We start from the raw sequence: 1021617 nt of genomic DNA, 5'->3' as shown, positions 1-1021617 counted from the left end.
GCGGCATAATGGAGGCGCTTCTCGTTGAAGTTAGCCCAACAGCTGGCTTAAACAAAGCGTGTTAATCCTCAATGTTTACAGCCCACCATAAAATCAGAGACAGTCTTTTCACTCCCTGTTGATAAAGGTGGCTTCGCTCGCTGGAAGGTCGCCGTTAGTAATCGCGGGAGACTTGAACGCCTACACAATGCATGGGGTTACATCAGGCAGACGGCTAAGGGAACAAATCTAGCGCGGGCTGTCGATGACCCAGCGCTAACAGTCATCATCGATCCCCGTTTCCCTGCGAGAGTGGACACGTCGGTGGCTAGACACAACCCCCGACGTCGCCCTTGACAGAAATATAGAGCAAACAACCTGGGATAACAAGAAAGAAAACCTTGGCAGCAGTCACTTCATCCTTATGGTTACCTTTCAGGTCAGAGCCCTCCAGGCCAGGGAATTTAAGGTGATGGACTGGAATGCTTTCTATAGATTCAAAAAGAGGACACTGGCGACTACGCCAGCTTCAGCGAACTCGTCCAGACACCCAGAGCAAATGTTGAAAAGGCTAGAAAAACTATTCAAGCCGACCTCGAGGTTTTCAAGATAGAACCGCACCTCGCACATCTCTTGGAATCCAAAGCCTCCATTTTGAGGCGATGGAAAACACAAAAGGGTTACCGGAGGTTTCGAAAGAGGATTGCCGCACTGAACAGGGAGATATAACAGTGCTACAGATATGCAGTACAATGGAGCTCCGTGTTAGCTAGGTTACATTGAGATGAAATCTGTTCAGCAGTCGATTGGCGCATGCGGACAGGGGGAAAATGGAATCTCCTTCAACACATGCTACATGACACCCAAACCAAAGGCAATCGAATATAGACATTGTGGCGCCTCTTTCACAGGCACAAACAAGAGGGAGGAACAAAAGAAATGCTCTTAGACAATGTAGCTAATAGATATCTGCCGCTAGGCGCAGCACATTCAGAGGAATATCCCAACATTGAATGTGACATGGTAAAGAATCTCGATGACCTTCAAGGAGTCTGAAATCAGAAGTGTGCTTCAGAACGTAAATAGCAGGTCGGCCGCAGGTCCGGACGGCATCTCAAGCACATTGCTAAGGAACATGGATGATAGCTAAATTGAGCTGCTAACGAAAGAGGTCAACAAGACTTGGGAGAGCAGATACGTCCCGGACGAGTGAAAAACGGCCTCGGTTGTGCTTATTAAGCTGCTGAACCTTGCCAACCTAAAACCGATATCGCTAACCTCTTGCGTAGGGAAGGTAGGATCCACAGGATCTCCGATTACATAGAACGCAACGACCTGTTCCCGCACAAGATGGTCGGCTTCAGGCCCGGCATTCCCACACATGATGTAATGCTGCTTCTTAAGAAGCACATTTTCGATAACAGCACTAGGGATGTTAGGGGGATCTTAGCCCTTGACCTGAGCAAGGCATTTGACACTGTATCTCATTGATTTTTCCTGCAGGTCACGGCCAGCTTAGGTCTGGGATCAAGGTTTCAGACTTTTCTTAGATCATTCCTCATGAACAGAACAGCCACCATCAGGATTGCGCAACTCAAGTCAGATGAGTTCGCACCAGGGGCCAGAGGCACTCGTCAAGGAGCGGTCATCTCCCCCTTAATATTCAACATAGTCGTGAAGGGCTCATCGGAGAGGCTCGGATTCATTTCTAATATAGGCCACTCGGTATACGCGGATGATATCACCATCTGGTGCCCGGGAGGATCACTTGCAGAAGTAGAGCACGCGATGCAATCGGCCCAAGACGCAACGCAGTCCTACCTGGAAGACACAGGCCTCTAACTGTCCTCAAACAAATCTGAATTGCTACTGTACAGGCCGGCCAGGCAAGGTGTTAGGGGGCGCACCCCCCTTAAACAACCTCCCATATACCTATTTGCAAGAAACGAGCAGTCCGTTCCTCAAGTCGAATTTATCCGAATCTTACTTATTGACGCACGTGGATGTAACGCCAAAACGCTCACGCGCATCACGGCGAAAGAAAAGCATGTTGAGACTTGTTGCAAAAGTGTCCGGACGAAAGTAGGGACTAGGTGAAGACAACCGCCTGAGGATCCATCACGCTTTTCTTATGAGTCACATCAACTATGTAGCCTCGCTCCTTAAGTGGACCAAACCCGCAAAGAATAAGCTTAACATTCTCATGCGCAAGGGCATCAAAAATGTAATGGGGTTACGAGTAACCACTTGCCTTGCCTTTCGGCATTGCCTCAGCCCCGGAAGTGTTTCAGGCAGTACTGCGTCGCGTGTTACAAGGTTTGCCAAAAGTCGCAATAGTAATGACCTCTTGTGGGACAAGGCGAAAGAAAGGCACGACTGCCACTTACAGCTTCTTTTAACATGCTGTCGTAAATAAAACCTGTGGGGAGGCGCGACCCTCGCGCCTCCCCTGATGTTTTTCCCGCATAGCGCGTCTCCTGTAGTGCGGCTTCGCCGCACACGCGGCAGTCTGAGTGGTACAGACGCAGTCCGAGAGATGGCGCTAGTGTTGCGCGGCTGCGGGGTTACCCTCGGCGGGAGAGACAAGGCGCGCTCTCTTGGGTTCCAGACGCCAAAGCGAGACGGACGTGCCGTCCCGCACGTGGAGCGACCCTTTTTCCCGGCGGGTCAGCGCGCAGCGGGGACGTCTCCCGCGTGCGCGTGGTGACCCATGCTTCTGCGAGACCGCCTCGCGTGGCCGCCTTCGAACGCGCCACGATTCGCGTGACTATACACGCGAACGACCAGGCGTTGGGATCCAGCATCTAGAAGTCGGACTTCTAGATTTGTCGCGCGCCCATCGGCGTGTTTTGTGGATAGCAACTCGGCTAGCAGGCATTGATGTATGAAAGGTGCAATAAATGCCCTTGTGATTGTTTGCACTACTGTGTTGTCGTTCCTTTGTCCCAAGAGTACGGTGTGAGATATCCCACATCAGACCCCACATCTGGCTGCCCAACGTGGGACTCTTGGGGCATCGGACGATAATTTTAAGTGTTGCTTCGTTCGAGACCTTTGTTTGAACCGAAGCGTAGGCCTAGCGTGGATTTTGATCGCTAGCGTCAGCGGCGTGCTTTCTTGAGCGAGGCGGCGGTGGCTGTAGTGTGTTTGAACATGTCAACTTACTAAGCCTTTTCGCAAGTGTTTTTTTTTAATGGCCTTCATTGGTACGAGAGCCACGTGGTCTGCATCCTGGGAGAGCGAGGCTGAGCGCCCGCGGAGCAGTGGCAAGCCTGAAGCGAGTGAGTACGGAAGCCTCGTGGGTGGTCCGAATTTCCTATGTAAATAGCTTCTTCTATCTCTTTGACTCGGATGAAGTCGCGGCTCTGGGAGCCGGGTGGCCGCGGGCCACGGGTGCCACTACGGGCTGACTGGTATTGCGGCCTGGCACCGGGCGCTCCGACACCGTCTGGGACGGTGGGCGCCGTCAACTCGGATGCTGTGTGCACCGAGCGGACTAGGACCACCTCACAGAGCTGACGTCTCCTCGCGGCTGCCTGTTTTGCGCCCATTTTGGGTGTTGTTTTTGGATGCCGGTTGTTGTAAGGGTAGCGACGCTTTAGGCCTAAGGCTTTACGAAGCTGCCTGTCGCGCGTGGAGGGACACAACCTGGTGGACCGTGGCGTTGAGGTGTTGCACTTTGCTTACCTCATTCTAGTTAGCCTCGCACGAATTGAAATTACTCGTTCGACTCAAGAAAGCGAGCTTCGTTCACGTGAACTTAGCATCTGAGTTTCTGCCCGATCTTTTGCTAGCCGAGTTGAACGTCGTACCACGTGGGCGATACGCATGCAGACTTCCTCTCCCTTGCACTACTTTAGTGTTTGCCGAGTGTGTTCAGTTTACGCAGTGTGATTGGAGTCACCCCTGGTTTGCCGTCACCTGCACATCGTCTGCGCTGCTGCCCCGGACTACGATCGAGCCACCCCGGGCGATGGTGATGCTGTGGCCAGTTCGGCGCGGTGACTTCGGCGGCCTCCTGTATCCAGCTCACAACCCTCGGCGGCGGACAAAAGAGCCGGCGGTCACCGACAGCTACTGCGGCTCCCGCCAGCAGGGCGCGTCGCCGCGAGCGACGCTTGCTCGTACCGACTACTGCGTCGTCGTCAGCGGAGTCCTGGCTTGGGATCGTGCCGTCGAGGCTGCAAAGCTGCTGCTGTGACCGGCGGACGCCAGCGGTGCACCCAGGGACAATGTCGGCTCACATGTTATGGACAGCGTGTGGACATTTATTCGGCGCGACTACTGTTACATGTACTACCTTGTCGCGAAGCGCGCGTTGATGTGAGACCGAGTGACATGTTTCGCCGGAATATGTAGTGATTTAAGGTTGGGGGGATGTGGGGAGGCGCGACCCTCGCGCCTCCCCTAATGTTTTTCCCGCATAGCGCGTCTCCTGTAGTGCGGCTTCGCCGCAAACGCGGCAGTCTGAGTGGTACAGGCGCAGTCCGAGAGATGGCGCTAGTGTTGCGCGGCTGCGGGGTTACCCTCGGCGGGAGAGACAAGGCGCGCTCTCTTGGGTTCCAGACGCCAAAGCGAGACGGACGTGCCGTCCGGCACGTGGAGCGACCCTTTTTCCCGGCGGGTGCGCGTGGTGACCCATGCTTCTGCGAGACCGCCTCGCGTGGCCGCCTTCGAACGCGCCACGATTCGCGTGACTATACACGCGAACGACTAGGCGTTGGGATCCAGCATGGGGCGAACATATTCGCTCGCTTCCGGTCGCGGTAAGTCGGACTTCTAGATTTGTCGCGCGCCCATCGGCATGTGTTGTGGATAGCAACTCGGCTAGCAGGCATTGATGTATGAAAGGTGCAATAAATGCCCTTGTGATTGTTTGCACTACTGTGTTGTCGTTCCTTTGTCCCAAGAGTACGGTGTGAGATATCCCACATCAGACCCCAAAAACCTGAGACTAAACCTGAAGAAATGTTCCTTTTTCCAGCTTGAAGTACGCTACGTGGTGCACGTGCTCACTGCAGACGGCCTGCGAGTTGGCCCGCAACTCGTATAAGATATTCTTCTAATGCCAGCACCTAAGGCTAGTGAAGAGTTGCAAGTTTTTCTGAGCACGATAACTTTGTGGAACCTTTCGTCAGTAATATGATGGGGAGGGGGGGGGGGACAGCCCCTCTTCTATCTTTGTTGCGCAACGAAATGGCAGGTGTATGGACAGAAAAGCAGCATGAAAGCTTCCAAAAGTTCCGTGAGGGTCTAATAACAGCTTTGATTCTCTGTTATTTTTACCCCAAGGAAAGGGTTGCCTGATCAGTTGACGCAAGTCAGTTCGGAGTAGGCGCCATTCTGAGGCAGGGGGCGCACCGCATTGCGTTTTCGTGACGGTCACTCACAGATGGGCAGCAGAGATATGCTCAGGTAGAAAAAGAAACTCCACTGGAACTGCACCGCTGCACCAAATCTCATGACTCTATGTTTGGACAACATGCAGTAACATTTGAAACAGATCATTGGCCTTTGGAGGCGATTTTCAATAAACTAATTCATCAGTGCCCGCTACGCTTTCAACGCATGCATATGACCCTGCAACGTTACCCCATGATTGCGACGCGTAAACCCGACAAAGAGTCGTTCTTCGCACATGCTTTATCGTGTTTTCCCAGTAAAGCACATCTGCAAGAACATGACGAATATCAAGTTAATCTTCTTGATTTTGTTTCAGCCTCAGAACTCTGGCTGAAAGAGCTGCTTGCATCAACCAGTGATGAGAGCAACCTGACAAAGCTGCGCGGATACGCAACTTTACTCTCTTCCCAAGCTCGAAGTCCCAGAGCAAAACTCGCACCTACTGGGCGTACCGAGACAAGATACACGCGCAGGATGTCCTCAAATTTCGCATCAACACTGTAATCATGCCCGAGTCAGAAAGATGCGAAATGATTCGCCTCCCTCACGCGGTTCATGCAGGAGTGGGTAAAATAAGGGGACGGCCAAGAACGTGATGTGTTGGCCGAATATAACAAGCGGCATTGAGCAGTTCTGCAAAGGCTGCAAGGTGTGTCTAAATAATCAGCAGCGAAATGCTAAAACACCCCTCTTAAGTCACGATGCTCCCACTCTACCCTGGCAGGTTGTTGGCATTAGCATGTTTTTTCACGACGGTCGAAAATGTGCCACCATCGTCGATTTTACTTGTTCTTTTTTGAGATTCGGGAACATCGCATTGCCACGGCAGCCTCGCTGAAGGTCTGGTGTACTGAAACATTTTCTGTTCATGGCTTTGCTATGAAGTTGTACAGGGGCAATGGGCAATCAATTAACAGCTGGGAGTTTAAGCACTTTGTGAGCACCTTAGGTATCGCCCAAGCCACGTCAAACCCCAGCCACCCATGTTCTAACAGCACGACAGAAAGAGCACTGCAAGAAGCCAAGACGCTTGAAAAAAGTGCTCATTTAAAATGCCTGCATTTGAAATGGCTTTGCTTGAATGGCCCAATACTTTGCGCGATGATATGGTACTGCCCCTTGTGGAGAGGCTGATGGGACGCCAAAGCCGGGCCCTTCTCCCGGTGTCTACCAGCCACTTAGAGCCACAGGCAATATCGAGCAACATGGTCCACAGGCGCCTTCGGGTGATATGCTAACGCCAATGAACCTACTACAACCATGCAAGCAGGTATATGCCACATGGGGCACCGGGTCATCAGGTCACCGTGTATGATACAATCAAGCAGACCTGGTCTCCAATGGCCTTTCTCAGGTCAGCTAACGAACCTCGCTCAGCGATCATAAAAACTGAAGAAGCCAGTGAAATTCAACGCACACGACATCACCTATGAATGATAGGTCCACCACCCGAAACCAGTACCAGCCCTCAAGAAGGCTCTTGCACAGAGCCCGCCCAAGAGCTACGCCGTAGCACGAGGCAGTGACGCCAGCCCTGTCGGTACCCTCTATCCGAGCGACTCTAAACTATGTTTTTCCATAAAAAGGGAGATGTATCAGAGCAGAGTCGGTCTCACGTCACTCCCTCTTCTATAATGCATGTACAGTGCGCTGAATACGTCAGCGCACTGTACATGTATGCTGTCATATAAGGAATGGGCCATATGCATTGCCCGAGCTGGGACCGTGCACACTTGCTACAAATGCGTTAATGATATCAGATGTGCTGAACATTTTTTGTAATCGACCCTCAGTGAAGGGACTTTTTTCTAATGCGGGTTAGAAAACTTAGTGAATAAATGGACTTTCCAATCCTGGAATATCGCCGAATAGCTCCAGTAAAGCTGTTACCACCGAGGCAATGGAGAGTCGCTCAACGTGACACGTCGTTTATCAATGTAACAAAACATACTTCAAATGTGCACATACATGTGCAATGTCTGGAGCTTCAGTCTAAGTACGCCAGTACGCTGTACACAGATGCATCAAAGTCAGAAGCCGGCGTCTCACACGCGGCCTTCCGCCTATGGTTTACGAAATTTGAATGCTCTGCACCCTGAAACCATTGCCTTCACGGCATAGGCTAATGCAATACTGTCCCCTACTACACACATTATGACAGTGAAGCTCCCAAAGGCGATTATATTCACAGATTTCCTGTCATCAGAACTTAACAATCGCTACGAAAACAGAAAAAATCTATAATGAACGATCTCTATTCACTGCTCTGCCATATGTATGCATCTTACCAACAGGTCGTATTATGCTTGTTGCCTGGGCACAGGTCTATAGAGAGCTTTCAGATAAAGTGGCAACTTACCTAGCCACAAAAACTAGCAAATGCTTTATTCTCGTTCTTGCCACACACTAGAAGCTGTCCCTACGTAAGGTACTCCTGAGCTACTGGCAACACTTTTTGGTATACGCAAAAATTGTATGAACTGCGTGTAATTGCCATTTCAGGGAATTTTCAACCATTTTTAAAGCCACGGAATAAAGCCATTTTTGGGGAATCGGCCACATTAACGAAGGCACGACGGTCTTAAGTGCTCTTATTCCGCCTCGGAGCAGGTTGCACATGTGGTACCCATGTATCTCTTTTGGCCGTCGCTGAAGTTCCCCTCTGTATGAGATCTGGTGAAAGCCTGATTGTAATCCAGATCTTACTGTAGCACCGCAACCAGGAGCAGAACATAAAATGCACATTGCTCTAGCATACAAACTACATATTTCCTTACAGCCGACATTATTTCTTGGGCCGGAGCTTGTGTTCGACACCAAAGCAGTTAACATTTTAGATGACGTGCTACAAGTCCAAATACAAGTATATCCTGACATAATTCATAGCCCTCTATTTATCTACAATGTTAAATACCTCCTTCATATTACGGTATAAAAACATGTAAACAATTGATGCCAGGAAGTTGCCGTAATGATACAAGGTACTACTGAAGACGTCGTGAACAACCAACGTTAACAGTGCCGTAACTCAAGCAGCTACTTTTGAGGCCGCAGTGATCCTCAACATTGCCAATCCTGTGCCACAAGCGAAAACCTCTGACGCTTACTTATTTGCCAAGGTTACAAATGCCATACCACAAGAAATGCCGTACTACAAGAAATGCCGTACCACCGTTGAAGCCATAGTACCTCCAAACATGACCAACGCCTCATTGAAAATAGGCTTACACGATTTCACAAATTAAAACAATATGCTATAGACGTTTCGCCACATCAAAAAAGATAATTCTACCGTCATCGTCTCTGCTGAGAAGGGCAAAGACGCGGTATTGCAAGACCAAAAAGTATATGTGCAGGAAATGTACAACATCCTTGAACGATCCTTTGTACTTTCTGGAGCTCAATGGCGGCCCAACAACAAAGTCGGAGAAACAACTGCTTGATGAATTACGGGAACTATGAAACCAAAGACGCCTGGATAAACCGCCGCCTGCTTTTTTCGGAGGGATGTTTCGGACAGCCCCGGCAGTACGCGCTGTTTGTACTCGGGCAGATCGTCACCGACTACGCTAATCCAAGGACGGCGAAGCAATCCGCAGCAATACGAGCCCCCTCTATAAAGGGGCAGGTGCGCTCACTTTAAATTTTGCAATTTTCTTTAATTTTATGCAGATAGCTGCACTAGGCAAAATAACAAAATTACTTTAGTTTTGCAATGACCGTATGCAGTTCGTAGATTTTAAATTCATAATGAATTTTTTGCATAATTCTTGCTTCAAAACATTCATTTTTATTAGCTTCTCGTTGCTATGAACATCGAGAGCAGCGAAGTCACCTACCGTGAAATATCATTCAGACTTATGACTTCATGTATACACAGGGGAATGTAATGTTTCTTTGAATTATAGAGAAAATAACAATATTTCGATGGGGGCGAAATGCGAAAATACCCGTGTACTTAAATTTAGGTGCACGTTAAAGAACCCCAGGTGGTCGAAATTTCCAGAGTCCTCCACTACGGCGTGCCTCATAATCAGAAAGTGGTTTTGGCGCGTAAAACCCCATAATCTAATCTAAGATAACAATACAGCAGAACCGAGTTTTTGTGCATCACATTATTTTTTATCGCGACAAAGAAAGGCGTAGCAGTGTAGTGACAACCCCTTACACAGACATTGCTAGCAAGCGATAACAGATATATCTCGCACATCTTCATTGCGCACATTCGAGCTCTCTGGAGGGTTCTGTGTAAGTGTTAGATCACTGTATGTCGGTATGGCTGGGGGGCGCAAGCGGTAGACCATCTGAAAATGTGTTTTTTTGCTAATAAATATACATAAAAAGCGTATTAGTTAATTATTGCAAAAGAAATCGCGCTCTGGAACACAGCAATTCTAAACGAATAGAAGTACTAGGACATGTAAACTAAATAGTAGGAAGTGAGCGGAAATGTAAAGCTCGCGCTTGAGCTGACTCAAGTACACTAATAGACGTCGTCATAACAAACATTGAAAGTACAAATCTCTCATCCGGTGTTGTAGGCACTCACATCAGCGATCGCCCCTTAATTCTCTTGTTTTTTTGAACATAACACATCTATTGAAACAACGAATGCCATACCTTTGACTGTACGGGACATTAATGCACGTAGTTTAAACAATTTTTGCAATAAAATATTGCTCGTCGACTGGTCACTTCTGCTTATTACAGACCCCGAGGCAGATTATGAATATTTTCATGAAACGATGAAATCTGCTTACGGGAAATGTTTCATGTACAAGGTATTGAAACCTGGGCGTAAATGTAGAAAGCCATGGGTTACGAAGCAGAAATAATCGAAATATTTAAACTTGTATCCTTTTACAGCTTAACAACTCTATTTTGCCTATTGTTCCTTCTATTAAGTGTCTTGGAGTTATATTTGAGCCGCATTTGTCGTCGAATGCTCACGTTTAAATGGCAACTGGTAAGCTCTCTCGAGTGACTGGAATACTATGCAAGTTGCGTTTTTTCTTCCAGAAAGTATTAAACTTGTTTTGTACAAATTACTGTTATTACCATATATAAACAATTGCCATCTTCTCTGGGGCACTACAACGCTTCCTAATATCAATGTACTGCAAATATTGCAGAAAAGCGCCGTACCTTGTATACGCGATGTCCCTTACTTAAAACACACTAGTCCGCTATCTGAAAAGCTCAATTTGCTGTCAATACCTAACATTTGTGAAAATATTTTACTACGAAATTGTATGACTAGTATTAAAATAAACAAGGACACCCTAAAACGCATCTCCAACTTATTAGCAATAGATAAGGCGGTCAGTACACGGCGTTCTGAAATATGGGAACTACAAAGGCCTAGAACAAATTATACTTATCAAATCCTACGTTTTCGATTACGCTACCATTTAAACAAGGCAAACATAAAGGAATGCTTATTTCTCTGCTAGGATAAACAAATATCTAGATGCAAATATGCATACAGACGTATGAATGTACTTTGCACAGGTACAATTCTTGTATAATCATGTTTTTTGTACTGGTGCGATTCGAATCATTCTGTATAGGTTACTGTATGAAATATTTTCATATATTGTGTCGTAACTGAGATGTAAATAGCGCTGCATTTATGGGAATTACTCATCATGTAAGCTTTACTTTCTTTAATACTTGCTCATAGTTATCATGATTGATGTTTCGCAGTTATTAGTGTGAAAATCCTAAGTTTCCAATTAGGATTGTATTTAACTGTGCTAATTCTGGGTTGTATTTGTTGCTGCTTGTAAAACGGGGCCATGGACCACGTAGGGCCTTGCTGGCTTTTTGTCTATGGTCCTCAGCATCAGTTGTATGTTGAAATAAATTCGATTTAAAAAATAAACTAATACATTACCTTAGATAGTTTTGATGGTACTTGCTTAACATCACTGTATGTTTATTACCAACCCCTTCTCTTATGCAGGAACCAGGTTGCCAAAATTAGCAAGAAGAGTAACTGTTTTTCCAATTGTGCTGTGTAAGCTGCGTTTACAGTGGTGTGCATTGTAGGAGAAGTCAAGTTAATATCTTGCTGCACTAGGAATAGCTTTCGCACTATTTTGCTTAATACATCTATCGCCTTTCTAGCGTCGTACAAGCTCAAACATGACAACTAAAAGTTGTTTGACTGCCTGCCTTTGCCTTCATAGAAGCGTTGTAGCTGAAGTCATTGTATTTTTCATTGCTGGTGTCAATTTTTCAGTCATAGTTATTAAGAGATTATGTACTCCTTACTAATTCTTGCTCAATCCAAGTGCCAATTTTTTTTTAAACTATAAATTTTATTTATTCATTTATTTTAACCTATTTATCCATACTGGAGGCCAACATACTGGCACATGCAGGAGGGGTAATACAGTTGAAAAGGTAATAGCAATGCAACAAAGAATATAAAAATTGTATATCTAAACCGTGCATGAAAATGATGCAGCCCATAGCCAAAAACAAAAATCACAATGTTTGCCTTAGCACAGTAACTACAACAAAAAGAATCGCACATTTCAATTTATATGTGGATAAAAACGCTGTGCCAAACAACAATCGGGCACTAAACATAACATAATGCAGAAAAACATAAAGAAACATATTTCACATAAAACATATTTCACATAAAGAAAGAGAAAAATAGTGAAAAACGCTGCTTATGGTTATGTTATTTTATTTGATGAATAGTTTTCCAACACATTTGTGAAGTTCCTTAGTATCAATAGGAAAGTACATCAACAGAGAGAGAATTCCATTCGTTTATAGCACGCGGATAAAAACTATTCATGTGAGATTTTTTTTGCAAATAACGGCGTAACGAAAGGTTGTGTCAATGTTTTGTTTTTCGTGCATTAAGAGGCGTTCCCCCGCGGGGGCGTCTGCGTCAGCAGGCGTTTGGTGTGTTGCGACACCACGTACCCGAGCACACGAGGGCTGGACCATCCCGCGTGTAGCCATGCGCGGCTTGGCCGTGTCTGGGGAAAGGGGGATCCTGGGGGTTGAGCTGATGCTTGGTGTTTGGACCTTTAAGGCCCCCGCCGGAGGCAACACACCCCTTTTGTTAGCCGTCGGCCCATCGTTTTCGGAATCCGATGTACTGCATCCGGAAACAAGTATCTTTACGGCCGAGGCCTACGCACTACTCTCTGCTGTAAAGCACATAAGAAAATCGAAACTTCCGAAAGCAACGATCTATACAGACTCTCTCAGCGTCGTGAAGGCCTTAATATCACTCAGCAAACATAAAAATCCCGTATTTTATGAACTATATTCGGTCTTGTGCAAAGCGTGCTCAACTAACCAGAACATCATAATATGCTGGGTCCCTGGCCATAGGGGAATCAAAGGTAACGTTCTGGCGGACGAGATGGCCACGTCAATCACATTGCAAGCTGTTAACCCTACCGCTGCAGTGCCTGTCACAGATCTGAAGCCTTTCTTGCGAAGGAGGCTGCGAGATCACTGGCAACACATGTGGGATGCGGAAACGGATAATAAGCTCCACCTGATAAAACCACAGTTAGGATTTTGGCCGTCTACTACAAAATCGCGGCGAACGGATGTCCTATTCTGTCGTCTCAGAATAGGACACACGTTTGGCACCCACAATTTCCTACTCACCGGAAGTGAGCCTCCGGCCTGTGGGAGATGCGGAGAGAGGCTGCCCGTCCTCCATGTCCTCCTGGAGTGTCGGAAAGCCGAATCTGACAGAAAGAAACATTTTCCGTTAGCATACCGGCAGCATATTCCCCTTCATCCTGTAATGTTACTCGGCCCAGAACCGCTCTTCGACACTAACGCAGTCCTAAGTTATCTGAAAGATGTTGTGTTGCATGTTGTTAGCCCAACATGTTCGTAGCGTCTCCTCTCTTCAGAGGATGGCGCTGCGATAGTTTTTTCGTGTAGCACGTGCCTCTAGGCCCTTGTGTTTCAAGAGCTCTGGCGAGGCAACAGTGCTCCAGGCATTTTTACCATCTCATATATTTTGTATTCTGCATCATTCTTTTGCGATGGATTTTATTGTTCTTAGTATTCGTCATCTGTCATCGCCATAATTTTATAACAAGTTAATTTTACGCACTTTACAGCGAATATTTTTAGGCCACTTTACAGCCAAGTTACATGTTCCATAATACATCGTCAACATTACCACTTGTCATGGCGCTCTTTGGCCAAACCTGGCCCTTGCGCCACAAAAAACCACACATCATCATCATCATCGTGTTCATCGTGCGGTGCGGGGTTATACTTATTTGGGTTTCCCCAAATGACACTAGTTTTGACACTTTTTCGTATTGTTTTTGATCGCGGAGCTCCAAGAGGAGATCACCGCTTGCCATCCGCGACGCCTTATAACCAGGACCAAAGACTTCAGTCAATGACTTGAAAACAAGGAAGGGTGAGATTGTTCGTACTGGTTTATCTGGTTGTGCAGAATGAATGACATGGAAGCGCGGGAAGGATTCTTTTTGGCGGCCAAAGAACTGGAATACTTCATCGGTGCGCCCTCTTTTCTGGGGGCGATCAGGTAGTGGAGGGAAGAAAGCAGCCATGTGTGTATGTGTAGTAAAAACAGGGCCTGAAAACGCCAGCTGTACGTTGCCGCTATAACCCAATATGATATAACCAAGGTTGGCTACTCACACAAGGTTAACCCTTGCTGCCAGGAAGGTCGGTAGTAATAAAGAAATGAGAAGGAAGAGAGAAATGAGAATGAGAATGAGAAATGAATTCGTTGACCTAAATGATTTAAATAACCACAATAGAACTAGGTTTGCCTTTAACAGAAATTTTTTACTGCCTCGTGTCCGTACCAACTATGGTAAACTAACATCATCTTTCGCTGGCATATCTGTATGGAATCACTGACCATCAAACATAAAATCACTCACATCATTCTGTGCCTTAAAAAAATGCCTTAAAGAGTTCCTTTTGGCGCAGTGACGCAATTAAGGTTCCAAATGTATTATTTATTACCCTATTTCTCTTATGTTTTGCTGTTCACATGCTTGCTGTTGCCTTTAGTCGTTTTGCTCATGCTTTTTTATGTATTCTCATGTTTTTTGTGTCTGTTAAAATTTTGTAAATGTATATTTCTAGCACACTTATATTTTTAGTTCACGTTCATCTGGGCCTGCCGATCATATTTTTCTCTATTTCGTTCTGTTCCTTCTTTACATAATTTAAACGTTCTGTTGTACGCCAATATTATTTTTATTTTTTGTTAGTATTACGGTACATTGTAATCACTTTTCTGTTGTTGCACTACAGTTCTTCGTTTCTGTTAGTGTACATTGTATAAGTTTTATTTCTGTCCTGCCACCTATGTAATTTTTTTTTCTTATAAATACCCACCGAGGGTCCCGGTTACAGTCTTCGACTTTGAGACCCTCGTCTGTAAAACAAAAATGTAACTGTTTCTTTGTTTGTAATGAATAAACTTGATTTCATTTGATTTGATTTGATTTGAGAAGGAGACAGGAAAGGTGGAAAGTGAGAAAAAGACGAATGTTGTAGGGAGAGAGAGACAGGAAAAGGCAACTACCGAATTCCCCCGGGTGGGTCAGTCCGGGGGTGCCGTCTATGTGAAGCAGAGGCCAAAGAGGCGTGTTGCCTCCGCCGGGGGGCCTTAAAGGTCCGAGCACCCGGCATCGGCTCAACCCCCGTATCCCCCTTTCCCCAGACACGGCTAAGCCGCGCACGGCTACACGCGGGAGGGTCCAACCCTCGTGTGCTCGGGTCCGTGGTGTCGCAACGCACCAAACGCCTGCTTGCGCAGACGCCCCTGCGGGGGCACGATGAACACCACCCGTGGTGTTGCATCTGACGATGACTTGATCGAGCTCACAGAGGCTGAACTCTTGGAGGGCTTTCGTGACCAGAATGTTATCAATGTTAGACGAATGAAGATGAGGCGAGATGGAAAAGAGATCAAGACGAAACACCTGATACTCACGTTCGGCTCCAGTGTCCATCCCGAGTCCATCGAGGCCGGTTATATCAAACTTCGTGTTCGACCATACGTTCCCAGTCCTCTCAGATGCTTTAAGTGCGAACGTTTCGGCCACAGTTCACAGAACTGTCGTGGCCGGCTGACTTGTGCCAAGTGCAATGACAAAAAACATTCCTCTGAAACATGCCAGAACACTCCACATTGTGTTAATTGTGATGGCGAGCACGCCCCGTACTCGCGGTCGTGCCCTTCCTGGAAAAAAGAAAAGGAAATCGTTACAATCAAAGTCAAGGAAAACATAACTTTCAAGGAGGCACGGAGGCGGGTATCATACCTGCCGAAGAAAACCTTTGCCGATGTGGCGCGTCAGGGGGCAGTGTCACAACGGCCTCCGCCGGCTGTCCGACTCACAAGCAGTGAGTCTGCAGTCACGCCTTCTGTCCCCGCGGCGGTAGCAGCTAGCGCTGCTCCGTCAACCAAGGAGAAGGGACCATCGACCCCGAAGGTAGGCGTAGCCGAGGCTGCCTCAACTTCCCAGGTCCTTTCCAGCGCTGGCAACGGCCGGCGCAGCGAAATCCCCCAGGGAGCCCCATCGACCTCCGGGCTGGTGGGCGCAGGGGTCTTGCACTCCTCGCTGGTAACATCCCGCTCGCAAGAGCACGTGTCCGGCGCCTCACAAGAGGCAATGGACACTACACCCATCCTCAAGGCGCACCAAGTGCCTAAGGAGCGGCGAGGCTCCCTCGAACGCTCCAGAAAGGGCAAAACCCCGATTACAGGGCCTCGAAAGGGCTCTATAGTTGTGACGTCAGCCTGCAGATAAAACACGAGCACACTTCTTTGGCTGTCATCCCGCACTGATCACAAAAGTCATGTGACTAGCGCTCCTGTATATATTGCACATCATCGGAATAAACGGGGCATTCCCTTTATCACCGCCCTACGATGCGTGTCTGACATGGTGTCAGACGTGGGGTCGGGCGCTCCCGAAATAGACCGTCAAGGGCGTATGCAGTCCGACAGAGCGGAGCAGTAGCTTGCAAGTGGTGCAAGTTTTCACGGAAGGCACGGCAGCAACGAGCGTCCAGCAACGAGCAACAATGGCTGGGATAAAGCCTCCGCAGCCATTTGATTTCCACAACGCAGCAGACTGGCCCTCTTGGATTGAGGAATTCGAAGACTACAGCTTCGCATCCGGTCTCAGCGAGAAAACGGAAGAAATTCAAGTAAGAACCTTTCTTTACACAATGGGCCGGAAGGCGAGAGAGATTCTTCGCTTGTTAGCGGTAAAAGACGAAGACCTGAAGACTTTCAAGCTCATAAAGGCAAAGCTTGAAGCCTATTTCGTTCAGACGAAGAACACAGTGTATGAGAGCACCCGTGTTCACAGACGTCGTCAACAACCAGGGAAACTGTAGACGAATTTGCAACCGACCTCCACAAGTTAGCAGAGCGATGCGACTTCGATAACATAAAGGACCGTTTAATAAGGGATCGCTTTGTAGTTGGCTTTCTAGACGAAGCGCTGTCGGAAGAGCTTCAGATGGACCCTAAGCTAACATTGGCCACTGCACTAGCAAGGGCCCGAACACGCGAAACGATAAAGCAGCAGCAAGCAGACTTTAAACAGCGGGAAGGTACGAGCGCCGAAACATATGTTGCAGCGGTAAAGAACAAGAAAACAGAACAGAAGAGAGAATGGAATGCTACACTTGCGCATCGCAAGAAGACCGCTTCTGTAAAAAGCTGCACTTATTGCGCAGGTTCGATGCACCCGCGAACTAGTTGCCCAGCGAAGCAGCAAAAATACTTTTACTGCCAGAAGCTAGGGCATTTCGAAAAGGCTTGTCGTATTAAAAACAGAGAACGAAAACTTGACGGGGTAACGGCACCGGGCTGCCCAGATAACGAGCGCCAATTCCTCGGCACAGTTACACCGCGACAAAGCAAGTTGTCTGCGCACTTCGTGATGGTACAGATAAACGGCCATGAAGTAAAAATGAAAGTCGATACTGGAGCAGAAGTCACGGTCGCGGGGGAAAATTTCTCAGGAATGCCAAGCCATCTTGAGAAAGCAGGAAACCTAAGGGGACCAAGTGACGCAAGCATTGACACGTGCGGAAAGTTTCAAGCGGAAATCGCATGGAAGGACAATCGCTGCGCGCAGACAGTGTATGTCGTAAAAAACTTGCACATGCCTTTACTGGGGCTACCTGAAATAGAGACCCTTGGGGTAGTTCGATTTTTAGACGATCTAGAAACGTCCGACTATGTCGCGAGACAGTACCCAGGGCTATTTCAAGGAATCAGATCTATAGCAGGAGAGCACACGATACGGTTGGCAGAAAATGCAATCCCCTACGCAGTGTCAACCCCACGCAGGATTCCTATCCCGATGAAGCAAGCGGTTAAGGAGCAACTTGACAGGCTTGAGCGGGACGGCATGATTAGGAAGGTCGAGGATCCGACGGAATGGTGTGCGCCAATTGTGCCGGTTTTGAAGCCATCCGGCTCAGTCAGGATTTGCGTCGACCTCACTCAACTAAATAACTTCGTAAGAAGAGAGCGCCTCCAATTGCCAACCGTAGAGCAGATCATGGGAAGCTTTCAGGAAGCCTCTGTGTTCTCGAAACTTGACGCAAGCTCAGGAATTTACCAAATCCAACTTGCGGAGTCGTGCCAAAGACTCGCCACTTTCATAACACCATATTGTCACGTGGTGGTGACGTTAAGAACACACTAGCAATACTGTGGTAGACAAAACTAACTTTTATTGGGCGAACCTGTGCCCACAAAACAGGCTACACCTAAAGCACAACGATAGCGGCGAGCACGGTCGGCGATCGTCGAAAATCTGATCAGCGGTTCAAGCGCGTCGGCTTTTATACACAATCGTCGAATGTTCCAGACTAATCGTTCGGACCCGCGTGCCTTCCACAAAGTTCTACATCATTCGCGTCAGGCCAATAAATCAGATAACACAAGGTTCGGCTACAACAGACTGCGGATAGAAGCATCGATAACTTTCCAGAAACTTCGGATACATGCAAGCGCGTCCCGCGCTGTGCGATAAGATTTGTTAGGCGGTGAAACCTGGTCGCCCGATAAATATAAATACACGTGTCAATATGGCAGGTACTGCTATCGCAGATTACCGTTTGGTATAACCTCGGCACCAGAAGTTTTTCAGAGGAAGATCACGCAATTGTTGGAAGGATTAGACGGGCTTTTGAACTACATGGACGATATTCTTGTGTTCGGCGCAAATAAGTCAGAGCACGACTCTCGCTTACACAAGGTGCTCGGAAGACTACAGCGGGAAGGAGTGACGCTCAACAAAGAAAAATGCTGTTTTTCAGTGGAAGAAGTATCCTTCCTTGGCATGATCTTTGGCGCTGGTGGCGTGCGGCCGCATCCCGGAAAAAGTGCGGGCCATCACAGAATTTCCGAGGCCGCAGAATGTAACGGAAGTTCGCTCTCTTCTGGGAATGATGAACCACCTTGCTAGGTTTCTTCCAGATGCAGCGTCTATGAGCGCGCCTCTACGCAGCCTTCTGTGCAAGGACAATGAGTGGTCGTGGGGACCGCTACAGGAACAAGGGTTTTGCAAAATCAAGGAAACCATCAGCTCGGACAGATGCATCGCCATGTACCACCCTCTCTACGAGACAATAGTCTCGGCTGATGCTTCATCGTATGGTCTTGGTGCTGTATTATTTCAGATCCAACCATCCGGCGTACGACGACCGGTTGCTTATGCCTCGAGATCGCTGGCAAAGACGGAACAAAAATATTCTCAAATAGAGAAGGAGGCGTTAGCTCTGACGTGGGCAGCTGAACGTTTCGACGAATTTTTAAGAGGTATGAAATTTTTGTTCGAAACAGATCACAAGCCTCTACTTCCGTTGCTCGGTAGTGATCCTCTGGACGCTACGCCGCCTCGCATCCAAAAATTCAGAATGCGTTTGATGAGGTACTGCTTCACACTAACGCACGTTCCCGGCAAAAGCATTGCGACAGCCGACACCTTATCAAGAGTACGAGCGAACGCTACTAACCATACTCTAGGCGCCTTGAGAGACTCGGACGTATCTGCTTTCGTCGATGGCATTGTTCAGGGCCTACCGGCTACAGAAAGCATGCTCAATCTCATACGAGCTGAGCAACAAAAAGACCAGGAATGCTTGTCATTGCTGAAAGCCTGCCACCACGGGTGGCCGAGAAAAGAAAGGCTCCCATACGTTTTGAGGCAATTTTGGCCCGTCCGTGCTAACATTTCAGTTTGCAAGAACCTGTTGCTGAAAGATGCTCGCATTATTGTTCCGCGAAGTCTGCGGAAGGAAATGAACGTACGACTACACGAAGGGCACCAAGGTATCGTTCTCTGCAGAGCCGAAGCAAAGGAATCAGTTTGGTGGCCGGGGCTCAGCAAAGAGACAGCAAAAGCTGTAGCTGATTGTCATGTGTGTGTGAGTGAACGTGTTCAGTTCGCGGAACCAATGATTCCCTCGGAAACGACAGAGCTACCATGGCAAAAAGTCGGCATGGACTTATTTGAAATAAAACGCGCCGTGTATCTTGTTGTTGTGGATTATCATTCCAGATATCCAGAGCTGGCATTGCTGAAAGGCGATACGTCATCAGAAGCGGTTATCAACCATCTGAAGAGCACCTTCACCAGGCACGGCATCCCAAACGCCGTAGTATTCGATAACGGACCACAATTTGTCTCGTTTGCTTTCAAGCATTTTTCAAGCCTGTACGGGTTTAAGCTCGTCACAACTAGCCCACTCTTCCCGCAAGCCAACGGCGAAGCTGAGCGCATGGTAAAAACGATAAAGCTACTTTTGAAGAAAGCAGAGGACCCCTACATTTCTTTGCTGAACTACCGGAACTCGCCGGGTCCCACAGGTTACACAACTTTTGATGAGCCGTCAATTGCGCTCAAGAATACCTTGCGTTCAATCTCTGCTAAAACCCTGTGTCGTTAGCTCTTCGTGGCAGAAAATGGATGAGGAATACAGAAACAGGCAGAAAAGATACTTTGACAAGCGTCATGCTGCCAGGTCTTTGCCCAGACTTTCTGCAGGAAATCGAGTGTGGCTGAAAGACAAGGGTGCTCCCAGAACTATCCTGCGGCCGTCCCAAACGCCATGGTCCTACTGGCTGGGGACCGACAAAGGCGCCGTTCGCCGGAACAGACGCCATCTCCTCCTACTGCCAGAGAGGGGAGACGATGAAGGTGTTCCATCGGTGCTTCAACGGGATCACCATCAAGAAGAGATCGACGTAACACCGAAGCCACAAGTTCCCGTACATCCCGCCAAATTACCGGCTACAACGCCAGTGAAGTATGCCGGTGTGCAGCAGCCGTCGAATGGTCACGCCAGCGAAACCACCGGACATCGTAGAACCACCCGCTGCGGTCGCATAATCAAGACGCCGAAACGACTTGGACCTAATGATTAACTATGAACTGTGTTGTTGAGTTATTGTGAATGTACTTAGCTTGCAAAAAGGGAAAGATGTGACGTCAGCCTGCAGATAAAACACGAGCACACTTCTTTGGCTGTCATCCCGCACTTATCACAAAAGTCATGGGACTAGCGCTCCTGTATATATCGTACATCATCGGAATAAACGGGGCATTCCCTTTATCACCACCCTACGATGTGTGTCTGGCAATAGTCTAAGGCATTACTTCCATTTCTGTACACACATCACTAATTCACTTTAAATATGGATACACAAATTATTCAATGGAACGCTAGAGGTCTTCTTAGAAACATGGATGATGTGCAGGAACTCATCCAAAAACACAATCCAAAAGTGCTGTGTCTACAGGAAACTCACTTAAAACCACAACACACAAACTTCCTCCGACCGTATGTTAAGTTCCGTAAAGATAGCGATGATGCTGTCGTATCATCAGACGGTGTTGCCATTTTTATTCATAAAAGTATATCCTGTCAGCGTTTACAGCTACAAACGCCCCTTGAAGCAGTGGCGGTTCGAGCTGTTCTTCTAAATAAACTCGTCACCATTTGCTCGCTTTACGTACCCCCACAGTACAAATTAAACAAACATGAATTTCAGTCCTTCATAGACGAATTGCCTGAACCTTACTTTGATCTTGGCGACTTCAATACGCACAGTTACCTGTGGGGCGACTCTCGTATAGATGCGCGAGGTCGCCTTGTTGAACAGTTCCTTTTCTCTTCTGGTGCGTGCCTTCTGCATAAGAAGGAAGCCACATATTACTGCCTTGCAAACAAAACCTTCTCTTCAATTGATCTCAGCATAGTTTCCCCGTCCATACTGCCCGAACTCGAATGGAAAGTTACAAACAATCCTTACGGGAGAGACCACTTCCCCATACTGATAAGAACATCTAAAGAAAACGAATATCCTCCACAAGCTCTTAGGTGGAAGATACACAGCCGACTGGGAGAAATTTCGAACTCTCACCAGCTTCTCATGGGCTGACATGTCTTCTCTAGAAATTGATGCTGCTGTGCATTATTTTACAGCATTCATAATAGATGCCGCATCAAATTGCATATCCGAAATAAGTGGTTAAATAATCTAGGATCGCTCGTAAGAATCAGAACAAGGCGTGGGGGTTGCTACGCGCTTCTCCCACTGCAGAAAATCTTATCAACTTCAAAAAGTAAAGTCCCAAAGCAGGCGAACCCACCGACAGGCCAAAAGGGAAAGTTGGCACAAGTTTCTATCGAGTATTAACTCGTTCAGAGATGAGGCCAAAGCCTAGAACAGGGTTAATAGGATTAGAGGGCGGCAAACATATTCACTCCCTCTGGTAAACACACAGGGTGATACACTACAAGACCAGGCAGACTCACTTGGGGAGTATTTTGAGAACGTGTCAAGTTCAACACATTATTCACAATCCTTTCTTCAACACAAACAAATAGAAGAATGTAAGCCTTTATTCAGAAAATGTAGTCAGAATGCACCATACAACCGTCCTTTTAGTATTGCTGAGTTGAGAGCTGCCTTGAGCGCATGGAAGAGCTCTGCACCAGGATCGGACAGAATAATGTACCAAATGATCAAAAACCTGCACAGTGACACGCAAGTTACAATACTTGCACTTTTTAACACTATCTGGGCTGTGGGGTACCTCCCAACCGCATGGAAACAAGCCATTGTGGTCCCTGTTTTGAAACAAGGCAAAGATCCTTCCTCAGTGGCAAGTTACCGCCCGGTAGCCCTCACAAGCTGCCTCTGTAAGGTATTTGAAAAAATGATTAATCGACGACTAATTCACTTCCTTGAACTGAGCAAAGTGTTAGATCCCTATCAGTGTGGCTTTAGAGAAGGGCGGTCCACAACCGATCATCTTGTACGTATTGAAGGATATATTCGCGACGCTTTCGTACACAAACAGTTTTTCCTATCAATATTTCTCGATATGGAGAAGGCGTACGACACAACGTGGCGGTACGGAATCTTGCGAGACATGTCGAGAATGGGCACCCATGGCAATATGCTAAAACTGATAGAAAGGTACCTGTCCAACCGTACCTTCCGCGTGAAAGTCGGGAATCTACTATCACGTCCATTTATACAGGAGACTGGTGTACCCCAGGGAGGTGTGCTCAGCTGCACGCTCTTTATAGTTAAAATGAACACACTCCGCGCCTCATTACCACGAGCTATATTTTATTCCGTGTACGTAGATGACATACAAATAGGTTTTAACTCGTGCAACCTTGCAGTGTGCGAAAGACAAATACAGCAGAGTTTGAACAAGATATCTAAGTGGGCAGACGAAAATGGACTTAAAGTGAACCCCCACAAAAGTTCATGTGTTCTCTTTACAAGAGAGGCCTGGTTCCAGACCCGTGCATGGAACTGGGTGGACAACAAATACCTGTCAACAAAGAACAGAAATTTCTAGGTGTAATACTTGACTCTACGCTTACTTTCATCTCGCACATAAAATATCTCAAAACTAAATGTTTAAAAACTATTAACTTACTAGAGATGCTATCACACACAACATAGGGTAGCGACAGGAAATGTGTAATGAATATTTATAAGAGCCTTATTCAATCGCGGTAAGACTATGGCTCCATAGTGTACAATTCTACTGCCCCGAGTGAACTAAAGATGCTGGATCCCATCCACCACCTGGGTATCCGTCTGGCCACAGGCGCATTCAGAACTAGCCCAGTTCAAAGCATGTATGTAGAATCGAATGAGTGGCCACTCAATCTGCAGAGATCTTACATCAGCTTCACATATTTCCTTAAAGTGCACTCCAATAATCAACATCTATATTTTGACACTGTTAACTATATGACCTGCACTACACTTTTCCATAATCGCCCCTCTGTAAGAAAGCCTTTCTCGCTTCGAGTGAGGGAGCTTAGTGATGAGATGCATGTCCCACTCCTCGAGCCTCGTCTAATGCATCCAACCAAATTGTTACCGCCTTGGGAGTGCCAGGTCATAGAATGTGACATATCCTTTTTAGAGGTAACAAAACACGCACCAGAGATCGAAATACGAACTCATTTCCTAGAACTCCAGCACAAGCACTCCTGCGCAGAGTTCTACACAGACGCTTCGAAGTCTAATGCCGGGGTGTCGTATGCTGCCGTCGGCCCATCCTTCTCAGAATCCGATGTACCCCCGCAGGGGCGTCTGCGTAAGCAGGCGTTTGGTGTGTTGCGACACCACGTACCCGAGCAAACGAGGGTTGGACCCTCCCGCGTGTAGCCGTGCGTGGCTTAGCCATGTCCGGGGAAAAGGGGATCCTGGGGGTTGAGCCAATGCCGGGTGTTTGGACCTTTACGGCCCCTCGGCGGCGGCAACACACCCCTTTGGCCTCGGCTTCACGTAGACGGCACCCCCAGACTGACCCACCCGGGGGAAATCGGTAGTCGCCTCTTCCTATCTCTTCCTCTCCAATCTTCGTCTTTATCTCCTACTTTTATATCTTTCCTGTCTTCTCTTCACTTCTTATTACTTCCGTATTTCCTGGTGGCAAGGGTTAACCGTGTGTAATTATCCTGCCTTTGGTATATATATATTAGGTTATAGCGGCGATGCATGGCTGGCGTCTGCAGGTTCTCTTCCAACCTTGTAGCGTCCCCTTGTTGGGCTCGGTGGTGGGTGGCCACCATCGCCGCCGAATTTTCCAGTGTTTACATGGCAAACGCTTTTCCCGCCCTCCAAGATCGCCCTCCAAATCGAGGGCGCACCGAAGCAACATTTCAATTCCTATTAAAACCAAACTATGACACCTTCCCAAAGTTCCATGTCCTTCACAGTGAAGGCAACACAACTATTAGAAAACTATCACCTTTCATAGTATCCAAATGCCTATCAAACTCGATCGGATCAGGCTACAAAGCATCAAAGATGGCAAGTGCAGACCTCCTCCTCGAACTGACAAAGAAAGAACAAGTCGAAAAAATCAGTGAACTCAAAAGCATCGGTGACACTAATGTCACAATTTCCCCACATCGCTCGCTCAACACCAGCAGAGGAGTAAAATCAGAAGAAGATTTCATGAACCTCAGTGACGAAGAGCTCCTTGAGGGATTCGAGGAGCAACATGTAATCAAGGTACAAAGGATAACACTTCGACGAAACGACCAACAGATCCCCACAAAACACGTAATCCTTACATTTGGCTCCAGTACTGTGCCAAGTTCACTCGACGCAGGCTACTTGAAAATCAACGTCCGACCGTACATACCGAACCCGAGGCGGTGCTTCAAGTGCCAAAGGTTCCGACATGCATCACAATCATGCAGAGGAAAGGATACATGTGCCAAGTGTAGCGCCAACGACCATCCATCTGACAACTTGAATGCTCCGGCACAATGTGTCAATTGCAAGGGCGATCATCCAGCTTACTCGCGGAGCTGCCCTTGCTGGAAAAGAGAAAAAGAAATAATTGCAATAACTGTAAAGGAAAAGATTTCATTTCATGAAGCGAGGAAAAAGTTAGCGCACTTACCTCAAGTAAGCTATGCCAGTGTGACGCGGCAGGGGGCAGCGCCACACCGGTCTCAGGAATCTACAGGGTCCACATCCGGTACTCCTGTAGAAACCCCAACTGCCCCCTTGGTGGCTGCAGCCAGTGCTGCTCCACCAGCAACGCACACGGGCCCGCAGACAACGGTGCCGCAGGGCCCGAAGTTGAAGCGTACCCCACGGCCCGAGACGCGCGTCTCGGCGCCTGGCTCTCGATCGTCCAGTGCCTCGGAAAAGGCAATGGACGTCGATCCAAAAATCCAGGCGTCATTGAAGCCAAAAGACCCGCGCTCCTTGGAGCGCACACAGAAGGATAAACATATTTTAACTTCTGTGAGAAAGGGAAAGGTAACCTGAGCGGTTACCGCCCTTCTAATAGTAACCGGGTTTTAAATAGATGTCACCTACAATTTATAAGCTCACACACAAAAGTATTTTTTTCCCAATTCCAATAAGATGGCTTTTATCATTCATTGGAACTGCAGAGGCCTAATTCACAATCTAGGTGACATCAAAGACATCATAAATAAATTATCACCAGTAGCATTCTGCCTTCAAGAAACGAACCTGGGACCCAAACATACACATTTTCTTAAAGGTTTTACTGTCATAAGAAAGGACCGCGAGCACTCCAGCCGTCTATCAGGAGGTGTCGCTATTATCGTCCAAGGTGGCATCCCCACACGGAACGTTTCACTACAAACTGCGTTTGAGGCAGTAGCCGTCACTGTTTTAACTTTTAAGACTGTCACCATATGTTCGTTGTACATCCCTCCCCATACCCATTTCACAACTCGAGACATGGAAAATTTTATTAGCCAGCTGCCGGAGCCTTTTGTTTTAGTTGGAGATTTTAATGCTCATTGCACTCTTTGGGGCAGCGATAAGAATGACCCAAGATGACAACGTATCGAAGATTTCATTTTGACAAACAACATCTGTCTTTTAAATTCAGGTGCGCCAACTCATTTTTCACCAAGTTCACGCAATTTTAGCTGCCTCGATTTAGCCTTTTGCTCTCCGGATATTTTTACAGATTTTAAATGGGATGTACTCGAGACTTCATATGGCAGTGATCATCTGCCTGCCATAATCAACCTCACCCCAACGCTACCCATTATATCCAACAAACCACGCCAATGGAAGTTACAAATGGCAGACTGGGCTGTTTTTACGGAAAGTGCCAGGCTGGAGGAGCTCACTTTAACAAACTTAAACATTGATGAAATTAATGAAAAATTTACTAACTGTATTATTTCTGCAGCTGAAAAGGCCATTCCACAATCTTCTGGCGTTGTTCGCAAAAAGCTAAATCCTTGGTGGACACACGAGTGTACCATAGCAAAAAAGCTGCAAAATAAGGCCTGGGGAATTTTACGCAGGTACCCAACACATAACAAATTTTTAAATTTTAAACAAGCCAAAGCGAAAGCTCGATACATTCGGAGACAGGCAGAAAAATCTTCCTAGCAAAAATATGTATCAACAATTAATAGCACCGTCACATCCAAAAGGATGTGGGAACAGGTCAGGAAGTTTAATGGGGACTACACACCATACACGATACCAATACTCACACCTTCAGGCACTCAGACAACACTACAAGAACAAGCGAATATACTTGGGGAACACTTCTATAACGTCTCTAGCTCGGCTAATTATACAAACAGATTCTTAAATTGGAAACTATCTGCAGAAAAACAGAAACTACCAACTACTTGTACGTCAAGGGACGAATACAACGCTCCATTTACGTTACAAGAGCTTAACAGGGTTCTCTGTGCTGGCAAAAAAACTGCAGTAGGTCCTGACCGCATCCATTATTCTATGCTCGCACACCTGTCCCAAGCATCCGTAGATGCTCTCTTAATTTTTTTAACAAAATATTTGAATCCGGAAGCATGCCGAAATGTTGGAAAATGCAATAGTTGTGCCTTTTTTAAAAACAGGACAATCCCCCATATCCCCAAGCAGCTTTCGACCCATTGCCCTGACAAGTTGTTTGGCAAAATCGTACGAGAGTGTCGTAAATGTGAGGTTAACCTTCGCGCTTGATAAACGGAACTCCATCGATTTTCACCAGTGTGGCTATAAGAAAGGGTGTTCAACGACAGACCACCTCGTCCGACTTGAACACGAAATACGTGAAGCATTTTTACACAAACAGCACTGCCTGGCAGTGTTGTTCGACCTAGAGAAAGCATACGACACCACGTGGAGATTTGGAATCTTACGTGACCTCGCCGCGTTAGGAATCCGTGGCAAAATGCTGAACTGTCTGGCTGATTTTATGTCCAACAGAACATTCCAAATCCGTCTAGGCACTGTGCTCTCGCGCACATTTATCCAAGAAACCGGCGTGCCACAAGGTTGCGTACTTAGCACAACACTTTTTATAATAAAAATGAACTCTGTCAACAAAGTAATTCCCACCTCTGTTATGCACTCCATATATGTTGATGATCTGGAAATAGCGTGCCGCGGCTCTAACTTACGAACATGTGAAAGGCAACTCCAGATAACAATAAATAAACTAATGGAGTGGGCTGAGAAAAATGGCTTCCGCTTCTCTTCTCAGAAAACTGTTACAGTGCTATTTTCGCAAAAACGAGGGTTGTACTTAGACCCGGATTTAAGATTGAATGATGTCGCGCTGCCGGTAAAACAAGAATATAAATTCTTGGGAGTAACCTTTGACAAAAAACTAAACTTTCTTGCCCACATTAAAGCACTAAAAATTAAGGCAAATAAAGCATTGAATATCCTCAATGTGTTATCTCATAAGCACTGGGGTTCTGACCGAACGTGTCTTTTACGCATTTATCGGTCTCTTGTTCGTAGCCTTTTAGACTACGGCTCCACTGTTTACGGCTCAGCCAGACAATCCTACATCCAAAGACTTGATCCAGTACATAACCTTGGACTGCGACTGGCAAGTGGTGCCTACAGAACTTCACCCATTGAAAGCTTATACGTCGAATGTAATGAACCCTCCTTACAGCAGCGCAGAGCATTACTCACTTTTTCCTACGTACTCAAAATTCAGTCATCACCGCAACACATATGCTACAACATCCTCACACAATGCAACTCACGCTTACACTACACAAATAAACCGAACGTGATTAGGCCACATGTCCTGCGGTATGAGCAATACTGTCGGGATTATGACATTCCCCATGGAGTTCTCCAGGTTGCCAAGAAACCACAACGGCTGGCACCGTGGTGCGATTTCACACAGTCGTGCGACTGGGCATTGACTCATTTAAAGAAGAAAGACACCCCACGCGAACACATTACACAAGAATTCCGTGCACTTCAGGACAAATATCAAAATAACATACAATATTACACTGATGGCTCTAAAACAAAAGATCACGTGGGTGTGGGGGTCGTCGCGGAAAATTGGGAAACAAGTATTCGATTACCACAACACGCTTCCGTGTTCACGGCTGAAGTTTACGCTATCTGGGTTGCTGTAAAAAGATTATAACTGATAAACACAAACATGCAGTCATATACACTGACTCTTTAAGCTCACTGAAGGCTCTACAGTTGAAATCTGAGTGTGAACCCCTGATAGGAGACGTTTTAAACATGTTGATGCTTAACGAATGTGGGAGGTCAATTCGTTTCTGCTGGGTCCCAAGCCATGTTGGGATACCAGGTAACGAAGCGGCTGATAGATGTGCATTGATGGCAGCACACAAAGATATTACAAACATGAAACTCCCATATAATGATAGCATCCGTGCAATTAGAAAAGCCTTCACGGTAAAATGGCAACGCGAATGGGACCGTTGTGCCGACAACAAGCTACATCTCACGAAACCCATAGTTGGCGAGTGGAAGTCATGCTATCATCAGGAGCGGTTCATCGAAGTAGTTTTATGCCGACTACGCATTGGGCACACACACCTCACGCACAATTACCTACTTACGAAAGAAGACGCACCAACATGCGAGAAATGTCAACAGCCACTAACACTTATGCACATATTACTCACATGTACGCAGATTGAAACACACAGACGAACACTTTTGCACAAATTATATCAACTACACATACCTTTACACCCTGCTCTGATTTTAGGTGATGATCCGCTGGTCCCATTATGTGACGTCCGTAAATTTCTACACGACACCAGATTTTTACATAAAATATAGATTACTAACATAGCCTTTTTGCCTCACAAACTGGATTTCAAAACACCTCGTGTTTGGCGCAGCATAGCCTTAGCTGCTTTTGCGCCATTAAACCCCATTTAACTAACTAACTAATCCGATGTACGACATCCGGAAACAAGTATATTTACGGCCGAGGCCTACGCATTACTGACTGCTGTGAAGCATATAAGAAAATCAAAACTCGAAAAGTCAGCGATATACACAGACTCCCTAAGCGTCGTGAAGGCCCTGATGTCACTCTATACACACAAAAATCCAGTACTTCATGAACTATATTCCGTCTTGTGTAAAGCGTACATATCAAACCAGCATATCATTATATGCTGGGTGCCTGGTCATAGGGGCATCGAGGGCAATGTTCTGGCGGACGAGATGGCCACGTCTATAGCATCGCAAGCCGTTAACCCTACCGTTGAGGTGCCTGTCACAGATCTGAGGCCTTTCTTGCGAAGGAGGCTGCGGGCCCACTGGCAACGCATGTGGGACGCGGAAAAGGATAGTAAGCTCCACCTAATAAAGCCACAGTTAGGACTCTGGCCCTCTACAACAAAATCGTGCCGAACCGATGTCCTATTCTGTCGTTTAAGAATAGGACACACATTTGGCGCCCATAACTTTCTACTCACCGGTAGTGAACCTCCAACCTGTGGTAGATGCGGGGAGAGACTGACCGTACTCCACGTCCTCCTGGAGTGTCGGGAAGCAGAATCTGTGAGAAAGAGACATTTTTTCTTAGCACACCGACAGCACATTCCCCTCCATCCTGCGATCTTTCTTGGTCTAGAACCACTTTTTAATACAGATGCAATCCCAGGTTTTCTCAAAGATGTGGTCTTACATGTTATTAGTCCCATGCATTCGTAGCGCCTCCTCTCTCCAGAGGATGCCGCTGCGATAATTGCTTTGCATAGCACATGCCTCCAGGCTCTTGTGTTTTTAAGGGGCTCTAAGCAGGCAGTAGTGCTCTGGCATTTCTTATAATCTGATATATTTTACCTATCGTATCATTCTTTTTAAATGCATCGAAATGTTCATAGTACAAGCCATATGGCAGCGCCATAGTTTTATTACACAGATTTTACGCACTTTAGAGCGTATATTTTAAGGCCCCGTTACAGCCACGTCACACCAATTTCATAATAATCATAGTTACACTGCACACCCACTACCACAGACATGGCGCTATTTGGCCTTTCCTGGCCCTTGCGCCATAAAACCCCATACATCATCATAAGAGGCGTTCCATAAGGAGGCATTTGAAAGCCAATTTTTCGATTTATGATGATACGTAAAAACTGGAGACGACTAACTTTACGCCTGTGTTCAAGTGAAGTGATTTTATTTCTAAGCATTAGTTAGGACGAGGAATCCTCCCTTTTATATTTGGAAAGATAAATCTAACGGCGCTCCTTTGTACACGTTCCAAATTTATGATATCCTTTTCGGTATGATTATCTCATACAACCGCTGTATATTCAAGTTTCGATCGCACGAATGTGTTATATGCCAAACTTTTGGTGTTTACCGGTTCCTTTCTAAGTTTCCTACTCAAGAACCATAATTTGCGCAAAGCTGCTGAACATGTAAGGGAAATAATGTCTGACATGCAGAATCTGTTATTGCATGTGACGCCTAAGTATTCGTATTGTTGAACATCAGTTATCTTGATGTCGTTTAGAACACAAGAAAATATACTGGGTTCCTTTTTTCTTGTTACTCGCAGCAAGGCTGTTTTATGTACATTGAATTCCATGCCGCAAAGTTTACACCAATTGGAAATTGCAATAGCTGACTTCTGCAAGCATGCGTGATCGTTTCGTAACACTATATATTTTTTAAATATGGCACAGTCATCCGCAAATATATTAACATGCACGTCATCGGGAATATCGTCTATTGTATCATTATTATAAATAAAAATGAGAGCAGTCCTAATACGCAGCCTTGCGGTACGCCCGAATTTACCTGGACACTTGAGGAACATGTATTCATTTCAACGAACTGGCGTCTGTGTCAGAGATAGGCTTCGATCCATTATGTAACATTTGATGGCAGACCAATGCACTCATGCTTCTAGACTAATTATCCATGGGGCACATCAATGAACGCTTTGCTAAAATCTAAAAAAAGAGAACGTTAGGTTGTCCGCACGAGTTAAGTACTTCAGATATTTCATGAACGACTGACACAAGCCGAGTTGAAGTCGATAATCCCTTTCTGAACCCATGCTGTATTGGAGATAGGACATTGTGATCTGTCAAATACTGACGAATAAAGCCTGGACATTATGCTCTAATAATTTGCTGCATGCGCTTGTAATAGAAACAGGACGATAATTTGACATTGTGAGGTGATCGCCCTTTTTATGAATTGGGACAACTCTCGCCTTATGCCATCCTGATGGTATCTGTGCTAAATGTAAGGATAACTTGAACAAAATCTGTGATGAATACACATATCTGTTCAGCATACCTTCGTAAGAACGCTTTTGGGAGCTTGTCAAGGCCTGCAGATTTCCTAACGTTGGTATTAAGGAGCATTTCCAAGATACCTTCTAGGGAAACCGTTATTTTGCGTCAGACCGACCTATTTGTATTGGATCGTTCGAATTCATCTAGGTCGGAGAATACACTACCGAAGCAATCATTAAAATGCTCAGCAAATATGTGGCCACAGTCAATAATTTTAGCATTAAAGTTTATTTTGTTCTACCTCTTTTGATTGACTTAAATAGCGCCAAAATTTTGTGGAGCATTTGAAATGAAATGAGCAAGGCTATGACTGAAGAATCTTTCTCACGCAGCTTTACCTTTTCCCCGTAATTCATTTTTAATTGTGTAACGTGCGAACTCCTTATTTCTTATGATTTCTTTTCATTATTTTCAGCTTAGGCCTAGTTTGTAGTATATCTCTGTTGATCCAAGGGTTTGATGGAGGTTTCTTGACCTCCTTCAATGGAATAAATCTTTCAATACAATAAGGAACAGTCTCCCTGAACCTTTTACATGAAAGCTCGACATCACCCTGGACAATTTTAAGCTGAAAGTCCAAGTAATCAATAATCGATTCATCGTCTGCTTTAGCATAATCCCTAATCTGATTTTTTTTTCGGGGTAGTCTGACATTATTCATACCTATCGATGCCGAAAAAGAAATCAGTTTATGGTCGGAAATGCCAGTTTCAATTTCGATGGTTCCTTCACCAAGAATTTCGCTGATGAATACGAGGTCAAGCATATTCCCTCCCCGAGGCCATACACTGACAACCTGCTGAAGACTGAAAGTTAGCATGATGTCAATGAGTAAGTCAGAGGAAAGACTGTCCATAACTCTAATTTTGCCGTTCTACTTGCGGGAGATTAAAATCACCAGTAATTATTACGGTTTTCCCCCTTTGTTTCAAAAGCTGGTCATATAATTGCTGCATAAAGTTGTGGCGACACACTCTGCGCATATTTCTGCGCACCTGCCATCTTATCATCTGGCCAAGCATACCACAGCTGCACGCTGGATTGCATGGTCGATAAAGCATAGCGCCACCGCCATGTCACCCGAGGTATGCGTCACCGACGGTGGCTATAAGAACAGGCTGCCTGGCTGATAAAAGCCGCCTTCTACCACCAGCTACGGTGACGAATGTAGCGTTGGTATGCCCGTCCGCTGGCATCGTTCACCGAATAAAGAAGCGTTACGTTTTTATGTTGGGATTCGTCCTTCGCTAGCCGCGACATCCCCACATCTGGTGACCCGGACAACGAACAACAACGCATCGCCATGGACGAACAAGACGCCCTTCAACGACAGCTGGAACTCCTCAACAGACAGCTTCACACGCAGCAAGAGGTGATCCAGAGGCAAGAGCAACAGCTTCAGGAACGGCACGGCCAGCTCAATGGTGCCGTGCAGCAGCATCCTGCCGGTCCCGCCGAGGACGCCACAACCCTGGCAGACGGGATCCCGCACGCTGCCCCGCACGGCGTCTGGGGTGTCGCTGTCAAGCTTCCGCCGTTTTGGGCCGACTCGCCCGAAGTATGGTTCGCCCAAGTCGAGGCCCAGTTCTCTCTTGCGCACATCACACAAGACCGGACCCGCTACGACTATGTCGTCGCCCACCTAGATGCCCGTTACGCCAGCGAGGTCCGGGATATCCTTGCCAATCCACCAACGGCCAACCTTTACGAGCACCTCAAGAGGGAACTCATTCGCCGCCTGTCACTCTCGGACGACCAGAAGGTGCGACAACTTCAGTCCGCAGAACTTGCCGAGCGCAAGCCTTCGCAGCTCCTCCGCCACATGCGTGCTCTCGCGGGCAACATGGAAGTCCAGGATTCCTTACTGCGAGCACTTTGGCTTCAACGACTTCCACCGCACGTCCAGGCAATTCTGCAGGCTCAGCTTACGCTACCTCTCGACCAACTCGCCGGGATCGCTGACCGCGTCATTGAGGTCTCTTTGCCGCCGTTATCGCCCACCGTCCAGGCTGTCGCCGCACCGCCGAACACCATAGAGCTTGCGCGGCGTATCGACGATATCAACCGACAGCTGAGCTCCATTCAACGACGCCTGGATCAACACTTCCCGACGCGCCACTCGCAAAGCCGTGGCCAGAACACTACCCCGTCGCAGCAGCCTGGTGACGACGACCGGTGTTACTACCATAGACGCTTCGAGGACAGAGCACGCCAATGTCGACCGCCCTGCTCCGCTAGGAATCAGGGAAACGCCAACGGCAGCTCGTAGCCACGGCTGCGAGCTGCCAACCTGGAGGCCATCGCATCTTCGCACCGACCAAATTACAAAGCAGCGGTTCCTTGTCGACAGCAGTTCCGACATTTGCTGCTACCCACGAGCTCAGCGCGGCAAACCGGTCCACTATCAAAACTTACGGCTCGCTCCGCCTGCACGTCCAGCTCAAAAACCTACGCCCTGACCTTCATTGGAATTTTGTCATCGTCGACGTCACAGAGCCAATCATCGGCTCAGACTTTTTGGCGCACTACAACCTCCTTCCGGACTGCCGCCACGACCGTCTCATCGACGCGACAACGGGACATTCTTCGCCAGGTCAGCGAACGACTACCCACCAGCCAAGCATCAAAGTACTCAGCGTCGAACATAATTCACCGTACCACGCCATTCTCGCCGAATTTCCCGGTTTGACGCGCCCCAGCGGGTTGCCACGCGACGTGCAGCATACCACCTTGCACTACATCCGGACCACCCCAGGGCCCCCGGTTTTCTGTCGCGCCCGTCGCCTTGCCCCGGACCACATGCGCATAGCCAAAGCAGAGTTCGAAGCCATGCTCCAGGAGGGAATCGCCCGCCCCTCCGACGGCCCATGGGCCTCACCACTTCACCTCGTCCCCAAGAAGACCGAAGGCTGGCGGCCCTGTGGGGACTACCGTGGCCTCAACGACCGCACAATTCCGGACAGGTACCCCGTTCACCACATACAGGACTTCGCACATCGCATTTCCGGCTGCCACGTTTTTTCCGTGCTAGACTTGGTCAAGGCCTACACGCAGATACCCGTCAATCCGGACGACGTCCCGAAAACTGCAATCATTACTCCTTTCGGCTTGTTCGAGTTTCCCTTCATGAGCTTTGGCCTGAGGAACGCTGGGCAAACCTTTCAACGCTTCATCGACGAAGTCGTCCGCGGCCTCGACTTCTGCTTCGTCTATCTTGATGACATATTGGTCTTTTCCCGCAACGCCGACGAACACCACAGGCACCTTCGCCTGCTTTTCCAACGCCTCGATGACCACGGCCTTCTCGTCAATGTCCCTAAGAGCACGCTCGGCGCTTCAGTCGTCAAATTCCTCGGCCATGAAGTTTCGTCAGAGGGAACTCGACCCTTACCTGAACGCATCTCAGACATGCAAGATTACCCTCAACCAACCACCGCTAAAGACCTTCGCGGTTTCCTCGGCATGCTAAACTTTTACAGGCGTTTCTTGCCACACGCAGCCGAGTACCAGGCCCCCCTCCATGATGCCTTGGCTGGTCTACGAGGAAACCAACCCATCACGTGGACACCGCCTTTAACAGAACATTTTGAAAAATGCAAAGCTGCTCTTCGCACCGCCACACTTCTCTCCCATCCTGTGCCAGACGCTCCCTTGGGGCTCTTCACGGACGCCTCTAGCATCGCCGTAGGCGCCGCCCTTATGCAGCACGTAGACAACACCTGGCATCCCTTGGCGTTCTTCTCCAAGAAACTCTCAGCTCGCAAAACGACCCCTTCTGCGGCCACTCCCACCGACGAAACCACGACCCCCGCGCCGTCGAGTTCGCCAGCTTACTACAGAGAACTTCTGGCGATATACGAAGCAGTTCAGCACTTTCGCCACATTCTCGAAGCACAACACTGCACTATCTACACCGACCATAAACCTCTGACCTACGCCTTTTCTCAGCGCCGCGACAAACTCCCACCGTTTCAGCAGAACCAGCTGTCGTTCATCGCCCAGTTTACCACCGACATCCAACATGTCAGCGGGAAGGACAACGTGGTCGCCGACGCGCTTTCACGTGTGGCAGCTATTAGCCCTTCACAGATAACAGCTGATGTCCTCGCCGAGGCTCAGACTACGGACGCTGAACTGCAGGACCTTCTTAAGGGCGGGTCCTCGCTACAACTGCAGCAAGTCCCCATACCTGAATCGACAAAGACTATCTACTGCGACATGTCAACAGCACGAAGCAGGCCTTACGTGCCCCTTTCCCATCGCCGTGGCCTCTTTAACCAGCTACATAATCTCAGCCATCCCGGCATACGCGCCTCTGCACGCCTCGTGGCTGACCGCTATGTCTGGCCCTCCATGCAGCGTGATTGCCGCACTTGGGCGCGCTCCTGCATTCAATGCCAGCGCGCTAAAGTGACCAGGCATGTCACTTCACCACTCGGCGCATTCCCCCAGACCTCTGGTCAGTTTCAACACGTCCACCTTGATATCATAGGGCCCTTGCCTCCAGCTGGACGCTATCGCTACTGCCTCACCGCCATCGATCGGTACACTCGATGGCCTGAGGCATGGCCCCTCGAGGGAATCACTGCGGAAGACGTCGCCTCGGCCTTCTTCGCCGGCTGGATTGCCCGCTTCGGGCCCCCTCGCCGTGTCACCACCGACGAAGGACGACAGTTCGAATCGCACCTTTTCCGGCTGCTCGGGCGGACCATCGGGTTCGAACGCTCGCGGACCACCAGCTACCACCCATGCGCCAACGGGATGATCGAACGTTTCCACCGACAGTTCAAGGCAGCCATCATGTGCCACCCGGACTCAACCTGGCCTGAAGCCATCGCAGCCGTCACCCTAGGTCTTCGCGCCACCTTTAAGCCCAACATTCAGGCTACACCCGCAGAGCTCGTCTACGGGGAACCTCTCCGCCTCCCAGGCGAATTTCTCGCTGCACCGCCATCCACCACCGCGACGTCATATCCCACCGATTTCATCGCCCGGCTCCGACGCACTATCGCTACCCTCCGCCCGTCACCTGCAGCTCACCACTGTAAGACAGCGCCCTTCGTCTTCAAGGATCTGGCAACGTGCTCGCACACTTTTCTCCGCGACGACACCGTCCGCCGGCCTCTACAGCCACCTTACAGCGGACCCTACCCAGTTATCCGTCGCGATGACAAAACCTTCACCCTGCGCATTAAAGGGAACGCCGTCCCCGTCTCTATCGACCGGCTGAAGCCGGCCTACACCGATTCCGCCGAACCAGCGAATAGCAGTACACCCACAGACGTCCATCCACGACCGCCGACATCGCAGCCTGCTTCCGTCATTACGCGCAGCGGACGTCTCGTACGCTGCCCAGATTTTTTCAAGCCCTGAAGGCTCTCCACTCCGCGGGGGGGTGATGTGGCGACACACTCTGCGCATATTTCTGCGCACCTGCCATCTTATCATCTGGCCAAGCATACCACAGCTGCACGCTGGATTGCATGGTCGATAAAGCATAGCGCCACCGCCATGTCACCCGAGGTATGCGTCACCGACGGTGGCTATAAGAACAGGCTGCCTGGCTGATAAAAGCCGCCTTCTACCACCAGCTACGGTGACGAACGTAGCGTTGGTATGCCCGTCCGCTGGCATCGTTCACCGAATAAAGAAGCGTTACGTTTTTATGTTGGAATTCGTCCTTCGCTAGCCGCGACATCCCCACAAAGTGATCATAAGCAATTGGTGCGCGATACACAGAACCTATTATGAATAGCACATCCAAAACATAGACACTCAAAAAAAACTTTCATGATTATCTATCTGATTTATTTCCCTCACAACAATCCTATCCGTTGCAACAACGGCGACGCCACCGCCTCGGGAGGGCCCATCTTTTGTAAACAGTTGGTGGTTTGGCGAAACAATTTCATGATCATGTACCCCGTCGTTCAAGCAAGTTTCAGATGTAACACACACATGAGGATCGCATCCTAGTAAAATATTTTGCAGTTTCTCTATTTTGTTGACTATACTATGGGCATTTAGTGAAAGCAGCCGAAACTGCTGCGACTGTGACTGCTAGTCGGTGTGGCTTGGTCGCAATTCTGCACTCTTTTTTCTTTGATATGATGTTCCGCATGTGCTGTAGATAACCCCAAAAAAACGAGTCGTCATCAACGCGAATCTCATAATGAATGAGCTCAACTTTTCTGCCCATGTCTGTTTCTTCTTTCGCAGTGCTCCAAAGTTGACGGCGCTTGCGCAGCGTGCCTATCGTTTGCAATGATAGGCACGAATCGTTTTGCAATAATCGTTTTGCAACGATATGCCTGTTCCCTTCAATTTGCGTGCGTTTTTCTTGTAAGAACGCAATGACTGGCCTTCGGGTAGGTGCATTCCCAAGTCTGTGAATTCGCGCCACAGATGTACAGTTTATTCCTAATTTATCTTGAAAGACATCCCGGACAACCTTATCCCGCAGTACCGCTTCTGTTTCATTCGGATCCTCAGAAATTCTAAATACTACCAAATTCGAACGGAGGCTGTGGTTTTCCAAATCAGTAAGGTTTCCATGTCGCGTTTTAAGTATTTCCCGTACTGTAGCGGCAGTCGCATTTACTTCGTCTCATGGTTTTTTACTTTTATTTCAATCATACTGCCTTTCAAGCTGTTAAACGCTTTTGAAAACTATGTATCGCTTTCTCAATCGACTCAAGGCCTTCTTTCAAAGAAGCAACTTCTTCTCTAATTGCCTGTTCGTCACTAGTTTATATCTGGAACATTTTCTCGACAGTTGAACCAGGGTTCTCTTCTATATCGCCAGTATGCAGCGGTTGTATGGGATAATCTTACCAAAAAGGACATCGTGAATTTGGAACGTGTACAAAGGAGCACTGTTAGATTTATCTTTGGAAAATATAAAAGAGAGGATTCCTCGTCCTTACTAAGGCTCAGAAATAAAGTCACTTCACTTGAACACAGGCGTAAAGTTAGTGGTCTCCAGTTTTTACGTATCATCATAAATGCAAAAATTGGGTTTCAAATGCCTCATTATGGAACGCCTCTTAATGCACGAAAAACAAGACATTGACACAACTTTTTCATTGCGCCGTTATTTGCAAAACAATATCTCACATGAATAGATTTGAATCCGCGTGCTATAAACGAATGGAATTCTCTGCCTGTTGATGTACTTTCCTGTTGATACTAAGGAACTTCACAAATGCGTTGGAAAACTATTCATCACGTAAAATAACACAACCATAACCAGCGTTTTTCACTATTTTTCTCTTTTTTATGTGAAATTTTCTGCATTATGTTATGTTTAGTGTCCGATTGTTGTTTGGCACAGCGTTTTTATCCACATATAAACTGAAATGTGCGATTCTTTTTGTTGTAGTTACTGTGCTAAGGCAAACATTGTGATTTTTGTTTTTGGCTATGGGCTGCATCATTTTCATGCACGGTTTAGATATACAATTTTTATTATCTTTGTTGCATTGCTATTACCTTTTCAACTGTATTACCCCTCCTGCATGGGCCAGTATGTTTGCCTCATGTATGGATAAATAAAGTTAAAATAAATGAATAAATAAAATGTATAGTTTTAGAAAAAATTGGCACTTGGATTGAGCAGGAATTATTAAGGAGTACATAATCTCTTAATAAGTATGACTGAAAAATTGACACCAGCAATGAAAAATAAAATGACTTCAGCTACAACGCGTCTATGAAGGCAAAGGCAGGCAGTCAAACAACTTTTAGTTGTCATGTTTGAGCTTGTACGACGCTAGAAAGGCGATAGATGTATTAAGCAAAATAGTGCGAAAGCTATTCCTAGTGCAGCAAGATATTAACTTGACTTCTCCTACAATGCACACCACTGTAAACGCAGCTTACACAGCACAATTGGAAAAACAGTTACTCTTCTTGCTAATTTTGGCAGCCTGGTTCCTGCATATGGGAAGGGGTTGGTAATAAACATACAGTGATGTTAAGCAAGTTCCATGAAAACTATCTAAGGTAATGTATTAGTTTATTTTTTAAATCGAATTTATTTCAACATACAACTGATGCTGAGGACCATAGACAAAAAGCCAGCAAGGCCCTATGAGGTCCATGGCCCCGTTTTACAAGCAGCAACAAATACAACCCAGAATTAGCACAGTTAAATACAATCCTAAATGGAAAATTAGGATTTTCACACTAATAACAGCGAAACAACAATCATGATAACTATGAGCAAGTATTAAAGAAAGTAAAGCTTACATGATGAGTAATTCCCATAAATGCAGCGCTATTTACATCTCAATTACGACACAATATATGAAAATATTTCATACAGTAACCTATACAGAATGATTCGAATCGCACCAATACAAAAAAACATGATTATACAAGAATTGTATCTTTGCAAAGTACATTCATACGTCTGTATACATATTTGCATCTAGATATTTGTTTATCCTAGCACAGAATTAAGCATTATTTTATGTTTGCCTTGTTTAAATGGTAGCGTAGTCGAAAGCGTAGGATTTGATAAGTACAATTTGTTCTAGGCCTTGGTAGTTCCCATATTTCAGAACTCCGTGTATTGACCGCCTTATCTTTTGCTAATAAGTTGGAGATACGTTTTAGGGTGTCCTTGTTTATTTTATTACTAGTCATATAATTTCGTAGTAAAATATTTTCACAAATGTTAGGTATTGACAGCAAATTGAGCTTTTCAGATAGCGGACTAGTGTGTTTTAAGTAAGGGACATCGAGTATACAAGGTACGGCGCTTTTCTGAAATATTTGCAGTACATTGATATTAGGAAGCGTTGTAGTGCCCCAGAGAAGATGGCAATTGTTTATATATGGTAATAAAAGTAATTTGTACAAAACAAGTTTAATTCTTTCTGGAAGAAAAAACGCAACTTGCATAGTATTCCAGTCACTCGATAGAGCTTACCAGTTGCCATTTAAACGTGAGCATTCGACGACAAATGCGGCTCAAATATAACTCCAAGACACTTAATAGAAGGAACAATAGGCAAAATAGAGTTGTTAAGCTGTAAAAGGATACAAGTGTAAATATTTCTATTATTTCTGCTTCGTAACCCATGGCTTTCTACATTTACGCCCAGGTTTCAATACCTTGTACATGAAACATTTCCCGTAAGCAGATTTCATCGTTTCATGAGAATATTCGTAAGCTGCCTCGGGGTCTGTAATAAGCAGAAGTGACCAGTCGACGAGCAATATTTTATTGCAAAAATTGTTTAAACTACGTGCATTGATGTCCCGTACAGTCAAAGGTATGGCATTCGTTGTTTCAATAGATGTGTTATGTTAAAAAAAAACAAGAGAATTGGGAGGCGATCGCTGATGTCAGTGCCTACAACACCGGATGAGAGATTTGTACTTTCAATGTTTGTTATGAAGACTTCTATTAGCGTACTTCAGTCAGCTCAAGCGCGAGCTTTACATTTCCGCTCACCTGCTACTATTTAGTTCACATGTCCTAGTACTTCTATTCGTTTAGAATTGTTGTGTTCCAGAGCGCGATTTCTTTAGCAGTAATTAACTAATACGCTTTTTATTTATATTTATTAGCAAAAAAAAAACACTTTTTCAGATGGTCTACTGCTTGCGCCCCCCAGCCATACCGACATACAGCGATCTAACACTTACACAGAACCCTCCAGAGAGCTCGAATGTGCGCAATGAAGATGTGCGAGATATATCTGTTATCGCTTGCTAGCAATGTCTGCGTTAGGAGTTGTCACTACACTGCTACGCCTTTTTTCTCGCTTCTGCGTTATTGTTATTTTCTCTATTATTCAAAGAAACATTACATTCCCCTGCGTATACATGACCTCATAAGTCTGAATGACATTTCACGTTTGGTGACTTCCTCGCTGCTCTCGATGTTCATAGTAACGAGAAGCTAATTAAAATGAATGAAGTACATACACGTTGCTATAATCACGCAAATGTCTCATATTGGCCTTCCACAAGATTAAATGCGCGAAATGGTCATCGAAGTTGGTTCTTACACTTGCTGTGCACAGATCGATCACGGCCAAACACCGGTGCGCACATGGCAGTCGCAGTGTGTCGTGCGTATACGGCGGACGAAGTCACCCGGCAGAATCGAGAACGCGCGGTATCCGTTTGCAAACTAAATTAAATGTATACTGTTTAGCTTTTGAAATTATACGATGAACGTACGTGTCTGTAACACTGCCGCGTGTTAGTTTCGTCCTGCTTGGAAACATTCAGTAGAAGCCGACGGCAGTTCACGTTGTTCATGCCCAAAAGCACAAGCTTGCCTCATTCCGGCTTGAAGTGACGAAACGTTTCCTTCGTAGCTCGCTCCGCGGAAGGGAAAAAAACGCGTGCTTAAGCTCCCGATAGCAGCGCTGAGCCGCTGCCTACAATAGTAGCAGAGTTCCAGCAGTAAACCCGATCGGCGTGCAAAACAACCACCGAATGCGTTACTTCGAACAAAATAACATATTATTTCCGTTCTTAGCAAACATTATCTCCGGGCACAAAGTATTTGTACTACAGTAAACACTCAACCAGATGTGTCACCGAATATCAAGCTCTTCCAACACGGCGGCCTTCCCGCGACGCAGTCGTCTTGGAAGGTATATTGCGGTGGTCGGTCAGTGTTGCCAGTCAAATCCCGACCTTTGCGGTACTCTGTAATTTTTTTCCAGTGACTCTAGCCTCTCCCGAGAGTGCTGGCGACCCTGGTACAGACGCTGGAGCCGCGTGACTGTATTCCTCGGACCACCTGCGTCTTCTCGGTGCGCCGGTGGCGTTGGCCTCTTCTCTTTCTGACGATGAAGGGGACATGACATCTGTCTTTCCATACTCTACCCGCAGTGGGGTGTGGAGCTCCGGATTGCAAACACTTTGGAATACACTGATGACCGTCCCCTAGTGATTTCTGTCGCACGTGCAGCACCGCTTGCTGTTTGGATTAGGGCAAACGTCGGCCACAGTGTCCTAAACGTCCGCAGCCGTAGTAAACCTCCGCGCGTCTCATGTATACACCAGAACACAGTGAATTCAAAGGGCGCCGCCATTTTTATGAGCGGCGGTCGCGCCATCTATCCCAAGCGCCGCGAAGTAGCAGGCCTGGGCTGCCACGCCGGGAGATAAGACCCGGCGCGAAAGCGAAACTTCGGCTTTTTAGCTGGACGGAAGGCGTGTTTCGCGTTTTTTCTAACCTGTCATTTTCGCTGTCTGCATTCAATCAAACTTCAAGACCTCATGCAAGTCCGCAATGGCCACACTGCGTGCTGTGCAGACTGCAGAAGCGAATACATCGCGTAGGTACGCTATTACGTTTGTACAAACCACGCGCTATATGCTAGAATACGTGTCAGCTTTTTGGCACGTAACCTGTGAAGGAATTTACAGCACTATGTTGGTGCCATATATCATGAAAGCACGCAGAACACTGTCATCTGCACTTTCAGTTTGGTCTTGTTTGTCATGGTCTCTACTGGGTTGGCCGCGTTTGGCAACCAACTGGCGAGGTCGTTTGACTGCCTGGTTAGCAGACGCCTGCCCTTCATCACCTGCACATTGAAAACAAAATAGATGTTATAGTAAGAAGGGCTGTAGTCCTTTCCCATGCCATCACTGTTGCGAAGATATAAAGTCCTCTCAAAATGAAATAGAAAATACACCAGGCCAATTGTATCCTGCAACCACTTAAGAGTACAACATTCAGAACAAAAGCCTACAGCACTCGAACAAGCAGCATATGATGCTAAATCTGCACTCATTGGAAAATGAGGTAGTACAGTAGTTATAATGTTCAACTACATGTGCATTCAGAGCCCGTATAACAGGGCGAGCATGACAGATGCAGGTGTTGTACAGTTGCACAAACCATGACAGGGCACGTAAAATTACCATCCCTACTTAAAGCTGCATCATCAGGACCCCTTTGGTACAAAACAACAACTGCACCTGCATTCCAAGAAATTAGCCCCACCAACTGCAGCTACCTGGTACCAGACCTGTTTCGCTTGTGCGAGGCCATCGGATTGTTGGCGCTCCCTTAGAAAAGAAGGCAGTAAAAAAAAAAAAACTAGTGAGAACGATCATAATTTTGTTACAAAATACAAGAATAATTAAGCACCTTATTTTCCTCGCCATATGAACGGAAATATTTTGCGCTTTGCCCCGCATAACAGCCCGCACGCAGTTTAAAGCTCAGGAGGCTCAAATGAATTCGTTACGAATGACACCTGCAACACCAGCTCGTAAAGGTAGGTGCGCTGCAAGAACACCTTCGGCGACGAGTAGTCGTCGTTTACGTTTTTGTGGACGTGTGCTACGTGACGAGCAGACTTCGGTTTACTTTCATTAGCAATAACGCTCACCAGCAAGGCCTACAACTTGTCGTTCACGCTTAATGGTCATTCCGTGCACCAGCTGCAAGTATCGCTAACCGCAAACTCAACTGTTCCGCCTAACCGTCGGGAGCTCTGCCTGAATGAAAACGCGAAAAGGCTTGCCTTTTTGTTATAGCCAAGGCGAAGCACCCTCGCGGGATTCTGCTCTGTAAGCTTGTTGCCCAGAAAGTGCTCGGAGCAAACCTGCGTGTTACACGTATTACGTTCGTAGTGCGCAAAGTTGAACGTGGCACCAAAATATACACAGATCGAATACTCACTCGTGCATTTTCACTGGGTTGGTAGCTCTTCCTATTCACTGCAGCTATCCACCGGTGGCACAGCTTGGCATTCTTCGTTGCGGATGGAAATCGGCGCAGGCTGAAAACACCCCACCGGCACGATTCCCTACGTGTGTTGTGCTCTTCGCAAACAGCGCTAAGCGACCTGCTCCTTTTCCGCTGGTTGCTTTGGCATCCAAACACGACGCAATGATGCCCAGATGACTTCTTCTACTTTGGATCCGTGTGAAGGGGCACATTTCCACACTTTGGAGCCCTAGAGCTGGCGCTTGCCATGTCTACTGGTCGCCGGCGAACACACTTTGGCAGCCCAGTACAAAACGGCGCCGGTCGACCGGGCAACCCGGGTGCGAGAGTATGTGTTCGGTTAGTCTGGGTGCGAGACTAGCGTGTTCTGCTCTATAGCGTGCACCGAAACACGCTCGCGCCATAAGACACATAACTGCGCACCTTCATATCCTTGAACAACACTGCCGCAGCTGTACTGTTCTTGATTCTTTTGGCCTCGATGGCTCGTGGGTCGTGCACTTCACGATTATCGCTCGGAGTTAAGCCTGGCTGATATCCACGTCGGGAACTCGTATTAGACTTTTACATGTGTCGTCGGGGGGAGCCGGGTACACAGAGATCCGGTGCGTGCTTTTGTCTTGCCGCGGACTTGCTGTGGCTTTGCGTAGGCGCACACATCCTTCTCGTAAGGAGTACACACCACATAGATGTTTTGAGTACCATTGGGGCAAATCGTCTCCTCTTCGATTTCGGCTGGAGCCAGCGCCGCCGCCATGGCTACCGCTTGCTGGAAACGTATTTGACGAACCTTGGTCACATTCAGGCCATACCTCGGCGTGACGATGATGCGATACGTGTCCCTCGGCAGATGAGGAAGCCTTGAGGTAGCGACGATGTGCTGGTACGCGGTTCGTGGGGCAGCAGTGCGGCCTCCGTCCTTCGCTCGCCACGTCTTGGGTTGCCTTCGCGGGTAGTACTCACCGCTACCATCCCATTGCTGTTCTTGCGGCCACATGCCGTCATCTATCTGGGGCTGCTTGCTTCTTCTTGAGAGATGTCTTCTCCCTCTAAGATCTCCATCCTGCGCTCGATCTTGGCCCGGGTTCGCAGGGCTAAGCCCTGCCCAACCCGTGCTGCCTCACAGAGGTTAGGCCTACCACGCTAGGGTTGGCTGTGCCGCGCCGTGGTTTCAAGATCACGCACTTATAAAATGTAAAAAAAATGTCACACACTGCGAATAAGCGATACCGGTGAAGTCCTCACAATTTGCTGAGTCGATTAACACATAATTTACTCGGTTTCGAGGAAAGAAACCTACCGAAAGTCATGGCATCCGCATTAGTCGGCCTCTTCGTCGTCTCCTACGAATAAGACAACAATATCTTCAAGAAAATCGGCAATATTATAACAGAAAATCTTGTCATGCAGGAAATACTACGCAAGCAGTATTGCCGCATAAAAGCGACGGTACGAGATAATTTGCAGGTGAAATATTCAATATGCACATCTCATCTCGAATCTCATGAAAATTAAACATCTAAAGTCTTGAAAAGCCCCACTATTCCAATTTATTCATTATTACCTACGATAATCAGGCTATAATACGCCGGGTTTAGAGGAGGCATAATGAAAATGAAAGCAGAGAAACGCCGACCTAAAAGGAAGTACCTTAAAGACCTTCAAGACTTCCTTCAAAACTTCAAAACTTCCGCACGGAGGCCATCACAAAAAAGTGGCTTGATGAAGCGAACTTATGTTCGTTTTAGTACGCAGGTGGGAGGTTGCTGTCATTACTGTTTAGCTTTTTTTAACATAGTCTCGGACTCTGTTCTTGACATTCCGTCGTTTACTTCGAGGCATGACGTAGGCGCTACGCGTACAAACTGCCCTGGTGGCCCAGTTTTGCTTTCGTAACCCTACGCAAACCTAAAAATTTGCCGAAGTACTGAAGTGGAGGCACTCAACATACCGTTCTTCATAAAGCAAAACAGTTTTCCGCCTCCGTAAAAATAAAGAAGCTAGCTCAGAGCACACGATTATTCTGTTGACAAGGATTCTTGCTTCGATCGTATACGCTGCGTACAAGCAGTCGTCTGTTTCGTAGGCTAGCATGCGTGTCCCCGGGAAACGGAATGAGTCATCGCATGTTATTGCCACCGCAGGATTTTTACTACCTATAGAAAACATACGTGACCTACAAATGCTGGTGAGTGCACGTTCTATGCCATTTTATTGCTATTTCACGAAACGCAAGTGACTCAGCCCAACTCGGCTGACTGATAAAGGGCCGAACATTACCGGCAGCATTACCGAACGGATCCGCTTGCGCGACGCAAGCACCGGCGCTGCCACTTTTGCTCTGTTCACTGGTTACTCGCACCGCGTGAGGATAGTTCAAAGCGCCGCCTTACGTACATTGCTTTTATATATTACAAAGACAGCGTTGTCATAATTTCTGTTTATGCGACAAGGCATCAATTTTGAGTAAAATACAAAACGGAGCAGTGAAAACTTGAAAACGTAGCAAAAAGTTTGCCATGTTGTGCCAATATAATTTCATATAAACGTGTTCTTTAAAAAAAAATGGCGGCCCTGATCACAAATGCCAACATCACCCGAATGCGATGCAAATACTATGAGCACGCGCTATGAGCGAAAGATTTTCAAGGCGCCAAACGACGGGGAAAGTGCGGCGATACGCATTCTTTTCGATTGCGATTGCATAAGGCTGCTCATTAGCATAATTCGCGCGGCTCTTCGCACCACAAATTACCGCGGATGATGTCTGCAATTGTGGCCCAGCGAAACGTCACGCCACCTAAAAGTGACGATTACGAAGTGGCCCTTGCTGTGACGCTCCCTACGGCATATTCCTTCGGCCAGTCAGCAAAGTGGCATGACGGCTATCACGGACCGCCATCATATATTCGCGAAATCGCAGATGCAGTGCACAGGTTTTGTACGCTGCCGCTCACTTTCTTTTTGACGCGCTAACGACGCAATAAGCTGCTATGGACTAGAAAAATATATTAATCGATAAATATTGCAGCCCCACATCACATTTCGTGCTCTCGATGAAAGCGCAAAATTTAATTTTGCAAAACATCGGTTTCCCGGCACAAATTTCAAGACACGTGAGCTCTCTACAGTCTACCAGAAGGTCAACCGGGCGGATAAAGGCGGCCTTGCAGCCGCCATGCGCGTCGAGAGTATAACCTCTCGATACGAAGCGATTCCCGATACCAACGGGAACAACAATTTATTTCCCGATTGCGCTTGCTGTGGCCGAGTCAACGTCATGATTAGATGGTGCCACGGGTTCCGCAAATGCTTTGGAGACAACTTTCTTCTTTCTGACCTCATTCATATGGTCTTTCAGCCGTGTTTCAAAATTTCCTCTCACTGATATAAAAGGAGTTACATTCTGCGCGCGGAATTCTATAAAGAACACCTGGAAACTTTCCTTTCTTGAGCCGGTCTTTCACCTGCAGCATTTGATGGTTCAAATTACGAGTGGGAACTTGCACTACGTGTTCTTCAAATGTCCGCGGAACCCGTGCCAATGCCTCATTTATCCCTGACACGTAAAGCATGGCAGCGTCATCTTACCAGCGCAAGGGGATGGGGGAGGGATCGGGTAGATGTGCGCACGTAGGGCGGGTGCGAGAGGAGGCAGATTAGTGCGCATCTCCTGCTCCAGCTGCGGTGGTTCAACGCGGCCGCTCGCGTTCTATCTCAGAGGCCATCTGTGGTAGGTTCGATGGCGGAGACAGCTGATGACTTTCGTGTGTGCTGTGTTCTCGCGCGCCTAGTTCGCGATGAAGCGAGAGGCAGCACAAAGGGGATTTGCTCACCGCTCCTGCTGCTCTTCATCACGAGAGCTTTACGACAGCGAGTGTTCGCGGTCAAACGAGTGCGATGCATTCTTGTTTGCGTGTGCACACATCGCAGATTGCTTGTTCATTTAGTTATTAAGCGAATGTTTTCAGCAGTTTACGCAGCTGATAATGCGGTCAACCGTACTTTGTATAGCTATCCAACAATGTGCTATCGCAATAATCCCTTGGATTTAAGGGCGAAACTGCGAATATTTTAGCCACCTATGTGAGAGTTACCAAGAAAGAAATTGCTACCGGCTTCTCTGAACGACTGTTAATGATTCCTCTTTATTTATAGCTCTGTATATGCCCGATGAGGCCCCTGTTTATAGTTATGTGTGCGTAGAGGATGTTTTTCTAGCTGCACCACATTTTTAAAGATTGCCTGTGGCAGATCGCACAATTCTAACGCTTGATACAAATTTGCTCGATCAGTTGTCCATTACTTCTACAAAAAATTAATATACGAAGCTACATCATAAGAATAATTACGCTGCTTAATCATTGAACTGATTTCTTCACGGAACACACTTCAAACCACAAATTTCAGCTAACGTGTCCGCAAGAAATACATTTTAAAAAAAGTTTACAACCTTTGGCTGCATTTTGTGCCCAAACAATATACGTCATCTGTCTTGCCCGCATTTCCTTTGTTTAACGCTGTGAGCCCGGTTCTTCCTAGTCACGAATGACTTGCATGTTATCACCTTGGCACAGCATCCTCGCAGGAAAGTAGCGAGCACCGAGTTTTCAAGAGAGGAAACGCAAGCAAGGCAGACAATGATTATCGTTGTGGGACAAGATGAGCACCAAAGGGTGTAAACTTTTTTAGAGTGCACTCACGTTAAACAAATTCTTGGGATCGCACCTGTTCGAGATATGCGGCGCCAAACTGAAGTAAACACCCACTGTTTTCCACTTAGCTTTCTAATAAAATTAAAAACCAAGGGGTTTTACGTGCCAAAACCACTTTCTGATAATGAGGCAGGCCGTAGTGGGAGACTCCTGAAATTACAAACCATCACCTAAATCTAAGCACACAGGTGTTTTCGCATTTCGCTCCATCGAATTGTGGCCGCAATGGCCGGGATTCAATCCCGCGATCTCGTGCTTAGGAGCCCAAAACCATAGCCATTAGGCAACCACGGCGGGCTCTTTTAATTAAAATGCTTCTTTATGCATTGACGTACAAAGGTAACTGTAAGGCGAATGCATTTTTTTGAATACTGAAAATTATTATCTCAAAACTGGTATAGTTCTGGGAACTAGTTCCAAGTGGATAGGTATTGTCAACTAATCGTCAACAATTCATAAATTTAAACATGCACCATAATGTAATAATTTGAGTGCGACATTGTCTCGCAATGTTCATTATTGAATTAGGCATTTTCATATTTTTTTGTGGAAAAGCCGCCTCACCAAAATATTTAGCCCTACAAATAAAATTGTGCTGCCCGCAGCAGGCATTTATTTTATTTTGGTGTCGTTGAAAAGAAGAGCAATTGGTGTACGCACTGCCAGTCTAATCCTTGATGGTTTATTTTATTTTACTAAATATAGAACACCACCAGCTATTAAATTAGAAATAACATTGTTTGAATAATTGATTGATTGATTAATTGATATTATCATCTGTCTGGAGGCTCTAGATAGGAGTGGGTTACGTTTGAACCGTAATTAGTACATTAGTGCCATGACATTGCACTGGAGAGTACTCATAGAGTCCCGAGGTAGAAGAAGACACTGTGCTAGCTCCATTTGCCATATAGGCTGGACGATGGTAGTTGCGACATCAACGTAGTCATCTGTTTAATCAACGGCATTTTCTTGAGGGCATTCTCTTCCTACAAGTTGGTGACCCGGACTTGATACCACATAAGAACTGTATACGTCTACCAAGTTGTTTCTCGACGCAATGGAACAGGCCGCCGAAATACGATGCCTCAAAGAAAGTCAAACGTCTTCCGTCGCTGCACTGAAACTTACCGATTTCAGGTGCTCGGACTGTGAACTCTTGTTTGTCCTCATGGAGGCACAGTTTCGCCGCCACCGAGTCACATCTCTGGCGGCCAAGTACGACAACGTTGTAAGTGCGCTTAACCCGACTACTGCAGCTTTGGTTCGCGACATTTTTCTAGCTCCTCTGCCCGATGTTCCCTACCATACCTTCAAGCGGGAGTTACTACGGTGCACCGCTGATTCTCAGTCGCGATGGATTCAACAGCTCCTCTCAACGGAAGAAATTGGTGACAGAAACCCGACTGCGCTACTTCGCCGCATGACACAACTACTGGGAACCCGTTCATCATCGGCAGTCTCGAAAATCCTTCGGGAGCTCTTAGAGCGTCTACCTAACCAGGTACGCATCATTTCATGTGCATTACCTACTACGACGTCTGTCGAGGCCTTAGGGACGATGACAGACCAGATTATGGATTCTTTTCATCCTGTGGTATCCACTGTTGACCGTTGTAATGCTCCCGTGATGACATAACCCTAGTTAGAACAGCATTTTAACGAATCCGACATTCAAGCACGCATCTTGCTGCACAAGTAGAGGAGCTAACTAACCAGTTGGCTGCCTTACGCTTTCGGGCGAATAACCATCAGCAGCGGCATCGCTCGCATGACCAATATGTGTCACGCCCTCCATCTGTCTTTATTTGTTGGTATCACTCCAGATATGGCACACGCGCATGGCACTGCCATCCAGCTTGCTACATTCCATGAAATTATCGAGTCAGTCACTGATTACTGCTAGTGATACTGGCTCAAGCCGTCTCTCCAAGCCGTCTCTCCTACGTCACCAACCGTGTCACAAAAGATCGCTAGCTTGCAGGCAGTGGTGTGGAAATTAGCGTCATTTCCGCTACCTCTCAAAACCACAGAAGACATCGCCATGACGCGTCTTTTCTCACTGCCGTCAACGGTTGCAACATTAGAACGTACGGCCAGAAATTTGTCCCACTTCACCTTGGTCTACGACGCCCTTTTAGATGGCTCATTTAGGAGGGAGAGGTGGGCTAGTTGGTGGTCGATATTAGAATGCATCATGTAACCACGCAAACAACAAAGGACAAAGAAGTCCTGTGTGTTTTCTTCTTTGTCCTTTGTTTTTTGCACGGTTACATGATGCATTCCATTTTTCGATGGCTATTCGCCATCGCTGACGTCTGCGGCCGATGATCGGCGCTTTCTGTGGAGGTTTAACCTTCTCGTCAACCTTCACAACTGCACTTTGTTGACTTCTCAACAAACTTGTCCGTACAGGGTATCACCACGTCTGCACCACCGTAGCGTCTAGTACAAGCATTGAGCACGTGCTGGTGACACGTGCTCAATGCTTGTGCAGGAAGGTGGCAATGCAGGAAGGTGGCAAATAAAACGACTTACTAAGAAAATGACACGGGAGAACCATGTAGGCGCACCACCAAATTGTTGGTGAGTTGTTGGTACGCTTACGTGGTTGTGCCGTGTTGTCTTCCTTCGTCCGTTGTTTTATTGTGTGTTTTCGTCGTAATCGTACGAGTACACACTCAGGTAGCGAAACCATGGTCCACCATACGGCTGCAATTTCCAGAGCTGTTTGAACTATTCTAGCGAGATCGTCCAATAGTGCACAACATTGCGCACCACATTGTGATTAAAGGATCACCAGTATGCACCTGACGTCGTCGCTTAACGCCAGGCCGTCTGAAAATTGCAAAAGGACGAATCGAAACACATGCTCGATTTGGACTTCGTTGTCCTTTGCTAGCCATTGGTCATCTGCTTTATACGTGGTGCCCAAGAAGACGGGTGATTGGTGACCATGGGGCGAGTACCACGTCCTAAACAAAGTGACGATTCCCGATAGGTACACTATACCTCACATCCATGATTTTCCCGCATTGAATCATGGATGCTGCATATTTAGCAAGGTGGACCTAGTAAAAGCCTACCATGAGATTCCTGTCGAGACTTCCGACATTCCTAAATCCGTAATCAGTACCCCTTTTGGCATGTTTAAATACAAGCACATGCCATTCGGCCTCCGTAATACCGCTCAAACATTTCAGTAGTTCGTCGATGAAGTACTGTGTGGCCTGACTCGTTGCTTCGTCTATTTAGACGCCATTCTTGTATTCAGTCGTTCTGATGTAGAACACAAACCTGGCATATGCAATGTGTTTGAATGCCTTCTTCAATCTGGCCTGCTTGTAAACCTCTCCATGAGTATGGCGTTGCTTCTCTCGGTTTCCAGTCCCATGCCGGGTCCAAGCCAACAATGATTTCCCACTTTCATCTTCCACCAAGCAATTACGGGTATTTATGAGCCTCCTCAGTTACTATCGCCGTTTCATTCATTGCCCTTCAAATTTTCAGCCTCTGCACATTTGTCTCTCTGGCACACCACGAGCTAGCACGCCTATATCGTGGACTAATCCTGCTGAATCTGCTTTTAATTCTGCCAATAATTCGCTTGATACATCTTTTCTACTGGCACATCCGCAGCTAGACGCTCCAATGTTCGTTATGGTAGACGCCTCTGACATGGCTGTAGCCGCCGTGTTGCAATAACTGGTTCGCGATGCATGGCAGTCTGTATCTTTCTTTTGAAGGAAGCTAACGCCACAAGAAACCCGCTACAGCACTTTCGGTCGTGAATTGCTCGCACTCTACCTCACTGTCCGCCACTTCGGTCAGAATCTCGAAGGGCGTCAGTTCTTTATTCTCACCGACCACAAACCGCTCTTTCACGCTATTACCTCCAACAGTACCTTGCACACTCTCGGTAAAATTCGCCAGCTTGCATATATCTCTGAATTCACTGTTGATATTCCCACATATATTCACCACATATTCATTACATAAAACGCATACTGTGAAATCACATGTTAAAACACTATATTGGATCAATGGAACATGTTGTAAAAGCAATATTAGAATGTACAATGGTATAACGTGTCACAACAGTGTCAGATGAATTTTGAAACAGTAGAAATGTGCCTCTTTCTGTGGCACGATCATCAATCCCGAATTAAAAGCCTTGCAATACGTTGAGACAAAGGCTCCACTGCTGAGGAAAACACTCCAGAATAAGGGAAAAACCTGTTGTCGACCGTTCACGCTTACCACAGCATTCGGGAATTGATTCAGCTAACAGCCCATTCGTAAAATGAATGCACTGCATGCAACAGTTCTTATAAAACCTGACCTTCTTGCCAAACCTTCTATGTCAATGTTTTGTCACCCTTGACTTCATTTCATCTACATCACGAAGTTTGTTTACAAATGCACAATCATGTATGATGCTATAAAATAAACTCAACTTTTTCTGTTTCTTTCGTACTTTCAGTAAATGGAGGTTTGTTCGGCCTCGAAATTCGACCCTAAGTTGTCCCTTCGATATCAGAACAAAAAATGAAACGAAAACCACTCAAATGCAATATTTTCCCCTTCCCCTCTCGGCAGGCAAAATCAAGATATCACAGCGCGGTGTGCCGTGCAGTTGTTGCTCCTGCTTTCAATAAAACTTACAGTACTTTGAAATCAGCAGTCACTTTAATTGCGTAGCCAAGGTGACACCATATCCGGTCGTCTACACAGCATTACGCACACGCACTGCCTTCTCCTCTAACGCCATTTTCTCAGTGTGGTAGCTGCCGCCATTGTTACAGGCTGTGCGGTCGCGTGTTACGACAGCTGTTGCGGGTTCTTCCATTTTTTTATTGCACCATCCGAGAGGGCATGGGGGAGGGGGGGGCGTGGCAGTTATCATCTTTGCCAATGCCTCCGCCCCGCTGTCAGACTAAACACCGCACGGAACAGCCGCGTCACATCAGGCAGGAGATTCGGGCTGATCCTAACTCTCTTGCATGCGCAATCACGTGAACGACAACTCAAATTCGGGGTCGCATATCTCGGAGCACAGACACGCTACAAGAATTCTTCCAACTGATACAGTCTACAAACACGGCTGCATCTACCTTTTCAGCACAACGATACCCACTTGCCGCATACAACAGAAAGTCCATCATTCAATTTTAGGTAATTGGGCTGCTGACAATGATAAATATTATCTCACCTGGCCACTTAACTTATTTGCACAGGTGGTCTTCGCGTGCCTCCCAGTGGCTAATTTTACCTAATATCTTAAAGTTTAATTTTGAACACCCTGTATGTTCTGTTGCTTGAGCTAAAGATACACGGCACAGTATGTATGCAAATTGAAAACGCTTGTGTTTTACTCTCAAGACAGACTGCCATTTATGCAAATTTAGTGGCATTTCCATTTACCACACCATTTAATAATTTGATGCAAGTACTCGTTCAGCTCAAATTCTCGGTTACCATTGTGATCTCAAATTACGCCGCTTACGTAACACTTGCTGAAATGGGGGCCTTTAAGGAAATAAACTAATATATACTAAACTAAGTTATGCAGTCGCTTGCCGAAAATTTCGCTTCAACCGGTGAGTCATCAGTGAGCTCATTGATAAATATGAGGTACAGAAGGGGTCGGAACACCGAACCCTGCGGCACCCCAGCCGCAACACAACCAAAGGAACTGCCGGTGATTGGTTGCAAAGACCTCCACCAAGCAAACAACGTGGCAGGTTCCTAATACCGTTCCACTTTAAATATTCGTTTATGATGACTAACTGTATTAAATGCCTTTATAAAACCTAGGTAAGCATATCAACCTGTCTCCTTTTATCAGTCATTCACTGAGAAATTGTGTAGTTTTCAAGTGTTTTATTAAAGGCGATTAGGCATCACAAAATTCAAGATGAAACTGACTGAAGATTTGCTGCGAGAGAACATCACTTTAATTTATATATTTATTAGTCTATCTATTTACTTTTAGAGACTGTGTTCAAAACGTTTGCAGAAATGTGATGTTAGAGCAATTGGCCTTCAGTCAAAGCTAATTCATCATGGAGCTTTCTTGTATTGAAATTACTTTGCTCATTTTCCAATCGTCACGAAGAATCCCTGGGGAGAATGGCTTTTCAAGAATTATCAAACGGTATTTTGCCACCTATTCAACATACCTTCTTAAAAAAAAAATTCGGGATCTCGCAGGGCTCATTTATCTATTTCTGTATAAAAGTTAATCTGCCTGTAAGGCTTTTATTTGCTTGATATTACTCAGAAGAATAAGCAGGCAACGTAGCACACTGTGTACATAACCGTTTTCCCCATAATTTTCATAAAAGTACGAAGCAGTGTAAAGCAGAGCTCTGAAATTACAGCCAACGCTCTTTCGCCTATAGAGTCATCTAAAAGATTCGCTCAGCATCCGGCATTTTCTCGCAAGTTGTGTTATGTAGCTTCATTTTATAGCAGCAATATTACGTTATAATGGGCAGGAGTTTAGGGCAGTAATCATCGCCGCAGTCATATCTACAATATTGGACATTACCGCTGCATTTTGCCGGCAACATTATTGTACGAGCAACCACTGGCAGCACCTTAGGTTTGGTTATGCATGGTTTACATGTTCAATACTCGTTAACAATTCCAGCATCCTTAGGTGACCTAAGATTATTATAACTTGGCTTTCATCTACGGGATTGGAACCAGAACAAGAACACTGATGTTTATCCATTCAAGAATAAGAGGCAGGCTAGAACCAAAGCAAGGCAAACAAAGTGTTCAAGCCTTTTTTTTTCATGAGCATTTCAATCTTGTGATAAGGGATTATTTATTAATATTAGCAGAAACTAACGTCAATGTCGATACCACCACGAATCGTTTACAGCATACAATATTGCTTCAAGCATTCTGAATGCCTTTCGGAAGCGTGTTTCTGTGATGTCACTATCGACGCGTGCTATAAGAGAAAAAAGCTTAGCTGACCTACGTTGTTTTAGAATTGAGGCTCATGGCACAGTTAAGACTTCGTAGGAGTTCAAGTGTTAGTTTAACAATCTACATCACACGTTTTCTGCTTTCATAGAAAAATGGCTTTACTTCCTACCCAATTTTACGAAGCAGCAAGACCTCCAAGTAAGCCTTTTTTTTCTCCTATGCATATACGCTTATGAGCAGCAAACAAGAAGACTAGGTACATAGGAGTGACCATGGGCAACTTCCCAGTTGCACTATTGGACATCAAATCTAACCTGGTGCAAGCTGCATACGGCAACTTTTATTTGTGGAAAAACTAGGCTGTGTATTTACAAACGACCGTTTCACCGCGTCCACCTACTTGTTCTCTCAAATTCAGTATTGATTCCTTCGTAGAAGCGCGCAAAAAACACGCTCCTGCGGGGAGTCCGCTACCCGCACCGCGGAATATTAACACATTTAGCGGCAACAGGACCAGACAGCTCCTTTGTACTAGCGTTCTGAGGTGGAAGCTCACAATTGATTACCTCATTAGCACCACCCGGCAGAGCACTAACACTCCCTAGGATACGTCCCAATCGCCGCGAAACTAGACTGCGCTCCCCCTCGCCGTTGGCGCACATGATGAGGAAGCGCTTATCTCGCCCACAAAGCACGCGTCACCCCCAAATAAATCGTTGCGCACGTCGTCAACACACTGGGCTCGACACATGCTGTCGATTAGATCAGTCGCTCTGGTGAAACGGCCCCAGGAGGACTGTGTTATTTCCACACACACACACACACGTGTGTGTGTGCGTGTGTATATATATTTATATATATATATATATATATATATATATATGTGTGTGTAGAGAGAGAGAGAGAGCGTCACTATGTCAATATGGACGTCTTAGCCAGTTAATTACAGTTGCATTTTGCTGAACGCATGCGCCTCTTCTCACGTAGACAAAGGGCACCGCCAACGGCCACCGTGACTGATGTGCTCCTGGGTCCTCAGTCTATCTAGGCTGTATTTTGTATTTGTGTTCCATTTCCTCGTAATTTGCGTTCTCAATAACACGAACATTTCCCAGCACATATAATATGTGCTGTTCATCCGTGGGATATACACCTCTGTATATTGCAATGCAGAGTCTATCCAGGTAATTTTTATAATACCCTGCAGCACCGGTGCATTATAGCAGGAAAGTGGCTAAAACATCGAAATCACAAGTAAGGAAATATAGTCAACAGCAGCTAGTTTAAAGTGATAGCGCCCAGGAAGAGATACGTTATCAAATCGTTGATTGCGTTGGGAGGTACAGCGCTATTGGTTGTCACCACATTTACAGTAATAGCTTGTGGCGACATTTTCACTTAAGACGTTCTATTTCCAAACTCTCTGTGTAGAGAAAGACGTGTTTTTTTATTTATTTCTTCAAATAACCAACATGTCAGCTGCTCTCCGGCTTCGCCCATGACACTGCGCTGTTGTGTCAATGACCTTGCCCGTGCTAGTTGCAATGAATACCTTTTCAAACTCCATGAGATTTCTTTTACCTTATTATTTTGCTGCCACCACTTACCGTTCAAGCAACTTTCCCCTCTACTTCCATATTGGCACAACTGTATTCGCCAGATAACAGAATCCACACTTTCAGCAAACTCGTTTTTCTGTTTTTGCTTACACTGTTTTTCATTCATGGATGTATTTGGAATGGTCACCTAGCTTAGGCTGGCTAATTTGGTGCCAAATATACAATTTGCGCACATAAGTTACCCTCCGCGGCAGCCCAATAGCTGTGACATGGCGTTGCTGAGCAGTTGATGAGCGTTGCTGAGCAAAACATACTTTGGCTTTAGCGAGGACCAAGACGGTTCCATTTTGTTTACGCTAGAAAACTGTTTATAGGACCTGCTAAGTTCATGTTCGACGAAACTACGAAATATGTAAAAGAAGTCCAATAGCAATCGCTACATCGTCCTCATTCAACACAGTGTTCGACAACAACAACCCGCCCAAACACTACTATTTCCGCAATCTATTCTAACATACGTAGCTTCCTTTCCAAACGTGACGTTGTATGTAATCTGGTGTTATCATCTAGATGAAACTTCTTAATACTACCGAAACCTGACTAACCGCTGACGTATCCGACGCGGACGTCATGGATGACCTACCAAGTTTTCTTCCACGTTTACCTTCCATGTTTCCCTGCTTACCTTCCTTTTTTTCCGTAACGATCGCTAGTATTCTAGAGGTGGCGGGGTGCTAATCACCGTTAGTGATACGGCATCCTGCTGCGTTCATAACCCAAGTGACCTTGAAATGTTGTGGCCACTCTTTCATGCAACACAGCAAACTATTTTACTTGGCTTTTCCTACCGCCTCCTGCGAGCTGACACTAGTTTTACTGACAAGCTCCACTGCGTCCTGGATGTTATAATGAAAAAATACGCTAACGCTTAGATTTTGCTATTCGGATACATTAAGTTCCCAAATATCAATTGCGACAGGTATCCACTTTCGTCACATATTAGAACCGAAAATGATTTCCTCAGTCTGTTTTAATTTCAACTTAACAAAACTAGCTTTAGAACCAACACGCGCAGTGAAGGACTCGACCAGCATTTTAGATCTCATATTAACTAACAGTCCGTCTAGCGTACCTTCGATATCTTGTCTCCGGGAAATTAACGACAATAAACTTATTCACACTGTCTCCAAGTTTATCTCTCCAAAACGAGAATCATGGAATATAATAATGCGCTTATACTACCAAGGCAACTACAAAGCCATTAACAACAAACTTATGTCCTTCTACCCCACTTTCTGTGCTGAATTCGAGAACTGCGCACTTCAAGTAAATTGGTAGATCTACCAGCAAAACATCACTGACCTTGCTACTAACCGCATTCAAGTTGTTCCAGTACAGACTAACAGTAATAAACCTTGGTGCACAAAAAAATATCAACTCTTTAGAACAAGACAAAACTACGTTTTCGTACGGCAAAGCAAAACAATTCTGCTTTGGCCTGGGACAAATTTTATGAGGTAGAGGAAACATCTCTCAGCTATATGCCACGCAATGTACTCCTTTTTCCATGACACGTTGCCTCGTGTACTGAGCAGTAACCCCCAGAAATTCTGGCATATTCTAAACCCCAAGCGACCGGATGCTATTATTATCGCCGACCATAACGATGTAGTGATCCTCGAGCAAAAGTATGCTGATGCAGTTAACCGTGCGTTTTCATCAGTATTCCCAACTGAACGTGATGCTACGTTGCCTGTACCAGCTTTACCTGTGCAATATGTTAAGTTACCCATGGAATTCAATGAACGTGGCGCAACGGTAATAATTGAAAACATAAAACTTTCATCGTCATCAGGCGCGGATGGCATCAACTGTCAACTGCTAAGAAATACTAAACACATTTGGCTAGCGTACTTCAGATTAATCTTCTCGCAGTTGTGGTGTTCTTCCAGGCAGGCAGGAACTAGGCGGTTGATGGGGAAGGTACGCAAAGAGAATCGCTTTATTCCTTTGACAAGGTGACTGGCGAGCGCCAGAACAGCTGGGCCGCCGGCTGTGATAAGCTGGGAAGAGGTGCGCCGGTTACACTCGGCGCCGCGGTATATAAGCTCTTGTCAAAGGGGCGTGTCGCAGTAGCGCACGTGTAGGTTATCGGTAGACGTGCAGCCACCACAGCAGTCTTTAGCCTCTTGTAGCATCCCCGTCTCCTGGAATAAAGTGCAGGTCGTTTCAATCTACAAAGCACATAAAAACACACTTCTTAACTACCGACCGATTTCCCTAACCAGCGTACCCTATAGGATAATGGGGGCGCTTCATTTTCGTCCTAAATATGCACTTCCTTGACACTAACAACTTTTTTCGCCCATTCCAACAGGGCTTTCATAGGGTCTGTCATGCGAAAGCAACTTGCTATATTCGTCCATCACTTACGCCTTCATCTCGATGCTAACACCCAAATCGATGCCATTTTATGTATTACGTTAAAGCATTTGGCAAGTTACCTCACCAATGCCTATTATTGAACCTCTCCCAGCTGAACCTGCACTCTGAAATCTTAAATTGGGTTATTGAATTTTTCACTAACCGATGACAGTCAGTGCATGCCAATAATTACACTTCTGCGGCCCTCCCTGTGACATCTAGCGTCCCACTAGGTAGCGTCTTAGGCCTCCTACATTTTCTTATTTATAATAACGACCTTCCTCTACGTGTTTCCTCTCAAACCTGTATCTTCTCTGCCGATTGTGTCATGTATCGCATAATAAGTAACCACTCTGACCACAGTTTTTTACAAAATTTCCTTAACCAAGTGCAAGACTGGTGAAAGGACTGCAAATGGCTGTTAACCTCAATAAATGTAATGTCCTTCACTTGCCACCATCAGTCCACCATCAGTCCACCATGAGTACCCACCGTATAATATTACTAATGTTGCCAGAAAAAGTGGACACATTTAAATACCTCGGCATCACCCTTTCATAAGACTTAGACTGGTCTGCTCATGTGACGCGCATTACTGTCCTCGCTAACCGAAAATTAGGATTTCTAAAATGACATCTGCGTCACGCACTTCAACACGTTAAAGTACTGGCATTCATGACGCTCGTAGGTCCGCTACTTGCATACGCATCACCCATCTGTTCCCCGCATCAAACTTACCTTATCAATGCACTCGAAATAATTGAGAATCGTGCGGCAAGATTCATTCATTCTGCGTTTCGTATAACGACGGCGTATCGCTACTAAAAGCACAGTCAGCCTTAAGCATGCAATCATCGTCGTGACGCATTGATTTGTTAATCCTATTTCATAAGTTTATTGGAGCTAGCTTCATCATGCACCACATGTGTTGACCTCACCCCCTCGCCATTCCCTGCGTACAGGGCATTCCTTGCTAGTAACCTGTTCAAGCAGCCATTCTACAGTCGGGTTTCCTTCTTTTGTCGATCATCAACCTACTAGAATGGCCTGCCCCATCACATAGCCGAAATCAACTGTTCATTGACGTTTGCTCAAAGCTTAATACCAATACTGCTCATTGAACTCATGTGGTCACAGATTAGCATAAACAACATTTGCAAACCCCAGCCCTTATTTTATAGCCCCAGTGAAGGCTGTTTAAGGAAATAAAAGTGAAGTACGACACTGATTTGATTCCGGCTGGAGATGCAGCGTTTTCTTGGGGGCTAAATGAAACTCCTCTCGTGCATTTAGATTAAAATGCAAATTAAGATCCTTAGGTAGGTGGGAGGCGGAAGTAATGAATCCCAGATCTCCAATCCGGGCAGACCGCGTAGTCACATAGTCGTTTGGTAACTAAAATCACCTGAGCTCGAGACAAGTGTTTTACTTGTGCAGATAAGCGAAGGGCGGGAAGGCTACATCGGCATCAAGTGATGCTTACGAGATAGTAGCAGCTTCGACAAGAGCGTAATAGATGACGTAAAAAAAGGACCGTGTTGAGATGAAAAAAAAATATATGCGCTGGAACATCGTGATACTCCACACCGGTTTATGACGCAATCGCGTATTTCCACCTTTCGCAATCAGTTTGTCCACATGGAATTCTATGACACTGGCTCAAAGCCTGGCACACGAATATTTCAGCCTAGCAATCAAATCGGAATGCTCCTTTCGCTGGGAATGATACCATGACCTCGTGCACAGGAGCACGGCGCTAAAGGTTGACTGCTGCGAACGCTGACGCCGGCGACACGAGGAAGACAAATACCGCCCCGGGTCACCCTCTGTACTGTGAGAATCTGGTGAGCACGAGTGATAAAACTAGTGCTATGGTAGCAGCATTTTCACGGGCCCGAAATGCAGAAGCGGCTCTGTGCGTTGCATTGCTGCACGTGAAAGTACTGCAAGTGGGCAAAATTAATCTGGACTTCCCTACTACGGCGTGCTTCATAATGATATTGAAGCTTCGGCTCGTAAAACGGCAGTTTATTTGTTGTTTTTTTACCGCCCCACGTTTTAACACTGCGTTTGTATTTCTTTGTTCTTTTTCTTCCAAAATCACCTCTCTTACAACGGTGGTAGTTCGGGCACATTCATATTTTACAATGAAGGCTTATAAGATAAGCTTTGCGCAGCGGCAGAAAAAAAAGGCACAAACTTACAAAGGTACCCTCATTGTCTCCACTTCTGCTAGGTTTGATCTGCGTGAAACGCAGATACTTCACTCAAAGTTTGTAGGAAAGCAAAAATATTATGATGCACTGCTTCCTTAGTCACTTGATAATTTTCCTGTCATAGACGGCTTGTTTTGTCTCTGTATGAATAATACCTGAAACAAATATTCTCTTAAAACCTACTCGTTGCATTGTTTCACACTACACCATGAAACTGCTAAATAAATTATTTGTATTGGTATTCGTGAAGAGAGCTAATAATTAGTAGAAATTAGTTAGGAAGGCTAATCGGAAACTCACTGAATTTTTAGAACAATGAATCATACTAAGTTTTTGCTGCAACCACAACGATTAAGCGACTCAAACCTACCAAAAACAAGCGCTCCGCAGAATCAAAGTTATGCTTAGAAAATTCGCGTATTTGTACACGACATAAGCAAGACGATCACCCCGTTAAAATACCAGAACGCGAAAGTACGGCACGTACAATGCTGCATAGCTCAGATAATTCGTGGGCGAATGAATTGTGTGTTTTGTACCACAGCGGAAAAAGTAATCTTGACCGAATGAACTGGTTTATTTATTTATCTATTTGTTTATTTATTCATTCATTTATTTATCTATTTATTTATTTATTTATTTTACCCTCAGGGCAAAGCTTTACAGGGGGAGTGGGTAATACATAATAACACTGAATATACAAACAACAGCAGAGAATAATAAGTTATCAAAATATAGATCAGTTAGAATACGTGATACACACAATATATCATTCAATAGAAGCGGTAACAGCAGTCCGCAATAATACAGGGTCAGGACTTGTGGCAATCGAAGAAGGAAGGTGGTTCCTGTCATATGACGTGCGAGGAATAAAAGAATCCAAGAATGTTTTAGTATTGCATGTAGAAATGCCTAGCTTATGTATGTGATCTGTGCGCCTTGAAATATATGAAGAGGGAAGAAGCAACTCATAGCAAATACACTCATGATGAAAACTCATGATGAAATATTTTGTGAAAAAGGCACAGGCATGCAATTTTTCGGCGTGATGCAAGTGAAGTTAGGCTCAGAGTAGTCCTTACGCTTGATGTATGCCGAAAGTTAGAGAATAAACCTCGCTGATTCGTGTTGTACGATCGCCAGTACGTTGATCAAACTCTTTACACTAGGGTCCCAGATTGATGAAGCATATTCAAGTTGTGAACGTAGGAGTGTGGTATAGAGTAGAAGTTTGATGCTAGTTGGGGCAGCGTGAAAGTTACGTCTCAGGTATCCGAGCATGCGATTAGCTTTGTTAGTGATGTGCTCAATGTGCGCATGCCAGCTAAGGTTAGACGTAATATGAATGCCCAGGTACTTATATCTTGTAACAGGATCAAGTAACGCACATTAGGAGTACATACGAGCCATTCACTATTAACACGATTGATACGCATAAGTGTGCGCTTTTCAGCATTTAAAAACATATTTCAAGTTTTGCACGATGTTAAGATAGCGCTAACGTCAGACTGAATCATGTGCATGCCACTATCATTTGTTATTTCCCGAAAAAGGACGCAGTCATCGGCAAAAAGATGTACAGAAGAAGAAAGGTTACTGGGTAAGTCGTTGATATATATAGGAAAAAGCAGGGGCCCCAAGACGGTGCCTGCGGGCACACCGGAAAGAACCGGGGGAACGGTGGAATTAACATTGATGACGGCAACAAATTGCTCGCGATGGATAAGCAAAACTTCAAGCCATTTTAGAATGTTGGTGTCTAATCCTACCATGGACAGTTTTAGTAATAAACCAAATCTAGAAAGATGCAGTCGGCGATCGAGCGGCAGTCTAAAATTGCGTGAAGTTTCTGCATGAATAAGAGTAGCTGTGTTTCATATGAATAGGACTTCCTAAAACCATGCTTAGAATGATGAAAAAAAGAGTTTGATTCAAGGAAAGTGAAAATATGTGAAAAGAGTATGTGCTCTAAGATTTTTCATGGGATGCTGGTAATAGATATGGGCCGGTAGTTAAAAGGCGAGTGTTTGTTACCAGATTTATGCACAGGAACCAGCTTACCTATCTTCCAATCGGCTGGTAGTTCACCGTTTTCTAATGATTGTTTAAATATTTTACCTAAGGCAACCGCTGAAAATATTTTAGTACTTTTCAGAAACATTGTAGTAATGCAATCGACGCCAGCAAAAGAAGTTATCTTAAGATTATCAATTGTTTTAGCTATACCGTCAGTATGGATGACTACAGCGTACATTGGGAGAAAGTTGTCGTGAGCCAGTTGAGGGAAATTCGTAGTTTCAGCACTTGAAAAAAAAAAGACCGGAAAAACATCATTCAGTACATTTGCACAGGCAGTATCAGCTATAGGTTCGTCAATTGGATTCGGTAGTATTATTCTAAATGTTTCAGCGGGGTTAACGACGCTACAAAATTTTCTGGGGTAATTGAGCAACATACTCGGTAGAGTGCTATGCTGGTAAGTTGCTTTAGCGTTCCTGACCGCAGAAGTGTAAGTGAAAGCTGCAGAGCGATAACTGGACCAGTAATGTTCAGTGCGCGATTCTTTAGCTGAACGGAAGAAGCCCTCTTACGCTTAGACAGGCACTTAAGATGCTCGTTATACCATGGTGCATGCAGGTGATGAGATATTACGCGATTGGGTATGAAACGGCTGGTGAGATCTACGACTTTGTTCTTGAATAATAGCGAGTTAACGTTCACCGATCGCGAGTCGAATTCGTCGCAAAAGGTGGCCAGGAATGAGCTTAGTTCATTATTAAGTTAGTTGAAATCAGGGCGGTGATACAGGCGTATAATTTTAGTGTGACTAGTAGATTTTTGTATGGGAATGCTCACAGAAAAATTTAGCAAGGAATGGTTGCTTAACTGTGGCATGTTGTTTATTGCTGCACACAGTTCTGGGCATGTTGTTAGTACGAGGTCTGACGTACTTATTGCAACTTCAGTAATTCCTATAGGCTGAGTAACAATTTGGGCAAGATTAAACAGTGAGCATAAATTAGTGAATTCCTTCCAAGGCGCCAAAGAGGAGGATGGTTGCACCGAGGACCAATCAATGGCCGGAAACTTAAAATCACCCAATAGAACGATAGATGACGAAGGGTAACACGCTACTGTGACAATAATGGCATCATGAAGCTCTGCAACAAATGTAGGAGAGGCATTAGGCGGTCAACAGCATGCGCGTAGGATTATTCTGCGCTAGCGTAGTTGAAGAGACACCCATATAATTTCGATGCTTGATGTTATGTGAAGAGAATAAGACTATTTTTTACTGACTGCTATTAGTACGCCACCACACTGCCGAGCTTTCCTGTCACAATGATAGAAGCGGAACTGATTTGATGAATCTAATATCCCAGAATCACGTCGGCATTCAGGCAACCAAGCTTCAATTAGGACGACGATGTCAGCGGAGCACGCGCTTACGGCAGACGAGAGGCCAGTAGATCTTTTGATGACACTCACGACAGTAGTAAATAAAACTGATGGTTGAGCAGCGCTTGAACTGTGGTCGCTGCAGCTCGGTAACCGCTACTTAGATTTACAAGAGCTAGATGCAACGGGGAGAGACGAAGGCGCGCGCTGGGTCATCATCATCATCATGATCAACTTGGTTACGCCCACTGCAGGGCAAAGGCCTCTCCCATATTTCTCCAACAGCCCCGGTCATGTACTAATTGTGGCCATGCCGTCCCTGCAAATTTCTTAATCTCATCCGCCCACCTAACTTTCTGTCGTCCCTTGCTACGCTTCCCTTCCCTTGGAATCCAGTCCGTAACCCTTAATGACCATCGGTTGTCTTCCCTCCTCATTACATGTCCTGCCCATGCCCATTTTTTTTCCTGATTTCAACTAAGATGTCATTAACTCGCGTTTGTTCTCTCACCCAATCTGCTCTTTTCTTATCCTTTAACGTTACACCTATCATTCTTCTTTCCATAGCTCGTTGCGTCGTCCTCAATTTGAGTAGAACCCTTTTCGTAAGCCTCCAGGTTTCTGCCCCGTAGGTGAGTACTGGTAAGACACAGCTATTATACACTTTCTTTTGAGAGATAATGGCAACCTGTCGTTTATGATCTGAGAATGCCTGCCAAACGCACCCCAGCCCATTCTTATTCTTCTGATTATTTCTGTCTCATGATCCGGATCCGCAGTCACTACCTGCCTTAAGTAGATGTATTCCCTTACAACTTCCAGTGCCTCGCTGCCTATTGTAAACTGCTGTTCTCTTCCGAGACTGTTAAACAATACTTTAGTTTTCTGCAGATTAATTTTTAGGCGCACTCTTCTGCTTTGTCTCTGCAGTTCAGTGAGCATGCATTGCAGTTGGTCCCCGGAGTTACTAAGCAAGCCAATATCATCAGCGAATCGCAAGTTGCTAAGGTATTCTCTATTAACATTACGCGCTGGGTAAGGCGCGCGTAAGGAGGCTTCTTGCGTTATCCGGTAATCTCTAATGTTTTATCGTTTGCAGGGTCATACATGCAGGATCTGTCATTCACGACCAAGTTATTGTATTTTAGCTTAAAAAATGGGGAGCCGGGCAGTGATTTGGCGAGGCCAATATTTAGAGTAATCGTCTGTGACTTGAGTGTGTTCTTCTTTGATGTTTTTTTTGCATTTCAGATGTTTTTCACTGCTTTTAAAGTTGTTCAACTTCACAATCACCGGAAGGCATCCGGAGTCAGAATACCGCCCTAATCGATGCGCACTATCTACGTCATTCGGCGCGAGTTCGGGGTCGACATATTTGACAAGACGTTTAGAATTTTTCCCCTTATATGCCATGTTTCAAGGTCATTCTCATCGGACATACCATGAAAAACTAAATTATTTCTACGACTGTGGCCTTCTAATTCATGAATTAGTGCCTGCAGCAGTTGATTTTGTTTGCGAAAATCAAGAGCAGTGCATTAGAGATCCTGCTTTACTTCTTCAATAGCTTCAAATTAGTGTTGAACAGCCGTAAGCCTGGAATTCATATTGCTACGGAACCGTATTTCCGATGACGTAGAGCCGAGCAGTGAGAAGACGACGCTGATTGCGGGCAAGCGTGGGCTGTTGCCGCTTGGCCAAGTGCGGCGTATTCTGGGCTACTAAAGGCTCGCTGTGCCAAAAAGAAAGCTATCTGCAAGAAGCAGCCACTTGCGTGTAAGAATACGTTGGGGAAAGAGGCCTTGAGTGCTCAACGGAGAAATCCGGGCTTCTGAGAATTACACGGGGCAAGAAAAGCAAAGAAAGCCTTAACATATGGCTAAAGGAGCAGCCGATACCGGATAGCCAACAAATCAGGATCCTTGGAATGTGGGTGCAATCCAACCAGCGCTGCACCCACATGCTGAAAACACTCAAGCAGTCAACAACCCAAATAGCCCGCATGATCACGCGGGTGTCACAAAAAAAGATATGGGATGAAAGAAGGAGACATGCTTAAGCTGGTTGGCAACCTGGTGGTCAGCAGGGTCGCATAATCACTCTCGTAATTCAAGTGCACCAAACAGGAAATACAAGAAGCGGACACAATTTTACGCAAAACGTACAAAACAGCATTTCACCTGCCGAATAATACATCGAAAGAGAAACTGATGGCACTTGGTTTAAGCAACACCTTCGAAGAACTAAAAGAAGCCCAAAATATCGCACAGCTCATGAGACTCCGGCGGACCAAAACGGGAAGGGAACTGCTACTAAGGCTAGGCTTCGCGGAATCAATAAAAGAAACCCAAAGAACGGAGGGGATTCGTGATGAATATCGGAAAACATACACTGTTAGCCCATACAGCGCGAAGGGACACAACGCCGAAATACGTCGAAACGTACCTGGCCACAAAAAACACAACAGTATACACAGATTCTGCAGTATACGCCAAGCAAACAGGCACAAACATAGTAAAAACAGCTGCGATAGTAATAAGCCAGGACTACAAAGAGATCAGCAGCGCGTCAACGAAGGACTGCTCGGTAACGGAAGCTGAGGAAATAGCCGTAGCTCTAGCGTAGTGGAGGGCTACCGATCCGAAAGGTCTTTAACAATACTCACCGACTCGCAAACTACGTGTCGGAATTACATGAACGGCAGAATAGGACGCAGAGCGCTTCACATCCTCCACTCCTGCAGGGCTAACAACAAAGTCAGGCATACAATTTTCTGGGTACTGGGCCACGCTGGAATAGAAGGGCGGACAAGGCAGCTCGAGAGTATACAGACCGAGCGGCCACAACCACTGACTCTGAGGAACCCATACCAGTCAACCCAAGCTACTCAGACATTTTGAATTACTATAAGGGGGTCCGAATCACATGCCCTCCACCCCACAACAGCCTAAATCAGCATGGAGGAACCTCTTGGAGGAGGCTGCAAACAGGAACATATCCAAACCTAAACACACTAAGCAAGATGTTTCCCACCAGCGTTGCCAGATTGGAAAGTCGGCGCGACACCAGAAACTCGCTAAAATTTCCCCAGATTTCACCAGAAAATAAAATTGCCTTAAAATGCACAAAAATGACCAAGAATTAACATTGGTCAAGCATTCATCTTATTATTTATATAAAATCACGTTGAGAAGCCTTTAATCATCCCTTGGAGCATCGTAGATGCCTGAACGAAACCTGCGTAGCATATCGTCTGTGATAGTGAACTTCACGCAACACCCCTCTCTGGAGGACAACGTTGTGCGAATTCGTACAATGGAATCCAAAGTTTTCAGCGACATTTTGTTCCTGTACTTCCCCTTAACACGCGTGACCTGACTGAAGACACGCTCCACCACTGCATTCGACACTGGGCAAGAAAGACATGCCAGTGCATACAATGCAAGTTCCTGGTAGGGCTTTTATCCCATGGCATTTTTAAACTTGAAAATTCTAGCCCAGAATGTTGCAGAATCATGAGGAAGTTTCCCGTCGAAGACGGCCTGCGCAACAGCTTTTTGTGACAGCGAAACAAGCGCAGCATCAGCACGTGTGTTGGCTGGCCACTTGACACATTGCCGGTGGCCCGGCGTTGCGCTTCCCACGGTAAATTCATTCCTCCACTAGAACAGCCGGTGCCGTCTATTGAAAGGACTTATAACTATACGTGCGTTGAAACCTAGCGCTAGCATCGAATGCTAGCACAAACCTTAGCTACAGTAAGCTTTATATAGTTCACTGTACCCTAGCAGTAGCACAGCAACACAGGGATTTCATTAGGAATACACAAATACTAATATAGGCCTTAGAATCGTTGTGGCCGCAGGCGCTACCTAGTGTTAAATGATTGGATGAGTAGCGCGGGTAGACGGTAATTTCGGTAGAGCGGTTTTCCCCAGATATACCCAGATTTTGTCTGGTGTAGTACTTCGTTGGCCTGGCCACCGGGAGCTCTATATTTTCACCAGATTTCCGAAATCTGGTGGCCAATTTCACCAGATGGCAACGCTGTTTCCCACCCAGTATAGAGACATTTGCCCCTGGTGCGGCGCCAATCCCACCTTATATCACATTACATGGGAATGCGTTCAGAATCATCAATCCCTTCAAATAAAAGACCCGAGTGCGGAGCAGTGAGAGAGGGTGCTCTCCAGCAGCTACCCGAAAGTCCAGCATGGACTGGTAAGGCACGCTCGCCGAGTAGCCACCCTCAGTGGTGCCATGGAATAGGGGCGTCCACCCTGCGCAGATGGGGAATAAGACCGAGAAGATGGCCGACCACATCTGCCACCGCTAATTTCTAACCAATTAGAGCAAATAAAGTTTTTCCTCCTCCTCCTTTGTAAATACACTTGTATGTAGCTTTTCGTCTGCGTCTTCCTGCGTAACGTATCTGGCGGAAGTAGGCGTTCCCTGAACCTCGTCACCGAGCTTCGCAGTGGACGGTACGTCAAGCCTTCCTCCATGGCTCCCGGCGATGACGATTCGACTCAACCGCCTCGGAGACCTGCTGCCACTTCGACAACCTACATCACTCTCCTCGCTTCTCGTGATCGTGGCGTATTCTCTGGCAAAGATGGGGAAGAGGTCGACGACAGGATCAGCCGTTGGGAACCTACTATTATGCTTGTCAGCGTAGTCTTGTACCTCGGTGGCGCACCTCGAGTTTGATTCCGGACGCACGAAGATGAGCTCACCAGTTGGGATTCACTTAAGCAAAAGCTCCGAGACTTCTTCGGCAACCCTTACGGACACCAACTTGCTGCGCAGAAGGCGCTTTCCGGCCGCGTGCAGATGTCAACACAGCCTTATGTCACGTACATTCAGGATGTCTTGGCTCTGAGCCGCAAATTTGACGCACACATCAATGAGTCAGACTGAGCCAGTCAGACTGAGCCGAATAAGCCTAGACCTGAGGAGGAAACGGAAGAAACTGGTACATAAGAAGCCGATCAGTGAGTTAGCGGTACGAGGGAAAATAGAGGAATTCCCGATCAAGGTACACAACAGGTATTCGGCTTTAACTCAGGAAGCGGACCTTAGTGTTGAAGCAATGAATGACAATCTTGTGGGCATCATTAAGGAGTGAGCAATAGAAGTCGGTGGTAAGTCGGTTAGACAGCAAACCAGTAAGCTATCGCAGGAGACGAAAAATCTGATCAAGAAACGCCAATGTATGAAAGCCTTTAACCCTACAGCTAGAACAGAACTGGCAAAGCTTTCGAAGTTAATGTTTTCAAGCGTAAGACAGCTGACATAAGGACATATAATAGGGATAAAATTGAACATGCTCTCAGGAACGGAGGAAGCCTAAAGGCAGTGAAGAAGAAACTAGGAATTGGCAAGAATCAGACGTATGCGTAAAGAGACAAAGCCGGCATTATCATTGCTAATATAAATGAGATAGTTGAAGTGTTTGAGGATTTCTATAGAGATTTATACAGCACCAGTGGCACCCACGACGATAATGGAAGGGAAAATAGTCTAGAGGAATTCGAAATCCCACAGGTAACGCCGGAAGAAGTTAAGAAAGCCTTGAGAGCTATGCCAAGGGAGAATACAGCTGGGGAGGATCAGATAACAGAACATTTGTTGAAGGATGGTGGGCAGATTGTTCTAGAGAAATTGGCCTCCCTGTATACGCAATGCCTCATGACCTCGAGCGTACCGGATTCTAGAAAGAACGCTAACATTATCCTAATATATAAGAAAGGGGACGCCAAAGACTTGAAAAATTATAGACCGATAAGCTTACTGTCAGTTGCCTAGAAACTATTTACTAAGTTAATCGCAAATATAATCAGGAACACCATAGACTTCGGTCAAGCAAAGGACCAGGAAGGATTTCGTAAAGGCTACTCAACAATAGACAATATTCACACTATCAATAAAGTGATGGAGAAATGTGTGGAATATAACCAACCCTTATATACAGCTTTCATTGATTACAAGAAAGCGTTTGATTCTGTCGAAACCTCAGCAGTCATGGAGGCATTACGGAATCAGGGTGTAGACGAGCCGTATGTAAAAACACGGAAAGATATTTATGGCGGCTCCACAGCCACCATAGTCCTCCATAAAGATAGCAACAAAATCCCAATAAAGAAAGGCGTCAGGCAGGGAGAAACGATCTCTCCAATGCTATTCACACACACATTCACAGCTTGTTTACAGGAAGTATTCAGAGACCTGGATTGGGAAGAATTGGGGATAAAAGTTAATGGGGAGTGCCTTAGTAACTTGCGATTCGCTGATGGTGTTGCCTTGCTTAGTAACTCAGGCGGCCAATTGCAATGCATGCTCACTGACCTGGAGAGGCAAAGCAGAAGAGTGGGTCTAAAAATTATACTGCAGAAAACTAAAGCAATGTTCAACAGTCTCGGACGAGAACAGCAATTTACAATAGGTAGCGAGGCACTGGAAGTGGTAAAGAAATACATCTACTTAGGGCAGGTAGTGACGGGGATCTGGATCGTGAGACCGAAGTAATCAGAGGAATATGAATTGGCTGGGGTGTGTTTGGCAGGCGTTCGCCGATCATGAACGGAAGGTTGCCATTGTCCCTCAAGATAAAAGTGTATAATAGCTGTGTCTTACCAGTACTCACCTACGGGGTAGAAACCTGGAGGCTTACGAAAAGGGTTCTACTCAAATTGAGGACGACGCAACGAGCTATGGAAAGAAGAATGATAGGTGTAACGTTAAGGGTTAAGAAAATAACAGATTGGGCGAAGGAACGAACGCGAGTTAACGACATCTTAGTTGAAATCAGGAAAAAGAAAGGGCATGGGCAGGACATGTAATGAGGAGGGAAGATAACTGATGGTCATTAAGCTTTACGGACTGGATTCCAAGGGAAGGGAAGCATAGCAGGGGGCGGCGGAAAGTTAGGTGGGTGGATGAAATTAAGAAGTTTGCAAGGACGACATGGCCTTAATTAGCACGTGACCGTGGTTTTTGGAGAAGTATGGGAGAAACCTTTGCCCTGCAGTGGGTGAACCCGGCTGATGATGGATGATGGATGACTGAGTGAGACAAGGTTTCCCACTCCTTCAAAGGCATTGCTAATGACGCCTTCAACTTGCCTGTTTTCAACAACGTGGCGACTGTGGATGCAGATATAAAAGAGTGCCGCCGCCTAGAAGACGCTAAAAGGTGACGTATTGAGCAGACGGGCAGTTTGCCCGTCTGCCCAACACCCCAGCAACATCTTCATGTGCCGACGGTTCTCGTCCCAAAAACACTGACGATGTTACCAGGACCGTCCCACGTGAGATCGAGGCTGCCTCTCCGGCTGCCTTCGACTCCAGCCCCACCAACGCACCTGCAGTCATGGTTTCCCTGAGCCAGGCAGTTGTCCGCCAGGACATCGAAAACATGGGTTTTCAGACCATCCGCTCGGCCCATCACCCTGATACACACCCAGCTTCTTCTATTCCGACCCATCCCGCATCTTTTTACCCGCCACGTTTCCACAACCCATCTGAATGGCACACTGCTGACGACAGGCCCATTTGTTTTCACTGCCGTTCAATCGGGCAAATTTCTCGGCACTGTCGCAGTCGCTGCAGTTCCCTGACTCGGTCTACTTATACTGCCTACTCTCGCCCCTCAGGTGGCCCTTGTCGTCCCAATGCCGCACGCTCCGATAATGCCGCCAGTGATTCTCCTGCGCCGAACCACCCCTATTCTCGTTCACCTTCACCCCAACGACGACACTCTAACTCTCCCCAGCCGCGTCGCTCGTTTTTGCCGACTCCTTTCGGATGCCACTCCCAGCGGGATAAACTAGACGATGCAGCGCCTCGAGGTGACTCAGCATTGCTCCGTATGCCGACAAATTCTCATCTGCCGTTGCCCCCTCCTCTGAACCTTCTTGACGTGAAACTCGACGGTGTTTCTGTATCTGCTCTTATAGACACTAGAGTGCATTTGCCAGTAATGAGGACTGACCTTTGAAACCACCTGAAGAAAATAATCACGCCCGCCACGACGCCTGTTGTCCGTATCACCGATGACGGAACAGCCCCCATAATTGGTATTTGTGCCGCCCGTGTCACCTTCGCCCATCGCTCCACTATCGTGCTGTTCGCAGTCATCGCCCACTGCCCCCACGACATTATCCTCGGCTTAGACTTTCTCTCTGCACATTCTGCTCTCATCGATTGTTCCGTCAGTACTCTACCCCTTGACCTGCCTGTTCTGGATCCCGCTGAACCACACCCGCGCCGCTTCAGTTACGTCAACTTCGTTCGCTTGCCACCTTCGACACTGACTTACGTTGACTTCGTGTCATCCCCACCATTCCCCAACGGTCACTACATCGCGGCTCCTATGCAAGACCTCCTACTTACACACGGGATCACAGTACCTCATACGTTCTATCTATTACAGCGAATTGCGTCTGCCTGCCAGTGGGCAATTTTGCCTTAACGACACAAGTGCTGCCACACGGGATCTCTCTAGCCCTGCTTTGCTCATTCGAGGATCACTCAGTAGCATTTATTGCATTAGACGACATTTCAGCCGATCCTCCTCTACCACCACAGTCGGCAACTTGTGCCATCGCCGACTTTCAGAAAATGATTGTGCCCGTCATGCCGTCCAAGCACGCTCGTGAGCTCTACCACGTTCTGTTTTCCTACCACAATACTTTTGACTTTAATGATGACCCTTTGGCCCAAACTACAGCTGTTAAACATCGCATCGATACCGGCGATGCCCCTCCTATTCATCGCCGCAAGTATCGAGTGTCGCCGGCTGAGCGTCAAGTTATTCACGCAGAAGTACGCAAAATGCTTGCCAAGAACATTGTTGAACCGTCATGTAGTCCATGGGCGTCAGCTGTTGTACTGGTAAAGAAGAAGCATGGCTCATGCTGATTTTGCGTGGATTATCAGCACCTTAACAGGGTTACTGAAAAGGACGTGTATCCCCTACCTCGCATTGATGACGCCCTTGACTGCCTCCAGGGTGCTCGCTATTGCTCCTCTATTTACCTTCGCTCCGGCTATTGGCAGATTGCCGTGGACGATCTCGACAGCGAGAAGACTGCCTTTGTAACACCCGACGGTCTTTATCAATTCAAAGTGATGCCGTTCGGTGTATGTAAAGCCCCTGCCACTTCTGAACGCATGATCGACTCCATTCTTCACGGTTTCAAATGGCCCACGTGCCTGTGCTACTTGGACGACGTTATCATATTCTCCGCAACGTTCGCTACGCACCTCGAGCGCCTCTCAGCAGTCATGGACGTTTTTCGTCGAGCCGGTCTGCAACTGAACGCATCGAAGTGCCAATTCGACCGTCGCCAGATTAATCTCACCATGGATCTTGCCTGGGTGCAACCGGACCCAGGCAAGATCCATGCTGTTACGCACTTCCCTGTTCGGAAGTGTATCAAGCATGTGTGCAGCTGCATCCGCCTTTGTTCCTACTTCCACCGTTTCGTGAAAAATTTCGCGGCCATAGCACGACCACTAACCGAGCTTTTGAAAAAAGACGCCCCTTTCCAGTGGGGCGATAACGAGGCCTCTGCATTCTCGCGTCTAATCAACCTTCTCACAACGCCTCCCGTTCTGGGCCATTTCGATCCTTCTGCGCCTACCGAAGTCCGTACTGATGCCAGCGGTCACGGAATAGGCGCGGTGCAGTCACAACGCCAGCGCGGCAACGACCGTGTTATCGCTTACGCCAACAGGCTCCTCTCACCCTCGGAGCGAAACTATTCTACCAATGAGCGTGAGTGTCTGCCCTAGTTTGGGTGGTTGCGGAGATCCGCCCATACTTATATGGCCGACCCTCTTCTGTTGTCACAGACCATTACGCGCATTGCTGGTTATGCTCAAAGAAGGATCCTACATCAAGACTTGATCACTGGGTCTTACGCTTCCAAGAATATTCGTGTACGTTCGCCTACAAATCTGCCCGACTGCACAAGGACGCTGACTACCTGTCTCGCTACCCGGTAGACGAGCCTGACGACGCCCGACAGTACTGCCAAAGGCATTTTCTCTGTGCCTGCCTCCGCTAACATCACCCATGAGCAGTACCAAGAACTTTCGTGATGAGCACTCATCGGGCGTCTGCGGTCTACACGTACCGACGTATCCGTTCTCCGATATGTCCTCCAGTGTGGCGTTGTGTACCGAAGGAACTTCCTCCCTGACGGATCTGATCTTTTTCTTGTCGTGCGAAAACATCTACGATAGACTGTGCTGTTTGACATACATGACGCACCCACTGCAGGGCATCTTGGGGTAGCGCGCACGTACGACCGCGTCGGCCGCCGCTCCTATTGGCCTGGTCTCGCTCGCTCCGTCCGATGCTATATTGCTGCCTGTGATCCGTGCCAGCGTCGGAAGACACCTCAGGTACTACCTTCCGGTTATCTACAGCCGATCACCATCCCTGTGGAACCGTTCTTTCGTGTTGGATTAGACCTCCTCGGTCCCTTCCCCACGTCATCCTCTGTGGACAAATGGGTAGGCGTCGCAAATGATTACGCCACCCGATACGCTATCACGCGGGTTCTGCCTACCAGTTGCGCCACTGACGTCGCGGACTTTCTCTTGCGTGGCATAATTATCTTACTTCATGGCACCCCGCGGCAGCTACTTACTGACCGGGGTCGTAACTTCCTCTCGAAAGTTGTCACCGACATTGTGTGTTTCTGCTCCACTCAACACAAGCAGTCTACCTCATACCATCCTCAAACCGATGCGTTGACCGTACTTTTGAACCGTACGGCCGAACCGTGTAGTTGAACCGTACTTTTACCGATATGTTGTCCAAGTACGTCTCCAAGGACCACCACGACTGGGACGTTGCCCTACCTTACGTCACATTTGCGTATAATTCTTCCCGCCACGACACCGCCAGATTTTCTCCATTTTATGTACGGTACGGTCGCGAACCGACCTTGCCCCTTAACACGACACTTCCTTCAGCTGCGATCTCAACAAGCGAGTATGCGCGCGACGCCATCGCCCTCGCGGACCATGCACACCAGCTTGCCCGTGCTCGACTAACGGCCTCGCCAACCACTCAGCAGCGTCAGTGCAACGCCCGCCATGGTACGGTACAGTTTTCGCCTGGTGCGCTCGTGCTCCAGCGGTCGCCCTCTCGTCACGTCGGACTTTCAGAAAAGCTGCTTTCGCGATACACAGGGCCCTACCGAGTGCTACTCCAGGTGACGCCTGTGACGTACGAAATTGCTCCTGTGAGCTGAACCTCGTCCTTCACTCTGGCATCTAGTGATGTCGAGCACGTCAGTAGGCTCAAGGCCTACTAGACTGCTTCCGAGTCCGGCCTTTAGTTGCTCCGGGACGGCGCTTTTGCCGCAGGGGTAGTGCTACGGAACATCATTTCCGATGACGAAGAGGCGAGCGGTGAGAAGACGATGACGACGATTGAAGGCAAGCGCGGGCTGTGGCCTCTTGGCCAAGTGCGCCGTATTTCTTTGTGAATATACTTGTACATAGCTTTTCGACTGCGTCTTCCTACCTAACAATATTGGCGTGGGCTCAATTAGTACTCTGCTGTCCGCTCCGTAGCTTTTGCATGGTCTTCTTTATATCCTCGTTACTTGCTGAAAGCGCCACTGACTGTGCCTGCAATTCCTTCAAGCAATGAAGTATTTCAATGTTTTGCTCCGATTGTGTTAGGATGATATAAGCGGCATGGTTACCCTCCCCGCTCAAGCTGTCTATGCTCGAATCACTGCCGATTGTTTTGGTACGCGTGTGAAAAGGCCCTAGGTTACTTCCACATCTCCCACCAATAGAAAAAAAGACAGCTGTTGAAACATTCAGTGAACACACTGAAAAACACCCATGGCAGCAGTAGTAAGCAACGATTATCACTTTTCTTAGCATAGAAAGGAATATAGTTACGCATCTGAATGGCAAACAAAGACGGTCTGCGAGTCATTGTCGCTACAATTCTGTTCACGTGCCCACTGAAACGGTCCCACGGACACCAGCGCGTCAGTACTGGTGTTCAACGTGCTGTCGATGACCATGCCGTAGTCCTGGAGTGAGGACTACGAACTTGAGAAATCTTGAGGGCGCCGCCTGATGAATGAATGGAGGCAATGGACAAGAGGCAAACTGCGCCACTTGGTGCAAAGAAGCAATGTCACGGGCTGGATGGCAGATATTGTAGATTTATTTACATATATATTTATTTGTTTATTTATTTATTTAAACATACTCGCAACCCCGTGGGGGTTATTACAGGAGCGGGTAAACAATTTTGACACATATGTACATTTGCAATCCTGGCCTAAGAAAATGCAGCACAGGTGGGAACACATACAGAGAAACAAATTATACCAACAGGTAAAAGAGAGGACTGCCGTCTCGGCAAGATTAATAAATTTGGACAACGTTGTTTGCGCGGTAACACACGGGTTCCGTCCATTTCATTGATGCTGTGCGCCACAAGAGGAAGCAGCACCAGGATGGCAAACAAAGGCGGTCTGTTAGTCATTGTCGCTGCAACGCTGATCACGTGCTCACTGAAGTGGTCGCAGGGACATCATCATCATCAGCCTGGTTACGCCCACTGCAGGGCAAAGGCCTCTCCCATACTTCTCCAACAACCCCAGTCATGTACTAATTGTGGCCATGCCCTGCCTGCAAACTTCTTAATCTCATCCGCCCACCTAACTTTCTGCCGCCCCCTGCGACGCTTCCCTTCCCTTGGGATCCAGTCCGTAACCGTTAATGACCATCGGTTATCTTCCCTCCTCCTTACATGTCCTGCCCATGCCCATTTCGTTTGCTTGGTTTCCACTAAGATGACATTACCTCGCGTTTGTTCCCTCACCCAATCTGCTCTTTTCTTATCCCTTAAAGTTACACCTATCATTCTTCTTTCCATAGCTCGTTGCGTAGTCCTCAATATGAGTAGAGCCCTTTTCGTAAGCCTCCAGGTTTCTGCCCCGTAGGTGAGTACTGGCAACACACAGCTATTGTATGCTTTTTTCTTGAGGGATAATGGCAACCTGCTGTTCATGATCTGACAATGCCTGCCAAATGCACCCCAGTTCATTCTTATTCTTCTGATATTCTTCTATGACCTGTTAGAGCACATCTTTCTTTTTCTTAATTTGCTTCGCATGGTTCGTGATGCTCACTATTGTGTAAAGGACATATCTAAACAATGATGTACTACCTTTGTACTCGCTAACGCCGCGCAAACGCCAATGCGGGGGCCTGCGGCTTCGTCAAGCTGTCCATGTGCCAGCTTTTTCTGCATGCTCTTCGCGTCATGTACTGATGCAAATAAACATCATTGTCGTTGTCATTATTTCTGTCTCATGATCTGTATCCGCCGTCACTACCTGCCCTAAGTAGATGTATTCCTTTACGACTTGCAGTGCCTTGCTGCCTATTGTAAATTGCTGTTCTCTTCCGAGACTGTTAAGAATTACTTTAGTTTTCCGAAGATTAATTTTTAGACCCACTCTTCTGCTTTGCCTCTCCAGGTCTGTGAGCATGCATTGCAATTGGTCCCCTGAGTTACTAAGCAAGGCAATATCATCAGCGAATCTTAAGTTACTAAGGTATTCTCCATTAACTTTTATCGCCAATTTTTCCCAATGCAGGTCTCTGAATACCTCCTGTAAACACGCTGTGAATAGCATTGGAGATATCGTATCTCCCTGCTTGACGCCTTTCTTTATTGGGATTTTGTTGCTTCCTTTATGGAGGACTACGATGGCTGTGGAGTCGCTATAGATATCTTTCAGTATTTTTACATACGGCTCGTCTACACCCTGATTCCGCAATGCCTATATGACTGCTAAGGTTTCGACAGAATCAAACGCTTTCTCGTAATCAATGAAAGCTATATATAAGGGTTTGTTATATTCCGCACATTTCTCTATCACCTGATTGATAGTGTGAATATGATCTATTGTTGAGTAGCCTTTCCTGAATCCTGCCTTGGCCTTTGCTTGACAGAAGTCTAAGGTGCTCCTGATTCTATTTACGATTACCTTAGTAAATAGTTTGTACGCAACGGACAATAAGCTGATCGGTCTATAATTTTTCAAGTCTTTGGCGTCCCCTTTGTTATGGATTAGGATTATGTTAGCGTTCTTCCAAGATTCCGGTACGTTGGAGGTCATGACGCATTGCGTATACAGGGTGGCCAGTTTCTCTGGATCAATCTGTCCACCATCCTTCAACAAACCTGCTGTTACCTGATCGGCCCCAGCTCCCTTCCCCCTTTGCATATCTCCCAAGGCTTTATTTACGTTTTCCGGCGTTACCTTTGGGATTTCGAATTCGTCTAGAACATTTTCTCTTCCATTATCGTCGTGGGTGCGACTGGTACTGTATAAATCTCTATGGAACTCCTCAGCCACTTGAACTGTCTCGTGCATATTGGTAAAGATATTGCCGGCTTTGTCTCTTAATGCATACATCTGATTCTTGCCAATTCCCAGTTTCTGCTTCACTGTTTTTAGGCTTCCTCCGTTCCTGAGAGCATGTTCAATTCTATCCATATTATACTTCCTTATGTCAGCTGTCTTACGCTTCTTGATTAACTTCGAAAGTTCTGCCACTTCTATTCTAGCTGTAGGGTTATATGCTTTTATACTTTGGCGTTTCTTGATCAGATCTTTCGTCTCCTGCGATAGTTTGCTGGTATCCTGCTTAACGGAGTTGCCACCGAGTTCCATTGCACACCCCTTAATGTTGCCCACAGGATTGTCGTTCATTGCTTCAACACTAAGGTCCTCTTCTTGAGTTAAAGCCGAATACCTGTTCTGTAGCTTGATCTGGAATTTATCTATTTTCCCTCTTAGCGCTACCTCATTTATCGGCTTCCTATGTACCAGTTTCTTCTGTTCCATCCTCAGCTCTAGGCTAATTCGAGTTCTTACCTTACTGTTGTCACTGCAGCGCACCTTGCCGAGCACGTCCACATCTTGTATGATGCCAAGGTTAGCGCAGAGTTTAATTTTTTGTTTAATTTTTTAATTTCATTTCTAGCCTCACCGTTCGGGCTCCTCCACGTCCATTTTCGGTTATCCCGCTTCCGGAAGACGGTATTCATTATCCTCATTGTTCTATTTTAAGCAGCAGACAGACGCTTCGGTGGCAGCAACGCAAAAAGCTCTTTATTCAAGGCAGCAGCGTACTTTTACAGATAACGCTGCATGCCGGTCAGGCACACGTCATTCGCGGTACAATCTTATCAGACCGCCTGGCCGATACAGAACATTCCTTCCTCCTTAATTAAAGCTACACGCGTTTCTTTCCGCGCTCATAGTTGGAGGCTTGATAGCGATCAGGAGGACGCCTTGTGCGATTACTTCTTCGCAGATGGACCTCTTCAGGTGATGCCATGGTTGATGGGGTGATACTTGCAGGCTGCGCTGCTGAGTGTCTTGCCTCAGGCTGCGATGCCGGTTCCTTAGTTGAAGTAGAGTCATCTAAGCGAACATCCTCAAGCTTGTCCGCAGTACGAGCACTAATCATGGAGTCAGCAGGGGTGTTTTCTTCGGAGGGTGTTGGTAGAAAATCTCCTTGAATACGGGCACTTGGAGTGGACTCAGGATGCGCTTCTTTTGCGACGTCCGGATGGAATGAAGTCTTTGATCCCGTAATCCAGCTGGGTCTCAAGTGGTCGATATGCACAAAACGAAAATGGTCACCGACTTTGAGTACAAAAGTAGAGTCGCTAACGCGTTGCACTACGACAGCTTCCTCCCATGACAGGGTTTCCCCTCTCGTAGTCTTGACGAGAACTGTGTCACCGGCTTCCATCTGCGGGTCCCTTCCTCGGCCCTCGTTGCGATGGGTGGTGTCTCTGTCTTGACGGCTGCGCATATCCTGCACAAAACTTGGCTTTAGGAGTGAAAGCTTCACTCGAGGTTGTCGTTTCAGGAACAGCTCAGCCGGCGTTCTTCCTGTTACGGAATTCGGGGTGTTCCTGTAAGCAAGCAAGAAGTCGTTAAGTCGTTGATGCAGAGTTCTGTTTTGGCCTGTTAGGTTATCGTGAAGCACTTGCTTGAGTAGAGTGGCTTTTGTCGTTTGGACTAGCCTTTCTGCTGCCCCGTTCGATGAAGCATGGTACGGTGGCGTACGTGTGTGTCGAATCCCGTGAGAAGAGGTGAAATTGGCGAACTCCTGCGCAGTAAACTGAGGTCCGTTGTCGCTGATCAGTTCCTCCGGGTAGCCATACGCTGCAAATATCTCCTTGAGACAGTCGATTGTTTTTGACGTCGTTGTAGTGCGGAGGCATTTTGCTTCTATCCACTTTGAGTAAGAGTCTACTAGAAGGAACAAGTTGTAACCATCCTTCATGGCGAAATCAACATGGACTCTCTGCCAAACACGGGTTGGATAAGTCCATGGATGCAATGGCCCTGGTGCCTTCGCAGGCATGGTCGTTTGGCACACTGTACATCGACGGACAGTGTCTTCAATGTTCTTGTCAATCGATGGCCACCAAACAAACGACCTAGCAAGCATTTTCATTCTTTGCATTCCAGGGTGCTCTTCATGCAGCAATGTCAATACTGCTTCTTTAAGTTCGTCCGGAATGATCACTCGCTGGCCCCACGTGAGACAGCCTTGCTCGTACGATAGTTCGTTGCGACGAACGTAAAAGGGCTGAAATTTATCATCGTAGTGCGTGGGCCAGCCAGATAAGGTGAACTGCACGACTTTGGAAAGCAGGCAGTCCGTTTAGTCGCAGCAGCAACTTGGCTCGCAGTGAGAGGCGTTGCCTCAAACACTGCAAGACATTCTTCAGTGTCGTCTTTATGCTTGACCAAAAGTGGAAGCCTTGAAAGTGCGTCGGCAACTTCCATGTTTTTGCCGTTTCTGTAGCGCAGTGTGTACTGATAAGCTGCTAAGGTGATAGCCCAACGCTGAATCCTGGCTGCGGCCAAAGAAGGAATTGGTTTATCCGATGCCAAGATCCCCAACAGCGGTTGGTGGTCTGTATACAGCGTGAATTTGCGCCCGTATAAGTATCTATGAAACCTGCTTAGACCAAAAATTAGGGCCAGGGCTTCCTTCTCGCCTTGCGCATAGTTGCGCTCCGCTGCACTTAATGTTCTGGAGGCAAATGCGATGGGTCTTTCTGAGCCATCGGGCATGACGTGAAAAATTACGGCCCCAAGACCGTAGGCCGACGCGTCGCAGCTTAACCCGATTGGCTTTTTCACGTCGTAAAAAGTCAATACTTGACTGTCGATGAGGCGCTGCTTGGCTTCCGCGAATGATCTTGAGCATGCGTCCGTCCACACCCAAGTCGTGTCCTTTCTGAGCAAGTCATACATTGGTGCAGCTACTGTGGCTAAATCTTTGATGAATTTTGCATAGAAATTCAGCAGGCCCAAGAAGGCTCGCAGTTCAGTTACGTTGCTTGGCTGAGGTGCTTCCGTGATTGCCTTTATCTTTGTTGCGGTTGGAAAAATGCCATCTGATGTCACTTTGTGTCCCAGATAAACAACGGATGGTTTGAAAAATTCACACTTCTGTTGTTTCAGGGTAATATGGTGCTGTGACAGCCGTTGAAGCACCTTTTCCACCGTTTCTTGACAGTCGTCTATGTTGTCGCCTACGACGATGACGTCGTCGATATAGCAACCCACTTTTGGAATCCCTTTTAAGACTTCGTCCATTAAAGACTGAAAGATAGCGGGTGCGCTAGAGATACCAAATGGAAGGCGCTGATACTGAAATAATCCGAGATGAGTGTTCACCGTTAGCAACGCTTTGCTTTCCTCAGCAAGCGGCACTTGTTGATAGGCTTGCGATAGATCCAAGACACAAAAGATTTTGCCTCCCGCGAGCATGGAGTACAAATCTTCCGGCAATGGCAAAGGGTAATGGTCTGTTTTTAGAACAGGATTAACCGTGACCTTGTAGTCGCCGCATAACCTTAATCCTGCACCGCCTTTCTTCGCGACCACCACCAGAGGCGTTGCCCAGTCACTTTTCGTGACCCTCTTTAGTATTCCGGCTTGCTCGAGCTTTTCCAACTCCTTTGCTACTTCGTCTTTGACAGCAAACGGTATTGGCCGTGCTTTTGAGAATACTGGTAGAGCCCCTTCCTTGACAAAGATGTGAGCTTCGAAGTTTTTGACGACACCCGGGGTGCTCTTGAAAACCTCGGGATACTTCTTCCGTAAAGCTTCTACCCTCTGCTCCGGTGTATTATCCGTGGACAGACTGTATACTGCTTTCCAATTTATCTGCAGTTTTTCCAGCCAGTCTCTTCCCATGAGAGCGGGCATCGGCGTTCCGTTTCCCTGCACTACCACTATGGGCAAAGAGATCTCGCTTCCTTCCTGTTTGACTAATACGTTTGCTGTTCCAAGTACCTTTAGCTTTTCTCCTGTGTAGGTGCGCAACGACACCTTTGATTCCACACATCTGACATGCGGGAAATACTGCTTATACAACTGCTCTGGTACGATCGTGACCGCTGCACCGGTGTCAATTATCAGCGAAACAGTCTTCCCTTCAATGTTTAAGTCGACGCTGTAGCCCCTTGAACTTTTGCCCGAATAGAACACAGTGTGACAATTCAAGTCTTCCGATTCGTCGTCCGTGGTGTCAACATATCTGACAGCTTTTTCTCCTCTTTTGAAAACAGCTTGCAAATGCCCTTTTTTCTTACAATTTCTGCAGGTGTGGTTCCGATACCAACATTTTTCTCGCGCATGACGCTTTCCGCAATGCCTGCACGAACTTCTTTGCTCTCCCTCTCGCTTATCTTTCGACCACGCAACCGTCGTCGATTTCTTTTGCTTATCACGGTGACGTTCGCCCTGAATGACGCTGACGCTGCACGGTTTTGTGTCATACTCATGCATTTGCTTCGCCTGTTGCGCAGCTAGCTCTTTTTCTAGCGCTGTTTTGCACGCCAGTTCGAACGTCAAGTCAGCCTGTGCAAAAAGAGCCCGTTGCGTTTCCTCGTCACGCAAACCAGCCACTAGTCTGTCCCTTAAGGCATCATTTAAGAACGTGCCGTAATTGCAATCTCTAGCGAGATGCTTCAGTTCAGTGATGAAATCCTTGACACTTTAATTTTCTTGCTGCATTCGGCGATTAAATTTACAGCGCTCTGCGATAATTGACTGAGCTGGGCTGAAATGAGCTTCCAGAAGCTGTTTAATTTCCTCGAAAGTCTTCTGAGAAGGCAAATGAGGAACAGTTATCTTCTTCAGCTCTTCATACGCTTGCGCGCCGAGTACGTTCAGAAACAACTTGAGTTTCTTGTCTGCAGGGACATCATTTATGTCAACGTAGTTCTCGAAGCGTTCAAAATACGAGCGTATGCTTTCGATTTTTTGGTCATATTCAGTCATTCTGCCGAGCTTCGGACCACGTCCGGGTTCTGCCATAATGAGCAAATTTCACTTATCTGCCCAGCCGTGTTCCTTGATGTGCCTTGTCCGTAGTGTCGGTTCTTGTTCGCTTGCTCCAGCCAGCCGCTGAAGTACATGCAAGGGCTCCGTGACGCCTTGCTTCTTGACGTTCTTGCGCTGCTCCAGTCAATGAAGTCGTGGCTGCAAGGGCTCCGTGTCGCCTTGCACCATAGGCGGTTCAGCCTCGTGACTGCTGCTGGCCGGCGGTGGTTTGCTGCGCGCCGGATCCCATCCTCGTCGCCAGATGTTCTATTTTAAGCAGCAGACAGACGCTTCGGTGGCAGCAACGCAAAAAGCTCTTTATTCAAGGCAGCAGCGTACTTTTATAGATAACGCTGCATGCCGGTCAGGCACACGTCATTCGCGGTACAATCTTATCAGACCGCCTGGCCGATACAGAACACTCATGTTATTCTGTTCGGCAAACTCTACTAATAACTCTCCCCTGCTATTCCTAGTGCCTATGCCATATTCCCCCACTGCCTTGTCTCCAGCCTGCTTCTTGCCTACCTTCGCATTAAAGTCGCCCATTAGTATTGTGTACTTCGTTTTCACTCTACCCATCGCCGATTCCACGTCTTCATAGAAGCTTTCGACTTCCTGGTCATCATGACTGCACGTAGGGGCGTAGACCTGTGCAATCGTCATTGTGTACCTCTTATTAAGTTTCACAACACGACCTGCCACCATCTCGTTAAAGCTATAGAATTCCTGTATGTTACCAGGTACATTCTTATTATTCAAGAACCCGACTCCTAGTTCTCTTCTCTCCGCTAAACCCCGGTAGCACAGGACGTGCCCGCTTTTTAGCACTGTGTATGCTTCTTTTGTCCTCCTAACTTCACTGAGCCCTATTATATCCCATTTACTGCCCTCTAATTCCTCCAATAGCACTGCTAGACTAGCCGCCCCAGATAACGTTCCAGCGTTAAACGTTGCCAGGTTCATATTCCAATGGCGGCCGGTCCGGAGCCAGTGATTCCTAGCACCCTCTGCTGCGTCCACGGTCTGACCACCGCCAGGGTCAGTTGCTTCGCAGCTGCTGGAGACTGAGGGCCGGGGCTTGATTGTTGTGTTCATATAGGAGGTTGTGGCCAAGTACTGCACCAGGCAAGCCAATCCTGTTCTGGTGAGGGAGTGTGTTACCGGTTCTGGTCACCGGGATCAGGCCACACTCCAGGCCACTTTGTGCAATTTTATCAACACGCGGATTTTTTTTTAATTCCAGTGGAAAATTGCCGGCACCGGGATTCGAACCACGGACTTCTTGCACGTGAGGCGGGTGTTCTACCTCTATGCCACCGCTGCGCTTCCCACGGACACAAGTGCTTAGAAATTGGGGTTGAAATTGCTGTCGATCACCATGCCGCAGTCCTGGAGGGATAAGGACTGTTCACAAATCTTGAGGGCGCCACTTGATGAACGAAGAGATGCAATTGACAGGAGGATAACTGCGTCACTTCTTGGAAAGAAGCACTGTCACGGGCTCGATGGCAGATATTCTAGATGCTGTGCGCCACAAGTGTAAGCAACACCTGGATGGCAAACAACGGTGGTGTGTAAGCCATCGTCGCTGCAACGCTGTTCGCGTGCCCACTGAAGCAGTCCCACGGACACCAGCGCCTAAATACTGACGTTCAACTTGCTGTCGTTGACAATGCCGCCATCCTAGAGTGACACGGAATGTTCGCAAATCTGAAGGGCACCGCTTGATGAATGAACGGAGACAATTGACAGTAGGTGAAGAGCGTCCCTTGGGGCAAAGAGGAAGTGTCAGGGGCGGGATCGCCGATATTGTAGACGCTGTGGGCCGCAAGTGCAAGCAGCACCTAGATGGCAAAGAAAGGTGGTGTGTTAGTTATTGTCGCTGCAACACTGTTCACGTGCCCACTGATGCGGTCCCACGGAAATCAGCGCTTAAATACTGTCGTTGAACTTGCTGTCTATGATCATGCTGCTCTCCTAGAGTGATAAGGACTGTTCTCAAATCTTGAGGGCGCCGCTTGATGAACGAACAGAGCCAACTGACAGCGGGTGAAGAGCGTCACTTGATGCAAAGCAGTACTGGTGGACAGTTAGTCATTGTCGCTGCAATGCTGCTCACGTGCCCACTTAAGTGGTCCCACGGCCACCAGCGCTGAAATACTGGCGTTGAACTTGCTGTCAGTGACCATACCGCAGTCCTGGAGGGATAAGGACGGTTCACAGATCTTGAGGGCGCCGCTTGATGAAAAAACAGAGGCAATTGACAGGAGGGAGAGAGCGTCCATACAGGCCGCCAATAGAATATGAATCTGGCAACGTTTCACGCTAGAACGTTATCTAGTGAGGCGAGTCTAGCAGTGCTACTGGAGGAATTAAAGGGCACTAAATGGGATATAACAGGGCTCAGTGAAGTTAGGATGCCAAAAGAAGCATATACAGTGCTAAAAAGCGGGCACGTCCTGTGCTACAAGGCTTAGTGGAGAGAAGAGAACTAATAGTAATATTTGGGGTTTTACGTGCCAAAACCACTTTCTGATTATGAGGCACGCCGTAGTGGAGGACTCCGGAAATTTTGACCACCTGGGGTTCTTTAACGTGCACCTAAATCTAAGCACACGGGTGTTTTCGCACTTCGCCCCCATCGAAATGCGGCCGCCGTGGCCGGGATTTGATCCCGCGACCTCGTGCTCAGCAGCCCAACACCATAGCCAATGATCACCCACGGCGGGGTAGAAGAGAGCTAGGAGTCGGATTCCTGATTAATAAAAAAAATAGCTGGTAACATACAGGACATCTATAGCATTAACGAGAGGGTGGCAGGTCTTGTTGTGAACCTAATAAGAGGTGCAAAATGAAGATTGTACAAGTCTACGCCCCTGCATCCAGTCATGATGACCAGGAAGTCGGAAGCTTCTATGAAAACGAGGAATCGGCGATGGGTAGAGTGAAAACAAAATACACTATACTAATGGGCGACTTTAATGCCAAGGTAAGCAACAAGCAGGCTGGAGGCAAGGCAGTGGGGGAATATGGCATAGGCGCTAGGAATGGCAGGGGAGAGTTATTAGTAGAGTTTGCGGGACAGAATATTATGAGCATAATGGATACCTTCTTCCGAAAGCGCGATAGCCGAAAGTGGACGTGGAGGAGCCCGAACGGCGAGACTGGAAATGAAATAGACTTCATACACTGCGCTAACCCTGGCATCATACAAGATGTGGACGTGCTCGGCAAAGTGTGCTGCAGTGCCTACAGGATGGTAAGAACTCGAATTAGCCTTGACCTGAGGAGGGAACGGAAGAAACTAGTACATAAGAAGCCGATTAATGAGTTAGCGGCAAGAGGTAAAATAGAAGAATTCCAGATCGAGCTACAGAACAGGTATTCAGCTTTAACTCCGGAAGAGGACCTTAGTGTTGAAACAATGAACGGCAATCTTGTGGGCATCATTAAGGAGTGTGCAATGGAAGTCGGTGGTAACTCTATTAGGCAGGATACCAGCAAACTATCGCAGGAGACGAAAGATCTGATTAAGAAACGCCAATGTATGAAAGCCTCTAACCCTACAGCTAGAATAGAACTCACAGAACTTTCGAAGTTAATCAACAAGCGTAAGACTGCTGACACAAGGAAGTATAATTTGGATAGAATTGAACATGCTCTCAGGAACGGAGGAAGCCTAAAAACAGCGAAGAAGAGACTAGGAATCGGCAAGAATCAGTTGTATGCGTTAAGAGACAAAGCCGGCAATATCATTACTAATATGGATGAGATAGTACTCTAGAGGAATTCGAAATCTCAAAGGTAACGCCGGAAGAGTAAAGTCAGCCTTGGGAGATATGCAAAGGGGGAAGGCAGATGGGGAGGATCAGGTAAGAGCTGATTTGTTAAAGGATGGTGGACAGATTCTTCTAGAGAAACTGGCCACCCTGTATACGCATGCCTCATGACCTCGAGCGGGCCGGAATCTTGGAAGAACGCTAACATAATCCTAATTCATAAGAAAGGAGACGCCAAAGACTTGAAAAAATATAGACCGATCAGCTTATTCTCCGTTGCGTACAAACTATTTACTAAGGTAATCGCAAATAGAATGTGGAACACCTTAGACTTCTGTCAAGCAAAGGACCAGGCAGGATTCCGTAAAGGCTACTCAACAATAGATCATATTCACACTATCAATCATGTGATAGAGAAATATGCGGAATATAACCAACCCTTATATATAGCTTACATTGATTACGAGAAAGCGTTTGATTCTGTCGAAACCTCAGCAGTCATGGAGGCATTACGGAATCAGGGTGTAGACGAGCCGTATGTAAATATGCTGAAAGATATCTTTAGCGGCTCCCCAGCCACCGTAGTCCTCCATAAAGCAAGCAACAAAATCCCAATAAAGAAAGGCGTCAAGCATGGAGATACGATCTCTCCAACGCTATTCACAGCATGCTTACAGGAGGTATTCAGAGACCTAGATTGGGAAGAATTGGGGATAAAAGTTCGTGGAGAGTACCTTAGTAACTTGCGATTCGCTGATGATATTGCCTTGCTTAGTAACTCAGGGGACCAATTCCAATGCATGCTCACTGACCTGGAGAGGCAAAGCAGAAGAGTGGGTCTAAAAATTAATCTGCAGAAAACTAATGTAGTGTTTAACAGTCTCGGAAGAGAACAGGAATTTACAATAGGCAGCGAGGCACTGGAAGTCGTAAGGGAATACACCTATTTGGGGCAGGAAGTGACGGCGGATCCGGATCATGAGACGGAAATAATCAGGAGAACATGAATGGGCTGGGGTGCTTTTGGCAGGCATTCTGAGATCATGAACAGCAGGTTACCACTATCCCTCAAGAGAAAAGTATATAATACCTGTGTCGTACCATTACTCACCTACGGGGCAGAAACCTGGAGGCTTACGAAAAGAGTTCTACTCAAATTGAGGACGACGCAACGAGCTATGGAAAGAAGAATGATAGGTGTAACGTTAAGGGATAAGAAAAAAGCAGATTGGGCCAGGCAACAAACGCGAGGTAATGACATCTTAGTTGTAATCAAGAAAAAGAAATGGAAGATAATCGATGGTCATTAAGGGTTTCGGACAGGATCCCAAGGGAAGGGAAGCGTAGCAGGGGACGGCAGAACGTTAGGTGGGCGGATGAGATTAAGAAGTTTGCAGGCACGGCATGGCCACAATTATACATGACCGGGGTTGTTGGAGAAATATGGGAGAGGTCTTTGCCCTGCAGTGGGCGTAACTAGGCTGTTAATGATAATGATGAAAGAGCGTCACTTGGTGCAAAGAAGCACTGTCACGGGCTGGATAGCAGATATAGTTGATCCTGTGCGCGACTAGTCGAAGCAGCACCTGGATCGCAAAATAAGGTGGTGTGTTAGTCATTGTCGCTGCAACGCTGCGCACGTGCCCACTTAAGTGGTCCCATAGACATCAGCGCTTAAATACTGGTGTTGAACTTGCTTTCGATGACCATGCCGCAGTCCTGGAGTGATAACGACTGTTCACAAATCTTGAGGGCGCCACATGATGAACGAACGGATGCAAGTGACAGGAGGATAACTGCGTCACTTTTTGGAAAGAAGCACTGCCACGGGCTGGATAGCCGATATTGTAGATGCTGTGGGCACAAATGCAAGCAGCGCCGAGATGGCAAACAAAGGTGGTGTGTTAGTCATTGTCGCTGCAACGCTGTTCACGTGTCCACTGAAACGGTCCCCCAGACACCAGTGCTTAAATTCTGGCTTTGAATTTGCTGTCGATGACCGTGCCGCAGTCCTGGAGTGATAAGGACTGTTCAGAAATCTTCAAGGCGCGGCATGATGAACGAACAGCGGCAATTCATAATCATCATCATCATCAGCCTGGTTACGCCTACTGCAGGGCAAAGGCCTCTCCCATATTTCTCCAACAACCCCGGTCATGTACTAATTGTGGCCATGCCGTCCCTGCAAACTTCTTAATCTCATCCGCCCACCTACCTTTCTGCCGCCCCCTGCTGTGCTTCCCTTCCCTTGGAATCCAGTCCGTAACCCTTAATCACCATCGGTTATCTTCCCTCCTCATTACATGTCCTGCCCATGCCCATTTCTTCTTGATTTCAACTAAGATGTCATTAACTCGCATTTGTTCCCTAACCGAATCTGCTCTTTTCTTATCCCTTACCGTTACACCTATCATTCTTCTTTCCATAGCACGCTGCGTCGTCCTCAATTTGAGTAGAACCCTTTTCGTAAGCCTCCAGGTTTCTGCCCCGTAGGTGAGCACTGGTAAGGCACAGCTATTATACACTTTTCTCTTGAGGGATAATGGCAACCAGCTGTTCATGATCTGAGAATGCCTGCCAAACGCACCCCAGACCATTCTTATTCTTCTGATTATTTCCGTCTCATGATGCGGATCCGCAGTCACTACCTGCCCTAAGTGGATGTATTCCCTCACGACTTCCAGTGCCTCGCTGCCTATTGTAAATTGCTGTTCTCTTCCGAGACTGTTAAGCATTACTTTAGTTTTCTGCAGATTAATTTTTAGACCCACTCTTCTGCTTTGCCTTTCCAGGTCAGTGAGCATGCATTGCAGGTGGTCCCCTGAGTTACTAAGCAAGGCAGTATCATCAGCGAATCTCAAGGTACTAAGGTATTCTCCATTAACTTTTATCCCCAATTCTTCCCAATCCAGGTCTCTGAATACTTCCTGTAAAAAGGCTGTGAATAGCATTGGAGAGATCGTATCTCCCTGCCTGACGTCATTTTTTATTGGGATTTTGTTTCTTTCTTTATGGAGGACTACGGTGGCTGTGGAGCCGCTATAGATATCTTTCAGTATTTTTACATACGGCTTGTCTACACCCTGATTCCGCAATGCCTCCATGACTGCTGAGGTTTCGACAAAATCAAACGCTTTCTCGTAATCAATAAAAGCTATATATAAGGGTTGGTTATATTCCGCACATTTCTCTATCACCTGATTGATAGTGTGAATATGGTCTATGGTTGAGCAGCCTTTACGTAATCCTGCCTGGTCCTTTGCTTGACAGAAGTCTAAGGTGTTCCTGATTCTATGTGCGATTACCTTAGTAAATAGTTTGTAGGCAACTGACAGTAAGCTGATCGGTCAATAATTTTTTCAAGTCTTTGGCGTCCCCTTTCTTATGGATCAGGATTATGTTAGCGTTCTTCCAAGATTCCGGTACGCTCGAGGTCATGAAGCATTGCGTATACAGGGTGGCCAGTTTCTCTAGAACACTCTGCCCACCATTCTTCAACAAATCTGCTGTTACTTGATCCTCCCCAGCTGCCTTCCCGATTTGCATATCTCCCAAAGTTTTCTTTACTGCTTCCGGCGTTACCTGTGGGATTTCGAATTCCTCTAGACTATTTTCTCTACCATTATCGTCGTGGATGCCACTGGTACTGTATATATCTCTATAGAACTCCTCAGCCACTTGAACTATTTCATCCATATTAGTAATGATATTGCCGGCTTTGTCTCTTAACACGTACATCTGATTCTTGCCAATTCCTAGTTTCTTCTGCACTGTTTTTAGGCTTCCTCCTTTCCTGAGGGCATGTTCAATTCTATCCATATTATACTTCCTTATGTCAGCTGTCTTACGCTTGTTGACTAACTTCGAAAGTTCTGCCAGTTCTATTCTAGCTGTAGCGTTAGAGGCTTTCATACATTGGCGTTTCTTGATCAGATCTTTCGTCTCCTACGATAGTTTACTGGTGTCCTGCCTAACGGAGTTACCACCGACTTCCATTGCACACTCCTTAATGATGCCCACAAGATTGTCGTTTATTGCTTCGACACTAAGGTCCTCTTCCTGAGTTAAAGCCGAATACCTGTTCTGTAGCTTGATCTTGAATTCTTCTATTTTCCCTCTTACCGCTAACTCATTAATCGGATTCTTATGTACTAGTTTTTTCCGTTCCCTCCTCAGGTCTAGGCTAATTCGAGTTTTGACCATCCTGTGGTCACTGCACCGCACCTTGCCCAGCACGTCCACATCTTGTATGATGCCAGGGTTAGCACAGAGTATGAAGTCTATTTCATTTCTAGTCTCGCCGTTCGGGCTCCTCCACGTCCACTTTCGGCTATACCACTTGCGGAAGAAGGTATTCATTATCCTCTTATTATTCTGTTCCTCAAACTCTACTAATAACTCTCCCCGCTATTCCTAGTACCTATGCCATATTCCCCCACTGCCTTGTCTCCAGCCTGCTTCTTGCCTACCTTGGCATTAAAGTCTCCCATTAGTATAGTGTATTTAGTTTTCACTCTACCCATCGCCGATTCCACGTCTTCATAGAAGCTTTCGACTTCCTGCTCATCATGACTGGATGTAGGGGCGTAGACCTGTACAATCTTCATTTTGTACCTCTTATTAAGTTTCACAACAATACCTGCTACTCTCTCGTTAATGCTATAGAATTCCTGTATGTTACCAGCTATATTCTTATTAATCAGGAATCCGACGCCTAGTTCTCTTCTCTCCGCTAAACCCCGGTAGCACAGGACGTGCCCGCTTTTTAGCACTGTGTATGCTTCTTTTGGCCTCCTAACTTCACTGAGCCCTATTATATCCCATTTACTGCCCTCTAATTCCTCCAATAGCACTGCTAGACTCACCTCACTAGATAACGCTCTAGCGTTAAACGTTGCCAGGTTCATATTCCAATGGCGGCCTGAGAGGCAATTGACAGGAGGTAAAGCCTCACTTGGTGCAAAGAAGCACTGTCAATGGATGTATTGCAGATATTGTAGTTGCTGTGCTCCACAAGTGGAAGTAGCAATCTGGATAGCAAACAAAGGTGGTGTGTTATTTATTGAGGCTGCAACGCTGCTCACGTGCCCACTGAAGTGGTCCCGCGGATACCAGCGCTTAAATACTGGCGTTGGAGTTGCGGTCCTTGACCATGTCCCAGTCCTGGAGCGATAAGGACTGTTCAGAAATCTTGAGGGCGCCACTTGATGAACGAACGGAGGCAATTGAGAGGAGCTAAAGAGCGTCACTTGGTGCAAGGAAGCACTGTCACGGGCTGGTTGCCAGATATTAACGCGATAGCGTTAAGGAGCTCGTGTCGCAGAAAAGCCGGTGTCGTCGGCGTCGGGTGTCGGCGTCGGCGGCGTTGACCGTGAGCGATAAATCACGGCAGGCGCTTCATAAATAAAAAGCAACTTCCAAGATTGGCCCGGTGGGAATCGAACCCAGGTCTCCGGAGTGTGAGACGGAGACGCTACCACTCAGCCACGAGTTCGATGCTTCCAAGCGGTGCAAACGCGCCTCTAGTGAATGCGGTGTTGCCTTCGAAACGAGCCGTGGAAAGTTATACTGCGGTGTATATCGGTAATTATGAACATGTAACGTACAGAAGTCACAATTACACGAGTTGCGAAGTGCGTTTCCGCTGCATTTCTTCTGCGCTTTCCGCACACGCAGAGCCATCTTGCGGCAGACACAGAAGACCCCCTCCTCTCAATGTACGGCGCTGCCCCGACAGGAGGCGCGCCGCGCGCGCATTGGGACCGCTGCCAGGCGCGTCGCGGGACTCCCTCTCCCCTGACGACGCTTCGCCGTGCTTCCGGTTTAGATTACTATCTATCTCTCTGCCCGTGCCGATCACGACGTTTGGCTGTTTCCCCTCCGAGACACCGAGTTCTTTGGTTCGTTTCGTTCGCTCAGGCGCACGTTTCGTTGCCGCGCCCAACGCTGCGTTGCTCGACGCTCACCGCGTGATAGGTGGGCGCTAAGTCCGATGCGGGGCGCATCGTAAGTGATTGCTGTGCCGTAGCGCATTGTCTTATACCCCTTGGCGGGTCGACGGGAACGCTGTCGCGTCCCACTCTTGAAGGCGAAGCTTAAGCGTCCTCCAATTTTTTGTAGATACTGTGGTTCACAAGTGGAAGCTGCAAGCTGGATGGAAACAAAGGTGGTGTGTTATTCATTGTCGCTGCAACGCTGCTCACGTACGTGCCCACTGAAGCGGTCCCGCGGACACCAGCGCTTAATTACTGGCGTTGTAGTAGCTGTCCTTGACCATGCCGCAGTCCTGGAGTGATAAAGACTTTTCAGAAGTCTTGAGGGCGCCGCTTGATGAACGAAAGGAGGCAATTGACAGGAGGTGAATAGTGTTACTTGGTGCAAAAGAGCACTTTCACGGGCTGGATGGCAGATATTGTAGATGATGTGCGCCACAAGTGGAAGCAGCTCCTGGGTGGCAAACGAAGGCGGACAATTAGTCATTGTCTCTGCAACGCTGCTCGCGGGCCCACTGAAGCGGTCCAAGAGACAACAGCGCCTAAATAATGGTGTTGAACTCGCTGTCGATGGCCATGCTGCAGTCCATAGTGATTAGGAGAGTTCACAATTCTGGAGGGCGCCGCTTGATGAACGAACGGAGGCAATTGACAAGAGGTAACGAGCGTCAATTGATGCAAAGAAGCACTGTCACGGTGTGGAAGGCAGATATTGTACATGCTGTGCGCCACAAGTGGTAGCAGCTCTTGGGTGGCAAATAAATGCGGTATGTTAGTCATTCTTGCTAAAAAGCGGCTCACGTGCCCACTGAAGCGATCCCGCGGACACCAGCGCTTAAATGCTGGCTTTGAATTTGCTGTCGATGACCATGCCGCAGTCCTGGAGTGATAAGGTCTGTTCACAAATCTGGAGGACGCGGCTTGATGAACGAACGGAGGCAATTGACAGGAGGTAAAGAGCGTCACTTGGAGCAAAGAAGCACTGCCACGTGCTGGATCGCAGATATTGTACAAGGTGTGCGCCAAGAGGGGAAACAGCTCCTGGAAGGCAAAGAACGGTGGATTGTTAGTCATTGTGGTTGCAATCCTGCTCACGTGCCCACTGAAATGGTCCAACGGGCACCTGCGCCTAAATAGTGGTGTTAACTTGCTATCGATGACCATGCTGCAGAACAGGAGTGATTAGGAGAGTTCACAATTCTGGAGGGCGCCGCATGATGAACAATCGGAGGCAATTGAGAGGAGGTAAATAGCATCACTTGGTGCAAAGAAGCACTGTCACGGGCTGGATGGCAGATATTGTAGATGCTGTGCTCCACAAGTGGAAGCAGCAAGCTGGATGGCAAATAAAAGCGGTATGTTAGTCGTTGCCGCTTCAAGGCGGCTCTCGTGCCTACTGAAGCGATCCCGCGGGCACCAGCGCCTAAATACTGGCGTTGAATTTGCTGTCAATGACCATGCCGCATCCTGGAGTGATCAGGACTGTTCAAAAATCTTGAGGCCGCGGTTTGATGAACGAACGGAGGAAATTGACAGGAGGTAAAGATCCTCACTTTGTGCAAAGAAGCACTGTCACCAGCTGGATGGCAGATATTGTAGATGCTGAGCTCCACAAGTGGAAGCAGCTCCTTGGTGGTAAACTACGGAGAATTTTAAGTTATTGTCGTTGCAACCCTACTCACGCGCCCACTGAAGTGGTCCAACGGACACCAGCGCTTAACTACTGGCGTTGAACTTGCTATCGATGACCATGCTCCAGTCCAAGAGTGATAAGGACTGTTCACAAACCTTGAGGGCACCGCTTGATGAACGAACGGAGGCAAGTGACAAGAGGTAAAGAGTGCCACTTGGTGGAAAGAAGCACTGCCATGGGCTGGATGGTAGATATTGTACATGCCGTGCGCCACAAGTGGAAGCAGCTCCTTGGTGGCAAACAAAGGTGGTATGTTAGACATTGTCGCTGCAAAGCGGCTCGCGTGCCCACTGAAGTGGTCCCGCTGACACCAGCGCTCAAATACTGGCGTTAAATTTGTTGTTGATGACCATGCCACCGTCCTGGAGTGATAAGGTCTGTTCACAAATCAGGAGGGCGTGGCTTGATGAACGAACGGAGGGAATTGACAGGAGGTAAAGAGTGTCACTTAGAGCAGAGAAGCACTTTCACGGGCGGGATGGCAGACCTTGTACATGCTGCGTGCCAAAAGTGGGAGCAGCTCCTAGATGAGAAACAACGGAAGACTGTTAGTCATTGTCACTGCAACCCTGCTCTCGTGCCCTCTGAAGCGGTCCACCGGACAGCAGCGCCTAAATACTGGCGTTGAACTTGCTATCAATGACCATGCTGCCCTCCTGGAGTGATATGTTCTGTTCACAAATCTGGAGGGCGCCGCTTGATGAACGAATGGAGGCAATTTACAGGAGGTAAAAATCTTCACTTGGTGCAAAGAGGCAGTTTCACGGGCTGGATGGCAGACATTGTACATGCTGTATGCCACAAGTGGAAGCAGCTCCTGGATGGCAAACAAAGGCGGCATCTTAGTCATTGTCGCTGCAAAGCGGCTCCAGTGCCCACTGAAGCAGTCCCGCGGACACCAGCGCCTAAATACTGGCCTTGAATTTACCGTCTGTGGCAATGCTGCAGACCAGGAGTGCTTAGGAGAGTTCACAATTCTGGAGGGCGCCGCTTGATGAACGAACGGAGGCAATTGACACGAGGTAAAGAGCGTCACTTGGAGTAAAGAAGCACTGTCACGGTCTGGATGGCAGATATTTTACATGCTCTGCGCCACAAGTGGAAGCAGCTCCTGGATGGCAAACAAAGGCGGATTGTTAGTCATTGCCGCTGCAACCCGGCTCACGTGCCCACTGAAGCGGTCCACCGGACACCAGCGCTGAAATACTGGCGTTGAACTTGCTGTCGATGACCATGCAACCAGTCCTTGAGTGATAAGGACTGTACAGAAATCTTGAGGGCGCGGTTTGATGAACGGACGGAGGTAATTGACAGGAGGTAAAGAGCGTCACTTGGTGCAAAGAAGAACTGCCATGGGCTGGATGGCAGACATTCTACATGCTGCGCTTTAAACGTGGGAGCAGCCCCTGGATGGCAAACAAAGGCGGTATGTTAGTCATTGTCGCTGCAAGGCGGCTCACGTGCCCACTGAAGCGGTCTCGCGGACAGCAGCGCTTAAATACTGGCGTTGGAGTTGCGGTCCTTGACCATGTCGCAGTCCTGGAGTGATAAGGACTGTTCAGATGTCTTGAGGGCGCCGCTTGATGAACGAACGGTGGCAATTGACACGAGGTGAAGGGTGTCACTTGGTGCAAAAAAGCGCTTTCATGGGCTGGATGGCAGATATTGTATATGATGTGCGCCACAAGTGGAAGCAGCTCCTGTGTGGTAAACAACGGCAGACGGTTAGTCATTGTCGCTGCAACCCTGCTAACGTGCCCACTGAAGCTTCCAGCGGACACCAGCGCTGAAATATTGGCGTTGAACTTGCTGTCGGTGACCAACCCGCAATCCTGGAGTGGTAAGGACTGCTCACAAATCTGTAGGGTGCCGCTTGATGAACGAACGGAGGCAAGTGACAGGAGGTAAAGAGTGGCACTTGGTGCAAAGAAGCACTGCCACAAGCTGGATGGAAGATATTGTGCATGCTGTGCGCCATTAGTGGAAACAGCTCATGGATAACAAACGCAGCAGGATTGTTAGTTATTGTCGTTGCAATCCTGCTCACGTACCCACTGAAGTGGTCCAACGGACACCAGCGCTTAACTACTGGCGTTGAACTTGCTATCGACGACCATGCCGCCCGCCTGGAGTGATAAGTTCTGTTCAGAAATCTTAAGGGCGCCGCTTGATGAACGACAAGTGACAGGAGGTAAAGAGTGTCACTTGGTGAAAAGAAGCACTGTCATGGGCTGGATGGCAGATATTTTAGATGTTATGCGCCCCAAGTGGTTGCAGCACCTGGATGGCAAACAAAGGCGGTATGTTAGTCGTTGCCGCTGCTACGCGGCTAACGCGCTCACCGAAGCGGTCCCGCGGACACCAGCGCTTAAATACTGGCGTTAAATTAGCTGCCGCTGACCATGCCGCCCGCCTGGAGTGATAAATTCTGTTCAGAAATCTTAAGGGCGCCACTTGATGAACGAACGGAGGCAACTGACAGGAGGTGAAGAGTGTCACTTGGTGCAAAAAAAGCTTTTTCCCGGGCTGGATGGCAGATATTGTAGATGTTGTGCGCAACAAGTAGAAGCAGCTCCTGGGTGGTAAACAACGGCAGACTGTTAGACATTGTCGATGACACCCTGCTCATATGTCCATTGAAGCTGTCCACCGGACATCTGCGCTGGAATACTGGCGTTGAACTTGCTTTCGATGACCATGCCGCCGTCCCGGAGTGATAAGGAATGTTCACCAATCTGGAGGGCGCCGCTTGATCAACGAACGGAGGCAAGTGACGGGAGGTAAGGAGCGTCGCTTGCTGCAAAGAAGCACTGCCACGGGCTGAATGGCAGATCATGAGTATTGCTTGGTTGTGAAAGTGCTGAACAGGCGAGAGATGACAGTAATATGTGCTTCCCCAGGAAACAACGCCGCTATTAATGTGACTCTGCATAAAAGCAGAGTTTCATGATATTAACCCGTGTTTGAAGAAATATGCTTTTGATATGATGAATTTTCTAATACTCAAGGTACACTTTTGATTAATGGTGGCAGCGTGTCGGGAAAAGTATAGCTTTGTCTATGTCTGCCTCTCGATTTTTTCCTACTCTAAAGTTTGCTGGCATTCTTCTAGCATAACCATGTACCAACTAGCACAACAAGCCACACTCATGATAGCTTCGAATCTAAGTTGATGCTCAACAATGAAACACCGTCGGAGACAGGATTGTGAGTGCCCCCGAAAATTTCCTCAAGCATGCCATGTAGTATTCTTTGTGCAGATAGGAAAATCATGAACTGAGTTTTGTTAGGATATGCAACAATATGTTCAAGATCGTTATTTAATTTAAGGACTAGGCTTGATAAATTTTTCTCGCATAAGGAGATAAGCAGTATCGTTGGCGTTAGCACACAGTGCGCAGTTTGAAGAGAACTTTTTTCTGGGCAAGTAGGTATCGATTCATTATACACATTTTTGAGGCGCAAGGAAAACAATACACAGCGCACAAAAGAGGAAAATGGGTCATAGCGCTGTGTCCCGTTGTCCTCTTTTGTGTGATGTGTTTTTTTTTAGCCTTAAAGATAGACATAATGCAGGTTAAGACACCTGGGTAAACCATTATTAGAGATGGAGAATAATAAGGAACCTAGTATAGAGCCTCGTGGTACAGGTTGTTTATTAATTTGAGTATCAGAATAAGCTCTTAAAACACAGTTTCTTATCTATATTACCGATAACTTCTTCGGAGCTATAGTACTGGGCAGGTAATCCCAGGGCTTCTAGCTTAGTAAAAAGCATGTTATGGTTGAAGCAATGAAGCTGCCTGTATAAATCAACGAATAATCACGGATAATTCAGATCAAACCTAAAAAGGCGTTATGGTCACCTGAAAATCATAGTATGTGAAGTAAAGTGGGCACCATGCAAGGGATTAAGTACGATATCCTTACAGGATGATAACAGTTTTGTTGCGATTACGAAGTCGTCTAGGGCAGTACTCGTAATGCGCAGAAGTGAGAACAGGTAGTCCACAAGTGCCCACTGAAGCGGTGTAACATGACTCGATCGAGGGCCACATACACTAGAAAGATTAGGAACCTTCGCTGAAGTAGTATATGGAGTTGGGAGGATAATTGATGCTTTTATAGAAAAGCAACATTGTTGTCGAAGCTGCGTCACGATACCGGTGACGCAAAATCTTCTTCATCTGTAAACGCTGTTTGCATTTGATCCTTCATTGGTTGTGTGATATTCCCAGAAGAACTAGCGCGAATAATGAGGAAATCTAAGATGCTTGTTTGGTAATAAAAAGAAAACTGAGAAGTGATTCACTGTACGAGAACCACCTTGTGCTACGGTTATGTCGATTTAATTTTCTTAGCATATGAGTGGTGGCCGTTCTTCTGTCTGCTTTCTTCATAACGAAGTAGTGATAAACGTGTCTCATGAACAAGAAATCTCAGCGCTTCCATCGCCTGATTGCTAGGATGTTTTTTTTACCTTGAAAACCGCTGTTGATAGTGAGACTATTTCACCCAAGAAGGCACAAACGGATACTGACAATAAAGGCGGCGAGGCTAGGTTGTAGATTACGCGAAGGGACACAGTGACATGGAATATAAAACAGTCCACGACGGGACGTGCAAGGAACCACACCCAGCATGGATACGTGCAATGTTCCGGCTAAAGGAATCCAAACAAACATTCCGCGAAGCCAACCTGAAGACGTTGGTAAATAAATATGCAATTGCAGCTAAAGAAAATGTCTCAGAGACGGCAACCTTTAAGTATGTGTCGCCTCAGTTGCTACAATCTCTAGGCTGGTTCCGAGTAGACATGTCCCGCGTGAATTTGCGCTGTATATGCCTCAGTTGCGTTTTAAAAGCCTTGCAAAGAACAAACAAGAACATCTACAGTGCAGTAAATAATATATCCTTTATTATTTCGGGAGGCGCCATGGTTGCTTAGTGGATATGGTGTTGGCCTGCTGAGCCCGAGGTCGCGAGATCGAATCCTTACCACGGCGGCTGCCTTTCGATTGGAAAAAATTCGAAAACACCTGAGTACATAGATTTACGCGCACGTAAAATAACCCCGGTTGGTCCAATTTGCCGCAGCCCCTTACTACGGCGTGCCTCTAAATCAGATCGTGGATTTGGCACGTAAAATGACCTAATTATTATTGTATTTCAGTATTTTGGGGACGACTGTTTATTTACCGTCGATAGACACGCTAAGCGACTATGCCATTCACGAGAAGGACGGGGGTTAAACGACGGGCCTGATTTTTATTAATCATATCACGAGAAGCCAACAAACAAACACATCAAAGATAAGATAGATGAAATTAATTTTGCTTACTAGTGAATTAAAGAAACGATAGATGATTGGTCACGAAAGTGGTCGAAAAACCAACTTGCTGCAGGTTAGCAACAATTCCAGGTCATCGCGTTGCGCGTGCGACACTCTAACAAATTGAGCGACCGTGGCACAGTTTGCCCATCCAATTTCGAGGGTATGTATGTGGTGCGACCAGAACTAACCATGCGAGTGTTAGCCGGCGCCACCACTCACAAACGGTGGTGGCGGATGTTGAACATCCTTTCTGCCGCAGGCATCACGACTACGTGATCTTTCTAGGTGAAGGCAACTGGTCAATAACAGCGCACATGTTACCCAAAGCATCAATGTTGCCGGATTCCAGACCCTCGTTATGTTAGCACGAGAAGAAAGGAGGCTAACCTAGGGGCCCCATTTTATTTATTCATGTCATCAGAAGCCAACAAAAAGACACCAAATATAACATAAGGGAAATTACGTATACCTACTAATTGAATTAAAGAAATGATAAATGAATCGCAATTAAAGTTGATGAAAAAAAGAACTTGCCGCAGGTGCGGAAAGATCCCTAGTCATTACGTTACGCGTGCGATTCTCTAAGAAACTGAGCTACCACGGCGCAGTTTGTCCATCCAATTTTTAGGGTATTTATGTGCTGCTACAGGCACTGAAAGAGGGGCAAGACAAATTTCCGATGACTTTAGGAACACTAAAGGAAGGTTACGACAGGCTAACGCTACAAGTCAACCACATTATGGAGGCGATCAGCAGCCACGGTGGAAACCTCAAAGCGCTAGAAATGGCAGGCTACCTGTCTGTGATGTCACAGTCTACTATCGCCAAGCTACCTCGGGCATTGTCGCTCGATAGACAAAGTGACAACGTGGCCTCACAAAGGTCACCCAACGCCATCAACAAAGATGGCTGCGCAAAGTGAACCATTTCGCCGTTGGCAATAGAATTGTAGGGGCAACGTCTGCAAAAAGGCCCCCCTGCAACAATACATTAGATACAAAAAAGACGCACTCCAAGTCATTCTCCAACAAGAGAGAAATACCGCTACAACCTCGCTATCCGGCTATGACGTGACCGCTACGACACCACAGCACAAATGCAGAGGTATCACCACGTTGTTCAGCAACAAGCTAGCCCACACGACACACCACATTCTACACGACCACAGCAATTCCGAATTTATTCTCATGGAAGTCTTCCCTAGAGCGAAGACCGCCACGAGCATATTCATCCTAAACGTTTGCAGCAGCCCCTAGCACAGAGCACAAAAATTTTGGCGAATACTCCAGCTCGCCCGCAACCATGCCGGCGACAATCCCATAATCGAGGCCGGGGACGTCAACGCGCCTAACATGGTCTGGTGATACGTGGCCAGCAGGGTCAAAGGCAACGCCTTACTAAACGACGCCGATGAACTTGACCTAACGCTCGTCATGAACGCCGCATACCCCACAAGAACGGGTAACTCGGTCAACCATGACACAATGCCAGATCTCCCTTTCGTCCGTAACGTTCCAAACGATCCGTGGAACAACCTCTTCGAGGATCTTGGCAGCGATCATCACACTGTTGAGGCGAAGATTGACACCCCTTTCAGCGAACCTAGAAAAATGACGTACATCGACTAGGACAAATTTCGCGAGTTAAGACACGAACACCGAACAAGCAAAGAATCAATGGTACAATGGACGTCCGAATTAAAGCCGACATTAAGGCGGCCATGAAGGAAATAGGGACAGACCCAGTGGCGTAGCTAGGTCGTCTGGAACCCGGGGCCCATAGGTCTTCTGTCAACCTCCCCCCCCCCCCCCCCCCCCCATCCCGTGGCTGTAGTCGAGGAAAGCGAGGATATCGACAATTTCCGGGTTTCAGCACCAGTACAGCCGCCTCGGATGCCGCGCGCGTCCCCCGGGACTCCTCTCCTTCGTTTTCGTTCCCAGAGATCGCGAATGCAGCAGGTATTGGCGGCGAAGAGTTTGGGAGTCGCCGTCTATCGGAAGATCCTCGCTGGCGTAGTATGAGGGATCACGCGGCGCGCTCCTCATGGTTTTTGCTATCAGCACTCACTGAAAACACCACACGGGAGCTCTCCTGGACATTTCTGTATGTACTTTCTAAACGAGAGAAGGTTTTTACTGTCTAAATTATAATCTTGGGCAAACTGAAAGCGCAGAATCGTTTACAAACGCTATCTCTTTACCGAATACGTACAGTGAACGCCAGTGCGCGCGGTCGCCGTGATGAAGTCTCCCGAACCGGCTCCTTGCGTGAAAGGTAGGCAAACGCTGAGAGCAAACTATGTGAAATATGTTCTTATAGTGTTTGTATATCTAAATGGAGCGTAATAGAATGAAGCCTCAATGCAGCGATCGCACAGCTTCGCAGTGATCGACTGCGCGTCTGAATGCATGTCCGCGCGCAATGTTTTGCTTTCGCCGTGTGCGCGTTTTCGCACCGTGCCATGAGCTTTAGGCCACAGAATATAAGCATTTGTAGCATGCACGCACCCATTGTTCCATGGGCGCTATCAGAGCTGTTAAAAAGTAATTTCATTGTAGAGACTTCGACGCCTATGGGGACTGGGATGCGCCATCACGACGATTCATTTTTTTTTCTAAATTCTTGGACGTTTCAATGTTATTTCTCAAGTTACGTCGCGCTAGATATTTACTGGTGTTCTCAGCGGGCGATTTCCCGCTGCTCCTTTTTTTGTAATCCAGCCCTATTGCAAAAACCAGCGTCTTCCAGTGTGAAACCAGCGCTGGCACTCGCTGGGACTCACTGGGACACCAGTGAGAACGCTGGATAAGAGCTGGGTCACGCTGGAAGAGACGCTGGTTCCACTGCCATGACGCTGGGGCGCACTGGTTTGTGCTGTACAGCCGCTGGTTCTCGCTGCAGAATGCTGGTTCACACTGGAAACTGCGGTGGTTGCGTTTGTGCCGCGCTGGTTCCAGTACGCAAGGTGGAGCGATACTGAATATTAAATGGTTTATACAATGTCGCCGCTTGACACTCGCCTCTTGTCCTAAATAACGCAATATCTTGGGGTTATAAAACCCTATTGTCGCAGCTTGGAATAAGGGTGCGTGAGCTGCTCTGTTTATATTCATGGAAATTTGAAACTGAAGATCACTTTTGTTTCTTTTTTTCATTTCCCCTTTTAACAGGGCGGATAGCTAAATTCTTGAACGAAACCACGTAAGCGCAGAGGATGCCGCGTTTTTTAGTAGTTCGCACGTAACATATGACTGGGAGTTGTCGCCGTTGTCGCAGTGTTGTGAAGTGGACATGAAATGCAGAAGTCATTCAGACGCGCGCAAACAGACGCCTGGTTCTAAGCATACATCGCTGACTGATACTATCGCACCTATAACAAAGCTGAGGTGATTCGTGTGCATCCACTTTTCATATTGTACTAAAAAAAAGTTCTGAGGCTCAAATACACACATTTTAGCTTTCGCCAGCTACGCACGCCGAGATCGGTCTCCACCGAAGCTTAGGCCTAGCGTATTCGCCCAGTCCGTCCTCACGCTATCGGTGCGTGAGGACGGACTCGGCGGATACGCTAGGCCTAAGCTTCGGTGGGGACCGATCTCAGGAGGCTCAGGAATCAATAAATCTAACAAGGATAAATCACTGTTATTTTCAGCTTTCGCATCGGTGTTCTCAAATAAAAATGTTTTCATGTCTACAGTGCCAGCACAAGACGCGATCACCGCAGATGTGATACCAGAATAGGAGCTTGGGCTTGTGGGTTTTCCATCCTGCTCTTAACAGCGCAAAATGTAGACAAGAGACCTAGAAATGTATTTCGTTAGAATGGCAGCCTGCGCTTGTTGGTTTTCCATCCTGCTGTTAACAGTGCAAAATGTAGACAAGAGACATTTCTTGTCTACATTTTGCGCTATTAAAAGGAAGATGTGACGCGTCATAGACACAGGTATATGTGCTATCGCCGAAGGCCCCAGCACTAGCCTGCGCTTCTTTGACGAAGATATATGACTAGGCAGGCGTGCTGACTGAAAGGCATCACTGAACTAAGGAAGCGTTGCATATCCCTTGTGTGAAGAACAAGAAGCGGCTATCGAAATCAGCAGTAACAGCCCATACACCGTCCCGGGTCGGTGGTTCATTTAGCAGTTTTTTTCGAATTAAAACAGCAATCGCAAGTGAAAATCGATGTTGTGGCACTTCCAAGCACACTGCTGATTACGGACAGCAACTTTTTCTTTCTGGCACAGGGGTGAGTTTTAGTTGCTGGGCGATAACGCATCAACCATGTCTCTACGAGACGTAGCTCTGCGAAACAAGCTGCTTCTCGGCTTTGACATGGGAAATTATCCGTCTATTTCTATCTGACCTCTCCAGTGTAAAAAGAAAGCGTCTTATGAAGGATCTCATTGAAAGTGCGTTACCTGTTCCATTGTATCGGTTAATGTTTCAACAAGGGCCTGGGCAAGACGTACTTAAAAGGGTTAAAAATATGTGGATACCGGCAAACGTTAAAACATTCTTCTTCAAGCTTCACACGGGAACCTTGCCAGTTAAAACGTGGTTGGAGGAAAGAGGAATTTATGTGCCATGGGGAAGCAAATGCTTTCTGTGCAACAAAGCTGAAACGATCGAACATATTTATTTGATTGTAATAATGCCATATTCTTTTGGGATATATTACAGAGAACGTTAAAGATAGACCTACCCCTCAATCCACATGGCATCCGTTTCTTACCACCTGAACACGATTTTGAACGGATGGATGTCATCTTTTTACTTGGAATGCACGCAGTCTGGCGTAGTCTGTTGGCATATAGACATTGTGATGTTAAAGGCCGATCTGTGTATGAATATTTTGTGGGAATGGTTGTGAAGGTACGTGAAGTGTACAAGACGAAGGAATGTGATGAAGCTGTGGTGTCAATGCTTGACACTTTGACACATATAAAACGAGTGTGATCTATTTTTACAAACTCTTTTGAAGCTTGACGTAGTAGATCTGCGGAAACCCGCAAGGTGGAGAGACGGTAATGAATAAAGGGAAAATCAGACATCCACCCGTTCGTAGCAATTGCTACAAAGGAAACCCATACGGGTTCCTCGAAAGAAAAGCCACATAGTTGAAGAAACATTCGTCCTGGTCCGGGACTCGAGCCCTACTACGTTAAACTCTTGCCTTTGCTTCGTGTTGTCGACAAATTCGACTTCGCCCTGCCATCTGCTAGCCGCCTGGTTAGCTCAGATGGTAGAGCGGCTGCCACGGAAAGGCGGTGGTCCCGGGTTCGATTCCCGGAGCTGGACGAATTTTTCTTCAACTATGGGGCTTTTTTTTCGAGGAACCCGTATTGGTTTCCTTTGTAGCAATTGCTACGAATGGGTGGATGTCTGATTTTCCCTTTATTCTTTTGAAGCTTGTAGCTAAGCTGGAAATAAAGGGAAAAAAAGCTGGCTTGGTGTAGTGGTAAAGTGCAGGGCTTGGGATCTGTAGGTCGGACTTTCAAATCCTCTTCCGAGCAGATTTTTTTTATTGCACTAAAAGAATCTTTGTTGCTTTCTTTAGTACAAAAAAAATATATACGGTGTCCAGGCACCGCATACTTAACGCGCTAGAGCTGTTTTTCGCACGAGTAGCCAGTGCCTCCCAGTACGCCACGCCTTCCCAGCGCGCTGCACAAAAACATGACCATATGCCATGCTTCTGTTTTGTTGTGCTTCTTACCACTCCCTTTCCATTCCAGTGAACTTGCCCGAATCTATAGCATCGACAAGTTTATAGACCAAACCGTGCTTACATTAGTCGGGAAGCGGACTCGGGTGAGCGTCTCAGTGCGCGTTTTTCGAACATCGCAGACCCGGCGGCGTAGCAGAAATCTTCCTCGCGTCGGTGCTTGCTACATACCCGAGTTGTAGCCGATGACAGTTTGCCGGTTTTATGTTTCCCGAGCCAAGCTTCACGCAGCTTCTTGTCCTGCGGCTACGTATGAATAAGGCTTACACCGGGCTCCGTTGCGTACGTCCGGCACTGCGGCACCGAGCAGTAGCCTACCATGTTACGCGCCTTCATAGGCAGCCACTACCTACTGTAGTGCTTTCAAGCGTTGTGAAGGAGACACTCGAAGCAAGAAAATCTCGCCACTAAATGAGGACCGCAGCGTACGAAGGAATTTAAACTCTTGTTTTCAGCTCGCTTCGGCGCTCTCGAAGCAGCCGACGCGGCCGTTATGTCCACATAATCCCTAATAGCACGGCACGCCGACGGAAGCGCCAGCTTTTCCAGTGGTGGAGCTCGAGGCCTATACATGCAGGTGCTGCACTTATAACTTGTGATAAGCGCATGTGCCCATCTTCTGTCAGACTGTAAGACTTGGCAACCAATACAAATGCGGTATCGTGGCAAAAACGGCTCACGTTACAAGTAAACAAATTTTTTTATAAAGTTTTATTTACCAATTTAAAGGTAACATTGCGCTTGCAAAATTGAAGGCCGACATTCATATCTTGCCCAACAACTTCAGAAAAATCGTCGTAGGTTACTATGGCCCGCAGTATTTTGCCTGTGGACAGCCCTGAATGAAAACGAAAATTAAATTGAGTCTCAGTGATGCTGATTTCCCCGCCATATTAGAAAAACGGAAAACGCCACCTGCCTCCCTGCTGCGCGGGCGCCAATGCTATGGCAATTACGAGTTCTCTTCATTCTAATCAATAAAGCCTTGTTTTAATTTGCTGCTATACGGATAAACGGGATTATCTGAGCTGCGGTACTACCAAAAGATTGGGAACAGATTAGAGCACGCTTCGCGTCAATTCTAGACGTCACCACAAAAAAAAAAGAAGAAGAAGAAGACCGCGATGAAGCCCGTGCCAGCGAAACCTGTTGGTCTGCACTCGCAAAGGAGAGCGTTGACGGATCAACGTCACTGGACCACTATTTCATAATTATATCCCTGCTGCCATACTGGGCGTCGCTCGCAGTGCCATAGTACTGTAGGTTGTAGCACCCAAAATGATTTTGTTTAAGAAGTTTTGGTTGAGGTAGTTAGATGACTTTGAGTCCTCAATTCTTGCAATTGAAGTGCTTCCTCTATAAGTACTAATTAAGGACATGGTTATTACTTATCTGCCATATTTTTCACGCTACCGAGTTCCTAGTAATCACAAAGACACATAACTTCATAGAATATCGGGAAATATCCTTACAAAATTCACGTTTTTTTTGTGTAAAATTCTGTGCAGCTGACACAGACACTGTACTTGTGACATGAAGTCGCACAACAACAACAGTTTTCTGAAACTTTCGAGGGTAGGAAGAAAAACGTGAAACGTAACGGCAGGTTTCGCAGCGGCTTCATCGGAGCGAGCGGAAGAGGGGAAGCAAAAGCGAGCTGAACATCGTGGCGCCCGCGACTATATACAGCCTGTCGAGTCATATGCCGGCAAACTCTTCGGCCGCATCGAGTCTGAAGACGATCCAGAGAATCCCATTTGCGACTTTTGACGGCCGCACTTATGCAACGTCGCTCTCAACGAACGCTTCACCGTAAATGCGAGCGCCGGGCGCGCTGGTTGAACGCCCTCTTGCTGCTGTCTTTGTTCGCTGCGCGTTCTCAACGGAAGAGAAACCCAAGAGCCTCAACGCCTTACAACGCCTGACTGTATGTTTAGCGACGCCTGCTCTCAGCATGAACACTCAGCATGAGCGCACCCCACATTAAACGTTCCGCTAAGGTGACTGGTTTAGTGACCATTTTGCGAATGAAATTTTTTAGCCCGCACATTCGTGCAATTATTTCATGGGGTGTTGATAGAGCTGCACCCGACAATTCTGTGGCGCAACGCATCGGGTGCATGAGATCGGGCTGCTGGATACCGGAGCATTCTTTGCAATTTGCGCCCAGACAAGCCGGCGGAAAACGGGGTGTCTTCAGGCGTATATGACACCTCCACCCCCCCCCTCCCCCACTGGCCCCTGGCACCCGGGGCCCATGGCCACCCGGCCCCCCCTGTTGCTACGCCACTGGACAGATCTCCCCGTTCAAAGCCCGGACAGCGGACTGGCTCACATGCACGAAGGCAAACAATCGCTCACCAGGAGATGGAAAGAACAAAGACACAACTGACGGCTGAGGAAAAGAATTTCTTCCCTCAACCGGATGATTGCAGAATATTGCACACAACTATCTAACCAGCAATGAAACAAAGTGTGCGACGCCGCGGACGGCCGCATGAACAGTGGGAAGACGTTGCACCTACTCAAACACAATTTAGACAGAACCGGGACCAAAGCGAGCCAGGGTTGCATGCTGGACAGGATCATGTACGAGGCACTCAAGATTACCACAGAAAATGAGCTCATTGACCGTCTCGCGGAGAAGTACCTCCGGCTGGCCAAAAATGCTAGAGACACGACCACCGAAGCATATCGCGGGAAGGCCAACCCAGAGCTAGATCGGGACTTTTCAGCCGAAGCACGGCGTTGCAGAACGTAAACAGCAAGTCAGCGCTGGGGCAGGACGGCGTAACTAACAAGGCACTTAGAAAACTAGACGAGACCTCCATCAAAACTCTCACAGAGGAAATCACCAAAATCTGGAAGAACGGAGCACTACCCGAGGACTGGAAAACGGCCCTCATCGTGCGCATCCCAAAGCCTGGCAAGGCGCCCAACAGCAATAACCTCACGTCAATCTCGCTCACGTCTTGCGTCGGCAAGGTAGCCGAGCACGTGACCCTAAACAGGCTCTCGAAACATCTCGAAGAAAAAAATAGCTACCCTGCAACAATGATCAGCTTTAGACCCTGGCTATCCACAAAAGACGCCATGAAGCTCCTCAAGCATGAGATCATTGACGCAGACACGAGAGATGTGAGAGTAATCCTAGGGCAAGACCTTGGAAAGGCCTTCGATAATTTGTCCCATGACTACTTATTGGACACGATCTCCAACCTCGAACTTAGCACGAGACTACGCTTATACAAAATTGCTCCTGAGCGACTGAATGGCAACCCTCTGCCTAGGGTAAATCAAGTCTCAGAAATACTAACTCGACGGCAAGGGCACCCCACAAGGTTCTTTCATATCTCTAACGCTTTTTAACTTGCGCTAGCCGGCTTAGGCATGAGACTGGATCAAATCTTGAACGGCAAATACACCATATACGCAGATGACGTAATGCTCTGGATCCCTGGAGGTAGCCTGGGATAAATTGAGAACGCTCTACAGCAAGCGATCGACGTGGTTGAGGAATACCTCGCTTCCACAGGCCTGCGATGTTCGCCTGTGAAGTCGGGGCTTCTCGTCTACAAACCGTCGAGAAGCGGTCCCAAACCAAACACAGCACAGCAGCCGGTGGGCCCGGCTGCTGTGCTTCAACACAGCACGCTAATCCGCTTATGTTCTACATGCAGGTGTCACTTCCCACGATGATCTACGTTCTGTTCTCTGCCCTGGCTATGGTTTTTCTAGATGCACCCCAACCGCATCCTGCCTGGCATGTCGACCACGACACAACTGCTTTCTACCACCCAATGAATGCCAGCATCACTTCCAGACCGTTGACACCGTCCGTGTGTCCGGAAGCGCCACTGTTCCCGGCAGCGTCACTCGACTTGCGGCCGGAATAACTATCGCCACCAACATCAATTCGCCCATCTCGTATAAAAGAGCAGGCGCGCACGGAGGCGTTTTGTGGGCCCGGCTGCTGTGCTTCAACACAGCACGCTAATCCGCTGATGTTCTACATGCAGGTTAGTAAATCATAATCTTTTCACGAAGCGTTCAAGTAATTACTTTCTACTGCAGCTGCCGGGCCCACATTGCTGCCTTTCCATTGTAGTTCAGTGTTGTGATGTTATTCGCTCTTTATTGTTGCTGGCGGGTGATATCGAAACTAGTCCTGGACCTGATAGTCAAGCCGTACTAAAGGAACGTAAGAGCCTATCCGCAGGTCAATCGCAACTGATCACCGAGACTCAAGGCCTCAAGTCTCAGTTACTAACAACTGACAAAGCAATATCCGATCTGAGCGTGCGCATGACGAACCTGGAGACCCACTACCAAAACCTAATCCCCTTGCGTTCTGATATAGAAAGCGTGAAGAGTGATGCTGCCCGTGCAGCACACACAATTCAGAGGCTGGAAGCGCGTCTTGATGATGCCGAGAATCATTCTCGGCGCAACAATCTAATTTTTTATTGTATTGATGAATCTTCGGGGTCAGAGTCGTTCGCGCAATTGGAGCACATAATCATTGACCACTGTCGCAAACATATGAGCATCACTCTTGACCCAAAAGAAATCGAGCGCGCGCACCGCTTGGGCAATCGTGCAGCTAATCGTAACCGCCCCATAATAGTGAAGTTCACCTTTCATAAAACAAAAGATCTTGTTCTCTCTAACGGCCCTAAATTTAAAGGAACAAACTTCAGTGTTGGCGAGGATTTTACGCGTCCTGTTCAATTGGCCCGCAGACACCTTCTTTCATTCCCAAAAAGCAAATCAGCACCTTACTCCCTGCGCTTTAAAACTCTGTTTATGGGTAATAAGCGCTATGTTTTCGATGAACGCACACAGAGTGTGAAAGAATTGCAATAGCAGCCAACTCGACGCGGGAAACGCCCTACGGTATCGACACGAGCTAACCTCTACCTTTCCGTAATCTTTGCCAACGCACGCAGCTTCCTTCCTAAACGCGATATTCTGTCTAACCTCGTGTTGTCGTCTAACAGTAATTTGCTGATAATAACTGAAACCTGGCTCACTGACGATATTACCGATACTGAGGTTCTTGCTGACTTGCCGAATTTCTGCCTTTTCCGGAAAGACCGCGAAATCACACGAGGTGGTGTTGTACTAATCGCCGCGCATCAATATTTATCGTGCACGCTTGCAACCATTGAGGCTGACTTGGAAATAATATGGCTAATCTGCCGCGCTTCACCACAGACTGTTCTCTTGGGCATTTGTTACAGACCACCACATACCACTCCTGATTTTTCGCATAAACTTAATAACATCTTGAGCAAACTTAGGGAAAAACACCCTAACGCAGAAATCCTGCTTTTCGGTGACTTTAATTTTCCGCAAATCAACTGGACTAACAATTGTGCTTTAATCATAGGCAATTACGCTGCTAAAGAATTTGTTAATGTGTGTCTTAATGCAGTCTAACTCAACTTGTGCTAGAGCCTACGCGGGTTACAAAAGACACATCTAATGTACTCGACCTTATACTAAGCAGCCATCCTGACAGTCTATCATCCATAACTTACCTCCGTGAGGTAAGTGATCATAAAGTAATCCATGCCACCTTCAACTTTCAACCCATGCGACAGCCAAAACCTAACAAAACTATATGCCTATATGATAAAGGGAACTACGAAGCTATTAATTACGAGTTAGGTGACTTCTTTTCTACTTTTGAGACATTATTCCATATGCGCTCGCCTCATGAAAACTGGACACTTTTTAAAAATAAAATTAATGAACTCTCAAACAAACATATACCAAGAATAACTATGCACACTAATCAAAATAAGCAATGGTTCACCAGAGCTTTAAAGAAGCTTGAAAACCAAAATAAACGTCACTTCCGACTAGCCACGCGTCTTGGAAGCACCGAGGCTTGGTCGAAATACTACACGGCAGAGAACGCCTACCTGAGTGCCCTTCGCGCTGCTAAAAAATCTTTTTATAACGTCGAACTGCCCAAGCTACTTACTCAATATCCTTGGCAGTTCTGGCGCATTTTAAATCCCCAAGAAGCTCGTACCATCAGCGTGACGAATGCAGCAGGCGACACCGCCACGGACGCCGAGTGCGCCGATATATTCAACACAGCATTTTTTTCCGTGTTTACAAAAGAAACTACTACTCCAGACTCTCCACTACCTACTAACATAACATCACATATGCCACCCATTGTATTTTCGGTAGATGGTATACTATCAATCATTGAAAAAAACAAATTATGTACTTCTTCTGGTGTAGACGAATATAACTCAAAGATCCTAGTCAATACTAAGCATATATCCGCGGCATGTTTCACTCTGTTGTTCACGCAATCATTGTCTACAGGTACTTTACCGGATTATTGGAAAGTGGGAAAGGTCGTTCCAGTATTCAAAGCAGGTAACAAAGACTCCCCCTTAAACTACCGCCCCATTTCATTAACTAGTGTTCCTTGCAAAATCATGGAACATGTCATATACTCGCATATCATGAACTTTTTAGACTCACAAAACTTCTTTCATCCTTCACAACATGGTTTTCGTAAAGGGCTTTCATGTGAAACACAACTAGCTATCTTCCTTAATGATCTCCACGTTAATCTTGATAACAACGTTCAAACCGATGCAATCTTTCTAGACTACTCTAAAGCTTTTGACACATTCCTCATAACCGCTTGCTAATAAAATTATCTAGATTAAACTTGGATCCTCTTGTAGTACAATGGATAAAATAATTCCTTACTAATCGTTCCCAGTTAGTCTTTGTCAATCACGTCTCCTCCGAACCCCTCCCTGTAACTTCAGGTGTCCCTCAAGGCTCAGTCTTAGCACCGCTTCTTTTTCTAATATACATTAACGATCTTCCGCTGCATGTATCTGTCCTATTCGCATGTTCGCTGACGACTGTGTGATTTATCGTACTGTGACTAATATCTCTGACCAAGCATCTCTCCAGAATGGCCTTAATAACGTGCAGGACTGGTGCAACCATTGGCAAGTGGCCTTGAACCCTAACAAGTCAGATTTATTGCAATTTCCTGCCGTCGTAATCCTTATCTGTCTACTTACACAATTGCAAACGTCTCACTAGAATCAGTTCTAACCTATAAGTACTTAGGCGTAACCCTGTCCCTCGACCTCTCCTAGAATGCGCATGCTACTAACGTAATCTCGTCAGCAAACAAGTCCCTTGGGTTCATGAGGCGTCATCTTCGTCATGCTCCACAGCACGTCAAACTACTCGCATACAAATCATTTGTCAGGCTACAACTGGAATATGCCGCCGCCATCTGGAACCCTCATCAAACATATATCATCAATGCACTTGAGTCGGTTCAGAATCGTGCGACTAGATTCATCCATTGTTCATATTCATATAACATCAGCGTTTCACACTTAAAGGCACAATCTAGCTTGGCATCTCTTGCTTTTCGTCGTCGCATCGCCACGCTCTCTCTTTATCACAAATTTTTTTACAGCTCACTAAGCCGCCCGCCTTACGTCACGCCATCATCTTCACGCATGTCACAGCGCACCAGCCATCAACTGCAAGTTTCTCGTCCTCAAACACGAACTGTCACTTTTCAATCATCATTTTTTCCTCGAGCTGCCAAGTACTGGAACGACCTACCCATTAATGTCGCTGCCATCACATGTCATTCACAATTTCTACAAACTGTTAAAACTTGTATTTCAATGTAACACCTGCCTTTTCCTATGTTCACATGTTAACCACCCCTTATGTAATACCCCGAATGGGGTCTTTAAGGTAATAAAATGAAATGAAATGAAAGAGTGAAATCAGAGACACACACGGCCATTACTCTCAGAAAAAAAGACGGAGGAACCATTCCACACGTCAGAAAAATCATAGTCCTCGAGATGCTCATTGAGAGCAATGGCTCTAACGCCGCGACAGTGGAGAAGATCGTGACAAAGTCGAATAATGTCTTGAATCTCATACGACGCGACGTAAACAGACAACACGGTCTTAAGGAAAAAAATCTTCTCAAGTTAACGCACGCCTTAGCGCTAGACCACTTCACGTACGAGGCGGCCATGCACAGATGGAAGTCAGCGGAGAAAGAAAAATTCAATGTACTACTGAGAAAAACAGTCAAACTAGCGCTGGGAATCCCCAAGAACACCGAGGCAGAGCTACTGCTGCAACTGGGGAGGCACAATACACCTAAAGAAATCGCCGAAGCTCAAGAACAGGCTCAATTGACAAGACTATCTGAAACCAAACCGGGTAGAGAAATCTTAGCCAAACTAGGTCATGACACCACAGCAATCGAGAATCTATGCCAAAACGTTCCAACGGACACATGCTACTCCTACGCGGTTCACCCACTCCCGCGGAACATGAACCCCGCGTACCATCAACCCAGAAGGCTGGTGCGTGGATCGTTCATCCTGCGCAATATACGTGATAAGAAGATCTTAGCCTGTTTCGTAGACGCGGCACAGTACCCGTCCAGGAAGGCTTTCGTTGCCACCACGGTCAATAAGCAAGGTCATGTCACAAACGCTCTCACAGTGAAGAACCACAAGTCCGAGATAGCCGAACAGGTTGCTATCGCTCTCCCGCTCACAGACCCGACCACCACCCACGTCTACAGCGATTCACACTCGGTCGTCAAAGCCTTTCAGAAAGGAGCCATTACAAGCCAAGCAATACAAATAATCAATAGATCCGCACAGCTGCAGCATGACACCATCTGCTGGTTCCCGGCACACCTCGGAGAGATCGAGCATGCCCCTCCCAATCTAAATGAGATGGCTCATAGGAGAGCGCGAGACCTAACCCACCGCGACGCCACCTGTTGTGGTCCTGACCATCCCAGCGATAATCGGAAACCTCCCTCCACTTTTCACGAAATCACAAATCACTTTTGTCTAGACCGCAGTATACACAGCGTACCTCACAATAAGCTCACCAGGCTTCAACCATTCACGTTCAGTATGCTTCAAACCAACTCGTACCCAGCACAGAACAGACTACATCACTACATGCATGCCTGACCTATACACAAGATCATATTGCGAAAACTTTCGTAGCACACTAGACGTATATCACCTGCTCTGGCCGTGAGCTCGGACCCACGCAAACAAGAATCACGACTCCGCCAGGCTACAAGAAGCATTACGCTGTATGGACCTGGCGGAGCAGCTCTGGGCTGCCCAGCGAGCCCACGTGCCGCCACGGAGTTACAACTCCTGGTCCCAACGTGGGAATAGCCCGCTTAATGAGGCCTTGGCCCCATACCACGCAGGATCTTTCATTAAAGTTATTCCATCCATCCACAAGAACTAACGGTGCGAGTGTTAGGCAGCGCCACCACTAACAAACTATGGCGGCGGATGTGGAACATCCTCTCTGCCCTAGACGTCACGAGTACGTGATCTTTCTGGGTTAAGGCAACTGGTCAAAAACAGCGCAACAGTTCAACATCCGCCGCAACGGTTTGTGAGTGGTGGCGCTGGCTAGCACTTTTATGGTTAATTCTAGTAGTAACACATAAACTCATAACACATAAAAGAGAACTGGGAGTCGGATTCCTGGTTAATAAGAATGTAGCTGGTAACATACAGGAATTCTATAGCATTAACGAGAGGGTGGCATGTCTTGTTGTGGAACTTAATAAGAGGTACAAAATGAAGATTGTACACGTCTAAGCCCCTACATCCAATCACGATGACCAGAAAGTCGAAAGCTTGTATGAAGACGTGGAATCGGCGATGGACAGAGTGAAAACTAAATACACTATACTATTGGGCGACTTTAATGCCAAGGTAGGCAAGAAGCAGGCTGGAGACAAGGCAGTGGGGAATATGGCATAGGCACTAGGAATAGCAGGGGAGAGTTATTAGTAGAGTTTGCGGAACAGAATAATATGAGGATAATGAATACCTTCTTCCGCAAGCGGGATAGCCGAAAGTGGACGTGGAGGAGCCCGAACGGCGAGACTAGAAATGAAATAGACTTCATACTCCGCGCTAACCCTGGCATCATACAAGATGTGGACGTGCTCGGCAAGGTGCGCTGCAGTGACCACAGGATGGTAAGAACTCGAATTAGCCTAGACCTGAGGAGGGAACGGAAGAAACTTGTACGTAAGAAGCCGATGAATGAGTTAGCGGTAATAGGGAAAATAGAGGAATTCCAGATCAAGCTACAGAACAGGTATTCAGCTTTAACTCAGGAAGAGGACCTTAGTGTTGAAGCAATGAACAACAATCCTGTGGGCATCATTAAGGAGTGTGCAATGGAAGTCGGTGGTAAGTCCGTTAGGCAGGATACCAGCAAACTATCGCACGAGACGAAAGATCTGATCAAGAAACGCCAATGTATGAAAACATCTAACCCTACAGCTAGAATAGAACTGGCAGAACTTTCGAAGTTAATCAACAAGCGTAAGACAGCTGACATAAGGAAGTATAATATGGATAGAATTGCACATACTCTCAGGAACGGTGGAAGCCTAAAAACAGTGAAGAAGAAACTAGGAATTGGCAAGAATCAGATGTATGCGTTAAGAGACAAAGCCGGCAATATCATTACTAATATGGTTGAGATAGTTCAAGTGGCTGAGAAGTTCTATAGAGATTTATAGAGTACCAGTGTCACCCAGGACGATAATGGAAGAGAAAATAGTCTAGAGGAATTCGAAATCCCGAAGGTAACGCCGGAAGTAGTAAAGAAAGCCTTAGGAGATATGCAAAGGGGGAACGCAGCTGGGGAGGATCAGGTAACAGCAGATTTGTTGAAGGATGGTGGACAGATTGTTCTAGAGAAACTGGCCGCCCTGTATACGCAATGCCTCATGACCTCGAGCGTACCGGAATCATGGAAGAACGCTAACATAATCGTAATCCATAAGAAAGGGGACGCCAAAGACTTAAAAAATTATGGACCGATCAGCTTACTGTCCATTGCCTACAAAGTATTTACTATGGTAATTGCAAATAGGATCAGGAACACCTTAGACTTATGTCAACCAAAGGACCAGGCAGGATTCCGTAAAGGCTACTCAACAATAGACCATATTCACACTATCAATCAAGTGATAGAGAAATGTGCAGAATATAACCAACCCTTATATATAGCTTTCATTGATTACGAGAAAGCGTTTGATTCAGTCGAAACCTCAGCAGTCAGGAAGGCATTACGGAATCAGGGTGTAGGTGAGCCATATGTAAAAATACTGGAAGATCTGGAATCTATAGCGGCTCCACAGCCACCGTAGTCCTCCATAAAGCAAGCAACAAAATCCCAATAAAGAAAGGCGTCAGGCAGGGAGATACGATATCTCCAATGCTATTCACAGCGTGTTTACAGGAGGTATTCAGAGACCTGGATTGGGAAGAATTGGGGATAAACGTTATTGGAGAATACCTTAGTAAATTGCGATTCGCTGATGATATTGCCTTGCTTAGTAACTCAGGGGACCAATTGCAATGCATGCTCACTGACCTGAAGAGGCAAAGCAGAAGAGTGGGTCTAAAAATTAATCTGCAGAAAACTAAAGTAATGCTTAACAGTCTCGGGAGAGAACAGCAATTTACAATAGGCAGCGAGGCACTGGAAGTCATAAGGGAATACATCTACTTCGGGCAGGTAGTGACGGCGGATCCGGATCATGAGACGGAAATAATCAGAAGAATAAGAATGGGCTGTGGTGCGTTTGGCAAGCATTCCCAATCATGAACAGCAGGTTGCCATTATCCCTCAAGAGAAAAGTATATAATAGCTGTGTCTTACCAGTACTCACCTACGGCGCAGAAACCTGGAGGCTTACGAAAAGGGTTCTACTCAAGTTGAGGACGACACAACGAGCTATGGAAAGAAGAATGATAGGTGTAACGTTAAGGGATAAGAAAAGAGCAGATTGGGTGAGGGAACAAACTCGAGTTAATGACATCTTAGTTGAAATCAAGAAAAAGAAATGGGCATGGGCAGGACATGTAATGAGGAGGGAAGATAACCGATGGTCATTAAGGGTTACGGACTGGATCCCAAGGGAAGGGAAGCGTAGCAGGGGGCGGCAGAAAGTTAGGTGGGCGGATGAGATTAAGTTTGCAGGCACGGCATGGCGAGAATTAGTACATGAGCGGGGTTGTTCGAGAAGCATGGGAGAGGCCTTTGCCCTGCAGTGGGCGCAACCAGGCTGATGGTGATGATGATGATGGCATAAATACCAAAGAAAGTGGTTAAGGAAACCGCACCGACGTTGCTCAGAATGAGCATCACACAGGTAATGTGAAGAGGCGCCACCGTTTTCCTACCAGCGGCAAGATTTTTCTAACCTACTTTCCTTGCAATTCATTTATCATTTATTCATTTGAATGAGTAAGGCCAAGTACTTTCTCCTATGTTATACTTAGCGTCCTTTTTTTTGGCTTCTCATGATATCATTAACGAAAATCGGGCCTCTCGGTTAACCCTTTTCTTCTCGTTCTTCCAAAGCGAGGGTATCGAATCGGGCAAGACTGGTGCCTTCAGGTAGGATGTTCTGATTTTATTGCCCAGTTTCCTTCGCCCAGAAAGATCATGACGCGTGACGCCGGCAGAAAGGATGCTCCACATGCGCCGCCTTCGCTTGTCAGTGGAGACGCTGGCTAACTGTCAAGGTTAGTTCTTGTAGCAGCACGTAAATACCCATGTACTCATGAAAGGGCTTGAAGAAACCACGCCGCGCTTGCTCGAATGCTTAGAGAAGCGCAGGCGTAATGCGAGAAAGCTGGGCCGTTCCTTACCTACGGCAAGCCGTGTTTTTCGTCCACATTCATTGCCATTCATTTAGCATTGATTTAATTCAAATACTAGGTACAAGTAGTATCCCCTATGTTATTCTTGGTGTCTTTGTTGGCTTCTCATGATATGATTATTAAAAATAGGGCCTCTTGGTTAACCACCTTTGTTCTCGTTCATTCATACCGAGGGTCTTGAATCCAGCAAGATTAAAGCCTTCAGGTAGCATTTTCGTGCTTTGTTGGCCAGGTGCCTTCACTCAGAAAATCTCCTACTCGTGACGCTTGCGGCAGAAAGGATGTTTCACTTCGTCCGCCATGGTTTGTGAGCGGTGGCACTGGCTAACGCCCCCAAGGTCGGTTGTAGTAATAACATCTAAATACCCAAGAAAGTGGTTAAAAGAAAGGCACCGCGGAAGCTCGATTGGTTAGAGCATCACTCGCGCAATGCGAAGAAATGGGATCGTTCCCCACCTCCGGCAACTTTATTTTCATCCGCTTTCATTGCCATTCATTTATCAGTTCTTTAATTCAATTGGTATGTACAAGTGGTTTCCCCTATGTTATCCTTAGTGTCTTTGTTTGTTGGGTTTTCATGATCTGCCATTCACGTGGTTCAAAGAGCCACGATTCAGCAATTTAGCCATCTTTAATTCAGTATGGGCGACAAAGAGGTGCAGGCACGTGTTTTTTTAAGGTTTTAGAAGTGGTCCAGCAGATGAGTGTTTCAGCGATACGATCACACAGTCAAATCTTAGCACCCGTAAGATTGCTGTAAAATCTCTGCTTGAACGCACTATCATAAAGGCAATAGTAGAAACTATGCAGGAAAATGATGCAGCATTCTGTGCGCAATGCTGAACACATCAAGTGGGCTTGATAGAATTCGGAATGATATTGTTTGAAAGGCTCTTTGAAACAAGACATGTGCCTTCGAAGCCTTAAGGTTGTGGTCAAGATTCTTGGAAAGAAAATATACTAATATCTGCAGTGAACAAATTCTATAGGCTAAAGTCGATAGAGGGCCTCCAACTAAAACAAACCATGTCAGTGTGATAATATATCTGATGATGCTTGAGGTTTAATGGCGCAAGGGCCAGGTATGGCCAAAGAGCGCCGTGCTAGTGGTAATGAATTTGTAGTGGTCTGATGGGTTCTGTAAATCTAACGTCACGTGGCTGTAAAGGGGCCGAAAATAGTTGGTGTAAATTGCATAAAATCTACACGTAATAAAATCATGACGATGAATAAAGACGTGTACTATGTTCAGGTTATATATCTCATTGATATTATTTGTATTATAGGCTATTCCGTGCTTTTTTTTCTCAAGCTCGAGCATTCCCAACATGAATGTAGTACTTTAACTGGACCCCTGGCACTGAACCAAGGGCTGTTTCATAACGGCATATTTATTCAAATGGAAAACTGCTTGTGCGAAACAGCTGTGTATTATTTTAAAGCTAATGGCCGGAAGTCTCAGATCGCGGATTCATAAAATTCGCCGTATTCATAGCGTATTTGCTTTCTGTGGCTGAATGAACGAAGAGACGGCCGTAACTTTCAAATTTCTAAAATACGTGACTAGTTCTTAATTATGTAGTTTCAGCACGAGTCGAATAGTCGCATGCGTAACTTGCGACTTCACTTGTTTCTTTGCACTCTTTGGTCTCTTTTGACATGAATGCGCCACGATTTGTGACATGGTAAACATGAGATAACTCACGGTGGTGCATCATATCAACAAAGAAGCACAGTTACGTTTCCAAACTCAGCTAGTTTATCCGTACAAGGCTGCTTAGATTTCCTCCGGTTTTATCTTAGCTCTGTGTATGCGCAATTCAGAAACATAGAGCGTGCATTATTCGTGTTTTGTGCCTCTACTTAGGAATACATTTTTTGCGCACATTGGGGCCGATACTTGTCTAACGCATTGACTAGTATTAGTTAACTTAGAGTTCTGGTATGTCAGTGAAGTTTTATTTTATTTCAATGTCGACCCACGCTGCATGGTGCCTAGCCAGTTAAATGTTTTAACTGAAGCTCCTAATACCCCTGTAATGTAATACCGTTTCTGGAAATTTAGGGGCATTATAAAATAAAAATAAATAAATAAAATGCACCATCATAGGCAGGTGAATCGGCCACCCAGTGATTAATGACACTTCTAGATGAAGGTGTAGAAACTGTCGTTTAGTATGGCAGAAGATACATCGGGGAGACGGCACAATATCTTAATGACCGTCTAAGAGAGCGTAGTTTAAATGGAAATAAGTACCACGACAGTATTCTTTTCTTCCACTTGCTTCAATTCTTTCACTTGGATACCATATGTCATAAGAGGCGCATTGCCAGCGGGAAACGCCACAGGCATGAAAGGAACTTGAAAAAGCTTTTCAATGCGGACCTCGTGAGAAAGTTAATACAGGAAATTCCCCAGAATGCACTCTCCGCTCGGGTCGCATGTGGTGAACTGCGAAAAGCTGGAGATTCAAATGAGTCGGTGATTGTTACTGTGCGACATTTAGCATTGTTCTGTTGCATACAAATATTTGCAGCCTGTTGTCGAAATTTGTTGCATTCGGTACCTTGATCAATGATGCTAAAGCCAATATTATGGCCGTAACAGAGACATTGCTTTCGGCCAATGTGTCTAATAGTGCACTGTTCAAATGCGAGAAAAGGTACGCAGTGTTTCATCGTCATAGGTCAGAGCGTCGTGGTAGTGGAGTCAATAAATGAAATTTACTGCTTTCTTCCGCTTACCACATAATTTGCGTTCATAGGGTGCTGAATTAGAGCGACCTTAAAAACGTTACCGCAGTCGTTTGCTATCGACCTCCAGCTATGCCTCTAAACTTTCTGTCATGTCTTCCATGACAGCCTATGTGAATTCGCAGAATCCGTTGCGAGAGACAACGATCCTAATTTTCGGTAAGTTAAATTTCGCTACAATTGAATGGCGAAATCGCATTTTTTTTCCTACCGACGTCATCTCAAGCACATCCTTTTGTGCTCCTGTGTGTCAGCATTGTACTATCAAGCTTGTACAGTTTCCAACACGTATCACTTCGGCAACGGCATCCCTTTTGGACCGTTCTGACATCATCATAACCTTGCCTTGTTACTTTGTTAACGGCTACTCGCGGCCTGGCTTATCCGTACATACACCAACTTTCCTTTTAAGGTGGTCAGAAACTTCAAAAAAGGTGATTTACTTGCTATCAACAACGATCTGCGTTCATCTTTTGAAAGCGCAGCTCTTAGGCCATCGTTCCTGCGGCGACCGTCGGGGTTGTACTTCACCGTGACCGAGCGAACGAGCGCAGCGAAGGATGAAAGAGTCGAGGAGGAAAGCGAAGAGGCTTGCAAAGCCGAACCATGAGGCGGAAAGCCTTAAGGCCCAACCACACGCAGCACTGGATACGCGTCTCCCTGCGCGTACACGTAAGCGTAAGCGTCTGCGTGCGCGTACGCGGGCGATGAAGGGAAGGGCGGCCAGCCACACGATACGCGCGCATGTGCGCGCTTCGCTGCGCGTAGCACAAGGCTGACAGACCAGCGGCCCAGCGATGGCGGAAACGGTCGTATTTGGCTTTGAGAAAAGTTTATCTTTAATTTCATTATGGCTAGCCATTTTTATTTAATTTATCAATGTTAGAGCTAGTACATTGTTTTTAAGTTGAGAAATGCATGCTGTTCGTATCTATACATCCTTATGGCAAGAAAAGCTACATCAATTATCAACATCAAGCGCGATAGCGTCTGCTTGCTCACAACTGCAGCTGACATCTGCGCGCGACCACGCACGACGTTGCTGCCGAGCTCTTTCTTAGCCGCTTGCTTCGCCGGCATCAGCGTTCTCTCCCCGCAATGTACCACATGAGAAAGAAGCTTTTGCTGGTGCTGCTCTTGCAAAGGCGGCGGGAGCGCAGAAAGCGTCTGCGGCCTCTGCGGCGACGTTGGTGGGTCCGGCCAGTCTTTCAACTGCGTAAAGAAGAAGGACTTTACGGCTGTGAGTAACTTCTTTCCTTTCGATGATCTACAGTGGTAGAACTAGGAGCCAGTGTTTGGACATGGGGACTTATCTTCGTTTATATATTTATTTATTTATTTATTTATTTATTTATTTATTTATGATACCCTCAGGGTCAACAGACATTACACAGGGGAGTGGTACAAAACACAGAAAAACACTTTTTTTTACTGCAACAAACAGCACAATGTTTCTAATTATGCGATAGTAGTTATGAAGAGGCAAAATACATGTTACAAGAAATACCATATATGTACAAAGAAGCAGTCCAGTTTTTCTAATTATACAATAATAGCTATAAAGAGACAAGCAAAAACAACCTGTTAAAGAGCATTGGTTAATGAAGTCACAAATTTTTCATGATCTGAAATTGGTGCTACCAATTTGGGAAGGCAATTCCAATCATTTATAGTGCGTGGTATGTAGGAATGAAGGAATGATTCTGTTTTACACAATGGAATGCCAACTTTATGAGCATGATCCAAACGGTGCGAAAGGTAATGGGGAGGAAATATTAGTAAATCACGCAGGTAGGGATGATGATACAGTTTGTGAAAGAGGCTTAAGGGAAGCATCGCACGTCGAGAAGCAAGCTTAGGTAGATTAAGGTTAGCTTTCATTACCGTGATGCTCGTGCTACGACTGTAATTAGAGAGTATAAAACGGACGGAATTATTTTGCACCATTTCAAGCGTATGTACCAAAGTATTATAATGCGGATCCCTAACCGAAGCGGCATATTCTGAATTAGGGCGAATGAGTGTTTTATATAGCATTAGTTTGAGAGACGAAGGCGATTTTGCAAAGTTACGACGAAGATATCCGAGCATGCGATTAGCGTTGCAGACAACATGAGAGATGTGAGTATCCCACATCTATATAGAACAGCAATTACTTATCAGCGTTTTTAAGTGCGCGCATAAGTGAAAGGGTTAACGTAGTAATGCCGAGATCGTACACGCAGCGCGCCAACACCCAATTCGCAGAACAGCATCGCGTCGTCGGTGCAAGGCTCGTCCAGGTTGACAGCACCGATCGAAACGATAACCTGACTTACGCGAACAGGGGGAACGACAAGAGCAGGGTGTAGTTCGGAGAGCGCGAAAGCATAGACGAAGATCGGGCTGATTAGCCGCCGGAAGCATACAGATAGTATATTGGATCCGTGGTGACGACACCTTACGACGTTTCAACCGCCGTCTGTCTAACCCGTCTATGCCGTACGACATACGGTCATTAAGTGTTCAGGTTCGGAGGGGAATAAGCGCTTGTATCTATTTAACAGACAATCTGTAATACTAATTTGGAGCTCCCTTCATTATTAACAGTAGACCATACTGTTTACACAGAGCTTGTGTAGCACCCTCTTTTCTTGCACAAAATTTGTAAGGATTAGGTTTTGTAGTACATTTTCTGCTATTCGATATTTTATTTGATATCGAGATTATTTTTTCTTCATTTGATTCGATTCTCAATATACTGCTCGGTATTAGCACATCCCTACAAAAAGCTAAGGACTGCTAGTTATATTTGCGCCATTAGCATAGCACATAGATTCAAGAACACCTTTTTACACGTGTTGGTTGTCTTATATGAAGCTTGTGGACGAGATACGATTTCCTATATTTTCTGTCTTTCAGAAGTGTGACTGTAGAATATGAAGTGTTATGTAATTAAATTGTTACCTGAGGGCAGGTTAAAATTCTGTGCGACTAATTTCGGAAGTTTCTTGGCAGTGGCCGCACCACTTTAATATACCCTTGACTGGCTCTCCTGTTTTGCCGAACCACTGTTTTGTATTCAAGCACATAAACAAAGCAGGGGTAAAATTAATGACGGCTAGTGGCTATATGTGTGCGTCAGTGAAACGTGTACAGCTCCTGATACCTGCGCGTGTATGTGGGCAGGGCATGGTCTTGTGCCAGGCAATAATGCACCATTTTTTACAGATGCAACGGATACGTCAGGATGACCACGGATTTTTCCACAAGTTCTTTCGCAAGGCGCCACAGCTCTTGGACAAGCTATTGAGCTTGTTAGCAGAGGACCGCACACGGCAGCACCACATTCGAGAAACCGCTGAACCTAGAGAACGACTTGCTGTAGCATTGAGGTTGGTAAAGGACAGTTGCCCATAGAGTAATAATGTGCGATTGGAGGAATGCAGAACACCGTTTCTTTGTCATTTTTTGTATCATTTAGTTTATTTTATTTACATATCACTGCCCGCCGGCTTTTGGAAGCCAAATCAGGAAGGAGTCGCAAAACATTGAAGCAAAACAAAAGAAAGAAGGAAACGACTGACAATGAGCGTGCATAAAGGATACTAATACCTAATAATAATAATATATTGTTACGATGAGTTGCGAAGGTATGGTTTTATTTACAGGAGATGGACGATGGTCGTAGCGTGATCGCAGCGCAGCCCGGCCTCTCAAACTTCTCGTTCTCTTCGTCTTCTCTTTCTTTTCGTCTTCTCCGTGCCTTTCGTATCTGTTACATTTCCCCGCAAGCAGACGAAGCCCGTGGGGCGAGTCAGGATGGACAAGGAGGGTAGAAAGGCTTCAGGCGAGCAATATGAGTCAGCTGAGTTCTGCTTGATCGCCGACCATTGCACAGTAGGCGAGCTATGACGTAAGTGAGTTCGCTCAGGCGGTCCACAACTACATATGGGCCTGAATATTGTGACAGGAACTTTCGGCACAATCCACGCTTGCGTTGCGGTGTCCAAAGAAGGACTAAGTCACCTTTTTGCAGCGATACTTGTACGTGACGGTCGTCGTATCACTCTTTCGAATGACTTTGCGAGGCCAGAGTACGAAGACGAGCTATTCGACGCGCTTCTTCGGCGAGACACAAAGTCTTCGATACAGAATCGTCACTGTTCAGAACGAATGGTAAGAAAGTGTCCAGAGGGCTTCGCGGTAACCTGGCATAGAGGAGATAAAATGGGCGATAGGTCGTGGTTTCGTGTTTCGCCGTGTTGTATGCGTAAGTGATGAAGGGCAGCACGTCGTCCCAGTTCTTATGATTGGAGGAGACGTACATGGCAATCATGTTAGTCAGCGTTCTGTTTGTCCTTTCAACGGGGCCATTGGTCTGTGGATGATACGGCGTGGAATGACGAAACTGTGAAGTGCACAAACGAAGCAACTCTTCAATGGCATCAGCCGTGAACTGGCGACCACGGTCGCTGATGATGACACGTGGTGGGCCATGACGAAGGACCACGGAACGGAGCAGGAACACCGCCACGCAAGCAGCAGTGGAAGACGGTATGGCTGCAGTTTCTGCATACCGTGTAAGATGGTCTGCACAGACAATTATCCAGCGGTTCTTGCTGTTGGATAACGGGAATGGACCCAAAAGGTCAATGCCTACTAGCTCGAACGGCGTATTGGGTGGTGTCAATGGCCGAAGGGGACCCGGGGCTGCGGTGGTCGGTCGCTTGTGACGTTGGCACGTTTCACAACTAGCGATATAGCACTTGGTTGTTTCGTACATCTTGGGCCAGTAAAAGCGCTCCTGCGTGCGGTGCAGCATTCGTACGAAGCCGAAATGGCCGGATGTCACATCATCATGCATGGCGCGTAGAACGTCGGAGCGGAGACTCTCGGGGACAACAAGCAGAAAACGCGCTCCATGCTCGGAGTAATTAGTTTGTACAGCAATTTATCACAGACAGTAAAGCGACGCTGCCTTTAGAAGTACAGGCGGTGACAAAAAGCGGATCAAGGGTAACATCATCCCGTTGTTCTCGCTCAAAGTCTACCGCGTCAGGGAACGTAGGAGTAACAGCAGCGAGACAGTCGTCAAAATTCTCAGCATCGCAGTCGGTAGTCGCAAGAGGAATCCGAGAGAGGCAGTTTGCGTCAGCGTGACGACGGCCACTCTTGTACGATACCACAAAGTCGTATTCCTGGAGGCGCAGCGCCCAACGTGCGAGGCGACCAGAGGGATCACGCAAACCGACCAGCCAGCATAAAGAATGATGGTTGGTGATAATCTTGAATGGCCTACCGTAAAGATAACATCGAAACTTTTGTACGGCGAAAACGGCTGCCGGGCATTCCTGTTCCGTAACCGTATAATTGCGTTCAGATTTGCTCAGACAACGGCTGGCATATGCGACAACATGTTCTGCGCCACTGTGACGTTGTACAAGCACCGCTCCTATCCCGATTCCACTAGCATCAGTGTGAACTTCAGTCGGCCAAGGTGGATCAAAGTGACGCAAGAGGCGTGCTGACGTTTGTATAAACTTCAGTTGAGAGAATGATGCGTCACACTCTGGTGTCCAATGAAAGGATGCATTTTGTCGCAAAATACTTGTCAACGGGTAAACGATGTCGGCAAACCGGGGAACAAAACGACGAAAATACGAACATAGGCCAATGAATGAGCGGAGTTCTCGTGCTGACTGCGGTGGCTTGAAGAAGCTCACTGCTTCAATCTTACGAGGATCGGGTCTGACGCCATCCTTGTCGACTAAGTGTCCCAGGACCAGTGTTTCACGTTCGCCGAACCGACACTTTTTTGAGTTTAGGACCAGTCCAGCTTTCTCAATGGAGTCGAGAACGAGGCTGAGGCGTTCGTTATGTTCTTCAAACGTGCGGCCAAAGATTACAACATCATCGAGGTAACAGATGCGTATCTCCCACTTTAGACCACGTAGTACTGTGTCCATGAATCTTTCAAAGGTGGCAGGAGCATTGCAAAGGCCAAAAGGCATAACATTAAATTCGAATAGGCCATCTGGAGTGACCAAAGCGGTCTTTTCCTTGTCGGCAGGGTCCATAGGTATTTGCCAATACCACGATCGCAAATCAAGTGTCGAGAAGTAAGAAGCAGCGTGTAAGCAATCAATGACGTCATCGATTAGCGGTAGTGGATAGACATCCTTCTTCGTCACTGCGTTTAGATGTCGGTAATCCACGCAGAATCTGCACTAACCATCTTTTTTTCGGACCAGGATTACTGCGGCTGCCCATGGACTATATGACTCTTGAACGACACCTTTGTTCATCATCTCCTTGACTTGCTCGGCAATAACTTTGCGCTCGGACGATGACACTCGGTAGGGCTTCTGGCGGATGGGGTGTGCTGAGCCGGTGTCTATTCTGTGACGAGCGCGCGACGAAGGTAAATGAAGGCGTGCATCTCCATGCGTGAAGTCGAATGCAGCCTCATGCCTGGCAAGGACTTGTACCAGTGCTTGCCGTTCCGATGTACTGAGAGTCTTGCTGATCATGCCAAGCATTAGCTCTTCAGAATGGTGATTATCGCAAGGAGAGCAAGCTGCAGAGACGTCCGTAGTTAGTGGCGCTATTGAGCTACATGCGGCTTCATCGAAAAGAGCGATTTTCATACCGCGAGGAAGGACAACTGGCGTGGCGGAACAGTTCAGCGCCCACAATGTGGCGACTCCTCTCGTCATGCACACCACAGAGCAGGGCATCAGTACATTTTTTAACACAGTTTACGCGGAGAGGCCTAACTACAAGGTCAAGACAATCAGCATCAACAGTAGTTGTAGAAACACGAACGGGCGTCAGGCACCACGATGGTGCAATCACTTCATCAAGAACACTGAGTGTGTCTGTGTCCCCGTCTTCACCACCCAAGCTTTCTTAGGAATGTGCTGATATAAACAACTTGTTGAATGAGATTTCGCCACAACCACAGTCCACGGAAGCACCGCACTGTTCAAGAAAATCGATACCAAGAATAACGTCACGAGAACAACGAGAAAGAACAAGGAATTCCGACACAAACACTTTGCCAGCCAACAAAACACTCACAGCACAAACACCAAGGGGACGAAGCCACTCGCCGCCTACTCCACGAAAGGTAATACCGTCGTTCCAAGAAAACATAACTTTGTGGCCTAGCCGGTTTTTGAAAGCGAGGCTCATCAGAGACACAGTCGCCCCAGTATCAACTAGCGCCATGGTCGGTATTCCGTCAAACGAGACATTCACTTTGTTTTTGAACATCACAACAGGCAGAGGTATTTCTTGCGAAAACCGTCCGGCGACCACACCTCCACTGGCCGCGGATGCTAGTTCCCCGGCGGCGGTGAGGAAGAACGGCGCCGAGGGGACGGAGAGCGACGGGGACTGTTATTTGGTGGCGTCAAACTCCGCTCAGATGCTGGCGAATGACTGCGCCTGGTCTCATGTGAGAAGTGGTCCAGTGGGGGCAAATCGGTCGTCCGCAAGTCATATGAAGTACGGGTTCTGGGTGGCGAGAACATCGGTGGTGTCCTACGTGGTTGACGGCCTTGGCGACAATACCGAGCTATGTGGCCTGTGGAACCACAATTGTAGCACACGGGAGGGTCGTGGTTCACAGCGTCTTCCTCAAAACGAATGGTAGGCGGCTGCGGTCGGCGAGAAAGTTCGTTGTCATGTGGATAACGTGTCTCTGCTGCTTGCTGAGATCCGTTATATCCTGCATAAGTCGCGTCTTGGTAATAGGGTCGGCGCTGTTCTTGTCGCGGCCTGACAGAAGTCACAGGGCCTCGGGTGTGAAAACGCGGCTGCTCTCGTTGTGGCCGAGCGTCATAGGCAGGGCCTCTGTTGTAGAGACGTGGCTGCTGTCGGGGCGCGAGTTCATAATCCTCAGTGCCTCTCGCCGCAGGATACGGGGAGAAGGATGCTAAGCTAGGCTCGAAATCTGGTGATAGGCGGCAGCTATGAGTGCCTGGATGTGTCACTTGCGCGTACAGGCTTAGCTCTTCCCGAACTATTTGTCGGATCGTTGATGCCAGATCGAGGGGCTGGTTGGTGTCCACGCTAGCAACTGTCGCCACATTGGCTAGCCTGCCAAACTTCGGCGTGATGCGCCTTGTCTTCAGTTGCTCGAAAGTACGACAGCGCCGAATGATGTCAGCGACGGAACCAGGTTGTCTTTTGCGATGAGGAAGTTATAAACATCCTCGGCAATTCCTTTTTGGATGTGCCCGACTTTGTCTCCTTCGGGCATTCCGGAGTCCACCATCCTACACAGTTTTATTACTGCCTCCATGTAGGTCGTGCAGGTTTCGCCTGGCACTTGCGCACGTTTCAGTAGCGTCTGTTCTGCCCTTTTCTTTTTCGTCGCGGAGTCGCCGAATCGTTCTTTGATTTCCGAAACAAACCTTCCCCATGTCGTGAACGTTTCCTCGTGATTGTCGAACCACAACAACGCAGTATCCGTTAGATAGAACACGACGTTCGAAAGCTGAGAAGCGCTGTTCCACTTGTTAGCGGCACTCACCCGGTTATAATGGATGAGACATTCCTCGACGTCTTCGTCCGATCTTCCGGCGAAGGGACGCGCATCTCTCAGTTGTAGAATGGAACTGGTCGGTGCAGCAGTTGGCATGGGCCGTTGTTCGTCTGCGTCGTGGGACATATTCAACTCCGGTGGATTCGGTGGGAGTCCAGCAAGGCGACGGCTCCGTTGAAGAACTTGTGCTTCAGCCTCCGCCTTCGGGTGTCGATTACCCAGCACCTTCCACCACAACTCTTACGATGAGTTGCGAAGGTATGGTTTTACTTACAGGAGATGGACGATGGTCGTAGCGTGATCGCAGCGTAGCCCGGCCTCTCAAACTCCTCGTTCTCTTCGTCTTCTCTTTGTTCTCTTCTTGTCCGTGCCTTTCGTATCTGTTACAATATTAATAATCATCTTTATTTCTCTCTTTCCAAAGAATACAGAATTATACACAACTAACTATTTATTAACTCATAAACAAATAAAAAAATGGGACTCGGAATGCTGATACAAAACGAGAAATAGTAATGATGGTACTGACAATGCGCGTGAAAAGGAATACAACGCAAAATGATCGCATGATCACAGAGACTGAAAGTTTCCGCTTACTGCATCACCAGTGTAACAGTTACGGCTAACTAAAAAAAACTGCCATCGACTGGCATCGCACAAAAGCTACCTCAGTGCTTTTGACCTTGCGCAACCTGTAAAACATGCACTGAGGTGTGCTTGCACATGTAGTATTAAACAAAGGTGGTAGCTAACCTACACAAATGAATTTTGATCATATGTCACCCGAAAAGGACGCCCACAGCCATGTAGATCATTGTCAAGAAAAATCATGTCATCATAATTAGTATTCAAACAATTGAGACAGGCGTACTAATTTGTTTTCAGCTTGCATTCAAGCTACTTGGCATCCCTGTAAGACATAAAAGACGTTGCCTTGACTTACTGTGTGGGGATTGAGGCGGCTAGGCTCTGCAGTGGTGTGTAAGTCATATAGTGGCGATCGCGCGTGCAAAGTATTAAACAGCTGCAGAACAGCATGACAGCCGCAGAAATGTCTTACATTTTTTTCAGCTTAAGAAATTTTTTAAAGCTCACATGCTGTTCACGGCTCCCGTCAGGTAGCCCTGCTTCCTGCCAGAGAAGCAGAGTCATACGTATAAATGTCTCATTTACACACTGCCTTCAATGTCCCTGATTACGTACAAACACTTTGGCCAAACATCCAATGCAGAACATGCAAAACCAACTCTGGAACTGAGCCACGGAAAACAAAGAAAAAAAATGCAAGGAATGTGGCTTGTGGATGATAGTTGTGGGAGAGGGAGAGGTTGTCTGTGTTGGCAGTGAACCTCGCCTCCTGGCTATGTGGTGGCAAGACTTTTCCCTTTCTGCTACCTCTTCTAATAATAATAAGACAATTTGAAAAATGCTTGCGCTGCTAGAACGCACCGACAGGCTTTACAACTTGTAGCATATAACCGAAATTTTTAACGGGGTCTGGTTGAACGTTCATTAAATTTCTTTTTATTTACAGGCATGTACAGGCATCTCTAGATGCATGCACAAACTCTACATGCACAGGTTGTGAACTCAAAAAGGTTCATTGCTGCAAGACAGGCTGAATGAGTAAACACAGATGAAAGCGATAAACATCTTTCTTGCGACTACAAACCTTTAGTTGCCAGTCAGTGCTTCTTTATCGTAGGTGTGTTGCTAAAACATGTTCACACATCTCTACAGCAGCAATGGCCAGCCAACCAGGCCCACAGATATCAACTTTATGAAATTCATGAATACCGCACAAAAATATGGATACAACACAATTTAAAATGAACAAAAAAAGAGCTGAGGGCCTTTGACATGACAACAGACAAGGAAACGTATATAAAGCATAAAGGAAAATAACTGTCATTTTATTTGTAATGTTAACATCACAAGAAGAAGGGAAATGAAAGTGGACAAAATATAACTTGCCACTGGTGGGAGCTAAAACCAAAACCAATTGAGCTGGAGGCTATTGCACCATCAATTTCATAGAATGTTTATGTGTACTAGATTAGGCTCTTGGAGTGTTCTTGCACAAGTAGCACTACCAGGGTGAGTAGTAGTAATAGTAATAATAGTAACACTACCAGGGTGAGATCTAGTACATGCACATACAGGCCCAAGAAAGTTTGCAGAGGGATAGCCATTGCTGCAGCTCTACTGGTAAAGCAATGCAAGCATAATTCAAAGGTTGTGGGTTCGTCACCCATTAGTGGGAAGCTACCTTTTCATATACTTTCATTTTCCTCCTTATTTTTCCATTTCGATATAAAGTAATTAAATTCATCAATGATTTCCTTTTGTTTCATTGTCTCTTGGCTTTATTATACAAAAAGTATGCATTAAAAAACATTAATCTTTGAATTACTCTCCTACTTCATTCATTCATTCACAAAACTTTATCCTCACTGGCCTCTCTAATGTGTTTGAGCAGAGAGACGGCAAAAGTTCGAGGTCGTCCTGTGGTTTGCATCTTTTGATTGCACTTGAAACATTGCCTAATTCCCCCAATATTAACGGACTGTAATCTTTCTTTTTGCTTTTCCTCCCCCTTGACTTTGCTTCAGAAGCAATGCTTCCTAATGCATCCAGCCTACGACTGCCTGCTGAAACCAGCGATGCTTCTGACTGCGGACTGTGTGGTGTGCCTCAGAATCCAGAGGAACCAGAACTTCTTGAAATATCGGTGATTCAAGAGATTCCAAAATGTCCTGAGACTCCACAGACTCATGCGACGCCGAAGACAGAGTCGATGCTGGCGCTTGTGACTCTTCACTTGACGGTGATGGCACTTCAAGTGTTGCCAAATAGGAAAACTGGCACATTTTTTCTTAAGATGTCTGCAGCACTTCCCTCCTCACTCGATGGGGGCACTGGTGGAAGCACTGGTGGGGGCACTGGTGGCGGACAGCCTGCATGTGAGCGTAATAAGGTTTGCACATACTGTCAATGTGTAAATAATGTGCCAGTCTGGATGCAAAAATATATGAAGGCTCAAATCTGTCCACACTTGTTTTAGTGTGTGATTTTCTTAGAGTACACTGAAGCTCTGAATCAGTTTTGTAGGGACAAAAGTGGCTTGCTTACACAACCAGAATAGACAGTTTCTGCATGTCAAAAAGTGTAGCTTTTGTATCTTTTTCTGTTTTTGCTTGTGATGCATTTAAGCAGTTATTACGAGATCTGCATGCCTAAAGCCTAGTGATTACTTCTACTCAAAACAGTGCATGATATTTGGAATGTTTCAGTTTTGAAAAAATTAGCAGGAAGCATTCCACTACATTTACTCTGTAAAACAACTTAATAAATTTCATGTTGAAAGACCTATGCTTGCACTTTCTAAACATAGAGTAGTACTACTGTTAGGTCTTGCTTTAGCATAAGGCTCTCTCCTGTTCTAGTTTTTCTACTTGAAACGCGCTTGGCTTGTAACTTTGTTTTCCTTTCACTTGTTTGTAAACTTCATCTCATTCTAAACTGTTTTTCTTGAGTGTACGTCTAAACACAGTGTGAAGCTGTGTACGTAGTAGTCAGTGCATTTGTTGTTTGTATTTAGGAAGTTACATCTAATAATGTTTGTCTTCTTGCCATCTGCCTTGTAAAGGGTGTTTTGGCCCAGCAAAGCTGACCTTAGGGAGCAAACCCTTCCAGAAGGTTTCTTACAGCCAAGCTTTTTTTGCCTCTTCTCTGGACTTTCCTCCCGCTGCTCCTACTGTCTTGCCAAATAGCTCGCCTCATACTGATATTAATGTAGTCGTTGAACCATTGTCATCCCGGCTGATTGCTGGCTACTGTGTTGCACGAGTGACCAGTATTGGACGTAATGCAAATAGCAATTCAAATAATGTAACTAGATCGTGTTTTTTGGCATGTAAAATTTCAATAACAATTTTTTGCACAGTGCGAATGTGTTAAACTGGATCATCTAGTCCTTCCCTGGAAAGTTTGCTAAACAGGAGCAGCGTTCTCCACAAACACCGTGAAAGCTTCGCTTAAACCAGTAACCACAGCAACTGGGGTCTGCAGAATAACCGCAGGCTGATAATTAGGTAAGGACATTGCTGAGCAGACACAAAAAGAATGATCAATTACACAGCTGACAATGTCGTCAGTACTATGCCGCATTTATTCCTACAGCATGATGACACTGAATGAATACCTAAGCATGCTAGGTAATATTTGAGGATTTGTGATGAAGCACCGATTTGCACAGTGCTGGCAAGCAACAAAATGCAAAATTAAAACTGTGCATTGAAGTGCCCAAGGTACACGTGAATATAGCAGCATTCAATACTCAGTTAAATACTGGCCATTGACTTGCACGCTGCCTTCTAGGATCAGTGCACAGAATAAAAAAAAGAAAACTGCTTGCATGTTTTGTACTTTGTTTTTTTGTGTGCACCATGCAAGCCCTTTTCTTTTTATTCATCCTGCTAATTTGTATGTGATGTTCTCTGTACTTCTGTCTTATGCTTTATTGTTAGGTTTTTAAGTGCTATTTTACTTGTTATTTTGTAGCTGTTTTTCTGCTTTCTCTGCTCCCCACAGCAAAGCCAAACTGGCTTTGTGGGTACCTAAATAAATAAATATGCAAAGCTATTCTTGTACTGCTTGTATATCCCCTTACCGGATCACACTTAACGAAATATGCAATAATCGGAGCGGCGATGCAGCACAAATATTTTATCGCCAATTAGATAAAGCTGAATGTAATGCATACTGACACGTGTACTTGTCTTTATCGGGCGGCCACGTTTCGCTGCTTAACAAATGTAATCGCACAGCGAGGGACGCGCCTGCATGTATCCGACATTTCTGGAACGTTATCGATGCTTCTATCCGCTGTCTGTTGTCGCCGAACGTTATGTTATCTGATTTCATCACCTGACTCGAATGGTGTAGAACTTTGTGGAAGGCACGCGGGTCCGAACCATTAGTCTGGAACATTCGACGACAGCTCTATAAAAGCCGACGCGCTTGACCCGCTGATCAGATTTCCGACGATCGCCGAGCGTGTTCGCCGCTATCGTCGTGCTATAAATGTAGCCTGTTTTGTGGGCACAGGGTCGCCCAATAAAAGTCAGTTTTCTCGTTCACGGTATTGCTACTGTGTTATTCAACGTCACCACCACGTGACATCTGGTGGAGGTACTTTGCGTTCATGCACCGGACGCCCCTACAAAGCCGTGACCCAAGCCCTCACTCGGAAGGCACCAACGTCGACAAGAACCAGCGAGGTAGCCGCAGGCTGCAAGGACTGCCCCCGGAGCACGGACTTTTGCCCGAGACGACTAGGAGGATGGCCACCAAGTCCACCCCAATGGCAGCACCAGCGTCACCCGTCGTGGTGCAGCAGCCCAGGGAGCCTCCGACGTTCCGCGGTTCAACTTTCGAGGACCCGGAAAGCTGGCTTGAGACGTACGAGAGAGTCGCTACCTTTAACAACTGGAACAGTGACGACAAACTGTGATACGTGTTCTTCGCTTTGGAAGACGCGGCCAGGACGTGGTTCGAGAACCGGGAAGCCACCTTAACGACCTGGGAACTTTTCCGAAGCGGCTTCCTGCAGACATTCGCAAGCGTCGTACGCCGAGAACGAGCCCAAGCGCTACTAGAAACACGGGTGCAGCTACCTAATGAGACGACCTAGATCTACACGGAAGAAATGAGCCTTCTCTTCCGCCACGCCGACCCTGAAACGCCCGAGGAGAAGAAAGTCCACCTGCTGATGCGTGGTGTGAAGGAGGAACAATTTGCCGGAATGGTACGAAGCCCACCGCAGACCGTCGACGAGATTCTTCGCGAGGCCACCAGCATCGAGAAGACACTCGAGATGCGGAACCGGCAATTCGACCGCCGCACAAACCCGACAAATTACGCCGGAGTTCAATCACTGGCCACCGACCACCTGCGCGAGTCTATCCGAGTGGTCGTGCGGGAGGAGCTACAAAAGCTGTTCCAACCAACACAGCCACAAGTGGCTTCGATTGCCGACGCCGTGCGTGAGGAGCTCCAACAACAACTTGGAGTAGCCCCTGTATCGCCCCAGCCTGAGCCGCAAGCGATGACCTACGCCGCCGTCGCACGCCGTCAAGGTCGTCCTCCGCGACCGCGCCAGGGCCCTGTCACGCCGCAGTTCCGTCGTCCGCCGCCGCCACCGCCAACACGACCACCCGTCGCCCAGCGCACCTACGCGAGAAAGACGGACATTTGGCGCGCTCCTGACCACCGCCCGCTCTGCTACCACTGCGGAGAAGCGGGTCATGTCTACCGACGATGTCCATACCGGGAGATGGGACTGCGAGGTTTCGCCGTGAACGCTCCGCGCCCGCAGCAAGGTGAACGCCCCCGCGATATCGCTGACTACCTCGCCGCTACTCAGTGGAGCTCTCGACGACCATCGCGTTCGCCATCACCAGGCCGCTACCTGTCGCCGCAGCGCCGACCATACACTGGCCCAGTCCGGGGCCGGTCAGCGAGCCCATATCCGGAAAACTGAAAGCAGCAAACGATGGAGATGCGGTTGCTGTTCGTCGAACTGACGAAGATCCTCCGCCACCGACGAAGACGACGAAGAAACGATCTCGACGACATAACAACGACACGCCGCCTTCCCGACGAAGTCAGGAAGGCAAGACTACACCGACGAACGACGACTTAACGACGCGACGTTCCAACTTCAGTTCAACAAGACGCAGCCGTGATCCGACGCCACGACCCAACTGCAACGCAAGACAAAGAACCACCGACCTCGACGTGCTTCTCGACGGCCACGCAGTCACCGCCTTAGTAGACACAGGAGCCGATTACTCTGTCATGAGTGGACCCATCGCCGTCCAGTTGAGGAAAGTTAAGACTGCATGGGAAGGCCCTCAAATTCGGACCGCTGGAGGACACCTGATTACGCCGACAGGGATCTGCACGGCAAGAATTACCGTTCATAACCGGACTTACCCTGCCACCTTCGTTGTCCTCCAACAGTGTTCACGAGACGTCATTCTCGGCATGGACTTCTTGAATCAGCATGGCGCAGTCATCGACCTGAAGTCGAAATCGATAACGCTGCCACAAGATCAAGCGATACCGCCGGAGACCTGTCGTAGTCACCACGCCTTGAGTGTGCTCGAAGATCAAGTGAGCATCCCGCCGCGTTCCAGCATTATTATTTCCGTCGGCACTGAAACACCCGCTGACGTAGAAGGCGGCATCGAGGGTGACCAACATCTACTGCTCGACCGTGAAATTTGCGTCGCAAGAGGGATCGCTCGACTCCACGCAGGGCAAGTGGAAGTTATGCTAACCAACTGCAGCCAAGAGTTCAAGCACATCAACAAGGGCACGACAATCGCATACATCGAGGAAATTGTGGAAACCAGCAACGCCTTTGTCCTCTCGGATTCAGCCGTATCTACCCCGATGAGCATTATCCCCGAACCAGACTTCAACGTGAATCCAAGTCTTCCTATGAGTAAGCAGCAACAGATCAGAAGTCTTCTCCGGCGATACAAAGACTGCTTTTCGACGTCATCGAGGATTCGACAAACACCAGTTGCAAAGCATCGTATAATAACCGAAGAGAGCGCTCGACCACTCCGCCAGAGCCCTTACCGAGTTTCGACGCGAGAACGTGAAGCTATTAGGCAACAAGTCGACGAAATGCTGCGCGACGACATCATCCAGCCGTCAAAAAGCCCGTGGGCCTCTCCTGTAGTCCTGGTAAAGAAAAAGGATGGAACCCTACGCTTCTGCGTCGATTATCGTCGACTGAACAAGATCACGAAGAAGGATGTGTACGCCCTTTCACGGATAGACGACGCATTGGATCGGCTCTGCAACGCTAAATACTTCTCGTCGATGGACCTCAAGTCTGGCTACTGGCAAATAGAAGTCGACGAGAGAGATCGCGAAAAGACTGCCTTCATCACGCCAGACGGCCTGTATGAGTTCAAGGTCACGCCATTCGGACTGTGCTCGGCGCCTGCAACGTTTCAGCGCGTCATGGACACGGTGTTAGCCGGACTGAAGTGGCAGACGTGCCTTGTTTACCTGGATGACGTCGTTGTCTTCGCCGGAAATTTCGACGATCACCTTAGGCGGCTTGGGACAGTGTTAGAAGCCATCAAGTCATCAGGGCTCACTCTGAAGCCGGAAAAGTGCCGTTTCGCTTACGATGAGCTTTTGTTCCTAGGCCACGTGATCAGCAAATCAGGAGTACGCCCCGATCCACAGAAGACAGCTGCCATCGCAAAGTTCCCGCAGCCCACCGACAAGAAGGCAGTGCGCAGATTCCTTGGCATGTGTGCCTACTACAGGCGCTTTGTCAAGGACTTTTCACGCATCTGTGAGCCGCTAACGCATCTAACCAAATCTGATGTCGAGTTCATGTGGAAAACGCCGCAGGCCGATGCATTTCAAGAACTAAAACGACGCATGCAGTCGCCGCCGGTACTTGCACACTTCGGTGAGGACGCCGATACCGAAATCCACACTGACGCCAGTAGCCTAGGCCTCGGTGCCGTCCTAGTCCAGAGGAAAGAAGGACTTGAAAGGGTGATATCGTATGCTAGCCGGTCGCTGTCAAAAGCGCAAAGCAACTATTCTACAACTGAAAAGGAATGCCTCGCCATCATTTGGGCTACAGCTAAATTCCGCCCTTACCTTTATGGCAGGCCATTCAAAGTCGTCAGTGACAATCACGCATTGTGTTGGCTAGGTAACTTAAAGGACCCTTCAGGACGGCTGGCGCGGTGGAGCGTCAGACTACAAGAATACGACGTCACGGTAATATACAAGTCCGGAAGAAAACACTCCGACGCCGACTGCTTATTGCGCGCCCCCATAGATCCCCCGCCGCAAGACGACGAGGACGACGACGCCTTCCTTGGGATAATAATCGCGGAAGACTTCATTAAACAGCAACGAGCGGACCCGGAGCTAAAATGTCTCGTCGAGTATTTGTATGGGAACACCGACGTTGTCCCTAGGGCATTTAAGCGCGCGTTGTCTTCGTTCACGCTACAAAACAACCTGCTCGTGAAGAAGAACTTCTCGCCAGTCCGCGCCAGCTAGCTTCTTGTTGTACCATCAGCGCTGCGTCCAGAAATACTGCACGCCCTACACGACGATCGAACCGCTGGGCACCTCGGATTCTCCCGTACACTGTCGAGAATACAGGAAAGGTATTACTGGCCGCGTCTGACCGCCGACGTCGCCCGTTACGTCAAGACATGCCGAGACTGCCAACGACGCAAAACACCACCGACAAGACCAGCAGGATTACTACAGCCGATCGAACCTTCTCGCCGACCATTGCAGCAGATTGGGATGGATTTGTTGGGGCCGTGTCCGATATCAACATCCGGGAATAAGTGGATCGTCGTGGCGACGGACTATCTCACCCGTTTTGCTGAAACTAAAGCTCTACCGAAAGGCAGCGCAGCCGAAGTGGCGAAATTTTTTGTCGAGAACATCCTGCTTCGACATGGTGCCCCAGAAGTCCTCATCACAGACAGAGGAACGGCTTTTACAGCAGATCTCACCCAAGCCATTCTGCAGTACAGCCAGACAAGCCACAGGAGGACAACTGCCTACCATCCGCAGACGGAGCGCCTGAACAAGACCCTCGCCGACATGCTAGCAATGTACGTCGACGTCGAACACAAGACGTGGGACGCGGTCTTGCCGTACGTAACCTTTGCGTACAACACGGCGGTGCAAGAAACAACACAGATCACGCCGTTTAAGCTGCTTTACGGCAGGAACCCGACGACGACGCTTGACGCCATGCTGCCGCACGTAACTGACGAAGAGAATGTTGACGTCGCTAGCTATCTCCAGATCGCCGAAGAAGCCCGACAGCTCCCCCGCCTGCGAATCAAGAGCCAGCAGAGGAACGACAGCCGACACTACAACCTCCGACGACGCTTCGTCGAGTACCAACCTGGTGACCGTGTTTGGGTCTGGACCCCGATACGCCGACGAGGACTCAGTGAGAAACTACTCCGACGCTATTTCGGACCCTACAAGGTCATCCGACGTATTGGCGCTCTGGACTATGTGGTCGTGCCAGACGGCATTTCGCATTCACAGCGGCGCCGCGCACGATCTGAAGTGGTCGACGAGGTGCGCCTTAAACCCTTTTACGGACGCTGACAAACTTCGCCATTTTTTGTTCTTTTCTTTGCTACACGTGCTTTTGTTTATTACCTTCGTTTGTTTGCAGCATCGGGTCGATACTTTTTAGGAGGGGGGTATTGACACGTGTACTTATCTTTATCGGGAGACCACGTTTCGCCGCTTAACAAATGTAATCGCATAGCGAGGGACGCGCCTGCATGTATACATTTCTGGAACGTTATCGATGCTTCTATCCACTGTCTGTTGTCGCCGAACGTTGTGTTATCTGATTTCATCACCTGACTCGAATGGTGTAGAACTTTGTGGAAGGCACACGGGTCCGAACCATTAGTCTGGAACATTCGACGACAGCTCTATAAAAGCCGACGCGCTTGACCCGCTGATCAAATTTCCGACGATCGCCGAGCGTGTTCGCCGCTATCGTTGCGCTACAAGTGTAGCCTGTTTTGTGGGCACAGGTTCGCCTAATAAAAGTCAGTTTTCTCGTTCACAGTATTGCTACTGTGTTATTCAACGTCACCACCACGTGACATCACCACCACGTGCGGCGACGTGCTTGTGTAAGCACAATTTTGAGTCGATTCCCATAAATGCGGTGCATTGCCAGCTATAATACAAACATACGGCATCGCCGGTCAACGCGGTAAAGGGAAAGCACTAAAATTCCGTGTTTCATTTTAACACGCCGGCTAAGATGGAAGCTTCAAGATAACTTACGGTCTACACTCCATTGTGGAGCGCAAAAACATCATCTGGTTGAAAAACAACCAGATGACGTCGTCGTGAACGTCGACTGGCACGGCGCGGTTCTATTCTTTCTGAAACGTCTTCCCAGGCACCGAAATTTATTCCCCAGGGACTTCCATCACATCTGCAGCGCTGTGATAACGTCATCTAACGTCAGTTGCTAACCCCAGCGACTATTTGGCGCTACAAAATTCCCTATCGCGCATACAAAACTGGTGTACCACTTGGCTCATGTCATTAAATGTAGCTAAAACCGTGTTAATGTCCAATCATCGTCGTCGTAACTACGTTATCCCTAATTATAGCATCAATTACACGCAGATTGTAACAACGGAGTCTTTCAAATATCTTGGTGTGTACATCTCGCGTGACTGAACTTGGACCTGTGATGTTAACCACATAATAAACTCTGCTAATCGTACTCTAGGTTAACTATGCCGTAACCTCTTCCTCGCTCCTCCCTCTATTAAACAACTTGCTTTTCTAACCTTTGTGCGGCCTAAGCTTGAGTATGCCGAAGCTATTTTTGACCCCCACCACAATAACCTTATAAAAGCCCTCGAGTCGGTTCAGAACCGCGCGACACGATTTATCCTGTCAACTTATTCATACAATACAAGCATCTCGGCACTAAAAGCCCAAATAAACCTACCCTCTCTAGCCTCACGCCGTAGAATAGCCCGTCTTAATCTTTCTCATAAATTCTTTCAATCCTTGCCTTTTGACAACCCGTACATAAAAAGAGCACATCGCATAGCCCGCACCAGTCACTCTAATACAGTATATCCCCCACAAGCTCATACCGTTATTTTTCAGCAATAATTTTTTCTGCGCAAAACACGAGACTGGAATGGCCTGCCCGCCGAAGTTGCCACTATCATCGACCCACTTGCATTCAAGCGACTCATCGGAAATATCCCTTTGTAATTTGTAGTATCTTTGTCACTAACTCCCCACTCCCTCATGTAATGTCTCAACAGAGACCTTTGAGGAAATGAATAAATAAATAAAATAAATAAATAAATAAATCTGCACAGATGAAACGCATTTTCGACATTTGCGAGTCTGCTCATGAGAGAGGCAGCTTATACCAGTGCCACACAGCTAGGCTTTCGATGGCGATTGAGCGCGATCAAATTTCTCGATCACGATCGGTTCTACGCAGATCTCGCGGTACAGGCAATCGTGATCACAAAATCCGACCCCAATAGGGCTCGATCGCGATCGAAACTGCTCCGCTATGACGCCCGTATAAAATTCCGAGCACTCACCTGTTCGGCAGCGTTGGGCATGGCGATCCACGACCACCTCGTGGATCGCCTCAGAACACGCAAAGACGTCCAAGAGGGGTGGATACAACAAACAATAATGTTACAGCACGTTCAAACAATTAGTAGTATTTAGAACGGTAAAATAAAGATATAATAAGTTTTTGCAGCCTTCAATGATTATACATCCTCGATGCAGGCAACAGAGTGGGGAAGGTGGTTGCACTCGGCACTGGTCTTTCGCAGAAAACACTTTGGGAAAAGATTTGTGCGACAGAACGTAATGAAAAAATGAAATACTTGATAAAGATGCGACGACGTGCACGAAGGTTCTGAAATTAGTTATTGCTTAACTCAGTTGTTTTGGTAAAGGATTTTATGAAATAGGCAGAGGCTGGAAATCTTCCTTGGAAGCTCCAAATTATTAAGTCCAAGGTCTTACTTCATGAAAGAAATGCTAGCTGCCCCGGAAAATTTGAAAGGATGAAACGCGCTGACCTGTTCTGAACTGGCTCAATGTTATCTGCTAATGGAGGGGGGGGGGGGCTTCTTGACCGGGCTCCCCAACTGATGACCCACACTGTAGCTTGTGTCCGATTAGTGTTTTGTACAGCATTATTATTATTATTATTATTATTATTATTATTATTATTATTATTATTATTATTACTGGCTTATTGGCTAATATTATTGGCAGTTGGTGGCGATATCCTCGGCCAAGGCTGATACCTCGTTTTTAACAGGTAGAGGGTTGCGACACTATTACATTCTTTTTGTTGGTTGTATCACCGCCGACTGCAATTTTTCGTTGTTGATTGCAATTTTGTTGCTACCTCATGAAATCAGCATGTCGGGCGATGATGAAAATTGCATTGTGTGTCACAAACCGCTGCCCACTGACGGAAAGTTAATGAAGTGTTCAAGCTGTAACCATTCCCATCACTTACGCCAATCTTGCTCTGGTATTGCCCTAAATACGTTCACCACAATGGGTTTGTCTAAAACAGAAGCTTGGACTTGCAAAACCTGTAGAACTACAAAGAGCCGGGCTGGTTCCACTTCACAGTCTGACATTTCTCATGTAGTCGATAACGCGATCCCGAATGGGTCACTAGCGGCTGAGCTCAAGGACATAAAAGAGAGTCTTCTCTGCTTACCATTCCTGACTCAAAAAGTGGACACACTTCTAGGCCTCAAAGAAGATTTTTCGAAATTAACTCAGTCTGTTGACCATCTGGAGGAAGCGGTGGTATTTATGTTGAATAAGTACGACTCGCTTATCACTCAGCTAAACGAATTCAGGACTCAAAATGCAAAGTACGAATCTGAGATTGCCGCTCTATCTTCTACACTGCAAATGCAGGCAGAGCAGCTTCAGCGTCTGCACGATGTTCAAAATGACAGCGAGCATTACAGCCGCAATGCTAATCTGGAAATTCTCGGCCTTCCTCAAGAAGATCACGAAGACTTGAAGCAGACGTTGGGGCAGCTCGCTGATAAACTGGAATTGGCGTATTTCACCCTATCAGATGTGGTGGCTGTTCATCGCTTACAAGGAAAACACAATTCGATTCCCACAGTCCTGGTGCGCTTCACATCGGTTACGGCTAAGGAAAGATGGTACCAGGTTCGTGGCAAGTTGCGGGAGCTCCATCACTCTCATAAGTTGCCAAAACTATTTTTCAATGAAAATTTAACCGAGCGAAATCGAGAATTGTTTTGGCAAGTAAGGACAGTAGCCAAAGAAAAGGGCTACAAATTCACTTGGGTCAAAGCCGGAAAAATTTTCGCGAAGAAAGATGAATCCTCGACTCTAATTCGAATCAACATGCTAGCAGACGTTGAAAAGATTGTCTAACATAATGGCAAGCAGCTGCCAAGAGTTTCCCGATTTTCAGTCTTTCCGTAACAGCTGCAGTCACAAGTCGAAAGGTGACTTCATAATTATCAATCCTAACATTAGAAGCTTGCGGAAATACTGGGACGAATTTAAAATGATTGTCACTTCAACACTTAGTTTTGTGGATTTGTTTGTTATAACAGAAATTAACGTCACAGATACAGGCCTGGATATGTTTGTTCTACACGGTTATCAACCGCACTTTGTAACACGATCACATCGGCAAGGAGGAGGGATTGCTATTTTCGTCAAAAACGTGCATGACGTGTCACACATCAATGTTTCATTCACTTTTGCGGAATGTCTTGCTATCAAAGTGGCTCAGGGGCGGTTCCTGCTATCTGTATTCGCGTTTTATCGTCCTCCATCAAATAGTGCCTGTCGCTTTTTTCATAGAATTGGAAGCCTTCTTACAACGATTAAATCCGGTGGACGAAATATGCCTAGTTGGAGACTTCAACATAAACGCTCTTTCTCACAAAAAGGGTGCGGTATGCGATTACTTATCCCTTTTAGCTTCCTATGGGATTGAAAATACGATAAACATTTCAACCAGAGAAGACCTGGTAAATGGGGATGTGGTCAGTTCATGCATAGATCATATTTTGGTTCGTGCTTCAAATTATTCTTTAGATTCCTGTGTCATAAAACAGCGTTTGGCAGATAACTATTTTGTGGCTTGCCACATTGTGTCGTCAACCCCATTAACAACACGCGCTTGCGCAGTGGTCTCGCCTAGCAGCGTTCAGATTTCTATAATAGACCAGCGTAAGCTCGATGACCTAATCAGGGCATTTGATTGGTCTACATTAATGAATAGAAAGGCTACACATGTCTACGACTGCTTTTGTGAACAAATACAAACATTTGAAAATTTGGCAAAAAAAAACTGTAACAAGGAAACGCCGAAAAAATCATAACTGGGTAAATGCTAACTAAAGAGATGTCTTGTGGAAAGAGATGTCTTGTGGTGATGTGGTGTAAAGAGATGTCTTGTGGAAACGTTCGAAACGTTCCCCCCAAAATGTAACACTTCGCACTGAGTACACAGCAGCTAGAAACAGGGTAGTTGCCCTCATTAGATCGGCAAAACGGCTGTACTTTTTACATCAATTTAATCTTGCCATGAAAAACCCAGCAAAGACTTGGTCTTTAATAAATCACCTTCGAGGAAAAGCAGACTCGAGATCTGCCAATCATTCCTTTTCGAACAACCCCGCAACAACGGCTAATCTATTTAACCGTCATTTTGCTCGTTCGTCTGACGGAGCTAGACAAGGGCATGCTCTGGACTGCAGGCTTCAAAAATCTATATCTGCCTCAGCCTTCATGCCGAAGTTGTCGGAACTTGATTTACGTAGGATTATTTTCAGCTTCAAACAGAACAAACCACCCGGTCTTGATGGCCTTTCAGCGCGCATGCTCCAAAGAAACTTTGAAACCCTGTCGGGCATTCCTCTTTTTATGCTTAACGGGTTTCTCGACGATTCTTCTATCCCCGAAAGACTCAAAACTGCTTTCCACTTCACAAAGGAGTAAAAAAGGATGTAATTGAAAACTATAGACCCATATCCATTTTGCCTACACTGTCCCAAGTGCTGGAAAAGTTTCTTTTGGAAATAATGCTTTCCTTCATTAATAAGTTCTCGATAATGACCCCTCATCAGTTTGGTTTTTTCGCTGGTAAAGGTACTACTTTACTTTTAGAATCCTTTTGAGATGAAATTTTTTCCGCTTTCGACCAAAATTTGTTTAGCATTGCATTATTCCTAGATATTAGTAAAGCCTTTGAAACAGTTAATCACGACATATTGTGGAAAAAATTACATTTCTTGGGCTCCTGGGGTCCATTTCATGACATCCTCAAAAATTATCTATCGAACAGATTGCAAACAGTAGTATTAGGCAATCACTCTAGCTCTATTTTGCCTATTAAAGCTGGAGTCCCTCAATGGTGCATTATAGCCCGGCTACTGTTTAATATTTTCATGAATGACCTTGCCTCCACTGTTTCAAAATGCACAATTTTTCAATACGCCGATGACACCGTTCTGCTAGCAAAGCATTTATGCTACAAATCAGCAATTAATATGTTACAAAAAGATGTCTATAACGTAATAGATTGGTTTTCTAAAAATTTTCTTGTAATCAACAATTCAAAAACAAAGTTGATTTGCTTCAGAAATCCCTTAAAGGTGACGTTGATAGATGAACATATCCTTTTGCATAATAAGTCATGTTCACATTGTAGCTGTACTCCAGTGGAATATTTGCAGTCTATAAAATACATGGGCGTATTTTTTGACTCAGACCTGTCGTGGGAACCGCATTTAGCATATTTATGCAGCAAACTCCGAAGCATTGCCTGGGCACTCTATCACTGTAAAAGTATAGTTCGTTTTTCAGTCAAAAAAACAATTGTGAACGCTCTTGCATACGGATTATTAAGGTATGGCATCACAATTTTCGCCTTCTGTTCTGCACGTTGGGAGAGCCGGGTGGACGCTTTTTTAAAGAACGTGCTCCAGAGCGTTGCGTATTATTCGCCTCTGCTTTCTTCTCCAAACATATTTACCGCCGTAGCTTTTCTTTCATTCCGCTCATTGTTTGTTCAAACAGTGGTATTACCTCATTTTTGGAACTCGGATTTCAAAGTTGAGCATAAGCCTGTGCGCATGCTCCGTTCGGGCTTGCGTTTCACTGTGCCTCGTTCCGCAACGAGATACGGTGAGGCCCGCCGATGTGTGTACGTTCCTAATCTGTATAACAACCTGCCAGAAGGCATTTTCCCAGCAACTTCGAAAATATCACTGAAAAAGATGATACGTGCTCTGTAGTCTAAATATGTTACATATTCTCATTGATTTGCCTTCTCATCTCAGGTAACATTTATGAGGACATTGTTTCAAAGATTCCAATTCTTGCATTTTGTGTTGTATGTTTTGTTCGTGTTATGTAAGCATGAACTGTAGGTGCTGCTGCAATAAATTTGCGCAGCCAAATGTAATGTCGCGCGCTTCATGTAACAGTGTCATTATTTTCTTTGGTATGTGAGTGTTTTTCCTGTCTCAATGTATTGCCTTGCTAATTCTGCAAGGCCATGTCCCACAAGTCCTTGTAGGCTTAGACAGGCCTGATTATAATGCTGTATATGTGTTATGGCAATAAAGATATTATTACTATTATTATTCTTCTTATTTTGAATAATCCCTGCGTATGTAGCCAAGGGAAGTGTTTTCATTGTTCGTGATGTGTTCAGTGTGCGCATGCCCTGAAGGATTATTCTTTAGCTGGATTCCGAGATATTTGTAGGAAGTCCGGAGCTCATGGTTGGTTTCAAAAACAACGAAACCGAGAACAGTCGTTGAGTTTGAGTGACGTGAGCCAGCCATAATTTAGCATATTGTGGCACTTAAAAACTTTAACCGTTGTGAACGACAGCTAGAGGTTATACAGATCAGACGGAAGAATAAAGTTATCAGGCCGATTATTTATTTCACGGTACAGAAGGCAATCTTCGGCAAATTACTCAATACAACTATTAATTGCCTACTATCAGTATAAATTCGGAATAGGAATGGTCCCAAGAAGGAGATTTGAAGAAAACCTGACTTGAACAGAGTGCGGGGATGCAGTATTATTGGCTGTTACTGACTGGCCGCTGTTGATAAGAAAATATTCCATCCATTTCAGGAGAATTCGGTCAGCATTGAAAGTACCAAGTGTGAGAAGCAGTAAATGACAAGACACCGTGTCAAACACTTTTGCAAAATGTACAAAAAAATGCAGTGAATAACTTGGCCTTAAATAAAGAGGGAGAAATATTTACGATAAACGATATCAGTTGCGTTTCGGAAGAGTAATCATTGCGAAACTTGTGCTGAAAGGAAGTGAAGGAAGAGTTAGATTCTAGAAATAAAATGAGTTTGCAAAATATTACGTTATCAGCGGTTTTACAATGTATGCTATTCAGTGAAATGGGTCTGGTTTTGAGAGGAGCATGAGGGCTACTTGATTTCGATAGACGGACCACCTTTCCCATCTTCCAATGAGTCAAACAATTCGAGCACTCAATAGGTTGCATTCAAAGGTGCATAAAATATATGGAGGAGTAAATAGCAGTATTCCTAAAAAGATATCGATACCATTTCGTTGATACCGCAGGAATGCGATCATACGCTGAATCCCCGCAAAATTGACAACAAGCTGATCCATAGGAAGTAACCGATTCAGCGCATTTGCAGGACATATCAACTAGCAGTCAGGAACTTATTTTGCAAAGGTATGATTTAGGACGATGCAACATTCTGGTATGATCATGGTTTTACTATCGCTATCTATAAGAGATACGTTTCCTTTTTTATTTCAGCAGTGCTCCAAAATTTGAATACGCTAGGACAAAGTGATGAGGGCAGATAAGCATTTAAAAATCTCCCTTTGCTTTTTATAACATGGTACCATACGCATTCAGCCCACTGAAAATAGGTGACAGTCAGTCTAGCCTACTTTGAAGAGGACGAAGGCGGAACGGTGCGGGCCGACGAGACATGCAGTAAATTACTTTGACATTCTCATTCAACTTGTTCTTACTTCCTGTCACTTGTTTTCTCTTATTCTTTTTACAGTCGCCTGGATATCACCACTGGTTCTGCATAATTAATGGCACGTTAAAATGGTCGTGACAAGCCTCTGAAAACGATTAGCACACACACGAGGGTTCAGTGAATGAAATTTTTTAACACCTAAATCGACGATGGTAGCTACATAGGCTTGTGTACAGGGTGCTCCGCTAATTTTAACCAGACTCTAAAAATATGCAAATGCCATGCCACGTGGCTGAACAGAACAAATGTAATGTTTGTCGTCACTTGCAGCTGCCCATAATGTTTTTTTTCTGAATTCCGCTTAATTAGAATATTAGTATTTATTGAACAACTTATGAAATAATATAATCAGACTAAAAGTGTCAACGAGAAAATTGGGCCACATGAAAAACTCCCGGAGCAGCTTTTTGTTGCTGAATACGTGCTACATAAAAGTGGTTTTGCGAGCATGAAAGAAGTCCGCGAATAAACACAAAATTGCCAGCGACTGGCCATTCGAGACACTTAGCTTGTATTCGTGGACTTCCTTCACTCTCGGAACAACAATTTTATGTAGCCTGTACTGAGGAACAGAAAGCTGTAGCGGGAGTTTTGGTTGTCGCTCTGCAATTTCCTCACACTCTTCATATAATAGTATTACTTCAGAAGTTGAATAAATAATTAAAACTATTTTTTCAATTATGTCGAATTCAAAATAATATGGGTATTTGCAAGCGACGACAACCAACATTACCTTTGTTCTGCCCAGCTAGGTTGCATGTGGATATTTTGAACTCAGGCTGAAGTTAGCTGAGACACCCTGTCTATTGACACGTGTACTGATTTATCCTGTAGGCGGGGACTGCATCTGACCCACTAACAACCTAATGTTTTTTTTATTTATTTATTTATTTATGATACCCTCAAGGTACGGTTGTACATTGCAGAGGGGAGGGGCAAAGTAAGTAAATACAGAGGCAAATCACAAAATAAGGAAAGAATTAAGGCAAACAACATGGCAAAAACCATCGTATACAAAATAATAATGGTAAATAGAAACTTATGAGCGTGGCAAAAATACGTGGCGTAACCAAATGAAGAAAGGAAAGAACATACGATATAAAAATACAAGCCAAAATGTAAAACAATGACATAAAAGCAGTTATTATACAGAGCAAGCAAACGCAACAATAATTTAAAACATGAAGCTTTGAAGTGTGCTTTTAAGTTATTGGTGTCAATAATGCTTGTAAGTAATGCGGGTAAGTTATTCCAATCTTTGCTCGTTTGGGGAAGAAACGAATATGAAAAGCCGACGGTGTTGCAGTGCGGAATGTTTACCTTTTGGCAGTGGTCTATGCGAGATGAAATGTATGGTGGGGGTTGGACAGAGATAGAACGTAGATATGTGTTATGGTAGTAGATTTTATGGAAAAGACATATGCGAGATAGTTTTCTACGGGCCAGACAATGAAATCTTCCTTACCTCAGTAAGGAAGCCTTCATTGCAGTGAGGCTACCTTATGTCACTCTGAAAGGTTCCTTACTGAGGCGCCCTCGGTGAAGGCTTCCTTGGTGCTTCCTTGGTACTTCCTCAGCATAAGAAGCCAAACAATGAAATCTTCCTTACCTCACTAAGGAAGCCTTCATTGGGGTGAGGCTACCTTATGTCACTCTGAAAGCTTCCTTACTGAGGGGCCCTCGGTGAAGGCTTCCTTGGTGCTCCCTCAGCATAAGGTAGCTCCAAAGCTACCTTCATGCGTCCTTACGCCGCTCCTGGCCCTGAACGAGCGCTTCACCTCACTGCTTAACCACGTGGCATTCGCTTGCGCATGCGCACTGTCGCCCACCTGCGGAGAAGCGCGAGCACGGTACGTCTTGCCAGGCATGCTCGTTTCAGTCACGCGTGCGGCATGCAAGCATTGCTAGGCGTTGCTAGGCGTTGCAAGACGCCGGCGTGCCAGCGTTGCTGGAGCACATGAAGTTTTGCACTGTAATGCGCAACTTTTTTTTTAACTTTAGTAAACGAAACTAGAAGAAAGCGTCCATGCTTCTCTATATTAGCTATTCAATTTAAAGATTGTGCGACGATACAACATTTTTAATAGAATAATGGTGTTCGCGGAAAGATTTGAAGAGATAATCTCGAACCCAGGCACGCGGCAACCGCTCCTTAGGTGAGGACGGGTGAAGGGAGCTTTCAGAGTACGCTTGCTTCCTCCATCGGTCCTTCGCTGTAAGGAGGCCTCACGTAAGGTTAGGAAGCGCTCGTAGGAAAGGAACTAGGGGTGTGCGAATATTCGGAATTTCGAATACGAATCGAATATTTTCCATATTCGAAGCGTATTCGATTCGAGAAATGCATGTTCGGAAATTCACGAATATCCGAGGACGGCCGAATAACGGTGGAAACCGCGAATATTCGGATAGACTGCGAATAATTGAGCAATTAACCAATTGTATGCTTGCTCCGCATTCTCCTAAGAACATGTTTATTAACTGAGAACTTCGCATGATCCGCTCATTATCTGTATGCTCTGTTTCAGTCTATCTGCTTCAGGCATTTGAGACATGATCAGTTTCGGTTACTTTTTCACCAAGCTTTATAATTCCAATTATTTTGGAATGCCCCATTGCCTTGAAGGTTGCAAAGGCAACTCAGGGTTTGCTAACATTGATTCAAAATGTATCAAGGCTCTTCGTGCGGAGGGGAAATTTGATGAAGTGGCCAGCGTAGGCATGTTTCTTGATCCGCGCTTTATGGCCACAGTTCATCAGGCATCTGGTCAGATGATCTGGCTGAAAAACCTTGTGACAAGGGAGCTCCAGGAAGCCGTCGTGGAACACCGTGGGGACACCGCCGTGCCAGCGTCGACTTCGTGTCCACTGGTGGCATCGAGTGTATGGAATGCTTTTGACGATCTAGTGATGAACAAAGAGAAGACACATTTGGCATCTGCCCCTGAGAGGGAAGTTATAGACTACGCGCAAAAGCCTCTTCTGGAAAGGGGCATGAATCTTTGTGAGTGGTGGCAGTCCATTGGCCGCTTCAGGTACCCGCTTTTAAGTGCACTCGCCCGGAAGTACTTGGCGATCCCTGCCACTTCAGTTCCTAGTGAGAGTCTTTTCTACCGGTAGAAATGTGACAGTGCATAGAGAGCGTTTACTTTCTGGCCATATTGAGCAGTTAATTTTCCTTCATGACAATCTGTAACAAGCGTTTTACCTGACTGAGGGCATTACCTGAGTCCATTATCTATAATTGAGTACCTCTTTAATTTGAAGCAACCTTGTAAAATGCAATGTTATTTTTAAAAGGGTAATAAAGCTATTGTTACCTCTCTTGCAATTTTTTAATACTACACATGTATTCGATATTCGATTCGATATTCGAAGAGAGTTCTTCGCCTTATTCGTATTCGATTTGTAATCGAAAATTTCGATATTCGCACACCCCTAAAAGGAACGTTTTATTCTTTGGGCCAAGCTACCTTCATGCGTCCTTACGCCGCTCCTGGCCCTGAACGAGCGCTTCGCCTCGCTGCTTAACCACGTGACGTTTGCTTGCGCGTGCGTGCTGTCGCCCACCTTCGGAGAAGCGCGAGCAGGGTACGTTTTGCCAGGCACGTTCGTTTCATTCACGTGTGCGGCATGGAAGCGTTGCTAGGCGTTGCTAGGCGTTGCACGACGCCGGCGTGCCAGCGTTGCTGGAGCACATCGAGTTTCGCTCTGTAATGCACTGCTTCTTTAGATTTAGTAAACAAAACTAAAAAATAGCGTCCACGCTTCTCTATATTAGCTCATCAACTTAGAGATTGTGCGACGATACAACCTTTTTTATTGAATAGTGGTGTTCTGGTGTTCGCCTAAAGCTTTTAAGAGATAATCTCGAACCCAGGCATGGCGGCAACCGCTCCTTACGTGAGGACGGGTGAAGGGAGCTTTCAGAGTATGCTTGCTTCCTCCATCGGTCCTTCGCTGTAAGGAGGCCTCACGTAAGGTTAGGAAGCGCTCGAAGGAAAGGAACGTTTCATTGTTTGGGCCTACGGGTTGATAACAGCGGGAGGTGAAGGAGAGCTTTCATGTTAGTGACATTCGCAGTTCTTTGGTAGTTGGTGAGAATGAAACGGGCTGATCGATTTTGTATTGCCTCTAGAGACTGTATGAGGGTGTCATGACCGGGGTTCCATACTGATGACGCGTACTCTAGTTGTGGGCGAATGTAAGTTTTGTAAAATAAGAGTTTTAGTGATGATGGTGCTTGAGAAAATTTTCGACGAATGTATCCCAGTGTGCGAGTGGCCTTAAATGTTATGTGATCAATGTTAGTTTTCCAGGATAGATTGCTAGCAATGTGAACCCCCAAGTATCGATATGACGTTACACATTCTAGTGGGATGTTATTTAGCGTATAGGTGGGGCAGATGACGTTAGTACGAGAAATCCTCATTGTCTTACAATTTCTAATGTTTAATTCCATGCGCCACGTACGACACCACTCATTTATGTTATTGAGATCCTCCTGAATTGGTAGAATATCTGAAGAATTACTTATTTTACGATACAAGACGCAGTCATCCGAAAAAGACAAATGTTCGAGGAAACGTGAGTGGGCAAGTCATTAATATAAATTAGGAATAATAAAGGACCGAGCACAGACCCTTCGGGACGCGGGAGTCAACTGGGGCTAAAGGTGAGTTAGCGTCATTGGTGGTTACAAATTGAACACGTGATGTCAGAAACGCGCGAATCCAATTAATTACGAAGGGGTCTATGTTTAGAACGCCTAATTTATGAAGAAGCAATGCATGGTTCACTTTGTCAAATGTTTTAGAGAAGTCGAGAAATATACAATCTGGTAAAAAACCAGATTCTAAATTGGCATGTAGGGATTAGTGAAGCGGATAAGCTGAGTGTCACAAGAGAAGTTTTTACGGAATCCATGCTGCATAACTGTGAAGAAGTTATTTTCAAGAAAATTAACCAGATGTGTGTATATTATATGCTCCATAACTTTGCATGGTACAGATGTAAGTGAAATAGGTCTATAGTTGTGTGGATCATGGGTTGGTCCGGTTTTGTGAATGGGGATTACTTTGCCAATTTTCCAATCATACGGTAAGGTGCCAGAGTTGTAAGATTGTGAGTAAATGCATTCTAGTAGGATTGAACAGTATTCTGCTGTGTTTTGTAAGAATATAGTGTTAATTTCATCTGCCCCACGTGATGCTTTAGGTTTTAAGTTTTGTATTATGGCTTTGATACCAATTACGTCGAAAACGATGGGATCCATGAAATGGCAGTTAGTTTATTTTATCTCAGGCATCGCATCATGGGTCTGAGGTGATGAGAATGACTGAGTGAAGGTATTGTTAAGCACAGTAGAACACAATAGGTCAGGTACTGGGTCCCCAGAAGTTGTTAGCAATGACACTCCAGTTTTATGGTTGTTTCCTCGTATGGCTTCCCAGAAGCGTTTTGGATTAGTCTTCAATAAATTTGGAAGTGTAAAATTAAGGAATGAAAATTTGGCTGACCTTAGGGCTTTAATATATGAAATTGCTGCGTGTTTATATGCTAGCCAATGTGTCTGTTTTGAGGAATGTTTCGCTGTACGGAATAAACATTTTTTCCTGTTCGATAACCGATAAAGATAATTGCTGTACCATGGTGCTTTATTGTTAGAATAGATGGATCGAAGGGGTACGTGTTTGGTGATAAGCTCACTTATTTTATTTTTGAAGGTAGACCAGTTAGTTTCTACGGAGCGTTGCAGATAAAGTGGGAGGAATGTGTCTAGAAATATGCATAGTTCTCTGTTGATGGCTTGATAGTTAGCTTTTTTTTTAATCTCGGAACTTTTTCCGCTGTCGGTATGTTTTTTGTTGTGTTGTTGTAAGTGTAAAACGCAAGATGTCATGATCGCTCAGTCCGGGCATGTGTGCCACCGCAGAAAAGTTATCGGGCGATGACGGTAGAATGAGGTCCAGGAGTGAAGATGTGCTTTGTGCTACACGTGTTGGAAGTCTGACGATCTGCGATAAGCCGAAGTCAGAGGAAATGGAAATGAACCGATTGGCCTCGGCCGACGAAGGATTAGAAAAGGGATTGACATGTGACCAGACAATGTTAGCAAAATTAAAATCACCTACGAGTATGATTTCAGTTCCGGGGAAACGCATGGTAATCTTATTTAAACAATCATATAGGTCATCGCAAAAGGATGAGTCGCTTGATGGGGATCGGTAGCACACACCTAGTATTATTTTTTTTAAACTAATAGTTATACAGCACCAAATTAGCTCTAAATTAGTATCAATGGTCATAGAAAAACAATTAATAGATTCTTTAACGTGTTTTTATGTAATGTTTTCGCTCAGTGCAAGATGCGTCATCATAACTGACCCTTACTGGAATGTTGTCCATGGTTCTATCGCTGTCTGTTGTCACCAACGCTTATGTAATCTGATTGTATGCGCGCCTAGAATTTTGTAGTACTTTCTGGAAGACACGCGGGCATCAGCGATTGCTGCAGAAACTTCGATGACTCATGTATTAAAGCTGATGCACTTGCCCAGCATATAAGATTTTGAGGATCGCTGACTGCATTCCCCACTATTGTTCTGCATTCAGAGTAACATGCTTTTGTTGGCATAGGTTCACTCAATAAAAAGAGGCCGTCGTCTTTCAGAATTTTGAGACGGTTTTCTTCATCGCCACTACAACGTGACAATATGGTGCCGTCTTTTTTTTTTGTAGCCCAGGTAGAATGAGGCGCGCAAAGGCAAATTAGACAAACTCAGAGCGCCAACTTTCACCAAGACATGTATTTCCAGTTCTTGTAAGCATACATATACTCCTCCAAACGCCATAACCACGAGCACATTCCTGCGGAAATATGAAAAAAAACGGGAGAACTACACGCAGACACTTTTGTTGCCACACTGATTATTCAGAAGGGTGTCCTTTCAATGCGAACACTGATAATGGAGATATTTTGTGATAAATAAATTGATGGCTTACTGGCATATGCGCTTGAATTGTGGTGCCGTAATGCCGGATGGTCGTCGGACTTTTGCACCAATGAGCCATCTAAGGCTTTCGCCTTAATAATCGCTCCAACCAGTAGATGTTTGAGTGCGTTTTGCAAAACAGAAAAGACGTTTCTTCTTGTTTGACACCCTTTATAATGTCTTGGAAAACTAAGGAGAGTTTTTCTTTCCGGAAAATCTACGCAGTTGCACATATTTAGCGACAACTGACCTGGCTCTGCTTATAAACAACTCCCAATTTTCTTCTACGTATGGCTGAAATCTTCTGTTATACAGTGGTCAGCGAATACTGCAAGCTTATTGTTATTTGCAGTGGGATCGCCGCTCGCCTAAATTCTGATAAATATTATAATGATTTTCTTACATGTAATTACATCTTTTACAATTACATCTTGTTTAATGACGTCTTATTACAAAAAAATGCAAGAAACACTTATCGCATACTCTGGTGAAGGAAGTTAAAGAATTTACTAAGTTAGATTTGGTAACGATGCTCAAGTCTTGAGGGTTAGATGAAGTGAGTTGTTGTGGTTGTCATAGTAATAAACACACTTTATTTTCACAGGCAGTCGCATAAGAAAGTGCCTTTTTTAAACCTTTGCGCATGTCTCCATCGACTCCGGCTGCATCATTGAAAGTGACACATCCAATTTCTTTAGACTAACAGTTGAAAGCGGAGCTGGAAACAAGACAAGAGTAGAGTCCCCTCGCACAGGAGATGTCACGCGGCAAGGAGCCCAGCTTGTCGCAGATCTCGGTTGTCAAAAAATAGCAGTAGAGACATAAGTAGAGTTGCGAAGACATCTAAAGAGCGCGCACACGCTAAAAGAGCGCGTCTTCACATACAATTGCATAAAGAAAGTGCACCAGCTCTGCACGTGTGTGTCTTAAGCATGAACAGATATAAGAGTCAAGCGTTGAATCCGGACTGGGCGCACAACAGGGGACGCGTATTTGTCTTCTGTTCACTTACCGGTGAAAAATTGCATCTAAGTTCTTTGACCTTTCCATGTTTACCCCTCCTCGTACGAAGAAAAAATCGATCCTACATTTTTGAAGAGAATGCATGTCCGCGCTTTTCTGCTTTTTTGGTATTTTCGTTGCGCCGAACGTCGATAAATCTCGGCGTACATTTGAGCCAACTTTTTCTACTGTTGTCTAGATGGTCTGCAGTGACAGCAATGTAATCAATGTCGAGCTGGGTATAAAGAATGTATCTGGAAAACAGCGTTTTAGGCTCACTTTTTTAGAAAAAAAAAATGTGCCTTAGAAGGCGGCATAAAAGAGTACATGAAAAACGCATCTTTCACTCTCTGGATAAACAATGCCTCTTGTAGATTTCACTGCTGTGCGCCATCGTGTTTGTGGACGGGCCAATTTCGTTGACGTTGAGGTAAAAGCGTAAAAATTTAATTATATATCAGCAACCCCAACGTGCACTCCATTCTTCAGTGTGACAGACGCTTGATTTTCGGCTTGGTAACTTCCCCCGAGGGTAAAAATGATGGAGTTGATGTGATGTGCCTATTTACGTTTCAGCTGCATTCCACAATATGCAATCAAATAAGTATACGTAGGTGGGCGCACATTAAGAAATGCACTTGCGCTGCGTGTAAACTTGTCATTTTGGCATGTTTTGTTTTGGACTTTGCGCAGAGCTTAACTTGCCACAGCTGTCACGCTACGCTATAGTTCAATAAGCATTTTTTTTTGCAGTTAAGCAACTCAGTCATTACAGTTGCAGTGTGCGTAGGGGCACTGCTTTCCCACCTTGAATACATGATTGTAGATTATTCTTAAACGAATGTCATCAGGCTCTTTTAGAGGGGCAATACAATAAAAATAGCTATCGCACATTACATAAAATTCAAGTTTCCTGCGGCCAAAGTCACGCTTCTCCAATCATCAACTGAGCAGGCAGCTTTTGTTCATTTGATGCAACATATGCGTAGCAAAACGCCCTTTTCTAAAGGCAAACTAATTGTTGTTGCTATTCTTGCCATTGAATATTTAAAGCATTATTGCGTTTGTATCAATAAAAAAGGCTATCGAAACAACCTGCAATAGTAACAATAGCTTTAACAAGACGACGATGCTAAACTATGACAAGCTACATATATGACAGAGTAAATTTAGAGCATACACTCGGCTAACATTGTGTCAAGGGCCAACAAACTAGACACCTGTTTCTGCTGCTACTGTATGAATATTTCTTCAATTCCAGCATTATGTGTACGCATCCCAGTATGCCTGAATCACAATTACTTGTGAATCTACGCTACTGATGATCAATGATACATCAAATGGTTGAGCACCTTAATCGAGAAATCGTATAAGCTGGGTTTGAAACAGTTTGGAGAATAAAAAGATAATGTTCAACAGTTTGGCAAGAGATCAAGCATTTCTAATTGAAGGCCAGCTTTAGAATCAGTGCATGAGTGCACTTATGTGTGAGTGGGCATGGGACCAGCTATAACAACATGGCTGAAAGACGGTGTTTTTTATGCGTTGCATATTGCAATCACTCAGTTCAGCCCTTGGGCGCGGCCGCGCAGCCACCATTGAATGTATGAGCCCTTGTTCATTGCTGCGCGTCTCATATGTGGGTCTATTCTCTTTTAAGTTTGCTGTGTTTGTTATTAAGTTGCTTCTATTTTTATGCGTAGGATATTGCAATCACTCAGTTCAGCCCTTGGGCGCGGCCGGGCAGCCACCGTTGACCTTTAGCCCAACCACGGGACGTGACGTCACGACAGCCGGAGGAAAAGCTGGGCACCAACTCGCGCAATATGCAACGCATTCTTGGCTTAACCAAGCTGAGCCTGGCCATTCTTTTTGTCCAGGAGGTCGTGCATGCGATAATCACCCCATTGCCGTCGCTTGCATCTGGTGGCCAAGCCTACTCGCCTACAGCGTAGTACAATCCCATCAGCGCCCACGACAAGTGCCGACATCAGCTTGCAGTCATACCGGAATTTTCTTCTTCCGGAATACTTCGTCAATTCAATACTTTTAGACAACGGACAGTAAGCTGGTCGGTCTATAATTTTTAAAGTCTTTGGCGTAACCTTTATTATGGATTATGGTCATGTTGGCGTTCTTCCAAGATTCCGGTACGCTCGAGGTCATGAGGCATTGCGTATACAGGGTGGCCAGTTTTTCTAGAAGAATCTGCCCAGCATCCTCCAACAAATCTCCTGTTACCTGACCCTCGCCAGCTGCCTTCCCCCTTTGCATAGCTTTCAAGGCTTTCTTTACTTCTTCCGGCGTTACTTGTGCGATGTCAAATTCCTCTAGACTATTCTCTCTTCAATTTTCGTCGTGGGTGCAACTGGTACTGTATATATGTTTATAGAACTCCTCGGGCAATTGAACTATCTCATTTGTATTTCATTTAATTTTATTGACAATACTGCCAGTCTCATATCGAGACCATAGCAGGTGGGCATATGATTGTACATACAATTCATGTTTTATATACCGAATGGTAAGATCATGAAAACATGTAAATGAAATACATCAAAAAGGTTCAATGCACAATTTTACAACCCTAATAACATGAATAACAAGAGCAGTTCACAGAAATAGTACACTTCAAGTTACATGTACGTAAGGATTATTACAATGTTATAAAAACAAAGAAAGAAACAAAGGAGGTAAATGTTTAGCAATAGTTCAGAAACTGGGAGTCCTGACGATTATATATGCATAAGACCTATTCTTTCCTAACTACTTATTCCATCTTCTAATAACTTAACAAAATCAGACTGCGAAACTGTGTTAGTTACAGATGTATCTAGGGTATTCCACTCGCGAACACCACAGGGGAAAAAGGAAGACTGAAAAGTATCGTTATTAGAAAGAAACTCGTTTAGTGTATATGCATGATTATGACGAAGTACGCGGGATTTAGAAAAGGTAACGTATGCAGAGCATTTATTTTTAGTCGGCTGTGTTATATTTGATGCAGAAACTTTAGACGAGCTCGTTTTGCTCGTACAGCCAAAATTGCAAGCCCTGAAAAATGTGTTAGAAGAAGAGTAGGAGAATCATTGCGCTGGTATTTTCGGTGGATAAACCTTATTGCCTTTCTCTGGATCCTTTCCAGTATAGATATATTTATTTTAGTGTACGGGAACCAGACGACACTAGCATACTCAAGGACAGGTCTCACAAATGTAATGTAAGTTAAAAGTTTGGCGTTGGTTGGTGCCAACCGCAGACACCTTTTGTGAAAGAAACGTTTTCGTAATGCACAAGAGGTAATGTTGTTAATATGTGGTGTCCAGTTAAGGTCGGACTTTATTGTTAAACTAAGATACTTATGCTGTTGGACTCTATTTACGAGGCTGCCGTAAAGTGTGTAATGGAAAAGTGATGGGTGCTTTTTTTTCGTAACTGTCCTGCAAACCGTTTTGTTTGTATTAATGGTCATTTGCCAGTTATCACACCTTCGGTTATTTTTGCTAGTGCATTATTGAGCATAACTTGATCCTGGTGATTACGTATTTCTCTGTATATTATGCAGTCGTCTGTGAACAGTTTGATTTTACAATCAATGTTATTTGTAATGTCATTGATATAAAGTCAAAATAACAGCGGACCTATTACTGAGCCCTGTGGGACCCCAGATGTCACAGGCACCGGAGCAGATGGAATGTTTTCGATGACGACAAATTGTGATCGGTGAGATAAAAAGTTTTTTATCCTTGCAGTAATGGGTCCATTGCCAATCGCATCTGTAATCTTTGCAGTTAGTTTAGTATGGCACACAGAACCAAACGCTTTACTGAAATCTAGTAAAAGTAGGTCAGTTTGATTATTCTTATTACTACTTAAAGCAAAATCGTGTACGACCTCTGTTTGCTAAGTGACTGTCGATAAGCCTCTTCTAAAACCGCGTTGAACATCTACTAGAATATTTTCTTCGAAATGTCTTTAAATGTTTGAGAATAATGTGTTCCAAAATTTTGCATGATGTGCTGGTAAGCGAAATTGCTCTGCAGTTAGACGGCAGGTTAGTATAGCCTGACTTATGAATCGGTGCAATTTTTGCAATATTACAATCTTCAGGTAGTTCTGACGTCGAAAGTGACTTGCGGTAAATAGGGCCGAGATATTTATTGTTGCATTCAGCATATCTTTTCAAGAACTTGTTGGGAATGTTATCGGGACCATTTGATTTCTTCACGTCTACCTCAAGTAACTGCTTAAGTATTCCGAAGTGGTTAGTGTTAATGTGTCAATAGTGTGGAATCATGACGGTGGCAAATATGGAATTGTGTCGTTATCTTTAGTAAAGACTGATTGAAAGTGTTGGTTAAGTTTATCAGCGAGTGCCAGTTTTTCGTCGCGTGGACGATCTGGTGTCGCTGCGGGGCGTGTGCGAAAAAAAAGTTCCAAAACGATTAGGGTTGTGATTGATAAACTTAAGCAATGTTTCATTGAAATATACATGCTTTTCATGCTTGGTTTCTAACTTGAGTTCGTCGGCAGCACGGGAGAGTTGGGAATTTGTTTGTGTACTTGCGCCGTTCTTTTACATCTTACGACGCAAGCGTTTAATTCTGCGTTTGACGTGAATTATATAGCGTGTACCAAGGATTTTTTTTTGTTTGATTTTAAACTTTTTTGGGGATGTAATGACGCTTGCAGTGCGATACTATACGCTTGAACTGAAGCCAGAGATCATTGACGTGAACAGAACTATCATATGTAGTTTCGTAAAATTCTTGGTATTCATGCGCTAAATAGGTTAGTATAGCGGAATCATCTGCCTTTTTTAAATTAGGGACAATAATTTCAGTACTTTTGGCTGTTGCAGTGCATCCGAGCGGCAGCTGGCATTTCGGTATGTTGTGGTCTGAGATACCGTTTATGATCTCCGTGTTCAGTAGATCAAGGGAGAAGTTGTCACTAATCAATATTAAATCCAGGATGTTATCACTTGTTCCTTGTGTTCGCGTAGGAGAGGTTACAACTTGATGAAGCCCGAAATTTAGCATCAAATCAATAAGCGAATTTGATGAGAGTGAAGTGTGGTGCATGGTATTCCAGTCAATATCAGGTAAATTGATGTCTCCCATAAGAATAACTAGGTTGCTAGCATGCTTCTGCATAAACTCCTGTACAGCAATACTTTTGTGACCAGAACGAGGACTTCTGTAAAAGCAACCAATAAGTATAGCGAAATCAGCACACCTAATCCTTCAGAACACCGCCTCCACATTTGGAACGACGGGTATCAAACAAAGGGTAAGGACTTCTTAATAAGCAGAGGTACGCAACCGCATCGAGTTGGTCGATCTTTACGGATAATTGAGTAATTTGGGGGTGCTATTTCGAGGCTGTATATTTCGGGTGAAAGCCATGTTTCAGTAATAGCAACAATGTCAGGGCTGTGCTCGAGTAACAGGTTTTCTAATACTTCTGTTTTATTTACAATACGTCTCGCGTTCACATTTAGCAGTGTTATTTCTGTGAATGTTTGTGGCTTCGAGTTACTGGTCGACTTGTTTCGGCGTTTCTTTTCACTGCGACTCTCATATTTCTTTCGTCATCCCAGACAAACATGCTGTCGTTTATGTACACTTTATCAAAGATTAGGCGTACTTTTTCACCTTTCTCACGGTTTGATTTAGTGCTTTCCCAGAGTTTTCTTCTCTTTTCCCGCACTCTACGACTGAAGTCTTCACCTATAGAGTACTTAGTGTTCTTGAATTTATAGTCTTTTCTCAGTATCGCTGGTTTGTTACTTGAGTCAAGTAGCTTTAAGATGATTGGTCTGTTTTTCTCTTTATTCGGCCTGCCTAAGTGATGTATTCGTTCGATGACAACTGGCTCCAACCCAAGGATTTCCTTGATGATTGTTTGATTGACACTGTGTTCCAATGTAGATCTGTTTTTGGCCTCATCCTCGGGAAGTCCGTAAACAATAAGATATGATCTTCTGCGGTGGTTTTCTGAATCATCAACCCTGTTTTGTAATCTTAACAGCGTTTTCCAACTGCGATATGTTCTTCTCGTATGAGATTACCTTTTCTTCAAGTTGGCAGAGAGCGTCTATCTTCTTTTCAATTTCGGTTAGCCGATGTTCTTTGGTATCTTTTATATCGGTTGCGATACCCTTTAGTTGTTTGGCAATCTGGTTTAACTCGGGGCCTGGATTCTCCTCTACATCGCCAGCTACTAAAAGAAGTTTCCGTAAAAACCATACAACATCGGCAACTGCAAACAACAAGCCGCGGGCACGGCAGCACCAACAAGAAGGGGTTACTAGACCTAAAACACTTATCGTGACGCCTCCTCACCTGCATGAAGAAGGACAGTGGGTTAGACGTCTGCATTCTTCTGGTACTGCCGTGCCCAATGGCTCCCGGCAGTGAGGAAAGACCATGTATAGACGGTTGTATAGATGGCGCTCGATGCCGGTCATGTGTTTAGCAGGGCGCATCGGTCATCGAACAACGTCGCCAGTTGTTCCAGCACGGATGGTAGGAGCAATCTGGTGCGTGGAAATCGGTGTTGTTGATGTGCGTTTCGCTGATCACCTCCGCCAGCAGCCCGGTGTGTGCATCCCCACCGATAAGGAGTATGCTGACAGCAAACTGCATGAAGAAGGACAGTGGGTTAGACGTCTGCATTCTTGTAGTACTGCCATGCCACAAGCCGATTAGTAATGATAGATTAGTAATGATATTGCCGGCTTTGTCTCGTAACGCATACATCTGATTCTTGCCTATTCCTGATTGCTTCGTCACTGCTTTGAGGCTTGCTCCGTTCCCATTCTCAGTAATGTGGCCCACATACAGAGCTTCGCTGGGCATCCTCTTTCACGGATGGGAAGAGCACTGAGTTTTCTTTTTTCATCTAGAGTGAAACTTGAAGAAAATGTAACTGTTTTCGGTTCATGCTGGCCACATTTTATGAAGTTTTTCATTTATATATTGCCTCCACTTGTGCCTGAATGTTGATAACTCATTTGTAAATACACGTCTTCCGATTTTAGAAGCGACAATAAATAGTAGAGTTTTAAACGTATCCCATCTGGAGGTAGAAATGCCAACAGTGTACTCTAAAATCTCTGAAATGGTTGTTCCTTTTTTTTGGACGTATGTTTCACTGTCAAAGTAAAGGATCACTTCCTATCTCTGTGGTGACATTATTTCATACAAGTTGACATAGGCGTACTATAAATGATATTGTTACGGTATAGTAATTCCAATGACGAAGAGCCGAGCAGTAAGAAGACGACGACGACGAATAGAAGCTAGCGCGGGCTGTTGCCTCTTGGCCAAGCGCAGCGGATTTTCTTGTAAACATACTTGTTCATAGCTTTTCTTCTGTGTCTTCCTACGTAACATATCTGGTGGAGGTGGACGTTCCCTGTACCTCGTCACGGAGCTTCGCAGTGGACGGTACGTCGAGCCTTCCTCCATGGCTTCCGGCGATGACAACACGACTCTGCCGGCTACCACACCTGCTGTCACCTCGACGACCTACATCATTCTCACCGCTCGCCGTGATCCTGGCGTATTCTCGGGCAAAGATGGCGAAGACGCAGATGACTGGATCAGTCTGTATGAACACGTCAGCCGCAATAACCGGTGGGACCCTACTATTATGCTCGCCAACGCAGTCTTTTACCTCGGTGGCACACCTAGAGTTTGGTATCGCACGCACGAAGATGAGCGCACCAGTTAGGATTCACTTAAGGCACAGCTTCGAGACTTGTTCGGCAACCCTTACGGTCACCAACTTGCCTCGCAGAAGGCGCTTTCCGGCCGTGTGCAGATGTCAACAGAGCCCTATGTCACGTACATTCAGGGCGACCTCACTCTGTGCCGCAAAGTTGACACCCACATGACTGAGTCCGACAGGGTTGCCCACATCCTCAAAGGCATTACCGATGACGCCTTCAACTTGCTCGTTTGCAACAACGTAGCGACGGTGGATGCTGTTACAAAAGGGTGCCGCCGCCTGGAACTCGCTAAAAGCCCACCTATTGACCAGCAGTTTGCCCGTCTGCCCAACACCCCAGCGACATCTTCTTGTGCCGATACTCCTCATCCCAAGAACACTGCCGATGTTACCAGGATCGTCCGGCGTGAGATCGAGGCCGCCTATGCGGCTGCCTTCGACTCCAGTCCCACCAACGCATCTGCAGTCACGGTCTCACTGATCCAGGCAGTTGTCCACCAAGAGGTTGAAAACATGGGTCTTCACACCATCTGCTTGGCCCATCGTCCTGATACCCGCCCGGCTTCTTCGATTCCACCCCGTCCTGCATCTTCTTAACCACCACGTTTCCGCAACCAATCTGAATGGCGCACTGCTGACGACAAGCCCATTTGTTTCCACTGCCATCGAATCTGGCACATTTCTCGGCACTGTCACAGTCACTGGGGTTCCCCGACCCGGCCTACTTATACTGCCCACTCTCACCCCCCAGGTGGCCCTTCTCGTCCCTATGTCGCACGGTCCGATAATGCCGCCGCTGATTCTCCTGCACCGAACCGCTTCTATTCTCGTTCGCCTTCACCCCAACGACGACAATCTCAGTCTCCCCAGCCCCGTCGCTCCTATTCGCCGGCTCCCTTCGGACGCCGTTCCCATCCAGAAAACTAGACGATGCAGCGCCTCGAGGTGACGCTGCATTGCTCCCTACGCCACTCAATCCTCTACTGACGTTGCCCACTCATCTGAACCTTCTTGACGTGCAAGTAGACGATGTTTCTGCGTCTGCACTCACAGACACTGGGGCGCATTTGTCCGTAATGAGCCCTGACCTTCATAACCGGCTCAAGAAAATTATCATACCCACCACGACGCCTGTTGTCCGTGTCGCCGACGGCGGAACATGGTAAGTGGCATGTGTACCGCCCGCGTCTCCTCCACCGATCGCTCAACAATCGTGCTATTCATAGTCATCGCTCACCGCCCCCACGACATCATCCTCGGCTTAGACTTCCTCTCCGCACATTCTACTCTCATCCATTGCTTCGCCAGTACTCTCCGCCTCGACTTGCCTGTTCTGGATCCCGCTGAACAACACCCTACTCGCCTCAGTTCCATCGACTTCGTTCGCTTTCCCCCTTCAGCACTGACTTACGTTGACTTCGTGTCATCCCCACCAGTCCCCGACGGTCACTACATCGCGGCTCCTATGCAAGACGTCCTCCTTACACACGGGATCACAGTACCTCATACAGTTTTATATATTACGGCGAATTGCGTCTGCCTGCCAGTGGCCAATTTTGGCTTGATGACACAAGTGCTGCCACGCAGGCTGTCTCTGGCCAAACTTTGCTCGTTCGAGGATCACTCTGTAGCATCCATTTCAATAGACGTCCATTCAGCCGATCCTCCTCTACCGTCGCAGTCGGCAACTTGTACCATCGCCAACTTACAGAAAATTATTGCACCTGACATGCCTTCCGAGCACGCTCGTGCGCTCTACCACGTGCTGATTTCCTACCAAGATATTTTTGACTTTAACGATCGTCCTTTCGCCCAAACAACAGCTGTCAAACATCGCAATAATACCGGCGATGCCTCCCCTATTCATCGCCGCCCGTATCGAGTACCACCGGCGGAGCGTCAAGTTATTCCCACCGAAGTTCGCAAAATCCTTGCCAAGAACATTATTGAACCGTCATCTAGTCCATGGGCGTCACCTGTTGTGCTGGTAAAAAAGAAGGACGGCTCATGGCGCTTTTGCGTGGATTATCGGCACCTTAACAGGGTTACCAAAAAGGACGTGTATCCCCTACCTTGGATTGATGACACCCTTGACTGCCTCCACGGTGCTCGCTATTTCTCCTCTATTGACCTTCGCTTCGGCTATTGGCAGATTGTTGCGGACGATCTCGACCGCGAGAAGACTGCCTTTGTAACACCCGACGGTCTTTATCAAGTCACAGTGATGCCGTTCGGTCTATGCAATGCTCCTGCCACTTTTGAACGCATGATGGACTCCATTCTTCACGGTTTCAAATGGTCCACGTGCCTGTGCTACTTTGACGACGGTATAGTAGTCTCCCCAACATTCGCTACGCACCTCGAGCGCCTCTCAGCAGTCCTGGACGTTTTTCGGCGAGCCGGTCTGCAGCTCAACGCATCGAAGTGCCAATTTGGCCGTCACCAGATTACCGTACTTAGACATCTCGTTGACGCGAACGGAGTGCAACCGGACCCAGGCAAGATCCATGCTGTTACGCACTTCCCTGTTCCAAAGTGTGTGAAGGATGTGCGCAGCTTTATCGGCCTTTGCTCATACTTCCGCCGTTTCGTGAAAACTTTCGCGGCCATAGCACGACCACTAACCGAGCTTTTGAAAAAAGACGCCTCTTTCCAGAGGGGCGATAACGAGGCCTCTGCATTCTCGCTTCTAATTGACCTTCTCATAATGCCTCCCGTTCTGGCCCATTTCGATCCATCTGCTCCTACCGAAGTGCGTACTGATGCCAGCGGTCACGGAATTGGCGCAGTACTGGCACAACGCCAGCGTGGCCACGACCGTGTTATCGCTTACGCCAGCAGGCTCCTCTCGCCCGCGGAGCGCAACTATTCCATCACTGAGCGTGAGTGTCTGGCCCTAGTTTGAGCGGTTGCCAAGTTCCGCCCGTACTTATATGGCCGACCCTTTTCCGTTGTCACAGACCATCACGCGCTTTGCTGGTTATACTCACTGAAAGACCCTACTGGAAGACTTGGTCGCTGGGCCTTACGCATCCAAGAATATTCGCTCTCTGTCACCTACAAATCTGGCCGACTACACAAGGACGCTGACTGCCTGTCTCGCAACCCGGTAGACAAGCCTGACGATGGCGACAGTAGTACCGCCGATGACATTTTCTCTGTGTCTGCCTTCGCTAACATCACCGATGAGCAGTACCGAGACCTATCGCTGCGAGTACTCAACGAGCGTCTGCGCTCTGCACCTACCGACGCATACGTTCGCCGATATGTCCTCCAGGGCGGCATCATGTACTGAAGGAACTTCCTCCCTGATGGCCCTGATCTTCTTCTTGTCGTACCAAAACATCTACGACAGACTGTGCTCTTTGAGATGCATGACGCACCCACTGCAGGACATCTTGGGGTAACCCGCACGTACGACCGCGTCCGCCACCGCTTCTATTGGCCTGGTCTTGCTCGCTCCGTCCGACGCTATGTTGCTGCCTATGATCCCTGCCAGCGTCGGAAAACACCTCAGCTGCTACCTTGCGGTCATCTACTGCCGATCACCGTTCCTGTGGTACCGTTCTTTCATGTTGGATTAGACCTCCACGGTCCCTTTCCCACGTCATCCTCTGGGAACAAACGGGTAGCCGTCGAAACTGATTACGCCACCCGATGCGCTATCACGCGAGCTCTCCCTACCAGTTGCGCCACTGACGTCACGGACTTTCTCTTGCATGACATTATCTTAGTGCACGGTGTCCCGCGACAGCTGCTTACTGACCATGGTCGTAACTTCCTCTCGAAAGTTATCGCCGACACTGTGCGTTCCTGCTCTATTCAACACAAGCTGACTACCTCATACCATCCCCAACCCAATGGCCTGACAGAGCGGTTAAACCATGCCCTTTCCGATGTGCTGTCCAAGTACATTTCGAAGGACCACCACGACTGGGACGTTGCCTTCCTTACGTCACATTTGCTTATAATTCTTCCCGGCACGACACCACCGGGTTTTCTCCATTTTATCCACTCTACGGTCATGAACCGACCTTGCCCCTTGACATGGTACTTCCTCCTGCTGCGATCTCAACAACCGACTATGCGCGCGGCGCCCTCGCCCTCGCCGACTACGCACGGCAGCTTGCCCGTGCTCGAATGGCGGACTCGCAAACCACGCAGCAGCGTCCGTACAACGCCCACCACCGTCATGTACAGTTTCCGCCTGGTGCACTTGGGCTCCTGTGGTCGCCCTCTCGTCACGTGGGACTTTCAGAAAAGCTCCTTTCACGATACACAGGGCCCCACCGCGTGCTGCGCCAGGTGATGCCTGTGATGTACGAAATTGCTGCTGTAAGCTCAACCTCGTCATCTACTCTGGCATCTTGTGATGTCGTGCACGTCAGTAGGCTCAAGACTTATTAGACTGCTTCAGACTCCGGCCTTTAGTCACTCCGGGACGGCGCTTTTGCCGCCGGGGGTAGTGCTACGGGATAGTATTTCCAATGACGAAGAGCCGAGCAGTAAGAAGACGACGACGACGATTAGAAGCTAGCACGGGCTGTTGCCTCTTGGCCAAGCGCAGCATATTTTCTTGTAAATATACTTGAACATAGCTTTTCGCCTGCATCGTCCTACGTAACAATATGTTGCTTCTTGCATGTACATCCGTAACGTGAATGTACATTCGCGGATGTACATTTCAATCCGAAGGCCTTTTTACTACCAGAGTGGTTTGTTACAAATGTTTTATTTATAATAAAAGGGCATAGATGAACCGTTGTTGATGATGAACTAGCATAGGACAAGTTGAAATTAAGCGGAGGAAGACGTCTCAAAAATAGATTCTACGAACTTCCCCATTCCTTTTTTCTTTCACGGCTCCTACTTGACCTCTTCAACTAATGAAATATGGCGGGACGTATAGCTGCGGGTAGACTCGTTATGTTGTTACACCAGTGCTGGAGAAAGGCTCTGAGGTTTAAGCGGGGGCAAATCTTTCACTCCCGTTCCGTTGTGGCATCTCAAACAGCGATCTATAGATGTGCCTTGCCCACTATAACAAGAAATATTCCTTTTGGATAAGTGTGCCCAGCTCGCAGGTATCAGGTCAATTCCCATTATTATTCGCCTTAGGGAAATTTAGCCTTTGCCTTTGGTGGGCCGCCTTCAGTATCATAATTGTAAGCGTCAGAATTATCTGACACTTTTTCTTATGAGTGATTCTAGTGGAAACGCTTGATTTAAATATGGGCGCACTGTCCATATTCACAATGCCTCTTTTTAGTGCAAATTATTTCGCAAGGCAGTTGAGGAAAACAAATGTTACTGGTACTGCCCGACACATTATAGCCTTCTGAATTTTGTCAACCAAATATTCGCCTCTGAATTTTCAGTAAACGTTGTCTATGAGTTGGTCATTAGGACAAGCACGCGCAAAAAATAACAAATATCTTTTAGGTGCAAACAAGAGACACCGGGCAAAAAGAATGTGATACATAGGACTGAGGCTACTTTCAACTGTTTATTCGACAACGTCGACATCAAATATATAAGAAAAAGGCACATAGGTAGATGCGTCTATGGAAGAAATACAAGATATATATATGTAAATAAGAAATGTCTGACTACTTCATGTGCGCGGCAAAGAATACTCTTTTGTATACATACCTAACGCACACGCATTCATGGAACCTTCGCCGCTCATATGTGATGTGCTTCCAGTATCAAGCGGGCCTATTCACTGTGGCTTTTACTAAGAGTGTGCCTTACAAAATAAGCCCTCACATATTGCGCAACTGTTCACGTGATCTGCCAAATGCTCCGTCTTTTTATTATTTAAGGCGTGCGCTCTAAATTGGTCAATCACACACCTTCCTGTTTGACCTTTATATATCTTTCCACATTTCAAAGGCACATCATAGACAACCCCACTGGTGCAGCTTAGATAGGGCTAAAGATTATTCTTTCAGCAACCTCGTTCGTTTCAGCTGCTTTGGCTATGGAAGGGCAAAGTCGGTATAGTTTGTTGGGCGCAGAGAAAACTACTGAAACGTCGTGCGCATTCGAGACTTTCATGTGTATTTCACGTGGACATTGTCGAATATAGAGTGGAAGTGGCAGCTGTCCTGTGTAGAATCTTCCTTTTGTGCCATGTCTCTTGTTGGCGCCTTAAGATTATTTGTCAAGTATGCATTAACTAGGCCCACAGGTAATTCTTCTAACGCATATAAATACGGCGTTTCAGTAAGTCTTTGCAGCATAGTCATGGCTACGAGACCTGCAAGGTCAGATTATGGCTCAGCGAGATATAGTGCTACATCTCATAACCCGGTGCTTGACTAAAGGGCCTTAACAAGTTCTCTAGTCGGCATTTGCACGGCCACCGGACCTGCTTTGGCCGCTTAGTGGGTACGGTGTTGGGCTGCAGAGCATGGAGTTGCGGGATTGAATTGCGGCCCGCATTTTAATGGAGGCGAAATGCGAAAACACCTGTCTACCTAAATTTAGGTGCACTATAATGAACACCAGGTGGTCAAAATTTCGTCAGTATTTCACTACGGAGTGCCTCATGATAAGACCTTGGTTTTGGCAAGTAAAATTCCACAATTTAAATTATATAACGTCGGCCGGATACAAAAAGAGGTGCGGCCTACCGTGTACATTGAAAATGCTGTCTTCTGCCGTGGCGCCACCATCAAGGACTGTTGTCTGGGATGGGCGTTGCGTCAGGAACGCGCTTCTAACGCCATCGCCCGTGGAAGCCGACGCATCCCATCCCCGAACAGTAGCGCCATTTGGACCAGCCAAGCGGCCGGGAATGCAATTACGGCTGTCACGTTGGCTGTCATTGCGGCCCTCCTGACGCGACAGGCCAGACGTTGTTCTTTTTTTTCCAGTGGCCGCAGCAGCCACTAGAAGCTTCTCCGTAGACCGCACCTACGGTTGTCTGCGCGATTTTGTTTCGTTATTTATAATGTGTACTGCGGGTCTGAAAATGATGTTCTCGACTTCTTCGAAATAAAACATGCGAACAAGATAAAAAATAGCACAACGCAGCCGATAAGACAATAACTTGCATTTCAAGAAGTACAAAAAATAAATTGTTCTAGCCGTGAGTATAAATTCATGCATGAAGTCGGCACAGCCTGAACACCGCGGAGGACTACCTCCTGGGTAGAGGTTTGTCCTTCGCGACAATGGCGTCTGCAAACTGGCTTGTGTGGTATTGTTCTAAGCTGACCTGCTATACGAAAGCACGAAACAGTCGGCGCTCAATAACTCTGGATCAGTTCCGAAAGAGTGCGATAAATATGCGTGAGCTCTGAATATAAAAATGGCTGCACTTACTCACACAGAGAGCATACCGTGTACAAGCGGTTGTTACTAAAGATATCGAGAGATGACATCCCCATCCTGAGTGACACACTAGCCGAGTGCCCGTTCTGAATTGAGTGCTTCCACCCCCTCCGCAAACCTGCTACACCTCCGTATGTTCAAATTGCTTAAAGAGCCTACTTTTTTCGTTGTCGGGGAGTGAGTAACGAGCGATTGTTCTACCGCTGCCAAAGCTGGTGTGAAATGGGACGTGCACAGCGCCCGTTTGCGGCTGTTATCTGTTCTGCAGCGGTCACCGTTAACAGTCAACAGGGCGCTCAAAAAAAACTTGCGATGTCCTCGCCCTCCTGATTGGTGATTGGTCTAGAGCGCTGCGGAAAACTACTGAAACTGAATATATTAGAATTTCACACCATGTGGTGAAACGCTCTCGGCAAGATTTCTGCGCAGCCTGCGCCTCATTATAGTCCAACCTGGCGAAGCACGGTTGCGTGCTGCACTGCGCTGCCGATGAAGAACACTGCCACGTCAGCGGCACCGCCTAGCGCCAGCGAAAAGGAAGGCAAAAAGAGCAGCATGCGTGGCTTGAAAAACACACTTGCTAATTGGAAGTGCGAGGCCCCAGTAGGGCCACCTACTAATGCTGCTGATGCAAAAATTGCCCTGCTCTTTGTATGTTGCGATTCGTTCCTCAGTTAATGCAACATCCCTCTATAGTGACCCGGACGACGGACATAACGAATCGCCATGGACGACCAGGAGGCTCTTCAACAACAGATCGAACTACTCCAAAGGCAGCTGCAGAAACAGCAGGAGATGATCCAAAATCAACAGCAGCAACTTAAGGAGCAGCAGTACCAACTCAATGAGGCCATGCACCAGCATCCTGGCTACGCCAACGCAACACCGACCACACCTACTGGCGCCGCTAAAGACGTCAGAACCCTTGCAGTCGGCATCCCGGACGCTGCTTCGCTTGGCGTCTGCCGTGTCGCCGTCAAGCTTTCGCCGTTTTGGGCGGACACGCCTTGGGTATGGTTGGCGCAAGTGAGGCCCCTTCTCCCTGGCGCCAATCACCCAAGACCGAACGCGTTGGGATTACGTCGTCACCCACTTCGAAACCCGCTACGCCAACGAGGTGTGGATATCCTCGCCAACCAACCAGTGGCAAACCTTTATCAGCGCGTCACGAGTGAGCTCACCCGCCGCCTATGACTGTCGGAAGATCAGAAGGTGCGACAAATTATAGAGTCCGCAAAACTCCCAGAGTGCGAACTTTCGCAGTTCCTCCGCCACATGCATGTTCTTGCGCAAAACACGCAATGGCATGGTTCTCTCCTGCGAACACTAGAGCTCCCACGATTGCCGCCACACGTCCAGCCAATTCTGCACACCCAGCTTACCCTACCGAAGACGAGCTTGCAAAGATCATTGACCGCGTCATCAAGATCTCCTTGCCGCCGCGTCGCCCCCGTCCAAGGCGTCTCCGCACCGCTGGATACCACACCAATTGCGTACCGAATCGAAGATATCAGCTGACAGCAAAACTCCATTCAACGGTGCCTGGATCAGCGCCCACCTACGCACCCCCATTGCCGCGCACAGAGCCGTTATTGTAAAATCGGGTAAACACAGCAGCCTGGTCAAACCGGCCGATGTTACTAGCATCGATGCTTCGGGGACAGTGCCGGACAATGTGGACCACCCTATTCCGCAGGACATCAATTAAACATCAACGGCAGCTCGTAGGCACGGCTGCGAACTGCCAACCTAGAGGCCACCGCATCTTCCTCACCAATCAAATCACAAGGCAGCGGTTCCTTGCCGACTGCGGCTCTGACACTAACTGTTATCCACAAGGTCATATTCAAGGTCCCCTCGATTTACGTCTTTCGAGCACAGCGTGGCAAGCCGGTCACTTTGAAGACCTGCGGCTCGCTCCGTCGGCATATCCAAGTAAAAATCCTTCGCCGGGACTTCCATTGCAACTTCTGCATCGCCTACGTGATCGAGCGAATCTTAGACTCAGACTTTTTGGCACACTGCAACCTCCATCCGGACTGCTGCCGTGACTGATTCATCAGCACGATAACGGGGCTCCCTTAGCTAGGCCTGCGCACGACCACCCACCAGCCCAGCATTAACAATCTGGGGTCGAAATTACTTCAGCGTACCACGTCATTCCCGCCGAATTTGTCGGTGTGACGCGTCGCACGGGGCTGCCACAGGATGTGCGACACAACATTGTACACTGCAGCCGGACCACTCTAGGCCCTCCGGTTTTCTTCCGTACTCGTCACATTCTTCAGTGAATCACCCGCCCTCCGCATGCCCGTGGGCCTCGCCGCTTCACCTTGTCCTGAAGAAGACCGAAGGGTGAATATCCTGTGGCAAATACCATGCGCTATGCATCCACACCATTACCGAAAGGTACCCCGTCAACCACATACCGGAGACTTCGCCCACCGCAAACTTACATGGCTGCCACGTCTTCTCCGCGCTAGGCTTGGTGAAAGCCTATATCTATATATCCGTCCATCTGCTCAATGCCCTAAAAACTGCCTTCATTACCCTTTCACGGGCTTCTCCAGCTTCGCTTTTGGCACCTTCCTTATGCAACGCGTAGGTAACACGTGGCGTCCCTTCGCATCCTTCTTCGAAAAACTCTACAATCGGAAGACGTTTTTGTCCTCGGCCAGCTCCACCATCAGAATTACGACTTCCACGTAGACAAAATGGGCAGCTTGCTACAGAGTGCTTCCCGCCGTATACCGAACTAGATCAGCACTCTCGCCACATTCTGGAAGCACAGCACTGCACAATGTACGACCAGAAACCTCTAACCTACGCCTTCTGGCACCACCGTGACAATCTTCCGGCGGTTTGGCACAACGAGTTCTCCTTCATTGTCCAGTTTACCAAGGACATCTAGTATGTTATCGGGATGGTCAACGTGGTCGCCGACTCGCTTTTACTTCTGTCAGCTATGAGCTTTTCGCCGATAACCACTGACGTCCTCGCAAAGGCTCAAACAGCGTACGCCATTCCGCAGGAACTTCTTAACGGTGGGTATTAGCTACACCTGGAACAAGTCCCCATACCTCGTTCGGCAACCGCTATCTACTGCAAATTGTCCACAGGACAAGCTGGTTACTACGTGCCCCCGTCCGATCGCCGCGGCCTCTTCAATCGGCTGCACAACCTGAGCCATCCCGGCATCCGTGCCTCTACATACCTTGTGGCCGACCGCTACGTCTAGCCCTATATGCAGCATGACTGCTGCACCTAGGCACGCTCCTGCATCCAATGCCAACGTGCCAACGTCACCGGGCACGACACTTCTCCGCTCGGAGCATTCCCTCAGCCCTCTGGCCGGTTTCAGCACGTCCACATCGACATCATAAAAACGTTCACCCAGCCGGACCTTTTCGCTATTGCCTCATTGCCATCGATCAATACTCGATGGCCCGAGGCACGGGCCCTCGAGAGAATCACCGCGGCAGACCTCACGTCGGCATTCTTCACAGGCTGGATCTCTTTCTTCGGCTTCTATCGGCGCGTCAAAACCAATCAAGGATGACTGTTTGAATCTCAGCATTACAGGCTACTCGGGCTACTCACCATCGGATGTGATCGCTTGAGGACCACCAGTTACCACCCTTGTGCCAATGGGCTGATCGAGCGCTTCCACGAACCACTCAAACCAGCCACCATGGGCCACCGGGACCTCAGCCTGGCTCGAGGCTCTACCAGCCGTCACCCTAAGAATTCGTGCCACCTTCAAACCGGACATTCAGGCTACACCCGCAAGGCTAGGCTGGGCCCGCAGGAACCACTCCATCTCCCAGGTGAATTGCTCATTGCGCTACCAGAGGCGTAGCTGGGCGTCTGTCACCTGGGGCCCATAGGTCTTCTGTCACCCCAACTCCACGGGTGTATCCGGCGGAAATGAGGGGTGTCTTCAGACGTATATGACACCCCCCCCCCCTCCCACTGTCCCCTTGCACCCGGGGCCCACGGTCCCCCGGCCCCCCCTGTTGCTACGCCACTGTGCACTACTGTCCAACACCGCCACACCAGATTCCACCAATTTCGTCGGCCGGCTGCAACGCACCAGCACCGCTCTCCACCCGTCACCTGCAGGACATCACTGCAAGCCTACGCCCTCCGCTCTTAGGGTGCTGGCAACAGCACACATCCTTCCCTCAGCGAAGACAGTCCGCCGGCATTTCCAGCCGCTTTATAACGGACACTGACGGATTGTCCATCGCGACTACGAAAATTTCCATCCTGCACGTGAACTGTAAGGACGTCCGCGTGTCTATTGACCGGCTGAAACGAGCTTAGGTTACACTTCTGAGGAACCAGGAAATCCCAGCGCGCCCTCAGGCATGCATCCACAACAGCGGACATCGCAACCCGCTCCAGTCACAAGACGTCATGGACATCGGGTACGCTTCATGGATTTTCACAAGCCCTGAGGGCTTTCTACTACGCGGGAGGGGGTAGGGTGTAATGTGGCGGCGCGCTCTCCACAACATTTCTATGCAGCCTACGCCTCGCCATGGTCCGCGCCGGCGAAGCACGGCTGCGTGCTGCACTGCGCGGTCGTTAAAGGGACACCAAAGCAAAACAAATCAGTTTAGACTAATGAAACATTGTTTAAGAACCCTGCAGGCAGTCATTTAAAAAAATACTTTGATTATTATATGAGAAAATGAAGGTGCAAGTATCAGTCTTTGAATTTCGCGCCGAAACCCCAGCGTCGGTACGTCAGCGTGAAGTCAGGTATTCCAAAGTATGTTTTCGCATTTGGGCCGCGTTGGCTGTGTAAAGGTTCCCGAAACTTTCCATGTTTGATTTTTGGTTCCTTTAGAACACAATGTAGTCAATGTCTACCGCTATATATAGTAAGTAGGCCCTACAAGATGCCATCCAAATCCAAGACGTCACAGCCACCAGGTGCGGAAACTTAAGTAAGCGTCGCCCTCCATATATCGTTCTTGCGCTTTTTCTGGCTTACCAAACGTCTTATCGTTGTAAGAGTGGTGTTTTTGGTGTTGTAGAATGGTAATTTACTGATGCAGAAGAAATCATTTTACAGTTTAGTGTCCCCCTAAGGAACAACGCCGCCGCAGCGGCTCCGTCTGCTGCCGCTGACACGAAAGCTACAAAAGGCAGGCTGCGTGGCTTGAAAAACACACTTGCTAGCCGGACGCTCAAGGCGGCAGTACGGTAAGCTTCCACTGCTGCTGGGGCAATAAAGTGCCGTCTTTTTCCATGTTAAGATTCGTGCGTCAGTGATCGCAACATCCAACAACCCTATCCTCATTGTGAATTCTTAGACGCGACCTTTCCTCAAATATCATTTCCTCCGCAGAACAGCAGGCTAGAGGAGTATGGGCACTTCCTCAATAAATTATCATATCTCACTGGAGCTTCGCTACAGATCATTTCAAGAATTTGTTTTAAATCTGCACCGTTCTTTTGTAACTATTGATTACATGGGGTCCATAGTCCTATTATTATGCAGCGCTGAGATTTTAGGAAGTTATGCGTTTTCTCTGTAATTATTGTCCAGTTAGGCAAATGCACTTCAAGCAGTTCGTATAACTATGAACCTTTTTTTTTCTGCCGCAGTTGAACCGGAAGGAAAATGGGAAAGAAAGTTTCCGTTCAACATTCTAGAGGCAAGGCCCGGTTTGCCACCTTTTCGTAAGCAAGCGAAGTTTCTGGGGGGGGGGATTGCAGGATTGGTCAACAGAGGCCGCTAAGAGCCCGCTAAGAGCCTCGCGTCGCTCCGTGCACGCGCACAACGAAAATAGAATTACCTGCACTTTATTTACATGCGTAAGGAGCTCTGGTTGCGAGAGATAAATGTGCGGTCTTTCGGTCCTTGAGCTTTGTCTTTGCTAAGGTACTACGAGGCAGAACGTTTTTTGCTCCGTTCGGCCCTAGCCTAGCTGGCAGCACATTATCGACAGAATGCGTGGCTGGCGCGGCGAAGAAGCCGTGGCGGAGGTGAGTTTTTTGTGTTTTATGGCGGCGGTAGCATATGAAATTCTGATAGTCGCAGGGGAATACGTTTAAAAGTGAGATGTGTTCTCGGATTGCATTAAAGACAAAGCATCACTTCGTGTCGATGCATTGGTCATTGTGTCGTGGACCGTACCGCACAATTTAGGAGGTTCCCGCGAGAACGGAAACAGTTTAAAAGTCCAGCTCTTTTATGTGAAAGTGACAAATTTAGAGGACGCTTAAGCTTCGCCTTTAAGAGTGGAACGTGATAGCAGTGAAATATCTCTGAGGGCTTCTCACGTTTCCCAGCAAGTGCAACGTTTGTAGCCGTAATTTTTACCGGCTAATCTCGCGCCGGTCTATGCTTGTCGAAACGCTGGAAAAGGGGCTTGTTTGAGTTTTTGCGTAACAGAATTATGTTTTCTCGTATAACAAAATTACAATCCTAGAGCTATCGTGTCTGTAAGTTGTGTGTAGGTCGTACCTTACTCTTTTCCTATGTATCTTAGCTTGAAAGATACAATTAGTTCAGTAAGTTCTTTGCCCCACATGGAGGGCCTGGTTATGTGTGGTTTGCTGAAATGACGTCTGATGCCAACACCGGAGTTTCTGTGACACGAGCTCCTTAACGCTAAAGCGTTAAAACTGGCCCTCACCCAGCTCTTTATTACCCGTAGATCGTTGTGACAGCTGTACAACAACACTGGCAAAGCGTTATTCCGTGCCGACGCTTCGATAAATTGAACCACATTGAAACACGTTGCTATGTAATATTTCATAGCGGTTTATAGACCCTTGAGAAAGCTGTCAAGCAACACAACTCGACTACGTGATGCTGATTCGTAGTTCGTCTGAGGCGTGTGCGTGCTCGTATATAATCTAGGAAGGCGTACCCAATTCCCGTTACAATCTTGTATATGGGGCGTGCTATGTTTGCGAAAGAAGCGCTAAAATCACCACAGCTAGCTCAGTAATATCTCTGATGGCGAGACAGTTCATTTATTAGGCGCCTCTGTGTTTGTACTGAGAGAGGAGACGTGATGGCAAGCGCCGCGAGTATCACACAGTGACAATGGCCCCTTTGCACTTTTGGTATGCTTCACCGCCACTGCTTGCGTATTGTTAACCTCATAACACTGCTGCATTGCGGAGAAGTTTATAGTACGGAACAGAATTATGCCGCGCTCGAACCCTCTGTTCAGTGACGGCGGATAAACTGATACACGTTCAATAGCTTTTGTCGATCTTTGCACCTCTTTATGGAATGAAAATAACGTATGCCTGTGTCCGTGAGTGAAAAGATTGGTAAAAAAAAAAACCGTGCACTTGAAGTGCGTAAAATATAGAAACCTTTATTCATGCAAGTGTCCATACCCCTGTAGGAAACTGCAGTTCATTGGTGACCCTTTGGCGCTGGATCCAGCCTTATGGAAATACCGCCTCCCATGAGCCACAAAGTTGGAACTGAAAAGAACACTCCAATGCTGATATATACACCTCATTGTCAGTGAGTGAATTGTGGTTAGCCAGCACTGCCCTAAACATTGAGTCCTAAAACGCAGCCTGCTATTTGTATTTTGTTTTTCTTTATACACAATAAAGGCTGTATTGTATTGTATAGTATATTATGCGGCGAACAGGAGAGCAAAATGTGAGAACGAGATGAGGCAGTACAGCGTTCACCTGTATATTGAAATTGTGTTTAGTGTTTGTGTACCGTCCGTGCACTCACTTTGTTACGCCAAAGTTTTTTCCCTTTGGTCTTTTATACCATTTCGAATCTGTAAGATCTGGCGGAATGCATTTGTATCAGAGTTAGTCTTCCATCAGATTTAATCGTACGTTTTACTTCGATATAACCGGCACAATTCCCAAACCGCAGGATACTACTCGTATTTCAGTGCAAACGAGCACTGTTAATTCACATATTTTTATAAGACACACATATTCTATTCATATTCATACACATATTCTTCCATATTCAGACACATATTCTTCCTTCGGCTCGCTCTTGTTACTAATCCATTCTCCTGTAGCTACTGTACTTGTTTCTGTGCACGTGTATCCCCATGCACTCGCAAGATCCAGAACAATTCGTGTTATGCTCACACTTCGGACAAATGCTTGGTGCGTCACACGCTAGCGTGAGAAAAAAAAAATGACATCATGGGAATAGTTTCCTTTCAAGCCATATGGCACTGTACCTGGCAGGCATGACATATTGCCGCTGTATAAAGGCACTAAGCCAAAGCAGTAAAGTTAGCATGCGAGTTCTTTGTTTTAGACCCTCCTGACATCGAAGTTGGGCCTCCCCTTGTGCACCAATTCAATTGACGTTCACAACGAAGGCGCGAAATCCAACTGCAAGGCACCAACTCGCCTACCAGCACGTGCTCAGTGCATACTATACCACCTGTATCATTCTGGGTGAAATAAGATTTTTAGTATTCTTCATTACTGTAGAACAGTGAATATCTTCACGTCCTAGAATACTACTAGACGTTTACTTTGACACTGTACGTCACTGTGCAAAGCAAAAGCTCTCGAGCCGAAAAACATGTATAGCGCAAATGTTAACGTGCTCAGGTTGGCAATGTAGTGCATTTGATTTTTCCAATGCTCAACCCCATTTGTGGTATGCTTGCACTATAATATGCACAAAATGACAAGCACATCCAAACAACGAAAGAGCGAGTCCATCACAGTTGTGTTTAATATTCCGCTATTTGAAAACTTGGGACAATTTATTTATGGGATGGCTGATGGCATCTCGGCTGATCATATCACCCTTGTAGTGACAGCAGTGATGCTATATATGTGTGCAGGAAGAGTAGTCTTGTCGGACTGTGGTGCTTTACCTGCACCCATCTTCAAGCACACATATGTCATTGCACGTCACCTGGGTAAATAAAAAGACACTGCAGCTGGTGAACAAAGTGCATGCATTTTCATAATTTTCATTTCATAATGTACGAATTTATTGAATTCGTACAAGCACACATCCAACAAACTACAAGTTGGATAGCTGGAGTCACCGCGAATCATCCCAACATAGTTGCACCTGCTCCATCCGCCTCCCCACTAGCTCCGCTTAACAATGGCCAATAACCCGACCCGCTCCGAGTTTGAAGTGTGGCAGTGGAACTGTAGGGGGTTTCGAAAAAAGAAAGCACACCTCCAGCAGTTTCTAGCCTCCTCTTCTAATCTCCCAGCTGTCATTGCGCTTCAGGAAACTCACGGTCTAATCAGCTTTCCAGGTTATAATGTTTATCAGAACAATAAGGTCTCCCGGCCCGATACGGCAATTCTTATGCAAAAGCACCTCACTGCCAATCACTCCCAATTCGACAGCGTCGATATAGAGCACGATTTTGTAGAAATTATTCCTCGCTAAAATAGTGCACCTGGCCTTTACATTCTCAATATCTATAGTCGTCCACAAGACAAACATCACCGCTTTGACTCCCTTTTCGCTCAAGCTATTGCCGCTGCCATTCACCACCCCCTCGTAATTCTTGGAGATTTCAACGCACCCAACCATTTGTGGGGTCACTCCGTTTCTACTCCTAAGGGCAGAGCCCTATGGATCCACATACAAGACCACAGACTCACATTACATAACGACATCGATGCACCAACCAGGCTAGGCAATAGCGTAGCTAAGACACCTCCCCCGATCTCACGCTTACACACAGAATCCAACACGTCACATGGCACAACTCACAAGTTAACCTCTGTAGCGACCATTACGACATTACCATCACACTACAATTCAAACACAAACCCTTTGCACCCAAACGCCTCAGCCTTACCAATTGGGACAATTTTCGAGAGGCCCGCCAGATATCAGCTCCCACAAACATTCCAGACATTTCAGAATGGGTTCAGCAACTACACTCAGACGCCCAGACGCACACTACCACTCTGCCCCCCGAAACCGCTCTCACTACGGTTGATTCCAAGCTTCTACACATGTGGGAAGCCAAAGAGTCTCTTCTCAACCGGTGGAAGAGGCAACGGTTCAACCGAAAACTAAAACTCAGAATTGCCAAATTAGACCTTCAGATCCAGGAGTACGCCACACAACTGGCCTGCCAGCAGTGGGGCCAGGTATGTGAAAGCATGCATGACAACCTCGATAACAAGCGCACATGGCAACTCTTGCGACACTTATTAGACCCTACCACATCGCGCACACACCACAACCATAGCATAAACAAACTGCTACATGCACACAAAAACAATCTCAACGGATTCTTCGACGACCTCCGCCATAAACATCTGCCTCCCACTCAGAAGTATGACATGCCAAAATATACTGGCGAACCCAACGAGCTACTTAGCGCCGCTATCACGGAAGCAGAGGTTCGCCATGCCCTCGCCACCCTGCGCACAATGTCAGCACCAGGCCCCGACTTTATTAACAATAAAATACTCCGCAATCTAGACGACAACTCTGTCACAGCCATCACGGCGTACTTCAATCACTGCTTTGACACAGGCACCCTCCCTAGTTCGTGGAAAGATGCCAGGGTAATTTTTATCCCAAAGCCAAACAAACCACTCAACATTTCTAATCTCAGGCCTATATCACTAACCTCTTGTCTAGGTAAAACACTCGAACACATCATCCTTAACCGACTTAGTAAATACATGGAGGACAACAATCTTTATCCATCAGAAATGGTAGGTTTTCGAAAATCTCTCTCATGCCAAGATATCATGCTTCGAATGAAGCATGACATCATTACACCTAATAGCAGTCTAGATACGCAAGCAATTCTCAGTCTGGACCTCCATGGAGCTTTCAATAACGTCTCACATTCCGCCATCCTCCGAGAGCTTAATTTCATTGGGGTTGGCGGAAAGACATATGACTACATATGTACCTTCTTATCCAATTGTACCGCAACGATACACATAGGCACAGAGCAATCCCTTTCATACGCTTTAGGTAGCTACGGCACGCCCCAAGGCTCAGTGCTGTCCCCTTTTCTTTTTAATCTTTCTATGATGCCGATGCCGCAAGCACTGCGGTCTATTCCCGATCTCAAGTTTTCACTCTACGCCGATGACATCACTCTTTGGACGACTGGCGGTTCCGATGAAGAGATGCAAGACACTCTACAGGCCGCAGCAGACGCCGTCGTGGCTCATGCCGGGGCTATGAATCTCACATGCTCCCCTGAAAAATCCGAGCTGCTACTTCTGCCATCCCACCGGGGGGCCGGAAAACACATGTCTAGTATAGAGGTCATCCTAAACCACATCCCCGTTACTAGAGTGGACAGGCTCCGGGTGCTCGGTTTACACATTCAAAGCAACCGGCTCAACACATATACCCTACATACACTCCACACTACAGTTGATCACACCCTGCGCCTTCTAGGGCGAGTCTCCAATAAACATGGCGGACTAAAGGAGGCCGAACTTCTCCGCTTGATTCAGGCCTTCGTTATCAGTAAGATTACATTCGCAACACCATATCTACATTTCCTTAAATCAGAATCAGATAAGATCGACACTCTTCTACGCAAAATATATAAATTCGCTCTGGGAGTCCCCATACGTACCTCCACTGATAGGCTAATGCTTACTGGAACTTTCAACAAACTTACTGAACTCACAGAAGCCCACCTCTCATCCCAATATAGCAGACTTTCTAACACCGCAACAGGTCGACACATTCTACAAACCCTTTCTATCACTCCGGCACCCATCATCAAGACTAAATACACCATTCCACATCACATACACGAGAACCTCTGCATCCCCCCGCTTCCTAAAAACATGCACCCTGTGCATCACAAACAGCGCAGAAGGCAACGAGCAACACCAAAAACAATTCTCGCTCTCGCTCTTCAAAAACAATTCGCTCTCCAAAAACAATTCTCCACTTCTAAAGACGTGCTCTATGTTGATGCCGCCGAATATGGGAGCAGAAATCATTACGCAATATCAGTCATTAACTCTCATGGCCAGGTCGCTGCGGCCGCTTCATTCCTGGCTCTTCCTCGGAGGAGGCGGAGGAAGCGGCCATAGCCTTGGCGCTCACAATTCCAAATTCATCAGTTATCGCTAGCGACTCCAAATCAGCCATACATAACTTCGGAGCGGGTAGGGTCTCTAAGCCAGCCCTTTCTCTCCTCTTGGCCCATCCTTTCCATCAAACTGTTGCATTAATCTGGACTCCCCGCGCATGCGGGCCTTGCCGGAAACGAGGCGGCTCATGCCAGTACCCGAGGATTTACTGTCCGGGCTCAGGCATCAGATATGTCGGACCTCGCCACGGAGGAGGCGCCGTTTACAGCGCGGGATCGACTTATTACTTACCACGACATCTGCACACACTACCGATTAGACCGCTTAACCTTTCCGCCACTCATGGGCAAATCTCCGCGTAGGTGTGAAGTTCTGTGGCGACAGCTGCAGACTCGCACCTTTCCGTCTCCTTACCTCCTCCACCGCATTCATCCCGCCATTTAGCTTTCTCCCTCTTGTAAATTCTGTGCCTATCCCAAAGCAGACTTAAACCACATCATGTCGGTGTATCCTAAGCACCCCCTTCCCCCTTTCCTCAAGCAATTATTATCTAGTGAGGAGCAGAAGGAGGCTGCCTTGCACAGCTCCAGGCCCGATATTCAGGAGGCCATCCTGGAGTGGGCTGAGAGGATAAAGGAGGCCTACTCAAAGTAGTTCCTCCCCCACCCTCTATTCCATTGCCCCCTTCCCTTTAAAGAGGGATAAATAAAGTTTTTCATCATCATCATCATGCATATGGCACTGACTTCGTCCCTTTGGGAAGTCGTCTTCATATTGTACAATGTAGTGAAGGTAAAGGTCTTTAAAGTAATGTGTGTATTTGGGTTTTTATTTATTTGTAAATAGATTTTTTAAAGATACATAGAAGAGTTAAGTGCAGTGCCGTAACTGTCTCTCACATAAGGACACCTCAACAGCACTGCACGGGGAAGGGGTATGGGGAGAAAAAAAACAAAAACATGAAAAAAACGCCTACTGTTGATAACAGAAATAGTGTCTTCTGGATAGCCAAATGACTGTGAAGGTTGCAAGGGAATGTTGGGCAGCTTTTCATAACAGTAAGCATAAAACTGTAAAAAGCTGCTTTCTGGTTTGCATACATGAAATCAACAAGAAAAAAAGCTACACAGACTAAAGGCTAGCTGATTTTACAGCTCTACATAGCCTTTACTGCTTAGAGCAGGCAAGTCGCATTGGTCATGGAACCTATAGCTGTGTCATTAATATTGCTGTAGCTATTACTTGTGTGCCTATGTAACCTTTGTTTGAAAAATATTTTTTGTCGCCTTTTGAGAAGCTTACGTTGTCGGGACATGCATAATCACTTAAATTGATTGGTCTTCAAGTAAAAGAAGTGAAAGCTTTCTGAACAGTAGCATTTAATCACATGAAATATGTAGGGGTGCTGACCTGTAGAAGACTAAAAAATAACGAAATTATTGAGGCTATGAGAGAATGCTGTGTAAGAGAAATTTTGAATTTTGAATATATGATAAATTTAGGACAGGCCGATAATCCGGACAGGCCACCATTGGAATATAAACCTGGCAACGTTTAAAGCTAGACCGTTATCTAGTGAGGCGAGTCAAGCAGTGCTATCGGGGGAATTAGAGGGCAGTAAATGGGATATAATAGGGCTCAGTGAAGTTAGGAGGCCAAAATAAGCATATACAGTGCTAAACACGGGCACGTCCTGTGCTACCCGGGCTTAGCGGAGAGACGAGAACAAGGAGTCGGATTCCTGATTAATAAGAATATAGCTGGTAACATAGAGGAATTCTATAGCATTAACGAGAGGGTGGCAGGTCTTGTTGTGAAACCTAATAAGAGGTACAAAATGAAGGTTGTTCAGGTCTACGCCCCCACATCCAGTCATGATGACCAGGAAGTCGAAGGCTTCTATGAAGACGTGGAATCGGCGATGGGTATAGTCAAAACAAAATACACTATACTGATGGGCGACTTCAATGCCAAGGTAGGCAAGCAGCAGGCTGGAGACAAGGCAGTGGGGGAATATGGCATAGGCTCTAGGAATAGCAGGGGAGAGTTATTAGTAGAGTTTGCGGAATAGAATAATATGCGGATAATGAATACCTTCTTCCACAAGCGGGATAGCCGAAAGTGGACGTGCAGGAGCTCTAACGGCATGACCAGCAATGAAAAAGACTTCATACTCTGCGCTAAGCCTGGCATCATACAAAATGTGGACGGGCTAAGCAAGGTGCGCTGCAGTTCAGTTCAGTTCAGTTCAGTTTTATATCCTTAAAGACCCCTTTGCTAGGGGTATTACATAAGGGGTGGTTACACTTGATAACTCAAATATAAATACAGGTATACAGAAAAAAGTGTATATGGAAGCTGCATTTTCGCAAGTGCATAAAAACAAAAAAAATAACGCGTGAGAAAGCAGGTTATTGATTATCCAACAAACACACATTTTCGAAAAACGATGTCGGGCAAGTGATTGCAGTGGCGTGGTGGGGAAGGGCGTTCGAATCGGATGCTGTGCGGGAAAAAAAAGAGGAGGAAAAGGTAGTTGTGTGTGAGCGTGGGCGTAAGACTTGTAATGGGTGCCCAGTTCGTTGCGATATGCGTGCGGGTGGTGTGATATATGGCTCGGGAAAAGAGGAACTGTAAAAAAACTTACGAAAGAGGCAAAGGCTGGCAGTAGCGCGGCGACGTGCATGGGGCTGTAGATCAGATTTTGCTTTTAAGGATGATACGCTTACGTCGTATGAGTAGGATGAGTGGATGTGTCTGACGACGCGGTTTTGAAAGGACTCGAGCTCGTTAACTAGATAGACTTGATATGGATTCCAGATGGGTGATGCGTATTCAACTTTCAGTCTGATAAGGAATTTGAAAGCTAGGAGTTTTACGTTCTGTGGGGAGTCACGCAAGTGTTGTCTCATGAAGACAAAAGTTCGGTTAGCTGATGAAAGTATTTTGGAAATATGCTTACCCCAACTCAGATCACGAGAAAGTGTGACGCCGAAGTACTTAAATGATTCTACTGGTTCTAAGGGAACGTTTACTATTGTATAAGAGGACAGGAAAGGGTTACGGCGATGGGTAAAATAGATATGTTTACATTTGTTGAGATTAAGATTCATGAGCCAATTTTCACTCCAAGACTGCAGGTTGTTAAGACTTTGTTGTAAGGGGTTTTCGTCGGTAGCATTAGAAACTTCATGGTAAATCACGCAGTCATCGGCAAAAATTCGTATCGTACAAGATACGTGTTATATGGATAGAATTGAACATGCTCTAAGGAACGGAGGAAGCCCAAAAGCATTGAAAAAGAAACTAGGAATTGGCAAGAATCAGATGTATGCTTTAAGAGATGCGTCGATGCTTACAGTCAGCCGGCAATATCGTTACTAATATGGAGGAGATTGTTCAAGTGGCTGAGGAGTTCTATAGAGATTTATACAGTACCAGTGCCACCCACGACGATAATGGAAGAGAATAGTACAGAGGAATTCGAAATCCCACTAGTAACGCCGGAAGAAGTAAAGAAAGCCTTGGGAGGTATGCAAAGGGGGAGGGCAGCAGGGGAAGGTAAGGTAAGAGCGGATTTGTTGAACGATGGTGGGCAGATTGTCCTAGAAAAATTGGCCACCCTGTATACGCAATGCCTCTTGACCTCCAGCGTACCGGAATCTTGGAAGAACGCTAACATAATCCTAATACATAAGAAAGGGGACGCCAAAGACTTGAAAAATTATAGACTGATCAGCTTACTGTGAGTTGCTTACAAACTATTTACTAAGGGAATCGCAAATAGAATCAGGAACACCTTAGACTTCTGTCAAGCAAAGGACCAGGCAGGATTCCGTAAAGGCTACTCAACAATAGACCATATTCGCACTGTTGTGGGATGTCGTGTCTGCCGAAGGATCAATCCCAACATAAAAACGTAACGCTTCTTTATTCGACTAACGATGGCAGTGGACGGGCATACCAACGCTACGTTCGTCACGGTAGCGTAAGGTAGAAGGCGGCCTTTCGCAGCCAGGCAGCCTGTTTTTATAGCCACCGTCGGTGACGCGTACCTCGGGTAACGTGGCCGTGGCGCTGTGTTTTAGCGACCGTGCAGCCCAGCGTGCAGCTGTGTTATGCCGGGCCAGATGATAAGAAGACGGAGGCTGCACAGAAGTATGCGCGGAGTGTATCGCCACATCAACCCCTCCCCCCCCCCTCCCCCCCCCCCCGCGGAGTGGAGGGCCCTCGGGGTTTGAACAAATCTGGGCAGCGTACGCGACATCCGCTGCGTGTAGTGACGGAAACGGGCTGCGATGTCGGCGGTCGTGGATGGACGTCTGTGGGTGTACTGGTTTTCCCTGGTTCGGCGGATCGGTGTAGGCCGCCGGACTCGGACGGCGTTCCCTTTAATGCGCAGGTTGAAGCTTTTGTCGTCGTGACGGAGAACTGTGTAGGGTCCGCTGTAAGGTGGCTGTAAAGGCCGGCGGACGGTGTCGTCGTGGAGAAAAGAATGCGAGCACGTTGCCAGATCCTTGAAGACGAAGGGGGTGGTCTTACAGTGGTGAGCTGCAGGTGACGGGCGGAGGGTAGCGATAGTGCGTTGGAGCCGGGCGATGAAATCGGTGGGATCTGACATCGCGGTGGTGGATGGCGGTGCAGCGAGAAATTCGCCTGGGAGGCGGAGGGGTTCCCCGTAGACGAGCTCTGCGGTTGCAGCCTGAATGTCGGGCTTGAAGGTGGCGCGAAGACCTAGGGTGACGGCTGGTATGGCTCCAGGCCAGGTTGAGTCCGGGTGGCACATGATGGCTGCTTTGAACTGTCGGTGGAAACGTTCGATCATCCCGTTGGCGCATGGGTGGTAGCTGGTGGTCCACGAGAGTTCGAACGAGATGGTGAGCCCAAGAATACGGAAAAGGTGTGATTCGAACTGTCGTCCTTGGTCGGTGGTGACGCGGCGACAGGGCCCAAAGCGGGCGATCCAGCCGGCGAAGAAGGCTGAAGCGACGTCTTCCGCAGTGATTCCCTCGAGGGGCCATGACTCAGGCCATCGAGTGTAGCGATCAATGGCGGTGAGGCAGTAGCGATAGCGTCCAGCTGGAGGCAAGGGCTCTATAATATTATTACGATATTATCGGTAGATACCCGAGAGACGAGCCGCCGTGAGAACGACGACGAAGTGGGTCTGCTATTATTGACTGCTCTGCCAGTACCCTTCGCCATGAGGTACCGATATTTGCATAACCTTCTGACGCACCCCAGTGCCGCCTACACCACACTGGCTTCATTTGCCTGCCGCCAAAATCAATAGCCAATACTGAACTCTTGTCTTCCCAACCAGTCCCTGATAGCGAGTACCTCGTCACTCCTCTGCGCGGCATTCCACTACAGTATGACGTTACCGTGCCTCACAGTATACTTTCTATTACTGCGAACCGCACTTTCATGCCTATCTTTAACTTTGGATTGGCGAAGCAAATTCTGCCACAAGGTATTTGCCTTGCCAACGTTTACTGTCTCGGCGACCATCACGTGTCAACGTTATCAACCGATCCTTCTTGCGAGCTTAGCAGGCCTCTCGTACCAGCCTCGGCCGCCGATCCTAAGATACAGAAAATGGTTGCGACGGACCTGTCTTCTGTGCAGGCTGAAGACCTTTATCAAGTATTATCGGCCTAGAGAGATATTTTCGACTTCGACGATCGCCCTTTAGGCCAGACGCTCGCGGTCAAGCATCGGATTCTTACTGGCGATGCTACTCCTATTCACCGACGACCGTACCGAGTTTCTGCGTCGGAACGCCAAGTCATTCAAAGCGAAGTGAACAAAATGCTAGACAAAAACATCATCGAACCTTCTTCGAGTCCCTGGGCGTAATCTGTAGTGTTGGTTAAAAAGAAGGATGGCACGTGGCGCTTCTGTGTAGACTACCGTCACTTGAACAACATTACTAAGAAGGACGTCTGCCCGCTCCCACGTATAGACGACGCCCTTGACTGCCTCCACGGTTCCAGATGTTTCTCTTCTATTGATCATCGCTCTGGATACTGGCAGATTGCTGTTGACGATATGGACAGAGAAAAAATCGCGTTCATCAAACCTGATGGCCTATACCAATTTAAAGTAATACCTTTTCGATTATGCAACGCCCCTGCCACCTTTGAGCGTATGATGGACGCCTTGCTCCGAGGTTGCAAATGGTCCACATGTCTCTGCTACCTCGATGACGTCATCGTCTTCTCACCCACGTTCGACACTCACTTTGAGCGTCTCACAGCTATACTTGATGTATTCCGGAGTACAGCCTGATCCCGACAAAACTCGCGCTGTCCGAGACTTTCCATTTCCGAAGACAGCCACTGACGTTCGAAGTTTTGTAGGGCTATGCTCGTACTTTCGTCGTTTTGTTCAAGATATTGCGGCAATTGCTAGACCCCTCACTAATATTTTGAAGAAAGGCGTACAATTCTCGTGGGGTACTGCAAAAGCCGCCGCTTTCTATCGTCTCCTTACTCTTCTGTCCTCACCACCCATTCTCGCCCACTTCGACCCTGATGCCCCTACAGAATTGCGTATCGATGCCAGCGGTCATGGCGTAGGTGCCGTCTTAGCCCAGCGTCAGCGTGGCCAGGATCGCGTTATTGCTTATGCGAGCCGCCTCCTCACACCACCGGGGCGCAACTATTCGATTACGGAACGAGAATGCCTTGCTGTAGTCTGTGCGGTAGCGAAGTTCCGTCCTTACCTTTACGGTCACCCTTTTTCCGTTGTCACTGACCATCATGCTCTCTGCTGGCTCTCATCGCTAAGAGATCCTAAATGCCGGCTTGGTCGATGGGCTTTGAGGCTATAAGAATTTTCATATTCCTTAGTGTACAAGTCTGGCCGCCTGCACCAAGACGCTGAGAGCTTGTCGCGTTATCCTGTTGACGACCCTGAATCCTCCATATTACCAGTGCTGCTTGCGTATTCTCTGTGTCGCAGCTGCTTCATTTCGCCGACGAGCAACGTTGTGACGCCTACATCAGAGCACTCATCGACCGTTTTGAACACTCTCCGGCCGACGCCACACTAGGCCTCTTCGTCCTGCGCGACGGTACTTTGTACCTTCATCCAGACGGCTCTGAGTTCCGACTTGTCATACCTAAACACCTCCGCTCAACTGTTTTAGAAGAGCTCTACGACGCACTAATGACAGGACACCTCGCCGTATCTCGAACCCATGGCCATGTACGTCACCGTTTCTTTCTGGCCGGGCCTTACCCGTAATTCCGTACGACATTACGTCGGCGCCTGTGAACTTTGCCAACGACGCAAGAAGCCTTCCCAGCTCCGCGCTGGTTACCTGCAGCCGCTCGACATCCCTGCCGACCCCTTCCATCGTGTCGGCTTAGAACTTCTCGGCCCATTTACGGAATCTACATCAGGAAACAAGTGGGTTGCAGTCGCGGCGGACTAAGCAACCCGCTATGTCGTAACCCGCGCTCTTCCGACCAGTTGCGTAACTGATGTTACGGACTTCCTCCTGCATGATATCATTTTGATGCATGGTGCTCCGCGTCAATTGCTGACAGATCATGGCCGTACGTTCTTAGCCAAAGTCATTGACGACACCATGCGTGCCTGCTCAATACAGCATAAGTTTACCACCTCCTACCACCCTCAAACGAACGTCCTCACTGAGCGTTTGAACCGCACCCTTACAGACATGCTATCCAAATACGCTTCAGAAAACCACCGTGACTGGGACCAGGCTCTACCTTACATCACCTTTGCGTATAACTCTTCCCGTATCTACACTGCTGGCTTTTCTCCCTTTTACCTCTTGTATGGCCGTGAACCGACGCTACCAATGGACTCTGTGCTTCCGTCCACCACAGCATCAACTAGCGCTTATGCCCGTGATGCTATTGCCCATGCTGACCATGCTCGCCAACTTGCGCGCGCTCGTCTACAAGTCTCTCAAGACAAACAAAAGCAGCGCTACGACCTCCGTCACCGTGATGTCAATTTCGCCCCCGGCACCTTCCTGTTGCTTTGGTCACCATCGCGTAAAGTTGGCCTTTGTGAAAAACTGCTTTCCTGCTACACGGGCCCATATCGCGTGCTTCGCCAAGTGACAGACGTCACCTACGAAATTGTTCTCGCCACGCCCACTACGTCCTCTGCTGTGACCACCAGTGACATTGTCCATGTCGCCCGACTCAAGCCCTACAACTCTCCACGTGCCTTGGATATTTAACAGCACCGTCACGGCGCTTTCGCCGCCGGGGGGTAGTATTAAGATATTATCGGTAGATACCCGAGAGACGAGCCGCCGTGACAACGATGACGAAGTGGGTCTGTGCCCTTGGCGCGAGTGAATGGCGGCCTGGCGCTCTGGCTCCAGTCTAGTGTAAATAATCTGTAAATAGCCTCTTTTGTCTGTGGCTTTCTACACGTAACAATATCAAGGTGGACGTGTTGAAACACACCAGAGGTCTGGGGGAACGCGCCGAGTGGTGAAGTGACATGCATGGTGACTTTAGCGCGCTGGCATTGAATGCAGGAGCGCGCCCAGGTACGGCAATCCCGCTGCATAGAGGGCCAGACATAGCGGTCAGCCATGAGACGTGCAGAGGCGCGTATGCCGGAACGGCTGAGAATATGTAGCTGGTTAAAGAGGCCACGGCGATGAGAAAGGGGCACGTAAGGCCTGTTTCGTGCTGTTGATATGTCGCAGTAGATAGTCTTTGCCCATTCAGATATGGGGACTTGCTGCAGCTGTAGCGAGGACCCGCCCTTAAGAAGCTCCTGCAGTTCAGCGTCGGTAGTCTGAGCATCGGCGAGGACATCAGCTGTTATCTGCGAAGGGCTAATAGCTGCCACACGTGAAAGCGCTTCGGCGACCACGTTGTCCTTCCCGCTGACATCTTGGATGTCAGTGGTAAACTGGGCGATGAACGAGAGCTGGTTCTGCTGGACCAGCGGGTGTTTATCGCGGCGCTGAGGGAAGGCGTAGGTCAGAGGTTTATGGTCTGTGAAGATAGTGCAGTGTTGTGCTTCGAGAATGTGGCGAAAGTGCTAAACTGCTTCGTATATCGGCGGAAGTTTTCTGTAGTAAGCTGGCGAACTCGACGGCGCGAGGGTCATGGTTTCGTCAGTGGGACTGGCCGCAGAAGGGGTCGTTTTGCGAGCTGAGAGTTTCTTGGAGAAGAACGCCAAGGGATGCCAGATGTTGTCTACGTGCTGCATAATGGCGGCGCCTACGGCGATACTAGAGACGTCCGTGAAGAGCCCCAAGGGAGCGTCTGGCAGAGGGTGGGAGAGAGGTGTGGTGGTGCAAAGAGCAGCTTTGCATTTTTCGAAACGTTCCGTTAAAGCCGGTGTCCACGTGACGGGTTGGTTGGTTGGACCAGCCAAGGCATCATGGAGGGGAGCCTGGTACTCGGCTGCGTGTGGCAAGAAACGCCTGTAAAAGTTCAGCATGCCGAGGAAACGGCGAAGGTCTTTAGCAGTGGTTGCCTGAGGGCAATTTTGCATGTTTGAGATGCGTTCAGGTAAGGGTCGAGTTCCCTCGGATGAAGCTTCATGGCCGAGGAATTTGACGACTGAAGCGCCGAGCGTGCACTTTGGGACATTGACGAGAATGTCGTGGTCATCAAGGCGTTGAAAAAGCAGACGAAGGTGCTTATGGTGTTCGTCGGCATTGCGGGAAAAGACTAATAAGTCGTCAAGATAGACGAAGCAGAAGTCGAGGCCGCGGACGACTTCGTCGATGAAGCGTTGAAAGGTTTGTCCAGCGTTCCTCAGACCAAAGCTCATGAAGGGAAACTCGAACAAGCCGAAAGGAGTAATAATTGCAGTTTTCGGGACGTCGTCCGGATTGACGGGTACCTGCGTGTAGCCCTTGACCAAGTCTAGCACGTAAAAAATGCGGCAGCCGGAAATGCGATGGGCGAAGTCCTGTATGGCGTGAACAGGGTACCTGTCCGGAATTGTGTGGGCATTGTGGGCATGGTTGTCCCCACAGGGCCGCCAGCCTTCGGTCTTCTTAGGGACGAGGCGAAGTGGCGAGGCCCTTGGGCCGTCGGAGGGGGGGCGATTCCCTCCTGGAGCATAGCTTCGAACTCTGCTTTGGCTATGCGCATGCGGTCCGGAGCAAGGCGGTATGCGCGACAGAAAACCGGGGGGCCTGGGGTGGTCCGGATGAAGTGCAAGGTGGTGTGCTGCACGTCGCGTGGCAACCCGCTAGGGCACGTCAAACCGGGAAATTCGGCGAGGATGGCGTGGTACGGTGAATTATGTTCGACGCTGAGTACTTTGATGCTTGGCTGGTGGGTAGTCGTTCGCTGACCTGGCGCAGAATGTCCCGTTGTCGCGTCGATGAGACGGTCGTGGCGGCAGTCCAGAAGGAGGTTGTAGTGCGCCAAAAAGTCTGAGCCGATGATTGGCTCTGTGACGTCGGCGATGACAAAATTCCAATGAAGGTCAGGGCGTAGGTTTTTGAGCTGGACGTGCAGGCGGAGCGAGCCGTAAGTTTTGATAGTGGACCGGTTTGCCGCGCTGAGCTCGAAAGACGTAGAAGGACGGGGACCTTGAAGGTGGGCTCGTGGGTAGCAGCAAATGTCGGAACCGCTGTCGACAAGGAACCGCTGCTTTGTAATTTGGTCGGTGCGAAGATGCGATGGCCTCCAGGTTGGCAGCTCGCAGCCGTGGCTACGAGCTGCCGTTGGCGTTTCCCTGCTTTCTAGCGGAGCAGGGTGGTCGACATTGCCGTGCTCTGTCCCCGAAGCGTCTATGCTAGTAACACCGGTCGTTGTCAAGAGGCAGCTGCGAAGGGGTAGTGTCCTGGCCACGGCTTCGGGAGTGGCGCGTCGGCAAGTGTTGATCCAGGCGTCCTTGAATGGAGCTGAGCTGTCGGTTGATATCGTCGATACACCGCGCAAGCTCTATGGTGTTCAGCGGTGCGGCGACAGCTTGGGCGGTGGGCGACAACGGCGGCAAAGAGACCTCGATGACGCGATCAGCGATGCCGGTGAGTTGGTCGAGAGGTAGCGTAAGCTGAACCTGCAGAATTGCGTGGACGTGCGGTGGAAGTCGTTGAAGCCAAAGTGCTTGCAGTAAGGAATCCTGGACTTCCATGTTACCCGCGAGAGCACGCATGTGTCGGAGGAGCTGCGAAGGCTTGCGCTCGGCAAGTTCTGCGGACTGAAGTTGTCGCACCTTCTGGTCTTCCCAGAGTGACAGACGGCGAATGAGTTCCCTCTTGAGGTGCTCGTAAAGGTTGGCCGTTGGTGGGCTGGCAAGCATATCCCGGACCTCGCTGGCGTAGCGGGAATCGAGGTGGGCGTGGACATAATCGTAGTGGGTCTGGTCTTGTGTGATCTGTGCAAGGGAGAACTGGGCCTCGTCTTGGGCGAACCATACCTCGGGCAAATCGGCCCAAAACGGCGGAAGCTTGACAGCGACACGCCAGACGCCGTGCGGGGCAGCGTGCGCGATGCCATCTGCCGGGGTTGTGATGTCGTCGGCGGAGCCGGCAGGATGCTGCTGTACGGAACCATTGCGCTGGTCGTGCCGTTCCTGAAGCTGTTGCTCCTGCTTCTGGATCACCTCTTGTTGCGTGTGAAGCTGTCTGTTGAGAAGTTCCAGCTGTCATTGAAGGGCGTCTTGTTCGTCCATGGCGATGCGTTGTTGCTGGTTGTCCGCGTCACCAGATGTGGGATGTCGTGTCTGCCGAAGGACGTATCGCAACATAAAAACGTAACGCTTCATTATTCGACTAACGATGATAGCGGACGGGCATACCAACGCTACGTTCGTCACGGTAGCGCAAGGTAAAAGGCGGCCTTTCTCAGTGAGGCAGCCTGTTTTTATAGCCACCATCGGTGACGCATACCTCAGGTGACGTGGTGGTGGCGCTATGTTTTATCGACCATGCAGTCCAGCGTGCAGCTGTGTTATGCCGGGCCAGATGATAAGAAGACGGAGGGTGCGCAGAAGTATGCGTGGACAGTTGCCACACTGTCAATCAGGTGATAGAGAAATGTTCGGAATATAACCAACCCTTACATATAGCTTTTTATTGATTACGAGAAAGCGTTTGATTCTGCCGAAACCTCAGCATTCATGGAGGCTTTACGGAATCAGGGTGTAGACGAGCCATATGTAAAAATACTGAAAGATATCTATAGCGGCTCCACAGCCACCGTAGTCCTCCATAAAGAAAGCAACAAAATCCCTATAAAGAAAGGCGTCAGGCAGGGAGATACGATCTCTCCAATGCTCTCCACAGCGTGTTTACGGGAGGTATTGAGAGACCTGGATCGGGAAGAATTGGGGATATAAGTTAATAGAGAATAGCTTAGTAACTTGCGATTCGCTGATGATATTGCCTTGCTTAGTGACTCAGGGGACCAATTGCAATGCATGCTCACTGACCTGGAGAGGCAAAGCAGAAGAGTGGTTCTAAAATTAACCTGCGGAAAACTAAAGTAATGTTTAACAGTCTCGGAAGAGAACAGCAGTTTACGATAGGTAGTGAGGTACTGGAAATGGTAAGGGAATACATCTACTTAGGGCAGGTAGTGACCGAGGATCCGGATCATGAAACTGAAATAATCAGAAGAAGAAGAATGGGCTGGGGTGCGTTTGGCAGGCATTCTCAGATCATGCCATTAGATCATGCCATCATGCCAGCAGGTTGCCATTATCTCTAAAGAGGAAAGTGTATCACAGCTGTGTCTTACCAGTACTCACGTAAGGGGCAGAAACCTGGAGGCTTACGAAAAGGGTTCTACTTAAGTTGAGGACGACGCACCGAGCTATGGAAAGAAGAATGATAGGTGTAACGTTAAGGGATAAGAAAAGAGCAAATTGGGTGAGGGAACAAACGCGAGTTAATGATATCTTAGTTGAAATCAAGATAAATATAAGGGCATGGGAGGACATGTAATGAGGAGGGAAGATAACCGATGGCCATTAAGGTTTACAGACTAGATTCCAAAGGAAGGGAAGCGTAGCAGGGGGCGGCAGAAAGTTAGGTGGGCCGATGACATTAAGGAGTTTGCAGGGACGACATGGCCACAATAAGTACATGGCCGAGTTGTTGGAGAAGTATAGGAGAGGCCTTTCCCCTGCAGTGGGCGTAACCAGGCTGATGATGATGAAGATGAAATTTGGCCTTTTATGCAAGTACAGTCACCGATTGAGTTTTCTTACTCGAAAAGGTGCCACAGAATTCTCCGAACAGACAAACGTAAAAGGCAAATTTGAATGAAACAATAATTCGTTTTGACAATTTAGGCAGTCAGCGACAAATTACATGGCATTATGCCACACAGACGATATCTTCAGATTGGCGGTACAGATTAAGTGAAGCCAAGCACGCTTTCATGCGCAATCCGCCCAAACGGATGATATCGTCGACCGCACTGGTATGACGCTATAATAAAAAGCGCTGGTGGCGGAGAGCTAATGCTTCGTCTGCCTCTCGTTCCAACGGGTCACCATAACTCGAAACACCCCCTCATTCAGATTCAGAAGCGGTGTTATTTAGGCATGAAATGAGTTACATAAGTTTGTCCAGGAGGGCCCTTAGTCAGAGAGTGAATGGGGACGTCCTATGGTAGTGAATGTAGGAAAATTAGTTAAAGCAGCAAACACCAGTTGCGAAATGAAACAATAAGATCCATCCCACCCAAAAAAAGAAACAAAGAGCAACAATCAAAGCAACCAAATGCCACAATTAAACAAGGTAAGAAGCACATGTAATTGCACACTCATAAGCAGTTCTCGGATAGTTACAAGGTGAAAAATACTACAATCAAACAAATAGAGAAAACCTACCGAAGTCGCATCCATTTTCAGCAACGTAAAAAAGCCCCTGATGAGATGCTTCATCAAGAAAAGGTTGTGTACAGGCAGGTATGATATGGGGCAGGACAACAAAAAGAAACAACCACAATTATGCAGAATATGGCAAGGGTGCGAGGAAAGTTTTCAGTTATGTTTTGAATTAGCCATTTGATGGAGAGCTTCTGATTGCTGGTGATATGGCATTCTAGAGACGGATTCTGGTGGAGTATGTTTGTTTACCATAGTTGGTATGAACAGAGGGCAAAATGAAATCCTGATTATGCGCAAACTTTGTCAATCAGTATTCACTAAGCTGGATTGAATGATGATCAGCACATGTTGATTTCCTTGAATAATAATTACACATGAACTCATTTATATATTACGGGTGAGCGCTTTTTACCGTCTCAGAAATGGTACCGCTCAGCGCACCACGCGCCTGCATGTATCAGAAATTTCTGGAATGTTATCGTGGCTTCCACCTGCTGTCTCTTACCAATGAAACTTCTGCAGTCCTAATTAAATAATAAATAATGATTTATAAATGATTAGTTTACTTATTTATATATTTACTCATTTATTTATTTATTTAATGCATGTATGCGCGACGCGAATCGTGTAGAACTTTCTGGACGACATGCGGGCACCAGCGATTACTGTGGAATGTTCGATGGCTAATGTATAAAAGCTAAAGCGGTCGCCACGCAGATCACATTTCGACAAACCCCGACTTTGTTCGCCGCTGTCACCGTTCTTTGAGCGTAGCCTTTTTTTAAAGGCACAGGTTCGCAAAATAAAGCTAGTTTCGTCTTTCATAGTATTGCTACTATGATCTTTACGGTCACTACCACATGACATCTGGTGGAGGTGCTTTGCTTTCATGTACCGGACACCCCCTCAAAGCTGTTACCCAAGCCCGAGCGCGGAAGGCAACACCAACGTCGCCAAGTATCAGCCAGGCAGGCGCAGGCTGCAAGGACTGCCCCCGGAGCACGGACTTTTGCCTGAGACGACCAGGAAGATCGTCGCCACGTCAACCCCAAAGGCAGCCCTGGCGTCCTCCATCGTGTTGAAGCAGCCCATGGAGCCTGCAGCCTTCCGCAGTCAACATTTGAAGGTCCGGAAAGCTGGCTTGAGACGTACGAGGGCGTGGCTACATTTAAGAGCTGGAACAGTGACGACAACCTGCGTCATGCCTTTTTCGCATTGGAAGACGCCGCCAAGACGTGGTTCAAGAATCGACAAGCCACATGAACGAAGTCGGAGCTGTTCCGAAGCGGCTTCCTGAAGACATTTACAAGCGTCGTGCGTAAAGAGCGAGCCCAAGATCTACTAGAAACCAGAGCGCAGCTGCTCAATGAGACGATCGCGATCTTCACGGAGGAGACGGCTCGTCGATACCGCCACGTCGACCATAGTTTCCGAAGCAGACTTCGACATTAATCCAGATCTCCCCATGAGGAAGCAGCTACAGCTCAGAAGCCTTCTCCGACGATATAAAGACGGCCTTTTGACGTCATCGAGAGCCCGACGACCACCAGTCGCAAAGCACCGCATAATAACCGAAGAGTGTGCTCGACCACTCCGCCAGAGCCCTTAACGCGTTTCGAAGCGAGAACGTGAAGATATAAGACGAGTCGATGAAATGCTGCGCGACCACATCACCCAGCCGTTGAAAAGCCCGTGGGTATCTTGTGTTGTCTTGGGGAAGAAAAACGACGGAACCCTACGTTTCTACACCGATTATCGTCGACTGAGCAAGATCACTAAGAAGGACGTATGCCCTCTCCCACGTTATAGGTAGCGCATTGGAACGGCTCTGTAACGCTAAATATGTCTCGTTGATGAATCTCAAGTCTGGCTACTGGCAAACAGAAATCTAGGAGTGAGATCGCGAATAAACCTCCTTCATCACGCCAGACGGCCTCTACGAGTTCAAGGTCATGCCATTCGGGAAGTGATATGCACCTGCAACGCTCCAGCGTGCCTTGGACGTGCTGTTAACATGGTTAACTGAGATTGGAAGCAAATATCCTTGTTAACAATTATTGCTTCGTCTCCATAAAGTAGGCGTTGTGAAGTCGTAGTAGAAGTTCGGAAAATTATATTTATTATGCAAGAAGAGGGCCCAGAATGGAACCTTGGGTGCTCCTATACTTGCTACATTAGGTCTAGATTCATTACCTAAGAGACAAACAACGTGACTTCCGTTGAGCAAGTAATTTTTTGTTAATGAAAGTGTGGGACCAATTATGCGTATTGCGTCAAGCTTCACAAAAAAAATCTGGTTATTGATAGTGTTGAATGCTTTGGTGAAATCTACAGATCATCAGTCATCATCATCACCAGCCTGGCTATGCCCCAGGGCAAAGCCCTCTCCCATACTTCTCCAACTACTCCGGTCATGTGCTAATCATCTGCTATTCTCATCCCCCACCTAACTTCCTTCCGCCCCTTGCAAAGCTTCCCTTCTCTTGGAATCCAGTCCGCAAACCTTAATGACCATCGGTTATCTTCCCTCCATGGCCATGGCAATGGCCATTTCTTTTTCTTGATTTCAACTAAGATGTCATTACCTCGTGGTCGTCCCCTCACCCAAATTCCTCTTTTCTTATCCTTTAAAGCTACACCCATCATTCTTCTTTCCATAGCTCATTGCGTCGTCTTCAATTTAAGTAGAACCGTATTCGTAAACCTCGAGATTTCTGCCCCGTACGTGTGTACTCGTATGACACAGCTGTTGTAAACTTTTCTCTTAATGGATAATGGCAACCTGCCGTTCATGATCTGAGAATGCCTGCTAAACTCACCCCAGCCAATTTTTCTTATTATGACTATTGCAGTCTCATGATCCGGATCCGCGGTCACTACCTGCCTTAAGTAAACATATTCCCCTACCACTTCCAGTGCCTCGCTACGTATCGTAAACTGCTGGTCTTTTCCGATACTGTTAAACATTACTTTAATTTCCCGCGGAATAATTTTTATACCCACCCTTCTGCTTTGCCTCTCCAGGTCAGTGAGCATGCATTGCAATTGGTCCCCTGAGTTACTAAGCAAGGCAATATCATCAGCGTATCGCAAGTTATCGCGATCTCCCCAATAACGTTGGAGAGATCGAATCTCCCTGCCTGAGGCCCTTCTTTATTGGGATTTTGCTGCTTTCCTTATGGAGGACTACGGTGGCTGTGGAGCCTCTATAGATATATTTCAGTAATTTTACATATGGCTCGTCTACAGCCTGATTCCGTAATGCCTGCATGACTGCTGAGGTTTCGACAGAATCAATCGCTTACATGTAATCAATGAAAGCTATATATATGGGTTGGTTATATTCCGCACATTTCTCTATCACCTGATTTATAGTGTGAATATGGTCTATTGTTGAGTAGCCTTTACGAAATCCTGCCTGGCGGTTTGGTTGACAGATGTCTAAGGTGTTCCTGATTCTATTTGCGATTACCTCAATAACTACTGCGTAGGCAACGGACAGTAAGCTGACCGGTCTATATTTCTCCAAGTCCTTGGCAGCCCCTTTCTTATGGATTAACATTATGTTGGCGTTCTTCCAGGATTCCGGAAGCTTCGAGGTAATGAGGCATTGCGTATAGAGGGCGGCCAGTTTTTCTAAAGAATCTGCCCACCATTCTTCAAAACGTCTTCTGTTTCCTGATCCTCCCCGGCTGCCTTCCCCCATTGCATAGCTCCCAAAGCTTTCTTTAGTTCTTCCGGAGTTGCTTGTGTGATGTAAAGTTCCTCTAGAATATCTCCTCTTCCATTATCGTCGTGGGTGCTACTTGTATTGTGCAAATCACCATAGAACTCCTCAGCCACTTGAATTATCTTAACCATATTAGTAATGATATTGCTGGCTTTGTCTCTTAACGCGTACATCTGATTCTTGTTTCTTCTTAACTGCTTTTAGGTTTCGTCCGTTCCTGAGAGCCTGTTCAATTCTTTCCATTTTATGCTTCCTTGTGTCAAATGTCTTACGCTTGCTGAATAACTTGGAAAGTTCTGCCAGTTCTGTTCTAGCTGCAGGGCTAGGTACTTTCATACATTGGCGTTTCTTAATCAGATATTTGGTCTCTTGCGATAGCGTACTGGTATCCTTACCACCAATTTCCATTGCACACACCTTAGTGATGCCCATAAGGTTGTTGTTAATTGCTTCGAAGCTAAGGTCTTCTTCCTGAGTTAAAGCAAAATACCTCTGCTGTAGCTTTATCCAGAATTCCTCTATTTTCCCTCTTACCGCGAACTCATTGAACGGCTTCTTGTGTACTAGTTTCTTCCGTTCTCTCCTAAAGCCTAGGCTAATTCGAGTTCTTACCATCCTATGGTCACTGCATTGAAGTCCCTGGCATCGAAGTCGCCCATCACTATAATGTACGTAGTTTGGACTTTGCGCATCGATGATTCCACGTCTTCATAGAAGCTTTTGACTTCCTGGTCATCATGACTGGATGTAGGGGCGTAGACCTGTACGCCCTTCAATTTTTACCTCTTAAGTTAAGCTACAAGACCGGCCACACTCTCGTTAATGCTATAGAATTTTAGTATGTTACTAGCTGGGTCCTTATTAATCAGGAACCCGAATCCTAGTTCTCGTCTCTCCTCTAATCCCCGATAGCACTGGACGTGCCAGCTTATTAGCACAGTATATGCTTCTTTTGTTCTCCTAACCTCACTGAGCCCTATTATATCCCATTTACTGCCTGGTAATTGCTCCAATAGCACTGCTAGACTCGTTTCACGAGAAAACATTCCAGCGCTAAACTTTGCCAGATTCAAATTTCAAAGGCAGCCTGTCCAGATCCAGCCAGTTTTAGCACCCTCTGCTGCGTCACAGGTCTGGTACGCATCCGTGGTCAGTTGCTTCGCAGCTGCTAGGGACTGAGGACCGGGGTTTCATTGTGAGTGAGTGAGCGACTAAAGACTTTATTTACAAAAAAGGTATTGACGGATGACATTGTTGTTAGGTAGCCACGAGACCCTGGCCCGGGTGGCTTCTTCAGCACTCTCGATGACCTTGGCCTGCAGGTCAGGGCCGGAGCTGAGCAACACGGCCCCCCAGTGCTCAGTATTACTTATTTCGTGATTTGTGTGATTTTCGGCTGGACACGACTACATAATATGGAATAGATCAACTTTTTGTTTACGATGCTTACATGTATTAGGGTATTGGTCCGGGTAGTAGTAGTGACAGACTACGGGGTTGGGGCAGTTGTTCGTCTGATGGAGTCTCCCAGCTACTTCTTGTCGCTTGTTAAGCAATTAGTGTGCTGGCGGGTACACTGCCCTGGCTAACCTGTAGTGCTGAGTTATTTCCTGGTAACTGACCATGCGATCCCTCTCTGTTCCTAGCGTGAGCCGTCCGGGTGCTCAGTTGGCGAGTCCTCGAGCGGTGGTGTGGGCGGCATCGTTGCCGGGTAGGGAGGAGTGTGCTGGCATCCAAGTGATCTGGATTGGTGGTGGGTGTTGGCTGGTGTCTACTATGTGTTTTACGGGAGCCGAGACCCGACCTTTCTCAAAATTGCGTACTGCTGCTCTGGAATCGCTAATAATGTAATGAAAGTGTGTGGAGGCTATTGCCAGAGCAATAGCCGCCTCTTCCGCTGTTTCGGAGCTTGTGGTGTGAATTGAACCACCAGGGTGTATTTGACCTGAGGAGTCCACCTCTGCAAGGGACATACAGTTGCGTTCTATGTATTCTGCTGCGTCGACATAGACTACGTCTTTGAAGGCGTGGAATTTCTGATGTAAGGCTTTGGACTGCTCGGTCCTCCTTTCCTTGTGGAATTCGGGGTGCATGTTTTTAGGGAGTGCAATAATTTTGAGATGGCGCGTCTGATCGTGAGGAATGTCTGCTTTAATGCTTTGCATCGACTCGTAGTTGATGCCGAGATTCTGGAGGATGTTTCGCCCGGCGGCACTCTGAGGTAGCCTTTCGTATTGAGATATAAGGTGCGCGTCTACAAGTTCATCGAGGGTGTTGTACACACATAGGGCTAGCAATTTAACGTTGGCCATTCTTATAGGTAGCCCAAGAGCCTTTTTATAGGCCCTCCGGAGAATTCTATCTATTTTCTCTCTCTCAGCCGCTTTGAGGCAGAGGTAGGGGTTGATATAGGTGATGCGGCTGAGAACGAAGGCTTGTACGAAACTTATGAGGTTGGCTTCTTTCATGCCAGAGTGTCGGTCGGCAATTCTTGAAATGAGTCGGATAGTCTTCTGAACACATGCTTCCAGATGATCAATTGTGTTGCCGTTGCGCCCGTGTGCTTGCATGGAGAGGCCGAGTACACGAATCGTGGTCACCACCGGGATCGCGTCTCCTCCGGCTCGCACAGTGATTTCTGGGGGTGACGCAGCGTCGGATTTGCGGTCTGTAGAGGCTCTGAGTAGGAAGAGTTCTGATTTTTGCGGAAAGCACGCGAGGCCTTTGTCACTAACGTACTTTTCAACCGTGTCGATAGCTTGTTGCAGCGTGGTTTCTATATCTCCATTGCTACCTTTAACCCCCCAAAGAGTGATGTCGTCGGCATACAGACTGTGGTGTAGATCTAGAATCTGATTAAGTTGTTCCGGTAATGGGATCATCGCAAAATTAAAGAGGAAGGGGCATAAGACTGATCTCTGCGGTGTACCACGACTTCCAAGAGGGATCTTGTCCGATTGTAGTTCTCCTATTCTCAGTTCCGCTGTGCGGTGGTTGAGGAAATGTTTGATGTAGTTGTAGGTCCTCTGGCCCACACCTAGGTACTGCAGATTCTCTAGTATAGCCTGATGTGCTACGTTGTCACAGGCCTTTGTAAGATCAAGGCCCAGGACAGCCCGGGTACTATTCTTGGGTATGTGGTCCAGAACTTGATGTTTAAGCTGAAGCATGATGTCTTGCGTGGAAAGTTTTGGACGAAAGCCAATTATGGAGTTCGGGAATAAGTTGTTGTCCTCCGCAAAATTGTGGAGGCGGTTAAGTATAACGTGCTCCATAGTTTTCCTACGCATGAGGTCAGAGAGATAAGGCGTAAGTTATTGAGCTGTAGTCGCTTACCATGTTTAGGTATGAATCAAATTTGTGCATGCTTCCATTGCGAGGGGATAGAACCTGTTTCCAAACTGCGCTTGAAGTACTCTGTTAGGGCAGTGATAGATACGTCGTCTAGATTTTGGAGGGTCTTATTTGTTATGCCATCCGGGCCTGGTGCAGATTTAGTTCGGAGTTTCAGAAAGACGGCTCGTACTTCAGCCTCTAGGATGGGTGCGTCTAGGTTAAGATTCTCCAGAATAGTGTATGGCTTCTAGGGGATTTGTGCATTTGTGCCTATGTACCGCGTTTTGAGCTCTGTTAGGAGCCCGTCGTTCATGCCCAGGTATTGGTGAGTGATCTTATTAAGGCATGTCCTCATCTCGGATTTACTCTTATCCGGGTTCATAAGATATCGGAGGAGATTCCACGTTTTGGCTAGACCGAGCTGTCCCTGCATGCTGTCGCATACCTTTTCTCATTGGTTTTTGGTTAATTGGTTGGCGTATTCCTCGATTTCTATGTTAATTTGCGCGATGCGCAAGCAGAGTGTACGGTTTAGTTTATTTTTTTTTCCCAGCGGGTTTGCATACTCTTTTTGGCTTCCCACAAGTGTAAGAGGCGCCCATCCACCTCGACCAGACCACCGTATTGAGGGACTTCCTTCGCGGCGCGTTTCACGCAATCTCTGAGATCCCCGATCCAGGCTGCTAGATCGTTTATATGCTCGGTGGCAGTTGTCTCCCGAATCTGGCGGAAGCGGTCCCATTCCCTGAGCGAAACTCGTTTGCCCTTCTTGCGGGGTGGACCTGCCTGAATGTGCATTTTTATGATATAATGATCGCTACCGATGCTTTCCCCGGTATTAGTTGTATTAGTATCAACTAATTAGTATTAATTTCCCCGGTATATTCCCCGGTAAATCATAGTTGTCTATGTTTTTGATAAAAGTTAGGTGTGGAGTGGTGTCAACACTGACACTATTCCCGATACGGGTGGGTGTCTGGGGGTCTGTGATGAGAGTCAGTCCCTGTTGTTGGGCTTCTAGCCAAAGATTACGACCTTTGACTACCTCTGTACAGTATCCCCATGCAGTCTGGGGAGCGTTAAAGTCACCTAAAAATATCATGGCCTTTTGTTGGGAGATTCTGAGAGCCTTCCTGAATAGAGTTCCGAACTTGTGACGTCGGCACTTTGGGCTACTATAGACATTAAGAATGAATATGCTTTCATCCTCCTTACGTTTAGGGATGACTTCAACAAAGACGTGGTCTATGTCGACTTCTTCAATATCATGTTTAATGGCTGTTAGATTTCTGTGAACTAGAATAGCGGTGGTGGAATCTGTCCCAGAAGCATTATAGAATTTGTACCTTCCAATTTTGCGTGGCCTCCCGTCTCCTGAAGGCTGTTACGTTTCAGCTCCGACGTGCGGTAATGCCGGTGCGGATGCAATGGACGCCGGGGCTTCGTTCAAAGCGGCGGACATTTTGGCCAGTTCTGCGCTGCCGCAACGCCTCCAGCCAAGCGCGTCCAGGCATGTTTCAATGCCATGTGTCTTCGTGTGTGCGTGTTTGCATGTTGGTGCCCACGCTTGTCAAAGCACGGCAGCCGGGGAGAGGAGCTCCCCAACTGTGAAGCGAGGAGGTCTGACCGGTGTCGGCCCGGCGGATGCGTCACTTCTCGTCTCAACGTGTCCGTGCGCCGCCGTCACGTGCGCCTCATCTCGAGCCATTCCTTCTTGCCCTCGACTCTGAGAGTATAAAAGCAGCTGCCCCCGGACGCCAAGAGAGGCTTCGATTTCTTCCGTCGAGTAACGTGGTCTCCCGTTTCTCCACTTCGGTCGACCTGACCGGCCGCTCTTGTGCGATGCGACAATAAACAAGTTGTTCTGTTAGCAGTCGACTCATCCTTTGCCAGGACCTTCGGATGCATCCAGCTGTGCCTCAGGCAACCAGGCCAACGCTACCCTTGGGGCTTGCGACCCAGATGCAACAAGGGCAATGATATCCGGGGCCGCCTTACCCCCAGGGAACTGCTGAAGGTTTTCCCGTTTGTGGCGAAACCCACGGCCGTTCCACTGCCAGATCTTGTAGTTAGGAGTGTGAGCCATTTTGAGGTGGCGGGGGTTCAGCGATCGGTTTGCAGATTTCGGATAGGGATGGAGGGTCATAGGGTTTGGATGCCACGCCCTTAAGGGAGCCGGAGGCCGCGGATGTAAATCTCGACTGCCAGCGAAGTACTTTGGCTTCGGTCGCGGCTACCCGAGACTCTAGGTTGGTGGTTCTGGTTTCCAGAGCTTCTACACGTGCGCTTATTTGTTGCAAGTGGGCACCATTCTCCTGATGTTGCTGAAGCATCTGGTTGGCAAGTTCAGTAATCATATGTTCTAGTTTCTCGAATCTTGGGGATGTTTGAAGAGTTGTCTGTATGATTATGTATGTCTGTCTGTATGAGTTGTCTTACGTTTCTGTGATGGTGCTGTAGTGTTCTGTGAGGGATTAGATGGTGGGGTTGGGCGCGATGTCTGGCTGCGCTCCTGTTGTCTTTATTGTAGTCGGGTGATTTGTGCACGCAGCTTAGTTATTTCGGTTCTCTGTTGTTCTATTAACTGCCTCATTTGTTGGATTTCTGCCTCGAGAGCCTGCATCTTAGGATAGTGAGCATTGGGAGAAGAGACCATGTTAGCCCAGCTCACCTGTGGATCACTGTTAGTCGGGGTCGTTCGTTTCCCGGAACTCGACCGGTTCCGCGGCGTCCCGTCGGAGGCGCTGGCACTCGGAGTTGAGCTTAGTCTCGGGTAAGATCGAGATCGGCTCCTACTGCTTGATCATCCGGGAAAAAAAGCTTGCAATGGTTTCTCGGCTGTTCTGCGTCGATCGGCGTTCTCACGATATACTTTGCTTGCCCTCGTTGGAGTGGTTCTGTTCTTCAACCGAGAGTTTCTGCCACTGTCGTTGTCGGATGATGTAGGGGATTTGGAAACGCTTGTTGCATTGCTTTGAGCCGGAGAGATGGTTGCCGTTGCAGATAGCGCATGCTAGTTCACAATCATGGTCCGTTGGCGGGTTTTGCTTGCCGCACCGGATACATTTTTCCTTCGGGGTGGGGCACACATCATCCCAGTGGCCGACTTTTCGGCAGATTCCACACACTTCGATCTTCTTCTTGTACAGAAGGCATCGGTACGCAGTATTTCGGCAGTTGACGTAGTGTGGTGCTTCTTCACCTTGAAAAACGATGATAACTGAGGACGTCTTGCCCATGCGCCTGGCGTGAGAGACCCGGTGGGCAGGGGCGTAGCCAGGGGGGGGGGGGCTTATGGGGCTTCAGCCCCCCCCCCCCTCCGAAATTTTTTGTGCTGCCATGCACCGCCAACAAAAACGAGCCCCGGCGCCGGAAATCATTCTGGTTGTTGTCCACAATTCCTTTTTGACGCTCAAAAAGACATTTCGGCGCAAACATTGCGCACTCGGCCTGGATTCCGTGGCAACGTCCATGCACCTGGAGTCACATATCGTAAGGAGCCTCATCCGAACACGAAGTTTCAAGAGCGTTTCGATGGTGAGCTAGTGTTCTTGTATATGCTCCCACAAGCATATACAGAGACGCTGGCGAGCGTGCTTATTGCGGCATCTTGTGACGGCCGCCGAATCTACGGAGCACATGGATTTCAATTCCGAAACATAAAAGGTATAAAATTCTCATAAACTTTTGATGCGAAAGGTGCACGGACTTTAGATTTTCAATTCCGACAAATTATGGGGTTAATACTTTCATAATCTTTTAACCCCAAAGGTGCATTGACTTTTCTAAAGTCGTATATTGGCCCATTCAACGAGACAAGCCAAAACAAAACACTATCAGATAAGTTGAGAGAGCGCGCAGCGAGGTGCGATGAGAGGAAGCATTGTGCTGACTGATTTGTGCCATCATGTCACAGAAAAGGATATCAGCATTTTTTTCGCCTGCGCCAAAGCACCCATGCCCAGACACTGAAGCAAGCACAGGTAATTACGTCCTTAATTATTTTTTTCTACTTTGACTTCTATTCGCGAGAGCAAGTTCAGCTTCTTCAATTTCATTGTTCTCGCTACCAGCGGACTGCCAGAGACAGCCAGAGCGCACGTGTCTTTCTCATGTTGCACCGACCACCGCGCAGCGCACTTCAGTGCGTGTTCGTTTTTCTCTGGCACGTGTCTTTCTCGTGTTGCACTGACCACCGCGCAGCGCACTTCAGTGAGTGTTCGTTTTTCTCTGGCACGTGTCTTTCTCGTGTTGCACCGACCACCGCGAAGCGCACTTCAGTGCGTGTTCGTTTTTCTCTGGCACGTGTCTTTCTCGTGTTGCACCGACCACCGCGAAGCGCACTTCAGTGCGTGTTCGTTTTTCTCTGGCCCAGTAGATTTTGGCCTGGAAGCGTTTTGGACGCGTCCTGGCTAAAAGACGAGGAAAAGAAACAATGGTCGTTCGCCATCATCACTGTGGGGACTCGACGGATTGCAACGCGTTCGCGTGAGGGCATCAGTTTCACTTAGATGTTACCGTAACCTCTCCGGAAATTATTTTATCTTGCCGGTGTATGATACCCAGCAGCATGCGTACGCTTCTCTGTGAACTATGCGCCTCACTTTTTGTTCATTACTCCTTCGGTAGCCACATTAGGTGAGGCGTTCGATTGTGGCCAACGTGTTTCCCTTCCCGTTTTTTTTTTTTCATTTCGATGTCCCCGTCCCACAAAAGAAAAACAATTCTTCCGGCGCAGCGAATTCTCGCATGGTGAAAGTTCGGTTTAGTTACTTGCGGAAAGTAAGGGTCACGGTACTCTTCACTTCCCACTTACTCTTATTACATTGTTGCAATAGCAATTATATGGACACTCCAGGCGCATTTGTGCCGTCACCGTCAGGTTCCGTGTTAAGTCCACGGGCGATAACATCGGCACCGCGCAGCTGTATGTGCGAGTGGAAGCGTAGGGGGGGGATGGCGGGAGGGGTCAGCCGACGAGAGTGGCTCAGTCTTCTGGGCGCCAGGGAGAAAATTGGGGAGGAAGGGCACCGCTTTCCGTCGCGCGCGATGCATCGGGAATGGGGGGGGGGAGGGGATGCTGAGGAAGCGAGAGCGGGCTGCGTTTGGCGCGGCCGCCTGCGCTTTATCTTGAAAGCGACCCTGTGTGGGTGCGGCGGCCGGTAGGCCCTATGCAATAGCAACAGTTCGCCTTGTGCTGTTCACCTCGCTCTCCGCTTAGTTCGCGTAGAGACGAGTGGCAGCACGAGCCTCGAGGGTAGCTGCTGCGGCCGCTCTTGCACACGCCAGCGTTTTCACGCGGATTGTCTGCGGTCATTGAACGAGATGCGTTTACGTTTGTGCGCGCGTGACACCGTGCTTGTTGATTTAGTCTCCCAATGTGTTGCTATCGCATTCATTGCTTCGCCCTTCGAATGAAACTGTGAGCGGCGCGCACTCTCATAACTTAGCCGTCACGCATTTTACGCCGACCTGTCAGGCAGCGCGCTCCACCGCCGCAATCCCGTAGATCACGAGGCGCCCCGCATGGTACTTTGCTCCCCGCAAGAGACCCTTGAGTAAACACGAGGAAAGACTCATCGCACCGATGCCCTGCTATAGTTCCTGGGATTGTAAGAAGAGACCCACGAGTAGACACGGGTGTTCGAGCGAGGCGAGAGGGAAGAGCCGGAGGTCAGCCGAGCCAGAGAGACGGCAGCAGAGACGCACGAGAGACGCGGCCGAGGAAGGCAGCAACACGCTTCACGCCGACGCTCTGCAGATAATAAACAGTTTTCATTTGAGAAAGAATCCAGCCTTTTTTCATTTTGCTGTCATGGCGCAGCCGACAGGATCTGCAGACGCGTCTTTCCCGAACGAAGAACGAGCGGCCACCACGGAGCCCAGCAGAATGCCATCGGTGAGCTCGGAGTCGACATTCATCTATTCACCGGTGAAATCAACTGTCCGCGAAATTCTCGGCGCCCTGAAAAAGCAACGGCTGACTGACGAGCTGAGAATCCGTGGACTTCCGCGAAGCGGCCGCAAGGACGATCTCGTGACCCGTCTCCAAGACGACAACACTCGCCTCCAGACCGAAGCTGACGGCGGCGACCACGAAAAGGCGGACTCAAAGGCGTCGGCTACGATCGAGAGTCTGCGTGCAGAGGTTGACCAACTGCGACGGCTTCTAACCCAGCAACGAGGGTCACACGCTACGAGTGACACAACGGCGGCACCGAAGCCAACGCAAGCGCAAGCTGGGGACGAAACGGGCTCCCAACGTTTCGACGGGATCCAAGCCCCCGCTATGGCAGCGAACCAACGGCCTGCAGAAGTCAACCGTGGCGCACCTCCACAGCCTTCGCCGGAGAACACCACCGCCACAGCTCCAGAAGGTACGCCAAGCATGACTGAAATCGTGGCCATGTTCGCACGTGCGCAGCTGCAGATGACGGAAGCGTTGTCGAGAATGTCCGCGCCAGCTCCGCCCGTGCTGATTCAGTCTACGAACGATACCGCGTCCGCCATCCCCGAGTACGACGGTGATGTAAAACGAAATGTCCAAACGTGGATCGCGCAGGTGGAACGCATTGCTACGCTGGCCCACTGGTCCCCATCACTGACGCTCGCAACGGCAGCAACCCGGCTGCAAGGTGCTGCGAGGGACTGGCACAGCTCTTACGGTATTGCTCGTGAAACGTGGGACCTTTGGAAGGAAGCACTTGCCTCTCGTTTCGACCGGAAGCTAACAATGCAGGAGTTCTTGGACCTGCAAGCTTCACAAAAACTGCGCAATTCGGAGACCCTAGTAGAGTACATGTACTCTACAAATGCTCTACTGGACAAATCTCCGTACCCGCTTGCGAATGAAGAGAGAATTTCGCTGATACTCAGCGGGATCGAAGACGACACCTGGGCTATTCCTCTGGCTGCACAGCCCTGCAGCAGCGTCATTGATTTGATAGACCGTGCAGCGCTGCTCGACACCAGGCGGCGTAAAGCAATAACGACGCAAACAGCGCAGTTCCGACAATCTCAAGCTGGACAACAGAGCCAACGAAACCAAACGAGGAACAGCTACGAGAACAGAGCGGCAGCTCACGACGGACGCCCCGGGCCGAGCGCTCAGTCAATGCGGCGCGAGCACGAGCCTGCTTTAACTGCGGCAATATGGGACATTTGTCGAGGGAGTGCACCAGACCCAAGACGGAGGCCACAATCCACGCGGGACGACGTCGAGAAGCCAGATATGACGCAGGCAACGCCGGCAGAACCTACAGGCAAGCCAACTGCTTCCTGCAATCGACGGGCGGCACCCTACCCATCGTGAAGGGCTTCGTTGAGAACCGGCCGGTCAGAGTCTGCATAGACAGCGGCTCCAACGTCTCCGTCCTCGGCGAGAGCTCCGTGGGCCCTGAGGTTCATCCCCGACCTTGGACGTATCACGAAACGATAGAGGTGCTCGACCGGTGCATCAGACCGGCGAGAATGGCGACTCTGAACGTGACCATCGGAACATCGACCGTGCGACTCGAGGAGGTGGTGATCGCGCCGTTGCCAGGTGCCATGGATCTGATTCTTGGTTCGGACTGGCGCCGGGCTGCGAATGTTGACGTCACGTTCCACCCTACTAACGACGTCACCGTCGTCCCCGTTCAGCCATCGGTGAGCGAGCCGTCGGGTCACGCACCAAGCGCACACAGTGCGCATCGCGTCGGAGAGACCCTAATAACAGCCTTTAGCAATCGCAAGGTCCGAGACGAACTATCGGCGAGCGATATCGGCTTCGTACAGCTGAACACGAAGGACCCCGGTCCTGACGAAGATTACACCAATCAGGTTGAAGAGGCAGTATCCAATATGTCCCGCGACGCAAACGCCGACGAACGAGATGAGCTACGCTCAATTCTTCATCGTCACCATAAGGCGTTCACCACGAGGAAGGACGCGCTGGGGCTCTGCGCTCACGCTGAGCACAGCATCGATCTGAGAGACAATATTCCCGTCGCCTCAAGGCCATACAGATCCTGCCCTGCGGACCGCCACTTTATGAGAGAACAGGTCAATGACTACCTAGCTAAAGGGATCATCCGACCGAGCCAGAGCCAGTACAGCGCGCCCACCATTGTAGTGGATCAACCACATCACCCCACCACGCCCAGACGAATAGTCCACGACTACAGAAAATTGAACGAGAAAACCATCAATCCGCCCTACCCGATGCCAATCATGGAAGATGTAATTGACGACATCATGAGTGACGGTGCGAAGTGCTTCACTGTCTTGGATGTGAAGTCGGCCTTTCTCACAGTGCGAGTGAAACCTGACGACATTCACAAGACCGCGTTCGTAACGCCAGACGGAAAATACGAGTACCTACGAATGGCCTTTGGATTTTGCAAAGCTCCGCAGACCATGCAACAAATAATGCGCAACACGTTTGATGGCTTGAAGGGAACATCCACTTACATGGACGACGTCGGCCAGGGAGCAGCTACGGTCGCTGAAGCGCTGTCATTACTCGACGAGGCGCTGAGTAGGGTCATCATCAACGGTTTGAAGATGGACATCAGGAAGTGTCAGTTTGTCCGAGACCGAGTCTCATTTCTGGGCTACGTTATCTCCGCAGACGGTCGAACCCTAAACGAGGCGAGAGTCGCAGCCGTGGACAAGTTTGAGCCTGAGAGAAGCGCCAAGAAGTTGTATTCGTTTCTGCAATTCGCTAACCATTACCGCAAGTTCATACCAGAGTTTTCGAAACTCACACACCCACTGCGTCAACTGGTCCTGAAGGATGTGCCATTCATCTGGACAGAAGCACACCAGGAAATCGTGAACGAAATGAAGAGAGCGCTTAAGAATCCTCCGCTACTGGCAAATTTCCGTTCAGACTGCCCAACGCAAGTACACGTCGACGCATCACAAACCGGACTCGGAGCGATACTGACCCAAACGCAAGAAGGAAGAGAACGGGTCATCGAATACGCAAGTCGATCTCTGAACAAGCATGACAGAGGTCTGCACTCGAACATGCTGGAATGCATGGCTCTGCACTGGGCCATCACGGAGAAATTCTCCATCTACCTGCGTGGTGGCCCACGATTCACTGTCTACAAGGACAACTTCAGTCTGTCCTACCTGGTGGAAAAGGGGGCGACGAACCGGCGATTCGCGAGATGGACACTCGATCTCGCGGAATACAGCTTCGTTGTCAAGCACAGGCCGGGACGGCAGAACGCTGCTGCTGATGCCCTCTCGAGACTGGCAGCGGATCCAGAACTCAACGAAGACGAATTGGCTACCAACGACCTAACTTGCCTCGCCGTGATAGTGAGCAAACACAGTCGCATTCGCGAGTTTCAAGAGACCGATCCCGAATGCCAAAAGTTCCGGTCGGAAGCAGGAACTGTTAACTCCACCTATGAAGTGGAAGACGACATCGTGGTGAGAAGATCGATCAAGGGAGGACGAGCTTGCAAAAGGGTGGTGGTTCCTGCGGCACTCCGAAGCAGCGTAATGGCAGTCTTTCATGACAACAACGGACACCTCTGAAGCGAGAAGACGAAAGCCTTGGTCCAGCGAAAGTACTGGTGGTCATCTATAGTAAAGGACATCCGCAGCTACATTGAGTCATGCCACACGTGCCAGATGATTAACTCACGAACGACACGAGCCGAAGGGTGTCTCAGCCCCAGAGAAGTTCGAAACGAGCCCAATGTTGTCATCTCTCTCGATCACATGGGTCCCCTGGATGGAGGTGAAGGTTATATCCTCGTATGCATCGACCACGCTACAAGGTACATGGACGCGGTAGCAGTGCCAAGCACATCTTCCAAGTACTACCTGGAATTTCTTACGAACCGGTGGATCCCACGATTTGGCGTTCCAAACATCATTCTCACGGATCAAGCGAAGGGCTTAATGAACAAACGAACAGCGCAAGTTCACAACAGGCTTAGAATCCACCACATAAACTCTCCTCCGTATTGGCCGCAGTCGAATGGACTAATCGAAAGAATGGTGGGAACCCTGAAACAGGTATTGCGAAAAGTCATAAGCAAGTCTGAAAACTGGAAAAGGGAACTACCTAAGGCCAAATTTGCCATCAACGTCTCAAAGCACCAACACGGCAACCTAAGTCCCTTCTGGCTCATGCACGGCTACGATCCAAGGGTACCGGGAGAACTAAATATTGGAACAATCGGAGAAGAAATGGAAGCCGCACAAAGGCTCCATGAAATGGCCAAGGGGCGCCAGGACATGATAAGCTGTCTTAAGAAAAGCCAAGAGGAAACGACCAGTCGGTACAACTAGAAACGCCGGACACGGCATTTTCAGTGTGGTGATCTCGTTCTTCTGGAGCTCGGCGCAAGGTCTCCATTAGATGCCAGATACGAAGGGCCGTTCGAAATAACGGCGCTGACAGGTCCCAACATGGCTGTTATAAGCAGGGCTACCCCCATCCCCGGAAGGTCAAACGAAAAAACTCTAAACGTCGAACAGCTGAGGAAGTACAAAGAACGCGCCTTGGACACCGAGGAATTGACATCGACGGACACGTGCGCCTGAGGACAGTCGCAAATTTTGGGTGAGCCCTGTGAGCGGCGCGCACTCTCATAACTTAGCCGTCACGCATTTTACGCCGACCTGTCAGGCAGCGCGCTCCACCACCGCAATCCCGTAGATCACGAGGCGCCCCGCATGGTACTTTGCTCCCCGCAAGAGACCCTTGAGTAAACACGAGGAAAGACTCATCGCACCGATGCCCTGCTATAGTTCCTGGGATTGTAAGAAGAGACCCACGAGTAGACACGGGGGTTCGAGCGAGGCGAGAGAGAAGAGCCGGAGGTCAGCCGAGCCAGAGAGACGGCAGCAGAGACGCACGAGAGACGCGGCCGAGGAAGGCAGCAACACGCTTCACGCCGACGCTCTGCAGATAATAAACAGTTTTAATTTGAGAAAGAATCCAGCCTTTTTCATTTGCTGACAAAACAATTTTTTTTTTACTAAACATGCCCCACAACCGTTATTTCGAACGGCCCTTCGTATCTGGCATCTAATGGAGACCTTGCGCCGAGCTCCAGAAGAACGAGATCACCACACTGAAAATGCGGTGTCCGGCGTTTCTCGTTGTACCGACTGGTCGTTTCCTCTTGGCTTTTCTTAAGACAGCTTATCATGTCCTGGCGCCCCTTGGCCATTTCATGGAGCCTTTGTGCGGCTTCCATTTCTTCTCCGATTGTTCCAATATTTAGTTCTCCCGGTACCCTTGGATCGTAGCCGCGCACCGTGGCCATTAAGTAATTCATTTATAAGGTAGGCAGATAATTTCAGATAACTACTTCTTTATCATAAAAAAAATTACTGACAGCTTCCCGAACTCGAATTGTCGCTCGTGACTGACTGAAAATGTGCGGTCATTTATCTTAGCGTTTGAATAAACGGAGTTTTAAAGAACAGTGAGGGGCACGATGGCTGTGATAGATCGCATATATATCTGTAAAATTGTACGAAACTCTAGTGATGAGTTTATCCTACAATAGAGTTGTATAATTCACCGTAATGTACCAATGAAACAATTACGTGCCTAGGGCGTCAGACGAGCACTGAAGTTCATGCTGGGCAGGAAGATGTCCCACAAGTCCGGCTTCTCCAAGGGGATGAAGAACTCTAGGTAATTTACCAACTCTGGTCTTCATAGCTTTCTTAATTCTGATATGGTGAAGCCCCCTAATGAGCTAGCCTGCATATGTAGCAGTATCGCTTGCTGAATCGTGCGAAACTTAAGACCAAGCCAGTTAATTACCTTCAGATGTTAACTATCTCTCTGGTGGGATAGAGAAAAAGATGCACCATGATAAGAGCACTGATACATTTGTAGTGACGGCAGGATGAACGCTGGTAATTTAGTACACCCAGCCGCCCTAATTTCGCCATTCATTACACATCATATCGTACCACTGGTGGGAAACTTACGCTGTGTTGCCGGCACACATGCGCAAAAAAAAAACATCACGAGAAAACTAAATACTGGCAGTTTTCGCCAGCTTGTTCGGAAACATCTTCAAGTCAAGTCAAGTCAAGTCGTTAAACCGCGGACCAACGCGTTACGCTAAGAGTTTGTAGGAAGGGTCTTGCCCACGGAGGCAAAGTATACACTTTATATAAAAATATAAATTATGGGGTCTTACGTGCCAAAACCACTTTTTGATTATGAGGCACGCCGTAGTGGAGGACTCCGGAAATTTCGACCACCTGGGGTTCTTTAACGTGCACCTAAATCTAAGTATACGGGTGTTTTCGCATTGCTTCCATCGAAATGCGGCCGCCGTGGCCGGGATTCGATCCCGCGACCTCATGCTCAGCTGCCTAACACCATAGCCAGTGAGCAACCACGGCGGGTAAAATATACATTTTGACAGGTAATACTATACTAATACATTTTGACAGGTAATAAAAAAAAGAAAAGGAAAACAAAAGTGGCTTTTTGTACGGCTGGCAGCATACCTTTCCCGCCGAACCTGGAAACCCCCTTGGTTCACGGGGAACGGCGACATCTCACAGCCACTGCTTATTTTTTTCCGTTCCGGTTTACACAGATACTGCTTCTAGACAAAATATTTCTACCGCCACTGAAGACGAGAGACTGGCTTCAGAGACTCATCTGAAAACTGTGCCGCAGGAGCATGCACCGCCTGTGCCAACATGCTCCTCCGGTGAGAATTCCCGCCTAATTCTTATTATTCGTTCAATTAGTATAGAATTTGAAAACAGTGCAGTCATATGCCTTACTACATAGTGATGCCTTAAATATTCACTTCTTTCAGATCAGCAGAAGGTGAAAACAAGCAAGTTTGACATAGGGATGTACCAGGATGGCTCAAATATAGAGGATCAAACCAGATATCAGCTGTTAACTTCACCTTGGATTCCTCCGCAAGGTTACATGTTCAAATGTACGAAAGATTTGAAGCAAAAACGAAGGTTTCAGATGGCTTGGCTAGACCGATACCGATGGCTCAGCTACTCAGCGCTTGAAGAAGGTGCGTTTTGCCGAGTGTGTGTCCTTTTCTGCAGACATGAGGTTGGCAAGGGTCAACATGCGCGCACTGGAGCCCTCGTGTCTAAGCCGTTCCAGAAATGGAAGCACGCGCTTGAAATCTTCGACACGCACGAAAATACTAAATATCACCGAGATTGTCAGCTGGAAGCGGATAATTTTCTCCAAACATTCTCAGGAAGCGCACCCAATGTGATGGATCAGCTGGACCAAGGCAGGCAAAGCCAAATAAGGGAAAACAGAAGAAAGCTACGGCCTATTATAGAGACAGTTCTTTTTTGCGGGCGGCAGGGTCTGGCTCTCCGTGGTCATAGGGACAGTGGTCCTATGGATTTAAGCAGAGCCCCCGCTGAAAATACTGGCATTTTCAGAGCGCTTCTTCGCATGCGAGCTGATTGTGGAGATACGGATCTGAAGAACCATTTGTAAAGTTGCCCCAGTAATGCCTCTTATTTAAGCCCAGATGTACAGAACGAAATTATCGAAATTTGTGGCGAAATTATCAAAGAAAACCTAGTTGCAAAGGTAAACGCTGCAGGCTGCTTTTCCTTACTTGCAGACGAGACTAGGGACATTGCTGGAATTGAGCAGCTTACTGTTTGCGCAAGGTACCTAAACAAGGCTGCCAACAACATCGAAGAAGTGTTTTTAGGTTTTGTGCCAATTCAGGACCAAAGCGGCAGGGCCTTCGCCGGCACCATTATGAAATTTCTCCTAGACCTTGGAATTAACATGCACCACCTTCGTGGCCAAGGCTATGATGGTGCCAGCACGATGGCCGGTAAAACGAATGGTGTACAAGCTGCAATTCGCGAGAAATATCCAGCCGCACTATACACACATTGCGCCAGCCACTCTCTCAATCTAGTTCTCTGTGCGGCTTGCTCTATCACAGATATCCGAAACTGTTTTGGAACGCTAAAGGCAACATCTAACTTTTTCCGCAAATCTCCTAACCGCTCACACGTCTTACGAGAAATGATAAGTTTGATGTGCCCTGAGTCCACAAGGCAGCGACTTTTAGGATTATGTGAAACACGCTGGGTGGAGAAACATGATGCAGTTCTTTCATTTGTGAATCTGTTTGAACCAGTCATCGCGGCACTAGAGGACATCAAATTAAACGGCAATGGCGAAAGTCCAGTTCAGGCAAATAGTCTGGCGTTGTCACTTTTGTCACCGGCATTCCTTGTGAGCCTGCATGTGGCAGAGCATGTGTTAGCGGTGACTCTGCCTCTGTCAAAGAAGCTGCAGACAAGGAACATCGACATGAGCGCCGCCATTGACGACATAGATGTGGTACAGCAAGCTATCGAAAATGACCGCAAGAATGCGACTGCTTCATTCTCAAAGATCTTTGCACAAGTGCAGGAACTGGCAGAAAAACTGAATGTGGAAATCACCTGCCGACGAGCCGGAGTCCGACAGCAGGATCGTGGGAGCATTGCATCGGAAAGTGCTGAGGAATATTTCCGCAGAACTGTGTTAATTCCATTCATAGATCACGTATTAGCACAGTTACACCAACGGTTCGAAAAGCACAGGACAATCTTAAAGGACTTTTCTGTTATTGTACCATCCGCAATACCTCCAATGCAAGATGATCGAGAGAAAGGAGCAGAAAATCTCCTGGCCGTTTTCGCGCAGGACGTGGATGCGAGAGCCGCCTTGGGGGAACTGCGACTATGGTGGACAAAGTGGGCGAACAAAGCAGCAAGTGAGCGCCCCAGCACAGGAACAGATGCCCTCTCTCATTGCGACTGCAGGTTCTATCCTAATGTGTACAAACTGCTGCAGATGCTAGTCAGCCTTCCAGTGACCACTGCCAGCGCAGAGAGAACATTTTCAAGCATGAGATTACTAAAGACCTACTTGCGCTCTACAATGTCTGACGAACGCATGGTTGGGCTGGCGCTTCTATACGCCCACAGAGACGTAGACATCAACGTGACCGAAGTCATTGAACGCTTCGCTAAATTTCCCCGCCGAATGAACTTAGTCCTTTAAATGGTGAAACAGCAAGAATCCGTGCAAGTAAAAAGCTATCTTCCTTCGGTTCCATAAACGCGTAATTATGAAAACGTATGACTGTGAATTAGCTTTTAAACACGCAGAAAAATTTACTCTTTATTGTAACAGATAGCATCATGGTCAAAAATTATTATGGGAATGTGAAAATAACTAGGACATCAACAGCCAATTTTGACCGACCTTTCTCATTGAAGGCCCGGCCCACGCGGCGTTTTAAAACAAACACTCGGATATTGGGTAGTTCAACTTGCCGAATCATCTGTGGCTTTTGTTCGTCCTTTCATTTCCTTCTTAGCTACCTTATTTTACTTCTTTCTTGAACCAAAGCAATATATCCCTTTAATTTTATGTCCAGAATAATTGTTGTCGGTGTGCAGTGTGCAGGCAATTGAAATACAAGTTTTCGTATTGATTTCTGCTATTTCCTCTATCATTCTACCCATATGGTGCTGTCGCGACCACAGCATGGCCCAACTACATATCACGATTTCAGCGACCATAGTTTTGTTCTTGCCTGGATCGTCTGTCTTTCAATGCGTAACGTTTACTATCTGTGATTGCGCAGTATGTTCGTTTGCCTTGTTTGACGCATTATATACAGTGACTTTTGCTCATATAGGTAGGTTTATTGCAGACTTATAGGTATATTTAAATATATTGTGGCCTGCTTGTGTATATACATGCAGTGAACTTCGTTTCTAGTGACGATTTCTTGCCCTTTATTGAGTTGTATGTTCGAATTTGTATATTCCAGTGTATATTCGCATTTCTAATGTACATTTTGCAGAACATCTGCTTTCTGTATATGTTCTCTCTGTTGCGACTATAATTTTGGTGCAATTACTCACAATACACGAGCGTGACAGCTGCTCCTGTGCAACTTATTGGAACGAAGGGCAAGGTCATTGAGGTTTTTCTCTGGCCGTTGCATATGTGCAAAAATGTAAACAAGGTTCCTCAATGACAAGGTTTCATTAAAATATTTGTCCTCTACTTGTTATTTCATGACCTTTACATTTTCCGTATGAGCGGCATGCACTGCTTTGCTGGTTTCGAACTGATTTTGTTCAAAGTTCATCTGATGTTATCTTTACTCATTAAATAGACGAAAAAAAAAACATGGAAGCATTGATATCAGTTATTTCTGACGGAATTTTCGGGACATACGAATACATTATTTTATGAAAAAATACACATTTTACGTGTCTTGACAGTGAAGTAGCGTTCAAAAATTCGTTTGCAGCAACTTTCGCAATGACAAAGCAGAGATTATTCATGTATTTGATCCCTTGAAAATTCGGTAAGAAAGATGCCCAGCGGCAACGTGAGCCCCCCCCCCCCCCCCCCGAACAAAATTTCTGGCTACGCCACTGCCGGTGGGTATTACACGCCAAACTTCTAATAATGTCGTCTTGTGTGTCGTAGTCCGGAATCCCATGGATCATTCCTTTAGCCGAGTTTTTCGGCGCCGTAATGTAGGTAGTCATGCTGCATCTATTATCTTGTAATTTGAGCTCCTTGATTTAGCTGTACTTGACGGCGTTGTCTTCTCTTGGTGTGCTGAAAATAATAGTATTTTGGCTGGTGTTGATTCGGATCGTGTCTTCTAGTTGCGTCGCCGCTTCCAGAGTGGTCGTTCTCATGATGTTGTCGGTGATGAGCGCGGAGCTCCAGCTGCCTGTATTGAATCCGTCACGGGGTCGGAGAACCACTTTGAAGTCGTCTCCCGGCAGTGGTGGGGGCTTCGGCACTTGCCGACGTGGACGGGACGATGGCGTCTGCGCTACCGAATTAGTTCTTGTACGCGGTATGGCGTTGGATTCGTTAAGGCTTGGTTTGCTTTCCTGTAGGCTCTTATGGGCGGCGAGCCATCCTGCCTCCTCTAGTTCTTCTGGGGCGATTTCAGTCCCCTCCACTTCTATTTCCATGGCTGCCTGATGAGTTCGTAGAGATGCCGGGCTGCCGAACGGCCGTTAGCGTTAACGCGGTGGGCGGCGAACCGGGCACAAAATGTGGCGTTTTATGGATGGATATGGAAGCACTTGCCGAGATGTTGATCTCTTCGTGGCCCGTAGGTCTTCCCGCAGTAGTGGCAATGGTTACTTCCAGGAAATCTATAGGTTGACGGTCGCTGTGAGGTACTTCTACATTTCCTCTACTTCTTCTTCCTCCTAATTGTTGTATTCATACAGGAGGTTGTGGCCAAGTACTGCACTAGGGTGGCCAATGCAGCTCTGGTGAGGGAGTGCGTTACCGGTTTTGGTCAACGGGATCGGGCTGCTCTCCGGGCCTGTTTATGCAATTTTATCAATGCGCGGAATTTTTTTTTAATCCGGTGGAATATAGCGGCGCACTGGCATTCGAACCACAACCCTCTAGCACGCGAGGCGTATGCTCTACCCTATGCCACTGCTGTACCTGCATAGAAATGCATAGTAGCCACCATCAATTGCTTTCTGTAGTATTTCAGTTAAAGATAACAAAGCGAGGTCAGTTGAATATGCTTCACAAAAACCAAATTGGGAAGGTGATAGAATTTGAAATTTATTGCAGCATATTGTAAAGCCAAGTTGAAAAAGTTTTTCGAATATTTTACTGAAAAAAGGTAGTTGGGAAAAAAAAGGTAAGTAAAACAATGGTAAAAAGAAGGCTCAGAGTGCAACCTCCAATAGTAAGCGCTCGGGAAGATAGCATACATGATACCACGCCGTTTCAGCGTGCCGACTCTTTGCACACGCCGCAGCTTACCTCTAAAGCAGGCTGCGCGGTTGCGCATGCACTCAGTCACGCTCACAGCCATGCGCCGCCACGGCCAAATGCGCGCATATTGGGCTAGGCTAAGAAACCGAGACGCGCGCCAACTTGTCTACCACTCCGCCTGCCCCTTCACTCGTTACTGCGACCTTGCTCCCCTCCCCTATTTCCATTTGTTCGTGCAGGAAAGCGGCACCCGTGAAGCCAACATCTTTCTCTCACCCTTGCACGCTTTCACTCGCACCTAAATCACAGCGCGGGTGGGGTGGGACGCAGTTGGTGCGGCTCCACTTCATCATTCGCTCGTATTCCGCGGCGGTCGAGCTGAGAGGTGCATTTGCGAACAGCCATTTGTAATTCAATCCTTTGACCATCTGCGTCCGCAGAAGTTTCCTTTTATTGCCTCGGTATTAGTTTGTGGCGTCAGTGAAATTTCGTTATAGTGAAATCACATACAAACACACTGCGTTATATTGAGGTCCTAAATACAGCCTGTTCTATGGACAAGAGGTTAAAAAATGTTAAATACTTCGTTATACTGAGAATACTGTTATATTTAGGTACGTAACATCTAGGTTTGACTGTTTTTCTTTTGTATGTGGCCAAATGTGCGCACAGAAAGGATCGGGTTCAAGGCAGGGGCAACAAGAACACATAATGTGAAGTGGAATATAAGACAGGAGTAAAATACCGAAACCAAGGCAGGAAACCATCTTTGAAACGATAAACAGGAATAATAGGTGAGCTGTGGTGCCCTTCACAGGTGCAACAACCACTCCAATGTTGAAGTATCTTTTGAATGTCTTATTAACTTCCGCTGTTTTCATTCTGAATGGGAAAATGCAACTCCGTTCATTTACGAGCAGACACGCATCTTCGCCAAAAGACAAAGCTCCCTTCTCCTAGTTCTTCCTAGGTGACGGAAACAAAATAGCATTTGGTTCAATTAGTATTGAAGCAGAGTTCCAATTACTCCCACCATAAAATAGTTTACTTGTTCACCTTGAGCAAGGCTGTTATTAGCTGGTATATTGTCAATATTTGTTTTTCATTTACCACTGATGAACTGTTGATCGTGGTGATAATGAAGTTATAACGATGTTGAGACAACTCACAAAGCTTGAAAAGGAAAATAATTAGCGAATTGTTGCATGCACCATTTCCTCATTCCGAGTCTTTATTCCAGAAATGCACACACATGTAAACGGCTGAGAAGGGAAAAAGTAACTAATTTGAAGCTTGACGTTGCTCCCTTCCTACATGTGTACATTGGTGCGGCGGCACGCATAAACAACAGACGGCACAGAGCAAATCTATTTAGAAGGAAGACTCAAAAACAAAACACGCCATGGAGCATAAAATGAACCATAAAACAAATACAATAACATTTCATTGTAGACAATTATTTCAAATAAAAGAGAAATAGTGGCAGGACAATGCGGAAACTTTGAGTGTAACGATAGATGTGTCCAAGGAAGTTATAGGAATTTTATGCTAAGGCTAAGTCAGACCTGTTTAGTAAAGAAAGCAAACTATATTTTAGAGTTTTGAAGATCGTAGTTCGTACGCGGGTGAGACACAGGCCAGTATTCGTAGTTTCGTGTAGGGTAGCAGTCAATGTGGTTGTGGAAGTAGCAAGTTCAGATAAATATATTGTTGCGTGTGGAAAGACATCGATGAAAGAAGCTATATACAGGCTGTTTACACTGGAGCCAGACCGCCAGGCCGACACTCGCTCGCTCCCTGGGCACAGACCCACTTCGTCGTCATTCTCGTGGTGCGTATCCCTCGAGCATCGCTCGATGATATCGTAATACTACCCTCCGGCGGCAAAAGCGCCGTCACGGTGCTGCTACATATCCAAGGCGCTTGAAAACTTGTAGGGCTTGAGTCGGGCGACGTGGACAATGCGACTGTTGTCACAGCGGAGGACGTAGTGGGCGTGGCTAGAACGATATCATAGGGGACATCGGTCGCTTGGCGGAGCACGCGATATGGGCCTGTGTAGCAGGAAAGCAGTTTTTCACGCAGGCCAACTTTACGCTATGGTGACCAAAGCGACACGAGGGTGCCGGACCCAAAATGGATATCACGGTTACGGAGGTCGTAGCGTTACTTTTGTTTTCCTTGACAGACTTGTAGACGAGCGCGTGCAAGTTGGCGAGCATGGTCAGCATGGGCGATAGCATCCCAGGCATAAGCGCTAGTTGAAGCTGTGGTGGACGGAAGCACAGTGTCCGGTAGTAGCGTCGGTTCACGGCCGTACAAGAGGTAAAAAGGCGGAAAGCAAGCAGTTTCGAAACGGGAGGAGTTGTACGCAAAGGTAATGTAAGGTAGAGCCTTGTCCCAGTCACGGAGGTCATCTGAAACATATTTGGATAGCATGTCTGTAAGGGTGCGGTTCAAACGCTCAGTGAGGCCGTTCGTTTGAGGGTAGTAGGAGGTGGTAAATTTATGCTGTATTGAGCAGGCACGCATGATGTCGTCAATGACTTTGGCTTAGAACGTACGGCCACGGTCTGTTAGCAAATGACGCGGAGCACAATGAATCAAAATGATATGCAGGAGGAAGACCGCAACATCAATTGCGCATCTTGTCGGAAGAGCGCGGGCTAAGGCGTAGGGGGTCGCGAAGTCTGCCGTGACTGCAACCCACTTCTTTCCTGATGTAGATTCCAGAAATGGGCCGAGGAGGTCTAAGCCGACACGATGGAAGGGCTCGGCAGGGATGTCGAGCGGTTGCAGGTGACCAGTGGGGAGCTGGGAAGGGTTTTTGCGTCGTTGGCAAAGTTCACAAGCGGCGACTTAACATCGTACGGAACGGGCAAGGCCCGGCCAGAAAAAGCGGCGACGTACACAGTCAGAGGTTCGAGATACGCCGAGGTGTCCTGCTGTTGGTGCGTCGTGAAGCTCCTCTAGAACGGTTGAGCGGAGGTGTTTAGTATGACAAGTAGGAACTCGGAGCCATCCGGATGAAGGTTACAACGGTACAGAGTAGCGTCGCGGAGGACGAAGGGGCGTAGAGTGACATCGGCCGGAGAGTGTTCAAAACAGTCGACGAATGCTCTGATGTAGGCGTCGCGACGTTGCTTGTCAGCGAAATGAAGCAGCTACGATACAGAGAATACGCAAGCAGGGGTGCTATGCAGGATGCGCCGAGTTTGGCGAAACTCGGGATCTTCACGAGCTCTGGCGACACCCCAAGATAAAAGCACGAATGGTACCGAGACACAGTTTATCTTTCGACAAGCCTCCAGTTTCATTGGTTTATCTAGATTCACTCTGGCTGGCTATCATTCCTTGGGCGTTGCCTTCTGGGCGGTCGACGAACTGGGGCTCAAGTGATCATACCGTCGGTGCATGGTCATGCCTTCTTTCACTTGTCTGTCGTTCCACCGAGTGCATCACATGCACAAGGGAGTTATAAAACAAACGCATTTAGTACGATATTATTAGTTAGTTTGACGTGGTTTAGAAGCATTTTAAAGCTTACAACATGTACACTGAATGTGCATTAGACTAATTTGTAAATTAGTACGCTTCGCATTATACCACGAGGGAACGCTGTGGTGGCGTCATCACATCGATTCACCGGGCGAGCATGGCGGCTAAGCATCGGAGGCGCCCAGTGTAAACAAACTCGTACAACGAGCTTGCAGTGCGCGACGTAGTGATCAGGCTCGACGATGACCACTATTTCTCGGATATTTCTGTTGCTCCGTGAGCAATCTTTCCGTGCACCCCAAAAGACTGCCAATAACTTCGGCGATTTTACAGATCGCAACGCGCACCTACTATTCACGGCGCAGAGCTGAAGCAACAACTAGTCCGGTGCTGCTTCTGCGAGTGCGCTGAGTTCCTCCACTCTGCGTGACTGCGAGCGTCACGAATATTACATAGTGTGTGCAAAAGGAAGACGGCCTATATAGCTACGATGCGACAAGGAGGTGGTACCGACGATGGATCTCGCTACCAACACAGTGAAGGAGACATCGACAAGCTGCAGATAAGTATGTTTCTACTGTTTCATATTTAGCATAAAAAGAGTGCACGGATTAAGCCACTTTCGTAGTAACGAACTGAATGCCCAGCAGTTTAAAGAAGGCAAGAGAACCAATGAGTGTTCGTGCTCTTACATGCAAGTGTGCCCGCGAAAATGTGGAAAAGATGAAGGTGACCTTCAATAACTTGGTGAGATAACAGAAATTCATGAGTGACATTAAGCCCGCAAAATTTATGGAAGAGTATCTTTATCCAGGTGAAATATCAATAGCAGGTACTGATATAAAGCAGGAAACATATACAAAAATTTCATGGGTTGAACAGCACATGGAAGGCATTACCGAGTCGTGATGCCACGTTACCAATATCCTTGAAAAAAAGTCTAGAATCATTGCATTCTACCGGTTACGCAATACGGGACATAAACCTGGAGCTTAACAAAGAAACTTGATATGTCAAGGACTGTGCAGAAAGCGAAGTATCAAAAATTGTTGGAGATAGCATTAAGGCAGGAAGACAGTGGCGTAGTAAACCGTGGCAACCGATGTGCTAGTTGAGATAAAGAAAAAAAAACGAATCGGCAGGCAGGCCATGCACGTATTCGAGCACTTGTTGCCCATTCATAACAGGTGATTACACAAGCGTGACAGAATGGATGTCAAGGAGAGACAACTACAGCCGAGGACGGTAGAAAATTGCATAATGGGACAAAAATATGATGTTTGTAGGCGTAGGATGCAATAAGCTCGTATAAGACACTATTGTAGGGTGAGGCATTTGTTTTGCAGCGAACAAAAATAGGTGTGTGGTGCTGACAGTAGAGACTCGTGAAGGTGCGGGGCCACCTCAGCTGCTGGCACACTAATCAACATGACAATTGGCTCTGAAAAAGAAAACCCCAGTTATGAAAAATAAAGCAACGTTGTCCCAACACATTGTTTTGTTATGCATACTACACTAGAGGCTTCCACAGTTAAGGGCACTTAGTACTAATAGTGCAACGAGCATTTTTCTTTGTAAGTAATGGTTTGTATGCGGCTGATTCATTCCAATACACTTTTTTGCAGCAAAATATTCTGCTGCTGGAGGCACTCAACCGCCTGGTGGCAGTAGGCGAGCACCAAGAACGTGCTCTTGAGAGTGTGGCAGAGGTCCAGAGGGCTGCTCTGCAACAATAGTATCGGTGCCCTCACTTCTCTCCTGTCGAGCCCACAAAAGGCACCTTATAAAGGAGCTTTCAGTTTAATATTTTGTTTATTATTGAAGAACATGAATAAAATTATTGCAGTAAACATTGTGCTCTACATATTAGGAGACTTGCAACATGCACTTCATGTCACTTCAAAATAGGCAAAAACGTAAGCCAACCTGTGCCACTCTTGGACCATGTAAATAAAAAATACACTAATGCAGCATACGCGTCATTATAGTGTTTGCTCTTTTTATGTGCAAGAATACAGTGCGTGTTGATTAGCCACAAGATGAACGGTGTGTGCGATTCACTATGAAGACAGGAAACAGCAGGAGCTTAATAATACTATCACCTACAGAGTGTGCATATGACTGCAGCACTCCCCGATTCAAATGTGCCATTACATGCATGTTCGATACTACATATTCTTTAACATTGTCTTATAATTGCATGTACTATATTTCAAACATCGTAAGCGCTTGCACAGCACACTTATGATGTATCCATTTCATAGGCCAAATAATTGTACACTTTGTCCTTTTGTGTCTTATGAAAAGCAGCATCCTTTACAGTCGGCTAAAACTTCAGAAGACAGGAGAGGCCCCGCCCAGATGACCAAAGCGCAGCAGCCGATTGCCTCCACGTCTAAAGAAATGGTCCCTCTTCAACGAGCAGGTTGGAGAGGGACTATCTGTCCGGCGGCACTATGTCAGTCTAGAGTGCGTGCCCATTGGTGCAGGCTTGTGTTCACCTGCCTTAAAGTGCAGCTTCCGCAGCCTCCTAAAGTTGTATCCGACTATAGAAACACGTAATGCCTTTCACCAGTTGCATAGACTTCTGCAACTTGATAGCACACAATGATTACGAGCAGAAATTTATAAAGGCATCCAAGCAAAGCTGCCTGGCCACACTTCCATTATGAGGGGCTGTAAAAAGGTCTCGCCAAATATTCCCATGACGTCCTTGAAAAAGAGGTGGTGTTTGGCACTTCTCTAGAATCAAAAACAGATTACAGTGATTGTTGTGTAGCATATCAAAACAAACTGAGCTTGGTTATCTGCACAGCATGTAATGGGATGTTGTGCTTCACATAGCAAACAAACTGCTCTTTCCAGCACAATATTGAGGCCGGTATGGCACCTATTATGTCAACAGTGTCTATATACAAATTACACTTTTCAGAGGCCATTGATTTCACCATTATTTTTGTATGATGGTTCTTTCAACCAGTGCTTGTATTACATGAGCAGGTGGATTTGAAAGCAAAGCTTTGTTTGCAAACCTTCCGACTTCCATAATTGTGTGGCAAGGCACTGGCATGTTGTCGAATAGCTCACATTTCCTTGGTCCTGCAACAAAGAAGCCCAATGCTCTATTTGAAGTTGGATCGCACAACAATTCAACGGCACACAAAGTAGAGTAACACACACAGCAAAGCATTCTGCTGTGTGTATTTCTCTTCTTTGTGTCCCGTCGAATTGTTGTACAATTAAACTTCAAGCTTCTATACCAATACACCGTCTTCAACATCACCAATGCTCTAGTTATTAGGCCACAATGGTGCACATCTTTGAAATTTCCCAATACAAATTAGCTCTCCAAAAAACCACAAATGTTAAATTTTGCAGCACAGGTGTAGGTATGCACGTGCCATATTCTTTACCACTAAACTCACAGGAATCAAACGGGCAAGCATTAACCAGCACTGCTGCCGTTACCATTATCATCATGACACCAATGGAAAGACAGTGCCACGTTTCGGTAAAGGGAGTGCCGGACGGAAAGGTGTGACAGCAAGGGCTTACAATAAAAATAACGGTTACGAGACATGTTCAATGCCAATATAGGCTGCATGTCGCTCAGCCTACTCTGGCATTGCGGCAAGCGTTTACTCGTTTGATCATATCACGTTTTGTGTAATCATTGCTCCAAAGCTTACAAATGGTCTATTTGCTCTGCAATTTTCATTTGTATCATGGTGGGTTAAAGACCCACTTTTCATAGGCATCTGCACCACATTTCTTCCGATATGTAATTTTGCCTTGGTGGTTCATGACATCTTCACGTACAGAGAGTTCTGCAGAGTATCGGATGTGCATTGTTCTAATGCTTAAGAATTAGAGCCCCATTATGAGACGAGAATATACAATTTATCCATCCAGAATAACGCCGCCCCCCCCCCCCCCCCCCCAAAAAAAAGAAGATGCACTGAACCTCTGGCACATGCATCGACAGTGAACAGGGCAAAAAATCTGAAGTATTTTCTTCATGCAAGCCAACACACTAAGATTCTCAATGCATTTTCATTTCGCCACAAATGCATAGGCACAACCGGCTTGGCGCAACATCCACATCTCGCGCTGCAACAAATTGTGCAATGCCTCGCTGTTTCATAGTGCGGCCGATAGATTACGCATGACCAAAATTCAGAATTGTGCATACTTAGTAACTTCACCAATGAAGAACCCCAAGTTCTTTATGAGATTCATAGGTTACTTCACACAATTAGTGATATCCATTTATCTAGTTATACTTAACCCCTTTCCCAAGAAAGTGAGCCATTTGGAAGGCACCCTAACAGACAAGTAGAACAATCGGCAAAAAGTCATCAACCAGCGAAAAAGTCAGTATCATAAGCAGCCGCATGTGAGATGTCGCTAACACAAAATTTAAGTCGGCTAATCAGCAGTCACAAATTTGGCAATATGGAGTGTCTAAACATTGCTTCAATGTTAATCACAGTAACGCTGACATTCAAGGCGCCTTAATTCCTACGTACGCTCCATCGACACACCCGGCTACGTTCATAATGTTCCCACGAAGTAGGAAGCATTATTTTATATATAGCCGCTCAGCCGCAGTATTCTGGAAAGCTAGCCACCGCTTACGCACTACCGCATCGATACGCGCGTCAGACACATCTCTGACACACTTGCTAACAGTAGTTTGATGGCGTCCAATGTAACGCTCGGCGCCGACGCTTCCCTGAAAACTCCCAGTCCCGTAGAAGCGGAGGGCACAGATGACTTGCTCTACTACGGTGCGCGAATGAAGCGCGCCACGCTGTCTCCGCAGACGAGAGTCTTAGCCGAGCTCGTCACACAGCCAGCGCACTGATGACTTCGACAGGCGAAAATGACGCTGAAACTCCCCGTCGGTCATGTAGGTGAACGGGTCCGGACGGTCATACTGACGCTTGCTGCCGCTGGATACAATGAAACAGGCTGATGCTGCCGCCGCCATGTTTCCGAGTTGAACTCGGAGGGGGTTTCGCGATGTACGAGTTTAGCACGACTTCGCCTCTCAATCAAAACCAGAGGTCACGCCCAGCGCGAGGCATGTAACTATTGCGCGCGCACCCACTACACTTGGGCCACGCCCAACTTATCTTCCGGCAACAGCGACGTGGTGTCGAGCTGAGAGGCATCAACAATCTTGACCGCCGACATAAAATAGGTACAACACACTGTCATCGGTGATGTACTGAGCACCACTACCAAAAATAAAGCGTTGACTGTCGCTGGCTTCTGCACACATCTTCTCGGGCTGAGATGGCCGCACAACACGGTTTCATTGCCTGCATCATGGCGCGTAGCGCACAGTAAATAATTATCGGCACGGCACTGTAGCTGCTTGCAAGGCGTCGATGCGCCGAGGGGGACGACGATGCTGAGGAGTGCGTATTGCAGCAGTCGTTTGAGATGCCTGCTCTGTCATCGGTGATGAAACGGAGCCACAGCGTCGTAAACACGATCAGCGTCCGAGAACCGCTCGCTCTTCTAGATCCAGTGCAATGGCATTTCTTCATCACAAGCACTGTGCACTCAACAGTTCCAACACCTCTCTCCGTTGGAAATCTGATTTCGTAACTGCACACAAGAGCCATCACCTGCCAAAATGCGAGTGCTGCGGTGTCATTACGATATCCATCTGCGATCGCTGCTGGCTCCAGCAGACGTAATCCGCAAGCGCCTTCGACTACACAACACACTCGTATACTGCGTACAAGCGCTCAGAGGCACCTTCACTGGGCAAGCGATGACAAGCGATGAATTTTGTCGCTGGGGAAGCACGCACATTTCGCAATGAATCGCAGTGGCTTCGCGCACAAAGATAAACTGGTACGTTTTCAATGAACTGCGTCACTACACACTCTAAAATAGCATACCGCCATGTTGCAGCGACAGCCTTTGTGTCGTTTTTAGTCGGTAAAGCGGGGGCCTTAATAGCCTAGTGAAGCGCCTGCGATGAACAGCCGTACCGCGGCGCTGCGTTTCTATTCTCCTAATAGAGAAAGAGTGGCCATGACCCTCCATGGATCATGACCGACTTTATTGAGAATAGCACTGCAGTGCCCCTAGGCGACTTATCACCGTATGAATGCCCTCGTGCGTGCGACCTGATTCCATGTACCGCTTCTACGCTTTCGCCTCACTGTCGCCACTCGCGGCAAGAAGTGCAAAATTTAATAATTTGCTTGATCTCCGTTTGTCATCACAAATTTCTAGCGCTGAAAACGAAAAACAGATACTTAAAGAAATAAAAATGTTCGTTATTTTATTTGTTGTATTTTAACGTATTCGTTTGAGTGAAAGTGTAGGTGCAATAATGCGCCGCATGTATCCTGTTCGCATTCGATGGAGGAAAGACAGATAGTGCTCGAAAGAGGAGACACGCCCTTGACGCGCCCAGGAAAGGCGTGGCAAGCGGCTCACGGCAAGTGTGCAGACAGACAGTGGGACAGTCACGGTATCGCTAAGTTGCGATAATCCGTTGATAAGAATACGCGGCGCTGGCGCGTGTCGTTGTGCAGCCTTCTGCGCTTGAAACGTGGAAGCAGCGTGCCACGCAGGGTGCGCTCATGTTGTCATACGCGGCTTTTCGTCTACATATTTTTTTGCCTGCACCTTCGGCGCGTTCCGCGCTATCTCCGTTCACTGACTGCCGTCGAGCAAACTCGGGTAAAACTCGGGTGAACGAGAAACTCGGCGCATCCTGCATATCACCCCAGCACTGGTAATATTGGAGGAATGAGGGTCGTCAACAGGTTAACGCGACAAGCTGTCAGCGTCTTGGTGCAGGCTGCCAGACTTGTAGACTACGGAATATGAAAATTCTTGTAGCCTCAAAGCCCATCGACCGAACCGGCCTGCATGATCCTTTAGCGATGAGAGTCAGCAAAGAGCATGATGGTCAGTGACTACGCAAAAACAGCGACCGTAAAGGTACGGACGGAACTTCGCAACCACCGAGACTACAGCAAGGCATTCTCGTTCCGTAATGGAATAGTTGCGCTCCGATGGTGTGAGGAGGCGCCTCGCATAAGCAATAACGCGATCCTGGCCACGTTGACTCTGGGCTAAGACGGCACCTACGCCATGACCGCTGGCATCGGTACGCGATTCTGTAGGGGTATCAGGGTCGAAGTGGGCGAGGAAGGGCGGGGAGGAGAGAAGAGTGACGAGACGAGAGAAGGCGGCGGCTTCTGCAGCACCCCACGAGTATTGTACGCCTTCGTGCAAAAGATTAGTGAGGGGTCTAGCAATTGCCGCAAAATCTTGAACAAAACGGCCAAAGTACGAGCATAGCCTTACAAAACTTGGAACGTCTGCGGCTGTCTTCAGAACCAGAAAGTCTCAGACAGCGCGAGTTTTGTCGGGATCAGGCTGTACTCCGGAAGAGTCAAAGAAGTGACCCAGAACAGTAATTTGGCGGCGGCCGAAACGAGATTTGGACGAGTGAAGTTGCAGCTTCGCCTTTCGAAATACATCAAGTATATCTGTTAGACGCTCAAGGTGAGTGTCGAACGTGGGCGAGAAGAGGATGACGTTGTCGATGCAGCAGATATATGTGGACAATTTGAAACCTCGGAGCAAGGAGTTCATCATACGCTCAAAGGTGGCAGGGGCGTTGCATAATCGAAAAGGTATTACTTTAAATTGGTATAGGCCATCAGGTGTGATGAACGCGTTTTTTTTCTCTGTCCATATCATCAACAGCCATCTGCCAGTATCCAAAAGTATGATCAATAGAAGAGAAATATCTGGAACCGTGGAGGCAGTTGAAGGCGTCGTCTATACGTGGGAGCGCACAGACAAGACGTCTTTCTTAGTAATGTTGTTCAGATTCTTAACCAACGCTACAGGTTAAGCCCAGGGACTCGAAGAAGTCTCAGTGATGTTTTTATCTAGCATTTTGTTCACTTCACTTTGAATTACTCGGCGTTACCACGCAGAAACTCGATACGGTCGTCGGTGAATAGGAGTAGCATCGCCAGTAAGAATCCGATGCTTGACCGCGAGCATCTGGCCTAAAGGGCGATCGTCGAAATCGTAAATGTCTCGCTAGGACGATGATACTTGGTAAAGGTCTTCAGCCTGTGCAGTACACAGGCCCGTCGCAACCATTTTCTGTATCTTGGTATCGGCGGCCAAGGCTGGCACATTCTGCCTGTTAAGCTCGCAAGAAGCATCGGTCGATAAAGTTGCCACGTGGAGGTCGCCGACACAATCAACGTTGGTAAGGCAAATACCTTCCGGTTGAATTCGCTTTGACACTTCAAGGTTAAAGATAGGCATGAAAGTGCGGTTCTGAGTAATAGTAATTATACTGTGAGGCATCGTAGCGCCTTACTGTAGTGGGATGTCGGGCAGAGGAGTGACGAGGTACTCGCCATCAGGGACTGGTGGGGAAGACAGTAGTTCAATATAGGCTGTTGACTTTGGCGGCAGGCGAATAAAGCCGGTGTGGCGTAGGCGGCATTGGGGTGTGTCAGAAGGTTCTGCGAGAATCGGCAACTCAAGGCGAAGGGTACTGGAAGAGCAGTCAATAAGAGCAGAATGCGCGGAGAGAAAATCGAGGCCGAGACTGAGGTCGTGGGGGAATGAGCAATCACGGGAAAGAGGTAAGGAGTGTGGCGGCCGGCTATGCTAACACGTCCCGTACACATGGCGATGATAGGCACAGTACCGCCATCCTCAACGCTGACGACGCGTGCCGACGCTGGGATGAGCAGCAAGTTTAGTCGTCGGAAGGCAGCACTCATAATAGTGCCGTGATAGGATAGCCATCAACGTCAATGTCAAGAAGGTTTGGTTCGTATGTAACGTGAGCAGAGGATTTGAGGGCAGGTTGAAAAACGCAGCTTCACCTACAGAAGCTGCAGGGCCTAGTTTTCCGGCAGGATCCGGGAGGCGATAGGCGACGGAGAGAAGCGACGGGGCTGGGGCGAACGAGACTGATGGCGTCGAGGTTAGGGCGAGTGGCTGTAGCGAAGGCCCGGAGCAGTAGCGTCAGCGGCAGTGCCTTCATGGGGCGTGCAGTAGGGAACAGAAGGTCGAATAGGCGGGAATGAGCGGCGGTGTATGTCCGAGGAGGCGGCGGCCGTACGTTGCGGCAGTGACGAGCGACGTGACCAATGCGACAACAGTGGAAGCAGATCGGCCTGTCATCAGAGGTACGCCATTAGGACGGGTTGCGGCGAGATGTGGCAGAAAAGGACTGCGTGGACGACAAGGGCTGCTAGAGAACTGGGGAACCGTGGGTGGGCACGATGAACACATGGAGTAGAGACCCACGTTCTCAAATTTTTGTCTGATGATGGCCTGAATCAGCGCAATCGTGGTTGCTGGTGGATTGGGAGGCGTCCCGGCCTCGAGCTCGCGGCGGACATTACGGGTTAGGCAGTCATAGGGGGTGGTCTGACAAGGTCGACCCTCACATGTCGACGTAGCAGTGATGTTGGGTAGCCGCATGATATGATGTGTGATAGGGCGGCTCTTAGCTTGTTCAAGACAACGGCATTCTTTGTTGATGGCGTCGATAGTAAACACTTGGCCGAAAGCAAGCAAATTGAAATCATCGTGGGGATGCCTTATAGCACGTGGGACACTTTTTCTGCTTGAGACATAGTATGGTCAGCTTTGTGGCATAGAGCCAAGACGTCGAGGAAGTATGAAATGTACGGCTCTGTAGATGTCTGAACGCAAGACACAAGAGCCTTTCTCGCGGCAGCCTTACGCCCAATGGAGTCGCCGAACAGTTCCCTGAGCTTTTCTTTCAAACTGTCCCAGCTGGTTATCTCGTCGTCATGCGTTTGTTGCCAAACGCGTGGGGTGCCGCCGAGATAAAAGATGACATTGGCCAGCATGATCTTTGGGTCCCACCTCTTATTAGCACTGACGTGTTCATAGAACTTGTTCCTTTCATCAATGTCCTCTCCCTCCACGTCAGAGAACACACAAGGGTCGCGATTTCGGGTAACCCTGATGATTGGAGCAGTCGGACAAGCCGAAGCCGTTGCAGAGGCGGTCTTGTCACGGAGAGGCATAGTGACAAGCTCGATGTACCGACCACTCCGGGGTTCCGTGTTGAGGACGGGGATCGCTGACCTCCACCCGAATGTTACGTGTGGAAAGACAAAGATGATAGAAGCTATATACAGGCTTTTTTTACACTGGAGCCAGAGCGCAAGGACGAGACTCGCTCGCGCCAAGGGCACAGACCCACTCCGTCGTCGTCCTCGCGGTGGCTTGTCCCTTGAACATGGCTCGATAATGTCGTACTAATATTATGCCACGTTAACTTTGTGATTTGCGTAGCTGGAAGATATGCTAATGACACGCGTTCGATAATCGCATGATGCGAGAGGTGGTAAGCAGTGATTCTGATTTTGTTCTGTTAGACACGGCAGCAACTGCTTTAGGCGCAATCTTCTGCATCACCATGACCTTCATGATGCTTGTCTATGTAGTACTGCCTCACACCAAAGTACAATATCTCAATTGCAATTCAAATATTACTTCATATAACTCAAGCTTTGCTGTTACGCATAATTTGCTCTCGCTGGGCACGGTGGCACCGAAAGAATGCGGTTAAACCCTCTGCTGTTCTTTGTGGAGTTCTGCCTCCTGCGCACTGCGTACTGCCTGGAGCACGTGGTCACGGCGGCTACGTACGAGCACGGCGACCTCATCTACCATCAACCTACTGATCAGCTTCTGTTGCCACCCATCAGACCACCTCATCATACGACAGCAAGCACAGAGGGCGCCACGCAGCTCCTGCATGTGGCGACACCGTGCGGATCCAGTATAAAGGGCCACCCATTGGAATACGCGGCCACTGGGCACGGTGGCACCGAAAGAAAGCGGTTAAACCCTCTGCTGTGCTTTCTGCAGGTGAGAAAGGATTACGGCAAGTGTTACCGTTCAAGCGATCCGTTTCTACTAGTGCTGCCGTGCCCATGGCTGTGTTGCTTGCTTGATGTTTTTTGCCGCCGGAAGTTACTGCGTTTAGGAGGGGACATTGAAACTAACCCCGGGCCCGAAGTTTCTCAAATATTGAAACAACTTAAGGAAATCGCAGCTGATATTAAGGATATCAAAGAAAACCGCCTGGTAGAAATTGAAGAAAAGGTAGACGCTTTATCATAACTTGAAGACAAGGTCGATTTATGCCAAAATCGGCTTTCACATAATAACGAAGTTTTTCTGACCCTTGAAAAGAAAATAGACGAATTGGAGAACCACAGTACAAGACCTAATTTGAATATTTTTGGTCTAACAGAACCAGAGAGTGAAAACGGCGAATCATTGGAAACAGCCGTAAATAAAGGTATCTTCCAAGAACTTCTCGAACTGAACCCGATAGCTATTGAGCGAATACATAGATTAGGTCGTCCGTCCACAATTAAGAAACGCCCTGTCATCCTGAGGTTGTTCGATACAAGAGACAAAGCGTTAATTTTTAAACAATGCCACGAGCTGAAGAACACTACTATGTCAATAAGTGAAGACTATTCGCGAAAAGTTCGAGAAGTTAGAAGGAAGCTGTGGGCAAGTGCGAAAGAAAACCGCGAGAAGGGTGATAAAGTTTCCTTAGCTTTTGACAAATTATACATCAATACGAGAGCTTATATTTGGAGCGAGGAAGCAAATGAAAGAATTCGTGTTGTAAAAACGATGCAGAAAAACCATACCGCCCCACGACCCGTCGTCATGCGCAAGCGCAGAAATAGGCACGAGCGTCGCCGATGATCCAGACAATGCATCAGAACTTTCGTGTTTAGAAATCTTTGAACCTGCCATCCACAGAAATTCAGTTTCAGCCAAGGATAAACGTCTGCGCATCGTGATTATTAATGCTCATAGCGTGGTGAACAGGATAGATTCCCTAGAATTCACTTGCTGCAACACGATGCGCACATCGCAGTCATAACGGAAACCTGGTTGCGCAGCGATATAACAAATTAACTCGTTTTTCCACCCCATTACAAAGTATTTCGTAAGGATATACTGCGCAGAGGCGGAGGTATAGCGGTTCTAGTTAAAGATCAAATCGGAGCCACGCTTATCGGTGATACTGCCGAACTATAGTACCTACGCATCAGGTTATCGTGCTGGGGTCAATGCTTTGTGCTGTTCGCATTTTATAGACCACCTGATGCTACACCAGAATACTTGAATAAACTTAAAGAGCACATGTCTCTCTACCAAAATAAGAAAATCTTTCTGATCGACGATATTAACTTGCCTGGTATCAATTGGGGAGCTCCTCCAAACAAACAATAAGGTCGATGCAAATGCTAACATTATTTTTGACATTATGCTAACACATGATCTTATTCAAGTGGTTAATGAACCCACGCGCGTGCAAGGGTCATCATGTTCTATATTAGATGTTATTTTTTTAAACCGAACTTTTTCCGAGCATACCGTGTCAATCGAAGATGGCTTATCTGACCATTACCTTATTGCAATTTCTTTGCCCATTGTCAAAACTACTGTTCCTAAAACTTCCAATACCAAATCTTTTAAAGATTACACCAGAGCGGATGACGCCAGCATAGTCGACTACATGGAAGCTTCTCTTACGCGCTTTGCAGATAGTGGTAGTGATGTGTCTGCACTTTGGACCGCGTTTACTACAATGTGCAGGCATTGCATAGATACATTCACACACACTAAAACTAAGAAAGTCAATAAACATAAGCCTTGGATGACGCGTGGAATAATACAACCAAAGCGCAAAATCAAATGAATAAAAAAGAAGCATCCACGCACAGTCGATATCACTGAACTCCAAAAACAGCTGTCATGCGCTGTGCGCGATTCCAAAAATTTTTATTTTTTCAGAACATTGCCCAACTTTATAAAAAACGCACCGGATACGTTTTGGGGATACCTTGGTAATAGCAAGAAGACTATTACGGAAATTGCAGTTAATGGAACCATTCCTAACGACTTGAATGCCATCGCACAACATTTTAACGCTTATTTTCATGGCGTATTCTCCCGTGCACGGTCAGGCCCACCTTTGAGTTCTGTTGTGTTTGAAGAGCATGAGGCGAGCTTTATATCTTACCATGGCATAGTGTCTATGTTACTCAATTTAAGAACGAAAACAACCCCTGGTCCTGACAACCTCCCGAATGTGTTTCTTAGGCGATACGCCGAAACTGTTGCGAAATTCTTAGTTGTATTATTCAGAGCATCTTTGTTAAGCGCGAAAGTGCCTGAAGATTGGAAGATGGCTGGAGTTGTTCGGGTCTTTAAGAAAGGCGATCGATTATTGCTCGAGAATTACCGCCCCATATGATTAGCGTCATCATGCTGCAAACTTTTCGAGCACATAATGGCAACTCGCAATAATGAATTTCTAGGTGAACAATCCATACTAACAAGTGCTCAACATGGCTTCAGAAAAGGTTGTTCTACTACCACACAATTAGTAACAATAATTGATTCAATTGCCAAAACTTTGGATGCCAACGGTCAAATTGATGCCGTGTTTTTCGACTTCAGTAAAGCATTCGATATGGTAATTCACAGAAAGCTAATTTTAAAATTAAGGAACTATATTCTTCCGGACATCATAATTACCTGGATTACAGAATATCTGGATAATCGCCAACAGTATGTTTCAGTTGACGATCACAACTCGGTATATCTACCAGTCACTTCAGGTGTTCCCCAGGTCAGTGTCCTGGGTCCATTGCTCTTTCTTTTATATAATAATGACATTCTTACCGTCGTCAAACCAGGAACACAAATAAGGCTGTTTGCAGATGGCTGCGTTGTATTCCGTACTATTAAGTCCATGGATGATCAGAAGGAACTTAATTCTAGCTTAAATAATATATTTTTGTGGTGCGAAGAATGGGGCATGGCTGCAAACATAGATAAAACTGTGTCTCTTCGCATAACGCATAAAAAGAATCCCCTGGAATACACGTATCAAATGGGATCTGTTTCATTAAAGCAAGTTGAGAGTTACAAGTACCTTGGCGTAACGTTCACTAATAAATTTTCTTGGAACTTTTACATTGAGAACACATGTTCTTCCGCCTTTCGGAAGCTAACCTATCTGCGACAAAAACTAAGAAATGCCCCTTCAAACGTTAAGCTACTCACTTACCTAACCTATATCCGACAAAAACTTGAATATGCTTGCGTTGCATGGGATTCCTATAGTAAAGTCAATGTTAACGCACTTGAGAGAATACAGAGAAAATCCTTTCGTTTTATTTATTCTAAGTTCAAAAGTTCGGATCCCCCGTCAGAACTGATGTTGGGTAACGATAGTCCTTCGCTTGAACAAAGAAGACAGAAACACAGGCTAGACTTTTTACGTAATCTAATTAATCACAAATTGGCTTTGGACCCTTCACTCTATGTAACTCATCTCTCCACTAGGTATACACGACACCATCGTCCGGATACACTGACACCTATCTATGCTAGGACAGACAGCTATAAGTTCTCCTTCTTTCCCCGAACTATTTCTGAATGGAATTCACTGCCCGCCCCTTACAATATGTGACTCTGTTTTATGTAAGTTTTTATTGTCTTTTTTTCTGTATAGAATGCGTTCTTCCTGTTGAATGAGCGGGGCAGGTCCTTGGCTCTCAAACTCCCTTGCCTTTGACGTGCAATTTCCCTTGCCTTTTTTTTTACATCGTTTTCTTTGCACCAGTTATTGATTTAGGTATTGTGTTTTGATCCTTTTCACTAGATGTTTCTGTGAGCAATATATCATTGTATAATCTATATATTTTATGAATGTATACGAACGTATCTTGTATATGTGTTGTGCCCAATGTCTGCCCGTCCTACAAGGACCACAATGTGGTCTGCAGTATGTACTAAATAAATAAATAAAATAAATAAATAAAAAACATTGATAGTGATTCCGTACACGGGCAAGCTTCCCCTCCAAGTACTTAGTGTGAGCATCACAAACCATAAATTCATTGAAATTTACACCCAGGCTATTGACTGTGTTTGCGCCTTCTAAAGCACTTTCTTCTAAGGTATGAGTAGCGCTTAAAGAAAGAGCTTGATTTCTAGCTCTGAAAATGTGGCTTTTGTTTTGTTGGTATTTATAAGGAGATACCTTTTAACAGACCAAGAGTGCAGCTTGTCCAAGAGATACCTGCCTGCCGCCAGTGTAAGCAACTACTCTTTCCATTATCCATATTTTGCACATTTATTATTTCACATTTTCTGTATTGTCTTCGGTTGTTCATTAGAGCTTAAAATGCGAAAATAAATGAGACACACCAGCATTGCCGCTGAAAAACGACATCACCCTGCGCTGCTTATGATAAACAAATGCATCTGGGGAACACAACTTACAAATCTAACATTCTACCGTCTCCTACTTTATAATAGACAAGGCTGACCGTCAAATGCATCGTCTACTTGATTCTGCTAACTCTGTCACTAAATATTGTACATACATGCTCAACATTGTGCTCCCACGAGCAGAGATGTCTTAAAGAGCAGAAAGCCCGAAGGTTGTGTTCAATACTGAAGTTCAAGAAAATTGCTACTCCATTGCCCGAGATATAAATGGTGGGCCAATGATTGTATGGAAATATGTAAAGAAAAATGTTCAATCTAATTAGTGAAGTCTGCGTGATTGCCAACGCAATATAATTTTTCACCTGTTTCATATAACAGGTGCAACGAATTTTGGCAATTAAGGTACAGGCTTTAAAGCACAGGTTCCCATTTACTTACCCGCCATCGAAATATACAAAGCAAGATGTTCATGCAGCAGCGCTAATAAATTTTGCATTTAAATGCGTGAAACTGCAAAAAATGCTGAATGCGCAATAAAGTCCCAAGCGAAACAGCAAGTTGCATTGTTAGTAGGGCACATAAGATAAATGTAAACGCTGAATTACAGGCAAAAATTGGAGCGCGTTCTTTTTAAATTATTTTATATTCACTCTACAATATGTGCATTAAACAATATGAGGGCGTGTCCACGAAAGAAGAGGGGAGGGGCAGGCTGAGCTGTCGTTCCGGCTGCCAAGATGCGAAGTGATGCCACTGGGTGCGCGTAAGGTTATAATTTCTCTGCAGAAACTTTCTGGTCAGAGTTTGTCTTGCCGTGCAAAGAAGGCAATGTGCTTATACAGGTTGCATTCTGTGTTCCAAAGGCTAGGCAATTTTCATGTCTGGCAACTTTCAACAGACAAATATTATGGATACCAATGTCTTGTGGACTTGTGTATGTTGGTCGCTGTGTCAATGCAGAGATAAAGAAACACTTGACATCCTTGGGTGCTTTTGGGGCCACTGCCAGCGCATAGAATGGAACGTGGATGCTATCTAAACAGAGAGATACCGATTGTGTTCAGTCAGCACAACCAGAACAGAATGGAAATATTGGAGGCAATATGTTAAACGGGAAGACGACAACTACACTAAAGCCACCAGCTGCATTTAGTGAAGATGAATTATGGTTTATACAAGAGCGCACCGTTCATTAGCTTAGATTCTTCTCGAGACAATTTTCTATTTGCTAGTTTTTGTTCCTTCAGTTCTGTGACTCATTACAAGGTACACTCCACAAAAAAAAGAACACAGGCTATCTTGTGAAGCGTGATGAACCTCACAAACACCAAGATGGTAGTGAATACCACCCTCAAAGAAATAAGCAATAAGTTCAAAGAAACAAATGTTGAACTCACAGAACAGCTCAAGAAGGCTTATGTTAACACAGAACAGACATTAGATACATCACATACGGACACCGCTTCGTGCACATACCGAGGCATATAAAACAACAAACGCAATTGCCCCTTAATGGTGCCACAGACTTGGATTCACAACCTAAATCACAACACATTCGCTCAACGGACCGACTTTTTTAATGACAACGTATGGAACCCTGGTAAAGTGGCACGTGAATGGAAGGAAGCTAACATAATTCTCATACCGAAACCAGCAAAACTCAAAATTATACAAAATTTACGACCTGTACTATTTACTTCTTGCACATTAAACGATTTGGAGAACGTAGTTTCAAGCTCTCATTAGCAGGCATATTGAGGATTGGGGAGTCTTTCCTTACTCCATGTCTGGCTTTTGATCACACTTTTCACCGCAAAAGGTCTTCATACTATTAAAGGAGAAGACATTCAACCCATCAAATCGAGGCGCGAATAGTATAATCCTACTGCTATACAAAAAAAAGCTTTCCATACTATCTCCTATCTCAGTATTCTCGAGGAACTTGAGAAAAGTGGATGTAGAAAATGAGCATACAATTACGTGAGATATCTCTTATAGGACAGAAGTAAAACGATAGGCATAGGCCAAGAATATCTGCACATATCTCACTAACGAGCAAAGGAATTCTGCCAGGCGCAATCCTATCCCCACCCCTCTTAAATATAGGTATGCAGAAACTGGCAGTAACTCTCAGGGAGGACAACGAACTGGGGACTGCCATATAGGCAGATGAAATCACCTATGAGCAACCAGAGCCACAAACGGGGAAACCAGGACACACTGCAGAAGGCGATAGAGAAATCGGAACACTTTTCTTGAGAGGCAGGCATGAAATGAGCACCGAAAAAATTTCAACATGTAGGAGTGAAAGCCAAGTACTCGAGGAGGACGGAGGACTCAAAAATAAGCCTAATATTGTACGGACACCGAGGTACATCAACTCGGAATACTAGGAATGTGGATAAAAGACAACGCCAAGGTATCACTCAAGCTAGAAACATTGAAACAAAGCATAACAAATATGCCACAATTCATCCACACAGCCAGAAAACAACGAAGAGTCTTCAAAGAAGCAGAGACGGTCAGACTCGTGCAAGCATTCGTTATAGTCCTGGTGAGCTATAGCCTCCCCTTTCGAAAATTCCACGTCCACCGCCAAGGTCTGTGAGGGGTGGCGCTGGCAAACACTCCCGTGATTCTACTAGGAAACATAAATAAACAAGAAAGTGGATGGAGAAACGGGGCCGCGGTGGCTCGATTTCTGGAGCATCGCACGCGAAATGCGAAGGTTGTGGGATTGTTCCCCACCTGCGGCAAGTTGTTTTTCAGCCACTTTCATTTCCATTGCTATATCGTTTCTTTATTTCATTTGCTAAGCACAGGCAATTTTCCCTATGTTGTCATTGGTGTCATTGTTTGTTGGCTTCTCATGATATTGTGACACGCTGACGAAGAAAATGTTTTCATCTTGGTCGGAAGAAGACGACGCTCTGGACTTCGCGCGCTGTCTACCATCTCGTCGGGTTGCATAATTACTGTAAATATCCTGTAAATACACGTGTCACTGCTTTTAACCCCGCAACGTTTTTTGTGGGGGTTGCGGGATCATTATCAAGACGGATTTAGGCAGCGGGCTCTCCTTGTCTGCATCTACAATGTCAGCTTAAGGTGAGGATGCTTTAGGCTCGGTGGCACCCACGCCCACCGTTATTCTAGCACAACCCCGCGACCCAGGAACCTTTTCTAGCACCGACGACACTGATGTTGAAGACCGGCTTCAGCTATATGAGCGGGTGAGCGCCAGCAACCACTGGGACCAAACCATCATGCTCGCTAATTTGATATTTTACCTCGCGGGCACGGAACGCGGGCACGGAACGCGTCTGGTTTCAGACCCACGAGGAGGAACTTACCAGCTGGGACATTTGTACACAAAAGCTCAATGATTTGTTTCGCAAGCCTGTTGGACTTCAGGGCGCCGCCGAAAAAGACCTCGGTTCGCGTGTCCAGACGTGCACTGAATCCTACCTCACGTACATCCAGGACGTGCTCGGTCTGTGCCGCAAGGAGGAACCGAAGATGTCCGAACTTGATAAAGTTGCACATGTCATTAGGGCATAGCAGATGATGCCTTCCGTCTCCTTGTGTTCAAGAATTATTCGACTGCGCACGCCATTGTTACCGAATGCCGGCGGTTTGAAGACGGCAAGAGCCGCCGCATTGTCCAGCCGTTTCCCCGCCTTCCAGACACGGCTGCTACGTTCACTTGTGAAGTCCCCGGCAGTATGCCCACGCCCAATAGCTCTGATGACATCCTGCATATCATTCGACGTGAAATAGAAGCCGCATCTCCTGTCAAGACCCCAACCCATGGCCCCGACAATTGCCAGGCGATCGTGATCCAGTCCATCATGCGCCGAAAATTGGCCAACGTTGGTTTGACCAACGTCTGCTCAGTTAATAGGCCTGACTATACTCCGTCCAGCAATCATACACACCCACAGCCTGAATGCCTCAACGCCGTATTACAACCCGGCAGAATGGTGTACTCCAGACGACAGACCTCTATGTTTCACTTGTGGCCGTATCGGCCATATTTCACGTCACGGCCAGTCTCCGTGGAACTCGACCCCCTGGTCCTGCCTCCCATCCCACGGCCCTCATGCTGCTCATTGGTTCCCCCGCAAACACAGCCACTAAATTCTGGCGACACTCCTCTGCCTACCCGCTCTAGCCGCTCTCCTTAGCCACGTCGCCGCTTCTCCCGATCTCTCCCATCTCGTCGATAACCGTCCCCTAGCTTCTTCAGGTGCACCCTCCCGTAAAAATAACGAGTGCAGCACCTGGAGGTGATGCTGCGAAGCCGACCCGACGCAAGAATCCTCTTCTGACCATGCCGACACATCGGAAGCTTCGGAAGCATCGGAAGCGTGGATGGTGTACCTGTTACGGCTATGATTCACACTGGCGCGCACGTATGTGTGATGAATGCTAAGCTTCGTAATTGTGTCAAGAAAGTCCTTACTCCTGCCTCGTCGTCTGTGGTCTAAGTCACCGACGGTGGAACACCAGCCATTATTGGTATATGTCCGGCTCGCGTTAGTTTCACCGGAAATCATACTTCTGTTTTATTTTATTTTCTGGAGCACTCGCACTCATGACCTCATCGTGGGCCTTGAGTTTCTGTCTACACATTCCGCTTTGATAGACTGTTCTGCTGGTGTTGTGAAACTCGATGTACCTGGTGCTATTGACCCTTCCGATATGCTCCGATACGGCTATGTTCAACTGATCATATTCGCTTCCCTCAGTGTGCCGTTGCCTACATAGGTGTCTCCCCCTTTCCTACGGTACCAGACGGTGACTACATCGCATCCCCTAATCCGGATGTCCTGCTCTCGTACAACGTCGTTTTTGCTCACACTGTCATTACCATTTCGGATATGTCCAGCCTTCCGCTTGTGAACTTTGGACCTTGTACACAAGTACTCCCGCTCAGAATATCCCTGGCGCAAATAACGCCACCTAGAGACTACCACATTTCGGCTTTAACTTGTGACAGCTCCTCGTGTTCAATGCTTGCTTCACCCACTGTCCCTTCAGATTTGAATGCCCTAACAATATTGATTGCTACCGACCTTCCGCCTTACCATGCTGAAGAACTACGTTGCCTCCTTGCCTCATACTGAGACATATTCGACCTTGGAGAGCACCCTCTATGACGAATATCTGTCCTAAAACATCGAATGAACACCAGTGATGCGAGCCCGATCCATGGGAGACCCTACCGCGTTTCGCCTACTGAGCGACACATCATTTAACATGAAGTTGACAAGACTCTTTCTCGAGACATCATCGAACGTTCTTGCAGCCCATGGGCATCCCCGGTTGTACCACTTAAAGAGGACAACAGTTGGGAATTTTGCGTCGAGTAACGACACCTCAACAAGGTGACAAGAAAGTCGTCTATCCGCTATTACGCATTGATGATTCCCTAGGTTTCTTGCATAGAGCACAATATTTTCCGTCCATCGACCTTCGCTCCGGGTGCTGGCAAATTGCCGTCGATGAAGTGGACCGCGAGAAGACAGCTTTTATTACTCCCGATGGCCTCTATTAGTTCAAAGTGATCTTTCGGTTTATGTGATGCCCCGGCCAGATTTGAACGAATGATGCACGCCCCCCTACACGGTTTCATGTTCTCCACCTGCCTCTGTTACCTGGACGACGTGATCGTGTTTTCTCCGACTTTTGCGACACACCTCGAACGCCTATCGACGATCGTATCTGTTTTCTGCCAGGAGGGGCTACAACTAATTTCGTCCAAGGGCCACTTCGGTCGTCGTGAAATGCCTGAGCTCAGGCATCTCGTCAATTCTTCTAGTGACGATCACGATAAAATAAGGGCAGTGAAAGACTTTCCCATCCCAACATGTGCCAATGATATTCCCAACTTCTTGGGCCTTTGCCCCTACTTCCATCGGCTCGTTCGAAATTTGGCGGACGCTGCGCGCCCTCTCAAACAGCTTCTCAAGAAAGACGCTGCATTCACTTGAGGCCATGAGCAAGTTGGTGCTTTCACTAAGCTGATTCGGCTGCTTCCGTCCCCGCCCATTCTCTCTGACTTTGATGCGTCAGCTCCAACATAAGTCTGTACCGATGCCAGTGACCACGGTAATGGAGCTGTCTTAGCACAGAAATAACAAGGAAGAGAACGTGTCATTGCCAACGCCAGCCCCCTTCTTTCATATGCTGCGCGTCATTATTCTATCACTGAACGCGGGTGTCTGGTTCTCGTTTGGGCAGTGGGGAAATTCCGCCCCTATTAACGCGATAGCGTTAAGGAGCTCGTGTCGCAGAAAAGCCGGTGTCGTCGGCGTCGGTGTCGGCGTCGGGTGTCGGCGTCGGCGTTTGCGGCGTTGACCGTGAGCGATAAATCACGGCAGGCGCTTCATAAATAAAAAGCAACATCCAAGATTGGCCCGGTGGGAATCGAACCAGGGTCTCCGGAGTGTGAGACGGAGACGCTACCACTCAGCCACGAGTTCGATGCTTCCAAGCGGTGCAAACGCGCCTCTAGTGAATGCGGTGTTGCCTTCGAAACGAGCCGTGGAAAGTTATACTGCGGTGTATATCGGTAATTATGAACATGTAACGTACAGAAGTCACAATTACACGAGTTGCGAAGTGCGTTTCCGCTGCATTTCTTCTGCGCTTTCCGCACACGCAGAGCCATCTTGCGGCAAACACAGAAGACCCCCTCCTCTCAATGTACGGCGCTGCCCCGACAGGAGGCGCGCCGCGCGCGCCTCCCGCCGCGCGCCAGGCGCGTCGCGGGACTCCCTCTCCCCTGACGACGCTTCGCCGTGCTCCCGGTTTAGATTACTATCTATCTCTCTGCCCGTGCCGATCACGACGTTTGGCTGGCGTAGATCGTTTCCCCTCCGAGACACCGAGTTCTTTGGTTCGTTTCGTTCGCTCAGGCGCACGTTTCGTTGCCGCGCCGAACGCTGCGTTGCTCGACGCTCACCGCGTGATAGGTGGGCGCTAAGTCCGATGCGTGGCGCATCGTAAGTGATTGCTGTGCCGTAGCGCATTGTCTTATACCCCTTGGCGGGTCGACGGGAACGCTGTCGCGTCCCACTCTTGAAGGCGAAGCTTAAGCGTCCTCCAATTTTTTGTAGGGCCGCCAATTGACAGTCATCACTGGTCACCACACTCTATGTTGGCTTTCGTCCCTCAAAGATCCTTCAGGGCGCCTTGGCCGCTGGGCTCTGCGCCTTCACGAATAGAACTAGCCAGTTGTATAAAAGACCGGCCGATTACATCAAAATGCGGACTGCTTGTCGCGCCATCCTGTCGATCCTCCTGACTTGTCTGTGGCCGGCATACCTGTCGCCGTTCTCTCTCTGGCTGGGTTTTGCGGCATTGGAGCCGAAAAACGTCGGGATGCCTCCTTTGCAACACCTTATTTAACAGCTCACTTCAAAGATGTCCGATCCTTTCCTTCGCATGTTTGAACTTCGAGATGGTATATTGTGCCGCTATAGCATGCGCCCGGATGTCCCTGACCGACTCTTCGTTGTGCCTGAGTATCTGCGTCAGAATGCTTTCGCCCAGTTTCATGGTGTACAGACTACCGGCCACGTTGGCATGTCACGGACTTATGACCGCGTTCGTCAGCGTCTCTTTTGGCCTGGCCAAAACCGTGACGTCTGCCGTTCTGTCGCTGCGTGGGACCTTTGTCAACGACGCAAAAAGCCGACCACACTCCCGGCTGGTCACGTTCAAGCACTCGACGTGCCATGAGAACCATTCTTTCGTGTAGGTGTTGATCGTTGAGGCCCTTTTCCTACGTCTGCTTCGGAAAACAAGTGTGTTGCTGTAGCAACAGACTACGCCACCTGATATATGCAATCACACGGGCTCTTCTGGCAAGCTGTGCAACCGATGTCACCGACTTCCTCCCAGAGAACGTCATTCCTTCACAACGGCGCCCCTCGAGCGATCCTCACCCGCAGAGGCCGCTACATTTTTTCTTGTTTCTTTCTACTTTCTACATTGCTTAGACGCGCTACTTTCGTGCGCGAGTGAACACAAGCTTGCTACTGCTTACCATGCACAAACAAACGGTCTAACCGAGCGCCTTAACCGCACCTTGACTAGCTGTCCGCCTATGTCCCCGCTGAACATCGCGACTAGGACGTTGCGCTACCGTTCGTTACTTTCACCTATAATTCGACGCGCCATGATACCACAGGCTTCTCTCCATTCTTGCTCTTGTTTGGCCGCAACCCTACGCTACCTTTCGACAACGTTCTGCCTTCCACATGCAGTACACCACATCCACATCCTAGTACACCCATGAAGCCGTACTGAAACCACAAGAAGCACGCCATATTGCCCGACGTCGACTTGTGGAGTCGCAAGACAATCAGCGGCGCTTATATGACGCCCGCCATCGTGACGTGCATTACACACAGGGCGCCTTGATTCTCCTTTGGTCGCCGTCGCGACGCGTTGGCCTCTCGGAGAAGCTACTTTCCCGCTACTCTGGCCCTTACCATGTATTGCATCAAGTAATCGATGTCACGTACGAAATCGGCCCTCTTGAGCCAACCGTGGCTCAGCACCGCTTGGACGTGGTGCATGCCATGCGTCTTAAGTTGTATCACTCGCCCGCTTCCTAACCAGCACCAAGCCGGTGCTTCAGCCGCCGCGGGTCATGTGACACGCTGATGAATAAGATGTTTTCATCTTGGTCGGAAGAAGACGACGCTCTGGTCTTCACGCGCTCTCTACGATCTTGTCAGCTGCTACAATCATTGTAAATATCCTGTAAGTATACGTCTTACTATTTTTAACCCAGTAACAATATTGCCGCCAGCATTGCGTGAACACAAGACGACCGCCACATCCCAACTGCGTTTAAAAGAGCCGCCAGACCACAAGCGTCAAGAAAAGCACCGCAAGGCAACGATGCGCCGGTGCTCACAGACCGGCGGCTCGTGCGCGAGAATCGGACTGGCACGCGACAGGAGGCGACAAAGAAGTAAACGTTGTTAGAAGAAGCGAAGCTCAAGGGACGTTTTTGTTAACGGGCACAGGTTCGCCCAGAATAAACTAGTTTTCATAGAAAGGGCCGTCGTAACTGTTAGTTACATATCTGGTGGAGGTGCGGGGTATGACTTCAAGCCCCACACGTGCCAGACAAGGTAGCCCGGATCCCCGAACTTTGGAGCCAACGGAATTAACGCCGGTTCACAAACGCACGAGCCGCCGCATACGAGGTGAGGCCCCCGAGTTTGGTCCTCTCACCGATTCACCAAGGGCAGCGGCAGCAGTCAGCCTAGGTACCAGTGCAATGGCTACTCAAGTAATGCCTCCTCACGTCGTCGTTGATTCACCCCGGACGCCAGAATCCTTTCACGGAGACACATTCGAGGATGCCGAGGACTGGCTCGAAAACTTCGAGCGTGTCGCCAGATGTAATGGTTGGGACGAAACAAAGAAACTCCGGTATGTGTACTTCGCCTTGGAGGAATCTGCGCGCACGTGGTTTCAAAACCATGAAGCGTCGTTATCATCTTGCAACGACTTCCGACGCGAGCTGCTTGCTACTTACCCGAGCACGGACCGCAGAGAGAGGGCAGAAGCCGCTCTTCAGGCGAGGAACCAGAGAAACAACGAAAGTGTGACCATGTACATCGAGGATATGACCCACTTCTTCCGCCGAGCCGATCCAAACATGGCTGAGGACAAGAAATTGCGGCACCTAATGCGCGGTGTGAAACAGCAGCTTTTTGCCGGCCTGGTTCGTAATCCGCCCCGCACTGTAGCCGAATTTCGATCAGAGGCGACGACGATGGAGAAGACGCTGCAGCAGCATGCGAGGCAGTACAACAGAGATGTAAGCCTCGCATCATTTGACGTTGGGTCAGGAGCCATCTCGAACAACATGGACATCCTGCGCGAAATGGTGAGGTCCTTCGTAAGGGAAGAGTTGCAGAAACTGCAGCTGGCTCAAAGCCCTCCTCCATTGTCCTCACTTGCCGATGTCATACGCGAAGAAGTCCGGCAAGTAATTTGTGAGCCAGAGCCTCAGGTACGGTCCCGCGCACAGCCAGAGCGTCAGCCGCGGATGTTGTACGCCCAAACTTTACGCGAGGACCTAGGACGCGCCGACTTTGGATGAACGGCCACAGTACCCCAGGTACTTCCTCGCAATGTGCCGCCCATGGCAGAAGGGAGGCTACGTAAAAGCGATGTATGGCACACTGCAGACCGGCGTGCCCTTTGCTACCACTGTGGATAGGCTGGTCACCTATACCGGGAATGCCAGTATCGCCGAGTAGGACTGCGTGGTTTCTCTGTGAATGCACCTTGCCCCCGAAACGGTGAGCGCCCTGATGAAATCGAAGCATTTTCGTCCACGCGCCAAACTATTCGAAACCCCCCGCAACATGAACCTCGATCGGCAGCGCCTATGCGTTATAGGTCGCCCAGTCCGCGTCCCTCTTCCATTTCACCGAGGCGTCGCTCACAAAGTCCGCGACGGGAAAACTAGAGCCAGCCACCTGTGGAGGCAAGACTGCTGACGCCCGGAACACCGAATGCCCTCCATCGCCAATCCGATAAGACGACGGCAGTGACGAACCGACGAACCAGTGCAGTGATGACGCCGTTACTTCTGAGTTGCGCGCCATCATGGACGACTTCGAAGTGACTGCGTTGATAGACACTGGTGCGGACTATTCAGTTATTAGCAGTGTACGCGCCAGAAAATTGAAAAAGGTATTGACCCATTGGACTGGACCCCCAATACGTACAGCGGGGGCACACTTAGTGGACCCCGTCAAAATGAGCACAGCAAGAATCGGCATTAGAGGCTTTACATACGCCAGCAGCTTTATTGTTCTCGCTGAGTGTTCCCGTGAGCTTATACTGGGCATGGACGTTTTGCAAATGAATGGCGCAATTATCGACTTACAAGAATCACGCGTGTTGTTTTTCACAGAAAATGTTGTTACCATTTCTGATACAGAACAACCACACATTTCCTCTCTCCGTATTGTGAATGAACACGTGACGGTGCCGGCACGGTGCAGCGTGACTGTCGTTGTAAGGAGCGACGTATTCCGTGACTATGAGGGACTTGCAGACGGAAATGTCGGGCTGCTACTGGAAAAGCAAATATGCGTGGCAAGAGGCCTAGTTCACCTGCGTAACGGATGCGCGGACGTCCTCTTGACTAACTTTGGCAATGAGGCACAACACGTGGCGAAGGGAACAGTCATAGCGTCTCTTCATGACTATGTACAACTCCCGCATGTGTCAACCCTCCATGCAACATCACCAGCTTCTGTCACGTTGGAAAGTGTCCTTACCTCCATCGACATTGACCGAGAGTTGTCATCACCACAAAGAGATAAGATTGTGAGCTTGGTCACAGAGTTTTCTGAATGCTTTTCGTCTTCATCGAAAGTCCGTCGTACTCCCATCGCAAAACACCGCATTGTGGTCGAAGAACCTGCAAGCCCAGTGCGCCAACACCCGTACCGAGTGGCTCCAAAAGAAAGATAAGCGATAAGAAGTCAAGTACAGGAAATGCTCAAAGACGATGTTATACAGCCATCCAATAGCCCGTGGGCATCTCCGGTAGTCCTGGTCAAAAAGAAGGATAACACCCTACGATGTTGTGTTGATTACAGGAAACTCAACCTCGTCACGAAGCGAGATGTTTATCCACTCCCACGCATCGACGACACCTTGGACAAACTACGCAATGCTTACTTCTTCTCTTCTCTGGATCTCAAAAGCGGATACTGGCAGATAGAAGTGGATGAGCGAGATCGCAAAAAAACAGCATTTGTGACACCGGATGGCCTATACGGGTTTAAGATGCTTCCATTTAGTCTGTGTTCTGCGCCCGCCGCCTTCCAGCGGATGATGGACACTGTTCTCTCCGGACTGAAATGTCAGCCGTGTCTCGTCTACCTGGATGATGTGGTGGTCTTCTCCACTACATTCGAGCAGCACATGCAGTGACTGAGAGCAGTTCTGGATGCTATTCGCACGGCGGGATTGACCATAAAACCCGAAAAATGCCACTTCGGCTTTCGCGAGCTCCGCTTTCTCGGACACATTGTCATTGCTGAAGGCGTCCGCCCCGATCCTGAGATCAGTGCGGTAGAAATATTTCCGAACCCAAGAGACAAAAAAGGCACACAGTCCCAGACGTTTCCTGGGACTGTGTGCCTACTACAGGCGTTTCATCGAAAATTTTTCTAAGGTTGCCGAACCACTCACGCGACTGACAAAAGATGTCCCTTTTCTGTGCGAGAAAGAACAAGAAGACGCCTTCTCTGAGCTACGACGGCGTTTGCAGAGTTTTATACAGTGAAAGCTCGTTAATTCGAACTTCAATAATTCGAATTTATGGATCATTCGAACTGTACGATTTGGTCCGGCCAAGCTCCATAGATGTCTATGTATAAAAAAGTCCGTTAATTCGAACGCGAGAAGGTTCCCTCACGGATAATTCGAACTACGCTCGCCTGGCACACGGCCAGAGAAGCGCGCCTACTGCCTATACACAAGGCTGTATTGCCTCCGAAACGGAGAGAACGGCGAGAGAAGGCAAAGTCGGACAAAAATCTAACCGACGCGGGGTCAGCCAGAAGGCAGCGGCGGCTGCCGCCTCTCCGTTCTACGTAACCTCGGAGACTTCTTGCCCGTTGCGAATCTCGGAGGCTTTGCAAATCTTGTACAGCTGCTAATGTTGTGCGGAGATGGCACGGCAAGCTCCAAAACACAGCGAATCAAGTACGTCGCAGGTGCGCTTGCAATCAAGAACCAACGAATCAGGGCCTTCGCCACCTTCACATGTTCAGCGTCTTTGTCTCGGCAGTCTTCATCGGTTGTGCACCTCTGTTTTCAGCTTAGGAGGTATCGGCCGTCGCGATTCATTGGGATGGTGTTAAGCCTCGGCTAACGTTCGTTTCGGTGGACATCGGTGGTGTAGCACAGTCGGACCCAGAGCTTCGACTTGAAGATGGCGTGTGCTCGCGGCACACGCCATCACTTTCTGACACGCCAAATTTCTGACATGCCCTACTGCTTCCAAATCGCAGTGTACTGTTGCCCTCCTTCACTTTCGTTAGTTCGAACTTTCGTTAATTCGAACTGAAGCGGCTTCCCCTTGCGGTTCGAATTAACGAGCTTTCACTGTACTTGCCCATTTCGATGAAAATGCCGAAACGGACATCCACACCAACGCGAGTAAGGTTGGTCTCGGTGCCATACTTACTCAGTGGCAGAATGGAGAAGAAAAAGTCATTGCCTATTCGAGCCGTACCTTATCAAAAGCCGAGACGAATTACTCAGCTACAGAAAAGGAATGCCTGGCGGTTATATGGGCCATCGGTAAGTTCCGGCCATACTTATATGGCAGACCGTTTCGAGCCATTAGCGATCATCATTCATTGTACTCGCTGGCGAACCTCAAGGACCCTTCTGGAAGACTCGCGAGATGGAGTTTGCGTCTGCAGGAATATGACATCAGGGTCTTTTACAAGTCCGGTCTCAAACACAATGATGCTGATTGCTTATCTTGTGCACCAATCGAATATACGTCACCTGAATACGAGCAATATTTCCTATTTCATGGGGCTGTAAATATGACGGAAATGGCTCATCACCAGCGCACAGATCCGGAATCACTCCTGCTCATCGAGTACCTAGAGGGTCGACAAGTCAATAGGATAATTGACGGCTTTTTAAGTTTCATACAAATGCCTGATGTATGTTTTCTTGCTCTGTATTAAGAATGATGGGTTATGTTACTTTTCATCGCATGATACGTAGTTTCTTTTCATTTTTTGCCTCCTCATTGCTGTTTGTGTTTCTATTGGGTGTCAGTGCCTGTTAACAATGGTTCTGCATAACTTGCGTTATCCGCGATATAACATTGTGTTAAACGCTGTCTGTCGGCTCTGCCGTTCAAGCCCAATGCGGCTTTGGCAGGCCTATTATGTATTAGTGTTGGCGGAATTCCTGTGTCAATAAAGTATTATTATTATTATTATTATTATTATTATTATTATTATTATTATTATTATTATTATTATTATTATTATTATTAAGTGAATGTGCCTCGAGTTTTCGTCCGCGGACTGTGTTCGTATGTCATCCGGAACAACGTCCTCTAGAAACGAAACTTCGAGCACACTGGTGAGACGTTTCTACTTCTCGTACCATCATCGCTGCGAGCTGAGATCTTAGCAGCTTGCCATGATGAGCCTGCAGCTGGCCACTTAGGCGTTAGTAAAACTCTGGCGAGAATCCGCCAGAAATATTACTGGCCGAAGTTGATGAATTCAGTGCAGCACTATGTCAAATCATGGCGAGATTGTCAAAGGCGCAAAACACCGCCACTCAAAGCAGCAGGTTTTCTGCAACCGATACAGCCACCAGCAGCACCCTTTGAACAAATAGGAGTGGATTTACTTGGACCATTTCCCGTATCAACCTCAGGAAAGCGGTGGATTGTGGTAGCAACCGATTATCTGACTCGGTATGCTGAGACATCTTCTCTTACAAAAGGAACCGCCATTGCAGTGGCTCAGGTTTTTGTCACACACATAGTGTTACGACGTGGCGCACCTAAAGTATTCATAACAGACAAAGAAACAGCTTTGTTGCCCGTTTGATGCCGTCTGTTATGAAACTAGGAACCGCCATTGCAGTGGCTCAGGTTTTATGCGAAGCATATTACGAGGGCTCAACCCAGCTCCTCAGGCGCGGCGGTGACCATGAAATCACGTGACACCGTGACGTCACGACAGAGGAGAACCGGCGCTCCAACTCCCGCCGTCGCTCGCGGCGTCGCGCCCCGCATCGGACGCGGTGCGCGTCGAGCAACGCAGCGTTCGGCGCGACAACGAAATGTGCGCCTGAGCAAGCGCCGCACGCCTGAGCCGACGCCGACGACACCGGCTTTTCTGCGACACGAGCTCCTTAACGCTGTCGCGTTAAAATAAAGGCTAGTATGCTTCGCATCCTGGGCTTAACCTTAGCTAAGCCACAGCCATTTTTTGTCACACACATAGTGTTACGACATGGCGGACCTAAAGTACTCATAACAGACAAAAAAACAGCTTTGTTGCCCGTTTGATGCAGTCTGTTATGAAACTAACACATCCTGCTCATAGAAAAACCACAGCGTACCATCCGCAAACCAACGGCTTGACTGAGCGGCTCAACAGAACGCTCGCTGACATGATCTCAATGTACGTGGACATCGAGCATCGGGCATGGGACAGTATTCTACCATATGCTACCTTTGCGTATAATACTGCAGTAGAAAAGACGACACATTTCGCGCCATTTGAACTTGTTTACGGTCGGACAGTAACAACGACACTAGACGCGATGTTACCTGTAAACAGCAGCAGTGAAGACGACCCTAACGTTAGTGAGTACGTAGAAAGGGCAGAAGAAGCACGGCAGTTGGCAAGGCAACGTATCATACAACAGCAAAACGTCGACGCAAACCAGTACAACCTAGGGCGAAGAGAGGTACAGTACAACCCCGGAGAAAAAGTGTGGGTATGGACGCCAATACGTACGCCCGGTCTTTCGGAGAAGCTACTGCGCCGTTACTTTGGCACCTACGGAGTACATCGCCGGCTAAGTCCGTTAAATTACGAGGTAACTCCTGAAGGCCAAGTCTGCTCCACATGACGCAGGACTCGCCCAGAGGTCGTACACGTAGTACGAATCAAGCCTTACCATGAAAGGCATTGACAACCAGAATTTGCAGGTACGATCAAGCCTAGCATCAGCCATCCCCTGACCACTGTCCTTTTAAACCAGTTGGCTTCTCTATAGGCCTTTGCTACGCATCGGGACGATGCTTCTTTTCTTTTTTTTTACCCGCCGTGGTTGCTCAGTGGCTATGGTGTTAGGCTGCTGAGCACGAGGTCGCGGGATCGAATCCCGGCCACGGCGGCCGCATTTCGATGGGGGCGAAATGCGAAAACACCCGTGTACTTAGCTTTAGGTTCACGTTAAAGAACCCCAGGTGGTCGAAATTTCCGGAGTCCTCCACTACGGCGTGCCTCATAATCAGAAAGTGGTTTTGGCACGTAATACCGCATAATTTAATTTAATGCTTCTTCGGAGGGGGTTAATGCCGCCAGCATTGCGAGAACACAAGACGACCGCCACATCCCAAATGCGTTTAAAAGAGCCGCCACACCGCAAGCGTCAAGAAAAGCACCGCAAGGCAACGCTGGGACGGCGCAGACAGACCAGCAGCTCATGTGCGAGAATCGGACTGGCACGCGACAGGAGGCGACAAAGAAGTAAACGATGTTAGAAGACGCGAAGCTCAAGGGACGTTTTTGTGGACGGGCACAGGCTCGCCCAGAATAAAATAGTTTTCATAGAAACGGCCGTCATGCTGTTGGTTACAATATGATTAACAAAAAATCCGGCCCACGGTTAATCCCCTTTCTTCTCCTTTTATTACCTAATCCTTGTCTCAATTAGTGTGGTTTTGTGCGCAATGGGAACTTCCACCAACTGGCCGAAATTTCCCTTTTGCAGCATTGCCTCGTTATTTAAGAAGGAGTTTTGCCAGTTTTAGCGAAGCACCCATTCCACATCAAGTCCAGCTGCAACATGATTGTGCAGGCAATGCTTGATAGATGTGGAAAAGGCCAGAGCTAGTTGCTTTGAATAAAGAGCACAAACGAAGACACGGGGGAAGACAAGATGAAGCACTGGCTTCATACTATTTGCTGTTGTCAAGTGGTAGACTTCTATCTCCTGCCTGCACTGCTGTGTTACTCCAGACAATCAGTCACTGTTCTCTCCGAGAGCATGCCCATTTTTTTTCTCTTGAAGCTACACCATCTTTGTAGCCTCATTAGTTTTGACAGCAGGGATGTTAAGGGATACTTGACGGTGGTGAAGCTGACGGCTTGTGGCAGCGTGCAGGTATTGAAAGTAAAATAATGAACCAGCCATGCATCTTGCATTAGTATCCCTGAATCTCCTTTGAAATACTATCTTGAAGAGTTACAGAATAAAAGTTACCTTGCATATGCCTCACGCGAACAGACATGAGCGTTTATCTTGGTACGATTTTCCCGTCTTCCAGTTTGGTGGTGAGCTAGGAGGCACCCAAATTGATAAAAATAGTGCCCATTTCGTATGAAGGCCTTTTGGCTTAAATCAACTGTAGTTTTGGCTAAAATTGCACAACTAGCGTCTCGTCCACGATGAATTGGGCGTCCTTACCCTATTGAAAAAATATGTATGAGAATTTCACGAGAACTTCTGTACACTATTATTGCTCCGTAGACTCAACGACGTCGTACATCACATGTGTACGAGTGGACATCGTCACTGAACGAGATCGTTCTCGTGTAGGTATATTAAACGAGATTATTCTTGCATAGCTATGCTTGACGAGATAGTTCTCGCACGGCGATGCGAAACGATATCGTTCTCGTTTGTGTATGCTACATGAAAATGTTCTCATTCAGCTATGCAAAATGACACCATTCTTGTTTAGCTGCATTCTACAAGTGTTCGCATTTGTGTTGAATGAGTTCTTTTGTGCATGCAATATTTTTGGTGAAGTTCCACACAGTAACACCTTCTTCCAACATTGCAGCGATTAATTTCGATCACGTGAGTCGGCCGATGTGCCAGCTCAGAGACAAAGAGGACACTTTTTAGGGCCCACAATTAACACAAACCATCTTTATTTTGTATTCCGAAGCATCGTGGCCAGGTGCTTGTTCAGGCCCTTCAGCCTCCTTGCCTTCGCATGCACAGTGCTCGGCGTTTTTGAAACAGTGCTCGTATGCATCTGCACAAAAATGTAAACAAAGCAGTCGGCCCTGTTAGATTACAACAAGCCATTGGAACTGACATGCACAATAGGTAGCTCCACTGCATAACTGATTTGGCTGGTTCTTGCATGATATTGTGTGTAAAGCGTGAACATCTCACAGAGAAACAGGAAAAAGAGAACACGGAGGCTTATGAGTTTTCTACCTACGTAAATTGATATTTCAAGATTAACCACAGCAGTTGAAAGCAAGTGCTGACATGCACAATAGGTAGCTCCACTGCATAACTGATTTGGCTGGTTCTTGCATGATATTGTGTGTAAAGCATGAACATCTCACAGAGAAACAGGAAAAAGAGAACACGGAGGCTTATGAGTTTTCTACCTACGTAAATTGATATTTCAAGATTAACCGCAGCAGTTGAAAGCAAGTGCTCGTCCTCGCATTGTCTTGTTCTCGTCTCTGTTAAATGTTCGTGTTTCACAAAGAATAGAAATGGCTGCAGAATTGCAATACAAGACCACTGAAATAGTCTATACTTTTCCACAAGTATTTTACATTAAATGAACAAGTACAACCAGCACAATGCGTTGGCGGGCTAGTTGGTGCGAATCCATGAATACTTTGTTTAGCGCAAAACGACACACATAAGAAAGACGACAGGACAAGGCGCTCCTCTCAACTGACATCATTTTATTGCGTCACTCCTTTATAGACCGCTCAAACCCGAGGAACATGCGCAGTGAGCACCATGCGGTGGAGCCACCAACAACTTCCGATCCAAAGAGCGCACTCATGCGACAGAATCCAAAAAACCAAATTCAGCGCTGTAGAAAGTTAAGGAAGGCCTCACTAATGCACTGCGACTCCAATGACTTAATGAAAAATGCTTCCGATAACTCTCGGGCGGTGGTGTCACGGCTCTTTTTCAAGATCGTGGTATCACGAAACATGGGTCTGCATTTGGACGTTTTACAATGCTGAGCCAAATGAGAACCTTTGCCTGTTGGTATGGATCATGTATGGCTTATGTTCTCTAAGGCGCTCGTTAACACAGCGGCCTGACTGCCCCACATACACTTTGCCACATGACAAGGGAATCTTATATAAACGACACCGACGCTGCATTCTACAAACTTCACATGGTTCTTTTCACAATCGGGTTTTTTACTTATTTTAGAAATACGGCTGCACAACATTGACAGTTTCTGAGGAGCGGAAAACACTACCGGAATTTGGTATTTAGTGGCGACATTCTTTAGAATGTGAGCCACTCTGTGGCAATACGGCACAACTTCAGGCCTCTTCTTTTGTGTGATGCAGTTACTTTTGTGCCGCTTCCCTTTCAGTTTCTGAAGCAATACTTCCGAGACTGACGTCACCACCACACTTGGGTAACCAGCAGTCTGCAGCCTATTTAACTGTGCAATGAAACTCATGTTCGCAGAGTGATGACAAGATTGCATTAAGGAAGATTATAAACACATCAAAGCAATGGCGCGTTTCACAGTCTTTGAGTGCGCAGACGCGTAAGGTAGAAGTTCCTTACGTGCGCGTGGCGAATACATCCGACAGGCGTGGCCTGTTTGTAAGGACACCTGCAAATCTAAACACTGGAGTTTACCGTCCCTAGATAGCTCATGTGTGAATGTTAAACCTTTGCCATTGTCATTGAAAAGTGTTAAAATATCAGCTACCGTCACGGAGCATTCGTTGTTAGTCTGTTTTGTCACAACAAGAAAATCGTCAATATATCTAAAAATTTGAACCGAGTCACTGTTTAAGGCACTCTTAAGAGCGCGGTCGACAAAAGATAAAAAAAATATTACAAAGAGCAGGCGCCACACATGAACCAATACACACACCATTTTTCTGGATAAAAAGGTTATTTTCGAACAGGATAAAAGTTGCACCTAAATAAAATTCAAGAAGGGACATGAAACTTTCCGAAGACAACCCGGTGGCATTGCAAAAATCTACCTCGCCACTTTCTGCGATACACGTCATCACACTGCGAAATAGCTCATCATGCGGTATTGAATAGTAAAGATCTTCGACATCAACAGAAAAAAATGTCGGCTACTGAATGGTTGTCTTCCAGAAAGGAAACAACATCGAAAGAATCCTTTATGCCATAAGGATCGTCAATAGTTAAATTCTTCAACTATTTTTGGAAAAAGCGGCTAACCAAAACCTGCCAATAGTTGTTTTCACTGACTATTGTACGGAAAGGCACATCCGGTTTGTGTGTTCTTGCAGTGAAAAAAACATCTAAAGCAAGTACCTTACATTGTTTAACATCTTTCACAATCTTGGTGAGGCCTATATTTTCCAACAAAGAAATGGCTTTGCGTTTTACCTTCTGAGCTTTCTCATTTGCCAGAATGAAGTGCTTGTTGACAGCCTCAATGGCTTTTTTGTTGAAGACAGCAGACGGAGCTATCAGAAATTCGCCCTCTTTGTCACTCAGTAACAGCCGCAGTTCATTGTCTCTAAAGAAAGATACTGTCCTTTTCATCACAGCTGTCGAAGGTGGCGCGCTCCCAGTGGCGGTCCTACGAAGGCAGTCCACCCCATCGAGGAGGCACCGCTCCTGGTCCTCTAGCTCTTCTTTCCTTGCGATGCGCCTGTTCAAAGCCAGTAGCTCATGTGCAGGAATTCTTGGTTCCGTGCTGTACTTCGGCCCATTCTTTAGCAATGCAGCAACTTCGTCAGGAAGCCTGACGTCACCGAGTACCTGGAAACCAGCGGTGGCCGGTTGCGTTTTTTCCTTTCTGCACGGTAGTCTGGACCGGAGGAGTAGCAGCAGCTGTGTCCACCAGAATTCTGTAGTCCAAGTTGATAGAAGTCTGTAGAAACGAAACTCCTTCTCGGCCACAATGGTTGCATCACGCGAGTAGCACACAGCTCTCAACCAGTCGTACAGAAGGCGTACCTGCCGCCAAATTTCAGAACGAAGAATCCGACACATTCGCTGCACATGACCGACGGAAGGCCTGACGTTCCCGAAGAGACTCGCCACATATTGAGGAACATGTCCGTTCTTCATGCAGAACGTAAGCATCCTTGCACGGCACACAGCAAAAGCTATGTGACTGACCAGAACAGCAGGATCAGGAGACAAATATCAGTGGGCCCCGATATTTGTGTGTCTGTGTCATAGGCCTCACCAAGATTGTGAAAGATGTAAAACAATGTAAGGTACTTGCTTTAGAGGTTTTTTCACTGCAAAAACGCACAAACCGGATGTGCCTTTCCGTACAATAATCAGTGAAAACAACTGTTGGCAGGTTTTGGTTAGCCGCTTTTTGCAAAAACAGTTTAAGCATTTAACTATTGACGATCCTTATGGCATAAAGGATTCTGTCGATGCTGTTTCCTTTCTGGAAGACAACCATTCAGTAGCCGACATTTTTTCTGTTGACGTCGAAGATCTTTACTATTCTATACCGCATGATGAGCTATTTCGCAGTGTGATGACGTGCATCGAAGAAAGTGGCGAGGTAGATTTTTGCAATGCCACCGGGTTATCTTCGGAAAGTTTCATGTCCCTTCTTGAATTTTATTTAAGTGCAACTTTTATCCTGTTCGAAAATAACTTTTTTATCCAGAAAAATGGTGTGTGTATTGGTTCATGTGTGGCGCCTGCTCTGTGCAATATTTTTTTATCTTTTGTCGACCGCGCTCTTAAGAGTGCCTTAAACAATGACTCGGTTCAAATTGTTAGATGTGTTGATTTTCTTGTTGTGATAAAACAGACTAACAACGAAGGCTCCGTGACGGTAGCTGATATTTTAACACTTTTCAATGACAATGGCAAAGGTTTAACTTTCACACATGAGCTATCTAGGAACGGTAAACTCCAGTTTTTAGATTTGCAGCTATCCTTACAAACAGGCCACGCCTGTCGGATGTACTAGCCACGCGCACGTAAGGAACTTTTACCTTACGCGTCTGCGCACTCAAAGACTGTGAAACGCGCCATTGCTTTGATATGTTTAGAATCTTCCTTAACGAAATCTTGTCATCACTCTGCGAACATGAGTTTCATTGCACAGTTAAATAGGCTGCAGGCTGCTGGTTACCCAAGTGTGGTGGTGACGTCAGTCTCGGAGGTATTGCTTCAGAAACTGAAAGGGAAGCGGCACAAAAGTAACTGCATCACACAAAAGAAGAGGCCTGAAGTTGTGCCGTATTGCCACAGAGTGGCTCACAATCTAAAGAATGTCGCCACTAAATACCAAATTCCGGTAGTGTTTTCCGCTCCTCAGAAACTGTCAATGTCGTGCAGCCGTATTTCTAAAACAAGTAAAAAACCTGATTGTGAAAAGAACCACGTGAAGTTTGTAGAATGCAGCGTCAGTGTCGTTTATAAGATTCCCTTGTCATGTGGCAAAGTGTATGTAGGGTAGCCAGGCCGCTGTGTTAACGAGCGCCTTAGAGAACATGAGCGATCCATACCAACAGGCACAGGTTCCCATTTGGCTCAGCATTGTAAAACATGCAAATGCAAACCCATGTTTCGTGATACCACGATTTTGAAAAAGAGCCGTGACACCACCGCCCGAGAGTTATCGGAAGCATTTTCCATTAAGTCACTGGAGTCACAGTGCATCAGTGTGCCTTCCTTAACCTAGTAAAGCACTGAATTTGGTTTTTTGGATTCTGTCACATGAGTGCGCTCTTTGGATCGGATGTTGTTGGTGGCTCCACCACACGGTGCTCACTGCGCATGTTCCTCTGGTTTGAGCAGTCTATAAAGGAGTGACGCAATAAAATGATGTCAGTTGAGAGTAGCGCCTTGTCCTGTCGTCTTTCTTGTGTGTGTCGTTTTGCGCTAAACAAAGTAATCATGAAGGATAACCAGCTCATGCAAGTGAATACACAGATTTCACAGCTTTTTGCTACCGCACTGCGGAATATGCAGATGGAAAACACTGCATAGATTCCAGTGCAGAATTGTTTATAGGAAAGATTAATGCACCTTTAATACCACTATAAAAACTAAATGACAGTTTTTGTTAGCATGTTAGAGCACTCAATATGAACAGCTTCTATTACATAACATTTCAGCTGCTGTCTGGCCCTGCTCCCGATACTGCACTGGTCAAACAAAGGTGCAACCACACTTTCTACAATGGCTTTTTGTATTATTGCGTCAGCTTTTTAAGGCTAATTTTAGCCCCCCCCCCCACCCCAGTTATCTGGGAGCCGTTGCATCACAGTGACGACAGCTGAGACAACGATCTGTTTGTACGACAAGGTTAATCTTCCTCTTTTGCTTACTTAAACCTCCCCTCACTTTACTAATTATGTGGCACAGCAACACAATTGTTATATGCCGCCTCTTTAAAAATGCCTAATTTATTGTACAGGCAGAAATAGCTTCACTAACCGCAGCACTACTCAATTTTCATTAAAAAGAATATCTTACCTCTGAAGCAGTGCAACAACTACAGCTACCAAACAGGTCGTTTGCTGGTGCAAAATATTAATAAGCTTACCGGCTAATGTAAAAACTACAATATTTTTATCGTCATATCAGCATTCATAGTAGCCATGCCGTGTGTCGCATTCGCAGTTGTGCAAGCAACATGCATTGCCGATTTATCTGTTAGCATTGCCCTTTCGCTTATCGCTTGATATTGCTGGGCAAGCAGTCAAACTGGATAGTTAGACACTGGCTGTCACCTCCTTACCTTCCTTATGAATTGTGCATTACATGAGGATTTTTTCTTGGTGAAAGAGTTCTAGTTTGAGGCCTAAACAAGCTCCATGGGAGTTTGCATTTAAGGAGTGTAACCATCCTCTGAAAACATGTACATGAGGAACACTGCAGAAAGAGCACTTTAAAAAAAGAACACAAGTGTATTTATCACCAAGGCCAACCCTTGTGTCTTCTTAAATATTTATCAAGTCAAGCTCAAAATTGGTACTGAGGTGCAAGGTGTCCACAACATATTACCTTGTGAAAGCACAGTGGTGCCTGGATGTTGTGGGACCAGCTCGGACGTGGAGATCAGCACTGATCAGCAACACTGCAGTCTCCTTACAGCTTTTCTGAAGGCCCAGCCACACCTGCAATAAAACAAGTGAGCTTGGTGCCACAAGAGTGCTGTATTTACTCGCATAATGATCGCATTTTCTTGTACAAAAAATTGTCACAAATTCAGGTGTGATCATTATGCCGGTTAAATTTCCCGCAAAAAGAATTTTTTTCATCCCGCGTTTGCTGCGGGATGGCAACAGGTCAACAAGTAGGTGGCTGCCACTGTATGTAGTGCGGGACACCGAAACAAAAGTGGCGGCCAGCGTAGCAAGCTGAACACACCAAATGCGCCGAACGCGATTTTTTTTTCTCTCGAGTACATTACTTGCATTGAAAGTTTTTTCCATATCAGTAATGAATAATATCGTTAATATCGGTAAGTTTGTGGCAATAACGTCGCCATGTCCACTATGCGGGGGCAGAAACAGATGGGCACGCTTAGCTGCCAGTGACATAGAAAGACACGGCGGGCATGCTGCGGAAACTGCGGCATTTGTCTTCACTACTATCCTAATACAGCACGTTTCTGCTAAGGGTGGGCAAATATCTTAGCTGTGTTACAAGTGTCGGCGTATGGATAGGGTACACTTCTAACGTATCAGTGTAAACGTGGCTGCTATTGTTGCCGCTCGTGATTTGTTGCGTGCCCACGAGTGCAGATGAGAAGAATCGAAAGGCATCTTTTTTGTTGTTGACCACAACCATTACAAAGCCCACACATAATAAAGGCAAGTTTGGTGGTAGCTTTTTTGTCATGGAAGTGCGGAAAGTAATGAAAGGAATGAAAACGAGCATCTGCTTAAAAATGTCTGGTGCGTGCAGACCGCTTGGTTTATCTTGAAGAGTTGTTCGCGTAGCATTCGACAGATGGTAAGCGCGATCATTAATAGCTAGACTTGGCACATGACATATCGCTGCAGCAAGTTAGGGGTGCAATCATTACACAGGAAATAAAAAAAATCGAATTTGGACGACAAAATTCAGGGCTGCGATCATTACGTGAGTGCGATCATTATGAGAGTAAATACGGTAAATATAGAACGTGACACTGTGAACAAAGCAATACTTATTAGGTATGAAATGCTGATATTCGCCCGTAGAAAGCTTTAAGTAACAAAGCCTGCAAGATAAGAAAAATGCAATGTATGGGCTATCTGTACAAGAACATTAATCAAAGGTCCTTTCATTTTTTAGTCCCTTCTCCTCCTCATGCATAGATGGCAGTCAGGTTAAGTAAACTGGACCAGATTGCCACATAGTGTAAGCAAAGGTGGTCACTTTGTGGGCCAATTATGATACCATAGCACGACATGCATCCCTACAGTTGTTTTAATGTGTTCTGTAATGCTAGCCACCTTGTAGGCCCTACAGTGTCAAAGCATCCATAACTTCAACAGCGTTACCCAGTAGGGATAACCAATAAGTGTCCACAGCAGCACAACTCAGCATATCTATCAGGAGGCTTTCGTTACACTTTTACAATTCTCCTCTTATGGCTTCATCCCAATTTTTGTCAATACAAGCTTGAAGCCTCTGCACAATCTGAATGCACCAGGGCACTATAAAAAATACCACATCTTCCTACCCACTTCCATGTTTAATATAAGACTGGAAAGTTCACTATCATGTGCAGAACAAACCAAATTGTTCTGGAATCAGGTAATCTTCCACTACCTGTGCAAAAAAAGCATGCAAGAAAGAGTACGTCGAGCACAGGGGTGTTGATGGATATTAAATACCACTGTCGTGCAGTAGACACCACGTCAACAAAACAGGCCAATGTATAAATGACTGGATCTGCAACCATGTTAACTGAATGCTCAGGTCATTTGGTAGTCACTTGGTAGTGCAAAGCTCACTTGCATTAATTTGTTTGAGAACTATGCAACTGTGGCAATGTGTTACGAGCATAGGGCTGGCAAGATTTGTGAGCCTTTCCTTATATGTGTGACAGAGAATCTGCGAGTTGGCTCGCCCTCCAGTGGATTATCAGATAGCTAGACTACTTATTTATCATTGTAAAACAAGTGTCATAGTAGCCATGCTCCTTTTCGCAGTTGTGTGAGCAACATACATTGTCGATTTATCTGTTCTTGCCCTTTCACCTCTCACTTTATATTGCTCTGCAAGCAGTAAAATTGGATGGCTGTTAGACTGTTATGTCCTGTCACCTCCTCACCTTTCTTATGAATTGTGCATTAAATAAGGCTTTTTTCTTGGTGAAAGAGTGCTACTTTAAGGCATAAACAAGTTCCATGGCAGTTTGCATTTAAGCATCCTCTGAAAACATGTACATGAGGAACACTGCAAGAAGAACGCTTAAAAAAAAGAACAGGAGTGTATTTATCACCAAGGCCAACCCTTGTGTCTTAGCATATTTCTCAAAACTGATACTGAGGTGCAAGGTGTCTATATCATATTACCTTGTCAATGAAGCAAAGCATAGTGGTGCCTGGATGTTGTGGGACCAGCTCGGACGTGGAGATCAGCACTGATCAGCAACACAGTAGTCTGCTTACTCTTTCTGCAGGCCCAGCCACACTTGCATTAAAACAAGTGAGCTTAGTCTCACAAAAGTATAATATAAAAAGTGACACTGTGAACTAAGTAATTCTTATTAGGTATAAATAGGAATGAATTGCTGATATTCGCCCATAGAAAGCTTTGAGCTAACAAAGCATGCGAGATAAGAAAAGTGCAATGTATGAGCCATCTGTGCAAAAACATAAATCGAAGGTCCCTTTTTTCGCTTCTCTCCTCCTTTTCGTGCATAGATGGCAGACAGGTTAAGTAAACTGGACCAGACTGCCACGTAGCGTAAGCAAAGGTGGTCACTTCTTCGGGGAGCAGCCTATAGGCTGCTTCTTGAAAGAGTATTAGAAAATGCTAATAATGCATATATGCATTATTCACAAGAAGCCTTGTTTCTCTCAGAATGCCACAGCCAATCACATATGTCAAATTGATCATTTTAAAATGCATGAAAAGTACAGCATAGCTTTGAGGGTACCCCAAACTACTGAAATTCACATCAGCCAAGTTCAGCAGACAACACCATAATGAAGCCTCTAGAAGTTGTGCATATTATTGCAAGTTGACAGAATAATGAGGAAGAGAAGGTGAGGGACATGGTGCCACTATAGCATAGTTCAAACTCTATCCCACATCATGTGCAGAAGGGCAAAGAATGCGCAGCTTTCAGTTATACTCTCACCTGTGACAACTGCACCAGGTTGACTGACATGCGTAACAAGCAGTTTGTGATACCACGTTATTGCATCCTACAACTGATGTGACATCAGAGATCAGCTTCAAGCTTGACGCTAAGCTATACTAGGGACACATAATGAACTGGCTACATTAAAATCTAAAGCAAAAGTGTTGAACATTGTTTGCCAGCCTGTGCACTTCATATTTTACAAAAATTCTAGACAGAAATCCTGTGTTGGAAAGACAGCATGCACTTTCCTAAAGCTTTCTCTCAGCATCCACACTTTTCTATACATACATTATTAACCATTATTTACCTTGACACACTGTACACAAGCAGCACACTTGGAAAAGCAGAAACTAACATGTTTTTAGATCAGTGAGTTTTTCTCAGTGCGTTTGTTGCTGCAAACTTAGCCTGCTTCTGGAACGTATCTTAATGAACTTACCTAAAGCAAGTGTCCCTTTGCTAATTTTATTAGGGATTTTTCATTGCTAGCAATTAAGAAAGCAAAGCGCCAGGACTATTTTTACGTGCATTTTCGCAATCCTATGCCACCCCATTTCTCAGCAGCTTTAGAACATCTTCACTAATAAAACTTCGTTCTCATTACCTTATGGAACATTAGTAAAATTGTAGAATAGCAAGAATTTATAAATTGCATGAGAGACTCAGAAAAGTTGACAGGTACCAAATACACGAACAGACCCTAGAACACATAAATGGCTGTGACCGTTTAGTACGCACCTTGTCAAAGCAGGCAGATCAGATGCTTTGTCGTGCTGTTCAAGCTGCATAGTGCCGCAGCCTATGTGGTGCAGAGATGCCTCCGTCTCAGGAAATTGTGACATGCCTAAACAATAAATGTTCAGTTTATTGTAATCACTGCTGAAACTGCAAACTTGTGATTTTACGACATCGCGTCAAATTGGGGAAAGCTCTCGTACAGCCAGCTACATGAAGCTGCATCCGCTTAGAGAAATTAAATATTTCATTCTTACATCACAGGCGGTTATTCAACGTGTCTATAAGGCACGAAAACAAACAACAATAAACACAAGAAATACAGGTTGCCTTGGCGACAATCTATAGGCATCAAAGTTTGCATCCAAGCTAAAATCTTCTCACGAGTCAGATCATTTGGATGCCGTCGCGCGTTAACGTTAGCTGTGAAAACATTTGCGCAACACATCAACGTACTTCTAGAATTGTCTATACGATTTCTTGCTGAGAAATTACGTACAGAAGCAGCGACATTTCCTGCTTGAATTTTTTTGCCCGTTCAGACCAAGCGATGACCCGGCGCTAGCATACTTCATAACAAAAAATTACCGACGACTACGTTACTTCCTAATGCGAAATTTGAGCGCAGCAAATAAGCTGTTTCACCTTTTCGATAGATTGAGGCAAAGAAATCGAGCAACACATGTATGCGCTATCACAGAATTTTTTTTTATTTTTCACACGTATTCCTTTAACAAAGACTCCACTAACAGTTCTTGACAGTCATGAAGGAAGCTTTGTGGTCGGAGAAATAAGACTGATATAGGTTCGACTTGGTACACCAATGCTTGATTCTCAAAGACGAGATCTATACAAGTGCCTCGCGAGGTTGTCACAGCCGTGGGACGCATTACGAGCGAGAGGAACGGGATGTTCTCCCGCATAAGTGTTAGGAAATTGCTGTTTGTCTAACGGCAGCGGCAATTTCGGCTCGGGCTGTGCACATATACAGATCCGCCGCCACCGATCTGGCTCTCTGATTGCCACCGCACAGGCGTTGCATTGGAGGAGGAGCGAAGAAAGGAATTAAGTTCGAGCCGGCGCTGACAAACGGAGACTCGCAGGAAGAGGGGGGAGGGGGGCGGCGTGTACACCCAGCGGCAAACGATGGGGGCAGAAGCGCGCGCAGCAAGCGGACAACACGATAAAGGGAGGAGGGAAGAGATAGCAGCGACTGACTGATGCCGCTGACGCCGATAGTGAGTCAACCCCAGCTGCGGAGTTGGTTTCAGGGACAACGCCGCCGATGCCGACAGAAACAATATGATACCCTCGCTTCCGCAGCGCTAAGAACCAGGTCTAGCCGTGGGAAGGTGGTCACGTATTTGTCGACGTGCCGGGGCCTACGTGAAATAACCGGCGCGTCGGCAACTGAAGAGCACCCTATCCGCCACACAAGAACAGGGGGGGGGGGACCCTTTCCTCCTCTTTCTGCATGGCGGCGACGGTGTTCTATGCAGTCACGTTATCTTGACTCTCTAGCGGCGTCAGCGGCATCCAGCGGTATCAGTCGGTCGCTGCTAGCGCTGGGGGCATGAAAGGGGGGCGGAGCTGGTTACGAGGCCGACGACAACGCCGACGACGACGCGAAACCCAGGAACGGACGCCAAAGAGCTGCGCTCTAAAAGAAAATAAACAATAGATGAAGCCCTTAGTAACATTAACCTCGGGGTAATTTTCGTGAAACTTTTTGCTAAATGTGCACTCCGATATCGAACGAACATTAGGAAATCACTGTTATTGTTCTTGTAGCTGTACTAATCATCTTCTGCTGCGCATGACAAGGTACACTACATGAACCATAAGAATGCGCTAGGCGCCGTACTTACCTTCTGAGGCGAGCGCTCATTCGTGTCCGTTCACGCCGCATCGACTGCACCAACAGTCCGTCCAGCGTAGTGTTGAATTGCGGTGAACTACAGCACGCGATAGCACAACTATCAACACATTCTTCCGTGCACTGTGACCCGATGCGGGAGCGGCGAGACAAAGAAGCGCGAATTGACCGCACTACGATTATCAGCAACGCCGCACCGCAAGAAACATACAGCGAGCTAATAGCGTTGCACAGGCCCCAGGGCTTAGTGATCGTTAATTCACACAAAAAAGGAGCGCATGTTCTCTAAGCACCGCGTAAACATGATCAAACGATCAGCATCACATCGGCCGCCCGCCGCAACAACGCCTATAGATCCTCTTTAAGTACCCCAATTCCTCGCCTATGCGCACCATGCAGCCCGCTGCCGTTCCCGCCACCGCAGCACTGCCATCGACCTCCGCGCCAAGCATCCGAGCGTCGTCTGCTATAGCCTGGCACGGTTATGGTTGTTAGTCGCGGCACTCGGCATTTACATGGTGCTCGCTGAATAAAGCAGCCGTTATTTCTTTCTGTTGTTGTTTAAACTGAAGTATAATATTCTACAGACACCATACCTGAGGGTGCACGTCCGAAGAAAGTGAGATGGAAAAAAAGGTGGGCCTACAAACCAAAGTGCACACGCAATGTTAACGCTTGGTGACCCACACGTCGCCGGTACTGGCGTCTCCATGAGCGCAAAACTTGGACCGGACGCAAAAGACCTCGACCGCCAGCCACGTGCCCGAGGACAGTTACAAGGTACACGCAATGAGAAAATAAAATCGGCTACAGCACAAGAAGCGCAAACTCCCGCAAGTAACGTGCACATGTCAGCAGAGCAGCGCCGCTCACTTGGTGCAGAGCTCGACCGCAGCGCCCTCACAGTCCCCGGAACAAGTCGCGCCCTGCTCGAAAGGAAGACTTGCGCAACTGAGACACTACTTCGGTCCGAAATGAAGGGAAATGACGTCGTTTGTTTACTTCGCCATCTGTGGTTCCGGTAACTGTGATCGCATGGTTCGCGTGGGTAGTAGAGGCGTATTATTTCCATGTTTTTGCGTGTTTTAGGCGGCCTTTTTCAACAACTCTGCTGACATTGCTTTCAACAGTGAGGACAGCCTGTGAAGCAGCCCTATCAACCGGACAGGGCCGTAAAATCTGTTTGAAGTTCGCAGCACATCGTCGTTTGGTTTGTGAATGTTAAAAGGTGTTCGTTTCTCAGCGGCGTAATCCACGACGGATTTGGCGTCGAGTGGTTTGCGCTTTGTTCCGGCTTGTGCGCCGTTCTACGGATGTGTACTGTTAATGAGTGGTGCTGTTTGTGCATCGGGAAATGGTGCCACGCCGGCGGGATTTGCTTTTTTGTAAAAGCATCCGTGCCGTCTTTGGCGAGTGCTTCCGGAAACTGCTCGCCTTTTCTGCGTGTGTGTGTGTGTGTGTGTGTGTTTGCGCGCACGCGCTTCTGATATGCGTGGAACGCGTAGGAACGTCTGTACAGTCTTTCGCGAGTGCTTTCGTAAAGTGCTCGCATTCTGTGTGTGTGCGCACGCGTGTGACATTCGTCGTTATTGCGATTTGCAAAGGTGTTTTTCATTTGGTGACTGCGTCCGCGAATGCCAGGACGTGATACACGTTCGTCATATAGAGACGCTGCTTCAATGTAGGGTCACTTACATTTTGGTTGCTTGGAGGTCAGCTTTCAACGCATGGCAAGGCATTGCAGTGCGCTTAACCATCATTGGCACACGAACTGCTTTGTCATTTCTCCTTTAATTTCAAATTCAGTTTTGTGTAGTGTGTAGGGAGATCATGGTCACCAAGATGCGACGCTCATCTCGTTTTTTGCCCCTGCTGTGCACATATGAGGATTTTTTACTAGGTCAAGCCCTCTCAGCAAGTTGTGAAACACTTAGTGCATATAATTTTTCACAGCAGTAACTGTGATCATTACCACAATTGATCACACGACATTTTTAGGGATTGTTATTTAATTACAATATTTTTTATTTATTTGTGACAAAGTGTGATGGATTTTGACTGCTATTTTGGTTATCTGTTCACCAACCTATTTACACTGTCTTGTGGTTCTGCTTTTTATTTTTATATGTGGGCATACATGGCCAATCGCACGCATGCCTTCTACAATTGGACATAAACAGGCACTAACATGCTCTTAGCAGATTTGTATTTGACAGTATTGTGATTGACGCACTTGGCTATTTGGAAAATATGCAGGTTCAAGTTCGCCCTTATACTACCTCTGACTGATATCTCTGATGCAAGCAATATTATTAGGATGTGACAAAGTGCATACATAATTTATCACTGATCAAACTGCTTGCAATAAACTTTGCCAACTCGTCCTTGTTTGAAGCATCTCCAATGTGCTATAATCCCATTGCCAGATTATTTTATTGCGTGCACAAACAAACATATGTAACATTTTATTATGAAACTCTTATGGTACCTGACTCCTATATTGCAATAAAATCTTAGGCAGATCTACTCTGTCTGTACTAGGGATTCAAACTCTGCTGATAGCTTTTGACAATATCATTGTGCTATCCATTGCTTACTGGCTGGTCGAGGAATGCGTCATGCAAAGGCAGTAGTATCGCCATATGTGTTCATCCGAGAATATGTCCCCAAGTGAAAATCATTGCATCAAAAGTACCGACACCAGCTTTGATGGGGATGAAATTCCAGAAGTTGAGCTCTGAACGTCTTATTTGCTCTGTAGTTTATGCTGGTATATATGTGTCACAATGATTCAATGTGATCATACAGCACATTGATCACGCTCTTGCATTTACTACGAACAGCTCATAAATCTGACTGTCAATAATGAGCTTTTGTATGCACTACGACTTAAGTGCACACACTTCTTATGCAATTCATAGTCATCTTCAAAGATCAAGTTGCTAATACGACTACAGTGCGTACACATCACATGCCACCTCACACACGTCATACATAATCTCGTCAGGTCTACACAACTCATCGCGCACATGTCATTCAAGCTCTATGCATTCATATCGCACATCGCATAAATCTCGTGCACTTCGTAAATGTCTGCGTAGCACATCATACAGATCTCGCCCGTTTTCTGTGCGAGTTTGTTCAATATGCATTTCATATCGTTCCTTTCTCGTCAAATCTGTGCGACATGCATCCATCTCGTTCAATTTATCATACAAATTTTTCATTAGGGTAGGCCTGCAGGGGATCCCTCTTTCTGCTAATATAGGGGGTCCCAGTTCATCATCACCAGTGCGCCCAAGGGCCCTGCTAGTCTGCTGTTGCCTCGTAAGAAGGACCACATTACGTTCACTTTACCACAAGGCACCACGTCTATTCATGAAATCATAGATAACATTGAATAAATTATTGGTAACGAAAGGGCTCAGGTCTCTATGATCTAAAACCAAAACACAGATATCTGTACAAAGCTAGAATATGCTGAGGCACATGAAAATGATCAAGTATAGCGAAGCAATTGTACTAGATATAGCGAAAAATTTGCAGTCTGGGCAGATTTCAAAGTTTCAAGAGATGATCCCTAGGACTTCCAAGTGGTCTGAAAACTTTTTTATAAGCGTTGATGTCCTTGATGTATAAGCTGCTCAGATTAGCACACATCTGCGTCTTCAAGTGGAGTACGGTAGCGCAATTCAAAGACGGGACAAAAGAAGACACAAAGGGACACACACAGCGCGGTGTGTTTTTCTTTGTGTCATCTTTTGTCCCGTCTTTGAATTGCGCTACCGTACTCCCCTTGAAGATGCATTACCAACAAGCCCACATTGCAACCCTCGTGAACACATCTGCAATTCTTTATATCTTGTGGAAGGGTTGTGAAACCTTGAAGTATGGAGCTATTCTTTGTGCCCCTTCAATTTATTTAGGCATGTATGTTTATTTAGCCTGCTCAATGCTAAGATCTCGTATACTCTCAACAGTGCATTCAGGCATGCCTTATGTCATGCACTACTCTAGCCCTCAAAAGAGTGTTTTGAGCCGCGTGCTTTACAGGCGCGATCGTACCTACTCGCCAACATTCCCCCCCCCCTTATTTTTCTAAGCAGAGAGGGATAGAGGTCAGCTTTGATAAAGAATCATGTCCTTAATTCTTGGCCATTATCGTTTAATAATTTTAAAAGAAGAAGTGCAAGTTGATAAAGTATTATGTCCTTTGTTGGTTCATTCAGTTCTATGCATACACACTTGTACATGCTATCCCCACAGGAATAAAGGGATGCTGGAAGGATTTTGAGCGTTGTGTACAAATGCTACGAGTTGGTAGGGTAAGTCGTTCCGATGAACCTGAGAAAGATTTAAGTTCTCTGAGTAAACTGGATAATTCATTATTGGGGTTTGAAGATCTGCATTGTTAAGAGATGAGAGGATCGCCGCTTCCAGTGTTTTCAGCTGCCTTTACTCAATTTAAACAGAACGGGCGAGTGATGTCACCCAATTGAGCAATCAGATTGCCTCCCCGCATGACATCATCAGGAATTCTTAAAACAAGCAGCCCCATTAAGCTAATATTGAATAGCATACTCACACATACTAATTTGCTCACTTATAAAAATAAATACAATAAATAAATACAGCAGAAATAAAGAAGCTCGACATATGGATGTTCCTTGAAAGCAATGACACACTTGTGCCTCAGAATGGAAATCATCCGCTAAAGCTGCAGTTGTCTATACATGTATGTTTGGGCATGCATGCGAGGGAAGGAGGGGAATAGTGAGTTTCTTTCAAAAAGTTAACTCTTTTAAAGAAGTGTGAAGCAGCACGTGAAGGGGACAATGCATGCGACAAAGGTTAACAATATTACAGTGCTGATAGCAGCTTATCGGATGTGTAGGGGTTATCACATGAAAAATAGGTGTATTAACACATATTATTTTGCAAGCAGAATGATTGGCGGTACCAGCACTGCGCGGCGCTCATCTTCATGCATAACGGACGTGTGCAGAGAGTAAACTGCAGCGAATGCTCGCATTGAGAATAGTGAGTGCATTCATATAAACTTGTTGAGGCTGCCATCAGCACAATAACCAGGTGAAATGTCTGAGAGAGAGATGCGAGGACACAAAGTTTAAATCAACCAGCCGACACGTCTCTAAGGAGGCAGGACATCGCCATGGCATCAAGGTAGAAAACTGGAGGGGGATGCCATCGCGTGAGAGTAGGGATAATTTTTGTAACTGATCTATTAAAATGCACTCACACAAAACGTTTGTGATGAAGCCCTCCAGGCAATATACCCTCTATGTGCAGGCAACAATTTGAGGCTCAACCAAAACCGTTTCAGGGACTCTGTTTATGTTTGACAAATCTTGTCTCTTTGAGTAGAATGTGTAGGGCCTGCTCAACTGTTACAAGCATGTTCATATGGCAAGCTAGCGTTTTCAGTAAATCAGAAAAATCTACAAAGTGCATAGATTCAAAGTGGCAGTAATTTTGATTTTGAAGCATCGGGAAGATGTCAGTGGGGTGAAGTCGGGAGGTCCGAACGGCCACAAATGTGCTATGGTTGGTGGCATGCCGCATGTCAGGAGAAAGTGAGGTCTAAAGTGGCGTCACAGAGATGAGAAAAAGGGTTTATGTATAAGTTTACATGAATTACAAGAAGAGCTCTTTGGCCAACTATAGCTCAGTCTTTTTCATGTCTTAGCCTATCCCACAACACTCGAGCTCCGTTTTCTATCCAGTTCGTTTCCTCTTGCATTCGTCTAGGGCATTCACTGTTCTTCTCTGCCAATCGCAATTGTTGAACCATTTGCAAAATCCCGCCCACAACGTCACATCGTTCGGTTGGATTCCGCCTGAAACGTTGCGTGATCGCCCCTGCATACGAGGCAACTATGTGGCAATTTGGGAACCTCAAGTCGATGCAGTTCCGATGGAAGTCCTCAAGTTGGTGCCTTTCATCATTTAGTGGGCTCATCACTACGGCCACGTTGTCAGCTCTGCGTGGTAGAACAGCCGAAGATACAATCATAATGACAGCACCTTTAGACTCAGTAACGCTGATTTAGTTTCCAGCGCCCTGGCGTTCAGAAAACGACGAAGCGTGAATAGCGCTCCACTGCTTCACTACTGCTGGTGAAGTATCCATTGTCCCGAGGGAACGCCAGGCATAAAGCAGAATTATTCTGTTTAGTCAACATATTTTAACCGATCGCATCTGTTCATTTTGCCGTGTTCGTAACATTTGAAGCACGACCTGCTTATGCCTTTTCAGAGACAGACATCGAGAGAGCTTTTTACAGATGGTCTGAAAGGGTGTGCACATGTGTATGAGCTTCTACTCGCAAGTCATTCCTGAAACGGAGAAATCGCCATGCTCTTGACTAAAATCTAGCAAAAAAAAGGAAAATTGTACAGGTTTTCAAAAGAATGCTTCATATTTGAAGAAAAATACATTCTCGTTTTGGGTTTGAACTTACAACGAAGGCTTTTCTAGGGTGGTTGCTCTACTATCTGAGCTAACCAGAAAAGTAGCAAATTATAGAGCACGGCCTAATAAACACACATCTTGAAGTCATGGCACGTATAATAGGGCAGATCAGTTCTGCAGAAGGCCGCAAGGCAACAGGAGATACATGTAAAGCAAAATTGTCAGCTACTCGAAAGAAATAGCAACAGAAAAGGGGCTTCGAAAGCTGCAGGACAGAGCAAGCGATTACGCGAGTTTTCAGGCTTCCTGTTGCATGCAATCTAATATTATTTGGCTTGTAGCTGGAAGACAGAACTATCCACAGGCAAGGTATCTTACCGTAATCAAAGGGGTCCTGAAGCACTTTTCTAACAAATCATAGAATGAAACCTTTATTAAATTACGTCCCCTCATGAATCTCCTGCCGCAAAACTTTTCGCATATTTCAAGCACAACTGAAGATATGGTTGTGAGATGGATGAGTGGCTTGCTCTATTCAATCAATTACACTAGCGTGCTGGAAGCTACATGGGGGAGACAGCAAGTTAGTATAAGAGAGCAGTGCCGCACCCAAAGGTTCAATGGCACAGTGGCGATACGACTCACGGTGGCTTCCGCACCTATGCTACGCTTATTTCCCCAATGCCACACGCAACAGACGCAGAAATATTCAACTGTCATGTGTAGATGAAGTATGCAAAGATGAACTGGCTCATCTGTCTTTTTGAGACTGCAGACATATATATTTTTCATTTATTTATCTCAAATAAACAACAATTGTAATACTGAAAATGTTGTCGCTATTACGAAATCAGCCAATGGCTGTTGTGGGTGCTGCTGCTTGCGATGACAATGCATGAAGACATTGCGGAAGCGATAGCAAGCGATTTTTGCTGTCTTTAACATGAGATTCTAACCTAACTTCTGCCTGCAGTGTAATAATATTTGGCTCATGTGTTTTCAGGGGCCTCGTTAGTAGATCGACAATGTTTTCTTATTGTCTTCTAAAACCATTTCAGTGCCTGTCTTAGGGTTATATGCAGACTTGTACATGGTACAGAAGAAACGTAACCAACTTCAAATAATACAATTCTGGGGCTTTACGTGCCACAACCATTATCTGCACATGAGGCACGCCGTAGCGGAGGACTCTAATAATTTTGACCTCCTGGGGATGAATGTTTGCTTTCGTGCCCCCAATGCACGGGGCATGGCCATTGTTGCATTTCGCCGCCATCGAAATGTGGCCACCGCGGCCGGGATTTAATGGAGTGACCTCGTGTTTAGCTGCGCAACTCCATAGCCACTAAGCCATCACAATCGGTACCAGTTAAAATTATCACAAACAACAATGTTTGATTAGTTAACAATTACTGCCCAGTGAAAGTAATTGAATTGCTAAACATCAACCAATTATTTGGTGTCTACTATAGTCCTAACTTTGATAGCATTGCACACGTACAATATGCGAACCAAGCTCGGCTTGCGCATTTATTGTGTGCTGTGCAGTCCTTCATACATTGCTTATCTTTACTAAACATCGTTGTAAAAATTTCATATTCCCTAGTTTTTGCATTAATACATAAGCAGTGACGCTGAAAACGTGATGTATGCTGGCTCTGGGGAGTGTGGTGACGTGGGAACGTACGTACATATAGCTCACAAGGCTGCCATTGCTCATTGTCTGGGTCCTCTGTGAAGCGCAGGTCTTGAAGAGGGCTTGCGTATTGTTGGACGAATGAAAACCATTAAAAATTGTCCATAAGTCACAGAGCTGTCAAAGGTGAAAAGAAAGATGTGCAGTTCCGTTTTCAAGGACTGAACAGTTCAATTTCATGGCATTGAAAGAGAGATTTTTCGGTGTTTAGGTAATAAAAGAAAAATGGCTCTCACATTAGTCTTTGTCTTGCCTGTGGCTTTTGTTCCTTCTTAGTGCGGCATCAGCAATGACACAACAGCAGACGTGGCAGCTCATAGACACTAGCCAGTGCGTGGTGGTTTGTGACCATGAATTGTGCTCATAAATGCACACTCTTCCGGAAATTCTAAAAAAATTTTTGAAGCGGTGGTTGTTAAACAGTCCTTGCCCTTCAAGCGAGGGCATCGTCTTAGTACTGCGAGAGATACACATTCATTTCGCTCACGTCCCCTGTCAATGCACAAGTACCGGTAGAGAGCATCTCTAGATGCATTTAACACCACCTAGAAGCACGTAGGCTGTTCTAGCCACTATCATTCCAACAAAAAGACTACCTCTAGCACACACTCTTGCACTTGAGGCATCGTTTACCTCAGACAAACCAGCATTTATCTACTATGTTAGCACTAGCTTTTTATAGCTGTGTTACCACGGATTTGACAACAGGTGAGTGCCCGCATATATTATTTTAGTCTGGGAACCACAGCCTTTCGCCGACTGCAACCGACAATACAACTTTACCTGCTGCATGACAGTATCTTAGAATACCTGGACAGCTTGGAGCGCTTTTGCATCAAGCTTGTACTGTCCAGCGAATAGTGGCTTACTACAAGACACTACATCAGAGCTACCAAGTCCATGAACGGGGGTACGAATACATTGCTGAAGAACATTTCACGCGTACTCCACGCAGACTATCAATAGGCAGCAAAAACTGCACACGCACTTGCAAGCTTCTCCGGTGGCATTGTGTGCGGGTGACGGTGACAATTTTTGGAGAAAATCAAACAAAGCCTATGTGCTTAGTAAATACCGGACGATGCCAACCGAAATCAAACCAGAACTGCAGCAATAATTCTCGTTTGAATTTAACTGTTCGTCATGTACCGAATGAAAGACGTTGTAGGTCATATACCGCATTATGTCGATAAAGCATGTCGTCAGTTAAGATTAACAATAAATATTGGCCTTGCCACGAAAGTAGCCGCAAATTGGCAGGGGCAGTAACGGTTTGCTTACCTCTGGGTATGACGCGTATACAAACATTCGCACAAATATTTGTGGAAAAATTTGTAGAAGTTCCCAAGTTACTTGTAGTTTAGACAAATAAATATATTTATTAGCACTGCGCTATGAATAACAGCACAAGAAAGCTTCGAGCTCCAACTCCTTCAACATTGAAACCAAATAAGAAGCCGCCATGACACCTTCCCTACAGAATGCAGGTGGCGTTTTGAGCAGCGGGACATACAAAAAAACAATTTTTGCATCATTTTGCAGTATAGTGAACTCGAATATTTCAGTTCACTATAGTTTGCAGAAGTATTTCAATACGCTGCCACTGCGAAAGCGTCCATTGTTGGCGAAGCGTTCACTACGGATTGTACTTTACCGAGCAGGGGACGAAGCCGGCAATCTGAAATGTTCAAATTAGCCGGCTACGCTGCGTAACTGGTGAGAAGCTACGATTTAAAGACAGCGGGGCAAAACGCATAAGTGAGGTAAATATATTTATTGCTCACTTCTTTAAGCACATAACCACGTATCAGTGGCGAAGGCACATGATGTCAGAAGGTAGTCGCTCAGTGCAATCTGCCCGAGGAGGCATGCGCGAAATAAAGACGCGTTGCATTACAGCCTTGGCCTCAACGCAGCACACCTACAGAGCCTAACCTCTAACCCCTTTTTTGAAAAAAAGAAGTAATAAAGGCGGAAAACAATAAATTTGAAGCGCATTCAACAGGTTTGTAGCTAACCTTTGCAGTAATTTGAATAATATTGCTGCATAGTGCTGTGGAAAGACACCTAACACTGGTAAAAACACATTACCTAGCAGGACAGGTAAGAAATCAATGCTACTTAATACATATTACTTAGATTGCTCACTTTATATAAGGAAAAGCAGCTGCTAATGTCCAAAGAAAAGCGGCTTGAATAATGCTTAACATCTCATTCCCCTAACTAAAAGGCAATTAAAGACATCTAACTGTTCAAGCTAAGCCTAAAGCAAGATCCAGAAAGCTTATAATACTTATGAGGTTTCTGATGTGTCCATCACCATAAATGCGAACATTCTTAATATTCTAATTCTATTCTAATCGAACATTCTATTCTAATATTCTAATATTCTATTCTATTATTCTTCTAATCGTCGTCGTCGTCTTCACACTGCTGGCCTTTCGTGACCGCACATATTGTGCCGTAGCACTATGCACGCTCAGCCTGTTTGCCACAGAAGTGCCTCTTGCTGTGGGTATGATCCCAATCCACAAGCATTGCGTCATTGGTACATACCTCTGCACTGGTGCAGTCAAAGGGGAGCTAAGCACCCAAGTAACGCTTTGTTTGATGATGTCTCGCTGAATTGAGCAAACCGAATGAACTAATTAGCCTGATACCATAGCAAATACAAGCACAAGTACACAAGAGGAGGGCCAGTTAATTGTCTCAGGTTCACACAAAAGATAGGACACTAGAAACAATGATTTTCGGCGAACTCTAACAATAAAAAAAAACGTGTGTAACTTGCGCTAGGTGTGTAAGGCTGCTGTCAACAGTAGAGCTTGTGATCACCTATGTTTCACGTGGCTTGACGAAGTTGTTTGTAGGTTTTGCGAGGTTATGCTAGGTTTCGCTAAGTTCTCTCGGCGGGCTTGAGACTGGAAGTTTTCCAGCAGGCGCTGTCCGATATTGCTTTTCCTGTGATGTCGACCGTTCAAGCGCCGACTCTCGCGTTCCCCGGACTGAAACTTGGGAAAATCGACTCGGCGTTGCCTCTTCTCAGCTGCAGCTTCGGCGGGGTGATCCGGATCAGCTCGGCGCCGACGCACCCCTTCTCGCTTGGCAGTACGGCGCTCTTCGTCGTATGCCTCTTCTTCTTCGGATGCCCGGACTTCCTTCGGTGTTCCCATGGCAGCAGCACGTAAACGCGCAGTAGAGGAGACGAGAGGTTTGTCGCTGCGCTGGCTGTTCTGAGATTTTGCTCGCCATTGACCTCACGACTCCATCCTACGCGCGGGGTGTGCGAGGAGGTTACGTGGGTCGGTGATCTCGCAGGTGGTTGCTAGGCAATGCGAGGCGGCGCACAGCTGGGCTGAGCTTTCTGATAAAGCTACACGGCGCAACTGAAGCTTAAACAGCTAGGCTGTTAAAAATGACTTTAAAATTCCTGCAGTAAATACCAAAAACATTGCGTTTCAATTATCAGCGTCTTAATGACAACGTGTCATGTGGGCCAGCTGGCAAAGCATTACAAAGGATTTTTCTGACTGCGAAGCAAACATACAAAACCAACATTCCTCTTCCTAGGAAACGCCTATTAAAACAAAGGCTTCTATGAAAGCCTGGGCCACTATCGAAATAATCAAGAAACAGCAATAAAGAAAAATGGAACAAAACGGTTGTTGTATTGCGCGGTACATGCGAAGCAGCAGGCAACTTTCTAGGGAGGCGAGCGACGTTTATTGCCGCATGTTCGTTGGTGCGTGTCCGCTCGAGATAAGCCCCGCGGGCAGGTTGCGGCACACGTCTTTTATATGTTTCGCGCGGTTGCGCATTATTGACCTCATGACAAACTGCGGCCCTAGGCCGGGCCACGAAATCTCTCCCTTTCTGTATTGGCTAATTTAACAACCTAAACTACAGCTTGATATCTGTCCGTTGGTCGACGGTCTCTAGCCGGGTAGGGTCTTCCTCCCGCCGTCTGCATCTCTTGAGGAGTGGCAGGACCACTGGGGATAAGAGTGGAGGAGGTTGACGCTCTGGGTTGGCACTCGGCTGAAAGCCAAGGAACTCGTATCCCTCCTGTTCAGATGCCTCGCGGTTTGGGTCCGTGGTCCCCGCGACCAGCTGGTCCTTTTGACAACGTCAAGTGAAACTGCCTATCGGTGTGGTTACACAAACAACAAAAGACAAAGGACTAGAAACCCCAACAACAATACCAGAAGTCCAATTTGGTTTGCCTCGCTAATTGCGAGCCATCACTCGGTCACCGACTATGATATCACAGTCAAGACGTGGGCGAACCACGGCTTGCTTAAACTGATAATAGGCAACCCTTCCTCCCACCGCTTGGTTGAGAGCATGGAGTCGATTTATCAGCCGTCGTCCTAGGAATAAGATTGCTGGCGACTCATATGTTATCGCATGGGGTGCGTTGCAATAGATAAGCGGAAACTTTTCAAGCCTCAGATGTAACGTGTCTGCTCCGCTAGGTTTACGAAGAGCCTTTTTAAGTAACCTAATATAGCGCGCTGCCAGCCCATTTGAGCTTTGGTGTGGTGCTGTAAGCACGTGACGACAGCCCAGTTCCTTCCCAAAAAACTTCAACTGTTTAGAAGTGAACTGCGGATCTACAGTGACAATGACTTCTGGGAAACCAAACTAAGCGAGGAGCTCTCTCAATCCCTCAACTGTAGCATCCATATTGGAGCGCGTAACAAACACTTCCAGCCACTTGGAGTGCGCGTCCACGACTACACGAAACATGACGTTCGAAAAGGGGCCAGCAAAGTCTGTCATGCGCGTACACTATATAAGTTAGTGTTTCGGTAATGGTGGTGACATCATTAACATATAAGAGTGGCCCAGCATTGCTTCCTTGTGGAACACCAGCATTTATCGATTTCAGAAGGGATAGGTTGTCGTTGATAGAAACGCACTGTTTCCAGTATTTAAAATAGGATGCGAGATTTAAAGGTACTCCTCTTATACGGTAAAATTCAAGTTTTCCTAATAATGTTTGATGGTTCAAACTGTCGAATGCTTTTGAAAGATGCACACGTATTTCAACAATAAATTGTTTTTTTCTCAAATTCTGTTAGAATATTTTTTGTGTGTTAGGAAAGCATGCTCTCGCCGATCGACCTTCGCGAAAAACAAACTGAATCATCAAGTTGAATTTATCTGCGAAAGAAGAAATCGTAGAATATAACTGTTTCTCCAGACCTTTAGAGAACAGCAGTAGAAGAAAAATTTGTCGGTAATTGCCCAGGTTACCTTTATCTCCGCTTTTAAAAATTACAATAAATTTGAGCTTTGCATTTTTTTGTGGAAAGGTTCCGTTTGAGAGGGCTTGAGTGTAGTATGTATGAGGGAGCACCGGTGCAATTAAATTGACTTTGTATTGCGAAAGTTTCAGATTCGCTCGTCGGGTTTAGAAACTGTCTATTAGAGTTTTTTTTTCAACTATAATGATTGCATCAACATTATGGGAGCTTTTCCCTAGATTCAGAAAAAAAGTCATTAAAAGATTGTGCCAATTTAGTACTCTACACTAATTGATCGGTTAATTTTAATTCGGTGAGTTTTTGAGTTGAATTGGAGTGAATCAAAACATCATTACATTTTTCCACATGGCTTGAGGTTTATAATTGTTTTCTTGAGAAAAACTATTGCGCAGGTATTCGCGTTTCGAATTACACAGAAACGTATTGGTCATTTTTTGTTTTCGAAATAGTTCCCAATCCTCATGGTTCCAGGTAGTTCAAAAAATTTTCAAAAGCTCATTCTTCTTCTTGATTAGTTTGAGGCAGTAGTTAGCTATCCAAGCTTTACGTGAGCGTGCTGACTTCATAATAAGGATAAGTAGAAATTATTCGATGAACGCTTTCTTAAACAGGCACAGAAAATTTTCATAGGCGTCACCGCGTGTTTTCGAGACATAGACGACTTTCCAGGCAATATTAATTAGCGTATCCCGAAAATTGTTGAGTGCATGTTGAATAATGTTCTGCAGTTTTAGATCTATGCAAGAAAGTTTTTAGTATCTTAAGTGGCATCTTAACAAACAAAAAATGGCGAGTGATCGCTAACTTATGAGGCAAGAACGCCACCCGCAGTGTCGCTAGGATCCATGTTTGTTATGCATAAATAAATTAAAGGACTACTATTAGTGGTAATACAGGTAGGGCTACCAGTAATTCCATAGAATCCATTTGAATTGAACACTCAGCAAACCTATTGAGAAAGGGAAGTATTCAGCATGTCGATATTGCAGTCACGACCTAAAATACGCGTTAGCTTATTTTCATTTATGTAGTGAAAGAACGTTTGAAGATAATCAATAAAACTTGACAAGCTCCCGGTAGGAGGTAGGTACATTGTAGCAACGGCATAATTTTTAGATTTTTTTGTTTATTTATTTATTTATTTATTTCAACATGCTGCAGGCCAATGTGGTGGCCCACGAAGGTGTGGGTTACATCCAACATGGATGTGCAAAGCAACAGACAACAAAAAGCAAGAAAGAAAGAAGAAAAGCAAAAAGAAAAAAAGAAAAATGAAGCTTAAGAGAGAAGGTAACACTCCAACTCAGCGAGAAAATTATTGGAACCAAAAATATCAGACGGCAAAGAATTCCATTCTTCCACAGTTGTTGGAAAATAACTGAATTTCAAAGATTTTGATCGGGCAAAGATTGGGGTTAGTGCAAAGTCATGGCCATGGCGTGTGCGTCGTGTTGTTAGGGGTTTTATACTGTCAGGCAGATCTATTTTTACGTTACGAAACATACAATTAAAAAGAAATGTAATGCGACTAAATTTTCTGTGGGCTTCTAGAGTACAAATAATGTTTAATTGCATTAGGTTGGATGGGGAATCAAATCTACAATATTTCCCAAATATAAACCTAACAGCCTTTCTGTTAATACCTTCAAGTTGCATGTTATCTTTCAATAGGGATCCCAAATGATAGAAGCATACTCAAGCTTAGAACGAACACACGTATTATAAGCTAAAAGCTTTGTTTGCGAGGGTGCCAATTTCAGCTTTCTTTTGAGGAACCATAACTTACATAGTGCAGATGTGCAGATATCAGAAATGTGGGTTGACCAAGTTAAGTTGCTTGTGAGGGTGACACCTAAGTACTTATATTTGCCTACAATCGAGATACTATTGTTTCTAAGGGTATAACAGAACTGGCTCGGATTTAGTTTCCTGGTGATACGAAGTAGTGCTGTTTTCCGAGTATTTAGTTGCATGCCTCATTTTTTAAATCAGTCGTCAATGAAATTCAGTGCATGTTGCAAATCAATGTGATCTCTGGGTGATACAATTTGCTTAAAAATGATACAATCATCTGCGAATAAACGTACAGACACATTTTCGGGAATAACATCAACCAAGTCATTAACATAAATTAAAAACAAAAGTGGTCCCAATACACTTCCCTGTGGAACTCCAGACGTAACATGAAGAATAGCAGATCAATCATTCATTAATACATACTGTTGTCTGTTGTGAAAGTAAGCCCCAATCCATTGAACTATTTTTCTTGGTAAACCGAAGCACGGTAATTTGTACAGCAATTTCCCATGTGGCACTTTGTCAAAGGCTCTACAGAAATCTAGAAAGAGAACATCTATTTGACCTGATGCATCAAGCACTCGTGAAAATTCATGCACAGTTGTAACTAGTTGTGTAACAGTGGATAACACTTTTCTAAATCCACGTTGAAATTTTGATAGTACATTGTTATCACTAAGGAATTTATAAATGAAGCTTGCAATGCTCGAGAAGTTTACAACAACTGCTCGTAATAGAGATAGGATGATAATTCTCAAACAACAAGTGGTCACCTTTTTTATGAATCGGCTTAACACGTGCTATACCCCAGTCAGTCGGTATTTTCCCTGAAGACAGTGAACATTTAAATAGAGCAGTTAGAAACCGGGATAAATACTGAGCGCATCGGTTAAGAAAGGCATTAGGGATACCGTCAGGCCCAGCAGATTTTTAGGATCATGTTTTAACAGCATATGTATTACTCCTTCCCTCGTTACTTCTACGTCAGTATCAGTTTCAACGACTGAATTCTGAAATTCGTAATCATCGGTTTTAGTACAAACACTCTGGAAATATGCATTAAAATGTTCAGCAATGGCACAGGAGTCAGTTATCACCAAACCATCGACATTCATTTTGATAATCCCGGTTTTCGACTCACTTAAGTACCGCCAAAACTTTCGGGGGTTAGTTTGAAGAAATGTCAATGTATTGTGATAAACATATTTCCTTGCTTTTGCCAAGGTTGTTTGTAGCTTAACTTTTAATTCTGTAAACTGAGAAGTCATTGTTGCACGCTTCTTGCGTAGTCTTTTAATTTTACGCTTCATGTGGATCATTTCTTGGTTAATCCACGGGTTTACACGGTGATTACACATTTTTCGGCTAGGTACAAATTTATCAAGAAAATATTGTATGGTTTTAACAAAGAGTTGCCATGAGGTTTCAACATCGTGTGATAAGCCTTCGATATGCGTGTCAAGGTAATCAATTATAGCGACATCATCAGCCTTAGAAAATTCCTTTACAACAGTGGCTGACTGAGTTTTTTTAGTTCGACCTCAAGCCTTATCCCAGATAAAGAAGATTAGCTTATGGTCAGAAATACCAGGCTCAATTAGAACGGTGCCGTGAAGGAATATTTCACTGAGGAACAGTAAATCCAAAATTGAGTGGCCTCGAGTATAGTGAGTCACCGCTGAGAAAAAACATGATGTCAAGAATAGAATCACCAGTGGAAGAACAGCCACAACTTAGGTTCTACCAATGAATCGTTGGTAAATTAAAATCACCAGTTATCAATATGTTTTTATTACGCAAACCTAAAAGTCGATCATATAGCTTATTGAAAAACAAATCATCTACATTGAGTGTACGCTACATGGCACAAACGAAAGAGGTATCCTGCTTAAACGATATTTTCAAAAAAAGGCTTTCATGATCCGCGATTTGATCAGCAAGAGTGGCATCAACGCTATCTTTTATAATAACCGCCACGCCGCCACCACGAGAGCCCCTATCACGCCTGAAGAGTTGATAACCAGGCTGCACAATTTCGTCGTCGCCTATCAGATCATGTAGCCACGTTTCTGTAATAACGCATATATGCGGGTCATAAACATTACGGATATTTTCAAGCTTATCAAGTTTGTTACTAATGCTAAAGCTTGTTATCGCAAGACGTTCGATAGCATTTGATACTAAAGAAAATTGGTCCGGTTTGTTACATTCGAAGCTTTCTTTTTACATGTAATAACAGCCCACCACATGATTTGTAGGTTCTGTTAATAAAAAATTATGAATAATTTGTATCCCTTATAATATCATCTGTGACGTGAACCATGTGTCCGTGAGCACTACAATGCAAAAAGTAAAATTAAAGCTTTCTAAGAGAATGGATAGTTCGTCTGTCTTTTTATGTGCTGATTGCATGTTACCATGGAAATATTTTAGTCCTTTTATAGATTTAGTGCTGTATATCTTATTGACATGATCTCTGCAAAGTGCCATTTTTCAATTTACTTTACTTTTCAGTAATCATACGATTTTATGCCCTACAAAATTTAGTCAAGATTACGAGGGCTGCTAACATGACCTACTCGAGAGTTTTGAACTTCAGAGACGAACTTCCTACTACAGACTCGCTTCTTCTCTATTGTCGTTCCCAGACGCCGTTTTAGAACAGGAGAAAGATGCTCATTTTAAGCACAGGGGAGCCCGATGAACGGCCGAGGTCAGACGTTGTCACACGTTTTTTTTAGACTCCCGAAGAAAAGTCGCGTTTTAGACGGCCCCTAAACTGCGGTACACTACAGGGCAGGCTTGGTAAATTCGGGATGGGACTCTACGCACAACTTCAATGTCATCCGGGATTACAGGCTCATTAGCAAGGGTTCCTATTTGGCAAAGGACATTCTTGGGGTCTTCATTTTCCCCTTCATTCACTTCCTTACTCTCGTTGTTGCACGTTCGTGAATACTCCTCACTAGCAGTCATTCCTAGATCATGTTCCTCAAGCTCCCGTTTCATACGTGTGCAATCATTCACCAGCGATTCATTGGCCTTCATAGCGTTTCGTTCTCCTTTTCAAGGATGGTATTGTTTGTATTATCTGTTCTCATTTCGCATCGAGGTGCTCGATGTTTTTTTCAGTTTCTTAATTCCTTTCTTACATCTCGTTCAAGCTTAGATTCGAATTCTTTAAGTTCCTTCCTGAGCTCTTCTTTCCGAGGAGACATAATGCAATGTCGCAACAAAACAAATCAAGCCTGTTGCCAGCAGTAAGGGAAAAAACAGAAGTGGGAAAATTACAAGTTGAAGAACAGCCAACCTGTGTGAAAGTGAAAGTAGATGCGATTTGAGGATGCGTCCTTCCTGGTTGCCTCGCTGCTGCCAAGTGGTCAATCCGGGCGAAATCCCTCAGGTTTTATACCATGTAGGTCATCGTAGCACTCATGTAGCACTCATGTTTATAGGATATACCGCCTGCGCATTTGAGTTATGTCACTACACGCCCCTTTCCAACGATGGCGACGCTGAGGGCACGTTTATTTGTTCGCATGCTTGCCCAAGATCTGCGAAGCGGTGTCGGGCAGCGTTGATCCACCAGCCGACGCTGACACCAGGCTATCTGCGTGAAATCGAAAGAAGATGCGATTTGAGGATGCATCCTTCCTGTTTGCCTCGCTGCTGGCGCACGTCCTTTAAGTTTACGATCACTTGGTCACTGGGGCACCGACAAGAGCCGCAGCACTCGCCACGGCCGCTAAGGCTTGCTTACGTCAACTGATCCGACAGATTGTGCGCGAGGAAATTGCAAAGGAGAACGCTAGGCACAGAACATCAGCACGTGCACCACCGCTTCTGGAATTTCAAAATAAAGTTCGCGCAAGAAAAAGACTCAACCTGCCAACAACTTCGGTTGTATTGTAAGCAGGGCTGGCCACGTCTCGCTAAAGTAAGCAGTTCGCTAAGCCCTTACTGGTCGGAGAGAGCACACCTTACAATATGTGACGGTGTGCTTCTGCATGGGTCTCGTCTTGTGGTGCCTCAGAACCTAAGGAGTGAAATACTGTGTTCATTGCATGTTGGTCACCAGGGCATTGTGAAATGTCGTGCAAGGGCCCGCGAATCTGTGTGGTGGCCCGGTCTCAGCGCTGAGCTAGGAGCTCTGGTAAACAGTTGCCGAGAGTGCGCGAGACTGCGCGTTCAGAATGCCGAGCCCATGATGCCATCAGAGCCCCCCCCGCTTGCCTTGGCTGAAGGTAGCAGCTGACCTTTTCCATTTGCATGGTAGATCGTATCTCGTGGTCGTAGACTATGTTTCGCGCTATCCAGAGCTTGCCCTTTTATCTTCCACGAGCTCGGCGGCGTGTATTGAGCAAATCAAGAGTATATTTGCTAGGCACGGAATTCCAGAACTTGTCCTAACAGGCAACGGTCCTCAATTCGCGTCCTCAGAATTTGCATTGTTTGCGACTAGTTATGGCTTTCATCACGTCACGTCCAGCCCCAGGTACCCGCAGTCAAATGGAGCTGCCGAACGTACAGTGCAGACGGTAAAACGGATGTTGGAAAAAGCGGTTGACCCGTACCTGGCCCTCCTAGCTTATAGGGACTCCCCAGGTCCTTTGGGTACAAGCCCAGCCCAGCTATTGATGGGCCAACGGTTGCGCTCTACGATTCCCGTGCACCCGAAAAAGCTAGTACCGTCAATGACGAGTGGTCTCAGGAGCCTCCGATACAAAGGCAAGAAAGCGCGGATGAAGCAAAAATTTGACTACGACCGCCGCCATGTGGTAACGCAGCTACCGCTGCTCACCCCGGGAAACCAGGTATGGATGAAAGACAGCAAAATTCCAGCAACCGTGTTGAGTCGGGCCATGCGGCCTCGGTCTTATCGGGTGCGGACAGACGACGGGGTTGAACTAGAGAGAAACAGACGCGCGTTGGTCCGGTATGCGAGCGAACCGGCGTGCATGACCCATCCTATGACTTTCCTGCGACTACGGACGCTGCAGGCCAATCCGAGGAAAACAAGGCCTCGGCAGAGCCTTCTGTGCTTAATTCAACGCCGGCTGCTGCCTCATATGAGGACAGGAGACCCGGTGGTTATATGACACGCTACGGTCGAGAAATAAGGCCGCCACAGCGATATGGCTATATACCGATGAGTGCTGTATATTCATCCCATTTGTACGTTGCATACTGTTTGGTTTTGTGGTTCATTTGTTTTCTAAGGGTTGTGTCAAAAAAGAAAGAAAAAAAAGGGAGATGTAGTGTTATCGGTTCTCTGACCTGACTCAGCACTAATGTGCGCAGGCTGTGACGTCATGGAGCAAAAGGATAAAAAGCGGCTGTCTAATAAACACGGGGCTTTTTGGGTTCGTGGCTACATCGGAGTGGTGTCGGTTTTTTGCTTGCATCACCGCTCCGGCAGCGGACACGACAACTATCATGCAGACTTGTTTCCGTCAGTTGCGCCACACAGTATAAAGATGCAGTAGCGGAATATGTATCTACCCTTCTATTCCGCAAGGTGTTGCCATCGCCCGTGCCATTGCCAGCTTAGTAGACGGGTGTGCTGAGGGGCTCATGGCGAATTTCACAAATGCACATGGGCACATCTAGCAAAGGCCCAACTGTTGCATGCCTGTATGAAATATACCATGCCATACCAATATTTTGCCATGCAAGAAGCCAAGGCTCGTACAAGGTCATGTGCGCCCACTGTTGACGTTGGTCTGGACTTAACGCCAACAGAATGACACGATCATCTGGAAATGCTCAAAGAGTTTAAGGACTGCTTCTCTACGTCGCGAGTAGGTGAAACGCCTCATAATCATGGAGGAGGCAGTAAGACCCATTTGAGAGAACCCGTATCGAGTGACTGAGAATGAACCTGGGGCAATGCAGCAGCATACCGAGAAGATTCTACTGGAGGATGTAATCCAGGCATCTGAGAGCTTTTGGGCATCATCTGCAGCATTTGTAAAAAAAAGAAATATTAAACTTTGAGGTTCTGCATCGATTATCGCAAGTTGAATCTCGTTACGAAAAAATAAGACGTTTATCCGTTGCCCCAGGTCAATTACCCTTTGGGCAGGCTACGGCATGCTCGTTACTTCTCCGTGGACATTAAAAGTGGATACTGACAAGTAGAGGTGGAAGATCGTGATCGACACAAGGCTATTTGTGACGCCCGGTGGGCTTTACGAGTTTAAGGTTCTGCGTCCGACTCATGCTCGGCCTCAGCTACGTTTGAAAGGTTCATGGACACTGCGATATCCTGTCTAAAGTGGAAGAATTGCCTGGTGTACCTCGTTGACGTGATGTGTTTTTTCTGCTACTTTAAAAGAGCATCTAAAGCCGCTGCTGTCAGTTCTTCAAGCCATACTGTGTCTGGGGCTTACACTGAAACTAGAAATATGCCACTTTGTGTTTGAATAACTTTAGTTCCTAGGTCATGCCTTTGGTCAAGGCGGTGTTAGAAAACCTAACCCATATAAAATTGCAGCCACCGCAAGGTTCCCACGGCACACGAAAAAAACGTTAGACGCTTGTTGGGCCCTTGCGCCTATTACCAGTGATTTATCGCGGAGTTTTCCCACCTTTCCTTTCCACTGACTCGCCTCACAAGAGAAGACGTTGCGTTTGTATGGGTACAGCCTGAAGAAGGGATATTCAACTATTTACGGCTGCGTCCACAAGCTCCGCGCGTGCTTGCTCACATTGGCGAGGATCCATTAGCATCCACACATATTCAAGCAACGGCGGCCTTGGCGCACTTCCCTTTCAGTGGTGGAGATTGTATTGCCGGGCGTCAGGTTCTTGTTGTGCAGTTATTCTGACGCTCGCAAGCTGTCGTGGCTTCCTCTGCGGGCTCAGTAAATTCTGCGGCATCTGCGTCTGAGTCACTGTAGTCTTGAGGCAGCATAGCATTAAGCGTCGTAGTGACTTCTCGGCCATAGATCAAACCAAATGGCGTCATTTTGGTTGTTTCCTGGCATGCCATATTATAGGCGAATATGACGTAGGGCAATATTTTGTCCCAAAAGCAAGTGCTCCACATCGACGCACATGCAAAGCATGTCTGCGATAGTATTTTTGAGGCCTTCAGTAAGCCCATTCATTTGTGGGTGATAGGCTGTCGTCTTCCTATGCGCTATGGCACTGAGCATGAGCACAATGTGCAAATGGTCACCTGTGAATGCGGTTTCTTTGTTGGTTATGTCGACCACTGGAGTCCGAGGACAATGTTCTCGATGAAAAATTGTGCCCCTTCAGACGGAGTGCCGCACGGAATCGCCTTGGTTTCCGTGTATAGGGTGGATGGTCTGTCGCCACTTTGACCCATCTGTTGCCGTTCTCAGATATTTGAAAGGGACCAAGAAGGTCCATTCCAATTTCAGCAAATCGCGTTTCTGGTATTGCAATGGTTTGCGATAGCCTAGCGGGTTTAGGCTGTGGTACTTGGCGTCGCTGGCACTCAATGCAATTTCTAATGTGATTCACCTCTGCTTGGAACCTTAGCCAATCATATCTTTCTTTTATTCGTGTCATTGTTCGCGTGTAATCGATGGGGCTGAGGTGGCATCACCATGCCAGGCTTTAAAGATTTCGGGGCAGGGATTTCTGGAGCTACTAGCAGTTAGCTCTACTCTGTTAAACACGTGTCTTTCCTGTAGATAATTGCATTATGCTAACAAAATGAGGGTATACTTCTTAAAAATAATTTCGACACATTCGTAGCCCACAATTTCAAGTACTCTATGAGTGAGTTGAGCTCCTGGTCTTCTTCCTGTGGCCAAGAGATGGGAGCCGCATCAAGAACTCGTAACAAATCTGCGAATTCATCCTCGTCGGCGTTCGGCGGTGGAATGGTTGACCTCGAGAGGGCTGTTTTGTGGTACTTCCTAGAGGAATGTACAATAAGAAAGCCGCAGGGTCTGTTAACAAAAACTTTGTACAGGTTAAGAAATCTGAATGAAAAGTAAAGAGCAAAGTTGACATGCTGTATAAGGCATTCAGCTTAGACAATTTGGCCAAAGATATTAACAATCTGAGTGCTACAGCGCTAAACATATTTTTCAGTGCAAAGACGCATAAGCGCAATGTGCCGTTTAGGAACATCGTGAGCGAACGTGGAACGCGGCAGTTGTTACTTAGTAGGCACATTCTAAAGGTGCTAAAAACTGTTAAAGTAAATGATCCTTGCTCAACAGGCAATTCACAAGACATAGTGGAGCTTCTACGAAACAAACAATCCATAGGCAATGCGTTTTCTGTGGATGTTGAGGATCTGTTTTATTCAATTCCACATGATGCACTTTTTCTTGCCGTAAAGATGTGCGTAGAAGAAAGTGGCATCATACCTTTTCAAAATGCAGCTGATGTTACGCTTGAGGACTTTTTAAGATTATTGGAAGCCTATCTTATTGGTACCTTTATTTCCTTTGACAAACAGCTTTTCTTGCGAAAACGTGGCATTTACATTGGTTTCTGTATTGACCCGGTGCTGTACAACTTATTCTTATCTAGTGTTGACCGCCTGCTCGAAGAGGCTTCTAAACGAGACAGCACTTTAAACATTTTAAAAGTTTTTAGATACACGGACGACATTTTGATCTTTATAACAGACAAGGCTCATTGAAGCGCTGCGATGATGTTTTAAACATTTCTAGGGACAATGGTAAAGGGCTTTCTTTTACGCATGAAGTGCCACAGCGTAACACCCTGCAATTTTTAGATTTAAGATTACCCTTGAATGATGGACAAGCTTGTTGGCAATACTTCTCACGTGTCAAGAAAGGGTTGCTACCGTATAATTCATGCCATTCCAAAATTGTGAAATGTGGAATTGCCATGCTCTGCCTGGAGTCTGCCCTCGAAAAATAGTGTACACGCTCGATGCAGGCCTCGTTCAATAATCAGATCAAGCGACTGAAATAAGCACGGTTCCCTGACTCGTTGGTGACCTCAGTCACCGAAGGCCTTTTATGAAAAGTTAAAGGTACCAGCGCCACAAGGGAGGAAGAAAGAGCCAGAACCGTAGGACCTGCAGTGATTCCTTATGTTCATAAGGTTTCCCATAACCTCAAGTAGATGGCAGGCCGGTCTGGTGTACCCATTGCCTTTTCCGCCTCCTTAAAACTGGGTCAACTCTGTTGAAAAACCACACGCGAGGAGGCCGGTTCCCAAGGATGTGGCAAGAAGCATAGCACGTCCTACGAGAGATGTGCTACAGGCGTGGTGTACGAAATTCCCCTTGAGTGCGGCAAGTCCTATATAGGACAGACTGGACGCTGCATAAATGAACGAGCCAGGGAACACGAACTAAATCTAGTGAAAGATGGCGTGGCACATTTGCCTGCGCACAGCAAGGCCTGCTTGTGCAAAGCACGGTTTTCTGAGATTAGGATTATTGGCAGAAGTAGATTTCAAACAGCACGTGAGCTGATGGAAGCGTACTTTATAAAAACAAAGGAACCAATTGCATAAGTGATACATCTATCATGCTCTGGAAATCAGAAACTAGATTGTTTGACCACTGGGTAACGTAGATCTGTGAACAGCCATCGCATGCGTGTATGTATATATATATTCTTGGGTCACAGCCCAAAATAAAGCAGTTCGAAGTGCCACCTGTGTTGTCTTTATGTGTCTCCTTTTAGTGAGTGTTCAAATGGGGCAAAAGCATGTATTTCAGCAAGCACCAACTAGGCCAACAAGCAGTTCTGTTGCAACATATATTTAGTTTCAGCGAAGTTGGTGAGATAGCCCGTCGCCACGAAGGTCCACTTATTTCCGGAAGTTGAAGTCGGAAACGGTCCCAGCAAGTGCATGCCGATCTGCTTAAAAGGTCGGTAAGCAGGCTTGATCGGCTGTAGTAATGCCGCTGGCCTAGACGGTGGCGTCTTGCGTCGTTCACAGTCTCGACATGTCTTGACATAACGGGTGACATCGGCAGTTAGGCACGGGCAGTAATACCTTTCTTGTATCCTCAATAGCGTCCGTAAAAAACCGAGGTGCCCAGCGGTCAGATCGTCATGTAGGGCGTGCAGTACTTCTGGACGCAGCGCCGACGGAACAACAAGAAGGTAGTTGGGACGGACTGGTGAGAAGTTCTTCTTCACGAGTAGGCTGTTTTGCAGCGTAAATGTCGACAATCCAAGCTTAAATGCCCAAGGGACAGCGTCGGTGTCTTCCGGGCTAATTATTGCAAGGAAGGAACTTCATCCTCGTCATCTTGCGGCGGCGGGTCAATGCGGGTGCGTGATAGGCAATCGGCATCTGAGTGTTTTCTTCCGGGCTTGTAGGTTACAGTGATGTATTCGTGTAGTCTGATGCTCCACCGTGCCAGCCGTCCTGAAGGGCCCTTTAACTTAGCTGGCCAACACAACCCCTGATGGTCGCTCACCACTTTGAATGGCCTCCCATATAGGTAAGGGCGGAATTTTGCTCTAGCCCAAATGAAGGCGAGGCATTCCTTTTCAGTCGTAGAATAATTGACTTCCGTTTTTGACAGCGACCAGCTAACATAAGATATCACCCGTTCAAGTCCGTCTTTCCTCTGTACTTGGACGGCACCGAGACCTACGCTACTGGCGTCAGGGAGGATTTCAGTATTGGTGTCCTCGTCGAAGTGTGCAAGTACCAGCGGCGACTGCATGCATCGTTTGAGTTCTTGAAATGCATCGGCCTGTTGCGTTTCCTACGTGAACTCGACATCACATTTGGTTAGATGTGTTAGCGGCATCGCGATGCGCGAAAAGTTCCTGTAGTAGGCACACATGCTAAGGAATCTACGCCCTGCCTACTTCGCGATGGGCTGCGGGAACTTTGCGATGGCAGCTATCTTTTGCGCGTCGGAGCGGACTCCAGATTTGCTGATGACGTGGCCTAGAAACAGAAGCTCCTCGTAGGTCAAGCAGCACTTTTCGGCTTCAGAGTAAGCCCTGATGACCTGATGGCCTCTAGTACTGTTGCAAGCCGCCTAAGGTGATCGTCAAAATTTCCGGTGAAGACAACGACGTCATCTAAGTATACGAGACAGGTCTGCTCCTTCAATCCTGCTAAAACCGTGTCCATCACGCGCTGAAACGTTGCAGGCGCCGAGCAGAGTCCGAATGGTATAACCATGAACTAGTTGAAGCCCTTTGGGGTGATGAAGGCGGTCGTTTCGCGATCTCTTTCGTCGACTTCTATTTGCCAATAGACAGACTTAAGGTCCATCGGCGAGAAGTATTTAGCGTTGCAGAGCCGATCCGATGCGTCGTCTATTCCTGGGAGGGGGTATACGTCCTTCTTCGTGATCTCCTTCAGACGACAATAATCGACGCAAAAACGTAGGGTTCCGTCCTTTTCCTTCCCCAAGACTACAGGAGATCCACGAGCTTTTTGACGGCTGGATTAAGTCGTCGCGCAGCATTTGGTCGACTTGGTGCCTTATAGCCTCACGTTCTCACATAGAAACTCGATAAGGGCTCTGGCGGAGTGGTCGAGCACACTCTTCGGTTATTATGCGATGCTTTGTGACTGGCGTTTGTCGAATCCTTGATGATGTCGAAAAGCACTCTTTGTATCGTCGAAGTAAACTTCTCAGCTGTTGTTGCTTAATCATGGAGAGACTCGGATTTATGTCGGAGTCTGCTTCGGGAACTACGGTCGTCGGGGTACATGCAGCAGAATCCGAGACGACAAACGCATTGCTGGTTTCTAAAATTTCCTCGATATATGCGATCGTCGTGCCCTAATTGATGTGCTTGAACTCCTGGCTGAAGTATGTCAGCAACACTTTCGTGTTTCCTCCGTGCAGTCGAGTGATTCCTCTTGCGACGCAAATTTCGCGATCGAGCAGTAGACGTTGGTCGCCTTCGATGACGCTTTCTACGTAGGTAGGTGTTTCGGTGCCGACCGAAATAATGGTGCAGCAAGGCGAGATGCTCACTGGATCTTCAAGCACACTCAAGGCGCGGTGACTAGGAAGGCTCTCCGATGGTATCACTTGATCTTTCGACAGCGCTATTCACTTAGACTCCAGGTCGATGATTGCGCTGTGTTGGTTTAGGGAGTCCATGCCGAGAATGACGTCTCGGGAACACTGTTGGAGAATAACGAAGGTGGCAGGGTAAGTTCGGTCGTGAATGGTAATTTTTTCCGCGCAGATTCCAGTCAGCGTTATAAGGTGTCCTCCAGCAGTCCGAATTTGAGGGCCTTCCCATGTAGTCTTACCTTTCTTGAAGTGGGCGGCGATCTGTCCACTCATGACGGAGTAACCAGCGCCTGTGTTCACTAAGGCGGTAACTGCGTGGCCATCGAGAAGCACTTCGAGATTGGTGGTTATTTGTCTGGCGTTGCAGTTAGGTCTTGGCGTCGGATCCCGGCTGCGTCATGTTGAAATGAAGTTCGAAAGTCGCGTCGTGAAGCCGTCTTTTGTCGGTGTAGCCTTGGCTTCCCGACTTTGTCGGGACGGCAGCGTGTCGTTATTATGTCGTAGAGATTGTCTCTTCATCGTCTTCGTCGGCGGCGGAGGATTTTCGTCAGTTCGATAAACCGTAACCGCACCTCCATCGGTTGCTGCTTTTAGTTTTCCGGATATGGGCTCGCAGAGCGGCCCCGGGCTGGGCCAGTGTATGGTCGGTGCTGCGGCGACAGGTAGCGGCTAGGTGACGGCGAACGGGACGGTCATCGAGGGCTCCACTGAGTGGCGGCGAGGTAGTCGCCGATATGGTGAGGTCGTTCGCCAATCTGTGGTCGCGGCGCGTTAACGGCGAACCCTCGGAGTCCCATCTCCCGGTATGGGCATCGGCGGTAGATGTGCCCGGCTTCTCTGAAGAGATAGCAAAGCGGACGGTGGTCGGGGGCGCGCCAAACGTCAGTCTTTCTTGGAACACCGCGAGAGGTGATGGCTTGGCGTGCTGGCGGGGGGCGGTGGTGGTGGACGACGGAACTGTGTCGTCACTGGACCCTGCCATGGGCGTGGAGGGGGGACGTGATGGCGGGCTACAGCGGCGTATGTGATCGCTTGCGGCTCAGGCTGCGGGGATTCAGGGCCTACTCCGAGTTGTTAGAGTTCCTCGCGTACGGCGTCGGCAATCTAAGCCACTTGAGGCTGTGATGAAGGCAACAGCTTCTGTAGTTCCTCCCGCACGACCGCTCGGATAGTCTCGCGATGGTCTTCGGTGGCCAATGACGCAACTCCGGCGTAGTTTGTCGAGTTCATGCAGCGGTTGAATTGCCGGTTCCACATTCCCAGTGTTTTCTCGGTGCTAGTGGCCTCGCGAAGAAACTCTTCGGCTGTCTTCGGTGGGCTTCATACCATTCCGGAGAAAAGTTCCTCCTTTACACCACACATCAGTAGGCGGACTTTCTTCTCCTCTGACACTTCCGAGTCGACGTGGTGGAATAGGCGGCTCATTTCTTCTGTAAAGATCGCGGTGGTTTCATTAGGCAGCTGCACTCGCGTTTCTAGTTGTGCTTGGACTCGTTCCCGGCGTACGACGCTTGTGAAGGTCTGCAGGAAGCCGCTTCGGAACAGGTCCCACGTCGTTAAGCTTGCTTCTCGGTTCTTGAACCACGTCCAGGCAGCGTCTTCCAATGCGAAGAAGACATGTCGCAGTTTGTCGTCGCTGCTCCAGCTGTTAAGACCCTCTCCTACGTCCCAAGCCAGGTTTCCAGGTCCACGAATGTTGAACCCCGGAACGTCGGAGGCTCCCTGGGCTGCTGCAGCACGATGGGGAACGCTGGGGCTGCCATTGAGGTTGCCTTGGCCACAATCTTCTTGGTCTTCTCAGGTAGAAGTCCGTGCTCCGGGGGCAGCTGTGGAAGACGACGGCTTGTTTGATGGTCCAGGACTATGTTGGTGTTCTCTTTGTGGTCCGGGTTTGGATCACGGCTTGTCGGGGGCATCCGTTACATGAACGAAAAGCACCTCCACCAGATGTAACGTGGTGGTGACGTTTAAGAACACAGTAGCAATAGTGTGAAAGACAAAACTAACTCTTTTTGGGCGAACCTGAGCCCACAAAAAGGCTACACTTATTGCACAACGGTAGCGGCGAACACGGTCGGCGATCGGCGAAAATCTGATAAGCTTGTCAAGCGCGTCGGCTTTTAAACATCAGTTGTCGAATGTTCCAGAGTAATCGCTGAGACCAGCATGCCTTCCACAAAGTTCTACGCATTCGCGTCGCGCATACATGCAATCACATTACACAAGCTTCGGTCACAGATAGTGGATGAAACCATCATAACATTCCAGAAACTTCCGATACATGCAGGCGCGTCCTTGCGCTGTGCGATAAGATTGGTTGGGCGGTGAACCGTGTCACCCGATAAAAACAAGTACACGTGTCAATATGCATGGTCCAATTTAAGTTATTGGTAATAGGGATGCAAAGGTATATATATATTGTCGCGAATTACTTTGGGCAGTAAGCGTTCGCGACTAGAACGTTGGAGCAGCAAGAGGTAGTGTAGCCGACCGAGCACCGAAACAAGGTTGTTCTTTCTCGTCGTCGTTGTTTCTCTCCTAGCCGCAGCCCCACTGCTCCCTATTTTACAGTACAGTTATCTCCCCCGCGGAAAAGGAAGCTGTCCCGGTGACCTATGGCTAGGACAGCACAGGCGGATCATAGTAGGGCCTGAGACGCTGGGCATGCACAATTTCGTGTCCACGACGGCGATGATCCAAAGGTAGCTCGAGGGGTTCCACAATATAGTTGACTGCAGACGTATCTTCGATCACGTGGTATGGGCCTTGGTACTTCGACGCGAGTTTCGGTGACAGTCCAGTGGTAGAGGCTGGAACCCAAAGCCACACTAGCGAGCCAGAAGCATAGGATACAGGAGCATTGGAACTTTCTCGATGGTGCTTCTGGCGTTGCTGGTCTTCTGACGTAAATATACGGGAAAGCTTGCGACACTCTTCTGCGTGTGCAGCGGCTTCGGATAGGGTAGTTGTTTCCGTGGAGTCAGGGCGGTACGGAAGGATAGTATCCGTTGTGGAAAAAGGTTCGCGTCCGCACAGGAGAAAGAAGGGCGAAAATCCCGTGGCAGTCTGCGTGGCCGTGTTGTAAGCGTAGGTCAGAAAAGGTAGAACATGGTCCCATTTGGTTTGGTCGGATGCAACGTACATGGCCAGCATGTCACCAAGAGTGCGATTAAAGTGCTCGGTCATGCCATTAGTCTGCGGATGATACGCAGTAGTGGTGCAATGAATGATGCGGCATTCTTTGAGGAGAGCCTCGATGACGTCGGAGATGAAGACGCGGCTTCTATCACTGAGTAATTCCCTTGGAGCTCCGTGGCGAAGGATGATGTGGCGCAGGAGAAACCAGGCGACGTCACGTGCAGAAGCGCTGGACAAAGGGGAAGTTTCCGCATAGCGCGTTAGATGGTCGATTGCCACGATTACCCAGCGATTGCCATCTGATGTGGTTGGCCGAGGTCCATAAATGCCGATGCCTACTCGATCAAAAGCACGTGCTGGGCAAGGCAAAGGCTGCAATGGGGCGGTTGAACGACGAGGGGGATCTTTACGGCATTGGCAAACGAAACAGGAGCGGACATAATGATGGATGAATCGATACATCCCCCGCCAGTATTAACGAAGGCGTAGACGCGCGTATGTCTTCAGTACCCCTGCATGCGCACACTGGGAATCGTCGTGGAACGCTGCGCAAATATCCGAACGCAGGTGTGGCGGGATGACAAGCAACCATTTGCGGCCGTCCGGGAGGTAGTTGCGATGGTACAGGAGCCCATCGCGAATGGAGAAGTGATGTGCTTGGCGACGTAATGCGCGATTGTTAGTGGGTGTCGATGGGCTGGACAAAAACCGCAGCATGGACACAATCCATGGGTCTTTCTTCTGCTCCAGAAGAACGTCCGTGGCAGCAAGGGAAGACTCGGACAACGAGGCGTTCTGGAAGCGAGCCTCGTCTGTTAGTGGCGAACGAGACAAGGCATGCGCATCCGAATGTTTGCGGCCAGAAGGATACAGTACGCGAATGTCGTACTCCTGCAGTCGAAGGGCCCATCGAGCAAGATGACCGGATGGTTCTTTTAAGGACGACAGCCAGCACAGCAAATAGTGATCAGTTATGACGTCAAACGGGCGGCCATAAAGATACGGACGGAATTTGGTTATGGCCCAAATTATAGCCAGGCACTCCTTTTCTGTGACAGAATAGTTCGATTCAGGTTTAGTGAGTGCACGACTGGCGAAGGCAACGACGTACTCATCGAAGCCAGCCTTTCTCTGAGCGAGAACGGCCCCAAGGCCAACGCCACTGGCATCCGTGTGTATTTCAGTTGGAGCACTGGGGTCGAAATGGCGCAGGATTGGTGGTGACGTCAAGAGATGACGCAGCTTTGTGAAGGCGGCATCGCAATCCGGTGACCAGGTTGAAAAGTTGTGGCCACCATGAAGAAGCTGCGTTAAAGGTGCTATTATAGTGGCAAAATTGCGGATGAAACGGCGCAAGTATGACGCTAATCCAATGAAGCTGCGAAGTTCTTTCAAAGTCGTTGGTCGGGCAAACTGGGCAACAGCCTGTAGTTTCGCCGGATCAGGACGTACACCTTCTTTCGACACGACATGGCCGAGGATGACCAGCTGCCGGGCAGCGAAGTGACACTTCTTCAAGTTAAGCTGGAGGCCAGCATCGGCGATGCACTGTAGGACGCGTTCAAGTCGAAGTAAGTGGGAAGGAAAGTCCGGTGTAAAGATGACGATGTCGTCCAGATAACACAGGCATATCTGCAATTTAAGGCCGCGCAAGATGTTGTCCATCATTCTTTCAAATGTGGCAGGCGCATTACACAGGCCAAATGGCATCACGGTGAATTCAAATAAACCGTCAGGTGTGATGAAGGCCGTTTTCGGACGGTCTGACTCAGCCACTGGCACTTGCCAGTACCCGGATCGTAAGTCTAAGGATGAGTAGAATTCAGCGCCTTGGAGGCAGTCTAGCGCGTCGTCAATACGGGGTAGCGGATAAACGTCCTTGCGTGTGATCTTACTAAGTCGCCGGTAGTCCACGCAAAAGCGAATTGTGCCATCTTTCTTGTTTACCAGCACTACAGGAGAAGCCCAGGGACTGTGCGAAGGTTGTATGACACCGCGTTGGAGCATGTCTGCAACTTGCTCAGCGATCACGCTACGCTCCATGGCGGATACACGATACGGCCTATGGCGTAAAGGCGCATGGTTGCCGGTGTCGATGTGGTGGACGTGATGGACAACTGTGCAAATACGGCCTAAGCAAGATTGTTCTAGATTGAATGACGTGCGAAAGCGGTCTAGAAGATGGACGATCTGGGCGTGCTGCGCTGGAGTGAGGTTGGGATCAATACTCTGGTAAAATGTTGGGTCACGTGGCGGCGTGGGAGGAGAAACTTGAAGGGCCATAGCGTCAGCCGGAGGAGAAGCCGGTTCGTCAGGCACATCGGAAAGGAAGCTTGGGTCGATTTCGTCGGCATAACCAAGACACTCATTGTGGAGCAGCCTAGCAGGGCAAGGAAACAGGTTCGATACATAAAGTGCGCTCGAACCTTGTCGAAGGGCAAAAGGAAGCAAGAAAGGATGGCGGCGAGCAACAAGAGTAGACGGCGTGAAAAGAACTGTGGAGTCGGAAAACCCAACGCAGGAAACGGGCACAAGTGCGGCAGAGTATGGAGGAATCTCGGTGTCGGCGGTGACGAACACACGACTGGCAGTGTCATCAGTATCGTCAAAAACGTTGGTGCCGAATGGCGACAGCGCGAGTTCAGCACGGGCACAATCTATAACGGCATGATGAAAGGACAGAAAGTCCCAGACTAAAATCATGGCATGGGAGCAGCGAGGCAGAACAACGAACTCAATATGGTATAAAGCGCCGCTTATAACAACACGCACGGTACACTTCCCTAAGGGTTCACTCGGCGCAGTGCTTGCTGTAGGTAATGAAATGGCTGAATAAGTCATCGCGACCTTTCTAAGAGTAAGACGAAGGTGGTCCGAAATCACTGATAGTGCTGCTCCCGTGTCTACAAGCGCATGAACGGCAATGTCTTCTGCATAAACTTCAAGGATGTGCGCAGGAAATAAATGAGGTCTTGAGGAGTTCGCTGAGATTGCAGTACTTGCCTCCAGAACTGCGGTCCTTAGTTTTCCTCTCGGATAGCTTCAGGACGACGGATAAGCGGCGACAGAGAACGCCGACGGGGAGACGGAGACCGATGGGTATTGAAGGGTCGGGAAACGGGAGACGAGGCTACGAAGGGCTGAGCGGCAGGAGCAGAACGGGACGGAGAGTCGAAACCGTTACTTTGTGCCCTCGGAGAATCCGAAGGATACCATCCACGCTGGCGGCAAAGCCGTGCTACATGCCCAGGTAGGCCACAAGAATAACAGATAGGCCGATTGTCATGGGTGCGCCAAGGATTGAGAACAGCGGGCGTAGGCTGTTGGAAATATTGGCGAGGTGGGCGCACGGGCTGCTGTGGTGGCCAGTAGCTGCTTGGGGGGGCAGGAGAGTATGTTGCAGTTGCTTGCGGAGGTGAGAGAAAGGCGCTGGTAAGTCTGGATTGATTACCTGCACAAGGAGGCCTTGGATTAGTGACAACGGCAGCGTACGTAAGTGGCACAGGCGTAGGAGGCGGTTGATGAGCAAGTGGTACTGCGTTAGCGACTTGTTCTTGTATCAGGTGACGGAGATCTGGAGACAAGCGCGGCTCTGAGGCTGGAGCGACTGGCAGAAGAGAGAGTTGGCGCGCCACTTCTTCTCGTACAAATTGCTTGATTCTGTCCAAAATTTCTGAACTGCAAGGAGTAGAAGTGACACCATCACTCAGAGCTGAAAGCGCGACGTCCGGAGCGAGAGCTCGGCGCGTAGAAAGTCGCTGTTTGAGCAGCTCCTCATAGCTCTGTCAAAGCGTTATGATGTCGTTGACCGTCTGAGGATTCCTTGCCAAGATCATTTGGAAGGCGTCGTCCTCTATGCCTTTCAAGATGTTCTTGACCTTGTCATCTTCGGTCATATCTGGGTCTATACGCCGGCAGATGTCAACTACATCTTCAATGTAGCTCGTAAAAGTTTCGCCCTTTTGTTGTGCACGACAGCGAAGCTGTTGTTCAGCCCGAAGTTTGCGCACAGCAGGGCGACCGAATACTTCTTGAAGTGCCGTGCGGAATGCTGACCAGGTGGAAAAGTCAGCCTCATGGTTGCGGAACCAAAGATGGGCGACACCGGAAAGGTAGAATGGGACGTAGCCAAGCTTGTCAGCTTCAGACCATTTGTTGTGGGCACTCACTCGGTTGTATGATGACAGCCAGTCCTCTACGTCATGATCGTCAGTTCCATTGAATATGGGAGGATCCCATTGGCGTGGCGCACCAGGACAGACGACTGGAGGCGGTGCCATGGGTGGCGCGGTAGGCTAGTCTCCTCAGGCATGGGAGATGTGACAGGGATCGTCCGGCTTCGGAGTTCCAGGTTGGCAATAAGTCCAGCACCTTCCACCAAATGTCGCGAAGCACTTTGGGAAGTAAGCGTTCGCGACTAGAACGTTGGAGCAGCGAGAGGTAGTGTAGCCGACCGAGCACCGAAACAAGGTTGTTCTTTCTCGTCGTCGTTGTCTCTCTCCTAGCCACAGCCCCACTGCTCCCTATTTTCAGTACAATATATATATATATATATATATATATATATATATATATATATATATATATATATATATATATATATATATATATATATATATATATATGTATATATATATATATATATATATATATATATATATATATATATATATATATATATATATATATATATATATATATGTATATGACACGACAACATCTATGGGAACATTGTTCAGATGGTAGGTTCTATGAGTGCAATTAGGTCTGGATACGCGCATTATTTTCGATTTGTTAGTATTTAATTCCACTATTACCCCTTCCGGCGCCAGCCATCTATAAAATTCAGATCAGCTTTCAGTGTTTTAGTATCATCAGTGGTTTTAATTTGCAAGAAATAAAACCACTGGCTCTTGTGGTACACCCGACTGAACTTAAGTGCGTCGGGCTCAGTGGCGGTGGACGAGCATAAGTCAGTGGAGATTTACGACCATTAGTAGTAAAAAATTGGAGGTGGTTAGTAAAGAAATTCAGTATCCATTTTTGAAGGTTATGGTCAATATTCAGCAATCTTAGTTGTAAAATTACTAGTTTGTTACACACTTTACCAAATGATTCACTAAAATCCAAGAAGACAGTCAGCGCACAATGACCTTTACAGGATGCGATGCAGTTAATGAGTGAATGATACTAGTTGTGTTTCGTAGGACTATGATTTTCGAAAACGATGTTGTACGTTACAAAAATATGAGTTGGATTCTAGAAAGCTATCCAGGTTTGTGAAAACTACATGCTCTAATAATAAACATCAACTACCTGTAAATGATATCAGGCGATAATTAGGAGGTGAATTCCTGGGGCCAGATTTATAAATTGGAACCACCTTCCCAATTTTCAATTCCTTTGGAAGCTCACATGAGTTAAGGGTTTGTCGGAACATTTTTGTTAGTATTATGGTACTAAAGACGCTAGTGCTTTTAAGTAATTTGCTGTTATTGCAGTCGTAGCCAGGCGATGAATGATACGATAAACTATCCATTAACTTGTTCATTCCGCGTCCATCAACAATCACTGGATGCCTTGGTATGTATTCGTCATGGTATGCGAAAGGGAACTCAACATTGGCAGTTTTCGAAAATTGACCTGTGACTGATTCAAAAAGAAAGGTCGCGCATATGTTCTCAGGAGCAATATTTCAGATAAACGTTGTAATGAAACAGCGTTGTTATTTATTGAGTTTACTATTTGCCGAAACTTTTTAGGACTTGTTTTAGTATTTCAGGTAGTGTGCTAGATAAGTAGTTGTCTTTAGCACTTCTTAAAATTGCTATATCAATATCTGAGGCAGATTTATAAGTTGCCCAGCGCGCGTCAGTAGGGGTTGACTTTCCTAAGTTCTAGAAGTGCTTTTTTCGGTTGGATAAGCGTTTTAGATGAGCAGAGTACCACGGCGCTCGCGCATTTTAAGTGATTGTCCGGTTAGGGTCGCACACCTCAGTTAATCTGTGGATTGTACGTGTGAAGAAATCCTAGTTAGATTGAATTGAACGATCATCAAAGTTTTTTACAAAACTGGCGACATGGCATCAAACCTTATATACTGTTTACTGCTATCGCAGATTGGCCTCATGGACGTTTTTGTGTCATGCTGCACTTCGGCATCAGCGTACGTAGGCGGCGAAGCCCGACTGGAAGTTAACTGCGTCGCCTTTTACGTGGCTCTGGGACCAACAGACGTGCCCGGCGCTCGCTGAACGTGACTTCTCCCCACTTCACGAATGGCAACTGTGTGTCCTGGGAAACGCTGCCGGTATCCTTCAGCTACAAAAGCCTCGTAGCGGCACTACGAAGACGGGGCGCGGAACTGACGACATGGCATCAACACTTATGTATTGTTTACTGCTTTCGCAGATTAGTCACAAGCACTATTCGTCGATGAATGTTTGCATTGCTTTGCCGATCCCGCCACAAACTTTGTTTTTCTTGTGTTCAAAGCAGTGTGTTTATTTGAAGTCACGGAGGGTGCTCGTACGACGTAAGCTTGTTGTTTGGAGGCATTCCGCTTTGTGTTTACTGATTTTGCTGCTGTGCGGAGGTGATATAGAGCCGAATCCAGGGCCCGATGCTGCCCAGTGTGAACGAATACTTGAAGGCCAAAACAATATTGAAAAAAGCTGTCAGCAATGCAGAACAAGTCCTCTGCTGAAATAAAATAACTCAAGGCACGTATTGTGTCATTAGAAGAAACAATCACACGAGTGGATGACATTCGTTCTTCACTGGCTAACGATGAGGCACAGCTGCTTCAGAATCTGGCAACATTGTCGGCTTTTGGTTCAAAAAGTGAAAATATTGTGAATCGTCAGAGGCGGGATAATCTACTTTTTTATGGTTTTCAAGATAGTGATACTGGCGAAAACGCAACTAAACCAAGTGAACGTGTCTCAAACCTGTGCCGCACTAAACTGGAACCCAATGCTGTTGCAATTGAGCGCGCTCACAGGATAGGACCCTATCGAGCAGATAAAGCACGCCTAATTATAGTGAAGTTTTCCTCTTTCAAAGGATGCCAACAATTGTTATATAATGCACACAAGGCAAAGGGAATGAACCGCAGCATTTCCAAAAATATTTCACGCGTCGTGAGGGATAAAAGGAGCTGTTTATGGAATTTTGCCAAACAGAATCGGCACGAAGGTATAAAAGCAGTACTAAAGTTCAATACCTTGTACATGGACAACATACGCTATCAGATTGATAGCGTGACCAGCAAAGTGAGGCAGATGCGACCATCACCAGTGACTAACATAAAAAAATGCTCAGCGTTTTGGTAATAAACTGCAGGAGCATAAGAAATGAAGTCGGTTCTTTCCATATGCTTCCTAGATGAGTTGAGTCGTCAATAGTTATTGGCACTGAGTCATGCTTGGACTCGAGCGTCTTAAATTCTGAAGTTTTTCCAGATGGCTATCATTGTTTCAGACGCGCTCGAGGAGCAAGAGGGGCAGGGGTATTGATTATTGTTAGCTCAAGCTTATTGCGTGCACCACTGGAAGGTTCTACAGCCAATCTTGTGCATGTTTTTATGCGAAGCATATTACGAGAGCTCAACCCAGCTCCTCAGGCGCGGCGGTGTCGCCTTGAAACCACGTGACACCGTGACGTCACGACAGTGGAGAAGTGGCTTTGGCTCAACTCTTGCAAGACGGGCTGAGTGGGAATCGAACCAGGGTCTCCGGAGTGTGGGACGGAGACGCTACCACTGAGCCACGAGTACGATGCTTCAACGCGGTACAAAAGCGCCTCTAGTGAATGCGGTGTTGCCTTAGAAACGAGCTGTTTCTAAGGCGTGCGTCTCTTGCTCGGGCGCACATTTCGTTGCCGCGCCGAACGCTGCTTTGCTCGACGCTCACCGCGTCCAATGCGGGGCGCGTAGTCGCTGCCCTGTAGCCCATTGTCTTACACCCCTTGGCGGGTCGACGGGAACGCTGTCGCGTTCCACTCTTGAAGGCGAAGCAGTAATGCATGAGTTGTTTCTTCGTCTAGCCGAACCAAATATAGCCAAGCAACAGCAGTTCACCAGGCTAAACAGTGGTTCAACAACTAAAATAAAGGCTAGTATGCTTCGCATCCTGGGCTTAACTTTACCTAAGCCACAGCCATTTTTTTGTAAAGTGAGGGTATCTAATGGGAAAAGAATTTGTTATTGAATCATATTACCGTCCTACCGGATCGTCATACGACCACTTTCCTCAGCTGTCTACTTTCCTTTATACGCTTGAAAACGATATCATAATACTAGGGGGAGATTTTAATCTTCCGTGTATAGACTGGTCGTGCGATGACGCTGTAGCATCGGCCACTGGCCATGTGTATTCTACATTTTTGTACCTCGTCTGTGATTTTACGTTTTAATATCGCCGATTTGGACGCGCATGCAGAAAGCCTGCCTGAAGACATGTCACAGCGTTCACATCGTCGTTGCAACGAAGGGACGCTGCCGTCAACGGATCAACCGTATAAAAGTAGCACGGAAGGAGGCGACCGACACACTGGCAGCGGCAGTGGCACCGAAAGACGCTGTCCTTAAAAACCTGCCCTGTATCATTGCAGGTTAGTGCTTAATTCCATCCATGGAAAAAAAAATTTTCACACTGCCTAGTGCTGCTCTGCTGCCAAGGTGCATTCTTCGTGCATAACATTGTGTGTATCTCGACTGCTTTGATTGTTTTGAACATGGCAAGAAAGGGTACTGGGAAGCAAGATACAAGCTTGAAAGAACTACGTGACTTAGCTAAAGCACTTGAGACTTTCCGGTGTGATATTAGAGCGGAGATGGGGGAGATTAAAGAAGGTATTTCAAAGCTGAAGGATGGCGTGTCCCACTGCACTGATATCTGCAATGACGTAAAAGATACGGCCGCCGACACAAAAAACTTGAGGATGGAAATGCAGAAACTGCTGAAACAAAACATGGATTTGAAGGCTGAAAATGCAAAGCTAACACAGAGGTGCGAGGAACTTGAGTAATATCAGCGCCTAAACAATCTGGAGGTGAAAGGAGTCCCCGCTGGCTGCAACCCACTGAGCGTGATACAAAAAATAGGCAAGAGAGTGGGGGAAGATGTCGAAAGCGACGACGTTGACACATGTCACTGGGTTCGCCCGCCGAAACCGCGCGTCCAAAATATAATTGTGCGCTTTGTTAGAAGAAGCAAGCGAAATGCTCTGCTGTCGAAAAGTAGGAAGCAAAGGCTCAACGGCTCGCTGTTTGGTATGGAAGAACGACGACCAATCTTTGTAAATGAGCACTTGACACCTAAAAATAAAAACTTGCTTGCGGCTGCGATTCACAAAAAGAAGGAAGCGCACTGAAAATTTGTATGGACGTCCGCAGGCAGGGTGGTTGCATGAAAAAATGAGGAATCCTCTGTTATCCACGTCGCTCATACGCCAGATGTGGAGCAAACCCACAGCGAGTAGGAATAGTTTTGCCTTCTTTGTTTCCTTTTTATGTTCGTTTGTGCTGTTCATATCACGTATGGCTGAACTGATCGACAACTGCAGATATTATACTGTCAATGAATACATAGCGCGTTATCCACAAAAGAAAAAGGGCTTACAATAATGCACATAAATTGCAGAAGCATAAAGGGAAAAGCAGATAATATAGCAGTGTTGCTATCGTTCATATCTTCCCATATTGACGTTTTAATCTTTACGGAAACTCGGATAAGAGATAAAGCACACGCACCACACTTTTCAGGCTACCGTTCAGAATACTCCTGTCGTGATGGAAAAAAAGGTGGTGGAATAGCCATTTATTTCAGGGTTACTTTGTCTCATGAGATCCTTCAACACATATCAGTTACGGCCGCAGACAGTGAGTGTCTGAGCTTGCGCATTAGCAAAGTGTTGATTATTGCGCTTTATTGTCCACCCCAGGGGCATAACAATAAATTCTTTGAATTTCTGGACACATTGCTTGAGGCCACTTCTTCTCCTAATACTCCTTGTGTCGTTATGGGCGACACCAGCATAGATCTCATTTCTGATGACCCATATGCGAAAAAGTTAGAACTTGTTTTTTCCATTTACGGTTTAACAAAGTACATCACAAAACCAACCAGGATTATTACACACAGTGCAACAGTACTAGATATATGTGCTTCGAATGTAAACCATGCGAATAAAAAACTGGGATTCTATCCTATGAGTTAAGTGATCACCTCCCTGTATTTTTGCTTCATTTGCTCCAGAAAAAAAAACAGCCAACCAACTAAACAGCTAAAAATTGAGCGACTAAAAATGACGAAACGAGGGAAACGTTTTTTCATATAGTTAAAGAAGTTGATTGGCACTATGTCTATTGCAAAGAAAATGTAAACGATGCGTATGATACATTCACAAAGTTGCTTTGTGCTTGCTATGCTGCTGCGTTCCCAGTAAAAATATCTTCTAGAAATAAAAAAAGCAGAGTAAGCCATGGGTTACCTCAGATGTATGATATCGTATCAAAATAAAGAATGAGTTATATTATGACTGTGAGCACGCGGGTGCAGGATAAATTCGAACTATGCAAAAAATACCGAAACGCCCTCACGTCTGATCTGAAAAAAAAACAAAGCACCAATAATATGAGAAAACGTTTGAAAGAATATACAACGACCAAAAAAAGATATGGGTCACGGTGAACTCGCTCACTTCCAGGAAAAAGGTTACTAACGTCTGTGAGCAGCTTACCATAGATGGAAAAACGCTGTGCGGGGAAAGATTGCCTGATGCAATGAATACTCACTTTATTAACGCCGGTTCCTATGTTACTCCTTTTGAAATAGAATGCGATTATGGCCCTCTCAAAGCAAATACAATCTTTTAATCTATCTACATGCAGCTTACGGACCCGGTAGAAATATCAAATATAATAAAACAAAGAATAATGTTGTGCCAGGGATCGATGAAATATGCCCAGCTGAAATGAAATTGGTTGCACCGTTATTTCTGGGGTACTTAGTCACATCGTTAATAATTCTCTGGAAAAAGGCATTTTTCCGAGGCAGTTAAAGACGGCGAAAGTTACTGCGATCTATAAAGGGGGTGGTGTAAACAACTTATCGAACTATCGTCCCATATCTGTACTTCCCACAATACCAAAAAATTTTTGAAGCCGTTATTTATGAATGACTCCTGGTATTTTTTTACAAACATCAATTAATAGCAGAAAATCAATATGGTTTTCGCAAGCACAATTCAACTGAGCAGGCTCTAGTAAATATCAAAGAGAAAATAATTGAAAATATAAAAAAATAGGGAATATATGCTTGGTCTGTTTCTAGACCTCAGGAAAGCCTTTGACTCTATACAATTCAATTTATTACTGAAGAAATTATCCAGGTATGGAGTCCGAGGCGTTGCTCTTGATCTTCTCATAAGCTACTTATCAGATCATTTTCAACTTGTAAAGAATCACGGAGCATTTTCAACGGACATGAGAATAAAACAAGGCGTCCCTCAGGGCTCCATACTTGGGCCACAATTATTCATCATTTTTATAAATGATATTGTCTCTATCCCTGGTACCTCTGTTGTCATCATGTATGCAGATGACACAAATATATTTTTTTCGTCCCATAACCTTGCAACAGTTGAACGTGATCGAATGCATATCTTTTTCATCTATCCAGAGGGCTGAAACAGAACAAGCTGACATTAAATGCCTCCAAAACTACATACATGATATTTCGTCCTACTAACAAACCATTGTGCAGAAACATAATGCTAAAATTTGAAGAAAGCGTAATTAAACATGTCGAAAAACAAAACTTTCTCGGGCTATGGTTTCAAGACAAACTAAGTTGGACTACACATATAGATTATCTCATTTCAGATATAGCACGTACAGTTGGATGTTTGTACAGGATAAACCACCTTATACCACTCTGGCTAAGGCGAACTCGTTATTATTCTCTTTTCTATTCCAAACTTACCTATGGTTTACTTGTCTGGGGTACCACCACAAAAACAAATTACAACAAGCTTGTTATACTCCAAAAAGATTTTACAGTTTTTTGAAAATTTATATGGTAAAATGCAAGATTTAGGAACGGCTACCTTATTTATAAAACATGGTATACTGCGGGCAGACCAGTCATACAATTTCAAGCTATTGCAATTTATACACAAGAACAAACTCTACACAACAGATGAAAAAATTCCTAGCTATTGCCTAAGTTTCCAAAAACGACGCGCTCCTAAAAAACGAACTGAATACGGACTACAGAAAAGGAATATCAGGTGGCTGATGTATTAAGTAAGATCAAAGAACAATTGGATTTCAGTACCACTGCAAACATTTTCCAAAATAACTAAAAAATGTAATAATAATTTCAGAATAAAACTACTCTCAGAAATAATGTTCGCTGTGGTTGTTGCTCCCCTTACTTACTATTTGATTTCTTTTGGTGTGTGTAAATATGTAAAGGTATGTGATATGTATGTGTGCATACAAACATCTTCGTATGTTGTATGAATAAAGTTGCATAATGAAAAAACGCACGTGAAATGTATGTTCAATGTATATATGTACTTCTTACATTATGTATGTAATACAGACATGCCTACACATAGATACTGTTCTTATGAAAACGTGAAAGGGTTATATTCTGTGTTTTTTCATGTCATTTTTGTTTATTTGTTTGTGATCAATGCGTGACTGTTATCTTTGCCTAAATCCGCTTGGCAAACTGTAATGAGTCGGAGGCCTTTGTCAGGCATTTTAAGCCTTTAGCCTCTGCCCCTTTAGCAGGCTCTGTATTACGTTTGTTGAAAGTGAAGCATTCATTCATTCAACATTACATCGTGATGCATCACGGAGTGACGGCACAGGTCACGTACTTGATTTGCTCTTATGTAATGTCCCGGAGATCTTAAGAAATGTGAATGTGCTTCCCGGCTTAAGTGACCACTGTGTTTTTACGGCTGATATAAATGTTCAATCTGTGTCCGTGCCGAAGAAGGAACCGAAAAATATTTGCGTGTATAGGAGGGATGATTTTTAAGCTATAATTCCGGCGTTTGAGCCATATTTTTCCACCTTTCATGCATTAGTTGATGAATTGAGCATTGAAGAGTTATGGAAGCTGTTTAAAGACAAGCTGTTTGAATTGCGCGATAGATTTGTTCCTACTGATGTTATTTCATCTAAATGGTCAAAGGATAAGCCTTGGTTTAGTCATCAGCTGCGCCACTAATACAAAGAATTAGGAGAGCTTATCTCAAGTTTCAGAGAGCGAAGTCCCAGAATACTTGGTTAGAACTGAAATGCTTGAAAAAAAAAAGAATTCAGAATGTTGCTGAGCTGGCCAAGCATACTTATTTCGGAAAAAAACCTTAGTGTGATGTTGCTCAAGGATTCCAGGGAGTTCTGAAGATTTGTTAGGTGTAACGGTAAACATTTCTATCCGCCCCTTAAAGAACTGTGAAATCATAATTGATGCTGATGAAGAAAAGTGAAAGATTTTAGTAATTTTTTCTTGTCAGTGTTTACACCAAAGCATTCTCGCACTTCTAAGGTGATATGTCAAATGAACATTAAACAAATGCCTGAGGTTATATTTGGTGTAGGTTTGCGTAAATTACTGCAGGAGATGAAGCCGACGATCGCTTCTGGCCCTGAAGATATTCCGACAGCGATTCTTCAAAACTATTCTGGAATATTGTATTTTTACTGTTCTCGGTTATTTACAAAGTGTTTACTGAGTCTTGTTTACCGCGTGATTAGAAGCTGGCACGGGTTGTACCCATTCACAAAGGCAGATCGAGAAGTGCCGTTCAGAACTACAGACCGGTATCTTTAACAAGTACACATGGAAGGTAATGGAACATGTAATTTACACTTCAATCATGCCGCATTTGGTAAAGCACAATATAGTAAGCTCTAGTCAACATGGTTTTCGACAAAGTTTTTCATACTCTACACAGTTAGTAAAATTCTTTCATGATCTGGCCTCGGCAATAGACAAAACCAAAATAAAAGAGTGCATATTTCTGGTTTTCAAAAAAAAGCCTTTGGTGTCGTTGCTCATGATCTTCTCATCCGAAAACTTAGGGCCTACAAATTGGACAACAGTGTCATAGCTTGGATTGCCGAATATCTTAGTGCAAGAGAGAAGTCTGTGGTGCTCAACGTTTTTCTTCTGTATATGTTCCAGTTACCTCAGGTGTTCCTCAGGGATCAGTTTTAGGTCCCCTTTTATTTCTACTATTTATATAGATATTGAAAGTGACCTTACGACTTCATTTAGAATGTTTGCCGATCACTGTGTGATTTTAAAAGTCAGACATAACGCAAATGACATTTCATTGTTACAGACAGATCTAAACTTTATAGGAACATGGTGCAATACGTGGGAAATGTCACTAAATGTTGAAAAGTGTGTTCACGTCACTTTTTTAAGTAAGCACGCATTTCAGTCATGCACTTACACCTTGAGTAATATGGCATTAAAAATCTTGACGTATACAAATATTTAGGAATTTTAATGACGTCTGACTTAAGATGGAACGGGCACATTGCGCATATTAAGAATAAGGAAGTACAGCTTTAATTGGGATTCCTCCGCCGTAACTTCAGTCAGATACCGAATAAATTAAAATAGCAATTGTATTTCACTTATGTTCGTAGTTTAGTTGATTACGGTTGTATTCGTTGGGATCCGTACACGAATGATCCCCCGGAACAGCTTGAAAGACTGCAGAATAGAGCAGCTGGGTTTGTTCTTAATAACTCTAACAGAAAATTAAGTAGGACAGAAAGTAAAATTAAATTATTGTGGCAAGCACTAAAAGACCGACGAAAAACTCTGAGGTTGAAATTTTTTCACCCTGTTAAAAATTCAAATACAGGGATTGAGAAAGATATATCAAGTCGCCTACTTATACGTCGTTGAGACGCGAGCATGCGCTGAAAGTCCGCGAGTTTTGTTTTAGGGGCTGACGTCTTTAGGTGTTCTTTTTTGTCCAGTCTATAAGAGAATCGAATGCTCTTTCGCCTGACCTTGGTAATACTGAAAACAATGATGTGTTTTATCGCGCATTATGTATGCGATTACTTGCTCCTTCCTTTAAAATGTAATCCCCCCTGCTGTAATGCCCGCATGGGTGATGCAGGTCTCTAATTAATAAATAAATAAATAAAATAAAATATAATGAGGCAGCTCATTGTTTATTGCTCCGAAGTTAGCTTTCGGTTAGTCGCGTATGGTTCTTCGTCATTTGGACTTTATGGAGAAAGGAGCGGTAATTATGAAATTGAGCGTCCCTAATTCCAGGTAAGTAGGTGATATGAGGTGCAAGGTCAGCATGTGTCGCAAGTATCAAGTCGGGCGTGTTAGCTACATCATTTCAAATGCTGGTGGCCTGAGTAACTAATTGCGCAAGAGAAAAATTTAGCATAAGTAAGAAGGTCATCTGCCTGTTATAAGAATGGGGAAAGACGTAATGGCAGAATATTCGACATTATGTGAGGAAAGTGTAAATCTCCTTGCAAAAACAAAGGGGTAGAAGGAAAACGAGAATGTAGTATGTTGATAGTGCCATGCAGTTCATTAATAAATATGGATGGTAAAGAAGGTGGCTGATAACACGTGCAAAGAATCGATTGATAGTTGCCTAAGGTTAATATGACCCATGTTATTCCTAGGGTGGTGTTAAATTGGATAGGTGATTTTAATGTCTTTTGAAACGGCTAGAAGCACGCCTCCTCTTCTACGCTCGGTTTGGTCGCAGCGGTAAACTGTAAGCGGGTGCGTATCATGTAATATCTCAGTCAAGCGCATCCGTGGGGAACCAGGTTTCAGTTAAGGTGATTATATTCGCACCGCATGTATCTGTCGCGGATGAGAGAGCGTCACGTTCATTAAATACACACCTTGGCGTTAGTAAGGAGTACCCATACCTCGGAAGAACGTGATTGCGACGATATGCCACTACTCCTCTGCCATTCATGAGGTGTAATACGCGTCCCAGCAGTGTGGCGCTTACTTGCCTCAAAGCCACGCATATTCACCTATTGAACGCGGTCGCGATATGGCCTGTAGAGAAAGCACTAGTTATGCATGGACAATCTGTTCATTAATCTGAACAATCTGCTCAATTTGAACTGAGGGGAACCTGGTTGGCTCTTAGCGAAATTTGTTAGTTTTTTTTTCGAGAAATGCGGTGTTTGGACAGAAGTCCTCGCTGATTGAAATGTTCTCTTGTTTCAGCAGGCTGCAAAGTGAAAGAATGTTTTCTTTTGCTGTAGAGCTCGCACATTTGGCTGCAGTGGGAGGGCATTTGGTCGGTGGAAACAGACCGAGATGGTGCGCGCGGTCAGTCAAGTCGGCGCTGAAGGGTTAGAAAACTTTTTTTAGCCTGGTTAAGAATTTACGTTCTGTTTTGCTCCAGCTTTCTTTAGCGTCGGCAGCACCATGAAAGATTAGGTTGTCACGCCTACATCTATCTTGCAATTCATCAAGCTATGCTAGGAAGGAATTACTGTGGTCTGTGAAACTGCCAAATACATCGTGCATTTCTGTTAACTCATTGCCGAGATGGTCGAAGTTGTGCAATTTTTCCTCAAATTCCAATAGTCTCTTTTGTGTAATGGAGATTTTTGTTTCTGTTTTTCTTGCCCACTACCAATAGCCTTCACGTCGGCAGCTAGCTCATTTTATGCTTTCAAACTTTGGAGAGAACGAGCATATACATCTTGTAGTATTTGAAACAGGACTTTAGTATGTTCTGCGGGATTTTCCGGTAAAGTTTCTATGTCACTTAATTTATCTCAACGCGTGTAGGACCGGGGTTAGTTTCAACACCACCGCTTTGTAAAAGCAATAAAATTATAGAAGAACAATCACATAGTATTTTTCACGGCACTTGTTGGCACGGAAACAAGATTAGGTATGGGTCCTCATACCTTTTTGCGTAAAGAGTAGGCGTTGTACACACCCGCATGGCAAAAAGTGAGTGATCAGATTTTGTTCCACGCGCACTGTTTCCGTGCCCATTGAAAGACTAGTCAATGTGCAAGTTGCTTAAATATACAGGGACTGTTAACGATTTCGATGCGGTTGGTAGCCCGAAGATGAGCCGGGCTGTCGCATCCACGCTATAGAAATTTTCTTGATCATACTTGTAGTCGAAGATTCGCCCTGGCGGCAACATCATGGGAATACTTGGTGAAGATCCGTGTAAAGTCGATGACCAGGCGATCAGGAGGGTCAGCAAATTCTGCATTGCAAAAAGTGGGTGATTAGATTTTGTGCCACGCGCACTGCTTCAGTGTCCACTGAAGACAAGTCGACGTGCAAGTTGCCTAAATGGACAGGGACTGTTGACGATATCAATGCGCTTGGTAGCCCGAAGATGAGCCGACCTGTCGCATCAACGCTATGGAAATTTTATTGGTCATGTCTGTAGTCGAAGATTCGCACTGGCGGCAACATCACGGAAATACTTGATGAACATTCATGTACAGTCGATGACCAGGCGATCAGCAGGGTTGGCAAATTCTGCATCGCAAAAAACGGGTGATTAGATTTCGTGCCACGCGCACTGTTTCCGTGCCCACTCATTTCATGGCGAATGGCCAATGAATAAAGAGAATGATGAATGATCCACTTTAAACTAAGTGACACTTGAATAATTGTCATATTTACTTGAAATGTAACGCGAGGCTCGTTTTCGAACGGCTTTAAGCATGTTAATTTATTAATTACCAGAAGGGTACTAAACCAATGGCTCATATTTAGGTGGTGGGCGGAGGAAAGTTAGATGGGATGATTTGCGAGCATCAGAGGGACAATTACTGATGTTGCAGTGTAAATGCCCTAGTGTCTCGGGGCTTTCGCGCCGGCAGCCGCGATTTGGTCAAAGCAGGAGAGGCCTGCTGTGAGGTGAATGCAAATATATTGTCACGTAGTCGTGACGTTGAAGAACACAGTAGCACCACTGTGAACGACAAAACTAAATTTTATTGGGTGAACCTGTGCCCACGAAACAGGCTACACTTATAGCACAACGATAGCGGCGAACACAGTCGGCGATCGTCGAAAATCTGATCAGCGGGTCAAGCGCGTCGGCTTTTATACAACAGTCGTCAAATGTTCTAGACTAATCGTTGGGACCCGCGTGCCGTCCACAAAGTTCTACGCCATTCGCGTCACGCGATGAAATATGATAGCACAAGGTTCGGCGACAACAGACAACCGGATAGAAGCATCAATAACTTTCCAGAAACTTCGGATGCATGCAGGCGCGTCCCGCGCTGTGCGATAACATTTGTTAGGTGGCGAAACCTGGTCGCCCGATAAAGATAAGTACGCGTGTCAATATTTATAAGATGCCCGGCACAGCATGTCACCTCGAATGTGGTGGGAAAATTAGAAAGTTCATGCGCACCTCAAAATAGTAATTTTACACTTCTTGACACTTAGGGTCATGAGCCGGGTGGAACACTAATGGTTGAGAATAAAGAGAACGTCTTGAAGGATAAAGTGGTTATCGGAAAAGCTTACTGGTCTGTAGAACAAGCAGGCAACGACGAAGATTCTAATATTGGATCATCTGTTATTTGGCAGGTCATTTATGTATCTCACGAAAAGTAGCAGGCCTAGAACTCTGTCGTGTGGTAGTCCAGAAGAGGCACATCAAGAGTGAGAGGAAGAATTAATAACCCTCCTGAACGGCTTGCGAATAAAAAAGGAATTGCAAAGCTATGACAAAGAGCGGGAATTTATTGGAATGGCAGATAACTTAAATATAAGGCGACGATGGGCAACACAATCGAAATCTTTGGCAAATTCAAGAAAGATGCAATCGGTCCCTAGACTCATGTTGAACTGAAGGTCAGTGTTGAATTAAAGTAGCTGAGTTTAGCATGGCGTTGCCGTTCCTTAATCCGCGCTGTTTCGGAAAGAAGTATTTAATTTATGGATGACTGTAGACGTGTTAGGCAATTATATGCTCAAGAAGTTTACAGCAGATGAATGTGAGTGCTCTGATATCAGGCAGCAGTTTTAGGTGAATTCTTTTGTCTTCATTTAAAAAATGGCCATTACTTTAGCAATTTTTTTTGTATTCTGGCAGTTGTCCTGTCGACAGTGACTGCCGAAGGATATGGTATTATATATTGCTGGATAAAAAAGGGTATTTTAGGCTCTTGGAGGTAATATTATCAATACTGGCTGATGAACATGCCTGAGCTGAGTAATTTGACATGTGATGCCATCCACGGCGATTTCAATAGGCTTCATGTACAGTTAGCTGTGTTGAGGCGCTTGTGGAACGTCGGAATAAACTTCCTTAGTAAATGCAGGCGACAGAAATTTCCCGACATATAAAATACTACATAATTCAAAATTTAAGCGCAGCCCTACACGTGTTTGGAATTCGATGAACCTATCACAGCTACGACAGGGAGAACCGTGACGTGAGTCGCTATACTACAAAGGCTGGCCACACAGCTTCTGCTTCCCGGCAACTACAGCTAATGAAACCGTAATCTTTACCGGGAAACGCTTGTGACAGATGCTACGCGAGATAGCGAGCTTTGTGGTTCATTTGCTTCTTTCCCCTCCACGGCTGGTGGTGGTGGTGGTAAACATTTATTGCTTGAGCCTTTTTACAACATTACTTGTGAGGGGGCTCAGGAGCGCGTAGGGTGTCCGGGAGTTTGTGGCCCTCGGCGACCCTCAGAGCCCAGTCCACCAGCCGTATTTGGTCGGCTGGATTGGAGCTAGACACCGCGGTCTCCCATCCGTCGAGGTCGGTGAGTTGCCGCTCAGAGGGTGGCTGGAGCTCAGGGCATAAGAACATAATGTGATGGAAGTTAGCTCTAGGTGCGCCGCAGAGCGTACATTCCTGTTGATATAGTCCTGGATGAACAAGGGCGAGGAAAGCTGGAGAAAGAAAAGTTTGTGCCTGAAGCTGGCGCCATGTTCTTTGTTGGAATTTTGTTAAGGATTTATCTGGGGGAGGGTATCTCAACCGCATTTCGCGGTAGTGGAGGGTGATCTCTTGATATTCGACCAACCGGTCTCTGGCGCTATCCAGGTCATCGGACGGCGTGGCTCGGTTGACGGCTACTCGAGCGATAGAATGGGCCATCTCATTGCCTGGATGGCCTGCGTGCGCGGGCACCCAGATGAGCTTAATTGGTCTGAGGGGGGTCTGATGATTGAGAATTTTCAGTGCCGGTTCATGAACTCGGCCTTTCGAGTAGTTGAGGATTGCAGTTTTGGAATCACTAAGGATAACCTCGGCAGTGGTGGTTGAGATGGCCAGCGCTATGGCAGCCTCCTCCGCCTCTATGGACGTGCGCGCGTTTATTGTGGCTGCTGTGATGTAACCAAGTTGATGGGACACTGCACTTACGGCATAGGCTGGTTTCTGTGGGTAACTAGCGGCGTCGACACACACAGTGAGGTGGTCGTGTTGGTGTTGTTTGTAGAGGGCTTTTGCCCTGGTCTGCCTGCGTGCCTCGTGATGCACGGGGTGCATGTTTTTAGGCAGGGGGAGAATAGTGATGCAGTTTTGTATGTCCGATGGTAGAGGACATGTCTGATGGGCCTGGGAAGTCGGGATTAGTCCTAGTTTGTCCAGGATGTGCCGACCTGTGGTGATAGAGGACAGCCTCGGCCTCCCGCGGCGTGTGCCTGGGGAGGTTAAGTGCTGTCTTATACGCTTGACGTATAAGGGCATCCACTTTTTCCATTTCCGCCCGGTTGAGATGTAGGTATGTGAGCGAGTATAGTACTCTGCTTATGACAAAAGCCTGGCGCCGCCGCTGGCCCGGAAGGCAAGCATTCTGTTTTTTTTTCCCCTTCTCGGCCGGTGCGGCCGCTGTGCGGGAGGCGTGGTCGTGTTTCATTACCCGCAGCGTTGCGCGTTCGCGATGTTATTTTTCACGTCGTTCTTTCGCTTAGTTACGCCGAGCGACAATGCCGACACTCGCCGCAGAAACGAGTGCTTAAAAGCTGCGGTCCAACATGGTATAAAAGTAGAACACACGTAATCTGAAAGAGGAAGGTTGTTTTCGTCCATTTTTGATAACTGGTTTGATACTTGGTTAGGGGATATGAAGCACCAGAACTGCTTTGGCCTATTTTTCAAATTGCAAGGCATATCGTTGTGAAAATATTTGTGATTAGCTTTGCCTATTTCCGTGCTGTAATTTGTCATGCACTGTTTGTATTGTTCTCAAGCAGGAAGTGTACCAGCACGCGTAACATTACAAATCAAGCGTTTTCTTCCTGTTCCTCTATCTATGAAGGTACTTGCGAACCAGAGATTTGGTGAACCAGAAAATGGGGATACACAACGTCAGCGGACCAGTTAGAAGTATTCGTAAAAAGCTTCTTTAATAATGTTTCGCCAAACCTGACTGTAATTCCAATGACCTTTCTTGACGTAAAGCAATTTCTCTTCAACAACTTTCCAACAAGATATTCTAAGGATATATATCGGTGGCCTAGCATATTATTACGATATCATCGAGCGATGCTCAAGAGACGAGCCGCCGCGAGAACGACAATGAAGTTGGCGGAGCGCTTGGCGCGAGAGAGTGTCGGCCTCGCTGCCTGGCTCCAGTGTAAATAGCCTGTAAATAGCCTCTTCTGTCTGTATCTTTCCATTCACAACATTTTGGTGGAGGTCAGCAATCCCCGTCCTCACAATGGAACTCCGAAGTGGTCAGCACACCGAGCTTGTCACCATGACTCCCGGTGACGCGCCCACTTCTGCAACGGCTGCGGCTTGTCCCACTGCTCCAATCGTCATGGTCGCCCCATATCGCGACCTAGGTGTGTTCTCTGGCAAGGAGGGGCAGGATGTTGACGACTGGATCAAGCTCTATGAACACGCCAATGCTAATAACAGGTGGGAACCAACGATTATGTTCGCCAATGTCATCTTTTATCTCGGCGGCACCCCACGCGTGTGGCACCAAACGCATGACGACGAGATAACCAGTTGGGACAGTTTCAAAAAGAGGCTACGGGAACTGTTTGGCGACCATATAGGGCGCAAGGCTGCCGCGAGAGAGGCTCTTCCGTCTGGTGTTCAGTCATCAACGGAGCCGTACGTTTCCTACATCCTCCACGTCTTGGCTCTATGCCGCAAACTAACAATGATAAGTCCGAAGCAGATAAAGTGTCACATGTTCTAAAAGGTTTCGCCGACGACGCTTTCAGTTTGCTTGTTTTCGGCGACGTCGTGACTATCGACGCCATTATCAAAGAATGCCGTCGCCTTGAACACGCTAAGAGCCGCCCTATCACACATCATATTGTTACGTAGGAAGACACCGACGAAAAGCTATTTACAAGTATATTTACAAGGCTATACGCCGCAGTTGACCAAGAGGCAACAGCCCGCGCTAGCTTCCAATCGTCGTCTTCTTCTTCCTGCTCGGCTCTTCGTCATTGGGAATACTACCCCGTAGCACTACCCCCGGCGGCAAAAGCGCCGTCCCGGAGCGACTAAAGGCTGGACTCTGAAGCAGTGTAGTAGCTCTTGAGCCTACTGACGTGCACGACATCACTAGACGCTAGAGTAGATGACGAGGTTGAGCTCACAGGAGCAATTTCATAAGTCACAGGCGTCACCTGGCGCAGCACGCGGTAGGGCCCTGTGTATCGCGAAAGGAGCTTTTCGGAAAGTCCAACGTGACGACAGGGCGACCACAGGAGCACGAGTGCACCAGGCGAAAACTGTACGTCACGGTGGCGGGCGTTGTAGTGACGCTGCTGCATGGTTTGCGAGTCCGTCAGTCGAGCACGGGCAAGCTGGCGTGCATGATCGGCGAGGGCGATGGCGTCGCGCGCATACTCGGTGGTTGAGGTCGCAGCAGGAGGAAGTACCGTGTCAAGGGGCAAGGTCGGTTCGCGACCGTAGAGTAGATAAAATGGAGAAAATCCGGCAGTGTCGTGCCGGGAAGAATTGTAAGCAAAGGTGACGTAAGGAAGGGCAACGTCCCAGTCGTGGTGGTCCTTCGAAACGTACTTGGACAGCATGTCGGTAAGAGTACGGTTTAAGCGCTCTGTCAGGCCATTGGTTTGAGGATGGTATGAGGTAGTCAGCTCGTGTTGAATAGAGCAGGAACGCACAATGTCGGCGATAACTTTCGAGAGAAAGTTACGACCACGGTCAGTAAGCAGCTGTCGCGGGGTGCCATGCACTAAGATAATGTCACGCAAGAGAAAGTCCGCGATGTCAGTGGCGCAACTAGTAGGAAGAGCCCGCGTGATAGCGTATCGGGTGGCGTAATCAGTTGCGACGGCTACCCATTTGTTCTCAGAGGATGACGTGGGAAAGGGACCGAGGAGGTCTAATCCAACACGAAAAAACGGTTCCACAGGGATGGCGATCGGCTGGAGTTGACCCGAAGGTAGCACCTGAGGCGTTTTCCGACGTTGGCAGGGATCACAGGCAGCAACATAGCGTAGGACGGAGCGAGCAAGACCAGGCCAATAGAAGCGGCGGCGGACGCGGTCGTACGTGCGGGTTACGCCAAGATGTCCTGCAGTGGGTGCGTCATGCATCTGAAAGAGCACAGTCTGTCGTAGATGTTTTGGCACGACAAGAAGAAGATCAGGGCCATCAGGGAGGAAGCTCCTTCGGTACAGAATGCCGCCCTGGAGGACATATCGGCGAACGGATGCGTCGGTAGGTGTAGAGCGCAGACGCTCGATGAGTACTCGCAGAGATGGGTCTCGGTACTGCTCATCGGCGATGTTAGCGAAGGCAGACACAGAGAAAATGCCGTCGGCGGTACTACTATCGGCGTCGTCAGGCTCGTCTACCGGGTAGCGAGACAGGCAGTCAGCGTCCTTGTGTAGTCGGCCAGATTTGTAGGTGACAGAGAACGAATATTCTTGGAGGCGTAAGGCACAGCGACCAAGTCTTCCTGAAGGGTCTTTCAATGAGCATAACCAACAAAGCGCGTGATGGTCTGTGATGACGGAAAAGGGTCGGCCATATAAGTATGGGCGGAACTTCGCAACCGCCCAAACTAGTGCCAGACACTCACGCTCAGTGATGGAATAGTTGCGCTCCGCGGGTGAGAGGAGCCTGCTGGCGTAAGCGATAACACGGTCGTGGCCACGCTGGCGTTGTGCCAGTACTGCGCCAATACCGTGACCGCTGGCATCAGTACGGACTTCGGTAGGCGCAGAAGGATCGAAATGGGCCAGAACGGGAGGCGTTGTGAGAAGATCGATGAGAAGCGAGAATGCAGAGGCCTCGTTATCGCCCCACTGGAAAGGGGCGTCTTTTTTCAAAAGCTCGGTTAGTGGTCGTGCTATGGCCGCGAAATTTTTGACGAAACGGCGGAAGTACGAGCAAAGGCCGATGAAGCTGCGCACATCCTTGACACACTTCGGAACAGGGAAGTGCGTAACAGCATGGATCTTGCCTGGGTCCGGTTGCACTCCGTTCGCGTCAACGAGATGTCCAAGGACAGTAATCTGGCGACGGCCGAATTGGCACTTCGATGCGTTGAGTTGCAGACCGGCTCGCCGAAAAACGTCCAGGACTGCTGAGAGGCGCTCGAGGTGCGTAGCGAATGTTGGGGAGAATACTATAACGTCGTCCAAGTAGCACAGGCATGTGGACCATTTGAAACCGTGAAGAAGGGAGTCCATCATGCGTTCAAAAGTGGCAGGAGCATTACATAGGCCGAACGGCATCACCTTGAATTGATAAAGACCGTCGGGTGTCACAAAGGCAGTCTTCTCGCGGTCGAGATCGTCCACAGCAATCTGCCAATAGCCGGAGCGAAGGTCAATAGAGGAGAAATAGCGAGCACCGTGGAGGCAGTCAAGGGCGTCATCAATCCGAGGTAGGGGATACACGTCCTTTTTGGTAACCCTGTTAAGGTGCCGATAATCCACGCAAAAGCGCCATGAGCCATCCTTCTTTTTTACCAGCACCATATCCGCCAAGCTTTTCGTTTCGTTCTGTAGAGCGCTAACGGGTAACATCTTAGCGAAACACACTCTGTAAAAACGATGTTCACTCCTTTCTCCTCCGCACCCGCCGTGGTGGCATAGCGGCTCAGGTGTTGCGCTACTAACCCGAGTGCTTAGAATCTAATGCCGGCGGTGGCGGCTGCATTTCGATGGGGCTGAAATGCAAAACCGCCCGTGTACTGTGCGTTTGGTGCAGGTTAAAGGACCCCAGATGGTCAAAATAAATATGGAGTTTCTTACTACGGTGCGGCTCATAATCAAAGCGTGGTTTTGGCCCGTCAAACCCCAGACTTGAATGTTGTTAACGTTCCCCGCCACCTTGACCATATTTAACATGGAGGCATGCAATGCCGTTTCCTAACACTCAGCCAGGGCACTGGCCCCCTATAATGGACGCCGATAGAAATGCAGGATGCGTCCAATCATCGGTTGTTTATCACTGCTTGTAGCGACGTGTGTCGTCTCAAACTGAGTGTGTATATATATATATATATATATATATATATATATATATATATATATATATATATATATATATATATATGCAGGGTGTTTCTGCTAACTTTAGGCCGAGTGTAAACTCTATGCCCTCTATGACGACGCGACTAAATGCATGTTGCTCCCTTTGGTATGTAGCGTGTCGCGCTATTTCTATTATTGCTTAATTAGCTAATTAGGCAAGGGTAATTAACCAACTTCTGAAGAAAGGAAGTTAGGACGGAAATTCCAATTAGAAAGTTGCAGAGTAGTTGGCAACACGTCCGAATAAACAGTTTCTGTCTTTCTATCTGTTAAGTATTAGTGTTTTTCAGCTTACTGTGGATGCTCGCGAAATACAAAAAGCACCACGTGACATGCCCGCCTGCGAGTCGTGATTGCACTGCTCCTAAGCCTTCTGCGCACAAATTAAAACATTCCATTTAACCGGTGTGAACACCCGTCTGCTTATCGCCATCATGAACCGCAGCGAGGGAAGCACGTCGCTGGCGTCAATACCACAGCCAACGCCTTCGTCACTGCCCTGTCGCCTTTTAAGCGGCAGCACACCCTGCTCGATGGTATGCTCGTTTGGGAGCGCTGCAAGCACGGCGCGCAAGCGGGTATGTCAGGTGATATTTTTTGTATTTCTCGGGCATCCGCAGTAAGCTCAAAAACACTAACACTTAATAGATAGAAAGTTAGAAATTGCCTAATCGGAAGTTTTGCAAAGTGCTCTAGAACTTTCTAATTGGAATTTTTCGCCTAACTTCTCTAATTGAGAATGGCTAATTTTCTTGAATAATTAACTACTTGGGAAAAATACAAGAATAGCCTGACACGTACAAGAGTGAGCAACATGCATTTAGTGGCATCGTCTTATGGTGAATCGGCATATTTTTAAACTCTGAGTAAAGTTAGCTGAAACACGTGTATATACGTCTATGGTTCAAGTAACGTGAAAAAACACCCTGTATATATGCAATGGTGATCAAGTGATCAGTAAAGCAACATATATGTGCAAAAGACGCACACATACATATGTGCGTGTGTTTTTCACATGTACTTCGAAACTCAATATTGCTCGTGACTCAGTATTATTCAACAATAAGTTAGCAGCATTTAGTCAACGACTTTATTGTTGGAAACTACTCAACAATGGTAAATACTCAATACCTTTCAACAATATGTCAAGAGAATTTAGTCAACGACTTTATTGTTGAAAACTACTCAACATTGGTTTACTAATACTCAATACTATTCAACAATATATCAACAGAATTTAGTCAACGACTTTATTGTTGGAAATTACTCAACAATGGCTCAATAATACTCAATACTATTCAACAATATATCAAGAGAATTTAGTCAACGACTTTATTGTTGAAAATTATTTAACAATGGCTCAATAATACTCAATACTATTCAACACTATACCAACAGAATTTAGTCAACGACATTTTGTTGTGAACTGCTCAACAACTTTACTGTTGAAATATTGCTCTGTGGATTCAATAATTGTTGAGGTATTGTTCAAAGGCTATTGAGTCAACTGTTCGTCAACAATATGCCAACAACAATTCAACAGTCATTTTCATAAGGGCATGCTCTTATTGGCTGCTCTTCCAGTACCCTTCGCCTTGAATTGCCGATGCTCGCAGAACCTTCTGAGGCACCCCTCTGCTGTGTACGTCCCACCGGCTTTCTTCGCCTGCTGCCAAAGTCAATAGCCTACATTGAACTTTTGTCTTTCGCACCAGTTCCTGATGGCGAGCATTTCGTCACTCCTCTGCCCGGCATTCTAATAAAGTATGAGGTTACAGTGCCTCACAGTATACTTAATATTACTGTGAACCGCACTTGCATGCCTGTCTGTAACTTTGGATTGGCAAAGCAAATTCTACCACAAGGCATTTGCCTTGCCACCATTGATTATCTCGGCGACCACTACGTGGCAGCGTTATCCACCGATGGTTCTCCCGATGCCCCTCACGCCAGCCTCGGGTGCCGATCCCAACATAAAAAAATGGCTCCGACGGACCTGTCCTCTGCTCAGGCTGAAGAACTTTGCCAAGTATTATCGCCCTACCAAGATATTTTCGACTTCGACGATCGCCCTTTAGGCCAGACGCTCGCGGTCAAGCATCGGATTCTTACTGGCGATGCTACGCCTATTCACCGACGACGGTATCAATTTTCTGTGTCGGAACACCGAGTAATCCAAAACGAAGTCAACAAAATGCTAGACAGAAACATCAGTGAGCCTTCTTCGAGTCCCTAGGGGTCACCCATAGTGTTGGTTAAGATGAAGGATCGCATGTGGCGCTTCTGTGTAGACTACCGCCATCTGAACAACATTACTAAGAAGGACGTCTCCCCACTCCCACGTATACGCCCTTGACTGCCTCCACGGTTCCAGCTATTTCTCGTCTATTGATCTTGGTTCGGGATACTGGCACGCTGCTGTTGACGATATGGACAGAGAAAAAACCGCATTCATCACACCTGATAGCCTATACCAATTCAAAGTAATGCCGTTTGGATCATGAAACGCCCCTGCCACATTTGAACGTATGATGGGCTCCTTGCTCCAAGGTTTCAAAGGGTCCGCATGCCTCTGCTACCTCGACGACATCAATGCCTTCTCGCCAACGTTCGACACTTCACTTGAACGTCTCACATCTGTACTTGATGTATTTCGAAAGGCAAAGCTGCGGCCTAACTCGTCCAAATGTCGTTTTGGCCGCCAACAAATTACTCTTCTGGGCCATCTCGTTGACGCTTCTGGAGTGCAGCCTGATCCCGACAAAACTCGCGCTGTCAGAGACTTTCCGGTTCCGAAGACAGCCGCAGACGTTCGAAGTTTTGTAGGGCTATGCTTGTGCGTTCGTCTTCTTGTTCCAGATTTTGAGACAATTGCTATATTTCTAACTAATCTTTTGAAGAAAGGCGTGCAATCCTCGTGGGGCTCTGGAGAAGCCACCGCGATCTCTCGTCTCGTCACTCTTCTAACCTCACCGCTCATTCTCGCCCACTTCGACCCTGATACCCCTACAGAATTACGTACAGATGCCAGCGGTCATGGCGTAGGTGCGTCTTAGCCCAGCGTCAGCATGGCCAGAATCGCGTTATTGCTTCTGCGAGCCGCCTCCTAGCACCGTCGGAGCGCAACTATTCTATTACGGAACGGGAATGCCTAGCTGTTGTCTGGGCGGTTGCGAAGTTCCGTCCTTGCCTTTACGGTCACCCTTTTTCTATAGTCACTTAACATCATGCTCTCGGGTGGCTCTCATCGCTAAAAGATCCTACAGGCCGCCTTCGTCGATGGGCTTTGAGGCTACAAGAATTTTCATATTCCGTTGTGTACAAGTCTGGCCGCCTGCACCAAGACGCTGGCAGCTTGTCGCGTTACCCTGGTGACGAGTCTGACTCTTCCAATATTGCCAGTGCTTCTTGCGTAATCTCTGTATCACAGCTGCTTCGTTTCGCAGACGAGCAATGCCGTGACGCCTACATCACAGCACCCATCGACCGTTTTTAACACTCTCGGGCCGATGCTACTCTACGTCTCTTCGTCCTCCGTGACGGTACTGTGCTCCATCGTAACCATCATCCGGACGGGTCTGAGTTCCTACTTGTAATACCTAAACCCTTCCGCTCCACCGTTCTAGAAGAGCTCCACGAAGCACCAACGGCCAGACATCTCGGCGTATCTCGAATGTATGACCGTGTACGTCGCCGTTTTTTCTTGCCGGGCCTTGCCCGTTCCGTACGACGTTACGTCACCGCTTGTGAACTTTGCCAACAACGAGTGATCGGCGTGTGTTGTTTGGCGGTTTTCGGAAAATAGAAAATATCGATCGCTACTTCAAGAAGAGCTGCTTACGCATGGGTGCGAAGTTGTACTATAGCAGGCACGTTGGCGCAGTAAGAGAAGAATCGGTGAACGCAAGAGGCCCATCGGATATCGTCGGCAAATGTGTCTCCCAGATGAAAAGCGTGGAATACGATATGCGTCTGGAACTGAGCCAATCCTTTCAAAAAACAAGAAAAAAAATTGGTACCTCAATATGGGTAACTGCTGCATTTTTTCTTTTTTTTGTTGTAAGAAAATTGCAGAAATACTTTGCACTCAAGCTGCACAAACCAAGCTGGCTGCGGAGGCTGGTGCAAGAACGCTGCGGCCACGGCGATATTCGTAAATGAATACGAATATACATCGTGCACGGATGTTCCGTGCGTATGGAAGAAGCCATCATTGCGTCCCAATGTCTATGTCAAATAATCAATCAGGGAGCTTTTTTCCCGTACGAGAAGTTCGTTTTTTTACTTTGTGTATGTGCGCGATGCGACTTTGCCGCTGAATGGGGAAATCAATGCTGCGGGTTGACCTTCGCGAAAACCGATTCTGCCGATGGTAGGCCCTGCAGCTCTTTTCTCGCAGTTTCCAGGTGTAAATTGTGACATTAAGGAGCTTGTGGAGCGCGGGGACATGATCCCGGTGTCGGATATGGCACATCTAGCAGACGCAGACGACAGCTTCAACCGAGAGTTGCTAAAAAAATACTAGGTAAGCAGGGCAGCATGCACAGTGCGGTAAGGGTCGCTTCGACCTCTCCTTTTATTCTGAAAAAGGAAGACCTGGTCTCAATGGTGTCTATCCTTGAAAAAATATCTACAAAAGATTTGTCAATAGAACATTAACCAAATATTAGAGATTGCCGAAATCACCAAGGGCCAGGCTGCCGTGGGGAGGTTTGAGAATTTTTTTATTAACATAGACTTCCAATTTTAATACATGTGACTTGTTTAACTGAAACATGTTTTCTTCCAGATGGCACAAAGAGCGCCGTAGCCGCCTGACAAGTTCCAGTGCCCACAAGGTGAAGATGAGGGGAAGTGATTTTGATCGTCTGGCCGAAGCACTAGCTGCACCGAATTTTTTCTGCAGCTGCAACTTCATATGGTAAGAATAAAATAAGCTGTACGGGCACCATGAGCCTCACTGCCATTTCTTCTTTAAACTTCTCTCAGTATGGTGCAGAACATGCACTTGTGCAAAAGACTGCAAATTATACTCTGCACCAGTGTCTGCTAAATGCAAGCATCTTATTAGAAGCCTTTTCATTATAGTGCAGGGTATTGTGAACATTTTCTGCATACAGGAAAGAACACCGAAGAAACAACAAGAGAGCAACTTGAGGTTTCTCTGGGACTTCGTATACGGAAGGTATCAAATCTGTATAATTTCCATCAATGCGTGGAAACTAGAACATAAGTTTTATTGCAGATTGGACTTGTCATATGAGAGAAGCAACCGTGGTTGAGCTGCAGCCCAGATGGCATCATAGATTTCGGCGACTCGATCCATTTAGTCGAGATCAAGTGTCCATTTTCCTTACGGGACAGCCGACATATTGATCCCGTGAAAGAAATTAGCTTTTTCCCTTACATTCATTATGTTTATGGGTAACTTACTCTAAAGAGCACTGATGCATACGTGTGAGCATGACTTAACTAGCTCTCTCAAAAGGACCTCTTTTAATGCGACATAGAGCACACATGGCATCTTCCATGTTAGCGTGACATATATACATATAAATATGTGCAGGTGTCTCTTAAATCCCGCATTGAAGTTAGGGCTTGCGCATGTCTACTTCGTTCTGTCCACCCATCACAGTGCTTACACAATCATAGATATGTTTACCAACAAGGCTAAAGCCCAATGATCAGCTTGTTTTGTGTTTTATCTGATGAAATTGTCAAGGCAATCAAGAATCTCTTTTTTAGAGGTTTGTGTAAGGAAGGTACCTGGCACATTGCTAGACGGAAAAGTGGCGTTACTGACAGGACTATTATGTGTGAATATTGGCATGAGGTGGTATATTCAAAAATTTATTGTGTACGTGCTTTTTCACATAGACGAGTTCTTGGTCACATGTAATGGCTTATAAGCTGTTGTTGTATGGTGCGGCGAGTGCCATTGTCAAAAGCTTTTTAGGGGTTAATGGTTAGAACAACTTAGAGTTGTGCTATAGGCAGGTCGTTAATTGTGTTGTCCTGTAGTTGAGCTAAAACATCATGTGTGGACATTTTCTGTAGCCAATGAGTGTGTAGGATGTATAACATTATTATGTTTGTGATCTGTTGAGGGCTATTTTTCTCAAGTTTTCCTACACATGAGGTTAGTGAGGTGGGGCATAAGTTCTCAACGGAGTCTGTTTTGCAAAGTTTCATGTTTGCGGTTTTCCGTTTAAGAGCTGTGTGTCGTGTATGCCAGGTAGCATTTGTTTGCTTCAGCAGGAATTAGTAATCAGTCCCTGTGAGCTTGCATAATGGTTAGCTATAATATAATTTGGCTATTATTTTAAAAGGTGTGATTAAGCAGCTGTGAGTAGTACTATGATAAGTGTAAGGTCAGGTACTATGTCATGCTCTATAGTCTCTCTGTGTTGAGTTTGTCAGCCTTTATAAATCAGGAATGTGTGTTAGAAAGCATTGCCTTTGTACTGTGCCTTTGTAAGTACACTTGTAGACCCATGCCATATTGGGTGCTGAAATTCCACATTGTGATGTGCATGAAAGACTGTATGTGTTGGCAATGTTCGGCTTAGTTCTTTGAGAAAGTCAGTGTTTTGCTTAAAAGGCTGCATATGTTAGCAATTTAGAAGCGATGTTGCATGTGGTATTGTCTTGTGCCAGTGACCACCGGTAGTGCTTCTGGAAGGATATGCGGAACAGCTGAGTGTATTGCTCCTATGCAATCCTTGGATCATTTTGCTGCTGAGGTTTCAGTTCATATGATTATTGCAAGGTTTTTGTCTCTACATATCTAGAGTGTATGGGGCTACATTTTTCACTAAGGCTTGCTTTTTTGCATCTGACCCGAAGAAAAACTGATCAAGGAATAGCTGCGTTTTGGCCTCATGAATAAATGGTTCAGCTGGTGTGGTAATGTCTGGAACAAGGATGGTGTTTGATTCCATGATTCAGGAAGCAATTCGCATAAATTTCAAGTTTCCGTCTCAGTAATTCAGTGACATGTTTGCTTGAAGAAACAACAGTTGCAAGCAGGCATAACACAGTACTTCTGTGAAGTTGCAATAACCTGTCACGAAATGCGCTTTCTTTGTGTGAGGCATATAAAGCAGTTGTTTTATTACACAGTGCTATTTACACAGTGATATTTTTTTAGTTCTCAATTCAAGCTAATAATAGTGATGCAACTAATTGTAGCTGGAAAGTCAATAGGCATCCTCAGAGAACAGAGACGTGTAATCAAAGTTGACTTAAAATACAGGAATACCTGCCAACCTTTGAACACTAGAATTCTTATCAATTTTGCCAACATAACAATAGGGAGAGTGGAGGAGGCACGTATCCTCATTTTTTAAAAAGTTTGGCTGGATAAATGTTCTGTAAGAAACATCCACACTTTCTTTATGATAATTTATGAGTCAGCGGAGAGTGACAGATGACATTCATTTTAGCTCACAGAAGCTGGTTTATTTTGTTTGTGCTGATTTTACCAGCATAAATTGTGCAAAACAGGTATTCTTCCACCATCAAAAGTATGGTCATAGATTGATGAGTGAAACATTTCACGAACAGAATTTATCATAAAACTTCACATGACCTTTGAAAAATTAGCGAAATTTCTTAAAGGTTACAGAAATTCGGTAGATTTGACCAATACGTAAAGGTCAACAAAAGCGATGAGATCCTATACTTAACCACAAATGCAATGTAAACAATTAGAGGCCTATCAAGGTTAAGCCCAGTGGATGCTTCGCATCCACTGGGCTTAACCTTAGCGTATCCTTAGCGTTTGGAGGCATCTTGAGCGCATACACGCCCGGCACAAAGACGCTGGTGCGGTTGCGGGCAGAGACTGACGCGACGGCGGGCGCGCGCCGCTTCATCCCTGGCGTGACGTCACATATCACGTGATGCAGCGATGGTGGCGCCGCCGCCGCGTCGCGCGCGACGGCGCGAAACGGAGCGTGGAGGCCTCCGCCGGGCGACGTCCGACGGCGCGATATGAGGCCCCATCTGCAGCCGGTGTGACGTCATCACGTGACGTCATGTCACGTGACCTACTTGAAGGTCACTTGAAGGTCAATGGTGGCCACCACCGGGAGGCGACCGACGGCGCGATATGAGGCTCCATCTGCAGCCTGTGTGACGTCATCACGTGACGTCATGTCACGTGACCCCACTTTAGGGTCAATGGTGGCCACCGCCGGGAGTCGCGCGAAGGCCCGAAACCTACGTAATATGCTTCGCATGAAACACCAATCAAGTACTTTACACAAAACACTGATCACCCTCAATGCTGATATACTGGTTACAGGTGAATATTATCAAACATCACATTGAACCTTACCAACATGAAGTTGAATTTTCACAAATGGGGACGAATTTCGTTGCCTTATACTTCAAAACTGAATTCAGGGCTTATGGATAAATGTCTTGGGCCCATACTGAAGGATAAGGAGCGCCTTTGTTGGGTTACAGGAGGAACAGAGGACAGGGATAAAGCGACGCTTTCTTTTAAAAGCACTGTCTGAGAATGAAGAAATCACAAATCTCCAGCCACAGTGATATCTTGCAGGTAATGCAGAGAAAATGCAATCTACAGCCCTGTTTCAGATCTGATGAGAAAACTGTGCCAAGCTATTTCAAATGTTTGACAATAGGGTAAAAAATGCAGCTGCTGTCTTAAAGATCAAAAATGCACAAAATGCAGAATAGGTGTCTTGTACCTGCTTCCGTTAACCTGTGGCAACATGTACTTAGAACAAACCGGTTGGTGCATAAACACCCGTCTAAAAGAACACGAACGTTTTCTCGGTAAAGAAAACTATTTGCACTTGTCGAATCACTGTAATCTATGTCATTATGATCGGGTATTTTTCTACACCGACATATTGTTTTCGAATCAACCCGCCGCAGTTGCTCAGTGGCTATGGTGTTAGGCTGCTGAGCACGAGATCGCGGGATCAAATCCCGGCTACGGCGGCCGCATTTCGATGGGGGCGAAAATGCGAAAACACCCGTGTACTGAGATTTAGGTGCACGTGAAAAACCCCAGGTGGTCGAAATTTCCGGAGTCCTCCACTACGGCGTGCCTCGTAATCAGAAAGTGGATTTAGCAGGTAAAAACCCAGAATTTAATTTTTCTAAGTTTTCGAATGAAAACAAACACTTGAAATTACAGCGTTTCATATCAAAATGTGCGCTGGAAAGTGCATAAGCAAACCATCAGTTGCAATCACCGACAAAGAATTTGCTTCTTTAAATACTGCTTGAACCTTTTTAATATGTTTTAATCGGTTTCAGTTTTTACTGACGACTCTTGCTGCCCATGCTCACTGCTCATAGCTGGGGTACTTATTTTCTTTATCTTTCCGAAAATGAGACAGTGGTGAGTAAGTGCTCGTGTGTCCCTCTTCACTGTGTCCTCGTCAATTGTGTGTGCTAAATATTTCACTAAGATATGTCTGCATGACTTCCACACAAGGCCATTGGCAGTTTGCTAGTGATATGCCTAGTGTTGCCTACAGGCCACAAACCTGTTGCTTATACAGTTGACTTTTTTTTACTTTCCATTAAATATTCTAATTCTTGGCAAAATAGACATTTCCTTTAAATATTCTTGTGCTTTGTCTGTAAGCGTGAGTGCAAAGGCAATAAAGCTGAAACAAGCTTGGTGGTATTACAGCAGAGAAGTGCAAATGATGCAGCTTGCATTCACTGAGTTCCACTTTAGCCAAATCATATCAAAAGGAACCTCATTAAAAGTGCTGTACACAGCACCATGGTGCACCATGTCAAGTCAAATTTTGTTATTTTACACACAACGTAGATCAAGATGTTGCAAGCCTCTTTTTTTTTAACTTTTCAACTCTAAAGCATAATTACTGAAGCTCTGTTAGAGCTATGAGACACCATGGATTTGCATTATTTTGACTGCCTGGGTCTTCTAATGTGCATTAAATTTACATACACAGGTCTTTTGCATTTCTGCCCAAGGCTACAGCTTCTTTCATTGTTAATACCAAGATGAAAATCCTCAAACTCAACACAGTTCCTATAAAATCTTTACACAACAAGAATGATGGGCCTAGCTCTCACAATTAAGTACTCCTTGCAATACATGTCTGAGGTCATACGCAATGGTTCCCTACGTGATAAATGCTGGTAAAACGACTAATGCTGTCCTGAATTACCTGCAAACGCATATAATACAACAGTGAAGGTGAACCTTTCCACGCCACAGTTTCAATTTGAAGGAGTAAATTTTCGCGAAATTTCTTAATTTATTGTAGCATGTACATTAACATATACTATAGGCTGACAGTGTGAGAAGGTTCATTTTCTAATTCAGGATGAGTAGCCCGATGCTCTACGGTATTTGTCTATGATTGATCAAGCTTTTGTGTGTTTAGAATTGGCGGTTGCAGATTCACCAGGATGCAACACATTCGCATGATATCACTCATGTAAGGAATAAGATCATTAGGTACTCGAAATTAATAATAATAATCATTTTATACGCTGAATAGCTCTTTCAACATGGATGGGTACCTGAGCAATGTGGTAACTTTGCTGGAGCTCATTATATGTAAATTGCATGTTTCTTTTAGAGAAAGAGGACAAGACAACAATGCCCTTGTTTCCTTCCACTGGTGCTTTCATGCCTGAAAAACCTTTGTCGGCTAACACAACATCACCTGGCTCAATTCTTTAGAGAAAACCTGACTCTAGAGTTATGCGCGTGTCTGAAGCTCGACCTCCATAAGCCTGTGATACAATAGTCAATGTACTATTGGGCAAGATTCCAATTAAAAACTTCAGTGTGTAGCATACTTTGTAGTGTGAAAAAAGAGATCGACGCTGTTCTACAGTAGGTGGCTCTTCCCTTCTAACTTCAGTGCAGTCGTAATAAAATGACAGTTAGGGTAGTGTACCTTAATGCATGCTGGGATAGTTGCCTTGACAGCAGCTAGCGATGGTTCAGGAATGAAGTGTTGCATTGAGTAAAGAAGCTTCCGCAAAACGAAACAAAAAAGATGCGGCTAACAGCTGTACGATACAGGCCAAACAGAACAGCTATGCTTGCAAATGAAATGCCAAGTTTCATCGTCATTAGAAAGATTACCATCTTTTGAGGGATAGGGACTTCAACACACCTCACTTCAGATGAAAATAAGGACATTAGTATGCAAACACATTTGCGCCGACACCACATAGTACTGTGAATGCATCTTTCCTTTCGCAAAGAGAGCTGTATCCGAGAAAAATGCAGCTTCGCTATCTGGCCCAGTTGCGGTTGACCTCACTGCAGATTCTGCTTGCACACTGCCGTCTCTAGTTTCAATATGAGACACTTGTGTCGATGCATCACACTGTGACACCACAGAAGGAAACAAGCTGCATGGCCCCTAGAATGAACTGTTCTCTGTCTGAGTCATCTGAAAAATTCCATATTAACAGACATTGTGATATCTTATTGTCATATCTTATTATTGTGTTCCCATGAAAATGATCAAACAGACCAAAAATATAGGTCTTGTAAGTTGTCTGGAACATTATACAAGTCATGAACCAAAATCTCTGACCCTATCTGTGTCAGTAGCAACTAGTTAGGTACAGAAAAATATATTTTGTAGAAAAGAAAATAGCAACAGAGCGTAATGAGCACAACAGTTCATGTTAGCCCAGAAGATTTCAAGATACGCCTGTTTGGAACACAAATCGACTGTGTACTGTGTAAAAATACGAGCGTCTTACCAGGGACGCAAACTTGTTACATTCTTCCGACGCGGATGAGCCCTGTGCCGAGTCAGGACTGAAGGAAACGGTGGCTTCCAAGTTTGACGTTTCGTTGCGTTCTTCCAGTGCCGTTGTGTCGTGCTCTGAATTCAAGGAGAGGGCAATTTGACACGTTGGAGGAATGACTGGTCGCAGCGCGCTCCGTCACTGAATCCTAGAAGAACAAGACAGAAAGCATGAGTGTTACTGCGTAAAAAGGTGCCCGAATGCGCCATGGGGGCAAAACTATGAAGTTTCGCTTTCAAGGTTCCACCAAGTTCGTTTCAAAACTTGTACGCAGAAAATTTCCCTTACGTAGTACTAGCCATGATTGGTCGCCGGCGCTGCGATTTCGCCTTCATCATGCTGATTACTCTCGCGTGTTGCAGGCGCCCGCGCGCTAGCCGAATGCTCACGTAGTTTTCCAAACAAAGATTCCGACCTTCCGATGATCCTGTTACACTTGTAAAAGTCAGCATGAAACTATCCCCTGCTTACCTTCCAAGTTTTGTCTGGGGCAAAACGGCATCACTGTTTTTGTAGCAAGGTCTCATTCTTCAGTAAAATTATCGAAAAACTAATCGTAACACGCTTATCAAGCTATTTATCAAAATTTTGCATCCTATCACCACATCAATTTGGGTTTCGGGAAGGTTACTCAACTGATTTGGCAATAATATTTCTAACAGACAAGATTCAGCAGGCAATTGACACTGGAAATTTCGCTGGCGCATTATTTATTCACCTTTCTAAAGCATTCGATTCACTTGTTCATAACATCCTCTTTGCTAAATTAGACTCTATTGGTATAACTGGCCCAGCACTGCAATTACTACGTAACTACTTGAAGGATAGAGAATACGCTGTATCAATCTCCAGCACTTACTCGCACCCTAAAACAACTAACATTGGTGTACCACAAGGATCTATATTAGGGCCTCTCTTGTGTTTAATATACATTAATGACCTCCGAAAGTACCTGAAGTCCTCTGACTGTATCCTTTACGCTGACGACACTACCATCTTCTCCTCAGGCAAAAGTCTTGATTCATTGATGTATAAGCTTAATGACGACGCGGCAAATATTGTAACCTGGTGCCAACTAAACAGACTACACATTAATACTGCCAAATCTAACTTCGTGATCTTCTCAGCTAAAAAAAACATATCTCAGTGTATCCATTGCTAACCCTTGCTTCCAGTGCACTTTATCCTACTGATAGTGTACTGTTTCTTGGCATCATATTAGAAAAACACCTAAAATTTGACGAGGATGTTTCATCCTAAACAAAGAAGGCAGTATACGGAATTAAAATATTAATTAAAATTCGCAATTTCTCTAATATGAAGACATTCATCTCCCTCTACTACACTTTTATTCACACGCATAATAATTATTGCATATAATCATGGGGAAACACGTATCCCACACATTTATCTCCACTACAGCATACCCAAAATCAAGCAATTCGCATCATTACACGTAGCAGCTACACATCGGAAGCATCTCCATTGCTCAGATCTAACGGCATTTTATCGTGACAGAAACTAAATACTCACTCACTTGGAATACTTGTTTATAAATCTGTTAACGGAAAGCTCCCATTCCCTATAATTACTACCAGCCAGTATCCATATTCCACGTCTACCCGTTTCGCTTCTACCAACAGCTATTTACTATGAAAACCTAGAACTAATTATGGTAAATTTACTACTAAGTTTTCAGCCACACTACTTAGGGAACTCATTACCATGTCATATTAAGATATCCTCTCATTTTTACACATTCCAATCAAACCTTCGTAAATGTTTGCACTCAATATAACCATTGATCGTTACCATTTTATTAATAAGTGCTTCGTGTCGATAAATGTCTTACAGCGTAAGCTGGTGACTAACTTAATATGATGTCTTTTGTGTTTTCATATAGCTGCTTTGTATTTATATATCCTACTCACTTGTAATGGGAGGTCACCTGTACAGTCTGTTGACTATGGGACCTCCCCCTGTATGTATATATAATCCCCATTTGTAACCTTATTATTATGCAAATAAAGAACTCTTGAACTCTTGAAATATTGTTGGAATGTACGCTGGGTGCTGAGCGGTGTTGCTTCTCTCGTTTCGCATGAAGTGAGCACTGCATATTCGCGTTTCTTTCCTTTTCGGTTGAGACACCTCTCCCTCTGAGCAGTTAGAAAGCAAGCAAATAAAGTGTCCGAATACATAAGACGCACAGACTGGCATTATAAAAGCAAAAGGCGCAGCCCATCAGAAACAGGTGAAAAGAACACAGACGACACAGACATTTGGCGCTTTGGTGTGTGTAGTCTGTGTTCTTTTGTACTGTTTTTGATGCGCTACTACTTTGCCTCCATCATGTTATCCTAACGTGCAACATTATACTGGCATTATTCGATAGTAAGACATGTTTACCTTGCTCGGCGGACAGCTGCGATCCACCTCTGTCTTCTTTCAGTCTCGTATGGTTTCCAGGGAAAATGGCAGAATTTGATCGGCAGCAATTTTCCAGCAGTGTTCCTGTGACAGCACTGAACGCAGCAATACGGCGAATTGTCCTTCATGCACCCGGTTTTCACAACCACGCGACGAGGCTCCATGCTCCCCTTCGCTGTCAACGCATCCACTTCGCATTCACCCCCAACCTATTATCGCCGTCACCCGCGACAGAGCGTGCTACGTGCGCGGCTTGAAGCTGCAGTGCAGGAGCCCTATGGGCGTCTGGATTAAATGCAGCTTCAGCAAAATATTTTTATGGCAAGTGCTCAAAAATTTTGGCAAGTGCTCGAGAATTCTTGCAGCAAGTCAATTTGCACCAAGTTTGTGGTGACCGAAAATAAGTGGCGTGGTATAGTTATTGTAAACCCAAATTTTGAAGTGTGTAGACACTTTACAGCCTTTGCAATGCACTATGTACGCAAGTGTGCCGGAGCATTGTGAGTTTTATGAGTGCACCAGATTTCGCACGCAGACATGGCATAAGCACAAATGCCATTGAGAGTTCATACTTAGCTTCACTATTGCGATTCTGTAAGCGAAGTTGATTCTATGCGCATAAAATATTGCCTCTGAGAATTAAATTTTAAGCAAGTATAAGAAACTGGAAAACAATCGTTATTAGCTACACTACAATGTCCCGAGATAGAAAGTTTACCGTCGCATGAAGTTCAACTTTGCAGGAAAAAGAAAATATCATAGTTGAGGTAAGCGTTCAACTTTTCATGTATTATGTCTAGTCAGGAAGTTTCCAAAGAATTACTGAACATGGTTATTAGGTATTATCATGCGTTGGAGGAGGTTTCTGGAAGGCATACGCGGCGTCGTCGGTGTGGCACAACGACGACATAGATGACGCGCCTTCTTTATGCTCTGTAAATATAATACCAATGTTATGTGCAATGTGTAAGCTAAGTTAAATTAGGGTGAGTTGTTTGCAGCCTTGCGAATAAATCCAATACGTAAATGACCAGGACCATTATGATTGTTTTCTACGAGCCCGACGAGGTAACAATCAGTAACTCATGGAAAATTATCAACGCAGCCGAAATCGAATTATGCGAGAATTTAGATAATACCACTAATGGTCTATTGAAGTTAATTGAAGGTGCAGCGGTGGCGTAGAGGAAGAACATCCGCCTCGCGTGCAACAGGTCGGTGGTTCGAATCCCGGTGCCGGCAATTTTCCACCGGACAAAAAAAATAAATCCGCGTGTTGATAAAATTGCACAAACAGGCCTGGAGTGTGGCCTGATCCCGGTGACCAGAACCGGTAACGCACTCCCTCACCAGAGCAGGATTGGCCACCCTGGTGCAGTACTTGGCCACAACCTCCTATGAACACAACAATCAAACCACGGCCCCTCAGTCCCCAGCAGCTGCAAAGCAACTGACCACGGCGACGGTCAGACCTGCGACGCAGCAGAGGGTGCTAAGAATCACTGGCTCCGGACAGGCCGCCATTGGAATATGAACCTGGCAACGTTTAACGCTAGAACGTTATCTAGTGAGGCGAGTCTATCAGTGCTATTGGAGGAATTAGAGGGCAGTAAATGGGATATAATAGGGCTCAGTGAAGTTAGGAGGCCAAAAGAAGCATATACAGTGCTAAATAGCGGGCACGTCCTGTGCTACCGGGGCTTAGCGGAGAGAAGAGAACTGGGAGTCGGATTCCTGGTTAATAAGAATGTAGCTGGTAACATACAGGAATTCTATAGCATTAACGAGAGGATGGCAGGTCTTGTTGTGAAACTTAATAAGAGGTACAAAATGAAGATTGTACAGGTCTACGCCCCTACATCCAATCATGATGACCAGGAAGTCGAAAGCTTCTATGAAGACGTGGAATCGGCGATGGGTAGAGTGAAAACTAAATACACCATACTAATGGGCGACTTTAATGCCAAGGTAGGCAAGAAACAGGCTGGAGACAAGGCAGTGGGCGAATATGGTATAAGCACTAGGAATAGCAGGGGAGAGTTATTAGTAGAGCTTGCGGAACAGAATAATATGAGGATAATGAATACCTTCTTCTGCAAGCGGGATAGCCGAAAGTGGACGTGGAGGAGTCCGAACGGCGAGACTAGAAATGAAATAGACTTCATACTCTGCGCTAACCCTGCCATCATGCAAGATGTGGACGTGCTCGGCAAGGTGCGCTGCAGTGACCACAGGATGGTAAGAACTCGAATTAGCCTAGACCTGAGGAGGGAACGGAAGAAACTGGTACATAAGAAGCCGATTAATGAGTTAGCGGTAAGAGGGAAAATCGAGGAATTCCAGATCAAGCTACAGAACAGGTATTCAGCTTTAACTCAGGAAGAGGACCTTAGTGTTGAAGCAATGAACGACAATCTTGTGGGCATCATTAAGGAGTGTGCAATGGAAGTCGGTGGTAACTCCGTTAGGCAGGATACCAGCAAACTATCGGAGGAGACGAAAGATCTGATCAAGAAACGCCAATGTATGAAAGCATCTAACCCTACAGCTAGAATAGAACTGGCAGAACTTTCTAAGTTAATCAACAAGAGTAAGACAGCTGCCATAAGGAAGTATACTTTGGATAGAATTGAACATGCTCTTAGGAACGGAGGAAGCCTAAAAACAGTGAAGAAGAAACTAGGAATTGGCAAGAATCAGATGTATGCGTTACGAGACAATGCCGGCAATATCATTACTAATATGGATGAGCTAGTTCAAGTGGCTGAGGAGTTCTATAGAGATTTATACAGTACCAGTGGCACCCACGACGATAATGGAAGAGAAAATAGTCTAGAGGAAATCGAAATCCCGAAGGTAACGCCGGAAGAAGTAAAGAAAGCCTTAGGAGATATGCAAAGGGGGAAGGCAGCTGGGTAGGATCAGGTAACAGCAGATTTGTTGAAGGATGGTGGACAGATTGTTCTAGAGAAACTGGCCACCCTGTATACGCAATGCCTCATGACCTTGAGCGTACCGGAATCATGGAAGAACGCTAACATAATCCTAATCCATCGGAAAGGCGACGCCAAAGACTTGAAAAATTATAGACCGATCAGCTTACTGTCCGTTGCCTACAAAGTATTTACTAAGGTAATTGCAAATAGAATCAGGAACACCTTAGACTTCTGTCAACCAAAGGACCAGGCAGGATTCCGTAAAGGCTATTCAACAATAGACCATATTCACACTATCAATCAAGTGATAGAGAAATGTGCAGACTATAACCAACCCTTATATATAGCTTTCATTGATTACGAGAAAGCGTTTGATTCAGTCGAAACCTCAGCAGTCATGGAGGCATTACGGAATCAGGGTGTAGATGAGCCATATGTAAAAATACTGAAAGATATCTATAGCGGCTCCACAGCCACCGTAGTCCTCCATAAAGCAAGCAACAAAATCCCAATAAAGAAAGGCGTCAGGCAGGGAGATACGATATCTCCAATGCTATTCACAGCGTGTTTACAGGAGGTATTCAGAGACCTGGATTGGGAAGAATTGGGGATAAGAGTTAATGGAGAATACCTTAAAAACTTGCTTTTCGCTGATGATATTAACTTGCTTAGTAACTCAGGGGACCAAGCAGAAGAGGCAAAGCAGAAGAGTGGGTCTAAAAGTTAATCTGCAGAAAACTAAAGTAATGTTTAACAGTCTTGAAAGAGAACAGCAGTTTACAATAGGCAGCGAGGCACTGGAAGTCGTAAGGGAATACGTCTACTTAGGGCAGGTAGTGACGGCGGATCCGGATCATGAGACGGAAATATTCAGAAGAATAAGAATGGGCTGGGGTGCGTTTGGCAGGCATTCCCAAATCATGAACAGCAGGTTGCCATTATCCCTCAAGAGAAAAGTATATAATAGCTGTGTCTTACCAGTACTCACCTACGGGGCAGAAACCTGGAGTCTTACGAAAAGGGTTCTACTCAAATTGAGGACGACACAACGAACTATGGAAAGAAGAAAGATAGGTGTAACGTTAAGGGATAAGAAAAGAGCAGATTGGGTGAGGGAACAAACGCGAGTTAATGACATCTTAGTTGAAATCAAGAAAAAAGAAATGGGCATGGGCAGGACATGTAATGAGGAGGGAAGATAACCGATGGTCATTAAGGGTTACGGACTGGATCCCAAGGGAAGGGAAGCGTAGCAGGGGGCGGCAGAAAGTTAGGTGGGCGGATGAGATTAAGAAGTTTGCAGGCACGGCATGGCCACAATTGGTACATGACCGAGGTTGTTGGAGAAGCATGGGAGAGGCCTTTGCCCTGCAGTGGGCGCAACCAGGCTGATGATGATGATGATGATGAAGTTAATTGTGTCTGGATGAATGTAGAAAATTCATTGTTTAGTGCTGACAACCGCTATATGCGGGTAAGGCTTCAGACATCGTAGTCACTTACTAGCAATGTTTTATATGCAATTTATCCGTGCTGTCCTTTTTCCAACTGCTCTAAAGAACCAGCTTCGCCAGATATCTGGCTACGAATGAGCAATGTCGCACAAGTTCGCTGTCTGGTTTTTCAACAGCAGAATCGTATAGGCGGTGGAATCTCTGTGAAAATTTTTTGTGAGGAAATAGGTCAAAAATATACGCCAAAATGGGTCCGCAATATCTGGAAAGAGCCTGCTGTTCTGTGGTGCGTCCAAGCTAAAAAAATGTACATATCAGTTTCAATGTCAACTCAAAATTCTGGAACGACTACGCGAATGTGACTCCTACGCTCAAATATCTGGCGTTTCCGGCGCACCTGGACAGGAAAGAAGCACCGCATCGCTATACGCTGCAGCCTGATATTTTTATTTTTTAACCTGTTTGACGCACACCGTCACAGAATTGGGCATTCAGAGCAGCTGCAACAAGGATTGCGTTTTAGATCAAGCGCATTCTGTTGGTCTAAGCATTTTGCTCGGTTAAAGTTCGTTCCCGCAGTAGGTTTTAGAATAACGAGCGTGACTTCAAAGCAAACAGAAGGATTTCAGGTATGCAATAGATTTCAATATGCAATTTACAGTTTTCACGCACATTGTTTTCGGGGAAACTATATTGAGTCATCTTATCATAGGACTTTTCATTTTAACACGTAGAACATTGCTTCTGGTCGCAAGTAAACACTATATCTTGTTAATATAGTAGTTGTGTATGTAGCTATGCTGAAATGAAGCATGAAGACCTTACCTCCTTATTTCTAGTACATGAAGAGTGGGCCATTTTCATACATTAGTTCTTCAGTGATGCCTTTAAATTGTGCCGGGTTCGATTAATCCACTGTGTTGGTGGGAAGGTTATTGCAGTTCTTTGATGCAATGAGCAATCGTGCGAAACAGTAGGGGCTTGAGGTTGGTATCCGTTCTTGTCGTGGTTGGTGAGACTTGAGTAGCGGTACGGTAGTACGATATCTGTTGGGGGCTATGTGTGAAATAATTTGTGGAAGAAAGAAAGACAAGCGACGCGGTTGCATGATGCACGCATAGAAATATTGGCTTGGTATTTAAGTTATAATGAGCTAGAGGTGCAGCACTTGTCCCAAAATATAACTCGTACTTCGCGGCTAAGCACAGCTTCAAGCATAATAAACTCGTTATGTTGGTAAGGAAGCCAAAGGGCGCACACGTATTCGAGTTATGCCTGACAAGGCAGCCATAAGTCAGGATTCTGACAGGTGAGGGACGCTAGTCGGATATTACGAGAAAGAAAACCAAGAACGCGATTAGTTGCATTCGGAATGTTGCCTACATGCTCCGGCAAAGGTATACCAGGAACAGGGAACAGAGCAATGCCTGAATGCTTTTAGGTGGTAGCATAGGAGATCGCAGTGCCAGATATTGCGCATTTATAAGTAGGGTAGGACTGCTGGCGATGAAAAGTAAGAAGGGAAGACTTTTTGTGCTTAAATAAGCTACGCTTACAGGACAATGCTTGGATGAGTCAGATGTCAGACAAAAAAGATAAAATTTCTTTATTTATTTTATTTTGTTTTACCCTCAAGACCAACTTTTTACAAAGCAGAGTGGGTAAGAAACAGATAAGTAACAAAGCAGCAAAAGGTGGTTAGTTTTACAGCAAAACAGATTAGGGAATTGTATCACGGAGTGATGATGTCTGATGACGGAATAAAACTGAGCTTTCCTTGATTACAACTGCGCCGGGAAGGTGGTTCCATTGCTGAGAGGTGCTAGGGATAAACGACTCGGGACAGCTCTTGCTATGCTATTGAAATATTACAACTATATGGCTGTGATCAACGCGAGAGGAAATGCAGGTAGGAGATCGTATATGAATATCGCGCAGGTAGGAAAGGTGGAAATATATTTTGTGAAATAAATAAAGCAAGGCGAAGGCGTTAAACCGCGGGCTGAGAGTGGAGCAAGCACCAAAAGGTTTTTCATTGCAGTTACGCTTGTCTGCGGCTATAACTGCTATAAAGAAAACGTGTGGCTTAATTTTGGATTATGTCAAGTGATTGAGTAAGGGTTTTGAGGTGCGGGTCCAAGATCAATGAGGCGTGCTCCATTTTACTCTTAATAAGCGTTTTGAATAAAAATTATTTGAATAATGTGGAAGCAGAATAAAAAGTTCGGCGAAGAAAACCTAGCATGTGGTTAGTATTGTTAATTGCCTTATCAATGTGCAACGACCAGGAAAGTGGCGAGGTTATGTGGGCCCCCAGGTTTTCATTCGAGGTTACGACTTCTAGAGGAGTATAATTAGGGTAATAGTTCGGTGGAACAATATTGCTTCGAATTACACTTATACATTTACATTTAGTTACGTTAAGTTGGATTAGGCATACGTCAGGCCAGTTTGCGATAGCGTTTATATCGCCTTGTAAACATTTTTTATAAGATTTGTTTACGACTTAGCGCAGGATAACACACTCATCTGCGAAAATGAAAATATTAGAAACGACATCATTGGGGACATTGCTAATGTAATTTATGAAAAGAGAAGGGCCTACAACTGATCCTAGGGGCACACCAAAGTCTACGGGATTAAATTGGGATGGATGGATGGATGAATGCAAAACTTGAATAAATGTGGATATATGGTTATTTGACGCAACATACTGTGACCGATTAAGGAGAAATTTTAAAGCGCTGCATACAGGTTAGGATCATGACTGAGTTTACTAAGTTTAAATAGAAGCAAGTTGTGACACACGTTGTCGAAGGCCTTGGCCAATTCAAAGAAAACGCAGCCTGCGAATGAATCCTTTCCGAGAATAAGATGAAGGCTGTGAGTAAGACATGGAAGTTGAGTTTCGCAGAAGTTTATTCACAAACGATGTTGTGAAAAATGAATTATTGTCTAAGTACCTTGAAATATGTTCTAGGAGCTTCCAAGCAATGCTGGTGAGAGAAATGGGGTGATAGTTGAGAGCGGATTTGCAATACCTAGCTTGCTAAGTGAGACCACCTTGTAGACCTTGCAATGTGAACGTAGATGATGGGTATATAAGCAATGGTGAAAACTTTTTGAAAGCAGAACTGACGAATAAACAACACTATTATTGAAAAATTTTGCGTCAGCGAAATCAGCACCAGGACTTGATGACAACTTTACGTCTTTAGTAACATTTTTGACCCCAAGAGGTTCAATGGTAATGAAGGCCATAGGTGCTTAATTGCAACCCTCAAGAGTTGGAAGCACAGGGTCACTACACACGACAGGGTTGTTACAGAACGCAGAATTAAGAAAATGGGAACATACATAATCGGATACCGGTAAACCACTGGAATAAACAGCGTTACCCAATTAACCTTGAAAAGGCTAATAACACGTCAAAACGCTTTAGGGCCATTCGCAACTATTGTGGGCGACGTGGGTACTTAGAATGCATTTTGGCAAGATTTATAGCCTCTGTGTGAGTGTTCGCCTCCTTATAAGCGTCCTATTTTGATGCCAGTGCACTTTTATTCGCTGTTCAATACAGTCGTTTTGTTTTTGTTGGAAAGCCTTTTTGACTTGTAGGTTGAACAAGGGCTTCTTAACATTGCGGGATTTTATACTTGACGGAATAAACTTGATAGTGAGCTCATGTATTTTATTTTTGGAAACGATCCAGTTGTCATCAACCGTGCGATCAAATTGACTTAGGACAGAGTCAAGAAATTTAGCCAGCTAGATATTTTTCGCGTCAAAATTTGCCCTGTCACAGCGTTAGAATATTTTATTTTAAACAACTGGCTTTAGCACAGGAGGTAATATGTGGAACGAAACACCCAGGTGATCGCTTAAGCCCGGTGAGCATGAAACATTGGTAACCATGAAAGGATGAAAGCATAAGGTTAAATCAAGGAGGTTAGCAGCGGTGTCTGAGATCTCAGTTGGTTAAAATACTAATTGCGTAAGGGAAAATAAAGACCAGAGATAAAGAAAGTCATTACATTGTGAAAAAAAATTGATAACAGTGCGGAAAATCAGTAGTCTAGCGTATGTTGGGGAAGTTGAAATCCCCCACTCATATAATGGGGTTAAAGGATGCCGCCAAGTAAGAGTGTTAAGGACATCGTGAAGCTCAGCGGTTAAAGTGGATGGGTAGTATGGAGCGCGGTAGCAAGCAACGGTCGTAATTTTACCGTAACCGATCGCAACGCAAGTGCACACAATATTCACTACCCTATTAACGTTAATAGGGTAGTATAGTACTAAGTCACATGAAAATGGCCGAATCATCAAAGAAATCTTTGTTGAGAGATCGTTCATATTTTTCAAATTAATTTTGCGGTTTTACATGCAAACGAAGATTTTACTATGAAGCACACATTGTGGAGGACTTGGCATCTTTGCCACCTTGGCATCTTTAACGTGCGAGCGTTCATATACATGTGAGGCCAAGAACTGTCCCATGAGGAACACCATACTTCATGGGTGGGTGGGAAGAACAGTGTCAATTTCCGTACACAAACTATTGCGGTTGCCCAGGGAGTCGCACATCATGTCGAATATAACACAACAAATGTTTAAGTGAGAATGTTTTTAGAAATAGCCGAAAATGATGTAATTCATCAAATGCCTATGCAATGTCCATAAACATAACTTGAACGGGTGTATTAGTATTGTTACGTGTGGAAAAACACAGATGAAAAAGGCTACATACAGGGTATTTACACTGGAGCCAAACCACCAGGCCGACACTCGCCTTCGCCAAGGGCACAGACCCACTTCGTCGTGGTTCTCGCGGCGGCTCGTTCCTTGAGCATCGCTCGATGACATCCTAATACTACCCCCCCCCCTGCACCTCCCCCCCCCCGCGGGAAAAATGCCGTCACGGTGCCGTTAAATATCCAAGGCGCGTGTAGAGTTGTAGGGTTTGAGTCGGACGACGTGGACTATTTCACTGGTTGTCACAGCGGAGGACGTAGTGGGCATGGCTAGAGTGATTTCGTAGATGACATCGGTTAGTTGGCGAAGCACGCAATATGGGCCTGTGTAGCAGGACGCAGTTTTTCACAAAGGCCAACTTTACGCGATGGTGACCAAAGCAACACAAGGGTGCCGGGCACAAAATGGACATCACGGTGACAGAGGTCGTAGCGTTGCTTTTGTTTGCCTCGAGAGACTTATAGACGAGTGCGCGGAAGTTGGCGAGCATGGTCAGCATGGACGATAGCTTCACGGACATAAGCGCTAGTTGAAGCTGTGTTGGACGGGAGCACAGTGTCTGTGGTAGCGCCGGTTGACGCCCATACAAGAGGTAAAAAGGTGAAAAGCCAGCAGTTTCGAGACGGGAAGAGTTATAGGCAAATGTAATGTAAGGTAGAGCCTAGTCCAAGTCACGGTGGTCGTCTTAAGTGTATTTAGATAGCATGTCTGTAAGGGTGCGGTTCAAACGCTCAGGGAGGCCGTTCCTTTGGGGGTGGTAGGAGGTGGTAAACTTATGCTGTATTGAGCAGGCACGCATGATGTCGTCAATGACTTTGGCTTAGAACGTACGGCCACGGTCTGTTAGCAATTGACGCAGATCCATGAATCAAAATGATATCTTGCAGGAGGAAGTCCGCAACATAAGTTGCGAAACTGGTCGGAATAGCGCTCGTTACGGCGTAGCGGGTCGCGTAGTCCACCGCGACGGCAACCCACTTGTTTCCTGATGTAGATTCCGGAAATGAGCCGAGAAGGTCTAAGGCGACAGGATGGAACGGCTCGGCAGAGATGTAGAGCGGCTGCAGGTAACCAGCAGGGGGCTGGGAAGGCTTCTGGCGTCGTTGGCAAAGCTCACAAGTGGCGACGTAACATCGTACGGAACGGGCAAGGCCCAGCCAGAAAAAACGGTGACGTACACGGTCATAGGTTCAAGAAACGCCGAGGTGTCCTGCCGGTGGTGCGTCGTGGAGCTATTCTAGAACGGTTGAGCGGAGATGTTTAGGTATGACAAGTAAGAACTCATAGCCGTCCGGATGAAGGCTACGGCAGTACAGAGTACCGTCGCGGAGGACGAAGAGGCGTAGAGTGGCGTCGGCCGGAGAGTGTTTAAAACGTCGATGAGTGCTCTGATGTAGGCGTCACGACGTTGCTCGTCGGCGAAATGAAGCAGCCGGGACACAGAGAATACACAAGCAGCACTGGTAATATTGGAAGAGTCAGGGTCGCCGACAGGGTAACGCTACAAGCTGTCAACGTCTTGGTGCAGGCGGCAAGGCTTGTAGACCACGGTATACGGAAATTCTTGTAGTCTCAAAGCCAATCGACCAAGCCGGCCTGTAGAATCTTTTAGGGATCAGAGCCAGCCGAGAGCATGATGTGTCAGTGACTACGGAAAACGGGCGACCGTAGAGGTAAGGACGGCACTTCGTAACCGCCCAGACTACAGCAAGGCATTCTCGTTCCGTGTTGGAATAGTTGCGCTCCGATGGTGTGAGGAGGCGGCTCGCATAAGCAACAACGCGATCCAAGGCACGCTGACGCTGGGCTAAGACGGCTCCTACGCCATAACCGCTGGCATCTGTACGCAATTCTCTTGGGGCTTCAGGGTCGAAGTGGGCGGGAATGGGTGGTGAGGAGAGAAGAGTGACGAGATGAGAGAAGGTGGTGGCTTCTGCAGTACCTCACGAGAATTGTTCGCATTTCTTCAAAAGATTAGTGACGGGTCTAGTAATTGCAGTAAAATCTTGACCAACACGACGAAAGTATGAGTCTGCGGCTGTCTTCGGAACCGGAAAGTCCCGGACAGCGCGAGTTTTTTCGGGATCAGGCTGTACTCCGGAAGCGTCAAGGAGGTGGCCCAGAACAGTTTTTTTGGCGGCTGCCGAAGCGACATTTGGACAAGTTAAGTTGCAGCTTCGCCTTGCGAAATACATCAAGTATAGTTGTGAGACGCTCAAGGTGAGTGTCGAATGTTGGCGAGATGATGACATCGTCGAGGTAAGAGAGACATGTAGACAATTTGAAACCATGGAGCAAGGAGTCCATCATACGCTCAAAGGTGGCAGGGGTGTTGCATATTCCTAGCGGTATTACTTTAAATTGGTGTAGACCATCAGGTGTGATGAACACAGTTTTTTTTTCTCTGTCCATATCGTCAACAGCAATGTGCCAGTACACAGAAGGAAGATCAATAGAAGACAAATAGCTGGAACCGTGGAGGCAGTCAAGGGCGTCGTCTGTATGTGGAAGCGGGTAGACGTCCTTCTTAGTAATGTTGTTCAGATGGCGGTAGTCTATACAGAAGCGCCACATGCGATCCTTCATCTTAACCAACACTATGGGTGACGCCCAGGGACTCGAAGAAGGCTCAATGATGTTTTTGTCTAGCATTTTGTTGACTTCACTTTAAATTACTCGGCCTTCCGACGCAGTAACTCGATACGGTCGTCGGCGAATAGGAGTAGCATCGCCAGCAAGAATCCGATGTTTGACCACGAGCGTCTGGCCTAAAGGGCGATCGTCGAAGTCGAAAATATCTCTGTAGGACGATATTACTTGGTAAAGGTCTTCAGCCTGCGCAGAAGACAAATCCGTCGCAACCATTGTCTGTATCTTGAGATCGGCAACCGACACTGGCACGATGGACCTGCTAAGCTCGCAAGAAGGATCGGTTGATAACGTTGACACGTGATGGTCGCCGAGACAGTAAACGTTGGCAAGGCAAATACCTTGTGGCAGAATTTGCTTCGCCAATCGAAAGTTAAAGATAGGCATGAAAGTGCGGTTCGCAGTAATAGTAAGTATGCTGTGAGGCACGGTAACGTCATACTGTAGTGAAATGTCGGGCAGAGGAGTGACGAGGCACTCGCCATCAGGGACTGTTGGGGAAGATAATAGTTTAATACAGCCTATTGATTTTGGCGGCAGGCGAATAAAGCCGGTGGGGCGTAGGCGGCACTGGGGTGTGTCAGAAGGTTCTGCGAGAATCGGCAACACAAGGCGCAGGGTAGTGTCAAGGCAAGTACTAACGTCTTTATTGAAAAGAGTAAGTCGCGTATCACATGAAAGGTCCTTCTGAAAATCATGCTTATTGCAGTGAACACAATTATAGTAGTCATGAAAAAGTTCACACTGTGTGTATAGGCAATGTGTTCCATTAAATTAAAACATCGACATCTGAGATGGGACGATAGATTTTAGGTGAATACGTGTACCTTTTTTTGGAACTAAAATAACTTTGCCACCTTCAAATCATCTGAAACAACCGTAGGAAGGGATTGCTGATATATGCATGAAAGAATTGAAGTCGTAACATCGTTGGCTCTTTTCAATATATTAAAGTCGGTGTCATCGATGTCAGCTGAAAATGTCCCTTTAGTGTGCCTCATAAACCGGTGGTGCCAAGAGCTTCAAAATTGATATCAGGCAATACTAGGCAATCGATTGAGAGCATGTAGGGCATGATATTGCCATGTTCCTCGGAAAACACAGAAAATAGAGTTCAACACATTGCAGTGTCTTTTTCTGAGATAGGTCCATTATATTCGTCACACAGCGATAACTTTTGGAAAAGTCTGAGTAAATAGTTTTCCAAAATTGCTTGTTTTGCGGTAACGTTGAAGCAACGAATTGTTTTGGCTTCAGCAGCAAGTGAAATTCAGTGAAACAGCAGCAGATATTTCAAACAAGTGATCTACTGCGCAATTTAAGAGGATGATATTGTTGTTTCTTCTTATTTGTCAGGCGCTTTAGTGTTATTATAAATCAAGGAGATAGCGATCACTCTGATACCGTTAGCGCAGGAATGTTAGTTTGAATCAATTTGTGCACTTAGTTTTGATGCGAAGTCGTCAAATGGACAAATGAGCAAAAAGGCCGGTGCCTCTCGTTCAGAAAACCGAAAAGTGGCACATAAATTCCGCTGTCTGCGACACCACGTTGCGAGCGTGCCTCGACGAAGTAGAGCAAGCGAGCGGGAACACTTGCTACAGCAATAGCGCGCCAGATGATGCGTGAGGGGAGAGAGCACCGTCGCGACGCCGCGTCAACCTCGCTCTGGAAAGTCTGCGCTATTCTGTGCGTTTTTTGCCCGCGCAAGCTCTGGCCTGCGTTCTAACTTACGTTCGGTGAGTGCTCAGAAAAAATTTACGTGTAAATATGAAAGGCAGAATGAATTCGAACGGAAATACGTAGGTGATCGTGCGTTTCGAGCCTACGACGCTACGCTCAGGAGACGAGTGTTTTACGCTCTGGGATAACCCAGCGCCTCGTGGATAGTATATATGTGCACTGTGGTTGATGACTTTATGCTACTTGGACCACAATTTCGATTGGCAAGCGGAACGTAACGAAAGCGGTGACCCCAAATCACCGTGGCATACTCGGGAGCTTCCCCTTTGATTGTGTGGCAGTTGGGCGAGGTAGCCCGACTTCAAAACTTGAAATGCACCAGCATTTTGGAATTTAGGAGGCGTTAACCAAGCGTCTCAGCGCGCTTGCCTGCCCACGAGGTGTTTATGACTCGGAAGCACCGCTGAGCGGCGTTCAATTGGACGTTAATGCTTTCGCATTCGCTAATTGTAAGTGCTTAGGTGTCGTGGGATTTGAAATGCGAAGCATTTCTTGCTAAACATTTGCCACTTGGAAAGTATCTGTCTAGCTGCTTAGGTCTTGGTGCATTCCTGGTCGTTTAGGTAATTTTGTAGGTACCAAAATTGGCTAAGCCAGCAAGAATGTATGACGGACATAAATGATGGGTCGTGACATGAATATCATGATATCTGGGTCATAAAAGAGCCACCTAGGCCTTGGTGCTCAGTATAAAAGTTGTATAGTATGACAAGAGTACATCGCCAACATAAATAATAGGCCATGACTGCGTGTCATGCTGGTTATGACGCAGCCGGCTATGTCTTGGTGCTCTCATGATCATTTCGTTAACTTGGTAGATACCGAAATTGGCTTCGTATTACAAAAGTATATGAAGAACCTGCATGATTTGTCATGACATGAATACCATACGTGTGTGATGCGGATTATGAAACAGCCGCCTTTTTCTTTGTTCTCTGATGATTGCCTAATTAAATACTATCCGCCGTCAAAAGCTTCACGGCACCACAGTGTTGAGTTTTGAAGTGTCCATTATGTCACGCAACCAGGTTCAACCCATTGCATGAGAGCATTACAGAACCTTTATCCTAACACCTGCATGTCACTTTGGGAAATGAGACATCCCTCTCTTCAACGCACGTGCCTCGCAGATAATGAAGCGAACTATTATTGCGCGGAGTGTGTAAGCTCACTTTCATTTGACTCGCCCTGGTACGTTAGAAATGCGAAGATAGGATGGGATACACAAATGCGAAGATAAAGATTGATAAAGGGCAAAAGGGGGTCACTGGAAAAAAAGTTCACTGCACGCATACACGAAACCTCGGAAGAAGATATTTAAACATACGTATAAGTATCCAATAAATCTGCGTATCTAATAAAAAGTCACGGTATATAATGCGTCAAACAAGGCAAATACGCATGTTGCGCAACCACAGATTCACAGAATCCTATATACTGCCCCCTTTCCATCCACGCCCGCCGATGTATAGCGTGCGACGAAAGACGGCTAGCTTGCTCTCCGCTTTTGTCCTTTACGCACACAAGACAGTCACCATCGTCGGCTCACCCATTCGAGCCCGCCCCCTCCCCCCCTTGCAATTTCACTCGAACATACAGCATGCGTCGCTGGGTAACATTGTTATCACATTTGGTCTTTATACGAAACATGAGGGCGACGATGACGCCAGAAAAGCGCCTGGAGTATCCATGTAATTGCTATCGCAATAATGTAATAAGAGTATACGGCAACGGAAGCATCCCATGGCCCATTACTTTCCGCAAAGGAAGAAGCAACAAAATCGAACTTTCACCATGCAGCAATTCGCTGCGCTGCAACAATGTATTTTTTTTTCCTTTTGTGGGGCAGAGACACCGAAACGAAAATACGCAAAGGAAAAGATGTTGGCCACAATCGAATGCCTATATTACGCACCCAATTTGGCTACCGAAGAAATATTGAAAAAAAAAACGTGGGATGCTTGGTCCACCAAAAACCATACGCATACTGCGCGGTATCCTACACCGGGAAGACAAGACTTTCTGGAGAGGTTGCGCTCAAGCGAACGCGGTCCAATCCGTTGAGTCCCCACAGTGATGGCGGCGAGTGGGCATTGTTTCTTTTTCTCGTCTGCTAGCCAGAAAGCATCCAAAACTCTGCCAGGCAAAAACCCACTCGGCCAGAGCATACCGAACGCGCACCAAAGTGCGCCGCGTGGTGGTCGAGGCAACACGACAAAAACGTATGCGCTCTGGCTGCCTCCGGCAGCCCGCGGGTAGGGTAGCGAGAACAAATAAAATTATTGACGCTCAATGCGTCCTCCCGAATAAAAGTCAAAGTAGAAAAAATAAATAAGAACGTAGTTAACTTGGCTAGCTTTAGTGTCTCGACATGGATGCTTTGGCGTAGGGGAAAAAATGATATTTTTAATGTGACATCACAACGCTCCGTCTCATCGGACCTCGCTGCCTGCTTTGTTGACTTGTCTAATAGTGTGTTGTTGTGGCTTGTCTCGTTGTATGTTCCGATGTAAGACTTTAGAATGGTCAATGAACTTTTGGCGTCATATTTTTGTAAGAACATTAAACTGACGAAGTTCCGAAATTAAAAATCTAAAGCACAACTTTGTAAATGTTAACGCACATTTCACATCAACACTTTCTGGGATTTATGCCCATAAAGTTTCGAAATTGATATGCATGCGCTCTGTAGATGCCGTGGCCTCCGCGAGATGCCGCGAAGAGCCCGTTTGTGATCAAAACGCCTTTTAAATTTTGTGCTCATATGGGGCTAATTGGCATTATGGGACTCCAGGTACATGGCCGTTGCCGCAAAATCCAGCCCGAGTTCGCAATGTTCGCGGTGAATTGTATTTTAGACCATGAAAAAGACGTTAAAGACAAAATCCAGAATGATTTCCAGCGCCGGGAGTTGCTTTGCTCGGCGGCGCATGGATGGCGCAAAAAAAAATTTCGGGGGTGGAAGCGGAAGCCACATAAGCCCCCCTCCCACCCACCCCTGGCTACGCCCCTGAATAGTAGCGAAAAAGCAGGCTGGTGAACTAGCAATCCGCCACTACGGCATCGATTCTTGAGACACTCGAGGAAGGATGTTGGTAGAATTCATGGAACGGAATAAGCTGTGATTAATGAGCACCTTCTTCAGGAAGCATTACAACAAGAAGTGGCCCTGGAAAAGCCCTAATGGTGACACAAAGATATGAAACTGATTTCATACTTTCTGCCAATGCCAGCATAGTGCAGGGTGTAGAAGTCTTAGGCAGGGTAAAGTGCAGTGATGATAGGTTAGTGAGGGCTAGGATTCACCTCATGTTAAAGATAAAAAGAGTAAAATTGACCAAGAAGAAACAGGCAAACCTAGACGCAGCAAGGGTAAAAGCAGACCAGTTCAGGTTGGTACTTGCAAACAAAATATGCAGCCTTACAACAGAGAGATGATGATGACATCGAGCTAATGAACAAAACCGCAGCTAGGCTGGCTTCGGAGGCAGCAATTGAAGTGAAAGGCAAGGCACCAAGCCAACCAGTAGGCAAGCTCTCTCAAGTAACAAAGGACCTAATAAAGAAACGCCAAAAAATGAAAGTGTACCACTCAAGAGATAGATACAATTGGCGGAACTTTAAAAACTGATCAGCAATTCGGAAATAGGTGACATTCAATACTATGAAGTGAAACAGACTGAAGAAGCCGTAAAAAATGTGTCTTGGGACATGTCTTTTTTGAGGCTGTACGACGTCGTGGTCTTCCGAAGGACTTCGGCTCTCTTTTGACCCGCCTCGCAAGCATTCTGGTTTGCCTTTCAGACGGTGGACTGCAGCTTATCTTGATGAAGTGCGACTTGGCCGCCCGCCGGCTTGCCATCTTAGGCCATGTTGTGAGCAAGGACAGTGTCCTTCCCGACCCTGCAAAGCTTCGCGCCGTGTCCGAGTTCCCCAAGCCGTCTACACTGAATGAACTCCGCGGCTTTATTTGCCTTTGCACCTACGTTCGCCGATTCGTGCGTAATTTTGCGTCCAGAATAGCCCCCTCAACACAGCTGCTTGCTAACAGCGGAAGCATCTCGGCATGGTCTACCACTTGCGAAGACGGGTTCGCCACATTACGCCATCTTCTGAAATCCACACCTATTCTACGCCATCTTGATCCCGATGCTCCTAGATAAATTATTAGGCACGCAAGTGGAGTAGGCCCCGGCCCAATTCTTGCCCAGCGCAAGTATAGCTTCGAACAGTACGTCATCGTTTACGCCAGCCGCACTCTCACCACAGCGGAAAGAAAGTGTTCGGTCACCGAAAAAGAATGTCTTGCAATCGTTTGGGCAATCACCAAATTTTGACCTTAAATGGCCGTTCATTTTACGTCATCACCGATCACCACGCCCTGTGGTGGTTGTCATTATTAAAATATCCATCTGCCGACCTGGCTCGTTTGGCGCTTCGTCTAGAGGACTACGACAGCTGTGTTATATAGCGGTCGGGCCATAATCATTCGGATGCCGACGCATTATCGCACTCGCGACTCTTCGATGACTGTGTTGCTCCGTCTGTCTCCAGCTACGATTCTTCTTCTGTTACATTCGCCGACATGCCAGGCCAGCAGAACAATGCCGGTATCCTTCAATAACCTCTCTTCTAGAGTATTTATCTCAACCGTAACCACCCACCACCAGCAGCTCGCTCCGTCACATGGTGAGCCACTTTGCCATCCGCGAAGGGTTCCTGTACCGCCGCAACTACCTACCTGACGGCCGTAAATGGCTGCATTCCTCGGCATCTACGTTCCGACATCTGTGCCTCTCTTAATGCGGATCTGCACTGCACAAATGGGGGTGTACTAAAGACGTATGTACGCCTACCGCTTCGGTACTACTGGCGAGGAATGTACCCCTTCGTTCGGCAGTACGTCCACTCGGGCTCCAAGTGCCAACGCCGCAAGAGCCCACCTCACAAGATAACGCACCGCACAAGGTAAGACGTGCGTTGGACAGACAGGGCGTTGTCAATCAGCGATTCAGGGGACATGCGCAAAAAGTAAACAAAAATGTAGATGGAGGAGCGCACCTTGTTGCGCATATAAACTCTTGCAGCCATTGTGAGGCGCATTGTGATCGGACGTTAATGAGCTTGCGCGGCTTGCCTTAGAGGCCTAACGCATAAAAAGGCAAGGCGGTAATTGCATCAGTGACACATCTTTGTTCCTGCACCCATCTGAATTTGAATTCCTAAGTTTGCGTATGCAATACGTTGGCAGATTTCAGTAATGTAATCTGTGTGCCTGCGTGGTCGTGTGGCCTAGGGTTCATATATGCACCAACGACGAAGAAATAAAGAAGTTGTTAGTCAACGCCAGTGAGTGTCGAGTCTTCCTTTTGTGGTTCACCTTAGGTGTTTGCGCTGTAAGTTTAAGTGCAGAATTATGTACCAACTAGGCCCAATTGAAGTTTTACTGAAGTTTTTTGGCACATGGCACTACTCGCTTTCTATCTTTGGAAATTACAATACGTACCATTACGTGCCTGTATTAGTAGGCTTGAATTGGCCTATTCTTCGAGTCATTTCAATATTCCTTGGCTGAATAAGAACGCCTAGGTTTTCATAGCACACATATGTCTTCAACCTTTGGACTTGTATCCACGTGTCACTCGCATTATCCTTCAGGCCAACAAAACCGAGGCTTGATTTGTGGCCGTCATCTTCAGAATCATGTCTCTTAGACGTGAGTCGGGCAGTTCGTTGGTTGTTCTGTGTCGCGACCGTCGGTACTTCTTTAATATCCATTTTAAGGGAAAGGAGAGATTTGCAATCGGCCTCACTTTTATCTACTATTTCAGTGATTATTATGGAAGCTTCGTGATTTGTTGCTACATTTTAATGAGGAGATTTCTTTTGGGTTAATGCCAGTATCATCATACTTCAACAGAAGATGAACTAGATTCGATAAGTAAATTGAAAGTGAGAAAATTAATTCCATTTGAGGAAAATAAGACAAGATGTGAAAACTGCTTATCGTTGCTTAAGCTTTCACATCACTGAGTTTGAAAGATGAAAATGCTAAATTTATGGGTGCTTGAATAGTTAGAAATCTGATTCTAATGGCTAAGCGAACATTAGAAAACGGTATTTTAATTTTGAACAGATAATTTATTAGGTTCATGAGTAATACTTGTTGGGGGGCTAGTTGGTGCATGTTTCCAGAAGAGGGTTATAGCGCCGAAAAAACACAACACAGAGCGAGCGAGACGGGACAGGCGCAACACTGAAAGAGGCGGTGGTCTTGCAGAAGGAACACAAAGAAAGGGGCCCACTGTAGAAGAAAGGTAACTGAGTAATACTTGTTGGGGGGCTAGTTGGTGCATGTTTCCAGAAGAGGGTTATAGCGCCGAAAAAACACAACACAGAGCGAGCGAGACGGGACAGGCGCAACACTGAAAGAGGCGGTGGTCTTGCAGAAGGAACACAAAGAAAGGGGCCCACTGTAGAAGAAAGGTAACTGAGTAATACTTGTTGGGGGGCTAGTTGGTGCATGTTTCCAGAAGAGGGGTATAGCGCCGAAAAAACACAACACAGAGCGAGCGAGACGGGACAGGCGCAACACTGAAAGAGGCGGTGGTCTTGCAGAAGGAACACAAAGAAAGGGGCTCACTGTAGAAGAAAGGTAACTTAGTAATACTTGTTGGGGGGCTAGTTGGTGCATGTTTCCAGAAGAGGGTTATAGCGCCGAAAAAACACAACACAGAGCGAGCGAGACGGGACAGGCGCAACACTGAAAGAGGCGGTGGTCTTGCAGAAGGAACACAAAGAAAGGGGCCCACTGTAGAAGAAAGGTAACTGAGTAATACTTGTTGGGGGGCTAGTTGGTGCATGTTTCCAGAAGAGGGTTATAGCGCCGAAAAAACACAACACAGAGCGAGCGAGACGGGACAGGCGCAACACTGAAAGAGGCGGTGGTCTTGCAGAAGGAACACAAAGAAAGGGGCCCACTGTAGAAGAAAGGTAACTGAGTAACACTTGTTGGGGGGCTAGTTGGTGCATGTTTCCAGAAGAGGGTTATAGCGCCGAAAAAACACAACACAGAGCGAGCGAGACGGGACAGGCGCAACACTGAAAGAGGCGGTGGTCTTGCAGAAGGAACACAAGGAAAGGGGCCCACTGTAGAAGAAAGGTAACTGAGTAATACTTGTTGGGGGGCTAGTTGGTGCATGTTTCCAGAAGAGGGTTATAGCGCCGAAAAAACACAACACAGAGCGAGCGAGACGGGACAGGCGCAACACAGAAAGAGGCGGTGGTCTTGCAGAAGGAACACAAAGAAAGGGGCCCACTGTAGAAGAAAGGTAACTGAGTAATACTTGTTGGGGGGCTAGTTGGTGCATGTTTCCAGAAGAGGGTTATAGCGCCGAAAAAACACAACACAGAGCGAGCGAGACGGGACAGGCGCAACACTGAAAGAGGCGGTGGTCTTGCAGAAGGAACACAAAGAAAGGGGCCCACTGTAGAAGAAAGGTAACTGAGTAATACTTGTTGGGGGGCTAGTTGGTGCATGTTTCCAGAAGAGGGTTATAGCGCCGAAAAAACACAACACAGAGCGAGCGAGTGTTGTTCCTTCTGCAAGACCACCGCCTCTTTCAGTGTTGCGCCTGTCCCGTCTCGCTCGCTCTGTGTTGTGTTTTTTCGGCGCTATAACCCTCTTCTGGAAACATGCACCAACTAGCCCCCCAACAAGTATTACTCAGTTACCTTTCTTCTACAGTGGGCCCCTTTCTTTGTGTTCCTTCTGCAAGACCACCGCCTCTTTCAGTGTTGCGCCTGTCCCGTCTCGCTCGCTCTGTGTTGTGTTTTTTCGGCGCTATAACCCTCTTCTGGAAACATGCACCAACTAGCCCCCCAACAAGTATTACTCAGTTACCTTTCTTCTACAGTGGGCCCCTTTCTTTGTGTTCCTTCTGCAAGACCACCGCCTCTTTCAGTGTTGCGCCTGTCCCGTCTCGCTCGCTCTGTGTTGTGTTTTTTCGGCGCTATAACCCTCTTCTGGAAACATGCACCAACTAGCCCCCCAACAAGTATTACTCAGTAACCTTTCTTCTACAGTGGGCCCCTTTCTTTGTGTTCCTTCTGCAAGACCACCGCCTCTTTCAGTGTTGCGCCTGTCCCGTCTCGCTCGCTCTGTGTTGTGTTTTTTCGGCGCTATAACCCTCTTCTGGAAACATGCACCAACTAGCCCCCCATCAAGTATTACTCAGTTACCTTTCTTCTACAGTGGGCCCCTTTCTTTGTGTTCCTTCTGCAAGACCACCGCCTCTTTCAGTGTTGCGCCTGTCCCGTCTCGCTCGCTCTGTGTTGTGTTTTTTCGGCGCTATAACCCTCTTCTGGAAACATGCACCAACTAGCCCCCCAACAAGTATTACTCAGTTACCTTTCTTCTACAGTGGGCCCCTTTCTTTGTGTTCCTTCTGCAAGACCACCGCCTCTTTCAGTGTTGCGCCTGTCCCGTCTCGCTCGCTCTGTGTTGTGTTTTTTCGGCGCTATAACCCTCTTCTGGAAACATGCACCAACTAGCCCCCCAACAAGTATTACTCAGTTACCTTTCTTCTACAGTGGGCCCCTTTCTTTGTGTTCCTCTGCAAGACCACCGCCTCTTTCAGTGTTGCGCCTGTCCCGTCTCGCTCGCTCTGTGTTGTGTTTTTTCGGCGCTATAACCCTCTTCTGGAAACATGCACCAACTAGCCCCCCAACAAGTATTACTCAGTTACCTTTCTTCTACAGTGGGCCCCTTTCTTTGTGTTCCTTCTGCAAGACCACCGCCTCTTTCAGTGTTGCGCCTGTCCCGTCTCGCTCGCTCTGTGTTGTGTTTTTTCGGCGCTATAACCCTCTTCTGGAAATATTAGGTTCATGTTTTGTCTTAGCAAAGTGTAATTTTAAGTTTATACATTTAGAACTTTATGAAAGAAAAATGGATTAATTTTTTCAATACATGCATCGCGGGTCTTCGCAATTGGATGACTAGTGAACTCAAGAGCACACTTGCGTAAATCACAGCTACATTCAGGTATGTGGCTCGCGACGAATTTTACAGGCACGAGATATAGAAAACCCACTGCCGTGCTCTCGCCTTGTCTCCTTACTGCCCTCTGAACTCTGCGTTTATATCGAGAGAACATATTCGCAGTAGGCTGCTTGAAAACGAGGCTTCCTAATGAAAGAAGCGAAACTAAATTGCAGGAGTTATCTTTACTAATCATTCCTTGGTAAAAGGGTCTAACTGCTCAAACACCACAGAATTTTCGTAAAATTATCATAAGGAGCGAGTGGCGTTGCCAGACATGTCCTTCGGGGGTGTGGAGGGCCAGTGTGGCTGCTCGGCCGCTTTACAAGATTTGCCGAGGGATGAAATACATAAATTATACCTACATTTCCATTGGGAAGGATTATGTAAAGGAATTATTGAATGGTACACAATGACAAGGCATACGTCCTATTTCTCAAAAATTGTGCCCGAAATAACTGATATCGATGTTTCCATGTTTTCTGTCCATTTACTAACTAAAGAAAATGTCACAAGAACTTTAGAACTGTATCGGGTTGAAAGCAGCAAAGCAGTGTATGCCGCTTATACGCAAAAAAAGGTAGACCATGAAACAAACAAGCTCAGGGCAAATATTTTAACAAATGTTTGTCATTCAACCTATTTCAGCCTTGTTTACAATTTCGTACATATGCAACGGCCAGGGAACAATCTCAACGACACTCTTAGTCAATGTATTGTGCAGAAGCAGCTGTCACCGGTCGTGTATTGTAATTGCACTTAAATTACACAGGGCACATTTAAAAAGCCGGAGCTCTCCAAGGTACATGAGGGAGAGTCACATAAAACTGAGCCAATACGAATATATAAGCAACGAGTTACTTTACCTTAAAAGTAGTGCCCAGGAGTATTTAGACATTTGCCCCACTGACTAATGAGTCGCGTGATTCCCGTCTCATAAAACACGTTGGGTTGCGGCTTCAAAAAATATGTAACTAACTTTACGTCATCGTTCCACACTAATCTGGTTCCCTTGAGGTGTTGTTTAAGTGCCCCGATATGTGAAAGTCGCAAGGCGACAGATCTGGGCTGTATGGTGGTTGTTGCAGCGTTCCCAATAGAACTTTGACAGTTTTGTATTAACCACATCAGCGACGTGGGGACGGGCATTGTTGGGGAGCTAGATGATCCAATTCCTCAATTTTTCCCACCGTTCTTTCTTAATTGCGACCCGCAGCAGATCCGGCATTTACAATTATCAGCAACGATCTATAGTCTCTCCAGGTTAAGCAAGTTCTATGAATAATGGCCTCTGACCACATAAAAAATAGGTCAACATTTTTCCGGCAGAAGTGAATGTCTTTGCTTTCTTTGAGGGCAGTGATTTCAAATTTTTTCTACTGTAAGCTTTGGCATCGTGTCAGTCAGGCAGACGGTCGTCATCCCATGGCCAAGAATGATGACTTTTATTGTTCCGTCATGAAATATACACAGACAGAATGGTCCCATGACTTGTGTGAGAACTGGTTCAAATAAATGCAAGCATAGCGCCTATCTTAGCGCGTGCCTGTGGCTCAGGCACAGACACAGTGCGTATCGGGATGACGTCACATCTTCCCCGTTTTACAAGCACTGTGTGCCTACCAAGAAAGGAAAGCAATTTGCAAATCTGTCGTCAATGCCGAGTTTTTTCGGCGCTCGTACTACGCGATCGTAACGCGTGGTTCTTTGCTCGGGTCTCGAAGTTTCGTTCGGTGGAAGGGTTGCTTGGTTGTAGGACGATTGCTTAGCCACGATGTCCGCGTTGTCGGTCGTGTCCGTTGGCAGGCTGCTTTGTTGAGGCTGTTCGGCCGGGACGGGACTGGTGTCTCGTCCGTTTGGGAGCAGGAACAGATAGCGTCTGTTTCTGCGTATGGTGCTCCCTGCAGTCTGGACCCAGTAGGATCTTGGTGTTGAGGAAGGACGAAGGACTGTGCCCTCGGCGCATCTGTCTCTCAGCCATACTTGGTAGCCTGCGGATAAACTGGGAAGAGGTCTCACAGCATGACGTCGGTCAAAATACATCTGTTTCTGTGTGCATTTTTCGTCCTGCTTTTTCCAAGGAACAGTTACCACTCGCGGTTTTAAAACGGATGGCAGGCATGGCACTCGTGAGCGTACGCGGCGGCTGATTAGCAGTTGCGCTGGGCTATGGCTCGTTACGCCCGGTGTGTTTCTGTAATTCAGCAAGGCAATGTATGGGTCCGGCGCTTTCTTCAGTAGTCTTTTGAGAGTCCCTACCATGCGCTCAGCTTCCCCGTTAGCTTGTGGGTAATGAGGGCTCGTGTGACGTGCTTGAAGCCGTATTTTCTTGCAAAAGGAATGAAAGCAAATGAGTTGAACGGTGCTGCGTTGTCAGATATTACCGTTTTCGGGATCCCGTGTCGGGCGAAGATGCTTTTCAGGTGCTGGATGACCACCTGCGACGATGTTCCTTGATCCAGTAGGGCCAGCTCAGGATACCTGGAATGGTAGTTGACTACAACAAGATAGACAGCTCCTTTCATCTCAAATAAATCAATTCCGACTTTCTCCCATGGAAGCTCAGTTGTTTCAGATGGGATCATCGGTTCGGAAAATTGGGTGTGCTCTGCAGCACAATTTTGGCAGTTGGCTACGGTTGTTACAATTTCTTGGCTAATTCCTGGCCACCAGACTGATGCCTTAGGGTTTGCGCAGCAGTGGGAAATGCCTTGATGCCCTTCGTGGATTCTATGAAGCATTTCTTTCCGCAGAGATCTTGGTATTACTAGTTTGGCGTCCTTTAGAAGCAACTGCTGGCAAACCGTGATGTTGCCACGATGCGCCCAGAATGGTTTGAGAACTTGCGGCAGCCGATCTCTGCGGGCCAACCTTGCATGCAAGCTTCGAACAACGATGCGCACTCGGGGTCCGTTGCCTGCTCTGAGCGTATGCAGTCGAGCTTGTCATCTGAGAGCGCATATCGGACGACTCCATCCACGTGAGCAGAGACGTCAGCTTCAGACAATTCCCCGATAGACAGTCCCGTGTTCATCACTCTAGCTGGAGAAAGAAGGTCGGCTGTAGTGATGGTTTTACCCGGGACGTGTGAACGGGAATGAGTACCGCATAAGACGCATTCTGAACCTTTGAATTCTTGGTGGAAGAGAATCTAGAGAATCGCGACCCAGTAGCGGAAGGAAGGGCTTGTGGTCTGTTTCAAATAAAAATGTGAAGCCTCTCAGAAATTCGCCGAAGTGTTCTGCTGCCCAGGTCAAAGCCAACGCTTCCTTCTCGATTTGTGAATACCTCTGCTCTGTTTTTGTGAGCGATCTCGAGGCATATGCTACTGGACGTCTTGGGCCAGATGGCTGGTCCTGGAGTAGTACGGCGCCAAGTCCTTGGGGTTGTACCTTGCCAGGGATCTGTTAGAGCTAGAGTTACATCTAGAGTTAGAGTTAGATCTGTTAGGTGGTAAAGGCGCAGATATAGACGCAGCATCAGGAAGAAACCTTGCGAGGTGGTTCATTATGCCTAATAAGGAACGAACCTCAGCGACGTTTTGGGGTTGAGGCAACTTCTTCATTGTTCTGATCTTCTCAGGATCTGGGCGCACACCATTGGCCTCAAAGTTCATGCCCAGAAATCCTACTTGCTCAACAGCTTAACACTTTTTTCCTTGTTAAGGGTTACTCCTGTTTGTTCCAGCCGGTCGAGCACGTTACGAAGGCGGTTTTCGTGTTCCACTTTGTTCTTGCCGTACACCAGAATGTCATCCATGTAGTTTAGTACGCCGCCTAGGCCTTCGACGACCTGCGAGAGTTTTCTTTGAAAAATTTCTGGTGCGGATGTGATCCCGAACGGCAACCTGCGGTAGCAGTACCGCCCAGACGGCGTTATAAAAGTGAGCTTTTGACATTCATCTGAAAGATTTCTCTGGTAGAATCCAGAATTCGCGTCCAGTTTTAGAAAAGACCTTCGCTTCCTGGAAGCTTCCCAGGACTTGCTCTACCGTTGGTAGCTGATGACGCTCGCATCGGACGAATTGGTTCAGTTGAGTTAAGTCTACGCATATCTTTACTGCTCCAGACGGCTTCATTACGGGGACAATAGGAGCGCACCATTCTGTCGGTTCTTCGACCTTTTGTATCATTCCTTCTCGATCTAGCCTGTCCAGTTCTTGCTTGACTTTTTCCTTCATGGGAATAGGAATCCGTCTGGGTGTAGACAGGGCATATGGTGTTGCACTCGGAACGAGACGTATGGTATGTTCTCCAGATATGGAACCCGTGCCTTGGAATACCTTAGGACACCTGCTTTCGATGTCAGCAGTTCCTAAGTAATCTAGGGAGCGAGCGATTCCTAGGGCTTTGATAGCTGGTAGTCCCAACAAGGGTGTGCGCAATTTGTGCACGACGTAAATGGTCTGCTTCGAACAGTTGTCTTTCCAAGCTACTTCAGCGTCAAACTTTCCGATCGTACGAATGCTTGCATTGTTCGGTCCTTTAAGATTACCTGCTTTGTCCAGAGAACGTGGAAGTAAAGGAAAATTTTGCCCGACGACTGTCACTTCGGCTTGCGTATCTACTTTCATGCGGAGCTTATCGTCGTTTATCAGTACCATGACGAAGTGCTCAGATGGTGTGTTCGCCGATTGCTCGACCGTGCTAAGAAATTTATCAGGTTCGGCAATGTCGTCAAGATTCCCGTCTGCTTGCCTCTTTTTTCGGCACGCCTTTTCGAAGTGGCCCAACTTTCGGCAAAACCGGCATCTTTCTTTTTTCGCTGGACAACTGCTTCTTGGATGAAATGGTCCGGCGCAGAAACTGCAGAACTTTCCACGATAAGCTGGCTTCTGACCACGCGTAAACGTTTTGCTCTTTCTAGGGGTTTTCTCGGGCTTTACTGCGGCGACGCAAGCTTCTGGGACAGTGCCCTCGTGCTCTTTTAGCTCGGCTTACTGTTTCTTTACCGTTTCGCTTGTACGCGCTTTTGCCAAAGCAGTGCTCAGCGTGAGATTAGGATCCATTTGTAGTTCTTCCGAGAGAAGCTGGTCTCGTAGTCCTACTACGAAGCGGTCTCTTATTAGGCGTTCCTTCATTTCTTTCAACTCGCATCTGTCTGCTAGCCTGTTAAGCTCGGTGGCAAACTGGTCTACTGTTTCTCCCAGCTGCTGGCGGCGTAGATTAAAGCGAGCACACTCGTAGACTGTTCTTGGTATGGAAGAAATACCCCTAAATTTTGACTTCACGATGTTGAAATCCTCCATTTCTGTGTCTTTGACGTTTAGCGACCACAGAATCTCCCGTGACTTTCTGCCCATTGTACAGAGAAGAGTCCCTACTTGTACTTCGTCTGGTTTCTCATGTAGTCCGGATGCGAATCTGTAGTCGTCAAGTTCCTCCATCCAGGCGGGCCAGTCCGCAGCATTCTGGAAGTCGAAAGGCCTAGGAGGCTTGATCCCTGGCATGCTGAAGCGTTGATTGACGAATGTCACTGGAAGGACTTGCTCTTGGTGAAGCAGGCGCTCGTTCACTTGTTGACGGGCTGTTGTAGCGCTACATAGTGGCCAGCTTTGAGACAGCCACTTCTGACACCATGTCAGACAGTCAGACAGGCGCTCGTCGTCCCGTGACCAAGAATGATCCCTTTTAATGTTCCGTTGTAAAATATATACAGACAGAATGGTCACATGACTTGAGTGAGAACTGGTTCAAAGAAATGAAAGCATGGCGCTTATCTTAGCGCGTGTCTGTGGCTCAGGCACACACACAGTGCGTATCGGGATGATGTCACAGTAGTGGCACCAAGATTCGTCCCCGGTCTCAACTGCAGACAAAAAGTCGTCGCCCTCATGGTGATACCGGATAAGATGAATCAAGGCAGCGCAGAACCGATAACAGAGATGTTCATGAATTATAGTGCGACCCGAACCATGACTGATGTTCACATGCCCTGCCAATTCATCGATGCTTATCCTCCGTTCCTGTCTAATCACTTCATCAGCGTTTTCAATTGTATTAGGGGTGATTGCACTGTGGCTTTTGCCCGGTCTTGGACCGCCTTTGCAACTTTCACATCCTTCTTTGAACCGTTCGCTCCAACGCTTCACAGTGGCCAATGAAATATACAATGTTCAGGGTACACAGCCGCCATATAGTGCCTAAATTCTTTTTCGGAATTTGGGGCCTTCAGCTGTCAAAAACCTCCCGCTACTACGCTGTTAAACTTTTGGAGTGCCCATCGTGCCACAAAATCATGTTCAATCCAGTGTATGAGAGCATTACAGAGCATTTACCCTCACAGCTGCTTGTTACTTTTCTAAAAGAGAGGTGCCGGTGTGTTATGCAAATGCCTCGCAGATAATGAGCCGAAACATTATTGCGGGAGACGTGTCAACTCAATTTCATTTGATTCACCCTCGTACATTAAAATGCGAAGATAAAATCGAATATACAAATACGAAGATACAGCTTCTTTAAGGACAAGAAAGTGTCACTGGAAAAACTTCACTGCACGTATAAACAAAACCTCGCCACAAAATATTCCGACGTACCGTAGCGAGAATTGTGGGCGCCAGAATAAGACGAAGTGGACGAAGACGGTTCTGGTTGGTGCTAGGGCTCGCCCCGTGCATTCATCTATCTGTGCATTCATATTAAACGCGGAGCGGATCAAACCTTAAGCCCGCACTATCAATTGTTGGAGGGGCTCGTTTTCTTTCTCAGTTTTGAACTGCGGGCGCGGACTCTACGCCCCATCTTGCTTATGCCTGCCGACGTGCCACAGCAAGGTGCTGCCGAGTACTAAAACAGCGAGGCCTGTCAGTTTCAACGGCACTGCCGAGTACGAGATCGAAGGCTGGCTGACTTTGTATGAGTGGGTAATCGTCCACAATAAGTAGGTTGACGGCGATAAACTGAGCAATGTTAACTTTTACCTGGCGGTTGTGGCTGAGCTGTGGTTCCACAACCACGAAGCTGATATTGTAAAATTTATTGTCCTTTAAAACGAGCTTCGCGAAAGTATTAGGCCAAACCGCTGTTCGCAACAAGCTCCACACAGAACAGCGCTTACGCGGTCGCGCTCAGCATTCCGACGAGAATTTTACGTCTTGCATTGAGGATATGATCGATGTCTGCCGTCACATCAACCCTGCTATGTGCGAAGCGGATAAAATCCACCACATCATGCAGGGGATTGAGGACGATGCCTTCCAAATGCTGATTGCTAAAAATTGTCAAACTATCACAGACGTCGTTCGGTACAGCCATAGTTACGATGAGTTGCGGCAACAGCGCCTTTCTACACGTCTCCCCAGCGCTGTCACGGCCAACATGTCAGCATTAACTGTCGGCGCCGCATCCATTGGCACCGCATGCTTATTGCAGCAACTACAGCAGTTTGTCCCACAAGAAGTGGCCCGACAACTGTCCCTTGTTCCGTGCGTCCCGCAATCCACGCAGACGCTTGCTCCAACGCTGCGGCATGCGATAGAGGAACAATTTTCTGATGCGATACCAACCACCTACCAGCACCCGCCTGTTTCCGCTCCTCTGACCTATACTGAAGTCGCACGCAGACACAGGCACGCAGACGCAGACCAGCAATGCGGCTCTGCATCGATCCTGGTCGACGTGCAACGGACTTATACGCTGCGCGTCCGTCTGTCCGCCCAAACCCGCCACCCTTTCGGTCTCCCGCACCACCGTCCACTAATCCTCGGTGCACCCGGCACAACAGGCCTATCTGCCTATGTCGCACGCTTCTGTCGTCTTCGTGACTTCCATCCTAGTGCGGGCGCAGAAAATCAAGGCTACTCACGTCCTGCCCCACTAACCAGATCTCCTCCCACTCAACAATGAACACCTGTTCACCTACTCGACGCTCCCATGAAACACATAGATCGCCCTCACCACGTCGCCGCTCACTTCCCCCTATATTTCGTCGCCCCCACCTGTTCAAGCGGAAAACTAGTCATCGCAGTTCTGGAGGCAAGAACTGCGCTCGTGTTGACAGCTTCAAGGGCTCGTTTTCTGCCTCCGAACGAAATAACTGTGAATATCGAAGGTGTTTCTGTGCAAGTGATTGCTGATACAGGAGCCACTTTGTTCATAGTGGAGAACTTTGCCGCAAGTTAAAAAGGATAACGATTCAGCTTTCCGTAGTCTCCGTGCGTACCGCCACCGCGCACCACACTCAACCTTCAGTGGCATGCACAACTCGTCTTGTCATTCGGAACGTTTTGTACGTAGTCGAATTTGCGTTTTTTCACCATGTTCGCACGATGTTATTTTGGGTTGAACATTTCTTGTTACTAACCATGACGCTGTTTACTGTGCGAGTGCCGAGCTTGAGTTATCGCCAATGTGTGGCGCCTGATCTTAGACGCCACCTTCTTCCCGAGTGGTTGTCGCCGAGGACACTGACATACCTCCTTTGTCTTCTGTTTTTGTACCGCGTTTGTGCTGCTATGCTCCCTTTTCCACCGCCCTGTTTGCGCACTCCGAGGCCTCCACCTCTCACAAAATCATCCTCCTCCATTTTGCAGTTCTCACAGTCGAAAACTCGTGCAGCGCCATTTATGAAACGAATCGGTTTTCTTCCCCAGCCACCTTACTCCGTGGTGAATGTATAAGCCGGCTTCACGATATTGTTTCCGTGTGCTCTGCTCTACTTAACTGCCTGACGATACCTTAAATCTTCTCGTCGACAGCAATCCTTCTGTTACCATCGCCGATTCGTCCTCTTTAGAGGACATCATTTCGTCAATAGATCCCGCACTCTCGCCTTGCCATCGTACCCAAGTCTTCGAGCTCCTCGACCGCTTTCGAATTTCGTACCATAATAACAATCTTCCTTAGGCAGCACATCCACCATTGTTCGCCACATCGACACCGGAACCCATGCACCCCTACGTCAGCATTTATACTCAGCTTGTCACGCTGAACGCTGTGTCGTTGACGACCAAGTCGGCTATATGTTTTATCGTGGCGTTATTCAGCCTTCGCACAGCACTTGGACCTCCTCAGTTGTGCTGGTGAAGCAAAAGGACGGTAGCATCTGATTTGGCGTTGATTATAGGCGCCTTAACAAGATCACGCGAAAAGATGTTTATCCGCTGCCCAGAATTGACGACGCGCTCGACTGCTTGCAAGTAGTAGAGTTCGTTTCGTCTTTGGACCATCGATATTGGTACTGGCAGTTCCCTATGAATGAAACGGACCAGCCCAAGACTTCGTTTGTCACCACAGATGGTCTAAATGAGCTTACGTGATGCCGTTCGGCCTTTGCAATGCGCCTGCCACCTTCAAACGTCTCATGGACAACAATCTTAGACGCCTCATATGGCACACGTACCTTCGCTACGACGTTGAAGTCTTTCCGGAGGACTTTGGCTCCCATCTGACACGCCTAGCAAGCTCCCTGACTTGCCGTTCACACGCTGGACTGCAGCGTAATTTGAAGAGGTGCCACTTTGCCATCCGCCGGCTTACCGCCTTAGGTCATGTTGTCAGCAAGGACGGTATCCTTCCCGACCCTGCAGTAGTTCGCGCCGTCGCCGAGTTTGCCAGGCCGTGTACGCTTTAAAGAACTTCGTAGCTTTATAGCCCCGTGTTTCTACATTCACTGTTTCGTGCATAATTCTGCGTCCATAATCGCTCCCTTAACGCAGCTGCTTTCCACACCCAGGGCATTTCGACACAGTCTACCGCTTGTGAAGACGCGTTTGCTACATAAGACCATCTTTTGATATCCCCATCTATTCTACGCCACTTTGACCCGGACGCTCCTACCGAAATCCACACGGGCGCTGGTAGAGTTGGTCTTGGCGCTATTCTTGCCCAGCGTAAGTCTAGCTTCGAAGAGTACATCGTCGCTTACTCCAGCCGCACTCTTACCAAATCGGAAGAGAACTATTCGGTCACAGAAAAGGAATATCTTGCAATCGTTTGGTCAGTCACCAAATTAGGACCTTATATGGCCCTCAATAAAACTTGGTGCTGGGCTAGTAGGTGATGCATTTTTTTAAAACTGAAGGTAGCGCTAAAAAGGACAAACACATGATGAAAAGACGACACAACGACAAAGAAACGTTATTCATCGTTGCGTCGCCTTTTCACCGTGTGTTCGTTTTTTAGCGCTACCTTCAGTTTTAAAGAATATGGTCTTCCATTTGACGTCATGAACGATCACCACGCCCTGAGCTGGTTGTCGTTATTAAAAGATCCATCTGGTTGCCTAGCTCGTTGGGCGCTGCGTCTACAGGACTAAAATATCCCTGCTGTCTACCGGTCAAGCCTTAAACATGCGGATGCCGACGTTCTTTCGCGCTGACGACTGTCCAATGAGCACGGTTCTCCGTTTAGCTGCAGCTATGATGATCCGGCTCTTACACTCGGTGACATGCCAGCAGAGCAACGCAGGAATTATCGAATAGCTTCTCTTCTAGAGTATTTAGCTTAACCACCAGCACGCACCACGGACCGCTTGCTTCGTCGCACTGGTCGTCACTTTGCAATCCGCGAAGGGATCCTGTACCACCGCAACTACCTATCTTGTGGCCGCAAATGGTTGCTAGTGATTCCTCGCCATTAATGTTCAGACGTATGTGCCTCTTTTCATGCGGATCTGCAATGCGCCCATGTCGGTGTAATAAAGACATACGCACGCCTACGTCTTCGCAACTACTGGCGAGGAATGAGCCGCTTCATTGGGTAATGCCGGCACTCTGTGGGATCATCTCAAACATGTCTGATCAATAAACTTGAAAAAATTCAGAACAGAGCAACCAGGTTCATCTTAGGAAGGTACCGTTAGAACTATAGTTGCACTGAAATTAGAAAAACAGCTGAATTGGGATTCACTTCCGTGACGCCGAAAGAAATAGTGGTTAAAACTTCTATACCATATGTTTAACAACAAAACTGGAATTGATAGGGAAAGTTATTTAAGTCAGCCAAATTATATATCTGGACGGACTGACCGCAAGTTCGAAATTATGGAATACCAGGACAGGACGAACTCTGTTCAAGTTCTTTTTTTGCAAGAACTATCCCTCAGTGGAATCGACTGACGCCTGAGCAAGTGCGTAGCGTGAATGAAGACGTATTCCTTTTTTCAAGATTGTAATCCCTCGGCTGTAGCGCTTTCAGACAAAGCGCGGAAATTCACCAATAAAGAATAAATAAATAAATAATACGTCCACTCATGCTCTAATTGCCAATGCCGCAAAGGCCCACCTGCAAGATAACAGGGCAGCTCTAACTATTCCCTTGTCCCTCCCGGCCTTTCGACCACATCGGCATTGATTTGTACGGCCTTCTACCATACACCCCAGATAGCAACCGCTGGGTCATCGTTGCCGTGGACCACCTCACGCACTACGCCGAAACTTCAGCGCTCCCTGCGGCCACAACACGTGAAGTCATCCTTCGCAACTTTGTTCATCCTTCGCCATCTTCTTCTTCGACACGGTGCGCCTCGCGAGCTACTGAGTGACCATGGTCGTTCATTTCTATCCAAAGCTGTAGAAGCCCTCGTTGCGAACGCAACATTGTCCATAGAACTGCAAGCGCCTATCATGCGCAAATTAATGCTATGGCTGAACGCTTTAATCGTACTCTCGCGACATGCTCAGCACGTACGTCTCCGCTGACCACACTAACTGGGACTGCATCCTTCCCTTTGTTACGCATGCTAGCAAAAGAGCCACTCAGTGTACCACGGGATTCCCTCCCTTTTTTCTTCTTTATGGTCGCCAACCTTGCAGCTTTATGGACGCGCTTTTTTTTTTGATCGCCCCGACGCTTCCGAATCTATGGCTCTATCCGAAGCTGCCACTTATGCCGAAGAGTGTCGTCAGATCACACGCTCACTTACCGCTCAAGAACAGAGCAGCCAGAAACATGGTGAAAACGCAACCTCGTCCTTTCCATAGTATTAACCTGGAACGCTGGTGTGGCTCCGCGTTGCTTCCTCTACTCCCGGCCTTTCTACGAAATTAGGCTCATAGTATCACGGCCCTGACCGGGTTCTACAAAAGACGTCGCCGGGAAACTACGCCATTGGGCCTATTTCCACATCTACGGACCAATGGCGTCGCGGCCGCGAAACTGTTCATGTCGACCGAATGAAGCTGTACTACGACCCACCAGTGCTCCTTGTTCCATAGGTCAGTAGGATAGCTCCTTTTTCGCCGGGGAGTGATTTTTGCGAGAAACACGGGTGCCAGCAGAAGACGTAGAGGGCAAAGGCGGTTATTGTTGGTTCTCGGGCTCGCCCCGCTCGGCCATTGTCTCTTCTGGTGCATTCATATAAGAACGCCGAGTGCATGAAGCCTGAAATCCGTACTAAAAAGGTGCTGCGCAATAAAGTTGGTGTGCAACCACAGATCCACAGAATCCTGGATACCGCCCCCATATCATCCTCCCTCCCCACCTATGTATCGCGCGCGATGGAAGGCGGCATGCTTCTTACCAACTGTTCTCCCTTGCGCACACAAGACTGCGTTACCAACGTCAGCTCGGCCATTCCGTCCCCCCCGCCCCCAATGCGTTCGCTCGCACATACAGCATGCGGCGTGCGGTCACGATGTTATAGCCCTTGGATTTTATACGGAACATGAGGGCGACAGCGACGGCAGGAATGTGCCTGGAGTGTCCATATAATCGGAACGCAATAATATAATAACAGCATCCGGCAACTGAAGCATCCCACGGCCCATTACTTTCCTCAAAAGTGACAAAATTGAACTTTCACTATGCGACAATTTGCTGCAAGGCAACGTCTTCTTCTTTTTTTTGTGGTGTGGGCACGCGGAAATTAAAAAAAAACGCAAACCAAAGCCTGTTCATCATCATCATCAGCCTGGTTACACCCACTGCAGGGCAAAGGCCTCTCCCATACTTCTCCACCAACTCCGGTCATGTACTAATTGTGGCCACGCCGTCCCTGCAAACTTCTTAATCTCATCCGCCCCCCTAACTTTCTGCCGCCCCTGCTACGCTTCCCTTCCCTTGGAATCCAGTCCGTAACCCTTAATGACCATCGATTATCTTCCCTCCTGTTTACATGTCCTCCCCATGCCCAGTTGTTTTTCTTGATTTAAACTAAGATGACATTAACCCGCGTTTGCTCCCTCACCCAATCTGCTCTTTTCTTATCCCTTAACGTTACACCCCTCATTCTCCTTTCCATAGCTCGTTGTGTCGTCCTTGATTTAAGTAGAACCCTTTTCGTAAGCCTCCAGGTTTCTGCCCCGTAGGTGACTACTGGTAAGACGCAGCTATTATAGACTTTTCTCTTGAGGGATAAAGGCAACCTGCTGCTCATGATCTGAGAATGCTTGCCAAAGGCACCCCAGCCCATTCTTATTCTTTATTTTATTTATTTATTTATTTATTTATTATGGAACCCACAGCGCCAAAGCATTACAGTGGGGGGGGGGGTACAAGAAGAAATACATACGACACCTCTGCTCCTGTACAGTGTTAAAAGTGATTATTTCCGTCTCATGATCCAGATCCGCCGTCATTACTTGCCCTAAGTAGATGTATTCCCTTACCACTTCCAGTGCCTCGCTACCTATCGTAAACTGCTGTTCCCTTCCGAGGCTGTTAAACAATACTTTAGGTTTCTGCAGATTAATTTTTAGACCCACCCTTCTGCTTTGCCTCTCCAGGTCAGTGAGCACGCATTGCAGTTGGTCCCCGGAGTTACTAAGCAAGACAATATCGTCAGCGAATCGCGTTACTAAGCTATTCTCTATTAGGTCTTATCCCCAATTCTTCCCAATCCAGGTCTCTGAAAACTTCCTGTAAACACGCTGTGAAAAGCATTGGAGAGATCGTCTCTCCCTGCCTGACGCCTTTCTTTATTGGAATTTTGTTGCTTTCTTTATGGAGGACTACGGTGGCTGTGGAGCCGCTATAGACTTCTTTCAGTATTTTTACATACGGCTCATCTACACCATGATTCCGTAATGCTTCCATGAAAAAAAGCCTGTTGGTCCCAATCAAATGCCTACTTTGGGCGCCGAGAATGGCTACCGAAGGTTTATTGAAGAAAACGCGAGACACTTGGTCCACGGAGTACGCATACTGTTCTGTATTTTCCGGAGAGGTTGCGCTCAAGCGAATGCGTTGCAATCCGTCGAGTCGGCGCACTGATGGCGGCAAGCGACATCGTTTTTTTTTTCTCTCGGCTACTAACCAGAAAGCGTACGAAACTCGGCCGGGCAGAAATCCTCTTGGCAAGAGAAAAACAAACTCGCATCGAAGTGCAGCGCGCGGTGGTCGGAGCAACACAAGAACAACGCATGCATTCTGGCGGGTTCCGGCTGCCAGCGGATAGCGAGAACGAAAAAGAAATTGAAGAGGCTCAATGTGCCCTCCCCCCCCCCCCTCGTAACACCTGTGTTAGGAACAGTCGCGGCTTCCCTGTATAATTGTTTTTGTTGGCGCGCATAGCTGTCGCTGTGTCCTATATTCAACACGGAAAATATATTGAACAATTTGGAATACCAAACTCGCAATTCCAGCATCAATGAAAATATCGTGCAATGACATCCGTGTTTTAAATTTTCAATATTGGCACATCTAAACTATGGGTAAAAAAGAAGAATTTAGTTTTAGCGCAAAATTACTGACACAATATATCTCGTTTTCGCTAGTCTGTTTTTGGAGAAATTTTGCTGCAAGACAGCATTGCCTGGTCCCGTTTTTTTCAATGTCACGCTTCATGTTTTTACTGTCCTCGTTAGAAAAAAAAATTGCAACATGCCTCTTGTGTGCCCTCCGCAAAAAAGAGTTGTCGAAAACATGGCGGCTATGAAGTTGCCAGGTGACTTTCGGTGTCTACAGTAGGGCAAAAAGTGACGTTCAGAATTTGTTTCAATTACCCGCAAGGAGGTGCGATGTGTTATCTCGTTGGATCAAATCCCGGCCATGGCGGCCGCATTTCAATGCGGGTGAAATGCAAGGACTCATGTGTCCCGTGCATTGGGGCAGGATAAAAATTCTCACTCAAGGAAGAGTGGCGCAAATAAACAGGGTCGAGATAGAAACATGAAGAAGTGGAGTTAGTAATTTTCTATCGCATCCCTGTTGGTCTGCTTCACTCTTCCTTGAGTATTGATTTCCGACAAGCCTAAAAACCAGTACTTCTAAAACATCCTCCGATGGTCAAATTAATCCAGTTCAGATCGGTGGTGTGCCTCATAATGAAACCGTTGTTTTGGCACATAAAATCCCAGAATATTATTTTGGACGTGCACAATATAGCAACACCAGGCGAGGTGAAATTCGCATTTTTTGGCGACTAGGTTAGCACGTATCTGTTGTCCAAATCATTAAATATCATCTCGCTGAAAACGTTCAGCAAGAAGAGAGCATGCAGTAAGAGAAAAACCATTGTTCATGATTAGGACGCCAAAATGCAAGCCTCTGGCCACTACTCACGGAGAAAGAAGCACAAAATTAAGCCCCTATACGCTAAGAACTTTGGCATGGAACTGGCCCTTTCGTTCTGCGTTCGCATCTGTGCCTGTATGTAATGCACCATTTATCGCCCTCGCCATCGTTATTTTCGGCCGTACCGAAAAGCTTTCGGGTTCGATACGTGTTCAAGTTTAGGCTTTTCGGCGCGGTTTAGGTTCACATCCAAAACGAAAATAATAACCGTTCGAAGTGGTTCGGACGATGCTGAACCGGTTCATTCTGGTTCGAAGAAGTTAAAAAAATTCACTTCATATGACTTGTGAATGCGAAAGCATTAATATGCAATTGAATGCCGCTGAGCAGTCCTTCAATTTTTGCGCTGCGAGTAATAATTTCATGTTGTACTCCTGGGTATATTTTCGAGTTTCCCCAATAAATTGGGGTGGGTTGTCTTCTTTTTGTACGGTTTCTACGTTAGCATGTCGGTTGTAGACCATAAGCATTTGGAGCGTCTTGCTGAGAAATTAAGAATGCGGCAAGCCATGGAGGAGAGACCGAGGAATCAGCAGTGCCCACCAAGGCGGGCTGGGGCACGCAGCATATTTTTTTTCATCAAAAGCATGCACTTAGGCATAATACAAATGATGTTTAAAATACACGAACAGATTCGACTCGTGCAAAATATCTAGGAGTGAACGATGATGTGGTCCATGAATGCAACGTTCAAGGTCGGGTGGGCGGCCAGGTCGAAGGCCTGTTGCCCGTAGGTGGAGGAGACGGCTTAGATGAAGTACTGGGCACGTCCATAATAGGTATGTCACGGTCACATTTTGGATTTCTGCACTGCAAAATGTGCACGATGAGCCGTAAGGGCCATGGTACTGTTGTGGCTAGAGAGCGGTCACAGACGGGGTGAGTGTGACCCCAACACGTAGCCTCCTTAACGCAACGTCCTCTCTTCGGGTTAACCCACCAGGGAGGTCTGACCCACACGGAAGTATGAGAGCTCGTGTGGTACGTTGGAGGTTTTCCTTTTCCCGGATCAATCGTCCACAGGCGTCTTCAGGAAAATGTGGACGCGGGCATGTTATATTCTGTGGGTGTGTGCTATATCTGCTTCGAGGAGACCTGGCAGGGCTTCTCGAGGCACCCATTGGACGGGTATGAAGATATTCGTTGTCGCAGCAAGGCGGTGAATGCTATCTGAGAATAGAACGGACCCAGATACCCTACGTATGTCGTGGATGGCTTGAGTAGAGTCTGTGCGAAAGATGAGTTGAGAGCATCGAGCAGCTTGAACAGTAGGTAGCAACGCGGCCAAGCCGTCTCGTATGGCAGCAAGCTGGGCAAGGTAGACCGGTGGTGCAGGATTGGCAGCATACGAGCACGTCTGGCCTGCCTCTGGTATCAATGGACACATGAGAGCTGTGTGAATCATGGCGCCATTAACACTGGCATCAGTGTATGCTACAAGGGTCGCATCGTCTTGATTATCATCGGTGCGACGAAGGCTGGAAACTTCGGCATTCGCCTGACGAGGAACCGGGCTATACAGACCACCAAGAGGCTTATTGTCATTAAATTGTACCTTTTTCCACGCAGCTACATCGGGTCTCATAGATGCTAGATTGTCTATTTCGTGCCCCATGTACCCGGCTATTGAAGCAGCCGAGCAGAAATATGATGGCTTTAGGGCGCGCACGCATCGACGTTGGTGTACGAGTTCGTCGATAGCGTTGAGTTGGGACTCGGCCTGTAGGGTTGGCAACGGAGTGAGACGTCGCAGTCCCGTTATGGCCTGTATGGGTTCATTATTAATGGCCTCAAGGTGAGCCCATTGTGCCTTCGTGAGATGATGAAACTGCGCTCTGTAGACGAGTCGTGGTTGCAATACAGAGCGGATAAGAAGGCGAGCCATGTTGGTGCTCGCTCCGACAGATTTCTTCGCAATCCGACGTATCAACTGTATCGTTTCTGCGGCCTGCTGTTTTGCATTCTTGACCCAAGGTCCCGCAGATCCGGTGGAATCCATTTCAAGGCCGAGTACACGGAGAGTTGAAGCCTCGTGTAATGGTTGCTGATCAAGAGTTAACTGAAGAGGCCGGAGTGCCACTACATGGCGCCCAAACTTGTTCGCTACTGACATGTACGTCGTCTTGCCCTTGGAAATGTCAAGACCTATCTGAGCACGCCAATTGTGCGGCACATTTAGGGCCTCTTGGAGTGCTTGTTCTTGGTGGCAGATTTCAGGATCAACTGACCAGACAGTGATGTCATTTGCGTACATTATGTACTGTGCACTATGTATCGTGTCTAGCTTCCAAGCTAGTAGAATGAGAGCAATATTGAAGAGGACTGGTGCGAGCACAGATCCTTGTGGGACACCCGATGTGCGACGAACTGGTGTGTTGCTTGGCCAGCCAGGAGAATGGAGAAGGTGCGAGCGCAGAGGAAGGCTTCGACGAATGGGCATACACGGGTAAGGAACTGAAGCCAATGGAGAATTCCGACAATTGCTTCGTGACTGAGCGATATTATCTTGGGGTTTTCCAGGTTTCGGTATAGGGACCATTCCTACATGCCGCCATGAATCGGGAATGACTCATGCAGCCCAAGCTTCGTTTATGCCCCCCAACAGCACTTCGAGAATCTTGCCTTCCGTATTTTTATTAAGTTCATGCGGTATGCCATCCGGTCCTTATGTCTTGCATGGCTTCGACAGGTATATTGCCGCTAAAGATTCTGCCATAGTGAAGACAGCTTGTATACCCTCGATGTCGGAGACCATAGGCGGCATGCCTGTGTCCACGACAGGCAGCTCTGAACAACGAAGAGAGGCGGTGCTGTGTCCAAAGCCGGAAAAAAAGGTGTGGGCGACAGTTTCTGCGAATACTGCTGGTATCTGGCCCGATGCTAACAGGGCGCAGGCTGCGGGTTCTGGAGGGCTCTAACCACGTTCCATTTTGCGGAAGGTGCGCCAAATAGAGGCATCGGACGACGAATGTCCGAGAGAAGAGCCAGCCAGCGGCCACGTTCTAAGCGGTGTTCATGGCGCCGAGCTACTGCAGTAAGGCGTTGGGCCTCTAACCGAAGGGTATTTGATGCAGGGTCACTTTCTGATGCAAGTTCGGCTTGGCGACGCGACACCCAGAGACGCAGAAGTTGCAAATCAGGACCGGTTCACGATTCATCAACCCACGATGTACGTGTAGCCTCAACTAATGCCGCCTTCAGACAATGGGATGGGTTCAGCATGGAGTTGGATACATTGGTTGCTGATACCGCCCTGTATCAATCCCAGTCCACAACTCGACATAGCCGGTGGAGGCGGCCTGTTCCGCACGAGGAAAAGCCAAGGTGAATCGGTTGATGGTCGCTACCCCAGCAGTCGGGCTCGCATGACCACGAGACGGTCGTCCCTCCTAGCCACCAAGATAAGTCCGGTGAGTGTGGCGACGCGCGAGGATGGTCACGCTGACGAGTAGGCACTGACACATTATTAAGCTGAGTGAATTGGGCGTCCATAAAGGTGTCAGGCACACACGTACCACGTGCACTGGAAATAGCGTATCCCCATGTGATATGTGGCGTGTTAAAATCTCCTGCTACTATAATGGGGCAACTAGGATGTTTCTGTCGTAGGTGCGCCAACCAGCCGAGATACAACCGAGCCGCATGACCGCTGTAGGGGCGGGCATAGTAAGAAACGATGATAACGTCCGTGCGTTGGAGACGAACCAATACGGCTAGGACTTCTTGCCATAAAGTGCACCACCGTGAAAGATCAACGCGGGTCTGACGAAGAGCGCATCTTACATACGCTGCATCCTTTCCTGGAGGGACCTCGGGTGTAACACTCCTACGATCCAACATTGAAGACTGTGAGTATGCCACAAATCCTGAAATGGGTGGTAGGCCGTTGCATTCTTGAAGCAGTAAAGCCCAAACACGCAGCTTGCCATATCTGAGACGCTGACGCAGCTCTCCGACCTTCCCCTCGATTCCATGACAGTTCCACTCTACGATGCCTTCTGGCACAATTGAAGACCTAGCAGCCATCATAGGTTGAGATTGGCCAGTAGAACCGAGGTGAGATGCTGGATCTGTTGCGCAATGAAGCGCAAGCGTTCTTGGGGTGAAAGATGTTTCGACACAGATGCCGTGTTAGCCATATGAGCAGGACTAGACGTCGACGACGAATGCTACGGCCGCGCTCCGGCATGACGACGCCGGAGCACTGTGCGGCGTTCCTTGAGACGTTGGATTTCCTTTTCAAGGGTGGCCAGGTGAGCGTTGATCTCGAACTCTTCGTCTGCCAAAGGAAGCGACGTGTCTTCTATCGATTGTGATGCCTGTTGCGGTCGTGAAGTGGACGACCGAACAGGTGTGCAATATGTAGTAGTGGCAGCATCACTTGTCGCTGCACTTGCTATTGTCAACTGGCTAGCGTCCTCTTCCAGCGAAGCCTGAATGGGGTAACGGTTGTACACAGGGACTTGTTTCATTGATGGACCTGGAGGAACCCTTGCTGGCTGTCGAGAATGGCGTTGTCGAGTCTTCTTAGTGGCCTTCAAGTTCGTAGGACACGTCGTGGAAGTGATGTCATAATCGTTTGTTTTACATAGGCCGCATCTAAACGATGCTGACGGTTCAGGCTCCATAGTGTCCTCCTTGGGTGGGTAGGGGCAGGATGATTTCAGGTGTCCCTGTCTAAAGCAACACTAGCAGCACACAATGGAAGGCTTCAATGGACGCGGGCGCAGTACGCAGCCGTAATACAGCATACATTCAGGTGGGGAATTAGGACCTTGAAGCGTGATTAGGCACGTACGACCGCTGCCTAGGTAGCGAGCAGCCGCGACCTTGTGTGAGGGATACGATAGTTCCTGCATGAGCCTCTGGGGTTCTTTGTCAAGGTCAATGCCATTTACCAGGTAGCGTCTTAAATCGGTACCACGGGCGAGGTACGCCTGCACTGGAAGGACACATTCTTCCGAGACTTGTATTTGTTGCAGTTCTTCGAGTTTATAAACTAGTGCCATAGCATGCACCCCTACTGAGACCGTATCAGTGGGTTTCTGAAGAGCAAAACCTTGAAATCGGGAAGTCTCGAGGCAGACGTTTTGGGCCACTTGAATGATATGGTTGTGCAGAGTGGACATGCCATATCTAGCATGAGGCTTGATAACCACTTTGTACCACGATGTCGTTGGCGACTCCGGAGACGTGCATGTTGGTCGTGCGGGCAGGCCTTGTGATGAGCGAGATCTTTTCGGGGCTGCTGGAGCTACATTTTCATCCGAGGGAAGGCCAGTAGCTTCCTTCGTTCTCTTGGCCGAGGTGTGCGCCATGACAGCAGGGCTGTTCTGCTCCATGTTGGGGATATCCATGCTCAGGGTACCGCATTCGCACGTAGCACTTGGATGCTCCTGACTTGAATGGCAGTTGCATCGGTAATGTTTTGCTCTTTCGGCGCAGCGGACAGCATCTTGGGCGCTCCGCGCCGACGCGGTGAGTGCCGCGGGGGCACTCGCACTCGCGAAGCCGCGCAAGAACTCGAGTTGGACGACGCAGCAGGAGGGTTTAGACAACGACGGACCTTGTAAGTAGGTGCCAGTAGTAATTACGAACCGCGAAAGTGGTCCATAAACAGCAGAGTTCCAGTAGCGAAGAAAAAATCAGCAAACGGGGCGAAAATGCGGAGCTACGGAAAAACACGTCCGAGCAGAACGGGCGCTGGAAACGCCCCCAGCAGCACATTTTCACGTGGTAGTGATGGTAAAGAACACAGTGGCAATACTGTGAAAAGACGAAACCAACTTTTATTGGGCGAACCTGTGCCCACAAAACAGGCTACACTTAGAGCACAGCGATAGCGGCGAACACAGTCGGCGATCGTCGAAATCTGTCTGCCAGTCAAGCACGTCAGCTTTTATACATGAGCCATTGAACGCTCCAGAGTAATCGCTTATGCCAGCTTGTCTTCCATAAAGTTCCACACAATTGGCGTCACACATGCAATCAGATCACACAAGCTTCAGTTACAACATATAGCAGCAAGAACCGTCGATAACATTTAAAAAACTTGCGATAAGTGCGGGCGTGTACCGCGCTGAGCGATATAATCATTTAGATGGTGAAATGCGCTCGCCCGGAAAAGATGTGCAAGTATAGGTGTGAATGCCCCCCTCTCAAAAAGCATTGTCCCGATGCTACAGACCAAACAGGTGAGGGAAAAATGGCTGTGGCTTAGGTAAGCTAAAGCCCAGGATGCGAAGCATACTAGTCATTATTTTTGTTGTTGAACCACTGTTTAGCTTGGTGAACTGCTGTTGCTTGGCTATATTTGGTTCGGCTAGACGAAGAAACAACTCATGCGTTACTCTGCTTCGCCTTGGACGCCCCGCATTGGACGCGGTGAGCGTCGAGCAACGCAGCGTTCGGCGCGGCAACGAAATGTGCGCCTGAGCAAGCGACGCACGCCTGAGCCTTAGAAACAGCTCGTTTCTAAGGCAACACCGCATTCACTAGAGGCGCTTTTGTACCGCTTTGAAGCATCGTACTCGTGGCTCAGTGGTAGCGTCTCCGTCTCACACTCCGGAGACCCTGGTTCGATTCCCACCCAGCCCATCTTGCAAGAGTTGAGCCAAAGCCACTTCTCCTCTGTCGTGACGTCATGGTGTCACGTGGTATTCAAGGCGACACCGCCGCGCCTGAGGAGCTGGGTTGAGCCCTCGTAATATGCTTCGCATAAAAAAAACGAAAGCACACGTATCAAACAGTACCAAAACATCAAAGAAGCAAAGTTGAAAGCAATACATTGCAGAAAAAAGAAGAAAGCCATGGTTCAGTTATGCAAAGTCCCAAATCTCGTTAGAGCTGGTGGAAAGGCTTAAGTCACACAACATGGACTGTTTCAGTGCGTGAGCCGCGCTGCTGTGATAGCAAAATGCCGTCAGGCACGACCTCATAGTCCAGTGCCCCAATGCGATGGTGATCTTGTCTGTCCGGAATAGCAGCGTAAGAGCTTCTCGCTGACTCCTCGTCGGCGTATAGGGGTCTAAACTCAAATAAGGTGGCTGCGCTGCTACTCGACAAAGCATCATCGAAGGTTGTAGTGTCGGCCGTTGGTCCTCCTCTAGTTCTTCATCCGCAGGTGGGCGAGTTGTCAGCCTTCTTTGGCGCGCTGCAGAAAGGTGGCGACGTCAAGGTTCTCTTCGTTGCAGACATGCGGCAGCATGGCGTCGAGAGTATTTGTCGGATTCCTGCCGTAAACCAGCTTGAACGGCGTGATATGTGTTGTTTCTTGCAATGCAATGTTGTAAGAAAACCTTACGTAGGGCAGGACCACGTCCCACGTCTTGTGCTCGACGTCGACATACACTGCCAACATGTCGGCGATGGTCTAGTTCAGGCACTCCGTGAGACCATACGTCTGCGGTTTGTAGGCAGTTGTTTTCCTGTGACTTGTCTGGCTGTATTGCAGAATGACTTAGATGAGCTCTTCTGTAAAGGCCATTCCTCTTTCGGTGATGAGGACTTCTGGGGCACCATGTCACAGCAAGATGCTTTTAACGAAAGACTTCGCCACTTCTGCTGCGCTACCTTCCGGCACAGCTTTAGTTTCAGCGAAGTGGGAGAAGTAGTCCATCGCCATGACGATCCATTTATTTCCGGATGGTGACTTCGGAAACGGCCCCAACAAACCCATCCCTACATGCTGAAAAGGTCGCCAAGGAGGTTTGATCGGCTGCAGTAATCCCGCTGGCCTTGTCGGTGGCGTCTTGCGTCGCTGACAGTCTCGGCACGTCTTGACGTAAGGCGTGACGTCAGCGGTCAGGCACGGCCGCTGACCAAGGTGCCCAGCGGTCGCCACGTCATCTATAGTCTGCTGCACTCCTTGACGCAGCGCTGACAGAGCAACAAGATAGTAGTAGGCGCGGACTAGTTAGGACTTTTTCTTCACGAGTATGTTTCTTTGAAGTGTGAACGAAGAGAATCTGCGCTTAAATCCCTAGGGATAATGTCGGTATTTCCTTATAAACACTCGACGAGGCCTTTTAGCTCCAGGTCTGCTCGCTGCTATTGAACGGCGTCTTCCGCGCTTATTATTCCAAGGAAGACGTCGTCATCCTCGTGGTCCTGCGGTGGCGGGTCAATGGGGGAAGGTGATATGCAATGGCCATTACAGTGTATTCGTCCGGACTTGTAATTTACACGGATGTCATATTCTTGCAGTCTGAGGCTCCACCGAGGTACCCATCTTGATAAGTCATTTAAATTATCTAGCCAACACAACGCGCCACAGTCGCTGATGACTTTGAATGGCCTGCCTATAGGTAAGGACGGAATTTCGCTGTAGGCCACATGATGGCGAAGCGTTCTTTTTTAGTCGTAAAATATAGCCTTCCGAATTTTACAGTGACCTGCTACCGTGAGCTACCCTAGGCTACCGGCGTCAGCATGGATTTCGGTATCACCGTCCTCGTCGATGTGCGCAAGTACTGGTAACGAAGGCATGCGTCTTTTGAGTTCTTCAACCGCATCGGCCTGTTGTGTTTCCCACTTGAAGTCGTCATCACATTGCATTGGATGTGTCCGTGGCTCAGCGATGCCTCAAAAGTCCTTGACAAACCGCCTCTAATAGGCGCACATGCCAAGGAATCTACGCGCGGCCTTCTTGTCGACGGGCTGCAGAAACTTTGCGATTGCAGCTGTCTTTCAAGAGTCAGGGCAGACTGCAGATTTGCTTATGACGTGGCCTAGGAACAGAAGCTCAGCATAAGAGAAGCGGCACTTTCCTGGCTTCCGAGTTAGCGCTGAAGACTTGACGGCTTTTAGTACTCACGCAAGCCGCCTAGGATGATCGTAGAAATTTTCGGCGAAGACGACGACGTCATCCAAGTAAACAAGACAGGTCTGCCACTTCAATCCTGCTAAAACCATTCCCGTCATGCGCTGGAATGTTGCAGAGGCCTAGCACAGCCTGAATGGCATGACCTGGAACTCGTAGACGCCGTAAGGCGTGATGAAGGTGGTCTTTTCGCCGTCCCTCACGTCGACTTCTGTTTGATAGTAGCCGGACTTAAGATCCATCCACGACAAGTATTTAGAGTTGCAGAGCCAATCAAACGCGTTGTCCATCCGTCGTAGGGGCACATTTAGTGATCTTGTTCCGTCGACAATTATCGACGCAGAAAGGTAGGGTTCCGTCCTTTTCCTTGACCAAGACAACCACAGATGCCCACGGGCTTTTCAGCGGCTGCATAATGTCGCTGAGCAGCATTTCATGGACTTGACTTGTAGCTTCACGTTCTCGTGTCGAAACTCGGTATGGTCTCTGGCGGTGTCGTCGAGCGCACTCTTCGCGTAATATGCGATGCTTTGCGACAGGTGTTTGTCGAACCCTGGATGACGTCGAAAAGCAGTTTTTGTATCATCGGAGCAAAATTCGGAGGACTTTCTGCTTAAGCATGGGGAGACTTGAGTTTATCTCGAAGTGTGGTTCGGGAACTATGGTTATCGGCGTAGATGCCGCAGAATCCGAGAGGACAAACGCATTGCTCGTTTTCACAATTTCCTTGATGTACGCAATCGTCGTGCCCTTGTTGATGTGGTGGAACCGGCTGAAGTTTGTCAGCACCACTTTCGCTTTCCCTCCGTGCAGTCGAGCACGGAGGGAAAGCAGCGCAAATTTCACGGTTTATCAGTATACTTTGGTCGCGCTCAAAGACACCCTCTACGTCTGCAGGTGTTTCGGTGCTGACGAAAATAAGTAGGCTGTAACGAGGCGGGATGATCACTTGATCTCCGAGGGCACTCAGAGCGTGATGACTACGACAGATCACCGGCGGTATCGCGTGATCTTCCGACAGCGTTATCGACTTCGACTTAAGATTTGATGATTGTGACGTGTTGCTTCGGGAAGCTCATGCCGAGAATGATGTCTCGTGAACACTCTTCGAGGATAATGTAGGTGGCAGGGTAGGTCCGGACATAACCCATAATTCTTGCCATGCTAATTTCTGTCGAAGTTATTAGGTGTCCTCTAGCTGTTCCGATTTGAGGGTCTTCCCATATAGTGTTAACTTGCTTCAAATGGGTGGCAAGGGGTTCACTCATCATGGAGTAGTCGGCTCCTATATCCACAAATGCGTTGACTGCGTGGCCATCAAGAAGCACATCGAGGTTGGCGGTTCTTTGTCTTGCGTTGCACTTAGGGCGTGACGTCGGATCACGGCTGCATCACGCTGACGTGTGACTGGTACGTTGCGTCATCAGGTTTTGGCGAATGCATTCTTTGCTTCTACCAGATGTCACGTGATAGGGATGGTGAAGAACACAGTAGCAATACTGTAAAAGACGAAACTAAGTTTTGCTGTGCGAAGCTGGGCCCGCGAAAACAGGTTGTACTGGAAGCACAACGATAGCGGCGAACACAGTTGGTGATCGTCGAAATCTCATCTGCCGGTCAAACAGGTCAGCTTTTATACATGAGCCATCGAAGGCTGCAGAGTAATCGCTGGTGCCAGCTTGTCTTCCAGAAAGTTGTGCACAGTTCGCGTCGCACATGCAATCAGATTACGCAAGCTTCAGGAACAACATAAAGCAGCAAGAAATCGATAACATTCGAGAATCTTCAGATAAGTGCGGGCGCGTCCCGCGTTGAGCGATATCATTTTTTAAAAGGTGAAAATTGCTGACCCGAAAAAGATATACAAGCGTACGTGTTATTATAGACCCAATGGGGGTGAGAGAGAGAGACAGGGACCTCGCGCACGCTTCCGAGAGCGCTACAATAGCACCCGAAAGCACGCGTAAAGCGGGAGACACACGGTCCGATTTGGTGTCCGATCCGGCGTCCGACCCGCCGGAACGGCAGCCGGAATCGAGGTGTTTTGCCGTGCCGATGCGCCGGATCGGACGTCCGGCGTGCGACAAACCGGGCAGATTTTCATCGTCCGACGCGTCCGACAACCGCACCGTCGTCTGGCCGCAGCCAATGACAGCGCGGCTGGCATGTGACGTTCCCTCCACGGAGGCGGCGCTGGCTGGCCGGTTCCTTGCAGTTTTTTTTCCTTGCCTGCTGCAGTTTGTTTCCGACACGAAATAGTTACTAGTTCAGTGAAATTATCTCGACGTGTGCCTGTTATTCAAAGCAACGCCTAGTACACTAGGACTAAGCGACTGGCGAGATCAGGAGAAGCGACGCGAGGGCATTTCGCGGGCAGACAGCACACACCGACCGTCTGAGCGAGGCTGCTCGCTTTGCTTTCACGTTTGCCCTTCGCAACGACTGCGTCGAGTAAACCAATTGTATTTAATTACGGGCGGCCTAAGTGTACAGCGTTAATTGTTTTGGCAAACATAAGCTCTCTTCGACGAGCTCGGGTTAGATCGTAAGCGCCGTCGGCCGCGGCGTCTGCCTAGCTAGGCCTACCGGCCCTATCGCTGGCTGTTAGCGGAGTCGTCAGTGGACGACGCGCCGTCGTGAAGTGTTTTGTCACTCGCAGGGGCATAACGTTATTGGTAGTGTTCGCGTAAAGCGACGCAGTGTTGTGGAGAGTTGTTTATATTGCGTTTCTCGACGTGGCTCTGAAGTCAAGCTGGAGGGCTGGATCTGGGCGGAGCTTACGCGCCGCTCAACCTTTCGGATGCACGCACCGTGTGTCCCGAATCATCGTATGCCGCATGCCGGAGCATGCGGCGCCGCACGTCGGATCGGACGCCGAATCGTACCGTGTGTCTCCTGCTTAAACCCGTTTGACTTAATGCGATTTCCTTCGCACGCGACGCAAAGCGCAGTCGCAATGCCGACCCCCCCCCCCGCTCTCCCTTTCTTGCTTAGTCTGCGACTGGTCGCAGCGATCACTGCAATTTTCCGTCGTAGTTGCGTGGACAGCTATATCAAGGTAAATGTACCTTGTAGCGAAGCTTCCATAGGAGCCCATACGTTCAATACATGGCGGTCCATCAGCGGTTCATGGGGCTTAGCGCCATCTGTATGTGGTGGGAACACTTCCGGTGGAAGAAAAAATAATGTGACGCCTTGTCCGCTAAAAGCAGATGTGACGTCATTTTGTTTTCGAAGGCGCGAAATTTGTTTTGTTGTTCAACCTTTGGAGCAATATATTCAAACGCCCTGCCATTCGACTTGATGGGCGTTTCGAGTTTTCAGTGCCGAAAGCGATGCAGGAAAAGGCCAGCCGTACGGTTGTCGAAATCGCATCCCTGCACAGAACATACTTTCTTTAGAGGCCGACGAAAGCTTTAGGTGTAGAGTGCTGATCCTATTGTCGGTCGGCCAGCGCGGTCGCACGAAAACAACTACACAATTATCTGGCGGTCGTAACTCACTACATTTGACTGAACAGATTAAGAAGCAATGAAGCTACCCGCGTCACCAAATTCAGACAAACTTTGACAAGCAAGAAAGCACAAACTGTGAGGGGGGCGTATTTCAACAGGTGATACGAGTGCGCCTTTCTGCCCATTTCAAGACGTGCATTGCACTGCGAGTGATAGTGGCGCCAACGCCCCCTGTAGCGATGGGCGCTTAAAAGAAATGCATTTATTATTAATAATAAAATTAAACTTGTATTTTCCTAACTCGTCAAGAATGTATAAAATTGTCTAGGAATTTTATTTTCGTTGAATGAATCTAACTGTGTCTCGTTTGAATTAAAAAACACGTTTTTCTTTCGCAATGTTTGTCCCCTCCAAACATAGTCGCACTTCGATCGCTGCTCCCATAATCCCCCATGCTGATGTCGGTGACAATCTGTACTAAACCGCTTTTCGCCCGAAGCTTCGTGACCTATTTGAATCGACCTTGGCTATACCGCGGTTTGTATTGTGAAATGGCGTCTCTCTCAACATGTGCAATGTTCTAAGACGTTGATTGTCTAATTCAGTACCTAAGCGTAGGGACACTAAGAAAGTTGTACCTCAGCTTGCATTCTGCCATTTCTGGGCGTTCGTTCACGCACTACGTACCAAATCAAGCACATTTTCACTTTTGCTTTGTACAATCTTGCGAGTTGCCAATACCACGATGAGTTCGATCGCCACGAGACGACATGGCCTTTGGGGTTGTCATAATTTCCTTTTGTTGACTATCGTGCAAAAATCGCGCTTGCGGAGCAAATTAAGTAACTGCACCCTCGACAAGGGCAAATGACGAGGGAGCAAAGTACACGAAGTTTCAACATCGCGCACAACGTGCGATGGTTTAGTTGTATGGTTTTCCTTTCGGTTTTTTCGTGCTTAAATTTCACGATGCATATTGATAGCTTATCGTACGCCGTATCGTAAATTTGACATTCCAATCGACAACGCGATCTTAATGACATTTCGACGACAGCATTAACTTCGTGGGAAGTATAAACGGCGTCATCAATGATTTTTCAAATATTTCATGAACTCTAAGTTGGATCGCTTCTCTGAAAGAGATTTTTTTTTACCTGCACAGAAGCCATCAAACTTTAAATATGTTGTAGACTTTGTATCCTTAGCCCGCCTTTATCAACCCTTGCTTTCAGTGGTAATTAACTAGGCAGTTAGTAAATTAGTGGCACAGTGACAACGCAACCTGCGGCACCGAATTGTAAAACTTGTGCAACGATGCAAAAAGCAGCCAAATAGCGTGTTCTTATGTAGGTGAAACAGTAGAACTCAACATGGTAAAGAAAAGTATATCAAAACTTTGCAGTGAAGTCAGCCAGTTGGAAGCCCTATGAATCTTCCAATAGTTTAACTATAAACGGTTCTTGCACATCCACCGCTAATCAAGCCTGCAGAAACAGGCATGCCCCACATGTTTCTAATAGCAGTCTCTAATAGGTTTGTAACCACGTTTAATAATGTGTAAGCTCACATAACAATATTCTCTGTGATTACTAACTTTATAAACAATATAGTACCATGGTATTTGCAAGAACCGTGGCATTCTAAAAGAAATTTCTACATTTCAACTACACACGCTATGAAGATCATTGAATAACGCGCCACGAACAGCTTTTTTTTGCAATGCCACACTCATTTATTTGAAGTTTTTCCTATGTACAGGCAAGACAAAAATATATGCACAACAAAATTGCTTTTCAATTTATTCACCTGCTGCTCTCTTTTAGATGCAAAGATTCGAAACAATGACAAAGTTATATGGGAGCTCGTCAAAAAAAAGACAGAAAAAAGGAAATGGGTACACAATGCATCACATCTGACAATGGCACCATAACAAATTGTGAATTGAAAGCCACTGCTTTTAATGGCTATTTCAGATCCTCCTTTTCTGCTAATTCAGCGATCAAGAACATACGTATATCGGCTTGCGCCTCAGTTTTTCAGGAAATGCGCGCTATCACTTAAGAAATTCATGGTATTTTTCAAATTCTTACCGGCCAAGACACATAGGGACAGGTCCTGACGGCATACCCAAATCGCGTGCTGAAAGAATGCGCTAGCTATCTTAGCAATCTTCTTCTTACAATGTATATGACGTCATTATCTGAAGGAATGATGTCATCTGACGTCGTCGGAAGGAATCATGCCGCACGAGTGGAAAGTTGCTGGTGTGGTTCCTGCCCACAATAAAAGCATCAAAAATAACTTGGAACAATATCACTCAATTTCTCTCCTATGTGCCGCATAGAAAATTATGCAACACATCGTATGCAGCAACCTAACAATGCACCTGAATTCGCCAAACTTCTTTTACATAGAACAGCATGGTTTTATGGTTCTTGCGCCGGATTTTCTTGTGACACACAGTTAGTGGACTTTTCTTTTGAAATAACAACTGCATTAGATAAAGGTACTAGCGTTGACTGCTTGCTTTTGGATTTCAAGAAAACATTCGATCGAGTACGACATGATTGTATAATACACAAACTTCAGCATTTAAAAATTCCCGCTGACCTAATGAACTGGTTAATTAACTACTTTGTAAATGGCAGATATAAAACAGTGGTAAATCGATGTTGCTCATCAGCTGTTCCAAACACGTCCGGAGTACCGCAGGGGTCTGTTCTGGGCCCGTTGTTATTTGTTATTTTTATTAATGATGTTGCTAAAAACATCCAGTGGAACCTACGATTGTGTTGCACATGACTGCGTTATTTACCGCTCGATAAACAATCCAAGTGACAGAAAAATCCTTCAGGAGGACGTCTATAAAATTTCGAATTGGTGTGCCACTTGGTGCATGACACTAAATTATTCAAAATGCAACTACGCGTGCATTTCTAGGGAAAAAAAGACTGACGTTTCCCGTTCTTACAGGCTGAATAATTCTACCATTTCGAGCGTAACAGGGGCCAAGTACCTCGGCGTTGACATCTCAAGCAATCTTACTTGGCAGGATCACACTGCAGAGATTGCCGTGAAAGGGAGTGACACACTAATGTCCTTGGCTCGAAATTTTCACCCCTGTTCTCTAACAACCAAAGAAGGTATTATACACGACATACGTAAAGCCTATTCTTGAATACTCGTGTGCGATATGGGACCCTTATCAGGACAGCCATAAATAGATCTTAGAGCGCGTACAAAACGGAGCGGCAGGCTTTATCACTGGGAGCCATCGAAGGTCTAGTAGCGTCACAGAAATGAAAAAACGCCTAGCGCTTTCGACGTTAGCCGGACGCAGGAATTGCTTGCGGCTCAAACTTTTTAATAAGATCTTTTAAAACAATACATGCAATTATGAATCAAAATACATGCCTAACCCGTATTAGATATCCCATTAACATGCACACACATTAAAATTAAGACCAATGAAGTCACGAACGAACTTGTTAAAGTATATTTTTTCACAAAATCCATCATTGAATGGAATGCTCTGCCTGAGGACACCGTTTCCATAACATCAAATTCAGCCTTTTTCAATGAACTGCTTTACACGTGATCAGTTCATGTGTGTTAATGTTTCTTTTTTTGTGTTTGCTCGCCTACTATGTATATTTATGAGTGTATATGCGTTTATATGTTCATGTATGTCAATGTGTATGTATATATATATATATATATATGCACATATATTCCTTTTCTTTCTTTTTCCTTTTTTCTTTTGGAGCTAGTTATGCTACCTGCACTGCATTATTCGTCACCGTGTTTTTTGTTATGTAAACTTAATTACCACTGTTCTAGATTTGTATTATCCCCCCCCCCCTCTCTGTAATGCTCTCTGAGCGAATGTTGGACTGCATATTAAAAAAATGTATATGTAGAAAGCAGGCAATACGCCTCCAGAGCATATTCACTCCCGGTTACGAGGGGAGCTCAGGATGTTCGAAAATGAAATAATGTCTTGCTCAGAGCTGTCAGGCAGAATCGTTTGTTCTAAATAGGCCTTGCGGTAAGTAGCAGGCACGTGGTTGCTCCTGAGAGCCTGGTATCAAGTTCAGATTGGTGACAGTCAGCTGCAGGAAGCTCACTAAAAATAAGACAAATGGTAAGCCTCTTACGCACACCTTAGGACTGCAAGTGTGTGCAAGTGTGCAAGTACGCACGAAATGGCTAAGGCTATGAAACAGGTGTGAGCCGCCCGACAGAAGCATGTCGGAAACTATTGTGCATACCTAGAGCAAACGATACTGACAAGAGCTCACTCCAAAAGTTCAGGGGGAAGCGATGCAGTGAGACACCGACGATACAGTGCACGCTGCTGCAATGTGCCACGTAGCATCGTTTTTTCAATGGCTTCTTCAATGACAAAAGCTCGTCTTCGAATGAAACGCTAAGCGCTTCCAAGAAACAATGTGAAGTGTGATAGAACGATGGAAAATGACTTCGCTTCGGCCACGCGTCGAGGAAGACGACCGGAAAATACGCGGCACCGGTGCAGTGGTGCGCAAATCTTACCAAACTGTAACAGAGAAGCGACGAGAAAAGATGAAAGAAACTTCCGAAAAGGTGCATTTTATACCGGCGAGCTCCATTTAAACAAGTTCCCAGACGTGCCTTAGTAGGCGGTTGGCGATAAGGAATCGCTTTGTAAGCTCCCACCGTTGTGGCTGGAAACAGAAACAAGGGCTGCAAGGTAGCACTGCCAATGCACCACACACTCATAAACAGGGCGCGCCACAAGGCTGTTCAAAAAATTAATTTGGCGTAATGTTCTGAGAAAATTATTTACCTTTTCATAAAACAACATTCTAAAATATTTATTGCTTCTTTGTTCATGCATAATATTGCAATTTGTAGTTTTATATTCTTTTATATGAGATTTTCCTCCCTGCCTGTGAATATGGTGCCGTCGCGCTGAACCTCTTTTGGGCCCAGCCTTCGCCACCACTCTGAGTCCATCTTGGCATGATGGGCGGCAACGGAGCTAGATGCGAAAGCAGACGACGACAATGAACGGGGGAGCAGTAGCAGGAGCCGTTGCTGATGATGATAGTTTTTACTAGCTCACATGAAAATATTACGCATCCCTAGCCATAAACAGCTTTGCTGTAAAATGTAGCCACTCTCCACCTCCAGATTGTAGTTTTGTGCCCATTTTCTTCTGTTCTCTTGGGGATTTCGCAATTGTAAAAACAAAGTTTTAACAGCAAGGTATCGTCTATGTTATGTTGCACTGGACGCATGCGCACGAGACACGACTACGTGCCAGGGTGCGCTTCTTTTGCAGATTAATAAAGTTGCGTGCGAATATGTCCGTATCATATCTCTCGTCGCAGAAATACGATGGCAGATCAAATATCAGCGAGAGCATTCTTATAGAGCGTGCTATTTTATTTGCGCGCGCTGTCATTCTAAGCCACGTAAGTTACGGGAAACACGAGTCATGTGAGCAGACGGAAGTTCTATGTTCCTTCCTTCAGTAGTAATATACGATGTCTGAGGAAGCGGGGCACCACTGAATTGCACACTGTAATATTGTAAAGGTAATACGTAATTTCGGTTTCCCTGGAGGGCAACCGCAGTTTTCATGCAATTTGTTCTATGGTGGGAATAAGTTACGGAAGCACCCAATTTATCGTAACAGAGGACTTGGAGTGTCTACGCAATAGGTTCCGCATCTGCTTACTGCAGTACAGAAGTTGGTTGGTCTGCAAGATTGTGATCGCCTTTCAGTGCAGTCGAGGCAAGAAAAAGGCGCATTTTTTTTGTCGTATCCTTACCTACAGTAGAATTTGTGTAAATCATTACCCACCTGAACTGAAGCAAGTACGTATAAAGTGGAGAAAGAAAGGTAACAGAGAGAGCCGCAGGATTTGCAACATGCCCCGTTCTATATTTCTATAAATCACATGGTAATTGGCTCTCTGTGCGTCTGTGAGGGCTTCTCTCTCGCCCGTTTCCTTTAGGCGCCGTAAAATCATGTTTTTCAAAGAACTGTGAGACAGCACCTTTTAAAGCTGAGACCCGGCTCTGAGCGTTCAGGGCGCTTGCAACTGTTTTTAATGCTATTAACGTTATTTGCCTACTTCAGGCATTCTCAACATATCTATCTATCTATCTATCTATCTATCTATCTATCTATCTATCTATCTATCTATCTATCTATCTATCTATCAATCCATCCGTCCGTCCGTCCGTCCGTCCATCTGTCTCTCTGGTGCGCCATCTATCTATCTATCTATCTATCTATCTATCTATCTATCTATCTATCTATCTATCTATCTATCTATCTATCTATCTATCTATCTATCTATCTGTCTGTCCCTCCGTCCCTCCGTCTGTCTGTCTGTCCCTCCCTCCGTCCCTCCGTCCGTCCCTCCGTCCGTCCCTCCCTCCGTCCCTCCGTCTGTCTGTCTGTCTGTCCCTCCCTCCGTCCCTCCGTCCGTCCGTCCGTCCGTCTGTCTGTCTGTCTGTCTGTCTGTCTGTCTGTCTGTCTGTCTGTCTGTCTGTCTGTCTGTCTGTCTGTCTGTCTGTCTGTCTGTCTGTCTGTCTGTCTGTCTGTCTGTCTGTCTGTCTGTCTGTCTGTCTGTCTGTCTGTCTGTCTGTCTGTCTGTCTGTCTGTCTGTCTGTCTGTCTGTCTGTCTGTCTGTCTGTCTGTCTGTCTGTCTGTCTGTCTGTCTGTCTGTCTGTCTGTCTGTCTGTCTGTCTGTCTGTCTGTCTGTCTGTCTGTCTGTCTGTCTGTCTGTCTGTCTGTCTGTCTGTCTGTCTGTCTGTCTGTCTGTCTGTCTGTCTGTCTGTCTGTCTGTCTGTCTGTCTGTCTGTCTGTCTGTCTGTCTGTCTGTCTGTCTGTCTGTCTGTCTGTCTGTCTGTCTGTCTGTCTGTCTGTCTGTCTGTCTGTCTGTCTGTCTGTCTGTCTGTCTGTCTGTCTGTCTGTCTGTCTGTCTGTCTGTCTGTCTGTCTGTCTGTCTGTCTGTCTGTCTGTCTGTCTGTCTGTCTGTCTGTCTGTCTGTCTGTCTGTCTGTCTGTCTGTCTGTCTGTCTGTCTGTCTGTCTGTCTGTCTGTCTGTCTGTCTGTCTGTCTGTCTGTCTGTCTGTCTGTCTGTCTGTCTGTCTGTCTGTCTGTCTGTCTGTCTGTCTGTCTGTCTGTCTGTCTGTCTGTCTGTCTGTCTGTCTGTCTGTCTGTCTGTCTGTCTGTCTGTCTGTCTGTCTGTCTGTCTGTCTGTCTGTCTGTCTGTCTGTCTGTCTGTCTGTCTGTCTGTCTGTCTGTCTGTCTGTCTGTCTGTCTGTCTGTCCGTCCGTCCGTCCGTCCGTCCGTCCGTCCGTCCGTCCGTCCGTCCGTCCGTCCGTCCGTCCGTCCGTCCGTCCGTCCGTCCGTCCGTCCGTCCGTCCGTCCGTCCGTCCGTCCGTCCGTCCGTCCGTCCGTCCGTCCGTCTGTCTGTCTGTCTGTCTGTCTGTCTGTCTGTCTGTCCCTCTGTCCGTCCGTCCGTCCGTCCGTCCGTCTGTCTGTCTGTCTGTCTGTCTGTCTGTCTGTCTGTCCGTCCGTCCGTCCGTCCGTCCTTTTACACCGACCCAGTGACCGAAGATGTTATGACTGGCTTCCCAGCAACTAGAGCCATTAGGTACGTGCGCATGGATGTCATGACACTGTGGTCTTAGGATAATCGTTATTCCTGCTTTGTCATCTGACTCTCGCCATGAAGATGTCGCGCCTTCTAAGCCATTGGCCAAAGTTGCCTAAGACTTGGTCCACTAGGTATCTCTTTGCTTGTGGTCTTGCTGCCATCTTGGCCGTGGCCTCATTGTAATTCCCGATATGTGATACTGCTCTCATCATGCCATCCCCGTCGCGCAATTGTCACACCCTCGTAAGCTGTTCGTTGTCATGCATTCATCGAGATCGTTACATAGCGGTCACTCCAGCTTTGTCATCTAACTTTCTTAATGCGGTCGTCATCACACCTTCGTCGTGATCAACTCATCGGCATCACATTATCCTCATACCTTGTCTGGCAATTGTCGTCATTGCATCGCGGCAATATCATCGTATCATGTATTTGCTGCCAAAGTCGTCGTAATGCGGTCGTGAACGTTCCATTGTCATCATTCAATAAACTTCTTCATATTACTCTCAACATGTCCTAGTCACACAGCCATCACCATAGTATTGTCTGCTTGGCTCGTAACTTGTTTTAACACTAACATCACTTCAGAAGAGTCATGCCATCGTCGTCATGTATTCGGCATCAGTCAGCCTTGGTGGTTCTATCAACATTATTTCTTCTTAGTCATTCTAGCGTAATCTTACTGCCGTCATGCAATCGTTATTATGCTACCATTCTCATGTCATCGTCGTCATGTTGTCGTGGCCACCATTCTCACTATACTGTCGTGAGAACTTCAATGTCATACCGGCGCCATAATGCAATCTTGGCTGCTCTATCGCCGTCACTTTAACTTCGTCACTGATTCTGGTCTTGCCATCGTGATCACACCATTGTTGTCACGCCGTCGTTGTCATACATATTTTGAGACAGTTGTCATCACGCTAGCTTCGTAATACCTTCGTCCTAATACCATTGTGAGGCTATCGTCATCGCGCATTTATTTTCATTTATCGTATTCATGCGGTCGTGCTGCTTCTGTTGTCGTCATTATAACTTCCTTATTCCTCTCTCCTCACGCCATCGTCGTTAGAGCATCGTCGTCACACAATCATCATCCCACTGTCTCCATGCAATGGTCGTCGCGCTATTGTTTTACCTTTATCAGCACTTCAGAACCATTAGCACCAACTAGCACCAACTAGGCCAACAAGAAGTTCTGTTGTGTCAGAACCATTGTTTCATAGTCGCCATACCATCGACATCATTACTTCTTCGTCATTCTAGCTTATTCATGCTGTCGTCAACCAATGGTAGTTATGCCACTCTTTTCTTGTTGTTGCTTTCATTGCGTCCTCGTAAGACATTCGGTGTCACACATACGTTGCCATGCCGTCTTGATGGCACCATCGTTATGACTCCAGCTTCGTCATCTGGTTGTCTTCCTACTCTTTTCGCCATCCCATTGTGCTCATCACGTCATTGTCACGCTGTAACTCCGTCATGATTTCAGAATTGTCATGCCAATATTGGCATACCAACGGCGTCACACCACCCTTGGGATGCACCGACGGCATTCCTTTTTCGTCATTCCGCCATGCATATGGGCGTAACCTTGGTGAGCGAGCACCGTACTAAAGTAACCTGATGCCGCAGGCAGTGAATGTCGCATATAGCACAAGCGATGGAAGTCTAAGATTGAAGACTACAGAATCTAAATAAGCTTCCGCAATACCGTGTGTCACTACATTGATTGAATGCTAATCGCATTACCATCGACTGTCAATGTGAGATGGGTTCTCCCGTAATTTTCGGGGACAAGCAGGACATATAGCATGTTGATTGTTTGGAAAGTTGTTGCGCTATTAATGCTGAACATTACTGTTAGACACTGAGTCCCTTTCAAATTGCTTATAACCGGAAAAGGTGAAGCCAAGCAATATGTAATGTGATTCTTCTCGATGACAATCCGAGATCACTGACTGCTGCTGTCCGATGCGAGAAATTGAAGGAAATAGATTCGACACCACAGGAACATCTACCTTATAAGTCTCATTCATCGCGCCACGACAGTCATCTCCTAGAGACGCTCAAAGAATCTCTGGGAGGCCAACAATTCGATGACGACGCTGCAGTGGATCAATATGTGCACATTTGGCCGCTTTCACAGCCGATTTATTTTTTTGAGAGTTGAATCAAAAGCCGTTGATACGCTGTAAAAATGCATTTCTGACTTAGCTGAATTATTTCTAACGCGATTTGCACTTGGTGTCATGTTTACTGCAAATAAAATAACATCGAATTGCCATGTCCGCCTTGCGAAAGTGGATGACCAGGGCCGCTATCTTGTACACGCTCGAAAAGCCGACGTTCGATGTCGCTTCACGCGATTGGACTAGATTGGCCTAGGCCGCGATATCGGCGCAGCCTGGAAAATCGCGCGAGGCGAAATCGAACGTCGGCTTTTCGAACGTGTACAAGATAGCGGCCCAGCGCAGCTGTTGAAAACGACCACTCTACTTCAATAGGCTCGGGCTCGTACCCACAATAATTTGTGCCTCCTTCATCCTTTTATGGGGCGCTTTTACAAATTGCAGTACCTCATCTGTTGTGATTTTATACGTATTATTTATGAAAGCAAAATTTTGCGTAGTAACAGATCTCGGAAAGCCGTATGATAGCCCCAAAGAATTCGGACTTGAGGATTGAATAACCAGCGAAAACATTCAGTGTAACTTTATCCCACAGACAAACAACTCAGGAAAATAATTCGTGTGCTCGTGCTTTAGGTTAATATCTTTTATTTCCTAACACGCGTTAACGATAGGATTGGTACGGAAGTGCCTGTCGGCGTAATGCGAATATTAAGCTGGCATGTGGCTACGGAAACATCCTTTTCGGCGCAAGTTTCTATGTTTCAAAAGAAAGTGTCATACACTTGCGGGGTAAAATAGGCCTCGTAGCAGTGGCCATTGCAAAAGTACGTTCGAGAAAGCATTTTTTTATTATTTTTGAGGTCTCAACACAGAAAAAGAGCGTCATGCTCCTGCGAAGGCCAGGAATCAGTCATATGTAGTCAATCCACTTCTAATGTGGCACGACAGCTGTGTACTTCATTGTGGTATAATCATTCACGATTGGTTTATTTCTCAAGTGCAGGTGGTGCTAATTTCAAGGTTATGGCTGTTCCGCATTTCAGTAGACATCGCTTCACACGAATGATTGCATATATAACTCTTCTACACGTGGCAGACAGTGAGGTGAGTGACATCGGTCTACTAAATTGCCATATGGTATTTGCCTCGGGATACGCCTAAATGGGGCTTCCGAAAGCCGCGAATTATAATTTTTGGATAACCTTGTTCTTTGAACAATAAAATATTGATGGTGTGTGTGGCACACCACTAAATAATTAGTTTATTTTCTTCGGCAAGAGTAGTCGTACGTAAAAGCATAAAGACGTGCACATAAGTTCTTCGCAGCAATACGCTTCTGCATTGCCATGAGTTTTGTAAAGGCTTTGTAAGATTTGAGTGAAGCCTGGTACATAAGTAAATACATCTCGTCATAAACTTCCACAATATTAACAAATCATATCTAAATTGCAGCTTTAGAAAATATTTTCGGGATGCGATATGTCTACGTGACACTTCCACCTAAAGTAGCCTTCTACGTCCACCGCCTTGAAAGTGAGCAGCATTGACTAACACTCCCGGGCTAAACTTGTACACAGACACCAGAAGAAAGCGCGGGCGTAATGGACCCGGCGGACGCTTAAATGGTGAAGCAGCACACGCATCATGCGGATTATGCGAGTCTGACGTCATCGTCGACGCTGGTTTCCATTTTAGTTATTAGTTATATATTTCATGTGAAGCATAACAAACAACTTCCCCTACGCTTTCGCTGGTTTCAACGTCTTTGCCTGCGCAAGGCTGTGACTTAGACATTTATTGTTTTGTGGTATATCATGTGTACAATAAAAGGATTTAAAATGTTTTCATTGTTAGGCCCAATCACACATTTATTCACTTTGGCCGAAAAGAGAAAATCTCGCGCCACTCGCTTTGCAAAGTAAGCAGTTTATAGTACAGAATCAGCAAAATAATTGCATACCCGAAGACACTTTTTTGTCTTTGTTGCTTCTAGCGTTATCCGCACTTTGTATGTCTATACTGCCTCTTTTACCTTTAATCCAGTTTTTGCTAGTAATCACTATTTTATACACGAATTCTAAACTACACACTCCCATTTTCGTTAGATTTCTCGCACATCTAACGAATTAGGTTTTAGACGGTGCAAGAGTTGCAGTCGGGCATGTCAAAAGCGGTAGCTGGCCCATGCCGTCGTCCGACTCATCCACGTTAAGGAAGTTGTTGAAGGAAGGAATATGTTCTGTGGAGTCGCACTGTGGAGTCGATTGAAACGCACTGTGGAGTCGAAAAGTCTGCTTAAACACGTTCTGTCCTCCCTAGATACCTAGGTGAGGGAAATCTGCCACTGCACCCTCATCCAATCAGACCGTCGAAAGTGGTCGAAGGACCCGCGTTGAGAGCGAATTCACAACCGCACCTTTGTTCAATGGAGTGCTGGATTAAGGGGGCTGCAGCCCCGGGCGTCGCCTCCGACAGTAGGAGAAGGAGGCCCATTTATTCCAACCTGCTTAGTATATGGAACCATGGGCAACGGAACTTAGAGCGACATGTATGAAGCGAGAAAGCCATAACGAGAAGACGCCCCCCCCCCTTCCCCACCTAATGTAGCAGCATGCGTTGAGCCTGATCATTTGGGGAGAGCTTGTCGAGCTGCAAAAACAGGAATCCCCCGCCACCCCGGGGGGGGGGGGGGTGGGAGGGCCTCTTACGAAGCGAGGTGCGTTTGCTTGGAAGAGGTTTTATGGTTTCCTGTAAGTCCGTCGGTCCAGTGCTGTCTGGAGAGGAGGGGCAAGGGGGAAACACCACAAACACGTAATGTGGGAAGAGGACGTAAATCTCCCTTGCCCCTTGCCAGCACCGCGCCACCCTCGGCTTCTCAAATGGTTCCGCCGCTGTCCTTCTCATAGAAAGGATGTGCTGCAATACCCAACAGTGCCTCCCATTCGACTTTTCTTTACCGTGAGGGTAATTTGGGTGGGGGAGGATGAGCCCGACGGCAGTTGATGTTGAGTCTGATGGCAGAGTCTAGCGAGGAAAGGAAACAAGACATCACACGTGCTTTTGTCTTCGTACCATGGGGCATTTAATGTTCACTGTTCGGGTTAGGGTTGTGGAAGAGTGAGGGAGGAAGTTGGAGAGCTGGACAAATAGGCCTGTCTTCAGGGACCACTCCTGCCCAGTGGCTGCGCACCCTCGCGTGCCCTCGACAAAAAAATAGGTCAGACTGGCCACCGAACTTTCCAGAAAGTAGTACAAAAAGATGACTCAGAGGCGGCGGAGCGTGCATAACTGCGCCCGCGCTAGGACTCGCCCTCTACCCTTCATCTCGCGCTTGGCGTCGACGAGGCGAAAGAAAAATCGAGAACCTCCAAGAAGAGAGGATTGCTCCTAGCCAATAGGAAGACGAGACTGGAACGGGAGAAGAGGTGAGTTTGTATGGAGAAGGAGAGAATTTGTACAGGGAACTCTATGCGTATGTGAACGCCTGCTTTGGCGCTAGTAAGTGACAGACACGACGCGCGTCTATAAACGAAATTTTATGGCGGGCTGCGATTCAGCGCCGAGCCACCTGTTAAGCTTGCATAAGCCCGCCCGCTGAGGAGCTCTCGGTCGACGCGACGCTCTCTGCCAGCCATGGACTATCCAGGCAACGTGGTCGACACCTGTGGTCGCGTCGGACTGACGAAGAGCCCGGTGAACAATTAGCATCCATCCATGGGAAAATGCTCGGTCGGAAGCATCAAAATGGTGCGTCGAAGCGAAAGGCGAAGTTAGAAACAGAAGAGCGTGAAAAGAAGCTACCAAAGACGACAAAGTACCACTACTGAATGCTGCTTCCGTGGAGCAGTATGATCGCTCTACATAGAGTCCGTGTCAAACTATCAATAGTACCGACTTTGCTTCTGTGGAGTACTTACCAACTCCATCACCACGGTTTCCTGGCGAAAAGAAAGGTCTGACTCATATTGGTTGTCCTGATCCTGTGAAAAGTGTGCCAATCTCGGTCGCCCATATTTCTGAGCAACCGACGCTAACCAAGTCCTGTCCTGTCCCTGAGTCAGCAACGTCTATGCTACTCGGCCGGGCCCCTGCCAGAGACCTCCAGGTGTCCGGTCCACCAAGGCCGATTTCTACTACTGCTGATCAACAGGCGCCAAACCTCTCCGATTAGCCTCCTTCTATTGACAAGCGCCTGGAAGCAACACTCCAAGAACCGACTCACTTCCTTTCTGTTAGTTCGGCTTCAAATAGTCACGTTCCCACCCATAAAGTTTGCCTCGAGAGGACGAATGAGACGGCTTCTCGTTGTGGCAACAAAGAAGTACATACACCCCTCCGGCAAGAGGTACGTTGCGAGATTCTCCAAAGTTACCCTGCTATGTGGCCGGACGTTATTAATGAAAGCTTTCGGAGTGTATGCCTTCAGAAAGGGTCATTGTATATTCAAAATCGGGCAGAAAATTTTCCGTCTTCCGAAAGGCAATACAAAACTCAGAAACGCTATATGTCCCCTCATCCTTTCGTGTGAACGGCTGTAAATGTAGAGGCGTACGAGCGACACTAGTTAATGTACTAGGAGTACAAGGGTTACGTTCACTGTTTCAAGTGCAAACTATTTTCGATTTCCAGCAACCCCAGTGCTTTCACCACGCGCGGCTTTTCTGATTGGAAAAGAGCACAAGAAAAGGTTTGCTCACATAAAAATAGCGTCGAGCACTGGAACTACGTGGCAGCATGGCTCGCCCGCTCTATCTCGAGCAGCACAATTGACAAGGAGCTGGTTAAGCATGATGTTACATAGACCGCTTACTGGACAGAAGTGTTGAAGCCCGTAGTCATTGCAGTTCAGCTTCTAGCTGAGCGCAACCTAGCGTCTAGGGGCAGTGAGGTAATTTTTGGTTCACCGAGAAATGGCAATTATATAGGAGTGCTTGAGGCCATTGCCAAGTTTGATCCCTTTCTGGAAGAGCACATCAAACGCTACGGGAACAAAGGAGACGGTAACCTATTGTATCTGTCAAAAACCACTTGTGATGAATTTATCGGGTATATGGCAAAGGCTGTCGAAGAACGTCTCGTTGATGAAGTGAAACGCGCAAAATACTTCTCTTTATTTGTTTATTCAACTCCAGACGTTAAGGACGTTGATAAGCTGTTTTACGATACTTTTTAAATTGGAAAGTGTACGAACGCTTTCTTGGATTTGTTCCAATGGAATCGCATACCAGCTTCTATCATTTCGGTACCGTGATGTCCCTCTTGGTGACCAATGGCATCTCAATTGATTATTGTAGGGGCCAAGCTTATGATAATGCTGGTAATATGTCAGGAAAATACAAAAGACTGCCAGCTCCAATGAAACACCTGAACGAATTGGCAGTGTACGTCCCGTGTGCTGGTGATTCACTGAATTTAGCTGGCGCGTGTAGCGTTGACCGTTGTTTCAGGCATTCAAATGTTTCAATGTAATTCAGAGACTGTGTGAGTTCTTTGCTGCCTCACCTAAACGACGGAGGTATCTTTTGGACAGCATGGACGGAACGGGCCAGCAGCTTGTTTTGAAAAGTCTTTCTGACCAGGTGATCAAGACACGCTGAATCATATAAGGATATTTTGAAGAAGAATTATTTTATAGATTGGAAAATGTAGAGAGGTCGGCCGGATAATGGAGCATCTGGCCTGCTACTCTACGTAAAGGAAGGGGAAGAGGGGAATAAAAAGGGTCACAATGGGGTATGATAATGGGAGGAACGAGGTGAATGACGCATTACACAACTGGTATCACAGGCGTGAGTCCAAGCCCGTGTCACCTAGGAAACGTGAAAGTGCACGCATTGTCTCTGTCGTCTGCCAACTCTGTGGCCACGCGCCTAGCAAGAGGTCCTCCGACAGTAGTCCATTGTGTAAATGTCTCAATGTATCTGCCAATGTCACTCTTTCTCGCGCATACTCAGGGCACACCACGAGCACATGTTCTATCGCCTCTACAGCGCCACACACTGAACAGACCGGGGAGTCTGTCCGTCCAATATTGTGCAAATATTTGTGCGTGAAGACGACGCCTAATCGCAGTCTGTGTATCAGGCATGTATGAGGACGTGGAATTCCACGCAGAATAGGAAATTTCATATCGGGATCCAGGCTTTTAAGGCGGACGTGACGAGCGTCTGGCTGGGCCCAGTATCTTCTCGTCGCACTCCTCATTAACTCCGACAGGAGGCATGTGATGTCCGGTCTGGAGAATGGCACTACAGTTCGCAGGCCATTGCTGAGGGCGCGCCTTGCTGCAGCATCGGCCATCTCATTACCGTTGAGCCCACAGTGTCCCGGGATCCATTGGAACACTGTGCGGTGGTGTTTTTCTTGAGCGTATGAAAGTAGCTCGGTGATCTGCAGGGTCAGAACCTGATATGCGGTGTAGCGCAGGAAGCATCCCAAAATTTGCAGCGCAGGTTTTGAGTCCGTGAAAATGCACAACTCTTGAGGTCTTTCCCCGCAGATGTGGCGAATCGCTTCCCGAATAGCCACAAGCTCTGCAGCTGTTGTTGTTGAATTATGGTCTAGTATGAAACCTGGAGCCATCTGTTGGGCTGGTATCACCACAGCTGCTGTCGATGCCTTAGATGACGCGGAGCCGTCTGTGTAAACATGAACATATGTCTGGTATTCTGACCAGATGTACGCGAGAGCAAGTTGTTGTAGTCCACTGACGGCATCCAATGATTTCTTTAGTATGCCGGGGACATGTAGGCATCCGGAAGGTTGAACCATCACCCATGGTGGTTTGACGGGGTGATATGGAAGGGCATAGCCTGATGTTATGTGAGGTAGGTGGCAGCGGAGTGCACTTGTGAAACTGCTGTCCGGTCGCTCATGTAGAACCGACGTCAATGGATGGCAATGGTGTCGTGTCAGTAAGCGTAAATACACACGAAGTGGTTCGTGAGACAGGTATATTGGTAATGGGCATACGTGGACTTCCTCAATTGTGCTTTTCTTGGAGGCACGCCGTGGCAACCAGAGGCGTATTTTGAGTGCCTGCGCTTGGACGCTCTCTAATGTCCGTAAGCAGGAAATGCTCAAGTTTGAGGGTATCGGAAGGCTTTATCGAATAGAGCCTACGAAAGGAGACTAATAAAGTCTTAGTAGTGAGCCTTCCGTGGGGCCCCATTTCATGCCTGTTGCGAAGCGAAGAACATGGCTAAACAGATTAAGTTTTTGCTTCAACATATTAACATGCCTCGTCCATGACAAACTGCGGTCGATGATAACGCCCAAGAATCTGTGGTGGGAGACAGAAGGTATTATGACACCGTTAATGGAGATCGGGTAGCGGCAGACGGATTTGCGCGTGAAAGCAACCACAGCACATTTTTCGGCAGCTAAGCGCAAACCCTGATGCCGTATGTATCGTGAAGTAGATGACACAGCCCGTTGTAATTTCGCACGTAGTTGTGGGCGTGTTGTACCAGAAGCCCAGATGCAGATGTCGTCTGCATATGCACTGATGTGGATGTGAGGTGGAAGCTCGCTCACCAGGCCAAACAGTGCCACATTAAATAATGTTGGACTGAGAACTCCTCCTTGAGGAACTCCACGGCATACCTGATGACCGTTAGTGTCTCCGTCAGGCATGGACATGTATACGAAACGGCCGCTGAGGTAGCTCACAATCCACAGGTAGAGCCGGCCGCCAATAGCCAAGTCATCTAGGGCATCGAGAATGGCTTCATGATGGATGTTGTCGCAGGCCTCTTTGATATCTAAGAAAAAAGCGGCGACGAGTCGGCGTTGACGTGTTTAATGTTCCACTGTCGTAACGAGGTTAATGACGCTGTCAATTGAAGAACGACCCCGCCGAAAACCGGTCATCATGTTCGGATAGAGATCATTTCTTTCCAGAAACCATTCGAGCCTCGCCAGGACCATTCGTTCCATAACTTTGCCAACACAGCTGGCTAATTCAACTGGGCGGTATGCGGTATGCTCATAAGGAGTCTTTCCAGGCTTCAAGAGAGCAACCAGGCGGCTGATCTTCCACTGCTCCGGAACAATACCGGAGACGCATGTGTCGTTGTAATAATTGAGCAATGCAGTGCGACCAGCCCTGCCAAGGTGAGACAGAGACGAGTACGAGATCCCGTCAGGGCCAGGAGCACACGAATGCCGACACGACGCAAGAGCAGCCTCTAATTCGGGCATCGTAAAGAGCAAGTCGTAGTGGTCACTTCAGGAAGGTGGCGCAAAAACTTCGAATTGGATTGAGGCTGGTTGAGTTGTGCCCACAATCATTTTGCAGAAGTCGTCCGCTACCTCTACATCATTGCGGCGTTGGTAAAGGGCCAGAGCACTGAAAGGGTACCTTTCTAGTCGGGGAAAACGTAGGCTCCTGACTATATGCCAAATACGCGACAGCGGCTTGCGAGGATCCAGTGATGAGCAGAACTTTCTCCAGCGCTTCCTTCCTAATTTCTCGAGATGGTGCATTATTTGTCGTTGAGCTCGGCGACAAAGGGCGAGATCGTACTTGGATTTCGTCCTTCTATATTTCCTTTCAGCGCGCCGTCGGACTGCGCGCAACCTGTCGAATTGCACGTCGATAGGAGACGTGCGATAGGAGGTGCACATATGGTCCGCGTGGCCTCACCGAGGGCGGACGTGATCAAGTCTTCTATTTGCGTTGGTGACTCAAGATTCGCACAGGAATTCTCCACGAATGTCTTAAAAGTGGGCCAGTCAGTGCACCGCACATGAGACGAAGTGGTAGGTGCGAACCACTTGACGCAGATATACGTTGGCATGTGATCACTGCCATGTGTTTCCACATCACTGAACCAGCTAATAGAAGAATGTGGTCGTGAGGAAACAAACGTCAGGTCCAAGCAGCTACTATAGGACGTGCCACGCAGAAACGTAGGAGAGCCATCGTTAATATTGACGAAATCCTGTGAGTGCATAAAGTCGGACAAGGCTTTGCCTCGGTTATTCATTACTGTACTTCCCCATTGGGCGTGATGAGCATTGAAGTCGCCCACAACAATATGGGGAGCTGTGCAACTCTGGATTGCTGAGGACAGGTACGAGAAATCAATGTGATCTCTGGGTGGAATGTAGCCGCCGAGTATCGAGAGGACCCGCCCTTTAAGCGTTAACGTCAAGCAAATGTAGTGGTTCGTGTTATGGTGCTGGAGGACAAGGCGGTAGTGTGGAATATTTAGGCGTATGCACAGTAATACCTTGCTGGTTTCATCAGCTTCTCGAGACCACAGCACGGCATATCCCGAAAGGCGGAAAGCAGAAGGCATGTTGGGGTCACATATAACAATCACGGGGAAGCGGTAGTTTTGGATGCGCTGTCGGAAGTCACTTAGGCGACCACGCAGTCCCCGGGCACTCCACTGCATCACTACACTGCGACGTATGTGCATCGACACAGAGGAGGGGTTGTGGGGTAGCGCCATAATTAATCACTGCAGTGCCACCAAGAGCGGCTCAATTGCATCCAAAAACAGAACAACAACCCTTGCTGTTGGCGTATTGAGGCCTGAAAGCAGCGCGCGCATGGAATGTAAAAGTCGTTTCAGAAGAACGTTCACCTGCTGGCCTTCTGGCTTGTCCTTATTGTCAGCTGGACCGGCACGGAATGATGGACGCGTTGGTTCGACGACTTTGGATGACAGAGCAGGCCATTTCACATCAGAGGAGGTGGATAATATGCCCGCATCTTTCTGAATCACCGTGGTAATATGGGGCGCTGCAGCAGGCGGCGTCTTATCACTCTGCGGCTCAATACGTTGAGGCAACGGAGCTGAGAGTTGCTGTGACGGCGGCTGAGACAGACTACTGACGTGTGACTCTGGGCGTCGGTGTCGGGAACGACGTTTGCGGCGACGAAAAGACGCGGCCGCTTCTTGGTGACTTGAGTTGTCTTTTACCATCTTCTTCAATAAAAGCCTCTCGTTCTTCATCCTAGGACAGTCTTTAGCCGTCGCCTCATGAGCACCAAAGCAGTTGGTGCACTTGACTGTCTCCGTCTTGCAAGTGTCATGCTGGTGTGATCCGCCGCATCGACTGCAGGATATATCGTTTCTGCAAACAGCATTCACATGGCCAATCCTGTTGCATTTGTCACATTGAACAGGCTTGGGAACATACAGACGGACAGGATGCCGCACATAGCCCACCTTGACGTGGGATGGGATAGAGTCGGCTTCAAAAACTACTTTAAAACACTGTGATCGGCCGAAACGATGAATGTCGACTATCGTGGCCGTAGAGTTGATGAGTGTCCGCAGGTCGCTGTCCGTTATTTCAGTGTCTACGTCTGCATAACTCCAGCGGAAGTCCGTTTTCCATGAGAGATATAGGGGCGGAACGGCATACCGCCTAACACTCCAATTTCTTGCAGTTTGTCCACGGACGCCCGAGATTTCACATCTACCGTAAGGCCATTCTTCCAAGCGTTGATTCTGACCTCTTGGACTTGTCCCGGAATCAGCTGGTCGAAGAACTGGGACAGCCGCTGTCTGTTGATGGTATTCAAATTAGCCGTCTCCGTTGTGGCTACGAAAGCCACAGAGAACCTGCCAGGTGCGTCAACATTCTCTGCAGGCAACTCCCTCGCTGCTGATGTCCGGCGTAACGCGCCAAGTTTGTCAACAGTCTTTGTAGTCGACTCACCAACTCTTGATGTCCGGCGCAACTTCCTTTTCAGGCGGCGCGATTCAACAGGCGTGAAGCTGCTACTGTCGGAATCCATCTCAGTCGCCGTGGAGTCATCTCCCGAATCTGGAAGCTCCACGTCGGAGACGGTCGTAGCACAAAGGGCACCAACCGGCCGAGCAGCAGCTGGGTCAACTGCGTCGACGGGAAGCTGCACGGGACGTGTGCCCGCCATCCCGAAGGAAGACGCGATCACTATGTACACACAATATTAAAAAGCTACAGAAAAGTGGAACAGCCGAAAACACAGATGCAATCTACCGTCACTTCTGCAGTTTTGTGTTGCCTTGAAGCTGCATCCAAGAACGAGGAAGAAAATGGTGCCACTAGGAACGAAATGCACTCTCTCTTCAAGAAAATTACAAAACTAGAGACTTCATTCATGGTGATATTCAGGAAAAAAATCCTTGAGCGCTTTGACTAAACGACCGTAGCACTTCAGAAACCAGGGCTAGACATTTCAACTGCTGTAGACCTGCTGAGCTCTCTAGAAGGCTTTGTTAACTCTTTGCGACCTCTCTTTGATACCTTCGAAGAGAGAGCACGTACTCTAAGTACCAATCACTGCTATCAGGATGAGGGCAAACGCATCGCTTTGAGTAAGCACCCGGACAGAAAAACGATAGCGCGCTACAAGGTAGAAAAAAGTTCATCGTAGAGACCTACAATGTTGTACTTGACAGTCTAGGCTCTGCTTTGCGAGTGCGAAAGGCTGCCTACACTGAACTCTTCGAAAGGTTCGGATTCTTAAAATTGATGACAAAAGTCGGGAGCGAGGCCTCTCTTGCACAGTAGGCTAAGAAGTTGCTGAAAGCCTACAAAAATGATTTGGAGCCAGCAGTTCCCGCTGAAATCGCTCAGTTTGCGAACTATCTGCACAAATCTGTGTGCCAGGACTAGAGTACCTTGGAAATAATGAAGTTGTCCCTATTGCAAAACCCAGTGCCACTGGGACCCAGTGCGCCTGATTATGGGCCCAGTGCAGCGCGCTGCATGCTGGGGCGCTGGGATCGCGCAGCGTGCTGGGAGGCACTGGCTACTCGCGCGAAAAACAGCTCTAGCGCGTTAAATATGCGATGCCTGGACGCCGTATATATTTTTTTGAATATATAAAGCAATAAGGAGCGTTTTAGTGCAATAAAAAAAAGAAAAAAAAACGTAAAAATAAAACTGCTACGACCAGGATTCGACCGTCCGACCTACAGATCCGAAGTCCGACACCTTACCACTACGCCACGCCAGCAGACGGAAACACGAGCGTAATTTACCATGTCGCAGCCGAGAAGCAGTTTGTTTCGCAAAGCTACGTCTTCTACAGGCATGGTTGATGCGCTATCGCCTAGCAACTAAAACTCACGCCTGTACCAGAAAGAAAAGGTTGCTGTCCGTATTCAGCAGTATGCTTGGAAGTGCCAGAACATCGATTTTCACTTGCGATCGCTATTTTAACTTCGAAAAAAGTCCTAAATGAACCGCCGACCCGGGACGGTGTATGGGCTGTTTCTGCCGATTTCGATAGCCGTTTCTTGTTCTTCACGCAAAGGATGTGCAACGTTTCCTTAGTTCAGTGATGCCTTTCAGTCAACACGCCTGTCTAGTCATATATCTTCGTCAGAGAAGCGCAGGCTAGTGCTGGGAGCCTTCGGCGATAGCGCATATACCTGTGTTTATGACGCGTAACATCAGCGGTCATCGCTTCTTGTGCTGACACTGTACACATGAAAAAATTGTTTATTTAAGAACACCGATGCGGAAGCTTAAATATAGAGTGATTTATCCTTGTTATATTTCTTGATACCTGAGCCTAGACGCGCCGATAGCGTGAGGACGGACTCGGCTGATACGCTAGGCCTAAGCTTCGGTGGGGACCGATCTCGGCGCGGGTAGCTGGCGAAAGCTAAGAAGTGCGTATTTTAGCCTCAAAACTTTTTTCAGTACAATAGGGAAAGTGGAAGCGCACGAATCACTTCAGCTTTGTTATCGGTGCGATAATATCATTCAGCGATAAGCTTCGAACTCGGGGTCCGTCGCGCGTCTGAACGACTTCTGCATTTCATGTCCACTCCACAACACTGCGACAATTCCCAGTCATACGTTACGTGCGAACTACTTAAAAATGCGGCGTCCTCTGCGTTTACGTGGTTTCGTTCAAGAATTTAGCTATCCGCCAAGCCCAAAGGGAAAATAAAGAAAGCGAAAGTGATTTTGAGTTTCAAGTGCGCATGAATAAACATGGGCAGCTCACGCACCTTTATTCCAAGCTGGGACACGAAATCGGGTTTTATAACCCCAAGATATAGCGTTATTTAGGACAAGAGACTAGTATCAAGCGATAAAATTGTATAAATTAAGTATTAAATATTCAGCAGCGCTCGTCCATGCGTATGGAACCAGCGCGGCACAAACACAACTAGCGCAGTTTCCAGTGCGAACCAGCGAACTGCAGCGAGAACCAGCGCCTGTACAGCACAAACCAGTGCGCCCCAGCGTCATGGCAGTGGAACCAGCGTCTCTTCCAGTGTGACCCAGCTCTTATCCAGCGTTCTCACTGGTGTCCCAGTGAGTCCCAGCGAGTGCCAGCGTACCCAGTGCGACCCAGCGCCAAAAAGCGCGCTGGTTTCACGCTGGAAGACGCTGGGAGACGCTGGTTTTTGCAATAGGGGTTGCACGAAAAAAAGTTTATTGATGTGTTTCCGAACCTTTCTATTGCGTTGCGAATGTACTTAAGCATACCCGTGCCGAACTGTGACACCGAACGTTCGTTTCCCAAGTTATCGCTGATACAAAAAATCGTCTTCGTTCGAGCCTCATTGATCACAAGGTGAACTCGCTTGCTATCGTGTTCACTGAAAGTGACCTCCTCTGCGATCTACCTTTCAAACAGACTATATCTGATTTCGCCAAAGCGAAGGGGTGAAAGATGTCATGTTAAAATAGGATTGTTTGTTGTATACCTGAATAGTTCCGATAAGTTCATTGTGTCGCCTCCCAGCCTCCACGTTGCCAATGAAACACTGAGCAGTGTAATTCAAGATATGCAAATCTTCGTTGCTCGTTTCTTGTTTATTCTTCTTGTGATATTTAGCGTGCGTAAAAAGAACTGCATTTTTGTTATTTTTGATAGTGCCACGTGAATTCGGTGTCGTCCTCGCTTGTCCTACCTGTAACGAACACATTTTTAAATTGTGTTTTGTAATTACAGTTGATAATTTTCATCTATATCCTAGTGCATTTTATGGTGATTGTATTGCCTTAAGTATTCTGTATATCTATTGCATATTTATAGAGTAACGTGTATAACGATTACTGCAGTCAGCTCCTTTTGTATTAATAAAGAATGCTTTGGATACAAAAATGCGTCTCCTCACGGGATTAAACTTAGGGATGCAAACAAAGCCTAGCTTCAGAAGGATCGACATCTGAGCTGTGTTGTCTTTTCTGCGTTCTTGTTCGTCTTGAATGCATTAAACGTTCCCTTAAAGCCTAGCTTTTGCTGAAAACAGAATGCAGATGAATCACAAAGTGAACAAATGTGTAGGTGCTAACAACAGCACGCGTTTGAAGCAAGTTTTTTTGTTTTCCTTTTAACAATAACAATAATTTTATGCCCGTTGATCGCACTTCCTTTTTTTTAATTTGGTGGAATTGAAATGAAACGTGGCATATTTCCAGCAGCGTAGCAGGTGAGAGGGGGGAGGTCAGTATAGGGAAAAGGGCCTTCATGCGCATTAGCCCAGGGCCCCCCTTTTCCTAAATCCGGCCCTGGTTCAATGAACACACAGAAAGAAGAGGAGTTTCCTAGACAGGGATTGCCATGCTTGACACAAGCTGGTGCGTTTTGGTTCCTGGGAGGACCCAGCAGTAAGCTTAAGCGTCTGTCCAGCAAACGTGGCGTTCACTGGAGTCCCTAAGGAAACGGCGTGGAACGCACTTCCTCAGGAGTTTCTTGCTCCCATTGGTTCGTGACAGCGACAGTGAACCACCAAACAACACTCGCACGGTCAAACGTGTCTCGACTTGCTGGCGCCGCAGTCACGTCCAAGGGGGGCGCATTGTTAGCTTCACGAAGCGATTCATCAGAGTGGGACAGGGGAAGCTAGAAAAGTCACTATTCCCGCTGGCCGATCGTAAGAATGGTTTATATCATTTGTTTCATCACTACGCACTACTTATGATTATTAATTTCACACTTTCCACCGATCCGAGCCTAATGCAGAGTGTAGAACTGTTAGGGTAGGGTAAAGTGCAGTGATCCTAGGTTAGTGTGGGCTTGGCCACATCTCAATTCGAAAAAAGAAAGAATAAAATTGGTCAGGAAGAAATAGGCCAACCTAGATGCAGTAAGGGTGAAGGCAACAAATTGTGGCTGGTACTTGCAAACAAATATGCAACCTTAGAACAGAGAGATACGATGACATGGAGGTAATGAATGAAACCGTAAGTAGGCTAGCTAAAGAGGCATCTATAGAAGTGGGTGGTAAGGCCCGAAAGGCAACCAGTAGGCAAGATCTCCCATATAACAAAGGACCTAATACAGAAAACGACAGAGAATGAAAGTGTCAAGCTCAAAACATAAGATAGAATGCACGAAAGTGTCAAAACTGATCAACAAACCGAAAATAAGGGATATCTGAAATTTTAACATGAGAAAAACTGAGGAAGTCGTAAAAAAATGCACGCAGCATGAAATCAGTGAGACCAAACTTGGCATAGGACAAACCAAGATATATGCACTGAACGATAAACGCGGTAATAAGATCAGCAATCTCGAAGGTACAGTAAAAGCAGCGGAAGAATTTTGTACTGATTTGTGCAATACGCAGAGAAGCCACGCTACCTCTATTCAAAGCAGTTATGAGCAGGTTGTAGAGATTCTCTCTATAACTAGCGATGAGGTCAGAAGGGCATTGCGAGACATCAAAAGGGGAAAAGTGGCAGGAGAAAATGGAAGGTCCATTTAATGAAAGATGGAAGAGACATAATGCTTGAAAGGCTGGCGGCTCTCTATACGAAGTGTCTATCGACTTCGAGGCTCCCAGAAAACTGGAAGTATGCAAATGCTACACTAATCCATAAAAGGGAGACGTTAAAATAAGAAATATATAGGCCGAATAGCTTACTCCCAGTAATATATAGAATATTCACCCAGATAATTTGCAATAGAATAAAGGCAACACTCGATTTTAGTAGGTGTTGGCTGGCTTGAGGAAGGGATACTCTACAGTGGATCACATCCATGTCAATAATCAGGTAATCGAGGAATTCGCAGACCACAATCAGCCTCTCTCTATGACTTTCACAGAACAGGAAAAGGCATTTCAGTCAGTCGAGGTACCACTAGTCATAGAAGCGTTCGTATAAGAGGACATTGCACTAACGCGTAAAAGGGAGAAGGACAGGAACATGAAAACATAGAGGCATTATCTAATCAAGGAGTACTGACCGCTTACGTAAGTATCTTCAAAAATATCTATGCCGATTCCATACGTACATTATTTATACACGAGAAAAGTAGGAAGATACCTGTGAAGAAAGGCATGAGGCAAGGATATACAATCTGTCCAATGCAGTTGACTGCGTGATTGGAGGAAGTATTCACGCTACCGAACTGGAGAGGCCTAGTCGTAAGGATCGATGGCGAATGTCTAAGCAACCTTCGCCGTACAGATGGCTTTGTCCTGTTCAGCAACACTAGAGACGAGTTAGAAAAGATGATGTAGGACCTAACAGAGAGTGTAACAGTGGGGTTAAAGAATAATATGCAGAAAACAAAGACAGTGATGAATAACCTGGCAAGCCAACAATAGTTCAGGATTGCAAGTCTGCCTCCAGAATGTGTGCAAGAATAGGTTTACTTCGGTAAATTACTCCCACGGAACCCTGATCATGAGAAGCAAATTCACAGAAAATGGGTTGGAGTGCATATGGCAGATATTGTCAGCTCATAACTGGAAGCTTACAATTATCATTGAACACGCAGGTATACAATCAGGGCATTTTGCTGGTGCTGACATATGAGGCCGGCACTTGTAGACTGACAAAGAAGCTTGAGAAAAAGTTAAGGTCCGTGCAAAGGTAGTTGCAGCGAAGAATGCAGAAAGAAGAAGACAGAAAGAGAGCGTTTTGTATCGGAGAGCAAACTGGTATAGCCGATATTCTAATTGACGTTAAGAGAATCAAATGGAGATGGGCAGGTCCTGTAATACGCAGGTTAGATAACCGGTGGGCCATTATGGTTACAGAATGGGCGCCAAGAGAAGGGAAGCGCACTCAAGGATGGGGGAAGACTAGGTGGTATTATGAAATTAGGAAATTCGTGGGCGCTGGTTGGAATCACTTGGCGCAGGACAAGGTTTTTGGAGAACGCAGAGACAGGCCTTCGTCCTGCATCGGACACACACTATACTGCTGCTGCTGATGAGGATGATGACACTTAGGATTTCTGTGCTACCAAGGCTCGTGCAATTTGTAGTTTAATTTTGCGATTTGAAGATGCAAATGCGTGAACGCTCGATGACTGTCTGTATTATTTGTAGTCAGCGTGCTGGAAGTAATACATCTTTTACAAGAGAGAGAGAGAGAGAGACATGTTTATTTATTTATTTAGAATATGTCCCTCTCATTCAAGAGCGTGGCAGTGCCGCAATATAGTATATATTCATATATGTGTGTACACAGCATTTAAGTATAGTCATGTTCCGACGGTGAACAATACGACCGCGGCACAATGTCCGAGTAACAAAACTAGCTTTATTGGGTGAACCTGCGCCCACGAAAGCAACAAACACTCGGACAAAACGGCAGCGACAAGCACGTGCGCCGATCATCGCAATCTGATTTGCGGGTAAGACGCATGAATAATTCCAGGTTAATTGGTAGCGCTCATGTGCCTTCGAGAATGTACAACACTATTCGCATCATGCATGCAATGTGTTTGCAGGTTCAGCGAAACATACGGGTTGTTTGTACGCACCTGAAAAGGGCGGGTCGAGTTGGTTTGTCGTGCTAGATGATGTCTGTCGAGTTCGATTACAAGCAAGGTTGTCAGGCTCAACGGGCATAATGTCGGGCGGAGTTAAGCGGACTGCGCCGGGTAGGTTGGCCTAGCCCCACGAATTCGCGGCGCGCTCGTAAGCGCAGGTGGGTCGGGCCATTACCCCCTGAACATCTTTCAGGCCTGCTCGTCACGTGATGTGAAGTCGACGACGTCACTACCCGCCGGCTGGGAGGGCCACGAGCACTTGCTGCGCGCTCGTCTCGCGAGAACTGTTATCACATACAGGTTCCTCGACCGCTAGGCTCACGCGATTTATCCAGGTAATTGTAATAATTAATACAAGGAAAGGAATTATTCATATTTATTGATCACAGCATACGTAGTCTGTAAAGATATTTACAACTAAAGAATGTTCGCGGCTGAAATAGATAACAGCACACGATATCGCCTTGTAATATAGGCACATGTTACCTTTTATACTGTGTACTATACAATCATAACTGATAGCCAAAAGAAGTCATTGCACTGATAAGAGGCACGCACAGTAACAATACCCGAGAATAGCCATTTCTTTATTAATGTACGCACTTGGAGCCTCAGTATAATGACAGAAAGCAGAACATAGCACACTGCAATTCCAAAGCAATGTCAAAAACTAGAACACCAAAACCATACTGCCACTTCAATTGTACGATGGACAAACGCATTATTTCGCTCATTTATGAGATTGAAAAGTACAGCACTACAATGGCATAAAACAAAACACATTACATTTTAGAGTCAAAGACATGCGAAAAAAACTCTGTCGATTAAACACACCGGTGGCCAAATTCTGGACTATAGTAGGATAAATGAGTGACGCAAAGAACAACTTACTGGACTGTACAAGTGGAGGCATCCACAAGTTACGCCAACCGACAAAACAAATTACAGAATAGCTCTGTATGTACTCTGCACAAGAAAAGCATACACAGCCTCAAGTTATCACAAACAAGTCATTCACTAACCACGGCAATAACTGTCTGATGTTTAATTCAATAAGAAAAAAAAAACACGTCACATTGAGCTGCCGCAAAACTACAGTTTCAAATTTCAATAGAACAAACTGCCCTTTAAATCAAAGCTGGAAAAAATGAACGGCAAAAACAAAAGAAAGCCCATTGCATAGCAACAGGCAGAAGTTGGCCGAAGAAATCACATAAGAAAACTGCAATAAAATAACCGCAATGCAATTTAAATCAATTAAATGTTCAGAGTACAAGTATTGAAAAGTACTTTTCAAGAAAGATTTGAGCTTTTCGTTTTTTTGCCCTCTGGTCTTTTCTACTATTTAGATGATCACTCCTTTGTTTGCACAAGTTGCTCAGCATTAGGCTTGCTGCACAGTTTGCAAACAGTGCGAGAAGGAGCTCGTAGGTGTGCTCATTTTCACATGCATCTATGTCCTCAACCCTCGGCAGAGAGTCTAGAATCAGTTGCTGAACGACACTCCTTTGGTTGGGCCATGGAGAAACTGTGTGCAGGCACTTTGTGTCCGAAGCTTTGTAACTACAAGCTCCGTGTACACGACTACTGTAATCACAAGCGTAGAGGGAAATTTGAGGCCACCTAGGTCCAGCAGGGCGATTAAGGAATGGGTGTCTTCATCCATTTCGGTCTCATTTCCAGTAACAATCATGTGTCCTCGCCAAATTTCACACTTCAGAAATTTCATTGTAGCATGCGCACAATAATCACCAACATAACCAATAACTGGCATTCGTGCTCTGAGCGCATCAAAGTCATCGTTGCTAACATAATCATTAAAGGAGGTGCCTACATCTCTGACACTGTTTCTTCGATGCCTCTGAGGTCATCAGTGTTCATCCTTGGGAAGGTATTTTGAAAGGAAATCCTGCGCTCTGTTTCATAGTGTTGTCGAACGGATATGTGGTACTGCGCACCATTCATCTGCCTGTACTGTCCAAAATTACACTCGAGATGATCCGTTTAAACTTTCCCTAGTAGGACGTACTGGAAGAGAAGCTCACTTATGCGCTACTATACCAATTCCAACAACGATAGAGGAGAGAGCCCTAGGGCGCTTAATGTCTGCTTGGTGAGGACTCCGCTGTCGTGGCCATTAAATTCCCAGACGTCGAGCCATGTAATTAAAGCATTTAGAAAGGCTACATTTCGGTCACCTGTATGGTATGACATGGGTTCTTCATAAACATTACGATGATTGAAGCCTTTATTCGGTGTCTTTACGTTGAGAATACTCCACCAGTGAAAAATCATTTTGATAAAATCTGCGGTTGCTGGCGCATGCTGAAAATTGGCTTCACCACTGCGAGCTGCCAGGGCTGCGGCTAGGTGCGAATTAAAAACCTGCAGTACCCGCATAACAAATGCCTTCGACGTCAAGCCATAACCAGACTTTAGCAGCAGAAATGACTCCTCTTTATGTAAATATTTCAAATGTCTAAATTATGCAGTCATTTGAATTCAGGACGAGCATCATTCTTTAAAAGCTCGAAGCATCGGTAGAAAACCAAGTGCCTGCATTTTTCTGGTTCAGCCAATTATTTCCTATGCCCTTAAAGAGGTGCACAGCATTTACCACGTAAAATAGCGGTCTATCTCGGTCTGCCAGACGTAGGTAAACATGACGAAGCATCGGCTTTGGCTGAAGTATATTCATGGCCTTCCTCTTTAGTGAGTTATTGTCACAAACAGCAGCCATGACCCTGTACCCAGTCTCTTCTAAACTTAAGACTACCTTCTTCAGTATGCCATGAAGTAGGTCACTCTGTATGTTTTTTAACGGAAGAATGTGTGATACCTCCTTGAATAAGCCCATCAGAATTTGAACCACAAGTACGTTTACTGATGTAGCTGCCTTGTTGGAATTCACTGCAGCCCCACATATGTTCTCACCCTTGTAATCAAAAGAAGGCTTCATATGAATTTCGTCAAGTATCAACGTGGCGGTGTGTTCATGTGACTGCAGATGTTTAAATTTCTGGGAAGCATACTGAAGGAAAGTTTCATAACAAGAATTAATTTCTGGGCACATTTGAACAAATGAGCACACTTTCCTGATTATGCTCAGATGGGCCAAAGGTAGTCTACTTGTTCCTCTCAAAAACATATAGGCATGCGGCCGTATTGTGTGGAGAATGCATGAAACACCTATACATGTGTGCTGTACTGGCTACGTTCTGCAGAAAGCAGTAGTAGGTGTTCCTTTATGAACCTTGCAGTCCCTTTCTTGTCTTCATTAGGGCTTCTTTGCAATATGTCTAGAAGGGAATGTATTTTAAGCGAAAGGTGGCGAGAACTGCAGCGCTCCTCTGACAGCGTGCACGTTGCCCAAAGTTTCCAACAAGTCCGGAGCTTACTTTACGAACAGAGACCGGTACAAAAGCGTTACCAAGGTTCTCGATCGCGGAGCCTGTACAGCAGGCAGACACTTGAACGTTTCCAAACACCCTTAATGACGCCTTCAACCAAGGTTCACGATCGTCGGGGATGTTCAAAAACATCGTGCATATTCCTTTATGTAATACAGCCCACTTCGCCGGCACTCATGGCACTTGCGAGCGTGCCTTGAGTTCTTCGAGGGGCGAAAAATGGTTTCTCCCCTGCTCCGCTTCATGTGAATCCAGTGACTCTTCAACAGCACGAGCCAGTTAGGAAGCTATTGGTCGGCTCCTCTAGGTGTCAGGTGCTTCTCTTGTGCTTTTGTCTGGTGCTGAAACGTAATGAAGGACAGTCGGAAAAAACTGTAGGCACAGATCCACGGCGCAACGATGGTACTGGCAGTGCAACTCGAAGAACGTTTCCTGCCCTCTTAGATGAAGTCGTGTATGAAGTCGTGCTCTCGATGCATGAAGCGTGGAAATGATCCGCGCAAGCCTGCAGCAACGTACAATCGTCTCGTAAACGCCTGAGAAGCTACGTATTAAAGTAAGCTAATGCTCTCCCCTTTGTGTAACCATGTTTACAGTCTGTGTGGGCACAATAAGTCTATTTGGGCTTCGCAAGTATCACAGTAAAAGTGCTTAACCAGTATGAGCAACTAGGAGGACTACTAGGAGCAACAGGACCATCAAGAATTCTTACCGTAGTGTAGGAAGTGGGCGCGAAGTCCTTCCTAGGAATGGCGCGTAGGCACTCCTTGAAAGTGTCGTCTTCTTCAGGGAAAGAAAACACTTGTATCCTCTTACCCGTATGGTAGTTGCCGTTGCACGTCGGCACACAACACTTATTTGGCATTCTAGCCCCCACTGCACGTCGCGCACGGAACAAAATTGCTGCAAAACAACAAAGGGAAAAAATAAACGCGACCACGGCGCTGCAACCAACAGGTCCGTACGCTGGCAGGAGTGTGAAAGAACAAGGGTAAATTCAATTCGCTGATGCTGCGGCTTCCGGAAGTGTCAGCGTGCCAGGAATAACGTCAAAAGTTTGGGCGTGGGCCTGAAAGATGTTCAGGGGTGAATGGAAGGGCGCACCAGCGCTGAGATTTCCGGGACCACGTCGTGATAGATACGCTCACAGCGCCAATAGTATTAGTTCAAGTCAAAGATAAGCATTGTGCAGTGCAAACTCATCGTAGTGATAAGAGCAATGAAATAGTGTTTCTGCAGGGAGCAGCGAGAACGGCAATCCCAATTCGAGCACGTAATGTCTTGGCTCGAAGCAGTGCCATCGTTAATCAGACTCGCCATAAGAGAGATCATAAACGCAGTAGCGTAGGGCTCGCTCAGTCAGCTTTCTGACCTGATCCACGATCGGATACATGCGGGCGCGCCCGCGTCTAGCGATAGCTTCATCAGATGTTCGCAGGCGAAATTGCGGTAACCAGAGAAATCAGAAAACGCGTGTCAGTTCTCCGTTATAAACCATTGCACTGATGCTGCAAACTAAACATGAAATTCTTCAAGAAAACTAAGACAATGTGCAAAATTAGTTTTCACAGTTCCGAAAGGTAATGGAACACTGACCTTTGAAGGAATACTTCCTGCATAGCCATAAAAACTAAGACATTATGCAAACATGAAGCTAACGCTAGAGACACACATACCGCGCTTCAGGTGTACCCAATTAGCTCTGTACGTCCACGTAGAAATTACTACACCGCAGCGCAATACACAAGCATGTTACTGAACCAATAGGCCCCTATACGATGCTTGATTTCGCAGTTCATTATTGCCCTTACGATGGCTGCAGGCGTTCTGCATAGACGACTTCAAGCCATGCCCGGTATTACTGTGGTTGAGTAATGCCGTCCGGCACGACCTCATAGACTAGTGTGCCAATATGATGGAGGATTTTGCATGGTCTGAAATAACGTTGCAGTAGCTTTTAATTGACTCCACGTCGACATGCTGGGGTCCACACGCAAGCAGAATCGCCGGGCTGGTACTTGACGTAACGTTGTATCAGATTCTTGTGTCGGTTGTGGGTGCACCGCTTGGTTTCGCGCGGACCTTTAGGTAACGAATTACATGTAATCATTACTTGTAATTAACTTGATTTCTAGGTATATTTGTATATTAACGATTACTGTTCTTACCCGATAACGATCGCTGTTTTTAGTTACATTTTTCAGCAACCTATTGCTTGTAGCCAGTTACTTTCTTGACTAGGCAAATTACAACAGGTGACGCAGTTTACGAAACCTGAATTTGGCTAAAACTACAGTAAAAATCATCACATCGTTCCACGCAGCAGTCTCACGAATGCACATGTTCGGATGGGAAGATCCAGATACTCAGTATTTTGTCCTCATGAACCGGTGCTGGTATTTCTTCGTAATGAATGCCGCTTAGATGTTAATGCCAGTAAACACAATACGGATTATTTTTAAATGAATTCAAGCATCTAACGCCGAACGCTATAACTGGATGGTGCCTTCTAGAAACGGTACAGGGAAGAGGTAGTTTACCAATTCAAGCGTAGAATATTTACTACAGGGAACTGTGGCGCTTGTGTCTACGAGAGCTGCAAGAAGGCATTTCAGATATCATGGAAAGGATGGTCATTACATGGAGTTCTCCAAAATTCATTCTTCTGGGGTCAACCGGCGTTATGAATCTGGCACACTACTAAAATTGTGCGGTGGGAGAATTCGAGCACAGGATCTCTAGAATACAAGCCTAATATTGATATCATTAGGCCACAGACCCATGTGTCGACAAGCGGCATCGAAAGCCCTTTCTCTCGGCAAGGCAGGCCGTTGAGTCGCTTGCCGCACTTCGATACGCATTTACAGTAGAAAATAATCTCTTCGTATTACACGCTGTCCTTTAATACTAATTTTTACACCCAAAAAATAACTACCCCTTCCAATTCGTGAAGATGGTCGAACAGCGAAGCTGTGCTGTGACACCTAGTGTTACACCATGCACCTCAAACTTGGAAAGCAGTCTATATTTGAAATCTTTAGTTTCAGCATTCTTTTACCACGTTTTCACTATCGCATGCTTCACGTGGTGAGCATGTATTCATCATCATCATCATCGTTGTCGACCAATTTTGTGTCCACTGCAGGACGAAGGCCCCTCCGTGCGATCTCGAATTGCCCCTGTCCTGCGCCAACCAATTTAAGCTAGTGCTCGGGAATTTCCTTATTTCATAACCCCAAATAGCCTTTCGCCATCGTCGACGGCGCTTCCCTGCTCTTGGCACCCATTCTGCAACCCTAATGAATACCGGTTCTCTGACGTGTGCATTACGTGACCTACCCAGCTCCATTTTTGTCTCTTAATATCAATTGGAATATCGGCTATACCAGTTAGCTATCTGATCCAAACCGCTCTCTTTCTGTTTCTAAGCGATATGTCTAGCATTCTTTCTTACATCGTTATTGCGCAGTCTTTAACTTGTACTCAAGCCTCTTTGTCAGTCTCCAAGTCTCTGCCCCTTATGTCAGCACTGGTAAAACCCACTGATTTTACACCTTCCTTTTCAATGATAATAATAAGCTTCCGGTGAGGAGCGCACAATGTCTGCCGTATCGCTGGAACCCATTTTTATTCTGCAAATCCCCTTCTCATGATCAAGGTTCCCTGCGAGTAATTTACCTAGGTAAGCGCACTCCTCCACAGACCCTAGTGACTGATTGGCGATTCTAAACTCTTGTTCCTTTGCCCGGCTATTTATCATTATCTTTGTCTTCAGGAGTGCCTTTTTGTGGAAACATTGGTAACTGGCTTTATACATCTCTGGCGCGCAGCCAGGCGTTGGCCCTATGACGACGAGCGCGTTCACGAGCCAGCTCTTGCTGACGCAAGCGTAGGCAGCTTCTTCCGCAGGAGTACGCGCTACTCGTTGTCTTCTCATAGCTGTAGCTGTGATGGAATGTGCGGAACCACTAATCCAATGCGGGCCTATAGTGGGCGCAAGGACCACCACTGGAGATGCGGATGCTGCAAATGTTTTGGCGATTGGTTGGATTGTTTTGACGAGTGACGTGGCTGTCGGCACTTTTTGCTGGCGCAACAAGTAGCGGCAGCAACGCGCTCCTAGTATTGCGTTGAAATCGCTGGGCACGGTTCATTGGCCACCTACTGCAAGCATAACATTTGTTTCTTTCGCGGCAGGGGGGGTGGGGCATCAGTAGTCTAGAAATTAGATGCCGATCTGGCTCGACCATGCAATAGCCGTATAAGATTCGCGTATAAGATCGGATTCTCGCAGGGGAAAAGAGTTACTCGACACCCTTTGCCTCTATTGAGCTCTTATTTTCCTCTCCCGGTAGGTCATGAGCGAATATTAGGGAAGTAGGACAACGACGGCGTAGCGTCCGGCTGAACATCTTTGCCGTAAAGCCACATTTTAAATACACGCAGACATGGTTCATGAGCCAGTAACGCCAACAATGCTTCGCGTTACGTCGATGTCAAGTGGAGTTGAGTTTGCTTGTTCTTTAGCTTTTCATTGCCTCAAACGGAAGCTGCTACTCCAAGTCCCAGCAACAATGAAGCGCTGCGCTTTATAGAGCAACGAGAAGCCGACTAACGACAATCTTTTTCTCAGGGCCTGCACACCTCACAAGAACGTCGTACCTCCAATTGAACAACACGTTTTAGTGGCACAAGGGCCAGTTCTGGCCGAAGACTGCCAAACACATGGTGGAATGTGACAATGGTGCACCATTTCAAGGTTGTAACATGATTGTAAAGGGGCGCAAGATAACTTGCTGCATAAAAGCAGAAACTTATATGCACTAAACACATACGAACGCCAAATGCATAGTAACAAAGCATCAAGCGTCGTCACAGGTTTCCTTCAATAAACCAGTTGGAAAGGCATCATCTGTGTTGTTTGCTGTACAGTCGAGTTGTAGGGAAACTTCAGGTCGACGTTACGTCAACGTACATTGCCAACATGTTGTCGAAAGTCTTATTTCAGCGTTACATTAGACCTTTCATCTCCAGGTGCTAGACACTCCTTCTCCGTTGGCTTATTTTGTTTTCCCTTGTTTTGCAATGTGGCATAACGTTATACTGGAGCTAAATATAAGCAAGCAGCCTTACTTCATAAAGGTACTGCAAAACTGACCTACGATGTATGTAGCGCATAATCGAGCTTTCGTAGTCTTTAACTTGATCGCTGATCAATTTCACACCTTTAAGAACACTTTCCCGAATGGTCTTTGTCCCAGGGCGCATCCAAATTAGATGGTGGGCAACTGCTGCAGATGCAGGACCAGATCACGTCGGACACTGGGCAATGTCTTCATATGGTTGAACACATATGGGCGACGACATTGCCCTCTTTTCCCGCCGTAACATTATCCCCAGCAGAAAAAGCACCGTCCCAGTGCTTCAGACGGGGCTGTCGATAAGGGCAGTGTGCGACTTAAGCCGAGACACGTGTAAGACGTCAGGTTATGTAGAACCGGGTGGCGTGACAGAGGTTACGGGGAATATTCCGTAAGTTACATTGGTCACTTGACGTAGAATGCCATAAGGCCCTTTGTGGCATGGAAGGAGTTTACCGAAGAACCCCACTCGGAAGCAAGGGGACCAAGTAGCACGAGAGAGCATGGTGAAAAATATGTGTCACGATGGAGGCGATAGGAGGGGGGGGGGGACGCAAGGTAAGCCTGTCGTTGAGATTGCTGCGATGCCAACAAACGAGTACGGGCAAGTTCGCGCACATGTTCAGCGTGGGCTATGGCGTCGTGGCCATACTCGGTCCTCGACTCCCGTACCAATTTGAGTGAAGCGTCCAATGGGAATACAGGGTCACGACCGAAGAGCAAGTAAAAGGGGGAATACCGAGCAGTGTCGTGGCACGATGAATTATAGGCGAAAGCGACATCAGGGAACGCCACATCCCAGTCCTTGGGGTCGGGTGAAACGTATTTCGTTGATATACCAGTAATGGCCCGATTAATCCGCTCAGTAAGGATATTGGTCTGGGGATGATAGTAGGTAGCCAGTTTGTGCTTGGTAGAACATGAGCGTAGGATATTGGCGATGACTTCGCAGAGGAAAGAGTGGCCGCGGTCAGTAAGGAGCTGTCGCGGGGCCCCATGTACTAAAATGGTATGCCGGAGTAGGAAACCTGCGACGTCAATTGCGCAGTTCGTGGGAAGTGCCCGAGGGATGGCATAGCCTGTCGTGTGATCAGTAGCGAGTGTGATCGAACTGTTGCGGGAGCTGGACTCGGGAACAGTGTCAAGGAGATTCAAACCCACGTGAAAGAAGGGTTTAGGTGAAATGTCGACCGGCTGTAAGCACCCTGCCGAAAGCGTTGCTGGCTTTTTGCGATGTTGACAGGGCTTGCAAGCTGCTACAAAGCGCCATACAGAGATTGCGAGGCCGGGCCAGTAGAAACAACGGCGCACGCGGTCGTAAGTACGAGCAAATCAAGGTGTCCAGCAGTTTGCGCCTCGTCAAGCGCCTGAAGCACGGTTGAGCGGAGGTGTTCAAAAACGACAAAGAGAAGAGGAGGGCTGTCAGGATGAAAACTGTGATGGTACAACATCCAGCCATTGGGACGAACCACGGTAACGGTAGGTCAGTAGAAGCAGATTCTATTCGGTCAATGAGGGTCCTCAAAGTAGTGTGATGGCGTTGCTCGTGGGCAATCTCCAAAAACTGCGAAATGAAAAGAACACTTGCGGAAGCGTCCGTGTCGGCGTTGGCGGGCGTTTGTACAGGGTAAAGGAACAAGGAGTCAGTGTCCTTGTGGAGGTGACCAGACCTATACACCATCGTATAGGAATACTCTTGTAGCCGCAAAGCCCATTGTCCAAGCCTCCCTGTGGGATCTTTTAAGGACGAAAGCCAACAGAGGGCGTGGTGGTATATTACATAGGAAAATGGCCTGTCGTATAAATATGGGCGCAATGTCGCTACTGCCCACACAAAGGCCAAACATTCGCACTCGGTAATAGAGTAGTTCCGCTCCGCAGGTGACAAAACATGGCTAGCGTACGTGATCACAGGTTCATAGCCGTGTTGAACTTCTGCCAAGACGGCACCGATTCCGCGACCACTAGCAGCGGTGCGCACCTCTGTAGGGGTGAAGAACTGAAGTGTCCTAGAATCGCTGGGGTGGCGAGCATGGTGGTAAGGCGAGAAAAGCAGGCAGCCTCAAAGGATCCCCATGAAAATGGCAGACTTTTCTTCAGGAGATATGTGAGAGGGCGTGCTACGGCGGCAAAATCTTTAAGAAAGCGGCGGAAGTAAGAGCAAACGCCCACAAAACTTCGGACATCTTTTGCGGACTGTGGAACAGGGAACTCTCTCACGGCGCGAATTTTCTCTAAGTCCCGGCGGATGCCAGTCGCATTGAAGACATGTCCAAGAAGAGTAATCTCACGGCGGCCGAAGTTACATTTCCTGAATTTTAGCTGTAGACCGGCCTTGCGGCAAATAGCAAGTACAGCTGAAGGGCGCTGGTTGTGCGCTGAATGAGGGCGACAACACAATAAGATCATCTACGCAGCAGAGACAAGTCGACCACTTGAATCCTTTGAGTAATGAATTCATCATACGCTCAAAGGTAGACTGAGCGCTGCATAGCCGAAAAGGCATAGCATTTTAATGGTAAAAACCATCAGGCGTTATAAAGGTGGTCTTTTCACGATCTAGATCATCGACAGTGATTTGCCAATATCCAGACCGCAAGTCAGTGGACGAAAAATATTGTGCCCCATATAGGCAATCAAGGGCGTCGTCGATAAGAGGTAGCGCATAGACGTCCTTTGTGATGTGGTTGAGGTGGCAGTAATCGGCGTAGAATCTCCATGCGCCGTTTGTCAGTTGACGCCCAGGGACTTGACGATGCCCTCAATTATGTCTTTCGCTAGCATTTTGCGTACTTCTCGTTTGATGACGTGGCGCTATGAAGCTGAAACTTGTTAGGGTCGCCGGTGGATGGGTGGCTTATCGCCTGTATGCATACGATATTTGACAAGTGATGTCTTGCCTAAGGGTCGGTTGTTCAGGTCGAATATATCCTTGTAGCAAAGCAATAGTCTGCAGAGTTGCTCAGCCTCCGCAGGAGTGATATTCGAGGCGATCATTTTCCTAATGTTGTTGTCAGTACATCTGGCAGACCGGAAAGGCTCACAGGAGGCGTCGATGGCAAAAGTCTCAACGCCGCTCATTTCTGAAGTAGCCGGAAATTCACCAAAGAAAGGTACGTGCGATTGTTAGTGATTCATAGAATTTTCTGCGGGACAGTATCATTGTGGGTGAGAACGATGGCAGTTACGGCAGCAGAGATGTAATCACCATGGACAACTGGCGCAGAAGGCGACACTTTGATGTATGTCAAGACCTGTGTTGGAACCTGAACAAAACCAGTCGGTCTAAGGCAAATTTTGTGTGATGTTGCAGGAACAGCCAGTAGAGGCAGGTCAAGGCGCACAGTACTTAAGGAACCATTAATGAGCGCTGAATGGGCGGATAGGAAGCCTAGGCTTAGTTTGAGGTCATGAAAACACAGTGAAAAGGGTGACAGTATGGCGGCCGGAAATGCACACACGTACTGTACACATTCTTACAATGGTCGCCGTGCTACCGTCGGCGATTCGAACGAACCAAGTAACGGCACCCATAACAATTTTCTTTAAATGGTGGCGTAGACGGCTGGTCATAATCGATATGTGTGCTCCGGTATCTATGAGTGCTGGGACGGGTGTGCCATCAACTTGGACATCGATAATGCTATGTCTCGTAAGCAGCGTGTAAGGAGCATTTTGCGGCGAATCCGACATTGAAGCACACCCTCGAGGTACCGCATTGCGTAGTTTTTCTGCTGTGATGGTCCTGGGTAGGCCGGAGACGTCGAGCGGTTAAGCTGCGGCAGACCGAGCTGGCGACGTTGAGGCAAGGTCTAGCGAGCATAGCGGAGTGTCGAGGTAGTGGCGCCGGAAGCATCGTAGAAGCCACGGGGTGAGGAACTTCGGGGCGAACTGGAATTCCGGAAGGTGTTTCGAGGAGGGGACGGCCAACGGCTCCAGCAGTAATGGGAAATGTGGCCTACTCGGCCGCAGCAGAAACACAGCGGCCTCTCGTCAGACGTACGCCAGTCCGAAAAATTCCTGGTACCGTAGGGGTAACGGACACTGTGAGGTGGACTACGATAGGGCCGAGGCATAGGAGCAGGGCGGGTGTCAGGGCGTCTCAAGGAGCAGGCACTTGGAAGACCCAGGTTAGCTATTTCCTGACGAACCACGGACTTGATCAGCGATATCTTATCAGCAGCGTTGTTCCAGGACGTCTGTTGAGGTGAGGCAGGAAACGCTGCTTCGAGTTCGCGGCGTACGATTCGGGTCATGTTTCCGCTTGGTGGTGGCGAGCTAGATTGGTCGGTACAGGAAGAGGTCGCTGCAGTATTTCGAAGCCATGTAACCTGATTGTATATAAGGCGACTCGTCACCTGCTCGAAAGGGCGGCATTCCTTCATGATGACGTCGACAGTCGATAAGTTTCTGAAGACGAGAAGGATGAATACATCATCAGCGGTGCCTTTGATTATGTGTCCAACCTTATCCGCTTCTGGCATGGATGTGTCGATTTTATGACAGAAGGCTAGGACCTCCTGAATGTAGGAGCCACACGACTCGGTAGCAGTTTGGGCACGCATGGCGAGTTGTTGCTTGGCGGCTACTTGTCGACCGCTCGGATTGTCAAAAACTTCAGACAACTTTTCTTTGAACAAGTTCCAGCTGGTTAGCTGTTTCTCGTGCGTATAAAACCACGTTTGTGGTGTTCCGTCGAGGTAGAACACGACATTGGCCAGCATTATGGTCGGATTCCACCTGCTCACCTGAGAGAAAACTATATCTCACCTCCTGCCCCCTTGCCGCTTCAAACAAATAAAACATATCTGCCCCATCCGGCGCCCTGTGCTAAGATTTACAGAAAATATTCTTATATAAAAATCAAAATAAAACTGCAACGCAACATTTCATTCATGTTTCCGTTTTCCTCACGTAAGAGAATGCGGATCGTAATTAGTACGGTTTCTTTGTGAGCGGTTGGGCCTCGGGCACCGAGAACAATTTTAGGTAGCCAATTCATATGCTAATCTTCGGCCCCTACGCCATGTGAAAATGTTTGTCCAGTCTGTGTCATCATCATCCCTCATCACACCTTTATGTCCCTGTTCCCCCGCTCTCTGTGCAGAGTAGCAGGCTAGAGCGTGTTAGCTCAGGCCGACCTCTCTCCCTTCTTTTAAATAAACTGTTTCTCTCTTTTGTCTAGGCTAGCCTTAACAGCAACAAAAATAAAAACAAGAAAGCTTCGCGGTAGCCTAATAAGCGGCTACGTTGCGGATATGACGTTGGACTGCTAAAATGGCGCTCGCGGGTTCAAAGCAGGTCACTAACTTTGATGGGAACCATGGGGAAAAACGCTCGTGTACTTCCGTTTAGGTGCAAGTTAAAGAACCCCTAGTGGTGAGAACTTAACAGGGCGCCTCATAACCATATCGCCAGTCGTAAACCGCCAGAATGTGTTTCATTAAAAAAAAAGGTAGCTGCATCCTTTGGCTTTTTTCTAGAGGTGTACACGAAAGAAATTATTCTCGAGTCTGATTTCCGAGAAAGACCCATGTTACGCTTATATTTCATGCCTAAATGTAATGCCCTCCCCAACTGTACATCCGTTAAACTAAGCAGCTTCTTTATTATAAATGGCCGCGTTCAGTTATCCGGTGCAGCATCACATGGACAAAATGAAGCAAATAAAATAACGGTATGCCTCACGTAACATAAGAGATATTTGTAGATCTGCTGTGTTCGTTGAGGAAGGTAAGTGTGGTATTACATTGGGCACCTAGGTTTGATCGCTCGCAGACATGGTGATACTGTCAAAAACAAGTTTTCCTTGCCTCAATCTAGTTAGAAGAGTTACCGGCTGGCCCATAACATGGCGTTTATATTGAATGACAGCTGCCAACTTCTTCAGCAGCAAAAATTAGCACCCGTGCCTTAATTCTCTCAGGAAAAGGTGCGCCTCTGCACAAGAGCCACGACTCTCCAGCAGCACAATCATTTGGAGTAAGTGTCCTCACTTGCATCGGCCCCGTACCTTCGAGAATTTAGAAGTGCTGTCATGCGTTGCATTGGAACGGAACCGGTTATTTTATAAGATTTAATAGTGAATTCTGAAGCTGAATATGGTCTGAATAGCACGTACCATTCAATTAGACTACATACGTGCTACCGTGCCCTACGGTGCTTCTCGATTCTCTGTATGACATGGTGTACCTTGCAAAGCTGTTATTGCTTGCCGGAGATGTCGAGACAAATCCCGGGCCTGACCTTTCGAGCCTTGCCAAACAGTTAACTCAAATCGCCGCTGATATAAAGACAATAAAGGAAGAACGACTGCCATCGAAAGAAAAAAAACTAGAACGACTATCATGCCTTGAAGACAATGTTTCAGCTTGCACTAAACAAATCGCTAGCCTTCAAAAAACTGTATCGTCCTTGTAATTAAGGCTAGACGATCTAGAGAATAGATCCAGAAGGTCGAACCTTATTGTGTATGGTATGCAGGAAGATACAGAAGAAAATACCGAATCTCTGGAACGCGCGGTGAATGAAAAGGTCATTAGGCATACCTTGAAGTTAGAAGCAGTGGCAATGAAATGCATCCACAGACTAGGAAAACCAATGGCAAACAAAACAAGACGAATAATCTTTAAGCTCCTATACTTCCGAGAAAAAACAAAAATTTTGCGTAACTGTAAAAAACTCAAGGATACTGATTACGCCATCAGCGAGGAGTTCTCACCGCGAGTTCGAGATATTAGGAAGAAGCTATGGCAATATGGAAAAGCAACGAAGGAATCCGGTGATAAAGTGGTCCTGGTCTACGACAAACTAAAGATAAATAGTTGCCTTTATTCTTGGGACGAGGGAAATAATGAGGTGACCCCCATTACGTCCACTTCAAGCGATACAAAAAACAAGGACGTCGGTACGCAAACCTTGCGTCCCCGCCGTCCCTAACATCCAAAATAACGTTCGGTAATGTTAACGCTCGAAGTGTTAGTACTAAGCTTGGACCCCTCGAATCAATATTAATAGCTTTCAAACCAGAATTTATAGGCATACCAGAGACTTGGCTAACCAAAGACGTCAAAGACTTCGAAATTACTCCCCCAAACTACGTCATTATTCGCAAAGATCGGCCAACACGAGGCGGTGGCGTTGCTACTTTGATAAAAAAAAGAAATTCCGTACGTTAAGTTGCCTGACGTTGAGGGGGTTGAAGCTGTATTTTGCAAACTTTGCTTTGCCACTACCACCTTCATTGTTGGATGCATTTACCGTAGTCCTTCTACTGATTTGAATGTGTTGCAATCATTGCACGTGTATATGCAGCAGCATGTGAAGAGCCCCAAGCTCATATTGCTAGGCGACTTTAATCCCCCTGATATCAACTGGCACACACTGCATCACCGTTCACCTTGCGCAGATATTCTTTTCGACATTATGCTCTATTTTAACCTAACCCAGATAATAACTGAACCCACACGTGTACAAGGATCCAGTTCTAACATTTTATACCTAGTATTTTTAAGCAATCATTTCCCCACCCATAACGCTAAATTCGAAGTTTCAACCGGCTTGTCAAATCACAAACTAGTATTGTGTGAGGTGCCGTATCAAGATTCGCTACCCTCTTCACAATCAACAAATACGTACAAAGACTACAACAGAGCTGATGATACAAGCATCATTGATACGCTGTCATTTCAACTATCGTCATTCAAACAACTCGCACATGATGGAAACACAGACATAGAAATTTTATGGAACGAATTTGTGTCCGTTGTGTCATGCTCCATCAGTAACTACGTCCCCTTGAAAACTAAGAAAACTCATAAACATGACCCCTGGATAACTCGGACCGTTATTCATGCAAAAAGGAAAGTTCGCCGAATCAGAATAAATAAAAAATCTCTTCCCTCACAACGAACTGCTCAACAATTAACTTACGCCATGGACGATGTGAAAACAAAAATTAAGAAGGCCAAATCACACTATTTTACAAACACACTTCCAAACTTTATAAAGAATTCTCCCGAAAAACTCTGGCGTTATTTAAAACCTAAAAAACGAGACGAAAGAACGACATCTCCTGCGGATAACAAAAACGCTGCGACTTCTTTGAATAATTATTTCTGCTCTATTTTTACATCGGATAACGGAGAACTACCAGGAATAACCTCTGGCACTGGTGTGAAGATGGAACCATTAACTATAACAGAAACAGGAGTACTAAATCTTTTACTAAATCTCGACACAAAAAAAGGACCAGGGCCAGATAACATCCCTAACATATTCCTTCATCGATATACCGAGTGGATGGCAAAATTCCTAATACTCCTTTTTAACAAATCATTATCCACCTGCACCCTTCCTACGGAATGGAAAACTGCCAAAATAACACCAATACACAAATCAGGAAATAAATCTGATCCTTCAAACTACAGGCCCATATCATTAACCAGTACAGTACGCAAGATATTAGAACATATTATTTTAAAACACGTAAACGTATATCTAGATGTAAATAATATCCTAACCCCTTGTCAGCACGGCTTTCGTAAAGGCCGTTCTACTATTACGCAATTAGTTGAATTAACACAGGACATATCCAAGAGCATTGATAACCAGAAACAAATAGACCTCATATTTTTAGACTTTTCGAAGGCATTTGACCGCGTGTCACAGACTAAACTTCTTGCAAAACTAGAACTAACATTGGGAAGCGGCCCTATTCTTGATTGGATGAAAAACTATCTTAGTAATCGCACACAATTTGTTGAAATCAACAACGAGAGGTCCGCGACAACTAACATTACATCAGGAGTACCCCAAGGAAGTGTCTTAGCCCCAGTATTATTCTTAATCTTTATTAATGACTTACCCACATATGCTTCACAGAATATCAAACTTTTTGCAGATGACTGCGTTCTTTTCCAGGAAATAACTGCCTTGATGACCATAGAACTTTAAATAACGCCATAACAGCAGTTTCCCAGTGGTGCAAGGACTGGCAGATGGATATAAATCTAAAAAAGTCTGTTCTATTATCTATAACCAGAAAAAAACATACATCAGCCTTCCAGTGCACCCTTAACAACATTCCTCTTGTATCTGTTCATGAGCATAAGTACCTAGGTGTGACCCTAACATCTGACTTCAGGTGGGATTCTCACGTTAACAATATCACATCAACCGCAATAAGACAGCTCTTCTTCATTAACAGACGCCTTAAACTAGCACCATCCGAAACAAAGTTACTCGCATATAAAACACTCATAAGACCGGTTCTAGAGTACGCCAACGCCGTTTGGTTCCCGTTTACTAACAAACTGATCAAAAAACTTGAAGTGGTACAGCGAAAAGCGCTGAGATACATATATAATAAACACTCCATCACAGACTCACCAACAGCATTACTGAAACGGGCAGAACTCCTAACCATGCATAACAGAGCTAACCTTGCTAGACTAAAAATCATGTATCAGTTAATACACAATCAACTTAAACTGCCTATTATGAAATACATATCAACGTCCTCGAATAGAATAACTCACCATAAACACACACACACATTAAGCGAATTTCCATTCCACATTGATATTTTCATGTACTCTTTTTTTCCAAGGTGACACGCGAATGGAATAATCTTAGCACAAGTATCACTGACAGCTTATCCTTAGATACGTTTGGTACCCTGATTGCGCATCAACTATACGCATTGCAGCAATAATTCTTCACATTATTTACGTAGTTTCTTGTTGCCTTAATATTTTAACGGTGTTTGTGCTTGACTATAATTACGGCAATGATGCAATACATTTCTTTTCTTGTTGGCATCATTGTAACCTTGATTGTTGCGCGATTGTTATTACGTCAATACTGACCTTGTAACTGGTCTCTGTAACTGCAATTATTTTTGTCATAACCTCTCCGTTCTATTTATTCTCTTGTATAATCCCGTAATCAAATTGTTATATGCCCAAGTTTTTATTGTATAAGATTTAGTAAGTAACACCTTATACCATGTTCCTATGTATAACATACAGCCCTTCCTGTTACAATCCCTGATGGGATTCACAGTATCAATAAATGAAATGAAATATGTCTACGTGTACTTCATTTCGCCTGCTGGCACGTTGAAGGCGATCGCCAGACAAGCCACGGAGTTTATATTGGTAAAGACTTCCGGTCTCCCCAATCAAGCCTGCGTGCATATGCAATATCTCTTCCCTAATACTGTTGTTCATATTAACCTCTAAAAAGTGCCTTCGTTCCTTTTCCCGGAAAGTCGATCCGTTCACCTGGGCAGGTGCAATTTTTAAAGGAAACACCCTTCTTCTCTCAGGAGCTTTCACTTTTTCAATCAGTGCATCTAAAAATTTGTTAATTTTTCTGTTAGAAGTATGTCGTGATGTGCATGTTGATATTCTTAACGCCAGGAAACGCACGACATGAGAGAAGGCACACAAAAGGCACAAAAATGAAAAACTAACCAAGTACAAGATATTCCATGCTCACTCATGCGAAACTGGTGTCTTATGCATTTACTTAATTGTTGTTCGCGGAAGTGAACAGCTATCCGCCGTTTACATGGACGCGGTCTGATTAACATTGTACGTGGGTAGCGGTCATCAAGATGTTATATACGCTTCGTAGCCCGAAATTACTTTGATGCCGATGTATTTAGCACACTGTATTTTGCAATCCTAGACAATATTTAACCCTGCTGCGTTGAATACAGTACTTGGACTATAATACATATGTACATATATCAAGTAATAATATTGCAAGAGCAAGCACTCTGAATAATTAGTCTAGCCAATGCCATCCCCTAAACAACTCATTGATAAGTTAAAGGTTTCGACATTTGACTCTCGTCAATTGAAATCAAATTTGGTCGTAGCCCCGTTTACATATTTCGTGCACTGATTTCATGTCTCAATAGTTAAGTCCTCAGGTCGTGTCACCAGACGTGCTACAACTTTGAACATTGCCCAATGCAGCTTCATGGAGTCATAATTTTGAATAAATGTGTGTAGTAAATACATATTGAAAAGCATTTGTGTGCATTGCCCTTCAAATTTATTTAGTCGACGCTCCTATGTAATTTGGGCCAAATCAACTTGAGAACGGTGAGAAAAAAAGTAACAAAGCTTCGTAACGCTTGAATAAAACAAAGTCCTTACTGACATGAGTGGAAGACAGAGGCGCTTGATTTACGCTCCTCGGTACACCTACTTTGCACTTGTGAAAGGGCAACATAAAGAAAACATATGCGAAGATCCTCACAGAATGAAGATGCATAACAGAAAAACAGCAAATTTATTTCTTTATTTATTTCAATACCCTAAAGGCCCAATGCGGGCATTACATAGGGGGGGATTCATCAAAGAAAACTTATAAATATACAACACAGGCTATAAATGGCTGAATACAGAAATAAACGAGTTAAGAAGCCAGGTACAAGTTATTAAGAAAGAAACAATGGCTAGGAACAGGAACTGGAAAATTGCACATGTAGCAAATTCCAAAAAAAAGAAAAAGGACAAAAAGCACCTTCAGAAGTTCCAAAACATGGCATCTAACATTTCACGCAACAATACGGCCGGCACGCACAAAAAAAAAAAGAAAAAGAAAAAAGAAAAAAAAAGAAAGGAAAAAAACAACGACGCACATCATTTGACGTTGGAATCTTCCAAGTATGTCCAAAGAGCTGTCTGAAATGATGATGTTTCAGCGATAGCCGCAATGCTAGAAGGAAGCGAATTCCACTCTTCGATAGCCAGGACCAAAGGTGAGTATTTGAATCGTTCTGTTCGAGCGAAAATGGGTTTAATCTTCTTCATATGATTTACACGTGCCGATGTGTGCGGCGCCGGGAGAAGATGTGAACTTGCAAATGGTGTGTTATTGTGGTAGAGAGTGTGGAAAAAGGATAATCGGCTGAATTTTCTGCGCATGACCAGAGGCGGGAGATTGAGCGATATTTTCAGTGATGTTACACTTTGATATCGAGAGTAACGGGAAAGGATGAATCGTGCAGCCTTGTTTTGTATAGATTCTAACATGTTAATAAGATAGGTATAATGAGGGTTCCAGATCACTGAGGCGTATTCTATCACAGGCCTGATTAGCATGTTGAATGCGTGAAGTTTTGTATCCTGGTTGGCTTGGTGTAGTCGGTGTTTAAGAAGACCAAGTTTTTTTAAGGCTTTAGTAGTAATCAGTTCTATATGAGCGCTCCAGGATAAATTAGAGGTAAGATTTACGCCGAGGTATTTTACCGACGTTGCAGTTTCTATGGTAGTATTATTAACAGTGTAGGCATTAGGACTTGTGTTAGCAGCGGAAGTAAACTTGACATGTTTAGTTTTGTCTGCGTTAACAACCATTCGCCACCTGGCGCACCAGTGAGTTAGTTCATCAAGGTCAGTCTGGAGAGCAATGATGTCGCAAGGGCTTGATATTGCTCGGTAAATTACGCAGTCGTCTGCAAATAGCCGTATTGATGATGTTATGTTCGACGTGATGTCATTAATATATATTAAGAAAAGCAGTGGACCCAGCACCGAACCCTGGGGTACCCCTGAAGCAGCGCCTGTACGTCTTCATAAGAAGCTTCCTAACTTAACTGACTGAAAGCGGTTTGTTAGAAATGCGTTGATCCACTGCGTAGTACGTTGGTCCAGCTGCAGGTTGCGTATCTTTATCATCAAGCGGTTATGAGGCACGCGGTCAAAGGCTTTAGAGAAATCAATAAAGATGGAGTCAATGTAGAAGGAAGAGTCGATTGCTTGATGAAGGTCCGTTACTAACTCAAATAACTGCGTCTGACACGATAAATGTTTGCGCAAGCCATGTTGGTTGTTAAGAAGGAATATTGTTAAGACTGAATATTCAGAAAGCCTAGAGTAAAGGCATGTGGTTTTTAAAAAGTCAACTAAGTCCTCGATTGCCTGACAGCTGGGTCTACTCACTCCAAAGTTGCAGTACAACGTCCTTTGAAAACGGTTGCTGTCAGGCTGGCAAGACATTCAATCAACCTAAGTCACACTTCCAAGTGCTGAGGGCAGTGACATAGCACATGTTTTACATACTTACGTGCATGGCACAACTCGGAGTCTGGAGATTCTATAAGTCACATGGCGCGCGCGTAACCACGCATAAACGCCACTGCCAGCCTGAGTCTGCGCAAGAGGCTGGCACAGGTACGTAAAATTTTTGACTGAAGCCTATAGTTTATTTCGGGGTCCAGTCTGTGGACGACTGTTGATTTCTTAGATTGTCTCAGCTCTTTTCTGTAAGGTTTCGTATAGCGCTTGCCTGCACGTAAAGGGCATCCGCTCATGAAAATGTAATCGCAAGGGGTGGCTATGAGTCTCCGAAAGACTTCTTCACTTCGGCATTGCCATGTTCGTTGCTATGTGTACCGCAGTCACTGGAAATCCATTGAAATGCCATGCGGTGGTAGTTTTCTTCGTCTAGAGCGTGCAGCTCGACAGCGTCGAGAGCTAACATTATCTAGGAACTTTCTTTCCTTACATCCTTAAATTGCTGCAGAGTTGACTTGTCATCGGTACCGACTTAAATTGGTTGTCGCTAATGTGGAGAACTGCCCCTGTAATTGCCACTAGTTCCATGGATGCCCATGTGTTTTTATAAAGAAGAGCCATAATATAAATTTTTCTATTGTTGTTTACACTGGGTAGTCCTATTGTCCAAATAGGATGACCAATGTAATGTTTTAAGAAAACTTTGTGGCAATGTAGGCGCAATAGGAGCAGCAAAGCACTATACAGGTACACGTGTATTTGGTTTAAAAACTAATTTTGGGGTTTCGCGTCACAAAACAATGATGTGATTACAAGGCTTGCCGTAGTGAATGACTCCGAATAATTTTGCTTGTATTTTATCCACGCCGTGGTGATAGTGAGCATGTCTAGCAATAGTTATCGTAAGATTTGCTGTTCGACTTCAAAGAGGCACAATAATAGGTTCTCGCCTACCAAATATTATCAACGTCACTGAAATCTACTAAACAACACCAAGAGCAGCCAGACGATTGATATTAGCGCCTCCTCTGCCATTACAGGAAGCAGAACGAAGGCCATTTTTTATTATAGGCCATATGGCGAACTCCATAGCAGACGCGGAAACACTCATGACGAAAGGCGCCAACTCACTTGAGGTGGACGTTCGGTTCGCAAGCAACGGCACAGCGAGCCGAGTCTACCACGGATTTCCCTGTGACTGCTTGCGTGAGTGCGATGGCGAGACAACATTCACGGAATATTTGGACTACATCCACAGTGTGACCAGCGTTGGTGAGCGTGTCTTTCAAACAACATTGCTGCCTTGGACCGTAGATGTCAGTTGTTGCATCTGACGTTATAAAAAAAAAAGCGCTTTCCTTTGACATTTCCGCACTCCCGTAAACTGTTTTGCAGAGTAAATTAAAGCATACGCCTAATAAATAAGACATTTAAACACTTGTTTACTTTTTTATGTTTCATAGAACTAACTTTATTCACGACAGTGCTTCAACTTTAGAAGCGGTCCTGTGCACGTAAAGAGCAGTGTGAAGAATCTAAACTTTTTCTTAGCATTCGTACAGAAAACAGGCTAGCAACTGCATTGCATTTAATTTCATTTTATTACGTTAAAAACACAATAAAGCACTGCATAGGGGTGAGTACACAAACTCATCATACATTGGTTAGAAATAACAAAATATTAGTGAATTCTTAAATAGAGAAACATGAAATCGAAGGTTCGACGGAAGCCTGTCGGCCGTTTTATTGCTTCATAGAATAAACATGAACCACATAGTTATATAAGTTCATATAGAGCACACATGAACAGCGGAAATGTTAAACGTGAAAAAAACAAATCCCTATGTTGTTTATTGCCAAGGATGGTGCATTATTTTTTGCCTGAATTTAGTTACCCAGCAACGGCACATTTGTTGTAGGGGTGAATCCAGGTAACAACTAACAGGCAGTCCTGCTGTTGCTCTTTGAATTTGATAAGGTTTAAGCTTAGGGCAAGATTCAAAAATTTAGGTTTCGAACCCTGGACTACATTCTGGGCCTCCGTGAAAGAAAAATTTTGCCTGCCTGAACAAACATAATAAACTTTAGGTGGCCGAAAGCCCCGTTTCGGTGACTATCTTAGTTTCACGCAAATTAGTTATTCATTACTATATTTTTACAGCAAAAAACACGTGAATTCAAACCTGATGCAAATTTCACATTAGTTCTTCCGGGAAGAGAGTACACGTTAAACATCGCAAAAAAAAACGGCCAAAAATACCTCTAATTTGGAATTGATGTCCAGTGACGTTAAATTTAGAAAAAAATAGAACTCTGTGGACTTGGACTGGTTGATCGAACGACCGCGATGGCATGACGACTACAGTAATAAAAAAAACACATAATAACAAAGTGACGATGGCCTGACAATTGTATGAGTACAATTTTATGATTATGAGTGCAGGGCGTCGATGGCTTGACGTCGACGTTATCACGAAGCTTGTAGGACGACGATAGAGTGACTACGACGGCATCACGCCGGAGATGAGGCAGCGAATGCGCGGCGAATATTAACGGATGACAACGGTATCACGACGATTTTGTGACGAGAGTCACTTGATAAAGTCGGAATGACGAAAGCATCATACTACAAGCGTATATATACTGGCGCAAAGCTATTACACTGCTGGGGACTTTGGGTTAGCCTTGATGGCGCGACGATGACGACATGACGAAGGTCTGATAACGAAGATGATGTGACGACGTCTTAATGACGGTGATGGCATCAGGATCACGAGCACATACAAAGTGACCCAATCTGACAGGAAAATTCCGTAATGCCTCCATGACTGCTGAGGTTTCGACTGAATCAAACGCTTAATCGTAATCAATGAAAGCTATATATAAGGGTTGGTTATATTCCGGAAATTTCTCTACCACCTGATTGATAGTGAGGTCTATTGTTGAGTAGCCTTCACGAAATCCTGCCTGGTCCTTTGCTTGACAGAAGTCTGAGGTGCTCCTGATTCTATTTGCGATTACCTTAGTAAATAGTTTGTAGGCAACGGACAGTAGGCTGATCGGTCTATAATTTTTCAAGTCTTTGGCGTCCCCTTTCTTATGGATAAGGATTATATTAGCGTTCTTCCAAGATTCCGGTACGGTCGAGGTCATGAGGCATTGCGTATACAGGGTGGCCAGCTTCTCTAGAACAATCTGTCCACCATCCTTCAACAAATTTGCTGCTACTTGATCCTCCCCAGCTGTCTTCCCCCTTTGCATAGCACCCAAGGCTTGCTTTACTTCTTCCGACATTACTAGTGGGATTTCAAATTCCTCTGGACTATTCTCTCTGCCATTGTCGTCGTGGGTGCCACTGGTACTGTACAAATCGCTATAGAGCTCCTCAGCCACTTCAACTATCTCATCCATATTTGTAATGATATTGCCTGCTTTGTGTCTTAACCCATACATCTGATTTTTGCCTATTCCTAGTTTCTTCTTCACTGCTTTTAGGCTTACTCCGTTCCTGAGAGCATGGTCAATTCTATCCATATTATACTTTTTTATGTCAGCTGTCTTACGCTTATTGATTAACTTGGAAAATTATGCGAGTTCTATTCTAGCTGTAGCGTTAGAGGCTTTCATACAATGACGCTTCTTGTTCAGATCTTTCGTCGCCTGCGATAGCTTACTGGGATCCTGTCTAATGGAGTTACCACCGACGTCTATTGCACACTCCTTAATGATGCCCACAAGATTGTCGTTCAGTGTTTAAACACTCAGGTCCTCTTCCCGAGTTAAAGCCGAATACCTGTTCCGTAGCTTGATCCTGAATACCGCTATTTTCCCTCCTACCGCCAACTCATTGACCGGCTTCTTATGTACCAGTTTCTCCCGTTCCCTCCTCATGTCTAACACACACACACACACACACACACACACACACACACACACACACACACACACACACACACACACATATACATATATATATATATATACGCAGGAAGGAGACGACAAACCCTCTGGATGTTTTGGAAGGCGTACTTTACATTTCCGGCTGGTGGACCAGCCTTCGTCAGAATACCGTAGCGTACTCTCACGTACCAGCCGAAAACGTTACGTAAACACGTCGTCCATATGCCGATATATATATGCTTGGGACCCAAATGCCGCTGCCTAATAAACGCTTCTACACTATATATATATATATATATATATATATATATATACACAGTGAAGTAGACGCGCGTATGAAGCGGTTTATTGACGTTTCGGCCGGGTCCGGCCTTCATCAGAATGTATATATATATATATATATATATATATATATATATATATATATATATATATATATATATATATATATATATATATATATATATATATATATATATGTATATATATACATATATATATATATTGTCACAAGCTGTCATGAACCACGCCTGCCGCGAGACCGTTCTCCAACAACCGCGCCTATCAAGCAGATTCATCTGGTTCTGCGTTGAACACCTCGTGTGTAACATTAGGTGGAGCTGTGCGGGGTAACTCCCACGACCTACCACGGAACCACCAGCACAAGAGCTACGCCGAAGCCGTCGCCTCGCCGGACTTTCGCCGTCGCGCTCAATCATAGCTACAGAGCAAAATACCCTCACCAGCAGTGCCTCGGCAAGCCCAGTCCCTATCCAGCACTAACGAGAGCCACGCACGTTCTCGGCGAAGGCAGAGGAAGATGTGGATGAGTGGCTAACCCATTACGAAAGGGTAAGCCAATACAATAACTGGAATGCTGCCAGTCAGCTTAGGAACGTTGTTTTCTTCTTGGCCGGCACGGCGCTGGTATGATACGACAACCACGCGGACATGCTAACTACATGGACGCGCTTCGTTGAGAAAATCAAAAAGTGTTTCGGTGACTCGGACGCAAAGAGGAAACGTGCGGAACTCACATTAGCCCAGAGAGCTCAGGTATCCGGCGAGATTTGCACTACCTATATCGAAGAAATTTCGAAGCTGTGCCGAACCGTCAACCCTCACATGACAGAGGAAGATAAAGTGGGGCACGTGGTAAAAGGAATAGCGGAAGACGTGTACAACTTCCTAATTGGTAAACAAAACTTGCACACTGTATCAGAACTGATACGGCACTGCCGTACGTTCGAGGCGCTGAAGACTCGCCGAATTACACCAAAGTTTGGGCGGCTGGCCAATGTAACAACTGTAGAAAGTGTTGACACAAGTCTTCCGCTCCCAGACCTTTCGTCCGCCATCCGCCAGTTAGTCCGCGAGGAGCTACAGCGACATGAACAGGCACGTTATGCGGCGCCACGTTGCAGCTCCTCCGTTTTCCGAGACACTCTTTGGGAACCCCCTTCGGCTACTTAGAACCACTCGGTGAACGTCGCGGATCTTAACGGCTCCAGAGACGAACCGCATTACATTACGACTGAACCACCACGCAATGATTCGCCCCCTCAACGTTTTGATCCACGCCCACGCAACTTTCATCCACGAAGACTCGCCGCTACCTACGACTTTCAAGGGGAAGAGCCTCGTTACCCTCAACCGATGTCTTCGGCGGAATACTTCAATCCGCATTCTGAAGTTCGCCCTCCGCCAGTCTGTTACTGCTGCGGCATGCCTGGCCATATAGCTAGGTACTGTAGCCGACGCCGAGCATCGAGCTACGGATCATCAGCGCCGACTATGCGTTCTAGCGGTCGTACACTGCGCACTCAGTGGCCAGGAGACTCCACTTCAGGAAGCCACTTTCAAGAGGACCGATGCAGCACTCAGGAGACCTACCTTGGAGAAGAAAGAACCCGGAACCGCTACCGCTCCCCTGCCTCCGACCGTACTCTGATGCCACCACCAGCCTTCCGAGCCTCCCGATCACCATCCCCTCCGCCGCGATTCACGTCACCATCGCCTCGGCGCCGTTTCCTGTCGCACCCGCCGGGAAACTAGCCAGCGCGGCCGATGGAGGTGAGGTCGCTGAAAAATGTGTGCTGCCGACTCAACTGCCTCCAACTATTCTCATGCTAAAGAATAAGGTTCATGTACTGATTGATGGGGTCTACAATGGCTTTAGTCGACACGGGAGCAACTGTCTCGGTCATGAGTGCGGGGTTTAAAGGCCTTCTGGGACGCAAGGTTATGTTTCGTTGGGACCAGTGCACAAGTTTCCGTGGAGTCAGTGGTGAATCATTAAACCCGGTTGGTGTGTTTAACGTGGATGTGTCATTTGGTGGGAAAGTTTTTAATGCAGAGTTACTGTTCTTCCTCGCTCCTCGCATGACGTGATTCTGGGAATTGACTTTTTGCAATTGTGTGGTGCGAATGTTGACTGCCGGACGGGAGAACTCAGTGTCGACACCAGTGTTTCACCTGTGCTCTTTGAAGGTGAAGCTTGCCCGGAGTGTGTGCTGTGCGTGTCTGAGGCTACAGTTGTGCCCGCCTTATCCGCGATGCGTGTTGCCGTCGCCTGTTCATCTCCGACTCCTATCTCGTGCGACGCTGCAGTGGAACCTGTACATCGGAACTACCTCAAGAAAAACGTGTTAGTTCCGCACTGCGTAGTCTCAGTGACCAATGGATGCGCGGGGCTGTGGGCGCTAAACTGTTCCACTGAAGCGGCAGTGCTACCTCAAGGCCTAAAGATTGCCACGTTTCAGGAAGACTCGCCCATATCGGTGGCAGTGCTTACAGAGCTCCCCGATGGAGGAGCAACCAGTGTCTCGAGCCGCGGGAGCTCGAAGATACTTTCAATGATTGACAAGTCACTCAGCGATCACGAGCATCGAGTTTTGATGGCCCTGCTTACGAAACATACCTCGGTATTCGACTTTGCGCACCACGATGGCCCGCCATCAATCGCTGCCTCCAGGGGCGCTATAACGTAAAACTATTCCAAACTTTTCTGTTCCCATTCTGCTTTCAGCCCTCCACGATTGGTCAAAAACTTTTTTCGACCACCCCCACTTCACCTGTCTGTCACGCGACGTCACGAAAACCGCTATAGCTCCCCATCTGATATGATGTGTACACACTGATTATGCATGATTTGACAGAAAAAAGAAAAACTCTTATTTCTGATTCGACCCCTTTTCGCCATTAGCCCTCGGCTATTGGTAAAAAGTTTTCGGGCTGCACCCACTTCACCTGCCTGTCACGTGACGTCACGAAGCCGCACAAACTCACAACGTCAAAGTGACGCGTACGCGATAAAGATGCATTATTATGCCGAACAAAACTGAATTTTCTTCGGAATAGCCGCAGGCTGCCCCGTTCCGAAAGAAATAAAAGATGACTGCCGCCGATCGCTGAGACGCTGGCTACTCGCACCTGCCGGATAGCATGGGTGCATTTGCGTATAATAAAACTTCTTGCATGGCCGTGTTACGTGTTCAAGCACCTTCGGCACGTTTACCAACTCATTCTGCCAACTCTTCTTTGCTGAGGGTCAGTTTAAGCGTCATTCTTAAGCTTCCGTTGCATGCCACCGTGATTTTCGACCAACCACCACAAGCTAAGTAAGGGAAAGCCGACCAATCGCAGACGCCGGCACCACCCTCTTCATCCGGTTATCGATTTTCAGTGCACTGGCTCTGCCCCAGCGCATCCCTCTCCACTTGAGCGTTCTCCTCGCCTCTTGTCAGCCAATCAGATACGACAAGCCGCTCAGTGTAGGCAATGTTATTTGTTTGGAAGCAAACAAAAGTGACCTCCTATGAATGAGGAGAGTGTTTTATTGGTCTGTACAGACAACCCTGTGGGTGACCACCCGGTGCTTGGGTCGGTGGTTACGCAAATTTGACGTCAGGAGATTGGAATAGAAACATATTAGAATAGTTTTACGTTATAGGACACCAGAACTCGTCACCGCATCAACACAGGAGCCGCCCAGCCAATCCGACAAAAACCCTATCGTGTATCCCCATCAGAACGCAAGATAATCAGCGATCAGGTCCAAGACATGCTATGCAAAGGCGTCATTCGAGAATCATCTAGTCCTTGGGCAGCCCCCGTGATATTGGTGAAGAAGGAAAACGGTACGTGGCGGTTCTGTGTTGATTACCGTCGCCTAAACGCCGTCACTAAGAAAGATGTATATCCGCTTCCACGAATTGACGACGCCATCGGCTGTCTCTTTGCGGCATCTTACTTTTCCTCAATCGATTTACGGTCAGGTTAGTGGCAAATTCTCATACACAAGGACGACAGAGAAAAGACAGCATTTGTTACACCCGACGGACTATTCGAGTTTAACGTGATGCCTTTCGGGTTGTGTAACGTACCCGGAACGTTTGAAAGGTTCATGGACATTATATTACACGGCTTAAAATGGGAAGTTTGCATGTGCTACTTAGACGACGTTTTGATCTTCAGGCGAACGTTTAGTGAGCAAAAGAAACGTTTGGATTTGGTCTTGAACTGCTTGGAGAAACGGGCCTTGTTCTCAATTAAAAAAAATGCCGTTTTGGGGAACGACAAACTCTTGTGCTAGGCCATCTGGTCGCTAAAGAAGGCATCCGACCAGATCCACATAAGACTGCGGCCGTAGAAGCATTTAGAGTACCCCACTCTGTCAAGCAGTTAAGAAGTTTTTTGGGCTTGTGCTCCTATTTCCGCCGATTCATTCCCCGGTTTGCTGACATGGCTCATCCCCTTACACGCCTTCTCCAAAAAGGCGTTCCCTTTGAGTGGACTGCAGATTGCGGCTCATCGTTTCGCCAGCTCAAGTTCCTGTTGTCATCCCAACCAATTCTACGGCACTTTGATCCTTCATCACCAACTGAGATTTGCACCGATGCCAGCGGCGTAGGCATCGGTGCTGCGCTAGTTCAGCGTGTTGACGGCAGTGAGCACGTGATTTCTTACGCTAGCCAGTCCTTGAGCCGCTCCGACCGAAACTACACAGTCACCGAACAAGAGTGTCTGGCGGTAATCTTCGCCGTGCAACGGTTTCGTTCGTATCTCTATGGGCACCCCTTCACTGTGATAGCAGATCATCATTCGCTATGCTGGCTTGTGAATCTGCAGGATCCCTCAGGACGACTAGTGCGCTGGGCCCTCCGTCTACAGGAATACGATTTCGTTATTTGCTACAAAAGTGGCCGGCGACATGCTGACGCTGATTGTCTCTCTCGGATGCCACTTCAAAAAACTGAATGTGATGCGGACAATTTTGATAATTACATCGCTTTTGTGCCCTCAGAATTTCGGGATATGGGTACCGTCACATCCGAGCAGCACAGGGACGAGAGCTTACAACCGCTCTTCTCGGCAGCACAGGTGCCACCTGCAGGCAGTCGCTTTCGCCTGCGTGATGGTGGCGCGCTGTATAAGAAGAGCTACTCGACCACCGGTGCACGCTACCTTTTAGTTGTCCCCAAGAACCTTCGCCACCAAGTATTACACGCCATGCACGATGACCCAACTTCCGGTCATCTTGGTTCCACGCATACACTCTACCGGGCTCAAGAACGTTTTTACTGGCCTGAGATGCGGAAAAATATCGAACGGTACGTCGCCAGCTGCTCTCATTGCCAGCGCTACAAGCATCCGCCACAAGCGCCACATGGCCTGCTTCAACCAGTTCCCCTTTCTAGCGTCCCCTTTGAGCAAGTTGGTACAGATCTTCTGGGCCCTTTCCCGCGATCCTCCAAGGCTTATCGTTGGGTTATCGTTTGCGTAGATCACCTTACACGCTATTGTGAGACCGCCGCATTGCCATCGGCCACAGCTACATAAGTTTCTTTCTTCTTGCTGGCTAACGTTATGCTCCGACATGGACCTCCTCGCATAGTAATCAGCGATCGTGGGCGACAGTTTACCGCGGACGTGGTTGAAGAAACCCTTCGTCTGTGCTCATGTAGCTTCCGCCATTCAACGACCTACCATCCACAAGCTAATGGTCTGGTCGAGCGCACAAACAGAACGCTTGCCAACATGCTTCCATGTACGTCAATTCAGCACACAAGAATTGGGACAGTATCTTGCCTTTCATTACTTATGCCTTCAATACCGCGAGACACGAGACTACTGGTTACTCACCATTTTTCCTTCTGTATGCTCGTCCGCCGCGCTACACCCTCGACACCATATTTCCCTACTTCGCTCATGACAACGAATCCATTGATGAGATCCTATGTCGAGCAGAAGAAGCGCGATGCCTCGCTAGGCTACGCACCCTAGCATCGCAGGACCGGTCCAAGATCCGCTATGACGGGCGTCACCGCCACGTTTACTTTGATGACTGGTGACCTTGTGTGGCTCTGGACGCCGTTGCGGAAGCGTGGCTTGTGCAAGAAGTTTCTCGCCCACTACGTCGGCCCTTACGTTATTCTGGAGCGCCTCAGCGAAGTAAACTACCGCATTGCGCGTCTCACGAGCAGTGGACGACGCTCGGCCAAGGCTGAAGTGACGCACGTCGCGCGTCTGAGGCGTTACAACCCACGAGGTGACTGACTCGCCCGGTGGGCTTCGTCTGCCGGCGGGAAAATGTCACAAGCTGTCATGAACCACGCCTGCCGCACAGACAACCAGAAGAAAGAAGAGAACGACGTTGGCCAAGCTGCCGCGAGACCGCTCTTCACCAACTGCGCCGATCAACCAAATTCATCTGGTTCTGCGTTAAACACCTCGGGTGTAACAATATATATATATATATATATATTCACGTGGTTATGACTCCGAAGAATGCAGCCAAACTGAAATAGAGAAAGTTTTATTGGACGAACTTAGGCCCTCAAAAACTGGCTACACTCAACAATCGGCGACAGCGACGTTACAGTTGGCGATCGTCGAAAATCTGCTCAGCGGGTCAAGTGCGTCATGTTTCATAGAACAGTCGTCGAATGTTCCAGAGTAGCTGCTGGCACCCGCGTGTCTTCCACAAAGTTCGTAACTATTCGCGTCGCCCATATATGCAATCAGATTACGCAAGTTGCGGGGAAAGACAGCGGATGGAACCATCGATAACATTCCAGAAGCTTCGTTTACATGCGGGCGCATCTTGCGCTGTGTGAGAACATTTGTTAGGTGCTGAGAAGTGGTCGCCCGATGAAGAGAATGAAGTACGCGTGTCATTACCCCCCTCTTAAAAAGCATCGTCCCGATGCTACAAATATAAGAGAGCGAAACACAAAAGGAGACTTATTAAACACAAGTGACAAAACAACGAAAAGAAACAAAGTCGAAAGGTCAGTTACGCGAAGCCCCAAAGCTCATTAACTCTCTTAGTATAGCTTGAGTCGCACAACGTGGACTATTTGAGGTCGTGAACGGCGCCGCTGTGTTAGCAAAATGCCATCTGCCACGACCTCATACTCCAGTGCGCCTATACGTCGGGTGATTTTGTGCTGCTTGAAATAGCGACGCAAAAGCTTCTCGCTCAGTCCTCGTGGGCGTATAAGGGTCCAAACCCAAACACGGTCACCGAGCTGGTACTCGACGAAGCATCGTCGGAGGTCTTTCGTCGGCGTATTCTGTCTTCGTCGGGACGGCGGCGTGTCGTTGTCACGTCTTCGAGGTAGCCTCTTCGTAGTCTTCGTAGTCTTCGTAGGCGGCGGAGGATCTTCGTCAGTTTGACGAACAGCAACCGCACCACCATCGGTTGCTGCTGTTAGGTTTCCGGATATGGGCTCACGGATCGGCCCCGGGGTTGGCAAGTGTATGGATGGCACTGCGGCGACAGGTAGCGGCCTGGTGACGGCGAACGGTACGGTCGTTGAGGGCTCCACTGAGTAGCGGCGAGGTAGTCGGCGATGTCACGAAGGCGCTCACCTTCACTCGGGCGCGGTCCGTTGACGACGAAGCCTCGCAATCTCAGGTCACGGTATGGGCATCTGCGGTACACATGGCTGGCTTCACCGCAGTGATGGGAGAGCGGGCGGTGGTCGAGGGTGCGCCAAATGTCCGTCTTCCTCACGTAGGTGCGCTGGGCGACAAGTGGTCGTGCTGCGGCGGCGGGCGACGGAATTGCGGCGTTACTGGGCTCCGACACGGTCGCGGTGGGCCACCTTGACGGCGTGCAACGGCGGCGTAGGTCAGCGCTTCTGGCTGGGGCTGCGGTAATTCAGGTTGCACCTCAGGAACCCAGAGCGAATGCTGAACCTCACCTTTCACGATGTCAGTGATCTAGGGTACTGAAACTGCGACGAAGGCAGAAGCTTGCGCAGTTCTTCGCACACAATGGCCCCGATGGTCTCTTAGAGATCACCGGAGCCCATTGCTTGGATGGTGCACTGAGGCGTGAGCACTTAGCGGTTATATCGTCTAGTGCGCCTTTCTAAAATTTTCTCAATAATCGTAGCTCTGTCAGGAACTCAGGTATGGTCTTCGGTGAGTTTCCGATAAGTCCGGCGAAAAGTTCTTGCTTTAGGCTTCGCATCAAGAAAGTCACTTTTTTGTCTTCGGACATTTCGGGGTCGGCGAGCCGGAAAAGATGGGTCATCTCTTCTGTGAAGAAGGTGATGGTCTAATTGGGTAGTTGGCCTCGGGGTTCCAGCAGAACTTCGGCCCTTTCTTTTCGGCCAACGCTCAAGAACGTCCTCAGGAAGTTACTGCGGAACAGGTTCCATGTAGCAAGGGTCGACTCCCGGTTCTCGAACCAAGTCCTCGCGGTATCTTCCAAGGAGAAATACACATGTAGTAGCTTATCCTCAGAGGCCCAGTTGTCGAAGGTCGAGGTCCTTTCAAAGCCTTCGAGCCAAGCTTCCGGTTCCTCCGACGTAGCTCCATGGAAGGTAGGGGGCTCTCTGGGTTGTTGAAGTACGATGGGTAACACTGAGGCTGCCATTGTGGTTGTCTTGGCCACAATCTCCTTGGTCTTCTCAGGTAGAAGTCCTGGCTCCGGGGGCAGCTGCTGTAGACAGTGGCTTGCTCGATGGTCCGGGACTACGTTGGTGCTGTGTTTGCGCTCCGAGCTTGTATCCCGGCTTGTCGGGGGCGTTCGGTACATGGAAGAAAAGCACCTCCACCAGGTGTCACGTTGTTATGACTGCGAAGAAAGCAGCCAAACTGAAAAAGACGAAACTTGCGTTTTATTGGGCGAACTTGTGCCCTCAAAAACTGGCTACACTCAAAAAACGGCGACAGCGGTGTTACAGTCGGCGATCGTCGAAATTCTGATCAGCGGGTCAAGCGCGTCGGCTTTTCTAAATCGGTTGTCCAATGTTCCAAAGTAACCACTGGGACCCGCACGTCTTCCAGAAAGTTCTCGGCTATTCGCGTCGCGCCTACATGCAATCAGATTACACAACTTGCGGGGAAAGACAGCGAATGGAACCATCGATAAAATTCCAGAAACTGCTTTTACATGCAGGAGCTTCCTGCGCTGTGCGATAACATCTGTTAGGTGCTGAGAAGTGGTCGCCCGATAAAGATAGCCAAGCACACGTGTCAATATATATATATATATATATATATATATATATATATATATTGTTACGGTTACTGTTAAACCGGCTTTATTTAAGGGACGAGATTGATGGTCAAGTCAAGATGGCGTCCCGAGGCTGCACACGCTAACGTCTTCTTCCTCTTCTGCTCGCCCGGCTCATGCCGTAGCAATACCCGGTTGCCAGACGAAGCCCGCTGGGCAAGTCCAAATCACTCGGAAAGCGTAGGGTGAAACTGTTTAAGACGGGCAACATGTACTAACTGGGTCCGGCTAGACCGACGACCAGCGGACGTCAAGCGTGCCACAACGTACGTCAAGTCACTCAAGCGATCTACAATGACGAATGGGCCCGTGTACTGGGGTAAAAACTTTTCGCATAAGCCACGTTTACGTTCCGGAGTCCACAACCACACAAAGTCTCCTTTAGCGTACGAGACAGCCTGGTGTCGGCTGTCATAGCGCTCTTTCGATCGGTGTTGAGATGCCACAGTACGAAGGCGAGCGATACGCCGGGCTTCTTCGGCAAGACAAAGCGTCTTGGCAACAGAGTACTCGCTGTGAAAGTCAAACGGTAGTATAGTGTCAATGCAGCTTAGCGGTGAACGTGCGTAAAATATAATAATATAATAATAATAATCTTTATTTCTCTCTTTCCACAGAATACAAAATGAGAGCGGACGTAAGGGTAAAAGCCGCATGCAGCGGCTTGAAAAAAACCCCATTACGCCCCACATGACAGTATGACGAGAAGCAGCTTATTCATGACAAACGCAGAGAAATACTAGACACATTGGAATACATTGCGAAATTTGTGAACTTACAAGGGCAAAAAATACAGTAGGGATCAGTAAGAAAATATACGTACAAAATCGACAACAGCCTTAGCGCATTTGTTAACATTGTGTGACGTAAGAAACAATAGCGCGACATACAAAAAACACAATGAAACACTATACATTAGTGCAGGAGCGGCAAAACACTAATTAACTTATTTTTCGATATTTCTTCCAGGGAGATGTTATTACGTTCAAGTGTGTTAAGGTAACAGGGAAGTTTATAGGCGCTTGATTAAAATCGGTACACAGTCCGACAAAACGGTGTAGACCAAGTGGTGCAACGGCGTACATTGTACATGGGCACATTGCTTTGAAGGTTGAACAGTGTCAACATATCTGCGTTGTTTGTTCTAATAGTATTCTTGTACATAAGAATTAATCTGAAGGCATAAAGATTAGGCACTTGAATGATGCTAAACTCGGAATAATAGCTTTCTGTGTGGGCATACCATGGTATGTTAGCAATTAATCTTATCGCACGTTTCTGGGTAAGAGTAATCTTGGATTAATTATGCTTCGTACTTGTGCCCCAGACAGTGTGGCAATAGTTAAGTATTGGAACTGAGAAAGCATTGTAGATTAATAGTTTAATTTTTGTTGATAGCACATACCGTTGACGACATAGCACCCCATTCACTTTATTCATTTTTGATCTTACGTTATTAATTTGGGCATCCCAATTAAGCGATTCTGAGAAGGTTACTCCCAGACACTTGATAGTACGCACGATTTCAATATAGTTGTTCTCAAACTTAAGCATAATATCCTTTACAACTTTGTTTTTCGCTCGAAATACTATGGCTTTAGTTTAGTTTAGTAAAGGAGATAAAAAGGACTGTAATCGGTCGTCTCATGCTTTGCAGTATTATAAGCATAGGTGATGAAGGGGAGCACGTCATCCCAGTCCTTGTGATCGGAAGATACGTACATGGCCAGCATGTTAGTTAGAGTTCTGTTCGTACGTTCTACAAGCCCATTTGTCTGAGGGTGATAAGGCGTTGAATGACGGAACTGCGAACTGCAAAGACGAAGCAGTTCTTCTACGGCGTCCGCAACAAACTGACGACCGCGATCGCTAATGATGACACGGGGGGGTCCATGTCGAAGAATAATAAATTGAAGCAAAAACGTTGCAACGGACGCAGCTGTTGAAGATGGTGCGGCCGCCGTTTCCGCGCAACGGGTCAGATGGTCTACACATACGATCACCCATCGGTTGTCGTTAGATGAGCGGGGAAATGGGCCCAGAAGATCGATACCCACTTGTTCAAATGGCAGGCGAGGCGGCGGCAGAGGTTGGAGAAGACCTGGCGGAGCGGTCGTAGGGCGCTTGTAGCGTTGACATTGTTCGCAACTGGCGACGTAGTGCTTGACTGTGTCCCGCATTTTGGGCCAGTAAAAACGCTCCTGTGTCCGTTTCAAAGTTCTGATGGATCCTAGATGGCCAGAGGTCACATCGTCGTGCATGGCTCTCAGTATGTCCGTTCGCAGACTCTGCGGCACCACCAGAAGGAAGCGTGCGCCTTTAGCTGAATAATTGGTCTTGTAAAGCAGGCCGTCACGGACACAAAATCGACCGGTGGCTCCAGGACGCGATGCGGCTACAAATAGAGGCTCCAAACTAATATCATTTTCGTGCTCTGCTTTGAAAGTCGTCGAGTCTGGGAATGTAGAAGAAATGGGAGCAATACAGTCATCAAGATTGTCTGCTTCACACTCCGTTGTCGTCAGAGGAAGGCGGGAGAGACAGTCCGCATCTGCGTGGCGACGCCCGGACTTGTAGGAAATAACGAAGTCGTACTCCTGCAGTCGAAGAGCCCAACGTGCCAGGCGTCCACTCGGGTCACGGAGATTCACCAACCAGCATAACGCGTGGTGGTCAGTAACGATAGTGAACGGGCGTCCGTAGATATAGGGCCGAAATTTGTGGACAGCGAAAACAGCTGCCAAGCATTCTTGCTCGGTCACAGTATAATTGCGCTCCGCCTTAGTCAAAGAGCGACTAGCATAAGCCACAACGTGTTCAGCTCCGTCATGACGTTGCACTAGTACGGCACTGATGCCGATGCCACTGGCATCAGCGTGCACTTCCGTAGGTGCGGATGCATCGAAGTGACGCAATATAGGCCCTGACGTTAGTAGAAATTTTAGCTGGCGGAACGCGTCATCGCAAGCCGATGTCCAGTTGAAAGGGACGGCTTTTTGGAGAAGACATGTTAGGGGGTACACCACGTCAGCGAATCTTGGGACGAAGCGCCGAAAATACGAGCACAGGCCCAAGAAACTCCTCAACTCCCGCACTGACTTCGGTGCTTCGAAGGAGCTGACTGCCTCAATCTTCCGTGGATCTGGCCTCACACCGTTTTTGTCGACCAGATGCCCAAGGATCAACGTCTCCGTTTCCCCGAAACGACATTTCTTGGAATTTAGGATCAAGCCGGCTTGTTTGACACAATCCAGAACAAGACTGAGACGGCGGTTATGCGCATTCAATGTGCTGCCGAAAATCACCACATCATCGAGATAGCACAAACAAATTTCCCATTTAAGTCCTCGGAGGATAGTATCCATGAATCGTTCGAATGTTGCTGGCGCGTTACAAAGGCCGAACGGCATAACGTTAAATTCATAAAGACCATCTGGTGTCACGAAGGCCGTTTTCTCCTTATCGTCTGGGTGCATGGGTATCTGCCAATACCCTGATCGCAAATCTAGTGATGAAAAGTAGGCAGCGGAATCTAAACAATCGATGACATCATCAATTCTAGGAAGTGGATACACATCCTTTTTGGTGACTGCATTCAGTTTCCTGCAATCGACGCAAAACCGCCACGATCCATCCTTCTTCTTTACCAAGATTGCTGATGCTGCCCACGGACTAGAGGTCTCTTGAACAACACTTTTCCGCAGCATGTCTTTCACCGGTTCAGCAATAACTGTCCTCTCTGTTGCAGAAACGCGGTAAGGCTTTTGTCGAATGGGGTGCGCAGATCCGGTGTCAATTCTGTGGCGAGCACGGGAACGAGGGAGTGAAGCCTGCTTGTTGCCTTGTGCGAAATCGAATACAGAAAGATGTGCCCACAAAACGTCTGCGAGAGCATGGCGCTCATGTGAGGGCAGCGCCTTGTTGATCATCCATAGGATCTGCTCTTCAGAAGTGCTTTAGTGAGGATGGCTAGTTCGAGGCTGCTCCTCCTCGCTTAGAACTCTAATGGAGCTGTAAGTAATCTCGTCAAATTCAGCGAACTTCATATCACGCGGAAGAACAGCAGGGACGCAAGAACAATTGAAAGCCCACAAATTTGAGACGCCATTCACTACTCTCACGACAGAGCGTGGCACGAGTACATCTTTCTTTGCGCAGCTCGACGTAAGTGGCTGGACTTGCGCGTCAAACGATGAAAGGTCGGCAGCAGCGAAGTTGACAGGGACACGTGACAGCGACCAAGGCGGTACCAGCAAATCCTTCGAAACAACACAATAGTTTTTCGCTGGTAAGGATGTGTCGGCAAGGGTGGCGAGAAGCGCGCTATTCAAAGTAATTTCCCCTGTGCCACAGTTAACAGATGCACCACAATCCTGAACAAAGTCAATCCCACGAATTACGTCATGAGTGCACCGCGGTAATACGAGAAATTCTGTTTTAAGGTCTTCTCCTCGGAACAAAACACTTGCAACACAGATACCAAGGGGAACTAGGCACTCTCCACTGACACCACGAAACGTCACATCACCATTCCACGGGAACATAACTTTCCGACCCAGCCTCTCCTTGAAAGTCACACTCATGACGGAAACGGTAGCACCAGTATCCACTAATGCTGTTGCAGGTATACTATCAATTAACACACGCACTTTGTTCTTCACCATCATAATAGGAAGAGGAGTATTTCGCAGAGACGCAGACGGTCCGGCGACCTTACCCCCATCGGTCGCGCCGGCTAGTTTCCCGACGGCGGAGGTGACGCAGCACGTCGCCATGGTGACGGTGAACGGCGTGGGCGAGTGGTTGGCGGCGTCAAGCTGCGATCTGAAGCTAGCGAGCCACTCCTTCTACTATATTGATGGAAGGTATTCCGGGGTAGCGCGCCTGTGGTGTTTGCACCATCAGGGTCCGTCGGCCAACGGTCGTCATAACTGTCACGTTCAAAATTAGGCCAAGTTGGGGGTGGGCCATATCTTGTCTGTCGGCGCCGGCGACAAAAACGAGCAATGTGCCCTGAGGCGCCACAGCTGTAACACACAGGCGATGCGCGACCGACGTTGTAAGCCTCGGGGTCAACCCTGGGACGCTGCGAAAAATAAATGCGATCTTCCGAATTCCGATTCGTGGTGGTAGATCGACGAGTTCGTTGATCGTGCGTCACGTTGTCGGGAAAGGTACGTCGGTGCTGTCGCAGCTGATCGACTCGACACTCTGCAACGCCTGGCATGGCAGACAATTCGGACACAGCAGATGCATGTTCTTGAGGTTGGTTGGCAGCCCACCCAAGCTGTTCGACATCCGTCCCTTTGGTGTGTCTTTCAAGTTCTTCGCGAACAATTTGCCTTATCGTTGCCGCAAGGTCAAATTGAAAACTGTAGTTGTCATTGTCTTCAACGCTTGCCACCGTTGCGACTTTTGCTAACCTGCCGAACTTAGGCGTGATACGGCGCAGCTTCAAGGCCTCAAATGTGCGGCAATGCTTGATGAGGTCGGCGACCGAGGCGAGACTCTCCTTGCCGATAAAATAATTGTACACATCCTCGGGTTTGCGGCCGAAGCACTCGGTAAGGTGAGTCACGAAGCTGTCCCACGTTGTGCAGATATCTTCACGGTTCTCGAACAACACTAGCGCAGTGTCTGTGAGGAACAGAACCACAATGTCGAGCTGAGCCGTGGAATTCCAGCCGTTGTACTTGCTCACACGCTTGTAGTGGGTGAACCATTCCTCCACGTCCTCGCCGAATTTTCCTGACAAAGGGCGGGGCTCCATCTGATGCATCCAGGAGCCGGATGTTCGCACTGGAGCTGCCAGAGAAGGCTGTTGGTCACCGCTGTGGGACATCGGGATCTCAAGTGGTGTTGGGGTCAGTCGAGCGAGGCGTCGGCTCCGGCGTGGTACTTGCTGCAGCAGCTCCGTCGTCTTGTTCGAAGTACCCCGCACCTCCACCACAAAACTGTTCCGGTTAATGTTAAACCGGCTTTATTTAAGGGACGAGATTGATGGTCAAGTCAAGATGGCGTCCCGAGGCTGCACACGCTAACGTCTTCTTCCTCTTCTGCTCGCCCGGCTCATGCCGTAGCAATATATATGTATATATATATATATATATATATATATATATATATATATATATATATATATATATATGTATATATATATATATATATATATATATATATAGTTCAAACGTTTATTAGTCACCGGCGTTTGGTACTGACCGTTAGAGCATGGCACGGACTCCCAGCACGAGCGCGATTCACGAGCTACAGCACTGAAGAGGACACCCCAGTAGAAAGCGCTGGAGCGGTCAACACACTATATCGTTTCAATCCTTCTCTACAAGTATAATAACCAAATTGTGTGGTAGCGTAGCGTTGTCGAGCCCCTTTGACCCGCACGGTTCAGCGGCATTGTTAGCTTTCCGCTCAACGCGCCCACAATTTGCTGTAAGACGCCGAACGCTAAGCAAAGAGAATCGGGCCAATAACAGATGCTGGTCCCACCCTGCTTATCAGATTATCTACTGTCACGGCAACAGCCCGGCAACACCAAAACCTTCTCCACTTCTGCGTGCTACTCGACTCTGGCCGGCCAAATAAATAACAAAATCTGTGACGTAAGGCAACGCTTTTCGCTTTGAAAGTAAATAGAAGTGGCCTCCTATAAACGAGGAGAGCGTTTCATTGGCCTGTGCAAACAATGCTTTTAGGTAATCGCACGATAGTTGCGCTGACTCTTACGTAAGCTTCACGCCAGAAGATTGGAACAGAGGCAGATTGGAATACTTTTACGCTATAGGGCCCCAGATGAGGCTACACAATCTTTGAGTTCGCGGAACAGCTAGTTTAAACCGTTCTTTTGAAATAATGCAAGTTCTGGCCCCTAAACGGGTAAAGGTAACAACAATTTATGTTCCAAAAGCTGACATTGAAGCTTTCGGTCAGTTGAAGGCGAGTGAATGGGCTTCCGTTCCTGCAAGGTCTGGTATTCGTCGTAGCTGGTGTTGGATTGCAAGCAGACCCATACATCACAAGTAAAAAACCAAAGTATACGAGGGTAGCTATATGGGCTTGGTAGTGTGGCATCAGCTATTTTGCTGTAGCTCAAGCCGAACGACCGAGACAACAGAACGGCACAGCGGTGGGTTTGTGAAATCTGCCTTTTGTTGTCCCTGTCCTTCAACATGCGCTACAAGAAGATAAATGTATATAGTAGTATATATTAGGGGTCATGAAAATGACGCCATTGAATTTATATACATACACACACCTGCAAACATATTACCTGCCATGGCTGACCCAACGAGAATTATCGAGGTACATGCGCAGTAAAAATACAGAGTTAAGAAAGAATTAGGGGCAGCATAAAAGTATAAACTACATATAAGTGAATGAACAAGACATGTTCAAGTCAACATAAAGAAAAGTAGCATAATTACACGGATGTTACGAAAATAAGTTTCGTCATTTAATTTCACGCTGAAATTTTATTGGCGAAAACAACAAAGATACGGCTAGGCATCATGAACTATACACTTTGCACTATTTGTCTTAGCCTGCAATCAGTTCGAAGAAAGCACTCAAGTAAAACTCGGTGCCTTGCGATGCAAGGAATTGTCGCACAAACTGCTCCGACTCAGCATTGTTATGGACGTGACGTCCTGAGTGTAGAGCTTTCAATGCAGGGAGCAGGTGCCCATTAGTACCGGATAACAGCGCGCAATTCCGTTGGTGACCATGTTGTCAGCACAGGTCTGTGTGCCATCGTGATTTGTTCACGAATAACCTCGGGCACGCCGGTCTGCTGCTGGTCTTTCTTTTTCGGTGCACTGGACATGCTTTATTCCCCCTCCACTGACGCTGCTGCTGTTGTTGAACCAGCAACGGGCGTGGATTCTTATGGTGATTGTTTGTTTCAGCTAGTGTACCATCTTCTCCTTGAAAAAGAACATGACGGAACTCACATTCGGAATGGTCATCTTACAAAGTAAAGCACGCTGTGGGAAGAAGAAATCAAAGGAGCCCTCAATGCTGATTGATGCCTAAACGTCAGTATGAATGACGACTTTGAATTCGCCTGGATTATTCTCGGTGGCGATACATGGTGGCTACTTGGAACCATGCCTTTATACCAACAGCGTCTGGATGAATATGGACCAGAGACGTCTTTATGCGGTATCGCCGCGAACGCACACGCGTGTTATGGCCGAGCAGAGCGCAAGCTGCTTTCGTTTACTGTGTTCCGTCGTTTCTTCTCTTTTGCATTGTCAAAATGGCTAGTGGTACCCAGTTTGAACAAACATGTTGCATTTTAGGTTGCACAAACACTTATATATGCATTAATCTGCTAGGCCTACTTCAGACGTAGATATTTCCGTCCATCTGTCGGTGTGTCTGTAACGCGCGACACGATGCATTGCAACATATCCGTGGGGTCCTATGGTGGTATGCCTTGTGACTAGTATGTATACTGAGAATTATGATTACGACTATATATAGCCATTGCAGAAGAGGTAGCAAGGGTAATTATGGTTATAGAAATAAAAAGGGATTGTTTACGAAGAAATTATTTGACCCTAAATAAGACTGCTTAGCTAACCAAACTGAAGGAAGCCTAATGAAGACTAGTTACGATGAAATTACTTAGGCATTATGACGGTCATGCTCCCTGTTGCCTTTTATTTTCTAACTTTTTCCTTGGACTGGCATACGTTTCTTATCAACTTATCGAACTGCTTTTTTCAATTGTTCGGACACAGAGCTGTACGTCGATGATATGTTCCTGGAAGTTTTAGGCTGCCCACCTGCCTGGTGTTCTTTTTTTGCTACGTTGATATTGCCACAAGATTGCCACTTTTATGTGCAAACTTGATTATAAGACTCCTTACTCAACGCCCCATGTAGGAGCCTTTTAAGGTATTTTACGAGTAAATAAAATAAGTACAGGTAAATACTGGAGGGCAATTAGGACTAGTGAGCCTAATAAATATGATCTCGGTTCGAATAATCTGACTATTCAACAAGAGTGATCTGAATAGTCTGATCAACAATATTGTCGCGTATACCCTGCTGAAGTATAGAAGCTGAATGAAGATACAGGCGCTTGTGCTTTACGAAAACTTAAGCGGCGACGCGCGATGCCGAGACGAACCTCGTTCTCCTCTTCTTCAGTCCCTTGCTGCACCACACCATGTGGCACTATTCCCTCTTCAAAAAAAAAAGAAGAAGGAAAGCTTACATAGGCTTGACCTGAGTGCCCCGAGATGGTCTTGGAAGAACACATAGGCTATAGCCACAAACACTGTGGGGTGCGATGTAGTCAAAAGGCACTGATGGACAAGTAACAAAACTAACTAGAGTGGCTGAAAACGTCGAATATTAGGGGCTATAGTATGGTTTCAACAGCACAACGTGCACAATCTCAGATTGCGGTTGTCGACCTCGGGGACGCTGGCTTCCGTCAGGAAGGACTTCCTAATTCACGTCACTAATTCACAGCAACACTCTGTAAGGTTCGAAGTAGCAATTCAAAAGCTTATCGGATAGTCATTTTCGGCACACGGGAGTCCAGACCAAAACTTGATCACCAGGTTGGAACTCGACATGTCGATGGCGGAGATTGTAACGGTGCGCATCGATGCTCTGTTGTTGCTTGATGTGTAGTCAGGCAACCTGACGGGCTCCTTCCGCGCGTTGCACGAAAAGTTCGGCATCTTGGGTGAGGTCGAGATGATCGGTGCTGTCGCACGGCGGCATTGCTTCTAACATAGTCTGCACTTCACGGACGTAATAAAGGTAAAATGGCGTGAAGCGTGTTGTTTCTTGCGTAGCAGTATTATAGGCAAGCGTTGCGAAAGGGTCTATCTCGTCCCCCGTCCTGTGCAGTACGTCTACGTACATAGACAGCACGTCAGTCATCGTTTCGTTCAGTCATTCGGTCAAGCAGTTTGTCTGTGGATGATAAGCAGCTGTCCTTCAATGGGTCGTGCAGCTCAGTTTAAAAACGTCTTCAATGAGCTGTGCTGTAAAGGCTTTGCCTCGGCCTGTGCTGATGTGTGATAGGGCGCCATGCCGTAGGACGATGCTCTGTATGAAAAACTGGGCAACCTCGGACGCTGTGCCTCGAGGCAATGCCTTTGTCTCAGCATATCGCGTTAAATAATCCGTGGCGACGATTATCCACCTGTTGCCAGAATATGACAGTGGAAACGCTCCCAGAAGATCTATGCCGACCTGGTCGAAAGGTTTGCCAGGTGGGTCAATCGTTTTCAGCAATCCCGCAGGCTTCACAGCTGGCGACATTCGGCGCTGGCATTCGCGGCAGGCTTGGACGTAACGCTTAACACGCTCGGCAAGTTTCGGCTAGTAGTAGAATTTGCGTGCTCTATCAAGCATTCGCGTAAAACCGAAATGGCCACATGGAGGCTCGTCATGACAGCCGAACAAAACTTCGTCACGGAGGTCTGCTGGAACGACCAAAAGGCAGGCCTTGTTAGTCGCAGCGGAGTTTTTCTTGTACAAGACGCAATTTCGTAAACAAAAAGACGACAATCCTTGAGCGATATGCCGGGGTATTGATGGGTTTCGTCTATCCAGATGTGCGAAAATAGGTCATAGTGCGTAGTCTGCGCGCTGCCATATGGACAAATCAGTAACGCTTACGGCCCCAAGGAAAGCGCCCTTATCCTCAAGGTCGTGGTTGGTAGTGCCGATAGGGGCGCGCGAGAGTGCGTCAGTGTCTTCGTGTATGCGGCCGGACTTGTACGCGATGCTCACGTCGTGCTCCTGCAAACGTAGACTCCACCGTGCCAGTCCTCCAGAAGGGTCTCGCAGATTCGCAAGTCAGCATAACGAGTGATGATCAGTTACAACTTTGAATGGGTGGCCGTAAAGGTGAGCTTGAAATGTGGCAAGCGCCCATACGACGGCAAGACACTCTTTCTCCGTGGTGGTGTAGTTCTCTGCACGCGAAAGTGTTCGACTTGCGTAGGCGATCACTCTTTAAATATCTTCCTGCCGTTGTACAAGCACCGCACCAAGACCAACGTTACTGGCATCTGTATGAACTTCTGTGTCCACCTGCTCGCCAAAGTGGGCCCAAACTGGTGTTGACACCAAACGTTGTCGAAGCGCGGCGAAAGCAGTCTCTTGCTCTGAGGGCCAGACGACCGATACATCGTCCCTTGTGAGGCGAGTCAGCGGCTCCGCCATCTTCGAAAAATGTTCGATGAAACGCCGGTAGTATGCACGGAGGCCCAGAAGCATCGGGCACCTTTCTTGTCGGTCGGTGTTGGAAACGAGGCTACAGTGGCAGTTCTCGCGGGATCGGGGCTAACGCTTTCCGCGCGGACCACGTGTCCGAGAAACATCAGCTCTTTGTAGCCGAAATGACACTTCTGAAGCTTAAGGGTGAGGTTAGCCGGTCGGATGGCTTCGAGAACTTGCCGTAGTCGTTTCAGGTGGTCGTCAAATGTCGCCGAAAACACAACCACGTCGTCGAGATAGACGAGGCAGCTTTGCCACTTCAGACCAGTGAGAACGGTGTTCATCATTCGCTGGAAAGTTGCTGGTGCCGAACAGAGACATAAAGAAAGTACTCTGAGTTCGTAAAGACCATCTGGAGTGACGAAAGCAGTTTTTTCGCGGTCTCGTTCATCGACCTCAATTTGGCAGTAACCACTCTTTAGATCGAGAGACAAAAAATACTTAGCTCGCCGTAACCTGTCTAAAGAGTCATCCATACGTGGTAGTGGGTACACGTCCTTGTTGGTAACATCGTTGAGGTGTTGATAATCAACACAGAAACGAAGCGTTCCGCCTTTTTTCTTGACTAGAGCGACCGGGAAGGACCATGGACTGTGCGAAGGATGAATGACACCATCATCTAGCATCTCCTAGACTTGGGCTTGAATCTCCTCACGTTCTTTCTGCGAGACACGATAAGGCTGTTGTTTGATGGGACGTGCGTCGGCGGCTGTCGTTATTCGGTGCTTCGTGATTGGCGTTTGGCCCACCTTAGTAGCCCGAGCGAGGCACGCAAGAGTTCCTGCAGTGCGCTCTTTTGGTCGTCCGTAAGCTTGGAGTTTACTTCGATGTCTCTGAATGAACTGTCGTCTTTGTCCTCTTCAGAAGCAAAGCACTCGACGATGTCCGTTGATGGTTCGGCGTAGGCGATGGCAGTGCCACGAAAAATGTGCCGATGCTCAAAGTTAAAGTTGGCAATGAGGACCGTTGTCTGGCTATCACGAAGTTCCACAAGGCTTCGCGGTACACAAATACCTTGTGCCAGCAACACAGAAATGTTGCCTTCTACAATGGCTTCACCGTCTTGTAGCTCTTCGGACTTGACCGGTAGTATAACACTCGCACGCGGCGGAATCATGATGCTCTCGTCCGAAACGCGAAGTGCTCATCTGTGTCCGGTGGCATCGGTCTGTGTTGCCCGTTATGTCGAGAAAGTGATGCAGCGCTCACGGAGGTCAAGTCTGGCGCCATATTCCCGGAGAGAGTCCATCCCAAGAATTTTATTGCGGGAACACTCGCGTAGAACCAAACAAGTGGCGAGAAAAGAAGCACCGCGAATATCTACTCTGGCCGTGCATAAGCCAAGCGGTGTCACGACGTTGCCACCTGCCATACGAAGTGGTGCCCCATTCCAGGGCAACGTAACTTTTTTCAGAACGCTCGCCAGTTTTCCACTAAGAATAGAGTAATCGGCGCCGGTATCTACAAGTGCACTCATTTTTCTGCCGTTGGTCAACACTGGTATGTCCAGTGAAATCTTGTTTGCGAAAACTGGTTCTGGCGTCGTCGTGTTTTCGTTGTTCCTTGGTCGGCACGATACGAGGTCTTGAGCGAGTCGAGTATCAGCGGCCCCGCCTCGGAAGGTCGCTGACGTCAGTTTCAGTTTTCCCGGCGTAGACTTGGGGATCGCCCTTGCGTCGTCCTCGAGGTGCGATCGCGAGCACGGAAATATCGCCGCGGTGAGGGTGACCGTGACTGCCGCTACGATGGGCCCAGCCTGCGCTGCTGTTCGAGGATTGATGCGATGTCGGGTGGCCTTTGGCCAAATATACGTCGAGGTGAATCGATAGAAAAACCGAGTCGAGTCCGAGTCGTTGGTAGGGGCAATTCCGATATACATGCGGTCGTCGATCGGGTGCTCGTCAAACCTCTGATTTCCTCGCGGGTGTTCGGCGATCGTCGAAGTACGGTAGCGGAGTTGTCGGAGCGCCTTGCGCCTATTGAAACGGGAATGGCGGCGCCACATAAGTAGGTGCGAAAGCTTGGACGGGGTTTCATAATGTTTCTGCGTAAGCCTTGCGCCAGGATTCGCTTGGCAGAGGTGGTGCTTCGCTGCTGGAAAGAGATGCCTGCAGTGCCTGCTGTACTTCGTTGCGTACGACGATGGCGAGGGAACTGACTGGAAGTGGCGACGTACCGTGGTTCTTCCGCAGCTCGTCGCGAACCACTGAGCGAATCAGCTCGCAAAGCAAGGCGATGTCGCACCCAAGCCCTACCGGCATATCCGGAGTGCAGGCGGCATTTATTGGTTGTACACGTTCGACCATTGCAGAAGGGCCTTCTCTATCGCAGTGGCTTCAGTGAGGAACTCCGCAAGAGTGTTGGGCGTATTTCGAACAAGACCGCCAACGAACTGCTCTTTTACACCTCGCATCAGATGAAGCACCTCCTTCTCTTGAGACATGCTCGGATCGGCACACTGATAGAGACGCGTCATGTCCTCCACGTACATTGTGACGCTCTCGTTTGGCTTTCAAACGCGTCACTGACGCGCCCGCTCCACTTTTTCCTGGCGATCGGGACTGGAGTAAGTCTCCAGTAGCTTGCGCTGGAACTCAGTCCAGGATGACAGGGCACTTTCGTGGTTCATAAACCACGTGCGAGCACCATCCTGGAGGCTGGTGTAGACGTGCCTGAGTTTGGCGTTGTTGTCCCACTCGTTAAACGCAGCCACACGCTCGCACTCCGTCAGCCAGTCTTCCAATTCTTCAAATGTGTTGCCATGAAAAGCCGTCGGCACTGGGGCGTTCAGCAGCGTTAGTTAAGTCGGTGTCACCCGTTCCGTAGAAGTCGCACTGGTCGCAGTCATCACTTTTTCCTGTAGGTTTCCAAATTCTGGGGCGTGGCCTCGGTTTCGCCAGCATGTGCGGTCAACTGGAGTCAACTCCAACTGTTGGGCGAGGCTCTTGCAGCCCAGTGGGGCCTCCTGCATAAGTTGAGCGTACTTAGCAAGCTCCACCAAATTGTCGCGTATACCCTGCTGGAGTATACAAGCTGATTGAAGATACAGGCGGTTGCACTTTACGAAAGCGTAAGCGGCGACGCGCGATGCCGAGAGGAACCTCGTTCTCCTCCTCTTCAGTCCCTTGCTACGCCACACCAGGTGGCAATATTTAGTTTACCTTTATTATTTAGGAAGCCTAATTTCGAAAAGATCGCAATAAATAGATTTTAGTGAATAAAGAATAATTGGAAGCGATTATGATGAATTATGCTTAATTTGGATAAATAAATGAGCGATATAGATGCCTATTTATTAGTTAAAAACTTTAGTCAACAACGAACAAAATTACAATTGTGATTCGTTAGCAAAAATAAAATAAAAATAAAACAAGCAAACGTCCTCATTATAGGAACAGAAGTGTTAGAATTCACCAGAGGCTCAGGTGTGCTAGCTGAGTGACTGGAAGTAATATTTGCGTACAATCTGGAAAGCCCCAGGAGGGAGTTTCTGCATTAATTCTCAAACATGGTTAATACATCGGAAGCCATTCAGCTTCACTGCTTGCTGTCACTGCCCCCCAAGCACAAAGGGCGGCAAGTATGCTTATAGCGTTGAACTATAGTTGCACGTACATTTTCAGAATTGGTGTATTTTTTTAGTTTCTTCAACACAAACAGAGGAACCGTTGATTCCCAGCCCTATAACGCAAAACATTCCAGCTAGTCCCGTTGTCCTCGTGATCTGGTCCATCGTCTGTTTTCGCTGGTATTTATTATCTGCTTCACAATGTAACAATTAACCTGGTTTACCGCTCTGCTACTGCAACCTGGGGCGCTATAACATAAAATTATTCCAAACTATTCTATTACAATTCTACAATCAGCCCACCGCGATTGGTCAAAAACATTTTTGGGCCACTACCACTTTACTTGTCTGTCACGTGACGACGAAAACCGCGATAGCTCCTCATCTCATATGAAATCCGCGCACTGAATATACATAATTTGACCGAACGAAACAAAAATAGTTATTTCTGATTCGAAGCCTTTTTGCCATTAACCCTCGGTTATTGGTCAAAAGTTTTCGGGCTGCACCCACTTTACCTGCCTCTCACGCGACGTCACAAAACCACAAAAACTCACCGCGTCAAAGTGACGTGTACGCGTTAAAGATGCATTAATAAGCCGAACAAAACTGAATTTTCTTGTGAATAGCCACAGGCTGCCCCGTTCCGAACGGAAAAAAAATATGGCTGCCACCGATCGCTCCGCCACTGGCTACTCGCCCCTGCCGGAAAGCATGGGTTTATTTGCGTATACTAAAACTTTTTTCATGGCCCTGTAACGTTTTAGAGAACTTTCGCCACGTTTACGACCTCGTTCTGCCAACTCTTCTTTGCTGAGGATCCATTGTAGCGTCATTCTTAAGGTTCCGTTGCATGCCGCCGCGATTGTCGACGAGCCACCGCAAGCTAAGTAAGAGAAAGCGGACCAATCGCTGACGGCGGCACCGCCCTCTTCATCCGGTTATCAATGTTCAGTACAATGACTCGGCCCCATCGAATCCCTTTCCACTTGAGCATGCTCCTCGCCTCTTGTGAGCCAATTATGTAAGACAAACCGCTCAGTTCAGGTAATGTTATTTGTTTTTCAAGCAAAGAAAAGTGACCGCCTATAAACGACGGAAGCATTTGAATGGTTGGTTCAGACAAACCTGCGAGTGACTGCCCGATGCTTGCGTCGGTGTTTACGCAAATTTGACGTCAGGAGATTGGAATAAAAACATATTGGAATATTTATACGTTATACGGCCCCTTTTTTTATTCCATTCTCTTGACGTCAGAGGTACGTAGAGTTACGTGGAGGGAGTATTGGTGCGGCCGAGTCAGCATGAAGAGGGCGGTGCCAGTGTCTGTGACTGGTCCTATTTCCCTTGCTTAGGTTAGGGTGGCTGAGTGAAAATCACGATGACGCGCAACGGAAGATTAAAAGGCCAGCTAAACTGGAGGCTCAGCAAATCATCTTCAGCAGCCAATTTTTTTGTGCACTGCAGGACGAAGGCCTCTCCCTCCGATGTTCAATTATTTCTGTCTTACGCTGAATCCCAATTGCGCCAGAAAATTTCCTAATTGATCACCTCACGCAATTTGCAGACATCATCGACTGCGCTTCCCTTCCCTTGGCACAAATTCTGTCATTCTAATAGTCCATCAGTTCTCACCCCGGCGCATAACATGGCCTGCTAATGTTTTTCTGCTAATGTCAACTAGAATAGCGCCTATCCCCGTTTGCTATCTGATCCATACCCCTTACTTCCTGTCTCTTAACGTTACGCCTAATACTTTCTTGTTCCATCGCTCTTTGCCTGGGCCATAAGTTTTCGTTGAGCTTCTTTATTAACCGCATAGTTGCTACCCCTTATATTATCAGCGGTAGAATGCCGTGATTCTACACTTTTCTTTTCAACGAGCGTGGTAGGCTCCCAGGCTGGGTTTGGTAATGCCTGCTATACGTGTATGCACTGCAACTCAGTTTTACTCTGTCAATTTCCTTCTTGTGATCTGGATCCCTTGTCAGTAATTCACCTAGATAAACATACTCACTTACATACTCTGATTATGGACCCTTCTAACATAATCTCTAGTTATAGGAGGAGCCTCTGTATCTTGTTCACCTCTACTTCGAATGAAGGTAGCATGGCTGCTCTGGGTAATGTATAGCTGATATTAGAATTTTTCAGCTGTTTTCACAATATTATTGAAATTTCAGATGACTTTACCTGCCTTATCATTCAGTGCGTACATCTTAACATGTGATATGCCAAGTTTTCTTCTCATTGATGTAATGCTGCGAGCATCTTTTACTGTTTGCTCAATCTTTCCCTCATTATAATTTGGATATCCCTTGTTTCTGCTTGCTGATCGGTTTTACGATTCAGCGAAGGTTATCTGATCTCTGTAGTTGGACACTTTCATGCTTTGTCGTTTCTTTATTAGGTCATTGGTTACTTGAAAAAGCCTATCCAGGGGTTGCATTGGTGCTTTACCTCCCATTGCAACTACGGCTTCAGAAATCAGCCTAGTTATGATTCCATTGGTTACACCTATGTTATCTTCATCGCCTTCTTATAAAGCTACATAGTGGTTTGTGAGCGCCAGCCTGAATTGGCAGCTTTGACCACTTGTGTGTCAAGGTTGGGCTGTTTCTTCTTGACAATTTTACTCTTTCAGTGTTCAAATTGAGAGAAATACAAGGTCCATCCAATCCAATAGAAAGCTCTCGATGTGCAAGATATAAGCATGGAGTTGCCGTGTCCGGCCGTACAGGTGTGATGGGGGCTCAGGCTGTGCTGACCACTTGCTCCGGCGAACCGAAGAAGAAATATGAGTGCTCTCCAGAGAGCCGTCAAACATCCTGCAGAATAGGAAGATTAGTGCAATGTTTCGTTAGTATTAGAGGGTGTGCCACTTGAGGGCTTTGAGGCAATCCTCGTTCCTCGTAGCCTGGCATGAGCTTGCGTCGTCCGAAAAGACGGGTAGAGGGTGCTTGTTGCCCAGCGCTGACTCAAGTTTGTCAGCGACGTGAGTTTGGTACAAGGGCTATACTGGTGAATAGTACTCAAGCTATGGCAGAATGATAGAAGTGTAGAGTGCTCGGAAAACCTGAGGTCCACAGGGAAGGGAGACACGGGACATAAACACAAGAATGCGCCGATCGTTAGATACAGTGCTGACGACATAAGCACAAAAGACAAGAGTATGGCTGAATGTTACACTCCTAATGGGAAGAGCCGGAACGGTCTTTATAGAGCTGCCTTGAGGAATGAGGTTCGATATGCATCACGTTTGTTGTGGCAGATACTAATGGCAGGAATTTTTGCGTCCCTACTACAAAGTTTGTTATTGCAGGCCCAGTCGTTCTCCTTTACGGAACGTATTTATTTGAAGCGCGTATGATGTACACATGCCTAATGTTGCATGGGAAGTGTTAAGTTGGTAATTAAACATATTCTGCGAAGATGCATGAGGAACTTGGTTTTAAGATGATCTTTTTCCTGACTACGATTTATAGTATTGCAGCGAGAAACATTTTATTGGAAGCTGAAGAGATTTGCGTAGTTTAGGCATACCAACTGCACAAAGCACGGATGACACCTTTTCATCTTCCCCGCACTTTACTCCCACCACCTGCTCTCTCCATATAAAAAAAGATCAAGAGGCAATTCCCGTTTCATCCACTCAGTATGTGCTGCTTCTAAAGCAGACATCGGAGCAATCCTGGCATATGCGGCTGCACCCACACATCTTTCATGATGCAGGTCCTCCTACGCATTGCACACGGTGCACATATTCCAAACAGATCATTTGTTTCTGCAGTGCTCAAGTATAAGGACACACCGACCCCAACTGGACTGCACTGTGTCATATTTCTTTCAGCGCGTCAGCGTTCTTGAGTGCTGCTCACGATTGATTTATCCCCAACTAGCCCATGCACATGAAAAAAGTGAGTGAACGACTAGTGTGAATTTGTACTGAACTGGATTCACATGCCGAATAGAACAGCGCACCCTCAGCTAAAATGGATGGCGTGGCTGTTGACATATGGGCGTCCCATTATTCAGGTACTAGTGTTTTTCGCTTTCGAAAGTTATCTTTTCCACTGGAAACAGCGCAGAGCTCGCCCGTTAAATTTGTGTCACCTGAGACTACAGGAAACACGCCGCGGTTGACCACCTGAAGTTCCACGCGGTTCATTCACCGCACAAAACACCACACGAAGTAGGCAGTGCCATATGTTAAATCGCTGCAGTGCCAAACGAAACAGAAAATTCATTTCCTTCAGCAGAGTTTTTCTGCTGGGCTCGTTCACTCGCCAGTTATAAACTCTATGAACGCGCTAGGCCTACGTGTAACGTAAACAACATGGGAGGTAGGTGAGTGCTGATTTTCCGGGCTGCAGAGTTCGGAAGCATGTTTCTGTTCGTTTGGAGTATGAAGAAATTCACATACACCAAGCACAGACGTTCCGGTAATCGTGCTTTGGTTGGTTGTTTTAGCAGATGATCGCAACGAGACCGGCGGAATCTAGTAGTCAGGTTGAATTTGTCGGCATCGTTCGAAGTCTGTTTGGATCCACGTCGCACTTCCACAACCCACGGTCGTCGGTCGTTTTGTTGTCAGCCTACTATCACAACAATGTCGCTCGCGTCGCGCGTCTAAAGACCACAGGACGATCGTTGGTGTCGGCGTCTTCACATTGGCGGCAATCATAGGCATAGCAGCCGGAGGCCTCATCGCCTCCGATTCGATGACGCTGGCGAAGCGTCGCCACGCGTCGGCGAACATCTAGCATCGGCAGGCTATAAAATTACTGCGCGTCGTCATCCTTCGCCCTGTGCTCAACCAACGCTTTTGACATTTTCGACGCATTGGCGCGCGCCGAAGCTTGCCGACGGGTGCCAGTGGTATGGCCCTAAAGCCCAGACCACATGTACGCTTGCGGACGTGCGCAAGCTCGCGTTCGCGCGCCCACGTATGCGCAAACGGTGTGGCACACCTCGCATCCTTCGAGTCAGGGTGTAATCTCGGGGAACAGCTCCTCCCTGTTATCGCGCGCTTGACTGCCTCGAGTCGGCGCGCCTGGCTACGCAGCTACGGCGCGGAACGTTCAACTCTCAGCGAAGCCGATTCATATCATGCAAGAGAGTGCTTCTTCTTTCCTTTTTGTGCTGACCTAACATCTACAAAAATATAGCAGTTACGTTTATAGATATCGAAGCGTTTTGAAACACTGTCACTAACAAAGTACGGAGTGGCGTCTGCCAAGGCTTCTGGGAGGGAGCGCAGTGGGCACGCGCTGTAGCGCGTCTTTGTGGATGCATACCGCCATTTCTCGTTAAGCGAGGCAGGCGCAAGGCGCGCGGACGCGAGTTTGTGCGCGTCTGCATGCATATGTGTGGTCTGGCCTTAAGAGTAGCGCCGCGCTCGCCTAGTCAGTGTGAGCTTGGCCATGGATGAAAGCGAGGCCTGGCCGTGTTTTCTCTGAGTGTTGCGTTGGAGCGGGAGCTTTTGAGCCATCGTTGCCAAGCGGCGTCTAACAAACCCGCGTATATCGCCTGGTGAGCTGCAGCACTGGAGAGGGTTCGAAATGCGACAAGCCTCGCACCGTCGAGACCGCGTTGGCTCCCTGTCCGTTTGCGCTTCGACACTGCGCATGCCCGCGGCGTCTCTTTGCATGTCAAGCACTTGTGACTTCCCTATGGCACAACAGGCCTCGCATCGCCGAACGACGCGGGTCTGCCCGAGCCTGATCACAGTCATGTCTAACCACAGACCTAGGCACAGCCGTCATGTCAGGCTTAACGATGATTGTATACTTAAGTATAATAATTACAGCTATATCAAATGTTTACCATGTGAAACCAAAACTCCACCAGGCTAAGCCAGCCTTTCGCTTTGCATATTCAGGGTTAGCTGAGCTAAGCCGCAGCCAATTTTTGAAGAGGCTAAATTGACAGGTGTACTTATTCACCGCTTTCTGGTGACCAATTTTCACCGGTTCACAAGAGTTTAACGTTATCACTGCGCTCAGGGCGCACCTGCATGTATCTGCAGTTTGTCGAATGTTATCCATGGTTCTATCCGTTGGCTCTTGTCGCCGGACCTTACATAATCGGATTGTATGTTCAATACGAATTATGTAGTGCTCTGGAAGGCCCGTGGACAACAGTGATTACGGTGGAACCTTCAATGAGCAATGTATAAGAGCCGACTATCTTGACCTGCTGATGAGATCATCGACAATCGCCGACTGTGTTCGTTGCTATCGTTGTGCTTGATTGTTGCTTGTTTTTTCTACATTCTAAAATTCCACTCTTTGGGTGGTATCTTGCCACTCAACGATAATCATCATCTGCCTTGTGCGTGTTTCCTTTCTTCAACGATGCGAGCCCGGTGCTTCCCAGTAGCGAACGGCATGCGCGTTACCAGCATGACATAGCATTCCCAACAGGAATATAGCGGGCGCGGCGTTTTCAAGAAAGGCAACGCAAGCAAAGCAGATGACGAATATTGTTGTATGGCAAATATACAGCCTAAAGGATGTACATTTCTCTAAGAGTGTAGACGCAGGTTCGCCTAATAAAGAGTTACTTTGTGAATGCGTAATTTTCGCTATTGTGTGTTTCATTGTCACCAGAACATGACAACATATACATCTTGTAACGTATGCGCGCAAGCAAATTCCTTTGAAACCATAAATTGATAAATGCTTGGAGAAACACCCGCACTTAAAGCATAATCGTAATCCGTAATCATGCGTCCAATGAACGCCTCTGAACTTGGCCCACTATGTTATTTTTGCTTGCCGCCATCAAAATCGTTATAGTAAAGCCCATCTACAATAGCAATTTTTAGGAACACCTTCATGTTCAGTTTGTTGACTGCCTAGTTTGCTTTCTACCGAACGGAAGTGTGTGATTCACTTTATCACTGAAGTCAACCATTGTGATAATTAAGCGTAATAACGGTTTTCTTAACTCATCGGCATGAATGGCACGTCAGCCTGCACCACGTTTCACCACGTGTCATTAATTCGCGTTTGCTCCCTCACCCAATCTGCCCTCTTCTTATTATCCATTAACGTTATACTCATCATTCTTCTTTCCATAGATCATTCTGTCATCTTCAATTTAAGTAGAACCCTTTCGTAAGCCTCCAGGTGCCTGCTCCGTAGGCGAGTACTGGTAAGACACAGCTGTTATACACTTTCCCCTTGAGGGATAATGGAAACCTGCTGTTCATGATATGAGAAAGCCTGTCAAAGCACCCCAGACAATTCTTGTTCCTTTGATTATTTCAGTCTCATGATCCGGATCCGCAGACACTATATGCAATGACTTGTTGTATTCCCTTACCAATTCCAGTGACTCGCTACCTATCGTAAACTACTGTTGTCTTCCGAGACTGTTAAACATTACTTTACTTTTCTGCAGATTAATTTTTAGACCCACCCTTCTGCTTTGCCTCTCCTGGTAAGTGAGCATGCATTACAATTCCTCCCGTGAGTTACTAAGCAACGCAACATCATCAGCGAATCGCAAGGTACCAAGGTACTCTCCATTAACTCTTATCCCCAATTCTTCCAAATCCAGGTCTCGGAATACCTCCTGTAAGCACACTGTGAACAGCATTACAGAGATCGTATCTCCCTGACTGACGCGCTTCTTTAGTAGGATTTTTGTTTTCTTTATGGAGGACTATGGTGGCTCTGGAGCCGCTATACATATTTTTCAGTATTTTTACATACGGCTCGTCTACACCCTGATTCCGTAATGCCTGCGCGACTGCTGATATTTCGACTGAATCAAACGCTTTCTCCTAATCAATGAAAGCTTTATGTAAGGATTGGTTATATTCTGTAGATTTTTCTATCACCTGATTGATACTGAGAATATGGGCCATTTTTGAGGAGCCTTTACGAAATCCTGCCTTGTCCTTTGGCTGACAGAAGTCTAAGGTGTACGTGATTATATTTGCGATAACCTTAGTAGATACTGTGTAGGCTATGGACAGTAAGCTGATCGGTCTATAATTTTTCAAATCTTTGGCGTCCCCTTCATTATGGATTAAGATTATGTTGGCGTTCTTCCAAGATTCCGGTACGCCCGAGGTCATGAGACATTGTGTACACGGGGTGGCCAGTTTCTCTAGAATTCCAACAATCATTACACTGCTCATCACTACCAAGCGACTGGAAGGTGGGGAAGGTGGTTCCTGTTCACAAATCAGGTAACACACATTGTCCCGAAAACTACCGTCCCATATCACTAACCAGCATTCCCTGTAAGATTCTGGAGCACATAATATATTCCCACATAGTTGATTTTCTTGAGACGAACTCTTTTTTTAACAACAGTCAGCATGGCTTTAGGAAATCCTTCTCCTGCGAAACGCAACTAGCTTGCTTTACTAACGACCTCTTTTCTAACACCGACTTAGGATTTGACACCGATTGCATCTTTATCGATTTTGCTAAAGCCTTCGATACCGTATCCCATAACCTACTAATCAATAAACTTAGCCTTCTTAACATTGACCCGCTAGTACTGGACTGGATTAAAAACTTTCTTGCTCATAGAACACAATACGTAATCGCTAACAATTCGTAACGTCAGGTACGGTAACGTCAGGCGTGCCGCAAGGGTCGGTTCTCGGTCTTCAACTTTTTCTAATCTATATTAATGATCTTGCTTCCTGTGTTAAATTTTCAACTATTAGACTTTTTGCTGATGACTGCGTTATATATAATAAAATTACTAACCTCAATGATTATCGTAAACTCCAAGACGACATTAATAACGTTCTGTTATGGTGTAACAAGTGGTCTATGAAGCTTAACCTTAGCAAATGTAAATGCATGCGGGTATCACAGCGTACCAATACTACTAATCGGCATACATATTTCCTGAATAATAGCCCTCTCTCACTTGTCTCGTCGTACAAATACCTTGGACAAAACATCACCAGCAACCTTTCCTGGCACATGCATGTCGACATTATATGTAGCAATGCCAATCGCATGTTGGGCTATTTGCGCCGAAACTTCTCATCCGCACCATCGTCACTGAAACTAACTCTGTACAAAACATTAGTTCGCTCCAAACTAGAATACGCATGCGCCATTTGGGTCCCAGCTAACATTACACTCATAAACAGCATAGAAGCCATTCAAAATCGTGCAGCACGTTTCATCTTATCAAACTACTCCCGACATGCTAGCGTTACCTCAATGAAGGTAACACTTAACTTGCCAGAACTTTCTTTCCGTCGTAGATGCTTCCGCCTTTCGCTATTCCATAAAATATACCACCACAACCCTTTGTTGAAAGAACAGCTCATCACCCAACCGTCATACATATCATCTCGCTCTGACCATAATTTCAAAGTTCGTGTGCCGTCTTCACGTACTAAACTTTGCGGTAGTGCATTCATCCCTAGCACAAGCAAAGATTGGAACCACCTTTCCGCCACCGTTGCAGCCATCCTGGATACCGACACCTTCAAAACCAGCATTCATGAAACGCCACGTCGAATCTGTCTTTGTATATTGCACAAATGTTTTGTTATGTTCACCCACTCCTTTCTGTAATGCCTTCGGGCCCTGAAAGTATCTTAAATAAATAAATAAATAAATAAATAAATAAATAAATAAATAAATAAATCTGCCCACCATCCTTCAAAATATCTGCTGATACCTGATCTTCCCTAGCTGCCTTCCCCCATTGCGTAGCTCCCAAAGCCTTCTTGCTAAGGGGGAAGGCAGCTGCGGAGGATCAGGTAACAGTAATACAATATAGAAAAACACAATATTTTTCTGTGCTGCAAATAAAAATTTGTATGTTAACTTACTAGAAAATTTTAGCTACTTTGTTCCCAGCTATGAATTTCTGATCTCTTAGCTTTATTCCGTGGTTTAAGATTAGATGGGGCGAAGTACAAGGACAAACTGCTGTTGCTCTACCTTGACTTGAAGACGTCAGACATCGCTGATAACCGGAAGTATGACGCTGGAACAGACGTCGCTAACAAGCTTATTCGACATCTGTGGGTAAATGGTAAGCTAATATTGAACACTTTTAAACTGCATCCTTCAAAGTTTAGATGAAACAAAGAGTGCAAATTGGCCAAACTGATAAAGACTGACATATAAAGCTGCAATAACCTGGGACTGCAGTTTTATTTTCAAATGCAATGTAGCAGAGTTTTTCATGTTAGCAAATAACGTGTACAAGGAGGACGCCGCCAGATTTCAATCTTTTCGTTCCTGCCGAATATGTTCTGTGGGTGGATTTGCGAAAAGAAAAAAAACTAATTATAATAAATTTTGTTGTTCTACCATGGCGAATCCATGGTCATATTCTGAGGCTTGTCATACAACGAGGAGTGCTCCAGATCAGATCTGTTTTGACTTTCCGGGGTTCTTCACTGAGTGCCGAACGGACGGTACGCAAGCGTTTGTATTCGCGTATAAATAATGGGGCCGCCAATGCTAAGAATCCACCCACGACCTCGAGGTCAGCAACGCAACGCTGGGCTGGGCTGCCAGGGCAGAACCGGAATAAAAATTACGAAGGAAACGCAATGGCACTGTTCTCACCCTCTGGAGCTGAGAATTTGTTGGCATAGGGCATGTATTTTTCCAAAAGATGGGAAAGAAGATGTCCTCGAAGTGATATGACCGATATTGTGCAGGACAACGTGAAATATACCGTTTGCTACGCGAGTTCCGTCTAAGCAGAAACAGTTTCGTTTATGATACAAGAAACGAGGATAAAAAGCAATAACATCTAGAGATAGTGAATTATAAGTGAATTTCTTTTGCCCAAATAAGCAGTGATGTTCCTGCGACACTTGTTGTTTATTTACTCAGTTTGCTTCATTTTAGCCAGTGGCAAAATAGCGCTGGAATAGTTTTGTCCTAATGCCCACAAAGAACCTGTTGGGTGCCATTCTAGTCCCACGTTCTTATTTCCTATTCATCAAAATAACGCTATTATTTATGCTGCTTGAAGTTGAGGAACTTTGCTTTTTTAAATATTCATGTTGAGACACACACGTAATGAATTAGGGCTATTTTTCGTGCAGCCTATTTGGTGGTGAGCTTAAACCAATGAACCAGCCCCGCTGAGAGCCACCAAGGCAATCTTATTTCGTACGTTTAAGTGGAGCCTGGACCTGGACGCGTTGGCAAGTAATGTGGAGGGTCTGCAGCTCATCTCCGGAAAGCGATAAATCAGACCCGCAACGCTCCTGTTCAGCAGGCTCATGAATGCAATTTCATCCAGATCGGGCATAAGTCGCGTTCTGCGCAGCATGTGTTATTTTTGTAATATGAGAGTTAGCCCTTAGCCCCGCATGGGTGTTGCCGTTCACCACTTGCCTTATGCTGTGTACTTCATAAACCCTTTGAATTAACGACTTGTAAGTTCATCATTGGCTCCCGCCACTTCTTTACTTGTTGCGTTTCGCCGCAGTCTCCTTCGATTAGTTAGTTTAAGCCATTTCAGACATCTAGGGTGGATGATAAGGCCTGCTATACATGTTCCCTACCGTGCAAATAAGTTTATATTGAAATGCACCTATAACTGTTCTATATATCTTGCTAATAAACTTGCTATTAAACGTTGACGCAGCATGTGCAGGCTGCGTCAACGCAGTAAGTGGCTTCAGCGGTCTTTCGTTAGGTTTTCCTTTTTGATGCAGGCAAATCTTAGCATAAATGTATTGCCAGTTTGTGATCATCCTGATTCCACCATGGTGATAACTTTCTTTGTGTGCCCTATATCTTAATTGCTTTAATTTACCAAATGACATTGCGATTGTTTTCGAAATTTAATAAATGCGGCATGTTTTATTTTCCAAAAATGTGTCACCACAGCTAACTACCCAGGCATATTTTCTCACAATTTTATGTCAGGTTTATCCGTTGGCAGAAGGCCGTGCCTCAAGGGAACATCACTGTGAATGCGCAATTTTTTCTCTGTTATTGGGTATATGATATTCTTACGCATTACGTTTCAAGCCTACACGTCCACATTTTTCATGTAGTTGTGATCCTTCAAGATATTAGCGTTATACATCACACGTAATGTCCCAGTTTCAGCCACCAGCGCCCTCAACGTCCTGCTGTACGTAAGCAGCACTGATGACAGCGAACTCTTTCATGGGGCCTTAGACACATTGGCCAAAGCGGAAGACGCAGAGCACTGGATGGAACTAGTCGGTAAGTGTTCAAGCCAGGGGGGCTCTTTAGTGTGATTTCTTATGTGTAGGGTTCTCTTTTGCTCTCTAATTTGTTTTACCATACTGCAAAGTGCCATTACTACAAAAACCACGTACCGGCAACACTTTCGGGTCGTTGCTACATTTGGTCGAATGTATTTCTCCACTTGCAGAAGCTCAGCTGTGCACCTTCTCTTAAAGGTATATAAAAACATGTAGGCTGGATATATGATGCATGCTTAAAAGTTGCGCATGTTTGTAGGATTGTAAACTGGCAGCCGACCAGTTGAAGCCAACTACATCTGATTTGATGGTCAGATTTACCTGTTAGCCTATCGAGAGGCTATCATCTACTCATGCGTACACACCGCCCTTTGTACAGGCCTTACAGACCGCCGTTCGTGTGCTTATTGCGATACTATTACGTATGAGTAGTCAACTGCTCAACATCATGCTAAATTAGGAACCATTGCTACAGTCTAATAGATTTATACGGCACCTGTCAAATTACATCTCACTCTCGTTAAAAGTTTTGACTGCGTTAGTGTAGTCGTTGATAAAGGGAAAATCAAACATCCACCCGTTTGTAGCGATTGCTACAAAGGAAACCCATACGGGTTCCTCGAAAGAAAAGCCTCCGAGTTGAAGAAAAATTCATCCTGGTCCGGGACTCGAACCCAGGACGACTGCCTTTCCGGGGCAGCCGCTCTACCATCTGAGATAACCAGGTGGCTAGCAGATGGCAGGGCGAAGTCCATGGACCTGTGGGTCACCAGAGGTCCGGACACCAGAACTTCTTCTGGTGACCTCAAATGTTGCCCTTTTGCCAAATTAGGCACATTCTTGACAGATAAGCCCTTGGTGTGACGTGGTTCTGGAGTCTTGAGCTACTGTTCGGTAGATGGATCGGGCAACCGGTTCTCAGGTGACCGCAGACGTGAAAGAGTTGCTCGCGGAGGCGTCCATGGACAAGCTCTTGGGCATAGGCAACAAGGCAAGCCCCCGCAAGCACCACAACAGCCGCCGGATGTGGCCCGGCCCGACCCCGATACTCAGAGGGTTTTTGAACCTTTCTAAAAGGAACAGAACTGACGACCAGTGAGGACCCCCGACAGGCGCAGGCCGGATAATGAATACAGAATGAATGCTCTGCTGCATTATTGCCGAGTGATGCCGAGTGAGAGAAGGTGCTGCTCAAGCCATCTGCATTTGAATGCAGAGATCCTTTCTTGCGTTTTACCGTGAACGCTTACGGTTGCAAACAAAGGCTCCAACGTAGCAATCTACTGTTTTTGTTGGACTCTTGTTGAAGCCATGCGGGCGGCCTATGATCTGTAATTAAAATAAATTCTGAACCTGACAAGTAAAACGAGCGCTTCTCTACAGCCCATACCAGGCCCGCGCATTCTTTTTCTGTAGCACTGTAGGCTTGCTCGCGAGCAGACAACTTTCGGCTCACGTAAAGAATCGGATGTTCGTGCCCATGCGCGTTTTCGTCGCTTAATACTACACCCACCCCTTTTTCACTGGCGTCACACTGCACAAGAAAATGCCTTGAGTAGACCGGGCTTGCGAGGACCGGCTTTTCTGCGAGTGCCGCTTTCAAGGAAGGAAATGCAGTCTGGCGTCGTCCCACTGTACCCGATTGGGGGGGGGGGGGGTCTTTCTTTAGTGCGTCTGTAAATGAGTTAGCAACTTCCGAGAAACCCTTGATGTAGTGTTGGCAATAACCTACCATGCCTAAAAATGTGCGGATTTCTGTTTTCATTTCCGGCCGGGAAAACCCACTGATCGCCAGAATCGTCAACTCAAGTGGGCTTCGATGCCCTTGGCTTAATCTGTATCCAAGGTCGTCAACTTCAGAACAGCCTAACCTACATGTCTGACCTTCTAAAGTCAAGCCAGCCTTTCGGAGCCTATCACGGACTTCGCACAGTCGGCTCACGTGCTCGGGCCAAGAATCTGAAAATGCGGCGAAGTCGTCTAGGTAGGGTATTGCGAATGCCTCCGCTCCAGCTACGATTATGTCCATTAGCATTGAAAATTCTAAGGGTTGCTTTTTGAGCCCGACAGGTAGAACCAAGGGTCGGAAAGCGCGGAAAGCGTCACTAAGGCAGTATAGTGGCTCACCTGTTCACTCGGCGGCATTTGACCGAACCCTCGCACTAACTGGAGCGTGGAACTAAACTTCGCTTTGCTCACTTTTTCAAGACAATCTACGTGCGGTATGGGGTACACTTTGGTAATAGTCACCGCGTTACGCTTATGGTAATCAACACACGGGCGGGTCTCTTTAACTCTAGTTTCCACAATTATCATTGGGGACATGAACTCCCCTTCACCCGATTCGGCAACGTTCAGTGTCAACATCTGTTCGACGGCCTCTCTCATCAGTCTTTCTTGCAGCGGTGGACATCGGTACATTATGCCACGTCTTTCATAGAATGAGCCGCTGTTGTTATTGGCCAGAGCGTGATGTTGGTCCACAACGCTGCGAGTGATAGCGCGTGGGAGAAGCTGCGGTTGAGTTTCAGCTTTTTTCGCCATCGACCTAGTAACAATCATTGCAGGGTTCATGTCGAGCGTCACTCCGGACTTCAGCAGCTTTTTTGCCGTTCTATTTGATAACAAATATGGACAACTTGGCAATACTTCGTCCCAGACGGCTGCTTCTGTCTCAATTTCACGAACGAACCTTTTAAAGTTACTTTGGCTACTGGGAGGCTCAACGTACTTTTTCCAAGGCTTGCCGCAAACACACACAATCCCCCGAAAGATCTCCTGCCTTTACGAAGGACGAGTGCACCACGTCATACATTGCACCTGTGTCGCGCAATACTTTGCATTCCTTTCCATTAATTTCCATGTGATGAAGGTACGGACGCAGTAAGTCTTCGTTTGGCTCGAGAATGAACTGGACCTGGGACACTTTCGGAACTCCGCATCCCCCGGTCACGTGTCCGGCTTTCTGGCAGTTAAAGCAGACAATTTGTTTCGGCGCCTCAAACGACTTGTGCCGTAAATTGAAGGATTCCTTTAGTTCATTCTCATCTTTCTGTGGCTTACGAAATAAACTCGGCTATGCTGTGCAGACCCCTGCTGCCCGTCTATTTTACCGGCATTATCAAAACGATGTTTAGTGCAGTAGTCATCGGCATACTCCGCTGCCTTTCGTGCAGTTTTCACATCTGACCTGTCGAGCACCCACTCCCTCAATTTAGTTGGAAGCGTGGAATGCAACTGCTCTAGGCAAATTTCCTCAAACATTTTTACCTTGTGATCAAACGCGTCAGCGCCTTTAAGCCAGTTTTCCAAAAAGCTTGCTAGCTTGTATGCAAACTCCGAGTAGCATTTGTCTGGATGTTTACTTGTTTCTCTAAACTTTAACCGAAACGCTTCAGGCGACAAGTTATACTTTGCCAACAACGCTCCTTTTACGTTCGCGTAAACCTCCGCTTCTTCGGGGCTCATCCTGGCTAAAATATTGTCTGCTTCCCCCGGCAACAAACTCAGAAGTCTCTGTGGCCAGGAGGACAGCTCAAAGCCCATTCCTGTGCAAGTGCGCTCAAAGTTTGTCGAAAACAGCCCAGTTCACTACCGATGAAAAAAGGCTGAAGAAAACGTGTCATGCCATAGTCCACAGGTCTCTGTTCTGCCTTGTTTGCCAGTGTTTGTTTTAGGTGTTTCAATTGACAATGCTTAAGTTCCTCGTCTCTTTTTCTGGCGCGGCGTTTCTTTTGGATTTTGTCCACTGCTTCACTAATTTCATCGTCTTTTCCCCCGCAAGCTAAGATTTTGCTCACAATTTCGGGTTACCGAATAGCTTTGCTACATTCCACACCGAACCATTCTGCTACGGGTAACAAATCTACTTTTAACAAGCTATTCACATCCATGGCTGCCCGCAACTGTGACGAAAGTCCCCTCCAGTCGCCTTTCCTATTTCCTGTTTGTGCCAAGAAATTATAACGCTCGGCGTACCAGAGTGCAAGACCAAAAGCCTCACCGGCTGCTGCCGCAGAGCCTCCGGGAATCCGCCATCCATCGCTGCCACTAGCTTTTACGTTTTGGCCAAGCAGGGCTCCGAGCCAAGACAGGAACACGACGCTGAACGACGAACGACGGCACTTTATTCCGGCATAGCTGCTGCCGGCTGATACAAAGCATCCACGGCGTGGCTGCGCTGTCCTTTTTACCAGCCTCGCCTTCGCAAAGGGAGAAGGAAACACAACCCTCCTCACGAGTAGAACCATGCGCGACAGCACCTTATCTCGCTGACAGGCTCGCCGCGCTTCGGCACTTGGTGCAGTCAGACGCATGCGCGTGAGCGCAACAATGGCTCCCATTGCTCCTTCGTGGTGTTCGTGTCGGCGTGTTCCATGTTGCCTGGTGTGCACTCCCACGTAATGTGTTATATGGTTGGAACGGCCCTCATCACCGGGCATTAGTCTCTGTACGCAGTGGGGTGTATGCGATGTAATATTTGTAGGTTCATGTAGCGCCTGTCTGGAGCCTAGGCCAGGCAGCGGCATTATCTGTCTTTAGAGTTCGATGGAGTGGTGGATATCGCGAGCGACGCCCTCTGTGGTAGTTCAAGACGGCTGAATGCTCGAGGTCGTCAGGGTCTGGTTCTTGTGCAGCCGGCGTGATGATTTCTCGGTTATGTACGAATCCTCGAGCTGCTCTATCGGCCTGCAGGTTGCCCGTGATGCCAGTGTGGACCGGTATTCAGCGGATGGTTTGCGTGGTGAAGCCCTCAGGGCCCTCCTTGAGTATTCCGGCTAGGACTTGTGCAGCAGGTCTTCCAATTGTTTCCTATAGGAAGTTCCGGCAGGCCTACTCGGAATCCGTGAGGATCGTCAGTAGTTGGTTTGCGTGTCAGCCTTCGCGGATGGCTAACGTGATGGCCAGCTGTCTGTCTTCCATAATCGTGCCGGGGTGGGTCGACACAGCAGCGGTAACGTGGCTTCAACTACCACGTCCAACAGGGTCAGAAACAGGTCATTCCACCTGACCTCAGCGACACGCTGATTGTCGCCCCTATACCTCGAAACATGCACCCCGAATTTAATCGGGGCCGACGCCAGGCCCGTGCCAAGGCACTGCTGCGCTCCTTGGGTGGAAAGAGGACTACGCGCTTTGTGGACGCCGCAGAAAACACACGAGAGCACCGGTTCACGGCGGTAGTCGTAGACGTTAGCTCCCGGCTTACGCACGCGTGTAGTGTCGCAACAGAATACCCCGAAACAGCAGATAATAATATTTGGGGTTTTACGTGCCAAAACCACTTTCTGATTATGAGGCACGCCGTAGTGGAGGACTCCGGAAATTTTGACCACCTGGGGTTCTTTAACGTGCACCTAAATCTAAGCACACGGGTGTTTTCGCATTTCGCCCCCATCGAAATGCGGCCGCCGTGGCCGGGATTCGATCCCGCGACCTCGTGCTCAGCAGCCCAACACCATAGCCACTGAGCAACCACGTCGGGTGCCGAAACAGCAGAAGAGGTAGCAATTGCGCTTGCGCTTACCGACACCCTCTGCGAGGTAGTTTTTAGCGGCTCACAATCCGCAGTTCGCAACTACGCGCGGGGGCGCATTTCCTCCGAAGCTCTCCAGATTCTAAGGAAAGCTGGTCGACAGCACTTCGACAACACCGCCATCATATGGTTTCCAGCGCACGTCACCACCCCCACCGATGAGGGCGTCATTAACTTGAACGAGGTAGCACACCGCTCTGCGCGAGAACTGACCCGCCGCGCAGAATCGGAGACCGCCTCTTCCAGTTCAGAACTGCTGGCTCAAAACACGCGAGAACGCCTGGTCAGGTACAATGACATCACCAAGCACTACCAGCTAGGCAGGCGGTTGTTGCCCCCACCTCACCCCATGCTGAAACGTCGCCAGGCAGTCATCTGGCGACAATTGCAAACACAAACCTTCCCCAGTCCGGTGCGATTGCAGCACATTTTCCCCGCGCAATACCCGACTGCTCTTTGCAAATTATGTCAGGAGACTAAAGCGACGCTGTCACACATGTTGTGGGAGTGTCGGGATACATCAGCTACATTGGCAGTAGCTCCGGAGGCTCTTGCGTCGAAGTGGGCCGCCGCTCTGCCCAGCTCGAACCTCAAGACACAAGAGTGGGCTGTCCAGCAAGCCCGAGAGGCGGCGACGAGGCAAGGCCTCGAAGTCCCCTCATGGGAGACCTGAGCCCGGGTCGTCAAATTTGCCGGATTCAGAATAAAGTTGTTTCCATCCATACCGCTTTGGCACTGCTTTTGAGGAGTGTAAGGGTGTGTATGGCCAGCTGGTTGGACTGCAGCCACATGCCCAGCACCCTGAGCAATGGCTTCTCTGGTATGAGGCCCCCGTTGAGGCGTACCTCGAGTAATTTTTTTGGGCCTGTGGTGACTGTGCGTTTACCCCGCCCTCGACAGACTCGTAAGAGCTCAGATTTCTTGGGGGAGCATTGTAGACCCCATTGTCTGATGTATTCTTGGATGATATTTGTTGCAGTTTGCAGCCGTTCTTCTTTTTCAACGGGGGACCTTTCTGTGGTCCTGAGTGTTATGTCGTCTGCGTAGTATGCGGTGCTGAAGACCTGCTACCTCCTGCAGTTTTTTTGCGAGGCCGATCATGGCGACGTTGAACAGCGTGGGTGAGATGAGATCACCTTGGGGTGTTCCCTTGTTGGGAGGGTGGTACACTGGTGTCTGAATCTCTCCCATCTTCAGCTCCGCCGTGGCTCAGGAAGCTCTGAACATACTTGTACGTTCGCTCACCGCAGTTGGTCTTGACCAGCCCTTCTAGGATTCCTTCGTGGCTGACATTGTCAAAAACCCCTTCGATGTCGATCGCTAGAAGGACGTGTTCACCGCTGCCGCAAACGTTGCTAAGGACTTCTTCCTTGATTCGGAGTAGCACATCTTGTGTCGACAGGTCTCCGTGAAATCGAACATATTGTGCGGCAGGTGTTTGCTGTCTTCTAAGTGTCTCTGTAGCCTCGTGTTTATAATGTTCTCGTAGAACTTGCCGAGGCAGGAGGTAAGCTTGATGGTTATGAGGTTTTCAATTGCCAACTTTTTGCCCGGGTTTGGGATCATGATTATTCGGGCATGTTTCTACATCGCCCGCACCATCCCTGTTCCTAGTCTTGGCTGAGAAAGGCCGTGGGTGTGGAGAAAGTGTTGTTTGTCAGGTTTCTGGTCATAGAGTTCGTGACCTGGTCCGTTCCCGCGCAGTGTTACGGGTGCTCGCTGCGATGACCACCCACATTTTGTTTTGTGATAAGTTTGTATATTAGTGGGTTGGGTTGTCCTGTGTAGGGTGTTCGACATGGTTGGGTGGGAGCTCCATAGCACTTGGTCTTAATGGCATCGATGACGACTTGTTACCTACCTGGGTATGTGTGCAATAACCGCTCCAGAGCCCTGTGTCCTTCTCCTTTGGATTTGGTGGGGTCCAAGATGGCTTTGAGGATCATTATCAGATCAGCTTCTTCAAAGGGGCACATTATCCTCACCATGTAATAAAATCTGATACAGAAAAAATTCTCAGGCAGCTCAAGGAACCCAACATTGTAGACGAGGGACGAGGAAGACCTTCTGGAACTAGGTGCGCTGTGATACCTTATGTTCAGGGCATATCTCACAATCGGAAAACAGTCGGCAAACTAGCTGGTGTTCGAGTTTTATTTTCCGCTGCGAAACGTCTTGGTTTCATGTGTGCCAAGGTGAATGCTGGACATTGGGAAAATAAACAGGGGTGCTCAACGAAACATGGGCAAAAGCATGTCAGGTGCGTCAAAAAAGAAGTTTATTCAGTTCCCCTGTCGTGTGGTTCATCATGTGTAGGCCAAACCGGCAGATGTCTGAATGACAGATTGTATGAGCATCGATATAGGATAGAAAACGAGCTCTCCGGTCACATTAGTGCCCATTGCAGTGCTCACAAGTGCATTCTAGATTTTAATAGAACCTGTGTTTTGAACAGAGCTGATGATTGAATGACAAAGGAGATTTCGGAAGCGCTTGAAATGGAAGAAGCGTGGTGATGCTTGTATCAGTGCACCTTCAGTTTATCGACAAAGGAACTGACGTATGCTGAGAGCGGCGCTTAGAAGCTGTTAAGTATCGTGTTTTTGTTGTGCGATGCAGATGACGGCACTGTTTTTTTTTCTTTTTTCCTTGTTATGATTCTCGGCTGCGGCTATTTATTCCTGTGTCAAGATATAAAACGCTCAGTTGTTGGTGCGCCTACGTGGTTTTCCTGCGTCGGCTTCCTTCGTCCGTTATTTTGTTTGGCATCTTCGTTGTAATCACCATAATCTCGCTCATAGAACTTCACACAGACTGTATAACTACTTTGGCTTACCGCGCATATACCGTGATACTCACGCCGTTATGATACTGACGCAGATATGATGAACATATCGGCTCCTCCACAGCTATCCGTTTGCGGAATAACCTTCCCTACAACCTTGTGTCACAAAGAGACCACGCAAGCTTTGGCGATAATTTCAATAAATATTAATGCTGGAAACCGCATGTTTTCCATTTGCCACATCGACCATTGCCTTTTACTAAAGTACTGCTGAACATTTTACCGCCTTCTTATTCGTTTCTTTGAGTGAACAACCTGTTGTTAATTGTTTTTATTTGATGTAGAAATCTTTCCCTTGAGTTAAAGTGGCATTTGCATTAATTTTAGCGTTTCCTTTTTTTGTCAGTTCTGAATACTATTGTTCCTCATTTCCTTTTATAGTGCATCTTGTTAAGTTTGTGGACTCATTCGTGTCTTTCCGCACTGATGGATAGTTTACTTTGTTAAGGTGTTAACGTATTTTGATATTTCATTGGGTTAAATAAATAAATAAACGAATAAATTGTTTCTTTGCTTCTTTTGGCTACAACATGCAACAGTGCACGTGTTCGCTGTCTTAAAGCGTTTATTTCACAATCTTTTGTTCATATACGCATGCTATATCTCAGGGTTTGATTTTGGCACGTACCGACACCCGGAAGAAATTAGCAAAGCATTCGTCCAGCTAGATATCAACGGCCACTGCTGGCAAGGTGGCGGAATTACCAACTGCCTCGTGGATTTCCTGGGGAACTTCCAGCTGCCGGGAATTGTGGCGGCCCGTGACGGTGGCGGCTACGTCGACAAAGCTTACGCGTGGACAGTCGACGACCCTCCTACTATCAAACGCTTCATCAAGTACGTAAAAACGGCCGGAGGAATGGCCACGAATTTGATGTTTATTTTTGAGATAATAACTGCAAGCTCAAAGCAGTGAGACTAACAAATATCTGATAAAATATTATAAAATATTCCGCTGAATATTGACACGTGCGCTTGTTTATATTTTTTTTGGGGGGGGGGGGGGGCGGCTTGTCGCCGCCTGACAAATGTCATTGCTCAGGGCGGGACGTACTCGCATGTTTCGGAAGTTTCTCGAATGTTATCGATGGTTCTATCAGCTGTCTATTGTTACCAAAGCTTGTGTAATCTGATTGTATGTACGACGCGAATTGTGTAGAATTTTCTGGAAGGCTCATGCGCACCAGCGATTACCCTGGAACCTTGGATGATTCATTTATGAAAGCCGAAGCGCTTGAACGGCATATTAGATAATTCAACGATTGCCGACTGTGTTCACCGCTATCGCTGGGCTTTCAGTGTAACTTGCTTTTGTGGGCGATGGTTCATCCAATAAGAAGTTACTTGCGCAATTCTGTACTACCGCTGTAGTAATCGCCGTCACTGCAACCTGACAATATATTTGCATCGCGTTGTAAGGCACATCACTTGAGGTGAAGTTTACCAGAGATCTGGAGAATCCTAATGTAAAGCAGACTGACTAAAACGAATATATCGACATACTAAGAAGTTGTGCACTCACTAGGGCTTTGCATATATTTGTGAATAATTGATAGCATTCTATTATTCTGAAGAAAGCTTTTCTGTCAAGCAAGTGAAACGGCCGGCTTTATGGACCATGTTCAATGAAGCAAACTAATATTTTCAATAATCCAAATTTTTTAGTCCACACCACAAAATTTCGATGCACTTTGAAAGCACATTCAATTCAATAGAGATTATAGCAGTCATCCACTAAGTGAAGATGTAGCAGAGTGATCCTCTGCTAATATGATAGAAAATTTGTGTACAGAATGCAAGATACCTGTTTGCTCGTATGAAAACAAAAAATAAAGTGGGAAATAAGCGAGTGGGAAATTAAAGGTGGAAATAAATAGCCAGGTGAATCGGCAGACCATCTCTATCGCTTGTGCATATCACAAAAATTACCTTTTCCTAATACTGCACGTGCAAATTTAGGAAAAGTAGCGTAGATAATAAATGCCATCATCGACTCATTTTAGTTTCACTAGAGAAGAAAAATCTTTGTAAATAGTTTGAAATTACCCCGGCCGAGCTTTAGCTGGCTTGGTCCTCAAACCACGTATGCTACGCGTACTTCACTTCATAGCCTGTCATGTTGGACTGGTTGGTACGCTTCGAAAATTGAAGGTACATGGACTGACTAACAATAGGTTTTACAGCGTGTCGTCGTGGACATATACAGCGAGTACAATCAGTACAAGTTGAAAAACAGTCATATGACATCACTTATTATTTGTTGTCGCGTGCTGGATAATTATGCATGACTTTTCAGAGATATAGCAATCACACGCTGCCGCAACTTTTGCCACTGTAATGGGAGGCGAAGGTTTAAGAAATTTGGCGTTCATGTTGCTCAATGAGTTTAAATTAAATTTATTTATATTTATTTATCGATCATTTACTCAGCACGAAAGGCATTACAGAAGGGAGTGGTACAAAATAAAATTTGAAACTTAGAAAGTAAACAAAACGCAAATTAATATGAACGAAACACAATGCTAGAATACAAGAGGTTTCTTTGTATAGAATGTTAGCTGCTGTATAACAAGAAAAGAAGTTCTTGGTCACAGAATGTAAACTAACTTTTCACGAAAAAGGCTGTTATCAGTAGTATTTGCGATATCAACGGGAAGGTGGTTCCCAATCTATATATATTTGAGGGAAAAAAAGACTGAAAAATGCTTTGTGAGGCATAGAAAGGCCCGAACTTTGCCACAGTAATCAACACGCTGTTTAACGTAATGGCGTCGTGTAAAGAATTGCGTGTGCAGTGTAGGATGATGATAAAGCCTATGAAACAGTGCTAGACGAGCAATTCTACGTCGAACAGACAGCGAAGAAAGACTATGATTCGGTATCAATGAAATGCTCGCAGGTCTATTATAATTAGGAAAGGTAAGGGGAACTAAGTTACTCTAGACAACTTCTAAAGCCGTTTTCAGGTCACCTAGGCCAGTACCGCATACAGAAATATCGTATTCGATTTAAGGACGTAGAATTTCTTACAGAAAGTGTTTTAGGTTATAAGGGGAGCTAGCGAAGTTAAGGCGCAAGTAGCCTAACATACGGTTAGCGTTATTAATAATATGTTCGGTATTAATTGACCCTGACAGGTTTGTAGTTACATGGCACATAAATACTTGTAAGAGTTATCCGTTTCTAAAGGAACGCTGTTTAAGTGGCAAGTGACAACTTAGTGAAACACACGGGATACATGTAGTACTTTACATTTGTTAATATAGTTAAATTAACGACGAGTTACGCCTGCTGAGTTGCAACCTGTTAACATCGGTATCATTGGTTACATCGCGAAAAATAACGCAGTCATCAGAGAACAAGTGCACGTTGGAAGACAGTGTAGCAGGATTGTCGTCAACATAATTGAGAAAAATGAGAAGGCCCAGAACTGAAACTTGTGGTACCCAGGAACGTACATCGCTGAAAGAAGAAATAAAAACATTAACTGTAACAAACTGAGTGTTCATTGTTAGAAAGAGCTTAATCCTCGTGAGAAGGTTAGGATCTAGATTTCGTTTATTTCATTTGTTCAAGAGCAAACCTTGACAAGCGTTTTAGAGGAATCTAAGAAAATACAGTCGGCAAAAGAAAAACGATCCAAAATTTGATGTAACTCGTGAGTGAATGAAGCCAGAAGTGTTTCGTATGGGGAAGTTTTACAACAGCCATGCTGAGATGGGGTGAAAAATGAAGTAAATTTGAGGAATTTAACATGGTAAAAATATTGTGTTCAGGTAGTTTAACGCATATACTTGTCCACGAGATGGGACAGTAGGTATTTGTTGAATTTTTGTTACCTGATTTATGTAGGGAATGACCTTCCCGATCGTCCATTCTTTAGGTAGTGTGGACGTGTCTAGGGACTGCTGAAGAAGCTTTGCAAGAATAAGTGAACTAACATCGTTAGTGCTTACTAGGAATGTTGTGTTAATTGAGTCATAGCCGGGAGACGAGGTAATATTGTTAGAAATAATTAGTTTTAGGACACGAGAAGTTACAACATTAATTGGAGGCATTTGTATATAGTGCAGCGGTGGCATAGAGGAAGAACAACCACCTCGCATGCAAGTGGTCCTTGGTTCGAATGCCGGCGCCGGCAGCTGCGAAGCAACTGACCACGGCGGTGGTGAAACCGGCGACGCAGAAGAGGGTGCTAAGAATCCCTGGCTCCAGACAGGCCGCCATTGGAATATGAACCTGGCAACGTTCAACGTCAGAACGTTATTTAGTGAGGCGAGTCTAGCAGTGCTATTGGAGGAATTAGAGGGTAGTAAATGGGATATAATAGGGCTCAGTGAAGTTAGAGGGCCAAAAGAAGCATATACAGTGCTAAGAAGCGAGCACGTCCTGTGCTACCGGGGCTTAGCGGAGAGACGAGAACGAAATAATCAGAATATACCTGGTAACATACAGGAATTGTGTAGCATTAACGAGAGGTTGGCGGGTCTTGTTGTGAAACTTAATAAGAAGTACAAATTGAAGATTGTACAGGTCTACGCACCTACATCCAGTCATGATGACCAGGTAGTCCAACGTTTCTATGAAGACGTGGAATCGGCGATGGATAGAGTGAAAACAAAACACACTATACTGAAGGGCGACTTCAATGCCAAGGTTGGCACAAAGCAGGCTGGAGACAAGGTAGTGGGGGAATATGGCATAGGCACTAGGAATAGCAGGGGAGAGTTATTAGTAGAGTTTGCGGAACGGAAGAATATGCGGATAATTAATACCTTCTTCCGCAAGCGGGATAGCCGAAAGTGGACATGGAGGAACCCCAACCGCGAGACTCGAAATGAAATAGACTTCATACTCTGCGCTAACCCTGGCATCATAGAAGATGTGGACGCGCTCAGCAAGGTGCGCTGAAGTGACCACAGGATGGTAGGAAGTCGAATTAGCCTGGACCTGAGGAGGGAATGGCAGAAACTGGTACATAAGAAGGCGATCAATAAGTTAGCGGTAAGAGGGAAAATAGAGGCATTCCAGATCAAGCTACAGAACACGTATTTGGCTTTAACTCAGGAAGAGGCCCTTAGTGTTGAAGCAATGAACGACAATCTTGTGGACATCATTAAGGAGTGTGCAATGGAAGTCGGTGGTAACTCCGTTAGGCAGGATACCAGTAAATTATCGCAGGGGACGAAAGATCTGATCAAGAAACGCCAATGCATGATAGCCTCTAACCCTACAGCTAAATATACCTGGCAGAACTTTCGAAGTTAATCAACAAGCGAAAGACAGCTGACAAAGGGAAGTATAATATGGATAGAATCGAACATGCTCTCAGGAACGCAGTAAGCCTAAAAGCAGTGAAGAAGAAACTAGGAATTGGCCAGAATCAGATGTATGCGTTATAAAGTACGAGTTAAAATACACTCATTTATTTACAGGTATCCATCTTGATCACTTCTTTCTCTTCCTCCTCCTGTTCTTGTCTCTTCTGTCTTCTTCTTCGCCGGAACATCACATCCTCCCGGACTTCGGTTTTCATCCCTCCTGGGATGATAGGGTATGACATTTTCCACTGTTGCTATTTCAGTTTTTCCTTCCGGTCCCAAATAGTGTAGCGATTTCAAGATTCCTTGTTGCTTGATGGTCTTTATCACTGTGTAGGGCCCAGAAAATTTGGACTTCGGTCCTTCTAAACTCATCCGGACTAACACTGTATCTCCAGGCTCTATTACAGGCATCTTTGAGCTATGTCGCAGATCGAAGTGTCTCTTCGTTGTTGATCTGTAGTGTGCAAGCTCCTCTTCCGTCTCGCGCCTTTCCTGCAGATCTACTTTCCCAACGATTCCAAGGTCGTAGTCGGCCGGTAGCCAAGTTGCTTCGCCTGATGCAGCAAAGTTAGGCGTGCATCCTAATCCCATGGTATGGGAATGATTGTGGTGCCTGACTGCTGCTTCCAAGGCACACTTCCATCCTCCATGGAAATCATGGTAAATTGTGATGAATGTTTTCAAATCCCGAATGAGCCTCTCAGCTAGGCCGTTTCCTTCTGGATGGTAGGGTGTGGCAAATCTCAGGGCAATTCCTCTATCACGGGCCCATTCTTGAAGCTTCTTACTGCGGAAAGCTGGCCCGTTGCCGGAGACCACTACCTTGGTGTTCTTGAACATATTCCGCTCCAGTAACGTCAAAACAGAATTGGCGTCTTCCTTTCCTGGCTTTGCAGCTGCCATGCGTGTGCATTCATCTATTGCGACAAGGAATGCCTGAGTCTTACTGACTCCCTCTCCTCGCTTTTTTATTTCGGCAAAATCTAGATGAATTACTTCTAATGGTACTTGGGAATGATTAGCGATGACCATTTGATTCCCTCTTGGACGATACTTGGCCTTGTTAATTTGGCACTGGTGACATGTTTGCACGTAGTTCTTTATATCTTCCTTCATATTTTTCCAGATGAATCGACTTTTTATCTTCCAATAAGTTTTCCAGAATCCATCATGCCCTCCTGACTCGGGGTTGTCATGGTACAGCTTCAAAACCTTTTTCACCAATGTTCCTGGCACACAAAATTTGCCATTATTGCAAGTCAGGTCTTCGGTGCCTTCCCACAAGCTGCAAACATGTTCATGACCAGATGTTCTCACTTCTGTGATGTGAAGCCTGGAAAGAGCACCTGCGTCAGGAAGCTTATCACCAGGTCGATGGCTTACATCGAAAGTGAACTTTTGTATTTCACTGATCCAACGCGCGACTCTGCCCTTGGGCTGGGTTAATCCCAAGAGGTAGGTTAACGCTCGGTTGTCAGTGAAAAGCCGGAAATGACGACCCTCTATGTAGCTTCTGAAATACCGGAGTGCCATCACAACAGCCAGAGCCTCTTTTTTTGTTGTCGTATAATGTTCTTGAGCTTTTGAGAACGCAGAAGAATAATAGCCAAACACCTTGAGCTGGCGTCCTTGCTGCTCCTTTGTGTCTCGTTGATATAGAACGGCCCCTGTACCATATTGTGAAGCGTCCGTACACAGCTCGAAAGGCTTGTTGAAGTCAGGTAGCACAAGCACAAGATCCGACGATATAGCTTCAACAAGCTACTCGTACGCTTTCTCGCACTCTTCACTCCAGATAAATGGCACATCCTTTTGCGTCAGCTTGGTGAGGCATCGTGTGTTTGCAGCGTAATCCTTAATGAACGCATGAAAATGACCGGCGAGTCCGAGGAAAACACGGAGTGAGTGTAGGTCATATGGCTTGACGAGCTTCTTCATCCTTTGTATAGACTCCTCTTTTGTTGTTTTAGTTTAGCCGTCAAAAACTCTTCCTAGAAAGACAACATTTGTCTGAAAAAATTCACTCTTGTTCTTGTTAATCTTTAACTTTGACTTGCTGAGGGCTTCTAACACGCACGAAAGGTGTTTTTCATGTTCTTCTCTTGTACGTGAGTATATGATGATGTCGTCAATGTATACGTTACAAAACTTTCCCAGGAACTCATCAAGAATGCCATTCATCATTTTCTGAAACCAAGCTCCAGAATTCTTCCAACCGAATGGTAAGCGGTTGTACTAGTACACATCGAAAGGTGTTACAAAAGCAGTGTACTGCTTGTAATCTTCTTGTAGTGGCACCTGCCAGTATTCTTTACAGAGGTCGATCCGAGAGAAAACATTTGATCCACCAGTTTCATTGATGATCTCGTCTATTCGGGGCATGGGAAAAGGAAACAAATCAGTCTGCCCGTTGATCTGCCGGTAATCTGTGCAAAGGCGAAATGAGCCATCGTCTTTCGGTACTATGGTGACTGGTGACGCGAAAGTGGATGTTGATGGCCTTATAATACCGGCATTTAGCATTTGCTGCAGTTCGGCTTTTAGCCAGGTCTTTTTCTCGTGGGAAAGAATGTACGGCTTTTTACGCACTACTGTGACGTCACGAAGCTTAAACGGTACCTCGAAGACATCTGCTGCTGGCGGGTGCGTCTCAACACAAATAAGTTCGGGAAAATTTGTCAGTATCTCATCAGCATTTCTAACTCTTCGATGTGAATTTTCAATTCCACACAAGTTAGGCTTAAATGATCCGTCAATAGTCACTTCGTCTCTCCAAGAAATATTCATCTTCAATCGCTTCATATCAGGCCTAGATAAAATAAACAGGAAATCAACACCCTGCATGACAAGGGCATCTACTTTTAGGTGATGTCCACCAAATTCAACTTCTACTTCCGCCCAGTGTTGCAACCTTCCAGTTTTTCCATCATAGCTTTGAACACTAACTATTCTTCCTTCATACACCTTGCTCGGTTGGACGATTTCTTGATTGACCAGGCTTACAGATGCTCCAGTATCAACCAGGGAGCCCAGACTTTTTCCATTTACCATCATTTTAACAAATAAGAGATTTGACTTCAGAAGGTATACATTTTCCATCATGTCACATTGGTCAGATTCGGTATTAAAATATTCTACCGTTTCGCCATGTGCGTCAATGCTCAGTGGTAGAGTACTATGGCTTTTGATGGGACCGTCAATCAGAAAATCACTGGACACATACTTAAGGCAAGCAAGTAAGTCATCCGTGGAGGTTAGACGGTGTACACAAACCTCTCTTTGCGATTCGTTAGTCATGCCTTGAATTATCAGGGGAAGGATTGTAGAGTCCGGTAGATTAGGGTCGGCAATGTAGAGTAAACGTCTTTTCACGAAAAAATAATCCATGACTGTCCCTCCTCTGTGTCTGAAAGCTAATGCGTCGTCCCATCTGTCAACCGGATTTCGCTCAAAAGCAGAAAGAAAACTATCTTTCCACTTCTGCCATGAATCACGGCATTGAATTGCGATTCGCATGTCCCACCATTTTCTGGCATTGCCAGATAAAAAACGGCGCATGTTACACACTTTGTCGCCCAATGACGTCCAGTGGTTTTGCGCACATGCATATTCATAAAATCTGAGCCACAAGTTGGCGGAATTAGACACCCACTCGAAACTATCGGGCTTGAACTCTTCTTGATGTGGTTTCTGTGCTCTTAGTGAGTCGCTAACTGCTTCGAAAATAAGTCGCTGTTGCTCATACTGCGTGGTCTGCTGCTGAAACAGCGCTTGCAACGAGGCGTTATGCGTGTGCTCAGTCTCGTTCTTGGAATCTATCCTTGAATGTCCCGGAAACATAACCTCGAATTCAGACATAGAAGCATCGATTCTTACCACACATTTCTCAACGAGGGCCGCTTCGTTCAGTTGACTCTTCTCAGCGATGATGCGAAGCAGTTCCGATGAACTCGCTGATTCCTGAAGAAGCACTGGATCTTCGCCGTCAAGCTGGTAGGTCTTCACGGTCGTCTGCCCATCTGTTCTTCTTGCCAACGTCACTTCAAGCCACATGGTCGGCTGCGCCAAATATAAAGTACGAGTTAAAATACACTCATTTATTTACAGGTATCCATCTTGATCACTTCTTTCTCTTCCTCCTCCTATTCTTGTCTCTTCTGTCTTCTTCTTCTTCGCCGGAACATCACATGCGTTAAGAGACAAAGCCGGCAACATCATTACTAATATGAATGAGATAGTACAGGTGGCTGAGGAGTTCTATAGAGATTTATACGGTACCAGTGGTACCCACGGCGATAATGGAAGAGAAGATAGTCTAGAGGAATTCCAAATCCCACAGGTAACGCCGGAAGAAGTAGAGAAAGCCTTGGGAGATATGCAAATGGGGAGGCAGCTGGGGAGGGTCGGGTAACAGCAGATTTGTTGAAGGCTGGTGGACAGATTGTTCTAGAGAAACTGGCCACCTTCTATACGCAATGCCTCATGACCATGAGCGTACTGGAATCTTCGAAGAACGCTAACGTAATCATAATCCATAAGAAAGAGGACGCCAAGTACTTGAAAAATTATAGACCTAGCAGCTTACTGTCAGTTGCCTACAAACCATTTACTCAGGTAATCGCAAATAGAATCAGGATCACCTTAGACTTCTGTCAAGCAAAGGACCAGGCAGTATTCCGTAAAGGCTATTCAACAATAGACCATATTCACACTATCAATCAGGTGATAGTAAAATGTGCGGAATAAAACCAGCCCTTATATATACTTTTCATTGATTACGAGAAAGCATTTGATTCCATCGAAACCTGAGCAGTCATGGAGGCGTTACTGAACCAGGGTGTAGATGAGCCGTATGTAAAAAACTGGCTGTGGCTTAGCTAAGGTTAAGCACAGGATGCAAAGAATACTAGCCTTTATTTTAACGCGACAGCGCTAAGGAGCTCGTGTCGCAGAAAAGTCGGTGTTGTTGGCGTCGGCTCAGGCGTGCGTCGCTTGCTCAGGCGCACATTTCGTTGTCGCGCCGAATGCTGCGTTGCTCGACGCACACCGCGTCCGATGTGGGGTGCGTAGTCGCTGCGCCGTAGCAAAGCCACCCAGAAACAGTCTCTGTAGCACGCCGTAACCTTCGCTTCTCATTCGAACGAGCAGCTCTGTCTCCAGGAGGCATCTCACCTCGTGAGTTCCTAGCAGAGGCAAGCGCAGCTGCTTATATACCGCCGTGACGCCGCGAGCGATGGCGCGAGTTGGAGCCCCGTTTCTCTTCTGTCGTGACGTCACGGCGTCACGTGGTATTGAAGGCGACACCGCCACGCCTGAGGAGCTGGCTGAGCTCTAGTAATATGCTTCGCATAAAATACTGAAACATATCTATAGCGGCTCCACAGCCACCGTAGTGCTCCATAAAGAAAGCAACAAAATCCCAATAAAGAAAGGCGTCAGGCAGGGTATACGATCGCTCCAAAGCTATTCGCAGCGTGTTTACAGGAGGTATTCAGAGACCTGGATTGGGAAGCATTGGGGATAAAAGGTAATGCAGAATACCTTAGTAACTTGCGATTCGCTGATGATATTGTCTTGCTTAATAACTCAGGGGACCAACTGCAATGCGTGCTCACTGACCTGGAGAGGCAAAGCAGAAGAGTGGGTCTAAAAATTATTCTGCAGAAAACTAAAGTAATGTTTAAATATCTCGGAAGAGAACAGTAACTTACAATGGGTAGCGAGGCACTGGAAGTGGTAAAGGAATACATCTACTTAGGGCAGGTAGTGACGGCGGATCCGGATCTTGAGGCGGAAATAATCAGAAGAATAAGAATGGCTGGGGTGCGTTTGGCAGGCATTCTCAGATCATGAACTGCAGGTTGCCATTATCCGTCAAGAGAAAAGTGTATAATAGCTGTACTAGTAGTAGTAATACCAGTACTCACCTACGGTGCAGAAACCTGGAGGCTTACGTAAAGGGTTCTACTCAAACTGAGGACGACGCAACGAGCTATGGAAAGAAGAATGATTGGTGTAACGTTAAGGGATAAGAAAAGAGCAGATTGGGTGAGGGAACAAACGCGAGTGAATGACATCTTAGTTGAAATCACAAAGAAGAAATGGGCATGGGCCGGACATGTTATGAGGAGGGAAGATAACCGATGGTCATTAAGGATTACGGACTGGATTCCAAGGGAAGGGAAGCGTAGCAGGGGGCTGCAGAAAGTTAGGTGGGCGGATGTTATTGAGAAGTTTGCAGGGACGACATAGCCAGAATTATTATATGACCGGGGTTGTTGGAGCAGTATGGTAGAGGCCTTTGCCCTGCAGTGGGCGTAACCAGGCTGATAATGATGATGATAGTCACCTGTGGCAGGTAGAACAATTTTACACTGGGTGGAAAAGTTTTTCACGAAGGTATCTTTCAAGAGAGTAGCACATTGCTCGCGCGGAATGCGGGCCCCTGAAGAGCCGTCCAAGGCGATGTGGTCACTAGACGGGGGGGGGGGGGGGGGAGGTGTGATAATGCTCCGAAAGTTTTTACCGTTATTTGATACAATTGATGGAAAAGTGGCAGACAAAAATTTATGCTTTGCAACCATTGATGCAGTTATGTAAGTATGAAATGCTAATTTGTCAGTAGCCTTCCTCGATTCGGTGGCTGAGCTTTTAGTCAAGCAAAACAACATTTCTGTTGGCAAGCCGCTTGGCATGGCTACCATACCAGGGCGCTTGTGGATTTAAACAATTTTGCGAGTCGGTTTGCGTTTAGGTGGGTAGTTCGTTTATTTTTATAACGAACAAGTTCCAGTTAGTTTGACTATACGGTTCTAAAAATCAGGACGGATGTCGTGTGGAAATGACGGTAATTCTATGATAATTGCGACAAGGTCGGACTTTCTTCTTCTAGTGTAAAATATTCCTTTGTTTAGTGGTCTTGGGACCAGTTAAGTTAAAAGCGAAATGAAAAAGACAATCATCGCTTATGCCAGGTGAATGCTTCATTGGAGATACGAGGTCCGGATGAGAAGTCAGAATTAGGTTACGTGTATTTGCTACAATGTCAGAGGACCGCAAAGGATCGGCAGCGAGTTGTGAAAACGAAAAAACAGAACACACTTCTAAAAACTCCTTAGATTGTTGAAAAAACACCAACAGTGAGGGTTAGTCATTGTTCCACACGTAATGTTAAGAAAGTTGAAGTCGCCGAGGTCTACTTTGGACGATGACGGAGAGTGATTGCTACATGGTAAATATTCTCATAGAATAATTTGGCAAATAAAGATGACGTAGAGGGTGGGCGGTAGAATAGAACTATTATTATGGCTTGATGACCAATGGTAATGGAAGCCCAGACAGTTTCAAGAGCCCTGCTAACGCTGATCGAAATTGATGGTATGTCTTTTGATACCGTCAAGAGGACACCGCCTCCTGAGTGCGCAGTGCGATCGCAATGGGGCAAAATGTGGTTCTGTGCGCAATGAAAAAAATCAACGTCATTGACATTAGGTGGCAACCATGTTTCGGTTCAGGCATCGAGTAGGGCGTCGCAGGAGTCTATTGCGGATGATAAGGGATCCTATTTATTAGGAATTTTGTGGACGTTGGTAAACAGGACTGATATCGAAGGACGTAGAGACTAGTTGATCATTTTTTCAGCATGAGTTCACGGTTAAATTTATCATATTGTTGAACTAGATGGCTGCTGACTGATCCTTTCAGCTAGGTACCCCTGTTTTCAAAATTTCTCATTATTACTCATTTTGTTTCGCCGACGTAGTAACAACCAGAGAAAAGTGGTATCATGCAGAGCACGGCACTCTAACATTTGAGAAATATTTTTTCACAAGCTTCTCTTTAGAGCTTTGTTTCACAATATTTGCGGTGTTCCTCCTGCAAAGAATATACATTTTGTCGTCTGCATGAAAGAGACTTTACACGCCCACTTTTTATGCAGCTATTTTAAGCGTATACGTGGATTTGTGAATGTAGAATGATGGGTGACGTGGGTTCCTGTAAATGAATCGTTTAGTTGATTTCAGTCGTCAGTAATCTCAGAAGTTTCTGCAATTTCGAAGGCCTTGACACCAATCTAAATATACCACCTGTGTAATTCCCATCTACGCATAGAATGTTGGCACTGACTTGGGTATAGAAAGATATTCAAAGTCCTTCTCAAGGACATGACCTTACAAAGAAACATTTTGCTAACATGGAGTGTGCGCACCTGTATGCAAGGAGGCTATTCAAAGAATAGCGTTCTTAAGCTAGCACATGTTTTCTATGCTAAAATGAGATTTCATCTGTAAAAATCGCATTCTATCGTCATGAGGAACCGCAGACGTCTGAAACAGCAGCTTTTTTCTAAAGAGCCAGACACATCCAAAATCCTGGCAGAATGTTTCTTGTCGTCCGGTTCGCTATAGTTATATAGAGCTCAAAATGATCCACACATCAAAACATTCCCAGTGTCTGTCATTTGGAAGCTTGCCATTAGTATCGGTTGCATCCTACCGATAAATATTTGCAAAGATCGACGCTAAGCATGCTCCTAAGCATGGCTAGTAGGTGCAACGTGGCTAATGCTGTGAAACTCTGCAGGAAACGCACACAGATACATACACACCAATGCGCTGAGTCACAATTGAAGCATTTATTGCGATGAAGAAAAAAATAATAATACCAACAGAACACGAGAACGCAAGAGTGCACTGCCATGCGAACACGACGCATGAGAGAACAAAGTGGGATGCACGATTAGCAAAAGAACGCACAACACACGAAGAACAAAATAGACGCAAATAACGCCTAGAGAGCGCGAAGAACGGAAGAATTAGGCAAGAAACAAAGTGACGAAGCGCTTATTTCCAAGCAATGTTTATTGGATGCTTCGCATGGAATATAAATAAGCAATAATCGAAAAGGAATCACGACATGATTACAACCGAATTGGTATCAACTGTATTCGAAGAAAAAGCCAACTCTTTAATTACCTGGTACATCCCGCAAAAGCGTACTTTTCCTAATTCTCGCGCACGTTCAACTCGCGTCTCAAACGTTTACTGAACAAAAAGAAAAGGCTTTTCCGACGAGCAAAATTAACTGGCAATCATGAGCGTTGGAATGCTCGCACAATAGCACTGGGCAACTGCAGGATGCTGTAGCAGAGTCTAATACAACATTTTATGAGCACACGTTGCCTTCTTTGTTGAAAGACAACCCACATAAATTATGGAGTGTGGTCAACGATAAAAAAGCTAGTGCCATTGAACTGTGTGATCTTAACAACGAACCTGTCGATCGCAGTGTCTGTTGTGAAGTATTTAATGACGCGTTCATCTCTGTATTTTCGGATTCTGTGCTGTGCGCAAGCGCTGTTTTTTCTGATGTGCTATATTTTTTAATGCTTACTATTACCTTTGACCTTGATGGCATTGTAAAGTTGATACAGATCTCAACGTATTCTGCATGCAGTGGAGTAGATGGTATCAACACGAAATTTCTTAAGGGATCTATTTCTTATTCATCTATAATTTTGAGCGAAATCTTTGTTCCAGTCTCGTAAAACCACCATTCTTCCGAACGATTGAAAGGCAGAGATGATGATACCTGTACATAAGTCTGGCAGTCGGTGCTCCCGACCTAATTACACACCTATATCCCTAAGCAGCGTTCCCTGGAAATTAATGGAGCGCATAATTTACTCACACCTGGCTTCATTTCTCGAGTGAAACTTATTTTTCACCCCCCACCAACATGGATTTAGAAAACACTATTCCTGAGAAACACAGCTTTCGTCATTCACTAATGATCTATTCCAGGGGATCGATGCTAGCGTTACTATTGAGTGCATTTTTTTAAACTTCGCCAAAGCCTTCGATACTGTTCACATGCATTACCTTTAACTAAATCAAGTAACCTCAACATCGGTTCAAACGTGCTTGCTTGGATGAAGTGTTATTTGTCTAACAGTTCCTAATTTGTTTACGCTAACGAATCACAATCAGGTTACTCTTCCACTGGTCGAGTAACCTCCGGTGTACCGCAAAGGTCCGTTCTAGGACCATTATTATTTTTAATTTATATTATTGACCTCCCTGACCAAGTTAAATCATCAATTAAATTATTCACCGATGACTGTGTGCTCTATTGTGCCATTTCTAAATCTGCGATGGCGATACTCTTCAATCAGACATTAGCATAGTAGCACCGTGGTGTTCTAGATCCCAAATGAAGCTTAACTGTAATAAATGTAAGGCGATGCGTGTGACCCGTGCTGTCACAAATACCACCCTTCCTACGCACAATAATAACATACCTGTAGAAAATGTTTCATCATACAAATATCTTGGTATCTACATTACACACAATCTTACATGGAACATTCATATAAATTACATTTGAGGCAACGCTAATGGCATGCTTGTGTTTTTACAGCGTACTTTTTCATCGGCAACTGCAGCTGTCAAGTTGCTTCTGTAAAAATCCTTATTGAGACCTAAACTTGAATATTCATGCTCAATTTACGACCCTTCTACTCTAAAGCTAAAAATTACAAGCGAATCCATTCAAAACCGAGCTGCTCGTTTTATTCTTTCGAATTTTTCTCGTCATGCAAGTGCCTCGTCAAGGAAACGAGCCGTTGACTTGCCTAACCTAAACTTACGTCGTAAATACTTTCGCCTATGCCTTTTTCCCAAGATTTATTACACTAACGAAACACTTAAGGATGAACTAATCTCCCCGCCGTCATACATATCGACACGCACGGATCATCGTTTTAAGGTTGAAGTTCCAACTTGTCGAACCAACGTTTATTTTGATTCCTTTTTACCAAGAATGACGAATGACTGGAACCGCCTCCCTGCCTCCAGAACTGCCATTTCTGACGCCAGAAACTTCAAGAATGTTGTTAACGAATTTGTTTGTAATAATGACCGCTCCTCTCTGTAATGCCGCCGGGCCCTGAGAGTATGACAATAAATAAATAAATAAATAAATAAATAAATAAATAAATAAATAAATAAATAAATAACCTGTGAGAGCAAACATGCACATGGCCAATAATTTGAAACTCAAGCTTTTTATCATAGAATATACTGGATGTTCTTCTCACAAACACTGCCCCTTTATTCACTATCTTGTAGACTTCTTAGATTTCACGTTTCCTTCGATTCCGTACTTCAGAATGGCTTCATCACTCAGCTCTGGAATGCATCCCCATTGTTAGTAGTGTAAAGCGAACACGCTGCCTGTAAAACCTTTTATAGAATTAGTGTCTCCCCGTAATGACTCGTTATTTTAGCGGCCGCTTGCCCAGTGTAGGACCCCTGCATTAGAGATCGATACCGTAGGCGGCTTTATTCATGCTAGTGGTTACCTTTGCATGGTGTTTGTGTAGATATTCTGCTCAGCAAGGCTCCAAAATTCACAAGTCCACATATTTTACTCACCTTACTGTGCACGGAAAAGGCCAAGTGAACACCGCCGTGGTGCGCGCCACACTCTTGAGCCTGAGGGTCACATGGTGCACGTAAGAAAACTGGACAAATGGGCATTTTTTTCACTTTCTTGACGTGCTAAGCTCTCCAGGCTTCTCGAAAACATCCCGTGCCTACATCACGCCTTGTACGCTAACGACATCATGCCACGAACGAGAATTGGAGAGCAAGAATGTGGCTCCAGAAAGGGAACGCCGTCATTGAGAACTACCTCGACAGTTGCGGCCTCCACTGCGCACTTGAGAAATAGGAATTACTCGTTCTCAAGGCCTGCAGGAAGGGAAGAACTCCAACCTACGAAGTGGCAGACGCGTGAGTCGCACTTCATCATCATCATCATCATCATCATCATCATCATCATCATCATCATGCTCAGCCAGGTCACACCAACTGCAGGGCAAAGGCCTCTCACACTTCTCGCACTACGTCGGCCATGTGCTAATTGTGGCCATGTTCTCCCTGCTAACTTCTTAATCTGTTCCGCCCACCAAACTTTCTGCCACCCCCTGCTACGCTTTCCCTCCCCTTGGAATCCAGTCCGTAACCCTCAATGACCATCGGTTATCTTCCCTCCTTACTACATGTCCTGCCCGTACGTGCCCATTTCGTTTTCTTGATTTCAACTAACATGCTAACAACTAACAAACTCGCGTTTGTTCCCTCGCCAAATCTGCTCTCTTCCTATCCGTTAACGTTACACCCATCATTTTTCTTCCCATAGCTCGCTGCGTCTTCCTCAATTTAAGTAAAATCCTTTTCATGAGCCTCCAAGTTTCTGCCCCGTGCGTGAGTACAATTAAGACACAGCTTTTATACACCGTTCTCCTGAGGGGTAATGGCAACCTCCTGTGCATAATCTGAGCATGCCTGCCAAACGCACCCCAGAGTATTCTTATTCTTCTGATTATTTCAGTCTCATGATCCGGATCCGTGGTGACTACCTGCCCTAAGTAGACGTATTCTCATACCACTTCCAGTGCCTCGCTACCTATCGTGTACTGCTGTTCTCTTCCGAGACGGTGAAACATTGCTTTATTTTCTGTAGATTAATTTTCAGACGCACCCATATTCTTTGCCTCAGCAGGTCAATGAGCATGCATTGCAATTGGTCCCCTGAGTTACTAACCAAGGCAATCTCATCAGCGAATCGCAAGTTATTAAGGTATTATTCTTCAACTCTTATCCCCAATTCTTCCCAATCCAGGTGTCTGAATACCTCTTTTAAACACGCTGTGAATAGCATTGGAGAGATGGTATCTCTCTGCCAGACGCCTTTCTTTATTGGGATTTTGTTTCTTTCTTTATGGAGGACTGCGTTGGCTGTCGAGCCGCTATAGATGTCTTTGAGTAGTTTCACATACGTCTCGTCTGCTCCCTGATTCCGTAATGCCTCCATGACTGCTGAGGTTTCGACTGAATGAAATTCTTTCTCGCAATCAATGAAAGCTATATATAAGGGTTGCTTATATTCCGCACATTTCTCTATCACCTGATTGACAGTGTGAATGTGGTCTATTGTTGAGTAGCCTTTACGAAGTCCTGCCTGATCCTTTGGTTGACAGAATCCTAAGGTGTTCGTGATTCTATTTGCGAACACATTAGTAAATATTTTATAAGTGACCAACAGTAAGCTGATCGGTCTATAATTGTTCATGTCTTTGACGTCCCCTTTCTTATGGATTAATATTATGTTGGCATTCTTCCAAGATTCCGGTACGCTCGAGGTCACAAGGCATTGCGTATACAGGGCGGCCAGTTCTTCTAGAATAATCTGCCCACCATCCTCCAAAAAACCTGCTGTTACCTGATCCTCTCCAGCTCCCTTCCCCATTTGCATAGCTGCCAAGGCTTTCTTTACTTCTTCCGGTGATACTTGTGGTATGTAAAATTGCTCCAGACGATTCTCTCTTTCATTACCGTCGTGGGTGCCACTGGTACTGTATAAATCTCTATACAATTCCTCAGCCACACTTCATCATCATCATCATCAGCCTGGTCACGCCCACTGCAGGGCAAAGGCCTCTCCCATATTTCTCCAACAACCCCGGTCATGTACTAATTGTGGCCATGCCGTCCCTGCAAACTTCTTAATCTCATCCGCCCACCTAACTTTCTGCCGCACCCTGCTACGCTTCCCTTCCCTTGGAATCCAGTCCGTAACCCTTAATGACCATCGGTTATCTTCCCTCCTCATTACATGTCCTGCCCATGCCCATTTCTTTTTCTTGATTTCAACTAAGATGTCATTAACTCGCGTTTGTTCCCTCACCCAATCTGCTCTTTTCTTATCCCTTAACGTTACACCTATGATTCTTCTTTCCATAGCTCGTTGCGTCGTCCTCAATTTGAGTAGAACCCTTTTCGTAAGCCTCCAGGTTTCTGCCCCGTATGTGAGTACTGGTAAGACACAGCTATTATACACTTTTCTCTTGAGGGATAATGGCAACCTGCTGTTCATGATCTGAGAATGCCTGCCAAACGCACCCCAGCCCATTCTTATTCTGATTATTTCCGTCTCATGATCCGGATCCGCAGTCACTACCTGCCCTAAGTAGATGTAGTCCCTTACGACTTCCAGTGCCTCGCTGCCTATTGTAAATTGCTGTTCTCTTCCGAGACTGTTAAACATTACTTTAGTTTTCTTCAGATTAATTTTTAGACCCACTCTTCTGCTTTGCCTCTCGAGGTCAGTGAGCATGCATTGCAATTGGTCCCCTGAGTTACTAAGCAAGGCAATATCATCAGCGAATCGCAAGTTACTAAGGTATTCCCATTAACTTTTATCCCCATTTCTTCCCAATCCAGGTCTCTGAATACCTCCTGTAAACACGCTGTGAATAGCATTGGAGAGATCGTATCTCCCTGCCTGACGCCTCTCTTTATTGGGATTTTGTTGCTTTCTTTATGGAGGACTACGGTGGCTGTGGAGCCGCTATAGATATCTTTCAGTATTTTTACATACGGCTCGTCTACACCCTGATTCCGTAATGCCTGCATGACTGCTGAGGTTTCGACAGAATCAAATGCTTTCTCGTAATCAATGAAAGCTATATATAAGGGTTGGTTATATTCCGCACATTTCTCTATAACCTGATTGATAGTGTGAATATGGTCTATTGTTGAGTAGCCTTTGCGGAATCCTGCCTGGTCCTTTGGTTGACAGAAGTCTAAGGTGTTCCTGATTCTATTTGCGATTACCTTAGTAAATACTTTGTAGGCAACAGACAGCAAGCTTATCGGTCTATAATTTTTCAAGTCTTTGGCGTCCCCTTTCTTATGGATTCGGATGATGTTAGCGTTTTTCCAAGATTCAGCCACGCTTAGCGGGGTTCAAAAACTGATGGTGACCTTTGAGTACATGGCTTGCCCCTTCATTGACATGGATCGGGGGCCTTCAACCTGCCTCGGCTCCAACGCAAACTCTTTGAATTGAACCACCTCGTAAGCAGGGTAGCCAACTGGTAGAGTTGCCTCAAAGAAGACGACACCCTAACACCCTCAGGAAGAAAGAGGGTTACCCGAGGGGCCCGATTTTTATTAGTCACAAAATAAATAGCCAACAAACACTGACACCAAGGACAAAATAGGGGAAATTACTTCTGCTTAATAAATGAAATAAAGAAACGATAAGCTAATAGAATTTAAAGTGGGCGAAAAAACAACTTGCTGCAGGTGGGAACCGAACCGACAAACTTCCAGTTTGCGTGCGATGCTCTACCAAGTGAGCTACCACTGCGCCGTTTCCCCATCCACTTTCTTGGGTATTTATGTGTCCTAGTAGAACCTGGGAGTGTTAGCCAGCACAACCACTCAAAGACCATGGCGGTGGATGGGAGAGTTCTTTTTTCGAGAAATGCGAAGATTTTGGGTTCAATTCTTACTTGCGGCAAGTTGTTTTTTCTTCCACTTAAACTTCGACAAACTTATCGCTTCTTTGTTTCATTTATTAAGCACAAGTAATTTCCCCTATGTTGTCCTTGGTGTCAGTGTTTGTTCGCCTCTTATGATATGACTAATAAAAATCGGGCCCCTCAGTTAACCCCTTTTTTTTCCCTTTATTACATACCGAGTGTCTCGAATCCGGCAATATTGATGCCTACAGGTAGTATATGTGGGTTTATTGACCAGTTGTCTTCACCCAAAAAGATCACGTTCCCGTGACGCCTGCGGCAAAAAGGACGTTTCACGTCCGCCGCCAAGGTCTGTGAGTGGTGGCGTTGGCTAACACTCCCAGGTTTGACTAGGACACATAAATACCGAAGAAAGTGGATGGGAAAGGGGCGCAGTGGTAGCTCAATTGGTAGAGCATCGCAAGCGAAATGCGAGGATTGTGGGTTCCGTTCCCACCTTCGGCAAGTTGTTTTTTCACTCACTTTAATCTCCATTAACTTATCCTTTCTTTATTTCATTTATTAAGCACAAGAAATTCCCCCTGTGTTGTTCTTGCGGTTGGAGTTTGTTGGCTTCTTATGATATGACTAACATACTCAGAGTGGTTCAAGGTCTGATAACCAGCACAATAACGTATTGAACCGCGAATATAGCTCTCAAGAGCTCTGAAGTCAAGCTAAATGCGCTCATAAGCAAAGCTACGAAGCATGCCATGGTACAACCAAACGTGGCGTCAACCACCCGACTCATCAAAGTGGCACCCGTTGTTGAAAGCCCAGAAGACCATCCAACATGACAGGCTGAAACTCGTGCCGATAGGCAGATCGGTCTTTGCACGCCTCGGCTAGGGGGGATGCTACGTCTCCGACGCGGACCGTAAGGTCCAGATACCGCCACAGCTAAGAGCATCCGTGTGAATCGTAAAACTACGGCACAACATACATCCATCCCTAGCATCATGGGCGACGCCTACCCGTTCGAGACGGTGCCATCCGAAGATGACGTAAGCACGATACATATGTTCGCTACGTTGACGTGGCGAAATACTCTGCCAAAACCACCCACGCCCTGAAACTGGTCGACTCCAGAAGCAAAGAACTGGCGCCCGTCACCGTCACTCTCCGAGACCAGGGCAGAAGCGCCGATTGCCCTCGCCACCCCTACGTGCACGCACTGGGCCGCAGTTTCCGTGGACTCCCAATTCGCAGCACGCAACTATACGAGAGGTCCAATCTCGGTTGGTGCAGTCAAGATTCTGAAGAACGGAAGCACTGAGCACCCATACTGCTGCGTCACGTCGGCACCAGGGCACGAGGACCTCAAGGGAAACGAAATCGGTCAGGCCTGGCCTCTGCTCGCGTCATCCGGGCCTCTCTCACAGCCTCACGAGACCGCCGGCCATCCATCGCCACAATGGAAGTAGAGATTCTGCCACCCACGTATAACGCCATGCTCTAACACTACCGACTGGGACGCAGTGAGTACGCACCACCTCACCCCAAGCTGACCAAAGAGGAAAGCACCAAATTTTGCAGACTCCAAAGTAACACCTACACCCATGACGTCCTCAGGCATTGGATCCAGCCGACACTTCATACCTATCAGAGCCATTGGCACACCTACTACTCAAGTGTCCGTGGCATCATCAAGACCATACCAAGGCTACAAAGAATTAGCAAATGTACGTCCTCGTCGACACGTGGGAGATCAAGGTATCCACTTCGAACTTGGGCGACGAACAAAGACTTGCCGCCAGAACCCGGTATGTGATCCCTGTCAAAGGATTCCTGGAATCAGCGACGCTCCCACGTACCGAGCGCAAACCCCGAGCGCAAACGCTTGAGAATACGGTTTTAGAAGTAAAAGTTTATTTCGTTCATTCATTAACGCGCTTATTCTTGATCTCTTTTTTAAGCCAATTCACGAAGCTGACAATGAACGCCTCTGGAAATCCCACTATTAGTAGCCTCAGCAAAATTTTAAACTACGCCAGGAAAAGAGGACGTCCACAGAAGCATGTACGCACAGGTGCGTCTGTTCGAGTTTTGTCTTCCTCGCGCGGTTCCTCATTTTGCTGATTCCAAGAACCGACTAGCCCAACAACATGCCTTACTGTAGCAGCCCGTTTACTTGAACGTCTTAGTGGCGTTGCGCTTGAACAATAAAAATTGTGTCACTTAAGTATCCATGCGTCATTTGAATGTGAAAGCATTCGTAGTTACGTTCATAATACGTGATGTCACACATTGCCCCGTGTCTTTCACAGCTCTACCTTAATCCACCTTACTCCACCTTGGTGTAATTTGTACTACCCTTAATTCTCCATACTCCGGCTTGCTCCAATGTAAAGCCACCTAAGTATATACGTGTGTATAGGCAGCAGGTTTTTTCCGATATTTCTGGTGAAAATCGGAGGTGCGGCCATTACACCGTGAAAAAGACATTTTTTTCGCAAATATTCTTGGTGGTACTTGCCTTTGTTCAACTACAATACGTGCTCGCACTGGCTCTGGCTATTCTTGGCTGTTCCCGTGGCACGACACCTGCCGGATGAAAAAAAAATGGTGCAGCCTGGGAACAGTCTCGGAGGCAGCCACTAAATCTTGGACGATATGCTCTTGCTACCTGGAGTCACTGGAAAATCGGCATGGCTGCCTCGTTTCGCCACCTATTAAAAAAATACCCTAGAAACTCTCGCAACACATGACAGATAACATTACCAACTTTCTCAAAAATCAAGGGTGCGGCTTTTATGTGGGCGTAGAAATCGCCCGAGTATATAAAGTAATTCACTTCAGCCCTCTGTAACGTCGTAGCCAGGTGGCTGCAACGTGACGTGTGTATTGAAACACGCACCATGCACACCTGTGCTCAGACAGAACCATGGAGCAGCGGCGGAGTCGGAAAAGCGTGCTCGTCTCGCACCCGAATGCCACGGTTTCATTCCTGCGCATGGCCGCATGTACCAAATTTTCTTTTCATTGCGCTAATTTACTTTATTTACAGGAACATCGATGAGAGAGAGCTTTGTCGTGAGCCCAGCACTTCTTACGAGTTTTACTCTTTGCGCCGGCCGCCATGTTTTGCCAAGTTACGCGTGATCACTATGGATTTTCTGCCTCACGGGACGTATATCTCATGGAACAATGTCTAATGGAACAATGCATGAGCTTTAAGTGTAAAGGTATGCTTGCTGAAGACGGAATTTTAGGTCAGCGACAAATCATAAGCAACGTGAACATGACGTTTTTTCAAGCTTTCGCGACCCATTAAAATGGTGAAAAATGCGCCATCTTGCCTTCACTATCGCTCCGTTCTTACGAAGTCATATGTTTTCATCCAGCACAATACACGACGTATTTAGTGGTGATGGGATGTCATTCTTCTTCTCCGCAATCATATCGTACTCTTAGAGTGATATCAGTTCCTTCATAGGGAATAAAATTTTGTTGTTTGTGTATTCTCGCCTTCCTGTTTCAGCGCCTGTTACCGGGATGTCATTCGGGAGGAAAAATTTCTTTCCTAAAAGTTCGTTTGAAACAAAACTACTCCTTTACGTTTGGTCATTGATTTATGATAGCTAGAAGATACTTTTTTACAGGGCGCTATGCATTACGAAAAGAATAAAATGAATGTATTCAGGATAAAAAATTCCTTTCGAAAAACCTCCATTGAAACAAAATGACTTCCTTGCGTATAGTTATTCATTTATGAGAGCTAGAAAAAACTTTTTTTACTTGATATTATTGCTGCATACTATTAGAAAAAGAGTAAAATGAGCGCATTCAGGATGAAAAATTCTCTTCGAAATATTTCTTTGAAGCAGAACTCGTGAATATCACATGTAAACAACATTGTCTCACTGAATTTCTCTTCTTTTGTTTACTGAGAACAGTAGAAACAGATAAGCCACTTTCTGTTTGCTGGCAGGCGCTACTTCTTTCCGTTCGGTTATTGATTTATAACCGCTAGAAGATACTACTTACTGGGTACTACACATTAGGAAAAGGATAAAATAAGCGCATAAAGGATGAAAAATTGAATTTGAAATATTTCTTTGAAGCAAAACTCGCGGATATCACGTGTATGTAACTTTGTCTCACTGAATTTCTCTTCTTTTGTTTACTGAGAACAGTAGAAACAGATAAGCCACTTTCTGTGTTTGCTGGCAGGCGCTACTTCTTTCCGTTCGGTTATTGATTTGTAACCGCTAGAAGATACTACTTACTGGGTACTACGCATTAGGAAAATGATAAAATAAGCGCATTAAGGATGAAAAATTGAATTTGAAATATTTCTTTGAAGCAAAACTCGCGGATATCACGTGTATGTAACTTTGTCTCACTGCATTTCTCTTCTTTTGTTTACTGAGAACAGTAGAAACAGATAAGCCACTTTCTGTGTTTGCTGGCAGGCGCTACTTCTTTCCGTTCGGTTATTGATTTGTAACCGCTAGAAGATACTACTTACTGGCTACTACGCATTAGAAAAAGGATAAAATAAGCGCATTAAGGATGAAAAATTGAATTTGAAATATTTCTTTGAAGTAAAACTCGCGGTTATCACGTGTAAGTAACTTTGTCTCACTGAATTTCTCTTCTTTTGTTTACTGAGAACAGTAGAAACAGATAAGCCACTTTCTGTGTTTGCTGGCAGGCGCTACTTCTTTCCGTTCGGTTATTGATTTATAATCGCTAGAAGATACTACTTACTGGGTACTACGCATTAGGAAAAGGATAAAATAAGCGCATTAAGGATGAAAAATTGAATTTGAAATATTTCTTTGAAGCAAAACTCGCGGATATCACGTGTAAGTAACTTTGTCTCACTGAATTTCTCTCCTTTTGTTTACTGAGAACAGTAGAAACAGATAAGCCACTTTCTGTGTTTGCTGGCAGGCGCTACTTCTTTGCGTTCGGTTATTGATTTGTAACCGCTAGAAGATACTACTTACTGGGTACTACGCATTAGGAAAAGGATAAAATAAGCGCATTAAGGATGAAAAATTGAATTTGAAATATTTCTTTGAAGCAAAACTTGCGCATATCATATGTATATAGCTTTGTCTCACTGAATTTCTCCTCTTTTGTTTACTGAGAATAATAGAAACAGATAAGCCACTTTTGTGCTTCCTGGCAGGCGCTACTTCTTTACGTTTGTTTAACGAATTATAACCGCTAGATGATACTTTTTACTGGGTACTGCACATTAGGAAAAGAATGAAATATACGCATTCAGGATGAAAAATTCGCTTCGAAAATTTCATTTGCAGGAAATCTCGCGGGTATCCCATGTACACAACTTTCACTCACTGAATCTCTCTTCTTTTGTTTACTGACAACAGTCGAATAGATAAGCCACTTTCTGTGTTTGCTGGCAGGTGATAATTCTTCCAGTTTGGTTATTGATTTAGGAAAGCTCGAAGATGCTTTGTTTACTGGGTACTACGCATTAGCAAAAGGATAGAATAAGTGCAATAAGGATGAAAAATGGCATTTGAAATATTTCTCTGAAGCAGAACTTGCGCATTTCACATGTAAATACCTTGTCTCACTGAATTTATCCTCTTTTCTTTACTGAGAACAATCAAAACAGATAAGCCACTTTCTGTGCTTCCTGGCAGGCGCTACTTTTTTCCGTTTGGTTATTGATTTATAACTGCTAGAAGTTACTTTTTACTGGGTACTACGCATTAGAAAAAGAATAAAATATACGCATTCAGGATGAAAAATTCACCCGAAAATCTTATTTGCAGGAAAACTAGCGTGTCTCCCATGTACACAACTTTCCCTCACTGTATCTCTCTTCTTTCGTTCACTGAGAACAGTCGAACAGATAAGCCACTTTCTGTGTTTGCTGGCAGGCGCTACTTCTTTCCGTTTGGTTATTGATTTATGACAGCTAGAAGGTGCTTCTTTTACTGGGTACTAGGCACTAGCAAAATGATAAATTAAGCGCATTAAGGATGAAAAATAGCATTTGAAATATTTCTCTGAAGCAAAACTTGCGCATATCACATGTAAATAACTTTGTCTCACTGAATTTCTCCTCTTTTGTTTACTGAGAACAATCAAAACAGATAAGCCACTTTCTGTGTTTGCTGGCAGGTGCTGCTTCTTTCCGTTTTGTTATTGATTTATAACCTCTAGAAGTTACTTTTTACAGAGTACTACGCATTAGGAAAAGAATAAAATATACGCATTCAGCATGAAAAATTCGCTTCCAAAATTTCATTTGCAGGAAAACTTGCGTGTATCCCATGTACACAAGTTTCACTCACTCATTCTCTTTTCTTTTGTTTACTGAGAACAGTCGAACAGATAAGACACTTTGTGTGTTTGCTTTCCGTTTGGTTATTGATTTATGATAGCTCGAAGATGCTTTTTTTTACTAGGTACTACGCTTAGGGAAAGAATAAAGTAAACGTATTCAGGCTGAAAAATTCATTTTGAAATATTTCCTTTGAAACAAAAGTCGCGGGTATCACGTGTAGACAACTTTGTTTCACGCAGACATACGCATTGGACACTCACAGTTTCTATAGTATTCTGCACTCGATATTCGTACCGTATTTTAGTGTCTACAAAGAAACGTTGAAACAGGTGTTGAAGCGATGAATCACTGATTTTCATGGCTAAAAAATTTCTTTGCGTGAGAAGAACGCCAAAATGAGCCAGGTAAACGGAGTTCTTGTATAAGGCTTTCCATATGTGAAGTCCGTTTAGTTAGTTTACTAACATCTTTGCCGTCGTGGCTTCATATGAATGTCGGGACTGACACGCCCAATGCGTGGTGCTCAAATGTACGCTTTATTGACTGGTTTCTCCGGATACCAAACACTCATCTGCAATGCAATATTTTTGCTAAGTGCATGCACATCAAGCAATTTAGCAGCTAAACACACATCACAGAAGCCATGTTTTCAATACTATTTACTCGAATGATGAAATGTGAGAAATTCTTGGAGGGAGACCCTCTGCAAGAGAGGATAATAAAGGGAGCCCACGATCACAGTAAATAATCTTTCAAACTATAAAACGGACGATAGATATAGGAACAACCATGAAGCGATGAATTCTGTTACAAATTAAAACACAAAAATGATGAGGACAGTAGGCGCGCGCCTCACAAGTTTGGTTTAGAATAAAACCTTCCCACGTGGTAATTCTCGATGAGCTTTGTCACCTTCTGTTGTCCCATCTGCTACATCTGGTGCAGAAACTTGGGAACAAATCTGAGAATACGGGTGCGATCTCTGGTGTGAGCTTTCGTATTCTGCAAATCATACACCCTCTCTGGGCCAATTTCGCAGCTGCGCACGTGCACCTTCTTTTTTCTTTGTAGCACGCTTCTACGACCGACCAAATTTCTAGGTCCTGCCGGCTTCAAGATAGCAAACTTTCGGACCTTATCACGAAACGGCACCGTCGAGACCACGAAGCCGTTCCGTCATCCAGGCCAGCTTCCACACGATATGCGGCAAATCGTCGTCGTCCGCCAAGACATCTCCAACTTGAAGTCATGGCGGCAGCTTGGGTGCCGCTTTGTTTACAGAGCCCACAAGCCGCAAGAACTTGGCCAGCGTGTCTAAGATGGTCTGTTGAAGCTTTTCAATGTATGCCTAAAGGTCGCAGGTCAACGATTGCTGATTGGGGTGAAGCGGCGTGCAAATCTTGAGGCAAGCATGTTGCACAGTTGAAAATTAAGAAGTGTGAAGGCATGGATGAGGCTCCACTCGTCGGGGCCTAGAGGCAAATCTATTAAGAGACCGCTCTTGATATACAACTCTGCTTTACACAGAGCCGTTGTCATCCCTTCAAAACACGGGGAATGGGGGCCTAGAGTGCGCTTCATTGGGTTCTTGGTGATGCGGCGGAGTCGTTCCTACAATCTTCTCAACTAAGGCACTTGCTGGACGCTGAACTTCCACTCGATGCGACGTGCTTAGCAGAAAACTGCCTAACTAGATGGGGGATGATTTCCGAGTAGTCAAACGCTCTGATAAAAGTAGGAGGCGTTGTTCGAATAAATGGTTGAAAGAATGTCACGACGAGAGATTAAACGTCGAAAGGTGGCGAAAATGCTAGCGGCTGTCATGCCAGATGTGAGCTCGAGATGCAGAGCACACGTTTCCGCACGTGAGAAGACAGTGATGAAGGCATTGGCTGGTTTGTTGTGTTAAACAACAATAAAATAGTCCGCAGAGGTTAACCCCGACAACTGTAGATGGTCTCGCTTCTGAACTCCGGTGTCCTCGCAATCGTGATATGGGTGCAGACTCGTCTGTGAACTTGCGTCTTTTGGAAATCAGACAGCTTCGCAGGGCTGACTTCACAGCTTTGCATCTTCTTACCAACCAGGGCCCCTCTACCGTAAAGCTATTCCAATCTGCTTTTCTTCTAATTTGCGGGCGTCAAATTTACGTAACCACCGATGCAAGCATCGGGCTGTGACCAGCAGCTTTTGTTTGAACCGCCAAATCAAACGCTGTGCTCGTTTATAGGAAGTCAGAGCTGTTTGCTTTTAAAGAGAATAGCATTGGCTACACTGAAAATTTTTTCTTATCTAAGATGCAGACAAGAGGCAAGGAGCGCGCAGTCGGGGCGAGGATTTCGGTGGAGCTGAGCTCGAGCAGTGAAATTATAAACGGATGAGAAGGCTGGTGCTGGCGTCTACGATTGTACCGCTTCCCCGTGCTTAGCTTGCTGTGGTGGGTCAAAAACCGTGGTGGCGGTATTTGGGGCATTGCTTTAGGGGTCGGCTGGACGGGAGACTTACGGTGTCAGGCCTAATGACTGGAGCGCAATGCGCTGCAGAACAGCTGGACTGCTCCAGTTTGGGATCAGTGAAAGAATTCGTTTATTCCAGTGAGGCGAAAGCAAACACCGCATGGTACATTCACAGCGTTGGGCGCGGAGTGGCGTTAGTGGTCATAACCATTGGAAACCGAAGTTGGGTATTGAAACAGGATATCAACTCAAAATCATAATCGTAATCAAATTTTATTACTACATACGAGGTTATTACAACATGTAGTATACAAGATGAGGCCCCGGAGTCGGAGACTGCATTGGTACCGCCTGTAGATGATATATACGAAAGAAAAAGTGAACTTAGTTAACGCAGCGACAGAAATAAATACAACTATAAAAACAAATGAGAAAGGCAGCAATTGTAGAAAGAGTAGCACACGAATTAAATCACTTAAGCAACATATGAAAACATGAACAAATTGAACATAAAATGGGGTTGTTTAAACAGTTTCATACGTGATTAACAAGCATGATATAAACTTCAGTATTAACACATGGAAATGCAAACGCATGGATTATGAGTCATATAAAAAAATCATGCAAGGCTTGGTTATTTCAAAAGGAACATTTGGATTGTTAAATAATTAGTGTAGTTCCATTATTTTAAAACAAGTGGTAGTGAGTTGCATAATAAAAATGCGCTGAAATCAACCGATTGCTTGCCGTAGTCAGTTCGATTTTTAGGTAAGATAAGATTTTAGGTAAGATAAGATAAGTGGTGTTAGTGTTGTCTAAGAAAAAAGACCAATTGAAAGAAAAGGGCAATCGATTGCTCATGCGTTTATATAGCCAGACACCTATATTATATTTACTTATGTCGGATACAGTAAGGATATTATTCGCTTGTAATAATTGTTCGGCGTTGGTGTAGTATGAGCTGAAAGTTATTATTTTGATTGCTCTATTCTGGACGACTTGTAGTGGCGCACGAGGAGTACTGTATGCATTACCGCATGTAATTATAGAGTAGTTAATATGTGAATCAGTGAATGCATAATAAAATAATAACAGAATAGAACTCGAGATAAAGGGAAGACCTCTAATTAGGATGCTTATACAACAGGATATCTTTTTTTTATGTTTGAAATGTGGTGATGAAATTTTATGTTTCTATCTAGTCTGATGCCCAAATACATGCAGTCATCACTAGCCGGTATCGGGTACTGTGGCATGCAAATGGAAGCAACAGGAACTAACGACCGTTCATGTGAAGTAAATAAAATGAACTTAGTTTCAGCTGAATTAAACTGTAATCTGTTTAATTTACACCAGTGTAATATGTTGAGAAAGTCCGCGTTAATTTCGTGTACTAGGCACTTCATGCTTTTATCCGAGTTAAATATTGTAGTATCGTCAGCATACAGCAAACAATTGCAGTGCGTGATGAAATTAGGCAGATCGTTATTATAAATTTAAAAAAAATAAGTGAGCCCGAAATGGACCCTTGTGCTACCCCTTATATTAGTCATTATTTGCTTTGAGTAGGTCCCGGAAGCCCTGACTACCTGATTTATATTATGGAGGTAACTACGGATTAGTAGCCAGGCAGGGCCAGCTATTCCCATTGATTCTAACTTTAGAAAGAGTATCTGATGATTTATAGTGTGAAAGGCTTTAGCGAGGTCAACAAAATAAGAGCCGGCATAGCTACCATCGTCAATAGCTTTTTTTACATAATCTACGAAAAGTATTAGAGCGCGATCTGTAGAATATCCTAGTCTAAAACCGAACTGATAACGCGTAAGTATTCTAAATTTGTTGAGATAATTTCTTAGGCGTACCTCAGTTAGTTTCTCGATTATTTTACTGATGAATTGGAGAACACAGATGGATCGATAGTTCGTTAATAATGACCGATCTCCTTTATAAACACTGCGGTAACTTTGGCATGATTTAGTTCACGAGGAAACATCTCTGTTTTAAATATTAAATTAATGATATCTGCCAGAATATTATACATTGGACAAGCAGTTAATTTTATAAGACATGGCCTAATATTGTCAAAACCGGCAGTTGTGACTTATAATAATATATACAGAGATGCCTTCATCAGGAGTAATGGTAAACATGTAAAAAGATTGTGGGAGGCATGTCAAGTGATAATCAAAAACCTTGTCGGACCTGAAAAACCTGAAGTCACCGAAGACATCTGCTATGTCACAACGGTTGGAATATTCATTGCCACCGTGATTTATTATAGTTACGGCTTCTTTCTTGCTGTTCGTGTTTAGGAAATAATTTACTATTTTCCATTTTCTATCAGAGTTGTTCCCGCACTCTAATATATTCTGTTCAAAATAGTTTCTTTTTGCCCTTTTCGGCTAGGCACAGATTTGGTTGGAGTATTTTTTGTACCGGGCTATCAGTTTAACTTTAAAGGGCTGTTTTCTTTGTTTTTTCTTCATAAAGATTTGCTCGTCTTCACATTGCTTTCAATAATTTATCAGCAAACCACGGGTTTTTCAGTGACGCTAGTACCGTCTTTCATTTTTTTCTTGGGGGAATGGAAAAGGAATTTGTGTAAAAGTATAGAAAAATAGCGCGAGAAAGCTAGTTGAGGGTCGCTAGTTTCTCTTACTGTGAACCAGTCTACCTTTGTTACGACTTCGAAAAATTTTTCTTTATCAAGACAAAGTTTGTTATAGTACACGATCCGAGAACAAAGAAAATATTTGATCTTGAGAAACAAGAGATAATGGTCTGTAATGTCACTAATTCGAATGCCTGCTTCATGTGGGAAAAAAATAATGCGTTGGATGAAAAAATGAGCTTCCGCCATCGTGGGAGCAACTTGTTGCTTCAGCAATTAGGCATTCATACCCGAACTATTATAACAACTACAATACGTCGTGTAGTTAACGGACGTTCTGTCAATCAAATTTATGTTCATGTCACCCATAATTATCCCGTTCTTTTTTCCAGATGATAGTGATTCTGACACATCATCTAAGACACTACAGAAATCGCTGACTGAAGTAGAAGGTGAACGATACAGGCAACCCAAAATAAAATTCTTGCTGTCAATTTTACGGAACGAATGACCGAATTCAATCCAAACAGAATCACAGTTAGGTAAATTTAGTGCAAGATCGTGTCGTTGTTTGAACTCTAACTTTGCCGAAACATAGATGGCTGCTCTTCCATGGCTAGTTGATTGTCTACGTGTGTATTCTGACGTGTAATCGGGGAAGCATTATAGATCTGTGTCAACGTCACAGAGCCAAGTTTCTGTGACATAAATAACGGGAAATGATTAGGTCAACGCAGAAAGAACATTATGAATATCGCCATAATGCTTTCGCATACTACGCGCATTCAAATGAATAAGCGAGCACCAGCTGTTAGAAAGAAATTGTTCTAAATCAGTTATTGTACGGTACGATGACATACTGGCGCTAAATCAGTAAAAAACGAAGAAAAAGAGGTCTCTACGTGTTAAAAGATAGGTCGGGTTCGCTGGCAATGCGGTAGACTTGGCTATGGGTACTTTCCCCGGCCTTGATTAGACAATAGTCAGACCACAGGAACTTCGAATTGTTGACTTTCTTTAGAGCCAAAGCCTTAGTGAATAATGAGTTGCTTTGCGGTGTCAAGTGGTCATTCACGTTGACTGGGGCGTTGATTGAAGCTGTTATGCCAAGATCGCCGAGACACAGCTTAGCCTCACAAGCCTTACCAATGAATCAGTTTTTCTTTTAGCGCGAGCAGAGCCGAGCAATGAAGTTCTTTTTGTCCCTTTCGTGGGAACACGGCGCTCAATGTCACGTTCGGCAGCCCTAAGAGGGCACTAATTTTTTTCCCCGATGGTTTGCAATGCTGCTACGCAGTTTTCCCCCCGCGTGCAGGGAATGCCCTTAATTTCTGCATTATTAGTTCTTGAGTTCTGCTCGACTTCTTCGACCTTCTTCGAGAGTGCGCACTTCTCACTCTTCAGACATCAATCCCCGAAGACTGCATGCTTTGCAAAACCTTGCCGAGGGCACCGTGAGCCAAGCGATCAGTCTCCTTGCTCAATTTCACTTCGATTTCCTCAATTTTCCTCGCGAGTTCGGTATTCGTAGGCATATCTTAGAAGGTCGCTCTCGCACTCCAATGTAAGCACAGCGAAAAAAATGCGCTGAAAGAGCAGCAGCGACAGCGAACTGTACAATAGGGACAACTTTCGACGTGGTACCACTAACCTGCACAGAGGAAAGTAATTTGTGTCAAGATATGTCCGTTGCACTGTCACTGCTGCTAATGGATCCTTGTCGAAGTCTGTAGCTTTACAAAATAGCACTTCAGATTGTGAGCGACACACAGCGGGATCGCAGGTGGCGCCGGGTTCCCTTCCACGTGTCGCAAATTGGCTGGAGCGATTCGACGCGATATAGCGGGACCGCAGGTAGCTCTCTCTGGTGGCGCCGGGTGGCCTTCCGCGTGTCGACAGATCGTGCTGGGACGTTGCGATACCGCATCTGCACAGAGGAAAGGAATTTGTGTCAAGATGCGTCCATTGCATTGTCGCTGCTGCCTCTGCCTTGAAAGAAAATGCGCCACTCGCTCTCCTCACTCAAGAGAAGCAAGAGCCATGAAACAGGCAGAAACGTCTTAGAGGAGAACACAGAATTGTAATCAGTTACACAATGAACATACCATTCTTTTTAGAAAAAAAGCATGCGGTATAAAGGCGCCTAAAATGAACACATGTTCATGAAGACAATTGCACTGAAGTTCGCAAAAGCATCGCTTTTACGAGGACAAAGAAAGCAGGCGTATTAGCAAATACAAGTCATACATGACAATATGAATTGAATGAATACAAGAAAAAACAGACAATACAAACATCCTTGTACCCCCTTGGACAACACGGATGGGGGGCTCATTCCCTCTGAGCCTGAGTCGGGGCGACTCTGTAGCCGTCGTGAATTCAAGAATATGCGTAGTGCGCATTTATATTGTCAGAAAGCGCCCCTCCTTTGAAGGATACTACTTTTATACCATTTACCTAACAAACATGGCGGAAATTTTAGGCATAAGAGCCAGATTTGCATGGGAGGGTTGAAACCTTTGTAGAAAGTAAACCATGACAGCAAAGCTACTTGGAAACATAAGCCTTAAACCATAGGATAAGATGTCTGTGACGTGTAGACCTACGGATAGCTTATTCAGGCCGTAGGGTAGGACGAGAGGAAATATTATTTGTACAAGAACTGGAATGTGTGTCGTTGACCTCAGTGCAATCAGGAGCCGTGTCTTGGGAGGGAGTGTCGTACAGACGCTCAGGAGATCCTTGTGCATGGGGTGAACCCAGTCGTGGGGGTGAAACAGGAGGTTTCAACGAAGTAGATACAGCAGGAAAACCAGTACCAGTAGGAACTAGAAGACAAGATGGAAAACTATCGTCAAAGGATCAGTTGTCAGTGAAATTACTCCTTTCATCTATCGTTTGATCCGGTTGAACCGGGTATTTCACTAGTTTAGAAGCATTCCAACGCTTGCCATTTTCAAGCTGTAAAGGATTTCGACCTACTTTACCATTAATTTTGAGCCGACTTGGGTATTTCGGACCAGATTTCCGTGAGATATACACATTGACAAGGTAACCTGGTCGAACCTGAGGAAGTTTGGTTGCGCGACGACGATCTACAAACTTTCTGGTATTTTGCTGTCTTTGATGTACTCGACTCTGCACTTGCTGGCACAGCTTATGAAAAGCAAATTCCGAATGTATTGGAGGCATGTTTGCGACTTCGTGTCGAATCCTCGGTTGATGACTTTGACGCAGTATAGTTGGAGACACAGCGGTAGTAATATGTGGAGAGAACCTATATATTGACAAGTATTCGAAGGCTGCAAACCTGAAGCCTCGTTGTTCCAAAATAGCAATCTTCTTGAATTCTTTGAGGACACGGTTGAATCTTTCAACATGGCCATTTTTCTGTGGGTAGTAAACAGAAGACAAGAAATGCTTAATGCATCTCTCCTTCAGGAAGTTCTGAAATTCTGCAGCTACAAACTGTGGTCCATTGTCGGGCCCTTAACCTACCTAATATGGAAATGAATGGGGATCCTTCTGTAGTGAATATGGAAATAAGACTGCCCAGACTGCTGCAGCACCATGAAAATCCCAAATCATCTTCATCAAGACTGACCAGAATGGCCTAGAATGTGACTGAAGGCATAAAAGCAAATTCGTGCCACTTGTAATTGCAGTCAACAATGACTAAAGCGAAACGTGCATACTCTGGAGCATGATCAAGAGGGCCTATTATGCCCATGGCAATTTTTTTTCCATAGTCTTAGCGGCGATCCGAAAGGTTGTAGTGCAGAAAAAGAAGGTTTGGCAGATTTATCTGCTTGTTGACACGCAAGAACGTTTCTCACAAGTTCGTCGACTTGCCTATCCATCTAAGGCTACAAGTAGATGCTTCTCAGTCTTAGCTTTGTTTTAGTGATGCCTAAATGAGCCTCATGACTAATACACAGCAGTTTCTGACCCAAGGACGCAGCAAGAACAATACATTCTCCTCGCAGAAGAAGATTATCCACGCCGAATAATTGAGACTGTACGAAAACATATGCCTGTAATTCTTGCGGCAGATCCGCAGCAATTCTCCATCCTTTGACTATTTTTTGCTTTAACGCTTGGCAAACTGGATCAGCCTGTATAGTTGCTTGGAGCTCTTCCTTTGTTAAGCATGTTGATAACAAAGAAACCATTTCCTCGTCTAGTGCTGGTTCAGATTCGGGAGAAGCAGGTAGCGCGACAATGGATCCGCAATAACATTTTGGTCAACTTTGCATAGTCACTGGTGAAATTGAAATACAGCAATCTCGCACTCCGCCTTCAAATTCTTAATGGACGCTTTCCAGAACCCCTTGAAGACAGTAATGTAACCAGAGCCTGGTGATCAGTTCCCAGAGTGAAGTGCCTCCTCCACAAGTAAACATGCGAATGTTCAGGAGCAAAAAGACATGTCAATGTTTCTCGTTCGCCCACGGAGTATCATCGTTGAGCGGAAGATAACGTTAGAGATGTTAAAGCCACTGTAAAGATCTCAATTCCGCATTGTCGCTGAAGGACGGCCCCTAAGCCAACGTCAGATGCATCAGCAATTACAATAATAGTAAGATGCGGTTGAACCATGCATGCCAGTAGACGTATTGCAAGCATGTCTTTAATTGCTTGGAAGCTGTACTCAGTATGCTGATCACACACAAAGGCATGTCCTTGCCTTAGAAGTTTCCTGAATGGTTCTGCTAAGTCCGTATACTGCGGGACAGATTTTGCATAATATCTCGTGAGGCCCAGAAACGAATGTCGAGCTTTTTTGTCATTAGGCTGTGGTGCCTCCACAATTGCCTCGATTTCGCTACGAATGGGCAAAATGCCGTCCTAGGAAAGTTATTTCTGGGACACTGAATACGGCACTTTGGTTAAGCTGCATGCATGCATTACTTATTCTGGACAGGACAGTTTGCAAGGTTCTCTCGTGGTCACGTTGAGTATGACCCCACACAAGAGCATCAACAAGGTAGCACAAGGTGCCTGGACAGTCTTTTAAACAGATGACGTTAGCTGCTGAAAAGCGGCAGGCGCAGATGCCAATCCGAAACAAACACGCTTAAAGCGAAAGAGAGTGTAATGAGTGATGAATGTCGTAATCTGACGGCTTTTCTGGGACAATAACACCTCGTGATAATCGCTTTAAGTCCAACTTACTGAAGACAGTAGCATCAGCGAGTCGATGCAGCAGTTCGTCAACCCTCGGTAGCGGAAAGCCGTCGATGCTCTTGTTGTATTTTCTAAGATCGACGCAAAGTCGAATGGAATTGTCTTTTTTCCTATCCACGACGAGCGGATAAATTCATTAGGACACTGAGACTCGTTCGATGATATCAGCTGATTCCAGCAGTTGCAGTTCAGCGGAGACTTGCTCACGGAGCCCTAGAGGTAGAGGACGCAGTTTCGCTGAGCCTGGTTGCACTGAAGCTCGAAGACGAACGTGATGGATGAAGCCCTTTGCAAGTCCCAATTGACCTGAGAACAGATGGGTGGACTCCGATGGAGCGCTGTGCGGTACAGACGAAAGCTGAACGCTTGGGTCAGCTGGATCTCCTGGCATTTGTTCACATGTAAGCGAAGAATTTTGAATGTCAATGTCCAAAGCTTGAATGGCGTCTAAGTCCATAAGAGAAACGCCTTGGTTCGTGACGTGAAATGTGACTCTTGCAGCCTTGTTGCGGTACTTGACGAGCCCGGTGAAATGTCCTGAATGCAAGATTTCTTGCTGAGAATAATTCTTGAGCCGAAGACTCGAAGCAGATAAAGCCAAAACCTTCAAATGTTCTTCGTACAGGGAACTGCTCATCAGGGATACCGTAGCTCATGTATCCACGAGCAACATCACTGTATTATTCGTTATCATAACTTCGGCGTAAATTATTGCCGGACAGAAATTCTGTGCTTGAATTGTAAGCACAGACGGGACTTTAGTGGCCGATTCTGTATCGGTGGTAGCAGAGACAAGCTGCGGTAGAGCCGGGAACTCTCGATGCGTTCGGTTCCTCGAATGGCAAACTAAAGCGCAATATCCCACTTTTCCGCACGCACGGCAGGTGATTTGCTTGGCCGGACAGTCTGGATCGGGTGCGATGTGGTGAGGTGAAGCACATCGGTATGAATCGACTGCGATGTCTCGACTGACTTAGCGGAATTCGGGCGTGGCGCCATGTTGTCCGCCCTCCCCAGGTTGCGACTTTCCGCCATGCTGTTGAGCGCCATGTTGAAGCCGCCGGGTCGAGGGAGAAGGATGGCGGGTGATGGATGTGCACGCCATCTTGGCGTTGTGTCGAGACGCGCCGGACAGACCAGCTGTTGAACACTTGAAGTTCCTTGTTAACTTGCTCCACGCTTCGTCCGATTTCCTCCGCTTTCTTCAGCACGAGGGACGATCCTTCGTAGAGTAACCTTTCTCGTATTATTGCCCATGCGACGCCTTGCAAGATTTGGTTGCGAAGGGACCCATCGTACCAAGCGCCGAACGCACAAGCAGGCGCTAGCCTTTGTAACGCGGACTGCCATATAATGGCTAGACAGGTCGTTGAATTAATGACCACACGCGTGAGCATCAGTATTTGCTACCTACAGGTATGTGAGGGAACTTGCCATCGCATTGGAAAAAGCACGATTGCCGGTCAGTTTTTAATAGTGTATCGATAGTGGGGAGAGAGTAAAGTAAAGTGGAAAGAAAAATTAGCGAAGCGTTGCACATGAAAAAGCTGGGCGCGCATACATCTGTGAGTGAACCTTCGGGTCATACCAATGATAAAGAACTTCAATTTCCAAATTATACATGTTGATCCTAGTGTTGTTGCTTTTGTCGGGAAGTGGTGCGACTTGGCTTTTGTGTAGGTGTATATATTTTGTTATTTGTCTACAAACCTTGTTATTGTTCTTGGTTGCATACGCATGCTTCGCGGAGATTTGTGGAATGTATTCACAATAAACTTCAGTTGTAAGTCCAGCGTTCTCCCTGTCCATTTCTACTTACTTGTGCTAACGCCTGTACTTCCTGGAAACTGTTATACGTTCTTCAAGAGTGCTTCAACTTTTTATACATGGTATTGGGCGACCTCTGCTTACAATGTGGACCTGTGGTAACAATGGGTGATTTTATAATAGCCTATTAGAACAGTCACATTCTGTCAATGAAGTTGTTGGTATGATGTTGGCCAACGGCTTTTCTAATGTAATCGCAACGCCTACTCGTATCACAGGCTCCAGCGAAACACTTATTGATCTAGGCCTAAAAAACAGTGATATTCGTAATACCACGGCACGAGTAATGCTCAGTGGCATCAGTGATCTCCTGTCAACCTTCTGCTTTATGGATAGGTAAACTAAACAAATATTCGAACGTACTTACCCACCAAATAATTACCGCGTTATAAACCAAAGCCAAATTGAATATTTTCATCAACTCTTCTCTGTCGACTGGACCCAGTTATAGCCCGACGAAGATCCTAATATTTTATACGAAAAATTCTTGCACAACATAAAAGAGTTGTATGAATGCACTTTCCCAGTTGGAACAATGGCAAAGTGCAGAAAAGGAAGGAATCCTTGAATGACACGTGACTAGCTTAAGTAAATCAAGGCACGATGCAGAGATTTCCCCCAGTTTGTAGACTTGGCAGTTCTAAAAGAGCATAAAAAAGTTAGAAATCAATTAGGTTCAGATATCAAAAATCTAAAATTCAATACTACGCTCATAAATTTTCATATATCTCCTTCGACCCCCAAAAATGTGGCCTACAGTAAAAGATCTACAGAAATCTGAACAAAATGTACCTAAAGAAATGACAATTGGAGGAACGGTCCCGAGTGGTAAATCGCATGCCAATGTTGCCGATGCCGTAAGAACCTTGCAGGGCTTGTTTATGAGGTATTCGTGCACCACTGCATGATGCACGAGCGGTGCGAGTCGTGAAACGGTTGAAACATCGCGGAGCCCAAGCCCACAGCTGTCTAGGACCACAAAACTGAAGAAACTGCCCACGCCTATCAACGCACACCAGCGCACGCTTCCGGATAACGCAGATAACGAAACGTGAAAGTTCATGCTGCGGGCTAAGCTGGTGCCGGGCCGGCGGGCGTGCGCGTTGACAGTCGAAAGTGAGGGAGTTGCAAGGGAGGGCAAGGGGAGAGGATTTAAAAGGATGCCGTGCAAGGGAAGTGAAGTTGCTGTCCCGCCGTCCTGAGGGATGTCGCCTATTATCTCTGCCACCGTAGCGACGGAGTTTCCGAGGCCGGTCTGAGGCTGCTCACCTCGACAATCAAGTCGCGCGCGGGAATGGGACACAAGTTAGAAAAGGAGCGGGTGGCGAACGCAAGCATGACACGCTTGAATTCATCTTAACAACAGCAGCCGTTCGATGGTCTTCATTGATGGACCTTCTCAAATGCTGTTTCCATGCGCTACAGATTATATCGGAAAAATAGGTTATTTTTCATTTGCGATGTAGAAAAATAAAGTAAAATCATAATGAAAGCGACGAAAATACTAAATCAGTTCTTTTTTGAAAAAAAACTTCATTCATTATTTTGCAAAGATTACCATCGTCCAATTTAGAACTGTATGGGAAAATTGCTTGACTGTCGCGTTAGGGTCAATGGTGCAATTTTTCTGTTAATTGATAATTTTGAGTTTCTGATCGCTCCTGAAATTACTACTCCGCGATTTTAGTAATGTTGTCTGAAAACTAAAACAACCCCGAGTAAATGGCTTTAGACCTTATCCTCCCTATCTTAATTGAGTAGTAGCGGCATTTTGTGAAACAGACTGTACATTCATTAATGCCACTAGGTCACCAGTAATGAAATGAAGCAAGTATTTACATCAGAAAAGACGAGAATTGCGCTTAATAAAGGGCACATATACCGCATAACGTAATCCTTCTTTAAGCGTTAGGCTATATCCCACTTGTGATTGTGGTGCTTTGGTATTTCTCTTGGAACGTCTGGCGCTTCAACAACAACGGCATCTTCACATCCATGACCTCGGGTAATGGACAGTTCTTGTGTGTGTATGTCCTAGAGACTAACTAATGAGAAGCGAACGTGATAACGTTGGCTATGGTTTCCAAGTTTCACCTCACGCGGTATTGGCTATAAGAAAAGAATTCTCGTTCGCTACTTCCCAATGCACGAGAACACATTTGCAATACCGAGACTATGTGTTGATTGGGTGTTGTTTTAAAACATGCTAACTTTTTTCTTCATTGTAGGATTGGCATCGATGGAATGATCACGAATAGACCGGACAATGTGCTCAAAGTCATCGGAAAAAGCGAGATCGCGGCCCTCGTGCGACCGGCAGGACCAGAAGACAGTCCCTGGAGTCGCATACGAGTCAAGTCATAAGCTGCAAAGAAATGATGTTGTGATTTACGGCACTCAATTGCCCTTGCTAAATCTAACAAAGTATATCCCTGGGAATGCGTACCGTATTATGTTAGTTCCGCGATCATGTGCTATCGACTGTAGGAGGAAGCGAAAATAAAAGGTGAGAGACAGAGATGTTAACCAGATCAAGAGTCCGGTTGGCTTCCCTGCGCAGGGGTATTACGTAAGGGGAAGAAAAGATAAGAAAACAAGAGAAGATTAAAAAAAATGAATGCAACCGTTCAAACATTCTATTGATTTTCCTTGAGTCAGGTTTCTTTTAAAAAGCACACCAACACTTTTAAAGCAGGGGCCCTATAACGTAAAACTATTCCAATATGTTTCTATTCCAATTTCCTGACGTCAAATTTGCGTAATCATCGACGCAAGCACCGGGCGGTCACCCGCAGGGTTGTCTGAACAGACCAATCAAACGCTCTCCTCGTTCATAGGAGGTCACTTTTGTTTGCTTGAAAAACGAATAACATTGCCTACACATAACGGCTTGTCGTATCTAATTGGCTGACAAGAGGCGAGGAGAACGCTCAAGTGGAGAGGGATTCACTGAGGCAGAGCCAGTGCACTGAAAATCGATAACCGGATGAAGAGGGTGGTGCCGGCGTCTGCGATTGGTCGGCTTTCCCTTACTTAGCTTGTGGTGGTTGCTGGAAAATCGCGTCGGCATTAGAAGCTTAATAATGACGCTAAAACTGATCCTCAGCAAAGAAGAGTGGGCAGAATGAGGTAGTAAATGTGCCGAAAGTGTTTGAAAACGTCACACGGCCACGCAAGAAGATTTATTAGGCGCAAATACACCCATCCACTCCGGCAGGTGCGAGTAGCCAGCGTCTCAGTGATCGGCGGCCGCAATCTTTTATTCCTTTCGGAACGGGGCAGCCTGCGGCTATTCCGAAAGAAATTCAGTTTTGTTTGGCATATTAATGTATCTTTATCGCGTACACGTCACTTTGACGCGGTGAGTTTGGGCGGTTTTGTGACGTCGCGTGACAGGCAGGTGAAGGGGGTGCAGCCCGAAAACTTTTTACCAATAGCCGAGGGCTAATGGCGAAAAGAGGTCAAATCAGAAATACACGTTTTTGTTTTTTCTGGCAAATCATGCATAATCAGTGTGTACACATCATATCAGATGGGGAGGTATTGCAGTTTTCGTGACGTCGCGTGACAGACAGGTGAAGTGGGGGGTGGTCGAAAAAAGTTTTGACCAATCGTGGAGGGCTGATAGCAGAATTGGAATAGAAAAGTTTGGAACAGTTTTACGTTATAGCGCCCCAGTTATGTCTCAGTTGTATCTAAGCAGTTGCAATTATAAAGCAAACTGTATCTCAGCAAGGCTATAAATATTGCATGGTACAGCTGTAGCTTCAATTGCACAGATGCGCCCCAAGGCTTTACTATTGGTTGGAATATTCATAAGGCTTAAAAGCCGCAGAAGTGTTGAGGATAAAGGAGAACCTTGGCGATTGTTTCGCTAATATGAAGTAGATGTTCGTCGCATCCTCGTGTCATGCGTCTCATAGCAAAATTGCTGCGGCAAATTGAAAGTAGTTTTCTGCAAGCAAGAAAGGGCAAAAATTTTACTTCGACCAGCTGGCCAAGCAGTCGAGTGAACCCCCCTACTTGCAACGTACACTCTGGCACGTCATAGGGCAGACACCTAGAAATGCCGGATTTATCAACGTAGGGAACGAAAGTAGGTGAAGAGTTTTATACGTTCGGCTGACTCGTTATTGCACCGGACAGTTTGCGTCATGCCTTCGGAACGGTAGAACAACAGCAGCGGCGATACCGACGCTCAAAAGCCATGAATTGCCATCATCATTTGGCCAGCCGCTCGCGTTTGCAGCCTGTTGCTGGGACCACCGGTCGCCTAGCACAGCACATTGTGCTGTAACCTGACGACTGAGGGCAGCCATAACCACCAATTTTGTATGTGCTACTTGCTATATATATATGTTCTAGCATGCTCAACAAAGTGTTTCTTAAACCCCCTATAAGATGTCTCTGATCGCTGCTGTTCACATTTGCATGTTACAGAGCTTAGCGAAACACGCAGACTTTGCACAGGTAAGCACCATCGCATTACATTGAGTCGTGCTGCTATGAGCAACCCGATACCGGGTAACTTCCATTTTCTCCTTCTGGCTACCTGCGGGATGCGAGAGCCTACCAGAATGCCTTCGTTTTTCTCGCACAGCTCCGCCCACCACACGACGCTCTTCGGTTGCGCAATAGTTTCGCTCCCGCTGGATGGGTCTGGCTACCCGCGGGGAGCCAAAACAAGCCACGCTAAATTTGGGTGTTTGGAGTATGGAAGCTCTCTGGCTAGAAGACGACAAAAAAAGAGTGGATTAGCCTCACCGCCTTCTTTGTGAGGACTTGATGGACTGCAACGCTGGTGCTCGAGCATTTTTACCTTGCTCAGTTAACGTTGCCTTAAAACACTTCGACGCACCGTTTCGCCTTGTGGGGTGGTGCGGTAAGGGAGGCGGCAAACAACTGAAGTTCATTGTTTTGGTCCCGTGAACCTTCTTTCTGCGAACAGCACTTCCATGCGTGCTGTTGTCTGCCACTGTAAAAAAAAATATAATGGAAAAAGAACAGAAATTTTCTGGAAGCTGGCCTGCCAGAAAATTTTTATGTGCTGTGTTTTCTACAGTTGATTTATTCTGTGAATTCAGAGGGCTTTTTTTTTTCTGTAGGCAACTAAGAGAGAAGGTCTTTGAAAGTGACTGAGAGTTTCTGTTACGGTATGCTTTCTTACCCGGCATGGTTTTTTTTGTGGATAGAGTGTTGGGCTGCTAAGCACAAGGTCGCGGGATCAAAATTCGCCCACGGTGGCCGCATTTCGGTGGGGTCGAGATGCGGTAACACCCGCGTACATAGATTTAGGTCACGTTAAGCAACTCAAAGATGGTCCTAATTTGCGGAGTCCCCTACTATGGCGTGCCTCATAATCAGATCGTGGTTGTGGCACGTAAAACATTATAAGTTAATGTTCTCTCTTTTTACTTTCTTGGTCATTTCACAAGTTTTCCGGTTACAAACTAATAAAAAATGTCAGTAAAGTTCAGCACTCCATGTTGGCTTTTCTGTTATTTAACAGGTCATTTTCTTTGTCGGCAACAAACAGAAAATTCTATAAAGCTCCCTTTCCCGTCATCAAATTTCCTGTGAAGCACATTTCCGTCATTTCAAACGCTTTATTTCTTTCACACGACCTTTCAATGAATAACATATTAAAGAGTTCCTTACAACTGCTGCCAAGTTTCAACGCTATAGAATATTTCACTGTTTTTATGCGTCTACTTGAAATGGCAAATAATTATTGAATAATATTGGTAACTGCATGTGCAATATTGAGCAACGTCATCATGACTAGCATTTTACTACGTCTTTCAGCATGATTTATTAAAGGTATATGGTGTACGGGTGACTAAAAGCATCTTGGTCGTGGCTAGAAAGTAAGTCTGGCATGTATTGAATAATATTGAAATAAGTTCGTGACCCAATCTCTGAACCCCACCATGAATCTACTTTCGTTACTTACAGATTACGGTATCTTTAAGGTATGCTCACCGCACGTGGCGTTGCGAAGCAGTTCGCCAAAAAGAGCTTGGTCGTGGTGGGAAAGTGCGGCGTGCATCGAAGCTTACTGAATCTTACTTGAATCTAACTGGGAGAAGTTGGGCACACATTCTCTGAACCCCACCATAATAGTACTTTCGTTATCTCATTTTTGGGGTTTTTCTAAGGTACGCTCACAGCACGCGGCATTGCGAAGCAGTTAGATAAAAGCTGCTGGGAAATTACGGCAAAGCAAGTCTGGCGCGTCTTGAATCATAATGGAAAAGTTGGGGACACATTCTCTGAACCCCACCATTATTGTACTGTCGTTACTTATTTTTAGGATATTCTTGAGGTACGCTCCTCGCGCCGCATGTTGTGAAGCAGTTAGCTAAAGGCTGCTGGAAAATTGTAGAAAAGTAAGTCTGGCGTGTCTCGAATCTTACTGGGAGAAGTTGGGGACACATTTTCGTAACCACACCATTATTGTACTTTCGTTACTTAATTTTTAGCATTTTTTTGAGGTACGCTCCTCGCGCCGCATGTTGTGAAGCAGTTAGCTAAAATCTGCTGCGAAATTGTAGGAAAGTAAGTCTGGCGTGTCTTGAATCTTACTGGGAGAAGTTGGGGACACATTCTCTGAACCCCACCATTATTGTACTTTGGTTACTTAATTTTTAGTACATTTTTTGAGGTACGCTCCTCGCGCCGCTTGTTGTGAAGCAGTTAGCTAAAATCTGCTGCGAAATTGTACGAAAGCAAGTCTGGCGTGTCTTGAATCTTACTGGGAGAAGTTGGGGACACATTCTCTGAACCCCACCATTATTGTACTTCCGTTACTTAATTTTTAGGATATTTTTGAGGTATGCTCCTCGCGCCGCATGCTGTGAAGCAGTTAGCTAAAGGCTGCTGGATAATTGTACGAAAGTAAGTCTGGCGAGTCTTGAATCTTACTGGGAAAAGTTGGGGACACGTTCTCTGAACCCCACCATTATTGTACTTTCGTTACTTAATATTTAGGATATTTTTGAGGTACGCTCCTCGCGCTGCATGTTGTGAAGCAGTTATTTAAAGCTGCTGGGAAATTTAGGAAAGTAAGTCTGGCATCTCTTGAATCTTACTGGGAGAAGTTGGGGACACAGTCTCTGAACCGCACCATTATTGTACTTTCGTTACTTAATATTTAGGATATTTTTGAGGTACTCTCCTCACGCCACATGTTGTGAAGCAGTTAGCTATGAGCTGCTGGGAAATTGTAGGAAAGTAAGTCTGGCGAGACTTGAATCTTACTGGGAGAAGTTGGGGACACATTCTCTGAACCCCACCATTATGGTACTTTCGTTACTTAGGTTTGGGGGTATTCTTCAGGCACGCTCATCGCGCCGCATGTTGTGAAGCAGTTATTTAAAGCTGCTGGGAAATTATGGGAAAGTAAGTTTGGCGTGTCTTGAAACTTACTGGGAGAATTTGGGGGCACATTCTCGTAACCCCATCATTATTGTGCTTTCGTTACTTATTTTTTAGGATATTTTTGAGGTACGCTCCTCACGCTGCATTTTGTGAGGCAGTCAGCTAAAAGCTGCTGGGAAATGGTAAGAAATAAAGTCTGGCGTGTCTTGAAACTTACTGGGAGAAGTTGGGGACACATTCTCATAACCCCACCATTATTGTACTTTCGTTACGTAATTTTTAGGACATTTCTGAGGTACTCTCGTCGCGAAACATGTTGTGAAGCAGTTATCTATAAGCTGCTGGGACATTGTAGGAAAGTAAGTCTGGCGTGTCTTGAATCTTACTGGGAGAAGTTGGGAACACATTCTCTGAACCCCACCATTATTGCACTTTCGTTACTTAATTGTTAGGATATCTTTGAATTACGCTCCTCGCGCCGCATGTTGTGAAGCAGTTAGAAAAAAGCTTCTAGGAAATTGTAGGCAAGTAAGTCTGGCGTGCCTTGAATCTTAATGGGAGAAGTTGGGGACACATTCTCTGAACCCCCCCATTTTTCTACTTTCGTTACATAATTTTTAGGATATTTTTGAATTACGCTCCTCCCGCCGCATGTTGTGAAGCAGTTAGAAAAAGCTGCTGGGGCATTGTAAGAAAGTAAGTCTGGCGTGTCTTGAATCTTACTTGGAGAAGTTGGGGACACATTCTCTGAACCCCACCATTATTGTACTTTCGTTACATAATTTTTAGGATATTTTTGAATTACGCTCCTCCCGCCGCATGTTGTGAAGCAGTTAGAAAAAGCTGCTGGGGCATTGTAGGAAAGTAAGTCTGGCTTGTCTTGAATCTTACTTGGAGAAGTTGGGGACACATTCTCTGAACCCCACCATTATTGTACTTTCGTTACATAATTTTTAGGATATTTTTGAATTACGCTCCTCCCGCCGCTTGTTGTGAAGCAGTTAGAAAAAGCTGCTGGGGCATTGTAGGAAAGTAAGTCTGGCGTGTCTTGAATCTTACTTGGAGAAGCTGGGGACACATTCTCTGAACCCCACCATTATTCTACTTTCGTTACATAATTTTTAGGATATTTTTGAATTACGCTCCTCCCGCCGCATGTTGTGAAGCAGTTAGCTATAAGCTGCCCGGACATTGTAGGAAAGCAAGTCTGGCGTGTCTTGAAACTTACTGGGAGAAGTTGGGGACACATTCTCATAACCCCACCATTATTGTACTTTCGTTACGTAATTTTTAGGATATTTCTGAGGTACTCTCGTCGCGAAACATGTTGTGAAGCAGTTATCTATAAGCTGCTGGGACATTGTAGGAAAGTAAGTCTGGCGTGTCTTGAATCTTACTGGGAGAAGTTGGGGACACATTCTCGTAACCACACCATTATTGTACGTTCGTTAGGTAATTTTTAGGATATATATGAAGTACGCTCCTCGCGCCACAAGTTGTGAAGCAGTTAGCTATAGACCTTTGCACTGGGGCTTACACGGGCGCCACCATATTTGAACTAGTGGTGCCGCCTAGCGTCTGCTTGGCGGCGATGCCATACTGGACTGTCGTTGCTCAGCCTCAGCCGGCTCAGCGCTGCTGTTGCTATCAACAAACAGATCGAAAAACGTTGGTTGCTATCTACATCTGCGTATCTCCGTATCTTCGGCCTTCACAGAGTTGTCTTGCCACTTTTGTGCTATTCTCACCAGTGCCGAGAGGCATCGGCTACGCGTCGACACGGAAACGTTCCTGCTGGCAGCGGCTGTACGACTGCACGCGACTGCCGGATGGCACCGGGAAGCGTCAGCTGAGCGCTGCAGCTGCTTTCACCCAAGATTCTCCATGTCTTAACTCTCCTCAGCGTCGTTTTTGACCTTTCGTTCAAGTATCACCAGTGTTGAGAGGTGTCGCTTTACGCATTGCGGCGAATGCTTTCCTGATTTGAGCGCCCGTGGCTGCGAATCGGTCCGTGCAATTGCGGAATGGTGTCGACGTAAGCCACTGTCGGCTTGCCGCCTTGAGCCGTCATCGCATCAAACGGGCTCCTTCCCCGGCTTGCTCCTGTGGCCACGACGATGAGGATGTTCGCCATCTACTCCTCAAATGCCCCATATACGAGATACAAAGAAAGCAGCTAGAACAAGAGCTACACTCCATGGATCCTCACCGGCCTTTCTCACTAGCAAAATTGCTGGGCCCATGGCCATCGAAAATAGCACAGCGAAAAGCATTGAACGCAATTGAACATTTTTATGAAGGCACAGTCGTCCTCAATTGCATTGAGTAATCACACGATGTCACTAAAACATTCTTCTATTTTTTGTAATAATTGGTGCTCTTATATTACGTGTTATACATTTTTTTGTTGTGCATGAATAATTTTAACGCTATAATTCTTCATCTGTTTATATGCTCATCAAAGTCTACATCATGGCCGTTTGTCTGTGTTTGGGACTGTTTACGAACTCATTGTCGTGCAACTTGCAATTGACTTTTACACTGTGATGTTCATAGGGGTATAGGACTGTGCTGTGGCTTTCTCACCCTATGAAGTTATTTTTTTTTATTTTTCTACATTTTTTTTAATATTGTTGTTTCTGCTATGAGAAAAGGAGTAGCCGTCACCATTGTAAGGTGACTACGTCTCTTTCTTTTATTTTCATTTCCATAAAAAAAGCCAACAATGCAAAAACTTAATTGACCTTGTTGGTTCATATTTGTATATTGCTACGGCACAATATGTGCGATCACGAAAGGCCAGCAGTGTGAAGACGACGACGACGATTAGATGCTAGCGCGGGCTGTTGCCTCTTGGCCTAGCGCAGCGTATTTTCCTTGTAAATATATTTGTACATAGCTTTTCGTCTGCGTCATCCTACGTAACATATCTGGTGGAGGTGGACGTTCCCTGTACCTCGTCACGGAGCTTCGTAGTGGCCGATGCGTCGAGCCTTCCTTCATGGCTCCCGGCGACGACAACCCGACTCCGCCGGCTCCGACACCTGCTGCCCCTTCGACGACCTACATCACTCTCCCCGCTACCCCTGATCCTGGCGTCTTCTCGGGCCACGATGGGGAAGACGTCGATGACTGGATCAGCCTCTATGAACACGTCAGCCGCAATAACCGGTGGGACCCTACTATTATGCTCGCCAACGTAGTCTTTTACCTCGGTGGCACACCTTGAGCTTGGTATCGCACGCACGAAGATGAGCTCACCAGTTGGGATTCACTTAAGACACAGCTTCGAGACTTGTTCGGCAACCCCTACGGTCAAAAACTTGCCGCGCAGAAGGCGCTTTCCGGCCGTGTGCAGACGTCAACAGAGCCCTATGTCACGTACATTCAGGACATCTTGGCTCTGTGCCGCAAAGTTGACACCCACATGACTGAGTCAGACAAGGTTTCCCACATCCTCAAAGGCATTGCCGATGACGCCTTCAACTTGCTCGTTTGCAACAACGTAGCCACGGTGGATGCTGTTATAAAAGAGTGCCGCCGCCCGGAACTCGCCAAAAGCCGACGTATTGCCCAGCAGTTTGCCCGTCTGCCCAACACCCCAGCGACATCTTCCTGTGCCGACGCTCCTCGTCCCAACAACACTGCCGATGTTACCAGGATCGTCCGGCGTGAGATCGAGGCCGCCTATCCGGCTGCCTTCGACTCCAGTCCCACCAACACATCTGCAGTCACGGTCTCACTGATCCAGGCAGTTGTCCGCCAGGAGTTTGAAAACATGGGTCTTCACACCATCTGCTCGGCCCATCGCCCTGCTACCCACCCGGCCCATCGCCCTGATACCCGCCCGGCTTCTTCGATTTCGCCCCGTCCCGCATCTTCTTACCCACCACGTTTCCGCAACCCATCTGAGTGGCGCACTGCTGACGACAAGCCTATTTGTTTCCACTGCCATCGAATCGGGCACATTTCTCGGCAGTGTCGTAATCGCTGGAGTTCCCCGATCCGGTCTACTTCTACTGCCTACTCTCTCCCCTCAGGTGGCCCTTCTCGTCCCTATGCCGCACGCTCCGATAATGCCGCCACTGATTCTCCTGCAACGAACCACCCCTATTCTCGTTCGCCTTCGCCCCAAGGACGACACTCTCGCTCTCCCCAGCCCCGTCGCTCCTATTCGCCGACTCCCTTCGGGCGCCGCTCCCAGCCGGAAAACTAGACGATGCAGCGCCTCGAGGTGACGCTGCATTGCTCCCTACGGCGCCTAATCCTCTACTGACTTTGCCCACTCATCTGAACCTTCTTGACGTGCACGTCGACGGTGTTTCCGTGTCTGCTCTCATAGACACTGGGGCGCATTTGTCCGTAATGAGCCTTCGTAACCTTCGTAATGACCTTCGTAACCGGCTCAAGAAAATTATCACGCCCGCCACGACGCCTGTTGTCCGTGTCGCCGATGGCGGAACAGCCCCCGTAATTGGTATGTGTACCGCCCGCGTCTCCTTCGCCGATCGCTCAACAATCGTGCTATTCACAGTCATCGCCCACTGTCCCCACGACATCATCCTCGGCTTAGACTTCCTCTCCGCACATTCTGCTCTCATCGATTGTTCCGCCAGTACTCTCCGCCTTGACCTGCCTGTTCTGGATCCTACTGAACCACACCCCAGTCACCTCAGTTCCGCCGACTTCGTTCGCTTGCCACCTTCGGCACTGACCTACGTTGACCTAGTGTCATCCCCACCAGTCCCCGACGGTCACTACATCGCGGCTCCTATGCAAGACGTCCTCCTTACACACGGGATCACAGCACCCCATACAGTTTTATCTCTTACGGCGAATTGCGTCTGCCTGCCAGTGGTCAACTTTGGCTTGACGACACAAGTGCTGCCACGTGGGATGTCTTTGGCCCAGCTTTGTTCGTTCGAGGATCACTCAGTAGCATCCATTGCAGTAGACGACACTTCATCCGATACTTCTCTACCATCGCAGTCGACAAATTGTTCCATCGCTGACTTACGGAAAATGATTGCGCCCGACTTGCCCTCCGAGCACGCTCGTGAACTCTACCGTGTTCTGTTTTCCTACCACGATATTTTTGACTTTAACGATCGTCCTTTAGCCCAAACTACAGCTGTCAAACATCGCATTAATACCGGCGATGCCCCTCCTATTCATCGCTGCCCGTATCGAGTGTCACCAGCTGAGCGTCAAGTTATTCACGCAGAAGTTCGCAAAATGCTTGCCAAGAGCATTATTGAACCGTCATGTAGTCCTTGGGCGTCACCGGTTGTGCTGGTAAAAAAGAAGGATGGCTCATGGCGCTTTTGCGTGGATTATCGGCACCTTAACAGGGTTACCAAAAAGGACGTGTACCCCCTACCTCGGATGGATGACGCCCTTGACTGCCTCTACGGTGCTCGCTATTTCTCCTCTATTGACCTTCGCTCCGGCTATTGGCAGATTGCCGTGGACGATCTCGACCGCGAGAAGACTGCCTTTGTGACACCCGACGGTCTTTATCAATTCAAGGTGATGCCGTTCGGCCTGTGTAACGCTCCTGCCACTTTTGAACGCATGATGGACTCCCTTCTTCACGGTTTCAAATGGTCCACGTGCTTGTGCTACTTGGACGACGTTATCGTATTCTCCCCAACGTTCGCTACGCACCTCGAGCGCCTCTCAGCAGTCCTGGACGTTTTTCGGCGAGCCGGTCTGCAACTCAACGCATCGAAGTGCCAATTCGGCCGTCGCCAGATTACCGTCCTTGGACATCTCGTTGACGCGAACGCAGTGCAACCGGACCCAGGCAAGATCCATGCTGTTACGCACTTCCCTGTTCCGGCGTGTGTCAAGGATGTGCGCAGCTTCATCGGCCTTTGTTCGTACTTCCGCCGTTTCGTGAGGAATTTCGCCGCCATAGCACGACCACTAACCGACCTTTTGAAAAAAGACTCTCCTTTCCAGTGGGGCGATAACGAGGCCTCTGCATTCTCTCATCTAATCGACATTCTCACAACGCCTCCCGTTCTGGCCCATTTCGATCCTTCTGCGCCTACCGAAGTCCGTACTGATGCCAGCGGTCACGGAATTGGAGCAGTACAAGCACAACGCCAGCGTGGCCACGACCGTGTTATCGCTTACGCCAGCAGGCTCCTCTCACCCGCGGAGCGCAACTATTCCATCACTGAGCGTGAGTGTCTGGCCCTAGTTTGGGCGGTTGCGAAATTCCGCCCATACTTATATGGCCGATCCTTTTCCGTTGTCACAGACCATCACGCGCTTTGTTGGATATGCTCATTGAAAGACCCTTCAGGAAGACTTGGTCGCTGGGCCTTACGCCTCCAAGAATATTCGTTCTCTGTCACCTACAAATCTGGCCGACTACACAAGGACGCTGACTGCCTGTCTCGCTACCCGGTAGACGAGCCTGACGACGCCGACAGTAGTACCGCCGACGGCATTTTCTCTGTGTCTGCCTTCGCTAACATCGCCGATGAGCAGTACCGAGACCTATCGCTGCGAGTACTCATCGAGCGTCTGCGCTCTACACCTACCGACGCATCCGTTCGCCGATATGTCCTCCAGGGCGGCATTCTGTACCGAAGGAGCTTTCTCCCTGATGGCCCTGATCTTCTTCTTGTCGTGCCAAAACATCTACGACAGGCTGTGCTCTTTGAGATGCATGACGCACCCACTGCAGGACATCTTGGGGTAACCCGCACGTACGACCGCGTCCGCCGCCGCTTCTATTGGCCTGGTCTCGCTCGCTCCGTTCGACGCTATGTTGCTGCCTGTGATCCCTGCCACCGTCGGAAGACACCTCAGGTGCTACCTGCCGGTCATTTCCAGCCGATCACCGTCCCTGTGGAACCGTTCTTTCGTGTTGGATTAGACCTGCTCGGTCCCTTTCCCACGTCATCCTCTGGGAACAAATGGGTAGCCGTCGCGACTGATTACGCCACCCGATACGCTATCACTCGGGCTCTCCCTACCAGCTGCGCCACTGACGTCGCGGACTTTCTCTTGCGTGACATTATCTTGCTTCATGGCGCCCCGCGACAGCTGCTTACTGACCGTGGTTGAAACTTCCTCTCAAAAGTTATCGCTGACATTGTGCGTTCCTGCTCCATTCAACACAAACTGACTACTTCATACCATCCTCAAACCAATGGCCTGACAGAGCGGTTAAACCGTACTCTTACCGATATGCTGGCCAAGTACGTTTCTAAGGACCACCACGACTGGGACATTGCCCTTCCTTACGTAACATTTGCGTACAATTCCTCCCGGCACGACACCGCCGGATTTTCTCCCTTTTATCTCCTGTACGGTCACGAACCTACCTTGCCCCTAGACACTGCACTTCCTCCTGCTGCGGTCTCAACAAGCGAGTATGCGCGCGACGCCATCGCCCTCGCCGACCATGCACGCCAGCTTGCCCGTGCTCGACTTACGGCCTCACAGACCACTCAGCAGTGTCACTACAACGCCCGCCATCGTGACGTACAGTTTTCACCTGGCGCGCTCGTGCTCCTGTGGTCGCCCTCTCGTCACGTCGGACTTTCCGAGAAACTTCTTTCGCGATACACAGGGCCCTACCGCGTGCTGCGCCAGGTGACGCCTGTGACTTACGAAATTGCTCCTGTGGGCTCAACCTCGTCCTCTCCTGTGGCATCTAGTGATGTCGTACACGTCAGTAGGCTCAAGGCCTACTACACTGCTTCCGAGTCCGATCTTTAGTCGCTCCGGGACGGCGCTTTTGCAGCCGGGGGTAGTGCTACGGCACAATATGTGCGATCACGAAAGGCCAGCAGTGTGAAGACGACGACGACGATTAGATGCTAGCGCGGGCTGTTGCCTCTTGGCCTAGCGCAGCGCATTTTCCTTGTAAATATATTTGTACATAGCTTTTCGTCTGCGTCATCCTACGTAACAATATTTATAGCCCATCTAAACATTACAGGCTTACGATGGAGACACACACAGCGCATCTTACCTACCTCGCGTATTCGAGCTGAAGCATCGGCTCTGTATTCTCAGATTTCCGCTTCCCGTCGATAAAATGAATCGAGCAGACGCGCGACGATTCCGTAGAGAGGAATCCTCTACTATTTACAGCGCTAAACCAGCAATGCTTCAGTACCGCGTCGCAAGGAAACCGATACAACATGTACATGATGCAGCCGCAGTCCTCTTGCAGAACATTGTGCGTGCTGCACTGCACATTTCTTGCTGCATTGCGCTTCTTCTGGTTGTTCGAACAACCGTACAGAGCGCAGTGTTGCCCGGACGTTCGCATAGCCTGTGCGTATAAGCATAAAATTGCGAAAACGTCGTGCAGTCAATGCGGGAACTGCGCGCGTGACAGACCAGCAAGAGATGGCATCTATGAGAAGCTAGCTACTCTCGCTGCCCGGGGACTGATATCAGTTTCCCACTCTCTGGTTCGAGGCTTCCGGTGCAAATGTCTATAAGCTGCTGGGAAATTATCGAAAAGTAAGTCTGGCGTGTCTTGAACGTTACTGGGAGAAGTTGGGGCACATTCTCGTAACGCCACCATTATTTACTTTCGTTACCTAATTTTAAGGATATTTTTGAAGTACGGTCCGCGCGCCACATGTTGTGAAGCAGTTAGCTATAAGCTGCTGGGAAATTATATGAAAGTAAGTCTGGCGTGTCTTGAATCTCACTGGGAGAAGTTGGGGACACATTCTCTGAAACCCACCATTATTGTACTTTCGTGACTTAATTTTTAGGGTATTTTTGATGTACGCTCCTCGCGCCACATCTTGTGAAGCAGTTAGCTATAAGCTGCTGGGAAATTATAGGAAAGTAAGTCTGGCGTGTCTTGAAGAAGAAGAAGAAGAAACTTTAATAAAGAATAGTCCGGCAGTGCTTGCTGTGGTGGCCTCAGGTGACGGCTCGAAGTCCTTGGACTCTAGCGGCATCTTCGGCTTGCCGGACGGCCCAGAGCTGGTCTGCCAGCTCTGAACTTCTGATAGCCGCCTCCCAGTGGCGGCGACGCCTACACACTAAACATTTTTACACCCTTATGGGTGTTAATAGGGGTGCTTTCGGCATTTACACCCATGCCCACACCCTTTTAGCACCCTTTTCGGCCAAAGCACCCTATCACAAGGGTGGATACCACACATAAGGTGTGACTTTGCTCAAAGAAGGGTGTTAAATCGACGCCTGAAGGGTGTTGAACGTATTGATGCATAAGTCTGAGTAACGTGTACACGTCCACGCATTGAGCAATGTGTGTATGTATTGCATTTTTAATGCGAAAGCGTTTCATGGCCTTTCAGCTAGGAAAGGTGGCGTTCTCCGCAACAACAATCCATACGGGACCCTGCTCATGCCAATCTTGTCATTTCCCTTGAAGGCATTCAGAAAGCATTCAGAACCGCGCCGCCCGTTTTATTCTCTCAAATTATTCACTTCATTCTAGCGTCACGTCCATGAAAAGAACACTAGGTGAACCTGACCTTTGGTTACGTCGCAAATACTTTCGTCTCTGTCTTTTTCATAGAATATGCTAATTTAACCCTTCCCGTAAAGAAAATCTTTTCACCACACCAAGTTCTCGTCTCGCATCGACCATCAACACAAAATTGATGTGCCATTCTGCCAAGAACATTCTGCCATTCTGCCAAGAACAGCCACTGAATGCAACCGCCTTCCCGCCTCAACAGTCTCAATTTGTGACACCACTAATTCAAGGTCGCCGTTCAAATCATCTTATGGTTTGATTTTCTATTTTTGCGCTGCATTGCAATTATTGCATATTTTCACCACTTCTTTCTGTTGTGCCTACTAGGCCTTGAATGTATATAATAAATAAATAAAATGTGAAGTCATCACCGTCTTGTATGACGTCAGTAGTGATACAGAAGGTAGTAAATACAACAACGTTAAGTATGAGCAATTATGGGTAAATAATGTGAAATAATGTGAATAAGGGTGGAATAAATGGCATTAAGGTTTGTACAAACTATAGCACGGTGGATTACGGGAGATTAAGGTAGTATTGTGAAGAACACGTGACAATGTATGAACTAACGTATCATGGTCACGTGACAATTGCAAGTGTAGATGCGTGAAGCGATTAAGTTTTCCCATTCCTAAGTGACTGTCGATATTTCTTCAAGGATTCTGATGTTACTGGCATGACGGCCACTCCAAAAATGTATCATCCAGAAAAAGAACGCCCTTTCACTTACAATTCCATTATCATTATTTTTCGTGCTCACAGGAATATTAACATGCAATTAAACACTTCTAGAAAAACTGCAGTAGCAGAGCGAAAACACGAGAGCAACTTGCGCAATTCTGCACTAGTATTTCGGTGCCCTTAATAGCCCAACAAAAAGTGGTGAAATGGAAGAAGCTGTTTGGATACATTGCTGAACAAACAGGGACTTGCTGTTGGACGAGCCTCTGCTGTACAATGGCATCAACATACAATTTGCATGGTGAATCCATAAAGAAGACTTATAGAGGCGAGATCACGTTGGAAGTTCTCAAACCCGAATTTCCACGTACCTTGCCTAATTCATTCAGAGGCTTACTAAGCTACTGATCTGCTTTCTAAGTGCATCCTCAAATACAGCTTGTAAGGCTGAGCCTATATATTAAGGGCTGGTGTCGTCAAAGCTGTAATTTCTTATCCAGAGCATACGCACTTGTAAACGCAGTCTTCAGTCTCCTCATGAATGTTTACGCGTCGCTGTCGCACGACCAAGATGTGAGCGTCTTTATCGAGCCATGATATCGCTGAAACTACGCTGTGACCTCGCAAAGTTGCTTCGTTCGGACGCAGCGAATAATCTAATCGCACCAGCAGAAGAGCGCCGATCGTCTCGCTCACGGTCCCGATTTGTGTACTGTACCCTCAGTGATGCAGCACAGACTGCGCCCCCGACCCCAAAATAAAATGCCCCCCACGAAACGTAGTAGTAACTGCCCGCCTCACCGCTCTAGTTAGAGACCACAACGAAGCAGCAGCAAACAGGCGGCCATGCGAGAAAGCAAACCTGTCAGAATAAACGTTCAATTTGCGCGGCCACCCCATGCCCAATGAAAAGCGACCGGAAGTGACGGCCGACGCTGTACCATCACTTCGGCGCGCGGCACGACGGGAAGGCGGAAGCTGCGCCATCATGCTCGTTTTCGCGTGCGTTCGCGTCGCGCGCTGTGCGAAGTAATTTTAAACGTGTGATTAGTTTTGCGCGCTGGATAGAAAAAGATGTGGCCCATGCTTTGTGTATTACTCGTGCCCCACTTCAAAGCAAAGCGTTCGTACGCACTGGAAGATGGATCCATGAAGGCTGAAACGAGAAGTTGCAACGTGCCCGGTCGGTAGTATTGGCATGATGGAAACTTTCAGGCAAGTGCCCGTTTATTTGGTATTTGTTTTGTTCGCTTTAGAAATATCTCACTGTGATCTCGTAGCATAATTCATAATTCGCTAATGTAAGAGCAAGAGCAGCTGCACTCTTACTAGGGCAAGTTAACTACCTCGATCGCGTCCCGTGTGACTAATGTTTGTCAAATCTACATCGGGCGTGGTGCGCCTGCATAGTTACGCTTTGTTTCTCAGCGCTTGAACGTTCATTGATGTGATTCTCTTGTGCGTTCAGCGCGGCTGCTTGTAATACGGTGGTTCGCACTTCAGTTAAATGTGGTCGACCACTTTTGCGTCGCGTAGAAAAAGGACTGGCCTAGCCACCTTTCGAAGGAACCGGCGCGGTATTGGTTCTCCCTGATGCGGTCGCGTGCTGCTGTTGCTGCTTGCCGGACGCCTTCAGCATTTTTTCGGCTCGCTGTCTCTGCGTGTGCGCGTGCTCGCGCTCGCCTTGATTTGTGTGTGCGTGCGTGCGTGTGTGCGCTCAGCTCAGCTCGCTTTGTGTGTGTGTGTGTGCGTGCGCGCGCTCGGCTCGCTGTGTGTGTGTGTGTGTGTGTGTGTGTGTGTGTGTGTGTGCGCGTGCGTGCGTGCGTGAGTGCGCCCGCGCGCGTTCAGTACATGCCGGTTTGTATGGGCCGGCGTGTTTGCGCGTGTCTAGTGCGTACGTGTTTTGTGAGTGTTGTCTGTGGGTCGCTGTGTGTGCGTACACGTGTTAGCGTGTCTGCCTGCATGCATGTATGTGTGCTTGTTTGTGTTCAATGTGCGCGTGCGCGCTTTTGTGTCTGCGCTTTGAGAGTGCGTATACTTGTGTGTGCGTGTGGGTGCGTTTTGTGTGCGTGCGTGTGTATTGCATGAGGCCGGTAGAGTTTTACTCGCAATAAAACTCTTCCGATTTGGTGCAGCGAATGTTCCCGCCTGAAAGCCGAGTTTGGTTTCAAGCCACCCTGGACAACTGCTGTATGAGGCGCCGTTTCTCGGGAGGACCAGTGGGAAGGCGCCAAGTATACGCTTCGTTCTTTTTCCTCCCATGCACTGATAAATCAATAGCCTTGTTTTTTATTGTGAAAGGAACGGTACATCCAGAGCATAAATAAATGATTAAGAAATCTGGTAGTGTGTTTTAAAGACGTGGATTTCCCATTAGCCCACATTTCTTTTGATGCAGACAACCGCTGAAATTGTTAGCGGCAGGTTATTCGAGACGTTCTACGTATATAGCAATTGTCTTCAGGAGCTTTAATGAATTTTGAAAATTTGAAGTGTTGTGCTTTAGAGGTATCATATACAAGCTTTAGGTCTCCGAGTAATTTGCATGCCCTTCGAGAGCTGTCGCCTATAGCCCTATTGAAATTCGTAACTACAGTTTAGAGCATTGGGGAAGCTAGAAGGCTTGTCCTGGCTCTCGAGAAAGTGTTTAATTGGGTGGTGTAGGTTGAGCAGTTTGGGGTTGGTAACACAAAGGATTTTTTATGCCTTAGCAGTAGGAGTGACACAGGATAAAAAAAATGTATGTGTGTCAAGCACAGGAAGCTGCTCATATTGTAGAAGCATGTGTGTGCGTGTGTGTGTGTGCGCGCCCATGCATGCGTTCGTGTGTGTGAATTCTCTCCTCAAAAGGGAGTATGTGTGTAAGTGAACTATTTCATTGCTGGTCTGTTTGCCAAGAATTGGCAAGAAAACACAATAATCAATTTAACTTGAAATAATAAACTTCAAAGCATACTGGCGTACTGGCGACAGCAGCATACAAGCATGCAGCTGTGTGACAATCTTAATGCATGACCAACATCTGGAAGGAGGCTTGCTTCTTCAGTAAGCAGCACAAAGTCCATATTCTTGGCTTTTCTCGTTCAAACCAAAATGAGGCTCATTGCCAATGATCTTGTCTTTTGCTCTAATAGCATTTGTTTATCTTGTACTTAGAGCGTCGTTTCTCGCAGGTCATGCAGATGGTAGCAGCAATTTCACAATGCCCAGCCTTGGCGCCCCCCATCAAGAGCAAGCCACTTGCGTTTGCCTTCAGACAGATGGTTAATGTCTTCTTGAAAGCGGTTGAGAAGACAACATTGTAAGTAGATATAGTTGTGTAGTGTAATATAATAAGTCATGTTATAATTTAAAACTCGGGCTCCTTGGCCGCCTAAGCTTGATATGATGTGCAGTTGTGTGTGGTTGTAAATATTGCCGATGGTACACTGCATACTGCAGGTATGACTGCTGATCCAAAGTATACATTTGCATTTTCTTGATGGTCTTTCATAATGAGGATTTTCTTTGTGCAAGAATATTCACAGAATGCCAGGGCATTGTAGCATCATATTCTTTATTGTGCATTCACTGCTAATTTCGTATGACCTTCCTGCTACCAATTTATTTGCAGGAAAGGAATATTTGTTTACTCTCTGCAATGAGCTCGTTATTTGCTCATTGCATTACACTCTTCTACCTTTAATTTATTCCCATATAATTATCAAAACCTTAAAATTTCAGCTGTTTTTATTTTGAATACAATATCAAAATCAAAATGCACCGGATTGCAATCTAGACTGCAAGGGATTTGAAGAAATTACAAGAAACCAGGACCTCTCGAGAGCGTTAAAAAAACGTTTCCGCAGGTAATGTGCCTAATTGTACTGAGCTAGCTGCTCACGAAAATTGCTAGCATATTTCATTTCACATAGTTTTGCAGGATATAGCAGGCCTATCATAGTCTCTGAGCACAACCTTACCTCATTTGCATCATGAAAATGTCTCGTGCTGAATTTGGGACAAGTTTTGAAAAATGAATGTATCATAATTTTGAAACTACACAAAGTATTGGTTGAGGCTAGACAGTTTTCAAACAACTTGACCATGTCGAACTTAGCCATTACAGGACGGGAAAAAAAACATGCACAGGAGCACTCATTCAATGAAATGTGATGCTTGTGGTTATTTTCCACATGCAAAATGTACTTTTAAGCGAGAGAGGGCAGGTAGCCAATTTACAACCATTGTGACTCATGCGGGTAGTAGCAACACAGGATGAGAAATGGTTGTGTCTCTGAGGTTCATTGAATATGTGAAAACTCATATACAGTACACCCCCCCACCCCCTATGAGGGGTAACCGTGCAATATGTTTTGGGCAAGAAAAACGATTGTTCTAGGAGACAAGAAATTTCAGGCTCTAGTTGAGAGGCTACAGAAAGAAGGACCATGTAAATAGTCACAGATTAACATAAACTGCATCGGAGTGGCATCACAGTTTAGAGCATGAAGTGGGAGCATGAGGAAGGATCATAAGTTTAAATAAGGGAATACTACTTGTCAGTGCATTGCCAAGCTAACCCATTGAAAGAAGGGGGCGTGCTCTAAGAAAAATAGTTAATCACACATGCTAAATTTTCGAGGAAAGTATGCCAAAATGCCCATTCTTACTAAATTAGTAAATAAGAAATGCACGATAAATTTTAGGATGCAGAAAATGTCTAATAAACTGCATTGTAGAGTTGGATATTGTTGGGCTGGATGCATGTATTTCAGGGCAAATGAGAATGCCAGTGGGGATTCCCTCATTTTCATTTTGTGTGCACTCTGTAAAACAGTTCTCTTTGTCTCCTAGTGTAATAATGTTGTGTAAAAACAGTCATTTTTTAAAGCCTTGTGCATTTAACTCTTAATGTGCCATATCCCGTAAGCTTCTCACCTGCAGTACTTATAAAGTGTAATGCAGATATATTGCAGATTTCATAACGTCAATTTTGTATTAAGGTCACATACACACTCTTGGACAAATGTCTGTTGTTGAGAGATGTCATTGGTAGTCTTTAAACTTTATTCACTCTTATTTTCTATGGTGAAAAGGCTACTGTAAATTTATGTTTTTGCTGCTGTATGTACCTTGTGTTCACAATGACATAGTGGTTTAGCATTCACAGTAACATGCAATTCCTTAATTTGCAAAATAGAAACTTCTCCTACCTTTCACTTGTCTTGCCCAGTTGCCTGAGCAGTGCATTCTGCCCAGTCACATTAATTATCATTTTTCCGCAAAGTACGTGTGTAATTGCACGGTCTGAATTCTCATGATTCTCTTCTTATTTTGCTAATGCAGGATGCAAGATTCCAGCAATGCCATGCGCTGCATTTATTGGTCAAGATGCTCAGAGAATGGAGTCCCTGCACCTCGTGGTTAACCGTGAACATTTCTTTTTCTTTTGGAAAGCTAAAGGCCATTTGCTGCATCACTTGCATTTTTGCAGCTCAGATGTGTCCTATATTTTTCTAATTTTGAATCAATATTGGCTGTTCAGTATAAAAAATGACGTACAGCGTGAAGGACAAGGACTGCGAGAGACACACTCCACTGACTTTCAACAATATTTTATTGCGTTGCCACATCGTGTGTGTATACACAGAGGGGTCATGCGGAGAAAATGAAAGCCACTCGCAAGGGGTGTTCTAACAGCAAGTCATTGTAAAAAGAACATGGTCACTTGAATAAAAAAACATCACAATTTCTATCTGTTTAGATACAGGATTTCACTAGGGGTCAGCATGATAGAGGGGCCACTAACGCACACACTACCCAGTTTTCTGGTGAAATCAGCTTCAATAATTTACCGGGTGAGCTGTGTCTCGCTGAAACTTCCGTATCTTAAAGAGGGGCATGCAGCCGCAGTCCCGGCAATGAATGCCCAAGTGGCCTTGAACAGTGTTATTGACGTTGTTATAGTGCTCTCTTAAACGATCATTTAGGCGCCTGCCTATCTGTCCAATATATTTACTGCCTCAAAATGGGAATTTGGGAAACCACATTCGTTGCACACATCGCAAAACGTTTTCTGTGCCCGGCAGAGCAACAACTCTGACGTGATTCAGGCGCGTTTACACACTTACAGAGCCTTGCCAGCTTTTCTGGGGCTGAGAAAAGGACTGCGATTTCTGTAGGTTCCCTAATCTTTTTTAGCCTATGGGAGACATCATGAACATACGGTAGCACTGCAAACCTGTGTCTTTCAACCGGCTGGTTCCTTGACCGAGCGCGCTCATCATGTTTTGTGCACTTCAGAAGCTGTTCCGCTATGCCTGAAATTAAGGCCAAAGGGTAGCCAACCCAAGAAAGGCAATCAGCCTGTGCAGCAACGCTATGTTGCATCTCGTGTGAGCAAGATTTATTGAGGCTGTTAAGGAGGCAAAGCTTTAAAATATCTCATTTGACTTTGTTGGACAGACAGGCAGGCGCCTAAACAATCATTTAGGAGAGCACGATAACAACGTCCATAACACTATTCAAGGCCACTTCGGCATCCATTGCTGGGACTGCGGCTGCGTGCCCCTCTTTGAAGGTACGGAAGCTTTAGCGAGACACAGGTCATCCGGGAAACTATAGAAGCAGATTTCACTAGAAAACTGGTTAGTGTGTGCGTTAGTGACCCCTCTATCGTGCTGACTCCTTGTGAAGTCTTGTATCTCAACAGATAGAAATTATGTTTATTTTTTTCAAAGGGCGATGTTCTTAGTACAGTCACTTGCTGTTAGACACCCCTTGTGACTCATATTCTGCGCATGCCCGCTTTTGTACAAATACACATTATGTGGCAACATGATTAAATATTGTTGGAAGTCAGCGCAGTCTGTCATCTCTCGCAGTTCTTGTCATTCAAGCTGTACGTAATTTTATCTCATTAATTGCAAACTATCCCAAGAAACTACCCTTGTTCAGTATAATTATAATGTTTCATACGACTATTTGCTGGCAAATGTTAACAGTGTGATATTTAACTTGAACTTTTGCATGACTGCCTATGCCTGTGTTCTTTTAGTAACCAGAGTATGGCTAATTTATTAAACCATATTTGCTAATTTGCATGCTCACATGCTATAGCATGCCTTAATCTTGAATTACTGCATCTAAGTGCAAATAATTTAGAAATTTACTATGTATTTTAAAACACTGTCCACATTTTGTGCTCAGCAAAATCGTTTAATCAACAGTGGTTTGTTTTTATCAGGCCTCCTACTGCACTTTGCACGCAGGCACTAGTAGATGTGGAATATGCACTCTTGATTTATAGTAAGAAAAGAACCTATTTTCAAACTACATATTGTATATGTACCAGTGCCTTAGAGTTACAAAACAAAAATTTATAGAAACAGGTATTGTAGTTAGAAAAACCGCTACACAGCACCTTTAGCCCAGAGAACTCTCGTTTCACAAAAGAGGACAAACTATGTAGGCACTAAAAAATTCTACGTATTTTTTGTGCTCAAGTAATCTTGTTGGAAATAGAAAATTAGCAATAAGGCTTCTGGCATAAACCTTACTTAAAGCATGTCTATGCTTAGAAAGTATTGTTTCAGTCTGAAAAATGTTGGCCAGTTATGCTTTACATCGACTTTCCAAACTTTTCATAATGCTTTGCGATTACATTAGTGTACAAAATAACACGTGCCTTTCTTGTGCGTTTGCTCTGCATTTCAATTGCTTCGCTAATTCACCTTTGCAATATGCCTTTTTTAAGGCATCGAAACTTGAATTTTCGTTCACTGGAGCCTAATACTAAAAATTTATTCCTTTATGTGGCCCAAAACACTGCGAATCAACCTAGGCTCTTTCAGTGCCGCTATACATAGTTTCTTCTCTAATAACAGATTTGATCAATACATATATTTTAGGTACCTTTGTGGGGAATGTACATGTTCTTGTACTTACCGATGTGTTTGGTGATTGTGCATGTTTATATTTCATGTGATTTATGTATATGTTGTACTCTGTATTGCAGCATGCAATAAATATATTTGCGTTTTCTTGAAAATGCGGCAGTCTGTGTTGCATGTTATTTGGATATGGAAATCGTGATAACCTTGGTGTTGATATACATGCTCAAAAGTGTCACGTTTGCTAGGTTGTATTTGTGCAGCGAAGACAGGTTTTCCAATATACACCATGAATTACTAATATGTAATGTGATCCACACGTATAGGTGTTGTGTATGCCCATCGAAGCTTCAAGGCCGGCTGCTCGACAGTGCGTTTGGTAGCCGAACTTGAACCTTCTGGCACACGCAATAGTTGCGCGAGGATCGCTGTACATAGTAGTAATTGAAGGCGTGTACTGCCGAATCTGCCTTCCATACACGCTAGAAATAAAAGGGTGTACACCCTTCCAACACCCACACAGATGGGTGTTAATTTGGATGAGCACCCTTACACCCTAAATTTATTTTGCTGGACACCCTTCCTTTAGGGTGCTATAGTGGCACCCCAACTGTAGGGTGTAGACAACAGCACCCTTAGGGTGTTCGTCTGGCGACAAACTGATTTACACCCTTAAGGGTGTTAAAATGTTTAGTGTGTACGGAGAAGGTCCCCGGCGGCTCCCGCATCCGGGGCGGCGTCGGGAAGAAGCGAGCTCGAGCCTTCTCCCACCCTGGCAACGGCCGCGATTATGGACGCGTCCCTAACGGAGCTGGTCTGTCTTGAATCTTACTTGGAGAAGTTGGGAACACATTCTCTGAACCCCACCATTATTGCACTTTCGTTACTTAATTGTTAGGATATCTTTGAATTATGCTCCTCGCGCCGCATGTTGTGAAGCAGTTAGAAAAAAGCTGCTAGGAAATTGTAGGCAAGTAAGTCTGGCGTGCCTTGAATCTTAATGGGAGAAGTTGGGGACACATTCTCTGAGCACCCCATTATTGTACTTTCGTTACATAATTTTTAGGATATTTTTGAATTACGCTCCTCCCGCCGCATGTTGTGAAGCAGTTAGAAAAAGCTGCTCGGGCATTGTAAGAAAGTAAGTCTGGCGTGTCTTGAATCTTACTTGGAGAAGTTGGGGACACATTCTCTGAAGCCCACCATTATTGTACTTTCGTTACATAATTTTTAGGATATTTTTGAATTACGCTCCTCCCGCCGCATGTTGTGAAGCAGTTAGAAAAAGCTGCTGGGGCATTGTAGGAAAGTAAGTCTGGCGTGTCTTGAATCTTACTTGGAGAAGTTGGGGACACATTCTCTGAACCCCACCATTATTGTACTTTCGTTACATAATTTTTAGGATATTTTTGAATTACGCTCCTCCCGCCGCATTTTGTGAAGCAGTTAGAAAAAGCTGCCGGGGCATTGTAGGAAAGTAAGTCTGGCGTGTCTTGAATCTTACTTGGAGAAGTTGGGGACACATTCTCTGAACCCCACCATTATTGTACTTTCGTTACATAATTTTTATGATATTTTTGAATTACGCTCCTCCAGCCGCATGTTGTGAAGCAGTTAGAAAAAGCTGCTGGGGCATTGTAAGAAAGTAAGTCTGTCGTGTCTTGAATCTTACTTGGAGAAGTTGGGGACACATTCTCTGAACCCCACCATTATTGTACTTTCGTTACATAATTTTTAGGATATTTTTGAATTACGCTCCTCCCGCCGCATGTTGTGAAGCAGTTAGAAAAAGCTGCTGGGGCATTGTAGGAAAGTAAGTCTGGCGTGTCTTGAATCTTACTAGGAGAAGTTGGGGACACATTCTCTGAACCCCACCATTATTGTACTTTCGTTACATAATTTTTAGGATATTTTTGAATTACGCTCCTCCCGCCGCATGTTGTGAAGCAGTTAGAAAAAGCTGCTGGGGCATTGTAGGAAAGTAAGTCTGGCGTGTCTTGAATCTTACTTGGAGAAGTTGGGGACACATTCTCTGAACCCCACCATTATTTTACTTTCGTTACATAATTTTTAGGATATTTTTGAATTGCGCTCCTCGCGCCGGATGTTGTGAAGCAGTTAGAAAAAGCTGCTGGGGCATTGTAGGAAAGTAACTATGGCGTGTCTTGAATCTTACTTGGAGAAGTTTGGGACACATTCTCTGAACCCCACCATTATTGTACTTTCGTTACATAATTTTTAGGATATTTTTGAATTACGCTCCTCCCGCCGCATGTTGTGAAGCAGTTAGAAAAAGCTGCTGGGGCATTGTAGGAAAGTAAGTCTGGCGTGTCTTGAATCTTACTTGGAGAAGTTGGGGACACATTCTCTGAACCCCACCATTATTTTACTTTCGTTACATAGTTTTTAGGACATTTTTGAATTGCGCTCCTCGCGCCGGATGTTGTGAAGCAGTTAGAAAAAGCTGCTGGGGCATTGTAGGAAAGTAAGTCTGGCGTGTCTTGAATCTTACTTGGAGAAGTTGGGGACACATTCTCTGAACCCCACCATTATTTTACTTTCGTTACATAATTTTTAGGATATTTTTGAATTGCGCTCCTCGCGCCGGATGTTGTGAAGCAGTTAGAAAAAGCTGCTGGGGCATTGTAGGAAAGTAAGTCTGGCGTGTCTTGAATCTTACTTGGAGAAGTTTGGGACACATTCTCTGAACCCCACAATTATTGTACTTTCGTTACTTAAATTTTAGGATATTTTTGAGGGATTCACCTCGCGCGGCATGATGTGAAGCAGTTAGAAAAGAGCTGCTGGGAAATTGTAGGAAAGTAAGTCTGGCGTGTCTTGAATCTGACTGGGAGAATTGGGGGACACATTCTTGTAACCCCACCATTATTGTACTTTCGTTACTTAATATTTAGGATCTTTTTGAGGTACACGCCTCGCGCCGCATGTTGTGAAGCAGTTAGCTATAAGCTGCTAGGAAATTGTAGGAAAGTAAGTCTGGCGTGTCTTGAATCTTACTGGGAGAAGTTGGGGACACATTCTCTGAACCCCACCATTATTCTTCTTTCGTTACTTAGTTTTTTGGGGTATTCTTGAGGTACGCTCATCGCGCCGCATGTTGTGAAGAAGTTAGCTAAAAGCTGCTTGGAAATTATGGGAAAGTAAGTCTGCCATGTTTCGAATCTTGCTGGGAGAAGTTGGGGACACATTCTCTGAACCCCAACATTATTGTGCTTTCATTACTAAATTTTTGGGTATTCTTGAGGTACGCTCGTAGCGCCGCATATTGTGAAGCAGTTAGCTGAAAGCTGCTAGGAAATTATGGGAAAGTACGTCTAGCGTGTCTTGAATCTTACTGGGAGAAGTTGGGGACACATTCACTGAAACCCACCTTTATTGCAATTTCATTACTTCATTTTTGGGGTATTTTGGAGGTAGGTTAACAAGGCGTGGCGTTGCGAAGCAGTTAGCTAAAAGCTGCTGGGAAATTATGGGAAAGTCAATCTGGCGTGTATGGAATCATACTGGTGAGGAGTTTTTGACGGATTCTCTGAACCCCATCATTATTCTACTTTCTTTACTTAATTTTTGGGGTGTTCTTGAGGTACGCTCGTCGCGCCGCATGTTCTCAAGCAGTTAGCTAAAAGCTGCTCGGAAATTATGGGAAAGTAAGTCTCGCGTGCTTTGAATCTTACTGGGAGAAGTTGGGGACACATTCTCTGAAACCCAACAATATTGTACTTTCGTTACTTAATTTTTGGGGTATTCTTGTGGTACGCTCGTCGCGCCGCATTTTGTGAACCAGTTAGCTAAGAGCTGTTGGGAACTTACGGGAAAGTAAGTCTGGCGTGTCTTGAATCTCACTGGGAGAAGTTGGGGACACATTCTCTGAGCCCCGCCATTATTCAACTTTCGTTACTGAATTTTTGCGGTATTTTTCAGGTATGCTAGTCACGCCGCATGTTGTGAAGCAGTTAGCCAATGCTGCTGGTAAGGTATGGGAAAGTAAGACTGGTGTGTCCTGAATCTTACTGGCAGAAGTTGGGGACACATTCTCTGAACCCCACCATAATTGTATTTACGTTAGCTAATTTTTCGTGTATTTACGAGGTATGCTCGTAGCGCCGCATGTTGTGAAGCAGTTGGCTAAAAGCTGCTCTAAAATTATTGGAAAGTAACTCTGGCGTGTCTTGAATCTTACTGGGATAGGTGGTGACACATTGTCTGCACCCCACTATTATTGTACTTTCGTTACTTAATTTTTCGGCAATTTTTGAGGTTCGCTTAACAGCGCATGGCCTTGCGAAGCAGTTCGCCAAAAGCAGCTTGGGCGTCGTGGGAAAGTGGGCTGTGTATCGAACCTTACTGGGACAAGTTCGTGATGAATTCTCTGAGCCCCAGTATTATTGTACATTTATTAATTAATTTTTGTGTATTCTTGAGGTACGCTCGTCGCACCGCGCGTTGTGAAGCCGTTGGCTAAAAGTTGCTCGGAAATTATCAGAAAGTAAGTCTGGCGTGTCTTGAATCTGACTGGGAGATGTTAGTGACACATTCTCTGAACCCCACCATTATTGTACTCGCGTCACCTAATTTGTGGGGTATTTTTGAGGTACGCTCACTGCGCCTGGCGTTGCGAAGCAGTTCGCCAAATGCAGCTTGGGCGTCGTGGGAAAGTGCGGCGTTTATTGAATCTTACTGGGACAAGTTCGTGACAAACTCTTAGAACCGTAACACTATTGTACTGTCGTTACTTACTTCTTGGGGTACTTTTGAGGTACGTGCAAAGCGCCTGGCATTGTGAGGCAGCTAGCGAAAACAGCTTGGAAATGGGGAGAGAGTATATCTTGTGGGAATTGGAACTTGCTGGGAAAAGTTGGTGATGCATTTTCTGACATCCAGCATTATTGTACTTTTGTTACTTACTTTCTGGATTGTTTTTCAAGTACGCTCGTCTGCCGTATGTTGTGAGGCAGTTTGCGAAAAGCAGCTTATTCGTGTTGAGAAACTACGTCTGGCGTGTATGGAATCATACTGGTGAGGAGTTCGTGGCGGATTCTCTGAACCCCAACATTATTAAACTTCCATTACTTAATTTTACGGTATGTTTGAGGTACCCTCACAGCGCGTGGCATTGCGAAGCAGTTGGCCAAAAGCAGCTTGGTGCGGGTGAGGAAGTAAATCTGGCGAGTATGGAATCTAATGGGATAAGTTGGCGACCAATTTTGCTGAACCCCAACATTATTGTCCTTTCGTTACTTACTTTTTACGGTTGCTTTCATGTACGCTCTCCGCGCGTGGCATTGTCAAGCAGTTCGCCTGAAGTATTTTTGTCGTGGTGGGAAACTAAGTCAGGGGTGTATTGAATCTTTCAGGGGAAGGTTCGTGACACAATCTGTGAACCTTCACATTTCGGTACTTTCATAACTTACTTTTTGGGGCATTCTTGAGGAAGGCGCACCGTCCCTGGCGTTGTGAGGCAATTAGCGAAAAACAGCTTGGTCTTGGTGAGAATACAAGTGTGACGTGTCTTGATACTTACTGGGGCAAGCTCGTGAGGCATTCTCTGACACCAACATTATTGTTATTTCGTTGCTTACTTTTTGTGGTACGTTTGAGGTAAGCGCCACGCGTCAGTCGCTGTGACGCAGTTAGCGAAAAGAAGCTTGGCCTTGATAAGAAAGTAAATATGGCGCGTATTGAATATCGGTGGAAAGATGTCGCGGCGCATTTTCTGACCCCAACCATTACTGTAACTTCGTTATTTACTTTATGGGGTACTTTTGAGGTACGCGCACGGCACCAGGCTTTGTGAGGCAGTTATTGAAAAGCAGCTTGGTCATGGTGAGAACGTAAATCTGACATGTATTGAATCTTTCTCGGACAAATTCCTGACGCATTCTCTGACCCATACCATTATTGTAATTTCGTTATTTTTTATAGGGTACTTTCGAATTACGCGTTCCACGCCTGGCATTGGGAGGCAGTTCGCGTGAAGGAGGTTGGTCACGATGATCTGGCGTGTATTGAATCTTGCTGGGACACGTTCGTGGCACATTTTCTTACCCTTAATATTACTCCATTTACATTCATGCCTACAACGCAGTAGAGGATGCTAAGAATCTGTTAGTCCGGACAGCCCGCAAATGGAACTGGCGCTGTCAACCTTTAACTGCTGATCCCTGTCGAGTGAGGCTGGCTAAGCAGGACTATTTGAGGAACTGTCAGGCATTGTTTGAGATATCATCGGCCTTAGTGAGATTAGAAGAACTGGCGAGGCCTATACATTGCTGAATAACAAGTATGTCCTGTCCTGTAGAGGTCTCCCAGATAAGAAGCAAAACAGGGTGGTATTCTTATCCATAAGGGCATAGTGCGCAACATTGACGAATTGTACAGCATTAATGAGAGGGTAGCAGTATTCGTATGCAAACTTAATAAGATATATTGATTAAAGGTACTACAAGCCTACGCTGCAGCATCCAGTCATGATGATGAGGATCAAGATTAGTTCATGAAGATGTTGCTATGGCTATGGGAACAGTGCAATCTTAGTATACTGTAGTAATGGGCGACTTCAATGCAAAAAAAAAGGAGATCAAGCAGGCTGGTAAACAAGCAATTGGAAACTACGGCGTCGGTGCTAGGAAAGCTAGAGTTGAGATCCTGGTAGAATTCGCAGAAAAATAACCTTAGAATATGGAACACCTTTTTCAGGAAGCGCAGTAACAGAAAGGGAACCTGGAAAAGCCCAAATGGCGAAACAAGAAACAAATTGGTTTCATACTTTCTGTCGACCCCAGCATAGTGCAGGATGTAGAAGTGTTAGGTAGGGTAAAGTGCAGTCATGATAGGTTAGTGAGGACTAGAATTCACCTCAATTTGAAGAGACAAAGAGCACAATCGGTCAAGAAGAATGAGGTCAACTTAGGGGCAGTAAGGCTCAAAGCCGACAAACTGAGGCTGGTACTTGAAAAGGCATATGCAGCCTTAGAACAGAGAGATGATGATGACATAGAGCTAATGAATGAAACTGTAACTAGGTTGGCTTCACAGGGAGCAATTGAAGCGGGAGGCAAGGCACGAAGGTAACCAGTAGGCAAGCCCTCCCAAGTACCAAATGACCTAATAAAGATACGATAAAAAATGAAAGTGTCCAACTCAAGAGATAAGGAGAATCAACAAGGCAAAAATAAGTGATACTCGAAACTGTGACGTGAGAAAGGCTGATGAAGCCGCAAAAATGAAAGCAGCCTTTAATCCGCCAGAAAGAAACTTGGCATAGGACAAAACAGGATGTATGCATCAAAAGGTAAGCAGGGTAATATAATCACCAATCTGGAAGATATAGTAAAACCACCGGAAGACTTCTGTACCGATCTGTTCAGTACTTATAGGAGTCAGGATACCTCCATTAGAAAGAGTAACGAACAGGACACAGATCTCCTCCTCTAACTAGCGATGAGGTGAGAAGAGCCATACCAGACATGAAACGATGAAGAATGGATGAAGAAGATGGAATAACAGTCGATTTATCCAAAAATAGAAGAGACATAATGCTCAGAAAACTGGAAGCTCTATATGCGAGGTGTCTATCGACTGCAAGGGACCCAGAAAACTCGAAGATAGAAGAATTATACTAATCCCCCAGAACGGAGACATTAAAGAATTCAAAAATTACAGGCCCATTAGGTTACTCCCGGTATTATATAGAACATTCACCAATATAATATCCAATAGAATAAGGGCAACACTGGACTTTAATCAACCAAGGTAACAGGTTGGTTTCAGGAAGAGATACTCTAAAGTGCATAACATCCATGTCATTAATCAGGTTATTAAATGAGGCATTTGAGGTTATTCAGGCAATTGATTCAGCAGAGTCATAGTCATAGCGACATTACGTAATGAAGGAGTACCGAACGTTTACGTAAATACCTCGCGAAATACCTCCACGCTTTTACAGCTACCTTAATTCTATACAGGAAAAGCAGTAAGATACCTATAAAGAAAGGAGTCAGACAGGGGGACACAATGTCTCCAATACTATTCCCTGCCTGCTTGGAAGAAGATTTCAAGCTATTAAAGTAGGAAGCCTTAGGTGAAAAGATCCACGGAGAATATCTCAGCAACCTTCCGTTTCCCGACGACATTTTTGTATTCAGCAACAAGGCCGATCAGTTACAACAAATGATTCAGGACCTTAACGGAGAGAGTGTAAGAGTGCGGTCGAAGATTAATATGCAGAAGACAAAGATAATGAACAACAGCCGGGCAAAGGAAGAAGAATTCAGGATCTCCAGTCGACCTCCTGAATCTGTGAATGAGTACGTTTACCTAAATCGATTCATCACAGGGAACCCTGATCATGGGAAGAAAATTCACAGAAGAATAAAAATGGGTTGGATCGCATAAGGTAGACATGGCCAGCTCCTGACCGGAAGCTTACCATTATTATTGAAAAGGAAGGTGTAAAATCAGCGCATTTTACCAGTGCTGACATTTGGGGCATAGACTTGTGGACTGAAAAATAAGCTTAAGAGCAAGTTAAGGATCGTGAAAAGAGCGTTGGAACAAAGATTGCTCGGCAGAACGTTAAGAGACAGAGAGAGAGAGCGGTTTTAATCAGAGAGCAAACGGGTATAGGCGATATTCTTATTGACATTAGGAGAAAAAAACAATTGACTTGGGCAGGACATGTAATGCGCAGGTTATATAACTGTTGGGCAATGGGGGTCAGAATGGGTACCAAAAGACGGGAAACATAGTCGAGGATGGCAGAAGACTAGGTGAGAATGATGAACTTAGGAAATTCAAGGGCGCTAGTTGGAATCGGTTGCGGCAGGACAGGGTTGTTTGGAGATCGCAGGGAGATGCCTTCGCCCTGCAGTGGAAGGACGAAAACCTCCTCCTGAATAGGGTGATCATAATCACGATGACGATGATAGTAATCCGCGCGGAAGACGAGCCATGTTCATGCGTAGAGAATTGATTGCATTCGAAATAGCAGAAAGTGGTCATTAAGCTGGTGATGATCACACTAATGTAGCACAAGACACAATGGCCAAATCGTGGTCATTCCAGGATCATGCTGCGTCGGAGCCATCGACTTGCGGGGCTAGGGATGGAGCTTTTGTCAACTTCAAAGGGACGGCTAAATTGCACCTGGTTATAAGTTTAAAACATCTGAATCCTTTTTTTTTCTTTTTTTTGGCGGCAGTTGCCGTGTTAAGTTAAATAAATGAATAAAGAAAGAAAGACAGTCAGCGGCTTTAGGCATTCGGCGCCGTCTGTCCCATTCTGTCGGAAATGCAACTACGCTTGTGTCATCCTTTCGATGGCCGTCAAATAGCACCAGGTGGACACAATTAATCCGGAGCTCCCCATTAGTGCGTAGCTCGTAATCAACAGCAGCCTCAGGATGCTACGTCCCACAATGAGTGAGTGAGTGACGAAACTTTGTTGTGAACGCCTGCAGAACGGTTAGCCTTCCCCTGTTAGGGAGGCGTAACCGTGACGCGGCCATGACATCTTCGCGGCGTGTGGCGCCTCTACTTCGGCCGCGGCCGCACTATTCCCTTTGGTCGACCACGCCTGCCCCTTCTTTGGGGTGGCAGCCTCCCTCCGGTTTCACTCGGTCGTTGCCTTTCGAGGGCCGCCGAGATCTGCTGGATGGCCTGGGTTTGGACCTCTTGGTCATAGCATCTCGTTGCGGCCTCGAGCCGCGGCGGGATCGTTGTTATGGTTGCAGCTTCATGCGGATTCTTAGCACAGTCCCAAAGGATGTGAGTTGCAGTGGCTCTTTCCTTTCGGCACACACAACACAGATCACTTTCATAAACACTTGGAGACACGTGCCTCATCAGCACCGGGGTGAATAACGACCCCGTTTGAAGTTGTCGGTATAAAACCGCCTCCTTACGGGTCAAGCCCGGATGAGGTGGCGGCATAGTCCTTCGCTCTAGTCGGTGCCATTTCACAATTTCATTGTAGGAAGTCATTTTGTCCTTGGTTTCCCAACACCACGACGGGTCGGCTGTAGTAGCAGCGGCACGTTTGGTTAGTTCTCGCGCCGCGGCGTTCGCCGTCTCGTTGTGGTTAGCGTTGCCGCGATCCGACACATCACTGCCCATGTGGGCCGGAAACCACTTTATCACCACACACCGACTTTCACTCGCGAGATCGACCACACGCAACACACGCGCGGCTTCACCACACACCCTTGCTCTGGCGTAATTTTCCACTGCCGTCCTAGAATCACAGAGCATAGTCGTGCACTCGGGGTCGGCGATGGCCAAAGCAATGGCCACCTCCTCGGCTTGATGCGCCCCTCGTGTCCGCACACTCGCCGCTGTTCTAGTTGCACCGGTCGATGCCCCGACGACTGCAGCGGCGAATGCCTTTCTGTCATGTGGATACTCTGCCGCGTCCACAAACACGGCACCCCTGTCTTTGGCATGGAGATCGAGGAGCGCCTTGGCCCTCGCCGCCCACCGCTCTTTGTGGAACTCAGGGTTCATATTTCTTGGTACCGGACATACCCGTGGCCGTCTACTAATTGCGTCCGGTACAGGCAGAAAGCCTGTACGGTACAGAAAGCTACGCAAGAAGGTCGCCGAACTCAACCGCGAGATCGAGTCCCACAGCCGAATGCTATGCACACAGCAATGGAATGAGGTTAGTAACGCAGCGGATGGCCAGACGCACTGCGGCAAGACGTGGAGTATGCTGAGGCATCTTTTGGATGCGACCACGACCAAGTCTCACCAGCACCACAACTTGGCCAAGATCATCCACAGGGCGCTGACCGAGCACGGGGAAGAAGAAGTGAAGAAACGCCTCGACAAGTACCTCCCGGTCACTCCCACAGAGACGCACCCGGACTACCTAGGCGAAGCAAACGAGTGGCTAGATCGAAACATTGAAGTATGGGAAGTAAGGGTTGCCCTGCACGATCTCAACAGCAACTCCGCCGCTGGTCCCGACCGCGTTACGAATAGAGCGCTGAAAAATCTTAACGAAGTGGCGATAGAGAACCTCACGGCATACTTCAACACGTCCCACAATATAATTTTTTTAACCACGCCTCGTATTAATATCTGGCTACCTCCTTTTAACCTCGATGGCAGTGCCGGTATGGCGACGATACCAAGTCACATCGTCGCATGCGCCCGGCAGGTGAAGAGATGAATACAAGCGAGCGTGTGTAAAGCAGTGAATCTTTCGATATTTGCAATAGAGTTACGGTAGGCTCACGAACGGAGATACTACGTGCCTTGCTGCTTCACATTAAAGACTGTGTCAATAACTACAACGGAACAACGTAAAAGGTACGGTTCAAGAGCATTTTTCTCGGCTCACAAAAGCGATATCTGTCAGCCTTACGGACGATGCATCCCTGTGCGTTGAGCGGAAGTGGATAGGCGAGCGGAAGTGGATAGAAATATTTGCCAATTCAAGAAACTTAGCCGTGCCGCCAGAATCGCACCCGCTTCAACGTCTCAAAATAGCGTAGCCGTATTGCTTGAATACCCTTGATGCAGCGCAACATTGAAAGAAGAGCTGCCTATAGTAGTATAGGTGGCTATATAGCTACATATAGCATCCGGTGAACATGTTGGCGACGAATCATATTCGACTGAACCTTGTCAACGAAGTCTAAAGTTTCTCGGACAAAGCCAAGTTCCCGGTTAAAGAGTGACTGCAGCGAACAATCCGCAGCATAGCGAATAAATACAAAACATTGAAAAAAACCGAATAAAGGGAGAATCAGACATCCACCCGTTCGTAGCAATTGCTACAAAGGAAACCCATACGGGTTCCTCGAAAGAAAAGCCTCATAGCTCAAGAAAAATTCGTCCTGGTCCGGGACTTGAACCCGGGACCACCGCCTTTCCGCCGCCAAGGTCGAAGTCGACGTTAGGCCCAGCGGCGGACGCTCCTCTCCGCACACAAAAGTCCTCTAAATTCAGAAAAAGCGGTCCCTACCTCGGCATTTGGGTTTCCGGTGGTCCACACAACTTCCTGCATCTGGTCGATGCACTTTTATTAAAGTGCGACTCAAAAATCCGGCAGATCAAAGAAAAAACACGGAACCAGGAGAGATGCGTCCACTCGCTTCCTTCCTCGTCTTCGTCCCCCGAACCAGACGAATTTTTTCTTCAGCTATGAGGCTTTTCTTTGGAGGAACTCGTATGGGTTTCCTTTGTAGCAATTGCTACGAACGCGTGGATGTCTCATTTTACCTTTATTCATTACTTCTCTCCACGTTGCGGGTTTCCGCAGAACAACTACGTCAAACACTTGCCTTGCTTCGGGTTGTCGACAAATTCGACTTCGCCCTGCCATCTGCTAGCCGCCTGGTTAGCGCAGATGGTAGAGCGGCTGCCCCGGAAAGGCGGTGGTCCCGGGTTCGAGTACCGGGCTAAGACGAATGTTTTTCAGCTATGAGGCTTTTCTTTCGAGGAACCCGTATGGGCTTCCTTTGTAGCGATTTCTACGAAAGGGTAGATGTCTGATTTTCCCTTTATTCATTACTTTTCTCCAGCTTGCGGGCTTCCGCAGAACAACTACATTGAGGAAAAATATTCGCCTAGAGAAGCCGTTTTCTTTTAGTGCAGCTCCCATGCACTGTTATCTGACTCCTTTTCGCCTTGCGGATACAAGTGGCAGCTGTCCTAGGCCTAGACCGCTACTTATTTAAATACATCTTAACTATTGACACGTGTACTTATCTTTATCGGGCGACCACGTTTAGCCGCCTAACAAATGTTATCGTGCAGCGCAGGACGCGCCTGCACGTAAAAGAAGTTTCTGGAAAGATATCGATAGTTCCCTCCACTGTCTTTCACCGCAACTTGCGTAATCTCATTGCATGTATGCGCGACGCGAATAGTGTAGAACTTTGCGGAAGGCACGCGGGTCCCATTGGTTAATCTGGAACATTCGACGACTGATCTATAAAAGCCGACGCGCTTGACCCGCTGATGAGATTCCCGACGATCGCCGACCGTGTTCGCCGCTATCGTTGTGCTATAAGTGTAGCCTGTTTGTGGGCACAGGTTCGCCCAATAAAAGCTAGTTTTGGATTTCACCGTATTGCTTCTGAATCATGGGGAGACTTGGATTTATGTCGAAGTCTGGCTCGGGAAGTACAGTCGTCGTGGTAGATGCGACAGAATCCGAGAGGACAAACGCATCGCTGGTTTCCTGAATTTCCTCGATGTAGGCGATTGTCGTGCCCTTGTTGATGTGCTTGAACTCCTGGCTGAAGTTTGTCAGCAAAACCTTCGTGTTTTCTCCGTGCAGTCGAGCGATCCCTCTTGCGACGCACATTTCACGGTCGAGCAGTAGACGTTGGTCGCCTTCGATGACGCCTTCTACGCCAACGGGTGTTTCGGGACCGACCGAAATGACATGCTGGAGTGAGGCGGGATGCTCACTTGATCTTCGAGCACCCTCAAGGCGTGGGGACTACAAGGGCTCTCCGGTGGTATCGCTTGATCGTCCGACAGCGTTATTGACTTCGACTTAGGTCTATTACTGCCGTGTTGGTTCAGGAAGTCCATGCCGAGAATGACTTCTCGTGAACACTGTTGGAGGATAACGAAGGTGGCAGGGTAAGTCCGGTCATGAACGGTAATTCTTGCCGTGGAGACTCCAGACGGCATAATGAGGTGTCCTCCAGTGGTTCGAAATTGAGGGCATTCCCATCCAGTTTTAACTTTCTTCAAATGGGCGGCGATGTGTCCACTCATTACGGAGTAATCAGCCCCTGTGTCCACTAAGGCGGTAACTGCGTGGCCGTCGAGAAGCATGTCGAGGTCGGTGATCCTTTGTCTGGCGTTGAAGTTAGATCTTGGCGTCGGATCACGGCTGCGTCGTGTTGAACTGAAGTTGGAACGTCGTGTCGTCAAGTCGTCGTTCGTCAGTGTAGTCTTGCCTTCCTGACTTCGTCGGGACGGCGGCGTGTCATTATGTCGTTGAGGTCGTTTCTTCGTCGTCTTCGTCGGCGGCGGAGGATCTTCGTCAGTTCGACGAACAGCAACCGCACCACCATCGGTTGCTGCTTTTAGTTTTCCGGATACGGGTTCGCAGAGCGGCCCCGGGCTGGGCCGGTGTATCGTCGGCGCTGCGGCGACAGGTAGCGGCCTGGTGACGGCGAACGGGACGGTCGTCGAGGGCTCCACTGAGTAGCGGCGAGGTAGTCGGCGATGTCACGAGGGCATTCACCTTCCCTCGGGCGCTGTGCGTTGACGGCGAAGCCTTGCAATCCCAGGTCGCGGTATGGGCATCGGCGGTACACATGGCCGGCTTCGCCGCAGTGGTAGCAGAGCGGGCGGTGGTCGGGGGCGTGCCAAATGTCCGTTTTCCTCGCGTCAACTCGCCCGCCTACGGATCAAAAACCAGCAGCGTACCGACAGCCGACACTACAACCTCCGACGACGCTTCGTCGAGTACCAGCCCGGCGACCGTGTTCGGGTATGGACCCCGATACGCCGACGAGGACTGAGTGAGAAACTACTGCAACGCTATTTCGGACCCTACAAGGTCATCCGACGTATTGGCGCACTGGACTATGAGGTCGTACCGGACGGCATTTCGCATTCACAGCGGCGCCGCGCACGACCTGAAGTGATCCACGTGGTGCGTCTTAAACCGTTTTACGGACGCTAACGAACTTCCCTTATTTCGTTGTTTTTTTTTGCTACGAGTGCTTATTTATTAGTTTCGTTTGTTTGCAGCATCGGGTCTATGCTTTTTTAAGAGGCAGGTAATGACACGTGTACTTATCTTTATCGGGCGACACGTTTAGCCGCCTAACAAATGTTATCGTGCAGCGCAGGACGCGCCTGCACGTGAAAGAAGTTTCTGGAAAGTTATCGATGGTTCCCTCCACTGTCTTTCACCGCAACTTGTGTAATCTGATTGCATGTATGCGTGACGCGAATAGTGTAGAACTTTGCGGAAGGCACGCGGGTCTTATCGGTTAATCTGGAACATTCCACGACTGATCTATAAAAGCCGACGCGCTTGACCCGCTGATCAGATTCCCGACGATCGCCGACCGTGTTCGCCGCTATCGTTGTGCTATAAGTGTAGCCTGTTTTTTGGGCACAGGTTCGCCCAATAAAAGCTAGTTTTGTATTCCACCGTATTGCTTTTTTCTTCACCGTCACTACCACGTGACACTATCACCAACCACAGGAGCATCGGCAGCAGTACACAAACTATATGTGTACCACACGCTCGCCGACGCTAACCAATAGAAATAAAACCACGGCTTGGAACCACAAATACATGTAGAAATAGCCATTCGAGTCCTCCGCGTCAGCGTAGTCATGTGCTGTAGAGGTTAGAGTATTCGGTTCCCGGTGTGTCAATGTTTGTGCAATGTCTGATGCATGCTGGTTTATAAGTGTTACCAATTTTGTTTGATGTGGTTATAAGCTATGTGTATGAAACCGCGATAACTCTGGTGGCACCGGTTTAATAAAGATATATACTCTAAGAAAAAAAGGACTAAAAGGGGTAGGGAGGTTAGTCCTTTTGGGGACTAACTGATTTGCCACAACCATTAGTCCTTTTGGGTACGAACTGACATGGGATGAATTGTTACTCCCCATGCGCTTACTCCTTCGGGGACTAACAGGTGCCCCTGCCCATGGTCCTCAAGGGAGTAACGGTAATTCGTTCCGATGCTCCGCAAAGGTGGAATTATTTAAATTAGGCATTTATAACCTAATAAAAAAATTATTGAGCTGAAAAAGAAACGTGCCATGGAGCAGGATTCGAACGCACAGCCTCTCGCTCACAAGTGAGGTAATCTAACCACTTCATCATGCCGCATGGTTGACGAGACGGGATACTTAGACAAGGTTAAGCATGGGAACACTAGTGCGGCAATATAAAAGTGACTCCGTATTTTGTGCAAGCTATGCATTGAGATTCTAACGTTGAGTGTACTTGCAACCATAAGCGACTACGAAAAGAAATCAGCCCGAGTATTCTTAGGGTGATTTAAACTGTATGTATACGATTTAAACTGTAAAATGTATACGTGTAGCGAGCTCAAACGGGGCACCGAAGACGACAGAGAAGGGCACTTTCTCTGTCACTTATCGTGTGCCGTTTGAGCTACACATCGCTTCAGTTCGCAACCTCCTTGGAACGGAAGGAACTTACGTACTATTGACCAAGAAAATCTAGCCGTCTATCAATGACTTGAGCGTTTAATGTGTATCGCTCACTTATGGGGTGCGCACGAAGGGCATGCCTCTTCACATTCCAGTTTTAAGTTTCACGTAATTTTCTCATGAAGAGGCAAGGTGCTGCTTTGCATGTAGTTCAATAGACAATGCATTAACTTCGAACCATTCACAATATATAGACAATACCGTTTTCGCCGCATCGCTCCATGACACGGAGGAAAACAGCGAAATGCCTGGGGAGCAACTGTTGCCGTTCGTCCTCCAATTGCTCTCTTTCCGAGCAGGCACTAAACACTTACTCTCCAAAATTTGCACACGGCACGCACATTCATGGAGTTAGTCCTTTGAGGGACGAAAGCGCGCTCTTTAGGACTAACGGCGCAGTTACTCCCGTTTTCCCCGGGATTTTTCTTAGAGTGATATTTGTTTCATCAAAAATATTCACTGGGCCACATAATCTGGAGCCGCATAAATTTCAGCCACTTAGTAAGCTGGACAGACTTGATTTTAAATACCACATAAAGAACGGGGAGTTATGCGTGCGTTTTCCAAGCGATCATTCTCTGAAACGGATGGCGCCGCTTAAATGTGAGCCGCATAATATAGATTGGATACTCAGTAGGCTGCTTGTAGTGAGACATTTATAAGCGTCGAAATTTTGAACTACTTTCCCTGTTATATGAGTTGGTTTAAAGCGGTATTCATTAAGAATGTAGTTACTAAAATTATTTACGCAAGTAATACTATTCCTGAACAGTTATAAATGATTAGAGGAATTGATGGTAGTTTTCAAACTCAAGCAAATTCTGGAAGAGGAAATAACACACATTCTGCCACAAAATTCTCCCTCATGGTAAATTTTCACAGTTCTCGTGGATCACTGTGTGGCTGTTAGCAATCTAGAACACATGCTCTGGCGATGCCCCTCATTACAAGGGCCCAGTCGTGTCACGAAAGAGGAATGGAGCTCTGCCATCAAGAGCTCATAACTTTCACGGCAAAATTCTGCTGTCCAGAGAGCCCCCAATGCGGCGGTTAGGCTCGGCCTACCACTCTCCACGTGGGAGCAACCCGCAGCTCTGCAGTAGGGCAGTGCTTCTCAAGACCTTGTCAATAAAACTCTTTGTCGGATTTTCTGTCATGGGTCACTTCACTATTTCTTGTCTAAGGCAAGCTATGCATGTATGACAGCTTAGACATTTAGAACGTCTTATCTTAAATTTTTGTATGTACTTTATAGCTCATGCATTCATGCATCTGATTGTATAGTTGCTGATGTGCCTTTGAGATGCAAAAGTCCATGTCTTCTAGTGCAACATCCATATAGCTTCCCCGGAGACAGCACTTAGTCCGGCATTGTAGCCTTTTGCCCTCCAACTAAGTTTCTAAACTGTATAAACATCAAAACCTAATACTAGTCATATTTCACCTCAGAGGTGAAAACTCACCTCCCAGCAACCTACTCTCCGGAGTGCTAGTAGTCCTGGAGTGTCTCCTAATTTTTGTCCAGAATAATAATTAACGTTCAGCAATAACACCCTAGGTAGTCTTATTAGCAGATGATTATGTATCTTTAGAGAAATAACTAACGTACGTGACACTGCCCTTCCTCAGACCGCCCTTAACATCAGCAATTGGTGCCGACTGTGGTGGATGGAAATTGTCTCTAACAAGTGTTAATTTACGAGTATCCCAATATTAAAAAAATGACAGTAACTTTTGCATTTGGCAAAGGGGATGAAGGGGAAAGCCTGCGCGCTCGAGACATTCATTAAATGACATGATATTCTCATTCGAATGGGCTGTTACTTCTTATTACTTGTTTGTACGACCAGAGGTTGCGGGTACCTTAATTACATGTGACCTAATTAGCTTAGTTCTAATTAACATCGAAGGTAGCGGGTTCGACTGCCACCAAATGTCTAAGATGCGACCCCCCCCCCAAAGGTCGTGCGTTCGAGTACCTTAATTACCTCAGTTTTAACTGTGCTTAATTAACTTCGCCTTAACGCCAAAGGCCGTAGATTGCATTCGCACAGAAGCTCGAGGGCTCAACATCCACAGAAGGTCATGAGTTTGAGCGGCTAAATTAACTCCAGCTTAATTACCACGATCACAATGGTGACCCGAGTACCATCACAATCGTTGTGGGATCGTTACTTCCATACTCATAGAAGACAATGACCACATTGACTCGCACACCATCAAAATTGTTCCCGGGCAATTGCATATAGGCCAGACACGATGCCGCTTAAGTCAGGTGACTTTTCCTGCAATTCGTGTTGACGGACAACTACGATGGTTTCTGCTGACGTCCCTGCGTGTTCCAAGCAAGCGACGTCAACCACTCACGCCATGGCACCTACAGTGTTGTAGACTCCTTCGAACGACCAAGTCTTCAACGTTGTTCTGCCGATGGGGTATGGTCCCGATACCGTCGTCGCCGCGACGGTCTCAAAAGTTGGCTGCTATGCGGTCTACTGAGTTGAACGCATGGGCGGCCTCTACTTCTACGTCACAGTCAAGAGCATGGCTTCCGTTACTCTAATCATCTTATCTAATTATCAGATCATCATCGTCTAATAATCAGGCTCTAATCATCATTCCGATAAATTCAGGGGCGTTCCGCGCTCAGGGACATCTGTTACACGGTGAAAAGCACTCACCCGAAGAAGATTAACAAGCCCACATGTCAGTACGGACAAAAGGAACCTGTATTTACAGGCATCTTTGAGCCACCATTTTCCACAAGAATGGACCCCGAAATACGGCGCTACCTAATAAAAAGTTGAGTTTGTCACAAGTATGAAACAATTATTTGCCCCCATTGAGCCTTATATTCATATTTGAATGCCAATATATTGCACAGCATGCCTTCTGATAGGAACCACGCATTTCGCCAAACTTCTGAAGATGCCACTACTTGTCCATTCTATAGACACAAGGGTCATTTTCCACAATCTTCCAACCAATTCATTTTGGTGCACATTTTGTATAGCAGGCGCTGTAAGTCGGTGTTTAAAGCATGTATACCATACGTGATTAGTTCAAGTAGTGTAGGCGACTGTTTGGCACCGCCAGGCTTCAATGGTGAGGTGAATAAATTATCATCATCATTATTATGAAAATTTGGACACAGCACCGGAAGAGTTGGATAGGGTTCAGCGTAGGAGTTTATGAATAATGAAAAATTTCTACTAACAAATAAATAATAGCCTATTCGATTAGGTCTTCGAAACAGCTAGTCACTATCTGTAAGCATGAATAGTTTTCGTATAGCTTTTCAATAACTCAAACCACCAACTCTCTGATAATTTTCATCCCGACTGCCATAGTGAACATAAGACACGATAAATGACACTGTAGAGAACGTGATATGCCACTCAAGGAGCCGGCCTGCTCCGGCTAAATGGCTATCATTGTTGCTAGTTAATGAGACCAAAGTGTGCGAATAAACGCCTGGTTTCTGCCTAATATCATCTTGAGCCTTTAAAGAAAAAACACATTCGATAACGTACAGTGTAATGACAAGCTGGAAACGTTAATGAAACACTACGGTGCAAATATCGATGCTGATAACGAATGTTCATTATTCGAAAACTGTTTGATACAGTTATATTTACTATATTTTTGAAGCCGGAGGGTATCACATGCAGGAGTGGAAAATTACAAGCACTGTGCAGGTAAAATTGAAGAAAAAACTTCAAAACCATTACCAAGGTTAAGAAAGTTCTAAGCCTGAGGGAATGGGACTGAATCCCCGCTGCAGCAGCCGAATTTCGTTGCTTAAGGAAAAAATAATGAATTTGTAAAGAGCCTTACCCATCCTTTGCATAATTAATCATATCCAACTAGACCAGCTTACGGTCGTAATAAATTTCATTCAATTATTTCCTTATGTTGCTATTCGATTCTTGATCAATTTAGTACCGAAAAGTTATACTGACTAGCGCCCATAGTTAAGAACTTGCGTTTTTTTTTATTTTCCCAGCATAAGGCGTACTTTCTAGGTGTGCTCTACCACTAAATTTTTTTTTCGGTGAACATATCTTTCCGCATGAATTTCATGGATTTTTTCAGTAGGTAATTGTTTTTCGTCAAATTGACTATTTGTATCTTTTTGGTTGCCAATATCTCACAGATTTTGTTGCTTCTGAAATTTGCTGGTCCTTGTGCTCAACATCTTGTTTACGTTTAATACATGCAAGCCCAAAGATGTCTGGAAACAATCTAGCAACGGCAACGTGCCACACGGTGCTGTTACAGTACAAGAAGTACGAGAACATTTCGTCTTCGAGCATGGATAGAGTGAGACCTTGTTTGTAATATTATGGCACTACAAAGCCCCAACGTAAATTACAAAAAAGACCACAAGGCAGACAACAGCTCGGCGTCAGAGAATAAAAAAGCAAACTACCTAGATGGCTGAATGACGCGTGATGTCGACAGTGCATCGAAGCTAACAAATGCTCGCAACTGCGCGCCGACAGTTGTCTTAGCGCACTGGCAGATTTGCACTAATGACGTTTCTCAGGTAAAACGGAAAACGCTCAAGGCTAATTGTCACCTTCACTATGGCAGCGGCGGTGCTTCAAGATTTTTTATGGTAATTCCGCAAGAAGTAACAATTTTATCTAATCTCGAAACTTATGAAGCGCTCTTCATGACAACATGTTAAATTTATTTGTCCCGCCGTTTCCTTTCGTTACAATAGCGTCGCATTAACTACCAGATGACCTTTGGGAGCGAAACGAGGAGTGGACAAGAGTGAAAGAATAACAGCATGAGGTATCGTTGTGTGATGTAAATAGCAGAGCATACAAAACAATCGCACTAAAAGCACTTGCGCTTAAAGACGAGGCAGAACAGTTGAAACAAATATTGGCAGGTTTCCAGCGCTCGTTCCGCACGGACGTGTTTTTCCGTAGCTCCGGATTTTCGCCCCGTTTGCTGGTTTCTTTTCCCCGCTACTGGAACTCTGTTGTTTATGGACCGCTTTGGCGGTTCGTAATTACTACTGGCGCCTATCTACAAGGTACGTCGTCATCTACACCCTCCTGCTGCGCCGTCGAGCTCGAGTTCTTGTGCGGCTTCGCGAGTGCGAGTGCCTCCGCGGCACTCGCCGCGCCGGCGCGGAGCATCCAAGCTGCTGTCCGCTGCGTCGAGGGAGCGGAACATTACCGATGCAACTGCCATCCAAGCCAGGGACGTCTCCTCCGTGGGGACAAGTGCAACGGGTGAAGGCGGCACCCTGAGCATGGATACCACCAACATGGAGCAGAACAGCCCTGCTGTCGTGGCGCACACCTCAGCCAAGAGGACGAAGGAAGCTACTGGCCTTCCATCGGATGAAAATGTAGCTCCAGCAGCCCCGAAAAGACCTCGCTCATCACAAGGCCTGCCTGCACGACCGACACGCACGTCTCCGGAGTCGCCAACGACATCGTGGTACAAAGTGGTTATCAAGCCTCGTGCTAGATATGACATGTCCACTCTGCACATCCGTATCATTCAAGCGGCCCTGGACGCCTGCCTCGAGACTTCCCGATTTCAAGGTTTTGCTCTACACAAACCCACTAATATGGTCTCAGTATGGGTGTCTGCTATGGCACTAGTTTATAAACTCGAAGAACTGCAACAAATACAAGTCTCAGAAGAGTGTGTCCTTCCAGTCCAGGCGTACCTCGCCAGTGGTACAGATTTAAGACGCTACGTGGTTAATGGCGTTGACCGTGACGAAGAACCCGAGAGGCTCCTGCAGGAACTATCGTGTCCCACACACAAGGTCGTGGCTGCTCGCTACCTAGGCAGCGGTCGTACGTGCCTAATCACGCTTCAAGGTCCTAATTCCCCACCTGAACGTATCCTGTATTACGGCTGTGTACTGCGCCCGCGTCCGTTCAAGCCTTCCGTTGTGTACTGCTACTCCTGCTTTAGACAGGGACACATGAAATCATCCTGCCCCTACCCACCTAAGGACGACACCATGGAGCCTGAACCGTCGGCATCGTTTAGATGCGGCCTATGCCAAACAAACGATCATGACATCACTTCCACGACGTGTCCTACGAAGTTGAAGGCAACTAAGAAGGCTCGGCAACGCCATTCTCGACAGCCAGCAAGGACCCCTCGAGATTCATCAATGAAACAAGTCCCTGTGTACAACCGTTACGCCGTTCTGGCCTCGCTGGAAGAGGACGCTAGCCAGGTGACAGAAGCATGTACAGAGACAAGTGATGCTGCCACTCGTACCTATAGCGCAGCTGTTAGGTCGTCCACTTCACGGCCGCAACGGGCATCTCAATCGATAGAAGACACGCCGCTTCCTTTGGCAGACGAAGAGTTCGAGATCGACGCTCGCCTCGCTAACCTTGAAAGGGAGATCCAACGTCTCAAGGACCGCCGTACAGTGCTCCGGCGTCGTCATGACGGAGCGCGGCCGTCGCATTCGCCGTCGTCGTCTAGTCCTGCTCATATGGCTAACCCGGCATCTGTGTCGAAGCCTCTTTCACCCCAAGAACTCCTGCGCTTCGTTACGCAACAGCTCCAGCATCTCACCTCGGTTCTACTGGCCAATCTTAATCGATGATGGCTGCTACGTCTTCAAGAGTGCCAGAAGGCATCTTAGAGTGGAACTGTCGCGGCATCGCGGGGAAGGTCGGAGAGCTGCGTCAGCGTCTCAGATATGGGAAGCTGCGTGCTTGGGCTCTACTGCTTCAAGAATCCAACGGCCTGCCACCCATTCCAGGATTTGTGGCATACTCATCGCCTTCAATGTTGGATCGTAGGAGTGCTACGCCCGATGTCCCTCCAGGAAAGGTTGCAGCGTATGTAAGATGCACTCTTCATCAGACTCGTGTTGGTCTTTCACGGTGGTGTACTCTATGGCAAGAAGTCGTGGCCGTATTGGTTCGTCTCCAACGTACGGACGTTATCATCGTTTCATGCTATGCCCGCCCTTACAGCGGTCGTGCGGCTCGGTTGTGTCTCGGCTGGCTGGCGCACCTACGACAGAAACATCCTGGTTGCCCCATTATGGTCGCAGGAGATTTTAACGCGCCCCACACCACATGGGGGTACGCTATTTCCAGTGCGCGTGGTACATATGTGCTAGACACATTTATGGACGCCCAATTCACTCTCCTTAATAATGTGTCAGTGCCTACTCGTCGGCGAGACCACCCTTGCGCACCGCCACACTCACCGGACTTATCTTGGTGGCTAGGAAGGACGACCGTCTCGTGGTCATGTGAACCCGACTGCTGGGGTAGCGACCATCATCCGATTCACCTTGGCTTATCTTCGGGTGGAACAAGCCGCCTCCGCCGCCTATGTCGAGTGGTGGACTGGGATCGATACAGGGTGGTATCAGAAAGCAATGTATCCAACTTCATGGTGGACCTGCCCCATTGTCTTAAGGCGGCATTGGTTGAGGCGACACGTACGTCGTGGGTTGATGAATCCCGAACCGCTCCTGATTTGCAACTTCTGCGTCTCTGGGCGTCGCGCCGCCAAGCAGAACTTGCATCAGAACGTGACCCTGAGTCAAATACCCTTCGCTTAGAGGCCCAACGCCTTACTGCAGTAGCTCGGCGCCATGAACACCACTTAGAACGTGGCCGCTGGATGGACTGGTACTCTTCTCTCGGACCTTCGTCGTCCAATGCCTCCATTTGGCGCACCTTCCGAGTAATGGAACGTGGTCGGCGCCCTCCAGAGCCCGCAGGCTGCGCCCTGTTAGCATCGGGCCAGACACCAGCAGTATTCGCTGAAACTGTGGCCCACACATTTTTTCCGGCTTTGGACACAGCACCGCCTTCCTTCGTTGTTCAAAACTGCCTTCCTGCGGACGCAGGCACGCCACCTACGCTCTCTGACATCGAGGGTATACAAGCTCCTTTCACTATGGCGGAATTTTTAGCGGCAATCGACCTGTCGAAGCCATGCAAGGCACCAGGACCGGATGGCATACCGTATGAACTATATAAAAACACGGAAGGCAAGGTTCTCGAAGTGCTGTTGGGGGCCATAAACGAAGCTTGGGCTACAGGAGTCATTCCCGATTCTTGGCGGCATGCAGAAATGGTCCCTATTCCCAAACCCGGAAAACCCCAAGATAATATCGCTCATATGCGCCCAATAGCACTAACCTCAACATTAGGCAAGCTGATGGAGCGTATGCTCGCGACACGTATTACATGGTGGCTCGAGCGGTACTCCTGGTATCATCCTGGCCAAATCGGGTTCCGTGCTCATCTAGGCGCAGAGGATGGCCTTGCGTACCTATCTTCTATGGTTCTCATCGGAGCCCGCTCCCGAAGAATTCGCACGATTCTGGCAATAGATATTCGTAAAGCATACGACCATGTGAGTCACGAAGCAATTGTCGGAATTCTTCATTGGCTTCACTTCCCTAGCCGTGTCTGCACATTCGTCGAAGCCTTCCTGTGCGCTCGCACCTTCTCCATTCGGCTGGCTGGCCAAGCAGTAGGTCAGTTCGTCGAACATCGGGGTGTCCCACAAGGATCGGTGCTCGCACCAGTCCTTTTTAATATTGCTCTCCTTCCACAAGCCTGGAAGCTAGCCACGATACATAACGCACAGTACATAATGTACGCAGATGACATCACTGTCTGGTCAGTTGATCCTGAAATCTGCCACCAAGAACAAGCGCTCCAAGAGGCCCTCAACATGACGCACAACTGGTGTGCTCAGATAGGCCTTGACATTTCCAAGGACAAGACGACGTACATGTCAGTAGCGAACAAGTATGGGCGCCGTCTACTGGCACTCCGGCCTCTTCAGTTAACTCTGAATCAGCAACCATTACACGAGGCTGCAACTCTCCGTGTACTCGGCCTTGAAATGGATTCCTCCGGATCTGCGGGACCATGGGTCAAGAATGCAAAGCAACAGGCCGCAGAAACGATACAGTTGATACGTCGGATTGCGAAGAAATCTGGCGGAGCGAGCACCAACATGGCTCGCCTTCTGGTCCGTTCTGTATTGCAACCACGACTCGTCTACAGAGCCCAGTTTCATCATCTCACGAAGGCACAATGGGCTCGCCTTGAGGCCATTAATAATGAAGCTATGCGGGCCATAACGGGATTACCACGTCTCACTCCGTTGCCAACTCTACAGGCTGAGTCCCAACTCAACACTATTGACGACCTCGTACACCAACGTCGGTGCGCGCGCGCCCTAAAGCCATCATATTTCGGCTCGGCTGCTTCACTGGCCCGGTACATGGGGCACGAAATAGACAATCCAGCATCTACGAGACCCGATGTAGCTCCGTGGGAAAGGGTACAATTAAGTCACAATAAGCCTCTTGGTCGTCTGTATAGCCCGGTTCGTCGTCAGGCGAATGCCCATGTTTCCCGCCTTCATCGCGCCGATGACAACCAAGACGATACGACTCTTGTAGCATACACTGATGCCAGTGTTAATGGCACCGTGATTCAGACAGCTCTCGTGTGTCCATTGATACCAGAGGCAGGCCAAACGTGCTCGTATGTTGCCGATCCTGCACCACCGGCCTACCTTGCTGAGCTTGCTGCCATACGAGACGGCTTGGCCGCGTTGCTACCTACTGTTGAAGATGCTCGATACTCGCAACTCATCATTCGCACAGACTCGACTCAAGCCATCCACGACATACGTAGGGTATCTCGGTGCACCCTATTGTCAGATAGCATTCACCGTCTTGCTGCCACTACGAATATCCTCATACGCGTCCAGTGGGTGCCTCGAGCAGCCCTGCCGGGTCTCCTTGAATCAGATGTGGCAACCCACTCACAGATTACAACATACCCACTTCCACATTTTCCTGAAGACGCCTGTGGGCGACTGATCCGGGAAAAGGAAAACCTCCGACGTACCACACGAGCTCTCATACCTCCGTGTGGGTCAGACCTCCCTGGCGGGTTAACCCGCCGAGAGGAGGTTACGTTAAGGAGGCTACGTGTCGGGGTCGCGATCACCCCGTCTGTGACTGCTCTCTGGCCACAACAATACCATGGTCCTTACGGCTCATCGTGCCCATTTTGCAACACAGGAATCCAAAATGTGACAGTAACACACCTATTATGGACGTGCCCAGGGCTTCATCTAAGCCGTCTCCGCCATCTCCGGGCAACAGGCCTTCGGCCTGGCCGCCCACCCGACCTTGAACGTTGGATTCGTGGACCCCATCATCGTTCACTTCTAGATTTTTTGCACGAGTGGAATCTGTTCGTGTATTTCTAACATCTTTTGTATTATGCCTAAGGGCATGCTTTCGAATTAAAAAAAAATATTGGCACATAACACTTGGTCATACGGCAAGGCGTTCATATGCAAGTCAGCGTATGATAACGAGGGTGCTATGCAGGATGCGCCGAGTTTCTCGTTCACCCGAGTTTTACCCGAGTTTGCTCGACGGCAGTCAGTGAACGGAGATAGCGCGGAACGCGCCGAAGGTGCAGGCAAAAAGATATGTAGACAAAAAGCCGCATATGACAACATGAGCGCACCCTGCGCGGCACGCTGCTTCCACGTTTCAAGCGCAGAAGGCTGCACAACGAAACGCGCCAGCGCCACGTCTTGTTATCAACGGATTATCGCAACTTAGCGATACTGTAACAGCCCCGCTGTCTGTCTGCACACTTGCCGTGAGCAGCTTGCCACGCCTTTCCCGGGCGCGTCAAGGGCGTGCCTCATCTTTCGGGCACAATTTGCATGCTCTGCGATTGGGGGATCTTGCGCAATATTGATGGACTTTTGACACACTTCGGAGGGTAGTATGGCGTGTAAGTGCTGCCGCTGGAAATGATTTCATTCTGGAGGAATTGTTCTTCTAGCTGATTTAGTTAGATTTTACTGATTGCGCATATTATCTTAACTAACTCAATCCAATTCTCCCAGCTTTCATTCTTCGTTTGTTGGTGAGGCTGTTGCACGGTGTGCACAGGCTGCTCGCTGCTGGTAGCTCATGGTACCCAACATGTATATCGTTTGTGAAGCACGTTAGGCACTTGACGTCTCGTACACGGCGAAGCACCCACGGACCCTTCTGTCACATCACGTATCGACTCCGCTTATTGATGGAAATGCGTCACCGTAGCGCAAAAGCGCGAATAGAGGCATGGCAGGCCTCCTAACAGTTGTGTGTTTTTCTCAACTTCAAACTCCACACCACACGGTCTCCGGCAGGAAATGGCTTTCGAAAACAGCGAAGTACCGACGCTACGAAGCGTAAAGACACAGCCTTCGACATAAGCCTCTGAGACTTTCCTCGTCCCCTAGGGACGCGCGCCGCCATATCTCGGCTGCGAGTTGCAGTTTCATTTTATTTATGACTCCTGACGTCACTGTAAACTACCTGCGCTGCACATACGACTCTTGACGAAGTGGTCATCAGCGTTCGATATCTAGGTAGGCCTGCGTGTCTGATACTTACCATTTTTGTAAAATTCTATACATAGCCTAAAATGTTTGCGCGGTTACAGTGCCGAAGCCTACAGCTCAGCAATTACTTGATTAAAGGAAGCCTTTGTAACATACTTTAACTAAATAATTACTACAGATATACACCACTTGTATTATGCAAACGGGGATCAGATAGTGGAGCGCATTACGTCATGTGAAGCATGGCATTTCTGCTTTTTTTCAGTAGCGATGAATGCACGTACTTTTTAAGTCAACTGTAGACGGAAACATCAAGGTACGTTAATAAATATATATCTGATATGGCACGAACGTTGCCTTGTAGGGGGCTCTGTAAGTCCGAAAAACAAAACGTAGAAACAAAAGTGCACATAATGACGCCACCTATACGCTATAGGTGAATCCCACTTCATAGGTTTCACTGCATCTTTTTCGGCCTAATTGCTTCCTGATAACGGACTACGTTATAATCTGAAAAGTTCAAACGGTTAGCCTGCTATGTTTTGATAACTTTTCATACGCTAACGTGCGCCAATGAAATGCAATATCAGCCTCAGGTCACGCCTTCGGCTCGACTACCAACGGGCGATATTCAGGTTTCAGGTTAAGGCATTAAGGTTCGTAGGCACAAGTAACTTCTTTTCATCTAATGAAAGAAAAGAAAATTCTGAAGAATTTTGGGATTGTTAAGCCTGATTTACTGTGCCTTAGACTGGCCTTTTTATTATTGAAGTATCATACAAATCTAAAATTACCAATCTGGCTAAGAAAATACATGTTCAACTCGCGTTTTCCGGCATCTAAATGGATTGCTTATAGGTATTCGGGCTACAGCCGCGATTATCTGCAATAATAAACGCCAACGCAGTCTGTCTATCTTCACAGAAAAGCTGATTTACTGCACTGCGCGACTTTCATTTCACCATTGCCTGAACATTTGAAAAAAAAATATTTGTTGCCATGCGTTGCCAGCATCGCCGTTCCGTGTACAAGTGATTATGAAGGTGCCAAAAATGAGGTGCGTGGCATGGCCCATTTAATATAGAGGATGTGAAAAACTTGGCATGGCCAGAGCATTGGCTGAGTGGGGACTTGGTTCAGCTTTGCCAAGTAGCGGTGTGGGAGGTGTGGTAGAATGGGGATGAATGTGCTCGAGGGAGAGAGAGAGAGAGATAATTTAATTGAAAGAAGGCAGAGAGGTCGGCCTGAGCTAAGGTGCTCTAGCCTGCTACTCAAGAGCACCTTAAGTATGCAGGGAGGGCGTTGGGATAGCCGCCCCACAGCTGGCCGGAAGGGCGGCTGATACGCTTATCAATGCGCATCACCGAGGAGACTATGTGTTTGCCTGATAATGGCACATGGAAGGACATGGGGGAGGGAGGGCACGCAGTGTTCTGGCGCACTACTTTGATGCATGCGCGACGATGCTTTTGACGCTCAGCCCGCAGCACTTTCAGGCATTTAGTCAAGTATGCGGGCGCTAGATGTACATGATTCAGGAGTTAGGGTGTCAGTTTGTTTATTATTAGGGACCCCTCATGGCCAGACACCCACTCCCGCAGGGCAAGTTGGGAGGGACGCAGCGACTGCATGTGGGAAGCTGATGTCACTTTGAGTTCGGGTGGTACAGTGATTCATTCGAAAGCCTGAAGGTCAATTTGGTGGTAGCTGCAAGCATTAGCTTTTCTCTTTAGTTACATCTCGCAGTGTAATCGTTCTAATCGTTCCGTGAACGAATAGGTGCAAACACGCTACAAATCTTAGGTGACCAGTCAGGATATTGTCACGTGGTGCTGACGTTGAATAACACAATAGCAATACTGTAAACAAGAAAACAAACTTTTATTGGGCGAACCTGTGCCCACAAGACAGGCTACACTTGTAGCACAATGATAGCGGCGAACACGCTCGGCGATCGTCGAAAATTTGATCAGCGGGTCAAGCGCGTCAGCTTTTATACAGCAGTCATCTAATGTTCCAGACTAACGTTGGGACCCGCATGCCTTCCACAAATTTCTACACCGTTCGTGTCAAGCGATGAAATCAGATAACACAAGGTTCGGCGACAACAGACAGCGGATAGAAGCATCGATAACTTTCCAGAAACGTCGGATACATGCAGGCGCGTGCCGAGCTGTGCGACAACATTTGTTAGGCGACAAAACGTGTCGCGCGATAAAGATACGTACACGTGTCAATACCCCCCCTCTTAAAAAGCATCGACCTGATGCTGCAAACAAACGAAAGTAATAAATAAGCACTCGTAGCAAAGAAAAAAAAACAAAATAAGGAAAGTTTGTTAGCGTCCGTAAAACGGTTTAAGACGCACTACGTGGACCACTTCAGGTCGTGGGCGACGTCGCTGTGAATGCGAAATGCCGTCTGGCACGACCTCATAGTCCAGTGCGCCAATACGTCGGATGACCTTGTAGGGTCCGAAATAGCGTCGCAATAGTTTCTCACTGAGTCCTTGTCGGCGTATCGGGGTCCTTACCCAAACACGGTTGCCGGGCTGGTACTCGACGAAGCGTCGTCGGAGGTTGTAGTGTCGGCTGTCAGTCCTCTGCTGGTTCTTGATTCGCAGGCGGGCGAGCTGCCGGGCTTCTTCGGCGCGCCGGAGATAGGTAGCGACGTCAAGATTCTCATCGTCAGTTACGTGCGGCAGCATGGCGTCGAGCGTCGTCGTGAGGTTCCTGCCGTAACCCAACTTGAATGGAGTGATCTGTGTTCCTTCTTGCACCGCCGTGTTGTAAACGAATGTTACGTACCACAGGACGGCATCCCAGGTCTTGTGTTCGACGTCGACGTACATTGCTAGCATGTCGGCGAGGGTCTTATTCAGCCGCTCCGTAAGACCATTCGTCTGTGGGTGGTAGGCAGTTGTCCTCCTGTGCCTTGTGTGACTGTATTGCAGGATGGCCTGGGTGAGCTCCGCGGTAAAGGCCGTTCCTCTGTCGGTGATGAGGACTTCTGGGGCGCCATGTCGCAGCAGGACGCTTTCGACAAAGAATTTCGCTACTTCGGTGGCGCTACCTTTCGGCAGTGCTTTTGTTTCAGCGAAGCGGGTGAGGTAGTCCGTCGCCACGACGATCCACTTATTTCCGGTTGTTGACGTCGGAAAGGGTCCCAACAAGTCCATCCCGATCTGCTGGAATGGTTGGCATGGAGGCTCGATTGGCTGTAGTAATCCGGCTGGCCTTGTCGGCGGTGTCTTGCGTCGCTGACAGTGTCAGCATGTTCTGACATAACGGGCGACGTCGGCGGTCAGGCGCGGCCAATAATATCTTTCCTGTATCCTCGACAGCGTCCGGGAGAATCCATGGTGCCCAGTGGTTGGATCGTCGTGTAGGACGTGCAATACTACTGGACGCAGTCCTGAGAGGACAAAAAGAAGGTAGTTGGCGCGCACTGGTGAGGAGTTCTGCTTTACGAGAAGGTTGTCTTGAAGCGAAAGCGAAAATAATCGTCACTTAAATGCCCTAGGGACAAGTTCGGTGCGCCCTTCCAAATACTCGATGAGGTTTTTCAACTGCGGGTCTGCTCGCTGTTGTTCAGCGAAGTCTTCTGCGCTTAAAATGCCGAGGAAGGCGTCGTCATCTTCGTCATCTTGCGCCGGCGAGTCAATGGGGGCGCGTGATAGGCAATCGGCATCAGAGTGTTTTCGTCCCGACTTATAGGTTAAAGTGATATCATATTCTTGCAGTCTTAGGCTCCACCGCGCCAGCCGTCCTGAAGGATCCTTTAAATTCGCTAGCCAACACAAAGCGTGATGGTCGCTGACGACTTCGGATTGCCTGCCACATAGGTACGGGCGAAATTTCGCTGTAGCCCACACGATGGCGAGGCATTCCTTTTCGGTTATAGAATAATTGCCTTCCGCTTTTGACAACGACCGGCTAGCGTAAGCTATCACGTGTTCATGACCATCTTTTCTCTGGAATGGCACGGCACCGAGGCCTACGCTACTGGCGTCAGTGCGGATTTCGGTATCGGCGTGCTCTTCGAAGTGCGCAAGTACGGGCGCGACTGCATGCGTCGTTTGAGTTCTTGAATACGTTTCAGTTCTTCAGTTCTCAGCGATACGTGAAAAGTCCTTGACAAATCGCCTGTAGTAGGCACACATGCCAAGAAATCTACGCACTGCGTTCTTGTCGATGGGCTGCGGGAACTTTGCAATGGCAGCTATCTTCTGTCGGTCGGGGCGAACTCCAGACCTGCTGATGACGTGGCCTGGAACAGAAGCTCATCGTAAGCGAAGCCGCACTTTTCTGGCTTCAGAGTGAGCCCTGATGACTTGATGGCCTCTAGTACTGTCGCAAGCCGCCTAAGGTGATCGTCGAAATTTTCGGCGAAGACGACGACGTCATCCAAGTAAACGAGACAGGTCTGCCACTTCCATCCTGCTAACACCGTGTCCATAACGCGCTGGAATGTTGCAGGTGCCGAGCAGAGTCCGAATGGCATGACCTTGAGCTCGTAGAGGCCGTCTGGCATGATGAAGCGGTCTTTTCGCGATCTCTCTCATCGACTTCTATTTGCCAGTAGCCAGACTTGAGATCAATCGACGAGAAGTATTTTGCGTTGCAGAGCCGATCTAATGCGCCGTCCATCCGTGGTAGGGGTTATAGATCCTTCTTTGTGATTTTGTTCAGTCGACGATAATCGACGTAGAAACGTAAGGTGCCATCCTTTTTCTTCACCAAGACAACAGGGGATGTCCACGGGCTTTTCGATGAATGGATGATGTCGTCGCGCAGCATTTCGTCGACTTGTTGTCTTATAGCTTCACGTTCTCGCAGCGAAACTCGGTAAGGGCTCTGGCGGAGTGGTCGAGCGCTCTCCTCGGTTATTAGGTGATGCTTGACGACTGGTGTTTCTCGAATCCTCGATGACGTCGAAAAGCAGCCTTTGTATCGTTGGAGCAGACTTTTGAGGTGCTGTTGCTTAATCACGGAGAGACTTGGATTAATGTCGTTGTCTGGTTCGGGAAGCATGGTCGTCGGGGTAGATGCGGCGGAATCCGAGCGGACAAATGCAATACTGGCTTCCAAAATTTCCTCGATGCACGCGATCGTCGTGCCCTTGTTGATGTGCTTGAACTCCTGGCTGAAGTTTGTCAGCAACACTTCAGTTTTCCCTCCATGCAGTCGAGCGATCCCTCTTGCGACGCAAATTTCACGGTCTAGCAGTTGACGTTGGGCACCCTCGATGACGCCTTCTACGTCCGCAGGCGTTTTGGTGCCTACGGAGCGAGGCGGGATGCCGCCTTGACGTTCGAGCACACTTAAGGCATGTTGACTACTAGAGGTCTCCGGCGGTATCGCTCGATCTTCCGACAGCGTTATTGACTTCGAGTTCAGGTCAATGATTGCACCGTGTTCGTTCAGCAAGTCCATGCCGAGAATGACGTCTCGCGAACACTGTTGGAGGATAACGAAGGTGGCAGGGTAAGTCCAGTCATGAACGGTGATTCTTGCCGTGCAAATTCCAGTTGGCGTAATGAGGTGTCCTTCAGTGGTCCGAATTTGGGGACCCTCCCATGCAGTCTTAACCTTCTTTAACTGGGCGGCGATGTGTCCACTGATTACGGAGTATTCAACCCCCGTGTCGACTAAGGCAGTGACTGCATGGCCGTCGAGAAGCACGTCGAGGGCGGTGGTTCTTTGTCTGGCGTTGCAGTTGGGTCTTGGCGTCGGATCACGGCTGCGTTGTGTTGAACTGAAGCTGGAACGTCGCATCGTCAAGTCGTCTTTCGTCGGTGTAGTCTTTGCTTCCCGACTTCTTCGGGACGGCGGCGTGTCGTCATTACCTCGTCGAGATGGTTTCTTCGTCGTCTTCGTCGCCGGCGGAGGATCTTTATCAGTTCGACGAACAGCAACCGCACCTCCATCGGTTGCTGGTTTTAGTTTTCCGGATATGGGCTCGCAGAGCGGCCCCAGGCTGGGCTGGTGTATGGTCGGCGCTGCGGCGACAGGTAGCGGCCTGGTGACGGCGAACGGGATGGTCGTCGAGGGCTCCATTGTGTAGCGGCGAGGTAGTCGGCGATGTCACGTGGGCGCTCTCTCAGCTGTGGACGCGGCGCGTTGACGGCGAACCCTCTCAGTCCCAAGTCGCGGTATGGGCATCGGCGATACACATGGCCGGCTTCTCCGCAGTGATAGCAGAGTGGGCGATGGTCGGGGGCTCGCCAAATGACTGTCTTTCTCGGGTAGCTGCGCTGGGCGACGGGTGGGCGTGCTGGGGGCGCCAGCGGTGGTCGACGGAATTGTGGTGTTGCAGGGCTCTGGCGCGGTCGTGGAGGGGGACCTTGACGGCAGGCGACGGCGGCGTAGGTCATCGCTTCTGGCTGGGGCTGCGATGATTGTGGTTGTAACTCGGGAACTCCGAGCGATCACTGAACTTCTGCTTTGACAATTTTGGCGACTGTGGCCACTTGAGGTTGTGATGAAGGGAAGATCCTTTGAAGCTCCTCTCCTACGACTGCCCTGATGGTCTCGCGCAGGTCCTCGCTGGCCAGTGACTGAACTCCGGCGTAGTTTGTCGAGCTCGTGCGGCGGTTGAATTGACGGTTCCGCATTTCGAGTGCCTTCTCAGTGCTGGTGGCCTCGCGAAGGAACTCTTCTACGGTCGTCGGTGGGCTTCCTATCATTGCGCTGAAAAGTTCCTCCTTTACACCACGCATCAGCAGGCGGACTTTCTTCTGCTCGGACATTTCCGGGTCGGCGTGGCGGAACAGACAGTTCATTTCCTCAGTAAAGATCGCGATCGTCTCATTCGGCAGCTGCGCTCTGGTCTCCAGTAGAGCTCGTGCTCACTATTTTCGCACGACGCTTGTAAATGTTTGCAGAAAGCCTCTTCGGAACAGGTCCCACGTCGTTAAGGTGGCTTCTCGATTCTCGAACCATGTCCTGGCGGCGTCCTCCAATGCGAAATAAACACGTCGTAGCTTGTCCTCGTTTGCCCAGCTGTTAAACGTAGCGACCCTCTCATACGTTACCAGCCAGCTTTCCGGGTGCTCAAATGTGGAACCGCGGAACGTCGGGGGTTCCCTGGGCTGCTGCAGCACGATGGGGGACGCTGGGGCTGCCATTGGAGTTGCCTTGGACACAATCTTCTTGGTCTCGGGTAAACGTCCGTGCTCCGGTGGCAGCTGTTGAAGACGGCGCCTTGCTCGATGCTCCGGGACGGTGCTGGTGTTGTCTTTGCGGTGCGGGCTTGAAATACGGCTTGTTGGGGGCGTCCGGTACATGAACGTAAAGCACCTCCACCAGATGTCACGTCGTGATGACGTTGAATAACACATTAGCAATACTGTGAGCAAGGAAACTAACTTTTATTGGGCGAACCTGTGCCCACAAAACAGGCTACACTTATAGCACAACGATAGCGGCAAACGCGCTCGGCGATCGTCGAAAATCTGATCACCGGGTCAAACGCGTCGGCTTTTATACAGCAGTCATCGAATGTTCTAGACTAAACGTTGGGACCCGCATGACTTCTACAAAGCTCTACACCATTCGTGTCAAGCGATGAGATCAGATAACACAAGGTTCGGCGACAACAGACAGCGGATAGAAGCATCGATAACTTTCCAGAAACTTCGGATACATGCAGGCGCGTCCCGAGCTGTGCGATAACATTTGTTAGGCGGCAAAACGTGTCACCCGATAAAGACAAGTACACGTGTCAATATTAATAAAGAGCGCCGCTAACGTACTATACGACCGCTGTACAGGCTTGATGGACGCTTTCCTGCTGTTGCTACATTTTTCCCTACGCAGAGCACGATGAAGTTGATTACTTCCAAGCAAGGGAACACCTTTCCCACCGTTGTTCAGTTTTATTGCCAGTGCAGATGTAGCGGTTCTCAGTCGCAAGGTAATCTTAGCAGCGCTTGCCATAATCTAGCTGATTGAACAACTATAAATATTACATTTGGGGTCTATTTTGCCTTGCTGAATACTTTTACCAAAACTCAAACGGGCATTCGTTCAGTAGAAGTTCATCTAACAGCTGCGACTACTCTCTCTTTACTTCTGTTTATTGCCGTAGCATTAGAAGTGACGAAGTGGGAGAAAATTAGGTGTTGGTAGTGTAGGAAGCCGTCCACGCGGTGAGTTCATATATATATATATATATATATATATATATATATATATATATATATATAAACGAGAAGAAAGGGATTTAACCAAAGGCCCCATATTTATTAGTCATATGATAAGAAGCCAACAAACACTGACACTAAGGACAACGTAGGGGAAATTACTTGTGCTTGATCAATGAAATTACGAAACTATAAATTAATGAAAATGAAAGTCGATGAAAAAACAACTTGCCGCAGGTGGGAACCGAACCCACAACCTTCGCATTTCGCATTTAATATCGGGCCCCTCGCTTAAACCCCTTTCTTCTCGTTCATTACACAACGAGGGTCTCGAATCCGGCTACATTGATGCCTTCAGGTAGCATATGTGGGTTCATTGACCAGTTGCCTTCACCCAAAACGATCACATTCTCGTGACGCCTGCGGCAAAAAAGACGTTCCACGTCCGCCGCCAAGGTCTGTGAGTGGTGACGCTGGCTAACACTCCCAGGGTTCTACTAGGACACATAAATACCGCAGAAAGTGGATGGGGAAACAGCGCCGCGGTAGCTCAATTGGTAGAGCATCGCACGCGAAATGCGAAGGTTGTGGGTTCGGTTCCCACCTGCGGCAAGTTGTTTTTTCATCCACTTTAATTCCCATTATTTATAGTTTCTTAATTTCATTGCGCAAGCACAAGTAATTTCCCCTATGTTGTCCTTAGTGTCAGTGTTTGTTGGCTTCGTATCATATGACTATATATATATATATATATATATATATATATATATATATATATATATATATATATATATATATATATGCGCACAATGTCACGCCTTCTGGTGGACGCTGCCTCGCCCTGGAGGAAGCGGGGATTGTCGGGCTTAACCTCACTGTTCGGGTCGCTGAGGCATCCTGCAAACTTGTACGGACCAAAGTACTTACTGAGCAGCTTTTCTGAAAGCCCTCGTCGACTGATGGGAGCCCGAACCCACACTTTCACCTTGCTGATATGTGATGTGTTGGTGCGGTAGATTGTAACGTCGAGCGTCGTAGTCCTGTTGTAATGTGATTCTGATGCGGGCGAGTTGTCGCGCTACTTCAGCCCGTTGAGCGGAAGCTTTAGCGTCCACGTCTGTATCACCGCTGCCATGTGGCAACATCGTAACGAGCATAGTCGTCCCTTCGCGGCCATGAAGAAGTCTAAATGGTGTCTTTCGCATTGTTTCCTGTTGCGCCGTGTTATCAGCGAATGTGATGTTCGATAGAAGGTCACCCGAATCTTTGTGTTCCCCGTCTACGTACATGCTCAGCACGGCCACAAAAGTCTTGTCCAGGCTTTTTGCTAGGCCGTTTGTTTGCGGGTGATAGGCTGTGGTCTTTTGGTAAGTCGTGCCGCTGAGACTAAGCACAGTTTTAAGGAGTGTACCAGTAAAGGCAGTTCCTCAGTCCATCCTTATCACCGCTGGTGTACCGTGCCTAAGAACCACCTTTGCAATAAAGAAGCACGCTGCTTTGAATGCGGTGCTGCTTGGAAAGACCTTGGTTTCTGCATAGCCTGTTAGGTTGTTTGGCAGCAACTATTACCCACTTATAGCCAGTATGGGGAATCGGGAATGGTCCGAGAAGATCCATGGCAATTTGGGCAAATGGGATCTTGGGCACTTCGACTGGTTGTAGTAGTTAGCTGGTTTCATATGTGGTGGTTTGTGTCGTTGACAATTGAGGTACGTGCGCTCTCTATGTTTAATAAATGCGGGAATCCTTGGCCAGTAATACTTCTCTGACTCGGACCAGTGTTCGCATGCAGCCGAGGCGGCCCGATGTTGGTTCATTGCTGCAGGCTTGCAAGACCTCATGACGGATAGACGTTGGGACGATAAGTAGGTGGCTCCTTCCGCTTGCAGAAAAGTTATGTTTGTAGAAGACATTATGGAAGCAGAATGATGTCAACCATTTGCAAATATTTTGGGCGCACTTCTAATTCGGACTTCTAAAAATAATTTAGCAGAATCAGTTCACCAGCTTCCCACTGCTTACGAGCAATGGTGACCTTGTCACAACCCCTATAAAAGCCATCTCTTCGTCATCTTCTGTGACTTCTTGCTCAATCGTTGCCCTTGAAAGGAAGTGCGCACGGAGCGCTGTCGTTCGGACTTGCACATCACCTTCATGTCGAATTCTTGAAGCCTGAGACTCCAACGCGCTAGTCGACCAGACGGATCCTTCAAGTTCGTCAGCAAGCAAAGTGTGTGATGACCGCTTACGACACTTAAGAAACGGCCATAGAGATATGTGCGAAAGTTCATAACTGCCCATACCACCGCCAGGCATTCCTTTTCTGTGGTTGACTGATTAGACTCAGCACGTGAGAGCGTCCGGCTTGCGTATGCAATGACTTGCTCCGCTGAGTCTTGCCACTTCAAGATCACAGCGACTCGAACTACTTCGCTAGCGCCCGTGTGCATCATGGCAGCAGAGTGCTCGTGAAAGTGAGCCGGTACAGGAGGTGTTTGCAGGCGCTGTCGGATATTTTTAAACGCTGCTTCTTCTTCTTCGCCCAATACGAAGGCAATCTCTTTACTTGTAAGGCGTGTTTCCGGTGAAGCTATATGAGAAATATGGGCAATAAATCTTTCGTTATATGCGCAGAAACCTATGAAACGTCTGATTGTCATGTTGTCCATTGGCGCTGGAAACATTGTGACGGCCGTGATCTTGTCGGGGTCAGGGCGGACGCTTTGATGACTCACAATACAACCAAGAAACTGGACGTCTTGGAAACGAAACTGACACTTTTCTTCTTTCAGTGTTAGGCCAATATGGCGAACCATATTGTTTGTAGAACCTCCAGCAGCCGTCTCAGGTGTTTCTCAAACGTTTGCGAAAAAAACTGTGGCGTTGTCGAGGTATACAAGACATGTGTGCCACTTCAGGCCTTACAGAACCATATGCATGTGTCCATGAAAAGCTGCTGGAGCCGAGTATAAAGCGAAAGGCAGCTCCTTGACTTCCTAAAGCCCGTCAGACGTTGCGAAAGCAGCCTTTTAGATGTCTTTGTCGTCGACTTCGGTTTGCCAATAACCACTTTTTCGGTCCATCAACGAGAAGTAGCGGGCATGCCTCAGCCCGTCGAGAGAACCGTCGATATGCGGTAATATGTATACGTCTTTCACTGCCACCCAGTTTAGCTTACGATAGTCGACACAAAAACGTTGACTGTCGTCTTTCTTTTTCGTCATCACTAGCGGCGATTCCAGCAGAGCTTTTGATGGTTGGATTACTTTGTCGGCGAGCATTTTCTTCAGGTGGTCATGAGTAGCTTCGGGTTCTTTAGGTGCTACACAGTAGGGATATTGTCAGTCCGTCTGGCTGTCTCCTCCGCGATAATCCGGTGCTTCGTCAGTGGAATCTCACTGACCCTGGGTGTCTACGAGACGCAATTGCCAAACTGGTGCAGCAGGTCGCGCTACGTCAAGAACAGGTAGCTGTTCAGAAGCGTCTTGCTCTCTCTGTTGTAATGCAAAGCATTCGCCGAATTCCGCAATCTCGTCGAGGTAAGCAACTGCTGCGCCTTTTTCAATGTGTCATCGTCCCTTGCTGAAGTTTGTGAGCACTACTTCGGTTTCCCCACGCATTACCTTCACTCTAAAAACTAGGAAGGGTATCGCAGGAGTGAAGCAGCTGATTTACACGTCAAAGCGTTGTTTTAATCTAGCGAAATGTCGAGTGGAGTGAAATGTAATGTTCGGTCTGTCACCAAGGAGAGAGTGAAATGTACTTTTCACTCTACCCTTCAGAAAGAGAGTAGAATGCCCGTTATACTCTTGCTGCAATAGAGAACAAAACGTAGCGTAATCTTCTGCTTCAACTGTATGTGGCTGGCCCCGAACATTGCAATGTATTACTCATTCACGCTGAGCAAAGAACACATCGTTTTGCTTCTAAGAGAACAGGCCACCGCAGTTCAAAGGAAGGCATAGCGAGCGCTCTACTTTTTCGCTCGGAGTTCCTCTACCGCGCGCGTGCGCTCAACTTCGCGGAGCAACACAGCACCGGGGAAAGAGGATCCGTACAGCGAGCAGCAACGAAGGCCATCGAAGTGAGATCGTGTGTCAGCCATCTCTCGTCGCCGTGAAAACACGACAGTCGTTCGTCATTCCTTGGATATAACGAGAAATCCTCCACGGTAAGTGAATTCTAACTTAGGTGCACATTCTCCGTATATGACATGCTATCGCTAGGAAGTCGCCGCGGCTCTTAGCCGACGCGATTGACAACGGACTAGGCAAGCACGCTGTCTCTCGATGTTAATCGAAAAAGTCAGTCATCGCGATAACTGCGTGTGATTTTATCACTTTGCCGGTATCCGTAAGAGCTTTCAAAATCGCAAACGCTGCCAGAACTATGGTATGTTCAATAAGACGCCAGGCGAGAGGACGCTTAGAATGGTTTGCTGACCAGCCCATGATTCCGAGCCTATGCGGAGCGTGATTAGCGTGCGTTTTGTGCGTTTGAATTTATTCAGTTGGGGACGCTGTTCAGGGGCGCTGTTGAAATAAGGAGTCGCATAACAAAAGGCGTCGTTTTGATGACGGCATGCTTTTTGTTATAAATAAGCCGCGCGCTTGACGGTGTCTAACCCAGGGGGAATCTGCGACCACTGAAGTTACGTGAACCACCAGTGCTAGTTAGAAACATTGCCGCAGGCATTCAGCTGCATGCTGCAAGAGATCAATTAGGCGCTTTATCTTGAACTTACTGAAAACGCATGAGCAATCCATGTTTTATGCTGAATAAAGTATAAACCCCATATAAGAGACCTTGCGCGCGACAGCTACAAGCGACGCGAGGGAGATGGCTGTCGCGTTCGCTCGTCGCCTACAAGTCGTGCGAGCGACGATATTGAACGACGCCTCCCCGGTGTTGCCACTTTGAGGGCTGCAATCACGCGTGACGCGCGCTTTAGTAATTTAAGTTCATGTATTTTACTATAAAAAGTAGCATAAAATATTTCTGGAGGTCTCGCAACCGGTTCTTAACCTTGCACGTATAAAAATTCAATCATTTGCTCGTTCCGCGCGACAATCGGTAATATTTGAGCGCTGTTCATCCAGTTCCGGTTTCGCGGTATTGGCTAGTCGCTCATAGCACTTCCGGTAGACGAGCTACGATTTCTAGAATACCAGAAGCGAGCCATCTGTTCAAGCGACGGCCCGTTTTGTCGCTCGAAGCCATCGCTCGTCGCCGTCGCGCACTAAATCGCTCTCGCGGTGTTTATCCCTAAGACTTAACTGTCTTTGCTCATGTATTGAAGTGGTGTGATTATAGGTCTGGTTTTATGTCTCCTGTTGCGGTTTTCGAGCAGGTTGCGAAACTGGAAGGATGCTTATGTCTACGAACTCGTTGAATTGTCAAGCAGCGAGTTATGCTTCGGCATCAAATATAGCGGCTTGTGTGTGGAATTACACTTGCAGGGGCGCTTTGCAGACGCCTATTGTTTGGACATGCCTGTGCATTTGCTAATATGAGTTGGCGTTCTTGAGTTATGTCATATGAACACCTAATCCACCATTGCTCGGGGGGTTAGAAGTGAAATGCGTGCATCTTGCTACTGCATTGCAGATCAAATGCGTTTATGGCGTTAATATTTTAATAGAGAAATGAAGTATCAAAGTAAAACGTTTCTTTAATTCCGTGTTACCAGTCGTCTGTCGTACACAAAACAAAGAGTTGGTCTAATGAACTAATAACTGCGGTTTAACTGCATCATTTACATGCCTTCAAGAATCTAAAATGCTAGATTTGAAGCTGCAGCAGTAGTCCCGCCTGTCAAAAATAAACTCCATTGCGCACCTCATAAATGAAAATAAGTTCATGCCTTTTAGAAAGCTTAGATTTACGCCGCAGGGAACTTTCTTGTTAGTATTGAAATGTGGGTATGCTTGCCGTAACAAGCCTTGTTGCCCTTTCTTATAGGCACATCCAGTCATATCCATTGAACTGGAGGGCAATTTTTTCATCCCTACTGAGCATCATATTTCAGCTATGATCCTTAAATTCTGGCTTGAGCAGTGGCACAACCAGGGATGGTGTGGGGGGCACACTGGGCACGTGCATAGTATTTGCCACAAGTGGTGTTTGCGATACACCACACTTAGGAGGGAACGGAATAAACGGGTACATAAGAAGCCGATCAATGAGTTAGCGGTAAGAGGGAAAATAGTGGAATTCCAGATCAAGCTACAGAACAGGTATTCCGCTTCAACTCGGGAAGAGGACCTTAGTGTTGAAGCAATGATCCACAATCTTGTAGGCATCATTAAGGAGTGTGCAATGGAAGTCGGTGGGAACTCCGTTAGGCAGGATACCAGTAAACTATCGCAGGAGACGAAAGATCTGATCAAGAAACTCCAATGTATGAAAGCCTCTAGCCCTACAGCTAGAATAGAACTGGCAGAACTTTCGAAGTTAATCAAGAAGCGTAAGACAGTTGACATAAGGAAGTGTAATGTGGATAGAATTGACCACACTCTCAGGAACGTAGGAAGCCTAAAAGCAGTGAAGAAGAAACTAGGAATTGGCAAGAATCAGATGTATGCGTTAAGAGACAAAGCCGGCAATATCATTACTAATATGGATGAGGTAGTTCAAGTAGCTGAGGAGTTCTATAGAGATTTATACAGTACCAGTGGCACCCACGACGATAATGGAAGAGAAAATTGTCTCGAGGAATTCGAAATCCACAGGTAACGCCGGAAGAAGTAAAGAGAGCCTTGGGAGATATGCAAAGGGGGAAGGCAGCTGGGAAGGATCAGGTAACAGCAGATTTGTTGAAGGATAGTGGGCAGATTGTTCTAGAGAAACTGGCCACCCTGTATACGCAATGCCTCATGACGTCGAGCGTACTGGAATCTTGGAAAAACGCTAACATAATCCTAATCCATAAGAAAGGGGACGCCGAAGACTTGAAAAATTATAGACCGATCAGCCTACTGTCCGTTGCCTACAAACTATTTACTAAGGTAATCGCAAATGGAATCAGGAGCACCTTAGACTTCTGTCAAGCAAAGGGCCAGGCAGGATTCCGTAAAGGCTACACAACAATAGATCATATTCACACTATTAATCAGGTGATAGAGAAATGTGCGGAATATAAACAGCCCTTATATATAGCTTTCATTGATTACGAGAAAGCGTTTGATTCTGTCGAAACCTCAGCAGTCGTGGAGGCATCACGGAACCAGGGTGTAGATGAGGCGTATGTAAAAATACTGAAAGATATCTATAGCCGCTCCACAGCCACCATAGTCCTCCATAAAGAAAGCAACAAAATCCCATTAAAGAAAGGCGTCAGGCAGGGAGATACGATCTCTCCAGTGTTATTCACAGCGTGTTTACAGGAAGTATTCAGAGACCGGGATTGGGAAGAATTGGGATAAAAGTTAATGGAGAATACCTTAGTAACTTGCGATTCGCTGATGATATTGCCTTGCTTAGTAACTCAGGGGACCAATTGCAATACATGCTCAATGACCTAGAGAGGTAAAGCAGAAGAATGGGTCTAAAAATGAATCTGCAGAAAACTAAAATAATGTTTAACAGAATCGGAAGAGAACAGCAGTTCACGATAGGCAGCGTGGCACTGGAAGTGTTAAGGGAATACATGTACTTAGGGCTGGTAGTGACCGCGGATCCGAATTATGAGACGGAAATAATCAGAAGAATAAGAGGTGGCTGGGGTGCGTTTGGCAGGCATTCTCAGATCATGAACAGCAGGTTGCCATTATCCCTCAAGAGAAAAATCTATAATAGCTGTGTCTTACCAGTACTCACCTACTGGGCAGAAACCTGGAGGCTTACGAAAAGGGTTCTACTCAAATTGAGGACGACGCAACCAGCTATGGAAACAAGAATGATAGGTGTAACGTTACGGGATAAGAAAAGAGCAGATTGGGTGAGGGAACAAACGCGAGTTAATGACATCGTAGTTGAAATCAAGAAGAAGAATTGGGCATGGGCAGGACACGTAATGAGGAGGGAAGAGAACCGATGGTCATTAAGGGTTACGGACTGGATTCCAAGGGAAGGGAAGCGTAGCAGGGGGCGGCACAAAGTTAGGTGGGCGGATGAGATTAAGAACTTTGCAGGGATGGCATGGCCACGATTAGTACATGACCGGGGTTGTTGGAGAAATATGGGAGAGACCTTTGCCCTGCAGTGGGCATAACCAGGCTGATGATGATGATGATGATGATGACACTTATGACAGACCTATGACGTCTGACAATGACCAATATTCTATTTGTTAGCAGGAGTATTCTAACATTGGTGACAAACAAGGATGAACTGTTGGTTATTTGTTTTTTTTGTTTAAATCAAAAAAGTAAAGTTAGTTTGGCCATTGACGGTTGCAGTCATTTGGATGTTTTGCATGAATTTGCTAGGACGAGGAAGAGCTAAAACTTTCTTTTATTGCCATGACCTTGACTATCTTGATGCTGTTTGACACCATGCCCCTGTGTTGACTTTCGCACTCGATCTTTTTCAGGCACCCGCTTTATATAACGCAAGAAGGCAGCTGCAAGGATACGAGGATGTGAAAGAGCCAGTGCAGCGTGACTTCAGGTAGTGCAGAGGAGCGAATGCCAAAAAATCTATATTGTCACGTGGTGCTGACGTTAAGAACACAGTAGCAATACCGTGATAGACAAAACTAACTTTTATTGGGCGAACCTGTGCCCACAAAACAGGCTACACTTATAGCACAACGATAGCGGTGAACATGGTCGGCGATCATCGGAAATCTGATCAGTGGTTCAAGCGCGTCGGCTTTTATACACAATCGTCGAATGTTCCAGACTAATCGTTGGGCCCCGCGGGCCTTCCATAAAGTTCTACATCATTCGCGTCAGGCGAATAAATCAGATAACACAAGGTTCGGCGACAACAGACTGCGGATAGAAGCATCGATAACTTTCCAGAAACTTCGGATACATGCAAGCGCGTCCCGCGCTGTGCGATAAGATTTGTTAGGTGGCGAAACCTGGTCGCCCTATAAATATAAATACACGTGTCAATATACATTGGCAAGCAATTTAGACAAGAAAACTAGTATGTGGGTATATTGGGTGTACCATTTGATCAAATATCAACAAAATCAAGATACAGTGTGTTACACCGAGGTGAAAATTCTCGCGTGCTCTAGGCTGTCATCTTAACATCGTATATTTATTTAATGTCTCCGATTGGAAAGTAAAATCAAGTATGCTCTCTGGAGACAAACACATAGCAGTGTCAATGAAAAGTTAGAAACGTGTTTAAAAAAAGCTGATTAATTGTGAGAACTGACTGCTTTTTGTCTTGCTTCTCAACAGATATACCCATGTGATAAAAAAATATTGGTATAATGAAATTGCATATTTGCTTAGTGACATCAGACATACTTGCAATGGGCATGGTGCCTGTGTTCACTCTAAAAAGCAACAGCCCATGCTCGGTTAGGTTAGGCCCAGTACAACATGCATGAATTGGAGAGTCCTCATCATCATCATCAGCCTGGTTACCCCCACTGCAGGGCAAAGGCCTATCCCATACTTCTCGAACTACCCCGGTCATGTACTAATTATGGCCATGTTGCCCCTGCAAACTTCTTAATCTCATCCGCCCCCCTAACTTTCTGAAGCCCTCTGCTACGCTTCCCTTCCCTCGGAATCAATTGTTTTTAATTTATGTTAATGACTTGCTTGATGTTATTCCCGAAAATGTGTGTGTACGTTTGTTCGCGGATGATTGTATCATTTTTAAACAAATTGTATCACCCAGAGATCACATTGAATTGCAACATGCACTGAATGTTATTGACGACTGGTGTCAAAAATGGGGCATGGAACTAAATACTCAGAAAACAGTACTACTTCGTATCACCAGGAAACTAAATCCGAGCCAGTTCTGTTATACCCTTAGAAACAATAGTATCTCAATTCTAGGCAAATATAAGTACTTAGGTGTCACCCTCACAGGCAACTTTACTTGGTCAACCCACATTTCTGATATCTGAACATCAGCTCTACGTAAGTTATGGTTCCTTAAAATAAAGCTGAAATTCGCACCCTCGCAAACAAAGCTTTTAGCTTATAATACGTGTGTTCGTCCTAAGTTTGAGTATGCTTCTATCATTTAGGATCCCTATTTAAAGAAAGATATCATGCAACTTTAACGTATTAACAGAAAGGCTGTAAGGTTTATATTTCAAAAATATCGTAGACTTGATTTCCCATCCAACCTAATGCAATTAAACTGTATTTCTACTCTAGAAGCCCGCAGAAAATTTAGTCGCCTTTCATTTCTTTATAATTGTATGTTTGGTAACATAAAAATAGATCTGCCTGACAGTATAAAAGCCCTAACAACACGACGCACACGCCATGGCCATGAATTTGCACTAACCCCAATTTTTGCCTGAATAAAATCTTTCAAATTCAGTTATTTTCCAAGAACTGTGGAAGAATGGAATTCTTTGCCGTCTGATATTTTTGGTTACAACAATTTTCTCGCTGAGTTGGAGTGTTAACTTCTCTCATAAGCTTTATTTTTCTTTTTTTTTCTTTTTTTCTTTCTTGCTTGCTTTTTGTGGTCTGTTGCTTCGTACATTCATGTTTGATGTAACCCACACCTGCTGGGCCACCACATTGGCCTGCAGTATTTTGGAATAAATAAATAAAATCCATTCCCTAACTCTTAATGACCATCGGTTATCTTCCCTCCTCATTACGTGTCCTGCCCATGCCCCTTTCATTTTCATGATTTCAACTAAGATATTAACTCGCGTTCGTTCCCTAACCTAATCTGCTCTTTTCTTATCCCTTAACGTAGCACCTATCATTCTTCTTTCCAAAGCTCGTTGCATCATCCTCAATTTAAGTATAACCCTTTTCGTAAGCCTCCAGGATTCTACCCCGTGCGTGAGTACTAGTAAGCCACAGCTGTTAAAAACTTTTCTCTTGAGAGATAATGACAACCTGCTGTTCACAATCTGAGAGTGCCTGCCCAACGCAATCAAGCCCATTCTTCTGATTATTTCAACCTCTAGATCCGGATCCGCAGTCACTGCCTGTCCTAAGTAGATGTATTCCCTTACCACTTGCAGTGCCTAACTACCTATCGTAAACCACTGTTCTCTTCCGAGACTGTTAAACATTACTTTAGTTTTCTGCAGATTAATTTTTAGGCGCACCCTTCGGCTTTGCTTCTCCAGGTCAGTGAGCATGCATTGCAATCCGTCCCCTGTGTTGCTAAGGAAGGCAATATCATTAGCGAATCGCAAGTTACTAAGGTATTCTCCATTAAATTTTATCCCCAATTCTTCCCAATCGAGATCCCTGAATACCTCCTATAAACACGCTGTGAATAGCATTGGAGAGATCGTATCTCCCTGCCGTCTTTCTTTATTGCAATTTTCGTTGTTTTCATTATGGAGGGCTATGGCGGCTGTGGAGCCGCTATAGATATCTTTCAGTATTTTTACCTACGGCTCGTCTACACCCTGATTCCGGAATGCCTCCATGACTGCTGAGCTCCCGACTGAATCAAACGCTTTCTCGTAATCAATCAAAGCTATATATAAATATTGGTTATATTCCGCACATTTTTCTATCACCTGAATGATAGTGTGAATATGGTCTAGTGTTGAGTAGCCTTTACGGAATCCTGCCTGGTCCTTTGGTTGACGGAAGTCTAAGGTGTTCCTGATTCTATTGGCCATTACCTTAGCAAATACTTTGTAGGCAACGACAGTAAACTCGTCGGTCTATAATTTTTCAAGTCTTTGGCATGCCCTTTCCTAGGGATTAGGATTATGTTAGCGTTTTTTCAAGATTCTGGTACGCTCGACGTCATGAGGCATTGGGTAAACAGTGTGGCCTGTTTCTCTAGAAGAATCTGCCCACCATCCGTCAACAAATCTGCTGTTACCTGATCCTCCCCAGCTGCCTTCTCCCTTTGCGTAGCTGCCAAGGCTTTCGTTACTTCTTCCGGCGTTACCTGTGCGATTTCGAATTCCTCCATACTATTCTTTCTTCCATTATCGTCGTGGGTGCCACTTGTACTGTATGAATCTCTATAGAGCTCCTCAGCCACTTGAACTATCTCATCCATATTAGTAATGATAGTGCCGGCTTTGTCTCTTAACGCATACATCTGATTCTTGCCAATTCCTAATTTCTTCTTCACTGCTTTTAGGCTTCCTCCGATCCTGAGGCAATATTCAATTCTATTCATATACTTCCTTATGACAGCTGTCTTACGCTTGTTGAATAACTTAAAAAGTTCTGCTAGTTCCATTCTAGCTCTAGGGTTAGCGGCTTTCGTACATTGTCGTCTCTTGATCAGATCTTTCGTCTCCTGCGATAGCTTACTGGTATCCTGTCTAACGCAGTTACCACAGACTTCTATTGCACACTCTTTAATGATGCCCACAACATTGTCGTCCATTGCTTCAACACTAAGGTCCTCTTCCTAAGTTAATGTGGCGCTTCTTTTTTTTATAATTGTGTCTCGTGAGGTTTACTGACGGGCGTATAGGTGCAGTACGACACAGCATGTATGACTAGCACAAACAAAAGGTGGGGCAGATATATGTAGCTCACTGTACACGACAGAAGGCAAAGAAAATCCGTGTTCAGCAAGTATGTTAAATGCCATGTACGTAAATTTTACAACGCTACTCATTAGAAGCACGCACAGGTGCGTCTTGACGAAAAGTTTTCCTGGGTACAAAATTTAGATCGATCGTTATTTACACTAATTACGCTCTAACCCAGAGACTTGACAATTTGAATATGTTATATTGCACAAAAAAACCTAGAGCCAATTAAATTGTGTGTCAGCTTCATATGCATACATATAGTCTTTCCTATGCATTAGGTTGTTTGCGTAATGCATTACCAATTGACAGCCTATCTTATGATGTGTGCTCTGTGTACATTACATTTGTTTATTGCTTTACTCGTTTGTTTTGTGACCTAATTATGCAATGCCAGCCTATATAAATTTTCATCATTTGACATAACCCTGTATGTTTTGTAGGGACATCCCAGGGCGTGTTTTTCTCAGCACCCAGTCAACTGCCAGAAGTGATTCCAACACAGGCCACCAGTAAGTGGACATCAGTTTCAATTTCGGATCATGCAGTTGGCTGCTGGCTTGTACTGAGGTTTTCTGTTTGCTGTTAATGAGGTGGTGAGGTCGTTCTAACGTGCATTTTGACCGAAAGGGTGCAATCATGTCTCACAGAAGTATATATGGTTGCCATTCTCTGTGTGGGACATGTGCTCATATTCATGAAGCATTTGTATTAGACGGTATTGTCGCTCAATGAGTCAGATATCAACACTGTAATTTTTCAGTGCGAGAAAGTAGTTGCGAGAAACACGATATATTATGACGCTGTAAAGTTATTTCATTAATTCGAAGGGAGGTTTTTGAGCAGGAAAAAAAGGTTGCTATTCCCGGCAAACATGTATGTTTTCTCACAAGTCATATAATGAAACTGTGGATGTGTTAAACTCATGACAAATGAATACATTTTCGTTCATCCTTTAGTAAAGCTTCTAAAAGAGACTATAAATAGCATGTGACTACCTCTCCAATCAGGAGATCATACACTTAGTCATAAGTGGTAGTTTCATGCAGTCTCGCACTCTGTATAACCTTTCCTTTCAGCAGCATTGGAACTGGTGGCTGCGTATTCAGAAGGAGAAGTGCACTTGACACTGTATATGTATGTGTGAATTCGGTTTTCTTTGTATGTGTCGGCTCACTGACACAAACAATGCAAAAATCAGTTGTACCATGAGACTGACGACGACTTCTGCTGCTAGAAATGCTGCACTTTATATTTTATAGTACTGCATGACATTTAAAGCAAAGCTAGCACGTAAAATGATCAAGAAAACTAACCGCTGTTATAGCTGTTTTGCGCAAAGTAAGCTTGTCCTTCATGGGGTGTGTTAATATGAGCTCTCCACCAATGTCTCAGTAGTATTACCCCTTGGCGAGGGAGAGATTGGGGGCAAATAATCGTGTTATTGTTTAAATGGTGTCCTAATTATGTGCATTTGTTCCAAGCAAGTTGTCTAGATTACTTTGTTGTTGAGTGTACAGCTTATGAAACCGTCAGCAACTACTGAGTTGCTAACATGCATATGCATTTATCACTATACAGGTCGCACTCAGCTGTACCACTGCAGTACTGCGGAAATTGCCTGCACCAGCGGCTTTGCAACAGCTGTTTCACAGCATATCGGTATGTGCTAATCTATAGTTATGTTGGCATGGGCTAGTATTATGTACCACTGCTACTGTGTATAGCGACAGATCCACATGATAAGTGATGTAATGGGTACAGCGAAAACCTTTGAATGTTTAATTATGGTACATAGAAAGGCTCTCCTTTTCGTCACTGGAGCAGGACAGAAGAGCACGCAGGCACTCCTGAATGTACATATATTTCACAACATGAGAGACATATATATATATATATATATATATATATATATATATATATATATATATATATATATATATATATATATATATATATATATACCTACATACAAGCAACTAAACTACAGGCAGGGACGTTCCACGTCATCTTCAATTGACATGCACAGCGCAAGAATACAACACAGACTACAGAGAAGCACACGTGTTAACAGATTTGATACACAGGTTAATTCAACAGATTTGATACTTCAGGTGTGCTGTTTTACACAATGTGGAAGGGAAAGGGGAGAAAGTCAGAAAAAAAAGAGTGGAGTGGAAAAGAAAGCAATCGCGCCAAGAAGCATGAGAAGCATCGTGCTGCCAGCATCACCAGCAGGACATCTAAAAAGCACTTTGATAAAATTACATACAGGACAACCTTATGTATTGTTTTGTTTCAATCAACTGAGATCATAATGCAGCCATAACTGCAATCAAGTTGTTTTCTTATGTCATATAAGGGAATGATGTGGGCACAAAAAACTGTTGAGAGCTGAAGGATTATCCATGCTAGCCTCATTGCCTGATTTGCTATCGTATTGTTATCAGCTGCTTATGTTAGGGACAAAAACTAAAAGTATGAGCTGTTTCCTGGTTCGTCATTCCACACAACATGTCCTTGTGACTATATGTACATGCAGATGATCCATAGATAAAAAATATTCCGTACAGTATAATCTTCTTACAAGGGACACTTGGTTGTAAGAGACATGTTAAAATGGTTTAGTTGGCTTTGCTATGTTTGCCACATTACCAACACTGTATACAAGAGACACCTTTGTTACTAAGGGTGACTTTCTATGTATTCACTAATTCGAAAGGACACTACCCAGACACATTCACTTCGTGCACCTTGTGCGCTCCAAAGGGCTTAAATGTCACGCAATCCTACACATGTCAATTGTGCAAGTCCTCTTAAGCATGAACTAAAAAAGGAGGGCAACGTGGATAGTGCATGGCAGAAAGTGTCCGCAGTTGAAGCTGACGAGCGTCTAAGAGCACCTCAAAGGTACGGCGAGCAATAAGCAGGCTTGCGAAGTGAAGTGGTTCACTTCCAGAAGTTGGGAAGGAAGCTAACACAATCTACAGTTACTAAAAAGCTGTGCGTGTCTTCTTTAAGGGGCCGCTGAACCACCGAGGTTGAAATTTAGTTGCGGTGTTGCAGTTGTACACGATAAGGCAACGAACACGTAGCCACGAGAATTTTTCGAAACGGTGCAGTAATAGTGGAGGTACGTGTGTTTGATTATCGAAGAGTAGTCCCCGCTCATCTCACTCTTCATCTGTTACACGCTGTGTGGACAGTATGGCCTTTTCCTCGCCTAGTACGACTACAAATGTTACGAGACAGGCCATCACCAACGAGTTCTGTTGCTACCGTGCTGGCACGTGGTTCGTCCTGCGAGGGGTACCGCTAATGACCTCGCCAATACAATGGAACCGTATGGTGACTCCTGTTGAAGAGCCTCATAGGGAGACCCTTCTGTCGTCGTTTGTGTTCTTTGCCCCCATTGGCTGCCCCACAATGGCATCGCGAGCAACGCGACGAGGAAGAGGGCGTGCGTGTATTTGCGTGCAGACCTTCCCGGCAGTCGTACACTCTCGCTTGACCAATCGACCGCACTGGAAACTGGTGACATCAACGACAACCTGGTGACGTCAGGACGAACTGGGGGGGGGGTGCAGGATAAGTCCGGAGAGGCGCACGGGTTTGTTTTCTTCATCTGTTGGTGTTCCCGCAGTGCTACGCGCTGTGGCATTTGGCATCATCGATCGCTACGGCATTCTGATTTTGATGCGCATGCTTACTTGAAATGTTAAAAAAATGTTGAGAGGTGGTTTGTGGGCCGTTTAAACCACACTCAGCAATTGCTCCTTCAGATATATCTAAACATACTTTAGTGATGATGCATACTAAAGTGATCTTGTCTGGCTCCTGAGTGTTTTAAAACTTTTGGTTTCAAGAAACATGTTTCCTGTGCCTCTTGAGTATCTCTTCTAATGAGGCTTTACTGTAATGTGCACACACATTGTGTAACTCCTCTTAGAAGTATCATTCATTAAGCCTGGTCACTGATGTGCAACGCTTGTGGTTAGGTTTTGTTGTCTGCATTTTTTAGACCTTTGTTTAATTATTCAGGCTGTTCTTATTGGTTCTTCGATGCCGGAGACAATGCCTACGGAATTATTGGCCCTGATGACGAGTGCCCTGAAGGGGCAAGCGACATCTCTGTTGCAGAAGTTAGCCCGATAGCACCTGCAGTTACCATGGCAGGTGACACAGCAGAAATAGTTACAGAGACTGCCGTGTCTACTGCAGCTTCAACAGTGTGCGAGGCAAGCAGCAGCACGTGAGCATCAGCAGCACTGTCAGAAGAAACAGCACCAGTCCTGGCAGGACATGTGTGCTACCATTGTGACTTTTTTTTGCAGTGCATACAACTCATTTGCTCAATAAACAAAAGCTTTTAATCGTGACTGTCAGCCACTGTTCTTGTGCAGCAAGTGCAAGATTAGCTTTTGTGTTATAACACCAGTACAAGCTTCACTTTAAAATATACAAACCTATTAAATTTGTTGCCTCCCTGGCCAGCCCGCATAGTGACAATCCGGAATGCATGGTACGACACACCTCTCCCGCATTAGAAGATAGCAGAGAGACTCTCAGTGTTGTTGCTAGATTAACTGGTCTGTAGGCAACTAGAAGGACAACATAGGTGTCATAAGAATGTTGTTGTGGTTGAAGAGGTAAAAAAGATGTTTGATGCAGCTGAACTGCCAACTGATATTGAACAAATCAAAACCGACCACCTGAGAAAGCAACACTATGGAAATTTGGGTATCTATGTGCTGCCACCTCGTAAAGCTCACATGGAATGTAAAGACTTAGGCTGTGAAGTTTGCAGACCGCCTTCATAATGTGCTAAGGCAACCGAACATTGTTTACTATGTAAGGAAGCTCTGCAGAATACAGACTGACTCTGTACTTAGTGACTTCTGGGATGGAACGAGGTTTCATTCACATCCAATTTTCAACAAACACAAAGAAAATGTTCTTCTAAATCTGTAATATGATGACATAGAACATGCCAACCCAATCGGTACAAAAAGAGGCAGATTGGGCAAGCTCACTGTATTTTATTTAGCAATCTTAGACATGCTTCCTTCTCAGCGTTCTAAACTGTCTAGCATCTTTTTGATGGGTGTTGGTTACACCGCTGAATTAACGTTTTTTTTTTTACTCTCTAGACGGTTCAAGTGGCTGTTGGACAAGCTGGCCCTTTTGACATGGAGTGGCTCGTTGTTTTGCTACGAGCCTCAATAAACGAATGAATAATGAACCCTCCAACTTGCTTACCATGCTACTTCCTAAATGAGAACATTGTAAGTATCAACCTAAGGCTCAGCTGCTCTTGCATGTCTAATATCAAGTCACAGAAGCTCTCTCCCTCTCTTTTGCTTTTTTGTAGCATTACTGTTTCAACTTGCATGTAATCCCAAGACATCACAAAAATTTCTTGAAGTGCTCAGTGTCACTCTACAGATGCTCTACATACCTGCCAAGCTGCTTACAGGGCTGTGTGTCACAAAAAGTAAACGAGTGGTACTTTTTCATGTCAGATATGCAAACTAGGAACCGACAATAAAGTGAAAAGTGGTTGTATAGTAATTTTTATTGTGAAAGGCACTACCAAACTGCCTCACGATTTCTAGCAGGTTGATTTAGATTTGAATTGAATTACAAGGCTAGTTTGATTTGTGTTCGCTTGGCTTCCTAAACTTTGGTGAGTGTGTGTACAAGTGGGGTCGGCAGAGTAGGATTCTCAGCGTACGAGTCTCAGTGAGCCCTAGAAATATATTTTGTAAGTGATTTTCAAACTTATTTTGTTGGTCAACCCATGGGGTGGATACAGACAGTGTGTCCGTGTCTCATGGCATCAACAGCTAACGGTATCGTCAATACTGTTGATGCTTTTGTGAAATCTATCGTTTTATTCTTTCAGATCACTGGAGGCATAGTTTCGATTCAAGGATAAAATGTCAAAAATGTTGGAGTGGCTGCACTTAGCAAAAAAGCTTATTTACAAAATGTGTGATCGTGAAATGGTCTTTCCTGATATTGATGACTACCTGGACTTGCAGCCTTTGCCGGAGAAAAAAAAAACTGACCCTTCGAAAGGGGGGGGGGGGATGGGGATTAGTTCTTGAAACATACAGAAGATTGAATTTACACTGGAAAATGGCAAATCAACATACTGTATATGTTTACAAAAAGACAACGCTGAGCTAACCAACTACTAGGCTGGTTGGCATAAAAATACGAGCGAATGTATGCACTAAGGCTGACTGAAGTTTTGGGTTATTGCTTTGAGGTATTATGCTGCACTGAAAGTTAATCGCTCATGCTTAGCCCATAGAAAGCTCTTCTTTGTGTCTGACTCTACCAGACTGGTGACCTCACATACACAAAGAAGATTGGTGTTCACCGAAAAACCAGTCAGTGACGGCTGGTTTTATGCGGCAACCGGCCCGATATCAAAAAAACTGGCCAGACCAGTCGAAAATCGGGCAGGTGGCAACCCCAACTTGCAAGCATGCTTCAGAAGATATGGTGGGAGATCTTGTAGTATACAGAAGATGAGGTACTTATGCATTTTTGGCAAAGCATTTTTGTAACAGCCACAGGAATCTGAAAATGGGCCTGGGTTGCGTACTACACAGAACATCAAAGTAAACTATGACATTTTATTTAGAGCACAGGCACAATGAAGCAAGAGTCAATCATTGAATGCCATTCAGAAGAAAATTCATATCTGTTTTAGGGTTTGCGGAAGCTAATGCTGCTGATTTGTATGGCTAATTTTCCATAGGAAACAGAAACTGAAGTGCCACAGGGAGTGATTACCAAAAAGTGTTTATGCATTCTTTGGTAATGCCTTGTGCGACTGGTTTCCCTTCCATTTCTGGATCAGTATGTGAAAGCTATTTTGGCAAGTGCAACAGAGACAACAACAAAACAAGAAAGGTCATCTCTTGACCATAACAATACTGCTCCTCCTTGCCTGAGAAGGCAAGTGTAGCAGTGATGTTGCGCTTGGCACTACAAAAGGGCACAGCCAGTATCCCTTAGTTTTGGTTTTGCATGTGAAATTAGCCAAACGTCATCACACCATAGAAATTACCAACATCATTTTCTTGCTTATATTACAATGAATATAGATTTGCTGCCAGTAATATGGGCTCCCATAATAGGAGAATGTTCACTTGTGTATGTTGTGGTTAGAAAGATGTCCGTGTGGGTACTTATTGTTCTAGTTGCAAAGCTAACTTATTCTGCCATGCCTACAGCCATTGCTAAAGTAGTTCTGCAAAGACATATATATATCTCCAATCACATTGGAATAAATTTCTTGAAACACACTTTACCTGAATTGCACTAAAATGCATGGCTTACCAGGACATACAGAACATGACTATGAAATTCTAATGGCTGTTCTCTCAAACAAATGTACAGTAAATAAAGTTGTGGCTCAGTCTATAATAAAGTGACAATTTCATGTGTGTAGAGTGTATCCATGTTCATTTGAGATCGATTTCAGGAAGACTTTTCTGACAAACATGCAGCAGTTCCTGGTCCAACTTTTTCTGGTGAATGTCTACGAAAGCACTCTGTTGTGGGAAACCAGATGAGATTATTGAGCTCCAGGATTCATCCTTGGCAAAGGCTCTCCCTTTGTGCCTCATGATTTATTACATAAATGACCTGACATATCCCTCTGCATTTGGACAAACCCTAGGACGAGTTCAGAGTGTCGTGCTCAAGAAAGAAAAATTTCCACACTGCTTGGCAAACAGCAACCTCCTGAAAATTTCACAAAGGCTATAATTGTGATGAGTGGAACATTTGTGACATTTTTAGTCATTTTTTCATGGTGTTGAAGCATTGAACAATGTAGATAAGCATTTTCATTTAAAATTTGAGGTACATTCTTCATTCATTTAAAGACAGCTTCCTACAAAGGTGTGTAGAATTCAGTTTTAAGCATGACAGTTAATAGACAAGAACTGAAGAATTAGATGTACTGCAGATGGCACAGGACAAAAGTGTGATGAAAATTACACAGACACTGCTGCTGCATCGCTGGCCACAGTGAGCAGCAACTTTTAGGGCAAGAGAGTCAACAGAAAGGAACATTATGACAGTGTCATGCTTCCATGTGACCACTTTCCATGTTATTTTGCATGATACAGCTCCACCTCCAGAAACGAGACCACAACTTTTCTGTAAGAAAGCTTTCACAAAAAACTAATAACACCATTAACACAGCAGTATCCTTTTTTGTGAGCTTGAGGTTCCTGGGTGTTCATTAATGCAAAAGTTAGAAAAAAAGAACATGTGTCGTACTTACACCTTTTGAAGTAATACTAGGGGGACAGAACTTTTCTAGTCATACATCTTGATCACACTACCAAGTTTCTAAACGCCTTTTATAACTATTATTGCCAGTTACTCATATCTGAGTGCATTGTATGCATGTAGCAGGTGTACGATCAGGTCAGTTTGCAAGAGAGCCCTATATTCAAGAAATTTGAATTAAGATAGGTGCCATAGGACGCAGTCTCTTATCGCTTTATTGTATGTGGTTTAAGCATTGCTCAAAACGCTTGTGGATGGAAGTTTCAACTGGCACAGCACTGCGTTTTGCCACAATCGCATGTGTCTTCAAAGCAGTGTTTACCAGTTGTGTTGGTCCGTTTGTGTATGCATAGAGCAAGCTTTTTGTTATTTTTTTTCGCATTCACATGCTTGCACTAAGCTTGTATAAGGCAGTTACGAAATGTGCGTCACTATAATGAACTGTTCTCTTGAGCTTACACCTGCAAATACTAGTGCTCAGATGGCCGCACTTCTATGTTGGTGCACCGCTATCTTTGTGTATGTTCTTGTGTTTCTATAAACCTTGTATAAGCCAGTTATAAAATGTATTTCTCTAAGCACTGTAATATTCATTAAAGAACTGCTTGGTTGGTTTTACACATGCTAATTAGTACTGAAGCAGTGGTATTTCCATGTAGGCCCAGTGCGAGCTTTCTGTGTGCTCACATGTTTGTATTAAGCATCTACAAGAGAGTTGCTACATGTATGTCACTAATCACTGATATTTGTTGAATTCCTGTGATAGTTTTACACTTGTGAAAAATAGTGGACAGGACACAGTACTTGTGATGTATAGTTGAATTCATACAGTTCCAAGACATGGGCTGTGTACGTACCAAAAGAAATGCATGTCATTAGATTGTTGTGATGATTATTACTGTTTGGAATTTGTTAAACTGTATTAAACTTTTTTCTTGTATCAGTTGAGGTATTGAAATTTGTCATGCAACCAAACTGAGGGCCTGAACTTGTGCATACAAATAAACAGCTAATTTACGAATATACTGCTCATATTCTCCTAAACCAGTTTGACAAATCTTGTATACAATGCTGGGCAAATGCCGGAGCTGACTGGACTTTACAGAAAGAGTTGTGCATTGGCTGAAGACCTGTCTCACACTCGAGTTGGTAATGTTGCGTTTATTGGAGAGTAGAACACAAATTGCACTTCTAATAAAAATATGACAGTCAGTGCAGAAACATAAGGCAGACGAGCAGATGTGGCACACATTTCAGGGCCGTCCATGCCTACTACAGTATTCAAGTCTTCCTGTGCTCTGTGTATAAGTCCCTGTTCAGCCAAGGTTTTTACTCCATGACAGTTGTTCTGCTGGGTCCGTAGCAATATTAAAAAAAAATTCAATGATTTTCAAGGACTTTCGAGGCCCCGACCCAGTAACTTCAAGGACCTCATGCGGTGTGTTTAGTAGCTTGGACAGGCAATAGCTTGTTCAACAACATCGTTAACTTTAATGCAAACAAAATAAAACAAAACAAATTGCATTTCACTGATTTCAAACATTTGAAAGACTGCTAATTTGCCTTTCACCGCCCATCACTAAACCCACACACAAGGAGGCATTTCAAGAAAGCGCTCAAAGTTTTTGTGAAGTAGCAAAGGTAACTGCTTGGACCTGCAACATTTGCAGTTTTTGAATACTGTTTTATTTGACAGTGGATGTGATGTCGTCTGTTGCCTCAGCTTTTCACCATGAAATAAGCAATAGTCATTTCTAATTTCTTTTTATTGTGTCTGTAGATCTTGATTTACTGTTCACGGCTTCTCCTCGAATGCCTCAACTGTTGAGCTTCCTGCTTCTGCTCCTCCAAGTACATTTGTCGCCGGTTCCAAGTGCCTAAAGCTGGTATCTGCAGCTCCTTTGTAATTTCAACTTTAAGGATGTCGCTTTCCATCTATTACCTCCACAGACAATTCTATGTGACATGTTTGAGAGTGTCACAGAAAGAAAAAAAAAAACGCTTTGCAATGTCTGCTAAGTCTAGCCAAGTCTACAAATTTAAGGACTTTCCAGTACTTCTAAAGATTCAAGGGTTTTCAATACCTTGAAAATGGCATTTTAGAACTAAATGGTTTTCAAGGATCGCAACAAACCCTAGATTCTAGCACCTAAAGAATTTTACAAGCTTATTTTGGCATGGAGTTCGGAAATTCATGCTTTTTAGCTAACGCTGCATTATCTGTGTACATTGAAGCCACGACAGCGCAACCAGTTTGGTGTAAAGGAAAATACTGGAAGCTTTTAACACCACTCTTTTTTTCTATGGAGCTTCGTATTGCCTAGTTAAATTTACGAATGTGCCTGCTTTGGGTGGGCGTTTCTTCGACATTTTCCGTGAGAAGCAGATGACTAACCCCTGTATTAAGAAATGCATCCTAATACAGAGCTCATGATTGACTTGATATGAACGAAGCCTGGTGCGAACGGCCCCCAAGACGCTCACTGCGTTTCTTTTGGTGCGTTCACCATTTGCGTCTTTTATATCAAGTCAAGCATGGGCTTCAAGTTAAGATGCATTTCTGAATATGGGGGTAACCGTGCACAATTCGGGGCAACGCACTGTGCCATTGACACTTTGAGGAAACGGGGAAAACAAAGTTAACCTCCCATGTCCTAAACTTTCGCGTACCTGTGGTGTGCATTTATCGTGGAAGAAGAAACAGCGCAAACACAAGGACGAAAAAAAGCATCAACCACACCAGCGCTTCGTGGTGTGGTCCATGGTTTTCCGTCGTCCTTGTGTTGTGCTGTTTATTCTCCCAAAATGTTAAACCAAATTGCCGGCTAGTCCATCCTGTGCATACATATTGAACACACGCATGACTGTAGATGGTCTTCGAAGCTTTTAGAACGAGCAGTGCCACAGGATACGAGCAGTGCACGCGTAACAAGGGGAGACATTAGTAACTTAAGCATGGGTGCCGATGCATGTGAAGCGGCTATCGGCATGAGCAGTCTCCAAATGCTGGAATACATGTGCTTCGAAACGCTAAAGATCCGCTGCTAGTGCAGGACAACAGCTTACAGCCGACTGAACCAAACTCTAAACTAATGCACTTGAAAAGAACGCCTACACGGCAGCGTTAGGCACGTCGAAATACCTGGTACTGGCGTCGCAGTTGACCATATACGAATGGAACTGGCGAAAAAAATAAACAAATGCTCACCAGTATAGAACGACAGAAAGCTGAGCTAGTTGGTGAGGATTCATAATGCAAGAAATAGGTGAGGCGTGCAGACAGGACACAACAGTAGAGAAGTGGACAACACGAACGCCTTAATGCAAAAAAGAGGTGGGGCGTGCAGACAGGACACAAAGCAGGACGCAAGGCGTTAGTGTTGTCCACTTCTCTACTCTTGTGTCCTGTCTGCATTCCTCACCTCTTTTTTGTATTATGAATCTCACCAGTATACGTGCGAATTAAATTCACATACGTGGATGGTTGGCGCGATACTTTGTATCCGCGTATTTTGGGAGAACATATAATGCAAGGACTTGAGAAGCACTCGATCGTGAGCTGAACGGCACATTTGTTATTTTCCTGCGGTGACGACCAGCCGTGACTAGTTCTCACGTTGTCGTCTACGTTGTCTTCCTTCGTTAGTCGTAGCAAGGAATGGAAATGATGCAAACGCAAACGTGTTCCAGCACTCAACAGCACAGCACATTGCAGAGAAACTCCACCCACCGCAGCCGATTCCTCAAATACATTTGGTATATATAACATCGAAAAGAACACAACTGCGCGTGGTGGCGCTGTGGTGTAATGGTCAGGATGTGTGCTTTTGAATTGTATAGATGCAAGTGTTCGCGGGTTCTAATCCCCATGATGTACAGAGTGTTGTGATTCTTCATAAGTATGTGGCTTCCTTGACAATTGTGTTCTAATTAGGTTATGAGACTCCTGATTGTGGAATTTGCTAAGATGATTGTGAATTTTTTTTTCTCCGCAGTGGCATTGGGGACGCATACGCATAGACCGCCTTCAGAGCATCACGCCTCATAGTAGGCAGGATATAGACAGAAAAAATTACTTTAAAATCCTGCATAACTTTCCTCACGCCTATTCTGAAGGCCGCTTGGAATTGGGCCGCAGTCTCTGGGGAGCCGCCCTAGAGTACGGTATATCAGCGGCCGTAATTTGATCTGATTTCCTGCCTGCATGCGTGGATTCTAGCCAGGACTTGGCTAAGAGGGTATTGGGAGGAGTACTAGCACTCTGTTTTGAGGAGTACAAACACTCTGTTTGGGGGAGTAGAAGTAGTCGGTCTGGCGAAGTACTGTTACCGCTGCGGGGAGAGTATTAGCACTCTGCGGAAGAGTACTAGCACTCCCTGTGGGAAGAGTATTAGCATTCTGCGGAAGAGTACCAGCAATCCCTTGCGGAGGAGTAACAAAACTCTGTCAGGAGGAGTTGACCTACTCTCTCTCAAAGAGGGTCAATCTACTCTTGAAAAGAGAGTGAAATATGGGACAAGCAGCTACTCCATGAAAGAGAGTGCCCGGAACTCTTTGTTTTTAGAGTGTTTATGAGACTTCTGGGTATGGCAACACCTCGAGTGAGCAAAAGCGCAATTATCCGCTCGGCAAGGCCTTGCCTATCGCACTCTGTGTCGCACCTGACGCATACAAGACGGCAAGATAACTGTGGTACGGTGACGTCGTCTATGATGCGCAAAAACTTGCGTGGTATTTCTGCACTTTCGTCCCCAGAAAAGGTTAGTATAGCTTCTGGTATGTTGATGACTGTGCCGTACTCGCTTAAGAAGTCCATACCTCAGATTATATTTTTGCAACAGTTGGGAAGAATACACAATTTACGAGAAATGATGAATATCCTATGTCGACCCTTGCAGTACACTTGCCAATCGAGGTCAGTAGCTCGCCTCCAGCAACTGTAAGCTACCGCCCTAACCACTTCATTTTCAATTTGCGAAGTCTGTCCGCCAGTTTTTCACTTACGATCGAAAAGTTGGCGCCAATGTCTAGCAGCACTGTCCTGTCATGGCCGTCAATTGATACAGTAACATTAGCTCTAACAATCTCGTGTGTCGTCAAACCATGCGGCTGTATCAGTTGCTCGTTGGGCGGCAATGCGACATTTTCTGCACTTCGACATGTGGCAACCTATCTTCCCAGGTGATACTGCGGCGTCGGTAATGGACGTGGCGGTTGACGGACATCTGCGTGGCGGGGTTGCCATGTCTGGGAATGTGACTCGAGAGCCGAAATTGCTTGCCTCATTTCCTGGCGCACATCTTCAGTGACCGACGCAGCTGTGCGTTCACTTCGCATGGCAGTAAGCTTCTTAATCTCTTCCTGAACAATTTCCCGTATCAGCCAGCGCAAGGAGCCCTTGTCTGTGACCATCACAGCTGCGGCGCTTGCTGGGGCACTGCTAATCAGGTTATTATACTGGCAAAAGCGTAGGTTCCACGCGCACTCAATGGCTGTCGATTCTTTAATATATTCATCGACACTTGTCGACGGGTACCACACAAGATTAGCAAACAGGTGCTCCTCTACGCCGTACATGAGGTGGCTGTTTTTTTTTTTTTGTTCGGGCATATCGGTGTCTGCACGTTGACAAAGGCGAGCCATGTCTTCAGCGAACAAGGCAAGAGTTTCATTCGACTTTTGAATCCGTGATTCGAAAACACGCTGTGCGTGGTCCCGCCTCTTGGTGCTCCCAAACGTATGGAAGGACTGGCGGCAGAACTCATACAACTCATCCCAGCTTGTCTAGATTCATCGCGATTTACGAATCAAGTGTGCGGGCTCCACCTTCAAGAGAGATATGCACGTTGAATAGCTTCTGTCCAGCATGCCACTCATTATACTTGGCTAGGCGCTCGTACTCTTCGAGCCAGTCTTCTGCATACCCGTAGCCGTTAGCATGGAAGCACACGGGAGATCGAGGAATCAAAATAGTGACCAGTGCAGTGCTAACTGCCATGTCTTGGGCACTCGTGGTAACAGGCAGACTTCGTGGTAGGGACTAGATTCAAGGTTTAGGCCTAGTAGGCGACGGCTGGCGTAGTGGACGCGTGTGTCGAGACGCGGAAAATGTCCTGGGCATAACATGGGGCTGTTGACAGGCATGCCAAACATTTACCCAGCACCTCCACCAGTGTCACTACTCACAAGCAGCAGGAACTGGGGAAACAAGGAGGATGCTTTAATTGCAGGCAAACTCAGAACGATTAGGCCAGGACCGCATCCTCTCTTCGACGATACGCGAGATCTTCGTCTTTCTCTACGTGCAGCGTATTGTATATGGCAATATATATATATATATATATATATATATATATTATAATGAAGAAGAAAGGGTACGATGGACGTTGAATACGCAAAGTACACCAACAAGGATAATAATAAGTAAGCCCAAAGGCATGTACATGTTACTTTGACAAAGGCTAGTCCACCAGCCGACGCGTCAGTGCAATATACCGTGTTATTTCAACGTACGTCGGACTCTTTTTTTCTTCATTTTACTACCGCGGCCAGCGTGATTTCCTCAAGCCAGCGCTATATATATGCGAACAACTTACAGTGATCTGCTTCGGACCTCCGTCAATTGCGCTTGGCTCTTCATAGGGGCAGGACGTGTGCCGAGTGAGCTCGTGAATGGTGTGCAATATGCTGAGCGCCTTTTAAGTGATAGATCTGGATCCTCGAAGAGGTGAGGCTTAATCCTAACGATTTCTTTAACATTTACCGCTTGACTGCCGCTGAATTTTATTCTGTTCTCTCAGTTTCGTTTTTTTTACTTCCCCCATAATTTTGCGGGGCTCCTGTTGTCATCTGAAGCAATTTATAGTTTGTAAATTCAATATCGGTCAACACATGAGCGTCATGGCGTAGCCAAGAGGTGGCACACCGGGTATGTGCCCTCCCCGCCCCCCACCCCGTAATTTTTTGTTAGCATGCTGCCTACTCAGCCAACACCTCCTAGACAAGAAGGCCTGAGTGCGCGGCGAGTGACGTCACGGAGAAGAGGCCAGCGGCACGTTCAGGGATACGGGTTGAATGACGGGATCGCGGCTTGGTTCACCTAACAGCCGTATGCTTTTATTGAGCACTCCACACTTTTTCTTCAGTCGAAACTACGGAATGAGCAGCAGGCACCTTACAAAGCATTTATTTAGAGGCACAGATACAAAACAGCCTTGTAAAACATGTGCAGGTATTGATTCCAGCAGCTTTTCATAGCGTCACGCTTTGTCGTCATTGTAATGTACGTTTTTTGTGCATTGTAATAAATATTTATTATACCCAACACTTCATACCTATTACTTCAAATAAATTGAATCCATAAAAACTTTTCCTTCCTTATTTTTGTACCTATGGTTTTATGGCGCGGCAATGATGAATGTAACGCACTCTATTGGCTTCACAATTGCGTATGAACAATTTTATTGGGGACACATGTACTTATTCCCATCTAGAATATGCTTAAACGAATAATTTCGCTTTCGACGCATTAATTACCGCAGTGCACTAATTTACAACTCAAGTAAGTATAGAAACGGGATATAAAACATTCCTACAGCTATTTACAAGGAAACAGCTGCCTTATTGCGCAGAATTTCAGCTTTTCTCCTTCTTGCCTTAGCATTGGCATCCAATATGTTCTCGTTCACCTTGCAGCAGTAGTTCTTCAATAAAATATTCGTGCTATACCACAAAAGGTGCCTAAACACAAATTCACATTTGTGTCCATCCTCGCAAGCGTCGAACTGTGAGGAATCATCACTGACGAGTAGTTCAAGCGTGAGGTCAGTGACTAAACGAAGTTGGTTTGGCAGAATAATAAATTCCTCTTTCAGAACGTAGACATTTTGCTTGTTATAAATTGCATTAGGTCTTTTAGGTTTAGAATCTTATCCGCTTCCTTCTCCTTGCGGATGTTTCAGCAGACGCTTCACACGCTTTCTTCAGAGAAGCTGCCTCAAGACGCATGCGCTTTGAATAAGGATCCTTCCTCGAGGTGCTTGGCTTCGGAAGGTGGACACTGAGGAAACTTTAATGGGACTGCGCCTGGGCGGAGACGCAGGCGTGAGAGTGGTGCAGTGAAGGTGTGCCCTGTAAGGTCGTCTAGGTGAGAGATCTCCCGCACTATGTCGGCCTCAACAAAGTGAAGTTCGCAAACCTAGAAGAAAGTTAAAAGTTGTTCTGAATTTTATTCTAACATTCCTGATTTAAAGACACTTTCAGTAGTTGAGCAATTATTCTTCCCGTATTTTTGAAAAGTAACTATTTAAAGAAGTTCTGAACATCTTACCCTGGAGTGCGGTGATACAATGAAGTCTGCACGTGGTATCGCCCTAATCCAGGCTCTCTGGGCTTCTTCATCTTGCGGAAACTTGTAGACGTGATTTTTCTGCCCCGATTTGTAATTGCTTTGGCAATTGGGCACGCAGCACTTATTAGGTATATCTTGGCATGGCACTCCACATTCCGGGGCAATGAAGACTCGCGGTACATACAATCGCAAGCACAGCACAAGTGTTGAGCCTGCATGCACTGGTCACATCTAGAAAAATATGTGCGTTCGGAAGGATGCGGCAGCATGGCTGAGCATGTCGGGTTTTGTTTAACCCTGAAGCTATTCAAGGAGCGGCAGGGCTCCTGGAACTAATGGAATTGTTGTCGCCGCCGTTGTCGCCGCCGTCCTTGCCTGGGTCTTCCCCAAATAGCCGGGGTTAACTATTGTGTATCTTCCGCGCTTCATTTTCAACATGTGTGCGCCACTAGTAGCTTCGCAGCGCACTGCACGGAACTTCTATGTTGGCCTCTTCTGCGTGACGTAGCTCAAGGGGAGAGGGTCAGCCAGAAGGCCTTAAGTTCTCTAGAGGGTGTTGACTCAGCACCCTCCCTCTTCCCCCTACCTCCCGTGCCTGGTCAAGCTGGTGCGCCCCCCCTTCCCCTTCCCCTTCCCCCCCCCCCGAAAGACATCCCTGCATGAAGAACTGCACGGTCCTGTAGAGCGTGCAGAAAGCAAAAACAAATTCGGAGCAGACGATGTAAAGACACAAGGGCGGGTAAATTTGGCGCAGTATAGTGGAACGGTAAGGGAACACCGCAGATCAACGACATGTTGTTTACACAAGGAGGACCGAACATAAAAAAGATAACAAAAGCACACTTGAGATAACTTCAAATTGCATATAGCTTAAGTGGTTGTGTACGCCTGAAATTTATTTCCAGAACACAATATCCGCACGTGACGGTGTTTTCCGAGCTCAGATAGTGAAAGATAATCACGCAAGACTTCCGCAAGATGAGACCAACTTTCGTCTCAGATGCTAAAGACGAACTATTTATTCAATGCTGCTAAATTGTAGGTTGAATTGCGCCTGCATAAATGGGCGTAAACACGTAAAAAAAAACATTAGAGCCATGCAGCTGCTCCCTCCTGGTTGCACTCACTGCACGACGTCCTGTTTTTTTTTCATGCAGCGCTGGCAACTCAGTCGATAAGGCTGCCTGAAAATGAAACATCACTACGTGAAAATTATGACAATTTAAGATCACAGCACATATTTCAAGTAGCAAATTGCCTATATTTGTTTCACTGGTGATGATAGCAAAGCGGCTTGAGGACTGCGGCGCTTTACCTCCAAGGCCGACTATTCGGTCTTATCGCAAATATTGCCTTTTGACAGTCTTCACCAAGCGAAATGTCCTGGACGCTACCCTGAATACCATTCATTTTCGCCAAGATGTCGCATTGTCCATCAGCTCTGATTAGCCCACAAGGCTGCCACCACATACCTGGCTGGCTCAAAACGTATACATGTCGAAATTCAACCATGCCGAGTAATGCCACATTGTCCAGACTAGCGCGTCCGCACTGTTTGTGGCTGCTGTCCCACATTCGATTTTCTCGGGCAGCTGCGAAGTTACGGCTATCATCCAGAGAGCTCACGAAACCGCTTAAGGTGAAACTGTCAGCAGTTGCTTGTTCTGGCTACGGGAAGACGATTGTCACCTGAATATGATGCCACAATGTTGTGAAAGGCAGCAGGTGCTTTTGTGTACATCTCGCTCTTCTCGTGTTTCTGAAGGTTTAATATATTGCCGTTTGCGGCCATGTGAGAGACACCATGCGCTTCTTCATGCTGCTCATGGTTGAGGTGGCGGATATTGTGCGCTTAGGTACCAATATTGTTACATCGATCTTTCAGCACGAAAATACCATCTTTACATACCCTGTGCCATAGGTGACCATATTATGTCGATGATCACTCATACTCACCAACTATTTTCCGAGCCGTACGCCCACTCGCGGGTAGCCCCCCTCATCGGAAATCACGTTCCTGTAGTCGCACCCGCACATACTCTCTAACATTTATCCGCGTTCATACTTGTTTTCATTCACACCTAACGGTGTCTCTAGAAAAAAAGTGTGACAAGCCTCAGGCCACTGCAATTATTTTCTATAATCGCTTTCCTGCAGCCAGTTTTTGTTTTCTTTCCCAAAAGGATACTCTGTCCTGAACCTACGGCATATGCAGTCATTTGAGAGCAGGACGTTGCGACGTTTCGAGACTCGCTCCTGTTCGTTCCCTCGTCTGCTGTGCAGTTACTCATGATGGCCGATTGGCATAGCGGATGGCGTACTGACATAGCAGTCGTACTGCCATGATCTTCCTTACTTGTAAGTTTTTTAGTGTAATAACTTTTCAGGACCTCGATATTTGACAAGAAACACCGGGAAGACTGAGAGTGCCCTAGACTATTAATGGTATTACCTTTTTTTAACCAGATTCGATGTCGTTTCACAAATGGAGTACGTGGAAGTAGGACATGGGCGAGGTTTCGGTACTCGCTGCACCAAATTTGGTTTTCTGTTATGCTGGTACATCGGTTTTCCCAAAGAGTAGAGGCATAGGAGGCTCACTTCACTCATCTCGCCTGCCCAAAGCGCGCTCCGCGCTCATACTCTCTAACGTCCGTAACGAGAGTGGTTAGAGCTGGTGAGTGAGTTTCCTATCTGCGGAGAAAGCATTTGTATAGCAGGTTAACTGTCCCAATAAGTGCTGTTAACAAGGCCGTAATATGAAGCGAATCAGTGTGTCACTTTGGCCAACTTTGAAGCATCGTAATTATAAGCACGCAGTCTATAGGGCTGTGATATACGACTGAACGGCGCATACGAATGCTCGTTCAGGAGATTGCTTGCTCTTTTCCCAATGCAATAATGGACGTTCAAGAACACACCAAAGCTAATAACCCATCCCAAAGAAGAAAAACAGGTGCCTAGCTGCAGCATAGCTATGTGTCATTCTTCACCGTAGCACCCCTTGAACAAGGAAAGTTTTTTTGTCTAAACTAAGTTAGGCATGACATATTCGGCTAATGAAACATTTATTCGTCGCTAAAGGAATTTGGCTAGCCTTGAAGTACAAGAGAAAAGTGAGCGCATGGATATTTCACTGCGAAGGAGGCGACCCAACTACTCAGGCCTATGTGAGCGTCAACTTTCTCTCGAAACTATTTCCCGAAGATGGATTTGTATGGTAGTTACGAAATCTTTAATGAACGAAATGTAAGAGAACAATTAGGTACAAGTTCTTTGTAAAGCCTCAACATAGGCTTACGTGTGGTATACATGACGTATGCCCGAGCTATAAATACTTGCAGTATGGGTTGAATGAACAAGCACTCAGATGCACAGGATTGGTTTCTGCCTAGTAGTTGTGACTAGCATATACATATATATATATATATATATATATATATATATATATATATATATATGGATATGTGGCCAACTGTCTCAACAGTGGCGCTCGAGAAAAATATTTATCACAAAAGCTTACGATAAAATTACACGTATATACGCCATGAACAGTATTTCCGCAACATATTTTGAATAGAAAAACACGCTTCGCACGTGAGCGCCATTTGACTTTCGCGAAATGATGGGGAAACAGGTACAAGAAACAAATTCGACATAAATAGACAATTTTGTGCATAATTTCAAAGTTTGGGGTTTCTTGTGTATGAACATGATTCTTTCATTATTAAGCACTTTCAAAAAATAACTTCCACTTTCTTACTCCTTAACACCGAGGAAGGAAAGTGCGGATTCTAGCGTATTCGCGAAATCATTCACAAAAGAAAGGGGAGGGGAGGAAGCGTGGAATTTCTTTTATAGAACTGTCAATAAAACTTACGATCTCCTAAAATTTTATTTTGTCCAATGAGCTGAACGCAGGCCTCAAAATAAGACGCTGAACCTGGCACTGAGGTGGTCCATCAAATATAATAGATCTGTACCATGTAGCACTATATATATATATATATATATATATATATATATATATATATATATATATATATATATAGATATATATATATATTGATTTACAGCTGCCAAAGGCCGCTGTAAATCTGCCAAGGCGCCGAAAATCCATCACTGTCACATCTGTTCCTCTCGGTTTGATGTATGTAAGAGCGACTGGGCACCCGGTCTGGTGTCTTCACTACCAGGGCCGAACTGCATTTTCTTGTAAACCCTGATGAAGATCGGTCCACCGATCGAAACTCTCGAAATTAAATACTTGTTCTGTTTACCTTGTAGCACCACTCAAGTTCTTGTATATATACATAGTGCTACAAAGTAAAGAACTAATAGCGACATTTCTCTTGAGGAAGCCCGGTATCCGGCGGGAACGTCGACAATAGACAGTGGTTTTTAACAAGGCATCAACATTTCAATTCTATATATATATATATATCTATGGCTATCACCCGCTATATTCGACCACGAGATTGCCCCGCCAAACTACACAATCATCCGGCAAGACCGACCTTCACGAGGTGGAGGAGTGGCCTTACTGATAAAAAACTGTCTTGCTTTGTCCTTCTTCCCGAGGTGGACAACGCTGAAGCCGTTTTCTGCAAACTTTTGTGTGACGGGACGTCAATCGTAACCGGTTGCGTTTATCGGAGCCCTTTCTCTGACAGTGCATGGCTTTCAGCAATTCAAAAATATATACAGCGTCATGTCCATCAATCCAGGATTATTCTTGCGGGCGACTTTAACCTAGCTGACATAGACTGGTCCACAATGCATCATACGTCAGAAGCCTCTGAAGTGCTAATAGACTTAATGCTAAATTTTAACCTACATCAACTTGTAACTCGTCCTACCCGCGTTCAAGGCTCAACGAAAAATATCCTCGACCTCATATTTCTTAGCAACCATTTTACTACAAGTCAAGCACAAATAGACATTATTGAAGGAATATCTGATCATAGTACACCTATGTGTACATTCCAGCTTGATCATTGTATTACTACCCAGTCAACAGTAAAAAGCTTTTTTAACTTTCATAAAGCAGATGACGCAAGCATACTAACTTATCTGTCGCATGAATTCGATTCCTTTTCGGAAAAAGCATCTCAGGAATCTACTGATGTAGATGCATTGTGGCTACATTTAAAACCATCGTCCTGCACTGTATAACTAATTATATTCCAATGCAAAAGAAAAAACAGCACCTTAAGAATCCATGGATCACACGCGAAATAATCCATGCCAAACGGCGCGCAAACCGGCTTCGTAAGGCTAACAAGAATAACCCAAAACCATCTACAACCTTGAAGTTAAAATCTGCAGTTATGCATTTCAAGCAGAAACTAAAAGATTCGAAACAATATTACTACAGTGTCACTCTTGCTAACTTCCTAAAAGATAACCCACAAAGATTCTGGAAACATCTGCGCAGTACCGAGCAGACAACAACCAAACTAACTGAAGAAGAAAAAAGTGCAACGGCAAACAAATATAACAATTTCTTCAAATCAGTCTTCACGGAAGACAATGGCACACTCCCCCCTCTTCCACCATCCTGTACGTCAGTGCTTGATCGGTTAATAATAACGGATGCCGGCATCCACAATCTTCTCCTCAACATTGACCCTAAGAAATCAACCGTGCCTGACGAAATTCCAAACGAATTCCTAAAAAAATATGCTGAGTGGTGCAGTAGATATCTGGGAGACATTTTTCGTAAATCACTAGCAACTTCTAATCTACCGCATGACTGGGAAAAGGCTAAAATAATACCGATCCACAAGAAAGGAGACAAAAATAATGTTGCCAATTTCAGACCCATATCTCCCACCAGCACTTCATGCAAAATACTAGAACACATCATTCTAAAACACATGACAGTATTTCTAGAACGTGAAAACATCCTATCGCCTCACCAGCATGGTTTTCGATCTGGCTTATCAACCATCACTCAACTAACAGAGGTAGTTCATGACCTCGCTCTTAGTATTAATAATCGTTCTCAAATTGACATGATTTTACTTGACTTATCTAAAGCTTTTGATTGCGTGAGTCACACTAAACGAATTGCAAAAGTGGAGCATGCCATCGGGAAAGGAGAAGTTTCTGCTTGGATAACAGCTTTTCTAACACACCGCTCACAATTTGTTATGTTTGACCACATGCCATCTGATGTCGTTCCTGTCACATCTGGAGTACCACAAGGCTCGGTACTCGGGCCGCTATTATTTCTAATCTTTATTAACGATTTAACCGATAATATAGGGTGCAAAATCAAACTCTTCGCGGATGACTGCGTGATATATAAGGAAATTAACAGCCATAACGACCATCTCGATCCTTCTGATTCCCTTAACACGCTAGCCGAGTGGTGTTCCCAGTGGCAAATGTCTATTAACGTCAATAAATCAGTGGCAATGACAATAACAAGAAAAAAGCAACCCTCTCATTTCACCTATGTCGTTAATGGCACGCCTCTTTCCATGGTTGAGCAACAGAAATATTTAGGAATAACGCTGACATCAAACCTCAATTGGGAAACACACATAACTAATATTACAACTACTGCACTACGAAAGCTATTTCATCTAAAAAGGCGCCTAAAGATCGCTCCAACGAACATTAAGCTTCTGGCCTACAAAACATTTGTGAGACCTATTTCAGAATACGCTAACGCAGTTTGGTTTCCTTACACAGCAACTAACATAGCTAAACTTGAAGCTGTACAAAGAAAAGCTGCAAGGTTCATTCATAGTAAATATCGTTCTACTGACTCACCTTCACGTCTCTTAGCTTCCTCAGGCCTCAACACATTATCGACGAGAGCGAAACAAGGTCGATAAAAATTTCTGTTTCAAATGCTGCACCATCAGTATAAAATTGAGATCTACCGGTACATTTCATATTCGCAATCTAGGATAACACGGCATCAACACGAACATACGCTAACTGAATATTCCTTTTCTAATGACGCATTCAGGTACTCATTCTTTCCTCGAGTAATCAGAGAATGGAATGAACTTACCTCATCATTAACAGCGACAAATTCTTTATCCCTGTTCGTTTCACAACTGGAGCTCATCGCAAGAGATTATTAATGATTTCTCATGTTTGTTCCCTGTTCTCTTTATGCTAAACTAACAGTGCTTAGGAAAAAAATTGTGTACACTTCTTTGTTTCCAATACTTCACGTTTTTTGCTTTGACTATGATATGCCCCGGTTGTTGTTCATTTTTGTTCTGCTATGTTTAGTGTTCTGTTGTATAGCTTATCTACCTTATCCTTTGTATTTTGTTGAATATTGTTGCTTTTTCATTCTTTGTGTAACTCGCAATGTATTTATGTCGGGAAAAGAAAGTGTTCATGCCCGTCTGCTAGGCTCTCGGCTGAGAGCGGCAGTATTGTAAAATAAATAAATAGAATATATATATATATATATATATATATATATATATATATATATATATATATATACTATAGTTTGCTTCACCATAGAGACCCCGCCATTTTCAGCGGCACGGACGCCACCGATGTCGAGAACAGGCTAACGACATGTCAGAAAATGGGACGATCCCACAAAACTGAGCAACGTACTCATCTATTACGTGGGTGAGTGCGGCATCTGAACAAAGTCACTCGCAAGGACGCCTCACCGTTTCCTGCGCGATTGGCACCTACAAGGGGCAGAATTCTTCCCATGTCTAGGTGTGCGCGCAGGGTGTCGGCAAGTACCCACGGCGCACGCCGATAAGCGGAAGACAGCTTTTGTCAGACTCGATGGCTTATACGAATTTAACGTAATACCTTTTGAACTTTGTAATTCGCCGGCCACTTTTGAGCACACGGGGGACACATTTCTACGCGGCTTGTAGTGGCACACGTGCTTGTGCTATCTTGACGACGTCGTAGTTTTTGTTCCTGGTTTTACCAGCCGCCTTCACTGGCTCCGGTGTGTTTAACGTGTTTACGAACGCTGGCCTACAACAAAACCTAAAAAAGTGCACATTCGCAGCTTGGTCAAGTTCTATCTAAAGAGGTCGCGAAGCGTGGAACGAAAGGCGCGCTAAAACCCATCGCTAAAAATGTCAGTTAGTGGCAGACAATTGAAGCGCGATTAGATGAGGTTGGAACAGACATTGAAACTAGAAAACCCATGCGAAAAAAAAAAAACGTTCGAAAATTTTTAACCAGAATAATATCATACAAGAAATATTCCGTTTCAAGTATTTTTGTTGTGGTAACAAATGGCAATTTTTCCTATTTCTCTATTTATTAGCTCGCACTTGGTGACCCCTACCAACTAGTGAATCTGGCGCAAGACTTGGCAAGGCTGTGCGAACCAGTCACTATATCGTGCTGAATGGCGTTGCTCACTTGAACGCGGCTGTTTCATCTGAGTTTTTTTTTTATTTTCTAGCGTGTTTGTTCAAAGCGTGACATGCGCTTCTCTTCAAATTTTGGGTGGTCTTGCGCCCGGCATTCATTGGCAAAATGTGTGAGCGCAGGATTTTTATTATCGTGCAAGTTTACGCTGCGGTATCTAACGCGCTTGCCTCGTCGAGACAATAAATGCGGAACGCTCCACGAAGATACTTCGCGCTATGTTCGTTTACTCTTCGTATAACACAGGCTCCGAGTGTCCGACGGGCAGCAGAATAAGTAAGTCCAATGTTTCCTAAATGATAATGTGGGGTTATGTTGTTTTATCTGATAACTGCTGCATACCAATAGATGGTGTTGCAAGGAATTACGAATGATTCTGTGAATATGATCCGCATAACTTGCTATACATTACGACTGTCTGCTGGCCATAGTACTTTTCATGCATTCAAACAAGTTTTCTTTGGTCAATTATGGGGGTTGCATTATTCTGGACGAATAAAGGTGAAGTTGCTTTTGAAACGTCTGTGGCAGTGTCGTTTATTTCCACTCTATTCCGTCATTTTCTTAAGGAAGCTTCTAACACAGCCTAATATGTAGCTAATAACAGCCCAATTATGTTCGCAATGAAACATACGCAGCTCCTATAGTTAAAGGACACGCTGATGTTGCAGCTGAGGCAAGTTGAAAGCTCTCCTAAGCCTAAAAAGTAAAATAAATCCTAGCGTAGCGGTCCAAATGCCGGACGCTAAAGAAATTCAAACACTCGCGCCAAGCAGCATAAGGTCGTGACGTCGCTGCCATTTTCCGTTGTGAGGTCACATTTTCATTTTTGTTTTTTGCTTGCAGTTAGTAGACAGTTTTAGTTACACGTACGTAGAGGCTTTGCGTACGTAGAGCTTCTACGTGTGAGCAGTGCACATGCGTGGAACGTAGCGGGCACGCGCGCGTGTCACGGACGTACGTAAGATTCAATTCTTTGCGTGCGTTTCTCGCGCACGTAGACAGCTTCGCGCGGGAGTTCCGCAAGATCACGAACAAGCGATAGCGGGCCGCACGAGCGCAGACGGCTCGCATCGAAACACGGAGACAGGATTGAATTGGCTACCGCCGTGTTCGCATTTCCCGATAGATGGAGCTGCGGAGTCCCTCTTGGCGTGCGTCGCGTACGTGTAGCTAAAAGAGTTTCGGATGGCATGTACGTAAGGTACGTAGGCTTTTCACGTTTGCGTACGTGAAGCCTCTACGTACGTGGAACTAAATGTGTCTAGTTGTCCCGCAAAATACGTAGTTGGCAACAGTTGCACCGAGCCACCACTTTTTTGACCTGTAGGCTTCTATGGGAGCTTCGCTACCAGTTTACTTAAACCTTGGCTCGGTTACTGACAATTCTGGGTTGCGTCGTATCCAGCATAGAATAAACCCCTATCCAGCCAAATTTCGGACCGACGTCGAATTGCCTAAGCCAACGTACCTCAAAAGAAATGGTAGTTTCATCGGTCTCCGCTCTTGCTTCATTCACGATTTCGCCGCCATTATATCGCCCATGACTTAGAAGCAAGGGGCCCCTCACTTCGTGGTCGTCCAAGTGCGACGAGGTGCGCACACAGCTCCGTCATTTGCGACTGTCTCCGCCAATTTTTCTCCATTATGAAACCAGAGAAACCAGAAACCAAGGGGCACACAGGTGCCAGCGGTGTTGGCCTCTGTGCGTGGCTTGCCGAGCAGAAACAAGGGTTTCCTGACGATGTCATGGCTTATGGAAGTCATGCGCTTACGAAAGCTGAGACTAATTAGGCACTCGAGGAGGAATGGCGCAAACGAACAGAGACGGGATGGACTCATTTTGAACAACAGTTTACTTTGAATAACGCCCTAAATATATACATTGGCATAAACACGTGCCACAAGCTGCTGCACGTGGTTATGCCGGGTATATATTTGGCGTTTTTTTTTTAAATATAAACCATTGTTTCTGTTTGCGCTTGTCTGTGCTTTCTATCTCTTCACTGTTTGGTTGCGCCATTCCCCCTTTAGTGTGTAATACCAACGCGCCAAACAGTCAGTACTTGCAAACCAATTACATTGTGACATAAAAAAAGAATGCCTGGTAATCGTCCGAGCTCTTACAAAGGTCCGTCTTTATTTGTATCAATTTCATGATGTCGCGCACCACCATCCTCTATGCTGGCTGTCGTTCTCGAAAGATCCGTGAAGCCGTCTTGCCCGATGGGTACTTCGACTGCAGGGTTCCAATATCCGCAGGCTCTACCGCAGCGGCCGCCAGCAATCTGACGCCGACGCCATCTCGCGCTCTCCCTTACTTGACGATAATGCCTGCTGCTCACGATCCCAGTTTACCGTTCCTTCGCACAACCTTACCGCCATCACTTTGGAGCAGCGCAAGCGGCATTGGATTACCTCCCTTGTAGAGTTGCTTTCTGTTTCATAAGCACCACCAGCAACCCTCACGTTGCGTCGTGAAGATCACCATTTTTACATTTGCGGCCACCGGGTTGCCGCGAAGCAACTTTAACGGGCGTCATTGGTTGTTTGTAATACCTTGTAGTCTGCGTTCTGAGATATGCACAGCTTTCTATGCCAATCCAAGATGCGCGCAATCGGGAGTTTTCAAAACGCACGAGCGCCTTCACAGCGGTACTACTGGCGAGGGGTGTACAGCTATGTTCAGACGTTCGTTAACTCTTGTCCTTGTTGTCAGCGCCGCAAATCTTCACACCGGCTCTCATCAGCCATTTTTCTACCCTTACCTTGCGGAGCCGACCGTTTGGACACTTCCGCACCGATATGTATGGGTGTCTTCCTCTGACATCGGCTGGAAACCGCAGGGTCATTGTGGCAGTCGACCACCTCACGCGATACACCGAAACTATAGCCCTCCCGGCAGCTACAGCACGCGTTGTTGACAACTTCCAGCTTCGTCGAATAATCCTGTGTTATTGGCAACCTCGCAAACTGCTCAGTGATTGCGGAAGTGTCTTCCTGTCCGAAGTAGTTGAAGTCATTCTTAAAGAGTGCCATGTAGTTCATCGTACAAATACGGCATACCATACGGAACTTTTCATCTCTACGCTCCCCTCCGATCCCAAAAATTGGGATGCCTTTGTTGAGCTACGCGTGCAACACCGCTACTCATAGCTCCACCGGCTTTTCATTCTTTTTCCTACACTACGGTCGGCACACGTCGCAGACGATCAGCACAATTATACCATACGGGCCGGGTACACGTGGATGCGCGCCCATTTCTGCCACGGCAAGAGATGCTGAAGAGTGGCGCGAGCTCGCTAGGGCTTTTACCTCCAACGACGAAGTGCGCCAGAAGAGCACTCACGGTTACACTACTTCGGCTCCCACTATCCACTATGGAGCCCTTGTGTGAATCTCAGTTCCTTCCGCTGCACCTGGTTTCTCTTCAAATCTACTGCACAAGTATGGAGCTTGCTAACGTATTGTATAACGCGCATCCACGGCCAACTACGTGATCGAACCTGTTGAGCAGTCATCGGACATGCGCCGTTGTGAACGAGACACTGTCAACCTCGAGCGCCTCAAGCCCTACTATGATCCACTCATAGTGAAGAGCAGTTAGGTTGCCCTTCTCCTTCACCGAGGTAATAGTAGCGAAGAAGAGGAACGCTATAGTGGGCCATTCTCTCAATGAGAGTTCTTGTGGATCATGCGGGTAAATCGAACGCCTCTAGAGGGGGCTCTGGTCAATCTCTCCAGCGCTTGTGATAGGGGAACGCAAACGCCACTCGTGCCGGGAGTCGGTGCCCTGCTCTAATGGACGGTCCCGAAAAAGGTATATATATATATATATATATATACTGACAAGTGGACTATTTTCGGGTGAGCACGTTTCACCGTCTACCACAAGTTATGCTCAGCGGGGGAAGCACCGGCATGTATCGGTACTTTCTGGAATGTTATCGATGGTTCTATCCGCTGTCGGTGGTCACCGAACCTTGTGTAATCTTATGCTATGTATGCGAGACTGGAATGGTGTAGCGCTTTCTGGGGGCCAAGCGGGCATCAGCGATTTGACTGGAACGTTCGGTGGCTCCTTCATAAAAGCCGACGTATTTTACTGGCAGAATAGCTTTTGACGACCGCCGAACGTGTTCTCCCTATTGCTGTGCTTTCAGTGTAACTAGCTTTTGTAGCCATAAGTTCGCCCAATAAAAAGTTTGTTTTGCCATGCACAGTTTTACAGTTGCATTATTCAAGGTTTTTGCTGTCCCCTGAGCGCTGCGTCCAGATGTACTGCACGCCCTTCATGATGATCTGACCGTCGCACACCTCGAATTCACCCGGACGCTATCGAGGATACAGGAAATGTATTACTGGTCTCACCTGACCATCGACGTCGCCCCTTAAGTCAAGACATGCCGAGACTGTCAGCGATGCAAGACACCACGGACAAGGCCAGCGGGATTGCTACATCCGATTGAGCCTCCATGCTCACCATCAGTAGATCGGGATGAACTTGTTAGGACCTTTCCCGACATCAACAACCGGAAATAAGTGGATCTTCGTGGTGACGGACTACCTCACCCGCTTCGCTAAAACGAAAGCTCTGCCAAAAGGTAACTCAGCCGAAGTGGCGAAATTCTTCGCCGTCAAGATCTTACTCCGAAATAGCTCCCCAGAAATCCTCGTCACTGACACAGGAACGGTCTTTAAAGCGGAGCTCACCCAAGCCATTCTGCAGTACAGTCAGACAATGCACAGGAGGAAAACTGCCTACCACCCTCAGACGAATGCTCTTACGGAGTGCCTGAATAAGGCACTCGCCGACATTCTAGCAATGTATGTCGACGTCGAACGCAAGATTTGGGATGCCTTCTGCCGTATGTAACCTTTGCTTACAACATGGTGGTGCAAGAAACAATACAGATCCCGCCGTTCAAGCTGGTTTACGGCAGGCTCCTGATGACGATATTCGACATCATGCTGCGGCTCGTTACCGATGAAGAGAATCTTGACGTTGCCACCACCAGCGCGCCGAAGAATCTCGACAGCTCGCCCTCCTGCGGATCAAGAACCAGCAGAGGTCCGATAGCCGACTCAACCTTTGACGTCGCTAATAAGTACCAGCCCGGCGACCGTGTTATGGTTTGGACCCCAACACGCCGACGAGGATTTATCGAAAATCTCCTGGGCCCTTTCGAATCCTACAAGATAATCCAACGCGTTGGCACACTTGAATATGAGGTCGTACTAAAAAGCATTGAGCTGTCACAGCGGCGCCGCTCACGACTTGAAATAGTCCACGTTGTGCAACTTAAGCCATTCTACCAGTGCTAATGAACTTTGATACTTCGCTTAGCTGACATTGTCACTTCGTTTTTTTTTTTTACTGTCCTACTTTGGACTTTTATTCTTTGATAAGTTTACTTTTGTGTTTCGCTCTCCACTTACGTTTATAGCATAGAGACGACGATTTTTGAGAAGGGGGCATGGACGCGTAGACTAGTTTATCTTTTTCGGCGGAGCACTATCCACCGTCTAACAAATGTTCTCGCTCAGCGCTGGACGCACCTGCATGTATCGAAAATTTCTGGAATGTTATGGATGGTTCTATCCGCTGTCTGCTCTCATCGAATCTTTTGTAACCTGATGGCAGGTATGCGCTACCCAAATGGGGTAGATCTTTCTGGCGGACATGCGGGCGTCAGCGACTTCTCCGGCAGGTTCGATAGCTCGTGTATAAAAGTCGACGCTCTTGACCAGTACATTAAATTACGGCAATCGCCGACCGTGTTCCCCGTTATTGCTGTGCTTTGAGTGTAACTTGCCTTTGTGGGCACATGTTCGCCGAATAAACAGGCCGTTTTGTCAGGCACAGCGTAACAGTTACTTATTTCACTGTCACTACAAGGTGATAATATATATATATATATATATATATATATATATATATATATATATATATATATATATATATATATATATATATATATATATATATGTATTGACATGTGTACTTATCTTTATCGGGCGACCACTTCTCGCCACCTAACAAATGTTATCGCACAGCGCAGGACGCGCCTGCATGTAAAAGAAGTTTCTGGAATGTTATCGATGGTTCCATCCACTGCCTTTCAACTCTCAACTTGTGTTATCTGATTGGATGTGTGCGCGACGCGAATAATGTGGAACTTTGTGGAAGGCACGCGGGTCCCAGCGATTGCTCTGGAACATTCGACGAGAGATGTATAAAAGCCGACGCGCTTGACCCGCTCATCAGATTTTCGACGACCGCCGATCGTGTTCGCCGCTACCATCATTCCTTGAGTGTAGCCTGTTTTTGAGGGCACAAGTTCCCCAATAGAACTCTCGTTTCGTTAGTCACAGTTCTGCTGCCTTCTCAACCGTCACTACCACGTGACATCTGGTGGAGCCTCAGACTGCAAGAATATGACGTCATGGTTATCTACAAGTCCGGTCGAAAACACTCTGACGCCGACTACCTATCACGCGCCCCCATCGATCCCCCGCTGGAAGAGGACAAGGATGACGACGCCTTCCTCGGAATACTAAGCGCAGAAGACTTCACTTAACAGCAACGAGCAGACCCGGAGCTAAAAGGCCTCGTCGAGGATTTGGAAGGGCACAATGACGTTGTCCCTAGGGCTTTTAAGCGCGGATCGTCTTCGTTCACTTTACAAAACAACCTGCTCGTAAAGAACAACTTCTAACCATTCCGCACCAGCTACCTTCTTGTTGTTCCGTCAGCGCCGCGTCCAGAAATACGGTACGCCCTACATGACGATGCAACCGCTGGGCACCTCGGATTCTCTCGAACGCTGTCGAGGATACAGGAAAGGTATCATTCGCCGCGTCTGTCCGCTGACGTCGCCCGTTACGTCAAGACATGCGGACATTGTCAGCGACGCAAGACACCACCGACAATGCCAGCAGGATTACTGCAGCCAATCAAGCCTCCTTGTCGACCTTTTCAGCAGATCGGGATGACTTGTAGGGACCGTTTCCGACGTCAACATCCGGAAATAAGTGGATTGTCGTGGCGACGGACTATCTCACCCGCTTCGCTGAAACTAAAGCTCTACCGAAAGGCAGCGCAACCGAAGTGGCGAAATTTTTCCTCGAGATCATTCTGCTGCGACATGGCGCCCCAGAAATCCTCGTCACCGACAGAGGAACAGCGTTTACAGCAGAGCTCACCCAAGCCATTCTGCAGTACAGCCATCCAAGCCAAAGGATGACAACTGCCTACCACCCGCAGACGAATGGTCTCATGGAGCGCCTCAACAAGACCCTCGCCGATATGCTAGCAATGTACATCGACGTCGAGCACAAGACGTGGGACGCGCCCTGCCGTACGTAACCTTTGCTTACAACACGGCAGTGCAAGAAACAACACAGTTCACGGCATTTAAGCTGGTTTACGGTAGGAACCCGACGACGACACTCGACGCCATGCTGCCGCACGTCACCGACGAAGAGTATCTTGACGCCGGGACTTTTCTCAGCGCGCCGAAGAAGCCCGACAACTCGCCCGCCTACGGATCAACAGCCAGCAGCGTACCGACACCCGACATCACAACCTCCAACGACGCTTCGTCGAGTACCAGCCCGGTGACCGTCTTTGAGTTTGGACCCCTATACGCCGACGAGGACTGAGCGAGAAGCTTTTGCGGCACTATTTCGGGCCGTACAAGATCATACGACGCATAGGCGCACTGGACTATGAGGTCGTGCCAGACGGCATTTCGCTATCACAGCGGCGCCACTCACGACCTGAAATAGTCCACGTTGTGCGACTCAAGCCTTATTAGCAGCGTAATGAACTTTGGGACTTCGCGTAACCGACGTTTGGACTTTGTTTCTTTTCGTTCTTTCGTTACAATTATTTAATAAGTGTTCTTTTGTGTTTGGCTCTCTTATATTTGTAGCATCGGGACGATGCTTTTTTAAGAGGGGGGTAATGACACCTGTACTTATCTTTATCGGGCGACCACTTCTGGCCGCCTAACAAATGTTATCGCACAGCGCAGGACGCGCCTGCATGTAAAAGAAGTTTCTGGAATGTTATTGATGGTTCCGTCCACTGTCTTTCACCCATCAACTTGTGTTATCAGATTGCAAGTGGGCATGACGCGAATAATGTGGAACTTTGTGGAAGGCACGCGGGTCCTAGCGATTGCTCTGGAACATCCAACGACAGATGTATAAAAGCCGACGTGCTTGACCCACTCATAAGATTTGCGACGACCGCCGATCGTGTTCGCCGCTACGATCATTCTTGGAGTGTAGCCTGTTTTTGAGGGCACAAGTGCGCCCAATAAAACTCTCGTTTGGTTAATCACAGCTTTGCTGCCTTCTCAACCGTCACTACCACGTGACAATATATATATATATATATATATATATATATATATATATATATATATATATATATATATATATATATATATATATATATATAATGTATGTACATACAAGCATATACATGAGAGAACCATAGAGACAAGGACGAAGGAAACGAAGAACATGGCACTGGCCCTGACTTACAACTGCAATTTATCTTGAGGGAAGTCACAATTATAGACACAGAACAGCGCATGCAACATGTCAACATCTGAGCGATTTTGCATGCGTATTAGGAGCCATCCTGGTGACTTGTCAAAACACATATGGAAAACATCAGTGCGTCATTACGTGCATAAGACAAGTGCATCAAAACATAAAAACCATACACCTAAAAGAAGACTTCTCTATCCAACTTACCCAAAATCTACCGTGAAACACTTCCTTCCAAATACCTTAATTCTTTTTTACTAAGTGTGACGGACGGTCTACTGACGCACCCTTCCCTATCAGTATGAAAAGCTTGGTTAATCACCCTTGTGGCTTGATCTTTATGCCAGAAAAAAACAAGCAGTTTTTTTGTCGCTAATGGTTGGCACCCACACTGTCTGCAATGCGAAAACAAGTGCAATGTCCCTGTACCTTTTAATGATAAGTGCTCCTTTAATCTAATGTTCACGCAGTGGCCGGTCTGGCCCACATAAACATTCCCGCACGAGGGGGTAACTTGTATAAAACACAAGATCTATATATAACGTGTCTATTTGTAACTTCTCGGAACAGAAACTGCAGTACTTGCCATGACTCAATATTTTTTTTGTGCGAACGAGAACAAATTGTACCAAGTTCGTTGTGCTTGGACATGACCACATGTAGCCCATACATACCAGCCACGTTCTTCAAGCAATGCGAAAAGTTCTGCAAATATGGCAACACCACCGGTCCGCGTTCTTTGAACGTGGAATGCCTTGATTTTCTCTTTACCTTATTAATATCCTTTATTCACCTAATGAGATTATCCCCAAGCCCTCAAGATTTCCCTTTCTGGCTAACCAGGGTTCTGTACTCTGAATCTGGGAGAACAAACCCTCCCTCAACGAATGCTCGCACGTCTTCTGTAACACCATGCGCAGCGTGGCGTAAACAATACTCGTTTCTACCATTTTTGAGTGTCCTCAGGAAAAATGTAAAAGCACCTTTGCGAACGAGGCTCATATACCCAGCGAAATGGTCCTCGCAAAACATATTGTAATATCCAGGAATTGAATGTCATCTTCGGCAGGCAACTAAAAAGTAAATTTTGAAGCTTTACTCTTCCTAGAAAATCTTCAAAATACCAGCCACTTTACTATTTAGGTATTTACTAATTAGAGTACTAATAATGAAAAAGAAAATCAAGGGTTTCTAGCTGCAGTGAAATAAATCTCAGTGCCCTTCCACTCTGTGAAGAAAGATGACCAGCGAAGCTCTGTACTTGGGCCCCGTAATGGCGAACTGCCCCTCCGCCGCGGGTCGGCCCTGCATTGCTCTAGCTTCGGAATCGGCCTACGCATGGGGACAGCTTAACGCCTGCTTCACCTCTACCGTGGGTCGGCCCGGCATTACGTGTTCTCCGGGATCAGCCCTCATATGGGAAGTTTTTTGCTTACCATGCCAATGACACGAGCATTTTCTTGGACGGTAGAGGTATACAGCTCCGCTGTAAGAAGACCGGTGGTGGTGCAATGTTTGTACAAGTTTCCTCATTGCTTAAAGAACGTGGCTAGTACGTATGGGGTGCGTGTGGTCATATCTCCTCCCAACAAACTTGGTATGATTCGTTCTCATTTGCACAAAAAATATTTGGGCCATGGCGAGGAATGCAGTTTCTGTTCCGAGAAGTTAAAAAATAGGTGTCTATATGGCCCTTCCGTTGTGTACAGCTTGCCCCTGTCAAGCGGGAAGGTTTATATGTGCCAGACAGGCCACTGCGTGAACTAAAGATTAAAGGAGCACTTGTCACTATTAAAAGTACAGGGCCTTTGCGCTTGCCTTTGCACTACAGAGTGCGTGTGCGTGAACCGTTAGTGGAAAAAACAGTTTTTTGGTCTGGAAAAAGATCGAACAACAATGGAGATTATGGAATCTCTTCATAGTGATAAGAAAGGGAAAGGTGCGTTAGTAGATCATCTGTCACTTTTAGTAAAAAAGAATTGAGATATTTTGAAGAAAGTGTTTCCCGGTATGTTGTTGTTCAGTCTGATAGGGAAGTCTTCTTTTGGGTTTATGGTTTTTTTACGTTTTGCCGCATTGGTTTTATCCACATAGTGACGCACTGATATTTTGCACGTGTGTTTCAACAAGTCACCAAGATGGCCCCTAATGCGCATGCACAATAGCTTAGTTGTTGACATCTTGGCATGTCTTGGCCTGTGAATATAGATGTGACTTTCGTCAAAATAAACTTCAGTTGCGAGTCAGCGCCAGTGTCGTGTTCTTCGTTTCACTCGTCTCTGACTGTTTTGCGCGCTTAATTTCTAAAACATGAATCACCACCAACTCACCCAAGTTTCTCTTCTAGTACATAGGAGAAGTTTTGAAAAGCCGTGCAAGGCCATATACCCCCTCTTTTTAAAAACTAGAGCTGCACACACGTTGTGAACAATTTTAAATTTCGCCATACTATATATTTCGTGATCTATTCAGTTCTGATTGTCCAATATGGCTGATATGGCTTCTCTCATTGGTTGAAAGTGCCACCGCTTCAAAATTGACAAGATGACGGTATTTCACAAGAATACCATCCCTCTTGCGGCATCGAATCTGTGATCGCGCCTAAGGACAGCTAACGACGATCAGTCACTGACATATGAACTATGCGAGATAACATGACTAATGGCGTACACTGGTGGTGAAGCCCATTATGTTGTAGACCAAATAAGGGCAGGAATCAAGGGCAGTGCTCTTGGTGATCCTGGTGCAGCCAGTTTCTCAATCAAAGCGGCAGAAGCTGTACTTTTGATTACCAATTTTTGAACAACGGACAGCGCTTTTAAAATCACGTAAACTGTTCTTCCTTTCTGGGTTGCCTTCATGCAGTGCTAATATTTTAGCTGCAGCGTTGAAGCCAGTTATTAAGCGTTAATTACCAACTGAAACGATCCGTAAAGCGAGAGCAATGGTTTCCATGTATGAAGAAGCAAACATTCATTCTGGCGTGAGACCCAGTAAACTAACGCAAGCCAGAGATACAGAGATATCCAGGTAGTGTAGCTATATTAAGAGCAATCACACTCACCAACGACGCAAGCGTTGAGAATCGAAGATATGCAGCCGGCCCACATGGCACGGAATCCGAGCCCAGCGATGGTGGACAACCGCTCTGGGCAGAGCGCCCCAAGTGTGCCCAGAGCGATGCCCACGGAGCACAGGTTGCCGAAGCCACAGAGCGCAAAGGTGGCCAGCATCACTGTCCTCCTCTGACGAAGATAACGATAGACATTTCACTTAGGAGGCGCGTGCTCCAGACGCATAAAAGCACAACTACGTCCGATTCTTATACTTAGGGTACGCAATGAACGGTAGAGCCTTTTGCCGCTCTATTTGAAAAAGAATAAAAAGAACAGCCCTAAAATATTGATCATTAAGACAGTCTAACAGCATTCATTCGTGGCATGTTTGAGTGCACTAATGTCACTGTGCGCAGGTGCCTACCATGCGGCAAGTTTTCGAATCTCACACACGATTTATTGCAGCTCCCGAAACTGAAAACGTCAGCAGCTATATATATAAAAATCTATTTGAATATTTCTTATTAGGCTACAAGTTGTCCATTGAAGATATTGCAGTTAAACAATACTTTAAAACTTCATTAAATTATTGTTAATAAACTAAGCCCACTGTAAAACAATAATCGAAGTTGCTGAAGATCACCGTGAAGAATTAATACTTCTTTCGCCACATTCTCGTTACGTCCACGTGCATTTTGTGAAATCTTGGCACGCGTTAGCTGAAGCACGCTTTATAAACCAGTGTATTGTCGCGCGATGCGCCGAGAGTGAGAACCAGCTCACGCAATTATGTACATGGCTCTAACTGCGGTTTTGCGTCAGTTGTAGTCTGTTAAGTGAGAGAATTGCAACGGTGAAACTAATAAGTGTAGGCCGGCTATTTCTCGCCGAAAATGTGCAAGCGAATGTCTGACAAGCAGGGCTTGTGAGACATTCCTGTGTGGTGCTCCACTAACAAAAGCTCATCATAAACAAAATGCTTCTAAATAACAAAACTGCGTCCGCATAGAGTTAATAATAGCACAGACCTTTTTCGCGCTGCTGCATAGAGATACATTTGTGGTAGACGCTCTCTAGTCCTCGTGCGTGTTGTTATAATAAGTGCCCCTGCCGGAGAAATTTGTTGCTTTGATTGCGATAGCAATTATATGGACGCTCAGGGCACATCTCTGCCGCCGGTCGCCGTCAGGCTCCGTATTAGTGAAAACGCAGGGGGTGAGCCGACGAACGCTGTTACATCTCGCGTGCGCGAGCGAAGACAGCCCGCATGCGTGCGCCCTCATGTTGCACGCGAAGCATGAGGTGACGGAGGAGGGTGATCCCCGGCGGCTGCTTTCGTGTTTCAATGTTCTCCCCGCCCTCCGCTCCGTACAGAGTGGATACAACCGCAACATCTACTACGGCCTTGGCTACGCGAATCGCAGACACCGTAGTAGGTGCCTTTGGCGGACGCTGCAGGGACGCGTTTCCAGCGCTCGTGTGTCTTGAAAGCGATCTGCGACGTAGCCACAGTGCGCGGCCGCGCGGGCCTCATCTGCAAAGCGATCAGCGACTGTATGTAGCTGCGTATGCGCTGTGCTTTCGACGTTTCGTTCGCGTTGAAGCGAGAGATGCATAAAGGTCAATTCGCTTGCGGCTGGCGCGATTCATCCCTCCAGAATTTTGACAGCATGTCTCCGCACTGGTCAACCGAGATGTGTTCAGGTCTATTTGTGCACGCGTGAAATTGTGAGTTAGTTTCGTTAAAACACATTGGCGGACTAGTCGGTTTGAATTCATTACAGAATGTGCAAGCGCGACTGAACAAGGACTCAGAAAGAGCCAGACACACAAGGACAGCGCTATCTCTGTGCGTCTATTTCTGCGTCCTCGCTGACTGACGCGCACAGATTCCATTATTGCTAAATTAGTTCGTAAGCGAAAGTTTACAAGCTTATGCGGATGATAAAGCTACTATCGTCAGTCCGTAGAGCTGTCTACTCATTTGTTATCGGAATCGGTGCTTCGGCTTTCGGGCGGAACTGCGAATGTTTTTCTTCTTATCCGTAACATCGCTTTCACGATACGCATAAATGTCAAAAGCATGTGCCGTTTTCTTTTTTTAACTGCTACGAGATATGTCAAATATCGCCTGAGACAGATGTACTGTTTCGCCTTTAGAGTTAATTCCTGCAACTTCATTGCATAAGGAATCGCAATGTACAAGTAAATAGATATATTGTTCAGGATATAATAAGAGCCATCATTTACTTTAGGAAGAAGTTGGAGGAGAGTTGGAGGCAGAAACCTGGAGGCTTACAAAAAAGGTTCCACTTAAATTGAGGACGACGAAGCGAGCTATGGAAAGAATAATGATGGGTGTAACGCTAAGGGATAAAAAAAGAGCAGATTGGGTGAGAGAACAAACGCGAGGTAATGACATCTTAGTTGAAATCAAGAAAAAGAAATCGGCATGGGCAGGACATGTAATGAGGAGGGAAGATAACCGATTGACATTAAGGGTTACGGACTGGATGCCAAGGGAAGGGAAGCGTAGCAGGGGGCGCCAGACAGTCAGGTGGCCGGATGAGATTAAGAAGTTTGCAGGGACGACATGGCCACAATTAGTACATGACCGGGGTAGTTGGAGAAGTATGGGAGAGGCCTTTGCCCTGCAGTGGGCGTAACCAGGCTGATGAAGATGATGGAGGAGAGTGCTCAAGTCAGATCTAGCGTTCCAAGACTTTCCGGCAATAGTTCTGGCCAAGCGCCACCCTATTTAAATATTCACACGGAGACACATGATCAAATTGCGAAATTGAAGCCCACCAGTAGTGAACACGTCTTGCGTATGGGATGCATTTAGCCTGTACTCTGAGATATTCGTCCATGGACTCTATTAAAAAATTTGAGCTATCTGATTTCTGAGCCAGAATAGGCGTCTACAGATGCTGAGAGCAGCGAGCAGTACAGGACATATCATAATAATCACTAAGAGGCGTGTGAGTAACACGTGGTTGGCAACGGTCCTAGGCATTACGTATCGCTTGTCGCGCCATACCTAAATCAATCTTTTAAGCACTTTCCGCTTAAGCAGCGCTCGCTTCCGACCAAAGGCCAGGCAAATGGCCTAGTTTTTTTCTTGAGTTCTTCCTTCGCGCTCAACACAGGAGCTTCATCCCCACCTTAACCTCATCCTCACCTCGTAAAACTTACCCGTCCTCATTCAAACTGTAAAAAAAAAAAATCCGTCTCTACAGGGAGGATTTTATTCATTATAGGGAGGGATAGCAGGCAGAAATACGGAAAGTATGCCGCATGTCAAAAATACAGCAAAAGCTTCTGTTAATAAAAGCAAGCTGCTCTCTGTTTAAGATTTTACGAACATTTCACTGTAATAATATAGCTACACCGTTTTGCGCGAAACAGACAGAATTCCGTATTTTATGCGAACATATGTATTTTTGTGAGGAAAACTATACACTCTGTCTGAATGAGCGCTTGTACTCACAAAGTTTTATCTAACAATATTTTTTGAACACACAAACTGTACGCGTTATGAAGATACGTATAAAATGTGGGAGCTATCCTTTTACGAAAAGCTGCAATAACAGATCGTATAAACATATATACGCATCCTCTATTCCGGTCACAGTTTGCTGCGCATACGGGACTTGTATAACGATGATCAATGCGCAAATATATGCGTGTGTTTGCAAAGTTCTCAATTTAAGCGCTTTGCAGTTTTTAATACAGTATATATCTTTAAGTAAACGAAAAGCCGTGGCCATACGTGCCAACGTAAATAAACTTGCCACACCAAGGTGCTGGTGCACTGGGAATAACATTTGTACTCTACGCCAAAAATGTGCGCACTAGAAATCAGTACTGGAATGCAGGGAGTGATACAATGACCGTAAGTGCGTATACATTTTGCAACAAATCATCTGGAAGGGAAGTGGTGGTCTATAGATCCAACTACAACGGCCAAATAAAATTTCTAATGCGGGAAGCAATTTACCCAATAGTGAAAGCGTTTTACTGAACTATAATGTTGTTGGCTTAACTCATTCCCATCATATTTCCAAAATAACTCGTATCTGTCCATTACTGCCAGTTCGTTAGCAATGTGTTCAGAGGGGCTTGTTACTTCAGCTTTAGAATAAAAACAAAAACAGCGCGACACAGGACGAGCGAGTGAAGAAAACAGGACAGAGCGCTGACTGGCAACCAAGTGCGTTATTTGCAGAAGCAGCATATTTATGCTCTTTATGTCAGCCTCAATGACGTCTTTATGCGCTGATGCTGCAAATAAAGCACTTGGTTGCTAGTCAGTGCTCTGTCCTGTGCTCTTTACTCGCTCGCCCTTTGTCGCGCTGTTCCTGTTTTTTATTCTAAACTGTCCATTCACTGACACTCAACCATTACGCATAATCTTCACTGTTCATGCATTGTCGATTCTTGCGGTAAGTTGTAAATGCAATGATTTGGCGCTTGAAGCAAGACCGGTGAGCACGCACGTTCTTCTACGGCGGAACAAAAATCGCGAACATTCACGCGCCGACATGTGTGCAAACTACGGGATGGTGACTGACGATGAACGACATAGTACGATGGCGTGCGCGCTGTCAAATAGAAGAAAAGGAAAGCAAGAACGCCCATGGCCGAGTTCGCGTGATGATTCAAGCTTAATTTCTGTTTGACCCAGCGTGCAACGCCATTTGTTCCATGTGTTTTATCTAGGGGTAAATGTTATGACACAAGTCATTATTTACCCATTCATTACATGCACAAACCAGCCCAAATTATCACTACACTGGAGCTTATTGACGCATCGCAGTGCACTGCATTGCATCACTGGGGTTTGCTATCCCCAGTAGCAACTGGTCTGGTTGGCCTCCCTGACGTTCTTCTTCTTGCATTCTCTATCTCTGTGTATAAAGTGCACTACCGTGTGAGAGAGAGAGCGCTCTTCTTTTTCAAAATTTATTTACTTGTCAAGCAATTATTTTATTGTTCCAGCAACTGAAGCACAAATGCGTAAACGAAACTGATTCTGTTTTGTTCTACGTGCTCACAGAGTACGGCACCAGGGGGCAGCACGCGCTGCGCTTCTTACGCATGGAGGAAGGCAATAAGGGCAGGGATCAACGCGATTGAATCCGTTTTGGCGGTCCAGCACGTGATAAAAACATCAAAGCACGCGGTAAGTTTTAGTACTCCAGGTTGATTTTTCTTTTTTCGATAGACATGCGGAATCATTTGAAGCTGTTCAAATAAACAAAAAGATTGCTACCGCCGCGGCACTTTCGCTTAATGGCGCTCTAAAGTTTCTGGATTGTGGCATCCATGATGGCATCGAATCGCGGTATTGCGCTGTGGGTATCCATCCGGCGAGCCGCATCAGAGAGATTGCCTCTCAAGCTTGTCGGAAATTGAAGGCAAATGATGCAGGCCTTTCCGAAAGGTGCATGGCGTTGCTACACTGCTGACCGCTTTTGCGGCAAATGTGCGCTGAGGTTCGTGTTTCAGTATATTGCATAGTAATGTCTGTTGTCATTTCAGAAGCTAAGCACGGATATCGTTCACATATAAAGGGACGCTAAAAACTCCTTTGTAAGCCGGTCTGTTCTTGTGTGAGGGATAAAGCAAAGTTTAGTTGGAGTTGGAGTACACCTTTCTCTTTCGTTCACCGATACATGTTATGTCGTACCCGCCGTGGTTGCTAAGTGGCTATGGTGTTGGGCTGCTAAGCACGATATAGCGGAATGGAATGCCGACCACGGCGGCCGCATTTCGGTGGGGGCGAAACGCAAAAGCACCCGTGTACTTCAATTTAGGTGCAGGTTAAAAAACTCTGGGGGCCCCAAATTATTCCGGAGTCCTCCACTGCAGCGCGTCTCAATGAGATCGTGCTTTAGGCACGTAAAACCCCATTTTTTTGCAATAGGATCGTATGCGTCCGATGACCTTCCGCTTGTTTGTGTCCGCAGTACGCTGTTTTCGAAGCAGGGGCAGTGCTTGGGAACATAGCGGAGACCGCATGAGCCGGCCGTATATCGGTATCAGACGCCAAAAGCTGGAACAAACGCTGTTCGCAGTTGCTGCTGGTTTTCTTGGGAGCAGATAAATTGAAAATGCACCGTGTTTTATGATAGAACAGCATAGCCCGTACGCAGCAAATACAACTCACCGTTTCTTGTGGGAGTGAGCGCCATTTGAGGCAATAAGCTCCATCTCTCGCAAAGCGATCAATCGCATGCCCGCAAACCCTCATGCCTAAGATGCCACTGACCCAGCTACAATGCAGATCAATAATGCTTGCATAACAGGGCAAAGTACACACAGGCAAGGCCTTGGTCAAAAATACGACAAATACATATCGCTCATTGTCACTCACAACGGTCTGTTTGCTTAGGCTGGCGTGTATAACCTGTAACCTAAATGCGCTGACGTTGGTTTGTGAATCTCTCACAACTCGCCCAAAGTGCGGAACACATGCCTTGCAGGAAACTACCGAAGCGAAACAAGCATCCAGAGAAAAATGTGGCTAAAGATACACGCAGAGCAACTGAGGAGCCATGGGGGCCTCCTTCTCAGTAGTTAGCAGCTGCCAGCCGAGCTCGCACCGAATAAAAACTACCGGTAACCAAACCTTTCGCCAAATCTCGAATTTCCTGTGTGATGTCGACGCGAGAGGTGACGTGTTGGGTCACCATTGTGGCTTCACAAAGCGTTCGCTTGCCAAGGCTGGCCCCATCACGTAATGCTCCCTCCTATAGTTTTCCTTGCTCCATGTTCTCACCTAATTAGGGAGTGGTATAGGAAGCTGCACATGTGTAGTCAGCCTGGTCAGGCGGCTTTTATCGTTTCATGCTGCAAAAATGGTTACTTTACCGCAAATATGTCTTGATTTGTACTCAAGATTGGAGCAAGGCCCCAAGGAAGAGAGATTGACGCATCGGGAGCGAAGAACGAACGCGATGGATGGTTACGCTGCTTGAGTCTCGACATGTTCCATTTGGCAAAGTTCCAAATTTGTCGCTCTGTGATGTAGGCTAGTTTCCTCGTCATCTGCCGTCATAAGGCAGGGATATTTGCGCTAAATGTGTTTCTCTTCATTACTGCGGCATCGAAGACGTTGTGCTGTGTTCAAGTGCATGTATGCGCTTGGACGCGCGATTGCCTGCTCTCAACGGATGTGCAAGAGTCTACGCGCGCTCGTAACTTGCTCATGGGGTAAGCCCATTTTACTTTTATTTGGTTTGCATAACGTAGGTGTTAAAATGACGTGTGTTAAGCTGGCGTCGCGAGCAGAAATAGTGCTTCAAAAGGCTAGTAAGTAGTATCATAGGGCGAAAATGTCGCACGAACGGGAAAAAGTATCACCCATCTTTTCGCATCAACTTCAACGGTAGCGCAATCGGTTCGATGGCGATAGCAATTTTCCGCGTGACAATTATAAAGTCTTGCTCAATCGCGTTAAAAGTGTACAATAAAACTACATTCAGTTGTGCACTTGTATTGATGCTCGTACAGACTTGAGAGCATAATGTATCCAATACAGTACGAGCTTCTGTTAGAATACGGAACTGAACGTTCGAGATAATATCAGTGGCCCACTACGTGTGATCGTTACCTTTTTGCTTGAATGCACATTTTTGTTGTGGTTACAAAAAAAACGTTATTCACTCTGGCTGCTTTGCTGTGCATTTCTTTGGTACACCTGCTTGCGGTGCAGCAAGACGTTTTGCTTTGAATGATGCCTGGGCAGTCAAGGCATTCGTGTCAGTAAGTTAGCTGTACATGTTGTATCAGTTGCGAAAAATGTGGACATACAAGGGAAGCGAAGGCAATCGTCATAGGCTGTATTTTAGGAAAATGTTTGTTCTGTTACTAAGCAGAGGGTAGATATGCGTGCAACTCATATTGTATTGATACTTAGGAACTAGATATCTTATCATAATTAATTAATAATTTTCTTTTACTGAAAGTCTAGTTGCTGTTGTACTGCTGGAGCAGAGAAGAGGTCTGCTGCCTGCAATAGGTACCTCTGTCTCACGTTATTGCAGTACTGTTGCTCTGAAAGTGAGTGGATTTTTTTTCTCTAAGCTTTTTGCTACATGAATTATGATCATCTATTTAGCTGCGTAGATGATCACTGTTAGTGACATTGGCGTGCTAGTGGAGAAGCACCCCTTCATTATTGCAACACATTTGACAGAGTGCAGCTGTGGCTGTATGCGAAGCTGTTAATATATATAAGCCAAATTAGATTGTCTTAGTTAATATGTTAATATACTGGATGTCATTGGATTGTGGTGTTGCAGGCGAAAATGCTAAACAGTCTAAAATGATGTTAATTTTCACTAGATAACTAGTACAAGCAAATCAATTAGTCTGTTACACATCAAGTGGGACAGTTGTAGATGTGTACGTCTGCAGTTCCCAATAGCTTTATACTTAGGTCCTACCAGTATTTCTCTGTAAAGCATGCAGCAAGGTTCAGCGTTATAACAGGCTGATCAACACAACTTTTGTTTATTGTCAAGTTCAAATGAGGTTTGTTCCTGTTAGGGTGACTGTATAAAATTTATGCTTTAATTCAAATCTTGTATGAGGCATACCTAATGAGAACATTGATTTCTTTTGAACAATGGCAGAAATGCATGGGTAATACTTCTATGCATGCATATTACATCACTATTGTTTAACCAAGTGGTGCCCCTGCCGGCTAAATGTTAGAGGCCTCTGATTAAGTAATGTGACCTTTTGTTGAAACATTAACGCAACACATTTTACAATATTAGAGATTACCATTATTGCATATCATCATAGTGTGATATTTGCTCTAAATGTATTTGACTTTGTCTGTAAAACCCTGTACACTCGTGCATCATGAAAAGTTGTGTTGTCAAACTTGCAATGCAGCTTACTAATTTGCCTGAATACAATGCAAGGTTTTTCTTTTCGCCAGTTTCTGACCTCACAATGCACTTCAGGTTACATTTTTGCTTGTGACAAGACTATACTGTAGTTTTCTCTCTGTATATTTCCTGGCACTTCAAACTGCGGCGTTCATAACCACTGCGCAGCAAATACTGGAATCGCTAGCGCGTATGGAGCTGTGTTCAAACACACACGAGGAAACACAGATTTGCCTTGTTTGACTGTTCTGCGGGCAGTTCTGAAGCACTGCCTGTCCAATAACCTTGGTGGCATGGAAGCGCATTCCGCTTATATGCGTTGCTTTCTGCTTCATTGTGGAATCACATCACATTATTATCATAATACACATGTTCTTTTTCTATCAGACCTATAGTCCTCTTCTAGTGCAATATTGCAAGCAACAATAATATTGCAAGCAACAAACTTAGAAATGTAGATACATTCAAGTATTTAGGGATCACAATTACACATAACTTAGACTGGCGTAAACATATCGATAACCTGTGCTCGACGGCTTCACACAAACTGTATTCACTGAAGAAAAAGCTGGAACATGCAACGAAAGATGCCAAAATAATTGCTTATAAAACTTTCATACGTCCATCTTTAGAATACGCTTGCGTTGTCTGGAGCCCGCACCAAAAAGTCTTAATACACAAACTAGAAAGAATTCAGAGAATGGCTGCTCGTTTTATTGCTTCAAGGTATCGAAGGACTGACTCGGTAACAACAATTCTGCGTTCCTGTGGGCTTGAGTTGCTGTAAACGCGAAGGAAGAAAGCCAGAAAGATTTTTTTTCAGATACTTCGAAGGGTTCTGAAGATAAAAAAGGAAACATATGTCCAGTTCCCTGCAAATCGTAGCGAGAAAATAAACCACAGAGCCGTCAAGCCTTATAACACCCCTGTTGATGTTTTTCGTTATTCTTTTTCCCGGATGTGATTGAAATGCGGAATGCCTTACCTGATGTTGTTGTCGATCAGATGGATGTGCACAAATTCGAATGCTTGATTGATATTTTGTATCGTGAACTCCCAACCTGATGCTATCTAATGTCAAATTTGCTTGTGTTGTACTATTTTTCCTCCCTGTAACAACCCTCAAGCGAGGGTTAACAGTATTAATAAAGAAAAAAGAAGATAAAGAAAAGAATTTGTAGTCGCGTTATATTGCCCAGATTACAAGTGCTCCAAGTTACATTTAATCGCAAAGAAGCTACTAGTACCAAAACGATTCTCTGTAAGAGAAAACTAAAGCTGAACCGCCGAAGAATACCAGGCAGCAGCCTTAGTGCAATTTGAAGTAGACCGATTGAATTGGTCATGCAGAAGTGCACAGCGTACCTTCTCATTACATACTGAACAATTAGGCTGTGTGAAAACTTAGTATTTATGTAGCTTCCCCCGCGTGCTATTAGCCATCGTTCCGGCCCTCGTCAAATGTGGAAGATTATCACCGTATTTTTTTTCTAACTCGTTTTCCTTGTTGCAGTGGGATTACTGCATGTGTAAGTAGGAAACAAATCACATAGGCAATCAAAAGCCAACAGTGTAAACTTCGAACATTGATTATGCAGTTTGATGACTCAGAATAAGTAGTAATACACCATAAACAATTGACAATTAACTTTTACATGACACAGGGCTAAAGCATACAGTAACCATACTGTATGCTCATACATTGTCACGCAAATTTAAATTGTAGTGTAATTTTCTAGAGTATGTTTCTATTGTTGCATTCTGGCAGAGGGCTGGTAACATGTTTCACATGTCTAGCAGCTAGCCTGTCTATATGCAGTAGGAAAGATGTGCCAATTGTATCTTGGAATAACATGATAAAATGAGTAGGCGGCCCGCTTAGAAAAGTAAAGCCATCGAATCAATGCACAGTGACGTGACTGTCTCTACACAGGTTGCAGGTTCAAAAATGTAAGGTGTGAGATGTTGCCAAGGTTCCGACCAGAAAGGAAAGCCAGTATAAAAGGGTCCACACCACTGATCGCTACTACAGGAGGTGGATCGCACATCGAGCGCCCTGAACTCCAAACTGGTCCCGGAAGTTGGCGCTTCACGACCTTGCAGCCGCACTTTGTTTGCACGGGTCTGTAGCATTTCTTCGTGTAAAATACCTGCCTGTTGTAGCTTAAACTACCCAAGCAGGTCAGATGAATATTTCGAGAAGGCGTCCAGAAATTCACCATTGCAGAGCCCACAGCGTCGCAAACATAAGTTGCGCGCACTGGAAACATTGGTAAATGAGAACACACTTTATGAGAGAAAACACTCTCGTATACGGGTTCAAATTGTCATAAAAGCACTTACCAGACATGTAGAGACAACATATTATAAAATGAGGAAAACCACGAAGAAAAATGTTTACGGCAGCAATATCTGATCACACGCAATAGTTAGCGCAGCATACGCCCTGCTTGCAGGACAAGCCGCTGCACGAAACCGCACTTCTACAGGCACCACCTGCATCTGGCGCGCCGAGCGGCATCCAGCAAAAGATTAGAAATCAGTAGCTCAGTGTTTTGTGTCCGCTTTCTCGATGACAAATGAAGTCATAGTAAACTGCTTTCAAAGCAGAAAAACCGACGGCAAGGGCTCTGAATACGTTTCATTTTAAAGTAGCTGGTACTGGGCAAAGCAAGTACTGTGGCATAGATGACTTGGACGAGGCAAGCTAGCAGCCAAGAAAATTGCTGGTTTTTTCCGAATGGCCAACGTATTGTTTGCATGTTGAAGTTCCTATTTTATTTGAATCGCTTATTTGTGTAATGGATGCAACTTTCACAACTAGAGAAGAAGCCTTGGAAGCATAAAACATTTCACGAAACCAGCTTCAATATATCATGTGTCGGCATCACAATTCATGGCTGCGTGAGTGACCCCACTGGTTACCATGTAAGAGTGTTCATGGTGCCTGCCATGCATTATCGACTTTATCTGTAGATCAACCCTGTCTTGAGACTTAGGCTTGCTTTCTGAGAGTCGGCGTTTGAGAAGATAGAATGAACTCAACACTGTAAAGGTCGGAAAAAGTTGTTGAGGACTTCAGACCGAGAATCATCAAAGCACAATACGTTTAGTGCTGTTAATATTGTTACGTAGGAAGACGCAGACGAAAAGCTATGTACAAATATATTTACAAGGAAAATACGCTGCGCTTGGCCAAGAGGCAACAGCCCGCGCTAGCTTCTAATCGTCGTCGTCGTCTTCACACTGCTGGCCTTTCGTGATCGCACATATTGTGCCGTAGCACTACCCCCGGCTGTAAAAGCGCCGTCCCGGAGCGACTAAAAATCGGACTCGGAAGCAGTGTAGTAGGCCTTGAGCCTACTGACGTGTACGACATCACTAGATGCCACAGAAGAGGACGAGGTTGAGCCCACAGGAGCAATTTCGTAAGTCACAGGCGTCACCTGGCGCAGCACGCGGTAGGGCCCTGTGTATCGCGAAAGAAGCTTCTCTGTAAGTCCGACGTGACGAGAGGGCGACCACAGGAGCACGAGCGCACCAGGTGAAAACTGTACGTCACGATGGCGGGCGTTGTACTGACACTGCTGAGTGGTCTGTGAGGCCGTAAGTCGAGCACGGGCATGCTGGCGTGCATGGTCGGCGAGGGCGATGGCGTCGCGCGCATACTCGCTTGTTGAGACCGCAGCAGGAGGAAGTGCCGTGTCTAGGGGCAAGGTAGGTTCGCGACCGTACAGTAGATAAAAGGGAGAAAATCCGGCGGTGTCGTGCCGGGAAGAATTGTACGCAAATGTTACGTAAGGAAGGGCAATGTCCCAGTCGTGGTGGTCCTTGGAAACGTACTTGGCCAGCATATCGGTAAGGGTACGGTTTAACCGCTCTGTCAGGCCATTGGTTTGAGGATGGTATGAAGTAGTCAGTTTGTGTTGAATGGAGCAGGAACGCACAATGTCAGCGATAACTTTCGAGAGGAAGTTTCGACCACGGTCAGTAAGCAGCTGTCGCGGGGCGCCATGAAGCAAGATAATGTCACGCAAGAGAAAGTCCGCAAGAGAAAGTCTAGGGGCAAGGTAGGTTCGCGACCGTACAGTAGATAAAAGGGAGAAAATCCGGCGGTGTCGTGCCGGGAAGAATTGTACGCAAATGTTACGTAAGGAAGGGCAATGTCCCAGTCGTGGTGGTCCTTGGAAACGTACTTGGCCAGCATATCGGTAAGGGTACGGTTTAACCGCTCTGTCAGGCTATTGGTTTGAGGATGGTATGAAGTAGTCAGTTTGTGTTGAATGGAGCAGGAACGCACAATGTCAGCGATAACTTTCGAGAGGAAGTTTCGACCACGGTCAGTAAGCAGCTGTCGCGGGGCGCCATGAAGCAAGATACTGTCACGCAAGAGAAAGTTCGCGACGTCAGTGGCGCAGCTGGTAGGGAGAGCCCGAGTGATAGCGTATCGGGTGGCGTAATCAGTCGCGACGGCTACCCATTTGTTCCCAGAGGATGACGTGGGAAAGGGACCAAGCAGGTCTAATCCAACACGAAAGAACGGTTCCACAGGGACGGTGATCGGCTGGAGATGACCGGCAGGTAGCACCGGAGGTGTCTTCCGACGCTGGCAGGGATCACAGGCAGCAACATAGCGTCGAACGGAGCGAGCGAGACCAGGCCAATAGAAGCGGCGGCGGACGCGGTCGTACGTGCGGGTTACCCCAAGATGTCCTGCAGTGGGTGCGTCATGCATCTCAAAGAGCACAGTCTGTCGTAGATGTTTTGGCACGACAAGAAGAAGATCAGGGCCATCAAGGTGGAAGCTCCTTCGGTAAAGAATGCCGCCCTGGAGGACATATCGGCGAACGGATTCGTCGGTAGGTGTAGAGCGCAGACGCTCGATGAGTACTCGCAGCGATAGGTCTCGGTACTGCTCATCGGCGGTCTTAGCGAAGGCAGACACAGAGAAAATGCCGTCTATGGTACTACTGTCGGCGTCGTCAGGCTCGTCTACCGGGTAGCGAGAGAGGCAGTCAGCGTCCTTGTGTAGTCGGCCAGATTTGTAGGTGACAGAGAACGAATATTCTTGGAGGCGTAAGGCCCAGCGACCAAGTCTTCCTGAAGGGTCTTTCAATGAACATAACCAACAAAGCGCGTGTTGGTCTGTGACAACGGAAAAGGATCGCCCATATAAGTATGGGCGGAATTTCGCAACCGCCCAAACTAGGGCCAGACACTCACGCTCAGTGATGGAACAGTTGCGCTCCGCGGGTGAGAGGAGCCTGCTGGCGTAAGCGATAACACGGTCGTGGCCACGCTGGCGTTGTGCCAGTACTGCTCCGATTCCGTTACCGCTGGCATCAGTACGGACTTCGGTAGGCGCAGAAGGATCGAAATGGGCCAGAACTGGAGGCGTTGTGAGAATGTCGATTAGATGAGAGAATGCAGAGGCCTCGTTATCACCCCACTGGAAAGGAGCGTCTTCTTTCAAAAGGTCGGTTAGTGGTCGTGCTATGGCGGCGAAATTCCTCAGGAAACGGCGGAAGTACGAACAAAGGCCGATGAAGCCGCGCACATCCTTGACACACTTCGGAATAGGGAAGTGCGTAACAGCATGGATCTTGCCTGGGTCCGGTTGCACTCCGTTCGCGTCAACGAGATGTCCAAGGACGGTAATCTGGCGACGGCCGAATTGGCACTTCGATGCGTTGAGTTGCAGAACGGCTCGCCGAAAAACGTCCAGGACTGCTGAGAGGCGCTCGAGGTGCGTAGCGAACGTTGGGGAGAATACGATAACGTCGTCCAAGTAGCACAAGCACGTGGACCATTTGAAACCGTGAAGAAGGGAGTCCATCATGCGTTCAAAAGTGGCAGCAGCGTTACATAGGCCGAACGGCATCACCTTGAATTGATAAAGACCGTCGGGTGTTACAAAGGCAGTCTTCTCGCGGTCGAGATCGTCCACGGCAATCTGCCAATAGCCGGAGCGAAGGTCAATAGAGGAGAAATAGCGAGCACCGTGGAGGCAGTCAAGGGCGTCATCAATCCGAGGTAGGGGATACACGTCCTTTTTGGTAACCCTGTTAAGGTGCCGATAATCCACGCAAAAGCGCCATGAGCCATCCTTTTTTACCAGCACAACCGCTGACGCCCAAGGACTACATGACGGTTCAATGATGTTCTTGGCAAGCATTTTGCGAACTTCTGCGTGAATAACTTGACGCTCAGCTGGTGACACTCGATACGGACGGCGATGGATAGGAGGGGCATCGCCGGTATTAATGCGATGTTTGACAGCTGTAGTTTGGGCTAAAGGACGATCGTTAAAGTACAAAATATCGTGGTAGGAAAACAGAACCTGGTAGAGTTCACGAGCGTGCTCGGAGGGCAAGTCGGGGGCAATCATTTTCCGTAAGTCAGCGATGGTACAATTTGTCGACTGCGATGGTAGAGGAGTATCGGATGAAGTGTCGTCTACTGCAATGGATGCTACTGAGTGATCCTCGAATGAATAAAGCTGGGCCAAAGACATCCCACGTGGCAGCACTTGTGTCTCAGCCTGCCAGTGGTCAACCAAAGTTGACCACTGGCAGGCACACGCAATTCGCCGTAATAGATAAAACGTTATGGGGTACTGTGATCCCGTGGGTAAGGAGGACGTCTTGCATAGGAGCCGCGATGTAGTGACCGTCGGGGACTGGTGGGGATGACACTAGGTCAACGTAGGTCAGTGCCGAAGGTGACAAGCGAACGAAGTCGTCGGAACTGAGGCGACTGGGGTGTGGTTCAGCAGGATCCAGAACAGGCAGGTCAAGGCGGAGAGTACTGGCGGAACAATCGATTAGAGCAGAATGTGCGGAGAGGAAGTCTAAGCCGAGGATGATGTCGTGGGGACAGCGGGCGATGACTGAATAGCACGATTGTTGAGCGATCGGCGAAGGAGACGTGGGCGGTACACATACCAATTACGGGGGCTGTTCCGCCATCGGCGACACGGACAACAGGCGTTGTGGCGGGCGTGATAATTTTCTTGAGTCGGTTACGAAGGTCAGCGCTCATTACGGACAAATGCGCCCTAGTGTCTATGAGAGCAGACACAGAAACACCGTCGACTTGCACGTCAAGAAGGTTCAGATGAGTGGGCAAAGTCAGTAGAGGATTTGGCGGCGTAGGGAGCAATGCAGCGTCACCTCGAGGCGCTGCATCGTCTAGTTTTCCGGCTGGGAGCGGCGTCCGAAGGGAGTCGGCGAACAGGAGCGACGGGGCTGGGGAGAGCGAGATTGTCGTCGTTGGGGCGAAGGGGAACGAGAATAGGGGCGGTTCGTTGCAGGAGAATCAGTGGCGGCATTATCGGAGCGTGCAGCATAGGGACGAGAAGGGCCACCTGAGGGGCGAGAGTAGGCAGTATAAGTAGACCGGAACGGGGAACTTCAGCGACTATGACAGTGCCGAGAAATGTGCCCGATGCGATGGCAGTGGAAACAAATAGGCTTGTCGTCAGCAGTGCGCCATTCAGATGGGTTGCGGAAACGTGGTGGGTAAGAAGATGCGGGACGGGGCGAAATCGAAGAAGCCGGGCGGGTATCAGGGCGATGGGCCGAGCAGATGAACGTTGCTGAACGTTGATTGCTACATTCAATGGTGGCCAAGTATTGAGGTAGCAACTTTTTTACTTGAGGCACACACCAAGGGTATACGCCACATAGGCTGTTGGTTTTCTGAATTGTCAAGAAGTAATTCCTGGTTCAGTTGCGATTTTCAAATTTCGCATTGTTGTTTAGATGTTGTGTCCTGTTTTCTTTTTGTACAGCTTGTTAGTTAAAGAACCGAATAATAAACAAACCTTCACCTTTTTGCTTGATTTTCTAGATTGCATGCCCTTGCTACAAAACAATTTACCTTCAAAACTGCTTGCACCTTTCTGAAATAATTATTTTGGAGCAGCCATAGGCACCGATAACACGCATGACATGAGTATGAAAATTGTAATGTCCTTTTCTGATCTACAAGGTGCCCCAGCTATCATGCATCAAGATTTAGAAATATGTAAATGACACGTAACAAGACAGAGCCAAGGTAAGGTTCTTTGCCGTTGCTTAGGGATACTGACATTATTTTTTTCATTGTGTACATAATTACTCCTAATTAGTTAAGAAACTTCACAAAGAGTTACATGAGAAGTGTCAGTGAAAAAATTCTAGAGCAACATGAAAGCCTCCTGATACCGTTTTCTGTTGCTCATTGTGTGCTACATAAAAATCTTTTTCCAAGTAGGAAGCCCGCGAGTACACGTAAAATGCCTTGAGTGGCGAGTCACACAGCAACATTGCGTTTCAAAGCTCAGAATGTAACTTAATGGGTTTTCTAAGAATTTAGTAATTTAAAGAATATGGTTCATTCCCGAAAGAGACTTAGCTCATAAACTTGTCCTTTTTATGCAGCCTGTGGAGACAAGCTTTCTTATGCATGACCATGGCCCTGAAGATATATGCTGAGACCACAGCAGTTGCCTGCTGAAGCGAGGACCATAAGCAGTTTATCCAGTGACAGGGAAAAGGTCCCCTTGGGCACAAGTCTAATTTGGCGCCAACACATTTATCCTACAGATTTTCTACCTATTTACCTAACCAGGCAGGCCAAAGTTGGCAAATGGAAGAAGAATCAACAGCTTCAAATATACAATTTGCTCAAGCTCAATGCAGGTTAATTGGGAAATTCTTGCCTTATAATTTATCAAAAAACGGGAAATAAGTATGTGGTATAGTCTTCATATGGGCACCTATTTTCCGCAGAAAATAGGTAGTGAAAAAGGCAGCTTATGAAAGCTTGAATGTCAGACAGGATGATTTGGCGTAGATAGGATAATGATCATGAATGTTTCTGCTGAAGGTAGTGGTAGTACACTGAATAATCAAACAGTTCAGATATAGAATAAATGGCAGATTTCATTCCACTGCCGTAATTTTAAATCATTACAATAATTCTGGTGTTTGATAGTTTACGCCTGTCGAGAAACAGTGCTTTTTAATTCAATGCTCTTTTATGCTTGTTTCTTGCTGACATTATTTTTATACTGTAAAATTCACCTGCTTAAATTCCCTGTTTCTCCCGTAGAAGCACATTTACATTCATGATACGAAGCCTTGTAGATGATTTTTAGAAACTTGCTGGTGAGATTAGAGGGCGGCATGTACCCCAGGCTTACATATGCATTCAAGAGCCTCGTATCTTGTAAATTTTGGCGATACACTCCTTCTAAGCAAGCTATTGATATTATCCACAAGGTTATTTGCGAATACGAATTTGCCTAAATTTGGAAGCAGTCAATCTGAACATGTCAAGTGATATCACTCACAATGCATGCACATTTCCACTAAAATAAATAAAAATAGATATAGCGCATTATTATTATAAACAATATATAACAGTAACATATATAATAAAACAACAACAAGAATAAACAATATAGTCAGCGCTCTCTTTATTGATTTCACTAAACCGTTCGATACAATTAATCACCTCATCCCCCTACACCAACTAGAATCTTGTGGCATGTCTGCCCGCCTTTGCAGTTAATTCCTGCCTAGCTAACAGACAGACCACAAGCAACCACGCGTATATTCACAGCCATATTTCATATTGCCTCTCATCACGGGGTAATACATACTTCACTCATCTCCACCAATTAGAAGCTTCACAAAAGCAAGCGGTACGATTGATGACATTTCAACATTTTTCGTCTGACTCTGTTCCCATTCTCGTTCCCTAAATCTCCTACCTTTGCGGATGTTATTAATCATAAGGTGCTGCTAATAATGTTCCGCCTCATAAACACGGAGCTAGGTATTGAAAGTTTTACCCTTACTGACCTCACTAATAACAATAACACAAGGTTTTCGGCACGTCACAATTTGCTACTTCCTAAAATTCGAAATATGGGAAATTTACTGTCATGTTTTCAGACATATCTTTGCGGAATCTGATTCCGTCTGATAATTAATCATGTGCATTTCTAGCCTTCAAGCAAAAGCTAAGGCGTATTATTTCTGCGAAGTAAACATTAATAAATATATTTCTATTTTATTGTCCTTATTTTTTATATATTTTAAAAGTTTTTTTCTTTCCCTGTCAATACTTTACAGCATTGCCTGTTCCCCATGTTGCCACCACCTAATTCTGTAATAAAAGAGTGTTTTTTCTTCTTCCCGATGAAGACTTTTCCGCGTTGCATGATCCACACACTATTACCACACTTTTGTATTCAAAGCTCTGTTTTTTCTTGTTTTCAGCCAGTCTTTTTTTTTCGCTGACAAACAAAACCTTTGTATGATGTAGCCTGCTACTGTTGCCACAATTGTTCTAACCCCCCTTTGTTTCTCGTTTAGGAGGTCCCCCCAACAGCTCTTACTTCGGTACCTCCTATTGCGCTGTTATACTTCACCTGTTTGTACTACTGTTTGTACTAGTGATGGAAATAAATTGAACTTTAATTCAAACAAGAATTGCAAGAATCATTGACATGATGCCATTCTTTCAGTGGAATAAAATCTGTCTTTCGATCGAAATGTGGAATTCTTTATAACTGAGACTACTAAATACCTAAAGGAGGTTGCGACTAGAAATATACATGTTGTGTTTGTTCCTCATTTTTTTTTACTACAAGAACCGATAATACTTAAACTGCAGTGAAATAACTGGGATCACAGTACTTAATACATTACATTGCTCAAAAAACAGTTTCTCAGGCGGCCACAGCATCCCACACCAGCAATATTTGACAGCAAATGTGAGACAGAAGGCACATAACACTTAGGGTGGTGCTAATCGCTTTGGTTGTTTGGGAATGAAGAGCATACTGTACATGCTATGGCCCTACGTGGCATTACCTTTAAGCAGCAACAAGGGGGGTCTGGCATTTTCCAAAACTGCATAGAAGCTTTCACTGTGCCGTTTAAGTTCGAAACACTCACAACTGATACTAAATGTACTCTCCACAGCTTTAGGCTATACAAGTGGACTAGTTTACACAGAGCACGCTCTTCACCTCGTCACGTCCCAGGTGGCGATTTTGGTTCTTCAAAGGCGTTTCATTGTATGAGATGGCACATAGTGCTTGACTCATTTGCAGAATATTGCATTCCAATTGTGTCATACGAGATAAATTTATTAGAGAGTTTCAACTTGCGCTAAATGTATTACAGCTGTGTATCGGTAAACTGGCAGCACCTTGCAGTAAATACAGCTTGTGGAAAAATACTTGTAATGCCATATTATATGTAACTGCTAATGCACAGGCATTGACATCAGCAATGGTTAGGGTACACTAGTTTCTTCTACTCAGGCGTATGCATGCTCCACCAGAAAATAAATTGTTTCCTCCTCCTCCTCTTCCAGATTCGAATGTGTATTGGAGTGTAATTTTTAGGGTATACCCTTGCATAAACTTTATAAGTATTTCTATATGTCTGCGCCACAGATCATTGTTTCTATGACTGTAAAAGCAGGGTGCCTGTTTACAGCACCCGTACAGAACAGTCTGTGAATCTTTAACCAACAGCGAACATTATTAATAATTGAATAATGTTTAGTAATTTTCAACAAAATTAGCACACTTCCCCTTACACTGTGGTATTCAAACTCTACGTTTGGCACGTCTGAACATGGTTTGACTTCAGGATGCCACTTTAAAGAGTGCACTTGTGTGCATAACACCTCGTCGGCAACGTTCTGCTGCACAGAATGTCATGAGCTTTTCTATGCATTGGTTACCATCTCATAAACCGGCTGTCCCTTTGTTAGTTGGAATGTAGCATTAATGTAAAGCACATTTCGTGTTATAAAAAAAAATGTGCCTTCTGATGCTCTAATTCTCCTCATTTGATGACAAGTATTATATTAGCATGACCGACACAATAATAGTAAGTGTGGATTATAATTGTGAGTATAGCGGGGTGAGGGGCACAATGATTTTAGTAACTTTCCCGGATGCCTTGAAGCAGTATGAAGGAATGCTGTTTGTTTCTCTCATTCATTGTTACCAAACTTCACTTTGGTTGGGGCATAAAATATAATGTAGTTTGCTAGCACTCCTGCCAACATATATAATGTGTTAGCACCTGTGTAGAAAAGAAGACCAGCTAATGGTTTGCCAGGAGCTAAGATCCATTTGACTAACAAATTGCGAGTTTACACCTGCGGCTATTACTGACCGTCCAGGAGAACTCCCCATAACATTTTCATTCATTATATAACGCTTAACTTTAAACAGCATTTGAACTTAGACTTGTTTAAGAAATGATCCATTTCTTTTTCAAGTAGGAAAGTTTCCACAGGAAGACAGAAACTTGCAAGCCATCAACTGTGGCAAGAATATAAACAGCGCTCAAGTTTTCACCATCTTGCACCAGGTGATTGTACTGCACATTCCATTTCTTTTCACAGGCTGTGCGTTACTGGTTTTTTTTGCAAGTGCAAGTGCTTTATTTTTTTTACATAATCATGGTTATACAGATATCTGGACCGATAGCCAGTGAAGGCTAGTTTGCGGTCCAGTGACAAATTACAAAAGACAGGTCAGGCGCAGTTTTGAACAGCACAGTATTCCGGAAGATGTCATGAGTTATACAGACAACAAACATTTTGAAAATACTCCTACATAATGAAAGTAAGTTAGAGATTCTGGTTATCAAGAAAAAAGAATTTGCTACATTGCTTGAAATTACGTGCGGCTTTAACTTCTAGAGGTAAAATATTCCAGATTTTTGCACCAATGAATTCAATTAACCTTCCACCGTATACATTGTAACACTTTGGTAAGTTGAGGTTACCTTTTAAAGCATGTCTTGTACTGCGAGTTGGAAATGAAAAGACGTTTCAAGGAATAGGAAAGTTAGTGCATAAAATATATAAACTGAAATTGAAATCTTGTGATTACATAGTGCATTAACGGATAACACATGTTGTGTTTCGAAAATGTCATTGAATGTATCACTGACATATTTTGAAGGGCCAATTATTTTCAGTGCCCTTTTATGTAGTTTTTTGTAAAGGTTGTAAGTATGTCATGTAAGTCACACCCCACGATTCTAAACAATAACTAATATGGCTAAGGCAAAACGCATAGTAAAGGGATTTGAGTACATCGTGGGGGAAATATTGCTTCGCTTTAATTAGGGAGTAACAACCATGTGCGACCTTCTTGCATACACTATGAATATGTGCTTCCCAATGTATATGCTGGTGAAATATAACGCCCAGATATTTAAACGAATCATCTTCTTGGATGGGGCTTTTATTTAACGTGATATTTATTTGACTGGTGTCAACAGTGTTTCTCCTCGATCGAAAAACTACATATTTTGTTTTATGGCTATTTAAAGTCAATTTGTTTTCTAAGAACCATGAAGAAATGTTTGATAACTTGGACGTCACATGCGTTTGCAGTGCAGAAAGCGTGTCTCCTGTGAATAATAAAGCTGTGTCATCTGCGTACATTAGAACGTTTGAGTTCTGAAGAGTATTAGGGAGGTCATTAATGTACAATGAGAATAATACAGGACCGAGCACTGAACCCTCTGGGACTCCGCTGGTGACTGTGCTGTACGTAGAATAATAATCACCCATTACTACCATTTGTTTCCGTGAGGATAAATAGCAGGAAAAAAATTTTAGGGAGTCCTTTGTGACACCATAACATTCAAGTTTTTGCAGTAGTATAGAGTGAGAAACGGTATCAAATGCCTTCTTTATATCCAAAAATATTGCAACAATTATTTTATGATGATGAAGTGCAGAATTTATTAATTGCGAAAGTGTTAGCACTGCTGTTGATGTCGATCTGGAGGGAACAAAACCATGCTGCTGCGGACAAATTACATTGTTTTCAGTTAGAAATTGCTTCAAACTCTTGGAAATTAGTTTTTCAAAACAGTGTTTATCACACTCAGAACATAAATTGGCCTATAATTCTCTGGTTGGTTGGAATCTCCGCACTTGTATACGGGAACGACTTTGGCTGTTTTTAATATATCTGGATACGAGCTGGAAGCTAACGCTAGATTGAATATTTTGCATATGGGACTGCAGAGAATGTCGATATTGTCTTTTAAAATCCTAGTGGATATACCATCATGACCAGCCGCTTTCTTTAGATGCAGTTGATTTATCGTTGATATGAGTTCATCACGAGCTATTTCTTCTAGCTGAAAGTCGCTGTCAACTATTCTAGGTAGTGCAGGTACGGGATTACAAGATAAAATCTGGTTAGCCAAATTCGTACCTACGTTAGCAAAATAGTAGTTAAAATCATTAGCTACTAGTGTCGATGGTTCATCAGGTTGAATGCTCTGCGTTCTGCTTTTTCCTATGACTTCTTTTACGATTTCCCATATCCTTTTCGTATTACCACTCCCGTTCTTAATAAGGTTAGTGTAGTATTGCTTTTTCGATTTTCTGATCATACTAACTGAGATATTTCTAAAGTATTTAAAGCTCTCCCTGTAATATGAATTTGATTTGTTGCGTTTCCATTTACGCTAAAAAGAGTCTTTCTGCTTTAATGTTTCCAGTATAGTGTTGTTTATCCGAGGACACACTGGTCGCTCGTAATTGCGGCGCACATATACCCTTGTAGATTGCCTAATGGCATTGCAGATGCATTCAATAAAATTTTCACATTGAGTGTGAACATCACACAAATCAAATACTTTCTTAAAGTCTGTGCATTGGAGCAATCATGGTACTTCTGCATAATTTATACAGGAGGATGTTCTATCGCGTGTATTACACAAGGAGGACATGTATTTACGAGGTAAAAAGAGAAGCGTGGGCTTGTAATCTGCAATGGTAACATCGTAAACACCAGCTGATACATTAAATTCAAAATTGCACAAGATGTGATCAATAAGCGTTTCGGAGTGGTTAGTAATGCGTGTCGTAGAAGAAATGACATTTTTTAGATTGAGTGATTCAAGTAAGAACATATAATCATAACAATTCTGTTTTAACAGGTCAATATTAAAATCTCCGCAAACGACTATAGTGTCATTTGAGGAAATAAGGGGTACCAATATTTTCTCCATACTTGCAACAAAATCATTCATGTTTGAAGAAGGAGGCCGGTACACGACTCCTACTTTGACACCGCATTTCAATTCAACAAATAGGATTTCAGCATGTGACTGACAGATCGGGCTTTCAGGGAGCGTAACATATTCAATGTCACTTTTAATAAATAGTGCCACCCCTCCACCTCGGGTCGTCCCCAGTCGTGGTTGCGACACTGTAACGTATCCCGGTAGCTTGACTGTTTCACCTGTTTTTAGCCATGTTTCTGTTAGAGCTATAATGTCATAATTAAATGTATGCTGCGATAAGTATGCTGATAGGCTTTCAAAGTTTTTTCCGATACTGCGTACGTTGCACTGCAAAGGTGAAAAATTATCTTGCTTACGATGTAAGTCTTCAAGTTCGTCAAGGTTATAAGGCATCAAAATCAATTAACGTCGTTACCCAGGGCTGCTAATTCCAAGTGTTTACACAATTTGAGCAAAATCTTCGGTGCTTGTGATATGGACTACACGTGAGTTTTCAGTTTTCCTCATTAGAATTTTTCCGTACAATACCCATGTGAATTTCCAGCCTTTTTCTCGTTTTGCTTTCAGTGCAAGACCCAAAAGAACTTTATTTGCATGACACAAATGTTCATTTATAAAGATCGGGGTGACTTCGCAATCAAAACCCAGGTGACTCGCGTTAATTCTTTGTTTTTTTGCCATTTTCAGAATTGTGTCCCTAATATTTCGAGAAGCAAGCTTGACAATGATGTTTGGTGCAGTTGTATTATTCTTTGTAGGAACGCGGTGTATCACATCAATGTCCGACTCTTTAATTTCTACGTTCAAGCAGCTAGAGATGGCTTGCATCGTGGTACCGAGGTTCTCTCCAGCCTTAATTGGAACACCTTTAATTTCCAGGTTGCTATTACGACTGTGTTGTGCAACGGCAGTCAGCTCATGTTTAACATTCTTCAGATGATTTGACAGGCGACTGTTTTCCTTATTGCAATGTTGTCCGACTTGACTGCAGCGACTTCCAGTTTGATTTCTTCAAAACTCTGATTAATAAAGTTCTTTGCTGATTTCACTGATTCCATTTCGCCCTCAATCACTTTGATGAGATCACGTTTTAATTCTTCGTGATTCTTTGCGATTTGTGCAGTCAAATCTGACATTGCCTTAGCCAGTCCCTTTACAGTACTCGTTTTGCTAAGTTTCACCCAGAGAGCAGTCCAAGAGCTACAGTGCGCGCAAGTAGAACGTTTCAAAATGCTTCAGCACATACCTGCGTGAAGTAAGGTTTGCGGTTAATAGCCGTCCTATCCTGCAGCTGCCTGGACTGCTCTCGAATGATCCTTTTGCCCGGTCAGTACATCGCTTTTATAGTCCTGGGATGACGTCACGGTTCCGTCCGGGGGCGTTGTCCGCAGCCTCCAGCGTAGTTTCCAACTTGATAAGTGTATCGATGCGCTGACACGTGCGAGACAAGTCACGATGTGACGGCGATATGAAGTAGATGCACTGGCCTCGTTGCAGACGGGTTCCCTAGGTGGTGCCATGGAATGCACTGCGTGAAGTGAGGTTTGCGGTTAATAGCCGTCCTATCCTGCAGCTGCCTGGACTGCTCTCGAATGATCCTTTTGCCCGGTCAGTACATCGCTTTTATAGTCCTGGGATGACGTCACGGTTCCGTCCGGGGGCGTTGTCCGCAGCCTCCAGCGTAGTTTCCAACTTGATAAGTGTATCGATGCGCTGACACGTGCGAGACAAGTCACGATGTGACGGCGATATGAAGTAGATGCACTGGCCTCGTTGCAGACGGGTTCCCTAGGTGGTGCCATGGAATGCACTGCGTGAAGTGAGGTTTGCGGTTAATAGCCGTCCTATCCTGCAGCTGCCTGGACTGCTCTCATAGTCCTACCCAGTTTAATTATTATGTCTCATTTTTTATATTTGGTCAATTTATTTTTTTCTTCATCAGCTTTCAACATAATGTGTATTCATAATAAGCCTTCATTTACTATTTACACTGATCTTAACCAGATGTATCTTGATACAAAATTAATTTCCCCAATTCTTCGTTGCTTTTTTCCAAATGTAACAACAGTTTATCTTAATTCCTATTTTGACTTCTGCGAACACTAAGTCGGCTGGATTAATAATTGCTTACATGTGTAAACCGTTCTTTTGTTTCGGAAATACGTACTCTTTGAAAGAAATAACAGAAGTGCCCCTACACACTCCATCACATCACCACGGCCAAGCACATCCTTCCTGCCTTTATTTAAGCACTTTGGCTTCTCTTGCCCTGTTATATGCAGCAGCTTCTCCACCCCCAATGAGGGTAGGGGCCAGTGAGATAAGCACAAAAGAATGCTGACAAGTAAAACATTTGCTACCCTAATGACAAGCACTTATGTGGAAATGTTGGCTACAGCAACATCCCTTGTTCCAAAATTATTGTTCTACGTACATATTTTCCTAACACAGAAGCTAGTGCTTTGTTGGTTTCTGCATCGAGTGGAGCAGACGACGACACGTCGTGTGTCACTTGCTGGGCAAAAGTGAGCCCCAGCGTTTATTCAGCACTGGTTTTATACACGTTGTGAACAGGCGGGTAACGCCCTTATCACATGGGGGCGTATCGTGCCATGAACACAGAGCGCGCTGCATGCTGAGCAGATTAGATACAGATTACGATACATCCCCCTTCGTAACGAAAAAAAAAAAACTAAGGACAAGGAGCGCTTTTAGCTCGGGAGAACAAAAAGAAAGTTAAAGAATCACTGCACATCCAAAACTACAGCAAAGATCAGAGCACTGAATACAGTCACGGCACTTGTTGAAAGTTCGCGTCATACATTAAGCGCCGAGGTGGTCTGCGTTGTCTTGTAGTCCTTGGAGCAGCTGCTTGTTGCGGAACTGTCGGCACAATGCTCGCTGTGCTGTTTGGGTTTTGCGCCGCCTCTGGGTCGTGTTGTGTGCTGGCAGGGGCAGCGTATTCTTGAAAAACACCTTCGTCGTCGTGAGGAGGACCGCTAAGGCGAAAAGATTCTCTGGTTGGCAGCAGATGCTCGCGGTTGCGTCGCAAGAGTTGCCCGTCTTCAGTCATGACAACGTATGACCTTGGTTGACCAGACGACTGAAGAACCCGAGCCTTTCTTCTCCATGATGAGCTGTCTTTTATTCTGACCGTTTCGCCGTTGTTGAGCGGTGCGAGTGGCCCTCTTGAGTAGTCTTTTTGCTGGCGTTTGTCAACCCGCCGGCTTTGTCCGACCTGAACGGCTGGTAGAGTTGTTCGCAGCGAGCGTCCCTGTAATATTTCGGCTGGTGACCAGCCGCATTCCAGTGGAGTTGACCTGTAAGCGAGAAGACCAAGCCAAAAGTCTTGTTTAGCTTCAGTTGTTTTCTTCAAGATTCTCTTGACTACTTGTACCCCCTTTTCGGCGAGTCCGTTGGAGCGGGGAAAATACGGGCTTGAGGTCACGTGTTTGAAATCGTACACTTTTGAGAACATGGCAAATTCTCTACTGGAAAACTGAGGCCCGTTATCAGTGCATACCTCTACAGGTATGCCATATCTGGAAAATATGGCACTTGCTGCATCTACAGTAGTTTTTGCTGAAGTGTCTACGAGCTGTTGGACTTCGGGAAAATTCGATAGGGCATCATAAACACACAAGTAGGACCGACCTGCGTGGCTAAAAATGTCCATGCCGACGCAGTACCATGGTTGGTCTGGAACCGGACGCATAATCAAAGGCTCTTGCGGCAACTTGTAAGCGTACGTTTTACATACAGAACATGCCTGTGCAAACGTCTCGATATCAGTGTTCATTCCTGGCCAGAACACCAGGCGCCGTGCCCTTTCTTTGCACTTGTTAATTCCCATGTGGCCTTGATGAATTCTTGCCAACATATCGCGCCTCATACTGGCCGGAATGACAATCTTACAGCCTTTCAAGAGAACCCCTTTTACTTCCGATAGCTCAGCGGCAAAAGGCTTGAACGGTCCTTCAATTGGTTGCCCGTTCTCCAGGTGCTTTAGCACAGCGGCGAGCTGCGTGTCCTTTCGTGTCTCGGAAGCCAGTTCTTTCCACGTGGTTTCGCTGACAAGAGAATCAACCACACTTACTGCGTGCACTTCGACGTCGTCGTTGTTGTTGTCTGCGTTATCTGCTGCGCCCTTAGCGGAAGCCCTGGACAGCATGTCCGCCAGTAGAAGCTGTTTTCCTGGAACATAATGCATTAAAATGTCATAGCGTAGCAGACGCAAAAAAAATCGCTGCAGTCTTGGCGGCATGTCACCGATCGCCTTCTGCGATATGGAGATCAACGGACGATGGTCAGTCTCAACGACAACCTTCCGCCCATACATGAAATGGTGAAATTTCTCGCAGCCGAAAACTATGGCCATTGCTTCCTTTTCAATTTGTGAATAGCGTTGCTGCGTATCAGTAAGCACTCTGGAGGCGTACGCAACCGGTTTCCATGCACCGTTGTGATACTGCAGCAAGGCAGCACCGATTCCGTTTTGTGACGCATCGCATGATAACCTGGTTTCTTTTTCAGGGTCAAAAACTGATAGCAAGGGCTGCTTGCTAAGGCTGTCGCACAGCGCTCTCCACTCTTTTTCGTGATTTGCCGACCATTCGAAAACAGTGTCTTTTTTTAGCAAGCTTCTGAGAAGCGTTGTCCTTTCTGCTAGTGTTGGCAAAAACTTTCCAAAATAGTTCACGACACCCAGCATGCGTTGAACTGCTAGTTTATCACTAGGGGGTGCCATCTGCAACATGCACTCAACATGGGATGCATTTGGACGGATTCCTTCTTCGTTTATCACGTCGCCCAGGAATTCAATTTGTTGAACGCCAAACTCGCACTTTGCTGGATTGAACGTAAGGCCCGCACGTTCTGCCGCTTCTAGCGCTGATCTTAGACGTTGGTCGTGCTCTTGTTGGGAATTGCCCCACACGAGTATGTCATCGACATACACTCTAACGCCAGGAAGCGCGTCAAAAATTTCACTTAGGGTTTGCTGAAATACTTCGGACGCTGATGATATTCCGAAAGGCAGTCGCAAAAATCGATAGCGGCCGAAGGGTGTCGCAAAAGTGCATATCCTAGACGTCTCGTCATCTAAGGGAATTTGGTGAAACCCTGCGTTTGCATCTAGGCGAGTGAATACTCTTGCGCCGGCCAGCTCGGCCTCTATGTCTTCCCGCCTCGGCATCGCGTAGTGCTCGCGCTTGAGGCACTCATTTATTTTCCTGGGGTCCATGCAGACTCGCAGCTTCCCGTCTTTCTTTCGTACGATAACAAGGGGACTCACCCAGTCTGTTGGCTCAGTGACTTTTGCAATTATTCCGGCTTGTTCCATACGTGACAACTCCTCCCGAAGTGGCTCCTCTAAAGCCAGTGGCACTCGACGAGGTCTCTGAACCACTGGCGTGGCGTCCTTGCGAAGCACCATGTGGTATACTCGTTTGACGCAGCCGGTGCCAGTGAAAAGGTGACGAAAGCTGGCAACCACTTCTTCAGAGCTGTTTTGCGACACGCTGTTCACGCGTGAAATCAGTCCCAGGCGTTCACTCGCCTCAAGTCCTAGGATTGCTTGGCGCCCCTTTCGTGCCACGAAAAAGCTCAGCATGGCAATGCAACCATTTAAAGAGACTTCGGCCCGCATGACGCCAATGTGTTTGATTACATCTCCGCCGTAGGAGCGTAAAATCGCGCTGCTGGGGTACAGGGGCGGCTGTGGGTTCATTTTGGCGTATAATCCATAAGGCAACAAATTTGCCTGCGATCCCGTGTCAACCTTTAACTGAACTGCCACGTTCTTGATTTGGACTTCCACCGTCCAGTCATGCTTGCTGGACACATTCTTTGCGGATACGTCGAGAATCTCGAAATCGTCTTGGCCGCTTTGCAACTCGCCAACAACTGCCGTCGCTTTACAACATCTGGCAAAGTGGTTTTTCCGCTGACATCTCCGGCACGTTTTTCCAAAAGCAGGGCACCTTCTTGGGGAGTGTTTTCCGCCGCAGTTTCGGCAGTCATAACGTGTCTGTTCTCGGTTTTCGTGGCTCGTGCTAGTCCTGCTGATAGGATGCACTTGGTGTTCCTGGTTCCACATTTCCTTGTGAGTTGCTGATGCTTCAGCTGCTTTACAGGCTTGTTCTGCTTTCTGCAGGGTCAAGTTGTTGTCCCTGAGGAGCTTTTCACGTACCGTGTCGTCATTTATCCCGAACACAATTTGGTCCCTGACCATCGATTCCGCCAAAGCTCCAAAGTTGCAAGCACGTGCTTGATTCTTCAGGTCTCGTAAGAAATGCTCCACTGGTTCGCCAGCAGCTTGGATTCTTCTCCTGAACATATACCGCTCGTGAACCTCATTGGTCTGTGCAATGCAATACTCATCAAATTTTTTCACCACTGTGGCATAGTCGTCGTTCTTCTCGCCTGCTGCAAACGTGAAGGTGTTAAAGACTTCAATGGCCTCTGCGCCCGCGACGCTCAAAAGCAACGCTGTCTTCTTGGACTCAGTCCGAGGCTTTTCTGCGACCTCTGACGCCGTGAGGAAAATTTCAAACCTTTGTTTGAAGAGCTGCCAGTTCTTGCGCAGGTCGCCTGTTGTAAGGAGCGGCTCCGGTGCTTTGAGGAAATCCATTTTCCGCCACAGGATCGCTGGTCTTCACGCGTCGTGCAGGAAGTGCATTGCCATGCTAATCCCACTTCTGACACCATGCATCGAGTGGAGCAGACGACGACACGTCGTGTGTCACTTGCTGGGCAAAAGTGAGCCCCAGCGTTTATTCAGCACTGGTTTTATACACGTTGTGAACAGGCGGGTAACGCCCTTATCACATGGGGGCGTATCGTGCCATGAACACAGAGCGCGCTGCATGCTGAGCAGATTAGATACAGATTACGATACAGTTTCTAGGATTATCCTTCTTTGCCGCTTTCCTTGGAATGGAAATTTACCACTACTATTTGCTTCCCCAAGGAGCAGTAAGTTTATCACTGCAAGGCGTTGGGGGGTCAAGAAGAACATTAACCAGAGACAAGTACTAGATGACTGATTGAAGAAAATAAAGTTGCTTCTGTGATATAAAGAGCTTGAGCACCGCAATTTTGCATCTTTCTGTATATTTGCTTTTTAATGCATTCATTTCACAACGTGCAAAGTGTTTTATCTTTTCAGCTATCTCAGTGATTAGGAAAAACAATTTTGTCAATGGTGACCTGCTCCTTCAGGTATGATCTGTCTTCATGACATTTGCGTTAAAGGATATGTATTATGGTGGACAAATATACACTGGAAGTGCGAGCGTCGACCAGATTGCATCTCTGCGTTCAAGACCACCGGAAAAAGTTGGTCATGCAGGCACATTCCGAATGCATATGTTAGTGTGGCTGACCCCAGCAGATACCGCACGAATAAAAGTTGTTCGACGCTCGCGTGGTGTTTTCCGAATACGGGAAGCACCTATATTTTAACGGTTACACTGCTGATTTTGTATACAGAGTCTTCAGTTTTCTAGATACCAAAGCACTCGTATTTCGTATTACAGTCTCTTATTACTGCTGCCTGTTCTACAGAAATAACTGTTCTTTATTTATGGAAAAGCGTTCGGTCACGCATTACTAGCAGATTTGCCGTTAAACGAGAAAAAAATTTTTACTATGTACCCTTTGTGCATAAATTTTGTCTACCCTCCCTAATCCTCAGCCTCAGGGCGTAATATTTGTCCAAACCTCATTCACCCTTCGCTGACAAGAACATGTCAATTCTTGCAGTAAATTTCCAACCTTAGAATAATATTTAAATTTCCTCGTGAGCGAATACACATTATATACATCGGTACTGCTTATTGAACTTCTTTCTTTTTCGATGAACTCGCGGCGTTTATCTCTTAACCGGGACTGTTAAAGAAGCATAAGAGCCGGTCAGGAACATGGCAATGTTGCAGTGTTATTGCCAGTGACGCATTCTTGTATTCTTGTGCTAGAGTTATACTGCATTTTGCCAATACTTGCATATTCTGTGCACTATTATACACGTCAAAAACGAAATCTTCGGAAAGCTTTCAAAATGTCGGCGATGAAGTAGCAAGTCTATCTGTGGTGAGTGACACCGCACGTGGAGCTGCTTAAGCCACAAGACGAAACAAAACTTTTGGTTTCTTTGTCAATATTTTTGACACCCTTACGTGCGTTCTGGGTTTACGCCTTAACAGGATGTTGGGCATTGAAGACGGGTAAAGTGGAGGAAGACGTCATGCGGCTGGCTTGATGAATCTCGATAGACACTCAGCTGATCATGGCCGTCGCGAAGAACTCTGACTGGCTTATCGATAACCACCTTTCGTGGTAGTAATGATATATTATGTTCGTTTTCTAAAGAGCCTATAAGGTGATAGCTTCCTATGAGAAGCCAGACGGCTTTTTTTTTTTTTGGCAATGTGGCCGCTGGTAGTATTGCGGAAAGGAATAATGTGAAAAGGGCAAGTGGAGAGGAAGTGCGGTGGTGTCAAACTGAGGCGGCATGCCGCTATTCTCGGCGCAGTGACACAGTGAAAGCGTTGCATAACGCTTCACTAAAAGACACAACTGACGCAAACGTTTGTAACTAAATCCATGCAAAGCTGTGCATCTGGCAGTGATAGCTGTGCTGAGTTATGACATTTAGGCACACAACAGTGACAGCGAAGCATGCGCTTCACCTAAAGAAGGAAAAAGTGTTAAAGTAAATGCATACTAGTGTTATATTAAATGCATACAGAACCCTCATTGTACCCGCTTTAGAGTATGCTGACATTATTTGAGCTCCACCCCAGAAGTATTTAACCAACAAACTAGAACGCATGCAGAAGTTAGCATTGAGATTTATATATACACAATATTTGCGTCAAATGAGCATTACGAACCTGCGCGTCAAGGCGAACGTTCAACCACTGGCTCAACGTAGAAAGATTTCGAGATTAAAATTTCTACACTTGTTTTATCACAGCTCCTATCTAATACCACAGGCAACATACATTCAAGCGCCAATCAGACTTCCTGCACGAACTAATCATAATAAATTGATACGGCACCATCCGAGCCATAATAACACTCACAAGTACTCTTTATTCCCACGCGCAATTTCCCATTGGAACATACTACCCTCTAGTGCTGTAAACTGCCCATCTGCTAACGCATTTATTGACGGTATTGAGAATTTGGGATTTGAATGGGTATAAGTAACTGCAGTGACCTGTGCCTCAGATGCAGCCTCCTGTCGATGCATACGTATGGTAAACGTTGTTTTCCTGCTTCACGAACCGATCATTTAACCAGAGTGTATGTGTTTATTGGTTACGTTCATTTCTGTGCGTGCTAAGGCTTTTGCTTTGGATGCAGTAGTTTCACTTTTTTTCTCTTTTTTGTACTGTATTCCATTTTGTAACCACTCCTGCATGAGACCGACGAGGGCCCGCAGTATTGTGAAAGAAAAAAACAAGCATACTCCGGTTTCGAAAAGCGGTACCTTCGCTCACTTTCTAGTTACCATAGGATATTTAAAAACACATTTATGTAGCGCAGACGCAATACCTGCTGGCCCGCACAAGAGCCTGCGCTACGTTAAGCCAACCATTTGTTGCACCAACCTGCAGCGTTTTGATGTGCTTAATGAGAGTGACGTAGGCGACGACCTCGTTCGAGACGATCTTGACGCCGACGATTCTGCCGAAGATGACGCTGTCCATTGAGGAGACTCCAATGGCCAGCGACAAAGGTGTCATCATGTAGCCGATGGCTGTCTGCTCAGAAGAGGAAAACGATTTTGAAGGCTGAGGAATGCGATGCAAACAAATTGACAGATCTCGCCATGGTTTGACAGCAACATAGTTTTGCTAGCTGTGGTAGCAGGAGCGACGGTCGGAACAAATTTCACCTCGCACGTTTGGCAGAAGTCCCTTATCCGGACCTGCTACATCAAGATCAACTGATCTCTGCTGAACGATCGAGCAAATATCAACGATCTTTGCTTGAAATCAAAGATCATGCTATCTTACTGAGATGAATTCACCTGCGCCTCTACGTATGTACGTGTGCATCGTGTTGAAACAACGTAACAAGAAGACGTCTCTCATTGGCCACTCTACTTATATTAACGTTACAAGTACTCACAGCTATAAATTCAGCAACCAGCACCACGTCCTCATTTTAATAATAATAATAAAATTTGGGGTTTTACGTGCCAAAACCACTTTCTGATTATGAGGCACGCCGTAGTGGAGGACTCCGGAAATTTTGACCACCTGGGGTTCTTTAACGTGCACCTAAATCTAAGCACACGGGTGTTTTCGCATTTCGCCCCCATCGAAATGCAGCCGCCGTGGCCGGGATTCGATCCCGCGACCTCGTGCTCAGCAGCCCAACACCATAGCCACTGAGCCACCACGGTGGGTCACGTCCTCATTTTGGCAGATGAGGTGGCGCAAACGCCCCTTGCTGCAACTTTCACCTAGCGCATTGTGCCAGTTGGCGATAGCAATGGAATCTTCTTTTCCTCGAACTTTTAAACCACTGCCTCAGCTGCTGCGACTACTACGACTTCTTATGCTTTATACTTCCTTTTTTCCTTGGGTACGTAATGCCTGAGGAACTTGTTAGGCTTCTTGACAAACTAGATCGAGAGTTCGAGCTAGAAATGCGCGAAAGCCTGAAACGTGAGCTATAATATTCACAATCCTGAAGACATGTGAACGTCTGTGTTTCAGAGAGCGAAAAAAATGATGAACTCAAGATAGCAATTAAAGCTTAACGAGAGGAGCGTGGTTCCCTCAGGAATGAAGTGAAAAAGCACGAAGTCAGAAGTATGCTAACTGAGCACTACAGTGGGATATTAAATACGAGCGTAATAAATGTAAAGGTGTCTGGAAAGTATCGGCTGAGGCTATTCTCAGGAAATATTAAAGAAGTTTGAAATGGCACTAAGTGTGTCTCTGTACGAAAGCGAAATACAAGCTTACCACTACTTTCAACATTTGGTTAATGCAAATGTGCCGGTAATGGTCTAGTTTGGAGACTGGGCAGCACGTGACATTCTTTTTGCTAAAGCCAAAACGTAAACTGCGCCAATACATAAGAATGGCGACAAGAACATTCTTAATAACCACCTTCTTATATCAGTCAAATCGGTATAATCAACATATATAAAGTACACACGCCCTTTCGATTCACATCCTACCCTAATAAACGTAACACGACTAGTGCTGCTAGGCAAACACGCCTGCTATATTGTGTGAGGGTACAGGATCTGATGCCCAGCAACTCCACCAAACACAACGGGGATGTTCGCCTGGCAGCACTAGCCGTAGGTTTGCATCGGTAGGCCAAAACAAGTCACTCAGTGCTGGGGCAAAGCGGGCAAGCGACCACTTCTCATCGTCGTCTTCTTTCAACAGCACCGTGCCCAGTGCCTTGGGTAGACCTTCTACAATATTTCCAGCACGGCTCCAGAAAACATCGTACTACGGGAAGCGCACTATCTAAACAAGACGAAACCATTATAGAAACGTTCGATAACAACGAAATTGTAATACGTGTGCTTATAATATTTTCGACATAATTGGGCCCTATTAATCACGCCAGTATTCTTCCAAAGGTCCAGAAATACATGCCCTCCCCGAGTAATATCTAGTACACAAAATATATTACAATAATATTGGCACTGCGAAATGATGCAACCAGATAAAGTAGGCCCTCATGGGAGCACATTAAGGCAATTCTTGTTTTGTGTATAGGGGAATAACATAGTACAACTCACCGAATATCCACAGTTGGTCGCGTACGCCGATGCTACCACAACATTCTTTTCAGGAATGGCAGATGGTAAACTGGAGCGAAGAATATATGAGGTTCTCAAAATGTAGACTTCGGCCGATATGCATCGCCCAACCATAAACCCGGAAAGGACTCAGTCAATTTTATACCGACCTAAGAGGAAAAACGTGATAGCGACCGAATAACGTTCCTTCCGGCAATGACGCTGCATATTTCGTCAGCTCTGTAAAAGGTATCGCAGTTATTTTTCAGAAAGTTTCCCCAGCGATGAGCGTAATGAGTAATATCAATCTAAAATTCTTCCCATTGTCGGCATTATAACAAGAGGTACACACTTGCGCTCGAAGTAAGACTTTTGCTTGACAATTAATTTGTCTCGTCAGGTCTAAAGTACATTAGTATTTTGCTTTGCACAACTGGCGTTACGAAGCTAAAAAATTGCACGTGTTTATAGAGAAAGCTGTGCGCTGTGATGAACATGTCCGTTACCTCTAACAAACATCTAATCTTTTATTTATACAGCAATAATTTGGACACTCCAGGCACATTCTCGCCTTCGCCATGAGGTTCCCCATAAAGCCCAAATGCGGTAGCACCGTGGCTACATGCTGTATGCTGTAGGGGCGAGTGAAAGTGTGCGAGGGTAGGCCATGGATGACGGCGTGATCTCGCGTGCCGTCTGCCACCACACGCAAGGCAACGGGATTCGGGGGAGGGCTCCACGGTGGCTGTGCGTGGTGCGGCTGCTGATGCCGCTCTTCCTCTCGTCAGCGTTTTCACAGCCACTACCCGAGCTCATCGCGTAAGATGTGTGGATGTTTACCTGTGCGCACGTGACACCGTGCAAGTTAATTTATTCAGGGAGCGAATGTTCTGGAATTTACATGGCCAATGCAGCTACCTTTCTTACTTCGTATAGCCACCTACTGATTCGCTATTGCAATCGATGCTTCACCTTTCGAGCGAAACAACTTTTTCTTAACTATGACATTTCACATGTGTTCTGCTTATTATTTCGATGGCATTATATCAAGTCGTGCTGTACCAGATGTCTACATCATGAATTTTTCATTAGATGTTCGCTCCATTTGTTGACCATGTCACAGCTACACAAACTGAAATAATAAGCATGGTGTCAGCGCAAACAACCAAACATAAGCACATCACACTCGATGAGCGTGAGCATTCGCTACAAAGCGCTGTACGCTGGTATGAAGAAACGCGGCAGCAGCAGTGACTGAAGTCACCTTCGTGCAGTTTATCGCTTCTACGTAAGAGCACGCAGAAGACAGCGTGCAGAAAAGTACCAGTCATTTGCGGGTCGCTTCAGAACATAGCGCGCGGCGCTGCAAAGTGCGCACTTCTCGGCGGAGTCAAAGCCGCCTCCCTCTCACTCTGCGCTACCTCCCACTTTCATTCGCACATGGCGCGCGAGATTGAGCCGTCACAGCCAGTGCCCCTTCCGCCCCGTCGTAACATGCGCCGTTGTTGCGCGAGCAAAACGCCGCTCCCCTCCCTCTCCCCCTGCCATGCCGCCCCGGCCTTTCGCGCAACGGAAGACGGCGAGTTTGCTCTTCGCTTTCTCCTTCGTACGCGCCAGCTTCAGTGGCGATTGTTGGCTTCCCTCGCGTGCTTTCACTAACACATACAGCATACGATGCACGGCGACGGTGCTATCACCGTTGGACTTTATCCGGAACCCTATGGCGAAGGCTTGGTCAATGGCAAAAATAAACGTGCCTGAAGTGTCCTAAATAAAACTCCTGTCTCGATACACAGACCCATACCGAGTGCTAATTGCTGTGATTCCAGTTAAATATGAAATTGCCTCAGTCAACGTTATTGCATCTGCCCCACATTCCACTGACTTTGTACATGCAGCACGCCTAGAACCTAATACTCCCTTCGTTTCATCCCTCCTTCGGGTAACAATATCGACACTCCAGGCGCATTTCTGCCATCGTTGTTGCAATCGGCGATGGCGTCGCGGTGATTTTCTGTGTAAATTCCTAGCGCGATAACAGCAAGGCTTCGCGCCGTATGCTTTAGGTGCAATCGAAAGCACGCGGTGGTGAGCCGACGGTGGTGGCTTCCTCTTGGGCGTGCCAGGGAGGAAGGCGGGGAGGATGTGCGGTATCTTGCACCTCGCGCAAGGCACCGGGGTGGGAGGAGGTGGTACTTTGCCAGTGGCTGCATATGATGTCAGTGAGAGTGGCCGCGCGGACCCTATCTTGATAGGAATGTGCGATCAGTAGAGAGTCTACGTGCGCCGAGGGCTGATAGTGTCGTGTTCGCTGTGTTAACACCGCTCAGTTCAGGTTTCAGCGAGAGGCTGCACGAAGGCCAGTTCGAGGGCGGGGGGGGGGGGGGGGGGGGGGGCTCGCTGCTGCAGCCGCTCTTCCTCACGCCAACGTTTTGAATGCGGGTGTCTTCACTCATTGAGTTAAGTGTGTTCATGTCTGCCGCAGCGCGCGTGTTTCTCATGCCTGTTAAGTCAGTTAACAAGCGAATGTTTGCGACTTCATAGGCGCGATGAAACTTGTATCCTGACTTCGTACAGCTATCTTTTTTTGTAGCGCAATCTACGCTTCGCGTTTTGGGCAAAACGCCGACTTTTTGTATTACAGATTAGCGATGATGTAGAAATGCTTCCTCTATTCTAGCATTGTACTCTCTCTTTGGCGAACTCGAAAGAAAATCGGTTTAAGAATGAATTTTCCATGCGTGCTCGAGCACTGTTCGAGCATGTTCGAGCACTTCTTTAAGGCGATAGCCTTAGGCCTCTATGTTGGCCTTGCCCTCGGCGGTAACATTAGCCAAATTGCACCGTGACAGATATGGTCGACTCCGCAAGAATTAAAATCACGGGAACAAATGCTGGTATTGACGTCACATTGCTGAGGTAGGTTCTGGTAAACAATGTAAATTGGTGGCTTTGAAAAGAGAATTTGGTGCTTTTCGGTCCGGGTGCGAATCGAACCAAGGCCTCCGGAGTGCGAGACGAGCACGCTACCCGGAAGCCATGGCTGGTATTTCTTTTATTTCCTGTTACGAGTATCACAGAATAGAAATACATGAAATTAGCGATGATAAAAATGCTTGCCTGTTTTGGAAAATGTTACTCTCAATAAATTTCATGTTCAAAAGCATTTCTACATAAGGCAACCAGTATGGCTCAAGAATTTGTGAAATCTGTTCTTCAACATATTTGTGAATTATTTCTTTGAAATATTGGCGCAATGCTTGGCTCGAAAGTATTCATTTCGGAGTGCCATATGACATTTCCCACACTGTGAAATACAACAATGAGCATGGTCACATCATAAGGTACTCCATCTTCCATATTGATAGACCAAAACCGGCTACCTTGTTGGTGCAGCGGGAAATCCTTCTCAGGGGTCCCCTGTAGAATATCCCACCGGAACACAGCGTTGGAAAATTCTACAAACACATGGTCAATTATTTTTCCAGGTTTACATATTTGGCACTATACGCCCCAAGGCACAAAAAGTCCCCTTTCCGCCATCTATATCTTGAAGGTCGTCAGTTTTCGGTGTGGAAGCAAAATAAACTGGTGGTACCATCACCTTTCTAACAAGCTTAAGCACCTCCTTTTCTCTTGTGGCACTGTACGATTATTTGTATAGCTGCATAGATTACACCACATCACACAGATCTCTATATAACATTTTTCGACTGACATCACCTAAATGGATTAGAGAAAAACACACGCGCAAAAATCGGGTAGACATAACCTCTTCTCAATAACTACGAATGCAACCATGCACATGACCTGTTGGGACCACAATATTTGATACGGCCTTACCCAACTGCGTCTGGCACACTTTTCGAAGAAACAATCTTTACGTCTCTCAAGAACATGAACCAATTAACTATTTGGCGTAGATAAAAATGGCCTAACAACAACCTGCCATCACCAACTTGCCTAAACAATCCGGTTTTGCTTGTTCGTTCCTATGAGGAGGCCCAAGCAAACACAGGAATTATTCGGTGGAGGTTTCGCACATTGACTCTTGAAAAGTGTATCACTCACATTACGTACTACAACTTAATTATAAAGTATAAGTTGGAATAAAACAGGAATGATGAACCAATTCTCTAGATAACGTTCTAGTGAACGTTATCTAGTGAAGCGAGTCTAGCAGTGCTATTGGAGGAATTAGAGGGCAGTAAATGGGATATAATAGGGCTCAGTGAAGTTAGGAGGCCAAAAGAAGCATATACAGTGCTAAAAAGCGGGCACGTCCTGTGCTACCGGGGCTTAGCGGAGAGAAGAAAACTAGGAGTCGGATTCCTGATTAATAATAATATAGCTGGTAACATACAGGAATTCTACAGCATTAACGAGAGGGCGGCAGGTCTTGTTGTGAAACTTAATAAGAGGTACAAAATGAAGATTGTACAGGTCTATGCCCCTACATCCAGTCATGATGACCAGGAAGTCGAAAGCTTCTATGAAGACGTGGAATCGGCGATGGGTAGAGTGAAAACCAAATGCACTATACTAATGGGCGACTTTAATGCCAAGGTAGGCAAGAAGCAGGCTGGGGACAAAGCAGTGGGGGAATATGGCATAGGCACTAGGAATAGCAGGGGAGAGTTATTAGTAGAGTTTGCGGAACAGAATAATATGAGGATAATGAATACCTTCTTCCGCAAGCGGGATAGCAGAAAGCGGACGTGGAGGAGCCCGAACGGCGAGACTAGAAATGAAATAGACTTCATACTCTGCGCTAACCCTTGCATCATACAAGATGTGGACGTGCTCGGCAAGGTGCGCTGCAGTGACCACAGGATGGTAAGAACTCGAATTAGCCTAGACCTGAGAAGGGAACGGAAGAAACTGGTACATAAGAAGCCGATCAATGAGTTAGCGGTAAAAGGGAAAATACAAGAATTCCAGATCAAGCTACAGAACAGGTACTCGGATTTAACTCAGGAAGAGGACCTTAGTGTTGAAGCAATGAACGACAATCTTGTGGGCATCATTAAGGAGTGTGCAGTGGATGTCGGTGGCAACGCCGTTAGGCAGGATACCAGTAAACTATCAGAGGAGACGAAAGATCTGATCAAGAAACGCCAATGTATGAAAGCCTCTAACCCTACAGCTAGAATAGAACTGGCAGAACTTTCGAAGTTAATCAACAAGCGTTAGACAGCTGACATCAGGAAGTATAATATGGACAGAATTTAACATGCTCTCAGGAACGGAGGAAGCCTAAAAAGAGTGAAGAAGAAACTAGGAATTGGCAAGAATCAGATGTATGCGTTAAGAGACAAAGCCGGCAATATCATAACTAATATGGATGAGATAGTTCAAGTGGCTGAGGAGTTCTATAGAGATTTATATAGTACCAGTGGCACCTACGACGATAATGGAAGAGAAAATAGTCTAGAGGAATTGGAAATCCCAAAGGTAACGCCGGAAGAAGTAAAGAAAGCCTTAGGAGATATGCAAAGGGGGGAAGGCAGCTGGGGAGGATCAGGTAACATCAGATTTGTTGAAGGATGGTGGGCAGATTGTTCTAGAGAAAAAGGCCACCCTGTATACGCAATGCCTCATGACCTCGAGCGTACCGGAATCTTGGAAGAACGCTAACATAATCCTAATCCATAAGAAAGGGGACGCCAGACTTGAAAAATTATAGACCGGTCAGCTTACTGTCTGTTGCCTACAAACTATTCACTAAGGTAATCGCAAATAGAATCAGGAACACCTTAGACTTCTGTCAAGCAAAGGACCAGGCAGGATTCCGTAAAGGCTACTCAACAATAGATCAAGTTCACACTATCAATCAGGTGATAGAGAAATGTGCGGAATATAACCAACCCTTATATATAGCTTTCATTGATTACGAGAAAGCATTTGATTCTGTCGAAACCTCAGCAGTCATGGAGGCATTACGGAATCAGGGTGTAGACGAGCCGTATGTAAAAATACTGAAAGATATCTATAGCGGCTCCACAGCCACCGTAGTCCTCCATAAAGAAAACAACAAAATCGCAATAAAGAAAGGCGTCAGACAGGGAGATACGATCTCTCCAATGCTATTCACAGCGTGTTTACAGGAAGTATTCAGAGACTTGGATTGGGAAGAATTGAGGATAAAAGTTAATGGAGAATACCTTAGTAACTTGCGATGCGATGATGATATTGCCTTGCTTAGTAACTCAGGGGACCAATTGCAATGCATGCTCACTGACCTGGAGAGGCAAAGCAGAAGAGTGGGTTTAAAAACTAATCTGCAGAAAACTAAAGTAATGTTTAACAGTCTCGGAAGAGAACAGCAATTTACAATAGGCAGTGAGGCACTGGAAGTAGTAAGGGAATACATCTACTTAGGGCAGGTAGTGACGGCAGATCCGGATCATGAGACAGAAATAATCAGAAGAATAAGAATGGGCTGGGGTGCGTTTGGCAGGCATTCTCAGATCATGAACCGCAGGTTGCCATTATCCCTCGAGAGGAAAGTGTATAATAGCTGCGTCTTACTAGTACTCACCTACGGGGCAGAAACCTGGAGGCTTACGAAAAGGGTTCTACTCAAATTGAGGACGACGCAACGAGCTATGGAAAGAAGAATGATAGGTGTAACGTTAAGGGATAAGAAAAGAGCAGAGTGGGTGAGGGAACAAACGCGAGTTAATGACATCTTAGTTGAAATCAAGAAAAAGAAATGGGCATGGGCAGGACATGTAATGAGGAGGGAGGATAACCGATGGTCATTAAGGCTTACGGACTGGATCCCAAGGGAAGGGAAGCGTAGCAGGGGGCGGCATGAAGTGAGGTGGGCGGATGAGATTAAGAAGTTTGCAGGGACATCATGGCCACAATTAGTATATGACCGGGGTTGTTGGAGAAGTATGGGAGAGGCCTTTGCCCTGCAGTGGGTGTAACCAGGCTGATGATGATGATGATGATGATGATGAACCAATTATGAATGAATCACGTCTGTTGAACACACTGCTAATAGGTTGTACGGCCGTTCTTGCAACTACTGGCACAATCCAAGCATTCCACTTACTGGTTTTCTCACGTAAGTATCCCATTTCGCTGCGCCAATAAGGTTCGCTACCCTGATAATTTTCTAAGGGCAGTCCCAAATATTTAACCGGAGTGCTCACGAAACTTAAATTCACAAAAGCGTCTGGAGTAGACTGCCAGATGCCGTGGCAAACACGACAGACTTTCTTCAGTTCACGAAGCTTCTACTTGAAAGTCTTTTCACAATTTTAACAACACGCAGAACACTCATAATCCGTACAGATAGTGGCAATGCCATCGGGTTAGGCCAGCAACCGCTCTTTTACCTATTGCATTTTAAAACCACGTATATGCTCGCTTGCAATAACACGTAGTCAAAAAGATTCAACATACAAACAAAACAGTAACGCTGATATTGGGCACCCCTGACACAGGGATTGTTGCACTGGAACGCGCTCGCCAACCACTTTATTAGCCATTAACTGCGTCGTGCTGGATCCGTGTGCCACCGCGGTGTTCTCTATAATAGCACGGCCTACATTGACATGGTCTAATACACGCAAACGAGCGTCACGGGGAACCCTATCAAATGCCTTCTAGAAATCCGGTTGTATCATAGTTACTCCAGTGCCCGTAACATCACAACACTCTAGGATATAACGCGCTAAATGAGTGTTCCTGTTAATGGAGTGCCCTTTAATTACGCATGTCTCGTGCGGCCCTACAATTTCCGAGATTACAGGTTGTTGTCTTTTATCTAACACTTTCATAAATATTTTATAATAACTGTTGGTCAAGCTTATGAGCCAGCAGGCAGTTGCATTTCGTAATTTTGCTGTATCATCAAATGTACAGATAAGAACCGTTAAAAAAAGATAAAAAGATAAAAGATAAAAAGCTCGCAAGCTTCGTTATAAATATGCGTCAGATTTGGAGAGACCGTCCGTAAGCTTTTTTTAGAAGCAGCAGAAGCTTGATGTGGGTGAACGTCGCACCAGGGCCACTGGGGCCGGGCGATTTTTCTAAGCTCATGCTTTCTATCACGCACCTCACCTCTTCCGTTGTGATAGGCTGCTCCAAAGCCTCCATCGTCACACCGTCCAAGCATGACATCATGGAAACAAACGCTTGTTTGAAACGGCCTATGCCAACTACGGTGCGTGCGAACAACGCCACTGCGGCTTCCCTGAAGCCACGGATGCTCCATGGTTCTGGATAACTACGGGTGGGCCTAGTGCGTGCCTGATTGCACACATCACGTGGTCACAGAGACGCACTCCTATCCCTGTTCGCGTGTTCATCGTCTTCTTCCACAGATAGCTCCGACGTCGCTCATTATGCCAGCGTTCCCATACTGCCCCACCCTCTGCAAAGGCACTGACTGCACTAGCCCCTCCACCAGTAGGTGGGGCGATTTCTGTGACTTCTGTCTAGCTCTCCGATGAACAGTTGCTAGAATTCTTCATATTCGTATCGTAAGCGTCACAAAATGTGTACCAAGTACTTTCCAAATGTGTACCAATCAGGCTTTTCCGTTAACGTTTTACAAACGTGCAGCACTTGTTTATATTAATAGGGTCTGGTGTGGCGCACACGCGCAATGCGATATAATCATAATAATAATAATAATAATAATAATAATAATAATAATAATAATAATAATAATAATAATAATAATAATAATAATAATAATAAATGATCGGCCATGAAATTTTCAGAAATTCATGACACATTTCTTTCTAGTAGAGAAGCAACAATGCAGAGTCAGTGCACCAACGAAAATTAAATATGAAAATAAGTAGAGGAGTGTTATTTGGATGACGAACAGAAAAACACAGCAGCACTCACTTCATGCTAACGAGGCAGACATCATGATAAAAACACAGTCTTAGTGAATACGAGATATTGCCATTGTCTCATTGTGAGATTTTGATGAATTTGTGTGGATGAGAATACTATAGGTGTACTCATCAAACTGCTTGTCTTAGCGATCAATCATAGCTGACTTTTGCGAGAAACGGCCACCCGGGTCGTGATCAGAGAATGGGCAAATATGCTGCCGACATGGTGCCGCAGTACTGTGGCGATACCTCCAGTGATATCACAGATGTGATATCACTTTCGCCATGTGATATCACATGGCGAAGGTAAACTGTTACGATAATAAGCTAGGCAATATTAATCGTACAATTACAGCACTTAAGGGAGGAACGTCAAAGCATCCAACAACATGTATGCAAGATCGCCCAGTTCGTCGACGACAACTAAGGCAAAGACATATTGGTGTACCTCGAGAGTGACGTCACCCAGACCGGCGCTGTCGCTGAGCGAGGCAAGAAGACTCTCGCATGTCTTGATGCAGCCCAGGAAAGAGATGGACAGGGCCACAATGTTGCCCACCACGCGCACAGCTCGGCGGCAGCCCACCACGCACGCCTCCAGTATCGACGCTTCCTGGCTGAACGAGGAAAGCCTTCGTTGAACGGGCGGCGTCAAATTTTGCTACAATCGGGAGATTAGAGTCTACCCAGCGAGACAGCGGGCAGCTACAATGTTGTGCAAGCCCACAGCGTCTACTTCACCCTCCATAAAACCGTGTTAAAATAAAGCCGCGTGTGATCTAACTTTCTGTAAAGCTTTCTCAGCCCCTTAGTAATATGCCTCGTCGTGCACGGTGACGTTACCACTCATCAAGCCATCGTAATCAGAACGGTGTTAGGAAGCCGGATTACACAACATATATCTCATTTTGTCTCTACTTTCTGTGTGAAACTTGTTTGTTACCAAAGGTGGATTTCAGCATTTTTCAATGATCAAATGGGTTTTGTAAAGCAGGGCTGAGAGCTTGCTGATTAGATCTGCACTCTTGAGTTTTAGCACATGTTTCGTGAGACAGATGGACCAGAGACTTGATGGCTTGATGGCAAGATATAGTCGTTGAACGTTGCATGAAGATACCAATGTATGCGAACGTGCCAAACATCGCCATCTCACCAAATTTCTCCATATCACTAGAGCGGGAACGCGAGGGATTACCCCGAGTACGACAACCCTTCACATTTTCACAAAGAAATGAAAAACAATGTTATTATTGAAAAATTGCAGATATCGAGTGGGTCGATACCATCGCTCTATTTTCCTCGGCTCGTGGCTGCTCTAAAAGCAGTCACTATTGGCACTAAGTAACTGTTTGGCAATAGTAACCAAACTAGTATTTCCTACTACCCAGCGAGAAACACGAGACCATTTCCGTTTGTCGTATTTTTGTCATGTCGTGTGATACCTTGAGCGCTAACTTACAGATTGTATTCATCCGGAAAAAATATCATTTATTGGTAGATGAGTAAAAGCGCCTGCGGCGCTGTACGATGATATACAGAAATTCAGCTTCGGCACTGCCAGCTGTCCACGACAGGTCATTTATAAACGCACTGCCATGTTGCTCAGAATAGTGAAGCCTCACGAATAAACTCAGCCAATATACGTTTATTTCTTCTTGGATCCATAGGTAACCAAGTGTAGGCTAAATTTTAGGCCTTGCAACGTGCCTATATTATGGTTATTGTTGTTGCTTTCACATTTCGTCCCCACATTGCTCGTGTCTTTCTTTCTTGAGCACCTTATATTCTTGCGGAGAATTCACGCATATGTTTCAAACTATACTTACTTAGAAATCATCGCAGCGTTATTACCTCGCCGTAATGAGCACCTAGGCCGAAATATCCTATAATGAGACCATTTTGGTTACTCTTTGTTTTCGCTCTTCTTGCATTGTCGAAGCGGTGCACCGGCCAAATTATCGACAGCATTGACCAGGCGTGACAATAAGTGACATAAAGAGGAACCAAATGTATCTGTAATGAAATTCTTGCATTGTGACTGCCGTCCTTAATCTTACCAAAAGGAACTGTCAAATGTTAACGGCAGCTTTTAGCAAAGGCTCCTGCAAGGTGTTCGGCTTTGCCCACCGTCGTTGTTCTGAGGCGACGGTGTCACTTGTCATAGCAGCAGCTACGTGCTCCCACGGAATTGTCAGTGTCTTTGGCAATGCCAGAGTGATGTGGTGAAGAAAGCAGAAGCTACCAGGCGCTGTCCTGAATGGCTAAGCGAAACTGACTTACATCGCCAAGTTTCGCAGAATTCACTGGGGCATTGCGAGTTTCAAGTGTTAAATGCACCGATACGGCTCCCTACGGTATGAAGGACGAAGCAGGGGATTGGATTCTTAAAATCGTCACACGGCTCAACATGCGGCTGAGTGCCCAAAGCGGTGCCAGTCAGCAATAGGTTGCCAAGATTACTTAGACCATTCGGCCATGAGAGATCAAATAAACAGCTCACACGGTGGATCTGTAAAAATCACGCGAACGATAGATATTGAAGCGGGCGGAGATATAAGGCTGAGTGACACCGTGTTTACACTGCAGAAGATACGGCCGCTACAACCAGTATGGCGGAACCTTAGGATAGCCACACTACGTCATCTCTTTCGTCTGGTTGGTGATCGTCGTCTTTGTCGCTTTCGTGGCACCATGACATAACCCCCGGCGGCGAGAGCGCCGACCCGGCGTCTTCTAAACGGCGGCTTCGTGATATGGCTTGAGATGACCCACGTGGACGATATCAGTTGACGTGGATGAATGGGAAGCATCGGCTGGACCTATTTCATAAGTCAGATCACTGGGCATTCGGATGACCCAGTAAGGGCAAGAATACCGGAAGAACAGTTTTTTCCGATACGCCCGCACGCCGTGTAGGATTCCAATGGAGGACAAGGTCGCTGGCAGAGAACTCGACATCACGGCGACTGCTGTCATAAAGAGACTTGTCTTCCCTGTGTCGAAAGCAATGTCGAAAAGCAATGTCGGGTGGAGACCAAAGAGGAGATAGAAGTGGGATTAGAGAGCGGTGTCGTGACGTGACGAGTTGCAGCCGAACGTCACAAATTGAAGCGCAGTGTCCCAGCCGCCATGATTTGAGGAACCATACAACGAGAGCATATCTGAAAGTGTTCGGTTCAGGCTTTCAGTAAGGCTGTTCGTTTGAGGGTGGTATGCTGTCGTGAACTTGTGTTTTGTGGCACAAAAGCGACATAGATCTAACAATAACCCGAGATAAAAAGTAGCGGCCCCGGTCTGTGAAAAGCTGGTGAGGCGCTTCGTGGTTATGATGGCGTCTTGTAGCAGGAAGTCCGTGACGTCGGTAGCACAACTGGTCTAGATTGCTCGTCTGACGACATAGCCGCTTGAATAATCCGTTGTAAAGGCGATGTACTAATTTGGAGCTCTGGATATAAGGAAAGGGCCAACAGGTTGAGGCCAGCATAATAAAACGGTTCAACGGGTATATCGATTGGCTGAAGGGTTACAGCCGGAAGCAAAAGGCTTCTTACGATGTTGCCATGGTTCGCAAGCAGGGACATAACGTCTCACGGTATGGTAAAGTCCAGACGCCGGACACGGTCGTAGATCCTGGAAACACCCAGGTGGCCAGCGGTGGGGACATTAGGAATTTGCAGGAGTACAGTTGTGCGGAGATGTGAAGGAACGACTATCAGCAGTTCATGTCCTTCTGTGCGCATATTTTGGCGGTATCAGATGCGGTCCAAAATGAGGAACAAGCTGAAAGAGAGGTCTGACAGGTAAGAACGGAGGCGCCTGATGAAGTCACGCAAGAGTGTATCGCGTGCTTGCTCCTCGCAGATGTGGTGGAAGGTGGATAGCGTGAATATGCAATCGGTTGCATCACTGGTGTTTGGAGCATCAATGGGGTGCCGATACAAAGAATCGGCTTCCTGGCGTAGCCTATTGCACTTCTATACTACTATGTACAGCCCAGTGACCTAGACGACCCTTGGAACCTTCAGCGCCGAGAGGCAATAGAGGGTGTCATTGGTCCGTGGTAACACTGAAAGGTCGACTGTAGAAGTACGGCCGGAATTCGCTCACTGCCTAGACTAGTGGGAGGCACTCGCGCTCTATAATGGAGTAACGGCATTCAGCGTGTGAAAGCTGGCGCCTTGCGTACGCAATAACTTTGGCATGCCCACGTTGACAGTGAGCTATAGCCGCGCGAATTCCATAGCCACTACCATCTTTACGTACCTCTGTTGGGGCAAATGGGTCGAAGTGGGCAAGATTTGGTGGAGTAGTGAGCAGGGTGATATGGCCTTGGACGGCAGCAGGTTGGTCAGGACCCCAGGAAAAGGGGGCGCCTTTCTACAGAAGTTCAGTCACAGGCTGAGCAATGTACGCGAAATTTCTGACAAATAGATAGAAATAAGAGCACAAGACTGAAAAACTGCGCATGTATTAGGCACAGGTCGGCACAGGAAAATCTAGAACCCCACGAACATTTACCGGATTGGGGCGGACGCCTGATGAGTTGACGAGATGACCCAGGATAGTAATTTGATGGTGACCACAGTGGCACTACGAAGAATTTATTTGCAGCCCAGCAGCACGAAAGCCGGAAAAAATAGAGGAAAGGCGTTCGAAGAGTGTTGCGAAGTTCGGCGAGAACACGTTGACGTCGTCCAGGTCATCATCATCAGCCTGGCTACGCCCATTGCAGGGCAAAGGCCTCTCCCATGCTTCTCTAACTACCCCGGTCATGAGCTAATTGTGGCCATGTTGTCCCCTGCAATCTTCTTCATCTCATCCGCCCACCTAACTTTCTGCCGCCCCCTGCAACGCTTCCCTTCTCTTGGAATCCAGTCCGTACCACTTATTAACCATCGGTTATCTTCCTTCTTATTACATGTCCTGCCCATGCCCATTTCTTTTTCTTGATTTCAACTAAGATGTCATTAACTCGCGTTTATTCCCTCACCAATCTGCCCTTTTCATATCCCTTAACGTTACACATATCATTCTTTCGATAGCTCGTTGCGTAGTCCTCAGTTTAAGTAGAATAATTTTCGTAAGCCTCGAGGTTTCTGCGTCGTAGGTGAGTACTGGTAAGACACAGCTGTTAGATACTTTTCGCTCGCGGGACAATGGCCACCTGCTGTTCATGATCTGAGAATGCCTGCCAAACGCACCCCAACCCATTCTTATTCTTTTGATTATTTCAGTCTCATGATCCGGATCCGCGGTCACTACGAGCCCTAAGTACATGTATCCCCTTAACACTTCCAGTGCCACGCTACCTATCGTGAACTGCTATTCTCTTCCGATACTGTTAAACATTATTTTAGTTTTCTGCAGATTAATTTTTAGACCCACCCTTCTGCCTTGCCTCTCCAGGCTAGTGAGCACGCATTGCAATCGGTCCCCTGAGTTACTAAGCAAGGCAATATCATCAGCGAATCGCAAGTTGCTAAGGCATTCACCATTAACTGTTATGCCCAATTTTTCTCAATCCAGGTCTATGAATACTTCCTGTAAACACGCGGTGAATAGCATTGGAGAAATCGTATCTCCCTGCCTGACGCCTTTCTTTATTGGGATTTTGTTGCTTGCTTTATGGAGGACTATGGTGGCTGTGGAGCCGCTATAGATATCTTTCAGTATTTTTACATACGGCTCGTCTACACCCTGATTCCGTAATGCCTCCATGACTGCTGAGGTTTCGACAGAATCAAACGCTTTCTCGTAATCAATGAAAGCTATATACAAGGGTTGGTTATATTCCGCACATTTCTCTATTACCTGATTGATGGTGTGAATATGATCTATTGTTGAGTAGCCTTTACGGAATCCTGCCTGGTCCTTTGGTTGAAAGAAGTCTAAGGTGTTCTTGATTCTATTTGCGATTACCTCAGTAAATATTTTGTAGGCAACGGACAGTCATCTGATCGGTCTATAATTTTCCAAGTCTTTTGCGTCCCCTTTCTTATGGATTAGGATTATGTTGACGTTCCTCCAAGCTTCCAGTACACTCGAGGTCATGAGGCATTGCGTATAGCAGGAAAGGCATAAAGACCGGTTAAAGCTGTACAAGAGCGTCTATACCATGTGCTCGAAGGTGGCTGGAGCGTTGCACAATCCATTGCACAATCTTTGCACAAAGCGTTGCAAAACTAATAAAGGCCATCTGGCGTAACAAATGCGCTCGTTTGCCGGTCCATGTCATATGGCAATCTGCTAGTAACGGGAGCGCAGGTATATCCTTGAAAAATACGTCGCACCGTGTAGGCAATCCAATGCACCGTCTATGTGGGGCAGTAAATAGACATCCTTCTTTATTATCTTGTTTAGATGGCGGTAACCTACGGAGAATGGCGAGGGGTTGTCATTCTTTTTACCAAGACAACAGGAAAAGCACACGGCATCGACGATGGTTCAATAATGCCCTTGTTAAGCAGCTTATCAACCTCCATTTGTATTACTCGGTGCTCAGCGTGCTACCTGCGATAGGGCCGTCTGTGAGTTGGCGGTGCATCGCCGGTTTGTATGCCATGCTGAACTAGGGAGGTTTGTCCCAAAGGCCAGCCGTCATGGTAAAAAATGTCTGAATAAGGTGTGAGCCGATGACGAAGATCGTTCATTTGAGTGGGAGTAAGGTCCGGCGCTATTGTGTTGGTAATGTTGTCATGTGCTAGAGGCGACGTGGCGGAATGAGAATTGCAGGCGGCGGAAGAGTTGGAGGAAGACGGAAGAGGCGAGAGGAAAGAAAGGTGATACTCGTACGATGGCAACAGAGAGGCGAGAGAGATCCCTTTGGGTAGTACCTGAGGGCAGAATCTGAAATTCAGGAGCGGAAGGTAAGTTTTGTTACCCGATACGGTCACTATGGTGTGAGGAAAGGACGCCGTTAGAAAGCAAGGTAGTGACACAGGGAGTGACAACATAGTAACCATCAGATCTCGGCAAAGTAAGTCATATCTGTCGGCAAGGTGAGGAGAGGATTTGCAGGTCGAGAGTTGAATGCAGCATCACCTCCGAGTGCTGCATCCATCAGCTTTCCGGGGATGAGCGTTCAGAAGGGTGAGGCGATGAAAAACGACGTGGCAGGGTCCAGTCGGACCGACGATTCTGTGGCGACGGCCACGGATCGAGTGTCTTATGAACGCAGAAGGGCCGCGCTCATGGCATGTCGGGTCATTTGGCTTGCGCTGGTTGTCATTGTGGCGTTAGTAGAACGTGGAGCGGGAAAAGGAGGGCTGACGCTAACTACAATAGCGAGAATTCTGCCCCACGACGTTATAATGGAAGCATATGGGCTTCTCGTCCAGGGTTCATCATTGGGCTGGATTCCGATAGCGTCAAAACGTCGGTGGAGGTTGATGAAGAGGGCATGGGCTAACCGGAGGGCGTGTTATAGAGCACATGCGTTGAATTCTTGGGTTGGCCACTTCTTCGCGGACAACGGCGTGGATGAGGGAGATCGTCCATTGCCTATTGTCAGAAGGGTGCGCGAATGAAGATGGTGACGCAGCCTCGTTATCGTGCCACACAATTCAGACAACGCTATCTGTAGTGGACGACTGAAGGGCCGAGTGAGCGTCTTCACACGACGACTTAGCGGCGGTGTTGAGAAGCCACACGAACTGTCCAGTAAATGCGACGGCTCTTTGCGTCTTCGAAACGTCTGCACTCACGGGTAATTTCGTCTACCGTTGATAATTTTTTAAAGACGAGCAAGGTGAACGCATCATCGCAGGTGCCTTTCAGAATGTCCCTCACTTTGTCAGCCTTGGGCATACTGGCGTCGACGCGACGGCAAAGAGCTAGGACATCAAGGATGTACGCAACGTAAGACTCGGTAGCCGTCTCAGCCCGACAGGATAGATATCTCGCTGCGGCGAACTTGCGCGAGCTTGCCGTTGAGGTGGCGAAGTTTTTGCTTGCATACGTCCCAGCTGGTCAACTCTTCTTCATGTGTCATACCAGGTGCGTGCTGGTTCCTGGAGGTAGAAAAGAAGATTTACGAGCATGAATGTCGGGTCCCATCGGTTGTGTGCAGCGCCGCGTTCGTATATGCCAAGCCATTCCTCGATGTCGACTTCGTCGGTGCCGTTACGAAAGAAGGTGCCGAGGTCGAGCAAATGGGTCAAGACGACTGACGGTTGGGGGTCGCTGATGCTGACGGCGAGGGTGAGCTGGGCGCTGATGCCGTGCTACACCCAGTGGCGTGGTCGTCTGTTAGAATGGTAGGACGGCCGAGGACAAGGCCGCTGCGGAGTTCCGTCTTGTCTAATGCCCTGCGCCTCCACCAAAAATTGAAAGGGCAGAGATACAAGGCAAATGTGACCGTGTTTACAGTGCAGAAGATATGGCCGCTACAACTAGTAGCCGAACCTTAGGTTAGCCCCAATACATGGTCTGTTTCGTCTGGTTGGTGATCATCGTTTTTGTCCCTCTCATGGCCACGTGACAATATCAGCGATTGGTGAAAGCGTTTTTTTCAGGTTGTGGTTATTTTCGCAATAGCACGTGTCACGAGAAGAGGACAACCACTGAAAGCGCCGCGCAGTGACAATGGCATTTTGTTGCAGAGCGCAAAGTGGCGAGTTCAGGCAGCATAGGCCACGCCGACCGCAGTTCGCTGGAGGTCGAACCGCAAAAGCGCTTGTGTACTTAGAGTGAGATACACGTTAACTAACCCCATGCGGTATCATAATCATCCAGACCTCTCCTATCTCCTATCATAATCATAATAATCCAGACCTCTTCGCTACGGTGCCTGTCATAGCCCATATGGTGTTTGCGGACGTGGAACCACCGTTAATAAATCACTAAGTATAGTTTCCATCCGATTGTGGGCTGTGATGAGATTTCATCGCTAAAATGTACCGTGCGATGGACGACTTGCTTTTTTGTTATCTTTCCTTTTAATGCATTTCTTTGCAATCTCCTAACTGTTTCTTCTGTCTCATAACTGTTTCTTCGGGCGTTCCTCAGGGAAGCGTACTGGGCCCCTTGTTATTTTTAATCGACATAAATGACATTGTCGAACTAATTACATCACCCATAAAACTATTTGCTGATGACTGTGTGATTTACAGAGAAATTACCACTGAAGATGACATAGATACATTGCAAACAGATTTAGACAAGGTAGCGATCTGGTGTAAAAAATGGAACATGAATCTAAATATAAGAAAGTGCAGTAGCGTAAGTTTTTCCAGAAAATTATCCAAATATCAGCACCGATATAACATCAATGGTACACTTATCGACATACAGTCGGAATATAAGTATTTAGGAGTCTATTTTACCGAACACTCATTTGGCATAAACAGATTGACAATGTCATAGCAAAAGCTAGTAGGATGTTACATTTTATCCGCACAAATTTTAAACAAGCAACACGCGAAGTTGAAGAAACTTTATACTTCTTACATGTTAGAGCAATACTTGATTATGCTTGTGTAATATGGGATCCCTATCAAGGTTACCTCATTAATAGACTGGAAAAACTACAGAACCAATCAGTAAGGTTTGTTTGCAATAATTACAGCCCGTACTCGAGCGTTTCCAAAATGAAGGCCACTATAGGATGGGATCTACTGCATATGCGTAGGCAGAAGTTAAGGCTTAAACTATTGCACCGAATATATAATAGACACGTATAAATCGCTATAACTATCTCCTGGAACCAGATTATATATCGACTCGCTGTGATAACAACAAAAAGATCTCAGCCTATAACTGCATAACAAACACTTTTTACTACTCTTTTTTCCCCAAATCAATGAGACAATGGAACAGTTTATCAAATGATAAAGTAGATGTGTCAAATAACGAACTATTCTAATCAATGCTGTGACGGCGCTCTTGTAAAACAAATGTATATGTTATATATCTTGGAACCTGCTTGTTTCACGTTACTTGTATGCCTTTCCCTAACAGCTATTGTAGTGCTTCTGTTTGTGAGTATATCTGTCCAAAAGCTTTTCTGTATTACTGGTTATATTTTGTTCCCCCCTACGTAATGCCTTTATGGCGATGTAGGTAATCTGTAAATAAATAAATAAATAAATAAATAAATAATCAGAGGTCATTATGGATAGGTGAGGTTGCGAATTACCGAATTTTAAGTGCAAGCTGCGCTCTCACTACAAGATGACGTTGTGGTAGAATAAGAAGCTGCTCCTTTTAGTCGTCGCTCAAACTTGTAAAATGATCTGTTTTGCACTTATTCATCCGCACATTTTCTAAATAGAATTCAACCTTCCAATAGCATCGCTTCCAGTGTAGTTACTGTGCCGATCATCATGTATAGAAAACCGTCTTCCGCTTGGGAAACGTATAATTGCTACACGCTTGGCATGAGGAATGTTTTAGACACAAGCGGTTTATACCCAGTACGCTGTCCTATTTTGATGGAACGGTTCCCGGACGTAGAATTTAGAGGTTCTATAAGAATTGCATAGCACAACCCTCTACAAACTACCGTTTACTGAATTCATTCATGCAAATCAAAATGTGCGACAATTCGCCAGAAATCATTAACCATACCATACCACCTCATATAATGAAAAACCTTAGCAGCGCAATTGAGAGGTGCACGTGGAGACGCGCGCACCTCAGTGGCTAAATGTGCGGGTGAGCACAGCGGTGACGTACCAGGCAAGCATGTCAAGGCTGGTGTAAGGCAGCGGCTGTTCTTTCTCCGGATAGAACAGCTTGGAACACAGTAGCGATGAAGGCACACTCAACAGGCATGCGGTCAGCAGGAAGTCGGCACTCAGCTGCACAGTGAAGCATTTCAAGAGATGGAGCACAAGTTGACCGATTCGAATGAAGTTTGAGCATGCAAAACAGTGAAGCAAGCAGAGAAGTAGTGCAAGACATAAAATGGTTTTTTATTTATTGTCTGAAATAGAGAAATTTCACAAAAATGCGAGCTCGATGTTACCAAATTTATAACTCTCCACCAAAAACACATATTGCTGTTCCAAAGCGAGAACAAGGTGAAAGCAGGAGCCAACGTTTCGACAAGTAGACTTATCTTCTCCAAGGTGACGTATGCATTCCTCGCCACGGTACATATAGGTGGGGTTCTTCTAAAAGGGAGAGGGTGTAAGGCGAGAGGGTGCGGCAACGAGGGAACGTGACTTATGTATTTTCTTGTTACAGTGTATTTACTCATTTTCGTTTTTGTACTGATTCTCAGTGTTGCTGCTATTTTGAGTTTAATTTGTGTCATCTGCTTATTTCTTGTGAATTTTCAATGTTATTGTTTACTTGGTTTCTTGTATGACTTTGTTTTTGTCTAACCCACTCCTGCGATAGCCCCATATAGGGGCTGCAGTATGTACAAATAAATAAATAAATAAAACGCGTGTTAGCGTGTCAAACTGAGAGTAAGGGAATGCTGTGCACAAGGCCAAGGCCAGGGTCACCCCCCTCCCCCCCCCATTCCGGTCTGTCAACGCACGCGTGTTAGCCTGCGTGTCAACGGCGTCTGACACGCCGCCTGAAAAAAAAAAGGAAAGGAAAGGAAAGGAAAAAAAGAAATGGGGGGAAACGCCAAGAAATCCAACTCCGTGTTGTTGCCTATAGCTTGAAATTGAGCGTAGCGAATAGATTCTAAAGCCCGTTTGAAACGTTTATGCTTATTGGTAGCAATGTCTTGAACTTATGAATAAGGTATGATTGTCAGTATTTTCTGTCTCGTTCAGAACGGAAATTTGACTGCAAGATGTAGAATTTAAGTTCTTCAAAGTTATGACCTGGTTGGTTGAAATGCTCGGCGAGGGCTTTGGTAAGCTGTTTAGCTGTGTCCGCGCGGTGTCCATTTAATTCGACGTTCATTGATTTTCCTGTTTCACTGATATATTATTTTTTACAGAAGGAACATTCGAGCATATAAATCACATCTGAACTTCTACAAGTGAAGCTAGATTTGACTTCATGTGTATAACTATTTGCGGTGCTTTTAATTTTAATGTCACTTTGAAGGTGCCTGCTGGTCTTGCACCTCGGGCGACAACATGCTTTTATTACTGGGGAATGCTATTGGCTGACTTTTTCGTGCACTAACATGTCTTTAAAGTTCCTGTTTCGGCGATAGGTAACCTTAGGTACATCCGGGAACGCTTTTCTCAGCGCTAGTTACTTGATAATATTGGGCGGTATTTTCTTAGGATGTTGTTTATGTTTGGGAATGCATTAGAATATTTTGTTATAAAGGCCAGCGGTCTATCAGATTCGAGTGTGGACTGTTTCTTCGCCAGTTCCGACTGTCTGTCCGATTTTGACGCGGCATCGTAAGCTCTATCGAGAGCAACTTGCGGATAGTTCCTTTCTGCTAGCGTTGTTTTAAGGTCATTTAGGTGGTGGATATAATCGTGATCTTCGCTGCAGATTCTTCTTATTCGTTTCGCTTTTCCGACAAAAATTCCTTGCTCGCAATGTCGCGGGTGATGACTGTTGTAGTCTAAATAATGCTGGCTATCTGTAGGCTTCCGGTAAAGTGTCGTTCTCAGTTTTCCGTTATATATGTAGTTTGCAGGTAATACTACCTGCAAGGTATCAGGGTAGCAGGCATCAAGGTAGCACTACCTGCAAACTTTCGGCACTAGCATGGGTACATCATTCGCTCCCACGTATGCGAACATTTTCGTGGAACAGCTTGAAGCGGACCGATTGAAATCCTACCCTTTATAACCCCGCACCTATCTTCCTTACATTGACGACATAGTTATAATATGGGAACATAGCACAAGCGCCTTAACTGACTTAACCAGCCATTTCAATCGCTTTCACCCGAGTATTAAACTTACTGCTCACCACTCTGTTATTCAGATCAACCTCCTGGACACGATGGTCTACATATATAACGGAAAACTGAGAACGACACTTTACCGGGAGCCTACAGATAGGTAGCAATATTTAGACTACAACAGCCATCACCCGCGACATTGCAAGCAAGGAGTTCTTGTCGCACAAGCGAAACGAATAAGAAGAATCTGCAGCGAAGGTCACGATTATATCCACCACCTAAATGACACTTAAAACAACGCTAGCAGAAACGAACTATCCCCAAGTTGCTCTCGATAGAGCTTGTGATGCCGCGTCGTAATTAGAGAGACAGTCGGAACTGGCGAAGAAACAGCCCACACTAGAATCTGTCAGACCGTTGGCCTTTATAACAAAATATTCTAATGCGCTCCCAAACATAAACAGCATCCTGAGAAAATACCACCTAATATTATCATGTAACGAGCGTCTGACAAAAGCGTTCCCGGATGTACCTAAGGTTACCTATCGCCGAAACAGAAACTTTGAAGACATGTTAGTGCACGCAAAAGTCAGCCAACAGCATTCCCCCGTAATAAACGCATGTTGTCGCCCCAGGTGCGAGACCTGCAGGCACCTTAAAAGTGACATTAAAATTAAAAACACCGCAAATAGTTATGCACATGAAGTCAAGTCTAGCGTCACTTGTACAAGTTCTGATGTGATTTATATGCTCGAATGTTCCTTCTGTAAGAAAACAATATATCGGTGAAACAGGACAAGCAATGAAACTCAAATTAAGCGGACACCGCGTGGACACAGCTAAAAAGCTTCCCAAAGCCGTCGCCGAGCATTTCAACCAACCAGGTCATAACTTCGATGAAGTTAAACTCCACATCTTACAGCCAAATTTCCGTTCTGAACGAGAAAGAAAGCACAGAGAATCATACCTTATCCATAAGTTCAAGACATTGCAACCAATAGGCATAAACGTTTCAAAGGGAGCTTTAGACTCTATTCGCTATGCTAAATTTTAAGGTATAGACCAGAATACGCTAGCCTCGCATCCAGACTAATCGAACGCATACTCTCGCACCCGGATTGCCCGGTTGACCAGCGCCATTTTGTTCTGGGCTGCCAAAGTGTGTTCGCCGGCGACCAGCAGACATGGCTAGCGCTAGCTCTAGGACTCCAAAGTGCGGAAATGTGCCCGTTCACGCGGATCCAAAGTACAAGAAGTCAACTGGGCATCGTTGCGTCGTGTTTGGATGCCAAAATAACAAGCGGAAAAGGAGCAGGTTGCTTAGCGCTGTTTGCGAGGAGCACAATACACGTAGGGAATCGTGCCGGTGCGGTGTTTTCAGCCTGCACCGATTTCCATCCGCAACGAAGAATGACAAGCTGCGCCACCAGCGGATAGCTGCAGTTAATAGGATGAACTACCAACCCAGTGAAAATGCACGAGTTAGTATTCGATCTGTGTATATTTTGGTGCCACGTTCAACTTTGCGCCCTACGAACGTAATATGTGTAACACGCAGGTTTACTCTGAGCACTTTCTGGACAAGCCCACAGCGCAGAATCCTGCGCCGGTGCTTCGCCTTTGCTATAGCAAGATGGCAAGCCTTTTCGTGTTTTCATTCAGGCAGAGCTCCCGACGGTTAAGCGGAACAGTTGAGTTTGCGGTTAGCGATCCTTGCAGCTGGTGCACGGCATGACCATTGAGTGTGAACGACAAGTTGTAGGCGATAGTATGTTGCCCTGCTGGTGAGCGTTATTGCTAATTAAAGTAAACCGAAGTCTGCTCGTCACGTAGCATGCGTCCACAAAAACGTAAACGACGACTGCTCGTCGCCGAAGGCGTTCTTGCAGCGCGCCTGTCTTTACGAGCTGGTGTTGCAGGTGTCATTCGTAACGAATTCATTTGAGCCCCCTGAGCTCTAAACTGTGTGCGGGCTGTTATGCGGGCAAAGCGCAAAATTTTTCCGTTCATAAGGCGAGGAAAATAGGGTGCTTAACCATTGTTGTATTTGTAACAAAATTTTGCTCGTTCTCGCCAGTTTTTTTACTGTTTTCTTTTCTAAGGGAGCGCTAACAATCCGACATGGCCTCACACAAGCGAAACAGGTCTGATACCAGGTAGCTGCAGTTGGTCGGGCTAATTTTGTGGAATGCAGGTGCGGTTTTTGTCTTGCACGAAAGGCTTCCCTGACGATGCAGCTTTCAGTAGGGATGGTAATTTTATGTGCGCTGTCATGGTTTGTGCAACTGTACAACACCTGCATCCGTCATGCTTGCCCTGTTATACGGGCTTTGACTGCACATGTAGTTGAACATTATAACTACTGTAGTTCCTCATTTTCCAATGAGTGCAGGTTTAGCATCATATGCTGCTTGTTCGAGTGCTCCAGGCTTGTGTTCTGAATGTTGTACTCTTAAGTGGTTGCACGATACAATTGGCCTGGTGCATTTTCTATTTCATTTTGAGAGGACTTTATATCTTCGCAACAGGGATGGCATGGCAAAGAACTACAACCCTTTTTACTATAACATCTATTTTGTTTTCAATGTGCAGGTGGTGAATGGCAGGCGTCTGCTAATCAGGCAGTCAAACGACCTCGCCAGTTGGTTGCCAAACACGGCCAACCCAGTAGTGACCATGACAAACAAGACCAAACTGAAAGTGCAGAGGACAATGTTCTGCGTGCTTTAATAATATATGGCACCAACACAGTGCTGTAAAATCCTTCATAGGTTACGTGCTTACGTGGTTACCCGATGTATTCGCTTCTGCAGTCTGCACATCACTCAGTGTGGCCATTGCGGACTTGCATGAGGTCTTGAAGTTTGATTGAATAGAGACAGCGTAAATGACAGGCTAGAAAAAACGCGAAACACGCCTTCCACCCAGCTAAAAAGCCCAAGTTTCGCTTTCGCGCCGGGTCGCATTTCCCTGCGTGGCAGCCCAGGCCTGCTACTTCGCGGCGCTTGGGATAGATGGCGCGACTGGCGCTCATCAATATGGCGGCGCGCTTTGAATTCACGGTGTTCTGGTGTATAGGCAACAACACTTCGTTTGATTTCTTGGCGTATCCCCCTCCTTTTTCCTGTTTTTCCTTTCCTTTCCTTTTTTTTCAGCCGGCGTGTCAGATGCCGTTGACACTCAGCCTAACACGCGTGCGTTGACAGACCGGAATGGGGGGGGGGAGGGCATGACCCTGGCCTTGGCCTTGTGCACAGCATTCCCTTACTCTCAATTTGACACGCTAACACACATTCCGTTGTTTCCGCACCATCTCGCTTTACACCCTCTCCCCTTTAGAAGAACCCCACCTATATATACCGTGGCGAGGAATGCATACGTCGCCTTGAAAAAGACAAGCCCACTGGTCAAAACGTCGGCTCCTTTCTTCACCTTGTGCTCGCTTTGCTCATCGTCTTGAATTTCCATCTCCCGTATTTCCCCTGTTTTCCCCATATTGCTGTTCCGTAAACTGCATCTGCTAGAACGTTCAAGGCAACAAACTCAATATCCAAAGTTGCATCTTACTTGAAATTGTGACGTTGTTTACGAGGGTATTCAAAAAGTTCTCCTGACAAATTTGTGGTACATATTTCAGAGCTGTTTGTAGTGGTTTAGTTTTGCTCAGTTCGGACGCATTAATACGTGTTGTCTGCGCTGTAGCTTTTCACGTGAAAAGTCTTCCGGTTCGGTGTGGGGGCTGCATGCCAAAATCGCTCGCAAAGTAAACATAACACACTATTATCACATATATTTATAAACATGCGCGGATTGCATTGGTATTGTTGTGTAAAGGACAAAAGCCATTACGTCATCGTCCAAGTATCACGTACACAAAAGGCACCGCTTTACGCGTGACGCAATCTGGGCTAAATTTTGCATCTCGCTGGCATTCTGAGAGATAGACTGCACAGACAACTTCCTCGGCGTTATTTTTGAGCCATCTTGTACGTTTATTATTTTTGATTGCTGAATCTCAGCTTAGTGAAGGGCTATTTTTTAGCTGACATTTTCACTTGAGTGTTATTTTCTTCATACACAGACGCACGATCAGCTCTGTACTAGCGCTTCGTGATCTAGAAAAGACAGAGCGCGCACCCCGAAGCCGATGAAGGCGGCGAGCGAACTCCCACTGATGTTTGAAAACCCGCTGGTGAGGACACTGTGCAGCTCTGCTTTCGTCAGAGCCGGTAGATACGGACTCATCATCTGTGACGACTGTGTCTGCGTGCACGCAAGGCATCAGTGAAAAAGACGGGCACGATTGTACGGAAGAGGACAGCATGAGCTCCGCAGATATTTATCATTTAAGCATTAGGCGGACATTCGGGACTAACACAGCTAATGTGTTTAAGTCACGGTTCTGAGCAGAATCCAGAAAATAACCTAATAGATGATTTATTACTCAATTTCAAAAAGTAGCAATGCAGGAAACTAGTTACTGAATAAAGAAAGTCTTCAATTGCGAATTAGTCTTAACATACACAGACAACTAACATACTCGTACAGAAACAAAAGCACATCCAAGATTACCGAAATTTCATAATTCGAGACAGTTTTTTAGGAACAAAACACATTTCGCATTTCAATTGCACAGCTGCTCTTGCTCTCCATGGTCGCAATTATGCGGTCAATAAGAAAATCAGAAGTAACATAAATGGGAGCCAGCTTTTACAAAAGCAAACAATGCGAAGGTTTATTTTAAAGGGTTTAGCACATAAGAGTCCAAGATTTGCCACTGGCTAATGCGCTTGCATTCAATTCCTGCAAATATCACAAGGTACGCTGCAAATTTCGCTAGAGGAACACTCAAGAAAATCACTCAAATGAGTTTACACTCATAAGTTGCACTTTCAAAACTCTATTTGTGTTACTATTCAGGAGAGACATAATTATTCCAAAGTAAAGTTGAGTCTTTGGCACCGTTTGGGGCGCTATAAAGTGCACATCATTCTTTTAGAGAATAAAGACACAAAAGATTCACCGACAATTACGATGCTCCCTACATGTACTTCTACATTAGAGAGAGAAACGCGCCTGAGACGCCGTGCGCTGCGAGCGATCCTGTAACCACCGACAAGATTCAGGAAAAGCGGCAACAATGCGCGGCAATTGCACGAATGGGTGCCTGCCCCATTTTTAGCGGCAGCCGGCAAACGATCACCAATCGGAAGTGAGCCGCGCACTTGTCGCGCCAGAAGCAAATAATTAAATGTATGGCGCCTGAGATAGCACAGCGAGAGCCAAGCCGTAAAATCTCTGAGGCAAATAAGGGCGCTACCGTCAAGCCTTCCCATACCGCTTGCCACACGACGAGAAAGAAGTGGCTTCGCAATGAAGACCTTTTTGGAGACATGGCGCGCTTATGCATGTTTTTATGACACATCCAACGTCGATTTCAAGGACAAAAAGCTGCGAGAAGACGGAGAAGCAGAGTGTGTGACCGGCCGTCAGTGTCCCTGTGCCAATGTGCGGCGCTGCCCCGACAGGTGGCACGCCACTCGCCCGCGTCATCGGTAATATACAGGCTAGCAATGCAGGCAATCAAATTAAAGCTTCAAGCATGGGCAGAGAATAATGGCATTTTGGGAGAGCTTCAGAATGGCTTCAGAATAGGTAGGCGTTTAGATGATAACTTGTTTGTTCTTACTCAGTGTATTGAAATATCAAAAGCAGAAAGCAGACCATTGTATGCGGCCTTTTTAGACATTACAGGAGCCTACGACAACGTAGACCGCAACATTTTCTGGGATATTCTGGATGGGGAAGGCTTAGGTAACGATTGTCTACAGCTTTTGAGAGAGATTTACCTAGAAAATACCGTTTGCGTTTAATGGGAAGGGATTAGGAGCGAGGAGAAAGTTCATATCATTAAGGGACTGAGACAGGGGTGCCCTTTATCTCCGTCGGTGTTTATGATGTACATGATGAGGATGGAGAGGGTGCTAGAAGGATGTAATATTGGGTTCATATTCTCATACAAACAGGCGGGTACAGTAGTAGAGCAGCAACTCCCAGGTTTCTTTTATGGGGACGACATTGTGTTGCTAGCTAACAAGCAAAGTGATTTTCAACGTCTGGCTAATATCTGTGGACGGGAAGGCAGCAATTAAAGGTTTGAAATTTAGTGTTAGAAAACCAGGCGTTATGGTATTCAATGAAAACAGGGAACAGACAGTGGAGATACAGGGCCAAGAAATACCTCGGGTACCAGACTATAAATACTTTGGTATATGGATAAACGAAGGCAATGGATATATGCAAACAAAGGAACAAACCATAACAGTAATAGGGAAGAGAAATGCAGCTATAATGAAGCAAAGAGTGCTATGGGGATACAATAGGTACGAGGTCCTCCGAGGTATGTGGAAATGTTTAAGGTTCCAGGAATTACTTTTGGAAATGCAGTTGTGTACTTGAAATCAAGGGTTGAATCAGGACTGGATGGGAAGCAAAGGTCAGTGGGATGGCTTGCACTGGCGCCCAAGGGAAGTCTGCAAATGAAGCTGTGCAGGCTGATATGGGCTCGACTAGTTTTGAACTGAGGGAAGCTAGCAGTAAAATTGAGTGTGAAGAACGGCTGAGGAATATGGAAGAAAGTCAATGGGGTGGAAGAGTGTTCAGGTATCTGTACAGCAAAAACATTGATTCACAGTGCAGGAAAAGCTTACCAGCAGGTATGCAGCCTGTAGGGTGGGCAACACAGCAACAGAAAAATTCCAGCGGTAAGTCAGAGAGGCAGAAATAATTTCATGGGTGGCGGCAATGGAAAAGAAACTTGCCATGAGTACCTACATAAAAGGAAAAGACGAAATCAGGAAAGCAACCATTTATGATAACTCGAAGGGAAGCTCAATACTTTTCGAAGCGAGATCGGGATGCCTTTGAACACGCACCTATAAAGCGAGATATAAGAAGGAAGAAGAAGCATGTGCTTGCTGCGGTAGAGCTAGGGAAACGAAATGATGGCGGTTACTGGACTGGAGAAGCGACGACGAAGCAGAAGAACAAATCTCTGGCAGCCCTGACCCGCAGCCCTGACCCGGAGTGCGCGACGTTCTGACCGGACGCCTCTCGAAGCACAACGTTCACGAAGCACAACAAACTTGAGGCCGATTTGAGGCCGAGGCCTTGCGCTTACAGTTCGAGCTACCGGTCTGCTGCCTCGCCCTGTGACAAGCCCCGTGGACTCGTTCGGTTCTCCGGCCCGGTGTGCCCAAGCTGGATCTTGTTTGGTGGATTGGCTGAGTTTTGGGTGGATTAGACCTAGTTATCTCACTTATCTAATTTTTGTAAGAGTTAATTCGTGATTGCATCAGCTCTGATGTCTAAAAACTCTCCTGGGCAAGGGCCCAGCCCTTGGTCAGCCTCCCTTTCTCCTGACGATTTGCCTTTGCAATCTTTCTTCCGCAGCGGTGTAAGCAGCATCCCTGTTGCGCTGGTGCCCTCGAACGGAGGATTCATCCGGCTGAACAACCCACAAGCTGTTCAGGCCGAGCTCCAAGCCATGACGCATCATTACCAGATGATAAGCGATGTCCGACAATTTGGAAGAGGTGGGATATTTTGTAGGTCATCAGATTCGACCTGTGTTGCAGACCTCTTAAAGTGTAAGACTTTCGCATCTGTCCCGGTGAGTGCGTTCATTCCTCCTCATCTGGCATGCACTAAAGGCATTGTCCGGGGCGTAGACTCTCGATTGAGCCCAACTGAGACTCTGGAGAAGCTGTCTGATGCTGGTGTTATAGCTGTATACCGATGTAACCGACTCGTAAACGGGGAAAAAGTTGCCACAGAATCGGTAATTGCTACGTTTGCTGGCATGTCCTGCCCATCTGAACTAAAAGTGTGGCCGCTTATTTTTAGAGTGGAACCTCTAGCTTCCCGTCCACTTCAGTGTCGGAACTGTTGGCGTTTTGGCCATAGTGCAGGAGGCTGCAAATCAAATGGACGCTGTCGCGCCTGTGGTGACAATCATTCCCCCAATGAATGCACAGCTGAAACCGAGACGTGCTGCCTATGTGGAGGAAATCATGCGGCTGACTATGGAAGCTGCTCGGCTAGAGCTAACGAAATACAAGTACTAGAGATAATTGACAGGCGACGATGTTCGCGGCGAGAAGCTATTGCAGTCGTCAAGGAAAGAGCCTTTGGATACGCTGGCGTCACTGCAAGGCATTCTACTTTCCATGAGGATAACTTGCCTAAACTTATTGAATCAGCAGTAGAAAAAGCAATGACAAAGGCTATGCAACATATTGTCACAAGTGTTACCGAATGTATTTCACAAGTGTTTACCGCGCAGATGACACAGCTGTTGCAAACAGCTGCCACACCAATCACCAAATCGATTGTTTGTGCTGCAGAACAGGTAGCCAGTTCAGTTCTAGTGCCGAGTACCATATCGGACCCAACATTTGTAGGATCCGATCCTTGTTCTTCGCATCAGTCAGACTCGCAGGTCGACATGGAAACGGGTCATGATATCAGGCCGCAAAAGCGAACTGGTTCTCCAGTAATTAATTCTTGTCCTTATACCAAAAACAAAAAGGGTAATCCTATTTCTCATTCTGGCATCCAAGAAAGTTCATCGCGACGGTAGTCGCTGGATATCAATTAGATCATCACCATAGCTTTTTTAAAAGTACTACAGTGGAACTGTCGTTCCTTGTTCTCTGCTTCAACAGACTTAAATTACTTAACAACTGAACTTAATCCTGACGTCATAATCTTACAAGAAACCTGGCTTACCCCTGAGAAAAATTTTCATTTTAAAGATTTTCGATCTTTTCGATTAGATCGCCTTTCACTAGGAGGTGGTTTAATGATTTTGTTATCATCTAAATTCTGTCATAGGGCGAAAATAGCTTTCAGGTTAATGTCTCCAGAATGTGAAATTTTGGCAGTGCACCTTAGCATCCCAGGCTACCGCTCATTCTCTATTACAGATGCTTATTTCCCTACGGGCGTACACAGTACATACCAATTGGATAGTGCGCTTGCCAGCTGCAAAAATGAAGTCGTCCTTACTTGTGACTTCAACTCGCATCACGTGTCATGGGGATACAAAACAGATGCATGTGGGACACGTCTATGGGACTGGACCATAGATAAAAATCTTTCATGCCTTAATGTCAGACGACCTACTTTTACCCGTGGGCAATCTCGCTCAGTGTTAGATTTGACGTTTTCTAGCACAAGCGTCGCCGTGACATCTTGGACTACGATTGATTTCGGCACAAGCAGTGATCACCTTCCGGTATACTTTGAAATTGCATGCCCTTTAACATCAGTTGAACAACAAAGCAGAATATTTGTGAATAGCAAAAAATTTAAAGACTGCTTGCGCTCCACCATTGCATCATTACCTAATAGTAATAACGAAGAAATTGGCTTGAACATTTGTTCAGCGTTACAGATGTCCCGACAAAAGTCTGAATTTGTAATTCAGACCGCTAAGCGTTCCCCATGTAGTCCTTGGTGGAACAGTGAGTGCACAGGAGTTTATCGACGCAGGAAAGCTGCTTGGAAAAAACTTCTACATAATCAGAGCCCACAAAATTGGAAAGATTATCAATTTATTTCTGCAACCTTCAAACGTGCTATTAAACACGCAAAAGATGAGTACGATAAAAACCATTTCGATTACCTATCTAAATCCAAAAACAAACGTGCTTTATTTAATTACCTTCGGTTTCGAAACAGACTCCCGATGAGCGTAATTGTAGACTCAATCGTCTATACCTCGCAGGAAATGCAGGAGTCCTTAGAGCTATTGGCTATAGGATTGGAGAGCCGGTTCGCAACGCGCCTTCAAGCTTCTGTTTTTACTCCTGTATTATCGGACTACAAAGAGATCTCCTATTCGGAAGTAGCACAAGTTATGTTGCAGTTGCCTACTACAGCGCCTGGCCCGGACGGAATAACAAATGCAATGTTAAAGATTTTCTTTCAAGAAGCGCCACGTGAGCTTCTGAACTTGGTAAACTACTCTGTTAGCAATGCATGGATTCCACAAGAATGGAAGATCGCCAAAATCATTCCGCATTCCGTTACTTAAAAAGCAAGGGGCAGGGTACACCATCGACAACATCAGACCAATTGCGTTGACATCAAACATAGTGAAGCTTATTGAAAGAGTGCTTCTCGGACACATATTGGAGTTTATTGTCGGAAATCAATTGTTGAGTCCTTGCCAAATTGGATTTCGATCTGGCTATTCGATATGGCACGCGCATGTAGACCTTGAAAGTCGAATTAACATCGCCAGACAGAAAAAGCAGTACGCGGCTTTAGTTACATTAGATATATGTAAAGCCTATGACAGCATTGAACACACAATTTTAACAGATCGGTTACAGAGCCATTGTTTTCCAGGCTATATTGTAGCATGGGTGCATGAATTTTTAAAAGCCAGGGAATTCTATTGTTTTAGAAGCGGCTATTCTTCTAGAAAACATAAGCAAACAAGAGGTGTGCCTCAGGGATCGGTACTGTCACCAGTATTATTCAACATTTTAATGAGCACAATCCCCGTTCACCCAGGAGTCAGTACCTACGTTTATGCTGACGACATTGCCTTTTTTGGTATGGCTAGTGACATATACTCTCTTTACGAAATTTTGCAGTCGTATCTAAGGGAACTGGAACACTGGCTGGATAGCTTACACTTAAACCTGAATGCTAATAAATGTGCTATACTTGTTTTTCCAGTTAAAGACCCAGTATACATATCGCTGAACTACCATCTCGAAGATATTCCACAAGTAGAGTCACTAAAGTACCTTGGAATTATTTACAACGGAAATCTTAACTGGCGGCCACATATTGAATATATTGCGACAAAAGGAGCTCGTACAATGGGCATTTTGCGCAAGTTAAGCAATCGAAGAACAGGTATGCGCAGAAAATCCCTCTTGATGGTATATAAAATGTACGTTCGTCCGGTGTTAGAATTTGGATGTGTTTTATTCTCAGGTGTTCCATCATACAAGCTTCGGCCGCTAGTTTTGTTAGAACGAGAGGCACTACGTCTGTGCTTAGGCCTTCCAAAATACGTTGCAAATGCCGTATTATACATGGAAGCAAGAATCCCACCCATATTATGCCGATTTCACCTTCTGACTGTTCAGAAGTTCTTAAGACTATATGAATCACCATTAAACCGTCCTCAAATTATTTTCATCTCCGATCCAGAATTATTTTTTCCTGTTCATTGGCCCAGGTTTCATAGACCACAGATTATATTTGTGCAAACATTACTTGACCCACTAAATTTACAAATTCGTGACGTGCTTCCTAATAATACGCATTCAAATTTCCCAGAGATCAGGTTCGACGACATTTTCCCGAACCACGCGAAACTACTCCCTTACGGCATCTTAAACGCCATGTTGCAAGACCACCTAAGCACCCTAGAAACAAACATCATCATTGCAACAGATGCCTCACAGTGCGAGGAAAAAGCTGGCATTGGAATATTTTGTCCTGCGCTCGACTGGTCTTTTTCTTTAAGATTGCCTGATTTTGTGCCTATTTTTCTGGCCGAGTTGTTAGCAGTAATCCCAGCTTTACGTAAATTAGACCCAAAGATTACAACGGCTGCTATTCCTACTGACTCCCTTTCTGTTTGTTCTTGCCTTACCGCTACTAAGGAGTCACCCATGCTAAAACTCTTCCACTTACTAGTTCCTGCCCATGTGCTATGTATTCATTTGATTTGGGTGCCTGGTCATAAAGGTTTGTTTTTTAATGAAACTGCCGATTCACTGGCACATGCATCACTAGCCGGCCCTATTCTTCCTATTCTACCAGTGACAGCAGAGATCACGGCGGCAAGATTTCGGATGAGATCGATTAGATCAGCCTTATCAAACCCACAGTTGACAGCTTCTCCAGAGTATAAACACCTGGCATTTCCCTGGCATAGCGATTCTTGTTATACAAAGATGCTTGAGGTCTGCCTCACCAAATTACGCTGCCGCATTCCCTCCCTAAATTTCTATTTACACAGGTCGGGTTTGGTTCCCTCTCCCCTTTGTTCTTTTTGTGAGGAGGAGGAGACGATACAGCACTATCTTCTATCTTGTCGCCGCTTTGCTGCGTTAAGAAAAAGATTGTTGGAGATGCCATTTAGAAGAATTGGCCTGGACTTGACAGAACCTGCAATTCTTTCGTTTGGGGCGTCCACTTTGGGTTTCAGCCACAGGGATGCATGCTTCGCTGTCCAAACATTCCTTACAGAATCTAAACGAATGCCCTGCTAAATTCTATTTTTATTATTACTTTTAATTAATTATTTCTCACTCAACAGCACCTTCCTGATTTTATTTTAGCCGGTTATTCAACCCTATTCAATGCTATTCCCATAGATAATAGGAAATTTATGCTATAAATTATTTTGGAATAATCCATCCATTTCTTGGCCAATCCCCCATCGTGGGTAGGAGCCACACGTGCCACAGGCTACAACAACAACAACAACAAACGACCGTGCATGTTTTATTACAATGTGAAGACGTCTACCCAGCGGTCGATTTAGGCCCCACTGGCCTCCTTCAAGCCCTTGGGTTCAGCGGGAGCAGTGGTAAAGTAAACATGTACGCAAGAGACATTAGTAAGAGGCGATCGGAGGATTGGTGGAATAAAAGTAGGGAAACGACAAAGGACGGATACGTACAAAAGCGCAGTTCGCAACATGGGATCAGAAAATTTGGGCGCGGTAGTTCATAGTGTGTTTTTTTTTTCTTTTTTCATTGCTTAACCTAGGTAGGACATTAGGGAGTGTAGTAGCAAGAGCTTGGTGGTGCAACCCACCGCCCCGTTACAAAGGGGACGCTCATAACATCCATCCATCTCCCCTTCGTCTCGTTTGAGGGCATTGGGGCCGTGCGGGCACCGGTGCGAGGATGCCCCAATACTCTTGCGTTTAATCAGTTTTCTCGCTCTCTCGCCTTCCAACTTCCAGCGTGCGTCACTCGAACCCTCGTGTTTAGGCGACGCGGCTCCTCTTTTCGGTCACAGCGCGATTCCTAGGTGAAGCGTGCGATGCGGGACGCCTCTGACGTGATCACTGCGCCGTAGCGCGTCTGGTGGGAAAGCATTCCTTGCGATGTGCGCCATGCTGCTGGCGAGTAGTCATGCGTCTGCGTGGTGCTCTTCGAACAAATAATTAGAAAAAAGTGGTGCTGTGGACTTAGAAGTGTTGCGTATGAAAACTATGTCTTTGTGTGACTCAAGAGCATGCGGAGCGAATGAGTGGGCGGTGCAAACGGGGTGTGATAACGCTATCGTTTTCCACTCTTGAAGGTGAAGCTTAAGCGTCCTCCAATTTTTTGTCACTAGTGCTGATGCCCGAACACCCGAGCTTGACCTCGGGTGCTCCTACATAAATACATGTAAGAGGGCTATAAGTTTTTCTCGGCAACCACTGCGGCCAATTTGGCATGCTTTCTTGCATTTAAAAGAAAAACTTAAAATCTAGTGACCGTTGGTTTCGAATTTTCGATTAAGTTCACAAAGTTTTGTTTAGATTTGGCAAACAATGCTGTAAAATTAAGAACTCTGTAACTCAACAACGAGAAAGTATACCACAATTCTTTGAATTGCATCTAATAGTACCTCTAAAGCGGAGAAATTCAATGTTACATTGAATACTGAGAAAGTTTGTAATATGGAAATACGGCTTTCGCAGAACCCTTGTGCTCAAAGTTACAAATTTTTGTAAGATACAAAGTGATACACCAAATTTGTCCGCTCTCAATGATCTATTGGATGCCACTCGCAGAACCGTGATATCTCTTCTTGATGGAGACCTATTTATTTGTAAACTTCGTGCTTCTATTTGTTTCAGTCTTCCGAATTTTCGAAAATTCTTGTAACCAAATTGCGCCCGTAAATCGAAATTCCACTTCCAACAGTCACTAGAATTTAACTTTTTCTGTCAAACGAAAGAAATTTCTTTAAAATCGGTCCAGGGGTTATCTCCGAGAAACAATTTTTCGTTTTACATGTATTCGATTAGACCGCGTTGGTGTTGGGCCCGACCAAAAGCTTACCCTTAAGGTAAAATTTTAGCGCAGGTGTATATGTGTTTTCATTTCGCGATATCTTAAGACAAAAGATTAGTGAGAGATATGTAGCACAGTCGGCAATCCTCCAAATCAGTCTGCGGGTCAAGCTCATGGGCTTTTATACATGACTCCACTGTAATCGTTCGTTCCGCTTAGCTTACACAAATTACTACACCGTTCGCATCGTACGTATCATCAGGTTACAAAACAATCGCAAACCATGGCAATTGAAACAAGCGTGAACAAGGCCAAGCCAAGCAAGCGCGAGCGAGAGCTCACGCGAGTAAACGATAGTACGAAAGGAGCGGACCGGCTGAGAGCAGATATGAGTGCGCATCGAGCGGTGAGGTGGGTCCGCATGAAACCATTTTCCCGCGCGCACGTCACTGAAGGGGCCGCTCTCGTCGGTCTGCGCCGTTCGAGGCTCGCGTCTTTCATCTGCCGCTCCGCTTTCACTTTTTCATCTTTCGCTAGTGCACTCGTTCACTCGGTTACATCCCCACCGACGCTCACCGCAGTAACGGGCCTTTAAGAAGCGTGCTCTAAAAGCACAAGAAGCAAGGTAGCTGGTGGTGGTGGTGGGAGAAACATTTTATTCAAGACGTTAATAAGAGACTTGCTGTGCGCCTGAGTGGCAGCCCCTATTCCGGGACGCCATTGGAGATGGCCGCTGCCCGGGCGCGCACCACCAAGGAACGTTGAGCTTCCAAGGTACAGCAGCCGAGCAGGTACTCCTCCCAAGCCTCTCTAGTAGGGATGGGGAAAGGGGATGAAAAGGAAAGTGGAGTCGCGGGACACGAAGCCACAACGTGAAAGGTATCGGCGAGGACCTGACAAGTCGGGCACGTGCCTGAGATTTCCGGAATGAAGTGCCGGGCGACTGCCGGACTAAGGAAAGTATTGGTATGAAAGCGGCGTAGTAGTCATTTGTCCGCTTTCGCCAAACCACGTGCAGGGTTAGGGTAGAGTCGGCGCGAAGTGCGATAATAATCCAGAATATCGCTGTAGCGTGTGAGGCTCGAGTTGCCAGGATCCGACACAGGACATGAAGGGGCAGCGGCCCGGTGGAGAGAAGCGCGGGCAGCGGCATTCGCCGCCTCGTTGCCGGGAAGACCTGTGTGGCCTGGGGTCCAGAGTATTCTGATGGAGTGAGGGTTGAAGCGCCAGGAGGCGGCCCGAAGGCGACCAGCCGCCAGCGGGGTGATGGAACCCTGGATGTATGGAGAACAGGCTGAGCGCGAATCTGTCAAGATAGTGCGAGTGGTGGGTAGCAAGGCGGCTAAAGCGATGGCAACCTCCTCTGCACGAGTTACAGTGTCGGCTCTGAACGATAGGCCATCGACGTGGTGACCCTCGGTGATCACAGCGACCGTGAAGTGACCTGAGGGGGAAGGGCCCGAGACGTCTACGTAGAATACGCCGGGGCGTTCGGAGTGGCGCGCATGGAGGGCAGCGGCACGCGCTTTCCTGCGAACCGGGTGTTCTTCGGGATTCATGTTGCGGGGGAGTGGCTTCACCCATAGCTTCTGGCGCCAGAGTTCCGGTATCGGGGAGGAAGGGACCGGGATAGAAATTGAGTTGAGGCCAAGTCTGTGTAGCAGACGGCGCCCGCAAGGCGTCGGCGACAGACGAGTGAGTTGATTGACGCGATGGGCTTCCCGCAGCTCCGCGAAGGAGTTCCACCCCCAGCGCCGCAAAGCAGCGATTGGAAGTAGGGATGGGCAGGTCCAGCGCGCGTTTGTACACGGAACGGAGAAGAATATCCAGCTGGTGTTCGTGGTGACGACGCAGGCGAAGGTATGGTGAGGCGTAGAGGACTCGACTAGTCACAAACGCTTGGGCCAACTGGAGGGACTGGGTCCCTCGGAGGCCGCTACGCTTGGTAGAGACCCGCCGAATCATACGACTCACTTGTTCGCTGGTGCGTCGGAGAGCAGCTATGGTACCCTTAGTGTCCAGGGAGGACGAGAGGTGAAAGCCGAGAATCCTAAGGTCCTGGACCGATGGGACAGGGCCGGACGGGAGCGTAATCAGGGGTGGCGGTAGGCGGGAGACTGATAGGAGTGCCGATTTAGATGGAGAACACTCTAGGCCGCAAGAAGCGGCGTAAGTTTCCACTAGAAGGGCCGCCTGTTGTAGGCGTTCCTCGATTTCAGCCGGAGAGCCGGTGTTGGTCCAAATTGTAATATCGTCAGCATAGAGCGCATGGTGTATCCCCTCGACTTTCTGCAGGAGGGAGGGGAGGTTCAGCATGGCCAGGCTGAAGAGTAGAGGTGACAAGACCGCTCCTTGAGGTGTACCCCACGTGCCTAGTGGGTAAGGGCCGTGCTCGGTGGAATCGAGGCGGATGAAGACGGCGCGATTAGAAAGAAAAGCGCGGACGTAGTCGAAAGTCTTCTGTCCGCAGTCTGTGGTGGAAACATTAGCGAGAATGCTACTGTGTTTGACATTGTCGAACGCGCCCCGAAGATCGAAAGCGAGAACGGCTTTCTCATTTTGGCGCATAGTAGTCGGCTCTGTGACATCGTGGTGCAGCTGTAGCAAGACGTCCTGTGCCGACAGATGCGGGCGAAAGCCAAACATCGTGTCGGCAAAGGTCCCCCTAGCCTCCAGGTAGGCGGAAAGGCGGTCGCGGACCATAGTTTCCATGAGTTTGCCGGCGCAAGAAGTGACAGAGAGGGGTCTCAGGGCCTCAATGCTAACCGGCTTCCCGGCTTGGATATGAACATGACCAGCGATGTGGTCCATTCTGATGGGAGTGGCGAGCCGTCCCATATCGAGTTAATAAGCTGGAGCAGCGACAAAAGAGCCTGGTCGGGGAGATTGGCTAGGAGCCACACTGTGATGCCATCCCGGCCGGGAGCCGTGCCCCGCCGCATTTTCGCCAGCGCCGCCCGCAAGTCGGGAAGCGTGTATGGAGCGTCGAGGTTGGAGTTGGGGGAACCAGGATATGTGTGTTCCGGGCCCACGGGGCCGACCGCGCGACAAATGTGTCGGTCGCAGAGATCTTTCGCGAGATGATCCATCGTGCCTTGATAGGCATGAAAGGCGCGACGGAGTTGACGCTGTGTTTCTCCACGTGTGGTGGAGGGGTCCAGAAGGCTCCGGAAGAGTCGCCACGTGCTCTTGGAGCTCATCTGGCCTGCTGCCTTCGTGCAGGTATCGGTCCAATTTGAATCGGCAAGCTGCACAGAATATGCAGCCGCTTGTGTGGTGAGCGCCTCGATACGGGAGCGGAGTTTGCGGTTCAGCTTGTTTCGCCGCCAACGGCATATGAGGCTGCGGCGAGCATCCCAGAGATGGAGAAGGTGCGGGTAAATAGCACGAGTCACGTTAGAGGTGGCAAGGGTCCGTGTGTACGCTCGTTGCGTATGAAGGGCATAGGATGCCCACGCCGCGTATTCGTCTGAATCAGGGATCGGGCGGAAGGGTTGGGATCTGAACTTGGTCCAGTCGGTAAGACGGGCCTGGCCCCAGTGTTGGCGCATTTTCTGTCGCGGTGTGAAGGCAATGCGGAGCAGAAAATGATCGCTACCGAGGGTTTCATTGAGATTCTCCCACGTAGCATCGCGGATGGGACGGGTGAGGGAGAGGTCCGGGCAAGTGTCACGTGACACCAAATTACCGCAATGTGTGGGGTGTACGGGATCAGTGAGCAGCGTGAGACTAAGCGAGGATATGAGCTTCTTAAGCTGTCGGCCTCGGGTCTTTTCGTAGTAGTAGCCCCAGTGAGGGCTGGGGGCTTTAAAGTCGCCGACTATCACCAGGGGTTCACGGGCCGCCGTACGCGAGGCCTGATGGAAGAGTTGCGCAAAGACCCCCGATAGGTGAGGGGGCAATACAGGTTCAGAATATGAATCGAGGGTTGGCCCCTCCGCTGAGGAACACTGAAACCATGCAGTAGTCATACGGGAGGTCCAGATCGAGATCGATCTGAACCGCCGTGTACATCTTATGCACGAGTAGGCAAGTGGTGGTGCCGCCTACGTAGGGGCAGTAGCCGGAAAGGGTTGGGGTTGAGCCAGATTCCTGGAGTGCCAAGACGGCCGGTTTAGAGTCAAGTGATTGGAGAAATAGGGAAAGGTGTGAGCGCTTTCGCCTGTTCCCGAAACCTCTGGAGTTGCACTGCACGATATCGAAGCGGGACGGCAGATTTGAATGGGCTGCACGATTGGTAGCCATCATGAATGTCCTAGATTTTATATGTCATCCTCCATGCCCTGTTCGGAGCCTTGGGAGACAGGAAGGGGGATGGAAGCCGGGTTGCCCTGTGTCGACGTGGTGGTGGCCACCTTGCGGCGCCGGGGAGCGGAACCAACACTACTTCGCGAGGTAGAGCGGGACCGTGATGTTTTGGATTTGAACTGAGTAATCGCCCAGGCCTGAATGGCCTGCACTACCTCAGCTACAATGTATTGAATGGAAAAAGTGGAGATGTGGTGGAGGAGCAGATTGTCAAGGTGGGAGACGCATTCGTCGAGGGGCAAAGTTGAATCAATGGGCAGAGGAGCCTTAGCTACGGTAGCCGGGGGAGTACTCGGTGTGGGTGCCACCTGAGGGCTAGGCTTGAGGGGGGCGGCCAGTGGGGCCGTCTGGGTAGGGACGACAGGGCTGGGCGCCTGCGAAGTGTGCTCTTGCAGCGATGCAACTTGCTTAGTCAATAATGCAATTTGCCGCTGAAGGTCCGCGTTCTGCTTGCGAAGGACCGCAAGTTCAGGGGAGGGAGGGGCAGTAGGTGGGGAAGAGAGAGGCTTGGGAGCAGCAATTCCTGCCCAACTACGCACCTGTGGTGGCGCCGTCGAGACATCGAGCGGCGGAAATTCTTGGGTTTGGGCCGGTCGCTGGGAGCCAGGCTGTTTCGGGTGGGCACCCTTCTTGTCGTGGAGTGGTGGTGACGTGAGCGCTCGAGGATGTGCCGAGGGCGACGTGGGCTTCCGGTATTTGCCCGTGCAACCTCTGGCCCTGGTATCGTGAGCACCGTGACAGAGGAGGCACTTGGGTTGGCAACCGTGGTCGGTGAGGCCTTCGGGAGCGAGGGTCCCACATTGGGTACAGCGGTCTGGATTGGGATGGGGGCACACAGACGGCCGGTGCCCTATGGTACCGCACTGCGGACAGGCCGGGATTGGCTTTTTATACGGTCGAACGTACGTCGCCACGCAGTGGTAAAAGAGGAAGCGGGGGAGCTTCGTACCCTCGAATGTAACCACGGCCGCAGTGGAGTCACCAAGTTTACGGACCGCAAGGATGGTAACTTGGGGCCAGTGAAGTTCTAGTTTTATCTTTTGAGGGGTTTCGGCAGGGTTGATGGTGATAACCCCCCTGCAAGTTTCTCCGGTAGGCTCGGCGTGACCTCGGACGGGTAGCAGCTGGTCCCCCACCGGCAGCTGGAAATCTCCGAGGAGTTGTTCAGCTTTGGGCAGCACGGTGGTGCTGCAGATGATGATGTTTTGGTCCCAGATCGGCCACAATTGCACTTGTGTGGTGGTCGGGTCACCCAGGTAAGCTCGGATTGCGTCGCCCAGATGATCAGCCGAGGAAAAGGTGCGGAGCTCGCAGGGAATGCGAGGCTTGAGGACCACGATGTAGTCGTCTCGGGAGAGGCGAGGAGTGTGACGCGGACGCCACTTGCGTTGCTTCGCCGACGGCGAAGAAACAGAGGTGCGCGCGGCGTCTGTGGGACGCCGCGCATGTGCGCCTTGCGCAGCTGCGGAAGGACTGTCAGCTGCGGCATCTCGGTGCAAAGACGCGGGCTTGCATTTCGCTTGCTTGCGTTTCGAGATATTCACCATGTCTTCGAGGTATTCATTCTCCGATGGCGTAAGTTGGTTGGCAGGGGAAGTCTCCATCCTAATCACTTGCAGTGAGGCAGGGTCGTAGCCCGTAACCGCAGTGGCTGCTGCTATCGTCGGGCTGAAAGCCGCGACGAGGGGCGCTAGGCGTACTGAGACAAAGCCTAGCGAGGCGGCGTGGTAGCCGGGAGTGAAAACAGTCTCTAAATGTGCCGAAAATTGGCCCACCTGGACGAGAGTGGTATCCGGGCAAAGCACAGAACTTGGTGGTGAGTGAGTGAGTGAAACAACTTTATTTTGTCCACTAGAGACGTAACCAAACGCCACGCCACCTGGCTAGGCCCACTCGGGGACCATCAGGTGGAACCTGACGGCCCTGTCGCGAGCCCTCTGGACTGCCAGGGTTTGAGAGGTCTGATCCTGGGCCCTAATCAGCTTCTTCATTTCCTCTTGAGTGAAAGGAGGACCGGCAGAGGCGCAGCCCCACAGGACATGTTCGAAGTCCGCATAGTCACCACACAGAGGGCAATCCGGGCTTGGGAACCGGTCGGGGTACATTGTGTGTAGCGCTGCGGGGCTCGGGTAAGTGATTGTTTGCAGTAGTCTGAGAGTGACTGCCTGGGAGAACTTGGTGGTCACGATAAAACCGGTTGTAAGGGGGATGACGGTGATAGTGCGCAAAAATACGGGAAAATCCGCGGAGCTAGTGCGAAGAACATCCGACGCCGCCGAGCGCTCGCAGCGCCCCCCTCAAGGTAGCTGCGCCGTCCTCGCACTAATACGCCTTAGATTCGCATGGCGTCTGCTCGCGCCTAATTATCTGCTGTAACGTTGAGAGCGACTTTCTGGCATTGCAGAAATGTCGCTCATTGATACAGCTCAACCTATGTTTTTCATCCTGCCTGTATCCCTTTAAACACATCGCAGCATTGTCTCTAATAAAATTAAGTGCTCAGATAGAGGGTCACTATGTTTTCTTCTCAAAATTTCCTGCCTCCAGGTCTTGCCGACGGATATTCAGGGTCATCATGCAGATAGTAAGTCACAGTGTAGCCTGAACGCTCTCACTCCTTTTCTCAATTAAGCCTTTTCTGTTGCTTTTTATAACATTGTCCCAATCGCTGAAATATCAGGGGCGCTATAACGTAAAACTATTCCAAACTTTTCTATTCCAATTCTGCTATCAGCCCTCCGCGATTGGACAAAAACGCTTTTGGACCACCCCCACTTTACCTGTCTGTCACGCGACCTCATGAAAACCGCCATACCTCCCCCTAGCATATGACGTGTACACACTGATTATGCATGATTTGACCGAAAAAAGAAAAATAGTTATTTCTTCTTCGACGTCTTTCGCCATTAGCTCCCGGCTTTGATCAAAAGTTTTCCGGCTGCACCCACTTCACCTGCCTGTCACGCGACGTCACAAAACCAGGAAACTCACCGCGTCAAAGTGACGTGTACGCATTAAAGTGTCGGTAATATGCCGAACAAAACTGAATTTTCTTATGAATAGCCGCAAGCTGCCCTGTTCCGAAAGGAATAAAAGATGGCTGCCCCCAATCGCTCAGGCGCTGGCTACCCGCACCTGCCGCAGCGCATGGGTTTATTTACGTATAATAAGGCTTCTTGCGTGCCCGTGTAACGCGTTCGAGCCCTTTCGGCACGTTCACGCCCTCATTCTACGCACTCTTCCTTGCTTAGGATCCGTTTTAGCATCATTCTTAGGCTTCCGTTGCATTCCGCCGTGATTTTCGACCAGCCACCACAAGCTAAGTAAGGGAAAGCGGACCACTCGCATATGCCGGTACCACCCTCTTCATCCCGTTATCGATTTTCAGTGCAGTGGCTCGGCCCCATCGAATCCCTCTCCACTTGAGTATGCTCCTCGCCTCTTGTCAGCCAATTAGATACGACAAGCCGCTTAGTGTAGGCAATCGTATTCGTTTTTCAAGGAAACAAAAATGACCTCCTGTGAACGAGAAGAGATTTTGATTGGTCTGTTCAGACAAGCCTGTGGGTTACCGCCCGGTGCTTGCGTCGGCGGTGACGGAAATTTGACGTCAGGAGATTGGAATAAAAACATATTGGAATAGTTTTCTTTATAGGGCACCAGCTTGGGTTTGCTTGCTTTCCATTCCGGTGTTAATAGCGCTACATGTAGAATGGATGCGTGATCAGGAAGCGACACCACAATTAAGCTCTGGATTTCAATAACGTTGTTGAATGTTCGTCGAAAATCAGCGCTTGTGTTGTCGTCTTCTAGTCTCTTGAACCTTCTACGTTTTGCACTGTTACCACCAGGATTGTGACAACGTAGAGGGCCGTGGCTGCCAAAGATTTACATATCGTGAGCGCAACACGAGCCTGACGTCTTGGTCATCTCCACAAATCATTATCCATTGTACATCTCCATCTGTCTATGTGATCACCAGCAGCACAACTTGATCATCGTAGTAGTAGCACCAGCTCGGCTGGAATAAAGCGATAACCTTACAAGTTCTGGGTGGTGCATTTTCGTTCCCTAACACTTCTCACACGTTCTCACCGGAGCTCCACTCGGGTTACCGCATGGCACTACCGTCCGTGCTCGCTTCATCGAATCCCGGCACGTCCGAGGCCACGTCTCCACTCGTTGCATCGCGTCTACCGTGCTCCGTAGGCCCCTGCACTTATCAGGTACCGACGTATGCCGACGTTGCGGCGCTCTCTCCAGCTATCACCACCCCTCCGCCCACACCAGGCGACCACCCTACAGTGGCTTCGTTGTCGCCGCCAGTGCGTGCACAGCATTACTATGCTCCGCGTCCTGCCAGGTCCATTTGCTACTACTATGGCTATCGAGGGCACATCTCCCGATTTTGTGGAAGGCGTCAACAGGATGAGCAACGTGGCTACGCTCCGGAGGAACGTACGCGCGCCCATCCAGCATTGAGCTATCAGCGCACGTCTTACCACTCCTCTGATCACCGGTAACCTTCTCTTTCCTGCCCTACTGATATCCCTGTGGATTTTTGTGAATCTCGCAGCAGGTTGCCGAGTCCATGTCGTTGCTTGGTGTCAACTTTCTTACTCGCTTCTCCGGTCATGAACTCCCTCTGGGAAAATTCCCCGATGCAGTTTCAGGAAGGGAAACTGCATTCACTGGGCAGCCTACAATTCCTCCGGAATGACCGTCCAATTTGTTGTCAGTGTTTGTAGAAGGTGTGTACGTCGAAGCTCTCGTTGGTAGAGGCGCTGCCATTTCGACTATTAGCGCTGACTTTTGTTCCCGCCTCCTAAATGTGACCGCGGTTTACTCCGGCCCTTCTGTTCATGCAGCGACCAACGCTATTATTCGTCCAATCGCGTAGTGTACAGTTCGGATGTTCATAGACGGAATTGGTCACCACATTGCTTTTGCGGTATTTCGTTAGTGTACCCCCGAGCTCATCTTGGGTGGGACTTCTTATCTTCCGGGTCCGCCTCTATCTCTTGTCGTCAGCGCCTCATACAGCTGGATGTCACAGGCAATTTTCTTCCTAACCATGAAGAACGCATTCGTCTCGTCACCTCCTACGATTACGTTCTTTGGCCATCTAGTGAAGAGATTGAAAGTGTAAACTGCTGCGACATTGTGGATGGCGACGTACTCATTCTACCCTACGGCCGCACCATATCTCGAGGGATTCTGATTAACCCTGGCCTTATTCGCTTCGCTGAGGGGTCTGCATTGCTTGCCGCCTTAAAGCAAACTCCCATACCCCAAATGTTGTCTCGTGGATCAACTGCTACTTGCGCTTTTGACACTCATCCCGCTGCAATTGTCACGATTTCGACAGTGCCACCCGAGTCAAGATTGCGGCCAAGTAGTGCTTCTTCCACACCATTGTTGGTAACCATGAGCCCTGACCTAACGCATGCCCAAAGTCCAGAGCTCCTCACGCTATTGAACAAACACCGTTCCTTGTTCTACGTCAATTCACCCGTCCTCGGTATGACTACCGCCGCTACTCACTGAATACAGACTGATGGCTCCCGCATTGTTCGGCGGTGCCCATATCGCGTGTCTCTTACCAAGCGCAAGATCATCGAGGAAAACGCATCACTCATGCTTAGAGGAACTATCACGTCCTTCCTCGAGTTTCTGGTCCTCCGTAGTTGTTCTAGTGCAGAAGAAAGAGGGCTCAGTACGTTGTAGCACCGATTACAATGCGCTCAACAAAATCACGCGGAAAGACGTTTAGCCCCTGGCACGGATTGACAAAGCACCAGATTCGCTCCATGGGTCGAATATTTTTGTAGTTTTGACCTTAGATCAGGCTACTAGCAAATACCGATGTCCGAATCCAACAAAGAAAACCGGCCTTTCCTACCCCTGATGAGCTCTGCGAGTTCAATGGGATGCCTTTTGTACTCTGCAATGCGCCTTCCATATTAGAATGAATGATCTATAATGTCTTGTGCGTTTCGAAATGGAAAACCTGTGTGTATTATCTCGATGAAATTGTATGTTTTTAACCACGTTCGCACAACATTTGCAAATTCTTAATGAAGTCCTTGCCTGTCTTGACAACGCTGGCCAGAAGCTCAACGCAAAAAAGAAACAATGCAGTTTCGCCTGCAAGACAATCAAAGTTCTGAGGCACATAGTCAGCAAGGAGGTATTCGACCGAGCCCTGCAGACCTGCACAGTGGGTGCAGGTCTTTTTGCCTGAACACATGCCTGACCACGTCCGACCAAGTACTGTGCCACTTCGATCCGAGCGCGCTCACCATCCATCACACTGATGCTAGCAGTCATGGTCTCGGTGCCATTCTCCTACAACGGGAGAACACCTTCCGCGAACGAGTAATTGCTTACGCTAGTCGCACACTAACCACTGCAGAGATGAATTACACCATAACCGAGCAGGAGTGCGTTACTGCTGTTTGAGCAGTCCAACAATTTTGCCATTTCACAGTAGTTACAAACCTTAACGCATTGAGCTGGCTTTCATGGCTCAAGAATTGATCAGGCCATTTGCGTCGCTGGGTGCCTCGCCTACAGCAGTGCGATTTCGATGTCACCTACAGGGCTGGAACGAAGCATCAAGACGCCGATGCTCTGTCTCGCCACCCTCTGCCAAATCTTGACGATTCACCATCACCTCACCGTACTAGCGTACGTCCCCGGTCCTCTTCATTGGCTTTACCCATCGAAACCATCGATTGGCTAAGACCCAACAGCCCATCTGTCGTTGTGCCTCACCAAGGTGTCAATTTCGCCGACAACTTAATCAGTTCAAGGTGCCCGATGGGACTCTACATCGCTACATTTATCACCTCAATGGCAACTATTGGGTCCCGGTCATACCACGTTCTCTTGAACGTGAGCTGCTCGAAGCCTTTCACGATCATCCGACGGCCGGTCATTTAGGCTACCACAACAGTTACGACAGAATATGAAGTCGCTGCTCCTGGCCTGGCCTGCCTTCAGCTGTTGGGAAGTACGTTGCATCCTGCGTTCATTGTCAAAGTAGCAAACGACCGACAACAGCTCATTCTGGCTCTTCACATCCTCTGGCGTGTCCCGCTTCACCTTACACTTCTATGGTTCTCCTCCCCTGATCTCATATGGCAATCGTTGGATTCTAACGGCCGTGGGCCATCTAACACGCTACGCGTAGACAGCATCTCTGCTATCCGGGACTGATGCTGAAGTCGCCGATTTCTTTCTACAAAGCATTTTCTTACGCCATGGCACTTTGCGCGTACTCCTCAGGGACTGGGGCAGAGTCGTTCTCTCCTCTATCCTTACCGATGTTTTGCCCGCCTCTAACACAATTTACAAGACGACTTTCAGTTACCATTCGCAGACCAACGGCTTGAGGGAGCGTTTTCATCATACCCTCTCTGACGTGATTGCGATGCACACCCGCTCCGACCACATGAACTGGGTTGCAATCCTTCTGTTCATGACAATCGCCTATAACACGTATACGCAACGTGCCACCGGCTTTTTACCTTACTTCCTCGTCTGCGGCCGTTCACGAAGCTTCGTTCTTGATGTATCCTTCCTTTCGACTCCTCTACCTCCAGAAGCTCCTTTCTCGGAACAGCTTCTGTAGCGCCTCGAGGACTGTAGTCGCCTCACCCACCTTAACACCGACATCGCCAAGGACGCTCACATGTTTCGTTACGACTCGACCCACTGTGCTGTTACTTTTTCTCCTGGCGACGAAGTTCTCATTTGGACTCCTGTATGTGTTCCAGACTTATTCGAGAAATTTCTCACATGTCTTATTAGACCTTACACGGTCATTGAGCAGACATCATCTGTCAATTACCGCGTCTCGCCCCTCGGAACGCCGTCCGATTCCCGTTACCTTGGGAAATAGATATGGCATGTCGCTTGCTTAAAGCTTTATACTCGACGCATTTCATAATACTTCCGCGTGGCCAGGCGGCAGCTGCACACCGAGAGGGATTTAGTGTGAGTGTAACACATGCCTGACTTTCAACTTCGTCATCTTCACGTATCATCATCCATTGTACATGTTCTTCACCTGTATATATCATCACCAGCAGCACAGCTTAATCCTTGTGGTAATAGCACGATCTCGGCTGAAATAAAGCGGTTCCTTGCAATAGCTCGTGTAATATATTAATTTCCAGTGCAGGTTTGCACAATCGATAGTGTCAACTGATACAGCCAAGTGTGCGTTGCTTGAAGTAATATTTATTTGTTTATTTATAAATATTTTCAGGCCTCCAATTCAGGTATTTATTAAGGGGGCATATATAGAATATACATGAAAAATTTATAGAATATACGCAATCCATAAGACCGTAGCAATTTACATACTACAACCTTACCTACAACCGAGGTTAAAAATAATTACTAAGTTGACGATTCACTAGTAAAAAATTATAGTATAATAACAAGCAGTGAATCACCCAGGTTGCTTTCAATGCAGTCGTGTAATTAATAAGACCAGAGTCTTAAACGGTATCAAATGCTTAAAAAGAAAACGGTACTGATATGTAACATTTCAACAGAATGGTAAACATAGTAACATAGTAGTACTAACGCGACAGTAAGGTGCAAAACATAGTGCAAATACAGGAAAGCATGGTGCAACAACCGTGTAACCTCACGTATATTAATTCATGTAGTTGGCCAAGGTGTCACAGATTGAATCGTATTTTGGCAGACGTACAATGACTTGCGGGAGAGAATTCGAAAATATGAGAGCACGAGGAATGGCAGAGTAATGGAATGCACGTTTAGAACCCTAAATGCGGGCATACAGGTGTACTGATTAGGAAGCCTATGTGACGTGGAGTACGGTCGTTTGAAGCTCGCTGGTGTTCGAGTGGTGAAAAAAAATTCGTGAAACAGTATTAAAAGGGCATTGTCTCGGCGAGTGTTCAAGTATAGATAAGGATATTACAAGCAAAGCACCACTATATAACATTGTGGTATAAAATTTTTTAAACAGGGTTGAAGTACCTCAGACAGGCTGGCCAACGTTTCGATAGGTGGACCTATCTTCGCCTTTGACGAAGATAGGTCCACCTATCGAAACGTTGGCCAGCCTGTCTGAGGTACTTCAACCCTGTTTAAAAAATTTTATACCACAGTGTGCCATTCCATCTGCCAGCCCCTTTCTTGTTTTTGGACTATATAACATGGTATGCCATTGATTCTACAGAGTAATCGCAAAAGCGGCTTAAACAAGGCAGTGGCACATTGTAAAGGTTGATTATAAGAATAGGCGGGGATGGGAAGTATGGTGTCTGCCTGCAGTTATGCAATGGTCGTGTTAGGTTTTGAGGCCCAGGTACGACGGTCGATACTTAAAATAGCACACTGATATGGCGGAATTCTAGAAAAAGCATAACCTGGAGTAATCCACTTTCTTTTGTTGTAAACTAAATATAAATAATTTGTAGCAGGTGTTATAATTGGCCGGCAGAGAACATGCAAGCTTCGCTTGTCACCGTTATCAGATTGCTTCCCAAGTCGCACTAGGGATGGTCCATTGATATTTTATTTGAATAACTATTAATCATTCATCCTTTTAGCTTTTAATGGATTAACCACTTTAGATTCAGGGTTTTTCATCGATTTATTGAATAATAATACTTATGAACAGGCCCTTTAGAAAGTTTGAAATGCAATTGTCTACTTTTGTAGGAACTTATTTTATAGTTGCATACGTGGAGCGAAATTAAAAACAGAAGTGCATAGATTTTCATCAAGAACAACCTTTCGTTGTTGAAGACTGAACAATATTAACAGAGTGTCCTTTGTAAAAGTAAACTATACGTCTTATCAAATGACACTTCGAGCAGAATTAAACAAGATACATTGAATGCGAGAATTTTATATGCCAAAGCCACGATTTCATAATGAGGCACGCCGTAGCGAGGGACTTCTGTATAATTTTGATCACCAGAGCATCTTTAACATGACCCCCATGCTCGGGACCATTGGTGTTCTTGCATTTTGCTTCCATCGAAGTGCAGCCACGCGGAATCAAGACACATGACATACTGAATCCCTGCACAGTGTAGTTAAAAGGTCCCTTAAACGTTTCCAACAAATATTTAGGCACGTAGGGTACAGCTACAGTAAATCATTCGCACCACAATTTGTGTGAAGCGTCTCATATTAAGAGAGCTACGGGTAATTACAAGTTACTCTCGACCATAGCTATGCATTTTCTCCTCAACTCGTTCATCGAGTGACGGGGGCTCAGCTGCGCCTTCGCCGGTTCTGCGTCATGATGGGGCGTTATGTCGATTGCTTCCGGTTCTCTCGGAGCGAGCGCGCAAAGTCTCTCCAACCTCTCTGCCAGCCGCCTGGCAGTCAGTGACAAGCGAGGGCTATCGAACCAGCGTGCGTTGCGAGCATTCTGTGGCAGCGCCGAGTGTATCCTGTATTCCGGTAACCACAGGCGAGCTAGGAGTGTGGACAGATGGGAGCAGGCGCAAACTGAAGCTCATCCCTACTACTATTCCTGTGATGAATAAGCTTTAGAGCAGACGTACTACAGCGGCCTCATCGGTCTTCAGGGTCCAGCCACCTGGTGGCGCAGAGCTTAGCCAGCCAAACAAAGAGCTAATACTGCTCTCACCAAGTGTAAAACATTTTAAACATTTAGAAAAACAACATTTTCGCGATTACGCTCCTGCATAAAATTTACACTCAGCAAACTGGAACGCACTTCCATAGTGCGACATTAGTTCTGTGTTTAGTTGAGCTCTGCGCCACCATGCAGCTGCCCCGTGTAGATCGTTCAAGTTTGCGCCAGCATTCATGCCGTGACACACCCACACCCAGCCCACTTGCGCTTCCGTTTACTCCGAATACCGGACACCTGAAGCATTAGAGAGTTCTAGCAGTTCGAAGTTACCGCACCGGCCTGCGACGGCGCATGCGGGCCCCCTACCGTACAGCATACTAGATGGTAAGGAGTGGATAAGGCTCGACTTGCACCGTGTTTTGGGATCCGAATAGCACTAAGCCAAAAAAAGAGCAAATTCATCCGATGAGTTCAAGGAACACCTCACAAGCCTCTAAAAATCTGTAGAGACCTGCAAATGTCAGATTGATTCTTTGCATTCTCGGTTTAGCAACGTAGAGGAAAGATCGCGAAGAAAGAGTCTAATTTTCCTGGCAACCATGATTTTCGTGAATCATGGAACGAATCATAAGCCGACGTCATTTATACGCTAAGAAGCCTCACTGGTAATTTATCCGACATAGCAGTCGATCTGTATACGCCTGATATAGGCCACCCTGATATTGTCAAATTCCGCAACCATAAAGTAAAAGAAAAGCTGTTGTCCCGGCGTTAGGTGTTAAAAAATAAAGACATCTCGATCTGTGATAATACTCTTCTGCTTCCCTAAATGTTCGAAATATACTGATTTCCATAGCAGGGAAGTTACTGGGCAAAGCCCTCTTTTGTCTCCAATACAACAAAGTAATCGTAAACAAGAAGCAGCACATGTGCGATCCTGTGACAGACAGCTTGATAGAGTGTGCGTCACAACACAAGCGTGTGAACAGCGAGCAGAGTAGTGCAACATCTAATCCTCTATTGGGAAGCGCGATGGGCAGTGGAAGGCCACCTATCCCCCGTGCCTGTCCCGTTCACTAACATTCCAAGCATCAAAAGCAAATGCGACTTCCGCAGTAGACACGTTTAATCCAGATATCATAGCACTTACCGAAACCTGGCTTCATCCACACATTGGGCACCATAAAATCTCAACAGCACATTGCCTCTCTGTTTATCGCTGCGACGGTACACAGCCTCTAGTTGCTGGCGTTCCTTCAGGCAATAAATAAGCACCTACTCTCTCAGCACAATATTATTGGAAATAACATAGGAACACTCTGGGTATTGTCGAAATAAATCACGAAAAATTTATAATTGGTGTGTTTTATCGCACTCCTATGAAGGTGCCTCCTTTTGTAATTAATTACAAGACGAAATCAACATCGCCCTAACACGCTCTTTCTTACTTCGCAAATCGGCTGCCGCTTGTGAGCGTTATAATACATTAGGTAGTTCTTAAGCGAAAGACAATTTACATCCGCATGCAGGTCAAGGAACACGGCCCTTTCCCCTTAGGAACTAGAGGCACACCACAAGCTGCAGTGCTGTCTCCTCTAGTATTCAATCTGGCCATGATGCACTTGCTGGCTCACCTGGCTGTTGTCCCCGTTATACAACACGCGTTGTATGCCGTTAACCTAACTATCTGGGCCACGCAAGGCTCACTCGGAGACATAGAGGCAAACCTGCAGTGAACCACGAGCATAGTCGACCGCTATGCGCACTAATGCGGCCGTCACTACTTACCGTAGAAATGAGAATTCGTGCAGATACACCACACGCCAAAGTGCACAGCCGCAAGAAAGCGGTGAGGCCTGCAGACAGGACACAAGAGTAGAGAAGTGGACAACACGAACGCCGTAACCGCAAACTAGCTCAGATTTTTGTCGTTCTAAGTTTCAATTTAAGTACTCTGAGCCCTTTTCCATGTTCTCCTACGGCGTTTGCGTTGTCCACTTCTCTACTCTTGTGTCCTGTCTGCACGCCTCACCTCTTTCTTGCATGATGAATCCTTACCAACTAGCTCAGCTTTCTGTCGTTCTAAGCTTCATTTCTAGTACTCTGAGCCCTTTTCCATGTTCCCCTAACGGCGTTCGTGTTGTCCGCTTCTCTACTCCTGTGTCCTGTCTGCACGCCTCCCCTCTTTTTTCATAATAAATCCCTACCAACTAGCTCAGCTTTCTTTCGATCTAATGCAGAGCCGCAACTGAACCCTTGCTGGAGATAGGTCCAATGCCTGAACAAGAAGCCTGGGTACTGGGGCTCCTTATTGCTCATATCAGATGGTGATACACTACGTTAGTCAACGTAAACTCCGTGAGCTGGGACACCAGGTGGGCTGCATGGTCCACCGGGTTTTTAACAAATGCGGGGGGTTCGGTGCAAAAATGTCCTGCGGCTGGCACATACATTTGTAACCAGTAGAATCTGACGTTCTATTCCATACCTCCGCCCAGACGAGGATGCACTTGCAGTCATCTCCGAAAAATTGTAAAGCGGGCCCTCGACCTCCCCGTGAACCCCTCGACCCAATGTGTTCGGCGCCTATAGGCATGGTCAAGACGTTTCATGAGCTTCGAGAGGCCCATCTCATGATTCAGCCCACTCATCTTTCAAAGACGGTGGCGGATCGCCGCCTATAAGCTCGCTTACACGTCCAACACACCAACATCACGGAAGATAACTTACAACTCCCATTCGAGTGAAGGTGCGCCTTCCACGTCCACCCTCATCAAAGCAACATGACAAAAGAAGAGAATAAAGGCCGGTGGCTGGAGCGGGAAGATGCCCTCGCCCGCCAGTAAAAATCGAAAGCCGGCGTGTTCTACGTGGACGCCTCCGGCCCACACCATCGTTATGATAAACGGCCCCTTTCGTTCGCGTGAACCGGACTGTTAACGGGCTCACTTTCTGAGCGCGGAACATAACACATGTGGAGGAAGTGACTATTACATTGGCACCCTGTCATCCCACATCGTAAACTATCATCTACGATTCGCGAGGCGCCTGTGGGAAGGTCGAAAACAGCTGGGTCGCGTACCTAGACTATCCATTGTTGAAACATAGCGACTTCCCGGGGAGCGCATTTAGATTCGCTCGCCTGTGCAGCCGGTCGACTGCAGCGCCGCCCCTGCGGCACCAACGGGAACTATATATTTAGGTAACTTTTCGCCCTCAGGGAGCGTAGGTCCCTAAGTGTAGTGTAAAAAACGCACCTAGCTCCTGAAACGCCCTAGTCCCCATGCGCGCTCGCGCGGGCCACATAGAAATATACCATAGCGCAGATAGTATGGGGTAGTATTGTTTGTGCCAACTCGTCGGAGTAGCAGGGTAGGCGGTTCATTACATGTGCGTGCACGCAAGCAGCACGACCACGAACGAAGCGATACAAGGTGGAACAACGCGTTTTACGGCAATTGAATTTGTGTGTGTGTGACGCGCTTGGTGTGTGCAAAGAGCAATTTGGTTGCGCGTGTGACGAATGTGTATGCGCAAATAGCACGACCACGACCGAAGGTGGAACATCGCATTTTGGCGTGCGCAAACAGCAATCGAGTTGCGTGTGTGACGCGTTCGTTCGCGCAAACAGCACGACCACGAACGAAGCGATGCAAGGTGCAACAGCGCGTTTTGCGCAACCTAGTTGTGTGTGTGTGCGTGGCGCGTTTGTGGTGTGCAAAGAGGACGACGACGATCGTGTTCTAACGGCGCCAGAGCAAACCGATTGTTGGATTCTACATAGGTATTGAACGGGCGTAGAACCTAGAGAAACACGGGATTACGACGCGACTAGCCGCGATGTATAGCACTGTACGTAGGTAAGTTTACAGCACCGACTTTTAATTCGGAGTGAATAAGGGACACGCCACGAGTGATTTGTATGTGTAGGTTAACTCATACGTGCATTACTTAGCGGCGGTATAGAAAAAGAAAGGGAAGGGGGTGGAGTGCGGCGGGGATTGCTGAGACAGGTGCTCGAAAGCGTTTCCACGCATGTTTTGTCGGTGTACTCGATGAGCTAAATGCCGCTTTGAAGAAATTGTGACGAAATGTTGGCATGTGAGTAGTGGCACAGTTTGAAATGTGTCGCAGAGTAAATCCGAAAAGAACCGAAGCGTGCCATGTGTCAAAAATGTGTGAAAACTACAGCTGCAAGCTCATTTATGCAGCATTGACCGATGTCGATATATTCTTCTCATGAATGTAGCATCCATCGCCTTCGTACGCATGTGCTGGCTTCGGTGCACTATCATCGAGGCATTGATCAATGTTAATAAAACTGTACCCGCAGCGAGCGGGTCACCCTGGTTTTGGTTTCGGTTCTCGCTGCTATTCGTGATAATAAACAGTTTGAAAATTGTGCTTTTTGTTGGCGATTCTCTGGACAGGGGACGAAAACGCCATTTCGTTCCTCGCGGTACATGCCGATACTCTTTGCTAAATTTTGTTAGCAAAACAATTGAACATTTGCTTTGCACCTGAAGAAGCCCTCTGGCTATACAAATGTGGTGTTCAAGAAGCAGGGGCATGTTTGCCTCAGCAATTCCTTCGGCGGCGTCCTCCTGTCGCATCGGACATGGGTAAGCACGCTGCTCTTGGGTGGCAACATGATGTGATCGTCAGTTACGCGAAGCGCGATGTCATGGTCGTTGTCATTACTGTTCACTTTGGCTTGCGTAGTAGTGAAGCTGACTCTAGACACTTGCAGGTCGATGATGGCACCGTTCGCCTGAAGGAAATCCATGCCGAGTATAAGGTCCTTTGAACATTCAGGAAGATTGACGAAGTCACCGATGTACGTGAAGCCCCGAATGTTGACTCGTGCCGTGCACCGGCCCATTGGAGTTATGAGATGCCCTCCTGCAGTACGAATCTGAGTTTCGGTCCATTGCGTTGAAGCTTTATTCAGTACACGCGTGAGATTCTGGCTCATAACGGACGTGTCCGCCCCAGTGTCGATTAACGCCATGACCTCGTGGTCATCTGTGGTAACTGGTACGTCGCAGGATACTGACACGGAACTACACTGCTTTCTCTGCATCTAAATTACGTCATATAGCGGTCGTAGCAGTGGAGGATCTTCAGCGTTCGCAACATCAGCGACCTCACCTCCGCAGGTCGCTGGACTGTTTTCCCGGGAGGCTGGGCTGAGTGAGCGACGTATCGTTGCTCTCAGCTTAAATAGGGGCTGGAACACCTGTTTCAGGCGGGTGACGGTGACCGGGGTTCACGGAATCGTGGGGCAAACGAGGTCCAGGCATCCGCGAGGTATGCTTCAATCTCCAGGACGCATTCACCATTGCGCGGGCACGGCGCATTCAGTGAAAATTCACGGAACCCAGCTCGTTGGTAGAGACACGCCCTGTACAGGTGATCGGCTTCACCGCAATGAAAACACAAAGGCCTCTGGGCTGCGGAGCGACATACGTCGCTCTTGCGAGGTGGCTGTGTTTCAGCCATGAATGGCGTGCAACGAGGCGAGTGGCTTGTTCAACGGCGCGCACACCAAGAAGGTCCAGGACGTCGCTCACATCGCGAAAAATCGGGGACAACGAACTTCGTGCAGCTTCCGTATACGACATGCGAGGTTGTGGCTGCCGTACTTTGTGGTGTGGTGTCTCGCTTCACTCTGGGGCTTGGACTGCCTGCCTGATTTCCTCCCGGACGACCTCTGCCAGAACAGGTCGCTGTACCGATGCTGGATCCACCTGAAGCTTTCGAAGCTCTTCTCGAACGATAAGCCTAATGAGCTCCCACAAGGCATTGATATTGTCCAGGAATATAGCGAAAGAGTCACGCGATAGGGTCGGCACATCGCGGTTCTGCCTTGTTCACTGCTGCAGTGCCTTTTCCATCGATGCGGCTTCCGCGAGAAACTCTGCAACAATATTTGGTGGGTTGCGTACTAGGGCACCGAATAACTCTTGCTCGACACTACGCATCAAATTCCTTAGCTTCTTTTCTTCCGGCATGGACGGATCCGCGCGTCGGAAAAGTGGGCACATATCTTTGAGAAACATCGCGACGCTTTCGTTCGGCCTCTGTACTCTCGCCAGAATTGCAGATTCAGCTCGCTCCTTGCGATCGAGGCTGGCGTATGTGCCGAATAGCTGCCGTCGGAATTCGTCCCGTGTCGATAGGGCCTTGCCTCACGGTTCTCAAACCAGGTCCGTGCATAGTCCTTGAGGGCAAAGTAGCCGTTGCATAGCTTGCGCTCTGTAGTCCAGCCGTTGAATTCTGCGAGACGCTCAAAGTGATCGAGCCAGTCCTCTACATCCTAAAAGGTGTCCCCATGGAAGGACGTGGGGAATCGCGGCTGGTTCAGGACGACCTCGGTCGGGGCGGTCGAGAAAGAAGGTGAAACCAATGTATTTATCCTTCTGACTTGATTGCGTAGAGGCTCGTTCTCAGGCGGCAGTCCTTGAAGTCGGCAGCTTTCCGTACCTGCACAGGAGTCAGCTGGACCGGACTTCGTACTGCGCTTGCAGACGGTGTTCGATCTGGGAGTGGTAGCACGTACCCCACACCTCCACCAGAAAAATGTAACGTAGATTGGAGACGGAGTCTTGCAAAATGCATGCGTTTTTAATGGCGGGGCAGAACGAGAGCGTGCCGCTTACGCACTTCATCGTCTTTCGTGGCGCCGACCTTTGCGCGCGCTGTTCTAAAGTGCAGGAGCCCCACACCTTTGTGTCAACATGCACAAATTGCACGCAGAATTGACGTCGACTTGGGGTTAAGGTCGCTTACCGAGTTCTGCCTGGTGTTGTCTACAGGCAACAAACGCATTGGTGAAGAAGCTTACACAAACATTTTTCATTGTCCTTCACTGTCTTTAGTCTCTGTGTATTTTCTACATATCCACCAAACCTAAATCTTTTCCTTAGGGTTTTTTCATGTTTCCTCCCTAACAGTTAGTGCCCATTACAGTGTTGAAGATGTTTGCATGTTTATTTTCTTCTACGCAAAGCACCTAAAGAAGAGCCATCCTGTCAGCCACCTAGGTCTACTCCTTTTGCTCAACTACATTTTTTAGCCCAATGATGAGAAAGACTTCTCTAGCATACCTGAAGGTCATGAAGAAGTAGAACAGGATTACCGGCTGCGTGAGATATTTGAAGACATACTAAAGATTTTTTTTCAGACAAGATTCAAAACATGAGTTCCAAATTTATTAGCTTTCTCTTACCATTTTTATAAGGCTGTTGAGTAAAACCATCTTCATCCTCAATTACTGACTGAATTCATTTTTGATAGCAGCAACATTCTTGTATCATATAGCGTGTGTTGATGTTGGGCAGTGCTTCCACAATAACAGCCTTTAGGGATTTTTTATCTATGTTTAGCTGTTCGTTAGTCTCCTTCCCAGTAACCCCCAGCATACATAGTGGCATGCAGATTGAAGTATTTGGAATTACGGATGCTACATCGAGGTTGATGTGGCTTCAGAAATTTACCACCGGTCACTCGTGAGCTGTTGTAGATGTAGATGTTGTGGAAGCAAATAAATTATATATGGTGGTGCCTAATGACATTGTGCCCAAAAAGCTTTACTATGTCACCTGGGGCTGCTTGGATAAAGCCATAATTGGCTTTTGAGGGTTCTCACTCGCATCACCCCCTACCTCCTGGAGGAACTCAACCACTTGAATGGCACCTTGCCACAGGCATCAGTTATTTCTTTTTGTCACAGATGATAATTAGACACGATTTCTTGTTTCACCCTGAAAGCAATGTGGCTCGTGACATTTAGAGAAGGTGGTGACCTCCGAGTTACTGTGGTCAGTGTGTAAGACGACTAGCACCACATAAAGTTCCATCTCGTGCATCAGGCAGAATGCTCCTATTTCTAAATAAATTTGCTAAATACGTCACAGATGTGATTGTGAAGCTGAAGTCGAGTGCTTAGACAGATTGAGAATGTTAATGGTTGTGGAGATTCAAAGCCACATCCTCAAATACTTTGCGCAGCTTGCATGACAATGCTGAAACTGGAGCCTGTGCACTAATATTTCACTGTTTTGTATGGCTACTTTTATAGAAGACGAAAGCCAAACTTCTCCAGGTTTAAGACTGGTTTTACGACAGCTATGACAGAGCCAACCCCTTGGTGCACGCTTGTGGTAGTGGTGACGAAGCCATCAGGAGCACTCCACACTTTTATGGATTACACAAAAACTGAACAATCAAGCCCTATGAGCATCATATCCAATTCCTGCAGTAGAGCATACCCTTCAGATACTACGAGTCACAGCTTGGTGTATGAAAAATTGATGCCCAAATTCCGGGTTTTGGCAAATCCCTGAGAACTTGCAGAAAGTTCTTGACCACCTTTACAGCACCATTCCTTTGGTTTCGCTTTAACTGCTCATGCGATTTGGTATCTGGTGTGCCCCAGATCAAACACAGTGGTATATGAATGATATTCATCCAGAACTTTTATGTGTTGCTTGTCATATGGTCGAGGTTATCATTTGGTGCTCAACTAAACAGCAACACAACGAACTCTGCAGTACATTTGAGGGCACCCACTGTGCAAGAGCTGCCATCCACAAAGAGAAATGTAAGTTTGGCATCACAATAATATCCTACTTGGGGCACATGAACGAAAACAAGCTCAAAGCTGTCACAGACATGCCGAGACCATCCTCTAGAACTACTGCTGCTAATGGGCATGACCACCTATCTGGGTTTATTCGCTCCTAACATGACAAACACTACACCCATTGTCCATCATGCTGTTTTCAAAGCATGGTTTGTCTGGACCCCACACAGGTTCCAGTATTCTGAAAATTGAAAGAAATACTTTCTTCAGATCCAGTGCTTGGCTGGTACTCCTCAAAATGAGAGACCGCCTGCTAATCACAGCTGGTGCTTTGTGCTGTGGTCTAGTTGCAGTGTTCAGCCAAAAGCAAGACGATGGGCAACATGTTACTAGATACGCCTCAAGATATCTTGCAGAGACAGAATGCCTGGCTATGCCCAGATATAGAAAGAAGTGCTTTCTTGCTTGCAAGCTCGGGATAAATTGTATAAATGGGGCAACAATATGTTTCCCAATTTATAAAGTGTGCACATGATTGATGCATTATGAGGCATAATGTACATCTTAGGCAAAGTCTTTCCCGCGACTCATACACTGTGAAGTTCTCATGTGAAGGAGAATAACAGGCACCACAAGACCAACCAAGATGGAAGGTTATGCATGCTGCCTCTCCCCACCTTCTTTACAAAAACTGAAGAAAGAACATGTGCTAGAATAATGCTGCTGCCAACTTTGCATTTTCACTCGAAAGAGCTGGACACGGTGTTGCAAACTCTGAAAGAATTCTGGCTTTACAAGGACAATGTAGTCCAAGACATGTTGATATTTTGGAAAAATATCAACATGTCCAAGGCATTGATATTTTGATAAAACTATCGTGCCCAAGAAGCTAGAGGATCTTACCCACCCAGCACTTCTCACTTGAAGGCCACTTTGGAATCAATAAATGCCTAGCAAGACGACAAAGTACTGCATCACAAATACACACAAACAGCAAATGTCTTCAAGTCATGTCGTACGTGCTAGCACCACAGGGCTAAGCGAAGGGTGACATTCCTGCAATTGGGATTCTGAGAAAAGTTGTTACAGAAGTTCACTATGGACATATTTTCTATTGGAGGGGTGTGGTGGCTCATCGACACAAAATACTAGTGAGGGTATCCTGAGCTAGTACTGGCTAGTTTGACAGGACCGGTGGTTGTGACTCAATGCCTCTTTGTTTTCAAAAGGCGTGCAATAGTGTAGTGGTCGCGAACCGCAACAAACTGTAGCTTGCAAAAAGGCGCAGCTTGCTGTTTGCAGAATTCATAAGAATTCCAACAAATGGCGTGCAGTCCACGCTACCAACAGCGCAATGATCTCACAGAAGCCACCGTATTCTTATCCAACAACTCCCTTAAGACGCCAGGTGATGCCTACAAGACACACGATTATTGACGGAGCCTTTTGAAAAATAGCTCCTCACTAGGGCAAATGCTTACGAGCCAAAGGCTTGGGACTACACTTCCAGCTACTGCAAACAGCTTCTTTCCACAACTCCCGGACCGGAGGAAAATGAAAGTGCATGAGCAAAAGCGCTGGCAGAAACAGAAAACTTACTCTGATGTTGGGCATGACATACAAGATCAACCCAATTTGTATCCAGAATATAATGTCCGAATGGTTGACCTGAAAAATGCACGCACACTTCAGCAGCCAGGAGATAAGCCCAGGTGATAGTGGAGAGACACGGACAAAAAGACCATTCATCTCAAACAGCACACAACGAGTGCCACTGCCTCTGGCTGCATAATCAAGGATTCGATGAAAGTTCGGCTGGTCAGGCATGGAAACGGAAAAAAACGTGATCTAAGAAATAATAGTCCCACGACTATTATTTGCCGAGCATGCGCAGGAACATAGTCACAAGAGTGACTGGGACAATGCCACTGTTGTTGCCAAAGAAAAGAACATGTCATCCCGGCGGCTGCTAGAATCGCTAATCGTTCAATTGGCGCCAGCTACGATGAACCGGACACCAGGGACTATGCCTGCCATTTACGCATGTGCATTACGTCACATGCTGGCTACATAAGTGACGATGATTTCCTGTCCAACTCAGTGAACGAGGAACCCGTGTGTAGTTGCGAAATGTCGGGTTATACATCAGACTTGGTCAGTGACCGTGAACGCAGCCACAGGACTGTACCAAAGAGGTTCCGTTTTGTAGAGATCCTGGGCATCAACACCATAGAAGTGCACAATGCAAACACCAGCTAAGCAGTAAACAACATGACCCTTTTTTACAGGGAAGGATGTGCTACAAAGATGCCCGTACTACTGTAACGCTAATGTGCATGCTTGTAAAAAATGATCACAATAAAAAACTCAGCTCTTGCCTTGTGCTCAATGTTGAGGCTACCATTCTGAATCACAATTACTTTATCCCACTTAGCTAACAGTTTGTCAAATCTCAAGGAGGTTTTAATAAGAATCTTGTCTCGACTACCCGAAACGCCAGTCTGTGTAGTAGTGTTACATAGTGCTGGGTTCAAATCTGCCATAATCATGAATCCGAATGAACTTGCCCACATTTCAGTTATTCTGCAAAAGTATGTGGGATTACTTCGTTGCTTCTATATGCACTGAGGCAATCACAGCTGTGAAACACATTTAGGTCATACTGAAGATGTCAAAGACCATGTAACATATGTACTGAAAGGAGCAATTACAACTTACGACATTAACCGATGCCATTCAGATCAGCGTTGCTGTGCTAGTCGAAATTGCTGCTTTGACAATGGCTAAACTTGCGACAGAATACCATGAGGCAAAGTGAAAAGAGAACAAAGGTGCATTTTTCAACTACATCACCTCATTGCTCCAATGCCCATGCATGTGATAATTCATTCATACAATGCGACCGCCTAGGCAAAGACACGTTTGGATGAACCAATGTCTGCTTTTAAACATCAGAAAACTCCACTTTTTCACGCACTAACGAACAACTGGCAGGTTTGATGATTTACGAATGTCAAGAAATTTTGAATTTGTCATTCATGTGTTTACACTTTGTCTCATTATCTTCGTATGATCAAGTGTATGCTTGAAAGCGAAGACACTACTGCTGGCTTGCTAGCTAAACGCACTTTCAAGTGGCAGCTGGTGATAGAAATCTTCGAGCATTTGTCTCTAAAAACGCTCTCGTAGATTTCGCGGTATGCTCATGCGCTTTCAGTGTAATGCATTGTGTGACACCTGCCTGTCAGGCCGAGCAGGAGAGCGCCAAGGGATGAAACACCAAATTGTTCATTTGGCACTGTAAATATCTATGTCTCTATTATAGTGTGCCTGTATATACACTTCGACGATGGCGATGATGCCACCGCTTGCAACAGTCGGCCAATTTAAAGAATGTGTCACAGCGTTCGCTTTCCATGTTCGATCTGGGAGTGGTAGCACGTACCCCACACCTCCACCAGAAAAATGTAACTTATGTAACTGCTTTATCCAAGCAGCCCCAGGTGACATAGTAAAGCTTTTTGGGCACAATGTCATTAGGCACCACCATATATAATTTATTTGCTTCCGCAACATCTACATCTACAACAGCTCACGAGTGACCGGTGGTAAATTTCTGAAGCAACATCAACCTCGATGTAGCATCCGTAATTCCAAATACTTCAATCTGCATGCCACTATGTATGCTGGGGGTTACTGGGAAGGAGACTAACGAACAGCTAAACATAGATAAAAAATCCCTAAAGGCTGTTATTGCGGAAGCACTGCCCAACATCAACACACGCTATATGATACAAGAATGTTGCTGCTATCAAAAATGAATTCAGTCAGTAATTGAGGATGAAGATGCTTTTACTCAACAGCCTTATAAAAATGGTAAGAGAAAGCTAATAAATTTGGAACTCATGTTTCGAATCTTGTCTGAAAAAAATCTTTAGTATGTCTTCAAATATCTAACGCAGCCGGTAATCCTGTTCTACTTCTTCATGACCTTCAGGTATGCTAGAGAAGTCTTTCTCATCATTGGGCTAAAAAATGTAGTTGAGCAAAAGGAGTAGACCTAGGTGGCTGACAGGATGGCTCTTCTTTAGGTGCTTTGCGTAGAAGAAAATAAACATGCAAACATCTTCAACACTGTAATGGGCACTAACTGTTAGGGAGGAAACATGAAAAAATCCTAAGGAAAACATTTAGGTTTGGTGGATATGTAGAAAATACACAGAGACTAAAGACAGTGAAGGACAATGAAAAATGTTTGTGTAAGCTTCTTCACCAATGCGTTTGTTGCCTGTAGACAACACCAGGCAGAACTCGGTAAGCGACCTTAACCCCAAGTCGACGTCAATTCTGCGTGCAATTTGTGCATGTTGACACAAAGGTGTGGGGCTCCTGCACTTTAGAACAGCGCGCGCAAAGGTCGGCGCCACGAAAGACGATGAAGTGCGTAAGCGGCACGCTCTCGTTCTGCCCCGCCATTAAAAAACGCATGCATTTTGCAAGACTCCGTCTCCAATCTACGTTACATTTTTCTGGTGGAGGTGTGGGGTACGTGCTACCACTCCCAGATCGAACACCGTCTGCAAGCGCAGTACGAAGTCCGGTCGAGCTGACTCCTGTGCAGGTACGGAAAGCTGCCGACTTCAAGGACTGCCGCCTGAGAACGAGCCTCTACGCAATCAAGTCAGAAGGATAAATACATTGGTTCCACCTTCTTTCTCGACCGCCCCGACCGAGGTCGTCCTGAAGCAGCCGCGATTCCCCACGTCCTTCCATGGGGACACCTTTTAGGATGTAGAGGACTGGCTCGATCACTTTGAGCGTGTCGCAGAATTCAACGGCTGGACTACAGAGCGCAAGCTATGCAACGGCTACTTTGCCCTCAAGGACTATGTACGGACCTGGTTTGAGAACCGTGAGGCAAGGCCCTATCGACATGGGACGAATTCCGACGGCAGCTATTCGGCACATACGCCAGCCTCCATCGCAAGGAGCGAGCTGAATCTGCAATTCTGGCGAGAGTACAGAGGCCGAACGAAAGCGTCGCGATGTTTCTCAAAGATATGTGCTCACTTTTCCGACGCGCGGATCCGTCCATGCCGGAAGAAAAGAAGCTAAGGAATTTGATGCGTAGTGTCGAGCAAGAGTTATTCGGTGCCCTAGTACGCAACCCACCAAATATTGTTGCAGAGTTTCTCGCGGAAGCCGCATCGATGGAAAAGGCACTGCAGCAGTGAACAAGGCAGAACCGCGATGTGCCGACCCTATCGCGTGACTCTTTCGCTATATTCCTGGACAATATCAATGCCTTGTGGGAGCTCATTAGGCTTATCGTTCGAGAAGAGCTTCGAAAGCTTCAGGTGGATCCAGCATCGGTACAGCGACCTGTTCTGGCAGAGGTCGTCCGGGAGGAAATCAGGCAGGCAGTCCTAGTCCCAGAGTGAAGCGAGACACCACACCACAAAGTACGGCAGCCACAACCTCGCATGTCGTATACGGAAGCTGCACGAAGTTCGTTGTCCCCGATTTTTCGCGATGTGAGCGACGTCCTGGACCTTCTTGGTGTGCGCGCCGTTGAACAAGCCACTCGCCTCGTTGCACGCCATTCATGGCTGAAGCACAGCCACCTCGCAAGAGCGACGTATGTCGCTCCGCAGCCCAGAGGCCTTTGTGTTTTCATTGCGGTGAAGCCGATCACCTGTACAGGGCGTGTCTCTACCAACGAGCTGGGTTCCGTGAATTTTCACTGAATGCGCCGTGCCCGCGCAATGGTGAATGCGTCCTGGAGATTGAAGCATACCTCGCGGATGCCTGGACCTCGTTTGCCCCACGATTCCGTGAACCCCGGTCACCGTCACCCGCCTGAAACAGGTGTTCCAGCCCCTATTTAAGCTGAGAGCAACGATACGTCGCTCACTCAGCCCAGCCTCCCGGGAAAACAGTCCAGCGACCTGCGGAGGTGAGGTCGCTGATGTTGCGAACGCTGAAGATCCTCCACTGCTACGACCGCTATATGACGTAATTTAGATGCAGAGAAAGCAGTGTAGTTCCGTGTCAGTATCCTGCGACGTACCAGTTACCACAGATGACCACGAGGTCATGGCGTTAATCGACACTGGGGCGGACACGTCCGTTATGAGCCAGAATCTCACGCGTGTACTGAATAAAGCTTCAACGCAATGGACCGAAACTCAGATTCGTACTGCAGGAGGGCATCTCATAACTCCAATGGGCCGGTGCACGGCACGAGTCAACATTCGGGGCTTCACGTACATCGGTGACTTCGTCAATCTTCCTGAATGTTCAAAGGACCTTATACTCGGCATGGATTTCCTTCAGGCGAACGGTGCCATCATCGACCTGCAAGTGTCTAGAGTCAGCTTCACTACTACGCAAGCCAAAGTCAACAGTAATGACAACGACCATGACATCGCGTTTCGCGTAACTGACGATCACATCATGTTGCTACCCAAGAGCAGCGTGCTTACCCATGTCCGATGCGACAGGAGGACGCCCGCGGAAGGAATTGCTGAGGCAAACATGCCCCTGCTTCTTGAGCACCACATTTGTATAGCCAGAGGGCTTCTTCAGGTGCAAAGCAAATGTTCAATTGTTTTGCTAACAAAACTTAGCAAAGAGTATCGGCATGTACCGCGAGGAACGACATGGCTGAACTGAGCTCATTTCTTCACGAAATCACTAACGTTACTGACATTGCCACATCGGAAACCGCATCGTCTCAGCAATCTGCGTTCCCCAGCCTAAAAGAACGGATTCATGCTAACGCCGCTCTGCCAGACCATCAGAAAGACCATCTACTGAGTCTCGCAAATGAATTTGTGGACTGTTTTTCAACGTCATCCAAAGTGCAGCGCAAGTTCATCACAAAGCACCGCATTATTACGGACGAGTCTGCACGTCCTGTCCGTCAGCATCCTTACAGAGGGTCTCCAGTGGAAAGGGAAGCGATCAATCATCAGGTGAAAGAGATGCTCCAAGATGACATGATCGAGCCATCCACCTGCCCGTGGGCCTCCCCTGTAGTGATAGAAAGAAAGACAACACACTATGCTTCTGTGGAGATTACAGAAAGTTGAACCGTGTCACCAAGCATGATGTTTATTCATTGCCACGCCTACAACATGGATCGTCTACAACATGCCAAGTTTTTTTCTTCGTTGGATCTTAACTCAGGATATTGACAAATGGTAGCTGATGAACAGGGCCGTGAAAAAACAGCATTTGTGACACCTGATGGGCTTTATTAGTTCAAAGTTCTCCCCTTCGGTCTCTGTTCCGCACCTGCCACCTTTCAGTGGACGATGGATACCGTGCTTGCTGAACTCAAATGGCAAACGTGCCTCGTATACTTGGACGATGTCATTGTGTTGTCGAGCACGTTTGACGAACATTTCGCATGACTCGAAAGTGTCCTCACTGCGATCCATACTGCCGGCCTCACCATCAAGCCTGAAAAATGCTACTTCAGGTTCCAAGAGCTCAAATTTTTTGGCCATGTCGTTGGTCCTCAAGGCGTCCGACCAGACCTCGACAAGTTAGCTGCCGTCACTGAGTTTTCACCACCCACAGACAAGAAAGCTGTCCAACACTCCCTTAGTTTGTGCGCATATTATGGGCGCTTCCTCAAGGGCTTCTCGAGAATTGCTGAGCCTCTGACAGGGCTTACATGCGATGATGCGCCTTTCATTTGGATGGACGAGCAGCAGCAGTCGTTCAATGAATTGCGCAAGCATTCGCAAGAGGCCCCGATACTTGCTCATTTCAACGAAGACACTGACACTGAAATCCATACTGATGCCAGCAATGCGAGCCTCGGCGCTTCTGCAGTGGCAAGCTAGTGCGGAACGCCCCGTTGCTCGTGCAAGCCGCAGTCTCACCGAGGCTGAGGAAAACTATTGAAGAACTGAAAAATAATGCTTAGCGGTTGTGTGGACAATTGGTAAATTCCGACCCTACTTGTACGGTAGACCCTTTAACGCCGTCAGCGATCAACCACGCCCTGTGCTGGGGCAAACCTCAAGGATCCTTCAGGCAAACTAGCCCATTGGAGCCTTCGCTTACAAGAGTATGATAATGCAGTTGTCTACCGATCTGGCAGGAAGCACAGTGACGCTGACTGTTTGTCACGTGCACCACTCCCTACCACCTCATTGGACCCTTACCATGACTTGCCATTTGTCGCCGCATTAGTTATCGACGCCATAAAGATGGCTGAGCACCAGCGCACTGACGCTGAGCTGCTGCCGCGGATCGAACACCTCCAAGGAGTTGAAGGTGTTTTACCCTGCTTGCTCATGCGCGGCTTATCATCATACTACTCACACAACAACGTCCTTTACAGGAAAAACGGCGGAAGCGGCCCCACTACGTACCTCCTTGTCGTGCCATCGGCGCTACGCCACGAAATTTTGCGAGCCTGCTATCATGAGCCATGCGCGGGACACCTGGGATTCGCCAAGACTTTATGCAAGGATTCGACAGAAGTATTACTGGCCCCGGCTTTATTCTTCTGTGCAACGGTACATGAAGACCTGCCATGATTGTCAGCGCTGCAAGAAAGCACCAGTTAAACCGACTGGCTTTCTCCATCCTGTGGACATTCCTCAAGCACCGTTCCAACAAATAGGAATGGATCTACTTGGGCCATTTCCAGTGACCTTTTAGCGCAACAGATAGATAGTCGTCGCTACCGACTACTTAACTGGGTACGTCGAAACCGAAGCTATTTCGCAAGTAAATTTATATGAAGTGGGCAAGTTCTTTGTACGCCACATCGTCCTACGACATGGTGCACCATCTGTTCTCATCACTGACCGTGGTATAGCATTTACAGCGGAACTTATGCAGGATGTTCTCCAGCTGATGCATAGCTCTCACCGCAAGAACCCTGCATATCACCCTCAAACCAACGGATTAATGGAACGTCTGAACAGAACACTGGCTGATATGCTCTCCAAGTATCTCGACGTAGAGCACAAGACGTCGGACGCGATCTTACCCTATGTGACTTTCGGGTATAACGCTGCTGCACAGGAGACTACACAGTTTACGTTGTTCGAACATGTATACGGGCGCCACGTCAGGTCCACATTTGACGCCATGCTACCTATGGCTGATAATAGCCCGACCAGCGAACACGTAGAAGAGTTCGTACAAAGAGCTGAAGAGGCACGCCAGCTTGCTCGGCGTCGTATCCGGAGCCAACAGCATACCGCCACCCTGCGATAGAATCAGGGTCGACGCGAGATCCATTACAATACCGGCGGCTGCGTGTGGGTCTGGACGCCCGTCCGCCACCATGGACTCTCAGAGACGTTGATCCGCCGGTATTTTGGTCCCTACAGTTCTGACCCCAGTTCACTCCGTCGTCGTCCTCCCGCTGAAGTTGTTCGTGTAGTGCGCATGAAACCGTACTATGCGCATACCTGAATGCTGAGATGCACCTGAGGAGCTCCATTTTTTATGTAGCTGAAAGAACTTTTTGACGCAACTGAGTACGGTCGCTCTTCTCATGGGAGGCAATCGACACAAAGATGTGGGGCTCCCACACCGCAGGACGGCGCGCGCAAAGGTCGGTGCCACTAAAGACGATGAAGTGCGTAAGCTGCACGCTCTTGTTCTGGCCGCCACTAAAGAGAAGCGTATATTTTGCAAGACTCTGTCTCCGATCCACGTTACAATGTAGTCGTTGTCGGGTGTACAATTAAGCTTTATATTGAATGTTTTACACATTACTCATCTGATGCCTTAGAAGCGAAGGTTTTTCCTCTGCCTTTATTGTAAAAAAAAATGTTTGGGAAGTGCCCACTTGCATCTGCTTTTTTTGTGCATGGCACATGTGCTGTTGGCCTGGAACTGATTCACAATAGTATTAACAGCCCCGTGTCGTTGAGAATCCAGCAGTGGTGTTGGCGGCCTTTTCTGTATGAGAAAATAATCCCGAACCATGCATCCCGATTCATGCAGGCCCTCCACGTGGCATATAGACGTTACTGAACTAATTGAAATTCTCAAATAGGATGTGTCGAAAATTCATTAAGTGTGACTTGCACACAACTTTGAGACATGATAGCGTTGGATTGTAATTTGAATATGCGAGAAAACATAATTTTGTTGCGCGGGAACTCAAACACAAACCCCTTTTCCAGCTGCCATTTCAGGTCTGTCTTAGGAGTGGCACGCCCCAGAAAGCTCGCCTTCGTGCATAGCGTTTGCCACCAGCATTTCGAGGGAAACATTACAGATGCATAAGCTGCAGCTGCCCGGAAGCGTGAGAAGCAGCCAGAGCTCTTTTAATGCTATCGCGTTCCAATCTTAAAGGCGCAGCTTAAGTGTCCTCCAACCTTTTTTTTTCGCGGTTTGGGGACTGCCTTCTTGAAGGTGTTGCTTCGTTTCCTTTCTAATGTAGGGCGAATGCAATATCTGCTTTGAACAAGAGCAAAGCCAAGTTTTGATTGCACTTGATGCTGGCCGCACCAGCGGGCATCTGTCCTGAACACTATCCAACCGTTCACTGTGATGTTATCACTGAAATAGAATACACAGGACACCTTCGTTTACAACTGCATCTGCCTCGAAGTAATATGCCATAGCTCTATGATCATATCATTAACATCCACTACTTTCTTGGATTCATTTCAGATAGCTGGAATGTATACTAAAAAAGCTCGGAAGCGCTTGCACTGTTGGAGAATTTCGTATTAGCATTTTCAGGCTGTTCTGGTGACACTAAAAAATACTGGCTCTCCTGTAATCGAGAGTAGATGTAAGCATGAAATGGCTGCCGACAAAGCAGATTGATTGCAGATGATACTAGCCACAATCTTAAAATGGGTGTAGCGCACATTCGCAACGGCACACCCCACCCCAGTGCATCACGCAACTGTACACTGGTCCATATGGAAGCAAGTTTCCTGTCAAAGACAGAACCCCATTGCAAGTCTCGTCTCGGTCCACCATATGTGCCCTGGACCTCGCGGACTGCTGGAATAGAAAACAGCACACGCAACTGTGTCTCACTGCCAAAAAATGACAATCAAGTGTACAGTGCCTTGTATCTGCCTTTGAACGTCGCTATTAGCAGTGACAAATAAAACTTCAGCGTACTAGAAGTTACAGCTTGAGTGATATTGTGAGCAAATATTTAGAACTCAGAAGGAATATTTTTTGTAACATGTTTGGTAAGTAACTAGCATATGTATTGCAGTCTTGACTGTTTGCCCGGATGAGCTGGTTTGAGTGCCAGGATAATGGCTCTGGCTTTTCGTTCATTGAAAGTGGCTGACAACAGGAGCTAAAAGCATTTCATGCTTAAAATGTCTGCAGCAGCGGCACTGTTCGGTTAGTCAAGGACCTTATTTCAGGCCCTCATTTTGACACCTTCGAACACTGTTTCTGCCTTTGTAACGCTTCCTAGAATTTATCCTTCAAATTCTTATGTGAAAGAACCATGCATCAATTTTGGCGTATTTCTCAATCTGTACGAGCAGAATTGCTGCTGATTTCATGAATACAACCTGTAAATCAATACAGCAGAATTGTTAGTTGAAATATGTAATCCTAATCAAAGAGCCATTCTCAAGACAATGTTCCCGCTGGCACTGATGCGTGTCATTCCTGGCATTGGTGAAATCTTTATTCTACATTATAAAGCATGAAACATTCACACGTGCTCCTCTTTACTTCTTTTTTGAGTTTCACTGTTTCAAGGAGTTTTCCCCTTTGATTGGCAGCAGCCTGATTGACATAACTTCTGACTCACGTATTTAACATTTTTGCAGAGATTGGTCAAAGCATAGCCAGATTTTGAGAAGTACATCTTTAGCAGAGTCTATAGGTGCTGGCTTTTGGTGTGGAGAGACAAGCAGCTTCATAGCTTCCCTCCTGTCTCTTTTCATTGTGTCAGCAAACTGAAATGAAAACTCTCGAAACAGTATATTTGTTAAGAAGGAATCTTTGCAAGGCACATTGTGAAGCACATGCCGATGAATTGCTTCAACCTTTTACATTAAACAAATTATGCCATGTGCTGTCGAGAGGCAAATAAAGGTGCTCGCTTTAAAAATTAACAATAATCTCTACGGTTTGTGAAGTGTTTGAGATATTGTTACCAGTACCTTCAACAAAGATGTTATGGAAAACAGTGCAAGGAACTAGCATACTTACACTAATTGCAGGCATTTGGCGGAGCTGTATAGGAGACAAGATAGCCAACCAATTTTCCTTTAATGCATGTGAGCTTTGTCATCTTCATGGTGTAATCTAATCTTTTCAGGTAGCGGATAAAAATGTGTGGCAACATGCTTCATTCTTTGTTTTATATAAGTACTCTTGCTTTTAATAGCATGAAATTTAGATTTCTTCGTTTTGCGTTTGTCGCCTAAATGCTCGGTGTCAGCGAAAGCACGGAGTTCAAGGTGAGGAGGGAGGTCAGAGCGTCGCATAGTTCGGGTCGCGAACTGTCGCCGCCTTCGCGCAAGCATCCCCGAAATGCGGAGAAAAGAACACGCAGCACGAAGTATGAGAGCTTCACGTGGTACATGCTCTCGAAGCGTATTGATCTCCCATTACTGAAGCGGTGTACTATGCGTCGTCTGCTTGTCGGAGATCGGATTCAAGCCCGACAAGAGATGCCGCAATTCGCTGCTTATCGACTGGGATGACATCGCTGAATGATGGAAGTGCTGCCTTCGTGACGTGGAGCGATACCGGGCGGAAGACCGAAAGATCTTTTTCCTGGACGAGACATGGGTGACGGCGGGACACACTCGGTCGATCGTGTGGACAGGCACCGCGGTGCAGAAGCGGGGGTACCTGTGCGCTCTAGGAAATTAGCTGTCGACGGGCCATGAATGGCCTTCTGGTAAAGGCCAGTTCCTAATTGTGACGCACATTGGCAGTTAGGATGGCTTCGTCGACGGCTGCTTGGATGTATTCCGGGGCCAAAAAACGGGTGACTACTACGAAGAAATGGGCGGCAATTGCTTCGAAGGATAGTTTAATGACGTTCTGCAGAAGTTCCCAGCTTGTAGCGTCGTTGTTTTGGACAATACACCTTACCGAACCCGGCGAGATAAGAAATTGCCGACGACAGCTTGGAAGAAGAAAAAAATACAGGACTGGCTCAAAAGCAGAAACATCACCTCCAGCGAAGGGATGGTGAAAAAGCGGTTGCTTGAGTTAGTAGCATCTTTGAAGTCGCGCTTTCGGAGCTATAGTGTAGACAATGCAGCTGAAACGGCCGGTTGCATTGTACTCAGGCTCCCACCGTATCACTGCGGCTTTAATCCTATCGAGCTCGTGCGGGCATAGCTGAAAAATAGCATCGCTGCGGACAACAGAATCCTCAAGCTTTCCATGTTCAAAGAAGTCTTGAAAGAAAAATCAAGCACGTAACGGCAGAAGACTGGAGGAAATACAGTCACCACGTGTTGGACCTAGAAGCAAAGCTCAGGCTTGACCACATCCAACCCATCATTATCCGACTGGGTGAAAATGACACTAAAGAAAGCGACTCTGACTGCCAGCTGTCCGGCATTGAGCCACTCGATAAAGCATAACAGCTTCGTATTAACGAAAGAAGAGCCTTTATTAGGGCCATTAAAATTTTGCCGGTGGGTTAGCAACAGGCAATCATTCTCCCGTGATCTCTCAAATAAATAAGCAGTTCCTCTGGTAACACATTCCTTTTATTGGACGCTCAATTTTAAAAAACCAACGTCCTGCGCAGATCGCGCTCAAATTAAGTACGAGCAAGGAAACATGCCTAAATGTTGAAAATCTTAATGCAGACGCAGTTAATAACTTTGAAAATCCATGTGGACCCAAAGTGCTCATTCGGGCAGGCACTGTCCAGCTTGACAGTCAACACGAAATTGAAAGCCACTCTTAGCAGCCTACACGCCAGAGCACATTCATGTGGTGTCATTCCTCATTTTGGTTATGTGGCTCAGGCAAGCATAGCGAATACAATAAGAGTTGTAAAACATCATTAGCCTAGTGAGGCCGAAAGTGCTCATTAGGGCAGCCATTCTCGAGTTGACGGGCCCTATGGAGAAGTAGCAGCAGCCGAGGCGAAATTGAAAACCAGTGTTGGCAGCCTGTATGTCGAAAAGAAAACAATAGCAGCCATGTTGGAGAGATCGTCTAGCTTCAAATGCTCCTAAAAGCCAATATATGCAGCCAAGCGATAACGAAAACGCAGCGTCGGCTCAGTTTACTCTTCCACAGTCATTGTTAATTTCACCAAGCAACTTGAACAAATAAGAGCAATCCAGAGTAGACATCCCCGTCTTAGGCAGCCCGCTTCCAGGTAGTTGTGCTGCCCCTATTGTTCTTTGCTGGCTGTTTAGATAAATAATGCCTGTAAGCCAGACGAGTAGCAGGTAACAAAAAGCACTTTATTCCGAAACGCAGCCGGGTATATAAGGAGCGCGGCGATAAGTAGGGGGCGTGTTGCACATGCGCACTGGTTGACTTCCAGGCACGATATTGCACTCCAGCACATCTTCCCCTCCTTGGAAAAAAAAAGAAGAGAAAAAAAAACAAGGAACATTGATGAACATTTTCATTTCCAAACAAGGATTGCTTTGCTATTTACGTTCAGGAAGTGGATAACGTTGCGGCACTTGGCGTACCCGTTCACTTCTTCGAAGTGGGGCTTGAATTGCATCTGCTGGGGTACTTGGCATAGCCTGTTTTCGGGTTTCTGCTTGTGATTCAGCAGGCTGAGCAGCATGTGTGGCCCTGAGATGCTCTCTCGTACGGCGTAACTGCTGTCCACTGTCTGTAGCCACTAAGTAGGATCGCGGTGGCCCTGCAGGGCCAATTACCATGGCCGGGGCCCACGTTCTGCTTAGCGTGTCGTATACGGACACTATGTTTCCGCTACGAAGGTCTGGCAAAGCCCGTGTCGTTCTGTTGTAGTAGGAACGCTGTTTATGTCGTATTTCTTGTAGTCGATGACGAACTGCTTCCGTGGGTATCGTCTTGGGCTCCAGGTGACAGTTGAGAACCGGGAGTTGGCTTCTGGTGTGACGTCCCATGAGCCTTTGAGCTGGCGACCGCAACTGTTCGTCCCTCGGAGTATTCCGCCACTCCAACAACGCACTGTAAAATTCAAGGGTGGAAAACGGGCACTTGTTTAGCAGATGTTTAGCTTCCTGAACGGCACGCTCTGCCAAGCCGTTGGCGCGCGGATGGTACGGGCTAGAAGTAGTAGTAGTAGTAGTAGTAGTATGTTTATTTGGCCATATTATATACAATACAATATGCCCTCGAGGTGAGGCTAAAGGAGGTAGACCAAGCATACCTCCTGACAAGGCCTAAACCCCGATCACACATCATGGAAACGGGGGCCGAATGGACACAGAGGAAAAAAAAAAACAATGAGCAAACATGATCACAATAGAAAATAGTTAATGATAGACAATAATAAATATCCATTAACAATAAACCAAACATTTCATAATATGCACAATCAAAAAAGAAAACTAAGTATACAGAATTAGCTGAAATTTAACCGGGGGGGGAAAAGAGTCGTCAGTTTTTTCTTAAATACAGACACACTATAACTTTCTAAAGCAATCTGAGTAAGAGACTGGTAAGCATTACATAATGTTATAATTTGATAATCGGTTGTTTGTTTACCATAATTTGTTCTGGGTCTTGCAGTAGATAGGGCAACGGAACGTAGACCATACGCAACGTTTCTCGAATTATAAGTATTAGAAAAAGAGTTAAAGTCATGTTTGACTTTATAAAAAATGTGAAGAGCCAAACTAAAATTGTATAAGTGAAAGAAATTGCGAACATGAAATGTTTCGAAAAGATTAGCTTCAACAGATGAACTTGAACTTAATGAACGTAGAGCTCTTTTCTGGAGAGAAAGCAGTTTGTGTGAATCAGTTTTGTTGCATGTACCCCACACTAGGTTGCAATACACCAGGTGAGACTGAACAAGGGCAAAATATAACTGTTTTTTAATTTGTAGTGGGAGGAGATGTCTAACACGATAAATAACATAAATAGATCTGGCCATTTTTAGTCTAATGTAGTTTATATGATCACTCCAACCCAAATCGCTACGAAAAAACACTCCAAGGAACCGGCAACTATGAACTTGCTCGATGTTTGAGTCATTAAAAAATAGTTTGATGTGATGATCTAATGGTTTGTTTTTTGGATGGAAGAGCATAAACTTTGTTTTGTTTACGTTTAATTGAAGTTGATTAACATAGAGCCAAACCGCTAACTCCTCAAGCCAGGTATTACATTGGTGTTCAAGTACTTGGAGACTGGAGCCGGAAAAAAAGAGATTAGTATCGTCGGCATACATCAGGATATTAGGAGTTAATGGAATGTTTACAATGTCATTAATATAGAGAATAAATAAAAGTGGTCCCAGAATTGAACCCTGAGGGACACCGAATTTTATCATACCAAAACTGGATTTTACATCATGAATCTGAGTGTACTGTATCCGTGCAGTTAGATAACTTTCCAATAGTGAATTTGCCACTCCACGGATCCCGTAAGTTTTTAATTTGTGGAGCAGTATTGTATGTTGCACAGAACCGAAAGCTTTGCGTAGGTCGAGAAAAATTCCAACAGAAAAAAGCTTAGTTTCGAAATTGTTAATTATAGAGTTTTTAATATCTAACAGAGCAGATTCTGTTGATTTACCGGCCTGAAAGCCATACTGTTGGGGGCAAATAAGATGTTTAGCTTGTAAGAAATCGTTTAGTCGCCTATAGAGTATACGCTCAGCTAACTTCGAAAACAGAGGCAATACCGAAATAGGACGGTAATTATTTGGGTCATTTTTGTTGCCTCCTTTGAATAAAACGGTAACGCGCGCGACTTTTAATTTGCTAGGGAATACACCAGAAAGAAGCATTCTGTTACAAATATGCGTAAGAGGGCCAGCAATAATATTTACAGCACATTTGATAGGAAAAGCAGCAACTTCGTCATCTCCAGGTGAGCAGGTGTTCCTGAATGAATTAATGATAGAAATAACTTCATCCACTGAAGTAGGGGACAAAAATATAGATTCAGTAGTGCAAGAGGGTAAGTATGAGTCAACAGACCGAGTTGAATGACAGCTAGCAGAGGGTCGGTATGCTCCGGCAACTAAAAAGTGTTCATTCAGCATATTGGCAAGTGAAACTCCAGCATAATTCACCCCATTGACTTTCAACTCAGAGGGAAGATAATTCTGCCTGTTCCCTATAATAACGTTAATACCTTGCCTAAGTAATTTAGGATTGTGTAAGATTGACGAAAACTTATTTATATAGAAAAAAGATTTAGCTTTCTTTAGATCTGAGTTTAATTTATTTCGAAACTTCTTAAACTTAGCTAAATCATCCGGGCATCGCGTTTCTAAAAAACGAGAGAACATTTTGTTCTTTTCTTTAATTTGTTTCAAAAGTGCCCCTGTCATCCATTCTTTTCTAGCCTTTCTATGTTTTCTTATAGTTTGAGTTGGGAACGCAGCGTAATAGCATTCAAGCAGCTTCTGAATAAATATATCATAAGCACGGGACGAGTCATTTTCACCATATACATCTACCCAATTAATTGTCGACAACAAGTGACAAAATCTGGAGATGCTCTTTTCATCATTAACTCTACGAGCGTGAACGCGTTTATTCAATTTGGTCGTATCAGGAAAAAGTGAAAAGAAAGGTAAGTGATCACTAATTCCAGAAGAAAAAACACCGGATATGCAACTCTGAGGTGGCAAATTAGTGAAGCACAAATCAATTAATGTTTCAGAGTGCAAGGATATGCGAGTAGGCAATTTAATAGTATTGTCACAACCATTAGACAGCATTATTTCATTCAAGTTAATCTTCAGAGCGTTATCCTCCAAAAAGTTAATATTGAAGTCACCTAGTACAATGATACGCCAGTTGTTTTGGTTAGCAAACTTCAGAAAACAATCAATGAAGCGAAAAAAATTGTCAGAATTTCCTTGAGGGGGGCGATACACAACAATATTAGTAACTCTATGAAAAACAATGCAAACAGTTTCAAAATCAGTACAAACAATTGAATAATCCGACAAGACCTCAAAACACAAATAATTTTGCACATATAAAGATACACCACCACCACGCTTTCCATCTCGAAATACTGAAATGGGCTTGTAACCAGCAAACTCGCTGACATCTGCATTTGAGGTAAACCATGTTTCAGTGAAGGCAATAAGGTCAAAATTAAAGTTCAGTTTAGTTAATTCAGCTTCTACTTCTTCCGATTTATTTTTTAGGCTTTGACAGTTCAAGTGGTAAAGAGACAGTGTGAATGCTTGAAATGTTGCACTGTTGAAAGGAGGGCCGTTGTCAGTGCACAGTTTGACGGGAATGCCTTGTGTCGCGAAGATTTCTGCACATGCGTTGATCACAGCAGCAGCGGTAGTCCGGCTAAGCTTGCGAACCTCGAAGAAAAACGAATAAGAATCTACCGCTATGACGTAATCATTGCCTTCGTGGTGAAAAAGATCGACCCCGACAACCTGCCATGGCAAACTCGGTAGTTCGTGGCTCAGCATGGGCAGCCTTGCATTTCTTTTTTTTGTACTTGTCGCAAACAGCGCATGACTTCGCTACATCAGAAATGTTGGCGTTCATGTTTGGCCAGTACATTACCTGTCTTGCTCTCGCCTTCATTTTGTCTTCGCCGCAATGTGCAGCGTGGAGCAGGCCGAGAACTTCCTTGCGTTTTGATGGAGGAATTACAAGCTTGTTGCTTCTGAGAAGCAGCCCATCCTCGACGTGTAGCTCATCACGGTAGCTCCAGTATGGCTTTAAGGCATCCGGGAGCTGCTGCTTGCTTTCGGGCCACTCTGTACTCGCGTAACGGCAGAGTTCGTTCATGAGGGTGTCCTTATCAGTCTCCGTTCTGATACTGAGCAGCTGTTGATCTGAAACAGGTAACGAAGAAACAACATTGACTTGAAAGTGCTCTGTTTCATCCACCAGCTCTGTTTTGCAAGGAAAGCGTGAACGTGCGTCGGCCAAAGACAGTTCCTTTCCTGGTTTGTATATCACGCTGATAGGGAATCTTTGAAGCGTGAGGCGCATGCGTTGAAGGCGAAGAGGGCAATCGCAAAGTGGTTTCTTGAAGATCGATTCCAGGGGTCGGTGGTCTGATTCTACCGTGACTAGTGGTTGACCGAGTATGTAGTCCTTGAATTTCATGCTGCCATGAACTATGGCTAGGGTTTCCTTTTCAATTTGGGCATACCGCTGTTGTGTGGCAGTTAAGGAGCGGGACGAATATGCAATGGGGTGGTCATCTTGCAAGATGACTGCTCCGACACCGTACTGGCTCGCATCCACGGACAGTTTCACTGACTTAGACTGGTCAAAGTATGTTAGGACTGGTGCTGTGGCAAGACTAGCTCGTAACTTTTGGAAACTGTTTTCCTGTACTTCTGTCCACGTCCAAGCGACGTCCTTCTTAAGTAGCTCCCGAATAGGTGCAGATGCGACTGACAGGTTTGGGATGAACCGAGACACAAAGTTTATCATTCCAAGGAACACTTGAAGCTCCTTACGGTTCTTCGGCGGTGGAACTTCCATGATGTCGTGAACTCTGTCTGGGTCCAGTGACAGTCCTTCAGCGGTGAGGAGGTGGCCCATGTAACGTACACTAGTCTGCAAAAATTGGCACTTCTTTTTATTGAGCTTTAGATTACGTTCCCTACAGCGTTCAAGCAAGGCGGTGAGGTTGCTGTCGTGCTCCTGCCTTGTCTTTCCCCAGACCAATATATCGTCCATTACGACAGCTACGCCAGCCAAGCTTCCAACGACCTCGTGCATGGCGCGTTGAAAAACCTCTGGTACTGATGTGATGCCGAATGGCATGCGCAGAAATCTGTACCTTCCGAACGGCGTGCTCATGGTGCAAACGCGCGAACTTTCTTCGTCGAGGGTTATTTGCCAGAACCCTGACGCGGCATTGAGGGTAGAAAAATATTTGGCTCCTTGCAGCCGCGGCAGTACGTCTTCCAATGTAGGCATATGGTAATGCTCCCGCAAAATCGCCTTGTTTAAGTCGGAAGGATCCAAGCATATGCGTATCTTATCCTTTTTCAGTACTACGACCATATAGCTTGACCACGAGCAAGGCTCTGTCATCTTTGCAATGACGCCATCGCGTTCCATCTCGTCGAGCTTCGCTTTCACGGGCTCTTGGAGGGCGACGGGAATTCTCCTCGCTGGTTTTATGGTTGGTCGTACATCGGGTTTCAGCTGCAGGCGATAGGCGATGCCCTCAAGTTGTCCTAGACCCTGGAAGACGTCTTCAAAGCCAGATATGGGGATCTCGGACACTTCATTGACGGCATCTATGCGTTTTATCAGGCCCAGTTTCTCAGCGACGTGTCCGCTTAATGTAACTGGGACATCTTGGACGACAACAAAAAACGTAACCTCGGTGCTTAGAGCCTTATTAGACACGAGCAGGTTTATCTTTCCGATTGCTTGTTCTGTGTGGCCGAAAAACGTACGCAGGGTTGCGTAACAGTTCTGCGCAGGCGCCGCGGACAACTTTCTAAAGACCGTTTCTGGCATAACACAACAGTTCGCCCCTGTGTCTATCTTACATTTGGTCATGATACCCATGATACATGATACAGACCCGCCTGAATATACAGGGGAAGACTGTGAGCCTATGGATCAAGACTTCACAGAAAGCGAAGTTCGCGCAGCCCTGTACGACCTCAACAGTAGATCTGCTGCCGGTCCAGATGGCATTTCCAATAGGCTGTTGAAAAATTTGGACGATGAATCTATAACATATTTAACAGACTATTTCAACGAACTCTGGAAAAATGGTGATTATCCAAAGGAATGGAGAATTGCTAACACAATTCTTATTCCCAAACCAGGCAAATCTAGATAACCTAAGACCCATATCGTTAACATCATGTCTGGGCAAAACCATGGAGCATGTCATACTCAATAGACTTACTAAGTATGTAGAAAACAGAAATCTTCCGCATAACCTGATCGGTTTCCGTCCTGGACTTTCGACTCAAGATGGAATGCTTTTAATCAAACATCACCTTATTCTTGCTAGCCCGCTGCATACGAGAGCTCTTCTAGGCCTAGATGTAGAAAAGGCCTTTGATCGCATCAAGCACAGGGCCATATTGAATATCCTCTCGGAGATGGGATTGGGTAAACGATTGCACAATATAGTTAAAGCCTTTCTCGGTGGCCGTTCTGCTTGTCTCAGGTTAGGCGAACTCCAATCGACAACTCTGGAACTTGGGAATCGTGGAACACCACAAGGGTCCGTCCTATCTCCCATGTTATTTAATTTGGCAATGTCAAAAGTGGCTCGAGGTCTCGCGCAGATTGAGGGTATCCACTTTGCTATATATGCAGATGATGTAACAATCTGGAGTGCCGAAGGTAATATGGGACAAACAGAGACCAAACTACAGGAAAGCATTTATGTGGTGGAAACAACACTTGAGGGTATGGGACTGAACTGCTCTGCTAAGAAATCTGAACTATTGGTACTACGGAGCAGTAAGCGTGGGCGCAAACCGAACGGATATATCCCAGAGGAAGAACCCCGCATTGACATATACGCGAAGAATGGAGAACCAATCAGGCAGGTGGAGACTATTAGAGTGCTAGGACTTCTCCTGCAAGCGAATGGATCTAATTGCAGGATGATACAACACATCTCTAACAAGTCAGAAGAAGTCATTAGGCTTCTGCGTAGAGTTACCAACAGGCATAAGGGGCTAGGAGAACACAGTGCCATAAGATTGGTACATGCATTCGCCTTTTGCCACTTCTCGTACGTGGCTGGCATGCTACAGTGGACACAGGCTGACAAGAACAAGCTAAACGCTTTAATCAGACGACTTATAAAGACTGCACTAGGACTTCCCATCAGTACGGCTAACGATAGCTTATTGCGCCTAGGGCTGCATAACACACTAGAAGAGATAGCTGAGGCTCAGCAGGTGGCCCACCAGGAGAGACTAATGGGGACACGACCGGGGAGGGCGCTACTTGAAGAAATTAGCGTAGAAATTAACAACCACACCAACGAAGGAGAATTACTAACACAATTGCAAGCTGGACTACGAGAAGCAATAAAGACGACCCCGTTCCCTAGGAACATGCACCCGACACATAACCTCGAGAGACGAAAGGCAAGGGCGAAGGCACTCCTTCAAGACATAGATCAACATAAGCAGCAGGCGGTGTTCGTTGACGCTGCCTGGGTTAAAAATAAGGATGCGTATACCTCCGTTGTTGTAGACACTCAAGCTAACATACGGGATGCCATCACCGTCTATACCAAGGACCCAACAGTAGCAGAACAAGTAGCAATCGCCTTAGCCATTCGGGCTAATCGGTGGACACATATTTACAGCAACTCTAGAACAGACATACGCAACTTTACCAACGGATATGTGACACGGATAGCAACAAAATTACTAGAGAAGGTAAACAGTGAGAGGATTGAAATCCGCTGGTTTCCTGCACATCTGGGGGTAGTGGACGGAGCTCGGAGAAACCTCAATGAGGTGGCAAATGAAGCAGCACGAGGACTTTCTAGCCGTGCTCTTCAAGACCGAGCAACTTACACTTCACCCGGGGAACACAGGGATCGATTATTAACATATAACGAAATCACGAAGCATTATTATTTAAGCAGAAGGGAGTACCCATTGCCACACGGTAAGCTTTGCAGAGCCCAAGCGGTCACATTACGTTTGCTACAGACTAGAACATACCCAAGTCCATATTTTATTAACAGGATCTATCCTGAGAGGGAAACTCAAATCAACTGTAATAAGTGCAATGGCATCATTACTCTTGACCACATGCTTTGGCAGTGCCCCCCGGTCTTCACAGACCGTGACAAGGAAGAAGAATGGTGGCGGCAAATGCTACATAGCGAATCACTCTCTGACCAATTACGGGCAGTCCAGAAGGCCCGCGATGTGGCTGAAGGGCTCGGCCTGACAGTCCCAACGTGGGAGCGGCCCGCGTCAACCTATGGTTGACCTTCAGGACCAAATAAAGTTCCTCATACCATACCATACCAGCCACATTTAACACTGACACCCAATGCTCGTCACTCGCGACCGCTTGAACTTCCAGCGCTTGAAGGAAGTATGTCTCGTCGCCAGCCCCATCTTCGTCACTAGTTATTTCCACCTGTCGCACGTGCCGTCTTTCTGGCCGTGTTTTCGAGCTTCTTGTGCGGCATACGCTAGCAAAATGGTTTCGGCCATTACAATTTTTGCAATACCTCCCTATTGCTGGGCATCTTGCCGCTTTTTGATGTTGTAAGTCACATTTCGGGCAGGTGGCAGTCTTTGCTTTTACAGCGTCAATGTTGATTTCCGATTCAAAAGAAGTGCTGCCGCCCTGGCTGCCTCGGATTTCAGCGACCTGTTCTTTGCTCTGTTCTTTAGCACGGCAGATCTCAACCGTTCTTGCGTAGTTCGGATTTTCAGAAATAAGTCTCTGCTGCAGTTCTTTGTCTCTTATTCCAAGGAATATTCTACTGCGTAGAAGTCTATCTTCAATCTCGCCAAATTCACAGTGCGCAGCTAGAGTCTTCAGTTCTGTGAGCCATTCGTTAAATAACTCGCCCTCGCGCTGGTTCCTGGAACCAAACCGAAACTCGTTGTAGGTGAGATTTGTAACTGGTCTGTAATGTTCTTCGAACTTCTGCATTAATACTTTCCGATCACTCTTCTGCTCATCGTTTTCAAACTTGAAGGTGCGGAATACACGCCTTGCATCTTCACCGATAGTCATTAAAAATGTAGCGGTCTGAACATCCTGGGGCTGCAGACTCAGCCTTGTCGCTGTTGCAAATAGTTCGAACTCACTTTTCCAGATGTTCCAGTTGTGGAAAATGTCGCCAGTAACGTCGAGCGGCTTGGGCGGTGGTAGCAGAGTCGAAGTCATCGTTGCGGCTTGTGGTTCTCGTTCCGGATGAGCCTTTGTCTCGTTCATGGGAATTAATACTGCTGTTAAGCTGGCATCCTATGGCAAAACTTGCCGCACGGGCAGGAACTAACTGCCGTGCCCACTTCTGACACCATGTAAGCCAGACGAGTAGCAGGTAACAAAAAGCACTTTATTCCGAAACGCAGCCGGGTATATAAGGAGCGCGGCGATAAGTAGGGGGCGTGTTGCACATGCGCACTGGTTGACTTCCAGGCACGATATTGCACTCCAGTACAATGCCTATGTCAGAAGGTCGAAAATACTCTATTGGGCAGCCACCATCTAGCATGACGGGCCCTGTGATGAAATACCAGCAGTCGGAGCATGCTTGAAAGGCACCTTTAGCAGTCAGGATTTCAAAGCGGTGCCATGCGTAGCCATTGTAGGTAAAACATGAGTAGTCAGCGCGAAATAGAGCCACTGCTAGCAGCCTGCCTTTCAAAGTACATTCATGTGATCGCATTCTTTATTTTAGTTATCTGGCTAAGGCATGTAATACCAATAACAGAATAATTATCAAGCATCAGCACCTTAGCAAAGCCCAAGGTACTTATTCGGGTAGCTATTAATAGCAGTTATTGAGGGCATGCTTGGAGGGCATGATTAGCAGTAAAACTTTGATTTGGGCGAGTTCATTATGATCATCGTCATCACCATCAGCCTGGTTACCCCAACTGCAGGGCAAAGACCTCTGCCATACTTCTCCAACTACTCCGGTCATGTACTAATTGTTGCCAGGTTGTCCCTGCAAAGTTCTGTATCTCATCCGCCCACCTAACTTTCTGCCGCCCCCTGCTACGCTTCCCTTCTCTTGGAATCCAGTCCGTAACCCTTAATGACCATCGGTTATCTTCCCTCCTCATTACGTGTACTGCTCATGTCAATTTCGTTTTCTTCACTTCAACTAAGATGTCATTACCCCCTGTTTGTTCCCTCACCCAACCTGCCCTTTTCTTATCCCTTAACGTTACACCCATTAATCTTTCCATACCTCGTTGCGTCGTCCTCAATTTGAGTAGAACCTTTTTCTTTAGCCTCGAGGTTTCTGCGTCGTAGGTGAGTACTGGTAAGACACAGCTGTTATATACTTTTCGCTTGCGGGATAATGGCAACCTGCTGTTCATGATCTGAGAATGCCTGTCAAACGCACCCCAGCCCATTCTTATTCTTTTGATTATTTCAGTCTCATGATCCGCATCCGCGCTCACTACCTGCCCTAAGTAGGTGTATTCCTTTAACACTTCCAGTGCCACCCTACCTTTCGCAAACTGCTGTTCTCTTCCGAGACTGTTTAACATTACTTTAGTTTTCTGCAGATTAATCTTTATACCCACCCTTCTGCTTTGCCTCTCCAGGCCAGTGAGCACGCATTGCAATCGGTCCCCTGAGTTACTAAGCAAGGCAATATCATCAGCGAATCTCAAGTTGCTAAGGCATTCTCCATTAACTCTTATCCCCAATTTTTCCCAATCCAGGTCTATGAATACCTCCTGTAAACACGTGGTGAATAGCATTGGAGAGATCGTATCTCCCTGCCTAACGCCCTTGTTTATTGGGATTTTGTTGCTCTCTTTATGGAGGAATACAGTGGCTGTGGAGCCGTTATAGACATCTTTCAGTATTTTTACACATCGCTCGTTTACACCCTGATTCCGTAATGCCTGCATGACTGCTGAGGCTTCGACTGAATCAACCGCTTTCTCGTAATCAATGAAAGCTATATATAAGGGTTGGTTATATTCCACATATTTCTCTATCACCTGCTTAATAGTGTGAACATGGTCTATTGTAGAGTAGTCTATGAAATCCTGCCTGGCCCTTTGGTTGACAGAAGTCTAAGATGTTCCTGATTCTATTTGCGATTACCTTAGTAAATACTTTGTAGGCAATGGACTGTAAGCTGGTCGGTCTATAATTTTTCTGAAGTTTTTGGTGTCCCCTTTCTTATGAATTAGGATTATGTTAGCGTTCTTTCAAGATTCCGGTACACTCGAGGTCATGAGGCATTGCGTATACAAGGTGGCCAGTTTTTCTTGAACAATCTGCCCACCATCCTTCTACAAATCTGCTCTTACCTGATCCTCCGCAGCTGCCTTCCCCTTTGCATAGCTCCCAAGGCTTTCTTTACTTCTTCCGGCGTTACTTGTGTAATTTCAAATTCTTCTAGACTATTCGCTCTTCTATTAGTGTACCCGCCGTAGTTGCTCAGGGGCTATGGCATTAGGCCGCTGAGCACGAGGTCGCGGGATCGAATCTCGGCCATGGCGGCCGCATTTCGGTGGAGACGAAATGCGAAAATGCCCGTGTACTTAAATTAAGTGCACGTTAGAGAGAGAGAGAGAGAGAGAGAGAAAACATTTATTTGGACCACCGAGGTGGTTGCTCTTGTGGTCGAGTGGGTGGGGTTTTCATTCCAGGACTCCACTGGCCGTGGCTGCTCGACGTACTTGATGGACGAGAGCTTCTTGTCCCGCCAGGGTATCGCCGGTCAGCTGTACCTCCCACTGCTCAAATGACGTGCTAGGCGTCTTTAAGTGTTGAGGTTTGCCCTCGCACCCCCAAGAGATGTGAAAAAGTGTAGGGCGTGTGTCGCCGCACCAGGGGCAGATGCCGCGATATGTATGTGGGAACATTTTACTGTTTCTGTGTAGGTTTGGAAATGTGTTGGTCTGTATAAGTCGGAGAGCTACGGCATCTTCAGTGCTGAGATTTTTGTGAGGCGGGGGATAAATCCCGCGGTTGAGTCGCTGGATCTCCAGTCAGTCGCAATAATTGGATGGCAGGGGCATGAAGGCAAAGGGTGGGGATTGATGAGACGATTGGTCTTGCCCCGCTCGGTTGATTAGCGCTCGAGCTAGGGCCTTCGCCCTTTCGTTCCCCTCCAGACCCGCGTGACCCGGCGTCCACGTGATTTGATGGTATTCTTGCAGCCTCGGGCCTAGAATCTGAGCTGCCAGCAGCGGTGTTCGTCCGTTCGTAAAGTTACGGCAGGCCTGTTGCGAGTCGGTAACGACATGGACTTCCCTGCCTACCCTGTCTTCTTGCTTTATTACCAGCGCCGCGGCTATGGTCTCAGCCGCAGCTGGGGTCTCTGCCCTCACGGAGGCCGCGAGAGTCAAGGAGTTGTCTCTCCCGTTCACGGCGGCTACCGCGAAGAGGCCCCCCACAGGGTACGCCGCCACGTCCACGTACGTCACGTACGGGTCACCCTTGAATTGTCGGCGCTGTCTGTCGACGCGAGCCTTGCGTCGTCCTTTATGGAGTTCATGACTCATGTGCTTCGGTACCGGATTCGCCTTGATCTTGCCTCTGACCTCAGGCGGGAGTGATCGTTGCCCATCGAGGGCACGGAGCTCCGTTGCCGTTCCGGTCCGGTGGAGGATGGCTCTGCCCGCCGCCGTGTTCTGCAGTCTGGCCTTTTGCGAAGCCATAACCGCGTCCGACAGCTCAGCGAAGGTGTTGTGGATCCCGAGGGCCGCTAACTTCTCGTTTGAGGTGGTGACAGGGAGACCCAGGGCCGTTTTGTACGCGCCTCTGATGATGGCATCGACTTGTTCTTGGTCGCGTTTGTTTAGCGAGTGATAGTGATACGGCATGCTATACGTTATTCTGCTGATCACCAGAGCCTGGACGAGGCGAATCGTGTCCTCTTCTCGCATGCCCTTGCGGCTTCTTGTAATTCGTTTTATAATCCGCGAGATCTGGTTGGTGGCCGACCTTAGGGTTTGGATGGTGTGGGAGGCTTTCAGGTTCCTCTGCACGTTAAAGAACCCCATGTGGCCAAAATTTTCGGAGTCCACCACCAGGCGTGCCTCATAATCATAAAATGGTTTTGGCACGTAAAGCCCCATAATTAATTTTTTTCCATTATCGTCGTCGTTAGATAATAGTCGTCGTCGTCTTCGTTACATTCTAGTTTTCCATTATCGTCGTTCCATTCTCTCTTCCATGATTGGGCTAGTTGGTTGACGGTTATTCAAAAAGCGCAGCGCGGCAGGGATGGAGACAAAGAAACACAAACCACAACACAAGCGCTAACAACTGGTTTTATTTGCACTGAAACCGGCCTATTTATGCGGAAAAAGGCACGCCATGTAGCATCGCAGTTAGCACAGATATGGTCACACATGATCAAACAAAAACAAGACAGAGCAAACGTTTAAGAACACGTTACTAAATCCTCAGAAACAGTAAGAATAAGATATGGTCATCGACCATAGTCTACTATCGCCACGTATCTCAACGCTTCGGCTTTAGGCGAAGTCCCTATGCAAAAGAAAATAAGATGATTGAAAGAAGGAAAATGCATAGTGAAGAAGGTGTCTAAATACTTGCTGTGAGCAAGCTTCTGTAACGAGAAAAAAGCACCTTTAAAATGGCTGAAACATTTTAAACCTAAAAAAGACCTGCAAGAAACTTAATCTCATCGTCACTCAAAAATGTGGATGGCTTGCTGACGCAGTTGTCCGCCCACCGTGGGATTAAAAAAAAAAAAAAAACTTCCACGATTCCTCGCTCGGTCATTTCTTTTGCTTTTACCAGAAACTTTGCGTCGTCAAATTTTGCTTTGCATCCGCCCAGCTTGCAATGTTGAGCCACAAAGCGCTCTGTCGTATTAGGTACATTAAGATTATGCTTCCTGGCCCGCTCGTTGAAACATCTCCCCATTTGGCCTATATACCGGCGACCGCAACCAAAAGGGATTTCACAGACAACATTTGGCATAGAGTCTGTGAATTTATTTCTTTGCTGAGTAGTGCATCATGGTAATTCCTCTTTGTTTGTCATTGTACAAATATTTGAAAACTTACATGGCGCAGAAAATACAATCGCGACCTCACGCTTCGAAGCAATCTTATTGATGCTGTATGACAATTTATGAATATGAATTGCCACACAAAATGGTGACAATTGCCTTTTACGAAGATTTCTAGAGCCCTCGACGAATGGAACCTTATTGTTCCGCAACATGATAAGGAAGTCGGTTTTACGTGTTGCCAAAGGTAGGCTTGTCATGGCTCGTGCCGTTGAGAAGAATTTAAAAAAAAGAAGTAAAGTTTGTGCCACAGATCCAAAAAAGAAGAGCACTTGATTTGCGGCAGTATCTGCCCTTAGTGAGCCTTGCTAATCAAGCAACGAAAGAGCAAAAAGGGTTTCTTGACGTCTATTTCACCCTGAAGACTAATAAACCAGGAGCATCACTGCCCGCCATATTTTCGCAAGATGGCTCATGGCAACGCGTCTTCGCTCGATACCTTCAAAAGGTTCTGCAGCTTCTAGTGAGCGGATATTATTTTCGATAAGGAATTCTTCGGACATTGTAACATTTTGGATAAACTGTCACCTTGTTTGTACAACAGGCCTTCAGTTGATATAAAAGAATTGTTTTACTCAGTTCAACATCAACAGCTGCGAAGTGTCTTAAAAGGAAAAATTGCGGCTTACGGAGAAAACGATTTTCAGAATGCTAAAGGGATTTGAAATGACGCTTTCTTAAACATGTTAGAATTTTATTTGAACTCAACAGCTATGAAGTTTGAGGGAAGCTTTTTCCTCTAAAAGCGAGGAATATCTATTGGCTCAGCGGTTCTTTGTGACGTGTTTATGGCCTATGTTGGGGCACGCATTTACTCACATCTGCAGGATCCTCGCGTTGTTAAATTATGCCGGTATGTAGATGATTTTTCTCATAATATTAAGAAATGTTCCAAACGATGATCTGGAGGCTGCTATTATTGACCCTATTAAGGTGTTCTCATCCAACTCTGCCAGGCTTCGCTTCACTTGGGAGACTTCAAAAACTGCCAACTACAGTATTTGGACCTGTTCTTGCTATTTATGGATGACCAGAAATGCTCGAAATATAAGCCGAGGTCTGAAAAGGGGCTACTGCCTTGAGCAGTGCCCATTCCAAGCTTGCCAAAAGAGAAATTGTAATGAATCGCCTACGGTCTGTCCTAACGAAAACATGTTTCCACGTAATGAGCAAACGCTTTGGCTTCCAGGCACCGCGGCTGAAGGAAGCCGCATAGCCATTTATTGTAGTTCCGAGCACGAGGTCGCGGAATTGAATCCCGGCCACGGCGGCTGCATTTCTATGGGGGCTAAATGAGGAAACATCCGTGTACTCAGATTTAGGTGCAGGTTAAAGAACCCCAGGTGGTCAAAATTTCCGGAGTCCTCCACTAAGGCGTGCCTCATAATCAGAAAGTGGTTTTGGCACGTAAAACCCCATAATTATTTTTTATTTTAGTTACTTTGGTTTCAGAAACGTTGTTTCGATAGATCAAGACCCCTGATCCAAAAAGTATGCATGATAAGCAACAACGGCCGGTGCAGGTGATTCCGTATATTCATAAGTTATCACAAAGCATCAACAACATCGCTTCGAAGCATTAGGTTCCGATTGTATTTTTTGCACCATGTAAGTTGTCAAAATTTGTACAATGACAAACAAAATGAAGTTGCCACCATCCACTACTCAGCACATAAATTAATTCACAGACTCTTTGGCAAATGTTGACTATGAAATTCCTTTGGATTGTGGTCGCTGGTATATAGGCCAAACAGAAAGATGTTTCAACGAGTGGGCCAGGGATCATCATCTTAATGTACGTAATAAACTATTTTATTATGTCCACGTTGTCATGAATACGGGCAAGAACCTTGTCAAGCTGCAAAGGAGCAGCTTTTAGTTCTTGTCGCAGCGTTCACTTTTGTAAAATAATGAATGCGAAATGAAGATTGATTGAAGACAGGCGGTTTTCTGGCTGAACATTGCAAGCTGTGCAGCTGCAAGCCAAAATTTGACGACCATAAGTTTCTGATGAAAGCAAAAAAAGGACCAATCGAGAAATCGTGGAGCTTCTTTATCAAAATATTGGCGGACTACTGCGTCAACAAGTCATCCATATTTTAAGTGACGATGAGATTGAACTTCTTGAAGGTTTTTTTTTGGTCTAACGAGTTTCACCCCACTTTAAATTCGTTTTTTTACGGAAGCTTGCTCAAACTTAGTGTATGCATACCTTGTTCTGTGCGCATGTCCCTTGTTGTCATTATCATATTGGCACGTGTACTCATCTTTATCGGGCGACCTCGTTTCGACGCCTAACAAATGTTATCTAGGGCGCGGGACGCGCCTGAATGTATCCGAAGTTTATGGAAAGTTATCGATGATTTTATCCGCTGTCTGCTGTCGCCGCACCTTGTGTTACCTGATTTCATCGCCTGACGCGAATGGTGTAGAACTTTGCGGAAGGCACGCGGGTCCAACGATTAGTCTGGAACATTCGAAAACTGCTGTATAAAAGCCGACGCGCTTCACCCGCTGATCAGATTGTCGATGATCGCCTACCGTGTTCGCTGCTATTGTTGTGCTATAAGTGTAGCCTGTTTTGTGGGCAGAGGTTCGCCTAATAAAACTTTTGTCGTTCACAGTATTGCTACGGTGTTCTTCGACGTCACCACCGCGTGACAATATTTTCTTATGCATAGTGACTTCACCCTATGCCGAAGCATTGAGACACGTGGTGATACGTGCAAATAAAGAGAGAGAGAGATAAAATATTTATTTGTACCGTCGAGGTCGTTGCTCTTGAGGTCGAGTGGTTCGTGTCCTTATTCCAGAACTCCACTGGCCATGGCTGCTCGACGTACTTTCTGGACGAGAGCTTCTCGGCCGGCAGGGTATGGCTGGTCAGCTGTACCTCCCGTGGCTCAAAAGACGTGGTAGTCGTCTTTAAGGGCTGATGTTCGCCCTCGCACCCCCACGATATGCGAAAGACTGTAGGGCATGTGTTGCTGCACCAGGGGCAGACGCCGCGATAAGTTTGTTGGCACATTTTGCGCGATCTGTGTTGGTTTGAGTATGTGTTAGTCTGAATACATCTGAGAGCTACTGCCTCTTCAGTGCTGAGCTTTGTGGCAGGGGCAGGATGAATCCTGCGATTGAGTCGCTGGATGTCAAGTCGGGCGTAGTAATTAATGAGAGCAGCATTCCGGGCAAGTTGGTAATCCATTGCTTAAATGATATTGCGCGACATAAAAAACGACACGGACGTGAAAGAAGACGACACACCAAGCGCAAACTTTCAACTAAGTTTATTGTGCCACTGCGTCATTTTATACATGGCATGCACGTAGATCGCGCATGCGCTTACACGGAAATGAAGTGCGAAATCATGTAACATGGTTACGTGTCGTGTGATGCCGTATCCAAGTAACGTAATTCTTTTTCTGTGAGAGCTAGAGACGGGAAGCTGACACACGCATCACCCAATTTTGCGATCATCTGTGCTTCAGATATCTCACGGATGAGCTGCGTGCTGCCACGGGAAACAATCGTACATTGATCCTCAAGAGGTTTGCACCCATGATCGCGACAGTGGATCGCCAAGAAACCACCAGAGCCCTTTTTAACATTGTTGCTGTGCTCACGGAGCCGATCATTGAGGCAACGCCCAGTTTGTCCTATATATTTCTTGCCACATGAAAGCGGAAGGCTGTACACCACCCGGTGTACACACTCGGCAAACTTTTTTCGGTGATGCTTTCTGCACTTATCGGAAGGGACGGCATTTGGATCCGTGAGCCTGCAAAGCCTGCCGAGCTTGTCGGGAGCAGAAAAAACAACTCTTACATTCGCTCTTTGGGCAATCTTTTTCAAGTTGTGGGAAATCCCGTGCATGTAAGGTATGACACTAACTTTAGGGCGTGTGCCAGGAGGGGCATCGGCAACTGACTTTTGCGTACTGGATCGCGCTTCTCTTAAGATGCGTTCCGCGACAGACACTAGCACCACCCTAGGATATCCAGCCAAGGACAACCGTAAAGTTTGCGCTTCTAAGCTTACGTCCACAACATGGCAGCAAGACTTGCTAAGGGCATTCTTGAAGCACAAACTGACAATGGCCCGCTTAACAAGCTTAGAATGTGCGGACGTATACGGCAGAAGTGGTTTGTTAGCTCGCGGCTCGTACGACCAACACGTGTGGTAGTCCTGAAAATTCAGGCGAAGATCAAGAAAACGAAGAGACCTATCTGCCGGCATCTCAAGAGTAGTCTGAAGCGGGGCTAAGCACTTCTGAAACGTTTCTAACGCTTTCTTAGCTTCCAGAATGAAGGCATGAACGCATGAACGCATCTTAAGAGAAGCGCGATCCAGTACGCAAAAGTCAGTTGCCGATGCCCCTCCTGGCACACGCCCTAAAGTTAGTGTCATACCTTACATGCACGGGATTTCCCACAACTTGAAAAAGATTGCCCAAAGAGCGAATGTAAGAGTTGTTTGTTCTGCTTCCGACAAGCTCGGCAGGCTTTGCAGGCTGACGGATCCAAATGCCGTCCCTTCCGATAAGTGCAGAAAGCATCACCGAAAAAAGTTTGTCGAGTGTGTACACCGGGTGGTGTACAGCCTTCCGCTTTCATGTGGCAAGAAATATATAGGACAAACTGGGCGTTGCCTCAATGATCGGCTCCGTGAGCACAGCAACAATGTTAAAAAGGGCTCTGGTGGTTTCTTGGCGATCCACTGTCGCGATCATGGGCGCAAACCTCTTGAGGATCAATGTACGATTGTTCCCCGTGGCAGCACGCAGCTCATCCGTGAGATATCTGAAGCACAGATGATCGCAAAATTGGGTGATGCGTGTGTCAGCTTCCCGTCTCTAGCTCTCACAGAAAAAGAATTACGTTACTTGGACGCGGCATCACACGACACGTAACCATGTTACATGATTTCGCACTTCATTTCCGTGTAAGCGCATGCGCGATCTACGTGCATGCCATGTATAAAATGACGCAGTGGCACAATAAAATTAGTTGAAAGTTTGCGCTTGGTGTGTCGTCTTCTTTCACGTCCGTGTCGTTTTTTATGTCGCGCAATATCATTTAAGCAACGTAGTAATTAGATGGCAGGGGCACGAAGGTAAATAGTGGAGATTGCTAAGACGATTGGTTTACCCCTGCTCGGTTGATTAGCGCTCGAGCTAAGGCGTTCTCTCTTTCGTTCCCCTCCAGTCCCGCGTGGTCCGGTGTCCACGCGATTTGATCGGAATATGGCAGCCTCGGAGCTAGAATCTGAGCCGCCAGCAGCGGTGTTCGTCCGTTGGTAAAGTTACGCCAGGCCTGTTGCGAGTCGGTAACGACATGAAATTCCCTGCCTACCATGTCTTCCTGCTTTATTACTAGCGCCGCGGTTATGGTCTCAGCTGCAGCTGAGGTCTCTGCCCTGCCGGAAGCCGCGAAGGTCAAGGAGTTGTCTCTCCTGTTCACGGCGGCTACCGCGAAGAGGCCCCCTACAGGGTTCGCCGCCACGTCCTCGTACGTTACGTATGGGTCACCCTTGAATTGTCGGCGCTGTCTGTCGACGTGAGCGTTGCGTCGTCCTTCATGAAGTTCATAACTCATGTGCTTCGGTATGGGGTTCGCCTTGACCTTGCCTCTGAACTCGGGCGGGAGTGATCATTGCCCATTCAGGGCAAGGAGCTCCGTTGCCGTTCCGGTCCGGTGGAGGATGGCTCTGCCAGCCACTGTGCCCTGTATTCTGGCTTTTTGCGAAGTCATAACCGCGTCCAGTAGCTCAGCGAAGGTTTTTTGGATCCCGAGGACCGCTAACTTGTCGTTTGAGGTGGTGACAGGGAGACCCAAGGCCGTTTCCTACGCACCTTTAATGATGGCATCGACTTGTTCTTCGTCGTGTTTCTTTTGCGAATGGTAATGATATGGCATGCTATACGTTACTCTGCTGCTCATCAGAGCCTGGACGAGGTGAAGCGTGTCGTCTTCTCGTTAAAACCAGCTGTTATTCAGCGCTTGCGTTTTGGTTTGTGTTTCTTTATCTCCGTCTCAATAGCGCTGCGCCTATTGAACACTAATAGCAGTGTGCACTTCAAATCGCAGTCTTGTGGTAGCCATTGTTGGTGAAACGGCAGTAGTCAACGCGAAAATGACAGCCACTGTTGGCAGCTTTCACGGCACAGCGTAAATATGTGGTTGCGTTGTTTATTTTGGTTATCTGGTTATGGTTATCCGTTGTTACTGGTTATGCTACACGTCATCGACACTCACAGACAATAACACCGTTAATTACTAAAAAGAATTGCTTCAAATTTTCCTTTTTCCCCAGAACTATTGTTGAATGGAATAATCTTACTAATGACGTTGTAACTCAATGCTCATTGCCACTATTTGAATCGCACCTATGTTTATGTAGCGAGTGATTTACTGTGTTATTCAGTAACTGCTTGCATTTGTACATCGCGAGTGACCTATCTTATGTATCGCTGTACATTTACTTGGATGTTTTTCACTTTGTATCCACCCTGCTAAGGTCCTGGTAACAGGACCGCAGTATCAATAAATAAATAAATAAATAAATAAATAAAAAATCTCACCCAGGTAAGCAGCGCGGATAAGAGAGCCATTCTCAGACATCATAAGCTTAGTGAGGCCCAGAAAACTCAGTTTGGCAACCACCGTCGAGCTTGTTGGGTCCCTTATTGAAATAGAAGCAGTCAGGGGCACGCTTGAAAGGCACCTTTGGCAGTCTGCATTTCAAAGCGCAGTCATGCGAAGCCATTGTAGGTGAAAAGGAAATAGTCACCGCGAGATCGAGAGCCCCTGTTTATAGTTTGCCTGTCAAACCATAATTTTGTGGTTGCATTGTTTATTTTGGTTATCTGGCTCAGGAAAGTGTTGCGAGTAAGTGTGCAATTATGAAACATCATTAGCTTAGTGAGGCCGAAGATACTGATTTAAGTAGCTATTAATAGCAGTAGTCGAGGGCACGCTTGAAGGGCACCGTTAGCAGTCTGCACTTCAAAGCGCAGTCATGTCGTAGCCATTGTTGGTTAAACAGCAGTAGGCAACGCGAAATACATAGCCACTGTTGACAGCTTGCATGCCGAAGCATTTGAGGACTGGTTCTAGGCGCCGAAAATAAAACGCAAACAACAGTATAAGAGACACGGACACGGATAATAAAGTGGTTGCATTGTCTATTTTGGGTGTGGTCGTATGCATGTGGTGTATAACGTTCCCTTTAGCTGTGGCAATTTCTACGTAGGGTAAACAGAGCGGTGTATAAATCATAGGCAAATGGAACTTGAGGTTAATGGAAAAGATAGTTAACCAGTGGATCGCCTCCTAAGGTTTGCTTACACTACCAAGACTGCCAAGATTTTAACTGCACGCCTGAAGTAGATGAATGTATGATATTGTACAGGCATAGGAATGAAGATACGTGTCTCATGGTTGAGGCATGACATATCTATAATGGTTGAAGTGCGTGCGTGAGCCTGCCTTAAATTAACTAACATAAGGAAGATATGAAATGCCTTAACAGTTACCTCTTAGTAGACCGGCACGTGTAACTGATTGACACGTGATGCTATCTTTCCAGAGCATGCAAAGATGCGTTTTCTGTTTGTCTCCTTTTCGCCTGAGTGCCAAGTCAGTTCTTCCTTCAGTTGATAGTGAGCATTCATGTTGTCCGCTGCTCTTCTCCTGTCTCAGTGTCAGCACGCCTTACCGCTTCTTTGCATTACGAATTCTTACCAACTAACTCAGCTTTCTGTCGTCCTTGCTAAAACTAGTGAAATAACGAAAAATTGTATCCCCTCCTACACTTTTTCCTATAATGATAGTGCTCATCGGTACACCACTCATGTCAAGCGCCTTTCTAACAAATAGAAACATTTTAGAGATCAGGTAAAACATCAGCAAACATTAAAAGATGGACAGCCCACGAACGTGCTACATATGACTGCTAGACAGCGCTTAGGCAAGGTATAGATAACTTTTTAAATAACACATTGCCATCCATGCTAACCACTGATACGAAAGAGTTCTGTCGCACTAATAACCCAAAATATGACGACATCGTAACGCCATTCTCTCTGCCGATTGTGCATTTATTTTAAGGAATTTTTTACACGCAACTTTTCTAAATGCGCCTATGAAACACGCACAACTCCAATCTTATGACTACGCCGCCATGTACCCATTAATCACTGAACACGTTGGAGTAGAAACAAAAAACTACCGTGGCTGAACGCGGTTTCAAGTTTGTCGTGCGACCGCACATCGCGATCTTGCTTTAGGAAAGGACGCAGACGTTGCTCGTAGCCGTCAGCAACAACGGCATCCACAAGCGCTCCACAAGACACCACACAGACGCAGCTCGGTGCGGCAGCAGCAGCAAAAAAAAAAAATAAATTATGGGGTTTTACGTGCCAAAACCACTTTCTGATTATGAGGCACGCCGTAGTGGAGGACTCCGGAAATTTCGACCACCTGGGGTTCTTTAACGTGCACTTAAACCTAAGTACACGAGTGTTTTCGCATTTCGCCCCCATCGAAATACGGCCGCCGTGGCCAGGATTCAATCCCGCGACCTCGTGCTCAGCAGCCAAGCACCATAGCCATTGAGCAACCACGGCGGGTGGGCAGCAGCAGCAGCGAGTGAATTAACCTTCACGTTGTGTCCCGCTCAAACGCGAACTAAGCGTCATACGCACAGCGGATACTGAGGTACCAGTACCCGACCCACTTTGCACACATGGCAGATTACTTTCAAGACTTGAGAACCCGCACAGCTTATACAGCAGCCGCCGGGAGTGGCAGGCGAAGCCCCATTTGACCTCAGTTGGCTTAGCTGGAAGCTCAGATTTACGGAACCAGATGTTGTCTGGGTTTGCACCTGGAGTACTAGAGCGATCGCTCTTATAAACACATCATTGAAATAATCAACTCCTGTCTGTGAATTATTGCAGTTTCTAAAAGAAAACACTAACACATACTGTTCTGTTACCACTAAGGTATACGAGCAATCATTTCACAAAGGTTCACTGCATGCTGAATGGAACGTGGGGAAGCTGATTCCGCTCTATAAAACAGGTGCCATACATTCCCCCGTATAACTATCGGCTTATTTCGTTACCCAGTATACCATTTAAAACTTTCGAGCCCATTCTGTTTTCTCGAATAAAAGTTTTCCATCCATTCATCCTTCCATTCCATTTTCTGATATTGCCAACTTCTTAGTAGCAAATTCTTTTAGACTTCACAAAAGCGTTCGATAGTGCATGCCGTATCTTATTAATCTACAAACAGCACCAACAAAACCTTGAACTCAGAATGATGTACTGGCTGCAGGTGTTCCTGAATAACCACTCACAGTTCGTTTCAGCTAACGAAGTAACCTCCAATATGAGTCCAATTTCTTCGTGCGTACCGCAAGGCTCCGTGCTTGGACCTCTCCTATTTTTCATTTGTATTGACGGCTTAGGTTCCTGATTTTCATCTCAAACTGAGCCATGTGTGGACGGCGGTTCCTGCCTTGGCGGTCACCATAGCAGATCACCAATTATGCAAGAACGTCATAGCTAATACTGCATAACTAGGAACCTTTTCCTTTGCATTGTGCAACCTGTGCCCACGAATATCATAGGTAACTTTGTATATCTAGGTGCCATTTCTTTCTGTACATCCAAAATATTTTGCTTTATAAACTCTACTTTGTTGAATTTTTCCCGCTCTGCTTGTAACCACTCCCATCTATAATGCCGTAATAGCCCTGAAGGTACTCTAAATAAATAAATAAATAAATATATAAATAAAGATACCGAGAAACTCACGTTGGCCCAGACATGTCATGCATGTCCGCGTCTCACGTACGCTTTTCACCGTGAGAGGATCAAGGCACGAGATAATTTTAATTCACCTTCTGGGACGCGACGAACTGAAGGCAAACTTGAGCTGAACAAAACTTGTGACCGTATCTTTTCTAACAGGCAAGTAACATGCTTAGGCTGAACGAGAAAAAAAGGAATAATAAAAAAGCGAAAATTTTGTCACATGAGAGCAGAAATAAAAAGTGGCAGAAAAAACGGCTCCGTGGATGGATGGGTGGATGGATGGATGGATGGATGGATGGATGGATGGATGGATGGATGGATGATTGGATGTTATGAGCGTCCCCTTTGGAAGGGACGGTGGGTTACGCCACCAAGCTCTTGCTTTTTATAGCCCAATGCCGTACCTAGGTTAACAAAGAAAAAAAAAAGAAAACCCCTATGAACTCCCACAACCAAATTTTTTGATCCCCTACAGCGAACTTTGCTTTTGTACGTCTTCTTTTTTTGTCGTTTGCCTACTTTTCTTCCGCCAATCTTCCAATCGCCCCTTACTAATCTCTATTACGTAAATGTTTATCCTTCCACTGCTCTCGCTGAGCCCAAGGGCTTCAAGCAAGCCAGTGGTGCCTACATCGACCATTCGGCAGACGTCTTCACACTCTAATAAAACATATTCCGTCGTTCCCTAAGCAAGCACGCACATGCTTCTACTTCCTTCTTATATTTCGCTTTATAGATGCGTGTTCTAAGGCATCAAGTTCTCGCTTCGAAAAGTAATGAGCTTCCCTTTGAGTTATCATAAATTGTTTCTTTTCTGACTCGTTTCTTTCCTCTTAAGTAGTGACTTATGGCAGGTTTCTTTTCCATTGCCGCCTTCCATGAGATTATTTGAGCCTCTCTGACTTTCCGCTTGACGTTCTTCGTTGCTGTGTGGCTAACCCTACAGGCCGCATACTTGTTGGTAAGATTCCTAGTTCTTTTCATCCACTGTGAAGCAATGTTTTTCGTGTACAGATACATCAGCACTCTCTGAGATACTCTTTGGAATACCTCAAACACTTCTGGTAGCTGGCGCCATCTAGTGACACAGAGTTTACACACAGAGGACGCAGAGTTCGTATTGCAGTAACTAACTATATTCTACTTATCTGTTGTTGTAAAGTGTGGACAGTGGTGGAATTTAAAACAAACAGTTTTTTATATATATTGCTTCGAGAAGAACACCTATGAACAAAAAAACAAGGTTTCATGCGTTGTAGGATGCCGTGTCACAAGGTGTCGCTACAGACCTTTTGAATGGCGTCTATGTTTGCCGTAACCCGACACTTCCCTGAAGAACAATGTGTTTGGACAAGCTAAAGCTTACTAGTATTCGGCAAAATGGGCATTTTGCGCTCAAGACATAGCTATTGCATTCTACAAGACCTCCATGTTAGCCACTATTATCAATACCATACACAACAAACGGCACAAGCAGCTAAATTATATTCGGCCTTCACGGAAGGTTGGTACGGAACGGTAATGCCGTAGTGTATACTGCACTTGCGGTACGATTATACGGCACTGCTAAAGCTCTCTACAAATGTGGCAGTAATGCTTTGGCGTAATTGAATGCTGCAAACGCGCATATCGTAGAGCCGATCGGATACCGACAGTCCGATGCGCTGCAGCCACTCCACTCGTCTGCTGCCTTGCAGATGGACACGATGTAGCAGCTTGATATACTGCCAGTCACTAGGTTTACAGCCACAACGTAGTAAAAATGAACCATAGAGCTCGCGAAAAGGATGACCGAGACCAAAACTGACCGCCGAGCTCTCGTCAACACGGAGGACGTTGTACCACAAGCAAACTACACTTGCTCTGTGCGGAAGCCTTGAGTGCAGAAATAAATTGTCCTTGCGCATTCTCTGTCTATCATTTTGTTTATATTGCGATAGAAATTATATGGACACTCCAGGCGCATTCTGCCGTCACCGTTGGCGTCGCCATGATGTTTCGTATAAAGTCCAAGGGCGATAACACCGTCGCAGCGTGTTGTATTCTGTATATGCAAGTGAAAGCAAGCCGGGAAGCTGGCAATCGCGACTCAATCTGGCGCGCGCGAAAGCAGAAAGCGGAGAGCAAACGTGCCGTCTTCCGTCGCGCCAGAGGCAGTGGCGGACGGCATTGTGCTCCGTCTGCAACTGCGCGTTACAGGACCGGCTGGAAGAGGAATTGACGATTGGGGCTCAATCTAGGGCGTCAAATATGACGGAAAGCGGGGAGGCAGCGCGGTTCGACTCCGCCAACAAGTGCATACTTTGCACGGCCCCACGCGCGGTCACGCGTGCCCTATCTTGAAAGGAATCTTAGGCGCCTCACACCTCTGTGCGCGCTGTGTGCTTGCCGCTGTTTGCGATGAAGTGATGGACAGCACGAAAGTCACTTCACTCGGTGCTGGTGCCACGCTTGCTCACACCAGCGTTTTAACAGCGAGTGTCCGCGCTAATTCAGTGTGATGTGTTCATGTTTCTTTGCGCGCTAGCACCATGCTTGTCAAGTGAATTAGCAAGTGAATGTTCCCAAGCGCACACGGTCGACAAAACTACTATCCTAACTTTGTTTAGCTGTCTAGTAATTTGCTATCGCAATCGTTGCTTTACCTTTCTGGCGAAAGTGCGAGTTCGTTATAGAAACAAAGTGAGTAACATTCCAACTATCACGCAGAACAGTTCTTCCCTATAAAGATGAAAAAAATTATTGAAGACGAGCCCTGGGATGCCAATCGGATAGCTCGCGCTACTGGCATCATATGGTCCCCTCGCGTGACCTGGCCAGGGCGGCTGAAAACTAAGTTGAGTGACATGCTGCGATCGGTTGCGATGTATATTTTTAGAATCTTATCATAAATTACATGCTTTACGCGGTGAGCAAGCGAGAACAAAGTGAAATGAGGAGTGTCAGGATTGGGGGCTCAATCCCATCGTCCGTGGTCCTTTGCAAAGATTGGAGTACGGCATGAATTCGAAGGTAGCTGGCCCATGCCGTCGTCCAACTTATTTACGCTGAGATCGTTGATGAAGTGAAGAACTGCTTCTCATCGAGAACGAGGAAAAAGCAGGCACGTACCCAGGGGGGGGCCCGGGGGGGCCCGGGCCCCCCCCGAAATCAAGTGGCATACCCCCCCCCCCCTCCCCACCCACGCCACTACTTCTCACACATTCCTAAAGCGCCGCCAGATCAATGTTGAGACTTGGCAGCTGTTCATCGGTCAGCATTATGCTGCCTTTTTCACTCCTTTTAGATGGCGGTTGTTATCGGCGTCTCTTGTAATGTGAAGGACAGTTTTTTCATAGATTCCGGACCCGCACGATTAACTCGAGATGCGTTCCGTTGTCACCATCTATTCAACCGTCACGCGCATAGCTGTTGTTTTTGTTAGTTCAATTTTCTTTGTTTAGGCTGATCCTGGGACTAGGAGAGGGATGCGGCTGTTACTAAGCTGGTCTGTACTCTCATTGAACGAGTTGCGGCCGGAGAAAACGCCAATTGCGTTTAACTTTTCCTTTGCTTCATTATTTCTTTGAGTTACGGCTCGCCGCGACGCTGGCAGATGCCCGGAACCGTATACACGTGATATGGGTTAGGTAAGGTGGGAAATAAAATAATGTGAAAGAGCGTCTATCATGAAACCCTGCAATAACCCTTAAACCCATAAGCAAGTTGACTGTCGCCGTTACCTCGTCTGTTTTTCTCTAATTGTATAGCACTTTCCGTGCGAAATTGGCAACTGGAAACAAAAATCGCAAGGAGTTGAGAAATTAAGCGATCTACTAAGGGAGAGAGTCAAGGCAACAACCAAACTACAAGCAAAAGCGAATAATAAAAATGTTAACCGTTGTTTATGAGAATATTTATGGATGAACATCTTTTTATTTAAAAAGGAAGTAGAGAAAACGCCACCGGAAGTGAAGAACAATTACTTGTTTTGAATGACGCTTCTACAGTTATCGGTCGAACCGCCTCACGTAGCCACTTCTCTGCTGTGCTTATGTGGGCGTTTTTCTAACCTTTCGCAGTGAGCGCAGTACGTCTAGAATCGCAGAGTCCTGCGGGACTGGCGGCCGCACTCGTTACGCAATTCGCGGAACTGTCAAAACTGATCAACAAGGCGAAAATAACTGATATTCGAAACTATAACATGAGAAAGGCTGAAGAAGCCGTAAAAAATGAACGCAGCCTGAAATCAGTAAATAAGAAACCTGGCATAGGACAAACCATGATGTATGCACTAAAAGAAAAGAATGATAATATCATCAGAAATCTCGAAGATATAGTATTAGCAGCAGAAAAATTCTAAGCTGACCTGTATACAGTACCCAGAGGAGTCACGATACCTCACTTAGAAACAGTAATGAACAGGATACAGAAACTCTTCTATAACTAGCCATGAGGTCAGAAGGGCCCTGCAAGACATGAAACGATGAAGAGCAGGATGAGAAGGTGTAATAACAGTCGATTTAATCAAAGATGGAGGATAATAATAATAATATTTGGGGTTTTACGTGCCAAAACCACTTTCTGATTATGAGGCACGCCGTAGTGGAGGACTCCGGAAATTTTGACCACCTGGGGTTCTTTAACGTGCACCTAAATCTAAGCACACGGGTGTTTTCGCATTTCGCCCCCATCGAAATGCGGCCGCCGTGGCCGGGATTCGATCCCGCGACCTCGTGCTCAGCAGCCCAACACCATAGCCACTGAGCAACCACGGCGGGTTTAAAGATGGAGGAGACATAATGCTTGGAAAACTGGCGGCTCTTCATACGAAGTGTCTATCGACTGCAAGGGTCCCAGAAAACTGGAAGAATGCAAACATTATACTAATCCACAAAAAAGGAGACGTTAAAGAATTGAAAAATTATAGGATCATTAGCTTGCTCCCAGTTATTTAAAATATTTACCAAAATAATATTCAATAGAATAAGGGCAACACTCAATTTTGTCAACCAAGGGAACAGGCTGGCTTCAGGAAGAGGTACTTTACAATGGATCCCATCTATGTCATCAATCAGGTTATCGCGAAATCTGCAGAGTACAATAAGCCCCTCTATGTGGCTTATATAGATTACGATAATGCATTTGGTTCAGTAGAGATACCAGCAGTCATAGAGGCACTACGTAATCAAGGAGTACAGAACACTTACGTAAAAAGCTTGGAAAGTATTGCTACATGCGTCTGGTATTTGTTTGTTTGAACGATGCGCGTGGGCGCCATCACTCCAGAAAAGAGGAGGAAGAACGAACTGGGCTCGCGCTGTGAATCTAACCGGTCAGCGCTGCAACCGTTGTTGTAAATATAATCTGTAAATAGTTTCTCGTCTTACTGACTCGTCCTTCGTGTAAGAATATCTACAGAGGTTCTACAGCTACCCTAATTCTACACAAGAAAAGCAGGGAGATACCTATAGAGAAAGGGGTCAGACAGAGAGACACAATTTCTCCAAAGCTATTCACTGCGTGCTTAGAAGAATTCAAGCTATTAAACTGGGAAGGCTTAGGAGTAAAGATCGACGGCAAATATCTCAGCAACCTTCGCTTTGACGATGACATTGTTCTATTCAACAACAATGCAGACGAGTTACAACAAATGATTGGAGACCTTAACAGAGAGAGTGTAAGAGTGGGTTTGAATATTAATATGCAGAAGATGAAGATAACGATAAATAGCCGGGCAAAGGAACAAGAGATCAGAATCGCCAGTCGGCCACTACAGACTGTGAAGGAGTACGTTTACCTAGGTCAATTAATCACAGGGAACCCTCATCATGAGAAGGAAATTCACAGAAGAATAAAAATAGGTTGGGTCGCATACGACACACATTGCCAGCTCCTGACTGGAAGCTTACCCTTATTATTGAAAAGTAAGGTGTGTAATCAGTGCATTTTGCCAGTGCTGACATATGGGGCAGAGACTTGAGAGCAAGTTAAGGACAGCGCAAAGAGCGACCGAACGAAGATTGCTAGGCACAACGTTAAGAGAGAGAAAGATAGCGGTTTGGATCAGAGAGCGAAAGGGTATAGACGATATTCTAATTGACATCAAGAGGAAAAAATGTAGCTGGGCAGGTCATGTAATGCGCCGGTTAGATAACCGTTGGACCATTAGGGTTGCAGAATGGGTACCAAGAGAAGGAAAACGCAATCGAGGACGAAAAAACACTAGGTGGAGCGATGAAATTAGGAAATTCACGGGCGCTAGTTGGAATCGGTTGGTGCAGCCCAGGGGTTATTGGAGATCGCACGGAAAGGCTTTCGGCCTGCAATGCACATAAAAGATGATGATGATGATGATGATGATGATGGTGATGATGATGATGATGATGGAGGTGGTGGGCCCCCCCCGAAAAAAATCCTGGGTACGTGCCTGGGAAAAAGGGTTTATTTACAGAAATTAAATCAGTCTAACATGACTGCTTGAGAAAAAGAGTAACAGTCCAACATGACTGCATGAGTGAAGTGACTCAGTCTAACATGACTGCTCAAGAGAAGTGTCCTCAGCGTTCGCACAACCACAGTTTTTATACACTCGATCCGCCGGTCCTACGACGCGGCGACTGTTCGTTTACTCATCACCAACTCGCCGCCGCTCTGCAGATCAGTTTACGTACACAAAGGCAACCGCGCTCTGATGCCCGACGACGGCGTTGGCGGGGTGCCGAAGCGTGAGACGCACCAAAATACGTTGTCCCCACGGCAGCTTGTCCATGCGTGTCAAATCAGCTCCGCGTTGGGGAACTCCGGAATCATTGTTCCCACACGCCGAACTAGTCCCGTCACAATGTCGATGGGGCGGGTGGAAGGCGGCGGATTCCAGCGCACAGGCCGCTTCTTTGAACGCCTCCCAGCTGCAGCGACGGAGAGGGAGAGGTGCGCGTCGTGTCGCCCTGTCGTAACTGTGTGGCAATCTTGTTTCGCAGCTCGCCATTCTTGACAGCGCCTCCATGGCCCGGAAAGTCTCGACTGTCTAGCGCTGACAACCGCTAGGCAGGAAGAGAACGGCTGCTGGTCAGGGGGGGGGGGGGGATTGATGTCTTGGCTCGCAGCGACCACTTGTGCATTGATGTCACCGCCCCAAAACATCCAACAAGGACAGGCAACTGCAAAATGAACCCCACAACACGGCTCTGCGCCGAGATGACGTGCATTGGCTCTCACTTTAGACTCGCTAGGCTTCAAAAAAACAACAACAACATAAGTGCAGAAACAAAAAAAAAATGCTACATTTCACTATGCCAATTTCTGAAGCGCATTCCTGCTGACAAATTCAGCAATTAATGGAGGGAATTCTGCTGAATGAGAGGGGATTTTCTTCGCCTAAAGAAAAGCTAACACTAGTAACCCCAAAATTTAGGCGGGACCCTCAAACGCAGAATTCAAATTAGCCTGCTCAAACCATCCGCATTGCTATGCAACTTTCCCTTCTTATATCTAACGGAGAAGTTGTACTCTTGGAGAGTGAGGCTCCATCGGAGCAAGCGGCCGTTTTTGTGTGACATTTGATTGAGCCACGTCAGAGGACAGTGGTCGGTCTCGAAGATGAACTTCGCTTCGTACAAGTAACACGACAACTTCTGGGCGGCCCAAACCAAACAAGCGCATTCCTTCTCGGAAGCGCTGTAGGCTTCCTCCCTTACATTTAGTTTACAGCTGGCATAGAGGATAGGATGCTCCTCGTTATCGTCGCCGACCTGACTAAGTACCACGCCCATACCTCTGTCGCTTGCGTCGCATTGAACTATGAATTCCTTTGTGTAGTCTGGCGCGCGAAGCACTGGGCGAGAAACCAATAGCGTTTTCAAACTTTGGAAAGCGTTCTCTTTGTCCTTATCCCAGTGTACGTTACTCGGTGCTCCCTTTCGGAGGGCGTCTGTTAATGGACTTGCCAATTGCGAGTAATTCGGAATGTACCGTTGATAGTACCCCACAAGTCCCAAAAATGAACGAAGGTCCGTTTTCGGGCGCGGCTGAGAAAATTCTCCAATCGTAGCTATTTTCAGCTCAGCCGGCCGTCTCATGTCCTGACCGACAACATGGCCCAGATAAGTAACCTGTGAACAACCAAACGTACACTTTTCCGCTTTCATCGTTAAGCCGGCTTTAAACGTACGAAGCCTCGCATTCTTGTCGTAATAGACTTTGGCGTTCTTTTGAGCTATTGCCATGTTCTTTCCGACTAGTTCTTGGTTTGCCCTTAGCCGTTCCAGTAAATTTAGCACGTATTCAACCACTGTTGGACTCTCCCCTCTTTCCTCCCACATCTCTCTTAACATTCTCAGTGGAGAACGGAGTGTCCTCCCATACACTAGTTCTGCTGGTGAGAACCCTGTTGCTTCATGTGGAACCGTTCGCAAAGCAAACAAAGTTGCCGGCAGACAGTTCTCCCAGTCCTCCTTGTGCTCGTAACAGAGCGCACGCAAAACTCGCTTAAGCACCGAATGCCACCTCTCTACACTGTTTGACTGGGGGTGATAGACAGAACTGTGTATTAACTTTACCCCGCATTTTTGCAAGAATGTGGAAGTCAGTGCGCTCGTGAATACTGACCCTTGATCTGCCTGAATTTCGGCTGGAAACCCAACTCGTGCAAACACTGTCAAAAGCGCGTCTACTACTTCGGTGGAGCTGAGCTCTTTCAAAGGGATTGCTTCTGGAAACTTGGTGGCCGGACACAGCATGGTAAACAAGTACCTGTAGCCTGATTTTGTTTTTGGAAGAGGCCCTACCGAGTCTATTACAAGTCGTCTGAAAGGTTCTGTTATTAAGGGCACTACCTTCAGTGGAGCTTTCCAAGTCTCTCCTGGTTTACCAGAACGCTGGCAGGCGTCGCATGATCTTACAATGTTTTCTACATCTTTGAAACAGTCAGGCCAGTAGTATTCCAAAAGCAATCTTTCCTTTGATTTGTTTGTGCCTAGGTGGCCGGACCACCCATTTCCATGACAAAGACTCAAAAAGTCCTCCCTATACTTTTGAGGTATGACTAACTGATCTAAAATCCTACCCTTTCGATCTCTGTAATGCCGATACAACAATCCTCCTCTCTCATGTATCGTTACGTTGCGCCTAGCAATGCCTTCTTTAGCTGTGTCACGTAATTTAGCTAAGCTCTCATCATTCTTTTGCTCAGCTGCCAGTGACTCTCTATCCACGCGTAAGAGTTGATCAAAGTTCTTTGAGGCCGGTGATAATAACGACCCTGTCTCGCTTGTGAGCGCGTCTGCTTGCTCTTCCTGCAGGCTAGAACTCTGACACTCTAGTGCTACGCTCTCATTGAGCTGGTCAACTGGCAGGCTCTCCTCAACTGTTCTTTTGTCCCTCGGGCCTAGCTCGGATTCGGGTATTGAAGCTATCCCCTTTTCTGCTTCAGCTGGAGGAGCTTGAGCATTTTCAGCCGAAAGCGCCGCGATCTTACGAGCTTGGCCTCTGGTCAATGCCTTTACTATGCCCTCTCCCAGTTTGAGCCCTCTGTCACGCAGTAACTGATTCGAACGATTCGAAAAGATGTAGGGATACTGCCGTGACAAAAATTTGGAAACTGCAGCCTCAGTCTCTAGCTCCCCGAATGGTCCACTGATTTTGACTTTGGCCATGGGCAGACACACGCTGTGTTCTTCTACAACCTGTTTTATCCATGCTACTTCTCCGGTGAAGTCATCTACCATCACGTAAGACGGATGGACAATGTCCAGCGTGGCGGCACTGTCTCTTAGCACTCGGCATGGTTTTCCATTAACTTGCAGGTCGTGGAGATATGGACTTAAAAGTTCCATATTCTCATCTTTTTCCTCCACGTAGGAAAAAACTACGCTAGACGTCTCGCAGTTTACAGCTATATGTCCCAGTTTGTGGCATTTGTAACAGCGAATTGGTCTAACAGATTCGAATTTTCTTTTCTGTTCTGTTCTTTTTGTGCGGTTTCTCCGTTAAGTTTCTCCTCGCTCTTTTCTGCGGGCTTTTCCGCCATGTCTACAGGCTCGGATCGTTTAGTTTGCGCACCCTTTTTGAACGGAAATGGTTTCCGCGGTCCATTTCGACCGTCGCAGTTTCCCTCCTCGGCGTTCAACTTTCTACGGGTTGCGTACTCTTCGGCTAATTCAGCCGCCCTTTCCACAGTGTTTACATTACCTCTGTCTTGCACCCACAGTTTCACAGCTTGGGGGATGGTTTTGTAAAACTGCTCTAGACACATGCATTCAATGATCATGTCTCTGCTGTCGTACGCTTCCGCGCTTTTAAGCCACTCGACTAGGTTGGCCTTTAAGCTATATGCAAACTCCGGATAGCCCTCGCTATCTTTCTTGCCTGTGCTCCTAAACCTTTGCCGAAAAGCTTCGGCTGAAAGGCGGTATTTCTTCAGGAGACTAGCCTTAACTTTTGCATAATCATATGCATCCTGCACACTCAGTCTGGCGATTACTTCCGCTGCCTCACACGGCAACATAGACAGCAACCGCTGTGGCCATGTACTCGGGCAGAAGTTCATCTTTTCGCAAGTCCTTTCAAAATTGCTTAGGAACAAGCCTATGTCGGTCCCGACCTCAAATGGCTTTAATAGCCTGTCCATGCGGTATGATTCTGCCTCACTTGATCGTCCCAGAGCGCCTTCACTTCCTTGAGACAACTCCAAACGTTTGCTTTCAAGTTCAAGTTGCATTTTTCTTAACTCGCGATCTTTATCGCGTTCCTCCCTTTCTTTATCGCGTTCCTCCCTTTCTTTTCTCTCTCGTTCTTCTCTCTTTTTCAGAAGTTCAAACCCCAGTTCAACTTCTTCCTCACTGGCCTGTTCGGAAATGATATGCAATAATTCTGATTTTAGCATTTCTTTACGTACATCTAGGCCCAGTTCCTCACCAACAATCAACAACTCGTCTCTCAGCAGTGTCCTTAATTCCATGACTGCTGCTTTACTGCCTTGATTCTGCTCTCTAAATCTAGCTAGTAAAACACAACCTAGCTAACACACAGCAACCTAGCTTCCCTACTATTCTAAACAGAACAACCACAAAATGAAGCCTAGAGAGCCAAAGCAAAAACCAAGCACTCACGGCAGATACAGCGCCATGTCGCAAAGTCCATCTCACCGCTGTCAGCCAGTTGTCAGGATTGGGGGCTCAATCCCATCGTCCGTGGTCCTTTGCCAAGATTGGAGTACGGCATGAATTCGAAGGTAGCTGGCCCATGCCGTCGTCCAACTTATTTACGCTGAGATCGTTGATGAAGTGAAGAACTGCTTCTCATCGAGAACGAGGAAAAATTGTTTATTTACAGAAATTAAATCAGTCTAACATGACTGCTTGAGAAAAAGAGTAACAGTCCAACATGACTGCATGAGAGAAGTGACTCAGTCTAACATGACTGCTCAAGAGAAGTGTCCTCAGCATTCGCACAACCACAGTTTTTATACACTCGATCCGCCGGTCCTACGACGCGGCGTCTGTTCGTTTACTCATCACCAACTCGCCGCCGCTCTGCAGATCAGTTTACGTACACAAAGGCAACCGCGCTCTGATGCCCGACGACGGCGTTGGCGGGGTGCCGAAGCGTGAGACGCACCAAAATACGTTGTCCCCACGGCAGCTTGTCCATGCGTGTCAAATCAGCTCCGCGTTGGGGAACTCCGGAATCATTGTTCCCACACGCCGAACTAGTCCCGTCACAATGTCGATGGGGCGGGTGGAAGGCGGCGGATTCCAGCGCAAAGGCCGCTTCTTTGAACGCCTCCCAGCTGCAGCGACGGAGAGGGAGAGGTGCGCGTCGTGTCGCCCTGTCGTAACTGTGTGGCAATCTTGTTTCGCAGCTCGCCATTCTTGACAGGAGCCAACCTTTCAACAAGTGAACTTGTCTTCTTCAAGGCGACTTAAGCATATGTCGCCTTGAAGAAGGCAAGTCCACATGTCGAAACGTTGGCTCCTGCTTCCATATTGTTCTCGTTTTGCTCATTGTCTTGAATTTCCATCTCCCGCCTTCCCCGTGTTTTTCCTGGGTGCTTTACGCGGAGCACTTGGATGCGTCAATTATTTATCAGAAAGACCTACCCTAACGACTCAGTACTGTTGTGCGAAATCGTCAAAATCATTTCAAGTTCCCTTTTAACAAGAAATTACAAAATTATCAAAAGCAAAATGTTAAGTCCAACTAAAGTAGGAAAGAAACTTCAATATGCACATGCGAAAATAAGATTTCTGGTTTTAGATGTTAGGCCACAGTGTCTTTTTTACAGAGCCAAGGAATGTCAATTGGCTGCGATGTTTACCCCAATCGCTGTGTCATACACATTCTCCAAATGAGCGTGAATGCTGTGCCATGTCTTTCAGACTGGGAGTAACACGACAATCAATGACTGGGTTGCTATGGTATGGCTTGGACTGCTATGACATTTCAAGACTCCGGCTTTCGGGTGGCGGGGGGGTGTGGAGGGGGGTGGGGGGTGGGGAGGGCGTGTGTGGTACGGGGGAATAAAGGGCAAGCAATCGGCTCATCATCACTCAGGATTCTCGACAGCAGTCAATAGTTGCTCTATCACAGCCATACAAAGAGTGCTTGTGCTCCGCCATCCTAATACCACTTCAAGCGCTTCGCTCCACTTCTGTCATGCTTTAGAAAACGAATTATCGAACATGTCTAATCGATTAGGTTGATTAAGTGAAAAGCTGACATCCATGAAGATTAATCGTTTTGCAGGATACTTTTAATCGGTTGATGGTTCATCGATCTTAGCAACCCTAAGTCTGACTGCCTGATGAGTTAGCCCTAGGCAAACAAGCTAACTGCTCTCAACCGTGAGCACGTCCAATGCTACCGTCTCCAGTGGTGGAGATAACCTGAAATATTAGAGTTGTTCACGTCTTCCTTGTAGCGGCGTGATGACGGAGCTGCGAACCACCTCCGCAGCCATAAATAACTCCACGGGGGGGTCTCCCACAAGCGGAACTGCGTGAGTGCTGGACACCAGGCACACGGACACATGATCCGACTCGCTGTGCCGATGGTCGTGCGCGAGCTCCCTTTTCTGACTATTTTGTTTACTGCTTTCCTTTCGCACTAGATCCACGCACCGCACTTCTCTATGCTACTTTTCCCTCTTTTCTCCTCTCTCTGTAACGCCCTCGCCCCTTCCGGTGCGCTGCGCACGCCCACTCCAATATCTCTCTTTTGAACATAACTAGACCTTGTTAATGAAAGACCTTTGTCCGTCTCCTTTACCACGGCTCTACATCCTAATGCCGGTTTTATAGAATCCTTATTTTCTCTTTACATTCACAAATGAGTCCACTTAGCTATTATTGCCCTTGCTTGTGGCACGTTTTCCGCATTCACTGCATTTTCGCTACAACGTACGGTAGCGTCAATCCTCGAGTGCTCTGGCCGCGATAAATTCCAGTAAATACACGAAAGTATGAACTAGCAAATTTCTGAAATTTTGTTTCACCGAGTCTATAGGCAGCCACCAAATTTTCAGTAGCTTGAAGATATTCTAAGTGGGTACAACGTTTAAAACCGATGAACTAACCGATGCATCTACTTACCGTACAATATTACCTGTATTGCCTGTAATTCCTGAATTCGAGGCAAACTCCTTCCGTTTGTGCAAGCAACATGGCATCCAGGCTGAAAGCTCATGCGAAACTCAACTTTTGGTATTTAATACCGACCTCTATCTAAATACTGCCTTTCTTTTTGAAGAAGATGCTAGTTCGCTTAGGCTTTCCGTTGATTTTGATTGCGTGCCTGATCAACGGCAAGTGATCAAACATTCCCGTCTGACACACTCAGCCTTCCAATATCGTCGTGGTTCAACTGCTTTCTCACTCGACGCTTGCTGTACACTGCGATTAGGGCACCGTTAAACTTAAAATATATTCCGAGGTTTTACGTGCCAGAACCACGATTTGGTTATGAGGCACACCGTAGTCGCAACGCATGGGTTAATTTGGACCATGGGGCAAGTTCGTTAACCTCCCCCCAAATGTAACCCTTACAAAAAATTTTAGTAACATTTTATAAACCGTCTTTAGACAAATGTTACTAGAACCTATCGACATTCTATAAAACGTCTTTAGACACCGTAACAACTTCCTAGTAACCTCCTACCGACTATTGGCCACCGATATTAGAAAGTAACCCCGGCCCTACCAATCAAGAAGTCTTGACCGAAATTCGCAGGGTGGCTGCTGACATGACTGATCTGAAGAATGACAACAAAGCTTTAACTGAATCTCTGGAAGCCATCCATGTGAACTTAGATACTTTGTCAAACCTCGAGGGCAGAATAGCAGGCGTTGAGGATAAAATAGCGGCACTTGAAAATGCCATTAGTAGTCTTGCACTCCAGGTTGATGACCTCGAAAATAGAAGCAGAAGATCAAACTTAATCTTTTATGGAATTCCGGAAGTAGAAAATGAGAAACCTGACGACCTCAAAAAAACAATCTCTGATAAGATCGTCAAGGGTACCATCGGTGTCACGGTCTCGGGAATCGAAAGAATGCACCGCCTAGGAACTAAAGCAGAAAATAAAACGCGACCTGTTATCCTCAAGTTGCAATGTTTCGAGGACAAGGCGAACACATTAAAGAACTGTTCGAAGCTAAAGAATTCCAACATATCTGTGGGTGAAGATTTTTCTATCCGTGTGCGTAACATCCGAAAAGAACTTTGCAACAGCAGCAAGAGCAACCGAGATAGGGGCGAAAAAGTTACACTTGTGTACGACAAGATTAAAATCAATGGCCAGGTTTACGTCTGGGACGAACATAAAGGAGCCCGAGTGCCCGTGGGAAAGAAACCTGCCGTCCCAAAGAAGAAAAACTGACTAAACATGAAACGCCCTCCAGCCTAGTGATAGTGAACATAAATGCCCGAAGTGTTGTGAACAAAAGCACAGAACTTGAGGCATTTATTATAGAACATAGACCAGATATTTTAACAATAACCGAAACATGGCTTTCTCCTGATGTTTCAAGCAGTGATATCTTCCCTCCGGGTTATACTGTCATGCGCAAAGATAGGTCCTCTCGCGGTGGTGGCGTAGCAATTTTGATAAGGGAAAATATTTACGTCACACCTATGCCTGAAATGGTTGATGCTGAAGCACTTTGGTGCAAAATCATGACAGATCCATCCTCCCTTTTTATAGGCACCATGTACCGGCCCCCTAATACTTCATATGATGTGCTACACGTGCTAGCAAATTATATGGAAAATCATTTTACACTTACTACAAAACTAATCCTTACGGGGGATTTCAACCTTGCCAGTATTGCATGGGACTCCCTTGATAACATAGCTGATAGAACTCACGCAGAGGTACTGCTTGATCTTTGTTTTAATCTTGGCCTTAGACAAATCATACGAGAGCCAACACGTGTTACTGCAAAAAGCAGGAATGTACTTGATTTGACGTTTGTGAGTGATGCTATCGCAGAAGACCGTGTTTCTTGGGAAGTTGTCGACGGCATATCGGACCACAAAGCTACTAAATGTTGCTTACTGTTAGGCACACCTCCGCCTACCCAAAAAGGGAGTACACGAATTTTCGACTGGGCGAATGCCGACGACGTCAGCGTTCTTGATTATCTAGATCACTCTTACTCCACTTTTACAACGTTCTCGAATGATAATACAGTTTCAGTGAATGGATTATGGTCAACATTAGAAAGAATCATTCAGCACTGTTTATCAAAATATATTCCCACAAAGATCAAACCAGTACGTAGGACAAACCCTTGGATAACAAGAAACATAATACAACTAAAGCGAAAAATTGCCAGATTAAGGAAACTGAGAAATAAACTACCGCTACCAGGCTACACTAATAAAATACGCGAAAACTCCCTGGTACTAAAGTCAGCCGTAAAAAAGGCAAAAGATGAATACATGAATGTAACCTTAAGTAATTTTATCAAAACATCTCCGTCTAAGTTTCGGCGATACCTTAATCCAAAGTCACGTCAGACCAGTAATCCATCACCAACTGAAGCTATGGCAAAGGCTACAGAGTTCAATGAATACTTTATTTCAGTATTTACGCAAGACAACAGCAGACAACCCAACCTTCAATCCCTTCCTAGCTACTCAGCAGAACTAGACGACTTAATCTTAACCGAGTCGGGAATTTTTTCCCTCTTACTAGAAATAGACCCAAAAAAATCCTGTGGCCCTGACAACATACCAAAAGCATTTTTGAAGCGCTACGCGGAATGGATGTCCAAGTTTTTACTGATTATTTTTTTAAAATCATTGCGAATGGGCGAGGTTCCAGTGAAATGGAAAACTGCTAAGGTTATCCCTATATATAAATCCGGTGACCCAACCAGCACAGCAAATTACCGACCAATCTCGCTTACTTGTACGGCCGGCAAAATCCTTGAACATATAATACTAAAGCACATAATGTCATTCATAGAAAAAAATAATTTAATTGTCCTTAATCAGCATGGTTTTAGAAAAGGATTGTCTACGACTACTCAATTGATTGAGACAATCCACGACTTAGCGATTACATTGGACAAATGCAGTCAAACCGACATGGTATTCCTAGATCTATCTAAAGCATTCGATCGTGTTTCCCATCCAAAGTTGCTTCAAAAACTTATCCACTGCCTCGGTGACAACAACATCACCAAGTGGATAAAAAGTTATCTTACAGGTAGACGTCAATATGTATGTTTCAAGAACTACTCTTCGGATTTCGGCGATGTGCTATCTGGCGTCCCACAAGGAGCCGTTTTAGCTCCTATCCTCTTTCTTCTTTTTATCAATGATTTACACATTAATGCTAACACCACAGTAAGAATGTTTGCAGATGACTGTGTTATCTACAAGGAAATAACCTGTCGTGATGATCAGATAACCTTAAACAGTGCACTTGAAAATATAACACAATGGTGCCAAACGTGGCAGATGGTGATTAACACAGAGAAAACAGTTTGTATGACTGTAACGAATAAAAGAGCGCCCATGAACTACCCGTATTATTTACAAGGACAGATGTTAAAGAAAGTAGAAGAGTATAAATATTTAGGCGTTATAATTTCATCAGATCTTAAATGGGACAAGCAGGTAACATATATTGTTAATAAATCACTGGCAGTTCTATACTCGTTAAAACGCTCGCTCAGATCCGCATCAATAGATACTAAACGCTTAGCATACGTGTCACTAGTTCGCTCTATACTGGAATATGGAATAGTCTGTTGGTTTCCCTTCCGTAAGCAGTGCATAGCAAAATTGGAGAGCGTACAAAGGAAAGCGATTAGATTTATTTTTAATAAGTATCGCCGTCTTGACTTCCCCACAGAACTATTAAGGCGAGCTAAACTTCCCACTATACAAAATCGAGCTCGACTACTTCGTCTTAAGTTTCTTTTCCTTCTCCTTAATGGTAGCACGAAAATCAATACGAGTGACTACTTGCTACAGACAGATACGCGTAGTTCTCGAACAAAACACACCAAGCACTTAACAGAATACAGATTTTACAATGACATATTTAGGTACTCATTTTTTTCACATGCAATCCGTGAATGGAACATGTTGCCCGATGACGTTGTCACCTGTACATCACTCGAAACTTTTATCGCCAAGTTACCAAACTATGTTCTGCAGCTACGACCTGCACACAGGTGCGCTGCGTCGTACAATGGCATTCTAATTCACTTAGCAGTGTCTTGTATTCTGCCGGGACATAAACACCTGCTGAATCTTGTCTTTTGCGCATTGCACATAAAAAAAAATTATTTTCTTTCCTTGTTCTTCTGTGTGCTAAACCTTCCATCATGGCGTTAACTACCATTTTTCCCCGCTCCTGTTATAAAAATTGTGTAATAATTATAGAGTGCATATGTACTGCCTTGTACACCCAAACTTATCTATGTCTGCGCCTATACTTGAACTGTGTTCTCTTGAATATGTATCTTACCCCTTTCCTGCAACAGCCTCATATGTGAGGCTAGCAGTATGTTCAAATAAATAAATACAAAATAAATATTGAATTGAAAGTATAGATATAAAATGTCGATAGAATTCTTACCGACTGCTTATTATCTTATGTCGTTAGAAAGTGTCAACTGTGAAGCGACTATTTATTGACCACCTTTATACATCCTAACTACTTGCTAGTAACATCCTGTCGACTATTCGCCACAGATAGTTGACAGGATGTTACTAGGATGTCGTTAGGATGTATAAAGGTGGTTAATAAATAGTCGCTTCACAGTTTTTAGAAAGTACATAAAAATTTTATTCAGAGGTAAATACTTTTGCAATAATATATTGCAAAAGTAAGCTTTCATTATCTCTGAATAAAATTTTTATTTGCTTCCTAAAAACTGTGCAATGACCATTTATTAACCATCTTTATATATCCTAACGACTTGCTAGTAACATCCTGTCAACTATCTGTCTTTGGCGAATAGTGATTGCCAAGTGGCTAGCTGTGGCATGCAACAGAAGATGACGGGTTTCCATTTGTGCTTGAACACATCCATTTAATATCCCCGGGCTAGTAAGGAGGACGAGTTCTCCAGCTGCCCTGGAAGTAGGCTGAAATGTTGCGTTGTGTAGTCTAGAAATGAGAAGAAAAAAGGCAATATATTAGTTTTGCTACAGTGACATTGCAACACACCATGCATCTGTTTCTTAAAAAGGAAGTGCACACGAGACAAGCTTTCAATCCTGTGAGCTATAAACATCTCCACCTGTTTTGTGCAAAGTACTAAAATGCATGAAATGACTGAATTCGTGCATTAAAGCTGGGAGCGTGATGGATGTCCGTAACACCAACAGATGCACGACACATAAACTCTATCGTACCAATTGTCATCTACAAACAAAAGCTGTAAATCAACTTCAGTTTAATGAACTTCGATATTCGTATTGTGACTAGTACATGGAAGTTTCATGTGTGAATTATCTTAGGAAAGGCAAGGTGTCAGTCATAACTATGCTGCAGCTTTGCTTGGGTACAGGTACATAGAAGAGTTGATTTTTATGTTGCACTTAAGAACCACGAAATGATACAAGCAACATGTAAGCAGTTGAACAGGCATTACGGACGTTCTACAGCAAGATTACGAAATGCCTTTGTTGTGCAGGCAGACATTGTCAAAGTGAGCTTGTTACTAAACATGTTAGCTTTCCACAAGACAGGATATTATATTATCAGTGCATTCATATGACCAGGGCCTCTATCACAAAAATACATATGCCAACAGTAATGACAATTTTCTAGTTATGGTGGCAAAGCTTGCATTATAATATGCTATTATAATCAGGTTAATAACTATTTTAGCAGGAAAGAAAGCAGTATACCCTAAGATAGCACTGAAATTGCCATGAAAGGAGTTTTGTTGAAAACTGCACAAAGAATATTAAGATGCTTCTTTGTGACACACATACCTACTATGGTTTTGACCTTCTTGGAATCCAACGGATCCTTCTGTGGAAGGCATTTGACAGCCGCCCAAAGAACGACCTCCCTTCAACGTCTTCTATTGAAAAAGGAGCTTTAAGGAGGCCCTCCGCGAAGTGAAAGCCTGAATTGTTAGCATCCAGGCACAGCCTCTTCAGCAGGCCCTTTTCAACGTATACACCGTCACCGATGTCTACCTGTGAAAGAATACAACAACCAAAGATTCATTTTATACGCATTTGATCAAGGAATGGTTAGGAAGTAGGGTAAGCTTTGCAAAAACGGAAGTCGCTGCTTCTTGTTGATTCGGTTTAAAGAACAAAGCAGCCTCACGTATACCATACGTGCATTGTACTCAGCTGTGTACTTTTACGTAAGACTAGAAAGTATTGGGAACTTCAATGCGAATGAAAGACATGCATCTGCCTAGAACTAAGCAAATGTGTGCCACCCCTTGACACAGAGTGAGATCTGGTGCTGTTTTAGTGATTAGCAGACATTGAAAGCTTCAAGCCTCATCGAGTATAGGGCCAAGCTGTGCTCGATTAGTGGCGCACAAGTGCTCGAGAACTATCAAACAAGATGCAATTGTCTTCAAATACAATTCTGACTTCCCCTTGCAGACATGCACTTTTAAATTTACTGGCTGCACTTGGGTGTAAAGATTTAGTCTGACAGAGTGAATAAACAATATACACAAGCAGCATTTTCATAGTTAGCATAGTCTTTAATAGGTACTGATACCTTCAATTTAGAAAGCCCTGTATATTGGGCCTCATCAAACTAATTTCACAAAAGGTTTGTCAAGGTAGAAGCATAGAACTTTAGTCATTAGAAGACAGGTGAAAGTAGTTAATTATTGCAATTATTACTGAAAATTAAATTTCAGACAGCTCATCCCAATGAGAAATGGATGCAAGCAGTTTGTACATGCCACATAAGCATTTAGATATCAAAAATAGGGATTAGAGAAAACCTTCCCTTAGAGGTTCATTATTACAAGCAGCCATGCCCTCGAGAAGACATAACTTCTTTTTCTGTAGGCAGAAAGAGGCTCGAGTATTTTATTGACACATATATGTGCCCATGCATATATGTCATCTCTGTTGTAAACCTTTTTTTCATGTACATGCAAGGTGTGTTTATACCATCTCATTGTGCACAAAATTTGCGTAATAATTTAAAGACCGCGATTTTGTCGCGATGGTATTCCTTTGCGCTATTCGATAGTAGGCTGACCGACGCCCCGCCCCGTGCTACGTACTGCAGCTGCCGGCCGTTAGCGGTGGGCGAGAAGAGTGATATAGAATCGAGGGGTAAGTATTGCTACAAAATCGCAGTCTTCAAATTATTACGCACTGCCGAACGAACACAAACTTTCAATGTGTTTTCGTAATTGTGTGCCCATTCAGGCATAGCAATCAAGGCGGGTAGCAGAATGCAAGTACGCTGTAACATCAGAGGAAGCTTTCGTGAAATTGCTTGCTAAATGTGCACAGCAACATGGCTAACATACGATAGGAAAGCGCTTTGCTCTAGCTAGTTACACAACGCTCATTACGTAAATCATAAGCTTCAAGAATGCGCGCAAGCGCCAAACTTGCTTACCTTTCAAGACTTGGCAAACGCTCCTTCGTCTAACAGGTACAGAAGCACCGCCGTTTCTCTGGCGCAAGCACTGTAGAACTGCCGATGAACTCCAGCTCCACAAAAGCACAACCTTCAACAGTCTTCCAAACACTACAATTCGAAGCCCCAGTACCAGACTTTTCACGAGAGCGCGGGCAGGCAGCTCGGCAGAACAAAGGCAGCTCGGACGGGAGCTGTACTAGGGCACTCACTGATGACACTGGTGGATCGCTCGAAACACACGGCGAACTAATGGCGTTACAGGAGTCCGGAGGGTTTGGGATGGTCACTGCACACAACAAGGAGCACGTTTTGTCTAGGCACTTCTAAAATTTACCTCAAATACCACCTTACTGCATGGAGCACTCACGACAACCAACGTGGTGTGTCGACCAAACAAATACTACAGTAGCGCCACTCTGCGGTTTTTTAGAAAAATGTATCTTAAATGAAAAAATTGCGTGTTTTTTCCTAATAACATTTGATAGAGTCTTTTAATAAATTTATTTGGTCCAGAAGTGTGTACTTTGTACTTTGTGATACGAAGTTTAAGGAAATGTATACATAATAAAAACTGAGCGGATGTTGCCTTCAAGATTCGCAATTGCTTCAGGTGCATGCAGGTTGCAAAAGCACGGCCTTCGAGATCAGACTGTCGCTCAAAGGAAGCCGTAGTAGGAGGCGGAGAGGCATTTAGGCCCCAATCATTGGGTTTACAGTGCCTAGGTAGGCTTCCTTATTTATAAAGTGTATACGGGGACTTCAGCCGAACCATGAGCGAGCTATACAGACGCACGCGGTACGATTCAGTGTCCGATCCGACGTGCGGCGCTGCATGCTACGGCATGAGCGGCGCGTAAGCTCCGCCCACATCCAACTCCCCAGCTTGAGTTCATATCCACGTCGAGAAACGCAATATAAACAACTCTGCACAACACTGCTTCGCTTTACGCGAAGGCTGTCGATAAAATTATGCCCCTGTGAATGACAGAACACTTCACGACGGCGCGTTGTCCACTGACGGCTCCGCTAAAGCCAGCGATAGGGCCGGTAGGCATAGCTAGGCGGACGCTGCAGCCGACGGCGCTTGCGATCCAGTCCGAGCTCGTCGAAGAGTGCTTATTTTTGCCAAAACAATGAACACTGTACACTTAGGTCGGCCGTAATTAAATACAATTCGTTTACTCGACGCAGTCGTTGCGAAGGGCAAACGTGCAAGCGAAGCGAGCGGCCTCGCTCAGACGGTCGGTGTGTGATGTCTGCTCGCGAAATGCCCTCGCGTCGCGACTTCCGATCTCACCAGTAGCTTAGTGCTAGTGTACAAGGCGCTGGTTAGCGTAACAGGCACACGTTCGAGATAATTTTACTGAACTGGTAACTATTTCATGTCAGAAACAAACTGCAGCAGGCAAGGAAAAAGAATAGTTGCGAGAAACCGGAAAGCCAGCACCGCCTCCGTGGAGGGAACGTCAGAGAACGTCACATGCCAGCCGCGCTGCCAATGGCTGCGGCCAGGCGACGGTGCAGTTGTCGGACACGTCGAACGATGAAAATCTGCCCGGTTTGTCGCACGCCGGACGTCCGATCCGGCGCTTCGGCACGGCAAAACACCTCGATTCGGGCTGCAGTTTCGGCGCGTCAGACGCCGGATCGGACACCAAATCGGACCGTGTGTCTCCCGCTTTAGTTGGCTAACACGAGCCGATCAGCGCGCCGTCTAGTGCGATGGTGCATGGCCTACGGGCTTCTTTGACACCTACTGAGCACAAATTCATGATCACCGCTCATATACACGCTTCCCATGGCACTAGCTGTCGTGTTTTCGAGAATACGTGCCCACATCTTGAATTGGTGAGACCATATTTCCTCTTAGCGTCCGGTATTAGAAGCAATTTTTTTCTATAAACATTCTACTATCATCTGTTACTAGGAAGTTGATTAAAAATTAGGAAAATTGTTACTGTGCAAAAAAACATTTTTTTTATAGTTATAGTAAAAAACATTCATTTATAGTTCAGATGCTGTTATATGTTCATTTTTCACTAAATCATTTTTAACAACTTTGTAGTAACCAGTGTTACTAGAAAGTTGATTGCAAATTGTGGAAAGTTACACCTGTCCATGAAACAACACTGTCTTGCACCAGCCATGATCACTGAATAATTATAACCTTATTGAATAACATTCATGCATGTTTTGTAACTTGGGTTATGTACTTTAAGAACATAATTATTTTTATTACCTTCCTATTGAATCGTGTTTCTAAAAAGTTAAAATAGTGTGTCTTAACTTTCTAGTAACTTTCTTTTTACATACTGAAGTTAGAAAAGAAGTAACCAACTTTCTTTTGACGAACGTTACTAAAAAGTAAAAGTCAATAGGATGTTACTAAAGTTGATAGGATGTTGATAAAAGTTCTAAAGAAAGTAAGGAAGCATTTTTGTATGGGAAGTGCGTGTTATGCAGCGTTCCGCCCCATCCATGTGTCGAGGCGGCTGCCAGGTGTCAAACCTAGAATCTCAGCAGAAGAGTGGCGCAGACACTCGGCCACGATGGTGAGTGGTCAACAATTCACAGTCGCTAAATTGTTATCTGAAGTGCCGCAATTCTTGGTACTCAAAAGCCTTTCATATTATATTGTACTTCAGTCACACGAAGCGCTTTCAAGCTCGATCAAGCCTGATCGGAATCGAATTTCCTTCAGGCGATTTGTTCACTTCCCCTTTTTGAAGAAAGGAGTCAATCACAATCGAAAAAAATTGAGGTAGCTTCACACTAGTGGCGCAAAGACTGGGCAAACAGCGAAGTTGGCGGCCCCACCTAGGTTATTCTTGGTTTGGCTAAGTCCATGTGTGGCTATGCTTCGAGACACGGTCAAGTTTTCTGCTTGGTGTCAACGTGAGCCCCCCCAAATACCGATTCGGTCGTTCAGGTATGTACAACATGCATTAAAGTATGCACATACGCTTATGCTGGGTAACGCTAGCTCGTGGGTCCGGATCTTCTGCAACTGGCTGACGCTTCGCCACCGCTTAACCTGCGCCGTATTTGGTATTGGACCCAAGTCGTCGCCTCCGTTCTCGAATAGCAGCGGGCTGCTTTCACGCCGCGCTTCCTCATCTTTGGGAGTTCCGCTCAACATCTGTCACGCCATCTCACTCTTCGCCGGAGACCCTGCTGTTCTGTCGGCGCGGCGGCGGTGAGGAGCTGCTTTTATACCCCTGTGGTGACATCACGGCTTAGATCCGCATCTGCGCATGCGCGGTCTACGTACGGCGCGATGAGGCAAAGCTACGGTGAAACGGGGCCGGTGCGGGTGATGACGTCATCACTCGGCGAGGTTTTGCTGCACACGTCCGCCGGCCTAACCACCAGCTTAAACAGCATCGCTGTTAAAACTCCATCCCGATTAGTCTCAGTTGCAATCAAAACTATCTCCCATGACAAGGTATTATCGTATCTGCTCGACTTTATTGCCACCATGAGTGTAAAGCAAGGGTACACTTCCTGTTAAATCAAAATTAAAAAGAAAATCCGTGAACGTAACGCGAGATGAAGGGAAGAAGAAATGGTAGCTTTATTGAAGAGATCACAATTAGGAAAGGAGTTCTATAGGGCAATCTCTTTGAGATAAAGCTTCACGTTCGCGAAATTTTGCGTGACATGAAACTGCGAACTCCCCCGACAAGCGTTTTGTCGTCACCTTCCAGTTCGTTCTAGATTAAGTACTTCTTAAGAGCCTGCAAAGCCATTTCATTCGGGGATGCTACCAGGCCACTACGAGGTGCACAGAGCCCTTCTGACCGGCCACGGATTTAAAGAGAGCCACCTATAGGCCTTACCACTCGTGAATCGATGACTTGTTGAGGTCGACCCACCGAGCCACGTCGAAATTTTGTGCCCTCTCAGCCATCAAAAAGAAGAAAAAAGCGTGTCTCTCGAAGCGGGCGTCAAACCGAATGCGCTACGTTGCCGTAAGGTCACGAATAAACGGAGTCAAAGCGTGAACGGCCTCAGGGTGCTGCAGCACCGAAACCGTAACCGTAACAATGCTCACAAAGACAGCGACAATAGCGTCGATACGAAGGAGAACAAGTTTAGAATTCAATCAACTTGCCTATGGATTGGATGGATACGTACAGATTTCCAACGCAACAATAAAAACCCAGAGATTTACGATATTTGTTTTAAAATGGTGAATTCTGCCCTTATTCGAACGTAACGCGAGGGTCATGTTCAAGCAACAAAAATCATTAAAAAAAACTGGCGTTATAATCGAGTAAATACGCTGAAGTCATTGAGAACCACGCAGCACGTTTCACTTCTTACAAATATGATTACCGACTCAGTGTTAGTCACATCAAGTAACACCTGAACAGTCCTGCATCGGGTTATCGGCCCCTCACATTCATCTGTGTCTATTTTAAAGGCTCTGCTTGAGCTTTTCATACATACGCGATATGTTTCTTCTATATATACGCAGGCGTACGGCACGCTCTTTGTTATCTTCCCTCCCTCTGCAGTGCCTTCACTATTAAGATAAAGGTTTTAATGAATAGCTATTGTTGATATTAACTGTAGGTGCAATGAATTATCCGACCAAATACTAATCGAAAGTTTTCGCAGTTCTTTCTATGAAATTCTATCGGCTTTTTCTTCAACGCATTTCAGGTTCTTTACTGTACTGGCTCCACGCGTTATGTACATTGGTTTTACTAAAAGCTTGTTGCTATAATGACTATAATCATGACTATGATGACTGAAACGATGTTGTCTAGCAATTAATTAATCAGTTGTCTATTCCTACTGCTGAGGCACGGCTCCTTTCTATATTACGCCTTTGAAAGAAAAGCTTTTACCTATTAAGGGAACGACAGCGCCAACAAATCAACGAAGTGTTTCCACGACGAAGAAATCAACAATTTGATGAATAATCTATATTCCGACGAATAATACATATTTGAGCAACGGGTGTGGAGCACTGTCGTGAGCTGCACTGGTCGCTCTGTGTCGACACACTCCGTTGCGGAGAGCAGCAACTTCAAAGGCGTGTCGCACATGCAAGCGAAGAGGCGCAGGAGAGACAAGAGTGTGGTTCCGACAGCGGCGCTAACAGTTACAAACACCACCATGACGCATCGCAATGATGCACATTCAGCGTCACCCCATGGCAGCATCCTTGATGGTTCTTGCGGGTTCATCTCTAAGTGTGTGCACACGCGGTCAAAACGCACTCTCAGAGAAGGCAACTTCACTAAGCATTGGAACGCACTCAGCGAAGACGAGAGGCCATTTCCGGAATCGGTTGCGTGAGATGCCTTTTACGAAAAACCAGACCGAGGCAGTTTATTTTCCACTAGCAGGCATGCTTGTGAAATCTCAGCATTCGCTTGAAGGTTCCGGCGACACACAGCTTTTCCAAATTAGCCTTTGTGAAGATATCTCTTGTCGGCTTACCTGAACGGGGCGTCAAATAACGCGAAGTAGCGCTCAACAAGTGTCCAGTGATTTATTTCTTAGTATTATGGCGTAGACCTCACTTGCCATTCCAAGGAATATATTTGCACCAGCACAAGCGGACTCGCAGATGGTGGAGCCGACAAAAAGGCTAATGATGCCGCCCAGCCGGAAAACAATAGCTTGCATGAGTTTCAGGTAGAACAGCAGGTTCACCAGCGAGCCAACCAGTAAGATCACCGGAAACACCTGCATGGCGCAATGGTGAGAATGACAACGTTATAATCGGCGGCTACCTAAAGATAAGCGCAACATTCAGAACTCTAGACCGAAATTTACTTTGTGCCAAGCCATGCACAGCCAAAATAGACTTCAGCGACAAGATTGTCCAACGTGCTCGTAGGAGTGGCGAACTAACAGGCCATAATGGACTTATACTTCAACCCGTTTACATCTCACGTTGCTCGATGTGTTATTAAAGAAAGCTAACAGATCAATGTCCTCTGTGTTCCTATTTGTCAGACAGGTAACTCAAAGCTATGACTTCAACAGATCAAACGATTGCGTCCGGCGACGCTTCTTCACATTCGACGGATTATTCCGAAGACTGGCGTTGGGCGGACTGGCTTAGCGAGACACTTCATTAAACCGGTTCTACAGCCGAAAATCCAGTGTGGTTACTAACACCTATCGATTATATAGTGCAATCAACTGGAGTTCGTAAACACGGAAGCGGTGCGGACCATTACCGCGCTTCCACGCGTACAACGCCTTGTCCGTTGTGACAAGAACCAACTCTTCTAAATACCCTACAAGAGCTCATTCATACAACGAACACTCAAAAGTAGCTAATTGTACTCTCAGATTCGCTCAGGTCTGTGCCTTCATCAATACATTGCAGATGCGGCTGCACCACCACGAATGCTGGAAAGCCGGATGCGTCTACACTGGCCCTAAGCACATCTGGTCTGCTAAAAAGAAAAGCTGGGCTCCAGAAGAATAAATGGCCGTACGCTTCTGTATTTGAACAAGAACGAAAGTCTCATAGGTTTCAGAATTCGTCATAGCACTGCATACGCTGACAAGGACTGAAGCTGGGTTGCTTACTATAGTCTACCTCATGTAGTACAGGGGCCAAATTTATTACCGCCTTAAAGCAATGCGCCTGTAACCACAGTGTTAGGAACCGTTAGAGACGCTATAAAAGCAATGTGACCTGAAATAATAGGCAGCAGTAATGTTATCGATTTCAGAGTGAGAGAGAGCGAATAACTTTATTGAATTGGGGAAATGGGGAAGGGGGTTAGGAGCTTGTTGGGTGGGGCCCCAAGTGGAGAGATCCACTGGCTTCTGCCGCCAGCCGTAAGAAGAGCCTTCTGCACCTTCGGGTCTGAGCTTGAGAGTTCTGCCTCCCATTACTCTAGTGTTTCAGAGTATACCTAGCTAAATAGGCATTCAAACTTGGCGGAATCTTTAGCAGCCCGTGGACAGCCACGCTCATACGTCGTCGGGCAGATTTCGCGTTATCTTAATAAATTCGGGTACACCCCCGTTTTAATATTTTTTTGGCTTTTAGCGCAGACAAAATAGAGCAGAAAGAAGGTGGAAGGGATAATAAAAGGGAAGGGAGAACAGAGTGAGCGCTAACTTCTAACTGATGTTTTATGTCGTGACACAGAGGCTACGGCTTTCGCTGGCTGGTTATCCCATGTCCCTGCAAGTGTCAGTAGCAGAACGGATTCTAAGAAAGTTTGGAAAAGACAACCAGCACGAAAATAATCCTGCAACTACTCGGAATAGGACAAGCATCACTCGTAATATTCACACCACCTCACATATTCTTAAGAAAATCGCCAAGCGAGCGAATATTCATGCAGTGTTTTCTGCCCCGAATACGCTGATGAGGATTTGCAAGCTCACTAATCCGAATAAGAAGGGTCCTCTTAGCTGTGATAAGAATCCCAAAAAGAAGTTCGTTAATTGAGCACATTGTGTTGTTTATTGCTTTCCTCAAGTGTGGAAAACGTTACGTTGGTCAAACTTGCCGACGTTTCAATGGCAGGCTGCGCGAACATGGTTACAATGTCAAGAATTGTATTACAGCTGGGGGGTTTCTTGTGCAGCACAGCAAAACGTCTGGTTGTGAACTTGTCTTGGAGGAATTCGTCATTCTAGGTCGTAGTCGTAATCAGCTCACGAGAGAACTCATCGAACGAAACGTTATTATAGGTTTGGGGCATGCATGTGTAAACTCTCCTTCGTTATCATTATCAAGCAATGAATTGGCGTATCTCCGACTGCAGCCACAGGCTGTCTGAATATGTTTTCATGTGGTTACTATCCGTTTTGTTCTTTGGTTTTGTGTAATGGTGTCGCATGGTTCGCCGAGTGTTAAGTAGCCTCTGTGTCACGAAATAAACCATCAGTTGAAAGTTAGCGCTCCGTCTGTTCCCCGTCCCATTCCATTACAGCTTCCACCTTCCTTTTTGTTTTTTCTGAGCTGCGCTACAACTAAAAAAATCATGACATACCAACTCGCGCAAACTGCCACGCTTTTGACCCCGTTTGAACCCTGCGGAGATCTATTGCGACTTCCCCTTGTAAAGACGTATGGCGGGGGGCGTACTCTTGACGCATGCCACGCTCGTGAGCAAGAATATCGCGTGGTGCCATGCGTGCCGGATCGACATCCTCCTCCTGGCGATGGCTTTCCTGTGATGTGGCGGGTTGTTACGAATGGGAGGGTGGTGTTTGCACAGCTCGGTTTGCGAGCTCTCGAGCTAGTGTCAGCCCTCTCATTTCCCTCCAGGCTTGCATGTCCCAGGCACCAGACTAGTCTGTATGTATGCTCAAGTTCTTTTCCCACGAGGTTGGTAACCTTGAAAGGGAGACGCCATTCATAAAGGACCGGCACGCCTCCTGAGAGTCTAAGATGATGGTGTTGTACGACTACCCCATCAGTTCCCGATCCTTGATTGCCAAGGCGATAGCGAAGCATTCTGCCTTGGCAATCGAGGGCGTGATCAGTGAGGCGCTAAAGGTTATGCTGCTCTTCTCATTGCCTATGGCAGTGACTTCCGTACGCTTCCAGTTATAGTGAGAGGCAACAACATAAATAGTATTTTCATTGTTTCTGCCAAGTTCACGTAGCGTTATCACCCTCTCTTCACTTTTTGTGTGTGTCCTTGTGCATAGTTTTCGGGACCGGAGCGCCTGAAATCCTGCTTCGAACGGGTACGGGAATGTCTAGCGGTATCTCGTCCATGTTTTGGCAGGGTGGTGAAATACACGCCCTCATGAGGATCTCCCTGCCCTATCTCGTCTGTCTAAGTTGGTTTCTTTGTGAAATCGAAGTTGCCGTCTTCAGCTCGGCGTAGGTGTTGCTTACACCAAGCCCACGGAACCTATAGGTAAGCGCAAGGCCACCTTTTAACCACCTCTGATAATTTGGTCAACCAGCTCCTCCTCATTCTTCTTCAGCATGTGAAAAGGGCAGCTGTATGTTAATCTGCTGATTACGAGCGCCTGTACTAAACGGACAGTGATGCTTTATTTTATGCTTTGTTTTGGGAAGCTGATTCCTTGAATAATCAATGCCACTTGTTTTGTTGCCAAGTTTAGCAAATTGATGGGTCGGCTGGCCCTGCCGTTGCTCTCAACCCAGGATCCAAGAAACGGTGACCCCCTTTGATTTGCTTATTCAGATTTGTATGTTTCCATTACTTTTACATCGTTTCTAGTGGATGCATATTATTTCAAATTTTTTGAGAGCACAGCTCAGACCAACGGCTTTGGCAAAGTTTTTAAATGGAGTGGCCACCTCTTGGAGGGTCTGTTCCTTCTTCACTAGGGACCCAATCGTGGTCCAGCGCTGTGTATGTCATCTCTCGCAGTCCTTGTCCTTTGCACTGTACGTTCTTCTACTGGTACATAAGATGATGTGCGCTCAAAGGGGTAGCGGGACACCGTCTAGTGTTCACACAAGCCTGCACATGGCAATGTTAAAAAGCAGAGGATAGATGGTCGCTCCTTGAGGCGTAGCTTTGTTCGGCATTTGAAACAGATTGGATTTGACATGCGATATTCCTATCCTAGCCTTCCTCCCTATGAGGAATTCGCTATTGTAATTAAATACATTTCCTCCGCAGCCGATCATACTAAGCTCGGAAAGTATCGCTTCATGTGATGTGCTGTCACAGGTGCCCTTCAGGTCAAGAGCTAGCAATAGGTACACCCATCCCTTATGTACGCCTTTTGGTACCTTTTCCTGTAATAGAAGGAACGCTTCCCGCGTCGAGAGAGCGTTGCGGAACTTCAATATAGTGGCCGGGAACAAGCCCCTGTCTTCAATTAAATTTTAAAGCTTAGTGTATATGACCCGTTCGAGGAGCTATTCGCGCGCAAGACGTCAGTTAAATGGGTATGAACGCCTGCCGGAATAGTTTCTTTCAAAGTTTAAGCATTGTAATATTTTTTCCAGTTTTCCACTCTTCCGGTATCTCTCCCCCAAACAAACAATTTTCCTTAAATTGACTTGTGATAGTTCGTATCACTTTATCGTTAAGGTTTCTCACTATACCATTTGTAAGCTCATCGGCTCCAGGTGCTGTGTTCTTCTTGGCCTCCTTGGCTGCCGCAACAGACTTTTCGGCGGATATTGGGAGCATGCTCAGAGCATTGTCAGCACAAGCAGCAGTAGAATTAAAGTGACTTTATGCAACGTGCGAATATCCCAGCAAATCCATAAGCTGAACCACCAACACATTGCAAGATAACTATCTAGTGGGCCCCTGGATAAACTGCTGCATCTATAATGCATCCCGCTTATTCTCAAACAAGCTACAAACCATGCAGCACCCCAACCTATTACTCACCCCAGACTACGCCTCCTAGTCCACAAAAACGACCATCATCTATATACACGTGGCATAAATCGTCCGCGCAATATATCATCCATCGTGGGATGACCAATAACGACAGGTGATTTCACACATGCTTCGTTAACACCATAACACCTGACGCAACATAACATCATGAGCGAAACCATGGTTCCACTGAACCCAACAAATAGGGAATAATAACTACTTCTTGCCATTAGCTAACCGCTTCCCCTGCCATAACTGTGATGAGCCCGTGGACGCTGCCCACTTGCTGTAGAGTTTTATGCATTCTACAAGACGTCGTCAAGCCGCCTATGAGAAAGTCTCCATTGACAAATATGGTGATCAACAACAGCTCGTATAGCACGCTGCTCTGCAATATTTTGCTTTGGGCTCCATCCTGTGCACAGTTCTGCGCGGCGATATTTTTACCTCATCCACTAACAGAACGTAAGGCCATCTCTTCAACAAAGACCGTATTTATTGTACCACTTCATGCTGTTGCAAGTCCCTGTCTCACATTTTATTCATTAGCAGATAAGTGTAAACTTGTGTAAATAACGCAAACTAAAAACATTTAGAGCTTCTCATGTAACATTAATCGAAATGTACGGAAAACATTGTTCTGCGTAGCGTACTTACATGCCGCACTCTCCTGACCCACGGGAATGCAAATATGCTTTCCGCCGGGGTAAAAACGAACATTACCGTTACAAAGCGAAGCACCACACGTTCCACACGCGTTCCGCACACTTGAAAAAACAAGGCAGAAAACTCAAGCCAAGCACCCGTACATAACGCCTGCGCACCACACACAAAGCCGGAACCACAGCCGGCTGGGTACGTTGAACGCATGACCTGAATATTTTTGCTTGCAACGGCATAACTTGATCAGGTGCGTTAAACATGGCCGTGTTGTTATGTGCCATTCCCGTTTATACAAGAGTATAGCAAAACAGTGAGCGAACACCTCATGATAAATGGTTCAGGCCTGTAGAACACGGTTCCGGTTGCGTCAGCCACCTGCCCCTCGTATCCATATGTTTCTGCATGCTTCAACTTGCACTCGTGATTGGTAATCAAGCGCAACGCCCACTATTAGGAAGTTTTCACCGGGATTTTCGGCCACACTTTAAGATATTCATGTGTTTTGTGAAGTCTTCTGCAATAATATCATGTATACGTCGCTGGATGGCAATCCCAGACAAACTCAGATTTTGAAAGTCCAACTTAACCTCCGGCCATAGTTCTCTGCAAGCCATCATAAGCCACTACATTATGACTCGACATGAGTTAACTGTCGCTCTTACCGTGTGATAAGCAGCTACATGCGGAAGGACGCCCTGGTAGCTCCTTCACGTGCAACATTTGCTTCTGTAAATTCAAAGGTAATTCGTTCTTGTCTCAGATTGTTGCCGGAATTCATTTCTTCAGAATTTCCTCCTCGCCCAGGGAGAAGTTTTTTCAACTGCGAAGCTTTGTTTCTGAGAAACCCACATGGGTTTCCTTTGTACCTTCATGCTACAAAGTAGGTGGATGTCAAATATTCACTTTCATTAATTTTCAGCAACCTTACGGGTTTTCACAGAACAGATTTGCCATAGATAGTGCGATTTGCCATAGGTAGTGCGTAAAGTACCCTAAGCATGCTAATTGCATTAAAATGTCAGGCATTCAGGCAATCTCAGGCTCGATGCAGACTTACGGAAAGAGGGAAGAAACACATGTTCATCGGTAGTGGAAACGAACAAATAACCTCGGTTGAAAATATGTCATACACATATTGCCTCGTGCATAACCGTTGGCTATGTTGTGGGTTTGTAGCTTCTGCGGAAGCTGAACACGATGACGTTAATTGGGCGTCGATGACGATGAAGACGCACTCTCTGCGAAGGTGTAGGACGGAAACCGTGTGCTTCCATTAGAAAAAACTCAATGGTCCTTGCCATATATAGTAGCGTGACTGGTGGAGGTGCCGGGTAAACTGTTCGATGCACTGCAGCCAGCAGGAAGCTCCCAACTTCAATCGCGACACCTTGGGCACTGCCCTTAGGCGCCGCGGGTGACAGCTAGCGCTGCCACTAGAGCTGGACCCTCTCTCACTAAATTGTAGAACCATGATGCCGACCAATTCAGCGGCTAGCCAGAATGGAGAGAGAACCTCTCCGCCTGTTCCATGGATTTTGAACACGCCGCAAGCCCCAAAGTGTTTTTCACGGTGACGCTTTCGAAGATCCGCAAGACTGCCTGGGGAACTACAAGCGAGTTGGCAGCGTCAATGGAATGGAGGACCACCGGAAGCTCCGAATTAAGATTTGTTCTTTTCTCCTTGAAATCGACCAAAGTCTCTTCAAGGTGATTATCGGCGTTGATGAAGCAGGAGGCAGGCTGGAGGTAACAAAACTTGAAGATATATTGTAGCGAAAATATTTACACAGTCAAATACAGAGTTAGCAAAAGAACACTGATGCAAAACGCACATGTGAACAGTGCCTTACTGTTCTACTTTTTCTTAAGTTAGAGCCTAGGACAACTGTCACTACATACGACCAACCGAGTCTCATTGTTCTACCACTAAGTGGTTACGGCTCAGACTAGCATTGCATCTTACGGAGTCTTACAGTTCTATCAGCTTTAGTGATTACAGCCTAGACTGAGGACCAAGTACCTCGTCTAGATTGTTATAGTTGGAAGAAACAAAGAAAAGGGGCGGTAGGGTCGTTAGCCCATCCCACGGAAGCAGTTGCCAATGAGAGTTGAAAGTCTGCTTAAGCCACAACCCAAGGTGATAGCCTTACTCTCAAAAGTAAATGCTTTGGAAAACAACACTGTTTTCCTTCTTCCCACAACTTCATTTCCCTCTCTTATTTCCACGTGGTCAGTGACGGCCTCGGCAGACACGCCAGACACGTACAATTTATTGAGGCCATCTCGCACCTCAGCGGCGTTTCTAGCCAGCCGGGCGCTGATGTCCCAACACCGCGTACTGCAGTCCCCCTCATGGTCTTTCCTAGTAGAAAAATAATGACCGCTGGCGGCATCCGGACTCGGTGTTCTTAAACGACGTTCTCCGAACGCGGCCTCCGCGTGCGCACCGCGCCTCTCTCTACAGCGCGCACTGCAAATTGTAACTCGAAACCAAGCGGGCTCTCCTCAGTGCTCAAATCAAGCTGCACGTGGCTGCCGCCCGGATGCGTAGGGGCGTGGACCCCTACTCCATACGCGCAACACGTGGTCAACATTGCTAGGTGCCCCTAAACCTCGGCTGCGTCTCTAACCAGCAAGGGGACTCACTAGCCGGCGCCACGACGTCGCGTATACCGCCACCCCCCTCGAGGTTTGTCTGCGTGGACCTATTATGACCATCGGCGGAATGTCAACACAGCGCGCGTAAGAGCACGTTCTCTGAATGCGTTTTCCTCATCCGCACCCCCCCCCCCCCCTGCCGGCGTGCGCCGCGGCTCGTCACCCGACACCATGCGGGCCGTCCGACCCCGCAGAAACGGTCGCTGCCCGACGCGCTGTGCGGTGGACGCCTCCCTATTCACAAAACACATGGGCAACCAGCGGCACTGCAAAAGTATATACAAAACAATCATGCAGCCCTACACCGTCTTTTCTGCATGCTCGAGCGATGAGCGGCCTAACACTCCGGTTTGTCTACTTCGCCCTCAATGACTTGGCGAGAATCTGGTTTAAAAAGCATGAGGTCAGATTGGCCACTTGGCAAGAATTTTGTGTGGCCAGCTGCGCAATACCTATGGAAGTTCAGACCGGAAGGAGCAAGTAGAGCAAGCAGAGCGTGCTCTCAATTCAAGGGATCAGAGACCTAAAGTGAGTGTCGCCATGTTCGTTGAGATCATGTCGGGGCTGTTCCGTATAGCTGATCCTGGAATAACACGAAAGTACGGTGGCATAATGTGGGGTCTTAGGGTCTCACAGGGGTACCGACCACCGCGGGTTCGAGATTAGCGAGCCATAGGGCCGCGTGAGCCGCCAGCCTCTAGCGCCGCTGCGCGCGAGCTCAGGCCGCAAGGGGCTACCGAGCGACGCACGCAAAAACACAGTATTGCCCTAAAATGAAGAAAACCGTTTATTGTCTCCAACGGAACCCAACACTGCACAAACGCCCGGTCCCGGGACGGCGGGGAACCAAAGGGGTCCCGCACCAAGGGCGAAAAATACAGCTAGGGGCGCTGTAGCACGTCGCTGCGAGAGCACTGGCTCAAGCTGGGACGCGCCGCTAGCAAAAGTCCCGGCGGCTATGCTACTTGCTCTCGCGATAACCAATGGGCCAACTCGCGAGAGCTCGGGCAATCTCCTTCGGCTTGGGCCTCCGATGAGTGCGGTTGGCGTGGTACGACCTCGCGCGAGCACTAGGCACCCGTTCTTCGGCTTAGCGTCGGGATAGGAAACAACACGAGGTACGCGCTCCCCGCACGGGCAAAGGCGCCGTGCGTGAGCTCAGTCCCAGTCACAAAGGTGTCGGCGGACGAGAGGAAGCATGTACATACCGGGCGCTGTCCCAAGGAGAAAGAGAGCCGATACCGTCACGGCAGTAGCCACCAGGGGCCACCCCGTGACGTCACTAGCTCCGCCCTCACCACGAACCATCGCGAGTGGATCGCCACCGCTAAAAACCGGTTCGGAGCAAGGGCGACGTGGCTTGGATTACAGACATGGGTGAAATGCGCCCGGGCAATGGAGCGTCGAATTCCCCAAATCCCCACAATATGAAGGGCGTGAAAGAGAAGTCGTTCACAAGTCTAGTGCGCAATCTACCAGGTACCGGAGCCGAATTCCTCCACGACGTAACAACGATGGAGCGTATACTACGGCAGCGGTCGTCCCAGTACAAGCGGCCAAGCAACCTTAGATCTCATGGTCGAGAGCAACCCCTGATTTAATGACCCTAAGGGAGCTGGTGCGCCGTACTGTAGGTGAGAGGCTGCAGCAAGTTCATGCAGTATCTCGGCAATCCCACGTTTCTGTTTGAAGTGATATGGTCTGTGAAGTGGTCAGGCTGCTGGTATAACCGCTGGTCGCGCAGCCAACCACAGTGATCTCTCCATGCGCCAAAGCGTCAAGTGCTCCTATTCGGGAAGTCGGCTACCCGTCCTGTTCATCCACGCAACAGACAACGCTGTGCTTCACAAGCACTCTACCTTCCACAAGCCCAAGTCACAATTTGCAGAAATTCAGTTTGTGGCGCACTCCAGACAATTGGTCATTTTGCTGCCGTGGTGGTGAAGCCTGTAACCCATACGGAGAGTGCCCATACCTCCAGATGGGCCTTCGTGGTTTTCGCCCAGACGCATGTAGACCGGCAATCTGGCTCGGAGTCGCTCACTGGATGGTGAGCGTCCCCGAGCTATTTCCGAGTAATTGGCCAGCCAGAAGCCTCCTACCCTCCCGTAGCGCCAGTACCGCTTTTCGTCTCGTCGACATCCTATGTCACCGGGCCAGCAATTGAAATTCGCTCATACCTGGCAAAGTGAAAGGCCATTGCTCATTTTGGGGAATATTAGGAATGCAATATGCTCTACGCTTACTGAGCTTTCTGCAGCCGTCGAGACCGACACCACGGTTGTAAGTGCAATTGGCGTAAACGCTGAGCTCTCAACAACATCGAAACAGCGAATACGGAGTATCTTATGCATATTCAGTGACTGTTTTGTATCCACGTCAAAAGTAACAGAGACCCCCTCCCGAAGCACCGTATGATAACGGCCTCGACCAAGCACCCCGTGCCTTAGGACGCCTACCGGGTGCCGCATAACGAACAAGAGACAATTCCTCGTCAAGTGAAGCAAATGCTCGACGACGACGTAATTCAACCCTCAACCAGCCCATGGGCATGCCGCGCTATACTGAGAAGGACGGCACTCTTCGGTTTATGTATATTACTTCCATCGAAACAAGGTGACGAAAAAGGACGTCTAGCCTCTTCACCGCATAGATGACTCTCTAGACCGTCTTCGACATGTCCGATACTTCTGTAGTGCTCTACTACTTGCCGCAATGGTCCGGTCAAAAAAGACGATGAGGACATGTCGGGCGCACTGTCGGAGCGCGAGCACTGCAATCGGTGGAATCAGGCTGCAGCCTGGTTGAGCGGGCTCCGCTAAAAGTATAATTTGTGGAACCGAGGCACCAGTGTCTGTCTGGTATTTCTTCGCCTACACTTCTCCTCAATGGATTTACGCAGCGGCTACTCGCAGATAGAAGTTGATGAACGACGTCACGGTAACTCCTGACGGCTTGTACAAATTTAACGTGCTACCATTCAGATTATGTTCAGCTTCAACGACCTTTCAAAGAATGATGGACACCGCGCTATTTAGTGGGAATCATGTCTCGTCTATTTGGATGAAGTGGTTGTTTTGCTCGCTTGAATTTGAGCAACACTTCCAGCTACTTCTGTCCGTATGCTCTGTAATTAACTGTGCAGGCCTACCATTAAAACCTTAGAGATGCCATTCAGGTTATGAGGAAGTGATATTCCTCGGCGTCCTTGTTAGTAGTGAACGTGTTTGGGCACACCCGGATAAGGCTATGGTTGTGGTTGCATTTCCACCATCAGTCAACAAACGTGACTTGCGTCGATACTTGGGCCTCTGCTCATACTACAGACGCTTTGTGGACCATTTTTTTCAAAATCGTTGAACCTCCGACTCGTTTATTAAAGGAAGCTATCGCGTTTTTTTTTTTTCGAGACCGGGGCACCGGCACGCTTTCTCCGAGCTCCGGCGGCTTCTCCAGACACAGCCTTTACTTGGACACTGATAAAGATTCGGACACTAAAATGCACATTGACGCTAGCAACATCGGCCTTCGTGCAGTCTTCGTGCAGTGGCAAGATGCTGTTTCACGGGCTAAAGCGTACGCTAGCCGTACCAAACATTCTAGGGAAACGAACTACTCATCACTGGAAAGAAATGCTTAGCTGTCATCTTGGCAATAGCGAGGTTCCCGCAATCTTTATGCCGCCGTCCGTTCAGAGTTGTTACCGGCCATCATGCCGTTTGTTAGCTAGCAAACCTCAAGGACCCTTCAGAACGTCTCGTCCAATGGGAACTTCGTCGTAAAAAATTTGACGAAACAATCGTTTACAAATCTGTCAGGGGTAGACTGATGCTTACCGTGTTTCGCGGGCTCCACTTACAACGGTGTTATGTGATACAATGACAACAGTCGTTTCCTCTGGTCTCTCAAAATGTCTGACTTGGCTCAAGAACAAGGACACAATTTACAACTCTGGCAACTTATCGACTCTTAAGGGCTGCAGCTCACATCCCTAACGGACATTCACGCGTTCACTATCTCATTATGCCTCCGCAGCATTTGGTTGTGCAAAAAACTACGCATCCTGTGACTGGACAAGTCCTTGTCCTTCCGTCCACTCTGCATGCCAATATTCTGTCCACCTGCCATGATGAGCCTTCTTTAAGCCATTTGGAATTCGCGCATACCTTGGCCAGAATTTGCCAACGTTTCTAGTGGTCTAAGCTTCTCCAGCAAGTCAAGCATTACGTGAAAACGTGCCGTGTCTGCCAACATCGAAAGGCTCCATATTAGCACTCAGCCGGTTTCTTGAAGCTTGTTACATCAACTACACAGCCATTTGAAGTGATTGGCATGAGCTCGCTCAGGCCTTTCACTAAGTGTTTTCACTAAGATCGTGGTTGTGACTGATCATGTAACGCAATACTGCGAACTAGAAGCCTTCAGCAAGCCACTGACAGTGACTTCGCGCACTTTTTCATCCACAACATCGTCCTCCGGCATGGTACAGCGGCACTAATTATAACATATAGTGATACAGATTTTCACAGCACCGGTGATGTCTTACACGGCAAGATGGTGCATTTGTGGAGCTGAAACGACGGCTGGAGTCGAACTTGGTTTCCCACTTCGACGAAGACGCCCAGACGGAAATCCTCACCGACGCAAGTAGCACAGGCCTGGGTTCCGTGGTAGTTCAAAGGAAGGACAGAGTTCAAAGCGTAATAGCTTACGCAAGGCGGTCACTGTCAAAAGCGGAAGCGAATTATTCTACGAAAGACGAAGAGTGCCTAGCGATCATTTGCGCTATGGCGAAATCTAGATCTCACATATACGGCAGGAACATAAAAGTGGTAAGCGACCCCAATGCCTTGTGTTGGGTGGCAAACCTAAAGGATCCTTCAGGTCGCTCAGCACGGTGAAGTCTGAGACTTCGGGAATGCAACATCAACATGTATAAGTCCGGGAGGAAGCATTTTGACGCCGACTTCATTTCGTGCGCCCCTATTGAGCTGCCAGCGCAAGACGAACTGAATTACAACACCTTCCTAGGAACAATAACAGCATACGACTTCGCCGAGCAGCAGCGAGGAGACCGGAGATCACGAGGCATTGTGGAGTACATAGGAGGCGAGACCGACGTTGTCCCTTGAGTATCTCTGCGTGGGCGGTCATCATTTGTTTGCACAACGATGTCCTCGCAAGAAATAACTTCTTCCCAGTTCGCACAAACTACATTTTCGTTGTGCCCGCAGCACTTCGGCCGGAAGTACTGCACGCCCTGCACGACGATCAGACCGCCGGGCCCCTGGGGGTTTTCCGTTACGCTAGCGAGAGTAGAAGTACTGAATGCCGCGCTTGACCGCCGATGTCACCCGTTACGTAAACACATCCCATGACGGTCAACGACCCAAGACGCCGCGCACAAGGCCAACAGGACTACTACAGCCGATTGAACCTCCTTGACGACCATCCTCGCAAGTATAAATTAATTTGTCGCGACCATTTCCGATGTCAACATTCGGAAATAATTTGATCATTGTGGCGATGAACCATTTTCCTCGCCTAGCTGAAAAGAAAGCTCTGTCGAAAGAGACTGCAGCGGAAGTGGCGAAATTCTTCCCCTATAATACCCTGCTGTGACATGGTGCCCCATAAATGCCCATCACCGACAGAGGAGCGGCTTCTACAGCAGAACTCACCCATTCATTCTGCAATACAGCTATACAAGTCACTGAAAGATCACTGCCTACCACTCGCCCACGAATGTTCTAACAAATCGTCTGAACAAGACGCTCACCGACACGCTAGCAATTTATGTTGGCGTTAAACACAAGACGTAGGATGTTGTGTTCCCTTACGTAAGCGGGATTTACCTAACAACGGAGATCCCGCTGTTCAAGCTAGTTTACGACAGGAGCCCGACGACGGCTCTGGACGCTATGCTGCCGCGTGCCATCAACGAAGAGAATGTAGACATCGGCGCCTATACCCGGCGCGCCGAATACGCCCGACTGCTCGCATGCCTGCAGATCAAAAACCAGGAGAGGACCGACAGCCGGCACTACAACCTTCGATGACGCTATGTCGAGTACCAGCCCGGCGATCGTGTTTGGGCCTGGACTCCGATACGCTGACGAGGACATAACTAGACACTTTTGCGGAGCTATTTCGGATTTTCCAAGGTCATCGGATGTATTGGCACACTGGGCTAAGAGGTAGTGGCAGACGGCATTTCGCAATCACAGCGGCGCCGTTCAAGATCTGAAGTGATCAATGCGGGGAGCTTTAGCATTTTTACGCCCACAGACGAACTTAGAGAATTCGTTTCTTTGTTGTTCTTTCTTTATTATACATGGTTTTGTTTTCGCTTTCGTATGTGCTTGAAGCTTCGGCACGATATTTTTTAAGAGAGCGGTATTGACACGTGTTATTGTTATTCTTTTCTCGGGGGCTGCATTTCAGCCACTAAAAACTGAAAGTTATCTCTGAGCGCAAGACGCGCCCGCATTGTTCGAACTATCTGTTGGTTCTATCCATTGTTGGTTGCCACCGAAGCTCGTGTAATATCATTGCATGAGCGATGCGAATTGTGTAGTGCTTTCTGGAAGACACGCGGACACCAGTGATTACTGTGGAAATTTTGATGACTGATGTATAAAAGCGAACGCGCTTGACCGGCAGGTTAAATTTTCGACGATGGCCGATTGTGCTCTCCACTGTCGCTGTTTTTTTAGTGTAGCCTGTTTTTGAAGGGACAAGTTCGCCCAATAGAACGCTGCTTTCACCATTCCCAGTTTTGCTACTTTCTTCACCGTCACTACTACATGAAAATATGTGATCTTAGGTGCTTTGAGTATAGTAAATTTAGGGAGTTGTGAAGCTTGTGGGGCAAGTGTGGACTACTGCGAAGGGGCTTATAACCTAAACACATTAGTAGTATTAGTGGTAAAGCACGATGGTACATGACCAACAGCATTTTCGTGTCCGGTAGGACATTAAATAGAGAGCATGATAAATGGTCCTTGACGGCAATGAGCTCTCCTTCCCCGTTAGTATCTTTGCGATCAGTGCAGAATAGACGAAAATTGGGCAGATCGGAGAGTATATCGGAGTAACTGATGTCGGAGCTCCACCACGTTTCCGTTAGTACAAGTAGATTACTACCTAATTATGTGACAAGGTTAGGCAGAATAGTGCACATCGTCGTATGCTGAATGAATCGATGAATGAATGGATGGATGGATTGATTGATGTTATGAACGTCTCCTTTGGATCGGGGTGCTCGGTTGCCCTACCAAGCTCTTTATTAAACTGCCTGATGTTCTACCTTCATTAAAAAGAAAAAAAGAAGAAAAAGCATCATGAACGCCCACAACCAAAATTTCTGACCCCCCATTCCGAACCTTGCTTTTGTGCGTCTCCTTTCTTTGTCGTTTCCCTATTTTTCTTCCACCAATCTTCCTATCGCCTCTTACTATGTTTACTTTTCCACCGCTCTCGCTGAACCAAAGCGCTTCAAGGAGGCCAGTGGTGCCTAAATCGACCGCTGGGCAGACGTATTCACATTCTAATAAAATATGCTCCATCGTTTTCCTAGCTTTATCGCAGCAAGCATATGCATCTTCTTTCTTATATCTCGCTTTATAGGCGCGTGTTCTAAGGCATCCCGATCTCGATTCGAAAAGTAATGAGTTTCCCTTTGAGGTACCGTAAGGTGTTTCTTTCCTGAGTTAGTTTTTTTCTTCTTAAGAAGTTACTCAGGGCAGGTTTCTTTTCCACTACCATCACCAATGAGATTATTTAAGCCTCTTTGACTTTCCGCTAGACGTTCTTTGTTGCTGTGTTGCTCACCCTACAGGCCGCATACTTGCGGGTGAGCTATTTTCCTCCACTGTGAATCCTCCACTGTTTTCCTGTAGAGATGCTTCAACACTTTCCTAACCCATTTACTTTCTTCAATGTTCCTCAGTCTTTCTTCATAATCAGTTTTACTGTGAGCTTCCCTCACTTCAAAACAAGACCAGCCCATATCACCCTGCACAGCTTCATTTGTATACTTCCCGTGGGCGCCAGTGCGAGGTGTCCCACTGTCTTTTCTTCCCATAGAGTCGTGATTCTGCCCCTGATTTCAAGTAAACCGCATTTCCAAATGTAAGTCCTGGAAGCATTACACCTTTCCACATGCGCCGAAGCACCTCGAACCTATTGTACGTTTATTGTGTCCCCATAGCGCTCTACGCCTAATAATGGCTATACATCATTTCCCTTTTACTGTTATTGTATTTTTTTCTGTTTCTATATATCAATTGCCTTCGTTTATCCGTATGCTAAGGTATTTATATTCGTTTACCAGATGTATTTCCAGGCCCTGCATTGCCACTGTCTGTTCACTGTTTTCATTGAATACCATAACACCTGATTTTCTAACACTAAACTTCAAACCTAAATTCTCGCCTTCGTGTCCACAGATATTAGCCAGATGTTGCCGATCACTTTGCTTGTTAGCGAACAACACAATGTTGTCCGCATGAAATAAACCGGGAAGCTCTACAACTATACCCGGCTGTTTTTATCAGACATTAAGGCCCGTATTCAGAAACAGAACTCAAGTAGGGTGTCTATAAGTGTGGGAAAGTACAAGTGTTAGGAAAGTTTTAGGCAAGTACTTCAAAAACGACACTTCATATCACTTTCGAAAGTAGCACTTTTCGAGTCAAGTATGTCGTCTGGTGTCGAGGATACGTAAATAATTTACGTGTACGATAGGTTCAATTGCAAAAAAAAAACAATCTTTGCAGCAGAGTAATGAGGATGTCACTGTTGCAGTGCTTGCTCGCGCGCGCATTCTTCTGAGTAAAATACAAAGAACGGTTTGGTTTTAGGGCTTTGCTCAAAGTCGTCTGGCCGCAAGTTCACGTCGGTTCTCGCAGCCACTGCGGTTCTGTGCATCGCCGTCGTCGCTTTTTTTTTTCGCTGCTGAAACCTTGCGGTGTTCTTCCACAGAGAGCGTGTGCGGTGTTTGTTTTCAACCGGCGCGGACGATGGAAGAAAGGAAAACAAGCTTTTCCGGAGAAGAACGCGCCGTGCTCCTTGAGTCCATTTAGCGCCATCGCAGCCCTTCGACAGCGAAAAACCTCCGCGTCTTCTCCTCCGGGACTTCCTATGGGTACATGAGTGCAGTCAATGCACGCGCGCACATCAGGAAACAGTGCGATGGTGAAGAACTCCCCCATTACGGATGCTAAATCATTAGCATTTGGCAGCTTCACGAGCTGCGGGAACGAAGTCTCGGCAATCATTCTTGACATTCGTGCAATGATTCGAGACACAGTTGCATGCGAAACATTAACGAGCTTCCCGGTGTCAACCTGAAATGTTCCAGTGCCGTAGAACCGCAGTGCGATGAGAATCTGGAGCACCGGCGGCCCGGGATGACCGTGTTCGTTGTCTGTGGGGACGAGTGGCAGCATTTCGAACACTTGCTTGGAAAAGTGGTACCACCACGTGAATTCCGCGTCGTTGTATACTTCCATGGGATTCTGTCGATCCTTAAGCCGTGGCCGTAATGGCGACACGTATCGGTATGCCTCATTCTCCGGAATATTGCGCACACGTCCGGCGAAATCGGCAAAGCCGTCGAGGCTACCGTAGCAGGCGGCCATCTTGCTTGCTAGGCGAGAGTGGCGAAAGTCGCACTTAAGGTTGCCAATGACCGTACTTTATTTTCTGGCACTCAAGTGCCGATTAACGTTTACTTTAAGTACAAGATTTCTCTATGAAATGCGTAAAGCACCGACGGGCTACTTAAGTCATAAGTTAAGGGTAAGTTCCGTTTGTGAATACGGGCCTAAACCCGATATAACTTCCTTCCAGCGCCCTCTCCATCCTCCCCATGTACATCATAAACAGTTCTGGGGATAAAGGGCACCCCTGCCTCAGTCCCTTGTTTATATCAACTTTCTCCTCGATCCTTATCCCTTCCCATTGAACGTAAATGGTATTTTCTAGCTCAGTCTCTCTCAAAAGCTTTGGACGGTCGTCATCTAAGCCTTCCCTTTCCAGATTATCCCACAAAATGTTGCGGTCTACGTTGTTTTACGCTCCTGTAATGTTTAAAAGGCCACATATAATGGTCTGCTTTCTACCCTTGATATTTCAATACACTGAGTGAGAACGAAAATGTTGTCATCCAAACGCCAACCTATTCTGAAGCCATTCTGAAGTTTTCTCAATATGCCATTATTCTCTTGCTTGCAGCTTTAATTTGATTGCCTGCATTGCTAGCCTGCATATTACTGACGTTATGGTCAACGGTCTACACGAGTTAATTCTATCTTTCTCCCCCATACCTCTATAAATTAAATCCATTCTGCTTTTTCGCCAACGGTGTGGTATTCGTCTATCTTTAAAATTTTTTTCCACTGCTTTCACCAGAGCTTCCATACTTTTTGGTCCTAGTTCATTAATCAGCCAAACTGGAACCTCGTCTAGTCTTGCGGTTCTGTGCTTACAAATTTTCTCTTCTGCTTTTTTCCAGTTGAGATTTGTCAGCACCAGCTCCTTTTCCATCTGGTTCTCCTTCATGGTGTTTGTTTCTTCCTACGTGAACCTCGTCATTCCATTGGAGAGATTCAGCTGTTATTTTTTGGATGTAATTTATTGCCGCTTTCCCTTCCAGTTTGTTTCCATCTTCGTCTTGGATATGTTGCTGTAGTGTTGTTGACTTCCTGCCTAATAATTTTATGTGCTTCAAAAATATTTTAGGTTCGGCCTTCTTCACGTATTCCTGACAACCAATGTTCACGTTCACCTTTTGCGTTTGCTTGCACCAGTATTTAAATTATTGATTTTTTTCTTCTGGTATATTAACAATTTACTGGCTACATCATCCTGCGGCAACATAGCCTTCATTGCCTGCTTGTACTCTCGGACTGCATTCTGTCGTTCGGCGATCACTTCTCGTATCTCCCTGTTCCACCAGCTTTTCGGTTTCTTTTTTTCTTTTCCAACAAACATGTTTCTCTTTCCGTATTTCTGTCGTTATTAAACTTAGAAGCTCACTATATTCCCACTCTTCCCTTGACCATTTGCCAAGTTCTTCCTCGACTATAGTGACTATATTTGTTATATTACAGTGCTCAAATGTGGACTGTTCATTTTGCACTGTTTGCTCTCTTTTCCAACTACATATCCAACTTTCAGAAATTGGTTTATGGTCACTCCCTATACTGCTATGCCCTTTCTCGTCAATGACCATGTCTCTTAACTTATCATGAATTCCTTCTGTCATCACACAGTATTCAATGGTCGATTTCCGGTTTTCCTCTTCCCATGTGATCGACCCTTAACACGTAGGCCCTGTATTCACGGTAACAAGGTTTTGGTGTTCACAAAGGTCTAGCATCGACACCCGTTTTGTCGCTATAGACATCTAAATCCTCTATTTCGGCATTCATGTCACATAATAGGATAATTTCGGCAGCATTCCCGAAACCCTTCATATCAGCACTTGGGCATTCCACTAACATTTTATTTTTTTCTGTGCAACTATTTCCGGTCCACAAATACGTAACAACCAGCCAAGTTTTTTTCCCACACATTGTACCTGATAACCAAAGATGCTCTTCAGATTTTGAATTTACTCTTTTCCATTTGACTCCCTGATGGATGAGCATTCCAACTCCCGCTCCCTTTCTTTCCGACTTAGCTCTCTTCCATCCTTCCCAAACATAATTCTCAATCACTCGCTGCTCTTTCCATTTTCTAAGGTACGTTTCTGTAACCGCATACAACCATATTGTTCTCTTTTTAACTGCTCCTCAAGCTCTGCCCACTTCCTTTCTTCCGCTGCCCTGCATGCTTATGTAGCCTATTGCATGACGAGTTCTCTTGTTTTCCTAGTTTATCTGTTATTGACGGCGATGCTATTTTGAGGTTCCCTTAGGGGTCCTTCTTGATTACTACCTACTTTGGTCTCCTGAGCGCCTGTGGGCCCCCTAAAAAAGCAACAGTGCGACCAGCGAGTTGCCAGTCCACTTCTCGCGAAAGCCTGTAATTCATCTGGATCCCGTCTCGTTCAAAACGACCACACCTTCTCACCACCCTGTTTGCTTCGCCAACCTCGAAAGCTTTCTCTCGGATCATTTTCCATATCGCCTCATTAGTAGCCACTAAGGCTCTTTCTACGTGACTGTCATGTACAGGCCCCTACGGCACTGTGCACACCATGATCTGCACCTAAAGAGATAGTTCGGGCAAGTCTTCCACCCCTTCGCCAAGCACTGGGCTAGTCCTCTCCCTTTCCTGTTTAGGACGTCTTTTAGCCCAACTGCTACTGTGACATGGTTGCGCACGAGGGCATTTTCCGCGAGCTTTGCTTTTGCTCGATCCATGACAGAGCCCAGTGTCCGCCCTGCAAATGTCCCTACCGCCACTCATTTATCACCTCTCACGCTCTCCACAATTCCTTGTACGCACCTAGCCAGCTTTGAGCCACCGGCGATAATCACCATTTCGCTCTCTCCTGCCTCTCCTTGCTTCCCGTTGTCCTATACCGCGTCATTAGGACTCGAAAAGGGGCACTGACCCCCACGATCCTGTTTTTCGTGTGTGGCACTTTCAAGGCAGGTGCCGCTTTTTCCAGCTACTTCTTCCCCACATTGCACGCATTCCATGTGCGTTGCTAGCACTCCATCTCCTGTCACATTGGGGGACTGCGTTCCATTGTAACGACTATTCTCGATCACAATGGCGGCCCTATTCAGTTTTTCCTTGCCTGCTTGAAGTCTTTTTTTGTCACTGCATTCAGCGCATCACGTTCCCTGTTTAGTTTCATTTTCGAGCTCTTCAACCTGTCTGATAAGCGCCTCCTGGAAAGCTTCCATATTCTTCAGCCTAGCATCGACAGCACAGTGTGTGCCGATTGTCCCTCTCCATTCTCAGCCGTCCCTTCATTTGCCTTGATGGACCCCCCGAACACTGCACGCTTTCCCGGCTTTCCTGCCATGTATTGCACGGCTTCTTCTAATGGAAATACTATAGTACTATAATACTATGATGCTTAAGCAATCAATGCTTAAGCATCAATGTTTAATCCAAAGCATAGACTTACGGTATGACACGTTTTCGCACGTGTCCAATCACGCGGCCACATTCTCACTTTCCTACCCAAGAAATATTTCCGACACCAGAGCACGTACAGTAAAACTACTAATAGCTATTAGTCTTGCAACTTCGAAGTTACTATTTAAAGGATATGATGACTTCACGTCCCACCCTGTTGCACGTTTTGAAGCAGGAGGCGCGATTGGACGCTCTGACTATGCTGCAAAACCAAATGCACACGAAACACACCCGCGCACACGAAAACGAGAAAGAAAAAAATAACTACCCAATTATTATTTCAAGTCTAAAAAAATCTGCAAATGAATAACAGAAGCAAGCTAAAAGCATGCACAAAAGTTTGTGATTTTGTCACCGCCACAGAGCCCTGAAAAGCACGTCCATTCGCCACAATATCTCCCGCCACTCTCCGGCGCTGCATGCAGCGCCGCACGTCGGATCGGACGCCGAATCCACGCAGTAGACATACGGTACGTATGTCTACTGCGTGGATCAAGATCGGACGCAGTAGACATACGGTACGTATGTCTACTGCCTTACGCGCAGTTTTGTTTATTGTTTCTTGGTTTGGATGCAGGTTTTTACCTGCAGATCTGCGATAGAAGCCCCAGTGCGCTTCCAACGTACTTTCGTTTGTCTAATTTCGTTTGTGTTCGTTAGCAGTCGGTGCACGGGGATGTGCAATGAGAACTCCTAGACTATAATTTATAAATAATAACATGGGGAGGAAAGTCAATAAGTAAATAGTTAAGAAGTGGTTTTTGTTAAATAAGTGAATCATGCATTTAGATTTCTCCTGTATGTAACGTCGGTCGCACGGATTCATTCAGCTCCAGGACTACAATTACGCTGTTGGCCACAAACAATTTTTAAGAAGATGAGTTCTGGAGGAAATTTTTTTACTATTTGTTATCATGCGAGGTAAGTCTTAATTTTAAAAATGAGCGCTTCTGATGACGGACAGCTGAAAATTAGGCGATGTTGATTCGCAATACATTGCGAAGAGGTTTTGCTCAGAACCTTAGCTAAGCGCAGCGGAACTGACGTTTCGTTATGGCGACTAGTTCTTTTAGTGCAGTCGTAACCCATGACACATAGTCATTAGTAGAATAAACTTCGCTTCGACGTCAGTCATTTTTCAAAAGTTATCACTTTTTTTCTTGTAGATAGCGATCTTCGACGCCTCATTCACACGTGTAGTGATAGCAATCAATTCTTCGTTGACCGCGCGGTAATGTTCTCGATCTTAGAGGCGGATTTCGCTATAGGACTGTTTTGGCCATCAGTGCCTCACCAGAGTGCAGAGTCGCAGAACTATGCAACATTCAGATTGCCTTTAGCTCAAGTCATACAGTGTTCATTAGAAAACGTGTTCAACATTATATTTGATTTGTCGCTCAAAATCAGGCTCACTCGACACCTTTTCTAAATGGTACTGCAGAAAGCGTGTTCCGCATAAAAAAAAATCACTCTTTCTAGTGCACTCATGGCAAAAGGCAGGAAGCGGAGAATAAGAAGAAAGGGGGTCAACCGAGGTGCCCGATTTTATTAATCATATCATGCGAAGCCAACAAAGACACCAAGAAAAGTATAGGGAAAATTACTTGTACTTGCTAAAAGAATTAAAGAAAATTATAATTTAGTGGCAATGAAAGTGGATGAAAAAACAACTAACCACAGGTGTGGAACGATAGCACGCCTTCGAATTACGCGTGCGATGCTTACGCATTACGGGTGCGAAAGGATTAAGTGTTTTGTGAGATCGTGATAACAAGCTCACCCGAAAGGCGAAGATGGGCCCCAGGCTTGCGTACTCAACCTCTGGATCACCAGAAGAAGCATTCATCACAGCACTCAAGTTAAGGCCTGTGCTCAAGTAGTCGAAGAGATGTGCCGAGCCATCTGTAGCAAAGCCGAAGAAGCCGGTGACAAGACCGGCGATGCACGACAGTGCCGCCCGGCCAGATGTCCAGCGCAGCAGAAGAAATGCAATAGCGTACTGTGAAGTAATGCCACGGGCCACCAGTACCCAGTCAATCTGTGAGGTGGTGATGGATAGTGTGTAACAGGGGTGGAAAAGACATGTATATGCAATTTAGCGTTCTATATTTGTAAATTCAGAGATTTAGGCATATGCTTGTGGGCATGTATCGTGCAGGTATAACTAATACCGATGAGACCCTGCAAGTGGCCGTTTATCTGTCCCAGTGCAGACGCCTCTTTCCTTCAGTTCTCTGAACCACCTCTTTGAGGAAGCTATCTAACACAGCGCAACTGGCTGTTGCAGAAATTCCTCCTTGCTCGCCCGGTCTACTTGCTCTCGCAACCTTGTTACCAGGTGGTGCTCACACGACTTAATGAGGACTGAGCCGAGGGAGTTCGCAGCTATGCGCTGCTTGGCCACCTTTTATTTAGGTCAACTATAATTTGAAATCCCCTTTTTCGAATGTGCATGATACACACCAGCATACGAATTCATTATTTAAAAACTTTTTGTGCGCAAACAAACAGGGACAAAGAAGAGGAGCGAAACAAGGACGAGCGCTTTCTAACAATTGTTTCAGTTGTGAGAAAGCGCTCGTCCTTGTGTTGCTCCTCTTCTTTGTCCCTGTTTGTTTGCGCACAAAAAGTTTTTTAAATTATGAATCTGTTCCAACTAGGCCGACTCGCAGTTATGCTTCAGCGTACGAATTTGCAGAAAAAGAATTATTCAAGGAACTTGAGACGGCCGTTAACAGTCATCTCATTTGTGAATTTAGGACTTGGTGCGAAGCATTCGGTCTCCCCAAAAAGACTATTCAAAAGTGCTTGACTGTAGTCAGGTCCTCCCGACTTTTGTCGGCGTATGCGCATGCTAGCAGAAACCACGTCAAAGAAGAAAGGACATATTAACTTCAAATTTAGCTCATAAAAGGCGATACAGGGTGCTATAGGTGCCAACTACTTGCTCTCCACCCTCAGTAAATCATTTGAGCACTGATTAGCAACTTGCCTGGCAAACCAAGTACTCGTAACGTGAGTGCAATAAAGGCATTCTGCAACAAATCATTACCTCTACGCTAGAAAGCATTCTCAAAGAGGTTAACTGCAAGAAACACAAAGAAAAAGGCATCTGGACTAGACCAGAAAAAGCCAGTTGTGCCAGATGTGCACCACCTGCCGCAGCACCTCAAAAGGACGGCCACTGAGGCGGTCATTCTCAGCGCTGGAGCAGATGAATCGTATGTGCCGAGTGTGTACCACAAAACGCTCGCAGGTGCTGCCTACGAAAAGAAAGCTTGCAACTCTTTTCGTTACTTGTAGTATAGGGGTTCCTTATATCATTCCTCTGTCGAATGGCAGATGCCGTATCGACCAAACCGGGTGCTACATAAATGACAGATAAAAAGGACGTCATCGCGAGCAGGCACGACCATTGGCGGAACCCTTTACATCGCAGACCACAGTAAGCAGTACCAGTGCATTATGTTTATGTCACAGCACACGTGTCCCGTAAAATTACAAGGATGAAAAACGCATATTCTCACTTGGAGGCTACGGAATCAAAACAGAGTCCGTTAAATATTTTATCACGGTTTTCATCACACTCTCAATTAAAGGGGCCGATTATCTGTGCTTAACGTTGTTCGCCACAGATCAGTGACCCATGGCTTGTCACAGGCACGTGTCACAATTCAAGCTCTGGCGTCGGTTGGGAGGTGACCAACGGGAGGAGGAGGAGGAATAAACTTTATTTGTGCACAGCAGATTTGAGACCTAGGCCTCTACCTAAATGACGGCCTCGAGCCCTTGGGCCCTGGCCAACGGGTGTATTTTCTTTTTTTTGCAGTAAAATCAGTTGAAGACTGGCGTCCTCCCTGTAGTGTCGTCGTTTTTTTCCTAGTATTTCCTTTTTCCGCCTAAACGCTGGAAATGCATCAAATGTCGAAATTCCAACTAGGCCCGCTCTTTGCAAATGAGTTACGTAATTGGCGCAAAAGGCGCACACACAACAGGCAAAAGAGACACACAGGTGGTCTCTGCCATATGTTCTACCTTCTTTTGTACTTTATACGGAAATTTTACGGTGTCATTGGGCGGGTCCAATAACGCATAAAAAACGAGTGTGTGGCACATCTGACATTTATCGGGGGTCAGCTCAGTACGCATTCAAAATAGAATAAGAATAGAATAATAGAATAAGCAATAAATAGAATAAGCAATGCGCAATAAGGAACGTGCCTAAGGGTATGCACCCTAAAACGGTTCCACGCTGAGAAATCTAAAGTGAAGATGAGGCTCGATTGTGATCGCTTTCTACTTCTTGACGTTAAGAAAGCCTGCCATATTTCTTGCTTTCGTCCATGCAATTGTAGGGTGTCATGCAGTCCCAGTGAATATGGCCTTAAACTGCTGGGCAAAAGGTCATGGGATCGATTCGTGGCTGCTGTGCCCACGTTTTGATGGAGACGGAATTAAAACCACTCCCTTACTTTGCTTCAAGTGCGCAATAAATAAGGTTAGGTGATTTAATATGATCTCCAGAACTCCGACGTCACTGAAAGCCATGCAGCTTGGGAATGTCAAAGAGCTTTAATCAATCGATTTAGTTCGTGTAACTGTTATCTCCTCAAAATGATCGAAGCGCGCATAATACGGGACCGACTGCACACGATTGATAAAGCGCTGTGTCTGTCGTCTACAAATCGTCCCGTCTTTTGGGCTGTTGAATGCCTCTGAGCATGCACCAACAAGCCCGGTTCCGCACAATTCCTATCAGTGTACGGGATACACGAATACCAGGCACTGCTTAGGAAAGCCGGAAGTTACCCCAATAACACCAACATCAGTCACGAATGTGGAAGTGCATACAATTTGGCCTGAGTGGCTGCCCACGTGTACCCGCTCCCATCACCACCCATTTTCGAAGCTGTAGGAGCACTTACATTGATCACGGCTTCACTCTCTCACTGCCTAGCAGATTTTCAAGAAAGCCAGGGCTGACTCCTACACAAGGTGATTCCTCTTGCGCTCATTACGGTGGAAACGACGCGTAACTATGCGAAGGAACTACCTAACTGAAATGGTTGTTCTGACGTTATTTGCTTCTGTGCGTTTATTGAATTGGTTTCACGTTGCTTCCATCGTAATAACTATTGCAAATCTCAGCCAACGACACGTAAGGATCTCTTTTGTGGAACAACTCATTTTACTCAGTGCCATTCCGAAAAGGCTTCGCATATCTCTCTTCCAGCATAAAATTTTGTACTCTCTAGGACAAGCGAATTTCTTGCCTTACAGAGAGCCCTGGCGGCGAGTGACAAGGACTCCGTTCCACTCGCGCCGACGCGAAACACGGATATAGAAACTATCGATCTGGATCATGCACAAACTGGTGAGCTCACATTCGTCCGCTATTAGTGTTCGGCAGCGAAGCGGCAACCGCAGCGCGTGGAGCCTTATTTGGGACTGTTGAGGTCCGTGGTGAAGGTATCGGAACCGCGACTATATAACAAATATAAAAATAACATTTTCTTTGAAATCAGATGCGGATTGGTGCATGCCACCGGAACACTTCAAACTGCTAAAAATACTAGTTCTCATTTGCTATTGCGTGAGTATTTATTTATTTAGTACACGCTGCAGACCCTTGGCTGCAAGCTGCTGGGCAGGTTCAATGTTACCGACATAATATTATGTAGTTTCCTCCGAACGTCCTTTTGCTATACTGTACGTAATCGAGGCAAAAGCGGTTCACCAACGCACCTTCGACCAGTCATCAGATGCAGCTACGGCGATGACTAGAGTTACGAGGACACCGCCGAGCGAGTTGAGCCTCATCAGACTGTCTCGCGCGTCGTATACGACGGCAAGAAAAAGAGTGACGACGACTATGCACGAGATGGGCTTCAACCTGCATGAGATCACACAAAATAATAGGTGTAAGTCGCAAAGTTCCTGCATGAAATCACGAGAATAGTCTGCGGTGAGAAGCGCGTGCAAGCTTCTAAGAAAAATTCTGAGTACAGTAAGGCACTGAGGATCTTACAGAGGGAAGTGGAGTGAAAAATTCTAGGCACACTTTTTCAAGTGTCAGTGTTGATCGTGGTGACAATTGAGGCAGGGAGGCGATTCCAATCGTTACAGCGGCGAAAAATAAAAGAATTCAGGCGTGTATCGGAGTGGCACAACGAAACACTTGCTTTAATGTGATGCTCTGTACGAGATGACACGTAGGATGGAGAAAAAAGCAAATAATTGTTAAGAGTGATGTTATGGCAAACTTTACGAAACAGAGGAAACTGAAAGTAGCTGCAGTGTAGAAAAAGGGCGGGAAGATTAAGCGTAATTTTCACAGGAGATACACTTGCAGTCATTGAGTAGTTAAACCAAATAAAGCGGGTAGCACAGTTGTGTATGGATTCATTAGCCTGCGACAGGATTAGGGGACCAAGGTCCAAAACTGTGCCTGCATATTTTAGTTTGGGGTTTATAAGAGCTTTATAAAGATGAAGTTTTGTGGGCATGGTGGCAGAGCAAAATGACGGCGAAGGAAACGAAGCGTGCAATCAGCGTGCATTTCCATGAAGTTAACGTGCATTTTCCATGAGAGCTTATTTGTGATATGATCGCCAAGATATTTATACGATGATATTTACATTAATGAAAAACTTCCGGTAAAATAGGAGCTCGGATGATCATATAGGCGGCGGGAGGCTAGTATGTGCTTACATTTAGCGACGTTAAAGTTTATGAACCAATCTGTACACGAGAAAAATATTGGCTTACGTTCGTAAAGCGGCACTGTCAGTGGGGTCAGAAATAACGCGATAGACGACACAGTGGCCTGCAAATAATGTTCTATCGGAGGTTACTTGTGTCGGTAAGTAAGTAACAAAATTTAGGGGCAGAAGTGGCCCTATAACTGAGCCTTCCGAATCACAAGATTTTACGCGCGTTGTAGCCGAGGTATAGTTGTAAGGCAGACATACTGAGAACGGTTAGACAAAGAACACTAAAGCCTAATACGTCGTCATCTATACTAAGAGCATCGAGTTTAATAAACAGTAAATGAGAAACAGTATCAAAAGCTGTGGCGAATTAAAAAAATGCAGCCTACAGTATGTCCGTCGTCAATGGCCTAAAACAAATCATTTGTGGAAGAAAGCAACTGCGTTTTGCACGACAAAGATTTTCTAAAACATCTAAAACAATGTGGACATGATGTGAAAAGTGAATTAGTTTCAAGAAAAGAAACAAGGTGCGAGTATATGACATGCTCAAGGAGTCGAAAGCAAGACTGCAGTGGTTCAGCGTATATTTCACTCAAAATGAATGACGAGTAAGATACTATTTTGCAGAGACTTGATAACAACGCCATTGATGCCCGCGGAGGGGGAAAGCTTGTTTTAAAATCACAGAGGCAATGCCACTAGAATCAATAACTAGAGAGTACATCGCAATAAATTCACAATTACGAGCATTTTGCTGATTGGTACTAGAAGTCGCTGAAAAACAGAAGGCAAATATATCATTGAGAATATTGCAGCAGTCATGATCATTTATACGGTTATTGTACCAATTGTAATGAACTACTGCATTGGGGTTTTTATCACGGACCACCTTCCAAAATCTTTTAAGATTACCTTTAAAAAAGGAGGCAAGGTTCGCTGGCAAAACTCAGCTTAATGTGCTCCTTATATGCATCAAAAGCAATAAAGTAAGCATCGCTACGATCAGCTACCTTTGTCACCTTAGCACGCCGAAATTGTCGTTTTGTTTTGTTTAGGGAGCGTTTGAGGGGTGCGTTAAACCATGGAACGTTAGAATTCAATTCAATTAGTCTTTGAGTGATGTGCCCAGTAATTAACACAGTGACTTTTCCGTTGAGTAAAGTCAAATGTTCTTTGACGAGCTGGGTTTGAAAACTTCAAACATAGTAAGCAACTAATTCTTCCAGTCTAATGTTTATAACAACAAAATGAGCATTTTTGTAGTGACGAATGAATTTCAATGATTTCTTTGGTAGAGACTGAAGCTTGAATGTCAAAGTGACTAATACTGAATCCCGGTAGGAAGGATAAGGAAGGAATTAAATTGGGCGCAATCGTTAGAATAAGGCCTCAGATGTTAGCAGAGTGTTGCATGCGTCGGGTAGGCTGAAGTACAAGCAGCTTAAGGTTGAAGCCCAAACATGGAATATTAAGAGAAGAGCACTTCGAAGAACAATCACACGTAGGCAAGGAACCATTGGACCATTTAATAGCCGGGCAGTTAGAATCATGGAGAACGAAAATAGCTGATGGCGGAACGCGCGTGACGAGCTTGTGTAATGCATCATGTAGGTGGGCACAAAACGCAGCGGGAGAGTGCGGCGCGCACTGAACTTAAAATTCTTGCATTCGCTAACTACATGCGCGCATACAAGTTCCAGAGGTGAATTAATATCCACACCTCCATCCAACAGTTCGCCTCCATCTGACTGCAACTTACGATCCCAGCGATAAAATATGAAGTATATTCGCACTCAAATATTTTATCGTTGGCTATATCGCTGAAATGCCAGGTCTTGGACAAAACGAGGACGTTTGCAGTGCACGAGTCAATGGCAACGGACAGATTAACGCGTTTATTAAAACATTTCGTACGTTGCAAAAAAGAAAAACAGAAATGGTTTTTGCCCTGGCACCTCTGGCTTTGCTGTGGGACTGAAATCGGGGAACTGTCGGTGACTACAGAGGACGTAGTCCTCGTAGCAGCGGCGCGATTAGGCGTGCGATATAAGTGGCAGACACGGTAGGTGATTGTTCATAGCATTTATGAGCGGTACACATTTTATTTGACCGAAAAGAATAGGAACAGCCAGTAGCTTTGGAAATTTCGTTCAGTTTCCGCCTAGACTGCCTAGTGGCGCGGCAAATGTGTTCACTTATGGAAAAGCCCGAATATTTAAGTTTGGAACGCTGGCAGAAAATGTTCTCCTTTAGTTTTGAGGAAGCGAACTTCACAATAACAAGCATATAATTCTCTGCCATGCACGAGCTTGGCATATGCACGACAAATGCTTTCATCATGCGTTGAAACGTTCAGAACGTTACGAAGAATATCCCGAACATGGTTCTCTGACCGGAACTAGTTTTCGTCAGCACTGCTTTTCATGCCGCGAAAGATGAGATTTTTCCATCGTGATCGGTCTTCGAGATCGTCTAACCGCGCATTTATTGCGGACGATTCTTCGCGTACAACCTCAGTTACAACGCTGCTAAGGTGATGCAGTACGCACATGATTACTTAGTGGAACTGTACTGAGCCGTGACTCCACTGAAGGTAAAAAAAAAATGTGCTGGCTAGAAGGCTCAGTGATCAGGCCCGCGATGCTGTCATGGCACCACAAATGCCGCGTCAGCTGTGCCGCCTCTACGCCATACGAGTGCCTCTACAGCTTCTTCGGCTGTGAAACATCCCGAAATTTCGCGAGTAAACTGGCCCAGCCGTCATGCAATAGAGCAGACGACGTCGTGTAATCTTCGCCACTAATGCTGTCTACAGTGCCAGCTTTTACCACGGCAATTTTTGCTCGGGCCACACTTTCATGTTTCCCACAACCTGGGTCCCATAATACCACAACGGTACTAGTATTGACAAGTCAATGCGTCCCAATCCAACATAGTTTATTGTCGAAGCGAGGCCGAGTGCCACCCACCCCATGCCCTTTCATGGTCAAGAAAACAGCGAGTACACGGCATCTTCTTCGTCCAGGCAGCGTCGTTCCGGGGAATAAAGTTCGGCAAAAGCTCAATCTTACCGCCACAACTGCGCCTGGCAAAGTCTGACCGTAGGAGTTTTCGGACTGCACTGCAACAACCTAGACGAGAAAGCTGTTCTTATTTGTGCAGGCATCAGGCAGACTGCATGCATATGAAAGCAGGCTTGAATGACACCTTGTGTAAATAAAACATAACGTTCTTTAAGTTTTACTCTGACAGACCTCGAACTAATGCGCACTCGTTCTTTCGAATTACTTCATGAGTGAAACAGAAGCACTTGTTTGAAAATATATATGTTTGTATATTGCCACGTTGTATAGTGCAGCGGTAGCGTAGAGGTAGAACACCCGCCTCGCATGCTAGAGGTCCGTGGTTCGAATCCCGGTGCCGGCAATTTTCCACCGGATTAAAGAAAAAAAGAAATCCGTGTGTTGATAAAACTGCATAAACAGGCCTGGAGTGTGGACTGATCCCGGTGACAAGAACCGGTAACGCACTCCCTCACCAGATCAGGATTGGCCACCCTGGTGCAGTACTTGGCCACAGCCTCCTATATGTACACAACAATCAAACCCCGGCCCTCAGTCCCCAGCAGCTCCGAAGCAACTGACCACGGCGGCGGTCAGACTTGCGACGCAGCAGAGGGTGCTAAAAATCAATGGCTCCGCAGAGGCCGCCATTGGAATATGAACCTGGCAACGTTTAACGCTAGAACGTTATCTAGTGCTGCGAGTCTAGCAGTGCTATTGGAGGAATTAGAGGGCAGTAAATGGGATATACTAAGGCTCAATGAAGTTAGGACGACAAAAGAAGCATATGCAGTGCTAAAAAGCGGGCACGTCCTGTGCTACCGGGGTTTAGCGGAGAGAACTAGGAGTCGCATTCCTGATTATTAAGAATATATCTAGTAACATACTGGAATTCTAAAGCATTACCGAAAGGGTGGCAGGTCTTGTTGTGAAACTTATTAAGAGGTACAAAATGAAGGTTGTACAGGTCTACGCCCCTACATCCAGTCATGATGACCAGGAAGTCGAAAACTTCTATGAAGACGTGGAATCGGTGGTGGGTAGGGTGAAAACAAAATACACTATACTAATGGGCGACTTCAATGCCAAGATAGGCAACAAGCAGGCTAGAGACAAGGCAGTGGGGGAATATGGCATAGGCACTAGGAATATCAGGGGAGAGTTACTAGTAGAGGTTGTGGAACAGAATATTATGCGGATAATGAATAGCACCTTCCGCAAGCGGGACAGCCGAAAGTGGGCGTTTAGGAGCCCGAATGGCGAGAATTGAAATGAAATAGCTCTCACACTCTGCGCTAACCTTGGCATCATACAAGATGCGGACATGCTCAGCAAGGTGCGCTGCAGTGACCACAGGATAGTAAGAACTCGAATTAGCCTAGACCTGAGGAGGGAACGGAAGAAACTGGTACATAAGAAGCCGATCAATGAGTTAGCCGTAAGAGGGGAAATAGAGGAATTCCAGATCAAGCTATAGAACAGGTATTCCGCTTTAACAATGAAGCAATGAACGACAATCTTGTGGGCATCATTAAGGAGTGTGGAATGGAAGTCGGTGGTAACTCCGTTAGGCAGGATACCAGTCAACTATCGCAGGAGACGAAAGATCTGATCAAGAAACGCCAATGTATGAAAGCCTCTAACCCTACAGCTAGAATAGAACTGGCAGAACTTTCGAAGTTAATCAACAAGCGTAAGACAGCTGACGTAAGGAAGTATAATACGGATAGAATTGAACATGCTCTCAGGAACAGAGGAAGCCTAAAAACAGTGCAGACGAAACTAGGAATTGGCAACAATCAGATGTATGCGTTCAGAGACAAAGCCGGCAATCTCCTTACTAATATGGATGAGATAGTTCAAGTGGCTGAGGAGTTTATAGAGATTTATACAGTACCAGTGGCACCCACGACGATAATGGAAGAGAAAATAGTCTCGAGGAATTCGAAATCCCACAGGTAACGTCGGAAGAAGCAACGAAAGCCTTGGGAGATATGCAAAGGGGGAAGGCAGCTGCGGTGGATCAGGTAACAGCAGATTTGTTGAAGGATGGTGGGCAGATTGTTCTAGAGAAACTGGCCACCCTGTATACGCAATGCCTCATGACCTCAAGCGTACCGTAATCTTGGAAGGACGCTAATATAATCTTCATTCATAAGAAAGGGGACGCCAAAGACTTCAAAAATTACGGACCGATCAGCTTACTGTCCCTTGCCTACAAACGATTTACTAAGGTAATCGCAAATAGAATCAGGAACACCTTATACTTGTGTCAAGTAAAGGACCAGGCAGGATTCCGTAAAGGCTACTCAACCATAGACCATATAAACACTATCAATCAGGTGATAGAGAAATGTGCGGAATATAACCAACCCTTATATATCGCTTTCATTGATTACGAGGAAGCGTTTGATTCTGTCGAAACCCCAGCAGTCACCGAGGCATTGCTGGATCAGGGTGTAGACGAGCCGTATGTAAAAATACCGAAAGATATCTATAGCGGCTCCACAGCCACCATAGTCCTCCATAAAGAAAGGAACAATATCCCAATAAAGAAAGGCGTCAGGCAGGGAGATACGATCTCTCCAATGCTATTCACAGCGTGTTTACAGGAGGTATTCAGAGACCTGGATTGGGAAGAATTGGGGATAAAAGTTAATGGAGAATACCTTAGCAACTTGCGATTCGCTGATGATATTGCCTTGCTTAGTAACTCAGGAAACCAATTGCAATGCATGCTCACTGACCTGGAGAGGCAAAGCAGAAGGGTTGGTCTAAAAATAATCTGCAGAAAACTAATGTTTAACAGTCTCGGAAGAGAACAGCAGTTTCCGAGAGGTAGCGAGGCACTGGAAGTGGTAAGGGAATACACCTACTTAGAACACGTAGTGACCACGTATCCGGATCATGAGAGTGAAGTAATCAGAAAAAGAATACGCTGCGGTGCGTTTGGCAGGCATGCTCAGATCATGGACAGCAGGTTGCCATTATCCCTCAAGAGAAAAGTGTATAATAGCTGTGTCTTACCAGTACACACCTACGGGGCAGAAACCTGGAGGCTTACGAAAAGCGTTCTACTCAAATTGAGGACGACGCAACAAGCTATGGAAAGAAGAATGATAGGTGTAACGGTAAGGGATAAGAAAATTGCAGAGGGATAAGAAAATTGCAGATTTGGTGAGGGAACAAACGCGAGTTAATGACATCTTTGATGAAATCAAGAAAAAAAATGGGCATGGGCAGGACATGTAATGAGGAGGGAAGATAACCGATGGTCATTAAGGGTTGCGGACTGGATTCCAAGAGAAGGGAGGCGTAGCAGGGGGCGGCAGAAAGTTAGGTGGGCGGATGAGATTAAGAAGTTTGCAGGGACGGCATGGCCAGAATTAGTACATGACCGGGGTTGTTGGAGATGTGTGGGAGAGGCCTTTGCCCTGCAGTGGGCGTAACCAGGCTGATGATGTTGATGATGATGCCACGTTGTAGTGACGATGAAGAAAACTGTCGCAATACGGTGAATGCCAAAACTTTTTATTAGCCAAACCTGTGCCCAAAATAAGCAAGCTGTGCTCAAGGCACAGCGATACCGGCGAACGTAGTCGGCGATCATCTAAATCTGATCTCCGGGGCGAGCGCGTGGGATTCTGTACAGAAGTCATCGAAATTTCCCGCATAATCGCTGGTGCCCGCGTGTCTTCCAGAAAGTACTACACAATTCACTTTGCGCATACACGCAATCATATTAAGGCGTAAGCCTTTAGTGGTTCATGGGTGCCGTCTGTGATGGACGCGGAAAAGCGTTGATCATCGGCGAGGGGAGCATGAAGAGGAGTAGCGACCGGCGAGGGGAGGAAGGAGAGGAGGCGCCATGCAAGTCGCGCTGTGCGAGCAGGCGCGTGGGAGCGCGCGGACAGGCGCCTGGGGTTGCGCGCACATCAGCGACAAACCTTGCAGTCATATGGCTGTGATTGCACCCCATGCTCAGGGCCACGGGGGTGTCCGTTTGCAGAACATCAGACAACAGCAACAGAGGCAGTCATAGATAGGTTTTCACCCATCTACGACTGCCTCTGTGTCAGCCTTTGTGACTGCGATAGGCTTTCGCCTATTGCAGTTTCGCTCAGCAAAATGCCCATACATTTTTCCACAAGGTACTGCGAAATAAATGACAATGAATAGGACCTTTGGTAACATTCCTGAATCGCCTGCTACATGCGGGTGCGTCCTGCCCTCAGCGATAACATTTGTTTGTGAGAAGAAGACACTCGAGAAAGACAAATGAGCACGAGTCAATACCCTCCTCTTAGAAAGCATCTTCCCGATGCTACGAACAGGAGAGCGAAAACCAAATTACACTTAGTAAATAAGAAGTAATAAAGCAACAAAGAAATAAAGACACATAGCTGGATAGTGTTGGTAGAAGGGCTTCAGGTATACAACATGGACTATTTCACATCGTTAGCGGCATCGCTGTGATAGCGAAAGGCTGTCTAGCACGACCTTGTCTTCAAGTGCGCCAATGCGTCGGCTAAGCTTGGAAGCTCCGAAATAGTGCGACAAAAGTTTTTCACTAAGTCCTCGTCGGCATATCGGATTCGAAACCCAAACATGGTCGCCGGGCTTGTGTTCCACGTAGCATCGTCGAAGACTGTGGTGCTGGCCGTCCGTCGTCTGCTGCTTCTTGATTCGCAAGCGGGCGAGCAGTCCGGTTTCCTCGGCGCGCTAGAGACAGGCGGCGACGTCAAGATTCTCTTGGTCGTTGGCGTGAGGCATCATGGCTTCGAGAGTCGTCGTCGGATTCCTGCGGTAAACCAGCTTGAATGGCGTGATCTGCGTTAGGTAGATCCTGGTTGTGTAAAGGACGCGGGCATCTCACGTCTTGTGCTCGACGTTGACGTACATTGCTAACATGTCGCTAAGCGTCTTGTTCAGAAGTTCTCTTAGGCCATTCGTCTGCGTGTGGTAGGCAGTGATCCTCCAGTGAATTCAATGGCTATACTGCACGATGGCTTGAATAAGCTCAGCTATAGAAGCCGTTCCTTTCTTTATATATATATTTTAAAATTTTATTGTACCCTGAACACGGAACTGTTACAGAGGGGAGTGGGTAAAAAACAAACACAAGAATATATACAAAGCATCAAGAAATGGCTATTTATTACCGCAAAATTGATTAGTTAATTGTATCCCGGAGCGATGATGTCTGATAAGGCCTAACGAAACTTTGAGTTGTCTTTGAATGTGACAACTGCGCCGGGCAGGGGGTTCCACTCCTGAGAGGTCCTAGGAATAAATGATTCGGTGCAGGTTCTGGTGTGGCATTGAATGATTCCAACCTTATGGCTGTGATCAATGTGAGAGGAAATGAAGGCAGGAGATGCTATAAGCTTATCGCGCAGGTAGGAATTGTGTAAGTATAGTTTATGAAATAAAGCAAGGCGAAAGCACCTACGCCGGGCTGAGAGAGAAACAAGTAGAGTTTTTCGTGGCAGTTATGCTTGATGCGCGGCCATAATTGCTATAAATGAAACATGCGGTATTGTTTTGGATTAGTTCAAGTGATTGAGTAAGGGTCTCGAGATACGAGTCCCAGATGGATGTGGCGTACTCCATTTTACTCCTAATAAACGTTTTGTATAGGATTAATTATTATAATGTAGGAGCAGAAGAAATATTTCGGCGAATATAACCTAGCATGCTATTGGCATTGGTAATTACGTTGTCGATGTGCAACGACCAGGATGGTGACGAGATTACGTGGACACCTAGGTATTTATAGGAAGTTACGACCTGACCTCTAGGGGAGTATCATTAACGTAATAGTTCGGCGGATGAATATTGCTGCGAGTTATACCCATACATTTACATTTCGTTTTTTTTTTAAATAAAGGGTTTTACGTGCCAAAACCACTTTCTGATTATGATGCACGCCGTAGCGAAGGACGCCGGAAATTTTGACCACCTGAGGTTTTTTAACGTGCATTTAAATCTAAGAACACGGGTGTTTTCGCATTTCGTCCCCATCGAAATGCGGCCGCCGTGGTCGGGATTCGATCCCGCGACCTCGTGCTCAGCAGCCTAACACCATAGCCAATGAGGAACCACGGCGGATACATTTAGTTACGTTAAGTTGCATTAATCATATGTCAAACCAGTTAGAGATAGCGTTCATATCATCTTCGAAGAATTAGTTCTCAGATTTGTCGGAGATTTCACGGAGGATAACACAGTCACCTGCGACAACGTAAATATTAGAACAAACGTCATTGGCTAAATCGCTAATGTAAATTAAGAATAGAAGAGGGCCTATAACTGATCGTTGGGGCACGCCAGAGTCCACAGCATTAGATGGAGACATGTGATTGCTTGACACAACATACTGTGACTGATTAAGGAGAAAATGCTCAAGCCATACAAAAAGGTTTCGATCAAGATTAAGTTCCCCACCTGATCGTTCCCCACCTGCGGCAAGTTGTTTTTGCATCCACTTTCATTTCCACTTATTTATCGTGTCTTTATTTAATTTATTAAGCTTAAGTAATTTCTCCTACGTTGTCCTTGGTGTCAGTGTTTGTTGGCTTCTTATGATACGGCTAATAAAATTGGGCCCCTTGGATAACCCAATTTTTGCCCATTAATGATTGAATGTGGTGTTATGAAGAGAGAGTTGCAAGCTGAAGATTTCGAAGTTCGTAACCATTACTATGGAAACCATTGCATGAGAGCTGTGCCTCAAACTTACGACACAAAACATGAAGTTCACGAGTGTTCCAATGTGAGCTTGTTGGTAACGCATCTTGAATAAGTGTATGGTGGCGCGATTAAATGACAAGACAAAAGAAGACAAACAGGGGCATACGCAGTGTTAAATTCCAACAGTGTTTGTTATCGAAAAGCAGGTCGTAACCAGTCGTGTGCAGGAAATGCTCCACAAATGAATTGCCTGCCGCTCGGACGTACTTTAAACCTCAACGCTTCATCTGGTGCCAAAGACGCCGATGGTCAGTGACCCTGGGCAGATTATCGCTTTCTCAACGCCCGCACCATCCCCGACAGATTTTCTGTCGTATACAAAATTTTGCCCACCGCTTACATGGGAGCACCATTGTAGAGTCGCGAAACGGCGCTTCCATGCGCAATGCCAAGAGCGCATGCGCGAGGTATTACAAGACTTTTCTTCGTGAGCTTCGGAGTGAATAAAAGTTCAAGTGTTGTTTGGGATGTGTGGTTGCTTATACTCGCTCAGCTCAGCCTTGCAGCGCGTTCCAACATTGGTGACCCGGACGTGATAAGCAGCCACCGGGGTTAAACATCAACGCCGCTATGACTTCCACGTCAACGACGGATTCCACGACTATGAATTCGATGTCCACGACGGACGCTACGCCGACAGTCTCTTCAATCAGTGGTAAGCTGCCGCCAATTTGTACTGTGGACCCCACACTCTGGTTTATTCAAGTGGAAGCGCACTTCGCAGCACGACGCTTCACTGCAGACCTTTCCAAATACCACTACGTCGTAAGCAGTCTCCTGCCGCCCATAGCCAGTGGAATACGGGATATATTACTCGACCCAACTGCTGAAAAAGCATATGCCACGATAAAAGAAACCCTCATCCGCGGTGTCGTGCCCCCCAGAGTCGCAGCGACTACAGCAATTGCTTCGCAACACGGACCTCGGCAACCGTACTCCTAGCCAGCTGTTGCCGCACATGCAACTATTGCGCGGTGAAACAACAAATGCTGTAGACGGAGCATTATTCCGAGAACTGTTTTCGTAAAAGCTGCCATCAAGTGTCCGCTTGGTTGTCGCTGCGTCACAGCAGAAAGACCAACCTGCGGTAGCCGAGCTTGCCGACCGGCTCATGGCGACCGCTGCACCCACATCCCTGGCTGCCATGCGAGCACCTCAGGCTCAGGACGCTCTTCAGCGAATGCGTGAAGATATTTCTTGACTTTAGATATTTCGAGACGTTATCAGCTTTGCGCACAAGCAGGAAAGCACAAAAGTTAAGCGAGTCAAACACGTCGGTATCACAACCTCAGCGGAAGAATATATGCTGGTATCATCGGCGGTTCGGAAATGTTGCGCGTAACTGTGCTCCACCCTGCGCGCGTTCGGGAAACGACCGCGGCAAGCACTGAAGGCAACCAGTGCTTCTACGTTGCCTTCAAGTAGTCGCTCGGTATTTTTTCTTACCGACCGCAACAACGGGGCTCGTTTCTTAGTCGACACAGGCGCCAAGGTGAGCGTGATAGCAGCATCACAAACCGAAAGGAAGAACCCTAGTACATCACCACTACAAGCCGTCAATAACACGGTGATACGAACATACGGACATCGTTCGCTCATGCTGAACTTCCGTTTCAACAGAGCGTTCAAATGGGTGTTCATAGCCGCTGATGTCAATTTGCCATATTGGGCGCTGACTTTCTGCAATACTTTGGTCTGTAGGTTGATGTTCGAAACAAATGGCTTCAGCATCCTGTATGTCGTACAGTAACACAAGGCAAGGCCTGTTTGCATCCTCTTCTCAGCCCGACATTACTCCGTCCATCCGGAGAATCGCGCTTCACCACCATAGTACAAGAGTTCCCAGAGCTCACGCGACAGCAACAGGCATTCGCGGAAGTGAAACACGATGTTCAGCATCACATAGAAACCACAGGATCACAGGTCTACGCGCGGCTACAGCGCTTTTTACCTAAAAGTTACGGCTAGCCCGATAGCTCGCGTGCTATAAATTATCGCCCAATTTTTCTCACCAGCATTCCCTCTAAACTTCTGGAACATATAATCTCATACAGCCTAATGTCTCACCTGCATTCTATCATCTTCTTTTACCCTCACCAGCAGGGCTTCAGAAAACTATTTTCATACGAGACCCAACTCGCTGAGTTCACCCATGACATTCTACATTTCATAGATCTTCGTTTGCGGATTGATACCATTTTATTGGATTACTCAAAAGCATTCGACCACGTTACCCACAATCACCTACTTCAAAAACACGCATCTATCGGAATCCCAAATAGCTTGCTTACCTGGCTTGAACACTTCTTAAAAGGGCGCACACAGTTTACCTCTGCAAATAACCATAACTAATCTCTTAGCAGCGTACCATCGGGTATGCCACAGGGCGCTGGTTTATCGCCTCTGCTTTCCATCATCTACATCAATGACTTACATACTAACATTAAGAATAAATTACGTCTTTTCGCGGGTGTCTGTGTCCTATATTCCCCAATCGAAGGCTCGAATGAAATCGCCGCACTACAACAGGATCTCGATTCCATCACAGTATGGTGCGAAAAATGGCACATGTCGCTTAACCTTACTAAATGCAAAGCTCTGTCATTCACCCATAATCACAGCTTAACCAGTCACACCTACACAATAAATTCAGCTCCTATCAATCATGCCCCGTCTTACAAATATCTTAGCGTTCACATGACTTCGATACTATCATGGGCAACTGATATTGACACCATCTGTTCTAATGCTTCATGCACCCTTGAATATTTAAAACGCAACCTGAAAGGCGCATCACCAGAAATAAAAAAGTTAGCATATCTAACATTGCTACGTCAGCAGTTAGAATATGCGTCATCTATCTGGCATCCTTCCCAATCATATCTAACCTATGACATAGAAGCAATACAGAATAGCGCTGCTCGGTTTATATCTTCCAATTACTCTCGTGATGCCAGCATCACCGCACTAAAACATACACTTGAACTACCATCACTTGCTTCCCGCCGGATCATCTCTCGTCTCTGCTTGATTCACACATTTTATTACCATCTACACTCCAGGCATTCCCTGTTAACTCCACCCTTACGTACATCCTCTCGCTTAAGCCACAGTCGTCCCATAGCAAACATTAACACACGGTCATTTGTCATGCACACTTCATTTTTCCCCGATGCTATAACCCATTGGAAGCATCTCCCAGAAAATATCGTGTCATGCACTGACCGTAAAACATTCCGCGAAATGTTAAATAACCACACTGCTTAATTACTGATCCCGCTTACCCATACTCTAACACGATCTTCCTTTTTTGGGAATTGTTCCTGGCTTGTACTTGTTTATTGTTGTTTCTTTACTGTTTTGTACATTTCTTCTAACATTGTCGCAAGAATTAAAGACCTCCCTTATGTAATGCCCCCGGGCCTTTAAAATGAAAATAAATGAAATGAATGAAACAGGTGTTGGCGCATATGATAGAACTCGGCATAGCACGCCCTTCGTCCAGCCCATATGCGTCGCCTCTGCACATGGTCCCCAATACAAGAGGCAGCGATTGGTGTCATTGTGGGGATTATAGGGCACTAAACCGTGTGACTGTACCGAACCGTTAACCAGTGCTGCACGCCTACGACCTCACCTCTTGCATGCATGGTACTAATATCTTCTCAAAAACTGATCTGGTAAGAGCATATCATCAGATACCTGTAGCACCAGAGGATGTTCCCAAGACTGCAATAACAACGCCATTTGGAATGTTCGAATTTCTACGGACGCCTTTCGGCTTAACGAATGCAGGCCAAACTTTTCAATGGTTCATGGATGACGTTGTCCAGGTCCTCGACTTCTGCAAGGTTTACCTGGATGACCGGTTGATTGCTAGCCGCACGCCAGCAGAGCACGAGAATCTTCTACGCTGTGCGCTACAGCGACTAGGAGAGCACGGCATCGTTATCAATGCCGTCAAGTGCGTGTTCGGGGTTCTGTCGCTATCATTTTTGGGCCACTGCATTTCAAGCGCGTGAGTGCAACCACATCAGGACAAGGTCGAAGCAGTATGACGGTTTCCACAGCCAAAATTTGTTTTTTTTTGTTTTTTTATAACTGAGACAACTTAGATTGTTCAATGATTATTTTATGTCTGCGTATGCCTGCTTGCTGAACTGTATTTCGGAGCAAAAGCCTCTGTCAGGCTGTATAGCCTTTTGCTTTTGCTCCGATTTCTGTTGATGTACAGAAAGAAATCGATAAATAAACCTCATACCTCAAGAACCATACGCCAGTACCGACAGTTTCTGGGACTCGTAAACGTTTACCATAGGTTCGTTCCGGTGTGCGCCCACATCCTTCACCCGCTCCACAGCCTACTAGCAGCATCAAGAACAAATGCAAACGCCACTCAGTGAAACGACCAAGCCGCAGAAGCGTTCCTGCATATTAAGGAGGCTCTCCCAAATGCTGCTCGGCTCGCATACACGCCGCCCGGTGTTCCGCAATGCGTAATGGTAGACGCCTCTGACGCAGCTATTGGAGTTATATTGCAGCAGAAGTTAAGTGGTAGGTCGCGACCGATTCCTTCTCCAGAAACTTGAGACCGTCCAAACAAAGGCACAGCACCTTTGGTAGGAAGCTCCTGGCCGTATACACCGCTAGATGACATTTCGGCCTCTATGTAGTAATGCGATATTTCTTTGTACTCACGGATCACAAGCCGCAGACATACCCATTGCGCGCGATCAACTCAGATAAGGGTACACGCGGGGCAAGAGAGCTCCCCCAAATGTCGTACATCGCACAATTCACTACGGATATACCACATGTCAGCGGGAAGGACAATGCAGCGGCGGATGCTCTTTCGCGCGGCCCAGTGAACGCCATCAGCCTACCAAGCGGCATCGACTTCACCCCACTAACGATAACTCAATGCAGAGGCAAGGAGTTGAAACACCTGCTGAAGACCCCAGCCAGCGCCTTGAAGCTGCAATGGGTGGATGGACTGACTGGATCTGTATGCTGCGACATGTCTACAGGCAGAGCCAGGCCGTTCGTGCCCCCCGATCTTCGCCGCAACATTTATGAATTGCTGCACAGCGCCTCGCACCCGGGGATTCAAGCCACTCAACGGCTGTGCACAGCTAGATTCGTGTGGCCCAGAATAAACCGGGACGTCCGACGTTGGACATGGGAGTGCCTATCATGTCAGCGTTCACGCCGCGAATGGTCGGGAATATGAACAGCGCGCACTGTGATATCGAAGCACACACGGAAAGGGTGCAAATGTGGTCCCTGCATTGATCACCATTGTGCGACAGGGGGATTCATAAAGCTAGCATGGAAACAAAAGGCGCCGCGAATGGCCGAGAATATGCACAGCGAACACTGTGGCATGGAAGCGCAAACGGAAAGGGTGCAAACATGGTCGCTACATTGATCTTTAGGGTGCAAACGGCGAAGGCATATCACTAACATGCAAATACGACGCCCCGAATGGCCGCGAATATGCACGGGGAGCACTATTGTATCGAAGCATAAGTGGAACTGGCGCAAATGCGGTCGCTAAATTGACCTCCACGGTGCGACTTGGGGATCCATAAAGCTAACATTCAAAGAAAAGACGCCACGAATGGCCGCAAATATAAAAAGCGAGCACTGTGATATCGAAGCACAAGCGGAAAGGGTGCAAACCTGGTCGCTACACTGATCACCACGGTCCGACAGGGGGATCCATAAATCTAACATTCAAGGAAGAGACGCCGCAAATTGGCGGGAATATGAACAGCGGCACTGCGATGTCGAAGCACAAACGGAAAGTGTGCAAACGCGGTCGCTAATTGATCTCCAAAGTGTGACGGGGGATGTATACAATTCAATTGCAAAGAAAATACGCCGCGAATGGCCAGCAATATGAGCAGCGAGCACTGTGATATCGAAGCACAAACGGAAGGGGTGCAAAAGTGGTAGCTACATTGATCTCCACTGTGCGACGAGGGGAACCATAAAGCAAACATGCAAAGAAAAGACGATGCGAATGGCCGCGAATATGCACAGCGAGCACTGTGGTATCGAAGCTCAAACGGAAAGTGTGCAAACATGGTCGCTACGTTTAACTCCATGATGCGATGGGGGCATCCACAAAGCTAACATGCAAAGAAAAGACGCTGTTAATGGCCGGGAATATGAACTGCGAGCACTGGGATATCGAAGCACAAATGGAAAGGGTGCAAACGTTGTCGCTACATTGATCTCCGCGTTGCGATGGGGGGATCAATAAAGGTAACATGCAAAGTAACAACGCCACGAATAGCCGGGAATATTATCAACGAGCACTGTGATATCGAAGGGCAAACGGAAAGGCTGCAAACGTGGTCGCTACATTGATCACCACGGTGCGACAGCCGGATCCATAAAGGTAATGCGAAAAGTGAGGACGCTACGAATGGCCGAGAATATGCACAGAAAGCATTGTGGTATGGAAGCACAAACGGAAAGGGTGCAAACGCGGTCGCGACATTGATCTCTATGGTGCAACCGGGGCAGGCATATCACTAACATGCAAATAAAAGAGGCAGCGAATGGCCTCGAATGGCCGCGAATATGCACAGTGAGCACTATTGTATCGAAGCACGAGCGAAAATCGTGCAAATGCGGTTGCTACACTGGCCTCCACGGTGCGACTGGGCGATCCATAAAGGTAACATGAGAAGTAACAACGCCGCGAATGGCCGCGAATATTATCAACGAGCACTGTGATATCGAAGGGCAAACGGAAAGGCTGCAAAGGTGGTCGCTACATTATCCCTACGGTGCGACTGGGGGATCCATAAAGCTAACATGCAAAGAAAAGACGCCGGTAACGGCCGCGAATATGCACTGCGAGCACTGTGGTATTGAAACACAAAGGGAAAGTGGGCAAACGTGGTGGCGACATTGATGTCCACGATGTGATGACGGGATCCATAAACCTAACATCTAAAGAAAAGACGCCGCGCATGGCGGCGAATATGCCCAGCGAGCACTGTGATATCGAAGCACGAACGGAAAGGGTGCAAATTTGGTCGCTACATTGACCTCCACGATGCGATCGGGGGATCCACCAAATTAACATGCAAAGAAAAGACACCGCGAATGGCCGTAAATATGCACAGCGAGAACTGTGGTATCGAACCACATACGGAAAATGTGCGAATGTGATCGCAACAATGATCTCCACGATGCGGTGGGGGGATCCATAAAGCTAAAATGCAAAGAAACCGCGCCGGTTGTGGCCGGAAATAAGAACAGCGAGCACTGTGGTATTGAAGCACAAACGGAAAGGGTGCAAACGTGGTCGCTCGATTGATCTACACGGTGCGACGGCGGGATCCGCGAAGTTAAAATGCAAAGAAAAGACGCCGCGAATTGCCGGGAATATTAGCAGTGAGCGCTGTGATTTCGAAGCACAAACGGAAAGGGTTCAAACGTGGTCGCTATGTTCATCTCCACGGTGCGACGGGGGCATCCATGAAGTTAAAATGCAAAGACACCGCGAATTGCCGGGAATATGAACAGTGAGCACTGGGATATCGAAGTAGAAAAGGAAAGGGCGCAAACGTGGTCGCTACATTGATCTCCACGGTGCGACGGGAGGATCCATAAAGGTAACGTGCAAAGAAGAGACGCCGCGAATAGCCGGGGAATATGCACAGCGAGCACGGAGGTATCGAAGCACAAACGGAACGTGTGAAAACGTGGCCGCGACAGTGATCTCCACGATGCGACTGGGGGATCTAGGAAATTGCAATGAAAACACGCCGCGAATGGCCGGGAATATGAACAGCGAGCACTCTCATATCGAAGCACAAACGGAAACAGTGCAAACGTCTCTGCTACATTGATGTCCACGGTGCGACGATGGCATCCAAAAAGTTAAAATGCAAAGAACTGATGCCGCGAATGGCCGGGAATATGAACAGCGAGCACTGTGATATCGAAGCACTAACGGAAATGGTGGAAATGCTGGCGCTACCTGGAGCTCAAGGTGCGACGGGGGCATCCATGAAGTTGCAATGCGAAGACACCGCGAATTGCCGGGAATATGAACTGTGAGCACTGTGATATCGAAATACAAAAGGAAAGGGTGCAAATATGGTCGCTACATTGATCTCAACGGTGCTGCGGGCGGATCCCCAAAGCAAACATGCAAAGAAAACATGCCGCGAATGGCCGGGAATATGAACAGCGAGCACGGTCGAATCGAAGCACAAACGGAAAGTGTGCAAACGTGGTAGCTACATTGATCTCCACAATGCGATGGGGGGATCTATAAAGTTAAGATGCAAAGAAAACGCGCCGGTAATGGTCGGGAATAAGAACAGTGAGCACTGTGATATCGACCCACAAACGGAAAGGGTGCAAACGTGGTCGCTACTTTGATCTCCGCGGTGCAACTGGGGGATCTACGAAACTAAATTGATATGAAAACACGGCGCGAATGGCCGGGAATATGAACAGTGAGCACTCTGATATCGAAGTACAAATAGAAAGAGTGCAAACGTGGCTGCTACATTGATCTCCAGGGTGCGACGAGGGCATCCAGAAAGTTAAAATGCAAGGAACTGACGCCACGAATGGCCGGAAATATGAACAGCGAGCACGGTGATATCGAAGCTCAAACGGAAAGGGTGCTAACGTGGTCGCTACATTGATCTCTACAGTGCAGCCGGGGCCGGCATATCGCGAGCATGCAAACAAAAGACACCACAAATGGCCGCGAATATGCACAGAGAGCACTGTGGTATTGAAGCACAAACGGAAAGGCTGCAAACGTGTTCGCTACATTCATTTCCATGGTGAGACTGGGGTATCCATAAAGCTAACATGAAAGGAAAAGACGTCGCGAATGGCGGCTAATATGCACAGCGAGCACTGTGGTATCGAAGCACAAACGGAAAGTGTGCAAACGTGGCCGCTAAATTGTACTCCACGGCGTGACGTGGGGACCCATGAAATTATTATGCAAGGAAAACACGCCGTGAATGACCGGGAATATGAACACCCAGAACTGTGTTACCGAAGCACAAAGGAAAAAGCTGCAAACGTGGTCGCCACAGTGACCTCCATGGTGCGACGGGGTGATCCATAAAGGTAACATGCAAACAAGATATCGCGTGAATGGCGGAGAATATGCACAGCGAGCACTGTGGTATCGAAGCACAAAGGGAAGCGTTCGAAATGAGGGCGCTACATTCATCTCCACAGCGCGACGTGGGGACCCAAGAATTTATAATGCAAGGAAAACAGGCCGCGAGTGACCGGGAATATCAACACCGAGCGCTTTGATACCGAAGCACAAAGGAAAAAGGTGCAAAGGTGGTCGCTACAGTGATCTCTACAGTGCAAACAGGGCAGGCATATCGCGAACATGCGAACAAAACGTCCCGTGAATGGCGGTGATTATGCACAGCGAGCACTGTGGTATCGAAGGACTAACGGAAACGGTGGAAATGCTGGCGTTACATTGAGCTCAAGGTGCGACGGGGGCATCCATGAAGTTAAAATACAATGAAAAAACGCCGCCAATAGCCGTAAATATGCACAGTGAGCACTGCGGCCTCGAAGCACTAGCAGGAGGGGTGCAAACATGGTCACTACACTCATCTCCACGGTGCGACTTGGGGATCCTTACAGCTAACATGCAAAGAATAGACTCCGCGAATGGCGGCGAATATGCACAGCGACCACTGTGGTATCGAAGCACAAACGGAAAATGTGCAAACGTGGTAGCGACATTGATCTCCACGTTGCGATGGGGGGATCCATACAGCTAACACGCAAAGAAAAGACGCCACGAATGGCTGTGAATATGCACAGCGAGCACTGTGCCATCGAAGCACAAACGGAAAGTGTGCAAACGTGGTCGCTACGTTTCTCTTCACGAAGTGATGGGGGGATTCACAACGATAACATGCAAGGAAAAAGACGCCGTGAATGGCAGTAAATATGCACAGCGAGCACTCTGGTATCGAAGCGCAAACGGAAAGTGTGCAAATGTTGTCGCTACATTCATCTCCAAGGTACGATGGGGGGACCATAAAGCTAACATGCGAAGAACAGACGCCGTGAATGGTGGCGAATATGCACAGCGAGCACTGTGGTATTGAAGCACAAGCGGAAAGTGTGCATACGTGGTCGCGACATTGATCTGCACGATGCGAGGGGGGATCCACAAAGCTAACATGCAACGAAAACACGCCGCGAATGAACGGGAATATGAACAGCGAGCCCTGTGATTTCGAAGCACAAATGGAAAGGGTGCAAGCGTGGTCGCTAAGTTGATCTCCACAGCGCGACGTGGGGACCCAAGAATTTAAAATGCAAGGAAAACAGGCCGCGAATGCCTGGAAATATGAACACCGAGCACTGTGATACCGAAGCACAAAGGAAAAAGGTGCAAAGGTGGTCGCTACAGTGATATCCATGGTGCGACGGGGTGATCCATAAAAATAACTTGCAAACAAAAGGTCCCGTGAATGGCGGCGAATATGCACAGCGAGCAATGTGGTATCGATGCACAAACAGAACCGGTGGAAATGCTGGCACTACCTTGAGCTCAAGGTGCGACGGGGGCATCGATGAAGTTAAAATACAAAGAAAAAACCCCGCCAATAGCCGTAAATATGCACAGTGAGCACCGCGGCCTGGAAGCACTAGCAGGAAGGGTGGAAACATGGTCACTACATTCATCTCCACGGTGCGACTTGGGGATCCATAAAGCTATCATGCAAAGAAAAGACACCGCGAATGGCCGTAAATATGCACGGCGAGCACCGTGGTATCGAAGCGCAAGCGGAAAGTGTACAAACGTGGTCGCGACATTGATCTCCACGATGCGATGGGGGGATCCATAAAGCTAATATGCAAAGAAAAGACGCCGCGAATGGCGGAGAATATGCACAGCGTGCACTGTGGTATCAAAGCACAAACGGAAAGTGTACAAACGTGGTCGCGACATTGATCTCCACGATGCGATGGGGGGATCCATAAAGCTAATATGCAAAGAAAAGACGCCGCGAATGGCGGAGAATATGCACAGCGTGCACTGTGGTATCAAAGCACAAACGGAAAGTGTACAAACGTGGTCGCGACATTGATCTCCACGATGCGATGGGGGGATCCATAAAGCTAATATGCAAAGAAAAGACGCCGCGAATGGCGGAGAATATGCACAGCGTGCACTGTGGTATCAAAGCACAAACGGAAAGTGTACAAACGTGGTCGCGACATTGATCTCCACGATGCGATGGGGGGATCCATAAAGCTAAGATGCAAAGAAAACACGCCGCGAATGGCGGAGAATATGCACAGCGTGCACTGTGGTATCAAAGCACAAACGGAAAGTGTACAAACGTGGTCGTGACATTGATCTCCACGATGCGATGGGGGGATCCATAAAGCTAATATGCAAAGAAAAGACGCCGCGAATGGCGGAGAATATGCACAGCGTGCACTGTGGTATCAAAGCACAAACGGAAAGTGTACAAACGTGGTCGCGACATTGATCTCCACGATGCGATGGGGGGATCCATAAAGCTAATATGCAAAGAAGAGACGCCGCGAATGGCGGAGAATATGCACAGCGTGCACTGTGGTATCAAAGCACAAACGGAAAGTGTACAAACGTGGTCGCGACATTGATCTCCACGATGCGATGGGGGGATCCATAAAGCTAATATGCAAAGAAAAGACGCCGCGAATGGCGGAGAATATGCACAGCGTGCACTGTGGTATCAAAGCACAAACGGAAAGTGTACAAACGTGGTCGCGACATTGATCTCCACGATGCGATGGGGGGATCCATAAAGCTAATATGCAAAGAAAAGACGCCGCGAATGGCGGAGAATATGCACAGCGTGCACTGTGGTATCAAAGCACAAACGGAAAGTGTACAAACGTGGTCGCGACATTGATCTCCACGATGCGATGGGGGGATCCATAAAGCTAATATGCAAAGAAAAGACGCCGCGAATGGCGGAGAATATGCACAGCGTGCACTGTGGTATCAAAGCACAAACGGAAAGTGTACAAACGTGGTCGTGACATTGATCTCCACGATGCGATGGGGGGATCCATAAAGCTAATATGCAAAGAAAAGACGCCGCGAATGGCGGAGAATATGCACAGCGTGCACTGTGGTATCAAAGCACAAACGGAAAGTGTACAAACGTGGTCGCGACATTGATCTCCACGATGCGATGGGGGGATCCATAAAGCTAATATGCAAAGAAAAGACGCCGCGAATGGCGGAGAATATGCACAGCGTGCACTGTGGTATCAAAGCACAAACGGAAAGTGTACAAACGTGGTCGCGACATTGATCTCCACGATGCGATGGGGGGATCCATAAAGCCAATATGCAAAGAAAAGACGCCGCGAATGGCGGAGAATATGCACAGCGTGCACTGTGGTATCAAAGCACAAACGGAAAGTGTGCAAACGTGGTCGCGACATTGATCTCCACGATGCGATGGGGGGATCCATAAAGCTAATATGCAAAGAAAAGACGCCGCGAATGGTGGAGAATATGCACAGCGTGCACTATGGCATCAAAGCACAAACGGAAAGTGTACAAACGTGGTAGCTACATTGATCTCCAAGGTGCGACGAGGGGATCCATAAAGCCAACATGCAAAGGAAAGACTCCGCGAATGGCGGCGAATCTGTACAGCGAGCACTGTGATATGGAAGCACAAACGGAAAGGGTGCAAATGTGGTCGGTACATTGATCTCCACGATGCGATGGGGGGATCCATAAAGCTAATATGCAAAGAAAAGACGCTGCGAATGGCGGAGAATATGCACAGCGTGCACTGTGGTATCAAAGCACAAACGGAAAGTGTGCAAACGTGGTCGCGACATTGATCTCCACGATGCGATGGGGGGATCCATAAAGCTAATATGCAAAGAAAAGACGCCGCGAATGGTGGAGAATATGCACAGCGTGCACTATGGCATCAAAGCACAAACGGAAAGTGTACAAACGTGGTAGCTACATTGATCTCCAAGGTGCGACGAGGGGATCCATAAAGCCAACATGCAAAGGAAAGACTCCGCGAATGGCGGCGAATCTGTACAGCGAGCACTGTGATATGGAAGCACAAACGGAAAGGGTGCAAATGTGGTCGGTACATTGATCTCCACGATGCGATGGGGGGATTCATAACGTTAAAATGCAAAGAAAACACGTTGTTAATGGCCGGAAATACACACAGCGAGCACCGTGGTATCGAAGCGCAAACGGAAAGTGTGCAAACGTGGTCGCGACATTCATTTCCACGTTTCGACGGGGGGGATCCATAAAGCTAACATGCAAAGAACAGACGCCGCGAATGGCCGCGAATATGCACAGCGAGCACTGTGATATCGAAGCACAAGCGGAAAGTGCAATCCTTGTCGCGACATTGACATCCCCGATGTGATGGGGGGATCCACAAAGCTAACATGCAAAGAAATGATGCCGCGAAATGTTATCCGCGAATGTGCACAACGAGCCCTGTGGTACCGAAGCAGAAACGGAAAGTGTGCAATCGTTGTCGCGACATTGATCTCCACGATGCGATGGGGGGATCCACAAAACTAACATGCAAAGAAATGATGCCGCGAAATGTTATCCGCGAATGTGCACAACGAGCACTGTGGTACCGAAGCAGAAACGGAAAGTGTGCAATCGTTGACGCGACATTGATCTCCAATATGCGATGCGGGATCCACAAAGCTACCATGCAAAGAAATGACGCCGCGAACTGCCGGAAATACGAACAGCGAGCACTGTGATATCGAAGCACAAACGGAAAGGTTCCAAACGTGGTCGCTACATCGATCTCTACACTGCAACCGGGGCAGGCATATCGCTAACATACAAAGAAAGGAGACCGCGAATGGCCGCGAACATGCACTGATAGCACTGTGGTATCGAGGCACAAACGGAAAGGCTGCAACGTGGTGGGTACAATCATCTCCACGGTGCGACTGGGGGATCGATAAAGCTAACATGCAAAGACGCCGCGAATGTCGGCGAATATGCACAGCGCGGACTGTGGTATCGAAGCACAAACGGAAAGTGTGCAAATGTGGTCGCTACATTGATCTCCACGATGCGATGGGGGCATCCATAAAGCTAACATGCAACGAAAATACGCCACGAATGGCCGGGAATATGAACAGCAAGCCCTGTGATTTCGAAGCACGAACGGAAAGGGTGCAAGCGTGGTCGCTACATTGATCTCCACGATGCGATGGAGGGATCCACAAAGTTATAATGCAAAGAAAACGCGCCGACAAAGGCCGAGAATATGAACAGTGAGCACTGTGACATTGACCCTCAAAGGGAAAGGGTGCAAACGTGGTCGCTACTTTGATGTCCACGATGCGATGGAGGGATCCACAAAGTTATAATGCAAAGAAAACGCGCCGACAAAGGCCGAGAATATGAACAGTGAGCACTGTGACATTGACCCTCAAAGGGAAAGGGTGCAAACGTGGTCGCTACTTTGATCTCCAGGGTGCGACGAGGGCATCCAAAAGGTTAAAATGCAAAGAACTGACGCCGCGAATGGCCGGGAATATGAACAGCGAGCACTGTGATAGCGAAGCATAAACGGAAGGGGTGCAAACGTGGTCGCTGCATTTATCTCGAAACTACAACCGGGGAAGGCATATCGTGAACACGCAAAGAAAAGACGCCGCGAATATACGCGAATATGCACAGAGAGCACTGCGGTATTGAAGCACAAACGGAAAGGCTGCAAATGTGTTCGCTACATTAATCTCCACGGTGAGACTGGGGGACCCATAAATCTGACATGCAAGGAAAAGATGGCGTGAATGGCCGCAAATATCCACAGCGAGCTCTGTGTTATCGAAGAACAAACGGAAAGTTTTCAAACGTGGTCGCTAAGTTGATCTCCACAGCGCGACATGGGGACCCAAGAATTTAAAATGCAAGGAAAACACGCAGGGAATGACCGGGAAATTGAACACCAAGCACTGTGATACCGAAGCACAAAGGGAAAAGGTGCAAAAGTGGCCGCTACAGTGACCTCCATGGTGCGACGGGGTGATCAATAAAGGTAACATGCAAACAAAAGATCCCGTGAATGGCGGCGAATATGTAGAGCGCGCAGTGTGGTATCGAAACACAAAGGGGAAAGGTGCACAGGCGGTCACTACAGTGACCATGTTGCTACGGGGTGATCCATAAAGGTAACATGCAAACGAAAGATCTCGTGAATGGCGTAGAATATGCCCACCGAGCACTGTGGTATCGAAGCACAAACGAAAACGATCGAAATGAGGGTGCTACAATGACCTCAAGGTGCGACGGGGCATCCATGAAATAAAATACAAAGAAAAGACGCCGCGAATAGCCGTAAATATGCACAGAGTGCACCGCGGCCTCGAAGCACTAGCAGGAAGGGTGCAAACATGGTCACTACATTCATCTCCACGGTGCGACTTGGGGATCCATAAAGCTATCATGCAAAGAAAAGACACCGCGAATGGCCGTAAATATGCACGGCGAGCACCGTGGTATCGAAGCGCAAGCGGAAAGTGTACAAACGTGGTCGCGACATTGATCTCCACGATGCGATGGGGGGATCCATAAAGCTAATATGCAAAGAAAAGACACCGCGAATGGCCGTAAATATGCACGGCGAGCACCGTGGTATCGAAGCGCAAGCGGAAAGTGTGCAAACGTAGCAGTTACGTTTACCTCCACGGTGCGGTGGGGGGATCCACACAGATAATATGCAAAGAAGAGATGCCGCAAATAGCCGTAAATATGCACAGCGAGCATGGTGGTATCGAAGCACAAACGGAAAGTGTGCAGATGTTGTCGCTACATTGATCTCCACGATGCGTTGGGGGGATCCATATAGGTAACATGCAAAGAAAAGACGCCGCGAATGGCTGCGACTATGCACCGCAAGCACTGTGGTATCGAAGCACAAACGGAAAGTGTGCCAACGTGATCGCCACATTTACCTCCACAATGTGATGGGGGGAACGCCGGTAATGGCTTATAATATGAACAGCGAGCAATCAGGCATCAAAGAACAAACGAATGGGGTGCAAGCGTGGTCGCTACATTGATCTCCATGGTGCGACTGGGGGATCCAATAAATAAAATTGCAACGAAAAGACGCCGCGAATGGCCGGGAATATGAACAGTGAGCCCTGTGGTATCGAAGCACAAACGGAAAGTGTGCAATCGTTGTCCCGACATTGATATCCTCGATGCGATGGGGGGATCCACAAAGCTATCATGCAAACAAAAGATGCCGCGAATGGCCGCGAATGTGCACAGCGAGCACTGTGGTATCAAAGCACGAACACAAAGTGTGCAATCGTTGTCGCGACATTGATCTCCCCGATGCGATGGGGGGATCCACAAAGCTATCATGCAAACAAAAGATGCCGCGAATGGCCGCGAATGTGCACAGCGAGCACTGTGGTATAAAAGCACAAACACAAAGTGTGCAATCGTTGTAGCGACATTGATCTCCCCGATGCGATGGGGGGATCCACAAAGCTATCATGCAAACAAAAGATGCCGCGAATGGCCGCGAATGTGCACAGCGAGCACTGTGGTATAAAAGCACAAACACAAAGTGTGCAATCGTTGTAGCGACATTGATCTCCCCGATGCGATGGGGGGATCCACAAAGCTATCATGCAAACAAAAGATGCCGCGAATGGCCGCGAATGTGCACAGCGAGCACTGTGGTATAAAAGCACAAACACAAAGTGTGCAATCGTTGTAGCGACATTGATCTCCCCGATGCGATGGGGGGATCCACAAAGCTATCATGCAAACAAAAGATGCCGCGAATGGCCGCGAATGTGCACAGCGAGCACTGTGGTATAAAAGCACAAACACAAAGTGTGCAATCGTTGTAGCGACATTGATCTCCCCGATGCGATGGGGGGATCCACAAAGCTATCATGCAAACAAAACATGCCGCGAATGGCCGCGAATGTGCACAGCGAGCACTGTGGTATAAAAGCACAAACACAAAGTGTGCAATCGTTGTAGCGACATTGATCTCCCCGATGCGATGGGGGGATCCACAAAGCTATCATGCAAACAAAAGATGCCGCGAATGGCCGCAAATGTGCACAGCGAGCACTGTGGTATCAAAGCACGAACACAAAGTGTGCAATCGTTGTCGCGACATTGATCTCCCCGATGCGATGGGGGGATCCACAAAGCTATCATGCAAACAAAAGATGCCGCGAATGGCCGCGAATGTGCACAGCGAGCACTGTGGTATAAAAGCACAAACACAAAGTGTGCAATCGTTGTAGCGACATTGATCTACCCGATGCGATGGGGGGATCCACAAAGCTATCATGCAAACAAAAGATGCCGCGAATGGCCGCAAATGTGCACAGCGAGAACTGTGGTATCAAAGCACAAACACAAAGTGTGCAATCGTTGTCGCGACATTGATCTCCCCGATGCGAGAGGGGGATCCACAAAGCTATCATGCAAACAAAAGATGCCGCGAATTGCCGCGAATGTGCACAGCGAGCACTGTGGTATTGAAGCACAAACGGAAAGTGCGCAATCGTTGTCGTGACATTGATCTCCCCGATGTGATGGGGGATCCACAAAGCTAACATGCAAACTAAAGATGCCGCGAATGGCCGCGAATGTGCACAGCGAGCACTGTGGTATCAAAGCACAAACACAAAGTGTGCAGTCGTTGTCGCGACATTGATCTCCCCGATGTGACGGGGGGATCCACAAAGCTATCATGCAAACAAAAGAAGCCGCGAATGGCCGCGAAGGTGCACAGCGAGCACTGTGGTATCAAAGCACAAACACAAAGTGTGCAATCGTTGTCGCGACATTGATCTCCCCGATGCCACGGGGGGATCCACGAAGTTATCATGCAAACAAAAGATGCCGCGAATGGCCGCGAATGTGCACAGCGAGCACTGTGCTATCAAAGCACAAACACAAAGTGTGCAATCGTTGTCGCGACATTCATCTCCCCGATGCGACGGGGGGATGCACAAAGCTATCATGCAAACAAAAGATGCCGCGAATGGCCGCGAAGGTGCACAGCGAGCACTGTGGTATCAAAGCACAAACACAAAGTGTGCAATCGTTGACGCGACATTGATCTCCCCGATGCGACGGGGGGATCCACAAAGCTATCATGCAAACAAAAGATGCCGCGAATGGCCGCGAAGGTGCACAGCGAGCACTGTGGTATCAAAGCACAAACACAAAGTGTGCAATCGTTGTCGCGACAGTGATTTCCCTGATGCTATGGGGGGATCCACAAAGCTAACATGCAAAGAAAAGTCGCCGGGAATGTGCACAGCGAGCACTGTGGTATCAAAGCACAAACGGAAAGTGTGCAATCGTTGTCGCGACATTGATCTGCCCGATGCGATGGGGGGATCCACAAAGCTAACATGCAAACAAAAGATGCCGCGAATTGCCGCGAATGTGCACAGCGAGCACTTTGGTATTGAAGCACAAACGGAAAGTGCGCAATCGTTGTCGCGACATTGATCTCCCCGATGCGATGGGGGATCCACAAAGCTAACATGCAAAGAAAAGTAGCCGGGAATGTGCGCAGCGAGCACGGTGGTATCAAAGCAGTAACGGAAAGTGTGCAATCGTTGTCGCGACATTGATCTCCCCGATGCGATGTGGGGATCCACAAAGCTAACATGCATACAAAAGATGCCTTGAATTGCCGCCAATGTGCACAGCGAGCACTGTGGTATTGAAGCACAAACGGAAAGTGCGCAATCGTTGTCGCGACAGTGATCTCCCCGATGCGATGCGGGATCCACAAAGCTAACATGCAAAGAAAAGTCGCCGGGAATGTGCACAGCGAGCACTGTGGTATCAAAGCACAAACGGAAAGTGTGCAATCGTTGTCGTGACATTGATGTCCCCGATGCGATGGGGGATCCACAAAGCTACCATGCAAACAAAAGATGCCGCGAATTGCCGCGAATGTGCACAGCGAACACTGTGGTATTGAAGCACAAACGGAAAGTGCGCAATCGTTGTCGCGACATTGATCTCCCCGATGCGATGGGGGGATCCACAAAGCTATCATGCAAACAAAAGATGCCGCGAATTGCCGCGAATGTGCACAGCGAGCACTGTGGTATTGAAGCACAAACGGAAAGTGCGCAATCGTTGTCGTGACATTGATCTCCCCGATGCGATTGGGGATCCACAAAGCTAACATGCAAAGAAAAGTCGCCGGGAATGTGCACAGCGAGCACGGTGGTATCAAAGCACAAACAGAAAGTGTGCAATCGTTGTGGCGACATTGATCTCCCCGATGCGATGGGGGGATACACAAAGCTAACATGCAAACAAAAGATGCCGCGAATTGCCGCGAACGTGCACAGCGAGCACTGTGGTATGAAGCACAAACGGAAAGTGCGCAATCGTTGTCGCGACAGTGATCTCCCCGATGCGATGGGGGATCCACAAAGCTAACATGCAAAGAAAAGTCGCCGGGAATGTGCACAGCGAGCACTGTGGTATCAAAGCACAAACGGAAAGTGTGCAATCGTTGTCGCGACATTGATCTCCCCGATGCGATGGGGGGATCCAAAAAGCTATCATGCAAACAAAAGATGCCGCGAATTGCCGCGAATGTGCACAGCGAGCACTGTGGTATCAAAGCACAAACGGAAAGTGTGCAATCGTTGTCGTGACATTGATGTCCCCGATGCGATGGGGGATCCACAAAGCTATCATGCAAACAAAAGATGCCGCGAATTGCCGCGAATGTGCACAGCGAACACTGTGGTATTGAAGCACAAACGGAAAGTGCGCAATCGTTGTCGCGACATTGATCTCCCCGATGCGATGGGGGGATCCACAAAGCTAACATGCAAACAAAAGATGCCGCGAATTGCCGCGAATGTGCACAGCGAGCCCTGTGGTATTGAAGCACAAACGGAAAGTGCGCAATCGTTGTCGCGACAGTGATCTCCCCGATGCGATGGGGGATCCACAAAGCTAACATGCAAAGAAAAGTCGCCGGGAATGTGCACAGCGAGCACTGTGGTATCAAAGCACAAACGGAAAGTGTGCAATCGTTGTCGCGACATTGATCTCCCCGATGCGATGGGGGGATCCACAAAGCTATCATGCAAACAAAAGATGCCGCGAATTGCCGCGAATGTGCACAGCGAGCACTGTGGTATCAAAGCACAAACGGAAAGTGTGCAATCGTTGTCGTGACATTGATGTCCCCGATGCGATGGGGGATCCACAAAGCTATCATGCAAACAAAAGATGCCGCGAATTGCCGCGAATGTGCACAGCGAACACTGTGGTATTGAAGCACAAACGGAAAGTGCGCAATCGTTGTCGCGACATTGATCTCCCCGATGCGATGGGGGGATCCACAAAGCTATCACGCAAACAACAGATGCCGCGAATTGCCGCGAATGTGCACAGCGAGCACTGTGGTATCAAAGCACAAACGGAAAGTGTGCAATCGTTGTCGTGACATTGATGTCCCCGATGCGATGGGGGATCCACAAAGCTATCATGCAAACAAAAGATGCCGCGAATTGCCGCGAATGTGCACAGCGAACACTGTGGTATTGAAGCACAAACAGAAAGTGCGCAATCGTTGTCGCGACATTGATCTCCCCGATGCGATGGGGGGATCCACAAAGCTAACATGCAAAGAAAAGACGCCACGAATAGCCGGGAATATGAACAGCAAGCACTGTGATATCGAAGCACAAACGGAAATGGTGCAAACGCGGCCGCTTCATTGAATTTGACAGTTCGACTAGCGTAAACAAGGCGCTCTGCCGTTGGTTGTCGCTCTCGCCGCTCATGAATTCTTTTCAAATGTAGCTATCATGGTTGCAGCTGCGAACGCTGCTAGTAAAACTGGTTTTGGGAAAGGTAGCTTGCTCGCACCAAGGGTGGCGCGCTGTTTTTGGTCCAAAAGCGCTTGCATGTGAAACAGGTTAAACAGAAAGGGAGCGAATATGGTCGCTACATTGATCTGCATTGTGCGATGGGGTGACCAATAGTGTTATACATGCAAAGGAACGACGCTACGAATGGCCGTGAATATGCACAGTGCACATCGCGGCGTCGTAGCACAAACGGAAATCGCACGAATGCAGTCGCCGACGCTACATTGATCGTAGCATGGCTGCGGCTGACAGCGGTACCTAACTGTACCGGGCCTTGCAATTCGCCTTTCTCTTCTCTCCTTTCTTTCTTCCTGATGTCGCCCTTTTCTAACCCAATGTGCTGAGTTGTGCTCGCTCAAGGGCTGCCGAATATAGCGCCTCTTCGTCTTCACAATCACCCTCTCGCTCTCGACGGGGGTACGGCAGCTGTGCAACAGGGAAAGCGCATATTAGTATACATGCAAAGAAGAGAAGCTGCAAACATCCCCAGTGAGCATCACGGCGTCGCATCATAAACGGAAAGGGCGCAAAAGTAGCCCTGGACGCTACACACACCTCGACAAGTGCAATACCTGGTGGGCCGCAGATATGCACACGTAAAAAAAGACTCCGCGAACGTGCGCAGCGAGCACAAATGGCATCGAAGCATGGCGTCAAAGCCCAAACGTAAAGGGCTAGAGCACGGCGGTTCTCTTCTCCACGTCTGGGCGACTTCTTTCTCCGGCGCTCGCTTACCTCGCAGCGACAAACATAACCTCACCGATTTAAAAGAAGGGCCATCTACGCTTACGCCTAAAAATTAACACTAAAGCAGAGTCATATGTGATCCGAAATAGCCTTAATCGCGAGTCCGACACTAACAAACGCGTATACGTTTGGCAATCATCTATGAAATCCACTGCAACTTTTATGCGAAGCATACTAGCCGCACAACCACGCTCTTCCTTGGTGCGCCACGCGCGGCCGCGTAGCTGCCATATGACGTCATAACAGCTGCAAAAGCGGAGGCTCAACTCGTGCGCTCGCCGGCGCGTGACCGCGACGTCACGCGCCAGCGCAGCGCCCCTAGCGGGAGGAGCGGGAGTCAGGTAGTGGCTGCGGCCGTGCGCGACCGCGCGAGTTGGGGCCCAGCTTTTCCTCCGGTTGTCGTGACGTCCCGTGACTTGGTTAAATGGTGGCTGGCCGGCCGCGCCCAACGGCTGTATTGAGTGATTGCAATATGCAACGCATAACTAAAATGAAGGCTAGTATGCTTCGCATCCTGGGCTTAGCCTTAGCTAAGCCACAGCCATTTTTATGTGAAGCATACTAGCCGCACAACGGCGCTCTTCCTTGCTGCGCCGCGCGCGGCCGCATAGCTACCATATGACGTCATAACTACTGCAAAAGCGGAGGCTCAACTCGTGCGCTCGCTTGCGGCCGCGTAGCTACATAGCCGGGTCTCAGCTCGTGTGCTCGCCGGAAGGTGACCATCTGTCACGGTCACGCGCTCGCCGGCGCGTGACCGTGACGTCACGCGCCGGCGCAGCGCCCCTAGCGGGAGGAGCGGGAGTCAGGTGGTGGCTGCGGCCGCGCGCGACCGCGCGAGTTGGGGCCCAGCTTTTCCTCCGGCTGTCGTGACGTCACGTCACGTGGTTAAATGGTGGCTGCCCGGCCGCGCCCAAGGGCTGAACTGCGTGATTGCAATATGCAATTCATAACAACTAAAATAAAGGCTAGTATGCTTCACATCCTGGGCTTAACTTTAGCTAAGCCACAGCCATTTTTAATGCGGAGCATTCTTTGCCTTATTCCACACACCATGGGTACGTGTAAAGTGGGTCAGTAGTTATTTGTAGCATTCTTTGCCTCATTCCAGAAACCGTAGGTACGTGGTGAATGGGTAGGTAGGTATTTGTCTCTATTTGTTTAGGACTTCTTAAAGGAAAAGAAATTTGTGGCGGACATTGGAATCCATCCTCTGCTTTTGAGCACAGGAATGCAATCCTCTTGCCACTAAGCCGCGATCGGTTTTGCTTCTTTTATTGCCAGAAAACACCATAGGAAACGACCGCGGGCATGATCCTCTTGTACCAAACCTGGCTAGCTATTTGACAAGTTGGCATGTGCGTCATCTGCCAATTTCTCGTCTTCTTTCGTCATGACAACGGACCCTCCGAAACGCTGTGTTAGATTGCAATGTCCCCGGGTTCGCACCACATTATTCAAGTACTTTCCTGGTAGAAGACACAACGTAGAAACTTTTCGACATTGTGCTGCAGTCGGTCCAGGTCGACCACGTACAATGACCAGGACGTTGAGTCATGGCACTGCAAACTCTATTGTCGTTTTAACATAGAATACATGACAGTGCGATAGGTACGTACGATTACATACCACGAAGTTGCTGATGGAGTCACAATTCCCGTGTCTTACGCTTACGCTCGAGCAGTATCTACGTAGAGCCCAACAACTAACACGTTGTAAGCTGTTGTACAATTACTGGTGTAGAAATAATGCCCGCACCGTCACACGATCATCGTCCTTGTTGCTTAGCTGCTGCTGTAACACATACGCTTGCGTCAGGCATGTAGCTGCTTGTCTTGCACAAACACGTTGGTTCACTTGTCAACGCTCTGCCCAATGTCGAACGACGCTGGGTACGCAGTTCCCAGCAAAATGCTTCGCGTAGCATGGATTCCCAGAGTGTGTAAGATCTGCTTAGTGTTCTTAATTTCTGACGACCGATCATTCGTCGCATACCTATAACACCACGAATTCGTTTTTCAGGTCAACAGAAAGCGGCGCGCAATGCCTCAGCGTAGACATGAAAAAGTATTCTTCTTTCACTGTGCACAGCACAGGACACCATTAAAAAGCCTAGAGCAAGAAGAACAGTCAAGACCAAGCTCTGTGGTACACCGGCTGAGACGAACGAGCACACCAAATTAACTGTGTAAATAGAACAGACATCGTTTGTAGGGAAATCAGGCATTCGCGCGGTTCCAGCTTGAGTGCAATAGATTTTACCATTATCCTGCGTATTTAGCGATTACACAGAGAGAGTAGTCTGCGGACGTGCATGCATCATTGTGAAAACTTTGAATTTTGGAGATAGCGGAGCACATCTCACCTATGGAGCAGTGAAGCTTCATGAATGTTTAGAATTCGTGGGCTATGATTCCGACCTCGCAATTCGTGAGCATAGCTGTGATACTTTTCCACGCCTTCTTTCTTTTATGGTCAACGCTGTGGAAAAAGTTTTGCGTTTGCATTTTTTCAGCTTTCACTTCTATTCGGTAACAGGTTTCTATGCAGTACTTATTCATTGTAACTATTTAACTATGCTTGCATCATTACTTCGTCTTACTCGGACGCTGCAGACAAAAACTAAAGCTGGCACTCTAGGCGCAGGAATGAGTATCACTGGGCGTAAAATGCAACAGACTTTCTTTGTAGCGGCTATATCACATCCAATAAATCGTATGCATGATGTCCTCTACTACAGTGATGCTGTGATTGGGTCGCCGCAGTAGTGCCCAGAACTTACATAGAAGGTGTGATCTTGCACGCCCTGTGCCTAAGCAGCCAGGCAATGTGCACAATTGTGTGTAAGATCTCGAATCCGGCCAGCGCTGCTGATGACGCCACCAGGAGCCATACACCAGAGCACCAGTCAGCTGGTTCGTACCACGCACGGTACAGTCCGCAAACAAGCAGCACCTGAACGACAGTTTATTTTTTCGTTGAAATATTGTGTGGATGTCTCCTAATAGAGACACTGCATTATTAGCGAGTTTTAGCCGTAAGCACATATTATTGCCCGGAGAAATGGCATGAGTTCAAAAATTAACTGGCGATTACGATAATCTCCAATGGGAAATTTGAGCGTATCTGTCACGGCTTGTCACCCGTTCGCCGTCGGTGCGATATCCTCGGCGGGGTATACAAGCCGGTTGGTCGTTCTGTACGCAAGCGAACACAGCGATTGAGTCAGAGTTGGGTGAGAGAGCGAAAAAATATGTATCGACTGACAATGACTGACAATATTTAAAGAAAAAAACAGAAAACACAAGAACACTAACAGACATGCACCTAATCTAGATCAATAATGAATACTTAAAATACAACGACGAATTACCAGTTGATAAAAAAATTAACACTACTCAAGATTACACGTACTGGTTGTCCACTAAACAGCGTTCAAAAGAACACAAATGATTGCATACGCATGACCGGGCAGCAGCAGCAAGTCCATGTAGCGTGGAGTCGACAGCAGAGGTTTTCCGAAGAACGCTAGCAAGTCGATCTCGTTGCGGTGGATTCGATTGCAGGGCTGGGTTTCCCGGGAGTCTAGGTCTGACGTCTTCCCTCGAGCAGGTTGAGCTAACTTGAGGGGAACTACCGTGAGCTTCGTTGCAGACGTTGATTTGTCATTTCTTACGCCAACTACTAACCCACAGTTCAGGCGCGGCTAGGCAACCCAAGCGATAGTGGACGGCACTAGCTCCTTGAAGCTTCTCAGGAGATTGCAGGCTCAGCTTCTTGCCACTAGACTCTAGACTGCCTTGCTCGGTCTAAAACCTGGGCCTAACTAACTTCTCCTTTCCCTATTGTCCTGGGTAGGAGGGCGGCAGATCCTGATGACGGTCGAATCAAGTTCACGCAATTGTACAATGGCTCCTCCATAGATCTCGGCCACGCCCCTTTTAATTAGGGGCGAGGGAACGGCTGCTTCCCCCTGCTGATAGAGTTCACGCACTCGTATTGCACCACACCGCACACCTTTGAGTCCCTGCCGGGCCTCCATTGTCCGTTCATAAACATAGGAGAGACTACGGCAGCTGGCTATACGGCACTGTCGGCACACATACACTTGGAGCAATTCGTGGACACGGGATTGCACAGAGACACAACATACACTGTTAGCACTTCGTGGACACAGGCTTGCACAACAACACCACATATTTCGGAATATTCGCACACCCGCCTTCTTAGTAAGCTTCTCAGTGCACGCGCGGGGCAGAAAATAGACAGGGGTTCCTGCGAAAAGCTGCCGGCGCGTCACGGTAGCACTGACGACAAAAAGGCAATAATCCCTAAACCTGCTTTCGACCCTTTTCGGCCGCTTGTAATAGTGGCCGGCGATAACCGTCTTGCTCATCGGTTCCTATTACTACGACCCTATGGCGCCCGCTGATCGGTACTTCGCTGAATTGTATAATGCCGCACCGTGACAGTATCCCTATAGCAGTTTTATTTATGCGGTATATTGAGGCGTTGTACTGATCAACGCACGGAATGGCAAAGGCCGAGAGGCGCGGCACGTATTATGAACCGTCCACACAGTTGCCGTTTTCGAGCCCCTGCAGCTTACGTAATTGTTCGCTTTACCCGGAAACGATCGCGCCGAAGGCTCTACGGGAAGACGAACATTCTGGTGCTTTTTTTTCCTTTCCCCCGGATGGCCCGCGCCACCGCCGCAGCCAAAGATAGATGGTTGGATGCTATGAGCGTCCCCTTTGAAACGTGGCGGTGGGTTGCGCCATTAGAATCTCGTTATTATTTTGGCCAATGTACTACCTACATTTATGAAGAAATAAAAAACAAGAATATGAAAAAAGCATTCATGAGCCATTCATCTCTGTGAAGGCGATCGACAAGCGAAACTGTTTAGAGCGCTACACAGAGATGAGAACATTTTGAACAAAGGTACGGACATATTTATTGTCCTGATCGGTGGTCATCGGGACAATAGGCACGCACCCACATTCATTTGTCACCTCTGTTATTGAATCTGTTCGTCACGTAATCTAATGCAAGGTTCATACCACATTAAGCAATGACTCATACCGAAGTGAATGCGGCCTCCCTATAACAAAGACAGAAGAGAAGTAAGATTCTACGCTGGAATGATGAGCGGCAACGGAGCAAGATGTGGAACAAAACGACGATGACGAGCGCACGAGCAGTGGCACTAGCACATTCGCGTGGTTACACCGACGGGCGCCAACGAAAAAGACGACGATGCTTGAGCTGTTGCTGATGATGGTAATTTCTGCTCTCAGACGCCACGAAGCCTCGTATCTCGGCCATATACAGCTTCGCTCTACAACAGAATTTTCAGCATCAAGCTTTCTTACCACTATTGGGAACTTTTTTTTTGTACGTGTCTGCTGTTTGTGGTCTGCCAACTTTTCCGCCACAAAACATCTAAGCGCGCTCGTCTGCGGATAAGTGGAAGGGAGCGCCATCTACTGGTGCTTTCTGCTTTTCTCCTCGCGCTCTCTTTGCTGTCGCAATTTGCTGCTTTTCTCCTCACGCCTTCGCCACACTCTCGTCTTCCGCTTTCTTCCTCAGGCTCTCTCCGTTATCGTCTTCCGTCCCCCGCAGCACTCCGGTTTCGCACGTTTACACCGACGAGGCACGCCTACGCTCCGTACAGGATCGGGCGCCTCAGAGATGCGCTCTGAATTTTTTCGTGTAAACTTAGTCACTGATATAAGGTTTTCCAAATGATGAAAAATTTGTCTATTTTTTTTTTCTTATGAGCATTCCGCTCTTTCTACTGATTTATCCTACTCGTTGAACTTGATGTATTCCCACCTTAAGAGGAAGGACGTGGCCCACTGAGCCTCTCCTCTTCAGACACAAAACGCAAAAATGTTTTTACGTCACAACCACTAGGCCGATTGGAATGAAATCTGTTGCATTAGAAAGACAATGTTGATTTCTAGTGACTGTTTCAAGTAGTATTTTTATTTTGCAGCATGGAATTAAAAGAACATTACTGAGTATTGGCGAGACTAAGAAAGATATTGAAGCAAAATGTTTAGCAACCCTTAACTCGGTACCACAAAAGACATTGCAGTTCTTTAAATTGCATCTGGTAGGCCATCTCAAGTGAACCAATTTGATAAATTAACTTAGACGCCACTTACAATTACAGCTCGTTACAATGTTTGGGAGGTTTCCCCGAGAGCCACACTTCATTTGGGCCTAGTTGGTACATACTTCTGAACTAAACGTAACAGCGCAAACATATAAGACGAGCCACAAAAAGAAAGACACGACACACACCGCCAGTGTGTGTCGTGTCTTTCTTTTTGTGGCTCGTCTTATATGTTTGCGCTGTTACGTTTAACCCCGAGAGCCGTACGCTCAAATTCATGACATGTTCCAGCGTACTGTACAATCCAGCAATTTTGTGAGCTTTAGATGAAATATTAGGTGAAATTGGCTAAGCTTTCATTCCCATTTATAGGTAATTGTTGAAGTTGCAAAACTTTAGAGATGAGTTCTTTCCTTCATCGCAATTTTAAAAAAAATGTGTTGCAAAATATTACGGCCTAAGTTCAAGCTGAAGTGACTGACGCCTGAGTTTAAACAGGAAACTAAAAAGGCGACAAGGGCAAGCACTAACTTCCAACTGGTGTTTATTACAAAAAAGGTACGTATATATAAGCTTCCGCACTTGGTCATAATCAGTTATAATCGTGCAAGTCTGCAAATCATAACTCGTTATGATCAAGTGCACAAGCTTACGCATACTTGCCTTTTTTGTAATAAACACGAGTTGGAAGTTAGCGCTTGTCCTTATTGCCTTTTAGTGTCCCGTGTACACTCTTGCGCTGGTCACTTCAGCATGGAATACCAACTAGTCCAGTTTCCCACCCTCCTAATTAAAAGATCTGCTCTCTACAGTCACATGATTTTAACTCTTCTTTACGTGCAATAAACTTCATTGAAATCGGCGCAGTGGCTGCGGAGAACAACCTCCCCCTTCTTTATATTTGCATGAGATATTCGGTCGCCGAGGGACGATAGCATGGTGCCGTCAATGCGTAGTACAAATACGGTGGCCTCCCTATCGGCCATAGCAGAATTCTGTGTGGCTTCGGTAACAGTTTTCTGAAACCTCTCCACCGCATCAGCGACGCAACCTGCACTGCCACCGTTGTTTTAGCACCTGGTGGCGTAGAAGCTCAAACTCACAGATTAACAGGTTGATTGTTTTCTCTTGTGCGTTTCTATCCTACATTTACAAGATTCTCTTTCTGAGAATGCTACGTTTCAGTTACGATGAGACAAAAAGACCACTGTCTTTGTTATGTCCGAGACTAGGTTTTCTACAGGCCATCTGGCTACAGATGTTGCTATCTCTATTAGCGAACGTTGCTCCATTTAAGCATAATTATTCGCATAATTTAATTTCTAGAGGGATGGCACTAAATTGCCTTGAATTTTGTGTACTTTGAACTTTCTCACTTTTGTAAAATAGCTTATATTTGCGGATATCCTGTGCATGACGTTACTAGGAATTGTATTCCCCGCCTCATTCTTAAGCTTGAACAGAATGAAGTTTACGGATAGCCGATCTGAGAGAAAGCTGAATAATTTATCAGCCTCCACCATTACGTGGAACAAATTTGTGTTTTGTGGTTTTACTAGCGAAGCTAAGAATTAGACACAAAAAACATCTTCAAAAACTTTGCAATCCATAAACTAACTGTTAATTTTATGTTAGTTGGTTATTTATGCTTGTTATTGTCATACATCACGTAGCACTTTTTGCCATTACGTCCAAACGAAGACCTGGTGAGAACGCTGGAAAAAAATTTTGTGCCGAACATCAGCCGGTGCTGTTGAAACTAATGAGCGCATGTTGTACACAAGCTACCTTGTTCGCCTTATCATACGTGCAAAAACATGTGCGGCAAAGGAAAAATGTCGCATTTTGTTTGCTGAAGCAGTAATATCACATATAGTCGGCATTTATGAGCATTTCACCTGGTAAGCCACCGCCGAACCACCGAAGAGAAGGGCCCGCACTGTGGATGGTTGCAAAAGCCGGTCGCCCGGGCCTGCGGTAGACTTTCGGTCCATGTTCATGAGCTGTCGGCAGGAAATATTACGGGTGATTCTTTCGAATAGCTAACTTAGCGCTAAAATGGCGAAAGGAATGGAGAAAAACAACAGCGCTACTATCCAGTGTTTATTACCGAGAAGAGTCCTCAAATTCGCATATTGGGTCAAGCATTAAAAAAAACCGAAAACAAAACCACTGTCACGCGTTTACATAATGAAAGAAAATTATCATCCATGCCGTGCGAATTTGTGAAGTATTTGCGATTATTAAGTTGGGTTGTTCATCTCTGAGGAGTCGGTACAAAAGCCAGCCAGAAAGTTTCAAAGAATACTAAAAGTCGCTCATTGAGCTCCCGATCCCGAAGCGCTGTCTTGGCGAAAATGAGCTGACCACATACTGTCTGGTAGGTTATTATTATATGTTGTATATTGTCGCAGTACAATGAACATAGGAGACGAGGGCACATATAACCAAAACAGCTTGTTTTAGTAGTCGAGCCTGGTCAAATAGTGTGCGTGGGACCTAAACGGATTGTACCAGGCAGGCTGTTTTGTTGGCAGCGACTTGCACCTTGGGCAATCGAGGCAAGTTGATACATGACGTTTCAATGCCATACCGAGTCTTGGCCACTATTACCTTTGTCGTATTCTGTTCAACGTTCGCGTGTAGCTTAAGTGGCGAGTAGTTACCTCGCTGTGATATGCTTGGAGTACTTCAGTCCGAAGGGGTGGAGGAATAACTAGTAGATAGTTGCATGTGATGGGTGAGGAGTTCCTTTTGTGTAGAACATCATTCCGTAAACAAAACGACGGCCGTCCTTATGAAAAAATTCTCGGAGCCTTCGTAGTTCGTCCGTCTAAAAATTTAATAGGTGCAAGAAACTCGGGGTATCACCTTGTTGGATTGCAACGGCGGCCACATCAAGAACACCAAGGAATCGTGTTTTGTCTTCATCGGATGAAGCCGTTGACTCTATCGGTGTCCGCGACAGGCAATCAGCGTCGGTACGTGTTTTCGCCGACATGAAGGTGACCGTCATGTCGAATTCTTGCAGCCTGAGGCTCTTTCAGGTTTGTCAGCCAGCATCGTGAATGATAATCGTGAATCGTGAATGGGCACAACACCGCTTCGGACATGGAGTGCTCACCCGTGCTCACGTTTCAGGTGTCCCTTCTTCTGGCGTTGCCTGCTGCCCTGTGCGCAACTGGCCCATTTATCTGGAAACAGCCACCGGACCGCTTCATGAATCGCACGCAACTGCCAGCCTTGGATGGAACTCAGTTCATCTGCTGGCAACCAGGATCTTCAAAGCCAACTGCGTCGACAGACAGCATAGGCTGCACAGTATTTAAACGACCATCCGCATCCGGCGCGCTGGGGCACAACACCGCTTCGGACATGGAGTCTCACCCATGCTCACGTTTCAGGTGTCCCTTCTTCTGACGTTGCCTGCTGCCCTGTGCGCAACTGGCCCATTTATCTGGAAACAGCCACCGGACCGCTTCATGAATCGCACGCAACTGCCAGCCTTGGATGGAACTCAGTTCATCTGCTGGCAACCAGGATCTTCAAAGCCAACTGCTTCGACAGACAGCATAGGCTGCACAGTATTTAAACGACCATCCGCATCCGGCGCGCTGGGGCACAACACCGCTTCGGACATGGAGTGCTCACCCGTGCTCACGTTTCAGGTTGGTTACTTGAACCGCTGTTCTTGTCTGAAAAGTAGCAACCGGTGTCTTTTTGCGGTGTCGTGCCCCAGTGAGCTAATGTCGTTACTGAAGCGTGGCAAAAACTTGTTTTGTTTATGCATATGTCGTTTGCGCCTACTTCTATCCGGTGATATAGAATCAAACCCCGGGCCGGATGTGCTGGATAACGTTCTCGCAACCTTGCAACGTATTGAATCCGGCCAGGACGAGATTCGTAATGACCTGCGAGCACTAAAGAATTGGCAGGCGTCAGTTGATGTCGAGCTGAAGCAGTTGTCGACTAGGCTCCGGGCTGTAGAAGTCGATATTGTTTCAATGAAAAGTTCGGTAAACGGCACATCGCCCGAATCACTGAATATAGCTAAAGGCATTTCCACACAGCTAAAAACAATACAATCGCGCTGTGAAGACACAGAAAATAGACTTCGCCGCTGCAACTTGCTATTCTTTGGAATCGCAGATTACAAAAGCGAATCATGGTCATCATCAGAATCAAAAATCATTGACATATGTAACCAACACCTTGGTATCACTATCGATCCAGCTCAAGTAGACCGCGCGCATCGCCTCGGTCAATACAACGATGAGAAGAGTAGACTGGTCATAGTCAAGTTCGCCTTTTTTTAAGGATAAGCAGCGCGTAATAGAAAAAGGCCACAAGTTCAAGAACACTGATTATGCTGTTCGTGAGGATTTTTCTTTGCAAACCCGTATCGCTCGGCGCAAACTGATTGACTTCGCAAAAACCAAAAACGCGCAATTTAAGCTAACCCTCGATAAACTAAGAATCGATAACAATGTGTACACATACGATGCAGCGTCCGCCGCTGTTATCCCCCTACCCAGATAGCAAAGACCTAGGCTGGGAACACGTGTCTTTAAGAAAAAACCCAATTCAATACACGAGCCTATCGTGCCCTCGCACCTATCTATATCATTAACTAACATTCGTAGCATTCCTCCTAAACGCAATGAAGTTTCGTCATACTTAGACGACTGCGAATGTGATGTATTAGCACTTACGGAAACTTGGCTCAGCTCTGAAATTACGGATGGCGAAGTTCTACCCGATTCTGATGTTTACACTATCTATCGCAGAGATAGGGACGACAGAAGAGGTGGTGGGGTATTGCTCGCCATAAAAAAACATATCCCGTCATTTCTTGTGCCGATGTCATCCAGTCTCGAAATTCTGTGGGTCAGCGTAACATTTCCCCAATCGAATACAATTTATGGTGTATGCTACAGACCACCCGATAGCTCCTACAATTTTCTTTCCGAATTACACGATAACATTACCTCTATTCGATCCAAATATAACAAAGCTGATATTTTTCTTCTTGGTGACTTTAACTTTCCAGACATTGACTGGCAAAACTTGCGAGGCCAATCACGTGCATCTTGTGAGTTCGTTCAACTAACACTTGATTTTTCACTTGTGCAATTAATAAACCAGCCTACTCATATCAATAATATTTTAGATCTTGTTCTATCATCCGCACCCGAGAGGGTTAACGCTATCACTTTTACGGATGGGTTCAGTGACCACCGGTTGTTACAATTCACAGTTCATACACCTTCACGCTCACGTCACCTGAAAACTAAACAAGTATTTGATTACAAAAGAGAAAACGTCAGCGCTATAAACAATGGTATGGAAAGCTTCACGTCCTCATTCTTAGCAACTTTTTCTGAGCGGACAGTGAACGAGAATTGGTGCCTGTACAAAGAAAAGTTAATGGAATTAGCACATGCGCATTTACCAAACGTTTCATTTCGCGTTAACTCATCGAAACCATGGTTCACTAAAGCTCTTCTTACTCTAAAGAATAAAAAGAAGCGTCTTTACAGGATGGCCAAACGTGTTGACACACCTGCGTCTTGGAGCAAACACAAGTCTTGTGATGCGGCCTACTGTAATGCCCTGTGTCAAGCCAAGCAAAAGTATTTCTCTTGCGATCTGCAATCACTACTTCAAAACAACCCCAAAAAATTTTGGAAAACGATCTCTCCCGTTAAAGATTCCGACATTTCACAGCTACTTGATAGCTATGGCTTGCCGATTGCACGAGAACTTTCAGCATCTATCTTTAACAATTACTTCACGTCCGTATTTACAGAGGAAGACCATTCAAATATACCAACACCCATCGAACTCGATTGTACATACATGGCCCCCATCAACATAACAACCACTGGTGTTGCTGAGCTGATCAACAACCTCAAGATGTCAACTTTTTCCGGCAGGGACGGTATAAACTCAAAAATCTTAAAATATAATGTAGTTTCCTCTAGCACAGTCCTTTCCTGCTTGTTTCAACAGTCCCTCTCAACAGGGGAAGTTCCGTATGACTGGAAGGTCGCTAAAGTTATACCTTTCTTTAAATCTGGCGATAAAAGCGCTGTTAACAATTACCGCCCAATATCACTAACAAGCGTTCCCGGTAAGTTACTAGAACACATAATCTTTTCAAACGTAGCAAATCACTTGGAAACTAACAAGTTCTTCTTTAAACATCAGCATGGATTTAGAAAAGGACTATCATGTGAAACGCAACTATTCGAATTGCCTACAGATATATATATAGATATATAGATATAGATATATATAGATACAGATTGCCTAGATATTTTCCTAAACATGGATAAGGGCATACGAACAGATTCCATCTTCATAGACTTTGCTAAGGCTTTCGATCGTGTTGCTCATTGCCGTCTCATAGCTAAACTCTCATGCTTAAATATCGATTCCCTAACAGTATCTTGGATAAGAAATTTCTTGTCATTCCGTAAGCAATTCACCGTCGTCGATAACTTTATTTCCAGTATCAGCGATGTAACATCTGGTGTCCCACAAGGAAGCGTACTCGGACCATTACTTTTTCTGATCTATATTAACGACCTGCCATCCGAAATGACGTCATCCATTCGCTTGTTCGCAGACGATTGTGTGTTCTATCGTGAAATCTGCTCAACTTCCGATCACGTCGCTCTCCAACGAGATATTGACCGTATTACTAACTGGTGCTCTTCTTGGCAAATGACTCTAAACACTGATAAATGCAAACTAATAACATTCACCCGCAAAAAGACATTTTCCGCTTTCGATTACTCACTTGATAACAACCCCGTCACACGCACCAACTCATACAAGTACCTCGGCATTCTCCTTACACCTAACCTGTCATGGTCTGCGCACATCTAAAAAATAACTGCTAAAGCTTCACGTACGCTCGGCTATCTTAAACGCAACCTTCGTGATGCTCCTGTCCTCACCAAACAAATCGCTTATCAGACTTGTGTAAGGTCACAACTGGAATTCGCAGCCCCTATCTGGTCACCTCGCCAAGCTTACCTAATCGCATCTCTCGAATCGATCCAGAACCGCGCCGCCCGCTTCATTGTCAGAGATTATCACCGCGACTCTAGCGTGACTAGCATTGAGTCATCTTTATCTCTCTCATCTTTTGAATCACGAAGAACCATAGCATTGCTTTGTCTATTTCAAAAGATAATCCATAGCACGCACCCATCCACTCTGCCGCTCACTCGTCCATCTCGTACATCTCGGCGTTTACATAATTATCTCAGTTTCCAGCGTATCTTTGGCCGAACAAATGCTTTCAATTCTTCCGCGTTACCACGTGCCATTCAACATTGGAATAACCTACCAAATGACATAGTTGACATTCTTGACCCAGTATCCTTCAAAGCACGCTTATGCATATTATTTCCATAATTCGTCACAACTAAACCATACTGCGCACCTAAGCAAATACTTGTAGCGAAGTTGTATAGGTTTTTCTTTTTGTTTTGTTTGAATGTTTGTTTTGAATTGCTTTAACACTATTACAAACTTGTTCTTCCACCTTCACCTCCTACCATTTGTATAAATTCTTGGTACTTTTTTTGATACTTCACACAGTCGTTTGTTTCATTTATCCCGTTATTTATATTGTTAGATATTTGTTCTTTTATGTTTACTCGCTAACAATGTATAATTTCTTTTTACTCCTTTTTTTGGCAATTCCCTGTATCCTCCCCTCACGCAATACTCCTTCGGGAGCCTGTGAGGTAAATGAATAAATAAATAATCACTGATAACTTTGAAAGGGTGGCCGTACAATTATGGGCGAAATTTCATAACCACCCATACCGCACTAAGGTATTCCTTCTCAGTTGTCGGCTTCTGTGCGCGAGCGCGTTCTGCTTGCATGGACAATCATTCTTTCAGCGTCATGCTGCAACTGCACAAGCACTGCTCCCAGGTGACTGTCCGTTCATGTTGGCAGACATAAATGCAGGTTTCTGCGCACAAGACGCGGACGAAGAAGAGGCTGAGACACACGAGGGCCCATGTGTCGTGCCTCTTCGTCCACGTCTTGCGTGCTTAAAAGCTGTATACTGCTCCAAAACAAACATTGCTGGCATGAGTGTGAAGCATCGTAGGGGCTCCTTCGTCAAAGTGGACAAGTACTGGATGTGTTTGCAGCCGTTGCCTCAGTGCACTAAATATAGTTTTCTGTGCGTCGCCCACACAAATTCCACGTCGTATCTCGTGATGAGAGTGAATGGCGATGCAATGCGTGAAAAATCTGCGATAAACCAATGATAATACGCGCAGAGACGCAGAAAGCACCTGATAGCTTTCTTGTCGGACGGCATAGGGAACTGTGCGACAGCGGCAATTTTCTCAGTATCGGGACGAACACCCGCATGACTGACGATGCGACTCAGAAACTGCAGTTCCTCAAAGCAAAAATGGCATTTCTTTGGCTTAGCCGTGAGGCAAGCCGTCCGGATAGCTTGCAGAACCACTTTCAAACGTTGCAGGTGCTCGTCAAATGTTTCAGCAAATACAATCACATCGTCTAGATAGACCAAGCAGCTCTCCACTTCATCCCCGATAGCACAGTATCCATGAACCTTTGGAAAGTTGCGGGCGCAGGGACAAATCGAAGGGCGAAACTTTAGATTCGGACAGTCCGATTGATGTCAAGCGGTTTTCTCACGGTCTCTCGGGTGCACCTCGATTTGCCAATATGCACTCTTTAAGTCCATTGAGGAAACGTAACGAGAGTGTCGAAGCCATCCAAGGGATTCAGCTATACGTGTGGGTAGACATTTTTCCTTGTAACCTGATTTAGCATGCGGTAGCCGGCATAGGGTCGCAGGTTACCGTCCTTCATCTTGAGTAAAACTGCAGGCGATGTCCAGGGGCTCTTGGAAGGTTAAATTACGTCGTCTTCGAGCAATATAGTTACCAGCTCCGGTATCGCTTCACGTTCCTTTAGAGCCACGTGATAAGGGTTCTAGTGAATCAGCCTGGCCATGTCTTCAGTGGTTACTCAGTGTTTGGTTAAAGGCGTGCGACTGACTCCAGATGTCGACGCAGACCAGTTCTGGAACTCGGCTAGTAATATGCAAGGAGTATATGTCGCACTTCCTGCGACAAAGTAGTGCGGACGTCAAGAACAGGGGCAGGATTTTGTGCGCGTGCTTCTTCAAGCATTGAAAAGCAGCCTGAACATATACAACACCATCGAAATAGGCCACAGACATGCCTCTTGGAAGGTGCCGGCGCTCTGCGCTGAAATTTGTCAGCAACAAATATGAGTGCCCATTAACGACGTCGACGGCACCTCATGTGACGCAAATACCTTGGCTTAATAATAGTGGGGTTATTTGGTCTGCAAATCCTTGCCCGTAGAAGGGCGCATCGCATGCTACAGAAATAAGTGTGCCGGATCGAGGCGGCATGACAACTTCATCACTGAGGAGTAAGGAGTTCCATGGTGGTCCTAAGCAATCAACTGGATCAAAGTTATGATAAAATGGTACCGAATGTTCTCGGACGAATGCATCATACTCCGTCAGAAAGTTCATTCCAATAATAAAGTCTTTACAAAACACGACGAGAATGACGAAAGAGGCGACGACACATGCACCTCCTATGTTGACTTTCGCCATCCATCTTCCGGCAGGCATCGATAACTGGTTTCCATGGCATGGGGAATAGGGCCCAGTCATGGCGTCTCCAGTTTCTTCAAACGAACTGCGAGGCCTCGATTTATAATGGAGAAGTCAGCACCAGTGTCGACCAAATCGGTTACTTGCGGCCCGTCAAGGAAAACAATAAGGTCTGCGCTTACAACTTCGTCGCTGTTACGGCTCATCGGCTTCATAGCGTCCTGTGACGGAAGCAACCAGGCTTTTTATCGTCATGCCGACTTGCAAGCTTACCGCCGAAGGTCGCCACCTCGGCGTGGGCTAGGTGACCTCCTGTCCCTGAGATCAGGAAAAGTGTGGCGTATTGGTGTACACGAATGTGTAGGTGACGGAGAACGCAACCGATGGCCCATAACGGCCTGGTTATTCGGCAGCGACTCCTCGTCAGTGGCTCGGCGATAGTCAAAATGATAGCGGATGTCTGGAGGCCATTGAAAAAGAATTTGCGGCGTAGCGAGTAGGCGGCGTTTGCAGATCGACCGTGAAACCATGGGCGGAGAGGGTGAAACGTTACGTCGTGATGCCAGCAATGGCGGGAAATTTGGCCGACACACCACAGTTGAAACAGAAAGGGCGCAGATCTGCAGGCAGCCATACGTCCGCTTTCGGTGGCGGTGGTGCTGGTGGTAAACATTATTGAAAGGGGGAAGGGAAAATGGAGAGGGGCTGAGGGATCGGGCTCAAGTAAGGTCCGGGGCCTGCTTCGTCTTCTCTGCCCAGTCCACCAGTTCAACCTGTCGGTCGACGTCACAGGACCGGAGCCAGGTTCTCCAGTCAGTCTCGCTGCCGACCGGGGATGAGAAAACGGGAGAGAGGCTCCAAGACATCAGCAGTTTTCGTTTTCGGAAATGGCGGATGTTTCGGAACCTTTTCCTAAGATGACTAATGTGGGGGACTCGACGGCTAGCGGTACGCGATATCGACATAACAGGTGATGAACGTCGGACCGCGGAGGCATAGTTAGTGAAATATGGTTTAGGACTAAGGTTTGGAGACGAGAACGCTCGCCTCATTTCGTCACGTATGACTTCGGTGAGAGACGCCACTGGAGGTACCACTGTCGGAGTCACAGTTCCGAGCTTTTGAATTTTTTTCGCAAGCAATCTCCGTATTCAGATCTTGCAGAGAGCTCTGAGTGTCAACAGTCGTGGCGGCGGCATTGAGCTATTAGCTGCTGCACAAGCGACCATACTGCCTGCATAGTTGGTGAAGTGCTCACTCAATAGCAGACGCTTCCTTGAAAAAAATCAGCCACGGTAATTGCCGGATTGCGCACCCGTCTAACGAACAACTGCTCTTTCACGTTGCGCATAAGGTAGCGCAAGTTCTTTCCATATGTCATGTTTGAGTGTGCTGTACGAAACAGACAGGTAATGTCCTCGGAGAACATTGCGACGGTTTTGTTGGGTTTTTGAACCCGTAACCTAATTAGCTGCTGGGCACGGTCCCGCAAGTCAACACCCGCAAAGGTGTCAAGGAGCTGCTGGTGGAGGCCGCTTCATGTCGATAGACTGCCTTCTGCATTTTCATACCACTTCCGAGTGCTACCGTCGAGAGCAAAATAGCACTGGTTACCTTTTGCATAGTACTCCCCTAATTAATCTCGGGGAAGCGCTCAAATTTGCCAAGCCAGTCTTCGACGTCTTCAGAGGAGCCACCGTGAAAGTAATCCGGAATCCGTGGTTAGAGAAAGGTTGCCTGTGGTGCGCGGTACGAACGGACGCTTTCGAGATCCAGTGGTGGGCTGGCATCGGCCATGGACGGCGATGGCTAGGCGATGATCCGGCGATGATCCGGTCATCGATGGAAAATCCATGAGCGGATGAAGAGGGTGGTGCCAGCGTCTGCGGTTGGTCCACTTTGCCTTAGTGAGCTTGCGGTGGCTCGTAGAAAATCGTGGCGCCATGCAACGGAAGCTGAAGAAAGACGCTGAAACGGATCCTCAGGAAAGAAGATTTGGCAGAACGAGGTCGTAAACGTGTATATAGTGCTGGAAAACGTTACACGGCCAGGGAAAAAGTTTTATTAAACGCAATTGGACCCATGCTCTCCGGCAGGTGCGAGTCGCCAATGCCTGAGCGGTCGGTGGCAGCCATCTTTTATTCCTCTCAGAACGAAGCAGCCTGCGGCTATTCAGAAGAAAATTCAGTATTGTTCGGCATATTATAGCTTCTTTAACGCGAACACGTCAGTTTTATCCGCAATCCTTTGCAGTTTTTTGACATCGCGAGACACCTAGGTGAAGTGGGTGGAGCCCGAAAACTTTTGACACATAGCCGAGGGCTAATGGCGAAAAGGGGTGGCATCATAAATAACTATTTTTTTTTGTTCGACCAAAATACTTCTCTGGGCACCTTGGATTCTCCCGGACGCTGTCGAAGATACAGGAAAGGTATTATTGGCCACGTCTTACCGCCGACGTCGCCCGTTATGTCAGAACATGCCGAGACTGGCAGCGACGCAAGACACCGCCGACAATGCCAGCCGGATTACTACAGCCAATCAAGCCTCCTTGCCGACCATTCCAGCAGATCGGGATGGACTTGTTGGGACCCTTTCCGACGTCAACAACCGGAAATAAGAGGATCGTCGTGGCGACGGACTACCTCACCCGCTTCGCTGAAACTAAAGCACTGCCGAAAGGTAGCGCCGCCGAAGTAGCGAAATTCTTTGTCGAAAACATCCTGCTACGACATGGCGCCCCAGAAGTCCTCATCACCGACAGAGGAACGGCCTTTACAGCGGAGCTCAGCCAGGCCATTCTGCAATACAGTCACACAAGGCACAGGAGGACAACTGCCTACCACCCACAGACGAATGGTCTTACGGAGCGGCTGAATAAGACCCTCGCCGACATGCTAGCAATGTACGTCGACGTCGAACACAAGACCTGGGATGTCATCCTGCTGTGCGTAACATTCGCTTACAACACGGCAGTGCAAGAAACAACATAGATCACGCCGTTCAAGTTGGTTTACGGCAGGAACCCGACGACGACGCTCGATGCCATGCTGCCGCATGTAAGTGAAGAAGAGAATCTTAACGTCGCTACCTATCTCCAGCGCGCCGAAGAAGCCCGACAGCTCGCCCGCCTGCGAATCAAGAACCAGCAGAGGACCAACAGCCGATACTACAACCTCTGACGACGCTTCGTCGAGTACCAGCCCGGCGACCGTGTTGGGTATGGACCCCGATACGCCGACGAGGAGTGAGTGAGAAAGTATTGCGACGCTATTTCGGACCCTATAAGGTCACCCGACGTATTGGCGCACTAGACTATGAGGTCGTGCCAGACGGCATTTCGCATTCACAGCGACGTCGCGCACGACCTCAAGTGGTCCACGTAGTGCGTCTTAAACCGTTTTACGGACGCTAAGGAACTTTCCTCTATTTTGTTTTTTTCTTTGCTGCGAGTGCTTATTTATTACTTTCGTTTGTTTGCAGCATCGGGTCGATGCTTTTTAAGAGGGGGGTATTGACACGTGTACTTATCTTTATCGGGCAACCACGTTTCGCCGCCTAACAAATGTAATCGCACAGCGTGGAATGCGCCTGCATGTATCCGAAGTTTCTGGAATGTTATCAATGCTTCTATCTGATGTCTGTTGTCGCCGAACCTTATGTTATCGGATTTCGTCACCTGACGCGAATCGTGTAGAACTTTAGGGAAGGCACGCGGGTGCGAATGATTAGTCTGGAACATTCGACGACTGCTCTATAAAAGCCGACGCGCTTAACCCGCTGATCAGATTTTCGACGATCGCCGACTGTGTTCGCCGCTATCGTTGTGCTATAAGTGTAGCCTCACAGGTTCGCCCAATAAAATTCAGTTTTGTCGTTCACAGTGGTGCTACTGTGTTCTTCAACGTCACCACTACGTGAAAATATAGGGGTTGGTTATATTCCGCACATTTCTCTATCACCTGATTGATAGTGGGAATATGATCTATTGTTGAATAGCCTTTACGGAATCCTGCCTGGTCCTTTGCTTGACAGAAGTTTAAGGTGTTCCTGATTCTATTTGCGATTACCTTAGTAAATAGTTTGTAGGCAACGTACAGTAAGCTGATCGGTCTATAATTTTTCAAGTCTTTGGCGTTTCCTTTCTTATGGGTTAGGATTATGTTAGCGTTCTTCCAAGATTACGGTACGCTTGAGGTCATGAGACATTGCGTATACAGGGTGGCCACTTTCGCTAGAACACTCTGCCCACCATCCTTCAACAAATCTGCTGTTACCTGATCCTCGCCAGCTGCCTTCCCCTTTTGCATATCTCCTATGGCTTTCTTTACTTCTTCCGGCGTTCCCTTTGTGATTTCGAATTCCTCTAGACTATTTTCTCTTCCATTATCGTCGTGGGTGCCACTGGTACTGTATAAATCTCTATAGAACTCCTCAGCCACTTGAACTATCTCATCCATATTAGTAATGATATTGCCAGCTTTGTCTCTTAACGCATACATCTGATTCTTGGCGATTCCTAGTTTCTTCTTCACTGTTTTTAGGCTTCCTCCGTTCCTGAGAGCACGTTCAATTCTATCCATATTATACTTCCTTATGTCAGCTGTCTTACGCTTGTTGATTAACTTCTAAATTTCTGCCAGTTCTATTCTAGCTGTAGGGTTAGAGGCTTTCATACATTGGCGTTTCTTGATCAGATCTTTCGTCTCCTGCGATAGTTTACTGGTATCCTGCCTAACGGAGTTACCACCGACTTCCATTGCACAGTCCTTAATAATCTAAGCTACGCTAAGCTACGCTATGCTAAGCTATGCTACGTAGGCTACCAGGTTGTGCTTCACGATGGAGTCTTCAGCTCGTGCCATGACCCGTGTTTGGATGTCTCGGTCGGTGCTGGAGAGAAGGGCCTCCCATCATTCTTCGGTTGGGAGTGGCGAGACGAGGTCGGCGGCCGGGGGGTCTTCCGGACAGCCCCAGAAGATGTGGTTTAAGGAACCAACGTTGCCGCACAGGCAGCAGCGTGGATCAATGACACCAGGGTGGATGTGCGAATACACTAGGGGGCATGGAAAGGTGCGGGTCTGGAGGCGACGCCAGGTGATCTCGGACCGCTTGGGAAGACTGCCAAGTGGGGGTGGGTAGGCGTACCGTTCGAGGCGATAGTGCTGGGTAATGTCGTGTTAGGTGACCAGTGGCTCCGGCACTGGGGCGTCCGACGCGGAGGGGCCCACCGCTCGGTAAACGAATCCTCGAGCGTGTTGGTGAGCCGACTCGCTGCCGGGGTGACCCGAGTGGGTGGGGACCCAGACCAGTTCAATGTGACGCGGTTCATCCTCCCGTAGAAGTGGGCGAAGGAGCCGTAAGGTGGTAGGCGAGACGAGACCTCGGGCGAAATTGGAGATGGCGTGCTTGGAGTCGGAGAGTATGACGCTGGCGTCGGTCGAGGTGGCAGCTAAAGCGGTGACCACCTCCTCAGCCTCGACGACGTAGGGCGTTCGAACGGTGGCGGCCGTGGTTGTCGGCCCCGAGGGTGCCGAGGGTGCCGAGGAGGGTGAGATGTAGACGACTGCGAATTTGTCCCCGGGCGAGGCGTATCGGGCCGCATCCTCGCAGGCGATGGCCGGGTGGTCGGCGTACTTCGCGTGAAGCATGGCCGCACGGGCTTGGCGATGGGCGTCATGGTGTCCCGCGAGCATATTCTTGGGTAGTGGCTTGATGGTAAAGGCTGTCCGAAGAGCATGCGGTAGTGAGACCAGGTCTGGCGGGTGAGAAGAGGTGTCATGACCGATGGAAGAGAGGATGTAGCAACCGGTCGGTGAACGATGAAGGCGTTGCACCTGAGTGGTGCGGTGAGCTTCGATCAGTTCGTCGAGCATGTTGTGGACTCCCAGGCGGAGAAGACGCGCCGTGGACGCGTTGGGGGGAAGGCCGAGAGCAGTCTTGTATGCACTGCGAATGAGGACGTCGACCTTGTCGCTTTCCGATTTGAGAAGACGAGTATAAGGAAGGCCGTACGTGAGACGGTAAACGACGAAAGCGTCGACTAGGCGTAGGAGTTCGTGTTCGCGCATGCCCATGCGCCGCACTCGGACACGAGCGAGCATACGCGCGGTTTGCTGAACCGAAAGCGAGAGCTGGTCGATGGTGTGAGCATTATGGCGGTTTGACTGTACTATCAGCCCGAGCACCCGGAGATGCGAGACGACGGGAACGGGAGTGGCATTGGCGTGAATCGTGATGGTGGGGGGAGGCGTCTTGTGACGAAGCCGGTCGGGCGGCCGCATGAGGAGGAGGGCCGATTTGGCCGCCGAGCAAGCGAGACCGGCCATGTGCACGTGACTTGTGACGACGTCAGTTGCGCGTTGCAACGTCTGCTCAATGTGCCCGTCGGAGCCAGACGTGACCCAAAGAGTTACGTCGTCCGCTACAGGGTGTGTTTGAGATCGGGGATACGGTCGAGTTTGTCGGGAAGTGAGCGAAGGGCTAGATTAAAAGGAAAAGGCGACAAGACGGTGCCCTGAGGGGTACCACGAGATCCACGCGCATACGTGGGAGACGAGAGATCTCCCACGATGATTTCGGCTTTGCGGGCCGTGAGGAAGGAGCGAATGTAGTGGTAGATGCGAGAGCCGGGGTTGATGGTCGCGAGTTCGGTAAGAATAGCCAAATGGGAGACGTTGTCGAACGCCTTGTGAAGGTCGAGGCAAAGGAGAGCCTTAGTGTTCGAGAAGGTGGGCGGATCGAGAATGTCGTGGTGGATTTGCAAGAGGAAGTCTTGTGTGGACAGGTGGGGGAGGAAACCAATCATGGTGTGGGGAAGGAGGTGGTGAGCATCTGTGTACGTATGCAAGAGAGCTAGGACGACGTGCTGCATGAGCTTGCCGGCGCACGAAGTGAGTGGGATGGGCCGGAGGTTCTCGATTGTGAGTTTCTTGCCCGGCTTTAGGATGAAAGCCACGCGAGCGTGTTTCCACGACTGGGGGAGGTTGCCGGAGCGCCAGCACTCATTTAGGAACGAAGTGAGGGCAACGACCGAAGGGGCATAATGATTTCGGAGAAGTTTGTTGGGAATGCGATCTGGACCGGGGGCGGAGGTGGTGCGGAGCTTGTATAGCGCCGCGTAGACTTCAGCTTCCGTGATGTCGGCATCTAGTTCGGGGTTGGGGGCCCCGGAGTAGGACTCGAGAGGCGGAGAAGAGGTGCCAGGGGGTGGCAGCTGGAGGTATTTGGCGGCCAGGTCTGCTATCAGCGACGGTGTGTCGCCGGGGTAGGCCCGGACAACGCGTTGTAATTGTTGCTGAGCGACTGACTTGGCGGAGGAGATGCCAGGACTACTTGCAGTCCAACTGACCGGAGATCCCTGAGCAAAGCTGCTCCCACTGTTGGCAGGCGAGCACAGTTGTGTGATGCTCGATCTCGCGATCGAGGTATGCGATGCGGTGGCGCAGGCGACGGTTGTGACCTTGCTTATGCCAACGGTTGGTGAGGTTCGTGCGAGCGGCTAACAGGTGGGTGAGGCGGGAGTCAATTGCCGGATGGTCCTCCGTGGTGCCGATCGAGGCGGTGACCCCGTCGAGGTCCGCCAGTAGCTGGTCGCTCCACATCGAAAGGTCCTCGATGTCGAGGGTGGCAGTGTGCAGCCGGTGGGCTCGGAACGCATACCAATCCGTATAGCGGGTCGTGTGTGGGCGCGGCTTGCACGGGGAGGTACGGGCTTGGATGACGAGGACGTAGTGGTTGCTGCCCAGGGACTGATGTGTATTGGACAAGCGCGCGTCGTGCACGTAAGGGCAAAAGCTGAGGTCCGGAGTGGTGTCACGGCACACGCTGTTGCCGATGCGCGCGGGTTGCGTGGGTTCAGTAAGCAGGGAGAGGTGGAGGTCGTGTGTGAGCTGCCACAGCCTCGTGCCGGGGCCATTGGCCTTGGAGTAACCCTAGTCCGAATGCCTGACGTTGAAGTCACCGACAACGAGGAGGGGGGATTTGGCTGCTCTCGCTGCAGCGGCACGGAGCAGAGCAACGAGCGGCAAGTCTTTGGTGACGCGTGGGGGGGGTGTAAACATTAAGAATAAGAAGAGAGGGGTCTTCACGTCGCTGAGGTAGGAACTCGATAAAGACATGGTGGGCCGTAGGGAAGGGCAGATCAGTTAGATTGACCGTGAGCGTCCGCCGAGTGAGGATGGCCTTGACGGGATGGGGCAGAGGGTGATGAGCTATTTGGTCATGGGTGAGGTAACCCGAGAGGGAAATGGTGGCATGAGTCTCCTGTAGTACGATGAGGTCAGGAGATACCGAGGGGTCCAGTTGATGAAGGTGTAGAAGGAAGTGGTTACGCTTGGGGCGAAAACCACGGCAGTTCCACTGCCAAACCGTGATGACAGAGCGGTCAGCCTTGATTAGTAGCCGAAGAAGGAGGTATTGCCTCGGCTGGCGCTTGCGAGTGCCGTGCGGCAGAGGATGAGGTGGTGCGGACGTGGAGGGGTGGCTTGGCTCGGATGGTTGCGAGCATGGAAGCTCGAACGCTATCGACCGTCTCTTGGAGAGATTGGAAGGACGTAGCGGGGGGATTAGCAGTAAGGTCCGTGCGCATGGCATTGAGGGCTTCTTGTTGTGCCGTGAGAAGCTGGCATATCGAGTTGAAACGGCTATCCAGCCGTTTTTCGAGGTCCACCACGGTCCTCTTGATGGCTGCCTGGACCTCTTCGGAAAAGTGGAGAGATGCAAGGGGGGTGTTGGGTCTGCGGCGTTTGCTAGTGCCTCCTTCGGAAGTCCGAACATCCATGTGAGAGGAGGAGGCGAGTGAGGGGGGAAGATATGATGGGAGCGTGATGGCTGCCTTGAGCTTCTCCTCAAGAGCTCGCAGTTGGGCTTGGAAGGATTCAATTTGGGTCTTCTGTGCCGCAAGTTGAGCGGTTTGTGCAGTGAGCTGCCGACGTAGGGAGGCGTTTTCCTGCTGCAGTGCGACGACCTGCGGCGAGGAGGCCGCCGAGGGAGCGCCGGGGGGGGCCGCGGGACCAAGTCGACTGGGTGGGCTTAGAGGCTGGTTTGGGCGCCGCTGGAGCGAGGGCCGGGAAGTCACTGGTCGACTTTGAGGGTGGAGGCGGCGGAGGACCGTGGCCGCTTGCTTCAGGGGTTGAGGGCGCTGCACGTAGCGGTGCTCACAGTTGGAGCTATGCGTGGAGTGATTCCCGTTGCAAACGATGCAGAGTGGGATGCAAGTCGGGGGCTTCATATTGACATTTCTCCCCTTTGCGCTTATACAAACCAGCTTTTCATTCTCTATACCACGTGTCGCTTAGGCACTCGTGCTTTCCTCTGCGCTTTTTCCGACTTTTACTTCGCACTAGTGCAACCTTAGTCCCAATTTCCTGTTGGAGCATGCGTCTGCGCTCCATGTATAACCTCTCTTATACCCCGGGTGGCTTGGTTTGCACTTTCTGGGGGTGCAGTTGCCTCTATATCTGGGACGTTCGGCGGGACTATAGCCCATCGGGCAAGGCAGGAGCCAGCAAGCTATAGATAAGCAAGAACTGGAGGAAGACACAAAGAAAATATCATTTTAAATATTGGACTGCCGCTACAACATAACCAGTCGGGATTGTTCGAGTCCTCTTTATTCCTGAATCACATTGCAGACATCAGCCATCCCCCAAAAGTTGTGGAAAAGATAAAAAGATTGAACCCCATTGTACCCTGTGAGGGTGGGTGCATACAGGGAAGCTGCTGCCTACGTCATGCAAGCACAACCAATCGTGGGCAACGTTGCAGAAGTACCACATCCACAACCAACATAACTCACGCACTCACGCACATGTATAGGGGGGCAGCATACATCCTCATCCTTCTAAACCCGCCGCCAATCAAAAGTGCATTATTGAACTAAACGAATGTTTAAAAGCAAAGTGCGTCAGAAAATGCTTATAGTATGACTTACACGCAAGGTGCAGACATGATAGCTTCTGATTGTTATTCAAATGTACGAGAAGATATTTATCCATTATACAAAAACTCAAAGACAAAGCCCTTTTCCAGCTGCCGTTTCAGGTCTGATTTGAGGCCACGGCCGCTTTGTGGCGGTCCCAACAGCACAACGTATATCTTCATTCGCATAGGCCCTCTGCCTAGCGCAGGTGCGTTATTGAAACAATTGAAATTCTAAAAAAAATGCGTCAGAAATTCGCAAAATACGACTTACAGACAGCCTGTAACTATGATAGCATCGGATTGTAATTTGAACATACGAGAAAACACAATTCTGTTACGCAGAAACAAGAGCACAAAGCCTTCGAGCTACCGTTCGTTTTTTGGTGACCACGCCATGAAAAATCTCGATCATCTACAGCCTAAGAGCTTCGCATAAAACTCTTTGCTGAAAGCAAAACCGAGAAAATTTTTCAGAAAAAAACGGTCGCAGAGCACACACCTTAAGAAGGACGGATTGCGAGGTGTGCTGCCTGGACGTGAGCTCCGTGTCCAAGAATGTCGGCGCCGTGTCATCAATGCGCATTTGTGTCGGCAAGCTCATCTGCGAATGAGTACCAGAAAGAACCTTCCTCATGGTCTTTAATCACCTTCAACGGACAGCAGCAGGAACTGCGGCTGAGGATGGTTGGTTGGGGCGCTTGGTGCTATGGTTCAACCCACTATGGAGAATAGGCTATGAATCGGACGGTAGCAGGAAAACAAAGAACAAAAAGAAGACAAAATTGAATTCTCAATAAGGAGAAAACAATAAAGGCATTTTTATCGTACGTATTAGTGGATTATCACGTAGACCGAGCCTAAATATACTGATACATGCATAATGCGTGTTTCTTGTGAACGATGCGCGTGGGTGCCCCGACTAAGACGACGAACGCACTCTGGCTCTCGAGCTTTCCGCTTAACTGACCAGCGTTGAAGTTACCCTTCGTAAATACTGACTAGTGTACAAGTTTATCTTTATCGGGTGACCACGTTTCACCGCCTAACAAATGTTATTGCCAGCGCAAAACACGCCTGCATGTACAGGAAGTTTCTGGAATGTTATCGATGGTTCCATCCGCTGCCTGCCACCGAACCCTTGTAATCTGATTGCATGTATGCGCGATGCGAATGGCGTAGAATTTTGTGGAAGACACGCGGGTCCCAGCGATTACTCTGAAACATTCAACCACTGATCTATGAAAGCCGACGCGCTTGACCCGCTGATCAGATTTAGACGATCGCCGACTGTGTTCACCGCTGTCGCCGTTCTTTAAATGTAGTCTGTTCTTGTGGGCACAGGTTCACCCAATGAAAGTTAGTTTCGTCCTCCAAAGTATTGCCACTGCGTTCTTTATACGTCAATACCACCTGACATCTGGTGGAGGTACTATTCGTTGACGTACCTGACACCCCCGACAAGCCGTGAGCCAAGCCCGGACCGCAAAGAGAACACCAATATAGTCCCGGACCATCGAGCAAGCCACCTTCTACAACAACTACCACCGGGGCCCGGACTTCTACCTGAGAAGGCCAAGAAGACTGTGGCCAAGACAACCACAATGGCAGCCCCAGTGTCACCCATCGTACTTCAACAACCCACAGAGCCCCCTGCCTTCCGTGGAGCTACGTCGGAGGATCCGGAAACCTGGCTCGAAACCTTCGAAATGATCTCGACCTTCAAGAACTGGACATCTGAGGATAAGCTACGACATGGGCACTTCTCCTTGGAATATGCCACGTGCACTTGGTTCAAGAACCGGGAGTCCACCCTTACAACGTAGGACCGATTCCGCAGTAACTTCCTGAGGACGTTCACGAGCGCTGTCCGAAAAGAAAGGGCCGAAGTTCTGCTGGAAACCCGAGGACAACTACCCATTGAGACCATTGCCATCTTCGTGGAAGAGATGACCACTCTTTTCAGGCACGCCCACCCGGAAATGTCCGACGACAAAAAAGTAAGGTTCTTGATGCGAGGCGTAAAGCATGAACTTTTCGTCGGGCTGATCCGAAACCCACCGAAGACCATAGCTGAGTTCCTGACAGATGCAACGACGATTGCGAAAACTCTAAAAATGCGCACTAGGCATTATAATCACCAAGTGCTCACGCCGCACAGCGCCATCCAAGCACTGGGCTCCAGTGATTTCTAAGAGACCATCACGGCCATTTTATGCGAGGAACTGCGCAAGATGTTTCCTTCCTCACAACCTCAGGAGCCCTTAGTCACTGATATTGTCAAGGAGAAACTCCGATGGTCTGCACGGAATCTGCACAGCAAGAATTACCGTTCATGAACTGACTGACCCTGCTACCTTCGTTATCCTCCAACAGTGTTCACGAGATGTCATTCTGGGCATGAACTTCTGAATGAACATGGCGCAGTCATCGACTTGAAGACGAAATTGATAACGGTGTCAAAAGATAAACGCTACCGCCACAAAGCTCTCGCAGTCACCGCGCTTTGAGTTTGCGCGAAGATAAAGTGAGCGTCGCACGGCGCTCCAGCAGTATTATTTCCGTTGTCACCGAAACAACCACTGTCGTAGAGGGCGTCATCGAGGTTAACGAACGTCTGCTACCCGACCTTGAAATTTGTCTCGCAAGAGGGATCGCTGGACTGCACGGTGGAAAAGCGAAGGTGTTGCTGACAAACATCAGCCAGGAGTTCAAGCACATCAACAAAGGCGCGACAATCGCCTACATCAAGGAAATCGTGAAAACCAGCAATGCGTTTGTCCTCTAGGATTCCGCCGGATCTACCCTGACGACCATAGTTCACGAACCACACTTCGACATCAATGCAAGTCTCCCCGTGAGCAAGCAACCAACAGCCCAGCACTCTTCTCCGACGATACAAAGAGTGTTTTTCGACGTCATCGAGGATTCGACAAACACCAGTAGGAAAGCATCGCGTAATAATGAAGAGTGCGCTCGACCACTCCACCAGAGCCCTTACCGAGTTTCGGCGCGAGAACGTGACTCAATTAGGCAATAATTGGACGAAATTCTGCACGACGACATCATCCAGCAATCGAAAAGCCCGGGAGAATCTCCTGTAGCCCTGGTGAAGAAAAAGGACAGAACCATACGTTTCTGCGTCGATTATCGTAGACTCAACAAGATCCCGAAGAAGGACGCCAACCCCCTTCCACGGATAGACGACGCATTGGATCGGCTCTGGAATACTAAATACTTCTCGCCGATGGACTTCAAGTTTGGCTACTGGCAAAGAGAAGTCGACGAGAGAGATCGCGAAAAGACAGCCTTCATCCCGCCAGACAGCCTCTACGAGTTCAAGGTCATGCCGTTCAGACTGTGCTCGGCGCATACAACGTTTCAGCGCATGATGGACACGGTGTTAGCAAGATGCAAGTGAGAAACGCGTCTTATTTACTTGGATGACGTCTTTGTCGTCGCAGGAAATTTCGACACTCACCTTAGGCGGCTTGTGACAGTATTAGAGGCCACAAAGTCACCAGCGCTTACTCTGACGCCGGAAAATTGCCGCTTCGCGTACGATGAGCTTGCCTTCTTAGGCCACGTCATCAGCAAATCAGGAGTCCGCTCCGACCCACAGAAGACAGCTGCCATCGCAAAGTTCCCACAGCCCATCGTCAAGAAGCCAGTGCGTAGATACCTTGGCATGTGTGCTTACTATTGGCGCTTCGTCAAGAACTTTTCACGCATTGTGGAGCCACTAACGAGTCTAACCAAATGCAATATCGAGTTCAAGTGGGAAACACCACAGGCCTGCGCATTTCAAGAACTCAAATGACGCATGCAGTCACCGCCCGTGAATGCACACATCGGCGAGGACGCCGATACCGAAATCCACACTGGCGCCAGTGGCCTAGGTCTCGGTGCCGTCCTAGTCCAGAGGAAAGATGGACAAGGATGGGTGATATCTTGTGCTAGCCGGTCGCTGTCAAAAGCGGAAGGCAATTATTCTACAACTAAAAAGGAATACCTCGCCATGATTTGGGCTACAACAATATTCTGCCCGTACCTATATGGCAGGCCATTCGAAGTCGTCAGCGACCATCACGCGTTGTGTTGGCTAGCTAACCTAAAGGACCCTTCAGGATGGCTGGCACGGCGGAACCTCCGACTGAAAGAATATGATGCCATGGTAATCTACGGGTCCCGAAGAAAACACTCTGACGCCAACTGCCTATCACGTGCCTCCATCGATTCCCCGCCGCAAGACCACGAGGACGATGACGCCTTCCTTGGAATAATAAGCGCTGAAGACTTCACTAAACAGCAACGAGCAGACCCGGAGCTAAAAGACCTCGTCGAGTATTTGGAAGGGAACACCGACGTTGTTCGTAGGGCATTCAAGCGCGGATTATCTTCGTTCACACTACAAAAAAACCTGCTCGTGAATCACTTCTCACCAGTCCGCACCACCTACCTTCTTGTAGTTCCGTCAGTGCTGCGCCCAGATGTACAGCACGCCCTACATGACATTCCAACCACTGGTCACTTCAGATTCTCCTGGACGCTGCTGAGGATACCGAAAATGAATTACTGGCCGCGTCTAACCTCAGACGCCTCCCGGTAAATCAAGACATACCGAGACTGTCAGTGATGCAAGACACCACCGTCAAGGCCAGCAGGATTACTACAGCTGATCCAACCTCCTCACCGACCATTTCGGCAGGTCGGGATGGATTTGCTGGGACCGTTTCCGACATCAACAACCGCAAATATGTTGATCGTCATGGGGGTGAACTATCTCACCCGCTTCGTTGAAACTAAAGCTCTACCGAAAGGCAGCGCAGTCGTAGTGCCAAAATTTGTCGTCGAGAACATCCTGCTGTGACATGGTGTCCCAGAAGTCCTCATCACCGACAGCGGAACGGCCTTTACAGCAGAGCTCACGCAAGCCACTCTGCAATACAGCCCGACAAGCCACAGGAGGACAACTGCCCATTACCCGCAGACGAATGTTCTCACGGAGCGCCTGAACAAGACCCTCGCCGACATGACAGCAATGTACGTCGGCGTCGAGCACAAGACGTGGGATGCTTAAACATGGCGGTGCATGAAACAACACAGTTCACGCCGTTCAAGTTCGTTTCTGGCAGGAATCCAATGACGACTCTCGATGCCGGGCTGACGCACGTAACCGATGAAGGGAACCTTGACGCCGCTACCTATCTCCAGCGCGCCGAAGAAGCCGGGCAGTTCGCTCGCCTACAGAAAACAAAAACAGCCGCGTGCCGATAGCCGACAGACAATCTCCGACGCCGCTACATCAAGTACCAATCTGGCAAGCGTGTTTGGGTTTGGACCCCAATACTTTGACGAGGACTCAGTGAGAGACTACCGCGACCTTATTTTGGACCCTACAAGGTCATCGGACGAGTTGGCGAACTGTACTATGAGGTCGTGCCAGACGGCCTTTCGCATTCACAGCGGCGCTACGCACGATATGCACGTGGTGCACATGGTGCGTCTTAAGCGCTTTTGTGCACACTGACGAACTTCCTTAGTTTTTTTTTTTTTTTGCTGCGGGTGCGTTTGTTTCTTACTTTCGTTTGTTTACTGCATCGTGTCGATGCTTTTTGAGAGGGGGAGGCGTATTGACAGGTGTACATGTTTACCTTTATGGGGTGACGTTTCACCGCCTAACAAATGTAGCCGCACTGCGCAGGACATGCCTGCATGTATAGGAAGTTTCTGGAATGTTATCGATGGTTCCATCCACTGTCGTTCACCGAACCCTGTGTAATCTTATTGCAGGTATGCGCGACGCGAATGGCGTTGAACTTTGTGGAAGACACGTGGGTCTCCGCATTAGTCTGGCAAATTCAACCACTGATGTATAAAAGCCGACGCGCTTGACCCGCTGATCAGATTGTGACGATTGTCCACTGTAATCGCCGTTCTTTAAGTGTAGCCTCATTTTGTGGGCACATGTTAACGCAATAAAAGTTAGTTTCATGTTCCAAAGTATTGTTACTGTGTTCTTTACACGTCACTACCCCGTCATAATATGCGTTGCAAATAGTTTCCAGTCTTAATCCTTCCTTCACGTAATATTTTGTTGGAGGGTGCCCTTCCCCGTCCTCGACACGGAGCTCCGCAGAGGCCGCACCGTCCTCCTTTCCCCCTTGGCTCCTGGTGACGTTACCTCGTATGCTTCTACTCTTGCGACTCTGCCAACAACGTGGATTACGGTTGCCAATCCCCGCAATCCTGGCACATTCTTCGGCAAAAATAATGGCGACGTTGAGGACTGGCTCAGCCTGTATGAGCTTGTTAGCCGAAACAACCACTGGGACCCTACCATTGTGATAGCTAATGTACTATTCTATTCGGGTGGAACTCCTCGTGTCTGGTTCCGGACACACGAGGACGAGATCTTTAGCTGGTATGCTTTCAAGGAGAAGCTCAGCGACCTCTTTAGAAATCCCACTAGTCGGCAGCTGTTTGCTAGAAAAGAGTTTTCTAGCCGAGTTCAGCCTTCTACTGAATCATATGTTTTCTACATACAAGATATGCTCGCTCTTTGCCGGAACGTCGGCGAGAAAATGGTGGCAGTTGACAAAGTCGGCCACGCACTCAAAGGGATCGCTGACGACGCGTTGAACTTGTTGGCCTTCAACAATGTGTCCAGCATCGACATCATTGTCAAGGAATGCCTCCGCCATGAGCTCGCCGAAAGCCGCCGCGTCGTTCCACAGTTCTCCCGGCTTCCTAGCATCGCTGCGACGTCGTCTTGCGTCGAACTTACCACTTCACCACCCTTAATGAGCACGTCACACATATTGTTCGCCGCGAGCTCGGAGCTATAAGTTCTGCGCCGGTCCATCCATGCCCACATCACCCCATCATTGACCAATCAGCCATAGCGATCTGTCTCATTCAGGCAGTTGTGCGGCCAGAATTTGCAAACCTACGTTTTCTTGCTGCCTGCTCCGTCTCCCGGATTGACGCCCAACCGGTGCCGCAATCTGTATTCCCCTCCCAGATACCGCAACCCTACTGAGCTGAGAACTCCGGACGACAAGCCCATTTGCTTCCGTTACCTCCGCATTGGCCACGTTGCTCGCCACTTCTGCACCTCCTGGACGTCGCCGGATTTGAGCTCCTTTTCCCAGTCTCCTCGCCAATGTGCCCATTCGCACCGTTACTTGCCTCGCCGTATGCCTCCTACCTATGTCGCGTCCATCGATATCAGCCGTCCTGCTCGCTCGCCATCTGCCCTCAATCCCCTTCGCCCCAGTCACTCCGCTATTCATCGCTGACGAATTGTGGACTCTCCCGGGCGGGGAACGAGACCGTGAAGCTTCTGGAGGTAGTTTTGCATTATCTTGGTCGTGCCGAAATTCTCCATTGACGCTCCCAACGAACCATATCTTGATGTCCCTTTGACGGCGTTAATAGATACTAGAGCTCAGGTGTCTATAATGAGTTGTAACATACATCGTCGACTAGGGCAGGTCCTCACGCCTGCTACTACACGAACCGTACGCGTGGCCGATGGCAGCATTGTTGACATCACTGGAATGTGTTTTCTGTTTCCACTGGAATGTTTTCTTTTTACAGTGCTTACCAATTATCGTCCTCATGACCTAATCCTCGGACTCGACTTCCTTATGGTGCATTTAGCTTTGATGGACTGTTCTGCCGGTACCCTTTGCCTCGAACTTCCTCTACTCACGCATATCCGTGCCGAACTGCCGAAGAACTTTAGTACCACCCCCTTCGTCCACCTGCCGCCTAAAGCTTTGACTTTCACTTTCGTCGATTTGCTATCATCTTTTCCAGTGCCCGATGGTGATTACGTCAATACACCTGTTCGCGAAGTTCTTTTGATGCGCAATGTCACTGTGCCCTACTTCGTCGTAACCGTCACCGATAACCGGACATGCCTCGCCGTCGTCAGTTTTGGCCTGACAAAGGAAGTTCTACCCAAAGGCATAACGGTCGCAACGCTCCGTGCTATCGGAGGGGACCACGTTACGACATTTGCCGTAGACGTCTGCTCAGATTCCATATAATGTCCACAGGATGCTCTTTGCCCTGACGCAACATTTCGTCCCATGATTGCTGCGAACCTATTGCCAGAACAAGCAGCAGCTCTTTGTCGCCTTTTGGCTCCCTCCCACAACATCTTCGACCTCCGCAATCGCCAATTGAGCCAAACTCCAATTGTTAAGTGTAACATAAATACTGGTGACGCCAGTCGTATCCATCGCCAGCCATATCGAGTTTCCGCTTCAGAGCGTAAGGTAATTATTCATGATGAAGGGAAGGAGATGCTTGCCAAAGACGTTGTTGAACCTTCGTCGAGTCCATGGGCGTCGCCCGGGGTGCTTGTTAAGAGAGATATGACACATGGCATTTCTGCGTAAATTATCGTCATCTAAACCCTATTATCAAGAAGGTGGTTACCCCTTGCCTCGCCTTGACGACGCCCTCGATTCTTTCCAGGGTGTCAACTACTTTTCATCAATAGAGCTGCGGTGTGGTCATCGGCAGATTTCTGCGGATGAAAAAGACCAAGACCACGTTCGTCACTCCTAGTGGTCTATATCAATTCAAAGTTATGCTATTCGGTCTATGCAACGCCCCAGCAACGTTTGAACGTATGATGGACTCTGCTTCAAAGGTTCAAATGGTCAACATGCTTCTGTTACCTAGACGACGTTCTCGTATTTTCGCCTACATTTGAGACGCACCTTGAGCGCTTATCAGTTGTTCAAGTCTTCCGCGAGGCTTGGCTCCAACTAAATTCCTCAAAGTGTCACTTTGGTCGTCGGCAGATTACAGTGCTCGACGTTTCCGGTATTGAACCACACCCGGAGAAAACTCATGCTCTCATGTCTGTTCCTGTACCTCAGTCTGTCAAAGACGTCTGAAGTTTTGTAGGACTCTTCTCCTACTTCCGACCTTTCGGTAAAGAGTTCGCAGCGATTGCGCGACCTCCTACTGATCTTCTGAAGAACAACGTGAAGTTTATGTTGGGCCCCGCTCAAACTGCCGCGTTTGCTCACCGCACCGATATTCTCACCACGCCGCCTATACTGGCCCACATTGACCCGTTCTCTCCTACAGAGGTGCGTACTGATGCCAGTGGTGACGGAACTGGAGCCGTCTTAGCACAGCACCAACAGGCTCAAGATCGCATTACCCCATACACTAGTCACCTCCTCACAGCAACAGAGTGCAACTATTCGATTACAGATCGTTAATGCCTGGTTCTCCTCTGTGCGGTTTTCAAGTTCCACCCGTAATTGTATGGCAAGCACTTGTCTATAATCATGGACCACCAAGCGCTCTGCCGGCTTTCCTAACTCAAGGATCTTACATGCCGGCTTGGTCGCTGGGCTTGGCGTGGTGCCACTTCGCGCGTCTTCATTGATGGCTTGGAATCTTCGACTTCTGATAGGTCCGTTCACCTGTTTGTTCTACAAGGGGTGGTGTGCTATACCGCCACAATGTACGCCCTGACAGTCCTTCCCTACTTCTCGTTATTCCTAAGCGCCTCCGGTGAGCTATTCTCCAGAGATTCACAATTTACCAACGGCAGGACACCTCAGCATCTCCCGCACCTGCGACCGGATTCACCGACGATTCTTTTGGCCAGGCCTTGCCCGCACTGTCCGGAAATACGTTGCGGCGTGTTAAAAATGCCAGTGCCGAAAAACGTCATTGAGACTCCCAGCCGGGTGCGTTAAATCACTCGACATTCCTTCGAAGCCGTTCTTTCCCGTTGGCTTGGACTCACTTGGCCCTTTCCCTCTAGCCACTTCTGGGAACAAGTCGCCGCTGTGCCGACACATCGCTGTGGCTGCAGATCGCTGTGGTTGTTGTGGAGCGTGGTGACGCCATGTGCTACGCCATCAGCAGAGCGCTTCCAACAAGCTGCGCCACAGATGTCGCCGTTTCTCTCGCCAAGTCGGAGCACCTACTTTACAGAAAAGAGAAGGGATGCAGACCCAAAGATTGGAAGCCAGTCTCTGAAGGCAGCATCAGACTTCGCACTTGTGACGGGGGATGATACCCAGGGTCACTGCTATTGGGGTCCTGAGCATGTTTGTCGAATTCAATGGAGGGAAAGGAACTGCTCTCCGCAAGATCATCGTTCGCACAATCGTTCGCAGAATCGCAAACCGGCATCGAGGCATGATGGAAAACAATCTTCTCGGGCTGATCAATGCCTTCGTACTCTGCCACCTCACGTACACGATTTCTATGCCCAACTGGCTCAGAGCGGAGTGAGACCAGCTCAACGTTCTTATCCACAAAATAGTCATCCGGCTACCCATCAGGACCCATAAGGAGGACCTCTTGAAGCTGGAGGCACATAACACCGCCGAGGAGATTGCCGAAGCTCAAGAACGCGCGCAACTCAGTCGCCTTACCACCACAGCGGCAGGTAAATGCATCCTCGAAGAGCTGGGTTAGCATTCTGCAGAATTCCTGACGGTCAGTACCCCGATCCTTAGGTGCATTCGAGACAAGTTCGTAGTGGTCCCTGTGCCCCGAAACGTCCATCCCGTCCATTACGAGGGCAGAGGCAAGGCCAGAGCATCAGTCATCCTCAAACAGATCAAGCGACACGACATTAGAGCAAGCGTCGTCGACGCCACGGAGTACAGTGACGAGAAGACCTTTGCCGTCGTTGTGGTCGACTGGAGAGGAAACATTTCCAATAGCGCCTCGATTCGCACTTCAGACCCCGGCGTCACCTAACAAGTTGCCATCGCCCTCACCCTGCCAGACGGTCGTGGGTCCGAAATCTATAGTGATTTCAAAACGGCAGTTAGGGATTTCCAGAAGGGTTACATCGCGAAGGAAGCTGTTCGTCTTCTCAGCGGCTCGAGTCCACATGCTCTCACAAACCATTCAATTCACTGGTTTTCCGCTCACGTAGGACCGGTCGAGGGTGCTCCCGCGAACCTCAATGAGTCTGCCCACGAGGCTGCGCGTGACCTCACCGACCGCGCTTCCTCTATAAGGAGCACTGACACCCCTTCCCTCTACGGTCACAGGGACGCTCCCGCTAGTCACAACGAGATTATAAATATTTACACATTTCCAGAAGGGTCGTTCCACTCCCTCACCCCAAGTTGAATAGGGCGCAAGCCGTTTCGCTTAGGCTTCAACAGACCAGCACATATCCATGTCTGTCCGCTCTCCACAAGGCTTACCCCGACGTGTATCGCGACGATGCCTGCCCGTCCTGCGGCCAGACCTCCACTCTACCTCACATGCTCTGGGAATGCGGGTTGACATACCCCAAGTTCATCAAGGAGGAGCGGGACTCGCTTATGTGTAGCCCCGCTCTAGCAAAGCAAATCGTGGCCGTCCGGCGTGCCCGCTACCGGGCCGGGTGGCTAGACCTGCCGGTCCCGACGTGAGACTAGCCGGGTGCGCGACGAGTTCGCGTCCTCGCCGGACCTGCAATAAAGTTTATTCACTCACTCACTCACTCTTTTGCATGACGTGATTCTGCAGCATGGTGCTCCACACCCAGTGCTCACAGACCGCGGTCGGACATTTCTTTCTCCTAATCGCAGACATCCTGCTGACCTGCTCCACCAATCGCACACTGACTACATCTTACCGTCCACAGACTAATGGTCTCACTGACTGTCTGAATCGCCCCCTAACAGACATGCTTGCAAAGTACGTCTCGTCTGACCTTACTGATTGCTACCTTGCCCTATCCTATGTCACTTTAGCATATAATTTGCGGCACTACACTGCTGGTTATTCCCTGTTCTTTCTGCTGTTCGGCTGAGAACACACATTGCCACTGAACGCATCTCTTTCATCTGCCGAAGCAGAGACCAGCGTTTCTACACTTGACGCCATCAGCAGGTCATCCCGAGCGCGCAAAATTTGTCGCGCTCGCCTCCTGACCTCTCAAGAGAAGCAACGGCGCTTGTGCGATCTCCAACACAAAGACGTCCATTTTTCGCCTGGATCTCTGGTACTATTGCGGTCCCCGACTCATTACGATGGCATCTCAGAAAAGCTCCTGTCTCGGTACACAGGTCCATATTGAGTAATGCGGGCCGTCACTCCAGCTACCCACGAAATCGTCCCAGTCAGCACCCGTGCCTCATCTGCCCCAAATTACACTGACGTTGTGCATGTCGCACGCCTCGAGCCGTATTATTTTCCTGTTATCACCGATACTTGTATAACAGCTGTGTCTTACTCACGTATGGGGCAGAAACCTGGAGGCTTAGAAAAAGGGTTCTGCTTAAATTGAGGAAGACGCAACGAGCTATGGAATGACGAATGATGAGTGTAACGTTAAGGGATAAGAAAAGAGCAGAGTTGCTGACGGAACAAAGGCGAGTTACTGGCTTCTTAGTTGAAATCAAGAAAAAGAAATGGGTATGGGCAGGACATGTAATGATGACGGAAGATAACCGATGGTCATTAAGGGTTACGGACTGGATTCCAAGGGAAGGGAAGCCTAGCAGGGGGTGGCAGAAAGTAAGATGGACAGATGAGATTGAGAAATTTGCAGAGACAACATGGCCACAATGACCAGGGTACATGAGTACATGACCAGGGTAGTTGGAGAAGTATGGGAGCGGCCTTTGCCCTGCAGTGGGCGTAACCGATGATGATGATGATGATGATGATCACCCATATTTAGGCGCCCCTGGATGGTGCTTCTGCCACCGGGGGCAATGATACATGCATATTGCGCCTTTCTTGTGGCCGATGCACTCGGGCGCCCCGACGAAGACGACGAACGGTCTCTGGCTCTCGAGCTGTCAGCTTAACTGGCCAGCGCTGCGTGATCCTTTGTAAATACACTTTGTAAATATTCTGGAGTCTAATCCTTCGTTCGCCTAACAATATGAATTATTTTCTTATGAATTATGTCGTTATAAGTAACAACAGCTGCTAAGAATACTTTGGTAATTCATAAAAAAACTAAAAATTTCGCAAACAGTCTTTCCACTTCGTTCATAAAATCAAATACGGCGTCACACACACCCTTATTGCGGCAAGGTAGTGCCGTCTTCCCTGCATAAGGCCTAGAGCCAGCTGGTGGAGTGGAGCTTTCACCAAACGTTTCCGTTGAATCCTAAACCAAAACTAGACTAAGGAATGTTCCTTGGTTTGCGGCTATCTGCAATAGGAGCAATGAGGGGGTGCCAAATCCCTCTTGGGTAAAAAAAAAACTAGCGCAATTCGGCAATGCCGTCTTCTAAATAAAACTGTGTTGGTGTGCGAATATTCTAACCTTTCGAAAAACCAATCGAACAGTGTCCTATTCGACTGGCTGTTTGAATAGAATAGTCACAACGCAGGAATGCGAATACTTTTGGAATACTTTTCAAATATTTAAAGACGTCAACGGCTACCACTAAAACAATAAATTTGAGTAAAAGCGTGGCAAATTTTCGTCCTCGTGGGCATAGTATAGACAAAAAAAACATTAGGACACGTGTAGGGTGCAGGGTGAGCATTCTGTATGTGTCCAGGATATACTTGTATACCTTTTCCCTATTATTTTTCCCTTTTAGCTTTTTCCCTGTTATAGCGGGACAATCTTGGGGCTAAGCAACCCTGTGTTATCCTGTGTCACGTGACGGTGGCTTCCCGTCAGTCTGTACCCGGCCTCCTGCAATAAAGGACGTAACATAATTGGCGACGAGGATCGAAAGTTAGGCCTGATTAGGCGTAGGGCTAGCCGAAATGGCAGCTGCACTGGGCACGATTGGGGAATTCGTTCCGACGGAGGCGCCGTCTTGGCCCTTGTATTTGGAGCGCCTCAAATTTTTCTTTCAAGCAAACGACATCGACGGTAACGAGAAGACGCGAGCAACGCTCTGCAGCGTTTGCGGCCCAGCAACGTATGCCATCGTGCGTTCCCTTTGTTCTCCGGACGCGCCGTCGGCGGTGGCCCACGATGAGATCGTCAGGCGTCTCTCAAACCACTTCTCGCCGCGACCGTCGGTGACAGTTCAGCGTTTCAAGTTTGGCACGCGTCAGCAGCAGCCCGGTGAGTCAATTGCCGACTACATCGCAGAACTGCGATGTCTCTCGGAACATTGTGATTTCGGTGCGTCGCTCGACGACATGTTCCGCGACCGACTGGTGTGTGGGGTGCGAAGCGAGACTCTTCAGCGTCGGTTGCTGGCGGAGCCGGAGCTTACGTTTGCGACAGCTCGGGAGAAAGCCATTGCCATGGAATCTGCGCAGCGACAGACTGAGCAAATTCGCGGCAGTGCCACATCGTCTGAAGTATGCAGCGTGAGCGGGAAGCGTTTCGACCCATGTGTTACGAAGGTCTCGGCGCCGGGGACAGCCAAGGAGGGTACCCAGAAGCAGGCGGGTTCGCGTTGGAGCACAAGTGGATGTTTCCGCTGCAAGGGTGCGCATTCGCCAAGCAGTTGCCCATTCATTAATGTGCAGTGCCACTTCTGCAAGCAATGAGGGCACATAGCAAGAGCATGCAGGAGGAAGGCTACAGCTCGCGCTTCGGCTGAACCGAACTCTCCGAACGGAAAACGGGCCAATGGAGGCCGTCACAAGAATGCTGCGTCGGACGTATACGACGTGTTCGTACTGTCTGGTGAGGAGCCACCCGTGAGAGTGGACGTGCGCGTCAACGGAAGTCCCCTAGAGATGGAGGTGGACTCGGGTGCAGTGTGTTCAGTCATCAACGACCGGACTATGCGGAAGCTGGGAATATCGAAAAGGGCGTTGCGCCCAAGTAGCCTTCACCTCCGAGCTTACAATAACAAGGAACTACGAGTGTTGGGTGAATTGACCGTGACGGTGGAATTTAGGGGGCAGGAACATCGCCTGCGATTGGTGGTGGTTAAGGGTGCTAGTATCGGACTTATCGGTCGGGACTGGTTCAAGTCCTTGGGAATAAGTCTGAGTGGCGTTCACAGTGTGTGCGAGCCGAGTAGAACTGGCAGTAAAGGAACAACGGCCTTGCTCAAGAAGTATTCTTCAGTCTTTGAGCCTGGACTTGGGACAAGTAGAGGGCCTCCTGTACACATAGAGGTGAAACCGGCAGCTCCGCCGCGATTTTTGAAGCCACGGCAAGTACCGTTTGCATTGAGACCGAAGGTCGACGAAGCACTGGACAGGTTGGTGAGCCAAGGCATTTTCCAGCCTGTACGGCACTCGAAGTGGGCAACACCGGTCGTTCCAGTTGTCAAAAAAGATGGATCGATAAGGATCTGCGGGGACTACAAGAGCACCGTCAATCGTGTGGTGCAGTGGGAAACGTATCCTCTGCCAACACCAGAGCAGCTGTTTGCCAGGCTGGCAGGTTGCTCGAAGTTTTCAAAGCTAGACCTCGGACAAGCGTATCAACAGAAGACTGTTGATGAAGAAACAGCTGACTTGTTGACGGTGACAACACACCGGGGACTTTTCCGCGTAACCCGTCTTCAATTTGGCGTGGCAGTGGCAGTGGCTATTTTTCAGAGGTACATGGAAGAACTGTTGCATGGAATTGATGGTGTGCTGGTGTTCTTGGATGACATCTTGATCGGTGGAAGGGATGAGGCACAGCACTATGCTCGTTTGCAAGAGGCGCTCAAAAGAATCCACGAAGACGGTCTGCGACTGAAATTTGACAAATGTCAATTTTGTGTTGAGGAAGTGTGTTACTTGGGATTTATCGTGAACTCTGCAGGTGTGCAGCCGACAGAAGACAAGGTGAGTGCTATTCACGAGGCCCCGGAGCAACATGCAAAAAGGAGCTTCAAGCCTTTTTGGGAGCTCTGAACTTTTACAACAAGTTTCTTAAGGGAGCAGCACATACCTTGGAGCCACTGTACCGGCTGTTGGACAAGGGTCGCGAGTGGCGTTGGACGGGAGCAGAGGCAGACGCATTTCGCCAGGCGAAGGATCTGCTGCAATCATCGCATGTTCTTGTGCACTATGATGTCAACAGGCCCCTAGTGCTTGCCTGTGACGCTTCCCCGTATGGACTGGGTGCTGTGTTAAGTCATGTGGGGGAAGATGGTAGCGAGAGACCGGTTGCATATGCATCAAGGACTATGAGCGCGGCAGAACGAAAGTACGCCCAAACAGACCGAGAAGCGCTCGCCATTGGCTTTGGCGTTAAGAAATACCATAAGTTTCTGTATGGGAGGCATTTCAAAATTGTGACGGACCACAAACCCCTCTTAGGACTGTTGCACCATGCCAAGCCCATTCCCCAGGTGCTATCACCACGGATGCTGCGGTGGACCCTCATGTTATCAGCATATGACTATGAAATTGAGCATCGACCAGCAGAGAAGCTTTCCAATGCTGATGCATTCAGTCGTTTACCACTGAGGGCCAGTAAGGCGGAGGAAGAGGAGCAGCGTCTTTGGGAAGAAGGAATGCCGCTTTCGGAACACCCTGCCGGGAAAGCAACCAACGATTCCTCCTCCTCGCACATTCCAGTGTCCAATGCGTAGCTGGCCGAATGACTTCCATGTCGGCAGCGGCAGTTTGTGCGAAGCTTCATTTTTTTTTGCTACCCATGGCATTCCAGAGACTGTTGTTTCGGATAATGGAACTGCATTTTGTTCGGAGGAATTCAGAGACTTCATGTGCCGAAATCAAATCCGACATGTGACCGTTGCCCCATATCACCCTTCTTCAAATGGTCAAGCAGAGCGGATGGTGTGCGAAACCAAAGAAGTACTCAAGCGCATGGTTGGAGGCAATATCGACACACGTCTGGCTAGGTTTTTAATGACCCAGCATATCCTGCCTCATGCTACAACAGGCAAAAGCCCAGCCGAATTGCTACTGGGCAGAAAACTTTCAACTGTGTTAGAGCGTCTGCATCCTGACCTGCAGTCCAGTGTGCAGCAGAAACAGGAGCAGGTGATGCAGCGCCGTAACCAGGCAGTGCGACTGTTTGAAGTGGGGGATCGAGTGTTTGTGCGCAACTATCTCTATGGGCCCAAGTGGTTGCCGGGCATTGTGGATTCTGTCACTGGACCAGTGTCGTACTTGGTCGTCACCAAGGATGGAAATCGGTGGAGACGGCATGTTGACCAACTCAGAAGTCGTTCTGCCAGTTACGCATTGGACACTGTAATGTGCGAGGAGGAGGAATCGTTGGTTGCTTTCCCGGCAGGGTGTTCCGAAAGCGGCATTCCTTCAAGCCCAGAGGACCCTGGAAGACGGAACCCAAGAGAAGTACGAGAGGAGGCTGCAACACCCAGTACCAAACCTGTTTCCTGTGGTGAGGACAGTGAAGTCAGCGCATCCCGGGACCAGGGAGAAATACGAGAAGAGGCTGCAACACCCAGTGCCGAACCTGTTTCCTGTGGTGAGGACAGTGAAGTGAGCGCACCCCTTCAAGTCCAGCGACCACAGCGCCAACGCAACCGTCCTGCGTATCGGAAGGACTACGTGACGTAGGGGGGAGGAGTGTTATAAAACAATGGAAACTTGAAATTTGCTACCAGGAACCAACCGTTCTCTCCCAATTAACGAATGCATGGCTGTGTTCCTTCAACATTGAGCTTAACATTCTTTCTTTGTTACCTATCTTATTTCGTTTTTGTAATAAGTTGTATTATCCACTCCTGCTATAGCCCCACTAGGGGCTGCAGTATGCGAAAATAAATAAATAAATAAATAAATAAATAAACAAATAAATAAATAAATAAATAAATGGCCATTTCCTCTGCTGCTGAAGCGTTGAGTGGCTGGGGGCACCTAGCTCCTTCTAACGCGTAACTAGGCCCAACAACCCAGAGCTTCATCGGCAATAGATAAGTCCACCAGGTGGCCACTTACAGGATACCCTACCCAGGCTGCGCCACGTAAGTAACCATGCTTTTCAGGCCATAGGTGACGTGATAATTTTTAAGTTTTCTGGAATTTTTTAATCGCCTGTGGGAGATATTAAAATTCCTGTAATCGAGCTGGATAATTCGAAGAGGCGGACATAACTAGCATGAGAAATCGAAACATATAATCAACTAATTAATAATATTCACTCAATGCTTCTTAATTAATTATTTGACGGCACATATTGAATATTATGAATTGTAGCCGGTGAGCTGGCAAAACGTTTTCACTTGAAATGAATGTTTAAAATCACACATCAGTTACTAGATATTTCCCCAAAATGTGGAATGAAAGACATGGGCGTTCCAAATACTTTTGTATTTCAATGCATAAAAGAGCATTGTGTTAAAATCGTAAGTGCAATAGTATGGTATCTTACGGCGTTTGATGGCGCAGACTTCCAAGCTGGCGTCATTCTGGGAATTCATTCCAAGTAGATACAGCTGGCGAATTGATAGGCTACAATTAGTAAATTGCAATATGTGCTGTTAAGTAGATAATTTAGAATATAGTGAGTGGGTTTCTGTGTATTTGTGGAATATGTGTTTTTATTTCTCGTGGAAATAATGTCCCCCTCTTTGAATAATCCAGCTCCAGGGCTAGAATTATGTTATCTGCAAGTGGCTACAATAAAGAATTTCATAAAACGTAAAAATTGTGATGCTTTATACACAAATCATTCACACGCTTTGAAGAGTCCTGTGCATGCGAAGAAAGTACTCGTTTGCTCCTATGCTCCAGTTCTGCTTTTAACAAACAACGCTTCATAACGTGTCATGTAATGACGGAAAGTTGCTAACCTCAACAATACTAGGATGGGAACATCGTTTTATATCACTTGTGATAACGGCTGTTCATTATTGGCAAATTATTTGCACAATATTAGATATTCAATTCAATTCGTGTTGCTTTTGGTAATGTTCAATTCGTATTCGATTAGATCTCAAAAATATCAATTAGCCATCCGCTGTACCAAGGAAATGTGAGGTTCTCATGTCAGTATTTTCTAAGTAGGACCGTTTCGTATGTTCCTCGTGAATAAAAAATTTCCTAAATTTTGCAGCAGTAAGACATGTCAAAGTTCGTAGAACATTCACGACCTGGATTTTAACGTGCACCGCCAACCAGTGCGTCCAAGACTCACTTAAGGTGAAGCCCGTCTTACCTGTTACCCACGCCAAATGAACAAGGCCTAAAAATCTAGGACAGAATTAGATCAATTTGGCATTGTGACAGCAGAGTGTACAGCGAGTCAGACATCATAAGAACAGGAGAAATTGATGTTGGAAGTCGAAAATGATTGCCAATACCTCTGTCTGTGACATTGGTTTAAAGTGGAGCAGTCGAATTGATATAGACTGGTTGATTGACGATGAACAAATGCGCACTGTTGCGCCTTCTCTTCGCTCGCAGAAGCTATTACTTAAGGCTCACTCACACTAGGCTGACCCGACACCGGTTTCGGTCCGCCGACTGTCGGCGACATCGTTTTTTCTTTCGTGTCGGTGCCTCTGTCCCACTGTACCGACGCCAAGCTCTCTGCGGACCGTCGGCAGATTGCCGGTGTCAGTACACTGAGACCAAAGCGCTGACATGAAGGAAAAGACGCTCTCGCCGACTGTCGGCAGACCAAAACCAGTGCCGGGTTGGTTTAGTGCAAGGGAGCCTTTAGGGGCTCGCAAGGTGACCTTCCAGCACACTCGATTGTTGTTGATCTTGATTCGCTTAAACATTGTGCATACTCATGAGGAAGATTGGTGTCACAACGGCTAATGAAATGACAAGCTACAGCTAACAAAAAATGGGAGGACGCCCAATCTTTGCCTTGAAGTTTGGAATTCAAAGATCCCTGACTAGCAGCTCATGCTTCGCGGCCACTGCAGCTTATGTAAGGGTAATATTTATCAGGAAAATGCTAGCGGCAAATGCTATGCACTAAGGTGAGCGTTCTGCTAGAATTCAAAAGAAAATCACTGGATTTTTGTTAACTTGTGGAATAGGTGTTTCTATTTCCCTTGCGTAAGCCGATCGCGAAGCCATTGCAAAGCCGCACCAAAAGTTACATGATTTTTATGTTTCCGTTATTATTTCGGCTCTTGAGATTTTAGGCTGAGAAGAGTTAAGATAAACGGCATGCGCTGTCCGTGTTCTGTTTCCCGACAGTTCCTTGTGGACTGTCATTCCCAAATTAAGAGGAACATTGTCAAGAATGGAAGACAAGGTATTAGCTAATAGTGGGGCAATATAAGCCGCATATACCACACGTCACAGAGCAAGGCATGGAACATACGTGTATCACGCTACATAGAAAGTATCCCTCACGGACAATGCCGCCCAAGCCAACACCTACACCAGATTTCCTGCCATGCGGAGCCCTTAATGTTATCGCGTTAATATGGGCAAAAATATGAAAACAGTTCTGCAGATGTTATCGAAGATGCTCATTGATGTATGCGAATACCTAAGAACAAATGAAAGTACGAGCGAGCGAACGAGCGGACGAGTGAGCAAACGAGAGTGCGAGAGCTGGAGAGTGAGCGAGAGGGAGAGATAGCTAACGAACATGCACGTTTCTGAGTTTTAACACCGACCACAGGATGTACCTACCACCAACCTACCACAAAACTGGCCGAAAGAGCCAAAGAATGTTATTGGTATTAAAAAAGTAGAATACCAGGAGTATCGTTATTTTTGTAATAGCGTCAAATGATGTCTCACTTCACTACCTTAAAGACTCCTTAATAGGGGTATTGCGCAAGGTACATCTTCATCAAGGTCCCTAATTGCATTATTTACATAAAACATAATTGAACACGGAAATAAGAGCAGAAAGAAAGGGAATAGATAGGCTACATGACCTAAAATGATAAAGTCATCAGTACAAATAGATATACCCAAATAATACAAACTAAAATTCCACGAGCAGATAAGTGGGTTAACATGTCAGTGTCATTGTGGATAGTATCCAGCGACACTCTCCATAAACGTACAAGGGCACGGGATGGTGGCAATTGGGTGAGACACATTGTTCCAATCTGTAGTAGCATGGCAAAACAATGAGGGGAAAAATTAAATGTGCGCATGCGAGGGCGCCCCACTTCAAAAGTGTGCCATGTATGATGAGATGTTCCGCCTGGGGAAGGATATATGATAGTAGATTAAGCAAAGTGTTATAAAATTTGTGAAAATGTGAAAAGGTTGCAATGCGCCGGTGCGTACAAAGGGGAAGTATACCTAATTTTTTAGGTAAGATACGCTAACGTCATATGAATAATTAGAATGAGTTAACCTTGCGGCGTGGTTTTGAACGGCTTCGAATGCATTTATCAGATATGTATGAAGTGGATTTCATATGACGGATGCACATTACAGCTTCGGTTGGACTATTCACTGGTAGGCCAGAACTTTAACCGGTTTGTGGGTGCGTTTTAGATGCCGCTTGAGAATACACAGTGATTTGTTAGAAGATGAAAGGATGTTAGTGTCGTGGGTGTGCCAGGATAAGTCGTTAGATTTGGCGACACCTATGTACTTGTAACACTGCGAAGCGCATAAGGGAATGTTATTGATTGTGAATTTGTAAGGAAATAAATCGTGCCAACGAGAAAATATAAGCAAGAAGTATTTCTTAGGATTAGGCTTCATTAGCCAACCGTCGCACCATAGCTGTGAACAGTAAATGTCCTCCTGAAGGAAGTCTTGATTACATGTGCTGGTAATTGTTAAATGACGCAGTCGTCGGCGAACAAATGAAGTTTCCAAGACACATGGAGGAGTAAGTCATTAATATATGTGAAAAAAGTAGTGGCCCAAGAACAAGTACTTGCGGTACACCGGATGTCACTTGTAGAGAACCAGCAGTGGTTGCTTAGTGGCTATGGTATTGCGCTGCTAAGCATTAGGTCGCGGGATCTAATCCTGGCCACGGTGGCCGCATCATGATTCGTCCAATTAACTGCGCCTCTCAATTTGTTGTCGTGGCTCTCACACGTTCCATAATAGAGTGTATAAGCACGACTGAACGAGGACGTACAAAGAAACAGATACACAGAGACAGTGCTTGTCTTTCAACTATAAATTTTATTTTCGCACGCATCAGTGTATATATACCGTACGAGCAGAAACAAACGTGAAAGGAAAAAAAAACATGGAGTGGTGCATGTCGATGAACCGTACACGTGTGCAAGGCATGGTGAAAACATATACTGCAATGGTTACAAAGATAAACCGAGGAACCGTACCTCCTTTTCAGATAGAGACACTGAAGACTTGCTCACGCCCCTTTCCTGTAATGTTGCAATCTCGTAGGCTTCCACAATTACCCTTGTCATCCTGCTTAGATCACTATACAGAATAGAAGTCCTTTCTAACATGGGTTTGCAGGAACAACCTCGCCACTGAATACCCAAATTACCTGAGATTACCCAAGTGACGGTATATCGACACTCTTTTATATGCTCATTGATGCATCTGCAGGTTTGGCCAACATACATTACTTCGTTCGAAAGTGAAATCTCATAGACAACGTTTGAGTGCAGGCTACAAATTGTTTGTGATGCTGAGTAGAAATTACATGCCTTTTGTTATTCTCTGTATTAACCTGTTTGCATAGCTTCTGTAGACGCTCAGTGGCAGAGGAAGCCACGTAAACCGCTATTCTTCTGAGATTATGTGAAATGCAATGAAGGTATGGTACACAGCAACTTTCTTTGCTCTAGTGGTGGCACTGCTTCAATTTGATGCGTTTTTGCACTTCCCTAGAGCTGCATCGTGAATTCAGTGCCTTCGATATAACATTCTACCTTTAGAATGACCCACACTATGCGCAAACACTCTTTCTACGAGGTGCTAAACGCCTCTTCTCGTGGTGTCAGTTTTCGACTGAGGTGCCACACAGGAGGCTCCTTTTCGAGTTCATTTAGTTCGGCAGTGACGACACCTAAACGATGGTTGCTGGCGTCAAGTTGGAGAAAGGGTTCTCTGCGACTGTCTGGCGAGACAAGTACAGGCCATGAAAACAAAGCGTTCTTCACATTCTGGAAAGCCTCTTCCTTATCGGTGCTCCATGTGACCCCTTCTGATCCAGGCTTCCGCAGGCTGTCTGTTAGCGGACTAGCAATCTCCGAATAATTGCGGATACAATTCTGGTAATACCCAGCCATTCTCAGAAATGAACGCACATCCGTTTTTGTTACAAGCCTCGGCAAGCTAACTAGGGTCGCCACTTTGGCTTTCTTAGGTTCCCGATTCCCTTGTCCGATATTGTGCACCAAATACCTGACATGAGCCTGGCCGAACTGACACTTCTCGGCTTCGATTGTCAAGCCCGCCCCTCGATTTCTTTTTTGCACCATTCGTCTATGTTGGAAGTGATACTCCCTGTCATTAAAAAGCACGACCACATCATCCAGATAGGGAAGCGCGAGTTCTTCCAGTCCTTCAAGAATCTGATTCGTAAGCCTAGAAAAAGAGAGGCGTTCTGGAGAAGGACGTTCTTCAGGCGAAACAGAAAACGTTTTTGAAACGAAAACTCATGTCAACTGGTTGTTAAACTGCGAAAGGGGTTACAAAGGCCGCGCCGCTACTGGCTCATTCTGTTAAAGGCGCCTGGCAATATCCCGTCTCTAAGTTTAGTGCTGAAATGAATGCAGCCCTGCTTACAAGTTCTGCTCTCTCCTCTATATTCTGTGAGAGGAATATTTGTTCGTTCGTGATGGCATTTAACTTTCGACAAACCACGCATGGTCGTGGATCTTTCCCTAGTATTTCAACTAGCATTAGAGGGGAGCAAGGCTCACTATGTGCTTTCTCGAAGACCCCTAGACGAAGCATGCTTTTTACTTCTACTTTCATTATGTCTACCTTCCTGGAGTAAAGAATACCTGTTTACTCCAGGAAGGGTTTAACATAATAAACCCGGTCCTCACGTCTACGTAACCTCACGGTGTAATTCACTTCTGAAATGCAATCAACAACCTCGGCGAGTCCATCCCACTGAACTTCCAGTTTACTTTGGCTATTTAGCCACAAGATCATCACTTTGTCGCCAGTGTCAAAAGATCGCTTCCTCGCATTTATGTCGTAATATCGCTTTGAAGCGTCCTCCGCTGCCTCTAAGTTAGACTTCACGATCTCACAGGACTCATGTAACCTTTTCATCAGGTCCAGCACATATCCACCACACTGGTGGATATGTCATCCCATAGCTCACGAACTAGCCTCAAGAGACCTCGAAGCTTTCGGCCATATAGCAGTACTGCCGCCGCAAACCCTGTTTCCTTGTTTGGCACCGTGTGCAAAGCAAAGAGTCTGCCCGGTAAGTAACAGTCCCAGTCACACTTCCTCTTATGGCAAACCGCTATCAAAACTTTGTTGGAGAAGGAGTGCCATGTCTCTACGCCGTCGCTCTGAGGATGATAGACCGAGCCATGCAAAATTATAACGCCGCATTTCTCCAGAGACGTTGTCGTGAGTGCACTCGGGAAAATAGTTCCCCGATCTCATTGTACTTCCACCGGAAAACCGAGACTTGAAAATACGTAAAGCACAGCATCCACTGCCTCGAACGAAGCTGCCGCCTTTAAGGTAACAACCTCAGGAAACTTTGTGGCCGGGACAATAAGGTGAAATTGTATGTATGTTTCCCACCTTTGTTATTTCCGACGGTCCCACTAAATCCACAACAACTGGGCGGAAGGGCTCAGAAATAATGGACACCTCCACAATGGGTGCCTTATATTTGTCATTAGATTTGCCTGCTTTCTGACAAGTTTCGCAATTGCGGACAAATTTCTGCGCTTATCTGAAACAACCCGGCCAATAAAATTTCTGCAGCAGTTTTTTTCTTTGTCTTATTTATACCTAGGTGTCCTGCCCATGAGTGGTCATGAAGAAGGCTCAGCAAGTTCTTGGGAGGTGGAGATGGCGCCACCAGTTCATCGTAATACTGTCCTCGCCTACCTTATTACTTACGGTGTAGGACACCATTTCTCACTTCGAAGCGAATGTTTTTCGACGACACACCTTCAGTTGTCCCGCTGCTGAGAATCACTACCGTTGAGTCATTGTCCTGCGCTACACGTAGCATTTCCCTGTAAACACCTAGCATGCGTTCATAGCTGTGCGTGCGCGGTGCCAACATGGACCCCTGGAAGCTGTTTTGTTTTCCTATCGAGTGCCCTTTCCTTTTCTTTCAGTGGCGTTTTGTCAGCATGACCCTTATGGTGATTTTTGTTTATCGAAGAAAACTGAGATTTCCTCATACGATTTTGCTGCTCCTCCGGAGCAAGCTGTTTCCTCCTCGGTTTTCGTACTTTGCGCCTCACCGTAACGCTGCTGCTGAGCCAGTTAGCATGCTTTCGCCCTCTTGAAAGCCATGACCTGGGCTTCAGCAAATGTAATGAATCCTTAATGAATCCTTATGAACTAGCTCAGCTTTCTGTCGTTCTAAGCAAATGTACGCCCCCTTTTTTTAGTAGACGCGGAGCTGTTTAAGAAAAGGTAAGGGTAGCCTTCATGTAGCCCATTCTATACTGCTGCTACGGCCTCGATATCTCAGAAAGGTCCCTCAATCTGTACTTTTGCCATAGGTAGGCACACTGAGTCTTAACGCATGGCCTGCCTTATCCATGTGTATTCGGGCAAGTAGTCTTCACTTTTCAAATACTTGGGATGAGCTACGTCCATGGCAACCACGGAGTCGCTAAGTACCCTACAAACCTTACAATCTTGGCCATTATCATTACATCCGCCATCTATGGCTTTAAAAGATCGCTGTTACTCTGATTGCTTATGCAAGCGAATACTGCCCATTTGTTTCGGCAGTTCTGGGCGAAGTGACCGATTTCTCTACAGTGATAACATGCCAACATAACTCTCGATTCGAGGTCTTCCGACTGATTTGTAGGTTTCCTTCTGCCCCTTTCAGGTGTTTTTCTCCATGCCTTCGGTGGGCGCGGACCTGCGAGTAGTGTCGTCTCGTTCCTTTTGGGGGGTTTACTGCCCTCCAGGGTAAGATTGTGGCCATGGGGAAGGTTTTTGATAGTACTGTGTGGTACTGAGCTGTGGCCTGAAGCCAAGGCTTGCCACGTACTCATCAGCCACCTGTGCTGCGTTCTTTACAGACACACCTTGCTGCCTGTCTGTCACGGATCTCCTCCGGAGAACACTCTGGCCGAAAGAAAGGAATAGGCGACAGGGGTACCCACACAGATGCACATCTAATACAATCCACGTGACACGAACAGGAGCACACAAACCTAACAAAACTAACGCACAAGATACAGACTATCAGTACACAAGAACCGGTTACACTGCTACTAGCGCTCTACTGTTAGTGGTGGGCGTTCGTGCTCACGTCTGGTTCGGTGCGGATGTGGCGTGGTGAGGGTCCCGTAGCCGGCGTCGGAGTGGCGTTCGACGTTCTAGGGCCGGCGTCGCTGGCGGCGTCGTTGGTTGCGTCGTACACGCTCCCGGTCGAAACGCCCGTGGAGATGTGGCCGATGATGTTGGCGTTGGGGCACCACCCGGAAGAGTGGCAACAGCGGTAGAGACACCCCTGGCCGTAGCAGGTGGTAGCGTCCTCCGTAGACTCCCTGGAACGGGCTCAGGAACGGCAGGAAGTCTGCGGTGCAAAGCCGTAGAACACGAGCACGTCGGAGCAGTAGCCGGCGTCGCTCTCTTCCGGTCGAACTGTCCCTCACTCGCCGAGTCTCCGCTGTTTTCTTTTTGCCCCCCCCCCCACCCTCCATGTCTCGCCATTCCTCGCCCTTCTATAGCCTGCTTGTTAGTCCATGTCATTCTTCTCTTCCTGTTCTTCTCTCCTCCACCAATCATCGCTTTCCATCTCACCGAAAACTTCTTCTTCTGTTCTCCCCCAATCATCTCTTGTCACCTCACTGGGGACTTCTTCTTTCTCTTCTTTCCTCTTCGGTTAATCCACGTCATTCTTGACGCCATCCTTGTCGTCTTCTTGAAACCTTTCTTCGTCTACCTGTTTATTTTATCTTCCCTCTTATACGTGACACTGTCCTTAACCCAAAGACGTACGTTAACCGGCAGGGCCACGTAAAACTGCTCTAAGCAGACTAAATCTGTCAGCTTACTGACGTTATCAGCCCCTGCTGCTTTCACCCACTCTACAATATTATCCTTCAGGTTACATGCAAATTGAACAAATCTTTCATTAGGCTTAATTCTTACCTGACAAAATCTGTTCAGAAATTCCACGGTGGAAAGCTTGTATTTTGCGAGCAAACCCGACATCGCGGAACTGTACGCGCCAGACTCGGCTGCGCTCAGTCGGGCTACGTCTTGCGAGGTCTCTTCCAGCAACAACGCCAGCAACCGCTCCGGCCATGTGTCTTGGTGAAATGATTGGTTTGCACAAACCCGGTCAAAATTAACCATTTTGTACTGCTGAACCAAACTCGTCAGTTTAACTCTTTCCATTAGTAGCGGCGTCGCATTAGCACCGCTCGCTATTCTTGCTTTCTCTAGTTTAATTTTCGTGAGCTGACCTTCATGCTGCCTCTCCTTCCATTGCTCTTCGCGCTCCTTCTCGGATGCTCTTTCTTTCCTCTCGCGCTCCATTACCTCGGGCTTCTCCTCTTCCGCTATTTCTACCTTCTCGCGTTCCTTCTCTGCCTCGGTTTCTTTCCCTTTCGCGCCCCTTTTCTTTCTTCACGACATATCTTTTCCAAGCTCATCCTCATCGAAACCCATTTCGTCAATCGCGTTACAAATTCCAGGCTTCCTTAAGCTCTGGTTAAACTTCATACCAAGCTCTGCTGCGAAAAGCAGCAGCTCCTTTTTCTTTAACGCTGTTATTTTCATGTTTTTGGAGAGCTGACTACAACTTCCCCTGTGTTACCCGCAAACCCAGTGGCTGTCACTACCAGGTAATTGCCTGAAATAACCACTCCTTATCGGCGGGCAAAACGTAGTGGCTCAAGCATTCACGGAAACTCGAGCTTGCAAAGGTCGTGTCTCTCGAAGCCACGTTCCCAGGTCTACCGATCCCAGATGGTGGAACTACCTTCGGCTGCTCTTCCTTCCAGATTCCTCGAGTTGTTCAAACTCCACGTCGTTACTGCGACGGCTGTGTCTCCCTGAGCCACGAAGACGAAGTCTGCTGATTCCAGACCCACAGAAGTCGTTCTTTCATCCGTAGTTTCCCTCGATCATGCGAAATTCGTGTCTCCCAGAGCCACGTACGCAGGTCCGCCGATCCCAGGTTGTGAGGACTCCCTTCTTTATCTTACTGCTGCCGACCAATTGTTGCTGCTGACTTAGCGTTCAGGGCATGGAATCCACTAACACCATCGGCTCTACATACTCTGTATAGTTCACCAAACAGAAAGCAAATTTTTCCGTGGAGGTGACACGTGTTCGTCCTGTAAGACACTTCACACATGCAATTGCAGGAGATTTTAACGCGGCTCTTACGTCTTGGGGGCACTAAAAAAATTCACACAAATGCACCTATGTCCATCGCATCATACAAATGTAATCTGCGCGTTGATAAATGATGTCAACTCACCCACGCCCCACGACAAATCTGTCGAGCGTGACAGCACCCTAGAACTAACACTACTTAAAGGCCCCAAAATGGATCGTGGACCAATACACACGACACGCTCTCCAGTGTCTCATTCCCTGATAAGTATAGTACTGCACACAGTATGTCATAAAAGAAGAACACGCAAGTGCAGATTAACAGACTGGAGTATATTAGGAGAGAACCAAAGGTAGGCATAGCGTACCACACACTACAAACATGGAGCTAGAATCTGATGCAAGCACATAACACCGAAATCAGCGAAACAGCACACACACACACACACCAAAGATATGTATCGTCTTCACATGTGGGAGGCGAGATAGAACCTCATCAAACGATGGAAGAGTAAACAACCGGTGACTCCGAATGCGTTTAATGCTACTGAACGAAGGGATTGTTGCATATTCAGGCCATCTCATCCTGGAAGGCTGGCACAATACCTGCGACAATCTAAGCAATATGCTACACTTGGGATCATCCTGGCGCCATATAAGGGCCTTTTTAGACCCAACGCAGACCAAAACAGCTCACTGTTTAAGCTCACTCCGCAATCTACTAGATGACTACCAAACGCTGGAGGATCTGTTCCAAGAATTCTATGACAAACACACAGCCGCAGCATCTAGTCCTCAGTATGCCAATTACACAGACCCTGAGCCTACAAACCCCAACCTAAGTGGGGAAATTACACTTGAGGAGCCCAAGCAAGTGATAGCCGATGCCAAATCCAAAGTACTCCTGGGCCTGATCAAAAAACAACATCACCGCTTTGAATTCCTACCAAAGACGATTATGAATTCGTTCTTCGACAAATAAGCAATGCATGGGATACAAGTCAGCTGCCACAGGTATGGAGACGGCTAGGATAGTGATCATACCCAAACCGGGACAACCTCTACTGGTTCAAAATCGTACACCAATATCTGTTACTTCCTGTGGGGAAACTATAGAGCGTATAATATGCAATAAGCTAAGTACACATCTGGATAGATGGGTACATTTGCGCTGCTCCCTTATAGGATAGAGACTGCTCATATATACACAGGACGTGTTGCTCCAACTGCAGGAAGATATCACCCGCGAACCCAGCATGGCCCAACTAAGTGCTAGCCTTGAGGTAGACCTTATAAAGACATTCGATTCTGTTACACACGACGGTATGCTACAGGAACCTGCAACTAGTGAATCTGGCACAAAACTATATAGTTACATCCATAGCTTTCTGAAATAACGCACCTTCACGATTACTGTAGGTGGCATGACGTCACAGGCTTACCCGCACCCTCAGAAAAGGACACCAAAAGGATCAGTTATCTCCCCCACCTTGTCCAACCTAGCCATGTGCAGAATACACAGGCTGCTACAACAAGTTGAAGACATCAAATGCACAATTTATGCCGATAAAATCACCATCTGGACGAAAAGAGGATCCCCAAGTCTCATACAAGCACCTCTCAACAGACTTTCAACAACGCTCGGGTTGCGGCAGCACAAATTGGACTCCGATGTACTCCGGATAAATCAGGACTTCTCCTAGTGCATCAAACATGGTTGCGAACATTGAAGGAGAGACATCGGATATGTGTCCCCGTTACACTGGCTACTGACGCCGCTAGTGTCGAGCGGACCTGCGGCGCCACTGCCGAAGTAGGAGAAGTCGGATGTCACGTATGGATCACGGGACTTCGCCGTATAAAGCTGGAACCCTTGAATTCAACTTTCAGTGGGCAACGCGGCACGCTGGAAGCCATGTTAACTAAAATCGACTTGCCTTGCTTGAACAGGTCAGATATTACACTTTCTGTAGTTGTTAGGGTGACAATCACTTTATTATAGTGCTGCCTTACCCAAAGATGTTGTATTCTCTGTTTGCAAGTTGGCCTCTTTTGCTTTCCGGAGACATTGAGTAAAATCCGAGGCGAAATACACAAGCTTATGAAGTACTTATGGGATGGGCAAAAGATTATTCAAATTTGACCTACACTGGCTCTGCACGTGGTTTAACCTGGTTGAAAACCGCCTACAAATCCCTAAAGAACCCGAAAATGTGATATCACAGCTAACGAGAACAGTAAAGTAATTAGATGCAACTATTCAAAGGCAAGAGGAAAAAGCTTGCTGGTTTTTAGGATAGGGGGTTTTTGAGGATTATATGGGATTATGGGGTTTTACGTGCCAAAACCACTTTCTGATTATGAGGCACGTCGTAGTGGAGGACTCCGGAAATTTGGACCACCTGGGATTCCTAAATGTGCACCTAAATTTAAGTACACGGGTGTTTTCGCATTTCGCCCCCATCTAAATGCGGTCGCCCTGGCCGGGGTTCGATCCCGCGACCTCGTGCTCAGCAGCCGAACACTATAGCCAGTGAGTAAAGGATAGGGGCAGACGCAACAATTTAATGGTATTTGCAATACCGGAGGAGGAGAGTGAGACACCTGATGACCTGTGCAGTAAAGCGCTGAAATATGTGGTGGAAAAGAAGTTTCACATCACACAAAACACAGTCGAGTGCGTGCACAGAATTGAAAAAAAGCAGACCGCGAGTCCTCACCCTGTAGTCTTACGATTATACGATTGCAGAGAAAAAACAGAAATCTACAGAAATTGTAAGAATCTGAAAGGAACTGGCATTTCAGTTTCAGATAACTTCCCGAAAGAATCCTTCCGTAAACGTAAATTGCTTCGGGACTCCGCTGGGAAGGAAGGGGAGGAGAGATAGGTTGTGCGTCTTGACTACGATAACATATATATCAATAAAGAGGCGTTTTATTGGGACCACTCAAGAAACCGCCGCGTGAAGGTTAGGCGTAGTCCACATCCGGCAGCGCAAAAATGCAGGACTGAAAGTGTGCACACAACAAAAAATACGAGTTTCCTCTCGCCAATGTAAACACTAGCAGCTTGGTAATAAAACTGGTGACCTGGAATACAGTTTAACCAGCTGTGACCCACACATTTGTTTGTCACACTTACTGAGACGTGGCTACATCCCGATGCGAGACAATGAGTTACTACCGCGTGGTTATAGCATAATGTGGAAAGACCGTGAACCCAGTGGAGGTGGTGGTGCCATAGTTGTTAAATATGCTGAAGGCATACGTTTGCAAAGTATCCAAAACCATGGGAGTGTGTGGTGCAACGTTAGGGTTGGCAGTGCCTCAGTCCTTCTTGGGGCAATTTACAGAGCGCCTAATAGGTCGGCTCCGTACCTACATGATATCAAGAGTTACTTCGATCAACAAAACCGGGAAATTGTCGTGTGATTCTTTCAGGGGATTTTAGTTTAACAAATATTTACTGGGGGTCCCTCATTATAGGTTTACAAGAGCGCTAAGAGTGTGACTCATACAATGATATAGCCGTTTCCTATGACTTAACAAAAATAGTTCATGAAAGTATACGATCGGCAGGCGCTGCGGAATCTATCCTGCATTTAGTAAATCTAAACGGATGCTTCGACAATAACGAAGTAACAATTTACAAGGGAATACTAGATCATAAATTAGTATTCGCGCAAATAAAGAACACTACTGTGCGTAATAAACTCGAAGAAGACGTCATATTGTGCCTAATTTCTCGAAAGCCGATTGCACTAGTGCAATTGATTATTTCTCATACTCTTTAGGTCGTTTCAGCACTGAGTCTGACATCAAGGTAATGTCGGCTGAATATAAAGCTCTTCTTTTCCATTGCATTAACAACTTCATACCAGTTACAAAGAAAAAGGCAAACAAGCGAAACCCACAGATTACCCGCGAGATCATCCACCTTAAGCGCAGGATCAATCGCAAGAAAGAGAAAACGAAGAGAAATCGTCAAAAACTATCAAGCATGTCGGCGATATTCCGAAAGGTGATAACGGAAGCCAAAAATAAACGTCACGCCGAAACCCTAACAAACTTCATGAAATCATTTCCGCAACGTTCTTGGCGCTACTTATCGGAAAGTCATAACGATTCTTACTGCGTAGGCGTAAACAATGCGCTTCTTACTGACCCCGTGGTGTTATCGTCATGCTTTAATTTTCATTTTGAGTCGGTTTTTGCTGCTTCAGATCAAGTTCCTTCATTGCCCTTTCCTTGACATCACTACCATTGCCCACTTATACCTTACATAACAGTAACGTACGAAAGAAATCTGTCTCTTGTTTTATACATGGATAAAAAAATGTGTTGGCCAGGATAAAAGACTGAACATATCTTACGATGGCATGCGGAATGGGTACCCCACGACTTAGAAATAATAATTACTGTATCAATCACTCAAAAGGAACTTCCAGACGATAGGCTGGCTGGTGGCAAAAGTAATCCCAATACACAAAACAGGCGACAAGCAGCAAATAGAAAATTATCGTCCCATATATTTGACCTGCGTTTGCTGCAAGCTACTCGAACATATTATTTTGAAATCCATTTTTCGAAATCAACACGGGTTTAGGCAATGCCTTTGTACCCCCACGCAGCTAATGGAAACCATGGACGACTTTTCTAGTGCTTTGAATAACAAGAACAACTTCACGCAATTTTTTTAGACTTCTCTAAAGCCTTTGACAGAGGGGTTCATTCTCTATTAATCAGTAAAACGTAATATAATTGTAATTTGGTACAAGGGATCCAAGCATATCTGTCCGGTATAACGCAGTATGTGGAAGTGAATGCCGTAAAGTCGACCACCCTACCGTTGAGCTCAGGCGTGCTGCAGGCTGTTTTAGGTGCTGTTTTATTTTTGGCATAAAATAATGATATCAGTTCTGTTATTAGTGACGACATCACATTATGTTTTTACGCAGATGATTGTCGACGTTAACGGGAAATTAATGACGTCAATGATCATAAATTGCTGAGTGACTCTCTTGCTGGAATTGAAATGCAGCGTGAAAACTGGAAAATGAAGACAAATGAACAAAGGATAGTTGTTTTCAGGGTATCCGACAAGATAAAGAATGCTTCAGAGCACAAATACTTTGCGAACTTCCGAATACCCGCTACAGTTGATACACTCAAATACTTAGGGATAACTATTAATTACCAAGAGCCCAAGCTGGAAAATGCATATCCCAAATATTACGAGCAATACCTAAAAACATTTTGGTTTCTGCGCGAGAAGTGGAAGCTTTCGCCTCAATCTGTCAAACTAACCGCATTTCGTACCTATGGGATGCCTGCGTTAGAGTGCGCAAGCATTATATGGGACCCGTTCCATGTGCGTCTAATAAACGAACTTGAAAGGGCGCAGAGATGGCCTGCACATTTTATTTTGTTCAAGCATTCCTCCGTCAACTCGGTAACAAAGGTGTTAAACCTGCTTCCACTACCACCTCTATCCCAGCGCTTCCTATAGTGACAAGACTAAAACTCCTATTTTTCCTCTCTAAACACCATTTTAACATTGATATTGCAGACTACTTAGCTTTTCCAAAAAAGCGGATTCTCAGGAAAAATCATAATCAATCTTTGTTGAGGCACAGCTTCATATGGACGCATATGCATATTTATTCTTACCTCGAACAATGAGAGAATAGAACGCCCTGCCATCACTGGTTATGCAGTGTACCTCAGCTGAAACATTGGAAAACAGCATAATGACGTTATTACAAACCTGAAAATTTGTTTGCTTCTATTCTTTTACATACATTTGCATCAGCCTGTAGATATACCACATATCGTCTGTTTTATGGATTCGAATGTTTTTTTTAATTTGTTTTTATGAGTTTGCCACTGTTAAAATTATTAGTTTATCTGATTTCTATCTATGGCATGGTATTGATGTAATTTCGCAACGAATTGTCGGAGTGTTATGACAAGTTGCCTGTTTTCCTTTTTTTTGTCACAGGCACTTCGATGATGAAATTCGCTGTTGTGACACCCAGTTTTGTATTTGTGATGACTTAAATCCCACTCCGTAACGGCCTTACGGCCAACAGTATTGTAAATAAATGACACCATGTGGAAACCCTCCTGCATCATGATGATGTGCGAGAACACACCGATACCGGAGCCAAAATGTTTGAGTATTTTAGGGCTCCATGTACCGAAAGACGGTGGGCCCACCGCTACAATACAACACTTGCTTAGACAAGGAGAGCAAGTTCTTCACATGATGCGAAGAGTATCAAATTGAAACCGTGGAATAAAAAAGCCATGCTACACCTTCGCGACATGGTGCCTATATTCAGAATCCGACGCCATTTGCCTTATACCTATCTCCGCAAAGAAGACACGTCACGCATCGGTGCGTTAATTGGCAAGGCTACCAAACTTGCACTGAGACTCTCCGTTAGCACGAGCACACAACTGCTGGCTGACATATGACATATGCTGTCACAATACCATAATCAAAGTATTTACCACGCACAAACAAACGCGGAAGGAGTGGCCGAAGAAAGCAGATGCACTTCACGTCGGCTCTTTCTTCGTTCAAACATTTCGCAGGGAAATCACCGAAAATCACCGAGTTTCGGCTACCATCTCACGCAGCACGTTACCAAGATTCTACTGATACCAACCTCACGGTGGGAATCCCATTTTTCGAATTTCTATGCGAAATTTTTGTCTGTGCCACGCCGGCAACCGCGGCGGTGGCTGCCGCGACGCTAGGCCTGTAGGTGCACCTGTGAAAGAAGAATACACATGGCGCACACCCACGCTCGCTCGCAGACGGAGGAAATGGAGGTTCTCGTGCAAAGGGAGAACATTTCCCAAGAAGAATTCGAGTCCAGCGCGGGCTGGAGTACCGTCGGCTCAAAAATGCAAGCCATGAGGAGATCGATACGAGCAGTTTCGACGCCCACCTCGCCACCGGCGGAAAGAAGCAGAAGCGCGAGTACAAGCTGAAACAGCAGTTATCAAGGCCAGCTGCATGACATATCTACCGAAACGTGATTTAAAGACCATCATCCACCCAAAGGGAGGCCTCAACATTGGCGAATTAGGAGTGACCCGAGTAGCCTCGTGCGTCTACCAAGCTGCTCACATACCCGGGGAGCACAGGGAAGACGACACCGTGCGCCTCAACGCACAGCAGAACATTCTCATAGTAAGTACCAGCAGTGAAGCCAGCGCACACCGATACTAAAGAGTCGAGCGCCTCGTGGTCAACAGCCAGGCCTATGAGGCCAACACATAGGAATCGGCACCCAATTTAACTTCCAAAGAAGTGATCAGGGGTATGCCTCTCGAAGATTCACTCCGGGACATCACCGCCCAGGTGATGTCCAGGGGAGAATTTTATGGCGATCACTGCGAAACAACTCAGCAATACCACCACGGTTATCGTGCTGTTTTCCGGACTGATAGTTCCCTCCTTCGCCCGCTATGGAGGCGCACTAATCAGGTGCGCGTTGTACAGAAAAAAACTTGACCTGTGCTTCCAATGCGGCAGACTGGGCCACAGCATGGACGTGTGCCCCAGTCCACAGAACCACATCTGTAGAGGCTGCCGTACGGCCAACCCAGGCCTCGACCACCAGTGCAACCCCATTTGCCAACTTTGCGCGGGTGAGCACTTAACCACCGATAGGAATTGCAAGGCTCACTTCGAGATGCCATATATAGTCAAGAGACGACGTTGGAAAAGACAACGAGAACAGGAAGAATTCCTAGCATCGGAGCCTACGAGGGAATCAGTTGGACGCCCTTCCCGTTGAGACCGGGCCCCGTTCACGTTACAGGGCCCGCTCGAGAACCAGAAAGTCCAGATCGTGGAGCCGCACACCCGGACCAGCCCGAACCAGATCCACGAGCCATATGCGTTCGCGGTAACGCCGCTATGGAGGGAAGAGGCCACCAACAAGTTAAGCTGGGCAGGCGCGGTCAAAGGCTCATCGCGCCGCTGCGGATCTGAGGAGACAGCAGTTTCTAGGGTAATAGCAGAAATGAGACGGGAAAATGCATATTTGAGAGAATTAACCTCACACCTCACGAGAGAAATCCAGGATCTTAAGAATAGTCAAAGGGTGGAGATATCCCCCCGTCTGAGTATTTGTAGTGCAGATGCAGCCACGGTAACCCCTGATAATCGCAAGGAGGAGGACGACAACCCGCCGCCACATAAGAGAAAGGCTCCGGCTGTTAGCAGCCAAACCGGATCACAACTGGCAGGCCTAGGGCAGAAATTAACGGATATGCAAAAAGTACTTAAAGAACAAGCGGAACCCGTCGGAATAATGTCGACCATAATGTCGAGACTTGCCAAATTCGAAAAGAAGGTGGACAACCTAAGTCTTAGGGTAGCCAAACTGCAGCCCGTTACCACCGCAGGGGCCCCCATAACTGGGGTCGCATCTAATCAATCTTGCGACACCCCTGCAAACACCGCAGCAGCATCTGGGGTCGTTCAGACCGCCACCCCACGACCAGACCAAAATAGGCAAATACGGGAAAGAGGCGCGCTGACAATATGGCAGTGGAATTGCAGGAGTTATTCCGCAAAAAAGCGGTCCTGCAACAACACCTTAAAAGCAAATTGAAACCCGATGTAATAATACTACAAGAGACACACGGATTAGCAAAACTATCTGTTACCAAGCCATTGGTCTCCTATCCGGGGAGAACCACGCAGTAACTACTTTGATAAGCAAAGGTTTAGCGGTCGTTAGTAACGACATTAAGGTAGCGCAGATTGAACAGTTATTCGTAGAAATTATACCCAAAAGCAAGAGACAATCCAGCACGTTTATCCTCAATCCATACAGCAACCCTGCGCACATACGACAGCGCTTCCTAACACTCTTTAGCAGGGCCACCGGCATTGCGGGTTCCCATCCCCTACTAATCCGGGAGAATTTAATGCACCGCACGGAGAGTGAGGCTACGCCTATACGAGAGCCAAAGGCAAGGCTTTATGGCAGAATATACAGGAGGCAGGCCTGTCTCTCATCCCTGACCCCAGCTCCCTCACTAGAATGGGAACCGGGCTGACAAGAGACACCACGCCTTATCTAATGTTAGTGAACACCACGAGAAAAGCCAGTTGGAATAACACGTTCTAAGACCTTGGTAGTGCCCACAGAATTCTCGAAACAATTTTAATGGAGAATTGGCAAGAATCGAGCCGGAATGACGGACGTGCCCAATCCAGACATTGAACAATGGGCCGAAAAAGTGATGGCTGACGTCAATAAAGTAACAAAGACCGTGACGCCAGAGCTTCCCGTCGAGGAGATCGACAGTCGCCTGGCGCACATGTGGGAGGCCAAACGATTGCTTCAAGCCAGGCGGCACAAACAAAGACACAATAGGTAGTTGAGGAAACGTGCAGCGTTACACAACAAACAAACAAAAGAAGACTGTAGAACACTTAATAAACAGCAACGGGATGAGATCTGCAACGCGATGGACAGACGGATTGGCACCAGTCACACATGGCGCCTACTCCGCCACCTGCTAGACCCTACCAAGACCAAGGCAACACATAGGGAAACGATGCGCAGCCTAATACACACACACGTCAAGGATGAGGAAGAAATCCTTTTCGAACTCTGCGACAGATACGCCCCGCAGAACCCGACTATTTAGCATTAGGAACTCATGGGAAAACCCAACTTCATTGTGAACAGAGACTTTAACGAGGCGGAAATCTGGGCCGCTTTGCAAAAGCAAGACAGCAAGTCGGACGCGGGACCGGACGGCGTAACTAATAAGACATTTCGTACCTTGAACCACGAGACCATCTCCGAACTGACCAAGTACACTAGCGATTGCTGGACCCGAGTATGCATCCCCAACCAGCGGAAAGGAGCGAAACTGGTGCTCCTCCCCAAACCAGGGAAAGCCTCAGATATCGAAAACCATTTACCAATGTCTCTTAAGTCGTGCTTCGCCAAGTTGATGGAGCACGCCTTCCTCACCCCGATCAACGCAACCTTGGACGACGTCGAAGCATATCCGGACACCATGCTCGGGGTTCGAGCTCATCTCTCCACGCAGGATGCAATGCTGCGAGTCAAACACCAGATACTCGACAACAAGACAAGAGGTACCAGGGCCATTCTAGGTATGGACTTCAAGAAAGCCTTCAACAACGAAGCTCCCACAGCATACTACGCCGCATTGCCACGCTCCATCTTGGAAACCGAGCGCACAGCTATGTTCAGGATTTCCTCACAAAGAGGAAAGTCTCCTTAACGCTGGGCAAACTCGCATCCGAAGACAGGAACATGGGTAGCGTCAGCAACCCCCACGGCTCGGTCATCTCGTCGATGCTCTTTTATCACATTATGATCGGCCTCCCCGTGCGCCTCAACGTCATCGAGGGAGTGCATCACACAATATACGAGGACGACATTACGATCTGGGTATGTGAGGGAAGCGACGGAGAAATCGAACAGCGGGTACAGAGCGTGGTCGAGGTGGTGCAAGAGTACCTCGTCGGAGCTGGTCTTGTCTGCTCGCCAGAAAAAGACCTCCCAAGACTTACATCCAGCATGCTGCATACCAATAAATTTGCATACGCACCAAAGACGGACAAGAAATACCCAGGGTGAAGAAGATTAAGGTGCCCAGACTCAGCATATACTCGAATGGCACCTACGGAGAAACGGTGAGCCATTTGGAGACTAAGATCACGAACGCGATGATGCTCATCAGAATAATCACCAACAGACACCAGGGTATGAGGAAGGCCAGCGTCGTCAGACTCATACACCCCTTCGTTATTGGCCACATTACCTATGTGGCCGCCTACCACAACTGGTACGTGGCCGAATATGCCAAACTGAACACCCTTATTAGAAGAACACACAAGATCGCACTGGGCCTTCCAGACAGCACAACCACGGAACTTCTGCTAAAGCTGGGCGCCCACAACACGCTTGAAGAGTTAATTGAGGCTCACCAAATCTCGCAACTCGAGAGACTAGGGAAGACATGAAGGCGCAGGAGCATCCTGGACAAACTCGGGATAAGTTATCACAAGCAGCATGGCAACAAGACAACCATTCCAAGCGCGATCAGGGAAAAGCTGCAGGTGGCTAATCTAACCAAGAACATGAACGCCGAATTCAATCAAGGTCGAAGAGAGAGTAGAACCAAGGCTTTACTACAAGCCTTCGGTAGGGACAAGGAAGCGCTGATCGAAGACTCTGCAGAAGACGAGGATCGACGTGCTTTCGCAGTGGCGGTCTTCAATACAGACAAACAATTGGTCAGTTCTTGTAGTATACGGGGCAAAACCCCCGAGGTATCGGAAGAGGTGGCGATAGCCCTAGCTATCGTTAACCCCAGTGGCAGATACGCACTCAGTGACTAGCAGAGGGCGGTCACAAACTGTGCACAAGGCAGAATTTCGCCGAAGGCTGAGGCTATACTTAAGGCCAACGCGAACTATGTCACCTTCGAAGAGACGGAGCAACGACACATTATATGTTAAAGACATGTTTTTTGCCGCAATTTAACACACACAAAAGAAAGACACATACAGACAACAACTAGGCCAACTAGGCCAACAAGCAGTTGTGTTGACACATTATATGGTTTCCGGCTCACACGTCCCACGACACCCCCCTACCCAACCTCAACGAGGAGGTCCGCCGCGCAGCGCCAGGTCTCATACCTCGCGCCCGCGTAGAAGGATCCTCTCTTGGGGTTGGAAATACAACAGATGCATGGACAGAGAGAGAAAGAATGAGCAGGTACGGTGATAATACAAAATTTAATCAAAACTCCAGGCGTGTTCATACACCCCCTAACTCCAAACTCGACAGGGCCCGAGCGGTAGACTGGAGGCAGTTACAAACCAAGACCTTCCCCAACCCTGTCCATCTCAGGAGGATATATCCAGACATCTATTCCGACGATAACTTCAGACTATGCGGCAGGGTTCACGCATCTCTTAGACACATTCTCTGGGAATGTGAGGTTATATGCAGAGAAAATGCAGTTTCCCCAGATGAAGCTGCGGCGCGATAGACGGCCGCGTTGCGCAGCTCAAACCTCCAAACCCAACTACCGGTCATCCAGCAAGCCCGTGAGGTGGCGAGGACACAGGATCTCGAGACCTCCTCGGGGGGGGGGGAGGGGGCTATGCCCAGGGCACGCATTAGCCGGATTGTCAATAAAGTTGTTATCACCACCACAAACAAACGCAAGAACTCCGACTGCAACAGAATGAGCCGTGTAGACACATACTTAATAGGCTTCCAACCATCATCCCCAGCCATACCAGCTACACTATCACTTTCACCGCAAGCTAGGTCACTCTTCAAAATCGCACCACTCTCTAGACACATGAACCTTGTGATAAGTAAGGCTACGCGGACCCAAAGAGTACCATACTTCAAAAGAAACATAGGGCTCAACCCACATGGCACATAATAATGTACAGGTGCTAGCGTCCAAGACAAAGGCACTGCTATCGCGGTGGTGGACAACACCCTAAGAATTATACACAGTGAATTAATTTCAAACGCTGATAATTGGATTGGATTGAATAACTTTAATGAGAGGTCCTGCGAGCTACGGGACGCAAGGTCCCATAGAGCGGGCTACTCCCACGTTGGGACCGGGAGTTGTAACTCCCTGGCCGCATCGTGGGCTCGCTGGACGGCCCACGATGATAAGACCACAGCATAACTACAGGCGATAATAGCAGCGATAGTAGCAGCAATACAACATCTCCCACTGACACTTATCACTATGCCCACCATATTTACTGATTCAATGTCAGCATATAGAAAACTTACCTAAAGACTTACCTAAACATATAACAAAACAGTTACAAGAATGCATCTATCGATAAGTAGAGATTGTCTGAATGCCTGGTCGTGAGGGCATGTTGCGAATGAACGAGCTAACCAGCTTGCCTTCGATTTGATCCTTCAGGCTCCGAACTACCCCAGATCAAAACTATTCTTCTCACCAACGCCTCCACTACAATGCACCCATTAAGGGACGAGCGCAAAGTACACCCTAAGCTACACCAAGACATTACAAGGCAACAGCGCACGCTCCTTCGACAACCTCAGACAAACGCCATGCTCATCCAGCCCGGAAGCACCTCCTGCAAGTCCTACTTAAGACCTCTCTCGCTGTAGCCACTGTGGTTTGTATCCTCCCAACATACCGCACATCCAATGGCAATGCCATCGAAAACTACGCCCTTTACCCAAACCCTCATAACCCTAACTATCCCTTTCCCTTTCCGCCGTGTGGCTCATTGCTACAACGACCCTTCAGGACCAACGATTCCTTGCGCGCATTATCGGCCTTGCACAGAAGCATACCGCAAGCGATGCCCTGGACTGAGGGTATCGTTGCACTTTTGTATGATAGAATAAAGGCATTTGTCTCTCTCACCGTAGCCCACAGACAAGGGCAGATGTTCAAGGAGCGAAAGACCCCGGATTTTCTCTCTCACCCCCCGCTGTTACTAGCGCCTGCCCACAAACGTCGGGCGTTTTGGGGAATGCCATGCCCCGCTGTACTTGCTAGCCACTGGAAAGACGCGTTCGGGACGGGCATGGCTTTCCGGTGGCCGCAGGATACGCGCCAGAAACTCTCACTAGTAATATGTGATCGCGAACGAATGCTTATATGTCGTTCGTGCTTCGCTTCGTCCTCGTATGCTTAGCGCCGTAATCTTTGTTTCTAAGTTTTCACTAGAAAAACATGACAATAAGATTTTCCTTCTCGATTAAACAGTCCTACAGTAAACATTTCCTCAAGCCCGAGCATTTTCATTTTGCGTGCGTGACCTTGTGTCTGCGTAAGACCCCATAATCGGGATTCATTGCACAAGCGGAGCAACTGATAAGTTTATGTCATGCCACGTGTAAGCGCGATACACCTTCGTTGCCTTCATCACCGCCACTCACTCTGCGTAACGTGCCTAGATAAATGTTTACGAAGTAGCGACACTCATTGTTCGTTGCGCCGTCCTACACACTAAGAAAAAAAAGAGTATTCCTTACTCTATTCGAAGAGTCTGGACTCGTCACGTATATGACACACTTTGTGGGAGACACCCGAACTCTCTTTTGGCAGAGAGTTCCGAGACTATCTGTGCTCCATACAAGGTGTTTGCGTAACTCCGCACACAATAGTCATGCATACTCTGTTGTAGTAGTCGCCTATACTCTCTCAAAAGGGTTACAAGACTAGTGCTGAGGGAGTCGGTTAACAATTCTTGATGAGTCAGACGACTCAAGATAAAGTGTCACATGAACACTGCAAGAATGATTCAGGTAACTGTTCTAGATGAGTCTCATGACACCAGCAGTGTGTGTCAAGTTACCCTTTGTGCGTGGTGCCGGTCTCTTGCAAATAAAGTAAAGTAACGAATCCATGCAAGTCGTTTCACTCTTGGATGGCAGTGTCGAGACGCTTTTCAAAATGTGTCAACAACTCTTGCTGTAAGTACACACGACTACGGCTTGTTCTCGAGAAGACTACTGTGAAAAGACAACATAAGATAACAAAGAATCCACAGTAAACGTGCCAAAAAGCACATGGCAGGCTAGCAAGAAAAAGTTATTTCATCAATCTTTGTTATTGTCTTCTGGAAAATTCAAATGTATCAGTCAGCACAGAATCACTATGAAAGCAAGACAGTTCTCATTACTATTAAACTGGAATCAATAGCCAACCAAGCAAAATGTAGCAAAAGCAAAATCCAATATGTAGCCTGCAGCTGCATATGCATGACACTGCAATGCCACTCAGAACCTTGATGAGGCCCCAAAATATTATGCAACTCATGTAGAAGTTTAATTCACCACCGCACAAGTCTCTTATAATATGTCAAAAGATTTATAAGTTCAACCTATTTCCCTGTTCTAAACTTACGACTTGACTTTCTAAGCAAGTAAGCTACACATAACAAATAAGAAAGGCTGCACTTATGTGCAAATGAGACCCATATAATGAAGCGCAATAAAAACAACATTCCAACTTAGATTACATTATCTATGCATTATACTATGCTTGTTAAAAACAACTGGTTGGCAATTGATAATCCAATCTAACAGTAAAAACAGCTGTCTTACCTTATGGTACTCTTGTTGGCACTTTTTCCCACACAATTTGTGCATGTTAGCGTGAGATGAAAATTGATCTGAAAAACACCACATTAAAAAGTTTTGCATCAATTTTATTCTGTCATACAACATGCAACAGTGTATAAAAACTTCATAACTGACAAAATTACAAAAATAAATACAGCAACACTTATACTGATCATTTATTTATGTTGAGAAACATACTTTTGCAAGACTAAGTATAATAGCTGACACAGACAATTTCACAGGTAGAAATAACCGCTAATACAAAACTTTCCATAATGCAAACACATTGACAAAATAAGTAGCACAGGTAGCTGTATTTTGTTACGGCAAAGATGGCGCATGAATTATGAGGACAAGGAAGGAAGCAAAACACAAACTATACCCAGCTACATGCACGCAGCTGTAACAATACACATAGTGCACAAAGATCCAGAAGAAACAAAGAGGAAGATGTGAGGAAGGCTTCTTTTACTCATAACAAGTCATCCTGTAAGAGCACATTATGCACTGGCTGTAATCTATCCTCAGCCCATACATGAATAAGTTACATTAGGTGCCACATTTACAAATCACTCATACAATGTTCTTGTGATTTCCCTTATTCCAATCTTTAACTAAGCAAGCATGACTGAGTTACATAAAGCCTCCCTACGGCTTGGCACATATACAGAAAGAAGTGTTTCTATAAACACTTGAGGTCACGGACGGATGACTGACACATACCTCGTTTAATTCTTTTGTCTTTGTCATTATGATTATCTATCACAGTAGTGTTTTGTAGAGTGAAACACTTCCAGATAATACACTGTGTGCAACCAAGTGTGAATACCTGTTCTCGATTTTATTTATTTCTACCTTTCTCTGGTGTCCCGCTAAGGTAACAATGGCGCAAAGGATTGTCTTCCCAATGTATGCGTTCCCATACAACAGTAGCAGATGATAAGCCACATTAATGGTGCGTGAAATAAAACATCTGTGCTTAACTTTCCGCTGCCGCTCCAATCTGGAGTGATATTTTTTTGCTTTCTGTACACTAGCACAGATGCTACGTAGTCCCCTTGGTGCCCAAAGCAACTCTCACACCCGAGCAGGATGTCCATTTTTTTTAATTCTAAGCAAAACTCTGGTTATGGGGGACAATTGCGAACTTATATTTTTGCTTTGTATCTTAATTATGTTGATGACCTTTAACTTTAGCCACTTCACTACTTTTCTGCAGGTGCAGACAGGCCATTGCACCAATGCTAGGTTTTGAAAACACCAGAGCAGGGTAGAAAGCAAGAACAGATATTTATAATTTGGGTGCCCACTCTGCATTGCATGGATATGTTTCAATGAACGATAAAACTACTTGGTAGATAAACATATGAATGATAAGGGAATTAAGCTCGAAGCCTACCATGTCAGTAACTGGGAATTTCATGTGTAAATGAAATTTTGCGATTCCCAGTGATGAAGAAACAGTTTTGACAATATGTGCCAAGGTCACCAACTCACTCATGCTCACAAAGGAAACAAAATAAAAACAAGCAAGATTAAAAGAAGTTCGAACTTGCAACCTAAAGTGAGACACTTCGCATGACTGATTTATGTATTTACTGAGCATAAATTACATCTGGCGCATAATCTGCTTGTACAAGATGACAAACAATGAGTTCTGTAAGCCTTGTGGGAAAATTCTGTGTGAAAGAGAAATCTATTTGATCATTACCTTTTGGGTATGTGTATCTCAGAACTGGTGCTAGTCTGAGTTCTTACAAAGTAGATGTCATTGAGTACTGTAATTCTAATGCCTGCCACTGCTATAAATTTCTGTTAGTCGCACTGTCATGAAGCAGTTGTGTTCAATAATTAGCGGCAGTCACCGCTGAAACACAGTACAAAACACAAAATAAATATATGCAGTCGGAATGTAAATGTCGAACAAAGTTATAGCCAAGTCTACATTTCACAGAACTGTCTCTTTTTCTGTTAGTGTGCCAATACCATGTCCACATTCACAAACATTTTTGTATTGCTCTCCTGACAAATGCAGGAAAATGCAGTCTTTAACAGAAGCCCTTGGGAAGACAGCCCAGAGTCGCTTTGACAAGAGGACTTCCCTTAAACGTTTGTCGCTATGTTGTAGGTCACTGTAGCAAGGGGAACATTTTGCTGATTGAATATTACTCGAAATATTTTTATTATTTCTACTAGAGGTTTGAAAAGAGAGCCAATTGTAGAGTTCTTCATGCAGATTTTATATATTCCATTAGTTTTTGTTTAGCTGCTTCTCGAGTTATGTCCTACACAACAGCAAAATACATAGTCATATTTGCAGGCACTTTCTTGTGCATTAAATTTTCACAAAAAGCAGTGTGCTGCAGCTAACTCAGCTCTTTGTAGAGAGCAAAGTGCCAATATCTATTCAAACAACATGTAAAGTTACTAGAAGTATGCAAGATTAGTAGGCAGGCAGACAGGCCTGCCTACTAATCTTGCATACTTCTCATGCTATTGTGAAAAAAAAATTGGAATATACTTCAAAAACTTTTTCTCACAATGGCATGACAATAACCTTATGCACTTATAATTGTCCTATACTAACGAAATTTGGCATACATACTATTCAAGATATGCAGAATGCTGATATCTAATTGAAATTGAAATCTGTAAAATTATTTAATGTGGCCTAATATTTTTTCCGTAGTTCCAGTAATTGTACAAGCCGTTTCGATAGGTGTCATCACTTTGCATTATATAACTAGCTAAATAAGATACAGCATGAAGCTATTTCTGAAAATTTTATACACAGGAAAGTGCCCACAAGAATATTTTGCCACTGTGTAGGACCATAACTAAAGAACAGCAGCTACACAAAAATCAATGACAATTCAAATCTAATAAAACACTTTATGAATGACAGTATTTTCAAATCTCTAGTACAAATATATAAAAAAGTTGTTTTGAGGAGTATTTCCCCTTAATAAGCAGGTGTCAGTGTTTTCTACCAAAGTGTTAGAAAATGCCTTCAGGCATACTATGGGGAGCTTTATAAATAGCACACGCACGCATCTGCCTAAAAAGCCCCACGCCCTGCTTGCATTCATTAGTCATTTTTGCATTCTGTTGTATGTCACCATTTGCATCCCTTAACATTGAGTGCGCAAAACCAAAAACAACCTAATACCGTATTTACTCGCATAATGATCGCACTCGCGTAATAATCGCACCCCTAAATTCTGATGTCAAAATTAGATTTTTTAATTTCTCGTGTAAGATTGCACCCCAAACTTGCCGCAGCGATATGTCATGTGCCAAATCTAGCTAATAATGATCGCGCTTACCATCTGTCAACTGCTATGCGAACAACTCTTCAAGACAAACCAAGCAGATGCCCCATTTCATTCCTTCCATAACTTTCCGCACTTATATGACAAAAAAAAGCTACAACCAATCTTGCCTTTATTATGTGTAGGCTTTGTAATGGTTGTGGTCAACAAAAACAACAAAAAAGGCGTCTTGCGTTTCTTCTCGTCTGCACTTGTGGGCACGCAACAAATCGCGCGTGGCAATGATAGCAGCCAAGTTTACAGTGATACGTTAGAACTGTACCCTATTCATTCGCCGACGTTCGTAACGCAGCTAAGATATTCGCCCACCCTTAGCGGAAACGTGCCATATTAGGATAGTGGTGAAGACAAATGCCGCAGTTTCCGCAGCGTGCCCGCCATGTGTTCCTATGTTACAGGCAGCTAAGCGCGCCCATCTCTTTCTGTCCCCTCAAAGTGGACATGGCTATGTTATTGCCGCAAACTTGCCGATATTTATCATTACTGATACGGAAGAAACTGTTTGAATGCACGTAATGTACTAACGAAAAGAAAAAAAATCGTGTTCGGCGCGTTCGGCTTGCTCTGCCGGCCGCCATGTTTTCTTGTTTTTTTTTTGTGTCCCGCAGTACATACAGAGGCAGCCACCTCTTTGTTGACCTGTTGTCATCCCGCAGCAAATGCCAGAGGATATACTTTTTTCTTTTTGTGGGAAATTTACCCAGCGTAATGATCGCACCTCTGAATTTGAGTCAATTGTTTTTACGATAAAGTGCGATCATTATGCGAGTAAATAGGGTAACACACTGAATTTTCAGCCTGTAAAGGGGTTGTATACAAATGGGGGCAGCCAACTCTAGTATGACAATAAACAAATATTTGTTCTCACAATAATGAAACCAGTCATAAAATATATCCTACAAATTTGGAAATGAATGCCCAAGGAACCTTGCTGATTGTCACATTAATTTCCTAAACAAGATCTTTTGATGTTTATAATTCCTAGTTTAATTCACTTTCTCTAGTAAATGGGCTCGGACCTAGACTATTCAGTGTAGGAGACTAACCCAGGCCTGGACGCCAATATTTAAATCTGAAATAAAGTCATTCATCCCACGACCACGTCACTGCTATGTCATCAGAAGCGTGCATCCATGGACATATAGTCTGTAAAATAATTTTTACATGATCTGTACTGTTCCTCTTGCACTAATAAATTAGGAAATGCATTTGCTATTTAAAGCACTGCTGTAAACCTTTGTGTTTGAGAAATGCAATACTCAAACATGTAACACAACCAATGTGTACATAAAACCTACGATGCCTTTGACATTCGTCAGTGTGACAAATAGGCACTGAGAAATGCCAAGGGCATCATAGCTTTCTCGTTTCAAACCTTGTATGCGAGTATATTACTGGTTTTTTTGCAATGAAGGGAAGTCACATTATTATCAGACTTATGAGGGGAACTCATGTTTCTCTAGTTTAATATTTTCTTTTTTGTGCTCCTATATTCTTTACTTTTCCAAAAATAATGGGTGTTTGAAATAAGGACTCTATATTTCTCATAAATTTTTCCTGCACCAGAGCCCACGTTGGGTTACATTTCTTGAACACTTTGCAGTGCTGTAGATTATCAAAAGGAAGAAAAAAATGCCGTAAGTTTGCATTTTAGCCTTCTGTATAACAAGAAGTATGAACCTATCAATTACATAGACAAGTACAAAAGAACTATGAAAAACTGTGCATAAAGACAGACATACTTTATAATAGCAGGGATCGATGGCGAGAATTCTAATAGAAAGGAACCATTAAAAACTAGGCACTAAAGACAGATATTATTATAATAACACAAGTATTTGCTAAGGATTTGAAGAGACAAAAAGAATGTCTCTTCAAATCACTCCACCCCAACATTCATCCATGGTTCTATGAGTGACCACAGCTGGTGAGGCGGTTTCGATAGGTGGAAGCTGAGTGCAGCTGTGAAATAGGTGGAACATGTTGAGGGTCACCAAAGGTTGCACAGCAGGTTGCCTCGATCTCCGGACTCACTCGACATCATGCGTTGAGCCTGGTTATACGTCGTTTGCAAGAGGCCTGGCCCAAGTGTGTGGCACGGCTGGGGTAAAATTTCGAGGCAACCTGAAAAACACAGATCCATATCTATAAGCAACAACATATTCTCCATCATAGGGCAAACTTGGAGTTTACCATCGGCACATAGCAGATAATGAAAACAGACACAGGTCACCAGACTTGAGGTATACAGATGTGGAAAAGTGTAAATGAATGTGAAGAGCTGCTTATAGGACGGAATGTTTCATTCCGTCTTTTGTAGATCAATAATAGTACCTTAACATAAAGTCAAGTGTACTGGGCCCTCCCTAAAAAAAGTCAAATAATGGGGTTTTACGTGCCAAAACCACTTTCTGATTATGAGGCACGCCGTAGTGGAGGACACCGGAAAGTTCGACCCCGTGAGGTTCTTTAATGTGCACCTTAAACTAAGTACACAGGTGTTTTCGCATTTCGCCCCCCTCGAAATGCGGCCGCCGTGGCCGGGGTTCAATCCTGCGACCTTGTGCTCAGCAGCCCAACACCATAGCCACTGAGCAACCACGGCGGGTATGGCCCTCCCTATTTCTGTAAGTAGGCTATTTCATGCGAGCTGTCCCGACCTGGCACACGACCACTTGAAATTTCTTTTCGAAAAACTGGAGGCCCTTCAATATAGGACAAATGTTAATTTCAAGAAATACTTGTGTAACGCACCAAACTATGCATCATAAAAGGCATAGCCAAAAAATTGGTTCCTTCAGTAAGGGCGCCAAATTTTTCAGGACAATAAAGAGAGGCCTTACACCAAAAATTGAACTGCTTATTAGCCACTGCTCAGTTTATTATGGGTCATTAAAAATGGACAAAATGGCCTATTAACTTTATTTTCATAGAACTCGCTTACAGCAAAAGCTGCAAATTTATGTAATCCACATATTTAGGGCTTGTGTTGCATGTAAAAACTGGTTTCAGGAAGATAAATTATGCAGCAGTGTACAGAGTTGAGGATGAACTAGCAAAAAAAGTCAGTTTTGGTGTAAGTTTATCGGCATACTTACTATTGAGGCAGTCCTAGTAAATTTATGCCCAATAACATGTATGAAAGTACACTGTATTGTTTTTAAATTGCTAAAGCTTTATCAAAGCAGTTTTGTGTCAAGCAAGAAAAAAAATTGTACAAGTGGTCTCCTACTAGTTTCAAAATTTGCATCGCATTTCGTCTAATCCACATAGCCTCTTGGCGGCTAAGGCAAAATGGATGGACTTGAGCATTCCTGCACCGATAGCAGGGAGTCTAAACTCCTTCGAAGTTAATTCTTTCATTGCTGAGTGGCTACAAGCCACTTCACTCAAAAATTTGCCACTTAATTACATGTATTTACCTCGATCGTTCTGTCAGCTTCCAGCCCGCTTGGCATCATCACGAAGGCTGCCAACTCCCTAGTGGACGTAGCCAGGACACGGTGGTGGCAGGACGCAGTGGCAGGAGCCGCCAAAGGCTTCGAACTCCCTAGTGAACATAGTGAGGACACGGTGGTCGTAGGATGCAGGGGCGGGAGCCACCAGAGTGTACCTGCAGCAAATTTGCACAAACGCTCTTAGTCCTACCATGTCACAGTTTACAAGAAAAATTCAGCTGTCTGTGTAACATGGATACCAATACAAATAAATGTAAACAGTTAGGTCCTACAACACAACTAGAACATCGACAAAGAAGAAATGGTACTTATGTTTATGAAAATCCAAGCAATGAAAAAAAAAATGTGCATCCGATTTGAGCGTGGAAGCTCAATGGTAACCTGAGCACATACCATCAAGTGATTTGCTAGTCAACTGCAAGCCTCTTAAAATGTCATTGTATATTTTTTGCATGCACTATGTTAAGCTGCATTAAAACAAGTTCAATATCTCTGAATATAAGTAAATCACGAAGCAATTCAATTAATGAATTCCAGTGGTCATTATTGCAACAAAGTGCAAGCCCTGAATGAAGCTGGCCAAACTGGGTAGTGACAAATAACAATGTGGTTCTCTGCATCTTGTTTTTCTGGCTTTCGCTGTAGCATTAAAATAGACAAGAAATTTCACATTCCTGACATTTAACCCTGCAAATTTTTATTCCATAATGCATAATACTTCAGCAAGAGCACTAATGCTGTCTTTTAATCGTAAATAGTGATAGAACAAGAAATTTTACTGGAGCCAATGTTTGGCAAGAAAACGTATCTCCTTCTCTTTGTCGAAACATTGGCTCCAGCGATGCTCCTTGTTCTACGGCTCTTATCATTTCAAGTCTCTGTCTTCCTGTGAACCTCTGTACTTTCAATGTTGTATCAATTAAATTGTAATAACGGAGAATTAGTAAATGTAGCTGATGAAGAATTTGTGCTTGTTGGTAGATAATGACAGAGTAACTGCGCAACATAGAGATACGGACAAAGCAGGCTTATGTGTGTCGTCTCCTACAGCCATGTTTCTCTCTTTTGGACGATTACTCTATCTAGATGTAAAAGTATTACCCTTTGCACAATAATGCTGAAATGAAAAAGGCCAGGAAAGTGGACACAAGAATTAGAACAAATAGCATCATATGGTAATGAGATATGCAAAAGTGCCTGCTACGATCTGTCTCACCCATAACGTGCTGGATAAGATGGCGCCTTGTTCTGGATGTTGCCATTTCTTGAATACCTAAAATAAAGTACATTTCAAAATTACAAAGATACACAGAACAACAGCCGTAGCAGAGGAGTTAATGCATTGTTTAGTAAAAGAAAGTAAACTAATCTCTGATACACCGCAGGCGAAATTTCCTTTAATAAATTAGTAGAAAAATACACCACACCTCATTTCATTCAATGAAGTGAGCGTTTCTTGGTACAAAAAATAAAGGTATTTCTATATGAAAACAGTAAAATAATCATAGCATTCTACTTTTACAAAATACGCTACAGTGACAAAGCCAACTACGGCTGTATATACTTAAAATTGTTATATGCACCTTACAATAGCCAAGACAGGATAAACTTGAGTTCATGTGCAGCTCACCGGGAGATACAACTTTGCAATCAACTCATTTCTGCTTGCCAAATATCTGCACTAACATAAGACTACAAATAAAAAGACCCTCTTTTTCATAAAAACACCGGACTCAAAATAGAAAATCCAGTAGGAATAGCACAAATTCTCTACACAACACAGCCAGGTTTTGTGCGCCTAGTAGGATTTACTATATAAAGGTTGCAGCAAATTCATGCTTTTAAATATTTACAACCGTTAAAATAAAGATGACATAAAAAATAATAGCATTATACATCGGCTTATACTGTAAGCCAATGTGTTTCCGACTTGACGCCAAATGCACATTTAATTTGTTCTGTTTCAGCGCTTTTAAAGGGTTGTGTCTGTTCGCTCGTGCATGTAGCCGCCTTAGTGCTACGAAAAATATCTGTGCTGCCACATCACCTGACACTGCCATAGAGCGTGGTAGCGTTTTTATTATTCGCGGTAATATACCTAAAGCGCTAGTAAATCTTCAGAATAGACTACTGTTTTTTTCGACAACCTGTCTTCGCCAGCGAAAGTCACACTGGTCACACTACACATCAAGTTACGCAGTACTTGGTATTCTACGGATTTTTCGATGCGACAGGCCACTCGTCATTGGAGTCGTTAAGAACGGTGTTTATCTATGGCAGTACAGCTTCGCTATAATTTCAGATGCTCTCCTGAGGCTTCCGTCTGTCAGTAGTATTTTCGCATACATACGCCCACGCATGCCTAAGAAACGTCTGTGAACTGCCAAGAGAAAACGTGGCGCAAAATGTAGCCGTGCCGGAAGGGCCGATTACACGCCGTTTGTAAACTCGGAACAAAAAGCTGATATGCTTACCTGAGAGGTTAAGAGAAATATGGCACAGGTCACTCTCCGCTGGTAGTCTCGTATGCATGTGGTCGTCTCTGCGTTGCGATCTCCCATATCACAAGGAAAATGCAGTGCAAAACGCAACACTTCCGGCGAGCTGCACTTGCTCGACGTCGGCAAAGACGAAATCGGCGACACGCCGCTGCTGGCGGCAGTCGTCCTCGTCGCACACACAGCACGGACAGAAGTTCCCACCGTAACTTGCCGCAACGCCTGGTTGCAGTCGCCCCTAACGCAGCGCTTTCAGAACCACTCCATAGAATAAAGAACCACCACTCGACGACAACGTACTCGCGCGAGATGCAACACAACTGAAAAAATGGCGTCATACTATTGACGGCTTCGGCTTTGGATCATTTGAATCCGCACAACTAGTTTCGGTTTTTCTTTCCTTGCGTTGAAACAAAAAACTGTTTTGCTCACTGATAATTTTACGTCACGTAAGTAATGCTCACGAGTGAAACAGCGGTGAATTTAACACGCGTCTTGAAAATACCCGCTACGTTCACTTCGCAGAAGCAAAATTTGCTCGTCCGAGTGCGGTTACGTTTGAAATATCTATCGTTGGGCTGTCGGAGCGTGCTCGAAGTGGGAAGACGCGGCGTAATTGTTCTTAATTTGCTTAGCTATAACGGTGCGGCTGCCCTTGATCTCTGTCGAGTGCAGTTTGCTCTGATGTAAGGTATAACTACGAGGCCGCCGACGTTACTGAATAATCTAGTGCACCTGAAGCTGTCAGAACTCCGGTATTTTCTCCACAATTTCTTGCGACTGCGTTCCGCTGTCACCAAATGCGAGCGTAGTGTTTGACGGAGATTTAGCAACACATTTTCCCGAAATATCATTCACCGCTGTATCACGACGTGGAGAAGCAGCGTTGTTGGTCCTCAGTAAAATTTTCTGTTTATTGCGAATTTTGCGATAGCAGTTATATGGGCACAACCGTCGAAATATATCTGTCGGTTTTACCGCGAGCTTACGTATAAAGTCAAATGCGATAAGATACCATCCCGCGCCGTTGACTGTGCGCGTTAAAGGAAGTGTTCGAGGCTGAGCCGGGCTGGATGGGCGCCCCAAGTCAAGTATCTAAGGAGGTCACGTGATAAAACGCGCGCAAGCCGGGAGAGGGAGGCGCTAGTTTAGCGCAATTCTCCTCCTCTAGCCGTTGCTCTAGCCCGGTCTCGCGCCACCCTCGCTCTGTTTTGGAGATAATTTCCGATGGATGCAAAGCTGGGAGAGGGGGGGGGGGGAGGAGGTAAGGGTGTGCTCAGATAGCGCAAATTTTCGGAGGCGCTTTGAAGGAAGAGGCAGCAGAAGCGTTCGGTCTGCTCTGCTCGCGCCCTTCGTCACGCCAACGCTGTGACAGCGAGTGTTCGCCGTCATTGAGTGAGATCTGTTGATGTTTGCACGTGCGCGCGTGACCCAGTGCTTGCTAATTTCAGGAGTAAGCGAATGTTTACTGCAGTTTATTCAGCCGATGAAACTAAGAACCTCGGTTCGTGCAATAGTTCATGCAGTGGTTCATGCAGCATTGGGGTGAAACTGCTGTGTTATTGTTTTTATATTTCTAGGGGGTTCCAAAGCAGTGTTGCGTACACTAATATTTGTTTCTGGTCGCGGAACGCAACGCACTGCGGTAGCCCAGTGGCTTTGGTGTTGCGCTGCTGAGCTCGAGGTGACGGGTCCAACCACAACCGCGGCAGTCACATTCCAACGGGGTCAGAATGCGAAAATACGCGTATACCGTGGATTCCGTACACTTTAAATAACCCGAGCTGCTGAAAATAAATCTGCAGCTTTCCATTACCGTGCGCCTCATAACAAGATCTTGATTTTTGAACTTAAATCTTCAAAATTAAATTTTAAGTCGCGAAATTACACTTACAATCGACACTGTTGAGGGCGCCTACTGAACTTGTTATCTCGTTACTGTGCTCTCTTTAGTAGCCAATACTTTTTTTTAGATTTACTTGTGGTCAGAATCCAGTGTGGCAAATCCAAGTCTTCCTTAGCACAGGAAACCAGCTATCGCTTAAGCGTGCGAGGTATCAACAAACATGGTCAAGGAAAATCGATATATAGAGTTCGAAGTAATTGCAGAACATGACAAGGATGAAAGAATGATACACCGCATTACAACCAGGACAGGAACCCGAGGGCCTGCCTAAAACAGAAGAGTTTATCTGGTATTTCTTCTCCTGCATTAAAATGTTTCTCTCGCCAGACTCATCTCAAATATCAGAGGAATGGCGATTTTCCACGACGACTCTTCGCGTGCTATTGAGAGTCAAACGACCCACGCGCAAATGTTGACTCTTGTTTTCTGACTCTACTCGCGTAAAAGTGGGTCTTCGGAAGAAAAAAGAGAGTCAAGTTGCCGTGACTCACTTTTTACTCTCTTTTTTCTTAGAGTGTACTCACTCTCGCGCTTACTCTCTTATTTCTACTTCGGTTGAGTCGGTAATTAGTGCATTACTTGCAGTTCGTTTCCTACATGACTAGAGGTGATATTTAATGCAAAATGTTCAATACGCTAATTAAAGTGCCTATATTTCCTGCTAGCGAGGGATATCTAGGAACTTTAATGCTAATCAACTGGTCGGTGTTTTCTCGGGAAAAAAAAGGCCATAAGGTTGTTTCACATGGCGCGATTGGGGCGAAAAATATCTTTCTGCCACGCACGTCAAAGAGCGATTTTCGCTGATAGCTTTCACATTTGGATTTGCGGCCGAACCATTTGGGGATTTCACATTTCACGCTGATTTCACGCTGATAGCTTTCACATTTGGGGATTTGCGGCCGAACCTTGCTCGTATTCATACTACTGTTCTTCACCCTTAGCTGACAGAACGACTGTGCCGTGGACGCTAATCTTCACGGATTTGCTGACTGCGGACCGTTCGTGGCAGCTACCTGCCGCCACGTGTTCACCAGGATCACCGGATTACCAGTTCACCGCCCGTTCATCTACTGATCGCATGTCTTAAACAGTCGACAGCGCAAGCGCCATCGCTGCCAGTGGTGGCACCCCCTCCCGGAATCGCTATAAAAAGGACCGAACATCAACTGCCGAGTGGGATTTGCGGCCGAACCTTGCTCGTATTCATACTACTGTTCTTCACCCTTAGCTGACAGAACGACTGTGCCGTGGACGCTAATCTTCACGGATTTGCTGACTGCGGACCGTTCGTGGCAGCTACCTGCCGCCACGTGTTCACCAGGATCACCGGATTACCAGTTCACCGCCCGTTCATCTACTGATCGCATGTCTTAAACAGTCGACAGCGCAAGCGCCATCGCTGCCAGTGGTGGCACCCCCTCCCGGAATCGCTATAAAAAGGACCGAACATCAACTGCCGAGTGGGATTTGCGGCCGAACCTTGCTCGTATTCATACTACTGTTCTTCACCCTTAGGTGAGTGTGACGCAAATACATAGCTACTGTAAAAAAAAAAATGTCTTGGCCGCAAATCCCAACTGTAGTTTTCTGAGCTGTCAATTCTGTTGTGATGGGTATTGATATTTGCACATTCCGCGTCCGAATAGGTTGTTTTGTGCCATTTGGGAGGGACACTGTATCATGTTCACCAGTATGGTTTCGTCCAGGCTGTGCTGCCAATAGGATATGCGTAGGCGCTCGACTGACCTTAGCTGTGTCATGTATATGGCTCCTGCTAATCTGTGCTGGTGACGTTGAGACAAACCCCGGCCCAGATAAATCTGATCAAGTTCTCGCTGCAATTAAAGAAATGAGATTAGTCAGTGAAATTTTTCAAAAAGAAGTTCTTGGAAAAATAAAAGATGTACAGCTGAGCGTTACAGAAATCAAACGGCGCTTATCTAAGCTAGAAGACAGCTCGACCGCTGTCACTGACATCTCTAAGGAAGTCAACACCTTGGGCGCGATGCTGAAAGAATCTCAAGACAGGCTTCAAAGCATAGAAACAACTCAAACGCGACAGTCTAGCAAACTTGTTGATGACCTCAATAATAGAATGCGTAGAAATAACTTGATCTTCAAAGGCATTGCTGAGCAGACAACGGAAACATGGAAAGATACCGAAGATGTGGTGAAAAAGTTTGTAACCACGAACTTGGGAATGTCAATTGGCGAAATCGAACGAGCCCATAGAATAGGAGAACGAAGGGAGAACAACACCCGCCCAATAATTGTGAAATTCTTAAATTTCAAAGACAAGACCTGCATTCTCAAGAATGCCCACAAATTGAAAGATCTTAAATCTGCTTCCGTTTGGATAGAAGAGGATTTTTCACCTAGGATGCAATTTATTAGGAAGCAGCTTAGAGACTTTGCACGGAAGAACAGACATCCTGGTGAGCAATATAAACTCTTCTTCGATAAACTCCTTCTTAATGGTACCCTGTATTCATTCAACTGCACCACTAGAGAAGTGACTGCTCTTCCCAAACGCCACTCTACAGATAGGGCTCGTTTTTCGAAAAACGGTATAAACGAAATGACTACTCCCCATGAAGGCGATGCGACCGCTCAGGACAACTGACTAAAAAATAAAGGGATGAATTCAACGTTGTCAATTTTGGTGACAAATTTCCGTAGCCTCCTTCCAAAGCAAGATCATTTCTGTTCTTATGTCGAAGCATGCTCAGCTGACCTGGTGTTAGGATCAGAGACTTGGTTATCTCCCGATGTTAATAATTCCGAACTATCCTTGTCCAGCCAGTTTTTATTATTTAGGAAAGACCGCATAACTTCACGCGGTGGTGGGGTAATAATCGCTGTAAAGAAAAGCTTGGAAGCGTTTGTTATTGATACGGAATCGTGCCTGGAAATTTTGTGGATTGCATTACGTCTGTCACCGTCTGTAACTTGTGCCGTTGGGGTGTGTTATCGCCCACCTGATTCACCTGAGGAATTCCCTGAACACCTGAATGAATCTTTAACTCAAATTCAGAACAAATTTCCACGCGCACCAGTATTCCTGGCTGGCGACTTCAATTATCCGAATATTGATTGGAAAACATGCAGGCCCCTCCACGGCACAAGAAAGCGTGAATGCCAGAATTTTCTGGATGTGTTAACACTTTTCAATCTGCACCAAATTGTTTCCACACCTACGCGTGGTCATTCGCTCTTAGATCTTGCACTGACAACGGAACCGGAGAAGACATCTGTACACGTTTTAGATGGCATCAGTGACCACATGATACTGCAGTGCGATTATACAGTAGTCAGGAATAAACCAGAAAAACAGAAAAAAATATATTTGATTATACCAGAGCAAATGTTGACGCTCTTCTTGATGAACTATCATTATTCTGTAGAGATGTTTTCCACTCTTTCAATATGCGGGATGCAAATGAGAACTGGTTCCTAATTCGTGATAAACTAACTCTGCTGAAAGATAAACACGTGCCTAAGGTCACCATCACCACATCTACAGAAAGCACATGGTTCACAAGACATGTGAAACGATGCATAAACAAAAAGAAACGGTTGTACGCAAAAGCTAAACTGACAGCATCTGAACACGATTGGAACAACTACCGCACACATGAGCAACTGTGCAAAAGTGAAATTGAATCAGCGAAGGACAAGTTTTATAACAGTGACCTTTCACACATGTTAAAAAACAATCCTAAAAAATTTTGGCGGGTTGTTAATCCAAATTACAGTTCAAACTCCTCAGTATCCATAAATAAAGAAGGTAATCTTCTTACTTCCCTTGAAGTAGCAGAGGAATTTAACCAATTTTTCTGCTCAGTATTCACTCATGAGGGCCCCTTACCTACTGACCTACAATTCCCAACGCTGTGCCAAACTATGCCTGACATAACTGTCACGCCAGAAGGCGTATATTCAGCCATAGACCGTCTCCCTATTAACTCGGCACCCGGCCCCGATGGAATATGTCCTAAATTGCTAAAAATAGCAAAGCCTGTAATATGCCCAATGTTGGCCGCAATTTTTCAGCAATTTATAGATACGGGCTGTGTCCCAAACGACTGGAAAATTGCGCGTGTCATACCCGTTTTCAAATCTGGTGATGCCTCTAACCCGTCAAATTACAGACCAATTTCGCTAACCAACATCAGCTGCAAATTACTAGAACGCATAATCTCATCGGCCATCATGAGCTATCTGGCGAAGCATAACTTCTTTTTTGCGAATCAGCACGGCTTTCTCCACGGTCGATCTTGCGAAACACAACTGTTCGAATTAATTACTGACCTTCATCGCGCTGTTCATGCTCACTCTAAAATAGACGCCGTATTTGTAGATTTCGCCAAAGCGTTCGACAAAGTTCCACACAAACGTCTAATTAAAAAACTTGACAATCTGAATATTAATTCGAAGGTTATTTTTTGGATTAACAATTTTTTGGCCAATCGCTACCAATCAGTCTTTGTTAATGGTCATTCATCAACCCTCTCCCACGTTAAATCTGGAGTACCACAAGGGTCTGTACTTGGACCTATCTTATTCTTAGTTTATATTAATGACATAAGCAATAACCTGAGTTCTACGGTCAGATTGTTCGCAGATGATTGCGTGATATACAGGCAAATAATTGAACCTTCTGATTCTCTTCAACTACAATCGGACTTAGACAAGATTAACAATTGGTGCACACAATGGCAAATGGAAATTAATACCTCGAAAACAAAAGTCGTGACATTTTCCACAAAAACTGACCCAGAACCTTGCCATTACTTTCTAAACGGCATGACCGTAGAATCGGTACCGGTCATAAAATATTTAGGGATCCATTTAGCATCCGACCTTTCATGGAACATTCACATAGATGCGGTCATTAACAAGGCTTCTAAAACACTCGGATTTCTCAGACGAAATCTGCGTTCAGCTAATGCAGACACTAAGTATTTAGCATACACCACATTAGTGCGCTCGCAGTTGGATTACGCCTCTTTGATCTGGAACCCATACCAAGCATACTTAATAACAAAATTAGAGTCTCTTCAAAATAAAGCCTCTCGATTCATATCGAAGAACTACTCGCGTACGGCAAGCGTCACGGAAATAAAGAAAGCTCTCAAGTTACCTCCTCTCGAAAGACGTAGAACGCTTTTCATACTGTCCTTTTTCCACAAATTATATCACAGCCACTCTTCCTTTGCTATATCCCATCTCACGCCAGCGCATCGCATATCCCCACGCATTGACCACCAACTCAAAGTCGAACCCATTTTTGCTGGCACTAACCTCTTCTTTCATTCGCCGCTCGTCCTAGCCATCCGTCAATGGAATCTTCTGCCTGGCACCATTGCATCTGTCATTGATTACGAAGCGTTTGTAACCAGCCTGAAATGTCACCTTGAGCTGTAACTTTCATTCTTACCCTCTCCTCACTTCACACATGTGTATGTATATATAACGCTACTCTCTGTAACAATTGAATGTTTGTTGATTATTGTTGATATGTATCTCTATATTTTGTTTTTATATTTAGCATGCTGTTAATGGTAAGCGACTTCTGTACACATCGTAGTACTGCGTTGCTTTGTACTAACTGTTGTTCCCCCCCTATGTAATGCCTCCTGGGCCTTTAGGGTATTTGAATAAATAAATAAATAACATGCGTCTGCGTCATTCCCGTCGCAGCGATGCGGAAGGATGCCCCTTGCTTCCGAACTATCCATTGCTGCATCATTAAATAAGAACAACATGGAAACTAGTCAAATGTTCGAATTTTCCCATTATTATTCAGTAATAGAATAAGTACACCATTTTTCCATGTTTAAAAGAGTTAAGCCTTCATTGCAGATGCGGTGAATGAGACGCTGCACAACACCGCAAATATGAGCGTGCGGCTTGTGCGGCGTTGGTGGGGTGGTTCCATTTAGTGCGCTCAACTTTCGTTCTCACTATGGAAGCCAGAACTATACACACCAAATACACACCAACTATCCCTTCCGCCGTGTGGCTCATCGCCGCAACCACCCTTCACGACCAACAATTCCTTGCGGGCATTACCGGCCTAGCGCTAACGCATGCCGCAAGCACACTGCAAGAATTTCAGTGTGCTAGCACCTGGTACAATCTGTTGCGATAAAGAGGTTGGCTACGGTGACGATCTAGTAGGTACGACCTTCTGTTGAGTTGGCTAGTACTCCCGACCTCGATAAATCGTGCCACTTCTCCTTTTAAACGTATTGCGTAAGCGGAGGAAAAGGAAAGTGTTTATGTAGCTCCCAAGCCGCAGGTGGCGATGGGTACGGCCTACTAAAACATAACTGAAACCTGGTGCGCGACATTGCCCCACAGAGCTACCAACACGTGGTAAAACAGGAAAGCGCCTATTTTGAGGGCGCTTTCCGAAACTTCACACGTTGCCCCGCCTACATCGTGCCGATCGCTGTGTCTCAGCGACGGCGCGATCAACTTTTTGCAATACAGTCGCGTAGAGCCCACGTCGTAGCAGCGGTCGCTGAGCCACGGAATCCGCTGTCTCGCTGAGTAAAAATCACGCTATGTGAAACAGCCTTTACGTGTTCCTCGTTGCTTGCCCGCACAGGCGCGTCATGCGATTAGGAGGTCACGCGCAATCTTCGAGCAGGCTCCGCTAGTAACGCCATGAGTTCCTTAGAAAGCGCGAAAGAAGTGTCCCGGTGTAGTACACACGTCCCGTTTAACGGGTTTCGGCAGTGGCAGTATGTTGTGGTGCTATATTGACTCAACGCTAACCGCATTACATTCTACAGTCATCTTGAGATTAGTTCTGCTGATTTTTTCAATGTCAGAAGGCGCTGAGCGAGTGCTCAAAGAGGCTCAGAGGTTCTAGGTTGTTGAGCAAGCGTCACCTAGACGCTGCGGTGCTTTAATTAGGCTTTGCGACTGCACACCCCACGTCAGTTGTCGGCTTGCGAATTCACAGGGTGTTCATTTTTCAGAAGTAGCGAAAACGTGCCATACCGCCCCTTGAACCTAAATTTACCCAGTATGTCCGCAACCGCTTTCGTATGTAGCAGGGGTGTTTGCTTGCTATCGTACGTCGCCGTTTCCCTCCCCCCCCCCATCCACCTATGTATGCGAGCTTCGAACGAAGAGTGGCAAGGCTGTGATTCACTTATTTGGTGACTGCATCGGTTACACACATTATCTCATTCGTCCTGTTTCCTACTCTCTACCACTATATGTACGAAGGCATTGTTTATACGAGGTTTCATGTATAATGACAACACTCAAGAAGGTATGTGGATAGCGCAGTGGGCTGCAGAGGTCATTTTGGAAGGAAGATAGAATTTATAAGATAGATAGAATTTAATAACAGATAAGGCCAGATAGAAAACATAGAATAGATCATTCTCGCGTCGCCTTTCCTTTCTGCCGCGCTTCTGCCTTGTCTATCCACGCTCTTACCCAACCCACGACGTGATTTGCGGAGATAAGCAGCAGCAGCAGTAGTAAACTTGAAGAAACAGATCTAAAGAACAACCAACCAGCAGGGAACCACACTGTCACCGTGTTTTATTTATTCATTTATTTACAGTACCCTCAGAGTAAATATACATTATAGAGGGAAGAGTCAACATAAAGGAGGTAAAAAATATGTACAGAAGAGGCACAGTATGGGTAACAATTATATATTATGCTCGCTCACTGATTTACACATTATACACAAAAGATAATAATGGTAGTTCACCATAAAAATCTCTTGATACAGTTTTCAATAAAACAAATTGGGAATGATACGTCAATACATACATAGTTCAGTTGCAAATATAGTATTTATACAATGAAAAGATATGATATATTGAACACAAGTTCCATGATTTATATGTAGTTAACTAAAGTTTTTCTACATTTAACAAGGTTGCTTATACTAACAATGGATGCTGACAGACCGTTCCATTCATTGCAAGTTTTGGGTAAAAATTATCGCGAATGCGGTAGTGTGTTAGAGCGAGGCACATGTACATTATGCGTATGATCTCTACGTGAGGAGATGAATGGGCCTGGATTAATTCATGCTGACCGAAGCGCTACATTCTGCTAGTAAATCTTATGAAATGAGCATAGGCGTGATTTTTTCCTGAGGGTTAACAGGGAAGGTAGGTTAGGTGTAGACTTCATTTGTGTTACGCTTGCCGTACGATGGTAATTAGCTAGTATAAACCGAGCGGAGCGATTCTGGACACTTTCAAGGCAGTTAATTGAGATGGCATGACGTGGGTCCTATAATGATGAGGCATATTCCAACTGTGGACGGACATATGTCATGTACAACAAATGTTTGAGTGATAATGGTGCGAGCGAGAAGTTTCTGTGAAGATATCCAAGTGTGTGGTTAGCTTTGTTTGTTCTAAAGCCGATATGGTACTTCCAGGATAAGTTATAGGTAATATGGACGCCCAGATATTTGTAGTGCAGAAAATATTGGGCGTCACAACGGTACCACGCTCGCTTAAACGCAGAATGCCCAAGGTCACTGCACTTATCCATCCCAATCGCCCCCGACACACTAACCCAAATAAGACTGACGTACGTGCCTGTGCAGTCAGTCCAAAATTAACCTATCGCATCACGGAGAGACTCAGTCCAAACGCGTGGTGCCTGCCCCCCCCCCCCCCCTCCCCTTCCTTGCCCGTTGCTTCTCGGTTTGCTTCTAAAGCTACGTACAGTCCTCGTGCCTTCGTGGGACGATGGATATTTCTAAAGAAACGTGTAAAGCGCCGCAGGGGTTTCCATTAGAGCCTAGCTTTCGGTTTTGCTAGGCCAGACCCTGCAACGTCGGCGGCGTCCTAAGTAGCAAGCGCGATCTACACCGAGAGCCTAGTTTGGTAGGTCCAGTTGTTAGCTTTCTCTTTCAGGAATCAGCGCCAGCTCCGCCATCTCGGTCACGTACACGCATACTGCCTAAACTAACCGTCGATGCTGTTGCATTTTCGTATGCTGCGATGGCGTTATGGGCGTATGTGATAAAATGAGAACGTCACGGCTGTATCCTAGCCTCGATGCTTGCAAATCTACGCTTGTGTGGCATTTGTATCTTGATTAGTACTCATTGTGTATCTATGAAGCATCTGCAGACCTTCGAAATGCTGAGTGTTCAGTGCTGCCTTCAAGAACGGTCAGATATGTCGGAGTTTCAGCAGTTCGAAACTGCATTAGGCACCATGTTCCTTTAGATTCCTTTTCTAAACGTGTTTATTTGGCAGAGCTCCGAGCAGCGCAACGTCGACGGCAGGGAAGTCATAGCTTCCAAACACGAGAGCCGTTGCTGAGCCGGCGCGCTCGACCCACTAGCGTGTAGAGCCCGTAGCGCTGAACCCAGTAGCGTCTCTCTTCGCTACAATCACTCCCCCCCCCCCCCAGGGAGCGAGAAGGGAGCCGCCCGGCGACCTAACAGCTCGTTACGATGAGCGGGTCGTAGTAACGCTTTAAACGGTCGACATGGACAATGTCTCGTCCACGGCGGCGCATGTCTGAAGATGGCTCAGCTGATTTTATGACATAGTTCACAGGAGATGCGCGTTCGAGAATACGATAGGGCCTTCATACTTAGGGACCAGTTTTGATGAGAAGCCAGGGGCAGCTAAAGGGACTGAGAGCCACATGAGCGTTCCCGGATCGAAGGTGACCGTGGCAGTGGCGTCACCGCGAGTGCTCTTCTGGCGTTCTTGATCAGTGGAAGTAAAGGCCCGTACGAGGTCGCGGCACTCTTCTGCATTTCTGACCGTGGCAGAAATAGGCACGCACTCGGATGCATCCGGCCGGTACGGAAGAATGGTGTCGATGGTGTGCGAAGGGTGTCGCCCATACAGCAAGAAATATGGTGAAAATCCAGTGGTGCTCTGCGTAGCGGTATGATGCGCGCAGGTGACGAATGGCAGAATGGCATCACAGTTCCCAGTTCGTGTGGTCGGAGGCAACGTACATTGAAAGCATGTCGCCGAGCGTACGGTTGAAGCGTTCTGTGAGGCCATTCGTTTGAGGATGGTACGCCGTGGTCGTGCGATGAACAACGTGGCACTCTTTGAGAATTGCTTCGACTACTTCGGACAGGAAGACGCGTCCGCGATCGCTGAGCAGTCCTTGAGGTGGACCATGCCACAGGATGAATCGGCGAAGCAGGAATGATGCAACATCACGTGCTGTAGCTGCTGGGAGAGCGGCGGTTTCAGCGTATCGTGTAGGGTGATCTACTGCCATATTGACCCAGCGCTTACCAGCCGACATCAGGGGAAGTGGCCCATACAAATCGATGCCAACGCACCCGAACGGTAGGGTAGGGCAGGGTAGAGGCTGCAGACCAGCTTGTGAGAGGTGGGGTGAAGAGTTTCGGTGCTGGCAGTCGGGGCATGAGCGAACGAACTTTTGAATGTATTTGTACATTCCTCGCCAGTAGTAGCGTCGTCGGAGTCGCTGGTAGGTTTTGAAAAGTCCCGAGTGAGCACACTGTATCAGAGTGGAACGATGCGCAGATTTCAGCACGCAGGCTTAGAGGTACAACTAATAACCAGTGGCAGCCGTGAGAGGTGTAATTGCGTCGGTGAAGCAGGTCGTTGCGAATGGCGAAATGGCGAGCTTGACGGCGCAATACACGAGTGAGTGGCTGCGATGACAGATCAGCAAGGCAGCCTATGATGGAGGCAATCCAGCGGTCCTTGCGCTGCTCAGAAGCGATGGTCCCAAAGTCGACGGAAGAAACGTCAAGCTGGGATATAGCGCAGCAGGCATTTTCGTCTGGCAAGGGAGAACGTGAGAGGGCGTCAGCATCAGCATGCTGGCGTCCGTTGCGGTACAGTACGCGGATATCGTAATCCTGTAAGCGAAGCACCCAGCGGGCGAGACGGCCTGAGGGATCCTTCAGTGACGACAGCCAGCATAGTGCATGGCGGTCCGTGACATCAAATAGGAGACCATACAAATAGGGCCGGAACCTGGTAAGCGCCCAGATGATCGGCAGGCATTTTTTTTTTCGTGACGGTGTAATTGGTCGCGGCTTTAGCAAGCATACGGCTTGCATATGCCACAACATATTCAGGAAACCCTTCTTTGCGCTGCGCTATGACAGCGTCGAGGCCAACACCACTGGAATGCGTGGCAACACCGCAGGTGCCATTGGGTCGTAGTGGCGCAAATTGGGAGGAGACGTGAGCAAACGACGAAGCTCAGTGAACGCCTCGTCGTACTAGGTCGACCACGAATGGAGAGGTCTGTTGCTGCCCAGGAGCTTCAAGGGCGGTGTGACGGCGGCAAAATTGCGAGTGAAGCGCCTGAAGTAGAAACACAAACCTACGAAACTGCGCAGTTCTTTGACGGACGTCGGTTTAGGAAATTCAGCTACGGCACGAAGTTTGTCTGGATCGGGGAGGATTCCGTCCTTTGAGACGACGTAACCTAGTATTGTGAGCTGCCGCGCTGCAAATCGGCACTTCTTTAGGTTCAGTTGGAGGCCAGTGTTTGCTAAGCACGTCAAACCACACCGTAGGCGTTGAAGGTGCGTGGTGAAGTCAGAGGCAAAAAGAACAACGTCCTCGAGATAACAAAAGCACGTGTGCCACTACTAACTGTGGAGAACTGTGTCCATCATGCGTTCAAAGGTTGCTGGCGCATTACAAAGTCCAAAAGGCATGACGTTAAATTCGTATAAGCCGTTGGGTGTGACAAAGGCTGTCTTCGGCCTATCGACGTCAGCCATGGATACTTACCACACATCTGATGGCAGTAAGAAAAATATGAAACAACCACCTATCACACCCCTACGCATAAATAGGTCTCTCGATCGTGTCCCGCTTTGTAGCTCTGTGCCGTGTCGTTTATGCGCTGTGTGATCATCCGCTGATAACAAACTCTGCGCTGGCTGACCACACGCGGTGCAGCGACCCGGGACACAAGAAGGCCTGCGGTTACATGTGCCAGAACGCGCGCTTGTCACTTCTTGCGTAAGAGGTTACGCAGGAACAAGCCGTCTGACAAAACACGCCCTTTATCATGTGAACAAAGTTTATTACACTCAATGTGCTGACGCTACCGCACGCGCAACTTGAGAACCTCAGATACGTAAGCTTAGCGCGAACAAAGTATGCGATGTGCTTTTTAAAAAATAGATAGTGAATAAGTCTGTGCACTTAAACTTTGGTGCTGTATGGCGTGTTTGTGTAAATGTGGCTTGTACGTAAAATAGGATGAAAGAGTATCATCATCATCATCATCATCATCAGCCTGGTTACGCCCACTGCAGGGCAAAGGCCTCTCCCATATTTCTCCAACGACCCCGGTCATGTACTAATTGTGGCCACGCCGTCCCTGCAAACTTCTTAATCTCATCCGCTTAATCTCAAAGGGGGAAGGCAGCTGGGGAGGATCAGGTAACAGCAGATTTGTTGAAGGACGGTGGACAGATTGTTCTAGAGAAACTGGCCACCCTGTATACGCAATGCCTCATGACCTCGAGCGTACCGGAATCTTGGAAAAATAATCCTAATCTGGAATAATCAGGAAGCATAATCCTAATTCATAAGAAAGGAGACGCCAAAGACTTGAAAAATTATAGACCGATCAGCTTACTGTCTGTTGCCTACAAACTATTTACTAAGGTAATCGCAAATAGAATCAGGAACACCTTAGACTCCTGTCAAGCAAAGGACCAGGCAGGATTCCGTAAAGGCTACTCAACAATAGATCATATTCACACCATCAATCAGGTAATAGAGAAATGTGCGGAATATAACCAACCCTTGTATATAGCTTTCATTGATTACGAGAAAGCGTTTGATTCTGTCGAAACCTCAGCAGTCATGGAGGCATTACGGAATCAGGGTGTAGACGAGCCGTATGTAAAAATACTGAAAATATCTATAGCGGCTCCACAGCCACCATAGTCCTCCATAAAGCAAGCAACAAAATCCCAATAAAGAAAGGCGTCAGGCAGGGAGATACGATCTCTCCAATGCTATTCACAGCATGTTTACAGGAGGTATTCAGAGACCTGGATTGGGAAGAATTGGGGATAAGAGTTAATGGAGAGTACCTTAGTAACTTGCGATTCGCTGATGATATTGCCTTGCTTAGTAACTCAGGGGACCAACTGCAATGCATGCTCACTGACCTGGAAAGGCAAAGCAGAAGAGTGAGTCTAAAAATTAATCTGCAGAAAACTAAAGTAATGTTTAACAGTCTCGGAAAACAACAGCAATTTACAATAGGCAGCGAGGCACTGGAAGTCGTAAGGGAATACACCTACTTGGGGCAGGTAGTTACGGCGGATCCGGATCATGAGACGGAAATAATTAGGAGAATAAGAATGAGCTGGGGTGCGTTTGGCAGGCATTCTCAGATCATGAACAGCAGGTTGCCATTATCCCTCAAGAGAAAAGTATATAACAGCTGTGTCTTACCAGTACTCACCTACGGGGCAGAAACCTGGAGGCTTACGAAAAGAGTTCTACTCAAATTGAGGACGACGCAACGAGCTATGGAAAGAAGAATGATAGGTGTAACGTTAAGGGATAAGAAAAGAGCAGATTGGGTAAGGGAACAAACGCGAGTTAATGACATCTTAGTTGAAATCGAGAAAAAGAAATGGGCATGGGCAGGACATGTAATGAGGAGGGAAGATAACCGGTGGTCATTAAGGGTTACGGAGTGGATTCCAAGGGAAGGGAAGCGTAGCAGGGGGCGGCAGAAAGTTAGGTGGGCGTATGAAAGAGTATGAGCAAACTTTTCTTGAGTGACGTAGGCAAACACAATACAAGCATTAGGCTAACACCGGTGCTGCCATCTCTCGACGTTTCATCGGCGGAGCGAGGTTGTTTCTCATTTGCAAGGGCTACGAGTGGCGTAAAGCATAGAGTTTTAGGCTCTCATGGGGTAGTGACAATGAAAAAGGTCGCAATACTTTCGTTAAAGAAATTAGCGTTTTATTGGGCGAACTTGTGCCTTCAAAAGCACGGTACACTCAAGAACAATAGCGGCGAATAGGCTCGGCGATCTTCGAAAATATAATCAACGGGTCAAGCGCGGCGGCTTTTATGCATCAATCGCCGAATGTTCCAGACTAATCGCCGGGACCCGCGAGTCTTCCACAAAGTTCTACACTATTCGCGTCGGGCATACATGCAATCAGATTACACAAGGTTCGGTGACAGACAGCGTATGGAACCATCAATACCATTCCAGAAACTTCCTATACATGCGGGCGCGTCCTGCGCTGCGTGAAAACATTTGCTAAGCGGTGAAGCTTCGTCACCCGAGCAAGATAAACATGTACACGTGTCAATAGGTGTCTCTTAAAAAGCATCGACCTGATGCTGCAAACAAATGAAAGCAATGAACAAAAACACGCGTATCAAAGAAACAACAAACCAAAGAAGTTCGTCGGTGTGCGTAAATGGGCTTAAGACGCACCACGTGGACCACTTCAGATCGTGCGCGGCACCGCTGTGAATGCGGAATGCCGTCTGGCACGACCTGATAGTGTGCCAATACGTCGGATGGCCTTGTGGGGTCCGAAATAGCGTCTCAATCGTTTCTCACTCACTGAGTCCTCATCGGCGTATTGGGGTCCACACCCAAACACGGTCACCATGCTGGTATTCGACGTAGCGTCGTCGGAGGTTGTAGTGTCGGCTGTCGGTACGCTCCTGCTTCTCGGTGAATAGGCGGTCGAGCTGTCGGGCTTCTTCGGCGTGCTGGAGATAGGCAACGACGTCAACATTCTCTTGTTCAGTGACGTGCGGCAACACGGGGTCGAGCGTCGTCGTCGGGTTCCTGCCGTAAGCAAACTTGAATGGAGTGATCCGTGTTATTTCTTGCACCGCCGTGTTGTAAGCGAAGGTTACATACGGCAGGATCGCGTACCACGCCTTGTGCTCGACGTCGACGTACATTGCTAGCATGTCGGCGAGGCTTTTATTCAGGCGCTCCGTAAGACAATTCGTCTGTGGGTGGTAGGCAGTTGTACTCCCGTGGCGTGTCTGGCTGCATTGCAGAATGGATTCGGTGAGCTGTGCTATAAAGGCCGTTAGCTGTCGGTGATGAGGTCTTCTGGAGCACCGCGTCGCAGCAGGATGTCCTCGACTTAAGGTTTGGCGACTTCGGCTGCGCTACCTTTCGGCAGAGCATTCGTTTCAGCGAAGCAGGTGAGGTTGTCTGTCGCCACGATGATACACATAGTTCCGGTTATTGGCGTCGGAAACGGTCCCAACAAGTTCATCCCGATTTGCTGAAATGGTCGACAAGGAGGCTCGATCGGCTGTAGTGATCCCGATGGCCTTTTCGGTGGTGTTTTGCGTCGCTGACAGTCTGGGCATGTCCTAGCGTAACGGGCGACGTGAGCGGTCACGTGCGGCCAGTGATACATTTTCTGTATCCTCGATAGTGTCCGGGAGAACCTGAGAAGGACTGTCATGTAGGACGTGCAATATTCCTGGATGCAATGCTGAGGGAACAACAAGGAAGTAGTTGGCGCGGACTGGTGGGAAGTTTTTCACGAGCAGGTTATTTTGAACCAAGAAAGAAGAATGTAGTCACTTAACTGCCCTAGGGACAACGTCGGTGTGCCCTTCCAAATACCTCACGAGGCCTTTTAACTCCGGGTCGGCTCGTTACTGTTCAATGAAGTCTTCCGCACTTATTGTTCCAAGGAAGGCGTCGTTGTCCTCGTCATCTTGCGGCGGCGGGTCAATGGGGGCTCGTGATACGTAGTGGGCATCAGGATGTTTTCGTCCGGGCTTGTAGGTTACCCTGACGTCATATTCGTGCAGACTGAGGCTCCACTGCGCCAGCTGTCATGAAGGGTTCTTTAAGTTAGCTAGCAACACAACGAGTGATGGTCGCCTGCCATAGAGCCATAGAATTTTGCTGTAGCCCAAATGATGGCGAGGCATTCCTTCTCAGCCGTTGAATAATTGTATTCCACTTTTGACAACAACCGGCTAGCATAAGATATCACCCGTGCAAGTCAGTCTTTCCTCTGGACTAGGACGGCACCGAGGCTTAAGCTAATGGCGTCAGTGTGGGTTTCGGTATCGGCGTCCTCGTCGAAGTGTGCAAGAACCGGCGGCGACTGCATGCGTCGTTCGAGTTCTTGAAATGCGTCGGCCTGCGGCGTTTTCCACTTGAACTCGATATCGCATTTGGTTAGATGTGTTAGCGGCTCCGCGATGCGCGAAAAGTCCTTGACAAAGCGCCTATGGTAGCCGCACATGCCAAGGAATCTGCGCACTGCCTTCTTGTCGATTGGCTACGATGGCATGAAAATTTGCGATGGCAGCTGTCTTCTGCGGGTCGGGGCGTACTCCACATTTGTTGATGGCGTGGCCTAATAACAGAAGCTTATCGTAATCTAAGCGGCACTTTTCCGGCTTCAGAGTGAGCCCTGATGATTTGATGACCTCTAATACTGTCGCAAGCCGCCTAAGGTGATCGTCGAAATTTCCGGTGAAAAGAACGACTTCACCCAACTAAACAAGACACGTCTGCCACTTCAATCCTGCTAACACCGTGTCCACGACGCGCTGAAACGTTGCAGGCACCGAGCACAGTCCGAATGGCATGACCATGAACTCATAAAGGCCATCTCGCGTGATTAAGGCGGTCTTTTCGCGATCTCTTTCGTCGACTTCTATTTGCCAGTAGCCAGACTTGAGGTCCATCGACGAGAAGCACCACTTTCGTTTAAGAAACATAGCATTTTATTGGGAGAACTTGTGCCCTCAAAAGCAGGATACTGTCAAAGAACGATAGCGGCGAACACACTCGGCGATCGTCGAAAATCTGATCAACGGGTCAAGACCGTCGGCTTTTATCCATCAATTATCAAATGTTCCAGACTAATCGCTGGGACCCGCGTGTCTTCCACAAAGTTCTACACTATTCACGTCGCGCATACATGCGATCAGATTACACAAGGTTCGCTGACAGACAGCCGATGGAACCATCGATAACGCTCTTGAAACTACCTAGACATGCAGGTGCGTCCTGCGCTGCGTGACAGCATCTGTTAAGCGGTGAAACGTGATCACCCGAGAACGATAAACATGTACGCGTGTCAATACAATAATTACTAGTAGGAACTCTGGCACTAGTGTCTACGGGAGGTACAAAATGGGAGTGGCTGTACCAGGATGGGAATTATCGAAAGTACATGGATTTGCCTGAACTTGGTCCTTCTTGCTTCAAACAGCATTGTTACTTTAGAAACTCGTATTTTTGAGCTGTGTGTTGGGTAATAAATAATTATATAGACGTTATCAAAATTGCTCCACCACAGTATTTGAATACAGGACCTCAAGCGCAGAAGCCTGTCATTGAAACTATTAGGCCACGGGCACTTCTTTTGTTTATTGACCATTAAGGCACGGACTCGTGCATCGATGAGCGATGTGAAACGCCCTTACTAATTTATTGCGGGCATGACAGCGCCTTGAGGTGCTTGGCACGTTTCGATTTGGCCATCTTGGCAAGCTCAATAATGCGGAATTGTAACGAATGCATGTTCGCAGCACCTTCTCCACTTCGCAGGGTCTTGAAATTTACGACATTGAAGGCATAAAAAGGAAATAAACAAACCACAAGAATGTCTGAATCCATAATTACGAAGATGACCTGACCTGCTGCTGAGTTGTATAGATTGGATGTCTGTTCAGTTGCAGTTCATCTTTTTGAGTTGCATCGAAGCGTACAAATCGGATTGAGTCGTACAAACGTTCTGTGGGCTGCAATGTGGGTGAGTGCACACAGAATATAAAGGTTTGGTTCAACTCTTTTTTTAGCAGCGCCTTAAAGAACCCCTGGTCCACCATTACGGCATGCCTCATAACCACATCTTGGTTTCAGCCAGTAAAACCACATATTTTACTTTTTGCAGCACCCGAATGCCTCATCCGGTGCCTGCAGTGACATTCGAGGGTGCTACCCTGATCGAAGCAAAAGCCCTCAATGTGTAGCTTGAGATGATTACAATACAGGAAGATAGCCTTCTTTCTGCCCTTACAAGGCAGATTACCCTGTACTGGTCATTTTACATTTTTTGTCCGCTGGAGGCATAGGGAATATTTGATTTGATATGCCGCATCATATGTGTTCACAGCGGTGTGCGGCCAGCTGCACTTGTGCATGTGGCACACATGTTGCTGCAGTGAAAAAAAAATAAAGTGTTCGTTTGTTCCAATTTGTCCATATATTATGCTACAAGCACCCAAACAGCTCTGGTTGTGTTTCAAGCGCCTAAAAAACTTGTTCGAGATAGACATTCCGCCCCATAAGGAGTAACTGCAGATATGGAAGGCTGAGCAGTCCATCCCCAACGGAGTAACGGGAAGCATAGGCAGCTGATCCTTGGAGAGTAACTCCAAAGACCAAGAGTTAACCCTCAGAGAGCAACTGGGCAGACTAACATTTCTATACACGTCTATAGGTGCATTTCGAAGAAAATAACTGCAAGAGGTCTAAACGCTGGTTCCCTTTTTGTTGGTCCCTAAAAGGAGTAATTGTTGTGGCAGCGCAGTTAGTTCCTCGAAGACTAACGCCTATGCCCTCGTACGTTCTTTTAGCTAAGAGAGTGTTGCAAAACATGGCGTGACACATTTTATTAAGGAATCCAGGTACGTAGAACACACACGCAGCACACCACACTCCGATGCCACACTCCATCGTAGCAAAGGCAATCGTGCGTTGGTAGGCGTCTCGCAGTGCAGTATGGTTATGAGGTCACTCGAAAACCACGAGGGTCACACACAACACAGGCCACACCAAATGAGTTACCCATAAAATAGCGCGTTTGGTTATATCCACATATACAATCGCGTGGACGGCGGTACCACCACCCCGAGGAGCCGGATGAAGCTAGATACGCGTGACGTTTCGATGGAACCGCCAGCACTGGCGAGCGGAAAGAATGGAAAAGAGTTACGCAAGCGCTTGGAACGCGGACAATGAGAGGGCGGTGCGAACGTGGACGTGGCCGACGCTGGTCAAAGTCTAGTGTCTGTTCTTCTCAGCATAATATCTGATACGGTCTGTATTTGGAGCCCAGACATTGAACTCATTTCTGGAAGTAGGCGGAGTGCTTGAAGCCTGCTTCACCTCCACCGCGGGTCGGCCCCGTATTGCAGTATCTTCAGGATTGGCCCACGTTTTTTGGTCTATGACATGTACACTAACTCACCATATACAGCTTCGCTGTGAAAGCAGATTGTATCCTACTGCTTGTGCTCGACTGCATATGTTTGATTCCACTAACGCTGTTCTACACTACTTCACTTTTTACACTACTCCACTATTTTTATTAAAACTTGACCAAACAGGAACCTATCTACTTACCGCAGATTGCCTAGAATAACGCAAATTCTGCTTCGCGATAAGCGGAAATAAAGCTCAAAATACTTTGGTAACTAAAGTATCACCTTGAGGCGTAACGAGGGAGCAAACAATATTGTTACGTAGGAAGACGCAGACGACAAGCTATGTTCAAATATATTTACAAGGAAAATACGCTGCGCTTGGCCAAGAGGCAACAGCCCGCGCTAGCTTCTAAATCGTCGTCGTCGTCTTCACACTGCTGGCCTTTCGTGATCGCACATATTGTGCCGTAGCACTACCGCCGGCTGCAAAAGCGCCGTCCCGGAGCGACTAAAGATCGGACTCGGAAGCAGTGTAGTAGGCCTTGAGCCTACTGACGTGTACGACATCACTAGATGCCACAGGAGAGGACGAGCTTGAGCCCACAGGAGCAATTTCGTAAGTCACAGGCGTCACCTGGCGCAGCACGCGGTAGGGCCCTGTGTATCGCGACAAAAGCTTCTCATCAAAGCGGCAGCAGTTGCGGTCCAAGTGTGCGCTTGCTAAAGTATTCTTCTACGTTTCACAGAATTCTACGGCCCGGGGCTATCATCTGCTGGCGAAGCTGTTTGCTGCTCCATACCGCACGTGGGTGTAATCGCTGCTCCTCCAGGTGCGCCCAAGCTCCGCTACGTGGCGACGGGATCGCATCCAGAGCGCCTGCGCCAGACCATTTGAGGCCTTAAATGCTTCCGTCGGATGGACACCGGCATCAAAGCGGCAGCGGTTGCGGTCCAAGTGTGCGCTTGCTAAAGTATTCTTCTACGTTTCACAGGTTGGTACTTTTTTCCCCTGGTGATAGCATAAGAGTATTTGTGACCGCAACTGCTGCTGCTGCTGCTGCATTCGCGTTTCGCACTCTATCGTTTTTCAAGTTGCTTTTCCGTTATGCCTACCAATGCGGAGTTGGCCAAGCGACTCGATGATCTCGAGGCGCAATTTCAAGGTAGATTGCAAAAACTGGTCGAAAAACTTGTTTCCGATGTGAAAGGGAAGCTGCAGGAAGCTGGATTGGATAACAGCACACTGCGTACCCAAGTTTCTGGCATGGATGGCAGTCTGACCATGCTAAATGAAATTGTCGAGAACACGCGTACCCAGCAAGCTGAGCTATCGGCAGCAAACAAGGCTCTGAAATCAGAAAATGAAGCCCTTAAAAAAAGGCTAGCCGAGATGGAACAGTATTCTAGAATCAACAATGTTGAGATCAAAGGAATACCATTTACAAAGGAGGAAGACGGCATTTCTATTGTAACTGCCATTGCCGATAAGGCGGCATGCTCTCTTGCTCCAGTCGAGATCGAGATAGCGCATCGTGTGCCCACTAAATCAGGTCATCAAAATATTATTGCTAGGTTTTGCTCCCGCGCTAAAAAAAATGATTTCCTGGCAAAGGCTCGCAAGGCTAGGATGGATACCGGCAGTCTTGGTTTCTCTGGAGAAAACGCAGGGCCCATCTTCATTAACGAACACCTTACTGCTGACAACAAGAGGCTGTTTGCTCAGGCCTTAGCACTCAAGAAAGAAAAAGGATGGCGCTTCCTATGGACTAAGAATTGCCGTATTAACGCACGCAAGTCCGAAGACAGCCGAGTTCACCGCATTAACTGTGAAGCGGACCTTTCTGTTATCTCTTAACCTGAATCACGTGCATGATGTCAATACGTCCCCAACAGACCTCTTATGGCTTCATACTTCACACCGTCCGAACTAGATTCTTACCTTAAGCCTCCTTGCCGATCCCTCGTACATTTTAATGCACGCAGCATACGGAAACATTTTGATGACATTTATCATTTCCTATCATCTAGTCAGCACCACTTCTCGATCATATGTGTTAGTGAAACCTGGCTCAGCGAAGCCGATAACAACTTGTACTCTTTTTCATCTTATACGCCAGAATACTGTCACCGGAGTGACAGCTGTCATGGCGGCGCAGCTGTCTTCATTTCTTCAGAGTTAGAATATTCCAGGCGTCGGGACTTAACAATTATTCAAGTAAATTGTGAATCAGTGTGGATTGAGCTGAACGCATCATTTCTCGGTATTGACGCCAAAAATTTAGTGGTTGGTTCTATTTATCGATCACCGTCGTCATCCTTGAATGATTTTTGTTTAGAACTAAAGCATGTTTTGCACACGCTATCGCTAGAATGTAAAAACATCATTATTATGGGTGACATCAATATTAATCTTCTAGATGTTCACAGTTCATCATACACTGCTTATACAGATACATTGAATGGACATGGCCTCGAATCACTTGTAATTGTACCTACTCGGCGGAATATAAATGGTCCGGATACACTAATTGACCATGCATTGTCGAATCTCATGGTTACACCTGGATCTGGTGTCATTGAAGTTTCACTAACTGATCATTATCCAATATTCGTGCGTATAAATTCCAATATCAATATTCCAGATATGCATGTTAAAAGAAAAAATCTCGACAAAACTTCATTTGTTAGGAAAATTGCCGAAGTTAATTGGTACCCCGTTAGGTCGCAAAATAATCCAGAAATCGCCTTCGAATTGTTTTGCAATATAATTTCTAACGCTACTTCCGAATCAACCACAATAACCACGAGTAAGAAAAGGTTCGCTTTTCCTCGTTGTCCGTGGATGACTGATAATCTTCTGAAATGCGTGCGCAGAAAAGATAATCTTTATAAAAAAACAAAAAAGAAGCCATTTAATTTAACCCTGCTCACTCGTTACAAGTGCTACTCGAATATTTTGAGCAGGCTTCTTAAAAACGCTAAAAAAGAGTATTATGAAAAGGAAATTGACCGTGCTGGCAACGATTCTAAAAAGCAGTGGAATATTATCAATGAATTTTTAAATAGAACATCGCCAAATCCCGCCATAACTGCTATTCAAGTTGGGGAACAAACCCTTAATAATCCTTCAGCCATCGCTAACGCCTTTGCCGATTCTTTTTGCCCCGACCAGCCACGTCTCTCAGTTCGCACCGACAAGGCTTATCATCGTTTGCCACACAGTTTTTTTCTCGGTCCAGTTTCCCCAGAAGAAGTGCGCATGACCATTCTGAGCTTAAAGAACACTGGAGCTGGTTTAGATAACTTCAACTCATCTCATGTAAAGCTTATAGCTCATCTTATCAGTGACACACTCTCACACATAATAAATCTAATATTCAAAACTGGCGTCTTTCCTAGCTGCTTAAAAATCGCCAAAGTTATTCCTGTTTTCAAAAAGGGTAGCAAGAACTCGTTATTAAACTACCGCCCTATATCTATTGTATCATTTTTCAGCAAGATAATTGAAAAGTTATTCGTAGTACGTTTAACTAGCTATTTCACAAAGTTCAGTATTTTGTCCTCTTATCAATTTGGCTTTCGATCTGGTTATTCAACTGAATTAGCGCTCAGTACTTTAACCGATCATCTTAAAACAGCCATTGACACAGGTAAATTGGCTGGTACCTTGTTTATTGATTTTTCTAAAGAATTCGATTCATTAAATCATGACATACTTTTTGCTAAACTAAACGCTGTTGGCGTGTGTGGTCCAGCACTTTCCCTAATTCGCAGTTATTTACATGATCGAAAACATATCGTCTCTATTTCTGATACACATTCGCGTGCCAAAATAACTAACATAGGGGTTCCACAAGGCTCTATACTAGGACCAATTTTATTCCTCGTGTACATCAATGACCTTCCAGAATACATTACACATTCCAGTTGTATTTTATACGCTGATGACACAACAAGTTATTCTTCTAACACTTCCTTGGTATCGCTAATATCTCACCTTAATGCCGACGTGGTTAAAATCGTTAATTGGTGCCGAGATAATATGCTCAGTATTAATGCTACTAAATCGAAATTTGTAATTTTTTCATCCGCGCAAAAAAGTGTACAGGAGAAGCCATGCATTAACATTGGTTCGACTTCGCTTCAGGCTGTTGACCATGCAACATTTCTTGGAGTTGAACTGGACAGTCATTTAAAATTTACAAATCACATATCATTATTAACGCGTAAAGCAGCATATGGTATCAAAATACTAATCAAAGTCCGCCCATATTTTCCTATACGTATATTAATTTCACTCTACTACGCATTTATTCACAGCCACATCTCTTACTGCATTTCTTCTTGAGGTAATACTTACGCAACTCACTTGGCACCCCTGCAACACACACAAAACCAAGCTCTGAGAATAATAAGTTACAGCCATTTTTCATGTAGTGCTCTGCCATTACTCCGCACATATAATATTCTGTCCGTAGTGGATTTAAATAAATGTTGTCTTAGTGTCCTGACTTATAAATTTTGTCGAGGAGAACTACCAATTTTGTTGATATCAAAAGACCAAACCCCCCATTTCACTGGCACTCGATTTTCACACCATAATAACTACCTCCTACCGAAACCAAGGACTAACTACGGCAAACTTACCGCGAACTTTTTAGCAACATCAATATGGAATTCACTACCACCCTCCATTAAATCATCTCCTTCCATTCATTTATTTCAGAGCAAAATTCGTCGCCACTTCTTGGGAAAGTGATTGTGTTGTATAATTTTTACGCTTCTGTATGTCAAATAATACTCCTTGGATCTGCTTTTCGTGTTTATCCTTTGTTGTCATTACTATGACTCGACTTTGTTTGTTAATACTTACTGTGCCTAGGATTGCTACTGCTGTTGTTAACCGCATTAAGTAAACTTTTTCTATGTATTTTTTGTTGGAGGTCCCTCCTCAGTCTTTGACTATGGGACCTCCTAGAGTTACTTCTGTAAAACATTTCAAATGCTCAATAAACTGAAACTGAAACTGAAACTGAAAGTCCGACGTGACGAGAGGGCGACCACAGGAGCACGAGCGCACCAGGTGAAAATTGGACGTCACGATGGCGGGCGTTGTACTGACACTGCTGAGTGGTCTGTGAGGCCGTAAGTCGAGCACGGGCAAGCTGGCGTGCATGGTCGGCGAGGGCGATGGCGTCGCGTGCATACTCGCTTGTTGAGACCGCAGCAGGAGGAAGTGCCGTGTCTAGGGGCAAGGTAGGTTCGCGACCGTACAGTAGATAAAAGGGAGAAAATCCGGCGGTGTCGTGCCGGGAAGAATTGTACGCAAATGTTACGTAAGGAAGGGCAATGTCCCAGTCGTGGTGGTCCTTGGAAACGTATTTGGCCAGCATATCGGTAAGAGTACGGTTTAACCGCTCTGTCAGGCCATTGGTTTGAGGATGGTATGAAGTAGTCAGTTTGTGTTGAATGGAGCAGGAACGCACAATGTCAGCGATAACTTTCGAGAGGAAGTTTCGACCACGGTCAGTAAGCAGCTGTCGCGGGGCGCCATGAAGCAAGATAATGTCACGCAGGAGAAAGTCCGCGACGTCAGTGGCGCAGCTGGTAGGGAGAGCCCGAGTGATCTGCGATGAGCCCGAGTCGTCTGCGATGGGAGAGGAGTATCGGATGAAGTGACGTCTACTGCAATGGATGCTACTGAGTGATCCTCGAATGAACAAAGCTGGGCCAAAGACATCCCACGTGGCAGCACTTGTGTCGTCAAGCCAAAGTTGACCACTGGCAGGCAGACGCAATTCGCCGTAATAGATAAAACTGTATGAGGTACTGTGATCCCGTGTGTAAGGAGGACGTCTGGCATAGGAGCCGCGATGTAGTGACCGTCGGGGACTGGTGGGGATGACACTAGGTCAACGTAGGTCAGTGCCGAAGGTGGCAAGCGAACGAAGGCGGCGGAACTGAGGCGACTGGGGTGTGGTTCAGCAGGATCCAGAACAGGCAGGTCAAGGCAGAGAGTACTGGCGGAACAATCGATGATAGCAGAATGTGCGGAGAGGAAGTCTAAGCCGAGGATGATGTCGTGGGGACAGTGGGCGATGACTGTGAATAGCACGATTGTTGAGCGATCGGCGAAGGAGACGCGGGCGTTACACATACCAATAACGGGGGCTGTTCCGCCATCGGCGACACGGACAACAGGCGTCGTGGCGGGCGTGATAATTTTCCTGAGCCGGTTACGAAGGTCAGCGCTCATTACGGACAAATGCGCCCCAGTGTCTATGAGAGCAGACACAGAAACACCGTCGACTTGCACGTCAAGAAGGTTCAGATGAGTGGGCAAAGTCAGTAGAGGAAGACGCAGACGACAAGCTATGTACAAATATATTTACAAGGAAAATACTCTGCGCTTGGCCAAGAGGCAACAGCCCGCGCTAGCTTCTAAATCGTCGTCGTCGTCTTCACACTGCTGGCCTTTCGTGATCGCACATATTGTGCCGTAGCAATATACTCTAATAATAGCTCACATAATGAAACACAATGAATATCCAGTAAAACGCGGTCGTGCTTTCAGTAAAATAGCCAAGTGTAAAGTAATAGTCTGCTCGGTAAACGAAAATTAATTGAGATTGTGGAAATCGAGTGTTCAGTATACCCAAAGCCTCACGTACTGGGTTCTTCCTATGCCACTAATGCACATAGCTGCGAAGAACAAGTAGCGTACCCAAATGCGTATTACAATAAAAAGCATATACCTGTCTTTACTTTGTGCAACAATTCACAAGAAATTATTTTATTGAATTTCTAAGATTCGCAATTGAGATAAACTGCCACTGTTTCCTGCCTCTTTATGTACTTAGAGCAACATAAGAAAATATGTGTTTCCACAAATTAGATAATTTATCAAAGTGAAAGGTTTGCTGAAATCTGAGAACTTGTTTATATTTCTTCTAGAGAGCTTTGAAATCTGCTGACGCCTGCTTTTTTCCATAATTCTTATTACAGTATGTAAATACACTTTCCTGCATGTTAGGCAGGGAGCAATGCGTGCACAGAGCAAATCCAGACGGTAGTTGGCTGCTATAAGTCTCACATGTATTGCAAGCAACGGCCAATTTTCGGTCATTTTGATGAAAACTGCGACAATGGTATTATTAGTATTTTATTTAACTCTATTATGTTGAAAGTTTGGGCAGTGCGTACACCACATACTTCGTTCTTGTATAAATAGAGGTTGTTTTCTTTCATAGTCACTGAGCATGTGCTGGTGGGCTAGTTGGTTAAGCATGACTACAAGGACGGCGCCGAATAAAACAACACATGAAGAACGGAGACACGAGACAAGCACGTAGGCGCTGCTTGCCTACGTGCTTGTCTCGCGTCTCCTTTCTTCGTGTGTTGTTTTATTCGGCGCCGTCCTTGTAATCATGGAATTCTTTTATAGGCATACAGGCACAGGCAACACAGGCTTACAGTTACAAATGCCTCACTGCCATCGGCTGAAGCAGTGTGGGGACAGAGTTTATCCGATATACAAGTACAGAAAAAGCTCCGGCCAGCCTGAGTTGGCCCTGGCTCGTTCCAGCCAGAGCAATCGGGTCTCATTCGGATCTGGAACAAAGAGCCTTCACGAGGCCCAACCTCGTTGCTTTGAACTTTGCTGTCAGCGCCTTGACTGAAAGCGATTTCTTTGTCCAACAATAAGCCTTGCTTGGAATAAAGTACAATAGCCGACACTATTTTGTGGATGTAGTTAACTCAACACAGAATTGTAACTGGTTCCACTGACAAATATTATCACATCGTGCACAACAAACATGCAAACGCACCTGGATTTCTCTGAACGACGTAGCAAGGCTTCTTTCAAAGGCGAACAAATACTGCTGAAACCGCCATGCGTGCACTCGAGTAACTGGACAGATGAAGGAACAGAAAGTGAGAGGTATAGTGGTTTCTTGAGGCTAATAACCTTCAATATCATAGGCATTGCACTTTACTATAAATATAAATCCCTTCATTCAGTATCCGCGCTTCAATCTCAATCCTATTGTTCATGTCAGCAGTTCATCGCTATTTTTACCTCAACCCTCAGGACTTACGGTAATGGGCCTTCATTGTGGCGGCACGGTCAGGGAAGGCAATGCACATCTTTCAGTGACTAAGTTCGCCGTGTCTACTATAACTTAGGTAGTTCTTCGAGCGTTAGTTTGAAATGACAACCAAAAAGAAACGTGCTCTTCTCAGTAGGTGTTGCACCGAAAGTACGAGCAAGTGCCGTTGCAGAACGCCTCTTTTACGAAGCCTAACCGACGGAGGACTGGAACGCCACTCATAGCTGCGGCCGGGAAGGGCAACGAAAGCGAGTCGACAGTCTTGTGAACACAACGAGCAGCGCTTACAACGGAAGGGTCAAGTGAAGCGACAGCAAGTGGACAACCGAACAGCAGAACTATCGCAGATGAAATTACTGTGGTGCCCGCGAGTGGCGCACAAAATGTAAACTTTGGAATACATGTATCCTACTTGGCTATAAACTGTATTCTACTTGCAGTCGCACACTATAGTGCACCTAATGAGAGCCAGAGTTCCGCATAAGGATGTGTCATAAAGGACGTGCCATATGAGGGCGTGCCACTGACGCGGGGAAATTTCCTTTCAGCACTGAATGTTCGCCTCTTAGAAAAGGAGAAAAAAAGAATCTACTCGAATGTCAAAGCGGTGCCACGCAAGTCACAAGGGGTCGACCTTACGCGCTAAGTGCTTCAAACTTTCAAGAAAGAAAACTCTGCATCCTGTCACACGACCCATGACTGTGCTTTTAGAAAAAAAAAGTAGTACAGTGAAAGCCAAAGAAATAGCACAAAAAGTAGCGCACCATTAGGAGCATCGTAATGCCCTACGCGGCTTCTAATGGGACTGGACCGCCTCGCGACCACCCGAGAAATGATGCGGGAGAGGAAAGCGAGAAACGGAATCTCGAGCAGCGTGCACAATGGTTTCTTTGTACAGGAAGTGCGCGCCACCTGTTGCTGCGTGGGAGCCCCACAAAACAAAGACATCGTCACGATCTTGAGAATGGTGGCCTGAACTGGTTCCGTTTTCGAATATTGGTGACGGAGCGCGTCCATCTTGCTGTCTCGGGGAACCACATATAAGAGACGCCAGTGACGCCTTCGCTCATTCCTCGGCCTGCAAAGTACCCGGAAAGTGCATTGCCACGAGCGCAGTTCAGCTGTCCCTTCTAGACATGCATTCATTGGTAAGTATACGCAGCCGTGTGAAAGGAGTGTGGACGAGCGTATAGTTTTTGAGACCGAATCAAATACAATGTCTTTAGTGCCATAAGCGAATCGAATCACTAATCACTTTTCGAATTGTTTTCGAATACCAGACATTCCTTTTGGCATTTACTATCAAATAATTTTAACATCATAATACTCGAGTTTCTCCACAATTTACTGTCACATCACTAATCTTTTGGAAGCATTGTTCGTTTAAAGCGAAAGTGATGCATACGGAGCGATAAGACAGTTTGTTCGCATTCCCTTCATTCTTCGGAGATTGCTAATATTTCTGGTTTACAGCGATGAATACTGCGTAACTTTCGCGTTGTACTCCTATGCCAGGCCAGATTACATTTATGGCAATTTTGCTAAAATATTTTAAATGAGTTTGCACGCTATGGCATATATTTAATAACTTATATTCGGAGCCCAGTTCTGTTTCCTAATGCCGACTATACCATTCGAAGACCGAGTCCATTAGTGTAATATTTTATTCGCTATTCAAGGTTATCAAATATTGGCACTGCCCTAGAAGAAAGCTCCGAATGAGTATAAATTGCGATGCAAAGTTCTTTATAAGTCGCCTTTACTACGTGTAATACTGTGTACGCATCCCAGAGAAGATCCCACATATTTATCAGCCATTACAGCAGCAAGTTGCGTCTAGAATAAAGTGCTTAGTGCATTTCTAAATTTCAATATATTTAGAAAGCTTCAATATTTGTTCAACTGAGAGTGCTGCAAATTATGTGTATTCCATTCACCATTGCTAGGTAGGGCAAAGGCGGGCTCTCGTCTAAGTAGTGGTGAAAGCTTATCATAAGACACGTAAGCTAAGCATTATTCCATGCTCCTATCACCACCACTATTTTCTGCAAGATCCGATATATCGGAATGATTTAACAATTTGTGCACTCATGCCTGTCTAAGCAAAGTCAATACGAATTCTGGTGCTTTACTTGCCAAAACCACGATCTAATTGTGAGCCACACTATAGCGGTGTGTCGGGATTAATTTCGACCTCCAGTATTTCTCCAGCGCGCACGGGTGTTCGTGCCTAAATCGAAATGCGGCCGCCGCTGCCGGCATTTGATCGCGCGATCTGATGCTTCCCGACGTAGCGCGAAGGCTATTAAGCCACCGCGGCAGGTTCTCAGTAAACATGTATAGCGTGTCGATGTAAGTAAACATTAAGAAGGTGGGGAAAGGCTCAGATAAAAAACAGCTTTTTGGCAACATATTTTCTTTGCGAAGTGCACTTTTGAACGGCTATCACGTTGTGATTTTTAGACTATAATTCAAACAATATATACGTAGAAATTTTCTAGCTTATCTTCTCGTAAAAGATACACGTGATCCGTTCTTTCGTGCAGGTCCTGTTGGCGTTGCTTGGCGTTATTAACGTAGCCTATGGTGGCTATCCCTTTTACGGCTATGGCTACGGGCATGGACATGGGCACGGATATGGCTACGGACATGGATATGGTCATGGCCATGGTTATGGTCACGGCCATGGATATGGTCACGGTGTCGCGCTGGCACCTGCTGTTGCGGCAGTTCCTGTAGCCGTGGCTGCTCCAGTGGTCGCTCCAGTGGCTGTATCGGCATCGTACGCCAAGACAATTCACCCAGCTCCCCTTTATGAAGGCTACGGTTACGGACTGGGCTACGGGCATGGATTGGGTTATGGACACCGCGCTTATGGCTACGGTGTCGGAATTGCTCATGGTTACGGCCATGGTTATGGACATCACCATTAGTGCAAATATATTTATGTTTAAAAGAGAATGACTTCAGCGTCGTGTGTTTCCGTGAAACCTTGGTCCTGCGTACCGTAAGTTGCGAGTAAAATTTAGGTTGCTTTTTGCATAATTCACAGAACGAGTAAGACAAGCAACAGCAGTCAGCGTTAACGGACAGCTCTATGGTCTGGCAGGTGCGGCTTCTGTCAAGCACGGAATGGTACTTACATCAGAGGATGCTAGAATCCATTTAATTAGCGATGACGCTCACAGATGGACAGAAAAAAGTGTATGGTCGTTGACAGTCACTTACCAGTACTTTTCCTGGGTGGGTAATCCCCCATACCCCCGGGTTCTAAACTCGTCGGCAGCTACTCCTAATCATGATCATCAACATTCATTCTTTTTCATACAGACCATTTCAACGGGCGAGGAGGAAAGGGCACGCAGCGACCCTTTCCTCCTCTGTGGCTTGTGCGATCCGACGAGGCGCGGCTTGAAAGTATTTAGAGAAACAATGTGTCGTATTTTATTAGAATATGAAGATATCTGCCCAGCGGTCTACTTAGGCTTCTCTGGCCTCCTTAAACCCCTTTGGTTCAGTGAAATCAGGGGAAGGGGAAACCCCTATCTGCTGCTACCTCCGGCTGTCTGCCCTGCTGGCTTTATCGGACGAAACATGTCACAACAAGCTATACCACGTGCACTGCACTGGGACCACCTGACCAGTACGGTGACGTCGACGGAGACATCGTGGCACCCGGACAAAAGCTGCAGCCTTTTCGACATTCCCTTCAGTGAACTTGGAAGCACCGAACGAGCACGGATGCTGATCAAATTTTTTTCTGATCGCACAGGTTATTGACAAGCATTTAATCTCTTCAGTTAGAGACAGCAACGTAAGATTAATGGCGCTCCCAAGTCCATAATGCTGTGTTGCTATTTTGCGGGATTGTTTTAATGTTGTCCGCTTAATGTTACTCACATCCGGAGACGTGGAACAAAATCCAGGCCCTGACTCTGATTGAGATGAATGTTCGCAGCGGGAACTAATGAAACGCATTCTAAGAGAACAAAAGTAAACGAACAAAACACTGAAACAACTGTCTTCAAATATCAAGCATCTGGGGACAATAGTTCCAGATTTGAAGGAAAGAATTATAGTTATTGAGAATTCAAGGGAATTATAGAAAGAATGCGAAGACGAGATTGTACACTGCGAGGAATCTTGTAACTCTACCATGACGCAAGCAAAATTTTTGGCATCGAAGTTCGATGATTTAGGAAACAGAAGTAGGCGTTATAACTTAGTAATTGTGGATTAAGTGAGAGCGCTGATGAAGATGGTAAAACAATTGAAGCAGAAGTGCGAGACGGTATATTTAAGAAGGTCCTAGGAATAGAAATTAAGTCAACAAAACGAGTTTACAGAATCGGTGCAAAGCAAAGTCAAAGGACACGACCCATTATTATCAGGTTATTCAACTTCGCTGAGAAAAAAAAACAAATATTATCAAGCTGCTTCAAGCTGTAAAACACCCAGATGCCTCGAAGAATGTACGTGACACACGTGCTAAATTATGGCGTTCTCCAGTAAGTGAGAAAGCGAAAGGGGCAAAGGTATAGCTGGCATTCGATAAACTGAAAATAAATGGCAAAACCTAACTTCTGCACACGCTGGCCCAGCAGCTCATGATGGCAAGTGACAACAACGTACTAAATGTATCAGAGTGTTATCGCTGAATGCGCGCAGCGTAGTCAATAAGTTCAGCCTACTTGAAAGCATAGTTGCAGCCCACCAACCGCACATCGTAGTCATCACGGAAACCTGGCTTCACAAAAGCGTCGCGGATTCCGAACTGTTTCCATCCGCTTATTGGCTCATACGAAAAGACAGGGAATCGCGGGAAGGGGGAGGGGGGAGGTGTAGCTGTCGCAATTAAATCTAACAGAAAATTCACAGTTTAAAACAGCAAACCTGGCCTGAAAGCGTATGGTGTAAACTTACATTTCATGGAAAAAGGATATTTCTGGTTGCTGTATACCGACCTCCGATTGCGGCCCCTGAATACCTAGGCGTTATGCACGATTACATTGCACAACACACTAATTCACATTCCAATATTATCATCACAGGTGATTTAAATTTACCAGGAATCAATTGGACTGATCTTTCGCACAACAGCTCTGACGCGAAATGTGCTGAATCACTATAGTTTATGTCATTTACCTTCTCTCTAGACCAGCTACTTTCCGAACCGACTAGAATAGCTGGTCCGTCATGTTCTGTGCTTTATATGATGTTCGTAAGCAGTCTATTTCAAAATGACACATTAAACGCTGAAAATGGCATTTCGGAGCATAAAATGGCATTTGGGAGTATACCTATCTTACCAACAGACACCAATTTGTCACCTTAAACAATACTTCTTCTAACAATACAGAAGTTACATCTGGAGTCCCCCAGGGATCACTTTCGGGACCAGTTTTATTTGTAATATTTATAAATCACATAGTCGCGGAACTTTCAGTTTCCGTGAAAATTTACGCAGATGACTGTATTTTGTATGAAAAGATATCTTCTGTTCATGATCAGGGGCGTCTAAATAAGGTCACTGCTTGGTGCGAACAATGGCAAATGTATATTAATTTTGAAAAAAAAAACTCTTTTTATGAGAATCACACATAAGAAAGAACCTCTTCAACTTTCATATAATGCTGACAACGTATCTCTATCAGAGGTAAGAGAGTACAAATATTTCGGCCTATGGATAACCAATGAGCTTTCCTGGACGAAGCACATAGATAGTGTTGTTGCCAATTCTTTGTGTAAACTGTTTTTCTTGAGGCGCTCACGGAAATCATCTACATCTGGTGTTCGTTTACTGGCGTACAATTCCTACATTCGTCCGTTGTTAGAATATGCCGTAATTATTTGGGACCCATTCACTTTAACCAATATTAAAAAACTGGAACGTGTGCAGCATAGGGTAGTTAGGTTTGTTTTTAATTCATACGGCCGCGCGTCTGCTGGTGAGCTCGTAAGGCGCAGTGGATTACGCCCGGTGACTGTGCGCAACCATATCTGTCGAGAAAAGTTCCTCTTTCAACTTGTAAACGGCCATTATAAGGTTAACACTTCCAAGTTCTTTACTTACTCATCAGGTTATAACACGAGACGATGGCATGCTTTATCGATAACCCTCATCAACGCACGGAATAACTGTTTCAAATATTCTTTTTTTCCTAGGACAATAACAGAGTGGAATTATCTTAATTCTGATATTGTTACCCAGAATTCCTTATCAATGTTGGAAAAATGCTTGCAAATGTTATGAATTCATGTGCGTTATCTGCTTGCATGGTTTTTTTTTCTTGTATGTTATGTATTCTTCACCAATGTTTGAAAATGCCTGCATATGTGACGAATTTTGTATGTGTGTATATGCTTGTATGTTTCTATGTATACCCACCCTGCTATGATCTGATTTCAGATCACAGTATCTGTAAATAAATAAAATAAAATAAATAAAAATGATTGTATTCTCCTGCCCAATTTTAGAAAACCCTGAACGCGTTAAGCTATCGATTGTTGTTATCAGGGAATACTCAAGAGCGGATGACAATGCTATCTCAGAATATTTAAACGCCTGCTTTCTGCAGTTTTCATTACTTCATGACGTAAATGATTTATGATTACGTTTTAAGCATATTGTACATTTTTGTGAAGAAAACTACACTGCCTCCAGAAAGAAGCGAGTGAACAGAGAACATCCTTGGGTATCGCGCTAAATAATGCATTCAAAAAGAAAAATTGAAAGCAAGCGCAGAAAGAAAACCACACGTGAACTTCAAGATCTCGTACGCTTACTACAAGATAAGATCCACATGGCCAAGGAGCGTTTTTTCACTGTTACTCTGCCTTCTTACATGATGAATAAGCCACAAAATTTTGGTGTTACCTATCGAGGGAGCGGCACACCGTACCGCAGATTACTGTTTCGAATGAGATGGTTGTTCGGCCTGACGTCATAGCAAGCAAATTTAATGATTTTTTTCCATCTCTATTTACCAGAACTACCTTTAACGGCCCCTCTACACGGTATCAGTTCGACAATCCAATGCCTGACATAGATATCGACCAATAGGAATGTTTCGACTCCTACGAAAACTAGATGTAAAGAAACCCTGTGGCCCTGATCTTATATAAAATGCATTTTTGCAAAAACATGCAGTTTGGACGTGAAAGTACTTAATAAATAATAAACAGGTGATCTTTGGAAAGTTCAGTGACACCTGACGGCTGGAGAATGGCCAAAGTAATCATCATCATCATCAGCCTGGTTACGCCCACTGCAGGGCAAAGGACTCTCCCATAATTCTCCAACAGCCCCGGTCATGTACTAATTGTGGCCACGCCGTCCCTGCAAACTTCTTAATCTCATCCGCCCACCTAACTTCCTGCCGCCCCCTGCTACGCTTCCCTTTCCTTGGGATCCAGTCCGTAACCCATAATGACCATCGGTTATCTTCCCTCCTCATTACATGTCCTGCCCATGCCCATTTCTTTTTCTTGATTTCAACTAAGATGTCATTAACTCGCGTTTGTTCCCTGACCCAATCTGCTCTTCTCTTATTCCTTAACGTTACACCTATCATTCTTCTTTCCATAGCTCGTTGCGTCGTCCTCAATTTGAGTAGAACTCTTTTCGTAAGCCTCCAGGTTTCTGCCCCGTAGGTGAGTACTGGTGAGACACAGCTATTATATACATTTCTCTTGAGGGATAATGGCAACCTGCTGTTCATGATCTGAGAATGCCTGCCAAACGCACCCCAGCCCATTCTTATTCTCCTGATTATTTCCGTCTCATGATCCGGATCCGCCGTCACTACCTGCCCTAAGTAGGTGTATTCCCTTACGACTTCCAGTGCATCGCTGCCTATTGTAAATTGCTGTTCTCTTCCGAGACTGTTTATACATTACTTTAGTTTTCTGCAGATTCATTTTTATACCCACTCTTCGCTTTGCCTCTCCAGGTCAGTGAGCATGCATTGCAATTGGTCCCCTGAGTTACTAAGCAAGGCAACATCATCAGCGAATCGCAAGTTACTAAGGTACTCTCCATTAACTTTTATCACCAATTCTTCCTAATCCAGGTCTCTGAATACCTCCTGTAAACATGCTGTGGATAACATTAGAGAGATCGTATCTCACTGCCTGACGCCTTTCTTTATTGGGATTTTGTTGCTTGCTTTATGGAGGAATACGGTGGCTGTGGAGCCGCTATAGATATCTTTCAGTATTTTTACATACGGCTCGTCTGCACCCTGATTCCGTAATGCCGCCATGACTGCTGAGGTTTCGACAGAATCGAACGCTTTCTCGTAATCAATAAAAGCTATATATAGGGTTGGTTATATTCCGCACATTTCTCTATCACCTGATTCATAGTGTGAATATGATCTATTGTTGAGCAGCCTTTACGGAATCCTGCCTGGTCATTGCTTGACAGAAGTCTAAGGTGTTCGTGATTCTATTTGCGATTACCTTATAAATAGTTTGTAGGCAACGGACAGTAAGCTGATCGGTCTATAATTTTTCAAGTCATTGGCGTCTCCTTTCTTATGAATTAGGATTATGTTAGCGTTCTTCCAAGATTCCGGTACGCTCGAGGTCATGAGGCATTGCGTATACAGCGTGGCCAGTTTCTCTAGAACAATCTGTCCACCATCCTTCAACAAATCTGCTGTTACCTGATCCTCCCCAGCTGCCTTCCCCCTTTGCATATCTCCCAAGGCTTTCTTTACTTCTTCCGGCGTTATTATTTGGGATTTCGAATTCCTCTAGACTATTTTCCCTTCCATTATCGTCGTGCGTGCCACTGGTCCTGTATGAATCTCTATAGAACTCCTTAGCCACTTGAACTATCTCATCCATATTAGTAATGATATTGCCGGCTTTGTCTCTTAACGCATACATCTGATTCTTTGCCAATTCCTAGTTTCTTCTTCACTGTTTTTAGGCTTCCTCCGTTCCTGAGAGCATGTTCAATTCTATCCATATTATACTTCCTTATGTCAGCTGTCTCACGCTTGTTGATTAACTTCGAAAGTTCTGCCAGTTCTATTCTAGCTGTAGGGTTAGAGGCTTTCATACATTGGCGTTTCTTGATCAGATCTTTCGTCTCCTGCGATAGTTTGCCGGTATCCTGCCTAATGGAGTTACCACCGACTTCCATTGCACACTCCTTAATGATGCCCACAAGATTGTCGTTCATTGTTTCAATACTATGGTCCTCTTCCTGAGTTAAAGCTGAATACCTGTTCTGTAGCTTGATCTTGAATTCTTCTATTTTCCCTCTTACCGCTAACTCTATAATCGGCTTCTTATGTACTAGTTTCTTCCGTTCCCTCCTCATGTCTAGGCTAATTCGAGTTCTTACCATCCTGTGGTCACTGCTGCGCACTTTGCCGAGCACGTCCACATCTTGTATGTTGCCAGGGTTAGTGCAGAGTATGAGGTCTATTTCATGTCTAGTCTCACCGTTCGGGCTCCTCCACGTCCACTTTCGGCTATCCCGCTTGCGGTAGAAGGTATTCATTATCCTCATATTATTCTGTTCCGCAAACTCTACTAATAACTCTCCCCTGCTATTCCTAGCGCCTATGCCATATTCCCCCACTGCCTTGTCTCCAGCCTGCTTCTTGCTTACCTTGGCATTAAAGTCGCCCATTAGTATATGTACTCAACAATCAAACCCCGGCCCTCAGTCCCCAGCAGCTGCGAAGCAACTGACCACGGCGGTGGTCAGACCTGCAACGCAGCAGAGGGTGCTAAGAATCACTGGCTCCGGACAGGCCGCCAATGGAATATGAACCTGTCAACGTTTAACGCCAGAACATTATCTAGTGAGGCGAGTCTAGCAGTGCTATTGGAGGAATTAGAGGGCACTAAATAGGATATAATAGGGCTCAGCGAAGTTACGAGGACAAAATATGCATATACAGTGCTAAAAAGCGGGCACGTCCTGTGCTACAGGGGCTTAGCGGAGAGAAGAGAACTAGGAGTCGGATTCCTGATTAATAAGAATATAGCTCGTAACATACAGGAATTCTACAGCTTTAACGAGAGGGTGGCAGGTCTTGTTGTGAAACTCAATAAGAGGTACAAAATGAAGATTGTAGAAGTCTACGCCCCTACATCCAGTCATGATGGCCAGGAAGTCGAAAGCTTCTATGAAGACGTGGAATCGGCGATGGGTAGAGTGAAAACTAAATACAATATAGGAGGTTGTGGCCAAGTACTGCACCAGGGTGGCCAATCCTGCTCTGGTGAGGGATTGCGTTACCGATTCTGGTCACCGGGATCAGGCCACACTCCAGGCCTGTTTGTGCAATTTTATCAACACGCGGATTTTTTTTAATCCGGTGGAAAATTGCCGGCACTGGCATTCGAACCATGGACCTCTTGCACGCGAGGCGGGTGTTCTACCTCTACGCCACCGCTGCACCTCCAAACCGCTGCACTCAGCCAAAGTAATACCTGTGCCCAAATCTGGCTCTAAACTCGGGGCAAGTAACTATCGCCCTGTTTCATTAACATGCGCATCGTGTATATTGTTCAAATATGTTATTTATAAGGCCATAATATTGCACTTAGACAATATTATTCTACTAAACAGCCGGCAACATGGATTTCGTTCAGGTCTAAGTACTATCACTCAGTTAGCGGAGTTAACCCATGATGCAGCTACCGCATTAAATAACAGAAGCCGAGTAGATGCCATTTTCTAAGATTTTTCAAAGGCTTTTGATGTTGTTCCTCATCCAGATCTTATTACAAAACTAGTTGCCATTGGTGTACACGAGAAAACAGTATCATGGATCAAGAACTATCTCGAAAACAGAAAGCAATGCGTAGCTGCGAATGATTTTATGTCTGATTACATCAAAGTTTTTTCTGGTGATCCACAAGGCTCTGTTCTTGCGCCCCTCCTATTTCTGATCTACATCAATGGTATTCGTTCATGCGTTCAGCCGCCTGTTCAAATGCGCCTATTTGCCGATGATTGTGTAGTGTACACAACAGTGAATACCAGAGAGGATCAGGTAAAACTAAACGGTTCGTTAGCTGCTATAAAATATTGGTGCAACGTATGGGGGATCAAACTGAACGCATCAAAAACTACCAGTATCTCCTTCACACACACGAAAAATGCGCTTGCGTTTACATACACAATAAACAATATACAACCATAAAAATACGATGAGGTCAGATATCTCGGGGTCACTCTTACAAAGAAATAAATTGGGAAACTCATATAAAAACATATATGAGAAGGCGCTAGGTAAACTACATTTCTTGAGAAGAAACTTAGAAACACACCTCCTAGTGTTGAATTAGATGCATACAGAACCCTCATTACACCCGCTTTGGAGTATGCTGACATTATTTGGGCCCCGCACCAGAAGTATTTAACCGACAAACTAGAACGCATACAGAACTTAGCATTGAGATTTATATATTCACAATTTTCACGTCAAACGAGCATTACGAACCTGCGCGTCAACGCTAACGTTCAATCACTGGCTCAACGCAGAATGATTTCCAGATTAAAATTTCTATACTTGCTTTATCACGGCTCCTATCGAATACCACAAGCAACATGCGTTAAACCGCCATTCAGACTTTATCCCAGCCATAATAACACTCACAAGCACTCTTTATTCCCACAGGCTATTTCCCATTGGAACATACTATTCTTTAGAGCCGTAAACTGCCCATCTGCCAACGCATTTAGTGACAGTATTGATAATCTGGAATTCGAATGGTGAAATTACCCGTATTTCATATGCAGCCTCTGTAGGTGCACTCCTATGGTAAACGCTGCTTCTCCTGCTTCCCCAACCGCTCATTTAAACAGAGTGTATATATTTATTATGTTCATTTTTGTGTGTGCTAATGCTAGTTATTTTGGAAACAGTAGTTTCACTTTCTTCTTTTTTTTGTACTGCATTCCATGTTGTAACCACTCCTGCATGGACCCGACGAGGGCCTGCAGAATTGTAAAATAAATAAATAAATATATGAAGAAATAAATAAATAATTGAATAAATGAAGTAAACATGTCCGCAGAAAGCGGCGATTGGAATATTCGAGGAACAAAAGCAGGGATACGACAAACAACGGAGGCGTGCGAAAACAAAGTTCACAATAGAACTAGGGTGTTTGCTTGGGCTAGTTGGTTATTCATGATAAAAACGACATACAGCGCCAAGGACAAAGACTGCTACAGGTGACATACAATGCTCAATATCCGTTCATAAAGCGCAGTGTACGTCGTATCTCGCAGTCCTTGTCCTTCACGGTGTGCGTCGTTTTTATTCGCAATAGAAGCTCAGAAAATTTAGTTATAGGAATTCATGGTGGATTTTTTCTTTGTTTTTTCTTCGTTAGCTTAAGTAGGTAATTAGGCAATACAATAACATGAGCTTGGTGGCGCGACGCACAACCGTGTTTCAAAGGGGATGCTCATAGCACCCACCGATGCATCCATCCGACGTCGCGTGCTGCGGAATGATTTCGACATCTATTAGGGTGTACTTTGTGAAATTTACGCAATGTCTGCTCCTAAAAGGTCGTCGTGGAACCAGCGTGTAGCTTTTCCGTGCATCGGTAACTACAGCATGCGGATATATCTCTTGGGGCGCAAACACTTGCAACGCCGTGGTGTGTGTATGTGTTGTGAACTATTTTAGGGGGAACGGTTTTAATTCAACGAAGTGAACCGGCGTCCGCGTATTGTTAGGAAATGAAAAATCTGATACTATCGGATCACTTATCATAGTGTCACGTGGTGGTGACGTTGAAGAACACAGTAGCAAATACTGTGAAAGAGAAAACTAACTTTTATTGGGCGAACCTGTGCCCACAAAACAGGCTACACTTATAGCACAACGATAGCGGCGAACACGATCGGCGATCGCCGAAAATCTGATCAGCGGGACAAGCGCGGCGGCTTTTATACAGCAATCGTCGAATGTTCCAGACTAATCGTTGGGACCCGCGTGCCTTCCACAAAAATCTACACCATTCGCGTCAGGCGAATAAATCAGATAACACAAGGTTCGGCGGCAACAGAAAGCGGATAGAAGCATCGATAACTTTTGAGAAACTTTCCCCGGTAAGGCGGTGGTCCCAGGTCCGAGTCCCACACCAGGACGGATTTTTTTTCAACTATGAGACTTTTCTTTCGAGGAACCCGTATGGGTTTCCTTTGTAGAAATTGCTAAGAAAGGGTAGATGTCTGATTTTCCCTTTATTCATTACTTCTCTTCACCTTGCGGGTTTCCACAGAACTACTACGTCAAATCGCTAGCATGTCGGCGAGGGTCTTATTCAGCCTCTCTGTAAGACCATTCGTCTGCGGGTGGTAGGCCGTTGTACTCCTGTGCCTTCTCTGACTGTATTTCAGAATGGCTTGGGTGAGCTCCGCTGTAAAGGCCGTTCCTCTGTCGGTGATGACGACTTCTGGGGCACCATGCCGCAGCAGGATGTTTTCGACAATGAATTTCGCCACTTCGGCTGCGCTACCTTTCGGCAGTGCTTTTGTTTCAGCGAAGCGGGTGAGGTAGTCCGTCGCCACGACGACCCAGTTATTTCCTGTTATTCACGTCGGATAGGGTCCCAGCAAGTCCATCCCGATCTGCTGGAATGGTCGGCAAGGAGGCTCGATTGGCTGTAGTAATCCGGCTGGCCTTGTCGGCGGTGTCTTGCGTTGTTGACAGTCTCGGCATGTTCTGACATAACGGGCGACGTCGGCGGTCAGGCGCGGCCAATATTACTTTTCTTGTATCCTCGATAGTGTCTGGGAAAATCCGAAGTGTCCAGCGGTCGGATTGTCATGTAGGACATTCAAAACTTCTGGACGAAGTCCTGACGGGACAACAAGAAGGTAATTGGCACGGACTGGTGAGAAGTTCTTCTTCACGAGTAGATTGTTTTGAAGCGTGAAGGAAGGTAATCCGCGCTTAAATGCCCTGTTGACAACGTCGGTGTGCCCTTCCAAATATTCGTCGAGGCCTTTTAGCTCCGGGTGTGCTCGTTGCTGTTCAGCGAAGTCTTCCCCGCTTATAATTCCAAGGAAGGCGTCGTCATTCTCGTCCTCTTGCGGCGGCGGGTCATAGGGTGCGCGTGAGAGGCAATCGGCATCGGAGTGTTTTCGTCCGGACTTGTAGGTTACAGTGATGCCGTATTATTGTAGTCTGAGGCTGCACTGCGCCAGTCGTCCTGAAGGATCCTGTATATTCTCTAGCCAACACAGCGCGTGATGGTCACTGACGAATTTGAATGGCCTGCCATAAAGATAAGGGCGAAATTTAGCTGTAGCTCAAACGATGGCGAGGCATTTCTTTTCGGTCGTAGAGTAGGTGCCTTCCGCTTTTGACAGCGACCGGCTAGCGTAAGCTATCATCTGTTCGTCTCCGTTTCTTCTCTGGAATAGAATGGCACCGAGGCCTAGGCTACTGGCGTCACTATAAATTTTTGTATCGGCGCAATCATCGAAGTGCGCAAGTACCGGCGGCGACTGCATGCGTCGTCTGAGTTCTTCAAATGCGTCCGCCTGCGGCGTTTCCCACTTGAAGTCAGCATCACATTTAGTTAGACGTGTCAAAGGCTCGGCGACACGTGAAAAGTTCTTGACGAAGCGCCTGTAGTAGGCATACATGCCAAGGAATCTACGCGCTGCCTTCTTGTTGATGAGTCGCGGGAACTGTGCGATGGCAGCTGTCTTTTGCGGCACTGGATGGACACCATATTTGCTGAAAACATGGCCTAGGAACAGAATCTCATCGTAAGCGAAGCGGCATTTTTGCGGCTTCAGAGTAAGCCCTGACGACTTGATGGCATCTAGTACTGTCGCAAGCCGCCTGAGGTGATCGTCGAAATTTCCAGCGAAGACAACGACGTCATCCAAATAAACGAGACAGGTCTGCCACTTCAATCCTGCTAACATCATGTCCATGACGCGCTGGAACGTTGCAGGCGCCGAGCACAGTCCGAATGGTATAACGTTGAACTCGTCGAGGCCATCTGGGGTAATGAAGGTCGTCTTTTTGCGATCTCTTTCTTCGACTTCTATTTGCCAATAGCCAGACTTGAGGTCCATCGACGAGAAGTATTTAGCGTTAGAGAGGCGATCCAATGCGTCGTCTATCCGTGGGAGAGGGTATTCGTCCTTCTTCGTGATGTTGTTCAGACGACGATAATCGACGCAGAAACGTAGGGTTCCGTCCTTTTTCTTCACCAGGACAACAGGGGATGCCCATGGGCTTTTCGACGGATGGATGATGTCGTTGCGCTGCATTTCGTCGACTTGTTCTTTTATAGCTGTGCGTTCTCGCGGCGAAACTCGTTGAGGGCTCTGGCGCAGTGGTCGAGCGCACTCCTCAGTGATTATGTGGTGCTTGGCGACTGGTGCTTGTCAAATCCTCGATGCCGTCAAAAAGCAGCCTTTGTATCGTCGGAGCAGACTTCTGAGCTGCTGTTGCTTAATGACGGGGAGACTTCGATTGATGTCGTAGTCTGGTTCGGGAACCATCGTCGTCCGGGTAGATGCGGCGGAATCCGACAGGACAAACGCATCACTGGTTTCCAGAATTTCCTCGATGTACGCGATCATCGTGCCCTTGTCGATGCGCTTGAAATCCTGGCTGAAGTTTGTCAGCAATACTTCAGTTTTCCCTCCATGCAGTCGAGCGATCCCTCTTGCGAGTCAAATTTCATGGTCTAGCAGTAGGCCTTGGTCACCTTCGATGACCCCTTTTACATCAGTGGGTGTTTCGATGCCGACCGAAATAACAATGCTCGAGCGAGGCGGGAGGCTCACTTGATCTTCGAGAACACTCAAGGCGTTGTAACTGCGGAAGCTCTCCGGCGGTATCGCTTGATCTTCCGACGTGTTATTGATTTTGACTTCAGGTCTATGATTGCGCCGTGATGGTTCAGGAAGTCCATGCCGAGAATGACGTCTCGTGAGCACTGTTGGAGGATAACGAAGGTGGCAGGGTAAGTCCGCTCATGAACGGTTATTCTTGCCATGCAGATTCCAGTCGACGTAATGAATGTGTGGTTTTTATTGGCGCAAGGGCCAGGTATGGCCAAAGAGCGCCATGAAAGTGTTAATCATTTCGCAGTGGAGTGATGGGTTCTATAGAGTTGATGTGACGTGGCTGTAAAGGGGCCTAAAATATAGTCGCTGTAAAGTACGTAAAATGTACGTGCAATAAAATTATGGCGATGACAAATGACGCGTACTATGAGGTGCATTTCAAAATAATGATACGATAATAAATTTGCACGAGTTTCTAAAAAACTAGAGCACCATGGCCTCGTTAGAGCCCTTGCGACACAAGGGCCTGGAGGCATGTGCTCTATAGAACAACTATGACAGCGGCATCCTCTGGAAAGAGGATGCGCTACGAGTTTAATGGTCTTATTACATGTAGCACAATATCATTTAAAAAGTTGAGGACTGCCTTGGTGTCAAAAAGCGGTTCCTTACCGAGAAACATAGCCGGGTGTAGAGGGATGTTATAATGGTAAGCAAGCGGAAAATGTTTCTTTCTCTCCGTTTCGGCTTCCCGACACTCCAGGAGCATGTGGAGGACGGTAAGCTTCTCACCGCATCTACCACAGGTTTGAGGTTCACTTTCAGTAAGCAGATAACTATGGGTGCCAAATGTGTGTCCTATTCTGAGGCGACAGAATAGGACATGTGTTCGCTGAGATTATGTTGGGCAGGGCCAAAAACCTAACTGGGGCTTTATAACGTGCAGTTTGTTATTTGTTTGCGCGTCCCACGTGCACTGCCAGTGATGTCGCAGTTTATTTCGTAAGAAAGGCCTCAGATCTGCGAAAGGCACATCAGTGGTAGGTTTAACAGCTTTCGATGTGATTGACGTGGCCATCTTGTCCGCGAGAACGTTACCTTCCATTCCCCTATGGCCTGAGACCCAGCATATTACGATGTTCTGGTTAGATGAGTACGCTTTACACAATACCGAATACAGTTCATTGAATACGGGATTTTTATGTTTGTAGAGTGACATTAGGGCCTTCACGACGCTTAGAGAGTCGGTATAGATCACTGTTTTTGGAAGTTTTGATCTTCTTATATGCTTCACAGCAGAGAGTAATGCGTAGACCTCGGCCGTAAAGATGCTTGTTTCCGGATGCAGTACATCGGATTCCGCGAAGGATGGGCCGACGCCTGCATACGATACCCCGGCATTTCTTTTCGAAGCGTCTGTGTAGAACTCTGCGCAGGAGTGTTTGTGCTGCAGTTCTAGGAAATGCACTTTGATTTCGGCCTCAGCAGCGTGCTTTGTAACTTTTATAAAGGATATGTCACATTGTATCACCTGCCACTACCAAGGAGGTAAAAGCTTGGTTAGGTGCATTAAGCGATGCTCGAGGAGTGCTACATGCATTTTATCGCTAAGCTCCTTCACACGCAGCGAGAAAGGCTGTCTTATGGAGGGGCGATTGCTGAAGAGTGTAGCGCGCATCATATCGGTAACGGTATGAAAACATGGATGTTCAGGATTGGAGCGTACTTTAAGGAAATATGTAAAGCTAATGTATGATCTCTGTAGGGGGAGAGACCATTCATGCGATTCGGCATATAAGCTTTCAATTGGGCTTGTTCTGAAAGCGCCCGTGGTTAAGCGGATACCTAGATGGTGAACAGGGTCTAGCATCTTTAGCGCGCTTGGGGCGGCAGAGCTATATACCACGGCACCATAATCTAATCGTGACCGGATGAGGCTCTTATAGAGATTTATTAGGCACTTCCTGTCACTACGCCACGTAGTCTGGGATAGAAGTTTCATTATGTTCATTGTTTTAAGACATTTTTTCTTTAAGATGTTTAATGTAGCGGACGAAAGTGAGTCTGTAGTCAAGTATGACACCTAAAAATTTGTGTTCTTTGTTTACAGGTATCTGTTGTCCACGCAGTTCTATGCAAAGATCTGGGATCATTCCTCTCTTTCTGGTAAAAAGAACGCAAGAGCTTTTGTTAGGACTGATCTTAAATCCATTCTTGTCTGCCCACATTGAGACTTTGTGCAGGCCATGCTGTACCTGTCTCTCGTAGACTGCGAAGTTACAGGATTTGAAAGCTATTTGTATGTCGTCCATGTAGACAGAATAAAAGATTGACGGTGGTAATGAAGCGCGAAGCGTGTTCATCATCACGTTGAAGAGTGTGCAGCTGAGCACGCCTCCTTGGGGTACACCCATTTCTCGCGTAAAAGGACGTGAGAGTACATTACCGACTTTTACCTGGAAAGTACACTCTTAAAATTTTCACACCCTTATGGATGTAATGCAGGTGTATTAATCTTTTCACCCTTGTAAGCACCCTTGAAACACCCTTTTCTAACGGAAAGGGGTGTTTAACAAGAAAACACCCTTGGAACACCCCAGTCTTTCTAATTTACACCCTAATTATAAGGCAGTAAGTGAACAAGCTTACAGTATATGATAAATGAACATTGCCAGTTAAGGCGTTATATTGACTATACATGAAAGGCGCGCTACCTGCGCTTGAATCAGGTAGCTGGAATGATTAGATCGGGGCACCTAGGCAGCAGCGCACTGGCTCCGAACAGTGGTCAAAAATGAAGTCTCCCACGAATGTTGATACCGAACGGATGACATTAACGCGCAGACTTTGCATAGCCAGATATCTGCAAAAGGCTTCATATGATCAATGGCAAAATATTTACAATGCTATCACTGAATACTTAAAGGTGTGCGACCAGTTAGACTGGGAATGGTTAGGAGTGAGGGCTAACGGTAAATAGCTCACCAACTTACGGTTTGTAGATGACATTGGCATACTCAGCAACGCTGCAGACTATTTGCAACAAACGTTTGAGGAACTTGTCGAAGAAAGTGTAAGTCGGATTGAGAGTTAGTATGCAGAAGATAAAAGTAGTGTTCCGCAGCCTTGCGAGAGGACGAATGTCTAGAACCTGCGCAGAAATACGTTTATTGAGGTTAATTACTCGCAGGGGCCTCTGATCAAGGAAATTAACAAAAATAAAGCATTAGCTGGAGAGCTTACGGCAGGCATTACTAAATCATGACCAGGGAGCTTAGTGCTAACCATTGCTTTCTACCGTTACTAACGTATGGGGCCGAAACTTGGAAGTTACCAAAGAAGCTTGGGAAGACGTTGAGGACCGTGCAACGAGCGATGGAATGAAAATTATTAGGCATGACGATAACAGATTGTAAGACAGCGATGTGGATTAGAGAGGGAACGGGGATAGCTGATATTCTGGTTGGCATCAAGAGGAAGAAGTCGCGCTGCGCCGACATTGCAATGCGTAAGGGAGATAACTGCTGGTCTACTGGAGTTGCAGAATGGGTGCTAAGGGAAGGGAAGCACAGTCGAGGACGGCAGAGAATAATGTGGACGTGATGGAATTGGGAAACATGAAGACACGTGGAACCACTTAGTACAAGACAGGGATATTGGAGATCACTGGAGAAGCTTTCGTCCTGCGATGGACGTCAAAATAAGCTGCTGCTGATGATGATGTGATGACATCCATGCTAGCTTCGCGGCATGTCATTCATGTTATGTCATGCATGCTTGTCATGCATGCGTGTCATGCGCGTTCTGATAGCTCGATTTGCGTCGATTGCGGGGGTGGGGGGGGGGGCTAGTAGCGGCGTAGCCAAGTGGGGCACACCGGGCACTTGTAACGCTCACTAACAGTAAAATTTTTGCTGCTATGGAAATGGCCCCGCTCCTTCCCGCTCCACGGTCAATTGGGACCCTCCCCCCCCCCCCCCCCCCCTTACAGGAAAAAATTTTCTGGTTACGCCACTGTGGGGAGAGGGGTGTAAGATTGCTCTAGACCCCTCCCCCTAACTTGTCAACGGAAACGGGGGACGGGAGGGCAGCTGCCGCCGGGCCGCAAACCTTAGGCAGCCCAATTATTGGCTGCATTTCCCTTTGGACGTGAATACTGCTCTAATGCCATTACACTGTAGGATTCGTGGCGGTTCGAGGGCATGCGAGAATAAAAAAAAAAACACATACAGCCATCAGCAAGTTTAGCTTGAGCAGATCTTTGGAAGCTGTGCAAGACTCTCACAAAAAAATGGCTGTGGCTTAGGTAAGGTTAAGCCCAGGATGCGAAGCATACTAGCCTTTATTTTAGTTGTTGAACCACTGTTTAGCCTGGTGAACTGCTGTTGCTTGGCTATATTTCGTTCGGCTAGACGAAGAAACAACTCGTGCATTACTGCTTCGCCTTCAAGAGTGGAACGCGACAGCGTTCCCGTCGACCCGCCAAGGGGTGTAAGACAATGGGCTACAGGGCAGCGACTACGCGCCCCGCATTGGACGCGGTGAGCGTCGAGCAAAGCAGCGTTCGGCGCGGCACCGAAATTTGCGCCTGAGCAAGAGACGCACGCCTTAGAAACAGCTCGTTTCTAAGGCAACACCGCATTCACTAGATGCGCTTTTGTACCGCTTTGAAGCATCGTACTCGTGGCTCAGTGGTAGCGTCTCCGTCCCACACTCCTGAGACCCTGGTTCGATTCCCACCCAGCCCGTCTTGCAAGAGTTGAGCCAAAGCCACTTCTCCTCTGTCGTGACGTCACGGTGTCACGTGGTTTCAAGGCGACACCGCCGCGCCTGAGGAGCTGGGTTGTGCTCTCGTAATATGCTTCGCATAAAAAAAAGCTTGGCACCCCTCTTACAGGCATTGTCAACTCTGGGTCCCACCGCTGACTGTACATTTCCGGTAAAAAAAATCACACAGGAACTCCTCTCGGATTTGTCTAAGTGTGCGTAAGCATTGTGACTCTTCCTCATCTACACGCAGTCCATGTCGTTATCAATGTTATGAGACTTGATCAGACAAGTATAAGCGACAGCGCTGCGGCGACACGAGCTGCTCTGGTCGGCGGCGCAAGCGAAGTACTGCAGGTGGTGGGGCCAGGCGCGCTGGTGACGTTCCGTTCGTTTTGAGCGTTATCGCTCTTTAGCCCTCCTCATCCGCGACGAACCATTATCAACCGTTCTCCGGTGCGGCTGCTTGTGGTACGGCCGCGCGAACCGTATCTTGAAAGCGAACTGCATTGTGGACAGAGTGTTCCCACTGCTGAAAACTTCACGCGCTGTGTTGTCACCGTTTAGTTCGCTTTGAAAACAGACGCGCGTACACCTATCTTGAAAGTGATCTGCGAAAAGCGCATAGTGCGGCATAAGCTGAAAGCTTCGTGAGCGCAGTGTTCTCGGTGCTTCGGTCGCGTTAAAGCGAGAGCTAGCACGAAGGTGAATTCACTCGCTGCTGCGGGTTCTATATTGAAAGATATCGTGCGGTACGGACTGACGGACGGATGGTTTTTCTTGTTGGGGAAATATAGAAATGCTTACGTTATAAAAAAAAATGGCAGGGCTCGCGAATTTCGCGATAAGAACCAACACCAACCTACTCCTCCGCCCCCCGCTGAGCGATGCCGTCTTGATCACCCCCTCCCAACCCCGGGAAAACGGACACTACCTTTCTATCTCAGTTGAAGAAAGGATGATGAAACGTTAACAACGACAATAACGGCAATTCCTAACGAGTTGTCTTATGGCCTCTGAGATTTGCGCGCGCAGCTGGCGCGCGCGAACTTGAGAGGCCATAATTGGCCGCCTAATAGCATAAAAAGACAAAGACAATGCCAAACGACACAGCTAAAAAGTCAAACATAGAACTGATCTTAGCTATACTGTTTGGGGAAAAGAAATACAAAATTAGGCAGCCGCAACACACGCCACTAAAGCCGCCACCGCCGGCGTAACGCGGAACCAACAGTTGGCAACATTCATTCGCGCGTCATTGCTTCGTCCGCTTCGTCTCCGCAACGAGAGCCCCCATCTTCTCGCGCCTAACGTTTTGTAAGGTTTTGTTCTCTGCAATCCGCGCACACAGCTCATCGGTGGCTGCACGTCTGTTCGGCGTTGCAATGCGGCTTGCGTCATTTTCTGGTGCTCGCGCAATCGGTGTGAAACATGTCGGATGTGAAATGTTCGATAGAAGTGCCTCACGTCCAAGTCAAGCCGCCGTACAGGTGCATGGCTGTGCGCCCCGTTCTCGGAAGCGTCGACGGGTTTCCGGCATGCGGATTTCAGGTACGTGCAAATGCGTTTCGCCCTCCTATTGAGCTCCGTAGCAAAGCCTGCAATATTTCATGTGAAATATGCAGTGCCCGTCATCATGGTGTGAATTTCGAGCGGCAAACGAGAACTTTGGCACTTAGAGCACACCACGGCTGCTAAGTCAGCGTGGCTTCATTAAGTCAGCAAATCTTTTTTCATTCATTTAATCATCCTTCTTCACCCCCATCCCATACCCTTGTATGCCCTGAGGCATTTATGCTCGCATTAAAAAAAAAGTCAGCGTGGAAATTGTTTTACGTTACCGTAATATGTTGCTGTCAGTCTAATCTGCGGCTTGTAGGCAGCTAGCCCATTGACTTTTGCTTGTGGCAGCAATAGGTATGTAAATGAAAGCGGTAATAATTTTCGAGAGCAGAGAGTTTTTTCGCTCGATGTTTGGTCGTGTTCATGGTGTTATGAAAGCTAGAAAGCTAACTGGCTTGATCGTGCTTAGTTCCAACTCCAAGGGGCGTAACGTTGGCGCTGTATATGTTTGTTTTCGGTGTCACGAGTACCACTTTCATGCTTTTGTTGCATGAGAGTGGTAGCTGCTGCATGCCGTCTGGGCAGAACACAATAAAAGCAATTTCCTCACTCATACTTATGCAATGTGACGTAACAAAATTTCCAGCGTTTCATTCGGAGCGGAAATATCCAGTATAGTTTAGTAAGAAACTCAAATTCTGTCTTAGCTTAGTAGGCGTGAAACAAGTGAAACTCTCATTTATTTTTGAATTGTTCGCCCAAACCGCACCGCCCGCAGATGCGTCATCGGGTAAATGAAAGTATCTTCGCTACGTGAGTTGTTTTATGCGCCAATATTGCCCGGTTAAGTATCCTGTTAATTTATGCCGACGCTCGTTCATCTTGATTTTAAGCGGTTACTATCCCCGAGTACCGGACGATGCCAAACTTGTGAGGTGTAGCAAACGCGGGAAATTCAAAGTGGCGTGGCTACAAGTTCCTGTTTTTACATTTCTTGCATTCAAAGCCAACAGACACAGTATCACTGATTTATTTTCCATTTCTGCTGTACTTGATCAATCTAATGTGACAACTGCATTTGCTCTTTAATGTTCTCCATTTATTGTGTATTCAGCTTGACTGCCGCCCTCTCTTCAGAGGATGCCGCTGTGATAGCTCTTTCGTATAGCACATGCCTCTAGGCCCTTGTGTTTCAACGGCCCTGGCGAGGCAGCAGTGCTCCAAGTAATTTTACCATCCTATATATTTTCTATTTTGCATCATTCTTCCACGATGGATTTTAATGTTCATAGTATTCGTCCTTAGTCATCGCCATAATTTTATAGCACGTAGATTTTACGCACTTTACAGCGACAATTTTTAGGCCAGTTTGCAACCAAGTCACATCTTCCATAATACATCAACATTACCACTTCTCATGGTGCTCTTTGGCCAAACCTGGCCCTTGCGCCATAAAATACCACACATCATCATCATCAGCTTGGCTGCCAGAAAATGCTTGAATTTCTTTCAGTATCCAAGTGACGAAATATTTCACTGACAGCCGTGTGTGAAACACGCAAGATGGCAAAACTGATAGCAGAATGATGAGATATTTCTTTTATAGCGTTTGGACTCGACTTTTGGTGAGGATGTCGATCGACCTTAGGCCTGGTGACAGCACACCCGACATCGCCAAAGTGCAGCCTATCAGTTGAGTGCCCCCGAGTGGACCATCAACATCGGAAAATGAAGCAGAGCCAGGTAGGGGCAATTTTTACTTTGGAACAGAATACTGACAGCTGCCTCTTTTTTTTTAAGAACTAAATAACATATTTACAAACCAATCCTTTCTCTTTGTGCAGCCTACATAGAATTGTTTTTTGCTTGTTGTACAGACCTTCAGAAAGCAGTCCTTCTGATCCATTTTTGCATGCAGAAATAAATAAAGAGGAGTGCACTTTCTGAAGAAATTGATGCACTGAAATGTGCGTTCGACACACAGCAAGATGCAAAATAACCAACACCTTTAAAGCGGTAAAAAAAAAAGTTTGAAGCATGTTCTAACATCATAACCCGCCTTGGCATACGGATCTAAATATAACAGCAACAGAGGTGCTTGCAGAGAAGTGTTTGTAAATGTTTGCAAGATATGTACATTGTCTAAGAAATAGTTTTTATTTACTTGGAGCTTCTTGGATCCATCGCAGTGCAGTAAAAGCTCAAAATGATGCCCCTGCTCCTAATAAAGCACCTTTAGATTTTAATATAAAATTATGGGCTTTTACATTCCGAAACCTAAAGTTTTGAGAACCTGGCTTCTTTAATGTACACCTGAATCTAAGTGCCTAAGCGTTATTGCATTTTACCCTTATTGGAGAGCAGCTGCCATGGCCTAGATTGAAGCTGGGACCAGCATGACTGAGCAGCATGGCATCATAGTAAGTGGGCTATAACACCAGGTCAAAATGAGAAATACTGCTTGGAACTACCGACTCCTTGGCTCACAAGCACTTTGCACTAAGTTAAAGGAGTATGCAGTACTGACAGCGACCGTTTATGTTCCAATTTCTTTTTAGACTGATTCCATTATCAGGGTGCGAAGCTTCAATTAGTCAAAACCAGCCTAAATTACAGAACCAGCTCAAGACACGCACCACGTATAGCTGGATTTGGACATGCAAATGAAGTCAATTCATGTCGCCGAAAATGGAAGTGGCAGTCACACTATTTCATGCATTTTGCCTAAAACATAGTCAATAATAATTAATCAGTTCCTAAATTATTCTTTTCAAACATTTTTTTCAACCATGAAAGGAAGATCCAAATGGTGTTCAGGTGCACGAGCGGTTAGTTGCACGGCACTTCTTGCATGTGTTCACTGGCTTCTTTGAAGCTTGAAGAAAAAATTTGTTGCACCTACTGAGCAGTAGAAAGCTGGATTGGAAATTTTTCAGGATGCTCTACAATTTTCGCACTGACACTTTTGCTTTGAATAAAATATTTGAGCAGTTAAATAATTGTTAATAACTAATTACCTAATTAGGAAAAATGCAAGAATTGGTTTCACTTCCTCAAAACGATGGGAAACGACATTACCTTGGTGCTGTCTAGCTACGTGGCACTTATACATATTTAAAGCTTGCACATGTCATACAGACCACCTGGTAATTACAAGGCATATATAGAAGTGGCTAAGTTGTGTGAGCCAGCCATGTGTAGCGAATCATGAGAAACAGCCATGTTTCTTTGACTTAAGGGCATGATAAGATTTACATGCTCGACACCTTGTATCAGTGTGCTCTAGGCCTGTTCGTAGTTTAGCTGCTACATAAACAATATTTCTCCACGTGTAAGCTCAAATGCATCTTTCAAGTATATTGCCTCGTGTGTCCAAAATAAACCATCTTCGTGCTTCTTTCATTATGTCTTCATCTGTTGCTGTGCTAAATTTTTAACATGCAGCTGCACAAATTTTCATCTAGTTTTCATATTTCCTCGTTGTTTGGTGGATTTATTTCTGAACAAGTTGATTTCGTTAAACCCTGTTGCACACAGCAGTACACAGCATTTCTGCCTAGAGTGGGAATTGTTTTTTTTTTTCAGATGGACATTAATACACCTTGCCTGGGCAATGTAAGGCATTCTACATAACACGGCCCTGCAATAATGTTTTATATTGCATTCCAGCATCATGCAAAACTGTTTACTTACTAGATTAGAATTGTATAAGTGTTGGAAGTAGCAGAACTGGAAGAAGCCAGCAGAAAATGAGGCCAAGGAAAGCATACAGGAACATTTTTTAAGTTTTTTATATGAAATATAGAAATGATAAATTCTAGGTTAGTGAAAGTGGATTAAAAGATATCCACCTGTGGGTGGGGAACGGACCCATAACCTTCACATTACGCATGTGATATACTAACCACTGTGGTACTACGGCCGTGTTCGAGCGTCGACAATCTGAGGGGCCATTGTGGACGGTTGAATGCTGCCTCGGTGGCACAGTGGTAAGTGCATCGCATGCCTAATGCAAAGGCTGTAGGTTCGTTCTCCCCCCATGCCTAGTTGTTTTTTTACCATTTTATTTTCCATTTATCATTTCTGCTTTTAAATAGAAAATTACAAATAAGTTTCCACGTGCCTACCCTGGCATCTCCCAGCTGTGATTCAGAAAAATTTTGACCCTCAGCATCCTTTCTTCTCGTTTGGAAGAACAGGAGCTTCATTTTAAAAATATTGAATTCACCTTGTTCAGCATCTCAATGTGGTCTCAAATCTTATCACAGCATGTGTATTACTAAATGAAGTTTTTGTTAAGATGATGATATAGCATGGGACCTAATTAGTAGCCTTTGTGTACAGATATATGACTAGTCTAATAAATAGGAGGACTTTAAGAAGCACTTCTAACATGGTCTGAGCATGTGTTTAAAGAAACTAATCTAGCATGATTTCAGGCATAACTGTTGCCCCTGAAAAATATTTGGATCATCTGCATTGGCATTGTTTTTAGAGAGCACCAATACTGCTTTGATAGAAGTAGCCTCGTGGAACATGAAGCATCGCTTCTTGCTGAGTCAAGGAAATATTATCTGCATATCTGAGGTGTATGTGTCATATGCTCGAATGCTGTTTAAAGGCTGTTAAAAAGATACTTAACTTGCCTTCCAGAGATTGCTTCAGTAGTCTATGCTACTCGATCATAAACAATTTACCAAAGTGAACATTCATCACAGTTGGCTTTGCAATGTTTATGCAAAATACCACAATTGCCTACTACACATGTGACTGCACTAAAACTTGGAATTATTGACCAGTAAGATTTATGGGACAGCAAAACTTAGTTTATGACTCCTGTTTCTGCCATAGTTTCTTACAGTAACTACCAGAGGGAACTCTGGTGCTGGAGTCGTACCACAATGGGAATGATGGGAAGCACATCGATTTGTCTGATATTCGTGCTTGTGAATTCAGACGTTCTTGTGGCTTCGTATATTATACGCTATATAAATCTTATTGTCGTAAATTTCAGCGCAGTCTATACTCTTCGAAGTGCAGAAGACGCCGCCAACACGCACAATTGTTATTAATTGCAACGATTGAGCTTGTCCAGGTGGCCAAATCGAAAGGCGCCAAGCGTCTCAAGGCACTGGTATGCCCGCGATAAATTCATCAGGGCGTTTCACTCTCTTGTCGTTACATGCCTCCGTGGCCTAATGGTTTCAATATCAGACTTCTGTTCTAGAGTTCCTGTGTTTGAATCCTGTCGTCGGACGATTTTAATGTTTATATATTTATTACACAGTGTATTGTTGAAAATGACTAGTTTACAGAGTCACAAAGCCGTTTGAAGTCAAACAGACGAAGTTTAGGCAAATCCATGTACTTCCCATAATTTCCATGCTGGTACAGCCGTTCTTGTTGGATCTCCTGTGGACACTGACGTCAGAGTTTCCTCTAGTAATTATTGTATGAAACTCTTATTTCTGCACCGCGCTCATGCAGAAGCGGCACCACACCTGCTGCGTAAACATGCACTACCTTTCGGCCAAGTGCAGGGAATGCTGTGAACTCGCCCTGTACAAAGCCTTCACTAAGAAAAACAAATCACAACATGCAGTTGCTGCCACGTTGAACTGGTGGAATGAGTAGTGAAATGCAGCACCTCCTGAACTAGTTCAGAAAGTGCAGGTTAATCAAGCGGAGATTATATATAACAGAAGTTGAGTGATTCTGCATTACATTCACGAAATATACTTCATGATACTTTTCCATTTATTTCCTCAGTTATAAAGAATCCCTTTTGCATTGTTGGACAAAACTACAGAATGCCAACATATTTTCTCGCATTCACTGGTAGCAAACATGTCAAAACTTGTTCTAGTTTCTGGATTGCCTCTTTAGCCATTAACCCCCAAGTTAATTCCGGAAAAATGTACCAAATTTTTTACGTACTCAATTTTTCGGTGTCATTCTCATTCTAAAAATATATTACTTCATTGGTCTCTGGTTAGAAATAACACAAAAAAAAGGAGCTGCTCTTGCGGGCAGCTTTCCCTCAATGCCGACTGTAACTCATCTTTGACAATAAGAGCAGCGTAACATCGGGCAGAAAGAGTGTGACTCGTCATTGGCGATATTGGCACTACCTCCAGTCACTAGTACAGCTTGGGATCAATGGTTGAAGGTTGCGACTTTGTTGCTGCCCAATTTTAATTCTGCAGCTGTTACACTTGGGTGTAGCATGTGTATGTACGTGGGCATGTATTAAAATGACTTCACGCTAGAGGAAAGCAACTGTAGTGCAGAGAGGGATTAGTCATATTTATATATTTGCTTTGTAAAGATGCACAAATTCATCTTTTGCAGTATAGACTTGGCGCTCATTGGCCAAAGATGCCCTTGTGCTATTAAAACCTATTAATTAATTCGCTTTCGGTCTGTGAGTTTTAATTTGTTTTTCTTGAACTGTGCAATTCCCACTCACAGGACTGCATGTCATCTGAGGTGTTACTTTTTCAATCAAGAATGTTGAGGTTGTGTTTGTGAAACTCGATTTCTTGCCTATAACGAGCTTGTGCAAACTGACCAAGCTGATAATTCTACCTGCCTATATATTAAATGTGTTGCGGTTATGAACCCTCATAATGAATGACACATAGTATAAAAATTTTATCTGATAAAAAAATTTAATGAAATTTTTCATGTTTTTCGTGTTCATGTTCACTTCTCTACTCTAGTGTCCTGTCTGCATGCCTCACCTCTTTTTGGCATATTAAATATCGTATTAACCTGACCGTGCTTTTTTACCACAATGCAGGGGGAAAAGGTTCCGGTAACACCATGCATTCAGTATGGTGGCCCAGATGTGTATGCAAGCAACCTCCTTCATGTCGACCAAGAACTACTCTGCAGTGTCTCGCAGACTTCCATGCGAAGCCCTCAACATTCTCGTCTCAGTGGAATGGCTGCTCATCTATCTGCGTGTCCATTACCAAGACGGCCAGTTGTAAAGCTCCTGTACCCGTTTAAGAAAGCTTAATGATTTTTTTATTTAGTTTTCAGGGTTGGCCGTATAATCTTAACGTTTTTGATGTTTCTAACAATTTTACCTGGCACAAAGTGGTGCAATAACTTTAAACCAGTGTAATGTATTTAAATGATGCTCACTCTAATGCCTATCTGGTTTTGTTTGTGTTTAAGAAATTTGAATTTCCGATGAGGTAACGGCATTTGAATTTGTCATCGTGGCTCGTTTCAATGAGCTGCTAGGAAATAAGACGCAAAACTTATCACACGCCAGTTGTAGCATTTTTGTTTTCATGACTAAAGTATACACGTTTCAAAAGATGGAAAGTGGGGAAAAAAGCCTCAAGAACATAATCATCCTAGGATTGTCATGTTCTTACAACTCTGCAATGACTAATGCCTCATACGTATATCTTGGGAGCTCATTGGTCGCACTGCCTACAGGTATACTTGATAAGAGAATAGCTTGCACTCAGAGTTGCCACGCAGTTGATGGCTGATGGCTTTTGTTTGTCGTCTTCATGTTACTACTATGTATTCAATATTCATTTAGATGTACTGCGGTTGTTTCCAGTCACCTATATATATATATATATATATATATATATATATATATATATATATATATATATATGTTCTTCGTTTCAATAAAAATTTAGTTTAGAGTTAGCGCTCATCTTGTCTGCTTCTAGTCTGGGTCCGTGTCACTTCGCGCTACAATCCAAGATCATGTTACAATACCAACTCGCCCAACTTTCTATCCTTGTGTTAAAGACACACTCAGACTTGTTCTTACTTATGTGACTGGTTATTTTTGTGCTTTATAATAACATGCAGTGCTTTTCGAATGAAAACATGTGATAGTTCGTAGTCGGGTTACTTAAAAAAACTGTTCTGCTTAAAATTTATTTGAGCAAGCCTGGGCCATTATTCGGTCCTTATGTCTTTGTATAGGTATGGTTTTACTCCCTATTTTCCTTTTTAGATTTAAAATGTGCAAACATTATTGTGTAACCATTTCTCTTTAATAAAATAAATACTTTTTTTCTGACATTTCGTCACAAATTTTACAATGATTTCATTCAATTAGGTAACCTTAGACTAGCTGATTGTTATTTTGGTAGCTTAACTTACTATGCCTGTGGAATATTCAATGCAAGCACATGGTGAAAAATAAACTAAATTATTGGGTATAAGCAGGTCACTGGCAGTAAATGGAGCATACATATATTTCAGGAAATATTGCATGGTTATATATTGAACAGCATGCACAGCTACACATGCTGTTTTGTTCGTAAATGCTGAAACATTATTCGGCGTGGAAGCACTTTGTTCTTTGGCTTTCAGTGCTACGTTTAAGTCATGTGTGAAAGTACTAGTAGAAGCATCCCGTGAAGACGAATGACAACTTTGCTGAATAGAGGTATAAAATGTGGGCTTAAAACGGCAAAATGCTTGACAGGTAAACGTATGCTTCTGTAGTACTGCACTTGTTATTGTCACCAATCCATGCATTGCTTGTGCTCTATTGCATTCAATATGAGCTACAACAACGAGCTGTGGTGTCTTTCCCTCCTGGTCGAGCTGATGTTGCGAAAATTTTTGACCAAGAAAAGTGGAGGTTTTTAATTGTTTCTGAAATGCATGTAACCATGCTTTTGGCTGTGTGCTGTTTCCACGGGGTTATAAGTACTGGTGCACCAAGGTGCGGGAGGTCCTGTGTCCTTAGTGCAGCGCGCATTGTTATTGCGCTCTGCATCCTGCCGGCAGTGTACTATCACTGCAGAGGAAGATTACGAAAAGCATGGCCTGTGGGCCTTGCTGCAATGGCGAAACCTTAAATTGTTTGCCCGAAAGGGTCGCACGTTATGCTACCACATGACGGACCAGAAGCGCAATATGAGGACGCCTCACAGATTCTGGCTCATACTGAACAAGGTAGTACCATAGCTAAGGCTAGGCAGCATTCACAACAGCTAGTCTGCCCATTAACTATATGGCTGTAGTGAACGCTAAAATACTTGCAGGGATAACACCCTTTTGGAATGGTGTTGTCAATGCTACACCCATATAGAAAGGGTGTTGTTTGTTTTACACCCATAGGCGAGGTGACGTCATATTAACACCCCTTCTTTTGTGGGGTGTTAATTTGCATCCCGTTGCTTGGGGTGTAGCAATACACCCAAAAGGGTGTCACCCATGGGACAAGCCATTTACACCCTTAAGGGTGTTAAAATTTTTAGAGTGTACGGCTGGACAGATAGCTTTGTATTAGGTTTAGCATATTCCCATGGATGCCTATTTCTGACAGGTCTATTAAGATTCCGTAACGCCACGTTGTATCATATGCCTTCTCCATATCGAGAAATTTCGATAGGAAGAACTGTTTATGTATAAATGCGTCCCGAATATTTCCTTCAACACGTACGAGATGATCGGTTGTGGAGCGCCCTTCTCGGAAGCCACACTTATAGGTATCAATCATTTTGTTCTGTTCAAGGAAATGGATCAGTCGCCGATTTATCATTTTTTCAAATACCTTGCAAATGCAGCTTGTGAGGGCTATCGGGTGGTAACTTGCCACTGAGGAAGGGTCTTTGCCTTGTTTCAAAACAGGGACCACAATGGCTTCCTTCCATGCTGTTGGAAGGTACCCTGCATCCCAGATAGTGTTGAAAAGTGTGAGTAGTGTAACTTGTGTATCATCGTGTAAGTTTTTGAGCATTCCATACATGGCTCTATCAGATCCTGGTGCGGAGCTGTTGCATGCGCTCAGGGCAGCTCTCAGTGCGGCAATACTAAAGGGACGGTTGCAAGGCTCATTCTCTCGACATTTTCTTAATAATGGCTTACGTTCTTCTATTTGTTTATAATTCAGGAAGGATTGCGAATAATGATTTGAACTTGATACGCTCCCGAAGTGCTCCCCAAGTGAGCCTGCCTGATCTTGCAGTGTATCGCCCGGTGTATTTACAAGAGGGAGTGAATATGTTTGTTGCCCTCTAATCCTATTCACCCTGTTCCAGGTTTTGGCCTTATCTCTAAACGAGTTAATACTCGATAAAAGCTTTTGCCAACTCTCTCTTCTGGCCTATCGGCGGGTTCTCCTGCCTTGAGACTTAACTTTCTTAAAGTTAACAAGATTCTCTGCAGTGGGCGAGGCGCGCAGCGACCCCCACGCTTTGTTCTGATTCCTGCGTGCGATTCTGCATTCATCGTTCCACCACGGGACATGCCGTTTGCATGCCGAGCCACTCACTTCACGTATGCATTTAGATGCGACATATATTATGAAGGTTGTGAAGTACTCCACAGCAGCATCGATTTCTAAAGAAGATATGTCATCCCATGATATACTAGTAAAGTTTCGGAATTTCTCCCAGTCTGCTGTGTCAATCTTCCACATAGGAGCCTGTAGTGGATATTCGTTTTCTTTAAATGTTCCTAAGAGGAAGCTTTAGCTCAGGTTATCCTATCTAAATACATGTAAAAGGAGAATTCGTTTTTCTCGGCCAGCACAGCAATAAATTTGACGGGGTTTGTTGCATTTAAAAGAAAAACCTAATATCTATGGAGTGTTGGTTTCGAATTTACGATTTAGGTCATAAATTTTTTATAAAAAAATGGCAAAAATCGCAAATTTTCAGAAAACAAAACTATCAAGTTTACAACTCTGTAACTCAGCAAGAATAGGTATTGTACTTAATAGCACATCTAAAGTGGACAAATTTGACATGTTATGCATGAATCTCAAAAAATTTATTGATACCTAATTACAACTTTTGCAGAACCCTTGTAAACAACGTAACAAACTGACGTAAGATGTAAAATTACATATGAAATTTGTCCGCTTTGAATGATCTAATGGATGTCGTTTACAGAACCGCGATATCTCTTCTTGATGCAGAGCGATTAGTTTGTAAACTTCGTGCTTCTATTTTTTTCAAACTTCTTAAATTTTGTAAATCTCTTTATCAAAATGCTAGCCCTAAATCTAAATGCCGCTTCCAACAGTCACTAGAATTTAGCTTTCTCTCTCAAAAGCAACAAATTTCATTAAAATTGGTCCAGGGGTTATCTCAGAAAAACGTTTTTGCGCTTTTACATGTATTATAATAGGCGGCGTTGGAGTTGGGCCCGAGCTAAAGCTTCCTCTTAATAGTATGGGGAAGTGCTCGCTTCCGTAAGGATTGTTCGTGACTTCCCATTCGAGTTCAGGCAGTATGGACGGGGATACTATGCTCAGATCAATTGAAGAAAAGGTATTATTTGCAAGACAGTAATAAGTGGGTTTCTTCTTATTCAGGAGGCACGCACCAGAAGAAAAAAGGAACTGTTCAACAAGACGACCTCGCGCGTCTATACGAGAGCCGCCCCACAGGGAACTGTGCGCATTGAAATCGCCAAGCACAACATAAGGTTCTGGGAATTGATCTATAAAGGATTGGAATTCATGTTTCGTTAGTTTGTAATGTGGGGGAATGTAAAGAGAGCCAATGGTGATGAGTTTGTTTAGCAGAACAACACGCACGGCCACAGCTTCAAGGGGCGTTTGTAGCTGTAAAGGTTGACAGGCTACACTTTTATGACTGACAAACGCAACACCACCCGATCATGCGACTGCATCATCGCGATCTTTGCGAAACGTAACATACGTTCGAAGAAAGTTTGTGTATTTAGATTTTAAGTGTGTTTCCTGTAAACACAGCACTTTTGGATTATGTTTGTGGATGAGTTCTTGCACATCATCAAGGTTTCTAAGAAGACCTCTGACGTTCCACTGAAATATTTGTGTATCCATTTTTATAGTAAATTGGTGCTGTGTTTACGGAAACGGCAGTGATGCCTTAGATTACAGAGCTCTTTCGAGGCCCTGTAACCGGGGTTTTGCCCTTTCTGGAGCGTTCAAGGGAGCCTCGCCGCTCCTTAGGCGTTTGGTGCGCCTTGAAGACAGGTGTAGTGTCCATTGCCTCTAGTGAGGCTCCGGACACGTGCTCTTGCGAGCGAGAAGTTTTCAGAGAGAGTCCCGCCTTGGAGGGCAAGACCCCTGCGCCCACCAGCACGGAGGTCGATGGGGCACACTGAGGAATTTGGCTGCGCCGGCTGTTGCCAGCGCTGGAAGAGGCGGGGGAGGGTGGGGCAGCCTCAGCGGCGCCCACCTTCGGGGTCGGTGGCCCCGTCTGCTGGGTAGACGGAGCAGCGCTAGCTGCAACCGCCGCGGGGGCAGATGGCGTAACTGCAGACTCACGGCTTGTGGGTCGTCCAGCCACCGGAGGCCATTGTGACGCTGCCCCCGGACGCGCCACTTCGGCAAAGCTGGCCTTAGGAAGGTATGCAACCCGCCTGCGTGCCTCTTTGAATGATATGTTTTCTTTTACTTTGATTGTTACTATTTCTTTTTCATTCTTCCAAGACGGGCATGACCACGAGTATGCGGCATGCTCGCCATCACAATTTACACAGTGGAAAGAATTCTCACAAGCTTCAGAGAAGTGTTCATGCGAGCTGCATTTCGCACAAGTTTGGCGGCCTCGGCAGCTCTGCGAACTGTGGCCAAAACGCTGGCACTTGAAACATCGGAGGGGATTTGGCACGTACAGGCTTACACGGAGCTTGATGTACCCGGCCTCGATTGACTCGGGCAGGACACTTGAATTGAAGGTCAGTATTAGGTGTTTGGCCACAAGGTCTTTACCATCTCGCCTCATCTAAACTCTTTTGACATTTATAACATTTTGTTCACTGAAACCCTCCAAGAGCTCAGCCTCAGTGAGCGCCAGCAAATCATCGTACGAGACAACGCAGCGGGAGGTATTCATCGTGCGGTGCGGGGTTACTACTACTTGGGTCTCCCCAAATGATACCAGCTGTGGCAGCTTCTCAAATTGCTTCTGGTCATGGAGCTCCAAGAGGAGGTCATCGCTAGCCATCCTCGACACCTTATAGCCTGGGCCAAAAACTTCGGTAAGAGACTTAGATACAAGGAACTTAGATACAAGCTCGTACTTGTTTAGCTAGTTTTTCTGCGTGGATGATATGAAAACGAGGAAAATGTGGACTTGGCGTCCGAAAAACTGAAAGACCTCTTCGGTGCGCCTTCGTTTCTGACGGCGGTTAGGGAGTTTAGGAAATGCGTATTCCATAAGTACAGTTGGGTTTTCGGCCGCGATGCCGACCACCCACCATGGAGCCCAACAGGGGGACGTGACAGAAGTTCCTGCTAGAGAAACCCTGCCAACGCCAGCCGTACATCGCTGCTATAACCAAATAGCAGCATAACCAAGGCTGGCTAGCTTCGCAAGGGTAACCCCTGCCGCCGGGAAACTAGGAAGTGAGGAGAAGTGATGAGAAGACAGGAAAGATGAAAAAGACGAGAGAGAAAGACGAAGATTGGAGAGGAGTACAGGAAAAGGGGACTGCCGATTTTCCCCGGGTGGGTCAGTCCGGGGGTGCCGTCTACGTGAAGCCGAGGCCAAAGGGGTGGGTTGCCACCGCCGAGGGGCCTTAAAGGTCCAAACACCCGGCATTGGGTCAACCCCCAGAATCCCCTATTCCCCGGCCACGGCTAAGCCGCACACGGCTACACGCGGGAATGTCCAACCCCCATGTGCTCGGGTACGTGGTGTCGCAACACACCAACGCCTGCTTGCGCAGACGCCCCTGCGGGGTCCAGTCGGCGTAATGAGGTGTCCTCCAGCGGTCCGAATTTGGGGGCCCTCCCATGCAGTCTTAACCTTCCTCAAATGGGCGGCGATGTGTCCACTCATTACGGCGTAATGGGCCCCTGTGTCGTCTAAGGCAGTGACTGCGTGGCCGTCGAGAAGTGCGTCGAGGTCGGCGGTTCTTTGTCTGGCGTTGCAGTTGGGTCTTGGCGTCGGATCACGGCTGCGTCGTGTTGAACTGAAGCTGGAACGTCGCGTCGTCAAGCCGTCTTTCGTCGGTGTAGTCTTGGCTTCCTGACTTCATCGGGACGGCGGCGTGTCGTAATTAGGTCGTCGAGATGGTTTCTTTGTCGTCTTCGTCGGCGGTGGAGGATCTTCATCAGTTCGACAGACAGCAACCGCACCTCCATCGATTGCTGCTTTTAGTTTTCCGGATATGGGCTCGCTGACCGGCCCCGAACTGGGCCAGTGTATGGTCGGCGCTGCGGCGAGAGGTAGCGGCCTGGTGATGGCGAACGCGACGGTCGTCGAGAGCTCCACTCAGTAGCGGTGAGGTAGTCGGCGATATCGCGAGGGCGTTCACCTTGCTGCGGGTGCGGAGCGTTGACGGCGAAACCTCGCAGTCCCATCTCCCGGTATTGGCATCGGCGATACACATGGCCGGCTTCTCCACAGTGATAGCAGAGCGGGCGGTGGTCGGCGGCTCGCTAAATGTCCGTCTTCCTCGCGTAGTAATGTTTAACAGTCTCGGAAGAGAAGAGCAATTTACAATAGGCAGCGAGGCACTGGAAGTCGTAAGGGAATACATCTACTTAGGGCAGGTAGTGACTGCGGATCCGGATCATGAGACGGAAATAATCAGAATAAGAATGGGCTAGGGGGCGTTTGGCAGGCATTCTCAGATCATGAACAGCAGGTTGCCGTTATCCCTCAAGAGAAAAGTGTATAATAGCTGTGTCTTACCAGTACTCACCTGCGGGGCAGAAACCTGGAGGCTTACGAAAAGGATTCTACTCAAATTGAGGACGACGCAACGAGCTATGGAAAGAAGAATGATAGGTGTAACGTGAAGGGACAAGAGAAGAGCAGATTGGGTGAGGGAACAAACGCGAGTTAATGACATCTTAGTTAAAATCAAGAAAAAGAAATGGGCATGGGCATGACATGTATAGAGGAGGGAAGATAACCGATGGTCATTAAGGGTTACGGACTGGATTCCAAGGGAAGGGAAGCGTAGCAGGGGGCGGCAGAAAGTTAGGTGGGCGGATGAGATTAAGAAGTTTGCAGGGACGGTACGGCCACAATTAGTACATGACCGGGGTTGTCGGAGAAATATGGGAGAGGCCTTTGCCCTGCAGTGGGCGTGACCAGGCTGATGATGATGATGATGATGAAGGCCAGCAGCTGAGAGGCATGTCAGGAATTCGTCGAGGCGCTGCAAGTGCTGATGGAAGGCCGACGAAAATATGATGTGGTCAAGGTAACATAAGCAAGTCTTCCACTTGAGGCCCCATAGTACGGTGTCAATCAGGCACGTACCCAGGGGGGGGCCCGGGGGGGCCCGGGCCCCCCCCGAAATCAAGTGGCATACCCCCCCCCCCTCCCCACCCACGCCACTACTTCTCACACATTCCTAAAGCGCCGCCAGATCAATGTTGAGACTTGGCAGCTGTTCATCGGTCAGCATTATGCTGCCTTTTTCACTCCTTTTAGATGGCGGTTGTTATCGGCGTCTCTTGTAATGTGAAGGACAGTTTTTTCATAGATTCCGGACCCGCACGATTAACTCGAGATGCGTTCCGTTGTCACCATCTATTCAACCGTCACGCGCATAGCTGTTGTTTTTGTTAGTTCAATTTTCTTTGTTTAGGCTGATCCTGGGACTAGGAGAGGGATGCGGCTGTTACTAAGCTGGTCTGTACTCTCATTGAACGAGTTGCGGCCGGAGAAAACGCCAATTGCGTTTAACTTTTCCTTTGCTTCATTATTTCTTTGAGTTACGGCTCGCCGCGACGCTGGCAGATGCCCGGAACCGTATACACGTGATATGGGTTAGGTAAGGTGGGAAATAAAATAATGTGAAAGAGCGTCTATCATGAAACCCTGCAATAACCCTTAAACCCATAAGCAAGTTGACTGTCGCCGTTACCTCGTCTGTTTTTCTCTAATTGTATAGCACTTTCCGTGCGAAATTGGCAACTGGAAACAAAAATCGCAAGGAGTTGAGAAATTAAGCGATCTACTAAGGGAGAGAGTCAAGGCAACAACCAAACTACAAGCAAAAGCGAATAATAAAAATGTTAACCGTTGTTTATGAGAATATTTATGGATGAACATCTTTTTATTTAAAAAGGAAGTAGAGAAAACGCCACCGGAAGTGAAGAACAATTACTTGTTTTGAATGACGCTTCTACAGTTATCGGTCGAACCGCCTCACGTAGCCACTTCTCTGCTGTGCTTATGTGGGCGTTTTTCTAACCTTTCGCAGTGAGCGCAGTACGTCTAGAATCGCAGAGTCCTGCGGGACTGGCGGCCGCACTCGTTACGCAATTCGCGGAACTGTCAAAACTGATCAACAAGGCGAAAATAACTGATATTCGAAACTATAACATGAGAAAGGCTGAAGAAGCCGTAAAAAATGAACGCAGCCTGAAATCAGTAAATAAGAAACCTGGCATAGGACAAACCATGATGTATGCACTAAAAGAAAAGAATGATAATATCATCAGAAATCTCGAAGATATAGTATTAGCAGCAGAAAAATTCTAAGCTGACCTGTATACAGTACCCAGAGGAGTCACGATACCTCACTTAGAAACAGTAATGAACAGGATACAGAAACTCTTCTATAACTAGCCATGAGGTCAGAAGGGCCCTGCAAGACATGAAACGATGAAGAGCAGGATGAGAAGGTGTAATAACAGTCGATTTAATCAAAGATGGAGGATAATAATAATAATATTTGGGGTTTTACGTGCCAAAACCACTTTCTGATTATGAGGCACGCCGTAGTGGAGGACTCCGGAAATTTTGACCACCTGGGGTTCTTTAACGTGCACCTAAATCTAAGCACACGGGTGTTTTCGCATTTCGCCCCCATCGAAATGCGGCCGCCGTGGCCGGGATTCGATCCCGCGACCTCGTGCTCAGCAGCCCAACACCATAGCCACTGAGCAACCACGGCGGGTTTAAAGATGGAGGAGACATAATGCTTGGAAAACTGGCGGCTCTTCATACGAAGTGTCTATCGACTGCAAGGGTCCCAGAAAACTGGAAGAATGCAAACATTATACTAATCCACAAAAAAGGAGACGTTAAAGAATTGAAAAATTATAGGATCATTAGCTTGCTCCCAGTTATTTAAAATATTTACCAAAATAATATTCAATAGAATAAGGGCAACACTCAATTTTGTCAACCAAGGGAACAGGCTGGCTTCAGGAAGAGGTACTTTACAATGGATCCCATCTATGTCATCAATCAGGTTATCGCGAAATCTGCAGAGTACAATAAGCCCCTCTATGTGGCTTATATAGATTACGATAATGCATTTGGTTCAGTAGAGATACCAGCAGTCATAGAGGCACTACGTAATCAAGGAGTACAGAACACTTACGTAAAAAGCTTGGAAAGTATTGCTACATGCGTCTGGTATTTGTTTGTTTGAACGATGCGCGTGGGCGCCATCACTCCAGAAAAGAGGAGGAAGAACGAACTGGGCTCGCGCTGTGAATCTAACCGGTCAGCGCTGCAACCGTTGTTGTAAATATAATCTGTAAATAGTTTCTCGTCTTACTGACTCGTCCTTCGTGTAAGAATATCTACAGAGGTTCTACAGCTACCCTAATTCTACACAAGAAAAGCAGGGAGATACCTATAGAGAAAGGGGTCAGACAGAGAGACACAATTTCTCCAAAGCTATTCACTGCGTGCTTAGAAGAATTCAAGCTATTAAACTGGGAAGGCTTAGGAGTAAAGATCGACGGCAAATATCTCAGCAACCTTCGCTTTGACGATGACATTGTTCTATTCAACAACAATGCAGACGAGTTACAACAAATGATTGGAGACCTTAACAGAGAGAGTGTAAGAGTGGGTTTGAATATTAATATGCAGAAGATGAAGATAACGATAAATAGCCGGGCAAAGGAACAAGAGATCAGAATCGCCAGTCGGCCACTACAGACTGTGAAGGAGTACGTTTACCTAGGTCAATTAATCACAGGGAACCCTCATCATGAGAAGGAAATTCACAGAAGAATAAAAATAGGTTGGGTCGCATACGACACACATTGCCAGCTCCTGACTGGAAGCTTACCCTTATTATTGAAAAGTAAGGTGTGTAATCAGTGCATTTTGCCAGTGCTGACATATGGGGCAGAGACTTGAGAGCAAGTTAAGGACAGCGCAAAGAGCGACCGAACGAAGATTGCTAGGCACAACGTTAAGAGAGAGAAAGATAGCGGTTTGGATCAGAGAGCGAAAGGGTATAGACGATATTCTAATTGACATCAAGAGGAAAAAATGTAGCTGGGCAGGTCGTGTAATGCGCCGGTTAGATAACCGTTGGACCATTAGGGTTGCAGAATGGGTACCAAGAGAAGGAAAACGCAATCGAGGACGAAAAAACACTAGGTGGAGCGATGAAATTAGGAAATTCACGGGCGCTAGTTGGAATCGGTTGGTGCAGCCCAGGGGTTATTGGAGATCGCACGGAAAGGCTTTCGGCCTGCAATGCACATAAAAGATGATGATGATGATGATGATGATGATGATGATGATGATGATGATGGTGATGATGATGATGATGATGATGATGGAGGTGGTGGGCCCCCCCCGAAAAAAAATCCTGGGTACGTGCCTGGTGTCAATCATCCGCTCAAATGTGGTGGGAGCATTAGGTAGGCCGAAAGGCATTACGTTAAATTCGTAAAGTCCATCGGGTTGGAAAAGACAGTTTTCTCCTTGACTGCTTTGTACATGGGTATCTGCCAGTATCCGGAATGCAGATCAAGGCTGGAGAAATACTCCGCGCCTTGCAATGAATCTAACGCATCATCGATTCGGGGCAGTGGATATACATCTTTCAGCAACACTTCATTTGGGCCTAGTTGGTACATACTTCTGAACTAAACGTAACAGCGCAAACATATAAGACGAGCCACAAAAAGAAAGACACGACACACACAGGCGCTGACTAACAACTTCTTTTTTCCTTCCACCGTCGATGCATTTATATACCTAGGCCACATAATCGCGCATGCGCACAGAATGCATTACTGACGTCAGCCATCTTATCATATACGCAAACGTATATGATAAAAAATGATATCATATGATATGATATGATATGATATGATGGTAAAAAAGAAGTTGTTAGTCAGCGCCTGTGTGTGTCGTGTCTTTCTTTTTGTGGCTCGTCTTATATGTTTGCGCTGTTACGTTTAGTTCAGGAGATATACATCTTTGCAGGCTATTTTGTTCAAGGCACGGTAGTCTACGCAAAATCGCACTGAGCCGTCTTTCTTACGAACCAAAACGACAGGTGACGACCAAGGGCTTGAGATTCGGCGGATCATCCTGCGTTTCAGCATGTCGGCAACGTTGGTATCGATGATCTGTCGTTCACCGTAAGAAATGCGATATGGCCACCGGCGCACGATGGTACTTCCATCTGTGTGTATGCGATGAGCCGTCGCAGAAGTCTGTCCCAGAAGAGAAGAGTGTACGTTGAAGCAGTCTTTATGCTTGGATAATAACGCCAGTAACTCCTCCGTCTGCTTTGGTGTTAGATCAGAGCTGATGGTACTACCGAGATCAGAAGTAGGGACTGAATCCATAGCTGTGGGTGGTTGTGAAACAGCAGTAGTCGAGGTAAGCACAGAGACAGGCTGAGTGTCCAAGACGCACATGAGAACGGCGCCTTTAGAAAGTAGGGCTGGCTCATTGGTTGTGTTGAGTACAACCAAAGTGGCCATGCCGTTGGTGAAGTGAACAAGGCTGGGTGCCAGAGCAATCCCTTTGGATAAGCAATGGGCTGATGGTACAACTAAAACGTCACCATCGGTGATGTCAAGGTTAACTGCAAGGAGTTGTTCGCAACCACGGGGCACCATAAAATCCTCAGCAGTTCGTAAGCGAAGGCGCGGTTCGTGCACGTCGTCAGAATTGTCGGTCTCTGTCAAGTTAACGAGGCGTTCACGGCACGAGTTAAGCCGACGCCGAAGAGAGAAAATCCCACCCTAGTATAAGCATGTGAGCACAGGAAGTCAACATTGCAAACTGCATATGGTGGCGTATCCCGTCGATAGAAACTTTAACAGTGCAATGCGCCGATGGCCGAATCACAACATTATTTGCACCAGGAAGAGCCCCACTGCAAGGCGTAGTAACTTTGCGTAGACGAGCGCACAAGCCAGCGTGAATATTAGAAATAGCTGCTCCCGTATCAAGCAATGCTAGGACTGGTACACCTTCTACGCACACGAATAAAGTATTGGGCCGCAACGCTGGCGGAATTATAGTCTGTGCGAGCCATGCAGCTTTCCCTCCAAAAACCGCATCATCTAGTTTTCCGATCGGTAGTCAGAGTGCGGGTGGCCAGTTGCAGGGGCGATTTCGAGCGTCGGAGAGGGGAGAGCGAGCGGTGGCGCCCTGGACGGTAGTTGCGAGGCGCTTCGGGAGGTGGAGAAAGTGAGCATGGGGAGAGCCGGTGCTGGTAAGGACTCGGAGGAAGCAACGGGTCTCTCTCATGCATGCATGCGAACGGCAAAATTCTTATGCGGAAGGCCACTGGGGATCGAGCGACGGTTGTCAAGAAAGACACGCGGTTGCAATCGTTGACATAGTAGCATTGCTTGTGTGATTACCCGATATGGTTGTCTTACCCCACCAGTTCTCTGAAAAAGTAAAACCACGAAATTCTTCTTTGTCTATTCTTACTCTCAATTGTCGGTCTGCAAAATCAAAAATAGATGACCTAGAACTTTTTTTTTTCATCGCGTAAGCTTCCCCTTCTCTGTGATTATATAACAGAAGCCTGGTACGAAAATGACTCGGAAATCTATGCTCCGCCACCATATGCTTATTTCTTCGTGACGCGAAACAAGAAAAGAGGGGGCGGTGTATCTATCCTCACGCAAAAATGCATCGATTGCCACCTTGAAAGAGAGTACACATGTGTAACTGATGACTATGAAGCTGTAGCAGTCCGTGCAAATGAAAACATGTTTCTTGGCTTGTATAGACCGCCCGCTGGCCGCTCCGACAATATCTTTGGTTTTTTTGAACGCGTATTATGTTTTTCAACTGAGCAGAATCTGAAACTTGTTGTCGGAGGTGATTTTAATATTAATTTACTTCAACGTGATTCCAAGCAAATGACTTTGTTATCGACTGTTAGTATGCATGGCTATGATATTGTTCCGACAAGCGCAACGAGAATAACAGACACATCAGAGACTTTGCTAGATTTATTCATAACGAATACCATGCTTGAAAAAACTACCGCTGGTACCATAGCTTGTGATATCAGTGATCATTTACCCGTTTTTCAACTTTTAGACACAGTTTGCCGTAAAAAAGCAAAACGTCAACGCGTTTATCAAGATATTTCGGATGCAAACTTGACGCGATTGAAAAAATCCCTGCAGGATATTACACGGGAGTGCATATATGAAATCAGAGATGCAGATAAGGCATATGAAGAATTTCTTAATCTAGTGAAAAATGCTTATCACGCAAGTTTTCCCACAAAAACTGCTAAACGGACACACAAAATAAGAACACCTTGGGTAAGCAAGGATATATACGATAAAATTAAAACCAACGAACAACTTTACGCTACCTTCCTTAAACCCAAGGACCTAAATGTATTTGCTGAATTTGAGCGGCTTAGAAACAACGTTGTGAAGTTGCTCCGGAAAGCGAGGTCGGCGTATTACTCTAATCTATTTCCACATGACACTAAGCGTACCGACCTGACCTGGAAAAAAATAAGCACTGTGCTCGGGCGTAACCAAGAATCCAATGAAATTGACTCAATATGTTACGGTAACGGTTATGTTTCGTGTTCTGCTTTAGTCAATCTGTTCAACAATTTTTTCATTAGCCAATTCACAAGTAATGCAGTACAACAACCCAAAAGTATACACAGACCTTGCACAAGCCCAACACCATATTTTTTTAACCAACAGACGCTCAAGAAGTAGCTTCCGCAATAATAAACCTTAAAAACAGTAGCGTTTGCGACGTAGATAACCTGCAATTAGGACCACTAAAGTATGTAGTGCATGAGATAGCACGTCCATTAACGCACATTTTTAATCTTATCCTCTCCACTGGTGTATTTCCAAAACACATGCAGATTGCAAAGGTAACTTTAATTTTTAAGGGCGGTGACAGAAACGTATTGAACAGCTATAGACCTATATCGATTTTACCCGTTTTTTCCAAAGCGATAGAAATGCTCTTGTATATAAGATTGTCTAACTATTTTTCTAAGCAATCATTACTACACAATTTTCAGCATGGTTTTCGTCAGCATTTTTCGACAGAAACCGCGCTGCTAAAGCAACAGGAAATAATCCTAAAAAACTTTTCAGACCATAATTTAACACTGGCAGTATACGTAGATTTATCGAAAGCGTTTGATTCATTACAGCATGAAATACTACTTGTTAAATTGCAGTCATACGGTGTACACGGCATTGCGTATGACCTCCTAGCTTCTTACTTAAGGCATCGTAAGCAGTACGTATCAATATGAACATCCTCCTCAGATATTAAGTGCATAAAGATGGGAGTACCTCATGTCAGCATATTGGGGCCACTTTTATTCTGTGTTTACGTTAACGACCTACACTCCCTTACCTTAAATCCACATGTACCATCAATTTGCTATGCTGAAGACACTATAATAATAATCACCGGTAAAACAACTGATGATATACAAAAGATAACTGATGAAACAATGCCGCTATTACTGGAATGGACAAAGTGCAATTCCTTACTGATTAATACCGCAAAAACAAAAGCAATACTCTTGAGACCAAAAAATAAGGTTGTAAGCTTGCCGCTAATTACACTTGGTCACACTGTAATTGAAATAGTAGAATGCATGAAAGTGCTGGGCGTATATTTTTTCATGTATTTTAACTTGGGATGACCATCTCCACGAAACTCACAAAAAATTGTGCAAAACTGCGGGTATGCTAAAGAAATGCGGACATATCATTCCTCAACGTATAAAACTACTACTATATAACTCGTTAGCCCTTTCTCAGTTATCCTACGCCCACCTAGTATGGGGCACAACAACAAAAACGAATCTAAACCGACTGTTCCTAATTCAAAAGAAGTTTATGCGAATAATTGCAAACGTCCCATATGATTTTTACACGCAGGAACTCTTTAAACAATTTAAGGTTATAAATGTCCATGATTTTTACAATTATCGTTTACTCCAGACATACTGCTCGGCCACAAAAAAGAACAACTCTTTTTACAGCGAGATTTCAGAGTTAAGAGAAAATATTGGCGTATACACTACGCGTCGCCACAATATTTGGCACATACCTACTCCTCAAAACAACTATGCGAAACAATCAATCGCTTTTTCTCTTCCAGCTCTGCTCAATAATCTTGCCAACAAATCTGTAGATGTGTCATAGTTGTCTAAATAAAGAATGCGAGATCAGTTCCTGTGAATTATGATGCATTTATTTATCTATTTTCATATATTTTTGCTCATAAATGTGACGCTTTCTTTTGTATTTTGCAGAATGCTTATGTTCCGTTGTGCAACCATTGTCCGCACATCTGTATGAAAGCAGTCATTTGTATGAAAACTGTTCCATAACTACTGCTGCTGCTGCTGGCAGCCACCTCGTCAAGCAACTAATCTCAGTAGCTTTTTATGGCTACTCGTTCCTTGTGTATTTGTTCAAGAATAAAAATTCGATTCAATTCAATTCAATATCGTAGCCACGCCGTTCATCCTGTTGTCGTATTCGGCAAAAACGAGATATGTGACCGCGAATACCACACTAAAATTGGACGACGCTTAAGCTTCGCCTTCAAGAGTGGAACGCGACAACGTTCCCATCGGCCCGCCAAGGGGCGTAAGACAATGGGCTACGGCGCAGAGACAACGCGCCCCGCATCGGATGCGGTGAGCGTCGAGCAACGCAGCGTTCGGCGCGGCAACGAAATGTGCGCCTGAGCAAGCGACGCACGCCTGAGCCTTAGAAACAGCTCGTTTCTAAGGCAACACCGCATTCACTAGAGGCGCTTTTATACCGCTTTGAAGCGTCGAACTCGTGGCTCACCGTCTCACACTTTGGAGACCCTGGTTCGATTCCCACCCAGCCCATCTTGCAAGTTGTTTTTTTATTCATGAAGTGCCTGCTGGGATTTATCGCTCACGGCCAACGCCGCCGAGGCCGACACCGACGCCGACGACACCGGCTTTTCTGCGACACGAGCTCCTTAACGCTATCACATTAATAACAAATGGGACGGGGTGTAGGCCGGGTAATGTAAAATCCTGTGGGAGGTGGACGGGGTGGTAGAGTCGCCAGATGGTTGGGGGCAGTACCCGGAGCAGGAGGCGCTGTCTAAACGAACGCTAGTTGCATGGCCGCAACCTGAGCATACGAAGTAGATGGCGAAGGAGGGCCAGAGCTCGCAGCGCAAGTCATGGAGGATAGCTCCTCTTTGATGACGTCGCGCAGGCCAGGAACCGAAGGCTGAGGCTGGAGAAAGGGAGGACTGAGCAGGCCACACGCTTCGAACTCTTTGCGTGTGAGAGTCCGAATCATCATACGCAGGTCGGTATCCGAAGAAGGAGGCCCGTCACCGTCGACACGTTGTAAACGGATGGCCTGCAGTTTATCCAGGTGTTGGGAAGTCGCGATCACATCGTTAACGTTATTAGGATTCTTGATCGCCTGTGCGTTGAACGCGGCGTGAGCCATGCCCTTTTGGATGTGACGAACACGCTCAAATTCCGTCATGGTGGCGTCAACACGGCGACAAAGGGCGAGGACGTCCTCCATATAAGATGTGTATGTTTCCCCGGAAAGTTGCATGCGTCCACCAAGCTTTTTCTTCGCGACCTCAGAGCGGATGTTGTGAGCGCCAAAAATCTGCCGAAGCGGTGTTTGAATGCCGCCTAGTTAGGCATAGTGCTCTCGTGGTTGAGGAACCAAGTCTTGGCAACGTCAGTGAGGTAGAATGCGACGTTGCGAAGCTTGTGCATGTCACCCACCGGTTAAACTGATTCACGCGTTCATTTGAGTTGTGAACTCAATTCAGTTGTGAACTGTTATATACGGTAGGCATATGCTGCCTACTGTATTTTTGATGGTACAGGCATTGGAGGCTTGCTTAGGTAAAGATACCCAAACTTGGGGTCGTATCTGTCAGGGGCAGTGTAGTCTATTCTTTCGATCACGTGCATATTTGGTCCATTGTATATCGGGCATGCAGACTAGCCGGTGCCTCAGCATGCACCTAGGAGAGCACCACAATTCGCTCAAAGGACCAGTGTGCTCGTCCCATTTGACCATGCATTGACACGACAAGCTGTTCACTGGAGTTAGATTGTTCATCTGTTTTGTTCGCCTGTGGCAACCGATTGATACAACACATCAGTGAGGAATGCCACATCTAAAAATGGGACGTGTGTCAGTCAACGCTCATTATGATTGCATGACAAAGAGTAATACTCTCTAATGACATAGCATAGCAATCAACATTATTCATTATTAAATTCTTTTTATGCAAATTTAGTTATCATGCTTCTATGCATTTGTTGTTAAACTTGTGCCCTCCCTGTGAAACAGCGCTCGGGTGTAAACGAAAAAAAAAACAGACATGGTCTGGTGTATTTCTTAATTGGGATATATGCCATCATACCGCCGGCCAACACAGGTATGACAGTAGGCTTGAAATGTGCGAGAACTATGCCAGTAGCTGGCGCAAATATTCTATAACAACTGGCACTTGGATGTCTCAAGGGTGCATTGGCTTGCCCGTACACGAGCACTTCTATGCCCATTTTCATCCCAAGTAATCAGATAGTGAGAAGATTTTCCAATTCACGCTAGCAGTCCACAGACTGGTGTCCTTTGTCAAGTAGGAACCGATACAGCCTAAGTAGTTAAAAACATGTACACGCGCCACAGCTGATCCACGTTGCACGTTGGCAGAGCCAAGAGCGATGCTTAGATTTCTGCTTACTGCAGTTACTGCTGCACCCATAGGCCACACATTGGTTCCTCAACAACTTTGTGTGAACCGACATGACATAAATTTTTCGCAGAACTAGCTATAAAATCTCCAGATCGTCCTGCAGCAAGTGATGCAGCATGTATTTCTGTGGTTGATTGCCAAATTTTGTTATTTTCTGTCCTTTCTGCCATGTGGGGTACACGTGCACTCACATCAAGACGACGACACTCCCCCTCAAGAACAGCCTCTCCTGAATGATAAGTAGCGAGATTAAATGAGAGGAAACTCTCCATTCCGTAACTAGACTGATACTGTGTTTTCCTTTCATTTAACTTCCTTCTGCATGTAAGTAAGCATTCAGATGCCCAATAAGTGTTTTTGTTAAATTTCTATCGTTGAGTAATGTCTAACATGCAGCATATGTAGGGCCCACGTACATGTTGTCAAAAGTGCTGCATCTTCGATGAACATGCATACATGCTGCATGTATCAAGCACCAAAGACAGTCACGCACAGGTCTGTGCTTGACTGTGCGCGAAAGGTCTGTGCGCAATAAGGTCTGACTGCTATTGGGACACATCAGAAAGTGTTACCACACGTGCTGGCCAATTTCGTTATAGCAGTGCTATGAGCACCAGCAGTCTAATGTATAAGCCCATTAGAGATTCATTAGGAAGACATAAGAAAGTCACCAGAAAACTGCTTTGAAGCGCTCATTTGGAAGACATTTCATGCTCACAAGAAAAAGACTCATCGAGAATTAAGCAGAAAGATGGTGGCCAATATGTTTTACAATAACATTAGGAATACATCAGAAAATTCCAAAGAAACTCATCAGAAAGTCTAATAGCTGTGATGTCTAAACTCATAAGACTTATATGAAACTCATCTCATATTTTCTTAAGGGTCGCGCTCACCTTAGGGGCAATAATGGCTATAAGGCTGGGTCCACGCATCCGATGACGTCGGAAATAGCACCACGCCGAAGGAAACCCTCCTTAACGACTGTCTTTCACTCAGCCGTCTTCGCAAAATCGACCCACTTGTTGCGAGCCCCTGCGTTTACGACACCCTCTCCCAAGCGTCGCACACATTCACCCGCAGTAGACTGGGACACACGGACGGCCCCATCACGCCCTACGGGCGCTTGGAAGCTCCCGGCGGCGAAGAAGCTCAGCGCACGCAGCGCCTGCAGCAACGCTTCTAGTTCCCCCGCCAGTTCCTCGCACAACAACCGCCCCGTTTCCTTCGAGAGACGAAAATGCCGTCGAAAATGGTCATTCGGCATGCCAAATCCGTCGTGTGGCTCTTCGTGTCCACGTCGGCGACGGCAAAGAGCCACCGCCATAGCGATGAGCGGGGCAGCCATTATTTATTCCTTTTGAGCCAAACCTCTATCTGGCAGTGCCATAAATTTGTGCCTTATGCCACGCATAATGAGTGCGTCAATGTCTCTTTGACGTATGAAGTTTTTGCGGGTTCCTGATGTGTCGTTATTGACAGACAAAATGGGAGCGGCCGAGTCACTTTCGACCAATGGTAGAGGGGTGATGGCGGCAAAATGCATAAAAACAAGTAATGGAATTTCTACAAAAAATGCACCTTTGATCTAGCGACATTCTGGAAAGCACAACATGACGAGCGTGGCTTAGATCCTCTGTTTTCCTCTGCGAATGAGCACCCCAACCCAAGCTGTTTTGTGGTACACGACATCCTCTACAAAAAAAAAAATATTCAGGAGATTAAAGCACTAACTGGAACTGTGGCTCAGTTGGTTGCCAAAAATGACGACCTTGATAACAGATCCCGTCGCAACAACATTATTATACATGGCTTGGACGGAAAACCGGATGAAAATGACAATACTTTGCTAGATGGGGTTGCACAGATATTTTCTGATATACTACAAATTACGCCCCCACGCATTGAGCGTTGCCACAGGATTGGCGGAAAGCGCAGAGAGCGTCCACGCCCAGTTATTCTTAAGCTGCTGAATTTTCGGCAAAAGTCTGCGGTGATGAAAAACGTCTCGAAGCTTAAGGGATCACAATATTACATCACTGAGGATTTCTCAGCCGGCGTTCGTGCAGTCCGGAAAAAAATTTGGGATGCGTCAGAACCTTTTCGAAGACAGGGATCTGTTGTCAAGCTACGTTATGATTACGTTTTTATCGACAAAGTGCGGTACAGTTGGGATGGCGTGTCTAATGCCCTTATCAGAGACCCGAAATCCTTCATTAACAGAACATCTCGTTCCACACCACCCGATTAGTCGGCTGCAGTTAAACCTTCTGAGTCACTACGTTCCACTTCTGACTGACTGCCTCATCATTCCAATTGTAACCTTTCATTTTTAAACCTCAATGCTAGGAACATAACTAACAAGTTCGGAGACTTTTTGTCTTTAACTTCTGCACACTCGCCTCATGTGGTTGGTATCACAGAAACTTGGCTGCATGATGACATACTATATTCCGAGTTCACTCCTCCTGGCTACGTTGCGGTTCGCGCAGATCGGCGACACTCTAAAGGTGGCGGCGTGGCGCTGCTTTTTCGGTCGGATCTCAAGTTTTCACGATTGTCACCACCAGGTGACATAGAATCCGTCTGGTGAAAACTTTATCTAGACAAAGCACATGCCGTGATAGGTGTCGTTTACCGTCCACCAAGTTCCTCTGTGGATCACATTCTAACTCTCAGTCGCTATATTAACGAGCAGCAGCTAAATACGGGTAACCTCATTTGCATGGGGGATTTTAATGCCCCCGGCATTCATTGGCCTGCTTTAACACTTGTGAAAGAGACTGCCATAAATAGAGAACAAGTTGCTTTTTCTTTTTTATTCGACCTTGTCCAGATTACCAATAAACCTACGCGATGCGGTGCTCTGCTCGACTTGGGTTTCGTTAGTTCTAATATTGCTGCAAAGGGTTACAGATCTGATGTCATTGAGGGAATTTTTGATCACCAGGCCGTTCTTGTCTCTCTAAATTTCTCGGTCACTCAGCAAAACATTGTTTTCTCTACATTTCCTGATTTTAATCGCGCTGATGATGTTTCAATAATAGACGCTCTGTCTGATAGCTTAAATGATATTGCGCGACATAAAAAACGACACGAACGTGAAAGGAGACGACACACCAAGTCATTGCTCTCATTAAGTTCTCTCATAAAGTGCTCTCATTAAGGTCTGTCTGATAGCTTTGAAGAATTTTCTGCACTGAGTACTACTTGTGATGTTAACGCATTGGTAACTTATTTCGAATGCTTGGTTAAAAAAAAGTATTCAGCGTTTTATTCCTTTCAAAACAAAGAAGAAAAATTTGAAAATTCCCTGGATGACGTGAGATATATTACATCTGACACATCGTGTAAATAGATTAAGGTGTAAGAGGCGCTTAACCAATCAGGCAGCCATGGCGAGTTTCATTAAAGCAAAAGAGGAGCTTAGGCTGAAAATTAACTGCGCTAAAGATTTATTCTTTGGAATGCAGCTTCAGGGCCTACTAAAAACCAACCCGCGCCAATTTTGGTCGTCTGTTTTGCCACGTGATTTGACGGTTACTTCTATGGTGATTAACAATGATTCTACAAATGATCCACTTCATATTTCAAACGTATTTAATGAATATTTCAAGTCCATTTTCACTCGCGACAACAACGTCATCCAACCAGACATCATTGCTCGTAGTGACGTACTCATCAATGACATTAACATTACCGAAGATGGTGTGTTGAACTTAATATTGAAACTCGATATTAAGAAGTCTGCAGGGCCAGATAGCATTCCGCACTTGTTTTTGGTACGGTACTGATTATGGACCTGTCGCTACCTCACTGTCATATTTCGCAAGTCGCTGGCATCCTCTACACTACCCTCATCCTGGAAAATGGCGCAAGTTCTTCCTTTATTCAAGGCCGGTGACAAACACGTCTTATCTAATTATCGACCAATTTCGATAACCTCTCATCCTTGTAAAATGTTAGATCATATTATTTACAAACACATTATGGAATACCTTGAGTCACATAAATTACTAAGTAATTTCCAGCACGGCTTCAGACGTGGGTTCAGCACATTAACACAGCTAAGTTAATTTACACATGACATTTGTATCAACCTCAACACGGGCAACCAAATTGACGCAATCTTCATTGACTTTTCAAAGGCATTTGATACAGTGATTCATTCGAAATTAATGTATAAACTTGACGCCATCCTTAATAATCGTCACATACTTAGCTGGATTTCTAGTTTTCTTTCCGATCGTTCTCAATTTAGGTCCTTTAACAGAGCTAATTTCAGGTTGACAGAGGTGCCTTCAGGAGTACGACAAGGTTCCTTGCTGGGTCCGTTGCTTTTCTTGATCTTTATAAACGATTTGCCTCATCACATAACCTCAAATATACGTTTGTATGCTGATGACTGTGTATTCTATCATAAAATTTCCTCCTTTGATGACCATTTACAGCTTCAAAAATGATTTTCTCATTTTAGCTCTTGGTGCGATACCTGGAAAATGACAATTAACGTCCGTAAAACCGTTGTTATGACTTTCACTAATAAAACAATCCCTTCCGATTTTACTTACAAAGTTAATAATACTCCATTTCAGAGCGTTAGTGAATATAAATACCTTGGCCTTGTTTTCACACCAAGTATGTCTTGGTCGAAGCACATTGATTTAATAACCTCAAAAGCCCTGAAAAAGTTAGGCTATCTGCGCCGCACATTGACCTCAGCCCCAAGAGATACTAAACTACTCATGTATAAATCACTAATCCGGCCTATACTCGACTATGCTTCTCCCGTCTGGAATCCACACAAACAGTGCCCCAGTAATGAAATTGAGGCCATCCAAAAGAAAGCGATCCGCTTCATATGCCGTAGGTACGAAAGGGATTTTTCGCCGTATACAGCGCTTTCATCGCTAGGCTTAGAACCGCTATCAGATCGCCGACGCACGGAATCACTTAAGATTTTGCATTGCGTTATTAACTTTTCTTGCCGTATATCTTCGGATAACTGCCTAACTCCTGTGAAACCATCTAATACTCGAAGTCACCACACCTAAACATCGCACCTTATTTCGCCCGTACGGACACATTTAAATACAGTTTATTTCCCCGTGTAATCGAGTACTGGAATTCTTTGCCCGGTGCTACGCGTTCTCGTCCTTTAAACTTATTCTTGGCGGCCACGGCGGCCACAAACACGGTTTGTGTTTGTTTGTATTGTTCGTATTGGGCCTGTATTACTATTTTCATTTCTCTGCCTTTCACACCCACTCCTGCAATAGCCCGATCGGGCTGCAGTATGTACGAATAAATAAATAAATAAAGGAGCCTGCCTACTTCTCGTCGGCTCAGGTACACTACGTTCCCACGTTCAACGTTCCCACGTACGCGCGACAATGCAGCCTGCGGCTACGTGGG

General features: G+C 46.5%; 3 protein-coding genes, 3 long non-coding RNA genes, 1 other non-coding gene and 4 pseudogenes across 18 annotated transcripts; 8 read left to right on the top strand and 3 right to left on the bottom strand.

Moving 5' to 3' along the window:
- Positions 1-16300: 16300 nt before the first annotated feature.
- Positions 16301-34303, top strand: LOC139048725 (uncharacterized; annotated as a pseudogene).
- Positions 34304-110455: 76152 nt separating this feature from the next.
- On the top strand, positions 110456-112824 carry LOC135910432 (uncharacterized; annotated as a pseudogene).
- A 235187-nt stretch (positions 112825-348011) lies between these two features.
- Positions 348012-532959, top strand: LOC135910456 (dermonecrotic toxin SPH-like). 2 transcript variants are annotated; one of them, XM_065442494.1, is made up of 7 exons: positions 348012-348093; positions 404175-404275; positions 443504-443735; positions 480629-480760; positions 482803-482928; positions 491920-492148; positions 532595-532959. In XM_065442494.1, the coding sequence occupies exons 2-7, from the start codon at positions 404195-404197 to the stop codon at positions 532728-532730; spliced, it is 936 nt and encodes a 311-aa protein (XP_065298566.1). In that variant the 5' UTR covers positions 348012-348093; positions 404175-404194; the 3' UTR covers positions 532731-532959. The 2 variants fall into 2 exon arrangements, with proteins under 2 accessions (XP_065298566.1, XP_065298567.1); XM_065442495.1 differs by lacking the exon at positions 480629-480760.
- On the bottom strand, positions 368974-371252 carry LOC139048724 (uncharacterized; annotated as a pseudogene).
- On the bottom strand, positions 521025-886932 carry LOC135910455 (uncharacterized transporter YutK-like). 11 transcript variants are annotated; one of them, XR_010567076.1, is made up of 13 exons: positions 886738-886932; positions 868554-868658; positions 863314-863486; positions 828038-828185; positions 824073-824330; positions 801090-801251; positions 702390-702515; positions 696152-696276; positions 685926-686094; positions 674449-674601; positions 640857-641037; positions 525004-525279; positions 521025-521089 (listed from the first exon to the last, which is right to left on the bottom strand). XR_010567076.1 is itself a non-coding variant. In XM_065442490.1 (12 exons), the coding sequence occupies exons 1-12, from the start codon at positions 886870-886872 to the stop codon at positions 622007-622009; spliced, it is 1752 nt and encodes a 583-aa protein (XP_065298562.1). In that variant the 5' UTR covers positions 886873-886932; the 3' UTR covers positions 621819-622006. The 11 variants fall into 11 exon arrangements, 3 of the variants coding, with proteins under 3 accessions (XP_065298562.1, XP_065298564.1, XP_070379145.1); XR_010567077.1 differs by lacking the exon at positions 674449-674601; XR_011507822.1 differs by lacking the exon at positions 702390-702515.
- LOC135910454 (uncharacterized) lies at positions 549746-553605 on the top strand. Its single transcript, XR_010567075.2, has 3 exons — positions 549746-550157; positions 551097-551224; positions 553252-553605. It is a non-coding gene; the product is annotated as an uncharacterized lncRNA (long non-coding RNA).
- On the top strand, positions 592085-592157 carry TRNAS-CGA (transfer RNA serine (anticodon CGA)). Its single transcript has one exon. It is a non-coding gene; the product is annotated as a tRNA-Ser (tRNA).
- LOC135910442 (uncharacterized) lies at positions 595603-610205 on the top strand. The gene is made up of 6 exons (XR_010567069.1): positions 595603-595716; positions 600079-600155; positions 604614-604682; positions 605752-605832; positions 609321-609455; positions 610076-610205. It is a non-coding gene; the product is annotated as an uncharacterized lncRNA (long non-coding RNA).
- On the bottom strand, positions 667338-668986 carry LOC139048614 (uncharacterized). Its single transcript, XR_011507821.1, has 2 exons — positions 668928-668986; positions 667338-668151 (listed from the first exon to the last, which is right to left on the bottom strand). It is a non-coding gene; the product is annotated as an uncharacterized lncRNA (long non-coding RNA).
- A 13034-nt stretch (positions 886933-899966) lies between the features above and the next one.
- LOC135910431 (uncharacterized) lies at positions 899967-903659 on the top strand. Its single transcript, XM_065442466.1, has 3 exons — positions 899967-900606; positions 900718-901949; positions 903090-903659. The coding sequence occupies exons 1-3, from the start codon at positions 899967-899969 to the stop codon at positions 903657-903659; spliced, it is 2442 nt and encodes an 813-aa protein (XP_065298538.1).
- A 56208-nt stretch (positions 903660-959867) lies between these two features.
- Positions 959868-960041, top strand: LOC135910457 (U2 spliceosomal RNA; annotated as a pseudogene).
- Positions 960042-1021617: the final 61576 nt, after the last annotated feature.

This window comes from Dermacentor albipictus, chromosome 8 (assembly GCF_038994185.2).
Source record: "Dermacentor albipictus isolate Rhodes 1998 colony chromosome 8, USDA_Dalb.pri_finalv2, whole genome shotgun sequence".
Classification (NCBI taxonomy): Eukaryota; Metazoa; Arthropoda; class Arachnida; order Ixodida; family Ixodidae; genus Dermacentor; species Dermacentor albipictus.
This window is presented reverse-complemented; position numbering and strand designations above follow the sequence as displayed.

Excerpts from the sequence above, each read along its gene's own strand:
- LOC135910456 (XM_065442494.1), top strand. The coding sequence starts at position 404,195 with ATGGCTGTTCCGCATTTCAGTAGACATCGCTTCACACGAATGATTGCA. Across the intron at positions 443,736-480,628 it reads CCACAGTGTGACCAGCGTTG|ATGGGGCGAAGTACAAGGAC; the intron begins GTGAGCGTGTCT and ends GTTTAAGATTAG. Across the intron at positions 482,929-491,919 it reads GCACTGGATGGAACTAGTCG|GGTTTGATTTTGGCACGTAC; the intron begins GTAAGTGTTCAA and ends GCTATATCTCAG.
- LOC135910455 (XM_065442490.1), bottom strand. The coding sequence starts at position 886,872 with ATGAGGAAGGTTCTTTCTGGTACTCATTCGCAGATGAGCTTGCCGACA. Across the intron at positions 801,252-824,072 it reads GGCCCATCTTCGCCTTTCGG|GTGTTTCCGGTGATCTTACT; the intron begins GTGAGCTTGTTA and ends TGCGCCATGCAG. Across the intron at positions 641,038-674,448 it reads AGCACATCAAAACGCTGCAG|AGGAGGACAGTGATGCTGGC; the intron begins GTTGGTGCAACA and ends TATCTTCGTCAG.
- LOC135910431 (XM_065442466.1), top strand. The coding sequence starts at position 899,967 with ATGGCAGCTGCACTGGGCACGATTGGGGAATTCGTTCCGACGGAGGCG. Across the intron at positions 900,607-900,717 it reads GGGTACCCAGAAGCAGGCGG|CAAGAGCATGCAGGAGGAAG; the intron begins GTTCGCGTTGGA and ends GAGGGCACATAG. Across the intron at positions 901,950-903,089 it reads TGCAGCCGACAGAAGACAAG|TCCAGTGTGCAGCAGAAACA; the intron begins GTGAGTGCTATT and ends CCTGACCTGCAG.